At 44.1% G+C, this 1,030,000-nt stretch overlaps 4 protein-coding genes and 1 long non-coding RNA gene across 8 annotated transcripts in view; 4 read left to right on the forward strand and 1 right to left on the reverse strand.

Annotated features, from left to right (window-relative positions):
* Positions 1-44,914: 44,914 nt before the first annotated feature.
* On the forward strand, positions 44,915-686,021 carry LMF1 (lipase maturation factor 1). The gene is made up of 11 exons (XM_082261255.1): positions 44,915-45,106; positions 84,777-85,086; positions 142,444-142,454; positions 235,803-235,951; positions 344,081-344,146; positions 494,234-494,401; positions 594,847-595,030; positions 608,296-608,449; positions 659,792-659,975; positions 676,408-676,520; positions 685,456-686,021. Exons 1-11 carry the CDS (start codon positions 44,917-44,919, stop codon positions 685,628-685,630), a joined length of 1,704 nt encoding a protein of 567 aa, XP_082117381.1. The 5' UTR covers positions 44,915-44,916; the 3' UTR covers positions 685,631-686,021.
* Positions 542,593-544,056, forward strand: LOC309558229. The gene is made up of 2 exons (XR_014225414.1): positions 542,593-542,681; positions 543,877-544,056. It is a non-coding gene; the product is annotated as an uncharacterized lncRNA (long non-coding RNA).
* A 178,105-nt stretch (positions 686,022-864,126) lies between the features above and the next one.
* LOC309558588 (uncharacterized protein) lies at positions 864,127-921,252 on the forward strand (the record flags this gene model as incomplete). Its single annotated transcript, XM_082261666.1, has 19 exons — positions 864,127-864,274; positions 869,326-869,449; positions 869,530-869,623; positions 869,768-869,918; positions 870,673-870,838; positions 873,112-873,237; positions 874,553-874,615; positions 877,715-877,837; positions 878,767-878,922; positions 879,569-879,622; positions 882,439-882,656; positions 889,852-889,928; positions 890,333-890,443; positions 892,104-892,184; positions 906,684-906,794; positions 908,999-909,120; positions 909,238-909,360; positions 913,726-913,768; positions 921,160-921,252. The coding sequence occupies exons 1-19, from the start codon at positions 864,133-864,135 to the stop codon at positions 921,250-921,252; spliced, it is 2,178 nt and encodes a 725-aa protein (XP_082117792.1). The 5' UTR covers positions 864,127-864,132.
* A 48,035-nt stretch (positions 921,253-969,287) lies between these two features.
* Positions 969,288-1,009,923, forward strand: GNG13 (G protein subunit gamma 13). Its single transcript, XM_082261254.1, has 4 exons — positions 969,288-969,705; positions 999,636-999,871; positions 1,006,722-1,006,858; positions 1,009,181-1,009,923. The coding sequence occupies exons 3-4, from the start codon at positions 1,006,761-1,006,763 to the stop codon at positions 1,009,284-1,009,286; spliced, it is 204 nt and encodes a 67-aa protein (XP_082117380.1). The 5' UTR covers positions 969,288-969,705; positions 999,636-999,871; positions 1,006,722-1,006,760; the 3' UTR covers positions 1,009,287-1,009,923.
* Positions 1,009,924-1,016,277: 6,354 nt separating this feature from the next.
* Positions 1,016,278-1,030,000, reverse strand: part of CHTF18 (chromosome transmission fidelity factor 18) — a gene marked incomplete at its 3' end in the record, with an annotated part of 125,185 nt that continues 111,462 nt past the window's right edge. For 2 of the 4 annotated variants that reach the window (XM_082261250.1, XM_082261248.1), the window contains exons 20-22: positions 1,022,686-1,022,814; positions 1,019,966-1,020,023; positions 1,016,278-1,016,411 (exon numbers count right to left, since the gene is read on the reverse strand). In XM_082261250.1, coding sequence (XP_082117376.1) covers positions 1,016,278-1,016,411; positions 1,019,966-1,020,023; positions 1,022,686-1,022,814 — 321 coding nt within the window. Of the gene's footprint in view, positions 1,016,412-1,019,961; positions 1,020,024-1,022,685; positions 1,022,815-1,030,000 lie in introns of all 4 variants that reach the window. The other 2 variants (XM_082261251.1, XM_082261249.1) reach the window with 1 other exon arrangement.

The following is a 1,030,000-nucleotide window of genomic DNA, read 5'->3' on the forward strand; positions in this document are numbered from 1 at the left end:
TCTCTCCCCCCCCCCCTTCTCCACCTCATCCAATCAGAGAGTTCTTTGCATTAATTGAGAATATGCAAAGTGTTCAGTGAATGGCGTGAGTGATGGTTTCCAGCTTACATACAGATCCCACAGGCATTGTATATAAATATATACCGAACTTGCATTGTCTAACTTCTAACTTCAGCTTGTTCAATTAAGCTTTGACTATAAAACCTGGAAGCTGATTGGTTTCTATGCAGAGCTGCACCAGATTTAGCACTCTCCACTTTTAGTAAATAACCCCATAATGACTGCCGGTTAACTTTTCACTGACTTGGAAAAAATATTTTGCTGTCACTGTGCCATGTGGAAATCTGACCACCAGGGGCACTGTTGCATTGAAGTGCACAGATGGCTTTTCCAGAAGCTGAGAAAGCAGAAATTTTGTTGATAACATCAAAATAAAATTCTCTAACAATTATTAAAAAAAAAAAAAGCTCAGCACAGACTGAATGCTGAGGGCTCATTCACAACAGATGCCCTTGAAGACATATTTAGTGCTTATCACAGCAAGCCTTATGCTGCTTACATTTTGCGGGGACGGGTCCTCTAGTGAGGATGCCAACGTGTGCCCAACCCCCAAATTCTTTAATTCAGCATTAAAAAACACAAATTTATTATGTTTATATGCAAACAGAAAAAAAAAAAAAAAGGGATGTGAATGTAAAAAAGGTATTAACAAAAATAATTAAGGTTATCCCAGAATCTTTTGGGCCCCGGCAGGTTACCAGAACAAGTGTCCCCATTGGAAGGTTTCCCCTCTATTCCTGTTCTTGGAACAACCCAAAATTTGGTATTTCCATTTACTTTTTATTTTTAAGGATAATGGTAAACAGGGCAAAAAGAGTGGGCACAGACAGCAATAAAAACTGACAAGTGTTCAAATCTGTCTCCATTCTATCCAAAAGTAAAAAAAAAAAAAAAAAGTTTTGCCTTTTGTTATAATTTAACCACCCCAATACTGTGCCATTGCCGAAAGATGGCTACAGCGCGGCTCTCTTGTTCTGGGAGGGCATCCATGGATGTCTTAACAGAACATGCCCCTGCGCTCCCCCAGGGGCAGGTGTCGGGCGCAATCTGTGATCAGCTGTGTCCTTTGGACACGGCTAATCACAGCGGCCCATTACCAAGTGATCGGCTGTGTCCAAACACAGCTGATCACATGTAAATAAACTTGTCGGTTATCAGCATTCCTTTCCTTATGCGCTGTCATTGTATGAGGAAAGGAGAGCCGATAACCAACAAGGCTGACACGGCACATTTACACTAATAAAAAGGGCACTGATCATCAATGTCCTGATTATAAGTGCAGCCCCATCAGTGCAGCTTAACAGTGCCCATCAGTGCTACCTAACAGTGCCCAGCAATGCTGCCTATCAGTGCCACCTATCAGTGCTCACCAGTACTACCTCATCTTTGCAGCCTCGTCAGTGTCCATCAGTGCTACCTATCGGTGCCCATCAAGGCTGCCTATCAGTCCCACCTATCAGTGCTTATCAGTGCTACCTCATCTGTGCAGCCTCGTCAGTGCCCATCAGTGCAGCTTATCAGTGCCAATCAGTATCACCTCATCAGTGCTGCCTCATCAGTGCAGCCTCATCAGTGCCCATCATTGCAGCCTCACCAGTGCCCATCGGTGCAGCCCCTCATCATTGCACATCATTGAAAAAGAAAACATTTTTTTGCAAAATTGTATAGCAGAAACTAAGAAAGACATTTTTTTTTTTTTGGTCTTTTTTCGTTTGTTTAGCAGAAAAAAGAAAAAAAAACAACCCAGTGGTGAATAAATACCACCAACAGAAAGCTCTATTTGCCACAAAAAAAAATGATAAAAATGTTATTTTGGTACAGTGTTGCATGAGCGCACAATAAACATCCAAAGTGCAACAGCACTGAAAGTTGAAAATTGGCCTGGGCAGGAAGGGAGTGAAAATGTCCGGTATTGAAGTGGTTAATTTATCCTTAAAAAAACACAAATTTAAAGCACAAACAGTAAAAAAAGAAAAGGGAAGGGAATGAATGAGTTAAAAATATTTAGGGTTAAGTCAAATTTAACAACAAGCTTTAGGGTTAAAAGAAAAAAAACCTACGGTAATTAGCGTTAACTAAAAATTAAAATCTACAGTTTATCCACTAGACTTATATTTCTGGTATAAAGCATACATTTAAATGTGGTACTCTAAGCCAGCGTTTTTCAACCTGTGTGCCGCGGCACACTGGTGTGCCGGGAAGAGTCCCCAGGTGTGCCGTGGCAAAATTACCCCATCTGATCTACAAACTGTGTTGGCCACTCAGTTAAGCCTTGTTGTTACAGCGGTTCTGGTCAGCTGGCTAAAGCTCACTTCCCGCTGCCACAGGCATTTGGGGAGCTGTGCGGGCCGTCCGATCGCATCTTGCCAACCGATGAGGTCATCGGTTGCTAGGGGCGGGTCAAGTGTACGCCCAGCTTTCTGGGATGTGCGAGACGCAGGTCCCAGGAGACGCTGGCTGGCGCGCTTTTCCCCGAGGAGAGGAGGAAGAACAGGGAGGAGGCTTTTCAGTGGCTGCATACGAGCTCCATGAGTACAGCAATTGTACCTGTAATTTACCTGCATGTTTTTGTTTTAGGTATAATTGCAGGCATGGTGATTGTTTTTTTTTTTTTAATGCAATATAAATATACATAAGATATGTTGGTTATTATTATTATTATTGGTAATAGTAACTATATTTCTTTCATGGTAACTGCACTTCTTTTTATTTTGTCTTCCGCTTGCACATTGCTCTGCTGCAGTTTGGCCGCAGTGCAAGTGTAGCGCAGGGTACCCGCGGTTTTCATGTGCATTACCTGCAGTTTCCTATAGACTTCTATTATGTCCCTCATTTTTGGTGTGCTTTCAGAAAATGTAGGACATAATAGAAGTTGATGAGAAACGGCAGGTAACGCACATGAAAAGTGCAGGTACCCTGCGCTACACCTGCACTGCAGCGAGTCATAGTTAAATATACGTTCCGGCTCTGAAATGGTTTATCGGGGTTATGGCTGAAGATATCAGCCATAACCTCAGTATTGTTTTTTACAGCCCACGGCTGGCTTTCTAATGAAAGGGTTCCAAGCAGCACATGAGCCACTGGAATGCTTTCAGAAGCAGCGGGAGGGGATGGACCCCCCTCCCACCGGCTCACCCGAGAAGCAATCCAATAGTGCAGCCGGCTAGTCCCAGGGGGCGATGAAAGAGTATATCCTCTTTAATAGCCTCTATGGCCTTGGAGGGCCAGAGCGACGTCATGTTGTTCCGTCCAGTCCAGGCTGCATTTGTGGTTGGTGTGCCTTGAGATTCTTCCAGATTTTAAAGTGTGCCTTGGGTGAAAAAAGGTTGAAAAACACTGCTCTAAGCACAAAGGAACACAAAAGTGAAAAAAAAAATCAGTAAAAAAAAGAAAATACAAATGGGAAGAAGGGAATGAAGGAGTTAACAAGAACTTATTAGGGTTCAGGAATGATTAATAGGATCCAAAAATGTTGTTTAAGAAAAAAAAATTTGTGAAAATTTTTTTATTCACACATAATAATTTATGAATGAAAAAATACAATAGTCAGTAAGAAAAAAAAAAAAAACACATAAAACAAGGTCATCAGTAGAAGCACTAAGCACTTTCTTTCTGTCTGCAAACCCCAATCATTAAGCTGACCATGCACGGCCAGCTTTAGACTACAGCGATTTGTAAATCATCTTGATTTAAGCTGTCCATAGATGGGTCGAAATGCTGACAGTACAGCAGGAACCATCCAAATTTTGATCCATGTGTGGGCACTGTGGTTGTACAGAAGAAGATCTACCGATCGACTTCTGTACAGCTGCCTGCTGGAAAATTTCTGCTGGATCATGTGATCTGATCTGTATATTTTGATGGTTGTGGAGTCTCAGAATACAATGACACAGCGGGGAGGATTCCCCCATCCACCTCTAATGTGTGGACGGGGGGATCAGGTCAGTTTTTTCATTCAGCCCGATGGTTGAACGGATTCATCTATGCCCAGCTTTACTCACATTTCCTGGCTAGACTGACTGTCAATCAAAAATCTGTTATCTTGCACCACATTGCAAGGTGTGGAGATGTGGTTTTTCCCTGGGAGTTATAACCAGTCCTGTATAGGTTTATTCATCTTAATAAAATAAAATAAAAAATAAAAGTAAAGCCAACCCTGATGAAGGGGGTTGAGAGCACCTGAAACACTCTGGATTTACCTTCTGATCTTTTATCAAGATTAATAAACGAAGACTGGCCATACACCAGAAAAGCTTTATATAAAATGTTTGTGCACAAATTTGGAAAATGTATTAGTCAGAAAATTTGATAGTACCATTATGGACTCGACAGATTTCATATGAAAACCCTGAACAATTTTATTTGATTGCCATGCCAATGTTTTGAATTCTATGTTTGATTTCGGGAGGCGCGTGCACATAAGGCTCCTTTCACACGATCGGACCAATCAGGTCCACCTGTCCGTTTTTCAGGTGGACCTGATCGGACCACCCATTCTCCTCTATGGGGAGGCGGATGTCTGCTTACACCCCTTTGGCATCCGATCCGACAAGATCCACTGAAAACAGACGGATGGCGATACGTTCACCCTCCATCCAGGGAGTCGGATCGGATGGGATCGGATGAAAATGGACAGGCTGTCCATTTTCATCCAATCTCCCCATAGAGGAGAGGGGGACATCGACAGGTCTGTCTCTGCACAGTGAGCAGAGACGGACCTGTCATTCCCCTGCACAATGAGCAGAGACAGACCTGTCATTCCCCTGCACAGTGAGCAGAGACTGACCTGTCATTCCCCTGCACAGTGAGCAGAGACGGACCTGTCATTCCCCTGCACAGTGAGCAGAGACTGACCCGTCATTCCCCTGCACAGTGAGTAGAGACTGACCCGTCATTCCCCTGCACAGTGAGCAGAGACTGACCCGTCATTCCCCTGCACAGTGAGCAGAGACTGACCCATCATTCCCCTGCACAGTGAGCAGAGAGTGACCCGTCATTCCCCTGCACAGTGAGTAGAGACTGACCCGTCATTCCCCTGCACAGTGAGCAGAGACTGACCCATCATTCCCCTGCACAGTGAGCAGAGAGTGACCCGTCATTCCCCTGCACAGTGAGCAGAGACTGACCCATCATTCCCCTGCACAGTGAGCAGAGACTGACCCATCATTCCCCTGCACAGTGAGCAGAGACGAACCTGTCATCCCCCTGCACAGTGAGCAGAGACGGACCTGTCACCCCCCTGCAAAGTGAGCAGAGACGGACCTGTCACCCCCCTGCAAAGTGAGCAGAAACGGACCTGTCATTCCTCTGCACAGTGAGCAGAGACGGACCTGTCATCCCCCTGCACAGTGAGCAGAGACGGACCTGTCATTCCCCTGCACAGTGAGCAGAGATGGACCTGTCATTCCCCAGCAAAGTGAGCAGAGAAGGACCTGTCATTCCCCAGCAAAGTGAGCAGAGACGGATCTGTCACCCCCCTGCACAGTGAGCAGAGACGAACCTGTCATCCCCCTGCACAGTGAGCAGAGACGGACCTGTCATTCCCCTGCACAGTGAGCAGAGACGGACCTGTCACCCCCCTGCAAAGTGAGCAGAAACGGACCTGTCATTCCTCTGCACAGTGAGCAGAGACGGACCTGTCATCCCCCTGCACAGTGAGCAGAGACGGACCTGTCATTCCCCTGCACAGTGAGCAGAGATGGACCTGTCATTCCCCAGCAAAGTGAGCAGAGACGGACCTGTCATCCCCCTGCACAGTGAGCAGAGACGGACCTGTCATTCCCCTGCACAGTGAGCAGAGATGGACCTGTCATTCCCCAGCAAAGTGAGCAGAGAAGGACCTGTCATTCCCCAGCAAAGTGAGCAGAGACGGACCTGTCACCCCCCTGCAAAGTGAGCAGAGACGGACCTGTCACCCCCCTGCACAGTGAGCAGAGATGGACCTGTCATTCCCCAGCAAAGTGAGCAGAGATGGACCTGTCATTCCCCAGCAAAGTGAGCAGAGACGGACCTGTCATTCGCCTGCTCAGCGAGGATCAACAGAGCGATCCCCGCTGAGCTAGCGGAGTCCGTCGAGTGGATCCATCCCATGAGAAAGGGGCATTACAATAAGGCTACATTCACACCTGAGCGTAGCGTTTTTCGCGCGTTTTTTACCGCGATTTTACCGCGATTTTTGCGGCGTTTTTTACCGCGATTTTACCGCGATTTTTACCGCGATTTTCGTGCAGGCGTTTTTAGATTGAATAGAGATCAATGGAAAACGCCTGTAATCTGCCCAAAAAGAAGCTCATGTACTTTTTTGAGCGTTGGGCGTTTTGTATACAGCGTCAAAACGCTCAGATGTGAACAGGGGCCATTGAAATGAATAGGATTTGTCTTGTTGGGCGTTTTGAGAGCTGATCCTAGAGCAGAAAAACGCCCCAAAAACGCCCCAAAACGCCTAGATGTGAACGGAGCCTTAGTATCATTTTTTTTATTTATTTATTTATTATTATTATTATTCTGTTTATTTATTTATTCTATTTCTTTTTTTTTTCTATTGGTTGAACTAGATGGACTTGTGTCTTTTTTTCAACCTGATTAAAGCGGTATTAAACTCAAAAGTAAACATTTTTTATATTTTAGCCAACCAATTCTTAGATGTGATGGCTGCATTTGTTTTCTCTTTGGCTTTCGTGCTTCTATCTTCATCTGGTGATCTGCCCAGTAAGTCTGTTGTTTTTCCAAAGAACAGGCTATTCTGCTAAATGTATCGGTTTACAGGGATGAGACAAACCATTTACGACGGCCAGGGTTGCTTATAATGATCAGCTTTTATTTATTCAAGCAAAACCTTTATCCCAAAAGGAAAAAAAAAAAACAAAACTGTTTTCTGTAACTGATTATAAAGTGTGAGCTGGAGTTTGGTTTCAATTTGTTAGTGTATCTAAATCTTTATTACATTTAACAACCCCCCCCCCCCCCCCAGACTGACAATGCTGCTGTGTGCTGTGCCTCCTGTGCTCATTCCCCCAAAGTTGTGTCTCACTAATACAGTGTTACTGGCCAGATCACCAGGTAACTAAAGAGAGGGAAAAAAGCCAGAGAAAACTATTGCAGCCACCACATCCAATGGTTGGTAAGCTGGAATATAATACATATTCGGTTTTGGGTTTATTACTGCTTTACATATGTAAATAGGAAAGCCACATTCACAGTTACATTCTAATGCATTGAGAAAATGTTTCCATCCTTCTCCTTTGATTTTCCTCGTTACTACATCTGAAAACCATTGCAGATTAAAGCCCAATAAATATGAGGAAATGGTCTCCAAACTGCGGCCCGGGGGCCAGATGTGGCCCTTTGCTTGATTTCATCTGACCCTTTATCTGACAGGGCATAATTCCTTTCACTGATACCAACAATAGGGCACTATTCCTCCCACTGATACCAATGATGGGACATTATTCCTCCCACTGACACCAATGATGGGGCACTATTCCTCCCACTGACACCAATGATGGGGCACTATTCCTCCCACTGATACCAATGATGGGGCACTACTCCTCCAACTGATACCAATGATGGGACATTATTCCTTCCTCCGACACCAATGATGGGGCACTATTTCTCCCACTGACACCAATCATGGGCACTATTCCTCCCACTGACACTAATTATGGGGCACTATTCCTCCCACTGACACCAATTATGGGGCACTATTCCTCCCACTGACACCAATTATGGGGCACTATTCCTCCCACTGACACTAATTATGGGGCACTATTCCTCCCACTGACACCAATTATGGGGCACTATTCCTCCCACTGACACCAATGATGGGGTACTATTCCTCCCACTGACACCAATGATCGGGCACTATTCCTCCCACTGATACCAATGATGGGGCACTATTCCTCCCACTGATACCAATGACGGGGCACTATTCCTCCCACTGACACCAATGATGGGGCACTATTCCTTCCACTGACACCAATGATGGGGCACTATTCCTTCCACCGACACCAATGATGGGGCACTATTTCTCTCACAGATACCAATGATGGGACACTATTCCTCCCACTGACAACAATGATGGGGCTTTATTTCTCCCACTGATACCAATGATGGGACACTATTCCTTCCATTGACACCAATGATGGGGCACTATTCCTTCTATTGACACCAATGATGGGGCACTATTCCTCCCACTGATACCAATTCTGCGGCACTATTCCTCCCACTGACACCAATGATGGGGCACTATTCCTCCCACTGATACCAATGTTGGGGCACTATTCCTACCACTGACACCAATGATGGGGCACTATTCCTCCTACTGACACCAATGATGGGACATTATTCCTCCCACTGATACCAATGATGGGGCAGTATTCTTCCCACTGATACTAATGATGGGGCACTATTCCTTCCACTGATTCCAATGATGGGGCACTATTCCTCCCACTGACACCAATGATGGTGCACTATTCCTCCCACTTACACCAATGATGGGTCACTATTGCTCCCACTGACGCGAATGATGGGGCACTATTCCTCCCATTGACACCAACAAGGGGGCATAATTTCTGTCACTGATACCAACTATAGGGCACTATTCCTCCCACTGACACCAATGATGGTGCACTATTCCTCCCACTGACACCAATGATGGGCCACTATTCTTCCTACCAACACCACTATTCCTCCCACTGACACAATTGATGGGGCACTATCCCTTCCACTGACAGCAATAATGGGGCACTATTCCTCCCATTGACGCCAATGATAGGGCACTATTCTTCCCACTGACACCAATGATGGGGCATTGAGTACTCCCATTGATGCTGGGGCATTTCCTACTCTCACAGGCAACTGTCCGGCTCCCTCAAAATCTAGAGGACAGTAAACTGATCCTTTATTTAGAAAGTTTGGAGACCCCTGTTCTCTTAGTATAAGACCAACCTAAAACTGCCATACATGGATGGAAATTCTGCCTACTGAACTAGTCAAATTTGGGTCCATGTGGCCACTATGGTAAACAGAAGTCAATCTACCGATCAACTTTCGTACAACAGCCCTGTTGGAAAAAAAAGGCTTGTTCAGTGCTGCAGGCTATAGACTGCAGTACTGATCTGTGTATTCTGACAATGGGGAAGCCTCCCCACTGTCAGAATACAATGACACAGCGAGGAGGATTCCCCCTTCCACTTCAAAAGTGTGGATGAGTGACTTATCTATGGCCAGCCTTAGTTTATTAAACTTAATAAAAGATCAGAAGGTAAGTGCCGGTTCACACTACTCCGACTTGTCAGGCGACTTGGTCGCCTGACAAGTCGTGCTCCATTCTGTGCAATTGGAACCATTCTAATAGGAGCGACTCAAGTCGCTCCGACTTAGAAAAAGGTTCCTGCACTGCTTTTGGCCGAAGTCGGAGCGACTTGCATTGACTTCCATTATGTGAAGTCGGTGCAAGTCGCGCCGAAGTCGCGGTGCACGGCGACTTCATTAAGGCGCCCCGAAGTCGTGTCGCCATAGTGTGAACCGACTCTAAAGCCAGCACGTTTCAGGGGCTCACAAACCCCCTTCATCAGGGATAGTGTTACTTTTTTTATTTAATCAATACTGGACTGGTTACTAACTTGTGGTGCTCCATCCTTTGCAGTCTTTTTGGACTATTTTGAAGAACATGGGGTACCTTGTATTTTAGAGAGCTAGAGATCCTACTTAAGTATACTTACGCTTGGGTTCGGCGCTCCACCAAGACTTCTTCTGGGAAAATGTGAGTAGACCTTCCAAAGAAAGGTCAACATTTTGGGAGCAGGTCCCAGCCAACTAACAAGGAGTTAAACCAATGTTCAGGTCAACGAAAGCCTTTTAAACCCAATAGATTGAATGTTTATGTGTAATTCCATCTCTAATCAAATACATTTCTCCTCTGATCAAACATGTTTATCCCAATACACAACATTTTTCCTCCTGTCATAAACATCTTCCCCTTCAGACAGAAACATTTATGTTTGAAGCCTTCACGCAGATGATCCAAGTGGATTTTCTAAATCTCGGAATTAAGTCAAAATGGGTAAAAACTGTAATTCTGCATCATCTGAATGAGAAAGCTCAGCAGCTCACCCTCGCCTCTTTTCCGTAAATCGGAACTATCCAGTTACATTTTGGTAGCTCAAAACTTCCACCAAATGGAATGCAAAGCCGAAAGGAAGAGAAAACAAAAATCCAGTTTCACTTTTCTGGAAAAAAATATAAAGCGGTAATTGGAAATGTAACATCCTACAGTGAAAGGCCAGATGAAGGACCTGGAAGGTGACAGTGGTCTGTTAAGTAGCAGGGACAAGATGTTAGGACTTCGAGGGGGGAAAAAAACTATTGTGTACCTGTGAAGAACAAATGTTTCCATTCCCAGGGTGTATGTACTGATGAGTCTCTGGGGTCATCAAGGTTGATTTAAGAAGTTCATTAAAGAAAATCTATCATTTTTTTTGTGTCTGTTTAAACCGATGTGTTGCGGTAATGTGCGGTTTTAGTGCGCGTTGCTGCAACGCATATTAACAGCTCTACTATTGATTTAAGACTTGTTAACACCATACCCTCTGAGCTGTGTTGATCAATGCAGGCTCAACGCAAGGACACATTGAAGACTGGTTCACACTACAGAAATGCACCCCGGATCCGTTCCGGACGCATTTCTGCATGCACATTTTTATTGCGTTTTTGATGTGTTCCGATGCATTTTTTTTTTTTTTTTAAAGAGGAAGTAAACCCTCCTCTGACACTTTTACCTATAGGTAAGCCTATGATAAGGCTTACCTATAGGTACTGTAAATATCTCCTAAACATGTACCGTTTAGGAGATATTTACCTTACATGCAGCCAGTGACGTCACTGGCGCATGCGCTCATGCCGTGACTGTCGGCTCCCGCGCGCGTGCACGGGAGTGACGTCACCGCGGCTCCGGCCAATCAGATGGCCGGATGCCGCGATCTCGGAAGACGGGTGACTGGACATGTAGCCCGTCATAGAGGTAAGCGGGCGGCACGGCGGGGGCTCGTTCTAAGGTAAGTATTTCATAATGAGCTAGTATGCGGCATACCAGCTCATTATGTCTTTCTCTTTCAGGTTGCAAAAAAAAAATCTATGGGTTTACAACCTCTTTAACAGAAAAGTCCTGATGCATTTTTGATGCTTTTTCAGATGCTTTCCATGTGCTTTTTTTCTTCTACTGGGGTCCAGTGCGATTTTGATGTCTTCCAGTGCGTTTTTGATATGTTTTACCACCGTTCTGTACAGTCCAGTGCAGGAAAATTGCAGCATGTTCTAATTTTTTTTCTGGAACTGGAACATCCTAGAACTGACCGGTGTGAACTATTCCACTGGAATACATATAAACTACTTTCCATGAGTTTTGATGGCGAAAAAAAGCGCACTGGACTGCATGTGGTGTGAACTGGCCCTGAAAGCAATTTTCACACCATAGAGGCACATTGCAGTACGTTGCAAAATATCTGCCTTTTTCCACAGCACAAAACAAGCGTCAATACGCATCAACGCAACGCTATTATCATAATGCTAAAAACAATTATAATTACATCTTTTTTTTTCTGTTTCATGATAAGTGCACTGCATTGATCTGTGTTTCTGTGACTGGCATTGTGTAAAAATATAAACACGCAGAATTTTTGCAACGCACGCATATGGAGTTATCAGGGGTGCAGTTGTGTTCTTGGTGTCCTTACGTTGTGCTTATGTTGACCAATGCGAATCAACGCAGCTTATTATATGTAGTGTGGATGAGGCCTAAATGAATGGCACTGCAACGCCCTCACTTGGAGCTCATCATAGGTGTGCGCACAGGGTGTGCCAGGTGTGCCCAGGCACACCCTAATCACCCTGTGCAGCACAGATTCCCCCTACTGCCCTGGCTCCCCTCCCTCTTACCCCCACAGCTCTTCCGGCTTCCCTCCTCTCCTCTCCAGCCGGCTGTTGTTGTGGGGATGTTTTAGGATGAGTGGGGAAAGGGGCCGGTAAATATATAATTTGCCGGCCCCCTCCCTTTCTGAATGAACATCGTGAGTGATCGGTAGTGTGTGTTTGAGCTTTGGTGTGCACACCCTAATGCATTAGGCTGCGCACACCTATGGAGCTCATTCACACTGCTAAATGCCCTATTTTAGGCCTCATGCACACTGAACATCTTTGCTATCTCTACTAGACACCATTCTTCCTGGCAGTGGGCAGCAAAAAAAAAAAAAAAAATGATGCTTATAAACTTGTGCAACAGGTTTAGGCGTGTCAAACATTTGAGCGTTAATTCGTTTCATTGGCCAGAATAATTTATTCTGGTCACTGAAATGAATTAATGCTCAAGCACTAAATGCGCCTAATGTCACATGTCAAGCGCTTTTTATGATAAAATGCTGGATGCACTGGCAGTGGGCATTATTTTTCTGCTTCTAAACTCCTCTATGGGTCTTTTCACACGGACTTTCCGCCTGGTGGACTCCATTTTGCTCAGTGGGGATTGATCCACCGATCCCCACTGAGCAGGCGGATGACAGCTCCGTCTCTGCTTACTTTGCAGAGACTGAGCTGTCAGATCCCTGCTCTCCTCTATGGAAGGTTGGATGAAAACGGATAACCGTATAACAATCGGATAGAACGAATGGCATTCCTTCTATGGAGATATTTGTTGAACTTGTCAAGGATAGTCTTGTGGTCTCCTTGCTCTGCTGTTTGGAAATATAGGTAGACCTCTTCATTGCCGTACAGGTCTGCTCCAATGCCATTGGATTAGGGGAGTTATCTGGTTGTTTCCTTTCTCCTTATATTTTATATATACTACAATTCTGGTTGGTTTTTGAGTATATAATTACGTCCCTTTCTTACTGGTTGAGATTTGGTCGGTTCCATGATGTCATCACATGTCATCAAATCTTGTATGAGATTTATCCAATGATTTTAAATAAAGGATACTGTGACATTATAAAAGGTTGTTTGATATGCATGTATATTTGGATCCTGAAGAAGCTCCTTGATTGTGAGCAAAATGCGTAGATCCACAAGCAGATCATATGGTCCACATATAGGTCATGTGACGTGTTTTATACATGCACTGTTACACTTTATCATGACTGTATCTTTTTTTAGTATTTGTAATATCCAATAAATATTCTTTTAAAGTTTAATTTATTTTTCTGTTGATATCCAGCACTAGCCTGGGCCCCTCCTCTCTCTGAAGCAGCGACGGCCGCCGGGCCCCTCCCCAGCTCCCCTCCTCACACTGAAGCAGCGCTGGCCGACGGGCCCCTCCCCTCCTCCCACTACGTATTGTTGGGTAAGTTAATTCTGTACTGGGCGGTGGGCCCCCTTGCCGGCCGGGCCCTTCAGTTACACAAAGCCACAGATTTTCATTATGCCCCATTACATCCTTCTAGCTGCCAACCTCCTAATGACCAATGACATCATCAGATGATATGGAGGATGTCAGTCACTTGCACAGCATGCTTGTATCCCCCTCTTCTGCCAAAAATTGAGGGAGAAGAGAAACATGGGAATACTAGTCGGTACCAGTTTGCAAAAGTGTATTTGCATTGGGAGAATAAATACCCTCTAATGGTGAGTGTGGATGTTGCTGTAAAATTATTAGAATAGTTTTTACATTTTAGAAAGGGGTGCCTTGAGAATGTCCATAATTTTAAAGGATGCCTTGGCTAAAAACAGGTTGAGAAACACTGGTTCAAACTATACAGTGTGCTGTGGTGTGTTACATAAAAATGCAGCATCTCGGCATTTTTACACAAAGCCATACTGTCTATGTCAACACTTAACAACGCCATGCTCCTATCATGATACAGAAAAAAAAAAGTTAGAATTTGGACCCTTGATATAGCCAGTACAGAAAAAAAACTTGTAAAAACACAATAAAACTTGAGGTAAAATGCAATGCGGGTTCCTCAATCCACACAAACTAAGTGAATTAGCAGAAGAGGCAAAATTATCACAGTATATAAACGTTGATACTTGATGCTGCCCCTTTTTATCTTGCTGCCCTAGGCACAGGACCACGTGTGCCATTATGGTCAATGAAGCCCTGTACATTTTTACCCTTGTAGTGCTTCACAATTACACCCCAGTCACACTATTGTGCAGTGGTAACACTTTACCACAGAGCATGTTACGTCTGTTGGTGCAGTGCGATGCCATCCATTTTGAACTGCACTGTGACACACCTTGCAGATGCGCACTAACGTGCTTTGCGATTCAGTTCACTGCCCAAAATGGTACATTATTATTATTATTATTATTATTCAGGATTTATATTGTGCCAGCAGTTTACGCAGCGCTTTACAATATAAAAGGGAGACAATACAGTTACAATACAATAAAATACAAGAGGATTAAGAGGGCCCTGCTCAGAAGAGCTTACAATCATCTTTTATACTGCATTACACAGGCCACTGAGGATGAATGGACTGCCTTAAAGGGTAACTCCACTTTCATGGGGGGGAAAAAAAAGCAAATAAAGAAAAAACAATATAGCGTATACAATTGCGACACAAATCATATTGTAATTGAATGTTATTAAAAATGACCTTTCCTTTTCAATCTGCAGCTGTTGTATTTTCTGAAAATGCAATATGGCGACCTGGAGGTGTTCTGTACACAGAATGTATACTGACCACACCCCCAGAAACATAATTTCCTGCTTGTGTGATTGGCTCACCAATTTTCCCAGAAGTCTGCACAAAGATACAAGTCATATTTCTGGCATCCTCTGCAATAAAAATGTCATTTTTGGTGAGATACTCTCAATAGGAACACGTCTAAAGGGATGCAGGCCCAGCAGATTTCCTCATTAGAGCCCTGCAGCTGCCACAGCTAATAGATAATTATGAAAGCACTCCCATTAGACCCACTCAGCACAGAGGAACAAACCATGATTTCTTCAGAATAACAAAAGGTAGGAATCTGCAACAAAGTTAGTTAAAATCCTTGTAAGATACATAGATCACCCAGAGGGGAATGTTTTTTTCTCAACAAAAGTGGAGTTACGCTTTAACATGACGCACACTGATGCATGGCATCACGCGTGTCAACGCACATGTGTTAAGGCACCACAACAGTGTGAATGGGTCCTATATGCAAGGTGGCTGGCAGCCACATACAGAGGACAAGCTTGATGACACATCCTCTTATCTATTAATTGTAGACAGCCAGCCATGAGAAATCACACATGCATTTATTGACCGGTCTGGTTAAACGTTGCAGGGATGAAAGACACCTGGGGGGATGAATTCTGTGAAAAACACACTATCCCTGCCCTGTGTATCTCTTCTGAGTGTGGGAACCATGAGATCCCAGCCTCACTAGAGTCATTATCCAATGCTATCCTCCAGGTCACTGTCATCTATACATATAATAAGGAAGGTCAAAGGGTCAGTTTACACTGTAGAGTTAAACCACCTGACAGTTTCTTCTAATTCATCGGACCATATTGGTGGGATCTCAATGCTGACTTCCCAGGTCTACACACCTGCTAGGCCCATTATAAGAGGCTCCTATCATCCTTACTGGATTTATTATTTCATTTATAATATGGAGAATGAAAGAGGAGGGGCCCAGACACAAAAAGGTGGGCTGGAGCACCAAAAACTTGAAGGTGGACAAGAACAGAGTCAGGAATTATGACCGAAGAGCTTGCTTTTGGGATATCCATGACATCGGCTCAGTAGGGTTCACCTATAAGGAAAATATCATTTTTGAGAGGTCTGGTTTTAATTAAAGTGTTTGTAAAGGCTGAAGGTTTTTTTACCTTCTCAGTGTAGTAGCCCCCCCCCCCCCCAGTCCCCTAATATTTACCTGAGCCCGATCTTCCTCCAACGATGTGCATGAGAGCCTCAGCTCTCCAGGGACTCTCACCCCTTATTGGCTAAGACAGCAGCAGAAGCCATATGCTGTCAATAACAGCCTGTGAGCCAATGAGATGGGGGCTTGGGCCGAGCCGAGACTCTGTGTTAATTGACACGCAGAGCTACAGTTCAGGAGTGAGCCTGCTCGGTGCCCCCATTGCAAGCTGCTTGCTCTGGGGGCACTTGGCAGGAGGGAGAGACCGGGAGCACCAGCGGGAACCCATGAAGAGGAGGATCAGGGCTGCTCTGTGCAAAACCAACTACACAGAGCAGGTAAGTATAACATGTTTGTTATTTTAAAAAAAAAACAACAAATTTGACTTTAGTCCTAGTTCACACCTATGCATTTTTTTGTGCGTTTTTAGTTTTGCAGAAACACAATACAGTCTATTTAAAAAGGGTTTTCTATGGGTCACATTCACATCTGTGCATTTTATGGAAAGGGCCAGGGACTTTTTTCTGGTTTTTGATTCTATAGGCTTCAATGGATCAAAAATGTGTATTGAAAAATGCAAAATGCACCTGGAATTTGCAAACTGTAACCTGCATAGGTGTGAACCAGGCCTAAAGCAGGGCTGCTGAACCTTTTGAAGAGCTAGGGCCACATAAGTGACTTAGTAACCGGTCGCGGGCCACAATGAGTGGAGCTGGCGGATGACAGGTCAATGTCCATTCTGCATATGCAGAGCAGACATGGACACAGCCCGCTCCTCTCTATGGGCCGTCTGATCTGCCCAGATGGAAGAAGACAGATACCCTTCTGTTTCTTAGAGGATCAGATTGGATGTAGGAGGGTGTAAAATGGACACAAGTCCGTTTACATCTGTGGCTCCATAGAGGTGAATGGAGGGTCCGATTGGACTGATCATGTAAATGGGGACTAAGGCTGGATTCACACTGATGCACTGCAGGAGTTTTTGCAATTCAGAAAGTGCACCAAACCCACAGGTTAGCGGGCTGTTGCTGTCCCAGGTGGAGTGCAATTGGTATCACTCTGCCTGTGACAGGAGCCCATGCTATACAGGAAGCATCAGCTTATGTGGCTCTGCTCCACTGATGCTCTAGGATGGCGGATTGGAACCCGCGATCTGGGCTTGCCGACCCGCCATCCCAGAGCAGGAAGACGTGGGCCACATCAGAGGGCTCCAGCGGTTGGGGACCCCTGCTTTAAAGTATATTTAAGCCCAAATCTTTTTTTAGGTTTTGAATAGAGAAAGGTGCATTTACATTTTTGCGGTGCACTAAAGCATGTTGTAGCCCATTAAAATGAATGGTCTGCTGACGCACCAAATGTACTGAAAATTGGAGGCGCCACAAATTTTGTAATGCAATCTATGTTCATTATATTAATGCATTTGTTGCCATTGAGGGTTCATGCACACAGTAGACATTTGCAAATTGTTTTGTTACAAATCAAAATTTGGATGACATTTTCGGTATTCGGAGATCCGGATGTGTCCGAATTTCAAAATCACAATAGTAGGGAATTCCATCAAATCCGAAAAAAAAATATAATGAAACAAAAAAAACGTAATTAAACAATTGATTCCAATTCGAAAAATGGTAAAATGAATTTGAATCGGAAATGGACTGAAGCAGCATATGTAACGCAATAGTTTAAATAGACCCTTAAACCCCGTAACTTTTTTCTGTTGTCTTTGTCCCATTGGGGAGATGATCTAGTAATAGGGTCTATTTAAACACCAGGACAAAAGCTTGATATATGCTGGATTGTTATAAGACAGAAGTGATCCCGGACGAGCCCCCAGATGTGCCTGTACCCTGCTTGTCCCCGCAGATGAAAAAAAGTTATAGTTGTCAGCAGTACTGGTGCTTAGAGGCAGTCCCATGGAATGCTGTGTTAGAAGTAAGTTTAAACATATTTACATATAATAGGATATGGATAGACTGTGATTTAGCATTAATTTATTATAGGAAGACTTTGGGGAATTTACTAAAACTAGAGCATGCAAAATCTGGTAAAGCTCTGCATAAAAACCAATCAGCTTCCAAGTTATATTGTGAAATCTTAATTGAACAAGCTGAAGTTTGAAGCTGATTGGCTATCATGCACAGCTGCAGCAGATTCTGAGCGCTCCAGTTTTAGTAAATCTTTCCCTAGGTATTTATGATGTTTTATGTCTATGGAAGCCTAAAGCTGTATATACACTATACAATTTCCTTTAGATTTTTCCTTTAGATTTACCAAAATAATAGAATATAAGGTCAAACCTAAAAACTTTCAATTTGTATGCAAACAGCCAGGCCCTTGCACTATATAGTTGAAGGTAAATCTAAAGAAAATCAAACAACAACAGTTGTATAGTGTGTATCCAACTTTAGAGTGTCTTTACCACTTGCAGGGCGCCCACCGCATATATACTGCAGTAGGGCAGCCTGGCTGAGCAAAGTCACATACATGCAAATGGTTTTGTGCAGGGGTTTTTGGGGGCGTGCGCGTGCAGCCCGGATCCCCGGCCCTGCTGTGATTGGATACAGCGGGAGCCAATCAGCGGGTCCAGCAGCCGCGATGGCCACCGGGACTCGCCGATCATTCAGCGGAATGACAGAACGGCGGTCTGACTGTCACAGAGGTTAGAAAACACTCCCTAGGAGCCCACTTAACCCTTTGATCGCCCCTGATGTTAACCCCTTCCGTGCCAGTGTCATTTATACAGTAACAGTGCATATCTTTAGCACTGATCACTGCATTGGTGTCACTGGTCTCCAAAAAGTGTCACTTAAGGCCCGTACACACGTTCCGATTGTCGGCCGTAAATATTCGGCCAACGTCCGATCGGCCGATTGTCGGCTTGTTAGTATGATGCTTCCGACAACCGACTGCGACTTTTTGGCCAAACAAAATCTGGTGTGCAGGCTTTAAAATTTTTGTTGGCCAACAAAGAACGGCCGATTTTTCGTCAGACAGTACAGATTTCGGCCGACAAAAATGTGATGATCAAGACTGGGCATGCTCAGTGAAGAAAAAACACACGAAAAGTAGACCAGAACATTACATCACTTCTGCAGTTGGTTGTTGTTGGCGGACAAAATTTGTGTGCAGTCTTGAGCACTTTTCAACCAACAAAACAGCACCGGACAAAAGACGGCCGATCGTTCGGCCGACAATCGCTACATGTGTACGGGGCATTAGTGTCAGATTTGTCTGCCACAATGTTGCAGTCCCGCAAAAAATTGCAGATTGCCGCCATTACTAGGGAAAACAATAAAAAGTCCATAAATGTATCCCATAGTTTGTAGACGCTATAACTTTTGTGCAAACCAATCAATATACACTTATTGCGTTTTTTTTTTACCAAAAACATGTAGCAGAATACATATTGGCCTAAATTGATGAAAAAATTTTATTGAGAATGTTTTATAGTAGAAGGTAAAAAATATTGTTTTGTTTTTGTTTTTTTTTTCAGAATTTTGGTTCTTTTTTGTTAATAGCGCAAAAAATAAAAGGTGATTAAATACCACTAAAAGAAAGCTTTATTTGGGGGGGAGACATAAAAACTTTTTTTTGGGTACTTGGGTACAGCGTTTCATGACATGTGCAATTGTCAGTTAAACAACGCATTGTCGTATCACAAAAAATGGCCTGGTCATTAGGGGGTAAAACCTTCCAGAGCTGAAGTGGTTAACGAAACAAGCATTCTAGTCTTTGAAATAGTTGCAAATGTCAGACATCAGATGGGCAATTTGACCTGGCTGATATCTGAAATCCCAACATAGCTCCCAGGGGGCAGAAGGAGAAAGGGAAACGGTTCTAATTGCAAACCTGCTTGATTTGTCTGGATCTATTAATTGCGCTATAGTGTGTTAACCACTTTACAACCGGAGGATTTTGCTGTCTTCCGTCCAGGCCACTTTTTCCGATTCGGCGCTGTGCGACTTCAACTGACAATTGCGCGGTCGTGCGACGCCGTACCCAAACGAAATTTACGTCCTTTTTCTCCCACAAACAGAGCTTTCTTTTGGTGGTATTTGATCACCTGTGCGATTTTTACTTTTTGCGCTATAAACAAAAAAAGAGCGTTTATTTTGAAAAAATAACAATATTTTTCACATTTTTTTATATGAAATTCCCCCCAAAAAAGATGTAAAAACCAATTTTTTTAAAAGTTTTTGGCCAATTTGTTTTATGCTACATATGTTTGGTAAAAAAAATCGCAATAAGCGTATTTTGATTGGTTTGCGCAAAAGTTATTGCGTTTACTAACAAAGGGAAAGATTTCTGTCATTTTTGGTGTTTTTTTTTAACGCGTAATGGCGGCGATCTGCGATTTTTTTTGCGGGACTGCGACATTGCGGCGGACAGACCGGACCCCTGACTGACATTTTTGACACTTTTGGGGGTACCAGTGACATTACTGCAGTAATCAGTGCTATATATATGCACTGTTACTGTAAAAATGACACTGGCAGGGAAGGGGTTAATTTTATTGGAGAGGGAGGGGTTAATGTATGCCTGGTGCTTACTGACGTGTAGGGGGGGAGGTGACTATGTGATTCATGGACAGATCGGATGTCCAGCTATGCTGAACAGTCCGATCTGTCACTCCCTGTCACTATGGAGATCCGCCCGCTGTGTTTACACACAGCAGGCGGATCTCCATACTCGATCCCCGACGATCGGGTAAGAGCAGCGGCGATCGCCGCTGCTCCTCCCCTGGCCCGACTCCCGCTGTGAATGAAAACAGCGGGAGCGAGCCTCCGGCGGCGCGCAAGCGCCGCCCAGAAGGGGAGGAGTCCAGTCACGTTAATACTACGTGACTGGACGGGAACGAGCCACTCTGCCGCAGTAGTATTACCGTGAGCGGTAGTAGAGTGGTTAACGTGTACACATTTTTTAACAATAAGTTTCTGCTAACACAAAGAACTCATAATAATATCCAAAGCAGCATATGAATTTTGGGATACCAAAACAACAGCGATTTATGTTTTTGCCCTGATCTCTAAACTGACGCCTTGTATTAGTCATGTAGCCTAAATGCTGGATAAAGTACAGAGGCCTCTTGTCATATAATAAAAATGGCTGCAGCATAAAAAAAGAAAAAAAAAATTAGCTGCTTCTAGAAATGTTGAAAGCATTTGATTTCAATTACCAACGAACCCATAATTACAGAAATCTGCAAGCAATTAAAAAGAAAATTCTATTTGGAACGTTTTTCTTTCCAGATCTTGTTGGATAACTTTTAAAACACACAGAAATCCACAAAATGTACAAACTAAGAAATTGTTTACCGTTTCCCAAACTGTTTGTTTAAATATGCAAATGCTTGTGGGTAGGAGTGCTATATGAGTGCTATAAGATGTCTCCGAATTTTCGCTTTTTATTGCATGAATTTGGTAAAAAAGAAAGCATAATATTTATTTTGGTGTCTTAAAAGGTGCACTGGTAGGCCCTAAAGGGCATTTAACCCTTTAACCAGTTCTGGACCGGAAGGATTTGCCTCCTTAATGACCAGGCCATTTGTTGCGATTCGGCACTGTGTTACTTTAACGGACAATTGCGTGATTGTGCGACGCTGTGATCCCTTGTGCGATTTTTATTTTTTGCGCTATAAAAACAATATTTTTCATATTCTGCTATATATTATTCTCCAAAAAAAAATGTAAAAATCAAAATTTTTCATCCTTCTAGCCCAATTTGTATTTTGCGACAAACTTTTGGTAAAAAAAAATTGCAATAAGCATATTTTAAATGGTTTGCACGAAAGTTATCGCGTCTACAAACTAGGGAAAAGATTTATCTAATTTTTATTTATTTAATTTTTTTTTTTACTAGTAATGGCGGCGATCTGCGATTTTTTGCGACATTGCGGCAGACAGATCGGACCCCTAACTGACATTTTTGACACTTTAAAAGCCTTTCTATAAAGCCTTTTCCACCAAAAGGGCTCTTCATTGAAATATATATATATACTGTATATTTATATGCAGCTGTTTATGGGATTTCTCTTAAGGGAAGTTCCTTTGCTCTATGTGTTGAGATTAGTGACTCTCATGTTTGGCCAGGGTTTGTTTAAAGGCCTCTGGGAGTGAAGGCCTCTTGGACCACTTTCCTAGAAAACAAGAGAGAAATTCTGGGACTTCCACTGTCCATGTACGCATTAACAAGATTAACTTCAATTTTCAGCTAAATCCAAGATGGACGCTTAGGCTTGGTTCACAGCTATGCGTGTAGCGGCGGGTGCGGGAATTGTAGCAATCCCCTTACATGCAATCACCCACAGTGAAAACCCGCTGCTGTGAGAAAACGCTCGGGGCTGCCAATCCGATCTGAATGGCACCCCCACACATGTAAAAATGCAGTGCGTTTTCAGGTGCAGGACCCGCAAGGAAATCCCATGGTTAGAGTGACCATGCGATATCCCTGTGGACCGCGTTTTGAAAAATGAATGGGCTTCCATGCCCACGCAAAAGTGGGCCGCAAAAATGCAGAGATGTAAACCTAGGGTAAGTGTCAATATGGAAAAAGTAGGTCCCTCTGTCAGTTGAATTTGTTATGTTCATTTAATAAAGCACAATTAAATAAGTATAGGACTTCTACCCAACCAATCCAAAATCTTGTTTAGCTGTGTTGCCCATGCTTAAAGTGTTACTAAACCCACAACGGTAAAACCAGTGTGTACTGTATATGCAGTAAAGCATGCTTGTTATACTCACTGTGGATTTAGGTCTGGACTTTGACTGGGCCATTCTAACACATGAATATGCTTGGATCTATACCATTCCATTGTAGCTCTGGCTGTATGTTTAGGGTCGTTGTCCTGCTGGAAGGCGAACCTCCGTCCAAGTCTCCAGTCTTTCGCAGACAGGTTTTCTTCTAAGATTGCCCTGTATTTGGTTCCGTCCATCTTCCCATCAACTCTGACCAGCTTCCCTGTCCCTTCTGAAGAAAAGCATCCCCACAACAAGGTGCTGCCACCACCATGTTTCACGGTGGTGATGGGTGTTCAGGGTGATGTGCAGGGTTAGTTTTCTGCCACACATAGCGCTTTGCTTTTAGGCCAAAAAGTTCAATTTTGGTCTCATCTGACCAGAGCGCCTTCTTCCACATGTTTGCCCCCACATGGCTTCTCGCAATCTGCAAACAGGACTTCTTATGGCTTCCTTTCAACAATGGCTTTTTTCTTGACACTCTTCCATAAAGGCCAGATTTGTGGAGTGCATGACTAATAGTTGTCCTGTGGCCAGATTCTCCCACCTGAGCTGTGGATCTCTGCAGCTCCTCCAGTGTTCCCATGGGCCTCTTGGCTGCTTCTCTGATTAATTCTCTCCTTGCCCGGCCTGTCAGTTTAGGTGGACGACCATGTCTTGGTAGGTTTGGAGTTGTGCCATACTCTTTCCATTTTCGGAAGATGGATTGAACAGTGCTCTGTGAGATGTTCAAAGCTTGGGATATTTTTTTATAACCTAACCCTGCTTTTATATACTCCACAACTTTATCCCTGACCTGTCTGGTGTGTTCCTTGGCCTTCATGATGTTGTTTCTCTAACAAACCTCTGAGGGCTTCACAGAACAGCTGTATTTATACTGAGATTAAATTACACACAGTTATGGGCCATACACACTATAAGATTTTATGAAAGACTTTTTCCTTTAGACTTACCAAAACTATATAATATGAGGTCAAACCTAAACACTTTCAATTTGTATGCAATCTGGCAGGCCCTTGCACTACATAGAAAAGGTGAATCTGAAGGAAATCTAACCACAAAAGTCGGATAGTGTGTATCCAGCTTTAGACTCTTATTACTAATTTGGTGACTTCTGAAGGAAATCGGTTCCACTAGATTTTAGTTAGGGGTATCAGAGTAAAGGGGGCTGAATACAAATGCATGCCACACTTTTCAGATATTTATTTATAGAACATTTTGAAAACCATTTATAATTTTCCTTCCACTCCACAATTATGTGCCAATTTGTGTTGGTCTACCATATAAATTCCCAATAAAAAAAACATTTACGTTTTAGGTTTTAACATGACAAAATGTGGAAAGTTTTAAGGGGTGTAAAAACCTTTTCAAGGCATTGTATACACTGATGAGGAAATGTATTTAACAGATTAAATATACAATATAACTATTGCAGTTCCATGTTCTGTGTACTGTGGGAGACCAGATATAGTGAATGCAGGCTCCTGGGTTTAGTAACACTGTTAAGTTGACCTTTGAGTAGCTTTACAGGTCTTAATGAATACTTTGCTGACATGTCACAGTATACAACAACAGTTCAATTGTCAAAAAACTCAAAGGTTTTTACATAGTTACATTAGTCAAGCTTGGAGCAATGTAAGTATGTATGTGCCATACCTGTGGGATCCCTGTGGAAGCTGGAAATCACTATAGCAGGTACCGCTACTACAGCGATCTCCACTTGCTTGCAGGCCCCAAGCCGAGCAGCTACCCTGCCGCTTAATGAACCCAGGGGGCACTCACTCGGCATGGCTGCCATTCCGAGAACACCTAAAATTTTCTCAACAAATGCAAAAGATTCTCTGATTGGACAAGGTGATAATTTGTGGTCACCACCACAATCAATTAAATAGCACATTGCATACAGTAAGAGAATGCTAAGTGTTCACCGAATGATGTGCGTACCGAGGGGGCGAGCTCTTGTATTTTAAATGTAGCACAGCAGCGGCTCAGCACAGAACCCGGAAGCTGGTGGAGATCACTGGATTGGCAGTGCCTACTACAGTGATTACCAGAGTTGTATAAAGTACTCGAAACCCATACTTGAGTAAAGGTACAAGCGCTCGATCAAAAAGTGACTTGAGTAGAAGTGGAAGTGCTCAATGAAAAAGTGACGCAAGTCATTTTTTAAAAAAATTTTGCTACTCAAGTACTGAAAGTAAAAGTACCAGTAGTTTTGAAAAAAAAAAATTGCTACTCAAGTACTGAAAGTAAAAGTACAAGTACTGTGTTATGTAGTTATTAAAGAAAGAAGTCAAAAGTTTGAACATCATATTGTTTTTTATTATTTCAAATGCAGCTTTTATTTATACATACAGTATCATTTATTTTCGTATGCGCTGATAATACACGTTTTGAGCTTCATGAAACCTACCATCTACTGTTCTGGCAGTGGTAATTTTTATAATTGTAACGAGTAACTATGCAGCACAAAAAATAAATATCGGAGTAGAAGTATTGAAATCATCGAAAAAATGTAGTGAAGTAAAAGTGGAAGTAGGAGAAAAAAATTCTACTCTAGGAAAGTACAGATACCGCCTTTTGGTACTTAAGTACAATAGTGAAGTAGTTCTACTTAGTTACTATACATCTCTGGTGATTGTGATTACCAGCTTCTAAAGGGATCCCACAGATATGGCACATACATACTTTCGTTGGTCTTAGCTGGTCCAATGTAACCATGAAATAATTGCCTATCTGAAATGCAGTTTTTAAAACAGCCCTAGAGCTGCAGTAGGTGATTTTGTCTAGGCTGAGATGATGTCATTATTCTGCTGCAGACAGGAGGAAACATTTCCTCAGTCTATTATTCTTCAGGGATCAGACTGCAACATTGCAACGCCTCATTCACATGGACAAAAAGTGCTCTCTTGTGGATTCCTGCTGCAGGTATGCTGCACATGCTTGCAGCCCGGTTTCCAGGTGTATCCGATCAGTGGTGGCTGCTCAGCCTGAACAACCGAATGACATAAGCCACAGTTCCCTGCAACTGTAAGAATCTATACACAGGTATCGGCACATCCAGTGGTTACCTGCCATATGGGACAAATGTCTGCCTCTGGATGCAGATAGATTGCATCAGGGCTGATTACCTGTCCCTAACTGCAGATAACCATTTCATGTGCTGATATCTGCAAGTACATCCTTGCAGAGACAGAGAACCATGGCTCCTGTCAGCCTTTCATTTAGTTGTTCAGGCTGAGCAGCTTCCGCTGATCAGGAGACTTGGGGGAGTTTCTTCTAACAATCCAAAATCACCAGATCCCACCACGAAGGTCCTTCAGGCACTTCCTGATATAGGTGACAACTGTCATTGGCATCCTGAACAAAGACATGCAGATGGTGCAATGCATGTGAACAGGAAGTGGCTGCAAATGGGTTTGCAGGCGATTAGCAACATTAGGATGTAACAAAAAAAAAAAAAGCCAAAAAGGTGTTTTATTGTGCCAGCCAAATATCATCCATTAAGCCAGGGATTAGTTCAACACTAAGACAAGTAATTCATACTGTCTGCAAAGGTGGCTGGATTTACAGTTCTGCTTTATATTTTTAAATTGAGTTGCACTTTAATCCCCAAGGTTTTCACAAACTGAAATCCACAAACTCACCTTTAGTCATATCATGCTGGGAGGTGCGAATCAGTTCCTGCGAGTAAAATACCCATAATGAAGAGCCCATAGTTTTATCCTGAAATGCCCAGATTCTCTGGTCCTCATACTGAAGAGTCCAAAATCCTTAAGTCCTCCTACGGAAAAATCCAAATTCTCCAGTCCTTATATCGAAGATCCCAAATCCTCGGTTCCTCCTACAGAAGAGCCTAGATCCTCAGGTCTTTATACAGAAGAGTCTACATCTTCAGGTCCTCATACCAAAGAGCCTAGATCTTTGAGTCTTCATACCAAACAGCCCAGATCCTTGGGTCCTCATACCAAACAGCCCAGATCCTTGGGTCCTCATACCAAACAGCCCAGATCCTTGGGTCCTCATACCAAACAGCCCAGATCCTCAGGTCCACATATTGAAGAGCCCAGATTCTTAGGTCCTCATACCGAACAGCTATATCCTTGGGTCCTCATACCAAACAGCCCAGATCCTCGGGTCCTCATACCAAACAGCCCAGATCCTCGGGTCCTCTTACCAAACAGCCCAGATCCTCAGGTCCACATATTGAAGAGCCCAGATTCTTAGGTCCTCACACCGAACAGCTATATCCTTGGGTCCTCATATCGAAGAGCCCAGATCCCCAAGTCCTCATACCGAAGATCTCAGATCCTCATACAGAAAAGTCTAGATCCTTGGGCCCTCATACTGAAGTTCTCAGATCCTCAGTTTCTCATACCAAAAAGCCAAGATCTAGAGGTTTTCACATAGAAGAGACAAAATCCTCATACCCAAGAGCCCTGATTCTAAGGTCCTACAAAAGAATCAAGAAACCCAGGTCCTCCCAACAAAAAGCCCAAATGCTTGGATCTGCAAGGTGCACAGAGCAGCTATGTCCATGTTGCTGGCAGACTTAGTTGTGAACGATCTTCAGACAGTACTGTATTTATTAGCCTTCTGTGGCTGTTACCATTTATTTTCTTTGTCCGTACAATGCACCATTATGTACGGTGCTGTGAAGAACAGTGTTACCTCCAGTATTGATGGCAGAGGTTCTGAACAATAGGGCATTTATAATTCCTTAGTTTTACTATACCTGAGAGGAGCCAGATCTGGAGACAGTGAGAGCCTTTGTGACAGCTTGGGACACTACGTACCACACTGTTTTGACAACTGACATGATAAATCACACAAGCCTTTGAGTTTTAAAATATCTGAAAGAAGGACGATAGGCCTTAAAAAGGAAAGCCCTTCATTATAGGAACCAGTGCTATTAGATCAGTGTCCCCAGCTGAGAGCAGCACACGGGCCTCTTCCAGCTGAAAGGTGACACCAAGTAAACACTACCAGTGTCAACTGTCTACCATCTTAACACCAATCTCCAGTATAAAAATAAATAAAAAGTTCCCTCCATTCCTACCACTAATTCATAATTTTCTAATTTAAATGGATGCACATCAATCAATTATTTAATGAGACCTTCACAATCTAAAGAAGATTGCACAGAGATGATATGTTTACATTGTAACATATATGAACTATCTGAAAAAAAAATTGGCTGGTAAGATTGAAATTTTAAATGTTCACCCCAAAGAGTTGCATTTGTAATGTCATTTTCCCAGTATATAATAATATTGCTACTCTGTATACACTAAACAGCCATATAACACATGTACCTTGATAAATGCATAGCCCCATATTTGATGCCTGCCCATGCTCCAGATGCCCAGCAGTCAGCACTGGAGACTGGTGGCCATTTACCAGCGACACCATACAACTCATTATAATCAAGCTAAAAAATGGTACTCACAAACATATCATAGTAATCAGCATTGGTTTAGCAAAACACTGCGTGTCACTCCACTTCCGTGTACGCTGCCGGCGTGCGTTCCACGGTGGTTAAAGGAAATGACGTCGTGATGCTCCGCTGCCCGGAAGTACGTTGACGCGTTTCGTCCGCCTTAATGGGCGTTATCAAAGATCAGACCGTCTTTGAAGCTTGATTATAATAAATACCTACGGGCTTCACTATGTTTGGCTTCTTCCCTTTCTTTTGAAACACACTGTTGGGGAGAGAGAGGAGAGGAATCATTAAGGGAGCCATTTCTAAGAGGTTGCATTTAATCCATCCATCTGGCCAAGGGATATCATATCTGCTTAAGGCTCATTTATATCCTGAATTTGGTGAGTGCATCCCCATAGGGGTTTTTTTCCTGAAGAGCACCCGGGCACTTTATGGATTTGAGCACCTTTCCAGCACCTTAGTTTCTTTGAAGGAAATCTTTTTGGACTGCACCTTATTATATATTTTGCACCTTGCATATGGTTGCACAATGATGCAATATATTTCTGCACATTAATATGTATTGATTTCTGTACTTGTTGGTCACGAATGCACTTTATTTTATATGTATTTTAGTATTTTAATATTTTGATCACAGTTACACGGATATATTTCTATACACTTTTAGCACTGTATACATAGTTTTTTGTCTTTTACCTGTTAGCGCTGCCTTATATGAATTTTTAACTTTTCTGGTATTTTACCTAGTGAGCAGCAGCTTCAGGATTTATTATTAATTTTTTATCTTCACTTATTTATACATCACAGCGCGGGTATTAATTTATTGGTTTTATACTTTCTGGGAAATGCTTGCTCTGTACCCTGATCCTGTCAAAGATGTAACTAGCATAGGGGGGCTGAGTGGCACCATGAGCTGCATGGTGTCACTGGTAATAGCTGGAAGTCTCCAGTGCTGGATGTTGGACAACCAGATTGTGAGCAGAAGTTAAAGCGGAGTTCCACCCTGGATTTGTTTTTGTTTTTTTTTAATACCCCCGGGACAGTCAGGGCTAGTGCATTCCACAATGGCTAGCCTCTGATCTGTCCCGGGTTGCACTTACCTGCAAGACGAAATACTTACCTTGCAAACGTCTTGTCCAGCGCTGCCATCTCAGATGTGGGCAGCTTGAAGCCAGCGCGTCCTCTTCGGCGTCTTCTTCCGCCTTCTGTGGTCCCACGATGCTCTGCGCCGGCCCCGACGTCACTTCCGGGTCGCGCGCGTCACCCCTCCACAGCTTCTGGGCATGCCCAGAAGCTGTTTAGAAGGGGATGACGCGCGCGACCCGGAACTGACGTCGGGGCCGGTGCAGGCGCAATGATTCCTGGGAGCTATGACGTCCAGCTCCCAGGAATCATTGCAGAGCCAGGAAGTGACGACGGGCCGCGGCCGAGGAAGGAGGAAGAAGGAAGTAAGGTAAGTATATTTTGTTCGCTACGAGGTAAGTAAAAAAAAAAAAAATATGCGATTATCCATTTCTTTTTCAGGTGACCCGGAGCGAGAAGATGGAGGTAAGTATAAAAATAGGGTGGAACTCCACTTTAAACATCATGCTTTGCATTCACCAAGATACATGTGTTATATGGCTGTTTAATGTTCATATTGAAACTCCAGGGTAAACTTTCACTTTACAGTTGAAAAAAAAACTGTAAGTAAAAAAAGTTTTTCTCCTTTCCTCCAATTTACACACTGCAGGGGGTGATGACATTATCCTTGTGCCAGGATCCTGGGGAATGCTGGGTATGCCAAACCTTGAATGAAGACACCCCAGCACAGTGCAGGAATGTCTTCTGGTAAGATATGGGGTACTCAGCATTTTTTGGGATCGGGATTATGACATTGCCTTCACCCAGGTGCTATCAAGGGATAAAGTGAGTATATTTAATAATTTTTGAATAACTCTTTTTTCTGTGCCCTTGGGTTGAACCTGCTAGGATCTGCACAGGTAAACACATCCCAGATGATATGATATAGATGCGCCCTAACGCTCCAGCAATTACCAAAATGTATAAAACAGGCATTGAAGAAAACACCTTTCCAGGTGTACTAGACATAAACTTTGATAGCAGAATTTATTGCAGTTAGCAGTTTCTGCTCTTGAGATAGACCATTCAAGTTCTCCTGCTGAATTCCTTCAAAATGAGTGCAAAGTGGTTTCTGCTTTTACAGGAGACATGGCACCCAAGCATCCCTTCAGTCATGCAGCACTTTGTGTGAGTACCTTATGAGAGATGTCACCTCCAATGCAGTAAACATTGCTAGGAGTTCCATATTGTATGTAACAAGCTGTCTCTAACAAACTTCTAAGACAGGGGTGTCAAACTCAATTTTATTGCAGGCCGCATCAGTATTGCAGTTGCTCTCAAAGGGCCAGTTATATATGTAAGATTAGATGTCCAGAGCACCCCACGCCCCCTTACATGAGATGTCAAGAGCCCCCCCACCATCAGAAGTCAAGAGTCACCCACCCTTCCTTACATCACAATGCACCCCTTACCTTGTGCTGCTGCCAGGAAAAAGAAGCAGGTATATCTGGGAAGAAATGCAGGGTCTGAAGGAGAACCAGAGGAGGGCTGGAGTCAGGTTCCAGAGTCTGCTGAATGCTGAGACCAGGGGAGGCAGAGGCAAGGTGGTGTTGCAGGCTGCACAGACAGCTGCAAGATCTGCAGGAGGAGTTCTGCCCTCCTCTTTTATGCGGACTGCTGTGAAGGGGGGGGGGGGTGGGCAAAGACGAGCCTTTCTGCAGCTGCATAGAGGAGTGCAGGATCTGGCAAAGGAGTTCTGTCCTCTCTGCTGCTGACTAGAGAGACAGGGGGGGTGCAAAGACAAGCGGGGTGCCGCAGCTGCAGGAGAGGTGTGAGGGCCACATGAAATGGCCTGGGGGGCCGCATTCGGCCCGCGGGCCTTTTGTTTGAAACCTGTGCTCTAAGGGTAGCAAAGGGACAGGTTGTCCAAACAATTCTGTAACGTAGTAACAAAGAATGGAAATCTGGATTATCTTGGCAGATGTAGAAATGACTGTACACTGTAATGGAAAAAAAATTGGGTTAAATCTTATTATAATTTTTTTGTAAAGCGATGTAGTAAAAATAACATAACGTTGCGTGTAGTGAGGTAAGGAAGGGATCATTGGACGGGGGGGGGGTTGAAAATGGGAAAAGTGGGTGTGAGAGATTGTTGTCTATGTCAGAATTAAATAAATCATACTAGTACAATATAGTTAGGTTATTATAATGCCATGACGGTTTTGGAAGACTTTGGAGGTTCAAACAGGGTTCAAACATCCACGCGTGGTTCGAGAGGTCCATTCTATCTGACTCCCCTGTTATCAGGATCTCTGTGTGCATCAGGTCATTCATACCGGAGGTCCAAGTAGACATTGGTGTTGTGGTGGCTGATTTCCAATTTTTAAATATTGTTTGCGGTACATGCTGCTACTAGGCTATTCCTCAGGATATGTATTTTAATAGACAGCAGAGAGCCTGGCAGCACGGACAGTAGGGCCACATCCAGTGTGTCTACCAAGTCTGTTGGTTGCATTTTGTCATATGCCATATAACAGATGCCAGAATGGTTAGATGTTTGTGCAGCTCCTCCAAATGGGGAGATAACTTCTGTGGCATTGGTGGCATCTCAAGTAGGTATCAGAAGACGAACGAAACATCTCTTGTAAGGTGGTTGGACAGCTGTACCACCTGGATACAATTTTATCCTCATTCTTTTGATAGTGGTCTGACAAACTAAGAGAGTTTCAGAATTTACATCCTGATCCAGTTGTCCTCTGATTGATGCCTGCCCATAGCCAGCTCCCAGGCAAATTTAAAGAGTGATTTTTCTTTATAGGTCATCTCTGTTACTATTGCAAGTGATTGCTGATGGAAACATTTTTGAATCCCAATGAAGAAACTATCCGCATGTAGTATAGTGCTCACCCCCGAAAGAGCCACTGACTGCCACAGGTTCTTTTCCCCAATTAGTGTAGAGGCAACCAGCCACACAGCAACCGTCACTCCTTCTGACCTATTGATCAGTCAAGGAGGTTGTCTTTTTATTTTGTAATTCAGAATAAACTTGGGTCAGGTAGAAAGATCCGTGGGATACTCCAGCAGTACTGTACAATAGTCAAAGGACACTCTGCCCTTTATCGACACTTCTTAGCAAACTCCCTCCAGTAGAAGCCCAGGGAAGAAGCAACACTGAAGCGTTGTACACTTTGTTTCAGTCAGGCAATCACTGGCACTCAAGCACTAGGGAGAGCAGCAAAACAGTCACTAGTATTCTAGGCTTAGGTTTTTACTAAAAATGTCCCTGGATAATTGGCTGCCTCCTTCCAATACCAGCCAGACATTCCCCTGTGAGCTACCAAGACCAGATTCTTAGTTAAATCCCTCGATTGACTCCAAGAATTCTCAGAAAAGTAGGCCCCCCCCAGCATTGTCCTAGCTGGGACCTCGATGAACGCATATATAACTTCAGCTGAGCTGCCTAGAAGTATAGCATACCTTCAAGCTTTGGACTTCCCCTCCTTGACAAGACAGTACTGCTCCAGACCCCAACCTATTTATGTGCCTTTCAGCCCCCTACTGGGCAGACCTTCCCAAGGATTGGCTGAGGCACCATATTTATTCAGACTGCTCATTTCACTTGCTCAACTCCTATGTTCTGGAGCCTTCCAAAAGGCAGGGAGATGCAATTAAACCTTTAGCCCGTGAGACCTACATCAGGTCAAAACAATCAACAACTGCTCCACTGATTACAGAAGAGCCCAAAAGGAACTAGATATACCCGACATCCTAGCATCTAACTAGGGGCATGCTACAGGAGTAGGCATGTTCTCCCTGTGCTTGTGTGTGTTTATTCCCACACTCCAAAGCCCTGCAGATAGGTTAATTGGCTCCTGTGTCAATTGCCACTATGAATGAATGAGAGGTAGGAACCTTAGATTGAAAACTCCTTAAGAACAGAGACCGATGTGAATATACAGTATGTAACGTTCTGTGTAAAGTAATGGTGCCATATAAATACCTGTAATAAATATTAAATATATTTTTTAAAAACATTACCGTGTTTATATAGCAAGTGTATATGTCTTATCACCTTTTAATGTAATCTGAATTTTCTTTTGGAAATATTTCCCCCAGGGGTTTTTTTTTTAGCAGCAATTAACTATAAACAATATTTCTTTGTGAAAAAGTATATTATTTTATTGAGCAATTTTTTTAAAATTATTATTCCACATGGGATTAAAAATATGAGCTCTGGTTATAGTTCTTGATATCATCCAATGAAACAAAAGGAAAGGAAATAAAACAAATACATTCATGGTTATATTATCACTACCAAAACCTGGTACCCCGACGCGTTTGGACCCAATGTAGATGTGGTCTTCTTCAGGGGGATTGTGATATCTACAGAATACATTTTATCATTAGAAATACAACATGTAAATCGTGTCAATTTGTCCATATGGACAATGCAGATAGATTTACCGCTGATGAAGAAACATCTTGTAACCAGAGATATTGGTCCAGATCATTCCTTAGGTTGCCCCCAGAACTACCAGGGCATATTCAAGGGAAGGCTGGCTTGCAGAGGATCACACTTAAGGTAAGCTATGAGGCAGTGGAAGGCATACCTGCAAACATATTCCCCATATTAAAAGTACTACATGTACCAAACTTGATTGAAAAAAGATGACTATCAGACAGGGTGATTAGAAATGTTCATCTGAGACGGTCAAAGCCCACATAACCATCCAACATAAAATTGAGTGAATTAGTGCACAAGAAAGATGTGAGAATGATAAGTGAATTTTGAAGAAACAGTAAGATGAAACATCTATGTTACCTGAAACCTTGTTTGTTTCATTTCAAATCCATTGTGGCGGTGTATAGAGCCAAAAAGATTAGAATTGTGTCGATGTCCCAATATTTATGGACCTGACTGTATCAATACAATTGCAGATACTTAAGTTGTATTGGTAGGCTTATCTGTATAAGAAATCATCGATTAAATATCCCAGAGTGGCATATCAATTATTGGGTTTTGCCTAATGCAAATCTTTTGAGAAAAGGGGCGTAAAATATGGATTAGTTTAAGCCTGGAAAAGTGGTAGCACTTAATCTGAAGATCCACCTTTGCTCATGTTGAAGCAAAATTTTATTCCAATTGCCTCCTTGATCAGGGATATGTATTTGATCGAGGGTGGCGTAGGTAACTTTAGACATTTTGTAGTCACATTTAAACACTGTATGTCTGTCAATAGGAAGATAATGATTACCAATTTGCATACTGTGTTAGGAAATATGTCTCCAAAACTCCTATTTGGTCTTCCCAACATAAAAGGCTCCGCATTCGCAGACCATTACTATATTTTTACCAGTACTATACCTCGCATTTGACAATTTGCAAAGTACTTTGGAGTAAAGGTTTCCCCGTTGGGGAGTGTAAAGGTTTTCCTTTTATCGATGAGAGAACAGTAGGAGCAGTGCCCACATGGAAAGGATCCCACAAGTGGACAGTATTTCCCCCTGGTCTCATCTCGATATTCACTTTGAACTAATTTTTCCTTAAGAGATCTAACGCTTTTGAAGGTGATTAATGCAGTTAGCATAGACCAATGTTTTTTAATGATGTTCTTGATCTGTGTGTGTTGCCTTGAATAACGCATATTGATCCTAGGGGGGCCTGGATTCAGGTCACTCTGTTTTTTTCTTTTTGAACAATAAATCATGGCGTGATTGTTGTGTTGCTCTATTGTACACCTTTTGTAGGCAGGAGCGGCTTTAGCTTCTCTCCAATAGTCTAATTTGGAGTTTGTTAACTTCTTCCTTGAACAGAATATAATTTGAGCAATTCCTCTGTAAACTGAGGTATTGGCCAAAAGCCATTGAATTTATAAGAGGTGTGGGGTGGAAACTTTCAGCATGCAGTGTTCCCAGCAGTGCTTTTGCAAGACAGAGTGCTGCATAATTGACTGTTGGAGTCCTGTTTGACCTGGACATCCAAAAATGTGATAGTGCTTTTGTCATAGGACATTGTAAATTTTAAATTACAGTCGTTGGCATTCATTCGTTGGAGACATTCATTGAGGGTATCTTCTGGCCCCTCCCAGATGATAATGATATCGTCAATGTATCTGAGCCCAATGGATAGGTAGTGGGAACCATCAAACATGAAAAAGTTGTGGTTAAGAATGTAATCCAATCCACAAAGAATTAATTTGTTTAAGGCCCTCTCATGTAAGGATCCTTGTATTAGGACCCTCTGTACCGCTGCTAAACCTTTAGGGCGTGGGATGGAGCTGTAAAGACCCTCCACATCAATAGTAATGAGAAAGGAGATTTGTGGAATTGTTAATTCTTCAATGATGCGTAAGAAATTAATGGTATCTTTCACAAAGGAAGTTAGTGCCAAAACATATGGTTGTAGGTAAGTGTCAATTACTCTTTTTTTAGTTAAACTGCCATTACCAGAGACTATATTTTGTCCAGTTAGGCAGGTAGGATTTTTCTGGATTTTGGGCAAGCTATAAAAAGATGGTATCTTAGGATGTTTAGTTCTGACAAAATCTTATAGGTCCTAATAATTACTCCTTCTGTATGTTACTGAACTATAAAGTTGTAAAATTCTTGATTCTAGTTTTCAATGAGTCTGGTTGGTATAGGCCTATACCAATCCTTGTTGTCTAGAATTTTCTGGCAAATAGATTTATAGGCGCAGTTGTCCATTATAACAACATTACCGCCTTTGTCAGAAGGTTTTATAACGATTGATTTGTTGTTTTGTAGTGCTTCTAAAGCCTTATTTTCCTCACTGGATTCATTTTAGGGGCCCTTTTGTTTGCATACGAGATTACTAATGTGCTTAAGAATTTTCTTTTAAAAAGATTGTCACACTTAGAGCCGGTTCACACTGAGGCTACACGACTCCTTACTACTTCGGGGGCGACTTGTGCATTCCCATGCACCACGACTTCGGAGCGACTTGCAGGGACTTCACATAATGGAAGTCTATACAAGTCGCTCCGAGGTCGCCCCGAAGTAGTACAGGACCCTTTTTCTATGTCGGAGCGACTTGTGTCGCTCCTATTAGAATGGGTCCTGTATCGGTCAATGGACCGCGAGGGAGCGCGACTTGTCAGGCTGACAGTCGCGCTAGTGTGAACCGGCTCTTAGATTAGTATTCGGTGGAGGAAATTTGGTTGAGTGTTTTTTTGAAGATAGTGATCGGATTTTGCGTAGATTTGTCTGTTTTCAAAATGTTTTTCAAGATCTAATTGGTCATTGTGATCAACTGTGTTATTCTCTTTGTATAGTAGAGTAAGGTCCCGTAGGGCCTTAAACTCCTGCATGCTATATTGGGACCAATCTGTGGTGTCATTTTCTTCATTAGTACTATCATATGTACATCTTAACACTAGTTTACGTGCAAAAAGTTGTAAATCAGTAACTACTATAAAAAAAGTTATACAGTAAAACCTTGGTTTGAGAGTAACTTGGTTTAAGAGCGCTTTGCAAGACAAGCAAAATTTTCCAATAAATTTTGACTTGATATACAAGCGATGTCTTGATATACAAGTAGCCTCAAGTCACAGTATAAAAGAGAAGAGAGGCACCTCTAAGTGTAGCAATATGATTAAATGTAATGAAGGTACATCATTTAGCAATTCACATGCTTTATGATTGGAACAGGCACATCTAAGGATGCAGGCATCCAGGCTAAAGCTGTCCTCATAGATCATCCTCCGCACCGCCATCTATGTCATCCCTTCCATGCTTCCCCTCGCTTTCAGATCGTTTTACTGCAGGGTGGTCTTCCCGGTCAGGATTACAGACTGGCAGCCGGCGGTGCAGAAGATAGTCTATGTGGACAGTTTTAGCCCGGATGCCTGCATACTTAGATGTGCCTGTTTTATTCATCAACAATGTGAGTTGCTAAATGTTGTACCTTCATTAAATGGAACCATATTGCTACACTAAAGCCCCGTACACACGCACAGATCGTCGTCATACAAACGTCGGCGGACGAAAGATCTGCCGATTGTACGCGTGTTAGTATGGTGCCTCCGACAGCTGTCTGCACACAATCCGCGGACAAGAGTCTTTCTTGCAAACATGAAAATTTTTGTCTGCGGACACCAGAACGGACGATTGTTCGCCTGTCAGTATAGAAATCAGCCGACAGACCGCAGATTTGCAAGACTGGGCATGCTCAGAAAATAAAAAACACAGGGAAAGTTAACCATTACATGACATCACTTCTGCAGTCAGCTGAAGTCTGCGGACAAAATTCTTGTGCTGTCCTTGTGCTGTCTTTGCACTTTTCAACAGACACCGACATCCCGGGGAGAAAAGACGAACATTTGTATGACGACGATCTGTGCGTGTGTACGGGGCTTTAGAGGCGCCTCTCATCTCTCTTATACTCTGTAGCTCCTGCTGGATTTTGCTTCTAATCCCCTTGTGGAAGCGGCTATTTGTGGATGGACATTTTATGGTTATATAACCTATCGCAAGGCTATAATCTTTTTATATGGACTATAAACTGAAGGACTTATGAATAAATGGTTGTGGAACGAATCAGCTGAGTTTCCATTATTTCTAATGGGGAAATTTGCTTTGATATAAGAGTGCTTTGGATTACAAGCATGCTTCCGGAACGAATTATGCTCGCAATCCAAGGTTTTACTGTAGTTTTCTTGGGGACAAACATGGAGCCCTCTCGATAATATTTGCCTTTCAGCAAGATTAACAACATCTAATTGTCCTCCTATGTGCAGACTAGGTAAGGCTCCAGTCCTTTGTCCCCTCTGCCCATATGGGGGGAACATGACCCCCGCATTGGGTTTAAAATCTTTTGCGGTGGTAGTTTAAGGTATCCCAATGAGTGTGATGTATGGCCAATGCTGCTTGATGTATCTGAAAGTGAAGAATCAGATTCTCCCATTGCCATATTTGGAGGGTGACCTGTTTGTGTGGGTGATGATAAATGTTCATTGTGATGAACATTATAAGCGTATTCAGAATCTGTCAACAGTGCGTTTCTTGGTTTCTTGTTTCAAGGAGCCTCAGTTGTTGTGGCTTCTTTTTTCTTTGCCTCGGCCTCTGTATGAGGACTCATGGCCTCGAGTTTTGAATGTCGAGGAACCTGTGTTAGAAAAGGTCTGAGGTTTATCGCAAGAATTTGCAGTATAGTTATGTAGACAACCTGGGGTAAAGTGTTACCATAATCCCTAGACGAATTGATTATAAGGAACCCCCTAGGGTGGTTGGGACTTTAAAGGTAACAATATAGATGGAAAGTAGATTGGACTGAAGATAATATATAGATAAAATCAATTATATTTTATTTGCCAAGATTCTCAAATTTAGTAAACATTGCTAGATACCAATAAACATTGTTGAAAATACATATAGCCTGGTTGCATCCAGGCTTCACAGAAAACTTTATAAAACATGTACTGTACATGGATAAAACTACTTGTTGGAGTGGTGTGTAATCCTTAGAATTATCGGAAGAATTTGGACCTCTGTGTTGGTATGATTTTTTTTTTTTTTAACGTGTCTGGATGTTTTTTTTGGAGAATGTTCTTATTATACAATGCTAGATTTTCTTGCAGTCTTGTATATAGATTAGAATATAGTGCATGCTAATTGAAAACTCCTAATTTCTGTGTCTAGGGGGATAATTTGTTTATCATATTCTCTAGTAAGAATAGCCATCATCTCCTGCGAACATTTTTGCCGAATTTTCCTTTTAATATACAGCATATTGTCAAAAGTATTGGGACGCCTGCCTTTACACTTACATGAACTTTATTGGCATTCCAGTCTTAGTCCTTATGGTTCAATATTGAGTTGGCCCACCCTTTACAGTTATAACAGCTTCAACTCTTCTGGGAAGGCTGTCCACAAGGTTTAGGAGTGTGTCTATTGGAATATGTTTGATCATTCTCTCAGAAGCGCATTTGTAAGGTGAGGCACTGATGTTGGACGAGAAGGCCTGGCTCGTAGTCTCTGCTCTAATTCATCCCAAATGTGTTCTATCGGGTTGAGGTGCAGGTCAGTCAAGTTCCTCCACCCCAACCTTGCTCATCCATGTCTTTATGGACCTTGCTTTGTGCAATGGAGCCCAGTCATGTTGGAACAGGAAGGGGCCATCCCCAAACTGTTCCCACAAAGTTGGGAGCATGAAATCGTCCAAAACGTCTTGGTATGCTGATGCCTTAAGAGCTCCCTTCACTGGAATTAAGGGGTTTAAGCACAACCCCTGAAAAACAACCCCACACCATAATCCCCCCTCCACCAAATGATTTGGACCAGTGCACAAAGCAAGGTGTATAAAGACATGGATGAGCAAGTTTGGGGTGGAGGAACTTGACTGGCCTGCACCTCAACCCGATAGAACACCTTTGGGGTGAATTAGAGAAGAGACTGCAAGTCAGGCCTTCTCGTCCAATATCAGTGCCCGAATTTACAAATGCAATTCTAGAAGAACGGTCAAAAATTCCCATAGACACACTCCTAAACCTTGTGGACAGCCTTCCCAGAAGAGGTGAAGCTGTTATAGCTGCAAAGGATGGGCCAACTCAATATTGAACCCTTCGGACTAAGACTGGGATGCCATTAAAATTTGTGTAAAAGGCAGGCGTCCCAATACTTTTGACAATATAGTGTAAGTTTTGAAGACACTAATAATTTGGATAAAATGTATTACAATACATCTCTTTAGCTTACCTAAAATCCGAGCACAATGACAAGATCCATGGTGTGCAGAGCAGGGCATGACCTCATGTGACTGTACCTCCTGGGAGATAACATTGACGGGCTGAGAATGGCGGGAGTGCGGGTCTGAGCGTATCCTGATAACAGTACATTACGGCACAGTCTGGACACAACAGGTTACATGGTGATCCCAGGACACAGCAGACAGTGTGTCACTCAGACCCCTCCGTCCCTCTCCTCCTCCTCCTCCTGATTACTGTACATTACACGATCTAATGACTTCCCAACTCCAAGCTGGAAGAAGCTGATTAGGAAAAGACAACCTGCTAATAATCATTGTGGGTCCATTCCTGGCCGGCACGGTGGGACTGCGTTGGGCTGCTATTCCAGAGCAAGGTGAAATCCTTGTCTCCTAAAAAGACCAGTGTGCGCTAAACTGCAGCATGCAGTCCTTTTTTTTTTTTGCCACAGGACAGTGTGACACAATCCACCGTTAGCCACTGCAGTTAATAGAACTTAAAGCATAACTCCACTTTTGTTGCAAAACAAATATTCCCCTCTGGGTGATATATGTACATTGCAAGGATTTTAACAATTTTTGCTGCTGATTCCTATATTTTGCTATTCTGAATAAATCCCTGTGTGTTTGTCCATGTGGAAAGTGAATCTAACAGGTATGGTTTCATAATTATCAATCAGCTGCTGCACCTGCAGGGCTCTAATGAGGAAAGTGGCAGGGTCTGCATCTCTTTAGACGTGATTTCCTATTGGAAGTATCTCACCAAAAATTAAATTTTTGTTGCAGGTGATGCATGAAATCTGACTTGTATCTTAGTGCAGACTTCTGGGAAAACCAATCACACAAGCAGGAAATGATGTTTCTGCGGGGGGTTCTGTACACCATCTGTGTATAGAACACCTCCAGGTAGCCATATTGCATTACATTTTACAGAAAATTACAGAGCTGCAGAATGAAAAGGAAAGGTCATTTTTTAAAATATTCATTTACAATAGGACCTGTGTCGCAATTGTATACAATATATATATACACACACACACACTGCTCAAAAAAAAAATGAAAGGAACACTTTGAAAACACATCAGTTTTCAATGGGGCATGCCCAGAAGCTGTTTAGCAAGGTATGACGGCACCTGAACCGGAACCGGGGCCGGTGCAGGCGCATTGATTCCTGGGAGCGATGACGTTCAGCTCCCAGGAATCATTGCAAAGCCAGGAAGTGAGGAATCGCCGTGGCCGCCGAGGGGAGGAAGAGAAAGTAAGGTAAGCATATTATCTTCTAAACAAGGTTAGAAAAAAAAAAAATTGCGATTATCCATTCGTTTTTCAGGTGACCCCGGGCATGAAGATGGACGGAACTTGCATTTTAGGGTGGAACTCCACTTTAATATTGAAAAAAAAATATATATATAACCGCTTCTGGACCACCCCATGTACATTTACTGCAGCGGGGCGGCCTCTCTGTGTGAAATCACGTATCGATGCATGATTTCCTTCTTCCTGGTCTGAGGCCCGCCGCTAACAACCAGCCCCCAGTGTGATTTGACACAGGGGGAGCCAATCAGCGGGTCCGGCATCCCTGATGTCCTCCAGGACCTGTGGATCATTCCCGAGAGAAGCAGAGCGGCGGTCTGCCTATGTAAACAAGGCAGATCACCATTCTGTGACAGGAGACAGAGGATTTGTGTTTCTGCTAAGCAGGAACACAGATCTCTGGCTTCTTACAGTACAAGCACCTCCCACACAGTTAGAAAGCACTCCCTAGGGACACATTTAACCCTTTGATTGCTCCTAATGTTAACCCCTTCCCAGCCAGTGTCATTAGTACAGTGACAGTGCATTTTTTTAGTACTGCTCACTAATATTGGTGTCACTGGTCCCCAAAAAAGTGTCACTTAGGGTTTTTTTTTTTTTGACTAAAGCTAGAGAGGGCAAAATTAGTCACAATTCTGCAGAGAAACCAATCAGCTTCTAACCTCAGCTTGTTTAATTAGGCTTTAGCAATCAAACCTGGAAGCCGATTGGTTTCTCTGCTGAATTGTGACTAAATTTGCCCTCTCTAGCTTTAGTAAATAAACCCCCGATAAGTCCGCCGCAATGTCGCACCCTGCTATAAGTCGCTAATCCCCGCCATTACTAGTGAAAAAAATAAATAAAAATTCCATAAATATATCCCATAGTTTGTAGACGTGATAACTTTTGCGCAAACCCATCAATATACACTTATTGGGATTTTTTTTTTACCGAAAATATGTAGCAGAATTCATATTGGCCTAAATTGATGAAGAAATTTGTTTTTTTTTATTGGATGTATTTTATAGCAGAAATTGAAAAAAATGTTTTTTTTCTTTCAAAACTGTTGGTCTTTTTTTATTTATAGCACAAAAAATAAAAAACGCAGAGGTGATCAAATACCACCAAAAGAAAGCTCTATTTGTGGGAAAAAAGGACATCAATTTTATTTGGGTACAGCGTCGCACGACCGCGCAATTGTCAGTTAAAGTAACGCAGTGCCGAATCGCAAAAAATGGCCTGTTCATTAGGGAGGGGGGTTAATCTTCCGGGGCTGAAGTGGTTAAAGGGCCCTAGTGTTAGCGAGCAAAGGCAGACAAATGCATCCGTCCCAAACGCACACAAATCGCGATCGTCCCACATGTGAGGTATCGCCGCAAACGTCAGATCACAGGCAGTAATTCCAGCACTAGAACTCCTTTGAAGATCCAAACCTAATAACCTGTAAAGGCTTTTAAAGCGTTGCCTATGGATAGTAGAATGTACATTGTTTATTGCCAGTGTGCACAACTTTGAAGGGTGGCATGTTTGGTATTTATTTACTTGGTGTGACATCATCTTTTATAGTTTACAAAAAAAAAAAATGGGTTAAGTATTGTTTTTTTTTTAAATTTAAAAGTGTATTTTTTCTTTTACCAAAAACTGCGTTTGAAAAACCGCTGCGCAAATACCGCATGATATAAAATTATTGCACAACCCACCAATTTATTCTCTAGGGCCTCTGCTTTAAAATATATATATGTATAATGTTGGGGGTTCTAATTATTTTCAAGCAAAAAAAAAAAAAAATGTTTTTCACGTCAACAAAAAGTGCCAGAAAATGTCTGGTCATGCGTGTCAGTGCGATTTCAGGTGCATCACATCTGTACGGCATCAAGCACAGATGTCTATGCAAGTCGCACCTGAACTCACTAAAAAATAGTGCAGGAACCTTTTCTTCCAAATCAGCGAGGCACCGCAAAGTCGGAGTCACACCGATTTGACCAGTCCCATTGCCAACAATAGGGTGCGACTTGTCATGCGATTTGGAACTTTTAAATTGCATGACAAGTCGCACCGGTGTGAATTGGGGGCTCAAGGAATTGTAGAGGAAAATAAATAAATAAGAAGCACTTATGGGTTTAGCTAACGAATTTTTTGTGAAATTCTCCTTTAAGGGGGCGTGTCCTATGCCTACATACTTTATCTAACAGGTGTCCCTTTGAACCCATCTCAGATAGTTGGGAGGAATGCAGATGAAGTCTGCGCATGCGCAATAATGATGGAGGAGGAATACAATTGAATTGACTTCCCTTCTGATAAATTCAAACTCCGTTTTGATCAGATTCCATCAAACTGAGCTGGCAGGAAATGATTGATTGCTTGACATCGGTCGATCATCTCATGATCATGGAAAGGTTTATTGTATCAGACCAGTCTGGGGTCCTGTGTACCCCTACTCATGATGTATGGGGCCCTGGTCACACCATGGGATAGAGACCACCTTTTTTTATAACACTCAGCCCGCAGAGCCAAGTCCTCTTATAGGATATATAATGTCCAAACAGCACAGGGGCCCCCCTGGATGACAGCACAGGGGCCCCCCTGGACGACACAGCACAGGGGTCCCCCTGGACGACACAGCACAGGGGTCCTCCCGGACGACACAGCACAGGGGTCCCCCGGGACGACACAGCACAGGGGCCCCCCTGGACGACACAGCACAGGGGTCCTCCCGGACGACACAGCACAGGGGTCCCCCGGGACGACACAGCACAGGGGTCCCCCGGGATGACACAGCACAGGGGTCCCCCGGGATGACACAGCACAGGGGTCCTCCGGGATGACACAGCACAGGGGTCCTCCGGGATGACACAGCACAGGGGCCCCCCGGGATGACACAGCACAGGGGTCCCCCGGGATGACACAGCACAGGGGTCCTCCGGGATGACACAGCACAGGGGCCCCCCGGGATGACACAGCACAGGGGTCCCCCGGGATGACACAGCACAGGGGTCCCCCGGGATGACACAGCACAGGGGTCCTCCGGGATGACACAGCACAGGGGCCCCCCGGGATGACACAGCACAGGGGTCCCCCGGGATGACACAGCACAGGGGTCCTCCGGGATGACACAGCACAGGGGCCCCCCGGGATGACACAGCACAGGGGTCCCCCGGGATGACACAGCACAGGGGTCCCCCGGGATGACACAGCACAGGGGTCCTCCGGGATGACACAGCACAGGGGTCCCCCGGGATGACACAGCACAGGGGTCCCCCGGGACGACACAGCACAGGAGCCCCCCAGGACGATACAGCACAGGAGCCCCCCAGGACGATACAGCACAGGGGCCCCCGGGACGACACAGAACAGGGGCCCCTCGGGACGACACAGAACAGGGGCCCCCGGGACGACACAGAACAGGGGCCCCTCGGGACGACACAGAACAGGGGCCCCTCGGGACGACACAGAACAGGGGCCCCCGGGACGACACAGAACAGGGGCCCCTCGGGACGACACAGCACAGGCTCCCCCTAGCATGACACAGAACAGGGGCCCCCTAGTATGACACAGCACAGGGGGCCCCCCTAGCATGACACAGCACAGGGGCCCCCCCATACTGTACGACCTGCCACGACTCAGCTACTGCCGTGGCACCAGGTGAATAGGTGTGTGTCGGGGACGCGCACAGTTAGATACAGGCAGTTAGGATCGCGCAGCGACTGGTCGGGACCCACGTGGAGGGGAATGACAGTCGGCGCATGCGCGGTGTGAACAGCAACATGTCTGCGCCCAGTGATAGCGGGGATGGGGGGCTGAGGAGGAGGCAGGGGGCGCGCATACACTCTCACCCACCGCCAGAGGGCACAGCGGAGCCCGGGGGAGAGAAGAGCCGCCATGGCGGGACCCTGAGGAAAAGAACCTTCTGGATGACCAGGATTGTCCTACTGAGAGCCCTGGGGGGACTATACTGTGAGTCTGATAGACAATATATATATAGAATATACACCCCCATATCATATATACTGACAGCTATGGGGGTCCTGTACTGTGAGTGTCATATATACATACCTCTGTATAATATATATCCATATACAATATCTATACACCCCTATATAATATATACATACCCTTATATAATGTACTGTACATACCTATGTAATAATATACATACCGCCATATAATAATAAACATACCCCTATATAATAATATATTTAACCCTTTATAATAATATACACCCCTCTATAATATATATACATACCCCATATAATAATATATACCCCTATATAATATATACATACCCCTATAATAATATACACCCACCCCATATAACAATATACACCCCTATAAAATATGTTCATATGCATACCCCTATATAATAATATACACCCTTATATAATATATACATACCCCAATATAATATATACCCATGTACTACATATACATACCACTATAAAAAATATACACCCCTATATAACATACTGCTGCTATGCATACTAGCACATTATGCCTCTACATTGCAGGTACTGTATATACTCCAGTATAAGCCGAGTTTTTCAACATGATTTTGTATGCTGAAAAAGCCCCCCTCAGCTTATACCCACGGTCTCACCTTTTAAAAATGGCGCTGCCCGGCGCCAACACGTCACCGCGCATGTGCTGTCTGCCCGGGAATAGCCAAACGTGTACGGGCTTTCCCGAGCATCAGTGGCGCATGTGCGGTGACGTGTGGGCAGCGCCATTTTTAAATGTAAGGCACCTCACCGACAGGTAAGTGAGACTCCTCCGCAGCCCCTGCATTTCCTCATGCAGTGCTGTGGGCATGGTACAGGACATTCTCCTGTACCATGCCCGCAGCACTGCATCTCCTGTACCATGCCGGTACCATCACCTGTGCCATTGACTGTATCATCACCTATGCTATGCCCGTACCATCTCCTGTGCCATACCGGTACCATCTTCTGTGCATACCGGTACCATCTCCTGTGCCATTCCCACAGCCCTGCATCTCCTGTGCCATACCCGTAGCCCCTGTTTTGTGTCTCCTGTTGGTCCAGTTGTGTCCAGTAGCTGCTGCATTTCCCACCCTAGGCTTATATTCGAGTCAATACGTTTTCCCTCTTTTTTGTGGTAAAATTAGGTGCCTCTGCTTATATTCGGGTCGGCTTATACTCGAGTATATACGGTAATAGTAAAAAATAGTTCCAACAGTTTACAACCGCTCTTCATGAATGGCTCTGCCACACGTCTGCTTAATGGCAGCGCGTTTCTCTGCGTGACGGGAAAGGATGCAATTTTGCGCGTGTTCCTTACACACATAGGTCTGAACCTAGCCTTACAGTGGGTATAGAAAAGAATCACCCCCCCCTTTAGAAATAATCACATTTTGTTGCTATGCAGCCTAAAATGAAGACCGACACAGTTTTTGTTTTATCCAGCTGTATTTACTGCAACTAATAACATCCAAGTAAAATATATAACACCAAAAAAATATATATATAACACCAACATGTCAGGGAAAAAAATAAAAAAAATATTCAAAAACAGAATCACTGAGTTATAAAAAAGGATCACCCCCCCCCCCCTCCTAAAAAATGACTTGTACACTCAATCAGGTGTAGCTAATCACCTTCTCAATGGCACATAAAGTCATTTCACTTTCAACTGTGATCAGCTGCGATCATTTTGATTAGCTCAGCATGACAATAGCTTTCCTGGAGCATTTCAGTCCTTGGTAGTGCAACTGAAGCAAACAATCAACTATGGGTGGCAAGGCACTGCCAAAAGATCTCCAGGATAAAGTTGTGGACAGTCACAAGTCAGGAGATGGGTACAAAACAATTTCAAAGGCTTTATCAACGCCTAGAAGCACAATGAAGTCTATTATTCAGAAGTGGAAGGTATTTGGTACAACACAGACCCTCCCTAAATCAGGACGTCGCTCCAAACGAGGAAACTGGTCAGAGAGGCTTCCAAGAGGCCTACAGAAACTCTGAAGCAGTTGCAGGAATTTATGGCAAAGAGTGCTCATTGTATGCATGTGACAGCAATATCACAAATCCTCCACAAATGTGGCTTGTATGGGATGGTTGCAAGAAAAAAGCCACTCCTCAAGAAAGGCCACATGCAGTCATGACTGAGCTTTGCCAATAAGCACCTTGAGGGTTCTGAGACCACATGGGTGTTCTGGTTGGATGAGACTGAAATTGAAGTATTTGGCCTCAACACCTAACGATAGAAATCCAATACAGCTCATCATCCACATTACACCATGGAACACCAAGCATGGAGCATATCCTATCAGTGCCGGTTCACATATATGCGATGCGGGAACACTGTGAATCCACTGCGGGTTCTGGCATCGCATTCAACTCACAGGCAGTTCACACTGCCGTATGCAAATCGCTGGGGGTGTCAATACAAGGTCAACAACACCCCCAGATCAGTTCGCATATCCCAGTGCAAACTGTCAGTTTGGACATGATTTGGATCGCATAGGTGTGAGCCACCAATGCGATCTGACTCTGGTGCGGACCCAAAAAAGTGTTCTGTGCGTGTTGTGTCCAAATCAGATGTGAATTCAGCCATACAATCTGTATGGCTGAATTTGCATCGCACAGACATTGCATGTAATTTGCAGATCAGTGCGCTCCGAATCACATGCGATGTCTGTCATCGCTATAGTGTGAACCGGGACTTATGGGGGATTTCTCTGCAGCAGGGACTGGAGCACTTGTCAGGATAGAAGGAAAAATGGATGGGGAAATATACCATCAAATTCTTGAGGAAAATCTGCTGCCCTCTGTTAGAAAGTTGTCAATGGGAAGATTTGCCTTCCAACATGACAATGACCCAAAGCACACAGCAACAATGAGCACACAGTGGTTGAAGGAGAAAAATATGAATGTCCTTGCATGGCCCAGTCAGAGCGCAGACCTAAACCCCATTGAAAATCTGTGGAATGACTTGAAGGCTGCAGTCCACAAACAGTTAAGCCCCTTATAGCTTATCGGCCGATTGTAGGCTTGTTAGTATGATGCTTCCGACAACCGACAGCGCATTTTCGGCCGAACAGAATCTGTCGTGCAGGCATTAAAACTTTTGTTGGCCAACACCAGAACGGCCGATTGTTCGCCAGTCAGTACAGATTTCGGCCGACAGACAGCAGATTTGCAAGACTGGGCATGCTCAGAAAAGAAAAAAGACCAGGAAAGTTAACCATCACATGACATCACTTCTGCAGTCGGCTGTTGTTGGCCGACAAAATTTGTGTGCAGTCTTTTGCAGTTTTCAACAGACACGACAGCCCTGGACAAAAGACGGCCGATCGTTCGGCCGACGATCGGTACGTGTGTACAGGGCTTTACCTTCAAATTTCACTGAACTTGAGCAGTTGTGCATAGAAGAGTGGGCAAATATGGCAAAGTCTGGATGTACAAAGTTAGTAGAGACAAATTCCAACACACTAAGGCCCCTTTCACACATGAGGACCGTTCAGATCCGCCTGTCAGTTTTTCAGGCAGATCTGAACGGATACCCCATGCATCTCTATGGGGTATCGGATGTCAGCGGAGACATGTCCACTGACATCCGGTTCGATCTGATCCGTCAAATCTGGAAGGATGGAAACCCTATTTTCCATCCGTCCAGCGGGTCGGATGGGATCGGATGAGAACGGACAGGCGGTCCGTTCTCATCTGATTCCCCCATAGAGAACAGCGGGGACCTGACAGCTCCGTCTCCGCACACAGCGCAGAGACAGAGCTGTCATCCGCCTGCTCAGCGGGGGATCGGCGGATCGATCCCCCACTGAGAAAAACGGAGTCCGCCGACGGACTCCCATGTGAGAAAGGGGCCTTAAGGCTGGAAATAAAGCAAAAGGTGTTTCAACAAAATACTGACATAAAGGGGGGGGGGGGTGATCCTTTTACAACTCAGTGATTCTGTTTTTGAATGTTTTTTTATTTTGTTCTGAAATGTTGGTGTTATATCTTTCAATTGGATGTTATAAGTTGCACTGAGTAAATACAGCTGGATAAGACAAAAACAGTGTCTGTCTTCATTTGCTACAAATCAACAAAATGTGATTATTTTAAAGGGGGTGATTCTTTTCTATACCCACTGTATATAAACCCATTAACTAAAAAATCTGTTACATTCAAAATTAATACTTTCCCTGAAAAAACAAAATAGCACAGGGAACCCTGCGGAGGACTTGCATTGTCTCCAATACGTTTTCCTGAACAGAAGATATTTGTCGGGACTCGGAGTAACGGGACCTGTTGAGTATATTTGTTGCATCTTTTGGCCGGCACTGTGATTGCAGCGGAACATTTTTGATAACCCCAGCCAGCTCGGCGTTGTTTACTTGACAGATGCCCCCCAGATTCTCTCTTCTGTCTTTAATTAACAGCCTTAAACTGGGCAAAATATTGTAAGCAAAGCCGACCTCACAGATCGCATTCCATTCGGGGGTCCTGTGCGGCCATTGTCCTAAAGTCTTATTTCCGTTTTTTCTTTTTTTTTTTTTTTATTTAAGTAAAAACTTTAAAGGATAACTCCCACTTTTGTGCAAAAAAAATCGAAAAAAAATAAATTAAATGTAAAATATATTAAAATTAGGTTTCCTTTTCAATCTGCAGCTCTGTAAAATTCAAAGCAGCATGGCAACCTGTAGGCGCTCTGTACGCATGGTGCAGGGAACGGCCCCCAGAAAGGTCATTTCCTGCTTGTGTGATTGGCTTATTGATTTCTCCACAAGTCTGCACTAAAGTGGGGTACACACTATAGGAAAATCGGGCGAACGATTGTCCAATTTTCCTCGACGTTTCACAGCAAATCGGAATCGATGAAAGAATTTTCTTACGAAAATTTGTATGAAAATTCTCGTACGACAAAGGCTTTTTTTTGTTGTTTATTGTTTCTGATCCTGCGCAGTCATTCTTTTCTGATTTTTCTTGTACGAAAACGGTACACATTAAATGAAAATCATTTATTTTTTCCTGTACGAGAAAAATTTTGGAGTTTGTCCATCTGAGAATTTTCGTAAGAAAATTCTGAATCATCTGTAGAAAGTTCTGTACACACTATACGAAAATTGTACGAAAATTCTTTGGACGAAAATGTTCGCCCGATTTTCTTATAGTGTGTACAAGCCTTAAGGTAGAAGACAGATTTTAGGCATCCTCTGCAGTAGGAATTTCAGTTTTGGTGAGATTCTCTTCAAGGGTTAAATGTAAAAACTTTGTTAAAATCCTTGCAATGTACAGAGGGGATTGTTTATTTTTTTTCTCATCTAAAGTGGAGTAAAGCGTTAGAAATCGTTTTCTGAAGTCATACTGAATTGTAAACCAGATCTCCAACACTTATTCTCCTCTGCACAACTCCCCCCCCCCCCCCCCCCATAACAATTTAGATTTTTTTTTTTTTTTAAAGGGAGCAGGCACCATTTTTGACAGGTACTTGCTACTACTTCCCCATTTCTCACCCAGGTAAGAATGACGTCACTCGCCCCACTCCCTACCCGTCTGTAGCCCCCGGGACACATTATACGTCCCAGGAGGCTGCAGAACCAGACTCCCTGTAACACACGATCTTGTTCATGTGCAGTGGGGAGCTGGCTGTAGTTCCTCAGGAAGTTATAGCTGGCTCCCAATTTCAAGGTGGCGATGCCAGGGACCCACAGCGGTGAGAAGATCCGCTGTGGGAAGACATGGTTGAGCTCCAAGGTCTGGTAAGTACCTGATTTTGGAAAATCAGCAGCTAAAGTATTTGTAGCTGCTAAGTTCTATTTTTTTATTAAAGGATGACATTCTTCTATAACCACTTCTCCCAAACGGACGTACCTGTACATCCTTGGGCTTCAGTGGTTATCCCGGGATGGTGGGTGCACCTACAGGCATCATCCTGGTATTATTTTTTGCAGCCGGTGATCCCTTTTCAGGCAGAAGTGATCTGAGTGGCTAATTAGCCACTCAATCACTATTGCGGGTAGCGGAAGGGGGTCCCACCCCCCCCCCTCGCCACCGCCTCTCCCGTTCTCTCCGATCCCATCACAGTGGCCGGGAGCGATGCAGCCGGTGGCGATGGCTGCCTGGTACAGAGAGAGAGAGGAACGCATGTTGTTCCCCTCTCTCTGTAACCCTGGAAACCAGAAGCGACGAGTATTCGTCACCTCCTGTTCCACCCCTTTGTTTTTTTTGGCCACCAGCGGCCAGAGAAGCAGCCGATTGGACTGATTTCGGTCTGATCGGCTGCATTGGGGGCCAGAGGAGAGATTTGGGGTCTAATAGACCCCAAATCTCTCCATAAATAGGACCTGTCACGGCCCATGCTGTCACAAGGGATGTTGTTCATCCCTTGTGATAGCAATAAAGTTATTACAAGAAAAAATGAAAACATTTTTGTATATGATAAAAAAATGTTTTTAAAGCGCCCCCATCCCACTGTGCTTACATGCAAATGTGAACTCATACATTACTCCCGCACGAATATGTAAACGGTGATCGCACCACACGTGAGGTATTGTCGCGAGTGTCAGAGAGAGAGCAATAATTCTAGCACCAGACCTCCTGTGACACTCTAAACTGGTAACCTGTAAAGGCGTTTAAAGGTTCACCAATGGAGAATTTTAATTACCGAAGTTTGCTGCCATTCCACGGGCAGACGCCATTTTAAAGTGTGACATGTTAGTGATCGGACCCTTGACTGACATTTTTTACACTTTTGGGGTTACCAGTGACATTACTGCAGTAATCAGTGCTATACATATGCACTGTTACAGTAAAAATACATTGGTAGTGAAGGGGTTAACTGTATTTGAGAGGGAGGGGCTGTGTGTGTCCCTAGGGGCGTGCTTCTAACTGTGATTGGCTGTGGCTTGAGCTGTAGGAACAAGGATCAACGGCCCTACATAGTAGAACCGTATGATCAGTGTTTCTACACAGGGGAGAATGACAGGCGGCTTGTTTACATTAGCCGTCTGACTTTCTCCCTCTGCAGCGACGATCGCAGAGTGACCGGCTGACTGGTGACGTATATCTACTTGCGGCGGTCAGCAAGTGGTTAATAACATGGGTGTGGCGAAATGCGTCGGGTGGGACTGGAAGTGACACCTGTGAGAGGAGACACTGGAAGTGGTATGCATACTACACAACCAGTGTTTAGAGGATAATACTGACACTGCTGTATTTTATGTTGTGGAAAATACCTCTCAGTGCGAGGTACGGCACCAAACAATGTGAGAATGTATGGGAAAGTGTTTGTGTTTTATTAAAAGTTTAAAAGGTTTTACACTATATGGATTACTATTGCTTTCCTATGTGTACTGGAATAACTTCTATGAAAGATATACTGGCTACTAATATATAAAAAAAAATTAAATACTTTGGTGGAAATTGAAAAAATATTGCAGTTAATGGAAACTCCTTGATAAAAATATTCCTTTCATGACTCCTCTGTAATGGGTGGTCGTGGCTCTCCGGTGAGTTTCCAGCTTGAAAAAGGTGGTGGAGCACCGAAACACTTTTTTGCAGCACTCTTTGTGTCATGTTGGATAGCACTTTCCTTGCACAGCATGTTGGCACTTACTTATGAGGACTGTGGAGTTGGATCTAGCTGGGGCTCAGGTAAGTATTAGGGGGGCTGAGGGGGGCTGCTGGATACAGAAGTTTTTTTTTTTTTTTTATCTTAACCACTTGCCGACTGCTCTCACTATATTTACTACGGCGGTCAGCCCCTCACAGGCAGAGCGACGTAGGTCTACTTCGCTAGCCTGTGAGGGTCTCAGGAGCGAGCGCGCGCCGCCGGAGGTGCGCTCCTGCTCGGTCACGGACCCACCCCCGTGCGTGTGCCTGGCGGACCCGATCGTCCGCCGGTCACTCGCGATTGTCGGAGAGGGAGAAAGGCAGGCGGCTAATGTAAACAAGCCGCCTGTCATTCTCCCCGGTGTATGAATGATGATCATACGGTTCTACTATGTAGGACCGTTGATCACTGTTCATACATCTCAAGCCACAGCCAATCAGAGTTAGAATCACGCCCCTAGGGACACAGCCCCTCCCTCTCAAAAAAGTTAACCCCTTCACTGCCAGTGTAATTTTACAGTAACAGTGCATATGTATAGCACTGATTACTGTAGTAATGTCACTGGTAACCCAAAAAGTGTCAAAAATGTCAGTCAAGGGTCCGATCTGTCCGCCGCAATGTCACAGTACCGCAAAAAAAAACGCAGATCGCCGCCATTACGCGTAAAAAAAAAAAACAACAAAAATGACAAAAATCTTTCCCTTTGTTAGTAAACGCGATAACTTTTGCGCAAACCAATCAAAATAGGCTTTTTGCAATTTTTATTTTTTTTTTACCTAACATATGTAGCATAAAACAAATTGGCCGAAAATGTTAAAAAATTTTGATTTTTACATTTTTTTGGGGGGAATTTCATATAAAAAAATGTGAAAAATATTGTTATTTTTGCAAAATTAACGCTCTTTTTTTGTTTATAGCTCATGATCAAAAAATCGCACAGGTGATCAAATACCACCAAAAAAAAAGCTCTGTTTGTGGGAAAAAAAGGACGTCAAATTTGTTTAGGTACAGCGTCGCACGACCGCGCAATTGTCCGTTAAAATCACACAGTGCCGAATCGCAAAAAAGGCCCTGGTCAGGAAGGGGGTAAAATCTTCCGGGGCTTAAGTGGTTAATGCATAGAATTAATCAGGATACTGATTATACTGATGATTCCAGGTACATCTCACAAAAGACTGTAAGAGGTAGGAAAAAGGCAAAAGGGGTTATTTGCCAGTTTGTTTGATTTGCTAAAGCATTTTAATAAATGAATGTGTTTTGGAAGTTCATTTACTATTTACGCTAAAGGGGTTATCCAATTGTGAGCTCTGAGATGCCAAACTATTGCTGTGGTTGAGAGGTTTTACTTGAGGGCGGACATTTAGGCTTGTATGCGCTGGAATATAACGTGCGTCGTCTTATTGAAAAAATAAATAAAAAATTGAGCAGCTGTAGAAGTTCTTGCATACGGACATTAAAATGTCACAAAAAATTTGGAGCAAAGCAAAAGCAGCTGTATGGTTTGGGGGCCCGGCTTTGAGTGTTAGCGTACCGTAATGGTCATGTGATCAGCATTTGGATCTGTGCACGGTATGTAGCCTAAGAATCTGCTCTATCCCATTCCCTGTTGCTCCTGCAGTGCTTAAAATCCACTCTCCTGGGAGCTTTCCTTAGAAATGTGGCGGAAAATTGGATATTCTCCCCTCAATGCAAAAGCTAATGTTCCACCCCAGCTGCACCAGCTGACAGCAGCTTGAGCCAGGAGATGTGATAGGAGCTGGGGTGCAAATAGGGAGCTTCAAATATCCAAGCAAAACTCTAGAAAAAAAAATCCTTAAAAATGAGTGTATGTTACGAATTACCATTGCTGGCATCTTCAGTTCACATGAGCAGGTTTAGGGGCATATATGTAAATAAATAAATAAAATTTTGAGTAAAAAAAAAAAATCTTCACTTTACACAGATTTGATTTCATTAATTTTTTGCTGTTTGTGAGTTATAGAATTGGTCTGTGCCCAAAAAACATTTTCTCATATAGTATACAAGAAACTTTCAGGTATCCTAATTCTCCATTATATACCAAAAACTGAAATATCGTTTTTTTTTCTTCCATAGATTGACCCTTTAAAATACATGTGTCAAACACAAGGCCCAAGGGCTAAATCCAGCCTGCCACCACATTTCATGTGGAACCTCGCACCCCTCCTGCAGCTGCGGCACCCTCCTTGTCTCTACCCCACCTTGTTTTAGCAGTTGGCAGCAGAGAGGAGGACAGAACTCCTCTGCCAGATCCTACACTTCTCTGTGTAGCCGCGGAGAGGCTCATCTCTGCTACCCTCCCCCTGTTTCAGCAGTCGGCAGCAGAGAGGAGGACAGAACTCCTCTGCGAGATCCTACACTTCTCTGTGTAGCCGCGGAGAGGCTCATCTCTGCTCCCCTCCCCCTGTCTCAGCAGTCGGCAGCAGAGAGGAGGACAGAACTCCTCTGCGAGATCCTACACTTCTCTGTGTAGCCGCGGAGAGGCTCATCTCTGCTCCCCTCCCCCTGTCTCAGCAGTCTGCAGCAGAGAGGAGGACAGAACTCCTCTGCCAGATCCTACACTTCTCTGTGTAGCCGCGGAGAGGCTCATCTCTGCTCCCCTTCCCCTGTCTCAGCAGTCGGCAGCAGTGAGGAGGACAGAACTCCTCCTACAGATCCTGAGCATCCTAATGCAGCTGCAGCACCCCCTCATCTGAACCTCCCCTGGTCTCAGCATTCAGCAGACTCCGGGCAGCTGATTCCAGCTTTCCTCTGGTCCTCCAGAATCTGCAAATTCTGCTTCCAAGATCCACCCTCAGTTTCTTCCCTGCAGCATCACAAGGTAAGGGTGGTGCACTGTGATGTAAGGGAGGATGGGGGACTCTTAACTTTTGATGGTAGGGGGCTCTTGACATCTCATATAAGGGGGGGGGGGTTGCTCTGGGCATCTAGTCTTACAGATACAACCGACCCTTTGGGTGACCATAACGCTGTTACAGCCTGCAATGACATTGAGTTTGACACCCCTGTTTAAAGCCTTTTCCCAAAGTGCAACAATGCTCAAAATAAGGAATCCTTTATCCTTAATGGGCCCATTGACTTCCGAGTGTCAGCTAGCTTGTTTGTTGCCTGTTCCTTGAGACTGGAAATAGCACATGAGCTTCTTTGTGATCGAATCACATGTTTTTGGCCCCATAGACTTTAATGGAGGCACCTAAAAAAATCATTTGAAAAATTCTGCTTCTGTACTACAAGTCATGTGTAAAGATGGGCAAAAAAAGCCTCTAAAATTGCCTGGCTAAGCTCATGCCCAGTGCAAATAGAGAAGATTGAAAAATCAGATCTTCTCCTAGCCTAAGTTCACATCTTTGCGTCTGCATTTTTTTATTTACTTTTTCACATTTTTCTGCACCCATATTTATAATATTACACATCTTGTTATATCCTTGAGGATATACAGTATTTGAGGTGCTGGCAGCTACAAAAAAATATCAGTACCATAGCGCAGGATTCTCTTTTTAATAATGAAAAGATTTGGATTTTTTTTGTTGCTTACCCCCCAGGAATAAGGACACTTAACTGTATCAACTGTGTTAAAATCAAAAAGTTTAATTACAGATATTCCACCTAACAATTTTTTTTTTTTAATTCAGTAATATCCCACTCAGGGTTGATTCACAGTTTTGTAGGAAACACCTTTTATCTCCCCCAAATATATCAGCATTTAGCATACTCAGTTATACCCAGTTATGGCAAAGGCATAGCCAACACACTATATTAAATAACAATATCAAGGTTATGCTGAATGAAGGCGAGATCACAGCTCTACGCGTTTCGCATTGTAGCTTCCTCAGGAGGCACCGAGCTGATAAGATTGCAGCGTAGTCATCATATCAGTGGGATCAGCGTGGTCCGGTACCTAACCAGGAGAGAGGAAGGCCCTGCAAAGCAAAAAGGTTTCCAGTCAGTTAGGGCTGCAACTAACCATTAGTTTCATAATCGATTTGTTTCATCTATTTTATTGTTTCGATTAATCGGATAATAACCTTAAAAAAAGTGTGGTTTATAATTTAAATATGTAAAGTTTTAAAAAAAAGGCAATTTAGTCCTAAATATGTACAAACCCGATTTCAAAAAAGTTGGGACACTACAAATTGTGAATAAAAACAGAATGCAATGATGTAGAAGTTTCAAATTTCAATATTTTAATCAGAATACAGCATAGATGACATATCAAATGTTTAAACTGAGAAAATGTATAATTTTAAGGGAAAAATAATTTGATTTTAAATTTCATGCATCAACACATCTCAAAAAAAGTTGGGACAAGGCCATGTTTACCACTGTGTGGCATCCCCTCTTCTTTTTATAACAGTCTGCAAACGTCTGGGGACTGAGGAGACAAGTTGCTCAAGTTTAGGAATGTTGTCCCATTCTTGTCTAATACAGGCTTCTAGTTGCTCAACTGTCTTAGGTCTTCTTTGTCGCATCTTCCTCTTTATGATGCGCCAAATGTTTTCTATGGGTGAAAGATCTGGACTGCAGGCTGGCCAGTTCAGTACCCGGATCCTTCTACGCAACCATGACGTTGTAATTGGTGCAGTATGTGGTCTGGCATTGTCATGTTGGAAAATGCAAGGTCTTCCCTTAAAGAGACGACGTCTGGATGGGAGCATACAGTGCCTTGAGAAAGTATTCGGCCCCCTTGAACTTTGTGACCTTTTGCCACATTTCAGGCTTCAAACATAAAGATATAAAACTGTAATTTTTTGTGAAGAATCAACAACAAGTGGGACACAATTATGAAGTAGAACGAAATTTATTGGATATTTCAAACTTTTTTAACAAATAAAAAACTGAAAAATTGGGGGTGCAAAATTAATCAGCCCCCCTTAAGTTAATACTTTGTAGCGCCACCTTTTGCTGCGATTACAGCTGTAAGTCGCTTGGGGTATGTCTCTATCAGTTTTGCACATCGAGAGACTGAAAATTTTGCCCATTCCTCCTTGCCAAACAGCTCGAGCTCAGTGAGGTTGGATGGAGAGCGTTTGTGAACAGCAGTTTTCAGTTCTTTCCACAGATTCTCGATTGGATTCAGGTCTGGACTTTGACTTGGCCATTCTAACACCTGGATATGTTTATTTGTGAACCATTCCATTGTAGATTTTGCTTAATGTTTTGAATCATTGTCTTGTTGGAAGACAAATCTCCATCCCAGTCTCAGGTCTTTTGCAGACTCCATCTGGTTTTCTTCCAGAATGGTCCTGTATTTGGCTCCATTCATCTTCCCATCAATTTTAACCATCTTCCCTGTCCCTGCTGAAGAAAAGCAGGCCCAAACCATGATGCTGCCACCACCATATTTGACAGTGGGGATGGTGTATTCAGGGTGATGAGCTGTGTTGCTTTTACGCCAAACATAACGTTTTGCATTGTTGCCAAAAAGTTCGATTTTGGTTTCATCTGACCAGAGCACCTTCTTCCACATGTTTGGTGTGTCTCCCAGGTGGCTTGTGGCAAACTTTAAACGACACTTTTTATGGATATCTTTAAGAAATGACTTTCTTCTTGCCACTCTTCCATAAAGGCCAGATTTGTGCAGTATAGGACTGATTGTTGTCCTATGGACAGAGTCTTCCACCTCAGCTGTAGATCTCTGCAGTTCATCCAGAGTGATCATGGGCCTCTTGGCTGCATCTCTGATCAGTCTTCTCCTTGTATGAGCTGAAAGTTTAGAGGGACGGCCAGGTCTTCGTAGATTTGCAGTGGTCTGATACTCCTTCCATTTCAATATTATCGCTTGCACAGTGCTCCTTGGGATGTTTAAAGCTTTGGAAATCTTTTTGTATCCAAATCTGGCTTTAAACTTCTCCACAACAGTATCCCGGACCTGCCTGGTGGCTTCCTTGTTCTTCATGATGCTCTCTGCGCTTTAAACGGACCTCTGAGACTATCACAGTGCAGGTGCATTTATACGGAGACTTGATTACACACAGGTGGATTCTATTTATCATCATTAGTCATTTAGGTCAACATTGGATCATTCAGAGATCCTCACTGAACTTCTGGAGAGAGTTTGCTGCACTGAAAGTAAAGGGGCTGAATAATTTTGCACGCCCAACTTTTTAGTTTTTTATTTGTTAACAAAGTTTGAAATATCCAATAAATTTTGTTCCACTTCATGATTGTGTCCCACTTGTTGTTGATTCTTCAAAAAAAATTACAGTTTTATATCTTTATGTTTGAAGCCTGAAATGTGGCAAAAGGGGGCCAAATACTTTCGCAAGGCACTGTATGTTGTTCTAGAACTTGGATATACCTTTCAGCATTGATGGTGCCTTTCCAGATGTGTAAGCTGCCTATGCCACATGCACTCCTGCAACCCCATACCATCAGAGATGCAGGCTTCTGAACTGAGCGCTGATAACAACTTGGGTTGTCCTTGTCCTCTTTAGTCCGGGTGAAATGGCGTCCCAGTTTTCCAAAAAGAACTTCCAATTTTGATTCGTCTGAACACAGAACAGTTTTTCACTTTGCCACAGTCCATTTTAAATGAGCCTTGGCCCAGAGAAAACACCTGCTCTTCTGGATCATGTTTAGATATGGCTTCTTTTTTGGCCTATAGAGTTTTAGCCGGCAACGGCGAATGGCCCGGTGGATTGTGTTCACCGACAATGTTTTCTGGAAGTATTCCTGAGCCCATGTTGTGATTTCCATTACAGTAGCATTCCTGTATGTGATGCAGCGCTGTCTAAGGGCCCGAAGATCACGGGCATCCAGTATGGTTTTCCGGCCTTGACCCTTATGCACAGAGATTGTTCCAGATTCTCTGAATCTTTGGATGATATTATGCACTGTAGATGATAACTTCAAACTCTTTGCAATTTTTCTCTGAGAAACTCCTTTCTGATATTGCTCCACTATTTTTCGCCGCAGCATTGGGGGAATTGGTGATCCTCTGCCCATCTTGACTTCTGAGGGACACTGCCACTCTGAGAGGCTCTTTTTATACCCAATCTTGTTGCAAATTTACCTAATAAGTTGCAAATTGGTCCTCCAGCTGTTCTTTATATGTACATTTAACTTTTCCAGCCTCTTATTGCTACCTGTCCCAACTTCTTTTGAATGTGTAGCTCTCATGAAATCCAAAATGAGCCAATATTTGGCACGAGATTTCATAATGTCTCATTTTCAACATTTGATATGTTATCTATATTATATTGTGAATAAAATATAAGTTTATGAGATTTGTAAATTGGTCCATTCCTTTTTTACTCACAATTTGTACAGTGTCCCAACTTTTTTGGAATTGGGTTGTATATGCAGTGGTAAATATAAATAACTAATTATGAATGATGGACTCCCTTGTCATAGACAGGTGGTCTGATAAAAGCTACCTGCGCCTGCAGTCACTTATGCTGGCCATACAAAAACAATGTCTTCCTTCAAAAAAAATTTTAATTTTAAGAACCTTTGTTCTATTTTCTAATTGTTAGTGGCTTCAAATCAACATTCAGAATTTTCTGACAGTGTAAGTGGTTTTCGTTCAGAAATGACATTAATTTTAAAGCTGAATGTTAAAAGCAATGGAAAGTTTAAAACAACATTCTTTCATTCAGTGAATGTACAGAGGTTTTTGGTATGAATATTCTCGTCCACAAATCGATACGTGTATGGCCAGCATAAGAATCGGTTCACACCTTTTGCAGTTTGTTTTTTAACCGTTTCTGCAGTGCTTTTTGCTGTGTTTTTGCATTTTTGCACACACGATTTTGCTGTGATTTGCGTGTTGAATTTTAAATGCTTTTTTTTTTTTTTGCCCAATTTGTTGTTGGGCAGATTAAAAAAAGCAAATCGTAGCAAAAATGCACTCCATGCTTTTCTGAAGCCTCTCCATTGAAGTCTATTCAACCAAAAAAGAACTGTTTTGCGTTGAAAAAGTCCTTGACCCTTTCCAAATACACTGCAGCTGAAAAAAGCATAGATGTGAACGTGTCCAATGGAAAACCATGTTAAATGAACTGTAGTCCGTTTCTGCAAAAAAGCACCAAAAATGCATACATGTGAATCAGGCCTAAGACGTTTTGTAGCAGCAGCATGCTTTTTTTTGTATCATCTGTCATAATGGGGTTAAAAAAACTAAAATGAGCCCTTTATAGTACAAAAAGAGCAGATATTCGCTGTAAAACAGTGAAAACAATAATATAAACTGCTCAAAAAAAAGTAAAGGAACACTTAAAAAACACATCAGATCTCAATGGAGAAAAATATCATGCTGCATATCTATACTGGTATGGACTGGGTAATGTGTTACGAACGAAATGCCACATCATTGGATGGAAATGAGAATTATCACCCTACAGAGGGCTGAATTCAAAGCCATCCTGAAAATCAAAGTGAAAAAATGATGCAACAGACCAGTCCATTTTGCTGAAATTTCATTGCAGTAACTCAAAATGGTCCTCAGTAGTTTGTATGGCCCCCACGTGCTTGTATGCATGCCTGACAACGTTGGTGTCCTGGGGTATTTCCCAGATCTGGACCAGGGCATCACTGAGCTCCTGAACAGACTGAGGTTCAACCTGGCAGCGTCGGACAGACCGAAACATAATGTCCCTGGGGTGTTCTATTGGATTTAGGTCAGGCAAGCGTTGGGGCCATTTAATAGTATCAATTCCTTCATCCTCCAGGAACTGGCTGTATATTCTCGCCTCATGAGGCTGGGCATTGTCATGCACCAGGAGGAACCCCAGGACACACTGCACCAGCGTAGGGTCTGACAATGGGTCCAAGGATTTAATCTGATACCTATTGGCAGTCAGGGTGCCATTGTCTAGCCTGTAGAGGTCTGTGCGTCCCTCCATGGATATGCTTACCCAGACCATCACTGACCCACCACCAAAGCAGTCATGGTGAACGATGTTACAGGCAGCATAATGTTCTCCATGGCTTCTCTAGACCCTTTCACATCTGTCACATGTGCTCAGGGTGAACCTTCTCTCATCTGTGAAAAGCACAGGGCGCCAGTGGCTGACCTGCCGATTCTGGTGTTCAATGGCAAAGCCAATCGAGCTCCACAGTGCTGGGCGGTGAGCGCAGGGCCCACTAGAGGACATTGGGCCTTCAGGCCTCAGACTTCACCCTGAGTCTGTTTCTGATTGGTTAGAGACATTTACACCAGTGGCCTGCTGGAGGTCATTTTTGTAGGGCTCTGGCAGTGCTCATCCTGTTTCTCCTTGCATAAAAAGGAGCAGATACCAGTCCTGCTGATGGGTTAAGGACCTTATACGGCCCTGTACATATCTTCTAGAGTAACTGCCTGTCTCCTGGAATCTCCTCCATGCCCTTGAGACTGTGCTGGCAATGGCACGTATTAATGTGCCATCCTGGATGAGCTGGACTGCCTGTGCGACCTCTATAGGGTCCAGGTATCGGGCGGTAGGCGGTCGGCAAGTGGTTAAAAAGGAAGTAAACTTCCTCTGCAAACATTTACCTATAAGTAAACCTGTAAAAAGGGTTACCTATAGGAAGTGTAAATATCTCCTAAACGTGTATCGTTTAGGAGATATTTACATGACATGCAGCCAGTGACATCACTGGCGCATGCGCTCTGAAGGAACGTCCACGGGTGCCGTTTCTTCCGAGCCCCGTGCCGTAAACAGCCACTCCCCCACGCATGCATGGGAGTGACATCATCGCGTCTCCAGCCAGTCACAGCGCCGGAGTCCACGAACCTGGAAGTAACTCCGAGGAAAATGTATGCGGTGACACCGATGTGCGAGGGCTTCATTCTAAGGTAAATATTACATAATGCGCTAGTACGCAATGCAAACTAGGTCATTATGCCTTTGTCTCACAGGGTTTTTTTTTTTTTTAACCTCTTTTACTGGCCAGATCAATATTCTAGGATCTTAATTAACTTGATGCTATACGCTGATTAAAAAGTGTTCATTTAATTTTTATGAGCAGTGTATATTACTTATATCATATATATAATAATAAATACACCCAGAAGTAGGATACATGGGTATTTTTAACTAGGGGTCAGACATGAATCTATATGAAGGGTGGAAGAGAGATATAAATCTTTTATATTCAAGTAGTACTAAAAGCTGAGACTTTTTTTTTTTTTTTTTTTTTTAATGAAGATGATCATTTTTAAATACAATACACAATACTGGTAAAAGTTTACTTTAAATGTAATTATAATACCTTATATCAGCCTCCACCTTCTCTGGGTTCAGATGCTGATCTTCCCTGCACACAGTCTTTAAAATGATTTTTTTGAAAACAGCAAACATGTCATACTTACCTGCTCTGTAATGGTTTTGCACAGAGCAGTCCTGATTCTCCTCTTCTGGGGTCCCCCACCGACGCTTCTGGCTCCTCCTGCCTTCACAGTGCCCCAATAGCAAGCTGCAAAGTATAGTATAGAGTGCCTCTATAGCAAGGCAACAAAAAAACATCTGATTTGAGAACCACTTACTTCCTACCTAGGACTACATGTCCCATGACGCATTGCTCCTCACACATTCACAAGTTCTCAGGCACTTACTGACATGTATGGATGGTGTACTGAGCTGTATGTGTGCTGCACTGTGTCTTCAGACATGTATGGACTGTGCACTGAGCTGTATGTGTGCTGCACTGTGTATACTGACATGTATGGAGGGTTTACTGAGCTGTATGTGTGCTGCACTGTGTATACTGACATGTATGGAGGGTGTACTGAGCTGTATGTGTGCTGCACTGTGTTTACTGACATGTATGGACGGTGTACTGAGCTGTATGTGTGCTGCACTGTATTTCTTGATATGTAAACAAATAGCAGGCTAACTAATCCAGGGCTCGACAAACCCCTGGTCGCATTGGTGACTAGGCGCCTGGGCTGCACTGCAAGAGGTGTCTTGCCCCCGTGGACTAAGATGCCGGGTCGGCCAGTATTTGAGGTCGCGGCTTTACGGCCTTCTGGAGTGAGACGCCTCTGTCAGGGAACTAGCCCCCTCTTGTGGTGGCCGGTGGTGTGACTAGCAGTCCCTAGCGATGCCGAGTGTTTCCCCTGCCTGTTCTCACTGCCCGCCAATTTCCTTCTCAAGAGGAGAAGAGACTGAAGTTGCTGCAGGCTTCATCTGGCGCCCTTTGCTTAATGATAAGTGGACAGGCAGTGTGGGGCGGTTGGTTTGAACAGCCTCAGTTCTGTTCACATCCTCACAAAAGATGGAAACAATTTATTAATTGTTTTATTTTTTTTAATATAAAAAAAATGTATTATTATTTTTCATCATCTCCCTGCCATGCCTCAGCCACACAGCCGAAGATCCTTTTCACACGGGCTGTCTGATCCGGTCCAGATGTCAGTTTTTCAGGCAGACCTGATCGGACCCTTCAGTCTACTCTATGGAGCTGCGGATGTCCTCTGATAACCGCCGCCATCCAATCCTGTCCGCTAAAAACAGACGGATAGTGGTCCTATGTTTAATCCGTCTGGCGGATCGAATCAGATGGCATCGGATGGAAATGGGCAGGCAGTCCATTTCCAGCCGATTGCCCCATAGAGGAGAGCGGGAGTGTGTTAGTGTTTGCTCTGCATAGCGTAGTGGACAGGACCTTTCATCCGCCTGCTCAGCTGGGATTAGCGGAGAAATCCCCACTGAGCAAGCGGATTCCGATTAGCGGAGGTGCCAGTATGAAAGAGGCCTAAGGTGGCATTAATTACTGGATCACCTATCGCCCCCACCTTGCTGCACTATCCTTCCCTAGTGAGCCACTGCCCATCACACTATCAAGCCAAGTGCACACGGGCCAAATGTCGGGCAACATCAGCCTGTTCAATAAAAACTGGCTGCCATTCAGCCCGTGTGTATAGCAGCCGGTCCCACACAAGCCGGCCATTCGGCATGCGCGAAAAAAAACTAGCTCCCAACTTTTTTATCTGGGCCCTAGATTCCAAGCAAATTTGTCAAGCCCTGAACTAATCGATTATAAAAATAGTTGACAACTATTTTCATAATTGTTTAGTTGACGATTAATCGATTAGTTGTTTTAGCCCTACAGTCAGTAACAATGGAGAACTTTCTATAGATTTTAAGTAATTTTCTTTGAATGTAAGGAAAAAATTCAGGTAATTTTAAATTCAGAATTTGGGGTTTTGCCCATTCCCATAACCTTGAAAACTTAAAAAAGTGACTCATCGGTTCTATTACCTTCAGTACTTGGAGGGTATTGGAATGTTTTCTACTCAAATTCCTCTTAGTTTCTTATATATATTTTTTTTTTTTAATGATCCCCTCTGAAGTTTCACATAAAATACATACTATTATTTCTCCTTGGAAAACCAGTTCTGTCTGCACCGTGTTTATAAGAACGGACCGATTATAGGACCAAAACCAGACTGAATAAGGTTGTGTCGTTAAATGGTTTAATCAGAGTCTGGGAGATCAGCCTTGGAGGTTCCAGAAATACGTATTTTTTTTTTCTTTGCCTGATCATCTAATTGGCTGTGGTTTCACGCATCTCTTCTGAATTTTATTGAAATAACCGTGTAAAATTATATTTTGGTGAACACTCATGTTCATAATTAAGAATACAGCAACAGAAAAGGATCAAGACGAACAGCGTAGTTCCTTGGAGAGGCCTTGTCTTCCGTCCGTTGATTAGCTTGAGAAGTTTGCAAAGAACGTTTTCTGCATTTTGTGGGACGTTTATTGTACATGTCTTCCAATGGTTTCACAAATGTTCACAGTTGAAAGTTTTGCACTGAGGCTCAATCCTACGACCTCTACCCAATGAGCGTCTCTAATCTTCATTGTGGCATTTTATCTTGTTGTGCTGGATATCCTCCAAAGCTAAATTGCTATAGTTGCCGATATCCATCTTTTCTGAATTGCCTTTTTGACCCAAAAATCTTCAGCAATCTACAAAAGAACCTAAACATCTTTTTTTTTGCTATTGATAAGCCTATCATACAACTAAAGCCTTTAATACAGGGTTTCACAACCATGGCTATTTCAAATGTTGGTTGGGTTGGGTTCCTTGAGCAGTGATAACTTTCTACCTCCCAGTTACCAATGATACTAATTTTCTTTTTCGTTTTGTTAAAGGGGGGGGGGGGCAGTTTCCCTTTTGGTCAATAATGTAGAATTGTCCTCCTTTGATCATTTGTATAAGGGATCCATATTCCATCGTCACTAATGTGTATTGGACGACTACACTGACTACCAATATAAGAAGACACTTTTCCACTGAGCAACAGTGTGAGGGGCATTAAAATTGTCACTGATGGTGTTTCTTATGTGTATTTGTTCCATTTCATGATTGTTACTGAAACAATTACAACCAAAGGAACCTTCCAAAGTAATTATTGTAAATCCATGTAAAACACATGCCCTACCTACAGCACCTACCTACAGCACAAAGGTTTAAAATGTTCTTTATTATACGGAGATGAAAAACAATCAGCTTTTATGTCAAACTTTAAATAACGTGGAGTTAGGATGGATGCATAGATTAAAAACTGGGGTGCCAAATGGCATTAATATAGTTTCAGACTGTTGTCTGTTGTAAGATTTATATTGCTTCCTTTCTGTTGTAATAATAGAAAAAGAACGGAACTCTGGAAGCTGTGTCACAAAAAAAAGGCAGGCAGAACGCATGGACAAGTCAGCAGTTGTCCCTTTGGGCTCCCTGCAGCTAATCTTTCCACCCATTGCTGATTTACCATCCTCTTACTTAATGGTCCTGGATCCCAGGAAACGATTAACCCCATCTACAGATTGCATTTTGCCAACCCAAATCCAAAGCTTGTGCTCCTAAACCATTCCTACTTTATGGATTGGTCCTGCCCAGACCCCACCTCTAAATATGTGGGGACCGTACATCACAACCCACTTTGGGAGTCTGTCCCCTTCAGAACCTGCCTCTGTATTAGCAGGGAACACCCACTCTTGACCTCAATCCCTGCAATTATTGGCTTTTTGAGTTATGGCCCATGTGCTGTAACTCAAATATGGTTGATAGTGTGATTCTAAAACAAAGCGGCAAAGATGAAGGAGTAAAATCCAGGACGGTTGGCATCCTTTGCATTCCTTGATCTGTGTCTCTGTATGGATTCAGCCATCTTGGCAGAGGCAGGTATTTACTTCCAAATGTTGGAACCCAGTAGCAAGGAGAACAGTGAGCAGCACTGTAGTGACATCACCAAATCTCACTCCAAATCTCCTGAGACTGGCAGTCAGAGGGAGGAGTGCCTTAGATTAGGGCTTGGCAAATTTTCTTTGCATCTAGGAGCCAGCTAAAAAAATTAGGAGCCATTTTTTTAAACTAACAAATTATACAGGTGGAACACTTATCCTTTAACCCTTTCACTGCCCGAGCCGTATTTGCGTTTTATGTCACACGATATTACCGCAAAGGTCTAGGAAACACAAAATTTCAGTAAAAAAAAAAAACGAATTAAAAGTTAACTTTAGGGGGGCACAAAAACGCAAAAAACTATCCAATTTTTTGGTAAAATATAAAAGCTGAGTTTGCACAAAGTAAAAAGATACCCAACATGTCAAACCTTCACCTGTTGGTACCCTTATATTTTCCATAGGCGATGCTTTAAAAGCCCCCCCCCCCCAGTCGGTTTCATCAGTTTAGCGTTACGAAGGAGGTTTGGTGCTAGCATGATTGCTCTCATTCCGGCGTGTGCGTGGCGATATGTAACATGTATTGCACGTGCGTATATGGGGGGGGGATTTTATGTGCTTGGGTGTAACTTTCATTTTTTACATATTTTTTTATTTTAACTTTTCCATGTGACGTGACTTTTTTTTGGGTGACAGATTCTCTTTAACCACTTGCCGACTGCCGTCAGTATATTTACTGCGGCAGTCAGCCCCTCACAGGCAAAGCGACGTAGGTCTACATCGCTAGCCTGTGAGGCTCTGGGGAGCGAGCGCATGCCACCGAATGCGCGCTCCCGCTCGGTCACGGACCCGCCCACGCGTGTGCCCGGCGGACCCGATGTCCACCGGGCACTCGCGATCGTCTGTTACACCGGGAGAAAGGCAGGCGGCTGATGTAAACAAAGCCTCCTGTCATTCTCCCCTGTGTAAGAATGGTGATCATACGGTTCTACTATGTAGGACCCTTGATCACTGTTCTTACAGCTCAAGCCACAGCCAATCACAGTTAGAAACACGCCCCTAGGGACACAGATAACCCCTCCCTCTCAAAAAAAGTTAACCCCTTCAATTCCAGTGTCATTTTTACAGTAACAGTGCATATGTATAGCACTGATTACTGTGGCAATGTCACTGGTAACCCCAAAAGTGTCAAAAATGTCAGTCAAGGGTCCGATCTGTCCGCCCCAATCTCGCAGTCCCGCAAAAAAAATCGCAGATCGCCGCCATTACGCGTTAAAAAAAAAAAAACAACAAAAATGACAAAAATCTTTCCCGTAGTTAGTAAACGCAATAACTTTTGCGCAAACCAATCAAAATACGCTTTTTGCGATTTTTTTTCACCACAAATATGTAGCAGAAAACAAATTGGCCTAAAATGTTAAAAAATTTTGATTTTTACATATTTTTTTGGGAATTTCATATAAAAAAATGCGAAAAATATTGTTATTTTTGCAAAATTGACGCTCTTTTTTTGTTTATAGCGCATGATCAATAAATCGCACAGGTGATCAAATACCACCAAAAGAAAGCTCTGTTTGTGGGAAAAAAAGGACGTCAAATTCGTTTAGGTACAGCGTCGCACGACTGCGCAATTGTCCGTTAAAGTCACGCAGTGCCGAATCGCAAAATAGGCCCTGGTCAGGAAGGGGGTAAAATCTTCCGGGGCTTCCTGGCGCCACCCGCTATGCTAAACCCGAGATACATAGCGGGGGGGGGCATGCGAGAGGTGTGGGGAGAATTGGGGCAGCACCCCAGGCGCCAGCACACACCTTCTGGTCACCATTGCGACCTGGCGCCTTCAGTTTGTTGAGCCCTGCCTTAGATCTCACACTGCAGATATACAGCTATGAGCCTGAGACACAGGAGTGCCTGGGCACCCTCACTTACCAGGAAGTGTGTGGCTTTGTTGGTGAGGAATTCCAGAAGATGATTTTATTTTACAGGGTATTCTTTAGGCATGATTGTTTTTTTTAAGTTCCCTAAAACATAGCAAATCTTCTCTTTTTGAGTTCAGTTCCATTTGCTGTTATAATATATATATATATATATATATATATATTTTTTTTTGCAGTGATCTCTTTGGGTTTGCTATATAATTATATAGATATATTGAATATTTTTTACCCATGGTGAAGTGCCTGTGGTGAGCATTTTCCTGGATGCTCCTGAGCTCTGTGATATTTTTATTTTTTCGGACAGCATAAAGTGATTTTTTTAATGGATACCGCTGTGGTTTTACACAAACCAATGGTATTTGGGAGCACAAAGTGTCTTAGTTTATTATCTTGTTTTATTGATGGCATTTCTTTATGACTGTGAAAATTCTCGCTTTCTAACCATCTCTAGTTCTTGGAGTGGGGGGTTGTACAGTACAAATGAATAGCAAAAGACTGTTAACCTAATTTAAAGGGGTTGTAAAGTCAGAAGGTTTTTTATCTTAAAGGGATTCTATGCATTAAGATAAAAAAAAACCTTCTGTGTGCAGCAGCCTCTCTAACCCCCCCAATACTTACCTGACCCCCTTCTCGATTCAGCGATGTCCACGACTGTCTCAGCTGTCCAGGACTCCCCTCCTCATTGGCTAAGACACAGCAGCGGTGCCATTGGATCCCACTGCTGTCAATCAAAGGCAGTTAGCCAATGAGGAAAGAGAGGGGGCGAGGCCGAACCACAGCTCCGTGACTGAATAAATACACGGAGCTGTGACTCGGCTCGGGTGCCCCCATAGCAAGCTGCTTGCTGTGGGGGCACTCAAAGGGAGGGAGGAGCCAGGAGAGCCGAAGAGGGTCCCGAGAACAGGAGGATCCAGGCCACTCTGTGCAAAACCACTGCACAGAGCAGGTATGGATAACATGTTTGTTTTTTTTGTTTTTTTGGAAAAATTCTTTCCGCCTGCTGAATCGCGGTAACATCGTGCAAACAAAATCGCGGGACGCATGACGCCCAAAAAAGGTACAAGAGTTTCTTTGGGACGTCATGCGTCCTGCGATTTTGTTTGCGCAATGTTACCGCGATTCGGCAGGCGGAAATCGCGGCAACATCGCACAGCGTTTGGGGTGCCACTGCAAATCACGGGCAACGCACAGGCGTCCCGCGATTTGCAATGATTTCCAGATCGCGGGCAGAATCGCTGTGATTCTGCCCGCGATCTGCTACGCCCACATGTGAATGTAGCCTTAGTGTTCTGCGTTAAATTACATAATGGAGAGTGGGTAGGGCGTTTACAAATTGATATCAAAGTGTCTGCTTTTTTATAAATCTGCAATTTATAATTAGGTAAAGCCTGGTACACTGAACAAAAGTAAATCTGAGGAGCCCAGGAGGAGCTCGCTGTACTATCTGATGCCTGGTATACACAGGCTGAATATGAGCTAATCAAGAGAAATCGGCTGTAGTTTGGCCCGTGCGTACTGCAACCTGTCCGACAGAAGCCAGGTGAACATCCGGCTTCTGTCCAAGGAGCATACCAGAGAAACATCTGCCGATCAGGCATCTGATACGCGCTTTCAGCCAATGACCGGTGTGCCTTGTCGGGGGGAGGGGCGTCATAACACAATAGCTCAGCGGGGAGATCACTGTACTAACATCGGATAGTTAGTATAACGAGTTCCTCAGTTTTTTTTTCTTTTCGTTCAGCCTGCTGGGTTGAGCAAAAAAAAAAGACTGATGGTGTATACTTGGCTAAAGGTAGGGTACTGTCATAAGCAGCAACATGCCATACAGGTCAGATCTGCTGTTGGAAAGATGTCTAGTGACAATTCTTTGTCTTGACCTAATGTGACAGCAGCCATGCACCAGGCTGCAGACAGGGACTTAGTCAAAGGGAATTAAATCTTTGCTGTCCTTGGGGTGCAGTCTAGCTGTTGCAGACCAAGTAGTGGTTATACATTCTTAGCCATTGATCAAATGAAAAAGTTTGAAATTTAGAATGTACAGTATCTCACAAAAGTAAGTACAGCCCTCACATTTTTGTAAATATTTTATTATATCTTTTTATGTGACAACACTGAAGAAATGACACTTTGCTACAATGTAAAGTAGTGAGTGTACATCTTGTATAACAGTGGAAATTTGCTGTCCCCTCAAAATAACTCCACACACAGCCATTAATGTCTAAACCAATGGCAACAAAAGTGAGTACAACCCCAAGTGAAAATGTCCAAATTGGACCCAAAGTGTCAATATTTTGTGTTGCCACCATTGTTTTCCAGCATTGTTTTAACCCTCTTGATCATGGAGTTTACCAGAGCTTCACAGGTTGCCAGTGGAGTCCTCCATGATGACATCACAGGGCTGGTGGATGTTTTAAACCTTGCGCTCCTCCATCTTCCGTTTGAGGATGCCCCACAGATGCTCAATAGGGTTTAGGTCTGGAGACATGCTTGGCCAGTTCATCGCCTTTACCCTCAGCTTCTTTAGCAAGGCAGCAGTGGTCTTGGAGGTGTGTTTGGGGTCGTTATCATGTTGGAATACTGCCCTGTGGCCCAGTCTCTGAAGGGAGGGGATCATGCTCTGCTTCAGTATGTCACAGTACATGTTGGCATTCATGGTTCCCTCAATGAACTGTAACTCCCCATTGCCGGCAGCACTCATGCAGCCCCAGACCATGACACTCCCACCACCATGCTTGACTGTACGCAAGACACACTTGTCTTTGTACTCCTCACCTGGTTGCTGCCACACACACTTGACACCATCTGTACCAAAGAAGTTTATCTAGGTCACATCAGACCACAGGACATGGTTCCAGTAATCCATGTCCTTAGTCTGCTTGTCTTCAGCAAACTGTTTGTGGGCTTTCTTGTGCATCATCTTTAGAAGAGGCTTCCTTCTGGGACGACAGCCATGCAGACCAATTTGATGCAGTGTGCGGCGTATGGTCTGAGCACTGACAGGCTGACCCCCCACCCCTTCAACCTCTGCAACAAGGCTGGCAGCACTCGTACGTCTATTTCACAAAGACAACCTCTTGATATGACGCTGAGCATGTGCACTCAACTTCTTTGGTTGACCATGGGGAGGCCTGTTCTGAGTGGAACCTGTCCTGTTAAATCGCTGTATGGTCTTGGCCACCTTGCTGCAGCTCAGTTTCAGGGTCTTGCCAATCTTTTTATAGCCTAGGCCATCTTTATGTAGAGCAACAATTCTTTATTTTCCGATCCTCAGTGAGTTTTTTGCCATGAGATGCCATGTTGAACTTCCAGTGACCAGTATGGGAGAGTGAGAGCGATAACACTAAATTTAACACACCTGCTCCCCATTCACACATGAAACCTTGTAACACTGAGTCACATGACACTGGTGAGGGAAAATGGCTAATTGGACCCAGTTTGGACATTTTCACTTAGGGGTGTACTCACTTTTGTTGCCAATGGTTTAGACATTAATGGCTGTGTGTGGAGTTATTTTGAGGGGACAGCAAATTTACACTGTTATACAAGCTGTACACTCACTACTTTACATTGTAGCAAAGTGTAATTTCTTCAGTGTTGTCACATGAAAAGATATAATAAAATATCTACAAAAATATGAGGGGTGTACTAACTTTTGTGAGATACTGTATGTATAGCCAAAATGGCCAGACTCGTATTTGTGTGTTATAAGAACACACAAAAAATTGTGCACAAAAAAGTAGCATCCCAACGCTCCTCGCTTTTGCGATTGCCAAAACACATGGTGACTGAATACCATGCGTTTTGGTGCTGCAATGTTTAAAAAAAAAGGGTCATGCACTTTTGTGTGATTTTTGCATATATGGCAGCTATTGAAATTAATGGGTTGCTCTAAATCTGGTGCATGAAATCCCGAAAAAATCCTGCAAAATTGTGCACACCCTTAATGGCAACCCAATACACCTTGCTAGCACATGCACCAAAACACGTTGTAGCCAAGTGCCAAGCATTTTGGTGCAGCACAATAAAAAAAAAGGATTAAAAGAAAAGGAAAAGAAAGGATTATACACTTTTGTGCGATTTTTGGATCGAGGGCAGCCTATTGAAATGATAAGCAAAATTGTGGAAAAACGTGCAGTGTTGTACCTGCATTGGTGTGCAAGTATTGGCCCTTATTGGCAAGTTAAATTTTTTTTTAAAGATGCAACCTTTCAAAACATTGTTTCTTGTGAGGCAACATTCCTGGTACAATGGTATTATCTGGGAAGAATCGGCCAATAACATTATTATTTAAATTCTAAACTTTTTGCTAAGGCCCCGTTCACATAGGGGCGATCCGACTTCGGGTGGCGACCTCCGAGGTCGCGGTGCGAGCAGCACGCCGTGACCTCGGAGCGGCCGCCACGGACTTCATAACATTGAAGTCTATGGCGGTCGCCTCCTGCTCGCCCCAAAGAAGCTCCGGACCCTTTTTCTAAGTCAGAGCGACTTGTGTCGCTCCTATTAGAACGGGTCCGCAGCTTCCCTATGGAAGGCGACCTACGGCGACCTGTGAGGCGACCAAGTCGCCTCACAGGTCGCCTTAGTGTGAACGGGGGCTTATTGTGGAGAAAAGAAGTTTATGTGGATTCTCATTTTCCTATCCACCCTCCTAAAAAGTTTGTCCATTATGACATTACATAAGAGATGTAATCATTTGCAAGTAAAATTTTATCTTCCACTTTTAAGGGCATGTCATTCAAATATGCTCCTTACATCGCCCAATATGCTGAGTTTGATAATGCCTATGGTAAGCATATATAATGCCCTCACGTGGTTAAAATGTAGGGATTTGGCATGTGATAACATTGTGCAATTTGCAGTTGCCATGCTTGAATTCCCCTTCAAGTTTTCTGTAAAAAAAAAAAAAAAAAAAAAAACTTGGTGAAATGGATTTAAAGCTGAATTCCTTTTTTAACTAACAAAACCAGATTTGCTTTGTACGTCTATTGGAAGCATTTTAGACATTTTTTCAGATTTCTTCTTGCTTAGGTTCTAGTGATATAAAAAGTTTCCTTTTCTTATAGTATTGTTGCACGCTCCCAGATTGAGAGGTTCTATAGGAAGGATGAGCTCAGTGAAGAGCTTCAATCAGCATAGCAAACCAACCATAAATTCTATTTCCCCCAGAAACCAGGCCAGACCAGACCAGAATCTTATATCATTTGGTAGGTAGAACAAGAAACATGCATTAAAGCGGAGTTCCGGCCTCCAATACCTTTTTTAACTAAAAATACCCCTATAATACTAATCCATCGCCCTTTACAGAACCGCTATACTCATACTTACAAGGTGTACGTTATTGGATTTTAGTCAATATCTTACTTTTAAAAACACTGTCTTTGTGCGGCCATCTTGGATGTGGGCATCTGAAGCCACAGTGTAATCTGCTGTGTCCTTCTTCCTGATTCCAGGGAGTGTTCTGGGAGACAAACCGCTCCCAGGATGCAATGAAAAGGCGGAAGTGGTCGGTGGCCGCGGCCACAGAGGGGGGAGAAGTAGGAAGTACAATCAAAAATGCCCTGAAAATAAGGTAAGGGACCCCTGAAAAAAATTGAAAATGCCCAATTGTTGATCAGCATAGCGAGCACTGCAGGAATCACTAAAGTTGCAAAATAGGCCGGAACTCCACTTTAAATGGCCTAAAGGTTGAGGATACCTGGTTGTCATAGACAACCGGGGCCAGTGCAACGGCTCGTAGGTAGGAAATGGCGTGTATGACTATAAGACCCTAGATGTCTCATAAACAGATCCTGTCACCTATATTGTATGCTATCACATTGGGGCTATTGGTCCCCTAGGTCAGTGGTCCTCAACTCCGGTCCTCAGGGCCCACTAACAGGCCAGATTTTAAGTATTACCTTGGGGAGATGCAGACTAGAGTACTGCAATCACTGAGCAGCAAATGATATCACCTGGGATGTATTTCAGTTATCTTGCAAACCTGGCCTGTTAGTGGGCCCTGAGGGCCAGGGTTGAGGACCACTGCCCTAGGTGATGGCAATAAAGTAATGTAAAATAAATAAAATTTTAGAGCACCCCCCTACATAAAAAAACAGGTGTGTTAGGTCACCTACATAGGAGAATGGCGATTGCCCTATACATGTTATATATAACTTGACACGCTGGGTTGAGGGCAATAATTTTAGTACCAGAGCTCCTGTGTAAACTCTAAACTAATGGCAGGTAGGGGCTTTGAAAGCATTGCCTATGATAACATTTAGGGTATTGAAGTTTTTCACCTTTTTACGGGCACACAGTTTTAAGGTTTGACATGTTGGGTATCTATTAACTTGGCACAACCTCATATTTTATATATTAATAGGAAATGGGGGGGAGCTGCAAAGTGTACCTTCGAGTAGACAATACTCCTTGCACTGGCCCTGCACCAACTGTATAGCCAAAAGCATGTGGACACCCCCTCAAATTACTGAGTTCAGGTGTTTCTAGCAAAGGGTTCCATAGCATACAAATACATTTTTTATAATAGTGTAAGCCTGTAAGGTAACAGTTAGGGGAAGGCCTTTTCAGTTCCAGCTCCATGAAGACATGGTTTGATGAGTTTGGTGTGTAGATCTTCCTGTCCAGTATTAGTAAATGAGCAGAAATCCCCACAGAAATGCTCCAAAACCTGCTCCAAAAGAGAGGAGGCTTTTATAGCCATAAAGGAGGGCCAACTCCATATTAAAGGATTAGTCCACCCTAAAACTAAAATCCCTGCATCTATAGATCTCCATGTTATAACACTAACCTATCTAACCCTGTAAAGAAGAAATCTGTATACATAACTTTTTTGAAGCCGATCCGACCCGATCCCATGCTGAGCTGTCAGCCACAGCTTTGCTGTGGAGACCGATGCAGAAGACACAGCCGACAATGGAAGCCATATAGTACGTCTATGGGTGACATCACATCCCATTCATTTCACAGCCGATGTCAGCCGTGTCCTCTGCAGAGCTTCTGCCGCTAAAGATCGGGTCGAATCGGCTTAAAAAAAAGGTATGTATACGGATTTCTTCTTAACAGGGCTAGATAGGTTAGTGTTAGAACGTGGAGATCTATAGATGCAGGGGTTTTAGTTTTAAGGTGGACTTATCCTTTAAAGAGGTTGTAAACCAGAAACATTTTTTTTTTTCTTTTTGCAACCTGAAAGAGAAACACATAATGAGCTAGTATACACCACATACTAGCTCATTATGAAATACTTACCTTAGAACGAGCCCCCGCTGTGCCGCCTGTTTACCTGTATGACGGGCGACATGTCCAGTCGCCCGTCTTCCGGGATCGCGGCATCCGGCCATCTGATTGGCCGGAGCCGCGGTGACTTCACTCCCGCACACGCGCGCGGGAGCCGACGGTCACGGCACGGGTCTCTGAAGAAGCGCCACCAGCGGCCGTTCCTTCAGAGCGCATGTGCCAGTGACGTCACTGGCTGCATGTAAGGTAAATATCTCCTAAACGGTACATGTTTAGGAGATATTTACAGTACCTATAGGTAAGCCTTATCATAGGCTTACTTATAGGTACAAGTTACAGAGGAGGGTTTACTTCCTCTTTAATGCCCATGGTTTTGGGATGTCCAACAACCTTTAGGCCCGTAATTCATGTGTATTTTGACTGTGTATTAAGCAGTTTCAGTCCACAAAGGAAAGCATGCTCTACTGTTGATTACCTGGGAGACTGGGAACCTGTGCTCTGGTCCAAATGCCTTTGAAATGTAGCAATAAACTTCTGATGCAACAATGCTGGTTACTCAGTAACATCAATTGAAACAATTCTTTATTGGTTACATAGCATGTTACCGCTGTGTCCTGTTAACGTGTTTCGGCCGAAGCCTTACTCATAGCACTTATGCTATGAGTAAGGCTTCAGCCGAAATGCATTAGCATGTTACTGCTGTATCCTGCTATCCAGCCAATTAAGAATTGTTCCAATAGATGTTACCGAGTAGCAGGCTTTATTGTATCAAAGGAGTATCAGGCAGTTTGTCCCGAATTTCAGTTTAATTTAGAATGTAATCTGCTTATTCTAGTGGAACAAGCTGTGAGTTGGGTAGCAGAAGGAATCCCAAAAATATTATCTCATGCCAAGGAGATGACCAGTTTCTGTAGCAATATCTCGGCTCTGAGCTCATGTGCCTTAATTAAATCCCTCTGACAGACTGCACAGGAAAAGCGCTTCCATTTGGCTTTGGTGAGCTGAATTTACAGGGCGAGATAATGCTAGTCTGCTGCAATGAAAATGACTTTATTAGCAGTGGGTGGTGCCGAGATTTTCTGTAATGTTCAAATGCCAGATCTTCCACAAACTCTCCCACCTTCTACAGGACCCAACGTTCTCATTCATCACGAGACCAACTGCTGCTGCTTTTGTGCCTACGTGAGTTGAATTTGATAAGGGCCTCACAAATTGTATTTTTGTTATTAAAGGGCTGCTCTAACTAATTAGCTAAGTACAGTTTTAGGAGACATACAGTTGTGTTCAAAATTATTCAACCCCCACTGAAATTGATTGTTTTGGCCAGTTTGACATTGATTTTGATCATTCAGTCATCCTGCTTACAATTAAATCAGAGGTCAGACAAATATAACATAACATTTATAATAAAATAACCACAAATGTCTTTTCTGTGCTCACATCATTATCAGTTTTATTCAACCCCCAAGTGACATTCAATCTTAGTACTTAGTACAACATCCTTTTACAGTTATAACAGCTTTTAAACGTGAAGCATAGCTTGACACAAGTGTCTTGCAGCGATCTACGGGTATCTTCGCCCATTCGTCATGGGCAAAAGCCTCCAGTTCAGTCACATTCTTAGGCTTGTGCACTGCACCACCAGAGGTTCTCAATCGGATTTAAGTCTGGTGACTGTGATGGCCACTCCAAAATGTTCCAGCATTTAATCTGCAACCATGCTCTAGTGGACTTGGAGGTATGCTTGGGATCATTGTCCTGTTGAAAGGTCCAACGTCTCCCAAGCCTCAGGTTTGTGATGGACTGCATCACATTGTCATCCAATATCTCCTGGTACTGAAGAGAATTCATGGTACCTTGCACACGCTGAAGCTTCCCTGTACCTGCAGAAGCAAAACAGCCCCAAAGCATGATTTACCCCCCGCCATGCTTCACAGTACGCAAGGTGTTCTTTTCTTCATAGGCCTTGTTCTTCCCCCTCCAAACATAGCGTTGATCCATGGGCCCAAACAGTTCTAATTTTGTTTCTTTAGTCCACAGAACACTATCCCAAAACTTCTGTGGTTTGTCCACATGACTTTTGGCATACTGCAGTCGACTCTTCTTATTCTTTGGAGACAGCAAGGGGGTGCGCCTGGGAGTTCTGGCATGGAGGCCTTCATTACTCAGTGTGTGCCGTATTGTCTGAGCAGAAACTTCAGTACCCACATCTGACAAATCTTTTCTCAGTTCCTCAGCAGTCACACGGGGACTTTTCTCCACTCTACGCTTCAGGTAGCGCACAGCAGTCGAAGTCAGCATCTTCTTTCTGCCACGACCAGGTAGCGTTTCAACAGTGTCCTTTGCCTTGAATTTGCGAATGATGCTTCCTATGGTGTCTCTTGGTATGTTTAACATCTTTGCAATCTTCTTATAGCCATTGCCCTTCCTGTGAAGAGTAATCACCTCTTCTCTTGTCTTCCTGGACCATTCTCTTGACTTCACCATGTTTGTAACCACACCAGTAAATGTCTAGAAGGAGCTGAGTATCACAGTCGTTTTAAAGCTGCCTAATTGGTGCTTATTAGGCTTTATTGCTGCTCCCTGACATCCACAGGTATCTTCAATACCTGATTGAAAACACTTCAATGAACCTCTGTTCTTCAGAGTGGTAGTCTTTAAGGCCCCGTTCACACTGGGGCGACGTTACTTCCCGGGGCGACCTCACAGGTCGCGGCGCGCTGCTCGCACCGCGACCTTGGAGCGGCCGGCACGGACTTCATAACATTGAAGTCAATGCAGGTCGCTCCAGGTCGCCCAAAGAAGCTCCGGACCCTTTTTCTAAGTCGGAGCGACTTGTGTCGCTCCTATTAGAACGGGTCCACAGCTTCTCTGTGGAAGGCGACCTATGGCGACCTGTCAGGCGACCAGGTCGCCTGACAGGTCGCCCCAGTGTGAACGGGGGCTTAGGGGTTGAATAATTGTGTCAATGAAGAATTCACAAAAGAAACATTTACTACTGTATTACAAAACCAATTGATGTTATTTTAGTTGCATATGGTTCTTTAAGAAGTCCTTGTAGGATTTCATTCTGAATACAATTACAAATGTACACTAAATTCCCTAAACCCTTTACAGCATTGGGGGGTTGAATAATTTTGAACACAACTGTACATAGGAACTGTTTTATCTGCCAGAAGATTAGTATTGGTATACAAATAAGTTTGTATTTTGCCCACTACTACTGTTCTGTGTGGCTCCATAGCAAAAATGCTGATTTTTCTCCAGATGACCAAGCTTAGCTTTAATCAATCCCCCCAAGCTAATCCCCTGATAAGACTTTAAAAATAAACTAAACTAAATGCCCCAATTTATTAAATGAATCCATGGTCACCTGAAATGGCAGGTTCAGAGTATTCTTTTTTTTTTTCTGCACTGCAGAGTTCACAGAATCCTTCCTGGGGTGCCTGCGGCCTTGCGTGGTGATGCCGGCACTTCCTGTTGGCTAAAACAAGAGTCCTCTGGCAGGGTCCTCACAGGGTCCTGAAGAACAGAGTGATGATGTGAAGATGAGCGTTGGCACAAAGACCAGACAGCAGGAGGTCTGTTGAGGCAGCTTACATTTTTAAAGAAACATTTTCTATTAGCAGGGTGAGATTCATATTTAGTGTCTGCAGGTATGCAGATTCTGGGCCATTACTTTGCTACATGTCTGCTCTTTGGACTAATGGTGATGCTGCAGTGAAGACTATGTCTTTCTTTTCTATGAGCCCACCTGAAAATCCCCTCCTTCTCCCCCACTAATTTACCTTGTGGATGGATGCTCCCACTGCAAACCTGAGAGCGGCTATCATAGGCTCAGGCAAGTGTAAATATTACAGTGTTTACATTCAGCCTGTGTTGGTCTGCATCATACTTGCACACAAGGAATTAATAAAAGGAAGACGTCTTATGACGAAACGCGTACAGCGCCGTCACATCACTTCCGGTTTCGGCATTCTGGTGGAACGCATTGCGTTCAAGGACGCTATTTTTCGCTTGTATTGACCACAACATTGTGAGTACCCATTTTTATATGATTTCTTCAATAAAGGCTTGTACGGTATCACACTGTTAGCCTATATGACCCTCCTACCCCCATACACCACCGAGTGGCTGGAGTTCACCCACGGACCATTGGACCTACTATCACTCCCAAAGTAGAGGACCATAGGATCCCAAACTCCTCCTGGGACGCCTACACTTCACGGATCCTCAGGGACGACCCCCGACATCCCCCCATCACAGAAGGGAGATAGGAACCAACAGAGCGACCTCTGCTTGCACCTAAATACCTGCTCTATACCCCTGTGTGGGGTGGGTATATCTGGTTAGTAGGATACTTACCTTGGGGGTCACTTAGCACCTCACCAGTAACCCACCACGGGGCACCCTAAGAATTACCCACGAAGTTACCTATACATCTATTTGTCTATGGACTAACTTGGCTACCTATATACCACGATTGCTTCACTGGCTATTAGGACTTTCCCACACCCAGTTACTTTACCATATTTATCAGTCACTATTATGCACTTTATTGCTCCATTGTTGCCACTTTTATAATTTTTATATTTTTATTTTTTCAGAGTGTTTAGATCACTTTCCATACCTTTAGTGCATTTCTTTGCACTTTTTCTTTGTCACTGCCACTTTATCTCATTTATATCAATCTTTGTACCGATTTATATATTTTATTCACTACCGTATTGTATATTTATATTTTTTTATTCACTTTGTCACTTGGATTGCACTTTATCACGGGTACACTGATATTTATTAGGCACTGTATTTTAATATATTACATGCTTATTCTATATATTTATTATTTTTCATATATTTATTTGTTGCACTGACAACTTACTGATTATCAATTTCCATACATATACCACTGTGTATTTATATACTAGTTTACTGATCACTGCTTACACTTCAATATAGGCAGCGCCAATTACCCTAACTTTCCTCCCAATAAAAGGAAGGTATCTGCTCCACAAAACCTGTTTGTTTCAATATCTCCAGTGTCGAGAGCCATTACCATTTTAATTCTACACTGCACGCATGTAATAACTGGAGATCACCAACTGCTAAAAGCAAATAGGTCTACCTGGCAGCTTTATGCTTCTAGCTGTGTGCTGTTCGTTTCTTTGATGCAGTCACAAGATATTTGTGCACTTTTTACACAGGTTATGTACAATGGTGATGTCACAGCTGCCTTTACACAAATCTGGCTTTGCAAAGACATTTGGTACACACACAGCTTTTGAAGAATATATTTAAAGTGGTTCTAAAGGCAGAAGGTATTTTACCCTAATACATTCTATGCATGCATTGAGATAAAAAAAAAAACCTTATGCAAGCAGCCTCCCTAAATGCTTACCTGAGCCTGATCTTGATCCAGCCATGTGCACGAGAGCAAAGGCTCTCTCAGCTCTCCTCATCGGTTCAGACACAAAAGCGGGATCCATTAGCTCCCTCTGCTGACAATCATAGCCAGTAAGGAGGGAGCAGGGTCGGGGCCAAGCTGCACTCTGTGTGGGGCTCATAAGCGACCACATGAGTGCCCCCATAGCAAGCAGTTTGCTATGATGGCACTCAGTGGGACAGGGGCCAAGATGCCAGCGGGGGACCCGAGAAGATGAGGATTGGGGCTACTCTGTGCAAAACCATTGCACAGAGCAAGTTAGAATAAAATGTTTGTTAATGAAAGAAAAAAAATAAATAAATTTGCCTTTAGAACTACTTCAATTTCAATCTCTTAGTACATTTATAAAACCGAGAAATCCCGCCAATAACGGGGAACGGTGAGCAGGCACTTGGGTACCTATATCATCAATGTCATTACAGAGACCTCCATAACAAGGCTTTCAGCTTAAAGTGATTGTAAACAGTCACCTTGTAAAACAACCCATTCAGTTCAAAATAAAAATAAAAGGCTAAACATTTTTGTATAGATATAAAAAAAACAAAAGGGAAAAAAGGTATTTATAATGTTTTTTTTTTTTTTTAAGTGATCACATTCCCTTTGTTCTCAGCTGTGTAAGAGCTGGGGTAGGAGAAACAGCAGTATTCTAAGCTTCCCAGTAAATGGCTGTGCAGTGGGGGCGTGTCAGGACAAGTCTGATTATTGGAGGAGAACACACTAAGTTCCCAGCACAGCTAGAGAACTGACCATAGTGTGCTCTTCTCCTTAGTGTGGTCAGTTTTTAATAGGAAAGGAGAGGGACTGGCAGGAACACCAGGGATTTCACACAAAGGAGCAATACAAAGAGAACAGGATACTTTCTCATACAAGTACACAGTACAGTTACCCCAATATGAAGTGTTGGGGTAACAATCGCTTTAAGCATAAAGTTCTGACTATGACAGTTGATTGGTGAATAAAGGAATGAATGTTATCTATTAAAGTTATGTTACATAACCAGTATTCTCGACTACTGTCTTCCTTGTACCCATTGTCAGAGAAGTTTCAACAAAATTTAAGATTTTAAAAATTGCCAAGAGAAAAAAAAGGAGGGGGGGTGAAAGGGGAAAGTGGGTGTCGTTAAGTCCCCCAGTCACACTAGACCAGGCTTTCTTAACCAGGGTTCCTCCTGAGGTTGCTAGGGGTTCCTTGAGCAATGGGCTATTTCTGCCTCTTGGATAAGTTTCCAATGACACCATTGTTCCTTTTAGCTATCTGTAAGGGGGGAATTCTTCCCAATTTGCAAGAGTAAGGAGCATTCTTCCCACTGACTGTCACACTAATGTGTCTGGACTAGACACTTTCCAAGTACTGCAACTATGGCTGCCAGGTTTTATCAAATTTTGACTGGGTGTTGTTAAGGGTACATGAGTTTATTGAGTAATATATTGAAGGGAAATCGATTTTGTGGCCAGAGTTTGTTTCTGGGAAGTACTGTATTTATTTATTTATTTCAGGTTCTTATATAGCGCTGTCAATTTACGCAGCACTTTTACATATACATTGCACATTCACATCAGTCCCTGCCCTCAAGGAGCGTACAATCTAAGGTCCCTAACTCACATTCATACATACATAGTAGGGCCAATTTTATACAGGATCCAATTAAACTACCAGCATGTCTTTGGAGTGTGGGAGGAAACCGGAGTCCCCAGAGGAAACCCACGCAGGCACAGGGAGAACATGCAAACTCCAGGCAGATAGTGTAGTGGTTGGGATTCGAACCAGCGACCCTCTTGCTGCTAGGTGAATGTGCTAACTACTACACCACTGTGCCGACCATACTGTATAAGTTCCAGTTCACACTGGTGATGCAGGAAACCCTACACACTGGATCGCACATTGGTTCACACTGACATCTGAAAAACCGCTGGGGGTGTCAATGCAAAGTTATTGACACCCCCAGATCGGTCTGCAGATCACAGTGCGAACTGTCAAACGGTGCAGGAATTGGATCACATAAGTGTGAACACCCATGCAATTCCATTCCAGTGCTCACCAAAAAAAGGGTCCTACACCATTTTGGTGCGAATGAGATTTGTGTGTATGGCTGAATTTGCATCGCACAGACATCAAATGTGATCTGCAGAGCAATGCGGTGCGAATCGTATGCGGTGCCTGTGATGGCACAAATGTGAGCCCGGCCGAAGAAGTAGATGCCAGTCTTTGTATTCAGTTACTGTAAAAAATGCAGACAAACTGAATGTAAACAATGCAGTGTGCACTGTACCGGGTCTGCAGGGATGGCCCTCAAAACACAGGGAAAGAAAAGGGTGAGGTTATATCTGCACAGTTGTTTGGAATGCCTGGATGTAATAAAGAACTGATAGGTTGCATAAGGTACATATTAGGGATCGACCCATTATCGGCAAAGCCGATATATCGCTGGCCGATATGCACTTTCCCCGATATATCGGAATCGGCCCCTGAGGTTACCGATATTGCTGATATTTCGGGAAAGTGCTTGTACCAGAGTGATGCCTGCAGTTAGAGGCATCACCCCGGTACCGGCGTCCATAGCCGACGGTCGGCTGTCTTGTAATGACAACCGATGCGGCTCGGCTGTCATTACAAGGATCGGGAGGGGACATCCCCCCCCTCCCGCCGCCTTCCATGGCTCGGCCAGGTCTCCCGTCCCACCGGGAGACCCGAGCAACCAGCCTGCACGGCCGCCCAAGAGAAGACCAGATCAAAGCCGCATTTGGCTCTGATCGGGTCTCCATGTCATGACATCACTTCCGGGTACTCTGGGCCAGATTAAAAAAAACGACAGCATTCAAAACAGCCAAACTTGGCGTTTTGAATGCTTTTAAGTGCAGTTAGACCCCCAGATCCCTCCACAACAGTACCGGTGTGGAAAAAAAAATAAAAAAAATTAAAAACAATTTATTTTTTTTAAATGTCCAAAAATATCGGCAGATATCGGCCGATACCGATATGCGATGAGCTAAATATCGGTATCGGCAATAAAAAAAGAATATCGGTAGATCACTAGTACTTATATCCTTTAAAGTCCTCTTTCCTTCCCCCACCATTCTTATTGAACAGAACACAAGTACACAAGAAGTACATACTGTAGGTACATTTTTTCCCAGTGTCTGTTAGAAAAACATTGGATGAAATAAAGTAGTTATGTGGTGCTGTCATGACTGAATTACTGAAAACTGTAATCAAGTTGAATAGAAAAAAGTATTTTAGTCTGTCATTTTGTCATCGATGTGCGCAGTACAGTCTAATATTTATCCCTCTCCTGATCTCACATTCTTGTGTCTTTCTTTCAGTTGTGGCATTCCTGGTGGCTTTTCATCAGAACAAGCAGCTGATTGGGGAGAAGGGTCTGCTGCCATCTAAACTCTACCTGGAGAACATCAAAGAGTACTTTGGAGGTAAGATCGGCGTGGAGGCCTTCAGTTATGCCCCCACAGTCCTCTGGCTCCTAGACTGGACACACATGGATACCCACCTAGATAACATTGCTCTGGCCGGCCTTGGGATTTCAGCTTTCATTATTTTAACTGGATGTGCTAACATGATCCTGATGACAACTCTGTGGATTCTCTATCACTCACTGGTGGCCGTGGGACAGAGATGGTGAGTTTATCATGATACTTGGGGAGCTTAAAGCTAAACTCCAGACAAACTGCTAAACATACAGATGAAATACATATTATAGAGCTGTTTTTTTTCCTGTAAAAGCATAATTTTGTCCATCCAGTCCTGAGATTCTCACATCTGTGTTGTTCAGCACAGCCAGGCTGATGACACCATTTGGTCTTTTGCAGTACATGTATAGAGTGGTGTCCTCTCTCCAACCCCAGCCTGCTGACTGGACATTAAAAAAGAATCAGAAGGCTAATAAGGTTATGACTGCTCACTCTGCATTCCCCTACTGTCAGCACACCAGATTGGCTTTCACTCCTGCCTTTTCCTGGACAAGTCTGGAGGATTGCATGAGACTGATATCAATCCAAATTCAGGTACTTAAAGCGTAACTCCACTTTTGTCGAGAAAAAAAAACCACTCCCCTCTGGGTGATCGATGTACATTGCAAGGATTATGACAAACTTTGTTGCAGATTCCTTCCTTCGGTTATTCTGAAGAAATCCCTCTGTGTTTCTCTGTGCCGATGTGGGAAATGGAGAATAATGGGAGTGGTTTTATAATGATCAATCAGCTGTGCAGCTGCAGGGCACTAATGAAAAAATCTGCAGAGCCTGCATCCCTTTAGGCGTGTTCCTATTGGGAATATTTCACCAAAAATGACATTTTTGTTCCAGGGGATGCCAGAAATCTGACTTGTATCTTAGTGCAGTCTTCTGGGAAAATCGATGAGCCAATCACTTAAGCAGGAAATGATGGGGGATGTTCAGTATACATTCTGCTTACGGAACAACTCCAGGTAGCCATATTGCATTGCATTTCATGTGTCGCAATTGTATACGCTATATATATATATTTTTTTAATTTGCTGTTTTTTTTCACAACGAAAGTGGATTTACCCTTTAAACTAGTCGCATTAGAAAATATATTTAATGGTTTATTATTAAATATATATATATACATCTTTTTTGATTTGTGTATTTTATGTCTGCCTGGAGATCAGCTTTAATGGGCATTTTTTTCTCTGTAGGTTTGTTGTGAAATGTGATTTCCTTTTTTTTTTTTTTTTTTTTTTTTTTTAAGAAACTTACTTTTATTGAGAAACACAATAAAAAAAACAATCCACTGCTGAGCAATTGTAGTCTGTATAGTGTTTTAGAATTTTTTTTTTTCTATCCACTGCTTAAAATTGATGCAAGCCTAAGGCTTCTTTCACACGGGCGTTCCGTATGTCCGCATATCATCCCATCCGTTTGCAGGTGATATACGGACATAATGCATGTCAATGGGATTGCGGATGTCAGCTGACATCCGATTTGCGTCCTTTCAGTTCTGTTCCGTTTTTTGGAACGGAACAGAACCCTATTTTTCTTCCGTTTAAAAAACGGAAAGGACGCAAAATCGGATGTCAGCGGTGTCATCCGCAATCGCATAGACATACATTATGTCCGTATATCATCCGCAAACGGATGGGATGATATGCGGACATACGGACCGGATGACACAAGTGTCATCCGTGTCCGTAAAAAAAAAAAAGTGCCGGAGCGGATCGCGATACAGTCCGCTCCATGTGAAAGAGGCCTTAGGCTTCATGTATACGGGACGTTTGAAAACCTCTTCTGAATGCTGGAACTTGACAGCTAGTAACTGACAGTTAAAAATGTCCGTTGTGCCACGTTTACATGCCGCGTTTTTACATTGTAAAATGGTCAGAAATGTATCCCCATTGAAAACACCTAAAAAACGAAATGCTTATAAACGCGACTTACCGCGTTTAGAAGCGTTTACACGCTGTTGGTGTTTCAAATGCAAATAAACTTCCGTCTGAATGCATTTTATTGCTTTAAAAAAAATGCCACTAAACTCAACTGCCTCTAAACGACTTTAAGCGTCTCGGTGTACATGGACAGATAAGATAACATAGAGTTCAGGGGCTGCTGAAAAAACGCCCAACTGCTCCTAAACGTGCGTTTATCAGCAGCAGCGTACATGAGGCCTTACCGTGTCCTGACTGCTAGGTGGGTCTGCCTTCATTACTACAACCTGAACAGTCTCAGGGATTGAGCAGGAAAAGCCTTTACATGAGCCAGAATATTCAAAGCTTCTCGTAGGGATGCCTGTCATTTGATATGAACTCTGTGCACAGGGATTTCTGGAAATAGCTTGCATCACAATCACAAGAAAAAAAATAGATTTTTAGGAGCATTCTTTAAGCAAACTTTGTACAGAATGACCCAATGTTGCCATCATTGCTAGGAATATTTGACTTGTTAGATTTAGAAAACCTGGTATCAGGAGAAACTGATGTAAGGTACCCTCTTGGATCCTGAGTCTGAGTCATGGCTCTAAGGCAGGGGTCTCCAAACTTTTCAAACAAAGGGACATTTTACTATCCTTCAGACTTTAAAGGGGGGGGGGGGGGGGCGGATTGTGACCAGTGGGAGTAAAAAATGTCCCGGACCCAACATCAGTGAGAATAAACATGGTCTCAGGGTTGGTGGTCATTAGGAGGTGGAATAGTACTCCATCATTGGTTTCAGTGGCAAGAATAGTGTCCCATTGTTGTGTCAGTGGGAGGAATAGGAGCAGAATACTTTATTAATCCAAAAGGGAAATTATTGCGACACAGTCACACTCAACAAAGACAAGACAAGATCACAACAATAAGCAGAACACAATGACACAGCAAAATTACCAATACCAGCAATTAGCACCAAAAAAACAAATAAACTATATTCTAAGGCCCCTTTCACACCAGCGAACTGATTGGGTCCGCCTGTCCGTTTTTCAGGCGGACCCGATTGGACCATCCATTGTTCTCTATGGGGCAGGGGATCCGCTGACATCCGATCCGGTCTGCTAAAAAAACAGATAGATGGGGATACATTCGCCGTCTGTCTGGCGGATCAGATGAGCATTGGATGGAAACGGACATACATCCGACCGCCCCATAGAGAACAGCGAGCTTTGTCCACTCTGCATAGGGGAGCAGACACGGACCTGTCAGCTGCCTGCTCAATAGAGATCAGCGGAGAGATCCCCTGCTATGCTTTGACCGATTCTGCCCCATGTGAAAGGGGCCATTGTTATAATTGAAATACAACATGGAATAAATAACACAGAATAAAAAATAACAGAAAAGCAAACTACTAAAATGACAATAATGCATCATTTTCTCTAGCATTACCCCACATAATAATTAACATAATACAAACATATTACAAAAACTGCATAAAAATCTTGATCATCAACCAGATTTAAATCTTCACCTGGACGTCATTAGTGCCAGTGGTAAGAATAGTGCCCCACTGTTGGTGTCAGTGGGAGGAAAAGTGCCTCTTATCATTGGGAGGAATAATGGCCCAAGGGCCGGATAAAGGCAAGCAAAGGAACTGCAGCTTGGAGACCACTGCTCTGAGGAGTATTTTCTCACCACCTTCAGCTAAGTTAAATAAAAAAAAGTATCAGAGTGGCATTTAACAGGTAGGGGGGAACTTACCGCAAGAGTGTGACTTTAAAAAGTTAATTCCAGCTTTTTTTTTTTTTATCAGGACAAAGCTACAGGTTTGCTTTAAAATATAACTAAAGGCAAACTTTTTTTTAGTTTTGGATAGAGGGGAGAAGGATTAGAAGGCCTGTCAGGTTTTTTTGCTGTCTGTACCCCCCTTAAGGAGATTCTATTTGTCCTTTTTACCATTATCATTGAAAGTGAAAGTAAAAGAAAATCTCAAACTTGGATTTGTCCCCAGAAGAGGAATTGTGGGGACATCTTCCAATTGGGACACTAGTTCTGGTGACAACAAGGGATTCCCTCACTATAGAGGGATTTTCTTTCACTTCCTGTTTTGGCTTTGGGACAGGAAGTGAAGGGAAATCTCCCCAATGGGACACAGATGGCAAAAATAAACAATACAGGGGTTATATCTAGGGGTCCACCGATCCGATATTAGGATCGGATATCGGCCTCGATACTGCCAAAATAGCTGGATCGGTAAAATTTACAGATCCACAGGCCAATCCGGTTTCGTTGCTGCAGAACCTACCGCGATGTCTGCTGAATACCGGCACAGCCGTCACTTCCTGTATAGGACTGGCTCACAGGCGGAGTGATATCAGATGCACTCCGCCTGTGAATGGAGGAGCCAAACACAGGAAGCAGAGGCTTTGCTCTGTACTGCAGCCGCATGCTTCCCTGGCTCAGCCACAGACTGTGCCTACAAGCAAATCCCTGCAAGTACCCTTACACTGTATACTGTGTGTATGTATATGTACGTATATATATATATATATATATATATATATATATATATATATATATATATATATATATATATATATATATATATAGTGTGTGTGTAACTGTGTAAATATATATATATATATATATATATATATATATATATATATATTTTGCACTTTATATTTTTTACATGTTTACGGTTTGATTGCTATTGTATGTTCAAGCAATAAACTGTTTTTTTTTTTCTTGTGGCTACATTTTATTCTTTTAATTTTGAGTTAGATTTCATATATTTTAGATTTTGAATGCACAATTGTTATAACAAAACAATAGTTCCGGAACGGTATCGGCAGATACAAAGCCAGGTATCGGTATCGGGACTAGAAAAGTCGGATCGGTGCACCCCTAGTTATAACCCTCCCTTTACTGTATTAAAAAAAAAAAATAATAGTTTTGTCTTCAGCCCCTGTTCACATTGGTGGAACTTGTCATGTGATCTTACAGTTTAACATTGCATGACAAGTCGCACCCTATTTGTTACTGTTCATATTGGTGCGACTCTGACTTTGAAAATGGTTCCTACACTATTTTTGGCAATTTCATGTGCGACTTGATTAGGCATGTGTGCATGGATTTGCAATAATGTCGGCAAGCCGAACATAAAATCATACTGACTAGTGGCTTCAAAATCGATCGGAAGTAGCACAAATTCAAAGTCGTAATCAGTGTGAGCAGCGGGGCCTTAGTTCCACTTTAATGCCTAGCCTCTCAAATGCATGTAATCCACTTTTCTGTGCATGTACTCAACTTTTCTGCACTTCTCTGGCAATTCAATTACCAATAGGAAAAAAGTGAAATACCCAGGACTTCCAAGTATGGAGATCATGTGACTCACTTTCTCCCATGTGACAGAAGTGATGCTTAGTGAAAGGCCGAGTGTAACGTTAGAATTCCATACCCCGTGGAGAAACCATACCCTCGTCACTTCCTGTGGGAACAGCTAAGCAGCGCAGCAGTGCGCATGCTCAGAGCCCCGGATACCTAATTGACAATCAAAGAATTTGAGAAGTGCGCATGCTCAGAGGTTAGGAAAAACTCACGGCACTCTGTGAAATTTAATGCTTGCGGCGGGTATATTAAAACACTTCGGGTGCAACATAAATCATGTCCTCTCCTATCGCTGTAACATCCCTCATCTCCGGTAATAAATATAAAAGCGGCGGCGGGTGTATGAGACGTAAATGTGACGGCGATCGCAGCTCCGTGATCCGCTTTTATATTTATTAGCGGAGATGAGGGATGTTACAGCGATAGGAGAGGACATGATTTATGTTGCACCCGAAGTGTTTTAATATACCCGCCGCAAGTTTAACTACCGTGAGAAATCCATACCCTCCGTAGCGGAACCGGAAGTGACGAGGGTATGGTTTTCTCACGGGTATGGTTTTTTCACGGAACACCGAGCTCTGTCAGATAGGGGAGGAGTGAGAGTCATCTGCCCTGTGTAAGCTCTGACCGCAGTTTACCAAGGTCTTCTTCTCTCTCCCAGCTGTGAACAGTGTGGCAGAGAAGGGAAGGTAAATATTAAAGGCTGCAGAGAACAGCCTAAGGCTACATCTACACTGGCAACCCCTAAATATAACTCTCCTGGCAGCATTTTTGCTGGCTTGGCTGTTGACGGTTCAGAAGAGAGAAGTACCGACCTCAATATAAAGTTTTTATCTTATTTTTTTTTATCTTATTTTGCATCTCAGTGCTGCTGATTTCCTCCAGCCTTTCCTACAACCTCCTGTCTACATGCGCTCGCTCTGGCTGATCATCATTGCTGTGAACCGCCTTCCTGTGACAACAGTAGACCTTCCCTTTACAGTGGGTGTCAGCTCACCTACTTGTAGCTCCCACCAGGGGTGCATGTGACAGAGTGACTATGCAGAAGCATAATTGTTAGGCAGTTGTCACCCCATAACAGGAAATGTCTGAACACGGACCCTCATGGCAGGATTACCAGGTAATATTTTCCTGAAGACTAGATTTAAATGATGTGAAATTGCATTATGTTTATAGGATATTTAGTGGAGGGTTTTAGATCTACCCTATCAAGCATAGAGAGTGATAATCTATAGGAGGGGTCTCCAAACTTTCTAAACAAAGGGCCAGTTTATTGTCCTTTGGACTTTAGGGGGTAGGACTGTGGCCAATGGGAGTAGAACTTGTCTTGGCATCAATGGAAGTAAACAATGAATCTTTGGTCTCCGTGGAAGGAATAGTGTCCAATCATTAGTGCAGTGGGAGGAATAGTGCCTCATCGTTGGTGTCAATGGGAGTAATGGTGCCCCTTTGTTGGTATTTGCTGGAAGAATAGTGACCCGTCATTGGTATCCGTGGGAGGAATAGTGTCCCATCATTGGTGTCAGTGGGAGGAATAGTGTCCCATCATTGGTGTCAGTGGGAGGAATAGTGTCCCATCATTGGTGTCAATGGGAGGAATAGTGCCCCATCATTGGTGTCAGTTTGTGAAATAGTGCCACATCGTTGATGTCAGTGGGAGGAATAATGTCAAATTATTGGTGTCAATGGGAGGAATAGTGCCCTGTTATTGTTGTTGTCCTTTGAAAGACTAGTGACCAATCATTGGTATCAGCGGGTGGAATAGTGTCCCATCATTGGTGTCAGTGGGAGGAATAGTGTCCCATCATTTGTGTCAGTGGGAGGAATAGTGCCCCGTTATTGTTGTTATCCTTTGAAAGAATAGTGACCAATCATTGGTATCAGTGGGTGGAATAGTGCACCATCATTGCTGTCAATAGGAGGAATAGTGCCCAGTTGTTGTTGTCAGAGGAATAGTGACCCATCATTGGTATCAGTAAGACAAATAGTGCCCCATCATTGGTGTCATTGGGAGAAATAGTGCCCTGTTATTGTCCTTTGAAAGACTAGTGACCAATCATTGGTATCAGCGGGTGGAATAGTTCCCCATCATTGGTGTCAGTGGGAGGAAAAGTGCCCAATCATTGGTATCAGTGGGTGGAATAGTGTCCCATCATTGGTGTCAGTGGGAGGAATAGTGCCCCATCATTGGTGTCAGTGGGAGGAATAGTGCCCCATCATTGGTGTCAGTGGGAGGAATAGTGCCCCATCATTGGTATCAGTGGGTGGAATAGTGTCCCATCATTTGTGTCAGTGGGTGGAAGAGTGTCCCATCATTGGTGTCAGTGGGAGGAATAGTGTCCCGTTATTGTTGTTATCCTTTGAAAGAATAGTGACCAATCATTGGTATCAGTGGGTGGAATAGTGCACCATCATTGCTGTCAATAGGAGGAATAGTGCCCAGTTGTTGTTGTCAGAGGAATAGTGACCCATCATTGGTATCAGTAAGACAAATAGTGCCCCATCATTGGTGTTATTGGGAGAAATAGTGCCTCGTTGTTGTGTGTAGCAATAATTTATGCCCCATTGTTGGTGTCAGTGGGAGGAATAGTGTCTTGTATCAGTGGGAAGAAAGGCACTCTAAGGCCTGGATAACGGGGAGCAAAGGGCCCCATCTGGCCCCCGGGCTGCATTTTGGAGACCACTGATATATAGTAATCCAGGACAGCCAATGAGAAAATAACTTTTTATTAGTCTGACAAGACCACTAAAAGCCAAATGGCTGCTGTGGGTTATTGCACTGTGCTGGCCCCTGCTCTCTATTACTAAATAAAGCTTTGTGGTGTTTCTCTCTTTACTTTTCACCTGTTAGTCCATTGACTGCTTGTGTGACCATCTGGGGATCAGCAGGTACCGTGTACAGTAACAGCAGCTGGTCCTTAGCAGGACAAGCCGCACAGGCTTCTTTGCTAGCACAAGTGCTCCGTACCCATTGTGACAAGGCATATATTAAACAGGAAATTAGGTTTTATTTTTTTAGAGAAGGAAAACCAAGTGAAATCTTCTCATTTCTGGTGCTCAGTGGTGTGTGATCGCGCCTTTCATTACACGCAGTGAACGGGTCAGCGGCGAGGAGAGCACATTATTATTGTGCACGCAGTGTAACACCATCTTGCATGAAGGGCAGTTTTATCATTGTGTCCCAGCATGTGGATCACCCGGATCTTCTGAAGAAAGAGGAGCGCTCCCTTTTCCAGAACACCGTGCTGACTGACACCTCACGTCCCCTCCTGCTCACTAAACCAGGATTCATATCGCTTCTGCGGGATCGCATGAGTGCTTTTGTTATTGGTTTTGCCAGAGCACGCTTAGCTGGTCACAGGTGGGATAGGGCCGTCTCTCTCTCTCTCTCTCTGGATTTTCTGTAGCTTTGTAGGGATGATTTTAAAGTGAACCCCCAGCTGTATTAAGGTGTACAGACTGGTTCACCCTTTTGCGGTGGGTTTTACACAACCTGCACTACCTTGCACATTAATGTGTGTTCGGCCAGTGCTGTTGTTATTTGAATGGTCTCCCTTACATACTAAGGCCTTGTTCACATGGGAGTACTTTAGCACACACCTGTGCGAGGGACGCGTTTGCCTACTCAGAATGCACATGTGTTCGTGCATCTGCATGCTGACAGTTCTATTACTGTCTATTGGGATGCAGCGACTGCATGGACACAGGCGCTGCTCCCAAATTGGCTTTAGGGCAGATTTGTGTCCCCGAACTCACATTGTCTGCATTCGGGGACTTGCACCAACACAGACGTCACAACGGGAGTAGCAGCTGCACCCCAATAGATATGAATGGAACTGCCTGCACATGGATGCATGGAACATCTGCACATCCTGTGCAGGCGGACACTATCCTTGCACGGGTCTATGCTTAAAATGATTGTAAATACTCAAAATATTTTTTATTAAATAGCAAACATGTCATGCATACCTGCTCTGTGTACCGTAGTTGGTTTTGCACAGAGCAGCCCAGATCCTCTTCTTTGGTCCCCTGCTGCTTGCTATGGGGGCACTCGTGCTGGCTTGCTCCTAAGCCCAGCTCTGTGTTTCCATTGACTCACAGATCATAGCTTGGCCCTGCTCTCTCCTCATTGGCTGTGATTGACAGCAGCAGGAGCCAATCGCCTCAACTGCTGTTTCTGAGCTGGCGAGGAGGAAGAGAGCTGGGAGAGCCGCTGTTCTTGTGCACATCTTTGGATCAAGATCAAGCTCAGGTAAATATAGCTTTAGATGGTCTTTAAATTACGTCCATGTGAATGAGGCCTAAAATTCACATAAAAAAGATTATTGTACTCCTTTTTTTTTTTTTTTTTTTTTAAGGCAGCAAAGTTAACATATTTTGTGGTGCACTAAATGCATTTCTATTGAGGTGCAATCAAGAATGACAGCAACACGTGCATTTTCTGCACGTTGCAGTAATGTGTGAATTTCCAGCCTGATCTCCACTAGGGAAATGTAACTCTTTATATTTCTCCTGATGATTACTGTCATGAGACTGAAGGAGAAGAAAAATACAAAACTTTGAGTTGTCATTGGGGAAACTTGTCCAAAACAGTTGCCACTTAAAGCGTAACTTCACTTTTGTTGAGAAAAAAACATTCCCCTCTGGGTGATCTCTGTACATTACACAAATTTTAACAAACTTTGTTGCAGATTCCTACCTTTTGTTATTCTGAAGAAATCATTGTTTGTTCCTCTGTGCTGAGTGGGTCTAATGGGAATGGTTTCATAATTATTAATCAGCTGTGGCAGCTGCAGGGCTCCTATGAGGAAATCTGCCGGGCCTGCATCCCTTTAGACGTGTCACTATTGGGAGTATCTCACCAAAAATGACATTTGTGTTGCAGGGGATGCCAGAAATCTGACTTGTATCTTAGGCAGACTTCTGGGAAAATTGGTGAGCCAATCACACAAGCAGGAAATTATGTTTCTGGGGGTGTGGTCAGTATACATTCTGTGTACAGAACACCTCCAGGTAGCCATATTGCATTGCATTTTCAGAAAATTACAACAGCTGTGATAAAAAAGTAAAGATCGTTTTTAATAACATTCAATTACAATATGATTTGTATCACAATTTTATACGCTATATTGTTTTTTCTTTATTTGCTATTTTTTTTTCCTGTGAAAGTGGAGTTACCCTTTAAACCAAAATTGAGGGTTTGGTCACACCAGATGCTTTCGTTGACCGTGTGCACTGAAAAAAGTACAGCATGCAGTTGGTTTTTTCAGTACAGTGGTGTGAACCACCCCATCACAACACCTCTGCACTAAATAGAGTTGTATTAAAATGTTAATCATGACATTTCAATGAAGTTCTGTAAAAAAAAAAAAAAAAAAAAAAAAAAATATATATATATATATATAAATAACACCATATGATGCAGCTGCGATGGAGGTGTCCGCACTGTGTTCCCCAGCACACACCAAGTCTTTCAACACCTGTTAGGATGACAGCTGTCTAAGAGGGCATTTCCCTCACTGTGGACAGTTTTCCTCCCACTTCCTGTTGTGTCTAGAAGACAGGAAGTGATTGTGATTTTCTCCAGTATTACTACACAGAGGGTAAAAAAAAGCCCTGACATGGGTTTTAACTATTCCCTAGTTTATCCAAAATCAAAAGCTACTGACTTTCTACACCAGGAAAGAAACACTTTTACACCGGAAGTCTTCCACTCCACCCACTCTATCTTTATGGGGTGCCTTTGTTACGCCATCCTGCCCTTCAATAGATTGACTAATGAGAGCAGGACTAGCCTGAGGAAGATTGATAAATTTTGGAGCGCCTAAAGTGGTTGTAAAACTCAGACATTGTAAGAATATTTAATAATAAATATCTTGCGCTCGTACTTATGTCAGAATATTTATACTGCTCTGAATATAGCAGTGTATTTATTTATGGTTAATAAGCAAAGATCTGTGAAAAAGGAGAGTCTTCACCTATTGCCATAAATCAATGTCGTGAATTCTTTTTAATTGATTAATTTCTTTTTAAAAGCATATACCAATCTTAGTGAGTACAGTCTACAGCGTGGAATATATATAAAAATATTTATTCTCAAGACATGCAAACACAATATATGATCAAACAAGAAGCGACACAAAAATAACTCTACATAAAATACTAACTTCAAATAATCAATGCAATGTGATGTTTAGCTCAATAATGAAAGTGAAACTAAAACAAAGTGAAACAAAGTGAAACCAAAACAAAAGCAAGATTACCATTTCTTCCCAGGTATAGTATAAGCCATAAATTAATGTTCTATATAAACAGACTACAATGGTCTGCGAATCACACGGCCCAAAGTCATTCCACTGCAGAAGGAATGAGAATAAGCCATGCAAAACGGAAGACTTAAAATTGCAAATAATGCACTGAATCTGATATTAATAAAAATGTATAAAAACAAAAATCAGCTTTTTAGAGAAAAATCTACTATGGATTATACGACTGGGATTGTAATCTTATTACCCTTAAGTATGCAATATAAAACATATAAGGAAGGAATAAACAATTGTTGAATAAAATCAAATAACATAGCAAGGCATAATTACCACACTTAAGATAGCCGCTAGCTTCAAATCGTTACCAGAGTCCTAAGATGGATGCCTTTCTTAAGATGGTGGATTCCCTTCAAGTTTCAGATGAATGATGGACCAGGAAGTATGTCTGGATGAGTCTATTGAAAAATGTAATAGCGTGTGTGGTGTAAGTGTGAGGTGTGTTGTCAGTAGTGTCATGTGATGTCCCTCTCTCATATCTGGGTTGGTCTTTTATATGGTAAGAACAAAGAGCTATAAAAATTACCATAAGTAAAACCCAGAGGGATGAAACATTATCTCCATTGGCTGGGATATTCTATACCTAAACTAGTGAGGTCAGAGACACACCCCTTTTTATAATTAACCCCATACTTGGTCTAATAAAATTAAGGATGATTCCTCTATATGTGAGATTAATCATATAACACAACATAAAACTTTGTCCAGACTATCAGTACATACATAAATGTCCACCTGTATTTCCATTATTCATCTTGGCAAGTAATGCCATTCCAATAATTATATTATTTAACACAATATAATATTTTTATATTGGAATATCTCAAATTATCTCAAGACTGCACCTGGTATTTCGTCTCCAGAGGGCAGTATTGTACCGTTCATTAGATTTTGTATTTAATATAATTAAAACAATTTGTTATCTGATGACCTATTGACCTGTCGGCTAGTGAAAAGCAATTACTTATTTGACCATGCCAAAGGGCTGTCAGATATAGTCTAGGTTTGGGAATATTTACGACACCTTGAGCACTTAGACTAGACTTCTCTGAAATGAGGTAACTAGTGACGAGATACATATGTCCTTACACTTATTAGAAAAAGAATTCTAAGTAAGATTATTACTGAGAATATAAACCCAAAATGTGATACAATATTCCTAAATATATATGTATATGCCTTACATAATATAATGACATAATTATGGCTAATATCTTCTCACATATGATAATGTATCTATAAAAACTTATATGGTTCATCTTTAAATGTCTGCTAGAATATACTGGGGTATTGTCCATTGTTATATACTTATAGACAGACTGACACTACCATCCCCTTAACATCTGTTATCTGATAGAGATGTCAATGTATAAGCTTATTTATGACAAAAGAAAATATAAATGTCTGCTGAAAGTAAAGGACCCTATTGTAAGCCTGTAAGAGACATTTTGTTTAACAAGTATATATATGAACTTTGTTTCACCTTAAAAACAAGATGGACGCCATCCTGTTCAGAATCTCTTATATGCATAATATGAAATATACATGGCTTTTAAAATCATTTTTCTTTTTACCTATTATTATTTTAATAACCCCCAACAGGCCCGACATATCCCCCCCCTTTCTTCCCAGTAGACAAGTGAGCAACTTAGGCCTATCTGGAAAGAAAGCTTTTTAAGGAGTAGTAAAAGGAAAAAAAAATGTCTTGTTCTCTTTTTTTTAAGAGAATAGTTCATATTGGGAATTGTTCATAACTTTTAAGTAAAGCGATAAAAAAAAATTGAGAAAAAAAAAAATCAGTTCAAAATGTCAGTTCGTAGCGACTTTGCTAGTGTTAGCTATGTCACAAACTGTTCCTTATTAGTCTCTTTGAATTCTGATCTCCTGGTAAAGAAACTCAAATGTTCCTTGAAATCTGCAACATCAGCTTGTACAGTCTTGATGGAGACAGAAATTAACTGCTGCAATGGCATTAGCAACTACCATTCAAAGCGCAGTAAAACAATGTTGGCAATCAGGAATCAGAGAAATCTGTTTGGACGTTCAACCTTGGATGTTGGTTGGATAATGAATGGTTTCAGCATGGCCTAGAGTGTCATACACTTAGACTGATGTTTTGCTCACATGTGCAATGCACCATTCTCACATCTCCTTCAACTGAAAACAGGAGGTAATGCGATTTCACTCAATGGATTTCCTCGGATCAAATGCACAAAGATCTGTTGAAACAAATCTTCCTTTCCTTCAACAAGAATCTGGGGCGTCTCGCAGCTTGATTCCTGAAGAGGGACCTGATGCAATGAGGGGTTCCGTCCAGAACTGGACTCTAAGGAGAGATGACCCATCCAATCGCTGTGTCTTTGGCAAACATCATCGTCTGTACCAATCAACGACCTGGCATGGAAGGTTAATCTCTTCCTATTGAATGAAACATACAGTATGAATATACATTCTTATCAATTGACATTTCAATGCGATGTTGGTACCCTAAGCTTTCTCAGAGTTCTCCTTTAGACCACCATGTGATCAGCCCTTTTATATGACACCAGGGAAGGTGAGACTATATATGCGACCTTTCCTAGGACGACTGACTTCTGGGGCTTATTAACATGGGGATGTATTTATCACCATGGATACTATGCATTGGACAATAATAAAATGATACAATATTTTGTTAAAATTTTACCTACTACTTAGGGAAAAAAAAATATAATATCTCCCCCTTTGGGGCATCAATGCGATTTATTGTAGGCAATAAAACTACCTGGCATTGAGGATTCCTTCTTGGTTACCGTATACAACCTTTAACCTCTTGACTTCATTATGTCATTAGGGTTTGATCCTCCTTGGTATCACCGTCATTGGCGATTTTTCAAAATGTGCCCGCTTTGAGCGACCTGTTTGAGTCAGAGGGATGAAGTGACCACTGAAAAATAGGAGGGTAGTTAGTATCTCACAACCAAGATCCCCCCCTGACAGGGATTTCAGGATCCTCAATGCTGTGACCTGGGATAAAATGGTGTTAGAACCTCTGTATCCTATGCCTCTATTCAGTGTATCCCTACTGATTCCTTATCACTTGGGCATTTAAGGATTTTATGGCCTTTGGCTGGCTACAGGATTTGTTCCTAGAGATGGATTTTATTTTAGTTCTGGGCTGCAGTGCCCTGAGTGAACCAATTGATCAGCCGATCAATTTGGCTTCTATTCAGCTGAAAACCTTTTTACAGAATTGAATTATTGGCTCCGCCTCCTGCGGTGCCTATATCTCTCGGGTTCAGACAGATGGGACAGATCCCCATCAGAACCAGTTACTCGGTTCTGGCGTGAGGTCTGGGCCTTAATGTCACTTAACTTTCCCGAGGATTTTGGGGAAACCCTAGGATGGGGCATATCCCTATTTATTTGCGGGTGTCCCCCCCCCCTTGTTGATGGGATGTCCGGTGTCCTCCTTAAGGTATCCGGTGTCCCCTTTGGGGCCTAGGTGGCATGTCTAGATCCTTTGCCAAACTTATTATTATGTACATGGGCAATGCATCAAAGCACAGGGATTTAAATTTCAGATGGTTGTACTCAGCTCCTTCATTGAAGGGTGTTAGGCACTTTTGAGTACAGCAAAAAAAAAAAATTCAGTGGGCTTTGGTGCTGTGTACATTTTAAATTGTAGATAACAGCTCTAGCAGCAGTAAAGTTTTTATATGGGCTGACTTTTTAAATTACATCCTGCAGGCACAACACAGAAAGTTGTTTTCATAGGCCTCAGGGTAATCAATAATGTCTAAGGACCCTTTTCTAAAAATCAGGACAGTACTCTTTTTAAAACTTTTTAAATTTCTAGAGGTGTATGGTGTCTTTTTAGGGGTGCTAGTCTTTTTGCAGTGACCTGATATGACTCATACCTATTTATGCATGGCTGCCCAATTTCTGCCCTCTTATATTAGGAATGTGGCTGGGGTAGTACATGGACTCTTTGCATGACTCCCCCCCCCCCCTGGTCTGGGTCATATCCAACAGACTGGGAGTCATACCTGGGTCTATGAATAATTATTTCATATTTAAAATGCAGGACTAATTTAAGCATTGCCCTTTTATATGGACACCATGACCTTATGGAACTCTCTTATTTATTTACTGATGAGTTCCTGTCATGAATTTGAACAGTTACATTTTTATTTATTTATTTATTTTTTTCAAAATTTTCCACTGCTGATTACTCGGCAACTTCTTGCTAGAAACATTTTTCCTTGCTCAAAACTTCCTAATTATTGCATTAATCATTTACATTTCTCTTTCACATGGTTACTTTCATTACAGCTTACTTTGATAAAACTTCTGCCACAGTTCTACTTCATTTTGCAGTTTCACGCTACATTCTCTTAACTGATGTGTCCCAATAGAGGTTACTTTCACCTGCCCAAGGAGGTTCCTAATCTCATTCTCTCATTTATTTGGAGTTGAGATTGAAACTTTACTAAACTCCTTTTTGCTGAGCCTTCTGGTGCAGTTCCTCATAAAGATACAGTAAGATTAGCCATGACCAAAAAGTATGTGATCACACTTCCTGACGTCTTTTGGTGTTAGATAAGCTATTGGTGAGTTCATACATACAGGTTGTCCTCTACCCATGTCAGATGCCCTTTATTGGCCCGACGTTTGAGGATTTTGATATATGACTCTAACCAGCATTTACATATTCCACCATTTCAGACTCAGAGAGGTGTTTCCACACATTTATGATCTGTGCCAAATCTACTGGGGTTGTGGCATTACCACTAGGGATTCACACCTTGCCAGAGTTGGCAGCATGAACATTACCTGCTGTAGACATTTTTAATTAAGGCATTTCTATCACATTCATAATTAAAAAAAAAATTCCAAAAAAAAATTTTTTTTTCAAAGTTATTGATTATGTCACCTGATCAATATTATGATTGGCATATGTAAGAAATCAATAATTATCTCGCTGGGGCCTCCATTATATGTAAGAATATTTAATAATAAATATCTTGCGCTCGTACTTATGTCAGAATATTTATACTGCTCTGAATATAGCAGTGTATTTATTTATGGTTAATAAGCAAAGATCTGTGAAAAAGGAGAGTCTTCACCTATTGCCATAAATCAATGTCGTGAATTCTTTTTAATTGATTAATTTCTTTTTAAAAGCATATACCAATCTTAGTGAGTACAGTCTACAGCGTGGAATATATATAAAAATATTTATTCTCAAGACATGCAAACACAATATATGATCAAACAAGAAGCGACACAAAAATAACTCTACATAAAATACTAACTTCAAATAATCAATGCAATGTGATGTTTAGCTCAATAATGAAAGTGAAACTAAAACAAAGTGAAACAAAGTGAAACCAAAACAAAAGCAAGATTACCATTTCTTCCCAGGTATAGTATAAGCCATAAATTAATGTTCTATATAAACAGACTACAATGGTCTGCGAATCACACGGCCCAAAGTCATTCCACTGCAGAAGGAATGAGAATAAGCCATGCAAAACGGAAGACTTAAAATTGCAAATAATGCACTGAATCTGATATTAATAAAAATGTATAAAAACAAAAATCAGCTTTTTAGAGAAAAATCTACTATGGATTATACGACTGGGATTGTAATCTTATTACCCTTAAGTATGCAATATAAAACATATAAGGAAGGAATAAACAATTGTTGAATAAAATCAAATAACATAGCAAGGCATAATTACCACACTTAAGATAGCCGCTAGCTTCAAATCGTTACCAGAGTCCTAAGATGGATGCCTTTCTTAAGATGGTGGATTCCCTTCAAGTTTCAGATGAATGATGGACCAGGAAGTATGTCTGGATGAGTCTATTGAAAAATGTAATAGCGTGTGTGGTGTAAGTGTGAGGTGTGTTGTCAGTAGTGTCATGTGATGTCCCTCTCTCATACCTGGGTTGGTCTTTTATATGGTAAGAACAAAGAGCTATAAAAATTACCATAAGTAAAACCCAGAGGGATGAAACATTATCTCCATTGGCTGGGATATTCTATACCTAAACTAGTGAGGTCAGAGACACACCCCTTTTTATAATTAACCCCATACTTGGTCTAATAAAATTAAGGATGATTCCTCTATATGTGAGATTAATCATATAACACAACATAAAACTTTGTCCAGACTATCAGTACATACATAAATGTCCACCTGTATTTCCATTATTCATCTTGGCAAGTAATGCCATTCCAATAATTATATTATTTAACACAATATAATATTTTTATATTGGAATATCTCAAATTATCTCAAGACTGCACCTGGTATTTCGTCTCCAGAGGGCAGTATTGTACCGTTCATTAGATTTTGTATTTAATATAATTAAAACAATTTGTTATCTGATGACCTATTGACCTGTCGGCTAGTGAAAAGCAATTACTTATTTGACCATGCCAAAGGGCTGTCAGATATAGTCTAGGTTTGGGAATATTTACGACACCTTGAGCACTTAGACTAGACTTCTCTGAAATGAGGTAACTAGTGACGAGATACATATGTCCTTACACTTATTAGAAAAAGAATTCTAAGTAAGATTATTACTGAGAATATAAACCCAAAATGTGATACAATATTCCTAAATATATATGTATATGCCTTACATAATATAATGACATAATTATGGCTAATATCTTCTCACATATGATAATGTATCTATAAAAACTTATATGGTTCATCTTTAAATGTCTGCTAGAATATACTGGGGTATTGTCCATTGTTATATACTTATAGACAGACTGACACTACCATCCCCTTAACATCTGTTATCTGATAGAGATGTCAATGTATAAGCTTATTTATGACAAAAGAAAATATAAATGTCTGCTGAAAGTAAAGGACCCTATTGTAAGCCTGTAAGAGACATTTTGTTTAACAAGTATATATATGAACTTTGTTTCACCTTAAAAACAAGATGGACGCCATCCTGTTCAGAATCTCTTATATGCATAATATGAAATATACATGGCTTTTAAAATCATTTTTCTTTTTACCTATTATTATTTTAATAACCCCCAACAGGCCCGACAACATGAAATATGAACAAAGCCTATCCCTCTGTAGTGTGTACTTGTCTCAGTCCAGAGAGTATCATTTCTGTCTGCTGCCTTGCTCCTCTGTTATCAACATGAGTGACTTCTGACATGTTTTCCTGACACCAGGAGATATAAAGGTGACAGGGGAGGGAGCTCCAGCACACAGCCTGTGATTGACAGCCTAAGCTCTGTTCCTGTGTGCTGTTTGAAAGGGGTGTGTCCCTTCCATCCAATCAGCTCTCCTCACTGAGCTCTGAAGAGTGTAACTTCAGCTCCCAACCTCCTATTTGCTGACAGCTCAGACAAGCTCTATAAATTCAGCACTGTGAATCGATGTACAGAAAAGAAGGCTGCAGATAAACAGGTACAACTTACGTGGGAGGATTTGTTTCATCTCTGTGTATCACCTGAGTCAGCCAGTCACTTCACTGGGTATTTTCATAGGTTTACAACCACTTTAATGATGCCTCTGGCCTGTGATGGGGGTTCATACTCACCTATACTCTTGCTTCATTAACCAATTGACCTCTGGAAGATTTACCCCCTTCATGACCAGGCCATTCTTTGCTATATGGCACTGCGTTTAACTGACAATTGCTTGGTCATGCAACACTGTACCCAAATAGAATTTGTCATTTTTCCCCCACAAATAGAGATTTCTTTTGGTGGTATTTGATCTGCTAAAAAAAAACATATCCAATAAAAAAAAATTAAAAAAATCGAATTTCTTCATAAATTTAGGCCAATATGTATTATGCTACATATTTTTGGTAAAAAAAATCCCAATAAGCGTATATTGCTTGGTTTAAGGGAACGTTATAGCGTCTACAAACTATGGTATATATTTATATAATTTTTTTTTTATATACTAGTAATGGCGGCAATCAGCGACTTATAGCAGGACTGTGATATTGCAGTGGACAATCCAACACTAACTGACACTTTGCAGGAACCACTAACACTAATATAGTGATCAGTGCTAAAAATATGCCCTGTGATTGTACTAATGACACTGCTTGGGAAGGGTTAACCGTGTGCCTAGCCAGTGTGCGCTGCTTTTACTAGGGGAAGAGATGGATTTTATTTAATCCCTTCCCCCTATCAGAACGTAGATCTGCCTTGTTTACATAGTGCTCCCTTCTGTGTGTTTTACCAATGATCGGAGGGGATGGGCGGACATCTACTGCCTGGCACCCGCAGATCAACTTCTGCTGTGATTTATAACCCCCTATAGGCGAAGTGCAGAATTATATATATACATATATATATATATATATATATATATATATATATATATATATATTGTATTTTCTGGCGTATAAGACTACTTTTGAACCTCAAAAAAATCACCCAAAAAATGGGGGGTCGTCTTATATGCCGAGTATAATATCTCCAAGGTAACATAAGTATAAGTATTACCGGTAGATGTAATCTCTCAAGATGCTGGCTGTGTAGGAATCCTGTACCGGTATACCGTATGTACCGTAGCTTTGGCTACAATCAGTATACCGCGCTGAGCCAATCGGGGAGAGCGATGTATTCTATTATTGTATGCAAAGCCTGCTCGGATTGGCGGAGTAACATCAGCCCGCCTCTCTGACTCTGCCGATCCGAGCAGGCTTTGCATACAATAATAGACTACATCGCTCACTGTGATTGGCTCAGCGTGGTATACTGTATGTAGCCGAAGCTACGGTACATACAGTATACCGGTACAGGATTCTCGGACAGCCAGTATCTTGAGATTACATCTACTGGTAATAATTATACTTAGGGTACCTTGGAGATATTATGAGAGATTACATGTATTACAGTACTAGGGTACCTTGGAGATCTATGAGAAATCTGACGTTTTTCAATGGTGTTGCCTTGCTTTGGAAGGGGGGTATTCTTATACGGCGAGTATAGCCCAAAACCTATTTTTTAACTTGAAAATTAGGGGGGTCGTCTTATACGCCGGAAAATATGATATATATATATATATATATATATATATATATATATATATATATATATATGTGATCCTGCATAGGAGGGCCGTCCTGTAGTAGTAAATCTGTAAGTGGTAAAAATCCTTACTCCCCCAATCCTCACTCCCCCAATCCAAGGTGGTTGGACTATGCCCTTCCTTTTCTCTCCCCTTACACTCCACTCTCCCCTTCCTTTTCATCCTCTGCTCCTGGTCTTTTTTTCTTTAGCCCCCTCGTCTCCTCTCCTTTTTCTCCTCTGGCTTCTCTCCCTCCCCGTTCCCCCATTTAAGCGGTTCCTTTGTAAGGGATGGTACTACTCCGGATCATTAAATGCTTTTTGTGCTCCCATTTATTCCTTTTGCCTATCTTCTGTACGCACTTATTGTCATGGTTGGCGATGGGATATGACCATTGTATCATGGTATCTACTCTCTTTTTTTGACATGCCCAATTGTATGCTGCCTTTTATTTGTATACTATTTTTATACTTAAACTTTTACCTGTTAAAAAAAAAAAACCTCTTGATTCGACCTAATTGAGGTCTTACCGTCATTTTGAGTTCATTAAAACAAATACAAACATAATACTGAAATGTAACATACAGAGAACCTAGACGTAACATAGAGCGTGCTCAGTCACGTTCCCTATTAATTGCCCGGGTCCATGTCCTTTCATGTGTCACTTCTCCTTGGCCCGGCACACAGAGCTGCCTTTGTTTTAATTCTTGTTTTGCACAGACTGGAGATAGAGAACAAAAAGGGAAGCAGATTATCACTGAGACTTTGAAAGTCAACATTCTGGGCTCATGGGGGGTCATCCTTCCTGCAAAGGGAAGAGGCTTTGGGGGAGACTTCCTGTGTCATTGGCGAGAGAAGGGGGATCAGTTTCAAAGCTACGGTCACCCCCGTCTCTATTTTTGCCTTCTGGAACGTTGGTGGTACTGTGCCAGTTTAGTTGTTCCAGGAGCCAAAGGGTGCGCTGTTGCCCTGACAACTGAACATGTGACCGTTCAAAGACGTTCGAGCAGTACTTTTAGTTTTTTTTCTTCACAGTCTGTAGCTGGTATAATATAATGTAATATATATATTTATATATATGTATGTGTGTGTGTGTGTATATATATATATATATATATATATATATATATATATATATAGTATCTCACAAAAGTGAGTACACCCCTCACATTTTTTTTAATATTTTATGATATCTTTTCATGTGGCAACACTGAAGTAATGACACTTTGCTACAATGTAAAGTAGTGAGTGTACAGCTTGTATAACAGTGTAAATCTGCTGTCCCCTCAAAATAACTCAACATACAGCCATTAATGTCTAAACTACTGGCAACAAAAGTGAGTACACCCCTAAGTGAACATGTCCAAATTGGGCCAATTAGCCATTTTCCCTCCCCGGTGTCATGTGACTCATTAGTGTCACATGACACTAGGTCTCAGGTGTAAATGGGGAGCAGGTGTGTTAAATTTGGTGTTATCACTCTCACTCTCTCATACTGGTCACTGGAAGTTCAACATGACACCTCATGGCAAAGAACTCTGAGGATCTGAAAAAAAGAATTGTTGCTCTACATAAAGATGGCCTGGGCTATAAGAAGATTGGCAAGACCCTGAAACTGAGCTGCAGCACGGTGGCCAAGACCATACAGTGGTTTAACAGGACAGGTTCCACTCAGAACAGGCCTCGCCATGGTCAACCAAAGAAGTTGAGTGCATTTGTTTAACTTTATGTCCAGAGGTTGTCTTTGGGAAATAGACGTATGAGTGCTGCCAGCATTGCTGCAGAGGTTGAAGGGATGGGGGGTCAGCCTGTCAGTGCTCAGACCATACGCTGCACACTGCATCAAATTGGTCTGCATGGCTGTCATCCCAGAAGGAAGCCGCTTCCAAAGATGATGCACAAGACAGCCTGCAAACAGTTTGCTGAAGACAAGCAGACTAAGGATTTGGATTACTGGAAACATGTCCTTTCGTATGATGAGACTAAGATAAATTTATTTGGTTCAGATGGTGTCAAGCTTGTGTGGCAGCAACCAGGTGAGGAGTACAAAGACAAGTGTGTCTTGCCTACAGCATGATGGTGGCAGTGTCATGGCCTGGGGCTGGATGAGTGCTGCTGGCACTTGGGAGCTACAGTTCATTGAGGGAACCCTGAATGCCAGCATGTACTGTGACATACTGAAGCAAGCATGATCCCCTCCCTTCAGAGACTGGGCCGCAGGGCAGTATTCCAACATGATAACAATCCCAAACACCTCCAAGACGACCACTGACTTACCAAAGAAGCTGAGGGTAAAGGTGATGAACTGGCCAAGCATGTCTCCAGATCTAAACCCTACTGAGCATCTGTGGGGCATCCTCAAACAGAAGGTGGAGGAGCGCAAGGTCTCTAACATCCACCAGCTCTGTGATGTCCTCATGCAGGAGTGGAAGTGGACTCCAGTGGCAACCTGTGAAGCTCTGGTGAACTCCATACCCAAGAGGGTTAAGGCAGTTCTGGAAAATTATGATGGCCACACAAAAGTTTCCTCAAGGTTTAAAACCGTTTTAAGTGACCTGAGACTGGATAGTTTTTTTTTGCTAATGATAGAATCACTATTTAGATATTTTGTAAATTGGGATCATATCTCCTCTTTTATAATTGCAGAAGTTCCTCATAACTGAGGTGCACCAGCCCCCTTATTAGCTTTGTTGCCTTTTTCTGGAGTCTCTCGAGTTCCAGCACATCCATCCCGAGGATTGGTGACCAGAACTGCACGGCGTGCTCTAGATGTGGCTTAACCCGAGTTTTGTAAAGTGGTAGAATTAGTCTTTTCTCTCTGGAGTAAATCCCCTTTTTTAATGCATGCCAATATTCAGCTGGCTTTGCTTGTTGTAGCTTGACACTGCATGCTAATGTGAGTCTGTGATCTACTAAGGAACCCCAGATCCTTTTCCCATCTTCAATTCCCCCTAGAGGTTCTCCTCCTAGCGAGTAGTTTGCAGTCATATTTTTAGCACCCAAATGCATTATTTACATTTTTCAATATTGATCGACATTTTCCATGTAGTTGCTCACCCCTCTTTTTTATTGAGGTCTTCCCGTAAAGTTTCTACATTATATCCTGTTGTGAAGTTATTGCTCTGTTTAGCTTTGTATCGTTTTAGCACTTAAAGTGATTGTAAGGCCCCATGCACACAGGGCGTTTTTGCAGCTGCTGTTAGGAGCGTCAGACATTTTTTTTTTTTGCAGCTTAAAAATGCCCCTCTATGTTATTCTATGGCCTCATGCACACACAGGGCTTTTAGGAGCTCCAAGTGGCATAGGCGTTTTTAAGCTGCAAAAATCCCCAGGACCAGTGCGTTCAGGAGTTGCAGCATTAACCTGTAAAAGCGCCCGACGCTGCTAAACGCGCCTAAACGCAGCTTAACCAGTACATCGGCTTTTAGCAGCGTCAGGCGTTTTTTAAAATATGAAAAATTTAAAATGTCATTGGTCACAAATATAAGAGGGTTGTGTTTTTTAAAAACGCAGCTAAGCGCTGACGCCAATGCGAAATGCAGCTAAAGGCGCATTTTTGTGTCCGCTTTTTCCTGGCGTCAGAAATGGCTTTGCAGCTTGTATTTTCTGACGCTCTGTGTGCATGGGGCCTAAGTGATCACCTTGTAAAACAATCCATTCAGTTTAAAATAGAAATGAAAGGCAAAACATTTTTTGTATAGATCTAAAAAAAAAACACATACCTTCTTTCCTTTTTTTATACCTAATTACATTTCCTCTGTTCTCAGCTGCATAGGAGCTGGGGGAGGAGAAGCAGCATTACACTGAGCTTCCCAGTGAATGGTTGTGCAGCAGGGGCATGTCAGGACAAGTCTGAATATTGGAGGAAAGTACACTGAGTTCCCATCATAGCTAGAAAACTGACCACAATGTGCTCTCCTGCTTGATGTGGTCAGTTTTTAATAGGAAAGCCGAGGGACTGGCAGGAACACCAGGGATTTCACATAAAGGAAGCAAAACAAAGCGAACAGGATACTTTCTCATACAAGTACACGGTACAGCAGGGACATGTCAGGAAAATGAAGTGTTGGGGTAACAAACACTTTAATAAAAAAAAAATACATATATAGCATTTGCAACCACCAGGGGGCAGCCCCAAAAGGAGTGTTTGCTTCTGTTGCTGCATACAACAAGTCTACCATTAAAGAGGGGGGTTTAGATTACACGGTTTCTAAATGACTCAGAGGAGGGACACAACCTCTCTCTTTCCCTCCTAGCTGAAAACAGTTTACACAGTGTAAAGACAGTGCAGAGTTTTCTTCTTCGAAAACCCCAGAATGCTTTACAAGGTGAGCATCATAGGTGCAGCCTGCATCTTTTTTTTTTTGTAAAATATTATTGATAATATGTTAAAGTTTGCATAAAACTCAGTTTACAGACTTGTGAAATGTAAAAATAAAAAAAAAAATCACCATCACCCGTAATACAGAAGGGAAATTCTGGGGAGGAGAAACTTATTGGAAAGCAGCTTATTTGTGGCTATAGAGAGGGAAACAGAGAGGCTTCCTGATATTGTCTGGCTAGGACGGTTTATTACACAGCATCTTCTCTATTTTCAGCCAGCGAGGCAAATCTGTTTCTGCCCGTCCTCACAGGTGCAGGACCACGTGCTCCTCCCAGGGAGCCCGCACCTGTCTATGGTCCCTTCCAAACACAGGCGGGAACTTCTATAGATCACGGCTCTGCTGTATTTGCTTTTTTTAGGCAGCGAGGATCACTGACACAATCTCCCCTTTCTTTTTGTGTGAACCTTTTTACTTTTGCAGGGCAAAACAACAGGTTTACTTAGGGCCTACTTGTTCACCTCCTGGACCATGATTCAAATTATACCCATATTTAGGGCATAATGTTGTCACATTATGTGGCTTTTACAGCCTCCCCCCCCCCCCCCCCCCACCGCAAGCCTATGGCCTCTTTCACACGGGCGTTCCGTATGTCCGTATATCACCCCATCCGTTTGCGGGTGATATACGGACGTAATGCACGTCTATGGGATTGCGGATGTCAGCGGATGACCATCCGCTGACATCCGATTTGCGTCCTTTCCGATCAGTTCCGTTTTTTGGAACGGAACAGAACCCTATTTTACTTCTGTTTAACCGGTTGCCGACTGCGCACAGTATATTTACTGCGGCAGTCAGCCCCGGCCAGGCAGAGTGACGTAGATCTACGTCACTCGCCTGTCACTGGGATTTGTAGCGGGCGAGTGCGCGCCCGCTGAGGCGCGCGCCCGCCTCGGCTCGTTCAGGGAGGAGTGCGGGCGTGTGACCGGCGGACCCGATGTCTGTTTTTACACTAATAGCCATGTCCCACTACAGTTAGAATCACGCCCCTAGGACACACTTAACCCCTCCCTGTCCAATACAGTTAACCCCTTCCCTGCCAGTGTCATTTTTACAGTAACAGTGCATATGTATAGCACTGGTACACCCAAGTGTCAAAAATGTCAGTCAAGGGTCCGATCTGTCCGCCGCAATGTCGCAGTACCGCAAAAAAAATTGCAGATCGCCGCCATTACTCGTCCTTTTTTTTAACGAGTAATGGCGGCGATCTGCGATTTTTTTTTGCGGTACTGCGACATTGCGGCGGACGGATTCTAACTGTAGTGGGACATGGCTACATGAAACATTTTGGCCGAAAATGTTAAAAAATTTTGATTTTTACATTTTTTTGGGGGGAATTTCATATAAAAAAAGTGAAAAATATTGTTATTTTTGCAAAAATTACACTCTTTTTTTGTTTATAGCGCATGATCAAAAAATCGCACAGGTGATCAAATACCACCAAAAGAAAGTTCTGTTTGTGGTAAAAAAAGGACGTCAAATTCGTTTAGGTACAGCGGCGCACGACCGCGCAATTGTCCGTTAAAGTCGCGCAGAAAAAAAATCGCAAAAAACCCCCTGGTCAGGAAGGGGGTAAAATCTTCTGGGGCTTAAGTGGTTAAAAAACGGAATGGACGCAAAATCGGATATCAGCGGTGGCATCCGCAATCCCATAGACATACATTATGTCCGTATATCATCAGCAAACGGATGGGATGATGTGCGGACATACGGACCGGATGACACAAGTGTCAAAAAAATGAACAAAAAAATACAGAAATTTAAAAAAAAAAAAAAATAATTTTTTTACTTTCTGCTATTAAACCTATTCAATGTCTTCATAAATTTAGGCCAAAATGTACTCTTGCTATATGTCTTTGGTAAAAAAAAAAAAAAAAATCCCAATAAGTGTATATTGATTGGTGTGCATGAAATTTATAACGTCTACAAATGATGGTATATATACTGGAATTTTCTTTTTTATACTAGTAATGGCAGTGATCGGTGAATTATAATAGGACTGTGATAGTGCAGCAGACAATCTGATACTAACTGACACTGGGTGGGAACTGAGTAATTGACACTGACATCATCAGTGACACTAATAAAGTGATCAGTGAAAATACTGTACACTGTCACTGTACTAATGACACTGGCTGGGAAGGGGTTAACACCTAGGGCGATCAGCTGTATGCATAAGAAGTGTATTGTGTGTATTATGTGCTGCTTTTACTAATCGATGTGGCTGATTAAAAAATACTGTATATACTCGAGTATAAGCCGACCCGAGTATAAGCCGAGGCCCCTACTTTTAGCACAAAAAGATGGGAAAAATCATTGACTCGAGTATAAGCCTAGGGTGAGAATGCAGGGCGGCGGGCATGGTACAGGAGAATGCAGGGTGACTGGCATGGTGCAGGAGAATGCAGGGCACTGGCATGGTACAGGAGAATGCAGGGTGACTGGCATGGTGCAGGAGAATGCAGGGTACTGGCATGGTGCAGGAGAATGCAGGGTACTGGCATGGTACAGGAGAATGCAGGGTGACTGGCATGGTGCAGGAGAATGCAGGGTGACTGGCATGGTGCAGGAGAATGCAGGGTGACTGGCATGGTGCAGGAGAATGCAGGGTGACTGGCATGGTGCAGGAGAATGCAGGGTACTGGCATGGTGCAGGAGAATGCAGGGTGACTGGCATGGTGCAGGAGAATGCAGGGTACTGGCATGGTACAAGAGGATCCGGGGTTGTGGGCATACTACAGGAGATGCAGTGCTGTGGGCATGGTACAGGTGGACCATGCCCGCAGCACTGCATCCCTTGTAGTGTGCCCGCAGCCCTGCATAGGCAGGTAGCGAAGCTGTTTCACTTACCTGTTCCAGAGGCGCCTTCATTTTAAAAATGGCGCCGCTGGCGCCGACACGTCATTGCGCACGCGCCGCCACCGCTCGTGTAATTTCGGCTATTCCCGGCCTCTCCCGAGCTGCGGCGGCGCGTGCGCAGTGACATGTATGCGACGGGCGGCGCCATTTTTGAAAGCTTAAGCCCGTCGGAGCGGACTTTTTTTCCTTGGCTCGAGTATAAGCCGAGGGGGACGTTTTCAGCACAAAAAAATGTGCTGAAAAACTCGGCTTATACTCGAGTATATACGGTAAATAAAAAAAAAAAACAGCCACATCACTGCTTAATGTGCAGAGCCCTGTGTTAGTAAACACAGGGCTCTGTACTGTGAATGGTAAAGCTGATCAGCAGGTCCCGGCCATAAATCATTGGCTGGGACAAGCTGACCGACTTGTGTTGTACCGAATCACAGCACAGATTGGGCAGTGGACGCGCACATGCCCCCTTTCCAGAAACCCTGGACCACGTACATGATCCAACCCAGAGCATCTGTCCCATCCCATGGGGCTGTCCGCAAATGATTAATTCATTTTTAATATTCAAAGCAAACTCTCCCATCCATCCATGTCTCCATGCTTTATTGTGTTGGGAAATGGACCCATATCCATAGCTTTTCTAGCTTTGTCCGTTTTGAGTAAAGGCAGATAATTCATGTAGCATTTACTTCCTAGAATCCATTTGGCCCTAGCTTAGGCAGGCAGGAGGGTGTGGTTAGCTGAGAAAGCCCTCTTCCCCTCCTTCTGGGATGTATGACATCATTTTGCCTAGGTCAGAATACAACTGAAGAAATGTAAAAAAAAATGTTAAAACATGTAAAGAAAATATACCGTGTATACTAGAGTATAAGCCGAGTTTTTCAGCATTTTTTTTAATTTCTAAAATGCTGTTAACAATTAAAAAGGAGAGAAAAAAAAAGCAAACATCTCAAATCACATTGCCTATACAAATTGAACCTTCTAACCCTCCCTTCAGCTCTCCCCTCTAATACCCATGATGTTGATCTCTGTTTACTCTCATGCCTGCTCTGCGTTCTAAATTCTATCATAAGTCCACTATTGAAATTTCAAAATATTTACTGGATTTTTTGAAGTCTTCCCATTTTCCCAACAAAAAATTTGGCTCTTCCCTGCTACCTAAATACTCAATATTATGGCGCTTTTTCACTGCATGGAACCGAACGGTTCGGCTCGCTTTTGTGCTTTTCCACTGCTGGTACCGCATGGTATAGTGTAGGAACGGTTCGGTACGGTACGGCGGCGCTTTTCCACTGCATGGAACCGAACGGTACGGCTCTCAAAAACAGTACCACCTCGATTGTGGTTCCAAGAGGTACCATACCCGGTACCATATCCCACAATCCTTTGCATGCAGTCACTACTAGCCACTGATTGGTCAGAGAATCCCACCCACCCCATTGTTATCCCACCCACTTAACTTTAGTACTACTTTAGTGAAAAAACAAACCATACCGTACCGTACCGAACCGTTACAACACCGTACCATGCGGTACCAGCAGTGGAAAAGCAAACCGGGCCAAGCAGGACCGAGTAGAGCCGAGCCGGTACTTGCAGTGGAAAAGTGCCATTATAAATATGGTCTACTCTGTTACACCATTCCTTCAGCGTAGGGCTCTTTACCTCTAACCATTTTTTCAGAATAGCTCCTTTAGCTGCATTCAATAAAATTGGAGCCAATGTGATTCTGTATTGTTTAATTTTGTTCTATGAAATAGACACCACCAAGGGTCATCTAAGACATCTACGCCTGTAATCTCCATGATAATTTGCCTTATTTTCAACCAATATTCCAGAATCTTGGGGCAATCCCCCCAAATGTGGTACATCGTCCCCTCTGTCCCCACAACCTTCCAACAATCGGTCTGTTTTCTCTGGTTGATAATTATGTGCTATTATTGGTGTTATCTACCATCTAGATAGGCATTTATAATTCAATTCAATGGTACCCACATCTATAGCAGAGCAGTATGCAGCTTTTAACACCATATTTATTTTGTGATTTCAGCGATACTCCTATTTCCTCTACCCATATAGTTCATGTTGATTAGGAGAGTTTGATTGCACTTTAAAAATTCAGGTTTCAATAAAATAATAGTTGGTGAGGCTACCCTGAAAGTTGTTCATGTTTCCTCTCCCTGTTGTGGTCCAACGTTGTCACAATGGTGGAGATTTACTAAACCCGGAGCACTCTGAATCTGCTACAGCTGTGCATGGTAGCCAATCAGCTTCTAACTGCAGCTTGTTCAGTTAGGGTCCTTTCACACGGTCTGCTGTCCGGTGCGGACCGTTCTCTGCTCAGCGGGGATCAATCCGCTGATCCCTGCTGAGCAGGCGGATGGCAGCTCTGTCTCCGCTCTGTTTATGGAGAGGGAGGTTTCAGAGCCCCGCTGCTCTCTATGGGGGAATCGGATGAGAGCGGACCGCCTGTCCACTCTCATCTGATCCGATCCCCTGGACTTATGGAAAACAGGGTTTCCATCCGTCTGGATTTCACGGACCGGATCGGATGCGGGTGTCAGCAGACATGTCTCCGCTAACGTCCGCTGCCCCATAGGGATGCCTGGAGGATCCGATCAGAAACGCCTAAAAACTGACAGGCGGATCTGATTGGATCTTTCGTGTGAAAGAGGCCTTAAGCTTTGACAAAAAAGCTGAAAGCTGATTGGTTTCTATGCAGATCTGCACCAGATTTTTCCTGCTGCAGTTTTAGTTAATCTCCCACAATATCACATGGATTTACTGTGGAAACTTGTAAGGAGCCATTTCAACACGCGTTGACACAACTCACATGTAGACATGAAGTGGTCATTACATCAGCCCCTGCCTTCAAGGAGCTTACAATCTAAGGTCCCTACATGCATACACATACTAGGGTCAACTTATGGCGCTTTTCCACTGCATGGAACCGAACGGTTTGGCTCGCTTTTGTGCTTTTCCACTGCATGGTACCGCATGGTACGTGTTAGAACGGTTTGGTACGGCGGCGCTTTTCCACTACATGGAACTGAATGGTACGGCTCGCTTAAACAGTACCACCTCGATTGGGGTTCCAAGCGGGCAGTACCGGTACCATATCCTACAATCCTTTGCATGCAGCATTGATTGTTTGTCATTACTAGCCACTGATTGGTCAGAGAATCGTTGTAATCCCACCCACTTAATACTAAGTACTACAACAGTGGAAAAGCAAACTGAGCCGAGCTGGGCCAAGCAGTGCCGAGTGGAGCCGAGCCGGTACTTGCAGTGGAAAAGTGCCATTAGTCAGGAGCCAATGTACTTATCAGCTTGTCTTTTGGAGTGTAGGAGGAAACTGGAACACCTGGAGGAAGCTCACACAAGCACAGGGAGAGCATGCAAACTCCATGCAGATAGCAGATTGTGTTCTTCCTGGGACTTAAGCCAAGGACCTTAGTGCTGCAAGGCAAAATGCTAACCACTAAGCTGTGCATCCCAACAGTCACAGGAAGCAATAAAGAGTTTCTAACCCTTTCTCTCTCTCTTTGCAAAACATTAAAAAAAAAGTTTTGGGCTTTAAAGAGGAACTTCAGTTTTTTTTTTTTTTTTTTTTACTGTAGCTGCTGACTTTTTTAAAAATCAGGTACTTACCAGTGCCTGGGGTCCAGCGCTGTCTTCCTGCAGCCGATTCTTCCTACCGCTACAGGACCCTGGTGCTGCCTTCTTCTGGCTTCCTGAGGAACTACAGCTGGCTCCCCACTGCACATGCGCAAGCTTTGTGAAAGCTCCTGCAATCTCCTGAGACATGTGTCCCAGGAGGCTGCAGTAGGGGAGGGGCGGAGAAGAGGGACATCACCCTCACCTAGGCGAGGATTGTGGGGGAAGGGGGAGTGGGTACCGACAAAAATCAAAACTTGTAACTCAGTTCCAGGGTGGAGGGAGAGAGCAAACTAGCAGGATGTCACTTTGAGTGAAGATCCACCTTAAATATTGTTTTGCTAAAATTCAAATGGCTCAAGTTGTACCTGACTGAGACAAGGGGAACCTGTGAACAGCATTCATCATTAGTCTGCAGAACAGCATTCATCATTAGTCTGCAGAAGAGGGTGCATTTTTCAAATTTTATTTTGGGTTTACATCATGTGACCATTTTAACTAATTCCCTATCAGGCTAATTCTGACACTTCTCACATACATTATTATTATTATTATTATTATATAGGGTTTATATGGTGCCAACACTTTACAACTTGAGGGTAGACAGTAGAAATACAATACACTTTAATGCAATAGGAATCAGAGGGCCCTGCTCGTTAGAGCTTACAATCTAAGATGTAAAAATCTAAATTTTTTTCTGCTAGAGAATTACTTTAAGCCCCCAAACATTATGTATATTTTTTTAGCAGACGCCCTAAAGAATAAAATGGTGGGTGTTGCAGTTTTTAAGTCACACAATATTTACACAGTGGTTTATCAAGCGCAATTTTTATGAAAAAAAAAAAAAAACACTTCAATTAATTTTATTGCACACAAACACATATAATACCCATTTTTTTTTTTTGGTAAAATATAAAAGATGATGTTACTCCGAGTAAATAGATGGCTAACATGTCTCGATTTAGAAACGCTTAATCCTGTGGAACAACGCCGAGCTACAGTACCTAAAAATCTCCATAGGCCACATTTTTAACACCTTTTACAGGTTACCAGTTTGGAGTAACACAGGAGGTCTGGAGCTAAAATGATTGCTCCCGCTATACCGTTCACGCCGATACCTCACATGTGTTGTGCAAACACCATTATGATACGCGTGCGCGACCTTCGTATGTGTTCACTTTTGTGAGTGAGCACTGAACACTGTTTTTTTAATTTTTTAAATCCCTTTTAAAGCTGTCACAAGTTACAGAGCTACAAAGCTACAGAGTTATAATGTTGCTGTCTGATAACTGGGGGAGAGGAGACTGAGGAAATCCTTTCTCCTGCCTGCAGCAAACTGATGACATCATCTTAGCTTAGACAAAATCACTGACAGAATTCATTTTGATGATTTAAAAATGACAGATGTTTAAAAAAAACAGATTTTTTTGCTGCTTATTGTTACATTTCAGCAATTTATTCATGTGTACTTTTTGAAGTTACTGGAAGGTCCACTTTAAATACCATTATTACAGAGTCCTTTAACCGCAAACTCTTAGCCTGGTTTGGCTTGCACGCCATCGGCGCAGGGGTTAAGTCTTCTCTTCAGAATTCCACAACCACAATAAAGTGAATCCAGAAAGCAGACAAGTTTCATTTACTACCACTCTGTGCTATGCTTCCTCCCCCCCCCCAATCCCAAACCACGTAGGGTCTGCCCAGGCTTGGCAACAACGGGAAACAGCTGTCTGAGATGGCTGCTGCTACATACACAACTCAGACCAGCGAAGAGTGTCTGCAACTGCATTCTGGAAATCCATTGCTTTCTAATACGGACATTAGGCGCAAAGTTCACAGACTAGTCTGGCACACTCGGGATACAGAATTTGTAAAGAAGCTCCAAGCAACAAGTAAAAATCAATTGATGAAATGCTTTGGGTCTCCTATAAACAGTCCAATTGCTTTCAAGCTAGAGAGTCTGCAGTATTTTATTTCTGCTAGGTGTAGGTCTACTTTAGCTTCTTGTGTCTGGGGTCACTGGGAAGCAAAGAGTTGGACCTGTAGAACTATTGATGGAACTTGACCACCAACATATTAGTCTAGAACAGGGCTCTTCAAACTATGGCCCTCCAGTTGTTCAGGAACTACAATTCCCATCATGCATAGTCCTGTCTGTGAATGTCGGAGTTTTACAATGTCTCATGGGATGTGTAGTTCCGCAACAGCTGGAGGGCCGTAGTTTAGGTCTAGGACATGTGTCAAACACAAGGCCCACGGGCCCGAATCTGGCCCTCCATGCCCTTTTATGTGGTCCTCACACCTCTCCTGCAGCTGCAGCACCCCTTCATCTCTGCGCCCCCCCCCCAATTTGTCCTTTCACAGCAGCAGAGAGGAGGGAAGAACTCCTCTGCTAGATCCTGCTCTTCTTTGTGCAGCTGCGGAGAGGGGTCCTCTCTGCCCCCATCTCAGCAGTGGGCAGCAGAAAGAACTGAACTCCTCCTACAGATCCTGCTCCTCTCTGTGCAGCCACAGCACCCCACTTGTCTCCGCCTCCCTTGAACTTAGCATTCAGTACACTCAGGCAGCTGATTCCCGGCCTCCACTGATCCTCCTCCAGACCTCCACTGATCCTCCTCCAGACCCCAGCTTCTTCCAGGAAGCAGGTAAGTGAGAGGCACTGTGATGTAAGGGAAGGTTAGGAACTCTTGAATTCTGATGGGGAGGCTCTTCACATCTGATGTAAGGGTGGGGAGGGGGGGGGGGACTACTTTGGACATCTGGTCTTTCAGATACAACTTTTAGATCCTAAAAGAAATATATGGCTGAGATTCAACGTAGACAACATATGGTACATGCAAGTCTTGTATAGCATTTAAGATCAACGCATTTCTCAAGTAGATCGTTTCTACAGGATCCATACCTATAACATATACATAAGATGGTCCATTCTATGGAATAAATACAAGACATAAATATACAAAAAATACATACAAAATAAAAATACACAAATCAAACGATCTAGTACATTAAAAACGTGATGATCCTAGACGCTTTACAAGAGTTGCATGTACCATATGTTGTCTACATGAATCCCAGCCATATATTTCTTTTAGGATGGTCACATTTGCAACAGATGTGGTGTTTTAATTGTATAATAAAGATGTTTTTTTTTTTGTATTTCTGGGTGGCACCTTAAAGTCCCATTTCTTCCCCATCCTGCAATATTGTGGGACTGTAAGGACTCTTCTGCTCAATTTAAAGTATAACTAAAGGCAAAACTTTTTATTTCAGTTGTGGATGGAGTAGAGAGGGATTAGAACCCCTGCCAGTTTTTATTGCTGACTGTGCCCCCTGTTAATACGATTTATCCTCTCTATTTGTCCTGTTTATCATTATTATTAAAAGTAAAAGTAAAAAAAAATATCTAATTTGGGGTTGTCCCCAGAAAAGTAATAGAGGGAAAATCTTATAGTGACTTGGGGGATCACCCAAGAGACAGGAAGACAGGAAGTGAAGGGAAATCTCTGCAATGGGACACAGTTGGCAAAAAAAAAAAAAAAAATGTAACTGGGGTTATAACCCCTTAATCCAAAATGGAAAAAAAAAAGTTTTGCTTATAGTTCTACTTTAAATACCCACAGAGTAATTAGGTAAGATACAAGACGCACCTACCTCTAGTCTTTGTCATAATAAATTCAGGTCCTCTAATCTTTCCTTATAGCTGAGCTCCTCCATGCTTGTTATCAGTTTGGTTGCCCTTCTCTGCACTTTCTCCAGTTCCCCGATATCCCTTTTTTGTGAACAGATGCCCAATATTGAACTGCATATTCCAGATGCAGTATTACTTATTTGGACAGAGGCATATTATGTTTCTCCCTCTGGAGTGTTTACCTCTTTTAATGCAAGAAATTATTTTTCTTGGTTTTGAAACTGCAACTTGGCATTGCATGTTATTATTAGGCTGATGATCTACCAGAACACCCAGATCCTTCTCCACCATTGATTCCCCCAGTTGTACTCCCCCTAGTATGAAAGATGCATGCATGTTTTTGCCCCCAATTGTATAACTTTACATTTATCAACCTTAAACCGCATTTACCACAGTTGCCCAATTAAATAGTACATTGAGGTTGGCTTGTAAAGTAGAGACATCCTGGAAGGATATTATTCCACTGCACAGCTTGGTGTCTTCTGCAAACACTTAAATGATACTTTTAATCCCAGACTCAGCATATTTAATTTATAAATGGGTTTAAAAGTAAGGGTTACAACACTGAACCTTGGGGTACACCACTAATAACTTTGTACTATTCATAGTATAAATCATAAAAGTGATTGTAAGGCCCCTTTCACACTTGTGCGACTTCAAAGTCGCGCGATTTTACCGCAACTTTTTACCGCGATTTTGACTGGGCTTGAATGTCTTTGGCCTCAAAGTAGTGCAGGCACTACTTTGAAGTCGGTGCGACTTCAAGTCGCACTGATATGAATGGCACTCGTTGGAAATAATGGAGAACGACTTGTCATGCGATTTTGTAGTCCCAAATCGCATGACAAGTTGCACAAGTGTGAAAGGGGCCTAAAGGTTATTAAAAAACAAAACAAACAAAAAAAAAACATGTTCTACTTATCTGCTCTGTGCAGTCGTTTTGCACAGGGCAGCCCCGATTCTCCTCTTCTAGGGTCCCCCGCCAGTGGTCTGGACTCCTCTTCTCCATGTGCCACCATAGGAAGCCGCTTCCTATGGTGGTACACGTGCAGGCTCAATCCCCTAGCCGTGTTGTGTGTGTCCATTGACGCACACAGTGCTGACAGCCCTGCCCCTGGCTCCTCACTGAATTTGATTGAAAGCAGCAGGAGCCAATGGCTCCTGCTGCTCTCACTGAGTCCAGTGAGGAGGGAGAGAGAGCACACGTGTGAACGAGGTCATACTGGAGTCTGGACTAAAGACGCAGGAGTAAGCCTTGCCATGCTTTTCTAAAACTGCAAAGTGGGGCTCACTAATCCAGCGCTGCAGATGTACCCTTGTACTGATGCCACCAGTGCAGACACCTCTTCCAGATCCTGAGAGAACTCCGCCACTTTACAGCCAATAGGAAGTGTCCATGTCATGCAGGCAATGATGCGGACACCCAAAGAAGGACCCCGTCTGTTGTAAACAGACTTTGGATTTGAGCATCACATGACTACAGATCTGAGTAAGTAAAAAGAGCATGTTAGAGTCTGTATTGCCAGCAGTCAGTTATATGGGGGGGGGGGGGGGGGAATAGGAGGAACCCAGAGATCAGCTTAAAGATAAATGAGATAAATCTGTGTAAAACACTTAGAAAAGCAGTGAGCCCAATAGAAATTTCGGAAATTCCTTACACGGTTACAAGACAAAAATTTGACGTTTGTGCCAATTCCTAAAAGCCATACCTGCCTGCAGAAGGGATTTGTTTAAATTCTACATTTCAAAATGTTTAGTGATTTTATATCTATGAATTTTCCTTCGCAAAGGTGGAGTTTTACTTTATATATTTTAGTTCTAGTTTTATAATCCCCCAGAACATGGGCAGCCCCTAAAGCCATTTTCCCATTGCTAAATCTTCTTTTTTCTTTTTATTTTGGTAAAGCCAAGAACCTCTTTTACAAGGTAATTAGAAGTTTGGCTCATTGACTTCCAATAAAGTGCACTGGCTTCCTTTGCTTCCTTTAGACACTTTTGAGTGTTGGAGCAATTTAGGAAATAGCCGTGATTAGAGATCAGTCGTACAGCAGATAGGCTTGTAAAAAACGCAGACTCTATGATTTGTCTGACCATGCATTCCCATAATACCCCAGGACAACCAGGCTTTGTAAAATGAAAAGTCACATTCTCAAATATGAAATGAGCTTCGGCGCAATTAGTGAAAACGCAGCGTCTTACGGGAGGGCTATAAACTTTAACTCTGGGGAACCCCGAGCTTCTAGAATCATTACAGCAGGCAGACAGTGTGAGCTCAGTTCCAGGGATTGTCTGCAGGCCATGCACAGCCTTTATTCCTAAAGAAAACTCCACCAGTTGTTTTTTTTTTTTTTCTCTTTTTCCTGTTGAATCCTAAATCTTTTTACTGCATGGTGCTGATAATTTGCATAGATCCTTTGCTCAGGTAGGAATCAGCCTCAAATCTGGTGTAGTCCCAAAATATATTGTTTATTCACCAGTATAGTACCAGCCTGTAATATCTATTTATATTACCCGGTCATTTATCAGTTTTCAGATACTTTGACAGACAAACTTTGTCATGCAATGCTGTACCCAAATTAATTTTATATCATTTTTTTGAGACGATGAAGCTTTTTTGGGTGGCATTTAACCCTGTCACATGTACTGTTTTTTTTTTTTTTGCACACATGTTTGAATAATTTAAGAACAGTACCCCAGTGCTGTTCAAATCTCTGTCCATGGGCAGACGGACCTCTTTGGTTGGCCTTGCCCCCTCTTTCATTTGTGGGGTCCCCTGGTTCAATTGGACCCCACTAGTGGGGGATCTCCATGTTCTGTGGAAAAGAGTCATAGCAAGGGCTTTTTAGTGTGGCTTATGATCGTTTGTTATGACTGTATTTCACTTTATTTGGGTATAACCCTTCCTTGTATGCTTTCCTGCAAACTATGGGTTTTTGTCGCAATTTGACTCTCTTATTTTTCTTTCCTTGTTCAGAGTTATGTCGCATGCCTGTTGCCTTTGTTGTAACATGTAAAACTTTAATAAACATGTTGAAACAGAAGAACATTATCCCAGATGAAGTAAGATACGATGAAGGGCATAGGGGGAGCCTGCTGTGACGTTATCACGTTATTACCGGAAGTTGTCAGGGAGCCATTTTGAGTGTACCTGTCTGAGTTTTTATGGAGAAAAGTGCTGTTTTATGTTATTACATGTGAGTGCAATAATCTTTTCTCTTTCGTTCATCGACGGACACATAATTCATAACTACTGGGTTATATTGTCTCCTCCAGGAGTAGGACTAGACAGAACAAAAAACACCTGATTACGCCCATGGGCTGTCAGCTGGTAAATACCCCCTCTCTCTGTTCTAGGTAATCCGTTTACAGTAAATCTGTCTAGTCAGGAGTAAGGACCTAGGCTCCCGGCTGGAATCTCTGGTCCTAGTAATTTCTTCTCCTTCCATACATCTTTTTTTTTTTTTCTCTCAGGATATCTACAATCAACTGCCAGGCTGGGCAAGGGGCTTGGCTGGATCCAGTGATCCCCCCAGCCCAGCCAGGGAGCACGTGCAGACTGCAGCTATGTGCTAAGTTGGCCACGACATAGCCTCACGGACAGAGGTTGGCCTTGCAGGGTCACATATGACTGGGCGTGGGTCTGAGTTGCAGGGTCCCTTGGCTGACAGCTTCCCTACTTCGGTGGTGAGGATTCTGTCTGGAGAGTTACCCGCACCATGGAAGGGTAAGTACAGTCCTCCCTCTCACCTTTTTTTTTGGGGTGGACGCGAGTAAACTCCAGGGACGGTTGGACCTGCCTGCAGGTTCCCTCCTCCCATCCTTAAATCCCTCAGTGAGCTGGGCTTCCCCCACTCCCTTTCCCACCTGTCTGGACCTGGAGTCTGGTCGGGGTCCCAGGGCAGAGGATGCAGCAGAAACCCCTGGGGTCTCCCCCACTATCCCCACTCTGTAAGAGTTCTGGGATAGTGTAAGTCCTGCCCTGGTAGTCTAGAGGGGTCCCAGTGTAGGAGACCCCATGGTGCATTCCCTACTGTTTGCAGTGTGGGTATAGTGCAGGGGGTGCTAGTGCAGAGACCGGTGCGGAGTGCGCAGCGGAGTCTCCCCTAACGTGTGTCCTACCTTCAGGGGGTGTCCCCTTGCAGAGGGGGCAGCATTGCAGAGGGCGCAGGAAAGATCCTGGCAGCAGGCTTCAGCATCTGTAGCTGATGGTGGCCATTTTTCCTTAGGGCTCTTTCACACGGTCCGCCTCCGTAGGCGGATCCGTGTTGCTTAGCGGGGATCAATCTGCGATCCCCGCTGAGCCGGCGGATGACAGCTCCGTCTCCGCTTGCAGAGCGGAGAGGGAGGTGTCACAGCCCCCGCTGCCCTCTATGGGGGATCGGATGAGAGCGGACCGCCTGTCCGCTCTCATCCGATCCGATCCGATTACTGAACGGATGCAAAAATAGGGTTTCCATCCGTCCAGATTTCACGGACAGGATCGGATACGGATGGCAGCGGGTGTCAGCGGAGGTGTCTCCGCTGACACCCGCTGCCCCATAGAGCTGCATGGAGGATCCAATCAGATCCGCCTAAAAAACTGACAGGCGGATCTGATCGGACCGCCCGTGTGAAAGAGCCCTTAGTCTGGCTGGTCTCCAGCTGGCGGTCATGTTTGTATTGCCCGATGATTTCACTGGGCTATTTTACCTGGCTATTTTTATGCTGGAGACGACCGAAGCCTCATGGGGATGCCAAAGCTCCTCCTCTTCCTCCTCAGTTTGCTCTTCCTGTGCCTGGGACATATGAACAGGGATGGTGTCTATGGTGATCCTGGGTCCGAATTCTCGGCGCTCCTCCGATCGGTAGGGCGAATCCTTGGGGGTCCCTGTTATCTCTCTCTCTCTCTGCTGATAGGTACCCTGAGCCTTAGGGAGATCCTTTAGGGGTGCCAAAAGATCGTTTTTGTACTGCAAGGTCTTCCTTTCCTTATAGAGCCTCAGGGCCACATCTTCCCCACTGACCCCCCTCATGGAGGTGGCAGGTCCCTCGGAACCCCAGCTTCCCACAGCTTCGCTGACGGTGGGACCAGTTGGTCCATGGGCTGCAGTTTATTTGTGATGCAGCTTTGGATACAGCTCCTGTGCTGTCCAAACTTTGTTTCAGCAGTGGTGATTAGACGCGTGCTGTGGCTTAAGAATTGGTCCGCAGACTAGGCCTCCAAGATAGCTCTCTCTGATCTGCCGTTTCAAGGCGATCACCTGTTTAGGGCTACCCTGAACAAGATCATTAAGGGTATCACGGGGGGGGGGGGGGAGTACCTTCCTGTCATAGTCTAGGAAAGGGAAGGAGCCTCCTCTCAGACGGGTGTCCTCCTTCTCAGCACATACTTTGTGCTTCTGGGATGGAAAATAAGGGAAATAGATCTTTCAAATCTTCCACGGGAGGTTCCAAGCATCCTTGGTCTGGTAAGCCTAGAGCTAGCCTGCAGACAAGACCCCTTCAATATGAAGGTCTGCCCTCACTCATTATTGGGGTTGAGGGACATCTTCGCTGGTTTCCGGCCTCGTGAACCTCCTTCATAAGCGTCAAGGGGATTCACAGAAAGGTTCTTTTGGGGGGGTACCCAGAAAGGGGGACTAAGCTTGTCCTTTTCAGGTTCCTGAGTCTCCTTGTCTGGATTTAATTCCTGCAAAGGTTCAGGTGATGTCTGAACTACCTAAAGTCCCCCCTATCCCTTTCCAGGGATATGATTTACCTAGGTCTGATTGAAATTCTGACCAGGGCGGTCCTTCCTCTGGACAAACTTAAGGAACCAAAGGCCGTGATTCACTGGCTGCTGTCACACAGATAGTTCTCTCTCCCATTTTGCATACAGGTTCTGAGTCTGTTGGTATCTACCTTCAAGACAGTTCTAGTTGCACAGTCCTACATGTAGCTCCTTTAGCAGGTTCGGCTCCACAGGAGGATACTGAGGTTCGTGGCAAGATCAGGGGTTCCTCTGGCAGACGCCGCAGGCGTCCAAGGTAAGGTCGGTATCATCCTCGGCTCAGGCTTCTTCCACAATTCATGCGAGGAATCAAGGGCGAGGATCTTCCAATTAGTCTGGTGGCCATAAACGTTCCTTGGGGGCTTTCTCTTAGAAAAGACCAGTTGTCCCAAGGGCTGATTTATCATCCTGCTTTACAGTCACTAGTTTTAATGGCTTAGCTATTGAAAGCCAGGTACTGAGAGATAGAGGTCTGTCTGGATCAGTGATACCTACTATGGTGAAGACGAGGAAGTCGTCTTTCAGCAAGATATACCATCGTATGTGGAAAGCGTACATTTCTTGGTGTGTGTCGGTTGGCGCTCATCCTCAATCCTTTCCTGTTGCTCTGATCTTAACCTTTCTTCAACAGGATCAGAAGTTGGCTTTGAGTACCATCAAGAGCCAGGTTTCTGCCCTGGCAATCTTCTTTCAGCGACCACTAGCCATGCACACTTTAGTTCATACCTTTATTAGGGGGATTCAACATGTGGCTCCACCTGTACGGTCTATTTTGCCGCCATGGCATTTAAATTTAGTACTTTTTGTTCTCCAGAAACCTCCATTTGAGAATATTCGAGAGATTCCCTTGCCTACATTATCCCAGAAGGTGAAATTTTTAGTGGCTATTACCTCGCCCCCCGCAGGGTATCGGAATTGGTGGCATTATCCTGTTGCAGTCCCTATTTGGTGGTCCATAGGGATAAAGTGGTTCTTCCTCCCTGTCCATCATTCCTGCCCAAAGTTGTCTCTGACTTCCATTTGAATGAGGACATTGTGTTGCCTTCCTTGTGTCCCAAGCTGGCTTATCCCAGGGAATTTGCTTTGCATACCTTGGATGTGGTTTGTGCGATTCAAGTGTATCTGGCAGCTACTGAGTCCTTTCGGAGGTCAAACTCGCTTTTTTTTTGTGGTTACTGACAGACCAAGGAAAGGGCTGGCCGCTTTTTCAGGTACCATCTCCAGATGGATCAGGCAGACGGTGACTCAGGCCTTTTCCATTAAAGGTCAGGTTCCACCTTGTCACGGCGCATTTGCGGCGCATTCTACTCGTGCGCTGAGTACTTCTTGGGCCTTGCGTCATCAGGCACAAATATCGCAAGCTTGCAAGGCGGCCACTTGGTCGTCGGGGCATACCTTCACAAAATTCTATATGGTAGATACTTTGGCATCTGTGGATGGCCTGAAAGTTTTTAGGCTGCTGTTTTAAGAGGGGCTGTTCCCCTTTGAGGGGGGTGGGCTCCTGTGACCTGGTTAAGGGCTCTTATGTTTAGCCTTGGGTTATTTTCCCCACCCCTCATTTTTCTTTTGGCACTGCTTTTGGACGTCCCAGTAGTTATGATTTATTGAGCGATGTGTCCATTGATGAACGAAAGAGAAAATGGGATTTTTTGTATTTACCATAAAATCCATTACTCTGAATTCATCGATGGACACAGCACCCACCCCTCTATGGAGTTCTGATACTTCCAATACTGCTTGCTACTAAACTGATTCCCTAGAGCAGAGAGGGGGGGTTGTATACCAGCTGAGGATGGCCCATGGGCGTAGCCAGGTGTTTTTTGTTCTGCCTAGTCCTACTCCTGGAGGAGGCAATATAACCCAGTAGTTATCATTTATGGAGCGCTGTGTCTGTCGATGAACTCAGAGAAATGGATTTTACGGTAAGTACAAAAATCCAATTTTTACAGTAGGGCTGGCCATACACTCTACAATTTTCTTATTCAATTTCCTTTTGATTTACCTTCAACTATGTAGTGCAAGGGGTTGCCTGATTGCATACAAATTAAAAGTGACCTCATATTAAATGGTCTATAGGAAAGTGTACATTAAAATTGTATAATGTATGGCCAGCCTAATGGTACGTACACACGATCCGAAAATTTGATGACAGATCATCCATTTTTATTTTTTTTCTTTGCATGCTAGTCACATATCGAAAAAGGAGAGGTTGCTTAAGTTACTAAAATTCTTGTATGACAGAATAAAAAATCGGATGTGCTGTAATATGTTGTAGTATTTGTGTTGCATTTTTGGACAACAACTGTACTGAATAAAAAAAATCATACGATCTGGTGATATACGAGAAACATTTTTGTGCTTGTTCGATCAGATAATATCTGATGAACTGCCGTGATTGGCTCTCGAAAGCCCTGTAGTAACCATCCAATTATTGTACGATCTATTAGAACGCTGTATTTTTACTTCGATTTTTGGATCATGTGTATGGGCCATCAAAGTACTTTTTATATGGTTTACACTATGAGGAGTTTCCTCTTTTATCTCTAACATATTGCTGTTCAGATGGATTTTCGAGTGAGGTTGCACCTTATATGTGTATACCTGAGATGACCAGAAAACCATATCCATATTGATGACCATTTATATGAAGATGTTTATGATGCCATATGCCTTGTTTACCTTATCTGTAATGGATGGTCAACTCTTTCTGGTAGGCCTTGCATGGTGTCACTGGGTGGAGGATTCGATCAACAGCATGTCTTATCTAGTGACTGGAGTCACCTATTTATTCGTCTACTGATCACCTTTGGACTACACTTTCATTATTATTTTTGCCTTTTGGTGTTTATGGGCCCTTTTTTTCTTTATATATTCATTTTGTGGTCACTTGTTGTACATGTGGATATTAGCGCAGCATTTTTTTGTTATTTTCGCACTATATTTTTTTTACATGTATGTATGTTGCAGCTTTGTCCTTATATTTAGTACTTTTTTTTACCTTTAGCGCGGTTTACACTTTTTCTTTTTACAAAAAAAATCAATTTAGGCCTGGAGATTAGTTAAAACCCCTAACTAAGTTTTTTTCTGAAAGCAGAGACCCTGGAAAATGGTGGTAGTTACAATTTTTTATGTCATGATATTTGCGCAATGGTTTATCAAGCGCAAATGTTTAGTAAAAAATACAATCAAATGAAATTTAGGGCACAAAAACACAATATATTACAACATTTTTGGGTAAAATATAAAAGATGAGGTTATGCCAGGTTAATAGATACCCAACATTTCAAGCTTTAAATTTTCTATTAAAGAACTTTGGTACCTTGTATTTTCCTTGGGCAATGCTTTAAAGCCCCTACAGGTCATCCATTTAGAATAAACTGTAAGGCCCCATGCACACGGGGCGTTAGAAAAAACGTACGTCAAAGTTAGTTCTGACGCCGGAAAAAGCAGCTGTAAAAACATGCTTTCAGTAGCTTTTTCCATTGGCGTTATTGCACGTTTTGCCACGTTGCTTTTAGCAGCTTTTTTTTTCTTCCATTCAAAATCAATGGTTCCCTATGGAAGCCTATTGATTTGAATGGAGGTCGCACTGCAACACTGCAAGTCGGATCCGCCTTGCGGGGCGACTTGCGCTGTGAGAATCTTGAGGGGGAACTCCACGCCAAAATGGGAAAAAAACGGCGTGGGGGTCCCCCCCAAGGTTCCAAACCAGGCCCTTCGGGTCTGGTATGGAATTTGAGGGTAGCCCCATGCCGAAAAAACGGCGTGGGGTCCCCCCCAAAATCCATACCAGACCCTTATCCGAGCATGCAGCCCGGCAGGCCAGGAAGGGGGAGGGGACGAGCGAGCGGCCCCACCCCCCCTGGACCACACCAGGCCACATGCCCTTAACATGGGGGGTGTTGGTGCTTTGGGGCAGGGGGAGCTCTGCACCCCCCACCTCAAAGCACCTTGCCCCCATGTTGATGAGGACAAGGGCCTCATCCCCACAACCCTGGCCGGTGGTTGTGGGGGTCTGTGGGCAGGGGGCTCATCGGAATCTGGAAGCCCCCTTTAACAAGGGGGCCCCCCAGATCCCGGACCCCCTCCCTATGTGAATGTCTTCTCCTCTCCGGGGTCTTCTGCTCTTTTGCTGTCCGCCCTTCTTGTCTTCTCCTCTCCGGGGTCTTCTGCTCTTTTGCTGTCCCCTCTTCTTGTGTTCTTCTCTCCGGGGTCTTCTGCTCTTTTGCTGTCCCCTCTTCTTGTGTTCTTCTCTCCGGGGTCTTCTGCTCTTTTGCTGTCCCCTCTTCTGCTGTCCTCTCTTCTTTTCTTCTCCTCTCCGGTCTTCTGCTCTTTTGCTGTCGGCTCTTCTTCCTCCGGTCCTCCTCCGACGACGTCTCCGCTGATTATGCCTATCTCCGGTCTCTGCAGCTTATTATATAGCCATTAGGGGCGTGGCCCCGATGGCGTCATTGGGAGGCCCCGCCCCCTCATGTCACAGATGACGTCATCGGTGACATGAGGGGGCGGGGCATCCTGATGACGTCATCGGGGCCACGCCCCTAATGGCTATATAATAAGCTGCAGAGACCAGAGATAGGCATAATCAGCGGAGACGTCGTCGAAGGAGGACCGGAGGAAGAAGAGCCGACAGCCGACAGCAAAAGAGCAGAAGACCGGAGAGGAGAAGAAAAGAAGAGAGGACAGCAGAAGAGGGGACAGCAAAAGAGCAGAAGACCCCGGAAAGAAGAACACAAGAAGAGGGGACAGCAAAAGAGCAGAAGACCCCGGAGAGGAGAAGACAAGAAGGGCGGACAGCAAAAGAGCAGAAGACCCTGGAGAGGAGAAGACCCCGGAGAGGAGAAGACAAGAAGAGTCGGATGAAGATTTTTAATAAACTTTCCAAAACGTCTCCTGTCGTTATTTCCATACACTGCCTTTTATGTGGTGAATGAGTAGGGGTACAGTGTACCCCATACCCATTCACATAGGGAGGGGGTCCGGGATCTGGGGGGCCCCCTTGTTAAAGGGGGCTTCCAGATTCTGATGAGCCCCCTGCCCACAGACCCCCACAACCACCGGCCAGGGTTGTGGGGATGAGGCCCTTGTCCTCATCAACATGGGGGCAAGGTGCTTTGAGGTGGGGGGTGCAGAGCTCCCCCTGCCCCAAAGCACCAACACCCCCCCATGTTGAGGGCATGTGGCCTGGTGTGGTCCAGGGGGGGTGGGGCCGCTCGCTCGTCCCCTCCCCCTTCCTGGCCTGCCAGGCTGCATGCTCTGATAAGGGTCTGGTATGGATTTTGGGGGGGACCCCACGCCGTTTTTTCGGCATGGGGCTACCCTCAAATTCCATACCAGACCCCAAGGGCCTGGTTTGGAACCTTGGGGGGGACCCCCACGCCGTTTTTTTCCCATTTTGGCGTGGAGTTCCCCCTCAATATTCCCACAGCGCAAGTCGCCCCGCAAGTCGGATCCGACTTGCGGTGCGACCTCCATTCAAATCAATAGGCTCCCATAGGGAACCATTGATTTTGAATGGAAGAAAAAAAAAGTATAACGTGGCTTAACGCACGTTAAGCAACATTATAGCAAGGTTATTCAGCTTTTAGCAGCGTCAGGCGTTTTTAACGCTCTTACGCTGGTCCTCAGAACGCGCAGGTCGTGGGTTCTTGTTGCAGCTTAAAAACGCCTAGGCCACTTACAGCTCAAAAACGTCTGAGTGTGCATGAGGCTATAGAATAACATGGAGGGGCGTTTTTAGGCTGCAAAAAGAAAACGCCTGACGCTGCTTACAGCGGCGTTAAAAACGCCCCGTGTGCATGGGGCCTTAATATTGGGCTTAGAATTATTGCACTCACTGGCGTGCACGGCGATATGTAACGTGTATTGCAAACAACATTTTCGTACATAGGCACCCCTGACGGGTGTGTTTACATTTGTGTGTGCGCATACGTGAGGGAAGGATGGGCTAAAATAAACGTTGGGGGGAGTTTTAAGTGTTTTGGGATAACTTTATTTTTTGACATTTATTTAAAACTTTTACTAACACTTAATTTATATCACATAAGGGACTTCCCTATAATATTTATAATATGAGACTGGTTCTTTTTTTATGAGAAATCAGGAGTCTTTTAGACCCCTGATGTCTCATCTGCCAACAGAAAACGTAAGTGATGCTTTACACATCACGTATGGGTTCATTTTAGCTAGCATCAGTGAACAGATGTTTGCCGGTCTCCCTCCCCTCAAACAAGTGACGCCTGCCATGCGGAGCCGAGAAAGTGGCAGGGGAGATCCCACTGGGGGGGGGTCACAGAAAAGGATTGGGAGGCTGTACAGCTGCTTGATCACTTTAAAGAGGTTGTAAACCTCAGGAAAATAAAAAAATTAAAATAAAAAAGCTGAAAGACAAAGGCATAATGAGCTAGTATGCATCATTATGCCCCATAGCTTAGAATGGCAAGACTACATAGTTACATAGTAGGTGAGGTTGAATAAAGACAATAGTCCATCCAGTTCAACCTGTGTAGGTGTGTGTGGCCGTAATTATCTTGCATACCCCTGAATGTTCAGATTCTTGAGATGTACGTCTAAGAGTCTTTTGAAAGCCACCATACTTCCCGCAGAAACCACCTCTTGTGGTAGAGAATTCCACAATCTTGTAGCCCTAACAGTAAAGAACCCCCCTCATTGCCTGAGGTTAAAATGCTTCTCCTCCAGTCGCATTGTATGCCCTCTAGTCCTCATGCAATCCTTCCGACTGAATAGCTTTTTTTCTATGCTGAGATCACCATTGAGATATTTATAAATTGCTATCATGTCCCCTCTCAGGCGTCTCTTCTCCAGGGAGAATAAATCAAGCGATTGCAGACGCTCTTCATAATTAAGGTCCTCCAATCCTCTATTTAGTTTAGTTGCCCTTCTCTGGACTCTCTCCTGCTCCAACACATCCCTCCTGAGGACCGGCGACCAGAACTGGACAGAATACTCCAGATGTGGTCGGACCAGAGTTTTATAAAGTGGTCGAATTATAGTTTTATCTCTGGAATGCATCCCTTTCTTTATGCATGCTAATATTCTGCCAGCTTTGGCAGCTGCCGCTTGACATTGCATGCTATTGCTTAGTCTATCCTCTACCAGGACTCCCAGATCTTTCTCTCTACTGCTCCTTCCGCTTCCCCTCCCCTTTCTTCTCCAAGCTGTCAGACTGGCTAGGGACTGCAATGTTAAAGGAGAAGTAGGACCAAAGCTCTTTTGGCCCTACTTCTCCTGTAGGTCACAGAAGTGCACTTCATACTGCAGTCCTGTGACCCTCTAAAGCCCACTGTCAGCTGACTTCACTCAGGCTCTGAGGGGATCCCACCTTTTATTATTGGGATCCACCCAGATGCCTGAGGGGCAGTTGGCTCTGCCTCTAAAGCACCGCTGAGAGCTTGAGCCAGCTGCTCCCGCCCCCTCCCACAGCCAGTGAGCACTGGAGGGGCGGAGCAGAGAGCTGGTGACTGAGAGTCACAAGCTCTTTTGCTCAGTGAAGACCGTGAGCTGAGTCATCAGGGGTCTTTGATTGCCCAGTTCTCGGTTTTAAAGGCAGCGGGAGAAAGATGCAGCATCAAAACCCACACTTCTTTTTTAAAGTGATTGTAAACCGCCCTGCATTTTTATTTTTTTTTTTTACCTGCAAGGTAAAGGCATAATATGCTAGTATGCATCACATATTAGCACATTAATTGAAACTTGCCTCAAAACTAAACATGACATCACATCACTGAAGGCTGCTTCCAGGTTCGCAGACTCCGGCTCTGTGACTGGCCAGGGCCACAATGATATGACTCCCGCTTTAATGGCACAGGACTCTGAAGGAACGGCAAGGGTGGCCGTTCCTTCAGAGCGCATGCGCCAGTGATGTCACTGGCTGCAGGTACTTTAAATATCTCCTGAGTGGTGCACGTATAGGAGATATTTACACTACCTTTAAGGCTATAGCCAGCAACACTAATCATTGTGTTCTGCAGGCAGGGAAGGCTCTTCACTGGCAGAACACAATAGCGCTGTGGGAGGAAAATTCGGTCAATGTTGATGGGGGAATCAAGCAATTTTCTTTCCTTCCACCAAAAAGAAAATTGGATAATATATGGCTTGCCTTAGAGTTGCTGACTAATTCCTTGTGTTTCTTTAATAAAAATGTCACTATGATGACATTTGTAATTATCTGTGTCTATTTAATGCATGGGAATTGTACATCAGTTTGTCTTCGCAGAAGGAGCTGAGGGCTTTTCTCTCTTTTTTTTTTTTTTTGTCTCTTGCTTTATTTGAAGAACAGACCAAGATAATCATTGAAAGCTGACTGGAAGTCTGAATCAGTTTGAATTCTTGCACTCTGGAGAAAGGATTGGATTTCAAAGATTCATTTCATTATAAACAGCCAGAGCATCTCTGCAGCATCCTGTGCCTGGTGCTAATGCTGTCTCCAGGGCTTCCTCTAATAGGACTCTGTCTTTGCCAAGCTGAATTGCAGTTTTTTAGGATGCGAAGGGGAAGGATAGACACGGTTCATGGGAGAGGCGGGGAGTTTCAATGCGCACCCCCTTTGGTGTAATCAGTGCGTTCTTACTGGCGTCAGCACTGGGGTCCCGGGTTCAGCTCTATTAGGGTTACTCTCAGCGAGATTGTGGTTTCCATCCATGTTTGCTTGCTTCCTCCTTCTATCCAAAAATATATTGTGAGATTAATTTATATGTGAACCTAAGCTCTAAAATCTCAGGTTTAAAAAATAAATTTTAATATAAATTGAAAAGTCATTTTCAATGTTTTTAATGCAAGTTTTGTAAAAATAATCACTGGCGATCTACCATGAAGGTTCTAGTTCAGGCATTTCCTTCTATACGGTGTCTACGCTTTCCTGTTTGTATTACCACAGTTTTACTAGCACTAGAATTGTCTCATTAGTGTAAATTGTTGTATACTACCACCATATAAAAGGGTTTTAACAAATAAGTTCCCACTTATACAGCGCTAATATCCACTTGCCGACCACCCTATAGCAGTTTTACAGCTACAGGGCGGCCGCCCTGCGAAGGATCACATATACATATACATATACATATACATATACATATATACAGGGCTTTTTTTCTCAGAAAATAGGTGCAGGAACTCCCTTTTTCGGACTTTCCCCTTGTCTCCAGCCCTACCTACCTACGTGAACCGTTCCTTGGTTCCACCAACTACCCACCTCCCAGTATCATCCTTTTTAGAAAATACAGAACCAAGTAACATTTGTGGTACTAAGCAATTTGTATGGATTTTTTTATTGATAACAAAAAAGCAGTAAAATAGATCCCCTGCAGCCAACAATAATATACCCCCCCCCCCCAGCAGCAATAGATCCAGCCAGCGACAATGGGTCCTCAGCAGCAACAACAGATCTCCCAGCAGACAGCATCAATAGATCCTCCAGCAGCCAACTACAATAGACTGCTCCATAAAGAGTAGATCCTTCCCATAAACTGACCCCTCAGCAACATAAGAACCACCCCATTAACAATAGACCCCCCCCCTGCAAAATGAGATCTCTTCCAGAGACAATATATCCCCCAGCAGCCACACTAGACCTCCCCAGCAGCAATAAACCCTCCTGCAGGAATAGATCCTCACCAGCAACAAAAGATCCCTCAGCAGCTAGCATCAATAGACAATGTTGCATTCCTTGCAATTACATACATTCAGTGCTGGAGGTGCCGGAACTGCGTTCCCCCGCGTTCCCGCTGAAAAAAAAGCCCTGTGTGTATGTATATATATATATATATATATATACACATGAACATGCACTTCCGGGTAGTGCGCCACCGCTGGCTCGCTTCCACTGGGACCTGCTGATCATCTGGTACACAGGCAGAACGGCGATCTGCCTATGTAAACAAGGCAAGATCACCACTCTGTCAGTAAGGAAGGCATAGATCCTGTGTACCAGGGGTACCAATCTATGCCTTCCTCTAGTAAAAGCACCTCCCCCACTACAGTAAAACACCAGCTAGGCACACAGTTAACCCTTTGATCGCCCCTGATGTTAAACCCTTTCTAGCCAGTGTCATTAGTACAGTGACCGTGCATATTTTTTTTAGCAATGCTCACTGTAATAATGTCACTGGTCCCCAAAAACGTGTCAGTGTCACTCGCTAAACGCCTCCATTACTTGTAAAAAAATAAAAATAAATAAAAATGACATAAATCTTTCCCCTAGTTTGTAGATGCTATAACTTTTGTGCAAATCAATCAATATACGCTTTTTGGGATTTTTTTTTACCAAAAATATGTAGCAGGATACATTATGGCCTAAATTTATGAAGAAATTTAATTTTTTTTTTTACATTTTTATATTGGATTTGTGTTATAGCAGAGAGCAAAAAAAAAAAAAAAACGAAAAGAAAAAAACACAGAGGTGATCAAATACCACCACAAGAAAGCTCTATTTAGGGGAAAAAAAGGATATACAATTTATTTGGGTACATTGTCACAGGACTGCGCAATCATCAGCTAAAGTAACGCAGTGCAATATCACAAAAAAATGGCTTGGTCAGGAAGGGGGGTAAATCTTCCGGAAATGAAGTGGATATATCTTTTCATCAATCAAATTACAATTCTCTTAAAATGTCTGTGCTTAAAAAGTGTCCATGCCTCAATTCTCAAGTATATTTCCAAGAAATGCTCAGTGCTGTGCAATTTATATCTCCAAAAGTTTATAAATAAAAGTATATATATCTCCATGTTCATCTAGAAATACAGCCTGTGCTCCCCACCACATCAGAGAACGCACTGACTTGCCTTAACCACCTGGATTAGGTAAGGCCAGCCATACACCTTTCAAATCTCAGCCAGTTCTAAAGGAACTGGCCTATTGATGGGCAGACTGAATGTACCGAGTTGATCAATTAATCAACTGGAGTACAACCAGCCTGCTGGATTCTCTTGCAATTATCGCTAGCAGCTGCTATAGCTGCTAGCAATAATCACTGTCTTCTCCCGGTGGGGACAGCCTGCCCCGCCCTCCCTGCTAGGAGAAGATAATTGCTCGGCGGGAGGGGTTCCTCTGCCAACCCTGTCTGTGTTGATAGGAGAATCGTGAGGGTTCGTAAATTTGCAACGTGTATGGCCAGCCTAAGTCATTACAGGCTTGTATTGCCACAGGGGATTTCACCTTCTAGCACCAAACTCAGGCCAGGACCCTCCCCATTTCTCTCACCATTATGCCTCCTTGCATGTATGAAGTAATCGTCAATGAAAACCTCTAGTGTAAAAGCATTTACTTTTATTAAAACCCCTAATATAACACATAAAAATCCTGTTTCGTCATCCTGATGTTTTTAGGAGGCGTGGCAGGAAACACTCACCCTGCTCCTCCTATACACAGGTGGGTAAAAGGACTGAAAGGGTTAATTATCAATGGGAAGAAGCCCTTTAGGTGGTTACTACTTGCTCTCTAAACTTATCTCAAATATTGTCGCAATTATATATCCTACTCAGAGTACTTTATACTTCACTGAGTCTGCATAGAATGGGTCAAATGCACTTATTCTCTGTAACACCACGGATCGTCAATCACATCCAAATCTTTCAGAATAATCACATCACAGAAGACATAGCGCAATGTTTCACAGCTGGTCAGGACCTGCGGATGTCACGTGCTTGACGAAGGGGTCCTGTGCGGCTCCGAAACGTTGCAAAGATTTGGACGTAATTGGCGATCTGTGGTCTGCTGGTGAATATGTGCATTTGATCAGTGATGTCTCCAGTTCCAGCTGGTTCTTGCTGTAGCACCCGCTACTTCTGAAGCCTTATCCAGGAAAGTGTTCGATTGGAATATTGAATAGAATGGGTGTCCAGCCAGATCCATGTTGCCCTAAATGTCAGCGCAATCATGGTGATCTTATACACTTAGTTTGGCGTTGTCCCAAAGTTTATCTCTATTGGAAGGGGTTGGTTGATACCATTAACTCAGTATTCCAGGCTACCATACCCTTAGACACTAAGTGTTGCTTGCTGAATTTTTTGGGGGATGCAGAACCTAGAGAATTTACCCAGGAGGCTATCTCCAGAACCCTGTTTGTGGTACATAAACTGCTTTTGATTCATTGGAAATCGGCAGTATCTCTCTCTCTACAGCACGGGTGTCAAACACAAGGCCCGCGGGCCGAATGTGGCCCTCCAGGCCATTTCATGTGGCCCTTGCACCTCTCCTGCAGCTACCCCTTCATCTCTGTCCCTACCTTGTCTCAGCAGTTGGCAGCAGACAGGAGCACAGAACTCCTCATACAGATTCTGTACCTCTCTGTTTAGCCGCAGCACCACCTCATCTCTGCCTCCCCTGGTCTCAGCAAACTCCAGCCCCTCCCCTGGTCCTCCTCCAGACCCTGCATTTTCTTTTTCCCAGCTTCTTCCAGGAAGAAGCACAAGGTAAAGAGGGTACATTGTGGTGTAAGGGAAGGTGGGGGACTTTTCACTTCTGATAGTGAGGGGGAGTGGGGTGCTCTGGACATCTAGTCTTACAGCTACAGCCGGCCCTTTGAGGGCAACCATAATGCTGGTGCGGCCCTCGATGAAATTGGGTTTGACACCCCTGCTCTACAGGAATGGATTCGATCTCTTGGGGACTCCCTGCGCTTAGTAAAAATACATATATCAAAATAGAGGTTGCCCAGGCAAATTTGAGAAGCTTTGGGCTCTTTGGCTGGATACCCCTGGACTTAGTCCTCTGGAGCTGGATCAGATGTGACTCCTGCAGGGCCCCTCGGGCTGATGTTTATGTTTATTTTCTTTTTTTCTATATGTTTTGGTGGATTCTTTATATTTGCGGTATTTATATACTTTATTAACCATTGTCTGAACATTTTGATTGTGTATATGACTGTATGATAGAGAGCTGTATTTCTTGTTTTGTGTGCTTACTAACACTCTAATACTGTACCTTTTTGTTTTTATTAAAACCTTTTCTGATATCAAAAAAGAATGGGTTAATTCAGGGCTTGACAAATTTGCTCAAAATCTAGGAGCCAGCTAAAAAACGTTAGGAGCCAGTTTTTTCCGCGCATGCCAACTGGCCGGCTTCTGTCAGACCGGTTGCTATACACATGGGCACAGTTGCGGCCAGTTTTTAATTAAACGGCTGATGTTGCCCAGCATTCGACCCGTGTGTAGTTTTTTTACTTCTTCTGAGAGATATTAAAGGAACACACCAACCACCATGACCACTTCAGTGATTTGAAGTGGTCATGGTGTTAGGAGTCAGAAACACTGAACATGCTGGGATATTTACAATTATGTGCTTGAGGGCTAGTTTCACCCCTAGCACATGTGACCTACTGCTGGTGGTTACTGCTGGCTGGTACTGCTGGTGGTTACTGCTGGTGGTACTGCTGGTGGTTACTGCTGGCTGGTACTGCTGTGGGTACTGCTGGCAGACACTGCTGTGAGTACTGCTGGCTGGAACTGCTGTGGGTACTGCTGGCGGGTACTGCTGGCTGGTACTGCTGGCTGGTACTGCTGGCTGGTACTGCTGGTGGGTACTGCTGACTGGTACTGCTGTGGGCACTGCTAGCTGGAAATGTTGGCGGAGAGTGTGAGGAGGTAGCATGCAGTGCCGATGCTTTCTGTGTCTCTCCTCTCACAGGCGGAGTGCATTTTATATCACTCTGCCTGTGACAGGACAGAGCCGGAACTATACAGGAAGCATTGGCTCCGTTCTGTCACGGCTGACAGACACCGTTTTGTCACCAGACATGCTTTATCCTGCACAAAGGTATTATTCACATAGTATTTTTAAGGGATGAAAACTCCCAAGCCCCCCTGTGTGAGTAGTTTCCTTATTCAGACCTGACTTCCGGATGTAGGTACGTTACATCTGGGAGTCTTGTGCGGGATGACATCACTTCCTGCTCTGCCCAACGCGTTTCATCGTCCTGATTTATTTAGAAGGCGTGGCAGGAAGCTTTCACTCCTCTTTCTCTTACAGACAGCAATTAACCCAGGGCTCGACAAACCCCAGGCGCCAGGTCGCATCGGTGACTAGAATTAGCAGCCTAGCACCTGGGTTACACTGGTGCAGGTGTCTTGTCGCCAGACATCTCAAGTCTCCTGCGAGGTGCAAGAGTCTCCTGCATGCGGGCACGGCACTTGCTGGGTGTCAGGGAGCCGCAGCCCGCATGCAGGAGACTCCTGCACCTCGCAGGTGACTTGGGATGTCTGGCGACAAGACACCTGCGGCAGTGTAACCCAGGTGCCAGGCCGCTAATTCTAGTCGCTGATGTGACCTGGCGCCTGGGGCTTGTCGAGCCCTGGGTTAATTGCGGTCTATAAGAGAAAGCAGAGTGAAAACTTCCTGCCACTCCTCTTAAAAAAATCAGGACGATGAAAAGCGTTGGGAAGAGCAGGAAGTGACGTCATCCCACACAGGACTCCTGGAAGTAAAGTACCTACACCCGGAAGTCCGGTCTGAATAAGGAAACTGCTCACACAGGCAGGATGGGGAGTCTTCATCCCTTAAAAATACTATATGAGTAATACATTTGTGCAGGATAAAGCACTAATCCTTGTGAGTGGGTATGTTTATGTATTATATTAGTGGTTTTAATAAAAGTAAAAGGTTTTACACTATAGGCGTTTTCCTTATCTTTCCAGTGGATACTTCACACATGCATGGAGGCATAATAGTGAGGGAACTAGAGAGGGTCCTGGCCTAAGTGTGGTCCTGGAAGGTGAAATCCCCTGTGGCAATGCAACATGTAATGACTCACCTAATCTAGGTGGTCACGGCAAGTCGGTGTTCTCTGGTGTGATGGTGGAGAAGCACTATTCATAGGTGAAAAGAAACAAAGAATCCATGCTCATTACATTATAAAATACATATCACCATAGTGAATAGACAAATATATAAATAAATACATCTTCATTTAAATTATAAAAAAATACATACAAATTGTGAAGTCCATGTATGATCCCACACGTGAAAAGCGTCCTCAGTGAGTATAGAAAAGGTTCCTCTCCACCAGCATGCAGACACACTATACACTCACCAGACTTAATTGACCCCTATTACAGGGAGTAAAATTGCGCATATGGGAAAATCCAAGATGTCTTACATGAGGTCACAGGAATTAATTCAAACCGCTGCTGTCATCCATTTAATATGTATACCAGTAACGTATTCAAAGCTCCAGTGTTGCCATATAGAGAAGGAGAGGAAGAAACACTCTCATGGTGCAGTATATCAAACCATTTATTTAAAAAAGAAGACGGGGATCAGCATGTATTTTATAGGATAGCTGGTTTGCGCTCAACCTGCGTTCCAGCTGACCGGAAATGACGTATCTCAAACAACACCCAACGCCGTTTCGTCAGTCTATGTCTGACGTTCTCAGCACAGCAAAAAGCACTGCAGAAACGTTTAGAAGCAAACTGCATAGGTGTGAATGGAGCCTCATGGCGATCCACATTATAGACCAGAAGAGCGTTAAAAAGGTTAGCTGCAGCATTGAAGGTGGGAACAAAGTGGGCATTAAGTGCTAAAATATAAAATATACTTTTAAGTAACATAGGATGTTTATTTCTTTTTTAAAAAGCTGACCCACTACAATTTTAAAACTGCCCTTGTAGTGGGCCGCTCCCCAATTCTCCACACTGCAAGGGTTAAATGTTTTTTTTTTTTTGTCTGGGGGAGTATTTGGATAGAAGTTTTATATGTGCAACCGATCCCAAAAAGCCACTTCTCTTCGCTGCTCTGTTTGCTGGTAGCACTCTGACATAATCATGTACAATGCTGGACCAGTGGCCCTGCATTGTAAGTAAGGACTCCAAGAGCTTGTCCACAAGTCAGAGGTTCGAAGAGGGCTGGCTGCTGGGGAGCATGGGATAAGGTAAGTATAGCTGCTTTTTAATGTTCCCCCTGTACAAAATAGAGTATTTAACCCTTGCAGTCTGGTGGGGGGTGGGGGTGCTAGGACTGTAGTCCTGCTGCAAGGGTAGTTTTGACATTTCTCTGGAGTTCAACTTCAATATTTTTAGTTTTTAGGTGAGGGTTTCCTATATGTCCAGATAAAACTTTTTATTTTTGAACAGAGTTGAGAAGGCTCTGGTTCATACTGATGCGATTTCTGATGCATTCCAGAATGTATGGAATAACATTAGTTTCTATGGAGGTCATTCACATACTGTATATGCAGTGAGAACCCAATGTGATTGTAAAAAGGGTCCTGTGTGAGTTTAGTGCAGTGCGCTGCGATTTGTAAGCTCTATAGACCTGAATGGAAACTGCATGCAGATCCATATCTGTCCTATTATCTGCTTTGTCATTTTATGCCCTTGCAGATGTTTGAAGTATTTATTAGTCCCTAGAAAACGGACAGTGGAGGCAACAGAAACCAGTCAGAGTCTTAGTGTGTGGACTGTTGAATGTGATTGGGCGTTACTGACAACACTTATAGTTGTTTCTTCACACATGGAATGGAATTTTCTGTCTAATAAAATGATTTGCTTTGTCTATTACAGGTATTCTTTTGGTAAGTGACCTGATGGGGAACGTGTCTGCCCTATTCCTGTCTGTATCACAACTGTAAGTGTATAGTGATTGGATGCATTGGTGCATGGCTCATACCTTTATGTTACATTAGAGGAGGAGAATGATGAGGAAAACACCAGTACAATAGTACAAAATACAGATTAATGAAGTTATACAGAATTATGTAAAAAAACTTATTGGATGATAAAAGATAAAAATCTATAACAAACTGTACAAGTGTAACACATATGTAGTAGGGATAGACCGATGTGGTTTTTCCAGGGCCGATACCGATATTTTGGTTACAACATATCGGTATAGGCTGATATGGGCCGATATTCTGCACATTCAATCACACACATCCAATGCAGAGTGACCAGTGCCCCCATCCATGCAGAGTGACCAGTGCCCCCATCCATGCAGAGTGACCAGTGCCCCCATCCATGCAGAGTGACCAGTGCCCCCATCCATGCAGAGTGACCAGTGCCCCCATCTATGCAGAGTGACCAGTGCCCCCATCTATGCAGAGTGACCAGTGCCCCCATCTATGCAGAGTGACCAGTGCCCCCATCTATGCAGAGTGACCAGTGCCCCCATCCATGCAGAGTGACCAGTGCCCCCATCCATGCAGAGTGACCAGTGCCCCCATCCATGCAGAGTGACCAGTGCCCCCATCCATGCAGAGTGACCAGTGCCCCCATCCATGCAGAGTGACCAGTGCCCCCATCCATGCAGAGTGACCAGTGCCCCCATCCATGCAGAGTTACCAGTGCCCCCATCCATGCAGAGTGACCAGTGCGCCCATCCATGCAGAGTGACCAGTGCGCCCATCCATGCAGAGTGACCAGTGCGCCCATCCATGCAGAGTGACAAGTGCGCCCATCCATGCAGATTGACCAGTGCGCCCATCCATGCAGAGTGACCAGTGCGCCCATCCATGCAGAGTGACCAGTGCGCCCATCCATGCAGAGTGACCAGTGCCCCCATCCATGCAGAGTGACCAGTGCCCCCATCCATGCAGAGTGACCAGTGCCCCCATCAATGCAGAGTGACCAGTGCCCCCATCAATGCATAATGACCAGTGCATGGGAATTAGAGCGCTGCCTGATTACACAAAGAGCAGGGTTCTACTGCTTACCTGGCGCGGGCGCTCTCATACGAAGTCCCACCTCCTGGACCGGCTCCTATGATGGACGTCACCAGTGTGCTGTCTATCATAGGTAGGAGCCGGTCCAGGAGGCGGGACTTCGTATGAGTGCGCCTGCGTCGGGTAAGCAGAAGAACCCTGCTCTTTTCCCATGCACTGGTCATTATGCATTGATGGGGGCACTGGTCTAATCCCCATCCACCCTTCCCCTCCGGAGGTAGCCCTACCCTAAGAAAATATCGGTCATACCGGCCAAGTTTGTGGCTGATACCGATACTTTCAAAAAGTGAATATCGGCCGCCGATTATCGGCCAAACCGATAATCGGTCGATCCCTAATATGTAGTCATGGGCCATCTCTTCAGTTTTGCTGAATGATTCTTGTGTTTGAGACATGTATATATCTTAAAGAGAACATGTACTGTAAAATCTGTGTTTAAAAAAGGCAAGCAGAAGGAAAGGACTCCAATATTGCCTGTAGGCTCCCTGTAGCCTTTTATCAATACTAAAGCAGGGCATAGATTATGTAATTTTCCTTGGTTGAAGGACAGAAAATTACTTGATTCCCCCATAAACACAGTCAGTCACAATATTGGAGCTATTCCGTTCACCCAGGAATGCAGTGATTGCTGCTAGCATTAATTGACTTGGTACAATCAGCCTGCCCATAGATGGATTGAATCTCGGCTAGTCTCTGCTGAACCAACTGAGAATTAATTCTGCTATGGCTGGTTGAAGATACAAAGTCACCGACTCTTCAAATTAATGTGTTTTACACATTCATTGTGAAGACAGATCACATAATAATAAGAAAATAATCTTTTGAGGCCTTACAGGATCCCTTCCTCAAGATGACCTAGTGGTCCTTGAGGAAGAGACTTTGCCAGGCCCTAACTTGTCTGTTTCTTATGGCTTCTGTGATGGTATCTTCACAAAAAAAAATATCATGCCAATGGATTGATATCCTTCAGAGGTCAAGTAGTGTGAGGAATGCAGCTTCCTTTTGGACTCAATTGATTCCCCCCCCCCCCAACAGACTTGTAGTGCCTTTTTCTGCAGTGTGCATCTGTGTGGAGTCAGCCATCTTTGTAGAGGCAGGGTTTAGCATCCTTAAGTCAGAGCTCGCCCCTGATGACTGGAAATCTGAATAGTCAAGAAGCAAAGGAAGCACAGATCCACAGAATGGGTAAAGCAGGGAGATCCTTGCATTTTACATCCTCGGGTACAGTTTCCTCTCCAGCAGGGAGAACAGTGAGCAACACAGTAGAGACATCACCAAATGCCACCCCAAATTTCCTGAAATTAGAAGTCAGAGGTAACAGTATCCTAAATGATATCATGAGGCTACAGAACAGGATTGCCTAGTTTTAATTATGTCGAGGTGTGAACCCCTATTATTATGGATGAATTCAAGAAAGATGGTAGATTCTTAAGGATACCGCTTAGGCATAATTACCATGTTTAGATGTCCCCTATAAGATAGAAAATTCAGGTTCACGTAAATGGGTGAGTGCGCTTGCAACAAAAATCCAGAATCCAGCAACATCCTCCACTTAAAATTTCTCAGCAGACATTTGGACTTTAAATGCATTGACACTGCATCTGAGCACCAAAAACTGGATTTGTCAATTGGATGCACCACAGCCCTAGTTGAGTCTTCTCTAAGCAAACACACACATCTATCCATGTCTCCATGTTTTATTTTGCTCAGAAATCACTTAAAAAAAGCACCCCTCCCCCAGCATTTGTGGCTGTTGCCAGCTTGAGTAAGGGCAGATGATTCATGTAGCATTTACTTCCTGGATCTCATCTGCCCTTAGCTTAGATGTGCAGGCAGGAGGACGTGCTTAGCTGAGAACCGCCCTCCCCTTCTGAAGACTTCTGGAATCTATGACATTTTGGCCTAGGCCAGAAGCCAGGAAGTAACTGTAGAAATGTAAAAACAAAAAAGGTAAAACAATTAAACATGATATTCTTTCCTATCTATTTACTAATGGTTGTGTAGCAGATTTTCCAGGCATTGGGCCTGACGTGGGTCTGCCGTGGTCACCGGCAATGCCTTCAGCCTATTTAAGCTGAATACACAAGTGATTGGAGTCAAAGACCAGTCCGGCATCTTTGGTTTGTTTTGTTTATTTTATATTGGGGATGGGAGAAGGGAATGAGTGGGATACTCCTCTGGCTCAACTAGGTACAAAATGGGACACTTGAAGGAAATGCCTTTCAGCGCTGTCTTGACGTTGGCTGGGGGCCGACCAACGCTTGCTGGTGCTTCAAAAACACTGACTTGCTGTACTGTATTTGAAACTTGACTTCTGACACTCTGGTTAGCTTAAAAGTCCTGGACTGTACTGAGAACTGACTTCTGACACTCTGGGTAGCTCAAAAGTCCTGAACACTGCTCCCTCCAGTCCTCCCTGACTGAGGTAGCTTCTGTAAACTGCTTCTGCTGCTGCAACTCTCAACACTGTACACTGAACACTTCAGGGTCCACACACTGGCACCCCCTTTACTCTTCAGGGTCCACACACTGGCACCCCCTTTACTCTTCAGGGTCCACACACTGGCACGCACTTGTACACTTCAGGGCCCAAACTCTGGCACCCCTGTTACACTTCAGGGTCAACACTGGCACCCCCTTTACACTTGCTTCCTGCACCGGCTAGCTAGCTCCCGGATCCCTCTTAACTTCTCCGGAGTGGTCCCCTCTCACTTGACAGACCCCCAGGGGCAGTTTGCAGTGCTCACGAACTGGGAATGCTTTCCTGAAACTCTACCCCTCTCAGCTCCGCTGGTCCTCGGCACACCGGATCCTCTCTGCAGCTTAGCTCAGCCCTCTGTCCCCTCTGACAAGCCGCCTGGGACACCTGATTCCTCTGACAGGAGGAGAGACAGCCATACTCTCCCTCCCAGAACTCTGCTTCCAGCCAAAGACGCTGCATCATGTGCTCCCCTCAAACTTATACCCACTCCCAGAATGCTGTGTGGCAGAATCTGCCCTGCTGGGGTAGATACAGGCCTGGGTGAACCATTGGCTGTGTTTCCTCCATTGCCCAATGAGAACCCTCTCATTAAGTACAGTGGGGAGACCCCCCAGTCTCAACAGCCACACCTGGGAGACATGACAGCCCAGCTGAAAATCATGGCCCTGCTGTTAAGCAGACAAGGCCCACTATACTTTACCTAGCACCTACCTTTGTAGGGTGCTACATCAGCAACATAGAGATTAAAACTAGTCAATGTTGATTGAGAGAGTGAAGTTCCGTTGTAATGGTCATAAACAGCCAAGAACTCTCTCCCTTCCAAGACTGTGCTGGGAGTCTGAGAAACAAGTTGCAACCAACGCTGCCATGTATGGGAAAGGGGAGTGAGTCACATGATCCCCATACCCGGAAGTACAAGGTTTTCCACCTCACTCCCGGCAGCTGAACAGAGCACAATAAAAAGGTGAGTATATGATGAAGGGAGAGGGATATTAAAGTGAAGTTTTTTCTTTTTTACACTTGATCAAAACACAGGTGGTCTTTATGCTTTCTCCATTTAATTAAAGTAGAAATTAAGAGAAATCAAATAGCTGCTGGTACTATCAGGGACCTCATTTTAGTTGAGGCTCGGTGGGCTATGGTCAGTACTATGAACAATTTCCAGACACCGAGAATTTATGTAATTTGGATTTAATTTAAACATAGATCTCAGTTGCATCACTTTTTTAATATAATGTATCTATTTATATCTATATAGATATATCTATGTGTACTATATATTATATATAAAATTAATGGTTTGAAACTTCCTCCTTTTAATGGGGGTGCTGCCAATTTTTTTCTGTCAGCTCCCAGTGCGTAAAGCAGGGCTCAGATCTCAATGGTTTGCCTAGACAAGCTTAAGCTACAGTACAAGTGAGTATCAACCCTTCGTCCCCTGTGTGTTATAAAGAGTAACTCCACTTTTTTTGAGAAAAAGACCTTCCCCTCTGGGTGAGCTCTGTACGTTGCAGGGATTTTAACAAACTTTGTTGCAGATTCCTACCTTTTGTTATTCTGTAGGAATAGCTGTTTGTTTGTGTCCATGTGCTAAGTGAATCTAATGGGAGTGTTTTCATAATTATGAATCAGCTGCTGCACCTGCAGGGCTCTACTGAGGAAATTGGTAAGGTCTGCAAACCCTTAAACGTGCTTTCCTATTGAAAGTATCTCACCAAAAATAACATTTTTGTTGCAGGGGATGCCAAATTCTGATGCATGCAGACTTCTGGGAAAATCAGTGAGCCAATCACACAAGCAGGAAATTACATTTTTAGGGGGTGTTCTGTACACCATCTATGTACAGAATGTCTCCAGGTAGCCATATCGCATTGCATTTTACAGAACAGGTCATTTTTAATAATAGTCAATTACAATTTGACTTGAGTCACAATTGTATATGCTACATTTTAGTTTGCTTTTTTTCCCCTTCAAAGTGGAGTTACCCTTTAACATTCCCCTTTAATTCCAGGGGATTCTGTGATTACAAGTGAATGTAGCAGAAAGGTCTATGTGCCTCCATGGGTTAGACCCCTTCCAGGGTTTTTCATTGTTATATGGACTGATCTTCAGCGTGTACACTGTTATGTTATCATTTAAAAAAAAAAAATATATATATATATATCAACAGGTGAGGTAAAAAGCACTTTTGGAAATCTTCCAGTGCATTGCAATCAGACCATCCAAATGGCCATATATAAAGGAAGTAAAGTCCGGGGTTGCTGCACTTAAAATTTATTAAAAAATATACAAAATTACAAATATCCAAAAATTGCAATAAAGTTCTATCCACAACAGTTTCAGGCTACAATGTTTAACACCCTTCCTCAGGCAGGAATATGCCATCAGGGAATACCATTTCCATGAAGGGGTGTACTTGGTCAGCAAGAATGTTTAGGTAGGTAGTATGGGTCAAAGTAACATCTACAAAAATGGTAGAAGCCAATGTTACCCAGCAGAACATTGCCTGGTGACTCATGGAGTCTTTAAAGCACATCTCCCCACCTGATCCCCTCTCTGAGGCTGCGGGGCCCTCCAGGTCCCAATCATTGATCGATGCACTGATGGCGGTCCTGGAGTCATTTGTGTCCCGGATTGAAGTGGCTTTTGGGTGATGGGCTAGCAAAAAGCACCCCCCGCCTTCCCCTGCCTCATCTGTCTCATCAGATCCTGAATCCCCCAAAGAAGGCGGAATCCTCTGATAATGAGGATGATTCCTCCACATCTGCAACCATGCACAAAAAGGCGCTGGTGGAAGCACTGATTGTATCTGTGTGTGAGACCTTTAAGATGGGGATGCAGCTGTGACAGAGGCGCAGGTTCCCTTTGGCACTCACAAGCCATCCAGAGCAGCAAAGGTGTTTCTTTTCCCAGTGTATTTTTACAAAATTGTCGCTAAAGGGTGGGGATGACCAAAGCTTCCCCTTGGGGTCCCGAAGCGATTTTCTATGCGTTACCTCAATGAGGAGTCCCTTAAGAAGTGGACTGTTCCACCGGTGGTGGACCCTCCAGTTTCCAGATTGAACAAGGCAACCATGATTCTGGTTGAAGAGTCCCCAGCCTTTAAGGATCTGGCTGACAGGAAGGCGGAGGCTGTGACCCGCAATTTGTACATTCTGGCTGGTTCGGCATTGAGGCCGGTATTCACCATTGCCCTGAGGGCAAACTCTGACCGAGTGGGCTAAGCTTTTACGCCGTGACCTGGAGGGAGAACAGCTCCCCCCGCCTTTGCTAAGCTGGCGGACAAGCTGGTCCAGGGGTAGCAGTTTATTTGTGATGCCTCTTTGGATATGGCTCCCCTAGTGGCTTGGCTCTCCGTTTTGGCAGTGGTCCTTTGGTGTGTTTTTTGGCTCAAATACTGGTCTGCAGACCAAACTTCTAAAAAGGCCTTGACTGATCTACCCTTTGCAACGAGATTGCAGGTTTGGAGCTACCCTGGATGACATCTTTAATGGTCTGACAGTGGGGAAGAGTACCTTTCTTCTGCAGGCTACTAAGAGTAAGGAACCTTGTCGTAGACGTGGGCCCTCCTTCTCGGCTCATAGGAAGTTTTTTCGTCCCTCAGGGTGTCGACTGATAAGGGCTCGAAGCCTTTCAGGGCCTCCTCTGGAGGCTCAAAACAAACCTGGTCTGGCAAGCCGAGAGTGGGCTTCTCCAGACCCGCGAACAAGGCTCCTTCAGCATGAAGTTGCGTCCTCACCCGTACTGGGGGTGGGGGGACATCTTTGCTGGTTTCCGGACCCATAGACTTCCCTGGTACAAGAAAAGTGGGTCCGCAAAGCGATTTGGTCTAGCTACAAGATCGAGTTTCACTCTTTTCCCCTCTTTTCAAGGGGTGATTGTCGCGGTTCCGACTTAGGAACGTTTTCAGGGTTTTTACTCCTGTTTACAGTTTCCAGGAAGGAAGGCAAGGTGCGTCCAATTCTGGACCTCAAGGCGCTGAACTGCTTTGTGCGGGTGCAGAAGTTCAGAATGGAATCCATTCGCACGGTGGTGGCATCCCTGCATCAGGGGGATTTTCTTGCCTCCATCGGCATCAAGGACGCTTACCTTCACATTCCAATATGTATCGGTCACCAGCGCTTCCTCCGCTTTGCCGTGGGAGAGGAGCGTTATCAATTTGTGGCATTACCCTTTGGTCTCGCCTCTGCTCCTCGGGTCTTTACGAAAGTGTTGGCCCTGGTGTTAGCATTGTTACGCCAATGGGGGATCGCGATACTAGGCTACTTGGACGACCTCCTTCTGTTCTGGTGAAAAACTGGGAAATCACCATACGAACTTTGAGGGAGTTTGACTGGATTTTGAATTTTCAGAAGTCTGCTCTGGTTCTGTCCACAAAGCTGGACTATCTGGGTCTGACTCTGGACTCGTCCTTAGCCAGAGTACTCCTTCCTCTGGACAAACTCCAGAAATTGCAGGCTGCAATTCGTTTCCTACTATCCAGCAGATGGTCACCCCTTCGGACTTGCATTTGGGTGCTGGGCCTGATGGTGTATACTTTTGAGTTGCTTGCACAGCATACAAGGTCCCTGCAGGGGAGATATTGGCCACATGGGACAAGAATCCACAGTCTCTGGACAATCCGATCCAGCTGAGCCAGAGAACGAAAGAGTCCCTGCTATGGTGGCTTCATTCTCCGATGCTTTGTCTTGGAAAATCTTTCCTCCCCTTGTACTGGCCTGTCCGGCTGGGGAGGCGTCCTAGGCAAACATTCTGCTCAGGGTATCTGGACACTGGAAGAATCCAGACTACTGATCATTGTCTTGGAACTCCAAGCGATCAGACTGTGCCTGGAACATTGGACGGATCGTCTTCAGGGATATCCTGTGTGCATTCAATGGGACAATGCCACGGCCGTGGCTTATGTCAATTACCAGGGGGCCACAGGAAGTATTCTAACATGGGCAGAACAGTTTGTTCCAGTTCTCTCCACTGTGCACATTCCCGGGGTGGAAAACTGGCAGGCTGATTACCTCAGTCGGCAGGCGTTCGTCCAAGGGGAGTGGTCCCTTCATCCGAAGGTTTTTTTATCAGTTGTGTCTCTGGCGGGGCATCTCCAAGGTGGATCTTTTGGCGCCCCAGCTCAACAGAAAGGTGCAGAGGTTTGTGACTCGGTCACGGGGATCCTCTGGCGGACGCCACAGAGGAGGTGGTGGCCTCGTGGGGTCAATATTGTCTGATTTACGCCTTCCCTCCTCTCAAGCTTCTGCAAAGACTTCTATGGAGGATCGAGGCAGAAGGAATTCTGGTCATCTTAGTGGCCCCGGGCTGGCCTCGCCGGGCTTGGTACGCTGATCTGTTGCGGCTGGTTCTTGGAAGCTTCCTCTCAGGGAGGATCTGCTGTCCCAAGGACCAATCTTTCCTCCTGCTTTACAGTCACTTGCTTTGATGGCTTGGCTGTTGAACACCAGGAGCTGATGGATAGTGGTTTGTCTGAGTCAATGATTCCAATGCTGTTAAAAGCTAGGAAATATACCTCTAGGAAGATCTACCATTGTACGTGGAAGACGTACATTGCGTGGTGTGAGTCTCTTGGGGTTCATCCTCGCTTGTTTTTGGTGGCTCGGATCTTGCCTTCCATCGGGGGAGTGGCGTTGAGAAGAAACTGGCCTTGAGTACTATCAAGGGTCAGGTTTTGGCCTTAGTGGTCTTTCAACGGCCCTTGGCCACATACTCCCTGGTGCGTACCTTTCTTCAGGGAGATAGGCACTTGACCCCTCCAGTGCGGTCTCTGTTGCTGCCTTGGGACCTCAATTTGGTGCTCTCAGTTCTCCAGAAGCCTTCTTTTGAGAGTCTTCGGGAGATTCCCTCCTTACGCTGTCCCAGAAGGTGGCCTTTTTGGTGGCTATCACCTCTGTGTGCAGGGTGTCGTAATTGGCGGCGATATTATGTCGTTCACCTTAATTGATGGTTCACAGAGATAAGGTGTTTTTCGCCCCTGTACGTTGTTCCTTCCTCAGGTTGTCTCTGATTTTCATTTGAATGAAGACATTGTGTTGCCTTCCCTGTTTCCCAGGCCAAAACATCCGAAGGAAATTGCTTTGCGTGCCTTGGATATGGTCCGGGCAGTTAGGGTGTACCTGGCAGCTACGGAGTCTTTTAGGAAGTGAGACTCACTGTTTGTGCTCACAGATGGGCCTCGGAAAGGGTTGTCCACTTTCTCTGCGACCATTTCCAGATGGATCAGACAGACGGTGATTTAGGCCTATTCCATCAGGGGTCAGGTTCCTCCTTTCCCTTTTAAGGCGCACTCTATTTGGGCGCTCAATGCCTCCTGGGCCTTCCGCCATCAGGTGTCAGTGACGCAGGTTTGCAGGGCAGCCACCTGGTCGTTGGTGCACACTTTCACAAGGTTCTATGAAGTGGATGTGTTGGCATCTGCAGATGCTTCCTTTGGCCACAAGGTTTTGCAGGCTGCTTTTTAGAGGACCTGGTCCTCTGTGAGGGTGTATTGTTTCTTTCAGGTGAGCTCCAGTTGTTTTGGTTGAGCTCCTGTTTACCTGGTTGGCTATAGTGAGCCTTGCGAGTTTCTTTTTCGCTGTTCCCACCTCTCATGTTTTTTTTTTTGCAAATCTTTTTATTGGCATAAAACAGAGAAAACCAACAACACAATACAAAAAACAAAATCAACATTGGTGCATTCAGTCAATTACATGGCACTGAAAAAATAAACACAACACTGCCACTCACATTACTATTGCAGAAGTATACAGCGTTCACAACTAGCATATCAGAAGAAAAAGAGGGAAGAGACACACCCTCACACGGAGGCAGCAAACCTTTGGAGAGCGGGGTGGCAGGCCCGAGGGTCCAAACTCACTCCGAGCATGCCAGCAGGGCGGCTGAGGAGCCCTCCAGCCACCGCAGCCAGACGCGGTCATGTTTTTTGGGGCAGCCCCTATGAGCATATGTGTCCCGGTACAGAGGGATAACCCCATCCACAAGATCTCTCCAGTGCTGGAGCGTGGGGGGAGTCTGCCTACGCCAATGTAAAGCAATGGTCTTTCGGGCATAGAATAGTAGGAGGCCCAAGAGGGTGCGGTCTGCCACCCTGGGCACCAGGTCATCCAACAGTCCCAGGAGGCCAAGCCGGGGGGGGGGGGGGGGCTCCAGGCCCATCTGCACAAGGGCAGAAGACACGGAAAAAACACGGGACCAATAGGCTGAAAGTTTTGGACAGGTCCAAAAAACGTGAAAAAAATCTCCCGGAACACCCCCACAGCGCCAGCACTCCGGGGACTGTGTAGGATAGATTTGTTGCATGCGATGTGGGGTGAGGTAGGCCCTGTGCACAAGTTTAAACTGGACCAGGCGGTCACGCATGGAGACCAGAATCCTGAACGGGGAATCCCAAACATGCAGCCAGTCCACCGAGTCCAAGTCCGGAACATCCCGGGCCCAGCGAGAGTGGAGGCCCAGGAGCTCCGGAGAGGAGACCCGGAGGAGATGGCGATGTAGCACCGAGACCGCCTGAGAGGAGCAGTCGTAACACAGGACCCGCTCCAGATCCGGCTGCACCAGCTGGGAATTCTCAGGGGGAAACTGGGCCCTGAAGGCGTGGGACAACTGTAGATAATGGAAAAAATGCGAGGGGGGGACATTGCGGTCTGTAACAAGACATGTGAAGGACGAAAGGGTCAGGTCAGGCGTGAGGTCCGAGACCTTCTTTATGTTATACTTAGTCCATCGCACCGGGTCAGGGAGATTGTACAGGTGAGGCAGGGGGGGGTTCCTCCACAGAGGGGCGTTCGGGGAGGACGCGGTGCTCGGATAAGACTCCAACTGGAGCCCCTGGCGCCACGCCCGAAGCGTCGTGCGCATGGAGGTAGTCAAGTCGTAGGGGGCCCGAGGCCCTCGAAACAAGAGAAGGGACAACGCCTCAGTTGAGCCCAGCACCTCGGCCTCCACCACCACTGCGGAATTAGAAGCCTCCGGAGCCAGCCACCAGACAGCCGTGACCAGCTGAGAGGCCAAGAAATATTTGTGACAATCGGGGAAAGCCAGTCCCCCCTGGGAGAGGGGGCGCATAAGGGTGGCAAATTTATATCTGGGGGGGGGCGGGGGCCCCACAAGAAACTGGAGAACATCTTGTTCAGGGCAGTGAAAAAAGATTTCGGGATCCATTGCGGGGAGTGACGAAACAAATACGTCAATTTAGGCAGGAGTTTCATTTTTATCAAATTGATCTTGCCTAACAGGGAAAGAGGGAGGTTCTCCCACGCCTTCAGCTTGGCCCTAAGTGCAGCTACAGCAGGATCCAGGTTCTCTCTCATGTTTAACACTGCTTTCGGACTTCCCAATGGTTAAGAAGATCAGGAGCTGTGTCCATCAATGAACGAAAGAGAAAATGGGATTTTTGACCTATTGTAAAATCCATTTCTCTGATGTTCATTGACAAACAGAGCACTCACTCCTCTGTAGGGTTGTAATTCTTCTGACACTGCTTGTAACAAAACTGAGTACCCATAGCAGAGAGAGGGAGTATACCCCCTGGGACTGCACATAAGCAGAACCAGACTTTTTTTCTGCCTAGTGTCCTTCTCTTGTAGGGGGCAGTATAACCCAATGGTTAAGAAGATCAGGAGCTGTGTCTGCCAATGAACATCAGAGAAATGGATTTTACGGTAAGTCAAAAATACCATTTTTAAACTTGCAACATGTAGGTGCTTTTCTTTCAATCCCAAAACAGTATGTGTTTCAGTAAATCTATAAACCAGAAGCAGAAGTCTTTTTTTTTTTCTTGTTCTTTAAGCAGACCTTTCAGTAACTTTACAAGTCTTCATGAATAAATTGCTGACCTGTCACAATATACAGCACCATATAATTTTTAAAAAAAATCCCCACCCTTTATCATTAAAAAATATTCTTGAGCTCCAGTGCAGTGACTTTGTCTAGTCTGGGATGATGTCATCATTCAGTTGTAGGTAGGAGGAAGCATTTCCCCAGTCTCTTCTTCCTCAGTGATCACCATGGGGTTGATTTACTAAAGGTAAATAGTTTGTGCACTGCAAGTGCAGTTGCTCTAGATCTGAGGGGAACATGCAAGGAAAATAAAAATAAAATTTTCTCTTTTGTTCATTGATGGACACCGCTCCTGATATTCTTAACCATTGGGTTATACTGCCCCCTACAGGAGTAGGACACTAGGCAGAAAAAGATTCTGGCTACGCCTATGGGCAGTCCCAGGGGGTATACTCATTCTCCCTGCTCCCTACTCAGTTTTCCTCCCAGATTTCCTTGCTGGGATGTGTGAGGTTGTACCTGGTGGTGCTGCCAGCGTGGTGGGGGTTGTCTCTTGCAGTGTTTTACACCTTTTTTTGTGGGGTCCCCCTGGTGACTTATGGAGGCTTTGGAGCACATCTCCCCACCTGTTCCTCTCTCTGAGGCTGCGGGGCCCTCCGGGTCCCAACAATCCATCGATACATTGACAGCGGTCCTGGAGTCCTTTGTGCCACAGGTGGAGGTGGCTTTCGGGCGACGGGCTGGGAAAAAGTGCCCCCCCCCCCCCCCGCCTATCCCTGCCTCATCTGTCTCATCAGATCCTGAATCTGATTTGGCACGCCCAGAATCCTCTGATAGTGAGGATGATTCCTCCACATCTGCAACCACGCACAAAAAGGCGCTGCTGGACGCTGTGATTGTATCTGTGCGTCAGACCTTATAGATGGAGGACGCAGCTACAGCTGCGATGGAGGCGCAGGTTTCCTTTGGCACTTACAGGCCAACCAGAGCGGCAAAGGTGTTTCCTTTCCCCGACTATTTTGACAAAATTGTCTCTAAAGAGTGGGGATGACCAAAGTGTCCCCTTGGGGTCCCTACACAATTTTCTAGGCGATACCCGTATGAGGAGTCCCTTATTAGGAAGGACTGTTTCACTGGTGGTGGACCCCCCAGTTTCCAGATTGAACAAGGCAACCATGATTCCAGTTGAAGAGTCCCCGGCCGTTAGGGATCTTGCTGACAGGAAGGTGGAGGATGTGGCCCACAATATGTATACACACAGCTCCCCTAGTGGCTCGGCTCTCTGTTTTAGCAGTGGTCCTTCGGCGTGTCTTTTGGCTCAAATGCTGTTCAGCAGGCCAGACTTCTAAAAAGGCCTTGACTGATCTACCTTTTCAAGGAGATTGCCTGTTTGGAGCTCAGGTCTCACAGGGGGGAAGAGTACCTTTCTTCTGCAAAACTACTAAGAGTAAGGAACCTTGTCGTAGACCTGGGCCCTCCTTCTTGACTCATAGGAAGTTTTTTCATTCCTCTGGGTCAACTGACAAAGGCTCGAAGCCTTTCAGGGCCTCCTCTGGATCCAAACAAACCTGGTCTGGCAAGCCAAGAGCGGGCTTCTCCAGACCCGCAGACAAGGTTCCTTCAGCATGAAGGTGCGCCCTCACCCGTATCGGGGGTCTGGGGTGACCTCTTTGCTTGTTTCTGGACCTGTAGACTTCTCTGGTTTAAGACAAGTGGGTCCGCAAAGTGATTCGGTCTGGCTACAAGTTTTGCTCTTGTCCCCCGGCAAGGTTCTTTCCTTCCAACTTGTGCCTGTCCCCAGACTGCTTACGGGGTTCGTTTGGGGCAGTACAGGACCTGTTACTTCAAGGGATGATTGTCCTGGTTCCGACTTTGGAACAGTTTCATGGTTTTTAACCAAACCTGTTTACAGTTCCCAGGAAGGAAGGTAAGGTGCGTCCAATCCTTGATCTCAAGGCGCTGAACTGCTTTGTGTGGATGCAGAAGTTCAGATTGGAGTCCATTCGCACGGTGGTGGCATTCATGCGTCTGGGGGATTTTCTTGCCTCTATCGACATCAAGGATGCTTACCTTCACATTCCAATATGTGCTGGTCATCAGCGCTTTCTCTGCTTTGCCGTGGGAGAGGAGCATTATCAGTTTGTGGCGTTACCCTTTGGTCTCGCCTCTGCTCCTCAGGTCTTCACAAAAGTGTTAGCACCTGGGCTAGCTTTGTTACGCTAACGGGGGATTGCGGTACTGGGCTACGACCTCTTTTGTGAGCGGAGTCTCCTACTGCTCTGGTGGAAAACCTGGAGATCACCATACGAACTCTGAGGGAGTTCGGCTGGATTCTGAATTTTCAGAAGTCTGCTCTGGTCCTGTCCACAAAGCTGGGCTATCTGGGTCTGAATCTGGACTCGGCCTTAGCCAGAGTGCTCCTTCCTCTGGACATACTCCAGAAATTGCAAGCTGCAATTCTTCTCCTGCTCTCCAGCAGATGGTCATCCCTCCGGACTTGCAGGCAGCAATTTATCTCCTGCTGTCCAGCAGATGGTCATCCCATCGGACTTGCATGCGGGTGCTGGGCCAGATGGTATCGCCCTTCATAGCAGTTCGTGGATTAAACACCGGTACTGTTTGAGTGGAAAGCCATCCATCCCCATTGGAGAAGAAGGGATCAGCGCTAAAATCAGTGATTTTCAAGCCCATTTTTCACATATATTTGGTAAGCGGCCATTATTGTTTTTGCACTGGTGGTCCGTGCACGTTTGGAGGTGAACATTATATGAATGCGTTTTTTGCTGTAACACAGGAATCACACTTATTGCACTTGCCTTTTTTCCGCCGGGTAAGGCCCCTTTCACACGGGCATTCCGATCAGATCCGCCTGTCAGTTTTTTAGGCGGATCTGATCGGATGGCCCATTCAGCCCTATGGAGCAGCCGATGTCAGCGGTGACATGTCCGCTGACACCCGCTGCCATCCGCATCCGATCCTGTCCGTGAAATCCGGACGGATGGAAACCCTATTTTCCATCCGTCCTGGGGATCGGATCGGATGAGAGCGGACAGACGGTCCGCTCTCATCCGATTGCCCATAGAGAGCAGCGGGGCTCTGACACCTCCCTCTCCGCACAAAGTGCAGAGACGGAGCTGTCATCCGCCGACTCAGCGGGGATCGGCAGATCGATCCCCGCTGAGCAGAGCACGGTCCGCAACGGAATGCGGACCGTGTGAAAGAGCCCCTAAGGAGGAATTTCACCAGGCGGAGGGATATTCCAGTCATTCTCATTTAATTGTTTTCTGGACTCTTTACACCACCTATATTCATCACCAACCTAAACACCATTGAAGAGGACATTTCCTCTCCACATTTTGGACTGTTGGATCATATTTATTTTTTTACACTTTGTATTTTTATTTGTACACCTAAATATTGTTGCTCTTTGTTCTTTAGTCTTTGAACCCAAGTCACTAGCACCATTTTCGGCATATATTTCTTTAACCCTTTGTTTGGTTATTTCACATCACTATTTATTTGTCATCAAGTGAATGTACAAGAGAGTCCTTTCTGGCCTGTATAGTCCGACAAAACTCTTCTTTGTTCCGAAGCTCTGAACTTCCGGTACGATATGCCAGACCTTCAGAGCACATGCACCGCTGATGTCAATGGCCGCATGCAGGGTGAATATCTCCTAAACCGTGTAGGTTTAGGAGATATTCATTTTACCTACCGGTAAGCCTATTATAGGCTTACCTGTGGGCAAAAATCACTGAGCGGGGTATGCAGCCGCTTTAAGTCTGCTTAAAGAAAATTGCAGACATGCAGCAACCATGATATTTTTGAGGGATTCTGTACATTTTATTATTAAAATGAGAGATGGGACTTCAGTCTAGTGTTTAGGCTAACATGATGTCATCAGTCTGCTGCAGGCAGGAAAAATCAATTCCTTAGTCTCCACTTGCCAAGTGATTGGACTGCAGCCATGTAACTTTGTAACAAGTCTCAAGGTGAGATGCTGCAGCAAGGGACTGATCTGTGTCAGATATTTGTGAGCACAGCCAAGAACTGCACAAGCAACTGGATAATGTAGTAAGGAAAACAATTAGTTTATCCCCTGCATATTTTTTTTTTTTTGCCCACTCAGAGCTGGTTCACACTGGGGCGACTTGTCAGGCGACCTAGTCGCCTGACAAGTCGCCGTGGGTCGCATGCCATAGATTAGCACAGGACCCGTTCTAATAGGAGCGACACAAGTCGCTCCGACTTAGAAAAAGGGTCCTGTACTACTTTGGGGCGACCTGGAGCGACCTGCATTGACTTCAATGATATGAAGTCCGTGCATGTCTCTCCGAGGTCGCGGTGCGTGCTGTGCACCGCGACCTCACAGGTCGCCCCGGCAAGTCGGGTCGCCTGTATGTGAACCAGCTCTTACAAAGAAATGAAGGGTCCATAATTTTTTTTATCATAGGTGCATTTAAATGATGGAGACAGAATATCAAGAAAAATCCAGAAAAAAAAACAGATAAAGCAAATGCTATAAATTAAGTTGCAGTTCAGTGAGTAAAATAAGTATTTGATCCCCAAGTAAAAGATGACTTAGTGAGATGCTTCATGTAGTTGGTGACCAGGTTTGCACACATCTCAGGAGGGATTTTGGTCCACTCTTCTTTAGAGATCTCCTCTAAATCCTTAAGGTTTCTTGGCAACTCGAAGTTTTAGCTCCTTCCATAAATTTTCTATAGGATTAAGGTCTGGAGACTGACTAGGCCACTCCACAACCTTAATGTGCTTTTTCTTGAGCCACTCGTTGTTGCCTTGGCGGTATGTTTTAGGTCATTGTCATGATGGAAGACCCATCCACAACCCATCTTCAGTGTTCTGGCTGAGGGAAGACGGTTCTCCAAGATTTTACAATACATGGCCCCATCCATTGGCCCCTCAATGTGGAAAAGTTGGTCTGTACCTTTAGCAGAGAAAAAGCCACATGCCCAGAAGCTGTGGAGGGATGACACGCCCGCACCGGAAGTGACGAGCGGGGCCGGTGCAGGCGCATTCTGGGTAAAGAGGACACAGAAGAGGACGCAGAAGAGGACGCGCCGGCTTCAGCTGCCCACATCCGAGATGGCAGCGCTGGAGAAGAAATTTTCAAGGTAAGTATTTCTTCTAAAAGGTAAGTGCAACCCGGGACAGTAAAGAGGCTATCCATTGTGGAATGTACTAGCCCTGACTGTCCCGGGGGTATTTTTATTGAAAAAAAAAATGTGTGGCCGGAACTCTGCTTTAATGCCAAAGATCCTAATTTTGGTGTCATCTGACCACTGCACTTTCTCACTATCTATTTCTGAATCATTTAGCTGTCCATTGACATGACTGTACATGTGCCTTCTTGAGTAGGTGGACTCACCCATCAACAATGACTGTGTTGATGGGGGAATGGAGCAATTTTCTTTCCTGAAACCCATGGTGAAAGGAAAGAAAATCGTGTCATCTATGGCTGGCCCAAGGATGGGCAATGATTGTTTTGGGAGCGATGGCAATACCTTCCCACTGAAGGTTATATTTTGCTCATGTGTGTGGGGGTTGGTACCTCAGGCCAAGTTGGATGGGACTTTTAAGGCAAGTAATAATTGTGCAGAAAATTTCTATTTATAAAAACGACAAATATTTAATGTCTTATGTTAAATATGCTACTTCCCCCCACTGCAAGGAAGGAGAGAGGACGTTGAGCTGCACTCAGCAACAGGAAACACCAGGACCAATATAACTAAATGCACCCCTTAGGGGAACAAAAGTACCCCAAGATTGTGGACACAAACCAACAACCACGATAGGACTCGGAGATCACCTGGATCACTGTCAAGATCTCTACTAACAGAGGGAGGCATACAGGCTGAGAGAAAAATCGGAAGACAGCATACAGAGCTCCCGATCTGATTGGACGTGTATATGACCAAATCGGAAGCAATCTCAGAAAAATACACAATCAAACCCTCCAACAAATTGAGGCAGCCCTGGTTCTCGCTGTTCAAAAAGGATGCATACCAAAAATCATACATGGAACAAAAAAACATATAATTGGGGACAACTACCCTTGAAAAAGGCTCAAGAGGAAGCCGAAACGCGTAGGGCCAAAAGCAGGAGAAAACTCTGACCAACAGAGATTTATCCTAAATTGTCACCGATTTCACACATGTCACACAACTTTCCGACTATGGACACCTCTTCACTTGGGTCTATAACCCAACACTAATAACTATGTGCTCACTTGTACCATATTTAATATAAGACATTAAATATTTGTAGTTTTTATAAATATAAATTTTCTGCACAATTATTACTTGCCTTAAAAGTCCCATCCAACTTGGCCTGAGGTACCAACCCCCACACACAAATCTTCCAGGGACGACGGCAAAACCCACACCTTTAATAGGCTGATAGTGATCAAAAATTATATATATTTTGCTCATGTAGAATCTGTCCTGTCACTGGTCAGCCTAAAAGCAAACCCCTGTGCCACCTACGTGACTGAAAACTGAATGTGACTCTCCTCTTGGACAGAGATCATGAGGAATAGACTAGGGTTTTGGTCACATGACCTTCACTAGAGAGAACCTTTAGTACAGTACAGTAGGCAGCGTTTTTTTCCTGCTGCTAGGTAAAACTAGACGAGTTCTCTTTCGGATGCGTTTCAGTATCATGCACCCGCTCCTGTGCACATGTTAAATTTTGTCACCGACTTTGTCCATACAACTTCTGTGTCTGCATCTATCTCTATAGCTTGCCTGTGCGCAGCTTGGGGGTGGATGCATGTGCAATAACAAACGTGGCCTACATGCAGAACGAGTGTCCATTCCCATCTGAATGAAGCCTTAACGATATCCTTATTCTCGAAAAAATAATCTATTTACATCCACTACTTAAAGTAATTGAAAAAGATCAATTTGTAAAACAGCTCATTCAGTTTAAAATTAAAACAAAAGGCAAAACATTTTTGTACAGATATAAAAAAATAAATAAATACAGTATCTCACAAAAGTGAGTACACCCCTCACATTTTTGTAAATATTTTATTAGATCTTTTCATGTGACAACACTGAAGAAATGACACTTTGCTACAATGTAAAGTAGTGAGTGTACAGCTTGTATAACAGTGTAAATTTGCTGTCCCCTCAAAATAACTCCACACAGCTATTAATGTCTAAACCGCTGGCAACAAAAGTGAGTACACCCCTAAGTGAAAATGGCCAAATTGGGCCCAATGAGCCATTTTCCCTCCCCGGTGTCATGTGACTCCTTAGTGTTACAAGGTCTCAGGTGTGAATGGGGAGCAGGTGTGTTAAATTTGGTGTTATCGCTCTCACTCTCTTAATGGTCACTGGTAGTTCAACATTGCACCTTATGGCAAACAACTCTCTGAGCATCTGAAAAAAAAAAAAATTGGCTCTACATGAAGATGGCCTAGACTATAAGAAGTTTGCTAAGACCCTAAAACTGAGCTGCAGCATGGTGGCCAGGACCATACAGCGGTTTAACAGGACAGGTTCCGCTCAGAACAGGCCTCGCCATGGTCGACCAAAGAAGTTGAGTGCACGTGCTCATCGTCATATCCAGAGGTTGTCTTTGCGAAATAGACGTATGAGTGCGGCCAGCATTGCTTCAGAGGTTGAAGGGGTGGGGGGGGTCAACCTGTCAGTGCTCAGACCATACGCCGCACACTGTATCAAATTGGTCTTTATGGCTGTTGTCCCAGAAGGAAGCCTCTTCTAAAGATGATGCACAAGAAAGCCCGCAAACAGTTTGCTGAAGAGAAGCAGACTAAGGACATGGATTACTGGAACCATGTCCTTTGGTCTGATGAGACCAAGATAAACTTTTTTTCTCTTACGTCCTCCGACAGTCGCCGCCTCTTCATATTCGTCACATATGGGGTATTAGACTTTGCTCCGAAGGAGTAGCTAGGCAACAGAATATGTTAACAATAAAGCTTTAACATATCCCACCCTCAAGGGGTGGTCCCCTCAGTCAATACCCTCCTACTTCCTGCAACCATATCTCAGTTTTAATGTCTAGCTTGTCAGGAGTGGCTGGCTCTCTCTGTGCTGGGACTTTTTGTCCCAGACTCTTTCTTCTTTTTAATATTTTGTTTGAGTTTTCTCTCTACCTTTACTTAGCTGTTATTTTTGTCAGCATTAGTTAGTTCTTCGGACGAAGAGGATCATGCGGACTGGGTCTCGGGCTGATCCCCCTGGTCGCAGGTCGTGGGTCAGTGGCTTCCCAGTCTGCCATCGAGCGTTCAGCCAGGTAACGCTCCTGGCACAGTGAACGACCCATCCCTGTTCGGTGCAGGGATGATTGGTGAGGTGGCTACCTCACCGGACGCTGTGCGGTTTCTTAACCGCCATTGTGTGCGTCTTGAATTGCGACTCTCCCTGCCTCATGTGCAGTGGCTTGTTCGCCTGTGCGGGTTCCCCACGCCATGTGAGGTAAGTGTATCTATGTGGGGACCTGTCTGTCTGGGGGGGGGTCTCAGTCTGGGACTGTGTAACCTGCCTTTGAATCACACTGCTTGTCTCCCTATCTCTCGGCTGCATGCTGTGGGCTGCAAGGGGGGGGGGGGGGAGCTGTATGACACTGAGTGTGTCAGACTGGGCTGTGTGAGGAGCTGTGTGCTGTGGGGCATGTTTTTAATGGCATGTTGGGGCATATACAGCGATCGCTGCGGCGATCTAACATGTGTCCATATAATGGGATGAAATTGTGTGTGTTTTTATGCACTGTGGAGCGGCGATTTCGGCGCCAAACGACGCCATTTTACCGGCGCCCGCTCCGGCCGCATGGTTTACATGCACGGCGGCCATTTTCTTGTAGCCTCCATAGGCTTACATAGAGCGCCCTGGCAGCATCACTTCCTCTTTCCTGGAAGCACCGATCGAGGCAGCAGCAGCAGCGGAGTCTCCTCAGGTTTTATCCTTCTATTCCTGTGTTCCATTGCCTGTATTCAGTCTGTATATTCCCTGTGGGGGTCTCATTGTGCCTGAGTGTGGTGCGGTGGGCTGCGCTTGCCGCGCTTGCTGAAAGGGGGCAGTTAACCCTTGGTTGTCTGGCATACAGGGGCAATGGATTCTCAGGAGGGCAAGTTTCCCACAGTATTGGTGGAAAGCCAGGGGACCGCTGTTTCCCCCCCAGGGGGGGATTTAGCCACTATTGTGGCTGGCCTTGCTGCCCAGGTGCAAATGCTAGTGGCTGCTCAATCTACTAAACGGCCCAGAGTTGCTCTGTCCTCTGATTCTGAGGGTGAAGGTGATGGGGCTGTTCTGGCAGGGACCCCCCTATCGGGGTCCCGCTCCTCTCTTGATCTAGTGGGGTCTGAGGTAGAGGCTGAAGTTGAGGGGGTTGATAATTCTCCCCCTGGCTCGCCTGAAGAGCTTGCAATCATGGATGAGTTGATTGCTTCCATTAAGCAGACGCTGCGTTTGCAGGACGAGGTGTGTCCCCCAGCTGCCTTGGCGGCGTATGGGACGCAGAGAAAACGCAGGACGCCGCAGGTTTTTCCCTGCAATGCTTATTTTCAGCGCGCTGTTAAGGACCAATGGCGCGATCTGCGCAAGCCTTTTGCGGTTCCGAGTAAATTTAAGCTGCGTTATCCTTTCTCGCCTGCCACTGTTGAACGGTGGTGTGTGCCTCCACCAGTGGATCATGCAATTGCGGTTTTGAACAAAGCCACTGCGATCCCTGCAGAGGGATCCCCTGTTTTCCGTGATGCCACGGATAGGAGACTGGAGTCTCTTGCCCGTCATACTTATTCTGTTACGGGTTCTATGCTTAAGGCTCTGTTTGCTTCTCTCATGGCGGCCCAGGCGATCGCAAGTTGGACGCAGATGCTTAGGCGCGTCCTAGTGGCCGATTCGGCCTCGGCGGCGACCCTGGATATGGTGGATCAAATCCACCAGGGTGTCATGTATCTGTGTGATGCGGACCTGGACCTGATTCCGTTGGCTGCACGTGTGCACAGCGTGGCGGTGTTGTCTCGCCGCCTGGTTTGGTTGAAATGTTGGTCGGTGGACCAATCTTCTCGTAAAACCTTAGCCAATCTGCCTTATGATGGGTCTCGCCTTTTTGGGGAGTCCCTGGATGTGTTGATTAAGGGGATTACCGGGGGTAAGAGCACTCTCTTGCCCCATTTCCCCAAGGCTAAGGGGGCTTCTGGGAAGAAGCATGCGAGTTTTCGGCCCCCTCAGGGGTCCTTTCGTGCCTTTCGGCCGCACTACAAGGGCAAACCGTTCAAGGGCCAAGGCTCTCAGAAGAAGCCCTGGTCTGGGAAACAGAAGTCCGGCCAATCCGGACCTGCGGCCCATAACAGTTCGGCCTGAAGGGGCGCCCTCACCCAGTTTTGGGGTGGGGGACGCTTGCTCGGTTTTCTTCAGCCCTGGTTGGCCCGTGTGCGGGACAGATGGGTTCTGGAAATCGTTCGATCTGGTTACAAGATCGAGTTTCTCTCTCGGCCGGAGAGCAGATTTTTTCCCTCAAATCTACAACTGTCTCCAGAGCGCCTGCGGGATCTGCACCTGGCGGTGCGGGACCTGAGGGCTCAGGGAGTGGTGGTTCCGGTGCCTCATCGGGACAGATTTCGGGGGTTTTATTCCAATCTGTTCACCGTGCCCAGGAAGGAGGGCAAGGTTCGTCCGATTCTGGACTTGAAAGCTCTGAACCGCTCTGTGCGGGTTCGCAAGTTCCGCATGGAATCCCTGCGCTCGGTGGTGGCTGCCCTGGTTCCGGGGGAATTCATGGCCTCCATCGATTTGAAGGATGCGTACCTTCACATCCCCATATTCGAGGGTCATCAGAGATACCTTCGATTTGCCATTGCGGAGGATCACTACCAGTTTGTGGCGTTGCCCTTTGGGCTCGCCTCGGCTCCGCGGGTCTTCACCAAGGTGCTTGCACCGGTTCTGGCATTATTGAGGGCCCAGGGCATTTCTGTCCTGGGGTATCTGGACGACATTCTGGTTCGGTCTGCGACCAGACAGGGTCTGGAGAAGGACCTGTCTGTCACAATGCAAACTCTGCAGGAGTTTGGTTGGACGATAAATGTTCCAAAGTCGACACTGAGTCCGTCGGTTCGTCTCCCCTATCTGGGAATGATACTGGACTCGGTGCGGGCGAAGGTCTTCCTGCCGGAAGACAAACTCAGGACTCTTCAGGAGGAAGTCATGTCCCTCAGGGACGTTCCACACTCGTCTCTGCGGACGTGTATGAGATGTCTGGGATTGATGGTCTCGGCCTTCGAGGCGATTCCTTTCGCGCAGTTTCACACGCGGGGTCTCCAAGCGGAGATCCTGTCCAAGTGGGACGGGCGACCTCAAACTCTGGGTTCTTCAGATCTCGTTGAGTCATCGCACCAGGGAAAACCTTCTGTGGTGGCTCCAGTCCCCGTTGGTGTCCGGGGGCAAGTCGTTTCGTCCGATCTCGTGGACGATAATCACCACGGATGCCAGCCTGTCGGGCTGGGGTGGTGTTCTGGGCGTTCTGTCCGCCCAGGGGACCTGGTCGGAGGGGGAGTCTTCCCTCCCGATCAACATTCTGGAATTGCGTGCGATAAATCTCTGTCTTCATCGCTGGACGGACCGGCTGCAGGGCTGCCCGGTTCGGGTGCAGACGGACAATGCCACGGCGGTGGCCTACATCAACCACCAAGGGGGCACCAGGAGTGCCCGAGCGGCTCGAGAAGTGGCCGCCATTCTGTCTTGGGCCGAGACTCATGTCCCGGCGATAACGGCGGTTCACATTCCGGGAGTGGAGAACTGGCAGGCGGACTATCTGAGTCGCCAGACCCTGGATCAGGGGGAATGGTCTCTCCACCCGGCTGTCTTCCAGATGTTGTGCGCGAAGTGGGGTCTTCCAGATGTGGACCTATTCGCGTCTCGCCTCAACTACAAGGTGAAGAGGTTCGTGGCAAGGACGCGCGACCCTCGGGCAGACGCGTCGGACGCGTTAGTGGCCCCGTGGCATCAGTACAGGCTGATGTACGCGTTTCCACCGATTCAGTTGCTGTCCAGGTTCCTTCGCAGGTTACACTCGGAACGCAGCACGGTGATTCTTGTGGCACCGGACTGGCCTCGCCGGTCCTGGTACGCAGACCTCGTGAATCTGGCGGTCGACGCCCCTTGGCGTCTGCCTCTTCGAGACGATCTACTGTCTCAAGGACCGATTTACCATCCTGCTTTACAGTCGCTGGCTTTGACGGCCTAGCTGTTGAGACCGAGGTCCTGAAGGAGAAGGGTCTCTCTCCAGAGGTCGTTCATACCTTGATCAACGCGAGGAAGTCTTCCTCGGGGAAGGTTTATTACCGTACTTGGAAGGCCTATTTTGCCTGGTGTGAGTCCAGGGGGTTTTCACCCCGCACGTACTCGGTTTCCCGTGTGCTGTCTTTCCTTCAGACGGGTGTCGATCAGCGTTTGGCGCTGGCTACGATAAAGGGTCAGGTGTCTGCGCTGGCCGTTCTGTTTCAACGTCCCGTGGCTTCCAACTCCTTGGTTGGCACTTTTATTCAGGGTGTGCGGCATCTGGTTCCTCCTAGGAGGGATCCTTTGCCTCCTTGGGACTTGAATCTCGTTCTATCTGTGTTACAACGTGCTCCTTTTGAACAGATCAGGGAGATCTCGTTGTCTATGTTGTCCAAAAAGGTCGCCTTTTTGGTGGCGATCACTTCGGCTCGCAGAGTGTCGGAACTGGCGGCTTTGTCCTGCAAGTCTCCGTACCTGGTTGTTCATTTGGATAAGGTGGTCTTGCGACCTAATCCTTCTTTTCTGCCGAAACGAGTTTCGGAATTCCATCTTAACGAGGATATTGTTTTGCCTTCGTTGTGTACGAAGCCTAAACATCCAAAGGAGGTGAGATTGCACTCTCTGGATGTTGTTCGGGCGATAAGGGTTTACCTTAAATCGACTGAGTCTTTTCGTAGGACGGACTCCTTGTTTGTTCTTCCAGAGGGTCCTCGGAAGGGCATGGCGGCTTCGGCCTCTACCATCGCCAAATGGATCAGGCAGACCATTGAACAGGCCTATGCCTTGCAGGGGAAGGTTCCCCCTGTGCCTGTGAAGGCGCACTCTACTAGATCACTGAGTACGTCTTGGGCCTGCCGTCATGGGGCTTCTGTAGCCCAGGTGTGTAAGGCGGCGACTTGGTCGACCGTACACACTTTCACAAAATTCTACAAAGTAGATGTTCAGGCATCGGCGGATGCTTCCTTTGGCCGCAAGGTTCTTAGTGCGGCTGTTCCATAGGGTCCCTTGTTGGGGACTCCTGGCTGTTGGGATAGTTTTTTGTATCCCCTGGGTTTTTTTTTTTTTGTCTTTTCCTGGGTTGTTGCTCCTGTTGAGCACTTATTTTTGCTGTTGCCCAGCTGGTTTCCTTCCTTTGGTAAGGTTCCTTTCTTTGATGTGGAGACTGCGTTGCCTTTCGGCGCGGATGCGTTTCCCACCCCTCATGTTTGCACTGCTTTGGGACGTCCCCATATGTGACGAATATGAAGAGGCGGCGACTGTCGGAGGACGTAAGAGAAAACGGAATTTTTGTAAAATCTTACCTGTAAAATTCCTTTCTCTGAGTCCTCCGACAGTCGCCGCCCCCGCCCCTCTTTTGGGGTTTGAATGTATACTCTACTGCTATTCCACTAAAACTGAGATATGGTTGCGGGAAGTAGGAGGGTATTGACTGAGGGGACCACCCCTTGAGGGTGGGATATGTTAAAGCTTTATTGTTAACATATTCTGTTGCCTAGCTACTCCTTCGGAGCAAAGTCTAATACCCCATATGTGACGAATATGAAGAGGCGGCGACTGTCGGAGGACTCAGAGAAAGGAATTTTACAGGTAAGATTTTACAAAAATTCCGTTTTTTTTTTCAAATTCTTTATTGAACAATAAAAAGGTTACAAAAAGTGCATCAAAATACAATCATCAAATTCAGCAATCAGTATACCCATAAAAATGCAAGGTATAAAGTCTCAGCAAACAGATAAACTTACAAAACCCGTATACGGACACATGAAAAGTACATTACAGTCCACTGGAATCGGGGGATCAAAGAAAGAACGGTAGATAACACAATCGCCATTTGCATCCTGAAGCGTGGGTATGTACTGCATGAGAGAATATGCACATGAAATCACTAACAACTAGATTATGTACTGACAGTAGGGGGATAGGGAAGAAAAGGGGGATAGCTTAACAGCCTTGGGGAAGAGGGGGAAGCAGAGAGGCAGGAGAGAAGGAGGTAAAGGATGGAGGTAAGCTCCCGGCGAAATGCCGGAAAGGGGAGGACAAGGTGGGACGTGGGGGGGGGGGGGGAAGGGCAAAGACAACGAGGGGGTGACCGTGAATCCCTCCCGTGCGGACGACCCCACTACCAATCAGGTCCCCGACTGTGGGGAGAGACCAGGTAGAGCCAGTCCCTCGTGACCAAGATAAACTTATTTGGTTCAGATGGTGTCAAGCGCGTGTGGCGGCAACCAGTGCAGGAGTGCAAAGACAAGTGTGTCTTGCCTACAGTCAAGCATGGTGGTGGGAGTGTCATGGTCTGAGGCTGCATAAGTGCTGCCGGCACTGGGGAGCTACAGTTCATTGAGGGAACCATGAATGCCAGCATGTACTGTGACATACTGAAGAAGAGCATGAGCCCCTCCCTTCTGAGATTGGGCTGCAAGGCAGGTTTCCAACATAACCCCAAACACACCTCCAAGACGACCACTGCCTTGCTAAGAAGCTGAGGGTAAAGGTGATGGACTGGCCAGGCATGTCTCCAGATCTAAACCCTATTGAGCATCTGTGGGGCATCCTCAAATGGAAGGTGGAGGAGCGCAAGGTCTCTAACATCCACCAGCTCCATGATGTCATCATGGAGGAGTGGAAGAGGACTCCAGTGGTAACCTGTGAAGCTCCGGTGAACTCCATGGCCAATAGGATTAAGGCAGTGCTGGAAAATAATGGTGGCCACACAAAATATTGACACTTTGGGCCCAATTTAGACATTCACATAGGGGTGTACTCACTTTTGTTGACAGCGGTTTAGACATTAATGGCTCTTTTTTTAAGTGATCACATTCTGTTCTCAGCTGCATAAGAAGCAACATTACACTGATCTTCCCAGTAAATGGCTGTGCAGGGGAGAGGGATTGTCATTACCAGTCTGATCATTGGAGGAGAGCAGGCTGAGTTCCCAGCATGGCTAGAGAAATGGCAGTTTTCTTTTGCTTGGTGTGGTCAGTTTTTAATAGGAAAGCAGTGGGACTGGCAGGATTACCAGGGATTTCACATAAAGGAAGCAATAGAAGGAGAAAAAGTGAGTTTCTTATACAAGTACATGTTACAGCATGCACATATCGGGAATATGAAATGCTGGGGTAACAAACTTTAATGACCCTGTAGGCTAGTTTTCATCAAATCTTTTCTTGCTGCCTTCTTGTAACATCCTCTGTGAGCTCCTGAATCTCTCCTTTTCCCCCCTCACTTCAATCTGTTTAGTACTAGCAGTGCATTTTAGTTTCAGTCGTGCACTTCTGTATGCACACAACAAATCCTATAGTTCATATATAGTTCATCCTATAGTCCGTCTCTGGTGTGAGCATGAGAGGGTGGCTACATGCATACATGCAGTGGGACCATGGAGAATGAACGTAGCCAACCTCTAAGAGAATTTGGTTTACAGCAACAATAAAAAAAAAAAAAAGGAATATGGAGATTTGGAGGTGGCTGAGGGCAATAGAAGGGATTTTAAACTAAGAACATTCTAATAGAATTTTCAGTGTCACTTTAAGGCTCCATGTACACGGGACGTTGTTAAAAGTCCCTTTGAATGCTGGAATTTTTAGGACGTTTGAAACGTCCGTTCGGTCGCGTTTGTACCCGCGTTTAGCGGGCGTTTAGCGGCGTTTGCGGGCGTTTGCGTTTAGAAGCGTTCCTAGAGGTCAAAAAAATTATTCCCCTTTAAAATGGAAAAACGCGAACGCTAAACGCGGGTCATCGCGTTTGGACGCGTTCAGACGCGTTCGGACGCGTTTGTGCGTTTGAAACGCCGGGAAACACACGTTCGAACGCAAATAATTGCGTTCTAAAAACAGTCCCTGAACGCAACTGCCTGCAAATGACTGTAAACGACCTGGTGTACATGGACAGATAAGATAAAATGTAGATGGGTTCAGGGGCTTCTGAAAAAAACGCCCAACTGCTCCTAAACGGCCATTTCCAGCGTCCCGTGTACATGGAGCCTTAAAGCCAAGCCTGTTCACACCATGTTTTTGCAGTAACACATGCGCTATTTTTTGCCATCTCACCACAACACACATCGTGTTATTGCCACGAAGGTGCATTGGGGTGCAGAACATTCTAAATGCCACCCCAATGGACCTTCTGAAGAGAACCTACAGCACTTAGCAGTGTAGTTTTGTGCATTGTGGTTCGCTGCTGAAATAAGCGTTGCGGCGCAGTATGAACAGTGCCTGAAAGTGGTTGTAAACCTTTACATGTGCGCAGTGAAGGGACTATCGTCAGGTGATACACAGAGATGAAACAAATCCTTCTACATAAGTTGTATCTGTTTATCTGCAGCCTTCTCTTCTCTACATCCATTTCGAAGAGCTGAATTTTAAAGCTCATCTGAGCTGTGTGAACACAGGGGGCGGAGAGCTGAAGTTTCACTCTGTAGAGCTCAGTGAGGAGAGCTCAAAGAGCTGATTGGAGGGAAAAGACACATCCCACTTCACACAGCACACAGGAACAGAGCTGAGGCTGTCAATCAGCTGGAGCTCCCTCCCCTGTCACCATTTTTCTCTTGGTGTCAGGAAAACTTGTCAGAGGTGACTCATTCTGATAGCAGAGGAACGAAGCAGCGGACAGAAATGACACTTAGTGCTCTTAATAGAGACAAGCACACACTATAGAGGGATTGCTTTGTTCATATTTTGTGTCTGAGGTTTACAACAACTTTGAAGTAAAATAAATGTCTCCATTGCCTCAGGCTGCTCTACAACAGCACAAGCTCTGACTACACTTTAGCATTACCCTTGCCTGGCTTGTCATCGTCCTAAACCATGTCCCTCGTCACCTGTGTCCATTTCCTGTTCCTAAACAAAGCTCAGTGACTGCCTCTGAGCGCAGACTGATCCCCTTTGTTTCCTGCGCTCGTTCTTTGTAGCCAGTGGGACCCCTGTTTTTCTTGTCCCTTGGATGCGATGTTCCTGACCGTCCAGATGAAGGAGATGTAAATGTGTCCTGGCAGAGCGGAGATACAGGAAAACCACAATATAGTTTGCGTTATAATTTAGCAGGAACAACATCTCTTCTCATTCTCCCTCCTATCTGAAGGAAGGATTCTGCCGCACTGAAGACTTCAAAGAACAATGCCTTAAAACATTCCGAAACTTAGCTTTGTGTTCCCGCTCTCTTCCTGTTCCCTGCAGGAAGACGCTCTTTTGAAATCTTATTTTTATTCTTCTTTTCTTTTTTACTTCATTTGAATATGGCTTTTTTCTGTCTCATTTTTAACTCTTGTGCCATAAGGGGATGTGCGTGCCATCTTTTTCCTTAAAGGTGCACTCCAGTCAGACGGGAACTTTTTCTTGGGGCCTGTAACATTCATTCTGCACCTAGCTTCCTGTTCTTTAACCACTTCAATAAAGGGCCTTTTCACCCCCTGCCTGCCCAGGTCAATTTTCAGCTTTCAGCGCTGTCACACTTTGAATGACAATTTTGAAAATAAGTAATTTTTCTCCTTCACTGATGTGCACTGATGAGGCGGCACTGGTAGGCTGCACTGATGGACACCGATTAGGGGGCACTTATGGGCATTGATGAGGTGGCACTTATGGGCACTGATGAGAAGGTACTAATATGCCGCACTGATAGGTGGGACTGACAGGCGGTACTGATGAGCATTGATAGGTGGCACTGATGGGCACTGATAGGTGGCACTAATGGGCAGTGAGAGGTGGCAGTGACAGGCTGCACTGATGGGCACTGACAGGCGGCACTTATGGGCACTGACCGGCAGAACTGATGGGCAGTACAGATGAGCAGGAACTGATGGGCACTGACTGGCAGCACTATGGGCACTGATGGGCATTGGTTGTGGGGGACTTATGGGCACGTTTTGTTTACTTCACAGTAATCAGGGCACTGAGAATCAGTGCCCTGATTACCTGTCCTATGCTCCCCTTTGAGGAGAAGCCGTTGATCGGCTCTCCTTATCACACACTCGGACATAGTGAGGCGAGGGGAGCTGATAAACAGCACTTCCTCATTTACATGTAACCCGCTGTGATTGGACACAGCCGATCACATGGGTAAAGAGCCATGTCATTGGCTCTTTACCAAGATCGGGGTTGCGCCGTGTCCTAACAACCGGCGGCAAGTGGTTAAACTGGTTGTAAACCTCTGACATGAAATATGAAAAAAAAAAAACATATATCTGTATAGTGTATGCTTGACTTAAGAGCACAAAGTGTCATTCTGTCCCTTACCTTAGTCCTCTGCTATCTCCATAAGTAACTTATGACATGTTTTCCTGACACCAAAAGAAAAAAGGTGACAGGGAGGGAGTTCCAGCAGACAGCCTCAGCTCTGTTCCTGTGTGAAGGGGGGTGTCTCTTCCCTGCAATCAGCTCTCAGTGGTAACTCTGCAGTGTGTAATTTAAGCTCCCTGCCCCCTGCTTTCTTAAAGCTCAGGCATTTGTATACATTTTGAACTTTGAATGGCTTTAGAGAAGACAGCAGATAAACAGGTACAAATTATGTTGGAGAATTTTGTTTCATCTCTGTGCATCACTTGAAGCCAGTCACTTCACTGGGCATATGTAAGAGTTTACAACCATCTTTAATAATGCTGGTATTATTTTCTAAATTAAGTGTGCATCTCAGGACTCTCCTGGTTCTGCATAGAGTTGTAAACATAGAGACTGCAAATCACAACATTATATGGAAAGAAGCTGCAGCCCCATGTAGAAGCACTACAAAAATCCTGCTGAATCTGTATGGTGGCATGACATGTTAAGTACCGTAGTTCAATTCTCCTGCGCTCAAGTGCAGTATATGTTAAGAGAGAGGAAAGTTTCCAACAGGTTTGAATAGGTATGACTACAGGTCTTGCTGCCACCTCGGGACCAAGGGTACCCGATACAAACTGGAAAAAGACAACAAAAAGGGGGCGCACCGACCTAGTCTATTACCACTAAAACCATTTATCAAAATAGTAAAATGCATAAAATATACTCACAAAAAAAGTGCGAATAGTACACACATATCGAAAAATCAATTAATAGGCTCCAAGGTAGCCAGGCATTGCGTAATGCTGGATGGCATGCAGCGAACCGCATGGAGCTGCTGTGGCTGGGCTGACTTGTTTCGAGGGCAAACCCCCCTTCCTCAGAGCCAAGAAATGCAGGAACAGGAAGAAAAAATTGTAACACGATGTTCATTCACTTTCTAAGGTAGATAGAAATCTGAAGACAGCAGATATACAAATAAAATTTATGTAGGGAGATTTGTTTCATCTCTTTGTATCATCTGAGGCTGCTCACTTCACTGGATATACAGGTGTATCTCAAAAAGTTAGAAGATCGCCAAAAAGTTAATTTATTTCACTAATTCAATTCAAAAAGTAAAACTCAGATATTTTATATAGATGCATTACACAAGGAGTAATATATTTCAAGCATCTCTTTTTTTATTCTCTTTTTTTTTTTTTTTTTTTTATAATTTTGATGATTATGGCTTACAGCTCGTGAAAAAAACTAAAATCCAGTATCTCAGAAAATTAGAATACTAAATAAGACCAATAAAAAAAAAAAAAAAGGATTTTGAATACAGAAATGTTGGCTTACTGAAAAGTATGTCCATGTACAGTATAGTATGCACTCAATACTTGGTCGGGGCTCCTTTTACATGAGTTACTGCATGAATGCGACTTGATATGGGGGCGATCAGCCTGTGGCACTTCTGAGGTGTTATGGAAGCCCAGGTTGCTTTGATAGCGGCCTTCAGCTCATTGTTCATCAATTCTGCATTGTTGGATCTGATGTCTCTCATTTTCCTCTTGACAATACCCCACAGATTCTCTATGGGATTTAGGTCAGGCAAGTTTGCTGGCCAATCAAGCACAGTGATACCATAATCAATAAACCAGCTACTGGTACCTTTGGCAGCGTGGGCAGGTGCCAAATCCTGCCGGAAAATGAAATCAGCATCTCAATAAAGATGGTCAGCAGTAGGAAGCATGAAGTGCTCTAGAATTTCCTGAAAGAGGGCTGCGCTGACTTGGGTCAATAGACTTTACTATCATTTTAACCACTTTACCGCTGCTCACTAGAGCTCTACTGCGGCAAAGTGGCTCGATGACGTCTGGCGACGTAGACCTACATAGCCAGACATTCCCCTCTCTCGGCGGCGCGCGCGCGCCGCCGGAGACTCGCTCCCGCTGTACTCAGTCACAGCGGGAGTCGGGCCGGTGATCACCGCCGCTCTTCCCCGATCGTCGGGGAATCGAGTCTGGAGATCCGCCCGCTTGTGTAAACAAAGCGGGCAAATCTCCTAAGTGACAGGCAGCGTCAGATTGCAGGGTTCAGCATAGCTGAACCTGCGATCTGTCCCTGTGTCACTCAGTCACCTCCCCCCACACATGTCAGTAAGCACCAGGCATACGTTAACCCCTCCCTCTCCAATAAAATTAACCCCTTCCCTGCCAGTGTCATTTTTACAGTAACAGTGCATATTTATAGCACTGATTACTGTAGTAATGTCACTGGTACCCCCAAAAGTGTCAAAAATGTCAGTCAAGGGTCCGATCTGTCCGCCGCAATGTCGCAGTCCCGCAAAAAAAATCGCAGATCGCCGCCATTACTCGTTAAAAAAAAAAACACCAAAAACGACAGAAATATTTCCCTTAGTTAGTAAACGTAATAACTTTTGCGCAAACCAATCAAAATACGCTTATTGCGATTTTTTTTTTTACCAAAAATATGTAGCAGAAAACAAATTGGCCTAAAATGATAAAAAATTTTGATTTTTACATTTTTTTGGGGGGGAAATTTCATTAACAAAAACGTGAAAAATATTGTTATTTTTTCAAAATTGTCGCTCTTTTTTTGTTTATAGCGCAAACAGTAAAAATTGCACAGGTGATCAAATACCACCAAAGGAAAGCTCTGTTTTTGCGAAACAAAGGACGTAAATTTCGTTTGGGTACGGCGTACCGCGCAATTGTCAGTTAAAGTCGCACAGTGCCGAATCGCAAAAAGTGGCCCAGACGTAAGACAGCAAAATCCTCCGGTGGTAAAGGTTATCACCCTCTCTAAGTAACATTAGATTTTATCTTTCAAATTTTTGTCATATAAAAAAAAAAAACATACTTAATGGCCCATGAAGCCCAGGCTTGTCTTCCTTGCAGCTGTAGTTCTTCTGGTGGCACCGGTCTGCTTCTGCACTGCCCTCTTGAAAGTTCTCTTCCTGGTTTTCATCCCACGCATGTGCAGGTCATTGCCCTGTAGAATTACAGTCACCCAGATTACTAGCAGAATGCAAAGTTGTACAATACAGGCGGTCCCCAGGTTACAAATGACTCCTACTTACAAACGGAGGGAGACAACAGGAAGTCAGGAGAAATCTACCCCTAGGAAGGGAAATTCATTCCTGTAAGAGTTCCCATGGGAAAAAAAGGTGTCTCCACTGGAGCTTTATCATCAATCCTTGTTTCCACAGCAACCCAAAATTTTCAAAATCCAATTGTCACAGGGACAGAAAGTGAGGTGAAATCTTCTGAACAGGGGCACAGACAGCAAAACAAATGGTACATGGGTGTTAACCCTTCCCTATGCTATCCAAAAAACTTAAATTATTATTTTGGCTGGGGCTACACTTAAAAAATGTACCTGTTCCGACTTACAGACAAATTCGACTTAAGAACAAACCTACAGACCCTATCTTGTTTGTAACCCGGGGACTGCCTGTATCAGGATGATCAGGTTTACACAGACATCACAAGAATGAAGGACAAAAGTCCTGGGTGGAGCTTTCTTGTTGGACTGGAGTGTCCCTTTAAATATAGCATTCAGCAGACATGGGCAGTCGCTCCCCAGTGTTTTCAATCAGGGCTGTACCACTCACCAGCAAAGGTGACTTACGTATTCCTAGCGACCTCCTGCCCTCCCCTCTCTTAAATTCATGTTCTCCAAACAGCTTAATGAGGGGTTTACTGGTCCAATTGGAAGTTTTTATTAAAACCCATTAGTGCACTGAAGCAGTCTGCCTGAAGGAAGCAATTAGCGAAAAGTAAGTGAGTTTGGAGATTTCCCCAGCTGTAGCAGGAAAAAAAAAATCCTATTCTCCCCCCATGTTCCCCTTAAACTGTTCCAGACCGATTCCATGTTCTATTACAAGAAGATGGCAGCTTCACATGGAGGTCCACCGTGTCTCCGGCAATATAAACCGTCTGTACAGAGCCAGTTCACATCGATCTTACAGAGTAACTCTTGAGCGGTGTTACAATCACACTAATGTAGTCATTGTATTTCAGATGTTTTTGCTTTTACTTTAGCTTTGTAGCTGAACTCTGGGCAGATGCAATAAATCTCTATTCAATACAGTTATATTTTCCTGCAAGAAAAAATAATTAAAGTGGTTGTAAACCCTCTTATATACCCAGTGAAGTAAATAGCCTCAGATGATACACAAAGATGAAACAAATCCTCCTACATAAGATTTACTTGTTTGTTTATTGTCTTCTCTTTTCTACATCCCTTAAGACCCCGTTCAGACAGGGGCGACACGACTTGCTGGGGCGCGACTTGCACGGACTTCATATAATTGAAGTCAATGCAAGTCGCCTCCAGGTTGCCCCAAAGTAGTACAGGACCCTTTTTCTAAGTCGGAGCGACTTGTGTCGCTCCTATTAGAATGGGTCCTTTACTATTCAATGGCGGGCGACCGACAAGTCGCGCTAGTGTGAATGGAGTCTCAAAGTGCTGAAAATCCTTTTGTATCTGTCATTAGCACAGAGGATGGGGTGGGGAGCTGCAGGTAGAGCTCTGGTACAGTGTGTGAGAGCGGATTGGAGGAAAGGGACGCACCCCCCTTCACACAGGGCACAGAAATGAAGGAGCATGCAGAGCTGTATTGTTGATAGACAAGCCGCGTGCTGAGCTCTCCTCCCCAGTCACCATTTTATCTCTGGTGTCTGGACAACTTGTCAGGGGTGAATCTTATCACTTACTGAAAAGTATGTCCATATACAGTATAGTATGCACTCAATACTTGTTGGGGGGCTCCTTTTTCATGAATTACTGAATTACTACATCAATGCAGCATGGCATGGAGGCGATCAGCCGGTGGCACTGCTGAGGTGGTTTGGAAGCCCAGGTTGTTTTGATAGTGGCCTTCAGCTCATCTGCATTGTTGGTTCTGGGGTGTTTCATCTTCCTCTTGACAATAACCCACAGATTCTCTATGGGGTTTAGGTCAGGTGAGTTTCCTGGCAAGTCAAGCACAGTGATACCATGATCAGTAAACCAGGTATTGGTACTTTTGGCAGTGTGGACAGATGCCAAGTCCTGCTGGAAAATGAAATCAGCATCTCCATAAAGCTGGTCAGCAGAGGGAAGTATGAAGTGCTCTAGAATTTCCTGGTAGAGGGCTGCGCTGACTTTGGACTTTATAAAACACAGTGGACCAACACCAGTGCCAGAAGAGGACATGGCTCCCCAAATCATCACAGACTAAAGAGAACAACTTGATGTTACTAATATTTTAAAAGTGCTTCGTGGTGGTTATTCTTTACTGCACCTTCTCCCAATGCAGGACTGTGAGTCAGCTGGCTTTCTAAAAACAATTCACACCCTGTGTGGCTGACAGCTCTACTTTCAAGTGGTTATGAAGTTGTTTAGGCCTGTTAATCGCCCCCTCAACCCCCCTCCCCCCCCCACCCATTATACTTACCTGAGCCCTTGTTCGATCCAGCGATGTATACATCTATAGCTGCACACTACCTGGGTGTCACTGGCTGTGCTGAAACAGGGGGAGTTGTTGGCTCCCGCTGCTGTCAATCAAGGCCATTGATGAGGGGGCAGGGCCAAGTACACTGCTGGGCTTGGGAAGGAGCATGCAGATGGGTTCCCATAGCGAGCGTTTTCCTATGGGGTACCACTGAGAGATGGAGGAACCAGGTGGGGTTGGGGGGACCTGAGAAGATGATATTTGCGGCCTGCTCTGTGCAGTTCAATTGCACAAAGCAGGTAAGTGTAAACCTATTTGGTATGTTATTTATTCATTTTATTTGCATTTACAATCACTTGCAATAAAGATAGCTGTGTTGTGGCTACTATACTCTGTATCTGTTGGCTAGTCTGCAAATCTTCACTACAATAATAAAAATAGAAGTGTAAGTGTGTAAAATAAGAATGTCACATAAAAATGTATTTTGCAGTAACTGCTGTAATAATAACTGAAAATACATTAAACTTCCTCTTTCATGAAAGCTATTTATGTTAGAGGATCTACTTATTGAAAACGAAATCCTTTCCTTCAAAAACTGTTTACCTTTAGATTTTTAATCCATATTCAAGTTTGCACAGGAAGACAAATAAGCCATGCAATGTCTACTTCTATTTTAAAAGACTGTTGTAAGAAATTTTGGAATAATGCAACACCCAGCGTGGATGACATTTTCAGAGTGCCAGCAAACCAGACCACACGGGGATGCAGGTAAAATAAAGCAGTTTATTGGAGAAAACAAACAATTAATGCAAAACAAGAGTGAGGAAGTGGGAGCAGGAACAAGCCGGGGTCAGGTCCAGAAGCGGGTAGTCATCTAAGCCGGGGTAGAGTCCAGAAGTGGGTCGTCTGCTGATGCCGGGTCATCTGCCGGTGCCAGGTTGAGAGCCAGGAGAGTCGCCAGCCAAGTCAGGTCATACACGGAGGAACACTGAGAACAGAAGATTGCTAGCTGAGATGCACTTTGGAGCACAAACACAAGGGCAAGGACTGCAACCCATCAGGTGATATATATAGATATAGATATAGATATATAGATATAGATAGGTGTGCAGCATCATCACTGTGCGACGCCTAGGCAGCAGGTAAGTGATGATGCAATCAGAGTCTATAAAAGGCAGCAGTCTGCACATGTCCAAGAGGGCTGCCAACAGGAAGGCAAGGTAAGACCTTGACAGACATACAGTATAATAGTTTTAGCATAAAGCAACAATGTACCTGGCATGACATTTAATCAATGACCTTTTAAATTTTCAGCTCATCATATTCCAGACTGATTTGTTTATTGAAGTTGACTCAAAAAAATTAAGATTTTCTGTTTTAGAAAGACAATCTTGAAATGTTAATTGTGCCTAAATGTTATTTTGAAAGATCAACCTTTTGTCTCGAATTTCTCCTGAAAAACGGCAACCTGTGCCTAGGTACTCCTGTGCCTTGAGCCTATAAGATGTATATCTGCAGTATGAGATCATCTAGGGCAGTGGTATTCAAACTTTGGGGAGACCAGGGTCTAGATTCCTCCAGTATCTTCCTTGTCCCTAAATCTATAACTTAAAGTGTTACTAAACCCACAACAGTAAAATCAGTCTGTATATGCAGTAAAGCATGATTGTTATACTCACTAAGAAGCCTAAGGGGTTAATCCTCTTCATTTTGTAAAAGGGCTTTTTGATCCTGTATGCACAGATTCTCCCCTTTTTCCACTGATTCCAAAACATGTCCGGAATAGGCAGAGCCTTTGGAGTCAGGCTGCACATGCTTAGTTTGCTGTGTATTGCTAGAGAGTTTTTTTTTTTCTTTTCTTGGGAGAGTGCATGTGATGAGCACAGGGCCAATTAGCACTGTCCAGACAGAAGATCTGGAGCCCTGCAGCTTCTTAAGACAGCTCAGTGCAGTATGAAAACTCCTCCTACAAGCTTTAACAGGAACTGATAGAAATCACAAGACTGCTATATACTGCTGATGATAAAAAGGTATTTAGCAGTTTATTTTTACTAAAATAATTGCATTTCCATGTTCTGTGTACTGTGGGAGACCAGATATAATGAATGCAGGCTCCTGGGTTTAGTAACACTTTAAAGTAGTTGTAAAGGCTGAAGGATTTTGGCCTGCATGAATTCTATGTATGACAGAAAAAAACGCTGTGTGCTGCTCCCCCACGCCCCCCCCCCAATGCTCACCTGAGCCCCATCTTGATCCAGCGATGTACACAAGGGCCTCAGCTGTCCCATGCCTCTCTCTCCTCATGGGCTGAGACACAGCTGTGGGAGCCATTGAGGAGAAAGCAGGGGGCGGGGTCGAGCTGCGGCTCTATGTGCCTTATGGATGTACAGAGTGGGGCTCAGGAGTGAGCACGAACCTGTGCCCCCCCATGGCAAGCTGCTTACTATGGGGGGGCACTGCTCAAGAGGGAGGAGCTAGGAGCACCAGCGGGGTACCAGAGAAGAGGAGTATCTGGGTTGGTCTGTGCAAAACCACTGCACAGAGGAGGTAAAAATACCATGTTTGTTATTTTTTGAACTTTTTTTTATAAATTCTTGTTTATTGAAAGAAACCTAAAAGGCATGTAACAGATCATCCAGAGAAATACAGAGATGAACATCGAAAGAAAAAACATATACAAAACTGTCCAATATCGGAATGTAAACTATTAAGCAAGAAAGTGACTATAACGTGAAGCTGGACATCATAAGACAGCTAAATACAAACATTGAACTTTTAATATCACATTAAGTGTCAGTTCACACTGATCCGACTTGGACCGCGACTTGTCAGCCTGACAAGTCGCCGTCCGTCACGCTCCCATTGTGCGGTACAGGAGCCATTCTAATAGGAGCGACACAAGTCCCTCCGACTTAGAAAAAGGGTCCTGTACTACTTCGGGGCGACCTGGAGGCGACTTGCATAGACATTCATTTTATGAAGTCCGTGCAAGTCGCGCTGCACGCGACTTCACAGGTTGCCCCCTAAGTCGGAGTGACGTAGTGTGAACCGAGCCTTAGAAGCAGCTATTGCGCTGATCCAATAAACATGAGGAGAATAAATGTAGCAAACAATTGCAGCTGTACCCCACAGCAACCAATAAAAATTATTGTTTAAAAAATAAAAACAGTAAAATCCGATTGGTTACAACTTCAGTTCTCTGTGTATTTGCATTTCTAAATTTGAAATCGGTACTACAGCTTCCCCCACCGCACAAAAAGATTAGAGCAGAGGGGGTGTGGCAAGGATAGATGAGGATTACCACTAAAAGAAGAGGCAACAGCACAAGGGGCACATCCTACTGGCTGTAAGTTATGTCCCTATCAGAATTTATACAAACTTGCTACTAGCAATTTAAAACTGGATATTAATGAATGAAGAGCGATCATTGGGGCAGTACTGAACCTGGCACACAGTGAAGATGATTCAGGTTGATGCCAGTGTGCAGCTTCAGCAATAGATAAGAGCTTAGGAGGAGAATGAGAAAATGAGTTCATACCCCAAGCTGGTCACTCCTCAGAGTCGCACACACATACAACATCCCAGCAGTGAATTGCATGCTTCCCTGCCAACCTACTATGTGTGCTGCAGTTCAGCCAAACCTGGTAGCCACAGGAAGCTTCTGTGTATTTTCAGTTTAACTCTGTGCCAATTATTAGACTCCTCTCCCTCTTGTAGCTCTAGATGGGGCTTCTGCTTGCAACTTGGTCTCCACTGCAGTGTCACAGGCTTGGAATGGGGGCAAGGGGGCAAAGCCATAAGGCTCCCTCGGGCCAGCTCTGACTGATGCTCTATACTAGTAAAGAAGCTGGAGCCTTGTGTTCATCACTTTGCTGGGACTGTTCGTGCAACCAGGGCAGGCCAGAAGGACCCCTGCATCTCCACCCCCACTCCAGGAGCTGGTGGGAGTGTAAGACAGCACACTTCTGGCGAGCCGCAGCCCCATCCAACAGCTAAACTCTAGATGTCGGAGTAGACAGGAAATTAGGGCTAAACAGAAGGAGGCTGCGGCCTGATACCGGGCCATTGCATAGTGATTGAGAACCACTAATCTAAAGCACTGCTGCCTCTGATTACTAGTCTGGTGAGATTTGAAGTGAGATTTGGTGCTTGGTGTTTTGGATGTTTGCTCCCCCCAGAAATCCTGTAGTATGGATGAAAGCACTGAACTAAGGTTTCTGCTGGATAGGAGGTACTAAAAGATCCCAGTTCTAAAAGTATATGGCTAAAAAGTATGTGATCACATCTCCAAATGATTGCGTTTGGGTGTACAAAGCCAGCTGAATACAGACACGATTTGACCAGTTTGGTTTGGAGTAACTCGGGTGGTCTGCGCATTGCCCAGACAGCCTACTGTACACCTTTGGAAGAAACGGCATTGTCAATTGTGAGCCAGGTCTTCTCATCCAATATCAGTACCTGACCTTACAAATGGGTACAAATTGCCACAGACGTACTACAGATCTTGTGGAAAGCCTTCCCTGTGGAGGCTGTTAAAGCCACAAAAGAAAGTGGGAGGCTTCACGTATGTGGTTTTGGAATAGGATGTTCAAGCTCATGTAGGTGTGATGGTCCACAAACATCACCATATAGTATACCTTTTAAACAGTAAGAATTCTAAAAGCACCATCGGAGCCCAAAGTCAATAATTGCAGAGTCTTAAAGTGGTTGTAAAGTCACATGTATTAATTACTTTGATCCTCTCTGTTTTAGGTCTCTATTCAGTACAGTGTTTGTGTTTTAAAAAATCATTATGCTTAATACCTTCTTTGCAGAGCCCTACTGTCCTGTCATGTGACCTTCCTCTGCTTCCCTTCCCCAGTAAGTGAGTACACTGGGAGGGGCTGAGATTTCCCTCTGATGAATGCAAGCTAGCAGAGGGAGGTCACATGTCTGCACAACAGGGCTCTGAAAAGAAGGTATTTAGCATTATAATTTTAAGAAAACACACACACTGTACTGAAGAGGGACCTAAAAAGTGGAGATCGACCGATTATCGGCAACAAGATATGCACTTTCCCCGATATATTGGAATCGGCCTTTGGATTTACCGATATTTCGGGAAAGTGCTTGTACCGGAGTGATACCTGCAGCTAGAGGCATCACCCCGGTACCGGCGTCCATAGCAGACGGTCGGCTGTCTTGTAATGACAACCGATGCAGCTGAGAAGCCGCTCGGCTGTCATTCCAAGGAGCGGGAGAGGACATCCCTCCCCCTCCCGCCGCCTTCCGCGGGTCCCAACCCACCGGGAGACCCGGGCATCCTACCTGCAGGGCTGCCGAAGAGAAGACACCGCATTCGGCTCTGACCGGGTCTCCATTTTTTTTAATTTGGCGGCGCCAAACACCCAGAAGTGATGTCATGACTGGCGGCGCCGAATTAAAAAAACTTACAGCATTGAAAACAGCCAAACTTTGGCGTTTTGAATGCTTTTAAGTGGAGAGGAGGGGTTTGGGGTCTTTTAGACCCCCAGATCCCTCCACCACAGTACCTGTAGACATTAAAAAAACAAAAAAACATTGTTTTAATGTCCGAAAATATCGGCCGATACCGATATCCGATGACCAAAATATCGGTATTGGTGTTAAAAAAAACAATATCGGTCGATCAATACTTAAAAGGAGAGGAATAAAGTAATGATACACGTTTCTTTACTTTACAAGCACTGGAGCATCTGCAGGGAATAGAATTACACAGGCATAAGAGGAGAGGGAAGGCGGGGGGTTAGATTGACTCTCACACAGACTACGGGAGAGAGGGAGGGGGAGGTGAGAGATGCTGAGGAGAGAGCTGGATGTTGGAGGCGCGTAAACTGACCACGCTATCAGAGATCAGCAGCCATGATAAATGTGGTCAGTTTACAGAGGGGAAAACAGGAACCGGCAGGATCAGCCAGGTATTGTGCAACATAGAAAGGGACAATTGACATGGAAAAAACACTGTGCTGTATCTCCTGCCTTAAAGTGACAGCAGGTAAGGGTTACACCCACTTTAAGCTATCCATACATGGAGCAAATTTTGTCTGGTTCCCAATAAACTGTCCAAAGTTCAAGCTATGGGTGGCCCTATTGGCACCCTTCTGCAGACATGCGTTGTTCTAAAAATCATAAGAGCCTGATGGAAATTTGTTGGCCAAACAGTTGCATCAAATCAGCTGATCAGAATACAATAGCCGGCAGGGAAGGTGGCTATCCTCTGTCTACAGGGCTGGAGAGACTGCAGAGGATCCTGAAACCACTGGTGACCAGCTTGGAATTCACGCGGAGGAGTACCATCACCTTGGGTGTGAATGACTACGCAGTATGGAGCATGCATGCTCCTTCATCAGGCCGCTCTCCACTCCAAGGTGACGTCACTTCGGCTGCTCTGCGTGCATTCCAAGCTGTTCCTCTGCAGCCTTTTAGACACAGCGGACAGTCGCAGCTCTATTCCATCCAGCACGGCTTTTGGAGTTGAATGGTACTTTAAACATTTCAACAAAGCTTACTGAAAGCTGTGCCAATGCTTTATGAGAGTTTACTCTTCAGACTGCTCATATACAACTTGAACACCATGTGAAAAATGATTACCTTATAGTCCTGTACACACTGTTGAATTTGCACCCCTTTGCTTCAGAAATCATGTCGCTTTCTTGGTGCTTCACCGCATCTCCAAAGCCTCCATAGAAGTCTTATCACAGCTGCGGTAGTAAAGGGGCACTTAAGAGTTTGCTTCACTTTGTATTTCATGTATTTGAAAAAATTGAAAACTAACATACACAGGGCATTTGCCAAGCTTTCAAAAAGCATCACAGAAGCATCAAAACACAGAAGAAATTGCATGATAATGCGATAGGCACTTTAATGTATGTTACTAATCGACGCAAGTGTAAATGAGCTCTTGAAGTTCCACCCACACCCCTCAGTGAAGTTGCAGCAGTAAAATACATACTTTAGTCTCTTCTTCTTCTGAGATCTTCATTGTGCGGTGCTGCCCAGCCCTGCTCCTGCTGTATATGTGCACCACTCTTCCCATTCATTCTTTGGTAGGTCAGTCATTAAGGTGGCTGTGGACAGGAAAGGGCCATGATGGGGATGGAGGGAAATGCTAAAGGACAACGCAATTGAACATTAAATTGTCCTTTAAATATCTATCAGAGCTTAAAACCAGCCCCATGCTGGAAAGATAACTACTCTTTATATAAATCTGTTTAAGTTGTAATGGATACAGGCCAGGTCACTCATTGGGTTTTATTCTACCCCAAAGGGTTCTGGTTATAAAGTCCTTCTTGTGCTCCCAGCTCTTCCCACCTGCCAGGGCCCTAATAATGATGATTCCACCTCACCGCTGCCTCACTAATTACGTTTTTATTACAGAATGCACAGCAGGAGGAGTATTACTGATTTCTTTGTAATTGTTTTTTGATGCAGGACAGCTGTAGACTTTTTCGGGTGAATTTTGTGACTAGATTGCTTAAGCGATAAAAAACAAAAAAAAAAAACGGACGTTTTGTACTTACTGTTCATGGTGTCACCATAGGATATATCCACTAAAACATAACACATGCAGAATTTTTATTACTCTATTTTTTGAAGATATAAATAGTTGTATCTCATCTCGCAGATCAGCTTAATTTACTTTATGCATAATATAAAAGGCACCACTTTTGTACTGAAATGGCTTACTATGATTTCACTGCACACTGTGAGCTTCTTGCAATGTGCATTAGGGAGTCAGATGGCTCCCCCCCCCCCCCCCCCCAAAGCCTGACCGTCCCTGGCTTACTCTTTTCATTTATTGGTTTTCAGTTCATGGAGGTTGGGCATCCCATGTACAGTCATGGCCAAAAATATTGGCACCCCTACATTTTTTTTTTTTTCAGATAATGCACCACTTCACCCAGAAAATTGTTGCAATTACAAATGTTTAGGCATCCCCATGTTTGTTTCTTTTGTTTGTATTGGTATGACACAAAAGGTGGAGAAACAAAAAAACCACATCTGACACATTCTGACACATATGACACACTAGTCCATCTCCCAAGATCTTAATGTTCCTGTGTCCACTGTGCGCAACATTGTCAAGAAGTTTACCAGACCCTTATCCGAGCATGCAGCCCGGCAGGTCAGGAAAGGGAGCGGACAAGCAAGTGCCCCCACCCACCTCCTGAACGATACCAGGCCACCTGCCCTCAACATGGGGGGGGGGGGGGGGGGGAGTTTTCCTTCAAAGTACCTAAAGCCAGGAAACAAGGCATTGTCGGGGGTCCATGTTACTGCTGTTTAGCATTACATCAGAATCCTGTAGGAGACCACAATGTGGTTAGATCACCTTATCCCAATCAGGTGGGGCAGGAGAGGCATGCGACCTGGTGGGGCTCAGGAAGGGGGGCTCGCTCATCCCCTCCTTTTCCTGACCTGCTGGGCTGCATGCTCAGATAAGGATTTGGGGGGATCCCCATGCCATTTTTTTTATTTTTTTTTATTTTGGCGTGGGGTTCCCCTCCAAATCCATACTAGACCAGGGCCTGGTATGGATTTGGGGGGGACCCCAAGTTGTTTTTTTTACCAATTTTTTTGCTGGCAATTCTTTTTTTTTTTACATTCAGTTGTCAGCAGGGAACCCTACTGACAGCTGATGACTCATCAGTTGTGAAGGACGCAGCGGCCGGCTTGCCGGCCCACTCCTTAGCAACCACCTATATACAGTGTTTTTAAAGGGGGAAAAATGCATTAAAAACTCAAAATTTGCATTTCTGGTGCGACTCCATTAAAGTCTATTATACGCAAAACGCGATGAGCTGTGGGAAAAAAAAAAGTCCCTGACCCTTTCCAAAAATCCATAGACTGAAAAACAAATAAATGTGAACGTGTACCATAGGAAACTATGTTAAATGAACTGTAGCGCATTTCTGCAAAATGCACCAAAAAGCGCATAGGTATGAACGTAGGGTTATATTGATCACATTGGGTTATAATAATCAGAGTTTTCGTTTTGCAGTTAGTTTGCAAACTAAACTCAGCGAAGGTCTTCTTCAATATTCCATCATTAGCAACCTACATTGAGCCTGGTTTACTCAGGAGAGTTACAGAAAGTACACTTTAATACCTTCAACATTAAACCATTTTAAAAAGCGAACCTAACAAAATCCCAGTATATTTTTAATTTTGCTAATCAGCTTTAGATTTTCTATTTCATTTTCTATACCATCATTAAAAATAAGCCTGTAATGATTTTGTGCTCCGGTGCCAGAAGCCCCCCTAATCCAGCTCGGCATGATGCATAGGCGCTTATAGGCAGCGCTTCTTATTGTGTGTGTGCGTGTCCCGGACAAGTGCTGTGCCTCACCCCATCACTTCCAGCAGACCTCATCGAGGCTCCCCGCACATTACTGCAGATTTATACGCCTCTCATTAGCCTGTCTGCTGACCTGGTCAGACTCTGTGTAAAATAAGATTGCAGTAATTTATAACCAGTGATTACAGGCATGTGCACATTTTAAAGGGGGAGGGAAGGGGGGAGCAGCCCCTAGGATGGAAACACCAAGCCACTAATTTCCGCGAGACGGACCCCGCTTGTGGCTATTTCCCCTGCCCCACCTGATTGGGATAAGGTGATCTAACCACATTGTGGTCTCCTACAGGATTCTGATGTAATGCTAAACAGCGGTAACATGGACCCCCCGACAATGCCTTGTTTCCTGGCTTTAGGTACTTTGAAGGAAAACTCCACTTATTAGCCTGCTTTTCATAATCCGTTAACCATGCTTTCCTCATTGCAAGTTTCTTTTCATTTGTAAAGATCTCCTGCCTTTTTCTCCTAAAGTGTGTCTCATGCTGCGCTGTCTCTGCCTTATTGGAAACCATAAGGGCCCATCTTGGCAAAGCACCTAAACTGTGTGCTGTTGGTCGTTCTCATGTACCTGTATGCTGTACCTGAGATGATGAGGATGGCCTCTTGCACAGTTCCTATCTGAGCACCTCTGGATGTTGAAACAGGGTCTGCAGGGATGATGAAATCACTGTGGGCTGGAACTTTAGAGTGCTGGTATCAGGTGAGCAGGGATACAGCTGGTAGTACACCAAGGATGTGACAAGTTCAGTTAAAAGCGGAGTCAGGTCCCAAGCCTAGACTAGTAACAGCAGAGCGGGAAGGCAGGATCAGAGTCAGAGACCCAACAAAGGTCCGTAAAGAGTGGGCATTGAGATATGCATTTCATGGGCAGAAGTGTGGTCAGTAGTCCAGGCCAAGGTCGGTTGCAAAGATAGGCAGCGAACATAAGCAGACCAGGATAATTCAAGAAAAGATCAGGTGGAAGCTCAGTCAATAACGGGATCGGAATGAGTATAAAGAAAAACGGGCAAAAGTGAAGACCATTCAGCAAGAAGCTTGTGCAAAGTAGAGGTTTAAATAGCTTCCTTAGTGGCAGTGGACATGCATTCATGCTCATACATGTATGCATGCATCAATGCATGTGTAAATGGGCTTTTATGCCCCATAAATATTGCACTCTTATGCGCACACACCTTAGCCTGATGGGTGGTATAATTCCCGACAGTTGGGGGTGTAAATGTGCAGGCCAACACATTGTACAGTGGAGCCCAATGTACAACACCACATCATAATGAATGAGCTCCCTTAATGCAGTGTTTTTTTAACAGGTTATCACTTTGTATCTACTAGGAGTTAGTCACATACAATTGGACTTGTTCTGTAATGGACAGAACAACTATGAAAGGCATTTCATAGCTTATCCAAGTCACTTCTTCAGTTCTAATGAGTGTCAGGATCATACCCCAATATACTGTATATATCCACAGAGGTAGCACAGACACCCTAGTCCAAAAGGAAAGGGAGATGTTATTGTCCAAGAACAAGATGGGAGCTGTGGAAATTGTTGACACCATGATGAAAATCTGTAACTGGAACAGGGTGATTCCAAAATGTTACTCTCCATCCTGTTCTTAAACAATAACGTCTGCCTTTCCATCATGATTGGATTAAGGTGTCTGTGCAAACCTGTGTGTATACAAATACTGAGGTATTTTTCCTGACCCTCTTTAGATCTGAAGAATTGGCTTGGATAAACTATGAAATGTCTTTAATATTACAGAACAAGGCCTTTTTAAATTTGACTAACTACTACTAGATATACCATACCGTAACAAATGAGAACCTTCAAAGATGCCATCATTGTGCTGTGCATAGCCTGTGCAGAGAACAGAGCTCTGGGAGGTGGACAGCATGCCCACCTACTACAGGCCACCAGCATAAATTACAGAAAGGGGCAGAGACCAGACCAGTTATCCTGCACAAGGAGAGAGCGCAGCAGTGAGCGGTCTTTATTACAGGAAGCTCCTGCACAGACAGAAGGTCTCACACTGGATTACTGCACAGATCACACACCAAAATTGAACCAAGACTTAAGTAAGAATAATCTTGTATTTAGACAATACTTGTTTATCCTGCAGTTTAACTTTAAAATAGTAGTCCTTACAGTGGTGATCGAAAGTTTGGGCACCCCAGGTAAAAATTTGTATTAATGTGCATAAAGAAGCCAAGGAAAGATGGAAAAATCTCCAAAAGGCATCAAATTACAGACTAGACATTCCTATAATATGTCAACAAAAGTTAGATTTTATTTCCATCATTGACACTTTCAAAATGACAGAAAACAAAAAAATGGCATCTGCAAAAGTTTGGGCACCCTGCAGAATTTATAGCATGCACTACCCCCTTTGCAAGGCTGAGACCTGCCAGTGTCATGGATTGTTCTCAATCATCGTCTGGGAAGACAAGGTGATTCCAGACTCATCTGACCTTGCCCCAACAATCAGCACCATGGAATCTTCTAAACAGTTGTCTAGAAAACTGAAACTGAAAATAGTTGACGCTCACAAAGCTGGAGAAGGCTATAAGAAGATAGCAAAGCGTTTTCCGATGTCAATATCCTCTGTTCGGAATGTAATTAAGAAATGACAGTCATAAGGAACAGTGGAAGTTAAAGCAAGATCTGGAAGATCAAGAAAAATATCAGACAGAACAACTCGCAGGATTGTGAGAAAAACAATTCAAACCCACGTTTGACTGCACGATCCCTGCAGAAAGATCTGGCAGACACTGGAGTTGTGGTACACTATTCCACTATAAAGAGATACTTGTACAAATATGGTCTTCATGGAAGAGTCATCAGAAGAAAACCTCTTCTACGTCCTCTCACAAAAATCTGCATTTGAACTTTGCAAATGAACATATAGACAAGCCTGATGCATTTTGGAAACAAGTTCTGTGGACCGATGAGGTTAAAATTGAACTTTTTGGCCAGAATGAGCAAAGGTACATTTGGAGAAGAAGGGGCACAGAATTTAATGAAAAGAACCTCTGTCCAACTGTTAAGCATGGGGGTGGATCAATCGTGCTTTGGGGTTGTATTGCAGCCAGTGGTACAGGGAACATCTCAAGAGTAGAAGGAAAAATGGATTCAATATAATTTCAGCAAATTTTGGATGGTAACTTGATGCCATCTGTGAAAAAGCTGAAGTTAAAGAGAGGATGGCTTTTACAAATGGATAATGATCCTAAACACACCTCGAAATCCATGGGGGATTACATCAAGAGGCGTAAACTGAAGGTTTTGCCATGGCCTTCACAATCTCCTGACCTCAACATAATTGAAAATCTATGGATAGACCTTAAAAGAGCAGTGTGTGACAGACAGCCCAGAAATCTCAAAGAACTGGAAGACTTTTGTAAGGAAGAATGGGCAAAGATACCTCAAACAAGGATTGAAAGACTCTTGGCTGGCTACAAAAAGCATTTAAAAGCTGTGATACTTGCCAAAGGGGGCAGTGCATGCTATAAATTCTGCAGGGTGCCCAAACTTTTGCAGACGCCATTTTTTTGTTTTCTGCTATTTTGAAAGTGTAAGTGATGGAAATAAAATCTAACTTTTGTTGACATAATATAAGAATGTCTAATCTGTAATTTGATGCCTTTTGGAGATTTTTCCATCTTTCCTTGGCTTCTTTATGCACATTAATACAAATTTTTACCTGGGGTGCCCAAACTTTCGATCACCACTGTATAGATGTCGTATTGCTTGATGAATAGCTTGGTAAAGAACAGGACTCAGTGATCATTTGTAGGCTTGCATGGAGCCTAGTTTTTTAAGCTGTGTTTCTACGGAGTGAAGCCACAGAGATTTTGTTACCCACTTATCTTCCTTACTGTAACTCCAGAAATTTCCTTTTTTGTGGAGTTCCCCTTTAAGCCTCCCCTCTTTCTTTTTGGCACATTGAAGCATATTCTCGCTACTACTGAGCTCCCCAGTGTGACGCTGGCACCCTGCCTCTGCGGCTTGTCTGCTTCTGGGTTAACGTCTAACTTCAGAAAGCTGTTCTGCATTTCAAGAGCAGGAACTGGGAGCACGGAGAAATGCTTAATGTGCAGTGCCCTGAAGCAAAGTATATGCTGAATATTCTGCATATATCAAGGCTAAGTGGCCTCGTGTTGCTAGGCCCAATTTCCGCTAAAGGGAAGCATGTTCCTATCCATTGCAGCTCCATTAGCCCCGGCAGAGGCCGTTCAGCACAGTTTTTTTTTTTTTCAGCCTGGCCCCGTGGCACCTGTATGGATTAGAGCCATCTGCGAGGAGGAAGTTTCGTCGTCATGGCAACGGAAACCTTAACAAGTACCATGACAAAAGCAGAATGGGCCGAGGGGTCAATGCTGTGGGTGTGCCGGTCAGAAAGGTCACTTCCTCTCCCCCCACCATCGTTAATAAGAGAGCGGGGGAGAATATGCAAAACATTTTAACTAACAACAGTGCTCCACTGACTAAATGCTGTAAACAGTTTCTGGTGCTGAAACTGTATAGGGGTACAGAATGTCTACAATACATGCTATGGCAGTTCTTAATGCTTGCTAGATCCTTTACAGGCTTACACAGTAAAACACTGCAAAGAGCATTGGTTGATAAACTATCCATAGACTACACAATGTCATGACTGTAGTTCTCGCACCCAGCTGCCTCATGTTTGCTTGGAGGGAACAACTAGCTGGGATTGGGCAAGTCAGAAAACGTATTCCAGTAGCATCTAGAGACGCCACTCATTTCCCTCCCAATAGAAATATGAGGTTCAGCCAAACTGGGTCTGCCATGTTTGTGTAGACACCAGCAATAGTAGTGCCTGGAGGCAGTCCATACATCCAACCACTTGGGATTGTTATAGGCAGGCCATAGGTGGATAGAATTTTGAATACAAATTCTTAGGAAAAGTCTTGGAAAAATTTGTAGGAAAATTCTCAGAACATTTGAATTTAAAAGATTTGGTTTGCTTTTAGACTTTTTAGATAGAATAGACTTTTCCCAACGAAAACCACATACACTGTTAAAAATGTGTTTGAGAATAATTTTCCATCCTGCTCTTTACAATTTTATTGTCACTGCAGTTGAAAACTAATGTTAATTTGCAGAATTACTGATTCGAAAAAAAAACTTTCGTAGAACATTCTTTTCCTAAATATTTTCTTTCGAAATTTGCCCTTCTATGGCCAGCATTACTTATAATGGTCATTAAAATTTTAGTTTACTGTAAAGCTGATTTCTGATTGGTTTTTAAAAATGGCAAAAATCAACAGCAGCCTCTAGTTAGTATGACTAATACACTTTAACCACTTTACCACTAAGGCCCCGTTCACATCGGGGCGATGCTACTTCGCACTGCGACCTCCGAGGTCGCGGTGCAAGCAGCGCGCCGCAACCTCGGAGCGGCCGCCACGGACTTCATAACATTGAAGTCTATGGCGGTCGCCTCCTGGTCGCCCCAAAGAAGCTCCGGACCCTTTTGTCCGGGGGGGGGGGAACGTCCCCTCTCGCTTGCTGGGGTAACGATCGGTTACCGCCGGAAAGCCGACCGCAGGCTCTAAAAAACGGTACCGGGATGATGCCTCTAGCTAGAGGCATCACCCCGGTACAACCACGCAAAGTCCGCCGACGTAGGTCTACGTGGCTAGAAGTAAAGTGGTTAAATAGGTTGTTCATCTCAAAATCTCCCCATATGTAACAGTATGATCCCTAAAGGAAACATCCAGAAATCTTAGCCTCTGGCTAGCTATCAGCTGAAAGTTACGCCTTGGGTATTTGAAAAAAAAAAACACTGCCTGCAAAGAAAATAGTAAATACCTGTCATGTTGTCAATCTTCACCCACTGGAAGAGCTTAACTTTTGGAAAACTCTTTAAAGAGTTGTAAAGTCAGGAAGGTTTTTTATCTTAATGCATTCTATTATGCTTTAAGATAAAAAGCCTTCTGTGTGTAGCAGCCCCCCAGCACCCCCTAGTACTTGTGTCCCCTCTTTGTCCAACGATGTCCACAAGCCCCTTGGCCGTCCTGGGACTCTCTCTCCTGATTGGCTGAGATACAGCGGTGGCACCATTGGCTCCAGCGGCTGTCAGTCAAAGTCAGTGAGCCAATCAGGAGAGAGAGGGGGCAGAGACGAACAGCAGCTCCGTGTCTGAATGGACACACAGTGCTGCAGCTCGGCTCGGGTGCCCCCATAGCAAGCTGCTTGCTGTGGGGGCACTTGATAGGAGGGAGGGGCCAGGAGCAGGAATAAGGGACCCGAGAAGAGGGGGATCCGGGCCACTCTGCAAAACCAACTGCACAGATGACGCAAGTATAACATGTTTGTTATTAAAAAAAAAAAAACAAAGCAAAAAAAGGAGGCTTTACAATCACCTTAACATCCAGCACATCGGGGGTTGATTTACTTAAACTGGAGAGTTCAAAATCTGGAGCAACTGTGCATGTTAGCCAATCAGCTTCTACCTTCAGCTTGTTCATTTAAAGCAGAGTTCCACCCTAAAAGCTGTCTTTGCACGACCGCTAGCTTAGATGAACCTGAAAAAGAATTGGATAATTAAAACATTTTTTTTTATTTCACTTACCTTGTTTTTAATAAAAATATACTTACCTTCCTTCCTCATCCTCCCTCTGCGGCCCCGGCCCATGATGTCACCTCCTCCTTGCATTGACTCCTTGGAGATGAGCGTCATCGATCCAAGGAGTCAATGCGCCTGCACCGGACTACTTGTTACTTCCAGTGCAGGCGCGTCATTCCCTGCTGAACAGCTTCTTGGCATGTGCAGAAACTGTTCAGGGATGACGCGCCTGCACTGGAAGTGACGAGCAGGGCATTCTGGGACTCCGACGTCACTGAGAGGACACGAAGAGGACATGCCTTGGCTTCAGCTGCCCACACCTGAGATGGCAGCGCTGGACAGGACATTTTCAAGGTAAGTATTTCTTCTTACAGGTAAGTGAAACAGGGGACAGTTCAGAGGCTATCATTGCTTAAATGCACTAGCCCTGATGTCCCGGGGGTATTTTTAGCTTAAAAATTGTTTTTAGCCTGGAACTCCACTTTAAAGCAGAACTTTACCCAAAAGGGGAAGTTCCACTTTTTTGCTTCCCTCCCCTCCACTGCCACATTTGGCACTTTTTGGGGGGGAAGCGAATACCTGGTTTTGACAAGTATTCGCTCCCACTTACAGTAAGATGGCCGTGGCGATCTGTGTGCCAGTTCCTGCACCCAAAGCCATTTTGAAGTATCGACTCAGGTGAGGACATCACTGGACCCCTGGACAGGTAAGTGTCCTTATACTAAAAGTCAGTAGCTACAATATTTGATTTTTAATTTTTTCGGAGGAGACTGGAGCTCCTCTTTAAAGTGGTAGTAAAGGTTTTTTTTTTTTTTTTACATTTATACCTACAGGTAAGTCTATAATAAGGCTTACCTGTAGGTACAGTAAATATCTCTTAAACCTGCACCTTTAGGAGATGTTTATTATTTACTTTAGCAGCGCCAGTGATGTCACTGGCACATGCGTACTGCACTCTCAATGGACTGCGTGCCATCCATAGAGAGAGCCGTGCAGCGGCCGGTACTCCCAAATGCATGCATTCAGGACAGACATCATCAAGGCTCCGCAAGTCAAACGGCGGCTGCCCGCGAACCCGGAAGGAAGACCGGGTGAAGATGGAAGCCTGTTAGCGGGTTTCTACCGCTTTAAGCTTTGACAAAAAAACTGGAAGCTGATTGTTTTCTATGCAGAGCTGCACCAGATTTTGCACTCTCCAGTTTTAGTAAACCAGACGCATTGTGTGTTGTGGTTCCTTCCATCAGTCCCTATGTCACCACTTTGTCTTGTAGTGACGTAAGGATTTTCCAAGAGGAAATAAAGAGAGAGACCAGACATCTGACACTCCGGGGATTGCCGGGTGCTGACATTTTATCATCAAGCTTTTAAAGATATAAGTTTTGTTTGGTTTTGGAGAATATTTTTTTCTGAATCTGGGCTGGTTTTTGAGGGCGTTGCCGTCTGATGAAGTGCCAATGAGGTGGCCTTTGTCCTGGATAATATAGTTGCCCCCTTGAGCCAAGAAGACTTTACATAATCCTGGTGCACATTCTATTTCTTACTGGTGACATTCCCCCATTTCTGCTACCGGCGGGAGCTTCCATATAATGGTAGCCATACACTTGATTTTCCCATCCACGCTAAAAGGCATGGATGGAGGAATCTCTAACCTGTGACTGTCTGAATACCAGAACAGTACAGGTGCATCTCATACAATTAGAATATCATCAAAAATTCAATTAATTTCAGTAATTCAATTCAAAAAGTGAAACTCATATATTTTACACAAAATTATATATTTCAAGCATTTCTTTCTTTTAATTTTGATGAATATGGCTTACAGCTAGTGAAAACCCAAAATTCAGTATCTCAGAAAATTAGAATATTACATAAGACCAATAAAAAAAGGGATTTTTAATACAGAAATGTTGGCTTACTGAAAAGAATGTCCATGTACAGGCGGTCCTGGGGTTACAAACATCTGACTTACAGAGGGAGACAACAGGAAGTGAGAGGAAATCTACCCATAGGAAGGGAAATTCACTCCTGTAAGAATTACTATGGGAAAAAGGTGTCTCTACTGAACCTTTATCACCAATCCTTGTTTCCACAACAACCCAAAATCTTCAAAATCGAATTGTCACAGGGACAGAAAGTGAGGTGAAATCTTCTGAACAGGGGCACAGACAGAAAAACAAATGGTACAGGGGTGTTAACCCTTCCCTATGCTATCCAAACAACTTAAAAAAAATTTTTGGGCTGGAGTTACACTTAAAAAATGTACATGTTCCCGACTTATAAATTCAACTTAAGAACAAACCTACAGACCCTATCTTGTTTGTAACCCAGGGACTGCCTGTACAGTATAGTATGCTTGGTCGGGGCTCCTTTTGCATGAATTACTGCATCAATGCAGCGTTTCATGGAGGCGATCAGCCTGTGGCACTGCTGAGGTGTTATGGAAGCACGGGATGCTTTAATTGCGGCCTTCAGCTCATCTGCATTGTTGGGTCTGGTGACTCTCTATGGGGTTTAGGTCAGGGATGTTGGCTACACCTAATACAAAGGCCTTCTGGGATCCCCACACAGCCCTAGGTCAGGTGAGTTTGCTGGCCAATCAAGCACGGTGATACCATGATCATTAAACCAGGTATTGGTACTTTTGGCAGTGTGGGAAGGTGCCAAGTCCTGCTAGAAAATGAAATCAGCATCTCTATAAGGCTGAGATCACACTGACATTAAAAGCAGGGGTTTGAGAGGCATTAAAAACACCCCTCAAGTGCCTATGTGCAAGATACAATAGACAGCACACACAAGCATTAGCATCAAATTGCTTCACAATTGAAGCCTCGTGTTGAGTCAGGAGGCGTTTGAAGTCCTTTCAGCGCTTCCCATTCAAGTCTATAGTAACGCTCAACAAATGCTCTGGCAGCCATTTTAGTCATTTGTGGTTGCGGTTGTTAAAATGAGTTTATTTCTGTCACTTTACATTGTGGAGCCGTTTTAACACACCTTAAAGCGGAGTTCCAGCCATTTACTCACCTGTCCAACGGTCCAGCGATGCGGCCGCCGGAAGCCTCGATCCTCTCCCTCGGCGCCGGCATCACTGCTGTGGGCACCCGGCTGTTACAGTTTGCGGCTTCACAGCCGGGTACCCACTGCGCATGCGCGAGTCGCGCTGCGCGCCGTGATTGGCCGGCAATCTTCTGGGACCTCTGACGTGTCCCAGAAGATTGCAGGGAGGGAGGGGGAGAGGAGAACTTCCGTTTAGGGCGCCGCGGCGCTCTGAGCGGAAGTGGGAGCGGGTACCTGTCAAAACTAGGTACCCGCTCCCCCCCCCAAAAAATGACATGCCAAATGTGGCATGTCGGGGGGTCAGGACTCCCTAAAGCGGAAGTTCCACTTTTGGGTGGAACTCCGCTTTAACACTCATCGCACGCTTAAAAACTACTCATAGGGCTTTTAGTAAGCGTTTTTAACGCTTGTAAAATGCCCTATAGTAAAGCTCATTCACGCTAGTCTGCTGCCCACACTAACGCCATACAAATGCTATAGGAGTGTTAGTTAAGCGTTAGAAATGAAGTCAAGTGTGAACAAGCCCTAAAGCTGGTCAGCAGAGGGAAGCATGAAGTGCTGTAGAATTTCCTGGTAGAGGGCTGTGCTGACTTTGGACTTGATAAAACACAGTGGACCAACACCAGCAGATGACATGGCTCTCCAAATAATCACTGACTGTGGAAACTTCACACTGGACCTCATGAAACTTGGATTCTGTGCCTCTCCTCTCTTCCTCCAGACTCTGGGACCTTGATTACCAAATTAAATGCAAAATTTTCCTCAGTCAGTGATGATTTTGGGAGCCATGTCATCTGCTGGTGTTGGTCCACTGTGTTTTATCAAGTCCAAAGTCAGCGCAGTCCTCTACCATGAAATTCTACAGCACTTCCTGCTTCCCTCTGCTGACCAGCTTTATGGAGATGCTGATTTCATTTTCCAGCAGGACTTGGTATCTGTCCACACTGCCAAAAGTACCAATACCTGGTCACATGATCATGGTATCACTGTGCTTTATTGCCCAGCAAACTCACCTGACCTAAACCCCATAGAGAATCTGTGGGGTATTGTCAAAAGGGAAGATGAGAGACACCAGACCCAACAATGCAGATGAGCTGAAAGCCACTATCAAAACAACCTGGGCTCCAACCCTCCTTAGCAGTGCCACAGGCTGATCGCCTCCATGCCACACCGCATTGATGCAGTAATTAATGCAAAAGGAGCCCTGACTAAGTATTGAGTGCATACTATACTGTACATGGACATACTTTTCAGTAAGCCAACATTTCTGTATTAAAAACCTTTTTTATTTTTATCGGTCTTCTGTAATATTCTAATTTTCTGAGATATTGAATTTTGGGTTTTCACTAGCTGTAAACCATCATCATCAAAATTAAAAGAAATGCTTGAAATATATCACCCTGTGTAACACATCTATATAAAATATATGAGTTTCACTTTTTGAGCTGAATTACTGAAATGAAATTTTTGATGATATTCTGATTTTATTAGATGTGCCTGTAAAAGCAGTCAGTGTGTTGGCTGGCACGGCACCCTAAACCTGAAAGGGCCACTCCACCCTAAAGTAGTATCTTTAGTTGCTTGCTCCTTCTCTTTCTTGGGGGCTTCCAACATAACTTCTCCCTGACTTTGTTAGGGTCTGTATTGACAGGATTTGGGTTTGGGTTAATGGCATCAGTTTGAGACCCTTCTAAGATTGTTCAGAATTCATTGACCGATTTATTTGAACTTCAGTTGCCCTACTTCTGACCTGCCTAAGCTGGTTTTGCATTCCCATAGACTTGTAAGAGTCTCCTTGAACAAAAGCCTGTCAAGGGATTCCCATTTTCTGCCATTCAATTATTACACAAATTAAACTAAAAATCCGACTGACAAAGTGAGACCTCCTCAGGTGGGCAAATTTGGGAAATCAAGGTTCTATGAAATCCCTAATGGATATGTAAAAGCTTTTCCAGCATAGGGCAAAAACTATAACATTGGTTTTGGATGGGCTGACCCTTTAAATACTGAACTCTTGCACTGAGCCCGTTCTCAGCACTACCATCCTTCTGAAACACTCTTTGTGTCTATGGAAGATGTAAGGCTTTTCTGTGCATTGAACGCCTACAGATTTGCCTCGGCCATTGAAGTGTTTTGGGTTTCTGAAGTCAGTCTGCTTTTATTTTACCACTACAAAGACTGACAAGTTCAGATACCTCTAACTCTAGGTGGGCTTTAGAAGCAGTGCCCTGAGATTGCTTGCAGCAGCAGAGTAAATCCGCTGACGTTGGATTCTCTTTATTCCATTATTCCAAAGGAGGAGTGGGCGACATTTCTGATATTCTGTACATGTCAGACCCTCTTAGAATTCCTCACTTGGGGCTAAAATGAAAATTGCCTATTTAAAAAAGATAATAAGTTAATTGTGGCTTGCCATTTTTAAAACAGAACTCTTGCCAAACAGGAAAATACATAGCTGAAACACAGGTATACTCATGTAGTAGTAGTGTTCATCTTCAAAAAATAATAATAATTATGTTTAGCTGCTTTTATGATTTCCCTTCTATTATTCTTTTGGTGACAACTGTAAAAATTTGAACTTTTTTCAACAGGCTGCATTAAAACTCGATAGTTTGAATAGAGTAGGGAAGGCCGGCCATAGATGGAGACAGTGTTGACAGGGGAATCCCTCCCACCGAGCCATTGTGTTCTCCCGAGGGGAGCGGTGGGAAGCCATCCCCACCAGAGAAGACAATGAATATTGCTAGCGGCTATAACAATCACTAGCGATATTCGCATGTATAATACAGCAGGCTGGTTGTACCCAAGTTGATCAATTGATGAATTTGGGTACATTCAGCCTGCCCTTACATGGTTCGAATCTCAGCCGGTTCATGCTGAACCTGATAAGTTTCGAACCATCTATGGACGGCTGAAGGTTTAGGCCCTTTTCACATGTGTGTTTTGCCAATCTGTTTTTGACTTAGTATTACATGGATCAAACCTTGGCTATAGTGCATTCCAAGGGTCAGATGGTGGTAGCAGAGATGTATAGTAACTAAGTAGAACTACTTCACTACTGTACTTAAGTACCGAAAGACGGTATCTGTATTTTCCTAGAGTAGAATTTTATTCTCCTACTTCCACTTTTACTTCACTACATTTTTTCAATGATTTCAATACTTCTACTCCGATATTTTTTTTTTTGTGCTGCATAGTTACTCGTTACTATTATAAAAATTACCACTGCCAGAACAGTAGATGGCAGGTTTCATGAAGCTCAAAACATGTGTATTATCAGCGCATACGAAAATAAATGCTACTGTATGTATAAATAAAAGCTGCATTTGAAATAATAAAAAACAATATGATGTTCAAACTCTTGACTTCTTTCTTTAATAACTACATAACACAGTACTTGTACTTTTACTTTCAGTACTTGAGTAGCAATATTTTTTTCAAAACTACTGGTGCTTTTACTTTCAGTACTTGAGTAGCAAAATTTAAAAAAAAACTACTTGCAATACTTAAGTACAAAAAATGTTGAATACTTTAGTACTTCTACTCAAGTCACCTTTTGATCGAGCACTTGTACTTTTACTCAAGTATGGGTTTCGAGTACTTTATACAACTCTGGGTGGTAGACAGATGTGCGATGTGCGTGCATTTCCATCTGGCTCCGTTCAGGTGTTTCGGACCAAATTTGTTGACCCGACTGGATTTTGGTGGATATAGGGAGGCACTTGTCCGTTTACATCTGGCCACCCATAGGAACTACATGGGTCATTTTTTTCTTTTTTACAAGATGCAGGAAAAAATGGAATGGACACAAATTTCAAATATGTGTCATCTGCTTCTGTTGTGATCTGTCCCAGCAGTGGATTTGTCTAGGATCCCTTGTTGACACAGAACAGAAGGTGCCCATATGAAAGGAGCCTTATTAACTATATCAAAGTTATATTGCTGTATGTTTCTCCGCTGAAGGGATTTACCATCTATGTTTGTCCTATTGACCCTTATCACAGGGCTGATTATGACGAAAAAAACTATAATTTTGGGTTGTCATTGGAACAGGAATAGACCAGAAGTCTTCCAGTGCGACCAAATTTTCTGGTGAAAACTATCCCCTCCATTCCTGTGAAAAGTGGAGGGTAATTTCCCTGGCGGGGCACAGACAAAAAAATAAAACCGCCACATCATGCACTGCAGCATCCTACACAACAGCGGCTCGGCACGCTGCAGGGCATCCCTTCATTGATGCACCACTGTATGGACACTGCTATATCATCCTGCCTGGTGCCCAGTCCAAAAAGCACCTATTAGCATCTGATCCACTCTAGGCCTAGGGGAGAGGCTGGGAAGTAGCCAAGACAGAGTGTTTCTGCTGGACTGTGTGTGACATTGCACTGTGAATCTGTGAGTCAAGGCAATTATTTACCTCATTATTCCATCACTTTTTAGGCTCCATTCACACTTGTACGACTCCAAAGTCTTTGATGCATCTTTGGATGGGTGCGCCTTGGATGTAGTTTTGGCTTTGATCAATGATAATGGACAACTGTCGCATGTATAACATTCACGTGCGACTTTTGATTGTTTACATTGCAGTCTGTGGCACTAAAGTCGCATATAAGCCAGACAAAAGTAGTGCAGGAACCTTTTTAAAGTTGCTGCAACTTTAAGTCACACACGTTTGAATGGTTGTCATTGAAAAATATGGGGTGCGACTTGTCATGCAATTTTAGTTTCCAAGGTTGCATGAGGAGTCGCACGTGTGAATGCACCTGGGCGTTTTGAATCGCGGGCAGAATTGCCACGATTCTGCCCGCAATTTCAAAACGGCCAGGTGTGAATCGAAAAATCACACAACGTACATTTCAGATGCTGTTTATTTGAATGGCACTTAAAAACGTGGTGCAGTTCTGCCACAATTTTCCTGCGATAAATTGCGCTGCAATCGTGGCAAACTGCATCATGTGAAGCTTGTCGCCCAAAAAATATTTTATGAGCTACTTTGCCTAAAGCGTTGCAATTTGCCACAATTGCAGTGCAATTTATCTTGGGACAATCGCGGCAGAACCGTACCGTTTTTTAAGGTTCCATTCAAATGAATGGCATCTGAAATTTGTGTTGTGTGAACTGTCATTCACACCTGCCTGTTTTGAAATAGTGGGCAGAATCGCAGTAAATTTGTCTGTGATTCAAAACGCCCAAATGTAAATTCAGCCTTAGGGCCATTTCACACAGGCTTTCCGATCAGGTCAGTTTTTCAGGCAGACCTGATCGGATGCTCCATGCACTCCTATGGGGCAGAGGATGTCAGTGGTGACATGTCTGCTGACACCCACTGCTCTCCGATCTGAGCCTGTCCATGAAATCCAGACAGATGGAAACCCTATTTTTCCATTCGTCTGGAGTATCGGATCTGATGAAAACGGACTGTTATCATCCGATCTCCCATAGAGAAGAGCGGGGATCTGACAGGTCTGTCTCTGCAAAGTAAGTGGAGATGGACCTGTCATCCCCGTTGAGCAAAAAACGTCTGCCGGGAGGAAAGCCTGTGTGAAAGGACACTTAATCTAATTATTGGGCCATTTATTTACAGTTACGACATATACATTTGAAATAATAGCAGCCATTATGATTACAAACATTTTACTACTATGTTTGGTACAGTTTACGGAAACGGCCCAGTGCCCACCAAGGAGTACAATTTATGGAATGGGATGCCAAGGAGAGCAGTTTATGGAAATAGGATGCCAAAGAGGAAAACATTTATGCCAAGGGTACAGTTTATGGAAATGGGATGCCAAGAGGTACAAATTTTTGGCAATGGACTGCCAAAAGGTACAATTTATAGAAATGGGCGGCCAAGGGGTACAATTTATAGAAATGGGCGGCCAAGGGGTACAATTTCTGGAAATGGGTGGTCAAGGGGTTCAATTTATAGAACGGGGTACAATTTATAGAAATGGGTGGTCAAGGGGTACAATTTATTAAAATGGATGGTCAAGTGGTACAATTTATAGAAATGGGCGGCCAAGGGGTACAATTTATAGAAATGGGCGGCCAAGGGGTACAATTTATGGAAATGGTTGGCCAAGGGGTTCAATTTATAGAACAGGGTACAATTTATAGAAATGGGTGGTCAAGGGGTACAATTTATAGAAATGGGCGGCCAAGGGGTACAATTTATGGAAATGGGTGGTCAAGGGGTTCAATTTATAGAAATGGGTGGTCAAGGGGTACAATTTATAGAAATGGGTGGTCAAAGGGTACAATTTATGGAAATGGGTGGTCAAGGGGTACAATTTATGGAAATGGGTGGTCAAGGGGTACAATTTATGGAAATGGATGGTCAAGGGGTACAATTTATGGAAATGGATGGTCAAGGGGTACAATTTATGGAAATGGGTGGTCAAGGGGTACAATTTATAGAAATGGGCGGCCAAGGGGTACAATTTATGGAAATGGGTGGTCAAGGGGTACAATTTATGGAAATGGGGTCAGCAAGCGAACAAAATTGGGGAGCCGCTGTAATATTGAATTCTCTTTCCTTTATCGTGTTACAGGAGGCACTAGGGGTTTTCCAGCTATTCATTTGCTGATATTTCATAGTCCCACAGTAGCTGGTTGATCTGCTGGTCCATGTCTCAGAGGGAAATGTCACATTATAGAGCTTCCAGACACTTGTTTGTGTGACACGGGGCAGCCACGGTGTAGTATTAGTTTGCTGATGGATTTACAAGCTGCTTCGACACCTGTGTGACATGACAGTTCTCAGCAGGGGAAGGCAGCCCTCAGACACTCTCACTGAGAGCCTACAACAGGTTGTTGGAGAAGACTGAGCTCCAACTTCTGCTTCGTTCTCAGCCTCTTACTTTATATGGTCTGTTTATAAGGGTTGGGGAAATTGTTTAATTTTGTTTTACTGTACTTCTAACTTGCGGAGGATCGCTTTTCAGAGGACGGCATAGCAGTGGCTGTCAGGTGTTAAGGAGGCACTACTGCCACCTCCTGAACACCCGTTTTTCTTACTTTAAATTGCAGAAGGGTAATTCTGCATTGTGCCACAACTGCAAGTTGAATGTTCGGCTTGTGGTTGCAGTTTGACAGGTGGCGCCGCCTGTTAAACTCTGCACCCCAAGGTAAAACTGCTGCGACTGCAAAGAAAAGTATTGTGGCTGCAGCAAATACACAGCCCTGTCTGACTGTATTGTTACAATTTTAGAGGTTCGCCAACGGACAGTAAAAGTCCATCTCAGCAGCCTGTTTTTACCCCCTTCCCTGGATGCCTGTGTCAAAGAGCCCTTAGACAGTTTTTGGCTTAAAGTACAACTAAAGATAAAACTTTTTTCCTAATTTTGGATAGAGTGGAGAGGGATTGGAACCCCTGTCAGTCTTTAATGCTGTCTGTACCCCGTTAGGGAAATTCATCCTCCCTATTTGACCTGTTTACCATTAGCATCGAAAGTGAAAGTAAAATAAAATCCCACATTTTGGGATATGGGGGGGGGGGGGGGGCGTGTGGGTACAGGGGGACTCTTCCGATGGGGACACTAGTTCTGGTGACCTGAGGGTCCCCAAGGAATTCCCTTAATTTGGAGAGATTTCCTCTCACTTCCTGTTTGGCTATGGGGCAGAAAGTGAAGGGAAATATCCCCAATTGGACATAGATGGCAAATATAAACCTTACTGGGGTTATAACCCTCCCTTACGCTATCCAAAATGGAAAAAAAAAGTTTTGCCTATAGTTCTACTTAACCACTTAAGCCCCGGAAGATTTTACCCCCTTCCTGACCAGGGGTTTTTTTGCGATTTTTTACTGCGTGACCTTAACGGACAATTGCGCGGTCGTGCGGGGCTGTACCTAAACGAATTTCACGTTCTTTTTTTCCCACAAACAGAGCTTTCTTTTGGTGGTATTTGATCACCTGTGCGATTTTTTGATCATGCGCTATAAACAAAAAAAGAGCGTAAATTTTGCAAAAATAACAATATTTTTCACTTTTTTTATATGAAATTCCCCCCCAAAAAATGTAAAAATCAAAATTTTTTAACATTTTCGGCCAATTTGTTTTATGCTACATATGTTTGGTAAAAAAAATCGCAAAAAGCGTATTTTGATTGGTTTGCGCAAAAGTTATCGCGTTTACTAACAAAGGGAAAGATTTTTGTCATTTTTGTTGTTTTTTTTTTTAACGAGTAATGGCAGCGATCTGCGATTTCTTTTGCGAACAGATCGGACCCTTGACTGACATTTTTGACACTTTTGGGGGCACCAGTGACATTACTGCAGTAATCAGTGCTATATATATGCACTGTTACTGTAAAAATGACACTGACAGGGAAGGGGTTAACTGTATTGGAGAGGGAGGGGTTAAGTGTGTCCTTGGGGCGTGTTTCTAACTGTGATGGGACATGTCTCCTATTGTAAAAACAGAGATCAACGGTTCTACATAGTAGAACTGTCTGATCTCCATTTTTACACAGGGGAGAATGACAGGCGGCTTGTTTACATAAGCCGTCCGCCTTTCTCCCGCTCTACCGACGATCGTAGTGTGACCGGCGGACATCGGGTCTGTCGGTCACACGCCCGGACTCCTCTGTGAACGAGCCGAGGCGGGCGCGCGCTCGCCCGCTATTGGCTCAAAACCCGGTGACAAGTTAGCGATGTAGATCTACGTCACTCTGCCTGGCCGGGGCTGACTGCCGCAGTCGGCAAGTGGTTAAAAATGGGTAAAACTGGGTACACACAGATCACAATTTGGCTTCATTAGGAACCGGATGAATTTCAATCTGTGTGTGGTCCTCCCTGCTTGTCGCAGAACTGATCTGCGTCTGTCGAACCGTCCTACTTTAAAACCTTTATCGATCAGCCGTCTGCAGCCAATGGCTGCAGCTGCTGATTAGTGTATTCCGAGTCCCTGCTGTCAGAATACAATAGTATAGCAGGAGGATTCCTGCATCCACCTCGCTTGTGGATGCAGGGATGTTTGATTTTTTTTTTTTGTTTTTTTTTACTTCAGACTACTGGTTGAAAAAACAAAATGAATAGTCTGTGCCCAGCTTTACCCTTCACTTTCAATTCCGGTAAAGGCGTTCACAAGGGCAGATAGCATAGGCATCGATTGGCTGAATCTGATTAGTCTGGGAGCTGGGGGAGCCCAGTGGATGATGGGATCTGCTAAAAGGTAAGTATTCCATCCATCCTCCATTCTATCACTGTGTCTGCAAATTATCACAAAGGAGCATTTAGAGGTCCTCTGATGGCACAGTAGCAAGCCATCATGACAGCTGTATCACCTCTCCTTATCTGCCTGTCCTCTTATCTGACAAGCTCATTAAACAGATACAGATCTGTCAACCTGACAGACACCTACATCAAACAGAAGGAGGGAAGAGGCAGAGGAAACCCATTAGCAGAATAATTACAAAGATCCAAAAAAATTCCTTCTGAGTTATCTGCACTTTAGGCTTCCAGTACACAGCCAGGAAAAAGCAAATTGTGTGATTCAAACATGCCTGGAGATATTTAATAGTCCAACTAAGGACTCCTGTGTGACTGTCTAAACCTAAAGGGCCAACTAAACAACAGATAACAAGAAAAAACTACCAACTAAAGTCGCCATGTGATGAACAAGCCTCATACCGTAAACCAAAAATTTCCTATTGCTTTGTGTGACCTCCCTGGGGAAGATTCGTATAGTTGTGGTCAACAGGACAGAAAATCAGGGGAAACCGCAATGAAAACCTAACCAGGGTTCCTTCCTCGCTCTTTATAACAGTGTTTCTCAACCTTTTTTCAATCAAGGCACCCTTTAAAAATGATGGACAATCTCAGGGCACCCTTTAAAAATTATGGACAGTCTTGAGGCACCCCAATCTAAAATGTAAAAAACATTATATTATTATTTTCACAATGCAGCAAGATTCACAAGTCCAAGTAGGACACCCAACATTAGAGGTGTTTTATTCTTCCAAAGCAAATACACTTTTGAAAACTGTTTTAATGTGGAGAAGTGTAAGGTTTTGCACTTGGGGACTAAAAACATAAAAGCACAATACACTTTGGGGGAATCAAAAATGGAGAAAGATCTGGGAGTCTTGATAGAGGATAGACTAAGCAATAGTATGCAATGTCAAGCGTCAGCTGCCAAAGCCGGCAGAATATTAGCATGCATAAAGAAAGGGATGTCTTCCAGAGATAAAACTATAATCCTACCACTTTATAAAACTCTGGTCCGACCGCATCTGGAGTATTCTGTCCAGTTTTGGTCGCCAGTCCTCAGGAGGGATGTGTTGGAGCTGGAGAGAGTCCAGAGAAGGGCTACTGAACTAATTAGGGGATTGGAGGACCTTAATTATGAAGAGCGCCTACAATCGCTTAATTTATTCTCCCTGGAGAAGAGACGCCTGAGAGGGGACAAGATAGCAATTTATAAATACCTCAATGGTGATCTCAGCATAGAAAAAAAGCTATTCAGTCGCAAGGATTGCATGAGGACTCGAGGACATACAATGCGATTAGAGGAGAAGCGTTTTGACCTCAGGCAACGCAGGGGGTTCTTTACTGTTAGGGCTACACGATTGTGGAATTCTCTACCACAAGAGGTGGTTTCTGTGGGAAATATGGCTACTTTCAAAAGACTCTTGGACATACATCTCAAGGATCAGAACATTAGGGGTATGAGAGATGATTACGGCCACGTGCGCCTACTCAGGTTGAACTGAATGGACTATTGTCTTTATTCAACCTCAACTACTATATAACTATGGTACTGACTAGTATTCCAATGTTATTTTCTTTCTCAGTTTTTCTCCATCATTCACCTAATGAGACCCCAAAGCTGATGGAGAGGGGCAGAGGAGGGTCAAACAAGGATGATGTGCAGATGACTGACATCTTCCTTATCAACTGATGATGTCATTGATCATTAGGAGGTCGGCAGTTAGAAGATTGTAATGGTGCACAATGAAAACCTGTGACTTAGTGTAACTAAAAAGCAGCCTTTATCCACACGCCGGCTTGTATACAGTTTTTGGGCAATTTTTAGGCATTTTGCCAAGGCCACCCCTGAAGAAACCTAAAGGCACCCTGGTTGAAAAAGACTGCTTTATAAAACCAAAAAAAAAAATGTTGTGCCAGAGCTCCACTTAGTAGAAATATGTGCTCCCATTAACAAAAATCTGTGCTGCCATATTAATTATAATTAAGTGTATCTTACAGTTTTCTTTTAAGGTAGAACTAAAGGCAAACTTTTTTTTTTGGTTGAGTTGGAAAAGGCTATAACCCCTGTCCCATTTGGGGGATTTTCCTTCATGTCCTGTCCCATAGTCAACAGGAAGTGAGACCAGGAAGAGAAATTGTTCTGCATTTGGATGCCTTGGTTTCTTTACAAGGGCACCACAACCCCAACTTAACAAGAAAACCATAACCAACCAGTCTCATACTTCTGATGACCAAAACCTACCTGGGAGGAGGGCTACTGTGGGGGCAATCCGGAGGAGGGTGGAAAACCCATACTGAACACCTTCTTTTGATCCCCACCCTTTTTTTTTCTTTTTCATCTCTGGAACATTGGCTCCCCATCCTGTTCTTGGCCTACTTCCCCAACACTCATTTCCCTCACACTTTATCTCCATAAAGCTATTCCCTCACCCCATATATAGAAGTAAAACTGTTGGAATGTAGATATAATACTTAATGGCTCCAGGGCTTTTTTTCTCAGAGCATAGGTGCAGGAACTCCCCCCTTATCTCTGCCCCCTACCCACCTCTGAGCACTGTCCCTTGGTTCCACCCATACCCTCCTCCTAGTACTGTCCCCTTTTAGAGAATACAGAACCAAGTATAATTTTGTGGTGCTAAATAATTTGTATGGAATTTGTTAATATCAAGAAAAGCAGTAAAATAGATCCCCTGCAGCCAACAACATTGTACCCCCATCCAAAACAATGATCCCCCAACACAAAAATGGATTCCCTGCAGCAACAATGGACCACCCACAACAAGATCCACCCCAGCAACATTAGACCCCCCATCAACACCAACAAATCTCCCAGCAGCAATAGACATCTCCCCCAACAGTGGATCCCTACCAGCATCATAAGACCCACTAGCAACAATAGATCCCCCACAGCAAGATAAGACCCTCACAAAAAGAGATCCCCACCAGCCAGTATCAATAGACCCTTCAGCACACCCCACACTCCTTGCATACATTCAGTGCTAGAGGTGCCGGAACTGCGTTCCCCCCCGTTCCTGCTGAAAAAAAGCCCTGAATGACTCACTTCACTCCCCAGCAGTATCGGGGCACCCGTGGCCCTGACAGAAGGCTGGTGTCTACTAGTTTGAGTGGGAAAAGGACCCTGGTTGTCAGACCTGAATGTCATCTAAGTGCTCCTTCAGCAACTTAATTTCCATGTTCCCAATTGTCCTCAGCTGATCCATTGTCTTTTACATGCAAACCTTCTGTAACAACATATAGGAAATGCACATGCTGTACTGAGACTACTTTATAGGGACTGTTTAGTTAGCTAAGCAAAATACATCGGTAGTAGATTATATTGGTTTAATATCTAAAGCCCCAACTTTTTTTTTCCCTAATTTTAGATATTTATGTATTCATTTTTCTTTCTTGGGGTCAAGTTTTTTCATCTGGTAAATATAAAACTCTGCATAATAAAAATAGTTTGTATTTTTATTATAAGTCAGTTGGTATATCTTTAGATCTTTACTCACTTTTTTACATTTTGCACTATCTCTCTCTTTTTTTTGTAAAGCTTATTGTTTATGGAGCTCAGTAGCTGAGGTTTGCACACACAAGTGGAAGAATCAAAGTAGTAACTCATATCAGGGACTCATCCTTTTTCAGATGGTTCTGTCTGAGGTTCCTGGCTAAGCTGGCTCTTTTGATAACCCGATGGGGTTGATTTACTAAAGGCAAAAAGACTAGGTACTTTGCAAAGTGCAGTTGCTCCAAAGTTTTTTAAATGAGGGGAAGAAGCTCTGCTGACTTCCATCATCCAATCATGTTCAAGCAAAAATGCTGTTTTTTTTCCCCTTGCATGTGATTGGGTAATCTTTGCAAAGTGAAGGTTTACCTCATTTACTCTGAAGCAACTGCACTTTTCAAAGTGCACTGCCTATTTGCCATTAGTAAATCAACCCACATAGCGTCAATTCTTTTCACTTGTTTGCACTTGTTTTCGCTTGTTTGCTTCTCAAGCCAATGACCTTCTCACCCTGTCTCTGAGTTATAATAGACAAACTTCTCTAGGATTAGCACATACTATAATGTTTCCATTTTTAAATAACGGGTTCATTGGAGCTGGGGGGGGGGGGGGGGGGGGGGTTCATATGTATTTCTTTATTTATTTATTTTATTTTTTTATGACCCAACTGTGTTCTGTGTTTCTCCTGGACTTTATTCCGAACTTGTTTTGACAGTTCTAGGCCTCCATGATTCCAGTTTTTAGGTATTGTGTCAAGAAAGGATTGACCCTTCCAGAAACAGGTGTATTTATTTTGAGATCATGTGATACTTTAACGACACACAGGTGCACTCCTATTGGGAACTCTGAAGGCAATTGGTTGCACAAGAGTTTATTAGGAGTTTTCAAATAGGGGGGTTCTAAATGTATTGGTTTCTTTTTTTTAACTATTTTGTCTAGATCAGTGACATACAATTTAAGCATATATCCTTCCAAAACTTTATTTTTTTTTTTAGTGTTTGATAAAGTAGAGAAGGATTAGATCCCCTATTATACTGCTGTCATGTTGACATCGGTTTAATTAGAGAGGAAATTAATCAAACAAAAAAAAACCTATTCAATCCGATTTCTGCATCATTTTACAGTTCGCACTGCAATCTGCGAACCGATCTGGGGGTGTCATTAACTATACATTGACACCCCCAGCTTTTCGCAGATCTTAGTGTTAACCAGTGTACAATGTGGGAACCCCGGCACTGAATTGCAGGGTTTCCTGCATCGCATCAGTGTGACCTGGGACTAAAGGCTGAAAATAAAGGACACAGAAAGAAATGCTCCCGTGGTAGCTAGGATTTTTCAGGTGCCAATAACTGGAAAATGGATTAAAAATTATACATATTTTATAAAATTAATTAAATATTATTTTAGGACAAGATGTGTAAAGACATCAATATTAAAATCACTCCATCATGGTGTTCTGGAGAATGTTCAACATGGTCCAAAGTTGATGAAACTTCCAGGGTGACAATCCCAACTGGTTTTCGCCGACAAATTGGGCTTCTTCAGGGGATATTGTATTATCACACCTATGTTGATGAATAAATTAAATCAATAATGCAACATATAGGATCAATTCGATCAATCTAAATGATAAATTGAAACTTATACATCAAAGCATATGAATATTCCAATTAGCAGAAGTTTGAAATTTAACACAATACATATGTATAACAATAATACAGCAATTTAAATTCAAGATTGATAATGGGTTTCTTACCACAGTTTGACACTTCCTCCAGCTTTCCAGCAGAAAGCCCATACAGAGGTATGGGCAAGAAACCCAGAGGGAGTGCGTGCTGGAGCATAACACTGAACCTGCAATTGGGAGAAATGCTTTTCAGGCTTCAGTGGAGAAAAATAATAAATATACATTTTTTTCCTGCAAAAAAAAAAAATGCGTTTAATATTTTTCCCTTAAAGTGATTGTATACCGATTCTGATCAGTTTTCTTTAAATTAATAATAATAGGCTATCGTATTTATTCTAATTTTTTATTCTCCTCTTACCGGCTTCCTTTCCGAGTAAACGTTTTTTTTCTTTTTAATGACATAACCTGCGCTTGCGCCGTTAGCCCTAATTTTCCAGCAAGCGTATGCTGCCGGAAAAATGCTGGGTTTTTACCCTTGGCTGCATCATTTCCTACTGTCGTTAGAGACTCTGGAGTAAGGCAGCAACAGGATCGGCTCCTATTCTCTGCATAGGGTTTCCTTAGTAACCAGGAACGAAAACGCGGCTTGGATACGGTGAATGTTGCGCATGCGCGGGATTATGGCCAGGGATACATACTGAGGGCGGAAATAGCGTACTGCACAAGACCTCAGTTGTGATGGCAGCGGCTAGGAACAAGCAAGAGCGTTTCACAATCTCTTTATTTGTAAAAGTAAGAACGATTTTGATGCATACTATTAGCGGCTTTTTAATTGAAAACAAGTAGTTTAATTGATATAATGCTAAAATGTGGTATCAATGTAAGAGTTTACTACAGCTTTAAAGGTGGACCTGTCCTTCAAGGCGATGTTTAAGGATGCAGTGGGCTTTAGGCCCCTTTCACACATGCTGGATCTGGATTTGCTCAGCACGGGATCTGTCCGCCGATCCCCTGCTGAGCTGAGCTCAGCGACTGGGTAACAGATTCTGCTCTATGGGAAGTTGGATGTAAACAGATCGGCTGTCCATTTACACCCGACTACCCTCTGGTCCGATCTGGCATTACAGAAAGGAACGGCTTCCTTTCCGTTTGTTTTTGCTGGATCAGAATGGATCGGACACAAGTCAGTTTACATCCGACTACCCATATAGGAGAATGGAGGGTCCGATTGAGTCTGCCTGATAAATCTACAGATAAACCCAATAGCACCCCTTGTGTGAAAGGGGCCTTAAGTGGAATCTCTATTTAAACAAACCTGTTCTTCAGCCAAATAGCCCCTAATTAGCCTCATATTTTTCTTTTTTATCACAGGAAGAAAACCTAAACCTCCAAATAAAAGTAACATAAAAAATATATACAGTTCCCAAATAATCAAACGCATGCAAAAAAGGTAAAAACCTCAAATACTAAAATAACAAACTAAACAACTCTAAGTGCCCGTTCACATACGAGCGACGCTACTTCGCACCGCGACCTCGGAGCGGCCGCCACGGACTTCATAACATTAAAGTCTATGGCGGTCGCCTCCTGGTCGCCCCAAAGAAGCTCCGGACCCTTTTTCTAAGTCGGAGCGACTTGTGTCGCTCCTGTTAGAACGGGTCCGTAGCTTCCCTATGGGAGGTGACCTACGGCGACCTGTGAGGCGACCAGGTCGCCTCACAGGTCGCCCTAGTGTGAACCGGGACTTAATGTATCCCTTTGGAAAAAAATGCTGCATGTTTGTTTTTTGTTTTTTGTTCAATTCCTTGCACCAGAAACACATTTATGATGAATGGACTGTCTTAATAAAGAAATTGTAGCCAATCATTTAAAGCCATGAATAGAGGTTGCCATCATCCCTAAGCCTGGGTTCACACTGGGGGGCGGCTTCAAAGTCACCCGACTCTGAAGCCGCCCCGTGCAGCGCGACTTCAGCGAGGCTTGGATACGACTTCTCTAATAGAAGTCAATGCAAGTCGCCCCCAAAGTAGTGCAGGATTCTTTTTCTAATCGGAGCGATTGAGTTGCTCAGATTACAACGGTTCCATTGCACTGAATGGAGAGCGCCTTGTCCGGCGGCTAAGTCGCCTGACAAGTTGTCCCAGTGTGAGACAAAAAGAAACAAAAAAATGCAGTGTACACGAACGCATTCCTTGATGAGCATTATTGCGGTGCAAAGAAACGGAGACGTGTGAATGGGCCCTCTAAAACATTTTTTTAAGCTTACCTAACATCTCAATGAGCAAAATCCATTTCTTGGAAATAACTCTGCTTATATCACAATTAGTGAACACTTTTCCAATTTACTGCATTATGGTAACATGCATATTACTTAAACTTTTTATATTTATTAGTAATTTACTATGTCATTCATTTAGAAAGGCACCCCAACAGACTATCACTTCATTGCCAAAGGGGGTGCATGTCTAATTTCTTGGATGTTTTGGTGCGTTGTCAGCCCATTTCTTTGAATAGGCTGGCTTAATGCAACACACCACCACGGAAGCCTTATATAAAGATATTTAGTTTAGTGTAGTTTGAGACTCTTTGTTGAAATTTTGGGTAGTACTCAATCTAATTCCCAGATTTTTCACCCTGCAGCTATTTGGTACAAGAACCCGTCTTCTGTCATGGGAACATCTCAGCGACTGTAACATAAAAAGATCTTTCCCAGCTCAAAGGAAAGCCACCAAGTTGATGAAAGGAGCCGACATCATATTAGCTGGGCAATAAAACAGAGCACTGGGGGTGGCAGCAAGGAAAAGGTTAATGGATCTGGGGAGTACAAGGAGGAGTAGCAGCATCTAGGGCTGCTTGGAAGATACTTCTAATTATTCCTATCTCTCTGTGTCTGGATCCAGCAGGGAACGGGACAAAAGAGCTCTTTGTGCTCCTGTATGCAGCTGCTGGAGCTAGCCCTCCGTGCCACTGCACAGAACTAGAGCAGGTGGGACAACAGTTCGAAGCCTTTACTCCCCAGCAATATCAGAGCACTCGTGGCCCTGAGGGAAGGCTGGTGTCTCCCAGTTCTGGTGGGAAAAGGGACCTGGTTGTCAGACCTGAACGACATCAATCAAAAAAGTACTCCTCCTACTACTTCATTTCCATGTTCCCAACTGTCCTCTGCTGATCCGTAGTCTTCATGTGCAAACCTTCTGTAACAACATACAGGAAATTCAAACGCTGTACTGAGACTACTTTATAGGGACTGTTTAGTAAGCTAAGGAAAATGCATAGGTAATAGTTTATATTGGTTTAATATCTAAAGCCCTCTATCACTGGGAGCCGGTCTCCATCCAGGACTACCTATGGCCCTTTGCACCAGATCTGTAATTGATAAGACTGGTTTCCTTTTAGATTTGGGTCATCCCTGGCCTTGGGGGGTCCTTGCGGATACCCAGGGCGTACATGCCTTGCTGCTTTGCCAACTGTTTGTAGGGTGTTTGTTTCCAGCCCCACCTGATAGAACGCTGCATGTCAGTTGATCATGTGTTATACCCAAATGGTCTCCAGGAAGAAGGAAATACTCCGAAACATGTCAGAATTCATCTAGGCCAGTGTTCCTCAACCTTTTTTCAGTTTTTGCACCCTTCAAAAATTATGGACAGTCTCGAGGCGCCCAATTCTAAAATGTAAAAACTATTCTAATAGTCTTAAACACCGTACACACTTGACGAAAATCGGACGTAATATCCTCTGATTTTTCTCTGTCTTCTCAGCGTTCATTACCGTTTTTAGTCGACAGTGCATAAATGTTCACGAAATTTCTCGTCCGTTTTTTCTTTTTTTTGGCACATTTGTTCCTAGACTTCCGGGTCACTAGCAACTTCAGATCATGCGCGGTCTTTCGTATCCGATTTTTCACGGACGTACTGCATACACATTAAACGAAAATTGGTCGTCTGGGGACGGACGAAAAAAATTTTGGTGTTTGTCCCTCCGTTTTTTTTTCGTTGAAAATGTCGGCATCGGCTGCTGAAAGTTGTGTACACACTAGGCGAAAATCGGACGATTTCACATCGGGCGGGAATTTTCGGCAGATTTTCTACTAATGTGTACCCCACTTTACATAATACAGCAACATCCACAAGTCCGAGTAGGACACCCAACGTTAGAGGTGATTTATTCTTCCAAATCAAATACACTTTTGTAAACTGGTACTGACTAGTATGCCAATGTTTCTCTTCTCCCTCAGTTTTTTTCTATTATTCAGCTAATGTGAGGGGCAAGGGAGGGTCAAACAAGGATGCTATGCAGGCGACTGGCATCCTCCTTATCAACTGATTATACCAATGGTTGCTAGGACGCCGGCAGTTAGAAGGTTGTAATTATCCACAATGAAAACCTTTTTTTTAAAAAAACAATTTTCGGGCAATTTTTAGGCATTTTGCCAAGGCACCCCTGAATAAACCTCAAGGCACCCCAGGGTGCCTGAGCACACTGGTTGAAAAAGGCTGATCTAGACCACTACAGCTGACCTAGCATTTGCAGCACACTTTCCTTTTGGAGCGTATTGTGATGTTTTGGCTTTACCATACACACGTGCAATATATATGTTCTTAAGTCTCCATTCACACTGGTACGACTTGCCAGGCGACTTGGTCAGCCTGACAAGTCACGCACCGTCCCAAAATGTAGTACAGGACCGGTTCTAATAGGAGCGACACAAGTCGCTCCGACTTAGAAAAAGGGTCCTGTACTACTTCGGGGCGACCTGGAGCGACTTGCATAGACATTCATTTTATGAAGTCCGTGCAAGTCGCGCTGCGCGTGACTTCACAGGTCGCCCCGAAGTCGGATCCGACCTAGTGTGAACGGACACTTAGACATGTTTTTTGTTATATGTAGCATTTTTTAAAGATTGACGCTTCCTGTTTTCATTCTACACTCCCAATAAATTGGCTTTTTGCCTTTTAATAATAAATACTTGTTTTATAGTCTGCCTGTAAACTCCCCGAGGGGTGTGTGCATGCACAAGTGTGCAATTTTCTCCCGTTGTACTGGGGATGTTGGCAGAAAATGTATCTACACTTTGAGCTCCTCACCAACCTCATTTCTATAATATCTAAAGCCCAAACCTTTTTCTTTTTAATTTGAGATATCTATGGAATAATTTTAATTTATTATGGTCAAGTCAAAAATGAGCTTTTTTCATCTAGTAAATATAAAACTTTACATAATAACCACTTGACCTCTGGAAGATTTACTCCCCTTTTATAACCAGGCCATTTTTTGGCAATACAGCACTGCATTGTTTTTACTGACAATTGCACGGTCATGCAACGCTGTACCCAAATTAAATATATGTCATTATTTTCCCACAAATAGAGCTTTATTTTGGTGGTAATTGATCACCACTGTGTTTTTTATTTTTTGTGCTATAGAAAAAAAAGCCTGACAATTTTGAAAAAAATAAACAATATTTTTTACTTTTTGCTATAAAATCTATCCAATAAAAAAGTCTTCATCATTTTAGTCCAATAATGTATTCTGCTGCATATGGTAAAAAAATCTCAATAAGTTTTATATTGATTGATTGACTTGTGCAAAAGTTATAGCTTCTGCAAACTATGGGATATATAGTGGAATTTTTTTAATCTTTTTTTTTTTTTATAATGGTAATGGCGTCGATCAGCCACTTATAGCGGGACTACGATATTGTGGTGGACAATCTGACACTAACTGACACTTTTGACACTTTGTGGGAACCAGTGACACTAATACAGTGATCAGTGCTAAAACTGTACAGTGTCACTGTACTAATGACACTGGCTGGGAAGGGGTCACACATCTACGGCGATCAAAGAGTTAAATGTGTGCCTAACCAATCTTTTTGTGTACCTTTAAGTGCTGTTTTTACTAAGGGATGCTTTACAGGGAAAGAAAATCCATTCCATCCCCGCTGTCAGGATGGAGCTTTGCATTGTTTACGTATGCAGAACTTCGTCCCGTGTCTCTCCTCTCTCCTCTCCCCTCCTCTCCGCGGACATCCATTGGCTGGCACCCGCTGATCAGCTTCTGCTGTTGCTAATCACAGCAGAAGTTTTCCGCCACACATAGTGTTTTGCTTTTAGGCCAAAAAGTTACATTTTGGTCTCATCTGACCAGAGCACCTTCTTCTACATGTTTGCTGTGTCCTGCACATGGCTTCTCGCAAACTGTAAATGGGACTTCTTATGGCTTTCTTTCAACAATGGCTTTCTTCTTGCCACTCTTCCATAAAGGGCAGATATGTGGAGTGCAGGACTAATAGTTGTCCTGTGGACAGATTCTCCCACCTGAGCTGTGGATCTCTGCAGCTCCTCCAGTTACCATGGGCCTCTTGGCTGCTTCTCTGATGAATGCTCTCCTTGCCCGGTCTGTCAGTTTAGGTGGACGGCCATGTCTTGGTAGGTTTGCAGTTGTGCCATACTCTTCCCATTTTTGGATGATGGATTGAACAGTGCTCTGTGAGATGTTCAAAGCATGGGATATTTTTTTAATAACCTAACCCTGCTTTAAAATTATCCATAACTTTATCCCTGGCCTGTCTGGTGTGTTCTGTGGCCTTCATGATGCTGTTTGTTCACTAAGGTTCTCCAACAAACCTCTGAGGGCTTCACAGAACAGCTGTATTTATACTGAGATTACATTACACAATTAGGCTACTACTGAAGGCAATTAGTTCCACTAGATTTTAGTTAGGGGTATCCGAGTTAAAGGGAGCTGAATACAAATGCACACCACACTTTTCAGATATTTATTTGTAAAAAAAATGTGAAAACCATTTATCATTTTTCTTCAGCTTCACAATTATGTGCTGCTTTATGTTGGTCTATCACATAAAATCCCAATAAAATACATTTACGTTTTTGGTTGTAACATGACAAAATGTGGAAAATTTCAAGGGGTATGAATACTTTTTCAAGGCACTGTATATATACGTGATTGTGCACAGACCTGCCGCTCTGTAGCAGTGAATTTGCTATGTAGCAGTTGGGAAGTGGATAATAGTTTTTATAGTATATAGTATTTTTATTGTAAGCCTGTTGGTATACCTTTAATCTCTTTTTCACATTTTCCACTATCTACGGTACTTTTTTTGAAGCCCAACTCCAGGCAAAACCTTTTTTTTCCTATGCAGTGGGGCTTAGCCCACACCACATGTGTCAACTGCTTGTTTTGTCTAGGGAGGAGCAGAATGCTTATACTCATCTGATCCTTTGATCATCCAGAAAATGGTGCTCCCCCATGGTCCAGCAGTGATCTGTTCCTGGTCTGTAGAGCCGGGTGTTCTGGGCGTGATGATGTCCGGGAACAGTCCACTATTCTAGACCACCAGGGCGGTCTTGTGCTTGGAGGATCAGAGGGTTAGGTAAGTATATCTCTGCTCTTCTCTCCCCTAGACAAAAACGTGCAGCTAACTCATGCAGTGGGGCATGTTTATGCCCTGGGTTCAGCTTTAAAACATATTGTTTATGGACCTCAGTAGCTGAGGTTTATTATACACACAAGTGGAAGAGTCAAACTAGTAGCTCATATCAGGGGCTCATCCTTTTCTAGACAGTTCTGTCCATGGTTTCAGGCTACACTAGCTCTAATAGCGGAGAGATTTACTAAAACTGGAGAACTCTGGTGAAGCTGTGAAAGGTAGCCAATCATCTTCTACCTTCAGGTTGTTCAATTAAGCTGTGGCAATAAAACCTTGAAGCTGATGGGAGCAGTTTTGCATAGAAACCAGTTTTAGTAAATCAACCCCCATAGTGTCATTACTTTTTACCTGTTTGCTTCTTAAGCTTATGACCTCCTCATCCTATCTCTAAGTTTTGGTAGACAAACTTCTCTAGGAGTGGCACATGTACTATATTGTTTCCATGTTTTAATAATGAGTTTATTGGAGCTCTGGGGGGGGGTCAAATGTATTTATTTTTTATGATTCAACTGTTTGGTGCTTCTCCAGGACTTTATCCGGGAACTTGTTTTGACAGTTCTAGGTCTTCATAATACCAGTGTTTAGGTATTGTGTGAAGAAACTATTGGCCCTTACAGAAACAGGTGTATTTATTTTGAGGTCATGTGACCCTTTAATGACACACAGGTGCACTCCGGGCAACCAATTGTGACCTCTGAAGGCAATTGGTTGCACCAGAGTTTATTAGGAGTTTTTAAAAGCACAGGTGGGGGGGTTTGCATTATAATTTAAAGAGGAAGTAAACTCCCTCTGTAACTTTTACCTATAGGTAAGCCTATGATAGGTACTATAAATATCTCCCAAACATGCACCGTTTAGGAGATATTTACTTTGCATGAAACCACTGATATCACTCAAGCCGTTCCTTCAGAGCCCTGTGCTGTGAACGGCGGGTCCCGCGCGCATGGGCGGGAGTGACGTCATCGTGGCTCATGCCAATTAAATGGCCCGGAGGACGCGAATCTGGATGGAAGACGGGTGAACATGTCGGCCATGTCTGCGGTCTGTGGGCGCCGCTGCGGGGGCTTCGTTCTAAGGTAAGTATTTCATAATGAGCTAGTAGTCTGCAATCCTACTAGCTCATTATGTGTTTGTCTTTCAGGTTTTTATTTTTTTATTTATTTTTCTACAGATCTGCGATAATAATCTTTTATATCGGTCTTGAATTCATTTACACCTATGCTTATTTTAGTGCGTTATGCAGAAATGCACTACAGTCCATTTAACATGGTTTCCTATGGTACATGTTCACATATATGCATTTTTGGTCTTTTTTTCCTGCAGCAGATTACATTTTGCATGTAAGTGTTGCATTTTTAATGTGTATTTACATGCTTTTTGCATGTTGCGTTTTTTTTTCCTCTTTAATGTGTATAGCTGGTTGCTAAGGAGTGGGCCAGGAAGTCGTAACTGATGAGTTATTAGCTGTCATCAGGGTTACAGCTGAATGTAAAAATAGAATTACCTGCAAAAAACACATCATGGGTCCCCTACCCCCCATTTGGAGGAGAACCCACGTGCCAAAATTAAAAAAAAAAAAATGGCATGGGTGCCCCCCCCCTGCCCTCCCCATAATCTATACCAGACCCTTATCTGAGCATGCAGTGAGCAAGTGCACACACCCCCCCTCCTGAACCATACCAGGCCACATGCCCTCAACATATGGAGACTCTACTCTCCCCTACCCAAAGCACCTTTTCCCCATGGTAATGGGGACAAGGGATTCTTCCCCACAACTCTTTGCTGTGGTCTTAACAAGGGGGCCCCCACATCCCTCCCCCCCATGTGAATGAGTGTGGGGTACATAGTACCCCTGCCCATTCACCATTCACCAAAAAAGTGTAAAAGTGAATAAAGACAGTACAAGAGTTTTTAACAAGTCCAAACTTGCGATGAACGCTCCCGCGGTCTGCCTGCCCTGCCATGTGACGTTTCTTATTGTCGCTGGATGATCCCTCCGCCTGTGACATCATTAACCGATGCGCACTGGGCCGCCATACCCCATACTCATTCACATAGGAATGTTTGACCATTCTTCCAGAATTGCATTTGTGAGGTCAGGCACTGATGTTGGAGAGAAGGCCTGGCTCGCGGTCTCCATTTTAATCTAACCCAAAGGTGTTCTATCGGGTTGAGGTCTCACCAGGCCACTCAATTTGCTCCACCCCAAACTCGCTCATCCACACTATATTGCCAAAAGTACTGGGCCACCCCTCCAAATCATTTGGTGGAGGGGGATTATGGTGTGGGGGTTGTTTTTCAGGGGTTGGGCTTGGCCCCTTAGTGCCAGTGAAGGGAATTCTTAAGGCGTCAGCATACCAAGACATTTTGTACAATTTCATGCTCACAACTTTGTGGAAACAGTTTGGGGATGGCCCCTTCCTGTTCCAACATGACTGCGCACCAGTGCACAAAGCAAGGTCCATAAAGACATGGGTGGAGAAACTTGTCTGGCCTGCTCAAAATCCTGACCTCAACCCAATTGAACTCCTTTGGGATAAAGTAGAGCGCCGACTGTGAGCCAGACCTTCTTGTCCAACATCGGTGCCTGACCTCACAAATGCGCTTCTGCAAGAATTGTCAAACATTCCCATAGACAGAGTCCTAATCCTTGTGGACAGCCTTCCCAGAAGAGTTGAAGCTATTATAGCTGCAAAGGGTGGGCCAACTCAATATTGAACCCTACAGACTAAATCGGGAATGCCATTAAAGTTCATGAGTGTGTAAAAGCAAGCGTCCCAATACTTTTGACAATGCAGTGTATGTATACAGTGCCTTAAAAAAGTATTTATAGCCCTTGAAATTTTCCACATTTTGTCATGTTACAAACAAAAACGTAAATGTATTTTTTTGGGATTTTATGTGATAGATCAACACAAAGTGGCACATAATTGTGAAGTGGAAGCAAAATGATAAATGGTTTTCTAATTTTCTTTTTACAAATAAATATGTGAAAAGTGTGGTATGCATTTGTATTCAGCCCCCTTTACTCTGATACCCCTAACTAAAATCTAGTGGAACCAATTGCCTTCAGAAGTCACCTAATTAGTAAATAGAGTCCCCCTGTGTGTAATCTAATCTCAGTATAAATACAGCTGTTCTGTGAAGCCCTCAGAGGTTTATTAGAAAACCTTAGTGAACAAGCAGCATCATGAAGGCCAAGGATGAAGTTGTGGAGAAGTTTAAAGCAAGGTCAGGTTATAAAAAAAATATCCCAAGCTATAAACATCTCACAGAGCACTGTTCAATCCATCATCCAAAAATGGAAAGAGTATGGCACAACTGCGAACCTACCCAAGACATGGCCGTCCACCTAAACTGACAGGCCGGGCAAGGAGAGCATTAATCAGAGAAGCAGCCAAGAGGCCCATGGTAACTCTGGAGGAGCTGCAGAGGTCCACAGCTCAGGTGGGGGAATCTGTCCACAGGAAAACTATTAGTCATGCACTCCACAAATCTGATCTTTATGGAAGAGTGGCAAGAAGGAAGCCATTGTTGAAAGAAAGTTATAAGAAGTCCTGTTTGCAATTTGGGAGAAGCCTTGTGGGGGACACAGCAAACATGTGGAAGAAGGTGCTCTGGTCAGATGAAACCAAAATTAAACTTTTTGGCCTAAAAGTAAAACACTGTGCGTGGCGGAAAAGAAACACTGCACATCATTTTGAACACACCATCCCACCGTGAAACATGGTGGTGGCAGCATCATGTTGTGGAGATTTCAGAAGGGACAGGGAAGCTGGTCAGAGTTGATGGATAGATGGATGAAACCAAATACTGGGAAATCTTAGAACAAAACTTGTTAGAGTCTGCAAAAGACTTGAGACTGTGGCGGAGGTTCTCCTTCCTGCAGGACAACAACCCTAAACATACAGCCAGAACTACACTGGAATGGTTTAGATCAAAGCATATTCATGTGTTAGAATGGTCCAGTCAAAGTCCAGACCTAAATCCAATTGAGAATCTGTGGCAAGACTTGAAAATTGCTGTTCACAGACGCTCTCCATCCAATCTGACAGAGCTCGAGCTATTTTGCAAAGAAGAATGGGCAAAAATGTCACTCTCTAGATGAGCAAAGCTGGTAGAGACATCCCCAAAAAGACTTGCAGCTGTAATTGCAGTGAAAGGCGGTTCTACAAAGTATTGACTCAGGGGGGCTGAATACAAATGCACGCCACACTTTTCACATATTAATTTGTAAAAAAATTTTCAAATCATTTATAATTTTCCTTTCACTTCACAATTGTGCCACTTTGTGGTAGTCTGTCACATAAAATCCCAATAAAATACATTAACGTTTTTGGTTGTAACATGACAAAATGTGGAAAATGTCAAGGGGCATGAATACTGTTTCAAGGCACTGTATGTATGTATGTAAGTGTATGTATGTATGTATATGTATGTAGATATATATAATATATATACCAGATTTTGAACGGTTGTATTGATACGGTGCGCATGGATGATGGGGAGGTTCCAAAAAAAGAGGTTGGGGGGCACTTACCTGTTGGTACGCGCTAATGGAAATGCTTTGGCTCAATCTGTATATTTTTATACGTTAAATGATTATATTCTCCCAAAAACAGTTGTAATATTCTGTATACTGGGGGCTCCTTCCTTCCCATTCACTTTTTTTTTTCTGTAAGTGTACACTGAGCTATGAATGCACAGTTGTGTGCCCTAGATCACTGGTTCTCAACAACAGGACTATGGCTTCCCTCTCCCTGGGGTTGAACCACCTCCAGAGATCTCCCAGCTCTTATAGTACCACTCAACCTCCTCCCCTCCACCCTTACAATGCCGCTCATCCATTACCCCCCCCCCCCCCACCCCTTCATTATAGGGAACCTTTTTTTTTTCTTTGTTAGGGAGCCGCTGACTATTTCTGACCAGTTCCAGATTTCACTCTCTGCACAAAAAACAAAGTACCAGTCTTCAACCTCCCCCTATAGCTGGTTCAACACACCTAAAAATAATTTGCCTCCCCCTTCTTCAGGGTCAATGTACAAACATAAATAGTATATAATAAATTATTTTGTAAAAAAAATTGGTATATCGCTAGAGCAAAAACTATAAACGATCACAGCAAAGATAGCGAATTCATAGAACACATGGTGACGATGCAAGTTTTAAAATTAAATAGATGCATATAAATTTAAAGATTATAGAATGAGTATCTAAAGTAATAAGATTTGCATAATATGTGCATTTTGATATTTTGACCTACCTACCCTTCCCTCACTTCTTCCCCCCTCTCTCCCTACTCTAATCCCCCCCCCCTCTCTCCCTACTCTAATGCCCCCCTATCTCCCTACGCTAATCCCCCCCCCCCCCTCTCTCCCTAGCCTTTCTCAACCTTTTCAACACAGAGGAACCTTTGAAATAAATTTCTGGCCTTGGGGAACCCTTGCTAAAAATTAAAAATCTACAACTCATGACACATTAGTGTGACAGTCAGTGGGAAGAATGCTCCTTACTGTTGTCATCATTGGGAAGAATTACCCCCTTACATATTGCTAAAAGGAACAATGGTGTCATTGGGAACTTATCTGAGAGGCAGAAATTGCCCATTTCTCAAGGAACCCCCAGCAACCTCAGGAGGAACCTTAGGATTCCATGGAACCCTGGTTGAAAAACCCTGATCTAACCTATCTCCCCATTCCTCTCCTATCTTCCCCTTCCCTCTCTTCTTCCCCCTCTCTCCCTACCCTTCCCCCCCCCCCTCCCTTACTCTTCCCTCCTCTATCTACCCTTACCCCCTTTAAAATGTATGTCCTTTTTTCCCACAAATAGAGATTTCTTTAGGTGGTATTTGTTCGCCTCTTTAATTGTCTGTGCTATAAACAAAAAAAAGGCTGACAATTAAAAAAAAAAAAAAATAATAATAATAATAATTTTTACTTTCTGCTATAAAACACATCCAATATAATTTTGAAAAAATCTAATTTATTCATAAACGTAGGCCAATCTGTATTCTGTTACATATTTTTGGTAAACAAAATCCCAATAAACGTATATTAATTTATTTATTGAAAAGAAAATGGTATCGGATTCAGTGGTTATCCTGGAAATTGCCTTAATGATAGACCAAAAGACAGATTCCCCTGAAGAGTGGGACTTTAAATGGCAATGACCAGGACTTGAGTAGTAAGTGTATTTAAATAATTTTATTAACAAATGTTGTACAAAAATATGTTTCAAAAGACATAATAGAATAAACAAACACTTTAAAAATAAGTGGCCATAAGTTACGTCTCGAGGACTGGTGGTGGCTGAGACATCCAAAGGAGACCAGACGCGTTTCGGACAATCGCCTTTCTCAACGGTCAAATAGGAACAAGTCTCAGACTAGGGGTACGAAAACATAGCAATCAATAACAAACAGTGGTAATACATCCAATACATTTTATATGAGATACAATTACAAAGTGTTTGTTGTACCAAAGCTGTAACTGTGATGTATATATATTCGTAATGTGAGTATTGAGTATATAGATACGTACCACATAGGAAAGTCCTAAGCGAGATGAAGGGGAAGGCCACAGGAATTAAAAACAACAGGTAAAGACCTGTGTCTTAGACTGCTGTGCTCCTGATAGCTTCGTTATACACTCTGTCGTGTAGATGGATATACACATTGCTATTCAATGTTAAAGGCTTTGCGATATGGAGGTGGTTAACACACGATCTTTCGGGTCTTTTTTCATATCCACTGGCTAATTAATAAATAGGTGATTTAATGCCTCGTTTCCACTGAGCGGTACGGTTCAGTTCAGTTCAGTACGGTTCAGAACGGTGTACCTTGATCAGGCTTGCGTTTCCACCGCCAACAGTACCTCAACTCAACAATGTAGCTCCACCCGGTTGGTATGGTACTAATGTGCTTGGTACCCCAAAGAAAGGGTCCCAAAAAAGTGGTACGTTACGGTTCAGAATTAGGGTACCATTCACATTTTTTGACAATGGAAACGGCAAAAATTGCGTACCGTACCGAAACGTATCGCGTAGTGGAAATATGGCATAATTGTGCCAGTTAAAGTAGGTCTAAAGCCTTAAGGTTTTTCACCTTAAAGGCCTCGGGGATGAAATTTAGATAAAAATACCCCCGGGACAGTCAGGGCTAGTACATTCCACAATGGATAGCCTCTGAACTGTCCCGGGTCGCACTTACCTTTTAGAAGAAATACTTACCTTGAAAATTTCTTCTCCAGCGCTGCCATCTCGGATGTGGGCAGCTGAAGCCAGCGCGTCCTCTTCTGCGTCCTCTTCCGTGTCCTCTTCTCCCAGAATGCGCCTGCACCGGCCCCACTCGTCACTTCCAAGCTGTTTAGCAGGGAATAACGCGCCCGCAACGGAACTGGCGAGCAGGGCCGGTGCAGGCGCATTGATTCCTGGGAGCGATGACATTCAGCAACCAGGAATCAATGCAAAGAGGACGTGACGGCGCGGGCCGCTGCCGTAGAGGGAGGAAGTGGAAGAAAGGTGAGTATCTTTTCTTCGATAACAAGGTAAGTAAACAAAAAAAAAAAAATCGTAATTATCCATTTGTTTTTCAGGTGACCTAGAGCAAGTGGATGGCCCAAAATCGATTTTGTCGATTTTGAGGTTGGAACTCCGCTTTAATGCATTCTATGCATTAAGGTAAAAAATCTTTTGTGCTGCAGCTCATCCCCCACCCCCCCAGAAACCCCCTTTTTCTGAGCCCGATCCAATCCAGCGACATCCAGGAGAGCAGCGTCTCCCACTGCTGTCTCCCTCATTGGACAGATTGATAGCAGAAAAAGCTAAAGATAGGCACTCTAAGATATACCCCTAATCTCACATGAATATGTGAGAAAAATTGCCTAAAAAGGGTGGGAGTATGCCAGTAAAGTGACTATTAGAAGCACTCAGCTAAAAACCTGATTTATACTCAACCACCCAACATAACAAATATTGTGTATGAATATAAACAATACTCACTGGGCTGCAAAAATTAATCTTTAATAATCAAAAAATCACAGGACAAAAAGTCTGTGCAAAAATGCAAATCATTAAAATGGTACCAAAACTCACATCACACGCACCTAAAAACATGCACTCAACCACCCCTGGCACTCCATATATTCTAATGGGCCCATGTGCAAAAATGTGAAAAAAACAAAACAAAGAAAAAATAGTGTAATGTTCAATAGATTGATAGCAGCAGGAGCCATTTGCTCCCATTGCTGTCAATCAAAACCTGTGGGGCGGGGCCAAGTCAAATGAACGCAGAAGCGGGACTAGGGAGTGAGCATGCACGTGTGCCTACATGAAAAGCATTTTTCTGTGGGGGCACCCACGAAGAGGAGGGGCCTGGAGCACCAGCAGGGGACCCCAGAAAAAGAGGATCAGGGCATGCATTGTGCAAAACCATTACACAGAGCCGGTAAGTATAGATGTTTGTTATTTTAATTGGAAAAAAAAAAAAAAGGAGGCTTTAGTAACACTTTAAGCTGTTCTCAGTCTTCATTTCTGTTTAAGCATGCAATAGCACACCTGGCTTGATTTATCTTCCATGTTACAGTGGTTCTAAAGGCAGAAGGTTTTTTTGGTCAATGCAAATGCATTAAGAATGCAGCTTCCCCCACCTTGTGCCCGATCTCGATCTAGTGCTGTGCACAAGAGCATAGGATCTCTCAGCTCTCTCCCTCCTCATAGGCTCACAGATCGAAGCAGGAGCCTTTTGCTTATGCTACTGTATCATAGCCAGTAATGAGGGGGCAGGGGGCGAGGCCAAGCCATGGTCTGGTCTGTGTGTCATCGGGTTGTTAAGGCGGTCACTTGGCAGGGGGGAATTGCCAGGAGCACCAACAGGGGACCCAAGAAGAGGAGGATCTGGCTGCTCTGTGCAAGACCACTGCACAGAGCAGGTAAGTATATCATGTTTGTTATTTGTTATTAAAAAAAAAAAATGGATTTACAATTATTGTTTTTTTTTTTTTTTTTTCAATGGCACACTGTGTGCTATGTAAATGTATATTTATTATACACTGTATGGCCAAATATGTGTGGACACCTGACCATTACCACTAAATAAGCTTGTTGGACATCCCATTCCAAAACTATGTGCATTAAGATGTCCATATATCAGCCTCCACTCTTCTGGGAAGGCTTTCCACAAGATTCTGAAGTGTGTTACGTAATACTAGTTGATGAGAAGACTTTGCTCAGAAGTGGTATTCCAATTGATCCTATGGCCTCTTTCACACGGCCGCTCCGGTGTTTTGCTCCGCTGCGGGACTTTCACGGAGCGGATGACATTTGTGTCATCCGCTCCGTATGTCCGCATATCATCCCATCCGTTTGCGGATGATATGCGGACATAATGTAAGTCTATGGGCATTGCGGATGTCAGCGGATGACACCGCTGACATCCGATTTTCCTTCCTTTCCGTTTTTTGAACGGAGGAAAAATAAGGTTCTGTTCCATTCCAAAAAACGGAACAGAACTGAAAGGAAGAAAATCGGATGTCAGCGGATGGTATTCCGCTGACATCCGCAATGCCATTGACTTACATTATGTCCGTAAATCATCCGCAAAAAAATAGGATGATTTGCGGACATACAGAGTGCCCGTGTGAAAGGGCCCTAAAGGTGTTTTGTAAGGTTGAGGTCAGGGCTCCTTGCAGGACACTCAGGTTCCTCTACCAGACTCATCAAATCATGTCTTTCCTGGTGCCGGCATACATGTAGTATGCTGCCTTGAATTGGCGACAGTAAAGGAAAATTACGGTAAGTAATTCCAAAAAATGTCTTTGTAGGCTATAGTGTTAACAATTGCCCGTTACTTGAAACATGACAATTTGAATAATATTTTACATACTTTTGACTATATAGTGTAAGGTTAATAGTCAGGTGTCCAGAACCTGTATTTCATTGTTTATATAGGCAATGACAGTCTCCCTTTAAATAGGCAGAAAATATTTGATTTTCTATTGCTACCTCAGTAATAGCAGTCTGAATTAAAAAAATAAAATAAAGGAGAGCACTGTTCTGTATTGTTTCCATCTGCTCTCAACTTTTGATAAGATTCTCTTTAGTTCTGCTACTCCTGCTTTTTCTGTTACACACAGGGCTCTGCAAATTTTTTTTAGGAATAAGCACTGATTTGAATGATAAAGCAGACCAAAATATTCAAACCTATACAACAGAAGTAGGTAGATGGGCAGTAGGGTGGGAAAGTCTGTATTTTACGATGTCATTAGCATGCGGACGCTAGTAGCTACGCGGGGTGACCCTGATGTTGGTAGTAATGGAGTGAGAGCAATCTTCTACAAGTGCTGTTGATACTGAGCAGACCGCCCTCTGCAGCGCTATGGAAAAGCCAAGGCATTAAAAAATCTTTACTACAACAGTGAAAAGTTGTATATATTCTGTAAGTTAAGAGCAAAAAAATCAAGTTCCTTGGAGGCCAGCGTTGTTTTAGAATAATGCAGGGGGTGCTAAGGGTGTGTTTTATTCACAGGCAATGCTGGCTTTAGCATAATTAATATTTATTTAAATATAGAAAGACGTTAAACGCATTTAATGTAACTGTCAAATTCCCCCCAAAAAATTGAAAAGCTTGGCACCTGCAATGGTGGGCGGTGAGTTTTCGCATTTAGCACTTACGGGATTATTGGATGTCTCTGTCCCCTCCGTGCACTGTAGTTCCTCCCTCCATCCCCTACATCACAACAGGGCAAGCAGATATAAAAACACAACTTTATTAAAAATTGTAACAATATACTGTATATATATAAATATCTAAGGCCTCATATGTACAGGACATTTTTACTGGACATTTAACTGTCAGATTCCAAAAAAAAAAAAATTGAAAAACTTGGCACTTGCAACGGTGGGCGGAGAGTCTGAGCTTCGCTGTCTTCAAATAGTACATGCTCTGGCAGAGTTTTTAGCATTTAGCACTTACGGGATTATTGGATGTCTCTGTCCCCCTCCGTACACTGTAGTTCCTCCCTCCATCCCCTAAATCACAACAGGGCAAGCAGATAAAAAAACACAACTTTATTAAAAATTGTAACAATATATATATATATATGATAATAAATACCTAAGGCCTCATATGTACAGGACATTTTTTTTTTACTGCCCTGGACACCTTTGTTCCTGGCAGGAAAAAAAGCAGCTAAAAATGCACCTAAATCTGAGTTTTGCACAATCGTTCAGGTGTGTTAAGGTGTATAAAGCATTTGGGCATTCATTGATTCTGTTGGCCATAATATCATTTTTTTCTGGCTATTGGAATGAATAAACGCACAAACACTAAACACGCCTAACGTTTAGACGCATTTACGAGCGTTTAGGCGTGTTCAGCATTTTTTCTGCCCAAAAGATCCTCCCCTCAAAGTGCTGGTTGTGCATACATTTCTGCCTCTGAATGCTCCTCTTGTAATATATAATAAAATATTATGTGTGCATGGACACATAGGCTCATGCTAGCCATACACCAGTCGAAAAATCATTCAAATGCATTTTAGAAAAACGAACACACAGCCATGAGTGCAAACGATATTGCCATCATGTAATGACTGAATTTCGAATGATAAGTGCCGGTTCACACTGGGGCGACCTGTGAGGCGACCTGGTCGCCTCACAGGTCGCCGCAGGTCGCCTCCCATAGGGAAGCTACGGACCCGTTCTAATAGGAGCGACACAAGTCGCTCCGACCTAGAAAAAGGGTCCGGAGCTTCTTTGGGGCGACCAGGAGGCGACCGCCATAGACTTCAATGTTATGAAGTCCGTGGCGGCCGCTCCGAGGTCGCGGCGCGCTGCTCGCACCGCGACCTCGGAGGTCGCCACCTAAAGTAGCGTCGCGGTAGTGTGAACCGGCGCTAAATGGTTCAGTGGACATAAATGAATCAATTTCTTGTTTGTTTTTTGGTTCTGGGTCACACGTGTAGTTCCAACAGTTAAATTTTTAATGGACGAGAAACACATTAACCTTTTAATTTATTGTCCGTTTGGCAGAAGTTTTCCAAACTTTTCCTTCAATTTTTTTTTTTTTGCTCAAAAACAGCACAACCACTTTTCTATTCGTGCCCAATAATTGGACTAAAAAAGAGCAAACTGTTCAAATGACAGAGTTTCAAATCACTTTTCGTTTAGTGTATGGGCACTATACCATAGAGGGGCGTTTAGAGGCACAAAAAAGCAGAATGCCTTTAAAAGATGCATTTTTTTTACACCCAGGGTGCAAAAGGTCAGGATTTGTTCAGGAAAAATCAGTGCTTTGATCCAATTAAGGCTCTATTGCATTGGACATTGCTATCCTAACACACAGTGTTCATGCACACAGTTGCTGACAGCACACAGGTGACCTCTTCAATATTCTATTGCAGCCTTTCTCAACCTTTCCAACAAACCCTTGAGTTAACTTTCCGGTCTCAGGGAACCCCTGCTAAAAATGACTATCTACACCTCATGGTACATTAGTGTGATGGTAAGTCAGATGAATGCTCCTTACACTTGTAGACATCGGGAAGAATTCCCCAAAACAGATATCTAAAAAGATCAATGGTGTCCGTGGGAACTTATCTAAGAGGCAGAATTTGCTAATTGCTCAAGGAACCCATAGCAACCCCTGGAGAAACGCTACTGTTCCATGAAGCCCTGGTTAAGAAACCCTATACTATTGCATCTTCACTGTCCTGCCAAAGCCTAGGGTTGGTTCTGGACTAGACTCTCTCGCTTAACTGTAATTTAGTCTGAAGGAAGGTTCAGGACTTTGTTGCACTATCTAGTAGGACAATGACAGGATGAGCAGAATTAGAAATCCTTGGCAGGTAACACAATCCACAATTATGTACACTGTATGGCCAATGAGTTGGAGACACCTTACCATCAAAAAGGTTTGTGGGCACCTGACCATCACAGCTCCTGGACATCCCATTCCAAAACCATGGTCATTATTATGATGTTTACCCCTCTTGGTGGTTGTAACCTCTTCTGTTCTTCTGTAAAGACCTTCCAAAAGATTTTAAATTGTTCCCCTGGAATTTGTAATAATTTAGTAAAAAGAGCATTTGTGAGGTCGGATACTAATGTTGGATGAGAAGACCTAGTTTGCAATCAGAATTCTATATCTTCTCAAAAGTGTCTAGTAAAGTGGAGATCAATCTTCTCTAGTTCCCCCAATAATAAATTGGTCAGATCAGTCTTAATGGAGCTGAATTCTATAGTTTTTGGTGGTTGACCATCTAGCGCACGGGTGTCAAACTGGCGGTCCTCCAGCTGTTGCGGTACTACAAGTCCCATGAGGCATTGCAATGTTGACAGTTACAAGCATGACTCCCACAGCCAGGGGCATGATTTAACTTGTAGTTGCGCAACAGCTGGAGGGCCGCCAGTTTGACATCCCTGATCTAATGTATTTCTGCTTAGAGTTCAGTTATAAGCTTATGACATAAAATCATATGGTTGACCAGTGTTTCCCCTTTAAATTTTAGTTGAAAGGTTTACCAGCAGCTGAGCTCCAGGTGACAGCTATGCCTTCAGGTCACAGTTAGACAGCGGTTTGTTTTGCCTTTCAAAGCAGTTGTGTTTCTTATCAACTTTCCTGGAATCTAACATGCAAATGGTCTGTTTGCATACTGGCAACATATTATTCATGCCTAAACAAGGACAGTGTCATATGGTATACAGAGCTGGAGCTTACATACATTATATGGCCACATATAAAAATGAAGAGCCTTTGTATTTAAACTCACTGGGGGTAATAAGTGGCAAAAAGGATCTTTGTTGTCCACAGAAGCCAATCACAGTCTAAGGGTCCTTTCACACGGGTGCTCCTTATGTCCGTTTTTCATCACATTTTTTTGCGGATGAAAAACGGACATAATGCATGTCAATGGGATTGCGGATGACAATCCGCTGACATCCGATTTGCGTCCTTTCCGATCAGTTCCCTATTTTTCTTCCATTTAAAAAACGGAACGGACACAAAAACGGATGTCAGCAGTGTCATCCGCTGACATCCGCAATCCCATTGACATGCATTATCTCTATTTATCATCCGCAAATGGATGGGATGATAAACAGACATACGGACCGGATGACACAAGTGTCATCCGTGTCCGTAAAAAAAAAAAAAAAATGTGCCGGAGCTGATCAAAAAACGGCCCGCCCCGTGTGAAAGGACGCTAAAAGGCTCTTTTCAAGTGTGTTACGGCTAAAAGCAATGGAATTTGGTCACTGTGAAAAAAATGCTTGTTTTAACCACTTGACCTCCAGAAGATTTACCCCACTTCAAGACCAAGCCATTTTTTGGGATACTGCACTGCATTCATTTACCTTAAAATTGCGCAGTCGCGCAACGCTGTACCCAAATAAAATGTATGTATTTTTTTCCCCACAAATAGAGCTTTCTTTTGGTGGTATTTGATCACCAGAGTTTTGGGGATTTGTTGCGCTATAAACAGAAAAACTCCGACAATTTTGAAAAAAACAATATTTATTTTCTCTCTCGTTTGACGGAAACAGCTCCTTATCTTCTTGACAGTTGGGTTATGCTGCCCCCTACAGGAGTAGAGCACTAGGCAGGAAAAAACTTGACTACGCATATGGGGCAGTCCCAGGGGGTATACTCCCACTCTCAGCTATAGGCATTCAGTTTTTTTCTGCCTAGTCAGGAGTAAGGAACTAGTTCCTGCCGGGATCTCTGGCAATTTTTTTCCTTTTGATTGAATTTTTTTCCTATCTTTGCTATTTTGTTCCTGTGAGAATCTACTATCAACTGCCAGACTAGACGACAGACTGGATTATCTAGATCCAGAGGGTCCCCCAAGTCTGGCCAGCGAGAGCGTGCAGGCCTCAGCTCTGTGCTAGGTCGACCGCGACATAGCCCCATTGGACGGGGGCTGGCCTGCGAGTTGAACATCTCGCGAGGGCGTATACGAGTCACAGCGTTCCTCCTGGCCAACAAAACAGTGGGGTTGTCCAAAACGCACTCTTGTAAAATGCTTAGGGACCACTATGCGGTACCCTTATAAGGATTCCCTTTCTAAAAAGTGCACTGTCCTACCTGTAGTGGATTCACCGGTTTCCAGGTTAAATAAGCTACCTTAATTCTGGTTGAGGAGTCCCCGGACTTTGAAGGTCCGGTTGATAGGAAAGCGGAGGCTCTGGCCCGCCATATGTTCACTGTGGCTGGTTCGGCACTTAGGCCGGTAATTACTATTGCCCTGGTGTCGCAAACTCTGACCGAGTGGGCTGAACTTTTACACTGGGACCTGGGATCTGCTATAGGGTGGTCCTTAAGTGGTTAAAAGTATTATCAAAGTAAACTACTTAGTAAAACTGACATTTAAGAATATCTAAACCCAAAACGAAATATACAAGTATCTTACTAGTCATTAAACGTGATCTCTGCATTTGTTTATTTTTACAGGCTTTTTTTTTATCTTTGTTTTCATCATGTTTCATCATCCTGTAACACACTTCCTATCCTAGGGTGTCAACGCTCACTCACTGTACTGTATCTATAGAGGAGCAGCGTTGTCACCCTAGGACAGGAATACAGAACACCTACCCCTTTCCTCATCTCCTTACCATAGAGAAGGTGTGTTGTTGTCCACAGAACTGACTGTGAGAATTGATAAGAGTGTAGTACAGGCAGAGAGCACAGCTCACACGATTTGTGGGAGGACCAACAGGCCCTTTTTTTGCATGCATTTATTGATATAGCAAACACTTTCAATTATACAGTATATTTACCAGACCACAAGGAAACTAATTGTAAAAGTTCATTGTTGGGGTTTACATACTAGTCAGGGCCTTTTTTTGACAAGTAAACCAATCCAACAGGAACTGTTCTTTGATCTCCGGTCTTATCAGGTGTATGATCGCTCATCAACAGGTCAGATAAGAGTTTTCTTCATTAACAATGGCTGCCGTTGTAATGGAGCAATTGGCATTTTACCAGGTTTCATGTGATAATTATTAGGATTAAATGAAACTTATTAGGATGGATGTAGGAAGCACTTACATCCTACGCCTCCGTTTCAATGGAATACGTTTAGAGCTGTCCACACCTGGCTCGTCTTATGTTCTCACCTGTAAATGTAGGCTTTGTTTTCAGAACAAAGTCATGTGTACAATCTTGTCTGTCTCTTTAGGATGGGAGTCCCAGCTTTTGGAAACAGGATTTCTGGGAATCTTTCTGTGCCCCGTCTGGACTTTGTCACGAGTTCCTGAACGAACACCCCCATCTGGCATCGTCATATGGGCATTTCGCTGGCTCATCTTCCGCATCATGCTTGGGGCGGTAAGTGTTTATATGTGCTCCACCACACCCACCCTTTTGGGTGGCAAATCATTCATTCCTTTAGAACAGTGGTCTTCAAACTGTGGCCCAAGGTCCGGATGTGGTACTTTGCTTGCCTTTATTAGGCCCTTGGGACCTTACTCCTCCCACTAACAACAATGATGGGGCACTACTCCGTCCACTGACAACAATGATGGGGCACGATTCCTCCCAATGACACCAATGATGGGGTACTATACCTCCCACTGACAACAATGATGGGGCACTATTCCTCCCACTGACAATAATGGTGGGGCACTACTCCTCCCAGTAACAACCATGATGGGGTACTATTCCTCCACTGACAACAATGAAGGGGGACTATTCTTCCCATTGACATCAATGATGGGGCACTATATCTACCCCTAATACCAACAATGGGGCAATATTCCTCCCACTAGTATCAATTATTGGGTGTTCTTTACTTCTGTTGACGCTAGGGCATTTTCTACTCACACTAGCCACAGAACGGTCCCCTCAAAGTTTGAAGGACAATGAACTATTCTTTTTTTCCGAAAGTTTGGAGACCCTGGCTTTATAACACTAACTTTGTTATAGCTATTGCCCTCTAGTAGAAAGCAGGACTAATATAGGCTCATGCCCAGAAAGGCTATTTATTCCATTACTATTTTCTCTGCCCCTCCTCTTCAGTGTCCTTGGAACAGCACCTCCTCTTAAAGCGGAACTAAACCCAATCGGTTCAATAGTTTCAAAAATCTGTTACATGTGATCATGCTGAGCTGGAGAATCGGCTGTACTGCCTTATTGCAGACACAGATCCAATTTCTGCCTCCCCCTGCAGAACTGCCAGCTTCTCCTCCTCTTTCCCCCACCGGCTGCGCTGCATGGGGATGGGATCTAGTATCTGCCCTCCACTAACCTGTTGTCTGGGTCCCCTGTGTGCCCCCTCCCCCACCCCGCAGTACTGCCGACTTCCCTCCTCCTTCCATTCCTTCTTCCGCCTGCAGCTGCTGCGGACACACAGGGAGATGTTTCAGGAAGGAGACCGGGGAGGGGGGGTGGGGGGGGTAAATCTGTGACGCTGAGAGAAAAGAACTGATGAATCTATGTCCTCAGTCCCTTTCTCAGTCTCAAATGTGGGACATCAGGGGTCTGTTTAGACCCCTGATATTTCACCAAAGCCCTCCCAACAAATGTAAAAAAAAAAAAAATTAAACAAATAAATAAAAAATAAAATGCTGAAAAAAAGCAAAAAATAAAAATAAAATGCAATTCTAAAAGGATTGTAAAAACAAAAAAATTATAAACTTGTTCACATTTGCTTTGCTTTCTCTCATTTCTGCCATAGCTGTGACGTATAACATTGCAGCCATTTCATGTGTACACCTGGGCCACCTCCTCTGTTGCTAAAGGGGGTAGCGGTTCGTGGTTGGTAAAAGCGCAGCTCAACTATGGAGTTTTACCAACCCGCAACGGCACGTGTTAATGAGCCCCAAGGACCTATTCACACAAGTATTATTGCCTGTGCGAATCAGTTGATTGTTTATGTGGCTGGAGCCACCTGTTACCCAAGGAAATAGTGGCTATATGAACACAGCCGCAGGCCCCAATTTGACTGGTGACTGGAGTCGCCCCGAATGCATATGGTCTTTGTTCGGGTCTGTACGCTTGCACCCACAAATAAACACTTGAACCGTCCTTGGCGGAAGAGAGGAATTGGTAACTCCCATGAATCAGTCACAAATATAGTTTGTTCAAAAAAATATAAAAAGCATTTATTTATTATGTATATCTACTAGACAATCAGACAAAATTTAAAGCCCAAAACATATTGCACATACAATGACATCAAAACATGGTACAACATCTAATCATGCAAAGAACTGCCGACATGTACCAGTAAAACTGGTTACAGGGGCGTTTCCAAAGAGTGGTGATAAATAACGTACTCAGACTGGTCTGGAGTGGTAAGTGGGTTACCCCAAGGCTCTGTCCTGGGACCAATTCTGTTCAATTTATTCATAAATAATATAGAGGATGGAATTATAAGTTTAATCTCAGTTTTCGCAGATGACACCAAAATAGGCAGGGCAATAACTTCACATCAGGGCATAGAAATCTTACAGAATGATCTGAACAAAATATCAGAGTGGGCAACAACATGGCAAATGAGGTTTAATGTGGAGAAATGTAAGGTATTGCACTTGGGGGCTAAAAACATAAACGCAAACTACTCACTGGGGAGGAAACTCTGGGGGAATCAAGGATGGAGAAAGATCTGGGGGTCCTAGTGGAAGATAGACTAAGCAATAGCATGCAACGTCAAGCTGCAGCCGGCAGAAAATATTAGCACGCATAAGGAAGGGGATATATTCCAGAGATAAAACTATAATCCTATCACTTTATAAAACTCTGGTCTGCCCACATCTGGAGTATTCTGTCCAGTTCTGGTCACCAATCCTCAGAAGGGATGTGCTCGAACTGAAGAGAGAGTCCAAAGAAGGGCAACTAAACTAATTAGGGGATTGGAAGACCTTAATTGTGAGGAGCGATTAAAAGCACTTAATTTATTCTCCCTGGAGAAAAGACGCCTGAGAGGGGACATAATAGCATACTTCAATGGCGATTCCAGCATAGGAAATAAACTGTTTAGTCTAAGAGAGTGTAAGAGGACACGTGGCCACACAACGAGATTAGAGGAGAAGCAGTTTAACCTTAAGGTGCGTAGGGGGTTTTTCACTGTCAGGGCGGTAAGAATGTGGGACTCTCTTGCACAATTGGTGGTATCAGTGGGGAGTATCAATACTTTTAAAAACTCTTGGACGTGCATCTCAAAGAACACAATATTTGGGGATATGGGAAATGAATATTGTCATTGACACACACACACACACACACACACCTAGACAGGTTGAACTGGATGGACTGTTGTCTTTATTCAACCTTAACTACTATGTAATCTATGTATGTTTCGCAGTATATACACCCTGCTTCTTCAAGGCTTTCTGTTATTTGCATGTAATCCACAGATGTCAAATATGTGTATATGCACCCACATACCTGTCAAATTAGAACCTGCAGCTGTGTTCATACAGCCGCTGCTTCCCCTTAGAGTAACATAGGCTGCCTGCACACAGCTCCAGGTGGCTCCATCTACGTAAACATACAACATAAACAAACCACTGTTACACTGTACAGTGCCCATGTGAATGAGCCCCAAGACCTCATCCACACACAGAGCTTTAGCAGGTATTTTTGTTGTGTTCGTGTATACTAAAAATATTTTAGTGTATTTTTGTGAAAATATCATTTGAAATTTTCGGGTGTGGGGGGCCCGTGAGGCCCCGTCAGGTAGGCTGTACGAGGGCCCTGTAATTTCTAACAGCAGCCCTACTGAAGTCAGTTATAGATTGGTAGAGGTGACTTTCAGTCTATCTCTTGCTATACAACTCGCTGTCAGTTATTGATGGTAGATGTAGTTCTCAGACTCTCTCTTGTTACATAGCCTGCAGTCTCTCTGTCAGTAAAGATTGGAAAATGTAGCTTTTAGACTCTTGCTACACTGCTTGAAGTCAGTTGCAGATTGGTGGGTATAGAACGAACATGCTGTTTTTTCCAGTCTGCAGTCAATTGTAGATTAGTAGATGTGTTTCACGGTTAGACAACGTGTAGCCAATTGTAGATGGTCAGTTGCAGCACTTAGTAACTCACTTGTTACCAAACCTTCTGCCAGTTGCAGATTGGTAAGCGTGGCTCTCAGTCCCTCTCTTTTTGCAGAACCTGCAATCAATTATGGACTAGTAGTTGTGACTAAATGACTTATTGGAGAAATTGTCAGCATAGCAATGCTGAAAGCCAGACATAAGCTTTTGTGTCCTAAGGATTCTGGGTAATCACCGCTATTATCATAAGGACAGTAATTATAACCTGAACAGTCACGTGACCAGCCATTGTGCCAGCACTTGGCATAAGGACAGAGTCCACACTTAGCTGAACATTGAAGCAATCCTTATCAGACGGTATAGTGTGAGGCTTTTAATCCCACATGTTGTACGTACGTGTTTTTCCAAGATAACAGAAGATTACCCTATAAAATAATAAAATGGTAGAATACAGAGGGTTTGTCCCAGGCTGCTTTCTTTGGCTCTGCTGAGGTGCCTTATCTCTCTGAGCTGCTCCTGTATCAGGCCAAGCAGATGTGTAATCCTATAGGCTTTCTTTAGGTGCAAAAGCAAAGGTTGTAAAATCTGGCATTAAAGAGAAGCAGGGCCGCCTCACCATCGCAATACAAACAGAACTCCTATTCCAGAACAAAGACAGCACCAGTTCCCCCCTTCACTTCGTGACCGACAGCCCATCCACCAAAACCTTCACTCGAGAAAAGGCTTAACACTTCCCACTCTGGTTCAACTTCTGCCATAGGGAGATCTGCAGCTTAAAGCTGAACTCCAGGCAAGTAGCTAAACACGCAATTGAAATACATACATTATATTGGAGCTGCCTATTTCCCAAAGGGGTTGTATTTCTCTCTGCCAAGTCCTGAGATACAGGTATTGTCAGGACATGTGCATTCAACTAACCCAGGGGTTCTAGGATTAGGAAAGTACAGGGCACCCTTGGATACATTGGGGAAAGCAGCTCTGGAAACTCATTTCAGTGGTCACCGTGCCTCTGAGTGTGGTAGTCAGTGCTCATCAATGCAGTGGTCATTGCCCCTCTGATAGTCAGTGCCCCCTTGTGATGGTCAGCGATCTGTACCACCCATTTATTGGTGGTTAGTGAGAGCAATGTATACTCACCGGTGCAGGTTCCACACTGCTTCCTTCAGGCTCCCAGATCTCTGCTTGTTGCACTGATCTTTGATCTTTTAGCTCTCTCGCCAGACCCAGGGCACTGGGTACAAGACCTGAGGTATGTTCCCCCAATGCTGGGGTGTACCAATGCCTATGAACTTACCTGATTGTCTTTAAGTATGCCCCTTTCTCTTTTAATCTGATTGCTGCTTTACAGGGGATTACAAAAGGCAGAGTTTAAAGAGAAGCAACAGTCCCCCCCCCCCCCCCCCCGCCTCAAAAAAAAAAAAGATAAAAGTCACCAGCTAAAAATACTGCAGCTGCTGGCTTTTAATATAAGGAGACTTACCTGTCCAGGGATACAGCGCTGTCCTCATCCAAGTCAATTCTTCAATGGGGTTCAGGTCAAGGTGCTGGCACCTTAATTAAGGAAAATTGCAAGGCTTCACACCCGGCTTCCTACTGCGCATGTGTGACTTGTGCTGCGCCTTGCGAATGGTCCCACAGTCTTCTGGGACCTGTGATGTGTCCCAGAAATCTGCGGGTGAAGAGGGGTGAGCTTCTGTTTGTATGTACCAGGTACAGTTCCTCCCCCCCCCCCCATAAAAAAGTGACATATGTTACTGAAGGGGGGGGGGGGGGATGAGGAGGCAAATAAGAAGAACTTCCCCTTTTGGGTGAAGATCCGCTTTGAGTCAAATTCACTTCTTTTTCTCTTTAGTTCGTCGACGGACACATCGCTCCAATAATCCTGACTATAGAGTTATATCACCTTCTGCAGGAGTAGGACTAGACAGAACAAAAACATGGCTACGTCCATGGGCCGTGGCTGGTATATAACCGCCCCTATATAACCGAGGGCGCCAGGTCCCTCGGAATGCCAGCTCCCCATTGATGTGCTGATGGCGGTTCTGCAGTCCTTGGTATCTCGGGTGAAAGTCATGTGTGGTAAAAGGCCCAGCAGGAAGCATCCTCCGCCTTCTCCTGCTCAGTCTGTCTCATCTGATTCTGTTGCAGCCGTGGACGTTGGCCGTCCAGTGGGACTTGATATCATGCTCCCTGATCCGTTCAATAGTGAGGATGACTCGTCCACGGTCGCAGCAGCGAATGAGCAAACGCTGGTGGATGCACTAGTTACTGCAGTGTGTGAGACTTTAAAAATGGAGGATGTGGCCACGGACATGGCTGTCCCTTTTGGTACACACAAGATGCCCCGTACGGCTAATATATTTCCTTATCTTCCCTATTTTGACAGATTTGTCTTTAAGGAGTGGGGGCAACCAAACAACCCTTTGTGATCCCCAAACGTTTTGCAGTATGTTACTCTTTTGAGGAATCAATTTTAAAAAAGGTTGACCAGTCCACCAATGGTGAACCCTCCTGTATCCAGCTTGAATAAAGCAACCATGATCCCAGTAAAGGATTCCAGGTCTTTTAAAGACCCAGCCGATAGGAAAGCTGAGTTGTTGGTTGCACACAGTATGTTTACTATGGCAGGTTCCTCAGACCCTAACTGAATGGAGCAAACTTTTGCGCAAGGGTCTGGGGAACGAGCAGGTTCCCTCTGCTTACATTGATCTGGCAGACCAGCTGGTCCAGGGGCTGCAGTTTTTTGTGATGCAGCTTTGGATGCGGCTCCCGTGCTGTCCAAGCACTCCGTGTCCAGCAGTAGTGATTAGGCCCATGCTGTGGCTTAAGAATTGGTCTGCAGATCAGGCCTCAAGGAAAGCTCTCATTGATCTGGCCTTTTCAAGGCGATCGCCTGTTTGAGGCTACTCTGGATGACATCAATAAGGGTCTGATGGGGGGGAGAGTACCTTCCTGTCACAGTTTAGGAAAGGGAAGGAGCCTCGTCGCAAACGTGGGCCCTCCTTCTCAGCCCATACAAAATAATTTTGTGCTTCTGGGACTGCAGATAAGGGAAATCGATTTTTCAAGTCTTCTCTGGGAGGTTTTAAGCAGCTTTGGTCTGAAAAGCCTAGAGCTGGTTTCTCTGGACCCGCAGACAAGATCCCTTCAGCATGAAGGTCTGCCCTCACCCATAACTGGGGTGGGGTGGACATCTTCGCTGGTTTCCAGCCTCGTGGACCTACATCATGAGCATCAAGGGGATCCACAAAATGTTTATTTTGGGTGTACCAAAGGGTAGAGTTTGTCTGTTTCGAGGTTTTTAGGCCCTGAGTCTCCCTCTGCGGATATAACTCAAAGGTTTGGATTATGTCCGAACTAAGTCCCTCCTACCCCCGTACATGAAATTTAATCACCTGGGTCTGACTCTGGATTTAATATTGACCAGGGTGGTCCTTCTTCTGCTCAAACTTCGGGAACCACAGTCTGTGATTTGCATTCTGCTGTCACGCAGACTTCTCTCATGACTTGCATACAGGTTCTGGGCCTAGGTGTATCCAACTTCAAGGCAGTTCCATTTGCACAGGCCTGTAAGCGGCTCCTTCAGCAGGGCCGGTCCAACAGGACGATGCCGAGGTTTGTGGCGAATTCACGGGCTCCGCTGGTAGACGCTGCAGTCGTCCCAGTGCCACTGTTGGGCCTCCTCTCAAGTTTCTTCCGCAGTTCGTGCCAAGGATCGAGAGCAAAGGTGTTCTGGTCATTCAAGGGGCCGTAAACATCCCCCGGGGGCTATCCCTCCGAGAGGACCAGTTGTCCCAATGGCTGAGCTTCTATCCTGCTTTACAGTCGCTGGTTTTGAGGGCTTGGCTGTTGAAAGCCAGGTACTGAGGGATAGAGGTTTGTCTGGATCCATGATCCCTACAACTGTATGTTGGAGGCGAGGAGGTCGACTTGTAGCAAGATATACCATCGTCTGTGGAAAGCTTACATTTCCTGGTGTGAGTTGATTGGTGCTTATCCTCGCTCCTTTTCTGTGGCTTGGATCTTTACCTTTCTTCAATGGGGAGTTGAGCAGAAGTTGGCCTTGAGTACCATCAAGGGCCAGGTGTCTGCCTTAGCAATCTTCTTTCAGCGACCCCTAGCCACACACTCTTTAGTTAGTACCTTTTTGGTACCTGTATGGTCTTTTTTTTGTCCCTGTAGGATTTAAACTTTGTGCTCTTGGTTTTCCAAAAACCTCCGTTTGAGAATATTCAGGAGATTTCTTTGCCTACGTTGTCCCAGAAGGTGGCATTCTTAGTGCCTATTACATTGGTGGTCCATAGAGATAAGTTGATTCTTTGTCCCCGTCCATTGTCCATCGTTCCTACCTATCGTTGTCTCGGACTTCCATTTGATTGAGGACAATGTGTTGCCTTCCTTGTGTCCCAAGCCGGCTGGTCCCAAGGAATTTTCTCTACATACCTTGGATGAGGTTTGAGCAATTTGGGTGTATCTGGCAGCCACCGAGTCCTTTCGGAGGTCAGACTCATTTAGTGGTTACATAAGGACCAATGATAGGGCTGGCCGCTTCCTCCGGTACCATCTCTAGATGGATCAGACAGATGGTGACTCAGGCCTATTATATTAAAGGTCGAGTTCCTCCTTTCCCTGTCACGCTGCATTCTACTCGGGCGCTTAGTATTTCCTGGGCCTTCCTTCATCAAGCGTCAATATCTCAGGTTTGCAAGGTGGCCACTTGGTCGTCTGTGCATACTTTCACCAAATTCTACAAAGTAGATATTTTGACATCTGCGTAGGCTTCCTTTGGCTGCTGTTTAAGGGAGCCTGTTCCCTCTTGAGGGGTGTTTTTCTTTAAATTTTTATTTCAGATGGGGCTCCTGTGTCCTGGTTGAGCTCCTGTGACCCGGTTAGGGCTCTTGTGTTTAGCCTTCGGTTATTTTCTCCACCCCTCATTTTTTTTTAGCACTGCTTTTGGACGTTCCTATAGTCCGTCTATGAATTAAAGAGAAAATAGGATTTTTGTACTCACCGTAAAATCTATTTCTCTGAGTTCATCACCGGACACAGCACCCACCCCTCTATGAAGTTTTAAAACTTCTAATGCTGCTTGCTACTAAACTGAATAACTATAGCAGAGAGGAGGTTGTATACCAGCTCAGGACGGCCCATGGGCGTAGCCAAGTTTATTGTTCTGCCTAGTCCTACTCCTGCAGAAGGCGATAAAACCCTATAGTCAGGATTAATTGAGCGCTGTGTCCATCAATGAACCCGAGTACAAAAATCCTATTTTTACTAGCATTTAAAAATATATTGAATGTGTTGAATCAGTGAGTTCCCATGCGTTACAAAATGCCTTTAGACAAATAGCAGTAGGGTGGTTAGCAATCTTGCCTTTTACTACTCTTCACTAGAGTTCCATTTACACTGGTTAGCACTGTCTGTATGGAGTTTGTATGCTCTCCCTGTGTTTGCAAGCGTTTCCTCCTACCACCCTAACTGGCATCTGTCAGTAGACTAGACCCACCAATGTGTCTAGGGTGGCTGGTTATCTGGCATCTGAGTAATCTGGCTGTAGACTGGGCTTGCCAGTGTGTTCTAGAATGGCTGGCACCAATCTACACACATTGGTAGGTTAACTGTCCTCTAAATAATTTGGCTGTAGACTAGACCTACCAATGTGTCTAGGGTGGCTGGTTATCTGTCATATGACTAATCTGGCCTTAGACTAGAGCTGCCAGTATGTCTAGAATGGCTGGCACCAATCTAGACACATTGGTAGGTTACCTGGCATTTGACAAATCTGGCTGTAGACTAGACCTACCAATGTGTCTAGGTTGGCTTGCACCTCTCTGGACACATTGGTAAATGAAGTGGCATCTAAGTAATCTGGCTGTAGACTTTAGTCCTTAGCAAAAGGTGCCTACATACACTACATGGCCAAAAGTTTGTTGAACATTCTATTCCAAGACCATTGACATTAGTTTTGATTTGCCCTCCTTCCCTTTCCTTCCCTTATATATATATATATATATATATATATATATATAAACGGTGTCTACCTTTCCTGCAAAGAGTTTCCACAAGATTTTGGAGGGTACTTGTGGGAATTTGTGCTTTTTATGAGTTCATGTACTAAAAAGGCAATAGACATACATAAATGGATGACCATACCAGGGTGGATTTGATTGAAATAAAGTCGATTTAATTCACAATTTAAATAATGATTTAAATCCCTAGTAAAAAGGCTTGATTTAAATCAACTTTATTTTAATCATAATTTTTTAAGAACAACTATCATCTTTGTCCGCAGTGGCTCCTCCTCTGACCCGCTGTTGACTCACCGACAGTCCCATACACTTTAATGAGATGGCTGGTGATGTAGTAGTGACACAACAAAGTGAGGGAGGTGGCAGCAGCAGGCGAGTGGATGCCCCCTAACAGGCGCTGCCATGATGGATCTGAAATGACAGGTGCTCTTTAAATGTATGGACTCATTCTTGCTGGTAGTTAGTATGAAATTGTGTGAATGCATCAATGCAGTGCATGTTATCTCAGCTTGCAGAGCTTGGATTCATTGAATGAGTTTACCAAAAATGTTAATATTGCAGAATATACTGCCTCATGCTACATAACTAAGCTCAATTTCATGCTGAATAAACTAAATTATTATTGTATCCTAAATAGAAAACTATCTTTAGATACATTTTTAATCCAAAAGCATTTTATAAAATACATTTGATAAAAAAATTAAAAAAAATATATTGTTCATTGACGGACACAGCTCATGATCTTCCTAACCATTGGGTTATACTGCCCCCTACAGGAGTAGGACACTAGGCAGAAAAAAAGTCTGGCTATGCCTATGGACAGTCCCAGTATACTCTCTCTCTCTGCTGTAGGTACCTAGTCAGGAGTGAAGACCTAGTTCCTTGCTGGGATCTCTGCTCCTGCAATTTTTCCTTTTTACATTTTTTTTTCTTTTTTTTTTTTCTCCTGTGAGATCTACAATCAACTGCCGGACTGGGCGACGGGCTGGATAATCTAGATCCAGTGGTCACCCCAGTCTGGCCAGCGAGAGCGCGCAGACCTCAGCCCTGTGCTAGGTCGGCCACGACATAGCCCTCCGGACAAGGGCTGGCCTGCTCGTTAAATGCCTGGTGAGGTTGCATACGACCGGTCTCTGCCCGAGTAGCAGCGTTCCTCCTGGCCGACAGCCCTCCCATTTCGATGGAGAGGAGGTTCTGTCTGAAGCGGTGCCAGCCTGCTTCCTGGTAGGGTAAGTGACTGTCCCCCCTCTCCCCCTGGAGGGTTTTGAGGTGGATGTTGGCCCCTCCATTAGACAGTCAGACCCCTGGGTTCCCTTGCTTCCCGTTAGACACCCCCCTCATCGGTCTGGTGGTCCCTGCAGGCCACATCGCCCCCCCCATCTTCCTCCCCTCCCCCCTTCTTTACTGACGTTGGGGCTGTGGGGTGGCCATGACAGTGGAGCCATGTGGGTGGCGATTTTGGCGGTGAGAGCCCCTCCTCACCCCCTGGTGCTGACACCTGAATGTTTTCACTTCCTGATCATCGCATATGGAGTGCAGCTTATCCTGGTGGCTGCAGGTGCCCATTTCTGTTGTGTGGTGAGTCTGGTGGGGTCCTCTCCATTTTTGTTGAGGATCGATTAGATGCTCTGTTACTGGTGACAGAGTGGTGCTGCTGGAGCGGTGGGGGGTGTCCCTTAGCAGTGTTTTTACTCCTTTACTTGTGGGGTCCCCTTATTGATTCATGGAGTCTTTGGAGGACATTTTCCCACCTGTTCCCCTCTCAGAGGCTGCGGGGCCCTCCAGGTCCCAACCATTTATCGATGCACTGACAGCAGTCCTGGAGTCTTTTGTGTCCTGGGTGGAGGTGGTTTTTGGGCGACGGGCTAGAAAGGTGCCCCCTGCCTTATCTGTCTTTTACGATCCTAAATCTGATTTGACCCCCTCGGACGTGGGTCACTCTGCTGGGTCTGCGACCACGCGCCCTGAGTTCTCGGATAGTGAGGATGTTTCCTCCACTTCTGCAACCGTGCACGAAAAGGAGCTAGTGAATGCACTGATTGTATCTGTGCGTGAGACCTTAGAAATGGAGGACGCGGCTGGACTATATGGGTCTGACTGGACTCGGCCTGAGCCAGAGTGCTCCTTCCTCTGGACAACTTCCAGAAACAGCAGGGTGCGATTCGTCTCCAGCTGTCCAGATGGTCATCCCTCCAGACTTGCATGTGGGTGCTGGGCCTGATGGTGTCTACCTTCCAGGCTGTTCCGTTTGCAAAGTTCCATACGAGGTCCCTGCAAAGGGAGATTCTGGCCAGATGGGAAAACACTCTGCAGTCTCTGGACAATCTGATCTGGCTGAGCCGGGGAATGAAAGTGTCCCTAATATGGTGGCTTAGTTCTCCGGCGCTTCAGGTGGCCAAATCCTTCCTCCCCTTGTATTGGACAGTGTTCACCATGGATGCCAGCCTGTCCGGCTGGGGGGTGTCTTTGGCAAGAATTTTGCTCAGGGATTCTGGACACTGGAAGACTCCAGACTACCAATCAATGTCTTGGAACTCTGAGCAATCAGACTGTGCCTGGAACATTGGATGGATCGTCTTCAGGGATGTTCAGTGTGCATTAAATCGGGCAATGCCACAATGTGCCACAGTGTCCTTGCAGCTCTGGAGGTAGCCAGCATTCTAAGGTGGGCAGAACAGATCGTTTCAGCCCTCTCCGCCGTACACATTCCCCAGGTGGAAAACTGGCAGATGGATTACCTCAGTCGGCAGGCGTTGGACCAAGGGGTGTGGTCCCTTCATCCGGAGGTGTTTCATCAGTTGTGTCTCCGGTGGAGCATTCCTGAGGTGGATCTGTTGGCGTCCCGGCTCAACAGAAAGTTGCAGAGGTTTGTGGCTTGGTCACGGGATCCTCTGGCGGACGTCACAGATGTGCTGGTGGCCCCATGGGGACAGTATCATCCAATTTACGCATTTCCTCCTCTCAAGCTTCTGCCAAGACTTCTACGCAGGATCGAGGCAGGGATTCCGATCATCTTAGTGGCCCCGGGCTTGGTACGCCGATCTGGTGCCACTGGTCGCCGTCATTCCTTGGAAGCTTCCTCTCAGGAAGGATCTGCTGTCCCAAGGACGATTTTTCATCCTGCTTTACAGTCGCTGGCTTTGACGGCTTGGCTGTTGAAAGCCAGGTGCTGACGGATAGAGGTTTGTCTGGGTCAGTGATTCCAACGCTGTTAAAAACAAGGAAATCTACTTCTAGGAAGATCTACCATCGACATACATTGTGTGGTGGGAGTCTCTTGGGGTTCATCCTCATTTTTTTTCGGTGGCTAGGATCTTGACCTTCCTTCAACAGGGGGTTGAGCAGAAATTGCCCTCGAGTACTATCAAGGGCCAGGTGTCAGCCTTCGCGGTCTTCCTTCAACAGCCCTTGGCCACACACTCCCTGGTGTGTACTTTTTCTTCAGGGAGTCCGTCACTCCAGCAGCCTCCCTTTGAGAATCTTCGGGATTCCGCTGCTTACGCTGTCCCAGAAGGTGGTTGTTTTTGGTGGCAGCATTATCCTGTTGTTCACCGTACTTGGTGGTTCACAGAGATAAGCTGGTTCTTCACCCCTATCCATTGTTCCTTCCAAAGGTTGTCTCAGATTTTCATTTGAATGAAGACATTGTGTTGCTTTCCCTGTGTCCCAAGCCAAAACATTTGAAGGAAATTGCTTTGCATGCCTTGGATGTGGTCCGGGCGATTAGGGTTACCTGGCAGTCGGAGTCTTTTAGGAAATCAGACTCACTATTTGTGCTCACAGATGGGCCTCAGAAAGCGTTGTCCGCTTCCTCTGCGACCATTTCCAGATGGATCAGACAGACGGTGGCTCAGGCCTATTCCATCAAATATCAGGTTCCTCCTTGCCATGTCAAGGCGCATTCTACTCGGGCGCGCAGTGCCTCCAGGGCGTTCCGTCGTCAGTGACACAGGTTTGCAAGGGGGCCACCTGGTCGTCGGTGCACACTTTCAAAAAGTTCTATAAAGCGGATGTGTTGGCATCTGCGGATGCTTTCTTTTGGCCACAAAGTTTTGAAGAATGCTGTTTCGAGGACCTGGGTGAACAAGGGTGTATTGTTCTTTTCAGGTGGGCTCCAGTTGTTTTGGTTGAGCTCCTGTTTACCTGGTTGGCTATAGTTTAGCCATGGGAATTTTACTTTTCGCTGTTCCCACCCCTCATGTTTAACACTGCTTTGGGACGTCCCAGTGGTTAATAAGATCAGGAGCTGTGTCCGTCAATAAACGAAAGAGAAAATGGGATTTTTGACCTACTATAAAATCCATTTCTCTAATGTTCATTGACGGACACAGCACCCACCCCTCTATGGAGTTGTAGTTCTTCTGACACTGCTTGTAACAAAACTGAGTGCCTATAGCAGAGAGAGGGAGTATACCCCCTGGGGCTGCCATCCAGACTTTTTTATGCCTAGTGTCCTACTCCTGAAGGGGGCAGTATAACCCAATGGTTAAGAAGATAAGGAGCTGTGTCCGTCAATGAACATCAGAGAAATGGATTTTACGGTAAGTAAAAATTGGATTTTTTTTTAAATCATCGATTTTTATCCACCCTGGACCATACACATACAGGTCAGACCAGCATTTTGCTAGAGGTCTGTAGACACTTTTTGAAAAAAAAAAATGTTTCTGGTGAAGAGCATATAAACAGAGAATCTTGCTTTGCAATGTATTTTCTCTTTCACATAAACAGAAGATGTTGAGGTTCTCAGATGATGCAGATCAAAGGTCACCTCCTCTCGTTGACCTCTGTAAATCGCAGAGGTCCTATTTTCTGGAGGTCCACCTTTTCCTTGTCATTAGATATGAGCCTTCAGTGACAGGTTTTCAGGGATGACGTTGATCAGGGAAGGATGGGAAGAGCATTAGCTGGCTGTGTAATCGCCACGATTAGGAGCCTGTGATTGATAGCTCTAATGTCACTGTGAGCCAAAACACTTGCACGTTTCCTTCTCGCACAGGATAATGATCCTGACAGGCGCTATAAAGCACGGCTGATGCGTGAAAGCAAAGTTTCCTTCCAGGCACATGTGCACCTGTTTGGGATGGTGGGGAGGGGGACGTTTTTATGATTTGTGTCCTGAGCCAGCTGAGGCCTGACACATGTACACAGAACCTGCCTCTCTTTCCAGGCCAAGCTGACCCTCTGTCCAAATTATACTGTAGCCTAAACTATTATACGGGAGGGTCAAGAGGATGCTTCCTTTTTTTCTGAAGGGTCTTTTCAGAACACTTAGGATTAAACACATTTGCGAAAGTTTCTTTATGTTAAAGTGAACCTTTCAGTGACTTTACAAGTCTGCTTAAGTACAATTTTGACATGTCACAATATGCTGCTACAGTGCCACTTTAAAAAACGTTATACCTTTTTACTATTACAGAGCCTACAGTAAGTGCATAGGATGATATGATGTCATCAGTCAGCTGCAGGCAGAAGGAAGCATTTCCTCAGTCTCCTCTCTTCCATTAGACTGTAAGAATATGACTGTTGCAGCACGCCAGCAAGTGAGAGGCTGCAGCAGCAGCTGCTTATCTGTGTTAGACATTTGTGAACACAGCCAACATTTGCACAGGCACCAATATTTACACGAACGAGTCAGCTCAGAGTCAGCATCTCAGTCCAGGCAGTAGATGGCAACCATTAATGATGGCTGAATGAAGATGGCTTCGTCCTTCTGAAGAAAAGAAAACAGATGAAAGCAATGTCAGAGGAAGTGCTGTTATCTCTTTGAGGGGTAATTGACGCCTGGAAGTGTTACACTGGATGTGGAGGGGCGCTATGGTACAGGCATGTAGTGTACAGGGTTCAATATGTGGAGGGACACTAGGGTACAGGAGTGTATTACACAGGGCACAGGATGTGGAGGGACACTAGAGTACAGGCATGTAGTGTACAGGGTTCAATATGTGGAGGGACACTATGGTACAGGAGTATATTACACAGGGTACAGGGTGTGGAGGGGCACTATGGTACAGGCATGTAGTACACAGGGTACAGGATGTGGAGGGACACTAGGGTACAGGCATGTAGTACACAGGGTATAGGATGTGGAGGGGCACTACGTACAGGCATGTAGTACACAGGGTATAGGATGTGGAGGGGCACTAGAGTACAGGCGTGTAGTACACAGGGTATAGGATGTGAAGGGGCACCATGGAACATGAGTGTTGTACACAGGGTACAGGATGTGGAGAACACTAGGGTACAGGAGTGTAGTACACAGGGTATAGGATGTGGAAGGGCACTATGGTACAGGCGTGTAGTACACAGGGTGTAGGATGTAGAGGGGCACTATGGTACAGGCGTGTAGTACACAGGGTATAGGATGTGGAGGGGCACTATGGTACAGGCATGTAGTACACAGGGTATAGGATGTGGAGGGGCACTATGGTACAGGCGTGTAGTACACAGGGTGTAGGATGTGGAGGGGCACTATGGTGCAGGCGTGTAGTACACAGGCTGTAGGATGTAGAGGGGCACTATGGTACAGGCATGTAGTACACAGGGTGTAGGATGTGGAGGGGCACTATGGTACAGGCATGTAGTACACAGGGTATAGGATGTGGAGGGGCACTATGGTACAGGCATGTAGTACACAGGGTATAGGATGTGGAGGGGCACTACGTACAGGCATGTAGTACACAGGGTATAGGATGTGAAGGGGCACTATGGTACAGGCGTGTAGTACACAGAGTATAGGATATGAAGGGGCACTGTGGCACAGGCGTGTAGTACACAGGGTATAGGATGTGGAGGGGCACTATGGTACAGGCGTGTAGTACACAGGGCATAGGATGTGGAGGGGCACTATGGTACAGGCGTGTAGTACACAGGGTATAGGATGTGGAGGGGCACTAGGGTACAGGCATGTAGTACACAGGGTATAGGATGTGAAGGGGCACTATGGTACAGGCATGTAGTACACAGAGTATAGGATATGGAGGCGCACTATGGCACAGGCGTGTAGTACACAGGGTATAGGATGTGGAGGGGCACTATGGTACAGGCGTGTAGTACACAGGGCATAGGATGTGGAGGGGCACTATGGTACAGGCGTGTAGTACACAGGGTATAGGATGTGGAGGGGCACTAGGGTACAGGCGTGTAGTACACAGGGTATAGGATGTGAAGGGGCACTATGGTACAGGTGTGTTGTACACAGAGTATAGGATATGGAGGGGCACTATGGCACAGGCTTGTAGTACACAGGGTATAGGATGTGGAGGGGCACTATGGTACAGGCGTGTAGTACACAGGGCATAGGATGTGGAGGGGAACTAGGGTACAGGCGTGTAGTACACAGGGTATAGGATGTGGAGGGGCACTAGGGTACAGGTGTGTAGTACACAGGGTATAGGATGTGAAGGGGCACTATGGTACAGGCATGTAGTACACAGAGTATAGGATATGGAGGGGCACTATGGCACAGGCGTGTAGTACAGGCCTCGGCAAGTCTCCCAGAAGTAGTTGATTGACAGCAGCAGAGCTGGGAGCAGGTTGATAACTGTCAGGGAAATGGAGGGAACATGGTGATTTATGAGGCCTGCTGTTTCTGTAGACTGACAGGCAGTTAACCCCTGCACATCTAATTTTTTTTTTCCTCACTTTTTTTTTCTTTCTTTTTTACAATATTTCTTTATTTAGGAAAAGACAATACAATGTATTAACATACTTAGTTAACCAACATCATCTTTTTTTTTGTATTCTTTTCTTTTATACATCTGGGTGCTAGAAGCTTCCATTGTTTGCTAAATTAAATTTTTTTTTAACTGCAAAAGAGCAATGAAGTCTAACAATAGGATAGAAAACCGCAGTAAAATCAGCCATGGCTTAAAACTGGCTCTCTATTGGAACCAAATCCCACGTCGCTCTTCATCCTCAGCTGTGCCTAATTTATGTTTGCTATACACACTTGTAGAAATAAAAGAATTATGTAACTTTCAAAAATAGTGGGAATATGGGGAGAATGTTGGACAGGGACACTGTTACCCCATTTCTGCACCCAGTTCAGTAACTATATTCTGCTTGAGCCCTTCAAAACGAACTGACCGGTAGTAAGGGGGGGAAAAAAAGGTTCACAGGGAAAAAATATAGTGCATTTTAAGTGTTTATGTGGACTTATTAACCACTTCTTAGCCGGAAGGTTTTACCCACTTAATGACCAGGCCATTTTTTGCGATACTGCACTGCGTTATTTTAACTGACAACTGCGCGGTCATGCAATGCTGTATCCAAATAAAATTGTGTCCTTTTTTTCCCCACAAATAGAGCTTTCTTTTGGTGGTATTTGGTCACCTCTGCAATTTTTATTTGTTGCGCTATAAACAAAAAAATGCGACAATTCTGAAAAAAACAAAAAAAACAAACAATATTTCTCATCATTCATTGACGGACACAACTCCTGGTATTCATAACCATTGGGTTTTACTGCCGCCTACAGGAGTAGGACACTAGGCAGAAAATAATTCTGGCTACACCCATGGGCAGTCCCAGGGGGTATACTCCCTCTCTCTGCTATAGCCACTAGTCAGGAGTATGGACCTAGTTCCTTGCTGGGATCTTTGGTCCTGGCAAACATTTGTTTTTAGATTAGATAGACTCCTGGATTTTTCCTGTGAGATCTACAATCAACTGCTGGACTGGGTGACGTGCTGGATAATCTGGATCCAGTGGTCAACCCAGTCTAGCCAGCAAGCGCACGCAGACCTTAGCTCCACGCTAGGTCGGCCGCGACAAGCCTTACTGGACGGGGCTGGCCTGTGAGTTAAACACCTCGCCAGGTCACATACAACCGGTTCTCGGGCCGAGTCGCAGCATTCCTCCTGGCAGACAGCCCCCCATTTTGATGAAGAGAGGATCTGTCTGGTGCCCACCTGGTTCCTGGTATGGTAAGTAGCTGTCCCCCCTCTCCCTCTGGAGGGTTTTGGAGTGGAGGTGGGCCCCTACTTGGAACAGTCGGACCCCCGGGTTCCCCCCTTCCCACAGGAAGCCCCCCTTGCCGAGTACCTCACCTGCCCCACACTCCCCTCCACATACGCCGGGGCTGTTTGGGGGGTCAGGTCACTGTTCCTGGGAGAGGGGTGGGGCAGGGTGCTGACTAGCGATGGGGGGCCAGGGGGGGTGCGCCGCCGGCGACCGGACGATCAACTGTGCGGGGGGGGGGTTATACCTGGTTAGGGCTCCTGTTTTCCGCATGTGTATTGCATTATTCTGGTGGCTGTGGGTGGTGACTCTGGTGGGGTCCTCTCCCTCTCTGCATAGGATCTCTTTGTGCCTGGCAACTGGGTGGTGCTGCCAGCTCAGTGGGGGTTGTCTCTTAGCAGTGTTTTACACCTTTTGTGGGGTCCCCCTGGTGACTCATGGAGTCTTTGGAGCACATTTCCCCACCTGATCCCAAATATCTATCCATGCACTGACAGCGGTCCTGGAGTCCCTTGTGTCCCGGGTGGAGGTGGCTTTCAGGTGACAGGCTAGCAAAATGCACCCCCCTTCCCCAGCCTCATCTGTCTTATCAGAATCTGATTCGGCCGCCGCGGAGGTGGGTCACCCTGCTGGGTCTGCTACCACGCACCTGGAATCCTCTAATAGTGAGGATGATTCCTCCACATCTGCGACTGCGCACGAAAAGGCGCTGGTGAATGCACTGATTGTATCTGTGCGTGAGACCCTAAAGATGGAGGATGCAGCTGTGACGGAGGCGCAGGTAACCTTTGGCACTCACAAGCCATCCAGAGCGGCAAAGGTGTTTCCTTTCCCTGCCTATTTTGACAGAATTGTCGATAAAGAGTGTGGACAACAAAAGAGTCCCGTGGGGTTCCTAAGCGCTTTTCTAGGCTTTACCTCAATAAGGAGTCCCTTCTTAAGGGTCACCGGTGGTGAAACCTCTGTTTTCCAGATTGAACAAGGCAACTATGATTCCGGCCGAAGAGTCCCCAGCCTTTAAGGATCCGGCTGACCGGAAGATGGAGGCTGTGGCCCGAAATATGTACGCTCTGGCTGGTTCGGCAATGAGGCCGGTATTCACCATTGCCCTAGTGTCGCAAATTCTGGCCTGAGTGGGCTTAGCCCTTATGCCATGAACTGAAGGGGGCACAGCTCCCCCCTGCCTTTTCCCGAGCTTGCGGACCAGCTTGTCCAGGGACTTCAGTTTATCTGTGATGCATCTTTGGATACGCCTCTCTGTTTTGGCAGTGGTCCTTCAGCGTTTCTTTTGGCTCAAGTGCTGGTCTGCGGATCAGACCTCTAAAAGGGCCTTGACTGATCTTCCTTTCCTAGGAGATTGCCTGTTTGGAGCTACTCTGGATGACGTCAATAAAGGTCTCACAGGGGGAAGAGTACTTTTTTTCTGCAGCATACTAAGGTCAAGGAACCTCATCGCAGACATAAACCTTTCCTTCTCAGATCATAAGAAGTTTTTTCGTCCCTCAGGGTCAACTGACAAGGGCTCAAAGCCTTTCAGGGCCTCTTCAGGAGGATCCAAACGAACCCGGTCTGGCAAGCCAAGATCGGGCTTCTCCAGACCAATGGACAAGGCTCCTTCAGCATGAAAGTGCACTCTCACTCATATTGGGGGTGGGGGGGACATCATCGCTGGTTTCTGGATTCGTGGACTTCCCTGATGCAAGACAAGTGGATCCTCAAAGTCATTCGGTCCGGCTACAAGATCGAGTTTCGTTCTTGTCCCCCCGGCAAGGGTTTTTCCTTCCAACTTGCATCTGTCCCCAGACCGCTTGCATGGTTTAGAGCGGTACAAGATCTGTTCCTTTAAGGGGTGATTGTCCTGCTTCCGACTTAAGAACGTTTTCAGGGTTTTACTCAAACCTGTTCACAGTCCCCAGGAAGGAAGGCAAGGTGCATCCAATCCTGGACCTCAAGGCCCTAAACTGCTTTTTGCGGATACAGAAGTTCAGAATGAAATCCATTGGAATGGTGGTGGCATCCCTGCATCAGGGAGATTTCCTCGCCTCTATTGATACCAAGAATGCCTACTTTCACATTCTAATATATGCCAGTCACCAACATTTTCTCCGCTTTGCTGTGGGAGAGGAGCATTAATAGTTTGTGACGTTACCCTTTGGTCTCTCCTCTGCTCCTCGGGTCTTCACAAAAGTGTTAGCCCCAGGGCTGGCTTTGCTACACCAATGGGGGATTGCGGTACTGGGCTACTTGGACGACCTCCTTCTGCGAACGGAGTCTACCTCTGCTCTGGTGGAAAACCTGGAGATCTATACGAACTCTGCGGGAGTTCGGCTGGATTCTGAATTTTCAAAAGTCTGCCCTGGCTCCGTCCACGAAGCTGAACTATCTGGGCCTTACTCTGGACTCTGCCTTAGCCAGAGTGCCCCCCTCCTCTGGACAAACTCCAGAAATTTCAGGCTGCAATTTGCCTTCTGCTGTCCAAGAAATAGTCTTCCCTCCGGACTTGCATGGGGGTGCTGGGCCTGATGATGTCTACCTTTTGAGACGGTACCGTTTGCACAGTTCCATATGAGGTCCTTGCAAAGGAAGATTTTGACCAAATGGGACAAGACTCTCAGCCAGATCTGATTGTTCAGAGACTGCAGTCAGGGAACGTGGGAGTCCCTGATATGGTGGCTTCGTTCTCTGGCGCTTCGGCTGGGAAAATCCTTCCTCCCCTTGTATTGGACAGTGGTCACCACGCATGCCAGCCTGTCCGGCTGGGGAGGCATCCTCGGCAAGCATTCTGCTCAGGGAATCTGGACGCTGGAAGAGTCCAGACTACCGATCAATGTCTTGGAACTCCGAGCCACCAGACCGTGTCTGGATCATTGGACGGATCGTCTTCAGGGTTGTCCAGTGTGCATTCAATCAGACAATGGTTTGGCCGTGGCTTATGTCAATCACCATGGGGGCACAAGAAGTGTCCTGGCGGCTCTGGAGGTAGCCGACATTCTAAGGTGGGCAGAGCGGTTTGTTCCTGGTCTCTCCGCCGTACACATTCCCGGGGTGGAAAACTGGCAGGCGGATTAGCTCAGTCGGTAGCGTTGGACCAAGGGGAGTGGCCCCTTCATCCAGACGTGTTTCCTCAGCTGTGTCTCCGGTGGGGGACTGCCTCAACAGAAAGATGCAGAGGTTTGTGGCTCGATCAAGGGATTCTCTGACGTATGCCACAGACGTGCTGGTGGCCCCATGGGGTCAGTATCGGCTGATTTACGCCTTCCCTCCTCTCAAGCTTCTACCAAGACTTCTATGCAGGAACAAGGCAGAAGGGATTCTGGTCATCTTAGTGGCTCTGGACTGGGCTTGTTGGGCTTGTTACAACGATTTGGTGCGGCTGGTAGCCTTTGTTGCTTGGAAGCTTCCTCTGAGAGAGGATCTGCTGTCCCAAGGACTGATCTTCCATCCTGCTTTACAGTCGCTGGCTTTGTCGGCCTGGCTGTTGAACGTCAGGTGCTCAAGGATAGGGGTTTATCTGAATCGGTGATTCCTACGCTGTTGAAAGCTAGGAAATCTTCTTCTAGGAATATATACCATTGTACGTTGAAGAGGTACATGGCATGGTGTGAGTCACTCCAGATGGATCAGACATAGTGGTTCAGGCCTATTCCATTAGGGGTCAGGTTCCTCCTTTCCCTGTCAAGGCGCACTCTACTAGGGTGCTTAGTGCCTCCTGGGCCTTCTGTCATCAGGCGTCAGTGATGCAGGTTTGCAAGGCGGCCACCTGGTCGTCGGTGCAGCTAAATTTTATAAAGTGGATGTGTTGGCATCTGCCGATGGTTTTGCAGGCTGCTGTTTAAGAGGACCTGATCCTCTTTGAGGGTGTATTGTTTTTTCAGGTGGGCTCCAGTGGTTTGGTTGAGCTCCTGATGCCTGGTTGGCTAATGTTTAGCCTTGGGAATTTTTTGGTTGTTCCCACCCCTCATGTTTAATACTGCTTTTGGATGTCCCAATGGTTATGAATACCAGGAGCTGTGTTCGTCAATGAACATCAGAGACTATGGATTTTCCGGTAAGTTAAAAATCCCATTTTTTTTACTTTCTGCTATAAAACATTCCCAATAAAAAAAATGTAAAAATCAAATGTTTTCATCACTTTAGGCCAATATGTATTCTGCTACATTTTTTTGGCTAAAAAAAATCCCAATAAGTGTATATTGACACCTAACTGATTTAGTAGGGACCGATCAAGATTTGATTCATCTATAGACAGGCTGCTTGTTCTAAAGTTGATCCATCGATCTTCAGTACAACAAACCTGTTGGAATTTTTGAATGCTATCACTGCCAGCTGTAGCCACCAGCAGTACTCGTGTTCTGTTGGCAGGAAATGCTCCCCGATGGCAGAATACAATTGTGCTGTTTGGGGAATCAAGTGGTTTTCTTTCTTGCAACCCATGGTTTCAGGAAGGCAAATCCCAACACCTGTGGCTTGCCTAAGGGTTTATAACTTTTTTTTGCCATCTGTGCCCCATTAGGGGGATTTCTCTTTACTTGCTGTCTCATATCCACAACAGGAAGTAAGTGGAAGTCCCTCCAAAGAGAGGGAATCCTTGGTTCTCACCTGAACTAACAAAATTTGGGATTTTCATTTATTTTCACTTTCGATGATATTGGTAATCGTAAAAAATATTAAATAGGGTGAATCTTGGGGTTCACTCTCGTGTGGGTTATGGGGCTTGCATTGGCATGGGTACAGTAGCCCAGGGCCCCGTGCAGCCTACCTGACAGCCCCCCCCCCCCCATATTACAAACATTAAAATGTAAAAAAATTATTTTTCCAATTTTTAAAAAAAAAATTTTTTATCATTTTTAAAATGTATTTTAATTGAATTTTTAAAAATGTTTTAAAAGATTTTTTGCATTTTTTTTTTTTTACAATGCTGTTGAGGAGGCAGAGGGGCACAGTTGGAAGAAATATGAAGGGTCTAAACAGCCCCCTAACATCTCCCACAGATTCTTCAATTCCTTTCTCCGTAGCCTCAGCTGCACTGAAGATGAATGAGCATGAGACAGAGGCTCCTGTTCATTCATAAACGGAAGCATAGTAAACACAGTTTACTATGCATAGTTATGAATGGATACAGGAGTGATCCGTATTGATTGCTCACTGTGTCCAATTCAGAAAAGAAGGGGCTGGTAAATTACATATTTTTCCTGGCCCCTTCCCTCACTCTCTACCCGTCTGTGCGCCTGCAGCAGCCGTGGGAGAGGGAAGCAGGCAGCTCTGCGGGGGGAAGATGGGGGGGGGGAGGCTGTGCACACAGGGGGGAATCATATGTGGGCAGCACAGGGAGGGGGGATCAGTGCAGCAGGATAAAGGACAATTACAGAACAATGCACTGTCTGTGTCTTTCCCACCAGCAGCTGAAAGCCGGCAGGAGGGAAACGGGGAGAAAGCAGCTTTCTGGGTCCCCTACAGGAGGCCCGGTGGCAGCCCCCCTTTAGGCAGCCTTGCAGCAGCATTTGTTTGAATGAGTTGCTGTACCTGCAATAAACGTGTTAAAAAAAGCCCCTGACCCTTTTTGAAAATGGAACCACATGGAACCAGCTCCATGCAGTTTTGCGCACATGAAAATGCTCCACGTTTTGTGCGCTGTCATAAAAAATTAAAGAGCAATGCATTTTGTCTTCAGGTCCAGGTCAAGTGAATATTCACATCTTCCCACCCTGCACAAGTGTGAGCCTAGCCTAACAGACTGCAATAAAAACCTGACAGGTGCTCTAATCCCTCTCAGGTCTATCCAGGAAAGAAAAAAGAAAAGTTTTACCTTTTAGTTATACTTTAATGGGCTTGCATTGACAATCGGGAACCGTAGATCCCAACCATTGTGCAGCACTACTAAGTCTAACTGCATGTGTAAAGAGATAAAAGCCTGCCCCTATTGTTCATAGAAAATCACAAACTATCTATAAATAGATTATTATTATTATTTATTTATTTTATATATAGTAACAAGCAATAATTTACACCAAGCAGCCCACAGTGACATAAACATCTTGCTAATAAAAAAATGGCACTTTAAAATAAGACGATTGTTTCCCTCGAGCCGCTGGCAGTGTAAGGGTGAAGCTTGAACAGAGATCCTTTTTTTTTTTTCCCCCTCTCCTTACCGTAACCAACTCAGAAGAGTGCATGAAACATAACAGGATGTGATGGTAAACCTCAGACCACAGTTTAAATCTTATCTGTAACTGGCAGCGGGACACCGTCTCGCTGCCCATCTCATTGGCTCACGGCTCATCTGATTTCCTTGCGGTTTATTTGCTGTGGTCGCGCTCTCCCTGGCTTTCTTGTGATTCAGCCAAAGGCATTATTTTTTGCACAACTGTCTCTTTCTGTTATTATTCACAGAGTATTTCCTCATATTTTTTTTTTTTTCAAAACTGCACTTTGGCAAGTTTTGTTATAAAGATTCCACTACATTATTCTGTTTCATTGGAATTAAGTGGGCAGAAATGGCATTCAAAGTGGACCTATTACTAAAATTCATACTGCACACGAATCAGTAGGGCACATGCCACAAAGCACGTTATTATTTCTTTTTTTAAAAATCTGTTTACTTGGCTTGAATAAGAAAAAATTCTGCACCCTCAGTTAAAGAGGAAGTAAACCCTCCTCTACAACTTGTACCTATAGGTGATCCTATGATAAGGCTTACCTATAGGTACTGTAAATATCTCCTAAACATGCACCGTTTAGGAGATATTTACCTTACATGCAGCCAGTGACGTCACTGGCGCATGCGCTCTGAAGGAACGGCCGCTCGTGCCGTTCCTTCAGAGTCCCGTGCCGTGACTGTCGGCTCTCGCGCGTGCGCGGGAGTGACGTCACCGTGGCTCTGGCCAATTGGATGGCCGGATGCCGCGATCCCGGAAGACGGGCGACTGGACATGTCGCCCGTCATAGAGGTGAGTGAGCGGCACGGCGGGGGCTCGTTCTAAGGTAATGAGCTAGTATGCGATGCATACTAGCTCATTATGTCTTTCTCTTGCAGGGTGAAAAAAAGAAAAAAAAAAATTCGAGTTTACAACCTCTTTAATCAGTAGAATGGCTGCAGGAGCATTTGTTGGTATTTCACATTATTAGGGACTGCAGTCGTTTTAAGGTATGTATAACTCGATTTCAGTTATCGTCTGGTTAACCACGTGATCTCCGAAAGGTTTACCCCCCCCCCCCCCCCCCCTCCTGACCAGGCCATTTTTTGCAACACGGCACTGCGTTACTTTAACTGACAATTGCCCAGTCGTGCAACGATGTATCTAAATAAATAAGTCCTTTTTTCCCCACAAATAGAGCTTTCTTTTGGTGGTATTTTATCACCTCTGCAAATTTAAATTTTCGCGCTATAAAGAAAACAAAAAAAGACTGTCTCTTTTAAAAAAAAAATATATACAGTGCATTGAGAAAGTATTCGGCCCCCTTGAACTTTGCGACCTTTTGCCACATTTCAGGCTTCAAACATAAAGATATAAAACTGTAATTTTTTGTGAAGAATCAACAACAAGTGGGACACAATCATGAAGTGGAACGAAATGTATTGGATATTTCAAATTTTTGTTAACAAATAAAAAACTAAAAAATTGGGCGTTGCCACTTTAACGTACAATTGTGTTCCTCTCCAATCCCTAAACAATTCAGTACCAGGTTTGTATGATCACAAATCATTGGATCTGCCACTGAAAGCTTTCTATTCCATGATGTCTTTGGCAGCAGGGTTTTCTGTCTTGCAATAAACTTGAAGGACCCCCCTGTCACTTTTGAAATTGCAGTGTCACCTTCCCCTTATTCTGATACAAATGGTCTTAGGAAGATTTAGCTGATCACAATCTCAGCTACAGCACCCTTTTTGCTGTAACATCCCCCTGGAAAAGCATTTGATTATGCGAAGTGCTGCCTCGCCTACAAAGTTGCCCCTAAATTTTAATTCTTGGAGAGCTGTGATAATTTGCCTGTTGACAATGTTGTTCAACACTGCTTCAGTTTTATTCATAACCAAGTGGGAGAAAAGACAAAAAAGAAAAGAGGGCGCACCGACCTAATGCATTACCATTAAAACCATTTATTAAAATGTTAAAAAGTGTACAGAATACTCACAAAACTGGTGTGATATAGCACACATCAACATATCATGTACAATCTCCAAGGTAGCCAAGGTCCCAAATGTAGCGAATAAGCATGCAGATGGTCGCATGGGGCTGCTGTGGCTAGGCTGACGCGTTTCAGGGGCGAACCCCCTTCCTCAGAGCCAGAAAAATGCTGAGCATTTAATAAATGGTTTTAATGGTAATGCACTAGGTCGGTGCGCCCTCTTTTCTTTTTTGTCTTTTCTCCCAGTTGGTTTTGGATACCCTTGATCCTGAAGGGGGCAGCAAGACCGGTAGCTTTTTTTAACATCTGAGTTTGAAGTGTACCTCTCTCTACTCCGTCAGACTCTACTTAAGCGCAGGAGATTTTGCTTTACTACTTCAGTTTTATTCATGCATGGAGAACCTGCTCTTGCGGCCAATATTAGAACAATTGTGGGGTGACATGCCCCACCTGAAACAAGACAAACGTTTCTCAGGTCAAGATCTACCTTTCTGTCGAGTGGGTCTTTTTAAGATGCCGCATCCTTTATTGGAGGATAAAGGTGGGTACACACTATAGGAAAATAGAACTGACGATCGTCTGGTTTTCCTTGTTGTTTCACAGCAAGTCTAAACCAAGGATGGAACTAATGAAATGGGCCTTGAAAAAGTATTCACACCCCTTGAGATTTTCCACATTTTGTCATGTTACAAAAACGTACATGTATTTTTTGGGGATTTTATTTGATAGACCAACACAAAATGGCACATCATTGGGAAATGGAAGGAAAATGATAAATCGTTTTTACATTTTTTTTACAAATAAATATCTGAAAAGTGTGGCGTGCTTTGTATTCAGCCCCCTTTACTCTGATACCCCTAACAAAAATCTAATGGAACCAATTACCTTCAGAAGTCACCTAATTAGTAAATAGAGTCTACTTGTAATGTAATTTCAGTATAAATAAAACTGTTCTGTGAAGCCCTCAGAGGTTTATTAGAGAAGCTTAGTGAACAAACAGCATCATGAAGGCCAAGGAACACCGCAGACAGGTCAGGGATAAAGTTGTGAAGACGTTTAAAGCAGGTTAGGTTATTAAAAAATATCCCAAGCTTTGAACATCTCACGGAGCACTGATCAATCCTACAAAGACATGGCACTCCACCTAAACATACAGGCCGGGCAAGAAGAGCATTATTCAGAGAAGCCCATGGTAACTCTGGAGGAGCTGCAGAGATCCACAGCTCAGGTGGGAGAATCTGTCCACAGGACAACTATTAGTTGTGCACTCCACAAATCTGCCCTTTATGGAAAAGTGGCAAGAAGAAAGCCATTATTGAAAGAAAGCCATAAGAAGTCATGTTGCAGTTTGGGAGAAGCCATGTGGGGTACACAGCAAACGTATGGAAGAAGGTGCTCTGGTCAGATGAGACCAAAATCTAACTTTTTGGCCTAAAAGCAAAATGCTATGTGTGGCAGAAAATTAACACTGCACATCATCCTGAACACATCACCCCCACCGTGAAACATGGTGGTGGCCTCATCATGTTGTGGGGATGCTTTTCTCAAGCAGGGATAGGAAAGCTGGTCAGAGTTGATGGGAAGATGGATGGAGCCAAATACAGGGCAATCTTAGAAAAAACCCGTTCGAGTCTGCAAAAGACTTGAGACTGGTGAAGGTTCACCTTCTAGCAGGACAACGACCCTAAACATACAGCCAGAGCTACAATGGAATGGTTTAAATCAAAGAATATTCATGCGTTAGAATGACCCAGTCAAAGTCCAGACCTAAATCCAATTGACAATCTGTAGCTAGACTTGAAAATTGCTGTTCAGACGCTCTCCATCCAATCTGACAGAGCTTTAGATTTTTGCAAAGAAGAATGGGCACAAATTTCACTCTTTAGATGTGCAAAGCTGTTAGAGACATCCCCAAAAAGACTTGCAGCTGTAATTGCAGGGAAAGGTGGTTCTACAAAGTATCGAGTCAGAGGGGTGGAATACAAATGCACGACACATGTTTCAGATATTTATTTGTAAAAAAATGTTGATAACCATTGATCATTTTCCTTCCACTTCACAATTATGTGCCACTTTGTGTTGGACATAAAATACATTTGTTTTTGGTTGTAACATGACAAAATGTGGAAAGCTTCAAGGGATAGCAATACTTTTTTAAGGCACTGTATGAAAATTCTTGTACAACAAAGGCTTTTTGTTTCTGATCATGCGTAGTCTTTTGCATCTTATACGAAAACCATACAAAAACAGTACACATTAAACAAAAAGGCCCCGTTCACACTGGGGCGATCCGACTTCCCCAGGCGACCACACAGGTCGCGGCGCGCTGCTCGCACCGCGACCTCGGAGCGGCCGGCACAGACTTCATAACATTGAAGTCTATGCAGGTCGCTCCGGGTCGCCCCAAAGAAGCTCCGGACCCTTTTTCTAAGTCGGAGCAACTTGTGTCGCTCCTATTAGAACGGGTCCATAGCTTCTGTATGGCAGGCGACCTGTCAGGCGACCAGGTCGCCTGACAGGTCGCTCCAGTGTGAACGGGGGCAAACTGTTCTATTTACATTTTGGAGTTTGTCCCTGCAGAAATATTTATTTGGAAAGTCTGAATCAGATGTCAAAAGTTGTGTACACACTATACGAAAATCTAATGATCGTGCCTCCTACAGAATTTTTCTTCCGATTTTTTTTCTTAGGGTGTGTACCCTACTTAAAGCGGTAGTATACCGTTTTTTGTGATTTTTAACTACAGGTAAGCCTATAATAAGGCTTACCTGTAGGTACAATTAATATCTCCTAAACCTGCACCGTTTAGGAGATATTTGCAGTGCATGTAGCCGCTGACACGAGTGGCGCATGCGCTCTGAAGGTCCGGCGGACCTTCAGAGTTCCTTGCCGGGAAGTTGCCGGAAAATCACTCCCGCGCGCATATGCAGGAGTGTACAATCACAGCACTGGAGCCGCCGAACCCGGAAGAGACGCAGAGGGATCATGTCCGCTCCCACAGCGGTGTCCGGGGGTCCGTGTCGGGGCTTCGTTCTAAGGTAAGTGTTTCATAATGAGCTAGTATGCGATGCATACTAGCTCATTATGCCTTTGTCTTGCAAGGTTTTTTTTTTTTTTTCCTTTGAGTATACTACCGCTTTAAGATGCTGTGCTAATCTACTCACTGAGACATCCACAATAAGGGAGTGGTTAGATTGGAGGCCCTCCATACCCTTTTAGAGAGTTTTGCCTTTGAAGTATGTTATTAAAACAAGGTTGTTTTTCAACCTCTTTCCATTTCGCTATGATGATCTCCTCTATATATGGAAAATAAGGCACAAAATTTCTTCAGGTTAGGTTCAAACTTACACTTCTGTAGGTTCCTTAATGGTATTCTCCCATTAGATAGCCTCTACAGTCAACACAAATGGCTCTACCAGACTGAAATTGAACTCGACTGGGCAAGGTTCTTCTCACTGATCACTGTGGTCCTTCCAGAGGCACATCGGATACCTGACAGGAAGGACCAGGCCCTGATTGTGGGTTTGGCTTGCAAAGTTCTTTACTGGAATCTTTGACCAACTGCTTAGTGACGGAGCCTGAAGTTGCCACCCCATGCTCTAGGCACCTCTGACAAACCAACTTGCACTGGAGTGTTTTATGACCACAGACTCAGCAGGTGCTTATATCCGGGTATCTGTGCTGCAAATGAGAGCCTGAGAACATGAGAAACTAGGTCTGTGAAGGTAGTGTCAAGATCACGGGTGTCAAACACAAGGCCCGCGGGCCGAATGTGGCCCCCCAGGCCATTTCATGTGGCCCTCGCACCTCTCCTGCAGCTACCCCCTCATCTCTGTCCCTACCTTGTCTCAGCAGTCAGCAGCAGAGAGGAGGACAGAACTCCTCATACAGATTCTGTACCTCTCTGTTCAGCTGCAGCACCACCTCATCTCTGCCTCCCCTGGTCTCAGCAAACTCCAGCCCCTCCCCTGGTCCTCCTCCAGACCCTGCACTTTCTTCTTCCCAGCTTCTTCCAGGAAGAAGCACAAGGTAAAGAGGGTGCACTGTGATGTAAGGGAAGGTGGGGGACTATTCACTTCTGATAGTGGGGGGCTTTTTACATCTGATGTAAGGGGGAGTGGGGTGCTCTGGACATCTAGTCTTACAGCTACAGCCGGCCCTTTCGAGAGCAACCATAATGCTGGTGCGGCCCTCGATGAAATTGGGTTTGACACCCCTGGTCTAGATGAAGAAGATCCAAGTTCCAGTTCACAAACTAGCATATGATCTTTGGTCAAGTTTTCATGAGGAGGGCTGTAAAAATCATGATGGTTATGAATTGTGACCTATCCCCTGTCTTTTTTTTTTTTTTTTGCCCTACCCTTACCTTTTAGAGGTGGCACTGTCTATCATGACACTGCAAAGAAGGAAAAGGAAAAAGGAAGGTGAGCATAGATAAGTGGTATAGTCAAACTGGGTGTGGAGTGGAACTATCTTCCCAAGGCGTATAGTAAGCAGAGGTAGGAAGTGGCCAGCCAGGGGTCCGTTACCTAGTTGATAGATAGCTGCTATCAGCAGTAAGACAGTTGCCAAGCTGCAGTTGGGCATATTCAGGAAAGGTCAGATCCTCTGCCAGGGCTTTATTACTGTCCCTGTCCCCAGTGTGGAGATTACACCTCACTTCCTGTTCTGCGGACACTCAGGGCTTTGCCGTGAGCTGAACTTCCTGTGGAGTACATTTTGCATATATTTCCCCATAGGGAAGGTGAGAATGCAAGACAATCTTTGTTGTTTATTTGCCAAAACTTTTTAATGACCTTGGATATATGTATAAATATTAATTAGTTTCATTATAAGTCTTTTTTTTTGCCAAACTAAACAAGCCCAGTTTTTCTGACCTTTCATTGTAGGAGACATTTTCCATCCCTGTTATTAATTTAGCTGCCCAACTTTGAATGCTGTCCAAATTTCCTATTTCCTTGCAGCGTGGTATCCAAAACAGTGCCCTATACTCATGATGGGGCCTTAAAAATGATTAATAATAGGGTAATGCAATACTATCATCACTTCTTTTAACTCTCTTTTTATACATCCAAGCATCTCATTTGCTTTTGCAGAGGGTTATTGGCATTGAGCAATGATGCCTTGCTAACTGTTAAACAGGTCTGTTTTGCCAAGCCTTATTTTATTTATAGGGAGCAATGCCGTTATTGTCACCTTGGTTATATGCCATCAATCTGCATCTCCTGCAATATTTCTCATTGACTCTATGTTAACCACTTCCTTACCGTTGGACGTCATATGACGTCCTGGGCTTTAAGTGGGGATATCTGAACGATGGGTGCAGCTGCAGGCATCATTCAGATATAATTTTTTTCCGCCGGCGATTCCCTTCACTATAAGAACAATCAAAGCGGCTGTTCAGCCAATTGATTGTTCTTACAGGCGGCGGGAGGGGACATTCCCCCCCTCCCGCCACCCTCAGGTGCTTCTACCGGCTTGCCCATGCGATCGGCGCGCCGGAGAAAGAATCGGCTGCCGGCGGAAGTGTACCATAGAGACTGCGAGGACCAGATGGTCCCCAGCGGTCTCTATTACTCTTGGTGGCCCAGGTGCAACGTGATGACGTCGTGCCTGGCCTGGCAGTTTCAATACTGCACTGTTCTCGTCATTCAGCTGAGATCGGTTTTTATTTATTTTTTTTATTTCAGGCTTTCTAGCCTATAGGAGAGATCTGAGGTCTTATTGACCCCAGATCTCCCCATAAAGAGAACCTGACTTTCACTATTCCTATTGCAGGGGATGTTTACATTCCTTGTAATAGAAAAAAAAAAATTAAAGGGAAAGTGTAAAAATAAAATAAACGATAAAAAAATAAAAAATAAATTAAAAGTGCCCCCGCCCCTGCATGCTCGCACGCAGAAGCAAACGCATGCATACGTCGCGGCCACGTATGTAAACGACGTGTAATCCATACATGTGAGGTATCGCCACTTTCTCTAAGAGGGGGAATTGAGCAATCAAGGACGGCTGATTGCTCAGTTCTTGGTGTTCAGTGATTGACAGTCACTGGCTCTCTGCTCTGCCCCTCCAGTGCTCACTGGAGTACTGGGCTGCGGAAGGGACTAGAGAGGCAAGTTGGCAGCGGTGAGCCGAGGTGAATACCCTCGGTTATTTTTAGCACTCCTAGTCGGCATGAGCGGTGTATGCATCTGTAATCATTCAGGTTCTCTTTAAAGCTGAACTTCAGGCAGTTATAAAATACAGGAATTAACACAGCTCTGTAATTCTTAATACAGATTTGATTGATGCTGTAAGCGCAAGCAGTGTATATACCTGAATTTAAGTTTTGTTAACCCTCTTGCAGTCCCTTTAAAGCAGAGCTCAGAATTCAGGAAAAAGAAGCAGCACAACAATCCATGTTTTGTGATGCAGTGCTCATATTCTATTAAGTAACATGCTGATAGGAGGGGAGAGCAGAGGGATGAGCTCATCAGGCCGATGCTTCTTCTTTCACTGTGCATTCATAGGCGGTATGAGGGACAAGACCTGTAAGTGTTACTTAACTGCAGCATAGAAAAGCCAGGTCTGCTGCCCTGCCAGACAGGGCTGTGCTTTGTGGCATAGCTTTGTAAATCCCAGAACTGCGTGGACAAAAATGCAAATCCTTTGGCAAGTAAAACAGCTCCTATATATGTACTGTATATGTTTTGTGTAATTTTTTTTTTTTAATCTGTTTTTCTCTATCATTTATTGACAGACGCAGCTTCATATCTTCTTGACAATTGGGTTATGCTGTCCCCTATGGGAGTAGGACACTAGGCAGGAAAAAACTTTACCACGCCTATTGGGCAGTTCCTGCAGGCATATTCCCACACACTCTGCTATAGCCCTCAGTTTGTTTCTGTCTAGTTTAGGAGTAGGACCTAGTTCCCTGCTGGGACTTCGGTTTTAGCTATTTAATTTGGGAACGTTCTTCTTTACATTGTTTTTTCCCACCCCTCATGTAAATACTGCTTTAGGACGTCCCAATGGTCAAGAAGATATGGAACTGCGTCTGTCAATAAACAATAGAGAAAACTGGATTTTTGACTTACCGTAAAATCCTTTTCTCTGAAGTTCATTGACAGACGCAGCACCCGCCCCTCTAATTATGAGTGGAATGGGGTTGTTGTCTTCTAAACACTGCTTGTGTGTGGGGTTATGCCTGCAGGGACTGCCCCATAGGCATAGTGAAGTTTTTGCCTGCCTAGTGTCCAACTACTGTTGGGGGCAGAATAACCCAATGGTCAAGAAGATATAAAGCTGCGTCTGTCAATGAACTTCAGAGAAAAGGATTTTACGGTAAGTCAAAAATCCAGTTATTTTTTAAACAATATAACACAACAACAAGTTGAGCAAAATAAGTACATTGTTAAAACCCTCAAAGGGTTGTATATGACACACATAAATCCATAAAATAGAAGAGTGATAACGGTTATATAGGTGGTATGGCTCCTTACAGTCGTTATAGTAGTCAGAGAATTAGGTAAATTTGATATACAAATACAGCAGTAATCCATGGCATCAGCACCGTGTAACCAATATTGGATTTGGCATGGTAATATACAGAGATGTATAGTAACTAAGTAGAACTACTTCACTACTGTACTTAAGTACCGAAAGGCGGTATCTGTACTTTCCTGGAGTAGAATTTTTTTCCCCTACTTCCACTTTTACTTCACTACATTTTTTCGATGATTTCAATACTTCTACTCCAATATTTTTTTTTTTGTGCAGCATAGTTACTCGTTACTATTATAAAAATTACCACTGCCAGAACAGTAGATGGCAGGTTTCATGAAGTTCAAAACGTGTATTATCAGCGCATACGAAAATAAATGCTACTGTATGTATAAATAAAAGCTGCATTTGAAATAATAAAAAACAATATGATGTTCAAACTTTTGACTTCTTTCTTTAATAACTACATAACACAGTACTTGTACTTTTACTTTCAGTACTTGAGTAGCAAAATTTAAAAAGAAAACTACTTGCAATACTTAAGTACAAAAAATGTTGAATACTTTAGTACTTCTACTCAAGTCACTTTTTGATCGAGCACTTCCACTTCTACTCAAGTCACTTTTTGATCGAGCACTTGTACTTTTACTCAAGTATGGGTTTCGAGTACTTTATACAACTCTGTTCATGTTATACTTACGTGCTCTGTGCAGTTGGTTTTGCCAAGAGCAGCCCATATCCTCCTTATCTCGGGTTCATCCTAGGCTCTCTTGACCCCCCCCCCCTCCTGTTAAGTGCCCCCATTCAGACACTGAGCCGTGGTTCGGCCCCGCCTCTCTCTCTCTTTCCTGATTGGCTAACTGACTTTGATTGACCGCAGCGGGAACCAATGGCGCTGCTGTTGTGTCTCAGCCAATCCAGATGGCAGAGGCATTCGTAGACATCACTGGATTGAGAGGGGACTCAGCTAAGTATTAGAGGGGCTGAGGGGGGCTGCTGCACACAGAAGGATTTTTATCTTAATAAATAAATAGGTAAAAGAAAACTTTTGCCTTTACAACCCCTTTAATTGTTTTTTCTACTACAGTATAGGCATGCTGAGTTGTACTGAGTGAACCTAGTGACTTTATCACAGTTTCATTGTTTTCTGGATGGGAACAGTACTTCACTCACTAATTTCAGTTGTTGCCCTTTCACTGTTGCTTCATATTACGTTTGCAATAATTTTTCCAACAAATCAAAACCAAGATATCACATTATTAGCTGGAATTCCCCTTTATATGGCTTTATACACGTACTACAGTGATATGCTCATTATGACAAAATAAAAATAAATACGTGAGCGGTGTTCACGTTCTATCCTGTATATAAATATCTATTCTGTATAAAAATAACATTTAAAAGCAAGATCAGTAAATCAGGCATAACGTTTCTTCTTTTATCAAAAACCACAAATGTCGAGTCACTGAAATGTATTTTTATACAGAATAGAATGTGATCGGAGCTCATACATTGTTTTATATCGTCATAATGAGCAAATCATCTGTACGTGTGTGTAGCACCACCCCCGCAGGAGCTGCTGATTATATTATTGGGTCTACACCCTGCCTAACAACCCAATCAAATTGGCTCGATCCCTCCTCAGGCACAACTGACCCAGAATAGGACTGGACTATCAAATAGATACACAGGTTGGAATACAATACTTCACTATGCAACAATACCTTGTTACCTTCTTGAATAGTAGTCCTTCTGGGTGACACAATGGAACAACGCACAAGATTGTAATTAACCAAACTTAGTTTACTATATATCAAATTGAATAGGGGAGATACAATACAATACAATACAAGTCCATAAAAGGTTATTTAAAACAGCTTTAAAAAGGTAAAAGAATACCCCCACACTCCTCCTGCATTAAGGCTAGACACAGTACCAGGTAGGTGGGCCTATCTGAGTCCCTCCCCCAGAGTTCTCTTCTTTCTTGTTAAACTTCGCTAGCAAGGTTATTGAATAGAGCTCATTTGTAATCCAGATTAGGAATAAAGATCAAGAGAGAGAAAACAACGAGCTGTTAGTTGTCACCGCAGGGTGTCTGCGTAACTGAGCAATAACTTCTGCGAGAGAGATAAGCCTCTGGCGACTCCTTTACAGACCTTATTGTTTGTCTATGAGTCTCCTGAGAGAGTATGGTGATAAACCCCGGGGTTTTATCACCTCCTGCTGCGCTACCGCTATCTGTAGATAAAACTGTCTCTTCAGCAGATAAAGTCAGTTATTGGGCATGTGCCCTCTCACCAACAGAAGTTTCTCCTTCGCGCGCTTCCACTGCGGTCTCAGTCCTTTGGCTATATGCCAGCCGCGCGGGGTCCTTCTGGCGGATGACTTCCGGTCTCGGCAAACAGCAGTATGACCTCCAGGAATGTGCCTCGTGCTTGAGATGGGACGGTTCCACGTCGTCCCTCCAGGCTAAAAGGCTCTGGCCCAATATCCAGTGTCAGTCCTTCACTCTCGCTCGCTGGTTCCTCAGAGTCCAGCGCAGAAAGGCCCCCCTTCGCGCGCTTCTCTCTCCTTTAAATAACCTCCCCCATAGTGCCGTGCGGTGCAGCCGTGCACCCTGGATCTTGCAAAGCAGCCTGGGAGATGTAGTTTCTTCATCTTGTGAAAAGGAAGTCACAGCCCGGGAAATTCCATGCAGCTACCACTAGAGGGAGCCTAGTTCCTGGATCTTGCAAAGCAGCCTGGGAGATGTAGTTTCTTCATCTTGTGAAAAGGAAGTCACAGCCCGGGAAATTCCATGCAGCTACCACTAGAGGGAGCCTAGTTCCTTCCCACATATCAAACAGTGTCTTTAGGCATGTTTAACCCCGCTACACACTCCCCCCACTTGAGAAACTTTGGTCCCCAAAGAGGTCAACAGTATGTACCCTAGTGCATAGGTTGGCATTATACAACAAAAACATTAACATTTTGCTGAAATAAGTCAATCTGAATACATCCAATTTTGTATTATAATAGCAGTGCAACAGTAAAACGATAAAGTGCAATTAATAAGCAAATAAGTGATTTCTACAGTGTTAATATAGTGCTGATTTCTAGTGCTTTTATATAGTGCTCCTTTAAAAAGCACATGTGCCTTTGCAATTTCTTAAACACTTACATCTTAAAGTTTGTGTTGAAAAAAAAAACATCAAAAGGTGAGAAAGAGAAAAAAACATATAGTGAGGTCAGAGCAACAAAATGTGCGCAAACATTAACTCACAAAGTAAACCAAATTGTGAACATCAAAAACTGTGCTTATTATAATAACCAAACCCAATATCCTTATGTACAAACTTAAATGCAAACGTTTTCTACTTCAATACTTTGTTCTCATGATCTCTCACAGACCCCCCAAAACTTGGGTGGCTTGTACAGTTGTGCCTGGGGGTGAGCTAGGGTTGTCCCCCACCAAATCTACAGTGGAGGAACTAGGCTGGTCAGGAGACCTTTTGGAGATAAAACAGCTTCTTCCGAACATTCACCCAATTGATCATAGGTCAGTCTCTTAGGTGGGTGAATGACTCTCCTTTCCCTCTGTTCCCGTGGAGGCATGCTCTCAGAGGTACTAGGATCAGGCACTTCTGAGGATTCTTCCATGTCCCCCTCCTCATGTTCCAACACAGAGGCACCTGATGGTTCAAGAGAGGTCAGTTCTTCTTCAGAGAAGGGTGCAACCTCCTCCTCAGGATCTTCATCCTCAGCTGCTTCTTCTGGAAGCATATGAAAGGGTATGAATTCAGGGGCTTCTGCCCGAAGGGCTCCTCTATCAGCCAAGTCAGACGAAGACAGGGAGGCAGGTGTGGGTTCTGGCAACTGAGATGACCACAACCAGTCGGGTACCTCCTCTTCATCTTCCAAATCTTCAGATGGAGAACTTCCCTCTCCCTCATCTGGGAGCATCGTCTGAGATCTGGTAACTGGTCTGGACTGGCGAGAAGTCGAAGGGGCCGCTGACAAGTCTTCCACAGGGGGCATACGAACCGCTTCAGAGAGAGGCAGCAAATGGTTCCGATGCCAAGCCTTCAATGGACCCACACTTCCCTCAGGCCGAATTTGGTACACAGGAAGGTTTGGCAGTTGCTTACAGATAACATAAGGTTGGGACTTCCAGCGGTCTGCCAACTTGTGTTTTCCCGGGACACCCAAGTTTCTCAACAAAACCCTGTCCCCTGGTTGCAGGTCATGGATCCGAACTTTTAGGTCGAAATTTTTTTTATTCCGCAGTCCACGTTGATCAGATGTGGCCTGAGCCTTGTCATAGGCCGCTTTCAGACTCTTCCGCAGTCGGTCCACATATCCTCTATGCGATGCTGAAGAGGTATGATCAGGCGAAATGCCAAAGGCCAAATCCACTGGCAACCGAGCCTCCCTTCCAAACATCAGCCGATAAGGGGAATATCCAGTAGCATCACTGACAGTGCTGTTGTAGGCATGCACAATGGCAGCTACGTGCCTGCCCCAATGCTGTTTCTTCTCTGAGCTCAAAGTCCCCAACATATCCAAAAGAGTCCTGTTAAATCGTTCAGGCTGGGCATCCCCCTGTGGATGGTAGGGAGTGGTTCTAGTCTTTTGAATGCCTAACATATCTAACAGTCTCTTGATCAGTCTGCTTTCAAAGTCCCTTCCCTGATCAGAATGGAGGCGCTGTGGTAACCCATAATGTACAAAGAACTTCTCTACAAGAACTTTGGCTACCGTTGAGGCCTTCTGATCCCTTGTTGGGAATGCTTGAGCATATCTGGTAAAATGGTCTGTTACCACAAGGACATTCCCCTGGCCACTCAGATCAGGCTCTAAGCAAAGGAAATCAATGCACACCAGCTCCATGGGTCCCTGACTTTGTAGATGGCCCATTGGGGCTGCTTGACGTGGCAGAGTCTTCCTCTGTATACACCGGACACAAGAATGACAGTATCCTTCAACTTCGGCCCTCATACAAGGCCAGTAGAACCTGTCCCTGACAAGCTGAAAGGTTCTTTCGGGCCCCAGATGGCCATGATTATCATGAAGAGCGGCCAGAACTCCCTCTCTGTATTTAGCTGGTAAGAACAGTTGCCACTTCTCCTCCAGATCTTCAGATGGACCTCTCCGGTAGGCCACTCCTTCTCTGATCTGTAACCGGGTCCACTCTCTATGCAACAGACGGGCCCCCTGAGGGGAGTCAGTTAGAAGCAACTCAGGGCTCTGGATCTCCAGGGCTTCCAAGAGAAGTTTTCCCAAAGGGTCTTCCAACTGCTCCTTCCGCAAGTCCCTTTTGGACAGCCGGGGCAAACCCTCCCCTTCAACTTGGGTCACCTGGCAGTAGCATTTGGGTACTCCGATAGCCGAAACCCCAATCTCTTCTGCTCTTGACCCTCCTCGGGATCGAAATTCAGTTCCCTGATATAGGGCACGCACCCCTTCTGGAGCCAAATGAGTCCATTCTTCCGCAGGTTCCTGTGGAACATGCAACCTTCTGGATAGGGCATCTGCATCCCTATTTCCGATTCCTGGCCGATACTTCAGGCTAAAATTGAAGCTAGAGAGGGCAGCCAACCATCGATGTCCTGTTGCATCCAGCTTGGCCGTAGTCAACAGATAGGTGAGGGGATTATTATCTGTCTTGACAATGAATTCAGCTCCGTACAGGTAGTCTTTCAATTTGTCAACCACTGCCCACTTCAAGGCCAAGAATTCAAGTTTGTGAGTAGGATAATTCCTTTCAGCAGGCAGTAGGCTTCTGCTCACATAGGCAACAGGTCGCAGATGACCCTCATGCTCCTGATAAAGTACCCCCCCCAGCCCATCTCGGCTGGCATCAACATGCAGTTCATATGGTTTTGTGGGGTCCGCATAGGCCAACACAGGGGCAGTGGTTAGGGTTTCCTTCAGCTGGACAAAGGCCCCTTCGCATTCCGGGGTCCACTGATCCTGGATGGATTCCTTAGCCTTCCGGGGGCCTATGGTGGACTTCGCCGGCTTTACCAACTCAGGGACATCATCTTCTTCATTCTTCAGGAGCTCATTTAGGGGTCGGGCAATCTGGGCGAACCCCTCCACAAACCTCCTGTAATAGGAGCAAAAGCCCAAGAATGACCGGAGTTCGGTCACATTTGTGGGTCTCGGCCAGGAAGCAACAGCATCCAGCTTGTCCGGGTCAGTGGCCACCCCTTCTTCAGACACGATATGGCCCAGGTAATGGACCGAGGACTGATAGAATTGGCACTTCTCAGGAGAAAGTTTCAGACCTTCTTCATGTAGCCTCTTCAAGACCTTTTCCAACCTCTCCTCATGTTCTTCTAAAGTTCTGCCAAACACGATAACATCATCCAAGTATACCAGTACCTCTATCAAATTCATATCTCCAACGGTCCTCTCCATCAGCCTTTGGAAGGTAGCAGGGGCCCCGGACAACCCCTGAGGCATGCGATTGAACTCAAAGAACCCCACAGGGGTGATGAAGGCTGTTTTCTCCCGATCTTCAGGGTGCATGGGGATCTGATAATACCCACTCTTTAAGTCCATCACACTGAACCACTTCGCCCCTGACAGACTCTGTAGGGCATCTTCGATTCGAGGAGTGGTATACTGGTCTGGGATGGTTCTTCTGTTCAGCGTTCGGTAGTCGATACAAAGCCTCAAAGATCCATTTTTCTTCCGGACTACCACTATCGGGGAAGCATACGGGCTCCTGGATTCTCGGATAATCCCGATCTTTTTGAGCTCTGCCAGCTGTTGACGTAGATCTTCTAAGTCACCTAAGGGGACTCGCCGGACTCTCTCCCTGAAAGGCTTGTCCTCACTCAGGCGGATCTTATGAGTGGCGCTCCTGGCACATCCCACGTCAAACTCGTCCTTAGAGAATATTTCCCTCCATCGAGCAAGTTGTGCCTTGGCCCTCTTCACCCATTCCGGCGGGAGGGCAGCGTTTCCAGAGCAAAGCTCCTCTATAGCCGCTTCACCCTGTTCCTTTTCTTTGAAATCAATGGGGGCAACTGGGGTAGCCGGGTTGACTTGGCCCAGGAGCACTCTGGCCGGTACCTTCACTGGTGTAATAGAGGTGTTTCTGACACTCACTAAAACCCTTCCACGGTTTTCCTGTAACACCTTCAAAGGGATCACCTCAGGGATCACTTCTATCCCTCTCTGTCTCTCCTTTTGACCTGATTCAAAGATAATGAAGGGACCCGGCTGTTGCCATGTGAGTTTAACAGAAGCCTTAAAACAGGCCACCTCTCCTGGCTGTAAGACCTTTTCTGCTCTATCCAGCTTCCAGAGTCGTCCAACTCCTTCTGCGGGGGTCTCTTGCTCCAACACTAATCGTTGGTAGGCCTGCCGTAGCATGGGATGGATCCTTGGCGCCTGAGCATCTTGTCCCTGGACCAGTTGTATCAGAAGGCGCCTTACCAGGTCAGTGTTTGTTCCTACGATGAGAGAGCTTTTGTTGGCCCCTGGTGGACGAGGACAGACCACCGCTAAGGTGTCGAAGGTTTCCGCTTCACCAGCCACTGATGGATCAAAGGTCAACTTGATTGGCAGATACCCGTCATAGGGAAAACTTTGGGTCCCAATACCCCATATCTCCAGATCTTCCAACTTCTGCAAAGGTAGATGGGTAAGATATTTATCATAGAAGTCTCTATACAAAAGAGTCACCTGGGCCCCTGTGTCAAGGAGGGCTCTTGTGTAAATTCCTTCCACCTGAACCGAGACCACTGGGGAGGGCCCGACCAAGTTAGTTGGGAATTCTCTTGATGTAGCCTTGTTATCTGATTCAGTTCTCTGTACCCTGGCCCTCTTCTCCTTTTTCTTCCTTGATCTAGGCCCCCGCCGAATCCGGTGTGCATTGACTTTCCTTCCCTCAGTAACCCGGAGTCTAGAACTGGGGGTGTTATATTTGGGTCTGACCCCCTGACTCAGTTTCCCTGATCCTGCACCACTTCTGGAGTCCCTTAAGACTGGCGGACACCCGGTTGACTCCTTCACCGGTGTCCTCTGAAGTTTCCCGCTGGCTCGCGAGGTTTCGCGGCAGCATTTCCTGAGCTGGGACATACCCTTCTAACATGCCCAACTCCCCCGCAGTTGAAACAAGTTAACAATCTTGCAGGCCGTGGCTCTGGATCTGTGCTGAGACTAACAGGTTCATCTGGCCTCTCCGATATACTCCCCTTGGGTAGAGTGGATACCTGACCAGTCAGGATGGACACCATTTCTATCAACTGAGACACTTGGGTCTTTAGGAGTTCAACTTGAGAGTCACCCTCTTCCACACTTATCACTCCAACCCGGGCAGTTGAGTCAAACTGCCGACTTTTCTTCTTGTTGTCCAACATGACCTCTTCCTCTCTGACCATTCGAATCAGATCGGGGTATTCTAGAATGCCGCCATCTCGACGAGTTCGTAACAGTATGGCAATGGGATCTAAAGGTTGAGCCCCTTTCAGAACCTGTCGTGCACGAGTCTCATCTATTTTCCGGGGGTCTATTCCTTTCTTTAACAGAAGCTGGTGGATAATCCTATCCAGACGTTTAATGAATTCGGACAACTTCTCCCCCTCTTCTTGATAACAGTGGTCCAACTGGTAGAGAAGTTCAGCCGCGTTCTCCGTCCGACCAAACACATCTTGCAGAATGTCCAAATAATCCTGTGCAGTGCAGTTCTTCTTGCTAAGCTTTAGATTACGTACAGCCTCTAATGCAGGTCCCCTTAAACTCTCTGTGATCCTCTGCTTCTTGTGCTGTTCTGGTACCTCCCATTCCTCCAAAGCCTGAGTGGCGGTATCTAGCCACTCTTCGAACCCATCTTCTGCTGAAGGCACAGGCTGTTTCCCAGAGAATGTCCGGAGCTTCCTATATCCAGTCATCAGATAGCTCGAGGAGTCCCTGCTACATTTTGCCACAATCTCCCCAAGAACAGCACACAGTTCTGAGCTAAAAGTCGACAAAGGTGATGACTCAGGATGCCCTTCTTGGACACCTTTTTCTTGGCTGGATACCCCAGGGGTGGTGGATGAGGGACCCGCAGTAGGAACTCCTGGATGTATCAGGAAAAGTTCTGTTTGGTCAATAGTTTTTACACTGTTTCCATTGAAATAATCAGGGACCCCTTTCCTCCACTCACACAGTGCATACGTGTGTGGGGCAGTGGTGTCAGTTTTTATGTCAATCACCCAGAATTTCCTGTCTGTGGATAGTGCCCTTAAAACAGGGAGGAGCTTTTCTTCAGTCCAGGCTTCTCCCTTGATTTCAACCACCAGGCCATTTTCCACTATGACATTCTCTTCCTTGCACCACTCAGCAGCAGCGACAGGATCCATTTCTGCGTGGGAGGGGATTCTGGGGCTGAGAGGGTTGTGTTGCAGGACTGTAGAAATCCCGGACGAGCCCCCACGTGTAGCACCACCCCCGCAGGAGCTGCTGATTATATTATTGGGTCTACACCCTGCCTAACAACCCAATCAAATTGGCTCGATCCCTCCTCAGGCACAACTGACCCAGAATAGGACTGGACTATCAAATAGATACACAGGTTGGAATACAATACTTCACTATGCAACAATACCTTGTTACCTTCTTGAATAGTAGTCCTTCTGGGTGACACAATGGAACAACGCACAAGATTGTAATTAACCAAACTTAGTTTACTATATATCAAATTGAATAGGGGAGATACAATACAATACAATACAAGTCCATAAAAGGTTATTTAAAACAGCTTTAAAAAGGTAAAAGAATACCCCCACACTCCTCCTGCATTAAGGCTAGACACAGTACCAGGTAGGTGGGCCTATCTGAGTCCCTCCCCCAGAGTTCTCTTCTTTCTTGTTAAACTTCGCTAGCAAGGTTATTGAATAGAGCTCATTTGTAATCCAGATTAGGAATAAAGATCAAGAGAGAGAAAACAACGAGCTGTTAGTTGTCACCGCAGGGTGTCTGCGTAACTGAGCAATAACTTCTGCGAGAGAGATAAGCCTCTGGCGACTCCTTTACAGACCTTATTGTTTGTCTATGAGTCTCCTGAGAGAGTATGGTGATAAACCCCGGGGTTTTATCACCTCCTGCTGCGCTACCGCTATCTGTAAATAAAACTGTCTCTTCAGCAGATAAAGTCAGTTATTGGGCATGTGCCCTCTCACCAACAGAAGTTTCTCCTTCGCGCGCTTCCACTGCGGTCTCAGTCCTTTGGCTATATGCCAGCCGCGCGGGGTCCTTCTGGCGGATGACTTCCGGTCTCGGCAAACAGCAGTATGACCTCCAGGAATGTGCCTCGTGCTTGAGATGGGACGGTTCCACGTCGTCCCTCCAGGCTAAAAGGCTCTGGCCCAATATCCAGTGTCAGTCCTTCACTCTCGCTCGCTGGTTCCTCAGAGTCCAGCGCAGAAAGGCCCCCCTTCGCGCGCTTCTCTCTCCTTTAAATAACCTCCCCCATAGTGCCGTGCGGTGCAGCCGTGCACCCTGGATCTTGCAAAGCAGCCTGGGAGATGTAGTTTCTTCATCTTGTGAAAAGGAAGTCACAGCCCGGGAAATTCCATGCAGCTACCACTAGAGGGAGCCTAGTTCCTGGATCTTGCAAAGCAGCCTGGGAGATGTAGTTTCTTCATCTTGTGAAAAGGAAGTCACAGCCCGGGAAATTCCATGCAGCTACCACTAGAGGGAGCCTAGTTCCTTCCCACATATCAAACAGTGTCTTTAGGCATGTTTAACCCCGCTACATGTGTAAAACCATTTAAAGGATATTTCACCTAATAGTGTGATGTTTTCAAGCACCACAACTACCACATTCTAATATACATGTAATGTAAATGAAGCAGTCGATTGTTGAATAGGCCAAGGGCTACACCATGAATAACTGATTGTATGTTCCGGCATTTTATATATATATATATATATATTTTTTTTTTAGTTTTTCATGGAATAGGTAAGGTTTAGACACTTTGTTAGGTTTTTTGGGGAGGTGAGGTCTGGGATGCATTGGAAAACAGCAGATATCTGTACAAATTGAACTCTGACTGCTGGCGATGTGGTCAACTTGAAGGGGAGATTTTCCACATATTCTGGAATTACCCTCACATTTCCTTGTTCTGGAGGGAACTTGTGGACTTTGACATCATAGTGGCTTTAGCCCACCTGACTTCCACACTCAAAATCTGCCTGCTGGGTCTAGCGCAAGGGTTTCCAAACTACGACCCTCCAGCTATTCAGGAACTGCAATTCCCATGAGGCATTGTAAATCTCTGACATTTATAGACATAACTAGGCATGATGGGAATTCTAGTTCCTGAACAGCTGGAGGGCCATAGTTTGGACACCCCTAGTAGCGGATCGCTGAAAGAACGCTCTTGGGCCTCCAACTTTTGTATGCCAGGAAGGCGTAGATTACCATGATTTGGAAAAAGAAAACACACCTTCCTCCATCCTTTTTTGGAAATGGCTGCTGAACTTTATCCACCCTAGGAGACTGCCCTGCTCTATATCAAGACACATATGAACAAAGGGGTTGAATAAATAGGTTTACTAATGGCAGGTCAAAAACTGCTGGAAGACCTGCCAATGGTCAACTGATCTAGGCCCCTGATATCTTCAGTTTGACCCTTGGCAAAGCCTGTAATTTGTCCTTTGTCTTAAAGTGGTTCTAAAGGCAAAAAGGTTTTTTCTACCTTAACGCATTCTCTGCATTAAGGTACAACCCTAATTCCCCAAAAAAATTTAACATTGTGTAAAATATACATAAAAACAGAATGCAATCGTTTGAAAATCTCACAAACCCATATTTTATTCACAATGGAAAATAGAAAACATATCAAATGTTTAACCACTTGCTGACCAGCCTATAGCAGCTTTACTGCTATAGGATGACAGCTTTGTGCAGGATCACATAGATGTATGTGATCCTGCACTTCTGCCTGTAGGGGCGCACGCGCACCACCGACGGGTCGCTTTTGTTGTGATCATTTACAGTAGAAGCTTATCTGTGGGTACCAGGCACTCGATGTTCTCTGGCACCTGCAGATTATCGGTAAACTACAGAGAACCGGGATCTGCCTATCTAAACAAGGTAGATCTCCGTTCTGTCAGGAGGAAGGGATGGATTCTGTGTTCCTGCAAAGTAAGGACTAGAATCCATCTCTTCCCCTAGTAAAAGCAGCACACTGTGTACACAAAAACACTGGCTAGGCACACAGTTAACACTGTGACCGCCCTATATGTTTGACCCCTTCGAAGCCAGTGTCATTAGTACAGTGACAGTGCAATTTTTTTAGCACTGATCACTGTATTAGTGTCACTGGTTCCCCCACAAAGTGTGTTAGTGTCCGATTGTGCGTCACAATATTGCAGTTCCGCTATAAGTCGCTGATCGCTGCCATTACTAGTAAAAAATAAATAATTTTATATATATATATATATATATATATACACACCATAGTCTGTAGATGCTATAGTGTTCACGTAAACCAATCAATATACGCTTATTGGGATTTTATATACCAAAAATATGTAGCAGAATACATATTGCCCTAAATTTATGAAGAAATTTGTTTTTGTCATTGGATATGTTTTATAACAGAACGTAAAAAATATATATATATATTTTTTTTTTCAAAATTGTCAGCCTTTTTTTGTTTATAATGCAAAAAATAAAAAGCCCAGAGGTGATCAAAAGAAAGCTCTATTTGTGTGAAAAAAATTAAATACATTTTAGTGTTGCATTACCGCACAATTGTCAAGAGTGGCGCAGTGCTGTTTTGCATAAAATGGCCTGGTCATAAAGGGGGGTAAATCTTCCGGAGGTCAAATGCTTACACTGAGAAAATGTATAATTTTAAGAAAAAAATGAGGTAATTTTGAAATAGATGGCAGCAACATGTTTCTAAAACATTGTAACAGGGCAACGAAAAACTGGCAAAGCAAGTGGTACCAACAAGAAAGAACTGAAAAAACATTTTGAAACTAATTAGGTTAATTGGCAACAAGTCAGTAACACAATTGGGCATAAAAAGATCATCTTAGAGAGTCAGAGTGTCTCAGAAGTAAGGAGGGGCAGAGGTTCACCAATCTGTGAAAAGCTGCATCTAAAAGTTGTCCAACAATTTCAGAATAATGTTTCTCATTGTAAAATAGCAAAGACTTTAAATATATCATCTACATTACATATGTTTCTGTGATAGACATCACTGCATAAACTCAGGAAAATTTCCAAAAATCACTGTCTGTGGACACAGTTTGCAAGGTAAAGCTCTGTCATGCAAAGAAGAAGCCATGATCCAGAAACGCCGCCATCTTCTCTGGGCCAAAGCTCATTTACCACTTCGGTTCCGGAATTTTTTACCCCCTTAATGATCAGGCGTTTTTTTTGTGATACAGCACTGCGTTGCTTTAACTGACAATTGCGCGGTGGTGCAGCGCTATACCCAAATAAAATCGATGTCCTTTTTTTCCCACAAATAGAGCTTTCTTTTGGTGGTATTTGATCACCTCTGGGGTTTTGACTTTTTGTGCTATAAACAAAAAAAGAACCACAATTTTGAAAAAAAAAAAAACAATATTTTTACTTTCTGCTATAAAACATTCCCAATAAAAAAATTTAAAAAAAATCAAAATTTCATCAAATTAGGCCAATGTGTATTGTGCTACAAGATTTTGGTAAAAAAAAAGCCTAATAAGTGTATATTGATTGGTTTGCGCAAAAGTTAGTCCACAGCTAAGCGGGACTCCATAGACACACAGCTTGGGAGCAAGCGGATACCATGTGCCTCCATAGCAAATGGCTTGTTATGGGGACACAGGAAGAAGAGGAGCCAAGATCAATGGCAGGGACCTGAGAAGAGAAGGATCAGGGCTGCTCTGTGCAATACCACTGCACAGAGCAGGTGAGAATAACATGTTTGTTATTTTATTTTAAGAACATGAACCTTTAGTAGCACTTTAAAGCAGAGTTCCACTCAAAAGTGAAAGCTCCGCTTATTTGCTTCCTCCCCCTCTCCGGTGCCACATTTGGCACTTTTTAGGGGAGGAGGGGGGAAGCGGATACCTGTCTAAAACGGGTACCCGCTCCCACTTCTGTGTAAGGGTGCTGCAGTGACATACGTCATTTGTGGCCCCTTCTCTTCCATCCCCCCCCACTGCCTTCTGGGAGACACACACAGGTCCCAGAAGACAGCGGGAGCGTTCAGAGAGCACAATGCGACAGAAGGAAACAGGCTGTGAAACCTCAAAGCTTCACTTCCTGTTTCCCCTATTAAGGATGCCGGCGCTCGCACCTGAAGCCGATGGACAGGTTGACTTCGGGTGCCGATATCGGGGGCTCCCTGGACAGTGTCCTTATATTAAGAGTCAGCAGCTACAGTATTTGTAGCTGCTGACATTTCATTTTTGTTTTAATACAGGCTGTTACTCCGCTTTAAATTGTATAATATTGTTGCATTACTCTTCAATAAAAGAAAACCTTTCTGCACTCGTTGCTCTGTTTTTTCCTGGCCAAAGTTCCACTTTCTACATTTGGGGAGATTATTAAAGTCGTGCAGCTGTGCATGGTAGCCAATCAGCTTCTAACTTCAGTTTATTCAGTTAAGCTTTGACAATAAAACCTGGAAGGTGATTGGTTTCTATGCAGAACTGCACCAGAGTTTGTACACTTCGGTTTTTGTAAATAACCCCCCACCCCAATTGTTTGTATTAACAAATTTATTTTGTGGACTCCTGAAGCTGTGTTATCACTAGGATAGGACATTCAATTCTTCGAGTGATCTGGGCTCCTAATCCTAAGAACATCTTGGACGACTGATGTTAAAGTGTGGAAGGGAATGGGGGGTGCCACGATGCTCCGGGCTTATTTTCTCTGGTTTATGATCTCTCACACCTCTGCCCTTTAAATGTTACTTCTCCCCTGCATAAAAGCTGAACATTCTGACTAACTGGCTCCGGGCCAATCCCTTATACTCCCCGCTGAGTACAAGGAAAGTTCTGGGGCTTTCATTATCGTGGTCATTCCTTCATCAAGTAACCAGTCTTCTAAGCTGTCTCCGCCACAAGATCCTATTTTGGTGACCAAATTTCGATCTTTTTACAAATCGAAAAAACAAACATCCAAAAGCAAAAAAAAAAAAAAACTACACTTTTTTTCTAAGTAGCTGATTGTCCACAGTAAGGCTCCATGTACACGGGACGTTGTTAAAAGTCCCTTTGAATGCTGGAATTTTTAGGACGTTTGAAACATCCGTTCGGTCGCGTTTGTACCCGCGTTTAGCGGGCGTTTAGCAGCGTTTGCGGGCGTTTGCATTTAGAAGCGTTCCTAGAGGTCAAAAAAATTATTCCCCTTTAAAATGGAAAAACGCGAACGCTAAACGCGGGTCATCGCGTTCAGACGCGTTCGGACGCGTTTGTGCGTTTGAAACGCCGGGAAACACACGTTCAAACGCAAATAATTGCGTTCTAAAAACAGTCCCTGAACGCAACTGCCTGCAAATGACTGTAAACGACCTGGTGTACATGGACAGATAAGATAAAATGTAGATGGGTTCAGGGGCTTCTGAAAAAAACGCCCAACTGCTCCTAAACGGCCATTTCCAGCGTCCCGTGTACATGGAGCCTTAAAGAGAATCTAAACTCCAAAAACAAAAATATAACATTTCCATAAAATAATTTCAGGAACTCTTCGTCTCAAAATTTGTGGTGTAGAATAGGAATAATAATATTGATTTGAATGGAATTGGAAAAAGGTTCTATTTTAATCTGTTGAGATATGCATTAATGAATGATGTATAGCCATGTGAGAAAGTTTTTTACTTTTTCAATATGTAAACATTAGATCTTCATTCAAACAACCTACAGATTTACATGATATACAGTGCATCCGGAAAGTATTCACAGCGTTTCACTTTTTCCATATTTTTTTATGTTACAGCCCTCATCCAAAATGTATGAAATTAAAAAAATGTTCCTAAAACTTCTACAAACAATATCCCATAATGACAATGTAAAAGAAGTTTGTTTGAAATCTTTATATTAAAAATGAAAAAAATCCCATGTACATGAGTATTCGCAACCTTTGCTCAATACTTTGTTGAAGTACCTTTGGCACCAATTACAGCCTCAAGTCTTTTTGAGTATTCTGCTACAAGCTTGGCACACCTGTTTTTGGGCAATTTCTCCCATTCTTTGCAGGACCTCTCAAGCTCCATGAGGTTGGATGTCGAGGGTTGGTGCACAGCCATTTCCAGTTCTCTGCCAGAGATGTTCTATCGGGTTCAAGTCTGGGCTGTGACTGGGCCACTCAAGGACATTCACAGGGTTGTCCTGTATCCACTCCTTATATTGGCTGTGTGCTTAGGGTCTTAGTCCTGTTGGAAGAGGAACCTTTGCCCCAGAGGTCCAGAGCGCTCTGGAGCAGGTTTTCATCATGGATGTCTCTGTACATTGCTGCATTCATCTTTCCTCTGATCCTAAATAGTCTCCCAGTTTCTGCCGCTGAAAACATCCCCACAGCATGATACTGCTACCACCATGTTCTACTGTAGGGATGGTATTGGCCAGGTTATGAGCGATGCCTGGTTTCCTCCAGACATGATGCTTGCCATTGAGGTCAAAGAGTTCAATCTTTGTTTTATCAGACCAGAGAATTTTGGTTTCTCATGGTCTGAGAGTCCTTCAGGTGCCTTTTGTGCTTCAGTCTGGCCACTCTACAAAACAGGCCTGATTGTTGGAATGCTACAGAGATGGTTGTTCTTCTGGAAGGTTTTCCTCTCCCCACAGAAAAACGCTGGAGCTCTGTCAGAGTGACCATTGGGTTTTTAGTCACCTCTTTGACTAAGGCCCCCCGATCGCTCTGTTTGGCCAGGTGGCCTGCTCTAGTAAGCGTCCTGGTGGTTCCAAACTTCCTCCATTTACGGATGATGGAGGCCACTGTGCTCAATAGGACCTTCAATGCTGCAGACATTTTTCTATTCCCTTCCCCAGATCTGTGCCTCAATACAATCCTGTCTCCGAGGTCTACAATCAACTTTATTGCTATCACACTGGATTAACAACATCCCATGTGATAGCATGGGCCGTGACCCTTGACAGGCCCTTTTTATTGAGCAATCTCTTAGACCCCATATCTCTCCTCTGACCTCCAATGCAGTAAGTCAAAAACAAATTAGTCTGATCAATCAGCTGCTTTCCTGGCCATTAACAGCCAGCAAAAAAAAAAAAAAAGCACCAAAACTAGAAGTGACAAAATCCTTGTTGCTTCCGCCACCCACAGAAGTGTTCAGACAGGTGCAGGCATCATCCCATTATACCTACTTTACTCCCAGGACATCATATGATGTCCACCCAGGTGATGTGGTTAAGCTGCAATAGGCAGAACGGTGGTGTTTACATGCTGCGGTCCCAATGCTTTGCACCCACGGCAAAGTTTACCTGACATGTAGCAGTCAGTTGGTGGCAAGCCTGCCAAACATTTCACATTCAAGCAAGTGGGAAAGAGCTGCAAATGCCCCACAGCTGCATGCAACGCATGCAGTTGCAGCAAGCTTGTCAGCAAAAATGAGGTTAAAACAAGTAGTGAGGAGGCATCACGTTGCTTCCTCATTACTTTTTAGTAGCTTTTGAAGCTCATTCGGAACTCAGATCATGCTTCAGAGGAAAAGGAGATTTAGACACGTGACACATCCCTGAAAAAAAGGCTGTGGATGGTCAAAATATTAAAAATTTCACTATGTTTTTTTAAATCAATCATTCCAGTGTAATAATACACAAGTGGCGTAGATTTCAAGTGACCTATAATTTGTCCAGGACAGGCTGGCCCAGCATATTTGTTTTAAAAGCTCCACATCTTAACAACTGTCAATGTCAAGGTGCATGCATCTACAATCAGAGAGAGATTGGACCACTTTAACCTGCATTGGAGGTGTGCCAGGAAAAAAGTCTTTGCTTGCCAAAAAGAACATTGGAGCCAGATTAGAGGTTGCCATTGTACATATCATATAGACATAGACTGGGTCTCCAGGACTGTACCGTGGACTGATGAATCAAAGCTAGTTTTTGGCCACTGTGACAGCAAATGTTTTGTTGCAAACTGTAGTATTCCAGAAAAAAACCTCATACATACTGGTGAAGCATGGTGATGGATATGGTTTGGGGTTGCTTTAGTGCTTCGGGGCCTGGGTAGCTTGCAGTCAATAAATCAGTTTTGAATTCTGCATCGTATCAAAGTATGCCTGATATGAATGTGAGTCCATCTGTTTGAAAGTTAAAAAGTTGAAGTTCAACTGGAAATTGATCTTTTAGCATGATAATGATCTGATGTGCATCCACCAATGAAGAATGGCGATTTATGGACTGGCCTAATGAAAGCCTGACTTGAATCCAATTGATATTTTGTAGGGGTATTTGAAATGGGCAGTTAGTTGTAGCATGCTGGTGCAGGGTTTAAGGTGATAAAATGTGGAGTAGGAGATATAATGTTTATAGACATGATTTTTTGTAAGCTGGCAACTGTCCCTCTTTTATCACAGTTGGGCATTGCCCTCCTTTCAGGACCCTGTCCTCAGCTGCGCTCCATTCCCATGTCTGCCAGTCTACCGTCTGACCTCATCCAGTCTGTAGTCCCTGCGATCATGAAGCTGCCCCTTCGTCATGCTGCTGCCAGCCCCGTCCTGAAATGAAGAGCGCTCATACTAATTAGCTTTATTGCATTAGCGTGGGTGAAAGAAAAGAAAGACAGCATTCTTAGTCGGCTGAATCATTATTCATACAGGGCAGCAGGGCTTCATGGGAATTTTTTTGGAGGGGTAAAATGGTGTTTACAAGGCATCAACCTATGACCTCTACAGCTGCAGCCCCCTTCTCTTCAGTGGGAGTCCAATACTGGAACGAGTCTTTATAATTTATTTTATCTCATGAGATTGCCAGTGCACCATCCATTTGCCTTTGGCAGAGTTGCTTTTTTCCTTCTATACAGTTCAGATTTCACACGCATATGCGGCACTCAAAGAAACCTGCAGGCAAAATACAAATTTCTGTCATATGTATATCAAAGAAACAGCAGCTACTCATGTCTGCTTTTCATTTATTTATTAATTTTTTTTTTATTTTTTATATGCTGTTTGAAAGTAGAGAAATAATGGAGAAATTAAAGCATTGCCAGGGACCTCGTCCTGCTTCAGAAAGTTAAGGACACCAAATTAGACACAAAGTGCCGGTTGGTCTAAGGACACCCCCCACTCCCTTCTGTGCAGGAAGCCAATGGGCAAACAGGGACACCTGCATGTCAACAATAATTGCAAATAACACATATCATGGTGTTGTGTAAGTTTGCCATGATGAGATTCATCTGCAGCTCTTTTAGAGACACCTTTAAGGACCCATTCACACTGATGTGTTGTGGCAATATGGCTAAAATGCATGCATTGATTTGTGCTGAAATACATGGCAACACATGGCTCTTTTTCCATTAATTTCTCCTTCAGGTTTATGGAGGGTGACTTAAAAAGGAACTTCAGTCACCCAAAAAACCCCTGCAGAAGTCAAAGCACCTGTGCTTTGTCGGCGTACATTTTCAGTAAGGCTAGGTTCATACTGTTGCAGGTGGTCGTGGGTGTAGGATAGCGAGTCAGTTGCATGCATTCCCGCAGCCAAAATGCGCTGCTTTTTCAGACTCGAGGGTGCCATTAAAGTGATTCTAAATGTAATTTTTTTTCTTTAAAGTAATAAATGTGTCATACTTCCCTTCTCTATGCAAATGTTTTGCACAGAGAAGCTCTGATCCTCCTATTCTCGAGTCCCCTGCTGGTGCTCTATGCTTCTACCCCCACCATCAACTGCACTCATGCAATCTCACCCCCATAGCTCCTCCCTGTTTGTATCTATTGACTCAGACAGCAGGACTCAGCCCTGCCCCCTGCTCCCTTGTCACTGGCTGTGATTGACAGCAGCAGGAGCCATTGGTTTTTGCTGATGTCTCTGAGCCAATGAGGAGAGAAAGCGCAGAAAGAGCCTCTGCTTTTGTGCGCATAAATAAAATGGGGGATGAGGGGGCTAGGGGGGAAGGGCTGCATGCAGAAGGTTTTTCACCTGAAAAACCTTCTGCCTTTAGAAGCCTTTAGAACCACTTTATTTGTTAATGGCACCCCCATGCATCAGAAAATGCATTGCATTTCCATTTTTCGTTTCCATGCTTGCGGGTACAGCAGCCTATTCATATGAATGGGCTGGTCTGCCTTGGCAAACATGGCACACAGAAAACGGAACCGTATGCTCCTAGCCTAAGGGCAACTAAAGCCAGGGCCTGTTCTCTTTCCAGATTGGAGCAGCTGGCAGACTAAATTACATCTAAATGATGTTCCTCTCCACCCTCTCAAGGACTGAGATTTCATAGTAACAAAGAAAATAAAAAAATAAGCTCCCAGAAGACTCCTGGGATATGGGACTCTGATATCCCAAGAGTCAATGGGAGCAGTGGCTACGTCATTTGCATAGGTGAAAAAGCAGGAAGTAGAGTGGAACAACTCAAAAAAAGGTATTTTGGGATCAAAATAATTTTTTTTCCTAATAATATTATAGGTGGGGGAAAGAATTAAAATAAGAGGAACATTAAAAAGAGGCTAAAGACCCCCTTTGAGCTGAACAACATCCATTTAATGTGTGAATAGATAGCATCTAAGGTATAGTGAACAATAACAAATGTTTCCTGGTGTCTTTATCCATTGGTTGTGTTCTTACAGCTTTATTTGATCAATAGCACATACATTACAACACAAAACAGCAAGGTATGCAGGGGAATTCCCCTTTAAACTGTTTGGCTCACACACCTTGGCTCCAAATCAAATGCAAAGAAAACGGAACCGGATCAATTAAGCACAGAGAGATAAAGTGGATTGAAATGCGGTTCCACAAGACCCCTTGTACGCTTCAGATCACCTTGACGCCAGCTCAGAAGCCCTGCTGGCACATCAACTTGTTTTACCGTTTACCAAGGAAATAAAGCGCACTTTGTTTAGGGATCTCGACTTAAGCTCTGCTGTGTTTGTTCATCCAACAATAATAAACAGTGGGGACCAAAGGCTTTGAGAAAGCAGTAAGCAATCCAGTGAGTCTATTCTGGAGTGTGCTGTTTGCTTATGCGTTTAACACTTTCAGGGAAATGTAGCCATTATCCAATGCGCTAAGGATAATCTATCGACAGGCACAAGACCTCTGAGAATAGGTGATTTTCTTCCTTCCTGTTCCTTCTCTTTCACTGCTCTATTTGTTTTCAGATTAGTCTGCTTACATTGTTCCTTGCCCGGTTCCTCCTTTCCCCCTTATTATGCCAATGACTTTTTTAAATAAATCTTTGCATACCATTACATACCTTATTTTATACCCAGTGACATTATCACTGAGTTTCTGTGTTTTTCTATGCAATGCAGGCAGATCATGGTTGGTGGGAGGGGTCAGCAGGGTGCTGTACAGAACTTCCTAAAAGCATGACCGCACGCTGCCCCAGTACTCCTCTCAAGAGCCCTCCGCCCTGATGCAAGCAGTGGGCTGGCTCTTGGGAAGAATTCTGCAAATATCAAAATTGCTTGATAGGTAAATTTCAGTCTGGAGAAATGAGTGTTCCATGGCAGGCTGTATTTGCATGCCAGCCACCCCCGGTAATGCCCGCATGTGATGTTGAGCCTTCAAGATTGAAAGAACTGAGGTCCAGTGAAATAAATACAGTATCTCACAAAAGTGAGTACACCCCTCACATTTTTGTAAATATTTTATTATATCTTTTCATGTGACAACACTGAAGAAATTACACTTTGCTACAATGTAAAGTAGTGAGTGTACAGCTTGTATAACAGTGTTAATTTGCTGTCCCCTCAGAAAAACTCAGCACATAGCCATTAATGTCTAAAGAGTTGGCAAAAAAAGTAAATACACCCCTAAGTCAGAATGTCCAAACTGGGCCCAAATAGCCATTTTGTCTCCCTGGTGTCATGTGACTCATTAGTGTTACAAGGTCTCAGTTGTTAATGGGGAGCAGGTGTGTTAAATTTAGTGTTATCGCTCTCACTCTCTCATACTGGTCACTGGAAGTTCAACATGGCACCTCGTGGCAAAGAACTCTCTGAGGATCTGAAAAAAAGAATTGTTGCTCTACATAAAGATGGCCTAAGCTATAAGAAGATTGCCAAGAGTCTAAAACTGAGCTGCAGCACGGTGAACAAGACCATACAGTGGTTTAACATGACAGGTTCCACTCAGAACAGGATTCGCCATGGTCGACAAAAGCAGTTGAGTGCACATGCTCAGCGTCATATCCAGAGGTTGTTTTTGGGAAATAGACATATAAGTGCTGCCAGCATTGCTGCAGAGGTTGAAGGGGTGGGGAGTGGAGGGGGGGGGGGGGGGGGACAGCCTGTCAGTGCTCAGAACATACACCTCACACTGCATCAAATTGGTCTGCATGGCTGTCATCCCAGAAGGAAGCCTCTTCTAAAGATGATGCACAGGAAAGCCCACAAACAGTTTGCTGAAGACAAGCAGACTAAGGACATGGATTACTGGAACCATGTCCTGTGGTCTGAAGAGACCAAGATAAACGTATTTGGTTCAGATGGTGTCAAGTGTGTGGCGGCAACCAGGTTAGAACAAAGGCAAGCATGGCGGTGGGAGTGTCATAGTCTGGGGCTGCATGAGTCCTGCCGACACTGTGGAGCTACAGTTCATTGAGGGAACCATGAATGCCAACATGTACTGTGACATACTGAAGCAGAGCATGATCCCCTTGCTTCAGAGACTGGGCCACAGGGCAGTATTCCAACATAATAACGACCCCCAAGCACACCACCAAGAAGACCATTGCCTTGCTAAAGAAGCTGAGAGTAAAGGTGATGGACTGGCCAAGCATGTCTCCAGACCTAAACCCTATTGAGCATCTGTGGGGCATCCTCAAATGGAAGGTGTAGGAGTGTAAAGTCTCTAACATCCACTAGCTCCGTGATGTCATCATGGAGGAGTGGAAGAGGACTCCAGTGGCAACCTGTGAAGCTCTGGTGAACTCCATGCCCAAGAGGGTTAAGGCAGTGCTGGAAAATAATGGTGGGTATACAAAATATTGACACTTTGGGCACAATTTGGACATTTTAATTTAAAGGTGTACTCACTTTTGTTGCCAGCGGTGTAGACATTAATGACTGTGTGTTGAGTTATTTTGAGGGGACAGCAAATTTACACTGTTATACAAGCTGTACACTCACTACTTTACATTGTAGCAAAGTGTAATTTCTTCAGTGTTGTCACATGAAAAGATATAATAAAATATTTACTATTATATTATATTTTATTATAATATTATTATTATATATTATATTATATAGGCTCATTGAAACGGGTACTGAGACCCGTTTTGTACACTAAGCCGCTTTTTGCTGAGTGTGCATCCACCTTGGAGCTTTGTGCATAGAAGCGGAATGCAAATGTAGAAACTGCAGGGATGCAGTCACGTTTCAGAATTTGAAATGTGAGCAGGAGCAGATGCATGGTTCTGAACACACAGTGTCTGCGTTCAGATCTGCGCACCCACTTCTGCCCACATGTCACATTTTGACACGCCACTGTGTGCAATTTCTGCGTCTGCATTCACTCCTATGGGCAGCCGGCATACAGCTCAGAGGTGAATGCATGCACAGCAAAAAGCAGCTTAGTGTGGAGGACGGGTCTCAGTACCTATGTGAATGAACCCTACAGCATATCTAAACCAAAAAAACAAAAATATAATATATTGCAGCCTAATAGTCGTTCGATGTGGTGACTGCATTATTTTTTTAGGCTTTTTTTTTATTTTCATTACACTCTTCCTACCCCTAGGTGGCTACATTAACCCCTCCACTGTATCTATGGAAGAAGCCAGGGTTGTCGCCCGGACTAGATTTCCAACATGTCTGTCTTTGATCATCTCCATTCCACGGTAGATTGATGGAATCAGTGGTTTACACAAGAAAGATAACATTTTCTCTGCTGCTTTTTCAGCTCACAGGAAATTCCAAGGACACTGCATTTCTGGCAGCATTAACAGGTTCTTTACCTGCTGAAAATGTTCTTAGCCTGAAAAAAAGAGAACTAACACAGCCACCACATCAAAGGACGGGTCATCTGTGATATATTATGTTTTTGTTTTTGTGTTTAGATACACTTTAAACATAAAACATATTTCAGTGAGCTTGTAATGTCTATAGCTTTTCTTAACCACTTCCCGCCCGCCCTATAGGCGATTGACGGCATTATCCTGACCGGACATCATATGACGGCGGCACGCAGAGGGGTGCGCAGAGCGGCGATTGGTGATGCGGCGTGTCACTCTGACTTTACCACATCTCCGATCTCAGTAAAGAGCCTACTGACGTAGGCTCTTTACCATGTGACCAGCTGTGTCCAATCACAGCTGGTCACATAGTACACAGGAAGAGCCATTGATCGGCTTTTCCACGAGGAGAGCCGATCTGCGGCTCTCCTGACAGGGGGGGGGGGGGTCTGCACTGTTAATCAGATCATTGATTACCAGTGCAGATCCTCAGGGGGGGGGGGGGTGCCACTAGAACCACCAGGGATGCCTACCCATGACCCAAGGGATGCCCACCATGGCCACCAGGGATGGCAATCAGGGCTCAGGGAGCCCGCCAATGCCCTCCCCATCAGTGCTGCCTGCCCGCCAGTGCCCTCCCCATCAGTGCTGCCCACCAGTGCCCATCATTGCCATCTATCAGTGCCACCCACCAGTTCCCATTATTGCCCACCAGTGCCGCCAATCAGTTCCCATTAGTGCCCATCAGTGCCGCCTATCAGTGCCCATCAGTGCCGCCTATCAGTGCCCATCAGTGCCGCCTATCAGTGCCCAGCAGTGCCGCCTATCAGTGCCCACCAATGCTGCATATCAGTGCCACATATCAGTGCCCATCAGTGCCGCATATTAGTGCCACCCCATCAGTGCCTCCTCATCAGTGCCTCTCAGTGCAGCCTTATCAGTGCTCATCAGTGCAGGAAAAAACGTATCTATTTACAAAATTGTATAACATAAACAAAAAAAAGTGTTTTTTTTTTTTTTTTTTTTCAAGCTTTTCAGTCTTTTTTTTTTATTTGTTTAGCAAAAAAGAAAAAACCTTGGGGTGATCAAATACCACCAAAAGAAATCTCTATTCGTGGGAAAAAAAGACATCAATTTGGTTTAGGTACAGTGTTGCATGACGCGCAATTGTCATTCAAAATGCAACAGCGCTAAAAGCTGAAAATTGGCCTCGGCAGGAAGGGGGTGAAAGTGTCCTGTATGGAAGTGGTTAAAGTGAACCTGTGTTTTGCCCATACTAGGCACAATGACAGGTTCACTTTACAGGAGGAGAACCATAAGAAGCCAATCTACTTCCTGTCAAAAACTTATAGATATGAAGAAATGTATGGCACCACCCCTGCCTCCCTATGATGCTGTGCTTGGTGCCTATATAGTCCATTGGCAGGCCCAGGAACTGGTACATGGGGCAGGGAAGTGCCAAAATATTGTCCAACTAAATTATCATATTTTAGAATAAATAAATAAGATTTTCTATATGGGCTGCTTTTACTTTGTGGGACCATCTCAACACACAACAGGTTCTCCAATTTGAGGCTGAACATTGCCACAGTTTGCGAAATGTAAGCACACTGGGCCTCCCAGAGCGCCAAACAACATTTAACTCATACAAAACGCATTTGCTAAGAAAACTTTATATATGCAATCGTGACTCACAGGTTTGTATTTTGAAACTCAATCTGTAGGATAATCTTCATGTTTTAAGTATATGGATTAAACAAAAAAAAAAGAAAAGTGGAATATGCTGGGTATGTGCCTGTAGAGCTGACATTCAGATGGGGAAGCTGTAGTTTCAGGGCATTTGCCTGCGGTTCTCTGCCACTTTCCCAAGCCCATATCAATGGAATTTTTACAGCCATAGCCATAGGTCACACTTCATACTTCTCCTGCTCTCCCTCTCCATTGGCTTCTCATGTGCCATCTCATCATCATCCCCTCCCCTCCTCGTCCAAACTCACTTTGGGCTGAAAAAGGCTGAAAGCCGGCTTTGTTCCCTGGATACCGCAGAAAAAAATGAGTGCCGTGGAAAATTTGACATCTGCATTGTAGGGAACAAATCAATAGATTAGGAGGAATATAATTATCCCCCGCTTCTAAAGGAATCTGTGAGGGCCTCATATCAGTTTAGAGCTTGACTGACGTTTTAATTATGTGGCATCTTGCTCATGTCAGGAAACAAAGTGCATTATCAGTATTGCAGATTTGCGGTTTTAGACGGGCTGGTGGCAAAGGGCGAGGGATAACCAACCGCAAAGCCCAGCAGACGCGATGGGCTTTTTATGAAATGCGTGGCCTCCATCTCTTGTAGGATGGAGGAATGTATTGTATGTGACCTGCGCTCAACAGCCTTGCCCTTTCTCTGAAGTCTGCCTGACGATTGGCTCTCACAGTGTGCGGCAGCTTTGGTCATCGGTTCACTTCAATAATGTCATTTGCTGTGTCCAAGCAATACATGTAATATGGTTTAGAATTGATCAGCTTCTGAATGCATTTTTTTTTAATACAATTGTTATTGGTGAAAGAGCATAAGCAGCTAATACATAATCATTCATTGAACAGACATTAGTAACATTGTTTCTTTAGGGATGCGACCATTATGTATCAAGTCCATGTCATTATTTCAGAAGCAGCTGGGTGGTCCAGTTCACTAGATGGAAAAGGTTGGTAAAGGTGGGAGAGTCCCCAAAACACATACCAACTAGGACACCATCGGAAAAAGAGTTGGAGCCAAGCCCCAGGGACTCCCGTGGCTATTGCCTAGTTCTCTGCCAAGGTGATGCATCTTGCCACTGAATAAACCCGAACAACCAGCCACAGGTCACAGTTTGGATTGATGCATGCTGACCCTATCCCTACTTTTTACAGTGTAAAAATTGCACCTTGAAATGCATGCATAGAGCAGGTACATACTTACACCTATTCATCACACTTCCTTTTGATGATCATCTAACATGACATCTTAAAAACCTTGATTTATGATGCCAAACACAGCCCTGCCACAATCCTTGCTGTTTCACCAAGCATAAGTACAAAAAAGGTTTTTCACAGCCACCACGCAGATTCACATTTGCCTCTAAAATTTAACGGAGAAGTATGACCAAAGCTATTTTGACTGTACTTTTCATATGCAAAGTACAGCCAGGACCCGTTTTCAGTCGACAGCGGGATAAAGTCCACTGTTGGTTGACGTCACTCAGTCGGTCCAGGCTCTGGATCGATCCTGACTTTACAGTCTGGATCCACCATGATGCTTGGACCAACAGCTGGCTCAGCCTCTCTGCATGCCGCTGAGAGCTTGAGCCAGCAGCTCCCGCCCCTTACACAGCTCAGTGCTTCAGTGAGCACTGGATGGCCAGGGCCGAGAGCCAGTGACTGACAGTCACTTCTCTCTGCTCAGAGCAGAGGGGGAGAACTGAGCAATCAGCGGTGTTTGATCACTCAGTTCTCACTGCAGAGCTGGCGGGGGACAGATGCAGCATAGGATCGATGCTGCATTGACCTAGTTGAGTATAAACTTTTTTTTTTTTTCTTTTTCTAATAAACCCAAACTGCTCCATTAAATGTTATTGGTGACGTATTAAGCAGAGAAGAGTTAGGAGTCCAGACTTCCAGAAGAAAACTTCCAGTGTACCTTTTTTAGCGGTGCATAGTAGGCCTGACATATGCATCGTATGAATGCAGGAGCAACAAGGATAAATGGAGATAGAGGCAATGAGAATGGGGGGACTGGAAAACTTTGGCATGTAGGACAAATATAACCAGGTGGCTCTTTTATGATAGGTACAGATTCACATCTCTTCCAGCATCAGCTTTGTGGTGATTGGCATTTGGTCATATGATACCTCAAAGTCACAATGCAGGTTGGTGTTGTAAGACTTTGCCAGATGCCATGGTCATGGGTTGTGTGGGCACCTGTCTAAGACCCACCATGTTTCACTGACTGCAGAATCCAAATGTTAAAGTATCTCCACTCAGGGCCACCAGCCTAACAGATCTTAAAGAGGAACTACAGTCTGCTCGCATAATTTGTAAAAAAAAAAAAAAAAAAACATATTTGCCATTCTGAAGCTTCCCTCCAACCACTATTATTATTAGTATTTTTTATATATACTGTGATTCTGTAATTGCCAAATATGCTTCACAAATCTCCCTCCACTAAGTCTGGCTGCAGCCATTTTAACTGTGGACAGCTGAAGCTGATGCCTGTTCACTTCTTGGATTTACAGAGGCACACAGACACACACATATATACAAACAGACACACTCACACCATTGCTTGCCTGCACATTTTTCCTCTCTTGACGGATCCTCATGGATCTCTGGATTCTCTTGTTATCTTCTCCCTCATCCAGCCCCCTCCAGCTCTGCAGCTCTTTTTTGCTCTCCCTCCTCCCTTGCTGGCAAGCTCTCATAAGAGTGAGAGAGAGAGCTTTGCATGATGTCATTAGCCTAGGGCCCCAGTGATGGCAAATCTTGGGACACCAGCTGTTTTGGAACTACATTTCTCATGATGCTCAACTACAATGCAAAGTGCATGAACATGATGGGAAATGTAGTTCCAAAACATCTGGGATGCCAAGTAGGGATCGACCTATATCGTTTTTTTCAGGGCCTATACCAATTTTCCGGCCACCCTTCAGGCCGATAGCCGATATTAGGTGCCAATATTCTGTACATTTAAAGTTTTTATTTTAACACTGTCCTTTTAAAAAAAAAAAAAAAATTGATCACATTTACTGTTGTCACAAAGAATGTAAACATCCCCTGTGACAGTAATAGGCAGTGACAGACTGTTTTGAATGCTGTCATTTTTTTTATTTTTTTAAATCTGGCGCCTTTAAGGCTCCAGTAACCGGAAGTGATGTCATAACATCGCTTCCGGGTTACTACATCGGAGACCCGATCAGAGTCCATAATCGGTTGATCCCTAGTGCCAAGATTCGCCATCACTGGCATAGGCTAATTACCAGACAAGAAAGAGAAAGTGGGCTGTATAAGGTATTTACTGGCAGAGAAAAAAAAATGATTTACTGTCCAAAGGTAAAACAACAAGGGCAGAAGATTTAATAGATGGAAAGATGAAAAAATGACTGAAGGTCCGCTTTATTAATATTGACCCAGGGCAGATGGCCTCCTGCCCTCAGCCCAGTCCTCCTCTGTCTTTAGATGATCCTCTGGGAGGGGTGGTCAGGAAGGACGCACGCCTTCTCGGGTATTGAGCTCTTCTTGCATGCATAATAAATAGACAGTTTCATTTTAAATATTAAGGTTAACAAAACGTTTATCTTTTTCAGTTCCTAGACAGAAATGTTTCTTTTTAAGAATGTAGTTAAAGGGCACTTTTTACTAACATCAAACAGAATTTCCCCATGACTAGCAAACGGCTGATATTGTACCTGTCCACAAGTAGGGCAGAAAGGAGGAAGCTGGTAACTACAGGCCAGTGAGTTTAAAGCGGAGTTCCGGCCACAAAATCAACATAATCTATTTTGGGCCATCCGCTTGCTTTTGGTCACCTGAAAAAGAAATGGATAGTTACGATTTTTTTTTTTTTTTGTTTACTTACCTTGTTATTGAAGAAAAATATACTCACCTTTCTTCCAGTTTCTCCCTCTGCGGCCGCGGCCCGCGCCGTCACTTCCTCTTTGCATTGATTCCTGGGAGCTGAGCGTCATCGCTCCCAGGAATCAATGCGCCTGCACCGGCCCCGCTCATCACTTCCGGTGCGGTCGCTCATTCCCTGCTAAACAGCTTCTGGGCATGACGCGCCCGCACCGGAAGTGACGAGCAGGGCCATTGCAGGCGCATTCTGGGAGAAGAGGACACGGAAGAGGACGCAGAAGAGGACGCGCTGGCTTCAGTTGCCCACATCGGAGAAGAAATTTTCAAAGTAAGTATTTCTTCTAAAAGTTAAGTGCGACCCGGGACAGTTCAGAGGCTATCCATTGTGGAATGTACTAGCCCTGACTGTCCCGGGGGTATTTTTATTGAAAAAACATTTTCGTGGCCGGAACTCCGCTTTAAATAATAATTCTAGGCATCTGCATGTTCTTCATAAGCACATTGGTCTAGCTTGCACCAATGTAAGTATGTACTGTATATGATATCCCTGGCCCATGCAAAGCATTCTCTGAATGGCGCATGTGCTGAGCCGCTGACCTCCTGTATTCACATCAGGTAAGCAGTTAAGCACAGGACCTGGAAACAAGTGGAGATCACTGAAGATCTACTTCTGTGATTTCCATCCTTCAGTGGCATTGGCCAGCTATGTCAAATACATAGTTACGTTGGTTCAAGCTGTATCGGTGTAACTATGTATCAAATTCCTCTGCCGGAAATTATTCTTTAACCTTTTGTAGTGGTAATGTTAACGGACTCATTCCTAAAAGGAAGGACTAGTGAACTTTTAAGAACACATAACTTGCTGGGTCGAACGCAGCATGGTTTTACAGGGAGCATAAGCAAATAGTGTGGCCTGGCAGTCGGTAAAGAATTATGTGATGCTGTTTTAGAGGGATCACCAGAAGGAGGTCCTGATTGTCCTAAATATATCTTTTATAACACTAGAGGGATCACCATCAGGAGGAAGGAGGTCCTAGTTCTTTTATATAGATCTTTAGTTATCACTAGAGAGATCAGCAGCAGAAGGAAGAAGGTCGTGTTTCTGCAATATACTGTAGATATTATTTAGTAATCGCTAGAGGGATCACCAGCAAGAGGAAGGAGGTCATGATTCCCCTATATACTGTAGATGTTTAGTTATCCCTGGAGGAATCACCAACAGGAGTAAGGAGGTCCTGATTCCCCTATTTAAATATTTAGCTATTACTAGAGAGATCACCAGCAGGAGTAAGGAGGTCCTGATTCCCCTATATAAAGATTTAGCTACCACTAGAGAGATCACAATCGGGAGGAGAGGTCCTGGTTCCTCTGAATAGATCTTCAGTTATCATTAGATAGATCTCAAGTTGAAGGAGGGAGGTCCTTATACAGTAATCCCCGCTACATCGCGGTTCAGTTTTTGCGGTCCCGGTAATTCGCGGTTTTTTTTGTAATGTTATTTTACTATATAAATCATTAAAAATGAAAGATTTTTGTGTTTTCCATAGCTCTTGCTATGTCTCTCAGTATCTTTTATGTGTTTAAATGAGTTTCTATTGTTTTAAAAGTGTGTTTAAAGACCTTAAAATGCTTCTACACGTACAGTGACAGTAAAAAAACATGCCTACAATGCATTTTAATAGGGTTTTTCTATTTCGCGGAATTTCACTTTTCGCGGCTGGGTCCGGAACGTAACCCCCGCAATGGAGGGGGGTTTACTGTACTCCTATATAGACCTTTAGTTGGAATATTATGTCCAGTTCTGAAGATGTCACTTAAAAATATATTGATAAGGTGGAACAAATTTAGAGACAGGCAACAACATTTGTAAAAGTGTATCAAGGTAACAACGCCAAAGACATGTACTATATACAGTATCTCACAAAAGTGAGTACACCCCTCACATTTTTGTAAATATTTTATTAAATCTTTTCATGTGACAACACTGAAGAAATGACACTTTGGTACAATGTAAAGTAGTGAGTGTACAGCTTGTATAACAGTGTAAATTTGCTGTCCCCTCAAAATAACTCAACACACAGCCATTAATGTCTAAACCACTGGCAACAAAAGTGAGTACACCCCTAAGTGGAAATGTCCAAATTGGGCCCAAAGTGTCAATATTTTGTGTGGCCACCATTATTTTCCAGCACTGCCTCAACCCTCTTGGGTATGGAGATCACCACAGCTTCACAGGTTCCCACTGGAGTCCTCTTCCACTCCTCTGTGACGACATCACGGAGCTGGTAAATATTAGAGACAATGCGCTCCTCCACCTTCCATTTGAGGATGCCCCACAGATGCTCATAGAGTTTAGGTCTGTAGACATGCTTGGCCAGTCCATCACCTTTACCCTCAGCTTCTTTAGCAAGGCAGTGGTAAACTTGGAGGTGTGTTTGGGGTCGTTATCATGTTGGAATACTGCCCTACGCCCAGTCTCTGAAGAAAAGGGATCATGCTCTACTTCAGTATGTCACAGTACATGTTGGCATTCATGGTTCCCTCAATGAACTGTAGCTCCCCAGTGCCGGCAGCACTCATGCAGCTCCAGACCATGACACTCCCACTACCATGCTTGACTGTTGGCAAGAAACCCTTGTCTTTGTACTCCTCACCTGGTTGAGGCCACACACGCTTGACACCATCTGAACCAAATACGTTTATCTTGGTCTCATCAGACCACAAGACATGGTTCCAGTAAGCCATGTCCTTAGTCTGCTTGTCTTCAGCAAACTGTTTGCGGGCTTTCTTGTGCATCATCTTTAAAAGAGGCTTCCTTCTGGAATGACAGCCATGCAGACCAATTTGATGCAGTGTGTGGCGTATGATCTGAGCACTGACAGGCTGACCCCCCACCCCTTCAACCTCTGCAGCAATGCTGGCAACACTCGTACATCTATTTTCCAAAGACAACCTCTGGATATGATGCTGAGCACATGCACTCAACTTCTTTGGTCGACCATGGCGAGGCCTGTTCTCAGTGGAACCTGTCCTATAAAACCGCTGTATGGTCCTGGCCATTGTGCTGCAGCTCAGTTTCAGGGTTTTGGCAATCTTCTTATAGCCTAGGCCATCTTTATGTAGAGCAACAATTCTTTTTTCAGATCCTCAGAGAGTTCTTTGCTGTGAGGTGCCATGTTGATCTTCCAGTGACTAGTATGACAGTGAGAGCGATAACACCAAATTTAACACACCTGCTCCCCATTCACACCTGAGACCTTGTAACACTAATGAGTCACATGACACCAGGGAGGGAAAATGGCTAATTGGGCCCCCTTTGAACATTCTCTTAGGGGTGTACTCACTTTTGTTGCCAGCAGTTTAAATATTAATTGCTGTGTGTTGAGTTAATTTAAGAGGACAGCAAATTGACACTGTTATAAAAGCTGTACACTCACTACTTTACATTGTAGCAAAGTGTAATTTCTTCAGCGTTGTCACCTGAAAGGATATAATAAAATATTTACAAAAATGTGAGGGGTGTACTCACTTTTGTGAGATACTGTATATTCTATTGGACTTCCGCTGTCACTATTTATTGATAAAAATCAATAAAAACAGATAATGAAAACAAAGTAAGCTCAAGTCCACACACCAAAAAATGTGCACTACTATTGGTGCTAAACACTAAGTGCCGGTTCACACTGATGCGGTTGCGGCGATCGCATGTAATGTTGGAGCGCACTGCTCCTTCATTAAATGCGATCGGCTGTGCGGTGCGAGTTTAGCCATACACTTTGTATGGCTAAATTCACACCGCACCCGCAGCAAAGACGCACAGGACCCTTTTTTGCAGCGGCATCAGGATCGGATCGCACAGCGGTTCACACTTGTGCGATCCGATCTTGTGCGAACTGCAAAATCGCACTGCGATATGCGATCAAACTGGGGGTGTTGTTAAGATTACATTGACACCCCCAGCGTATCGTATATGGCAGTGTGAACTGCCGGGGGTGCGTTTGCGATGCGGGAACAGGCTGCGAATTCTCAGCGTTCCCGCATCGCATAAGTGTGAACCGGGGCTAAATAAATATAATGACCAACATTATAAAAAACAAAGTGGTCCCTTTATCTTACCCCTCTAGAATGCATACAAAAAAGTGCTATCTTACAAAAAGTGCAAATGCAAACAAAGTGCAAACAATGATTAATGTGCAAACAACAGCAAATGAACGTGCTCTATTAAAGTGCTTGAATGCTTTTAACAGTAATAAAGCCGCTCCATGAGGATGTCTCACAACGAAACGCCTAGGGAGGGACAGGAACTCTGACGTCCCTGCGTATGCCAGTTCATCCTCATGGTCTGTGAATTGACCAGAGCGGAAAGCCACACAACTAAGCTTGTTATCCCTAGTGTAAGACAGACATTAGGTTAATGTGAGTGGATTTGTAATGTGCGTGGTCCTAAAGGCAGAAGGTTTTTTACCCTAATGCATTAGGGTAACAAACCTTCTTGGTGCAGCTCCCCCCCCCCCCCTCACCTCCAGCTTCTCCCAATACTTACCTGACCCCAATCTTGCTCCAGTGTGTATGAGAGCAGCAGGTGTGCTGGGTCTCCTTCTCCTCATTGGCTCACACAGCAGCGGGAGCTATTGGCTTTTGCTGCTGTCAACCACAGCTAGTGAGCCAATGATGAAAGAGTGGGGCAGGGTTGAGCTGCGCTCTGTTTGTGAATTGACAATGTCCATTCGAGTGTGGCTCAGGAGTGAGTCTGGTCGAGTGCCCCCATAGCAAGAGGCTTGCTATTGGGGGCGCTCAGCAATGGGGAGAAGCCAGAACCGCTGGTGGGGGAACTAAAAAGATGAGAATTGGGGCTGCACTGTGCAAAACCACTACACAGAGCAGGTAAGTATACCATGTTTGTTATTTAACTAGTTCTGGACCGCCTGCTGCATATATACTGCGGAAGGGTGGCCCGGCTGCGCAAAATCACGTACATGTACATGATTTTGTGCACAGGATTTTGGTGGCACGCGCTGTTGAAGCAGCGCTCCCACTGTGATTGGACACAGCAGGAGATCTATCTTTTTCTCTGGAGAGATCTGCCGCTTTGATTGGACACTCTAGTACATCCACTGCCCCCACAGTTAAAAAGCACTCCCTAGGAGCACACTTACCCCTTGATCACTCCTAGTGTTACCCCCTTCCCTGCCAGTGTCATTTATACAGTAACAGTGCATTTTTTTTTAGCACTGATCACTGTATTGGTTTCACTGGCTCCCAAAAAGCATCAATTAGTGTTAGATTTCTCTGCCGCAATGTTGCAGTCCCGCTAAAAATCGCTTATTGCTGCCATTACTAGCAAAAACAAAAAAGATAAAAAGTCCATAAATGTATCCCAAAGTTTGTAGACACTTTAACATTTTCGCATTACATAGAAATAAAGACGCAGAGGTGATGAAATACCACCAAAAGAAAGCTCTATTTGTGCGGAAAAAAAGGACATTCATTTTTTTTGGGTACCGTGTCGCACGACCGCGCAACTGTCAGTTAAAGCAACACAGTGCCGTATCGCAAAAAATGGCCTGGTCATTAAGGGGGTAAAACCTTGCAGAGCTGAACTGGTTATAAGCTTTAGAATCACTTTAAATACATGAAGAGTGTAAAAAAGGAGGGTAGTATTTTTAATAGGAAGCTAATATGAAGAACACAGACATGGCCTAAAACTAGGAGGAAAGTTCAAAGCTAATCTTAAAAAATATTATTCAGCCAAAAGAATACATGATGTTTGTAATAAAATGTCAGCATCGGTATTGAGTCAGCCAACAGTAAGTGAATCATAAGACCAGTCCTTTATTCATGAAGTTCTGGTTTTTACTGAGTCCCACTGACCTATACTTTTGGAAATGTCTAATACACCAGTGGACGGCAGGGATGTCATGTGCAGTGTGGGAACTCATGACAAATCAGAAATTACCTTTTATTAATTCAAGGGGCCCTTAAGATGCTCAGTCTTTTTTTCCCCTATAAATCCCCTATAAATATACTTTATATATCCCTTTCATTTTCCTTATGATGGAACAATCATTTTAACTTCTGGTCAACTCCTGAAATTAAAATATATATATATATATATATATATATTTTACCATTTCAGTCACTTTCAACTGATTTTGTGAGATCAAATAAAAAATAAAAGCATATAAAAGTATTGGGAAAATCCACACTGAGTTCTGTGCAGAGATCAACAGATTCCTAAAAGATCAATTATGATTTATTTATTTTTTTACATTGAAAATGCCTGGACTGATGCTGGAAAAATTTACAATTGTGCTGAATTGAACAACTATCCCAGGCATCCAATTGATAGGTTGGAGAAAAATTGCTGCATTCATGGCCAAAATTAGAAATGTATAACAAAGGGCCAGAGAAGCGTCAGTCTTATATGATCACCTTTTAGGCACAAAGCTTTTCATTGATCAGTTGTCTGAAACAATTGTTTAATTGTATATCGATAAAAGTGATGATTTCTGAATTCATAGGTTGGTCTATACGCCATACATTTTCCTTGAAACCAATTTTAAGATCCATCTGATCTTTTGCATGTGGGGTTCAGTCATGGTAAAATTGGTACTGGAAACCAATCGATAATTGGTGGATTTAAGTAATATTGCAATATTCCATTTGCTGAATGATCTGATTGATATATGTATGGCCAGCATTAAACTACACAGGCAGGTTGGATTAGTAGTTGCTTTTTAATTAAAGTAAACAACTAGCCAAAAATTTTGCCAAATTTGGTCATATTGATAATTACTTTGTTTTATTGAATGTCGATTTTTAAGTAAAAGATCTATAAAGTGGGTCTTTGATGGTTTATCAATAGTTTTACCCCTAAAAGAGCTTACATCCACTGTTTATGTCTTGGTCACATAGGCCTACACATACCAATGTCAGTGTGTAGATGCCAGTTAATCTACCAGGATATTTTAGGGAAACATTTGGATGAATCCAATCACAGGGAAAATATTGATTCGACATGCATTGCCTCTTGTGGGAACTGAACCCAAGAACCCCTATTTAGGTTTTCCCTTTTTTTGCATCTAGTAATTTAGACTACAGGTGTGTTTTTCTTTTTGATGTGTTATGCATAAGGATATATATATAGAATTAATTGCCGTTGGCCCAAAGGTTAGAAGTGCAGCCAGATGGAGCCTCCTGGGAATGTGGACCATCTCACCAATAATGTAGTCCAGGTTTTGAAGGGAATTATTCTGAAGACAGCATTACCGTCCCCTGTGATGGGAATCTTGCCGCCAGAGGCTGATCAGCAGAGCTTTCATAAATTGGGTTAGAATGGAGTTTTGCGGTCTTCAGGGGTGAAAGGTCAAGGTCCTAATCCATTTAGGGCACCTGTTTCCTGTTCTTTATTCAATTTTAGTTCCTCTCTGGAGAACTTTTTTTTTCATTCTTTTAAAGTTATTTGAAAATTTTCATGAGAACAGTTCAGCAGAGGAACGGGCCATACCTCAGCCTTTGTGTGTAATCATGATAGAGAAGTGGCATATGCATCATTAAGGAGGACCTCCAGCTTGTGTTCCATACATCTTCTGCTGCACTGTATAGCCTAAAATGTATCCCCAGACTTGTATAAAAATCAACATTATATAAGGACAGTACAGCTCATGTTCAATGATACTAGCCATTTATTTTCCTTGCATTTGCATTCATATATTACCCATTGATTCTGCCAGTTCCTTGTTGGTTACTGGATTTACATTAGAGGGAAAAAAACATTTGCTGTCCGCTACTGAAATTAATATAGATGGTAATATGCCTGCAACACTCAGTGCTTGCCCAAATGAAAAGCTTTTCTTCTCCTCTAGCCTTACTAAAGAAAACCACAGGAGGAGAAGGCTTCCCGGGTGTGATGTCAATGGGTATTTGGTCCCTGCCTACTGGCCACATATTAGAAGGCTTTAGTGGTCATGTGACCACACCAACAAAGAATAATATTCGGTATTTTACTGCAAGGGTTTTTCATTGTACTATCCTATAACAATGCTTAATATCAGAGAATTGATGGTATAGTTTGCAATATAAAGGGTTTCCACTTTATATAGAGGACACTTTAGAACCTGTAGGTCTGTAGACTTTATAGCACAGTCCTTTATTTTGCCCTGCCGGCGAATGCTGTTACAATAGCGGCTTCCAGCCTTGACGTCCCCTGCCAGTAGGCCTAGTTAAAAGCAATTCTTTACTCTCTCAATCAACACTGACTATTTTTAAACCTTATGCTGCTAGCATTAGTAAATCGATAGGAAACTATATGATTTTTACTTGTTTTATTATAATTTTTTTTATTATTTCTTCAGTTACTTCCAGGTTTCTGACCTAGGCACATGATGTCATATATCCCAGGAGTCTTCTAGAGGGTAGGAGGGGTTTTCTCAGCTAAGCACACCCTCCTGCCTGCATGCCTGAGTTAAGGCCAGATAGATTCCAAGAAGTCCAAAAAGTCTAACCACGATAGTGAAAATGTGAACAATAAAAGCAGCAGCTTCCAGTGAAACAACACCAAAACCAAATAATAAACAAGCTGCGCTAAGTGATCAAAAAATGGGGTGACCAATTAATAAATTGATCAAAATGTATGTTCAAATATATCTATAAATGGATTTTATACAAATAAATAAATAGTGACAACGGTGATGAACCAAGATGTCCCGAATAACTAAAGTGCTAGAAAATTGGAAAAAAGTACACTAAATAATAATCATTAATAAAATTGATAAGCATCTGGATACACAGTAATGTCCAAAAGCATTAATTAAATAAAAAGAATGAATGAATATGTGAATAAAAAGTCCAAAAGTCCCTTTAAAGAGTATGACACAGTGTATGATATTCCATAAACTGTGCAACAAATCCACTGCAAGTGCTCAATCCGCCACCAACATCAGATCTGCTTAACAGAGGCCAATTAATATGGGGCTTGTAAACACCAAGGCAGTGGAAGCAGCAGAGTTCCAATAGACCAAAGGAAAACCTGGGGAGATGTCCACGACGGTGAATATACAGGCCGTAGTGACTACACTTGTCCCAATCTCACGGTCCACGGATAAGTAGAGCAGCCATCATGGAATAAAGAACATTGGGAACTCCATAGTGTAAAACCCTCTAAGTAAACTTTATTATAAAAAGAGAGACACTTCCAATAATGCAGAGTGTGAACGCTAAAAAAATCAAAGCCGCTGGCTGGAAAATCCGCCCGTCCTTCCGGGTTACGTGGGTGACGTTAGCTGATTTTTTATTTATATTTATTGCCTATTAATTTATTGATGATTATTATTTAGCGTATTTTTTTTCCAATTTCCTAGCACTTTAGTTATCTGGGACATCTTGGTTCATCACCGTTGTCACTATTTATTTGTATAAAATCAATTTATAGATATATTTGAACTAAGATTCCAAGAAGTAAATGGAAAATAATCAACTGCCCTTACTCAAGATGACCTTGGTCAGAAATGCTAGGAGGTGTTTTTCAAAGTGATTTCTCGGCAAAATAAAGTATGGAGACATGGATGGGTGGGGTTTGCTTTGATTATTAACAATGAGTTAAATGGTGTTCTTGATTTGTGGTGCTCAGATACAATGTAGTTCTGCTTTAAATTTTTTTATAGTATGAATGTCTTCCAGTCTGGCTGAAAACAAGCTTCTCAACAAGCACTAAATACACATTGAAACATGTTCTCACTGATGTCTGTAGCTGCAGGCACTGTGGAGCAGTTCATCTTCAAAGTTCACCAAAGAAACAATAAAGTTGTTCTTTTAGCAGCAGAGTCACTGCTGGAACAGGAAGCAGGAGGGGCTGAGCTACTGAGTCACTGCCCTGAGTGGGGAACAGGTTGAGCTAAGCTGCTGAGTCACTGCCCTGAGTGGGGAACAGGGAGAGCTGAGCTGCTGATTCACTAGTCTGAGTGGGGGGGGGGGGGGTGAGCGGAGCTGCTGTGTCACTGCCCTGAGTGCGGAGCAGGGTTAGCTGAGCTGCTGTGTCACTGCCCTGAGTGGGTAGCAGCGTGAGCTGAGCTTTTGTGTCACTGCCCTTAGTGGGTAGCAGGGTGAGCAGAGTTATTGTGTCACTGCCCTGAGTGGGTAGCAGGGTAAGCTGAGCTGCTGATTCACTGCCCTGAATGGGAGCAGGCTAAACAGAGATCCTGAGTTACTGCTGGGAGGGGAAATAGGATGAGCTGAGATGCTGAGTCACTGCTTTAAGGGGGAGCCAGGGCGAGCTGAGCTGTCAAGTCACTGCTGGTAGGGGGAGCAGAGGAAGCTGATAGAGGATAGCAAGATGAACTGAGCTGCTAAGTCAGCACTGGGATAGGGGTTGCTGAGCACTAGGATTTAACATCTTAGATCCCGGAAGTGCTCAGAGGAGAGCATTTCCAGGTTACTGTTCACCATCCTGATACATCTGTACAGCAGCCCTAATCATTTATGCATAAAAGAGTACAAGTTACAGAAAAATTAAAAAGCTCACAACTGCAATGTGGCAGGTATGTGTTATTTAAAAAAACTTAAAAATAATAGCATTCAAATAAACTGAGCCTTATATCATCCTAATGCAATTTCCAGCACAGCGGAGATGAGACTGGGAGAAGGAAAGGATGTGCTGTGAGCAAGTCAAACTGTACTGCATTTGCTGACCAGAGTAGAGTGGGCAAGATTGGCTGAGCAGAGTAGTGCAATTTTGTCAGCAAAAGACTGTTCACATACCTATATTTCAGCTGATAAAAGGTTGTTTTGAAGCAAGTCACCCGAGCAGCACAGACATTTTACCACATTTCCTGTTCTGTTGCAAGGCTGCCTCCCTGGGTGCTGGGCTTCTGGTGGACTATTGGAAGGAGGGGGTGGCTTGATTCTCACTATTACCAGGTGGCCAGATAGCATCCCCTATATCATGCTTTTTCTGCAGCCAGAACATACAAGAGCCTCTTGGCAGCTTTTTAAAGCCTCTCTTGTCATCTTATAGAGTGAGATAAAATCAGCAGCATTACTCCACAGTGACAGCTTTGCTATGTATTCTGTATCCCTGATATTACACAAACACTTCACTGATTACCTGCAAGAGCAGACCTCCTAATTATATTATTAGAAGTGCTCGACACTGCCATTCTTAACAGCACTGCTCAAGGTTTGGATTGTTTCTGGGAGAAGCCTTGAGTTTTGCTCTCTGATTAGAAGCACAAGGGAAAGGATTTCAAATACTTAGGGTCCTTTCACACGGGCGTTCCACCCAGCGGACTCAACGGGGGATTGATCCTCTGATCCCCACTGAAAAGGCAGATGACAGGTCCATCTCTGCTCACTGTGCAGAAATGGACCTGTCAGAGCCCCGATCTCTTCTATGGGGAGATCGAATGAAAATGGACCTCCTGTCCGTTTTCCATCCGATCCCATCCTCCAGACGGATGGAAAATAGGGTTACCATCCGTCTGGATTTCATGGACAGGATCGGATCAGATAGCAGCGGGTGTCAGTGGGCATGTCACCACTGACATTTGCTGCCCCATAGAGGTGAATGGAGCATCTGATCAAGGGGCCTTAAAGTGGTTATGAAGTCCATTAGGGTAAAAAATGCCTACCCCGCTGGTGGAACACACCGATCAATGTTTCAAACTAAAAATTGTAAATAAATAGCTGCGCTAAGTATTATTATATATGCATACAGATTTTCTAACACATCAAACAGCAGCTACACTAGTCATATACTGACAATATGTGAACAAGATAGAAAATATAAATATGTAGCGCTAAAACATAATATTAAAAAGTCCAAATATAGTCCATATAAAAGAATTTCCAGAGATCCCAGTGAGAAAATGCACAGCAACCAGCACTGAATAACAAGTGAAGCAGATCCGCCACCAAGTAAAGTGCCAAAACACGCTTACCAGATGGAAATGATAGACAGGCATTATAGTTATATCATGGCAAACTGCATATCACTGTCATAGGGTCATCATCCCAATCCATTTCTCAGAGGGAAGTCTCATAGGTTTAATATCAAGTATCACATCAGATCAGGAACCGCTCATAGAAAAAGATAATATCATAGTGTAGTAAGTAACCATCAATCTTTTATTCAAAATAGATAAGAATACATTTCACATTAAGCAGGGGGTATCTGAGCATGTAAAACGCCGATCAGCGTGGTTCCGGTGTAACGTGAGAATTACCTACCCCTTGAGAAAAACCTACCCTCGTCACTTCCGGGCAGGAACAGCTGAGCAGCGCAGCAGTGCGCATGCTCAGAGCCCCGGAGACCTAATGGAAAAGATAAGGAGCTGACTACTGGGCATGCGCAGTAGTATGAAAGTATTAGGGTGTCCGTGAAAAAAACCTACCCACGCGGCGGTGACATTAAAACAGCTGTACTACAATATGAGTCATCACCGCTCCTTCCCCTGTGACTACCCTGATCTTGGCTAGTAAATATAAAAGCGGCTAGCGGCTCCGTTATTTATCTTTTCATACACCCGCCGGCGCTTTTATATTTAGTAGCCGACATCAGTGAAGTGTCAGGGGAAGGAGCGGAGATGATTCATATTGTAGTACAGCTGTTTTAATGTAACCGCCGCTTTACAGACACTGAGGGTGAACCGGAAGTGAAGAGGGTAGGTTTTTCTCACGGGTAGGTAATTTTCACGGAACACCGGATCCAACCGACAAGATGGCCGCGGTTGTCCTCTACTGCGCATGCGCGTCCAACTAGATACCCACTGCAACTCGCATTAATCAGTGGGTATCTGAGCATGGACGCCTGGACGCGCATGCGCAGTAGAGGACAGCCGCGGCCATCTTGTCGGTTGGATCCGGAACCACGCTGATCGGCGTTTTACATGCTCAGATACCCCCTGCTTAATGTGAATGTATTCTTATCTATTTTGAATAAAAGATTGATGGTTACTTACTACACTATGATATTATCTTTTTCTATGAGCGGTTCCTGATCTGATGTGATACTTGATATTATACCTATGAGACTTCCCTCTGAGAAGTGGATTGGGATGATAACCCTATGACAGTGATATGCAGTTTGCCATGATATAACTATAATGCCTGTCTATCATTTCCATCTGGTAAGCGTGTTTTGGCACTTTACTTGGTGGCGGATCTGCTTCACTTGTTATTCAGTGCTGGTTGCTGTGCATTTTCTCACTGGGATCTCTGGAAATTCTTTTATATGGACTATATTTGGACTTTTTAATATTATGTTTTAGCGCTACATATTAATGTTTCAAACTAACCAGCAGCACTGAACTTTCGGGAAAAACCCAACAGGCTGGTTGTACAGAAGTCGATAGGTGGATCAACTTCTGTCACCAAACAAAAAGTCCTAAGCGCAATAACAACGGTGTGAGTACACAAAAACCAAAGCCTCAGAAAAACTTTAACCCCCCCCCCCCCCCCCCCACACCTAAAAAAACGGTAATAACTGGTTATTTGCTTAAATACCACCACAGACACCAACATAACATAATATATTCAACAGTGCCACGCAGTAAATATATACTAAACATAATCCTAACAAATCTTAAATAAACCGTCTACATCATTTCTGTTAAAAAATAAACCTTCTACATCAGAGCAAATCTCAGTCCAAAGAACATCCACTTACATAATACCACAAATCATATAATATTGTGCATCCAATTAAATGTTTTTCAACAAATGACATAAGTATAGAAAAGTCCTTCAAATATTAAAGTGTACGTCCGTTATTATTTTCCATCCACGCTGGAATTACAGTATCCTTAATGTGCATGCGCCAATGCTCTCACCTTCTAGTTAGACCCAACAATCATCAGGTCAAATACGCTTTCTCTTTAAGTCAGGAGTGGTTTGCCAGAAATGATGTTATCCTTCACTTCCTGCGGATATACTTCAATCCATCTCCATACTCCGAAATCCCCTAATGAAAGTGTGTGGGAAGTTTTTTAATGCACTATGACTGGTGCATATCAGGATACAAGCAAATGTATAGGAATGGCTTACAAAAAATGGCAGACCGTAGGCTTCTGGTTTTGTGGAGTTGCATCACAGAGTCCGGTGACTTCCCCAGTGGATGACGCAACGCATTGGGAGGAGCTTATGACATCATGCCACAAAACCAGAAGTGTGTGGGCTGTTATTTTCCTATTCCTATAAGTTTGTTTGTTTTTTCATTTAGTATATATTTATTGTGTGACATTGTTGATAACATTATGTCAGATCGACTTCTATACAACAAGCTCATACATGAATCGAAATTTGGCGGGTTCCTTTAGGAGTCATCCTTCTGCTCTCTCCTCCTGTCAGTGTGCTTCTTGTTGGAACATGTAAGTGTAGTACACCCCATTGGCTTGTAATTCTTCTCATTAGTCTTCCAACCTGAGTGCTGTTCTACAGAAGATTACAAGATGTTACCACTAATGGTCCTCTGGCACATGCCATTCTATTATTGTTAGGGGCCTTACCCTTATCACAGTTGTGCCCTCATCCCCCCACCCCCCAGCCTATAACTACCAAGGCTGAATAATGATTAATAAGTGAAGTCACACAGGTTGCTTTCTGCCATGGGAGACTTTGAGAAGTGTGTTGATTGTAATATAGTCACTCAGCAACCAGACCATGCCAGCCAATGAACCTCTCCTGTGCAGAGGCTGTACTGTTATTCTCTTATCTAGAAAAAACAATAGATAAACCTGCACGGGCCTGTAAAGGCTTAACCGACTAACGTCTGTGACGCCATGTCAGCTCCATAATGATTGACCTGCAAGCCAGGCAGTGCTGATCTGTTCTCAGGTGGATCAATCTGAGCCATCCATACACATTAGATGACCTTGTCCTCCTGATATCTACAGTATCAGCCAGTATTTCCAGTGTATCACGGGCAGTAACTTTGGAAATCATTTACCTGGAAACAGTAGCCTGCTATTGCACCCAAGGATCAATCTCCAGAATACATCTCATTTTCACTGCTGCTGCCTAATAGCTTCCTACACATGTCATTAGGTTCTTAACTGTTTCATTGCAGTCAAGTATGCTATCAAGTTTTTTTATTCTGCAACTACAAGCCTTGTTGGAAGGGGACTAGTGAGCCCCTGAAACTTGTTGGCTACTCCCGTGACTCTCACTTTGGCAAATAAATATAAACTGGACCTAATAAACTTAAGCTGGCCATAGACTGATCAAAATTCAGTTTATTCCGCAGGGGTCCCACTGTCAAAATACAATGTCCCAGCATTGGTGGCGGGGATTCCTCCATCCACCTCATACATGTGGATGGAGGAATCTTTTATATACAGTATCTCACAAAGTGAGTACACCCCTCACAATTTTGGAAATATTTTATTATATCTTTTCATGTGACAACACTGAAGAAATGACACTTTGCTACAATGTAAAGTAGTGAGTGTACAGCTTGTATAACAGTGTACATTTACTGTCCCCTCAAAATAACTCAACACCCAGCCAATAATGTCTAAACCGCTGGCAACAAAAGTGAGTACACCACTAAGTCAAAATGACCAAATTGGATCCAGTTAGCCTTTTTCCCTCCCCGGTGTCATGTGACTCGTTAGTGTTACAAGGTCTCAGGTGTGAATAGGGAGCAGGTGTGTTAAATTTGGTGTTATCGCTCTCACTCTCTCATACTGGTCACTGGAAGTTCAACATGACACCTCATGGCAAAGAACTCTCTGAGGATCTGAAGTTCTGACTGTGCTGGTGATTGCCCTGATGCCTCCTAATATGTGTGACTTAAGTATCTCAGGAGGCTTTAGGTAGGTAGCAGGGGGCTACAACTCACCCCCCCCCCCCCCAGACCAGAAAGCTGGAAGTACAGGTCTGGGTCCCTAAAAAAAAAAGTAATTTTTAGAAGAGAAAAAAAGGAAATGGGGCGGAAGGGGGAAATTATGTAATAAAGAGGATGAAGGTCTGCTTTAAGTGGGCATTGGTATGCTCCTTGACAAGCATTAGCAGCCATCTCTTTAATTTTCTTTTTGTATCTGGACAGAACCACTTTAGTGGAACTTCGCTCTCTTATCCTTTACAGCCAAGGAAGCTGCCATCTTCGCCTCTGTTTGATCTACAGTTTCAATGGTGCTGCACATGTGATCAATTATGACTCCAGTCATTTGATAGTTTGGTTATGAGCACACTCTGTACACCCGCTTGCTTTCCATGACCCTTGGAGTATACCCCCAGCTAGAATGAACCTCGAAGTGACATATAAATTGTCATTTCTGGGTTATGGTGTCACAAGGGCAAGGCAAGAAGCTAATGGAGCTCGATCTGCACTCTCTTCGCTTTTGTGGAAGGCAGGTGAAAATTGAGGAGTCTAAAAGACCCCTTATGTCACATTAAAGAAAACCTGTCCTTAAACCTCCCCCACCAAAAAAAAAAAATGTGCCCTGCCCCCATGTGCATGCACATACGAGCATAAACGCACCTGTCAGGGGCGTCTATGTATCAAAATGTAATTTACGAAGCACACCCGGATTCTCATTTCTTATATATTCCTAGGAGCTAAAATCACAATAGCTAAGCATTGGAAACAGTCTACGGTCTCCTTCCTGGTTGCGAAGCGTAAAATTTCATGGATGATGACCCAAGAAAAGATGTACAGTATCTTGAATGATTCTAGGGCAATATTTGAGTCAGTCTGGGAACCCTGGGCGACATTTGTGAATGTAACACTCTAAGATGGGCTCAGTCGGAAGGACGCTTTTTTCCTTGGGGTTTTCCCCTTTTCTTTCCGTTTTGATACCCATCTATGGGTTAGGTGGGGTCGGACCATGGGATTATTCTCCTCAACTCTCTCTCTATTCTCTCCCTTCCATCCCCTCCTTTTCTCCTTCCCCCTCTGATATCTCTCCTCTTTCTACTCTTCTTCTTCCTACCACTTGCTCTATCCTGTTCCATGTTTAAGTCTGTTTATGAGGCATATGTAGTACCTCGTACCATAATTACACTGGTAGTTATTGGCTAATACAAGTTTTTTATTGGGGTTTGACGGAAGTTGCCTTTCCTCCCTTCAGGTTTTCAGAGACAAAGGCGGTTTTCTCTCAGCTGTCTTTAGCCGCTTCTCTTTGGGGCACAGTATGAGCCCATTAGGGGTGCCCCGGGGCGATCGGCTCTCAATCTATCTTGGAATTCAGCCATACTTGGGAGTTTTTAATTGATCAGCAGTTTTTCCAGCACTCGCTGGCCTTGTTTTCTTGCCAAGTCTATCTGTTCTTGTACTGTTCTGCACAAAAGTTCATGTGTAAGCAAGTTATTACTATGCCTCGTTTATTATCGATCTTCTGTTATCTTTTTGAAAATTTCAATAAAAATTATTGGATAAAAAAAAAAAAAATGTAATTTACGATACACGTTACATATTGCCATGCATGCTGAAGAGAAGCCGTGTGGGAAAGCCAGGTTTTGCGCGTGTTCCAAGAATCTGCACCGAGTGTCAATGTTAAGTTAACGGTACCCCAAATGCACTGCGTTTGCCTGCACTGTAACACTGATACAGAAGTACTATGTGATCTACAATCCTCCTCCATCCCCTCCAACCCCATCCCCTCTTCCTAATTTGCAGATTTTTCTATGCCCCCTATATAGTCTTACTCCTGCTGTTAATGACATATAAATAAACTATGATCCAACAGGGAGAATGGAGCTCCCTCGTAATTGCTGCAGCGATCGAGCAGACCTAGAAGATTGAGCGTAGAGGTCTCTGCAATAAAACTACCCATTATGGGCAAGACTGAAAGATCGCTTTTGGTTGGAGTGGCCTTTTAACATATACTTCAGCTCAGTTTGTTATCGCAAAGGATTACATTCGATTACGTTGGATTACATCCTTACTCGGAGAAAGCTGAGTCACCTATTGTTTTTGCCTGCCTAACGAACCATAATAAAATTTCGTTAGACAATTGTAATAAAACGCGACACTTCAAAAGCAGCATTTTTTTTATTTTGTTCGCTTAGCCATGTATCTGCTCCTCCAGCCCCCCTTCGCTCGGCGGCACATACAAGTTATCCAGCGTTCCATAAACACATCCACGCGACGTCCCCAGGGTGGAGGGAGAAGCTGTGTTTATTGTTAATGGCTGACGCCATACCCGAGCAATTTGGACTGACTTACTGTACCAAAACAGCTGTTCTTCTGCAGCAATGGCTTGCAATTAACCCCGAGCCAATTAGCCAGGCCTTCATTCATCTCGTTGACTTGTGATTTATGTAAAAATGGCATCCTCTGGACTAGTTCTTGGAAACAGTTCGCAAAGTGACGCCATTTGGAGGTGATTGGCCAATATGGGGCGTGGAGAACGCAGGAGCCGCCACTGAACACACAGCCTCGTCTTCCTATCACAGATCCTCCTCTATTTATTTTTCTTCATTCATAGCAAATGATATGTCACATTTGTTTCCTGTCTTGATGAATAGCGGGATGGTGGGATTGGGAAACACTGCAGGCTGAGTTTAGAAGCTGATAAAAGTTAGGTAGAGCTCTCTCGTATGGAAGGCTGTAAATACAGCATAGGCCTTGCCTAAAGGGGAGCTACCAGTAACCTTACAATCGGTTTTAATAAATATATGAGATGTCACAATATATGGTAACAAAATAATTTAATTTATAAAAAAAAACTCCACATTTTATCATTAAAAAGCCATCCTTAAAGTGGTTGTGAACCTCAAACATAAAATATGAACAAAACATATCCCTATATAATGTGTACTTGTGTTAATTCTGTCCGCTGACTCAATCCTCTGCTATCTGTATGAGGCACTTCTGACAAGCTTTCCTGACACCAGGGAAAAAATGGTGACGAGGGAGGACACAGTCTGTGATTGACAGCCTCATTCTGTACCTGTGTGCTGTGTGAAGGGGGGGGGTGTCCCTTCCCTCCAATCAGCTCTCAGGGCTCTCCTCACTGATGTAACCTCAGCTCTCCGCCCCCTGTTTTTTAGAGCTAAGAAATCCTGTGTGAATTCTGCACTTTGAATGGATGTAGGGGAAAGATGGCAGTAGGTACAACTTATGTAGGAAGATTTGTTTAATTTCCGAGGTCGCTCACTTCACTTGGTATATGGGTAAGGATTTACAACCACTTTAACCACTTGCCTACAGTGCACTTTCACCCCCTTCCTGCCCAGGCCAATTTTCAGCTTTCAGCGCTCTCACACTTTGAATGACAATTGCGCGGTAATGCTACATTGTACCCATATGAAATTTTTAGCAATTTTTTTCACACAAATAGAGCTTTTTTTTTTTGTGGTATTTAATCACCTCTGGGTTTTTTATTTCTTACAAAAGAAAAAAGACAGAAAATTAAAAAAAAAAAAAGTTTTCTTATTTTCTGTGAGTAAATTTTGAACATAAATACATTTTTCTCCTTCACTGATGTGCGCTGATGAGGCGGTACTGATGGGCTACACTGATGGGCACTAATGAGGTGCCACTTATGGGCACTGATGAGGTAGCACTTATGGGCAGTGAGGAGGTGGCACTGATGAGGAGGTACTAATATGCCGCACTGATGGGCACTGATAGGCGGGACTGATAGGCAGCACTGATGGGCACTTAGAGGTGGCACTGATGGGCACTAACAGGCGACACTGATGAGCACTGATGGGCCGCACTGATGGACACTGATGGGCAGCACCATCAATGCCCACAATCAGTGCCCATAGTGCTGCCAGTCAGTGCCCATCAGTGCCTAGATGAGCAGGCACTGACTGGCAGCACTATGGGCACTGATTGTGGGCACTGATGGCGGGCACTGTGGGCACTGATGCTGGGCAGTAACTGGCATTTTATTTACATTTTTTGTAATCAGGGTGATGATCACTGATTACTTGTTTTTGTCTCCCCTGTGAGGAAGAGCCGCTGATTGGCTCTCCTCGCCTTACACACTGATAGTGTGAGGCGAGGAGAGCCGGATAATGGCACTTCCTCATTTACATGTGACTGGCTGTGATTGGACACAGCCGATCACATGGGTAAAGAGTCATGTCATTGACTCTTTACCGAGATCAGGATCGCGCCATGTCCTAGCAACAACCGGGGGCGCGCGAGAGAGGCTGTTCTTATGCGTCCCAGGATAATACCTACACCGCTCCGCCATCATTTGATGGTGGGCAGTTAGTAAGTGGTTAAGTTTCAGTCTGGTGAGTTTTTCTAGGGTGTGATGATGTCATCAGTATGCTTTAGGCAGGAAGAAGCTTTTCCCCAGTCTTTTCCTTGCCATTGTTTTAATAACACTATACAATTGTAACTTTGTAGCAAGTCACAAGGTGAGAGACTGTGGCAGGGAGCTGACCTGTGTCTATCTTTGTGAACACAGCCAAGAACTGCACAGATACCAGAATTCATATGATTGCATCATCTCTGAGCTGACATCTCATTCCAGGAAATAGATGCTGACCCTTAGTGATGCCTGACCTGACCAAAGATGGTTCCATCATTCTTCTGGAGAGAATAGTAGCTAAATATGTTAGGGGATACTGTGATTTCTATGAGAGGTAATAATTACTAGGAAAAGTTGCACTGGGATTGATTTACTAAAGGCAAATAGACTGTGCACTTAGCAAAGAATACCCAATTATATGCAAGGAAAAAAAATTTTTTGCGTGCATGTGATTGAATGATGGAAGTCAGCAGATCTTCCCCTCGTTTATTAAAGTGGTTCTAAAGGAAGGGTTTTTTTTTTACCTTAACCCCTTAGAGCCAATGCCTTCCAGCCCTCTAGGGGGTTTAGAATGCTGGGAGATATGGGTAGGGCTTGTGGTCATGTGACTGCTGTGATTGGCCACCACAGCGGTCGCATGATCGGAAGTCAAGCAGCAATTGGGAGCATTCTGTTAGCTGCTGGTAACTGCCAGGAGCATGCATGGCGCGCGCTTTCCACACTGCTCTATCGGCGCTATTGCACACAAATATGCAGCTGCTCGTCACCGTGGCCCGCCCGCCAAGAGGCTGCATATTTGCGTGCTCTTGGTGCCTAGGGATTAATGCATTCTCTGCATCAAGGTAAAAAACCTTCTGCATGAAGCTCCCCTCCCAGCCCCCCTTATACTTACCTGAGCCAAATCTCAATCCAGCGACGTGCACGAGAGCAGAGACTCTCTCCTCATTGGTTTGGATACAGCAGTGGGAGCCTTTGGCCAATGACGGACATGTTATACAAGTTTGTTTGAAGAGTGGAGACATGCTGCAGAAGACAGTTATAGACTGAGGACATGAGGCTAGCAGAGATCACTGCTATTACTTCTGTACAAATCAATGCTCCTACTCCCACTACTGACTACTGGGGTCCTCAAGCTGCACAAGAACCAAAGAGCATCACGCGGCCCTCAGGCAATACTTTGGATGCCAGGGTATTATAGCTACCTCTTCTGCCATCCATGCTGCTAATCTTTGCTCACTTTAAAAGCTAAGGTAAACAGAGGACTCTCTTCATCTGTGGTTCCTCCCGAAAGCCACTATGTCACTTCTATGTCTTACAAGTGACATAGGCGATGGCTTAAAGTAGAAGTTCATCCTTTAACTAAAATTTTTAAATCTACTTACATCCACAATCTAAGACCTCTCTAGCTCTGTAAAGAAATAATCGCTATACATACCTTTCCTGACATGACTCTTTACCCATGGTATATATGTGAGCCACTCAGGCTGTTAGGAAGTGTATTCCTGTGCCTGCTGCTGTGAGTGCTGGCTGGGAAGGAGCCCATCTATGCTCCAGACAATAACTGATAAGAGCTGAAGACCCTGGAAGCCGCATATCAGAACAAGACCTGCTGTGTGTGGACAAGGGACCGTCTTAGCCTGGACCCCCGCAAATCCACAGCAGGTCTTGTTTTGATATGTGGCTTCTGGGACCTTCAGCTCCTATCATGGGTACCAATAAGCTGGGGAAACTCTGAAAAACATTACCAGTTCATGCACTGATCCTAAACTTCAATGTCCAGGCTGGTGATTTCTTTTGGAAGGCACATTTTTTCAGGAGCTGAGCATATGCATCTGCTTCGATCTGAGTTCATATGCCGATGATCCCAAAGTTTGCCTTGAAAAGAAATTATTTTCAGTTTGATGGGTTATTTTATAGACTAGTAGCGGGCACTGCTATGCGTGCACATTTTGCCCCCAGCTATGCCAACTTGTTTATGGGGATTTTGGGAGAAATTTCACATTTGGACCCAAAACCCTTTTTCCCAGCATCTCGTATATTATAAGCGTTATATTGATGACGTTCTCATAATATGGGATGGCGACCTCGATACAGTGGCCCAATTCGTGGCCTACTGTAACTCCAATCCTTATGGAATCAGATTCACGCATGTGGTTGATGCGTGGATCTTGGTCTTTTTGGATTTGGAGTTTTCCTGGGATTATGAAGGCCACATAATCTCTAGAACACATTTTAAGGAGACTGCAGGCATATCGTACTTACACTATAAAAGTTGTTATCTACCCAAATGGAAGAGAAACATACACTATAGCCAGTTTTGTCGGTTGCGTAGGAACTGTACAGATACCACAGAATATTTATTACAGGCAGGAATACTTATGGAAAAGTTCCTTGAAAAAGGTTATCAGGAAGAACATATCCATAAGACAATCAAACGCTATAGGGATGATTGTGGCAATAGGAGGTTTGAAGGTAGGGATGAGGAACATCGCAACACATTGTTTATTACCAGGTTCAATGATCAACATTGGGCTTTTAAAAAGGCTTTTCAAAAACATTGGCCAATCTTAGGGCAGGACACAGCCCTGGGTCGAGTACTTCCTTAAAAGCCCAGGGTGGTCTTCAAATGGGCTAAGAATGTGAAAAGTATGGTAGCACCAAGCCGAATTCAAAATAAACAGCATGTAGTGAAGGATATCCCCTTGTTTTTGAACATGGTGGGATCCTTTAAATGTAAACTTAAAAGTTGTAAGGCCTGCACATTTATACAACATGGGAAAAATAATTTTTGCAACAGAGAAGGGCGGTTGTTTAATATTCAGCAATTCATCTGTTGCAGTACCCAATTTGTTGTATATGGACTCAGGTGCCCATGTGGTTTGTTCTATGTGGGTAGAACGGTTCGGGCCTTGCAAACCAGGTTTAGCGAACATCGCCGCTACATAGAACAAAAAAAAAGAAAAGCACAGTGTCCCTCTGCATTTTTGTCAAATGCATGGGGGTAGTACGGTGGGATTAAAGCTGTTGGGGATTGAGGCCATCTCTATGGCTTTGCCAGAAGGTGAAAGGTTTTCACGACTATGTAGGCGTGAAACATTTTGGATCTTCACGCTCAATTCTTTGTCCCCCAAGGGGTTAAATGAGGAGCTAAAAGTTAGTACCCTAAACTAGTTTCTGAACTACATGGAAAATATCTCTCTTTGTATATGTGTGTATATATATATATATATATATACTGTATATATTTCCTTCCCTTATATATATATATATATATATATATATATATATATATATATATATATATATATATATTTCTATATATATTTACTTTTTATATCCATTGGAATGTTTCTTTTTATTTTTCCCCTTTCCTTCCTTTTTTATTTTAGAGTTTATGTAACCAATTTTTATTTAGAATTTTTTATTAAATGTTGATGGTTGCATACATTTGAGCTCTTGCTGGTTTCTCCCACGAGTGTCTAGAATTGAGTCTGTCCCCCTTAAGACAGAAGTGAGGGGATGGGCTAGTGCAGATAAATGGTGGATGGACACCAGCAAGGGCGGGACCTGAAGAAGGACGCCTCCGAAACGCATTGTCATAGCAATCCAGATTGTATGGTGTGACGTCGGGAGGTTTATCCTCTCTCCTGCCCATCTACTTGTGACCTCCGCCGGCTCTCCTCCGCATCCCTAGGTGCATGCGTGGCGCCGGCTGGTCCGGACACAAGTGCACTTGTAACTGCTCACTGAGAGTCGGATGTTCTCATTTCCGGATGTCACGGTCTGCAGGAAGCCGTGAGAGAGCGGATGGCAAGCAGGAGTTCAGTCGTCTACAGTAGAGAGGTGGTGACGTCCTGGGTATATCAATGTGCTTCATATTTATCCAATCCATGTGAGTGTGTCCATGTACAGCATTTTTTAATCTACAATAAACAGTATTATGCTAGGGCGATTGTCCGCTCTCTTATTTTTTTTCTTTGAACGAATGAGCTGGGGATCTGCTGAACGGGGGTGCAAATGACTTGGGGTTCTATTGGTCCCCTTTAAACAAATTGAAAATCAACACACAGGGTGTTTGTCAAGCATCATTAAAGCTTTAAAAAAGCATCACAAACACATTAGAAAAGCACGTTGAATTCTGTTTGAACACCATGTGGTAGAACATATATGAGTTGACAGCCCTGGGACTGCTTGTGCTCCCAGATGTTACAAATCCTTCCTTTGTCTGATTAACTTGTCCCCTGGAAGACAACTGATCCTCACAAAGCTCTCCATCACATCACGGGTTAAACGGAGTCCCTGGGTGTTCCGACTGTTCCTAATGTTGTACCACTTGTAGCGTCGTTATTGATGGGCTCCTCACATTTGTAACTCATTACAACAGGATCATGCAAAGCCGGAGTGTAAATAATTGGATGCGTTTGGGGAAGCGCGTCGCCAATGATAGTACCGCCTTGGCGCTTTATTTCCTGCCACAACACGATTCACAGTGTGAGCGCACCAAGAGCCTGTCACCAGCGCCCATAATTATAGGCTATGATTGCACATAACAAGAGTTTCACAAATGGACAGACATTTCCAATTAGGATTAAAGTTCTGGCAATGAGGATTCCCCAGACATGTTCTCCAGTTTTACTTCATTATGTGCACTCGGCTCCAGAATGGGTTCCAGAACAAAATTATGGGAAGGGTCTTTCACTGATGAGCCCTGCTGGTGGGCAAACAATCTGTTGGGGGAGGGGTTTGTATCTCAGCAGTTGTTCTCCTAAAAATTAAAAATAGAAACAACAGTTAGTAAAATCAGTCTGTTGACTGATCATGCTTTCCAGGAGATATAAAATTGAGAAAGTACACTTTACTTTACATGTATTTATTACAGGTATTTTTATGGCACCGACAATTTACACAGCGCTTTGCATATTGTACATTCACATCAGCTCATGTTCTCAAGAAACGTACAAACTAAGGTCCCTTTTCTCATATGTAAACACTTAGAGCAAATTTGGCAGAAGCCAGTTAATCTACTAGCATGTTTTTAGAGTGTGGGAGGAAACCCACACAAGCACAGGGAGAGATGCAAACTCCATGCAGATAGCGCTCTCTCCCAAGCACTAATGCCGACCAAAGTCATCTCACTTTATCCTTTTTATAATTTTTGCAATTCATGAGCATTTGCTCACCGCAGTGGTTTCTGCATCGTTCCATCAGATTTATATTACAATCTGAAAGTTATTGATTTATTTTTAGCAAGCTGTGAAAGATCAAGTAATAATTGAGCTCTGCTGTCCTCCATCATCTCTGACCAGTCACATACTTACCTCCACCCACTCTAGCGAGTCTTCGTCACTTGGCCTGCCCAGTGCTACACAGCCTTTTCTCTTAAATCAGTGGTCTCCAGACTGTGGCCCTTTGCTTGCTTTTATCCAGCCCTTGGGGTACTATTTCCATTCACTAATCCAAACAATCGGGCATAATTCTCTCCACTGACACCAATGAAGGGCCAGAATTCCTCCCAATAAGACCAACAATGGGCCAGAAATCCTCCCCACGACACCAGCAATTCCTCCCAATGACAGCAGCGATGTGACGCTATTCCTCCGACTAACCTCAAAGATGGGACATTGTTTATTCCCACTGATGCCGGGACCTTTTCTTCTCCAAGTGCCACATTCCCAGCCTTTTCTTAAGTCTGAGCACAGTAAATTGGCCGTTTGTTTAAAACATTTGGAGACCCGACTGCATTAGAAACGCAAAAGAATTGAGGTGCCTCGATCGATAAATCCATACCCATTATAACATGGACGTATCATGCTCATCTCATAGATTGTCTGAGATAACACAATATTGTGTAACTCAGCAAACAGGCACAAGCAATGTTCCTTCACATAGATGGAACGGTTGTCGAAATCTCCCAGAGGGTCCTCAACAGATAAATGGCAAATTGCTGTTTAAATAGAGTAGCAATGGCTTCTAAGGGTAGAAATTAAAAAAGAAAAATTAAGACACAAACATATAAATAGACTTACCTGGGTAAGATGACGATGACAATATTGTTTATCAAGATATACTGTGTATGTATGTATGTATATATATATATATATACATCCACTTCGGCTCTATTTTTTGTGATATAAATGAAAAAAGACTACAAATTAAAAAAAAGAAAATCCCAATTGGTGTATATTGATTGGTTTGCATGTAAGTTATAGCGTTACAAACAATGTTATATACAGTATCTCACAAAACAAATTCTAGCATACAGTATCTCTCAAAAGTGAGTACACCCCTTCACAATTTTGTAAATATTTTATTCTATCTTTTCAGGTGACAACACTGAAGTAATGACACTTTGCTACAATGTAATGTAGTGAGTGTACAGCTTGTATAACAGTGTGAATTTGCTGTTTTCTCAAAATAACTCAGCACACAGACATTAGAGTCTAAACCACTGGCAACGAAAGTGAGTACACTCCTAAGTGAAAATGTCCAAATTGGGCCCAAAGTGTCAATATTTTGTGTGGCCACCATTATTTTCCAGCATTGCCTTAACCCTCTTGGGCATGGAGTTCACCAGAGCTTCACAGGTTGCCACTGGAGTCCTCTTCCACTCCTCCATCACGACATCACAGAGCTGGTGGATGTTAGAGACCTTGCGCTCCTCCACCTTCCATTTGAGGATGCCCCACAGATGCTCAATAGGGTTTAGGTCTGGAGACATGCTTGGCCAATCCATCATCTTCACCCTCCCCTTCTTTAGCAAAGCAGTGGTTGTCTTAGAGGTGTGCTTGGGGTCGTTATCATGTTGGAATACTGCCCTGCAGCCCAGTCTCCGAAGGGAGGGGATCATGCTCTATCTCAGTATGTCACGGTACATGTTGGCATTCATGGTTCCCTCAATGAACTGTAGCTCCCCAGTGCCAACAGCACTCATGCAGCCCCAGACCATGACACTCCCAGCATACTTGACTGTAGGCAAGATGCACTTGTCTTTGTACTTCTAACCTGGTTGCCGCTTGACACCATCTGAGCCAATTAAGTTTATCTTGGTCTCATCAGACCACCCACAGGACATGTTTCCAGTAATCCATGTCCTTAGTCTGCTTGTCTTCAGCAAACTGTTTGCGGGCTTTCTTGTGCATCATCTTTAGAAGAGGCTTCCTTATGGGACGACAGCCATGCAGACCAATTTGATACAGTGTGCGGCATATGGTCTGAGCACTGACAGGCTGACCCCCCACCCCTTCAACCTCTGCAGCAATGCTGGCAGCACTTATACATCTATTTCCCAAAGACAACCTCTGGATATGACGCTGAGCACATGCACTCAACTTCTTTGACCAATCATGGCGAGGCCTGTTCTGAGTGGAACCTGTCCTGTTAAACCGCTGTATGGTTTTGGCCACTGTACTGCAGCTCAGTTTCAGGATCTTGGCAATCTTCTTATAACCTAGGCCATCTTTATGTAGAGCAAAAAAAATTTTTTCCCGATACTCAGAGAGTTCTTTGCCATGAGGTGCCATGCTGAACTTCCAGTGACCAGTATGAGAGAGTGAGAGCGATAACAACAAATTAAACACACCTGCTCCCCATTCACACCTGAGGCCTTGTAACACTAATGAGTCACATAACACTGGGGAGGGAAAATGGCTAATTGGGCCCAATTTGGACATTTTCACTTAGGGGTGTACTCACTTTTGTTGCCAGCAGTTTAGACATTAATGGCCGTGTCTTGAGTTATTTTGAGGGGACCGCAAATTTACACTATTATACAAGCTGTACACTCACTACTTTACATTGTAGCAAAGTGTCATTACTTCAGTGTTGTCACCTGAAAAGATAGAATAAAATATTTACAAAATTGTGAAGGGTTGTACTGACTTTTGTGAGATACTGTATGCTAGAATTTTTTTTTTTTTTAAACTATTAATGGCAGTGGTCAGCAACTTGTAATGGGACTGTGATGGAGAGCAATCTGACACTAAAGGACGTTGGGTGGGAACTAATAAACTTCCACTGACTTCACCAGTGACACTAACACAGTGATCAGTTATAATACTACACATTGTCACTATACTAATGACACTGGCTGGGATAAGGTAACATCTAGGGCGAGCAAGGGGTTAAATGTGTGCCTAACCATGCGTAATGTGTGCTGCTTTTAGGAACTGATCTTTATGTTTTTTTTATCTCTGCTTTTCAGAGAGGGAGTGATCATTCCCTCTGTATAGAGTTCTGTGTTGATTGTCAACACAGGGCTCTGGGCTGTTAATGTACACAGCCAATCAGTAGGTCGCGGCCAAAAATCATTCTTGGTGAATCAGGCCAAATGGGTATCCAAGTTGGTAATTGATTTTTGTCAAAGGGGCTGCGTGCAAAATTGTCGGCCCTGCTAACTAGTGTAGCCGGTAGAAAAAAATCAGATACATTCTGACAACCGCGGGTTTTGGCTAATTGTTTAGCATGAATGGAGGAATCTATTAGGCTACACTGACATGGCTGTCGGTAGGGGCTATCAGATTTGTACAAATCAATGTCTAGCGCCACTGCTATTCACATATAACTGCCCATCCGAGAGGCTACTTGCCTCTGACTGACCCTGAAAATGTACATCCAGAGTTGGCGTTTCTGTGGAGTTTTGGCCGCACACAAACTGGTCGCAACTAATTGGCTAGTTTGTATGAGGCCATAATAGAGTGTGTTGCTGTGTCCACAGATGGCGTTTTGCCACAGCTGACTACTGAAAACCATCTGCAAATGTGCATCCATGTGAATGTAGCCTTACATAGACAGTACCCTGCATGAAATTAGTCTACCAAATAAACTAAGGTTGAGTATGCTAAGGCTCCATTCACACTTGTGCGACTTGCCATGTGACTTCGGACATTGGCAGCCCATTCTTTTCAATGGTACCTGTTCAAATCTGTATTTTAAAGTTGCAGCGGTTTTGATAAGGTGCCTACATGACTTGGTGCGACTTTTGATGCACTTTGGTCCAGAGAAAGTAAAGTCAAATCAAAGTTGCACCAAAAGTTGCATTAAAGTCGCACTGGAAATGGTGCGACTTTAGAGATGTGCTAATGTGAATGGACCCTAAAGCTGGAAAACTGTTGTGTACTCGAGCCAGAAGGACAGAATATACAGAGTCAGTAAAGCATAATACACTGCTCAAAAAATTGAAGGAACACTGAAAACACATCAGATCTCAAAGGGGAAAAAATCTCATGCTGGATATTTATACTGATATGGACATATGGACTGGGTAATGTGTTAGGAAGGAAAGGATGCCACATCGTTTGATGGAAATTAAAAATTATCACCCTACAGAGGGCTGAACTCAAAGACACCCAAAAAATAAAAGTGAAGAAATCATGCAGCAGGCTGTCCATTTTGCTGAAATGTAATTGCAGCCACTCAAAATGGTACTCAGTAGTTTGTATGGCCCCTACGTGCCTGTATGCATGCCTGACAACATCGGGGCATGCTCCTAATGAGAGGAGGGATGGTGTCCTGGGGTATTTCCTCCCAGATTTGGACCAGGGCATCACTGAGCTCCTGAACAGACTGAGGTGCAACCTGGCGGCATGGGATGGACCGAAACATAATGTGCCAGAGGTGTTCTATAGGATTTAGGTCAGGCGAGGGTGGGGGCCATTCATTAGTATCAATTCCTTCATTCTCCGGGAACTGACAATGGGTCCAAGGATTTCATCATAATACCAAATGGCAGTCAGGGTGCCATTGTCTAGCCTGTAGAGGTCTGTGTGTCCTCCATGGATATGCCTCCCCAGACCATCCCTGACCCACTACCAAACCGGTCATGCTGAATGATGTTACAGGCAGCATAACATTCTTCACAGCTTCTCCACACCCTTTCATGTCTGTCACATGTGCGCAGGGTGAACCTGCACTCATCTGTGAAAAGCACAGTGCGCCAGTGGTGGACCTGCCATCTCTGGTGTTCAATGGCAAATGCCAATCAAGCTCCATGGTGCCGGGCAGTGAGTAAAAGGCCTATTAGAGGACGTCAGGCCACCCTCATGAAGCCTGTTTCTGATTGTTTGGTCAGAGACAGTCATCCCAGTGGCCTGCTGGAGGTCATTTTGTAGGGCTCTGGAAGTGCTCATCCTTTTCCTCCTTGCACAAAGGAGCAGATACCGGTCCTTCTGATGGGTTAAGGACCTTCTATGGCTCTATCCAGCTCTTCTAAAGTAACTGCCTGTCTCCTGGAATCTCCTCCATGCTCTTGAGACTGTGCTTGGAGACAGCAAATCTTCTGGCAATGGCACGTATTGATGTGTCATCCTGGAGGAGTTGGACTGCCTGTGCAACCTCTATAGGGTCCAGGTATCGCCTCATACTACCAGTAGTGACACTGACCCTAGCCAATTGCAAAACTAGTGAAAAACAGTCAGAAAAGATGAGTAGGGAAAAAAATTAAATTTGCCTCCACCTGAAAAACCATTCCTGTTGAGTTTGTCTCATTGTTGTCCATCTAGTGCACCTGTTTTTAATTTTGTTAACACCAAAGCAGCTTAATTGATTAACAACCCCCTCTGATACCTAACTGACCAGATCAATATCACAGGAGTTTTATTGACTTGATGCAATACTCTGTTTAAAAAGTGTTCCTTTATATTTTTTGAGCCGTGTAAATAAAGTGGGAATCAGATTAGGCAAAGGGGTTACCCAGTTCACATCCCATAATCAATATTTAAGTGAAACAAACCAGGATTGAGCATGCCTCAGTCAAATCCGCAGCAATCGGCTCAAATGTGGAAAACAAAATCAGTGGTTGACTTTCTGCCAGGTGAAACCAGGACTGGGTATGCTACAGTCAATATACCACCCTGTCCAGGCAGTTGGGTGTACGTTTATGAAAGGGTGAATTTTTTTCTCTGTTCGCTTCTCTACAGTTCTCCGGGGAAAATGATCTCCTCTGGCACCCTTTTTATGAAGCGGAGAACTTCAGTTCTCCCAGGGTGATCAGAGGAGAACTGTTTTCACCGAGATCTGTGTAGAAGTGAATGGAGCGCCTGTAATCTCGTGAGACAAAGCGAGGTTACCTAGTATGAAAATCACTGGCACGCTTTAACAAGCAGTGATAAATTATCACTGCTGAGTACACGATCCCCACTAATGATAACCGCTTGCCGACCGCCGCAAGTAGATATACTGCGGCGGTCAGCCCCTCACAGGCAAAGTGACGTATTTATACGTCACTAGCCTGTGAGGCTCTGGGGAGCGAGCGCGCGCCGCAGGCAGCGCACTCCCGCGCGGTCACGGACCCACCCGCGCGTGTGTGACTCTGCGATCGTCGGGGGAGAGGGAGAAAGGCAGGCAGCTAGTGTAAACAAGCTGCCTGTCATTCTCCCCTGTGTAGAAACACTGATCATACGGTTCTACTATGTAGGACCGTTGATCAGTGTTCCTACAGCTCAAGCCACAGCCAATCACAGTTAGAATCACGCCCCTAGGGACACACACAGCCCCTCCCTCTCAAATAAAGTTAACCCCTTCACTGCCAGTGTAATTTTACAGTAACAGTGCATATATATAGCACTGATTACTGTAGAAATGTCACTGGTAACCCCAAAAGTGTCAAAAATGTCAGTCAAGGGTCCGATCTGTCCGCCCCAATGTCGCAGTACCGCATAAAAAAAAACAAAAATGACAAAAATCTTTCCCTTTGTTAGTAAACGCGATAACTTTTGCGCAAACCAACCAAAATACGCTTTTTGCGATTTCTTTTACCAAACATATGTAGCATAAAACAAATTGGCCGAAAATGTTAAAAAATTTTGATTTTTACTTTTTTTTTGGGGGGGGAATTTCATATAAAAAAATGTGAAAAATATTGTTATTTTTGCAAAATTTACGCTCTTTTTTCGTGTATAGCGCGTGATCAAAAAATCGCACAGGTGATCAAATACCACCAAAAGAAAGCTCTGTTTGTGGGAAAAAAAGGATGTCAAATCCGTTTAGGTACAGCGTCGCACGACTGCGCAATTGTCCGTTAAAGTCACACAGTGCCGAATCGCAAAATACCCCCTGGTCTTTTAGCAGCCAAATCCTCCGGGGCTTAAGTGGTTAATAAATAATAGTCCCCCTACATAAATATATATATATATATATATATATATATATATATATATATATACACTAAATACACACATGCATACATTATATATATATATATATATATATATATATATATATATATATACACATTAAATATATATCTACATGTATGTGTGTGTGTATATATATATATATATATACATAAATATGGCAGGGGGACATGATTACTGTGTTGGGGGGTCTGAACGAGGAAGAAGGAAGTCGATAATCTTCCTTCTTCCCCCTCAGTTCTCCCCCGATTTGGTCTTCACTCCCCGCTTCACAAGCTCCAGGCTGGTGAATCCGGGAGTGTGAATTCTGGCCCAGATCGCCAGTGAAGTGCGGAGATCGCAGCTTCATAGCCTGGCTGTTTCTGTGTCAGGCAATGACAAATTCCCGTGTGAAGAGATGATCAGCGAAGAACATGATCATTTCTGTTTCATAGACTGAGAATGATCAGAAATGAGCTGTGATCAGCAGGATCACTGCTCATCTCCGTTTCATAAAAGGACACCTTAAAGCGGAGTTCCAGCCTCAAATATCTTTTTTAACTAAAAATACCCCTATAACACTAATCCATCGCCCTTTACAGAACCGCTATTCTCATGCTTACTAGGTGTACAGTATTGGATTTTAGTTCAAATCTTACTTTTAAAAACGCTGTCTGGGCGTGGCCATCTTGGATGTGGGCATCTGAAGCCGCAGTGTAATCTGCTGTATCCTTCTTCCTGATTCCAGGGAGTGTTCTGGGAGTTCTAACTGAATCCAGCCTCCTGGGAGTGATGACAAACAGCTCCCAGGATGCAATGCAAAGGTGGAAGTGATGTCGGTGGCCGTGGCCACAGAGGGGGGAGGAGGCGGTAGTACAATCAAAAATGCCCTGAAAATAAGGTAAGGGACCCCCGAAAAATATTTAAAATGCCCAATTGTTGTTCAGCATAGCGAGCACTCCAGGAATCACTAAAGTTGCGAAATAGGCCTGAACTCCGCTTTAACTGCAGACAAACGCATCTGAGGTGGTGGGGTGCATGGGGAAATAGTATTAACAAAATCTTCTCAACAACTCTCTCAGAACTCCCAGGAGCTTGCTGTCGCCTCCTAAACAACTACCAACAACAAAACCAATTCCGGGCACTGCCAATGATCAACCTTCAATTCGAATGCACCAAAATCTTCACTGACCGGTATGTACGCTAAGCAAGTTGCACAGACAAGACTATGTGAATCAAGGATAAGTATACATTAGATTTGTGAGAGGGATGTTAAAGGAAAACATAGCCCTATAAGTTTAAGTGGAGATACACCAATCAACCATAGCATTCTGACTACCCACCTAATATTGAGTAGGTCACCATTTTGCCACCCCAAAAACAGCCCTGACCCATCAAGGAACGGACTCCAAAGTACAGTGTTTCCGGAAAGTATTCACAACGCTTCACTTTTTCCACTTTTTGTTATGTTACAGCTGTGTTCCAAAATGGAAATACCATCCCTAGAGTGAAGCATGGTGGTAGCAGCATCATGCTGTGGGGATATTTTTCAGTGGCTGGAACTGGGAGACTAGTCAGGATCGAGGGAAAGATGAATGCAGCAATGAACAGAGACATCCTTGATGAAAACCTGCTCCAGAGTGCTCTGGACCTCGGACTGGGTGAAGGTTCATCTTCCAACAGGACAACTACCCCAAGCACACAGCTAAAAGAACAAAGGAGTGACTATGGGACAACTCTTTGAATGTCCTTGAGTGGCCCAGCCAGTGCCCAGATTTAAACCCGATTGAACATCTCTGGAGAGATCTGAAAATCGTTGTGCACCGACGCTCCCCATCCAACCTGATGGAGCTTGAGAGGTCTGCAAAGAAGAATGGGAGCCCCCCGCTATCCACATGATGTAAAAGAAAACATGATTATCAGACCAGACCACCTTCTTCCATTGCTCTGTGGCAGAGGCGTAACTAGAACCTTCAGGACCCCGGTGCAAGAACCCATGAAGGCCCCCCCACGGACCCCTGGCCGGGGCCCTTCCCTTCAAGCCTAGGGCTCTTCCCACTTATCCTTGGGCCCTTTACTCTCGTTGCGGGGCCCTTTATTATGGTCCCGCAGTGAGACTCTTTCACAAGTTCTGCAGTGGACCCCCTTCCTGCCATCTTGGGGCCTCCCCACGGTGGTGGAATGCCAGGGCCAGGTCGCAAGTGTGACCTTTGCGGTCCTGGAAGTTCACCCCCTGGTGTCAGTAGTTTTTATTTTTTGGTATTTTAATTGTATTATTTTTTATCATCTTATTTTATTTTTTTACAATGTCACTGACTATGACTCTGTCCATTCAGAAAAGGAAGGAGCTGGTAAATTGCATATTTACCGACCCCTTCCTGGTTCTCTATTGTGACACATCCCCTGCAGCAGCCGGCAGGAGAGGGGAGGGAGCACAGTGGGGGGAGCACACAGGGGCCCAGAGACAGCAGAACAGAAGTGAACTGGGTAGGAGAAGTGGCGGGGGAAGCATACAGAGGAACCAATCTCCTCCATTTTCCTTCTGCAGCTACAGGAGGAAAAAGGAGGACAGTGATTTTTCTACATGCTGCCTCCACCGCCCCTCCTATGCAGGTATACAGGGGAGCCACACGGGCCCCCTGGAGCATGGGGTCCGGTTGCAATTGCAACCCCTGCAACCCCTGTAGTTACGCCCTTGCTCTGTGGTCCAATTCTAAAGCTCATGTGCTCATTGCAAGTGCTTTTGTCTGTGGACACGGGTCAGCACGCCCTAACCCCTCTGTGGCTACTCAGCTCTGTAAGCAACAGAGATGCAGTGTGTTCTGACACCTTTCTATCAGAACCAGCATTAACGTTTTCAATTTGATTGGACTACACAGGCCACCCTTCGATCCTCATGTGCATCAATGAGCCCTGGGCACAGCCATGACCCTGTTACTGGTTTGCCAGTTTTCCTTCCTTTGGCCACTTTTGGTAGATCTCGACCACTGCAGACCAGGAACATCCCACAAGAGCAGCAGTTTTGGAGTTGCTCTGACTCAGTCATCTAGCCATTACAATTTGGTCTTTGTCAAAGTCTCAAATCCTTGCGCTTGCCTATTTTTCCTGCTTTTAACACATCAACATCAGCGACAACATGTTCACTTGCTGCCTAATATATCACACCCACTTTCAGGTGCCAATATAATCAAATCATCAAATCTTCACTTTACCAGGCAGTGGTCATAATGTTATGGCTGGTGTAAAATGTAATGCCTATGTGTGTGAAGCTTTATCTCAATGTGGGTTCTTCTCTAAATGAATTGGATGATGGTTATTTCTAGCTCACACATAACCCTCACATACAAGCCCTTGATATGTCCTCGCATAACCCAGATATTAGAACTTTGATGCTTTCGGACTATCTTTTAAGGCTGCTGATGAATTATGGGAGATGAGAAGGTGAGGACATGTCTTGTATCCATCCATATGTACATCATCCCCTGGCCTTTTGACCAGTCAAGCCCTTCCTTCATCAGAAAGATTGTGATCCTAATTAGTGAAGTGGTTTAAGCGCTGATCAAAGCAGACAGGAGACAGTGGCCTGGCCTGGGGTGGAGAATGTGCTCTGCAGATGTCCCTGGTGCCCCTAGCTCAGGTGTCTGCATTGCCCTTTATTAATCTTTTATCATTTCCATCCCTGAGTGCAGAGGAATCTGTTCCATAGACAGATTTTATAACATACTTCTGCCAGACACATGAACTGCCAGACAATGCAAGGCAAACCTTCCTCCAACATCAAAACTGTCAGGGCCCAAGTCATGTCTGATTTTCAGCATCTTTGGGTGTGTTGGCAGTCCTCTTTTTTTTTTTTTTTTAAATAGCTTTTATAAACGCAATGCAGACCACTTCAATGCAAGCGTTTTTTTTTTCTTTTTACTTTTTAAATACGTGGTGCAAAAAAAACGAAAACCATTAAGTGTACAGAAAAAGTGCATGTGAAAACATACACAAAAAAGTGCTCTTAACCACTTAAGCCCCGGAAGATTTTACCCCATTCCGACCAGGGTTTTTTTTGCGATTCGGCACTGCGTGATTTTAACGGACAATTGCGCGGTTGTGCGACGCTGTACCTAAACGAATTTGATGTCCTTTTTTTTCCCACGAACAGAGCTTTCTTTTGGTGGTATTTTATCACCTGTGCGATTTTTACTTTTTGCGCTATAAACAAAAAAAGAGCGTAAATTTTGCAAAAATAATAATATTTTTCACATTTTTTTTATATGAAATTCCCAAAAAAAAATGTAAAAATCTAAATTTTTTAACATTTTAGGCCAATTTGTTTTCTGCTACATATGTTTGGTAAAAAAAATCGCAAAAAGCGTATTTTGATTGGTTTGCGCAAAAGTTATTGCGTTTACTAACTATGGGAAAGATTTCTGTCATTTTTGGTGGTTTTTTTTTAACGCGTAATGGCGGCGATCTGCGATTTTTTTTATGCGGGACTACGACATTGCGGCGGACAGATCGGACCCTTGACTGACATTTTTGACACTTTTGGGGTTACCAGTGACATTACTGCAGTAATCAGCGCTATACATATGCACTGTTACTGCAAAATGACACTGGCAGGGAAGGGGTTAACTTTAATGGGGAAGGAGGAGTTAAGTGTGTCCCTAGGGGCATGCTTCTAACTGTGATTGGACATGGCTACTGGTGTAGGAACAGTGATCAACGGTCCTACATAGTAGAACCATAGGATCACTATTCCTACACAGGGGAGAATGACAGGCTGCTTGTTTACATTAGCCGCCTGCCTTTCTCCCTTCATGGCGGATGATCGCAAGTGATCGGCGGACATCGGGTCCGCCGGTCACACGCACGGACTTCTCCGCGAATGAGCCGGGGCAGGCGCGCGCCTCGGCGGGCGCGCGCTCGCCTGCTATTGGCTCACATGCAAGTGACAGACGAGTGACGTACCCATACGTCACTTTGCCTGGCTGGGGCTGACCGCCGCAGTATATGTACTTGCGGCGGTCGGCAACCGGTTAAGGGTGTGCTTTTGTCCACCCCCTGAAGGGGTAGGCCCTTATCCTGAACCCTTGGGGCACAAGGCTCTGACAGTCGCCGCCCCTGCCCCTCTGTTTTTTTGGATCCGGGGGTTATTGCCTTCCGGTACTGCTTGCTACAAACTGAGGACCAGTTGTGACTGGATCAGGGATAATGGCTGGGGGCGGCCCCCTAGAGGTGTGTCTAAGTGTAGAAAAGTTTTGTATTAACATTTCTATCTGCCTAGCTTACTCCTGCAGAGGGCGCCATTACCCAGGGACAAGGTTCCAAACTTAGTCCTCCTAGCCAATAGGCCCGGCGGACCCCTTTCTTCATGGCCAGCCGAAGCTGCCCAACTAATACTAGGTTGAGGAGCTCAACCGAAAAGAGACCCTCCCTCCCCCCAGTTCAGGGAAGGAAGGAATTTAATGGCCAACTATCCTACCCCTAGACATCAGGGTAGGCCTGAGGACTTACACCCTCTATCTAGTGAATAAAACGCACACAAAAGTGAAAAAGTGACAAAACGTGAGGAGAAAACAAAAGTGGACGTGCAATATGCACTGCCCAGGCCCTGGTAGAAAAAATTGCCCCTGACTTAGCCAAAAGGCCTAACCCATGGAGGCACAGTACAGAAAAAGTATTTAGTGCTGTGACCATGTGGCTGTTCACACAGTGGGGTCCCACACCCAAGTGTTACTAAGGGCACCTCTGGGACGACCACTCCCAGAGAGAGGGCACAGACAACGCAGACTCTCTGCCTTCCCAGCCCATTAAAACCAGGAGGAACTGGGCCCATTCAGTTTTCCCTGGGGAATTACCCTGGTGCCCAAACTGCCTGTGGACGCCCCAGTTTCTGTTCCAGTCAGTACTAGCTTTCAGAGCCCCCATCATACCAGCAGGGATACTATACAGCCAGCCAGCCATTATCAAAAGGCAAGAATATTTATGTATCACTTGATCTTAGCCAAAAGGCTTTCCTTGCAGTGCACCGCAACATATGTTAGTGCGTTGCTGCACTGCAATACGCATTGGGGGGGGGGGGGTCATAGTAAGAGTGGGCCCTTAGTGTTAGATTGCCCTGATCTGTGCGATAATTTGATGATCAAAAGTTGGTCAAGAGTAGTTAAAGTTGCCTAAAAACATTCATGTCTCCAACACCTAATCTGGCAATTCATATTCCAATCTGAATATACAATCTCTATTTATTCTCCTTCAGACCTACCATAACTATGTAGGAGAATCCCAAATAAACAATCAACTTCATTTGTATGTAGCCAGGCTGTCATTCTTCATATTGTTTGGTAGATCTAAAGAAGATTATTCAGTTAGAACACAAGATGTATGGCCAAGCTGGATGATATGTAGTTTGATAAAGCACTATGTAATCCTAAACAATCGCCATGTTTTCATTTGTTTCATAAAATACTTTATTGTGCATCTCATTGCTGCTGATCTCCTCCGACCTCTTTTGGCCACTTTCTGTCCAGGTGCACATCATTGCTTTGGACCATCTTTCTGATAGTGATGCCAGTGGATCATGTCTGTGCATTGTGTCAGCACAATCAATTGTAATTCCCATCAGAGGCAGGGTGACAACTCAGGAACACAGTTGTGGGCAGTTGTCAGTCCATAGCTATAAATAGACTTTTATAGAAGGAGCACTGGGTATTCTATAGAAAACTGTTAAAAATTATTTTCCTGATACCTATTTGGCCTGTTTTGTTTCCATATAAATTATATATAAATAAAGAATAAAAAAAAATGCTTTATAAATGACCAGGGCTTTTTTTCAGCGGGAACGCGGGGGAACGCAGTTCCAGCACCTCCAGCACTGAATGTATGTAATAGAAAGGAGTGCTGGGTTTGCTACAGTGTCTGTTGATGCTGGAGGATCTATTCTTGCTGGAGGAGATTTATTGTTTCTGAGGGGGTCTATTGTTTTTGGCTGCAGGGGATCTATTATACTGCTATTCTTGGTATTATTAACACATTCTATACAAATTACCTAGTATCACAAAATAATACTTGGTTCTGTATTCTCTAAAAGGGGCAGCAGTAGGAGGTGGGAAAGGGGTGGAATCAAGGAAAGGAAAGGAGGAAGGTAGGGGGCGGAGACAAGTGTCATTTGGAAAGGGGTTCCTGCACCTATTCTCTGAGAAAAAAAGCCCTGTAAATGACACATTATAATGCTTTATGTGATTTTAGTGAAAGGGTTTAGGCAATGTTACCCCTGCAGATTTGTAACAGAGATTCATAGCAGTCGTCGAACACTCCAATTACTGATTTGTAACTGGCTGTGCAGTTGCTGCTGTGACTGGCTACAATAGCTCTTAAGACAGCTACAAATTTGCCCTCGTCTTATGATCAGCGATAACTGATAATGGTGAATCACATGCAGAAAGGCCGATAGAACGGCTGTGGTGCTATACTTTCCTCGCAGTTCATTTATTTTAAGAAACTAAACTGCAAAGGAGAGTGATTTTTTTTTTTTTTTTTTTTTTGTAGCTTATACTGTACAAAATTTTTGTGTTTATTTCCAGTAGAGAAGGTTTAGAACAGTGGTGGTCAACTGAAAAATAATAGAGGGCCTCAAGTGCTGCCCCCCAACACTCCCCGAAGGGCAAACAATAGCAGTGCATTTAAGTGTATTGCATCAAATTAGGCAGCTCATTCAACATTAGAGGACTGTAATGCACCTCAAAACCCAGAAAACCTGGTCCTGCTGTATTTTTTGCAATGTACTGCAGTGCACACTGAAGAGGAAGTTGAAGTCATCATTGGTGTCAGTGTGTACAATGAAAACCCCCAGCATTTGTGTCAGTGACATCAGTAATAACCCCCAGCATTGGTGTCATTGACATCAGTAATAACCCCCAGAGCATTGGTGTCAGTGACATCAGTAATAACCCCCAGCATTGGTGTCAGTGACCTCAAATTAGCCCCCAGCATTGGTGTCAGTGACCTCACTGGTAGCCCTCAGCATTGGTGTCAGTGACCTCAATGGTAGCCCTCAGCATTGGTGTCAGTGACCTCAATGGTAGCCCTCAGCATTGGTGTCAGTGACCTCATTGGTAGCCCTCAGCATTTGTGTCAGTGACCTCATTGGTGTCAGTGACCTCAATGGTAGCCCTCAGCATTGGTGTCAGTACCCTCAATGGTAGCCCTCAGCATTGGTGTCAGTACCCTCAATGGTAGCCCTCAGCATTGGTGTCAGTACCCTCAATGGTAGCCCTCAGCATTGGTGTTAGTGACCTCAAATTAGCCCCCAGCATTGGTGTCAGTGACCTCACTGGTAGCCCTCAGCATTGGTGTCAGTGACCTCACTGGTAGCCCTCAGCATTGGTGTCAGTGACCTCAATGGTAGCCCTCAGCATTGGTGTCAGTGACCTCAAATTAGCCCCCAGCATTGGTGTCAGTGACCTCACTGGTAGCCCTCAGCATTGGTGTCAGTGACCTCACTGGTAGCCCTCAGCATTGGTGTCAGTGACCTCAATGGTAGCCCCCAGCATTGGTGTCAGTGACCTCACTGGTAGCCCTCAGCATTGGTGTCAGTGACCTCAATGGTAGCCCTCAGCATTGGTGTCAGTGACCTCATTGGTAGCCCTCAGCATTTGTGTCAGTGACCTCATTGGTGTCAGTGACCTCAATGGTAGCCCTCGGCATTGGTGTCAGTGACCTCATTGGTAGCCCTCAGCATTTGTGTCAGTGACCTCATTGGTGTCAGTGACCTCAATGGTAGCCCTCGGCATTGGTGTCAGTGGCAGTACTGGTAACTCCCCTTTCCTGCACTGGTACTCAGAAGCAATGCTATTTAACCCACCCTGTTGGCAGTCATTGACCATGTGTTTTAACGTGGTTATAAAGCCTAAACATTTTTTACCTTAATGCATTCCTTTTATTAAGGTAAATAATGTTTAGGTAGTAGTATCCCCCCTCACCTGCCCTAATACTTACCTGAGCTATCATTCAATCCAGTGATGTGCCAGTCTGCAGCTCTTCTCTCTTGGCTCCCGCTACTGTCAATCAAAGCCAGTGACAAGGGAGCGAGGGCAGGGCTGAACCCCGCTGTCTGGGTCTTTAGATGCAGGCAGCTCAGCTCGGGAGTGAGCTTGCACAATTGCCCCCATAGGAAGCAGCTTCCTATGGGGGCACTCGCCAGAGAGGAGGAGCCAGAAGCACTGGCAGGGGACCTGAGGAGAGGAGATTCGGGGCCACTCCATTGCACAGATTAGGTAAGTATAAACTTGTTAGTTATTTGAAAAATATATATATTTACATTTACACACACTTTAACTGGTTTAGTACCTCTGCTAGAATTGAAGCGTAACTCCACTTTTGTTAAGATAAAAACCATTTCCCTCTGGGTGATCTCTGTACATTACAAGGATTATAACAAACTTTGTTGCAGATTCTTACCTTTTGTTATTCTGAAAAAAATCACTGTTTGTTCCTCTGTGCTGAGTGGGTCTAATGGGAGCGGTTTCATAATTATCTATCAGCTTTGCACCTGCAGAGCACTAATGAGGAAAGCTGTTGGGCCTGCATCCCTTTAGATGTGATTTCCTATTGGGAGTATCTCACCAAAAATGACATTTGTGTTGCAGGCAATGCAGGGATACCAGAAATCTGACTTGTATCTTAGGCAGACTTCTGGGAAAATTGGTGAGCCAATCACACAAGCAGGAAATGTTTCTAGGGTGTGGTCAGTATACATTCTGTGTACAGAACACCTCCAGGTAGCCATATTGCATTGCATTTTCAGAAAATTACAGCGGCTGCAGATTGAAAAGGAAAGGTCATTTTTAATAACAATTAATTACAGTATAATTTGTGTCGCAATTGTATACGCTATATATTGTTTTTTCTTTATTTGCTATTCTTTTTCCCCACGAAAGTGGAGTTACCCTTTATGTTATATAAAGTAATTTTATAAAAATAATTTTATAAATAAATGTATTTTATTGATAAAATTAATCTTTTATTGCTTGTAGATGAGGTCAGAATTAGAAATGCCATTCAACTTTTGAAATCCTGAAAAAAAGATTTATTAGAATTAATCAGGAGAAGCCAACGCATTGCAAAGGTCCCCCTTCTTCAGTGTTAGTTCAGCATCTCACTATCACAATTATTTTTGGATTTTATTTCTGTCTGTGTCCCCCCTGGAGACATTTCACTTCACTTCCTGTCCAGATGACAACTGTCAGAACAGAAAAAGTCATTTTGTTTATAGGAACACAATATTTAACCACTTTAACACTGCTCACTGTGCTGCTACTGCTGCGCAGTGGCTCGTTATCGTCTGGCGACGTAGACCTACGTCACCAGACATTCCCCTCTCTTGGCGGCGCGTGCGCTGCCGGAGGCTCGCTCCCGCTGTATTCAGTCACAGCGGGAGTCGGGCCAGGGGAGGAGAGGCGGTGATCACCGCTGCTCTTCCCCGATCGTCGGGGATCTAGTGTGGCTCTCCTAAGTGACAGGCAGGGTCAGATTGCAGGGTTCAGCATAGCTGAACCTGTGATCTGTCCCTGTGTCACACAGTCACCTCCCCCCACACACGTCAGTAAGCACCAGGCATACATTAACCCCTCCCTCTCCAATAAAAATTAACCCCCAGTGTCATTTTTACAGTAACAGTGCATATGTATAGCACTGATTACTGCAGTAATGTCACTGGTACCCCCAAAAGTGTAAAAAATGTCAGTCAAGGGTCCGATCTGTCCGCCGCAATGTCGCAGTCCCGCCAAAAAAATCGCAGATCGCCGCCATTACGCGTTAAAAAAAAAAACTCCAAAAATGACAGAAATCTTTCCCTTAGTTAGTAAACGCAATAACTTTTGCGCAAACCAATCAAAATACGCTTATTGTGATTTTTTTTTTTACCAAAAATATGTAGCAGAAAACAAATTGGCCAAAAATGTTAAAAAAATTTTGATTTTTACATTTTTTTGGGGGAATTTCATATAAAAAAATGTGAAAAATATTGTTATTTTTTCAAAATTTTCGCTCTTTTTTTGTTTATAGCGCAAAAAGTAAAAATCACAGAGATGATCAAATACAACCAAAAGAAAGCTCTGTTTGTGGGAAAAAAAGGACATCAATTTAATTTAGGTACAGTGTCGCACGACCGCGCAATTGTCCGTTAAATTAACGCAGTGCCGAATCGCAAAATATGGCCTGGTCAGGAATGGGGTAAAATCTTCCGGTTAAAAATACGCTCATTGAGAATTTTTTTGTCAAAGACATGTAGCTAAATACATTTTGGCCTAAATATATGACAAAAACTGAATATATTGGATATTTTCTAACTGTCCAAGTAGAAAAATATTGTTATTTTTCCAAAAGTGTCGCATTTTTTTATTAATAGCGCAAAAAATAAAAATCACAGAGGTGATCAAATACCACCAAAAGAAAGCTCTGTTTGTGGGAAAAAAAGGACGTAAATTTTGTTTGGGTAAGGCGTTGCATGACCGCGCAATTGTCAGTTAAAGTCGCACAGTGCCGAATCGCAAAAAGTGGCCTGGACGTAAGACAGCAAAATCCTCCGGTGGTAAAGTGGTTAAAACCTGACTGATAAACCTACTCAGCAGGGATACACTTTTTATGTTCCAGAATGCTACAATAATAATATAAATGTTTTTAGTAGTGGTGGGGTACTTTGCTTTTTAACAGCTACAGTGTGGAGTGAGGCGAACGTTTTGGGTGGAAGAACCCTTTAATGCATTTTAGTATATTTGCTAACGTTTATAGGGATTAAAGATCCAGTATTTTTGAGGGTGTTAAATGTCACTGAGCTGACAGATCTGCCATGTTTTATACAAGAAGTATTTCTACTGACTGTTTTTCTTTTCTCTCTGTTATGTTGTGCAGGGTCTGATTAAAGTTCGAGGTGACAAATGCTGGCGTGACCTAACCTGCATGAACTACCATTATGAGGTATGGACTGATTTTGGCTTTTACTGATGTTTTCCTGAGCCAGTAAGGTTTCCTTCAAACATTTAAAGGATAAGTTCACCTTTCGTAACAAGTTACATGTTATACCCATATTCAGGGTGTAACATGTTACAAATGGACCGACCCCCACACCTTCCCGATCTGAAAGCTAGCGGGGATCTTCTCTCCCCCCCTTCCTTCCCAGCTGTTACAAGAATTTAACCACTTCAGCTCCAGGAAGGTTTACCCCCCTGCATGACCGGGCTATTTTGTGCGATACGACACTGTTACTTTAACTGACAGTTGCACGGTCGTGCGCCGCTGTACCCAGATACATTTTTTTCCCGACAAATAGAGCTTTCTTTTGGTGGTATTTGATCACCTCTGCGGTTTTCATTTTTTTTGTACTATAAACAAAAAAAGTATGTAGGTGGGGATTTCCGCGCTTATGGAGAAATGAGTAGGATGGCTGCAGCCTACCTCAGAGATATAGACTATAAAGTCAATATTCAAGATATAATGGGGGTAGTGAGGTAATTGGCGCTGCCTATAGGTATGTATGGTGTATAGAGTATTTGGTATCACATTGGTACACTCATATGCAGAAATATTAGACCATATATAAATAGGTTTCTTATTTATAGTACTTTATATATGGTCTAATATTTCTGCATATGAGTGTACCGTGATTCATTGTGATACCAAATACTCTATACACCATACATACCTATAGGCAGCGCCAATTACCTCACTACCCCCATTATAAACAAAAAAAGAGTGAAAATTTTGAAAAAAAGAAAATATTTTTTACTATCTGCTATAAAACATATCCAGTTAAAAAATGTAGAAAATCGAATTTCTTCATCAATTTAGGCCAATACGTATTCTGTTACATATTTTTGAGAAAAAAATTCCAATAAGCATAAAAATGATTGGTTTGTGCAAAAGTTATAGCGTCTGCAAACTATGGGATAGATTTTTTGAATTTTTATTTATTTTTTACTAGTAATGGCGGCGATCAGTGACTTTTAGCGGGACTGCGATATTGCAGTGGACAAATCAGAATCAGACACCTAACTGACACTTTTGACACTTTTTGGGGATCGGTGACACTAATACAGTGATCAGTACTAAAAAATATGTACTGTCACTGTACTAATGACACTGCCAGGGAAGGGGTTATAGTGATTGTAAAGGTTCATTTTGTTTTTAAAGAAAAATAGCAAACATGTTATACTTACCTGCTCTGTGCAAGGGTTTTGCACAGAGCAGCCCCACTCCCTCCTCTCCTGGGGTGCCCCGGCGTCGCTTCTGGCTCCTCCTCTTCATCGGGTGCCCCCACAGAGAGCCGCTTTCCATGGGGTGTACCCGTGCGGGCACGCTCACGAGTCCCGCTGCTGCGTCCATTGACAGCAGGACTCAGCCCCGCCCCCCGGCTCCTGTGTCAATGGATTTGATTGACAGCAGTGGGAACCAATGGCTCCTGCTGCTATCAGTCTATCCAGTGAGGACCAGAGACAGCGGCTGGAGCCTCTGGGCTTGTGCTCATTGCTGGAACGATCAGGTTCAGGTATGAAAAATGGGGGCTGAGGGGGGGCAGCTTGAGCAGAAAAGGTTTTTCACCTTAATGCATAGAATGGATTAGGGTGAAAAACCTTGAAACTGTATTAACTTTAGGGGCGATCAAAAGGTTAACTGTGTGCCTAGGGAGTGCTTGCTAACTGTGTGTAGGGGTGATTTTACTGTGGGAAGGCAGAGATCCGTTTTCCTGCTTAGCAGAACTACAGAATCACAGCCTTCCCTCGTCACAGAACAGCGACCTGCCTTGTTTACATAGATCACCGCTCTGCCTGTCCCCCAAACAATCGGCAGGTTTGGCTTCTTAAAGCGGAAGTATCGTCCCTTTTTTACCTTTTACCTACAGGTAAGCCTATAATAAGGCCTATAATAAGGCTTACCTGTAGGTAAAATTAATATCTGCTAATCCTGCAAGGTTTAGGAGATATTCGCCCTGCATGCAGCCGCTGAAACCAGCGGCGCATGCGCTCTGAAGGTCCGGCTCTTTGCCAGCTCCTTGCCGTAAAGTGAACTCCCGCGCGCATGAGTGACATCATTGCTGCTCCGGCCACTCCGGAGCCGCCGAACCCGGAAGAGACGACGAGGGAAGATGTAAGCTCCCTCAGCGATGTCCCGGCGACCGTGTCAGGGCTTTGTTTTAAGATAAGTATTTCATAATGAGCTAGTATGCGATGCATACTAGCACATTATGCCATTGTCCTGCAGGGTTTTTTGTTTTGTTTTTTTCGGTCAGGATACAACCGCTTTAAACTATGTGCTTTGGTCCTTTTAAGGACATTCACTGAGCAGGCTGAATGAGCAAGTGTGCTGAGCGCTCTCCCACCGATGCCAGCGGTTATCCTGCCTTTCCAGTACCACTTTGCTGCCTCTCTCTATGGACTATGCCTCTGCCTGCCCCAGCTGCTAGAATTAAATCCTGGATAGCCAGTCTACCCCCTAGTGAGGACAATCTCCCATCTGTGATACCGCTGGCTCACTCTGAAAGACCAGACCGGTGTGAAGGGCTAATGCTTAAAATCCACCCAAAACGTTTCCATTTATATTACATACCTTCTTTCTTCAACCCAGTCTCTAGGTCTTTGTTATTCTCTATGCAATTCAGGCAGATTATGGATGGTGGGAGGGGCCGGCAGAATGCTATACAGAGCTGCCTGACAACACACAGCACCTTGCCTCTATTCCTAACAGCACAATGCAAGTAGTGGGCTGGCTCTTGGCTGGAGTTATGCAAATATTGTAATGGGTGGATTTCAGTCTGGAGGAGTGGGCGGTCCTACAAATACCTGCAGACTGCTCTAGGATACATCCGCATGTCATTCTGAGCCTCCATGACTGGAAGAACTGAAATGGAATGAATAAAAGGGGAGAGTCAGAGGATAAGCTGGGGAAGAAGAAGCTGGATGAAGCTGGACATCCACTTGTAAAGAAATGTGGTGGGCTCTATCTAACTGTAGCTGCTTCTATTTAGGGATAGACCGATTATCGGCAAGGCCGATATGCACTTCTCGATATATCTGTATCGGCCCCGGAACTGGCCAATATTGCCGATATTTTTATATAACATCATTCTGCCTTCTTAGGCCGCCTCCCTCGCCTTGGACAGCATCGTCTGGAGTCGGGACTAGTCTCGCGGGAGTGTATCACAGCCACACACCCACCCACAGCAGCCCAGTGCCAGCCACCCACATCCACAGGCCCTGTACCAGCCAGCCACAGGCACTGTACCAGCGAGCCAGCCAGCCACCCACAGGCCCTGTACCAGCCGGCCAGCCACCCACAGGCCCTGTACCTGCCAGCCACAGGCACTTTACCAGCCAGCCAGCCACAGGCCCTGTACCAGCCAGCCACAGGCCCTGCACCAGTCAGCCACCCACCACAGGGTGCCAGACAGCCAGCCACCCACAGGCAGGATGCCAGCTAGCCAGCCACCCACAGGCCCTGTACCAACCAACCACAGGCCCTGTACCAGCCAGCCGCCCACAGGCCCTGTACCAACCAGTCACCCACAGCCCCTGTGCCAGCCACCAACCCACCCACCACAGGGTGCCAGCCAGCCACCAACCTACTCACCACAGGGTGCCAGCCAGCCAGCCATCCACCACAGGGTGCCAGCCAGCCACCCACCACAGGGTGCCAGCCAGCCAGCCACCCACCACAGGGTGCCAGACAACCAGCCACCCACAGACAGGGTGCCAGACAGTCGGCCACCCACAGGTCCTGTACCAGCCAGCCACAGGCACTGTACCAGCCAGGCGCCCACAGGCCCTGTACAAGCCAGCCACCCACAGCCCCTGTGCCAGCCAGCCACCTACCACAGGGTGCCAGCCACCCACCACAGGGTGCCAGACAGCCAGCCACCCACCACAGGGTGCCAGACAGCCAGCCATTAAACATTAAACAAAAATAAACATGTTCAGTACCAGATTTGTGTCAAAAATTGGCTTTATTTTTCAAAACTTTAAATGTACAAAATATCGGCTGATACCGATACGTTGTAACCAAAATATAGGTATCGGTATCAGCCCTGATTAAACCATATCGGTCTATCCCTACTTCTAATGCACACTGTAAAGATCTCACAGCATGCAGGTAAATGAGAGTAAGCCATTTCAGTACAGGAGAGGAGCCTATAAAGCTGTGCAATGTAAGGCTGGAGTTCAGCTGTATGTCTGAGATAAGAGTGGGGAAACGTTTAAACCTCAAATTTTTATTAGTATCTGTGACCCATTTTTTTTTTTTAGATTTCTCTGTATTTCCGGTCAATCTGACAAATCTCAGACAGAAAAGGAAGTAAGAGAAGCAAAGGAAATTCTCTCTTCCTGTCTGTTTGACTTGTGCAAGGCAGAACATGTAATACGTGGAAATCCCCAACAGGGACACACAGAGGATTGAAAACACTTTTCTAGTAAAGGGAGGAAGGTTTAGAACATCTGTCAGGACAGTTTATTTCTAAGAGTAGTGAAAGAAAGAAACAAGCTTTCTACTTCTTAAATTCATGTTGTTGATTATGAATCAATTTATCAAACGAAAATGAGCCAACGTGTCTCGAGGATCTGCATTCCCTTCATCAGGACCACAAAAAAAACAACGTAAAAATACAAAGTCAAGGCTACAGTAGGACCATATAAATACACAAAATACATATAAATGTATAGCAACCAACTGCTTAAAGTGATCATAAGGCCTCATGCACACTGGACGTTCTTAATATGCCAGCAGCTTTGTAGTGAGTTTTTCAGTATTTTTTGGGCTTTTGTGCACTGGGATTTTTTAGCATTTTTTTGGGGGAGTTAGCGGTTTTTGTTAAAATCACCTCTCTGCTATTTTAGTAACTCCGACTTTGCCCACAATGCAATGCTTGCCAGAATTGCATCACATGGGTGTTCACACCCATGCGATAAGATTTAGGTGTGGGGAAAAAAGCATCCTACAACATTTTGGTGCAAATGTGGACCCTTTTTTTTCCCACCTCAAAATGGTGAACACCCATATGATGCGATTCTGGCAAGCTCACTGCATTTTGCAATCTGTTTCGGGGTGTCGTTCATGGAACATTAAGCTCCCATTCACATCGGGCAGATTTGACATGTCAAATCACATGCCAAATCGGAGCCTATTCCCGGCAATGTCACTGTCCGTATTGGTGCAACCCTGACTTTTTCGGCGCTGAACCGATTCCCAAAAGTAGTTTCTGCACTACTTTTGATGACTTCAGGGCGATTTCAATAGACATCTGTGCATGAACCAGTACAGATGTCTGTCAAATCGCCTGAGAAAGTTGCACTGACATGCGAGTTTGAAATTGTGCGCCTTCAGCTGAATGATTTCAAACCCGCCCCCTGTGTGAAGCGGTGCTGTTGCCAGATATAGGCACAGATTTGAGATGTGATTCAACATGAGAAATCGCATGCCAAATCGGCACAATGTCAACAGGGCTTCTTGTTCCATGAATGATACCACAAAATAGATTGCAAAACGCAGTGCGCTTGCCAGAATTGCATCGCATGAGTGTTCACACCCATGCAATGCGATTTTAAAGTGGGGAAAAAAGGGTCCACATTTGCACCAAAATGTTGTAGGACCCTTTTTCCCTGCACCTAAATCTTATCGCGTAGGTATGAACTCCCATGCGATGCAATTCTGGCAAGCATTGTCTGGCAAGCATTGCATTGTGGGAAAGTTGGAGTTACTAAAATGGCAGAGGTGTGATTTTTAGCTAAAAACGCTAAAAAATCCCAATGCAAAAAAGCTAAAAAAACACTGAAAAACTCACTACACAGCTAATCATATGCAATGTGATTAGTTGTGGAGAAAAAAAGGGTCCTACAACATTTTGGTGCAAATTTGATGCAATTTGAGCCATACAAAATATATGGCACGAATCACATGTGATGTGCACAGGATTGCAGTGCGTTTTTAGTGCAAATCACAAGCGGTGTTCAGTGTGAACCCAGGCTATGTTCCATGAACGACACCTCGAAACAGAACCCAGGCTTAAAAAAGGGATTGGAATAAAAAACGCCAGTTAGCAGCGTTTTTTTGTCATTTCTCAGCGTTTATCGGCAATTATTGATGTTAGAGCGTTTTTACAGCTGAAAAACGCCACTCAAAACCCACTAGTTTTTGGGTTTTTTTACAGCCGGAAAACGCCACCTGCCAAAAACTGCTGATAATAGCCTGTGTGTGCATGGACACATAGGATAACATGCTGGAGAGTTTACTGGCTGCAGGAAAAAACCTTTGATGCCAAAAACAGCCACTGTAAAAACGTCCCGTGTGCATGAGGCTTAAAGGAAAAAAAAAAAAACATCTCTATATTTACCTGCTCTGTACAATGGAATTGCACAGAGTGGCCACGAACATCCTCTTCTTGGGTTCCCTGTTGGCACTCCTGGCCCCTCCTCTCTGCCCAGTGCCCCCACAGGAAGCCGCTTCCCATGGGGTCACTTGTGTGTGCTTGCTCCCGAGCCCCGCTGCTGCGTCCATTGACACAGACAGAGGGACTTAGCCCTGCCCCCTGCTCCCTCATCAGTGGCTTTGATTGACAGCAGCAGGAGCCAATGGCTCCCGATGCCCCAGCAAAGCCAGTGAGACCCAGGAGTGAGGGTAGAGGAGCTGCAGATGTGCACAGTGCTGGATCAAATGAAGGGCTCAGGTAAATAAAAAGGGGGGGTAGGAGTGAGTGGGGATACTGATCCCTAAACCTTTTTTACCTTAAAGAATAGGTTCATCTTTGTTAAACGTTCCACCTGTTTTTAGTATATGTAACATGTCCCAATGCTGCAGCCTCTGCCCAATCCCTGCACTCCCTGTGGCAGCAGTACGGGGAGAAGTTCCCAGTAATAGCTGTCACTTTGTAACAAAAGTCCCTTAAATGCTTGTATAAGGAAAGTTGATAATCTTGGGGTGAATAGAAATAAGTGCCGGTGCACACTAGGGCGACCTGTGAGGCGACCTGGTCGCCTCACAGGTCGCCTCCCATAGGGAAGCTACGGACCCGTTCTAATAGGAGCGACACAAGTCGCTCCGACCTAGAAAAAGGGTCCGGAGCTTCTTTGGGGCGACCAGGAGGCGACCGCCATAGACTTCAATGTTATGAAGTCCGTGGCGGCCGCTCCGAGGTCGCCACCTAAAGTAGCGTCGCGGTAGTGTGAACCGGCGCTAACTGTAGGAATCAATATTTATACTTTATATTTACCCACAAAGGGTGAACAGCAGATGCGGCTTTCAGTTCAATGCCTATGACCAAAAGGTGTATATATATATACTGCTCATCCATGTCTTTATGGACCTTGCTTTGTGCACTGGTCCAAATCATTTGCTGGAGGGGGATTATGGTGTGGGGTTGTTTTTCAGGGGTTGGGCTTGGCCTCTTAGTTCCAGTGAAGGGAACTTTTAATGCTCCCAAATTTGTGGGAACAGTTTGGGGATGACCCCTTCCTGTTTCAACACCTGTGCACAAAGAAAGGTCCATAAAGACATGGACGAGCCAGTTTCAGGTGGAGGAACTTGACTGGCCTGCACAGAGCCCTGACCTCAACCTGATAGAAAACCTTTGGTAAGAATTATAGCGGAGACTGTGAGCCAGGCCTTCTCTCCAACATCAGTGCCTGACCTCACAAATGCGCTTCTGGAAGAATGGTCAAACATTCCCATAGACACACTCCTCAACCTTGTGGAAGCTGTTATAGCTGCAAAGGATGGGCCAACGCAATATTGAACTTTATGGACTAAGACTGGGATGCCATTAAATTTCATGTGCATGTAAAGGCAGGCGTCCCAATACTTTTGGTAATTTAGTGTATGTATTAACCACTTAAGCCCCGGAGGATTTGGCTGCTAAAAGACCAGGGGGTTTTTTGCGATTTTTTTACTGCGTGACTTTAACGGACAATTGCGCGGTCGTGCGACGCTGTACCTAAACGAATTTGACGTCCTTTTTTTCCCACAAACAGAGCTTTCTTTTGGTGGTATTTGATCACCTGTGCGATTTTTTGATCATGCGCTATAAACAAAAAAAGAGCGTCAATTTTGCAAAAATAACAATATTTTTCATATTTTTTTATATGAAATTCCCCCAAAAAAAAATGTAAAAATCAAAATTTTTTAACATTTTCGGCCAATTTGTTTTATGCTACATATGTTTGGTAAAAAAAATTTGCAAAAAGCGTATTTTGATTGGTTTGCGCAAAAGTTATCGCGTTTACTAACAAAGGGAAAGATTTTTGTCATTTTTGGTGGTTTTTTTTTTTAACGCGTAATGGCGGCGATCTGCGATTTTTTTTTTTCGGTACTGCAACATTGCGGCGGACAGATCGGACCCTTGACTGACATTTTTGACACTTTTGGGGTTACCAGTGACATTACTGCAGTAATCAGTGCTATACATATGCACTGTTACTGCAAAAATGACACTGGCAGGGAAGGGGTTAACTGTATTGGACAGGGAGGGGTTAAGTGTGTCCTAGGGGCGTGATTCTAACTGTATAGGGACATTGCTATTGGTGTAAAAACAAAGATCAACAGTCCTACATAGTAGAACCGTCTGATCTTCATTTTTACACCAGGGAGAATGACGGGCGGCTTGCTTACATAAGCCGCTCCGCCTTTCTCCCTTCACCGGAGCGATCGTAGTGTGACCAGCGGACATCGGGTCCGCCGGTCACACGCACTGACTTGTCAGTAAACGAGCCGCGGCGGGCGCGCGCCCGCCCGCAATTGGCTCTCAAGTCAGTGACAGGCGAGTGACGTATCCATACGTCACTCTGCCTGGCCAGGGCTGACCGCCGCAGTATATAGTCGTGCGGCGGTCGGCAACCGGTTAATACTAAGTGATGACTGTAGTAATGCTTGATTTTTGTTTTTTTTAGTACCTATTTTCTGATGACCTGCAAAAAAAAACCAGCTGGGTTGTTCATTAGTGGAGGGGATTTGCAATGTATTTCTAGAAGTCTAAATCCTTCACCCTCTGATGTTTTGGTGCTCACCCCTTGTACTGCACCACGTTACTCAGAAGCACACCTTATGCAAAGTATTCCACGTTGCTCTGCATCACAGGAGCTGAGAAATTTTCCTTGGTTCAGACCTGCTCATCTGTGACATACAGAAGAGGAAGTCAAGTAGTCACATAGAGGAAGATTTACTAAAACTGGGGGACACAGAATCCGGGGCAACCATGCATAGTAACCAATCAGCTTCTAATTCAGCTTGTTCAATTAAAGGGTAACTCCACTTTCATAGGGGGAAAAAAAAAAAACAGCAAGTAAAAGAAATAATAATATAGCGTATACAATTGCGACACAAGTCAAATTGTTATTGAATTTTATTAAAATGACCTTTTCTTTTCAATCTGTAGCTGCTGTAGTTTTCTGTAAAATGCAATTTAATATTGCTACCTGAAGGTGTTCTGTACACAGAATTTCCTGCTTGTGTGATTGGCTCACTGATTTTCCCAGAAGTCTGCACTAAGATATGAGTCAGATTTCAGGCATGTCAATGTCATTTTTTGTAAGGTACTTTAATAGGAAATAATGTCTAAAGGGATGCAAACCCTGCAACATTCCTGATTAGAGCCCAGATTTTGCAGCAGCTGGTTGATAATTATGAAACCTCTCTCATTAGACTCACTGAGCACAGAGGAACAAACAATGATTTCTTCAGAATAGCAAAAGGTAGGAATCTGCAACAAAGTTTGTTATAATCCTTGCAATGTACAGAGATCACCCAGAGGGGAATGTTTTTTTCTCAACAAAAGTGAAGTTACGCTTTAAGCTTTGACAATAAAACCTGGAAGCTGATTGGTTACTATGCATAGCTGCACCAGTTTTTGTAAATCTCCCTCATAGGAACAACATTTCAAAATTCTACACATGGATTTTGGAAGTAAGAAGCATGGAAACACCACATCTGTAGGTCTTCATTACAGGGGAGAGTTTTAGGTTTCAAAATGGTAATGGGATTGTAATAAAGTAGTGAGCCATCAATATGGAGTGCTACTCTTAGTATACTCTGTAATATATACTGTATATAAATTGCATGCACAATAAACTAGTTCCTGATAGGGGTGCATGCTCTCATAAGGCCCTCTTCACACGAGGCAGATTCAAAGTCCACCTGCTCAGCGGGGGATCTCTCCACTGATCCCCACTGAACAGGCAGATGACAGGTCCTGTCCTCTCCGCTATGCAGAGCAGACAAGAACGGAGCCTGCTCTTCTCTATGGGGCGGTCAAATGGAAACGGACTAAATGTCCCTTTCCATCCAATTGTCATCTGGTCCAACCTGCTGGATGGATGGTGAACATATCGCTATACGTCTGTTTTCAGCGGATCTTGTCAGATTGGATGCCAGACGGTTCCGCTGACACCCACCTCCCCATAGAGGACAATGGATGGCCCAATCGGCTCTGCCTAAAAAAAACGGACAGACGGACCCGATCAGTCTAATTGTGTGAAAGGGGCCTAAAGGAATGTTGGCCATGAATTGCTTGTGCACATGTCTCTTCTCACTTCACAGAAGGCATGTGATGTGTAGTAATGATTTTATGGCTGCTGAATCATCCAGATATGGGGAACAACATAACCATTTAATTATGAATCAGCTCATGTATTTTTTCGATTTTTCTAAAGTAAATAAAAGATTGCTTTGTAATTAAAAAGTATGAAGCTGCGATAGACAGAGAGATAGATAGATATACGGAACAGACAGATAGATAGAGGGGACAGACAGACAATAGTTAGATTAGATATGACTGACAGACAGCTAGACGACCATAAAATAGATAGGTATGATAAATAGATCAATGGAATAGATGGGTACGATAGATGGATGGATAGATAGATAGATAGATACAATATTTTGAATAGATAGATAAAATAGTTTGGATAGATAGATAGATAGATAGATAGATAGATAGATAGATAGATAGATAGATAGATAGATAGATAGATAGATAGATAGATAGATAGATAGATAGATAGATACAATATTTTGGATAGCTAGATAGATATATACAATATTTCGGATAGATAGATAGATACAATATTTCAAATAGATAGATACATTTTTTTCAAAAATATAGATAGATACAATATTTAGAATATATAGATAAATAGATAGACAGGCAGGCATATGATAGTTAGATTAGATATGACTGACAGACAGCTAGACGATCATAGAAAAGATAGGTACGATAAATAGATCAATGGGATAGATAGATAGATAGATAGATAGATAGATAGATAGATAGATACTATACGTAGGATAGATAGATAGATAGATAGATAGATACTATACGTAGGATAGATAGATAGATATATACTATATGTAGGATAGATAGATAGATAGATAGATAGATAGATAGATAGATAGATAGATAGATAGATAGATAGATAGATAGATAGATAGATAGATAGATAGATAGATACCATAGATAGATAGATAGATAGATAGATACCATAGATAGATAGATACCATAGATAGATAGATACCATAGATTAGATAGATAGATAGATAGATAGATAGATAGATAGATAGATAGATAGATAGATAGATACCATAGATAGATAGATACCATAGATAGATAGATACCATAGATAGATAGATACCATAGATAGATACCATAGATAGATAGATAGATACCATAGATAGATACCATAGATAGATAGATACCACAGACAGGATAAATGGCCAGAGATAGATCAATAGATAATGGGTCAGTAATAGAAATAAATAGACATGACAGACAGATACAGGAAGATAGATGGGATAGATATGATAGTTATATAAGATAGCTAGATACTAGATATATAGATACATCAGGTAGACGACCAGACATGATAGATAGATAATGGGTCAGTATAGGAAAGAAAGAAAGAAAAAAGAAAGAAAAAGAAATAGACATGACAGAGAGATCTAGGAAGATTAGACAGATTCATTGATTGATTGATCACTGAATAGCTACACAAGAGATAGATAGATAGATAGATAGATAGATAGATAGATAGATAGATAGATACCATAGATAGATAGATAGATAGATAGATAGATAGATAGATAGATAGATAGATAGATAGATAGATAGATAGATCATAACTCCTTCTATGTTTCCCCTGTTTAACAATTTCAGGCATACTTTTGCTAGGATGTAATCAATGAAATTCCTTCATTCTACCTTATCTTGTCTTCAGGCATTGATTAATTAAACTGAGTGCTGTCTATGGAATTTATTACAGAGCCAGCAGTGCTCTAAGTCACCTTATTTTATGGACTTAGAGTCATTATAACCCAAGGCTGCCTAAGGAGCTGAGATCTTTGTGTCTCACCAGGGGGGTGACTTTGTGACGAAGTGACTGGGACATTTGTCTCTCCTCAGACCCGACAAGTAATTTGTGTTCAGCAGTAAAGGTAGTACGATCGCCTGAGTTTCATATGTACAGCGGGACAATGTGTAACCTACATGTTAATAATTGGTTGCCTGTAGCGTAGGTTTGATTACTGTATAACTCAACTCCCCAGGCTTTGTCACCAAATCATTTTTCTGGCCTAGAAATGAGTATTCTAAAGATAATTCTGTCTGGGTCGCTGAGATAAAGACTGGAGCCTGAATCCAAGCAACAATTTATGACCCAATTTATTAGGTGTAAACACCTTCAAAGAGGAAGTCAATTCTGCTATCTGAATAGGGATATCGATAATTGCTCCTTCTTTATTTCTACATGCAGTAGCTGTTATGGCTGGCATGTCGCACTATGATTGGCTGTGGCTGGTACCTGGCATGTGAGCACTAAAAATGGCAGCCCCCTAATGAACAAATCCTAATCTCCCACTCTATAGGTTACTTTAGATGCGAGGGAACATACATTAATAGAACGATGATGGGGCTTCTAGCAATTCTCAACTCATGAAGAAAAAAGGATTTTTTATTTGTCTGTGCTGGTGTTGCAGGTTTCCCCTCAAGTCCTGTCTGATGATGTCAGTAAGGCTGGCCATAGATGGATCTTTTTTTTTTAATTTTTTCAGTCAGCCAGCAAGCTGATCGAAAAACACTGAAAAGATTCCCCCATCCACACAAGTGAGATGGATGGAGGAATCCTCCCCACTGTCAAAATACAATAACACAGTGGGGAGGATTCCTCCATCCACCTTGGATGTGTAAGAAGAATACACTGATCTGATTAAATAAAAAATTCTCTTTCGTTCATTGACGGACACAGCTCCTGATTCTTCTTAACCATTGGGTTATACTGCCCCCTACAGAAGTAGGACACTAGGGAGGAAAAAGCTTGACTATGCCTATGGGCAGTCCCAGGGGGTATACACCCACATTCAGCTATAGGCACTCTGCCTAGTCAGGAGCAAGGATCTAGTTTTTTGCTGGGATCTCTGGTCCTGGCAATTTTTTTCTTTTTAAATTGATTTTTTTCCTATCTTTGTTATTTTGTTCCTGTGAGAATCTACTATCAATTGCCAGACTGGGCGACGGACTGGATAATCTAGATCCAAATAGTCCCCCCAGTATGGCCAGCGAGCACGCACAGGCCTCAGCTCCACGCTAGGTCGGCCGCGACATAGCCCCACTGGACGGGGGCTGGCCTTCAAGTTAAACATCTCGCGAGGGCACATACGACCTGGCCTTGGCCTGAGTCACATCGTTCCTCCTGGCCGACAGCCACCCACATCTCGATGGAGCGGTGGTCTGTCAGGATCGATGCCCACCCTGTTCCTGGTATAGTGAATAGCTGTCCCCCTCTACCCCTGGAGGGTTTTTGGGGTGGACATGGGCCCTTCCCTGAGACAGTTGGACCCCCGAATTACCCCCTTCCCCCCAAACCTCCAGCCCTCTAAAAATTTGGTGGTCACTGTGGGTCTTCAGGCCCCCACTCCCACCCCCCTCCCCTGGGTGAGGTTATGAGCTGGCTTTTGCCACAGGCTCTTAAGGGGGGCTTGTTGGAAATGCTGCTGACCGGGTTTTTTCTGGTGCACAACAGGGGGTTGAGCAGAGTTCCCCTGCTATCCTGGGTGTTGGTGACTAGGGCATGGATGTCCTCTGGGCTCCCTGCTGCAGTTGTTGGGCTCACACGGCCGGATCCGTTCCCAAATTTAGGCCATGGCTTTGTGGCGTACTGCTCGGGAGCTATGTGGGGCGGCCCCACTTAGGGTGGCTGAAGCCACAAATAGAGGCCACGGCTTGCGGCCTACTAGGCCATGTGGCCAACTTGGCACCTCCCTTGGAAGGGGTGCCACTGTGGAGGCAGTTTACATTTTCATAGCAACCATGCCGCCATTATTGTGGAGGGTACCTACCCCTTTTAGCGCTGCAACACCATCAGGATACCCTGCCTGCACGTCCCTGTCACGGCGGGCGGCCCCCTTTTAAGGGGGCTATTTCCTATTGTGTGGGCCTCTATGGAGAGGCTCGGAGGGAAACACCCTTGTTTTTTTCGGGGTTCAGTAGGTGGTCCATTCGTGGACCCTGGGTCGGCGTCCCCCTTGTGGGATCGCAGTCAGCGGCCCTCCCCTGATTGTTATATTTTTTATGGGTGACCCTAGTATATAGCATCCACCGCCCTCCCCTGTCTCATCTGCCCATCAGATCCTAAATCTGTTTTGGCCGCTGCGGATGCGAGTCACCCTACTGGGTCTGTGTCCACGCACCCTGTGTGCTCAGACAGTGAAGATGTTTCCTCCTCTAGCCGTGCATGAAAAGGCGCTGGTTGATGCACTGATTGAGTCAGAGCGTGAAATTTTAAACATGGTGGAGATGCTGCATCAGAGGCTCCGGTCCCTTTTGGTACCACAGGTCCCCCACTGTGGCGGGGGGGTGTTCCCCTTTCCTGCTTACTTTGACAACATTGTCACATAACAGTGGGGTTGTCCAAAACGCAATCTTGTGATCCCTAAGCGTTTTGCTATGCAGTATCCTTATAAGGATTCCCTACTTAAAAAGTGGACAGTACCACCTGTAGTAGACTTGCCGGTTTCCAGGTTAAACAAAGCTACCCTAATTTCGGTTGGCATGCTACAAGGAAACAGATTATACCCCTTATTTTCTTATGTTTGGTCTGTTAAATACACCATCAAAAGCATTCTGTTATATCTACTCCATTCTGGTGCAATAAATTACCTGTTGATCCCACCAGAAATTTTATTAGCTTATTACCTCTTATCCTGACAGTTGTTCTTAGCTATATCTGAGAACTGCTGAACATGTTATGGAGAAGAGGAGAAGACGTGTTTTTATCCTGCTAGGGTGACAACACTGCTTCTCAAAAAAGATGCAGTACTGTCAGTGAGTGTCGTCACCCTAGGACAGGACGTGTGTTATGGGCAGGATCACCAAATGAAAAGGAAGAGGGAAAAAAAGCCTAGAAAGAGAAAGAACAATGCAGCCACCGCATCCAAGGATTTATAAACGGCAACATATTATATTTTTCTTGGGTTTGGATTGTTTAACCGGTTGCCGACCGCCGCACGACTATATACTGCGGCGGTCAGCCCCGGCCAGGCAGAGTGACGTATGGATACGTCACTCGCCTGTCACTGACTTGCGAGCCTATTGCGGGCGGGCGCACGCCCGCCGCGGCTCGTTCACAGACAAGTCAGTGCGTGTGTCCGGCGGACTCGATGTCCGCAGGTCACACTACGATCGCTCCTGTGAAGGGAGAAAGGCGGAGCGGCTTATGTAAACAAGCCGCCCGTCATTCTCCCTGGTGTAAAAATGAAGATCTGACGGTTCTACTATGTAGAACCGTTGATCTTTGCTTTTACACCAATAGCCATGTCCCTGCACAGTTAGAAACATGCCCCTAGGACACACTTAACCCCTCCCTGTCCAATAAAGTTAACCCCTTCCCTGCCAGTGTAATTTTTGAAGTAACAGTGCATATATATATAGCACTGATTACTGCAGTAATGTCACTGGTACCCCCAAAAGTGTCAAAAATGTCAGTCAAGGGTCCAATCTGTCCACCGCAATGTCGCAGTACCGCCAAAAAAATCACAGATCGCCGCTATTACTCGTTACAAAAAAAAACACCAAAAATGACAAAAATCTTTCCCTTTGTTAGTAAACGCGAAAACATATGTAGCGTAAAACAATTTGGCCGAAAATGTTAAAAAATTTTGATTTTTACATTTTTTTTGGGGGGAATTTCATATAAAAAAATGTGAAAAATATTGTTATTTTGCAAAAATTACGCTCTTTTTTTGTTTATAGCGCATGATCAAAAAATCGCACAGGTGATCAAATACCACCAAAAGAAAGCTCTGTTTGTGGGAAAAAAAGGACGTGAAATTCGTTTAGGTACAGCGTCGCACGACCGCGCAATTGTCCGTCAAAAAACCCCCTGGTCTTTTAGCAGCCAAATCCTCTGGGGCTTAAGTGGTTAAAAGCCTTTGCATAACTCGAGGGGCACATGTTCACTTTAAGACCAGACAGAGAATGAGGAAACAAAATTAATTTCTGCTTTTTTTCTTTAACTTTTTATCAGAAATGTAAAAGTCCATGACATTGTGTTTGTTATTGTGTTACGGCCGTCTAATCAGTGATTAACAGAATTTCCCAAAATAAAGAAAAAAAGGAGGAAATAAAGAGAAAGTTTTAAATGTAACTTGGGGGGAATTTGTATTTGATAGTAAGTGATTCCTATTCTGTTTACATTGCCATGTGCTGTATTGCAGGTCCTCCTTTACTCCACTGGAGGGGTTACAGCAAAACATTGGGTTTAAAGGGAACCTATTGCATTCTCAGGAGCTGACGTTGCTGACTTTTTCAGTTCAGTCATTTTTTTATTTTTTGACATTTTCGTATAAATACGTAGATTCAGTTGCAGCAGTAGGGCTAAGTTCACACTTGTTAAAAACTCGAACGCTGACAGTAACGTGAAACCAACGCACCTATACCATTAATACATGTTTTTGACGACTTTAACATGCGTTAAAAATGCACCCCGGATGTTCTCCAAATGTTTTTTTTTTCTTTACCTCACTGATATTCCATCTTCCACAGCACTGATATTTGATAATGCTTGTGAAATGCGCTGTAAACTTTACAGGTGTGTCTATGACATGTTACCTTATGGCTCGTTTCCACTGAGCTTTCTGGTACGGTTCGGTTCGGTACGCTATTTATGCCGTTTCCATTGTGAATGGTACCCTAATTCCGAACAGTACCGTACCACTTTTTTGGGACCCTTTCGTTGGGGTACCAAGCACATTAGTACCGTACCAACAGGGTGGAGCTACATTCTGCAGAACTTTGATTGGTTGACAGAGAATCGTCTATCACAGCTTTCCTGCTACACCACACCTATCATGAAAGGGTACTATTGGCAGTGGAAACGCAAGGTGTACCGTTCCGAACCGTACCGTACTGAACCGAACCGTACCGTACCACTCAGTGGAAACGAGGCATTAGACTTGAATGGAAGGAGCTGACAAGCTTCAACTCCTCCCAGACTCAACATGATGCTTCATTTTTGCTGCACAGCGACACAATGTGTAGAGCTCTTTTGGCTGTCCAGAATATTTTCAAAACTGCCAAAATGCGCCCCAAACACCTGTTCCTAATGCCAGTGTGAACAGGGCCTAAATGTAGCCACCCAAAGACAGACAGGTGAATAAAGAGAGAACCAATGCGGACACCTCATCAAAGAAATGGTAGGCTGCTATATAAGTGAAAAAATGAAATAGTGCGCTCACAATGTGGCAGCATAGAGTGTATACAACCAACACAATAAATCATATAGTGATACTGAACCACACAGTGGTGATAAAAAACATAACAAATAAATACATAAAAAAACAATCTCTCAATAAGAATGCATAAGCGTGATAACACACAAAGAGTCTTTTAAAGAAAGAAGTGTCTTCCAATTAGACCACTGTGAGACGACCAATCTGTGACACAAATGTGAATAAGATGGCCCCTTACCGACTGGTAACAAGAGCCAGGTTCAATAAACTATAACCTCCACTCGTGCAAAAAACTTATCTGGTGTCACCCAAGTGGTATGCGTGGCTTCTTACCAGAATTCTAAAGAGGGTAGGCCTGGAACCTCTGTTGGTATATGGGTAGTGTGGACAGTATCCAAAGTCAGCTCCCGACCATAAGGTATGGATGTCTATCCCTTCCCAGGGGCGTATCACTCTCCTTTAAGGACCGAGGCTGGATATAGCTTTCTCAAATGAAGCTCCCCCAAGATGGAAAGGAAAAATGGGCAATAGTGCGTTACCCTTATTAAAACACTTTATTTAAATGCGATATTGCACTTACATGGCATCAAATGGATAAGACAAGGTTCCTGTAGCAAAACGTGGTCCCCTGCAGCGCGGTCGACGTGGCGGCTCCCCCCGACTTTGCGCCGAGCCCACCCAGTTGTGTGACAATAGCGAATTAATATTTGCTATTATCACACTGACTCTTCCAGCCAATTAGGAAGAGGCAGAAGACACACAGCGCCTGGAGGAGGACAGCGGCTCAGCCATCCAGCACTCCCCGGCTCCCGAAAGGAGAAAGGGGGTGAGGAGGTAAGGAGGCAGAGGGGAGGGGGGGGGGAGGAGAAATGTGTCACCTGACTGACTGACCGACGGGGGGGGGGGGCGGGGTGCGCGCATTGGTTTGTTCCCCCCCCCCCCCCGAATTATTGAGCACCAGCTGCCACTGCCCTTAGTGCTCTTAATTGAGACACACAATAGAGGGCCTTTACCAGCCAGCCATCCACCCACAGGCCCTGTACCTGCCAGCCACAGGCACTGTACCATCCAGCCAGCCACCCACAGCCCCTGTGCCAGCCACCCACCCACCACAGGGTGCCAGACAACCAGCCACCCACAGACAGGTTGCCAGCCAGCCACCCACAGACAGGGTGCCAGATAGCCAGCCACCAACAGCCCCTGTGCCAGCCACCCACCTACTACAGGGTGCCAGCCAGCCGCCAGCCATCCACCCACCACAGGGTGCCAGCCAGCCGCCAGCCATCCACCCACCACAGGGTGCCAGCAAGCCAGCCATTAAGCATTAAACAAAAATTAACATGTTCAGTACCAGATTTGTGTCAAAAATTGTCTTTATTTTTCAAAACTTTAAATGTACAAAATATCGGCCGATACCGATATGCTGTGACCAAAATATCGGTATCGGCCCTGAAAAAACCATATCGGTCTATGCCTAAATGAAATATTTTAAACGTACATATATTCTTATGGGAAGACTTTTATTAAATGGAATGGTCTGGGGGCAGGGTCTCTCTTTCATGTGTGTGGCAACAAACTGAAACTCAGTAGATTGGCCTAAGGGGGCCTAAGCCCCGGTTCACATTAGTGTGATGGCAGACATCGCATGTGATTCGGAGCGCACTGAATTTGCATTGAATTTGGACAGAACACGCACAGGACCCCTTTTTTGGGTCTGCAGCTGAATCGGATTGCATTGGTGTTCACACCTATGTGATCCGATTCATGTCTGAACTGACAGTTCACATTGCGATATGCGAACTGATCTGGGGGTGTCGTTAACTTTGTATTGACACCCCCAGGGATTCGCAGATGGCAGTGTGAACTGCTTGCCATTTGAATGCGACGTGGGAAACCGCAATGGATTCGCAGGGTTGCCGCATCACATATGTGTGAATCACAAAATATAGCCTTGGCTGTATATATATATATATATATATATATATATATATAATGATATTAATAGTAATATGGCCCCATTAGGTCCAATCTGCAGGAAAATGCAGAAAGCCCATGGCCAAAATTAGCTTATTCCAATGTTAAACACCATGCTTCTTTCATTATCCTCTAACGAGGCTGAGCATCTCAATGTACAGAGGTGCATGAGGCCTTGTGTCCCAGGGTGCTGTAAGATAGGCAAATCATCCCTTTGTTACACTAGGCCACCTTCTGGAATGCAAATCTTTATTATGCAAATCAAGCCCTTCATCCTACTCCAGGTATATTTGCATATGCAGAGGTATCTGTCTCTACACAAATATGCAAACTATTCTGCAGAATGTTATTTTCATGATAGCCTGGGCTCACAGCTCGACCCAATGGCAGAGTTAGGACACGAATGTCCACTCACCTTCAATGACAACACAAGCTGAGTGTTTGGTCATGTCACTTGTGTGGATGTGTTTTTTTTTTCCCCTGTCTTCCTTACAGATTAATGTAACTTCCCTTTTGGGTTAAGTTCTCTGCCCCCCTCCCCCTACAAAATAAAAGTTTCATATAATATCTGGGAAATAAGTAATGACAGCTCTAGGTTCATAGCCTTTGTAAAAAGTCCCCACTGCATCAGCAAAAGAGCACCCGTGCAGATATTGTGCCTGGCTATGAGGTTACAAAGGTTCATGTATAAATTAACTTGTGTGTGGAGTGCTACCCTACGTTGGGGAACCTACCTCCTATTAGAGTTTGTGATTAATGTGTAAACTAAGTGTAGCACTGCCCCCTTGAGGACTGCTGAGAATTACACTTTCTGGATTCCCCTGGGTTACCCTTAGCAACTGACAGCAGATAAACATCAATGAAAGTTCTTGGCTCAGTCAATATTCAATCCAGGGGATGTTGGTTTTGTGGTTTTATTGAGAACTTGGATAGGAGAGGGGATGAGTGGGATACTCCAACTGACAACTTTTCACAATGGTGAGGACTAACTGTAGAATGCGGCAAGGCCGCTGCTTCACCCTGCCACTGAAGTGAACATAAATTAAGTGTTCCTGCTTGAATTACTCTTCAGGGTTCTAACTTGGCACCCCTTTCTCACTTGCTGTGTGTGCTGACACCCGTCCACTGACTCTCCACTGGAGTGGTCCCCTTCCTGGGCAGACCCCCGGCAAGCTTCCCGGTACTCATGGACACTGTTTTTCCCTAGGTTGCTCTGCCTCCAACTCCACCAGTCAGCTTTCATTGACCTCCTGGCTCAGCTCCACACTCCTGGCTCACAAGGCCGACCGCCTGTGACCACCTTCCACAGCAGCAGAAGTTGAGACAATTGTCACCCTCCTTCTGGGACCTGGCTTCCCACCCAAAGACCCTCTGCAACATGTGCCCTTGGCTTTTATAGCATATCCCAGGATGCACCACTAGACTGTGCCAACCCACTGAGATCGCTACTAAAGCCTGTGTGTCACTGGCTGGGTTTCCTCCACTGTGCAACAAGCCTCCCTATTGGACACAGTAGGGACACTCCCTCCGCCCAGATGAAACACACATGGACACGTACAACAGGCCTAACTAATGATAAGCCTCCCATGAAAAGCAGGAGACACTAGGCTTTACCTACCTAGAACCTACCTAGGAGGGTGCTAAACAAGTAATTCCTAGCAATCAACAATATATAAATGAATAATACATAAATGCATCAACATAAACTTCATAGAAAAGTCTGTGATACTAAATCTTTATGATTGTGAAATAAAGTTATCCATCGTGCAAAAGTGCCAAAGTGCTGTAGATTCAAATAAAGTGCAGTTCGTGCTCCCCTTCGGTGTGCCCACTCACTCACCACCTGCTATGGACCCCCAATGACAGGAGTCAAATGTGCTTTATAAGTATCCTGGGTATGCTGGTGCTTGGTTCCTCAGTGTTCCTCAGTGTTTAGGGAAGTAAAGTGCTCCTGCATATGTGTGGATAATATGGCAAAATAGATCAGTAATCACAAAATCTAATAGGGGGTAGGTTCCCTAATTTTAGGTAATGCTCCACATAAGTTACTTTATAATTCAGGGCACAGCACTTTATTAGAACAGCAACCCTTTGCCAGGACATATTACCCACATACAGTGCATCCAGAAGGTATTCACAGCACTTCACTTATTCCACATTTTGTTATATTACAGCCTTATTCCAAAATTGCTTAAATTCATTACTTTCCTCAAAATTCTACAAACAATACCCCATAATGGCAACGTGGAAGAAGTTTGCTTGAAATCTTTGCAAATTTAATAAAAATAAAAAGCGTAAAAAAATCACACGTAGATAAGTATTTACAGCCTTTGCCATGACACTCAAATTGAGCTCAGGTGCATCCTGATTCCACTGATCATGTTTGAGATATTTCTACAACTTGATTGGAGTCCACCTGTGGTAAATTAAGTTGATTGGACATGATTTGAAAAGGCACACACCTGTCTATATAAGGTCCCACAGTTAACAGTGCATGTCAGAGCACAAACCAAGCCATGAAGTCCAAAGAATTGTCTGTAGACCTCCAAGACAGGATTGTGTAGAGGCACAGATCTTGGGAAGGGTACAGAAAAATGTCTGCAGCATTAAAGGTCTCAATGAGCACAGTGGCCTCCATCATTCGTAAATGGAAGAAGTTTTGAACCACCATGACTCTCCGTAGAGCGGCTGCCTGGCCAAACTGAGTGATCGGGGGAGAAGGGCCTTAGTCAGGGAGGTGATTAAGAACGCAATGGTCACTCTGGCAGAGCTCCAGCATTTCTCTTTGGAGAGAGGGGAACCTTCCAGAAGAACAGCCATCTCTGCAGCACTCCACCAATCAGGCCTATATGGTAGAGTGGCCAGACAGAAGCTATTCCTCAGTAAAAGACATATTACAGCCCTCCTAAGGTTTGCCAAAACGTACCTGAAGGACTCTCAGACCATGAGAAGCAAAATTCTCTGGTCTTATGAAACAAAGATTGAACTCTTTGGCCTGAATGGCAAGCGTCATGTCTGGAGGACCAGGCACCGCTCATCATCTGGCCAATACATCCCTACAGTGAAACATGATGGTGCCAGTATCACGCTGTGGGGATGTTTTCAGCGGCAGGAACTGGGGCACTAGTCTGGATCCGCGGAATGCAGAATGCAGCAATGTGCAGAGACATCCTTGATTTAAACCTGCTCCAGAACGCTCCGGACCTCAGACTGGGGCAAAGGATCATCTTCCAACAGGACAAATCCTAAGCACACAGCCAAGATAAAGAGTGGCTATGAGACAACTCTGTGAGTGTCCTTGAGTGGCCCAGCCAGATCCCTGACTTAAAAGTACATGAGGAAGACCCCAAATTATAGGTGTTCTGATTGCGCTCTTTAACCACTTGCCGACCGCCGCCCGACTATATACGGCGGCGGTCAGCCCCTCCCAGGCAAAGTGACGTACCGGTACGTCACTAGCCTGGGAGCAAATAGGGGGCGAGCGCACGGCGCCGGAGGCGCGCTCACGCCACCGCTTGTACCCGAAGAAGCCGGCGCGTGTGATTGGCGGACCCGATGTCTGCCGGTCACTCGCGATCGTCAGGTAGAGAGGGAGAAAGGCAGGCGGCTAATGTAAACAAAGCCGCCTGTCACTCTCCCCTGTGTAACAGCACTGATCACTCGGTCCTGCTATGTAGGACCGTTGATCTTTGCTGTTACACACAAAGCCACATCCAATCACAGTAAGAAACACGCCCCTAGGGACACACTTAACCCCTCCTTCTCCAATAAAGTTAACCCCTTCCATCCCAGTGTCATTTTTACAGTAACAGTGCATATGTATAGCACTGATTACTGTAGTAATGTCACTGGTACCCCCAAAAGTGTCAAAAAAGTCAGTCAAGGGTCCGATCTGTCCGCCGCAATGTCGCAGTACCGCAAAAAAATCGCAGATCGCCGCCATTACTCGTTAAAAAAAAACAATAAAAATGACAAAAATCTTTCCCTTAGTTAGTAAACGCAATAACTTTTGTGAAAACCAATCAAAATACGCTTTTTGCGATTTTTTTTTTTTTTTTTTACCAAACATATGTAGTAGAAAACAAATTGGCCTAAAATGTTAAAAAATTTAGATTTTTACATTTTTTTGGGGAGGAATTTCATATAAAAAAATGTGAAAAATATTGTTATTTTTGCAAAATTGTCGCTCTTTTTTTGTTTATAGTGCATGATCAAAAAATCGCACCAGTGAACAAATACCACCAAAAGAAAGCTCTGTTTGTGGGAAAAAAAGGACGTCAGTTTCATTTGGGTACAGCGTCGTACGACCGCGCAATTGTCCATTAAAGTCACGCAGTGCCGAATCGCAAAATAGGCCCTGGTCAGGAAGGGGGTAAAATCTTCCGGGGCTTAAGTGGTTAAGTAAAATCTGTAGGAACAAGATCTCTTCTAGAACTTGGGAACCACGGAGCACACCAGTAAGGACCACAGCAGCAAGATGTCTCTTAGGACATGGGAACCGCAGGGCACTCCAACAGGACTCTATATAATCAACTCTCCTGTGCTAACCACATCAGTCCGGAAAAAGGAATAAACAGCATCCCATAGTGCAAAACTATATTATTTTAATGATTTTGGATTTTGTTTTTCTACTTCCATTTAAAAGCATGTAACACGCATATAATGATCTCAGCATCACCTCTGACTCCAGCGGGTGTGATGAAGCCAACACAGGCTCCGTCCGATGCATTTCATCCAATGGGACGTTCTCAAAGTGTCGGCTGTCAGCTGCACCAAAGAATATATTTCTCCCTAGCTATCTTCTGTAACCTACCAATCGCCCTGCTTCTCCCTATGTAATAGAGAAGAAGGGACACAAGCATGTTTGTAGTTCATATCTGCAGAACATCCTAGGATGACAACCATGACTTTCTCCATACAAACAGTGGAGGAGAGATGTAGCCACCCCGAGACTGGAAGTGTGTTATTTGCAATATTACCAGGGGAATATAAAGCAAAAGAAGCTTAAAAAAAAGTAAAACAAATGCAAGCATCGCACCAAGGACTAGAAAGCTGTAATATATACAATTTTTGTTTTAGGGTTTAAACTTTAAAGTTGTAGAGCTTTTTAAGACAAAGATCACAAGATTATAACTTATTATTCCAGTGAACCAAAAGTGAGCAAATAACACACACCTCTGAACGAATCTCTGTAGACTGGAAAGTTCTGGCAGACAGTATTCAGATCAATGAAAAAAAAAAAGTCGATTAACTTGCTTTGCATATCGATTCATTCTTCACTGATAGCAAACTTGAAGTCACTGTTGGTTTCTTGGGATTCTACGGAAAGGTAGTCCTCATCAGATCTGAACAGCAATGTTCATGTTTGCAGATGGGCTTTTCGTTTTTTATTTTTTTTTAGATTATGAAAAGCAATGAATGTAGAGAACTCCAGCCTTCAGGTCAGGGGCGTAACTACAGGGGTTGCAGGGGTTGCAATCGCTACCGGGCCCCATGCTCCAGGGGGCCCGGTAGCAAACCAGTGGGTGAACTTCCAGGATCGCAAAGGTCACACTTGCGACCGGACCCTGGCATTGCACCACTGTGGGGAGGCCCCAAGATTGCAGGAAGTGGGCCCACAAGATTGCAGGAAGGGGGCCCACTGCAGAACTTGTGAAAGAATCCTGCTGCGGGACCGTAATAAAAGGCCATGCAACGAGTGTAAAGAGCCCCAGGATTAGTGGGAAGAGCCCTGGGCTTGAAGGTAAGGGCCCCGGCCAGGGGTCTGGGGGGCCCTTCATGGTTTCTTGCATCAGGGCCCTGAAGGTTCTAGTTACGCCTCTGCTTCAGGTATAAGAACGTTCCTTTGAAACAGAGATGTATAGTAACTAAGTAGAACTACTTCACTACTGTACTTAAGTACCGAAAGGCGGTATCTGTACTTTCCTGGAGTAGAATTTTTTTCTCTTACTACCACTTTTACTTCACTACATTTTTTCGATGATTTCAATACTTCTACTCCGATATTTCTTTTTTTGTGCTGCATAGTTACTCGTTACTATTATAAAAATGACCACTGCCAGAACAGTAGATGGCAGGTTTCATGAAGCTCAGAACATGTGTATTATCAGCGCATACGAAAATAAATGTTACTGCATGTATAAATAAAAGCTGCATTTGAAATAATAAAAAACAATATGATGTTCAAACTTTTGACTTCTTTCTTTAATAACTACATAACACAGTACTTGTACTTTTACTTTCAGTACTTGAGTAGCATTTTTTTTTTCAAAACTACTGGTACTTTTACTTTCAGTACTTGAGTAGCAAAATTAAAAAAAAAACTACTTGCAATACTTAAGTACAAAAAATGTTGAATACTTTAGTACTTCTACTCAAGTCACTTTTTTAACGAGCACTTCCACTTCTACTCAAGTATGGGTTTCGAGTACTTTATACAACTCTGCTTTGAAATGATACAGCCTCGTTTTTTTTTTTTCCCAAGACATGCGAGCTGGGAATATCTTGTTAATTTTGCTCATTGAAAATTTTATGTTTGCCCAAACTAGAATTTCATTAAACGCAAGCAACGCTTTTTCGTAAAGTTACATAAACATGAAAAGCTATCGGTTCGCTGCCCCCCCCCCCCCCATTCCACGCACACACACGTCTTGTCAGTAAATAAACTCCATCTGGGCAATCTTAATTAAAATTACAGATTCCTTTTGTTATTGTATATCTTCAAAGTGCCTTGAAGTTGCAACCAGCAACCAAAGGGTTAAAGGAGCCATATAAACCATCATTCTTAATTAGCCGTCTTCTCATAATTGCCGGCAGCAATGAGAGCGCATGCTGAGTTACACTGTTCCGTGGTTAATAAGACCAACATCTTAAGAGGCAGTAATTAGTCTTATAAGGCCAGGTCCAAGCTTAGACTGGAGGGAAAAGTTTAAGTATAACTCCACTTTTATTATGGAAAGATTTCCCCTCTCTTCTTGTCTCTGTGACATCAGAACAGGAGCCTTATGGTAGCCATACAAGGCTCAAAATGTGTCCAGTTCAGTGGGCAGGGGCTGAATTTCAATCCATGTATGGGCAGGCTGGTTGTACAGAAGTCAATCAGTAGATTGACTTCTGTACAACCAGCCTGTTGGTTTTTTCCCGAATGATTAGCCGGCAGCACTGTCAGTGTATTCTGGCGGCGAGTACGTTTCCCTGCTGTCAGCATACAATGGCTCAGCAGGAGTATTTCCCCACCCACATTGAGTGTGTGGATGGAGGAATCGGGTCATTTTGGTTGAACAAAAAAAAAAAAAAAACTTGTGTATATCCTGCCACTGTGAAAAGTGTGGTGTGCATTTGTATTCAGCCTCCATGAGTCAATACTTTGTAGAACCACATTTCACTGCAATTACAGCTGCAAGTCTTTTTGGCGATGTCTCTAACAGCTTTGCACATCTAGAAAGGGACATTTTTGCCCATTCTTCTTTGCGAAATAGCTCAAGCTCTGTCAGATTTGATAGGAGAGCGTCTGTGCACAGCAATTTTCAAGTCTTGCCACAGATTCTCAATTGGATTTAGGTCTGGACTTTGACTGGGCCATTGTAATACATGAATATGCTTTGATCTAAACCATTCCATTGTAGCTCTGGCTGTATGTTTAGGGTCGTTGTCCTGCTGGAAGGTGAACCTCCACCCCAGTCTCAAGTCTTTTGCAGACTCTAGGGTGATGTGCAGTGTTAATTTTTCTGCCAGACGTAGCTTTTTGCTTTGAGGCCAAAAAGTTAATTTTTGGTCTCATCTGACCAGAGCACCTTCTTCCACATGTTTGCTGTTTCCCTCACATGGCTTCTCGCAAACTGCAAACAGAACTCATTATTGCTTTCTTTCAACAATAGTTTTTTCTTGTCACACTTCCATAAAGAGCAGGTTTGTGGAGGCACGACTAATAGTTGTCCTATGGACAGATTCTCCCACCTGAGCTGTGGATCTCTGCAGCTCCTCCAGAGTTCCCATGGGCCTCTTGGCTGCTTCTCTGATGAATGCTCTCCTTGCCCGGCCTGTCAGTTTAGGTGGACGGTCATGTCTTGGTAGGTTTGCAGTTGTGCCATACTCTTTCCATTTTCGAATGATGGATTGAACAGCGCTCCGTGAGATATTCAAAGCTTGAAATATTTTTTTTATAACCTAACCCTGCTTTAAACCTCTCCACAACTTTATGCCTGACCTGTCTGGTGTGTTCCTTGGCCTTCATGATGCTGTTTGTTCACTAAGGTTCTCTAACAAACCTCTGAGGGCTTCACAGAACAGCTGTATTTGTACAAAAAAAAAATTACACACAGGTGGACTCTGCAAATAAGGGGACTTCTGACGGCAATTGGTTCCACTAGATTTTAGTTAAAGGAAGGAATTGTTCTCAGCAGTATAGCACTCTGATGAAAGGTGCCACATACCTTGGTTGGTTACAGAAAAAACAATATCCCCTAAGAGTTTTGAGCTTTTCTTTTCTAGATTTCAGTTAGGGGTTTTAGAGTAAAGCTGGATACACACTATACAACTTTTGTTGTTTGATTTCCTCTAGATTTACCTTTAACTATGTAGTGCAAGGGCCTGTCTGTTTGCATACAAATTAAAAGTGTTTAGGTCTGACCTCATATTATATGGTTTTGGTAAATCTAAAGGAAAAAATCTAAAGACAATTGTATAGTGTGTATCCAGCTTAAAGTGGTTGTAAACCCACTTTAAAGACTTTTTCCTATAGGTAAGCCTATATTAAGACTTACCTATAGGTGCTATAAATATCTCCTAAACAGGCACTGTTTAGGAGATATTTACAGTGCATGCAGCCGATGACGTCATCGGTGCATGCGCTCTGAAGGAATGGCCACCCATGCCATTCCTTCAGAGCCCAGTGCCGTGAACGTGCGGGAGTGATGTAATGGCGCCTCCGGCCAATCAGATGGCCGGAGGACGCGATCCAGGAAGCAGGACGGCCGAACATGTCGGCCATTCTGTCGGCACTGCGGGGGCTTCGTTTTTTAGGTAAGTACTTCGATGCATACTAGCTCATTATGCCTTTGTCTTTACAGGTTTTTTTTTTAACATTTTTTTTCAGCGGGTTTACTTCCTCTTTAAACGGGGCTGAATACAAATGCACGCCACACTTTTCACTTATTTATTTGAAAACCATTTATCATCTTCCTTCCACTTCACAATTAGGTGCCGCTTTGTGTCGGTCTATCACATAAAATCCCAATAACATACATTTACATTTTTGGTTGTAGCATGCGAAAATGTGGAAAATTTCAATGGGTATGAATACTTTTTCAAGGCACTGTATTTATTCATACAAACATCCGCTGTAGTCTTGCAATATTTGGTAAGAGTTTTGTATAATCGAAAAGCATGGTATACATCCAGCACCACTTATATACCTTAAGACCCTTTTTATATTTATTGCTTACTTATAGGGCTCATGCATTCTGCATCTCAAAGAAGCGGCTCCGGCAGGCTTTTGAGCTTTTTTGAGCTATCATTTTTTTCTGCCTGGAAACTCCCTTCCATGTTAGCCAATATGTCCACTGTGGCGTTTTCAGGAGTTTACAGGCATATGAGCTTACAGGCAGAAAAAAACCCCCACCAAACTTGTGTTTTTCAGTGGAGCTTTCGAACAGAAAAGACGCCTAAGGACCTAAACGTGCAAAAAAGTGTGAAAAAGCACAATAAATTAAAAAATGAGCTGAGGGGAGGGTTTGTGAACAAAACCACTTATGCTCAAAAAAGCGCAATAAAAACGCATGAAGGAGCACAAAAAAAACACAAGCTTCTTCAAGCTTTTAGGCACTGAAATAAAAGTTCAAATGCCTGTAAAAGCAGCTTTTTTTTTTTGAGCTGCAGTGTGCCCATAAGATGACTTGATGAGTATTCACTCCTAGGAGATTTTAATCGTCGGCTCAATCACCGCAATTTTTCCAGCGACATGTTTGTGATGCCATTGATTCTTAATGGCACCCCAATCTCGGTGCAATTTTGCCACAATTGTCACGTGATAAATCACACTGCAATCATGGCAAATCACAACACTTGATGCTGGCGCCCAAAAGATGCACCTGCTCCCTCCCACAGTCTGTGATTAACGCTGCCATTGGAAGTCCCTTCCTTGTTCACCTCTTGCCCTCTGCAATACTCCTGGTGCCTCCCTCTGAGTTTTCAGGAGCCGGAACTATAGAGGAGGCATCGGGTATCAATGCGACAGAACAACACTTGAAAAAACATTGGGCTGTATACGTCCGCCATAATGTGGATTTGCAACAAAACCCCAGGGGACCGACCACCAAAATTTTCTCGTGGACCATCAGTGATCAGTGGTTGGCGACCACTGGTCTAGAGCAAAAAATATCCCTTTTCTAAAATCAATCAGATTTTTTATTTAATAAAATAAATCAGATTTAATTGAAATTACCAAAAAAAATTAGAAATAAATATAGGGAACAGACCCTAAAAAAGGTGGGGGGAAGGGGTATTTATATAAAAAGTACTAGGGGAGCCATTGGATACATCATGTCTGTACCAAAGTACATCATCACATACGATCTCGACTATCTACCCAGCAACCAACTTTCCTATGTATGATATACCAATCTAGTGAGGGTGTAATTCTGAGTTGAAGGGGTAGAGATAATTTAGGAGAGTAGATAAGGTCTAAAGCAGTGGTCGCCAACCTTTCCAACCTCACGGACCACAAAACTCACAATTTTAAATCCCGAAGACCACTAACATTAATTTATGTACCTTATACACCCAGTGCTCTGACTGTTCCCCCCCCCCCGGATCACACTGCTGCCTTATACACACAATGCTCTGTGCTCCCTCTCACAGTCTGTGCTCAGCGCTGCCATTGGAAGTCCCCTCCTCCTTTACCTCCAGCTCACTACACTACTCTTGGCACCTCCCTCTGAGTTCACAGGAGCCAGAACTACAGAGGAGGCATCAGGTATCAATGACAGTGTTGACTGAGAACAACACTAGAAACAACATTGGGTGGTACACATCCACCAGAATGTTGATTTGCCGCAGAACGCCTGGGGACAACCAAAGTTTTCTCATGGACCATCAGTGGTCCACGGATCACTGGTTGGCCACCGCTGGTCTAAGGGACCTACATCAAGAAATATTCTTGTTGTTCTTTGTCCTCCCTAAAAGTGGCCTCTGCAATTTCTGGTGCTGCCCATTCTCCATGAACACAATGTTGAGCCAAGAATTCATGTTTATGGAATGGCCAGCCAAATCACATGCATCAGGCTACCAAGCCTACATGTCTGACTTCCCACTTCTCCTGAGAGTGGCCTTAGATCTGTTATGACTCAATATAGACAGCTCCAAACTCAGACAAGTTAATTCCTTCTCATGCGATGACAACGCAGTTCAATGACAATGAACAAACTAACCAACTGGATGCCATTTGTGAACTCTGCATTGTTCTGATGTACGTTATGGGTTCAAAGGGGACTGTGGTTGTTGACTGGCTATGTCCTCATTGCACACACACATTTACTGTTGTCCCATGAAAACAGGAAGTTTGGTGAGTTTTTTTGATCCAGCAGACTAATAGCGGGAGTCCCCTTCTATTAATTTAGCTTTGTGGTCCCTTCACATCGTGAAGCAGAACAATTTTAGTAGTGCATAGCTTCAGACTGTGAAACATTTCCCTTTTATTAACTTTCTTGAAGATGGTGTCAGGAGTCACCTTCCTTGTTCTGCAGCATATAGGAATGTGAGATTGGGGAATCGTAGTAAAACAATTACTTTGCCTCCAGTTACCATTTCAAAAATGCCACTTATAGTCCATCTACGGCAAAACTCACCAACTGGAGTCACATAACTGGTGTCACATAACTGACTGGACTGGAACTGGAGTCACATAACTGACTGGACTGGAACTGGAGTCACATAACTGACTGGACTGGAACTGGAGTCGCATAACTGACTGGACTGGAACTGGAGTCACATAACTGACTGGACTGGAACTGAAGTCACAAAACTGACTAGACTGGACCTGGAGTCACATAACTGACTAGACTGGAACTGGAGTCACGTAACTGACTGGACTGGAACTGGAGTCACATAACTGACTGGACTGGAACTGGAGTCACATAACTGACTAGACTGGAACTGGAGTCACATAACTGACTAGACTGGAACTGGAGTCACATAACTGACTGGACTGGAACTGGAGTCACATAACTGACTAAACTGGAACTGGAGTCACGTAACTGACTGGACTGGAACTGGAGTCACATAATTGACTAGACTGGAACTGGAGTCACATAACTGACTAGACTGGAACTGGAGTCACATAACTGACTGGACTGGAACTGGAGTCACATAATTGCTGAACTGGAACTGGAGTCACGTAACTGACTGAACTGGAACTGGAGTCACATAACTGACTGAACTGGAACTGGAGTCACCTAACTGACTGGAACTTTAGTCACATAACTGACTGGACTGGAACTTGAGTCACGTAACTGACTGGACTGGAACTGGAGTCACCTAACTGACTGAACTGGACTCACATAACTGACTGGACTGGAACTGGAGTCACCTAACTGTAAAGCTACTTTCACACTGCTCCCCTGCAAACTGCGGTAAAGACACAAATGCGTTTTTGCTGCTTTCCCGTTCAATTTTGCACCTGTTAAAAAAGGATATGTTACTCAAAAACCGCACCAGAAACGCAACGGCGGATGCATTTCTGATGCGTTTTTTGATGAAAGTTCCATTAATTTCAATGGGGCAGTGCGTTTTTGGGACAGTTTTTTTACTGCACCAAAAATGCAGCAAGCAGGAACTGATCAGCGTGAAGCGTTCTATTGGATTTCGTGGTCAGGCGGTTTTCTTCTGCTTTTTTTTAATGCAAACGCGGAAGAAAAATGGATGTGTAAAAGCAGCCTAAACTTAAACTAAGCGATTAGTTAGGAGTGAAAAGTGTTGCAGGATTACTGTTAAAAAAAAAAAATCCGGGAAAAAAGTTAATATAATTACTGTACCTTACCCCCAGCGTCCGTGCTGCAGGGGATGTACAAAGTTATTTCCAATGTGATGGAAAATGTTTTGCAACTGTTTGGGCTTTTCTTTTGAAAAAAGTTTTTGTTGGAGTCTCTGTCCCGGTTCACATACAGTGCCTTGCGAAAGTATTCGGCCCCCTTTTGCCACATTTCAGGCTTCAAACATAAAGATATAAAACTGTAATTTTTTGTGAAGAATCAACAAGTGGGACACAATCATGAAGTGGAACGAAATTTATTGGATATTTCAAACTTTTTTAACAAATAAAAAACTGAAAAATTGGGTGTGCAAAATTATTCAGCCCCCATAAGTTAATACTTTGTAGCGCCACCTTTTGCTGCGATTACAGCTGTAAGTCGCTTGGGGTATGTCTCTATCAGTTTTGCACATCGAGAGACTGAAAGTTATGCCCATTCCTCCTTGCAAAACAGCTCGAGCTCAGTGAGGTTGGATGGAGAGCGTTTGTGAACAGCAGTTTTCAGTTCTTTCCACAGATTCTCGATTGGATTCAGGTCTGGACTTTGACTTGGCCATTCTAACACCTGGATATGTTTATTTGTGAACCATTCCATTGTAGATTTTGCTTTATGTTTTGGATCATTGTCTTGTTGGAAGACAAATCTCTGTCCTAGTCTCAGGTCTTTTGCAGACTCCATCAGGTTTTCTTCCAGAATGGTCCTGTATTTGGCTCCATCCATCTTCCCATCAATTTTAACCATCTTCCCTGTCCCTGCTGAAGAGAAGCAGGCCCAAACCATGATGCTGCCACCACCATGTTTGACAGTGGGGATGGTGTGTTTAGGGTGATGAGCTGTGTTGCTTTCACGCCAAACATAATGTTTTGCATTGTTGCCAAAAAGTTTGATTTTGGTTTCATCTGACCAGAGCACCTTCTTCCACATGTTTGGTGTGTCCCAGGTGGCTTGTGGCAAACTTTAAACGACACTTTTTATGGATATCTTTAAGAAATGGCTTTCTTCTTGCCACTCTTCCATAAAGGCCAGATTTGTGCAGTATACGACTGATTGTTGTCCTATGGACAGAGTCTCCCACCTCAGCTGTAGATCTCTGCAGTTCATCCAGAGTGATCATGGGCCTCTTGGCTGCATCTCTGATCAGTCTTCTCCTTGTATGAGCTGAAAGTTTAGAGGGACAGCCAGGTCTTCGTAGATTTGCAGGGGTCTGATACTCCTTCCATTTCAATATTATCGCTTGCACAGTGCTCCTTGGGATGTTTAAAGCTTGGGAAATCTTTTTGTATCCAAATCCGGCTTTAAACTTCTCCACAACAGTATCTCGGACCTGCCTGGTGTGTTCCTTGTTCTTCATGATGCTCTCTGCGCTTTAAACGGACCTCTGAGACTATCACAGTGCAGGTGCATTTATACGGAGACTTGATTACACACAGGTGGATTCTATTTATCATCATTAGTAATTTAGGTCAACATTGGATCATTCAGAGATCCTCACTGAACTTCTGGAGAGAGTTTGCTGCACTGAAAGTAAAGGGGCTGAATAATTTTGCACGCCCAATTTTTCAGTTTTTTATTTGTTAACAAAGTTTGAAATATCCAATAAATGTCGTTCCACTTCATGATTGTGTCCCACTTGTTGTTGATTCTTCACAAAAAATTACAGTTTTATATCTTTATGTTTGATGCCTGAAATGTGGCAAAAGGTCGCAAAGTTCAAGGGGGCCAAATACTTTCGCAAGGCACTGTATGTGCGATGACAGATATCACATGTGATTTGGAGCGCATTGCTCTGCAAATCACATGCGATGTCTGTGCGATGTGAATTCAGCCATACACATTGTATGGCTGAGTTTGAATCGGATTCGGACACAACTCGCATAGGACCTATGCGATCCGATTCATGTCCGAACTGACAGTTCGCACTGCGATATGCCAACTGATCTGGGGGGTGTGGTTAACTCTGTATCCACATTCCCAGCGATTCGCATATGGCAGTGTGAACTGCCTGCAAGTTGAATGCGATGCGGGAACACGCAGTAGATCTTCAGGGTTCCCGCATCGCATATATGTGAACCAGCACTAAGTCTCTGAACATTTATTTATTTTTGTTTATTACATGCCATTATATAGTGCCATTAAATTAGGCAGTGCTTTTTATATACTCTTCATTCACATTAGCCTAACTGGAGATTAAAAAAAAAAAAAATCTCTGTTCACCATTCCTGTAATTAAATCATAAAACACACTTAAGCAGCTTCCTTTTTTTTTCATATTTTGAATAATTTTGTAATTGTATTGTAATTTAGTTGTAATTCAGCTGCAGTCAAGGTTAGAAAACCTCTTCCAAATGTTATTGTTTCCCCAGCGTCATCTGCTCCTGGCTTTCTGTTCTTCTCCTTACATCTCTGAAGGGTCTGGTGATCCCAGCATTCATGTTTATACTGCAGGCTGCATCTACAGATATCTTGAGGTGCTTAGATCATACTAGCAGTTTTTTTCTGATGCCTTTAGGCTGCTTAAATTGAATCTTAATACCCTTCCCCCCATTTGCACATACTTCCCTATTCTTCACTTTTCCGATTCTGTGTTCAGCCTCCAGCAGCGAGGCGAAAGGCATTTTCTAACTGGAGCTTACACAGTAATGAGAGTTCTCCCCACCCCCATGTGACAGCAGTGGGCCAATCGCCAGGCAGGGCCATCTTACCGAATGGGCACGCTGGGCAGTTGCCTGGGGGCCCCACTTGCCTAGTGACCCAGCCCCAGCCAAGCATTAGTCCCGATTACCGTGTGCATCCCACTGCCAAACTTAGCAGGTGGCAAGCGCCTGTCGGCCCTGCGCTGCTGTCAGGCCACTTGGGCCACGCAGGGGGAGCCCACAATTGAAGGAATACCTGTCCGCCTCCACGGGAACAGGCACACACAGGACAGTCGAGTCTGACTCCCATCCATGTGTGTGTTCACCGGACCCTGTTGCTGAACTTGGAAACTGTCATTAGCCTGGCACTGCTGTAGCAGTAAATATAGCCTTATCCATAATTTGCATTTTTATTCTCCCGAGTGATTGTGTAGGCGGGGCCCCAGTGCACTGCATTGCCCGGGGCCCTTTAATGCTCTTAAGATGGCACTGTCGCCAGGCACCAGCACTGGCACATGGAGCCAGTCCAATGCTAATCCATACCTAGAGAATGCAGCCATAGAGAGTACTGGGTATATTTTTGCAGCAGAACGAAGACAAGGAAGTATGTGCTGCTAGAAAGAGGCTTTAGCGCAAGGATCCTCAAACTACGGCCCTCCAGCTGTTGCGGAACTACACATCCCGAGAGGCATTGTAAAACTCTGACATTCACAGACATTTAAAGAAAAAGCAATCAGCGCATTCAATCCTAACTCCACCTAAAATGCATGCTGAACACTAGACCAGGTACATCACAGAAATCCCAGACAGTATTATGAAGAAAGACAGTGCATAACTCATTTTCATAAAATGCATAAAAGGTACATGTAAATACATATGAAAGTTCATATAGAATCCTTTGTCAAGAAATGACAGCAGACAACCAATGAGGTGCCAGGCAATAACTGATGTGTGATAAGACTCCCTTCACCAAGAGGCATTCCACTGTGCTCACCTCAGTGAAAGACCCCTGAGTCACCAGTGGGTCAAATGGGCTCAGAACATCAAAAAGGGTTAATCGCCAACAAGCACTATGGACCTCCACATATAGGGATACGATCCTCCTGGATGGCAATGCGGTAATCCTCGTCCCAGGCACCCACCACAGCACAGCCGTCAAGGATATAAAACAGAATCTAAGTGCACACTGTATGAACACGCCATTTTTATTTGGTAAAAAATTACATTGACAAACAGATGAGGTAAGTCAAACTTGAAAAGCCGGGAGCCGATGCTTCCTTGGCCGACTGACGAGACAGCAGCGGATGAAGTGACTCCACCTCCCGTATGCGTTACGTCCTACGGGACTTCGACATTCACAGACATGACTAGGCATAATGGGAATTGTAGTTCCTGAACAGTCGGAGGACCATAGTTTAGGTCCCTTGTAGAGCCTGTAGGTACCTTTTATGCCTATGGAAGATCATAGACCTCTGTTTCTCTCCAAGTTTATTAAACCCCACCTCTTGGCTTTTTAGTTGTTGAGACTGGCCATAGAGAGTCTATATTTATTAACAGAAGGTAACAGAAGGTAGAATTTAGCACCTTGAGGGAATGGGGCTTAAAGCTGTTTTAAACCTCTGAAATGAAAAATGAACAAAGCTAATCCCTCTATAGTGTGTACCAGCCTCAATCCAAAGCACCTAGTGTGGTTCCTATCTGCTCTGCCCCCACCCCCAGCCTGTAGAAGGTGATTGACAGCCTCAGCTGTACATGTTTCCTTGTGAGTCTGTATAGAGGGGTGTGTAAGTTCATTCCCTCCACTCAGGTCTCACACTACACTAAGTTCCCTGCTCTAAGCTATGCAGTGTGAGACATCAAATCCCCGCCCCCTGTCTTCTGGAGCTCAGAAAAACTGTGTAAATGTGTGCTTTAGAAGGCTGTAGAAAAGAGAGGGCTGCAGATAAACAGGTACAACCTATGTAGGATTTGTTTCATCACTGTGTATCATCTGAGGTCAGTCATTTTACTGGGTATATGTAAGGGTTTACAACCACTTTAAACCCAATTTGAAGAGTATTTATAACCCTGTATACAGCCTGGGCCTAGAAAGCTCTCTAGGTACATAGGAAATTGATTTAAAGACATGCATTGTTACTTGTACCTACATTTAGGCTGCATTCACACTTGAGCGTAACATTTTACCGCGTTTTTACCGCGATTTGCAGGCGTTTTTGGAGGCAGGCATTGACATCTATCAAAAACGCTGGTAATCAGTCCAAAAAGAAGCTCATGTACTTTTTTCAGCTACAGGCGTTTTGCAAAACGCTCAGATGTGAACAGGGGCCATTTAAATGAATGGGGTTTTACTTGTTGGGCGTTTTGGAACGTTTTTTTTTTTTTAGCGTTTTTGGAGCTGAAAAACACTCAAAAACGCCCAGGTGTGAATGGAGCCTTTATGTATAACATTAGTATACCCTTTGCTGGGCTTGACAAGACAGGTTCACTTTAAAAACTGTTACAGCTGCTGAGGTTCATCTGTCAATCAGACCCCAGGAGAGCCTGGGTTGTTCCATGGCGGCGGCTGGTGCCTGTCAATGCCTGAGACCGGTAACACAATGGGCTGAAAGGAAAAGCCAGTCCCAGTCTCAGGAGCATTTAATGTGGTCATTGCTCCCGAATAATAACCTTTCCCCGAAGTGCAAGTGAAGGACAAATTGCGGCGATTAACACTCATTGAGCGGCAATTCAGCCTGATTGGAGGCCGTGCTTGGGCCGTCTCTTCTGGCTCCTCTGGAAAGAGTTTTCGTCAGACAATTCCAAAGCCGTAAACCTCAAACCTGCATGTAAGCAATTAACGAGCGGCTTCCCGTGCAGGCCCGGCGCACAGGCAGGAACACTGGCAGATAAATGTCAACATGCCATCAAGCTTATTACCCCGAGTCTGGATTTTGTATTCAATGCTTAGCTTTATAGAACTTTATAATGGTCCACTGAATTCTTAATGGGTCCCAGGTGCGGCACGCACAGAAATGTTTAGTGATTGGAGAACAAATAAAGTCTGTAAATCGCAATGTCTCCGCTTCAGGGCGACATTTACTAAGCTGCGCATTCTGACAGGTCCGTGTGACGTAAAAAGGGCGTCAGTAGGCCGCATTTATTAGCGTCTGAAAAGGCGAACTTCATCTGATGCCCCGACGAATCGGACTCAAATCTTCCGCTGGAATTATTTGAATGTGATTGAGTGAAAGTTTGAATGTGATTGGTGGCGGTGGGGCACTTCTTTGATAACAGATGTTCAGAATATCTACAATAAACATTTGTTTTTTTTTTTTGCTGCCCATATATTTTACAAATTTGATTGTACAATTTCATGTAGGCTTACCTGCCTGTCTTAACAATCAATGGAATCCTTAGTCAGACAGGCCCTCGTCTAGCTAGCTAACTACATAGCTAGAGCTAATGATGTATATACACATTACAATTGGAATGTACAATCGCCTTTTATTAAATCCCATTTTAATTTAAAGAAGAACTCCAGGCAAATGTCTTTTTTTCCCCATGCTAGGGCTGTGCCTGCACTGCATGGGTTCAGGGCTACTTATAGGGGGGGACCACCAGTCCTCCTGTAGGGGGCTTGGGCACACAGGGGGGCCCCGACAGCATGGGGAATCGGTGCGGTTGGGCAGAGGGGCAATTACAGAAGGAAGCTCTGCAGCAGCTGAAAGCCAGTTTCTCCCTCCTGCCAGCTTTCAGCTACCGCAGGGAGAGACACATACACAGGGCATTGTTCCTGTAATTGCTTCTCCAACACCGATCCCCCTCCCTGTTCTGCCTGCTTTTGATCTGTAATAAATTAATTTAAAATAAATGGTAAAATAAAATAATTGTAATATATAAAATCATTGTAAACATTTTTAACATTTTTATTAGGTAATAAATTAAATATATTAGAATTTTTTTTTTTATGTAAAAAATAATTAAAAATGGCTAATTCACAGAAGTTCACTGTTATGTTTGTGTCCGCTAATAATGATTTTAGTGTATTTTTAGTGAAAATATTGTCTTGATACCCTCCCTGTTCTGTCTGCTTTTGATCTGTAATAAATTAACTTAAAAAAATTGTAAAATAAAATAATTGTAATATATAAAATGATTGTAAACATTTTTAAAATGTTTTTAGATTATATATTATATATTTATTATATATTAAAAATATTAGAATTTTTTAAATGTAAAAAACAATTAAAAAGGGCTAATTCACACAAGTTCGGTTATGTTTGTGTCCGCTAATAATTATTTTAGTGTATTTTTAGTGAAAATATTGTCTTGATATATTCAGGAGGGGCCCTGCCAGGTAGGCTGTATGAGGCCCCGTGATTTCGAACAGCAGCCCTGCGTGGATTAACTGCTCGTTTTTGTCTAGGGATGTACTTGCCTAATCGGCCGATCCTCTGAGCAGAAGAATAGTCCCTGCCGCACTTGCCCCCGATTTCCCACTGAATGCAAGGCATTCTCTGATTGGATGAGGTGGAGATTGTGATGGTAGTGCCCCTCCTTTCCACCTCCTCCCCAACTTCCAGCATGCTGCAAAGAAGGATCCTTGCTGTCAGTGTGGAAGCAGAGGTCTGACATGATCACTAAGGCACAGAGGTGTCCTGCTCATCCATCACCTTATTGCTGTGGGGGGGGGGTTTAGCTATTTTACAGTGAGCATCTCTTTCATTGCATAGTGCTTGCTGCAGTGTGGACTCCATTTATACCTCTTTTCCAGCTTTCCAGTTTTGGGTCCAAGTAAATGGGACCTACACTTTTCCTACAAGAGGAGGAGGAGATACAAGCTACTACAGAAAAATCTTGTCATTGGAGGTGTAGAAAAGTTGGCTGTCCGTCTAAAACTGCCCATAAATTAGTCAGTTGTTTTCCTTGAACCACCTCCCCGCTGCGTTATTCTATTTTGACATAGGAGAGACTTCCCCCACCATCAGAATACACAGATCAGTGCTGCAGCCTGTTGCCTGCATTGCTAATCGAGTGAAAATATACAGACGGGGCGGATGAACAGAAGTCAATCGGTAGACAGACTTTTCAACCACAGTAGCTATATACATGGATCAAAATTTTGGCAATCTCTGCTGAAGTGGCCCAATTTGGATCCATGTATGGCCAGCTTTAAACTTATAAACCTTCAGTTTTTCTAATGAAAACACTAAACATGTTCTACGTACCTGTTCTGTGTAATAGTATTGCGCAGAGAGGTCCTTTTCCTCCACTTCTGGGGTCCCCTGCCAGTGCTCTTTGCCCCTCCTACCTTGCAAAGACACTTGTGTAAACATGCTCCTGAGCCTGGCTGTGAGAGTCCATACACACACACAGCGCAGCTTGGCTCTGCCCCCACTCCCTGACTAACAGCAGAAGGAGCCAATGGCTCCCCCCTGCTGCCTCTGTGTCCTGTGAATTCAGGAAGAGAGGAAAGTGGGGGTACTAGTGGGGACAGCAAATGATCAAGAGTGATTACAGATAGGTAAGGATGGGGGGGGGGGGGAGGCGGGATGAGAGAGAGGCACAGACATTGGAAGGTTTTATTTATTTATTTTCTTTTACAGAAAATGCCTCACAGGTCGCCGCAGGTCGCCTCCCATAGGGAAGATGCGGACCCGTTCTAATAGGAGCGACACAAGTCGCTCCGACCTAGAAAAAGGGTCCGGAGCTTCTTTGGGGCGACCAGGAGGCGACCGCCGTAGACTTCAATGTTATGAAGTCTGTGGCGGCCGCTCCGAGGTCGCGGCGCGCTGCTCGCACCGCGATTTTGGAGGTCGCCCCGGGAAGTAGCGTCGCGGTAATGTGAACCGGCGCTAAAGCTAAACAATCAGCTACATACACATTTAAACACACAAATGTGAACAGTTTTATCTGCCAAAGGATCTGTAATTCTGTTCAGCTACTTTTAGTGATTTGTATGTCACCGGCAGACAATACAGCCAAGATCGATTGCAGTTGTGTAATCGTCATTTCCTCATTAAATTAATACATGCATGCAGTGTACTGTAAGTCCCTAAATTTGACTTTGTTTTAGCATCTTGCAGTCCCTGTACAGAAGAGCGCAGACTGGGAGAAGGGGAAACAGGAAAAAGAGCCAATCATTTGTGCTTTAGTTCAGGGCTTGACAACCCCCCCGGCGCCAAGTCGCATTGGCAACTAGAATTAGCAGCCTGGCGCCTGGGTCTTGTCATCAGACATCCCAAGTCTCCCGTGAGGTACGGAGTCTCACAGTGATAAGTCATCATCTTGTCAGCCCATTCTGATGAAGCAGAACCTGATTGGCTTTGAGTGCTGCCATTGCCTCCTTCAGTCTTAGTGCTGCTGTGCAAGGCATGATATATGACTTATCAAAAAAGATTCAGATACATACTCTCAGCGACCACTTTATTAGGTACATGTCAAGGGGGGAGGGGAGAGGGGGGAGGGTAGAGATAGTTAGTATCAGGTAGCAAAGGCAATCGGCATATTGGGTAAAACAAGGTAATGGATAATGTGTGGTAAAACATAAAATCCGTAGACTAATTTGAATATAAAGCCGATTCGCCTGTGGTTACTAACAATAAAAATGGGTAGAAGGGGAAACAAGGTGGGACTTTAGATGAGGTGTATGGGACCTGATACTAACTATCTCTACCCTCTCCCCTCCCCCCTTGACATGTATCCATTAGGGATGGAGACTTATACCATCGGTATAATGCCTCATGTAAAGTCCCAACTTTTGTTTTTGTTTTTTTTTTTTAGTCTTTTTTGACACTTTATTAGGTACCCCTGTTTATTTGCTTGGTAACACAAATTGCTAATCAGCCAATCACGTGGCAGCAACTCAATGCAAATAGACATCTAGATGTGGTGAAGACAACTTGCTGAAGTTCAGACCGAGCATCAGAATGGGGAAGAAAGGGGATTTAAGTGACTTTGAAGTTGAACGTGGCCTGGTTGTTGGTGCCAGACGTGCTGGTCTGAGTATTTCTACAACTGCTGATCTACCGGAATTTTCCCACACAACCATCTCTCGGGTTTACAGAGAATGGACCGAAAAAAAGAGAAAATATCCAGTAAGTAGCTGTTGTGTGGAGGAAAATGCCTTGTTGATGTCTGAGAATGGGAAGATGATAGAAAGGCAACAGTAACTCAAATAACCACTTGTTACAACCAAGGTATGCAGATTACCATCTCTGAACGCACAACACATCGAACCTTGAAGAAAATGGGCTACAGCAGCACACAGGAGGACCACCCTGGGTGCCACTTCTGTCAGCAAAGAACAGGAAACTGAGGCTACAATTTGCACAGGCTCACCAAAATTGGACAATAGAAAATTGGAAAAACTTTTCATGGTCTGATGAGTTTCGATTTCAGCTGCGACATTCAGATGGTAGGGTCAGAATTTGGCATAAATAACATGAAAGCACGGTTCAGGCTGCTGGTGGTGTAATTGTGTGTGCATTGTTGCAAAACTTCATTAAATTATCTGCTTGGAGGTCAATGTTAAAATGTACATCTTGTTAATGCATTGGCATGCTAAAGGATACCCAACACCTATCACCATTGTTCAGTGGTCCATTGTTGACCTGTTTACCACCCGATTCTGGAAAGTGACCCCAGATCTGATCGCTAGTCACAAATCTCACAATATACATCTATTTTAGGTAGGTTTCTTGTCCAGTATTATTAAAACTTTATTTAGCCAATCCTAGCTTCCGTTGGGAAATAATGTCTTTGTCCTGCGGCCAGGAGCTAGAGATGGTCACGGTGTAGGAGCTATTTGGGTTCTGGCTGATAGCTGGAGACAGCGTCTTGTTGAGCATTTAATTGAGACAAGAGAAGCCTGCAGGCCTGGTTTTTAATGACGTCAGTGCAAATTCCACAAGATTCGGGTTCTATTGTTGCCACTAATTTACTACCCACCCCCTACTGTGCCCCCATCTGCGTTCTTATAGCAGCTTGTCTTCTCCCCTGGCAAGCCTGCGGAGTGTGTATGGTACCAGTCTGTGCCCATCTTCTGTACTGGCAGTGACCGGCCACCACCTGCTGTTACAAGCGTTCTGTGCTTCTTGCATCATCTCTGCAGACTAAAGACGTGTCCTAGTTAAAGATGCAGCAACCCGAAAATAGATCTAGCAATCCATAACCTACGAGTCGGATAGAAATCAATCAATTGCGAAGACCAATCTGGACAATAAATTTGCAATGTCAGTACAGTTTGCTATAAGTCTTCAGAAGCTGGGTTAGATTGTGACAATTTCTATCCCAGCGAATCACAGTTAATTAAAAATGACCAATTTTTATGCCTTTAATTGCTTTGTAATTTTGAAAAAAAAAATGTAATGTAAAGCTTAATAGTTTTGCTTCTTTTATACCCCGCTATATTATATCTACTATACATTATATCTATAGGCAGCTGAGCTCTGTAGTTGCCCTGTATTAGCAGATCTGAAAATATTGAAGCCAAGAGATTCCTATGAGTGACAGCCAACTACGCATTTTCCAAAGGATATAAGGAGTTGCAGCCCCTTTGGCTAATTTCGGTATCATTTGCCCTTTCAGCAATATTGATATCGATTACAATACACCGATGTGACAGGTGCACTTTAAATTGACTTTAACTGACCCTGAGTTGAATCGGGCAGCCTGCTGTCCTGCTGCACCTTCAGTTTAATTTGGCACAGATTCAGATTGTGTCATTCCTTGTAACCAAATCAACATTCTATTAAGCTGTGACAAGTGCAGTTGCATCCCGGATGAAGCTCGGCTCCCAGGATTTCTCACACTAATCTCTTTAATCCTCCAAGTAACTCTTTACAACCACTTAATCAGCTCTTTACCACAGCTTCTAATTGGCTTTTATCTGACTGAGCTCCCTTGTGAAGCTTTGAGTATCCACCATCATCTTCATAGTTACATAGTTACATAGTTAGTGAGGCTGAAAAAAGACACAAGTCCATCCAGTTCAACCTATGTGTGTGTGTTTGCTTTTAACCGTACATTGTATACCCCTGTATGTTGTGGTCTTTAAGGTGTCCATCCAATAGTTTTTTGAAACTATCAATGCTCCCCGCTGATACGACTGCTTGCGGAAGAGAATTCCACATCCTTACCGCTCTTACAGTGAAGAACCCCTTACGCACTTTAAGGTTAAACCGCCTTTCCTCTAGTTTTAGTGAGTGGCCACGTGTCTTATTGTATTCCCTTACTCTAAATAGTTTGTTCCTTATGCTAGGGTCGCCAGTACAGTATTTGTACATTGATATCATATCCCCCCTCAAGCGTCTCTTCTCCAGAGAGAACAAGTTCAGTGCTTGTAGTCTTTCCTCATAGCCGATGTCCTCCATTCCCCTAATTATTTTTGTTGCCCTTCTCTGGACTTTCTCCAGTTCCAGCACATCCTTCCTGAGGACCGGTGCCCAGAACTGGACAGCATACTCCAGATGTGGCCGGACCAGAGTCTTGTAGAGCGGGAGAATAATCTCTTTATTTCTGGAGTGAATCCCCTTTTTTATACAACCCAGTATTCTGTTGGCTTTGCTTGCAGCGGCTTGGCATTGCATGCCACTTCCAAGCCTGTTGTCTACCAGTACCCCCAGGTCCCTTTCCATCCTAGACTCACCCAGAGGTTCCCCCCCTAGTGAGTAGCTTGCTTTCTGGTTTCTGGCCCCCAAGTGCATTACTTTACATTTTTCTACATTAAATCTCATCTGCCATGTAGTTGCCCACCCCGTTATTTTGTTCAGGTCTGCTTGCAAGATTTCCACATCCTGCATAGAAGATATTGGCATGCCTAATTTAGTATCATCTGCAAATACTGAGATTGTACTAGATATCCCCTCCTCTAGGTCATTTATGAATAAATTAAACAGGATTGGTCCCAGGACAGAACCCTGGGGGACCCCACTTTCCACACCCGCCCAATCCGAGTACTCCCCATTAATCACCACCCTCTGTACTCTCCCCTGGAGCCAGTTCTCTATCCAGGTACTCACCTTATGGTCCATACCTACCTTCCTTAGTTTGTACAGTAAGCGTTTGTGGGGAACGGTGTCAAAGGCCTTTGCAAAGTCCAGATACACCACATCCACAGGCTTACCTTTATCTAAGTGGCAGCTCACTTCATCGTAGAAGGTTAATAGATTGGTTTGGCATGAACGATTTTTCATGAATCCATGCTGATTACTACTTATAATACCGTTTTCATTACTAAAGTCTTGTATGTGGTCCCTTATCATCCCCTCCAAAATTTTGCAGACTACAGATGTTAGGCTGACCGGCCTATAGTTACCCGGGATATATCTCGGCCCCTTTTTAAATATTGGTACCACGTTGGCTTTTTTCCAATCAGCTGGCACCATACCCGTCTGTAAACTATCCTTAAAGATCAAGAATAATGGTCTGGCAATCACCTGACTGAGCTCATTTAGAACCCTTGGGTGCAAGCCATCCGGTCCCGGGGATTTATTTATGTTAAGTTTCTCTAGTTTAGCTCTAAGTCTATCCTCTGTTAGCCATGGCGGCACTTCCTGAGGTGTATTATTTAGTTCGGCCTTACAAGCGGGGTTCGTGTAGCCCCCCGATTCCTTTGTGAAGACTGAAGAAAAGAAATTATTTAACACTTCCGCCTTTTCTCTGTCCTCAGTGGCCATTTTTCCTTTATCATCTTTTATGGGGCCAATGTGTTCTGGCCTCGCTTTCTTACTGTTTATATACTTAAAGAATTTCTTGGGGTTCTTTTTACTCTCCTCCGCTATATGTCTCTCGTGTTCTATTTTAGCCGCCCTGATTTCATCTTTACATTTCTTATTACACTCTTTGTAATGCTTAAATGCTGCCAATGACCCCTCAGTCTTGTATTTTTTGAAGGCCTTTTCTTTAGCTCTAATATACATTTTTATGTTGGAGTTTAGCCACCCAGGGTTTAGTTTTGCTCTTTTAAATTTATTTCCCTGTGGAATGCACTGGTCCACCCCCTTGTTAAGTATGCTCTTGAAGCACTCCCATTTTTCCTCCGTGTTCTTTGTTCCCAGGGTTCTATCCCAATTGATATTTTCTAGCAGCGAGCGCAGTTTAGGGAAATTGTGAGCCAGCAGGTGGTGCTGTGGAGCAGAGCGCGGGATCAGAGGCTGTCAGGGCGTGCAGGAGAGAGGAGAGTGTGTGCGTGACCGCGTGTGAATACCCCCCCCCCCACCCCCCGAGAGCAGCGGCGGGGAGCGGCGCTCGAACCCCGACCCCCCCCCCCCCCCAGAAGCGAGCGGCGAGCGGGTCGGTAACCCCCCCCCCTCTCTTGTTGCGGGTGGCGAGCCGAACAGTAAACCCCCCCCCCCTTTTTGCGGCGGGCGGCGAGTGGTGCGGACCCCCCCCAGACAGAGAGGGAGCAGAGGAGACTAGCGAGCAAAGGCTGACCGGGAAGTGACAGAGGGAGGCGGGTGCAGAGCGGAGACTGACCGTCTGAGGGAAAAAAAAAAAAAAGAAAAACAGCCAGGAACTGCTAGAGTCAGACTTAAAGGGACATACACTAGGTAAGTAAGACTGGTGACTGAGATTGTACACTGACTGAGGGTGTAGTGTAGTACCTGAGTATCTGTGAGTACCTGTGAGTATCTGTGAGTATCTGTGAGTACCTGTGAGTACCTGTGAGTACCTGTGAGTACCTGTAAGTATCTGTGAGTACCTGAGTACCTGTGAGCACCTGTGAGTACCTGTGAGTACCTGAGTATCTGTGAGTACCTGTAAGTACCTGTGAGTATCTGTGAGTACCTGAGTATCTGTGAGTACCTGTGAGTACCTGAGTATCTGTGAGTACCTGTGAGTATCTGTGAGTACCTGTGAGTATCTGTGAGTACCTGTGAGTATCTGTGAGTACCTGAGTACCTGTGAGCACCTGTGAGTACCTGTGAGTACCTGAGTATCTGTGAGTACCTGTAAGTACCTGTGAGTACCTCTGAGTACCTGAGTACCTGTGAGTACCTGAGTATCTGTGAGTACCTGTGAGTATCTGTGAGTACCTGAGTATCTGTGAGTACCTGAGTATCTGTGAGTACCTGTGAGTACCTGTGAGTATCTGTGAGTACCTGAGTATCTGTGAGTACCTGTGAGTATCTGTGAGCACCTGTGAGTACCTGTGAGTACCTGAGTATCTGTGAGTACCTGTAAGTACCTGTGAGTATCTGTGAGTACCTGAGTATCTGTGAGTACCTGTAAGTACCTGTGAGTACCTGTGAGTACCTGAGTATCTGTGAGTACCTGAGTATCTGTGAGTACCTGAGTATCTGTGAGTACCTGTTGCTACCTGAGTGACTGGGAGTACCTATCACTACCTGAGTGTTTTGCGTCTGACCGGGCGGTGCGACTGAGCGTTGTGCGTCTGACCGGGAGGTGCGACTGAGCGTTGTGCGTCTGACCGGGCGGTGCGACTCAGTGTTGTGCGTCTGACCGGGCTGTGCGACTCAGTGTTGTGCGTCTGACCGGGCTGTGCGACTTAGCGTTTTGCGTCTGACCGGGCTGTGCGACTGAGCGTTGTGCGTCTGACCGGGCTGTGCGACTGAGCGTTGTGCGTCTGACCGGGCTGTGCGACTGAGCGTTGTGCGTCTGACCGGGCTGTGCGACTGAGCGTTGTGTGTCTGACCGGGCTGTGCGACTGAGCGTTGTGCGTCTGACCGGGCTGTGCGACTGAGCGTTTTGCGTCTGACCGGGCTGTGCGACTCAGTGTTGTGCGTCTGACTGGGCTGTGCGACTCAGTGTTGTGCGTCTGACCGGGCTGTGCGACTCAGTGTTGTGCGTCTGACCGGGCTGTGCGACTCAGTGTTGTGCGTCTGACCGGGCTGTGCGACTCAGTGTTGTGCGTCTGACCGGGCTGTGCGACTCAGTGTTGTGAGTCTGACCGGGCTGTGCGACTCAGTGTTGTGCGTCTGACCGGGCTGTGCGACTCAGTGTTGTGAGTCTGACCGGGCTGTGCGACTCGGTGTTGTGCGTCTGACCGGGCTGTGCGACTCGGTGTTGTGCGTCTGACCGGGCTGTGCGACTCGGTGTTGTGCGTCTGACCGGGCTGTGCGACTCGGTGTTGTGCGTCTGACCGGGCTGTGCGACTCGGTGTTGTGCTTCTGACCGGGCTGTGCGACTGAGTGTTGTGCGTCTGACCGGGCTGTGCGACTGAGTGTTGTGCGTCTGACCGGGCTGTGCGACTCGGTGTTGTGCGTCTGACCGGGCTGTGCGACTCGGTGTTGTGCGTCTGACCGGGCTGTGCGACTCGGTGTTGTGCGTCTGACCGGGCTGTGCGACTCTGTATTGTGCGTCTGACCGGGCTGTGCGACTCTGTGTTGTGTGTCTGACCGGGCTGTGCGACTCAGTGTGGTGCGTCTGACCGGGCTGTGCGACTCAGTGTTGTGCGTCTGACCGGGCTGTGCGACTGAATGTTGTGCGTCTGACCGCGCTGTGCGACTTAGTGTTGTGCGTCTGACCGGGCTGTGCGACTTAGTGTTGTGCGTCTGACCGGGCTGTGCGACTTAGTGTTGTGCGTCTGACCGGGCTGTGCGACTGAATGTTGTGCGTCTGACCGCGCTGTGCGACTTAGTGTTGTGCGTCTGACCGGGCTGTGCGACTTAGTGTTGTGCGTCTGACCGGGCTGTGCGACTTAGTGTTGTGCGTCTGACCGGGCTGTGCGACTTAGTGTTGTGCGTCTGACCGGGCTGTGCGACTGAATGTTGTGCGTCTGACCGCGCTGTGCGACTTAGTGTTGTGCGTCTGACCGGGCTGTGCGACTTAGTGTTGTGCGTCTGACCGGGCTGTGCGACTTAGTGTTGTGCGTCTGACCGGGCTGTGCGACTCAGCGTTGTGCGTCTGACCGGGCTGTGAGATTGTGAGTGTTGGGTGACTGACCGGTGTCAAGTGAGTGGAGCGGAATACCAGAGGGTGAGAAGGTAGCGTTAGGAAGCCAGGAAATAGCCACATAGGATAGACTTAAATCGCTGAATCCCCATTAGATTAGATAGTAGGTACAATGCCCGGCGGGTGTGGGGATGCGACTCGGTGTACATCTTGTGATATGTATGCGTTCCTCGGTCATGCGATAGAGGGCGAATACAAATGCGCAAAATGTGAGCACGTTGCTTCCCTGGAAGCTCAGGTCCTGAATCTAGGGAAGCAGCTGGCAACACTGAGACGAATGTCCATACCGGAGGAGAGCCAGGATTGTACCAATCAGGTGCAGACAGGGGCCTGCACAGAGGTGGGCGGAGTATCGGAGGTGCAGGCATCAGAGCAGAGCAGAGGGGTGACAGTTAGGAGGGGTAGAAGGGGACAAGGCGAGGAGGCTGATCCTGGGCTGGAGCACCCCAATAGATACGCCCCGTTGTGTGATGTTGGGGAAACCAGTCAGGGACCAGCATTGCTGGAGCAGAGCGACGCCCCTAGCTGCCAGGGGAAGAACTCCTCCAGTGAGGCCGGGAGAAAGGGAAAGGAAAGACAGGTGCTGGTGGTAGGGGACTCAATTATTAGAAGGGCAGACAGTGTAATCTGTGACATAGACCGTGTGCGCCGAACAGTCTGTTGTTTGCCGGGCGCTCGGGTTCGGCACATCGCGGATCGGGTGAACAGATTATTGGGTGGGGCTGGGGAAGACCCAGCTGTCATGGTACACGTGGGTACCAATGACATAGGCAGAGGAAGACGGAGAGTCCTAAACGATTTCAGGGACTTAGGCGCTAAGTTGAGGACTAGGACCTCCAAGGTAGTATTTTCCGAAATACTACCGGTACCTCGAGCCACACCAGAGAGGCAGCGGGAGATTAGGGAAGTTAACGAGTGGCTGAGGAGCTGGTGTAGTAAGGAGGGTTTCGGGTTCCTGGAGAACTGGGCCGACTTCTCAGTCGGTCACCGGCTCTTTGGTAGGGACGGATTGCACCTAAATGGGGTGGGTGCAGCCGTACTGGGTGAGAGGATGGCCAAAAAGTTAGAGGGGCTTTTAAACTAGGGAATGGGGGGGAGGGTACAGATGTAGAATTAGCCAGTGGAAAGCAAGTTTCAGAGGGCAGAAATGGGGGCATTAGCGGTAGGGTGTTCGGAGCCCCTATACCCAGGGTGGGTACGGGGAAAAATCAAGAGAGCAGCCTAAAAACATCAAAATTACGAGGCTTATATACCAATGCCAGAAGCCTGGCCAACAAGATGGGAGAGCTGGAGCTGCTGATGTTTGAGGAGGACTTAGATTTTGTGGGGATAACTGAGACTTGGTTTGACAGCTCTCATGACTGGATGGCGACCATTCAGGGGTATTCCCTTTATCGCAGAGATAGAGAGGGTAAAAAAGGGGGAGGGGTATGTTTGTATATTAAGAACAGTATACAGGTAAATATGAGGGATGATATTAATAATGGAGCTATGGACGAGGCAGAATCCCTATGGGTAGAGCTTCAAAGGAAAGGCACGGTGGGGAAGGTAATATTGGGCGTATGCTATAGGCCCCCAAACCAGAGGGAGGAGGGTGAGGTGGACCTCATGTTACAGATAGGATTGGCAGCAAGGATGGGAAATGTCATTATAATGGGGGACTTTAATTATCCTGATATAGACTGGGCAGAAGGAACCGCGCATTCAGCCAAGGCTCGGCAGTTCCTAAATGTTTTGCAGGACAATTTCATGGGTCAGATGGTGAATGCACCGACAAGAAACAATGCGGTACTTGACCTACTGATTACCAACAATACAGACCTGATCACGGATATAGAAATACGGGACAACTTAGGGAACAGTGACCATAGGTCAATTGGTTTCAGTATTAATTACAGTAATAGGAAACACAAGGGTAATATAAGGACACTGAATTTCAAAAGAAAAAGAATTTCCCTTCATTTCAGCCTCAGGATCTCCATCTATGCCATGCTTGTCAGTGTCCCGTACCCTAGAGGAGGCACTCTCAACTCTTTTACCATGAAGGAGCCCTTAAAATAAATTTCAAGTCTTGGGGAACCCTTGCTATAAATAATACCTACAGCTCATGGTGCATTATCAAGACCAGTACATCATATATCATAGTAATAAAAGAATAAAGAATGTGAAAAACGTTGCGCTTTTGCCATTCAGGATTTAAACATTCACTGCTCTATATGTCAAAAGTGTTTAAAGTAGGGATCGACCGATTATGGGTGGGGCTGATTATTGGAGGTTGATATTCACTTATTTTGAAGTATTGGTATCGGCCACAAACTTGCCGATATTGCTTCAAGTGGTTGTACCGGAGTCATGCCTGCAGCTAGAGACATCACCCCGGTACCGTTGTTTAGAGCCGACGGTCAGCTTTGCTGTAATAACAACGAATGCTGTTGAGCAGCCACTTGATTTTCCTTACAAGGAGCGGGAAGGGACGTCCCCCCCCTTCTGCCGCCTTCCGCGGCTCTCCCGGGTCTCCCGTCTCACTGAGAGACCCGAGCAACCAGCCAGCACGTCCGCCCGCTGGCCAAAGACCCGAACAAAGCCGCGTTTGGCTTTGATCGGGTCTCCGATGTAAAAACGTTTCATCACTACCAGGTACTGGAGCCTTAAAGGCGCCAGATTAAAAAAAAATAAAAAATTACAGCATTCAAAACAGTCAAACTTGGCATTTCGAATGCTTTTAAGTGCAGAGGAGGGGTTTGGGGTCTTATAGACCCCCAGATCCCTCCACAAGAGTACCTGTCACTGACTATTACTGTCACAAGGGATGTTTACATTCCTTGAGACCGCAATAAAAGTGATTAAAAAAATATATTTTAAAAGGACAGTGTAAAAATAAAAACTTTAAATGTGCAGAATATCGGCACCTACTATCAGCTAAAGATAGATAGAAGTCAGGTGAGCCTGAAGGAAGCCCACCCCTCCTTAAAGGCACAGGGGTACACTAGACACCAAGGACATTGCAGAGTGGCAGCAAAAGTGTCCAGTGCATCCCCTCACCAATATTACATCAGTACAAACAACTGGTCACTGCCCTTACCTGTAACTGGTCTTCACAGCAAGGAGCACATGGAAGGGCGATGCATGTCAAACAAAACCAAAGAAAATTCCCAGCTCAACTTACCAGCCAACCTGCAATCAACCAAATTCTCCTGTCTAACAATTTGTGTTAAAAACAGGGGTTTAGCCAGTTGTTTGTACTGATGTAATTGGTGAGGGTATGCACTGGACACCTTTACTGCCATTGTGCGATGTGCTGGGTGTCCAGAGCCCCCTGTTATTTTGCATGTTCTTCTACTATGGAGGCTCTTATAAATTTACAGAGTTAGGACTGCAGGTAATACTAGAGTGCCGTGGAATGGCTCTGCAGCTTATGCATGTATTTGCAAATGTGTGCAAACTAAACCCCTGTTTTGAACGCAACTTGTTAGACGGGATAATTTTGTTGGTTGCAGGCTGGTTGGTGAATGGGGCTGGGAATTTTCTTTGGCTTTGTTTGACATTTACATTGTTAGTCATTAGGAAATGGGCCTCTTCCTTAGATCGGTGGTCATTGGGAAAGGCCTCCTTAGACTGATGTGCATTGGGATAAGGGTCTTCTTATATTGGTGGCCAGTGAGGATAGCAGCCTCCTCAGACTGGTAATCATTTACATTAGCGGTTCTTAAGAAAGGTAGTCTGTGGGAAAGGATTCCGCATTAGATTGGCACTCAGTGGGAATTGGAGCATCCTTAAATTGATGGTCCGTGGATAAAGGACACTCTTAAAAGAGAAATATGGCCAAAGCTTTTTTGGCTATACTTCTCTTGTCTGTTACAGGAGTACCTGTACTTTTGTCATCCTATGACCCAGAGTCAGCTATCTCCTGCTATCAGTTGATGGGGCAGAGCTGCTCCAGGCTCACAAAGCATCCCAACAATATTGTCAGGGTCCACCTTGCTGCCTGATTGACAGTTGGTTTCGCCTTTCAGCACGTGGCTGGGAGCCAGAGGCAGCCATGCCCATCCCCTCACCAGCTCAGTGCTCCATTGAGCGCCGGAGGGGCAGAACAGAGAGTGGTGACTGACAATTACTGCTCTCTGTTTGGAGCAGACAGAGAACTAAGTGATCACTGGTCATGTAATTGCTCAAATCTAAGTCTTAGAACCAACACAGGACAGCTGTAGCATCACACAGATAAGGCTGCATAGAGGTCACTATGTATGTTTTTTTTTTTTTTAAATTCCATACTTCTTCTTTAAATTGGGGCTCAGCGAAAATAGGGCTCATTAGTTTGGTGGGTTGGGGGTCACAATAGGAGGAATGCCAAACTTACAGACTAATAAAAGGTCATTGTTGTTAGTGGTTACTTACCTCAGAGGTATAAGGAGAGGTCTCATTGATCATCTAAGTAAACTTAGTATAAGGACAGGGTCACTTTAATGCTTTCAAATGGCCAACAAATTTCGATCGGTTTCACGGTTTAAAATATATTCAATAGACTGAAAGAAACATTGAAAATAAAGAAGAAAAATGTATTGGAAATATTAAATATTTCCAGCAATCTGATAGATTGTGGATGTTGGAAAACAGTGGGTCATTCATTTGATTCTTTTTCAGTTTTGACGTAAAAGCAAATTGTAAAAATCAGATTGTACATGTATAATCGGAATGATAAAAACAGGAACAGAAATGGTCCAAGAAGGGAAGGGAGATCAGTCTACACATATTGGAATCAGGCCCAATGCTGAGGCATTTGCTGGGAAGACTGTGACTAGCTTCTAGGTGAGGTGTAGGTGTGAGCAGTGACTTATGCCTCGTACACACGCAACAATTATCGGCCGACCGATTGTCCGACTTTTGTCCAGAGTTGTGTTTTATTGGTTGGAATGTGCCTAGACTGCACACAAATTTTCTCGGCCAACAAAAATCTACTTCAGAAGTGATGTCATGTGCTGGTTTACTTTCCGTGTGTTTTTTCTTCTCTGAGCATGCCCAGTCTTGCTCATCAGATTTTTGTCTGCCGAAATCTGTACTGACTGACGGATAATCGGCCGTTGTGTTGACAGCCAACAAAAATTTTATAGCTTGCACACCAGATTTTATTCGGCCGAAAAGTTGGAGTCGGTTGTCCAAAGCATCATACTAACAAGCCGAAAATCGGCCGATCGGACGGCCGAAAATTCCCGGCCAATTATCGATGCGTGTGTACGAGGCATTAGCTGCTAGGTAGAGACCTCTTTAGGTGGTACATGAAAATGCAGTAATTGCATCAGTGCCATCAACAGGGCGAGCATAGTAATGCAGATTCATAAAAACAAGATTCAAGTTTTTTTTTATTACAAACTTTTATTGAAATAAAAATAATTTGTAATACAAAGATCGTATAACGTTATAAAAATAACTTTGACAATTATTTAAAAATAGAGTAAAACACTTCAAATAATAAGAAAAACATTGTATGTACAAAGTAATGTAAAAAAAATAAATAAATAAATAATGCAATCTTTGGTATGGTCATACTTGTGATATCATAAGGATATAACAAACCTTTCAATTTGTTTTAGAAATGCATATAAATTGAGAAATATAAAACAGCAATAAGAGGAAAAAATAAAAATTAAAAAAAGGGGAAGAAGTAATGGGTAAGAATACTTCATTAGGTAAAGAGAAGAAAACTAGGGTGCAATATGGAACTGTATTGGCATGTGGGCTATGCATTTAGTAAAATTTTGTAAATAAACCATGGGTTCCATTTAGGATAAAAACGTTTTTTAGTATTATTCATTATGTGGAAGATATTTTCCATGAGTCTAATTTGTTCGATTCTTGATATAATCTGTGAGAATAGTTCATCATTTTTCTTCCAATGGAAAGCAATAGTCCAAATTGTAGCAACACATATGGTGTGGAACAATTGCATAAGGGGAGTTTGTATTCTGGTATATTATAAAATAAAATGCAGGTGAGATGAGAAAGTTTAATGTCTTTACAAGCTAATTTATTGATAAGAGTTGTGGAAGATTAGCTCGGTGGCGGGCGTGGATGACCCCTTGGGGGGATTCGTTACACAGGGAGATAGCCGAGAAGTGGTTGCAAACAAAACAGTTTGTTTATTCTTGCTATTTTCTTCACACAAGTGCAAGCATCAAAAACATCAAAATAAAAATAAAACACAAAATAAATCCTTGCCACTGTGGGCGGCTACCTTCTCACATACAGGAACCTATCTAATGAAGTCTGTCCCCAACCTACTGTTGGGCAGACTTGGCTGATCATACAGCAGACTCTCAATAGTCCATGTTTTATCTTCACACAACAAATGTCCATTGAACATGTCCCTTTTCCTCTTCACATTGAGCATGTCCCTTTGCTTGTCTCTTCACATAAAAAACAGTTCATTTATTTCTTCCACATAGAAATGATCCAAGACCTCTCGATGTAGTCTTCACACTTGTTACCCTCCTCAGCACACATCGCTTCAGGAGGTCTTCCCCATGCTCGCACAGCTTTCAGGGGGCACACATCTGATTGTCCTCCTCTCCCCATGCCCACACAGCATCAGGAGGCAGCAATCCTTTGACTTCCTCTGGACAAATTATAGAGGCCTTCGTTTCCTCATTCTGAACAGCTGAAGTCCGTTCAGCGTCCTACTGGCTAGCTCTGCAGCCGACACCCTTTAGTAATTGGTGAATTTTCTAAACCAGGTGGAAATGTATCTCCTGTCTGTGACTACATCCACAGATTTACCTGACTTCCTTTCACAGAGTGAATATCTCCTTCCATGTAGGAGAAAGCTTGTCGCAGCTCCAAAATATATGAGAGCACCTGGGGATACACAACCCTTAAAGCATTCTGGAGAAGCATCTGGAAAGAATGTGTTTAATTGGGCTGGTGTAAAAACAAAATTAAAGTTACCACAATCACTAAAATCCAATAAACTGTATGATATTAACATTTGGTGTTGTCTGCATTCTTTTTGAACCTGCAGTTTTAGTAAAAAAAAATGGTGTCCTTCTATGGATGTTCCTAGTCAAGCACATAATGCTATGGCATGACAACTGTCTAACAACTGTGCCCCTGTGTTGTCACACTGTCACACTTGCCCCTAGTGGGGACCACAAGCATTCTTAGCAATCCACAATGCACAGGCATTGTCCACCGTTGTCACCATCAAGGTCCAGAACAATGACATGGTGCTGATGCTGGAGCAAGTGCATGTAGACAATGAGTAGGCTGAAAGAGATTAGCAGCACTGAGCTGCAAATTAGGATAGAAAAAATAGGTGAAAACATGTGAACAAAAACATGACAGGTGTTTATGATACGCCGTGTTTTGGCCAAATAATTATCATTCTGATAGGATTTATGTGCATGTTGCAAGACAGCCCTTTGGAAATAATGGGCTACAAATGTACCCAAATGTCGTAAAATTGAATGTGACACTGCACAATGCACTATGGTGTGTTGCAACTCAAAATAAATGGCACCGCAATATGTGAACACATGTGAAGTGCAATGCTGTGTGCTGTCACCACACATACATTATATTACCAAAAGTATTGGAACGTCTGCCTTTACACGCACATGAACTTTAGTCTTAGTCTGTAGGGTTCAATATTGAGTTGGCCCGCACTTTGCAGCTATAACAGCTTTAACTCTTCTGGGGAAGCTGTCCACAAGGTTTAGGAGTGTGTCTATGGGAATGTTTGACCATTCTTCCTGAAGTGCATTTGTGAGGTCAGGCACTATAAACTTTGAGTCTCTTGGTGCATTGGCACTGGCAGCCTGTTATTTTCAATTGCAATGCAGGTTAACAGATGACATAACACACTGCACACATTTAAATGGTTCCTCTAGATCAGCTTCCTTTAAAGACATGAAATATGCACAAAACATATCACTCTATAGTGTGTACATGTTCTAATTAAGAGCACTTAGTGTCATTCCTGTATGACAAGTTTTCCTGACACACAGAAAAAAAGGTGACAGAGGAACTGATCGACCACCTCAGCTCTGTTCCTGTGTGCTGTGTGAAGGAGATGTGTCCCTCCCCTCCAATCAGCTCTCAGAGCTCTCCTCACTGAGCTTTGCAGAGTGTAACTTCAGCTTCCCGCCCAATTTTTTCAGACAGCTCAGACAAGCTTTAGATATTGTGGACTTTGAACGGCTGTAGAGAAGAGAACGCAGCAGATAAACAGGTACAACTTATGTAGGAGGATTTCTTTAATCTCCATGTATCACCTGAGGCCAGGGTATATGTAAGGGTGTAATGGTGCCTGCACAGCAGTTCACAATTATTACATCTAGTCTGTCTCTGCCCTCGGTATGCTCTAGCAGAGGTGCCTGATCACTAGACTAGCTGAACAGAATTACAACCTCTTTGGCAGATAAAACCATTCCCATATATACAGTATCTCACAAAAGTGAGTACACCCCTCTCTTTTTGTAAATATTTTATTATATCTTTTCAATTGAAAACCCTGAAGAAATGACAATTTGCTACAATGTAAAGTAGTGAGTGTACAGCTTGTATAACAGTGTAAATTTGCTGTCCCCTCAAAATAACTCAACACACAGCCATTATTGTCTAAACCTCTGGCAACAAAAGTGAGTACACTCCTAAGTGAAAATGTCCAAATTGGGCCCAAAGTGTCAATATTTTGTGTTGCCACCATTATTTTCCAGCACTACCTTAACCCTCTTGTTAATAGAGTTCACCAGAGCTTCACAGGTGGCCACTGGAGTCCTCTTCTACTCCTCCATGACAACATCACGGAGCTGGTGGATGTTAGAGACCTTGCGCTCTTCCACCTTCCATTTGAGGATGCCACACAGATGCTCAATAGGGTTTAGGTCTAGAGAAATGGCCAGTCCACCACCTTTACCCTCAGCTGCTTTTGCAAGGCAGTGGTCGTCTTGGAGGTGTGTTTGGGGTCGTTATCATGTTGAATACTGCCCTGTGGCCCAGTCTCCGAAGGAAGGGGATCATGCTCTGCTTCAGTATGTCACAGTACATGTTGGCATTCATGGTTCCCACAATGAACTATTGCTCCCCAGTGCCAGCAGCACTCATGCAGCCCAAGACCATGACACTCCCACCACAATGCTTGACTGTTGGCGAGACACACTTGTCTTTGTATTCCTCACCTGGTTGCCGCCACACACGCTTGACATCATCTGAACCAAATAAGTTTATCTTGGTCTCATCAGACCACAGGACATGATTCCAGTAATCCATCTCCTTAGTCTGCTTATCTTCAGAAAACTGTTTTTCTTGTGCAACATCTTTAGAAGAGGCTTCCTTCTGGGATGACAGCCATTAATTAAGACCAATTTGATGCTGTGTGCGGCGTATGGGCTAAGAACTGACAGGCTGACCCCTCACCCCTTCAACCTCTGCAGCAATGCTGGCAGCACTCATACATCTATTTCCCAAAGACAACCTCTGTATATGACGCTGAGCATGTGCACTTAACTTCTTTGGTCAACCATGGCGAGGCCTGTTCTGAGTGGAACCTGTCCTGTTAAACCGCAAATAAAGGTAAAATGCAAATAATAACCCGATGTTGCTGCAGTTCACATGCAGAAGACAATTCAAGTGCTCATAACCTGATAATATATATGCCTTCAAGTGGAAGTAAACCCATATATTTAACAGTTTAAAAAATCAGGTACATTTCTGGCTCGTGCCGGGAATGTAACTGTCACGTTGGTTGTGCTTCCAACTAAACTGTCAAAACATCAAATGGCTGGTGTTATAACTGATCACATGTGCACTGTGCAGCATCATGGCCGTTGAAGATTAGACAGAGGCCAAGATGGCAGCTTCCTTGGCTGAAAATGATAGGAGGGTTTACTTCCGCTCGAAGTAGGGATTTTTTTGTGATCAGAGTTTCCCTTTAAGGACAGTGCATTTACGTGCTTCGCTCATCTTCCAGCCCAAGTCGTGTGCTTGGCGCTGACCTCTCATCTGGGCACATAAATCACCTTCTAGCCCCTTTCTAAGTAAAATCTGTACAGCTCTGCGCCAGCACAATGGACTTCTTTGTCTGCTGCTAATTTAATTTATAGCCTGGACTTTCCAAGCGGTAGCAAACAAAAGCGTACATATTATACACTCTCCCCTAAAACTGGCACCGAGTCCAGAAACCTGCGGGGGACATTAACCGCTTCAGTGCACCGGGCATTCAGCGTTAGGGAGAAGTCGGCCACTGCTGTTGGTTAAGAGGCCTACATGGCACAGAATTTCACAAGCTGTGATGTCTTGTCATATAGTTCCTCAGTTCCTCAGTTGCCAGTCATGCCAGATTTAAAATCCGACCCTTGGAAATGTCCCTAACAGTGTAAAGGATCTATTTCTCTTTCATTCTTTGGAAGGGACTGCTGTGCTTTAGATTTTATTTATTTATTACAGGTACATGTATAGTGCCGTCAATTTTTTGCAGTACTTTACATATTCATTTTTCATTCACATCAGTCCCTGCCCCCAAGGATCTTACAATCTAAGGTAGATTATCACCTACTGGGTATAGCGCCACCTGCAGGAGTAGATGATGTCCTCCAATGAACACAGAGAAAAGGATTTTATGGTGAGTATAAAAAAATTATATATATTTTTTTTTCGTTTATTAGAGGACACAGCTGTACTTGAGATAATCACCTTCTCCTGCAAGTGGCTCTATAACCCAGTAGGTGGCAATCTGGAGCAGAGCTGTGTGCTCCAATGAACACAGAAAATGACCTGATGGTGTGATCATATATGGTCATATGCCAGGTTGTTATTGCCATATGTGACTGTGTTGGGAAGATGTCCTCTCACCTCCTGTCAGGGCAAGAAGTTAGGGGGAATCTCTCAACACATATTTAGTGGAGTGGGGAAGGGAAAGAACTTTGGACAATGTTAATATCTGTGCCTGTCGTTTCCTGTCTCGGTGACAGCCACTGTTCCTATTTCTTGTATGGCTGTCACAGGGGCAGAAAATGATAGAAAATCTCCCCAACAAGGACACAGGGCAAAACAAGAAAACAGTTTTTAGTAGAGCAAGGAAGAATTAGAACTGGGGTCGGCAACGGGTTGCTCATGGTCATATGACAGGGAGACCCGTCCGTGCCTCCGCCGTGCTGGCCCGTCCTCCCCATAATCGGGCTGGCAGCGACACATACCTGTTCTGCCACACTTGTCCCCATGATCCTTCCTTGCATCCATTCCGCAGATGCTTGTATGTAACATTACGATCAACCACCTGGGATGTATCTGAGAGGTGGGTCAGCAGGGATCAGTGAAGCAGAACAGGTAGCTATGTTTTGCTGCTTCCCTGCACCACTCTAGATATGGGGAAGAGAGGAGGAAGGAAAACTCTGCTGATGGATAGTCTGCTAGGACGCCAAGAATTAACTTCTGCTCCCTAGCAAGGATGCACGCAATTTTCTATTTAGAATGATTACCTTTATTTTGTAAAGGCAAAAATGTTTCCTGTAACAATCTGTTGTTGTGGATGAGGCAGACACAGGTATGAGAGGGTGCCTGATGCAGGTCTGCATATTAGCTGCTCTCCAATTGTGGCAAAAAAGGGAAAAGTGTTAATTGGGTGCTTTTGTTTCCACTGCTGCTCTCTTTAAAACCAAATCCCATTTTTCTACGACACCGGTGTTCTCCTATAAATATACAGTATCTCACAAAAGTGAGTACAACCCTCACATTTTTGTAATGATTTTATTATATCTTTTCATGTGACAACACTGAAGAAATGACACTTTGCTACAATGTAAAGTAGTGAGTGTACAGCTTGTATAACAGTGTAAATTTGCTGTCCCCTCAAAATAACTCAACACAGCTATTAATGTCTAAACTGCTGGCAACAAAAGTGAGTACACCCCTAAGTGAAAATTGTCTTAATTGGGCCCAGTTAGCCATTTTCCCTCCGCAGTGTCTTGTGACGTGTTAATGTTACAAGGTCTCACGTGTGAATGTGAAGCATGTTAAATTTTGTGTTATCGCTCACTCATAATGGTCACTGGAAGTTCAACATGGAACCCCATGGCGAAGAACTCTCTGAGGATCTGAAAAAAAGAATTGTTGCTCTACATAAAGATAGCCTAGGCTATAAGAAGATTGCCAAGACCCTGAAACTGAGCTGCAGCACGGTGGCCAAGACCATACAGAGGTTTAACAGGACAGGTTCCACTCAGAACAGGCCTCACCACAGTCGACCAAAGAAGTTGAGTGCACGTGCTCAGCATCATATCCAGAGGTTGTCTTTGGGAAATAGACGTATGAGTGCTGCCAACATTGCTGCAGAGGCCGAAGGGGTGGGGGGTCAGCCTGTCAGTGCTCAGACCATATGCTGCACACAGCATCTAATTGGTCTGCATGGCTGTTGTCCCAGAAAGAAGCTTCTTCTAAAGATGATGCACAAGAAAGCCCACAAACAGTTTGCTGAAGACAAGCAGACTAAGGACATAGATTACTGGAACCATGTCCTATGGTCTGATGAAACCAAGTGTGTCTCGTCTACAGTCAAGCATAATGGTGGGAGTGTCATGGTCTGAGGCTGCATGAGTGCTGCCGGCACTGGGGGAGCTACAGTTCATTGAGGGAAACATGAATGCCAACATATACTGTGAAATACTGAAGCACAGCATGATCCCCCTCTCTTCGGAGACTGAGCCACAGGGCAGTATTCCAATATAACGACCCCAAACACACCTCCAAGACGACCACTGCCTTGCTAAAGAAGCTGGGGGTAAAGGTGGTGGACTGGCCAAGCGTGTCTCCAGACCTAAACCTTATTGAGCATCTGTGGGGCATCCTCAGACAGGAGGTGGAGGAGCACAAGGTCTCTAACATCCACCAGCTCCGTAATGTCATCATGTAGGAGTTGAAGAGGACTCCAGTGGTAACCTGTGAAGCTCTGGTGAACTCCATGCCCAAGAGGGTTAAGGCAGTGCTGGAAAATAATGGTGGCCACACAAAATATGGACACTTTGTGCCCAATTTGGACATTTCCACTTAAGGGTGTACTCACTTTTGTGAGATACTGTACTTCTCTAGCATCCCTGTTGCACGTGCTTTTAATATTTGTCTCCCATTAAGCAGATGCCCCGTTAAGCTTATTTTTGGCACATGCACAGTTATTTTCTGAGAAGATATAGCTTGTAAAAACTGAATTTATTCAAGCTGAGTCTGGATTTCCTTTTTGCTCAAAACAGATTCTTTAAAAGACAAAAATAAAACATCTTAAACTGATCCAACATGAAAGGTTATTTTATAGTTTTTAGAACAAAATAGAAGATTCTGCTTTTTGGAGATCCATGAGATATTGAATAAGAACTCCACCAAACACTAATGTGCAGGCAATCAGTTAAAAACTGGTGACCAGCCTTTCTCAACCTTTCTACCCCAGAGGATCCTTTAAAATAGTTATCAGGTCTCAGGGAACCCCTGGTAAAATCAAATAATTGGGGGTTAGTGGGAAAATGCCCCAATACTGGTCATTAGTGGGAAGAATACAACCCTTACAATAGGGGTCAGAATTCCACCCTAAAGCCTGGTACAGACAGACTACAGTTTTATTTCTAGTTCGCACGAAAAATAACTGTCAGACCCCCCCCCCCCCCCCCCCCACCAGAAAAGGTAGGAAAAAAAAAAACATTATTGGTATGATGCACTGGCTCCACCAAGTGGCGTTGGCCCTAGATTTATGCAGGCACCCTCAAATGAGAGGTCAATCAACCACAGCTCAAGGAACCCCTGGATACCGCTAGAGGAGCCCTAGTGTTTCACGGAACCCTAGTTGAAAACAGTTTCTGTCGACAGATAAAATACATATCTGGCAGCAGTTTCACCTGCTTAAGGATTTGCATTTCTGTTCATTAAGTCCTGAGGCTTACACAGCCCTGCTACATTGCACAGGCCTGTGTGGTAGAACAGGAGACCTGATTTTTCTCTGTTGCAGTTAAGTAATACAGGTTTTGTCCCTCTCCCAGCTTGTGACTGGACAGTGAATAGAAAAGCAGCAGAATGAGCTCATCTCTGTCACTCTTCTCTTTTGCTACTTTATAGCACATGTACACTGTAACATAACACAGTAGTGCACTGCTTTGGCTTTAGTGTGTTGGGAGTCCATTCAAAATTAATGTCACTGCAGCGCAAAAATACACATTTGTTAACAAAATGCGCTGGTGTGAACCCGACCTTAGAACAGCATCATGCCTATCTCACCCATAAAATTCAAATCGAAGTGCAGCGCAGTCGTATATAAAAATGAACCGTGTGTATTTTAAAAACCAACAAATCGTAAGGGCTCAACCAGCCCATTAAATAGATTCCCAATTCCAAAAATGTCCACCTCTTGTGCAAACTCAAAAGTGATGGTTGATAAATAACTTCAATGTGTTCAGTGCCCACCCACCTTCAGATAAAGTGCCTGCTCACCTCCAGTCTATGACCCCACTACAGAGTAATATAGATGTAAATGACCTCCACTTTAGATGATAAAAAACTTGGAAGACTTCTCCAAATAGCGGCCCTGAATCACATTCCTCCACTTCTTTAGTTCTCATTCAACCATAAACCATGTCATGAAAATAGAAATGGAGAAACCATAGTGCTCTCTGCTTCAAACAATTTATTAAAATTGAATCATAGGATTAAAAACACTTATAAAAGTGATGGAAAGAAAAAGACTCACCACGCTGAAGCCAATAGCAAGCAATAACATCACGGAAAACAGCTCCTTCCACCTGTAGTTTTGAGTTTGCCCAAGAGGTGAACATTTTTTAGATTTGGACACTATCTAATGGGCTAGTTGAGGCCTTATGATTTGTTCGTTTTTTGTACACACAGTTCAAATTTATATATGAGTGCGCTTCACTTATATTTGCATTTTATGTTTATGGAGAGTTTTTGGTGCACACACTCAAGAAGGTGCTAGCAGCAGTCTTTTGCCTGTGTTAGTAGGCAATAGTTGATCATTATCTCTTATTGTTTATTATTATTTAAGATAATTGCACATACAGTGGGTACGGAAAGTATTCAGACCCCCTTAAATTTTTCACTCTTTGTTATATTGCAGCCATTTGCTAAAATCATTTAGGTCCATTCTTCTTCCTCATGAATGTATACATAGCACCCCATACTGACAGAAAAACACAGAATTGTTGACATTGTTGCAGATTTATTAAAAAAGAAAAACTGAAATATCACATGGTCCTAAGTATTCAGACCCTTTTCTGTGACACTCATATATTTAACTCAGTTGCTTTCCATTTCTTCTGATCATCCTTGAGATGGTTCTACACCTTCAAGTGCAGCTGTGTTTAAATATACTGATTGGACTTGATTAGGAAAGCCACACACCTGTCTATATAAGACCTTCCAGATCACAATGCATGTCAGAGCAAATGAGAATCATGAGGTCAAAGGAACTGCCTGAAGAGCTCAGAGACAGAATTGTGGCAAGGCACAGATCTGGCCAAGGTTACAAAAAGATTTCTGCTGCACTTAAGGTTCCTAAGAGCACAGTGGCCTCCATAATCCTCAAATGGAAGATGTTTGGGACGACCAGAACCCTTCCTAGAGCTGGCCGTCCGGCCAAACTGAGCTATCGGGGGAGAAGAGCCTTGGTGAGAGAGGTAAAGAAGAACCCAAAGATCACTGTGGCTGAGCTCCAGAGATGCAGTCAGGAGATGGGAGAAAGTTGTAGAAAGTCAACCATCACTGCAGCCCTCCACCAGTCGGGGCTTTATGGCAGAGTGGCCCGACGGAAGCCTCTCCTCAGTGTAAGACACATGAAAGCCCACATGGAGTTTGCTAAAAAACACCTGAAGGACTCCAAGATGGTGAGAAATAAGATTCTCTGGTCTGATGAGACCAAAATAGAACTTTTTGGCCTTAATTCTAAGCGGTATGTGTGGAGAAAACCAGGCACTGCCCATCACCTGTCCAATACAGTCCCAACAGTGAAGCATGGTGGTGGCAGCATCATGCTGTGGGGGTGTTTTTCAGCTGCAGGGACAGGACGACTGGTTGCAATCGAGGGAAAGATGAATGCGGCCAAGTACAGGGATATCCTGGACAAAAACCTTCTCCAGAGTGCTCTGGACCTCAGACTGGGCCGAAGGTTTACCTTCCAACAAGACAATGGCCCTAAGCACACAGCTAAAATAACGAAGGAGTGGCTTCACAACAACTCCGTAACTGTTCTTGAATGGCCCAGCCAGAGCCCTGACTTAAACCCAATTGAGCATCTCTGGAGAGACCTAAAAATGACTGTCCACCAACGTTTACCATCCAACCTGACAGAACTGGAGAGGATCTGCAAGGAGGAATACACAGGCAGCAAATTGGAGGATCCCCAAATCCAGGTGTGAAAGACTTGTTGCATCTTTCCCAAAAAGACTCCTGGCTGTATTAGATCAAAAGTGGGCTTCTACTAAATACTGAGCAAAGGGTCTGAATACTTAGGACCATGTGATATTTCAGTTTTTCTTTTTTAATAAATCTGCAACAATGTCAACAATTCTGTGTTTTTCTGTCAGTATGGGGTGCTATGTGTACATTCATGAGGAAGAAGAATGAACCTAAATGATTTTAGCAAATGGCTGCAATATAACAAAGAGTGAAAAATTTAAGGGGGTCTGAATACTTTCCGTACCCACTGTATATTATTGGGTTGGCGCTGATTATATTACACTATACGATTGTTTATCTTAGCGCATGTTAGAAAATTATATTGTAACAAATACAAAAATGAAAACAGAAAACGACATGGTACATGGTACTGAACTGTGATGCTGTCCTTCATCGTTTCCCTGTACCTGTGGGCTTTTATCATCTGTCATTGCTTCTTTAGTATTCTGGCAGGGCAGCGGGACAGGGGCAGGTCCAATGGTCCATTGTGGAGCAGGTGAGGCGGGTGAGGTTATTTAGGGGCCTTGCAGTGCTTGACCCGAATCAGATGTATGGTTGCAACTGTAACAGATGAAGGAGCCAAGTAAATCACAGTGGATTATGAGGCCCCTGCCAAAACCTCAGGGCCATTGCTGAATGACACTCTGCCCTTATCAAAGGGAGATCTCTCTTCCCAGCCAGAGAAACTTGGCTTTGGTGATCTTATTTAAAATCACCTTGTAGACATACAACATGCTGAATAATCCATCTCCTGGCAGGGAGCTCTTACAGAAGTATGCTGATCCTCTGGAAGTTGCAATGCCAATGCACTTTGTGAAAACAAATTCTAAAAACACTCCAATGGCCACGGCTTGCGCATTCTCCAGCTGCCAACGAGTTAACATCATTCTTACCCATCTAGGCTGGCACCCTCTTGTGTTATCTCCATTGGCATCAACCTGGTCTCCCCCCCCCAAACCAGACTGCCTCAACTTTGTACGTATTTATTTTTCAATAAAGTTTTTTTAACTAATGCCCATAATTGAACTGAATATTTAAGATGGAGCCTTACTCATGCTGTGTACAGGGGAAGATTATGTCTCTTTTGAGTGTATACACCTTTCTTGCAGACCCTAGAAGCTGCACATTTGCATCTTATGTGTGTATTACAACAGAACTTTACTCACCTCCCCTCCAGTGATGTGATGTCTGTGAGCTCCCTTGCGTGTGCCAATATATTTACCCGTTCTATTAAGTGCAGGGTCTTTGGCCATCTTGTTCATTTATCCTAGCAGATGCCTTGAACATACCCTGAGCTGCATATACACAGCACATGGGGAAGAAGATTGTGAACGGACAGGATCATTGTTGCAGAAGGAATATAATATGTCTCTTCTGCAATAAAAAGCCTGCCCATTCATGCATTTTCACTTTTTTAGTTCTATGATCTACCAGAACACTTAATTCCTTCTCCATAATTCTCTCCCCTAGTTGTACTCCCCCTACATGGTATGTTTTTTAAAAACAACATGCATGTATGTTATGTTGTATGAGTTTAAAAACATGCAAGTTTTATCCCCAAAGTGGCAATTTAAAGTTAAAGTGGACCTCATCCTCCCCACCCACTTTCTGTCATTCCATTCCTACCCCCTCTCCTCTCTAAAAATTAATACTTCTTTTTATTTTTTTTTACTGCTTGTCATCTTTAGGCCGTTTTTAAAATGTCCTTGACTTCAGGTGGTTTAAACAAGCTTGTGACTGCTGCTGCCAGCCATTGGCTATTCAGTGATCCAAGTATCGTGGGAATGCAGAAACTGCCCAAACGGTTAGAGCAGGAGGAGCTCGAGGAACAAGTCTGATCTGTGATTGATTAGCTGCAGTGGAGGGCATGGGAGACATTGGGGGTCTAATTAAAGACCTATCATTTTGTGCTTGATTAGCTGCAGTAGATTGCAGAGGAGACATTGGTGATCTAGTTAAAGACCTGTCATTTGTGCTTGATTAGCTGCAGTGGAGGGCAGAGGAGACATTGGTGATCTAGTTAAAGACGCGTCATCTGTGCTTTATTAGCTGCAGTGGAGGGCATGGGAAACTTGGGGGGGTTTAATTAAAGACCTGCCTATGCTATCACATAGGGGGATTGTTAGCCTCCCTGTGATGGCAATAATGTTAAATGAAAAAAAAAAAAAAGTTTAAAAAAATGAAAGTGTAATAAAAAAAGATGGAAATAATATTTAACAAAGTGCCCCCATTTCCTCCTGCACGCATACTCTTTAATGCAATTGTGTGTAAGGCCTGCACTCAATTTCGAGTCTTGACATGTTTGGTATCTACTTACTTGATGCAACCTCATCTTTTATATTTTATCAAAAAAGTGGCATTATATTGTGTTTGTGTGTGCTATAATTCTCAATTTTTTTAAAAAATGTGTGTTTCATAAACAGTTGTGCAAATATCATGTGACAAAAAATTGCAACTGCCACCATTTTATTCTATGGGGCTTCTGCCCTTCAGAAAATATAATATATTTGGTGGGGGGGGGGGGGGGGGTCTAATAAAATTTTTCAGCAAAAAATGCTGATTTTTTTTAAATGTGTAAAAAATAAAAACAAAATGGAAAAACTTTTAGTGAACTGGCAGAGACCCATTGTATCTATGCATGCAGGAGGATGCCGTGATCTCACCGTGACTTGGGGTGTGCTTTAGGAAGTAAAAAAAAAGTGTAAAAAAATAATTTTTTGACATTTTTCTTACTAATGTGTCAGAGGAAGGGGAAAGGAAGCAGGAGAAAGGACCATGAAAAAAGTTTTGCTTGAAATATCGGTTTTGTGGGGTATTCTTTCATTTTGAATCATGCTATATGGTGAGAATGCTTAACAATTTGGTATCATGAGAGGTTTGTGATTAAAATCTGAGAGATTTAAAGAATAAAAGTGGAACTTCCTTAAAGCGAGATTAGGTGTAATAACATCCACTTCAGCGGGATTTCTGGAATATTACACAATCTCTTATTACAGTGAGGTTACTTACTGACTGAGTTTAATAATTACTCTGAAAGGTTATCTCAAGCCGGGAAGGTTAACAGTAATTTGTATTTAGTGCCTGAGCAGTAGAAGTGAGAATTAAAGTGTCTGTGGCCCCCCTGTGGATCAGCACAATGGCTCAGCAGTGTTTTACTGGTCCCTCATATGTCCCCGGGATGGCACTCTTCAGATCCCTGCCAGTGCCTGCAGCGGCTGAGCCCTAGACAGGAGCAGATAAATGACCGTGCCCCAGGTCACAAGTCACTTACTCCTCAGTGGCATTGTCTTCTAATAAGATTTCAGTTGGGCTCTGAAAGAAAAGTCACCCAGGTTCTAAGTGATCCTCTGGCCGAAAAAAAAAAAGTAAAAAAAAACCTTCAGTAAAAGAATTTATACTTACCTAGCCCATTATCAGAATCCTTACTCTGATGTCCAAGAATCTTCACATCCAACATACTTCTGGGTGTGTCTGATACCTACGTCCCCCAAAACGCTTCATGATTCCTTCCACAGACATCTATGTCTCTACAGGACACAGTAATACTATAGAGACTGGTGGAAAGAATTACAGAGCGCGGTGGGGGACGCAGGCATCGGACACATATGGAGCAACAGTCCGCGCTGTTGTCTACAACAGGAGTTCCCAAACTGTGGGTCGGGACCCACTGGTGGGTCGCGAGCTGCGTTTGAGTGGGTCGTGCTGAGCCGGAAATCAATGAGAGTGGGCCCACTTAAATTGTGCTCTGCGAGCCCGCGCACATTACAGAGAGCCAGAGCAGTCAAATTGCGATGGATTCAGGACCCTGCCCACGCAGTTTACGGAGGCTGGTCTGCATTTCCTGCGAGGAGGATACTTGCATCAGTAGGTACGTATGTGGGCTGTTATGTAGGATATGTTCATGGGGTGCAGAGCAAGCTCCTCGGTCCTGCTGGCAGCAGCGGTGGTGGCTAGACTGGCGGCAGGATTTTCTCAGCTATAGTGGGCAGAGAAAGCAGCCTCGATGCGAATTCCTGGCTATTGCCTTCTATGGGAACGCATCTGATTTGCACATGTCAGCAGTTTTGAACATGAAGTAGATCCAAAATCCATATCGGGGCCTTTTAGGTCAGGTACCGATTTTAAGGGGAACTCCAAGCCAAAATTAAGAAAGAAAAAAGGGATGGGTTTACTCCCCAAATCGATACCAGACTTTTATCTGAGCATGTACCCTGGCAGGCCAGGAAGGTGGTGGGGGGGAGGAAACCATACCAGGCCACATGCTTTCAACATAGGGGGGTGTTGAGGACATACCAATACCAGGCCACAAGTACCTTGTCCCCATGTTGATGGGGACAAGGGCCTCTTCCTCACAACCCTGGTCAGTGGTTGTGGGAGTCTGGGGGCAAGGAGCTTATCAGTTCCCGCCCCCCCCATGTAAATGAGTACCCCTACTCATTCACTAAAAAAAAGTGTAAAAAATAATTAAAAACAGAGAGACCTTTTTTTGACAATTCCGTTATTAAAAAAAAAAACAATGTCCCCCATGTAGATCCATCTTCATTCACGACGCCTGCCGATCAAAAAAAAGTGAAAAAAGAAAGCCCCGCTTGTGCCAAAGGCTCCCGCTGTCTGGCTGGCCTTGCTGTTTGACATGAGTGAACCTAGCCTTAATGATTCACAGTGTTGAATAAAAAATTTAATTTGTTTAGGTTTTAATTCTAATTTAAAATCAATTTGAACTTACTTCTTAGACATTTTGTAAATGCTTTTGAAAATACCACATCACTGTTATTTATCATTATTTGTAATGATTCTGATGTAGAAGGCAGTGCCCTGCAATTCTGCACATGATTACATTTAATTCAAATCAACACATGTTTTACTCACACAATACACCCAGAGCACCTGATTATACTCAGCCATGTCAACATTTATGGTACCACATTCCCACATGTGCTGATCCCCCAGTGCCACATGATACCCAGTGTGCCCACCCCCCAGTGTCACTTGATACCCAGTGTGCCCACCCCCCAGTGCCACAAGATACCCAGTGTACCCACAACCCCAGTGCTATGTGATAACCAATGCACTCACACCCCAGTGCCACATCATGATACCCAGTGTATCTACCCCAAAAGGGCCATGTTATATCCAGAGTACCTAACCCCCCCCCCTTGTGCCACAATAGCCACTGTGCCCACATTCCAGTGCTACATGATACCCATTGTGCCCACACCTACATGATACCCCGGTGCTTTGATTCCCAATGTGACCGCACTCCAGTGTCACGTGATACCCATGTGCCCAAGATCACATTAACACATGAAATCCAGATGTGCGCACACTTACAGTGCCACATTAAACCCCAATGTGCCCACAACCATAGTGCCACATTATATCCACTCATGCCAGTACTCAATTTATTTTGTGCAATCACAGTTTCACATTATAGATAGCTGTGACCATACACCTAATACCCATACACCAGAGTCTTTTTAATATTTCTCTCCCTCTCTCTCTATATATATATTTGTAAATACGTGTCTTATTAGAATGCAACTTTGTTTTATAATGATTGTGTTTGTTCTTTCATAGAAGTATAATAAATTTGCCAAATTAAGTTTGTTAAAGAAAAACTTAGTCACACAGTGCATATAAATAGTAATTTTTCCCATCAGTCATATTTTTATGGTAATTGTTTTGTAGTGAGCTAATATTATAACAGTTTTGCCGCTGACTGTTTTGCTAGTCATATATATTATGCATAAGACAAAGCTTCCCATAGAAATCACTATGACAGGCCTACGTGTCAGCACAGTGGAATCTTCAGGTCATATCTAGTTGTAGAATGTTGTGGGTATGCAGCGGTAGCAGAGGCCAGGCTCCCGGTTTTTGGCCTCTACACATGGACTCATCACTGCTGGGAGATAGATGGGATGTGACAGTGTGAGAGTGGCACCAGGGCAACAAGCTGGCCTCGGGTCCTTCATGTGCTGCTGTGTGCCTGTCCCCCTCGGGACACTGGGAACAATAGAGCCCCTCTTCTGTCCAATACAAAAATATGCTGAGCATTCGCCTGAACTAATTCCTCTACAGTCCCTAATTACCACACAGGGGTCTTATGACAAGGACTGGTTAGGATTTTTTTTTTCTTCCAGGAACATGGGAATGACATGAAACTGCCTGCATTTTCTGTTCAGCATTTAGACAGTGTCCTCCATTTCGCAAAAAAAGGGGAGCTTTAGGCCACAAAAAAATAATTTTGTTATGCATACATTAGAAGTTACACTATATAACCAAAGGTTTATGGACACCTGACCATCACACCTACAGTCAGGTCTATAAATATTGGGACATCAACACAATTCTATTCTTTTTGGCCCTATACACCACCACAATGGATTTGAAATGAAATAAATAAGATGTGAGTTAACTGCAGACATTCAGCTTTAATTTGAGGGCATTTACATCCAAATAAGGTGAAAGGTGTAGGAATTACAACAGTTTGTATATGTGCCTCCCACTTTTTAAGGGACCAAAAATAATGAGACAATTGGCTGCTCAGCTTTTCCATGGCCAGGTGTGTGTTATTCCCTCATTATCCCATTTACAAGGAGCAGATAAAAGGTCCAGAGTTCATTTCAAGTGTGCTATTTGCATTTGGAATCTATTGCTGTCAACTCTCAATATGAGATCCAAAGAGCTGTCACTATCAGTGAAGCAAGCCATCATTAGGCTGAAAAAACAAAACAAACCCATCAAAGAGATAGCAAAAACATTAGGTGTGGCCATATCAACTGTTTGGAACATCCTTAAAAAGAAAGAACGCACCGGTGAGCTCAGCAACACCAAAAGACCTGTAAGACCACGGAAAACAACTGTGGTGGATGACCGAAGAATTCTTTCCCTGGTGAAGAAAACACCCTTCACAACAGTTGGCCAGATCAAGAACACTCTCCAGGAGGTAGGTGTATGTGTGTCAAAATCAACAATCAAGAGAAGACTTCACCAGAGTGAATACAGAGGGTTCACCACAAGATGTAAACCATTGGTGAGCCTCAAAAACAGGAAGGCCAGATTAGAGTTTGCCAAACAACATCTAAAAAAGCCTTCACAGTTCTGGAACGACATCCTATGGCCAGATAAGACCAAGATCAACTTGTACCAGAGTGATGGGAAGAGAAGAGTATGGAGAAGGAAAGGAACTGCTCATGATCCAAAGTATACCACCTCATCAGTGAAGCATGGTGGTGGTAGTGTCATGGCGTGGGCATGTATGGCTGCCAATGGAACTGGTTCTCTTGTATTTATTGATGATGTGACTGCTGACAAAAGCAGCAGGATGAATTCTGAAGTGTTTCGGGCAATATTATCTGCTCATATTCAGCCAAATGCTTCAGAACTCATGGACAATGACCCGAAGCATACTGCAAAAGCAACCAAAGAGTTTTTTTAAGGGAAAGAAGTGGAATGTTATGCAATGGCCAAGTCAATCACCTGACCTGAATCCGATTGAGCATGCATTTCACTTGCTGAAGACAAAACTGAAGGGAAAATGCCCCGAGAACAAGCAGGAACTGAAGACAGTTGCAGTAGAGACCTGGCAGAGCATCACTAGGGATGAAACCCAGCGTCTGGTGATGTCTGTGTATTCCACACTTCAGGCTGTAATTGACTGCAAAGGATTTGCAACCAAGTATTAAAAAGTGAAAGTTTGATTTATGATTGTTAATCTGTTCATTACTTTTGGTCCCTTAAAAAGTGGGAGGCACATATACAAACTGTTGTAATTCCTACAACGTTCACCTGCTTTGGATGTAAATACCCTCAAATTAAAGCTTAAAGTCTGCAGTTAAAGCACATCTTGTTTGTTTCATTTCAAATCCATTGTGGTGGTGTATAGAGCCAAAAAGATTAGAATTGTGTAGAATTCCCAATATTTATGGACCTGACTGTATATGACCTTGTTGGATATCCCATTCCATAACCAGTTGTGTAAAATCAATCACATAGCAATGCAATCTCTGTTGAAAATCATTAGCATACCAAAGACATTTTGGACAATTGTGGTCTTCTAAAATTGTGGTAAGAGTTTAAAGGAAGACTTCTGTTCCAGCATGACTGTGTCCCTGTTGACAAAGCCAGCTCCATATAGACATGGTTTGATGAGTTTGGTGTGGAGAAATTTAAGTGTCCTGCACAGTGCACTGATCTCAACCTTACTGAACAGCTTTGGAGTGTATTGGAACACCAATTGCAGGCCAGATTTTCTCCATCAGTATCTGACCTCACACATTTTTGGCTGAATGGGCACATTTTTACATACACATTCAAAAATCATGTGAATATCCTTCCCAACTGAGTTGAGGCTGTGGTTTTTAAATGTGATGTCCAACTAGTTGTGAATTGATGAGTTTGATGCAGAGTGTCAGAAGCGTGTACTGCTCCTGATCCTTGATAGCTGCTAGTCTCACTCCAGCATCCTTGATTTGGCCGAGACACATCCCTGTCTGTTTGTCCACCTGCAAGGTAATTGATTTGGCCAGTCTCTAGGTGGAGACCAAACCTGATTTAAGCCAGCCAAGGCTGCAGTCTCATGCTTGTGATAGCGTTTTTCCTTCTCTGCTGTTTCTATTCCCCTGTTTATGACCTCGGATTGTATATCGATTAGTCTCTGAACTCTGCCTGCCTTTTGACTACGGATTGGACCCTGAATACTCTAAACCTTGCCTTTTTTGCACCTGGACTGTCATTGAACCACTCTGTCTGCCAACTGCAAGTACCTGTTTGCTTTGCTCCGTTTGCGCCTCCCCCGACGTGGTGGCTAGGTACTTTAGCATTGTGTATAAGACCTGGGGGCAACCGAGTACCGGTAGGCCTGCTTGCCTTATGGCAGGGGTATCCAAACTATGGCCCCCCAGCTGTTCAGGAACTACAATTCCCATGAGGCATTGTAACAGACATAAACAGACATGATGAGATTTGTAGTTCCTGAACAGCTGGAGGGCCATATTTGGACACAGCTGCCTTAAGGGATAAGGTGGCTGCTATAGGTGAAGAACACAGAAGCCATTTATAGTGTCTGACCACCTGGGTTAGGGGTAAGCGAACAGAAGAACTCAAATGGCCTGCAACAAGCCCTGACCTCAACTCTACTGAAAACCCTTGGATGAATTGGAATAAACTTTGAGATGAACTGAAACAACCAGGTCTTCGTGTCCAAAATCAGTACCTGACCTCAAAAATGCTCTTTTGGCTGAAATTCCCCCAGACATAATCCAAAATTTTGTGGAAAGCCTTGCCAGAAGAGTGGAGGCTGTTATAGTGGCTTCATATTAGCGCCATTGTTTTGGAATGGGACGCTCAACATGCTCATATAGGTGTGATGATCAGGTATTCACAAACCTTTAGGCATTTACGTCCAACTTTAGCCAAACGTTCTTTTAGATTTAGATACAGTAGTGAGTACAAGGCTGAACTTCTGTTGTGCTTTTATTTCTGGTTGTATCTCCACTGGAGAGGCTTCTGCTCACTTCCTGTCCATGTGACACAACTGAAGATGAGGGTAGAGGGGGATCTCTGTGAGAGAAAGACAAGGTCAGCATTAAATAACTCCCAGAATGCAGCTTATATAAATATTGAAATTTGGCTTTATTTTAACTAATTGGGATTCCTTGTATTGCATCAGCTGGACTGATAGAGAGTCAACAGTATGAGCCAATTAAACTCTTTGTAAAGGGCGGTCAGTCTTATAATGGAAACGGCCGGTGCAAGGAAATTTGTCTACACAGACGAAGGTTCATTCTGCCCAAGCAACCTTATGCTGGCACCGACCCTGACTAGAAGCCTGCTTACAAGAGTTAGGAGCGGAAGGATGACCTTACCATCATGTTGTTCATAATCCAATCACGCACTGTGGGAGGAGAGATGAGTAAAACTTCAGCAGATGTTTTTTTTTTCATGTTGTCACTCATCAGATAGGGGTGTGCCATGACTTTAGTGTAGGATGTGGACATGCATGTTAAAACTGATTTTAGTGGAAAATGCATTAAGCAAATAGGACACCAAAACTTTATTTTTTGTTTGCTGTTTACAACATCCTACCTGCAGACCTCTCTTCTCTACATCTGTTCAAAGTACAGAATTTACACAACATTTCTCAGCTGCAGAAGGCAGGGGGGTGGGGATCTGATGTCACACACTGCAAAGCACAGAATAGAGCAGGGAGTTGAGTGTAATCTGAGACCTGAGTGGAGGGAAAGGACACACTCCGCCTATGCAGTCTCAGAGGGAAACATGCATAGCTAAGGCTGTCAATTGCCTTTTTTTGTGCGGGGGGGGGGGGGGGGGTCTCCCGATATTTCTTGGTGTTAACATAAACTGTCAGAAGTCACTTATGCAGATAGTAGAGAAAAGAGATAGCAGGCAGGGTTCACACTAGGTGCATTGGGTGGAGGCTAGTACACACTATAAAAGGATATGCTTTGTTCATTTTTAATTTCAGGGGTTAACAATCACTTTAATGGGTGTGAGTAGCATGCCCAAGGTCCACAACTGGTTACATTCCCCAATAACCAGGCTTTGGGGGGCACATTAGAAAACAGCAGGACTGCATGCAGATACTGTGGGGGGGGGAAAGCAACGGCTTAACAACTTTATTTACCACTCCATCGCTAGTCATGTGATCAGATGCCTAGGAATTCAGTGTAAGCTCTGAAGAACGGTGGATCAGCTGCTGTAAACCCTGATCCTTCCCTTTGATAGAGATCACATGACTAAATGACCAGGATTTTGGTCACCTGACTAACACTGCAGGGAGCCCTTTTTCCAGAAAATTGTAATATTTTGGCCTTTCTTTTACTTTCTTGATTCATCTCACCAAGATTGTTAAAAAAAGAAGTAAAGGCTAGCATTTGAACATAGATCTGCTTTAACAGATTATTACTACGGATCGCAATTCATCAGATAATGAAGATCAGTTGCTATACCATTAGATTGTAAGCTCTTCCGAGGAGGGCCCTCTTAATCCTCTTGTATTTTATTGTATTGTATATGTACTGTCTCCCTCTAATATTGTAAAGCACTGCGTAAACTGCTGGCGCTATAGAAATCCTTAAAAATAATAATAATAATCATATACATTCTCACTGAATCTACGATCGGTCACAGGATACTTGACGCCAAAGATTGGTTAGAATGGTGAGCAGTGCTGACCGATAATACCAGCTATTAATCAAACACCTGGTCTGTGTTTGGCACAATAAGGCTTAATTATTACAGTGGTAGCAACCGAATACGACCCATGTGAAATATAAATATACCGCTTTGTAAGTCCACACTACCGTATATAAATATGGGGAATTCACTTGGAACATTCCAGTCATATAAAACATTTCAGACTAAATAAAAAAACGCAGATTGTGTGACATATCCGAGAAATCTAGAGATTATAATTGACCAAACTATTTCTTTGGCTGTGTGTTATGTTGGGTTGTAATTCTTGTTTCCAAACTGTGACTTTATTTTTTTTTCTCTTTGGGCAGCAACACTGCCACCTGCTGGTCCCCCTACAGAACAAACAAATAAGAAAACTGACATGTCAGAGGTCAACTCTGTGCAGGAACACATGCATTTATAAAGAGCTTACCAGAAACCACAGCGATTCCTTTGTGTTTTTCCACTTTGTATAGAATTACTGAGAGTGATACAGTTAGACACATGGAATTCGGAGATGTCAAGTACTTTGGAGGCCTCTTCACTCTTAGATCTCCCTGTTTTGGATCTGAATTTCTGTCTTTCTTATACAGCTGACCCTCTTTTAGATCTGATATATAGATTTGCATACATGAGGGATCTAATGCAAGCTAACCTATCTTTAGAAGCAACAGTATCAATTTTTAATAGCAGATCTGCACTTACCCGTGTAGCGTACTTCGTTGCTCCTTTTACAGTGCAAGTCCAGGGCTTGTTTTTCTCAGAGAATAGGTGCAGGTACTCTCCCATTCCAAGTCACCCCTTGTTCCCTACTTACTACTGACCACCGTCCCTTGGTCCTACACTTTACCTAGAGCAGGCATGTCCAACCTGCGGCCCTGGGGCCGCATGCGGCCCGGAACCCCAGGCAATGCGGCCCACTGCCCCCTGACCATTTTTTTTTTTTGCTGGGGAGGAAGGAAGTCGGGTCGGGGACACGGCCACAGCGGCTCCCAACTAACGTAGGCAGAGGCTGCCTCGGAGGGGAGGGGAGGGGGGGGGTGTGAGCATGTGCAGTGTTTCTGACTCCTACCACCATGACCACTTCAAATCACTGAAGTGGTCATGGTGGTTAGAGTGTTCCTTTATTATCTCTCAGAAGAAATAAAACCTCCATATACTGATTCCATTTCATTTGATCATCCTCTAGTTGTGTTAAATTAGTGCGGGGGATGCGGCCACGTGGGAAGGGCGCGGCGGCATTTTATTAATTATATACCTTAACTATAATATATACAGTATTTTATATGCAGCCCGAGAAAATTTCTCTACACTAAATGTGGCCCAGAGAAGCCAAAAGGTTGGACACCCATGACCTAGAGAATACAGAAAAGTATCATTTTTGGTGCTAAGTAGTTTGTATGGAATTTGATAATGAAAGGCAGTAAAATAGGTCCTCTGCAGCCAGCAACAATAGACCCCCCCCAGCAACAATAGACTCACCCATCAACAACAGACCCTATAAGCAACACTAGATCTTCCCAGCAACAATAGATCCCTTGATAAAAGAAAAAGAATTGGCAGCACTCCAGGTTGAGTCAAAATCCAGGTTTATTGAATGGACATCCAAATATGACAATCGTGACAAGGTAGACGCGTTTCACACACTGACTGTGTGCTTAATCATTACTCATATGAAGATCAGCAACAATAGATCCCTCCCAACAGCTATAGATCCCCTAGCAACAATAGACCCCCCCCCCGCAAGAAAATACCTCCCCCAGCAACAATTTGCAATTTGAACAGGAATATGGTGCAATTCCTGTCTGAATCACATGTGGTTTCCTCACCACTCCTGTGTGAACCCAAGCTTGTCATAGTGATTTCAGCCTGGGTTTACACAGGTGTAGTGTGTGAAGCCGCATGCGATTCAGACAAGAAATGCACTGTATTCCTGCTCAAATCACATGCGATTCTTTGCAGTGCATTTGTTTTGTATGGGCGCAAATCGCACGCAAAGTCTAGTTTCCGATATTGGAGCATTTTCACGAGTACTCCATATTGGCGCATCCCTAGTGCATTTATTACATTTTTGCAGATAACAGACTATGCTTTAAAGTGGGACTTTGCCCTCAATTCAAAAACTTGTAAGAAGGAAAGACAAACAATGTCCGTTCTGTAACTAAGATCTCCCACCTTCATGTTCACAAGATGCTTTAGAATGTTCACTGAGCTTTGCATGAACAACTCAGCCCCCTTTCACCCCCAATGCATTTTTTGGGCAATTTCTGGAGCACGGTAGTGCTTAGGATGAGCTTGAAAAAGTACATGCACTTCTTTGGAGCAGAAGCTCACATTTCTGGCTCCACAGACTTATTTTATAACAAACTTGTTATATTTAGCAGTGGTTATGCACAGCCCCGATTCTCCTCTTCTCAGGTCCCTTGTCAGGGCTCCTGGCCCCTCCCTCCTGCCTAGTGCCTCATAGCATGGAGCTTGCTATGGGGGCGCCAGAGCAGGCTCACTCCCGAGCCGCTGCTCCATGTGTCCATTCACACACTGAGCTTGGCTCGGCCCTGCCTCCACTCTCACCTCATTGGTTTACTGGCCGTGATTAATAGTATCGGGAGCTAATGGCTACCGCTTCTGTCTCCAATGAGGAGGGAGAGACTCAGGGAAAGCCTAGGCTTTTGTGAACATCGCTGGATCAAGATGGGGCTCAGGTAAGTTTTAGGGGGGCTGCTGCACACAGAAGGCTTTTACTGCATAGAATACATGAAGTTAAAAAACCTTGAGCCTTTAGAACCACTGATAAAAATGCCTCTAAATCACCTGGCTATGTTCACACTAAGTAGGAGTAAGGGCCTAGTGTACATCTTGGCACACCTTGGTGCCAGGATAAATGAGCTCCCTCGCACAGGAGTTATGTCACCCCCTACCAGCCAATGAAGATGGGCGAAGATCCCAAAGCCAAAAGAAGCCGGAGAGATGTCTACGCTGGCAAGGGAAGCTCGCAGACATCGCATCACTGGAGGTGGCTGTTGAAGCGTTTAGTTCCACTTTGACAACCAAAAACAACCCCAAGGTCTCCAAGGAGAACACCTACCCTGACTGAGAAACTGGAACTACCATATTCAATCGAAGTCAGATGTGGCTGCTATAGGTGGCTATGTTTTACTCATTACTCACCGTACCCTTTAAAGATGACTACATCAGCTATGTGCTTCCTTAGTCCTGTGACTATAAAGAATCCATACCTGCTCACAGGTCTCCAGGTGGATCTACCTATAATAAAATATTCCTCTGTAATTCTTTGGCCAGGCTCACAGCTTCTCTGTGAATATCTACAGCTCAGCTTCTTGGTAAGGTCTTCACTACGGTGTCTGTGATGATGAAGCGGCTCACTCAAGCATAAAAAAATAGCCACAGGCCGATGGAGAGGGGAGTCTCCTGAATAAATATGTGTTTGTACCAGAATCCAGCCAAGGAGAAATGTTTTTAATTATTATCAATAAAGAAAATTGAATTATTAGAAACATGTGTAGCAAGCGACGTCTGCTGTTACCTACTACTCCGCTAATTGTATCTGACTGAAGGAGCTGTGAGTGGAGGCCGCTTCACCTAATTAACATCCTGATTGTGTTTTGACAATAATGTCCAAACAATACGGAGCAGTAGCTCCATGACGCAACCCCCATCTCCTGCTGGTCTAGGTAGCTTAGTGTCTACGCAATTACAATGAGACCACTGGATGGAAATAGGAACCCTCTGGATTTTCTTTGGCCTCTAATCAAATTCTTTGTTTAAAGTAGAACTCTAGCCAAAACATTTATTAGCTTTGAATAGAGCGGGGAAGGGTTAGATTACATGGGTGCTCAACCTGTGGCCCTCCAACTGTTGCGGAACTACAAGTCGCATTATGCCTCTGCCTTTGGGAGTCATTCTTGTAAGGCTCCGTTCACATATAGGTGTTTCGGATCGAGGGCAGAATTGCCGCGATTCTGAACCATTGCAAGTCACGGAACGCCCGAGCGATTCCCATGACTTGCAAATGCGGCGTGATTTTGCCGCGATTGTCGCCCGACAAATCGCGGTAAAATCGCACAACAGAATCGCGGGATGCCTTACGCCCAAAAGAAATACAAGAACTTCTTTTGGGCGTCAGGCATCGCGTGATTCTGTTTGCACAATTTTTCTGCGATTTGTCGGGCGACAATCGTGCCACGTTTGGGGTGCCATTGCAAGTCACGGGAATCGCTCGGGCATCCCGCAACTTGCAATGATTAGGAATTGCGGGCAGAATCGTGGCAATTCTGCCCGCGATCCGAAACGCCTATATGTGAATGGAGCCTAACTGTCAGCCTTTTCAGTCCCTCATGAGACTTGTAGTGACACAACAGCTGCAGGGCCACAGGTTAAGCACCCATGAGTTGGAATCTCTGTCAGGCCTTTACTGCTGGCTGAGTACCCGGGAAGATTTCCCATCATTTTCTGTCTTGAAGACTACCTTGGTTCATGCATTGCAGAGATGTGAAGCCAGATGGTTTTGGGGCAATTTTAATTTTTTTAATGTTTTAAACTGATGTTATTCAGCTGTCACTTGCTAATTGCAACTCTGTACTAAACTGTACAGTGCAAGCAGTGGGAACAAGGATGGGGAATGAGTCACTTGCCTGTCTCATTAATCTGTGTGTAGTCTGCAATTTACCTATTCAGCTTTGTAAACAACAGGCCTTCATCAATAGAGCAGCTAATAATAGACGGGTAAACAAGAAAAGGAGACTGCAGCGCCACCTGTTGGCTGGAAATTGTAAATATCAAATATTCAAATGTAGGACTTTAAATGTACTTAACTAAACGAATGAAACCATATTTATAAAATATTTTATGTTTGTTTTAGGCGTATTAAATGATTTATGTACTGTACAGTGTCAAAAACTATTACTAAAACTGGATCACTCCGAATCTGGCGCAGCCGTGCATGGTAGCCAATCAGCTTCTAACTTCAGCTTGTTCAATTAAGATTTGGCAAAAAAACTGGAAGCTGATTAGCTTCAATGCAGAGCTGCACCAGATTTCACACTCTCTAGTTTTAGATAATATCTAAATACTAAATAATACTATAAATTATATTTATTATAAAATGTTTAAACTAATATTATTATTTCTATAACACAAGCATTTATGTAGAACCAACAGTTTGCACAGAACTTTGCAAAATAAGGGGAGGCAGTAAAGATACAATACAATGCAAGACAAGAGGACAGGAGAGCCCTGATTGCGTGCTTACAATCCAATAGGGAGGGGCAAATAATGCAAAAGGCGATAACGGAGGGGGGGTTGAGTTGATGTAAAAGGTCAGTTTTCAAACACAATATATATAACATATATACAGGGCTTTTTTTTTTCAGAGAATAGGTGCAGGAACTCCTCCCTTCTGAGTCACCCCTTGACTCCGTCCCCTACCCACCTCCGAACACCGTTCCTTGGTTTCACCAAGGTCCCAGTACCACCCCTTTTAGAGAATAACAAGAAAGGCAATATAATAGATCTAGAAACAGTGGACACCCCAGCGACAATGGATCCACCCCTGCAACAATGGACTTCCAACAGCCAGCATCAATAGACCCTCCAGCAGCCAGCAACATTAGACCCCTCCCTCAACAGTAGATCCATTCCAGCAATAATTGATGCCCTGCAACATAAGACCCACCCCAGCAACAATAGATGCCCCACCAACAACAACAGACTTCCCCAGCAACAATAGATCCTCTGCACAAATAGATCCCCTCCAGCAATACTAGATTACCCAGTAGACCCTCCAGCAGCAAGCGGCAAAGACCTCTCCCTCAACAATAAATCCCTCCCAACATAAAACCCACCCCAGTAACAATGCATCCCCCATGAGCAACAGAAGACCTCGCCAGCAACTATAGACCCTTATCCTCCGCAAAAATAGATCCCCTCCAGAAACAATAGATTGCCTATTAGCCAGCATCAACAGACGCTCCAACACACCCGAGCATCCCTTGCCATTACATAGATTCAGTTCTGGAGGTGCCAGAACTGCGTTCCCCCGCGTTCCCGCTGAAAAAAAGCCCTGCATATATATATATATATATATGTATATATATATATATATATATAATGTGATGAAGGCTTAGGTTTAGAGAAGAGATTTGACACCAGAACAGGAATAGAGGGGAAATCTTCCAATGGGGACACCTGTTCAGTGACAGCTGTCTAAGAGGAGATTTTATTACAATGGATTGAGTTCCTCTCGCTTCCTGTTTTGTCTACATGACTGGAAATAAAGAGAAGTCTTCCCAATAGTGCAAACAAAAATCCATACAGGATTCTAACTATTCCCCACTCTGCCTAAAATTTTAAAAAAAGTTTTGGCTTTAGACATACTTTACATCTCACCAACAGATTTACTCATTCCTAGGAGCAATATTTTCCCGCACATGGCTGTCTTCTTTAAGGTTCTTACACACTATAAGGAAATCGAGCAAATATTTCCATCTGAGGAATGACCGTACGATTTTCTGATAGTGTGTACACAACTTTCAACAGCCGATTTCGACCTTTCCGAACGAAAATTTCTGAAGAGACAAACTCCAATTTTTTTCTGGTACGGGAACTGAATGAACAATTTTTGTTTACTGTGTACTGATTTTGTACAATTTTCATTTGAGAAAAATCAAAAAAGAAAGACTGCGCATGATCAGAAACAATAAACAACAAAAAAAAGCCTTTGCCGTACAAGAATTTTCGTGCATTATTTCCTTCCTCCATTCCAACTTGCTGTGGAACATCGCTCGTTCGCCCGATTTTCTTATAGTGTGTACCCCACTTTACAGTAATCCCATAGAGGAAGGCTACAAACTTATTTTGTTGTTTGCTTTTGCCTACAACAGTGGCTCAGCGAAGTCACAAAAAAAGTCCAACCACAGAATTGGAAAGGTAAGGCTGGCCATACACGGTGCCAATTTCTTACCTGCAACCTCGGTTTGCAGGAAAGAAATTTGCACGTTTCTCCCATCGACACGGATAGTGCTGACAGGGGAATCCCTCCTGTCAAGCTATTGTCTGCTCCTGGTGGGGACGGGTGGGGGGAAGCAGTCCCCGCCGGGAGAGGATCATGAATTTAATTGTAAGAGAATCCGGCAAGCTGGTTGTACCCAAGTTGATCGATTGATCAGCTTGGTCCATTCAGCCTGCCCATTAACGATTCGAACAGTGTATGGCCGGCCTTACATACCTAGATGTGACTGTTTTCAATATTCTTCCAGATAAAGCATACGGCACTACAATTAAGTGGTGTGCAGGGGCCCTTATTCAGTAAACAGTACCAAGAATAATGCACCATACGTAGATGTTAATGTACAATGTATATGTAAACGCTGCATAAATTGACAGCACTATATAAGTATCTGTAATAAATACATTTCCTTCTTTTCCTATTCTGGTGACAATCCAAAATTTGGGGTTTTCAATGAATATAATAAACAGGACAGATAGAGAGGGTGAATCTCCCTAATGGTGGAACAGGCAGCAATAAAAGCCTGATAGATGTTCTAATCCAGTGGTGGTCATAAAACTTTTAGATCTCACAGACCACTAAACTCATAATTTTGAATCCTGTGGACCACTAACATGAATGCCTTATACACACACTGCTCTGGATCTCTGCCCCCCTGTTCCCTGGATCACACTGCTGCCTTATACACACAATGCCCTGCTTCTGTCCCCCCCTGCACCCTGCATTACACTGCTGCCTTACACAGGCTCATCATTGGATCTCCTCTTCTTCTGTGCTTAAAGAGTTCCGGCCAAGAAAAACATTTTTCAATAAAAATACCCCCGGGACAGTCAGGGCTAGTACATTCCACAATGGATAGCCTCTGTACTGTCCCGGGTCGCACTTACCTGCAAGAAGAAATACTTACCTTTAAAATTTCTTCTCCAGCGTTGCCATCTCGGATGTGGGCAGCTGAAGCCAGCGCGATCCTCTTCTGTGTCCTCTTCCGTGTCCTCTTCTCCCAGAATGCGCCGGCACCGGCCCCACTCGTCACTTCCGGTGCAGCGCCACATTCCTCAACAGCTTCTGGGTATGCCCAGAAGCTGTTTAGCAGGGAATGCGGCGCCACACCGGAAGTGACGAGTGGGGCTGGTGCCGGCGCATTCATTCCTGGGAGCGATGACGTTCAGCTCCCAGGAATCATTGCAAACCGGAAGTGACGGCGCGGGCCGAGGGAGGAAGTGGAACAAAGGTGATTATATACTATCCATTTCCTTTTCAGGTGCCGAAAAGCAAGCGGATGGCCACAAAATCGATTATGTTGATTTTGTGGCCGGAACTCCGCTTTAAGCTCTGTGCTCCCTCCCACAATCTGTGATCAGCGTTGCTATTGGAAGTCCCTTCCTTCTTTACCTCCCGCTCTCTGCACTTCTCCCAGAGTCTCCCTCTAAGTTCACAGGAGCCGGAACTACAGAGGAGGCATCTGGTATCAATGCATTGGGAACAACACTGGAAACAACATTGGGCGCTATACATCTGCCAGAATGTTGATTTGTGGCAGAATCCCTGGAGACCACCAAAATGTTTTCGTGGACCAACAATGGTCAACAGACCACTGATTGGGGACCGCTGTTCTTATCTAATCCCTCTACAGTCTATCTATCTTAAAAGAAAGTTTTGGCATAGCAGCCAATCAGATTTTACTTTACAAACCTCAGATTGGTACAAGATGGATTTTCATGGGCTGTTGCTTCTGCAGTTTGTGCCTTACCGTTTGCCCTTATTTGTTGAATGAGCCTGCTATTGTACTCCTATTTGTTTTGGGTTGTAGTAGACCTTTAATGACATTGATGGCAGCTTTAAACTGTTGCAAACATTTTCCTGCTCCCTTTCCATGTAAAAGGATTATAGTGGAACACTGAGGATCTATAAATAGAACGTCTATAGCGGCGCTCGCTTGGCGCCGGTAAGTGTCCAGTTGGCTTACAGTCCACCATCACTGAAAAATGAGACCAACCCAAAAACATTTTTTCCAGGTTTTGTGCTCGGTAACAGAGAGGTGGCAGTGAGGATTTAGGGATGTCTTGGGACTTTACCTTAAATCCTGTAAAGTGTAATTGCTTAATACGTCTTCTTGGTTATTTTTGTTGTGTGTGTGTCAGTTTCTGTTTTTCCAACACCTCTTCCCAGTCCTTCCCTCCCCGGTCAGTACAGACTCCGGATAGTCTAGCACCGCACTGCTTATAGGCACTCAGGTCCTTTAACCCAGCAGGAGAACCCAGGGCCTGTTCGAGAGAGCCGTCTGCAGATTCTGTTAGGCTCTTTAAAATGAAAAGTAGTTGCATGTTATGTGACTATAAAGACGCTTGTGATTGCAGTGTCCCATGCAAAATTAACCAATTAAATGCTGGGTTATAGACCCTCGCTCATTGTGCAGAGGCCAGCATTTATGGGATTGCATGTAAAACTTTTTATATTGTGCTGATTAACTTTTATTTTTTTCGCTCACTTGCACACATAAGCACATCGTTCTTATTCAGCATAGTTAGGGAAGAACAGTCTGATACTGGCCCTATTCTGGGAGCCCTTGTTAGTGTGCCCCTGTTCTGGGACCCCAGTGTCAGTGTGACCCTGTATTAAGACCCCAGTGTCAGTGTGACCCTGTACTAAAACCCCAGTGTCAGTGTGCCCCTGTTCTGGGACCCCAGTGTCAGTGTGACCCTGTACTAAGACCCCAGTGTCAGTGTGACCCTGTACTAAGACCCCGGTGTCAGTGTGGCCTTATTCTTCGACCCCTTGTTAGTGTGCCCCTGTTTTGGGACCCCAGTGTCAGTGTGACCCTATACTAAGACCCCAGTGTCAGTGTGCCCCCGTTCTGGGACCCCAGTGTCAGTGCGACCTTATTCTGGGACCCCAGTGTCAGTGTGACCCTGTTCTGGAATCCTTGTTAGTGTTCCCCTGTTCTGGGATCCCAATGTCAGTGTGCTCCTGTTAGGGGATCCCAGTGTCAGTGTTCCCCTGTTATGGGATCCCAATGTCAGTGTGACCCTGCACTAAGACCCCAGTGTCAGTGTGGCCTTATTCTGGGACCCCTTGTTAGTGTGCCTCTGTTCTGGGACCCCAGTGTCAGTACGACCTTATTCTGGGACCCCAGTTTCAGTCTGACCTGGTTCTGGAATCCGTGTTAGTGTTCCCCTATTCTGGGATCCCAATGTGGTGTGCTCCTGTTATGGGATCCCAGTGTCAGTGTTCCCCTGTTATGGGATCCAAGTGTCAGTGTGACCCTGTACTAAGACCCCAGTGTCAGTGTGGCCCTATTCTGGGACCCCTTGTTAGTGTGTTCCTGTTCTGGGACCCCAGTGTCAGTGCGACCTTATTCTGGGACCCCAGTGTCAGTGGGACCCTGTTCTGGAATCCCTGTTAGTGTTCCCCTGTTCTGGGATCCCAATGTCAGTGTGCTCCTGTTAGGGGATCCCAGTGTCAGTGTGACCCTGTACTAAGACCCCAGTGTCAGTGTGCCCCTGTTCTGGGACCCCAATGTCAGTGCGACCTTCTTCTGGGACCCCAGTGTCAGTGTGACCCTGTTCTGGAATACATTTTAGAGTTTCCCTGTTCTGGGATCCCAATGACAGTGTGCTTCTTTTATGGGATCCCAGTGTCCCCCTGTTATGGGATCCCAGTGTCAGTGTGCCCTTGTACTAAGACCCCAATGCCAGTGTGGCCCTATTCTGGGACCCCTTGTTAGTGTGCCTATTCTACTGTTCTTGAATTCCAGTTTCATTTGGCCACTGTTTCAAACTCCTGGTGTCACTGTGCCCCTGTTCTTGGACCTCTAGTGTCACTTTGCCCCTATTCTGGGACTACTGGTGTTAGTGTTCCCCTGTTCCTCGAACTTCCAGTGTCTAAATGGGGCCACATTAAAAAGCAGTAATACCCTAAACCAAAAATGTAATATATTGCAGCTTACCAATCATTAGATGTGGTGGCTGCATTAGTTATAGTTTTAGGTTTTTTCCCCTCTGTTTTCACCTGGTGATCTGGTCAGGACAAACACCTCTTGTACTTGAGTGCCCCTACTCTGGAGGAAGGAACAACAGAGACACCTTTGAACAGCAACATTGTCATTCTCAGGGGGCGGGGGGGGAGCGTCTGATGTACTTGCAGATTAAGGCCCCTTTCATACAGGCGGACTGTTCAGATCCTTTTTTCAGGCGGATCTGAACAGATGTCCCATGCATCTCTATGGAGAATCGGATGTCAGCATAGACATGTCTGCTGACATCCAATCTGATCCGTCAAATCTGAACGGATAGAAACTCTATTTTCCAACCGTCCAGCGGATCGGATGGGATCAGATGAGAACGGACAGGCGGTCCATTCTCATCGGATTCCCCCATAGAGAACAGCGGGGACCTGACAGCTCTGTCTCCGTACACAGCGTGGAGACAGAGCTGCCATCCGCCTGCTCAGTGGGGGATCGGCGGATCGATCCCCCGCTGAGAAAAACGGAGTCCGCCGACTAACTCCCCTGTGTGAAAGGGGCCTTAGATACACTAACATATTGAAGCCAAACTCCAGCTAACACTTTGTGAATAGTTACAGCAACAGTTTTGTTCCTTTTGGGATCAATGTTTTACATAAGTGAATAAAAGCTGGTTATTGTAAGCACCCCTGTCAGTGTTTAATTGTCAAAACACTCTAACTGCGACATGGAGGGCAGCGTGTTCTGTTAAAAAAAAAAAAAAAAACAGACTTGCTGGCTAGATCATCAAGGTAAAATAAAAGAAAAAAAAGCCTAAAAAAGAAACGAGCGCAACATTCGCATCTAATGGGCCATACACACTATAAGATTTTCTGAAGACTTTTTCCTTTAGACTTACCAAAACCATATAATATGAGGTCAAACCTAAACACTTTCAATTTGTATGCAATCTGGCAGGCCCTTGCACTACATAGAAAAGGTAAATCTGAAGGAAAAAGTCTTCAGAAAATCTTATAGTGTGTATGGCCCTTAAGAATTGGTTAGCTCACTGTGTGACACATCTGTCTGTCTGTGGCTGATCCTAGCTTCACAATGCCATTGTTCTTCAATAGGATGATCCGAGATTAGATCCATTCTGATGATCAAATAAAGTTCAGTTTTCGTAAATGTTGATTATAATCATTTATAGAAACCTGCTCGTACTTTAGTTTTTGCTACTTTTTATAAGCAGAGCCATGTCATGGCCAATTCTTCGCTGTCAGTAGGATTGCTGATGAAGGAGTTTTTCTGCAGGACTAATGAGTTTTTGCTGAGTTATTGATAGGGGATTTTAGGTAATTTGTAATGACCTCTGACCCCTGACCTTTTGAGATCTCCTACATTGCTATTGTCCATCCATGTATCAGGCCATTCATAGCAAGTATGATCCATAGGGGAAGACCACCCTCTATCCTGCCATCATTGGGTAACTTTTAGAAGTTAATATGAACGTTAGAAACCCGGTACATATAATCCAACTTGTAACTCCTTTCTTCTAAAAATTGTAAGAAAGGGTATTGAAAAAAACAGCTTTGTAAGTAGAATTAATAAAGTGAAAATAATCAGCGCAATCCTCAAATAAAGTGATAAACACAAAGCTGCAAGCAATCAGTTTTATTTTATTGTAAGTAGAATTGTCTGTTTTGTATAGACAACTTTTCTGGGAATAAAAAAGTATTTTTAAAAAATTTGCATTTAAAGTGTATCTAAAGCCAAAAAATTGTATTGCCGTAAGGCTACATTCACATCTTGGCGTTGCTATTTACAGGCGTTTTTTCAGGCGTTTTTATGGGCATTTTTTCAGGCGTTTTACAGGCGTTTTTACAGTTTTTAGGTTGACAAGTGACCAATGGAAAAAAATAAAAACGCCTGTTATCTGCCCAAAAAGAAGCTCATGTACTTTTTTGAGCGTTGGGCGTTTTGCCTAAAACGTCAAAACGCTCAGATGTGAACAGGGGGCCATTGAAATGAATAGGATTTGTCTTGCTGGGCATTTTTTGAGCTGATCCTAGAGCAGAAAAACACCCCAAAAACACCTACATGTGAACTTAGCCTTAGTAATTAGAGGTTAAAATTTGTCAGATTTAAAAAAAAAAAAAGACATTTTATTTTTCTGGAAGAAATATACATCATAAAAGTACAAGGCAGAAACTTTAAGTTCAGATTTTTTTGATGTTTGTCAATTTCTATTTATCTATCAACATAGGTGTGACAACAAATCCCCTGAAGAAGTCGAATTTGTCGGCGAAACATGTTGGGATTGTCACCCTAGAAGCTTCATCAATTGTGAACCAGTAGAATAAATTCCAGACTATCTTGTTAGAGTGATTTTAATATTGTTGTGTCTCTATTAACAGTTTTTAATGAATTGACCAGAATAAAATATGTCATTTTTTAACCTCTTGCACCCCGCCCACCGTACATTTACTGCGGCACTCTGCCGCTGCTGGGCAAAGCGGCGTAGCCCTACGTCGCTCGCTCAGGAGACTGTAGGGGGGCGAGTGCTCGCCGCAGGAGGCGAGCGCTTTCGACCCCGCTCGTTACCTGGGGAGCCAGCGCGTGTGACCGGCGGGTATGATGGCCGCCGGCTACTCGCGATCTCCCGCAGTAGTGAGAGAAGGACAGACGGCTGATGTAAACACAGCCGTCTGTCATTCTCACTGAAGTAATCACAGAGGCTATGCGTTCCTGCTATGTAGGATCGCATGTCTCTTGTGATTACATCACAAGCCACGCCCCCTGACAGAATCACTCCCCTAGGGTCACATTTAACCCCTTGATCACCAGTAATGTTAACCCCTTCCCTGCCAGTGACATTTTTACAGTAACAGTGCATATTTATAGCACTGATTACTGTAGTAATGTCACTGATACCCCCAAAAGAGTCTAAAATGTCAGTTAGGTCTCAGATCTGTTCGTCACAATGTCGCAGTCCCGCAAAAAAAATCGCAGATCGCCGCGATTACTAGTAAAAAAAAAAAAAACAATAAAAATGACATAAATCTTTCCCGTAGTTAGTAAACGCAATAACTTTTGCACAAACCAATCAAAATACGCTTATTGCGTTTTTTTTCCCAAAAATATGTAGCAGAAAACAAGTTGGCCTAAAATTTTAAAACATTTTGATTTTTACATTTTTTTTTTAATTTCATATAAAAAAAATTTGAAAAATATTGTTATTTTTTCAAAATTGTAGCTCTTTTTTTGTTTATAGCGCAAAAAATAAAAATCGCACAGGTGAGCAAATACCACCAAAAGAAAGCTCTGTTTGTGGGGGAAAAAAAGGACGTCAATTTCGTTTGGGTACAGCGTCGCTCGACCACGCAATTGGCCGTTAAAGTCACGCAGTGCGGAATCGCAAAATAGGGCCTGGTCATTGAGCAGCCAAATCCTCCGGGGCTAAAGTGGTTAATATATTTATCTCAATTTATTTGGCACCTTTAAAATCCCAGCTCCCATGTGAGCATTCCTTCTTGTGAATTAAGTTCAGATTGTCCCTTTTAGAGATTTTGTGATCTTACATATCTTTATTATGGTAAAGCACAATACTTACTGTATGCTCGTATCATAGAGAGTGGCTTTATAATCCTACTGATACGTACAGTGTCTGGACATCTCCATATATCCATACAAGCAGATTTTCAACATGAAATAGAATTGCATGCATCAGTATGAAATTATTAATCTGCACAAGAGGAGAATCTTCAGGTATCTGATAAAGGAACTGATCCTTTACGTCTCAGGCACACCAAATGTTTCTTAAGCTGCTCCTAGGGGTGTCTGGCATTTTTTTTTTTCCTGCCTGCATGTTAGCCTATGTGTCCATTCACACATAGGCTTTTAGAGGAGTTCAGAGGCAGAAAAAGAACCTCACTGTCAGTGAGTCCAGGAGCAGCAAAGTTTTGACAGAGAAAATGCTTGGCGCTTCAAAACGTGTGTAAACACACCTGAACACTAGGCACTTCAAGATTTTGGGCGTTAATTATTTTCCATGGCCAGAATAAATTATTAAACGCGTCACACACTTTTACGAGCATCGAAAATCTTTTCTTCCAAAATGCCCTTGCCAGGAGGACAGACGTCTAGGAGAGATAGACATCCTGTGTGCATGAGGCCTTGAATGTGACCAAGACGAAGACATTTATGAATAAATTAAACAGGATTGGTCACAGGACAGATCCCTGGGGGACCCCACTTTCCACACCAGACCTTTCTGAGTACTCACCATTTATCACCACCCTTTGGACTTGCCCCTGAAGCCAGTTTTCAATTCACGTACTCACCGTATGGTCCATTTCTACGTAGCTTAGTTTGTAAAGTAAACGTTTGTGGGTAACTGTATCAAATGTTTTTCAAAATCCAGATACACCACATCCACAGGCCTTCCTTTATCTAGATGGCAACTCACTTCTTCATAGAAGGTTAATATATTGGTCTGGCAAAAACAGTTCTTCATGAATCCATGCTGATTAATACTAAAAATTAGGAACAATGGTCTGGCTATCACCTAGCTGAGTTCCTTAAGGACCCTCGGGTGTAAGCCCTCTGGTGCCAGTGACTTATTTATGTTAAGTTTTTCAAGTCTATTTCTGAGTCTGTCTTCTGTTAACCATGAGGATGCTTCCTGTGACGTGTTATTAACATTACAGTCTAGGTTATTGTATCCCCCGTTTCTTTTGTGAAGACAGGAGAACGATTTTGATTAATTTATTTATAAATAACATAGAGGACGGGATCATTAGCTCAATCTCAGTTTTTGCGGATAACACAAAAATAGGCAGGGCAATAACTTATCATTAGGATATAGAAATCTTACAGAATGACCTGAACAAAATAACAGAGTGGGCAACTACATGGCAAATGAGGTTTAATGTGGAGAAATGTTAGGTATTGCACTTGGGGATTAAAAACATGAACGCCTTTAAAGGCGATAAAGGCCTTTTCTTTTGTTTTTATATGCATTTTTAAGGTTGCGTTTATTTTAGCTCTTTTAAACTTATTTCCTGTTGGAATGCACTGGCCAATATCTTTATTTATTATGTTCTTAAAGCACTCCCATTTTTCTTCCATGTTCTTTATTCTTAGGAGCAAAGTTTAGGGAAGTCGGCTCTTTTGAAATTCAGTGTCCTTGTATTACCCTTGTGTTTCCTATTTCTGTCATTTATACTGAAATTATTTGACCCGTGGTCACTGTTTCATAAGTTGCCCCGTATTTCTACATCCTCAATCAGGTCTGTATTATTCATAATCAGTAGGTCTAGTAAGGCATTGTTTCTTGTTGGTGCATTCACCATCTGACCCATGAAATTGTCCTGCATAACATTTAGGAAATGGTGAGCCTTAGACTAAAGCAGGTTCCTTCTGCCCAGTCTATATCTGGATAATTAAAATCCCCCATTATGATGACATTTCCCATTCTTGCTGCCTTTTTAAGCTGTGATAGGAGGACTGTCTTCCCCTCCTCCCTCTGGTTAGGGGGCCTATAGCATACGCCCATGCGTATCAATGCATAATTCCATCTTTCTGACTCCATTATTTTGCCTCCTTCCAGTTTCGAGTCAGTTTCCAGCATACGCCCATGTGTATCTATGTGTAGATCCATCTTTCTGCCTCCATAATTTTGCCTCTTTCTAGTCAGGTACTGTAGGGCACATGTCCCTTTTCTAGAATCGAGGGATCAGGCTTTTAGCATCATTCAACAGGTGAGGCATTACGCTATGTTTGTAGGCCTTTATTGAAACTGGAGTTTCCTGAAATAAATATTGTAAAGGACATCTAATAATGTCAAATGAGGATATTTTCTCAACCCAAGAATGATCTCATCCCAAAACTTCAGAATTTTTCGGGCAGTACCACTATAGATGTAAGAAAGAAATCCAGTTGTGCACATCTTCCCCAGCGGGTTAAGGCAATGCCTGAGTATATGCATGCAAGCTGCACTGCCTGTCAGGTTTTTATTGCCATCTGTGTCACCTCTGCGGAGATTTGACCCTCTTTTTGTCCTGGTGACTATTGTCCCTGAGACTGAAAGCAAGGGAAAGTCCAGAATTGTTAGTGGACTTTGGAACAGGAATCCTTCCAATTGGGATGCAGAGGTAGTAGAGAGTTACAAGCAGGGCCGCTGATAAGGCAGTACAGCCAGCCCTCCTGTATTGGGCTCAGGCCCCATCAGTTCAAAAGGGGGGCCCGGGCACCTACTTAGCAAGCCCTCCCCAATGTATTGTAACTAGAACGTGCTACATGCCAAAGCTCCACATCGGAGTGTATATTGGACTGCATACTGTACATTGGAAAACAAATGAAAATCCTCTCTGTCCTGAAAAATAAGAGTATGCAAATGTGTTAGTATTGATCTTTAATTCAAAATCGAATTATGCATGAAGATGATGTAATAATGAAGTAATGAAGATGTATCTTAATGTATTGTAAACCTACACACAAATTGCATTGGTCCTTAAAGCTGAACGCAAGCTATTTATGAACTGTTATACCTCCCAAAGCATTTGCAATTCTGTTCAGCTAGCCTTGTTATCCAGGTCTTTCACCCAGACTAGATCAGGCCTTGGAGCTTTCTGCAGACTATATTGTAGCGAGGCACTACAGCCTCATCTGTGACCTGCTCCATCCTTTGTCTGGAGAATAAAGAAGCAGCAGCCTGCTAACAAGGTCTTCCTCTGTTCTCTCCTCCTGTGTGTACGTTCACAGTGTTAGACTGACAACACCATGCAAGCAATAGTTCCCTGATTGGTTCCTCTGCTGTGCAAAGTATTACAGTAGTAAGCAAGACTGAAGAATGATACAACCTATGGAAAGAAATGCTACTGTTGTTGTTCCTGTTGCAGACCTGATTAGTCGCACCTGGATGAGAAGTGACCGCCACGAGGGGTTTAATATTTTTAAATGCTTCCAAAGTGCTTGTAGTGTTCTACCAAAAAAAATCTGGTATATGCTTAGTTTAATAAAGTATTTACTATCTTCTGTAACCCCTTCACGCATGTCACAGTGATCGATAGCCTGTCCTGCCAGCTCAAAATCATCACTGTGTGACCCCGGAGCTGTCAGTGACAGTGCGGTCACAGTGCTAGGGGCACATGGTTGAGCAGGCGCCTAACTTAAAGCAGTGAAGCATGTATGTGGCAGCACGGAATAAAGCTCACCTCTGTATTCGTCCAGTCGGGGAAAAGAGAAAGGTATAAAACCTAAATGGCATTTTGTTTGCTAAACCACTGTGCACCATAAACAGTTGCCGCTTTTTTTTTTTTACCTTTTTATCTTAAATTTATTTTTTTAACATTTCAACAGCACATTTTAGTGCTGCTGACCTTCTGCAGTCACCGGTCTACATAGTTGTATTATTTACTGCACTTGGCAAAGAATAATTAAACAGAGGAAAAATTAGCAGCCAGCACTTTATTGCATATCAACAACAAGACATACATGTTAAAGTCCATAAAAGAAAAAAATGCAGCGCTAAAATGAACGATTAAAGTCCATACATGTTAAAGTCCATAAATGTTAAACCGTCCATATGGATAAGTCACAATATAAATTGGATAGGATAGCCTTCACCAACACCAAATCACACTGCTCCTTACCAGAAAATGTAGACCCCCCTTACAGAGATCTACATGGGCATGATGGACACAGATACACAGGGTGAGACTTACTAAAGCTGGAGTGTGCAAAATCTGGTGCAGTTCTTCATAGAAACCAATCAGCTTCCAGGTTTTATTGTTAAAACTTAACTAAACAAGCTGAAGTTAGAAGCCGATTGGCTACCATGCAGAGCTGCACCAGATTCTTTGTGCACCAGTTTTAGTAAATCTCCCCCACAGTATCCCCAAGAATATCAGTTGCAGGCTTTATAAGGAAGTGATCAGTACGTAGCCATATCCTAATTCCTCTAAATGGTCACAGACAGCCTCATCAGTATTCACCAGGTATATGTAGAAAGATGACAGAAACCTCTCATAGTGTAACCATGCATGAATTTATTAAAATTAAAAGTAGCCACTCACATTACAGATTGATGATCCCAGAGTGTGTTGGCGAATGTGGCATTTTGAAATGCAAGGGAAAAGCCGCCAGAGCCCAGCAATAGCCTGTCAGTTACGAGCGTTCCAAGCTCTCCTCCCTACCGGTTTTGTCACAGAATGACGCTGTCAGGCGTCTACATGCATGTGCTCCACTGGTGGCTGCACATCGTTCCTCAGGGTGGACTTCATCGGGGTGACAATAGTAGAATGTGCCTTTGCAATTAGTGTCAGCATGGTCACTATAGGATGCACCGGAAGCACATATGACAGCATGACAACACAGGAGCACAACTGAGAGATGAACGGAATGTTGTCACCCTAGAGCAGAGGTGTCAAACTCAATTTCATTGTGGGCCGCATCAGCATTATGGTTGCCCTCAAAGGGCCGGTTATATCTGTAGGGTTAGATGTTCAGAGCACCCCCCCCCCCCCTTACACCCTTACATGAGAAGTCAAGAGCCCCTCCACTATCAGAAGTCAAGAGTCACCCACCCTTCCTTACATCACAATGCACTCCCTTACCTTATGCTGCTGCCAGGAATAAGATGCAGGTGGATCTGGGAAGAAGTGCAGGGCCTGGAGGAGAACCAGAGGAGGGCTGGAGTCAGCTTCCATAGTCTGCTGAATGCTGAGACCAGGGGAGGCAGAGGCAAAGTGGTGTTGCGGCTAAACAGAGAGAGGCAGGATCTGTGGGAGGAGTTCTGCCCTCCTCTCTGCTGCAGACTGCTGAGAAGGGGGGGGGGGGTGGGCAAAGACAAGCCTTTCTGCAGCTGCACAGAGGAGTGCAGGATCTGGCGAAGGAGTTATGTCCTCTCTGCTGCCCACTACATAGACAAGGTGAGGGCAGAGACAAGGGGGCTGTCGCAGCTGCAGGAGGGGTGCAAGGGCCCCATGAAATGGCCTGGGGGGCCGCATTCGGCCCGCGGGCCTTGTGTTTGACACATGTGCCCTAGAGCATCATATTTTTAAAAAAAAGTTAACGTGTTAAAGCTTATATGGGATTTTAGTGACTAGGTTTGTTTTAAGGCAAAAGCACTTTAATAAAATCATACTTCATCCTTGCTTGTATGGAGCTTTAATCAATACATCACTGATCACATGGCTGCATGAAGTGTGTGGATGTGACTTTTATATATGTTTCTGTAAACAAGCATGGAACACATATGTTTAGCAGCAGTTAATTTATTTGTTTGTCTTCAGTTTGTTATGGCATTTGCAGGATTGCATTGATCACCAGGGATTGGGAACCCTTTGTTCTTCAAAATGAGCATCTAAATGCTGGGACAGGAGAGATGGGATGTGATTGAAAGTGTGATGACATCATCCTCTACAGGCTGAGCAGCACAACATTTGACTAGGACTGAAATAAAGACTGGAACTAGAAACTGGAGCGAGCAGCAAGGCGAATCAACTGCACTCATTAACCAGTTCTGGACCAGAAGGTTTTACCCCCTTAATGACCAGGCCATTTTTTGCGATTTGGCACTGCATTATTTTAACGGAAAATTGCGCGGTCGTGTGATTTTTTTCTTTGCTCTATAAACCAAAAAATAGCGACAATTCTGTAAAAAAAAAAAAAAAAAAAAACAATATTTTTCACATTCTGCTATATAACATCCCCCCCCCCCCAAAGAAATTTTTCATTTCATCCTTTTAGGCCAATTTGTATTTTGCTACATATTTTTGGTAAAAAAAATCGCAATAAGCGTATTATGATTGGTTTGCGTAAAAGTTATTGTGTCTACAAACTGGGGGAAAGATTTGTCATTTATTTATGTATTTTTTTTACTAGTAATGGTGGCAATCAGCGATTTTTAGCGAGACTGTGACATTGTGGCAGACAGATTGGACACCTAACTGACATTTGTGAGACTTTTGGGGGGACCAGTGACATTACTACAGTAATCAGTGCTAAAAATATACACTGTTACTGTAATAAAGACCCTGGCAGGGAAGGGGTTAACCTAGGGGTGATCAAAGGGTTAAGTGGGAACCTAGGGGAGTGTTTACTAACTGTATGGGGGTTGGGCTTGTGAAATGATCACAGAGACCTGTATTCCTATATAGAAGGATCACAGGTGCTCTGTGATCATTTCAGAGAGAAGAACGGTCAGCTGTGCTTACAACAGCTGACCCTCTTTCTCTCTCAGCGGGGAGCAATCCCAGGTGCCCGGCAGAAATCATGCCCACCCACCCCGACAATCGGCATTCACGCTGCCTAGTGGGGGCGGGAGTGCGCCACCGGCGGTGAAAGCTAAATTTTTTCCATCCATCTGGATGATCTGATCAGGTCAAAACGGACAGGCGGTCCGCTTTCATCCAATCTCCCCATAGAGGAGAGCTGGGCTCTGACAGGTCAGTTTTAGCTCAGTGAGCGGAGACAGACCAGTCATCCGCCTGCTCAGCGGGAATCAGCGGATCAATCTAAGCAAAGCAGAGTCCGCCGGACGGAACGCCTGTGTGAGAGGACCAGCCAGGAAAATACAAATACCCCCCAAATGACCCCTTTTTGGAAAGTAGATATTCCAAGGTATTCAGTAAGAGGCATGGCGAGTTTTTTAAAGTTGCAATTTTTTTGCAAAATGAGGAAAAAGTGGAAAGAAAATGATATCACGTTTTTTTGTTTTTTACACAAAGTTGTCCATTTATAATATAATTCTAACACATAGCATACACATAGCAACAATTACACCCCAAAATACATTCTGCTACTCCTCCTAAGTATGGCGATACCACATATGTGGAATTTTTACACAGCTTGGACACATACAGAGTCGCGACAGGCAGGGAGCACCGTTAGGTGCTCCTGGGACATAAAATTAGAAATCTAATTTCCTGACTACCTATTACACTTTTGTGAGGCACTGAAGTAGCATTGATGTGGCACGGATGAGGCACTAATGTGGTATGAATGTGCCATGGATGAGCACTGATGTGGTATGAATGAGCACTGATGTGGCACTGATGAGCACTGATGAGGCATGGGTGGGCACGGATGAGCACTGATGTGGCACAGATGAGGTACTGATAGGGAATGGATGAGGCACAGATTGACATGAATGAGGCATGGATGAGGCACCGATGGACATTAATGAGGCACAGATGGGCATGAATGAGGCACAAATGAGGCACAGATGGGCATGAATGAAGCACAGATGGGCATGAATGAAGCACAGATGGGCATTAATAAGGGAAAGGTGGACGTGAATGAGGCACAGGTGGACATGAATGAGGCAGGGGTGAGCACTGCTGCGGTTTCTCTCCTCTCCTCCAATGCTGTACCGATCGCTGCGGAGAGGAGAGAACTGAACCAGATGTGCGCCAGTTTGTTGACAAATAATTGCTCCATCATTGGCCCTTTACCCCAATCTGTGATGCGCCGAGTCCGGAGAACTAGACGATCACAGACATTCCCAGGTGCTTGACCCAAGGGGCATACTGAAAGAATGAGTCTGGGAGGACGTCCCTGTACGCCCTCCCAGAGCTAGCCAACCGCGCTGTAGCTATGACCTGGTTGGCAAGTGGTTAAAAAGCCGAGAAACTTTACAAACCAAGTGCCATGGATGCACCCAGTATTATATTTGGCTTTGTTAGATAAAAATAGAAATTTTACCTGTAAAAAGCATCTGTTCATGAACTTGTTATACAAAATTATACATTACAATATAATTATATTATTTATATTCTATAAAGTTAAATAAAATGATTGGAGTTTTTCTTTAAAATGCAATTTGTATATCATTTAATGGTAAAGGGCAGCTAAAAACCATAACCAGCTGCTTCTCCATTTTTACATAACTCTACAGTATATACTGTAGTTATTCTAAACCGAGCTCATTCAATAGTGGTGATAAGCATGTGATGTGCATTAGCCCACTTCAGGCAATCAGAGTTATTTAAAGTGGTTGTAAACCCTTACATATACCCAGTGAAGTGAATAGCCTCAGGTGATAGACAGAGATGAAACAAATCCTCCTACATAGGTTTTATTTGTTTATCCGCAGTCTTCCCCTCTCTACACCCTTTCAAAAGGAGCAGATCCTGTAAAAAATTTTTCTTCATCTGTCAGCAACACAGAAAAAAAGGTGGAGAGACTGCAGTTACAGTGTGTGAGAGCTGATTGGAGGAAAGGAAAACGCCCTCCTTGAAAAAGCAGTGTTGTGAATAGACAAGCTCCGTTCTGAGCTCTTCCTCCCCCTCCCTTCCAACACAAATTTATCTTGTGTGTTGGGAAAACTTCTCAGATGTGATTAATGCTGATAACTGAGGAACGAAGCACCAGAGAGAAACGACACTTAGAGCTTTGTAGAGCGATAAGTAAGCACTGCAGATATATGATTTGCTCACATTTAATGACTGAGGTTTACAACCATTTTGAGTACTGTATATCCCATATAGGACACCGGAAATTTCGCAGTGCTGTATGGAGTGCACAGATTCTAATGCATCTAGTCCAATCATATAAGCCTGGGGTGCTCAACCTTTTGAAGACCGCAGGCCACTTTACTGATTTGGTAACCAGTCGCAGGCCACAATGAAACAAAATGGTTCAGGATTTATTTATTTTTTTTTTATTTTGAATAGTATAATGAAGATTTTAAACAACAGTCATGACTGATGTATTGCCGATTTTTCGGCTTCCATTACCTTTTTCAGACTTACTCCTCGCCTTACCCCACTTGTATAAATAAGACTCGACCACTTAGCATTGGTTTATATGGCCATAGCAACCTTTTATTAACAAAAAAACAATAACAAATGCTGCTTTAATTACATTTCAGGAAAACACCAGGATATTGTACATAACTTGACTTTCTCTAAAGTCTCAGGTTTTGAAAGCACGCGTGGTCTACCAAATCGGATATATCAAGCACCAAGTTCCAAACCACGGCCCCCCAGCCACAATTACACCGACTCGGGGACAATTAGTTACCACATCACCACCTGATACAGCCTGAATACAGATATCACCTTACTGACATTACTTAGTCGTGAAGGTACACCCATACCAGAGATGGGCCCAACCCAACATTCTCCAAAGACTATTTTGGCTATGTCCGCCTTCAAAAACCCTGAGACCCCTGCCCACTGCTATGACTCTACGGACCCCCTCGCTTAGAATACTGCAAAAGAAACATACCCCCTGACACCACAAGGACAAAGAGACACAAAGAGAAGGGTTAACCGATCAAATAGTAGCAATGAGGGGAGGGAGGGTGGGCAAAGCATCTCTACGCTGACCAGTCTCCAACTGACCCCTCAATCACGTCCCCTCCTATTAGACCACTAGTGCTCCACCCTGCCACACCCTGCTCTCGTCCAATCTTGTAAATCTGCATCCTTTTTCACCCTACGTGCCCTCCTCTTATGCTAAGCATCCAGTTCCAGACCTATACTGGATCATTATCCTCTGTGGGACCAATCACCGTTGGATGTTTACAAACTTTTTAATCACAATCACAAAAAGAAAGAGTGGATGACACTAGTGTGAACACTGACTTTGTTTACTTTTTACAAGGACACAAGTCCTTTTACATCCGCCACTCCACAGAAATGAATAGAGGGTCCGATCAGATCCACCTAAAAAACAGACAGGCATGCCCGATTGGACCAATCGTGTGAAAGGGGCCCAAGGCTGCTTTCACACTGATGCACTGCCGTTTACCCACACCACATGTGCAGCGCAGTGCAGAGGCGTAACTAGAACCTTCAGGGCCCTGATGCAAGAAACCATGAAGGGCCCCCCAGACCCCTGGCCGGGGCCCTTACCTTCAAGCCCAGGGCTCTTCCCACTAATCCTGGGGCTCTTTACACTCGTTGCATGGCCTTTTATAACGGTCCCGCAGCAGGATTCTTTCACAAGTTCTGCAGTGGGCCCCCTTCCTGCAATCTTGTGGGCCCCCTTCCTGCAATCTTGGGGCCTCCCCACAGTGGTGCAATGCCAGGGTCCAGTCGCAAGTGTGACCTTTGCGATCCTGGAAGTTCACCCACTGGTTTGCTACCGGGCCCCCTGGAGCATGGGGCCCGGTAGCGATTGCAACCCCTGCAACCCCTGTAGTTACGCCCCTGGCGCAGTGTACCTGTGGCTTTCCTGTGGGTTAGCTGCACTTTGCCATAGACCTCTATTGTATTTTGCAGGTGTGGTGTACTTTTTGAAAGCGCATCAAACCCGCAGGATATAATAGAAGTCTATTGCTCAGTAAAGCTAAACATGCAGGAAAGCTACAGGTACACTGCACTGCACCCATGAATCAGTGTGAAAGCAGCCTAATAAACCTTTTTTTTTTTTCCCTTTAAAGTGCTTAAATTGCCATTGAAAAACTACCATGTTACATAAACTGACCTTTTGTCTTTCAGTTTCATCGCTGGCTGTTAGAAAGGTTCCTGTACCAGGCGGAGTGATACCAAATGCATTTCAGCTGGGACAGGAGCTGGCGCTATAGAGGAAGCATTTGCTTATGTTGCTTCTTTTTTTTTTTTCTAATTTTATCTTTATTTATTTAAGTTCAGTTACATATACATTTTATTCATTGCATTTTAACATTCAAATTTATCAATACCATAATTACAAAAATATAATAATTCAATCTAAGTGCCGGTTCACATATGTGCGGCTGCGGCGATCGCATGTAATGTCGGAGCGCACTGCTCCTTCATTACATGCGATCGGCTGTGCGGTGCGAGTTCAGCCATACACTTTGTATGGCTAAATTCGCACTTCACCCGCAGCAAAGACGCACAGGACCCTTTTTTGCAGCCGCATCAGGATCGGATCGCACAGTGGTTCACACTTGTGCGATCCGATCTTGTGCGAACTGTAAGATCGCACTGCGATATGCGATCAAACTGGGGGTCGTTAACATTTCATTGACACCCCCAGCGTATCGCATATGGCAGTGTGAACTGCCAAGGGTGCGTTTGCGATGCGGGAACAGGCTGCGAATTCGCAGCCTTCCCGCATTGCATAATTGTGAACCGGCACTAAAGCATCTCTTAGTTGTACCTATAACTGATCCCAAATCACCATTTTCCTTCTTTTTTCCTTTTTTCCCTCTTAACAAAAACAAACAAAAATAAATAAATAAATTTAATGGAGGCCATGCGGGCTTCAATATTCTGTTGGTCATATTTTGTTTGACTATATTCCTTAAATTAGTTCTTATTCTTTGATTAGAGATTGACACTCCTCTGAATTAACATAATCATTCCACTGTGTCCATTTCTTCTCATATTTGTCTAGTTGTTGGCGGGCAGATAGTACTAGATTCTCTAATTTTGTTTATTTCCTCAACCTTTTTTATCCACAGATTGACATTAGGTGGATCTACATCTTTCCACTTAAGAGGAATACATATTTTAGCTGCGTTTATAAGATGTGGAATAATAGATTGTTTGTAATTTTGAATTGGTGTACTGGGGGCATGTAACAGAAAGAGGGCCGGTTCTTTAGGAATTTGACAGTTCATAATTTTCTGCATTATCTTCGAAATCTGTTCCCAAAATATTTCTAGCTTGGGACATGACCAGAAAATATGAAACATTGTCCCCCTTTCTGTCCCAAACCTCCAGCACCGATCAGTATTTGATGTGGAGATTTTATTCATTTTTACCGGGGTATAGTACCATCTGGTTAATATTTTATAATTCAATTCTTGAATTTTAATACACATTGAAGTTGAAAATACTGATTTGGTTATTCGATTTTCCCATTCTAAGGAAAAGGTAATACTCATTTCTCTCTCCCATTACCTCAAAAAGGGTAGTTCACATCGTTCTTATGTTGCTTCTGCTCCCTTCACAAACGCATGCTTCATCTGGCTTCGGCTCCATCCACTCTGATGCTCTGGGATGGCGGGTCCACAGCCCGCAATTTGGGCTTGCCAACCCACCATTCCAGAGCAGGAGGTCGCAGGCCACAGTTTGTGCACCCCTGAATTAAGCATTCATCTAATCTGTGACCAAAAATACAGATGCTAGTTTTCTCACTAACCTCAGGTAGGCTGAGGACTCCCCCATAATGATCAGGAGGAAAATACGTATCTACTGTCCTTGGAATAGTTGAGCCCTGGGACATATTTTGCAACACATCTGAAACTCTACCTAAAGCCTAGTACACACAATAGAAACCTGTCAACATTCAAGCCCGTGTGTACGGCAGCCGGTCCGACAGAAGCAAGACTGAAAAAGGTCTGCCCATCGGCATCCAATCGGCGCTCTCAGCCAATGGCTGCAAACTCTGACAGAACACCATAGCTCAGTGGTGGGAGATTGCCTAACATTGGATAGTACTAGATACCACAATTGCTTCTTCCCAAGCTCTTCCGTTTTTTTTATCTCAGCCCCCTGGCTTGAACGAAAAAAAAAAAAAAAAAAAAACGAATAGTGTGTCGTGGGCTTTAGGCTAAGTTCACACTTGCAAAGAATTCTAACACTGACAAGTTTAATATGCATTTAAGGTGCATTAAAAAAACACACCCCAGATGCCCTCCCAGTAATTTTTTTTTTTTCTGTAGTAAGGGGGGGGGGGGGAGTCATTTTTTTCACCTCACTGATATTTGATAAACGCTTGTCAAACGTGAACTTTTATGGAAGGAGTTAGCAAGCTTCAACTCCTAGACTCGTCATGTAGCTTCATGTTTGCTGCAATATGACACAGACACTGTTTTTCAAATGTGAACAGCTCTGTCCGCTATCCATTGTAGGCTACTTTGCTAGGCATTTGCGGACCCTCAAGACACACTCCAAACGCTTGTTTCTAATGCCAGGCTGAACAGGGCCTTACATATCCTTCTTGTGTCTTAGTGAATGTGCCATGTCACACTAGCAATCCTGTTGCTGGTGTGTAATCACCAGAGCTAGGAATGCTAAAGAAATGACTCACTTTCTCCTACAACATTGCAAGTTTGGTGGCCAAAATCTTACTGACCAATAAGAAGGGAACGACAGAGTGTAACCTCACCAGTTTGGCCAGCTAGGGAGCAATGTAGGAACAGGTGAGTGTTCTTGCTTCTCCCTTGGTGACTCTTGTTGAATGTTCCCTATTGTGCCTTGAGATTATAGAAATAAAAGCATGTGATCGCAATGAGGGCTTTTAAAATTACAATTTATAGCCAAAAAAATTTTAAAACTATGGGGCATACAGATGATATGCATGTACAGTATGGTGAAGGTGGGATGGGAACCTCTAGATCAGCCCTTGTCAACTAGGGTTCCTCCAGAGGTTGCTAGGGGTTCCTTGAGGCTGTAGATGATTGACTTTCCATGTAATGGTTTCCTTAAAAGTTCAGGGGTCGATGTGATTGGGCAGAGCCAGCTGCATGAATTCGATGATCTTTTTAGATTCTGACCAACACTGCCAGGGGACATTATTCCCACTAGACTCTAATATAGGGGATAGTTTCTCCCTCCATGAATGACTGAAAGTTATTTCAACCTCAACATGTTTTCTGGGTTCTCTTTTGGTGATTTAGTCTCTTCCAACAAACCCAAAACTTGCTGTTGGGTTAATTTGGCTTCCTCCCAAAGTTGGCCTAAGCATGGTAGGGACATAGATTGTGAGCTCTTTCAGAGGACAGGGACTGACGTGAGAGGGAGAGGTATAAGCAGTAGAAAGAGAGAAGTGCTTATGCCGCTGTACAGAACACTGGTGAGACCTCACTTGGAGTATTGTGCGCAGTACTGGAGGCCATATCTCCAGAAGGATATAGATACTCTAGAGAGAGTTCAGAGAAGAGCTACTAAACTGGTACATGGATTGCAGGAAAAAACTTACCAGGAAAGGTTAAAGGACCTTAACATGTAGAGCTTGGAAGAAAGAAGAGACAGAGGGGATATGATAGAAACTTTTAAATACATAAAGGGAATCAACTCGGTAAAGGAGGAGAGCATATTTAAAAGAAGAAAAACTACCACAAGAGGACACAGTTTTAAATTAGAGGGGCAAAGGTTTAAAAGTAATATGAGGAAGTATTACTTTACTGAGAGAGTAGTGGATGCATGGAATAACCTTCCTGCAGAAGTGGTAGCTGCAAATACAGTGAAGGAATTTAAGCATGCATGGGATAGGCATAAGGCTATCCTTCATATAAGATAGGGCCAGGGACTATTCATAGGATTCAGATATATTGGGCAGACTAGATGGGCCAAATGGTTCTTATCTGCCGACACATTCTATGTTTCTATATGTTGTGCTATATAAATACAGGAAATTAAAGTGATTGTAAAGTCTTGTTTTTTTTTTTTAATAACATATATGTTATACTTCCCTCCTCTGTGCAGTTGGTTTTGCACAGGGCAGCCCAGGTCCTCCTCTTCTTGGGTCCCTTGTTGCGGCTCTTAGCCCCTCCCTCCTGTCGAGTGCCCCCCACAGCAAGCAGCTTGCTATGGGGGAACCCAAGCCAAGCTGCAGCTCCATGTGTCCATTCAGACACGGAGCTGCAGTTCTGGCCCCACCCCCTCGGCCTCCTGATTGGCTAACTGACCTTGATCGACAGCCACGGAAGCCAATGGCATAGCGGCTGTGTCGTAGCCAATCAGGAGAGAGGGCTGAGGGACTCTTGGACATCGCTGGAGAGAGATGGGGCTCAGGTAAGTATTAGGGGGTGCTGAGGAGGCTGCTGCACACAGAAGGCTTTTTATCTTAATGCAAAGAATGCATTAAGATAAAAAAAACCTTCTGCCTTTACAACTCCTTTAACATTACTTTGTAAAGTGCCTAGCTTAGAAATTTCAGGACGATGAAAGAGAATACCTGATTGGTTATGTTGCCTCACTAGATAAGTCTGATGTACCCTTCTCTCTTGCAGGTATGTGGTTGTACGTGTTGACTCGATGAAGTGTTGGCAGCACGGGTTAATGAATGGTTCGGTTTAGAGGCAGGGAGGTGCAGAAAGCCGCCTGTTGCTGTGCCAGGCTCCAGAGAGAACGAGCGTTTTGTTCTGCTCTTCACGGTGACTTTACCTGCAGCAGGAGAGAGACGTGCGCTACTCCTGCCCAGCACGGCTGATTTATTGAAACTGGAGCCTGGGACTTGTTAGGTTACATTTTTGACATGGAATTTCTAAAGGAAGTACACTGTTTGCCGAACCCCCTCCCTGCCCCTCTTTCAGCTGGCCCTTATCCAGATCTGACATATCAGACAAGGCGTCCAATAAACCAGTTACTGGGTATTGCCAAACTCTGCTCCTGCAGAGGCTGCCCAATGCCTGTAGGCCTGTAATCTTCTGAGCAGAAAGGGTTAATATCTTTAAAGGATAGCTGTATTTTTTAATATCTTCTAATAAATCCTGGGATGCCAGTGCTGTAACTATATACAGTATGTAGCATTTTTTTTTTAACACATGCTAAAAACATAGGGCCCATGCTGGCGTAAAGTTGGCATTGTTTACATTGAGCCTGTCTGCAGCTGCAGACTAGGGGTGAGAACAAGGATAGTGTTTACTCTACATACCTGTTTGATTAATTGGCTTCACTGCCAAGAGCTATAAATTCATTCTCAGCTGGAATGCACTCAGACAGTCATTGGAAATCACAAACCTAGAACAGGGGTCTCCAGGGGTCAGGGGTTTACTGTCCTTCAGACTTCAGGGGGGCCGGACTGTGGCTAGTTGGACTAGAAAATGTCCCGGTAGGAATGGGCTCAGGCATGTTTGGGACCCCATCTGCCCGATCCCGCCAGGAAGCCGACACTGCACACGGCTAATCACAAGCAGCTGGGAAATGTCTCACTGCCTGTGATTTGCCGTGTGCAGTGTCGGCGTCCTTGTGGGATCAGGCAGGTGGCATCCTGAACACGTTTGAGCCCATCTCTAGTCCCGGCATCAGTGGGAGTAAACAGTGCCCCATCATTGGTTTAAGTGGGAGGAATAGTGTCTCATTATTGTTATCAGTGGAAGAAATAGTGCCCCATCATTGGTGTCAGTGGGAGGAATAGTGCCCCATCATTGGTATTGGTGGAAGGAAGAGGGGCCCCATCATTGTTATCAGTTGGAGGAATAGTTCCCCATCATTGGTTTAGGTTGGAGGAATAGTGTCTCATTATTGTTATCAGTGGAAGGAATAGTGCCCCATCATTGGTGTCAGTGGGAGGAATATTGCCCCATCATTGGTGTCAGTGGGAGGAATAGTGCCCCATCATTGGTATTGGTGGAAGGAAGAGGGTCCCCATCATTGTTATCAGCTGGAGGAATAGTGCCCCATCATTGGTTTAGGTGGGAGGAATAGTGTCTCATTATTGTTTCAGTGGAAGGAATAGTGCCCCATCATTGGTGTCAGTGGGAGGAATAGTGCCCCATCATTGGTATTAGTGGAAAGAATAGTTCCACATCATTGGTATCAGTGGGAGGAATAGTGCCCCATCATTGGTATCAGTGTAAGGAGTAGTGTCCCATCATTGGTATCAGTGGGAGGAATAGTGCCCCATCATTGGTATCAGTGGAAGGAATAGTACCCCATCATTGGTGTCAATGGGAGGAATAGTGCCCCATCATTGGTATCAGTGGAAGGAATAGTGCCCCATCATTGGTATCAATGGGAGAAATAATGCCCCATCATTGGTGTCAGTGGGAGGAATAGTGCCCCATCATTGGTATCAGTGGAAGGAGTAGTGTCCCATCATTGGTATCAGTGGGAGGAATAGTGCCCCATCGTTGGTGTCAGTGGGAGTAATAGTCACCCATCTTAGGTGTCGGCTGGAGAAAAAGTGTCCCAAGGGCCGGATAAGGGCAAGCAAAGGGCCACAGTTTGGAGCTCCCCCCCTCCCAGGTCCATACCTGGCCCTTCGGGTCTAGTATGGATTCGGAGGGGACCCACTACGCCAAAATGTATTTTTAAAATAGCATGGGGCCCCCCTAAATCCATACCAGACCTTTATTCGAGTATGCAGCCCGGAAGGTCAGGAAAGGGAGGGGACGAGCGAGCACACCCGCCCCCTCATGAACTATACCAGGGCTCTGCCTCTGCCCCAAAGCACAATGTACCCCATACTCATTCACATGGCGGGGGAAGGTGGGATTCGGGGGGCCCCTTTGCTAAAGGGGGCTCACAGATTCTGATAAGCCCCCTGCCCGCAGACTCTCACAACTACCGCCCAGGGTTGTCCGGAAGAGGCCCTTGTCCCCATCAACATGGGGGCAAGGTTCTTTGGGGCGATGACAGAGCCTGACATTCAGCTGTCCTGGGGGGACCCCGCTGAAAGCAGATGACTCATCGGTTGTTAAGGATGCGGCGGCTGGCTTGCCAGCCTGCTCCTTAGCATCCAGCAATGTACACAGTGTTTACAGTGTGTTTTTTAAAAAAAAAACACGTAAAACGCAAAATGCAAGAAAACTGCATGCAAAAACACATAAAAAAACGAGGGTTTAAAAATGCAAAACACACTGCAAAATGTGCTTGAAAAATGCATCAAGCGCAGCCGCATAGCTGTGAATCTAGACTTATACAGCAAATAGGCCAAATGCAACTATGATTCTTTGATTAAAGAGCCAACTCTACAATGAGACTACTTATGGAAGAAATGTAATTAGAACAGCAATTAACAAGTTTAGGCTAAAGATTCTAAATTGAACAGAATTTTCTTTGTGGGTGGCCATCTTCATCTCGCCATTCTTCAATTGGAAAATTGTCAGTCAAACAGTGGCTGCATCTAATTAGACGCTGTATAGCAACCTGTTTAAACCAAGGTGCCTTGAGGTTTCTTTAGGGGTGCCTTGGCAAAATGGCTCAAATTGCCCAAAAAATGTATACAAGCTGATGGGTGGATAAAACCTGCCTTTTGTTTTCATTGTACACCTTTACAACCTTCTAGCTGCCAACCTCCTAATTACCAATGACATCATCAGTTGATAAGGAGGATGTCAGTTGCCTTCATACCATCCTTGTTTGACCCTCCCCTGCCCCTCTCCATAGGCTTTGGGGTCTCAGTAGCTAAATGATGGAGAAAAACTGAGAGAGAAGAGAAACATGGGAATACTAGTCAGTAACAGTTTGCCAAAGAGTGTCCTACACATATTGGTGTTGCTGCATTATGTAAAACTATTAGAAAACTATTAGAATAGTTTTTACATTTTAGAATGGTACGCCTCAAAACTGTATATAATTTTGGATTGTGCCTCGAGATTGTCCATAATTTTAAAGGGTGCCTTGATTGAAAAAAGGTTGAAAAACACTGCTGTATAGAATGGGTGGAAGAATCTGTTACTAAGGGGTTTATTTACTAAAGCTAGAGAGGGCAAAATTAGTCACAATTCTGCAGAGAAACCAATCAGCTTCCAGGTTTTATTGCTAAAGCCTAATTAAACAAGCTGAGGTTAAAATTTGCCCTCTCTAGCTTTAGTAAATAAACCCCTAAGTGTCTAAGGCCTAATGCACCCTAGACATTATAAAAACGCAAGTAGCTTTAGCGGTAGAATGCCACGTTAAAAACACAAGTTTTGCAGCATTTTTGCATTAGCGTTCTGCCAGGCAAGGAAGTAAAGAGGAATATCTCCAGCGGAGCCTCTGGCAGCACGAAAAGCTGACAAGAGTTCCAAGTCCCCATTCACACTAGCGTGACTTGTCAGGCGACTTGGTCGCCTGACAAGTCGCGGTGGGTGGTCTGCCATTGATTAGCACAGGACCCGTTCTAATAGGAGTGACACAAGTCGCTCCGACTTAGAAAAAGGGTCCTGTACTACTTTGGGCCACCTGCATTGACTTCAATGATATGAAGTCCGTGCATGTGCACGCTGTGCACCGTGACTTCACAGGTCGCCCCGGCAAGTCGTGTCGCCCCTGTGTGAATGGGCTCTTATACTTCTTCAATCTACCCAAAACAAAAACAAAACAGTTTGGGCTATAGATACATTTTGGTGGAGCTCAGACATCATTTGTATATAAATAAATGTCCATTTTTAAATGCTAGCAGCGTACCTGACATTTGACCTAGTATTGACCTCTTGGAAAACCCGTAGAGCAGAGCTCAGAGAAGGGGAGGGAGAAGCAGCACAAGTAGCCAGTTGGGTATTCTGCAGTGTAAGAAGCATGCTGATAAGAGGAGAGAGCAAAGTGACAGAGAGATGTGCTCAATAGTGTGCTGCTTCTTCTTTCACTGTCCAGTCACAGGGTGGTGCTAGGGAGGAGACCTGTTAGTGAAAGTAAAACTTTAGCAGAGAGAGATCAGGTCTGATTTGTGCTAGGCAAGCTGTGCTGCTTTGCAGGTAAAACAGCTCCATTATATGTGTTTCACTGTTTGCCTGGAGTTGAGTTTTAATCCTGTCTTATGACAGCCCCTTTAAACGTAGAGCTTGCAGGTTAGAGGACATCAGCTGATGGATGGCCCAAATGTGGATGGACATTGAAGCGTTGGCTCTTGATAATGTTTACACAGCAATGGGCGAGGGGTAAACATCCCAGAGCCCTCAGGGATCGGTGTACGCCTTAGCATCAGACACTGCGCTCATTGAAGCCAGTGGCTGGGTGATGCCGGGCCTGGGGGAGGTAAGGGAGGAGTGTTTGTTTAAAGTAGTCAGGTTATTAGTAAGACGTTGGGCTTCCCTCCTCCTCCCTCATAACGGCCCAGCCTCTCCTGGAGACTGCCTGTCAGCGCGGCCAAGAGATGTTTATTTTACTGGTCACTTGTGGCTCAGACTGGTGCCAGTTATACAGCATCGGGGAGGGCGGCAGTGTCCCAGAATCACGTGGGACACCTTCATTTAAATGGCAGCTCTGTACACTTCCACACTTTGCGTTAACATCTTCCTGACCAGAGGGAATTGTGGTTACGATAGAACACTAAGTCTGCAAGGAGTAAAATTAGGCAGATGCTAAAAGTTTAAGGGAAATACATTCCATTGAACACCTTTCCGTAAAGAGTACCTGCAAGCATCTTACACGGGCAACCATTTTGTTAGCTGAATCAATTTTCAGCTTATCCGTTCACTTTTGACTTGTGACAGTGTATATTAGGCAATCTCAGTTTTGGTACAACCTAGTCCAGGGTTTCTCAACCAGGGTTCCTCCAGATGCTGCTTGGGGTCCCTGGAGCAATGAGCCTCTTAGATAAGTTCCCACTGACACCATTGATCTTTTTAGAGGGGATTGTTCTCTGTAAGGGAGTAATTCTTCCCTATGTCCACAAATGTAAGGAGAAATGTAGTTGTAGCTCTTTCATTCGTTGGGTCCTGGTCTTTTTAACCATTGGGTTATACTGCCCCTTACAGGAGTAGGACACAAGGCAGAAAAAAAATGTCTGGCTAAGCCTATGGGCAGTCCCAGGTGGTATACTCCCTCTCTCAAATATAGTTTTTTTTTCTGCCTAGTCAGGAGTAAGGACCTAGTTCCTTGCTGGGAACTCTCTTCCTGGCAATTTTTTCTTTTTAGATTTTTTTTTCTCCTTGGATTTTTTCCTTTGAGATCTACAATCAACTGCCGGACTGGGCAATGAGCTAGATAATCTAGATCCAGTGGTCACCCCAGTCTGGCCAGCGAGCGCGCAGACCTCAGCTCCACGATAGGTCAGCCGAGACATATCCCCACCGGCTTGTGAGTTAAACGTCTCGCAAGGTCACATACGTCAGTAGGCTATTTACTGAGATCGGAGATGCGGTGTGTCCGAGTGACACCCTGCAGCACCGTTCGCCGCTCTGCGTGCCCCCCTACTGACAAATCACAGCTGGTCACATAGTACATAGGAAGAGCCATTGACAGGCACAAGTAGAGGAGAGCCGATCTGCGGCTCTCCTGACAGGGGGGGTCTGTGCTGGTAATCAGAGCATTGATTACCAGCGCAGACCCTTGGGGGGGGGGATGCCACTAGAATCACCAGGGATGCCCACCATAGCCACCAGGGATGGCAATCAGGGCTCAGGGAGCCTGCCAGTGCCCTCCCCATGCTGCCCACCAGTGCAGTGCTGCCCACCAGTGCTGCGGTTGACCTATGGTCACCAAAGCATATTAGTTACACATTGGTATAGTTGAGGGAAGGTTGAGCTGCTGTACATTTTGTTTTGACTTTTTTGTAAATTGTATTGTGGAGAAGCTCCATTCTTACAGGTCTAGTAGAACTTCAAGCATTTGTATTTAGTGGCCTGCGATATGTACACCCTTGCTGGTTCAACACTGAAGCTGCTATTTACCATTGCCCTGGTGTCGCAGACTCTGACCGAATGGGCTAGGCTTTTGCTCCGTGACCTGGAGGGGGAGTCGCTCCCCCCTGCCTTTGCTGAGCTGGCAGACCAGCTGGTCCAGGGGCTGCAGTTTATCTGTAATGTCTCTTTGGATGTGGCTCCCCTAGTGGCTCGGCTCTCTGTTTCGGCAGTGGTCCTTCGGCGTTTCTTTTGGCTCAAATGCCAGTCTGCGGACCTTACTTTTAAGAAGTCCTTTACTTATCTTCCCTTTCAAGGAGATCGCCTGTTTCATGCTATCCTGGATGACATCATTAAAGGTCTCACAGGAGGGAAGAGTAGCTTTCTTCCGCAGGCTACTAAGGGCAAGCACCCTTGTCATAGACGTGGGCCCTCCTTCTCGGCTCATATATTTTTTCGTCCCTCAGGGTCAACTGACAAGGGATCGATCCCTCTGGAGGATCCATATTAACTTGGTCTGGCAAGTCAAGAGCAGGCTTCTTCAGACCCGCGGACAAGGTCCCTTCAGCATGAAGGCGCACCCTCATCCGTATCTGGGGTTGGGGGAAGTCTTCGCTGGTTCCCGGACCCGTGGACTCCCCTGGTACAAGTCAGGAGGGTCCACAAGGCCATTCGGTCTGGCTACAAGATCGAGTTTCGTTCTTACCTTCTGGTAACGTTTTTCCCTCCAATGTGCGACTGTCCCCGGTCCGTGTACAGGCTCTTTTTGGGGTGGTGCAAGACCTTCAGGGGTTTTACTCAAACCCATTTACTCTCCCCAGGAAGGAGGGCAAGGTGTATCCAATTCTGGACCTCAAAGCACTGAACTGCTTTGTGCGGGTGCAGAAGTTCAGAATGAAGTCTGTTCGCGTGGTGATGGCTTCCCTGCATCAGGGGGATTTTTATTGCCCCCATCGACATCAAGGACGCTTACCTTCACATTTCCAATATGTGTCGGTCTCCAGTACTTCCTCCGCTTTGCCGTGGGAGGGGAGAATTATCAGTTTGTGGGGCCTGGGCCTGATGGTCTCTACCATCGAGGCGGTTCTGTTTGCACAGTTCCATAGGTCCCTGCAAAGGGAAATTCTGGCCAAATGGGACAAGAATCTCTGCAGTCTCTGAACAATCCGATCCGGCTGAGCCTGGGAAGAGATATGTTGGCTTCATTCTCCGGCACTTTGGCTGGGCAAATCCTTCCTCCCCTTGTATTGGACAGTGGTTACCACAGATGCCAGCCTGTCCGGCTGGGGAGGCATCCTTGGCAAAAATTCTGCTATGGGGATCTGGACACTGAAAGAGTCCAGACTACCAATCAGACTGTGCCTGGAACATTGGACGGATCGTCTTTATGGATGTCCAGTGCGCATTTAATCGGATAATGCCACGGCCGTGGCTTATGTCAATCACCAGGGGGGCACAAGAAGTGTCGTGGCGGCTCTGGAAGTAACCGGCATTCTAAGGTGGGCAGAATGGTTCGTTCCAGCCCTCTCCGCCATACACATTCCCGGGTTGGAAAACTGACAGATGGATTACCTCAGTCGGCAGGCGTTGGACCAAGGGGAGTGGTCCCTTCATCTGGAGGTATTTCATCAGTTGTGTCTCCGGTGGGGAATCCCTGAGGTGGATCTGTTGGCATCCTGGCTCAACTGAAAGGTGCACAGGTTTTTGGCTCGGTCACGGGATCCTTTGACGGAGGCCACGGATGCTCTGGTGGCTTTATGCGTTCCCTCCTCTCAAGCTTCTGCCAAGACTTCTAGGCAGGATTAAGGCAGAAGGGATTCCGGTCATCTTAGTAGCCCCGGACTGGCCTCGTCGGGCTTGGTACACTGATCTGGTGGGGCTGGTCGCCGACGTTCCTTGGAAGCTTCCTCTCTGAGGATATGCTGTCCCAAAGGACCAATCTTCCATCCTGCTTTACAGTCGCTGGCTTTGACAGCTTGACTGTTGAACGCCAGTTGCTGATGGATAGAGGTTTGTCTGAGTCGGTGATTCCAACGCTGTTAAAAGCTTGGAAATTTACTTCTAGGAAGATCTACCATCGTGTGTGGAAGACGTACATTGCGTGGTGTGAGTCTCTTGAGGTTCATCCTTGCTCGGATCTTGACTTTCCTTCAACAGGGGTGTAACGTAACCGTGACCTACAATGCACTTGTGTGCTTCTCTCAGAATATTGCTTCCTTCAGCCTTGAACATAGATATCAAATATCTTAGCCGCCCCATACAGAACTAGCCGAGAATAGCTTGTATAAGATCTGGAACATTTATTGAACAAACCCACACCGAATATATACCCCACCAGGTCAGGTGCCTGATTACGTTATCATATGCAGATGAAATTGTACAGAAATATAATTAAAATATCTAATGAACAAGCAACACAAACGGTATTCTACTTTCCCACTAGCAACTAATAGATGACAGTGATTTAATTAACTTGAACGAATTAACTAGCAGACTTGCCGTCATCGAGCTCATGAAGTACAATACACATTATTAGAAGTGTGAACACATCCCCACAGTAGACAATATGTGACTAATCAGCACAATCAACAATGTGTGGAAGACAGGTGGTTGAGCTAATAATATTAGCATTTGCCATTAATCTGACTGTGCAGAGCAGTCCCCTATTGGCAATAGGCAGCTAAGCCTTTAACATGGATCCTAGGCCTAGAGTCCCAGAGTCTGTGTGTTTTGGAGAGATGTGGACTTGAATCCAAACTAACATTACTCTAAGGGTCCCCCCAGCATACACTCCACAAAGCGCAGAGTTCCCTCACAAGCCAATGCCCATAGTCAGTAGGCAAGAGGCTACCCTGCAGTCCCCTCCAAAAGCCCTTGTCCTGAGTGAGTTTGTCACAGGGGGGTTGAGCAGAAACTGGCTTTGAGTACTGTCTAGGGTCAGGTGTCGGCCTTAGCGGTCTTCTTTCAACGGCCCTTGGCCACGTACTCCCTGGTGCGCACTTTTCTTCAGGGAGTTAGGCACTTGACCCTTCCAGTGCGGTCTCTGTTGCCACCTTAAGACCTCAATTTGGTGCTCTCAGTACTCCAGAAGCCTCCTTTTGAGAATATTTGAGAGATTCCCCTGCTTACGCTGTCCCAGAGGGGACTTTTTGGGGGCCTTCACCCCTGCACGCAGGGTGTCAGAATTGGCGGCATTACCCTGTCGTTCACCTTACTTGGTGGTTCACAGTGATAAGGTGGTTCTTCGCCCCCGTGCATCGTTCCTCCCAAAGGTTGTCTCTGATTTTCATTTGAATGAAGACAATTGTGTTGCCTTCCCTGTGTCCCATGCTAAAACATCCATAGGAAATTGCTTTGCATGCCTTGGTTGTGGGCCCTTGGGGTGTGCCTGGCAGCTACAGAGTCTTTTAGGAAATCAGACTCACTATTTGTGCTTACGGATGGGCCTTAGAAAGGGTTGTCCACTTCCTCTGCAACCATTTCCAGATGGATCAGACAGATGGTAATTCAGGCCGTTTCCATCAAGGGTCAGGTTCCTTCTTTCCCTGTCACGGCACACTGTACGCGGGCGCTTAGTGCCTCCTGGGCCCTCTGTCATCAGGCATCAGTGACACAAGTTTGCAAGACGGCCACCTGGTCGTCGGTGCACACTTTCACAAAGTTCTGTAAAGTGGATGTGTTGGCATCTGCGGATGCTTCCTTTGGCCGCAAGGTTTTGCAGGCTGCTGTTTAGAGGACCTGGTCCTCTTTGAGGATGTATTCTTTTTTTCAGATGAGCTCCAGGGGTTTTGGTTGAGCTCCTGTTTACCTAGTTGGCTATATTTAGCCTTGGGAATTTATTTTTCCATGTTCCCACCTCTCATGTTTAATACTGCTTTGGGACATCCCAGTGGTTAAGAAGATCAGGATCTGTGTCCGTCAATGAACGAAAGAGAAAATTTGATTTTTGACTTACCGAAAAATGATGTTTATTGACGGACACAGCACCCACCCCTCTGTGGAGTTGTAATTCTTCTGACACTGCGTGTAACAAAATTGAGTACCTATAGCAGAGAGAGGGAGTATACCCCCTGGGACTGCCCATAAGCCTAGCCAGACTTTTTTTCTGCCTAGTGTCCTGTAGGGGGCAGTATAACCCAATGGTTAAGAAGATCAGAAGCTGTGTCAGTCAATGAACATTAGAGAAATGGATTTAATAGTAAGTAAAAAATCCCATTTTTTAGCAGGGGTTCCTTGAGACTGGAAAGTTATTTCAAGGGCTCCTCTCTGTTAAAGAGGTTGAGAAAGGGTGGCCTTAATGTGAACACAATTTTAAATGTGGTTCATGGAAAACTGGCCGGGGGTTACACTTGTTATCCTGGCTTCCATCTTGCACAGCAGGCTTACAGCTCCTGGTATTGTTATTTAGAGAGGCTCTGTTACATTTCCCATTCAAAGAAAGCGCAATGCATGAGAGTGCCCCATGTTTATAAATTCAGTAAAGATTTATTAATCTTGACAAAAAATACTTAAAGTGCATAAAGATAAGAACAATGGAAATACAACAGTAAACAATTAGTTCCGGCCACAAAAAAATATTTTCAATGAAAATACCCCCGGGACATTTAGGGCTAGTACATTCCACAATGGCTAGCCTCTGATCTGTCCCGGTTCGCACTTACCTGCAAGAAGAAATACTCACTTTTAAAATTTCTTCTCCAGCGTTGCCATCTCTGATGTTGGCCGCTGAAGCCAGCGTGATCCTCTTCTGCGTCCTCTTCCGTGCCCTCTTCTCCCAGAATGTGCCTGCACCGGCCCCTCTCGTCACTTCCGGTGCAGGCACATTCCTCCACAGCTTTTTAGCGGGAAATGCGGCATCGCAGCGGAAGTGACGAGCGGGGCCGGTGCCGTCGCATTGATTCCTGGGAGCGATGACTTTCAGCTCCCAGGAATCATTGCAAACCGGAAGTGACGGTGCGGGCCGTGGCCGCCGAGGGAGGAAGTGGAAGAAAGGTGAGTATATTTTTCTATAATAACAAGGTAAGTAAAAAAAAATCGTAACTATCCATTTCCTTTTCAGGTGAGGAAAAGTAGGCGGATGGCCACAAAACTGATTATGTCGATTTTCTGGCCGGAACTCCGCTTTAATATTGCATGCAGTAAAAATCATTCAGAGCAGAATCACATTCAAAAGCCTAACCCCAACCCATCCATACTTGCCTCCTCCATACTCCTCTTTTGTCAGAGCCAGGAGCCCAAATCCTGTGTAAGCTCCATGTCTAAAGGTTTATTAGCTTACCCAAGATTGATGACATTCTTTCCACCTTCACATGTTTTGGGCCTGGGGATTAGCCAGTCAGTCAGAATCTGAATGCTGCGTTCTGGGAGGAAGTCACATGCTTCCTTATACTCAGAAGCACTGGGTATTTTGATAGGGCTGCCAATAGAGAAACAGAGGTTGTATTAGGTCCCTTTCACACTTGTGCGACTTGTCCAGCAATTTGGGACTGCAAAGTCACATGACAAGTCTTACTCCATGATTTCCAATGAGTACCGTTCATATCTGTACGACTTCAAGTCGCAATGACTTCAAAGTAGTCCCTGCACTACTTTGGAACAATTTTAATATGTTTTGAGGTCCAGAGACATAGGCATTGCTTCAAGTTCAGTCAAAATCGCAGCAAAATCGCGCTACTTTTACGTCGCATAAGTGTGAAAGGGGCCTAAGTGGGTCAGGACAGTTGTAGGATGCTGTGTTTTTAAATGTATGCAGCACCAACTATCTGAGCGCACTACAGCTTTTTCCATGTGAGAGGGAGGTTGCAGAGCACAGAGTAATGTGACAAGAGGCTGCAACCCCCTGTCTATTTTAAATGAATTAACCACAGATTAAAATGTTTGAGTTTATCACAGAGGCAATAGCATTGACATGTACTACTTTTCTTGTTATTAAATTATTATAAATCTTACTTTCATTAATGCAAGGACATCTGTTAAAGGCAAGCTACAGAACCTTGTTCAGACAGGTTGCTTGGGCACTAGAAGGGTTCATTAGTAAAAGACAGCCCCAATAATTCTCTTCTGCAACCAATTCTGCAGTGGTGTGCACATAAAGAAATAAAACTGTAGAACACATCTGGGGCTCCTCACTGCAGAACTTTAATCCTAATTGGAAATGTCTGTCCATTTGTGAACTCTTGTTATGTGCAATCGTAGCCTGTAATTATGAGTGCTGGTGACAGGCTCTTGGTGTAATGTGGCAGGAAATAAAGCGCCAAGTTGGTGCTATCATTGCTAAAGATCCTAAAGATCCCTTGCTGATTCGAGGAAGTCTGACTGATGTCCCTTTTGTGACAGACATATCCAATCGGTTTTAGCTCCATTTAAAAACCAAAACTTTCTGGAACCATATTAGGGTTATGGGTACTGAGAGGTAAACGGACTTGCGTTCCTGCAAAAAGTGCTTTCAGAAGCCAAGAGAATCCAGTATTAGTGGTTCATTGACTAGTTTATAGGAACATGTACTGAGAAAATATAAAGGATACCCTTGCTGATCTCTCTGTCTTAAATGATACTTGTCTGCTGTCATGCTGACCAAATGGCTTCAGTACTTCTAAAGGTGTTGATATAAAACAAGTATGAAGTTCTGATTTCGCTATGAATTTTTTAATTTGGTCAGTGATTCAAAGTTTATAAGTCAGAGAAAGCCACTAACTAGTATTTTTAGAAGGAGGCCAGCAGTGTAAGCCCCCATATTTCTCACAGTGCTTGGTTTCTTTAATTTGTTGCCTAAAGCTGGCTATACTGGGTTTGAATCTCAGCAGGTTCAGTATTCACTGTGTGCTTTCCTGACGGAAATGGGGATAGAAATGGAGAGAATTGCTTTGGGCGCGGGATTTCCCCATCAACACAGTCAACCCATGGTTGCAGGAAAGAAAATTGCACCATCTTTGGCCCGCCTAAGTTTGCACTTTTATTATAAATTATGTGTCTGTCCGTTTAGATAATCCGTTTCTTCTGGAAAGATGGGTTACTGGTATGGCCATTTTTACAAGCGGGCTTCAGCATGTATAAGAGCTGTACAAACAGAAAACCTTTACTAAGCATTTGAAAAAAAGGTAGTGAGCTTCAAAAAGCTTTCTTAAAGCCTGTAGATCAGGGTTTCTCAACCAGGGTTTCCGAGGAACCTTAGGTTTCCTCCAAAGGTTGCTAGGGGTTCCATAAGCAATGAGCAATTTCTGCCCCTCAGATAAGTTCCCACTAACACCATTAATTCTTTTATTATCTGTGAGAGGGGAATTCTTCCCACTGACCATCACACTAATGTATCATGAGTTGTAGATATAGTTATTTTTAGTAGGGGTTCCCTGGGATTGGAAAAATATTTCAATGGTTCCTCTGTGTTGAGAAGGTGGAGATAGACTGCTGTAGTTTTAACTTTACCTCCAGTTTTGGGACGTTAACCACTTTACTACCGGAGGATTTTGCTGTCTTATGTCCAGGCCACTTTTTGCGATTCGGCACTGCGTGATTTTAACTGACAATTGCGCGGTCGTGCGACGCCATACCCAAACGAAATTTACGTCCTTTTTTCCCCACAAACAGAGCTTTCTTTTGGTGGTATTTGATCACCTGTGCGATTTTTACTTTTTGCGCTATAAACAAAAAAAGAGCGTAAATTTTGAAAAAATAACAATATTTTTCAAATTTTTTTATATGAAATTCCCCCCCAAAAAAATTTAAAAATCAAAATTTTTTTAAATTTTTGCTCAATTTGTTTTCTGCTACCTTTTTTTGGTAAAAAAAATCACAATAAGCGTATTTTGATTGGTTTGCGCAAAAGTTATTGCGTTTACTAACTAAGGGAAAGATTTCTGTCATTTTTGGTGTTTTTTTTTAACGAGTAATGGCGGCGATCTGCGATTTTTTTTTTGCGGGACTGCGACATTGCGGCGGACAGATCGGACCCTTGACTGACATTTTTGACACTTTTGGGGGTACCAGTGACATTACTACAGTAATCAGTGCTATAAATATGCACTGTTACTGTAAAAATGACACTAGCAGGGAAGGGGTTAATTTTATTGGAGAGGGAGGGGTTAATGTATGCCTGGTGCTTACTGACGTGTGTGGGGGGAGGTGACTGAGTGACACAGGGACAGATCGCATGTTTAGCTATGCTGAACCCTGCAATCTGTCACTGTTTGTCACTTTGTTTACACAAGCGGGCGGATCTCCAAACTCGATTCCCAGACGATCGGGGAAGAGCAGCGGCGATCGCCGCCGCTCCTCCCCAAGCCGACTCCCGCTGTGACTGAAAACAGCGGGAGCGAGCCTCCAGCGGCACGCGAGCACCGCCCACAAGGGGAGGAGTCCAGCGACGTAGGTCTAAGTTGCTGGACAGAATCAAGCCACTTTGCCGCAGTACAGTCCCAGTGACTGGTCGGCAAGTGGTTAAAGGCCAACTCCATCTTTTGCACCAGGTTACACCCACATTTTGAGTGTGTATATTGCCCTCACCCTCAAAACCCCACAGCAGCATCATTCATTCACAAAGATCTGTGAATGAATGAGCTACAAGCCCTGTCTGCCACAATGACAGACAGAATTGTAGTTCTCAATGGAAGATGATTGCGATGATTACCGCTGACACTTCCTCGAACTTTCCATCTGAAAGGTTATACTTCAGTACAGGCAAGAACCTGGAGGAAGGATCTGCAGGAGCCTGCCATTGCACACGCAATGCATTGATCTTGTGAACAATGAAGAGCAAGCTTTCGACTCACAGTCTAGCAGCTTGTTTAAAGTGAGAGTCAACACCCTATAGAAATCTGTGCTCAACGCCCACAAACTGGAGCATGATGTGTATCATCAAGTCTAATGGGAGCTCCAGATTAAAAGATCTATACAAAATCTTTTAAAATTATTTGATCATAACAATAAAACATAGAGCAGCCAACGCTTTATAGAGACACCAACACTCCTCTACATCAGGGCTAGACAAAATTGCTGATTCTGGTAAAGAGGTCATTGATCACTCATGGGTCGTGCAAAAGAATTTGTGGTGATTGTTGTCCAGAGCAATCTTTCTAAAGATGTAAGAAGGGACCCCCTGTGTTATATAAAGTATTACAGTTGTGCTCATACGTTTACATACCCTAGCAGAATGCATGATTTCTTGGCCATTTTTCAGAAAATAACACAAAAACTTTTCTTTCACTCATGGTTAGTGTTTGACTGAAGCCATTTATTATCAATCAACTGTGTTTACTATTTTTAAAATATTACTGACAACAGAAACTACCCAAATAACCCTGATCAAAAGTTTACATACCCTGGTGATTTTGGCCTGATAATATGCACACAAGTTGACACAAAGCGGTTTGAATGGCTATTAAAGGTAATCATCCTCACCTGTGATCTGTTTGCTTGTGTGTGTGTATTAAAGGTCAATGAGTTTCTGGACTCCTGATAGATCCTTGCATCTTTCATCCAGTGCTGCACTGATGTTTCTGGATTCTGAGTCATGGGGAAAGCAAAAGAATTGTCAAAGGATCTGCAGGAAAAGGTAGTTGAACTGAATAAAACAGGAAAGAGATATAAAAACATATCCAAGGAATTGAGAATGCCAATCAGCAGTGATCAAACTAATCATGAAGTAGAAAATGAGGGGTTCTGTTGAAACCAAACCACGGTCAGGTAGACCAACTGAAATTTCAGCCACAACTGTGAGGAAAATTGCTTGGGATGCAAAGAAAAACCCACAAATAGCTTCAGGTGAAATACAGGACTCTCTGAAAACATGTGGTGTGGCTGTTGCAAGATGCACAATAAGGAGGCACTTGAAGAAATATGGACTGCATGGTCAAGTCACCAGAAGAAAGCCATTACTACTCAAATGCCACAAATTATCCCGCTTACAATACGTCAAACAGCACAGAGACAAGCCTCAAACCTTCTGGCACAAAGTCATTTGGAGTGATGAGACCAAAATTTAGCTTTTTGGCCACATCTATAAACGCAGCATTTGGAGAGGAGTCAACAAGGGCTATGATGAAAGGTACACCATTCCTACTGTGAAACACGGAGGTTGATCGCGGATGTTTTGGGGGTGTGTGAGCTACAAAGGCACAGGAAATTTGGTCAGAATTGATGGCAAGATATATGCAGTATGTTATCAAAAAATACTGGAGGAAAATTTGCATTCATCAGCCCAAAAGCTGCGCATTGAACTCACTTGGACATTCCAAAATGACAATGATCCTAAACACAAGGCGGAGAAGACCTGTCATTCGCTACAACAGAAAAAAAATGAAGGTTCTGGAGTGACCATCTCAGTCTCCTGTCCTCAATATCATTGACACACTCTGGGGAGATCTCAAGCGTGCCGTTCATGTAAGACAGCCCAATAATTTACAGGAACTGGAGGCTTTTTGCCAGGAAGAATGAGCAGCTTTACCATCTGAGAAGCTAAAGAGTCTCATCCACAAATACCGCAAAAGACTTCAAGCTTTCATTGATGTTAAAGGGGGCAATACATGGTATTAAGAACTGGGGTATTTAAACTTTTGATCAGGGTCATTTGGGTAGTTTCTGTTGTCATTATGATGTTTCTGTCATTATATTCTCTAAAAAAATGGCCAAGAAATTATTTCTGCCAGGGTATGTAAACTTATGAGCACAACTATAAAAAGCAGTATTTGGGGGAAGCTATTTCTTCAGTAACTTTTTTAGTAAAATATTTTGAATTATTAGGTCTTTGGTTTTGTGCTCTCATTAACCACCTTATCTTTAGCAAGAAGTCTATCAAGCTGCATGTCCTGCAACCTCCTGGCTCTGTAAGCTATTTCTGCTCTGCTGTGAACAAGCTGCCACCAATCACCTTTATAGGATGCTGTTTTTGTGAAGTAAGCTTGCTAGCTGAATTAGTAGCTCATCTACCTGTTTATTGAACAGTAGACTTCAGGTTATGCTACTGGAAACTTGACTTGGCTTCACTAAAGCTAACATCATATCGTTATCAGGCAGGGGGGGCAAAGGACCAGTTTACTGTCCTTCATACTATATCGGGGCTGGACTGTGGCCCTTGGGAGTTGAAATTGTCCTGGCATCTGTGGGAGTAAACAGTGCATCTTCGGCATTAGATGGGGGAAGAGTGCCCCATCGTTGGTGTCAGTTGGAGGAATAGTGTCCCATCATTGGTATTAGTGGGAGAAATAGTGCCCTATTGTTGGTGTCAGTTGACGAATAGTGCCTCGTCGTTGGTGTCAGTGGGAGGAATAGTGCCTCCATCACTGGTGTCAGTGGAAGGAATAGTGCCCCATCATTGGTGTCAGTTGACGAATAGTGCCCCAATGTTGGTGTCAGTGGAAGATTAGTGGCTCATCGTTGGTGTCAGTGGGAGGAATAGTGCCCCATTATTGGTGTCAGTTAAAGAATAGTGCCACAGTGTTGGTGTCAGTGGAAGAATAGTGCCCCATCGTTGGTGTCAGTGGGAGGAATAGTGCCCCATCGTTGGTGTCAGTGGGAGGAATAGTGCCCTATCATTGTTGTCAGTAGGAGGAATAGTGCCCCATCATTGGTGTCAGTAGGAATAGTGCCCCATCAATGGTGCCAGATGAAGAATAGTGCCCCAGTGTTGGTTTCAGTGGAAGAATAGTGCCCCATCGTTGGTGTCAGTGGGAGGAATAGTGCCCCATTGTTGGTGTCAGTGGGAGGAATAGTGCCCCATCGTTGGTGTCAGTAGGAATAGTGCTCCATCTTTGGTGCCAGATGAAGAATAGTGCCCCAGTGTTGGTGTCAGTGGAAGAATAGTGCCCCATCGTTGGTGTCAGTGGGAGGAATAGTGCCCCATCGTTGTTGTCAGTAGGAGGAATAGTGCCCCATCGTTGGTGTCAGTAGGAATAGTGCCCCATCGTTGGTGCCAGATGAAGAATAGTGCCCCAGTGTTGGTGTCAGTGGAAGAATAGTGCCCCATCGTTGGTGTCAGTGGGAGGAATAGTGCCCTATCGTCATTGTCAGTAGGAGGAATAGTACCCCATCATTCGTGTCAGTAGAAGGAATAGTGCCCCATCATTGTTGTCAGTGGGAAGAATAGTGTCTTGAATCAGTGAGAGGAAAAGTGTCCCAAGTGCCGGATATAGGCAAGCAAAGGGCCACATCCAGCCCCTGGACCAAAGTTTGGAGACCACTGCTCTAAGGGGTAAAACTTGGCCAAAGGACCCGATCAGTGAACTCTTTGACTTTTAATATCCTTATGATTTATAGTGAGGTGTACAGTAACCCCTTATTTAATATGTGCAATAGTATTTGTGATGCTCAGTGCATCTCAGGAAAATCATATAATTGGCACGTTCTTCTTGTAACGTTGATGCGTTCCTATTATGTAAAAGAGAAGTACACAGATTAATACTGTCTGATAGTTTCCCTTTTGATGTATTTTCTGTATACAGCTTTATAACAAGCATTAAAAATCCTCCATCTGAAACGGATTTAAGACTGCGAGGGCCGAGAGTGGCTAGCGATTTGCCAGCAGTTTATGGTTTTGCTGGCCTCGAATCAAACACATCTCTGTGGCTGGACGCACAGTTCCAGAGGCTGGAGGATTCCTTTGTGTCTGTCTGACAAGAATAAAGATGTCAAGTTTTATTTTTTGCCTGAAAATACAGCTGGATCTGCTGACAACGTAATGGACTCTCAGCGAGATCTTCCAGACCGAAGATTCTGTAAGCTATATAAACATGGGGCGTCATGGATGTACAGGGTGTGTGTTGGCATTGTACGGTAGTAACCAATCAAATTCCAGACTTAGTTCCATCTCTCATTTTCCATGAAAGGCTTGAATGTGATTGGTGATTTGTGAGCAGTACTGATTATGATCACTGATAAGGGGGCGTCTTGCATTTAATTGTCATAGTGTTTGTCAAAATGCGCTGACCCAACACCCTCACAAGTTTAGAGTTTGTTCTCATCTCTTCTCTAAATCATGATTACTGACAGTGCAGGTTCCATGTGAAGAGAAGCACCCTTTTCATTATGGGAGCTGGGCTCTGCCATGTGGGTTCCAGTTGAGGCTCAGTAAGATTGGTAAAAAGTTTGGTCAGAACGAGTTACACATTTTCTAAAATTATTTCTAGGGTATGTTTTATAGTAATTTCAGAGACAGGTAGTGCTTAGTGCAGTGTTAGCAGAGTGCTCCTTTAAAACAAGTTTAAAGTGCTAAAAAATTTAGAGTGCTAAAAAAAATACTATAGAAATTGCTATAAAGGGCTGAATGCAATAATTGCTTAAGATAAATATATATAAATGTAAGTGTCAAAACAATTTACCGTAATTAAATTCATACAATATTGAATACTGACATTCATGAATTGTCAGTATTTTCCAATATTGTATGAATTTATTTAAATTGTTTTAATGCTTACATTTATATATATATTTATCTTAAGCAATTATTGCATTCAGCGCTTTATAGCAATTTCTATAGTATTTTTTTAGCACTTTTGTATTTAATTGTTAAAACTATTCATGAGTTTGGAAGTTTTAGCATGCACTGTGAATATTAACCTTTTTTTAGTCAATTTCCCTCAATGGGTGAACAGCAGCTGCTCATTGAATTTTAATATATTTACTTAGCGCGGGTTTTTATATTACCATTCACCGCTTCTTTAAAACATGCCTGTACTGTGAGAATAGGCTGAATTTTCTGGCAGAAAATGCCAGATACCTGGTTATCGTGCTAATCCGTTGGCTTCTATACGTCTATTCTATACATGCAGATCAGAAGTTCTACAGTCGTTTATGATGCAACCTTCACATCTTAAAGTCCCTAAATTCACACCTATCTGTTCCACTGCGGTCATTGTGTGATATTTTGCATGTTTACTTGCCTAAATTGTATGTGAACTATATAACACCCCCCACATATCACCTTGCCTTTTATATTGTACATAACACCTCCCCCTATGTTAGGTGAACAGAGGTAGATATTCTGTTGTTTTAACACACTTCCTATATAAGGGTGACAATGCTGCTCCTCCAAAGATACAGTGCTGCCAGTGAGCGTTGTCACCCAGGGATAGGAAGTATTATTGCCGGTTCACACTACTCCGACCAAGTCGCCTGACAAGTCGTGCTCCATTCTGTGCAATGGGAACCGTTCTAATAGGAGTGACTCAAGTCGCTCCGACTTGGAAAAAGGTTCCTGCACTACTTTTGGCCGAAGTCGGAGGGACTTGCATTGACTTCCATTATGTGAAGTCAGTGCAAGCTGCGCCGAAGTCGTGGTGCACTGCGACTTGTTCAAGTCGCCCCGAAGTCGTGTCGCCATAGTGTGAACCGACTCTTACTGGTAGGATGACCAGATGAAAATAAAGAGAAAAAAAAGATCAGGAATGGTAAGCTGCCATATAGTACATTTTTGTTTTTCGATTTAGATACACTTTAAGGCAGCCTATTCATTTAGAATGGGCTACCAATGCATATGAATGAAACGAAAACCAGACCTGCATTTTTTTTTTAAATATATAACAACACAGTTCACAGTACGTGCAATTATTTTTACATTTCTTTTTTTTGGCCATTTTTATTTGGGGATCGGGGATTGTAGGTAAAGAGGACCTTCCAATTTCATGAAAGTTCTACTTTAAGGCTCCAATCACACCCAAGCGTATCATTTTCAGGTGGTTTTTTTTGGGGCGTTTCCAGGCGTTTTTCAGGCATTTTTTGCAGGGGTTTGGAGGCAGGCATTGACATCTAACAAAAACGCTTGTAATCTGCCAAAAAATAAGCTCGTACTTTTATGAGCTTTAGGCAGGGGCGTAACTACAGGGGTTGCAATTGCTACCGGGCCCCATGCTCCAGGGGGCCCGGTAGCAAACCAGTGGGTGAACTTCCAGGATATCAAAGGTCACACTTGCTACCGGGCCCTGGCATTGCACCACTGTGGGGAGGCCCCAAGATTACAGGAAGGGGGCCCACTGCAGAACTTGTGAAAGGATCCTGCTGCGGGACCATAATAAAAGGCCATTTAGGCCTTTTGCTTCAGGTGACAAAACGCTCAGATGTGAACAGGGGCCATTGTAATGAATAGGATTTTGCTTGTTAGGCGTTTAGAGACTTCAGAGATGAGCGTTTTACGAGCTGAAAAATGCGCAGGTGTGATTCCTGAACAGGGCCTTAGAGATACAGTGGTGTCATCGCCCTACCTGCTTATTGGACAATGAAGGAGCAGCACAGTGATAAATGCTCAGTCTGCTCTCGCCTCCTGTCAGCAAATGCACATGATTGGCTCCTAGTGCTGCCCCTCCCTCTCCCAGTGCTACAGTGCAGAGGATTACAGGAGACTCATGTAAATACAGATTATTGTCTATTAAATGTAACACCCAATTGTATCACTTGTTAATTCCAATAATGCATTTACATTTCATTAGGACATGCTAGCTTCCATCCAGCCTCAGTTCAGGCTTTCAGTATGATGTCATCCTTATTGTATCAAGCGCTGACAAAGGAGTAGTCCTTTCCCCCAAAATGTGTTGGTGTAGGAAGCTTCAAAGCCACAATGGGAAAACCTATGTCACCCTGTGGGCTTTTTTGTTGGAAACATGTGTAAACCGTTCTCATAGAAGTTATTTTGCTGTACTGGAGTCCCACTTCATAAGGAGACGGTGCAGTATTGAGTTTGCAATTTGGGTTGACAGTGGTCACTAGGGAGGGAAGTAAAACATTTCTTCCTGCATTGGCCAATTACAGTCTGGAGTTTGCCCAGGCTTCCTATATAATATCATCCTGATTGTATGAAAATCCATTGTTAGAGAAGTATGGGAATTTTTTTTTATTTTAGAATCATACTTACCTAGGTGGATGCAGCATTGGTCTGATGCTGCATCTGTCCCCCGCCGGCTCTAAAGCTGGATACACACTATCCAACTTTTGTGGTTAGATTTCCTTCAGATTTACCTTTTCTATGTAGTGCGAGGGCCTGCCAGATTGCATACAAATTGAAAGTGTTTAGGTTTGACCTCATTTTATATGGTTTTGGTAAGTCTAAAGGAAAAAGTCTTCAGAAAATCTTATAGTGTGTATGGCCCATTAGGCTGAGAACTGAGCAATCAAACACCGGTGATCGCTCGGTTCTCAGAGCTCCCTGAGCAGAGAGCTGGCAACTGTCCGTCATTGGCTCTGTGCTCTGCCCTCCCCACGCTTACTGGAGCAGCCGGAGACTGAGCGGAGTGTTGGTACAGGCATGTGGGCGGATCCTGACTTCACTGTTGCAGACTTGCCTGGCTTTAGCCCGCTGTCTGCTGAAAACGGGTCACAGGAGGACAGAAAGGTCTGCACTCATGTGATCCACAGGAGAAGTACAGCCAAATGTCTGTACTTTCTCCTTAAAGTCCTGAAGAATGTGAACCATTTCCCCCAATTGGCTGTATCTGATGCTCTTTACAAAAAAAACAAATGTAATTCACTTCAAGCAATAATTAATTAATTAATTAATAATTTGTACTAACTATACCCCCATTTCATTTATTTAGGAATACACAGCTGCATTGGGCCTGGTTCACATCTGTGCAGTTTGCTTTTGGTCCATTTCTGCAGTGTTTTTGCGTTTTTTGCATGCTTGTTTTGCGTTTTTATGGCCAATTTGTTACTGGACAGATTAAAAACGCAAAACGTGGCAAAAACCCACCACATGCTTTTCTGCAGTTTCTCCATTGAAGTCTGTTGAACCAAAGGTGAAAAAAGCACAGATGTGAACGTGTCCCATAGGAAACCATGTTAAATGGACTGTAGTACGTTTCTGCAAAAAGCACTAAAAAACGCATAGGTGTGAACCAGGCCTTAGTCTGTATTTCTTATATGTCCATGGAGTTTTGTATCCTTTCTGTAGGTTTGCAGACCTCTAGCATTCGCGTGTGTGGTGGCGGTAGCTGTATTCGGGGAGAGGAGCAGTGCTAATCTGTACAACCCACTAATGGCTTTACAGGCGGTCACACCATTCCTCTACTCCAGGCTTGTTAATACTAAGTGATAACACACTTCAGTATAGGGCAGAGAGTAGGCTGATGCTGTATGTTTTCCAGGTAGGTGGGACTCACTTATGATCCGGGGGTCAGGGTGTAATCCCGAAGCTCAGGGGAGAGAGATTATGGGGTGTCCTCCCGGGAATAGGAGCCTGGGCTGTACACACATATGGAAAGCATTGTGCGGAGAACACACACACAGCCAGCGTCCTGAGCTGCCTCTGATCCCCGGCCTGCCTACTTTCACATTTCTCTCCTGCACATGTTGTTTACTAGTACCGATTCCATATTAACCTCTCAAGTAGTCACTTAACCCTTTAAAAGGATTCCTAAAATGTACAACCTGTTTAGATGGAAGTGTCATTTAGTCCAGCTATGTATATTAAAAACTAATTCAAATGGGTTTGAAAATGCTGCTAATGTAACTGACAATGCCAATGACACTAGCATGACAGTGGGAATTATATAAAATTGCACTCTTTAACCACTTAAGCCCCGGAAGATTTTACCCCCTTCCTGACCAGGGCCTATTTTGCGATTTGGCACTGCGTGACTTTAACGGACAATTGCGCGGTCGTGCGACACTGCACCTAAACGAATTTGACGTCCTTTTTTTCCCACAATTAGAGCTTTCTTTTGGTGGTATTTGATCACCTGTGCGATTTTTTGATCATGCGCTATAAACAAAAAAAGAGCGTCAATTTTGCAAAAATAGCAATATTTTTCAAATTTTTTTACATGAAATTCCCCCAAAAAAATGTAAAAATCAAGATTTTTTAACATTTTCGGCCAATTTGATTTATGCTACTTATGTTTGGTGAAAAAAAATCGCAAAAAGTGTATTTTGATTGGTTTGCGTAAAAGTTATCGCGTTTACTAACAAAGGGAAAGATTTTTGACTTTTTTTTTTTTTTTGTAAATTCGTTTATTTAAACAGGAATAAGGCATATTACAAGTCACCAGATAAATACAGTGAGTATTAACAATACAAGAGTAGGAAACATAGCTCTCGGGCAACATAGACAGCATGTAATAACAGGATAACATCACAGTGGAACTTGGGGACGAATGTTCCCCGACCCTTAAACACGAGCATATCGACCCCCTGGAACCCAGCACATAAAGAAATATGGTACCAAGTGTATAGCCAGGAGCCCAAGGGCCACAGTGGGGCAACCCCCGTCACCACCGGCATCCAACATATGGCCGGTATCAGGCGCGCGGGGGGTCTCCCCCCAACGGTCCCCTAGGCGCTCCCCAAGGGACTGGGGGGACCGACATCTGTACGTCCGACCGGGAGCAGGATGTGGATCTGACAGATAACTAGAGAAATATGCCTGCAAGAGCAAACCAGAAGAAAAAAAAAATAGAAGGGACAGCAAGAAAAGGAGAGGGGTAAGGGGGGGGGGCTGTGCGGCCCAGCAGCACCCATAATATCAGAGCATTAAAGCAGCAAATCACGGTATTCCGCGGAAAATGTAAATTTGTGCCAGTAGTACCAGCGTTTCGTAAATTTCTCTCTGGTTCCCCTCTCCGTCGCCATCAGATCTTCCATTTCATTAATGCATTTGACTTTATCAAGCCACATGGCCACGGTCGGGGGCTGGGTCTGCTTCCAGAGGGGGGGGGATGCAACTTTTCGCTGCCGTGAACAACAACGGCAAGATGGATTTCCGATAAGACGCCCTCGGAAACTCGTGATGGTGGAGAAGGAAAAGCGCAGGGTCCAGCGTCAAAGAGTTTTGAGCTGTGAATTTTTGAGCAATGAGGCGTACCGAAGCCCAGAATGGCTGCACCCGTTCACATGACCAAAATATGTGGAGATATGTCCCCCGCTCCTTCCCGCATCTCCAGCAAGTGTCAACACTGGTCGGGAACATCCGACTCAACCGCACCGGGGTATAGTGCCATCTAGTCAGACATTTGTATCCCACCTCCTGGTAGCGGGAGCAGATCGAAGTTTTGTATGCGAAAAACAGTAGGCGTTCAACCTGTTGATCGGTGAAGGTCAGACCGAGATCCCGCTCCCAACGCGCAATGTAGGGAGGTCGAAACGGCGCCTCGGGGGTGACCAGAGTCTTGTTCAGGAGGGAAATAGTGTGTCGTAAAGGAGACGGAACAGAGCAAAGTTCTTCAAAGTAGGTGAGACGTCTGGCAAACAGGGGCGCTGCTGGCAGAGACTGCAAAAAATGAGAAAGTTGGACCTGCTGCCAGAAGTTCAGCTCAGAGAAGGTGGCGTCAGAGTGGAGGCAAGACCTAGTGATCCAGGACCTGTCCCGCACAAAGTGGCGGGCCTGACCGTGTCCAGCATCCTTCAGGGACCGAAATCCCGGTTGGTCCACCCCCGGTGGGAAGTCAGGGCTGCCCCCGTGGCACAGTCGCCTCCCCACCCGCAAGGTGGGGCCAATGGTCGGGTGGTCGGACAGTTCCCTCTGGACAGCGGAGGGAGTCCACAGAGAGGCCTCGGGCGGGGTCCCCACCGAGCCCCGTTCCAATCGTACCCACTGCTTCAGGGGGCCATGGCGGTACCAGTCCAGGATACGGGATAAGTGACACGCCTCATAATAAGCTACGGCGTCCGGCAGAGCCATGCCGCCGCTCAATTTAGGCATGCGCAGGACACGCAACGCCAGCCTCGGGGAGCCCCTACGCCACAGAAACTCCCGGAACAATCGATTAATCCTCCGAAGGAAGGAGGCCGGGACGGTCACCGGACAGCCTGGAACACATATAATAGGCGGAGCATCACGTTCATTTTTATGATATTGCAACGCCCGAACCACGGAAATCGGCCCCCGTGCCAGTCATCAAGATCTTTCTTAATTTGTGTCAGTAAAGGTGGGAAGTTGCAGTCAAAAGCTCTGTCTGATGAGTGCGGTAGCGAGATCCCCAGATAGCGAATATGGGACGACCCCCACCTAAAGGGGAAGTCCGCCCGGAGGAGAGCGGAGAGAGCGGGCGAAATTGCCACCGCTAGGGCCTCAGACTTAGTTTGATTTATTTTATAGAACGAAAGAGATTCATAGATGTGGAACTCCCTAAGCAGATTGGGCAAAGAGGTCAGAGGTTTCGTAAGAAAAAAGAGGAGGTCATCCGCGTACGCCGCCACCTTAGGGGAAAGCGTCGGGGAGACCAATACCCCAGCAATATCAGCATTCGCCCTCACCGTGCGCAGGAAAGGCTCGAGGGTCAAAACGAACATCAGCGGGGAGAGTGGGCAGCCCTGTCGGGTCCCATTGGAGATTACCAGGGGGTCAGATAGGTAACCATTGACTCCCACTCTCGCCGAAGGGGCTGAGTATATAGCTCTAACCCAAGACATAAGCCGCTCCCGTGCCCCAACGTGCTCCATGGTAGCCAAGAGGAATTCCCAGTTTACCCAATCGAATGCCTTTTCCGCGTCAGTGGACAAAAGCAAAGTCGGGATTCGGCGGGTATTGGCAAGGTGAACCAGGTCAAGCGCTTTAGTGGTATTGTCACGGGCTTCCCGAGAAGCGACAAAGCCCACTTGGTCGTCGTGGATCAATTGCGGTAGCAGCGGGGCCAATCTAGAGGCCAGGATCTTAGTAAAGAGCTTCAGGTCAACGTTTAAGAGCGAGATAGGTCTGTAGCTGGCGCAGACCAGGGGATCCTTACCTCCTTTGCGAGAACCGCGATGTGCGCCCTAAGCGAGTCCGTCGGGAACGCTGCTCCTTCCCCCGTAGCGTTATATGCCGCGAGGAAATGAGGAGAAAGGAGGTCAATAAAGCACTTGTTTTTTTTTTTTAACGTGTGATGGCAGCGATCAGCGATTTTTTTGCGGTACTGCAACATTGCGGCGGACAGATCGGACCCTTGACTGACATTTTTGACGCTTTTGGGGTTGCCAGTGACATTTCTACAGTAATCAGTGCTATACATATTCACTGTTACTGTAAAATGACACTGGCAGTGAAGGGGTTAACTTTTTTTGAGAGGGAGGGGTGGTGTGTGTCCCTAGGGGCGTGATTCTAACTGTGATTGGCTGTGGCTTGAGGTGTAGGAACAATGATCAACGGTCCTACATAGTAGAACCGTATGATCACTGTTTCTACACAGGGGAGAATGACAGGCGGCTTGTTTACATCAGCCGCCTGACTTTCTCCCTCTGCAGCAACGATCGCCGAGTGACCAGCGGACATCGGGTCCGCCGGTCACACGCGCGGGGGGGGTCCGTGACCACGCGGGAGCGGGAGCGCGCATCCGGGGGCGCGCACTCGCTCCCTAGACCCTCACAGGCTAACGACGTAGATCTACGTCACTCTGCCTGTGAGGGGCTGACTGCTGACGTAAATAGTCGTGCGGCAGTCGGCACCTGAACGGATTGTCTCCTTTTGCTGCTCCTTCCCATCACACACCACCCTTGCTGTACAGGGATGGATACCAGGTCTAATCCAGGTACTTACATTGCTTGCATTTAAAAATCTATATTTATTGATGTATTAAAGTAACTGAAAACAAAAAGTTTCTTGATTGAGTATGGGAGGTTTATAACTCCTAAAATGATTCTTTTTTTTTTTTTTCCCATCTGGATCCCATTGGGGAGATTTTCCTTTAGTTCTTGTCCCATAGCCAAAACAGAAAGTTAAAGGAAATCTCTGGTTGTCACCAGAACTAGTGTCCCCATTCCTGTTCTCGTGGGAACCCAAAGTTTTGGATTTTCTTTCACTTTCAGTGATAAACAGGACAAATAGAGAAGGTGACCATACTAGGGCCTCTCTGTATTGTACTCCAAACTGCCAGGACTTTTAAGGATGTGGAGTTGTCATAAATTGTCATAAAAGAGCATGCGCGCTCTTTTCTCAAGTGTTCAACACTTGATCATGAACACTTGAGAAAAGAGCGCGCATGCTCCCCACGAGCTTGGCGCATGCTCTGAAACGCGTCGTGTACTCCTTGACCCTGTTGACGTCACACGGCTGACGCTGCGCTCCAGCCCGCCACGAGAGAACCAGCCGGTCCTGGAAGACAGCAGCCGGCATCTTCCTGTCCTCCACCTCCATCTACCGGCAAGGTTTTTTCATCTCCTCCTCTCTCCCAGAATTGGGCCTTGGACTGCTTACTCACCGTCTGACTCCAGATCGAGCCGATTGTCATTCATTTTCCTGTGAGTTGCCATAACTTTGTGTGCCTTCACCTCAATAAATGTACTGCACTTAGAGGCGCTTCGCCTGTTTCTTGTTTGCATCGTCCACAGATTTGTTCTTCCTGTGTGGTGGAGCTGGCCCTTTGCTTGCAGATTCAGACCTATCCTCCAGTCTAATCACCTTCATTGTTCCTTCACCTTATGGACTTCACCTATCCCCTTTGTTTTGCCATATAGGTAACCTGTTTTTATTCCTTATTTTTATAATTGTCATTTTTTGTCATATCCTCACATCAACCCTACCACACCAGACCAGAGCGCCAGCTAATTCTTTATCAGATATCAGACAGAGCAGGGTGCGTGCATTGTGATACTTGAGGCTCTATTGCCTTCAATTGAGCTGTCAATCTAACATGCCTTCAGGCACTGGGGGCTGCTGAAGGAGAGGTTTTTGCAGCTTACAGGAGGAAGATGGGGGGGCTCAGCAGTGTTGTTCCATGATCCAATGAACAGGCAATTGACACAGAAAGCTTCAATAGGAAAAGTTGTGTCACCCTGTGGGCTTTTTGTGGCAGAAGTGTGTAATGCTGTTCATGTGTAAGTATTTAAGCTGTGCTGGAGTCCCACTTCAAAGGAAGAACTTATTGTACGCATTTAGAGTTGACCGTGGTCCCCAGGAAAAGAAGTAAACATTTCCTCAATGAGGATGACATATGACGTTCTATCCTTTCCCTACTCCACAATTAAAACATTTTTTTTAGCTAAAATATCATTTTTAATTTCAGATCTGTCATATCAACATAAATGAATAAAAAAAGATGCTCCCCACTAAAAGCCTTGTTAAATTCTATTGAGCTCGCAAAAATACAGACTGTTCCACCTGGTTCACAAAAACTCCAACGAGTTTCACGCCATCTGGTGCTTACTCATAGGGTAAGGAGGAGTCATTAGGTGCTCTGTTGCTTACCTGGAATATGCCCCTGCATTGTCCATCTACACTCTGTAACAAAAAAGGAAACTGAAGCAGGAGTTAGGACTGTAGGTAATACAGGGTGCTGTGAAGTGGCCCTGCAGCTTACACATGCGTTTAAAAATGTGTGCTAACTAAACCCCTGTTTTTAACGCATACTGTTAGACAGGTTAATTTGGTTGGTAAGCAAACTGGTTGGTAAATTGAGCTGGGAATTTCTTCTGTTTTTGTCTCGCAATTAAGAGAGTAACCAATACATTTCAGGGTTCCAAAAACTCCCCCTTATCCGGGAATGGTTAAAAACACTGTGAATGGACCATCAATGTTATTTCTTTTAGTGTGATTACAAGCACAGGTCTTGTCAGCAGCTGGTTTGGGTACTCTTTGCATTGCCCCCCTGACTTTTATTAGAATCATTTTGTATCTGGACCTCTTAGCAGTGGTGTGGCGCTTCAGTTTCCATTTTTGCTACATAACACTACAAGCCAACAAGACCATGGAGATCCTTTGGGGTATGGAAACTGCCTGCTCAGGAACTAGATCATTTTCATCAAGGATCACCAAACTTTCTAAACAAAAGGCCAGTATACTACCAGTCAGACTTTAGTGGGGCCGAACTGTGGCCAGTGGGAGCAGACAATGCCTCACCCGTGGCAGTCAGTGGGATAAAAAAAATGACCCCATCATTGGTATCAGTGGGAGGAATAGTGCTCAATCTTTTGTGTCAGTGCTAGGAAGAGTGCCCCATCATTAGTATTTTTTGGAAGTAATAGTGCCCCATCGTTGGTGTCAGTGGGAGGAATAGTGCCCCATCATTGGTATTATTGGAAGGAATAGTGCCCCATATTTGGTGTCAGTGGAAGGAATAATGCCCCATCTTTGGTGTCAGTGGGAGGAATAGTTCCCCATCATTGGTATTATTAGAAGGAATGGTGTTCCATCATTGGTATTATTAGAAGGAATGGTGTTCCATCATTGGTATTATTAGAAGGAATGGTGTTCCATCATTGGTATCAGTGGTAGGGATAGTACCCCATCTTTGGGGTCAGTGGGAGGAATAGTGCTTCAACATTGGTATTAGGGGGGGGATAGCGCCCCATCATTGGTATCAGTGGAAGGAATAGTGCCCATGATTGGTATCACTTGGATAAATACTGTAGTGCCCATCATTGGTATTGGTGGGAGAAATTGTGCCCCATCACTGGTATTGGTGGGAGGAATAGTGCCCCATCGTTGGTATTGGTGGGAGGAATAGTGCTCCATCATTCATATTAGTGGGAGGAATAGTGCCCCATTATTGGTGTCAGTGGGAGGAATAGCACCCCAACATTAGTATTTGTGGGAGGAATAGTGCCCCATGATTGGTTTTACTTGGATGAATAGTGCCCATCGTTGGTATTGGTGGGAGAAATAGTGCCCCATTGTTGGTATTGATGGGAGGAAAAGTGCCCCATCACTGGTATTGGTGGGAGGAATAGTGCCCCATCATTGGTATTGGTGGGAGAAATGGTGCCTCAACATTGGTATTAGTGGGAGGAATGGTGCCCCATCATTGGTATCAGTGGAAGAAATGGAAGAAATGCTTTGTATGATTGTGATTGAAAAGGTTCATTTTTTTTTTCTTAAAAATAACAAACATGTTATACTTACCTGCTCTGTTCAATGGTTTTGCACAGAGCAGCCCTGATCCTCCTTTTCTGGGGTGCCCCAGCTTCGCTCCTGGCTCCTCCTCTTCATTGGGTGGCCCCACAGAGAGCCGCTTTCCATGGTGGCACCCGTGCAGGCATGTATATTGACACCTCTATACAATTGTCTCATGACAGAGGTATCTGATAAACGTTGCTGGTCGGCGCGTTTTGCTTCATGCTTCCTCAAGACCAGCCACAGGTGTGCCACGATCAACTAATTTCAAAACAAATATTGCCATTAATTTCACAATAATAGGAAAAACATGATACAAATGATTTACTTCATTTCCCTTTAAATTCCATGAAATGATGATCACTTACACGTTAGAGGCTGACTAGGGTCATATACGTCTGGGAAGAATATGATGCTTTCCAGCTCCAATTAGAAATAACAAAAGAGGACCTGGGGAGGGACTGAGGCTTCCCTCCCGCCTATCACATGGCACTGTGCATGCCAACTCTCCCTCCCTGGCACTGCTAGGGCTTCCCTGTAAAAGTAAACATGAACACCCTGCCCACCTTCCAACTACCAATGAACTACAAGTTTCAGCTGTCTGGCAGTATATGCTGGGATTTGTGGTTCCTGTAATGGGGGTTAACCACTAATGCCTGTATTATACGGACAGCCACAGGTTATAAACAAATCTTATGCTGGCCATACACGTATAGATTTTTTATTGAAAATTTTAGTTTTAGGAACATTCGTTTGATTTACTAATCGTTAGTGGGGTCAAATCGATGTTGGTTTTTTCAGAAAATTCGAAGGAGCGGGATGGAAAACTTTTCTCGATTTGAACGCATTTTCTGTAGTGTATGTGGTTATCGTTCAGAAATTACATTCATTTTAAAATTGAATGTTAAAGCAAAATACATTCGTCCATTTGTCAAATGTGCAAAGAATTTTTGTATAAATGTTTGTTTTCTCATCCGATATTCTCGTCCAAAAATCTTTACGTGTATGACCAGCATTAATTGGAGTACACACTATAAGAAAATCGGGTGAATGATCGGCCGATTTTCCTCATTGTTTCACAGCAAATTGGAACCAATGAAGGAAAATTCTCGTACGACAAAGGCTTTTCTTTTTTGTTGTTTATTATTTCTGATCATGTGCAGTCTTTCGTTTCTGATTTTTCTCGTACAAAAATCGTACGAAAACGGTACACATTAAAGAAAGTTGTTCATTCTGTTTTTGTACAAGAACATTTTCGGAGCTTGTCCCTTTGTAAATTTTCATTGAGAAAGTTGGAATCAGCTGTAGAAAGTTGTGCATGTATACACTATATGAAAATCGTAGTTCCTCAGACAACAATTTTGCCCGATTTTCTTCTAGTGTATTAGTCACAGCTTTTTTTTCTGTTTTGGATAGAGTGGAGAAAGGTTAGAATTTATTCAGGTCTTGATTGCTATCTGTGATTGTGTTGAGATTTCTCTTCACTTTTTATCCCTTTGACACCAGGTCAAAGAAATTTAAGCCTAAACACGATGAGATTATCGAACGAACTATCGTCCATTTTTTTTTTTTTTTCATGCTAGTCTTCATATCGAAAACGAATAGGTTACTAAAGTATGAAAATTCTCGACAACAGAACAAAAATTCGGAAGTCATGTAGTGTATTTATATACACTGTACGAAAACCGTACAGAATAAACAAAGATTGTATGATCTCGTATCGTATGGGGAAATTTTTTGTGTTTGTCCCTTCGAAAAATTTTAGATGTAAGCTGTGTACTGATGATCAGATTATCGTACGATCGCTTCAAAAACGTTATTTTTTTGTACGGTATTTTGATTCTGTGTACGGGGTTTCAGGAAAAGAGAGTCACCATGACAGGCACACAGGCAGCAGGTTATAGCATGGAGCCTGAAATTGGGCTTCAGTCAAAAGTGGATGTATGTTGGTTGTTTTTTTTTATTTTTTGTTTTTTAGAATTTAATTTAATTTTTTATTTCCTTCTTTATTATGGTCAATGATTACCGTATATTGCATAGGAATTATATTTAAATATATTTATCTCGGTCTGCAAGTGGCGTTCTGGGCTCCCTTTTTACATGTTTTAAAGCTATCCCTATCTGAATTGCCATTAAACTCTGTTGTTTACAAAGCTCAATACCTCAAGCTTAAATTTTTAAAAATGAACCAAAGCAGTGAGCACCCCCCCCCCCCCCTCCTCCATATCCCTCTGTGTACAAGGCAAACAGCTTCTAGTTTGTTCTATGGTTAGAAAATGAATGTGCTTTGTGACATCTGTATCATTGGCACAGTACAGTCATTTTTTTATCATTACATTTTGTCATAATTAAACCATCCTTGAGCTCCAGTCATTTGATGCAGAGCTAGCTAGAATGAGATGATGCCATCAGTCTGCTGCAGGAGCAGGAAACATTTCCTCTGTCTCCCCTTGCCACAGTGATCAGACTGTCACATTACAATCTTGTAGCAAGTCACAAGGTGGCTTATCTGTGTCAGACATTTGTGAACACAGCCAAGAACTGTACAGGCACCAAGAGTAACAAAACTGTGTAATCTTAAGCCCTGTACACACGCACAGATTGTTGGCCAACCGATCGGCCGTCTTTTGTCCAGTGTTGTTTGTTGGTTGAAATGTGCTCTAGACTTGCACTGGACTTTTGTTGGCCAACAAAAACCAACTTCAGAAGTGATGTCATGTGATGGTTGACTTTCCGTGTGTTTTTTCTTCTCTGAGCATGCCCAGTCTTGCTCATCTGATTTTTGTCTGCCGAAATCTGTACTGACTGAGGAACAATCGGCCGTTCTTTGTTGGCCAACAAAAATTTTATAGCCTGCACACAAGATTTTTTTCGGCCGAAAATTCGCAGTTGGTTGTCGGAAGCATCATACTAACAAGCCTACAATCGGCAGATCGGACGTTGGCCGACAATTTACGGCCAACAATCTGTGCATGTGTACGAGGCTTTAGACTGACAGCGGGGAGACTATTGATAGATCAACTTGTGTACAGCCGTGGCCAAAAAGTTTTGATAATGACACAAATATTAATTTTTGCAAAGTCTTCTGATTCAGTGTTTTTAGATATTTTTGTCAGATGTTACTATGGTATTCTAAAGTGTAATTACAAGCATTTTGTTAGTGTCAAAGGCTTTTAGTGACAATTACATGAAGTTTATGCATGAAGAGTCATTATTTGCAGTGTTTCCCCTTCTTTTTCAAGACCTCTGCAATTCCCCCTGGCATGCTGTCACTCAACTTCTGGGCCACATGCTGACTGATGGCAACCCATTCTTGTATAATTGATGCTTGGAGTTTCTCAGAACTTGTGGGGTTTTTTGTTCACCCACCTCTTGAGGATTGACCACAAGTTCTCAATGGGATTAAGGTCTGGGGGAGTTCCCATGGCCATGGACCCAAAATGTCCATATTTTTTTTCCCAAGCCACTTAGTTATCACTTTTGCCTTATGATAAGGTGCTCCATCATGCTGGAAAAGGCATTGTTTCTCACCAAACTGTTCTTGGATGGTTGGGAGAAGTTACTTTCGGAGGATGTTTTTGTATCACTCCTTATTCATGGCTGTATTCTTGGGCAGAATTGTGAGTGAGCCCACTCCCTTAGCTGAGAAGCAACCCCACACATGAATGGTCTCAGGATGCTTTACTATTGGAATGCCACAGGACTGATGGTAGCGCTCACCTTTTCTTCTCCGGACAAGGTTTTTTCCGTATGCCCCAAACAATCGGAAAGGGGATTCATCAGAGGAAATGACTTTGTCCTCAGGAGGGATGTGTTGGAGCTGGAGAGAGTCCAGAGAAGGGCAACTAAACTGATTAGGGGATTGGAGGACCTTAATTATGAAGAGCGGCTGCAATCGCTCGATTTATTCTCCCTGGAGAAGAGACGCCTGAGGGGGGACATGATAGCAATTTATAAATATCTCAATGGGGATCTCAGCTTAGAAAAAAAGCTGTTCATTCGAAGGGATTGCATGAGGACTCGGGGGCATACAATGCGATTAGAGGAGAAGCGTTTTAACTTCAGGCAACGTGGGGGATTCTTTACTGTTAGGGCTACAAGATTGTGGAATTCTCTACCACAAGAGGTGGTTTCTGGGGGAAGTATGGTGGCTTTCAAAAGACTCTTAGACGTACATCTCAAGGATCAGGACATTAAGGGCTATGTGAGATGATTACAGCCACACACACCTACACAGGTTGAACTGGATGGACTATTGTCTTTATTCAACCTCACCTACTATGTAACTATGTAACTTTACCCCAGTCCGAAGCAGTCCAATCACTGTACCTTTTACAGAATATAAGTCTGTCCCTGATGTTTTTCCTGGAGAGAAGTGGCTTCTTTGCTGCCCTACTTGACACCAGGCCATCCTCCCCATAGTCTTCTCCTCACTGTGCCTGCAGATGGACTCACACCTGCCTGCTGCCATTCCTGAGCAAGCTCTGCACTGGTGGCGCCCCGATCCTGCAGCTGAATCAACTGTAGGAGACAGTCCTGACGCTTGCTGGACTTTTTTGGGCGCCCTGAAGCCTTCTTCACAAACGCAGTGGAAATGTTTTTTTTTTATGGGATTAAGTTCATTTTCATGTCAAAGAGGGACTTTGCAATTTATTGCAATTCATCTGCTCACTCTTCATTACATTCTGGAGTGTATGCAAATTGCCATAATGAGAGGCAGCAGACTTTGTGAAAAATAATATTTGTGTCATTCTCATAACTTTTGGCCACGGCTGTACAACCAGCCTGCCCGTACATGGATCAAATTTGTCCAGTCCCTGCATAACCACCCGAATTTCCATCCATGTACAATATGGCTGGCTTTACTCTACTAGTCTGTAACCACGTCGCAGGACATGACTGGGACAGACTATTCTGAGTTGCAACAGATTCGTATACACCTTACCGACACTACATGTATCTGTCGCAAATTCCGCCATTACCGCACTAACACAAGACTGATTTCTATAGAGAATCGAAGACACTCGATTCCAGGGGAAGGTTTGGAGTTCTTTTGTTTCTCCTTGTGGTTCAGTCACACATGTGCCTCATATATTTCCTTCAGTTCAGTCACTTGGGGCTACGATTTTTACTAGGACAGGCAGATGGGTTGCTTAGGAGAGCGGATGGTGAAACTTATTACCTTCCTGTTGTCAAATCTGCCGAAAGCCAACCCAGTCTTTTTTATTTTCCAGCCTTTGCAATTAAAACAGCTGCATAGTTGTCTACAGTTAGTAGATGTACACAGGACCATGTTCAGTTTGCTAAAGCAAGCAGGAAAATAACTGTGTTTCCTATGATCATCAGCTCTACATGGCCATGATGCAGTATTTTCCTGATTCACGCTATAATGTATGAATAAAAGACATTTTAACTGGGGATAAAATAGTCTAATAACATTTGTTTTTGCTCCATTGATACACAATGAATATACATGAAGGTTCACAGGGTGAATAGATTTTCAAATGTTTTATAAATGCACCCCATTGTGTGTCAGAACAACTCTTTGGAGACTGGGGAGCATGTGACATGGTGACAACACAGGAGCAGTTGTCACGCCATAATAGGAAGTTCCTGAACAAAGACCTTTACTGCAAGATCATTGTTTTCTAATGAAAGCTGTAGAAAATCTGCAGTTAAAAAAGTGTAAAACAACTTTTGAAATGACATTGAAGGCTAAATCCACTTTTTGCAAAAAAATGTAGTAAATGCATCAACTCGGGATGCCCCGATATTAGTTTTTTAAGACCAAGTAAAAGTACGGATACTGTTCCTCAAGTACTCGCCGATACCCATTTTTTAATTTTTTTATTTTATAATTTTTTAGTTAAAATTTTTTTAACACTGTACCTTTAACTTTTTTCTTTAATCAACTTTATTGTTATTACAATGGATGAACAACTTACCCTGTAATAGTATGGGCTGTGACAGGTCCTCTTTATGGAGAGATCTGGAGACCTGACATCTCTCTTTTGGCCTCAAATGTAGCCAATCAACACAGATTGGTCTGATTGTTTGCTTCACTTGCCACTAAAGGCCTGGTAAACAAGGAGCCGAAACAGGAAGTGACAAAATCCTCGTCACTTCCTGTTTCGGGCATCACACAGTGGGAAAAAAAACATCCGTTCCTCTCACTGTATGCCTAGAGCTGGATGCCACTGGCCAGCATCGTTACCGGTAGAGGCGGCCGTGGCGGGAGGGGTGTGGGACCCCCTTCCGCCACCTGTAAAAGTAATTCAGTAGCTTTTTAGCTGCCTGGATTACTTTTATCTTGTGCAAAATCGGACGGGAAGTGGTTAAATGCAAGACACCTTGTTCTGTTCTGGAACTGTCTCTCTTTTACAATGTGAGTGATACTGAATAAAGGATAACAGAAGGTAAAGTGAAGGCATCAGAGATCGGACATTGCCTTCACTTTACCTTCTGTTATCCTCTATTCAGTATCACTTACATTGTAAGAGAGAGAGAGAGAGAGACACACACAGTGACCAAAGCATCCTCCTATCACAGTTATCTCTATGTAATGTGACAAACTCGTGGTGAACTGGCAAAACAGCAGTCCGTGGTGTCTGTGTCTGCAGTGACACCTATCCCGACACACGGCAATGGGGTCTCCTCTCCAGCTCCTCCCCTTCACAGTCAGCTGACCTTGTCCCCTGTCTTCTCCGATGGCCATGCAGTGAACTGAATGGGTTGCCAGCCGGCCACGCAGAAACCAGGTGAGCGGCGCGGGCTCCAGGAGCAGCCCAGCCGCCACAACTGCCTTGGTCAAGCGGGTGGCGGGTGTCACCCGGGTGCAGCCCAAAGCTCCTAACAATGCCACTGTGCGCCCTCAAGCTGACGTCACTACCGATACTCGTGCAAATGCTTATTTTCTGCAGTATCAGCATCGCTGCAACCCTAGCAGCAACACTGATTCCATTTGCATTTAATTTTTTTTTTGCATTAAAGCCTGTAGAGTATTACGCCTGCACTCAGTGTGTCACAGGTGCAGTGCTCAGGCTCTCCCAATGTATTCCCCCTACTCTTAGGTCTGTATGAGGGTACAGAACTGCATGGAAGAAGTGCTGCTGAGCTACAGGGAGGAGGGATCTTCAGCACACTCTGCATAGTCCCTCTGCCGCAGTGGCAGGTCAAAATTTTATTCAACCATGGGTTAAAGAAAAGAAAATTGCTTGATTCCCGCATCAACATATTCAGTGTTGACGTGGGAATTCCTCCCACAGCGCTATTGTATTCTGCCAGCGGAGAACGCTGGGAACTTTCTCCACCAGCAAAATACAGTTATCTCTGCCGGCAACTACAGCCATCGGCAGTGATCGGGTGATGGATTGACATCTGTACAACCAGCCTGCCTATAGACAAATTGACAATCATCCGGTTCCCGCTGAACCTGACAAATTTCAATCTGCCTGTGGCCAGCCTAACTTCCATTTACTGTTCCTGGACCTTTATGATGCGGCAATGAGGGTGGGGCCACACAATACCGCACTAAATTCGAATAATTACAAGATTCTGCAGGCAGAAGCACCCTGCAATTTAGGTAAATTGGAGGTGGATTGGTACTTGAGGATGTTTTAAGCAACCATGCTCCATGTTACACTCTACTTATGGGTGTAACATTAAAGTGGTTCTAAGGTCAAAAGGTTTTATACCTTAATGCATTCACTACGTTAGGTAAAAAAACACCCCGCTACCTGTCCTAATCATCCCTAAACACTTACCTTGCTCCTGTCACCCCTCCAGCCCTGTCTCGGCTGCAGCACCACTCCCTTCACCACCTGCTTTCTTGGGAGACACTAAGTTCCTTGGAGCCATAGACTCCTGCTGCTGTAAGTCAAACTCCTGTGAGAAGGGAGCGGGGGAGGCGTGGCTTACCAGCGCTGTGTGTGTCTCTGGATGTACACAGTCCGACTCGGTACTGTGCATGCAGGGGTGCCTCCCTAGCATCTTACTTGCTAAGGAGGCACCTGGGGAGGAAGAAGGTGACAGCGCCGGCAGGAGGACTACCAGATGAGGAGGTAAGTGACCTTTCTGTACAATATTGTTGCACAGAGCAGGCAAGTATAACCTCCTTTTCTATTTTAACCAAACAAAAAAACAGCCTTCAGTATCACCTTAAACATGGTCTAAAAATTGACTTATGCTTTAACATATAAAATTAATTTTAGGGGTAATAGAGATTGATTTTACATAGACTTTAAGGCCTCATGCATACTGTACTAGAGAAAAGTAACTTTAAGAATGCGCCTAAGCTGCGTTTTTGTACATGCATTTAGGCATGGTCAGGCGCATCAAGCTCTTGGGCATTTATTCATTTCATTGGTCAGAATATTAATGTATTCTGGCCATTGAAATGAAAAAGAAAACCCTCAAGTTCTAAACTTGCCCTGTATATAGGTGCGTTGAAATGTGTTTCGGCACATTTTTAGCATTTTTCAGCCAAAACCCTAAAACATTTCTTCTCAAATGATTGCTTTTTTTTTCCTGCCCTTTTCGGCCAGGGTGGCATCACAGGCTGGAAGCAGAAGAGGGAAGAGAGGGCAATGTGGTGTCTGTCAGTGAATGACAAAGTTTTACAACAGACACAGGAGGAAGGTAATATTTTCTTTACCCCAATGATTAGCAGGAACTTGAATACAAAAATGGTGTCACTGGAGCAGTGTGATCTATATTTGGTTGTAGGGGGACCTATTTCCCCATGTTTTATCTGACCACCTGTGATTCAGTGGTCACTGTTATCGGGTAAGCACAGTGCTGTATTTTGGCCTAGGCCAACAAGGCCCAGGCCTAGGGCGGCACTTTACAGGGGGGCAGCAAAAAAGCCGCCCCCCTCCACCTGAGACTCTATTGGCCGCTGGTTGCTAGAGCCGCCTCTCTCATCCCCTCTCTCTCTCTCACCCCCCCCCTCAACCCTCCTTCCCTCTCTCTCTCTCATCCCCCTCTCTCTTATCCCCCCCTCTCTCTCTCATCCCCCCCTCTCTCTCTCATCCCCCTCTCTCTCTTATTCCCCCCCTCTCTCTCCTCCCCCCTCTCTCTCTCTCCTCCCCCCTCTCTCACCCCCCCCCCCTCTCTCTCACCCCCCCCCTCTATCTCTCTCATCCCCCCCTCTCTCTCTCATTCCCCCCCTCTCTCTCTCACCCCCCCTCTCATCTCCTCTCACATGCCCCCCTCTCTCTCTCCCTCACCCACCCCACCTCTCGTGAGATCTCAGGGGTTCATGCTGGGACTTGTAGTCCTTCAATTTTGGAGGGAGTCACATCCGTTAAAAAAGGAGTGGGGCAAATTTACATAGGAGGTGTAGGGGGTGGGGGTGCCCAATTTTAGTCTTGCCTAGGGCAGCACAAAACCAAAATACACCACTGGGTAAGCAGCTTGTGTTACCTGTCTGATGGTGTGGAGCATGATCTTTTTTGTGTTGCCAACTTAACTCAGCATCGCGATTTTCCTCACTTGTCTGTCATCTGTCATGGAGCACAGAGGAGAACCTTTTATGAAGAGTGTGGACTTTTTACTTACGGACATTTTCTCTTTATGCTTATGTGTTATAATTATTTTACCTATTTATTGATTTATAGGATATGAGTTGTCTGTAAATATATCCATTATGACTAGTGGTGGGCTGACAGCTTTTCCTCTCTAATAGATTCCCTGAAAACTTTGTTGCTGAAGTAGAGTAGCTTAGCCCATCACATGTTAGTTTATTGGAGAATGGCAGAACATTTTATACACAAGAACATATTTATTGCTTTGGAATATAAAAACTATTTCTTGTGTTGTAATCTCTACTCCAGCATATTTTAGCTTGAAAAAGCAACAACTAAGACAGTGTGTGGCCCCCATCAGAGCTTCATCGTCATCTAGAGTTTTAATGGAGGGATCTCCTCCAATCCCCGTCATGGCCAAGACTGGCTGAAGACCCAACATTTCAGCCAAACTACTTGTGTTACTATTCCTTGTGTTTTCCAGATATAGCCAATCCCAAGTTTTACCCTTTTGGGTGGAGCCGTTCTCTATTTTTGATAACAGTTCAATCTGGCTTACAGTGAAAACTGACTTTCTAGGGACAAGTCTTTAAACCCAGGAACTGTCCTTGGGATGTCAGCCATGGGGCCGGTACCTGATTTCCAGTGGTTTTCCTCTACGAGTAATTGTGTGTGTGAGAAGCTCTGGCTCTCCGTGCCTGTCTCCTACATGACTGTTTTGCGGCTCTCCCATTACCCAAGCCTGATTCCGCTACAAATAATTTAAAGATGTTTTGTCTCCTTCAATTAAAAGTAGCCTGGAAGTTGCAGCCTTAAATCCCACAGCCTTACATAACCCCTTCCCGGCAGCCTGACTTTAAGTCCTGTTTAAGCTCAGCGGTCATAGAAACAGATGTAGCTGATGATACTGTGAAACAACAGTTTTAGAATGGCTCACCGTACTGCTGTAAGTACCCACCCTGTGGTTTCTTATTACTTTGGAGGATATCCGTGGTGTGATGACATGTCCCTAGCTGCTAAAGCCCATCTCCAGTTTAGGGGTCACCCCTCAGTCCTCTTCCCCACCCTTGGAACCTTTCACAGGAGCAAATTTTGTAGAAAACTGGCAGCAAATATATCCTAATTCTGGTGGTCACGTGATGAGCAAGATCCTTCTTATCCTCCAACATCAGCAAAACTCAATGCTCTGTAGAATGATGCGTCAGCTCCATAGAATGGTATTGCTTATGTGACATGTGAGCATCACTGTACCGTGAACCCAGGTTGTGTGATATTGCTGAACCAAGGGGTGTCCTTGACACCTTGGGCTGGCCAGAAGTTGTCGTCGAAAATAGTCTTATTGTGACCAGAGGAGGGTGCAGAAGGCCGCATTGGAGCGTGCCGGTTGGTGAGTAGTACTTTTTCAATTTTTTTTTTTTAACGTGGAGCATGAGGGAACAAGGATTAGGGAAGTTATCCCCAGAAGGGGCATTTAGGTTGGTCATACACGGCTCAGCAAAAGTTGATTTCAAAATTGAAGGAACCAGGTGGAAAATTGTTGGCCAAACAGTGACTGCATCCAATTATCTGCAGTCACTGTTCAGGTATTCAGGCAGCCATGGGTGCTGCAGCTGTCTGAATACAATAGCTAACAGTGGAGGATCCTTCATCTATGCTGTTTCGTATCAGGTACCAGGGAAAGACTCAAACATTGTGGAGGCCTCTCTTGCTCCTCCTGCCCAACACCTCTGAAGAGGGAGACAGAGTGTGAAGGCTTGGAGTGGCACAAGTGCTGGAGTAGCTGGCTGGTGATATTCGCTCTTTAGGTGGGTTAAGCTGGTAGTCGCAGTCCTCAGGGCAGGGTGCAGGAGTACCTTGGCACCAAGCAGAAGGCAAAAGCAGGACCAGGAGACAGGCAGCAGTCAGCGAGGGACCAAATCAGCAGGCAGAGCAAGTCCAGAAGGCAGGCCAAGGTCAGTAACAGCCAGGCAATGCAGTACAGCAGGGGTGTCAAACTGGCGGCCCTCCAGCTCCTGCGGAACTACAAGTCCCATCATGCCTCTGCCTGTGGGAGTTTTTCTTGTAACTGTCAACCTTGCATTGCCTCATGGGACTTGTAGTTCCGCAACAGCCAGTTTGACACCTGTGCAGTACAGTATCAGCCGGCAAAGACACATCCTGTAAACAAGCCGAGGTCACAGTAATCAGGTGAGCAAGGTTGAGGCAGGAGCAGAAAGGAAGGTGGTTTCAGAAACATAGGAACAAGCTGAAGCCCATTTAGCAACTACTCATAGTAACAGACCAGTTTAAATAGTCCACTGGGCGCCAAATGCGCATGCTAATTGGTATGTGCATGTGTGCACGTATGCAGATGCCCACAATGAACTGGAACAGCACATCTAACATTTGCTCCATTGCTTGGAAATATGAGCATGTATCAATGCGCATGAGCACAATCAGCATAGAGCCTAACTGGTTTTCTGGTGCTGGAAATCCAGTTTACCTTACATTAGGTGTGGATGGGTGAATCAATCGATTTATCTCATTAAGCCCGCAGGGAAGAAAAGATAATGTGTCTGGCTGGCCATAGGGTTTAAAAACAAAACAGAGAGAGTGGAGCTGCCCAGCACTGGTCATAGCAAATGTGCAGATATGAGTCCCAGGTGGTGATCTCATGATACCTATTTCTTGCATTGAATAATTATTGCCATGTCTAATATACAGGTATATATTTTAAATACACATTTATTATGTACTGAATTATCACTTTTGGGCATGCTAACCCATTTATAAGTATCTTGGGTTTTTTTTTTCTTGTTACAGACACAACCAGTGCCCAACCCTCTGGCCTACTACATGCATCGTAACCCAGTTGGGTTCCACCAGTTTGAGACCCTGGCCAATCATTTCATTGAGCTGGTAGTGCCGTTCTTCGTTGTCATGGGCAGACGTATGTGCGTCATCTTCGGGATACTCCAGATCCTCTTCCAGGTAGGGAAACTGTTAAATACATGTATGGAAATGTTTTCATCTGCCCAAGAATTTGTGATTCTGTTCAGCCAGTCTTACAATCCAGGCTCCCCTGCCAGACGGCACAGGCAGACAGGTTACAAGCTCCTTTTTCTGGTCCAGTGTGAATGCGAATACCTAATCACTGTATTGATTCACTGTCCAGTAAGGCAGGCAGGTGACACAGTAAGCTGCAAAACTGAGCCAAGAAATAGTGAAGTCCTCTTTCTGGCTATGGAGAGACTGGGTGTGCATGAAGAAAGGTGCCACAAGCAGAACATAAAGTACAGTATAAAATCCATAATCAATTTTATTCAGACTCACTAGTCGTAAATATCCAATGCGTTTCGGAGATTCAAAGGGCATGCTATTGTTGAGCAGTGTCTAGGGAACTGGTAAAGGGATCCTGAGGGGCAATTAGTCCGATGAGCGCCCCAGATGTCTGTTAAGCTATACAGGGTGACAGAGTTGTAGAGATCAGAAGACTGAGCAAAGTGGTGGGTAAACTACTTCCCTCTTTTGTATTTTAAGGTGTATTTCGCCATGTTCCTGGGGTTGTTTCTATAGGACACCTAAATGAAAAAGGTCTAATGTAAAATTGATACAGATTGTCCCTTTTTCTTCTGTTCTTCCATCCTGGTATGTGATTGGAGGGTACACATTGTAAATGACAGATACAGTATCTCACAAAAGTGATTAAACCCCTCACATTTTTGTAAATAATGTATGATATCTTTTCATGTGACAACACTGAAGAAATGACACTTTGCTACAATGTAAAGTAGTGAGTGTACAGCTTGTATAACAGTGTAAATTTGCTGTCCGCTCAAAATAACTCAACACACATCCATTAATGTCTAAACCACGGGCAACAACAGTGAGTACACCCCTAAGTGAAAATGTCCAAAATGGGCCATTAATATCTAAACCGCTGGCAACAAAAGTGAATACACCCCTAAGTGAAAATGTCCAAATTTGGCCCAAAGTGTCAATATTTTGTGTGGACACCATTATTTTCCAGCACTGCCTTAACCCTCTTGTGCATGGAGTTCACCAGACCTTCACAGGTTGTCACTGGAGTCCTCTTCTACTCCACCATGATGACATCACAGAGTTGGTGGAAGTTAGAGACCTTTCGCTACTCCAACTTCCGTTTGAGGTTCCCCAACAGATGCTCAATAGGGTTTAGGTCTGGAGACATGCTTGGCCAGTCCATCGCCTTTACCCTCAGCTTCTTTAGCAAGGCAATGGTCATCTTGGAGGTGTGTTTGGGGTCGTTATCATGTTTGAATACTGCCCTGCGGTCCAGTCCCTGAAGGGAGGGGATCATGCTCTGCTTCAGTATATCACAGTACATGTTGGCATTCATGGTTCCCTCAATGAACTGTAGCTCCCCAGTGCCGGCAGCACTCATGCAGCCCCAGACCATGACACTCCCACCACCATGCTTGACTGTAGGCAAGACACACTTGTCTTTGTACTCCTCACCTGGTTGCCGCCACACACGCTTGACACCATCTGAACCAAATAAGTTTATCTTGGTCTCATCAGACCACAGGACATGGTTCCAGTAATCAATGTCCTTAGTTTGCTTGTCTTCAACAAACTGTTTGCAGGCTTTCTTGTGCATCATCTTTAGAAGAGGCTTCCTTCTGGGACGACAGCCATGCAGACCCATTTGATGCAGTGTGCAGCGTATGGACTGAGCACTGACAGGCTGAGCCCCCCCCCCCCCCCCACCCCCTTCAACCTCTGCAGCAATGCCTGTGTATGTGAGTTATTTTGAGAAGACAGCACATTTACACTGTTATACAAGCTGTACGCTCACTACTTTACATTGTAGCAAAGTGTCATTTCTTCACTGTTGTCACATGAAAAGATATAATAAAATATTTACAAAAATGTGAGGGGTGTACTCACTTTTGATATTGTATATAATTGAATGACAACAATAGGAAATAGTGGCTTCCTTTGACCACAAGCCTCTGGCTGGCATACAAAGACTCGGTTGTTCCAGGGATGACATGAATGTTATGCAGCAAGGAATCTACCTGACGTCCCCTTTCCATACAGTCGGTGGGCCCCAGGCGGCCCTCCCAGCCTTACACTGGCTCTCTGTATCCCTCCTGGCCACAGTGCTGCCTCCACTCATTAGGGAAAGCCTTAGTTATGTTTACCAAGCAGGAAGAAAAACAACTCCACCATGGAGAAGATAAGAAGGAATGTGATCGGGGCCGCAGCAGTGTTAAAGAGAACCGCCACCAAAATTTCATATAACATATGTAATTCCTACACAAACCAACTTGTAATATAAAGTTATTAAAATTATTTATCCATTTAATCTGCAGCTGCTATAAATTTCCAGTATCGGCAAAAAATTTACTTTTTATCCTTGCAACTATACAAATCTAGGGGCATTGCCCACACCATTTGAGTACCTCCAGGAATATAATTCTCATGCATGTGATTGGCTCCTTGCTTCGTCAAGAAATATTCACAGAGTTTAAAGTAATTGTAAAGTCTTGTTTAAAAAAAAAAAAAAAAACCAAAACAAAACATGTTATACTTACCTACCCTGTGCAGTTGGTTTTGCACAGAGCAGCAGGGATCCTCCTATTCTCGGGCCCCTCTTCGGTGCTCCTGGCTCCTCCCTTCTGTCGAGTGCCCCCACATCAAGCAGCTTGCTATGGGGGCACCGACCATTAAACAGAGCAGGTAAGTATGCAGTAAGGTAAAAAACCTTCTGCCTTTACAACCACTTTACATCAATCAAAAGGGATGATATGGCTATTCCTTTTAATTGAATCACACATTGATCAGATTTTAATATCGAAGCACGTATAGCCAACATTAGGCTTGTAAGCTGGTTGAAATAGCTAGATTAGAGCTAGATATGTTCTCTCCCAGGCTGGAGGGTAGGAGTTAATACTTTTCCTGGTTCTTTGGTCTTTTTGGCAGGTTCTTCTCTGAGACTGCCCACTAATTATGTGTGTTACAAAAGGGACAGTGGCCTGGAGCAGAGAGAAGGTGGAAGCAAAAAGGAGAAGAAGAAGGAAAGAGAAGGGGGTAGAGGTCCGGGTTCTATCAAGAGAACCCCTGTAGAGGGGGTGAGAGAGGGAGTACCCGTAAGGGAGAGACGGAGAATAATACCCATGAGGAGCAGAGGGAGGCTATCTTATCACCATGTAAAGTCATGTGTACCTGGGATGTGTACCCTGAAGACACCAGCACTAGAGTAAGCCTCTGAAGGACTTGCATCTGCATGAGAGTGCCTTTGAAGGACTGTAATTACTTGGACCAGTTAGAAGTAGAAGGACATAGGAATAACCTTGCATTTGTATATTTGACTTTTGAAATGTTCGTTTTTGCACTTTTTCTAACTACTGAAACATTGTCCTTGCCTGGTCTGTGGTTACTAAAGAGGTGTGTCGAAAATAACCAGCGCACCCAGTTTATCAATTGGGTCTTAACACATTGGGGTATGAATACATTGGAGTGGAGTAGTGTGAAGACATAAGTGATTATTTGGGGTAACAGAAGTTTTACAGAAGCCTGTCAATATCGTGAACCCATTATAGGTGGAGCGGCCTCTAGCAGCGAGGGAGCTGTTGTCGGCACTCTTTGCACTAGCAGTTTGTCTGTCTCTTAGAGCAACAGGAGCAGATTCCATGTGTAGTAAAGTGACCCTATATAAGGTGTCTAGCACAGTCCAGAAGAACCCACACCGAGGTAGGCTTATGTGACCCTTGCTTGGCGTCCCACGAGGCAGGAAACAGGGAGGACGTAACAACCACCACCCTACCCTTACAGACTGGGTTCCCACATTTAGGTTGTAATGTGCGTCAGCTTGCATTGGATACAAGCATTTGCCAATATTTTAGGGGAGCCCCCAATGTGCATCCACGCAGTAAACAGTGCACCTGACCCCCGATGCATATACCAGAAACACACGTTGGGGATACGTTTTGCATTATACATAGGAAATGAATAAGCACAGATATCACAATGCACGTGGATGCATCAACAAATGTGCAGGTGTACATGGGCCCTCAGGCTAGGTTCACCTCTATGCATGTGTGTTTGATGCATTTTTGCAGCATGTTTCCAGCGCATTTTGCATTTTTTCATGCATGTTTTTGGGAGGAGTCTGTTATCATACAGGAAAATGCACTGAAAACGCATGTACATGGTTTTTCACGCATTTTTGATGCAATTCCATTGAAGTTTTTGGAGCCAAAAATGCACCATGCTGCGTGTAAAAAAAAGTTCCTGCACCTCTCAAAAAACACGTATCGCAGGAAACACAATAAGAAAGGCATAGACGTGAACCTAGCCTTAGGAAACAGTTCCATGGGAACGAGGGCCCATTATGATTATCTTCAATTGTATATCACATTTGTAGCAGCCCTTCCAGGGGATGTAACCTTCAGGCTAGCATAGAGTGACATGGTGCCCAGCAATCAATAGACGTGTGTACAGAGCTGCTTTGCTAGGTACAGCCTTTCAGGCTGGGCAGAGAAGTGCAAGCGGCTTGGGCGCTGATGTGACCAGGGCCTTACAAATGGCTATCTTTGTGCATGCAGTAGATGAGGCTGCAGTACATTAATCAGATGAACAGTCAGATGGACTAGCTTGGAAAAATTGTTTGTCACACTGTGTACCAGCAAACAGATTGAGATACATGATGAGGGAGATTGAGGGGAGGGACTGCCATTAAGAGCCAACTATATCCTAATCCTCTGGGGAGAATTCCCATAGGGCCAGGAATACAAAATCTGTGACAGGTGAGGTTGGGGGGGGGGGGGGTAAAGCCCCGTAGGTGAGCACTTGCTTTTACCACCCCCCCAACCGCTACCCCTTTTTGCTGCAGGGGCAGCGTCGGGGGTGAGCACGTACCATGGCCACTGTGGTTTGCATCCGCATCAGGAATTATACCCCCTTTTACTTCCGGCCTGCAGATTGCAACCTATTAAAGTGCAATAACAAGAAAAAGCGCAACTGTCTAGAACTAAGCAGTAACCCAGATGTTATGGGAAAGTGGACCCAGTAAATGAAATAAAATAAAATGGAGAGACAATGGGTGTAATACAAAATAACATAAAGATATAAATGCAAGTGATTAAAAGTCCAACATAATAAAAGTCCATACTTGTACATAAGGGCGGCCATCCATCAGAAGTGAGGTCCCAAAAGGCACTGTGAACAAAAGTAAAAAAGAGGAGGCGCCTCTAAGTGTAATAAGTAAGGTAATTTATTAGGAACAATAATCATAAACAACTCACAAGCAGTAAGGGGTTGAATGCCTGGGATCGATGTCCTGGAGTGAGTCATCCGTGATTCTCCATAGGAGTTCGGTGCTAGCAGGGAAGTCCGACACCATTATGAATAAAGCCGGCTGAACAGTGTATACACAGAACGCTGGCATGTTGGTAGAACGAAAGCGAGGCCTGAAGCACGGAAGACCGTGGAAGGAGAGCGGATGTCGTCACTGATAGTGCGACACGTTTCTGAGCTTGCTGGCTGCTGTGGCAATGCAGCGATGCTCCTTTTTCACAGTAAAGGACTTGCTTCAGGCCTCGCTTTCGTTATACCAGCACGGTCCTGCTTTACACTGTTCAGCCTGCTTTATTCATCACGGTGTCGGACCCCCCTGATAGAATCGGACTCCTATGGAGAATCACGGAAGACTCACCCCAAGACATCGATCCCAGGCATTTAACCCCTTACTGCTTGTGAGTTGTTAATTATTGTTCTTAATAAATGACCTTACTTATTACACTTAGAGGCGCCTCCTGTTTTTTACTTTTATTAAAGTGAAAGGACTACGCTGCAAGAGCCCCACAACTGTGCGCTAGTGCGGTGTCCAAGGGGTTAAAGTGGGCAGTGAGGAGGAGGATGCAATGCGTCCTCACCGCCTGTCACCGCCTATCAAATACCTCTGAACAACGTCTTTCTGTATAAAGGGAGATTCCATTCGTGGAGGACTAAATAATGACAGGCCCGATAAAAGATCCTTCCCTACAGTTTGACCTCTGGGGCTCTTGTGGGCAGGTGGACGCCTGGACGGATGTACGGACTCTCCAATCGGGACTTTTTAAAATAAAATTCTTGGCTGATAGATATCTGGGTTCACTAATAATACTGTATAACCTCACTCCAACCCCTGAGGAAGAGTTACTTCTCAAAACGTGTTGGGATCTCTCTTTCGTTCATTGACAGACACAGCTCCTCATCTTCTTGACTACCCCTGTAGGGGGCAGCATAACCCACGTAGTCAAGAATATGAGAAGCTGTGTCCGTCAATGAACATCAGAAAAATAGATTTTGCTTTAAGTCAAAAATCCCATTTTCTCTTTTATTCATTGACGAACACAGCTCCTCATCTTCTTGACTACGTGGGTTATGCTGCCCCCTACAGGAATAGTCAAGAAGATGAGGAGCTGTGTCCATCATGAACATCAGAGAAATGGATTTTACAGTAAGCCAAAAATCCAATTTTTCCCCACACAGTATTAGCACCTGATCTACTGTATATGTAAAATCAGGAACAGTGTATACATAGAATTCGATAACATAATATTGTAATCTGTCAGCCTTGTTGGTTTTTTTTATCCATTGTTCATAATAATGTTGTCAATAAAAAAAAATTGATGATTTTATACAAATTACCAGTCTTTATTTTATGTCCCAAATATTTTTTCTGGTTTTGATCAAAATTCCTTGATGGGTGGAGTATTGGGCGGTCCTAGGCAGGCTGCCGTTGTAGGCAGACCACCCTAGGTAATGCCCACATGTGATGTTGATTCTCAATGATTGAAAGAATTCCGCAGAATCAACAGGAGAGTCAAGGATAGGAATCCACTTTGTGAATGCCAAATGCCTTTGCAAACCCATATATTACCTTGTAAAAGTACCGGTGAGATCATTACTATGCTGCACAGAGCAGAGCTATGGGAGGGGCCCAGCAAGATCCACCCACTACAGGATACCTGCAGAAGACTACAGGAGGGGCGGAGACAAGACCAGTCACCCTGTACAAGGAGAGAGCGCAGCAGTGACTGGTCTTTATTACAGGAAGCTCTTGCACAGAAGCAAGTCTAACACTGGATTACTGCACAGATCTGGAAGAAATAGATCAAGTACATCAAGATTCAAGTAATAATACACATGCCTCTTGTAATAAAACAATATTTGCTTATCCCAGAGTTCAGCTTTAAAAGCCAAACAAAATAAAATTCGCCAAGCTTGCTGTATTGTTCTAATAAAGCTGCGACAGGACCTGCACATGGAATGGTGGCCCCTAGTGGACATTTATGCTCACTGCATGCTACCTGCATAGTGTCAGTGCCCTAAAAGCCAGTAGGATTTAGAAAGCTCCCATAAAACCTCGTAATTACGCGGGTCCAACCACGAGTTAATTGCTATTTTATTGACGGTTCACAATTACGGACTTATTTATCCTAACGGCGGGGAGAGAGCCTGTGCACGAGAAACGCACAGCGGAGCGCAGGGGGGAATCTGGCTCTTAAACAAAACCCTGCTTCTTTCACACACACAGTCTGGGCATTCAGCTGCCTTTATGGACAGACTCCTGTTCTGCAGAGGAAGCTGTAAACTTTAATGCTGATATGCCATTTAATACACGCGCTTGAAGATCTCCATTGACATTTCATACACGGTTTTACGGCGCTTTTTATAATTGTTATTGGAGTCGCGGTGGCGGGTCCGACTGTGGGATTTCCCCCCCCCCCATATTTTATATACAGTTTTAAATCGGGTTTTAACTCTTTCGTTCTTTTCTGATGAGGTAAAGGACATTGTCGTTTCAGGAAAGGACAACTCCACCCAGAACTGATCATTAGGACTGTGTGTGTGTTGAATCACCCAAGTGGAACTGAGAATGCTGGTGGGATTTTCTTGCTTACAAATTGTTATGAGTGGAGTCAACCATTAGAGCAGGGTCGGCCCTCGACCTCACCAAAGGGCCACACATTTAATTCAGTGATAATTCAGTGCCAGAGACAGAAGATACACAACAGAATATAGTAAAAAAAACGAATGACATGATACAGCAGATGGTTAGAGACTGCAGACATACTACAGATGTTTAGAGAGTACAGCTATACTACAGGAGATGGTCAAAGACTACAGACATACTACAGGAGATGGTCAGAGACTGCAGTCATTATAAAGGAGATGGTCAGAGACTTCAGCTATACTACAGAAGATGGTCAAAGACTACAGACATACTACAGGAGATGATCAGAGAATGCAGATATGATACAGGAGATGATCAGAGACTGCAGACATGATTCAAGAGATGGTCAGAGACTGCAGACATGATAAAGTAGATGGTCAGAGACTGCAGATATACTGCAGAAGATGTTCAGAGACTACAGCTTTTCTACAGGAGATGATCAGAGACTACAGCTTTTCTACAGGAGATGGTCAGAGACTGTAGTCATGATACAGAAGATGGTGAGAGACTACAGCTATACTACAGGAGATGGTCAGAGACTTCAGACATGATACAGGAGATGATCAGAGAATGCAGACATAATACAGGAGATGGTCCGAGACTGCAGATATACGTACTTTAGGAGATGGTCAGAGACTGCAGACATGACACAGGTGATGGTCAGAGACTGCAGGCAGCAGCTTCCTCCATTTTGCCGTAGGCAAGGAGCAGTATCAGTTTGTGGCGTTGACCTTTGGGTCTTCAGAGTCAGCGGGGGATCGCCTGGGCGATCTTCTTCTGCGAGCGGAATATCCAACTGCTCCGATGGACATCTGGAGATTACTTGGCGATTTCTGTGGGAGTTAGGTAGGATTCTGAACCTTCAGAAGTCTGTTTTGGTTCTGTCCTCAAAAACTGGACTATCTGGGTCTGATTTTGGACTCCGCCTCAGCCAGAGTGTTTCTTCCTCTGGAAGAATTCCAGACATTGCAGGAGACAATTCAGCTTCTGTTGTTTAGCAGACGGTCATCCCTCTGGGCTTGCATGTCCACCTTCGAGGCGGTCTGTTTGCACAGTTCCACACAAGATCTCTGAAAAAGAGATTCTGGTGAAATAGGACAAGGATCCACGGTTTCTTGAGGTAGCTTCGTTCTCGGGTGCTTTGACAGGGAAAATCCTTCTCCTCCTGTACTGTACGAGGCGTCCTCAGCACGGATGTGCTCAGGGGGTCTGGACTCTGGCAGAATCCAGACTGCCGATAAATGTACTGGAACTCAGAGTAATCAGACTTGTCTGGCTCATTGGACAATTCGTCTTCAGGGGTGTTCAGTAGGAATTAATTTGGACAAGGCCATGGTCTATGTCAATCACCAAGGGGGTACAAAAAGTGTCCTGGCGGCTCGGTAAGTAGCCTTTATTCCAGGTTGGGCTGACCGATTTCGTTCCAGTCCTCTCGAATTCCTGCCTCGACTCCTGTCGAGGCAGAAAGGATTCTGATCATTCTAGTGGCTCCAGACTAGCCTTGCCGGTCTTGGTATGCTGATCTGGTACAGCTGGTCGCCGATGCTCCTTGGGGACTTCCTCTCAGGGAGGATCTGCTGTCCCAAGGACCAATCTTCCATTCTGCTTTACAGTCGCTGGCTTTGACCGATTGGCTGTTGAACGCCAGGTGCTGAAGGATAGAGGTTTGTCTGAGTCAGTGATTCCTATGCTGTTGAAAGCTAGGAAATCTACTTCTAGGAAGATCTACCATTGTATGTGGAGGACATGGTGTGAGTCTCTTGGGGTTCATCCTCGCTCCTCCTCTGTGGTTCGGAACTCAACCTTCCTTCAACGGGGGGTTGAACAGATATTGGCCTTGAGTACCATTAAGGGCCAGGTATCGGCTTTGGCGTTTTTTTTCCAACGACCTTTGGCCACACACTCCCTGGTGCGTTTCTTTCTTCAGGGTGTCAGACATTTGGTTCCTTCAGTGCGGGCTCTGTTGCAGCCCATGGATCTTAATTTGGTGCTTTCAGCTCTACAGAAACCTTTGAAAATATTCGGGAGCTTTTCCTGCTTTCGCTGTCCCAGAAGGTGGCCTTTTGTGGTGGCTTTCACCTTTGCACGCAGTGTGTCAGAACTGGCAGCGTTATCCTGCCGTTCACCTTATGATGATTCACAGGGATAAGGTGGTGCTTCGCCCTTGTCAGTCATTCCTTCCAAAGGTGGTCTCTGACTTTCATTTGACTGAAGACATTGTGTTGCCTTCCCTGTGTCCCAGGCCTAAACATCCGAAGGAAATTGCCTTGGATGTGGTACGGGCAATTAGGGTGTACCTGGCAGCTATGGAGTCTTTTAGAAAGTCAGACTCTCTATTGTGCTCATGGACGGACCTCACAAAGGGTTGTCCGCTTCCTCTGCGACCATTTCCAGATGGATCAGACAGACAGTGGTTCAAGCCTATGGCATCAAGGGTCAGGTTCCTCTTTTCCCTGTTAAGGTGCACTCTATTAGGGCGCCTAGTGCCTCCTGGGCTTTCCGTCATCATGTGTCAGATGTGTCAGATACGCAGGTTTGTAAGGCGGCCACCTGGTCGTCGGTGCACACAAGGTTTTGCTGGCTGCTGTTTAGAGGACCTGGTCCTCTTGAGATTGTAATGTTTTTCATGTGAGCTCCAATTGTTTATAGTAGAGCTCTATGTTACCTGATTGGCTATGGTTAGCCTTTGGATTTTTTTTCAGATTTTTTCCCACCCCTCATGTTTAACACTGCTTGGAAACGTCCCAATGGGTCAGAAGAATCAGAAGCTGTGTCCGTCAATGAATGAAAGAGAAAATGGGATTTTTGACTTACCGTAAAATCCACTTCTCTGATGTTTATTGACGGACACAGCACCCACCCCTCTGTGGAGTTGGCTTTCTTCTGACACTGCTTGTAACAAAACTGAGGGCCTATAGCTGAGAGTGGGTGTATACCCCCTGGGACTGCCCATTGGCATACTCAAGCTTTTTCCTGCCTAGTGTCCTATTCCTTTAGGGTGCAGTATAACCCAATGGTTAAGAAGAATCAGGAGCTGTGTCCATCAATGAACATAAGAAGAAATTAATTTTACTGTAAGTCAAAAATCCCATTTTAGCTGGCCGGCAAATTTTTATCAGGCGATTGAACTACTTGTGATATGTAAGTGCAATCTTTTTTTACAATAAAGTGCAAAGTAAGGTTTTACACGATGTGGAGCTTCTTCTTTTATGTAGATTACGGTTATATTTGGGATCCCGAGAGAGAATCCTAAAAATACCCTGGCCAGGGGGTTTTGGCCACACGCTTATCTGACCTTTCTTTAGTTAGAAGGTCCATTAAATCTGGTAAGCCCCCTTTTTGAATAAGGTGGTGGTGTGATGGTCTGGGGACCCTTTGGTGATTGAATGCACTCTGTCTACATCTTTTTACCTAGGAGGAGGATTTGATACTCTCTATTCCTATCATATTACCTATGAGGAGGATTTGTCTTCAATTTTTTGTGAACTCTTTTTTTCTTTTTGAGAATTTCACCATATATATCAGTGTATTTGCACAGGGACTCTAATGCACATGGGTGTTATAAACTATCTATAAAGTTATCTATGTTGACACCGAGATTTACAATGTTTTGTTTATGTGATTCACATGTTTAAACACTTGATTATAGAGCAGCTTAATTTTTCTACATAAATGTCATAGGTCCATTATAATCATGATATTCAAGCAGTACATGGTAATAAAATAAGATAAGGCTGCATTTCTTTTAAAACTAAAGCCAAGAGAGGTCACCTCAGCCGACCAAAGCCACAAAAGGGTTAATTGGGTCCAGCCGGCGCTCATCAGACATTTATCCCTGTAACAGAGTCAGAATCGACTCCAGCCCGTGCAGCTGCCCTTCCAGCCTGCCAAGGGACCAGGTGCCGGCTCGGGATGGGGGGTGAGCAGAACTCCGCGCTTGGCATGGTGGCAGCGGTGGAGCCATCAAGGTTTTGTGTGTGCATCTGCAAGCCAGTGTGTGTATGAGCGTGTCCATGTGTATATATGCACATAAATATTTATATTCCATAACAAGAACACAGGGCCGTATTAAAATTCTCTTATTATCATGGCCCTATGTGACCGTGTCGCTGTGATTACAAGCATTTATTTGCCTCTTAGCTCTTTTATTTGTTTTTATTGCAGAGCGTAGGCTAGCAACACAGCCGTTGTAGCTTTTTTAAATAGTTTGTGGGTCACGGTAGGCAACAGGCATAACAAGCAAGCAATATTTATAAAGGATGGGGAAACGGGGCAAATTCCCCTGAGACCAGTCTAGAATGACTAGCGTAGGATCACTTTGACGCAGTTGGTCAGCTTGAACATAAACTGCAATATGTGTGGATTAAGAAACCCTGTTTTAAAGAACCAAGGTAAAACTCTAAAAATACCTGCTGTCTGAGCAGAATCCCAGGGTGTTCTGACAGCAAAGCTCTGACACTTCCAGGAGGTGTTGGAACTTACTGCAGCCTCTTGCCTCAAACACATTTCTATTGGCCCATTACTACGATAGGCTTGCCTGCTGACCACTAGTAATGCACAGGAAGAAGGTAGAGGCAGGTAAGCTTTAGCACTCATAGAAAATGCCAGAAATTTGCCAGTGTCCATAATGCTGGTGTCAGGAATAGGTAACACACACAGAGTGTAGGGGTCCAGAGTAAATAACACACAGAGTGCAGGAGTCAGGAGTTAGTAAGGCAGGCCATATGCGGTGCACATTTTTTTCCTGCAACCACAGGTTGCAGAAAAGTAATTTGCACAATTCCCCCATTAACACACACAGTGCTGACAGGGGAATCCCTCCTGCAGAGCAATTGTCTGCTCCGGCCGGGGGGGGCAGTTAGGGGAAGTCAACCACGCTGAGAGAAGACTCTGAGTATCGCTAGCGGCTACAGTGATAATCCAAAAGTGAATCTGGCAGGCTGGTTGTCGATCGATAAACTTGGAACATTCAGCCTGCCATTAACAGTTCGAATCGGATTCGAACCGCTTATGGCCGGCCTAACATACAGAGTACAGATGTCAGGATTTTTATTTGTACAGAGTGCAGAGGTCAGGATTATTAATGTACAGAGTGCAGAGGTCCAGAGTATGTAACATGCAGAATGCAGGGATCAGGAGTAAATAAAGAATAGGGTGCAGGGTATGTAACACAGAGTACAGGGGTCAGGAATCGGTAAAACACGTAGCGGGGAAATTAGCTATTATAATGGCACTGGAAACTGTCAGAAATGGCATGCGCCATGATAACAAAGCAGATAGATCTGTTTCAGGTCTGTCTGCACCACCAGCACCAGTTTCTATTTTGATCTGCACCCGAATAACAGAAGAAGGAATACGGCAGTTTTCCATACAGAAAACTTCTGCAGATTTCCACCTGGTATGACCTTATCATAGGAGATGTGAGCTGTCAGCAGAAGGTTTCCCCCTAATGACCAGACCATTTTTTGCGATACGGCACTGCGTTACTTCAACTGACAATTGCGCGGTCATGCAACGCTGTACCCAAGTAAAATGTCCTTTTTTTCCCATAAATAATGCATACTAATTTGCGCAAAAGTTATAACATCTACAAACGATGCAATATATTATTTATATTTATTTTTTCACTAGTAATGGCGGCGATCAACGATTTTTAGCGGGACTGCAACATTGCGGCGGACAAATCGGACATCTGACACTTTTTGGGGACCAGTGACACCAGTACAGTGATCAGTGCTAAAAAAAAAATTCACTGTCACTGCACTAATGACACCGGCAGGGAAGGGGTTAACATCAGGGATGATCAGAGGGTTAAATGTTTGCCTAGGGGGTGCTTTCTAATTGTGGGGGGTTGCACTGATTTGGGGAAGACAGAGATCGGTGTTCCTGCTTAGCAGAAACGCAAGATCTCCATCTTGTCCCCTTCCAGAATGCCGTTCTGCCTCTCCTGGGGATGATCACGGGTGCCCGGCGAATATCCGGTCTCCTGGACCAGCTGATTGACATCCCCTTTAGCTAATCTCGCGATCATGCCATCTAGTGGCTATTGAGCGAAACGATGTACAGGTACGTCGTTTCGCGCAATAGAGTCACAGTAAATACACAGCGGGTGGTCGGCAAGTAGTTAAAGTGATATTAAAGGCAACCTTTTTGTTTCTTCATGTTATACTTACCTGCCCTATGCAGTGGTGTTGCACAGAGCAGCCCTGAACCCCCCCTCTTCTCAGGTCCCTTGCAGGTGCTCCTGCCCCCCCCATCCCCTCCTGCCAAGTGCCCCCAGAACAAACAGCTCCTGAGCCTCTGCTCTTTGTTGCCATACAGACACAGTGCTGTGGCTCGGCACTGCCCTGCCCCCTCTCTCTTCTCATTGGCTTACTGGCTGTGAGTGCCGATACGGAGGTAGTGTCCCCAGGGAGCTGCTGTTCTCGTGCACATCACTGGATCAGGATAGGTCTCAGGTAAGTATTAGGGCTGCGGGGCTGCTGCACAGAGAAGGTTTTTTAAAAACTTTGAGTCTTTACAACCACTTTAAACTACAGACTTTACTAAGCAGTGTGGTTACACTCTGATCCAGCCTATTGAACTATCCTACAGGTAACGCCACACATACCCCACCTTTTTACTTGTCCTGGCACCACTGTGAATGCTATATAGGTCAAGCAACATGAAGCAGGTTTTGTGCTGCTGTAGAAAGGGGGCTCAATATGGTTATTGGCAAGGCACGCTGTGTTTAAATAGTTCCTGGAATTTTTTAAAACACTGGTTTTATCCTTTTATGATCCCTATCTCTAAAAAGGGCTTTTTTACGGTGTTTCTTTTGAAAACTTGCACTTCTGCTAATGGGACTGGCTCCTGTTTTTCAGATAACAAGTTTCCTTATATTGAACAACATATACCTTCCTCAGGCTCCATCCACCGTTTTTTTTTTTTTCCCTTCCTCCGTCACTGTTAATTCAGTTTTCCTGCAAATTATTTTCCTAGGTAATATAACAATTTGTTTTTCATTAGCAGCTGTCCGCTCCAGAGCTTGGTCAGGTTTGAGAAAAAGCAGCCAGCGAGTGGGGCCTGGGAGGGAAGGCCTGGGGGGAATAAATAGGTCTATGCATGATGCAGTTTACTGCTTGCAGCCAGGCAGGGACATTTAATGACGCACACCCAGCATACATGTATAGTACACCCCAGGTGATTTCAAGGCCAGCGGCCATGTTAACTGGCTGAAACGTAAAGCTCTAGCTACAGTGAAACGTGAATTGAATTGGGGGTTTTAATCTTCTACTTTAGAAGGTCAGGAGATTTGTGACCATATAAATCTGCAAGCTGAGAGTACTGGTCACAGAACTTCGAGGTGAAATGTATTATTACCCAAATCTATCTCTCCACCCCTCAGCTCACTCCATCAGTCTCCTCACGCATCACTATGTTACTAGCAGACATATCAGCCTGGATGTCAAACCTCTTCCTCAAACTCAACTTGTCCAAAACCGAGCTCATAATATTTCCTCCCCCACATGCCCCTTCCACTGACTTCTCTGTCAAGAGCAATGGCACACCTATCAACCCACCCCCGCATGCCAGGGTGCTAGATGTTATTCTGGACTCTGAACTATCCTTTCGGCCCCACTTTCCTAAGCTTGCCGCCTCAACCTACGCAACGTCTCCAAAATATGTTCCTTCCTAACCAATGAAACCACAAAGTTCCTGATTCACTCCCTGGTTATCTCTTGCCTCGACTACTAAAACTCTCTCCTCATTGGCCTACCTTTAAATAGAATATCCCCCCTTCAGTCCATTATGAATGCTGCTGCCAGACTCATGCACCTCACTTAGCGTCTGCTACCCACTCTGCCAATCCCCCCCATTGGCTGTCACTCATCCAACAAATTAAGTTCAAAATGCTAACAATAATTTACAAAGCCATCCACAACTCTGCCTCCAGCTACATCACTAACCTAGTCTCAAAATACCAACCAAATCGGCTACTTCATTCCTCTCAAGACCTCCTTCTCTCTAGCTCCCTCATCACCTCCTACCATACTAGCCTCCGGGACTTCTCCAGAGCCTCGCCAATCCTTTGGAATTTCCGACCCCAATCTGCACAACTATCTCCAACACTATCCACTTTTAGGAAACCCCCAGAAACTTTTTTCTTCAGAGAAGCCTATCCTGCCTCCACCTAACAATTATGCAGTGCCATGCGAAAGTATTTGGCCCCCTTGAACTTTGCAACCTTTTGCCACATTTCAGGCTTCAAACATAAAGATATAAAACTGTCATTTTTTGTGAAGAATCAACAACAAGTGGGACACAATCATGAAGTTGAACGAAATTTATTGGATATTTCAAACTTTAACAAATAAAAAACTGAAAAATTGGGGGGGCAAAATTATTCAGCCCCTTTACTTTCAGTGCAGCAAACTCTCTCCAAAAGTTCAGTGAGGATCTCTGAATGATCCAATGTTGACCTAAATGACTAATGATGATAAATAGAATCCACCTGTGTGTAATCAAGTCTCCGTATAAATGCACCTGCACTGTGATAGTCTCAGAGGTCCGCTTAAAGCGCAGAGAGCATCATGAAGAACAAGGAACACACCAGGCAGGTCCGAGATACTGTTGTAGAGAAGTTTAAAGCCGGATTTGGATACAAAAAGATTTCCCAAGCTTTAAACATCCCTTTCAGCTCATACAAGGAGAAGACTGATCAGAGATGCAGCCAAGAGGCCCATGATCACTCTGGATGAACTGCAGAGATCTACAGCTGAGGTGGGAGACTCTGTCCATAGGACAACAATCAGTCGTATACTGCACAAATCTGGCCTTTATGGAAGAGTGGCAAGAAGAAAGCAATTTCTTAAAGATAGCCATAAAAAGTGTCGTTTAAAGTTTGCCACAAGCCACCTGGGAGACACCAAACATGTGGAAGAAGGTGCTCTGGTCAGATGAAACCAAAATCGAACTTTTTGGCAACAATGAAAAACGTTATGTTTGGCGTGAAAGCAACACAGCTCATCACCCTGAACACACCATCCCCACTGTCAAACATGGTGGTGGCAGCATCATGGTTTGGGCCTGCTTTTCTTCAGCAGGGACAGGGAAGATGGTTAAAATTGATGGGAAGATGGATGGAGCCAAATACAGGACCATTCTGGAAGAAAACCTGATGGAGTCTGCAAAAGACCTGAGACTGGGACGGAGATTTGTCTTCCAACAAGACAATGATCCAAAACATAAAGCAAAATCTACAATGGAATGGTTCACAAATAAACATATCCAGGTGTTAGAATGGCCGAATCAAAGTCCAAACCTGAATCCAATCGAGAATCTGTGGAAAGAACTGAAAACTGCTGTTCACAAACGCTCTCCATTCAACCTCACTGAGCTCGAGCTGTTTTGCAAAGAGGAAAGGGCAAAAATTTCAGTCTCTCGATGTGCAAAACTGATAGAGACATACCCCAAGCGACTTATAGCTGTAATCGCAGCAAAAGGTGGCGCAACAAAGTATTAACTTAAGGGGGCTGAATAATTTTGCACGCCCAATTTTTCAGTTTTTTATTTGTTAACAAAGTTTGAAATATCCAATAAATTTCGTTCCATTTCATGATTGTGTCCCACTTGTTGTTGATTCTTCACAAAAAATTACAGTTTTATATCTTTATGTTTGAAGCCTGAAATGTGGCAAAAGGTCGCAAAGTTCAAGGGGGGCAAATACTTTTGCAAGGCACTGTACCTTCATTTTCTTCATCATCTCATCCCCCACAGTTATTACCTTTTGTATCACTTCACTCTCCCTCTTAGATTGTAAGCTCTAATAAGCAGGGCCCTCTGATTTCTCCTGTATTGAATTGTATTGTAACTGTACTGTCTGTCATCATGTTGTAAAGCTCTGCGCAAACTGTTGGCGCTATATAAATCCTGTATAATAATAATATTACCTTTAAGGGTGGATCCACAGCTTTCTGTGCATTAATGCATGTTAATACCTGAATTTTAATTGCTTGTCATATTGCTTTCATGTGCCTTTTTAAACTCTTCCTGAAAGTGAACCTGAGGTTTATTAAACTGCCTACCCACCACACTTTTTAGGCCTCATGCACGCTGGTTTCTTGTAAACGCTGTTTCTCCTGACAGCAGAAAATCAGCATTATAAACTCACTAAAAATGCAATTTTTTCAAACTAGCTTTGGTGAGTTTTGCAGAGTTTGGAGTCTGGGTGTTTATTTCATTGGCCAAAATTTTAATTTATTCTGACCATTGAAATAAATAAACGCTGAAGTGCTAAACGTGCCTAACATTTAAGTTCAATTAACAGCGTTCAGCATTTGGGTCAAAATTCCCTCTCCTGAATTTGATTTTAGTGGGTTCAGAAAACATCCTCTAAACTACCCTGCTACTAAACCAGTAAAAACGTCCATGTGTGCATAGACACATACGATAACATTAGAAGAGTTCAAGGGCAGAAAGCAAAAAATGCCTAAAGGCCCCTTTCACACAGTCTGTCTGATCAGGTCCTCCTTTCAGTTTTTTTCAGGAGGAACTGATCGGACCCTTCAGTCTCTTCTTTGGAGCGACCTGTCCTCTGACACCCGCCGCCATCTGATCCGACCCTGCCCGCCAAAAACGGATGGATGGTTGCAGGGCCGGCCCTACCATGGGTCCCGGTGGGACCATGGGACCCAGGCGGCACTTAGAGAGGGGCGGCCCCCGGCCGCCTCTTCTCTTCGGCTATTGCTAAAAAAAAAAAAAAAAAGGTCCGCGGCTGGCCTGACATGCACACTGCGCATGTGCCGCCGGCCACCGCCGCTCGGAAAAGCCCGTAAAAGTTCGGCTATTTCCGGGAATAGCCGAACATGTACGGACTTCACCGAGTGGCGGCGGCGGGCGGCACATGCGCAGTGTGCATGTCAGGCCAGCCGCGGACCTTGTGCCGACGTTCGTTTCCCCAGGCACTCGGCTCTGATCGGAACTCCGCCTCCCCAGCACACATGGATTCCGCCCCTCCAGCTTCCTCCAGCCTTCTGAACTCCAGCTCCGCCTCCCCAGCCATTTTTAAAACCTAAGGCGCCCTTTAGGAACAGGTAAGTGAGACTGCTCCATACACAGCCACACTACCTGCCATTATGTGGGGCTGCATGCATGCTACAGAAGATGCAGTGCTGCGGGCATGGTACATGCCCACAGCACTGCATCTCCTGTAGTATGCCCGCAGACCCGCATTCTCCTGCACCATGCCCGCACCCTGCATTCTCCTGCACCATGCCCGCACCCTGCATTCTCCCGTACCATGCCCGCAGCCCCGCATTCTCCTGCACCATGCCTGCAGCCCCGCATTCTCTTGTACCATGCCCGCAGCCCCGCATTCTCCTGCACCATGCCCGCAGCCCCGCATTCTCCTGCACCATGCCCGCAGCCCTGCATTTTCCTGTACCATGCCCGCAGCCCCGCATTCTCCTGCACCATGTCCGCAGCCCCGCATTCTCCTGCACCATGTCCGCAGCCCCGCATTCTCCTGCACCATGCCCGCAGCCCTGCATTTTCCTGTACCATGCCCGCAGCCCTGCATTCTCCTGCACCATGCCCGCAGCCCTGCATTTTCCTGTACCATGCCCGCAGCCCCGCATTCTCCTGCACCATGTCCGCAGCCCCGCATTCTCCTGCACCATGCCCGCAGCCCCGCATTCTCCTGTACCATGCCCGCAGCCCTGCATTCTCCTGCACCATGCCCGCAGCCCCGCATTCTCCTGCACCATGCCCGCAGCCCCACATTCTCCTGCACCATGCCCGCAGCCCCGCATTCTCCTGTACCATGCCCGCAGCCCTGCATTCTCCTGTACCATGCCCGCAGCCCTGCATTCTCCTGCACCATGCCCGCAGCCCCACATTCTCCTGTACCATGCCCGCAGCCCTGCATTCTCCTGTGCCATGTCCGCCACCCTGCGTTCTTCTGTACCATGCCCGCAGCCCTGCATTCTCCTGTACCATGCCCACACCCCTGTTTTCTCCTGTACCATGCCTAGAGCCCTGCATTCTTCTGTATTATGCCCGCAGCACTGCATTCTCCTGTACCATGCCCGCAGCACTGCATTCTCCTGTACCATGCCCTCAGCCCTGCATTCTCCTGTACCATGCCCGCAGCTCTGCATTCTCCTGCACCATGCCCGCAGCACTGCATTCTCCTGTACCATGCCCGCAGCACTGCATTCTCCCGTACCATGCCCTCAGCCCTGCATTCTCCTGTACCATGCCTGCAGCTCTGCATTCTCCTGTACCATGCCCGCAGCACTGCATTCTCCTGTACCATGCCCTCAGCCCTGCATTCTCCTGTACCATGCCCGCAGCCCTGCATTCTCCTGTACCATGTCCTAGGCCCTGCATTCTCCTGTACCATTCCTGCAGCCCTGCATTCTCCTGTACCATGCCTGCAGCACTGCATTCTCCTGTATCATGCCCTCAGCCCTGCATCCTCCTGTACCATGCCTGCAGCACTGCATTCTCCTGTACCATGCCCGCAGCCCTGCATTCTCCTGTACCATGCCCGCAGCCCCGCATTCTCCTGTACCATTCCCGCAGCCCTGCATTCTCCTGTACCATTCCCGCAGCCCTGCAGGGCACTGTGGCATTATAGACAGTAGAAAGCCCAGTGCGCTCATCTGCCCAGTGTCAACTGCTCTGTCCTGCTCTTGCTGTCACTCCGTACACACTCACACCCCTCTGACTGCTTTCATAGTCCTATAGAATGTGGGGGCCTCTTGGAGGGCGTGAATTTTTTTTTTTTGGGGGGGGCAGCATTTCATTCTCGGACCCAGGCAGCACAATGTCTTGGGCCAGCCCTGGATGGTTGTCCTATTTCCCATTTGTCTGGGGGATCAGATCAGATGGCATCAGATGGAAACAGAAAGGCGGTCCATTTCCATCTGATTGCCCCATACAGGAGAGTGGGGCTATGTCCATGTCTGCTCTGCATAGTGGAACGATTTTTATTTTTTGCGCTATACACAAAAAAAGAGCGACAATTCTGAAAAAAAAAAAAATATTTTTTACTTTCTGCTATATATATATTATTCCCAATGAAAAAAATTTAAAAAACACATTTTTCATAATTTTATGCCAATTTGTATTCTGCTACATATTTTTGGTAAAAAAAATCCCAAAAGGGGAATATTGATTGGTTTGCGCAAAAGTTATCGCATCTACAAACTAGGGGAAAGATTTATGTAATTTTTATTTTTTTACATACATATACTGTGGAAGGTTGGCTCTGTCCCACAAAATAACATAACTGTATGTCACTTCGTGGGTCCGCTAGTGGGAGGACGCACATGTGCCGATTGGCCACAGGGGGAGCCAATCAGAGGGTCCGGCGGCTGTGATTCCCGCCGGGAACTCGCGATCGCTTCCCTTGGAGACAGAACGGCGGTCTGCTCTTGTAAACACAGCAGATCGCTGTTCTGTCAATAATGAACACAGGGATCCTGTGTTCCTCCTATTTAGTGTTCATTCAGTGAATACATCCCCCCCACCCACAGTTATAAAGCACCCCATAGGGACATATCTAACCCTTTCATCGACCCTGGTGTTAACCCCTTCACTGCCAGTGCCATTATTACAGTAAAAGTGCATAATTTTAGCACTGATTACTGTAGTAATGTCACTGGTCCCCCAAAAAGTGTAAAAAATGTCTCAAGTATCCAATCTGTCTGCGGCAATGTCGCAGTCCCGCTAAAAACTGCTGATCGCCGCCATTACTAGTAAAAAAAAAAAAAAATTACATAAATATTTTCCCTAGTTTGTAGACGCGATAATTTTGCGCAAAACAATCAATATACACTTTATTGGGATTTTTTTTTTTACTGAAAATGTGTAGCAGAATACAAATTGGCCTAAAGTGATGAAAAAATTAGATTTTTCCTTTTTTTTGTTATTGGGAATGTTATAGAGCAGAAAGTAAAAAAATATTGTTTTTTTTTTTTTTTTCAGAACTGTCGCTATTTTTTTGTTTATAGCGCAAAAAATAAAAATCACAGAGGTGATCAAATACCACCAAAAGAAAGCTCTATTTGTGAGAAAAAAAGGACATCAATTTTATTTGGGCACAGCTTTGCATGTCCGCGCAATTGTCAGTTAAAGTAATGCAGAACTGTATCGCAAAAAATGGCCTGGTCATTAAGGGGGAAAATATTCCGGTCCAGAAGTGGTTAAAATTGTCAATAAAATAACTTACTGTCACCCAGGAGCTTGCAGGGGCAGGGTTACACATCATTCTTGCCTAGGCAAGAATTAAGACAGGAGACTGGATGGGCTCTAAATAAAGAAAAAAAAAATAATGTAACAGAAATTTTTTATAAAAGGGTCAACTTTTGTAGGTTTTGGAGGGAGGCTTGAAGAGGTGCAAAGTCTATTTTCTGTGTGAATATCTGTTTTAAGAATCACACGACAAATGCCCCAGCCTTGGTCACGTGGAATCTGCCCAAGGAGATTGCTTACTAAGAAGAACCCCAGGTTGACCATTTCTGCGCACAGGTCTCTAAAGCCCTTTTAAAGTGGAACTAAACCCACATCATAAAAAACTATCAACAAATGTTGTATTACATGCTGTTCATACTCACTCAGTCACTATGAGAAATGTTTTTTGTATTCTACAAAAACCTGGTTGATCCTACTGCTCTCTATCTCCACCTGCTGTCCATGTTCAGCTAGGGATTTTGCAGAGCAGTGTTGGCAGCTCTGCACATGCTTTGTTTTCAGTGAGTTTCTACTCTGAGCATTTACTCCCTATCACATTTCCTCATCCCATGTGACTATAGAGTGACACATGTGGATGTATACACAGTAGTAAATTACATCCCACTCCCTCCCTCCTCCTCCATGCCCATTAAACAGCTAAACACATTGGGGGCAGGATATTACATGTAGATTAATGGAGGCTTCACCTCCCTCTTATTTTAAGATACAGGCTGGAGTAATGACTGGCAGAAATCCGCCCACACTATGTTGTTGCCAAAAAATAATAAAGGTTTGATTTCAAATATATACAGTATTTGTATGGCAATTTGAAACAGTGTATAAATTAGGGATCGACTGATTATCAGAAAAGACGATATATCATGGGCCAATATGCACTTTCCCCGATATATCGGAATCGGCCACCAAGGTTACAGATATTATCAATATTTCGGGAAATTGCTTGTACCGGAGTGATGCCTGCAACTAGAGGCATCACCCCGATACCGGGGTCCATAGCCGACGGTCGGCTGTCTTGTAATGACAACCGATGTGGCTGAGAAGCCGCTCGGCTGTCATTACAAGGAGCGGGAGGGGTCTCGCCACCTTCCGCGGCTCTCCCGGGTCTCCTGTCCCCCATGAGAGACCTGGGCAACCAGCCTGCACGCCCGCCGAAGACCCGATCAAAGCCGCATTCGGCTCTGATCGGGTCTCCATCCAAAAACCCGTAAGTGATGTCATGACATCACTTCCGAGGTACTGGGCGCCAGATTTAAAAAATGACAGCATTCAAAACAGCCAAACTTGGCGTTTTGAATGCTTTTAAGTGCAGAGGAGGGGTGTGGGGTCTTTTAGACCCCCCAGATCCCTCCCAAGAGTACCTGTCAAAGAAAAAAATAAATATATTTTTTTTAAATGTACGAAAATATCGGCCAATATTGGCTGATACCGATATGCATTGACCAACCTGTAAAATGACTCTAGAGTGTACTGTATATAATATTTTTTTGGGCTTTTCCAAACCATTGAGATCATTTTTGGAAATTGACTTTTATACTAAAATATATGGCCCAAAGTTTGTGGTAACCTGACCATCACACCTACCTAAACCCTCCAAAACATTGAGTTTTGATGTTTTCAGTGAAGGGTGATGTTACGGCTACAGCATGCAAACATCAGACAATTGTGTGCTTCTAACCTTGTGGTAACAGTTTAGGGAATGCCCTTTTCTATTCCTGTGGCCCTGTGTACAAAGCCAGCTCCATAAAGACATACTTTGAAGAGTTTAGTGTGGAGCAACTGGAGTGACCCCAACTCTACTGAACACTTTTGGGTTCTTTTGGAAATGCCAATTGAAGAGCAGATTTTCTCCAGAATCAGTATCTGACCTCACAAATGCTTTTTCAGCTGAACAGACATACATTTCCACAGAAACAATCCAAAATAGTGGGAAGGAAACTCCAAACCAATGCCTGTGGGAAGGGGGCAACTCCATATCAAGGCCTATGGTTATGGAATGTGATGACCAACAAGCTCATGTAGATGTGATGATTAAGTGTCCACAAACATTTTTTTTGCATGCAAGGAATACAGCGTTTTCTTGCGATACAACTTTTAGGCTGGGTTCACACTTATGCGGATTGGATGCGGATTTATCCGAATCCAATTTACATGACAAGAGAGTGTGACCAGCTCTCAATGAGGCCAGTTCACACAGCTTCGGGGCGGCCCTGGTCCAGACTGGAAAAGGGCCCTGTGCGTCTTTGGCCTAGTTTCAGGTCCAAATTTAGGCAAAAATTCGGATCTGATTCGCACCTGAAAAGGAGAACAGGGACACACTGGACCCCCTGCTGCGAGCCGCAGCTAGCGTGAATCCCGCCTAAGTAAAGTACATTTCTAAAAATTTACAAGTAACACATAATAATAAAAATAGCACTTTGTTATTCCTTTGAGATTTTTAGCTGTTGCTGCATTGGGATCTGTAGTTCCAAAAATGAATTGTGCTACCTTACTTGAGACAGGGGCTGTGATGGAAGATTAATCACTGTCAAGCATCCTCTTGCAATGCAGCAATTGTGCACAATTAATTAGGGCTACTATCACTTCAGGCCTTGGCAGACAATTTCGGTAATGTAATTAATTTAGGCCTAACAGGGCTGATCTTTATGAAGTCTGAGCTTATAAAGGCCTGCTGATGTCCCTCTGGTCATCAGGAAGCATTATAAACTCTGTGACCTCAGAGATGAGAGCCTTTTTTTGACCTCTTTAGTGTCACAGAACCTCTTTTGATGTTGAAGTATATTGGTGTGTGTAATTAGAAGCTAATCGGATTACTCCCAGCCACCGATGGAGAAAGGAGGGAATACGCTTCGGAGGCCCCATCACAGGTGGGGATACCCCGGACTGCGGAGTTTAAATCCGCTGGCCAAGCCGCACCTGCTGTCTCCACATGGGTTTAGAGACCGGCTGCACTCAATTACAGCACATCGGGGGTGGAGGCTTGGCAGACGTACTCTTCCTTCCTCTTCTTTCTCAGCATCGTGTAACATCAACCCCGCAACATCTGCTCTTGGAAGTCTCCCAGGGCCACTAACCGCTCTTCTGCATTAACTGTAAACCTCCTTAACCCTCATCAGTGCCAGATGCAGAGAGGAATATCATTGAGTTGTCTGCCAGGGGCTAGGTACCACGGATTACATGTGGCAGCAAGTGTAGGTACCAGCCAGTGTGTTATATCAAAAAGTAGGCTTACACTGTCTGGAAAAAAAAAAAAGTTAAAACTACTCTCTTAAGTTTTCCAGTGATGTAGAGATACAGTAAATGCAGCTGTATAGGTATTGTGGTGTCCAGGATTGCAGTAAGCCCACTTGTAGCCTGTAATAGAGAATTAAGCACCATTAGAGGGGAAAAATTACTTTCATACCCTGTGCTGTCTAAGCTGCATTGTAAATGTACTCAGTGTTGACAGAAATGGCGGGGGGGGGGTTGTCATTGCTTACTTGTTTTTGAATGAGTGTGTTCATTTTGCTCCTGCCTTTGCAAGCTTTTAGCCAGTTCCAGATTAGTGGAACCAAGATTAGGGAGACAGTTCAGGAGCCTGCACCTTTAAAAACTAGTCACCAATGTCGGCTTCAGTATTTCCATCACAGGCTCTCTTTAGCCAGTTGAGTACTAGCCTGTGTGTATACACTATATTGTCAAAAGTATTGGGACACCTGCCTTTACACAATCATTAACTTTAATGGCATCCCAGTCTTAGTCCGTAGGGTTCAATATTGAGTTGGCCCACCCTTTGCAGCTATAACAGCTTCAACTCTTCTGGGAAGGCTGTCCACAAGGTTTAGGAGTGTGTCTATGGCAGGGATCCTCAAACTACAGCCCTCCAGCTGTTGCAGAACTACACATCCCATGAGGCATTGTAAAACTTTGAGATTCAGACATGACTAGGGATGATGGGAATTGTAGTTCCTGAACAACTGGAGGGCCATAGTTTGAAGACCTCTGGTCTATGGGAATGTTTGACCATTCTTCCAGAAGTGCATTTGTGAGGTCAGGCACTGATGTTGGACCAGAAAGTTTGGCTCGCAGTCTCCACTCTAATTCATCCCAAAGGTGTTCTGTCGGGTTGAGGTCAGGACTCTATGCAGGCCAGTCAAGTTCCTCCACCCCAAACTCACTTATGGACCTTTATTTGTGCACTGGTCCAAATTAATTGGTGGATGGTGGATTATGGTGTGGCGTTGTTTTAGAGGTTGGGCTTGGCCCCTTAGTTCCAGTGACGGGAACTCTTAGGACGTCAGCATACCAAGACAATTTTATGCTTCCAACTTTGTGGGAACAGTTTGGGGATGGCCCTTTCCTGTTCCGACATGACTGCACACCAGTGCACAAAGCAAAGTCCATAAACACATGGAAGAGCGAGTTTGGGGTGGAGGAACTTGACTGGGCTGCACAGAGTTCTGACCTCAACCCGATAGAACTCCTTTGGGATGAATTGCGAGCCAGGCCTTCTCGTACAACATCAATGTCTGACGACACAAATGCGCTTCTGCAATAATGGTCAAACATTCCCATAGACACACTTCTAAACATTGTGAACAGCCTTCCTAGAAAAGTTGAAGCTGTGATAGCTACAAAGGGTGGGCCAACTCAATATTAAACCCTACGGACTAAGGCTGAGATGCCATTAAAGTTAATTTGCGTGTAAAAGCAGGTGTCCCAATACTTTCTACAATATAGTATATACATATATAAAGTATCAGTATACAGTATCTCACAAAAGTGGGTACGCCCCTTACATTTTTGTAAATATTTTATTATAACTTATAACTTTTCATGTGACAACACTGAAGAAATTACAAAAGGAGTGCACAGCTTGTATAACAGTGTAAATTTGCGGTCCCTTCAAAATACCTCAACACACAGCCATTAATGTCTAAACTGCTGGCAACGAAAGTGAGTACACCCCTAATTGAAAATGTCCAAATTGGGCCCAATTAGCCATTTTCCCTCCCCGGGGTCATGTGACTCATTAGTGTTACAAGGTCTCAGGTGTGAATGAGGAGCAGATGTGGTAAATTTGGTGTTATCACTCTCACTCTCTCATACTGGTCACTGGAAGTTCAGCATGGCAACTCATGGCAAAGAACTTTCTGAGTATCTGAAAAAAAAATTGTTGCTCTACATAAAGATGGCCTAAGCTATAAGAAGATTGCAACAGAAGAAGAGAGTGATGCCACTCCAGGTGAGGGTGAAAGCTCCCTGGAAATGGTGTGCAAGTCCAGTCCGTGGGCTGGTGTATACATCCAAAGAAAAAAAGGAATGACCGCACTTCCAAATGCTAGGAGATCTTTAATATTGTAAAACCATCCAACAAAGGAAATCAAGGAGACTTCATGATACACATAGGAAGAGCATGGTTGACATGTTTTTCAAAATGAATCACTTAATCATACCCTGATTAAGCAATTCATTTTGTGAAACATGTCAACCATGCTCTTCCTATGTGTATCATGAAGTCTCCTTTATTTCCTTTGTTGGATGGTTTTACAATATTAAAGATCTCGTAGCAAGTGCGGTCATTCGTTTTTCTTTGGGTGTATAAGAAGATTGCCAAGACCCTGAAACTGAGCTGCAGCACAGTGACTAAGACCATATAGCAGTTTAACAGGACAGGTTCCACTCAGACCAGGCCTCGCCATTGTCGACCAAAAAAGTTTGAGTGCACATGCTCAACATAGAGGTTGACTTTAGGAAATAGACAGATGAGTGCTGCCAGCATTGCTGCAGGGGTTGAAGGGGTGGAGGGTCAGCCTGTCAGTGCTCAGACCATACGCAGCGCACTGCATCAAATTGGTCTGCATGGCTATTGTCCCAGAAGGAAGCCTCTTCTAAAGATGATGCACAAGAAAGCCTGAAAACAGTTTGCTGACGACAAGCAGACTAAGGACATGAATTACTGGAACCATGTCCTGTGATCTGATGAGACCAAGTTAAACTTATTTGGTTCAGATGGTGTCAAGCGTGTGTGGTGGCAACCAGGTGAGGAGTACAAAGACAAGTGTGTCTTGCCTACATTCAAGCATGGTGGTGGGAGTGTCATGGTCTGGGGCTGCATGGGTGCTGCCAGCACTGGGGTGCTACAGTTCATTGAGGGAACCATGAATGCTAATATGTACTGTGACATACTGAAGCAGACCACGATCCCCTCCCTTCAGAGACAAAAAAACAGCATTTGGAATACAGAGTAAAAATAAATAATATCAACAAACTGTTTTAAATTGTCACACAAATATATATTTGAAATCAAATCTTTATTATGTTTTGGCATTACCATGGTGTGGGTGGATTTATACCAATCATAGGCTGTGTCACACACCTCCAGCCTGTGTCTTAGAATAAGAGGGAAATGAAGCCTCCATCAATCTACATGTAATATCCTGCCCCCATTGTATTTGGCTAGTTAGTGGGTATGGAAGAATAGGGAGGAAGTGTGCTTTCATTTACCACTGTGTATACACCCATATGTGACTCTATAGTCAATTGGCTGCACAGATATGATAGGGAGGAAATGCTCACAGTAGAAATACACTGGAGACTGAGCATGTGCACAGCTTCCAACACTGCTCTGCAAAATCCCCAACTGCAGTGGAGATATGAACAGAAGGTTGAGACAGAGAACAGCAGGATCAACCAGGTTTTTTCAGAATACAGACAACAAATCCTATAGCATGAACAGCATGTAATACACCATTTATTGATAGTGTTTAATGATGTGGATTTGTGAATTATGAATTGTCCCTGGTGGCCCTTACTTGGGTTTGAAACCGCACTCATAGTAATCCAGGTGTCTCCATCTTTGCTGGAGTGTAGTGTCATTCAAGGCTCATGAAATGGAGGTGCGTATATTGGCATATATCGCTTGCAATAGCTACTACAATGATTTTGCAAGGTGGTTTATTACTGTTGATATAAGGTGTGAGCCACACAGGGAGTGCGTTGTTTTCAATGGGTAGACTTGCATTTTGAGCAAGAGCAGTTAAAGCGGAGTTCCACCCAGTGAATTTTTTTTTTTTAATAAAAATACCTCTGGGACAGTCAGGGCTAGTGCATTCCACAATGGATAGCCTCTGATCTGTCCCGGGTTGCACTTACCTTTTAGAAGAAATACTTACCTGAAAATGTATTCTCCAGCGCTGCCATCTCAGGTGTGGGCAGCTTGAAGCCAGCGCGATCCTCTTCTGTGTCCTCTTCCGTCTTCTTCGGTCCCACGATGCACTGCACCGGCCCCGCCGTCACTTCCGGTGCCGCAGCGTCATCCCTGCACAGCTTCTGGGCATGCCCAGAAGCTGTTTTGCAAGGTATGACGGCGCCTGCACCGGAACTGACGTCAGGGCCGGTGCAGGCGCATTGATTCCTGGGAGCGATGACGTTCAGCTCCCAGGAATCATTGCATGCCAGGAAGTGATGAATCGCCGTGGCCGCCGAGGGGAGGAAGAGGAAGTAAGGTAAGTATATTTTCTTCTAAACGAGGTAAGTAAAAAAAAAAAATTGCGATTATCCATTTGTTTTTCAGGTGACCCGGAGCGAGAAGATGGAGGTAAGTATAATTTTAGGGTGGAACTCCACTTTAAGCACAACTGTGGTACTGCAGAAAAGGAAACAGAGCCTGCATCTGTATTGGGCAAATATAACTGTCCTATGTACATACAGTATGTGACTACATACCATATGTGCAGGGCTGCTGATATGGGGGGACCACTGTGGTCCTCTTGTAGGGGGCCCGAGCACACAGGGGGGCCCACACAGGGAGAAGGATTACTGACAGACGACAATGGTGTCTCTCTTCCTCCAGCAGATGAAAGCTTATCTCTCCCCCTCTCCCTGCTGCCAGCTTTTATCTGCTGAAAAAGAGACAGTTGTCCCTCAGTAATCCCCCTCCCAGCCCTGGCTCTAATGTTAGCTCTGCTCAGGAGTTTGTTATCTCTGTAACTTTGTTTCTCTCCCTGCAGTTCTTACTATTCTCCTTGTCCCAGCCTGTATATTATTTTCATCTCTCTTCCCCTTTTCTCTGTCTTCTGCTGATCAGCTGCATTCCCATGGGATGAACAATTTACTGTTACACCGGTTCCATAGCTGCCCGTTTTCTTGTCCCAGTGCAGTCAGTTTAGTGTGCTTTATGTAGCTGGGCTTCCCACTTCTCTCCCCCAGACTGCTTCCTGATCTATGCAACTTTGCTTCTTCTCCCCTACACTGTCAATCCCCTCTGCATCCATGTATCAACTCCTTCTATTTAACCATTTACTAACTGATCTGGCAGTAGTAAACTCCATGTTTTAGCTTGTATCTACAGGTAAGCCTATAATAGGGCTTACCTGGAGGTACAGTGAATATCTCCTAAACGTAGCAGCTGGTGATAGCACCAGCGCATGTGCACTGCACTCTCATTGGATGACATACCATCCATTTAGAGAGCTGTGCTGTGACCATGACACCCACGCGCATGCATGAGAGTTACATCATCGCAGTTTGGCCAAATGACCGGAGCCCAAGAACCCAGACAGAAGACCAGATGAAGATGGAATCCCTCTTAGTAGTGGACAGCACACCGCTGGAGAGATCTGTTTTTTATGTTGGAGAAATATAATTAAGGGCTCATTCCTACACGTACTCTGGCTGTGTGATGGAGGGGTTTGGGCTGGAGCTACCTGTCATTCTATGGAGATGCAGCACCTGTATGAACACAGCCGCAGGCCCTAATTTGTCAGGTGTTCAGGTGAGCGGTGCCCAAATGCACACTGTCTGTGTTTGGGCTTTTCACCTGCACCCCCACACCTGTCAAATTAGGGCCTGCAGCTGTGTGCATACAACTCCAGGCGGCCACATAAATGAACCACTGATTCACACTGTACAGACCACAGCACCCATGTGCATGAGCCCCAACACCTCCCCCCCCCCCCCCCCACACACACACAGATTTATTTATCAACTCAGTTTCATCTTTTAGATTTATCAGGAATTCTGTTATGTTGTATTTGTGTCTGCTAATAAGGATTTTATTGTATTTTTATCAAAATTTAGCTTTAATACTTTCTTGGGGGGGGGCTGTCAGGTAGCCTGTATGGGGCCCCGCGATTTCTATCAGCAGCCCTGCATATGTGGAAGGTTTTATAATTAATAACACGTCAAAAATAATTACATCAAGGTGATCTCTTTTATATGTATAGCTAAAAAAAAAACATGGATAAGAGTCTAACATGGATAAGACTCTATTTTCCCTTTAAGCAAAGACGCATCATGTAAATGTGACGGACGATTCCCTCTAAGTAGCAGCGCTGTAAGGAACGTGCAGTGTATTTCAATGCGGTTTATAAAATAGAAAAATAAACAGTTGTTATTGGAATATTCGGACATTCAAATTCCAGAGCGCACAACTCGGAGAGAACGGGGTTGGAAATTTCCACGGTTTCATTAGTCTGTAACGACTCATAAAAATCCTGCCGAGTAATGATATTTTTCCAGATCTCCAGAGTAGCCTTATGAATGATTCAGCACCAGACTCGCTGGAGCAGCCGCTGAAACAGAAGCAGTGTCTTAAAGTGGACCTGTCATCAGTGGGCACAACCATTATCTAATGCTGGCTATAGATGGCTTGAAAGTCAGACGGTTCAGCCGGGACCGGGTGAACATCGATCCATCTATGGCTGTTCCCGCTTGACAAAAGCCGAAGTAACTATCGACTTCTGTCATACATTCGATCAGTGACTGCAGTGAAAAGGCTGCAGCCCTGATCAGTGTAGTCTGACAGTGGGAAAGTCCACGCTGTCAAAATACAGTTGCACAGCAGAGAGGATTCCTCCATCCACCTCACTTTTGGGAAGGTTGAATCCGTTCATTTTAGTTTTCTTTTTTCGATCAGTCCACCAAAAAAAAAAAAAAAAACATCTATGTGAAACCTAAGCTTGGCTGCTGCTTCAAAGAATGCAAAGAATTGGTGAAATCACTATAATATATAAGGCACAGAATATGGCAGCTCTGCTCACAGATCTTCTCACCAAAATTTGGGAAACTCAACTTGCATGTTGCTTTTAAAGTAAAACAACTGCTAAAACCTTTGTGGTCGCTACAGCCAAGTGCTGTCTTTGTTCCCACTAAGGAAATGTATCTTCCTATCATGGAAAAAAACATAATATGCAAAGCTGTTCATCCCTTCAAACTGCACTTACATTTGTTGAGTGCAAATGGGGTCAGTAATGAATGTTATAGCCGCTTGCCGACCGCCGCACGACTATTTACGGCGGCGGTCAGCCCCTCACAGGCAAAGTGACGTAGGACTACGTCGCTAGCCTGTGAGCCTCTAGGGGGCGAGCGCGCGCTCCCGCCCCTGCTCGTTCCCTAAGCAGTCCGTGCGTGTGACCGGCAGACCTGATGTCCGCCGGTCACCCGCGATCTCCCCGTGGAGAGGGAAAAAGGCAGGCGGCTGATGTAAACAAAGCCGTCTGTCATTCTCCCCTGTGTAAAAACAGAGATCATACGGTCCTGCTATGTAGGATCGTATGTCTCTGTTGTTACACCACTAGCCACACCCCTTTACAGTTAGAAGCACGCCCCTAGGGACACACTTAACCCCTTGATCACCAATAAAGTTAACCCCTTCCCTGCCAGTGTCATTTTTACAGTAACAGTGCATATGTATAGCACTGATTACTGTAGTAATGTCACTGGTAACCCCAAAAGTGTCAAAAATGTCAGTCAAGGGTCCGATCTGTCCGCCGCAATGTCGCAGTCCCGCAAAAAAAAATCGCAGATCGCCGCCATTACTCGTTAAAAAAAAAAAAACACCAAAAATTACAGAAATCTTTCCCTTAGTAAACGCAAAAACGTTTGCGCAAACCAATCAAAATACGCTTATTGTGATTTTTTTTTACCAAACATATGTAGCAGAAAACAAATTTGCCAAAAATGTTAAAAAAATTTGATTTTTACATTTTTTTGGGGGGGAATTTCATATAAAAAAATTTGAAAAATATTGTTATTTTTTCAAAATGTATGCAATTTTTTTGTTTATAGCGCAAAAAGTAAAAATCGCACAGGTGATCAAATACCACCAAAAGAAAGCTCTGTTTGTGGGAAAAAAAGGACGTCAATTTCATTTGGGTACAGCATCGCACGACCACGCAATTGTCCGTTAAAGTCACGCAGTGCTGAATCGCAAAATAGGGCCTGGTCAGGAAGGGGGTAAAATCTTCCGGGGCTTAAGTGGTTAAGGCTAATTTCTCTCCAAGTTGAATGCTTTACATTCATACAGAATACAGTGAATCAGGAAAATACAGCATTGTGGTCAGTAGATGGAGCTGATGATCATAGGAACAATTTCCTGATTTACTCTATTTTGTATGAATGAAGGACATTCAACCTGGAAATAAAATAGCCTAATAATATTTATTTTTGCCCTCCTTTGCACAGAATGAGTGTACATGCAGTTTTTTTATTTCTTTTTAGGAAATTCACCCCTTAGTCTTCCCAATTGACCGGAAATTCCATCTTTAATACTTGTAACTTGAACAGGAGTCCCCTTTGGGATATTTCTCTTCTACTCCTGTTCTGGTCCAATTTTAGATTGCTTTTCACTTCCAGCCATGGTGACATCATTCATCGGGACAGGAAGGGTCAGTGTCATGGGACAGAAATTGAAGGGGAATCTGAAATTTGACCTGAAGTGAAGCAGAGGATTCATTTTCAAATGACAGATGTTACCAGTGAAGTTTCTTGTCAATGTGACGAAAGTAAATCTCCTTCCCGCTCCTCTTCCTGTTTAGTTTCAGGGACAGGAAGTGAGGAAAATATTCCCAGTGGGAACACAGACAGCATTAATCCCTTAGGCATAAAACCTTCTTAGATCGATGTTGCTTTCTCCTGTTAGGCCAATGCTGGAAGTCTCTGCAAACACCTATCCTGTCCCTCTACATAAGTTAAACAGAAACGCTAGCGCAAGCCAAACGCTCATGTATAGGAACATGCCAGCAGGCAGGGGTGGTCAGTACATCAGATCCAGATCCAATTTATCCATAGAGCTGTACATTTCCAGATTAGAACCACAGGATGAGGTAAGTATGCAGCAGAATAGAGGTTGGTTAGTGTTAGGGCTTCGGGGTATAGTGTTTTAGGGGTTAGGTGTTAGGGGAGGGGATTCAATGTTAAGGGCACATTTTAGTAATTTTAGGGCTTACATTTATGGCTTGGGGAGTTGTTTTAGGGACAGGTAAAGGGTTAAAGGCTAAAGTGGAGGTCTAGACAGATTGCATTGCAGTACTAGTCTTCAATCTAGAGCTGTCCCCTGTAATTCTTCATCTCTGCCACTTGATGTTGTAACGAGACTCTTGCTCGCTCGCTTCCGCTCTCCCGACACTCCTCTGTTTCTAGTAAGTCAGCTTGCAGATCGCAACATCTGATGGTTCGGTCAAACAAGGCTCCGGGATCCGAACTACAGCTATGTGCCGTTCGGAATCCATTAGAACAAACACCAGGCAGGCTGTATGTAAGTTCAAACAGGAAGACATTTATTGGAAGTACACAGCACACTTTTATACAGAATTTGGAACATCATGCCCCCAACAACCGCTTTCCCATTGGTCAATTGCACAGTACATGCCGTTCTCCTTCAGGTCCTCCTTAGCCATTCAAATGAGGAATTGATAATGAGTCAGCAGGGATTGGTCCGATAGCTTGACCAGAAGGACTGTTATGTGTAATGAGACAGAAGCCCCCAGGGGGCAATCAATGCACACAACAGCCAGACACAGAACAATGGTTCCATAACGATCCCCCAATACACATTACTCTGAGTGTCCACACATCCCTTAGCAGACAACAGGTGAGTTCATTAGCACACCCGACAATAGGTGAATGGAAAGCCACCTCAGACAAAAGCAACATTGTTAGACAGTCGATCTCCACATTGAACTTCCTGGAATGACCATATTAGGAGTTGTACTTCCTGGTCAGAGACCTCATGGCAAATGGGAACAAATTTCAATATTTTTACATGGAGACCTTGCTGACAAATATGAAGCAATCCAAACCATCACCAATCTGTCCTTAAATTCTAGTGACGGTGAACACCGTCACGGATGTCAACTGTCATGTGGGGTTAAATGACAGCCAGAGTCATAAAAGCCGCTTCCTGTGAACCCAGGCTGTCAAGGATCTTCCGCCTGGGACATTAAAATCACACAACCTGGAATCATTGCACTTCAGCACAGAATGTTGCTCACATTTCAATATGTGAACGAGGTAAGGGAGGCTTACAAACTAGACTTTTGCTTTAAGTTTCAGTCCACACTAGCGTGCATGACAATTGAAATCACATCCTTCCCTACGGTGCATCACTGCAGCACAGTGCGACCACAGCAAAGTGCGTTTTTTTTAAAAGGTGCAGGCGGTTCTTTTGGTGCAACACAGATGCGTCTATTGCCCCAGAGACCTCAATGGGAACACATGGAAAGCACATGTAAAATACATATACATGTGTTTCCTTCTACACAAAAAAAGTGTGAAACATGAAAATGCATCAAAAAACGTGCAAAAAAAACAATGAGAAACCTATGATTATGAAGCAGCACTACTGTGAACCTGGGCTAAGGGTTTCATTTTATAGGCTTGTTAGGAGTTAGGTGTTCAGGCTGAGGAGGATTAAGGTTTTGGGTGTTGAAAACTTTCCAATATGGGGGCCACATTGTATATTTTACTAATATTCGAGGGCTGGAAAAAAAAATTCCCATCAGAGTCACATCACAGTCCTATTAGAGTCCCCTTTTTACAGTTCCCTGTCAGGGTCCTCCATTATATCAGGGTGCCCATCAGAGCCCCTCCTTGCATCAGGGTCCCAATCAGAGCCTCTCCTTACATCAGGATCCCCATCAGAGCCTCTCCTTGCATCAGGGTCCCCATCAGAGCCTCTCCTTGCATCAGGGTGCCCCCCTAACATCAGGATCCCCATCAAAATCCCTCTTTGCATCAGGGTCCCCATCAGAGTCCCTCCTTACATCAGGGTTTCCATCAGAGCCCCCCTAACATCAGGGTCCCCTTCAGAATCCCTCCTTGCATCAGGGTTCCCATCAGAATCCCTCCCTACATCAGGGTCCTATTCATTATCCCTCCTTGCATCAGGGTCCCCCCCTAACTTCAGATTCCCCATCAGAGTCCCTCCTTACATCAGGTTCCCCATCAGAATCCCTCCTTGCATCAGGGTCCCACCCCTATAATCAGGGTCCCCATCAGAATCCCTCCTTGCATCAGGCCCCCCCCCCCTCCAACATCAGGGTCACCATCAGATCCACCCTAACATCAGGATCCCCATCAGAGTCCCTCCTTACATCAGGGTCCCCAGTCCCCATCAGATCCCCCCTAACATCAGGGTCCCCTTCAGAATCCCTCCTTGCTATAGGTTCCACCCCCCCCCCCTAACTTCAGGATCCCCATCAGAATCCCTCCTTGCATCAGGGTCCCCCCTAACATCAGGGTCACCATCCGATCCACCCTAACATCAGGATCCCCATCAAAGTCCCTTCTTACATCAGGATGTTCATCAGATCCCCCCTAACATCAGGATCCCCTTCAGAATCCCTCCTTGCAACAGGGTTCCCATCAGAATCCCTCCCTACATCATGGTCCTATTCATTATCCCTCCTTGCATCAGGGTCCCCCCTAACTTCAAGATCTTAATAAGAGTCTCTCCTTACATCAGGTCCCCCATCAGAATCCCCGCTTGCATCAGCCCCCCCCCCCCCCCCAAGATCAGGGTTCCCAGCAGATCCACCCTAACATCATGGTCCCCTTCAGAGTCCCTCCTTACATCAGGGTCACTCCTTCATCAGGGTCCCCCTTACATCAAGGTCTCCATCAGATCCCCCCCCCCAATATCAGGGTCCCCTTCAGAGTTTCCCTTTACATCAGAAGCAGAGACCATCGACAGCCTCTCCTGACTTTAATCCTCAATCAGTGCACACTGAGATGATGATGGGGTCCAGATAAATTCTTGTAGTGGGCAGGATGGGGCCCATGGGCCATAGTTTGGAGACCCTTGGTGTAAGGAAACTATCTTACTTTTTGAAACAGTGGATAGCTACACTATGCATACTAGATCCCGGCGTCTCCTGTGCCAGACATTACCAGTTACCCCTGGCACAGAAAACAAACAGATCATCAGGAGATGCCTGCACATGTCACCGTTTAGCAGCTCCTTCCATGTATTCTTACTTTATACTGAGATACAGTCAGTTAAAAAAATCAAAGCAGAATTCAGTGCTCAGCATGTGTGAAAAGAAAGATAATATTGACTTGTAGTTTGTAGCTGGGATGGGCCTGGAAAGGAGAAGTAGAAGTAAGGGGGGATAGTAAGAAGATGTCCCTGTCCTCTCTCTCACCTCCCCCTGCAGAGCAGACATCCATTACTATCTCTCGGATTACAATGGGTGCGCCTGCTGAACGCCTCACTCTGCTTAAATACAGAAAAGCTGATTTGTGCCTCTGCATACGGCTGTTACAGCTGTCAGACATCGCTTCTCGGCCTTTTGGCTAAGATCAAGTGTAGTATCTGTTCTTATCAGTTGGTATGGACCTTGATGGTTAGTATCGGCAGGGGCTGAAATGAACCGGGGCGCTCTGGGCGTAACTGGAGGACCGGGAAGTAAGCCATGTCAGAGAAAGCCGGATGGGTCCATCGCCTTCTGATTTGAATGGGTCCGCCCCTATCAGTTTGAAGGGAGCGAGAAAACTGGGTTTCCGTGAACCTAGTGATTGGTACTGGCTTCCTAGTACTGCTCCTGGATGTGATTGGTAAGGAATGGTGGATGGCGGTGGGAGAGCTTTTCCTCCTGGGTTGAATCTGGCCTTGCAAAAGGCTTGTCCCCAGTTGAAGGCAGGTTCTCCCTAAGCTGTCTAAAGTTCTGATGCCTCCTGGTAGGATAGGGCTACACTGGGTCTGGCCACGGGCCAAGACCGAAAAAGCCCGTGGTGTACGTGCCCCTGGGGTGTCAGCCCAGGGGTGCCTTAATTCTCACTGGCGAGGGGCAGCTCGCCTTGAGTTTTTCGGCACCTTGGTCACTGCACCATACACACTTTTTCTGCACCTGCCTCTTGGGCCAGGCCTTTTGGCTTAGACCAGAGGAATTTTTATTCCGGCCGGAAGGCCTGCCTTTGCATTTTCACTTCGGCACTAATTCACTTCTCCACTTCCCCTTCCCCACCTTTTTGTTTGTGTGTATTTTTCTTTGTAGTGTGTCACTTCACTTTCACCTTTTTTCCTGCACGACAAGTACGGTGTGGGTCTTCGGGCCTACCTTGAACGTCTTGGGAGGGGGTGGACATGGCCTTTTGGCTTAGTTCTCCCTCTCTCATGGGGTCTCCCTTCGGGGGAGCCCCACCCAGTACTTGGGGTGGTCTGTTTCGGCAGTCCCCCTGGAGAACGGGGTTTGCCAGGTTTCGGCCAGGCAAACCATAGGAAGTACCTCAGTCCCTGTCAGGAGTCTTGCGCCCCGGGGGATCAAGGTATAGGTCCAACCTCTTCAGAGGCCAGACCATTCGCACACCCTGTGCAGTTTTTGTGTTCTTCACGTTTGCGTGTGTGCACTTTTTATGCATCGGGTGTTAAGTCTTTTGAGTGTGTTTCACACGCCACGGGCTTTAAAAAAAAAGCTGTCAGACATTATAAAGTATAAAAATTGGGTTTTGTACATATTATTACTTTATTTTTTATTTTTAATTATTATGGTCAGGACTGAAATATAATGTGATCAGATCAAGGTAGGTTAGGTAATATTATGCAGTTTCCTACCCAGCCAGTAGTCGGACCTCTAGTCTTTTCATGTTATTAGCAATGGCTCATAAAGTATTATCAAGCAGCTTAGTAGAGATTTCAGTCAGACAAAAGGAGATGTAAAGCGTGTTTTGTTTGCTGCTTTGTCACTTTTTATATCCCATTATGGCTTTGCAAATCCTCTGGTATGTAAATGCCCATATGTGAAGCCAAGATTGAATATATAATAAAAAAAAGTATATAAAACAACTATTTAAACCATATAAACCTAAAACACAACTGAAATAAAATTAGCCTTAAAGATATTGTACAGTCTTAAAGGTTCTTGTTGTTTTAACTAGGTATTAAAGCGGTAGTATCCCGCTTTTTGACACTTTTACCTACAGGTAAGCCTATAAAAGGCTTACCTGTAGATACAATTAATATCTCCTAAACCGGCACAGTGAATGCAGCCGCTCACGCGAGCGGCGCATGTGCTCTGAAGGTCCGGGGGGACCTTCAGTTTTCCTTGCCGGGAGCTTGCCGGAGAAGAACTGATGACGTCATCGCGGCTCCGGCCAATCACAGCGCCGGAGCTGCCGAACCCGAAAGAGACGCCGAGGGATCATGGCAGCGCCCGCAGCGATGTCCGGGGGTCCGTGTCGGGGCTTTGTTCTAAGGTAAGTAATACATAATGAGCTAGTATGCGATGCATACTGGCTGATTATGCCTTTGTCTTGCAGGTTTTTTTTTTTTTTTTCGGGTTTACAACCGCTTTAAATTACTTATAATGTAATTACATTCCCTGTGTTGTTTATTTCCTTACCTTGTAATGATAGGCTCACATTGTCATGGCTGATTGATTCCCCTATGTCAGGGATATGAAAACTGTGCCCTTCCAGATGTTGCAGAACTACAAGTCCCATGAGACACTGCTCTGAGTGTCCATTGAGACACAGAGATATGGCTCAGCACCCCCCCCCCCCTCCTCACTGGCCGTGATTGACAGCAGTGGGAGCCAATGGCTCATGCTGCTGTCTCAGCCAATGAGGAGGGAGAGTCCCCAGAGAACCAATGATCTCGTACAAATAGCTGGATCAAGGGGGAGTTCAGGTAAGTATTAGGGGGGCTGCTGCACTCAGAAGGTTTTTTTTTACCTTCATGCATTCTCTGCAGATGTTCCAGCAAATGTGCTGGAACGGGGTAAACTTAAGGAGATTGGAGGGGATTGGGGAAAGTGGACATAGGGGTGGGGAAAACAGATTGTGTAATATGTATACTTTGAAGGAAGTTTGTTTATTTTTGTTGGTTGTGTAGAATTGATTGAAATTAATATAAATTATAATAAAAAAAATAATTTCCAGTAAATCTATTCAAACCTGCTCAGTGCATTTGGGAATTGCCTGAGCAAAGACCCCTCTGAGTATCTCTTCCTTTGGATCTGCATCTGTGTCAGTTCTGGCATTTACAATGTCTGCCTGTTCCTTCACAAGTCTTGTTATCCCCTTGCCTGCTGTTGGCTGTTGCCATAGGGCTGCAGTCTTAAGCTGGATACACACTATACATTTTTTTTTCTTTAGGTTTACCAAAACCATATAATATGAGGTCAAACCTAAACACTTTAAATTTGTATGCAATCAGGCAGGCCCTTGCACTACATAGTTGAAGGTAAATCTAAAGGAAATTTAACAACAAAATTTGTATAGTGTGTATCCAGCTTTAAGGCCCGTATACACAATACGAAGATCGGAAGTAAAATTTCATCCGATGACCGATCTGCCGATTTTCGGATTGTTAGTATGGTGCTTTCGACAGCCGATTACGAATTTTCGGATGACAAAACCTGGATGTGCAGGCTATAAAATTTTTATCGTACGTCAACACAACGTCCGATTTTCGTTTAATTAGCACAGTTTTCATCTGAAAAAAATCGTAAGAGTAAGCCCCCGTTCACACTGGGGCGACCTGTGAGGCGACCTGGTCGCCTCACAGGTCGCCGCAGGTCGCCTCCCATAGGGAAGCCGCGGACCCGTTCTGATAGGAGCGACACAAGTCGCTCCGACTCAGAAAAAGGGTCCGGAGCTTCTTTGGGGCGACCAGGAGGCGACCGCAATAGACTTCAATGTTATGAAGTCCGTGGCGGCCGCTCCGAGGTCGCGGCGCGCTGCTCGCACCGCGACCTCGGAGGTCGCGGTGCGAAGTAGCGTCGCCCCAGTGTGAACGAGGGCTTAGACTAGGCATGCTCAGAAAGGAAATAACACAAACAAAACAATTCAACACATGACATCACTTCTGAATTTGAATTCTGTCGTACGAGAATTTTCGTATTAAAGTAACCTCTTCACTTTCATATTAGACTAGCATGCAACAAAATACGGATGAAAGATCGTTCGATAATCTGCTTTAGAGTTGTCTGCAGCAAAGCCCATCACCTCTTGTGTGTTGCTCTGATTGATACCAAACAGTTCCTTATACCTTGGGCTTTGGCCTTTTTTAGGGCCTACATTCACCTGGCATCCCAAAGGGGCCATTACTTCTGTGACAAAAGGCTTAAACCGACAGACAAAGTAGAAAATGTTGAACTTGCAATAATAAAAAAATAACCTTTAATCCAGTTGTGTTTTAAACCGTATAATGGAACATGTAACCCAATCCATGTAGTAATGAACAAACAGTCCATGGCCTTGTTTAAGTGATTCCATTGACTTGAAGCTTGCTCAAGACTTTCTGCTGTTCCCAGTACAGTAGAAGACAAAACCATTAATCACTGGTAGGGGTGCTTTCAATGGTCAGCTTTTATTTATTTATGCAAAACCTTTATCCCAAAAGGAAAAAAAAAAAAAAAAGTTGTAACTGCTTATAATATATTAGCTGGAGTTTGGCTTCAATTTGTTGGTGTATCTAAATCTGCTAGTATATTTAACATTCCCTTTCCCCCCATATTTACAATGCTGCTGTCCAAAGGTGCCTCCTGTGCTCATTCAACCAGAGTGGGGGTACTCTATTACAGGAGGTGTGGTACTGGCCAGATCACCAGGTGAGAACAGGTGAGACCACATGAGAAGAGGAATGCAGACACCGCATCTAATGATTGGTAAGCTGCAGTATATATTACATTTTTAGTTTTGGGTTTATTACAGCTTTAAGATTTGGCAATGTTACTTTTGTGTTGCTCATTATTCTCCTCGCTGGAGAGAAAGCTGTATGTGAGGACCTACAATGCAAGGATCTCCCTGCTTCTGCTTTGTTCATTCTGTGGATCTGTGCTTTCTGCAGCTCTCCTATTACTTCTTCCCCCACCAGTCATCAGTGGGGCAGCTCCTACATTAAGGAACAAAAGCCATGTTCCTCTACCGAGATGTCTGACTGCACACAGAGAGACACTAGGATTGATCATTCACTAAAACTGGAGAGTGCAAAATCTGGTGCAGCTTTGCATAGAAACCAATCAGCTTTTTTGTCGAAGCTTAATTAAACAAACTGAAGTTAGAAGCTGATTGGCTGCCATGCACAACTGCAGCAGATTTTGCATTCTCCAGTTTTAGTAAATCAACCTCACTTTGCAGAACAAGACAAAAATGAAAGATCAGCTGCAGGGAGCCTATAGGCAATACTGATGACTACTCCTTTGCACTCTTTAACCACTTCACGCAAACCAAGATACCTGTATGTCGGCTTGAAGAAGTGATTGTACCAGGGTGATGCCTTCAGCTGCGAGCATCAACCTGATACCGTTTCTTAGAGCCAGTGGTCGGCTTTCTGATGATAACAACCGATGCAGCTCAGCAGCCGCTCGGCCGTTACCCCAGCGAGCGGAAGGGAACGTCCCCCTCCTCCTGCTGCCTTCCACCGCTCACGTCCCCCGGCTGGTTAGAGTCCCAAATGAAGCTGGATTTGGCTTCGATCGGGTCTCCGATCAAGTAACCCCGGAAGCGACGTCACAATGTCACTTCCGGTTTACTCGGCTGCCAGCGGTTCCGATTTAAAAAAACTGACAGTATTCAAAAAATCCGATTTCGGCGTTTTGAATACCATAAAGAGTACCTGTCACTGCCTAATACTGTCACAAGAGATATTTACATTCCTTTTAACACCAATAAAAGTTATCAAAAAAAATATTTTAAAAGGACAGTGTAAAAATAAAAAAAAATACATTTTAAAGCACCCCCCCGGTCTGTTAGCTTGCGCAGCAAAAAAAAACGCATATTTAGGTCGAACCTACAAATGTAAACAGTGTTCAAATCACACATGTGAGGTATCACCGTGATCGCCACTGCAAGGGCAATAATTCTAACAAAATACCTCCTCTGTAACTCTAAACTGGTAACCGTTAAATGTTTTTAAAGCATCGCCTATGGAGATTTTTAAGTACCATAGTTTGTCGCCATTCCACCAGTGTGCGCAATTTTAAGCCTTAACATGTTATATATCTGTTTGCTCAGCGTGACATCGACTTTCACAATATACAAAAAAATTGGGCTAACTTTACTGTTTAGTTGTTTTTAAAATTCAGTGAAGTGTATTTGTTCAACAAAAAAATTGCGTTTGAAAGACCGCGAGACAAAAAATATTTCAACGTCCGCCATTTTATTTTCCAGAGTCTTTGCTAATATATATATATATATATATATATGTGTGTGTTATAGGACTGCAACAAACTTGGTCCAAGAAACAACCTTTATATCTTGGAAGCAGAAACCTCAGTTTAGAAGATGATGGCTGGAATGTGATGGCCGTTTTGTGCCCCACGCAGTTTACGTTCATTCGTTTTCTTCACATTACCTCTATTCTCCTTGGAATTCAAGCTTTGTCCTTTACCCGGATTACTAGTTCATATCTTTGCTTAGAACAGTTTCTTAAAGCTGCTGGTTCTCATTCATAGTAGGCCTCTGACCCCTAGAAAAGGTTCCAGAAGACTTTTTTTCTTTTTTTTCCATCTCCACAAACACCTGCGGGTGGAAGACTGGCTTTGAAATTTGTCTCCCTCTCCCTGAACTCCAACACCCCCTTTATCAACACACAGCCTGGAATACCTGGAAACACTAGTGTGGGTTACTGGCCTGAAGGAAGCAATACAATCCTTTCCCTTTAAAATATGGTTGGCAAACGAGATATGTCTGTCATAACGCATGAAAAAAAAATAGCTTTTACATTGCAACTGCATGGTGTCTATAAAAGGTACGCCTCAATTGAAAATTTGTTTCCGAAATGGTAAGTCCACCAAATGGATATATTTTTCAGATTTTGGTTGTCGCTGGACAAACAGTCAAACAGATGACTTCTAACTCTTGACAGCTCTGTTGTCTCTGCACTGAGTTCCTGGGTCTGCATACCTGCTGTGCTCATTTTGAGGGCATCCCATCATCCCTGATGAATGTAGATTTTATTTTATATTATGAACAATGTAGCAGAAGGGGCTGGAACACCCAAAGGTCGGCGCGAAAATCCAAAGCTCCCAGATGGATAGGAACAGAGTTGGTAATTCTGGCAAGAAGATCTCGTTGTTCTTCTAATAGAACACAGGTGTCAAACACAAGTCCCGGTGGCAAAATCTGGTCTGCCAGGCTATTTCATGTGGCCCCTGCACCTCTCCTGCAGCTCCCCCCCTCATCTCTGCCCCTACCTAGTCTCTGCAATCAGCAACAGAGAGGAGAGAACTCCTCCTCCACCAGATCCTGTGCGTTTTTGTGCAGCCTTAGAGATGCTCGTCTCTGCCCCCACCCCACCATCTCACCAGTCGCATGAGAGATCCAGCAGATCCTGTGGCTCTCTTTGCAGCCACAGAAGCCCCCTCGTCTCTGTCTCCTCTGGTCTCGGCATTCAGCAGACTCCAGTAGCTGACTCCAGTCCTCCTCTAGACATTGCACTTTCTGCTTCCCAGCTCCGCCACCAGCTTCTTCTCAGCAGTGGCACAATGTAAGGGGGATGAACTGTGATATAAAGGAGAGTGGGAGGCTCGATTTCTGATGGTGGAGGGGACTCTTGATACCTGGTGTAAGGGGGTGGTGGGGTGCTCTGGACATCTAGTCTTACAGATACAACCGGCCCTTTGAGAACAACCATATTGCTATGTGGCCCTCGATGAAATTGAGTTTGACACCCCTGTAATAGATGATGCCAGAAGTCCACTCTAAACACTGATAACAAAAATGTCCTGGATGGTATCCCTTTTGGAGACTCAGCAGCAGGCCTGGATTAGGAAGACATTGACCTTAGTTAAAATGACAACTTTGGGCTCTTAAACAAAATTCCTACCAGATGCTCTATCATTTGTACCAGTCCCTTGTTCTTTGACTATAAGTACTTCCACCTTCTGTACCACTCTCCTATACAGTTATTGTTTAGAAGCTCCTCTATTGTCTAAACTGCTCCCTTATAACATAAATCCCCTCCAGTATCTATATACCACTTTTATACTTCAACAGACTGCAAACTCTTTACATTCCGTATTACTTCCTTTTACCTTTAGTTTTAAAGGAGAAGTACAGCCAAAGATCGTTTGGCTGTACTTCTCCTGTGGATCACAGGAGTGCAGTTTGTTTGGCTGACATCACAGAGCCAGTCCAGGCTAGGGAAAGATCGCAACCATATGGTCGAGATCCACCCAGTAGCCTAGACCGGAACCTTGCTCAGCCTCTTAGTGAGCCGCTGAGAGCCTGAGCCAGCTGCTCCTCCCCCCTCCACAGCCCAGCGCTGAAATTGGGGGGGCACAGAAGATAGCATTATCTAACAGTCACCACTCTCTGCTCAGAGTGGAGGGAGAGAACTGAGCGATCAGCGGTGTTTGATCGCTCATTTCTCAGCCTTAGAGCCGGCGGGTGACAGATGCAACATCGCATTGATGCTGCATCCATCTAGGTAAGTAGGATTTAAAAAAAAAATCGAATACTCTTTTAAGATTGTGGCATGCAAGCGCTGAACTGGTTTAGTCAATTAATTCATGTGTTACTGAATTTTGGTAAAAAAAAAAATATGTATATATATATATATATATATACATATATATGTGCATCTCATAAAATTAGAATATCATTAAAAAGTTCATTTATTTTAGTAATTAAATTTAAAAAGTGAAACTCCTTTCTTTTATATAGATGCGTTACATACAGAGTGATATATTTCAAGCATTTCTTTCTTTTAATTTTGAGGATTATGGCTTACATTTCGTGAAAACTAAAAATTCAGTATCTCAGAAAATGGGAATATTACATAAGACCAATAAAAAAAAAAAAGGATTTTTAATACAGAAATGCTGGCTTACTGAAAAGTGTGGCTATGTACAGTATAGTATGCACTCAATACTTGGTCAGGGCCTCTCTTTGCATGAATTACTGCATCAATGTGGCATGGAGGCGATCAGCCTGTGGCACTGCTGAGGTGTTATGGAAGCCCAGGTTTCTTTGATAGCGGCTTTCGGCTCATCTGCAGCTCATCTGCATTGGCAGTGTGGGCAGGGGCCAAGTCGTGCTGGAGAATGAAATGCGCATCTCCATAAAGCTGGTCAGCAGAGGGAAGCATGAAGTGCTCTAGAATTTCCTGATAGAGGGCTGCGCTGACTTTGAACTAAATAAAACACAGTGGACCAACACCAGCAGATGACATGGCTCCCCAAATCATCACTGACTGTGGAAACTTCACACTGGACCTCATGCAACTTGGATTCTGTGCCTCTCAACTGTTGCCCCAGATTCTAGGACCTTGATTTCCAAATGAAATGAGACATTTTCCACAGTCCATGATAGTTTGGAAAACCATGTCATCTGCTGGTGTTGGTCCACTGTGTTTTATCAAGTCCAAAGTCAGCACAGATTTCCCATCCAATTTAATTAGGGGTATCCCAGTAAAGGGGGCTGAATACAAATGCACACCACACTTTTCCAATATTTATTTGTAAAAGATTTTGAAAACCATTTATTATTTTCCTTCCACTTCACATCTATGTGCCACTTTGTGTTGGTCTATCACATAAAATCCCAATAAAATACACTCTCGTTTTTGGTTGTAACATGACAAAATGTGGACAATTTCAAGGGGTATGAATACTTTTTCAAGGCACTGTATGTGTGTGTGTATATATATATATATATTATCTCACAAAAGTGAGTACACCCCTCACATTTTTGTAAATAATTTATTAGATCTTTAGATCTTTTCATGTGACAACACTGAAGAGATGACACTTTGCTACAATGTAAAGTAGTGAGTATACAGCTTGTATAACAGTGTAAATTTGCTGTCCCCTCAAAATAACTCAACACACAGCCATTAATATCTAAACCAGAGGTAACAAAAGTGAGTACACCCCTAAGTGAAAATGTCCAAATTGGGCCCAATTAGCCATTTTACCTCCCCGGTGTCATGTGACTCGTTGGTGTTACTAAGTCGCAGGTGTGTTAAATTTGGTGTTATCACTCTCACGCTCTCATACTGGTCACTGGAAGTTCAACACGGCACCTCATGGCAAAGAACTCTCTGAGGATCTGAAAAAAAAATTGTGGCTCTACATAAAGATGGCCTAGGCTATAAGAAGACTGCCAAGACCCTGAAACTGAGCTGCAGCACGGTGGCCATGACCATAAAGTGGTTTAACAGGACAGGTTCCACTCAGAACAGGTCTTGCCATGGTCGACCAAAGAAGTTGAGTGCACGTGCTCAGTGCCATATCCAGAGGTTGTCTTTGGGAAATAGACGTATGAGTGCTGCCAACATTGCTGCATTTCACATGAAAAGATAAAATAAAATATTTACAACAATGTGAGGGGTGTACTTACTTTTGTGAGATAATGTATATATCCTGTATGTGTAGTCATGATTGCATTTTCCTTCACTTTTGGGGGTCAGGGTAAAATCCCCCATGACATTGGTGGTCAGTCATAGGAATATTTACACCTTGCAACCAGCAAGTGGCAAGTTCCCATCAAAGACAGCAGCTTTGTAGAACTGATATAGAGCAGTAATTTAATGCTGAAAAGCAGAAGTGATTAGATTGCACAGCCCATTCTTCTCATCTAGTAGGGACGATCTTGTTTAGTTAGTTATACACAGGCTACCAGCGAGTTAATATTACAACAGCCAATATGATGTACAAAATGTTAAGAACACACCTTATAATTAATGTCTATTTGTAAAATCAACAGGATATATATATATATATATATATATATATATTGTGACAGGAAGTCAGGTAAATCTGTGGGTGTTGTCACAGACGGGAGATATATTTCTGCCTTGTTTAGACAATACACCAATTACTATCAGAGGTAGCCAGAAAGGTTTAACCACTTCCCGCCCGCCCTATAGGCAAATGACGGCGGGAATGTGGTTGTGTTATCCTCACCGGACGTCATATGACGGCGGCAGGATAACACAGCTCTGGGCGCCCACCCGGGGGCGCGCAGAGCAGCGATCGGTGATGCGAGGTGTCAGTCTGACACCCTGCATCTCCGATCTCGGTAAAGAGACTACTGACGTAGCTCTTTACCATGTGATCAGTCGTGTCCAATCACGGCTGGTGACATCGTAAACAGGAACAGCCGTTGAACGGCTTTCCTTATTTCGTGCCTGACAGGCACGAGTAAAGGAGCGCCGATCGGCGGCTCCCCTGACAGGGGGGGGGGGGTCGGCACTGGTAATAAGATCATTGATTACCAGTGCAGACCCTCGGGGGGGAGATGCCACTAGATCCACCAGGGATGCCCACTATGACCCCAGGGATGCCCACTATGACCCCAGGGATGCCCACTATGGCCACCAGGGATGGCAATCAGGGCTCAGGGAGCCCCCCATTGCCCTCTCCATCAGTGCTGCCCGCCAGTGTCCTCCCTATCAGTGCTGCCCACAAGTGCCCATCATTGCCATCCTTTAGTGTCACCCACCAGTGCCCATTATTGCCCACCAGTGCCGCCTATCAGTGCCCACTAGTGCCCATCAGTGCCGCCCATCAGTGCCCACCAGTGCCGCCTATCAGTGCCCGTCAGTGCCACCTATCAGTGCCCGTCAGTGCCACCTATCAGTATCCATCAATGCCGCCTATCAGTGCCCAGCAGTGCTGCCTATCAGTGCCCACCAATGCTGCATATCTGTGCTACCTATCAGTGCCACATATCAGTGCCGCCTTTCAGTGCCACCCCATCAGTGCCTCCTCATCAGTGCCTGTCAGTGCAGTCTCATCAGTGCTCATCAGTGCAGGAAAAAACGTATTTATTTACAAAATTGTATAACATAAACAAAAAAACATTTTTTTTTTTTTCAAACTTTTCGGTCTTTTTTTATTTGTTTAGCAAAAAGGAAAAAACCCACAGGTGATCAAATACCACCAAAAGAAAGCTCTATTTGTGGGGGGAAAATGACATAAATTTGGTGTAGGTACAGTGTTGCATGACCGCGCAATTGTCATTCAAAATGCAACAGCGCTAAAAGGGGAAAATTGGCCTGGGCAGGAAGGGAGGGAAGTGCCCTGTATTAAAGTGGTTAAGGATGTTGGAAAGCTTCAGCTATTCAGAATGAGGCAATTAAGGCCTCTATAAGTTATCCAGAGGATGACTACTGATTGCTGCCTCCTGAGGCTTTTTGCTTTAAGGAGAGCAGTGAGCTGAGAAAGACTTCTGAAGGTGAGGTGGTGTTGACTTTTTCTGTGTGAAAAGAAAACAAATGGACTATTGGTTTTCTGCTGTATGACCAGCAGTGTCTGCCCAGCAGTAGGTTGGGACAGACTCCATAGGTAGGTTCCTGTGTTGTGAAGGTAGACGCCCCAAGTGGCCAGGGTTTATTTTTTGTTTGTTTGATTTATGCTGTTTGGATGCTTGCACTTGTTTCCAGCAAATTGGAAGAATAAACCATAGACCGTTGTTTTCAACCACTCCTCGGCTGTCTCTCTGTGTAGCGAACCCACCCAAGGGGTCACCCACACCCGCTACCGAGCTAACCCCTTACAATATATATATATATATATATATATATAATTTCACATATGATAAAAGAAACACAATTTATGAATTTGTATTCTTACAATAAAAATGTAATATCTCTTACATTATAAGCTCTAACGATCAGGGCTCTCTGATTCCTCCTGTATTAAATTGTATTATAATTGTGCTATCTACCCTTATGTTGTAAAGTGTTGCATAAAACTGGCGCTATATAAATCCTGTATACTGTAATAGTAATAATAATATACGTATTGTGGTTTCCCTTTAAGAGTAAAATGATCTTGGGAAAAGTATACACATAAACATATACATGTACTGTGTGTGTGTGTATATATATACTGTATATACAAGTATATATATTTACACAGCCCTCCAACCATGGCAGACCAGACTGTAGGAGATCTGTGGCAGCCTCTCCTCAGTGCCGCTTCTGTTTGCCAGTAAATGCCGCTGGGAGCCTGGACAATTTGCCAAGTGGATTGGATAACAAATTTCTCCATAAATTATTAATCCACGCTCTTGCCAAAAATATTGGTGCCCTTAATATTTCCTCCTGTTTCCCATTTCATATTTTATGTATTCCTTTCCCCCCCCTGCAGTGCATTCTGGGAGCAGCCCAAGGAGATCCGTTGAAGCGTATGCATAAATTGTGTCTGAAATAAGAACTGTCAGTTTTAGCTATACCAACCAAACACATTATAACTTTTTTATTTTAGTGCAGGTTACAAATTAAATAGTATATACTCGTTGCTATAGCTTTACACTTGTGTTTGTTGGTCCTCAGCACTGAAAAACTGATAGCACTTGGTGGAGGACAGGGGTGGGTGTTCTCTCATTACTGGAATGAAACTTTGAAGACCTATAGTGTCACTAAACCCACATCAATAAAAACTTTTAGCAAATGGTGTATAACATCCTGTTCATACTCACTCGGTCACTATGGGATTTGTTTTCTGTATTCTGCAAAAAACCTGATTGATCCTGCTGTTCTCTATCTCCACCTTCTGGTGTTGGAGTTTTTGCAGCTGTGGTGGCAACTCTGCACATGCTCAGTTTTCAGTGAGTGACTATGCTGAGCATTTCCTCCCTATCACATCTGAGCAGCCCATGTGACCATTTGGCACACATGTGAGCGTATATACAGTGGTAAATGACAGTCCATTCACTCCTTCCTCCTCCATGGCCTCTGACAAGCTAAACACAATGGGGGTGGGATATTACTAGGGATAGACCGATTATCGGCAAGGCCGAAATGCACTTTCCCCGATATATCGGTATTGGCCCCGGATCTGGTCGATATTGGCAATATTTTTGTGATGTCATTCTACCTTCTTAGGTCGCCTCCCTCGCCTTGGACAGCCTCGTCTGGAGTCAGGACTAGTCTCGTGGGAGTGTATCACAGCCATACACCCACCCACAGCAGCCTAGTACCAGCCAGCCATCCACATCCACAGGCCCTGTACCAGCCAGCCACTGGCACTGTACCAGCGAGCCAGCCAGCCACCCACAGGCCCTGTACCAGCCAGCCAGCCACCCACAGGCCCTGTACCTGCCAACCACAGGCACTGTACCAGCCAGCCAGCCACCCACAGGCCCTGTATCTGCCAGCCACAGGCACTGTAACAGCCAGCCACCCACAGGCCCTGTACCAGCCAGCCACCCACAGCCCCTGTACCAGTCAGCCACCCACAGCCCCTGTGCCAGCCAGCCACCCACCATAGGGTGCCAGACAACCAGCCACCCACAGACAGGGTGCCAGACAGCCTGTCACCCACAGGCCCTGTACCAGCCAGCCACAGGCACTGTACCAGCCAGCCGCCCACAGGCCCTGTACTACCCAGCCACAGGCACTATACCAGCCAGCCACCCACAGGCCCTGCACCAGCCATCCACCCACAGCCCCTGTGCCAGCCACAAACCCACCACAGGGTGCCAGCCAGCCACCCACCACAGGGTGACAGACAGCCACCCACAGGCCCTGTACCAGCCAGCCGCAGGCACTGTACCAGCCAGCCGCCCACAGGCCCTGTGCCAGCCAGCCACCTACCACATTATGCCAGCCAGCCACCCACCACAGGGTGCCAGCCAGCCACCCACCACAGGGTGCCAGCCAGCCATCCACCACAGGGTGCCAGCCAGCCACCCACCACAGGGTGCCAGACAGCCAGCCACCCACCACAGGGTGCCAGCCAGCCACCCACCACAGGGTGCCAGACAGCCAGCCACCCACCACAGGGTGCCAGCCATTAAGCATTAAACAAAAATGAACACGTTCAGTACCAAATTTGTGTCAAAAATTGTCTTTATTTTTCAAAACTTAAAATGTACAAAATATCGGCCCATATCGGCCGATACCGATACGTTGTGACTAAAATATCGGTATCGGCCCTGAAAAAAACATACCGGTCTATCCCTAGATATTACATCTTGATTGATGGAGGGCTTCACCTCCCTCTTATTCTAAGACACAAGATGGAGGGGTGCGACACAGCCTGTGACTGGCAGAAACCCGTCCATTTTATGCCAAAAAAAAAAACATAACTTACAAATTATATTTGTATGACAATTTAAAATAGTTTATTGATATGAATTATTTATTTTTACTCTGTATTCCAAAAGGCTTTCTTTTTTTATTTTGAGCATTTGACCAGTAACAGAGGACTAGAAGCTTCTCCTGCCACTGTTTCTCCACAGGCAGGCTGGGAAAGAGCTGGGTCACATAATAGCTATATATCTCTTAGAAATGTATTTTTTTTATTAAAATAATTGCAGTGCCATCATCCATATACAGAAAAAGAAGGTATAATGTAAATAAAAAGTGTGTATTTAGTATCACTTTGCCAATTACAACCTGCTATCCCTAACCTTAAACCCTCACATCAACTTAACCTCAAACACATATCTTTTCTTTTCCAGAAGTATTAGCCACCCTGAACTGGGATCTGCTCCAAATCCACCAGGCCTGTATGCCAGTGCCAAACAGTTTGAGTTCTCAGCACCAAAACTGCTTTATGGGCACATATTCTCACAATATTAATTCCCCACTTATCATATGAAGGAGTACTACAGTGATTACTACTTGAATGGTAACTTTACCATTGACCACTAATGTATAGGTAGACCTCTCCACAACACATAAATATATGGCCCCTCCTCCACTGACCACCAGGGTAGGTGAGGCATTACACCACTGACCACCAATGTAAGGTGACATGTTGCTGACCACCGGTGTAGGGGGCATTACATTGAATGCATTGAAACTTTGAGGAACTCCAAAATAAGGTCTGCAGGAATCGACCACAAGGTTTGCTCTTGGATACGAAACTGGCTAAAAGGGCGTGTCCAAAGGGTGGTAATAAATAGCGCATACTCAGACTGGTCTGGGGTGGTAAGTGGGGTTCCCCAAGGCTCAGTCCTGGGACCAACCCTGTTCAATTTATTCATAAACAGCATTGAGCATTGGATCGGTAGTTTGATATCAGTTTTTGCAGATGACACAAAATTGGGCAGGGCAATAACTACACAACATGAGGCAGATATCTTACAGAATGACCTGAACCAAATAACAGAGTGGGCAACGACATGGCAAATGAGGTTTAATGTAGAGAAGTGTAAGGTTTTGCTCTTGGGGACTAAAACATAAAAGCAGAATACACTTTAGGGGGGGAACCTTTGGTGGAGTCAAGAATGGAGAAAGATCTGGGAGTCTTGGTAGAGGATAGACTAAGCAATAGCATGCAATGTCAAGCGGTAGCTGCCAAAGCCGGCAGAATATCAGCATGCATAAAGAAAGGGATGTATTCCAGAGATAAAACTATAATCCTACCACTTTAGAAAACTCTGGTACGACCGCATCTGGAGTATTCTGTCCAGTTCTGGTCGCCAGTCCTCAAGAGGGATGTGTTGGAGCTGGAGAGAGTCCAGAGAAGGGCAACTAAACTAATTATGGGATTGGAGAACCTTAATTATGAAGAGCGTCTACAATCACTTAATTTATTCTCCCTGGAGAAGAGACAACTGAGAGGGGACATGATAGCAATTTATAAATACCTCAATGGTGATCTCAGCATAGAAAAAAGCTATTCAGTCACAAAGATTGCATTAGGACTCGAGGACATACAATGCGATTAGAGGAGAAGCGTTTTGACCTCAGGCAATGCATGGGGTTTTTTTACTGTTAGGGCTACAAGATTGTGGAATTCTCTACCACAAGAGGTAGTTTCTGCGGGAAGTATGGTTTAGTGGTGAATTGGCGTAAGAAGAGGTCTCAAAAAAGTCTGGTCCTGGGGACCCGGGGGAAGGGGGAAGGGAAACACCAGGGGTAGGGGGACCCCCAAACAGTTAAGGGGGTAGCTGTCCACTGTAGCGGCTGCCGGCGGAAGAGACAGAAGAGATCTCTGGGGGGAGACAAGAGGGAAGACAGCGCAGCGCCTTCTAAGTGCAGCAAGACATTTATTGAAGTATGTGCAGCAGTATTACACTCACATTTAGTCGGTGAATAAGATGCAGATAGTCAAGTAATGTTGATCATCAGGAGCATCACTGGAGCTGGTCCTGGTGGTGGAGGCAGTGGATCCCAGTGAGAGCGGCAGGGGGGGTTCTTCCGTGTGTACAGGGACGGCCTCGGTGGTGTCCGCGGGCTCCCCATCAGCTGGTGGAACGCTGGCACTCGTGGGTCCTGGGATCCTGACGTCACTCCTGGCAGTGATGCGGGATGCTACAGCGAAGCGTTATCGGAGCATGCGCTCCTTCTTCAGGCCGTCTGAAGAACAATAAAAATGACAAAAATCTTTCCCTTAGTTAGTAAACGCAATAAATTTTGCGCAAACCAATCAAAATACGTTTTTTGTGATTTTTTTTACCAAACATATGTAGCATAAAACAAATTGGCCTAAAATGTTAAAAAATTTTGATTTTTACATTTTTTTGGGGAATTTCATATAAAAAAATGTGAAAAATAACGGAAAATTTATATCAATACTTACCGTAATTTTCCTTTCCTGATAGAACTCCATGGCAGCACACGTATGGGTAGGCTCCGCCTCCTCTCCTACCCTATAGGACCCCACTCCCATAAATTTTTGCTCCAAGCCAGGAGCCGTGTTCCATATATAGACTACTCCAGCAGATGGGAGGGAACTCCTGCTGCCATGGAGTTCTATCAGGAAAGGAAAATTACGGTAAGTATTGATATAAATTTTCCGTTTTCCTGACAGACTCCATGGCAGCACACGTATGGGAAATAACTAGCCATACACACCCGGGTGGGCAACTGCTGGTCAAACAGAAATAGGTTTAATTTGCACCGTCAACAGACAAAATCTTTAAACCAAAATCAACTGAGGATAAAGAAGCAGGTTCAACACAATAGTGTGACATGAAAGTGTTAATTGAGGACCATGAGGCCGCTCTGCAAATGACATCTGGTGCAACATGAAGGGAAGCCGCCCAAGACGTAGAAATCCCTCTGGTGGAATGAGCCGTCACCACTTCCGGAGGAGCCAGTCCCTTGGCTCTATATGCCCACTGGATGGTCTGAACTATCCAGCTAGAAATTGTTCTGGAAGAAGCCCTCTTGCCTCTGTTCTTTCCATAAAAGAGAACAAATAGATAGTCTGACTTGCGAAAGGAAGCTGTGAACTTCAAGTATGTTTGAAGGACTTCGCCCACATCCAACGGATGTGTACTCTGGTCATCTTGAGACTTGAATGTAGGTAACACAATCTCTTGGTTGACATGAAAAACTGAATTTACCTTCGGATTGGACCCTAGCATAGGGACCAGGACAACCCGATCAGGAAAAAATGTCAGAAAAGGTTCTTTGCAACCTAGATCACTAATTTCAGAGACACGTTTAGCCGATGTGATGGCTACTAAAAAGGCCGTCTTCATAGACAGATTCTTAAGGAAGAAGGAATCTCCATGTTCCAAAACTGTTGTTGAGAGAAACTCAAGGACTAGTGGAAGGTCCCATTTGGGGAACCTGGGTTTCCTGGGAGGTCTCATTCTTGACGCACCTCTGAAAAACTGCCGGACCAGAGGATGTTTTGCCCATGAGGTCCCCGTGAAGGCAGAGATTGCTGAGATCTGTACTCTGAGAGAGCCAACAGCCAGAGATAGGTCTAAGCCTGTCTGGAGGAACCCCAGAATGTGATGGATCTTAGGATTAGTGATGAAATCGGACTCATTAGACATGTAATCCTCAAACTTAGACCAGATCCTCTCGTAGACTTTGTTGGTGCCCGGTCTCCTGGCACTCATCATTGTGGACATTGCCGCACTTGGACAGCCAAGAGCTTTTAGTCTTTCCCTCTCAAGGACCATGCCATGAGATGTAACTGCGCTGGGCATGGATGCAGCACTGGACCCTGAGATAGAAGGTCCGACCTGAATGGCAGGGGAACAGGATCCCGAAAGCTCAGTTGGAGCAGCAGAGGAAACCAGGGCCTCCTTGGCCAAAACGGAAGAATTGCTATGATTTCTACCCTCTCTCTCCTGAGTCTCTGCAGGAACTTGAATATCACTGGGACCGGGGGAAAAGCATATGCTTTGTGGAACTTCCAGTGGTCCGTCAGAGCATCTACCCCGTAGGCTTGGGGGTAACGCCATCTCGAGTAGAATTTCGTCAGTTTGGCATTGTTTGGAGAGGCAAACAGGTCTACTTCCGGAAGAATCCCCAGAGAGATGACCCACTTGAAGGTTTCTGGATGAAGAGACCATTCGTTGTTGTCTAGATTGGTTCTTGACAGAAAATCTGCCTGAACGTTCTGGACTCCTGGAAGATAAGCAGCTGATAGATTGGCAAGATTCCGTTGGGCCCATGCCATGATCGGTTTCACTTCTTCCAGAAGGGAGGAACTGCGGGTGCCCCCTTGCCTCTTGATATATGCGACTGCCGTCGTATTGTCTAGCCGTAGAAGGACCGAGGACCCTTTCACCAAGTGACGGAAAGCCATGATGGCACGAAAAGCTGCCCGAAGCTCCAGGACATTTGAGACCAACCCGAGGGTGGGAAAGTCCCACCTGCCCTGGGCCACCTCTGACAGGCAGTGCGCACCCCAGCCCGTCTGGCTGGCATCCGATGTCACAACGATCCAAGGAACGGGAACGATCGAATGACAATTCAGGAGATTTTCCCGTTGTAGCCACCAAGACAGACTCGTCCTCATAGAGGATGTTATCCGTACAGGAGTGTCTGGATTCCCAGAGCTCCATTGGCGGAGGAAACCGATTTGAAAGGGCCTCATCCTCCACTGTGCCCACTTGACCATGGGGGCCGTGGAGACCATGGTCCCTATTATTTTCAGACACTGTGATGCCCGAAGATAAGGAGTTGACATTGCCGGTTGTATTCTGCTGCGGATCACCGGAATCTTCTCCACTGGAAGAGAGATGGTGCCTCTGGAGGTGTTGAAGAGTGCCCCCAGGAAGATCAAGGATTTTGACGGATCCAGATGGCTTTTCTCCAGATTCAGGAGCCACCCGAATTCTTGAAGGGTGGAGATTACCTGAGATCTGTGTTGCAGAATCTGTGCTTGGTCTTGAGAAAGAAGAAGCAGATCGTCTAAGTAGTGAAACAGTCGGATCCCTTTCGATCTGATCAGAGCTACAATAGCCAGTAAGACCTTTGAAAAGACTCGAGGTGAGGTGGTAAGCCCGAAAGGGAGACAGGTAAACTGGAGATGCACTTGACCCACGGCAAAGCGAAGAAACTTTTGTAGCTCTGCTGCCACTGGGACATGGAAATAGGCATCTTTTAGATCTATGGAGATCATCCAATCTTCTGGTTGCACCACTTGGCGGATAGTGAAGAGTGTCTCCATCCTGAACCTCTCTTTCTTTATGAAAGAGTTCAGATGAGTCAGGTCTATGACCGGTCTCCAAGAACCGTTTTTCTTTAGCACCATGAATAGAGGTGAATAAAGGCCTTGAAACCTTTCTTCGGCCGGAACTGGGATGACAGCACCTTGAGAGATCAGGGAATCTACGTATGACAGAAGAATTGACTTCTTTTCTTCTACGCGAGGTAGAGCCGCAGGGATGAACCGCAGAATTGGAGTTTCTTTGAAAGACCAAACGTGACCATGAGACACAGTCTTGACGGTCCACTGGTCCGTAATCGAGGCTGCCCAAACGTGCGCAAACTGACGTAGACGAGCGCCTACTCGCAACGCTTGAGCAGGCCTGATATCAAAAAGACTTTGTGGTCTCCCGACCACTAGAAGGTGTTCCCTTGTTGAACTTCTGACCTGTAGGTTGAGATCTTTTCCAATTCTTTCTGAACTCACGTCCAGGCCTGTAAGATCGAGCTTCTCTGGATCGATCCGAACTTGGTTTGTGCTGAAATCTTCTGTGGTCAAACAAACGGCGATCCTGAGGGAGGAAACCTGATTTACCACCAGTGGCACGGGTAATGGCACTGTCCAGCTTGTTGCCAAAAAGGGACGCACCCTCAAACGGAATCCTGCACCAGGCTTGTTTGGAAGCAGGATCGGCCAGCCAGGGACGTAACCATAAAGCACGTTTGGCCGTGACAGAAGAGAGCATGACCCGCGCCACCAGGCGAATGATATCAATGGAAGCCTCTCCCAAAAAGGCCGTTGCTAACCTTAGTTCATACACAGCCGAGCTTCTGGCTGCTTCTTCTGAGACACCTTTCAGTGTGGTCTCCACGTTATCTACCCAAGCCTCCATAGCTTTGGATGTGGCTGCAAGGGCTAGGGCTGGCTTGCAGGTCATACCAGCTAACAGATAGATCTTTTTGAGATCCGTATCAATTCGTCTATCCAGACCATCTTTAAATGAGACGGAATCTTCCAAAGGTAGGGTAACGTGTTTGACTAGCCTCATCAAGGCTGCGTCTATTGTAGGTGCAGAATCAAGATGCTTCACTTTGTCGGTCTTAAAAGGATATAACCTGGAAAATTTGGACGATAAGGAATTCTTTCTTTCAACTCCATGCCATTCGTCTGTAATGATTTCCCCCAGCTCATTCAGAAAAGGGAAATGATCCCGTTCTTTCTTGAGATGTTTAAAGTATTTCTTCTGTTTTGCTGGGGAGTCTGCTGGCTCTTCCCATTTTAACGCCTCTTTTACCGCTCTTACTAGCGGAGAGATCATGGCAAAATCAAAACCTGAACTTTGGTCTTCTAGGTCATCCTCACTTTCAGAGGAATCCGAGAAGCGACTCGGCTGGGAAGTGCCTGGCTCTACGTCTTCCCTCTGAGGGAGAACTGGAGTATCAGTTGTATGCCCAGACAGCCGGTTGGAATCCCAATCCCTTAAGGATTCTTGCACGATCCGCCTGACCAGGGTTTCCACTGGTGGATCTGGGACTTGTTTTTCCTTGATTGCCCGAGAATAGCAGGCATCACACAAGGATCTATCCTCAGGGACTACAGCCCTACAACCCCAGCAAGATTTGTGTGCGGGGCGGTCAGCATGTCGGGAAGACCGGCTTGGACAATCATCATGGCGCCTAGACCTAGATCTGAATCTATGGTGCCTGGATTTGGATGATGCATGGTGATGGCCTGAAGGTGATCTATCCTTTGATCCCGATGCAGGACGTTGGTCAGACCTAAAAGGGCTGAAAACAAAGGAAAGAAAAGCTCAGGCTACAGTAAGCCAGCTGGCAGACAAGCGAGAGTTAAAAGCTAAAGCTCACCTGTTGCGCAGGGACTGGCCACCGGGGGGCGGTGAGGCATCCATTGCAAATCACAGCGAGATAACCTGCAATAGGAAGGATGTAAGAACTCAATCTTACCTTCCCATAGCCGCCTTTCCCCTCCCCCATTCAAGCAGGACTGACCCAGCACAGGACTTACCAAACACAGGCAGAGACACAGCGTGGGGAGGCCGCCGCAAAAGCCCACAGACATCCCAAGAATGACAGCTCCATCAGCTGTTTAAATTTCCCGGGAGCCGTAAAGCCACGCCCCCCCCGACGCCACCGCGTCATGGAGGACCGGAAGAGGCGTGCGCACAAGCGCAGACCACTTAGGAACCAAGCCTCGCAATGAACACCCAACTGGGAATCAGGAGGCAGGGGGAGGAGCCGAGAGCGACGGCCTGGAACGCAGGAGCGCTCCAGCCGCCATACTAACCAGGAAGCAAAACGATATAAAGTATAAAGTAAGCAATACATTACCACCAATACCGACAGAAGGACCTGGAACGCTCCTCAACCGGAGACTAGCGTGTGCGTCAGGGCATAAGGGCCTCCCGCTAGTAGCAAGGACGTTTGGCCAAGCGATGCAGCCCACCTCTCATTCAGGATTTATGGCATCTTCCGGCATCATTTCAAATTGCCCGGGTCCACCCAGTAGTACTGAGATTGCTGGACTAAGGTAGAAAAGCATCATCCAGGAAAGTCACACGCCACCAGGTATGTAAGAAAACGCATCCTATAAGGTAAGACTTCTCTTGCGGAAGGAGGACAAAAAAGGAACACGGCTCCTGGCTTGGAGCAAAAATTTATGGGAGTGGGGTCCTATAGGGTAGGAGAGGAGGCGGAGCCTACCCATACGTGTGCTGCCATGGAGTCTGTCAGGAAATTGTTATTTTTGCAAAATTGTCGCTCTTTTTTTGTTTATAGCGCAAAAAGTAAAAATCACACAGGTGATCTAATACCACCAAAAGAAAGCTCCGATGTCCGCCGGGCACTCGCGATCTTCCGTTATACCCGAAGAAAGGCAGGCGGCTAATGTAAACAAAGCCGCCTTTCATTCTTTCCTGTGTAAGAATGGAGATCAAACGGTTCTGCTATGTAGGACCGTTGATCTCTGTTCTTACACTAGTAGCCACAGCCAATCACAGTTAGAAACACGCCCCTAGGGACACACTTAACCCCTCCCTCTCCAATAAAGTTAACTCCTTCACTGCCAGTGTCGTTTTTACAGTAACAGTGCATATGTATAGCACTGATTACTGCAGTAATGTCACTGGTAACCCCAAAAATGTCAGTCAAGGGTCTGATCTGTCCGCCGCAATGTCGCAGTCCCGCAAAAAAAATCGCAGATCGCCGCCATTACTCGTTAAAAAAAAAACAACAAAAATGACAAAAATCTTTCCCTTAGTTAGTAAACGCGATAACTTTTGCGCAAACCAATCAAAATACGCTTTTTGCTATTTTTTTTTTTACCAAACATAGGTAGCATAAAACAAATTGGCCTAAAATGTTAAAAAATTTTGATTTTTACATTTTTTTGGGGGAGAATTTCATATAAAAAAATGTAAAAAAAAAAATTCTCTCATTTACTCAGGCTATACCCAATATTTCATATATACTATATACTATATACTATACAATATGTATTATTGATTATATTTTTTATGCAATATACTACATCACAGTACATGATCATATATGTATATATATACTCTTTATTTATGATGTTACATCAAATCATAGGACCACATACTCATTAATCATCCCATTAACATTATACAACACATATCATTACATACAACCTATTTTCTTTTTCTCCGTATCTCATTCTGTAGTAGCACTATGGTGTATTTCTAATTATTTCTCTATCCCAATGCCACTAACAACATTATTTACATACATATTTTTTTGATAGACATCCCTCCAAGCTGCTACATATCTTCATCTTTTTACCAATACTTACTCAGCCCACACTCACCAAGTGTGCGTCTCGCTCTGCCTGTCCCACCGACTTTGTGTGCCCTCAGCTCCCGGTGAGACTTCATGGGGTCATACCCACTCTCCCCTCCAAATACTATCTGAGCCTTATACAAGCATGGGTATGTATGGGGGTTTGCCCCCCCCCCCCCTTTTCCCTCTCCCCTCTCTCCAACACATATTATCAGCATTGTGCCAATTTCCTTATATGTTTCCTTTTAGATTATGTTCATCTGCTCCTGATGAGTGGCGAGTCGGGCCACGAAACGCTTAGAGCCTATGATGTTCTTAATCCTATTACTATATCATTACTACTTGGAATTCTTATTTGTGATACTATGTATACTCCTCAATACTCCATCATATATGGAATCCCACTCTGTTAAACTCTATGCAATTGGACCATGGGACTATTTATTTGTTTTTTATTATCTAGCAATTTTTTGTAAAATATTGTATATGTCATTTGAACTATATGTACCAATAAACATGCCGTCTGTTCTCTGCCAGCCTGGTCACGCCTCTCACTCAAAGTCCCAACCTCCCCTTTCCTTAACAATTGAACCGGGATGGAGTCGCACAGCACTCCCACTGTGCGCCTCATTCAAAGTGCCAAACCTCTCCTCCTATGTATAAAAAAATGTGAGAAATATTGTTATTTTTTCAAAATTGACGCACTTTTTTTATTTATAGCGCATGATCAAAAAATCGCACAGGTGATCAAATACCACCAAAATTAAGCTCTGTTTGTGGGGAAAAAAAGGACGTCAAATTAGTTTAGGTACAGCGTCGCACGACTGCGCAATTGTCCGTTAAATTCACGCAGTGCCGAATCGCAAAATAGGCCCTGGTCAGGAAGGGGGTAAAATCTTCCTGGGCTTAAGTGGTTAAAGTCATATCTGGACCTTTTAGCAGTGGTGTTGCGCTTCAATTCAAAATTTTTCTAGTTTATACTATAAGCCAACGAAATGGTAGAGATCATTTGGGGTGTAGAGGTCACCTGCCCAGAACCAGATAACCGAAAACAGCATCATTATATTAACATAAAATAATAAGAAAATCCCACAGGCCCAATGTTATTTTTCTACTTTCCTCCATTTTACCAATGTTAGGGGGCACGTCTCCCTCATCACCATTGTAAGGAGGACCCTTCTCTACCAACCACCAATCTACACCTCACCACTTACCATTGTTGTAAATGGGCATTACACTGACCACCAGTGTAAGGGCAATTGATCATTGAGCACAACTTTTCCCAGTGATACCAATGAGAAAGAACCCTTTTCCACTGACCACCACTCAGGGCAAGTTTATTTAAAACGTATCTTGAAAAATATTTGCTTGTTATTGAAATGTTAATTGCCATACCATTTTTTAAAATAATACGTAAATGGAGCCTTTGGTTGAACTAACCTGACCCCTTCTTTCTTATCCTACTCAAACCTGGCACTTATTTGATTTGGGAACGCCCGGTGTAATATATCGGAATGTTGCGTTGTGTTGAGAGGGTTGGAACAGCCATATAGTTTGTTAGGAATCAAAAAGTACACAGCATTCTTTCTGCTCTATCATGATAAGGAAAGAGGTGAACATGTTAGAAAGGTAGTGATTATACCTGCTGCTCATCTTAAAACAAACATCCCTCTATGTGATAAGTCTGGAGTTCTGCTTTAAGTCCCCCAGTCAGGATGTAGTTAAGGTTCCACTCCCCGAACACTTGGCTCGATATGTGAAGTGGAATTCCTTGCAGACCGAAACAACATGACAGAAGATGAAAGGCGGGAGAGCAGCTAATTAAATGTTCTTGCTTACTGTCATTTTACGAGCTATTTTTCAGCAATAACTTTTTTGGGGGGAAAAAAAGTTTCAGATATTTTTTTTTTTCCTTAAACTGAAACCAGATGAGAACTTTGGTTCTGAGTGGAAGTTTTATCTAACAGTCTGTATATTTCCATCCTGGGAGAACCTCATCTCAGCATACACTGCACAATTCCACCCCCCATTTCAATCAGATCTGATGAAAGTGTTCAGTTCTTAAAGCTAAACTCCGGGGATGAAAAATCTTCACCCCTGCAGTGACTCTCCTTCCCTACCGGAAGGGTTAACGGCTCACTTTGCCAAGGGAATGGTGAATAAAATTATAAACATGTAAGACGCTGACCTCTCCTTCTGAAAATACTAGACGCCTGACTGTCATGGTGATCCACTGTACTTTGTGTACTTTCAAAGTCATTGACCCAGACCCCAGCATGCAGATTGGGAATTCTTAATAAAATAAAGCTGACACCCGCCCCCCACCTTTGCAAGCAAAATTTGCGGAGATTTTTCCTTTTTTTTTAATTTCCTTTTCATTTTTAGCCCAGCACTTTGGTGCTAAAAAAAAGCACCTGAAAAGGTCACGATAACCTATTCCCAATAAAATCAATCAAAAAGCTTTCTCGCTGGGGCGGTGCGCTGGCGGGACGGTGAAAAAAATCCTGCAAGCAGCATCTTTGGAGCATGTGTGGAGTGCTAAAAAAAAAAATGCCCCTCTCCATTGAAATGGATGGGAAGCGCCTGAAAGCTCTTCAAAAATGCCCGAAAAGTTCTTTAAAAGCGCCTGAAAAGCGCTCATTTTTTTTTTTTACTGGCAGTTTAGAAGCTCCTTAGTGTGAAAGGGCTCTAACACATCAAAATCTCCCTTTAAATCACAGCCCCTCTGTGCACCAGTGTCTTTACCCTACCCTTTATGTCATAGCCCTCTTTACATCAGTGTCCTCCAGCCCCCCTTCACATCACAGTGCCCCTTTGTCACAATGCCCCTTACATCACACTGCTCCTTCACATCAGAGTGCCCCATTCAATGCAAGCCTTCCCTGCACCATGCTACCTTTGGCAGGGCAGAGGTACTTATCAGCCTGTGTGTCCTCTCCTGAGTCTCCCACCTGGCCGCTGCTGTCATCCTCACAGCAGGGCAGGGGACAAAGGAACTGCAGATCTGGACTGAGGGCGGGAGCTGCCCAAATACTATGTTAACAAGCTGGTGATTACCTGCTTGTTAATTTGAAAAGACTCCCGCTCTCTGTCCCGATTTGCAGCACCTCCCTCCCCATGCCCTGCTGTGAGGATGACAGCAGGCACATGGCACGGGACTCAAGGGAGCACATGCAGCTGCCAAGTGGCGGCCGCAGTTCAGACAGGACTTTCACTCGGTCCGGGTCTGGACCAGGGTCCAACATTTAGTGACTAAATGGACACAAATTCCTACACAGTCCAAAATCTTGTGGAAAGCCTTCCCAGAAGAGTGGAGGGGCAACTCAATATTAAAAGAGATGTGTGGGAACTAAAAACAATACACATACTGTATATATTCACCCATATGGCTACAACATCGGTCCACCACCGGCTCTAAGATCGAGAACTAAGTAATCACATGACCACTGATCCCTCTGTGCTTGGGTCCATTCTCAGCAGAGAGCATTGACTGTCAGTCGCCGCTCTCTGCTCTACCTCTCCAATGCTCACTGGAGAAGCGGGCTGTGAAGGGGGCGGGAGTGACTGGCTCCCAGCGGTGTGCTATAGCCATACTTCTCTTTTAATGTCCGTGGTTTTGGAATGGGATGTCCAACAAGCTGATGGTACGGTGTCTACAGACTTTTGGATATATAGTATTACTATCAGATTTTTGCTCATCGGATCAAGATCCAGTTACTGACAATGTTACTTGGATGTCATATGATAAATCAATTAAATTTCTCTACTTTAATTTCATTTTCTGTAACACTGGGATTCCTGTTTCTATTTTGTTTTAATTCTGGTTAAAAAGCTGTTGCAGATAAGATTTTACCAGTCAGATGGTGCTGGACACATGCCTGGGCCCCTCTTGGTTTATTAGAAACAATGTGACAGGAAATTACATCATAATCATGTAGTTCCACTAGGAACAACATTCATTATACAAGAACACTACCACCTAACTAATAAAAACAGTGCAATTGGTTTACTAAAACCAGAGATGGCAAAATCTGGTGTAGCTGTGCATGCTAGCCAATCAGCTTTTAACTTCAGCTTGTTCAATTAAGCTTTGACAATAAATCCTAAAAGCTGATTGGTTTCTATGCATAGCTGCACCAGATTTTGCACTCTCCAGTTTCAGTAAATCAATGCCAGTATACTATATGAGAATGACAAGGAGAGAAAGAGGCGCCTCTAAAGGCCCGTACACACGTACCGATCGTCGGCATACAAACGTCGGTGGACGAAGGATCTGCCGATTGTACGCGTGTTAGTATGGTGCCTCCGACAGATGTCTGCGCACAATCCGCGGACAAAAGTCTTTCGTGCAAACATGAAAATATTTGTATGCCGACACCAGAACGGACGATTGTTCGCCTGTCAGTACACAATTCGGCCGACAGACCGCAGATTTGCAAGACTGGGCATGCTCAGAAAATAGAAAACACAGGGAAAGTTAACCATTACATGACATCACTTCTGCAGTCGGCGGACAAAATTCTTGTGCTGTCCTTGTGCTGTCTTTGCACTTTTCAGCAGACACCGACATCCCGGGGAGAAAAGAGGAACATTTGTAAGCCGACCATCGGTACGTGTGTACGGGGCTTAAGTGTAGACTTTAAAACACGTTTTATTCAATACAGTATGCACTCACATCTATAGGTAAGCAGGTACGTTTCAGGCACCCTCCTGGAGATTCCAAGATGGGGAGATGAGGGATAAAAGTCATCGAATCTGTGCTGGCATTACGCGAGGACTAGACTCCTCTTCGCCCTAGCCGACAATGACGGCGAGGAGCAGGAGCGAAAGCGAGGCTCGGAGTCCGTCAGATGAAAACGAGGCTTGGTGTGTGTGACCACGTGTGTGGATGATGTCACTGGGGATGCGACGCGTTTCAGAGCGTACGTACTGCCGAGGGGCAGGCAGCCGCGCTCCTTTTTCCTTACTATATGAGAATGGTTGTTGCACCTATGTCTGTATAAACAGCATTACTAACAATTATTCAGATATCCTGTCTCATCTCCCATCATTTGGATCCAATACCCCTAAGGGTTTTGGATACCCCAAGGCAGGGATTTTTTCCTCTTGTCTTTGCCCCTACCCATCCCCGAGCACCATCCCTTGGTTCCACCCCCTACCCACCTCCCTGCACTGCCTCATTTAGGGAATTCAGAGGCAAGTATAATTTTGCCGTGCTATGTAATTTGTATAAAGTTTGTTCATGATAACAAGAAAAACAGTAAAATAGATCCCCTGCAGCCAGCAGCAATATACACCCCCCCCCCCCCCAGCAAAACTAGGTTCCCCAGGCAACAATGGACCCCTGCAACAAAATATCACCCCATCAACAATAGACCCCTGGCAGCAACAACAAATTTCCCTGCAGCCAGCATCAACAGACTCTCCAGCAGTCAGGTACAGTAGACCCCTCCCTCAACAGTATATCCCTTCCAGCAAAAATTGACCCCCCAGCAACAATAGCCCCTCCCCCCACAACAATAGATCCTTCAGCAGCAACAATAGGCCTCATCAGCAACAATACAACAATAATCCACCTGGCAGAAATTGATAACCTCCAGTAGCCAGCATCAGTAGACCCTCCAGCACACCCCTGCACCCCTTGCCATTACATACAATCAGTGCTGGAGGTGCCGGAACTGCATTCCCCCAGAAAAAGGCTTTCCCCCCAGGTAAAAACCCCTACATAAGGACTTTTGTAATGCAAAGCCTTAGGAATCCTCTGGATATTGCCACCATTCATATGATCTAGTCCTAGTAATAGATAAAGTCTGGTTTAATAAACAAACGATGGGCACAGCAGTTTAGGATGTTTGCAGCCACCCTGGGTTTGAGCGGCGGCACTGTCTGTATGAATAATAATAATCGCGTCGGCCTCGTCCAGGCTCTCTCAGATGTTTATGTTTGGACGCTTGCTGTTTCCTAGTAGGGAGATGTGTGTACAGTGCCGGGAGAGGGACATATACAAGAAATAATTGTTTTCGGGCCTAGAACCAGGAAAAACTGCTTTTCCAAATTAATCCAGAGAGAGCAATGAATCTTGACCATTTCATATCACACTCCATAAAACTGCAGTCATAATCCATAAAACTGACATTATTAGATTAAAAACGCTGCACTCTTTCTATAGGGCGCTCCTTCATTAGACATGCCATGGTTTTATAACCTAGGCCTACATACCCAATTACTCTGATTAATGCTGTGCTTAATAAGGACAAGCGGGCGAGTCGCAGCACCTTGTGATCATCACACCGGGCTGGAATAAACGCACGGGGCCAGCAATGCCTCACAAAGGCGCTGTTAAAGGGGATCTCCGGAGCGAAAAAAAAACATTTAATCTGGAAGTACTGTGAAGTGAACAGCCATTTATCCGTGTCCTCTGTTTTTTGATACACATATTACATAAAAATATGTTTTGTACATTTTTGGGTTTAACCTGCGCTACCAGTTCTTGGGAAAGATTTTAACTTACAACAGTTTAAACTGAAAATAGGTTCACTTTAAATTTGTAGTATCAGTGTTTCCTTGCGGGCAACTGCAGGACACTGATTTATTGTACTAGAACTGCATTTTCATTACTGAGGTAGATTATAATAAATACATACTTTAGGATTGTTTTTAGAAAACCAGGCAGTGATGGCCTCCCTACATTCCTAACATTACCCATAATTCTACTCTCACCTTGACATGATGATCCAAATGACTTCCTTATGATGTACACACTGGCAGTCACAGGCAGGAACATGCAGATGGGCAATTAGGATTCTTCAGTCATATCAAAGATTGTGCCATCATTTATCTCCATCAAAAGACGCCAAGCAGTTTTTAAAGTGACATTAAAGAGAAGCTCCAGTTTTCTATGTAAAAATTAAGTTGTCCTTTTATGAAACGGAGATGAGCAGTGATCTTGCTGATCACAGCTTTTTTCCGATCATTCTCAGTTTATGAAACAGAAATGATCAGCGGAGAACATGTTCTTCGCTGATCATCTCTTCACACGGGAATCTGTCATTGCCTGACACAGAAACAGCCAGGTTATGAAGCTGCGATCTCCGCACTTCACTGGTGATCTGTGTCAGAATTCACACTCCCGGATTCACCAGCCTGGAGCTTGTGAATTGGGGAGTGAAGACAAAATCGGGGGAGAACTGAGGGGGAAGAAGGAAGCTTATTGACATCCTTCTTCCTTGTTCAGACCCCCCAACACAGTAATCATGTCCCCCTGCCATATTTATCTATATATATGCATGTATATATTATATAAAATGTATGCGTGTGTGTATTCAGTGTATATATATATATATATTTATGTAAGGGGACTATTATTTATTAACATTAGTGGGGATCGGGTACTCAGCAGTGATAATCTATCACTGCTTATTAAAAGAGCGCCAGTGATTTTCATAGTATGGTAATCTCGCTTTGTCTTACAAGATTACAGGAGCCACATTCACTTGTATAGAGATCTCGGCCGTTTGCCGAGGAAACACTTCTCCTCTGTTCACCCTGGGAGAACTGAAGTTCTCTGCTTCATAAAAAGGGTGCCAGAGGAGATAATTTTCCCCCGGAGAACTGCAGAGAAGCGAACAGAGAAAGAAATTCACCCTTTCATAAATGTACACCTAAGAGTCAGCAGCTACAAAATCTGTGGCTGTAGACTTTTAATAAACAGCCACTCACCTGTGCCTTGATCCAGCGCTGTGCTTGGCCCATCTGTTTTTATCCTGTGTCCCCTCTCTCCATTGCCAGCATCTTTACTATGGGCACCCGGCTGTGACAGCTTGTGTCTTCATAGTCATGTGCCCACTGTGCATGCGCAAGCGGTGCTGGGCACTGTGAATGGTACCGCAGACTGCGAGGGTGGGGGAGCAGAGACCTGTCAAAATCAGGTAGCCAACCCCCCCCCCCCCCTCTCCAAAAGCTCCATTTCACAAACAGGAGCGGGGGAGGAGGCCTTAAAGCGAAACTTCCCCTTTTGAGTGGAGCTTGGCTTTAAGCTCCTCTCAAAATAATCAAATCTGTAGCAACAAACCAAGTAGTCGGTACAAAGCACCTGTCTCCTGCGCTCTGAGTGGTGTGATCCTCTATCCACCTCAGCCACAAATCATGCAGCTGTTGAGAACTGTTGACTCAGCAACACAGGATAACTTCGGCCTTGCAGCCCCTTACAAGACCAGGGTAGTCTGAGACCACTGAGAATGATAAAACAAACACAGGGGCACCCTCTGAGGGCTCTGAGGAAGAGGCTAAGCCTCGAAACGCGTAAGCCTTTCCAGCTTCAAGGGGCGGTACACCCTTAGATTTCGATGCTGACGATTACGTACTTATTGTGATATGCTTTTATCAAGAACTCGTTTGTGAGTATTTTTTTACCTTTTATTTGAATAAACCTTTTTAGAGGATAATGCACTAGGCCGTTTCACCCTTCTGTTTGTTTTATCATTTTAAATCAAATCTGTAGGCATGGGTAGAGATATACTTCTAAAACACCAGATTGTATAATCTTGGTAAGGTACAAGCTTACATCACATCACTCCTTACAAACATTTTTCCGAATCCAACTTGAGTAAAATGTATTTTCTGTTTTGAATGGAGAGAGGAACAGTTTGAAACGTGGTGGTCAACCTAATAAATAGAGGGCCCTAAGTGTGGCCCTCAATATGTTCAAAGGGCTGTACAATAGATGTGTTTTTATAAATTTGCTATTATACAGAGGAGGAGGAACAGAAGGATAGTGTGAAGGGGAGACGAAGAGCCAAGGAATATATCAGTGTCTGATCATACCATCCATCACTTTTTGAGTGACAGTGTGCTCAAAGAAGGAAGACCATTGTCAAAGGAGGAACACCCTTCAATGTTTAAAGATAAACATAAAAAGTCGGTGTGGATTTTGCTACGATGCATAATGACAAGCCACAAAGCCTCTGTGGACACATAAGAAAAAACTGAAGCTTTTTGGTAAGTCACATCGGCTCAATGTTCACAGGTGAAAAAATTAAGCTTTTAAAGAAAAGAGCACCGTACCTACTATGAAACACGGAAGAGGCTCAGTTATGTTAGGGGCTGCTTTGTTGTGTGTGGCAGAGGTACCATACATTTTTGTAAGACACAATGAAATCTCAAGACTGTCTAGGAATTCAGGAGCAAATAATACTATTATCCGAAAAGCTCTGTCTCAGTCATGGGTCCTTCAACAGAATAATGACCCCAAACAGCTAAAAAAGAGCAAAACTTTGTGCTATTCTGAAGTGGCCTTCTATGAGCCCTGATCTATATCTTATCGTACTATGGAAAGAGTTAAAACATGCAGTATGGAAAATTTACCCTTCAAACCTGAGTCAGCTGGAACAGTTTGCTTAAGAACTGTGCCAAACTACGTGTTGGCAAGTGCAGAAGTCTCATTGAGAGCTACAGAAATCACTTGTTTGTCGTGATTGCCTCAAAATATTATGTTAAGGGTCCAATACGTTTTTCTCTTTTGTTCATTGACAGACACAGCTCCTGATTCTTCTTAACCATTGGGTTATACTGCCCCCTACAGGAGTAGGACACCAGGCAGGAAAAAGCTTGACTACGCCTATGGGCAGTCCCAGGGGGTATGCACACACTCTCAGCTATAGGCACACATTTTCTGCCTAATCAGGAGTAAGGACCTAGTTCCTTGCTGGGATCTCTGGTCCTGGCGATTTTTTTTCTTTTTACATTGAATTTTTTCCTATCTTTGTTATTTTGTTCCTGCGAGAATCTACAATCAATTGCCAGACTGGGCGACGGACTGGATAATCTAGATCCAGAGGGCCAGTCAGACTGCAGCTCTGCGCTAGGTCAGCCGCGACATAGCTCCACTGGACCAGGGCTGGCCTGCGAGTTAAATGTCTCGCGAGGACGCATACGACCTGGCCTCGGCCTGAGTCGCAGCATCTCTCCTGGTCGACAGAACCCACATTACGATGGAATGGTGGTCTGTCCAGGACGGTGCCCACCATGTTCTTGGAATTGTAAGTAGCTGTCCCCCCTCTACTCCTGGAGGGTTTTGGGCAGGTCAGTTGGTCCTGGGGCTACAGTTTATCTGTGATGCCTCTTTTGATGCGGCTCCTTTGATTTCTTGGCTGTCTGTATCAGCAGTGGTCCTTCGGTGTATTATATAGCTGAAATACTGGTCTGCGGACCAGACTTCTAAGAAGGCCTTATCTGATCTCCCCCTCGTAGGGGATTGCCTGTTTTGAGCTTCCTTGTATGACATCATTAAGGGTCTCACAGGGGGGGCGAGCACTCTTTTTCTGCAGGCTACCAAGGGCAAGGAGCCCCGTCGTAGACGTGGGCCATTCTCCTTGGCTCATATAAGGTTTTTTCATCCCTCAGGGTCTCAAGACAAGGGATCAAAAGTCAGGGCCTCCACCCAAGGTTCCAAAAGGACCTGGTCTGGGAAGCCATGAGCAGGCTCTTGCAGACCTGCGGTCAAGGCTACCTCTGCTTTATGGGGCACCCTCATCCGTATCTGGGGTGGGAGCACGTCTTCGCTGGTTTCCGGATCCATGGACCTCCATGGTATAGGACACGTGGGTCCACAATGTTATTTGGTCAGGCTATGAGATCGAGTTCGGTCTTATCCTCCGGAAAGGTTCTTCACTTCCAACCTGCACTTGTCCCCAGATCACTTACGGGTCTCTTTGGGGTAGTGCAAGACTTGTTCTTTCAAGGGGTGATTGTACTGGTTCCGATTACCAAATGTTTTCAGGGGTTTTTACTCAAACCTCTTTACAGTTCCCAGGAAGGAAGGCAAGGTACGTCCAATTCTGGACCTCAAAGGGCTAAACTGCTTGTGCGAGTACAGAATTTCCGCGTGGAGTCCATTCACACGGCAGTGGCGTCCCTACATCAGGGGGATTTCTTCTCTCTTCTATCAACATCAAGTAAGCCTACCTGCACATTCTAATATGTGCCGTCACCAACGCTTCCTCCGTTTGGCTGTGGGCGAGGAGCATTATCGGTTTGTGGCGTGGACCTTTGGTCTCGCCTCCGCTCCTCAGGTCTTCATAAAAGTTTTGGCCCCCGGTGCTGGCAGTGTTTGAGTCAGCAGGGGATCGCAGTACCGGGGTACCTGGGTGATCTTCTTCTGCAAGCGGAGTCTCTGCCTGCTCTGATGGACAACTGGAGATTGCTCTGCGAACTCTGAGGGAGTTTGGTTGGATTGTGAACCTTCAGGAGTCTGCTTTGGTTCTGTCCACCAGATAGTCCAGTCTGGATCTAAATCTGGACTCTGCCTCAGCCAGGGTGTTTCTTCCTCTGGAAAACTCTAGAGATTGCAAGAGGCAATTCAGCTTTTTTTATTCAGCAGACGGTCATCCCTCCGGGCTTGCATGTGGGTGCTGGGCCTGATGTTGTCCATCCTCGAGGCAGTCTGTTAACACAGTTCCACACAAGATCTCTGATAAAGAGATTCTGGTGAAATGGGGCAAGGATCCACAGTCTCTAGAGGTGGCTTCCTTCTCTGGCAATTTGACAGGGAAAATACGTTCTCCCTCTGTACTGGACGGTTGTCACCATGGATGCAAGCCTGTCCGGGTGGGGAGGCGTCCTCCGCACAGATTTGATCAGGGGGTCTGGACTCTGGCAGAGTCCAGACTGCTGATTAATGTTCCAGGAAATCCGAGTGATCAGCCTTTGTCTGGCTTATTGGACAATTTGTCTTCAGGGGTGTCTGGTACAAATTCATTTGGACAATGCCATGGCTGTGGTCTATGTCAATCACCAAGGGGGCACAAGTAGTGTCCTGGCGGCTCAGTAAGTAGCTAGCATTCTAAGGTGGGCTGACTGATTCGTTCCAGCCCTCTCGAATTTCTGCCACGACTCCTGTGCAGGAAGGGATTCCATTCAGACTGACCTCGCCGGTCTTGGTATGCCGGTCGGGTACGGCTGGTCGCTGATGCTCCTTGGGGACTTCCTCTGAGGGAGGATCTGCTGTCCCAAGGACAGATCTTCAATCCTGCTTTACAGTCGCTGGCTTTGACGGCTTGGCTGTTGAACGCAAGGTGCTGAAGGATTAAGGTTTGAGTCAGTGATTTCCATAGACCTTTGGCCTCACACTCCCTGGTGCGTACCTTTCTTCAGGGTATCCGACATTTGGTTCCTTCAGTGTGGGCTCCGTTGCCGCCCTGGGATCTTAATGGGATCTTAATGTGGTGCTTTCAGCTCTCTTTGAAAATATTCCGGAGGTTTCCCTGCTTGCGCTTCCCCCAGAAGGTGGCCTTTTCTTGTGGCTATCATCTCCACACGCGAGGTGTCGGAACTGACGGCGTTATCCTGTCATTCGCTTTTTAGGTGATTCACAAGGATATGGTGGTGCTTCGCCCCTGTCCGTCATTCCTTCCTAAGGTGGTCTCTGACTGTCATTTGAATGAAGACATTGTGTTGCCTTCCCTGTGTCCCAGGCAAAACATCTGAAGGAAATTGCCTTGCATGATATGGATGTGGTCCGGGCAATAAGGGTGTACCTGGCAGCTACATAGTCTTTTAGGAAGTCAGACTCTTTATTTGTGCTCACGGACGGACCTCACAAAGGGTTGTCTGCTTCTTCTGCAGTGATTTTCCAGATGGATCAGAAAAACGGTGGTTCAGGCCTATTGCATCAGGGGTCAGGTTCCTCCTTTCCCTGTCAAGGAGCACACTGCTAGTGCGCTTAGTGTCTCCTAGGCTTCCGTCATCAAGCGTCAGTGATGCAGGTTTGCAAGGTAGCCATCTGGTCGTTGGTGCACACTTTTACAAAATGTTTATAAAGTGGATGTGTTGGCATCTGCGGATGCTTCTTTTGGCCGCAAGGTTTTGTTGGCTGCTGCTTAGAGGACCTGGTCCTCTTTGAGGGTGTATTGTTTTTTTTTTTTCAGGTGAGCTCCAGTTGTTTATGGTTGAGCTCCATGTTACCTGGTTGGCTAATATTAGCCTTAGGAATTTTTTAGTTTTTTTTCCACCCCTCATGTTTAACACTTATATTAAAAAAGAATAGCGCACACATGCTAAAGAAATGACTATCAAATATGGAGACAATCCATAAATAAAAATGGGGATTTGGTCCCACCATATGGCCATATCGTGCTCAAGCCCACCACTACCTCAAAGTACCCCATTGTCAGTGGGTCCTACACTATTCATAAAAAAGGATGAATCCAGCCTCTCTAACCCTTGGAGAGAACACTCCTTGCTGGGAGAGATGTGCAACTGCACTACAAGGGACTTCTCCTATATCTACTTGATAGTGGACACTGATAGAGTACAGGTGTGTGTGGGGGGTGGGGTGCTCAACCACAGAAGTCTGGTCAGACCGAATACATAATAAACAAGCAAAAAATTGGGGGCGCAAACCCTGAAGATGTATATCCAAAGCCGGTGCAGCTATGAACCAAGCGACATGTATATTAAAAAAGAATAGTGCACACATGCTAAAGAAATGACTATCAAATATGGAGACAATCCATAAATAAAAATGGGGATTGGGATTGTCTCCATTTTTTTAGCATGTGTGCGCTATTGTTTTTTTAATATACATGTCGCTTGGTTCATAGCTGCACCGGCTTTGGATATACATGTTCAGGGTTTGCTCCCCCAATTTTTTGCATGTTTAACACTGCTTTGGGACGTCCCAATGGTTAAGGTGAATCAGAAGCTGTGTCCATCAATGAACGAAAGAGTAAAATGGGATTTTTGACTTACCGTAAAATCAATTTCTCTGATGTCCATTGATGGAAACATCACCCACCCCTCTGTGGAGTTAGCTTTCTTCTGACACGGCTTGTAACAAAACTAAGTGCCTATGGCTGACCCCCCCCCCCCCTGGGACTGCCCATAGGCGTAGTCAAGCTTTTTCCTGCCTAGTGTGCTACTTCCGTAGGGGGCAGTGTAACCCAATGGTTAAGAAGAATCAGGAACTGTGTCCGTCAATGAACATCAGAGAAAAAGATTTTTCGGTAAGTCAAAAATCCAAATTTTCCATGCCATTTTCATTTGTCTTATAATTTGAACTATTCTTTTGAATTAAAAATCAAAAGCAAAGTCTTTATTTTATTAAAATGGGATAAGAAATGATGGACACCATTTACTTTTATCCCTTTCAAGTTGTTTCAGAGAAAATTGTAGGTTCTTCTTTTTTGTGGAAGGGTAAGTGGAAGGGTAAGACAAAATTTGTCCACGTTTATTGTGGCTCCTTGTGGAAGCTGTAAATCGCTGTAGTGGTTGCTACTACTACAGTGATGGCTGCTATCTTCCAGCTCCCATGCTGAGTGGCTGCTATATTGTATAGTAATCACAGGGAGTCGCCCACTTGGCATTGGCTTCATTCACAAAACACTCTGCTTTTTGCTAAATGATTGGAGAAGGTGGCGAGGCAGGGCAGTGACTTCACAATCTACTCTTTGTCCAGTGAGAGACCGCCTTGCATTGATTAAGAGAAATTGCAGGCATTCTGTGAATGGTTTCCGTGCTGAGTGAGGGCCCCCTGTGGTTACTATGCAGCATGGCAGAGGAGTGATAACGGCAATCACTGTAGTAGCAACGACTACTACAGTGACTTTCAGCTTCTCGACAGATTCCACAGCTATGAAATATTCATACTTGCATACATCCAAGCTTGGACCAATGTAATTATGCAATAAAATATATACCTGTAATTCAGCTCAACCTTATAATTATTATTTTTTTTAAATAACAAACATGTTATACTTACCTGCTTACCCAAAGGTTTTGCATAGAGCAGCCCCAATCCTCCTCTTCTAGGGTCCACCGCCAGTGCCCATGGCGGCTCCTCCTGTCTGGTTACGCCCCCTAGCAAGCCACTGACATGGACACAGACAGCAAGCTTTGCCCTGACCCCTCCTCCCCCCCCCCCCCACTCCCTCGTTATAGCATTTGATGAGGGCAGCAGGAGCCAATGGTTCAACAGCCGATTCAGACCTTCGAAACTAACATTTCTGAAGGGACAAACTCCCAAATTTTTCTCGTATGTGAACAGAGCTAACGATTTTCATTTAATGTGTACTGTTTTTGTATGAGAAAAATCAGATGCAAAAGACTGTGCATGATCAGAAACAATAAACAACAGTATAATCTACAGCGTAGCCAAATGTTTTGAGAATGACACAAATATTAATTTTCACAGTCTGCTGCTTCAGTGTCTTTAGATATTTTTTTCAGATGTTACTAGGGTATACTGAAGTATAACTACAAGCATTTCATAGGTGTCAAGGGCTTTTACTGACAATTAGGCTCCATGTACACGGGACGTTGTTAAAAGTCCCTTTGAATTCTGGAATTTTTAGGACGTTTAAAACGTCCGTTAGGTCGTGTTTGCACCCGCGTTTAGCGGGCGTTTGCGTTTAGAACCATTCCTAGAGGTCAAAAAAATCATTCCCCTTTAAAATGGAAAAACGCGAGCGCTAAACGCGGGTCATCGCGCTCGGTCGCGTTCAGCCGCGTTCGGACGCGTTTTTGCGATTGAAACGCCGGGAAACACACGTTCGAACGCAAATAATTGCTTTCCAGAAAACGTCCCTGAACTCAACTGCCTGCAAATGACTGTAAACGACCCTGTGTACACGGACAGATAAGATAACATGTAGGTGGGTTCAGGGGCTTCTGAAAAAAACGCCCAACTGCTCCTAAACGGCCATTTACAACGTCCCGTGTACATGGAGCCTAACAATAAATGTATGCAAAGAGTCAATATTTGCAGTGTTGACTCTTCTTTTTCAAGACCTCTGCAATTTGCCCTGGCATGCTGTCAATCAACTCCTGGGCCATATCCTTGCATAATCAATGCTTGGAGTTTGTCAGAATTAGTGTGGTTGACCACAAGTTCTCAATAGGATTAAGGTCTGGGGGGTTTCCTGGCCATGGACCCAAAATTTTGATGTATTGTTGCCCAAGCCACTTCGCTATCACTTTTGCCTAATGGCAAGGTGCTCCTCCATGCTGGAAAAGCCATTGTTCCTCACCAAACTATTCTTTGATGGTTGAGAGAATGTTTTTGTACCATTCTTTATTCATGGCTGTGTTCTTAGGCAAATTGTGAGTGAGCCCACTCCCTTGGCTGAGAAGCAACGCTTCACATGAATGGTCTCAGGATGCTTTACTGTTGGCATGACACAGGACTGATGGTAACGCTCACTTTTTCATCTCCGGACAAGGTTTTTTTTTACCGGTGCCCCAAATAATCAGAAGAGGGATTCCTCAAAGAAACTGACTTTACCCCAGTCCTCAGCAGTCCAATCCCTGTATATTTTACAGAATATCTGTCTGTCCCTGATGCTTTTCCTGGAGAGAAGTGGCTTCTTTGCTGTCCTTGACACCAGGCCATACCTCAAAGTCTTCACCTCCCTGTGTGTGCAGATGCACTCACACCTGCCTGCTGCCATTCCTGAGCAAGCGCTCCACTTGGTGGTGTCCTGATCCCGCAGCTGAATCAACTGTAGGGGACGGTCCTGGCGCTTGCTGGACTTTCTTGTGCGCCCTGAAGCCTTCTTCACAAATGCTGAGGAAATGTTTTTTATGGGATTAAGTTTATTTTCATGGCAAAGACAGACTGATTGCAGTTCATCTGATCACTCTTCAGAACATTCTGTAGTATATGCAAATTGCCATCATAAAAACCGAGGCAGCAGGCTTTGTGAAAATTAATATTTGTGTCATTCTCAAAACTTTTGGCCATAACTGTACTTACAATTATCCTACGTCAAAACAAAAAATGCCTTTGTCGTATGAGATTTTTCATAAAAAGAGTAGCGCTTTCAGGTTCGACCAGCTCTGAACAATCGAGGAAAACTGGACGACCGCTTCTCCATTTTCTTCTAGTGTCTACCCTACTTTAGACTAACCCTTTTAATGCTCCTCTGCGAGGTTAAATGATGCCCATCTTCAACCCACTTCCTGTCAGGGTGTTTATGCTTGGCCTGCTGCCCTGGAGTTGCACGGAAATTCTCCAAAGAATGATGCCACGTCATTGTATGAAGGCACTCTCTGCAGCATTTAGGTTCCACCCAATGCCAGAGGAACAAGAGGGTACAGAGGACCTCTGACATCACTGGACTAGACCAAAGACACCTGGGAAAAAGGTATGGTAAAGTGAGGGTGTGCTCCAATGATGAGTTGGGGGCAAACAGGCAGGGGGGATCCTGAGACCACAGTTTAGCATTTATTTTATCTTTTCTGTTCCAGGTCAGCGACTCAAAAGAGTGTTCAAGTCAGAGAATTAGAATAGCTGACAGGCAACCTATCTGAAAGAAGTCTGCTATGGCAGCCCCAATGCTTCTCCATTGAAAGGATTACTTTTTAAGGCCCATTTACATTTGTCAAATGTTGTAAAATCAAAACATGCAATCATCACGTCTTGCCACATGATACATTTGGTATTCACTTAGCATTTTACATCACTGTGCATCACAGCACAAGTCTAAGCACATGAACTTGCATTTATGCGATGGCACATATTTTGAATTAAATAGAAAATGCATTTGGCAAAAATAGACAAGTTTGAATAGCCCTTTAAGGCTAACTTCACCTTTTAAACCCCTGTTGCCCAACCTGTGGTCCTTAGGTACTTTTTGTGTGGCCATGGGGTTCCTTGCAGGCACTAATCCATGTTTCCCTATTATACCAGTGATTACTAGCAGTCTCATGTAATATTTCTCCAGTTTAGGACTGTCTTCTAAAGCATGTCCCAGTCTCAAAAAATTTGTCGCACCAGTAAACAAAAAGAACTGGAGAAAGTGCAGAGAAGAGCAACCAAACTGAGGCATGGAGAAGCTCAGCTATGAGGAAAGATTAGAGGAACTGAATTCATTATCTCTTGAGAAGAGGAGATTAAGGGGGGATATGATCAACATGTACAAATACATAAGTGGTCTATATAGTGAACTTTGTGTTGAGTTATTCACTTTAAGACGGCACTCTTTACGTCTGGAGAAAAAGAGATTTCATCTCTAATTATGGAAAAGGCTTCTTCACAGTAAGAGCTGTGAAAATGTAGAATATATTTCCTCCAGAGTTGGTTCTGGCCAGCTCAGTAGATTGCTTTAAATCTTTCCTAAATGTACATAATATAACTTAATGCAAATATTTTATAGGTAAGGTTTTCCTGTGTTGGTAAACTGGATGGACTTGTGTCTTTTTTCAATCAGAATATGTAATTATGTAACCATGTATAGCATGTTCACAGTCTCTGACAATCTCTTTCATCATGTCTCTGACCCTCTCCTGTATTATGTCTGCAGTCTCTGACCATCTCTTGTAAAGTTTCTGCAGTGTCTGACGGTCACTTGTATCATGTCTCCACCTCCTGTATTATGTCCACAGTCTGAACATCTCCTGCACTATATCCACAATCTCTGACCATTGCTTGTATTATATCCACAGTCTCTAACCATCTCTTGTATTATATGCACAGTCTCTAACCATCTCTTGTATCATGTCTGATGTCTCTGACTATCTCCTGTATTATGTCCACAGTCTCTGACTATCTCCTGTATTATACCCATAGTCTTTAACAATATCCTGTTGTGTTTCTGCTGTCTCTGACGCTGAATTGTATGTGCAGTCCTTTGGTGATGTCAGAGGATGCACTTAAAGTGTTAGTAAAGGCCTTTGGTGATGTTTTACCTACAGGTAAGCCCATAATAAGGCTTACCTGTAGGTACTGTAAATATACAGTATATATATATATATATATATACTGTATATATTTAGCACTGTCCCTGTAGGGCTTGCTGTGTGATGACTTCTTGGGTCTCCTCTGATTATCTGCAGACAGTCACTAAGGGACAGTTAACATATCTATCCTCACTCCCAGTTGCTCGTTACTCAACAAACAGTCCGGGGGATTTGGTTTTATATTTATTGTGGAACTTGGATGGGAGAAGGGAATAGTGGGATACTCCAGCCTGAAATATTCACAGTAGATAAGGACAACTCTCACTTGGCCTCACCGGGTTATTTGTGGAAGCAGACACACTGCTTTAACCATACTAACCTTTGTATGGAAGAATTAAGTCCTCTTGCGCTCTCTCTAGCAGCAGACTTCATGCAACTACATGAGCTTCAGGACACTCTCTAGCATCCCCTTGACTGACATCTGTCTACTGACTCTTCTAGCAGAAGGAGTGGCTCTCACAGAACAGGTCCCACGACACAGATCTGTACTCACTGTAGGCAGAATCAGATCGTCTCCAGTGTCTCTCTTCCAGTCAGCTCTCCAGGACATCTGGGTTCAGTTCCCCTCTGACTCTCAGGCCCTTGGCATTTATACAGTAACCCAGCATGGGCTGATGCATCTTTCTCTGCCAATCCCCAGGGCTGTACTAAAAGCCTGTGCCCTCACTTGTCAGGTTTCCTACCACTGTCCAATATGCCTCCCTATTGCACCAGTGTGAAACACTTCAGACAGGCTGAGCTGCACCAGAGCACCATGAGCAGACCTTACTAGCAGTTCCTGCTCTCTGGTAGGCAGAGAGCAATATCATTTACCTGGCCATCTCTCTGGTAAGCAGAAAGACCCAAAAACTATATTCTCTCTTCTAGCACCTACCTAGGAGGGTGCTACACATATGTATGTATGTATGTATGTATGTATGTATGTATATATATATATATAAAAACACAGTATCTCACAAAAGTGAGTACACCCCTCACATTTTTGTAAATATTTTATTATATCTTTTCATGTGACAACACTGAAGAAATGACACTTTGCTACAATGTAAAGTAATGAGTGTACACCTTGTATAACAGTGTAAATTTGCTGTCCCCTCAAAATACCTCAACACACAGGCATTAATGTCTAAACCGCTGGCAACAAAAGTGAGTACACCCCTAAGTGAAAATGTCCAAATTGGGCCCAAAGTGTAAATTATTTTGTGTGGCCACCATTATTTTCCAGCACTGCCTTAACCCTCTTGGTCATGGAGTTCACCAGAGCTTCACAGGTTATCACTGGAGTCCTCTTCCACTCCTCCATGACAACATCAGGAAGCTGGTGGATGTTAGAGACCTTGCGCTCCTCCACCTGATTTTCACAGGTTGCCACTGGAGTCCTTTTCCACTCCTCCATGATGATATTACGGAGCTGGTGGCTGTTAGAGACCTCCACCTTTCATTTGAGGATGCCCCACAGATACTCAATTGGGTTTAAGTCTGGCGACATGCTTGGCTAGTCCATCACCTTTCCCTCAGCTTATTTAGCAAGGCAGTAGTCGTCTTGGAGGTGTGTTTGGGGTCGTTATCATGTTGGAATACTGCCCTGCGGCCCAGTCTCCGAAGGGAGGGGATCATGCTCTGCTTCAGTAAGTCACAGTACAATGAACTGTAGCACCCCAGTGCCTGCAGCCCCAGACCATGACACTCCCACCACCATGCTTGACTGTAGGTAAGACACGCTTGTCTTTGTACTCCTCACCTGGTTGCCTCCACACACGCTTGACACCATCTAAACCAAATAAATTTATCTTGGTCTCATCAGACCACAGGACATGGTTCTAGTAATCTATGTCCTTGGTCTACTTGTCTTTAGCAAACTGTTTGCTGGCTTTCTTGTGCATCATCTTTAGAAGAGGCTTCTTTGTGGAATGACAGCCATGCAGACCAATTTGATGCAGTGTGCGACGTATGGTCTGAGCACTGACAGGCTGACCCCCCTCCCCTTAACCTCTGCAGCAATGCTGGCAGCACTCATATGTCTATTTCCCAAAGACAACCTCTGGATATGACGCTGAGCACGTGCACTCAACTGCTTTGGTTGACCATGGCGGGGCCTGTTCTGAGTGGAACCTGTCCTGGTAAACCACTGTATGGTCTTGGCCACCGTGCTGCAGCTCAGTTTCAGGGTCTTGCTAATCTTCTTATAGCCTAGGCCATCTTTATGTAGAGCAACAATTCTTTTTATCAGATCCTTTAGAGAGTTCTTTGCCATGAGGTGCCATGTTAAACTTCCAGTGACCAGTATGAGAGAGTGAGAGCGATAACACAAAATTTAACACACCTACTCCCCATTCACACCTGAGACATTGTAACACTAACGAGTCACATGACACCAGGGAGGGAAAATGGCTTATTGGGCCCAATTTGGACATTTTCACTTAGGGGTGTACTCACTTTTGTTACCAGCGGTATAGACAATAATGGCTGTGTGTTGAGTTATTTTGAGGGGACAGCAAATTTACACTGTTAGTCCCCGTTCACACTGGGGCGACCTGTGAGGCGACCTTTGGGGCGACCCGGAGCGACCGTCATAGACTTCAATGTTATGAAGTCCGTGCCGGCCGCTCCGAGGTCGCGGCGCGCTGCTCGCACCACGACCTCGGAGGTCGCCCCTGGAAGTCGGATTGCCCCAGTGTGAACGGGGCCTCATACAAGCTGTACACTCACTACTTTACAATGTAGCAAAATGTAATTTCTTCAGTGTTGACGCATGAAAAGATATAAAAAAATATTTACAAAAATGTGAGGGGTGTACTCACTTTTGGGAGATACTGTATAAACATAGCTGTGCCATTTCTTTAGAGCCCTGTGCCCTGAACACTAACTCCCACGTGCATCCCTGGGAGTGACATCATCACGGCTCAGCCATTCAAGCAGCCGGAGCCCGCGAACCTGGAAGGAAGACCAGGTGAAGATGGAAGCCCTGTCAGTGGCGACAGCTTGCCACTGGAAAGCTTCATTTTAAGGTAAGTTTCACATAATGTGCTAGTATGCGATGCATATTAGCACATTATAACATTGCTTTGCAGGTGAAATTTATTTATTTTTTCTCGATTTTACCACCACTTTAAGCTTTCCCCATATCAAGAATATTGACCATCACTGTTTTGAAACATGTTACAGATTACACCCATATGAATGAACTATATGTCCCATCTGTCACTGCGGCAGACTGACTTGTTAATTATCAATGGAACACAAGTGCCAGACTCCTAGTCCATTGATACGTCCTCCATTTCTATACCTGAAAGTCCATACATAGAGCTGGAGGAAGTCTGGAACCTGAACATTGCTTCCGCAAACCATTGCTTTTCAAGCTGATTTGCGAAAAAATAATGAATGCTCATTTTGTTTTTTTTCTTGAAAATGTTGGTGTATTTATTATTTTTTTGCAAAAAATTGAGTTCTTGATTCCTTTTATTCACAAACAATACAATTGATAAAGTAATTTTCAGCCTGATGACCCAATAGTTGGCGCTTTTCTAGTACGATTGTTTTATGCCCTGTGTGGCCATTTGTCCCCCGATTGTGTTGGCATTGTTCAGACTCTGACTATTTGTTCAGATTTACCCATAACCCCATTCTCTTGGCAAGCCTGTCTCCACATAGCGTTACCTGCACACCACTTGTCACCTCCTCCCATTAATTGCAGCGGTTATAACTCCCCGCCTAATACAAGCAGCGGCAGGAAATGCTCGTTATGGGGTCTTAGTCTGGTAATGAAGCGGCACGTCTCCCATCAGGGGCGTCATTGTTTCCCCGGCCCGTGCATTCCAGCCACTTTATGGCTTCTGTTTGTTTTTATGGTGCAGTATATTGAATTTTTCCCCTCGCTGCTTCAGCTGGTGACATATCCCCCTGCAAGGGGCACGGGCCTGCTACATGTTGGGGCTAATTCATCAGTAAAGCTGGCAGGCTGCTCACCGTCCAGAGACATGAATCATAGTACGGGGAACGGTCGTTAACGAGTCAGGGTAATGCTTTACATTCATTAGAACCTCTTAGAATCACAGACGTGTTGGGTTTTAACAGCAAGTTAAAGGGCCAGTAAACTAAAATTATTATTTTTTAATACTGGTCATTGCACAGACTTAAAGTAAACCTGTGCTTTCCCCCATGTAGAACAGAGCCACAGGTTAACTTACTGATAATGAAGAGAGTTTTCTTCATGGAGGGAAGGTATTTTCCTATGCACAGCTAACTTCCTTCACAATTATTCCATTCCATAGAACAGTAAGTGTCATTTGTCTTTTAAATTATCCTCCTAAGAATAAAAGGGAACTGCAGTCAAATATACAATTGCAAATCATTTCTGTAAACTGCTATCTTACCAAGATATGTGTAATGCTGTTCAGTCGATCTTGTGAGTCTAGGCACCCTGCACTGCATCTCTATTAAAGTGGTAGTAAAGGCTAACTATAACTATTTTTAAAGCAGAGTTCTGAGCTATTTTGCAAATTTAGTGATTCCTGGAGTGCTCGCTATGCTGATTAACAATTGGGCATTTTCAATTTTTTTCGGGGGTCCCTTAACTTATTTTCAGGGCATTTTTGATTGTACTTCCTCCTTCTCCCCCCTCTTTGGTCACAGCCACCGACATCACTTCCGCCTTTGCATTGCATCTTGGGAGCTGTTTGTCATCACTCCCAGGAGGCTGGAATCAGAAAGAACTCCCAGAACACTCCCTGGAATCAGATGCCCACGTCTAAGATGGCCGCGCCCAGACAGCGTTTTTAAAAGTAAGATTTTGACTAAAATCCAATACTGTACACCTTGTAAGTATGAGAATAGCGGTTCTGTAAAGGGTGATGGATTAGTATTATAGGGGTATTTTTAGTTAAAAAAGGCATTTGAGGCTGGAACTCCGCTTTAAAAACATTCCTTCTGACCTTTCCTACATACCCTGTATAAAAAAGATCTGTGTACCTACCTACTTTTAGTACAGTCATGTGATACAGCAGCTGTGGCTCCCCAGTGTAAGGGAACCCTTGACAACAGTTATGAATTTCCATCACCCATAGACTTCCATGGCCCAGCCATTGTCAGTGTTCTCCCCTGCAGCAGCTGCTCACTGACACAGGAGAGTCGGAGGTACTGGATCACATGACCAGACCAGGTTAAAAAAAAGGTAAGTATAACAAATATTTATCTTACGTCCTCCGACAGTCGCCGCCCACTCATACAGTCTTCACCAATGGGTATTGACTTCCCCTCCACAGGAGTAGCTAGGAATAAGACTTGTTAAAAAAAAAGCATTTAACATAGACACACCCATGGGGGCTGTCCCACTGGTCAATACCGCCCTGAAATAAGCCATCTCAACTCAGTTTGTCTTCTGCCTAGCGTTAGGAGTAGATAGGCTTCCCTGTGCTGGGGCTACAGTCTCAGCCTTCTAATCTTTTTTTTTTTTATGATTTTTATTTGCAAGAATGTAATTTTTTTCTTTGCTTTACTAGCTGTTTATTTTGTCAGCTTTAGTTTAGTCGGATCTTCGGACGAAGATGGATTTTGCGGAGCTGGGAATCGGACTGGTCGCCCTGGTTCTCCAGGGCAGAGGGTCAGATGGATCCCCAGCCCGCCATCGAGCGTTCAGCCATGTGTTCGCCCTAGCATTACGAATGACCCATCCCTGTTCGCAGGGATGCAGCCTGTGAGGTGGCTACCTCACTGGACACATCTGCGGTTTATTCTCATGCTGCAGTGTCCTGCGTTTTGTCTGACGGCATTCCCTGCCATCTGAGGGCAACGGCTTTCCATTTAATGAGAGGCACCCCACGCCATCCAGTACAGGTAAGTACTCTCTGTGTGGGGCCTCTGTCTGGGGTGGCCATCCTGTGTGCTGTGGTGTCCCCTTATGTCTGTGCGTTTGTGGGGCTCCCTGATGCGATCCCTGCGGGGGTCTGTTTTAATTGCACTGCTGGCGCTGTGTGTGTTTGGAGGCCCCTCTCCTGTGTCACTTCGGTGTTTGGAGGTGCAGACTGTGTGTACGGCGGCCGCTGCGGGGTGAAAACCGCGCGGTCCGCCATTTTAGGTGTGGGCAGCGTGTCTGGCTTCACTATGGGCATTTTACACAGCTTCTATGTAGTGGTTTTGGCGCCCTCCGGCGCCATCTTGTGTGTGGCAACAGATCATTCTGTGCACATGTCGGCGGCCATCTTGCCGAAGCCTCCCGTTACTTCCTATGGGCAGCCATTTTCCCCTAGCCTACAGCATATAGTTCAGTCTCTGGCGACCTCACTTCCTTTTCCTCTGGAGCAGCGATCTGTGTGGTAACACTCTGTGGGGCTCTGCAGACTGTCCTTTCCATTTTCCTCTGTTTTATCCTTTCTGGCTCAGTTTTGTCCCTGCGGGGGGGTCTGTGTACACAGTCTATTTAGCGGTGGGCTGCGGGATCCGCAGCGCTCTTAAAGGGCCAGTACCTTGGAAAAATTGTTTTTCTGCAATGGACTCTCAGGACAGCAAATTCCCCCCAGCCTTGGTGGGGGACCCGAGTTCTGCTGAATCCCCCGCCCTGACTAATTTGGCCGCTGTGGTGGCAACTATAGTGTCCAACATGGAGCTGCTGATGGCTGAACGGGCTGCTAGGAAAAGGCCTAGGATCTCTTTCTCTTCTGATTCAGAAGGTGATGTGGTTTCTGTGGGTGGCGTGCCCTTTTCGGGGTCTTGCTCTTCTCAGGACCCGCTAGGGTCTGAGGGGGAGGCGGAGGTGGAGGGGGTAGATGATTCTCCCCCTGGGTCACCTGAAGAACGCGCAGCTATGGATGCGTTAATTTCTTCTGTTAAAGAAACACTACATTTGGAGGATGAGCCCAATCCTCCGGGCATTGTGTCCTCTTTTGGTACACATAGGACCCGCAAGTCAGCGCAGGTTTTTCCCTGCCCCGCTGAGTTTCATCACACGGTGAATGAACAATGGTGCAGTTTGAAACGCTCTTTCACGGTGCCAAAACGGTTTCAACTGCTTTACCCCTTTGCGTCTTCTACGGATTCGCGCTGGTGTGTGGCTCCCCAGGTGGATCACACTGTGGCCGTGTTAAACAAGGCTACCCTGGTTCCCACTGAAGATACCCCGGTGTTCCGGGATCCTACGGACAGGAGGTTGGAGTCTCTTGCCCGCCATGCTTACATGGTGGCAGGTTCCATGCTAAAACCTATTTTCGCCTCTGTCATGGTGGCTCAGGCGGTGGCGGATTGGACTAAGGTGCTTAGACGCACTCTCGTGACTGATTCTGCCCCCCCTGCTACGCTGGAGATGGTGGACCAAATTCATCAAAGGGTCATGTATTTGTGCGATGCGGCCTTGAATGAGGCTCCTTTGGCTGCGCGCCTGTCTAGTGTTGCGGTACTTAACCGTCGACTGATCTGGTTGAAGAGCTGGTCGGCTGACCAGACATCACGGAAAACGGTGGCTGATTTTCCTTATGCAGGGTCTCGCCTTTTTGGTGAGGCCTTAGATACTTTGGTTAAAGGAGTCACTGGGGGCAAGAGCACTTTGTTGCTCCAAAATCCGAAGAACAAGTCTTTTCGCGGTAAGCGGGGTCCCACCTTTAAACCCAATCAGGGGTCCTTTAGTGCCTTCAAGGCACAGAACAAGGGCAAACCTTTCAAGGGCCAAGGTGGCCAGAGAAAGCCCTGGGCGAGCAAGCAAAAGACCGGCCACGCCGGTGCAGCAGGTCCGTCCGCCTCTGCCTGAAGGGACGCCCTCACCCGTTTCAGGGGTGGGGGGACGTTTGCGCGGTTTCCTCCAACCTTGGCTGCTCCGAATTCCGGACAGGTGGGTTCAGGAAATCATTCGATCAGGGTACAACATCGAATTCCTTTTGCGGCCGGTGGACAGATTCTTTCCCTCGAATCTTCATTTGACCCCAAAGCGTTTACGAGACCTGCATCGAGCGGTGCAGGACCTCCTTGCCCAGGGGGTTATTGTCCCGGTGCCTCATCGGGACAGGTTTCGGGGGTTTTACTCGAATCTGTTCACTGTGCCCAGAGAGAAGGGCAAGGTACGTCCGATCCTGGACTTGATAGCTCTGAACCGCTTCGTGCGAGTTCGAAAGTTCCGTATGGAATCTCTCCGCTCGGTGGTGGCCTCCCTGAGTCCAGGGGAATTCCTGGCCTCTATCGACCTGAAGGATGCGTACCTGCACATCCCAATTTTCGAGGGTCATCAGAGGTACATCCGATCCGCCATAGCGGAGGACCACTATCAGTTCGTAGCGTTACCTTTCGGTCTCGCTTCGGCTCCAAGGGTCTTTACCAAAGTGCTGGTGCCTGTTCTGGGCCTGTTGCGGGCACAGGGCATTGCGGTCTTGGGATATCTGGACGATCTCCTGTTAAGATCGAGTGCCAGTCAGAGCCTGTTGCGCGATCTGTCGACTACGGTACAGACGCTCCAGGAGTTCGGTTGGACCATCAACGTTCAGAAGTCGACTTTGTCTCCTTCGGTTCGTCTTCCCTATTTGGGAATGGTTCTGGACTCTGCTCAAGTGAAGGTGTTTCTGCAGGAGGACAAGCTCCGGACCCTACAGAACGAGATCAGGTCCCTCAGGGACAACAAAGTCTTGTCACTCAGGATCTGTATGCGGTCCCTGGGGTTGATGGTGTCAGCCTTCGAGGCGATACTATTTGCTCAGTTTCACAGGCGTTCTCTCCAAGCGGAGATCCTGGCCAGGTGGGACAGACTGCATCAGTCCTTGGATCTGAGTGTCTCGTTGAGTCGCCAGACCAGAATGGATCTTCTGTGGTGGCTTCAGTCCCCGGCTGTGTCGGAAGGGAAATCCTTCCGACCGTTACTGTGGACAGTGATTACCACGGATGCCAGCCTGTCGGGCTGGGGTGGAGTCCTGGGCAACCTGTCTGCCCAAGGCACTTGGTCGGAGGAGGAATCCTCCCTTCCGATCAACATATTGGAATTGAGAGCGATCAAACTGTGTCTCTTCCAGTGGTCAGATCGACTTCTGGGCCATCCTGTACGGGTACAGACGGACAATGCTACCGCGGTGGCTTACATCAACCACCAAGCGGGCACCAGGAGTGGCCGGGCGGCCTGGGAGGTAACCGGCATTCTGTCTTGGGCCAAGACTTATGTTCCGGCGATTTCGGCAGTTCACATTCCGGGTGTGGAGAATTGGCAGGCCGATTATCTGAGCCGCCAGACCCTGGATCAGGGGGAATGGTCCCTACACCGGAGGTCTTCCAAATGCTGTGTGCGAAGTGGGAATCCCCGGATGTGGATCTGTTCGCGTCTCGGCTAAACAACAAGGTGGAAATGTTCGTGGCAAGAATGTGTGATCCTCTGGCGGACGCCCTGGATGCGCTGGTGGCCCCTTGGCATCAGTATCGTCTGATGTATGCCTTTCCTTTGATTCAGTTGTTATCCAGGTTCCTTCGCAGATTGGCTTTGGAACCAACGTTGGTGATTCTGGTGGCGCCGGACTGGCCATGCCGGTCCTGGTATGCGGACATCGTTCACCTAGGCGTCGAGTCTCCTTGGCGGCTCCTGCATGCGGGACGATCTTCTGTCTCAGGGACCGATCTTCCATCCTGCTTTACAGTCGCTGGCTTTAACGGCATGGCTGTTGAAAGCCAGGTCCTGAGAGACAGGGGTCTCTCCTCAGAGGTCATTCCTACTTTAATCAAGGCTAGGAAAGCCTCGTCTGGTAAGATTTATTACCGTACTTGGAAAGCTTATTTTGCCTGGTGTGAGTCCAGGGGCTTTTCTCCTCGTTCATACTCGGTGGCGAGAGTGTTGGCTTTTCCTCCAGTGGACCAGCGCCTTGAGCTGGCCATGATTAAGGGCCAGGTATCTGCACTGGCTGTTCTTTTTCAACACCCTGTGGCGTCTCATTCTTTAATTCGCACCTTCATTCAAGGTGTGCGCCACTTGGCCCCTCCCCGGAGGGCGCCTTTACCTCCATGGGACTTGAACTTGGTTCTGTCCGTGTTACAGCGTCCTCCCTTTGAAAACATCCGGGAAATAGCGTTGCCTCTGCTGTCTAAGAAGGTTGCCTTTCTAGTGGCGATCACTTCGGCTCGCAGGGTGTCGGAGTTGGCGGCGTTGTCTTGCCGCTCTCCTTACCTGGTGGTTCATAAGGATAAGGTGGTCTTGCGACCTAACCCGTCATTTCTCCCTATGGTGGTGTCTGATTTTCACCTTAATGAGGACATTGGTTTGCCTTCGCTCTGTGCGAAGCCTAAGCATCCTAAGGAGGTTGCATTGCATTCCTTGGATGTTGTCAGGGCGATCAGGGTTTACCTGTCGTCCACTGAATCCTTTCGAAAATCGGATTCTCTCTTTGTCCTTCCTGAGGGACCACGGAAGGGCATGGCTGCGTCTGCGGTGACCATTGCCAAATGGATCAGACAGACGATTGTACAGGCCTATGCTTTGAAGGAACGGGTTCCACCCTTCCCTGTTAAGGCGCACTCTACCAGATCGATGAGTACGTCCTGGGCCTACCAGCATCAGGCTTCGGTGGCCCAGGTGTGCAAGGCTGCGACTTGGCTATCGGTGCACACCTTTTCCAAATTCTATAAGATTGATGTTCTGGCATCAGCTGATGCCTCCTTTGGCCTCAAAGTTCTCTGTGTGGCAGTGCCATAGGGGACCCTGTTTTTTTTGTGGGTCCCTGACTGTTGGGGTTGTTTATCCCCTGGGTTTTTGCTTTCCTTGGTTGTTGCTCCTGTTGAGCCTTTTTCTGTTGCCCAGAAGGTTCTCTTACTGTTCGTGTAAGGTTCCTTTCTCTGATGTGGGTACTGCGTTTCCTTTTCTACTGTTGCGTCTCCTACCCCTCATGTCTAAACTGCTTTGGGACATCCCATTGGTGAAGACTGTATGAGTGGGCGGCGACTGTCGGAGGACGTAAGAGAAAACAGAATTTTTGTAAAATCTTACCGTAAAATTCCTTTCTCTGAGTCCTCCGACAGTCGCCGCCCCTCTTTTGGGGTTTTCTTGTACACTTACTGCTATGCTACCAAACTGAGTTGGGATGGCTTATTGCAGGGGGGTATTGACCAGTGGGACAGCCCCCATGGGTGTGTCTATGTTAAATGCTTTTGTTTTTAACAAGTCTTATGCCTAGCTACTCCTGTGGAGAGGAAGTCAATACCCATTGGTGAAGACTATATGAGTGGGCGGCGACTGTCGGAGGACTCGGAGAAAGGATTTTTACGGTAAGATTTTACAAAAATTCAGTTTTTTATTCAAGGTATACAGTAGATAGGTAAGGAGGAGGGAGGGGAAAAATGTGTTTAACTGCTTCTCGTCTGGCCTATTGTCAAATGACAACAATCAATGCTGTCAGTTTTTCAGGTGGACCCAATCGTACCCTCCAGTCTCGTTTGACACCCACGGACATCCGATCTGATCATATCCGCTAAAAACAGAAGGATGGAGATCTGTTCCCCATCCGTCTGGTAGATTGGATGAAAGTTGGGTGTGAATGGACAGGCGGTCTGTTTATATCCAACTGCCCTTAGAGGAGAGTGGTCTGTGTCTGTGTCCGCTCTGCATAAGCAAACCAGCCATCCACCTGCTCAGTGGGAATCGGCAGACAGATTTCCCACTTAGCAGGTGGACTTCTGCGGAGCCCGTCCCATGTGGAAGGGGCCTAAGGCTACGTTCACATGTTAGTGTAGCGGACTGCGGGCAAAATCACTGCGATTCTGCCCGCGGTCCGGAAATCATTGCAAACCGCGGGACGCCTGTGCGTTGCCATTGATTTGCAATGGCACCCAAAACGCTGTGAGATGTTGCCGCGATTTCCACCTGCCGAATCGCGGTAACATCGCGCAAACAAAATCGCGGGTCGCATGACGCCCAAAAAAGGTACTAGAGCTTCTTTGAGGCGTCATGCGACCCGCGATTTTGTTTGCGCGATGTTACGGTGATTCGGCAGTCATACACTGGAAGTGGTGTTTTATTGAACGTTGTGTATAGAGACTTCCACACTTTAAATTCATTGAACTTCTATCTGGAGAACATTACCTATGGACATTGGGGTATGTGATTTCTGACACAAAGTGTTTTTTTTTAACAAGTGGTATATATTTACTTTACTGTAGAGCTGCACAATTCTGGATAAAATGAGAATCACAATTTTTTTGCTTGGGAATAAAGATCACGATTAAAAAAACAAAAAAAAAACATTTATTTTATACTTACCTCCTCTGTGCATGTGTCCATTCAGACACTGAGCTGCTGGTCGGCCCTGCCTCCTCTCTCTCCTGATTGGCTCACTGACCTACATCGACAGCTGTGGGAGCCAATGGCGCCGTGGCTGTATCTCAGCCTATCAGGAGGGAAAGTCCCAGGATGGCCGAGGGACTCATGGACATTGCTGGACAGAGAGGGGGCTCAGGTAAGTATTAGGGGGTGCTGGGGAGGATGCTACACCCAGGAGGCTTTTTATCTTAATGTATAGAATGACCTCGTTCCTGACTTTACAATTCCTTTAAGTGGTTAAACTGAACTCATTACAGACCGAAGTTCATTCCTTTGATCTAAAAGAATGAAATGATACATTGTAAAACATTGTGTTTATAGTTATCTCCCAGCCTTAGCAATGTAGATACAGTAATCCCCCGCTACATCGCGGTTCAGTTTTTGCGGTCCCGGTAATGTTATTTTACTATATAAATCATTAAAAATGAAATATTTTTGTGTTTTCCATAGCTCTTGCTATGTCTCTTAGTATCTTTTATGTGTTTAAATGAGTTTCTATTGTTTTAAAAGTGTGTTTAAAGACCTTAAAATGCTTCTACACGTACAGTGACAGTAAAAAAACATGCCTACAATGCATTTTAATAGGGTTTTTCTATTTCGCGGAATTTCACTTTTCGCGGGTGGGTCCGGAACGTAACCCCCGCAATGGAGGGGGGTTTACTGTAAACATTTGCGAGGCTCTTTTTTTGGGACAGCTGTGAGTGAGCAGAGAACAGCTCTGCTCTGTATGAATCCAGAAAATGCTGTTTTAAGATCGTGAGGGAGGGGTGAATCTTTTTTTAACGATTAATTCTGCAACTCTACTTTTATTTGTTTATCACGTTTTTGATATAATTTAGTAGGGATTATACCTGAAGGAAGTCTGGGCTAATATATATACAGTGTATGTTTTGAATTGGTGATAGAACAAGGGTGGTAGCTGCTCTGTATGATTTTTTTTTGATTTGTGGATTGGCTAGCACGGGGATATTATATTATATTATAAAGATATGTTTTATTTATGTATTGCGTTATTATTATCATTATTTACTGCATTTTCCACAATGGTTTGGCAAGTGAAGACAGGCAGAGACCACAGTGGAAACTTAAATTAGAACACCAGCCCAAAAAAAAAAATTAAGATTGAACAGCCCCATTAAAATGTCAAATAACAAAACCAGCATTTGTTACACCATTTACCCTCAAGCAAGTGATTCGTTCTTAAGTACTTTTTTCCTGCCACTAGATGTCCTCAGTCTGATGACCAGCGTCATCCAACCCACTTCTTCTGAGCCCAGGTCATCCTGGACCAGCCTGTGGCTGGACAGGGAAAGAGAAGTAGCACAGTATCAGCTCATCTCTCTGTCACTCTTCTCTCTCCTCCCATCAGCATGCTCTTTGTCATCACATAAGCTGATTGGCTCCTTGTACTGCTTCTTCCTCTCACATCCAGCCTTTTAATACAAGAGGCTGATACCAGGTCAAAAACGGGTACTTGTACTGCTTACATTTAAAAATTACATTTAGTGATGTAATAATGAATTCAAAGCAGCCATTGTGTATTTTTATGCCTGCCTGAAGTTCAGCCTTTAAAATAAATAAAGCAGTAAGAATGTGACCCTGTACCAAAGAGCTAACAATCCAGAGGGAAAGAGTAGATACACGGGTAAGAAAATTGTCAGCTAATTGGTTAGTACAGGTGATATGGGTCACATTGCAAGTGTGAAAGATGATTCTGTGCTCAGGAGTTATTGCTGTCTGTTGGTTATCTTAGATAGCTTCATGAGGCACCATATTGTATTGGTATATAAGCCGTAGTGTTACAGTGCTAAAGCCGTGTGTTGTTTGTAAAGGGTTAAAGAGTGAGGTGCGAATATAGGATAACTAACCACCCACCGGTAGGGTAGGATCCTGCCGAGCTCTACAATCCATGCAGTAACTGAGCCCTAGTTTGCTGGCTGCGGAGAGGCCTGGAGCAGGCCCTTCATGGCTGACATTCCAAATTACACTGCCCAGCCCAGCACAAACATCGTGTCAGATTAATGGCTGTGACTTTGACATATTCCAGCCAGGAAACCCCTCCATAAAAACAAAGCCCCACAAGTGCCCCTGGCATCCTGCAAGAGAATTTGTCTGTTTTGGCCCCAAATAATGGAATAAGATTAATCTTCAGCAATCTGACATGAGCAAGAAATTACTTTTTTTTTTTTTTACTTTTATTACCCATTTTAGCAGTCAGGTCGTTTTTGTGCAGTAACTCTTTCAGTCCCACCTAAATTTTTATGAAGATTAGTAGGAGGACTCAATAGTATTGGCTTAAATATAGCTTAAAGTGAACCTGTGCTTTGCCCATGTCAAGCAACAAGTTCAATAAAGTGTTAACTTTCCTCCCCCCATATGTACACTTATCCTTTCTGTTCCATTCTGCCAACTGAAGCTAGGCTGAAATACTGGTACTTCTAGACAGGGGGAGCATGTGACTCGCTTTTCCTCCAATGAAATGAAGGTTGCCTGAGTGTCCATTCGCCAGCCACCAGCCGTGTCACTTGTGCAAGCCCTGACCAAATCAGCTTGGAGCCTAAGCCACACATCTTCTCGTGTGTGTGTTGGGGGGGGGGGGGGGGTTCCATCGCCCCCCATTACTTGATTCCTATGCTTGAATGGATTCCCAGCACAATTTTGTCATTTTTCTAATTTTCTCTATCCATTTTGTGAGACCACTTGTGTATATTATATTCTCATATATATATATATATGTATTTGAATATATGTTATAGTTTCAGAGATATCAGTATTATCCTGTTGTCCAGTATCCCCCTGAAGAAGACTTGAATAAGTTGAAACGCGTTGGGCGCGGGGCTTTGGGCAAAAACCAATGGAACTGTACTCTGCTGTGCACTAACATTGTCAGGCCCATGCTGTGATGTTCTACATGGGTTTGATTGCTTATGTGGTTGTTTCTTCAAATATAAACTTTATTGAAATGAGAAGCGGTAACCACAAAATAACTTACAACAATTCAGACAGGGCAATACAAAATGTCTTCAAGACTCGTAAACAATCAAACAAAAGGTAATGGCAATGCCACACTAGGTATGCACAGTCATCGCCTCGCGCCATTTTGGAATTTCTTAGAAAGAAGGAAGATAAAATAATGGGCAATGGAATGCCGTCGTCCTCTTAGGTTAGGGAAGAGAAGGGACGAAGAGAGAAGAGGGAGAAGAGAGAGAGGGGGGAGGAGAGATAGAGAGGAAACAAACAAGAAAAGAAATGGGGGGGGAGCAGGAGCAGTGGAGGAGCAGACGGCTGTCACATCCAGTAGAGCCTGTGGGGGGGGGGGCTTATGCCCCAAGTATAGCCACTCCCTCTGCTGAAAGGACAAAAAGATTCCACAAATCCCAGGTTTTGAAGTATTGTTCCCGACCGTTTGTCATTTGAGTCCCACTTTGTGGGGGATGTTTTAACTCATGTTAATAATTTTATAACTTTTTATTTAACATTGTTCCTATTGATTAAATGATTTCTTGTATTACTCAAAGTCCCACCTCCTCCGCTTCTGGCCTATTTGGCAATTTTTGTCGATCTATCAGGGACGGATGCCTCCTCTTCATTATTGATATGGCAAACAGTTAGTTGGTTGCGAATATTGGCCATACACTAGTAGAGTTTAGTTTAAATTTTTTTTAGTTTTAGGGATGTTCATTTGATTTTCTAATTGTTAGTGGTGTCACATCAACCTTTGTATTTTGACAGTGATGAGAAAATTTAAAGGGGCAGGATGGAAAGTTGTTCTCGAACAAACGTAATTCTAACACTGTGTGTGTCATTTGGGAAATTACATTAATTCCAAAATTGAATGCTAAAACCAGATTACATTCTTGAACGACATTTGTCCAGTCATCGAATTTACAAAGAATAATTGTATGTATGGTAAGGTGATCAGATTTTAAAAGGGAAATCTGGGGACACCCTACTGACTATGACCATTTTTATTGGAAGTTGGATGGGGCAGAGCAGGTGTTGGGGGTGATAGCGAAACACAAAGCAAATTACACTAAAAGTTGGGTGTGGCCAAATTGAGCTAACGGTGGGGTATGGTTTACTGGTACCTAAGCCTACCTTGTTCTGGGTCGATAGTGCATAACACACAAATTATAGAGTCCAAAAGTAAGTAAAGCACCGCCCAAAAAAAAATTCCTCCCAATACAATTCTCTACCTCCCATGGCAAAACCTCCGTCAGCACAAATTCTTCCCTCGCTGAATTGTTCTCACTGGACCTTGGGGTGGCATTGCTGATGAGTCCCCACAGTCCACCATCTGCTGGTTGAGTTCCCTCCCCTCATCTCCAGTGCTAGCATCTGTACAGCTGCAGAAGGCAACATATACATCAGGGGTGTCAAGCTCAATTTTATTGCAGGCCGCATCAGCATTATCGTTGCTCTCAAAGGGCCAATAATATTTGTAAGATTAGATGTCTAAAGCACCCCATCCCCCCTTACATCAGATATCAATAGCCCCACCATCAGAATTCAAAAGTCCCCCACCCTCCCTTACCTTGTGCTGCTGCGGGGAAGAAGCTGGGATGCAGACAGTGCACGGTCTGGAGTTTATCTGGAGAGGTCTGGAGTTAGCTGCCAGAAAATGCTGTGGGGGGGGGGGGGGGGTTCTGGGGCAGCACAGAGAAGCACAGGATCTTTAGCAGGAATACTGCCCTCCTCTCTGCTAAGACAGGGAGAAGCGCAGGATCTGGCAAAGGAGTTCTATCCTCCTCTCTGTCTCTGCTACCGACTGCTGGGACAAGGTGGGGACAGAAACAAGGGGGTTGCCGCAGTAGCAGTGTGAGGGCCACATGAAATGGCCTGGAGGGTCGGATTTGGCCCGAGGGCCTTGATTTTTACATCTGTGATATACACTTTCAGGACAGAGAGGAGTCTATGGCATCAAATGGAGCATGTCACCTATCCTGAACCCCCCTGCCTTTCTCTGCACAAGCAATCACCAGCACATTCATGGCATTTAACTGGCAATCTGGTTGTTATTTCTCCCTGCAAAGCAAGAAGAAAAAACAGCCAGAAAATAAAAGTAGCACACATTACACATTTTGAGGCACACACTTAACCCCTTTATTGCTTATAGATAATAACCCCTTTCCTACCAGTGTCATTAGTACAATATGAGTGTGGAGCATTATCACTGATCATTGTATTAGTGTCACTAGCAACAACAGTGTCAGTTAGTGACCCTCCCAGATAGTGTCTGTTAGCGCCAGATGGCTCACCACCCTATCACAGTCCCAATATGAGTCGCTGATCACTGCCATTGCCAGTATCGTGTCATAGCTGCGTAAATTTCAATATATATATATATATATATATACCATAGTTTGTAGATTCCATAACTTTTGCACAAGCCCACAATATACGCTTATTTGGATTTTTTTTTTCTTTTATACCAAAGGCATAATACATTTTAGCCTAAATTTATGAAGAAATTAAATTTTTTTTGATCAGAAATGTTTTATAACAGAAAGTAACATTTGTTTTTTGTTTTTTTATTTATATAATAAAAAAAGCAGTGGTGATCAAATACCACCAAAAGAAAGCTCTACTTTTGTGAAAAAAAAATTACAAATTTCATTTGGATACAGTGTTACATAACTGCTCAATTGCCAGTTAAAGTAGCGCAGTGCTGAATAGCAACAAAATGCATGGTGTCGGAAAACCTTCCATGGGTCAAGTGCTAGTAAAGTCCCTATCCTAACTTGTACCTACAGGTAAGCTTACAATCAGGCTCCTCTGTAGTTACAGTGAATTCAAACGCTGTGTCCGGCTCCCGCATGGATGCACAGGACTAACGTCATCGCGGCCCCGGCTATTTTAATGGCCAGAACCCATGAACCAGTTATGAAGATTGGGTGAAGATGGAAGCTCCGGGGGAGCCGTGACAGCACTGAACTGGAGGGTTGCATTTTCAGGTAAGTCTTTCATACTGTGCTAGCATACCATGCATACTAGCACAATATTGGATAAACTTGCCCAATTTTTTTTTGCCAAATTACTGCCATTTTAAAACTTTACTAAATGCTGAGATAAAAAATCACCCTTCAATGCAGTAATGTATTCAATAAACAAATCATTAAATTAATTTTTCCATACAAGGAGACTGGTGATGTTCTTTTATTGTCCTGTCAGCAGGGTGGAGGTGCGTCAGTGACTAAGCTGTGTTGCTTAACTGGAGTGCAGAAAAGGGAGCTCAACTTGTCATGCTTTTTGGCAGGGGTACCAAGATCACAAGACTAGTTAAATAGCATTACAAATATTGCGGTAGGTAAGAAAGCTCACATATATGTATTCCAAATGTGTGTTAAAGCAGATCCAAACCCACTTACCAAATGCTCATATAAGCTTTAATATATCATTATACTTTCAGAAGTTTTCAGTGCCGGTTCACACTTATGCGCTTGCGCTTGCAATGCGAATTTGCAGTGCGAGTTTACCTTATGTTTTTCAATAGTACCAGCGCGATTGTAATGAAAATTTGATTGCGTTGATTATGTTAATTAAGCTCAGGAGGGGTGGAGCTGAGGGGAAAATCAAACAAAAAATAAGAATTCGCACATAAGAATTCGCACATATCTGAACTGATAATGCAAGTCCAGACCGATTTACATTGATGTCTATGGAGACTAAATTCGCAACGCAACGCTGTAAACTCGCACAAGACCCTTTTTATCATCGCATCACATTCGCATCTGGATCGTAACGCATAGATGTGAACGACCGTCACAAATTCAATGTATTTTGTAAATGCATGCGATTGGAGACTATTTAGAACGCATCGCATTCGCAGTACAAGCGCATAAGTGTGAACCGGCACTGAGTCTTAAATCTGCAGCATCCATTAAAATAACGCCTGGTTATTTTGCCACATAGTTTATTTTTCAGGCACTTCCCGTGACACCTGGGGTGACAACCGTCTTTTAAATGTGATACTGCAATGTGACTCCATCACATGGTCCCTAGTGGAGGTGACAAAAGGGTTTGCTAACACATTGCTTTGGTGTGGTCCACCATTGGTGCTCTCAGGAAGCAACTCCTGAGCAACGATGTGCAGTCAGTGCTGGAGCAAATGTATACAGACAGGAAGTGCCTGAAAGAAGCTGAAGGAGATCTGCAGCATGGATAAACAAAAAGGATAAAAAGACATGAAAACAAAATTTAATGGGAAAAAATGTGGCAACTGTTAGTGATACAGTTCTATAACAAACTAAATGTCATCCCATTACGGTAAGGCATTATTAAACACAAGATCTATATAATCAAAAGTAGTTCCATTACTCACATGATTGCTTAGATGCTGTTTTCGTTCATCCTCAGTCCCCTTGTGTCTTTAAAAAAGAACTAGAAGATCTGCCCAAGAATGTTTCTGCCTATACGGTGGCTACATTGTCTTACAGGGTCTTTCTGGCTACCCAACAGAGCAACCTTTAAGTTTGCAGTCTCTTGAATGCCAACACACACAGGTGGCATAGACAGGCTTCTGTGTAAAGAGAGTCTATATGGGCATACATGTAAAAGATCCACACAAGGGATCATGGGACATGTAGTCCGAACATGACTGTCTGGTGTTCACAGCGCTCGCTCTTCAACCGGAAGTTCGGAGAAGCGGCTTGGAAAGGCATGCAGTCAATATGTATAGAAGTAAAGATAATATATGGGAGCACAGTACAGAAAAAATGTACTAGTTCAGCTAATAAAGTGGCTCCTTAAAAAAATATAAAAAAAATGAGGGTTTAATACTACTTGACTCTGTTTACCTGGAAATCAGCCGTCGTACAACTTTTGGATTTGTTTCCATTTTCCCAAGAGTGTAACACCTCACCCCCTCCATAAATCTTTATTTTTATGTCTTTTAGGTTCTTCTTATCCTCAGCGGTAACCTCAGCTTCCTAAATTGGCTCACCATTGTGCCCTGTCTTGCCTGTTTTGATGATGCCAGCTTCAGCTTCCTGTTCAGCTCCAAGGATGGGTCAGTCAAACACCAAGTGGCCAAGATCCAAGGAAAAGGCGCCAGCGGAGGCAGACTTCCGAAAAGTTATGGTAAGCCCATGGGTGGATTAAATTGCAAGTTTAAATTTATTCTTTGTTTTTGTAAAAGAAGAAGAATTCCACTTATTAATGAAAAGTCAATGTTAAGTGGAATTCGGTGTGTTTAGTGAAGGATCGTTAATTTCCATTACCTTGACAACTTCTGCTAAAGGATCAGCTGATGATGAAGTCCTTGTACTAACTAAATCATTCTCACTGGTCATTTTGGGTTTACATAAAAATGCTGCGTTTCAAAAACTGAACCTCATAATTTCTGCCTGGGAATGATTATAGTTGTCTGGGCCGGCTTGTGATTTCTATGCTATTTATCAATTTATGTTTAGCAGAATGACAGCAAAGGGCAGGTGGGTACCATGTTGTGCCTAAACTAATGTAGGATTCCTCTTTAAGAAAAACAGATGAACAGGCATCCAACCAATTACATAATTTTCTGTATTGGTTAAAATAAGTACTTTTAACATTACAGAGTCATATTTGCTACCTTGTCATGAATATCCCAGAATGGCTGCTTACTACCGTATTCAGACTTTGACATCATCGTGGCATAAGGCCTACAAAATGGATACATCCTCTTCAGTCTGTAACAAAACATAGGCATTAGACCCATAAATTGTCTGTTTGGTTAGTCTATTGGCGCTTTTCCACTGCATGGAACCGTACCGGTTCGGCACCCTTTTGTGCTTTTCCACTGCGGTACCGCATGGTATAGGGTCGGAACGGTTCGGTACGGTACGGTATAGGTTTGCTTTTCCACTGCATGGAACCGAACGGTACGGTACGGTACGGCCCTGAAAAAACAGTACCTACTCGATTGTGGTTCCAACAGGTACCAAACTGGTACCATATCCCACAATCCTTTGCATGCAGTCACTACTAGCCACTGATTGGTCAGAGAATCCCACCCACCCCGTTGTTATCCCACCCACTTAACTTTAGTACTGCTTTAGTGGAAAAGCAAACCTATACCGTACCGTACCGAACCGTTCCGACCCTATACCATGCGGTACCAGCAGTGGAAAAGCAAACCAGGCCAAGCAGGGCCGAGTAGAGCCGAGCCGGTACTAGCCGGTACTTGCAGTGGAAAAGTGCCATATGAGATCACTAAAGAATGTGTCCTCCAACGTGGTTAGTTGCTCCGTAGACTGTGAAATCAGTAAAGAATGAGTTCTTCAAAATGGTCGATTGCTGTACAAACTATGACATCCCTCAATAATGGCTGATTCTTCTTCAATCTGTGACAGCACTGAAGGATGACTCCTCCAAAATGATGATTCTTCTTCTGTCTGTGACACCATTACACCACAGTATAATGGTGTCACAGACAGAAGAAACAGTTGACCACATTGTCGGACTGTATCCTCCAAGGTAGTTGATTGCTCTGTAAACTTTAAAATTAATTAAGAGTAGATCCTCCAAAATGGTCGATTGCTGTACACTATGACATCCCTCAATAATGGCTGATTCTTCTTCAATCTGTGACAACACTGAATGAGGACTCCTCCAAAATGGATGAATGTTCTTCTGTCTGTGACACCATTACCTACCTTCTAACTCTTGAAATTGATAGAGACACCTTTTAGCATATAATATGCAAGCAAAAGACACATTCCCAGTTATGCAACCATTAAAAATTATTTGCAAAAAATGACCCACAAGGTGCTTTTTTGCAAAATGGAGGAATGCAAAAGCCCACGGGTGCTTTTTTTTCACCACTATGTTTCCATTTTACTGGCTAGTTAAAATAACAAATGCCACAATTTAGAGGTAGAATGAAAAGCTTACTGTGGCATAACACTTTTGGTAGTTAAAATATGCGTTTTTATTGAGGTTTATACATGAGAAAAAAAAGAAGAGACAGCTGTATAGGAAAAGGGACAGAGGGATTTGATTCCATAAGGGACAGTCCCTCCAAGCGAAGGAAAGTTAGGCGCTATGCTATTAATGCAGAAGTACTTTACTATTGCAACATATCTCCTCTTTTTCTTGTGACATCAAGAACATATTTACCACAGAACAGCTGTCCGGTCCTCAGCCTTTGACATCACTCAAAGGGTCTTCAGCAGGGAGCGACTGAGATTCGATCCATGTATGGGCAGACTGATTGTACCTAAGTTGATCAATCGATTGACTTGGGTACATCCAGCATGTCGGATTTCTAGCATGTGTTTATTGCCAGCAGCTATAATCGCTAGCAATAAACACTGTGTTCTCCCAGCATGGAGAGCTCCCCACCGAGAGAACACAATAACTCCACGAGAGGGATTCCCCCATCAAAACTGACTGTGTCGATGGGGGAAACAATCGCATCATGTATGGCCTGCCTAATACATGAAGCTGGCACAATGACTACTTTGTCTTTAACACATTACTTCTGAGGCATTGGATCCACCGGATCAGTAATGGCGAACCTTGGCACCCCAGATCTTTTGTAACTACATTTCCAATGATGCTCATGCACTCTGCAGTGTAGTTGAGCATCATGGGAAATGTAGTTCCAATACATCTGGGGTGCCAAGGTTTGCTATCACTGCCCTAGTTGATGGCCTTTCCAGTCTATGACATCACCAAGGATTTCTGCCTACAGTTTGGTAGCCTTCTCTTCAACCAGTGAAATAACTGCTATAAAAAGGTTCCAGAATTACATTACTGAGTATTGAGGATCTCAGAATTAATACTTGGTCAGTCAGCAGATTATGGACCCTGTTTTTAAATATGGTAATCGTATTGTGTGAGCATTGCCCCTTTTCAGTCATTGGTTGGATACTTTCCCTTCAGTTCTTGTTTTTTTAAACCTCTGCTACTTGTCATATCATATAATCTCTGCATTTATTCCAGCGTTTGCTGACACCATTCTCCCCATTTCATAAAGATGCCACAAAGCTTCCCTGAACTTCTGGTCTTCACAGGAAAGAGTTAACAGTGGACAGTACAGTCTTGAGCTTGAAGAAGATAGTGTGGAGAAGAGGGAGGAGTAGGGGAGTGCCTTGCCATCTTAGAATGTGTGTTTCTTTTGATGCACATGGTGTATGGGGGTACAACTCTAGTCCCTGCATGCAAAGGTGGCTCCATGGGATGCTGCAAATAAAAAGAGCCACCCTGAAACAGGAAACCTGGGGCAGTGGTCATGGGGGTTTTGGACAGGTAGGGCTCTTTCACACGGTCCGCCTCCGTAGGCGATCCCCGCTGAGCCAGCGGATGACAGCTCCGTCTCCGCTTGCAGTGCGGAGAGGGAGGTGTCACAGCCCCCGCTGCTCTCTATGGGGAATCGGATAAGAGCGGACCGCCTGTCCCCTCTCATCCGATCCGATCCCCAGGACGGATGGAAAATAGGGTTTCCATCCGTCCGGATTTCACGGACAGGATCGGATGTGGATGGCAGCGGGTGTCAGCGGACATGTCACCGCTGACATCCGCTGCTCCATAGGGCTGAATGGGGCATCCGAACAGATCCGCCTAAAAAACTGACAGGCGGATCTGATCGGACCGCCCGTGTGAAAGAGCCCTTAGTGGAGCAGTTTATACTTTATTGCAGAGAATGCATTAAGGTAAAAAAACTTTTTGACTTTAGAACCATTTCAATATCACTATAACTTTCAATGGTCACTAAACCAATTATGTAAGCTATGATTGGAGCTAGCAGTTGTGCAAGGTGTCGCTGACCCAATGATGTGACTTACGATTGGTGTTAGATGTTGTACAAGGCTTCACATAAGCAGGGAATTGTATGAATCTCGTGTTTACTTCTCACATGAGATAAATTATTGTATACACATGAACAGCATTGGAAATATGTCAAATAAATTGTTCATACTACAGCATTTCCTTGTTTATTTTCTGTTTCTAATGAGGCCTTGTAAGAAGTCATTTGGCTCACAATATATATACAGAATAACAGCAATAATGTTTCTTCTATACAGTCTCTATAGCTCTGGAGCCTCTTGTCTGGCAAAGAAGGAGGGTATGGGGTCTAATGTTTAAAGGGCAAATCTTTCTAAAGGTGATAATTTACTTTTGGTTGATAGGCGGTTTCACACACACACACACACACGTTTGTTACATCCATGGGTTTTCTTGTTGAGCTATCTGTGAGTTGTCAGCTCCACCTACTTGCTGTAGCAAGCTGATCATACTGCTAAGGCCTCATTCACATGGCTATGCATACATAGCCATGTGAATGACTATGTGATGCACAGGTATTCCATGCATTCCATGCAGGCAGTCCCATTCATGTATATTGAGACGGCTCCCAATTTGAAAGCCATGCAGGTTTGGGTGTGTGTGTCCCCAAGCTCACTGTCTGCATTGAGGGACATGCACCTGTATAGAAGTTAAATTGGGACCAGCCGCCGTGTTCATGCAGCTGCTGTGTCCCAACAGACTTGAATGGGGCTGCCTGCACTTTGATGTACATATTACCTGTGTATTGCGTGTGAGAAAATCTGAGGAAAAAATCCGTACAATGCACGATCGTTCGATTTTCATTGAGTGTGTACACAACTTTCCATATCCATTTCAGAATATGCAAACAAAAATTTCCGACAAACTCCAAAATGTTTCCCGTATGAGAACAGAACGAGTGATTTTCATTAACCACTTAAGCCCTGGAATATTTTACCCCCTTCCTGACCAGGGCCTATTTTGCGATTCGGCACTGCGTGAATTTTTAACGGACAATTGCGCGGTCGTGTGACGCTGTACCCAAATGAAATTGACGTCCTTTTTTTCCCACAAACAGAGCTTTCTTTTGGTGGTATTTGATCACCTGTGCGATTTTTTGATCATGCGCTATAAACAAAAAAAGAGCGACAATTTTGCAAAAATAACAATATTTTTCACATTTTTTTATATGAAATTCCCCACACAAAAAATGTAAAAATCAAAATTTTTTAAAATTTTAGGCCAATTTGTTTTCTGCTACATATGTTTGGTAAAAAAAATCCCAAAAAGCATATTTTGATTGGTTTGCGCAAAAGTTATTGCGTTTACTAACTAAGGGAAAGATTTTTGTCAATTTTATTGGTTTTTTTTTTAACGAGTAATGGCGGCGATCTGCATTTTTTTTTTTTTGCGGGACTGCGACATTGCGGCGGACAGATCGGACCCTTGACTGACATTTTTGACACTTTTGGGGGTACCAGTGACATTACTACAGTAATCAGTGCTATACATATGCACTGTTACTGTAAAAATGACACTGGGAGGGAAGGGGTTAACTTTATTGGAGAGGGAGGGGTTAAGTGTGTCCCTAGGGGCGTGCTTCTAACTGTGATTGGATGTGGCTGTGTGTGTAACAGCACAGATCAACGGTCATACATAGCAGGACCGAGTGATCTGTGCTTTTACACAGGGAAGAATGACAGGCGGCTTTGTTTACAATAGCCGCCTGCCTTTCTCCCTCTCCACCCGATGATCGCGAGTGACCGGCGGACCCGATGTCACATGCGCGGGCTTCTTAGTGAACGAGCGGGGGCGGGAGCGCGCCTCCGGCGGCTCGCATCTCGCCCCCGGCGGCGCACACTCGCCCCCTGTTTGCTCCCAGGCTAGTGACGTACCGGTACGTCACTTTGCCTGGGAGGGGCTGACCGCCGCCATATATAGTCGGGCGGCGGTCGGCAAGTGGTTAAACCACTTGCCGACCAGCCACCGCAGTTATATGCAGTTATACTAGTTATACAGATTTTCAATGGGGTTTAGGTCTGGGTTCTGACTAGGCACTAACAGTGGTTGAAGGAGAAAAATATGAATGTCCTTACATGGCTTAGTCAGAGCCCAGACTTAAAACCTATTGAAAACTGTGGAATGACTTGAAGACTGCAGTCCACAAATAGTCACCATCAAATTTAACCGAACTTGAGCAGTTCTGCAAAGAAGAGTGGGCAAATATTGCAAAGTCTGGATGTGTAAAGTTAGTAGAGACATTTTCCAATAGAGTAAAGGCTGTAATTAGAGGTGGTTCAACAAACGTTTGAAAAAAGGGGGGGGGGTTGATCCTTTTTCCAACCAAGTGATTCTGTTTTTTATTTTTTTTTCTGTTGGTTGATGTTATATCTTTCTCTTGGATGTTAGAAGTTGCACTAGTAAATACAGCTAGATAATACAAAAACTGTGTCTGTCTACATTTCAGGCTGCAAAGCAGCAAAATGTGATATTAAAGGGGGGTGATTCTTTTCTATATCCACTGTACAGCACATGCCTTCAACGAGGTGCCCATAAAGCAAATGCACTGAAGCTTCAGTCATTTTTTATCTCAGAATCCCTTTAGATGTGCTTGCTCCCCTCTGGACTCTGCTAGCAAAATGTGTCTAGAGAGGAAGCACACCTAATGGGATTCTGGACATGGCTGCTTTGTTATAACCTTGTATGTTTAGATGCCATTGTTTAAAATAATTGACAAGGCCCTTAAAAACAATGGACTGTTTAGAAATAAATGTCTAATTAAGTATGAAAATACCTCCGGAAGACTTCCAATGAATATCAAATACCATTTTTTTTACCTATATTTCTTATTTTCCTAGAATGGAGGAGCCAGCATGACCTGTTTGTTTATATGTAGCTATCAGAAATGTTCACTGGTTATGCCACATCTCATTTCCCTGATGGCTTAGCATGGGAACAAGGTTTGTTCATTGGTCAGCTGGGCTCAGACGCCATCCTGCCCCATCTATCACTTGCAGCACCTTTTCCCCTGTGTAGTACTGGCAGGCTGTTGCAGGAATAAAAATGTTCCCAAGTGCTCTCAGCGCGTAGCTGAAAAATGCAGTTCTCTGCGGTGGCATGGAAGCATACAAAATAATCACCAGCATGTGCCATTCAATATACAAAGCGCCCCAGAAATCTAAGTACCAGCTGTTTTTTTTTTTTCTTGTTACCATACTAGAGCTGATCATAGAATTATAGCATGCAGGCTCCCATTACTAAGAATTATGTAGGTCTGAACCAGTAAAAAAGGCCAATTTCTATAATGCCATAACAGTTCCCACAATTGTGCCTTGTGTAGCTGGACTTCCACCATATTGTAGTGGAGGATGGGTACACAGATAGCTACTAATAAAGCAGCTGACAAAATATAAATATGGCATTTTCCATTTTCCATGGCTGTTTTTTCTAAAGGTATATAAAATTGTGAAATTTCAAGTTAAGGAAGTGAAATGTTGTGAGAAAGCAGTGAAAACATGGTGTAACTGCTTGCAAAATGATGAAATAGTAAAAATCTGGAAAAAAAATCAGAGGGGAGGAACACTGAATAGACTTGTTGATTGGTTGGCTCTGCTGGAAGGTTATCCATCCAAGAACTGCTCAACTGGACTTTTTCTGTAATGTTGGATACTTTTTGCTACTAATCCAAGGACGTTCCTCAGTTCAAATGAGCCTGCAGAACATATTTCAACATTTTTTACTCCATAGGTAACTTATGTGGCTAAATGTTGGGGCATGTTCTTGAGATTTATTTGAACTGAGGAGGATCCATGGATGTCTTCAACATTACAAAACAAAGTTTGTTGAGTTACTACTACTACTACTAGATATACTGTTATGACCTGGATAATCGAGAACCTTCACAGCAAAGATGAGTTCAAACTGCAGAATAACTGCAGAACCTAAATTGTAAATGAGGCTACTGGATAAATAAATACATGTGCCTGGACCACAGCTGCAAACACTGTCAGATAATGATGAAGATGGGTGAAGGTCCAGCACCACAGTATAACATGCACATAGAATTCATGTTACTTCATTGCAGATCCATCAAGTCAAGGGGGAATCCAATATCCAAAAAAGGTTGGTGCGTTTCAGCCTTGTAACGTAGGACTAAGGCCCAGTAGGGGGCTGAAACACATCAACCTTTATTGTATATTGGACTCCCCCTTGACTTGATGGATCTGCAATAAAGTAACATGAATGTTATGCACATGTTATACTGTGTTGCCAGATCTTCATTCATCTTAAAGAGCAAAGATAAGACATTAGCGTAACACAGTGCACACCGATGCTGGGGGTGCAGTTGTTCATCTCATACGCCTGCATCTGGCAATTAGAAGACTACAGCATGCTGTCATCCTACTTCAGCACTTTGCTAGCAGTTTAGCTCTAGGTGTACAAACCTAGAGTGGGCAAACTTTAAGTACACAGTACAAATGCATGCACATTGCAGGATTAGGCCTTGCTCACACAGACATAGTACAGTGTACATCCTTGCATGGGCAGTGTTTGCCCACAAGGGGACTCACAGGTGTTCCATGCATCCTCGTGCAGGCAGTCCCATTCATGTCATTTGGGACACAGCAGCTGCACAGACACAGCCGTTGCTTCCAATTTGACATCAGTGTGCATTTGGGGATATCTACCCGCATGGTTGTCTGGGCGAAAGCAGCAACTGTGTCTGTGCAGCCACTGCATCCCAATTGACATAAATGGGGCTGCCGCACAGGGATGCATGGAAAACCTGTGCGTCCCTGTGCGGCCAAACATGGCCCTTGTATGGATGTAAACTCGTACACCCATGTGAACAAAGTCCTAGCAACATCAATAGTTATTAATCATTATATATATATATATATATATATATATATATATATACACACACTGACCAGCCAAAAAAAAAAAGTTGCCACCAAATGAAAAAGTAGACCGCCTTTAGCTTTGATTATGGCACGCATTCGCTGTGGCATTGTTTCGATAAGCTTCTGCAATGTCGCAAGATTTATTTCCGTCTAGTGTTGCATTCATTCTTCACCAAATGATGGGAGAGTCAGACCACTGAGCAAAGCCTTCACCGGCGCATCCCAAAGATTCTCAATGGGGTTAAGTTCTGGGTTCTGTGATGGCCAATCCATGTATGAAAATGATGTCCCATGCTCCCTGAACCACTCTTTTACAATTTGAGCCCGAGGAATCCTGGCATTGTCATCTTGGAATATGCCGTGCCATCAGGGAAGAAAAAATTCATTGATGGAATAACCTGGTCATTCAGTATATTCAGGTAGTCAGCTGACCTCATTCTTTGGGCACATGCAGTAACTATCCAATAGGATAGTTACTGCATGCTTAGTTAATTCCAGGTGGTGACTTTCTTTTATGCGGGGCAGTGTGTGTATGTATATATATATATATATATATATTGTGGGATTGATTAGCTCGGTGGCGGGTGTGGATGACCCCTTGGGGGGGTTAGTTACACAGGGAGATAGCCGAGAAGTGGTTGCAAACAACAGTTTAGTTTATTCATGCAGTTTTCTTCACCAGACTGCAAGCGTCAAAAACATCCAAAATAAAATAAAACACAAAATAAATCCTTGCCACTGTGGGCGGCTACCTTCTCACACACAGGAACCTACCTACTGTTGGGCAGACTTGGCTGATCATACAGCAGACTATCAATAGTCCATTTATTATCTCTTCACATCGAGAATGTCCCTTGAACATGTCCCTTTTCTCTTCACCTAGAACACATTCCTTTGTTTGTCTCTTCACATAGCAACCATTCCTTTGCTTGTCTCTTCACATAGCAAACAGTGCATTTATTTCTTTCCACATAGAAATAGTCCAAGACCTCACCTTGAGTAGTCTTCACACTTTTTACCCTCCTCAGCACACATCGCTCCAGGAGGTCTTCCCCATGCTCACACAGCTTCAGGGGGCATCCCTTCTCCCATGCCCACACAGCGTCGGGAGGCACACATCTGACTGTCCTCCTCTCCCCAGCTCACACAGCGTCAGGAGGCAGCAATCAATAGACTTCCTTTGGACAAATTATAGAGGCCTTAACTTCCTCATTCCGAACAGCTGAAGGACTTTCAACTTCCTTAAGCCGTCCTGGCTACCTTTCCTGCTGCCTTTGCAGCCGACACCCTATAGTAATTGGTGAACTGTCTAAACCAGGTGGAAATGTATCTCCTGTCTGTGACTACATCCACAGATTTACCTGACTTCCTGTCACAATATACAGTGGGTACGGAAAGTATTCAGACCCCCTTAAATTTTTCACTCTTTGTTATATTGCAGCCATTTGCTAAAATCATTTAAGTTCATTCTTCTTCCTCATGAATGTACACATAGCACCCCCATACTGACAGAAAAACACAGAATTGTTGACATTGTTGCAGATTTATTAAAAAAGAAAAACTGAAATATCACATGGTCCTAAGTATTCAGACCCTTTGCTGTGACACTCGTATATTTAACTCAGGTGCTTTCCATTTCTTCTGATCATCCTTGAGATGGTTCTACACCTTCATTTGAGTCCAGCTGTGTTTGATTATACTGATTGGACTTGATTAGGAAAGTCACACACCTGTCTATATAAGACCTTCCAGATCACAATGCATGTCAGAGCAAATGAGAATCATGAGGTCAAAGGAACTGCCTGAAGAGCTCAGAGACAGATTTGTGGCAAGGCACAGATCTGGCTAAGGTTACAAAAAGATTTCTGCTGCACTTAAGGTTCCTAAGAGCACAGTGGCCTCCATAATCCTCAAATGGAAGACGTTTGGGACGACCAGAACCCTTCCTAGAGCTGGCTGTCCGGCCAAACTGAGCTATCGGGGGAGAAGAGCCTTGGTGAGAGAGGTAAAGAAGAACCCAAAGATCACTGTGGCTGAGCTCCAGAGATGCAGTCAGGAGATGGGAGAAAGTTGTAGAAAGTCAACCATCACTGCAGCCCTCCACCAGTCGGGGCTTTATGGCAGAGTGACCCGACGGAAGCCTCTCCTCAGTGTAAGACACATGAAAGCCCGCATGGAGTTTGCTAAAAAACACCTGAAGGACTCCAAGATGGTGAGAAATAAGATTCTCTGGTCTGATGAGACCAAAATAGAACTTTTTGGCTTTAATTCTAAGCGGTATGTGTGGAGAAAACCAGGCACTGCTCATCACCTGTCCAATACAGTCCCAACAGTGAAGCATGGTGGTGGCAGCATCATGCTGTGGGGGTGTTTTTCAGCTGCAGGGACAGGACGACTGGTTGCAATCGAGGGAAAGATGAATGCGGCCAAGTACAGGGATATCCTGGACAAAAACCTTCTCCAGAGTGCTCTGGACCTCAGACTGGGCCGAAGGTTTACCTTCCAACAAGACAATGACCCTAAGCACACAGCTAAAATAATGAAGGAGTGGCTTCACAACAACTCTGTGACTGTTCTTGAATGGCCCAGCCAGAGCCCTGACTTAAACCCAATTGAGCATCTCTGGAGAGACCTAAAAATGGCTGTCCACCAACGTTTACCATCCAACCTGACAGAACTGGAGAGGATCTGCAAGGAGGAATGGCAGAGGATCCCCAAATCCAGGTGTGAAAGACTTGTTGCATCTTTCCCAAAAAGACTCCTGGCTGTATTAGATCAAAAGGGGGCTTCTACTAAATACTGAGCAAAGGGTCTGAATACTTAGGACCATGTGATATTTCAGTTTTTCTTTTTTAATAAATCTGCAACAATGTCAACAATTCTGTGTTTTTCTGTCAGTATTTGGTGCTATGTGTACATTCATGAGGAAGAAGAATGAACTTAAATGATTTTAGCAAATGGCTGCAATATAACAAAGAGTGAAAAATTTAAGGGGGTCTGAATACTTTCCGTACCCACTGTATATATACACACACACACACTATATTCCTAAAAGTATTGGGACGCCTGCCTTTACACTCACATGAATGTTAATGGCATCCCAGTCTTAGTCTGTAGGGTTCAATATTGAGTTGGCCCACCCTTTGCAGCTATAACAGCTTCAACTCTTATGGGAAAGCTGTCCACTAGGTTTAGGAGTGTGTCGATGGGAATATTTTACCATTCTTCCAGAAGCGTATTTGTGAGGTCAGGCACTGATGTTTGAGAGAAGATCTGGCTCACATCTCTGCTCTATATCATCCCAAAGGTTTTCTATCGGGTTGAGGTCAGGACTGTGTGCAGGTCAGTCAAGTTCCTGCTCCCCAAACTCACTCATCCATGTCTTTATGGACCTTGCTTTGTGCACTGGTCCAAATTATTTAGTGTAGGGGGATTATGGTGCAGGGGGTTGTTTTTCAGGGGTTGGGCTTGGCCCCATAGTCCCTGTGAAGAGAGCTCTTGAAGGAATCAGCATACCAAGACATTTTGGACAATTTCATGCTCCCAACTTTGTGGGAACAGTTTGGGGATGGCCCTTTCCAGTTCCAACATGACTGCGCACCAGTGCACAAAGCAAGGTCCATAAAAACATGGATGAGTAAGCTTAGGGTGGAGGAAGTTGATTGGCCTGCAAAGAGTCCTGACCTCAACCCGATAGAACACCTTTGGGATGAATTATAGTGGAGACTGCGATCCGGGCCTTCTCGTCCACATTAGTGCCTGACTTCGCAAATGCGCTTCTGAAAGAATGGTCAGACATTGCCATAGACACACTCCTAAACCTTGTGGACAGCCTTCCCAGAAGAGTTGAAGCTGTTATAGCTGCAAAGGGTGGGCCAACTCAATACTGAATTCTACGGACTAAGACTGGGATGCCAAGTTCATGTGCGTGTAAAGGCAGATGTCCCAATACTTTTGACAATATAGTGGATATATATATATATATATATATATATTCATAAATGGCCCATAATAAACTTGGTGCTGTGTTTTTCACTTTTGGATCATTGCAAAAGACAAGGGTGATCTCTTTTTTCCTTCAGAAAGGTATGATTAACCTCTGTATGGTACAAGCTGTGAAGATGTGGAACAGTCCTCCAAATGAGCTGGTTCTAGCCAGTTCTTTAGACTGTTTTATAAAAGCCTGGATGTGTTTCTAGATAAGTAAAATAACTGTCATTGTAGGTTGTAGATACAGGGGGTTTCTTATAGGACCAGGAGGGATAAAGCAAATTGGATCATGGGCAATATGGGATATTTATTTTACCTTCCCCTGGATCATTTACAGGTTAAGGGTTTTGAGGATAGAGGTTATTATTTTTTTTAATTTTTATTCTTCAGCTGAACTCAATAGACGTGCCTTTTAGTCTGACTAATTATGTAACAATGAGGACCTGGACATATTGCTAGACGGCAGTCTAGAACCTTTCATTATACACAGAATAGTGTTACTGCAATATGATGTGTGGGAAGCTTTGTCCCACTCCTGGAAGCCCTGCCGCCCTAGGCTACAACGGCCAATGTTGGCTGTATGGAAATCCAGTCCAGGGAGCTCTGCTATTAGGCTCTTCAACCAGAACCGCTATTGACTTTTGAAAATGTATTTTTTTGGGAAGCTCTCAGATACACCCAGCTAATCTAGCCATTTTCACTTAGGTTCCTACATCCGCCAGATTCTACATGTGTCTCTGGGTGTCCTCATTGCCTATCTCAGTGTCCCCGTCGTTGTGAACCTGATGAGCTCCAAGCAACTTATGAACACGTCATTCAACCCTCTACGGATTGTCAACACATATGGAGCCTTTGGCAGGTACTATATAGCTTAAATTTCAAAGAGAAAACTCAATGTTGAAGCATAACTCTAACTCCTACACCAAAGAATCGAGCAAAGTACTGAAATGATGATAAAAAAAAGACCATGGCAACACAAAGTTTTTTTTATTTGTGTGCATTTTGAAATAAATGTGCTTCTGTGAATTTTTTGTTATATGTCCACCTTGAACCTCTGGAGTGCTAATATTGGGACAGGATTTTTGGTTTTCATTTAGAGCTTAAATCCAGCCAAAAGTATGTTTTACTCATTTTCGATAAAGTGAAGTTGAAAGAAAGACTGGGGGCGGTGAGGCTGTAGGTAAAAGCCAGCCAAATCATTTAGTTCCATTTTGGATGGTGTTAGAACCTCTGTCAGTTGTTTTTTGTCATCTATATCCTGTTTGGTTAGATTTCTCCTCTTTTCCTGGTTAGTCTTTGGGACAGGAAGTCAAATTAATTCTCGCTGAAACACTGACCGCTATAAAACAATGGTTCTAACCTTTCCCTCCCCTATAAAAAACTAAAAAAAAAAATGTTATTGGAGTTGTGCTTTAACTGCTTGTTTGAATATTTTGTTGTTTCCGCTCTACAGTCTTTCATGTTATGGTTTGATTGTAGTTCCACTTCAGTAGAAGAGCTCTCGCCAAATATGTAATTTCACATCCAGGTCATGGAATTGTACTATTCAGCAATCACAATTACCTGAAATCCTCTATTACACTGAGCTGACACCAGCCAGTTGAAAGCTATTATAAGTTCCTGCAATACTTTTGGCAACTTTGGGGGCCACTTCAATAGACATCGAAAATTTGGGCAGTTTTGGGACTTTACATGAGACACCGGCGAGCACTGCTCAGCGTCTCCATCCCTGTATATAACAGAATATATTATATATAGTATATGAAGAGAAAAAGGGGATTAAAGAAGGTGTGTGTGTGTGTGTGTAGAAACCAACCGGCCCTTAGTTTGCTATACTTACCCACCAGTCTGCTGACAAACCAAATAAACCTGTCTAACATAATTGGTTAAAAACAGGGGTTTAGTTAACACACATTTGCAAACGCATGTATAAGCTGCAGGCCACTCCAAGGCACCCTGTGTATCCTGCAGTCCTAACACTACTCAAACTGAGTGTCTCCAACATGGGAGTACATGAATGCTAATGGATGGATGGGAAACAGGTGAGCTCCTGCAATACTTTTGGCGACTTTGGGGGCTACTTCAATAGACATCTGTGCATGAACCGGCACAGATGTCTTTCAAGTGGCCCACAAAGTCAGACTGAAATGCGGCTTTGAAATCATGTGACTTCATCTCAATGTGAACGAGGGCTAAAACCTGAAAATACCAAAAGAACATGCTGCACTAATTCCAACACTAATAATAAATTGATAAGTTATCCAATTAAAACCAAAATACACCCACAGGAGTATACGTGATATTCATATAAAAACCTAAACTCACTTATAGTAAGTCCAAATGTGAAATGTAGAACATTAGAGTCCAGAACAAATGTGAAGGAAGGTGATAATATCCACCAGTGTGAACAATTGAAAGATGAGGGTATCTTGAAGTAAGCTGAAAGATCCTCCACCAGGTAACACCATGCAGGCTTACAAGATAGCCATGACATTCTGATTACAGAAAAGTCAGAATGCACATCGCTCAAAAAGCATCATAGGGATCTTCTCAAATTAAGTCATCAGGAGGTTAGGTATGCTCCCAATTATCACAAAAGGTGCGTTAAAAGAAACTCATTAATTGTACATTCATCCATGTGTTTTCATACCGAAGATAAAAGCAGAAAGCACCACGTAGTGTATACCAGTAAAAAGATATCTTTATTTTAACCACTTTAGCCCCGGAGGATTTGGCTGCTCAAAGACCAGTCCCTATTTTGCGATTTGGCACTGCGTGACTTTAAAGGCCAATTACGCGGTCGTGCGACGCTGTACCCTTTTTTTCCCCACAAACAGAGCTTTCTTTTGGTGGTATTTGATCACCTGTGCGATTTTTATTTTTTGCACTATAAACAAAAAAAGAGCGACAATTTTGAAAAAATAACAATATTTTTCACATTTTTTATATGAAATTCTCAAAATAAAATGTAAAAATCTAATTTTTTTTTACATTTTAGGCCAACTTGTTTTCTGCTACATATTTTTGGGGAAAAAAATCGCAATAAGCGTATTTTGATTGGTTTGCACAAAAGTTATTGCTTTTAGACCCCGTTCACACTGGGGCGATCCGACTTGCCAGGGCGACCTCACAGGTCGCGGCGTGCAGCTCGCACCGCGACCTCGGAGCGGCCGGCACGGACTTCATAACATTGAAGTCAATGCAGGTCGCTCCAGGTCGCCCCAAAGAAGCTCCGGACCCTTTTTCTAAGTCGGAGCGACTTGTGTTGCTCCTATTAGAACGGGTCCACAGCTTCTCTATGGCAGGCGACCTACGGCGACCTGTCAGGTGACCAGGTCGCCCCAGTGTGAACGGGGTCTAACTAACTACGAGAAAGATTTTTGTCATTTTCATTGTTTTTTTTAACTAGTAATGGCAGCAATCTGCGATTTTTTTTTTTTTTTTTTTGCGGGACTGCGACATTGCGGCAGACAGATGGGACCCCTAACTGACATTTTTGACACTTTTGGGGGTACCAGTTACATTACTACAGTAATCAGTGGTATAAATATGCACTGTTACTGTAAAAATGACACTGGCAGGGAAGGGATTAACTTTACTGGTGATCAAGGGGTTAAGTGTGTCCCTAGGGGCGTGATTCTAACTGTCAGGGGGCGTGGCTTGTGAAGTAATCACAGAGACATGCGATCCTATATAGCAGGATCGCATAGCCTCTGTCATTACTTCAGGGAGAATGACAGACAGCTGTGTTTACATCAGCCGTCTGTCTTTCTCCCTATGCTGCGGGAGATTGCGAGTGGCTCCCCAGCTGACGAGCGGGGGCGGGAGCGCACCTCCGGCGGCACGCGTGCACCCCTAGCTGCTCCCAGGCAAGCGCCGTACATGTTGTCTGAAGCTGATTGGTTTCTGTACAGGGCTGCAGCAAATGTTTCACTCTCCAGTTTTAGTAAATCCCCCTTTGTATATATTAGCTTCAGTTTTATACTTTTCCTGTTCCTCTGCACTAACCCTTAAACTACAGTTTCTGTCTGATATACACCAATCAGCCATAATATCTTGACCACCCACCATAACCCATCGAGGCTTGGACCTCCACTGGACCTCTGAAGGTATGCTGTGGTATCTGGCAGCAAGCTGTCAGTAGTAGATCTTTTAAGTGTTGTAAGTTGCGAAGTGGTACCTCCATGGATGGGACTTGGTTTTACAGCACATCCCACAAATGCTTGATTGGACTGAGTGCTGGAGAATTTGGAGGCCAGGTTAACACCTTGATGCTGTGTTCCTCAAGCCATTCTTGAATTTATCAGACCAGGCTACCTTCTTCTATTGCTCCACGGTCCAGTTCTGATGCCCACATGAGCTGCAGTTTTGGGGTTGCTCTGACCCAGTCATCTAGTCATTACAATTTGGCCCTTGTCAAAGTCACTTAAATCCTTATGGTTGTCCATATTTTCTGTTATCCAAACATCAACTTCAGGGGGAGAATGTTTACTTGCTGCTTAATATATCCCATCCACTTTCAGATACCCTAGTAGTGAGATAATCATTCTTGTTCACTTTACCCGTCAATGGTCATAATGTTATGGCTGATCGGTGTGCATATTATGTTATTGTAAGTCTCTATCCCTTTTACTCTAGATTTACCTAAAGTCTGTTTTGGTTGTACTTGTTTGTGTTGAGAATGGAACGGTGTGTTCTGTGCCGACGTTGAAGATGGTTGGCATTACCAGTGGAATTCTGGGTATTCCAGGCCAAGAAAGGTGACATTCCCCAGACCTAATAGCAAAGGAGAGAAACACTTTTACAGAGCACTGGAAAATATTTCTGTATTGTCGCTTCAGGCTCTTTCCCTAATTTCAGATACCCCAAGCAAGTCCAGCTGTTTCAGGCTTTAGAAATTAGGTGAGGAAGTTTAAGAGACCCAGTTGTCCTTTGTTCCTCCTTTCTCCTCTATGTTAGAGGGCACAGGGAAGAGCTCCGGCCCTTTTTAAGCTATTAACCCAGGTGTGGCCAAAGTTTTTCCAATGACATGTTTTGTTATTGGTTTCTTCCATACTTTATGCACTGCACAAGAGTAAAGTTTGATGTAAGCGAGATAAATATAAAGTATGCAAAGTGTTTCTTCAGTGTTGTCACATGAAAAGTTATAATAAACTATTTACAAAAGTGTGAGAGGTGTACTAACTTTTGTGAGATACTGTATAAGCTACTTTTGAGGCACCATCAGTGCCCATAGTGCTGCCAGTCAGTGCCCATCAGTGCCTGCTCATCTAGGCACTGATGAGCACTGACTGGCAGCACTGTGGGCACTGATGGTGCTGCCCATCAGTGCTCATCAGTGCCATCCGTCAGTGTCCATCAGTGCCACCCGCCAGTGCCCATCAGTGCCGCCTATCAGTGCCCATCAGTGCGGCCCGTCAGTGCCGCCTCTCAGTGCCCAGCAGTGCCACCTCTCAGTGCCCAGCAGTGCCGCCTCTCAGTGCTCATCAGTGCCGCCTATCAGTGCTCATCAGTGCCGCCTATCAGTGCCGCCTATCAGTGCGGCATATTAGTACCACCTCATCAGTGCCCATAAGTGCCACCTCATCAGTGCCCATCAGTGCCACCTCATCAGTGCCCATCAGTGCTGCCCATCAGTGCCGCCTCATCAGCGCACATCAGTAAAGGAGAAAAATTTATTTATTTTCAAAATTTACTCGCAGAAAATAAGAAAACTTTTTTTTTTTTCAAAATCTTCTGTTGTAAAAAATAAAAACCCCAGAGGTGATTAAATACCACCAAAAGAAAGCTCTATTTGTGTGAAAAAAATGATAAAATATGATAGCCCTCTAGTTCCTCCTGTTTTGAACTGTATTGTAACTGTATTGTCTTCCTTCACATTGTAAAGCGCTGCGCAAACTGTTGGCGCTATATAAATCCTGTATAATAATAATAATAATAAATAATAAAATTTTCATATGGGTACAGTGTAGCATGACCGCGCAATTGTCATTCAAAGTGTGAGAGCGCTGAAAGCTAAAAATTGGTCTGGATGGGAAGGGGGTTTAAGTGCACAGTAGGCAAGTGGTTAATGTCTAAATTGCTGGCAACAAAAGTGAGTACACCCCTAAGTGAACATGTCCAAATTGGGCCCAAAGTGTCAATATTTTGTGTGGCCACCATTATTTTCCAGCACTGCCTTAACCCTCTTGGACATGGAGTTCACCAGAGCTTCACAGGTTGCCACTGGAATCCTCTTCAACTCCTCCATGACGACATCATGGGCTGGTGGATGTTAGAGACCTTACGCTCCTACGCTTTCCGTTTGAGAATGCCCCACAGATACTCAATAGCGTTTAGGTGTGGAGACATGCTTGGCCAGTCCATCACCTTTACCCTCAGCTTCTTTAGCAAGGCAGTGGTCATCTTGGAGGTGTGTTTGAGGTCAATATCATGTTGGAATACTGCCCTGCGGCCCAGTCCCCGAAGGGAGGGTATGTCAAAGTACATGTTGGCATTTATGGTTCCCTCAATGAACCGTAGCGCCCCAGTGTCGGCAGCACTCATGCAGCCCCAGACCATGACACTCCCACCACCATGCTTGACTGTAGGCAAGACACACTTGTCTTTGTACTCCTCACCTGGTTGCCGCCACACATGCCTGACACCATCTGAACCAAATAAGTTTATCTTGGTCTCAGCAGACCACAGGGCATGGTTCCAGTAATACATATCCTTAGTCTGATTGTCCTCAATAAAACTGTTTAGGGGCATTCTTGTGCATAATCTTGAGGCTTCCTTCTGGGATGACAGCCATGCAGACCAATTTGATGCAGTGTACAGCATATGGTATGAGCACTGGCAGGCTGACCAATCACCCCTTCAACTTTTGTAGCAATTCTGGCAGCACTCATACGTCTATTTCCCAAAGACAACCCCTGGATATGATTCTGAGCACGTGCACTCAACTTCATTGGTCGACCACGGCGAGGCCTGTTCTGAGTGGAACCTGTCCTGTTAAGCTGCTGTATGGTCTAAGCCAGTGGTCCTCAACCCTGGCCTACAGGGCCCACTAACAGGCCAGATTTTCAAGATAACTGAAATACATCCCAGGTGATATAATTTGCTGCTCAGTGATTGCAGTACTCTAGTCTGCATCACCCCAAGGTAATACCTAAAATCTGGCCTATTAGTGGGTCCTGTAGGCCAGGGTTGAGGACCACTGGTCTAAGCCACTGTGCTGCAGCTCAGTTTCAGGGTCTTGGCAATCTTCTTATAGCCCAGGCCATCTTTATGTAGAGCAATAATTCTTTTTTTCAGATCCTCAGAGAGTTCTTTGCCATGAGGTGCCATGTTGAACTTCCAGTGACCAGTATGAGAGAGTGAGAGCGATAACACCAAATTTAACATATCTGCTCCCCATTAACACCTGAGACCTTGTAACACTATTGAGTCACATGACACGGGGAGGGAAAATCGCAAATTGGGTCCAATTTGGACATTTTCACTTAGGGGTGTACTCACTTTTGTTGCCAGCAGTTTAGACATTAATGGCTGTGTGTTGAGTTATTTTGAGGGGACAGCAAATTGACACTGTTATACAAGCTGTACACTCACTACTTTACATTGTAGCAAAGTGTAATTTCTTCAGTGTTGTCACATGAAAAGATATAATAAAATATTTACAAAAATGTGAGGGGTGTACTCACTTTTTCTCACTCATCTAGGCTACCTGTTATAGGGGACATTAAACTGCTTGCTGCTTTGGGGTAGGGGCCAGGTCTAATGTAAATGGTAACTTCCCTGTAAAGCACCATAGCCACTGCATAAATGAGTAAAATAATTTTATATACTGGCCCTTTTATTGATATTTTACATTCAAATATTTACATACACTTCAATGTATTTTGAGGAGTTTGGCCACCGAAAACCGAGGCGCCCAGTTATTTTGTGCAGCCATGGAAAATGCAGACATGTTCTATATTTTCCTTTTCCATCTCTATTTTCTCTCTCGTGATTCTGGATTTCATGTTCCTGGCTGCCGCTAAAGGTAAACACATGTTAAGGGATTTTTTTTTTCTTGGGACAGTGCCGGCCAAATATGTATGCGGCCCAAGAGGGACGCATCTCTTCCAACCGAGCTTAAAGCCAGCAGTAACAGCTTCTGGCAAAATCTATCACCATAAAATCATCTCTACCTTCACTAAAGACAGTGTTTAAATATCTATCTATGATTGTCTGCAGCTGCCGCTTCCTATTCAGAGCAATATACCACCCAGAAAATAGATGTATGTATACATATACAGCGCCTTGAAAAAGTATTCATACCCCTTGAAATTTTCCACATTTTGTCATGTTACAACCAAAAACGTAAATGTATTTTTTGGGGATTTTATGTCATAGACCAACACAAAGTGTCTCATAATTGGGAAGTGGAAGAAAAATGATAAATGGTTTTCAAATTTTTTTACAAATAAATATCTGAAAAGTGTGGCATGTATTTATATTCACCCCCCTTTACTCTGATACCCCTAACTAAAATCTAGTGGAACAAATTGCCTTCAGAAGTCACCTAATTAGTGAACAGAGTCCACCTGTGTGTAATTTAATCTCAGTATAAATACAGCTGTTCTGTGAAGCTCTCAGAGGTTTGTTAGAGAACCTTAGTAAACAAACAGCATCATAAAGGCCAAGGAACACACCAGACAGGTCAGGGATAAAGTTTTGGAGAAGCTTAAAGCAGGGTTAGGTTATAAAAAAAGAAATATCCCATGCTTTGAACATCTTATGGAGCACTGTTCAATCCATCATCAAGAAAATGGAAGGAGTATGGCACAACTGAAAACCTATCAAGACATGGCCGTCCTCCTAAACTGACAGGCCGGGCAATGAGAGCATTAATCAGAGAAGCAGCCAAGAGGCCCATGGTAACTCTGGAGGAACTGCAGAGATCCACAGCTCAGGTGGGAGAATCTGTCCACAGGTTGACAATTAGTCGTGCACTCCACAAATCTGTCCTTTATGGAAAAGTGGCAAGAAGAAAGCCATTGTTAAAAGAAAGCCATAAGAGGTCCCATTTGCAGTTAGTGAGGAGCCATGTGGGGGTCACAGCAAACATGTGGAAGAAGGACTCAGGGGGGGGCTGAATACAAATGCACGCCACACTTTTCACATATTTATTTGTAAAAAAAATGTAAAAGCCATTTATCATTTTCCTTCCACTTCACAATTATGTGCCACTATGTGTTGGTCTATCACAATAAATACCAATAAAATACATTTACGTTTTTGGTTGTAACATGACAAAATGTGGAAAATATCAAGCGGTGTGAATACTTTTTCAAGGCACTGTATACAGTATATGGTACATTTCTAGTGCTGATCTGTGTTTATTAAAGTTGAAGTTTGAAGGACTCCGAACAAAATTGAAATACTTAGAGCCATTTTGCCTGTTGACCACTTGCCGACCGCCGCAAGTACATTTACTGTGGCAGTCAGCTCCTCCTGGGCAAAGCGACGTAGTACTACGTCGCTTGCCCAGGAGCCTGTAGGGGGCGAGCTCCTGCCCCCGCTTGTTCACGGCCATCCCTGCGCGAGTGACCGGCGGCTCCCATGTCCGCCGGTCACTGACAATCTCCTGCTGGAGAGGGAGAAAGGCAGGCGGCTGATGTAAACAAAGCCGCCTGTCATTCTCCCTGATGTAACTGCAGAGACTATAGATCCTGCTATGTACGATCGTATGTCTCTGTGGTTACATCAAAAGCCACGCCCCTTGACCGTTAAAAGCACGACCCTAGGGACACACTTAACCCCTGGATCTCTAATAAAGTTAACCCCTTCCCTGCCAGTGTCATTTTTACAGTAACAGTGCATATTTATAGCACTGATTATTGCAGTCACTGGTACCCCCAAAAGTGTAAAAAATGTCAGTCAAGGGTCCGATCTGTCTGCCACAATGTCGCAGTCCCGCAAAAAAGATTGCAGATCGCCGCCATTACTCGTTAAAAAAAAAAACAATAAAAATTACATAAATCTTTCTCTTAGTTAGTAAACACAATAACTTTTGCGCAAACCAATCGAAATACGCTTATTATGATTTTTTTTACCAATAATATGTAGCAGAAAACAAATTGGCCTAAAATGTTAAAAAAATTTTGATTTTTACATTTTTTTGGGGGGGAATTTCATATAAAAAAATTTGAAAAATATTGTTATTTTTTCCAAATTGACGCTCTTTTTTTGTTTATAGCGCAAAAAATAAAAATTGCACAGGTGATCAAATACCACCAAAAGAAAGCTCTGTTTGTGGGAAAAAAAGGACATCAATTTCATTTGGGGGGCGGGGGGGCTGCAGCTGATTGCAAACACCAGGCCACTCCTACAACAGAAATCTGCTGATCTGGGGAGTGTACAACCCAAACTCCAATGTGAATGGGACCTAAAAAAGACACCAGTTTCATTTAATTTACTTTAATTCATACATTTTTCAGTTGTTTTATGTTTTTTTTTTTTCTTTTCTTTTACAAATAAACATTTAATACAGTCTGCACCTATGACATAGGATTTACTTACAGAGCACTTTGGTTGTTCGAAACAAAGCCAACATATGTTTTCCCCCCTCTCTGTAATTGAAACATCAGACTGAGCCACTCCATTCATTCGGTATCAATAAACTGTATGTACAGTATATAGCCTATGTTATTTACAGTGAATCCAGAAAGTATTTACAGCGCTTCAATTTTTTCTCATTTTGTGATGTTACAGCCTTATTCCAACATGGATTACATTCATTATTTTTCTTAACATTCTACAAACAATACCACAGAATGACAATGTGAAATAGGTTTGTTTGAAATCTTTGCAAATTTATTCAAAATAAAAAAGCGAAAAATTCACATGTACATAAGTATTCATAGCGTTTGTCATGACACTCAAAATTTAGCTCATGTGCATCCTGATTCCTCTATTTATCTTTGAGATGTTTCTACAACTTGATTGGAGCCCCCCTGTGGTAAACTCAGTTGATTGGACATGATTTGGAAAGGCACACACCTGTCTATATAAGGTCCCACAGTGACTAGGGCTTATCAGTGCTAAAACCAGGTCATAAAGTCCAAGGAATTGTCTGTAGACCTCCAAGACAGGATTGTATAGAAGCATGGATCTGGGGAAGGGTACAGAATAATTTTTGCAGCCTTGAAGGTCCCAATGAGCACAGTGGCCTCCATCACCCGTAAATGGGAGATTTTTTTGGACCACCAGGACTCTTGTTAGAGCGGGCTGCCCAGCTAAACTAAGGGTTTGGGAGAGAAGGGCCTTAGTCAGGGAGATTACCAAGAACCCAATGGTCACTCTGACAGAGGTCCAGCGTTTCTCTGTGGAGAGAGGAGAAACTTCCAGAAGAACAACCATCACTGCAGCACTCCACCAATCAGGCCTGTATGGTAGAGTGGCCAGACGGAAGATATTCCTCAGTAAAAGGCACATGGCAACCTGCCTGGAGTTTGCTAAAAGGCACCTGAAGGACTCTTAGACCATGAGAAACAAAATTCTCTGGTCTGATGAAACAAAGATTGAACTCGTTGGCCTGAATGGCAAGCGTCATGTTTGAAGGAAACCAGGCACCTCTCATCACCTGGCCAATACCATCCCTACATTGAAGCATGGTGGTGGAAGCATCATGCTGTGGGGATGTTTTTCAGTGGCAGAAACTGGGAGACTAGTCAGGATGGAGAGAAAGATGAATGCAGCAATGTACAGAGACATGCTTGACGAAAACCTGCTCCAGAACACCCTGGACCTCAGACTGGGGCAAAGGGTCATCTTCTAACAGGACAACGATCCTAAGCACACAGCCAAGATAACAAGAGTAGCTACAGGACAACTCTGTGAATGTCCTTGAGTGGCTCAGCCAGAGCCCAGACTTGAACCCAATTGAATATCTCTGGAGAGATCTGAAAATGGCTGTGCACCGACGCTCCCCATCCAACCCGATTTAGCTTGAGAGGTCCTGCAAAGAAGAATGGGACAAACTGCCCAAAAATAGGTGTACCATGCCTGTAGCATCATACTCAAAAAGACTTGAGGCTGTAATTGGTGCCAAAAGTGCTTCAACAAAATACTGGGCAAAGGCTGTGAATACTTATGTACATGGGATTTTTTTTTTTTTTTTTTTTTTTAATAAATTTGAAAAGATTTCAAACAAACTTCTTTCACATTGTCTTTATGGGATATTGTTTGTAGAATTTTGAGGAAGATAATGAATTTAATCCATTTTGGAATAAAGCTGTAACATAACAAAATGTGGAAAAAATGAAGATCTATGAATATTTTCCGGATTCACTGTATATACTGTACATTAAGAATCAACTTCAAACAGAGCGCTTGAGTCAGTCCACATGCCAGGCTCCAATTTAGGGCTTTTTGCTTATTTGTTACCAGGATAGTAGATATACTGCGTTTTCCATTGCAAGAGTTCGTATCAGCTTATTCGGCAAGAAACAACGCTCAGCTTCCTAGCTAAGGTGACCATTTCTCACTGTTGCTCCGATTCCACTTGCAATTGAGATTGGTTCTTGTCTGTTCTTAGCACAAACAGACTCTGTGTGTTCTGCTCTTAGACTCCTTTAGTCACACTTGGGAGACTGCCTCAGCAGCAGGAGCTGATACAGAAGCCATGGCCAGGACACTCACCTTGCTACCCTAGCACTAATGGTTCTACATTGGAGCACTTTTTGAATCCAGAGTGAACTCTGGAGTTTTGTTAACTTCTTAATTGGATTCCTTTCCTAAGCTACATATTGTGGGTACTTCGGCACTAGAACCCCTACTGCCCCTCCATTTTTAAAGTGATAGCACTAATAGGAATACAAAGTTTTTAAAGTGTGAGTGGAGTAGAAGCATTTCCTTTCAGTCACCCTGTCTATGATTGAAACTGAATATGGAGCCCTCGGAAGTCAGGAGGAGGAGTCACTGCACTGACCTATTTGCTTACATTTGGGCTTAAGATGTTGAGCTCTGTAAACAGCAGGGAAACATATGGAAAACGTAAGTAAAGAGGCCTAAAGCTCCATGTGCTACCTACATGTAATAATACATAGTATTCGCATTTATAGTATTTATATGTAATATTTTAACTGGCCTGACAAAAAAATGTAAAAAACATTTTTTTTTGTCCTGACAGTTATAAAGTATGTAAATGGGCACTGTCGCCTTAAACATTCACTTTAAAAGCAGAGAATTTGCACTCAGAATTGTGGCGTTGTTTCATAGCAGTTTTAACAGGCATATATCCCTAAGTTATTATTGCTGGCCTCCGACCAGTAGGTCTTGTAACTAGACCAGAACAGGTTAACCAGAGTAGGTCAGGCTTGACTGCTAAGTGCCGGCTCCCCACTGCCATCGGGTCTCTACATCTCCAGCTTTTCCTCTCCTGTCCCCGCTTCTCATTTCAGCCACGAGAAAGGACCAGCAAGACGCCAACCCAGTGCGCACTTGTAATTCCAGCTTGTGTAAAGCTATAAAAAAAAACTACCTTCGTCTCATAATGAATCTGGGAGTATGTGGAAGCTGACATATCTGAAATCACACAGTAGGAACAAACTTTTATTACTAATTTGGTGTCCCTGATTTACAAAGTGTTTGTTACCGCTGGGCTGGCAGCCACAGTCATAACTCAGTCGACATATATATATATGAAACCTGCAGCCCATGCCTGCCCCCACAATCTATTAAAACTTGGGTAACAATCCCTGGGTCTGGGGAAATGGTGTTCCATTGCCTAATCTAGCGCTAGACAGACCCTGGAGGTTGTGCAAAGCTTAACCCTTTCCGGAAACACTCCACCAGGCAGGGAGGCTTTAAACAAGAATGCCAAAAGGTACTATTCACCTCATAAAGTGGAACATTCAGTTATTTTCAATATGGACGAATCGATTCCTGAGCTGTCACAATATAAAGTATAATTATTAAGGAAAGATTTACCTTTTATCATTAAATACTAATACTCTTGTACTATTCAGCTTCCTTTGATACAGTTGACCACCTGCTCCTCTTTACTTCCTTGCCCTCCAAGACTCTGCTCTTTGCTGGTTGTCCTCCTACCTAGTTCAGTGAACCTTCAGTGTCACCTACAGCTCTATCTCCTCCTTTCTTCTTCCTCTTTCCTTCGGGGTCCATAAGTGTTCTTTCCTCAGACCCTTTCTATTCCCTGTCTACACCCCCTACTTGAGTCAGTCATTAACCTTCCATGGCTTCCAATACCAGATTTTTGCTCACCACACCTAAATCTATCTCTATCCTCAGCTAACTCCTCTCTCCTCATGTATCACTAAGTTATTAACAACTAGCACAATTATCAGTCCCTCCCCTTATGCCAGAGTGCTAGGGATAATCCTAGACTCTGACCTCTCCTTTTAGCCCCACATCTAATCACAGTTCAAACCTTGCTGCCTTAACCTCCATAACGTTTCCACAATTCACCCCTTCTTAATAATTGACACCAAAAAGCTACTAATTCACTTCCTTGTTATTTCTCACTTGACTTTTGCAACTCCCTCCTTGTTAGCCTACTTTTACACAAATTGAACCCCTTTCTGTCTATCATGAATGCTGATGCCAAATTATTCAAGTTACCAACAGTTCAGTGGCAACACCACCCCTTTCTTTCAATTCTTCTACTGGCTTTCACTCGGCCAATGAATAAAATTCAAAATAAAACAACATACAAAGCCAACCACAACTCTGCCCCAAGCCATTTATCCAACCCCGTCTTAAAGATCACTCAATTCATCCTCTTCCAAGACCTCCTGCTCTCTAGCTCCTTAGTCACCTCCTGCCACAGCTCCAGGATTTCTCCAGAGCCTCTGCCTTCCTCTGGAACTCTCAACCTCAATCTGCCCAGCTATCTCCTTCTCTGCCCATCTTTAGGCGATCCCTGGGTGAACATTGGGCACTATCCCTACCTACCTCCGCAGAAGACACCACTCATGAGCAGCCAATTACCAGACCTGAGTGCTGGCAATGAGGGGAGCTTGCACAGCCCTGTGTAAGTTCCTCAGCAAGTAAGTGCTCAACAGGTAGAGAGTAACTATTGTCTCACAGTTATATACACTATATTGTCAAAAGTATTGGGATGCCTGCCTTTACACACACATGAACTGTAACAGCATCCCAGTCTTAGTCTGTAGGGTTCATAATGGAGTTGGCCTGCCCTTTGCATCTATAACAGCTCCAACTCTTCTGAGAAGGCTGTCCACAAGGTTTAGTAGTGTGTCCATGGGAATGTTTGACCATTCTTCCAGAAGCACATTTGTGAGGTCAGCTACTGATGTTGGTCGAAAAGGCCTGGCTCGCAGCCTTCAAAGATTCCATTTATGGTGACACTTTGTCTTTGTGTTCCACAGTGAGGAGCTGAGCTTTGCCACATAAGCTGAGCAGGCCGCAAGGTCATCGGGGGCGCACGCACGCCAAGTGTGCACAAGGTGTGCACGGAAAGCAGAGAGAGTACGTGTGACATCATGAGCGTGCACTTGGCACGCTATATTGGCTTTTGAAAGGCGGGTGAGGCTCGCAGAGCTCCTGGCTGATGCTGCAAGGGACACAGAGCAGGTTTCACTGGGTCACTTGAGTCTATGGGACTTGGACACAGCTGCAGGCGCTGGTGGGGAGTAGTAACTGTGGTAGCTGCGGAAGCCTGGATCACAGTTTCTACATAGGATAGTGCAAAGGGGTTTTTCCCTCAAATCTGGGTCTTACTTTTAAGTAAGCAATGTCTTCCAGAAAAATAAGTGGGGGGGGGGGCGCAACAGGAAGGGGAGCAAGTGCTACACCATCAGGATTGGGGATCCTAGTCTTATTCCTACTGTGCTAACCTTCCCTGTTAGGCCTGAAGCAACTGGCCAATCTGAGCCATTACGCTTGTCGGGTATTGTTGCTACTTCGTGTGAAGATATCATATATTGTGTTATCTTGGAATTAGCTGCCTGCTGCAAGAAAAAAGTGCTAGTGCTTTTTGGGAGTTTTGGTCAGTGTTTGCAGCGCTGCTAAAAATTTTCTGAATGCAGTGTATCCATAAAAACTCATCTGTGCTATTCAAGTGCTACTAATACCTTCTATAAGCAATCAATGTGCAAATTATACTGTGCAATAGCTGTGCAAAAAAAGCAATAGAAATGTGCAAATAACGCAATATGGAGATCATGTGATAAAGTGCAAACTTAGTACATAATCAAAAAGTCCATAAAACAGTCCTTCAGTGGAAAACAAATGCTTGATGCTTGTTCCGTACTGCTTTGGGGTGTCCCCCCTTGGGTATCTACTTACCACAATGTGGTTTGATTGAGGCAGAAAATGCTGAATCTGAATTCCTTTTACTCCTGAAGGGCTGTTGTTGGAAGCGATCCTTTCTCAAAGTGAAGTAATCCCAGGTGTCCTCATAGAGATAAAAAGCTCATCATAGTGAAGACCGTTTTAAAATACATTTATTGTGGATAAAAACAAAGGGAATACTCACAAACATAGTAAAAACATAAGCCTATATCATGTATCATGTACTCGGTGCGGTGGTTAGCTGCTCCCGCAGCGTGCGCTTCACCGACCGGAAATCACGTGGCAACCTCTCGGCCAATGGCTAGACGCGTTTCGCTGTGGACACAGCGTCATCTGTTGCTACTTCCAATGCCTCTGCCTCATCTTACATCACAAAAGATGACTTGGCATCAGCTTTGGCTAGTTTGCATGTCAAAATAGTTGGGATGATTGTCTCTGTATCGCAGGGGGGAGAAGAAACAGGATAGATCTCCCTCTCCTGAGTCTGGGCCCAGCAGGGATCCGGCTGAGCACCTGGACACTCAGGACCGAGAGGAACCCCTGGGTTAGAGCCAGAATGGGCAGAGGATATAGAGGAAGTAGCTGTGAATGTCATTTTCAGCCTCTCACTCTCAGAGGTTGCTGATTCAGTCTCTTACTGAAATGGTCCAGGCTGGTTTTAAATTACCTCCATTAAAGGTGTCAGAAGCCACCTGCTCTTCATTGGGCTCTTTACACCATCAGCAGAGTTCCCAGGTTTTGCCTTACACCCACTACTGGAACAGCGGGTGTATGCGTATTGGGATCATCCTGATAGTGTGTTTATGCCTCCAAAAAGGTTTTCCTTGCTATATCCTATGGAGGGAAAGTTCAAAAGAAAGTGGTGTATGCCTTTGGTAGATGCTGCTATTTCTTCTGTAAACAAAAATTTACCCTGTCTGGTTTTTACTCAAATCTATTTACGGTGCCAAAACCAAAAGTCGAAGTGAAGCTCATTCTGGATCTTAAAGCTCTGAACCAGTTCTTAAACAGTTGGTCCTTCCACATGGAATAAATTTTTTCGGTTGTAGCTTCTCTGAAGGAAGGAGAATTTTTGGCATCCGTAGATATCAAGGATGCATTCCTGCATCCAATTTTTGCTCCTCATCAAAGGTTTCTGCGTTTCGCAGTGAGACAGTGTCATATTCAGTTTGTGGCCTTGCCATTCGGCCTAGCCACAGCCCCCCAGATGTTTACAAAAATCTTAGCCCCGGTGTTGCATTCTTAAGGTCTCAAGGGATCTCAGTCCTGGATTATCTAAACAATCTATTACTCAAGAATCGATCAGGCCCAGGGTAACGTGGAATGTGACCCTGACAGTCCAGTTCTTGGAAAGCCTGGGCTGGATTCTAAACGTAGAAAAATCGGCCTTGCGGCCAGTTCAAGTTCTAGAATATCTGAGCCTGATTCTGGACACAGCTCAGACAAGAGTTTTTCTGCCTCCAGCAAAAGTCCAGGCCATAGGAGGTCTGGTCCAGTTGATAAGAAGGAAGATGTATCCCTCTATACGGCTGTGCATGAGATTGCTGGGAAAGATGGGTCTCCTCATTCGAGGCAGTCCCTTATGTGCTGTTTCATTCCAGGTCTTTCCAGAACAACATTCTGTCCGCTTGGAACAAGAAGATCCAAGCTTTGGATTATCCAATGGTTCTGTCCCCAAGGGTGAGGCAGGATTTCACGTGGTGGTTGATGCCCAACAATTTAGGGAGAGGGAATTCTTTTCTGCCAGTAATCTGGAAAGTAGTGACCATGGATACCAGCCTCTTGGTCGGGGGTGCTGTTCTGGAAGAAGCATCTGTCCGGGGAAAGGTTGGAAAAGCTTTTTCCCATCAATATCTTGGAGATCCAGGCAGCTTGGTTGGCTCTAGTTTTCTGGACTGCCAGGCTGCAGGATTGTCCTGTCAGGATTTAGTCCGACAATTGTAGTGGCTTATATCAACCACCAGGGGGGGACCCCGAGCCAGGCAGCCCAGAAAGAGGTGAACTACATTCTAGCATGGGCAGAGAAGCACATACCATTTTCTATCGGCAGTGTTCATCCCGGAGACAGCCTTTCTAAATTGCCAGCAATTGTTTCCAGGTGAATGATCCCTACATCCCAAGGTATTTCAAATGATTTGCCAACGTTGGGGTACCCCGGACATGGATCTATTGGTATCCAGGTTCAAAAAACAAACTGGACAAGTTTGTATTCAGAACCAGAAATCCAATATCTATTGGATCTGTTCTCCCTGATCTATGCCTTTCCTCCGGGCCAACTTCTGCTATGGCTGCTGCGCAGAATACAGGAGGAAGGGAGACCGGTGATCCTAGTGGCCCCCGGCCTAGCCCTGGAGACCTTGGTGCACAGGGATTGTGAAATTGGCATTGGGGGAGCCATGGTCACGTCCATGCTGTCCAGATCTACTTTCCCAAGGTCCCATATTCCATCCTACTTTACGGTCGCTGAATTTGATGGTCTGGCTATTGAGGCCAGAATCTTGAAGGATCGAGAAATTTCGGGTCCAGTTCTAGCTTTGTTGATAAACGCTAGGAAACCCATCTCTGGAAACATCTACTATAGAGTCTGGAAATCTTACATCTCTTGGTGTGAATCCAAAAGATGGCATCCTCGCAAGTATGTTATTGGAGGAATTCTTGCTTTTCTGCAAGTAGGAGTAGAATTGAAGCTGGTATTAGGAACTATCAAGGGGCAGATCTCTGCCTTATCTATTTTCTTTCAGAGACCGATAGCAACACACTCGTTGGTGCGAGCATTTTTGCAAGGTATGATTTGCATGGTACCGCCGGTCAAGCTGCCTTTATGCCCCTGGGATTTAAATCTTGTGCTCTGAAAGTTACAGAAAGCAACCGTTTGAGCCTATTAGGCATATTACTTTGATTTTGGTCTTTTGGTAAGGAAATCTGCTTTTTTGGTTGCCATAACCTAGGCCAGAAGGGTGTCAGAATTAGTGGCCCTTTCTTACAAGGAGCCATTTTTGGTCCTGCACCAGGACAGAGTGGTCTTGCGTCCCCATCCAGCTTTTTTGCCTGAAGTGGTTTCCAGTTTTCATCTAAACCAGGATATCACTCTGCCTTCCTTTTTTCCCGACTCCTCGGTCCACAAAACAGAAATTGTTACATTCATTCAACGTAGTACAAGCAGTCAAGGTCCATTTAAAAATGTCAGCACTAATTCAGAGCACTGATTTTTTTTTTTTTTGTCCTGCCAGAAGGGCCTAAGAGAGGCCAGGCGGCAACAAGTTTGACTATTTCTAAGTGGACTCACCAGGTCATTGTTCAGGCGTATGGTTTAAAGGGTAAGGCCCCACGCTTTAGATTTAAGGCGCACTCTACCAGGAGGGTAAGTGCTTCATGGGCAGTGCAACATTAGGTGTCTATGGCTCAGATTTGCAAGGCTGCTACTTGGTTTTCATTGCATACATTCACAGGTGAATGTTAGAGCTCGAGAGGGGGGCTAAATTTGGCTATAGCGTGCTACAAGCAGCAGTATAGATCCTTTTATGTTCGATGGCAGTCTTTGGATTACTGTGTTCCCTCCCCTCAAGGCCATTGCTTTAGGACATCCCAGATAGTCTTTATTATTGCCTGCTCTGTGTCCTGTTATATACGATAAGGAAAATTGAATTTTTTCAGCAACTTACCTGTAAAATCCTTTTCTTGGAGTACATCATTGGACACAGAGGTCCCTCCACTCTTTTCTGGGATCTTCATTGCTTGCTACAAAAACTGAGGTTCTTCCTGTGTGGGAGGGGTTATACAGGAGGAACTTCCAGTCCATTGGTTTGCCAGTGTCCATTCACCTATAGGTGGTGTATAACCCAGATAGTCATTATTATGACCTGCCCTGTGTCCCGTAATGTACTCCAAGAAAAGGATTTTACAGGTAAGTTGTAGGAAAAACTGAAGAATAAAACAAGGGAAAAGCAACAGGCAACCCTAAAAAGAAGTTGTTTATGGAGAACCTACGCCGGTATGTTATAAAAAATAGCTTTATTGAAAAAAAAAACAATAAGGATCAGAAATCCCCAGAACCCTCAATAAAAGCCAAGCGGACAACATTGTCACATTATCCACAGCAAATACGGGCCCCACACATACACAGAGGGTGGTGAAATATTTGAAGAGGATGTGCAACAGACAATAGACCCCTGGAGAAGAAAGCCCAATCTCAGGATTAGGTCCACTACTATGCCCCAGTTTAGAAACATTAAGGGGCTAGGGGTGTTCCTGCATTTAGTACAGAAGGACCAAAAAAAGCTACACTGGGAGCTTCTCTCAATGAACGAAGAGTGTTACAAGAATTAAGTGAGGCAGAGAAGGTGGTAATTAAGAAGAGTGACAAGGGGGCAAATGTGGTCTCAGAGAATAGGTATGTAAATGAGGTACAACGTTTCTTACCCGATAGCTTTATCTATAAGAAATTAGAGTTTAAGCTCCTACTCTCACTGAATTGAATTGGGGGCTACCGCTATAAATAGATGAGAAGATAGAGCGTCGTTACAACCTGTCGAAGCATAAGTGATGTCTGCGAAATGCGTTGACGTAAGCCACAAAGAGGGCTCTGCGGCTCAACATGCGCTTCACCAGCTGTATGACGCCAGTTCTGCTATTTACGTGGAATGCACGCTAGTGGAGGTACAGAGAGGGAGAACATGCCACCTCAGCTTAGTGCCCAATACGAGCAATGCCTGACCAGTGAAAGTCTTCAGCCTGTATACCAGCTATCCGCATGACTTAGGAATTCCTGGGGAGCAGAAGGAGGTACACCTTGTTAGGTGCTACAGAGTGGTGAGAGCCTCCGGGCACCTTCGTTACTCCATCCCTCATGCATTTGACTTATCGGCTGCTTTTGTGCTAACACAGTGGGTCAGGTGTATATGCTCCATCCAGCTGATCCCATAAGAACTTGGACTGCACATTTCAATTCACCGATTAGCCTCTATATCAACAGGAGGCTTACCTGGACTTACCATTGTTCTCTATATGGGCTGTTTACGCATCATTGCAGCTCTGGAATGTGGGCCATAGCCTAAACTTGTGGATGCCTAGAGTCTAAAACCTCCATAGCAGGTTCTGTGCTCTCATGCAACTATAGAAGTGGGACTGGCTTAACACTTAGCCATTCCAGTCTTTGCTCCGGGTCTGAGACACTAGGCCCATGTGAGCACTATCAATAAACCAGGGCAATTCCATTAGTCCTAATCGGGAAGATTTCACCCCAATCCGGAATCCCCAATTTGATGTCCCAGGGCCGGATTGCCTTGACTCTATATGAGCTGTAAAGTCTGTGTGCTGGTGATGCGTGGGGCCTGTATTTGCTGTGGACAGTGTGACAACGTTGTCTTTTATTGAGGGTTCTGGGGGTTTCTGATCCTTATTGTTTTTTGATTGGTTTATTTTTCAATAAAGCTATTTATGTATAACATACTGGCATAGGTTTTCCATATACAACTTCTTTTCAGGGTGGCCTGTTGGTTTTCCCTTGTTTTATACTTCTGTTTAGCTACTTTTCAGTTGTGGAGGGACCCATTCATATTGGACGAATCGGTGAATAATTTGCCATATCCAATACTCCCACAGTTATATTGTGGGATAAGGCCACAGTGTTTTTATAAGCCAAGTTGTAGGAAAAATCAAATTTTTAATCCTGTTAAAGTCTAGGCAAGCTTCTAAAACGTTCTCATTTCAAATTGGACAATACGTTCTCCATAAACATTTTTACGTTAATGCTGGAAACCTTTAAAGGAAAATTAGACCTAGTATTAGTAAAACAGGGTTAATTGTAATCTCTGGGAAAGCAGATTCACCATTCATCTTGAATACAAATGCCCCTCTTATTGCTGTCTGTGGACCCCATGATTTTATCCTTGCCTTGGGCCCAGTTGTGCTTTTAACTGGACTTCTCACCAGGCCTCCATCAAAACATGTCCATACTAAAGCTATTACGTAATGATGGAAGCCATATCCATGAACAGGCCGTGGGATGCTCCACTGATTATTTTGGCTTATAACAGTGTTTATGCTTTGTAATAAGTTCTTAACCTCCCCTCATAATCTGCTGAAGGACCACCTAAGTGCTGATGAATTATCTCCCTTAAGAATGCTGAGGTTAAATAGACGAAGTACGTGTTCCTTCCATATCTTTAAAAAAAGATGCAGCCCTTTAGAATAAGACAACGCATAACTGGATTTGTTTCTGCAGACCTCATTTTCTTTTTTCAAACCTTTTGTAAAATGGAGCAAAGAAATTTTAGTGCAGGTTCAATCCTTTGACATTTATCTGTATTTACACTGTCAGCTGCAGTTGGAGAATGCTCACAAGTGAGGAATGGGGTGGGTTATGGGAGTTTCGGGCCATCTGCTGAACTCTCAACCAAAAGGGAGAATGAGATCTCCACATGATGCTTCAGAATGTGGGCAGAACTGGGAACTCAGGTGCAAAGACTTTGCTTCCATGGTCCCTGAGTGGCACTGTATGTGGTTGTGGGTAGCTCTACCTACATATCTATCCTTCTGTTTAATATGGATGGTTCTTTAAAGCCCAATTCCACTTTAGATAAGACACTAAAGGGTTAGGATCCTTAGAAGATTTATTGGTAAAATTATTAATTGCTACCATAAAAAAATTGTGCTGCTGCACTTAATTGTAAATGCATCTGTGCTTACAAATTTCTCTTAGTCCCACCAAAGTCTTCAAAGATACCTTTTGATCCTGCCAGTTACAGTATCTCACAAAAGTGAGGACACCCCTCACATTTTTGTAAATATTTTATTATATCTTTTCATGTGACAACACGGAAGAAATTACACTTTGCTACAATGTAAAGTAGTGAATGTACAGCTTGAATAACAGTGTTAATTTGCTGTCCCTTCAAAATAACTCAATAAACAGCCATTAATGTCTAAACCGCTGGAAACAAAAGTGAGTACACCTCTAAGTGAATATATCCAAATTGGGCACTAAGTGTCAATATTTTGTGTGGTCACCATTATTTTCCAGCACTGCCTTAACCCTCTTGGGCATAGAGTTCACCAGAGCTTCACAGGTTGCCACTGGAGTTCTATTTCACTCTTCCATGACAACATCACAGAGCTGGTGGATGTTAGAGACCTTGCATTCTTCCACCTTCCATTTGAGGATGCTCCATAGGGTTTAGGTCTGGAGACATGCTTAGCCAGTGCATCACCTTTACCCTCAGCTTTTTTAGCAAGGCAGTGGTCGTCTTGGAGGTGTGTTTGGGGTCGTTATCATGTTGGAATACTGCCCTGTGGCCCAGTCTCCGAAGGGAGGGGATCATGCTCTTCTACAGTACATCACAGTACATGTTGGCATTCATGGTTCCCACAATGAACTGTAGCTCCCCAGTGCCGGCAGCACTCATGCAGCCCCAAACCATGACACTCCCACCACCATGCTTGACTGTAGGCAAGACACACTTGTACTCCTCACCTGGTTGCTGCCACACATGCTTGACACCATCTGAACCAAATAAGTTTATCTTGGCCTCATCAGACCACAGAGCATAGTTCCAGTAATCCATGTCCTTAGTCTGCTGGTCTTCAAACTATTTGCAGGCTTTCTTGTGCATCATCTTTAGAAGAGGCTTCCTTCTGGGAAGACAGCCATGCAGACCAATTTGATGCAGTGTGCATATGGTCTGAGCACTGACAGGCTGACCCCCACCTCTTCAACCTCTGCAGCAATGCTGGCAACACTCATACGTCTATTTCCCAAAGAGAACCTCTGGATATGACGCTGAGCACGTGCACTCAACTTCTTTTGTCGACCATGGGCCTGTTCTGGGTGGAACCTGTCCTGTTAAACCACTGTATCGTCCTAACCACTGTGCTGCAGCTCAGTTTCAGGGTCTTGGCAATCTTCTTATAGCCTAGGTCATCTTTATGTAGAGCAACAATTCTTTTTTTCAAATCCTCAGAGAGTTCTTTGCCATGAGGTGCCATGTTGAACTTCCAGTGACCAGCATGAGAGAGTGAGAGTGATAACCCCAAATTTAACACACCTGCTACACTGCTGCACTGATCTGAATTGAAAGCAGTGTTCTCACACACATAGACTGTCCCAATGCACTATAGTTGGATGAGAAGACATTGCAGGGGACAAGGCTATCAGCACTGTCACTGCTGTTTCACAAGCCTGTTGTTTATCAGTCAGCACCTGGTCTCATCCAGTCCTGCACACTGATCCCTGGATTGGCAGCACTGCCTCCATTGCTGAAACTCTCCCACCGTGGGCTGCAGTGACTGGGAGGGGAAGCATGCGAGACTATAATGAAGGGGGATTTGACTCACTCAGGGGAGGTAAAGGATTTTTTTTTTTTTTTACTTCATGAGGCTTGTGTATGGCATAGTATAAGTTTACAAGATTTTGAAAATGAAATCCAGGGACTTCTTACTGACCACACCCACTTTTAAACCATGCCCATAAACCACACCTACAAAATGAGGCCCCTATTTTAACAAACATTGAAACAGTTGGTCACAGACTTTTGGAACAAGAATCAAAACATTCAAGGTATGAAGACAAAATGCACTAAGAACAACAGAATGAGTCACAGCAAACTAAGGGTGTAACCAGATTACAGTAACAAAGGATTTAAAGAGAGATTGAAGTGGTATAGTAAATAAAACCTGAGCCTATCCTGATATGAGTTAATAGTGCATAATGTACAGAGTGCAGGGGTCAGGCATATTAAAGACACAGATTACAGATGTAAGGAGTAGGTAACACACAGAGTGCAGAAGTCAGGAGTAAGTAATGCACAGAGTGCAGAGGTCATAACTAAGTAGTACTCCGATGGCAGAGTTCAGGAATAATGCACAGAGTGAAGAGGCCAAAAGTACGTAAGCCACAGATTGCAGCAGTCAGACGTAAGGGATGCATGGAGGATAGAGACCTGGCAGGAGTTAATGTAGGGAGAGCAGAGGTCAGGAGCAAGTAACACACACAGAGCAGAGGTCAGGGGCAAGTAACATACACAGAGCAGAGGTCAGGGGGAAGTAACACACACACAGAGCAGAAGTCAGCGGCAAGTAAGACACACAGAGCAGAGGTCAGGGGCAAGTAACACACACAGAGCAGAAGTCAGGGGCAAGTAGCATACGCAGATCAGAGGTCAGGGGCAAGTAACACACACAGAGCAGAGGTCAGGGGCAAGTAACACACACAGAGCAGAAGTCAGGGGCAAGTAACACACACAGAGCAGAGGTCAGGTGCAAGTAACACACACACAGCAGAGGTCAGGGGCAAGTAGCACACGCAGATCAGAGGTCAGGAGTAAAAAAACGCAGAGGGAGCAGAGGTCAGGAGAAAGTGGTGCAGAGGGTTAGGAGTACATAATGCACACATGGCTGGGTAATAGGTGCAGCTTTGGTATATTCAAAATATACCGTTTGTCATCATTTGGCTTGGTGGTTTACTGGTTTGTACCACTTCAAAGTTTGTTTTCCATCCATCACCTTCCCTCTCTATTGCTAGCACCCCTGCATCCCACTGCAGTGTTGCAGTGCGCAAGAGCCAACGTCAATTAAAAATAGGGCTCCTTGTGCCACCCAGGTATGCGTGGAAACCTACGTTTTTGTGCACATGCAGACCACTCTAAATGGTAACCTTAACATAGTAACTGGACTTCTGACCTGTTTCATCTATCTGTATCACATAGAAAACTTGAGATGTACTGTAATTGCTATCTGTGTCCCCCTTGGAAAGTTTTTCTCTAAAATCTGTGACCTGGATAGGAAATCTTCACAAGGACAAGGGATAAAAACCGGATGGAGGCTCTAACCCATGGGTGTCCAACCTTTTGGCCTCTCTGGGCCATATTAAGTGTAGAAATAATTTCTCGGGCCGCATATAAAATATATACTATAGTTAAGGTATATAAGTAATAAAACGCCGCCAGGTCCTTCCCGCGCCGCCCCCCCCGCACTAATTTAACACAACTAGAGGATGATCAAATGAAATGGAATCAGTATACAGATGTTTACTTCTTCTGAGAGATATTAAAGGAACACTCTAACCACCATGACCACTTCAGTGATTTGAAGTGGTCATGGTTGTAGGAGTCAAAAACACTGCACATGCTGGGATATTCACAGTTATGTACTGGGGGATGGTTGCACCCCTAGCACATATGATTTAGGCAGCCAGAAAATGTAATGTCCTTATTCATACATGTATGAACAAGGACATGACGTATTATGGCAAAATACAACTAGTTATTAAAAAACATATTGCAACAATTTACACGCGCTAATGCACATACCTTTTCTACTTATTTTGCAGACTGCTGCCAGTTACTGCTGGCGGTTACTGCAGGTGGGTAATGCTGGTCATGCGGGACTGCTGGTCATGACATTGGGTACAGCTGGAGGAAGCAGCAGCTGCAATAGAGAGCAGAGCCACTGCTTCCTGTATGGCTCATGTCACAAGCGGAGGAGGGGTGCATTTTATATCACTACGCCTGTTACAGAGCTGGAACTATACAGGAAGCAGCAGCTCTGTCACTGACTGCAGACATCCCAAGTCTGCCGCGGCAGCCGGGGGATCGCACCACACTTGCAGCCTAGTGCGTGCCCATCCAATGCAGCCCAAACAGCGCCATCCAATGCAGCTTCACCAGTGCATGCCCATGCAATGCAGCCTGATCAGTGCCCATCCAATGCAGCCTGATCAGTGTCCATCCAATTCACTCTGATCAGTGTCCATCCAATGCAGCCTGATCAGTGCCCATCCAATGCAGCCTCACAAGTGCATGTCCATCCAATGCAACCTGATCAGTGCCCATCCAATGCAGCCTCACAAGTGCATGCCCATCCAATGCAACCTGATCAGTGCCCATCCAATGCAGTCTCACAAGTGCATGCCCATCCAATGCAGTCTGATCAGTGTCCATCGAATGTAGCCTCACCAGTGCGTGCCCATCCAATGCAGTCTGCAATGAAGAGAGAGGAGAGCAACTGGATTACACAGAGCAGGGATCTCCTGCTTACCCGGCGACCGCTGCCATACAAATTCCTGCCTCCTGGACTGACTCCTATGATAGTAGTCACCCATGTGCTGTGCCGGTCCAGGAAGTGTCCAGGAAGCGGGGCTTCGTATGACAGTGGCTGCTGGGTAAGCAGGAGATCCCCAATCTGCTTTTAATCCGGCATTGCTCCCCCTGTAGCTGTGCCCTCGACTCGACTCGGCTGTGCCCTTCCTCCCCAGCAATAAAAAAAAATTGTCAGGGGGCAGTGGGCCACATTGCCTGTGGTTCCGGGCCACAGGCTGGACATGCCTGCTCTAACCCTTCTTCACTTTACTAAGAAAAACAGTTTTTGTCCCCATTGAGGTGATATCCCCCTCATTTCCTGGTCTGACCGACATCCTCAAAATAGACAGGAAGTGGGTAGAAAAATTCTCATTGAAGACAGACAGCAAAAAAAAATTGGTTAAAAGGTTCTAAGCCTACTCTACTCTACTCTTTCCAAAACCAAAAATAAAATGTTGTGGTCGGATTTGAGCTTAAAACAGCCACTATTAGCAGATTCTTATTTTTAATAAAGTAAAAGAAGCTGTAATAATCTCTATGGATACATGACTCATAGTTGAAGAAAATGGTGACAACACAGGATGTTTATTAAATGAAGATGGTGTATTAGGAATATTTTCCAACACTTCGGGCCTGATTCATAGTACGGCGAATTGGCGTTTCGGCGTGATTTTGCGAAGCGGCGATTATTTAAGTCTGAAATTGGCATTCAAAGAACGGCGGGCGGAAAATAGCGCCTAGTGTGAGATTCATTAAGATGCAATATGGTCAGAGCGCGACTTAAAACCACGCCAGCTAAAAGCTCGACTAAAGTTTAGCCAAATTTTCCCCTGTACCCCCAAAAATCCCAAATCACTGTGGAAGGTGTGGAAGTCAATTTGGAGATGACTTGCGTTTAAAAAATCTCAAAAACTGACTTAGAAAGAGAGATATCTGCGAAAGTGTGGAAAGGTTAAACAGCTCCTCCAGCCGCGAGCTGCGAACTCGCGAATGTGCGCATGCGCAACGTCAAATTGGCTCAAAAAATTTCGCCAGCGCGATTTTGGGTCAATTTTTTTTTGAATACCGCTTGCAAATCCGCTGTCTCGCCCATAGAAAATGGCAAAAACCGGCGGAATTGGAAAAACATGCACACTTCCAACAAGGGATCCTTTAGTAAACACCATCACATTCCATACACCTTTCCTGCTAACTCCGAAATCATAGCAGTCAAATCTACAGTGTTTATATAGAACCTCCACATTCTCTGAAAAAACCCACAAAATATTACATTGGGGAATTGGTCGTCAGATAGAAAAAAAATAGATGTAAAACATATTTCAAAGAAAGATTATTAGCATTTCACACATATCAAGGAAATGTCACAATTTTGACAATATTTTATGTGTTTCCAAAGAATGTTTTTAGAAATATATTGCAAATACTACCTTTTCTTCCATATGGGTATGGCCAAGTGTTACCATTTTACTACACATTTAACTGAAGGTATATATATATATATCCCTTATACTTGGCTAATTAGCAAAGTATGCCCAACAAACAAATAGAGCTTTAGCTCACAATATTGCTACATATTGACTTTATGGGGCATCTTTTGTATTTTGTTCATGTCTTTGGATTAAAAGTTTGCTGATACACATGCCTTTTTCAAACATGAACAAAATTAATGATGTCAACATTTGGAGGATTGGAGATATCCAAGTGTTGCCCATACAGAGGGCACCTTCCGGATTCGAACTTACAAACCTACAGCAGGAAGGCAGACTCCCTAATCATTGTGCTATTTCTCAGTGAGCGTTGGGTGTTTTCCTCATGCCGTCAAAATGCTCACATGGGAACAGGGGCCATTGAACTGAATAGGATTGGATTTTTTGCCTGTTTTGGGAGCTGATCCTTGAGCTGGACAAATCCCCCTCAAACGCCCCCAAACGGGCTACGTTCACATGTACGTGTTTGTGGTCTGTTTTTGGGGCTTTTGTAGGTGATTTCATATAACAATGCCTGCCCAAAAAATGCATGTCAAAACGCCTGTGAAAACGCCAGCCAAAATGCACATAAGAACGCCTGATATAATTGCCACGCCAAATTTAGGGATGTTCATGAGTGATGAGTCAGATTGTTGGCTTACATATCTGGTCAATCGTCACAATCTCACTTCTCAAATCCCAAAAGGTGTGTTTCAATTGTTTCCCTAAATATATATTTCTCTCTCTCTCACGTAATTGTATATATATGTATGTATTCCTGTATCTAAACATTCTAAATAATGACTAGCAAACTTCAAGAGAGAATTTTTTCAATTCACATATACTATACACACCTACATACATTTCTATTCCTCATTTCTATTTCCCTTGTTTTGGCAACTGAGCATGCTCCAAAACACACAGGATACACACAGTTAATTTTTGGACTGGGCGTTACCATTCTGGGTGTGTTTGCTTGGATTATATATAGCTCACTCAGACATCAGGAAAGATTTGACCTACGAAGAGGTCCAATATATTTGTGTGTCACATGTTTTATGGGTAACATTTTTGGCCCTTTGTTATTTATGGAGGTGAGATTTGGCTGTGTTGTGTGTTGACTCTCTGTAAGTATTTATTGCTGTTAACATAATTCTGTCAATCTGCACATGCATCTGTTGATTATGGGCTCTTTGTCGATGTATATGGTCTAAATGTTGTACAAAGGTTGTTTTGGTTTGAAAAATACAAATGTAATAAACAGCATGTTTCCAATTTTTTTTTAAAAATGTCTTCATGTGTCTAAATAAAGTTTTCTGGTGTCCACAAATGTATGTATTTGTATTTCTTTTTCTAAGTTAAATCTGCTTAATGGTTGTGTATGTTCACTATTCGCGAATTCGCGAATATACAAAACCGCGTTCTCACATTTATACATGAAACCGGAAACGAAACTTTTGGTGCGTGCACACGTTTCCGGAAATTGTCCAGGCCCTGTCGTAAGTGTGCATCATGGCTCCTGCACTGTTTACAGCCGAAATCGTGGCATTTGTGTGTAAGGTAAGGAGGGGGTGTGAGTGTGCAGGGTGCGGGATGGGGGATGGGGGATGGGGGATGGGGGATGGGGGATGGTGGCTGGGTGGGTCGCTTATCTAGCGGGTGTGCAAGAAACTTTTGGTCTGCTGATCTGCGCATGCACTTTCTGCCTATTAGACGTGATCTAGAAGCTTCCTGTTATAGAAACTTCCTAGATGTGAACCTGTTCCCTATATATATATATATATATATATGTATGTGTGTATATATATATATATGTGTATATATGTATATATATATATATATATTATATGTATATATATATATATATATTATATTATATGTATATATATATATATATTATATTATATGTATATATATATATATATATATATATATATATATATATATATATTATATTATATGTATATATATATATATATTATATTATATGTATATATATATATATATTATATGTATATATATATATATATTATATGTATATATATATTATATGTATATATATATATATTATATGTATATATATATATTATATTATATGTATGTATATATATATATATATATATATATATTATATTATATGTATGTATATATATATATATATATATTATATTATATGTATGTATATATATATATATATATATATATATATATATATATATATATTATATTATATGTATGTATATATATATATATATATATATATATATATTATATTATATGTATATATATATTATATGTGTATATATATATAGATGTATGTATGTGTATCTAAAAAATATATATTATACAAAATATATATATTAGACAATATATATACTATGTATATATTATATACAATATATATACATTAGATACATTATAGAATATGTTATATACCATATATTAGTGTATATAATAGGGAACAGGTTCACATCTCTGAACTTTCTATATAGATATAGATAGGCATACCCTGCTTTAAGTACACTCACTTTATATACAATCGTGAGTAAGGACACAGCTTGTTCAGCTTGCCATGACACTGCTCACAAACCATAAGTGACAGGGATAACAAACTTAGGGAGCAACGACAGGGTACCCAGGTACCCAGGACTACACCATATCCATTTTGTGGCTGGCCAGCTTGCCTAGGTAATCTATCATGTCATAGTCCTGGATCCCCTTAACATGCTCCCACATGGTTTGGGAGTAAGGCTATGTCAATGTGGCCAAAATTTACAATGGAGCTGGTGTATTTTCATGCATCGAGAAAAGAAAAAAGGGATTGCTTCACTTTAAGTACATTTTCAGTTTCCATACATGCCCTGGTCCCATTGTGTACTTAAAGTGGGCTATGCCTGTATATAGATAGATTTGATTCGTTTCAACTTTTACACAAAATGAAACCCAATTATCTGTGACAGATTGCTCTGACGCTTTGGAATCTATCTAGATAAAGACAAATGTATTGACCCTTTTCATATATGCAAGATTAGAAACATTATATTCCCTAAATGCATAATGCCAAAAATTATTGCCTTACATACATCCATACACACTGCAAGCTCGGCCCCGTTTGTCTTGTCTGACACTCTTACCATCATAAGCTGGATCTGCACACAGCAGCTAATTGGTTCACCTGAGATGGAATCAGTGATCACAAAAATCTGGAATGGTCATGTCTTCAAAGGATTGCCTTGAACAAATCACCTCTAAAAGAAACACATGAGTGTATAATCACTTGTCTCAATGGATCACATTCCCAACACACCCATCTCACACTGCCATATGATAATGAATGGGGGTGTCCATTGCAAGTTAAATACACCCCCAGATCACATTGCTTTGTTAATTTACAGATCTAACTGGAATCTGATGGCACTGCTGTGAACCACTATGCCATCAAATTCTGCTGGGGACCTTTAAAAAGGATTATGTGTGATTGTGTGGATAATTATGCCACCTTAAATTTGCATCTCCCACATACCATGTGCAACTCTTGCAGGAATTGTGAATCAAGGATAATTCAGCACAGCTTAATGAACAGACACATTGAGGAGTGTAGGAACACACCGTCAGATTACCCGATCACACTATGGGGTTTTAACTCCTCCATAATTTTGCCACTTTGGAAACCAAGTGCTTACTTTATGTATACTTTTTAGACGGAACTACAATTTCTAGTAGGGTGATATCATTGCATGAGATTTTCCCTCACTTCCTGTCTTAGTGTCACCAAGACAGGAAGTGAGGGCAATATCACTGTGGGGAAATAGCTTGCAATTGTTGCCTTATAATGTCCATAGTATATATAAAAGGAAAGAATTGCTGGCTGTATCCCCACGGGAGATTCCCTCACTTCCTGTCCTGGTGACACCAAGACAGGAAGTGAAGGGAAATCTCCTGCAATGATATAACACTGTTACATGTTCTAGTTATGTAGCAAACTTAAGAATATACAAAGCAAACATCTTTTTTTTTCCATTTTGGCAAAATCAGGGATTCATTAAAAAACTATCTTTGTTTATCCCGTGGCTTGCAGGAAAAACATTTTGCCTTGATTCCACCATCAACACAGACAGGGGAAACCCTCCTGCGGAGCCATTGTGTTCTCCTGGTGCTGCCCCTGCCAGGAAAACACAGTGATTATTGCTAGTGGCTACAAGAGATGCTAGCGATAAGTGTGTGTAAAATCTGACAGACTGGTTGTACGTTGTCCTCCAGGTGATCGACCAATCAACTTGGGTACCTTCAGCCTGGCCATACACAGTTTAAATCTGCATCTCAAATGAAGCAATCCCATTTACATATAACACTCCATAAAGGAGAATTGAGGGGCTTATCAGGTCTGCGTCAAAAATTAACAGCCACACCCAATCAGACAGCTCGTGTTAAAAGGGACCTGAAAAGCAATCTGCATGGCTTGCTTTTCCAAGCATTGGCTAGTTTAGTGAGCCTGGACTAATAACAGTCACTGTAATGCTACCCATACTGCTGTCCTTTTAACATGGTGACAAAAGTTGATACCTATGCTACATGTGTGTAAAGTTACTTGCACCCTGCTAAATGGACAGCAATAAGGTTGTAAATACAGTGACTGCCTGTCCCCCCCTGATGGCGGCCCTGGGTGTGTCATGAAAGGCCAATTGAGAAAATGGCTATATCATGTAGAGGAAATCACCAGTGTGGGGCAACCTATGTCATGGAGGTAGATTTGGACATCGATGTATATGTATCACCAGAAATGGAATTCTTTGTTCTACAATATCTCAAAGACGACCTAGCATGTTATTTGAAGACTGTACTATTTTGGACATACTTGGACTCAAACATACACTGCTCTTTCCACAGCTCCTCCTCCTCTGGGGGTATGATAATGTATATACGCATCTTCACCAAAAGCACAAGATGATGTGTCGTCTCCGGATGAGGCTGCAGCGGAGATTTCAGTTTCTGCCTGAGATAGTGGATCTGCAGCGGGCCTGGAGTGATGCCAAAAGGCGCTCACCCAGGCTCCTGCTAAAGGCTGTGGAGCAAATCTCCGGTAAGTAAAAATATACATTACATGTGACCAGATAGGTTACAATTTTTTGGGTAGGTGGACATGTGTTTAGCTATGCAACAACACTAATACCAACACCCCCCCCCTCCCTCTCGCTCCTACCTTTCCTACCTCCATCAAGTGTCTCTTCACAACCTTTAATACTACTATGTACATTCGTATTTTTTATGTTTTTTTTTTTTCTTCTGCTTCTAGCCAAAGCGGACGGACGGCACCCTCTTGTGCTTTTGGTGAAGAAGGGGAGGAGGAGGACGGCCACACTCCAATACGCAATCAGAGGCAGCGAGCCATTTGAGCAGCTGAAAATTGTGGATCGTAAGTAGAAAATAAAAATGTTAGAAATTTCTAATCTCTAATCACATTTTACAGAGCCCCCTTTACATCGGAGTCTCCAGACTTACTACACTGTAAGAGGGAAGTGTGAAGACTCTGATATAAGGAGAGTTTGGGAACCATTATTTGAGGGGGGAAGCTGGGGACTCTGGTGTAAAAGGGAACTCTGTGTTCCCCAAAGCTCCCCCATACATCTGAGCTTACAGAGACCCTCTTACACTTCCCTTCCTCAGTCCACCACAGTCAAGGGCACAACAAGTCCCACTGCAGAAGGCTACCTGCTTGGACTTGTAATCCTCTCTGTAGGGGAATGAGGAAATACTGCCTGCTATGCTAAGACTTGTAGTGCCCTCTGTTAGGGACTAAGGATTCCTCAGTCCTCAACATTCTAGGGCACTATAAGTCTCAGCATAGTGGGCTGTCATACCTCAGTCCCTCACAGCTCGGGTCAAAAGCAACACAGTTAAACATCTAAAGGACAACTCCAAACAAAACTACCAATAATGGACAGAGTCCATATGCTCTATAATGTCAAAGACCCGCTACCACTCACCTTCCACCTCTGGTGCTGTCATTGTGTAGGGCAAAGGGCTCCATCTACACCATGTTTGGCTTTCAGGTCAGATAGGCAGGACTTGCTCAGCTCCACTCTCTTCCTTGGCAATTGACTCTGGCGTCATTGTGGATCTTTCCTCCTCTAGAAAACACCCAGGGGCCCTCTCCTTGTCCCCCAGCCACCCAGGGCCTTCTTCTCCTCCTCCTCCACCAACCATTTTCAGACTCTTCCAACTTCCCTTGGGCAACTCAACCCCTTTGCATAGTGGACACAACAAATCTATGACCAGCCTGCAAAATATCAAGTCTGGGCCTGGTTACCTGTATGTTCCGGGTCCAGGGCGGAGCTCTCCTCCCAGAGCAACAAATGATGATAGCAGAGTGAGTTGACCGGCCAGTCACTTCCTACTGGTGCAGGTACACACCTACCGATTCCTCCACATCTTAGGATAACATGATCAGACGGCCAATCCCCAGGCAGAGAAGGAGGAGTAAGTGTCAGCGGACAACAGACACCTGGCAGACGCAGTGAAGGGACTGCAGCACACTGCTGCAACTTTTTGATCCGAGGATTGAAAGCAATCTTTTACTTGGGAGATTTCCCTGACTGCGCCCTTCGAAATGTTGGTGCTCCGCCACTGGCCGCAAGGCCCCTGTAGGTGCGAGGCCTTAGGCGCCCGCTTAATTTGCATGGTGCCCTCCTGTTTTAAAACATGGTCAATGCATCTCATTGGTGTAAGTGCACTTCTATGTTCTGAATTGTAGGGGCATTGAGTATGGTGCTAGCATGATGAGAGGTTACTGCCTATTTGTGTCCATAAATAATATATAATGTTTTTCTTTTATTTTAGAAACCAGTGATCAGGATGTTGCGGCTCAGCCTTCTCAGGCCCCCTGTAAGTAATGTGGATGTGCTGGTGTGTTGTGTATTAGGTCGAACTTGGAGGAATGATTGTTTGTTTTGTTTTCTTTTGTGGTTGATGTAACTTCAGCAAGAGAGGAGCCTCAGGCAGGGCCAAGTCGCCTGGATCCGGGCCAGGAACACATTGGTGCCCAAGAAGAGGCCAATTGGTCTCAAGCGGATGAGGACCTGGGCTCTCCTCAAATGGGAAGTAAGTATTCTACATGTGTTTGTGTGTTCAATGTGTCCTGGGAAATCTAAGGGCTGTAATATCTATATTTTGCCATTGGGGTTATGTAGCAGCTGACATTGAGGATGTTAGTTGTGGAGGACTGGGGAAGAGGGGCTGCTGCTTACCCAGTCCAAAGTAACTACTACCTTCAATGTTTCCCAACTACTTTCTGTGTGCCTTTATCAAATAGCTTTGGTTCAAGGATTGTATTTGTGTCTTTGTGTTTCTAGGAGATACGACGCCATCCCCCCATGAAGGGACACCATCCCCCCATGTAGGGTCTCCCCCATCCTCCCCCACTCCAGGCTCCCCTGAACTAGTCTGTAAGTACCTAAAATTAGATTCTCACATGAATTGTGTGTGCTAGGATGATGTGTATCTAGGATAATCTAAGTTGGAGTCTAAGCAAGTGTAGTTTTGCTATATGTGACAGGAAGGTTGGTCATGAAACACTCTTGCTTAACCTTCATGTTTGCAAGGTGGTTTTGGGGAGCTTTACAGGACATGTTATCTTTTGTAAGTTATCTCAAGCCACCCTATTCTAAATTGGTGTTAGTTTCTCTACATTGGAAATGGTGTGCTTTGTACTTGTCAATTTTTTGTGGACATTGTAATTTAATCATGTCCTGATTTAGTCAACACTGAAAATGTGTGTTTGTCAATCTTTCATAAATACTCTTCCTCGGTAATGTACCACATTCCAGTTCACAATTTGTGTTCTTTTTGTGCAGTTTCTCCCGAGCCAGCCACGCCATCAACTTCGGGGGCCCAAAAAAAAACTGATGATGGTAAGTTGTGTGCTTTTCCAGGAATGTGTCTACTTAGTAAGTGGAGAAATGCTAACTGTGTATGTCCCCGCTCAGGCTTCAAGTTCCTCTAAAGGCAGCAGGTTCTTTATGTGAATGCATTCTATGCATTAGTATTCCAAGTGATAGGTGTGCATATTCCCCCTCAGACTTACTGGGACCATTTTTTACTGTCCACATTTTTGCACTAATACTTGTCTGGAACAGACTCCCCCTCCTCCTTAACTGAGGTGACAGCATGCCACTATTGCCTCCTGATGCTGTCACTCCTAATCATTGAGACCATCGGAAGGGAGGGGGGCAAGGCTGGCTCACAGTTAGGTGCCTGAACAGGCACAGGGTGCTTGGCTTCATCTCATGTGCCTCCATAGCAAGCTGCCTGCTGTGGGGTCAACCAACAGGAGGGAGGTGCCTAGAGGTGTGTACAGGGGCCATGTAAAAAGGAGGATTGTTATTTATCTTGTCCCCAAAAACCTAGAGAGTGTAAGTCTAACCTGATTAGTTTTCCACAGCCCTCCCAAAATATGTTTCCAACACTTAGAACAGGCAGGGCTGAGGCACCAAAAACATCCGAAAAACACAATCAGCACAAAAGCAGGGAGTACGTATCCTTAACGCTACAAGCTTCACCCAGTAGAATGACGCTTGCACTGTACAAATCTGCATCACCACCATATCAAAGTCTAAATAAAACTTTCAGGGAAATGTGGAGGGGTAATGAGTGGGTGTTAGAGCGTTTTCATGACTGCCTAACCTACAGTTAGCGTGAGTCCATTTGTTGATAAACTTTTTCTTCTCTCTTAACACAGCTGGGATGGCGGAAAGGAGATCAGGGGAGCAGACACATCTGCTCCGTCCACAACTGGCCCTCCGAATTCCAAAGGGTAAGTCTCTACTATGTGTCAGGTTCAATCTATAGACAGTAAGAGGGAGAGAGAACGCTACACAAACTCCAATGGTGATAGAGATAAATGTGTGCACATGTATCGTGTTGACCAATTGAACCCAAAACACCTTACATTCTTCTAAATGATTGCTTGTGTTGACATGAAGAAAAGCCTTTTACTTAGCTTTGGTGAAACTGCTACTAACATTCCAAGCCATCTTATGTAACCTTTTGAACAATTTGCTGTGAAAGTTTGAGTTTAAGGTTTACACCAGCAATTTAGCATATTTGCTTCAGAGTGTTGATAAAAGCCAACCAATAGACTCCTAAGCATATTTGTTGAGGCACATTAATTACAATCGTTGTTTGGATCATTTTGCATAAAACTAATTGTCATGTCTTTTTCTACCCAGGACACACGCACCTCACCTATGAGGTCCTTTTGGAATACATAACATGGTGCATCGACCGAATCTTGGTTTTGGAAGAAACTTATGGGGCCGATCCAGCCCCTCAGGAGCCATTTGTCAGGAATGTTTCCCCCTTAAAAAGATTATAGTTTTTATTTTTTAATTTGTTTGGTTAATTTTACAATGTTTTTTAACTGTCACATTTCGACATTCGAAAAAAAATATAACAAAAAACTTTAAAAATTAAAAACCCTTTTTTTTGGGACCAAAAAAAAAAAAAAAAAATTAAAAAACCCTCGTTTTTGGGAAACAAAAAAATTAAAAAATTAAAAACCCTTTTTTTTGGGACCAAAAAAAAAAAAAAAAATTAAAAAACCCTCGTTTTTGGGAAACAAAAAAATTAAAAAATTAAAAACCCTTTTTTTTGGGACCAAAAAAAAAAAAAAAAAATTAAAAAACCCTCGTTTTTGGGAAACAAAAAAATTAAAAAATTAAAAACCCTTTTTTTTGGGACCAAAAAAAAAAAAAAAAAATTAAAAAACCCTCGTTTTTGGGAAACAAAAAAATTAAAAAATTAAAAACCCTTTTTTTGGGACCAAAAAAAAAATAAAAATTAAAAAACCCTCGTTTTTGGGAAACAAAAAAATTAAAAAATTAAAAACCCTTTTTTTTGGGACCAAAAAAAAAAAAAAAAAATTAAAAAACCCTCGTTTTTGGGAAACAAAAAAATTAAAAAATTAAAAACCCTTTTTTTTGGGACCAAAAAAAAAAATTAAAAAAACCATCGTTTTTGGCAACCAAAAAAAATATAAAAATTTTAAAAAAACCCTTTTTTTGGGACCCAAAAAAAAAACAAAAAAAACAAAAAAGCCTTGTTTTTGGCAACCAAAAAAAAAAATGTTTACAAAAAAGCCTTGTTGTTTTTGGTAACAAACTAAACCAAAAATGTTTACAAAAAAGCCTTGTTGTTTTTATGGCAACCGACAAAACCAAAAATGTTTACAAATAAGCCTTGTTGTTTTTATGGCAACCGACAAAACCACAAATGTTTACAAATAAGCCTTGTTGTTTTTATGGCAACGGAAAAAACCACAAATGTTTACAAAAAAGCCTTGTTGTTTTTATGGCAACCGACAAAACCACAAATGTTTACAAAAAAGCCTTGTTGTTTTTGGTAACAAACTAAACCAAAAATGTTTACAAAAAAGCCTTGTTGTTTTTATGGCAACCGACAAAACCACAAATGTTTACAAAAAAGCCTTGTTGTTTTTATGGCAACCGACAAAACCACAAATGTTTACAAAAAAGCCTTGTTGTTTTTATGGCAACCGACAAAACCACAAATGTTTACAAAAAAGAATTGTTTTTGTGAAAACCTTCCAAAAAATGATGTCAAAACATAAAAAATGTTTAAAATGTTTATCTAAATTATATTTAAGTATGTTGCTCTTTGCAACACAAATGTTACATTGGCAATTTAGTTCATTCTATTATATATTGTAATATATTTTTTGTACGCTACAGTTGGTAGACACCCACATGTGTTATTAAAACATTTATTTTATTACCCAAGTTTTCTTTTTGGTGTACACATCGAATGTCTTTTGTGTTGTATTTGTTTACTTGAGTGGTGTGGTCTGTAATTGTTAGTATGTTGGCTTTGGTTTATGTTAGCCTTGAGACTTGTTTTGAAGCTACATTTGAAGGGAGACCTTTTCTTGGGTCGTTATGTGAACATTGAGTTATCTAAATTTACATGAAATCATATGTTTGGAGATAGAGAAGCACGTGTGTATAAATGCCTACATTAACCAGGGCCATTACTTGGCCACCAACACTCCTAAAAAACCAAAGAGCAAACACAAACTAATCATTTTGCATAAAATTTTATTTCATCCCCAAAAGAAGCACTATAATAAATCATATTGTGCCACCCTCAAATTAAAAAAAAAAATGGCCCAAAAAATTGGCCAATGTAAATCATTAACAAAACTAAACCAAATTAAACAAATAAACAAAAAATCAAGTTGGTGGTCGTGCCTGAAGCAGTGTGGTGAGCATTGTTAAGTTTCCTGCCATCAAATGGTGTGCCAAGAGTTCCATCTGGTCTGGGGTTAACTGTAGAGTTGTGCTCAAGTGGCCCATTAGGATCATATCTTCTGTCTGAGGCTGCTGATGATGCAGGGTGTTGAACGTTGGAAATGTCCCAGACAGAAGATGTTCGGCCAATAGTGTCATCTGCTCTGGGGTCAGCCTAAGCATTTGGGCAACGTGTGCCATTACCATGAGATGGGATCGTTGCTGCTCCAAGGCTATTTGATGCTGCTGGTGGTGCAAGGGTTGTGAAGATGTGTGGGGAGTGGTGGTTGATTGTTTGTTGTGGTCCACGGTGCGGGGGCAAACGACATGTCGCATTGGTGACAAAAAAGAAGAACGGCCTGGGGAGGAGTGAAGTGATAAAGGTGTGGAGGGAATGTAGTCAGGTGGAAGGGGTACTGTGGAACCAGTGCGCATTGAGGTTGTGCAGGAGGATTGCTCATTGAGGGGTGTGGGAGTCCGAACGGAGTGTGAAGTGCTAGGAGTGGCTACAGGAGGAATTGTCCCATCCCCAGCTGCCTGACAAGTGGCCAACACTGGCATTACCCTCCCACTACCACAACCTGCAGTGGCAGGTGAGTGAGATGTTTGGGAGGGCTCTGCCAATGGGGCATCTTCAGATCCAAACAGGCATTGGCGTGTGGCCAGCACCTGAGTGTCAACACTTTGCCGATCCCGTTGATGCTGGTCTGCTAAACTTACCAAGCTGTTACGCATATCCTGTTGAACCTGTAACATATCCTGGTGAACCTGTACCATTGTTGCTACAGATTCCTGTATGAGCCCGAGCAGACGTACTGCCTCAGTAGATTGCTGAGTACGCCTCCTTAACTCATTTTGGACCTGATACTCATCAAGCAGCCTCTCGGCTACATCCAGCATAGATGGACGAAGTTGGGTAGGTGACAATCCCTCTGCATCTAAGGCTACCTGAAAGCAGAAGAAATAGACCAAATCATTATCAAACATCATGACTAAATATTTCAGATTAGTTTGACAACTTAACACCCCAAGCAGAACGTTGAAAAGTTTGATGTGCTTCTAATGAGTACTTGTTCATTGTAAGATTATCCAAGCTAGCAACACTTCTGATAATGGGTACATATTATATTGGTGTGAAAAATATGACAAAGGCAAAAAAGATTCAACATGAAGGTGTTCCCAATTAACCCTGGTGTGGTAGGTTGTTTATGCTTTTGGTAAATCTGTTACTACACCAATGACTTTATACATCTACGTATGTTGTCTAAAATCTTGCCATCAATCGGCTACAGGACAACCCAACCAAACGATACCCATGAATTTGGACCTGGAAAATCAAAGACGGGCCGGACTTTAAAGATCCTGGATGTTTTTGGAACATTAGTGGCACACCAAATTATAACATAATTCCCTGATGTTCAAGATAGAACTCTTGTTGTGCTGGTGCATCGTCAGAATGTCATAGCACTAATTTAACACACACAATGTAAGCCACATCTAGTCCAAAATCAATGCTACCATTGAAATGTTACATGTGCACCTTGTTCCCTTATATCACATACCACAGCACTGGATGCAGAATCGTCGCCAGCTCCTGATCCAACTCCAGCTGCAACGTCAAGAGGGGCCTGATGTTCTTTTAAAAACAAAAAAAAAAAAACATGTTTAGTACATAACCTTAGTCAGTAATGATTATGGCCAGATTGCCCTCCTAGCTTCATGAATGAAGCATTGAGGCCAAACATTCAAAAGTGCTTTCCTGGGCTCATAGGACACTTGCTAAACCCTCCCAAAGGTTAAGAAGGCTTGGTCTGCCTACTAATGACGGCACCCATTAATGCTGTCAACTGTGTTTTGCAGGGTAAACATCTAAAAGGCAACACTCTTTCCTAAGAAAAAACATGTGTGTTAATGGGGTTAATAAGATTCAAAAAAACATTATTTGACTAGACATACCAACACCTTCCTCCAGGCCTAGCTGCACTGGGTGTGTTCCCTGCTGCGGATCTTCTGTAAAGGACATAGCAATATGAGCTATCTTGGCAAAAAAAAAACATCTACATTGTTTGGCACAGTATGATATTGGACCTACCAGGAGGAGGGTCAGCACTGATGTCAACACCTGTGAGTCCGTCTGGTTCGCCAAGCTGCATGGGCTGTGGAGGGGCTGAGATCCGTGCTACAGATGAACAAATTGCAGGTTGGGGAAAACAAAAAAAGGACAATTGGAAGGGCAAGTATCACATTCTCTTAATGTCACACATAGGATAGTAGTTAATCTTTTCCAAACAACTCACACAATTGACATCCAAGATAATATCCTACCTCGGTGCAAAGCATCCGAATCTAAGTCCTCTCTGGTAAAGATGGTATCGGGTCCTATGATGTTCAAGAAAGGTAATTGATAATCCCAGAGAGAACTTCGTGCACGTTCATCCAGCCGACCTTGACGGTCATAAAGACCCTCCGCAGCCCATGCAATTAGCTTCTTCCGAACGGACCCACAGATGTCGTTGACCTTCTTCCGCACACTGTCACGGTGGCGAGGTGCTTCACCCAGTGCATTTACAGCATCCCGGATTTCATCCCACAATCTGTTCTTCTCTGTTACTGAGTAAGACGCGGCCCTGGTCCCATGTATCGCCTGATATCTGGCCATATAGGCGTGGACCAGGGCACAGCACTGATTGTGGGTGAAACGGGGAAGCCGGGGTAATGTGGACAAGCTGACTCTGGTGGACGGACCCGCTCCAGGACTACTGTCAGAAGAGCCAGCTTGTCCACTTGGTGTGTTAACACCTCCCCCGGCTTCCTCCTCCGGGATGGGGATGGTGGACTCCCTCATGGATACAGCTGGAGCCTCCCTCACACCAGAGCCAGACGATCTGCCCACCCTGCCCCCCCTGCCCCCCCTGCCCCCCCTGGCCCCCCTGGCCCCCCTGGCCCCCCTGGCCACCCTGCCCCTTCTCATCCTTCCAGTGGGTGGGGCCATGGGAGCACGAGGTGGGCAGAGAATCTGGCTGTCCAGCAGCAGCAAAGAGCCCCAAACTCCTAAATCTGAAATGACAAAAGAGAAAACAGAAAAAACAGGATTTGCAGATTGCTCTTCATATACAGTATAATTAGTGAACAGTTACAGAACACACTTACCTAATGGCACAAACAGACTTGGTCGTGGTGGTGGTGGTAGTAGTGGGCAAAGAGCAGAAGAGGCTGCAAAGAAAAGGAAAAAAAAAAACACATAAGAAAACGCATATGGGTACAAATCACACGAGGCCCTCCAAACACTTACCTAATGGCACAAACACGGTGGTGGTGGTGGTGGTGGCAAAAAAAGCAGAAGAGGTTGCAAAGAAATGTAAAAAAAAAACACATAAGAAAACGCATAGGGGTACAAATCACACGAGGCCCTCCAAACACTTACCTAATGGCACAAACACAGTGGTGGTGGTGGTGGTGGTGGTGGTGGTGGCAAAGAGCAGAAGAGGCTGCAAAGAAAAGGAAAAAAAAAAACACATAAGAAAACGCATAGGGGTACAAATCACACGAGGCCCTCCAAACACTTACCTAATGGCACAAACACAGTGGTGGTGGTGGTGGTGGTGGTGGTGGCAAAGAGCAGAAGAGGCTGCAAAGAAATGTAAAAAAAACACATAAGAAAACGCATAGGGGTACAAATCACACGAGGCCCTCCAAACACTTACCTAATGGCACAAACACAGTGGTGGTGGTGGTGGTGGTGGTGGCAAAGAGCAGAAGAGGCTGCAAAGAAAAGGAAAAAAAAAACACATAAGAAAACGCATAGGGGTACAAATCACACGAGGCCCTCCAAACACTTACCTAATGGCACAAACACAGTGGTGGTGGTGGTGGTGGTGGTGGTGGTGGCAAAGAGCAGAAGAGGCTGCAAAGAAATGGAAAAAAAAAACACATAAGAAAACGCATAGGGGTACAAATCACACGAGGCCCTCCAAACACTTACCTAATGGCACAAACACAGTGGTGGTGGTGGTGGTGGTGTAATCCTTTATAGGCAAAAGGAGGCTGCAAACATTAAACATACATGAGAAATCGCATGACCTACATACGTGCACATAATAAATTACAGTTATCAGGAAAGCAAAAATGGTGTCTTTGGAAGCTGGGAAGGTAAGGGGGCAGGTTTAGATGCCAAATCTAGACTGCACACCTTTAACAAACATGAGAAAACACATGTCCAAACCACATGCACATGGGGCCAACTGCCAATGATTAAAAGACACTTGAGGGGTTCCCAAGCTATTGTGGGTTGGAGGGGATTCACCATAGACAACTTAAGCACACCCAAGATAAGTACAAATTGTCTCCTTCCTTTTTTTTGGGAGAGAGAGATACAATTGTCTTACCTCCAGATAATGTAGGTTGTGGGTCACAGGGTCTTGCTAGCACATAAGAAACATCGATCTATAACATCCAGCAGCCATATTGGCCATGTGCTCCTTTTATAGCTGGCTCACAGGTGTGATAATTAGCGGCCGTTTCTATATATATCTGCGCATTCGCGAATTTGCGCGTTCAAAATGGAGGACGATATCCCAGACGCATTAGATGGTGCAATGCTGGCATTTATTGGTGCCTTGTTTGAGGAGGCCCTGGCACAGGAGGCAGCAGAAGGTGGGGAAGCTGCAGCAGCAGCAGCAGCAGCACCTCCAGCAGCAGCACCTCCAGTCCGTGTGCCCTTACCTCGCCAGCCACGCATTTTTGCTCCAAGGATCTATTTGGACAAGCTGCGGGATTCTGATGTCAGGAGGAAGTTCCGGCTCGAGCGAGGAACTATTCTACACCTCTACCAGCTCATAGCAGAGAAAATTGACCCGGACACACAGCGCGGCCATGCGGTGCCCGGCATGGCCAGATTGCTGGCCACTTTGTATATTTTAGGGCGTGGCAGCTTCCAAGCCACTTCGGGAAGTATCATGGGCATTAGCCAGCCCACAGTTTCAAGGGTGTTCATGTTGGTCATTAATGCCATAGTGGATATAGTGCCCAATTTTATCCACTGGCCACAGAATGAAAATGAGTGGAATGAAGTCAAGTTGGGTTTCTACCGGCGGGCACACATGCCGCAAATCCTAGGGGCAATCGATGGCACCCACATAGCCATTAGGCCCCCAAGGAGCCACGAAAGTGAATACCGGAACCGCAAGCAGTACCACTCTGTGAACGTCCAATTAGTGTGTGACGCCAAACAGCGCATCATGAGTGTCAACACTGGTCACCCAGGGTCGTGCCATGATTCCAGTATGTTAAGAACAAGTACTCTGTACGAGGTGTTTGAAAGTGGACAAATGCCCGAAGGGTGGCTTATTGGTAAAGTATTTTGTCTTAACAACATAAACTGTAAGATTACATAGACATAGGAATAAGCTACATCGGTGTACACCCTGATTTAAGCAAAGCCTACCTAAAATGGATGTGTTAGGAGTTGTCAGGCTGTTCACACACAACCAGATCAGCAGCTTAGCAGCTCACAAAAGAAAGATTTGCAAAGTTGTCTTTGAGTCCAATGAAGGTGGTTAACCAATGTGTAAATGGTGTCCTCTAGCCACCCAAAGAAAACCTACAAATGATTCCAATGGTATTGCCATATCCCCAAAGTACTTTGCATAAGTGAGTCAATATTGGTTTCCTCACTCTAGTTGCAGATATATTCCAGAAGTAAGACCTAGGCTAATGTAATAGGAACAAAATAGGGGCCAAGTTGGAACTTGCAAGAGAAACCCACCACTTTGTGTGTCCTTTTTCCCATTTGTATTAGTGATTTAGGCAGTTAGACAGAGTTGAGATGTTTCATATGATTTTTTGCAAACAGACGAGCAGGTTGTTTAGTAAAATGCCTAATTGTCTCCCATTTTGAGGAGTCATCTAAAGTCACATGATAGGAAGAACTAATGTATATTTTTCTTATTTTTCAGGGGATGCTGGTTACCCGCAGCTGACGTGGCTGATGGCTCCAATCAGGTACCCCCAGGGCCCAGCAGAGAGGAATTACAACAGGGCCTTGCGGAGAAGCCGGAGTATCATTGAGTTGACCATAGGTCTTCTCAAGTCCCGGTTTCTCTGCTTGGCCCGGCCTGGGGGTGAACTCCTGTACTCTCCTACAAAGGCTTCCAAGATCATCCTGGCGTGCTGCGTGTTGCACAACATGTGCGTTGCCCGGGATGATTCTTGGGAGCTGACGGAGGAGAGGGAGCCAGAGGTCCGTCAGCCGGCGGCCCCCAGGCGGCGGAGCACCGCTGCCGGTATGGCCACCCGGAATACCCTGGTTGCTAGCCACTTTACATGTAAGTACTGTAACCGGTCAAGATAGGGCATGTGTATTAATTAGCTAGTTAGCAGAGGTGCCACTCACAGGGAGACAGAGGGTGATTATCATCTGCCAATGACACTTGCCATTGTAGATAAAGTGTAGTCAACATTGGTAAAATTGTGTTACTTGAGCAAAAACATGCACCTCTAACCATAAACATGTTGGTATTGTGAATAGTGTAAAGGGCTGAGAAGAGCTGGCAGGTGTTTATTTGTGTCTATGCCACCTGTGTAGTTATTGATAACATGAACGGCTGCTTGGTATCTTATGGTGTTGTAATTTTCCAGAACATCAACATCTTGGAATCATGGCACGTACCATGGGAAGCCTGTGGTGATGGGCTGTCTGGCGTCACAGGTGTGTATTCAAATGTTTACATTAATGATTTCTGGTTTGTGTAAGTTGGCATAAAATGTGTTATTTCACTCGTGATGTCGAAATTAAATGAAGTTCAGAATGAAGCAAACAGGCATTAAGATGTGATTTTCATAATGAAATGTCTTATCCTTTGTTTTATTTTTCCAGGAGTGGTACTGCTTGCGGGTGTAGGTGGTAGAAACCCACCTTGATGGACTCCACTCATTTTCTTTTGTGGTCAGTGGATATTTGGTAAGGCACATGGCCAATGACCAACATGAACACCCTGGAACTTCGAAAGTGGCTTGGAAGCTGCCCAGCAACCTTGCCATGCCTGTCCCCTATGAGCTGGTAGAGGTGCAGAATGGATTCTGAACTCTGCCGGAAGTTGTGGAAGACATCAGAATCCCGTAGCCATGGAGCAAAGATCGTGGTCTGGCGCTGTAAAGGCACACGGACTGGAGAGTGACAATATTCTTTTGCTGCATCCCTCCTTCTGCTGTCATTCTCAAATAAATAAATACATTAGAATTGAACATGTGTTTTTTTGTTTTGTGTGGGTGCCTACAGACAAAAGGGCCATCCACACTGTAAGATTTAGAGAAGACTTTATCCTTCCGATTGACATTTTCTATGTAGTGCAAGGGCCTGCCTGATTGCATCCAAATTGAAAGTGTTGAGGTTTGAGCTTCTATTATATGGTTTGGTTAAGTCTACAGGAAAAAGTCTAGACAAATTGTTAGTGTATGGCCCATTAAGCTGCCAAGGCCGGAGTTTTGCACTTTGCATGCTGCTTGTACTGGTGATGTGAGGGGTTGTAATGTAGAGTAGGGATGTGACAGTGTTGTGTTGAGGTGTGAGGCAAATGTAGTGTTGGACTATGAGGGTCTGTGTTGTTGAAATATGGAGAGAGTCCAATATCAGACACCTATGTTTATTGGTCAAGAAATTGTAAGAACCATGGTAAATATGTAAAGAATTGCATCTCGATAAAACTAGGACCACACTCATAAAATCAAAATTGTGTTGTTTCCATTGATGTGCTTGAAATTTGGGTAGGACACCCCCCTCCCCCCCCAAATTCAAGATAGTTTAAAAAAACTGTTTAAAAAAATGAGAGTGAAAAGAGATCCCAAGTGTAGTGATGTGATTTGAACCCATGACGTTGTGAACTGCAGTGAAGTTGCAAAGCACTTAGCTATTGTGCAGAATAAAGCTGTATGGTGGAAAAAAAGGAGTGTGTTAAGGCTAAAAAGCACATATAGCTAAAGAACTAAACATTGTATGGAATGTGGGAAGAAGACCATGGTAAAATTGTGAGGTTTCATCTTGCCCTGAAGTAGGGTAGGGGTTTGGTCACTTGCCTTTGGTACTTTCCTTCATAAGATCGATTCGACACACAGACAAGATCAAAAAAACACTTAAAATGGTGTAAGCTTGCAAGCGCTTCTGAGTGTAACATTATTTAGCAATATATATGATGTAATCCGTTACATTTTAGCAATATAAACAAAAAAAGAAAATAAAAAAAGTAGGTGGAGATGGTAAGCCTCGAACCTACAGCAGAGGGAGATGAATTACAGACATGTGATGTGTGCACTAATCCACTAGCCCACATCGCTATGTGAAACTGCTATAAGCACGAAGACATAAGTTTGCGAATTGGCGAAGCCGCGATCGTAAGTGAATCCCGCTGACGGCGGAATTCATTATTGCTGTTTTACTCGCCAATTCGCCGCAGCGCCAGTTAATTAATTTGAACGCGGCGAAACTGAAACACGTCATAGAGGTTTGAAGCTGCAGTTTCTTTAAATCCGGCCCTTCCTGTCTAGTTTTTTTTAACAGAAAAGAAAATCTTTTCATGTATTCAGTACCAGCTGACACAGAGTAATATACAGCAGCATGCAGGAAAGTGACATGAATATTATTCTTCTCACCTTCTGTGCAGACATGGTAAAAAAATGTTTTAAATAAATAATCCATATCAAGGTGTGTTAAGTTGGCAATATACAGGGCTCATTTCCTCCAATTCCTGATGAACTGGGTAAAATTTGAGCCGTGGTTGGCCCTGTTCGCCTCCTCCCATTTGGCGTCCTTTCAGGTGCAGCCACTGGTAAAGTATTCTGATTGCTGCAGGTGCCGCCTGTTAGAATACGGTAAGTAATACGGTAGAAAGCCGGTAGTGGAGATTTGACCATCCACACTTCTCGCATTCAGCCACTCTTACGAATCTAAGGTGTCATCAGTTTAAAACTGATGAATATGGATCTAAGTTACATTAGTTTACATCCATTTTTATAGTTGTTGCTGAAACCAATTTTATAGATGACAAAAGTTTCAACAAAAAATGTTTATTGCCTAAAAATGGACACAAATGAAACTGACATAAATGGACATCATCCGTTTACATTCATTCAGAACTGTCTAAACGGAAAAGAATGCAGCCTTGTTCCGCTTAAAAAATGGACCTGAACGGACACAGATGTAGGCAGATGTAAACGCATGATCACTTTTTTTATTTTTTAATCTTTATTTTGTGCATTGTGCAATACAATTTATTAACCCACAACACTATTCCTAATCTAAATATCAGTAATTATGTCACAGTGGTTGTGTGGCACTAACGTTCCTGAAAAGGTAAAGGTGATTAATAATACATTTCTATTTTCTGGATTGTAAGATAGGTATGGTCACAATTGCTGTTATTCTGGAATTAATGATTATGTTACGTTTATCTTTATATTATGTGTACCATACATACTTTCAATAAAAAACTTTTCTGATTTAAAAAAAAAAATAATCCATTTCTAGGCAATAACTAACAAAACCATTTTAATTAGATCAGCTACTTGTTCAGGGACATTAATAAAAAAAACTTAAACAAAAAAATACAAGGCAGCCTTGAATATTAGGACCAGTTATCTCTATAGGACTTTGTTCTATTACCTCATATAGGAGTCCACTAAAATCAAACCTCATTGCACAGTGATTTTCTATGTTATTCTTTTCTTTTCTCTCTTCATTCCTTTAATAACGTTGGATCATTTACATCCGTACACATTACATTGTGGCTCAGCCTTGATCTGTCTGTAAAAATTGACATACGTATCCAGACTCAACGGGGAGGGGGGGAGAGGGGAAAAGAAAGAATCAAAGAAAGGTACGGGGAAGAGAAATATGAGAGGCCAAGAAAGGCCAGAAAATCGTCCCTGACTAAGGAGACCACCTCCCCATCCCCATCAGGAATTTAGCAAAGCAATACCTTCGTCAGATAAAATAAAGATGTTCCAGAGTTCCCTGGTCTCGTGATACAGCTTACAATGCAATGTCAGCACCAAGTCTTCCATCTTATTGATAGCCTCGACCCTCCGTAGCCAGTCCTTTACCGTGGGGGGACATCCACTTTTCCATAACGCGGGGATACATGCCTTGGCTGCGTTAAGTAAATGACGAACCACCGATTTCTCATATCGCCGTGCAGGTATATCTGATAAGTGAAGCAAGAAGAGGGCCGGATCCTCCTGAATAGGGTATTCCGAAAATTTTTGAGCAATAGACCTGACCTCAGACCAATAAACTGACAGTTTCGGGCAAGACCAAAAGATGTGGAGTAATGTTGCGTCATCCCCCCCACAACGCCAGCAATTTTCCGACGCGTTCGGGAAGATCCTATGGAGTTTGTAAGGTGTATAATACCACCTAGTCAATAACTTGAAATTGGTCTCTTGGATTTTTGTGCAGATAGACGATTTAAAAGAAAACGAAACAATGTTCTGTATTTGCGATGGTGTAAAGGTACGATGTAGATCAGATGCCCATTTAGTCAGGCATGGCAAGGGAGTTCTATCCCTCGGGGTCGTAAGTAAGCTATATACTAAGGAGAGCGTATGTGGCAGGACCCCCTCTTTCAAGCAATATTCTTCAAATATAGTCAAACTACGTGCGAAATGTGCAGGATTCGGAAAGGTATGTAAAAAATTATGTAATTGTAGAGCAGACCAAAAGGTAAGTCGAAAATGGCCATCCGCGGCCTTCAGTGCCTCCACTGTCGGCCAGCTATCCAAGACCAGAAATTGGGAAGCCAGAGTATACCCGGATGCGCCCAATGTCACCAAATCTGGTGACGAAAGGCCCAGCATGAACCGCGGGTTTCCAATCACGGGAAATAACGGGGAGCAAGGAAAGGAGAGAGAGTACCGCACACTAGCCTGATGGCATACTCGCAACGTGGTGCCCAAAAGCAAATCAAGGCTTTAACACAACAGGAATGATCTGTATTTTAGTCATGCGACTAGAATTTTAAACTATCTTTGGTCTGAAAATAGTTTATTCTTTAAAAAAGGGATCCTTATTCTGGTGTGTACGCTATGTAAATTGAGCCTAATTAAACAATGGAATGTAAAACTGTTCAAAGACATAATATGGAAGAAATATGCCGCCATGGGTCAATCATTCATTTGTTGCTGTGTGTTCTTGGGAAACACCGTTCATAGACAAGAAATGCTCTAAACTTCAGTCTGTAAAACTGAAATTTATTAGCAGCAATAGACAAGCAATTTTTTGCATTTGTAATCCATTTTGGTGTGAAAAAAAAACAATAGTATACAAAACAATTGCACTTTTCCTATACCTGAAAGCTTCAGCAATTTCCACGCATGAATCTTTTTCTCAGTAGGGTAAGGCTTGCCATAGATGAGTCATCTTCTTTTTTGTTTAACCAGCGGGTTGAATGAAAGAAAATAACTTGATTCCCCCATTCACACACTAGATGTGGATGGGGAAATTCTCCCACTGCGCTTTTGTATTCTGACAGTGGGAAGGTTTCCCCACCTTCAGAATACACTGATTAGCACCACGGACTATAGCTGGCAGCGCTGATCAAGAGAAAAATTTCCAATAGGCTCTTTGCACATAAGTTGAGGGATAGATCAACTTGAGTACAATCACCCTGCCAATACATGGATAGAAATCCATCCAGTCCCTACTGAATTACCCAAATTGCGATCCATGTATGGCTTAACACAATTTTTAGAATAATCTTTTGCACTAGATTGTACCAAAGATCACTGACAAATATGGCAAGCAGTGTCTTTATATATAGCAAGCCTAACTTTGTTTTGGGTATAGCTGTCCTTTCATTGTTACAGCTAGCTGTAATTTTATGTTACTGTTCATTGTAAGTGAGGGATGAAACCCAGTTTACTGTTGGTTGTATAATTTTGCAGTTTTTATAGGTTTAGTTCACTTTGAACAGATTGTTGGCCGATCAAGACTATGAGAAACTCACCGGATTGGTTTTCCATTCGTAATTCTGTAAAAGTTTTAGACCTTTTCTGTGTGTCCATGCAGCATCACCAAGGAGCGGACTGAGGTGATCATTCAAGGAACGTCCAGTCTAGACCCCAGTGACCCTAATGCCGTGTGGGAGGAATATGAGTTTAAATGCAAGCCGGGAAATCTGACACGGCGTCCCTGTGTGATCAGCCCTTATCACTACCGCCTGGACTGGCTGATGTGGTTCGCTGCGTTTCAGGTAATTACCTCTTTGTATTCCTGTGTATGTGTTCTTTTTGTGGCTACAAGAAACAAGATACGTGTCGGTATAATGTATAAGAATAGGCAATTGTCCATTCAATTTGTTTTTTATTTTCATAAAAGAAGATATATTTACCTGCTCTGTGCAATGGTTAGGTCTGTAAGGCATCTGGGTGGATCCTGACATTATTGCCGGGATCCCTCTCTGCAGCAGTTCTGTGACGTCAAACAAAACTACCGTACATTCCCTTCAGATTTTGTAACAGTGTAATGAATCGGGGTCCTTGTATGTTAAAAGTGCACCTATCCTTGTGGCCTCATTCACATAAACACTTAGCATTTCCTGTGTGCTGAGGCGTAAAATCAACAGCACTTTCTGACGCCCGGGAAGACACACATGTTATGAACAGACGCTTATACAAGTTAATGGCTGTACGTTGGCCGGGCTTGGGTAAACACCAATGACTTCTCTCCGAATGGCAGAAGCCATCAGCATCTACCCAAGCACAGCTGCGTACAGCTATTCACTTGTATTGGTGACTTTACATGGCACATGCTGCTCCCTGGGTGCCAGAAATTGTGCATTAAGCCTTGCATTTAACTGGGAAAAATCAAATACCATATATGATGTTAAACATGGTGTTTTTTTTGTTTTTTGCTGAACCCCTTTGACATGTACAACACTGCAAAAACAGCCTACACATTTCTGACATTAGTCCTTACTCAGCCGTGACGTCTGACGCACTAACGTCTGAAACGCGTAGGCTATTTTTACAGCGTACTTTATTGTTCACGGCATACCTTTAAATAAAGAATTAAAAAAAAAAAAGAAAGTGGAAGTTGTGCACAGGCAAAAGAGACCGTATTAATAAAACATTAGTGTTTTTCTGTGCCAAATTAAGAATTCTGTATTAAAACTAAATGGGAAAATTTCCCAAGAATGAATGTCCTAAATAAAACATTCATTATAGAAAAAAAAAAAATAACGGAATACTATTTTTTGGATGTCATCCTGAGTGCCGACCATCCCTTTCCTTATTCTGGCACATTGCAGGTGTCTGAAAAGAAAGTGGCCGCACACCAAAACGATGACTTGATAGTAGCAAAATTGTATTTGTACAAATCTGGATACAAGGAACAACAGAATGGAAATGGTAGACACGTTTACACGACCAACAGCGTGCTTGTTCACTAGTGTTCAGTAGTGAACAAGCACGCTATTGGTCGTGTGAAACGCGTCTACCATTTCCATTCTGTTGTACCTTGTATCCAGATTTGAACAAATACATTTTTGCTACTATCAAGTCGTCGTTTTGGTCTGCGGCCACTTTCTATTCATTTTCCTGTTATCTGGTGGCGATCCAAGGTCCAGCACCCACGGCTGATTGTGGATATAGATCTACCTGAGCGGTGTACATCTTCTTTTCAGTACATTGGAGGTGTCGGCAGCCTCGAGGTCTGAGCATCAGGTGGAGCTGTTATAATGGAAGGTTCCAACGCCTATACACCTGTTTTCCCCCAATCCTGTAAGTAGACCTGTTGTTTCCCACAGGGTGACAAAGCTGTTCATTCTGCAGTAAAAATACACAACAGTGTTGTCACCCTGGGTTTATTTACTAAAGCTGGAGAGTGCAAAATCAGGCTAACTTCTGCACAGAAACCAATCAGCTTCCAGGTTTTATTGCCAAAGCTTTATTGAACAAGCTGAGGTTAGAAGCTGTTTGGTTTCTATGCAGAAGTGAGCCCGATTTTGCACTCTCCGACTTTGGTAAATAAATGATCCCGTGTCACTACATGTGGTAGTCTTAGATTGACATGTAGTTTTAATGGAACTTGAAAATAAACAATCACTAGTTTAAAGCATAATTCCAGGTAACATTTTTAAGCAGATACAGAAACCATTATTTTTTTTAAAAAAAGCTCTAACCATATGAACAATAGCTGATCTTTGTAAGCACCCCTGTCAGTGTTATATGGTTTATCCAAACCCTTGTAACTGTCCTTTTTGCTGAATAGCTTAGCTTGCATGTAAACAGAGAAATAAAATAAAGGAATGTTCAGCAAAAAAGGACTACATATATTGCATACTATGATTACTGGTATTAACCACTTAAGCCCCGGAAGATTTTACCCCTTTCCTGACCAGGGCCTATTTTGCGATTCGGCACTGCGTGACTTTAACGGACAATTGCGCGGTCGTGCTACGCTGTACCTAAACGAATTTGGCGTCCTTTTTTCCCACAAACAGAGCTTTCTTTTGGTGGTATTTGATCACCCGTGCGATTTTTTGATCATGCGCTATAAACAAAAAAAGAGCGTCAATTTTGCAAAAATAACAATATTTTTCACATTTTTTTATATGAAATTCCAAAAAAAAAAATGTAAAAATCAAAATTTTTTAACATTTTAGGCCAATTTTTTTTTACCATATGTTTAGTAAAAAAAATCTCAAAGCGTATTTTGATTGGCTTGCGCAAAAGTTATTGCGTTTACTAACAAAGGGAAAGATTTTTGTTGTTTTTTTTTTTTTAACGCGTAATGGCGGCGATCTGCAATTTTTATTTGCGTGACTGCGTCATTGGGGCGGACAGATCGGACCCTTGACTGACATTTTTGACACTTTTGGGGTTACCAGTGACATTACTACAGTAATCAGTGCTATACATATGCACTGTTACTGCGAAAATGACACTGGCAGTGAAGGGGTTAACTTTTTTTGAGAGGGAGGGGTTAAGTGTGTCCCTAGGGGCGTGTTTCTAACTGTGATTGGCTGTGGCTTGATGTGTAAGAACAGTGATCAACGGTCCTACATAGTAGAACCGTTTGATCACCATTCTTACACAGGGAAGAATGACAGGCGGCTTTGTTTACACTAGCCGCCTGCCTTTCTCCCGCTGTCACGGACGATCCCGAGTGCCCGGCGGACATCGGGTCCGCCGGGCACACGCGCGGGGGGGTCCGTGACCGAGCGGGAGCGCGCATCCAGCGGCGCGCCCTCGCTCCCAAAACCCTTACAGTCTAGCGACGTAGCCCTACGTCGCTTTGCCTGTGAGGGGCTGACTGCCGATGTAAATAGTCGTGTGGCAGTCGGCAAGTGGTTAAGTGCATAGTGGTACCAGAATACAATATTGTTCGCTATGGTGGTCCTTTACTGTATTTCTGTCTCTAGTAGGAAGGTACTCCTAAATGTAGGAGACATGTAGTCATTGATCTCTGTTGTTTTGTCATGTATAGTAGCATTAGCAGCATGTGGACAGTTTCATACATCAGTCTCACACCATAGTGAACAGTATGATGTATGTGATGACCCCTCTGCATGAAGATAGGGTTAAGCCAGTCTCTGTCCTTATGAAAGCAAACACAGGCAAGCGCTGCAGTATTGCTGAATTTAATGCAGAGACCAACATGGAAACATCCGCTAAGAGCACTGTGACCTACAATTACTGACTGCCGGACAGCGGGCAGCCACCACCCAGGGACAGAGACCTGCTGATTCAGCAGAGGAAGCTCATATTAGATTAATGAGAGGACTATGTGAGCATCATTCAGGGCAGGGTGTGTGCTAAGAAAATATTTCTTATTCCATGCCAGACCTCTTTCATTTTCCTACATCTACAAACTAGACCACTTAAAATGGATCTGCTGCATATAATCAGGAGCATTAAAGTGGACCTGCAATAAAAAAAAAGGAAAAAAAAACACCACTGCCCACTTGCAAACTCTGATTACTTAAACAATTAGCACATGTTAAAATTTGCTTCTGTAGCCTCCCATGGTAGTCAGTCACCTGACAAAACACCTAAGCATTGGTCAAATGACCCCTACAGAATTCATTTTGGGTACTGTTTTGATGAAGAGTTATCCAAAAAGCAGCCCTGTCTGAAGTCAGCAGATATCACATGACCAATGGACCAACTCCTAGGCAATTAGTCCTAACCAGAGCTCAGCAGTGGTTTCTGAAGGACAGGTTAGTTTTTCAGACCTTCCTATAATGTGCAGAGAGGATGAACAAAAGAACAGGCAAATACAGTGCCTTGCGAAAGTATTTGGCCCCCTTGAACTTTGCGACCTTTTGCCACATTTCAGGCTTCAAACATAAAGATATAAAACTGTAATTTTTTGTGAAGAATCAACAAGTGGGACACAATCATGAAGTGGAACCAAATTTATTGGATATTTCAAACTTTGTTAACAAATAGAAAACTGAAAAATTGGGCGTGCAAAATTATTCAGCCCCCTGTACTTTGTAGCGCCACTTTTTGCTGCGATTACAGCTGTAAGTTGCTTGGGGTATGTCTATCAGTTTTGCACATCGAGAGACTGAAATTTTTGCCCATTCCTCCTTGCAAAACAGCTTGAGCTCAGTGAGGTTGGATGGAGAGCGTTTGTGAACAGCAGTTTTCAGTTCTTTCCACAGATTCTCCAGTGGATTCAGGTCTGGACTTTGACTTGGCCATTCTAACACCTGGATATGTTTATTTGTGAACCATTCCATTGTAGATTTTGCTTTATGTTTTGGATCATTGTCTTGTTGGAAGACAAATCTCCGTCCCAGTCTCCGGTCTTTTGCAGACTCCATCAGGTTTTCTTCCAGAATGGTCCTGTATTTGGCTACATCCATCTTCCCATCAATTTTAACCATCTTCCCTGTCCCTGCTGAAGAAAAGCAGGCCCAAACCATGATGCTGCCATTACCATGTTTGACAGTGGGGATGGTGTGTTCAGGGTGATGAGCTGTGTTGCTTTTACGCCAAACATAACGTTTTGCATTGTTGCCAAAAAGTTAGATTTTGGTTTCATCTGACCAGAGCACCTTCTTCCACATGTTTGGTGTGTCTCCCAGGTTGCTTGTGGCAAACATGCCATTATGCTTGTGACTGTCAGAATCCCATGGAACTTGTAGTTCGACAATAGCTGGAGTGCTTGTGGTCCTCTTGACCACCAGTGTAAGTGAGCCCTAAATGTGTTTTTGTGGAGAAGTACCAAAGCCTTTGTGAGATACATTATATGGCCCAAAGTTTGTGGACACCTAACCATCACACCTTTGATGCCTTCACCTCTCCCCCTTTTTGTGGCTTCAAGAGCCTTCAGTCTTCGGGGAAGGGTTTCCAAAAGATTTTGTAGTGTGTCTATAGGGATTTGTGCCCATTAAGCCAAATGAACATTTGTAAGATCAGGTACTAATGTTGAATGAGAAGACCTGGCTCACAGCTGGTGTTGCAATTCATCCAAAACGTGATCAGTAGGGCTGAGGTCAGGGCTCTGTGCAGGCCATTCAAATTCCTCCACACCAAACCCATTAAACTGTGTCTTTATGGACCTGGAACAGAAAAAGGCCTTCTCCCAAACTGTTACCACAAGGACTGAAGAACAACATTGTCTAAAATATTTACAGGGGTGTCTATTTACTTTTGTCCATATAGTGTATATGACACTTTGGATGACAACAATGTCTCTCTCCATAATTACAGTTGAGCCGTTCCTGGGACAGGAAGTGTGTTTTTTGCAGGATTATTGGGTGAAAATAACATTTAAAAAGCCTGAAAAAATAAAGCTAATGTAGCCACCCTATCTAAGGACTAGTAAACTGCAGTTTATACATTTTTTGGTTTATATACACTTTACAGTGCATTCTAAAGTGGCCTCTTGGACATCATTACCAGTAGTCTTTGGTTTTTTGGCATGTCCTAAAAGAAAATTTCAGGTTTCCTGGCACTTTAAAAAATTTGTTTGGTCCAAACAAATTATTTGCATGTCAGAACGGACTGGGTGCTGCTTAGACTGTAATCTAGTAGCTGGTGCAACGCACGGTAAGCAGTGCTGTATTGCGGCAGCAGTACCAGCGAATTTTCTTTGGTTGTCGGACATAGAGAGAGATAGTCATACCACATCTCTCCCATTTAGGAGAGGTCCTGTAATTTTTCAGTAAATACAAAACTTCCTCTGAGTGACCAAGGTGGAGATTGTGACATCATCTGTCTGCCTCGCCACCTCCTGCCAATCAAAGGAAACTGCTTACTGTATATAGTACAAGCTGCTACAGTTTAATAAGCCTAAGCGGCAGCGAGCCAGTTCTAACATGCTAATAATTTGTTTGCTAAAAGCCTGAAAAAATTATTTTAAGTGCCAGGAAATCTGGAATTGTTAAGCATTAGTTTGTACACCTTAAGTGGCATTGCATTGTGATGAATCAGGGCCATGTGAGGCAGCAACTTCCAAGTATTGAGCACGCTGCATGCACATAAACATAGCCGCATACAACATGGCCACCTCCTGTACATCTTAGAAGGCAGCCCTTCGGCGATAAGGCGCCAACAGACTAAAGTCCTGCACCAGACAAAATACCCATAATTGTGGAAAAGCTGGATTTGCAAGCACCATTTGGAAGTGTGCAGCCATAACATGTGGTAGTGTTTCACTCACACATTCTGCCAGTCTAATTTACACCTCCTAACACAAGCCAGCAGCATCTGATGACTCTGCTTCCCGGAAAGACCCTACCCCTCAGCACTCTCCTGCATGTTCCTGTGGTCTGTTCCAGGCTTCCTCTGTATAACACCAGTTAAGACTGATTAAAACATTCATCAGTAATTTGGCACATCTGGGGATTTAGTGCATTTGCAAAAATATACATACCTTCCACATTTCCCTGTACCAATTCCGCTCCTTAAAGGCCAACTCTATCCCAGGCTGGCATTTCAATTTTGGCTGATTGCTGGTGAGCTGAATATTATGCCGCCTGATGTATTCTTTAAAATGTAGAGTTAAAAAAACTGGAGAGTCAAGCTGCAACCGAGTGACACCTTTATTAAGGCCTTGTAGGGGAGCAGAAACACAAACTTGGGATTGATCCAGAGGTGTTTCGTGACCCGCATTATAGGTGGTGAACACCAGTGTGGACCTCCTGACCTCAAGGTTTAAATTGCACAGGTTTGTCTCTGGGTACAGGAATCCTCTGATGGTAGCAATGAATGATTTGGTGGTTATGTGGGATCGGTACAGCCTAATCTATCTGGTCAAACTGTTTCCCTTGCTTGCAGGTTTTTAGAGGGGCATTCAAGTGATCCTCATTACCCGGGGTTTGCCCAGGGAGGCATGGTAGTCTGACCTGGTCAGACTCCTGAAGGACACTCCCTGGGCAGTTCAGATTTTTTACCTAGGGTCAGTTTACTACCCTGCTTTACAGTCAGTTGCCATGGCCTTTGAAGCCCAGGTCCTAAGGGACAGAGGCATCTCTGAATCAGTGATTGCCATGATGCTCAAAGCCAGGAAGTCTACTTTCTGCAGGGTCTACCATCGCACATGGATTACTTTATTTGGAGCAAAGCTAGGGATAATAGCTCCAAGAAATACTTCATGGGCTGAATTCTGGCTTTTTTTCAGGTAGATGGCCTTTGCCCTGCAGTTGGCCATAATCACCATCAAGGAGCAGGTCTTGTTGTTTGTGATCTTGTTTCAGAAACAGCAAGCCTCTCACCCTTTGATTAAGACTTTTGAAAAAAAAAAAAGACTTTTGTACAGGGTATTTCTCATTGGGCTTCCCCTGTACAATGTCATGTGATCCCGTCTGCAGTGTCATTCCTAAACTGATGAGTAAAGCAGAGTTCCACCCAAAAGTGGAAGTTCCTCTTTAAGGACTCCTGACTCCCTGACGTGCCACATTTGGCATGTCATTTTTTGGGGGTTGAGCAAGTTCCTAGTTTTGACAGATACCCACTCCCACTTCCGCTCGGGCCACCTAGTCTGCTCATGCAAAAGTACACCTCTCCCCCTCCCTCCCTGCAATCTTCTGGGACACGTCACAGGCCCCAGAAGATTGCCCGGCCATTCAGGACGCGCAGCGCGTCTCGCACCCTGCTGTGGAGCCGCAAGCTGTCACAGTGGGGTGCTCACACTAGTAATGCAGAGGTGAACCAAAGGAGAGAACTGAGGCTTCGAGCGGCCATTAGGCTGAAGACATCTAATGGCAAAATGACTGTGTGGGGGCAATCCCTGGAAAATGAATATTTCAGCAAAAACTGGGTTTGTCATTTTAGTATTTAATAGGTTATTCATTTGTATTTTAATATTTTGGCTGGAGTTCTACTTTAATAAATTACTTGTGCTATTCTTTAGTAAATCGACCCTATTTACTATATTAGTAAATCTTTGCACATGGTTTGAATTCACTGTTACTTAGTACCTCAGTCTGGATTCTTCTTTAATTTCTATAATTGAATTTAGCTGAGATGGGTGTTGCCTCCTTGATGTAAGCTGGAGATGACACTCATTGTTTGGCCAGCTTTGTCCAAGCGGTGTCCATAGTAATGTTTTGGCTGAGTCATCAGCCAGGCAAGAGGTGGCATCGGTGTCTACCAGCTGCAGTTACAAGAAGCTGAAATCACATCGTAAACCGGCTCTTGAGCAAATGTCATTGCCGTAGGCTTCCTCCCAACACGTATCCCACACTACCATCGAGTCCGCTGCCTCGTCTCCGTTTATCAGCAAGGGAATCCGCTCTGGCAATAAACAAGTCTGCTCGAACAGAGAACTGGCTCGCACTTGCCTCTGCCTACTGGGAGTGGGCTCAGCAGGCCTTCTCTGACTCACCGATCCTGAGTGGGCAAATCTGGCACTGCTCACTCAGCTCTGCACGGCCAGCTCATTGCCACTAGGGCAGGATTTGCAGCCAGGCACGTTAAAGGACCGCTGTACACAAATGACATAATTCTCGTAAACCGTTTAGGGGAAAGAAGTGTTGAATAACATTTGTGGATGGATATATGCACATTTCAGGAGATTACCAGGACAGAAGCTGTTATTGGGAGTGATAATTTCCATCAAACTGCTGACTTCCTGTTCTGTAATTCCGTTCTGTAATGTGACCATCATTATGCTGCCTCGTTTTTCCTATCATAGGTCAGTAGGCTGCGCTGCAAAGCTACATAATTAACTCAGATGGTATGTTTACATACTTATGGCTCATGCACACGGGCATATATAGATGTGCAACATTAAATATGGTTGTATTTCTTCTGGGAGTCACGGGTGTTGCGTAAGAGATGAATATCAGGATACAGCTGTATGTGGATGCACACGGGTATATGCCAGTCCTATTGTACACATGGGTAAACACACAGACAAATAACCCTGAAGGCAGACCCTTAGCATCAAGGGGAGTGCGTCTGTAAGTTTACGAATGTTTATGCTAAGACCCACATACAGCCATATCCTGTAATTGATTTGTACAGTATGCAACACCAGGGTGCTAAACTGTGGCCATATTTGATTGTCAGGTTACCTGTGGCCAGGTGACGACTGCACCCTGTTGGAGGCAGGGGTGCAGCGCAAGGTAGTGAACCCGATAGCGGACTGCTGCGGATGGACCGGAACGTGAGCCTAAGATTCCCCAGGGCGCGGAGTCTAAGACCCAGCAGGTGTTCACCAGAGCCTCTAGTGGTGAGGATGGACTTGGCTGCAGCGGGGTCCCCCGGGTCACGCTCCGTAGGGAGAGAAGTGAAGCAGCCACTCAGGACACACAGAATGGTGATGGGTAAGCCGAGGTCGGGGTAACAGGCAGACAAGGGTAACCGAGGGACAGGCCAAAGGTCAGGGTAACAGGCAAACAGGAATAGTCAGAGACAAGCCAACGTCGGTACACAGAAAAGTAGATCAAGGAAACAGGAAACAAACACTGTTGAACAGCAAAGCAGACCTGCAGTGCACTGGTTAATATAGACTTCCTATGATGACCTGGGCGGGGCAGGAACAGGAAGTAGAGGTGATAAAAAGGAACCAGAAATGCAGCCTGACCTCTAATACAGACATGAAGGGACAGGTAAGCTTGCCAACGCTATTGCAAGTCCATGACATTGATGCTGTATGACCACATATCCCCATGTGCATGAACCCCGATTTGTATGTCCAGTCCTTTTTTCAAAGGGTTAGAGATTTACAAAAAAAAAAACTGCCTATGTAGATAAGGGGTGTGTGTAGATAAAAACAAACTTTGTAGCTTTGACTAAAGTTGGATAATGCTCTTGCTATTGGTGTAGGCTATTTACATACCCCCTGAAGCCTGGTGGAAAAACTTCCAGAGATGACATCATCATGTCGTGTCTTGTTGCTAGGATATTGCTAAGCTCCCAGCCATTACAGCTCTTTCTCATGGGAGCAATCTCTCAAACCTCTGCACATGTGTGGTCCATTATTCCCTTCATCACTGCATAGCTGAGCTACTGTGACAGGGGAGAGAGAGAGAGAGCCTGTGAGGGGGTTTGAATGGGCTCAGAGTGTCTTAACAAAGTCCTTGCAGCAAGACAGGACAAGATGATGGCAGTTTTTTGGCCAGATTTCAGGAGGTATGTAAATGGCCTACATCAATAATAAGAGCATTATTAAACTTTGGTCAAAGCTGCACGGTTTGTTTTTATGTACAGGTGTTCTTTACTGGCATAGTAAGCTTTTTGGGAAAGGTGAACTAACTCTTTACATTTTGGAGGGGAAGGATTCAAACCCTGGTCAGGATTTACCACTAAACAACAATATCTCTCCTGCGCTCAAGTGGTATGCGGGAAGGTGAATCTTCTAGGCGGTTTTATGACACAAATGAAGTGGTCTTGCTGCCCCCCTCAGGACCAAGGGTATCCAAAAGGCACTACAAGAAAACAAGAGACGGGTGCACCGACCTTGTGCATTACCACTTAAAATTTTATTAAAATCAAAGAAGGGTAGCGTACAATATACTCACAAACGTAGCATATGAACAAGCATATAGGAAATGGGCACCGCTCGCTTCCAGGACACTTCTCTACTGCTGGATAGCGTGATGGCGTCCTCAAAACCTGATGTGGCTTACGCGTTTCGAGGGAGGACCCTCTTCCTCAGAGCCAAAATGGCAGGGGTTACAGCTTGCAAAGCTTGCCAAATACCTCCATTCATATCAATAGTAGCACACCACAAACGGGCTTTGAATGTTCCTAAGGTGTTTGGCATGCTTTTGTGGAGCACTATAGCAGGGTTCCTCCCCCCACAAAAGACAGGCAATTGGAGAGCATTAGAAGTCACTTTCCAATGCCTCTGAATTTTAAACAACAGGAGTTGAGGAGACTTATTACTTATGTTTCTGGTCTGGTTCTGCCCCTCCTTAGACACGTTTTGGCCCTGGGTTTGGGAAATCAATCAAAAATTAAATGGACACATACTCACTAAAAGGCCTGAACACTTCCTATTGCATCACAACTCGATCCCGACATTGCCCTACAAAAAGTTTGTTCTGCGCCACCTGGTTGACGCAGCACGTTCTTGCATATTGGCACTGTGGTAATCGTTCAGCCCCAACAATTCAACAATGGATCAGAAAGGTTGGGGGTATCAAGGAGTTGGAAAGTCTCATGATCTCCATAAAAAACACACCTACCAGGTTCAGATATACATGGTTTTATTGGACTATGTTTACATGCACCGGAGATTTTAGGCGATTGCAGGCTGCCATGGAGGAAAGGCTGGGAATTAATTGCTGAGATTGTGGATCCACTGGTGATGCCATAAAATTTCCTACAGGAAGGCCATATTGCCTTTTGTTCTCCTCATATGCTCTCTGAGGGAAGGCACCCTTACTCTTCTCCCTCTTCTCTTACCCCCCCCCTTTTTTTTTTCTAGAATCATCTGTAACGATTTGCCCCACTATTATCCGGGTCAGATGGAGTTCCCCTAGACGCCTTTACATGACATGCATATCCTGACACATAGTATGGCTATGGGCTCCAATATTCTGGCTGCCAATATTCCTTGTTTTTGTGAAAATCTGGGTCAGCCCTTGTGGCAAAGATCCAAGATCAGGCCCTTGTGGCAAGTGCAATATTTTGTTTTAACAGTCCTATTTTCCTTGTTGCTTTTGTTCTTTTGGACCCCGTTCACACTGGGGCGACTTGTCAGGTGACCTGGTCGCCTGACAAGTCGCAGTGGGTCGCCTGGCATAGAGTAGCACAGGACCCGTTCTAATAGGAGCGACACAAGTCGCTCCGACTTAGAAAAAGGGTCCTGTACTACTTTGGGGCGACCGGGAGCGACCTGCATTGACTTCAATGATATGAAGTCCGTGCCGGCCGCTCCGAGGTCGCGGTGCGAGCTGCGCACCGCGACTTCACAGGTCGCCCCCCGCAAGTAGCGTCGCGCCTGTGTGAACCGGCTCTTAGGTTCCTTCTCTGTACCATATTGAAAAAAAACGATAAATAAACAATACAAAAAAAAATGTTTGTTTTTAACAGTCGATTAACCCAAACAAAATGACATACACTGTTAGAAGTTCGTTCATTCAGGAAAAATTTTCCATCCTCTTCTTCAACTTTTCTCGTCACTGTGGTCAAAAACCAACGCCCGTTTGACCCCACTAACGATAAGAAAATAAAATAAATGCACTTAAAACTAAACATTTCAAAAACAAAATTCTACTAGTGCATGGCCAGCTTAAAGGATAATTTCACTTTTTAAACAAAAATATTAAATGCACATCTTTTTTTGCAGGTAAAAGAATGTACATTTGTTTTTTTGTTTTTTTAAATTCAACGTTTATTGAGGAGATAAAGGCATACAAGTCAACAAAGGCAGTGAATTGAAATACAGCCGAGTAACAAGAGAACAGTGTAACATGAGGCGTAAATCATAAAAACATAGCCATATATGAGAAATGAGAATACACAGTGTATCAAAGTATGTCTCAGGACGGCAGATCCCCAGATAGACCAACGCTCCAACCGGCATCTATCACATGGCCGGCATATCGGAGTGCCGAGGGCATCTGACGGGGCACCAATCCAAGAAACCACAAGAGGTCTTAATGTCATGTATGCCTTACAAAAACGGGAGAAATTGTTCAAAGAAGAGAAAAGAAAAAAGAAAGGGAAGAAAAAGAAACGAAAGAGAAGTGCCACATCGAAAGAGGGGGGAGGGAGGGAAGGAGGGAAGGGAAGACAGGACAAACACTGGAAAAGAGGACATGGGGGGGGGGGGGGGATGTAAAGGGGGCCAACAGGGGAGAAGGCCAGCCAGTGTGAGCGAGTCAGCTATGCTACAAGGTCCTGGTATTCAGTGGTCGAGCTGAACTCATGCCAGTAAAACCAACGCTTGAGGAACTCCTCCCTCGTACCCCGATCGGCCGCCAGCAAGTCCTCCATCTCGTTAATAAACGCCACTTTACGCAACCACATCGCCACAGTAGGAGGGCGGGATTGCTTCCATAAGAGAGGGATACAGCTCTTGGCCGCTGTCAGCAGTATCGGCAAGATCGACTTCCGATAGGACGCCCTTGGGAAGCTGTGGTGGTGAAGAAGGAACAGGGCCGGTTGCAGGGTAAGGGTGTGGTCTGTAAATTTTTGGACAATACGGAGGACCTCCGACCAAAAAGGCTGTAATACCCTGCAAGACCAAAAGATGTGGAGAAGGGAACCCACCTCCACACCACATCGCCAGCAAAGATCCGAACAGGAGGGGAACATCCTATGAAGTTTAACCGGGGTATAATACCACCTGGTCAAGAGCTTATAACCCTGTTTTTTTTTTACTGGGAGCCTGCAAAGCATTTCACCTTCATCAGATTGTGGGTGCAATGCAGGTCTCCTGCAGACTGTCTGTGCCTTTGAGTACATGATTTTGTCAGTGTATCTGTCTGCTCGTACCTCGTATGGGCAGGCAGTTATACACTGACAGGAAGAAACAATAAACTACCTAGAGCGCTAAACAGTGCCATGGTGGTTCATTAAATATAACCCCTGATGGGTTGATATTAGCCCTCTTAGGAAACTGGAAGATTTCACCCCAATCCCTGTTCTGACGACAGTTCAAAATTTTCCCATCATATTAGTCCCACTGAAAATAGCGTGAGTGGTGAGGGGTTAGGACCTCTGTCTCGAGTTTATTGCTGTTGGTATAAAAACCAGGTGTGACCAGCGCTATGGGGAGCCTAAGCGTAGGAGTCAGGTGTAAGCTGCCACCAACCTACCCATTGAGACTTGGGGTATGGTAAAAGAGTGAAATGAAAAATTGGTGTGTGGCGCTACCTGCTCAAGGGAAATTAAAAAATTGCACGGTATGTATGTATATGTACCTGAACCATGTGGCTAATACCAATCCTAAAGGTACATTTTTAGTGGATATATTTTATACCATCCAATAAATAACCATTTAAAATAAAAGTAAACGTGTAAAATAAAAGTTCAGCACAGTGCACTTTACACGTTTACTTTTATTTTAAATGGTTATTTATTGGATGGTATAAAATATATCCACTAAAAATGTACCTTTAGGATTGGTATTAACCACATGGTTCAGGTACATAGACACACATACTGTGCAATTTTTTAATTTCCCTTGAGCAGGTAGCGCCACACACCAATTTTTCATTTCACTCTTTTACCATACCCCAAGTCTCAATGGGTAGGTTGGTGGCAGCTTACACCTGACTCCTACGCTTAGGCTCCCCATAGCGCTGGTCACACCTGGTTTTTATACCAACAGCAATAAACTCGAGACAGAGGTCCTAACCCCTCACCACTCTGAACTTTAGTTGCACTTTACACTTAACACCGAGAAGATGTGATTGGAGTTTTTTTTTTTTTTTTTTTTTTACACTTGCCTCAAAAAATTTCTGCTGGAACTAAAGCCAATCCGAATGATGTAACAGAACAGGGCTGCTATAGGAGCACGAGTCTGCAAAAGAAGCCAGAGGAAATTGATGTTTGTTTGGGAAAAAAGTGAAACTTTATCCGGCATTTGCAGCTCACAGATGGAGAAAATGTTCTGCACCAGATGGAGCGTGTAACGCACCATGCTGCTCGCACCACCAGGTGGAGCTTGTTTTAATAGTACTTTAGGCTCTAGCAAAAGAGCTGGGAGGGCTGCAGAAAAGACTTGTAACAATGGGGCCTGCTTCTTCTGCTCTGTAGCTGGTTCCAGTGCACTTGGTTATAGGTAGATTAAGTGGTTTTATGGAGAAAGAGGTAAAGGACTTCATGGAAAAATATAAAATCCAGTTAGCCTATTTATTGCTTCAGTTAAAATTGTATTTATTTTTCTTTAAAATTTGACTACAGGATAGCCGCCGAATGGCTTCCACAAACCCCTGTTACCCTCGGTCCCCCGCACACTCATTGGTGGCCCACATGGAAGAAAAATATATTAAAAATATATTTTAAATAAATATATATTTTTTTCCAAATATATAGGAAATATATTTGAAATGCTACAATTTTGGCCATATTCAATATATTTCTTAAATTTTTATCCCAAATATATTGGAAATATATTTGAAATGCAACAATTTTGGCCATATTCAATATATTTCTTAAATTTTTATCCCAAATATATTGGAAATATATTTGAAATGCAACAATTTTGGCCATATTCAATATATTTCAAAATATTTTTTCCCTAAATATATTGGAAATACATTTTTCTTCCATATGGGGGGCCCAGCACAACATGGTGGGTATTGGGAAGGTTTGTCTCCCTTTACTGTTACTGACCCATGTAAAATGTCACTTCCAGGTCCTGGTGTCACTGCAGGCTCAGGGTGTCTCCAGCCACCAAGGAGAAGCATGTAATGAAGTGCATACTGCACTCCAATACATTCATTGGAGGACAGGTGAGACATTAGGGGTCGTTTAAAGCGGCGTTCCAGCCTGTAAAAAAAAAAAAATAATAATAATTAAAAGTCAGAAGCTACAAGTACTGTAGCTGCTGACTTTTAAAATAAGGACACTTACCTGTCCAGGAATCCGGCGATGTCGGCACCCCTAGCCAATTCCTCAATCTGCTCCTGGTGCAGGCGCTGGCATCATCTTCACTAAGGGAAACAGGAAGTGAATCCTTGCAGCTTCACAGCCTGTTTCCTACTGTGCATGCGCAAGTCGTGCTGCACTTTCCGAATTGTCCCGCTGTCTTCTGGGACCTGTGTGTCTCCCTGAAGGCGGGGGTGGGGAGGGGCCCGAAATTTTGTAGATCGCCGTGCAGCAATCTTACCTGGAAGTGGAAAAACCAGGTACCCGCTCCCCCCTCCCGCCCAAAACGTGCTAAATGTGGCAGTGGGGTGCGAACAAGCAAAATGCATTACATAGAGGATTTTTTTTTACTAAGTAAGAAATTGTTTTTTAAAAAGTCACTCCCAAGCACTTGTGTGCCCTAAAATTCACTTTTGTGTATTTTTTACTGAGATGTTGCATTTCCTAAACTGTTGCATTAATATCACCTGACAGAAAAAAAATGGAACTACCACTGTTTTATTCTCCAGGGTGTCTGCTTTCAGAAAATATGCAATATTGTGGGGGTTTTATGTAATCTTCAGACCTAAAATTATTTTTTAAAAGTGTAAATATTTTTATTTATAATGACATAACAGTAGTTGGTATTATTTATTAACTATATGTGTTGTATCTTCCTCCTGACTGGCATATTAGACCTATGAACACAATGAGTGGCTAATACACCTGGCCGGGAAGCTGCTTGCCAATGATGAAACCGCAACTTCACTTCTGGCTGTCAACCCCTTCCAGGACAAAGCTCCGCCCAGGTAAGCATACTGCAACCAATAGCAGACTATGGAAAGCAGACCTGTGCTATGGTCAGATCTCTTTTAGCAGCTAAAGGTATATCTACATTGCTTGATGGTAGGCTTTGAAGCACCAGAACTTACTGCTACTCTTATATTCTAAGTGACATGAACTTCTTTTTGAACAAACTCCAGCTATACCTAAGCACATCAGAACATGAGAGGCTGCTAGCAAACCTGGAGTCACATGACAGGAGGCTGCAGGCCTGCCCCGAGGTGTTGAGAAAAGCCTACTGGATCTTATTGCTGTGAGTTATACAAACTCAGAGAGCTGAGTGGATTTTCTGACGTTCGCACGATTGCGGTGTCTGCTGGAAAGAATTATCATTTCATTGATTGCTTTCATTTGTTTGGCTCCTTTTTTAACAGCCCTAACAGTTTGAGCTTAATCCCTTTGGGCGCCATTACAAAAAAAAAAAAAAAAATCAGGAAATGAAAGAGTTGTGTTGCTCAAAGAACTCAGATGCATTCATTTTCTATCCTGTCCTAGCAGAACGATCGTTGCCTTCTGATTGGTTGCTGCGGACACCACAGACTGTGTTGTTGGCAGTTTCTCTGTGGTAGCTCTGGAGCATGGCTGCACCCAGGCGCTGCAGGGGTTAAGTACTTAAACAGTATCGCTGGAGCTACTGCAACATAAAAATAATTACCAGAGGGCTCGCAACTATGAAAGCTCTCTCCACTTTATTGCTCATTTGGCTTTATTGCCTAATACTGTGGCCTGCTCAACAAGTCAGATAATCATAGCCTGGAACTGGGCCAGGTCTTAGCATGGATTCCATTACACCTCTTCCACTCTCCCCTATTAAACCCAATGAGGACACTGGGCTCCCACTTCTCCTATAGTCTGCTCACCTTCATGTTACACCAATCACTGACTCAGGGATTCAGGGTTGTAGGCAGCTTTGAGAAACACTGATTTCCGTATCTATCTCTCTGTCATCTCTCTCTATATCATCTATCACTCTCTGTCATCTCTATCATCTATCATGTATCTCTCCACCTCTCTTCTATTTATCTCTCTATTCATCATCTCTCTTGCTTTGTCTATCACCTATCTCTCCCTCTATTCTCCCTCTATCTCCTTCTATCGCTCTGTTTTCTCTCTCTCTATCATCTTTCTCTCCCAGTATCATCCTTCTCTGTGTATTATCTGTTTCTCAGTATTTTCTCTCTCTTTCTCCCTCTTTCATTCATCTCCCTTGATCACCTCTCTTTCATCTTCTGTCCTCTCTCCCTCTGTTTTCATACCCTGTCTCTATCATCTCTCTTTCCTTTAACGATCCTCCTTTTACTCTATCATCTCTCTTTCCATCATTTGTCTCTTACTCTATCATCTCTCTCTTTTTCCATCACCGGTCTCTTACTCTATCATCTCTCTCTTTTTCCATCACCGGTCTCTTACTCTATCATCTCTCTCTTTTTCCATCACCTGTCTCTTACTCTATCACAGCGGTCTCAAACAGCGGCCCTTTCCTTGCCTTTACCTGGCCCTTGGGTCTTTATTCCTTCCACTGTTACCAACGACAGCACACTATTGCTCCTCCCACTGACACCAATGATGGGGCACTATTCCTTCCCCTGATACTAACAATTTATCAATGGGCTTGGGCGTGTTCGAGTCCCCACCTGCCCGATTCCACTAGGAAGCCGATGCTGCACTCTGTTTATCACAGGCAATGAAAGATTTCTTGATCTGTGCAGCTGCGGATCGGGAAATGGCTCACTGCCTGTAATTAGTGGAGTGCAGTATCAGCTTCCTGGTGGGATCAGGCACATGGAAACTGGAATACGCCCAAGCCCATCTCTACTAACAATGGGGCACTATTCCTCCCACCAATACCAATGACGGGGCACTATTCCTCCCACTTACACCAATGATAGGACATTATTCCTCCCACTGACACTAATGATGGGGCATTAGTTCTCCCACTGACACCAATAATAGGGCACTGTTCCTCCCACTGACACCAATGATGGGGCACTATTCCTCCCACTGACACCAATGATGGGGCACTATTCCTCCCACTGACACCAATGATGGGGCACTATTCCTCCCACTGACACCAATGATAGGGCACTACTCCTCACACTGACACTAATGATGGGGCACTATTCCTCGACTGCTACCAATTATGGGACATTATTCCTCCCACTGACACTAGTGATGGGGCACTATTCCTCGACTGCTACCAATTATGGGACATTATTCCTCCCACTGACACCAATGATAGGGCACTATTCCTTCCCTTGATACTAACTATGGGGCACTATTCCTCCCACCAATACCAATGATGGGGCACTATTCCTCCCACTGACACTGATTACAGGGCACTATTCCCTCCCCTAATACTAACAATGGGGCACTATTCTTCCCACCAATACCAATAATGGGGCACTATTCTTCCCACCAATACCAATAATGGGGCACTATTCCTCCCACTAATACCAATGATGAGGCACTATTCCTCCCACTAATACCAATGATGGGGCACTATTCCTCCCACTGATACCAATGATGGGGCAGTATTCCTCCCACTGATACCAATGATGGGGCAGTATTCCTCCCACTGATACCAATGATGGGGCAATATTTCTTCCACTGATACTAATGATGTGGCACTATTCCTCCCACTGACACTAATGATGTGGCACTATTCCTCCCACTGACAATAATGATAGAGCACTATTCCTTCCCTTGATACTAACTTTGGGGCACTATTCTTTCCACCAATACCAATGATGAGGCACTATTCCTCCCACTGATACCAATGATGGGGCACTATTCCTCAAATGCTACCAAATATGGGACATTATTCCTCCCACTGACACTAATAATGGGGCACTATTTCTCCCACTACCACTAATGATAGGACACTATTCCTTCCCCTGATACTAATTATGCCTTCCCCTGATACTAACTATGGGGCACTATTCCTCCCACTAATACCAATGATGGGGCACTATTCCTCCCACTGACACCAATGATAGGGCACTATTCTTCCCCTGATATACTAACAATGGGGCACTATTCTTCCCACCAATCTTAATGATGGGGCACTATTCCTCCCACTAATACCAATGATGAGGCGCTATTCCTCCCACTGATACCATTGATGGGGCACTATTCCTCCCACTAATACCAATATTGGGGCACTATTCCTCCCACTGATACCAATGATGGGGCACTATTTCTTCCACTGATACCAATGTTGGGGCACTATTCCTCCCACTGATACCAAAGATGGGGGGTATTGTTTACTCCAATTGATGTTGGACTCTTTTCTACTCCCACTGACCACACTATTCCTCCCCTGCACTCTGTACATTACATACTCCTAAACCCCTGCACTCTGTACATTACACACTCCTGACCCCTGCACTCTGTACATTACACACTCCTGACCCCTGCACTCTGTACATTACACACTCCTAAACCCCTGCACTCTGTACATTACACACTCCTGACCCCTGCACTCTGTACATTACACACTCCTGACCCCTGCACTCTGTACATTACACACTCCTGACCCCTGCACTCTGTACATTACACACTCCTGACCCCTGCACTCTGTACATTACACACTCCTAAACCCCTGCACTCTGTACATTACACACTCCTGACCCCTGCACTCTGTACATTACACACTCCTGACCCCTGCACTCTGTACATTACACACTCCTGACCCCTGCACTCTGTACATTACACACTCCTAAACCCCTGCACTCTGTACATTACACACTCCTGACCCCTGCACTCTGTACATTACACACTCCTGACCCCTGCACTCTGTACATTACACACTCCTGACCCCTGCACTCTGTACATTACACACTCCTGACCCCTGCACTTTGTACATTACACACTCCTGACCCCTGAACTCTGTGCATTACACACTCCTGACCCCTTTTGTACACTATATATACATATTTGACCCATGTGCTCTGTACACATTTTAAACCCCTGCCAATGTTAGCGCAATATTGTCATATCCAAATTTCCCCATGATTTCTGACAGTTCTAACGGCATGCCTGGACCGCTGTGTATAGACTGCAATATGAACACTGTAGCATGATGGCTATGTGATATTAAGGGGCCCTGTTGTGTGTCAAGAAAACATTCCCCTCTCCATGACATGGTAGATACTAATCTATTTGGCATACTTAAGCAGATACTAAAGGCATCAATGCGTACACCTCTGCAAGGTCCTGTTACCTTTACGGGGATGCACATCCCTGTGCAGACTCTCCCGCTGATGTCAATTGGAACTCAGCGGCTGCACAGAAGCAGCCAATGCTCCCAATTGGACATCCATGCCAGTGCAGGGCCCCGAACACACACTGTGTGAGTTGGGTTACCTGGATGCACCCATACAGATATCAAATTGGGAGCAGTGGCTATGTCTGTGCACCCACTGTGCCCCAAATGACATCAGTGGGACTGCCTGCATTGATATGCACACCTTTGCTTCGTCGTGTAATTAAACATGGCCTCACACAGGGGTACTCATTGATATGCCCCATGTGAATGAGGCCTTACTGCTCTTCACATATCATTCTATAGAAAGGCATCAGCAATGATTAAAGACCCTCTCACGTCTTTTTTGCTATCTGTAACCATGCTGGGGAGATTCACTCTCTATTTGTTCTGCTAAACATTGACACTAGGTCAGAAGGCAAGGGGAAAGCCAAAATGTTACAATTGTCATCACAACAGAAGGTGAGAATAAATCTTGGACAGAAGACCCCTGCTTTAGTGGCAACTGTCTCCTTTTAATTAGATTTCTTGTCACTTCCTGTTGTATCTCTAGTACAGGAAGTGAAGAAAAATCTCTCCATAGGAACACAAACTGCAAAAGAAATAGAAAACCTGGCAGGGCTACCAACCATTCCATAAAAACAAGGTTTTCCTTTAGAATCACTTGAAATAAACCCAGAAGTGTTGTTGGATTTGTGACACATTTTGAATTTCTGCAGCAATTTCCCTCCAATATTCTGTTCTCATGTGTTTTGCTGGAAATCTCGCCTCAGTACTGCATGTCCCTGGTTGCTTACACGGCGACATATATCCTATGAGGAGAGGATATTAAAACGCATAGACACCCCTCTTGGCTTGATATAAAGACCTCTTTACCAGCTCCCACAGACTCGTCAATTTAAGGCGTCAATTAAACCGTCTCTTTGACCTGACATGATTTATTAGCGCTGGTGATATACGAACACACGTTCCCGCTGCAAAAACATCTCGCCTAACCCACAAAGGAGTTACGGTGAAACGCTAGATTCAATCTGGAGGAGAAAAAAAAAGAGCCCTATTAATTGCCAGAGACTTTACACACCAGGGTGACTGAACACCGCTCCTAATAGGCCGAGGTAGGCCCGAGCTGAGACCTGCGAGAAGGTTTTATGGCTTTTAATGAATTTATGTTTCTCCACCAGCCTCCTCACTTTGATTTACAATTAGGAGGGAAACCCTGCAAAGAGGTCTCCAGATAAAAAGCCAATAATATATATTAAATGCACGTATGGAATAATAAAACTCATGTTTCGGCTTATTCCCCACCCTCGCTGGCCTTGTCAGGTCGTTAATTTTGACAGAAAACACAGTTCCTGTTTTTCCCTCCAAAAATCTCTCAGCTGTTCACCCAGGGACAGCTGTTGCCCTCTGGAACTAATTACAGCTGTCCATGAGATTTAGGCCCCCTCCCTCATACAACTCAGATATTGCTTCTAATTTTTAACGCGTACAGTTGGAAGATGTCATAACACCAGACCGCTTTTTAGAGAGCCATGAAAGCAATCGCTGCTCACAGCTGCTACCGGGCAACAATGGCGTACGCTGCATTAACCACTTCTCGGCAGGATGCAAATGAAAAACGGGTTTTATTTTTATTTTGTGCACCTGACTGGGAAGTTCTCTTAAAAATATGTTTCATGATTTCGCTCCTCTGTGAGTAATATATATATATATATATATATATATATATATATATATATATATATATATGTGTGTGTGCGTGTGTGTGTGTGCATATATATGTATGTGTGTGTATATATATATATATATATTTATATATACACACACACACATATATATATATATATATATACTGTATATTCAGTCATGGCCAAAAATATTGGCAACCCTGCATTTCTGTCAGATAAGGCACCAATTCACTCAGAAAATTGTTGCAAATACAAATGTTTAGGCATTTAGTTTATTTCATTGTTTGTACTGGTATGACACAAAAATGGAGAAACAAAAAACCAAATCTGACACACTCTACACAAAACTCAAAAAATTGACTGGACAAAATTATTGGCACCCTCAATTTAATATTTGGTTGCACACCTCTTGGAAGAAATAACTGAAATCAATCACTTCCTGTAACCATTGATTCTTTTCTTACACCTCTCTACTGCTAATTTTGAACCACTCTTCTTTTGTCAATTGCTCCAGGTCTCTCTGTGTGGAAGGGTTTCTTTTCCCAACTGCTGTTTTGAGATCTCTCCACAGGTGCTCTACGGGATTTAGATCGGGACTCATTGTTGGCCAGTTCAGTACTTTCCAGCGCTTTGTCCTAAACCATTTCTGGATGCCTTTTGACATGTGCTTTGGGTCATTGTCCTGCTGTAAGACCCATGACCTCTGACGAAGACCTAACTTTCTGACACTGGGCCCTACATTGCACCCCAGAATTCTTTGGTAGTCTTCAGATTTCATAATGGCATGCACACAGGGAAGACATCCAGTGCCTGAAGCAACAAAGCAACCCTAAAACATCAGTGAACCTTCACCATTTTTGACTGTAGGGACTGTATTCCTTTCTTTCAAGGCCTCATTTCTTTTTCTGAAAACAGTAGAATCATGGCCTTTACGAAAAAGCTGTAATTTTCTTTTTTATATCCACAGCACATTCTCCCAAAGGATTTTGGTTTCCTAATTTTTGGCAAAATCCAATCTGGCTTTTTTATACTTTTATGTCAGCAGTGGGGTGGTCCTGGGTCTCCTACCTTAGCCTCCCTTTTCATTCAGATGGCGACATATAGTGCGAGCTGACACAGTTGTACCCTGTGCCTGAAGGTCAGCTTGCATTTGTCTGGAAGCTGATAAAGTTTCTTTATCCACCATTCGAACAATCCTTTGTTGCAATCTTTGATCAATTTTTCTCTTTCGTCCACGTCCAAGGTGATTAGCTACAGCTCCACGGCCTGGGAACTTAAATGATACAGCTTAGTTTAACCACTTCCTGTCGACTTACTGTATTTTAACGGCGGCAGAGTGGCAGCTACAGGCAAAATGACGTTAATAGACGGCATCTGCCTGGGAGGAGCTAGGGGGCGAGCGCGCGCCGCCACCGATCGTCAGCGGGGAAGCTGGCGCGTGTGTCAGGCAGCTCCGATTGCCGCCTGACACTGACAATCTCTCCCCGCTGAGAGAAAAGGACGGGTGGCTGATGTAAACACAGCTATCCGTACTTCTCCCTGCAATGATCACAGAGGCTATGTGATCCTGCTATATAGGATCGCATGTCTCTGTGATCATTTCTAAAGCCCAACCCCCCACAGATAGAATCACTCCCCTAGGCTTACATTTAAGCCCTTGATCACCAACAGTATTAACCCCTTCCCTGCCAGTAACAGTGCATGTTTTTAGCACTGATTACTGTAGTAATGTCACTGGTACCTCTAAAAGTGTCAAAAATGTCAGTTAGGGGTCCGATCTGTCCGCCGCAATGTTGCAGTCCCGCTAAAAATCGCAGTTCATCGCCATTACTAGTAAAAAACCCTAAAAATTACATAAATCTTTCCCGTAGTTAATAGACGCAATAACCTTTGCGCAAACCAATCAAAATACGCTTATTGCGATTTTTCTTTACCAAAAATATGTAGCAGAAAACAAATTGGCCTAAAATGTTAAATAATTTTGATTTTTCATTTTTTTTGGGGGGAATGTTTTATAGCAGAATCTGAAAAATATAGTTTTTTTTTTTTTTTTTTTTTTCAAAATTGTCACTCTTTTTTTGTTTATAGCGCAAAAAATAAAAATTGCACAGGTGATCAAATACCACCAAAAGAAAGCTCTATTTGTGGGAAAAAAAGGACATCAATTTTATTTGGGTACAGCGTCACGCGACCGCGCAATTGTCTGTTAAAGTCATGCAGTGCCGAATCGCAAAATCGGGCCTGGTCATTAAGCAGGAAAATCTACCGGTCAAGAAGTGGTTAATTACAATTTACAGGAGTATCACAGACTTGGAATGCAATTATTTCTTACAATTATGAGAAGGTGCCAATAATTTTGTCCAGTCCATTTTTAGAGTTTTACGTAGAATGTGTCAGATTTAGCTTTTTGTTTCTCCAGTTTTTTTGTGTCATACCAATACAAACAGGAAATAAACATGAGAATGCCTAAACATTTGTACTGTAATTGCAACAAATTTCTGGGCGAAGTGGTGCATTATCTGACAGAGATGCAGGGGTGCCGATGTTTTTGGCCATGACTGTATGTATAAAATATATATATATATATATATATATATATATACAGTATATACCCTGAAATGTCTGCATTAACTCATATGTCTAGCAAGCTTTTGCATAAAAACAGGGTTTCTTTGATTGCATTTTTTCTTATACTGCAATACATGTTCAAGCTGGCCAACAGTGTCAAAGTAATCCCTCCCTGGTCAGTCCCTACTCTATTGTGCAAAATACAAATTACCTGCTTATAGGATACGTACAGCTTACCCATTAAAGTATTGAAAGTTTACACGCTTTTCAGCTTTTTTTTTTTTTAAAGAAAAGTTTTTCTATCCCTAAAACTACATTGCAGACTTGTTATATGATCATTATAGATGTAAACCTGTTGCGATTTCCTTTTACCCCCTGCAGATGGATCCGGGGAGAACATTACCGCTACAAGTTCAGCCGTATATGGGGCACACACGCCTCCGAGGGCAAGTGGTGGATTCGGAAAAGGATTGCGCAGTATTTCCCACCACTCAATCTAGCAGGCTTAAAGAAATATTTCAAGTCACGTTCTTGGCCTCTGCCTTCTCCATCCTGATGGTGGCTTTATTATCACTAGGGATTGTTTTCCACTAAAACCGCTTTTCAGGTGATATGTGTAATTTTATACTTTTTATAGAGCTGAATCAGGTACTTCCTAGCCCACTCTGAGAGTGGTGTTTTGTATCTCTATGCTACAATTGTTGTTACTACTGATCACGTTACTAAGAAAAGTATGACTCTTCAATCAATAGGTGATGTTCAGTTATTCAATCATGCAAATTCCTGTTCACTTTAAAGGCTAAGTTCACCTTTTCGGGCTGAATTTCACTTTTGTTAATAAATATAAGTGTTTTCTATTGTCATTTCTGGCCAAGCCATCCCAATGTTCTTGTCTCTCACTTACCTCATCCACAGACGGTTTAAAATTTCATGTTTATGTCTACGTTTTAAAAAATTCATCACTTCCCATCATTCATTGTGTTGTTGCATCGCAGAAAACGGTGTGATAGTGCGTGTATTACCAGTTCAGACCACACCTCCCTTCTTACTATACCACCACCTCTTATTTTTACCCACTTTCCTACTTCTTCCTTTAAGGTGACCATACACTTTGCAATCTCCTTTAGATCGCCCATCAGCTATGTAGTGTAAGGACCTGCCTGATTTGATACACACAGAATAGGTTGTTAAGATGGGTCCTCCTATTCCATAGTTCTGGTAAATGTAAAGGAAATTGTAAAGATTTTGTACGATCTGATTGTCCGAGTTGCATAATGTATGGCCAGCTTTATACAAGTACTTAGAAGGGAGTGGATAGAGGACACTCAGCTCTCAGGTCCCTTACACATCTTCACATAGCGGTAACTCATGTTCACATTTTTTTTGGAAAAACATAGGACTGCCATACGTGCAACAATTGCCCCAAAGATGCTTCAGAACTTTTTTAAAATACATTTTTTACCAAACTTTTTGATGCGTTTCCAGCGTATTTATGAAACACACTGCAAAAGTGTGCGTTTTCTGTGCGGTTTGCCATGTGTTTGGAAACACACATATGTGAATGGAGCCTCATTGTTCTCGTGTAAAGAACTTTCAAGCCCCGTTCACATCTAGCGTAATGGGAGTGAATGTTTTTGGCTCATTTTTTCCCATGACACGCATAGAGCAACATGATGATTTCAGTGGGCTGCTCTATATGTGGCAAAGGCAGCTCATGGGACATTTTGGCGTAATGTGGTTTGCACATATCTTACTGTGCATTTTGCTGTGTTTGATGCTTGTCTTGTTTTCCCATGGTAAAATGTAAATTGGCTTCTGCGTTTGGGGTGCCATTAACAATTAATGGCACTGAAAGTGCGACTAGTTAGTTTTAGGTGTATAAAGATGGCCATACACTATCTCTGCACAATTTAGGTTTACCAAAAATATGAATTGGGAGGACTCACCTATCTATTCATTCACTTTGTATCCAGCCAGGCAGGCCCTTGCACTACATCAGGGGTGTCGCCTGTTGGCCGCATGCAGCCCATGCCGTCTGGGGGGACACTGGGGATGCTGTGTAAACATAGCAGCTGTGGCAGCTTACATTGACAAGCCAGGCCAATGCACAAGTAGAGGGATGCCGGTGATGCCGTGCAAACCTAATTGATGGGTGCAGGGTGTGTGCTAATGAGGTGAACTGGTAAACTGCTTCCTGTGTCTTACTGGTTCTCATGTCCCAAATCTACATACAAGGAAGTAATTAGGCTTTCTATGGAACACAGCAGGGGTTAAGGTAAGGCCTTGTTCTAAAAATCAAAGAAAGCTTTTATTTTTCTGCAACCAGGGTACATTAATGGTATATTAGTACATAGGGGAGCCTAATTTTAGAAAAAAACTAAAAAAAAAAAAGGTGAACTTAGCTATTAAATACCCAGTCATGTGCGTATAAAATAATAGGTAGACAGGAATTTACTTTTCACTTCACTGGAAAATTAAAGTGGATATTCAAACAATTTATTGAGTGAAGATCCTCAGCTCCGTAAGGCCTTGTTCACACCTATGCATGTTAAAATTTGCATATTCCAGGTGCATTTACCATTTTTCAATACACATTTTTGATCCATTCAAGTCTATGGAACCAAAAACCAGAAAAAAAGTCCCTGGCCCTTTTCATAAAATGCACAGATGTGAACGTGACCCATAGGAAACCATGTTAAATGTAGTGTGTTTCTGCAAAACTGAAAATGCACCAAAAAATACACAGGTGTGAACCGGGCGTTAGTATGTAAACCCTCATGAATCGGCAGCGGCCATTTTTACTCTCTGAGCCATTACCCAACCTTTGAATTGCCGTACTGGAGACTGGCAGGAATACTGTGAGTCTCACAAATAAAAGTGTCCCTGAGAGGAACATGCCTTGCTGCCCTTCATCTGAAAAAGGAAAATGTGAACACGAGTAATGGTAGGCATTGAAACTGTTTTAAATGTGAACTCTGAGCAAACTGCTGAATACACAAATGAAAAATTTTTCTTGAACTGTTTTACATGTCCAAATATTTTATGGTTGTGCCATTTTTGTGATTCCCACTCCTCTTCTACACTGTACATCCAGGTAGGTGACACTACAAAACCTGTGCTGGCTAAACAAGTGTGATTTATACCTCACACAGCTTACCAAGAACCCCAAAGACCCAGACAGCTCCAATATGGAACATAGATTTTTGTAGTTCCCAAAGCTGACCCCCACCTTCCACATACTAATAATGGTGGACCAATAGAGAGGGGAGCTGTGTGTGTGGTATACCACCTTATGAGCAGCCAGATTTCGATGCCTGTTATACATGGGCTTGAAGGTTGGGGGATGTAAAGGAAACACAACTTCACTTTAAAGTCTCTTTCCACTTTTTGCAGGTAAATTTGAGAAAACCCCACTATATGTTTGTTGCAATGTTAGAGTGAGTCTGTCCCATGTCTGTCCTCATTAACATTACAGTGGAAGAAGCCCAGACCCCAAACCTCTATCCCTTTATTAGGACACACTGGGGTTGATTTACTAAAACTGGAGAGTGCAAACTCTGGGGCAGCTGTGCGTGGTAGCCAATCAGCTTCTAACTTCAGCTTGTTCAATTAAGCTTTGACACTAAAACCTGGAAGCTGATTGGTTTCTATGCAGAGATGCACCAGATTTTGCGCTTTTCAGTTTTAGTAAATCAACCCCATAGTGTTCTAATTACAATTAATGAAGATCTGCCTGCTCAGTACAGACAGGATTAATTGTGCCAAACACATCTGCCCAACCTCCTCACAAACAAAGAGGACTAGAATTTTTACTGCTGGAGGGTCCAGAATAGAACATCTAAAAAAGTTAGGCTGTGACTTTTAAAAATAAATTTTTTTAGTTATGCTTTGTGGTTGGAGGCATGTAACAAATACAATTTGGTTGCAGAAGTGGAAAAAGCCTTTAAAGTGGTTCTTCAGCACCCCCCCCTCCTCAAAAATAAAGAAATTAATGAATAAAAGTCAGCAGCTACAAATACTGTATAATAGGACACTTATTTGTCCAGGGATCCAGCTCTTCCCTCACCTTCGCTGGTTCTTTTCCAGTCTTCGGGTCCCCAGCGCCACCATGCTAACTGTGGGAAGCTGACTGTGACTCCTTGTGGCTTCATAGCAGGCTTCTCACTTTGCCACTACACATAGCAGGCTTATGACCATGTGACCACCCTGGTTGGCTGTCACGGCAGTCACATGATAGGAAAACTCCCAATCGTAGAAATCAATGGGGAGCTTTTCATGAGCCACAAGTTACTGTGTTGGAAGCACACAGGGCGCTCACTCTCGGCACAGCTCTGTCGGCGCTGATGCATGATAATATGCGGCCCCTTGGTGCCAAGGCCTGGCCGCCGAGAGGCCGCATATTTGCGTGTGGTCGGCACCTAGGGGTTAAACTGAATGCATGGAATGTTATTTTTTTGTTTTTTTTTATTGCTGCACATTTTTTGCCTGGAAAAAATTAAAAATCAATTGAGCATGTCTAAATATTTGAAAACATGTGTAGCCAATTGAAAAACAAAACAAAAACAATTTAAAAAAAAAAAAACTCTAATCCAATCACACATCTTGAAGGGATCCTATTAAATGAAATAAATAATGTACACATGTGTGACCACCATGATAGATTTGTGTATAACTTCACCCACCAGCACCCAACTAATCGCACCCAGAGATTTACCAGCCAACACAAGCTTTATCCTCTTTTGGATAATGGTGAATGCATTGTATGGTCGCAGGTGGCAGGCGATTCACACTGACAGCTCTAATCTATTACTGAACCATCAGCTTTTGGTGGAGTTTGCCTTTAATGAAATCACACACGTTGAATTGTGCCTGGAGTGGCCAGGGTAGAATCTGGCTCTTGGCCATAACCAGAGATGGATTGTGGGACATAGGACCCGGCAAAAACTGATGCTTTCACTAGGCAGCAGTTGTGTTGGCCGAATGCTCAGCGGTATTGTGCTATGTGCAGAGATTCCCTGCAAAACATGTCCCAGCTGTTGTGTTCTGTGCACATCATAAAATCCTAAAGCCCTTCTGCTGGAATTCCGTCCATTAGCTGCACGCTTATCAAGTCAGCTTTTATGAATGGGGGGTTTATACACCCTTCGAGGGGCGTGTGGCCTGATCACCAAAACAAAATGAAAAAAAGTTATGTTTTGTATAATCCTGGCAAATGTTGATTCATTTTATATTCAATAATAAAAAAAATATATAATAAAGATTTAATTTAGCTGCCAATGCATTATTATTGTTTTCCTCGTGTTGTGTCTCTGACCTGTCATGCTGTGGTGTCTGTTCACCTTCAGAGTGGATATCCAGATGGAGCAGGCAAGGCCCCATTAGAAAACATCTGATAGCACATCCCCCAACCCCCCAGCACCATTTCTTATCTACAACCCTGTGTTTAGGGGTTCTTGCATATGGTACTGATCTATGAACATCACATATTCCAGAAAGTTCCTGTGTAAAAACATGAGGATGGGCTGGATTGGATGAGCTACGTGAGGATTGGCTACATTTATTACAGGTATTTACAGGTGCATCTCATAAAATTATAATATCATCCAAAAAGTTCATTTATTTCAGTAATAAATATTAACAAGTGAAACTCATATATTCATTACACACAAAGTGATATATTTCAAGCATTTCTTTCTTTTAATTTTGATGATTATGGCTTACAGCTAGTGAAAACCCAAAATTCAGTATCTCAGAAAATTATATTACATAAGACCAATAAAAAAAGGATTTTTACTACAGAAATGTTGGCTTACTGAAGAGTACTGTATGTCCATGTACAGTATAATATGCACTCAATACTTGGTCGGGGCTCCTTTTGCATGAATTACTGCATCAATGCGGCGTGGCATAGAGGTGATCAGCCTATGGCACTGCTGAGGTGTTATTGAAGCCCAGGTCACTTTGATAGCGGCCTTCAGCTTGTCTGCATTGTTGGTCTGGTGTCTCTCATCTTCCTCTTGACAATAACCCACAGATTCTCTATGGGGTTTAGGTTAGGCGAGTTTGCTGGCCAATCAAGCACCGTGATACCATGATCAATAAACCAGGTATTGGTACTTTTGGCAGTGTGGGCAGGTACCAAGTCCTGCTGGAAAATGAAATCAGCATCTCCATAAAGCTTGTCAGCAGAGGGAAGCATGAAGTGCTGTAGAATTTCCTGGTAGAGGGCTGCACTGACTTTGGACTTGATAAAATACAGTGGACCAACACCAGTTGGGATGGCTGGCTAAAAAGTATATAAAGTAAATCAAATTCCAATTATAACATTTATAAAAAGGAGCTGACATATAAGAGGTTCATACATAGATGGAAAAAATTCATGATATGATGGTACATGATAATATATACATAAGGGAATACATGATTAGCATATAGTATAGCAATATCTTGCCATCCATAGGATGCATTTTGTAGATCCCTGTCCACTTCATCAGGAGTTTGATGCAAAAAAAGAAAAAGAAAAAAGATATCTATAAATGTAGATGGATGTTATATTAGAAAAATCCGATATATAACGCAGGGGGTTTAAATGACTCCCAAAAAAGGGAAAAAGAAAAAAGTATTATTACTAACAGGTCAGCTCAAGGAGAGCACCCAGCCTATGGGAGGAAAATGAAGGCGTCAAACATACATCTATACCGGGGCTGAGGTGGGAGAGATCTATCCCAGCCAGAGGGGGGGACAAGGTTGGCAAGACACAATTTCCAAAAAGTGTGAATTGTGTAGAAAATGATGAAGACAATTCTAGTGCTTTACAATCTACTAATCTTACTAATGCCTTGCAATCAAAGGTCCATAAGCCCCCATTCACATTGATGCGACTTGTCATGACAGTTCCAAATCACATGACGTTGCACCCCATTGCTTGGAACAGACTCATGTCGCAGTGATTATGATAAAGGTTTCTGCACTACTTTTTTTTTTAATCAATTAATTTTTTTGTCAATTTGTTTACAATACAAAAACAAACTTGCAATAAAAAAAAGCGTATCGCTAAGAAAAGTTTCAGGTTCCTGTACTACTTTTTAATGATTTATTTGTGAATTGCATAAACTTCTGTTAAATGAAGTCGAAAGCCAAAATCAAATTTGCAGTGCAAATCACACTGATCTGCAGCTTTGAAATTGTGCTCAAGTAGCACGATTTCAAAGGCGCATCAGTGTAAATCTGGGATAACTCTAATTCATACATACAATATATTAGGAGCAATTTAGACAGGAGCCAATAAAATCGGTAGTAAACTGCCCCCCCCCCCCCCCCCAGGCAGTTTAAGTCATAATGTGCTAATATGTGCACAATATATATATGCACTCCTATACCCACAGTTGATCCAGAGGAAGGAAAAAAAAAACAATTTGCTCCAGCAGGGGAAACAATTCCTTCCTATTCCCCCAATAGGCAATAGGATTTTCCCTAGATCAACTTCCATCCGAGCTCACGGGTTTCAGCCGTATGAATGCACACAGAAGATATGGCCGCGGCACAGTCCATTCAGAGCGCCAGTGACGTCACCGGGTGCTGCCAGAGTAAATAACTCCTAAATGGTGCATGTGTAGGAGATATTTACTGTATCTATAGGTAAGCCTATAGGTAAAAATCAAAGAAGTGGCTTTACTACCACTTTAACCTACCAGCATGTCTTTGGAGTGTGGGAGAAAACCCATGCAGGCACAGGGAGAGCCTGCAAACTCCATGCTGGAAGCTGTTACAGGTGTACGCTGTAGTACACAAATGTGAAAGAGGCCTAATACTGCCTGGTTTGGGTTCCCCTACTGACCTGATGGCATCTGGGCTCAGTACAGGATCAATGCCTGTACACCCCTATCAGCTGCTCTGGGAGCAGGCAATAGTGCATTTCCTTGGGGTGTAGCTGGAATCATAAAATGTCACAAGGGTAATCCCCATAAGCAGTTTGGACATCATGCTGCTGTAGGAGCCCTGGAATTTTGATACGCTTGTGGACATACTCAGTCCCTTGTATCATAGAGATTACACTAGAACACACTATTGGAGGCAACAGGTTGTCTATTTTACAGTGCATCCGGAAAGTATTCACAATGCTTCACTTTTTCCACATTTTGTTATGTTACAGCCTTATTCCAAAATTAAATAAATTCAGTAATTTCCTCAAAATTCTACAAACAATACCCCATAATGACAACATGAAAGAAGTTTGTTTGAAATCTTTGCAAACTTATTCAAAATAAAAAACTAAAATATCACATGTACATTAGTAATCACAGCCTTTGCCATGACACTCCAAATTTAGCTCAGGTGTATCCTGTTTCTACAACTTGATTGAAGTCCACCTGTGGTAAATTCAGTTGATTGGACATGATTTGTAAGGGCACATACCCGTCTATATAAGGTCCCACAGTTCATGTCAGAGCACTAACCAAGCCATGAAGTCCAAGGAATTGTCTGTAGACCTCCAAGATTATATCAAATCACAGATCTGGGGAAGGGTACAGAAACATTTTTGCAACACTGAAGGTCCCAATGAGCACAGTAGCCATCATCCGTAAATGGAAGAAGTTTGGAACCTCCAGGACTCTTTCTAGAGGGAGCCGCCAGGCCAAACTGAGTGATCAGGGGAGAAGGGCTTTAGTCAGGGAGGTGACCAAGAACCTAAAGGTTAATCTGACAGAGCTCCAGCATTTCTCTGTGGAGAGAGAGGAGAACCTTTCAGAACAACAACCATCTGTGCAGCACTCCACCAATCAGGCCTGTTTGGTAGAGTGGCCAGACGGAAGGCACAAGACAGACCGCCTGGAGTTTGCCAAAAGGCACCTAAAGGACTCTCAGACCATGAGAAAAAAAATTCTTTGGTCTGATGAAACAAAGAACTCTTTGGCCTGAATGGCAAGTGTCATGTCTGGAGGAAACCAGGCATTGGTCATCCCCTGGCCAACAGCATCCCTACAGTGAAGCATGGTAGTGGCAGCATCATGCTGTGAGGTGTTTTTTAGCAGCAGGAACAGGGAGAATCAAGGGAAAGATTAATGCAGCAATTTACAGAGACATCCTTGATGAAAACCTGCTCCAGAGCGCTCTGAACCTCAGACTGGGGTGAAGGTTCACCTTCCAACAGGACAACGACCCTAAGCATACCACCAAGATAATAAAGGAGTGGCTATGGGACAACTATGTGAATGTCCCTGAGTGGTCCAGCCAGAGCCCAGACTTGAACCTGATTGAACATCGCTGCAGAGACCTGAAAATGGCTGTGCACCGACGCTCCGCATCCAACCTTATGGAGCTTGAGAGGTCCTGCAAAGAAGAACGGAGAACCTGCCCAAAAATAGGTGTACCAAGCTTGTAGAATCATACTCAAATAGACTTGAGGCTGTAATTTATGCCAAAGGTGCTTCAAAAAAGTATTGAGCAAAGGCTGTGAATACTTATGTACATAGGAGTTTTATAGTTTATTTTTAATAAATTTGCAAAGATTTCAAACAAACTTCTTTCACATTTTCATTATTGAGTATTGTTTGTAGAATTTTGAAGAAAATAATACATTTAATCCATTTTGGAGTAAGGCTGTAACATAACAAAATGTGGAAAAAGTGAAGCGCTGTGAATACTTTTCGGATGCACCGTATATTCACATCTACGTTTTCATAATAATTATCAAAACATAAGGTAGAAGAAGTCTTGTGACCCCTCTCAGCATCTTCTACAGTTATCTTGACAAATTTAGCCATAAATGTCTCACCCTCAAGGCCCATGGGTGTCACTATAGTGTATTTAACCATGCATTTTTGTGGTCAAGATAGGATGTCAGTCAAGAAAAGGGCAGCTGTGAAATCAGTTTAAACTCTGGTGGTATATAAAGTGGGGTACAGTCATTACGTGGCAAAAAACACGGTCTAGCACAGGCCACATAAGTTAGCAAAGAAGACATGTCTAATCTGCTCTACATACAAGTTGTAAAGTATTCGTATTTACACTGCGCAGTGCTTACTGCCGCAGTGGATTGCTTTTCAGAGGGTGGTAGAGCCACTACTGATGCCTTCTGACACCCTTTTTTTAAACTTTCTTTTACCTTTGACCAAGCAGTAATGTTAGGATTGAGGGAGGCGGCCGGGAAGTGTGTGTGTGTGTGGGGGGGGGGGCAGTAAAACTGCAACTGCAACTACATATCTGTAGGGGTGCTTTAAAGGTCCTCAACCTGGGCCAGTAAAAAGGGAGAAAAGTATTTAGCTGCAGCAGGGCAACCAATTAGATCCAGCTTTCGGAGTATTCAGAAAATGAACGATTTCTGATTGGTTGATATCGGACAGTGCATTTTACACATCTGCTTTTTCAAAGAGCAAATTCAGGCAAGGAGTAAAATGTAAATCATGAAAGTTTATGTAAACCCTATTAAAAAACAAATTTTAATTTTCTCTCTTCATTTTCCAAAAATTTGTGGCAACAAATAAGATCTGCAAAAAACTCGCCATGCCTCTTATAAAATACCTTGGCGCGTCTACTTTCCAAAAAAGGGGTGATTTGGATTTTTCTTACTTCCCTGGAATTTCAGGGCCCCCAAAACTGTGATAGTGAGGAAGCGACATAAGGAAATGTGCTCTTTAAAAGACTGAAGGTGCTTATTGGATTTCAGGCTTTTGTACGTGGCTAGGCTGCCAAAAAGTCTCTCACATGTGGTATCCCCATACTCAGGGGAAGTAGCAGAATGTATTTTAGGGTGTAATTCCACATATACCCATGGCATGTGTGAGAAATATCTAATTCAAGTGACAACTTTGTGTAAAAAAAAAACAATGTATTTTCTCTTTCGTTCATTGGCAGACAAAGCTCTGGTATTCATAACCATTGTGTTATACTGCCCCCTACAGGAGTAGGACACTAGGCAGAAAATAATTCTGGCTACACCTATGGGCAGTCCTAGGGGGTATACTCCCTCTCTCTCTCTCTGCTATAGCCACTGAGTTTTGTTCTGCCTAGTCAGGAGTAAGGACCTAATTCCTTGCTGGGATCTCTGGTCCTTGCAAATTTTTTTCTTTTCAGATAAAAAATTTTTCTCCTGGATTTTTCCTGTGAGATCTACAATTACCTGCCGGACTGGGCGTCAGGCTGGATAATCTAGATCCAGGGTCACCCCAGTCTGGCCAGTGAACGTGCGCAGACCTCAGCTCTGCACTAGGTCGACCACGATATAGCCCCACTGGATGGGGGCTGGCATGTGAGTTAAACGCCTCGTGAGGTCGCATACGACCAGGTATCGGCCTGAGTCGCAGTGTTCCTCCTGCCTGCCCGAAAGCCCCCCATTTTGATTGACAGGGGTTCTGTCTGGAAAGCTGCCCACCTTATTCCTGGTATAGTGAGTAGCTGTCGCCCCCTGGAGAGTTTTGGGGTGGACGTGGGCCCCTCCTTGGGGCGGTCGGACCCCTGGGTTCCCCTCATTCCCGCAGGCACCCCCTCTTGCCGAATCCCTCCCCTGGCCCCCCCTCCCCTCCACATACGCTGGGGCTGTTTGGGTGGTCTGCCCACTGTTCCTGGGGTGGGGGCAGGGCGCTTTTTAGCGATGGGGGCCAGAGGGTGCGCCACCGGCGACCGGACGATCAGCTGTGCAGGAGGATGTTTTACCTGGTCGGAGCTCCTGCTTGGATCTGTCCCTGAGGCCTGGTCTCCCTCCTGGGTCCCTTTATGCCTCGTGGTGCCGCCATTTTGTTGTAGCCTGTGTATTCCCATACATGGTGGCCATGTTTGTGTATTACGGTGGCCATTTTGCCGTGGTTTGCCATTGAAAAATAGCGACGTCCATGACAGTGGAGCCCTTTGGGCAGCGATTTTGGTGGTGGGAGCCCCTCCTCATCCCCTGGTGCTTACTCCTGGATGCTTTTACTTCCTGATCGCCACATGTGTAGTGCATTATCCTGGTGGCTGCAGGCACTTGTTTCTGCGTGTTGTGAGTCTGGTGGGTTCCTCTCCCTCTCTGCTGAGGATCGCCAGGTGGTACTGCCAGCGCAGTGGGGGTTGTCCCTTAGCAGTGTTTTACACCTTTTGTAGGGTCCTCCTGGTGACTCATGGAGTCTTTGGAGCACATTTCCCCACTTTATCCCCTCTCTAAAGGTGCTGGCGGATGTACTGATTGTATCTGTGCGTGAGACCCTAAAGATGGAGGACGCAGCTGAAGCAGGTACCTTTTGGCACTCACAAGCCATCCAGAGCGGCAAAGGTGTTTCCTTTCCCTGCCTATGTTGACAGAATTGTCGCTAAAGAGTGGGGACGACCAAAGTGTCCCCATGGGGTTCCTAAGCGCTTTACTAGGCATTACTCCTATGAGGAATCCCTTAAGAAGTCACCGGTGGTGGACCCTCCGGTTTCCATAATAAACAAGGCAACCATGATTCCGGTTGTAGAGTATCCTGCCTTTAAGGATCCGGGCTGACCGGAAGGCAGAGGTTGTGGCCTGCAATATGTACACTCTGGCTGGTTCGGCAATGATACCGATATTCACCATTGCCCTAGTGTCGCAAACTCTGAGTGGGCTAAGCTCTTACGCTGTGGCGTGAAGGGGGAACAGCTCCCCCCCTGCTTTTGCCAAGCTGGCGAACCAGCTGGTCCAGGGGCTGTGATGCCTCTTTGGATGTGGTTACCATGATGGCTCGCCTCTCTGTTTTGGCAGTGGTCCTTCAGCGGCGTGTCTTTTGGCTCAAGTGCTGGTCTGGGGATCAGACTTCAAAAAAAGGACTTGACTGATCTTCCTTTCCAAGGAGATCACCTGTTTGGAGCTACCCTGAATGACATCATTAAAGGTCTCACAGGGGGGAAGAATACTTTTCTTCCGCTGGCTACTAAGAGCAAGGAACCTCGTCGTAGACGTGGACCTTCCTTCTTAGCACATAATACGTTTTTTCATCCCTCAGGGTCGACTGACAAGGGCTTGAAACCTTTCAGGGCCTCATCAGGAGGATCCAAATGAACCTGGTCTGACAAGCCAAGATCAGGCTTCTCCAGATCTGTGGACAAGGTTCCTTCAGCATGAAGGTGCACTCCTCAACCGTATCGGGAGTGGGGGGATGTCTTCGCTGATTTCCGGATCCGTGGACCTCCCTGGTGCAAGACAAGTGGGTCCACAAAGTCATTTGGTGCAGCTACAAGATTGAGTTTCACTCTTGTCCCCCGGCAAGGTTTTTTCTTTCCAACTTGTGCCTGTCCCCAGACCTGTTTGGGGCAATACAAGACCTGTTCCTTCAAGGGGTGATTGTCCTGGTTCCGACTTCGGAACATTTTCAGGGTTTGTACTAAAACCTGTTCACAGTTCCCAGGAAGGAAGGCAAAGTGCATCCAATCCTGGACCTCAAAACGCTCAACTGCTTTGTGCGGGTACAGAAGTTCCTAATGGAATCCATTCGAACGGTGGTGGCAATACTGCGTCAGGGAGATTTCCTCGCCTCTATCGATATCAAGGATGCCTACCTTCATATTCCAATATGTGCCAGTCACCAGCATTTTCTCCACTTTGCTGTGAGAGAGGAGCATTATTAGTTTGTGGCGTTACCCTTTGGTCTCGCCTCTGCTCCTTGGGTTTTCACAAAAGTGTTAGCCCCGGTGCTAGCTTTGCTAAGCCAACGGGGATCGCGGTACTGGACAACCTAGGCAATCTCCTTCTGCGAGCGGAGTCTCCCTCTGCTCTGGCGGAAAACCTGGAGATCACAATACGAACTCTGCGGGAGTTCGGCTGGATTCTGAATTTTCAGAAGTCTGCTCTGGCTCTGTCCACTGGACTATCTGGACCTTACTCTGACCTTGGCCTTAGCCAGAGTGCTCCTTCCCCTGGACAAACTCCAGAAATTGCAGACTGCAGTTTGCTTCCTGCTGTCCAACAGATGGTCATCCCTCTGGACTTGCATGCTGGTGCTGGGCCAGATGGTGTCTACCTTCGAGACGGTTCTGTTTGCACAGTTCCATATGAGGTCCCTGCAAAGGAAGATTCTCACCAAATGGGACAAGACTCCGCAGCCTCTGGACAATCAGATCCGGCTGAGTCGGGAAGCGACGAAGTCCCTGATATGGTGGCTTAGTTCTACAGGGCTTCGGCTGGTCAAAAAAAACTATGAGATTTCCAGTCACAACTTACCAACCAACCAGCCTTCGGCTGGTAAAATCCTTCCCCCCCTTGTATTGGAAAGTGGTCACCACGGATGCCAGCCTGTCCGGCTGGGGAGGCGTCCTCAGCGAGCATTCTGGTCAGGGGATCTGGACGCTGGAAGAGTCCAGACTACCGATCAATGTCTTGGAACATCGAGCGATTAGTCTATGTCTGGATCATTGGATGAATCATCTTCAGGGTTGTCCAGTGCGCATTCAATCGGACAATGCCATCGCCGTGGCTTATGTAAATCACCAAGGGGGCACAAGAAGTGTCCTGGGGGCTCTGGAGGTAGCCGGCATTCTAAGGTGGGCAGAATGGTTAGTTCCAGCCCTCTCCGCCATACACGCTCCTGGGTGGAAAATTGGCAGGCGGATTACCTCAGTCGGCAGGCGTTGGACCAAGGGGAGTGATCCCCTCATCCTAGGGTGTTTCATCAGTTATGTCTCCAGTGGGGTACCCCCCAAGGTGGATCTGTTTGCGTCTCAGCTTAACAGAAAGGTGCAGAGGTTTGTGGCTCGTCAAGGGATCCTCTGGCGGACGCCGCAGGTGTGCTGGTGGCCCCGTGGGATCAGTATTGGCTGATTTACGCCTTCCCTCCTCTCAAGCTTCTGCCCAGACTTCTACGCAGGATCAGGGCAGAAGGGATTCCGGACATCTTAGTGGCTCCAGGCTGGCCTCTTCGGGCTTGGTACACCGATCTGGTGCAGCTGGTCGCCAATCCTTGGAAGCTTCCTCTCAGGGAGGATCTGCTGTCCCAAGGACTGATCTTCCATCCTGCTTTACAGTCGCTGGCTTTGACGGCTTGGCTGTTGAATGCCCGGTGCTGAAGGATAGGGCTTTATCTGAATCTGTGATTCCTACACTTTTGAAAGCTAGTAAATCTACTTCTAGGGAGATCTACCATCGTACGTGAAAGACATACATTGCATGGTGTGGGTCGCTTGGGGTTCATCCTCGCTCGTTCTCGGTGGCTCAGATCTTAACCTTCCTTCAACAGGGGGTTGAACAGAAGTTGGCCTTGAGTACCATCAAGGGCCAGTTGTCGACTTTGGCGGTCTTCTTCCAACGACCTTTGGCCACACACTCCCTGGTGCGTACCTCTCTTCATGGTGTCCGACATTTGGTCCCTCCAGTGCGGGCTCCGTTGTTGCCTTGGGATCTCAATTTGGTGCTTTCAGCTCTACAGAAGCCTCCCTTTGAAAATATTCCAGAGATTCTCCTGCTTACTCTCTCCTAGAAAGTGGCCTTTAGCTTTGGCTATCACCTCTACACGCAAGATGTCCGAACTGGCGGCGTTATCTTGCTGTTCACCCTATCTGGTGATTCAGAGGATAATGTGGTTCTTCGTCCCTGTCCGTCTTTCCTTCCAAAGGTTTTCTCTGATTTTCATTTGAATGAGGACATTGTGTTGACTTTCCTGTGTCCGAGGCCTAAACATCCAAAGGAAATTGCCTTGCATGCCTTGGATGTGGTCCGGGCAATTAGGGTGTACCTGTCAGCTACGGAGTTTTTCAGGAAGTCAGACTCTCTATTTGTGCGCATGGATGGACCTTGAAAAGGGTTGTCCGCTTCCTCTACGACCATTTCCAGATGGATCAGACAGATGGCGGTTTAGGCCTATTCCATCAGGGGTCAGGTTATTCCTGACCCCTGATGGAATACCAGGAGCTGTGTTTGTCAATGAACGAAAGAGAAAATGGGACTTTTGACTTACCGTAAAAATCAGATTCTCTGATGTTCATTGACGGACACAGCACCCACCCCTCTCTGGAGTAAATATTCTCCTGACACTGCTTGTAACAAAACGGAGTGGCTATAGCAGAGAGAGGGAGTATACCCCCTGGGACTGACCATGGGTGTAGCCAGAATTCTTTTCTGCCTAATGTCCTACTCCTATAGGGGTGCAGTATAACCCAATGGTTATGAATACCAGGAGCTGTGTCCGTCAATGAACATCAGAGAAATGGATTTTGCAGTAAGTCAAAAATCTAATTTTTTGGTAATTTTCCAAAAACTTGTGACAAAAAATAAAATCTTTAGTGGACTCGACATGCCTCTATGCAAATAGCTTGGGGTCTCTACTTTACAAAAAGGGGTCATTTGGGGGGTGTTTGAACTGTCCTGGCATTTTATGCCCAACATTAGAAGCTTATGTCACACATCACCCACTCTTCTGACTACTTGAAGGCCAAGCCTTTTCTGACACTTTTTGTTTACATTAAAAGATCTGTAATTTTTGCTAGAAAATTACTTAAATATCCCCCAGACATTATATATTGTTTTAAGCAGAAGCCCTAGAGAATAAAATGGTGGGTGTTGCAATTTTTAATCATTTGGTCATTGGAAGTCCACCCTCCCATATTTACATTATAGTCGTGGACACAGACTTTTCAACTACACCAGATGCCGTGCTAATTTGGATCGTCCTGTCTGCGTGAATAGAGGACAGGACAAAAACATCTCTTTTGTCCTTCCACTTGAAAGTAATTCACCATTCCTCAAGCAGGCTTTCTCTCCCTTTCTAAGTCAGATGTTACCAAGCTGTTGGGGTAAGCCCTGGCGATTAGGTTGCACGGTGCCACAGCAGTCAATTCCAAGATTGAATAAGTGTCTAAAAAGTGGCATGCTTGTATAGAGGTTTTCCACGTACAAGTGGTACCCCTTCCAATACAAGAGAAATAAGACCCATACTATCTTGCTACTGCTGCCCATGAAGTCGGGTGGCTTTTCTTCACTGTCCTTTCCCTTATAAACCCTAAAATTTGTATGTACTCTATAGCCTGTTGCCCTCTTACAAAGCTTATACATTTTGATTCCAGATCTGGCATGTTTAGAGATAATGCTTGATTGCATGGCAGGTAGTGAAATGTACACTATATTACCAAAAATATTGGGACGCCTGCCTTTACACGCTCATGAAGTTTAATGGCATCCCAGTCTTAGTCCGTAGGGTTCAATATTGAGTTGGCCCACCCTTTGCAGCTATAATAGCTTCAACTCTTCTGGGAAGGCTGTCCACAAGGTTGAGGAGTGTGTCTTTGGGAATGTTTGACCATTCTTCCAGAAGCACATTTGTGAGGTCAGGTGGACAAGAAAATCTGTCTCGCAGTCTCCGCTTTAATTCATCCCAAAGGTATTCAGTCGAGTTGAGGTCAGGACTCTGTGCAGGCCAGTCAAGTTCCTCCACCCCAAACCTGCTCATCCATGTCTTTATGGATCTTGCTTTGTTCACTGGTCCAAATCGTTTGATAGAAGGGGGTTATGGTGTGGGCTTGTTTTTCAGGGGTTGAGCTTGGCCCCTTAGTTCCAGTGAAGGGAACTCTTAAGGCGTCAGCATGCCAAGACATTTGGACAATTTCATGCTCCCAACTTTGTGGAAACAGTTTGGGAATGGCCCCTTCCTGTTCCAACATGACTGCACACCGTTGCACAAATCAAGGTCCATAAAGGCATGGATGAGCGAGTTTGGGGTGGAGGAACTTAACTGGCCTTACATACTCCTGACCTCAACTCGATAGAGGTAGGTATAGATGTCTAAAGGCCGGGTCATTTGCCTCCCTCCCTGTGGCAGCAGTACAGGAAGAAGTTTCCTGTACTAGCTGTTACTTTTTAAAAACAGCTCTGTGTATGAATGAACTACACATACCCTGTCATCCTTTGCGGTTAAGGCTTGTGGTTCTTCATGGACTACAGCATCGTGGTAATCCATTGAATTCTCTTTATCCGTGTATCTGTATGGGATGAACAGGGACACAGATATACTGACAGATCTGAAGGAGACCTGCATGGTACTAGCAATCTGCTGATCGCTGGTGCAATGCTTTACAGGCTCCAAAAAAAAAAATGCACATTTTTTTATCTGCAAAAAAAATGTGCATTTATTTCTAAAAGGTGAATTTATCCTTTAAAAAAAAAAATAATGCAGCCATCACATCCAAAGATACTGGTAATATATTAGATTTTTGTTCTTGGGTTTAGATACGCTTTAAACATCTTGTGCTCTTTCAGAATTGTATAAACTGTGGTAAAAACTGGCCACTTGGTTTATAAACTAAATTCGACATTATCCACATCAGGCAGATTCCAGAGAGCTCTATACATGTGAGGTTACACAACCCCCCCCCCCCCCCTGGGCTCTCTTCCATCTGTCTGCTCACCCATCTACCTCTTCTGCTCATCAGCTTACAAAGAAGACCCCCCATCCACACACATGTACACCTGCTGCAAGCCAGATTTCAGCCTTCAGCTACCTCATGTGCCAATGTAGTAAGTACAATGATAGAATTTGGGTATTTTACGTATATGTAAGCCCAGTCATTAAAGTCTCATATAAACTTTAACAGAATAAAATGTCAATCTTTTTAAATCTACAGCTTTCTTTAAAGCATATCTAAACCCAAGAGCAAAAATCTTATAAATTGCAGCTTACTGGTTTTTAGATATGATGGCTGCATTCATTTTCTTTTTTCAAGCTTTGCTTGCTTTATCTTCATCTGGTAATTCTGCAAATAACACACTTCTGTCCCTAGTTGGCTGCGTCACCCCTCCATTATATCCATAGAGAGAGCCATGGTTATCACCCTAGGTTTCTCTCCTGATACTACAATCATGTCAGTTTCTCTTCATCTCCATTACATGGGGGGCAGGGCAGTTCGTAGTTTACAGAAGATAGCTAGAAAGGAGGATTCTTTGGTGCAGCTCACATGATGTGATAAGCGCACTGCATTTTTAGCTAGATCAACAGGTATCTTCTATATTTGACGACCTCAGGGGTTCAGACATAGACTGACGAAACGGCATTGGGTGGTGTTTGAGATACGTCAATTCCGGTCAGCTGGAACGCAGGTGGAGCGCAAACTGGAGATTCCTATACAATACATGCTGATCCCTAATGTATTACCACAGATAATTAAAAGGAGATGAGTTCCATTTATCAGTCCACAAAGAATTGAATGTAAAAAACTAACAGCTTAATTAATTAAAAATAAAAAAAGTCCAAAGCACCAAGTGATAAGGATAATTTCATCAAAAGAAGGGTAGGCTTGGTTGAAAAAGGGGATCTTGCATGAAGACATCACCACACCTCATGGAAAAACCTCTCCCTTTGGTAAAAAACTCACCAACAGTTAATTACAGGTATACAATATCAGATAAATATTCTAGGGCAGGAACTCCTGTCATCCGATTACAGACACGATCACCACCCAGAATATCACTCCTCAACAGGCACGTCATATAAACAATCCTTTTCTCATAGGAGAGATCCTGTCATCTGACTCCACTCATGAGACAGACCTCCACTCAGGATCCCGCTCACATGCGGTTAAAAGGATCGGTGGATAGATATCGCTCGTAGCATAACTCTGTTACAACTTTATTAATCAAATAAACCCCCCCCCCCCCTTTACATAATGCGCTTACACATAGATGAAAGGTGAATTACACAATCATTATTAGCACTATGTCTGCGGCTGTCACCGTCTGAACGTCCTGCGGTGGAATCCCTGTAATAGGGGTCAATTAAGTCTGGTGAGTGTATAGTGCGTCTGGAGAGGAACATTTTCTATACTCACTGAGGACATTATTCACGTGTGGGATTATATATGGACTTCACAATTTTTATGTATTTTTTATAATTTAAATGAAGATGTATTTATTTTTTTGTCTATTCACTATTGTTTATTCACTATGGTGATATTTATTTTATTATGTAAGAGCGCGGTTCCTTTCCTTCTTTTTACAATGTAGGTGTTTTTTTACACTTTACAACAAGCAGCATTATTGTAGTTTATTTGTTATTTGGTTATTGATTTGCACGGGTCTAGAACCTATTGATTTTCTATATTTTCTTTTATTTTCTTTTATCTTCTATATTTGCTGTAAACATTCTAAAGTTGGCCATAGATGTATCAAAATTCAGCCTTTTTAGCAGGAACCGGGCAAATTTCGATCCATCTATGGGCAGACTGTATATAGCAAAAAAGAGGGTAAATAGTAGGACTTTAAATCCCCCTCCAGTGATTACACAGATACAAAATGTATAAAAACACATATTGTGTATTATAGCTTGCATAATAATACCAACAATCATTGTCCACTGCAAACATGCATGGTTTATTGGTCGAGATAGAGAAATTAGGTCGAAAGTGTTTCGCCGAGATCATCGCTTCTTCAGGACCTCCTATCTCTCACATAAGTACACATGAAAGGAAATAATTCTAAGGGCAGAAAAGCACATGTATAATTTGCAAATCATTAAGAAACATAGTTACATTAATGGAAAAAAAAAAGAAACCTAGTTACATTTATTCACAATAATTATTAGGTTGAAAAATGCATAATAGCTATCCCCGAAAAGAAACTATGGGTGGGGGAGAAAAATAAAAACGAGAAATATAGATGTAGCACCCTACTAGGTAGGTGCTAGGAAAAAGCATAGTTTGCTCTGCCTGATTCACAGGGGAGCCTGATCAGATGTGTGATTCATCTGGTCTGAGGGAGTGTCCCCACTGTATCCAGTAGGGGAGCCTGTCTGACAGTGGAGGAAACCCAGCCAGTGACACACAGGCTTCTATGACTATCCCAGTGGTGCATTCTGGGATATGTTATAAAAGCCAGGGGCACATGTGACAGGGTGTCTTTGGGCTGGAAGCCAGGTCCCAGGAGGAGGGTTACGGCTGTCTCTCCTCCTGTTGCTGAGGAGGGTGGTCACAGGCGGTCGGCCTTTTGGACCAGATGTGTGGAGCTGAGCCAGGAGGTCCAGTGTATGCTGACGAGGGAGTTGGAGGCAGAGCAACCAAGGGAAAAACAGTGCCTGTGAGTACCGGGAAGCTTGCCGGGGGTCTGCCCGGGAAGGGGACCACTTCAGTGGAGTGTCAGTGGACAGGAGGTCAGCACACACAGCAAGTGAGAAAGGGGGTGCCAAGTTAGACCCTGAAAAGTAAACTAAACGAGAGTTCATATTTATCTTCACTTAAGTGGCAAGGTGAAGCAGCGGCCTTGTCGCATTCTACAGCCGGTTGTCCTCAGAATTGTGCATAGTTCAGGTTGGAGTGTCCCAGTCATCCCTTCTCCCATCCCAGTTCCAAAATAAAACACAAAAAACCAACATCCCCTGGACTGTTTATTGACTTAGCCAAGGACTTAAAATGCTATTTGTCTGTTATCCGTTGCTGGGGGTAACCCAGGGGAATCCAGAAGGTGCAATTTTCAGTGGCTCCCTAGGGGGCAGTGCTACATAGATATCATACCTTTTTAAGATTTCATCCCTATGTAATATATTTCAGCTATGCTGAATTATTTATAAAGATGTAATGCTGGGAACCTATGTGGTATAGTCTATATGGGCAGGCTGGTTATACTGAAATCAATCTATCGAACAATTTTAGTACAACTAGCCTGTTGGGTTTTTCTTGTGCAATCACTCCTGGCAGCTATAGCCTCCAGCAGTGATCATTGTATTCTGACGGCTGAGAAACTTCCTTCTGTCAGAATACAATAGCACAGCTGTAAGGATTCCCCCATCAACCCTTGTCAGAGGAATTTAGCTATTTTCTTTTCTTCAACCTGTGCCTAAAGCAGCCCATACCCTGAGCAAATTTCTTTACTGCAACCACGGACAGTGTTGACAGGGAAATCCCTCCTGCCGAGCCATTGTATTCTCTCGGCGGGTAGTAATCACATGCAAAATCCAGCAGCCTGGTTGTAGCTAAGTTGATCGATCAACTTGGTACATTCAGCATGCCCATACACGGTTCAAATTCCTATTTAATCGGCCAAGATTAGAACTGTCTATGGCCTGCCTTAGTCTAATAAAAGAAAACCAATGTAGCCAGAACTGTAAGCTGTTATAGGGGGACAACGCTCTGTCCCTATTTCCCAATTATGCTCTTGCATTGTCAAACTGGCTTCTGATGGAGACTACAAGTGGCTGATTCAACACACATTTTAATTTTGTCACAATCAAGAAACCCACCTGGAGAAATGCCATGCAGCCATTGCCAGACTACACGTAGAAATTAAGTGGCTACAAAGAATCTGCAGGTGATCAGCAACACTAAGATGCAATAAAGGATGAAGAAAAGATGAAAGCATTTAATTTAAAACATGGCAATTATTTTTGATACACAGCGTTCCAGCAAATAAAATGTTATTAGGGTAGGATTTACATTTGGTGTAAACTAGCTGAACTGAAAACAAATTTCATGACTTTTGAAGAAATTTATAAGTGAACTTAATGCAGTTTACTTTGTATATTTGCCCTGAATTCTTCTACAAATAATGACCTAAGTTGTAGGCCCTTTGCATACAGGAACCCAGGAGACGTATCTTATTAATCTTTCCTTGTTCAATGTATCTGGGTGTGTATGTAAATTCAGCGATCGTGTGATACTCTGCATCCAAGAGATGCCAGTCCAGCTGCTTCAATGTCGGAGTGTATTATTGTCTCGGCCCCGTCCGTGTGAAATGTTGCCAGTCATTTTCTGCTAATATTAAATAAACAACAGCTTGCAAAGTTCCACCAGCAATAGTCTTTTTTTTTTCTCTAACATATAAGGGTGAGGGGGAGTTGGTGCAGAGGTCCCCGGGGTACGGTAAAGAACAAATGAGCATTTGGGGCTGTTTAAAACAAGGGGGGGCCATGGTGCCAGAGCGTGCTGGATCCAGTCCAGGAATCCTTCAGACTTCTGTCACCTCATTAACTCCGAGGTTGCAAATCAATTCTTAATTATAAAAGTAAAAATGAGAGGCAAGCGGGAGAGGTTTGCTAAGTGTGGTGAGGGGGACAAGTGTGCCCTTCTGAACAGGCAACTCCCCAAAGGCTCTGTACGGAGGCAGTTTTATTTTTACAGCTTCTCTGTATGGATGGCACCATCACGCTGAGTTATGTTACTGTATAAATCTGGAGAAACATTAGTGCGCCCTTAAAGAGAACCTACAGTATCCCAAATTGATTGTGCTAGCAGCAAGGTGCCTGATCCTATCACAAAGCCTAGCTTTGGTATTCCTGAGAAGGGCACCAAACTTCAGTACAAACCGCCTAAGATTCCTGACTTTGATATGACTTGGAACTGTGCTCTGCCCCCCAAAATCCCATACTGCAATGTGGGTGCCTTTGCAGTCATTAGAAAAGCTCTAACTTTGCAATGTGAGATGTCATAGGCGTGGGCCCCAGTTCAAGAATTGGGTGTGTGTATCTGGCCAGTCCTGTTATTCAACCCGTCAAAGCTGTTAAACAGGACCTGAATTGTAGAAACTGTGCTTAAAAAGAGGTAAGCCAAGGGCAGCTGTCTAGTCACTAGGCTTCTTGTAAACTAACCTGTAGGCTTCCTACAGCTGAAATGTTCCCAATAATGTTTTACCATTCCACCTTGTGGTTTTGTCTGGAGGTGGCTATTAACTCGTGATCTGATCACTGATGGAAGAAGAAGAATCATCAGAAAAGGTGTAGGAATCACCGATCCACAAAATGAATGAAGCAGAATCAGTCATATTCTAGCACTGCAAGTTTTCAGGTACAGCTTCCTCTCCAGCAAGAAGAACAGTGAGCAGTGCCATAGAGACATCACCAGCTTTCCAAATCTGTGATTAGCACTCAGAAGCAGCAGTGCCTTTGATGATCTGATACTGCAGAAAAACAGCTATGTTGTTCTAGGCACAAGAATTGCACTGCTATTTTTGAGAAGGAATTCAAGTTAAAATCTGTTCAGATTAAATGTAAAGTCTATTCATTGATTTTTAAATATACTATATGTGGAATTTACATCAGCTTAATGTAAATGATGCTATCAATATGTTGCTTTAAAAAAGTACTTTATTTCTATACTCCCGATCTATAAAGCCGCATATGACAGTAGGGAATTTTTCATCAAATTTGATAAAAACTGGTCTCCATGGTTGGAAGATTTAAACATAGGTATAATACCCTGAGATTCCCTACTCCTGCTACTTTTTCTTTCTTTTGGTTCTGTAGATACTCTAGGTAATACTAATTTTATTTATTCTCATTTTATCCTACAGTCTCCTGATGTTGATTTGCTTGAGGCTTCTTCTAGAGCAGTGGTCTTCAAATTGCAGACCAGGGGCCAGATACAGCCCTTTGTTTTTATCCGGCCCTTGGGGCACTATTTCATTCACTGACATCAATAAAGGGTACAATTCCTGTCAATGACACCAAGGATAGGGCACAATTCATCACAATGACACCAACAATGGGTCCCAAGGACACCAATGATGGAGCACAATTCCTCCCAATGACACCAATGATAGGTGATCGTTTACTCCCACTGATGCTGGGACATTTTGTACTGCCAATGACTACAGTCTGCCCCCCCCCCCCTAAAGTCTGAAAGACAGTAAACTGGCTCGTTGTTTAGAAAGTTTTGAGACCCCTGCTCTAGAGCACCCCTTGCTGTTACTGTGTACATCAGGAGTGCTCAATCTTTTGAAGAGCGAATGCCACTTAAGTGATTTGGTAACTAGTCACGAGCCACAATGAAATTAAATGGTTGAGAATTTTGAATTTTTTATTTTGAAAAGCATAATGAAGATTTTAAACAACTAGGATTATCATCTTTCATGGGATCAATCCTCGTTGGATGTTTACGCACAGTTTAATCATACAAATCAAATTTTTTTTAACCAGATCAACATTAATCCCACACTCACTCTCATATGTGACCAGCCAAAAAAGATCAGAGCCAGTGTTACAGCCTTCACCATATCACGGTCCTTGCTGCAATCCCTTGACTTGCCAAACCAAGGACCGTGGACAATCTAAACAAAAAACAACAGACCAGGGAAGCACATGCCCTAGTAGTGCAATAAACCTCTTTATTAAAGTGGTTCGAACGCCTAAACATTTTGTACCTTAATGCATTCCTTGCATTAAGGTAAAACATGTTTAGGCATCAGCATTCCCCCTCCCCCCTCCCTTTTACTTACCTGAGCCCTCATCTGATCCAGTGCTGTACACGTCTGCATTCTCTCCCTTCACTTCCAGGTCTCGCTGGCTTTGCTGGGGCGCCGGGAGCCATTGGTTCCCACTGCTGTCAATCAAAGGCAGTTACAGGGGGCGGGGCTGAATCCTGCTGTCTGTAAATGGACATAGCAGCAGGGCTCTGGTGCAAGCACGCATGAGTGCTCCCATGGGAAGCAGCTTCCCATTGGGGCACTGGACAGAGAGGAGCCAGGAGCTCAGATAAGTATAGACATGTTTTTTTTTTTCCTTTAAAATCACTTTAAAAAAAGATAAAATGACACATAATGCACTCACATGCTCTTGGAATGACACTAAGCTTGTCACACAACTGTGATTATCCACCTTTAGATCCCTTATATGAATGCCACTATATGTAATCCATTCAGCTAAAGGCTCCTCTCCCTGTGTCTGTGCATTGGGAAAGAAAGAGAAGAGTGCGGAGCAAGACACAAGAAGGGCTTGTGTATGAAAGCCACCAGGATTATGGAGGACCAGCAATCATTCAGTAGTCTGGTGTGCACCTGAAGGAGGCAGTGCTGGTTGCCATAGGTTTGAGGTTGCCAGGTGTACATGCATCTGATCTCTATAATGTGTGCTTAGTCTGTGTATTGGATCCTATGTATCGCTTCTGCTGACCTCCGATATTAAACAGAAGTAAAAAAAATACTTAATTTTTGTGTAAAGGTGAAAATTCACTACATACTCAGAATCTGCTTCCTGCTCTTGAAACTCCCTAAAAATGTTTCCCTTTACAATGAATATCTAGTCTTTTTAAAGAGGCCTCTAAAGGATTCAAACAGTCAGGTTCCTGGAAGAGATCATACGCACCTCTCTGGCAACCCATATGCAGTTGTGCGCAGTCATGTTGGAACAGGAAGGGGCCATCCCCAAACTGTTCCCACAAAGATGGGAGAATGAAATTGTCCAAAATGTCTTGGTATGCTGATGCCTTAAGAGTTCCCATTCACTGAAACTAAGAGGTCAAGTCCAAACCCTGAAAAACAACCCCACAGCAGACTCCCCCCCCCCCCCACCAAATGATTTGGGCCAGTGCACAAAGCAAGGTCCATAAAGACATGGATGAGTGAGTTTGGGGTGGAGGAACTTGAGAATGGTCAAAAATTCCCATAGACACACTCCTAAACCTTGTGGACAGCCTTCCCAGAAGAGTTGCAGCTGTTATAGCTGCAAAGGGTGTGCCATTTTAATATCGAACCCTAAGGACTAAGACGGGGATGCCATTAAAGTTCATGTGGGTGTAAAGGCAGGCATCCCAAAACTTTTGGTAATATAGTGTATTTCAACCGTTGTTAGTGCTGAACTGCTGGATAAAAAAACCCTTGTACAGCAGGGTAAGGGTGAATTGCTCAGTTATGCCTTGGGTATGCTTTAAAATGGCTTTTACTCCTGCAGGCTCCATACTAGAAGACTGGCCCCAGCTGACTCTTTTTAAGTCCTCCCCCCAGCAGTCCCATGAACTCTGACATCATCAAGTACAATGCAGGACCAAAAGCCCTGCATTGTAAGGGAGCTGCCCACAAGCCAGAGCGTGATGGAAAAGAGCTGAGCGCTGGCTCCCTGGGGAGCAAGGGATCAGGGAAATCAAAATCTTTTCTTTCTGGTACCCTAGGCATAAACAAGCATTTAGCCCTTTGTAACCCTTCCAGTGTGGAAGGGTTACAAATGCAAAGGTGCAAGGGTATTTTTTTATGTTTTCCTAGGAGTTCAGCTTTAAGCAAGGAAGTTAAATGAGTCTAAGTCCACTATGGAGTTCCCTTTAGTGGTTAGTCTAAAAATCTCCTTATGTAATAAAAGTGTCATGCTTTTAAACAAATGCTTTTTATGTTCTTTTTTTAATTGTTCAATATGCTAATGGTATGTAAAGTAAATTGTAATATCGCCTATCTAGTGGCTCTTTGGTATACTTATAGTTCTATAGAATAATTACTGTAGGTAGATAGATTGTTGCTTGAAAGCCACCGTAGCTTCCCATCATTCTAGTGGACAGCCCCCAGTAGCATAGCGCATCCCTATGCTTGACCCTCAGGTTTAGACTGCGCTCCTGCTTGAGAGAGATATCATCAGAGTTCACAAGGTGAGAAAACAAATCAATGGGCCCCCACAACTCTACTTCTGCTCAGAAGCTGGACCTAGGATTGGTCATTATAGGCGATGTTTGCCTAGGAAATGCTCACAAACCAGCCAGTGTGAACTCTCTTTTAAAAAAAAACTTTAGAGAATGGGCATCCATCCCTTTTCCAACCTCGCCCCAACAGATTCCTCATAAAAGAGAAACCTGCTAGTGTCATACATTCCAACCTTTACAGGAGCAATTTTTCCCGCTTTATACGGACAGCAAGGTAGTGCTTGGCTACATTTACAACGAAAGCAGGAGATTCTATGTCTATGTACATAAGAGTCCTAAAGATCAGGAAGTCTACAAAGCCTACCCAGTGGCAATATGTATCAACTTATCATAAACCAGCGGATCATGCTACAAGGGCTATGCCAGCATCCCGCCTTAGAGATACTACATGGCTCACAGGATCACCCGTCCTGTAAAAACCAGCACCTAGCACTCCTGAAAAAGGCACATATGTACTTTTGGAGTCTAAATCTGATGCAGAAATCTACCATCAGGTTTTTACACTACACACAACGGTTTTTAACAAATTGTTGGGATCCAAGCGCTTTCATAGATTCTCCACTTGGAAGTCTTTACAAGGAGTTATAACCTGCTTAATTCACATAGCCAGATCTAGAGCCACACCTACAGGATCAAGACATTGCAAAGGTTGGCACTATTGTCGCAAGTCAAACACAGTGGATGAGTTCATACAGGCTAAAAATGTTATCATACATTGTGTCAAACAAGAGATGTATGCACTAAAACTAGAATGCCTTCAAAATCACAAGAATGTTCCCAAAGACTGTCCTCTAAAGAAACTTGATCCCTTTGCAGACAGTAAAGGACTGTTAAAAATTCGGAAGGCGCATTTCCAACGCAGGAACACAAGACACTGACTACCTTCATGGCTGGAGTAGCAGTATAATAAATGCCAGACCCCTGACATCAATACCCAATGAATCAGAAGATCTTTTCTTGCTCTCTCCGTCCACTTTGCTTACCCAGAAAGTTGGGGTAACCACAGCTCCTCCAGTCGACTTTGACACTAAAGACCTATACAGATGCCAGTGGAGACGAGTGCAAGCCTTGATGGACATCTTCTGGAAAAAGTGGAGGGAGCAGAACCTATCCAGTCTACAGATAAGAAACAAATGGCAAGAAAGCAAGCACAACTTGGAACCTGGCACCGTTGTTCTCGTGAAAGACTCTCAGTCCACGAGAAACGAAGGGGCTTTGGGTCTGATAACCCATTTTTTTCCAAGTGAAAATGGGAAAGTCAGGAAAGTTGAGATTAAGTTCATTAGGCACGATCAGCCTGTGTCCCAACTGAATTTTACTACTCTCCCCAGAAGGGCCCTCATAGTTGGTATCCAGGGGATACCAGGCAGGGAGTGTCATGCCTTTCAGCGAATGCTTCTTATGTTCTTTTGTTAATTGTTCAATATGCTAATTGTATGTAAAGTAAATTGTAATATCATCATCTAGTGACTCTTTTGTATACTTATAGATCTATAGATGAATTACTGTAGGTATATAGACTGTTGCTTGAAAACCACCGTATCTTCCCATCATTCTAGTGGACTAGTCCATGAGGTCTGAGAGACAGTAGCCATCTTGTTTTTCGCCATCTTCATCTCCATTAATGCATCTTCTCCAGAGGACCCCACATCTACTCCGCTGTAATCCTATCATCAGCCTAATGGAAACATCGCCAGTGGTGTATTTTGGTGTTGTGCTGCCCTAGGCAAGACTAAAATTTGGCGCCCCCTTCTATATAAATTTGCCCCACTACTTCCTTTTTAAGGGATGTGACTCCCTCCAAAATGTAAGGGCTACAAGTCCCAGCATGAACCCTTGAGATCTCACGAGAGGGGGGGGGGGATGAGAGGGGGTGGGAGAGAGAGAGGGGGGAGGGATGAGAAAGAGAGGGGGGATGAGAGAGAGAAAGGGTGGGGTGAGAGAGAGGGTGGGCGAGAAAAAAAGAGAGGGGGTGAGAGAGAGAAGGGGGATGAGAGAGGGGGAAATGAGTGGATGAGAGAGAGGGGGGGGGAATGAGAGAGAGAAGAGGGGTGAGAAAGAGAGGAAGGGGGTGAGAGAGGCGGCTCTAGCAACCAGTGGTCAATAGATTCTCAGGTGGAGGGGGGGCAGCTTTTTTGCTGCCCCCCTGCAAAGTGCTGCCCTAGGCCTGGGCCTTGTCGGCCTAGGCCAAAATACAGCACTGAACATCGCCAGTATGTTTATAACCCCTTTCCCTAGATAGACTAGTGTGTCAGGACTGTATATGTTGTATATTGTATATACTGATTGAATGTTATTTTTTTATTTGTAGTTTTACTCTAACTTCCCTGCAATAAAAGTTGAAAAAAGGAACCTAGTGCCTGTCTCAATGAGTTGTTAAGGGAGGAGAGTTAGCTGTCTGTCTAATTATACCTCAGCCACGTGTAGTGAGGGCAGAACAAAAAGAAAAAAGTAAGCATTTAAAAATGTGAAAGTCATATTAACAATGACTTAAGGGAGGCGCTGCGGTAATAACTTAAATATGTTTTCACTTTAAAGGTCCTGTATGGAGTGGGATAGCAGGAACGGAAGTGATCCATAAGCAGTATTTAATGTTAATGGGATTCCATTGTGGCAGTGAAAGGGTGAGGTATCCCTAGGCCACATGAGGAGATGTTCCCACACACCCATGACCTCTCTGTAATCTTTCACTTTCCTGGGTCTGGCTGCTGCCTACACCTCCCCATCTGCTTGGATAATGCGCTTTAACCCCATCTCCCACCTGTGCTGCAGCATCTGGAGCAGAAGTCCCCAGTGGGTGAGAAGGAAGACCCAGTGACCCATTCTACTGCCCTGCATGTCCCCTCAGCCCACTACCTTTCCCCACGAGTGAACTTTGTGGGGAACTTCAAGTTTGAACTCATCTCTCATCGCTCACTCTTCCAGTACCCAAAGCATATGAGTCACATGTAAAGAGTTAACGCTCAAACAAATTAGTCATAACAATTTTTGTAACTTACAAATAGATAAAATGTGTACTTGACACCTGCAAACAACAAGTCGGCCATTTTGTAGAAATGCAGCTTCTCTACACTCTCTACTGCTTGAGAAAGCTGATTCATACATTCACTATGGACCAGTGACAATAATGAAAAGCTTTGTACTAAAGAAAATGCAGGATATGCACTCTTTACTGCGCTAACATCATGGCGGCACTAAATAGTCACAAGAACGTGGCCTATCCATTCACTAGATACCAGTGACATCACTGATGCACTTTGTGTTTATCATAATACCACCTTTGTTAGCGACCACCAACAGTAGTGGCTATCATTGTTGCACCGATACGTTTTTTTTTTTTTTGGCGAGTAAGAGTACCGATACTTTCGTTCAAGTGTCCACCGATACTGAGTACCAACACTTTGTGGTGCGATTTGTGTCCATACAAAACAGGAATGTGGTGAGATTCCTGTTTAAATTGCATGTGGTTTCCCCACCACTCCTGTGTGAACCCAGGCTTGTCATAGTGATTTCAGCCTGGATTCACACAGGAGCAGTGTGGCAAACTGCATGCCATTCGGACAGGAATCGCACCACATTCCTGTTCAAATTGAATGTGATTATTTGCAGTGTGATTTGCGCCCATTCATTTTCTATTGGCTCAAATTGCACTGGTTTTGGTATTGGAAGCATTAGTAGTGGCTATGATTCATATTCTGGAGAATGCAACCTATTAGAAGGCACTTTATAGCCAAATTTTGTGGACCCCAACCATCACACCAATTTATATGACCAAAATTCTGTTTACTAGATTACATTATTAGGTGTTTCCAGTAGAGGTACTGTTAATAGTTGTGCACTTCCAACTTTGTGACAACAGTTTGGGGAAGGCCGTTTTCTGTTCCTGCGTTACCTGTGACCAGAGCTTCCCCTCAGATCTACAGCAACTGCACTTCCAAGTGCACTTGTAGTGCACAGTGGATTTGCCTTTAGTAAATCAACCCCATAGTCTGAAGAATTTGGTATGGAGGAACCTGAATGGCCTGCATAGAGCCCTAACCTCAACCCTATACCTTTGGAATGAATTGGAATGCCATTTAAGAGCCAAGTCTTGTCCTACCTGACCTAACAAATGCTACCAGAAGAATGGAAGCTGTGATAGCCACAAAAAGGTGTGTGTGTGTGTGGGGGGGGGGGGGGGGGGGGTTCCATAATAATTCCCATGGTTTCTGGGCTCCATAATAATGTCCATGGTTTTGGAATGGGATGACCAACATCTATGGGTGTGATAGTCAGGTGTCAAAATACCTTTTTATTTGTATATTTCCATCAGGTTCTCTTCCATATTACAGCCTCAAAGAATTACTGTTCAGATTTTTCAGAGACCTGGGCTTGAGAACAGGAGGGACTTTTTCCCATGGGTCAGTACTAGGATACTGTTTGCTTGGCTGGTGGCCCTGAGTGAAGATACGTCACAATTCAGACATTGATCAGAGCATGAATCACAGTTAGTGACACATGGTGGGCATTATATAGCTACCTGACCCTTGTTCAGACCTGGGATCACAGCATCTGACAGAGGGAAGTCTGTACCATTTAAAGGTTATTTGGTTGTAGTTGCTCCCTAGGCCTCCTCTGTGGTGGACAACATCTACTCAAAAGTGTTAGACCCCGTTCACACTGGGGCGATCCGACTTTCCGGGGCGACCTCACAGGTCGCGGTGCGCAGCTCGCACCGTGACCTCGGAGCGGCCGGCACGGACTTCATAACATTGAAGTCAATGCAAGTCGCTCCAGGTCACCCCAAAGAAGCTCCGGACCCTTTTTCTAAGTCGGAGCGACTTGTGTCGCTCCTATTAGAACGGGTCCACGGCTTCTCTATGGCAGGCGACCTGTCAGGCGACCAGGTCGCCTGACAGGTCGCCCCAGTGTGAACGGGGTCTTATAAAACAAACTTCTCATCAGAAAATTATAGAAGCTGTCATTGCTGACCAACTGGAAATGCTAGTTACCTGGCTGTATACTGACCCGGTGTCTAAATCACTAAGAACAAATATACAGTTCAGGAAAGTCAGTGGAAAGACAGGAGTTCTTATCTGCATACTTGTTCCTGATCACTACAACTGGGATCTTCAGAAAAAGAGGTCAGCAATGGTAGCCTCCATATTTTTCTCATGACAGGTTGATTGAAAATTAAAAGCAAATAAGGCTGATGTATTTTATTTGCAGTTGCGACACCCAGCAGAAGAATACCAACTACAGCACCTTTTTATCAGGGTATCGACTTTTGCGGTCAGTTTGAAAGCCATGAGGTAGACAAGGGGTTAATCCATGCAATTTCAAGCCTGCAGCTGATGCAGTGCAAAGCGGGAGTGCCTCTCCACTGCTGTTTGAGCCTGGCACCGACTGCTCAGGCTTTGGACCACTAGAGGTTACAGACAGATGTCAATGTAGAAGACATTTTTCCTTTGGGAAATAATGGATCTTTGTTTCCTCACTACATTTCCAAAGCCTCTTGCTTGAAGGAGGAACTTAATCTGCTCTTTATAGAGAGTCTCGTCTACACCCCCCTATTATCAGAGAAAGCCAGGGCAAATGCCTTTTAATTCTTAGTTTAAAATTCAGAATTCTGGGGTAGAAATCCAGAATTTAGGTTAAAAAAAAATTCCATCCCAATCAAACAAAGTTTTCCAGGACCCAAGATGCTGAAAAAAAGCTTGAACATCAGAGTTAATTTGTGTTCTACAAAACACTCCAGGGTTAAGCCCCACTTTTACAGCCCCCCCATACCCCTTTAGCTTCAGAGGCAGCAGCCAGGGATGTACATATGCCCCCGCAGGAATTATAACCCTGTAACCCGCTGAACATGACCAATTTAAATAAATGGCACCACTCTGCAAGTGCCCTGTGACCGAATGCAAGAGTGCATTGGTGCACAACAAATACACCAAGGCTTCGTTTCTATCTGTTCACAGCTGTGGGAATGCGCCCAAGATCACTCAGGTTCCCATAGCACACAAAAACGTATTTTTCTTGTAGGTGCGCCACAGTGCCGTTAATTCTTCATGGCACTCTAATGTACATTGCTAATGCACATGCAGTGTGCCGCAGCCCATGGAAACTTATTATCATGCTTTGCGGTGCACTGCATTAAAAAAAAAAAAAAAAAAGTGCATGCACTTTGGTGCAATTTCTGTGTGTAGGCCAGCCTATTCAAATGAAAGGTGCATGAACGCATGTGCAATACTGCAGAGCTTAATTCCTTAGTGCATTGGTGCTTAGTGAAAATGCGATGGTTCTTAGCAGATTTTGTTGGTAGATTTTAGTGATCCCCTTTTCCCTTTAATTTCCCTTTCTCCTGGAACTGATCTGTTGTCTCATGCCCATCCTTGTCCCCCACCTCCCATATTGAAGAAAAATATATTTCCAATATATTTAGGGAAAACATTTTAGAAATATATTTAATATGGCCAAAATTGTAGCATTTCAAATATATTTCCAATATATTTGGGAAAATAAATTAAAATGTTTTTAAAATATATTTCAAATATATTTTTCTTCCATGTGGGCTATATGCCCCTAAGATCTCTGTGTGAAAGCAGAAGTTCTGGGTTGTTCTTTATTAATCCAATGTTAACATAGCCAGGAAGGTGCAACTTGGGGAAAAAAATGTCCATAGTTGCCAACCTACCCCCTTTCTCTCACCACTGGACAATTATTTTTATATTTTTAACACCTCTTTTATTGTTCCCTCCTGGTGGCCTTCAGCCTCCTGAGATACGAACGTCATACATGTACCTCTGGGCATCATCAGGGGGCCAGCTCTCTCTTCCTAGTTCTTGCAGCCGGCCCCTAATGACATGCCACAGAGCATGCATGTCATCAAGGGGCTGGCTGCAAGAATCTGGAAGAGACGGAACTCCCCTGATGACATAAGTAAAGGAGATGGCAGCATAGGATCCAGCGTGCGGTGGCAGATGGCAGCAGGATTTGCTGGACATGTATGTACAGTGTTTAGAGGATAACCCAGCAAACAAACAAAAGTAAAAGGGGATTAAAAAAATAACATTGGGAGTGAAGTTCCTCTTTAACTTCAGGGCATTAAAGCCTACCTAAAGGGCAACAGGGAGGCTTGCTGGTGACATCAGGTGCCAAATCTAATAGAGTATTGTAGGGCTAATATCCTGCCCACCTAATAAATGTTCCTCTCTTTTATCCATCAGCTCATCCCCCACAGTTATTACTTTTTGTATCACTTGACTTTCCCTTTTGGATAGTAAGCTCTGATGAGCAGGGCACTCTGATTCCTCCTGTATTGAATTGTATTGTAGCTGTACTGTTTGCCCTCACGTTGTAAAGCGCTGTGCAAACTGTTGGCGCTATATAAATCCTGTACGATAATAATATCAATCTCTACCTGGCTATTGCAGCTTACGGTAGTTCAGTGGGTATGAATCCACCACAGTGGTAAGCTACTTTCAGGGGTTGATACTGAAACCACTGGTTGGCAGATAGAAATCTGCTGCAATAGGGGAAGGGGGGTGGAAATCCCAGGAATCTCTCATGGAATCCTAATTGAGAAACTCCCATGTAGGAACTTTTAAAGGGATAAGCAGCAGTGATCCCCAAAATACCCCTCATCCAGAGTCATTTTAAGCTATTTTTTCTTTTGAGGGTTGGAGAGATTATCTTTAATTTTCGGCATAAAACCAAATTTGCAGCACTCAGAGGATGAGCTTAACGGTCAACCACAATGACGCGAGGAAGCAATGCCATACCTGCTAATAGTCTGGCTCAAACTGCAGATGAATCCGAATTCCAATCATCTGTACCTACTCTGGAGATGAGCCAAACCCAAAAAGTGATCAGTGGTCAGGGTTTCTTTATTCTGCCGACTTCTTTAATACAAAACTGTATTTGCTTTACGTCTGTTCTTAATAAATGTGTAAGAGCCATAAAATCCTGGTTATCCCCTGCTCTATCTCCACAAATCTCCTTTAGAGCATCTGTCCTGGTCAATTTGCATTCTTTGATTCGAATATTATATCACAGAGCGCACTGTAACCGCAGTAATAGCAGGGCGTATCAGGCTAGTGTTTCACTTGGCACTGCTTGGACAATCCAGGAGAATCCACAGAACAGTGGTGTTCAATGTGAAAAAATGTATGTTTATTTTACCCGACACATGGGAACATTATAGAACTTGCCGGGATCCTTACCTGGACTTGGTGAAGGTTTACGCGTGGGCACCGTTCTTGCCATGGGCTGGGTAATCTAAAGGTACGCTTTATTACATTGTACAAAAATATTCTACTGAATGTTCCACTGATGGCATGTTGGGGTCTGCCAACTGCACTGCCACCCTATTATCGTATTAATTTGGTGGTCACAAACGTTACAGCTGGATTGTACAATCTCCATTAGATCTACTATCAACTAAGTACAGGTGGTCCCCGGGTTACAAACAAGATAGGGACTGTAGGTTTGTTCTTAATTTGAATTTGTTTGTAAGTCGGAACAGGTACATTTTTTAAGTTTAGCTCCAGCCAAAATAATAATTTTTAGTTTTTTTGGATAGCATAGGGAATGGTAGACACCCCTGTACCATTTGTTTTGCTGTCAATGTTCCTGTTCAGAAGATTTCACCTCACTTTCTGTCCCTATGACAACTGTATTTTGAAAATTTTGGGTTGTTGTGGAAACAAGGATTGGTGATAAAGCTTCAGTGGAGACACCTTTTTCCCATGAGAACTCTTACCGGAGTGAATTTCCCTTACTAGGGGTAGATTTCTCCTCACTTCCTGTTGTCTCCCTCCATTGTAAGTAGGAGTCGTTTGTAAGTCAGATGTTTGTAACCTGGGGACCGCCTGTACTGCAAAGGCCTGCCTAATTTGATATATATTAAATGAATTGTGTAGGGTTTTCCTCATTACATAGTTCTGCATAATCCAAAGGATACCATACAAACAGATTGTATAGTATATGGCCAGCTTTAAAAATCTCTATATCACGTGGGGAAGGATAAATACCTCTGTCAGGTTTCACTGTGTCAAACAGTTGGAATAAACAAAGTCCTTCCGAAAATGTGATCCCAAAATGAAAATATCAGACACTCCAAGCTCCAAAAGCCCAGTGTAGAGAAACCGCCACCAAAAGATGAGATTGGCCCCTTACCACAATACGATGATCCCCATTACAGGGATCGCATCTAGCCTGTGTGTCGGATCAGAAGACTCATACGGGTTCTATACCGGCTCCTTGTATCTCTCACATCAGCTCCACTCGAAACACATGTGTGTATAAAGAAAGGGGAACAACTCCCATAGTGAAGTATAGTCACTGACTTTTAATATAATAAAGAACAAAGAGTGGCAACTCACATTTGGACAGAGACAAAACAGCGTGTGTCCAAATGTGAGTTGCCACTCTTTGTTCTTTTATTATATTAAAAGTCAGTGACTATACTTCTATCTTTTGGTGGCGGTTTCTCTACACTGGGCTTTTGGAGCTTGGAGTGGCTGATATTTTCATTTTGGGATCACATTTTCGGAAGGACTTTGTTTATTCCAACTGTTTGACACATGTGAACATTTTTCTGGACTGTGTAGGTCACTTTATCGTTACAAGCGCTACACCATATCTATTTTATGTCATTTTTGCGATCTGGTGTTTCTAATTCAGGGTCAGGTGTTGGCAGCTGTATCAAGTCTTTAGACTTATTTTATTTTATTTAATGATTTTAACTAATCTATTTATTTGATGCTTTGAGCGCAGCAATACCCCCATTTTCCAGGTTTCACTGTGTGTTTTCCAGTAGGGGAGATTGTCCATTACTTTCTTGATATGCATGCTTGCTCTGGCTCAGTGTTCCAGAAAACAGTGGAGCTGGAGACAGCCTGGCAACTAGCGTTTTTAGAAGGAAAATGGTAGTCTGCCTACAATGGTAGTTATACCATCCAGGGTGGCTGATAAAGGGGGAAGCACCAGCCCTACTGTACTGGGCCCAGGCCCCATAAGTTTAACAGGGGGGGACTGGAGCAGCAGGCTTAGGGTTGCAGTTACTGGAACCATTTTGGGAAACTCAACCCCTGGCAAATACTCTTTTATCAGGAATTAATTTTTGATATCAATATAATTATTTAACATTTGTAACCTACTTGCTTTATTTTTTGTCATAAAAATAGCCTATTTTCTTCCCTGTCTCTTGATACCGGGACCATTTTTTCTGTACTGGAACCAATTCCCCTGTGGCCCCCTCTACAGCGGACTTCTCCTCCTCTCCCTCCTGCCAGCTTTCAGCTGCTGCAGGGGAAGCCACATGGTGATAGGTTATAGTAATTACACAAGCTACCAGTTGTTAAGTGTTGTACCTGGCATAGGTGATGGCCCGGGTCCTCCGATAGCGATGGGGACCACAGTGGATCTCTGTATGTTCTATTACTGCACACAGTGAAGGCTCATACCGGGGAACTGCTTTAATGTTAGATTTTTCACATGACCACAGTCCCCGCCTCGTCCCAGGCATTGATGAGCGAGCTCCACGCGAAAGGTATTCACTGCATGCAGGGAAGTCGACCCGCCTGCTGCCTGGCATAGCCCAAGAACCCTCTATGCAATGCAGATCAGTACTCCAATTTTTTAAATTTTACAAAAAAATGGGGTATAATATTGTGTTTAACTAAAGTTAATTTTTGTGTATTTTTTCCTGAAAATTAGCATTTCATAAATAGCTATGACATAAAAAAAAATACAACTTCCAAAAAAAAAATACTTTTTTGAAGGGTTTACTGTCATTTCCAGCAAAAAAAATGCAGGTTTTAGCCATTTTCCGATCAGCCACCATAGTTTTACGGCGGCAACTCAGCTCTATTATGCGAAACAGCGTACCTGTACGTCGCTTTGTGTAATAGACAGTGGGGGCACGCACGCCACCAGAGGCACGCGCCGATTGGCCAGAGGGGAAGCCAATCAGCGGGTCCACTGCCCACCTGCGATCCCTCCCCATGGATACAGAATGGCAGTCTGCCTATGTAAACAAGATGACAGGAAGAGATGTGTTTCATCACATCAGTACATCCACGCCACCAGCACAGAGAAATGGTGAAGCATTAAGTGGGCGTTGTGTGACCCAGAACATGAGGTTGCCTGTCACTTACAATAGGGACAAGCTAGGTGAATGAATCCATGGACATAGGGGAATCAATCAGCCATGACAATGTGAGCCCATTATTACAAGGTGAGGAAATCAACAACACAGGGAATGTAATTACATTATAACTACTTTAATACCTAGTTAAAACAACAAGAACATTTAAAAGTGTACAATGCCTTTAAGGTTAATTTTATTTTAGTTGTGTTTTTAGGTTTATGTGTTTTACCACTTGCCAACCTAGTTTTACTGCAGCAGGTCGGCTCTATTACGCGAAACTACATACCTGTACGTCGCTTTGTGCAATAGCCTGTGGGGGAGGCACGCGCGAGGGGGAGCCAATCAGCGGGTCTGGCGGACACGATGTCCGCTGGCCACCTGTGATCGCTCCCTATAGTGACAGAATGGCGGTCTGCCGATGTAAACAAGGCAGACCGCCGTTCTGTCACAGATGAACACAGAGATCCTGTGTTCCTACTATTTCATTTATTGAGTCCATCCCCCACACAGTTAGAAAGCACTCGCTAGGAGCACACTTAACCTTTTGATCGCCTCTGATGTTAACCCTTTCCCTGCCAGTATCATTAGTATAGTAACAGTGCATATTTTTCTTGTTCAAATGTTTTATTAGAGAAGGATAAATGAAGTTTTGAAACAACAATACAAGTCAGGGTACAAGTTAAACATAAGAATAATAATGCCTCATACACACGTTCAGATAATCGGGCGACTTATCATTCGCATTTTGTTGCATGATACTAATATCGAATTCAACAATGCATATAAAACGTAGGATTTTTTTCGTACGATTCCAGAAAAGCTTCCTGGTAGGATAGTGCAATACAAAAACAATGGCAGCCAGGCTTTTTCCGTGCTATTTTAGTGTTTCTGATCATGCGCGGTCTTTGTCGATCGATTTTTAGTGGACGCATACTGTACTGATTAAACAATTGTCGTTCGCTAGGCTATCATACAACAGAAGTTTTCCTGCTTGTCCCTTCTGATTTTGTTGGACGAAATGTATTGATTGGCTGTCGAAAGCTGTGTACTAACAATCATATTATCGTGCGATCATGTCGAAAGCTAGTTTTATCGTGCGATTATCCGAACGTGTGTACAAGGCATAAGTATTATTACTGATGCATAAATGATGTGACAAAAGAAGAGTTTAGTTGTTGAGAAGTATACAATGGATCAAAAACGATTAGGGCAAAGGAGGGGAGGAAGTTGACATTGGTAGTAGCACCGTGGCAAATGGGTAGGGGGAGCATAAGCAGTATATAGGACTACCAGTTATATAGATAATATCGGAGGAGGTAGCTGTTTGGTACCCCATCGGGGGACTCTACCAAAGTAACAGTGCATATTATTAGCACTGATTACTGTAATAATGTCACTGCTCCCCTCAAAAGTGTTAGTTAGGTGTTCGATCTGTCTGACGCAATGTCGCAGTCACTAAAAATCGCTGATCGCCACCATTGCTAGTAAAAAATAAATAAATAAATAAAAATGACGTCTTTCCCCTAGTTTGTAGACGCGATAACTTTTGTGCAAACCAATCAATTGACACTTATTGTGATTTTTTTTTTTGTAGCAGAATACATAGTGGCCTAAAATGATTAAAAAAAAAAAAAATTCATCTTTTTTTATTGGATATGTTTTATAGCAGAAAGTAAAAAATATATTTTTTTTTTTATTTTTTTTAGAATTGTCGCTACTTTTTTGTTTATAGCGCAAAAAATAAGAACCGCAGGGATGATCAAATACCACCAAAAGAAAGCTCTATTTATGAGGAAAAAAAGGCATCAATTTTATTTAGGTACGGCATCGCACGACCGCGCAATTGTCCGTTAAAATAGCACAGTGCCATATCGCAAAAAAAATGGCCTGGTCATTAGGGGGGTAAAACCTTCCGGTCCTTAAGTGGTTAACATGTGAGCAAAACATTAAAAAATTGGCCCAGCAGGCAAGTGGTTAACCCCTTGCACCCTCCAATGGCGCCCTGCAATTTTATTTATTGCACAGAGTTGGGGCAATTGGGACGCACCCCCATTCAGTAGACTGGGTCGCATTCAGCAGGGGGTGGGGATCATTTCTGGGACGCGTTGATGCAAAGCATTATAGCCGCGGAATGTATACAAATCCTGCACCTGCCTTTGCACCATAAGGGGATCGGTAAAATGGTGGCTCAACTTTGTGGTTTTACCTCCCCCCAAAACCACTTCTGTAAACAAGTCCTAAAGGTACCTGCAGCATACAACAGCATCTCATGCAGCAGAACCTCCAGAAAGCCCCCCAACCCACCCGCTCTGACACAGGTGCTGCGACAAATGTAATGAGCGGGAGTGGAAAGACATTAACCAGATGAAATAAATCAGACGGATGCCTAGAAATTCATCTGATGTTAGAAAATATCACCCTTCCGTAAATTCATTTCTAAAGAGCCCCTGGGCCATTCTCATAAATGCTATTCTTTGCTGCGTCGTGTAATGCAATTTGGAATTTAAGAGTACTGCTCCTTTAAGATCAGTGCATCCAGTCCATGAACACCGGTCTGCCCCCCCCCTTTCCTGTCCCGGTTCAGAGATGTCACTGTCACTTCCCCGCCATTTGTCAGGCCGTCGCTTGTGTCTGTGGCACAAATCAATTAGATTGGTAATGTAATAACAGTGGGCCAGACTCCACCATAAACATGCCTGTCATCACCTTTTTAAAAAGCCCAACGCGTTTATTGAGGTTAAAGGCTGGGATAGACGGACGTGGGATCGGGGCGTAATGAGGGAGACCAGCAGATCAGCACGGGGGTGACGGGGTTAAACCGGGAATCATCCAGCCAGATATTAGACCCCGGTGAAGACATGAGAAATGCAAAATATCACAGCGGCCAGGGACGCCGGCCAAACTGGACGCCATCGGGCCTGCTGTGCGAGCTGCGAATGACAAAACTCTGCGTGTTAACCCTTTGTAGTCATGTCTATATCATTTCCAGGGACAAGCTACCAGAAGAAAATCTATTTTTTGTGGATTCAGCAGATCTTTTCCAGATGGATGACAATTAGCCGGTCTGCTATTTCAGTGCCATCCATCCTGAATTTTGTAGCTCCAGAATGGTGACAGCCAATTTTTCCTAATTAAAAAATTCTCCAACAATAACGTGCATTCAGAGGAATAAAGCAAATAGATTGCTAAATTTAAAAATCAGCACGGGACTCTTTGAGTGCCGGCAGCTATAAAACACCCAAATTAATGCAACTCTAATTTTAAATACATCACTAAATGTATTTTTTTTTTGTAACAATATATTTTTTATTAAAGTATAACTTACTTTTGGTTTTTATTGCTGTCTGTGTCCCCATTAGGCCCTTTCACACAGGTGATCCGATCTGCCTGTCAGTTTTTCAGGCGGACCTGATCGGATGCTCCATGCATCCCTATGGGACAGCGGATGTCAGCGGAGACATCTCCGCTGTCGCCCGCTGCTATCTGCTTCCGATCCTGTTTTCCATCCGTCTGGAGGATCGGATCAGATCCCCCATAGAGGACATCGGGGATCTGACAGCTCTGTCTCTGCACACAGAGCGGAGACGGAGCTGTCATCCGCCTGCTCAACGGGGATCGGCGGATCGATCCCCTGCTGAGCAGAACGGACTCCGTTGGGCGGTGCGCCCATGTGAAAGGGGCCGAAGGGAGATTCACCCTCTCTACAGTATTTGTCATGTTTATCATTATCATCAAATGTGAAAGTAAAAGAAAACCCCAAATTTTGGGTTGTCCCCAGAAAAGTAACAGAGGGGAAATCTTTTAATGGGGATACTAGTTCTGGTGACCTGGGGGATCCCCAAAAATGTCCCCTAATTTGCTGAGATTTTCCCACTTCCTGTGTGGCTATTGGACACAATCCCCAATGGGACACAGATGGAAAAAAAAAAATCTGACAGGGGTTATAACCCTCCCTTAGGGCTCTTTCACACAGGCGATCCGATCAGATCCGCCTGTCAGTTTTTTAGGCGGATCTGATCGGATCCTACATGCAGCTCTATGGGGCAGCGGGTGTCAGCGGAGACACCTCCGCTGACACCCGCTGCCATCCGTATCCGATCCTGTCCGTGAAATCTGGACAGATGGAAACCCTATTTTTCCATCCGTTCAGTAATCGGATCGGATCTGATGAGAGCGGACAGGCGGTCCGCTCTCATCCGATCCCCCATAGAGGGCAGCGGGTGCTGAGACACCTCCCTCTCCGCTCTTCAAGCGGAGACGAAGCTGTCATCCGTCGGCTCAGCGGGGATCGCGGATCGATTCCCGCTGAGCAACACGGATCCGCCTACGGAGGCGGACCGTGTGAAAGAGGCCTAACTCTATCCAAAAGGAAAAAAAAGTTTTGTCTGTTCTACTTTAAGGCTGCATTCACACCTGAGCGTCACGTTTTTAAAAGTTTTTTTCGGGCATTTTTCTCAGGCGCTTGTATGGGCGTTTCTGAGTGTTTTTGTATGGCGTTTTTAATCACAGTGGGAGCGCGGTCTCGGCGGCACGCCGCCCCCCTACCGAGACCGGGTGCACATAATCACGTAGATCTACGTGATTATGCACAGCCAAACCACCCTGCCGCAGTAAATCTGCGTGGGGCAGTCGGCAAGTGGTTAAGGAGTTAGGGGTAAATGTTTTGGTTAAAAGTTAATTTATTGTATTTATTATGTATTTACATATTATTTTTTATTTGATAGACTAGGATTAGGAGTTAATATTAGAGTTAGGGGTTAATATCGGGGTTAGGATTAGGGGTTAATATTAGGGTTAGGGGTTAATTTAGGGGTTAGGGGTTAGGATTAGGGTTTAATATTAGTCGAGCTAGTGTGAATAGGGACTTAATGATTGCATTTGAGCAGAAACATGCTCAGAAACTAGTAACAAAACGTGCTGAAACACTCAAAAACAAGCAAATTAAGCGCTTACATGCATTTTTATGGAACAAAAACCGCTCCAAAAACACACCAATCTGCCCGATTTGAGCTAAAAAAAAGCTCCAGAACTTTTTTGAGCTTCAGACATTTGGCTTTAGGCGACTTGGAGTGGAGATGTGAACCATCTCCATAGAGAATAATTTATTTTTCCTGACAGACTCCATGGCAGCTTACGTGTGGGTTAGTCCCGCCTCCTCCTACCTCATAGGACCCTACTCCTATACATTTTTACTCCGTGCCAGAGGCCGTGTTCCTTTTTTGTCCTCCTCCTGAATGTATTGTGGTCAAATCTTACCTCATGAAGATTCCCGATTCAGGCCTGATGGTCTGCACGACAGATCCCGGTGGTGTCCCCTTCAAGTCCAGTACGCCCTCGCTATTAGCGGGGTAGGACACGGGCATGGAGTCAGTTGTCAGAACAGCTTACAAGCCTGGCCAATGGCAGGCAAAGCGACATATGGCCAATCGTCCCAGCTATTAGCGGGAGGCCCATTGATGCACCCCATCATGCATGCAGCTGCGGTGTCCATGACGGTCCCAGGTCTGGTCGTGGAGTGGTAATGTACCCCTGCTTTAATTCTATGGCAGCAGTTTGTATTATGTGTATCTGTTTTATGTTCCTTATCTTTCCCTGGGGTCTAGTTCGGCTGTGGGACGCGCGGCGTTCCATTCCGCGTCCCTCCCCTCCGCTCCCCTGCTTCCTGATGCCGTCCAAGCCTGATTTGAATTGAGGCTTGGTTCGCACAGGCGCAGTGCGGATGGGCGGCGGTGTTCGCACATGCGCAGTGGCACTGCCGGGAAGTGCGGCTTACAGCGCAGGCGCCGGGGGGGGGGCGGTGACATCATTCCAGCTGCAAATTCATATAGCTGTCAGATTCAGCTATCTCTGGGTTTGCTAAGCAGTGTTCCAGCGGCTTCCCCGTGCCCTGCAGTGGTCCTTAAAAGGTGAGAGATGGCTGTAGTTATATTTGTTAGGCTTAATGCCTGCCCTCTGCCTGTTCCTGGGTCTCTTGCAGTTTTCCTGGTGGATATGGATGTCTCACCACCCCCTGGTGGCCAGCCCTTACATTACAGGTAAGATTGGTTTCTTCCTCTCCCTGTAATGTTTGGGTTTTTCTTCTGTTCTGTTCAGTCTTTATTTTGTCTCCTATAGCCCTTCTAGGTCTAAAAGACGACACTCAGCCCGCGAAGATAATGATCCTCCCAGGTCGCAAACTCGGCAATCGTCCTCAAGTTCCAGGCACCCTCGGTCGTCTTCCAGGCGTCATGGCGAGGAGTCCGGAACTACATCAGGACACCCCCAGGACAGGTGCCTGATGGAAAGGGAGCCCTGCTTTGCACCTGAGAATGAAAGAGAGGACAGCAACCAGCAGATGGAGTCGCTGGTCAGGCGAGTGGTTAAAGAATCCTTAAAGAACTTGGATCCTGCTCGTGCTGGATCCTCCTCTCCCAGGATGGCGGGTACTCCTGCCGGTGACAATACCTATATCCCTGGTCCTTCCCAGCAGAGTCACTCTTCATCTGACGGCTCAGAAGGGGAGCTTGAAGCGGACGACCCCGGTGCGGGTTTTGATTTTGCTATGGTTTCCTCCTTGGTCAAAGCTGTGAAGGAAGCCCTGAAGTGGGATGAGCCGGTAGAGTCACCTTCTAAACAAAAGAGGTATTTTAAGCACCTCAAGAAGGAGCGCCCTTTCTTTCCCCTGTTAGGGGAGGTTGGAGAAATTATTACTGATGAATGGGGCTGCACTGAGAGGAAAAACTCTCTACTCTCCAAAATAACCAAGATGTACCCGTTTAAGGTGGAAGATGTTAAACCCCTGGAGTCAGCTCCTCTGTTAGATGCAGCACTGGTGCGTCATGTCACCCTCCCGCTAAAAGACACAGTGACCTTTAAAGATGGCCTTGAGAGGCGTATTGATACTGACCTCAAGCACATCTATGTGTCAGCCGGAATGGCCTGCAAACCAGCTTTGGCTCTGGCGGCTCTGTCCAAAGCGATGGAAGTGTGGACGGATAGTGTGGACGCGTTGCTTAGAAGCGTTTCGGAGGAAGTGGCTAGGAATTCGGCAGTACATGAGCTGAGGCTGGCGGCTGCCTTTTTGGGGGAGGCCTCCCTCGACATTGTCCGCCTAGTGGCGCGGGTGATGCTTTCCTCGGTCACTGCAAAACGTGCTCTCTGGTTGCGCCCTTGGTTGGCCGATCCTGCGTCAAAGCAGGCCTGGTGCCGAATTCCGATTGAAGGGTCTTCCCTATTCGGCAACAAGTTGGAGAGCACCATTTCCGGTGCCACGGGTGCTAAGTCGGTGTTCCTTCCCCAGGATAGGCGCTTGCTGGACCAGGCAAGGGGCTGATCGGGCAAGGGATGCTCCTCTATATAAGCCTGACCGTCAATTTTGGAAGAACTGGAGAAGACATCAGCCTTGAGGACAGAAAGTGCCCAGTGGTCGGGATGCCACAAAGTCTTTTTGACGTTGCGCCTGCCCAGGCGGAGCAAGTCGGTGCTCATCTACTTTGCTTACAACGCATCTGGGCAGCCTCGATCAAAGACTTTTGGGTCATCAAGACAGTCTCAATAGGTCATTCCTGGACATTCTGCAGTCCGCCCAGACTGAGGTTCGTTCCAACCTCATTGCCACAGTCAGAAGAGAAAGGTCCTTCTGTCTTACATAAATTTATTGATGGCCCAAGGTGCAGTGGTACCGGTTCCAACCAACGAAAAGTCCCAAGGCCTATATTCCCCTCTCTTTTTGGTTCAGATAAAGAGCGGTGCTTGGTGCCCGGTCATCATAGACCTCACGCACCTGAACTCTTTTATCAAGAAAGAGAAATTCAAGATGGAGACACTATTCACCATCCGTCAGGCAGTACAACTGGCAGACTGGCTTGTGTCAATCGATCTCAAGGATCCTATTTCCACGTGCCGGTGGCAGCAGATTGCCAGAAGTTCCTGCGATTCGCAGTAAATCAGAGCCACCTACAATTTGTTTTTTTCTCCCGTTTGGGCTTACTACATCGCTGCGGGTATTCTCAAAAGGTCTTACTATCAGTGGTAGCTTTGATCAGGACCAAAGGCATTCGTCTACACCATTATCTGGACTATCTGCTCCTATTGTCACAAGACCGAGAACAGCTTCTGGTGCACAGATCTCAGGTAATAGCTACTCTTCGCGAGTTCGGCTGGATACTGAACAAGGAGAAGAGTCACCTGGAGCCTACCCAGTCGTTAATTTTTCTGGGAGCTCAGTTGAACACAAGTCAAGGCACAATCTCCTTGCCCCTTCAGAAGATTCCTGTAGTCAGGGACAGGGTACGCCTAGCCATGACGGCTACTCATCTTCAAGCTTCCCAGTGTCTAAGGATAATTGGGACCATGGTAGCCACAACTCCAATGGTGAAGTGGGTGCAGTGGAAAATGCGGCCTTTCCAAGTGGGGTTTCTCCAGCAGTGGCATAACATCGTCAATGCGGGAGAGCCTTCCATGGTAGCTGCAGAGCAGGAATCTCCTCAGTTGCCACTCCATCATGCCCATTTCTTGGATCACAGTTACCACGGATGCCAGCAACACCGGATGGGGCGCTCTCTGTCAGACGGAGATAGCCCAGGGCAGCTTGGATTTCCAAGCTCACAGGGAAGTTTCAAACATTGTGGAACTGCGAGCCCCATTTTGCTCCCTAAAAGCATTCCACCACCTGATAGAAGAGGCTTCTGTGGTTCTGAGGATGGACAAAAAAATGTCAAGGAGGTACTCGCAGCCGCTCCCTGTTGAGGGAGGTAGAACCGATTTTGTCTTGGGCCCAGAAACACCTGGTCAACCTCTCTACAGTGTTTCTCCCGGGTGTGCAGAATGTTCAAGCGAACTTCCTCTCAAGAGTCCGCTTGGACAACAATGAATGGAGCCTTCACAACGATGTCTTCCAGTGGCTCACATCTCTGGAATTTCGCCCCGGAAGTGGATCTGTTTTCATCCCTGTGCAACCACAAGCTACAAAAGTATTATGTGAGGTTCCGTTGTCCCCAAGTCTTTGGGACGGATGCTCTGACAGACCAGTGGAAATTTTGCAGGGCATATGCCTTTCCCCCAGTTCCTGTTATTCTCCGGTTCCTGGCGAGGCTCAGGATGGAAGATGTGGAAGTTCTAACAATAGCTCCTTACTCCTTGTTCTAACAATAGCTCCTTACTGGCCGAACAGGCCATCGTTTCCCCTACTGATGCTCCTCAGTTTTCGGGTCCCAGTTCCTCTACCCATCAGGCCGGACCTTCTGTCCCAGAGAGCAACTCTACACCCATGCCCGGCTCATCTGCACCTGGTGGCATGGTTTTTGAGAGGGAAAGGCTGGAGGCCTGGAGGTTAGTGCCAGAAGAGCGGGCACTAACGAAGTCTATGGAAGGATTTGGTCCAAGTTTATGGCACATGTTTCCAAGGAAGAGGGGTCATGCAATGACCTGAATATTCAGCACATCCTTGGCTTTCTGTAGTCAGGTCTGGACCTGTCATTATCCGTCAGTTCTCTTCGTGTGCAAGTCTCCGCCATTTCAGCCTTCACAGGAACTTCCCTTTGTTCATCAATTTTTCAGGGGAGCTTCCAGACTTAGGCCACAGAGAAAGCCAAGGTTCCCTAAGTGGGACCTTCCACTTGTCCTGAACTTCCTTTCAGAGATTAGACGAGTGCACACGGAACAACTCTCCGTCAAAGATCTGTCTCTGATATTTGCCTTCTTGGTAGCCATTACCTCGGCTAAAAGAGTTTCCGAGATTAGTTCTCTGGGTTGCAAAGAACCATTCTTGACCTTCTTTCCAGATCGTGTGGTTCTTATCCCCATGCTGGGTTCACACCCCAAGGTGGCTTCTGTTTTCCACGAGAACCAGGAGATCGTCCTTCCGACTTTCAAGTCTTCAGATGCGCATCCACCGGACGTGGGTGAAATTCTAAGATTGTACCTGGATACAACAGCTTCCTTTAGACGATCAGATTGTTTGTTCTCTCTTCTATGGGAAGAACAAGGGCATGCGGGCCTCTTCTAGATCCATAGCGGCATGGATTGTTCAGACCATCCAATGGGCGTATAAAGCTAAGGGATTGGCTCCTCCAGAAGCGGTGACCGCGCATTCGGCGAGAGGAGTATCCACGTCCTGGGCAGCTTCTTGTCACGTGGCCCCTGAAGTAATATGCAAAGCGGCTTCGTGGTCTTCCATTAACACTTTCATGACTCATTATTGTATTGGGCCAGCCTTGTTGTCTTCTGTTAACTTTGGTTTGCAAATACTATCTGTTGATGGTGCAAATTAAACTTTCTTTTGTCCAGCAGTTTCCCTCCCTTGTGTTTGGCATGTTATTTCCCACACGTAAGCTGCCATTGAGTCTGTCAGGAAAACGGAAAATTGTTATCAAATACTTACCGTAATTTTCCTTTCCTGATGGACTCCATGGCAGCTGGAGTCCCCTCCCATCTGCTGGAGTAGGCTATTTATGGAACACGGCCTCTGACCCGGAGTAAAAATTTATGGGAGTAGGAAAGGAAAATTACGGTAAGTATTTGATAACAATTTTCAGTTTTTTCTCCTCCAGCATTTTGGAGCTTCAAGCTACAAAATGCTGAGATTTGAATGGGCCCTAAAAGTTTTGACAAAATACAGAATACAAGATAAGTTACATAGAAATAATGTTTTTGATAAGGACAAAATCCTCCCATTTGGTCAAAATAGAATATAAAGGAGGGGAACAGCACTAAATGTATTTTATGAGTACAAGTACCTGAATGTGACCTGGTTTCAGCCTCTTGAAGTTCCAGCAGGGCTGGAGTGCGAGAGGTAGAAGCAGCACAGTGAGCCAATCATTTTATGTGCTGACAAGACGCATGCTTATAGGAGGAGAAGTCAGAGTGGCAGAGAGATACAGTAAGCTTATCGTTGTGCTGCTTCTCCTTTCACTGTTCAATCACAGGCTGGGTGGCAGGTCTAGGACCATCTGGGCTCAGAGGAAGTAGGTTGAATGATGCTGGCAATCAGAATGTGGACCAAAACAGTAGCAGGGGAAATCCCTATAATGAAGCTGAATATCGCAACTAAAGCTTCCTTTGTTGTGTACCTTTAACTCTGCTTTCAGAAAATATATAATGTTTAGGGGTTTTAACTAATCTTCAGGCCTAAAATTCTTTTTTAAACATGTGTGCAAAAACGGCTCTGACAGAGAAAGGGTTAAAGTGGTTCTAAAGCCTTAAAGTGGAAGTAAACCGTTTTTTTGACACTTGTACTTGCAGGTAGGTCTATAATAAGACTTTACCTGTAGATACAGTGAATCTCCTCAACCTGCACAGTTTAGGAGATATTCACACTGCATGCAGCTGGTGACGTCACCAGCGCATGCACTCTGAAGTCATGGTATACCCATGCCGTCCCTTCAGAGCTCCGTGCCGCAGTCCGTGACTTCCGCATGCACGTGCGGGAGTGACGTCATCGCAGAGCGTCCAATCAGACGGCCGGAGGATGCAAATTTGGAAGGAAGACGTGAAGAAGATGGAAGTGCCGGTCAGCAGTGACAGCGTCGTGCTGGAGGGCTTTGTTCTAAGGTAAGTATTTCATAATGTGCTAGCATGCCATGCATACTAGCACATTATGCTTTACCTTGCAGGGTTTAAAAAAATAAATAAATTGTTGCAGTTTACTACCGTTTAAGGTTTTGAACCTTAATGCATTCTATGCATTAAAGTGAAAAACCTTCTGTGCTGCACCCCCCCGTCCCCCGTCAGTCAAAAGCTGTGTATTGGAATGGCAATGTCACTGGACGCAGCAGTCTGTGTCAATGGATGCAGCAGCGGGACATGGGAACAAACACGCATGGGTGCCCACAGGGAAAGCGGCTTTCCATGAGGGTACCCGCTTTAAGAGGAGGGCCATGAAGTGCCAGTGGGGAACCCCAGGAAAAGGAGGTTGGGGGTTGCTCTGTGCAAAAGCTTTGCACAGAGCAGGTACATATAGATACAGTATGTTTGTAATTTTAATTGAAAAAAAAGAGGGTTTAATACCACTTTAAAGGTCAGTTTTAAAACTTGGTAAAAAAACAGGGGCATGGGTATCTGAGCACTGTCACATGGAACATATGCAAATGCAAAAAAGTTTTTTTAAATAGCCATATTTGGTCAATGACATCACTTGGGATGCCTGTTGGCAATAGTTTAGAATTTGAGACAAGCCAGCATGAGACTGAAAGCTGTCATTTAGTGGCATTAGTAGCAATACCACCACTAACTGAATGACTTCAGGCTGCAGCAACCAGAAATTCAGGCGGGCGGGCAAACTGGCCAGATTTGCCAGTTTAGTTCACCTGTTTGTCAAACTGTGAACAGCTTGGGTTTGGGATGAGCTCGTGGTTGACCTAAGCCCGGAGCTTATCCCTAATCAATATATACACCAATCATTCCATTATGATCAACCACCATAACCCATTAAGGTATGGACTCCACTAGGTATCTGACACCAAGCCGTCAGTAGCAGATTCTTTAAAACCTGTATGTTTTGAGGTGGGGCCTTGCCAAACTCAATGTTGTGTTCCTCAAACAATTCTTGAATAATTCAGACTAGGCCACCTTATTTCATTGCTCTGTGGTCCAGTTCCAATGCTCGTGTGACCATTGTAGGCACTTTTGACTGAGGTCAATTAGGGCACCCTAAATTAATCTGCGGCTATACAACACCATAAACCTCAAACGGCGATGCACTGTGTGTTCTGACACTTTCTATTGGAACCAGCATTACCTTTTTCAGCAATTTGACATATATTATTATTATTATTATACAGGATTTATATAGCGCCAACATTTTGCGCAGCGCTTAACAAAATGAAGGCAGACATTACAGTTACAATACAATTCGGAACAAAAGGAATCAGAGGGCCCTGCTCGTTAGAGCTTACAATCTAAAAGGGAGGGTCAATTGATACAAAAGGCAATAGCTTTGGGGGATGAGCTGATGGAGCAAGTGAAACAGCGTTATTAGTTAGTAGCCGGTAGGCTTCTTTAAAGAGAAGAGTTTTCAGGGATCGTCTAAAGATGGATAGATTAGGGGACAGTCGGACATATTGGGGTAGAGAGTTCCAAAGAATGGGAGAAGCTCTGGAGAAATCCTGGAGGCGAGCATGGGAAGAGGTGACAAGGGACCTAGAGAGCAGGAGGTCTTGGGAGGACCGAAGAGAGCGGCTTGGTTGATCTTTTGAGATCAGGTTAGTGATGTAGCTGGGGGCAGAGTTGTGGATGGCTTTGTAAACTATTGTTAGCACTTTGAATTGTATTTGTTGGGTGAGTGGAAGCCAGTGAAGGGATTGGCAGAGAGGGGTGGAGGACACTGAATATAGTAGCTCTTCTATTGGATCGCACTACACAGACCAGCCTTCACTCCCCAGGTGCATCAATGAGTTTTGGCAGCCCATGATCCTGTCGCCGGTTCACCAGTTTTTCTTCCTTGGACCACTTTTGGTCGGTCCTGACCACTACAGACTGAGAACATCCTACGAAAGCTGCAGGTTTGGAGTTGCATTGACCCAGTCGTCAAGCATTACAATTTGATCCTTGCCAAAGTTGTTCAAATCCTTATGCTTGCCCATTTTTTCTGCTTTCAACACAACTTCAGGGACAACATGCTCACTTGCGGTCTGATAAATCCCTTCCAATTTTCATTGTAAAGAGATAATCAATGTTATTCATTTTACCTGTCAGTGGTCATAATGCTATGGCTGATCGGTGTACATTTTGGAAGTAAAAGAAAAATGAAAATAATAATAACTGAGGGCCACTTTAAATAATCATTTTATCAGTTTTGCAGTACCAAGCGGCAGTGCCTTGGTGAATGCAGACAGTTGTTTCTAGGACATGGCAATGGAATGGCGGGGAGCTCTGTGTATGTGTGACATCGCAGCACCTGCAGCCCTGTGTCTGTGCTCAGAGAGCCATTGTCCTCCTCTGGCCGCGTCCCCTGCAGCTGCAGCGCCGCTCTCTAGCTGAAGAATGACGCTCCAATTCATATTTAAAGAGGCAGATGTCTATGCCCTGTGGGAGAATGGGCTCCTTGTCTGCAGGTCTATTCAGCGTCCTTCGGCATTAAACCGGCTTTGTTTGATTTTGTCTTGTTAATTAGCGGTTAACAAAATATTTTTATAAAGTTTATGTAAACATTTGAGCCCATTCACAATCCGCCACAATAGACTTTGGATCACTGCGGGTCAATTAAAGGGAAACCTATAGACTTGGTAAAGTTCTGTAAGTTATGCGCATGTGATTAGTTTAGAGGGTGAGTCCACCAATAACTTTTCAGTTTTTGCTAGATGTTAGTTTACAGCCATGGCCAAAAGTTTTGAGAATAACACAAATAATGATTTTCACAAAGTCTGCTGCTTCCGTGTATTTAGATCTTTTTGTCAGATGTTACTATGGGATACTAAAGTATAATTACAAGCATTTCATAAGTGTCAAAGGCTTTTAGTGACAATTACAAGAAGTCAATATTTGCAGTGTTGACCCTTCTTTTTAAAGACCTCATCAATTCGCCCTGGCATGCTGTCAATCAATTTCTGGGCCACATCCTGGCTGATGGCAGCCCATTCTTGCATAATCAATGCTTGGAGTTTGTCAGAATTAGTGGGGTTTTTTTAGTCACCCGCTTCTTGAGGAAGTTCCCAATAGGATTAAGGTCGGGGGAGTTTCCTGGCCATGGACCCAAAATGTGAAAGTTTTGTTTCCCAAGCCACTTAGTTATCACTTTTGCCTTATGATAAGGTGCTCCATCATGCTGGAAAAGGCATTGTTCCTCACCAAACTGTTCTTGGATGATTGGGAGAATTTGCTCTCATTCTTTATTCATGGCTGTGTTCTTAGGCAGAATTGTGAGTGAGCCCACTCCCTTGGCTGAGAAGCAACCCCACACATGAATGGTCTCAGGATGCTTTAGGCTCGGTTCACACTGATGCGATGCGGGAAGGCTGCGAACTCGCAGCCTGTTCCCGCATCGCACACGCACCCCCGGCAGTTCACACTGCCATATGCGATCCGCTGGGGGTGTCAATGTAATCTTAACGACACCCCCAGTTTGATCGCATATCGCAGTGCGATCGTGCAGTTCGCACAGGATCGGATCGCACAAGTGTGAACCGCTGTGCGATCCGATCCTGATGCGGCACCAAAAATGCCTCCTGTGCGTGTTTGCTGCGGGTGCGATGCGAATTTAGCCATACAAACTGTATGGCTAAACTCGCACCGCACAGCTGATCGCATGTAATGTCGGAGCAGTGCGCTCCGACATTACATGCGAACCCCGCACACGCAGTAGTGTGAACCGGGGCTCACTGTTGGCATGACACAGAACTGATGGTAGCGCTCACCTTTTCTTCCCTGGACAAGGGTTTTTACTGGATGCCAGGGGCGGACTGACCATACGGGCATTTAGGGCACTGCCCGGGGGCCCAGGGCCAGTAGGGGGCCCCATGACACTCGCCATCTTACTATATTCAGGGAAGCTGTCAGCATGGTAGTGAAGCAGAGTATAACACGGATGGACTATTTGGTGTGAGCTGGAACAGGCATGGGCAGAGGAACACACAGCAGCTCTGTGCTCTGAGGTTGTGTTACACTTTGAGCTATGGGAGAGTAAAAACAACATCTGATGTGGGAGTGCAGAGACAGTATTTCAGATTTGATGGACCAGCAAGCTCGAAGTAGAATTGAAAGTCGGTAAAGCTCTCTGTATGACCGCTCTGACTTGCTGACATCCGTGGAAGAGCCCTGAGTGTTAACCATTGCTTATCTGCTGCAAGGAAATGCTACACTGCTGCTATCCTCTGTGCTTGCATTAAAGCATATGTAAAGTGAAATTCTTGCCTCTGCTCACTGATTTTCTTACACTGAGCATAAAAAGCTGACTTGCTATATGCTTGCTGACAGAGGTGTAACTAGATATTTCAGGGCCCCAGTGCAAGAACCCATGGGGCCCCCCTGACCCCAAGCCTGGGCCCATCCCACTGATCCCTGAGGCCATTTGCTCCCATTTAGGTTTTTTTATTACAATCCAACAGCAGGACCTTTTCACATGTTCTGCAGTGGATCTCTTTCCTGCTGTTTTGGTCCCCCCCATGGTAGCAAAACACCAGAGCCTGGTCGATTTTGTGCGACCTTTGCAACCCTGGCAGTGTCAGTCGGTAGGGCAATGGATCATGTCAGTAAGGCCGTGGACAGTGTCCGCAGGGCAGTGGACAGTGTCAGTAGGGCAGTGGAAGGTGTCAGTAGGGCAGTGGAAGGTGTCAATAGAGCAGTGGAAGGTGTCAGTAGAGCAGTGGATAGTGTCAGTAGAGCAGACTACAAAATTAGTAGAGCAGTGGATGGTATCAGTAGAGCAGTGGATGGTGTCAGTAGAGCAGTGGACTGTGCCAGCAGAGCAGTGAATGGTGTCAGTAAGGCAGGGGACAGTGTCAACAGAGCAGTGGATGGTGTCAGTAGGACAGTGGATAGTGTCAGAAGGGCAGAGGATGGTGTCAGTAGAGCAGACGACAGACTTAGTAGAGCAGACGACAGAGTCAGTAGAGCAGTGGATGGTATCAGTAGAGCAGTGTACGGACGGTGTCAGTAGAGAAGTGGATGGTGTCAGTTGAGCAGCAGATGGTGTCAGTTGAGCAGTCGACGGTGTCAGTTGAGCAGTGGACGGTGTCAGTAGAGCAGTGGATAGCATCAGAGCTGTGTACGGACAGTGTCAGTAGAGAAGTGGACGGTGGCAGTAGGGCAGTGGATGGAGTCAGTAGAGCAGTGGACGGTGTCGGTAGGGCAGTGGACGGTGCCAGTAGGGCAGTGCATGGGGTCAGTAGTCTTTTATTTTTGTTATTTTTTTTTACCAATTTATTTTATTATTTTGTTTTACAGTTTTATTTTTTATTACTTTATACAACTTTTTTTAGGAGCCCAGTTGGGAGGCTTTGTACCAGGGTTCTAAACAGACCTCTAATCTTTCACCTTGGAGCGAAAATAAGAAAGAAAGAAAGAAAGAAAGAAAGAAAGAAAGAAAGAAAGAAAGAAAGAAAGAAAGAAAGAAAGAAAGAAAGAAAGAAAGAAAGAAAGAAGATTGAGGACACAGCCAGGGCTGGTGCAAGGATTCTTGACACCCTAGGCGAAACCACATTTTGCTGCCCCCCATTGGCTCTGCAATTGACTCTACCCCCTTTTCCCTGCCCATGGCAGGGGTGAAGATTTTTTTGTGGCGCCTCTCTACCTATTTCCTCAGCCGTTGTCCCCAGGCCTGCACCTGCTCTTCTGGGCCCAGACTGAAGACAAATAATGGCAACACCGGCTCGCTTCCTCACGCCAGCTGTGGTCTGCAGGTATACAGACAAGCTAGGGAGGTATACGGACAGGCTAGGGAAGTATACGGATAGGCTAGGGTAGTATACAGACAGGCTAGGGAGGTATACGGACAGGCTAGGGAGGTATACTGACAGGCTAGGGAGGTATACTGACAGGCTAGGGTGGTATGCAGACTGGCTGGGGATGTATACAGACAGGCTGGGGATGTATACAGACAGGCTGGGTGGTATACAGACAGGCTGGGGTGGTATACAGACAGGCTGGGGTGGTATACAGACAGGCTGGGGTGGTATACAGACAGGCTGGGGTGGTATACAGACAGGCTGGGGTGGTATACAGACAGGCTGGGTTGGTATACAGACAGGCTGGGGATGTATACGGACAGGCTGGGGATGTATACGGACAGGCTGGGGTGGTATGTTGACAGGCTGGGGATGTGTACGGACAGGCTGGGGTGTGGCTTGAGTGTGGATGGGGACACAGGGGGCCCCATGATCTCCTATTGCCCGGGGGCCCCATGAGTTGTCAGTCCGCCCCTGCTGGATGCCCCAAACAATCGGAAAGGGGATTCAACAGAGAAAAGGACTTTACCCCAGTCCTTAGCCATCCAGTCCCTGTACCTTTTGCTAGTGGTAGTCGGTTAAAGGAGAGCCCAAAATCAGCAATAAGAATCCCACTTAGATTAAAAGATCGTAGTTTTGTTGATAGCAGAGTGTTTTGGGGGAACAGAGACTCCCCCTTCTTCAGGGCTATTGGAGACAAAATTAAAACACATACGAAAAAATATATAGTAACTTGTATATACATGATATACATGATATGCATGTATTAAAATATTGATAAAAAGGCTATAAAAATCCGACAATTGCATACAAAAATCCATCAAATGCATGGAGAAAGAAGAAGAATACAATAAGAAGCAAACAATTAAAAAAATAAATAAATAAAATAAAATAAAAAAAACCTGATATTTAAAAAGTTTTTTATAAAAATGTGGAGAATTCTATGGCTAATGATCGGAAGGAGGAGGGGGGGGGGGAGGGAATGGAACCAGAAAGGGGGGATTGACTGTAAAATCAGAGAAGAATGTGCTGTAAAAGGGGACAGTAGTGTGAGATGCGGGATGACCAGTGGAGCAAGCGAACACTTCGCTCTGCTGTCCTGCTGGAAAAACGAGTTTGTAAAAACATGGAAGAGCTGATCAGAAAAAGAGACAAAAGTGAAAAACAAAACGGGCTATCCCTATATAGGGAACGGAAGTCCCTGGTGGCTGCCCGCAGACAGTTGAAACAAAGTGACAGATCTTAGAAGAGTACAATAGACAGGCGACTTTAGAGCAAATATTAAAGACGAGCAGATAAGGACTGCCTCAGGGACTGACAGAACTGCTCTGGAAGATAAATAGGTTGGGAAAGGGAAAAAAGGGAAAAAAAAAAGGAGAGGGAAAAGAAAGAGGTGGAACAGAAAAAGGAAAACTAGAGAAAAGAAAAAGTGGGGTGCGGGGAATATAAAAAGGAGGAGAGGACAGTCTGGGAGAAAAGCTGATTAGAGATGATTCAAATACATTAACCACTTGCCGACTGCCTAACGCCGATCTACGTCGGCAGTCAGCCCCTCACAGGCAAAGTGACGTAGGGCTACGTCACTAGCTTGTGAGGGTCTAGGGAGCGAGCGCGCGCCCCCGGAGGCGCGCTCCCGCTCCCGCGTGGTCACGGACCCCCCCGCGCGTGTGACCGGCGGACCCGATGTCCGCCGGTCACTCGGCGATCGGCGGGGGAGAGGGAGAATGTCAGGCAGCTTGTGTAAACAAGCCACCTGTCATTCTCCTTGCTGTTAGGATACTGATCACTCGAATCTAGTATGTAGATCCGTTGATCAGTGTCCATACAGCTCAAGCCCCAGCCAATCACAGTAGAAAGCACGCCCCTAGGGATACACACAGCCCCTCCCTCCCAAATAAAGTTAACCCCTTCACTACCAGTGTATTTTTACAGTAACAGTGCATATATATAGCACTGATTACTGTAGAAATGTCACTGGTAACCCCAAAAGTGTCAAAAATGTCAGTCAAGGGTCCGATCTGTCCGCCCCAATGTCGCAGTACCGCAAAAAAAAATCGCAGATCGCCGCCATTACACGTTAAAAAAAAAAACAACAAAAATGACAGAAATCTTTCCCTTTGTTAGTAAACGCGATAACTTTTGCGCAAACCAATCAAAATACGCTTTTTGCGATTTTTTTTTACCAAACATAGGTAGCATAAAACAAATTGGCTGAAAAAGTAAAAAAATTTTGATTTTTAAATTTTTTTTTTGGGGAATTTCATATAAAAAAATGTGAAAAATATTGCTATTTTTGCAAAATTGACGCTCTTTTTTTGTTTATAGCGCGTGATCAAAAAATCGCACAGGTGATCAAATACCACCAAAAGAAAGCTCTGTTTGTGGGAAAAAAAGGACGCCAAATTCGTTTAGGTACAGCGTCGCACGACCGCGCAATTGTCCGTTAAAGTCACGCAGTGCCGAATCGCAAAATACCCCCTGGTCGGAATGGGGGTAAAATCTTCCGGGGCTTAAGTGGTTAACCTTACACAGGGATAGAAATCCCTAATGACAAGCAGCTCAATCTAATAGGGGAAAAAAAGAGAGCCAACCCAATGGGCTGGATTAAACTGTCATGATAGACTTCAAAGCAGTACTGACCATAAATGTTGCTGTTCGGATCTGCAACCAACAGCATAACAATGATCATTGGCACCAGTGAAAATTAAATACAGCTGGTGGGTGGGGTTTGGATCTGACAGGTGAGTAAGCTGGATTCCCAGATCAATGAGTGGTTTATATTGCTTCTGTACCTATTGCAGAATATCAGACTGTCCCTGATATTTTTCCTCGAGAGAAGTGGCTTCTTTGCTGCCCTTCTTGACACCAAAAGTCTTCTCCTCATTGTGCATGCAGATGCACTCTCTCCTGCCTGCTGCCATTCCTAAACAAGCTCTGCACTGGTGGTGCCCCGACCCGCAGCTGAATCAACTGTAGGAGACAGTCCTGCCATCATTAAAACTGCGGCAGCAGACTTTTTGAAAATTAATATTTGTGTCATTCTTAAAACTTTTGGCAACAGCTGTAGGCTGGACTCTTGTGGGATTTACACAGTCCTGCATGTAGGCAGGTGCAGTCTGCTGTCTCCACTGCAGGTGGCGCTTAACCATAGCAGCAGTGCAGAGGGAGAGGAAGTCATAAGAAACTCTCTATGGATTCCTGAGTCATTGGAGCAGTGATCCGATTGGATGCTGGCCACCCATGTGACTCTGGTGGTCATCTTGGGCATGGAAGAGTATATTTAAGACCTTGACCCCTTGGCTTATGCGAGTGGGTAGAGTAGGAAGAGGTACCCCATTTTCTAGGGACAGTGCTAGCGGTAGGAAAAGGTTCCTGATGAGGAGGGGGAAGGTGTAGGGACAAAGCTCTTCTAGGCATTTTCCCAATTGGGCCCGAGATGGCCAGGCCGCATTCTGCCCCTCTCAAAGAACGCTGTCAGTTCGGCTGCAACCTGCTCAGTTTACGTTGCTGGAATTCGTGAGTTCACCTGGTTGGGCAGTCTTCCCACCATGCTGCACCAAACCGACATACACAGCCAGACTGGGGACCTCTTTTTTTTTTTTTTTTTTTTGCTAATTTGGTTAACCACTTTAGCACTAGCCACTGTGCTGCTACTGCGGCACAGTGGCCCGTTATCGTCTATAGACCTACGTCGCTAGACTCCTCCCCTGTAGGCGGCGCTCGCGCGCCGCCAGAGGCGCGCTCCCGCTGTTTTCATTCACATCGGGAGTCGGGCTAGGGGAGGAGCGGCGGCTGCTCTGCCCCGATCGTCGGGGAGTCCAGTTTGGAGATCCGCCCGCCTGTGTAAACAGAGCGGGCGGATCTCCTAAGTGACAGGGAGTGACAGATCGGAGTGTTCAGCATAGCTGAACATCCGATCTGTCCCTGGCTCACTCAGTCACCTCCCCCCCCACACGTTAGTAAGCACCAGGCATACATTAACCCCTCCCTCTCCAATAAAATTAACCCCTTCCCTGCCAGTTTCATTTTTACAGTAACAGTGCATATTTATAATAAAAACCAAAAAGTGCAGCGCTGAAATCAGTATACAATTATATAGCTGAAAAGCTCATATAAAGAAAACAAAAAAGGAGAGGGGATAATGTCCAAATGAATAGTCCCAATATTAAGTGCAGAGATGTGAATCCACGTGCAAAATAACTTTCTTCCAGTGACACCAGGGAAAAGTGTAGGAAGGGGACACCCTTGTGCTCAGGTATAACAAGCAGCTTACCGAAATTCCGTGGCTGCTCAATTTAATGAGACAGCCTCTCCCAGCTAGTAGTAAACCAGTAGGTCAACCGATATCAAGCTCAGGTGCTTCGAAAGACTCCAAAAGCCGAAAGCCGTTTCCGGTGTGTTGTTAAACCGATCACATTAATATGTGGCACACTTGGAACTTCTCATATACTCCATTGAACGTAAAGCCATATGTAGAAAGAAACAGAGGCCCATAGCGTAATCCCGTAAACCAATAGGTAAATTTATTAAAAAAACTACTTACAATTTAAAAGACAAAAACAGGCATGTAGTATGTGCCGGTCATGGATCTAACCGCGGCGTCCCGCAAGTCTCCAGATCAGCATATGGATAAACAGCCGGCTTCGTTGGGGGGCGTGTGGACGTTTATGTCTGGGGTCTGTGCATATTTATAGCACTGATTACTGCAGTAATGTCACTGGTACCCCCAAAAGTGTCAAAAATGTCAGTCAAGGGTCCGATCTGTCCTCCGCAATGTCGCAGTCCCGTAAAAAAAATCGCAGATCGCCGCCATTACGCGTTAAAAAAAACACCAAAAATGACAGAAATCTTTCCCTTAGTAAACGCAATAACTTTTGCGCAAACCAATCAAAATACGCTTATTGCAATTTTTTTTTACCAAACATGGGTAGCAGAAAACAAATTGGCCAAAAATTTAAAAAAAATTGGTTTTTACATCTTTTTTGGGGGGAATTTCATATAAAAAAATGTTAAAAATATTGTTATTTCTTTAAAATAAACTCTCTTTTTTTGTTTATAGCGCAAAAAGTAAAAATCGCACAGGTGATCAAATACCACCAAAATAAAGCTCTGTTTGTGGGAAAAAAAGGACGTAAATTTCGTTTGGGTACGGCATCGCATGACCGCGCAATTGTCAGTTAAAGTCGCACAGCGCCGAATCGCAAAAAGTGGCCCAGACGTAAGACAGCAAAATGCTCTAGTGGTAAAGTGGTTAAACAATACAGCAAGGTCAACTCCCTGCCCCCAAGTCTGTGATTGGACACTAAAGAAGCAACAGAAAACCAATGAGCTCATCTCTCTGTTCTCTCCTTCTGTCAACATGTTCCTTCTCAGCATATCTGCATGCACCAAACTTGATTGACCTTTACTGCTCCCTGTCCCAGTTTTCTACTTTACAGATTTAAAGAGTATAGAGAACATTTTCCTTCCTGGGATATTCTATAAACTGCGATCAATGGAATGAGTGTATTTGACAGGCCTATTCTACGTCATGAGTATGAAGGAGCATTACTTTCTATATCTTTACTTATTAAATCATTCTCTGAGCAATCTTGTGTGCTTTGGTTTCGTATGTTAGCCAATCTCATTGATCCTTCCCAGATATACAGAGCTTGACATTAGAAGGGTTCTTAAAACACAACCTCAGACAAAATTAAGCCAGAAAAAAATGAATAGCCCAATAAAAGATAAAAACAAAATCAGCAATTGCTGAAATAATCACTGCATGGTACTTTTTCTATGCCACTAGATGTCTTTAATCTAATGGCCAACATCATTCAACCCTCTGCCTCTGAGTCCAGGTTTTCCTGGACCCAACCCAAACTGAGACAAGACAGTGTAAAGAGAAGCAGTACAGTGATTATCTTTCTGTCACTCTGCTCTCTCCTCCTATCAGCATGCTTCTTGTTAGAGCAGGAACTGATTGACTCCTTGTGCTGTATTTCCCCTCACAGTCCAACTTTGCTGTATGGGGACTGCAAAAGGCATATACCAGATCACATTCAGGTAATTACACAACGTTTAATGATGCATTAGGTATAACCAAACACAAAATTCGTTTTAGTTTTGTATAGAGTGGAGAGGGATTAGAACCCCTGTCAGGTTTTAATTACTGTATGTGTCCCTTAATAGAGAGATTCACCCTCTGTATATATCTTGTTTACGGTTATCACCGAATGTGAACGGAAATCCCAATTTTTGGGTTGTCACCACAGCAGGAATAGAGAGGTAATTGTCTAATGAAACTCATTCTGGTGACGTGACGACCAGGGGTTCCCTTACTTTGGAGGGATTTTCTCTCACTTCCTGTTTTGGCCGTGGGAAGTGAAGGGAAATCTCCCTAATGGGACACAGAACAAAAACCTGACAAGGGTTATTACCATCACTTATTCTTTCCAAAAAAATGAAAACAAAATGTTGCCTTTAGTTCTACTATAACACCATCTCATGGGAGGTGACAGGGTTGGGGAGTTGCCTAATAATTGCTCTTTTTATTGAACATATATATGTGTTTAATACCTAAATATCATTCTCAGTAATAATTGCCAGTGGTCTCCAGCTCCAGGGCTGGAATTTGTTTCAAGTGGAAACTTATTCCATTGTCCTGGGTAGTCTTGCAAACAGCAACTCTGATTAACATAGACGTTCGCAGAAGAAATGTTGGCCGATGATTCAGGGACAATTCAGCAGCTCGCAGATGACTCACATCAAACTCAAACCATATCATACATCTTGTAGATGCTGCCAAGTGTACGGAGAGAATTCCCGCTCTCCTGCACCTTCTCCATCAGACACTTGGTGATTCTTTTTTTTCTTTCCTAAGGTTTAAAGCGTGCCAACCCTCTGAAAATAACTCCACTATCTCATCGCATTTTTGTGATGTTTTAAAGGGTTAGTCTGAGCAGAGCTGATGTTTTAGTTATGGGTGGAGGCAATCAGGCTGATACACCCAGAAGCTTCCTCTGTCTTCTGGGGATGCCAGATGATCTGGTTTGTGGATAATTTCCGCTTCACATGCAATCAGGGAATACATCCTACCAGCTCATAGCACTGTAGCACTACCTCTGATGGAGCCCCTTGAGCATAATACAGGTTGTTTCCCAAAAGGTGCTAAGAAGCCATGTACAAAGCAACAGTCATTTCACTCTGGCTCATTAAAGAGTCCAGAGATTGCCTTTTTTTGGAAATTTGTTTGCCAGTAGGAACTTGGGAGGGGATTTAGGGTGACGCAGAATACTCCAAAACGGGATTGTAACGACACCCCGGGTATGAAAGGGGTTACAGTAGTTTAGGACATTTCATTCCTGAACACAAAGGCAGCTACTGAACACTCCACTCAGCCGAACAAGAAACCCATACGAATAATCCCCCCCAAATACGAGACGAGGCTCTGTATTGAGGGTCAAGCAGGAATCAGACTCTTTATTGAAAAGGAATACACGCTTTATATACACTTTAGAAGTAATGCAGTCACTACATGAACAATGACCCAAGTCCAGCCCCCAACATCACACAATGGTTACATAGCGAGCCTCCAATACACATTACTCTGAGTGTCAATACATCCCTTAGCAGACAACAGGTGAGTTCATTAGCACACTTAACAATAGGTGAATGGAAAGCCACCTCAGACAAGAATATCACAATTTACATATTCAGACAAAAGCAATAGACAGTCTGTCTCCACATTGAGCTTCCTGGAATGCCCATATTAGGAGTTGTACTTCCTGGTCATGGACCTCACAATGTACAGGGAATAAAATCTTCATATTTCAAGAGAGACATCATTCCTGAATATCACTGTCCCATTTGGAGCTATCAAAACCATATCCCCAGTGCCCCCCCCAGTTTCCTGGTCACCCCGCGCCCAAAGTGATTCCCGTCACAGGGATATATTTCTAAGGGAGGACAGTCCTTAATTACCAGTAGCAATCTTAGAAGAAAGCCTGTTAGAGACTGCAAAAGACTTACGACATACAGCCAGAGCTACAATGGAATGGTTTACATCAAAGCATATTCATGTGTTAGAATGACTCAGTCAAAGTCCAGACCTAAATCCAATTGAGAATCTGTGGCAAGACTTGAAAATTGCTGTTCATAGACGCTCTCCATCCAATCTGACAGAGCTTGAGCACTGTCAGATTTCATTCTCTAGATGTGCAAAGCTGGTAGAGACATCCCCAAAAAGACTTGCACCTGTAATCGCAGTGAAAGGTGATTCTACAAAGTATTGACTCAAGGGAGGCTGAATGCAAATGCACGCCACACTTTTCACATATTTATTTAAAAAAAAAAAAATGAAAACCATTTATAATTTTCCTTCCACTTCACAATTATGTGCCACTTTGTGTTGGTCTATCACAAAAAATCACAATAAAATACATTTACGTTTTTGGTTGTAACATGACAAAATGTGGAAAATTTTAAGGGTTATGAATACTTTTTTAAGACACAGTACACATTGTCCATGGTCATAAATGAAAAGCACCCATTTTTTCTTTTTCTCCCTTTCCTTGTTTATGGCCAACAATCCCATCCCCCCTTAATTCTCCAAAGAAAAGGCAGAAGAAAGCAGAGATAAGAGATTGTGTGTTGGGCGGGGATATCATTACTCTTCTCGCAAATATTACATTTACAAAGGATCATATTTCTCTTGTAAATTAAGGATTGGGTTTCTCCCCAACAGAGAAGAGTTTGAAATATATAAGGATGTGTGCCTTATTCTAGGAAAAGTAAATGTTAGATAATGTATGAAAAGAAAAGTGAGGTTAATATCCCTGGAGGGATGGAAACAATGTCACTGGAACCTCCAGCTGGTATGGACCTCCTTAAGAATTTACAAAGAGAAATGTATCTCCTCTCTAAACTATTTGACAAAAACCAACATACAGTGGGTACGGAAAGTATTCAGACCCCCTTAAATTTTTCACTCTTTGTTATATTGCAGCCATTTGCTAAAATCATTTAAGTTCATTCTTCTTCCTCATGAATGTACACATAGCACCCAATACTGACAGAAAAACACAGAATTGTTGACATTGTTGCAGGTTTATTAAAAAAGAAAAACTGAAATATCACATGGTCCTAAGTATTCAGACCCTTTGCTGTGACACTCATATATTTAACTCAGGTGCTTTCCATTTCTTCTGATCATCCTTGAGATGGTTCTACACCTTCTTTTGAGTCCAGCTGTGTTTGATTATACTGATTGGACTTGATTAGGAAAGCCACACACCTGTCTATATAAGACCTTCCAGATCACAATGCATGTCAGAGCAAATGAGAATCATGAGGTCAAAGGAACTGCCTGAAGAGCTCAGAGACAGAATTGTGGCAAGGCACAGATCTGGCCAAGGTTACAAAAAGATTTCTGCTGCACTTAAGGTTCCTAAGAGCACAGTGGCCTCCATAATCCTCAAATGGAAGATGTTTGGGACGACCAGAACCCTTCCTAGAGCTGGCCGTCCGGTCAAACTGAGCTATCGGGGGAGAAGAGCCTTGGTGAGAGAGGTAAAGAAGAACCCAAAGATCACTGTGACTGAGCTCCAGAGTGTAACGCTCCTGCGTTTTATGTATGATGTGGATTTACAGCTGCAGAAATATTCCACTTCAGTAGTCATGTAGAGAAACGCTGAGACACCAATCCCAACTCCCAAAGATTCATCATGTATGGATGATCTCAATTCAGCAAGTAAATACACACACTCAATAAGAAGTTCCTGGAGTGATCTATGTATATAGTAGTATAGAGGTGATAGGCTGAAGAGACAGGTTGAGTTGAGACGATAGGTGACAGACACTTGAGAGGAATGTTCTTGAGAATGAGATAGTAACAGGTGGGATGCAGATAGGTTAGCAATCATGTATGGTAGTAGATGATAGGATAGCAGATGACATACAGGAGAGACTAACCCAGTGCAAGAGCAGATGATAGTAGGCTCAAGAGCTAGCAATCTAGATAGTGCAGATGTAGTAACAGTCCTTAGTATGCAGAGCTAGATAGTGTAAGCTTTAGTATGAAGGTTATAGAGGTTTCCCCTGTGGGGTACTTATCACTAGTAGCAATGTAGCAGAGGAGAGGTTCAGCAAGAGCGGATGATCCGGTAGTGGGATACAGGGATCAGCGCAGCGTGGTTCCGACAGCGAGGTATGCTTGCAAGCATGAGAGCTTCAAGACAGGTTAGCATCAAGGCACATCTAGGCACACAGCAGGTTGAACGAACACATGTGAGTGAGAGCTGGTGATTTAAATAGCTGTTCAGTCCGGCGCTCAGTGATGATGTCAGCACTCTTAAAGGGAAACACACCTATATGTGCTTCATCTATCTAGGTAGATGGAAAGCACCCGGAAATGATGTGATAGGAGGCACTGAGAGTGCCAGAACCTTACAGTACCCCCCCCCCCCCGTAAGGCCGGCTCCGGAAGGCCTCTAAGGCTGGTTGTCGATATAAGAATCGGAAAAAGCTGGTTGCCGATGTGAGAATCGGAAAAAACTGGTTTCCGATACGAGAATCGGATAACACTGGTTGCCGATACGAGAATCGGATAATACTGGTTGCCGATACGAGAATCGGATAAGACTGGTTGCCGATACGAGAATCGGATAAGGCTGGTTGCCGATACGAGAATCGGATAAGACTGGTTGCCGATACGAGAATCGGATAAGACTGGTTGCCGATACGAGAATCGGATCAGGTTGGTAACCGATGTGAGAATCGGATCACTTGTTGCCGATATGAGAATTGGATCAGGTTGGTAACCGATGTGAGAATCGGATCACTTGTTGCCGATATGAGAATCGGATCAGGTTGGTAACCGATCTGAGAATCGGATCACTTGTTGCCGATATGAGAATCGGATCAGGTTGGTAACCGATCTGAGAATCGGATCACTTGTTGCCGATATGAAAATCGGATCAGGTTGGTAACCGATGCGAGAATAGGATCACTTGTTGCCGATACGAGAATCGGATCAAGTTGGTAACCGATGTGAGAATCGGATCACTTGTTGCCGATACGAGAATCGGATCAGGTTGGTAACCGATGTGAGAATCGGATCACTTGTTGCCGATATGAAAATCGGATCAGGTTGGTAACCGATGTGAGAATCGGATCACTTGTTGCCGATATGAAAATCGGATCAGGTTGGTAACCGATGTGAGAATCGGATCACTTGTTGCCGATATGAGAATCGGATCAGGTTGGTAACCGATCTGAGAATCGGATCACTTGTTGCCGATATGAAAATCGGATCAGGTTGGTAACCGATGAGAATCGGATCACTTGTTGCCGATACGAGAATCGGATCAAGTTGGTAACCGATGTGAGAATCGGATCACTTGTTGCCGATATGAGAATCGGATCAGGTTGGTAACCGATCTGAGAATCGGATAGGACTTGTTGCCGATACGAGAATCGGATCACTTGTTGTTAGGGTGTCTGCTACATGAACCCCTCACTAGAATCGGACTCATAACCATCCGAAGTAATCCTAGTAGTCCTAGCAACCAATGCTTCTTCAAACATCCTCAGATCCTTCCTACATACCACCGTGCCATTAGAAGCGCGTACGCAGTCAGGTGCAAGAATCTCAATGTTTTCATTGGAAGCTAGAAATGTACTTGCAAAAATAGGAGTATCTATACCAACATCTGCCAATTTCTGGGTGTCCTTTTCTGATATAGAACGGGGACAGGGCTGGCAACAGCCTTGGTAATTTCCAGGCTGTTTTTCAGGGAAGACAGTTCGGATTCGCCTGGCCTCCATTGGGAGAGCCTTAGGCCTATGGGGTCTGGTTGGGCAGGATGTAATGAAATGTCCCCCTTCTCCACAATAAAAACAAAGGCCACAGATTCTCCTGTGATCTTTTTTTTTTTGTAAGGACAACTTAGTATGTACGGCACCAATCTCCATAGGCTCCTCATCCATCTCTGTAGGATCAGGGTTCAAATGAGATGTGTCAGAGTGACAAGGCTGACTGTTTAAGGCAGGCTTGGACCATGACCAGGCAGGATCACCATATTCATTTGGTTTCCTTTTTTCCCTAGGTAGCCGGGGTCTGCGGTTACCTGGAGCAGGTTTAGGAGTAGATTTTTGGGAGGGGAGACACTGGGAGTGCATCGCAATTGCAAATGATTCCCAATTGTCTAGGATCAGACTTTTTTCTTGCAGTTTCTGGTATGCCCACGTTTTCATTTTGCCAGAAAGCAAATTAATGGCAGCATACACTTTAATAAAGTCATTATGATAGGTCCTAGGCTTAAGGATAAATAGGAGCTCACAATCCATACGAAAAAAAAGGAAAGAGGAACGGGAACCATCAAACCTGTCTGGTAGAAGGACAAGAGGCTCTGGGGGTTGAGCAGCAGTAGGCTGTGTCAGTCTGGCCACCTGCTGCGTCAGAGCCTGATTGTCTTCTTTTAATTCAGTAAGTGCGTGTATTAACGCAGTTACTTGTTGTGTTAACTGTGTCACCTGAGTGGTCATTTCTGCTGAATCCATTTTATCTGGTTCGTTCAATCTGTAACGCTCCTGCGTTTTATGTATGATGTGGATTTACAGCTGCAGAAATATTCCACTTCAGTAGTCATGTAGAGAAACGCTGAGACACCAATCCCAACTCCCAAAGACTCATCATGTATGGATGATCTCAATTCAGCAAGTAAATACACACACTCAATAAGAAGTTCCTGGAGTGATCTATGTATATAGTAGTATAGAGGTGATAGGCTGAAGAGACAGGTTGAGTTGAGACGATAGGTGACAGACACTTGAGAGAAATGTTCTTGAGAATGAGATAGTAACAGGTGGGATGCAGATAGGTTAGCAATCATGTATGGTAGTAGATGATAGGAGCAGCAGATGACATACAGGAGAGACTAACCCAGTGCAAGAGCAGATGATAGTAGGCTCAAGAGCTAGCAATCTAGATAGTGCAGATGTAGTAACAGTCCTTAGTATGCAGAGCTAGATAGTGTAAGCTTTAGTATGAAGGTTATAGAGGTTTCCCCTGTGGGGTACTTATCACTAGTAGCAATGTAGCAGAGGAGAGGTTCGGCAAGAGCGGATGATCCGGTAGCGGGATACAGGGATTAGCGCAGCGTGGTTCCGACAGCGAGGTATGCTTGCAAGCATGAGAGCTTCAAGACAGGTTAGCATCAAGGCACATCTAGGCACACAGCAGGTTGAACGAACACATGTGAGTGAGAGCTGGTGATTTAAATAGCTGTTCAGTCCGGCGCTCAGTGATGATGTCAGCACTCTTAAAGGGAAACACACCTATATGTGCTTCATCTAACTAGGTAGATGGAAAGCACCCGGAAATGATGTGATAGGAGGCACTGAGAGTGCCAGAACCTTACACAGAGATGCAGTCAGGAGATGGGAGAAAGTTGTAGAAAGTCAACCATCACTGCAGCCCTCCACCAGTCGGGGCTTTATGGCAGAGTGGCCCGACGGAAGCCTCTCCTCAGTGTAAGACACATGAAAGCCCGCATGGAGTTTGCTAAAAAAACACCTGAAGGACTCCAAGATGGTGAGAAATAAGATTCTCTGGTCTGATGAGACCAAAATAGAACTTTTTGGCCTTAATTCTAAGCGGTATGTGTGGAGAAAACCAGGCACTGCTCATGACCTGTCCGATACAGTCCCAACAGTGAAGCATGGTGGTGGCAGCATCATGCTGTGGGGGTGTTTTTCAGCTGCAGGGACAGGACGACTGTTTGCAATCGAGGGAAAGATGAATGCGGCCAAGTACAGGGATATCCTGGACAAAAACCTTCTCCAGAGTGCTCTGGACCTCAGACTGGGCCGAAGGTTTACCTTCCAACAAGACAATGACCCTAAGCACACAGCTAAAATAATGAAGGAGTGGCTTCACAACAACTCCGTGACTGTTCTTGAATGGCCCAGCCAGAGCCCTGACTTAAACCCAATTGAGCATCTCTGGAGAGACCTAAAATCGGCTGTCCACCAACGTTTACCATCCAACCTGACAGAACTGGAGAGGATCTGCAAGGAGGAATGGCAGAGGATCCCCAAATCCAGGTGTGAAAGACTTGTTGCATCTTTCCCAAAAAGACTCCTGGCTGTATTAGATCAAAAGGGGGCTTCTACTAAATACTGAGCAAAGGGTCTGAATACTTAGGACCATGTGATATTTCAGTTTTTCTTTTTTAATAAATCTGCAACAATGTCAACAATTCTGTGTTTTTCTGTCAGTATGGGGTGCTATGTGTACATTCATGAGGAAGAAGAATGAACTTAAATGATTTTGGCTGCAAATGGCTGCAATATAACAAAGAGTGAAAAATTTAAGGGGGTCTGAATACTTTCCGTACCCACTGTATTTAAATCAAAATTAGTATCAGCAGTTAAATGCAGATTATCTTTGAATCTTTGCCAAAAGAATTACCCAAAATGAATTGGAAGGATATGGGTGACAGAAATCTGTGAAAGGATAAAATATGGGCATTTAATTATTTAAAATCTAGTAATTAAGCCCAGTGATATAAATGGGAGCATTGTCCAGAAGGGAAGTATGTGAATAAAATTACCAGACAAGGGATAACTCTTGCTAAGAATTACAGAATTCTATCCCCTTCCCTAGTGCCTACATTGAATGAGTTGTTAAAGGTGGCCTTTCAGTAGTGGTTAAATACTGAAAAAGAAAAGGGGTGTCTTTCCCATCCTCACATCTGTCTTCTCTCTACCCCTTTATTCACCACATTTGCCCTTCCCCTACCCTCTCTCTTCTCTTCTTTATCTTGCTTCCTTGATAGGTTTACTCCCCATCTCATTCAACTTTCCTCTTGCATCAATCATCCATTTAAGAACTCTATGAAGCCATTGGCAGCCTTCTCCTGGGGAAGGATTATGCCCCAACATCCATCCATTAGCTGCTGTTTGAAGCCCGAGATCCATGCAGAAATCTCTGAAACACACCTAAAGGAAGACTTTGGATGCCAATTCTTCTAATGTCTCCAATTATGGGGTATAGACAAAGGTTGTATGTTATATATCTTCTAGTGCATTTACAAAGCCCGGTTGTTCCCCTTCTATTGATTTATTGCTCCTATTGTCTTATGTGTATGTGGAGTGTAACCGCCTATTGAATCTTTGTCCTGGGGACGTTATTTGGGACTACCTTGTTGATGCTCCTTCTTTTTCCATGTCTGTATTTGTATACTTGAAAATGGGTATAAGTAAAACTCTGAAGTCACAGAGCTCTCGTATAGACGAGGGGAAAGGAGGGCTTGGCTACACCAATTTTGGATGGGACTTTTAACGGTACCAATTAGAAGAATTTAGTAAAGACAAAAATATAAAATATTATAAATTTTATTCAAAACATTAAAAAATTCATCTTGTTGAGGATTTTAGGATGAATGTTGGTTTACATAGAAACATACAAGAACATACAGAGACCACATATGTACATGGACAATGAAATATATCACATGAGTAAATACATATAAATATATAGGACCATATCAAGTGGCTGATGGTTGCTCAAAGTGAATAAGCCGTGGGTTCATCCACTATGGCAATATTCAGCGCCCGCCCGACATGTTTCACCACAGGGGCTTCTTCAGGGGCATAGCATACAGTATAGTGATGGTCGTATTGCTATATGAGGCATAGAACAAAAAAGAGTAATATTAGAAACAACACAACATCAAAATTCGCATTAGTTATGGTGGTGCATGCCAGAAGCCGTGCGGGTCCCCAGGGAAACAGAGTTCCCTCTACTGCTGAGAGAGCCCCAACCACCGAAGGAAACACCAGAACATCGTGCACATGCATGGGCAGACCAGGGGTGTAATGACATACTGGTGGGGACGGGTGCGGGAGCAGATTTTAATAGACAGAACACGAAGATATGTAATAGAACTTAGTATATAATATCTTAACTGCATGCAACATGCAAGTCATCCAACCAAGGCATATTATACCTTAATGGGAATTTAGTAAAGTGACATCTTCATGTATGATATATTTAGAAAGTGCTTAGCATGTTTGGTAAAAACGGAAGTGGGGAGAGCAATTGCGCATCGCCTGCTGAACAGATAGCATCTCCATAGGGCAACTTATAGCAATACCATCTAAAATAATAATCCATAAGAAGAGCCATTAGATCAGGTTTATGGATTGGTAAACAGGAAAAACAACAAACAAAAGCCGTAACATATGGAGAATTAAGGGACAGTAATATATATGTATACCTGCGGACAGCTATATATGGCTAAAGCTTGTCTGGCAGTGTACCAAGCCGTATGTACAGATAGGTTTAGATTAACCTGCACCAAGCTTTCAGACAGTCCGAGTCTTCAGACCGGGCGGCAATGGGCTATAAAGAGATAGAGACAAGAGCAATAATGCTCCGGATTACCTCCGAATTGTCATGTGCATGTCCAAAAGTTAAAAAGGTATACAGCAGTACTCACCAATGCAGGCTATGTGTCTGACATCCCCACGGACTGGCGCCATACTAGATGGCGTCGGTTTATATATTTGCTCCAACCCGACCACATACTTCCGAGGAAGTGACGTCGGTCGGGCCCGGTCTCAAACTGCGCATGCGCCGATGGTGCGGCGCATGCGTAGTGCTCAAAGAGTGGAAGCAAGGGATGCCCAAGTTCCTACAGCCGCAGGGGAGCTGGTGACGCCATAAACGCATCCGCAGCTCTCCTGTGAAGAGACCGCACACCCGTCCCCCACCAGATGGCACCCCTGGGTCCCAAATCATGGCACATCCGCTACAAACGTCACCCCACAGAAGGCCGAAGCCTCCCCAGCAGGATATGACCGGCACAGCGACGGCATAAACTCCACCAAAGCGACTACATATTACAAATATACATCATATACAATGATACAATGGCACAGGCAGATGCCTTACCCTGATAAATCATAATTATTAAATACAGAACAAACATACATATAATATATGCATATATGTTAAGGATAGTTGGCATATAAATAAAGAAATATATGTTAATACATCAAAAGAACAAAAAAGATTAGACAAAAGATATATATAAAAAACCGAGTAAGTATATATTCATCAGATTGCCGGAAATCAGGCCGATAGGTACTGATTGCCTTTGTGGTTGCACCTATAGAGGACCATGTATGGGTAAGCTGGGGAGTGTGCCGGCCTAGGATCGTGGAGTCACAATAGGGCATCCAACAGGATCCAACAGGCATAGTCCCCAGTAAACATGTGCCGAGGGCTGGACAAAAAACAGGGACATAGAGAAAAATGGGATGGACAAGAAAGAGAGGGAACATAGACAAAGGGGGGGGAGGAAGGGGAAGGAGGGAAAGAGGGGGGAAAGAGAAAAAGGAACGGGGGGGAAAAAGGGGGGGGGGAAGGATGAGAAAAGTGGAAAGTGGAAAGGAAAAAAGAAAGAGAAAAAAGAATTCAAGGCAGAGAAGACTTACATTGTTGGATTAGAGAAAAGGTTTATAGGTGAGCATTTCGTTGATGCCAGGGGATATCGTGGCATCAAGGTACTCAATCCAATACGTTTCTCGTTTTAATATTCTCCTATCCCAATCCCCTCCACGGGGGTCGGGGGAGACCACCTCAAGGACAAAGAAAGAAATTACCGAGTTGTCATATTTGTGGTGCAGGCCAATATGGCGTGTTACTGTCGTCAAAATTCTACCTCCCTCAGAATAATAAAGGTGGTCACCTATGCGCTGATTAAGCTGTCGGATGGTCTTCCCGACATAGTAGGCCTTGCAGATGCATTGCATCAAGTATATGATGCCTTTGGTGGTACAGTTAGCATGCTGCCTAGCCCTGTGCCAACTTCCATTAGGTAGGCGTATGCCCCTGCCCTCTGTGACCCAGCTGCATCGTGAGCATTGCCCACAGCGGTAGGTGCCCTTACGAGTATTTTGATATGACACATTTGTTTGATAGTGGCTGGAAATCAGACTATCCCGTATTGAGGGAGCACGTCGGAAAACCAGTTCAGGGTATGGCTTTAGGTACTTGTTAAGTGTGTAATCATTGGTGAGTACGTGCCAATGTCTCTCCATGATGGTGCGCAATTCTTTTTCGTACATTGAGAATCTGGTAACAAAACGCACTGAATTGTTCGTAGCTGGGGGGCGAGTGTTGTATAATAATTCCTCTCTAGGTCGTTTTTTAGCTCGATTGAAGGCCCTTCTTAACAAAGATTTGGAGTAACCCCTTTCCAAAAGGCGGTCCCTAAGTAAATCGGATTGAGTTTGAAAATTGGTGTCATTTGAGCAATTTCTTCTAAGGCGAATAAATTGGGCGTAGGGAATACTTCTGACCAGGGGGGGCGGGATGGGCACTTGCTGCGCACAGAACCGTATTGCCCGCACTGGGTTTTCTATAGAGATCGGTTGCCAGTTCACCACTGGGTGAAATATTAATGGTAACATCAAGGAAAGGGATCTTCTCCGGACTTATGGCATGGGTAAATCTCAGATTAAGATGGTTGTTATTGAGATTATCAAGAAAGATATTGAGATCTGTGATTGTGCCAGTCCAGATTAATAATAGGTCATCTATATACCTATGCCAACATAGGATATAAGATGACCACATGTCCATAAGTTCACTAGAGAAGATCCCTCTCTCCCAACCTCCTAGATAGAGGTTGGCATAGGATGGTGCGCAGCAAGTGCCCATAGCATATAAATATAGTTGATCACCAAAAGTAAAATAGTTTTTTGTCAGAACAAAGCGTAGTAGTCTGAGGACAAAGTCCATCAGAGGCCATTCTCTATGGTTAGTTTCTTTTAGAAAGGATTCGGCCATCCGGATGCCCTGCTCGTGCGGGATGCTCGAATACAAGGCCTCGATATCCACCGCCACGAGCAGGGCATCCGGAGGGACCTGAATCCCCTCCAAATGCTTAAGCAGGTCCGTAGTGTCGCGTATATATGAAGGTAAACTATGGACATGTGGCATGAGATAGGAGTCCACATACCTGCTTATTTTTTCGGTCAGAGATCCAATACCCGACACTATGGGCCTGCCAGGTGGCTGGGTAAGACTTTTATGGACCTTTGGAATGGTGTAAAATGTAGGGGTCCTAGGGTATTTTGGTATGAGAAACTCCATAGTATCTTTGTCAATAAGGCCCTGGGAGAAAGCCTCCGCCACCAATTCAGATAGTTCGCATCTGAAGTCCTGCACTGTATTGGGTTCTATTGGAGTGTACCAAGTTGAGTTGCCAAGGACGTCAAGGCACATGCTAGTGTATTGATCAGTAGTCATGATAACAATATTGCCCCCCTTGTCAGAGGGCTTTATTATTATAGATTTATTCATCTGTAGTTGTTTTAAGGCTAAACGCTGTGTGTCGGTCATATTGCCCTCAAAGGGGGGCCACTGCATGTCCTTGACGTCCTTGGCAACGCACTGCACAAAGGTCCAAATATGGGGATTTTGCGTAAGGTCAGGAAAGCGTTGGGATTTGCTTTTGAATTTGGCTGCTGATGCAGCTGGGTCAACAGATGGGCCAGGGGGAATGGAGGTGTCATCCTCATCAATAATGGAGATGGCTTCCGGGTTCCCCTCCTCGTAGAGGAGAATGAGGTCCCGAAGGGCTCTGCATTCTTCCATGGTAAATTTCTTAGTTTGCTCAGCTAACTCTCTCTCTATTTTGGCCTGTTTACGTTCCTCATCAAACAAAAATTTGTAGGTGAGATTGGGGGCAAAAAGATGAAGGTCCTTAATGGTTTCCCTAGGATCGATTGGGTTAGATGGACAAAAGCCCAAACCTAGTTGTAGAACTACTGTCTGGGCTTGGGTTAGGAGCATATTAGATAGGTTGATTATATTTAATTTGCGAGTGTCGATACTGGTGCTGGAATGGTGGGTTGGTGTACAAAGGTGTCTAGGTTTCCTTGACGTGAATTCCTGGGAAGGGGGGTTGTGGGTTGGCCTAAAAAAACTCCATCAACTGTGGTTTGTGTATTGGATGCTCCAGTAGTGGCTTTACTGAGGACTTTTTGTAAAATTGGAGTGAGATTGGTGCGGGGTGAGATTTTCTCTTGAGGGGTGCGTGAGTTGGAACGTTTGTGCTGCTGAGTTGTGTCAGTAGGTGAAGGACCATTCGTGGGGCGTCCTCTCTTTTGTGCTTTGTGGCATGGGTTATGTGCTCCTGATTTTTTGGACTTGGTGCTACCTGACATTGTGCTGGATAAAGAGGAATCTGATTCCATCGTGTCCTCTACTGGCCCACGTTGGTCAGATCTGCGTGCTCCTGTGGGATGTCCTCTAGTTGTCCAACGGTAGGCATATCCCTCGCTAAAGGCCTGTTTATCTCGGTTAAATTTGGCTAGTTTTTTGGAGACCAGCTCATACTTGAAAATGAATAAAACTTTATTCTTAAAAAAAAAAATTTATATATATATATATATATATATATATATATATATATTTTAAAACCTTGGATTGAGAGAGTAACTTGGTTTGAGAGCGTTTTGCAAGACAAGCAAATTTTTTTTTATAAATTGTGACTTGATAAAACAGGCAATATCTTGATATACAAGTAGCATCATGTCACAACTGAGTATAAAAGAGAAGAGAGGTACACCTCTAGGTGTAGTAATATGGTTAAATTTAGCAACTTATATGGTTGATGGTTAAAACAGGCACATCTAAGTATGCAGGCATCCAGGGTAAAGCTGTCCTCATAGATCATCCTCTGCACCACCATTGACATCATCCCTTCCACGCTGCGCTCCACAAGTGCTTCAAGCCTCGCTTTCAGGTCTCTCTACAGGGTATTCTTAGCGGTCATGACTGCAGACTGACGGCAGTGAGGAGGACGGTCTATGTGAACAGCTTTACCCCAGATGCCTGCGATCTTAGATGTGCCTTTTTTTAACATCAACTATTTGAGTTGCTAAATGTTGAACCTTCATGAAATGTTACCATATTGCTACACTTAAAGGCACCTCTCTTCTCTTTTATACACGGTAGCTCCTGCTGGATTTTGCTTCTAATCCCCTTGTGGAGGCGCCATTTGTGGATGGACATTTAATGGTTACACAACCTATCACATTGCTATAATCTTTTTATATGGACTATAAACTGAAGGATTTATGAATAAATCATCTGAGTTTCCATTATTTCTTATGGAGAAGATTGCTTTAATATAAGAGTGCTTTGGATTACAAGCATGTTTCTGAAACAAATTATGCTCACAATCCAAGGTTTTACTGTATATTAAAACAAGGGTGGGAATCAATATCACAGCTTTTCAGTTATTTGCCAAGGTTTATTATAATAAGTTCAAATCCCCTGGGAGGCCAATTGTCTCTGGTCTAGGAAGCCACCTCAAAAGAAATGGTAGATTATTGGATAAAAAATGTAAAGACTTGATCAGGGACCTGCCATTTGTACTGGATACTGGAGATGTCTGCCGTAGATTGGTGAATTTGAGGATTCTGGATGAGTTCCTCTTAGTGGGAATAGATGTTGAGTCATTCTGTAGGTCTTTCCTGTATGAAGAGGGTATGAATACAATAACACTGTGGTTGGATTGAAGGTAACCACTGGCGGGTTCACATAATAAATTCCTCATTGAATTATTGTCCTCCTGAACACATTTTTTCCTGTTTTTCTTGTCGATTTTATAAATCCTGGGGTACGCCCTGTGTTCAGCTTGACAGGTGGGTGGAGGCTGAGGTGTATGGCAATGCGTGTGTTGAGGAACCAAGTTGCACTATGGCTATGCTATATAGATGATGTGCTAGTGGTGAGGAGGGGCACTTTGGTGGAGTTGACAACATTTTCCTAATGTACATGTTTATTGTAAATTGAAATTGAATTTTCTCTAAAATCAAGAAAGTAGGAAATCCACTTAAAACCACTACATTTAGGAAGCCTATGACCAGAAATATGCATTCGCAGGAATTTCAATATGATGTAAGATTTCCAAATGCATAGTAGAGACTTAAAAAGAAGGTTTAGGACCAGAGGCTATCCACATCAGATATCGAGGAAGGGTATGTGGAAGGCAGTGTTTATGGGCGGCGGGAGAAGTGCTCTGTCATTTTCCCTGCTTACCGGAGCCGTCAGTAGCGAGGAAAACGATCCAGTCCTTTCCCCTTACTAGGCAGGATGTCGGGTGAGGGCAAGCTGGCCCCCACTTGACTCCTTGGCCTTGGAGGACCGAAGCAACGTCATACAACGCTTCCTCCCAACGGCCTTTTTTTTTTGTGTAGATGTGAGATCTGAGGTCTTTTTGACCCCAGATCTCACATTAAAGAGAACCTGTCCTGCTTATTTCCATTACAAGGAGTGTTTACATTCTTGGTAATAGGAATAAAAGTGATAAAAAAAAATGTTTTTTTAAAGGGACAGTGTAAAAATAAAAAAATAAAAGGTAAAATAAATAGGAAATTTTTTTTTAAATGCCCCGTCGCTCACGCACAGAAACGAACGCATACGCAAGTCGCGCCCACATATGTAAACAGTGTTCAAACCACACATGTGAGGTATCGCCATGATTGTTAAAGTGAGAGCAATAATTCTATAATTCTATAATAATTCTAGCCCTGGACCTTCTCTGTAAGGGCCCTTTTCCATTTGGAGTCCGTCAGGCGGACTCCGTTTTTCTCAGAGGGCGATCAATCCGCCAATCCCCCGCTGATCAGGAGGATGACAGCTGTATCTCCGCGCTGTGTGCGCAGACACAGCTGTCAGGTCCTCATGCATTTCTATGGGGGAATCAGATGGGAACGGACCATCGGTCCGTTTTCATCCGATCCGATCCGCTGGACGGATGGAAAATAGGATTTCCATCCGTCCAGATTTGACGGATCAGATCAGATCGGATGTCAGCAGACATGTCTCTGCTGACATCCGTTGCCCCATAGAGATGAATGGGGTGACCATGGATGGAAAATAGAAGTCCTGACCACAGAGTCCTGACCACAACCCGATAGTATATGGAATGAATTAGAGTGGAGACTGCAAGCCAGGCCTTTTCGTCCAACATCAGTCCCTGACCTGTGCTTCTGGAAGAAGGGTCAAACATTCCCATAGACACACTCCTAAAACCTTGTGGACAGCCTTCCCAGAAGAGTTGAAGCTGTTATAGCTGCAAAGGGTGGGCCAACTCAATATTGAACCCTACGGACTAAGACTGGGATGCCATTAAAGTTCATGTGCGTGTAAAGCCAGGCATCCCAATACTTTTGGTATTATAGTGTAAATAATAGTGGATGTATATGGATGATTTTTGGAGAATGAGGATATTGTCTACTGTCACAAAAAAAGTAGAAGTAGACGCCAACTGGATATTTACTTTGCTAAAGAACAGTGTGTCAAAAACACTTTGCCTTTTCACCATTTATGATTCTTTGCTGTATCTCAGTGTCAGTTTTGCCAACCTACCAGATTAAAATTTACTGACATGACACCCAAAATTTACTGGTATGGCCAAGTTTTTATTGGCATTTCCAAAAGTTACTTAATTACAGTTTTACGTGCAAATTTTAGTATTTAGGCTAGAAACAAGTATCAAATGCAATTAGCAATGTGATTGAGACAGATATTAAGGCAAAAAATCATATATATATATTTTTTTTTTTTTCGTTATAGTTAGTAAGTAGCTCACGGACAGGACTCAGGAGGGCAAGAAATTAGAATGGGCGCACACATGAAATTGACTCTCACAGTGACACTGACAGCAGTGTGCAGAAGCATAGATGATGATGACGATGACCCCTCAACGACACGACACTTCTCCTCCTGGATCACAGTGACAGTCTGGGCTCTTTCACACAGGCGGTGCACCCGACGGAGTCCGTTCTGCTCAGCGGGGGATCAATCCGCCGATCCCCAGTGAGCAGGTGGATGACAGTTCCGTCTCCGCTCTGTGTACAGAGATGGAGCAGTCAGGTCCCCGCTGTCCTCTATGGGGAGATCGGATGAGAACAGACCGCCTGTCCGTTCTCATCCGATCCCATCCGATCCTTCAGTTGGATGGAAAATAGGGTTTCCATCCGTCTGGATTTTACGGACAGGATCGGAATCTGATAGCAGCGGGTGTCAGCAGACATGTCTCCGCTGACACCCGCTGCCCCAAAGAGATGCATGGAGCATCCGATCAGGTCCGCCTGAAAAACTGACAGGCGGATGGGATCGCCCGTGTGAATGGGGCCTCTCTCTCCACACCAGGTGGTCTTTTCAATCCACTCCAGTCCAAACAGCACTGACAAGTCCCACTGCCGGCTTGCCTCGCTCCCATTCTGTAGGATCTACATACAAGGCTCCAGCCGCTCCGCTTGTCTCCCTTGCACCATAACATCACATGACACGCTCAGGCACCGCCTCCGCCAGACCCGCCTCCCACCTCTGCCATCCAAACACGCTGTAGCAGGCACTCTGATTGTCTCGGTCAGCTCCGGACTGGAACTGCCCATGTGCAGTTCCGAGCTGAGCGTCACAGCCATATTTTTTAATGGCAACCTTTTTCTGTCACTGTCAGGAGAAAAGTGCTTGTTTTTTTATTGGCTTCCAGTAAAAATACTGATGGTTGGCAACACTGCTCAGTGCTGCTGATTTCCAGCAGCCTCTTCTTATCTACATGTACTCCAGTGACAGTTGCATGACTTTTCTCAGGTCAGGTTTCGTGATGGTGACAGCAGTATTCCATATCTATGTAATGTGTGATGATATGGCTAATTGTAGTCTTCATCCGAAGCCGATGTAGTAGAGTGACAACTCAGAAGAATAATTGCAAGACAGGGAAAGAGTGTTGTCATGCTATAACAAGATACATCGTAACATAGACCTTTATAGTAGGATATTGAATATTTTAATTAAAGTTGCAGATTTAAAACCCTGAAAGTGACTTTTGCAATTTAATTTATACGCCAGAGCTTATATGAGATTTTGGTGACCAGGTTGTCTTCGTTATGGAAGCATTTGCTAATACAGCTTCAAGGAAAGTTTCTGCATAAAAGGGAAATGATAGAGAGTATTCCTTTGTATACACAACAACCCCTTGTTGCCAGTGTTATAGAGGTGATCCCAGTGGGTCCCAGTAGAGCAGGGACTGGTTTAAGGACGAGCTGATGTCTTACCCATCTGCTTTTCTCAGTGGGTCTTCCACCTGCCCATGCTCATCCTAGGACTGGTTGTTCTTGTCTAAAAAAAATAAGCAGTGTGGTAATGAGCATTTTTAGCAATTGGAAGTGATTTTTATTATTCGGCCACATTGGAAGACAGGCTGAGGTTGGTCCTCCTGATGCTAATTCAAGTTGAGGACAGATAGATGTGTTATTGCCTGTTCTTCTTAGTATTTTTTCTGCTTGAATATGGCCACCCTAATGGGGATCACTGCTAGGGACTTGGGGTAAGCGAAATTGGGAGTTTTTGCTTCACCAAAAATAGGGACATTTTTGCAAAATTTCTGAATTTCACTGGAGAAAGTTAAATTGGGGTTAATGTTAGGGGCCCAAACCAAGCATCCACTCAAGCAACTGAAGAATGCAGGCTCCAGGACGATCCCTAATCCACCAACATTAATCTGAATCAAACAAGGATGGAACCGTTTAACTTTCAAAAGTACAAATTAATAAAAAGTATATTAATGTCATCCAATACAGGGAGAATCCACCTGTTCCTCACTTTGGGGTTTATTTACTAAAGTTGGAAAGTGCAAAATCAAGCTCACTTCTGTATAGAAACCAATCAGCTTCCAAGTTTTATTGCCAAAGCCTAATTGAACAAGCTGAGGTTAGAAGCTGACTGGTTTCTATGCAGAAGTGTGCCTGATTTTGCACTCTCCAGCTTTAGTAAATAAACCCCTTTATGACTAAGCTCCTGTAAGTGTGAAATGCATAAGAGGAGCAAATGGATTCTCCCTGTATTGGATGAAAATAATAATAAACATATTTTGGACTTTTATAAGTTGAGTGGTTCCATCCACTTTTGATTCTCATCTATGTTTAAGGGTGCAGTGGGTTGTATATAGTTTCTAAGGGTTACTGAAGCTCCTTTCAATTATTTCAGACCAGTTCTTGTACCATGTCATAGTATATCAGGATACAAGCTAGTTAGTAGAACATTAATATGCACTAGAGAGATAGCAGGCTTTATGAAAACTTAAGGCGCTTTTCCACTGCATGGAACCGTACCGGTTCGGCACCCTTTTGTGCTTTTCCACTGCTGGTACCGCATGGTATAGGGTCGGAACTGTTCGGTACGGTACGGTATAGGTTTGCTTTTCCACTGCATGGAACCGAACGGTACGGTACGGTACGGCTCTGAAAAAACAGTACCTACTCGATTGTGGTTCCAACAGGTACCAAACTGGTACCATATCCCACAATCCTTTGCATGCAGTCACTACTAGCCACTGATTGGTCAGAGAATCCCACCCACCCCCTTGTTATCCCACCCACTTAACTTAGTACTACTTTAGTGGAAAAGCAAACCTATACCGTACCGTACCGAACCGTTTCTGACCCTATACCATGCGGTACCAGCAGTGGAAAAGCAAACCGAGCCAAGCAGGGCCGAGTAGAGCCGAGCCGGTACTAGCCGGTACTTGCAGTGGAAAAGTGCCAAAAGTCTTAGTCCCATCATGGGTGATGTATCAGTCCACATCCATCTATCAGCCACTTAAGAACTTGAGTTTGTAAAATGCTGAAGTTAGGGACAGGAGCCTGTGATTTATGTTATAACAGATCTGTAGGCCATAATATGTAAGGATACCCCACCAGGAACTTCAAGTGAGTGTGAAGGCTAGTGTGATAAGACTATCTCGTGTCTAAGTGATCTTAGACAAGACAGCTTCCCTAGACATCTTACAGAAGGTAAAAGAAGACTCTATAATTAGGCCCTGCCTGTTCGGTGAGGGGGATTTGAGAGGAAAATGATGAAACCTACAGAAGGGGAAAAAATAAACAGGAAAGCAATAGTTGGAAAATAAAAGAGAAGAGAGAAAAGAGGGAAATAGAGTGAGTGAGAGAGGAAGAAAGAAAAAAAAAAAGGTGGGGGGGGGGGGAATGCAGTCACTGTTTTCCAGGGGGGAGGACAGCTTCTCCACCGCCATCACACCAGAGCCCAGTCACACCCACAACCAGGCTAACCTTCCCCTGGGTCCTATACAATCTTAACTTGCCCCATGTTAGGCTAATTCAGGTTTGGGTGTCAAGCCCACACCACTTTATATTCATCAGTGGTCCGAAAGTCCATCCAACGGGCCCATACGGTGTAATATTTCTGCAAGTTCTTTGGACTGACTATTAATTGCTCCATTTTGGCTAACCTATTGACTCTCCTAAATCAGCCTTTGATAGGAGGAACTTGATGCTGCCTCCAGGAGAAGAAAATGCATTGTCATGCTGCCAAGGTTCATATTTTAACTGAAGGGGAAGATTTTTCTGACTCCTGAAACGCATTGGCTGTTTTTTAGTATAAACTAATAAATACATTTGGACTCTTTTATCTATTGGTATGGCACTCTTTCCAATAGTGCATGTTTTTTTCTGGCAAACTGCTCGGTTAACCACCAGAGGGCAGCCATATCTGTTGTGAGAGCCAGTGAGCTCTCCGTATTTTTTTGTCCTCTCTTACTACTTTGCATGAACTCACATCAAAGTCCCAGTGCCTGCTTTTTTCTTTATTGGGATGCTTGCATAGAAGAGTATAGAGAACCAGTGATAATGGAAAGGTTTTATAAAAAAAAAAATCATGAGTATGTTGATAAGGAGGTAGGAAGGAAAAAGGAAAGGCTAAATGCAAACTGATTAACGACTTTACCACCGGAGGATTTTGTTGTCTTAAGTCAAGGCCACTTTTTGCGATTCGGCACTGTGCGAATTTAACAGACAATTGCGCGGTCGTGCGACGCCGTAACCAAACAAAATTTACGTCCTTTTTTTCCCACAAACAGAGCTTTCTTTTGGTGGTATTTGATCACCTGTGCGATTTTTACTTTTTGAATATCAATATTTTTCACATTTTTTTATATGAAATCCCCCCCCCCCCCAAAAAAATGTAAAAATCAAATTTTTTAAAAATTTTTGGCCAATTTGTTTTCTGCTACCTATGTTTGGTAAAAAAAATCACAATAAGCGTATTTTGATTGGTTTGCGCAAATGTTATTGCGTTTACTAACTAAGGGAAAGATTTCTGTCATTTTTGGTGTTTTTTTTTAACGCGTAATGGCGGCTATCTGCGTTTTTTTTTGCGGGACTGCGACATTGCGGCGGACAGATCGGACCCTTGACTGACATTTTTGACACTTTTGGGGGTACCAGTGACATTTCTACAGTAATCAGCTCTATAAATATGCACTGTTACTGTAAAAATGACACTGGCAGGGAAGGGGTTAATTTTATTGGAGAGGGCGGGGTGAATGTATGCCTGGTGCTTACTAACGTGTGTGGGGGGAGGTGACTGAGTGACACAGGGACAGATCGCATGTTCAGCTATGCTGAACCCTGCAATCTGTCACTGTTTGTCACTTAGGAGATCCGCCCGCTTTGTTTACACAAGCAAGCGGATCTCCAAACTCGATTCCCCGACGATCGAGGAAGAGCAGCGGCGATCGCCGCCGCTCCTTCCCTGGCCCGACTCCCGCTGTGACTGAATACAGCGAGAGCGAGCCTCCGGCGGCGCGCGAGCCTCCGGCGGCGCACGAGCGCCGCCCACAAGGGGAGGAGTCCAGCGACGTAGGTCTACGTCACTGGACGGAATCGAGCTACTTTGCCGCAGTACAGTCCCAGTGACTGGTCGGCAAGTGGTTAAACTTCAGGTTTAACCTCACTTTCTGCTTGTAGCAGGTTGCCACATTTGACTACTGTCCATGATACTTTTTACAACAGTTAATTTTTCAGGTTTAATGGTGCAGGTTGTCATGGTCAAGGGTCAGGCTTGAAGACCAGTCGCTATAGCAGTAAAGAGGCCCCCACTGACCAGCAGCATGAGTACACAAGCACCCTGGCAGATGACGCGGGCTAACATGAGGTGCGAGGTCTAAGCACTAACCAGTATTCACCAGAGCTTCTGATGTTGAAAATGGGTTTTACTGTGTGTTAGTACCAGGTCATGGTCCTCAAGATCGTCCAACCAGGAAGTAAACAAGCTGGGATCCAGTAGCAAATATAGCAGGTTAGGATCCAGCAGAAACAAAGTCAGTAAACAAGCCAAAGGTCGATAACAAGTGGTTGCAGGTCGGGATTAAGCGGAAGCGTAGTCTAGGAACAAGCCAAAGGTCAATAGCAAACGGTAGTGGACATAAGGAGAGCTGCAGGTACACAAAGGATCAAGGCAAGATATTGGCTTGAGAGAGCACAATCATCTGGCAAACAGTGCAGAGACATGGTTTAAATCAGGAAGCTCATGGGAGGAGCAAAGAGTTCAAGGTTCACCAGAAGCAAGAGCTGTCCAGCATATCAGGATTGTACAGCGAGAAGAGCCACAGCCTGATACCACAGAGGTTGCAGGTTCATGTCCCTGACACAGGTGCACTAATATATAGCTACAATCACCTGAAAGTGTATGTGCAGCCAAAACTTTTTTTTTCTAGTTTTGGATAGAGTGGGAAGGGTTAAGACCCCTGTCAAGTTTTTGCGTTAAATGGGGATCGCTTAGAGAGATTTCCTCTTGTTTCCTGTCCTTCTGACAACCTTTCACCAAACAGAAGTAAGGGGAACTCTCCAGCAGTAACAGGGCCAGAAAAAAAAAAAAAAAAAGCTTTTCTTTAGTAAAGTAAGGGAAGGCTAGAACCCCTGTCAGATTTTAATTTCTATCTGTGTCCCTGTTACAGATTTTCCCTCATTTCCTGTCTGGCCAAACTGTTGCCAGCATGCCAGGAAGTGAGGGTAAATCTTTCAAACTGAGCCCTGGATATCAGTAAAAACCTGTCAGGAGTTTTAATCCTTTTCAACACTATCGAAAACGTAAAAAAAAAAAAAAAGCCAAACATGTCGTAATAATCTTGTTCTATTGTTGGTGCAAGGAGGTGTAGAGTCTGAGCTATGATTTGTGACTGCCTGGTCTCTGAACCTTTATACGGCCCTGGGTGTGCACATTCTGTGTCTTATGATAATGTCCGATCATGGCATCGGTGATGGGGCACTGTCGGTCATTGCCATCACTCTGATCTCCGATTCGGCTCCTCTCTCTGTCCTATGTGTGTGCAGACTCCCAGTGACAGCTGGCCTGTCACCTGTTCCTGCTCAGATAGGCGCAGCTGTGCCAGTCACCGTCCCTGTGATTTCAGTGCCGCGTCCAGCTCTGGAAAAACAAAACTCATCACATTTGTGCTGTAGCCTCCAGCTGCCCCATTCCCCTTCCATCACCACACTCGGCCTGCATACATTACATTACGTTATCTGGGACATTTTCCCTCTATTTTATTAAAGGGTCGGTCCGCTGAAAAACGATATCCTGGTATGGGCAGACGCCAGCGCCCTGAATCACTCAGAGCGCCGAACTGTCCATATTCTGAGCCCAATTCTCTCTTTGTTTTATAAGTGTTTCTCTTATGTCACATGTACAGATCATCAATAATATGTACATCTATTGCATATACAGTACCAGCAGTTTAAAAGACTGGTGATGTTAAGCCCTTCTCCTTTATCCATAGTGCTGTGGTCGGTGCAAGCAACTCTGCTGACACTTCACACACATACTGTAAGTACTGTACATACCAACTTCCTTACACATACAACTTCTGTAGTACACTCATACTTGAGAGTAGTGCACACAAATCCCGACATGGGTAGGTGGAAGTGGTTAAACGGTATGAAACCCAAAACCAAAAATGTAATATAGTTCAGCTTACCAATCATTAGATGTGGTGGCTGTTTAACCACTTCTGGACCGGAAGGATTACCCCCTTAATGACCAGGCCATTTCGTTGCGATTCGGCACTGTGTTACTTTAACTGACAATTGCGCAGTCGTGCGACGCTGTTCCAAAATAAAATTGATGTCTTTTTTCCCCATAAATAGAGCTTTATTTTGGTGGTATTTGAGCACCTGTGTGATTTTTATTTTTTGCACTATAAACAAAAAAAGATCAACAATTCTGAAAAAAAAAAACAATATTTTTCACATTCTGCTAAATAACATTCCCAAAAATAAAAAATTAAAAAATCAAATTTTTCATCTTTTTTAGGCCAATTTGTATTCTGCTACATATTTTTGGTAAAAAAAAATCCCAATAAGCGTATTTTGATTTGTTTGCGCAAAAGTTATCACGTCTAAAAACTAGGGGAAAGATTTATGTCACTTTTATTTTTATTTATATTTTGTTACTAGTAATTGCAGTGATCTGCGATTTTTAGAAAGGACTGCGACATTGCGGCGGACAGATTGGACCCCTAACCTTACACTTTTGGGGGGACCAGTGACATTACTACAGTAATCAGTGCTAAAAAGATGCACTGTTACTGTAATAATGACACTGGTAAGCTGCAATATAATAAATGTTTTCTTTTGGGCTTAATAATCCCATTTAAATGGTCATAAGGAGTTGCCTAATCATAAGGAGTATGGTAGAAATAGGGACCTTTTGGGGAAAACATATTTACAAATTTAAAATGTTATTCCGTTTAAGAGCCTATCCTACTAACTTATTCCAGGAGTGCATTGGAAATTGTCAATGTTTCCAGTGACTATCAGAGACTGCTAACTTTTTTGCAGAGACTGTTGAAGCCTCAGAGGAGTTTGCAGAGACAAACAGAGAGTGTTGGAGGCTGCCAATGTATTCTCACAGACCATGAGAAGCTGAAGGGGTTTTCCAAGAGGCATAAAAAAGTTGCCAAATAAATTACAACGACCATCAGAGGCTGTAGATGTAGCCAGTGTATTAGCAAAGAATATCAGAGACTGCAAATATATTTTTAAAGTCAATCTGAAGCTTCCAACATGTTCCCATAGAGAAGGGGTCTCCAAACTTTCTAAACAAAGGGCCAATTTACAGTCATTTAGACTTTACGGGGGCCAGACTGTTGCCTGTGGGAGTAGAAAATTCCCCAGTGTTAGTGGGAATAGACTTTGTCTCGGGCTTGGTGGTCAGTGGGTTTCAAAAATTACATATCCCCTGCGCCCAGTAGACATTGGAATAGTACCCCATCTTTGGTGTCAGTGGGAGGAATAGTGCCAAATCCTTATATATTAGTGTTAGGAATAGTGCCCCCATCATTGGTGTCAGTGGAAGGAATAGGGCCCCAATCATCGGTGTCAGTGGGGGGAATAGTGCCACATGATCGGTGTCAGTGGGAGGAATAGTACCCAATTGTTATATCAGTGTTAGGAATAGTGCCCTATTGTTGGTGTCAGTGGGAGGAATGGTGCCCCACTGTTGGAGGTCAGTGGAAGGATTGGTGCCTCATCAAAGGTGTTGGTGGGAGTAATGGTGCATCATCAGTGGTGTCAGTGGGAGGAATAGTACCCCATCTTTGGTGTCAGTGGAAGGAATAGTGCCCAGTCCTTAATATCAGTGTTAGGAATAGTGCCCCATCATTGGTTTCAGTGGAAGGAATAGTTCCCCAATCATCTTTGTCAGTGGAAGGAATATCAGAGACTGCAAATATATTTTTAAAGTCGATCTGAAGCTTCCAACATGTTCCCATAGAGAAGGGGTCTCCAAACTTTCTAAACAAAGGGCCAATTTACAGTCATTCAGACTTTATGGGGGCCAGACTGTTGCCTGTGGGAGTAGAAAATTCCCAGTGTTAGTGGGAATAGACTTTGTCTCAGGCTTGGTGGTCAGTGGGTTTCAAAAATGACATATCCCCTGCGCCCAGTAGACATTGGAATAGTACCCCATCTTTGGTGTCAGTGGGAGGAATAGTGCCAAATCCTTATATCACTGTTCGGAATAGTGCCCCCATCATTGGTGTCAGTGGAAGGAATAGGGCCCCAATCATCGGTGTCAGTGGGGGGAATAGCGCCACATGATCGGTGTCAGTGGGAGGAATAGTACCCAATTGTTATATCAGTGTTAGGAATAGTGCCCTATTGTTGGTGTCAGTTGGAAGAATGGTGCCCCACTGTTGGAGGTCAGTGGAAGGATTGGTGCCTCATCAAAGGTGTTGGTGGGAGTAATGGGGCATCATCAGTGGTGTCAGTGGGAGGAATAGTACCCCATCTTTGGTGTCAGTGGAAGGAATAGTGCCCAGTCCTTATATCAGTGTTGGAAATAGTGCCCCATCATTGGTTTCAGTGGAAGGAATAGTGCCCCAATCATCTTTGTCAGTGGAAGGAATAGTGCCCCAATCATTAGTATCTGTGGGAGGAATAGTGCCACATCTTCGGTGTCAGTGGGAGGAATAGAACCTAATTGTTATATCAGTGTTAGGAATAGTGCCCTATTGTTGGTGTCAGTGGGAGAAATGGTGCCCCACTGTTGGAGGTCAGTGGAAGGATTGGTGCCTCATCAATGGTGTTGGTGGGAGGAATGGTGCATCATCAGTGGTTTTGGTGGGAGGAAATGTGCCTCATACCAGTGGGAAGAACAGTGCCCCAAGGGCCAGTTAAAGGCAAGTAAAGGGCCACATTCAGCCTGCGGGCCGCAGTTTGGGAATCACTGCAAAAGACTATCAGAAGCTGCAACGGTAACTGTCAGAAGCTGCAGGGAAGTTCCAAGAAGCTGTCAGAGGCTGCCAACATATTCTCAAAGACTGTCAGAGCTGCCAACATGCCCTTCTTTTCCTCACGAGTCAAGTAACATTTCCACTGCCAACCTCTGCCTTCTGGTCTGCTAACATTTCTACATTGCAGAAGTTTTGGTAGTAGTGGTATTCAAAAGCTACCAGTGTATTTACAGAGACCAAGTGATGATACAAAGGCAGCTGCCAGAGGTTGCAAATGTATTCCCAGAGACTGTCAGGGAATGCCACGGTGTTCCTAGAGACAGTCAGAGGCTGCCAACATTTTACCAGAAACTGTCAGAGGCTGTATAGTTGTTCCCAGAGATCGAAGCTGCTGAAATGTTTCTAAAGACTATCAGAGTGAGCTACCAACATGTCTTCCTATCCCTTCTGATCCAGTCACATTTCTACTGGCTTCGTCTCACTCCCAATCCAGTAACATTTTTATATTGAAGAGTGGTGTAGCTCTGACTCCCTGGAGCTGCTGGATAGATGGGTCCTTCCGCCATATCTCAGTGGTGACCCATCCTGGACTGAACCCAACACTCAATGACACACTAGTAGTGTAAAATGGGCTTTATTTTAAATGGGAAGAAAGCCCTGCAATAGAATTTTAGTTAAAATAATAGCAACAAAAACAGCAATAAATCTGATAATTTTCACTGGCTCAAGAAATATCAGTACAATTAAATGACAATTAAGTAACAGAACTCTGTGGGATGAAACTGCCAGTATGGCCTATCTAGCTTTTAAGGCTCTAACTAAACCACTTACCAGTGGAAAACTTAGATCAACTCTGCCGGTGGTGGGGCCCTTAACTATAGTAGGGTGCTCACTCTCAAAGAGAGAGTATTTGAACCCCACAGAATTGGAGTTGATGTAGCAATCTCTATAAATTAATCCTGCTGGAAGCAGTCAAATCCCTACAAAGGCAACCAGGGGGATCTAAAGGTGGCCAGAGGCCTCTCACCTCCAGTGTTGGATAAGTGTCCTCCAGTCAGTACTCAGTCCAAATGTCCTCTCAGATGGCCAGGCGAGAAGTCATATCACGCTAGGAGGCTCCACTCTTAAGCATACCCCTCATCTTTCTGAAGTGAAAAAGAGGGACACCTTTTAGCACACAGGGCAAAGGGCACAGCTCTGTTACATGGACCACAAGGACCTAATATTTAGAAAATGATTTGCTAAACCGCACAAGTGTTTTTTTTTTTAACTCTCTCTTTTCTATTGGCTTTTCAAAATAACAAATGCAGTAATATAGAAGTTGAAAAAAAAGTTTAGTGCAGCATATAACTTTTGGTGGTAAAATAATACATTTTGTGAAGAGATGTACACACCACACAAAAAAAAGGACATCTGAGGCTGCATGTGGTTTGGAGGAATTTGAACCCCAAAGAGGGACATTTGCAAATATGCTCAAGCCTGTGTTTTCTCCTAAGGAGTCCTCAGCACAAGTCCAAGGCAGGATCTATGGGATTCTATCTGCATGTAGAACTTTGCACAGCCTCTCCAGGCTCTATGCACTGCATTCAATGTCACTCTGCAGTAGTGAACGACCGATACAGTTTTTTTAATGCCAATACTGATACCGATATTTTGGTCATCAGATATCGGTATCGGCTGATATTCTCGGACATGTAAAAAAAATGTTTTTTTTATTTTTATTTTTTACAAAGGTACTCCTTGTGGAGGGATCTGGGGGTATAAAAGACCCCAAACCCCTCCTCGGCACTGAAAAACATTCAAAATGCCAAGTTTGGCTGCTTTGAATGCTGTCAGTTTTTTTAATTTGGCGCCAAGTACCCGGAAGTGATGTCATGAGATCACTTCCGGGTTTTTTACACGGAGACCAGATCAGAGCGGAATGCGGCTTTGATTGGGTCTTCTCTTCAGCGGCGGTGGAGGTAGATTGTCTGGGTCTCCCGCTGGGACAGGAGACCCAGGCGAGCCGCGGAAGGCGGTGGGGGGGGGGATGTCCCCTCCCACTCCTTGTAATGACAGCTGAGTGACTTCTCAGCTGCATCGGTTGTCATTACAAGTCAGCCAACCGTCGGCTAAGGACACCGGTACCGGGGTGATGCCTCTAGCTGCAGACATCACCCCAGTACATGCACTTTCCCTAAATATCGGCAATATCGGTATCCTCAGGGGCCGATTCCGATATATCGGGGAAAGTGCATATCGGCCCCGGATATATACCTGTGTTGCCGATAATCGGTCGATCCCTACTCTCCAGGCACTTTACATTTTAGCTTTCCCTCATGGCACCACATAGCAGCCCTGTTCCCCCTGCTGCTTGAGGCTAAAATCTGACCTAACAAAATCAGTCAATCCAAGTCCTGGTCTCCAGCAAAATGGCCACCACTCCTCCTGTACTGAGGACACTTCCTACCCAGGACTGGCATTGGTGGCCAGGGCTAATGTCTGGCCAGATTCAAAGGTTTTGGTAAAAGTTTAGAGCAGAAGGAGCAAAAACATCTTAAGATTACTGGAAAATGTAGTTCACTTTAAAAGAACTTTATCTAATAAACTAGCTAATTCCCAACGCTTTGTAGAAGTCTACTCTAAGTGGTTTAGTAATTAATTAGATATACATTTTGTGACTATAAACATGTATGTGTATTTTACAGAGTTGGAAAGAGGCTGAAGCAGTTTAAAAGAAACAAATATTCAGCCTGTGATTAATTTAATGGGAAATAAGACATGTGCATGTAGTTTGCTGGATACAGAACATTTGCTTTATCAGACACTGCGGTCTGTGGACATTTGGGGATTAATACTTTGCTCTCAATTAAATGCAAAATATTGATAATCTGTTGAAGAACTGCATTTATGTCAATTAGAATAGAATATAGAATTAAAAGTACACGCTAGGGAGAATAGAAAAATTGACAACCGGTCTCACTCAGAGAAAACAGAATTTTTTGCTCTGAATTTTAACATGTGTTTTCTGGTTCCAGCAATCTTCTTTCTATGATCTTGCCTCACCCACACATTATATTTCAACAAGAAGGTTGTATAGTACAGACCCATGTAGGAAGACGATCTACAAGAGGCTCCATGTAACAAGTTTTACTAAGCAACTCAGAAATCTCCGCTTACTCTGTAAGGACCAACAGCACCCGAAAATGGTACCATAGTTTTAGATGGGCACCAGATCCCTTCCTAGTCTCTTATAAATGTTAATGAAGATGGAACACTGGATCAGGATTTTGGTATGTGTTTAACCACTTCTGGACCGGAAGGATTTACCCCCTTAATGACCAGGCCATTTTTTGCGATATGACACTGCGTTAATATAATAGACAATTGGGCGGTTGTGCGACGCTGTACCCTAATAAAATTATTATCCTTCTTTTCCCAGAAATAGAGCTTTCTTTTGGTGGTATTTGATCACCTCTGCTATTTTTATTTTTTGCGCTATAAACAAAAAAAGAGCGACAATTCTGAAAAAAAAAAAAAAAAAAAACAATATTTTTTTTTTTTACCTTCTGCTATGTAACATTCCCAATAAAAAAAATTAAAAATCCAATTTTTTCATCATTTTAGACCAATTTGTATTCTACTACATATTTTTGGTAAAAAAATTCCAAATAAGTGTATATTGATTGGTTTGCGCAAAAGTTATCGCGTCTACAAACTAGGGGAAAGAGTTTTATGCGCTGTTACTGTACTAATGACACTGGCAGGGAAGGGGTTAACACCAGGGGCGATCAAATAGTTAAATGTGTCCCTAGGGAGTGCTTTCTAACTGTGGGGGGGTGGGCTTGCTGCATGAACACAGAGGCCTGTGTTCCTAAATAAGAGGAACACAGGATCCCTGTGTACATTACTGACAAAACAGTGGTCTGCCGTGTTTACAACATCAGACTGCCATTCTGTCTCCACGGGGAGAGATCACAAGTGACGGCAGCAATTGCGGCCGCCGGACCTGCTGATTGGCTCCGCCTGTGGCCAATGGGCACACGCGTGCACCTCCGCTAGCGGTCCCGCGAGGTGACATACAGATACGTCGTTTTGCAGGACAGAGCCAACCTGCCGCAGGAAAACTATGGCGGCTGGTCGGCAAGCGGTTAAATCTGTAATTTTAAATGAAGAAGCTGTTCTCTAAGATCTATTAGGTATGAAGAGGAGGTCCCCAGGAGGCCAACTGAAAGAAAATAACACCTTCATTATGGCCTTAGAGATAAACATTGAAAAGAATGGGGATTTTAAAGGTGCCGAATCAATAAACCGATAAAATCAATAACATTTTTCTACAAATCCATGTTAAAATCCATACTGATTACACAAATTTTTTTTTTTATCATCCTCTGTAATTAACATGATGATGATATATTCAAGGTCCCCTATGCATTTTCTCTTACATGTTTCGCTGTATGGCTTCTTCAGGAAGTATGCATATTGGATGCTAGCAAAAAGATAAATACATACTGGAAAGATACAAAATCTTTAAAAATTTAGGTAAATGCACTTATCGCAATTTAACCTCCCTGGCGGTATGATTCTTTTGGATTTTAGGTGCTGAAAGCGGTATCATTATTTTGCATGTAATTCTTGTGAATGAGCAGCCCAAACCAACTGTATACATTTATTATATATATATATATATTATATATATATATATATATATATATGTATATGTATGTATACATATATTATGTATATATATATATATATATATATATATATATATATATATATACACATATATATATATATAATATGTATACAGTTGGTTTGGGCTGCTCATTCACAAGAATTATGTATATATATATATATATATATATATATATACACATATATATATATACACATGTGTATATATATATATATATATATATATATATATATATATATACGTATATATATATATATATATGTACATATATATATATATATATGTGTGTGTGTGTATATATATATATATATATATATATATATATATATATATATATGTATATATGTATATACATATATTTACATAAAAAGTACAGTAAAACTGCAGGAAAGGGCACTGGGGGGCAATGTAATGTGATTTTTTTTATTTTGAACACGGTATCAGTGTGTTTGGTGTGTTTTACATTCGAATTTGCCGCCGGTTCCACCCCCCGGCGGACGTCACGTCGCCGGAGACGGAAGCCGGGGCTCGCAGACGATCGGGAGAGAGCTCCGCCGCCGCATACCGCTCGCAGTCTTCACTGGATCCCGGAGAAAAGGTAAGTAAAACCTCTTCCAGCATCCAGCGATCTTCCTAGCGCTACCCCGAGTGTGACTCGGGGTTACCGCTTTTTGCTCTAAAATCTTACCCCGAGTCACACTCGGGAATACCGCTAGGAAGGTTAAAAGGATTTGTATCTTACCAGTATGTATTTTTTTTTCTAGTATCCCGTATGCATACTTCCTGAAGAAGCCATACAGAGAAACATGTCGAAGAAAATTCATAGAGGACCTTGAATTCATTAGGACACTTACCTGTCCAGGGATCCCGAGATGTTGGCACCCCAGCCGATTTTTCAATCTGCTCTCAGGTGCTGCCGCTGCCATTCCATGTAAGGGAAACCTGCAGTAAGCCAGTTGCTTACTGCGCATGTGTGAAGAGTGCTTCACTTTGTGAATGGCCCAGTGGCGGGGGAAGGAGGGGGGGCGGACTTCCAGGGGACCTCGCCGCGGTAAGGTCACCCAGAAGTGGGGATACGTACCTGTCAAAAACTGGTACCCCCCTGAAAAGTGCCAAATGTGGCAGCAGATGGGGAGGGGGGAGGAAGCAAACAAGCGGAGCTTCCCCTTTTGAGTGGAGCTCTGCTTTAAGAAAAGAGGAGGGGGTACACCTAGTGCCTCGTCATTGGGAGGCGTGCCGGCTAAACACGGAGGAGTCAGCAGGCCTCTCAATGACATCACGAGCAACATTGTGGTGTGGGAACGAGTGGTGGCAGAAGAAAAGAGGATCACAGAGAGACAACGCTGGATCCTCTGCGTGGGTGACTATCTGAAATTTGATGACCACCCAGTAAGCGAGGGTAAAAAACAAAAAAAATGTGTGTGTGGGGGGGATAAAGATCTGCTTTAAGGGATCATATACATGGGCATTTGTTCCTAGTAAAAGTCTGGCACGGCTCCAACAAAAATTTGAGCAGACCTGAAAATTGGATATCTTACCACCAAAGTCCCCAAGAGCTATAGGAAGCCAGAGGGGCGATTTGACTTCCCATGCAGAAATGAAAACTGGCCCATAAGGGGTTAACATGGCAGCTTTATCCCAAGCTAGCAGTATTAATATATAAAAGATGTTTTTGCGCAGGGAGCGAGCAGAGTGGTGCCCTGTGTAATCTGGGATGAGTTTGGTCAGCTCCGCTCTGCGGGGAAGTACACCAGTGATTTGATAATTGTCCCCGTGCCAGCGATCAGGCTTCCACCTCATGGCGGGCCCCATACCGACAAACACTCAGCGCCCATGTGTGCCAGGATACGGGAAATGTATCCCTCTGTTTATTCTAACACAAATGTGGGATGGCGTGGAGCCAGAGCAAAGCCTCACTACAGACTGCTGTATTTACTGCTCTGCTACGAGACACGGAGAACATCTGAGCCTGCAAGCATGGCTGCGGCTATTTAAAGAATGGTGTAAAGTGGGATGCTTACTTCCTAAAGGAGTCCTCCAACCAAAAAATGTTTCATGCTAACCCCTAAAAGTCAGGTTTATTCTCTCAATTTCTCTAAAAAATGTCAAAGTGTTTTTAAAGGCACACTCCTCTTATAAGGTTGTTACAGGAGGAAATGTCCCCATTGGAAATGTCCCCTCTAGTTCTGTTCTGGCAACATTGATTAACAGCAACACAAACACTATATAGGGGGACACAGACAGCGATAAAAACCCAACAGGGGTTGTAACTCTACTCTGTCCAAAGCTGAAAACAAATGTTTGGGTTTAGATAAACTGTAACCGGTTGCTGACCACACGCCGCCTTTTTACTGCGGCAGTGTGGCTCTCCTGCGCAACCCGACGTAGACCTACGCCGGTCGCGCGCCGGCAGCTAGGGGGCGAGCGCGCTCCCGCCCCCACACGGCAGCGGGGAATCCAATGCACGGGTCAGGCGGCTCCGATCACCGCCTGACACCCGCGATTGTTCCCAGCTGAGAGAGAAGAACGACCGGATGTTGCAAACTCAGCCAACCGTTCTTCTCCCTGGAATGATCACAGAGCTCATGTGATCCTTCTATATAGGAACACAGGTCTTTATGGTCATTTCACAAGCCACACCCCCCCTACAGTTAGAAACACGCCCCTAGGCTCACATTTAACCCCTTGATCACCCACAATGTTAACCCCTTCACTGCCAGTGTCATTATTACGGTAACAGTGCATATTTTTAGCACTGATTACTGTAGTAGTGTCACTGGTCCCCCCAAAAATGTCAGTTAGGTATCCGATCTGTCCGCCGTAATGTCGCAGTCCCACTAAAAATTGCAGATCGTCCCAATTACTAGTAAAAAAAAAAAAAAAAATGACATAAATCTTTCCTGTAGTTGGTAGACGCGATAACTTTTGCGCATACCTATCAAAATATGCTTTATTTTGCGATTTTTTTTTTTTACCAAAAATATGTAGCAGAAAACAAATTGGCCTAAAATGTTAAAAAATTTGTTTTTTTTTTTTTTTTTTGAGAATGTTATATAGCAAAATGTGAAAAATATATATTTTTTTCAGAAGTGTCGCTCTTTTTTTGTTTATAGCGCAAAAAATAAAAATCGCACAGGTGATCAAATACCACCAAAAGAAAGCTCTATTTGTGGGGAAAAAATGGCATCAATTTTATTTAGGTACAGCGTTGCACGACCGCGCAATTGTCTGTTAAAATAATGTAGTGCCGAATCGCAAAATATAGCCTGGTCATTACGGGGAAAATCTTCCGGTCCAGAAGTGGTTAAAGGGTAACACCACTTTCATGGGAAAAAAATATCAAAGCAAAAAAAATAATATAACGTATACAATTGCAACACAAGTCATATCGTAATTAAATGTTATTAAAAATGACCTTTTCTTTTCAATCTGCAGCCTCTGTACTTTTCTGTAAAGTGCAAGCATGGCTGCAGCTATTTAAAGAATGGTGTAAAGCGGGATACTAATTTCCCTAAAGGAGTCCTCCAACCAAAAATGTTTCATGCTAACCCCTAAAAGCCAAGTTTATTCTCTCAATTTCTGTAAAAAATGTCAAAGTGTTTTTAAAGCAGCACCCCTCTTATATGGTTGTTACAGGACCAAGTGTCCCCATTGGAAAAGGAAATTGCATTGCACTGTGGCTACCTGGAGGTGTTCTGTACACCGAATGTATACTGATCACCCCCATATAAACATTATGTTCTGCTTGTGTGATTGGCTCACTGATTTTCCCAATAGTCTACACTAAGATACAATTCAGATTTTTGGCATCCTCTGCAACAAAAATGTCCTTCTTGGTAAGATACTCTCAATAGGAAATACCGTCTAAAAGGATGCAGACCCTGCAACTTTACTCATTAAAGCTCTGATTCTGCAGCAGCTGGTTGATAATTATGAAACCATCTCTCATTAGACACACTGAGCACTGAGGAACACACAGGGATTTCTTCAGAATAACTAAAGGTAGGAATCTGCAGCAAAGTTTGTTAAAATCCTTGCAATGTACAGAGATCACCCAGAGAGGAATGTTTTTTTTCTCAACAAAAGTGGAGTTATACTTTAAACATTTTCTATGGTCTCTAACATGTATCTGGTACCCATCCCCTTTTTTTCTTATGGTACCCTTTATTTTCTGTGTTCCTTCGGGCCACTCTCTCTTTCAAGCTTCCCTTGTTGCTACTGATAATTTGTACATACAGGGTGGAGACACGTAAAAAACGAATAGGCTGTTGTACATAGTGTATCTCTCATGGCATCCACGCAAATAACACCATGGAAGGCATAGACAGCTGCACATACAGTGCATGCAGCAATCAGCTCTCAGTAACAGACCTGTAAGACATGCCTCCTCTCCTTCCCTGCAATATAAGTAAGTGTGAGGACACCTGTGATGAGGGGTGTGGCTGTTGCACTGGAAAAGGAAAGAAAGAGGAAAGGAAGAAGGAAGGGAAAGGAAGAATGAAAGGAAAGAGGAAAGGAAGGTGAAAAGGAGAGTAAGAAGGGAAGGAAAGGAAAAGAAAGGAAAGGAAAGGAAATGAAGATGGAAAGGAGAGTAAGAAGGAAAGGAAAGGAAAGGAAAGGAAAGGAAAGGAAAGGAAAGGAAAGGAAAGGAAAGGAAAGGAAAGGAAAGGAAGAAGAAAGGAAAGAGGAAAGGAAGATTGAAAGGAAAGGAGGGGAAGAAGGAAAGGACAGGAAAGGGAAAGGAGAGGAAGAAGGAAAGGAAAGAAGAGGAAGAAGGAAAGGAAAGCGGAAAGAAAAGAGGAAAGGAAGAAGGAAAGAAAAAGGAAAAAAGCAAAGGAAGAAGGAAAAGAAAAAGGAAAAAAGCAAAGGAAGAATGAAAAGAAAAAGGAAAGGAAAGGAAAGGGAAAGAAAGGAAAGGAGAGGAAGAAGGAAAGGAAGGGAAGAAGGAAAGGAAAGGAGGGGAAGAAGGAAAGGAAAGGAGGGGAAGAAGGAAAGGAAAGGAGGGGAAAAAGGAAAGGACAGGAAAAGGAAAGGAGAGGAAGAAGGAAAGGAAAGAAGAGGAAGAAGGAAAGGAAAGCGGAAAGAAAAGAGGAAAGGAAGAAGGAAAGAAAAAGGAAAAAAGCAAAGGAAGAAGGAAAAGAAAAAGGAAAGGGAAAGAAAGGAAAGGAGAGGAAGAAGGAAAGGAAGGGAAGAAGGAAAGGAAAGGAGGGGAAGAAGGAAAGGAAGGGAAGAAGAAAAGGAGAGGAAGAAGGAAAGGAAAGAAAAGAGGAAAGGAAGAAGGAAAGGAAGAAGTAAAGGAAAGAAAAGAGGAAAGGAAGAAGGGAAGGAGAGGAAGAAGGAAAGGAAAAAGCAAAGGAAGAAGGAAAGGAATGGAAAGTAATGGACAAAGGAAAGGAAGAAGGAAAGGAGAATTATATGAAAAGGAAAGGAAGAAGGAAAGAAAAGTTATTTGGTTTTTATAATATTTTTAAAATGCCTAAACTGTATCATGATGGCTCAGTACATTCCCCAATCTGCCACTTGCCCCTGGAGTATGGTTTAATTGCTTTGTCCTGGTGCAAGGTGAGGCCAGATAAGACTATAGGAAGTGCGGGAGAGTCCAGCTAGGCAGAGCTGTGTGTCCATCCCTCCTATCTCTGCTCCGATAAGATACACACAACATGTCAGTGTGCAGTGCTATCAGTGTCATGATTATTACCAGTTCAGCCCCTGTTTTGCTTTCAATAACACAATGGCAGGATAATCACAGCTGCTCCCTACAGTGTAGCGAACATAGTGTTTTATTTGAAACAGAGCTCTGAAAACATTATGAAACCATTATGTCTTTTATTCCAAAAAGAATGAAAACGAACCCAAGCTGGTTTGGAGTCAATGTTATTTTAAATAAATAAATAAATAAATATATATATATATATATATATATATATATATATATATATATATCTTACAAAAGTGAGTACACCCCTCATATTTTTGTAAATATCTTATTATATTTTTTCATGTGACAACACTGAAGAAATGACACTTTGCTACAATGTAAAGTAGTGAGTGTACAGCTTGTATAACAGTGTAAATTTGCTGTCCCCTCAAAATAACTCAACACACAGCCATTAATGTCTAAACTGCTGGCAACAAAAGTGAGTACACCCCTAAGTGAAAATGTCCAAAATGGGCCCAATTAGCCATTTTCCCTCTCCTGTGTCATGTGACTCATTAGTGTTACAAGGTCTCAGGTGTGAATGGGGAGCACGTGTGTTAGATTTGGTGTTATCGCTCTCACTCTCTCATACTGGTCACTTGAAGTTCAACATGACACCTCATGGAAAATAACTTTTTATAGGATCTGAAAAAAAGAATTTTTGCTCTACATAACGATGACCCTGAAACTGAGCTGCAGCATGGTAATCAAGACCATACAGCGGTTTAACAGGACAGGTTCTACTCAGAACAGGCTTTGCCATGGTCGACCAAAGAAGCTGAGTGCACGTGCTCAGCGTCATATCCAGAGGTTGTCTTTGGGAAATAGATGTATGAGTGCTGCCAGCATTGCTGCAGAGTTTGAAGGGGTGGGGGGTCAGCCTGTCAGTGCTCAGACCATACGCCGCACACTGCATCAAATTGGTCTGCATAGCTGTCGTCCCAGATGGAAGCTTCTTCTAAAGATGATGCACAAGAAAGCCAGCAAACTGTTTGCTGAAGACAAGCAGACTAAGGACATGGATTACTGGAACCATGTCCTGTGGTCTGATGAGACCAAGATAAACTTATTTGGTTCAGATGGTGTCAAGCATGTGTGGCGGCAACCAGGTGAGGAGTACAAAGACAAGTGTGTCCTGCCTACAGTCAAGCATGGTGGTGGGAGTGTCATGGTCTGGGGCTGCACGAGTGCTGCCAGCACTGGGGAGCTACAGTTCATTGAGGGAACTGTGAATGCCAACATGTACTGCGACATACTGAAGCAGAGCATGATACCCTCCTTTTGGAGACTAGGCCGCAGGGCAGTATTCCAACATGATACCAACCCAGCTGCGGCTGGTGTATGTAGGGCGCAGGTGCGCCGCCCCCCCATCCATGCGTCCGGCCCCCTAATCTGCATGCAGTACAATGGGATTTTTTTTTACTTGGCATCACCTGATTAGAGCCAGAGGCTCTAATGGGGCGATGCAAAGGGTGGACCCGGGGCACAGAGCAGTGCGTCCCGAGCCCACCCATTGTGTGACAATAGTGAATTAAAATTCGCTATTGTCACACCGATCCTCCTCCTGGCCAATCAGGAAGCGCGTCCGATACGCGCTTCCTGATTGGCCGCAAGGCAAACCCCTTGCCATTGGCCGAGGAGGAGGCGGGACCGGAAGGACTCGTGGAGTCACGCCGCCGGTCACCCCTGACTCAGAAGAAGCCGCCCGCCGAAGCTGCTGGAAGGTCTCGCACCGCCCACCGCCGCTGCTGGAAGGACTCGCGCCACCCGCCGCCACTGCTGGAAGGACTCGTGGAGACCCGCTGCCGTTGCTGCTCCAGGTAGGTAAGGGGGCACGTACGCTGATCTCTGCATTGGGGGCATGTACTCTGCATTGGGGGCATGTATGCTGCCTGCTGGTCACTACATTGGGGGCACGCACGCTGATCTCTGCATTGGGGGCATGTACTCTGCATTGGGGGCATGTACTCTGCATTGGGGGCATGTACTCTGCATTGGGGGCATTCACTCTGCATTGGGGGCATGTACTCTGCATTGGGAGCATGTAATCTGCATTGGGGGCACGTACTCTGCATTGGGGGCATTCACTCTGCATTGGGGGAATGTACTCTGCATTGGGGGCATGCACTCTGCATTGGGGGCCTGTACTTTGCATTGGGGGCATGTATGCTGGTCACTGCATTGGGGGCATGTATGCTGGTCACTGCATTGGGGGCATGTACGCTGATCTCTGCATTGGGGGGAATGGTATGCTGGTCACTGCATTGAAGGGGGCATGTATGCTGGTCTCTGCATTGGGGGCATGTACGCTGATCTCTGCATTGAAGGGGGTATGTATGCTGGTCTCTGTATTGGGGGCATGTACGCTGATCTCTGCATTGAAGTGGGCATGTACGCTGGTCACTGCATTGAAGGGGGCATAAACACTGGTCACTGTGCATTGAAAGGGGGCACGCTGGTCACTGTGCATTGAAAGGAGGCACGCTGGTCACTGTGCATTGAAAGGGGGCACGCTGGTCTCTCTGCATTGAAAGGGGGCACGCTGGTCACTGTGCATTGAAAGGGGGCACGCTGGTCTCTCTGCATTGAAAGGGGGCACGCTGGTCTCTCTGCATTGAAAGGGGTCACACTATACCTTAATTATTGAAGGCCCCTTTCACACTTTTGCAACCTCAAAGTCACGCAATTTTTTACAGCGTTTTTTGCCGCAAAGCAATGCCTATTACATTTTTCTGTTTGCGCCCCCCCAAAAAATTTTGAGCACCAGCCGCCACTCTACTAACCCCAAACACACCTCCAAGACGACAACTGACTTGCTAAAGAAGCTGTGGGTAAAGGTGATGGACTGGCCAAGCATGTCTCCAGACCTAAACTCTATTGAGCATCTGTGGGGCTTTCTGAAACGGAAGGTGGAGGAGCGCAAGGTCTCTAACATCCACCAGCTCCATGATGTCATCATGGAGGGGTGGAAGAGGACTCCATTGGCAACCTGTGAAGCTCTGGTGAACTCCATGCCCAAGAGGGTTAAGGCAGTACTAGAAAATAATGGTAGCTACAAAAAATATTGACACTTTGGGCCCAATTTGGACATTTTCACTTAGGGGTGTACTCACTTTTGTTGCCAGCGGTTTAGACATTAAAGGCTGTGTGTTGAGTTATTTTGAGAGGACAGCAAATTTCCACTGTTATACAAGCTGTACACTCACTACTTTACATTGAAGCAAAGTGTCATTTCTTCAGTGTCACATGAAAAGATATAATAAAATATTTACAAAAATGTGAGGAGTGTACTCACTTTTGTGAGATACTGTGTATATATATATATATATACACAATGGGGAAAATAATTATTTGATCTTGATCCCCTGCAGATTTTGTAAGTTTGCCCAATTACATAGAAATTAAGGGTCTATCATTTTTATCATAGGTGTATTTTAAGATAGAGACAGAATATCAACCAAAAATCCAGAAAAAAACACACAATACAATTGTTACAAATTGAGTTGTAGGTCAGTGGGTAAAATAAGTATTTGATCCCCAAGCAAAACATGATTTAGTACTTGGTGGAAAAGCACTTGTTGGCAAGCACAGAGGTGGTAGGGGTTTTGATCTCGAGGTAGTATGAGTAGGTTTTTGCCTCCGTCCCTTATATATATAGAAAAGAGGGGGTTATTTGGTGTCTCAAGCCAAGGTGGTGGGACTTTATGGGCAAGTAATAATGAAAATCAGAAAAGTAAAAAGATTTTGGATTTATTCCATTGATCATATATTGTACATAAAAACATACATATTTATAATGTGAAAATTGGTGCTTGGGTAGAGGCCCAATGTGATAAAAGGTTATGAAAAAGATTCAAGCGAATCTGTGACATATGTGGTTACTTGTGACAAAGATATTGATATTGTCTCTGTGTTTCCTGTGAAGATTCCAGGAAATAGTGGTTCACAGAGTTCATCCAGATTCTAATTCTGACGCGTTTCGGCTGTTTATAGCCTTTTTCAAAGATTTGTCACCCAGCTGTAATGTATAAACAATAACATTTCAGTTATTGAAGATATATGCAGTTTGAGTTACAAGAGGTGATCATGAAAGTTTTTGTACATACATAGTTTTGTCTTTGTTTCTGCAAACCTTTTTCTCTGTGTCCTTAAAAATCTGCAGCAAGGAACCATGGTGTACTTTGGTCTGGAAGAGTATATATTATATACAGGTCTACTAAACCTTACCTGTATATAATATATACTCTTCCAGACCAAAGTACACCACGGTTCCTTGCTGCACCAAGCTCTCACCAAGCTTCTTCCTGATGGTTTTGTAGCCCATTTTAACCTTGTGGAGGTCTACAATCTTGTGCCTGACATCCTTTGGCATCTCTTTGGTCTTGCCCATGATGATGAGGTTAAAATTAAAGAAAGTGATTCGTGGACAGGTGTCTTTCATACACATAACAAGTTGTCATTAGGAGGACACTTATTTTACAGTAAATTAACCCCTTCCGTACCGCGTCATGTAAAATGACGTCGGCACAAATCCTTTCTCGATCCGGGCCGACGTCATATGACGGCGCCCGGATCTCCCCGCTACTGCGCGCCCCCGGGGGCGCGCAGCGCGGCGATCGGGGGTGAGGCTCGTCCCTCGGACTGAGCCCAACCCCGATCAAGGTAAACAGCCAATGAAATTGGCTGTTTACCACGTGATCGGCTGTGTCAATCACAGCCGATCACATGAGCGGCTCCAGCGCGAGCCGCTCGTTCCTTCCTTAATGCGCGCCCCCGGGGGCGCGCAGCGCGGCAATCGGGGACGAGGCTCGTCCCTCGGACAGAGCCCATCCCCGATCTAGGTAAAGAGCCAATGAAATTGGCTCTTTACCACGTGACCGGCTGTGTCCAATCACAGCCGGTCACAAATGTCATCAGAGAACACGGTAACTAGCTGTCACCGTGTTCTCCTCCTCACACACTGATCCTGTGTGAGGAGGAGATTGTGGTAACAGCTAGTTACCAATCATAGTGCACCCCAACCACACTGATTGCCCCCCCCCCCCCAATAAAGAGCACCTGTCACTAGCCCATCAAAGTACCCGAGTACCTGTCACCAGCCCATCAGGTACTCAGATGACAGGTACTCGGGGACTCTGATGGGCTGATGACAGGTACTCTGATGGGCTGGTGACAGGTACTCGGGTACTCTGATGATGGGTACTCGGGTACTCTGATGACAGGTACTCGGGTACTCTGATGACAGGTACTCTGATGGGCTGGTGACAGGTACTCGGGTACTCTGATGACAGGTACTCGGGTACTCTGATGATGGGTACTCGGGTACTCTGATGACAGGTACTCGGGTACTCTGGTGACAGGTACTCTGATTTGCTGGTGACAGATACTCGGGTACTCTGATGACAGGTACTCGGGTACTCTGATGACAAGTACTCGGGTACTCTGATGACGGGTACTCGGGTACTCTGATGACAGGTACTCGGGTACTCTGATGACAGGTACTCGGGTACTCTGATGACAGGTACTCTGGTACTCTGATGACAGGTACTCTGGTACTTTGAGTACCCGTCATCGGAGTACCCGAGTACCTGTCACCTACCCAACAGAGTACCCGAGTACCTTCCACCTGCTCATCAGAGTACCTGACACCTGAAGTACCCGAGTACTTGCCACCTGCTCATCATTACCCATCACTACTCATCAGTACTCATCAGTACCCATCAGTACCTATCACCTATTAGTATCAGTACTGATCATCCGTACCCATCAGTACAGTATCAGTATCACCTATCAGTATCAGTACTACTCATCAGTACCTATCACCTGCCTGTCACCTGCCCATAAGAGTACCCGAGTACCTGTCACCTGCCTATCGGAGTACTCGAGTACCTGCCACTTGCTCATCAGTACCAGAGTACCTGTCACCTGCCCAGCAAAGTACCCGAGTACCTGTCACCCTTCATACAGCCACCATGTCTAAGTCCAAAAAGGTTAACATACGTCGTCCGTTTAAACCTAAATACCGGTGTTATGGCAGCAGATAGCTGCCATAACCCTGGTATTTTTTTAAACGGTGGACGGTTGGCTTTCCGATAAGGGTGGTCCCAGCGGCAGATTCGCCGCGGGATCACCCTTCCGGGGTGGCGGAAGAGGTGCCCCCCCCCCCTCCCGCTGCATTCTGGTCCTTTTCCCTGCTTACCGGACCCGCCGGCAGCGGGGAAAACGATCCGGTCCCAGATCCTCACAGACAGGATGTCGAGTGAGGGCAAGCTTGCCCTCACTCGACTCTATGGTCTTGGAGGACCGGAGCTACGGCAAACGTCGTTGCCTAGCAACCAGTTTAAAGGTCCCTTTTTTTTTTTTCATTTTTTTTAATTTTTTTTTAATTTTTTTTTTTTATTTTTTCTATCTTTTAGTGTACTTGTGAGATCTGAGGACTTTTTGACCCCAGATCTCACAAAAAAGAGGTCCTGTCGTGCCTTTTTCTATTACAAGTAATGTTTACATTTCTTGCAATAGAAATAAAAATGATAAATTTTTTTTTTTAAAAAAAAACAGTGTAAAAATAAAAAATAATAAATAAAATAAATAGTAAAAAAAAAAAAAAAAAAAAATTAAAGCGCCGTGTCCCCGCGAGCTCGCGTGCAGAAGCGAACGCATACGGAAACCCGCCCACATATGTAAACAGTGTTCAAACTACACATGTGAGGTATCGTCGCGATCGTTAGAGCAAGAGCAATAATTTGAGCCATAGACCTCCTCTGTAACTCTAAGATAGCAACCTGTAGAAATTTTTAAAATGTCGCCTATGGGGATTTTTAAGTACCAAAATTTGTCACCATTCTGTGAGCGTGCGCAATTTTGAAGCATGACATGTTGGGTATCTATTTACTCGGCGTAACATTATCTTTCACATTATGGAAAACAATTGGGCTAACTTTACTGGTTTCTTATTTTTTAATTAAAAAAAGTGATTTTTTTCCCAAAAAATTGCGTTTGGAAGACCGCTGCGCAAATACGGTGTGATAAAAAATATTGCAATAATCTCCATTTTATTCTCTAGGGTCTCTGCTAAAAAAAAATATATAATGTTTTGGGGTTCCAAGTAGTTTTCTAGCAAAAACAACTGATTTTAGCTTGTAAACACCAAATGTCAAAAATAGGCCTAGGCAAGTGGCTAGGATGCATGATGATGCTCCTTGGATGTTTAGGCCCCTCTATATGGCTAGGCTGTGAAAAAGTCTCACACATGTGGTATTGCCATACTCAGGAGGAGTGGCAGAATGTATTTTGGGGTGTCATTTTTGCGATGTACATGCTATGTGTTAGGAATATCCTATAAATTGACAACTTTGTGTAAAAAAAAAAGTTTTTATTTTTTTCCCACATTTTCCAAAAACTTGTGGAAAAAAATGACATGTTCAAAGGACCCATAATGCCTCATAGAATATACGTTGGAGTGTTTGCTTTCCAAAATGGGGTAATTTTGTGGACTTTTCCATTGTATTGTTGCTCTAGGGCCTTGAAAAGTGTGATAGGTAGTAAGAAAGTTTTATGTGTATTTATGCTCCTAAAACGCCTTATGGTGCTACTTGGTCGTGGAGTCTCTTTTTGTGGCCAGGCTGTGTAAAAGTCTCACACATGTGGTATCACCATACTCAGAAGGAGTAGCAGAATGAATTTTGGGGTGTCATTTTTGCTGTGTACATGCTATGTGTTAGAAATAGCTTATAAATTGACAACGTTTTGGGAAAAAAAAAGAAAAAAAAATGTTTTCTTCATTTTCCCAAGAATTGTGGGAAAAAATTATAACTTCAAAAAACTCACCATGCCTCTTACTAAATACCTTGGACTGTCTACTTTCCAAAAAGGGGTCATTTGGGGGGTATTTGTACTGTCCTGACATTTCAGGGCCTCAAGAAAGGAGATAGGCCATCAGTACATCTGGTGTGATCAATTTTCAGTAATTGGTACCATAGCTTCTAGACTCAATAACTTTCACACAGACTAAATAATATACACTAATTTGGGTTAATTTTACCAGAGATATGTAGCAGTATAAATTTTGGCCCAAATGTATGAAGAAAAATTTATTTTTTGCAAAATTTTATAATAGAAACTAAAAAAAAGTGTTTTTTTTGCAAAATTTTTGCTCTTTTTTTGCTTATATCACGAAAAAAAAAAACCCCAGTTGTGATCAAATACCACCAAAAGAAAGCTCTATTTGTGTGAAAAAAATGATAAAAATTTTGTTTGATTACAGTGTAGCATGACTGAGCAATTGTCATTCAAAGTGTGAGAGTGCTGAAAGCTGAAAATTGGTCTGGGCAGGAAGGGGGTCTAACTGCTCTGTATGGAAGCGGTTAAATTTGTAGATCAACCACTAGAGTGAGCTTTCACTGCTCGGTCCTCTAAGGGCTCTTGCACATAAACACCTAAAAAACTCCACATTTTTAGGCATTTAGGCATTTTTTTTACTGATCTAAATGCAGCCTATTGTTTTAAATGGAAATGTACACACAGGCATGTAAACTAGCACTGCGTATGGATCAGTATAATAAAAAATGCAAAAATCTGTGTTACGGGTCAGTATTTTACGCACATGTACTGTACCTGTATACACGCAAATACACACATATAAGCATGTATGCCACACCCTCAATAAAAAAAGCTAGAATAACCTTCATGCTTGTGTTGTATATCTTGTGAAAAAACCCCTAAGGCAGCCATATATGGTTTGAATGTCGGCCGGTTCAGTAGGGACCAGCTGAGATTTGAAGTTGAACCATCTATGGGCACGCTGAATGGACCAAGGTTGACCCAATCGATCAACTTGGGTACAACCAGCATGTCAGATTTTAAAGCCGCTAGCTATAATCACTGTGGTTTCTCAGCAGGGACAGCTGCCTGCGCCCATCCCTGCCCGGAAAATACAATCACTTTACAGGAGCTATTCCCCCATCAACTCTGACTGTGTTGATTAGGGAATCGAGTAATTTTCTTTCCTGCAACCAAATCTATAGCCTGCCTTAAGCAGAATTAAACTCAGTGCCATCTTAAAAGCATTAAGGGGCCCCAGGCAATGCAGTGCACTGGGGCCCCGCCTACACAATCACCCACGAGAATAAAAAAGCAAATTATCGATAAGGCCATATTTATTGGTATAGCAGTGCCAGGCTAATGACAGCTTCCAAGATGGGTGGCTGGGTCCGGTGAACACACACACGGATGGGAGTCAGACTCGACTGTCCTGTGTGTGCCTGTTCCCGTGGAGGTGGACAGGCATTCCTGCAGTTGTGGGCTCCCCCTCCCCGGCCCCAGTGTTCTGACAGCAGCGCAGGGCTGACAGGCGCTTTCCACCTGCAAAGTCCGGTGGCGGGATGCACACGGGACTAATGCTTGGCTGGGACTGGGTTGCTGGGCAGGTAGGCCCCCCCCCCCCCGGGAAAGTGGGGCCCCTGGCAACTGCCCAGCATGCCCATTCGGTAAGATGGCCCTGATTAAACTTGATATTTAACCTTTGCCCCATATCATTCAAAGTGGATCTTACATACTTTTATATCATTGTTTCCAGTCTCTCCATTACATCATGATTGCAGTTGATATAGAGGTGAATATATCCAGCAATTGCTGTATTCTCTGCATCCTGTGTCGAGATTTGAGGAACACATTGTTGGGATGATGCTGGGTGCTCTCTTTTGGGATTGCCTACCTGCCCTAAAGCAAGGCTTGACATGTTACTAGTCTTGTATAGAATCGGCTTGTGATGCTAGTGAAAGGAAGAAAAAGGCACATAGGAAGTAGTTCTGGGATGGATCTAAGATAGTGCTGGCTACTGTAGGAGAAAGGGTTACGCAAGACGTTTTTGGACTCGCGGAACATGTAGTATGGGATTTTCTATTTATTGGCAGGTGGACTGCAGAGTTTTACTTTTGCGTTAACAATTGTTGAGATAAGGTACTGCTACCAGCCAATTTCCAATGGGTCAACTGACTGCGTAGTAAGATGGAACAGTAGGCTAGGTTTACATATGCGGCAGTGGTTGCCGCCCTCTAAAAAGTGATCTGCGGTGAATCCCTTTTCAGAGGCATTTGATAAGCATTGAGGAGATGTCATCTGCTCACCGACAGGGTTAACCCTGTATATCCTGCCTCACCTTGTTACAAATGCATGCATTACACACGATTGCAAGGCCACTGCTATGCAGCCCTATTCACTTGGCAGAAGGGGTCATTTTTGCTGAAGCTGCGAAGTAAACCATCATGCATGTGTACACCCCTATCCAGCTGATCCTTTGCAGATTAAGGGGAGAAGGCTGGGGGTGGTAAAAATGCAGCCCATTCTCCTGTTTTTACTACCCCCATTTGCAAGTGTAAATGAGGCCAAAAGCACAACCATTGTACCCATTGTGTATCAAAGCAAAGAAGAATTAGAAACATGTGTAATAATGTATTTGAGTAGATTTAAAATGACAAAATATACATAGAAACTAGGTTAAGAAAACAAACATCTGTTGATTTGATTATGTCAAGACAATCTCTTTTATACATTTATGTAAATAATAATTAGATGCAATACATGTTAAATCATCTGGTACAATTTTACTTTAAATTTACCAAAAACCATATAATAGGAGGTCTAACAAACGAAACAACTTTCAATTGTATCCAATCAGGCAGGCTTTTGCCAGGGCCGTCTTTACCAAAGGGCAAAATGGGCAGCTGCCCTGGGCCCAGTCATTGTTGAGGGGCCCAAGGCAGCTTCCCCTTGAGCCTGCACTGCCCGCAAATAGTTCATAAGTGGATTCGGGAGGGCCCAAGAAAATGTTTGCCCAGGGACCAATCAATAATAAAGATGGCCCTGGCTCTTGCACTACTACTACTAAATTGTACATGAAAATTGAACATGTATGGCCAGCCTTAATAATGTCCTCAAATCTACTTCAAGAAGGAAAAGTATTTCGAGTATAATTCCACTTCTGTTAGAATTAAAAACCAATCCTCCATGTGTTTTATTTGCTATGGTATTTTTTTTTATAATGAAAGTGGAGTTGTCCTTAATCACTTCTGGTCCGGAAGGATTTACTCCCTTCATTACAGTGTATTTTTTCCCAAAACATTGCGTTCGAAAAACTGCTGTGCAAATACCATGTGACATAAAAAAATTGCAAAACCCACCATTTTATTCTCTAGGGCCTCTGATAAAAATATATATAATGTTTGGGGGTTCTAAGTAATTTTTTTGCAAAATATACTGATTTTTAAATGTAAACAAAAATTGTCAGAAAAGGCTGGGGGTCTTTAACCACATTAAGACAGGAAGTATTTGCCCCCTTCCTGACCAGGCCCTATTTTGCGATTCAGCACTACATTATTTATATGGGACACTGTACCCAAATAAAATTGATGTCCTTTTTTTCCCCACAAATAGAGCTTTCTTTTAGTGGTATTTGATCACCTGTGCAATTTTTATTTTTTGCGCTATAAACAAAAAAGTGCGACAATTCTGAAAAAAAAAAACAATATTTTTCACATCCTGCTATATAACATTCCCAAAAAAAATATATAAAAATCTAAATGTTTTAACATTTTAGGCCAATTTGTTTTCAGCTACATATTTTTGGTAAAAAAAAATCACAATAACCGTATTTTGATTGGTTTGCGCAAAAGTTATTGCGTCTACTAACTACGGGAAAGATTTATGTCATTTTTATTGTTTTATTTTTTTTACTAGTAATGGCGGCAATCTGCAATTTTTAGTGGGACTGACATTGCGGCAGACAGATCGGACCCCTAACTGACATTTTTGACACTTTTGGGAGGACCAGTGACATTACTACAGTAATAAGTGCTAAAAATATGCACAGTTACTGTAATAATGACACTGGCAGGGAAGGGGTTAAAATTGTGGGTGATCAAGGGGTTAAATGTGAGCCTAGGGGAGTGATTCTAACTGTGGGGGGCGTGGCTTGTGAAATGACCATAGAGACATGTGATCCTATATAGAAGGATCACAGGGGCTCTGTGATCATTCCAGGGAGAAGAACGGTCAGCTGTGTTTACAACAGCTTCTCTCTCAGTGGGGAACGATCGCGGGTGTCAGGCGGCAATCGGAGCCGCCTGCCCGCTGCATCGCCGTCCCTGCTGACAAGCGGGGGGCAGCAGCTTGCCGCTAATGGTGCGCGCTCGCCCCCTAGCCTCCTGCGTGCGTCCAACATATAACTACGTTGGTTTGCCCTGGAGCGGCTACCTGCCGCAGTATAACTGTGGCGGGCGGTCATAAAGTGGTTAAAGCTGAAGTAATGCTCTGCTTTTATTTTATTTTTTTCTGAGCTGCAAAAGTAAAGACATAATGTGCTAGTATGCATCGCACATTCGCACATTATGTGAAACGTACCTGCAAATGAAGCCCTCACTGGAGGCCACATTCATCTTCACCCATCTTCCTTCCAGGTCTGCAACCTCCAGCTGTATGACTGGCCGGAGCCTCGTGAGATCACTCCCGCGCATTCGCGTGGGAGCCGCCGGTGACGGCACAGGGCTCTGAAGAAACAGCACAGGTGGCCATTCCTTCAGAGCGCATGGCTGATTACGTCATTGGCTGCATATGCAATAAATATCTCCTAAATGGTGCACATTTAGGAGATATTTATAGTACCCATAGGTAAGCCTTATTATACCTTTGAAAACGCCTTTTGCAGGACGAAACGCGTCAGGCACGCTAAGCCCCCATGCAGTCACGCTATTCGAGCCGCGGCCAATGATTTTATTATGCCTGTGTCAAGCAGCTAAATTGTGAGTTTTTTACCTTTTATTTCAATAAAAGACTTGAATGTACTTCACTATGTGCGCCCCCATTTGTCTTATTGGAGGTCATCCCCTGTGTGCACCTGGGGTCCAGTGAGGTTCGCCGGATCCATAGTCTATGTTTATCCGGAGTGTCTGTGGTCGATAGGAGAGGAGTTCCGTTGCAGTTTTGTCCCTGACGGTGGATATCGCATGCCTGTTTGACCTTCCGTAACAGGGGGTCCAACTGTCCGGTAAGGTTACATCCTTATTGTTTATGTGATCTCTGCCTGAAACTCTACTTGCAAGATTGATGTGGGATTTACAGTCATATTCCCAACATCTGAAATCTCCCTCCTATGGACTTATGGACTTTGGTTCACCTTCATATTAGTTAGCTATCTATTTAGTGGCGCTGTACCATCTTTACATATTTCTTGGGTTTGATATACTTTGTACTAGCAGCCTTTAGTTTCATCTTTTTTGTGCGCAGCTTTCTTCCCCTTTACTAAGCCTTATTATAGGCCTTACCTATAGGTACAAACAATAGATGGAAGTTTAATTCCACTTTAGGACAGTCGTAACAAGGAGTAGAGGAATGCGGTTACTCCTAGCAACACATTGGATTCCTTTATTGGTTTAGAAAAAAAAAAAAAACTTTTCATTGGTTATTACTGCACCTTGCAAATCCAAAAAAAGGTTTTGAGAAGTATAATTACATATAAACAGCCAACGATCAAGGGAATGAAGGGAAGACGGGGCAGGTTCTATCTTCTCAGTGTCTGTAATTCAGGGTGTCCAGACACCCAGTAAATGACAAAGCGACAGCCTAGACGGCAGAACCAGACAACATGATACAAAGAGCAGCTTATATCGAGCCAGGCACCTGACTCCGGGGCAGTTGGGGTTCAGTTCACTTTGTTCCAGTCCAGGGAAATCAACATTTGGCGATTCTGCTTTGCCAATTGCACTCTGGCCAGCAGCCTCGGGTCTAATGGGTCTTAGAGAAAAGGGGACACAGACAGCCGGGCCTGCAGCTTTTCTGTGGGATGATCTCATGAGCAACTGGAGGCCATAGCTTTTTTGGAGCAGTTTTAAAGGACCAGTGTAAATAGGGGAAAAAATACTCAATTTGGGGCTTTTTATTTTATTTCTGTGAAAAAACAGATTATGTTCATTTACATTGGGCTGTGAGAATACACCTGCAAATTTTCATCTATTTAATTCCTATCATCCCCTGCATACAAGGTACAATATCTCATCATTCCTTCAGCAGGCATGTTTCCCCTGGCTAAAAAAGGAGAAGGAGGAGTGATTGTTGCTAATGGGCTTAATTATTTAAAGGGTAACTCCACTTTCGTGGGGGAAAAAAATAGCAAATAAAGAATAATAATATACCATATAAAATCGCGACACAAATCAAATTGTAACTGAATGTCATTAAAAAATGACTTTTCCTTTTTCAATCATTGTAATTTTCAGAAAATGCAATGCAATATGGCTACCTGGAGCTGTTCTGTACACAGAATGTATACTGACCACACCCCCGAAACATCATTTCCTGCTTGTGTGATTGGCTCAACAATTTTCTCAGAAGTCTGCCTAAGATACAAGTCAGATTTCTGGCATTCCCTGCAACAAATATGTCATTTTTGGTGGGATACTCCCAACGGGAAAAACGTCTAAAGGGATGCAGGCCCAACAGCTTTCCTCATTAGAGCCCTGCAGCTGCCACAGCTGATAGATAATTATGAAACCACTCCCATTAGACCCACTCAGCACAGAGGCACAGAGGAACAAACAATGATTTCTTCAGGATTCCAAAAGGTAGGAATCTGCAACAACGTTTGTACAATTCTTGTAATGTACAGAGATCACCAAGCGGGGGATGTTTTTTTTCTCAATAAAAGTGGAGTTACGCTTTAAAGGAGTTGTAAAGTTCTATGCATTAAGATAAAAAAAAAACCTTCTGTGTGCAGCAGCCCCCCTCTGCCCCCCTAATGCTTACCTGAGATCCCTCTCTATCCAGCGATGTCCACAAGTGTCTCAGCCATCCAAAATTCCCCCTCCTAATTGGCTGAGACTTAGCAGCGGTACCATTGGCTGCTGCTGCTTTCAATCAAAGGCAGCTAGCCAATCAGGAGAGGAGGCAGGGCTCCGTGTCTGAATGGGCACAGGGAGCTGTGACTCAGCTCAGGAGAATCAGGGCTGCTTTGTGCAAAACCACTACACAGGGGAGGTAAGTATAATATGTTTGTTATTTTTATAGGAAAACAATTAGACTTTACAATCACTTTAAGGGTAGAGATGTATAACTAGCTTGTACATGGAAATCACAAAAATTAGAAATCTGTTTATAAAACTCTGGCCAGGCTCCAGTTATTTTTTATTATTTTGACAAAGGTAGATAGACTCCCAGTGCCAGATTTATAAGGGGGCAAAGGGGGAAACTGCCCTTGGCCCCCTGACAGAAGGAACACCCCTCTATACAAAAATAATGTCAAACAATATTTTTAAAAAAATATATAAAATAATAACAAATAAATAATAATAAAATAGAATAAAATATATAATACATAGCTCCCAACTGTCCCTGATTTTGAAGAACTGTCCCTGATTTGGAACAAAGTCCCTCTTTCCTCCTCATTTGTCCCTCATTTTGGTCTGATCTATATATTTGTATATAAAATGCACTATTTATCTCTCAAAAAGTTTTTCCCAGTGCTAAACCTTTCATCCAATTTCTAAATTGCTGCATTTGTACATTTCAAAAGCCAACACTGTATAAAGGAATAGTAGTTGTTTAAAAAAGAGCACTTGTGGGTTTACTGTAACTAATCTTTCTTTTTGTATAATTATCCTTCAAGGGGGTGTGGCAGGGGGGTGTGTCCTATGCCTACATATGTTTGCTAATAGGTGTCCCTCATTCCCATATCAATAAGTTGGGAGGTGTGCCATAATTAAAATGTACTTTCTTTTATTAAATTAATCTTGGGATGTAATATTTTGCAGGCCGTTATCTGTAAATGTTTTAACTCTGGACTGTTATGTTGCATTGTTTTAAAAAACAAATTTTGGCAGCTCAAGCCAACCACACAAAGAGCGCTATTACTGCACCTGTGTGTTTGTGCACGAATGACCTCAGAATGACGTTGTGTCATGCATTTTAAAAATGTGTGACTGTCATTGAGAACGTAAATCAACTATGTGTATGAGGGCCCCCAGAACCTGAAGTGCCCCGGGCTCCCCCAAGGTCTAAATCTGTCCCTACACATTACACTGTAGTATCAGATTATGCACCTATACCCAGGCTATGGACATTAAAATGTTTACAAATCCTTAACAAGCAAGAGCAAAATGCTTTAGAACAAGTCCACTCCGACCTATGCAGCTGCATGTACTGTGGAATGATTCATCCTCAAAGCTTTTTTTGAAGTACATTTTCACCCCAGAAGCTTAATGAACAAAATAAGGATTTGGTCAATGCTGCTTATCCTGAATTATGAATGTCCAAATTGTAGATTATTAGTACTTTATAAAGCTAAAGTATAAGCCATACAAGTATACAATTTTCAAAGTATTTTTTTAAATTCTTGCACTATTTGGCCACTGGGGGGATCCTGAAATGGCTGCTTCTGCTGCAAAGATAGACATGGCTATTGACACAAGAGGGTGATTGAATGTGCTGGCATGACCTGGCTGTTCTTTGGCATCTATCTTGGTTAACCATACATAAAAGGTTCTCTCTGCTTGGCCATGCATTCATGTTTTGTACTATGGCTATTGATCTTTCTTCTATCTGACCCATAAACATAAGATAAATAACAGATTCTAGTTCCCATACCTTTAGGAATTTCAGACACAGATATCTTATACACAGTTACATTGATCCAGCCCCCAATTTCTTCAGTGTTGTCACATGAAAAGATATAATAAAATATTTACAAAAATGTGAGGAGTGTACTCACTTTTGTGAGATACTGTATATACCATACCTGTTCTGATATTTTTATTTTGTTTCATTTATTCCAAATATTTGGAATGATTCTAATTTGTATCAGTCGAAAAATTATCGACCGTTCTGTGTAAAGACTAACTGGTTGTTAGGGATCGGGCCAGGATGGCTTCCCCACGGACAGCTGAAATGTAAACAAAAGAATGCCGGCAATAGAAAAGTAAAAAAAAAAAAACAGCGTGGGGTCCCCCCCCCTCCCCCAATCCATGCCAGGCCCTTCAGGTCTGGTATGGATTCTAGGGGAAACCCATGCCAAAATTTCAACAAAAAAGGAATGGCCAGGATAGGGAGGGGATGAACATGCGCCCCCCCCCCCCTGAACCATACGAGGCTACATGCCCTCATCATGAGGTGTGCTTCGGGGCACTGGGGGGGCTCTGTAAAAAGTGAATAAAGACAGTACATACGTTTTTGATAATTCCTTTATTAAAAATAAAAAACAATGTCCATCGATGTAGATCCATCCTCAATTATTCCGCCCGCTGCACTATCAGACTCGAAAAAAGAAAAAAAAAACCTCCAGCCTCATCGAAGGCTCCCCGCCGACTGCCTGCTCCTCCCCCTGACATTTCTTAAATAGGTAAGGGGCAGAGACACCCGATGATGTCAGTGGGGGACCCTGCCCCCTTGTGATGTCACCAGCCAGGGCATGTTGGGTTGATGATGTCACCAGGGGGTGGGGTCATGAAATGTCAGAAGAAGGAGCAGGCAGTCGGTGGGGAGCCTTCGATGAGGCCAGGGGTTTAGTTTTTTGGGCTTTTTTCGGGTCCGGCGGTGCAGCGGGAGGCGTGATTGAGAGATGGATCAATGGATCTACATTGTTTTTTATTTTTTAATAAAGGAATTGTCAAAAACTCGTGTACTGTCTTTATTCACTTTTTACACTTTTTTGGGGAATAGGTAAGGGTACTACATGGGGAGGGGCTGGGATCTAGAGGCCCCCTTGTTAAAGGGGGCTGCCAGAATCCAATAAGCCCCCCCACCCACAGACGCCCACAACCATAGCCCAGGGTAGTAGGGAAGAGGCCCTTGTCCTCATCAACATGGGGACAAGGTGCTTTGGAGAGGGGAGGGGACGGGCAGGGCCCCCCTGCCCTAAAGCACCCCCCGTGTTGAAAGCATGTGGCCTAGTATGGTTCAGGAGGGGGGGTTGCTCGCTCGTCCCCTCTCTTTTCTGACCTGCTGGGCTGCAACCTTGGATAAGGATCTGATATAGATTTTGGGGGAGCCCAATGCCATTTTTTAAAAACGTTGTCGTGGGGTTCCCCTTAGAATCCATACCAGACCAGCTGTTTTTTTCTGACTTTTCTGTTGCCTGCATTCTCTTGTTTACATTTATCTGTCAGTGGGGAAGCCCGCTGACAGCAGATGAGTCATTGGTTGTTAAGGACGTGGCGGCCGGCTTCCCAGTCAGCTGCTTATTCTTCACACAGAATTCGAATCAGTCGATCATTTTTCGACTGATCTGAATTCAAATTGTTCCAAAGATTTGGAATTAGTTAAAAAATGAATAAACTAAACAAAGTTCAATGAACTATTTAATTCGGAGATTCAGATACATCCGAAACTCTGAATAACCAAAAATTTGTCAGAATTTATATTATATATACAATTATATAAACGATTTTCACATGTTTATTGTGCGCCTGCCCTGCTGCATTATGAACACAAGAGGTTACTCGCTCTGAATCAGAGATTGCTTCAGAGATTGCTTTGTATTTTCCCAATGCATGCAAGGCGTTCTCTGAATGGATGAAGCAGTGATCTCATGCTCTCCACCTTGTCCAATCAGAGAATGCTTTGCAGTCATTGTGAAAATGTGAAGCGTTTGCTAAATGGTGCCCATTCCGAGCGGGCGACCTGTTGTGTTCACAATGTAGCAGCCGGGCAGCTGCTTAGCACAAGACCCGGAAGCAAATAGGGCTCACTGGAGTGCAGTGATTTCCACCTTCCAGGGGTTCCAACAGGTAACGATAGATGTATAGTTACACTGGTTCAAGCTCTACCAATGTACTGTAACTGTGTATAAAATAACCATACCTGGAATACTTCTGTAAGGTAACATGGATGTAAGAGGAGTGTTACTGACTTTATATCCATTTTAAGGGGGGGAACAATAAAACAGTCCATAAAACATTCATAGCAACTAGCTTTTTGAATTGCTCAGCATGCTGGAAAATGTCTGTAGTGCGGACGTACGTTTAGAAAAAATGAGTTACAAAGAAGAGACATTTTATTGGGGAAGATAACTTGTAGATATTCAATTATAAGAGGTAAATACAAGTTGTGCTGTTTTTTATTCGGAACTGTTAGTAAGACTCGTTCTTGTGAACACAATACAAGGTGCTTGAAAAGTTTTCACTGTGTGACTCCAGGAAGCTCACCCAATCAAATAAGAGGGAACACTGTACTCTAGTGGCAGGATGCAGTATGGTTTATGAGCCCTTTCAAATCACTTTATGCAATTTTCTTCTCTTCTCTAAACTAATAAAAGCTTAAAGTGGATGTAAAAACAAAACTTACTTTTTTTAGTTTTGGATAGAATGTGCAAGGGTTAAAGTGGGGTATTCATGTTCCTGCTAGGGAGATTCATCCTCACTATTGATTCTGCTGACCATGGAATAGAAAGCGATGGGAAATACAAAATGTTTGAGTTGTCACAGGAACAGGAAGTGCGGGCAAAACCTCCTATGAGAACACCTGTGCTGATGACTACTGCAGACTTGTAGCCATACTTGCCAACTGTCCATTTTTTCTTGGGACAGTCCCTGCAAGTAGGAGCCTGTCCCAGGTAATTTATATTGTCCTTGGAAGTGCCTGTTAATCAGGCTGCCCATAAATGTTACGCAGAAGTAGTGCAGCTGAATGGGAGACTTATTCCCTTTTCAATTTCCTGCAATTCTCTCTATATTGAGTAGATTCTATAATCTGATAAGTAGGCGATATTAATTATGCAGAGTGGGCGGAGCTTTAGGGAAGTGGGTGTGGTGATTGATAGCTGTGGTAAATGTTGGCAACTATGTTGTAGCGCAAGTGGCCACAGCAGCTCCCCCTAGTGGCTGATATACAAATCCACAAAGATGTAAGCTCTAATAAGCAGGGCCCTCTGATTTCTCCTGTATTAAAGCGGAATTCCGGGCAGAGAAACTTTTTTTTTCTGAACATACCCCCGGGACAGTCAGGGCTAGCACATTCCACAATGGCTAGCCTCTGATCTGTCCCGGTTCGCACTTACCTTTTAGAAGAAATACTTACTTAGAAATTTTCTTCCACAGCGTTTCCATCTCGGTTGTGGGCAGCTGAAGCCGGCGCAGTCCTCTTCTCTGTCTTCTTCCGCGTCTTCGTGTCCCAGAATGCACTGCACCGGCCCCTCTCGTCACTTCCGGTGCGGCGCCGCATTCCTAAACAGCTTCTGGGCATGCCCAGAAGCTGTTTAGCAGGGGAATGCGGCGTCGCCCGGAAATGACGAGCGGGGCCGGTGCGGCGCATTGATTCCTGGGAGCTATGACGTTTAGCTCCCAGGAATCATCGCGAGGCAGGAAGTGACAGGGTGAGCCTCGGCGCTGGAGGAGGAAGCTGTCATAGGTGAGTATTTATGATCGTCAATAAAAAGGTGAGTAAACAAAAAAAAAAAAATAATTATCCAATTCCTTTTCAGGTGAGGCATACCTAGCGGAGGGGCACAAAAAAAAAATCTTTTTTGTGCCCGGAACTCCGCTTTAAATTGTATTGTAACTGTACTGTCTGCCGTCATGTTGTAAAGCGCTGCACAAACTGTTGGCGCTATATAAATTCTGTATTATAATAATAATAATGTAACTGCCCATTTCAACAGGTCATTTGCTGCTGGAGGGATATCTTCCATATCAGGCATTTAAAGTGCAAGTAAACCCTCTTATCATTTTCAGCCAAGGAAGCTGCCATCTTGGGCTCTATTTAATCTACAACTGCCATGATGCTGCACATGTGATTAATTATGACACCAGACATTGGATGGTTTGACAGTTTGGTTGAGAGCACAACCAATAGGAGTGTTACGTTTCCGGCACGTGTCAAGAATGTAACTGTTTTTTGAAACGACTAAATGGATGATTTTACTTCTGCTTTAAGGGAGATCAGAAACCAAGTCACTTAAAACCCAACTCTGGTAAATAAAAAATGATCCTTTGCAGTGGTGCTGTGCCTGCACTGTAAGGGTCAATTTTGTCTAAAGGCATAAAAAAACGTAAAAACACATGAAAAAGGAGAGGGCTGCACATCCCAAATTACTTGTAGAAAAAAGGAGAGAAGATTCCCCCAGGGGGGTTTTTTTTAGCAGCAAATAATTCTTGAGATCAAAAAAGGAAAATTATTAATTTTATTAACAATTAATTAAAAAATTCCACATGGAAGGAAATATGAGCTCTGGTTACAATATTGACCCATCAAAAAGACATACATGAATAAAACAATCACAACCAACGAGTTGGTATCCCAACATGTTTTGACCTATTCCGTAGTGGTCTTCCTCCTGTGATGTCTACAAGATACATTATGAAATTAGAAATACAATGTACAAAACATAAAAATAGCTATAAAAGTATAGCTTGTATATTTACCATTACACTGAAGGGTATCTTTTTACCAGAGACTCGGAATCATCCTAGAAAAGTCCTCCAAGCATCCAGAATGGGTAAAGAGGAGAAACTGGGTTATACGGAGTCACATTCAGAAGAACTCTGGTGGGAGATTTACCTGCAGAAATATTATTATTATTATTATTTTCTGCTAAAATAGAGTATTTACCTACCTGACCCTCTATTCATCCCTGCAGTGTCTGCATCTCCATGCTCCACCGATCTAGGGTCTTGACATCATCAAGACCGGAGCAGGGTCAGGAGCAGGTGCACTGGATGTAAGGATGCTGAAGGACATTCCACTAAATCATGGAGGAGCACCATGTGCTAGGGGAACAGAGGATCAGGGAAGTAAATCTTCTCCTCTCCCCTAGTCAAAATGAGCAATTATCCCTTGTAGTGCAGGCATGGTGGTGACAACTCATTGGCACCTTTCCTACTCCCTACCTGTTCTCACTCTTCCTCCCAGCCCATTGTAGAATGTCCGGTCGGGTTTGAACTGCATTTTAACAGCTTTACTTTAACATAACTTGTTAGCAAACAATCTTTCAACGTGGTGGCTGAGGGCAAATTTCAATAGAGCAAACCTCTTCCTCATTTTACATAGTTTTGGTTCTAAAGTTGATTGTACATGTATGTACATGTAAGACGTGTATGATGAACCTACATTCTCTATGATCCCGTTGTATGTAGAAAGATAGCCACCCTCTCTTTCTCATTTCCGGGATTGACTATGGGATTTGTATTATACATAAAGTAGTGCACATGAATGAACGGATGTGCACTGCTCAAGGAAGTAAGGAGATGCAAAGAGGTTCAGAAGATCATGGAGGACATTACAAGAAGGCAGAAAAACACAGTAAAAAAGGTTTTAATAAAAAATCGATTACAGGACTAATAAGTGTGGGGGGGGGGGGGGGGGTTGTAAATCAGTGGCGGCCCGTCCATTGGGGGCACCACATTGGATTCCAATGGGGTTATTTTTTTTTTTTAAGCATGTGATTAGAGCCAGAGGCTCTAATAGGCTTTAAAAAAGGGTGGGCTCGGGGCTCAGAGCACTGCGCCCTGAGCCCACCCAGTTGTGTGACAATATGAATGACGAATGAATACTCGCTATTGTGAAACAGTGATTGCAGCGCTGCTTATAATTATATAAATAAATATGTAAATCAAATCACAAACTTCAAAGAAAATTCATGAAGTGCACTAAATGATAAATAATAAATGTCCATTAATACATCATTGCGATGTGGTGAATCCTTTCATTTGTAATCATACAAGTGCTTGAATGTGAAATCCGTGCTGTATTCGGGGTTTCCCCCTTTGGTTATCTACTCACCGCCAAGTAGCTAATTTCAGGCATGTAGGAGCTGTTATGCTATAACTTCTCCACTTGCAATACGGTCTCTTGCTGTAAAATGAAGATCCATCCCCGATTTCCTCATAAGAAAAAGCCGATCATAGTGAAGATCGTTTTTATAAAGCATTTATTCAAGAAAATCATAGGGGTATATACTCACAAACATCTTTAAAAACACATGCAGAAAATGTACAGAGCGGCACGGCGGCTAGCTGCTCCCGCAGCAAACAGTTCCCCGGCCGGAGGTCACGTGGTACTCGCTCGACCAATCGCTAGACGCGTTTCGCTGTAAGACACAGCGTCATCTGTAGCTCCCAGATACTCGCTATTGTCACACGGATTCTCCCCCTGGCCAATCAGGAAAAGGGTCCTGAGATCCATTTCCCAACTGGCTGAAAGGAGAAGCCATGCTATTGGCCAAGGAGGAGGAGGAGGGAGGAGACGCAGGGGACGCCTGACCCACGGAGGGGACTGAAGGGGGAGATGCCGCCACCGCTGTCTGCCCTCCACATGTCAGGGTGAGTGAGCCGGGGGGGGGGAAGGTGTGCGGGCTGGAGCTGGTGTGGTCCGGGGGGTGGTATGGTGTGGTCCATCTGCCCCCCCCCCCGGCCTATGGAGCACCAGCTGCCACTGGTGTATATGGATTATTTTTGAAGAAAAAAGATATTTCTTAGTGTCACTGTAAGCTGCAAAGGCAGGGTATGGGGGTGTTAACAGGCTGTGGCCAGTAAAAATAATTCCCCCTTGACGCATCCGCGGGCAGCACCACCCACTGAACATGACCTATTAAGCGGAATGGGACTTTTAAGCAATCACAATGCATGCAGTTGCGGCGTGGTGGTTCTAGGAGTTAAAACAGGTGGTGAGGAGGTGGCATGACACCTGCAAACTGTCTGTCAAACACCAATACCAAGGGAGTATGGACACTACCATTGATTCGGGTTGTGAATGATTGGTGGCCTAGTAAAGACGTTCCATCTACTTGCTTGCAGGACAAAGGTTCCTAAAAGTGTGTCTCCTGACTTGGTCGGGGTCCTAATACTAAATGTAGTGGAGAAGCTGTGAAATTTAGTGAACCAGAGGAACGGTTGCTGTGGTCTCCAACCCTCCATCATTGCAAATGTTTACTGTAGGCCTTGGTGCCATAACTGGCCAAACATTCCACCACATAGGATGGTAAACTGAGCTGCATTAGAAGTTTACTGATTTATATTACTAGTCGTCTAAAATCTCTTAATAAACCTGATATTGTATGATCTTATAAAGACATATGGGCTCAGTTAGAATGTGTGAAGGCCTGCTGTTAACCCTGTCAGTGCTGATAAGGCCAGAGGAATGTGGAGGGTTAATCAGGAATGTCCCGTGTCTGGTGTTCTGCTGAAGAATGTGGCACATGGGATTTTCAGACACGTCCATTTAGCAGCATGAAATCAGCCCTGTAACAGGCAGTGACATGTGTGCGTGGCACAAGTGATCCCCAGCCACCCGTTACACCTGCCGCTGCTGCTGTGCGGGGTGACTTTCCCTCTTTTTTCCAAGGCCAGGTGTTTGGTCTGCAGAGGTCTACTAACACTTGTGGGCACGTAATACACACGTACTTCCATCAGGATGGCAGCATTGGCATGCCCAAGGCTGTACTTACTATATGGGCATTCGTGGGCCAGATCCTGGGACAGCAGGGTTAAAGAGACAGCTCAAAGATCAGCACTAATCTGATAGTTTTTTTCTTATTTTGTCTACCTCTTATGGTTCATCTGAACATCTGTAGCTAAATTCAGCAATCTAAAGCCTCGTACACACGCGTCGAAAATTGGCAGGGAATTTTCGGCCAACGTCCGATCTGCCGATTTTCGGCTTGTTAGTATGATGCTTCCGACAACCAACTCCGACTTTTCGGCCGAAAAATATCTGGTGTGCAGACTATAACATTTTTGTTGGCCGTCAACACAATGGCCGATTTTCGTGCAGTCAGTACAGATTTCGGCAGGGAAAAATCTGATGAGCAAGTCTGGGCATGCTCAGTGAAGAAAGAACACAAAGAAAGCAAACCAACACATGACATCACTTCTGAAGTAGAATTTTGTTGGGCGAGAAAATTTGTGTGCAGTCTAGGCACATTCCAACTAACAAAACACAACTCTGGACAAAAGACGGACGATCGGTCGGCCGATAATCGTTGCGTGTGTACGGGACTTAAGTATAGGGGTAAGATGGCACACCTCCCAACTTTCTAAGATAGCATTGAGCCCTGGTTCCCAACCTGCGGTCCCCTGGTATATGATGTGCAGCTCTCAGGCCTCAGCAGTCTGTAGTGGGAACATTGATTAGGCCCTGTTCACACCTGAGCGTATTTCAGCTCATAAAACGCTCATCTCTGAAGTCTCAAAACGCCCAACAAGCAAAATCCCATTCATTTCAATGGCCCCTGTTCACATATCAGCGTTTTGTCACCTGAAGCAAAATGCCTGAAGCTCAAAAAAAATTTTTGTTAGATGTCAATGCCTTCTTCCAAACACCTGCAAAAAATGCCAGAAAAAAGAGCAAAAAAAAAAAACGCCAGAAAAAAGACCAATAAAACGCCTAAAAACGATACGTTCAGATGTGAATGGAGCCTTAGGGTAATAGCATTGATCTCTATGAGCCTCATGTCACATGTTCCCAGTTTCATATTATCTTCTGCAGCATATCCCCAACCAACAATGTAGCATGTCCACCCAATCTGACCCTCATTTCCTCTATTAGGTCTGCAGTTTCCAACAGTCCTCTCAAGCATTACATATAATGAATGCTATGGGGTTGAATTACTGAAGGCAAATAGACTGTACCCAATCACGTGAAAGGAAAAAACAAAAAGAAGCATTTTTGCTTGCACATGATTGGATGATGGAAATCAGCAGAGCTCCTTCTCATTTCCTAAGCTCTGGAGCAACTGCACTTTGCAAGGTGCACAGTCTTTTTCCCTTTAGTAAATCAACCCCTATGTGTGGCCCTTTGGTGATGTCAGGGGCCACATTTGAGGCTCTTTTAGCTCATAAGTTAGAAGGACACTTTTAGCGCAAAGTATGTATGCAGAAGACACACCCCTGGCCAAGACCCCAGAGACACACAGCATGAAGAGCGAATGCACACAAAAGAAATAGTTAAACCCACACATAATTGCCCATAATAACAATAGCCATTATTTTAGGGTGTGTATAAGTGATTTGAGATGGTCTGACACTTTTGGTAGTTACATAGGGGGGTATATTTATAAAGAAAATTCACAGAGCTTTTTGTTCGGTGAAATTGCATGTACATTCGTTCTGAGCGAATGGGTGCAAAATCAAATATTATTAGGCTATACAGTAAAACCTTGGTTTGAGAGTAACTTGGTTTAAGAGCGCTTTGCAAGACAAGCAAAATTTTCAAATAAATTTTGACTTGGTTTACAAGCGATGTCTTGATATACAAGTAGCCTCAAGTCACAGCTGAGTATAAAAGAGAGGCGCCTCTAAGTGTAGCAATATGGTTACATTTAATGAAGGTACAACATTTAGCAACTCACATGGTTGATGATTGGAACAGGCACATCTAAGTATGCAGGCATCCAGGCTAAAGCTGTCCACATAAACCATCCTCTGCACCTCCATCTACATCATCCCTTCCATGCTGCCCCTCGCTTTTAGATCCCTTTACTGCAGGGTGGTCTTCCTGGTCAGGATTACAGACTGGCAGCCGGCGGTGCAGAAGATAGTCCATGTGGACAGCTTTACCCCGGATGCCTGCATACTTAGATGCGCCTGTTTTATTCATCAACCATGTGAGTTGCTAAATGTTGTACCTTCATTAAATGGAACCATATTGCTAAACTTAGAGGCGCCTTTCTTCTCTTTGATACTCTGTAGCTCCTGCTGGATTTTGCTTCTTATCCCCTTGTGGAAGTGGCTATTTGTGGATGGACATTTTATGGTTATATAACCTATCGCAATGCTATAATCTTTTTATATGGACTATAAACTGAAGGACTTATGAATAAATGGTTGTGGAACGAATCATCTGAGTTTCCATTATTTCTTATGGGGAAATTTGCTTTGATATAAGAGTGCTTTGGATTACAAGCATGCTTCCGGAACGAATTATGCTCGCAATCCAAGGTTTTACTGTATTCTCTTTCCAGGTCAAACCTTATTCCTGCACAAAAAGTAGAGTGAATCAGGAATGCCACTAGATGGAGTCAACAATCATAGTAAATATGGAGTTATTTATTTTTTATATTATGGTTGTCAGCGCCATCTGGTGGCCATATTGTGACATTTTCTTGATTCAATCTATTCTTTGTGAATGAATCACTGAATAAATCACTTTTGACCTGGAGAGAAAAAAGTCTAATAACATTTTATTTTGTCCCTATTTACACAGAATGAATGTACATGCAGTTTCACAGGATGAATAACTCTGCATACTTTTTATAAATACAGCCATATATTATATTATTTTGTAGAGGTCTACACCTCAAAACATTGAAGAGGGACATTTGAAGAATAACGAGAGAAAGAAGGCTTTGGTTCCAATCAGTGGCGGCCCGTCCATTGGGGGAGCAGGGGCGCCGCCCCCCCTATCCATGCGTCCGGCCCCCTAATCTACATGCAGGGCGCCGGACACATGGATTCCAATGGGGTTTTTTTTTGAAGCACATGATTAGAGCCAGAGGCTCTAATAGGCTTCAAAAAAGGGTGGGCTCGGGGCGCAGAGCACTGCGCCCTGAGCACACCCAGTTGTGTGACAATAGCGAATGAATATTCGCTATTGCCACACTGATTCTCCTCCTGGCCAATCAGGAAGTGGGTCCTGAGACCCGTTTCTCAATTGGCCGAAAGGAGAGGCCATTCTATTGGCCCAGGAGGAGGAGGAAGGAGACGCAGGGGAAGCCCAATGAGGGGAAAGTTGCCGCCGCTGCTGCCTGCCCAGGGTGAGTGAGCCGGCGACTGGGGGGGGGGTTAGGTGTGCGGGCTGGAGCTGGTGTGGTCTGGGGGGTATGGCGTGGCCCGTCTGCCACCCCCCCAACCCATGGAGCATCAGCCGCCATTGGTTCCAATATAGGGACAATCCCTCCAAATCAGAGACAGTTTGGGAGGTATGTAAGGGATGTTGAGAGGAGTCAGCAGACTCACAGTATATCAAGAAACATCCAACCATCTCTTCTTTTTCTTGTTTTTTATTGTGCATTATTAAAAAGTTGATGTGGATATAAGGCAGATTGCATGCTTTTTCCATAGTGCATACTAGCATTCGTTTTTACCCCCCCCCCCCCCCCCCCCACAAAAAATTTGCATGGCACAAGGGACTTAGACTGTAAAAAAGGACTGTCATCATTTAACTGTGCCTAGTGTGCAGTATGGCTCTGGTCACTTTTTTTTTTTTTTTTTTTTAGTTTTGGATAGAGTGAAGATGGATTAGAACACCTGTCAGTTTTTATTACTGTCTGTGCCCCCATTAAAGTAGAACTATAGGCAAAACTTTTTCTTTAATTATGGAGTAGTAGAGGATAACCAGGATAACCCCTGTCAGATTTTTTTTACCCCATCTGTGTCCCTTTACAGAGATTTTCCTTCACTTCCCATCCCATAGCCAAACAGGAAGTGATAATAAATTCCTGCAAATTAAGGGAATTCTTTGGGGACCCCCAGGTCACCAGAACCAGTGTCAACATTGGAAGATTTCCCCTCTTTTACTTTTCTGGGGACAACCCAAAATTTGGGACTGTAGAGAGGATGAATCTCCTTAACGAGAGCACAGACAGCAATAAAAACCGACAGGGGTTCTAATCCCTCTCCACTCTATCCAAAACTAAAAATAATGTTTTTCCTTTAGTTATACTTTAAGGAGATCCATCCTCTCTATTTTTCCTGTTTAACATTATCAGTGAAAGTGAAAGGAAAACTCCAAATTTTGGGTTGTCCCCAGAAAAGTAATAGAGGGGAAATCTTCCAATGGGGACACTAGTTCTGGTGATCTGGGGGTCCCCAAGAAATTCCCCTAATTTCCAGGGATTTCCTCTCACTTTCTGTTGGGCTATGTGGCAGAAAGTGAAGTGAAATCTCCGCAATGGGACAAAGATGGCAAAAAAAAAAAAATCAGACAGGGGTTATAATCCTCCCTTCCTTTGTCCGAAAACAAAAAAAAAAGTTTTGCCTATAGTTCTACTTTAACCACTTCCGGACCGCCCGCCGCAGTTTTACGTCGGTACGTTGATGTTAAATACCGAGGCCCGGTATTTTCTTAGAGGGCCAGCGGTCCTCTTTCACATAAAAGTGGTCCCAGCGGTGGATTCGCTGTGGGATCACTTTTATGGGCGGCGGGAGAGGTGCACCCCCCCCCCCCCTTCCGCCGCTTCCTGGTAATTTTCCCTGCTTACCGGAGCCTTCGGTAGCCGGGAAAACGACCCTGTCCATCCATGTCCCAGGCAGGAAGTCGAGTGAAGGGAAGATGGCCCCCACTCGACTCTATGGCCTTGGAGGACCGGAGTGACGTCATACGTCCCTTCTTCCCAACGGCCTTAAAGGGCCAATTTTTTTCTTGCTTTAAAAAAATGACTTATTTTTTTTTTTTTTTCTTGCTTTTAAGGGTAGATGTGAGATCTGAAGTCTTTTTGACCTGCTTATTTCTATTACAAGGGATGTTTACATTTCTTGTAATTGGAATAAAAGTGATCAAAAACATTTTTTAAAGGGACAGTGTAAAAATAAAAAAATAAAAGGTAAAATAAATAAGAAAGAAATTTAAAGCGCCCCGTCCCTCCGAACTCGCGCGCAGAAGTGATTGCATATGCAAGTCGCGCCCACATATGTAAACGGTGTCCAAACCACACATGTGAGGTATCGCCGCGATAGTTAGAGTTTAGAGCAATAATTCTAGCCCTAGACCTCCTCTGTAACACTAAACTGGTAACCTGTAGAAATTTTTAAAGCGTCGCCTATTGAGATTTTTAAGTAGCAATGTTTGTCGCCATTCTACGAGCGTGCGCGTTTTTGAAGTATGACATGTTGGGTATCTGTTTACTTGGTGTAACATTATCTTTCAATTAGAGAAAAAAATTGGGCTAACTGCTGTTTTCTTTTTTTTTTCAAAACAGTGTATTTTTTTTTCCAAAAAAAATTGCGTTTGTAAGACCGCTATGCAAATACGGTGTGACATAAAGTATTCAAACGATCTCCGTTTTATTCTCCATGGTCTCTGCTAAAAAAAAGATAAGGATCTAAGTAATTTTCTAGCAAATAATACTGATTTTAACTTGTAAACAACAAGTGTCAGAAATAGGCCTGGTCCGTAAGTGGTTAAAGTTCATTTAAAACTATAGGTCCAACTAAAATGATTCTGTTTACAGGGTGACAACACGGCTGTGTGATTTCTCTGCAGAATGAACAGGGATGTCTCCCTTTTAAAAGACGCAGAAAAATAATGGTTTTACAGACAGGATTAACAGTTAATAAAACAATGTTACTGAGGGAACTCAGAACAATAAAAACTGCTGCGGTTATGCTAGTAACAGTGTTATATGTCATTTTTTAATTTTTTTTATTTTGCCATAGTTTCACTATAAGGTGACCTCCTACTCCCTGCAGCACCAACTTTCGCCTTTCGCCAGTTAGCCCAATTATTATGGTGTCAAACAACATTCACATATCTTTCCCTCCACACCATCGCTTCTCTCCTGAGTGTATTCCATAAGACACCATCTATCTTCAGTATCAACTGTCAGACCTGACAGCTACCACAACTGTTTTACACTCCATGAAATTGCTCCAATTAACGCATAGTTAATCAGCTAGCACAACCCTTAAAAAAATGTTATGGTCCATGGTGCCTTGTCAAACACTCTCCCTTTCACAATCTGCAAAGTAGCAGCTGCTGGAAATATATCATGTGTATAGACTGCCCCCTACAGACAAATCCAGGAACTGCAGCAAAATGCAACAGTATGTTGCATTTAAACACATGCATTCAAGTACAGCTCTTGTGTATTCTGGTAACTGAATGCTGTTAATATTTGTAATATGTACATACAATATATTATTATTCATTTTTATTGCTGTCTTCATTTTTATTTTTATTTTTTATTTTATTTTTCTTCCCAATAAATGCAGGCGAAGCTTTTCAGCGAAAATGACCATGACCATGACAGGGAGAGGGAAAATGATAGCACTGCCAGAGGTGCTAAAGTAGTTGGGCCATTAGAAGCCTGCAGCTCTGTAGATTCCTTTGTTTTCTGCTTTCCCCATCATGTGGGTACCTAAACAGCTCTCCCTCCAGCCTCTAGAGCAGGGGTCTTCAAACTATGGCCCGCCAGTTTTTCAGGAACTACAATTCCCATCATGCCTAGTCATGTCTGAGATCGTGAGAGTTTTACAATGCCTCATGGGATGTGCAGTTCCACAACCACTGGAGGGCCGTAGTTTGAGGATCCCTGGTCTAGAGTCTGAAAATGACCATATACTTACTTTACAACCTGATTGTACAATCTATTAAATTCAGGTTTTACCAAAATTATGTTATCTGGTATATTAGAAGTAGCTATTCACATTCACCTGGACTTGTTCTGTAATGCTGAATGCGTTTTGTAGCTTATTCAAGTCAATTCATAAGTGTCAGGCACATACTCCGATCAGCCATAACATTATGACCACCCACTATAACCCGTCAAAGTATGAACTCCACCTTACCTCTGAAGGTATGCTGTGGTCTATGGCACCAAGTCGTCAGCAGTAGATTTTTTAAGTCCTATAAGTTGTAAGGTGGGGCCTCCATGGATTGGATGTTTTTTACAGCACATCCCACAGATGCTCAATTGGATTGAGATCTAGAGAATTTGGAGGCCAAGTCAACACCTCAAACTCGTTGCTATGTTCCTCAAACTACTTGTACCCAGGTGCTGGGCTACAGTAATATGGAGAAGGAGACATTGCCTTTTATTCTTTTTTCCCTTTACTGAGATACTGATGTTATGCTGCACCACTCACCTCTGGCCAACACGGGGAGAGCTAAAGCCAAGCACGTTCATAGACTTCTATGAAGAGCTCTAAGAATCCTGGTAGTTGGAGTTTGAGATGACAGCGGTATAATGGGATGAATAGACTCTTTACACTACAAATTCCAATATGCACTGTGCAGTAGGAGATGATTTTTAATAATCTACTCAGGAAAGCTCTTCCTCTTGGCACACAAGGCGTGAGAGAGGGAGAGCACTTCTGTCTGGATATTCACGTGATAGTGGTAGCCCATACCAGTGAATATCTGAGCCTCAGACTGGGAGTGAGGACACCGGGGAGCAGCACAGCACTGCTTGCATCACAGCACCTGCACCACTGACATAGGGAGACTGCAGCATCCACTCACCCTCTGCTTCCCACCAATGATCACCAGAGGCCTTTGGGGAGAGAGCAAGAGCACCCTCGTCTACAGCGAGAGGTCACTACATTGAATCATGAACACTGACCTTACCTGTGGCAAGTGAGGCCTGCAGTTCTTTAGATGTTGTTTTGGGTTCTTTTATCGTGCATCGTGCTTTTGAAGTAATTTTGGTAGGCCAGCCACTCCTGGGAAGGTTTATCACTGTTCTAAGTTTTCTCCATTTGTGGGTAATGGCTCTCACCATGGTTCGCTGGAGTCCCAAAGCCTTAGAGATGGCTTTGTAACTCTTTCCAGACTGATACATGTCAATTACTTTGTTTCTCATTTATTCTTGAATTTAGTTTGGGGAATGATGTGTTGCTTTTTGAGATCTTTTAGTGTGCCTCACTTTGTCAGACAGCTTCTATTTTGAAATGAGTGATTTCTTGATTCAACAGGTCTGGCAGTAGTCAGGCCTGGGTGTGGTGAGTGAAATTTAACTCAGCTTTCTGAAAAATGTTGTTAATCACAGTTCATTCATGATTTAGCCAGAGGGGGCGATTACTTTTTTTTACATAGGGCCAGAAAGGTTTGGACAGCTTTTTCCCCTTAATAGATAAAATCATAATTTAAAAACTGCATTTTGTATTAACTCGGGTTATCTTTGTGTAATATTAAAATTTGTTTGATGATCTGAATCATTTAAATGTGACAAATATGCAAAAAAAATCAGTAAGGGGGCAAATACTTTTTCAAAGCACTGTAACAGTGTGCTTTACATTGTTGGTCAGTATGTGCAAAAAATAGTCCTGCAGTTGGTGGCAGTAAACATAAAAAAAAACACCACCATTGGTGTCAATGTTAAGCTCATCACTGGTGTATTAGACTCTTGGTCTTAGATTTAATCAGGAGTGGCTTGTCTTATGGGAGAGGTTTATTCAACAATTGTGTCATGTGAATGTACGTGTGGAACTGATTGGCTAATGTTGTATAGCCATCACTTCCTATTGATTGTCCTTTTTGTTGTACCATAAATAAACGGAGCTCCCTGCCTTAGGCAGGACATTATACCAAGCATCCAATGTGATAGCAGCCTTGGTGTCTGTATTGCTGGGTACTGCTGAGCGTGCTTATTTATCTTATTCTAAAGAGCTAAGAACTGTGCTTTTTAGCACAATGGGATTGATTGCACTTGGTGTATATTAATATCCAAAAGTGCACTGATTAGCGCAACGGAGTTGTTTATGCATCAAGCGCATAATATATTCCAAGGCAAAGTGTATCAAAAAACAAGAACAAAAATATGATATTCTGCAGTTTTATTTTCACCTGGTGATCCTGTAAATAACACATTTCCTGTCCCTTCATGTCTACACTCACTTCTCAACTATATCAATTAGGCCAGCCATGGTTAGCACACAGGCAGGCTGGACTTCAAATATGTCTGTTTTGCTTAATCTCCAATACATGGTGGATTGATGGTTTTAAAAAGCAAGATGAGATTGGATTTCTTTCAGCTCACAGGAAGCAACAGGTGAACTGCATTTTTGGCAGGATCAACAAGTATTTTCTGTACAAGTCTAGGTTAGGTCACAGATGTGGTCTGTGGTAGTTCCCCAGGCTGGCCACTAGATGCCTCCATAGGTGGAGTAAGAGCTGTAATTTTTAGAGTCCTAGAGTCCCTGGGGTTAAGTCGCAGCCTGTTTATAATAGAAGAGGAGGTGATAGATACATTGGTTGGTGTGAAGTCAGCCATTATTGGGTGAAGTAGTCAGCTGTATTCACACTGTTTGGACCATCAAGGCTCAAGGTGAAGTCACAAGCCTTTACTATTTTAGCACTGTAGCCGTAGGGCTTGCTTTATGATGACTTATTGGGCCTCCTCTGATTACCAGCAAACAGTCACTTAGGGTACAGTTAACACATTCATCCTTACTCCCAATGGCTCGTCACTCAATTAACAGTCCAGGGGTTTTGGTTTTTGTATTTATTTTGGAACTTGGATGGGAGAAGGGAATGGTGGGATACTCCAACTGGAACTATATATAGTTGATAAGGACAACTCTCACTTGGCCTCAGGTCAGGCCCTTTGACACAGATCTGTACTCACTATACTGCAGAATCAGATCCTTCAGTGTCCCCCCCCCCCCTCCAGTTAGCTTTACAGGATCTCCGAGTTCAGTTCCTCTCGATCTCTTTAGGCCCTCAGGTCGAATACCTAAGGCCACAGTGCACCTCAACAGAGGAGGAGGCAGCCACCCCCTCCCTCCAGGACATTGCTATCCAGACGAAAGCCCCCGAGCACATGTGCCCCTGGCATTTATACAGTATCCCAGCATGCACCAATGCACTTTCCTCTGCAAAATCACCAGGGCTGCATTAAATGTCTCTGCACTCATTTGTCAGGTTTCCTCCCACTGTCCAATATGCCTCCCTATTGGACCACTCTGCAGACAGACTGAGTTGCACCTGAGCACATTGAGCAGACCTCACTAGCAGATCCTGCTCTCTGGTAGGCAGAGAACAATATAGATTTACCTGAAATCCCTCTAGGTCTGTTTAAATTTTTGTGGTGCAATCATGTGCATTAAAAATGATGGGCTGCCAACGCATCCAAAAAATGTCCAGAATTGGATGTGTTGCAAGGCACTAACACACGTGGGCCCTATAACAAAAAATACTTAATTGGTTTTAGGGTCTGTTTTTATCTTGCATTGTGGTAATGAGTACAATACTACAACGTGAAGCATAACAATGTACAGTGTACAACAGTTCTCGTGTTATGGTGCAATTTATTTTGAATGACACCCCAATCTTTTCTGTAGGATTGTGGGACAGGCTATTCTCAAAACACAATTTTAGATCAACCTACGCTCCCCTGCTCCGTTACTGGCAAATCCTTCATTCATCTTAGGCCTCATCCCTCCTGATTTTGCATGGTGGATAAATAAGGGGCTTTTGCGTATCGCAGATTTTTACGACCACAGAGCGGTTCTGTCACTGGAAACCATTGAGGAATAACGCGCTTTACCACCTGCAGAATATTATGGATATAATCAGCCCACTTTATCACTTCACTGAAAAGTGTTTCTGATTTATCTCTGACAACCTCAATTGAATATATATGTAAACGCATTGACACCAGTTTGGGGTACATATCCAAGGTTTACAATATTCTGACCTCCACAAATTTCAAACTTCCTTATATAGAAAAATGGGAAAAGGATATAGGCGAGGTCTTAGACCCTTCGGAGTGGCGAAGACTGGCACAAGGAGCTGAAAAATCAATTATAAACACCTCCCTAATAGAGGCCAACTACAAAGCACTAATGTGAAGGTACATTAAAAAATGGGTGTACTTGCATGCTGCTATGTTGTGCTATTGAGGGTTGTAAGACTACAAATTTTACTTAGCAGATCGCTCACGCCTATACACACTCTCTTAACATGTATCAATGTGCAAAATTATATTCTAATGCAAAGGTATATGGTCCCCATTCAAATTGCCCAATGGGTGCTGGGAGCCTCTTCCCAGTGTTTTTGGCGGCGCGGCCACAAAGGGACGACATTTCACATATGGTGGATGTACCCAAAAGTATCCAGATTCAAATTTATCTAATCCCTCACAGTAAATAATTTGACTAAGTCCCCACAACAGGCACTCCTCGGACACCCTGTTGGGGGAGCCCCGGGGCCCACTCAATGTGTGATAGCTTTCATTTTTACAATAGCCAGAATAACGATCGCAAGATCTTGGAAATGCCCGGTGCTATCTTTTGACCTCCTAAAGAACAAATTGTCCTGGATAATGTTAAACAAAGGCCTCTCTGCCATTCTTCAGAACAAGCTTCCCCGATTTGAATAAAGCCTGGGACCCCTAGATCACCGACCTGATGGGGACAGCCTTGTCAGGTCTAAAGGCTAGCCTCTTAGTGCCCTTCTTGCCTCTTTCTCTTCCTACCTAATAAACCTTTTGATAGCTTTGGGAGCGACGTAGGGCCGCTGGTCAGCCACCATAGGTCGCATTCCCCGTCTGAGGGCTGTGTATGCAAACACAAAGTCTAACTACCGTGATCAATTTATGGCTGTGATGACCCCTTGTCTTAGATGATTGTGTCCCCCAGTCATGCAGTTCCTCTTCGTAGGATGTATTTTTTGTTATTCTGAATTATAGTCCTTTCCCAAAATTACGTTATACCGGTTTCTTACCAATGGTGAATGTAACTAATGTTATCATGTACCAGTACTTTTATACACTGTATTGTATGGTTTTATATCTGTATGGATTTTAACCTTAATAAAAATGATTGGAAAAGAATGACAGTCCAATGCAACACACACATGCATTGTTGCACACTGCATTGTACAGCAAAGCACCATATTGTGTTGTAATGCATTTTGCTACAAACTTTATGTCATGTCCTATTTTCAGGATGTTTTGGTGCGTTGGCCGCCCATTATTTTCAATAAGCTGCCTTAACGCAGCATTCAATATAAGATGCATTAACATACTGGAAAAACTGAATGGGCCTTTAAATAGGATTTATTACTATTAAAACCAGTATTATATTATTTTTTTCTTCTACAGACAAACGTACTCTTTAGGCCCGCCAGAATTACCTCTTGGGATACATGTATCACAGACTGTGAAACGAGCCTATAATACACCTGTAATACCATTATTTGTAGCCCTGGTGGAACAGGCAATAAGGCAAAGCTTTGCAATACACAAGAGAAAGTTAGTATGTGGAGGGGGAGAGCTGCTGAAAGAAACCAGTAACCCACACCTGGATCTAGACAAGCTGTGTGTCTCCTTCCACAACAAGGTGCTGTTCAGGGGATTGATTCCACATGTCCAGGTGGTGACAAGGACCAGGATGCTGGAAGATGCTCGCAACCTTATTATCAAAGGGTCAGAGCTACAGGAATTCGACCACAACAACTTCTCTGCACCTTGACAGGTGGCGAAAGTAACACTCAGCTGCCGGGTAGTGGAATCAGGGAGTTTTGAGACAATGGCTTTCACATGCGTAAGGAAACAGTAACCAAGTGGTCATTTTAATATCTGGGAAAACCAAACAGCCGAAGAACTGGCATAATTGTAGCAAAATGGAAACTACGATAGTGGGAGATATCTTGGAAGCTGTACAGACAGTTGACTTTTGATAAAATGGATACCAGCATTACATGGGAACCCAAATCTTATGAGTTGTAATGAGCCATGGAGGGCTATCTATTTCATATATCTGCTGATTGTAATGGGCTACCTGAAGGCATTCAGGGAAAATACAATGCTTTTGGGTTAAAGTGTATGTAAACCCAAAATGTAGTATCTAGTATGTAGGCAGGAATAGGTTGACCTTCCTACACAGGTAGTGCTGTTGCAAGCACCAGACATGGAGAGTGGAGGAATGCACCTTCGGGTCATCCGCTGCTGTCCGGATGACCCCCGCAGCCATCTTTAGTGAGGGCAATGCCTAAAAAAAGCACTGGCTCACTTCATTTGGCAAATTCCGCATGTCGGTATTGACAGGAAGAGTGTAGTAGCATTAGGGAGAGGTTCCAGAGCAGAAGAATGTATAGGAAAATCCCCCATTTATGGACCTTTCCTATACATTTTCTCCTACAGAGAAGAAGGTACAGTACAGGGACTGTTCGCTTGTGCTGCTGTGGGGAACCTGCCTACTATTAGCTCTTCGTTAATGCCTATCAGCCTCCTCTTGCACCAGGTTGTCAGTCTTCGAGTCTTCGCTGAATGTTGCTGTCAGGCCAAGTAGCTGCAACGCCTCTGTTACTTTTTATTGGAACGTTCCTAACAAGATATTTCTTTAACTTCAATCACTGTGTTTGTGCTGTTCCTTTCCCCAAGGATGCCTACCACCTGGCCTCCCTCCCACCTAAACTAGGCTTAAAGTTGGCAGGATATGCCACATTCAGCGACTGCTATGGATGGGGGAGCAGGGGCCACCATGGCACCACTGGGAGCAGCCTTGGCTCAAGTGCCCAAATTCAATAGGCCTAACATCTCCCTATTGGAGTGGGAGAAGAGCCTGGAGAGTGCTGTCTGCCTCTACCAGCTGCCCTCTAGGCTGATTGCAGAGGATGATGCCCAGCAAGTGCTAATGGTGCTACCAGATGATGCATGCGCATTGTGGCATGACTGTAGGGCTTATTCAGGGAAAATGTAATCCTAAACGAGACACAGGTTCAACCCTTTCTCACTTTTAATGATAGAGTGATGAAGCTGATGGCCAAAGAATGGTGACTGTACTCAAGAAAAGTGAGCTGCTCCACGTCAGAGAGGATGCCTTGGTCCTTTCTCCATTGTTGGCCCTACAGACCGCCATCCTCGAATTGACCCTAATCCTTGCATCCATGTGGCAAGAAATGACAAAAGTAAATCAGGAATTGCCTCAAACCCCCTGCGGAAAGATCGGGATGAAGACCGGATGTGTTGGGGTGTAGTGGTTTCGGGCACCTGGCCAGGAGCTGTGGCCATTCGAAGAATAAGGGTACCACTTATACATAGTTACATAGTTAGTGAGGTTGAAAAAAGACAACAGTCCATCCAGTTCAACCTATGATGTGTGTGTGTGTGTGTGTTTGCTTTTAACCGTACATTGTATACCCCTGTATGTTGTGGTCTCTAAGGTGACCATCTAACAGTTTTTTGAAACTATCAATGCTCCCTGCTGATACGACTGCTTGTGGAAGAGAATTCCACATCCTTACCGCTCTTACAGTGAAGAACCCCTTACGCATTTTAAGGTTAAACCGCCTTTCCTCTAGTTTTAGTGAGTGGCCACGCGTCTTATTGTATTCCCTTACTCTGAATAGTTTGTTCCTTATGCCAGGGTCGCCAGTACAGTATTTGTACATTGATATCATATCCCCCCTCAATCTTCTCTTCTTCAGAGAGAATAGGTTCAGTGCTTGTAGCCTTTCCTCATAGCTGATGTCCTCCATTCCCCTAATTATTTTTGTTGCCCTTCTCTGGACTCTTTCCAATTCCAGCACATCCTTCCTGAGGACCGGTGCCCAGAACTGGACAGCATACTCCAGATGTGGCCGGACCAGAGTCTTGTAGAGTGGAAGAATAATCTCTTTATTTCTGGAGTGAATCCCCTTTTTTATACATCCCAGTATTCTGTTGGCTTTACTTGCAGCGGCTTGGCATTGCATGCCACTGCCAAGCCTGTTGTCTACCAGTACCCCCAAGTCTTTTTCCATCTTAGACTCACCCAGAGGTTCCCCCCCCTAGTGAGTAGCTTGCTTTCTGGTTTCTGGCCCCCAAGTGCATTACTTTACATTTTTCAACATTAAACCTCATCTGCCATGTAGTTGCCCACCCCGTTATTTTGTTCAGGTCTGCTTGCAAGGTTTCCACATCCTGCATAGAAGATATTGGCATGCCTAGTTTAGTATCATCTGCAAATACCGAGATTGTACTAGATATCCCCTCCTCTAGATCATTTATGAATAAATTAAACAGGATTGGTCCCAGGACCGAACCCTGGGGGACCCCACTTTCCACACCCGCCCAATCCGAGTACTCCCCATTAATCATCACCCTCTGGACTCTCCCCTGGGGCCAGTTCTCTATCCAGGTACTCACCTTATGGTCCATACCTACCTTCCTTAGTTTGTACAGTAAGCGTTTGTGGGGAACGGTGTCAAAGGCCTTTGCAAAGTCCAGATACACCACATCCACCGGCTTACCTTTATCTAGGTGGCAGCTCACTTCATCGTAGAAGGTTAATAGATTGGTTTGGCAAGAACGATTTTTCATAAATCCATGCTGATTGCTACTAATAATACAGTTTTCATTACTAAAGTCTTGTATATGGTCCCTTAATATCCCCTCCAAAATCTTGCAGACTACAGATGTTAGGCTGACCGGCCTATAGTTCCCCGGGATACACCTCGGCCCCTTTTTAAATATTGGTACCACGTTGGCTTTTTTCCAATCAGCTGGCACCATACCCGTCTGTAAACTATCCTTAAAGATCAAGAATAAGGGTCTGGCAATCACCTGGCTGAGCTCTTTAAGAACCCTCGGGTGCAAGCCATCCGGTCCCGGTGATTTATTTATGTTAAGTTTCTCTAGTTTAGTTCTAAGTCTATCTTCTGTTAGCCATGGCAGCACTTCCTGAGGTGTGTTGTTTAGTTCGGCCTTACAAGCTAGGTTCGTGTAGCCCCCCGATTCTTTTGTGAAGACTGAAGAGAAGAAATGATTTAACACTTCCGCCTTTTCTTTGTCCTCAGTGGCCATATTACCTTTGTCATCTTTTATGGGGCCAATGTGTTCTGGCCTCGCTTTCTTACTGTTTATATACTTAAAGAATTTCTTTGGGTTCTTTTTGCTCTCCTCCGCTATATGTCTCTCGTGTTCTATTTTAGCCGCCCTGATTTCGCCTTTACATTTCTTATTACACTCTTTGTAATGATTAAATGCTGCCAATGACCCCTCAGTCTTGTATTTTTTGAAGGCCTTTTCTTTAGCACTAATATGCATTTTTATGTTGGTGTTTAGCCACCCAGGGTTTAATTTTGCTCTTTTAAATTTATTTCCCTTTGGAATGCACTGGTCAATCCCCTTGTTAAGTATGCTCTTGAAGCACTCCCATTTTTCCTCCGTGTTCTTTGTTCCCAGGGTTCTATCCCAATTGATATTTTCTAGCACTTGTCAACAATTAAACTAGAGGATCTAGGGGCAGAGGGATGACCCCCTCCAAAGACTACACACCAAGGTCCCACAAGAAAAAATGGCCATTGTAAGGCCAAGCCCTGTATTGACTCCTTTAGTGAATGGACTATTGGTCCATTGCTTGATCGACACCGGATCTGAAGTCACTATCATGGAATATGACCACCAAGTAGAAACTGCTCCTGGCCCCGCTCCAAGAAGTCGTTTGGCCCTAAGGGCCCACAAGAAACTTCAGGGTGCCATGGTAATGGTAGAACCTGGCAGAGACCTTGAGCTGTTGGGAGGGGGGTTAGTAGTTTGCACTCTGTTCACCGGGGCCAAGTACTGGTCCAGCCCATCAACCTAGGAACAGCCTCTACCCTACTGCTGAACCACAGGACCCTTGCAGAGCTCTATATTGCAAAGATTGCATCGTGGGGTCCAACCTGCAGTGGAAGTAATCAGTGGCCCGCCACAAGCTGTCATGACCCCCTTGGATGCCGACCAGTATCAGTAGTTGCTGAACCAACTAGACATCCCCTTCCAGGACTACCCATTACTCCAGCAATGCCTCCTCCATCAACTACTGGAGAAACACTTATTAGTTTTCACAGCTGGGCCTGAAGATTATAGGTGCACCCCATTGACACTGGAGATACCCCTGGCTCTATGTGTAGAAGTCAAGGACTTGACCCGCAATATGATGTAGAGTGAAATAATCAGGGAGAGCCTTGGTCTGTGGGCCAACTCCGTTGTCCTAATGCACAAAAAGGACTTTTGTTTTCGGTTCTGAGTGTACCCCTGGGATGCCTGCTCTCTGCCTCCAAATACAAGAATCGCTCATGGCATTGGACCAGGCGCAATATTTTTCCACCTTGGACCTGGCTAGTGGGTATTGGCAGGTCCCAGTATGAAAGCAAGACAGGGAAAAGGCAGCCTCCATCACTTCACTGGGGTTGTTTGAGTTCAATTGCATGCCAGGCTGAGCAATGCCCCCAAGTTCTTTTCAAAGACTGATAGAATGATGCTTGGGAGACTATAACTTTGAGACAGTGCTGATCTACTTGGATGACATTATTTTCTCAAAACTTTTGAAGGCCACATTCACCAACTGGACCGGGTGTCAGTGAAAAACCTGAAATTTGAGAAAGGAAGCAAGCTGGAGCCCCAGTGGGAACCCACCCTGTACTGAGAGGGGAAACAGCCATTCCTTCTGGTATACAATGTGGTGTCTGAGGCTCCCGAAGTCAACAGGAAGGACCTCCATCAAAATCTATTGAGACCCTGTGTGTTGGTTAGAGATGATTCCATCAGGCCCTCTGCAGACATACGGATTTCTAATTCTATGGATCTTCCCCCAGTACTGGAGGTTGTGGTCGAGTGATCTTTGTCACCCATCAAAATGGTCCCCACCGATTGCCCCAGATCCAAAGATGAAACTACAGCTGCTTCTTCAGGAGATCACTCTACAGAGGACTGGGAGAGTTCTGAGGAACTTGTGTACTCCTGTGGGGATGCAAATGTTAGCCCAGGTGAGGGTGTTATGCCTGCCCATGATAACTCCTAAACTCCTGAGGCTCCTGAGCAATCTCCAGCGAATAATGATCCCATTGTTGGTCTGGAGGATCCCAAGCGAAAGTTCAATTCAGCAATGCAAAGTCACTGCACTGGAGCTTAATGGCTGCTTTTTAAAGATAAATGATGGAACTTTTTTTTTCTGGCACTATTGGTGTAATTTAAAACATGTCAGGAATTTCTCAAAAATGACTTGTCAAGTTTTTGAAAGGTTCACTTTAAGCTACATTTTGCTTCAGTCAGATAAAGACATTTCAGGAAACAGTACATGAATCCTTAATAAATAGCAACATTTTGTAAAGCTACATTACACTCTCCAGCAATAGGTTTTGTTCCTTGTCACAATACACTTGTGACACTCAGGTAATCCTCTTGGTCTTTGCAGGACCTCCTGTGCACCATAAATTAAAGGCAGGTTATTAAACATCTGTGTATGTGAGAAGGGTGAGGGGGTCCACTGAGATCAGGGACAGCCAGGCCATTTCCAGCTGATGGGGATTAGAGCTTTATTAACACACTACGTCTTCTCCCAGGATTTACTGGGGCTTAATAATGCTTCTATTCCTGTTCCATGGAAGTTGACCATTTTCTGATTCTTTAGAAAAGATTCCAAAATCCAATCTTCCGCTTGGACCCACATATCTTCCAGGATCTGAAGGACACCTTTAGGTGAAACTCACAATTAAATAATATTAAATAAGTTATAAAAATTCCTTGTAACCCATGCTCGACCCGTAATTTGGGTGCAGCGTTTGTTAAAAACATTATCCACATTGGATGTTTGTCTATGATAAGCCAAAGGCTGTTTTGTGAAATAGAAGCTTATAAATTTAGGACCATGCTGGTATGCTGTGAGGGTAGCCTGGAGCCTGATTTTATTTTTATAAAGCGCGATAAAGTGAAGACAAAACTTTTTTTTTTTACGTTTTAAAAAGGCTAGATTTGGTTTGATTTTTTATTACTTTTTGTGTCCCTGCTGGGAAGAACCCAACTTTGTCCTGGTGACTTTTGGGTAGAAGGTGATGGGAAGTCAAAATAATTTACAGTTGTCACCAAAATAGGAAAGGCTTAGATGCTAGCTGTCCCGTATTTGCTAGCAGAATTTTGCATTAAGCCCCTACTGTCCCACCTATACTCCTGTGAGTCTTGGGACATATCCTTTGAGTTTACTTTGAGTTACTGCACATGTCTAGTAGGTTTAAAAGACATTAATTGAATGGATCGGGGCTGAAAGTAGGTGGTCTCCATTTAAGTGGGACTTATTACCCAATGTGGGGACAAATGTAAACATGCTCAGTAATGCCCAGGAACAGAGGCATGGGGGCCACGCGAAAATCAGCATTAAAGCGGAGTTCCAGCCACAAAATCGACATAGTCGATTTTGGGCCATCCACTTGCTGTAGCTCACCTGAAACAGAAATGGATAATTACGATTGTTTTTTTTTTTTTCTTACCTTGTAATTGCAGAAAAACATACTCACCTTTTTTCCACTTCCTCCCTCGGCGGCCGCGGCCCGCGCCGTCACTTCCGCTTTGCAATGATTCCTGGGAGCTGAACGTCATCGCTCCCAGGAATCAATGCGCCTGCACCGGCCCCGACGTCAGTTCCGGTGCAGGCATGTCATACCTTGCTAAACAGCTTCTGGGCATGCCCAGAAGCTGTGCAGGGATGACGCTGCAGACCCGGAAGTGACGGCGGGGCCGGCGCAGTGCATCGTAGGACCGAAGAGGACAGAAGATGCCGCAGAAGAGGATCGCGCTGGCTTCAAGCTGCCCACACCTGAGATGGCAGCGCTGAAGAAGAAATTTTAAAAGTAAGTATTTCTTCTAAAAGGTAAGTGCGAACCGGGACAGATCAGAGGCTAGCCATTGTGGAATGTACTAGCCCTGACTGTCCCGGGGGTATGTATGTTGACATTTTTTTTTTGTGGCTGGAACTCCGCTTTAAGGCAGCACTCCAACTTCGAAGCCTTTGTCATTATCACATGATACACAGCGAACTTTACTGTAAAGCTCTCGTCCCGTGTAATCGGAAACCTTCTACTTTCATATGAATGCAGCATTTCTCAGGGGAGAGCCATCATTTCCACCTCACTCACAGTGACAATGTGAGAACATAGTGTAGTTTTCTGTTGCTAATGAGCTTGAATACTTTACGTGGAAGCACTTCTTACTTCCTCTCTCTCTCTTCCTGTGCCTTCCAGGCTAGGTCTATAGGTTCACCGTGCCGCGGGTCTGGTCCCCAATATGTGGGGTACTGATTGCTAGGGAGAGAGTCAAGCTCACAAACCCCCTCGCTATCAAGGTTACCGTCTCCCATGCCAAGGCACTACTTCCCACTAGGTGGCTGCTATAAAATTCCACATCACTCAACTGGTTACACGTCATGAGTCATGACAACAGCATTATGGCTGCACCTCCTGCCACCTCCCCTTCACAATTAACCCTTCATGGTGGCCATCTCTTTTCTCCTCTTCATCCCTCTTTTTAATACAAGCCCTGTTCTTTTGATAAGCTCTTACATGCACCCCTTTGTAGGAACTCCAGACCAGGCATTGGTAACTTTAGGAACTTTTACTTGAAGTTCTTGCAAATTACACAGCTAATGTGGCACAGTCAAAGACCCTTTCATACAAATTCTAAGTTCATCCTGACTTAGACTACCCAAATCATACCTTCCAGATAAGAAACATCCTTTCAGAAGAGTGAATATTCATCTGCCTGTACCCTGCCTGGGTACCCCAAAAAAGAAGCCACGTGCTCAGCACAGCTTCACATGATCCAGCACTCCTTCCTCTCTGTTCCCATACTTCAAACTCTCACCAAGATGATCTATTTTTCAATGTTTCTCCAGCTGGGGACAGGGCTCTGCAGAAAATACGGGAAAGTCCTGCTAGCAGAGTTAACCCTACCTTCTTAGGCAGGACCACTTCTGCTGGGAAACATGAACTAAGTAGTACAATTAACAAATGGAAAATACACTTAACCCCCAAAATATTGAACACAAATAACACAGTAATACCTCTGTAAGCACCTGCTTACACCCACATATTTAGAGGGAGGTTCTGGACGGGACTTACCCATGAAGTGGATGTGGTTTTAGTGCACCCTGAAAGTAGGCTTATGAAATACGGACCGTAGCCGGGGATAACAGTTTCCCAGGATGCGGAACCATACTGTTGGTAGGTAATGAATAGAGGAAATGAAGGAGAAATCTCCCTAAGGGGATGCTGAAAAAAAAAAACAGCTGCCTGATCCCAGGCTGTTCAAGACAGACATTCTATGCATGAAGGTAGAAAAAACCTTCAGTGTGCAGCTCCCCCCTCCCCTTAATACTTACCTAAGCTAGATCTCGATCCAGGGACATGCAGGAGAGTCGAGGCTTTCCCAGGTCTCTCCCTTCTCATTGGCTGAGATGCAACTGCAGGAGCCATTGCTGTCAATTGCAGCCAGTGAGGAGTGGGGGGGGGGGGCGGGGCGCTGAGCTGCGCTCTCTGTGTCTCATGGACACTGAATGAAGGTACAAGCACCTGACTTGCTATGGGGGCACTCTGCAAGGGGGAGAGGCCCAGAGTGCCAGCGGGGGCCCGAAAAGAGGAGGATCAAGGCTGCTCTGTGCAAAACCATTACACAGAGCAGGTAAATATGACATGTTAATGAAGAGGTATGATGTTTTTTATTAAAAAAAATATATAAACTTCCTTTACAAACGCTTTAGGCTGGCTGTTCAGCAGGGTCCGGACAAATTCTGATCAGTGTGTAGCTGTCCCCACTCAATATAATTCAATTGTTTGATCGACTTCTGTTGAAGAGACATGCGGAAAACCTTTGGCAATCAGCAACTGCTACAGGTCCCGCTGTCAGAATACAGCTGGGGGGATTCCTCCCTCTATCTATCTGCAAGTATTTTTTTTTAGTTCATCCAGAAACTAAGCCTGTATCCCCAGCTTTTATCAGTTTAAGCCATTTCTATTTTTGGAACCCAGTTCTGCTGATGTTGACCATTGTAGGTGCCTGTAAACACACAAATGCGTGTATTCAGCTCATGAATTCTTAATGGTCTGCATGACCAGAAGTGAAGGGTTCTTTTTGGTCTAGATATATTTGCCCTAGGTGTCCTTTCCAATCTCAGAAAGTTGTGAGGTATTTAATGAGGTTTAAAGTAGGCAACTGAGTCAATCAACTTCTCACTTCAAAATTGCTTTCTGCATCCTATGGGAAGCGGCTGTGTGCTGTTCCCACTACTAATGAGAAACAGCCCCTCTCCAAACGCCTTTAGAGGGCCAGAGTTCATGAATCTCCCTCATAAATACAGAATCCTAGGAACTGTTCGGAGCAATCCCCTGGGCCGAACGCTGCAATGTGATGGCAGGAAGTGCTTGACGTCTCTGTCTCTTCACTGCTTATAAAGCTGGTAGCATCTAACGTTGTGAGATTTACAGCACTTGGGGACCAGTAACCAACAATTTGTTCAATTTCTAAGGCAGGCCTGTCTCCTGTCTGTCCACCTTTTCTGCTGTTTATAAAAGCAGGGGCGACAATAGGATAAGCTCTGACTTACAGAGCTGCAAGATTAGTTTGGTTGGTGAAAATTTTATATATGTATGTGTGTGTGTGTATATATATATATATATATATATATATATATACACACATATACACACACGCACTATATTATGAAAAGTATTGGGACGCCTGCCTTTATACACACGTGAACTTTAATGTCATCCCAGTCTTAGTCCGTGGGGTTCAAAATTGATTTGGCCCACCCTTTGCAGCTATAACAGCTTCAACTCTTCTGGGAAGACTGTCCACAAGGTTTAGGAGTGTGTCTGTCTGTGGAAATGTTTGACCCATTCTTCCAGAAGCACATTTGTGAGGTCAGGCACTGAAGTGGACGAGAAGGCCTGGCTCATAGTTTCCGCTCTAATTCATCCCAAAGCTGTTCTATCGGGTTGAGGTCTGGACTCTGTGCCAAATTCTCTGGAGTCAAGTTCCTCCATCCCAAACTCGCTCATCCATGTCTTTATGGACCTTGCTTTGATTACTGGAGCACAGTCATGTTGGAACAGGAAGGGGCCATCCCCAAACTGTTCCCACAAAGTTGGGAGCATGAAATTGTCCAAAATGTCTTGGTATGCTCATGCCTTAAGAGTTCCCTAAGGGGCCAAGCCCAGCCCCTGAAAAACAACCTCACACCATAATCCCCATCCACCAAATGATTTGGACCAGTGCACAAAGGAAGGTCCATAAAGACACGGACAAGCGAGTTTGGGGTAGAGGAACCTGACTGGCCTCAACCCGACAGAACACCTTTAGGATGAATTAGAGTGCAGACTGCGAGCCAGTGTCAGGAACCATGAATCAGACTGAGACAGAAAATGCAGTAAAATCACACCTTTAATGTAATGGTAAAAATGGTACAGAACAGTAAACGTAGACAAAACATAAGCCAGGGGCCAGAAGCCAAAACGGGAAGTCAGGCAAGCCAGTGATCAGGAAACCAAAAATCAGCATAGTCAGAGGCAGAGGAATGGAATCAGGAACCAGAAGGGACGTCAGCTGGGCAAGGTCTTTCATAGAAACACAGCAGAGAAACTCCAGATATGTTGACCAGGCAAAGGCAGGAAAGGAATGAACAGGGCAGCTTAAATAGCCAGAAGCCGCTGACTGTAGACGGGACTGACGAGCAAATAATAAAAGCAGCTGAGCCACTAATGAAACAATGAGTGCTGACAATGATCCAATAGCTGAGCAGCCTGAGCACAGAGAAGAGAGTTGCTGCGAGTTCAACCCTGACAATACCCGCTCCTCAACGACCCCTTCCCCTCGGAGGGGCACCAGGTTTGAGGGGAAAACGTCTATGGAAAGCACAGAGAAGGACAGGAGCATGTACGTCCGAGGATGAGACCCAAGAGCGTTCCTCCGGACTCTAATGAATAAGGTACTGTATGCCCCCATGGAACTTACGGGACTCAATGACCGATTGTATCTCATACTCCTCATGGTTCTAAACTTGAACCGGGCAAGGACGTGGTACCAAGGTGGTGAAGCAGTTGCACACCAAAGGTTTTAATAAAGAAACATGAAATATGTTCTAAATACGCATGTTAGAAGGAAGGTCTAATGCATAAGCCACTGGGTTGATCCTACGGAGAATACAAAAGGGCCCCAATAGACAGCAGTGCCAGTTTGTGTGAGGGAACATGGATTCGGAGGTTACAAGATGACAGCCAGACCCTCTTGCCAACCTGGTAAGAAGGCACTGGTAGGCATCTGCGGTCAGTATGGAGTCTGTACCTATCACTGGCACGTCGCAAGGACTCTTGGACCTGTACCCAAGTGGAACGGAGATCACGAAGATGATCCTCTAACGCAGGAATTCTTTGAGGAACAAATGTGTCAGGCAATATGAATGGCTGTATATTAAAAAAGAATAGCGCACACATGCAAAAGAAATTACTACCAAATTTGAAGACAATCCATAAATAAAAATGGGGATTTGGTCCCACCATATGGCCATATAGTGCTCAAGCCCACCACTACGTCAAAGTACCCCATTATCAGTGGGTCCTACACTATCCATGAAAAAGAGATGAATCCAGCCTTTCTAACCCTTGGAGATAATACTCCTTGCTGGGAAAGATGTGCAAATGCACTACAGGGGACTCCTCCTATATCCACTTGATAGTGGACACCGATAGAGTACAGGTGTGTGTGGGGGGTGGGGTGGGTTGCTCAACCTCGGTAGTCTGGTCAGACCGAATACATAATAAACAAGCAAAAAATTTGGGGGAGCATACCCATGTATTTCTAAAGCTGGTGCAGCTATGAACCAAAAGACATGTATATTAAAAAAGAATAGCGCACAATATGAATGGCTGGAAACCATAGTTCACCATAAACAGACACAATCGGGAAGCAGCATTGACGGCACTGTTGTGAGTGAATTCCGCCCAAGGTAAAAGGTCTGACCAGTTGTTATGGTGGTCAGAAATATAGCAAAGTGTCAGCGTCACCTACGAGAGCAAGTGACGGGGAGCGCACCACGGAGGTTGTGAACCCAACGGCTGACTGCTGAGGGTCGATGGTTCAGAGAAGCAACTACACAGGGTCGCAGCCACGGTCCTGGACAGAGCATAAGATTTCCCCAGGGCGTGGAGTCTAAGAGCCAGCAGATTTTCACCAGAGCCTCTGATGGCAAGGATGGACTTGTCTGCAGCTGACTCCAGGTCGCAGCCCTCAGGGTCTCCCAGCTCATGCTCAAAGTTGGCTCTGGTGGATGGAGAGGAAGCAGCAGTACAGAGCCACAAGGGATAGTCAGGAGAACAAGCCAAAGGTCGGGCAACAAGCGGACAGGGATGGTCAGAAGGACAAGCCGAAGGTCGGGGCAACAAGCAGACAAGGATGGTCAGGTGAACAAGCCAAAGTCAGTACACAGAGATCAGATGTAGAGCACACGGCAAGAAACACACAGGGAAGCCTTCACACAATTGTTGCTCGGGCAAAGATGGTTTGCAGTGCATGGATTAATATAGTGTTTCCTGTCAAAGCCTGGGTGGAACCATGCTGTGAGAAGATTACCTAAACACACAGGTGTGACAGCACGGTCCCTAAAACTGATAAACAGACCAGAGAGGTAAGCAGACAGTCAGGGCATGAAACATTACTGCAGATTCATGACACAACGTAGGAACTGATCCAAGACTTGGTTGGCACATTCAGCGGCCCCATTGAACTGTGGGTGATACGCCGAGGAGAAAGAAAGCTGAATTCCCAACTGTGTACAAAAGGCTTGCCAAAACCTGGACAAAACTGGTTACCCCTGTCCGAGATGATAAACTTGGGTAGCCCATGTAACCAAAAGATCTCCTGAGTAAAAATGGATGCCAGTTCTTTGGATGTAGGCAACTTCCTAAGTGGAATACAATGAAACATCTTTGAGAACCAGTCAACCACCATAACAATAACTGTGTTGCCCTGGGAGTTAGGCAACGCCACAATAAAATTCATAGACAAGTGGGTCCAAGGCCTCTCTCCATTGGGTATGGTTTGTAGGCAGTGGCGGCTGGTGCTCAAAATTTTTTTTGGGGGGGCGCAAACAGAAAAATGTAATAGGCATTGCTTTGCGGCAAAAAACGCTGTAAAAAACTGCATGACTTTGAGGTCGCAAAAGTGTGAAAGGGGCCTTCAGTAATTAAGGTATAGTGTGCCTCCTTTGAATGCAGAGAGACCAGCGTGCCCCCTTTGAATGCAGAGAGACCAGCGTGCTCCCTTTCAATGCAGAGTGACCAGCTTGCCCCCTTTCAATGCACAGTGACCAGCGTGCCCCCTTTCAATGCACTGTGACCAGCGTGCCCCCTTTCAATGCACAGTGACCAGCGTGACCCCTATTAATGCACAGTGACCAGCGTGCCCCCTTTCAATGCACAGTGACCAGCCTGCCCCTTTCAATGCACAGTGACCAGTGTGCCCCCTTTCAATGCACAGTGACCAGCGTGCCCCCTTTCAATGCAGTGACCAGCGTACATGCCCCCTTCAATGCAGTGACCAGCGTACATGCCCCCTTCAATGCAGTGACCAGCGTACGTGCCCCCTTCAATGCAGAGATCAGCGTACATGCCCCCAATGCAGAGACCAGCATACATGCCCCCTTCAATGCAGTGACCAGCATACCATTCCCCCAATGCAGAGACCAGCATACATGCCCCCTTCAATGCAGTGACCAGCATACCATTCCCCCAATGCAGAGATCAGCGTACATGCCCCCAATGCAGGGACCAGCATACATGCCCCCAATGCAGTGACCAGCGTACATGCCCCCAATGCAGTGACCAGCATACATGCCCCCAATGCAGAGATCAGCGTACATGCCCCCAATGCAGTGACCAGCGTACATGCCCCCAATGCAGTGATCAGCATACATGCCCCCAATGCAGTGACCAGCGTACATGCCCCCAATGCAGTGACCAGCGTACATGCCCCCAATGCAGTGACCAGCGTACATGCCCCCAATGCAGTGACCAGCATACATGCCCCCAATGCAGTGACCAGCGTACATGCCCCCAATGCAGTGACCAGCATACATGCCCCCAATGCAGTGACCAGCATACATGCCCCAAATGCAGAGATCCGCGTGCGTGCCCCCAATGTAGTGACCAGCATACATGCCCCCAATGCAGAGATCAGCGTGCGTGCCCCCAATGTAGTGACCAGCATACATGCCCCCAATGCAGAGTACATGCCCCCAATGCAGAGATCAGCGTGCGTGCCAACAATGTAGTGACCAGCATACATGCCCCCAATGCAGAGATCAGTGTGCGTGCCCCCAATGTAGTGACCAGCATATATGCCCCCAATGCAGAGATCAGCGTGCGTGCCCCCTTACCTACCTGGAGCAGCGGTGGCGGGTGGCGCGTCTCCACAAGTCCTTCCAGCAGCGGCGGTGGGCGGCTTTTCTGAGTCCCCGTGATCGGCGGCGCGACTCCACGAGTCCTTCTGGTCCCGCCTCCTTCTCGGCCAATGGCAAGGGGTTTGCCTTGCAGCCAATCAGGAAGCGCGTATCGGACGCACTTCCTGATTGGCCAGGAGGAGGATCGGTGTGACAATAGCGAATTTTCATTCGCTATTGTCACACAATGGGTGGGCTCGGGACGCACTGCTCTGCGCCTCGGGTTCACCCTTTGCATCGCCCTATTAGAGCCTCTGGCTCTAATCAGGTGATGCCAAATTTTAAAAAATCCCATTGTACTCCATGCGTCCGGCGCCCCTGCATGAAGATTAGGGGGCCGGACGCATGGATGGGGGGGGCATCGCCCCTGCGCCCTCTGTACACCGGCCGCCACTGGTTGTAGGAGAACCACTGGAAGCTGTCGTGGTGTCTGAGCACACACAGAACAAGCGGCTATGAAGGCAGTTACATCAGCGCAGAGACTAGGCCACCAGAATTGTTGAGAAATAGACCAGATGAGCTGATTCTTTTCAGGGTGACCAGCTGCCTTGGACGAATGGTATGTTTGGAGCAAAGCAGTGCGGAGATTCATGGGGACAAAGCACCAGTCACAAGGTTTTTCAGGAGGAGAATGGATCTGAGCATCCATAAATTCTGTCACCCAAAGGTGAAGTGAGACTGATGCCAATAGTGGCTAGAATGCCACATCAGGAGTAGGGATGATCGAACGGTTCGGGTCCACCATCGGTTCGGCCCGAACATTGGGTGTTCGAGGTTCGGCCGAATTTAGAACTTTTTGCCCAAAAAGTTCGGAATTCGGCAACCAGAACCGCCCAAAATGCAATGCTTCAGGAAATGGGCTTTAAAAGCCCGTGATTGGACCAGAACCATTAGCAAAAGCCAATTGAGGGGGCAGAAGAATGCTAGGAATGTGATTGGAGTGACTAGGGGGTCCCTAGACCAATCATTAGTGAATACGCCCCCCAGTATATAAGATCGCCCCCGCCATATTCCCAGCATTGTTATACTGGACATGGAAGAGAGTGGAAGCAGTTCTGTTAATTTTACTTTAAAAGTGTCATTTAGCTATTTTTAGTGTGAGGAAAGGGATATCTAGTGTAGTTAGAGTGCTCCTTTACACTTAAGTTAGCTTCAAAAATTTAGTTTCTGTAGGGAAAGTGTTAAGTGTCAGGGGACCGTAGTGTAGTGTAGGGTTAACTGACAGTGACTGCTATGGAAGGGTGACAAAACCCTTCCATAGCAGGGTGACCGCTATAGAGAAATGATCATTTCTCTGCTTCGGGACAGGAATGTGGCTTCTCACCAGCAAGCATTTTTTAATGCTGCAGGGGCTGCCACTGCCAGTGCTTTTTTGAGGACATGTTTGATGTCAGACATGACATCTGAATATGTGTATAGGGGGTATATATAGACATATATGTCTGAATATATACCCCTAGACATATATAGGTGTGATAGTAGCAGAAATAAATGCTTGCGCTAATGAAATCATTTACAGTAATATATTTCTGCTACTATCACACCTATATATGTCTAGGGGTATATATTCAGACATATATGCCTATATATACCCCCTATACACATGTTCAGATGTTTTGCCTGCCTCAAAAGAACCCCAAAAAATGCCAAAAAAACGCTAGTGTCAAAAAAAAAAATGCCCAGGTGTGTTTTTGCTGGCATTTTTGGGGGGGTTTTGGAGGCAGGCAAAACATCAGAACTTGTGCACAGTACCACTATACACAAGTTCAGATGTTTTGCCTGCCTCAAAAGAACCCCAAAAAATGCCAAAAAAAAGCTAGCGTCAAAAAAAAAATGCCCAGGTGTGTTTTTGCTGGCATTTTTTGGGGGGTTTTGGAGGCAGGCAAAACATCAGAACTTGTGCACAGTACCACTATACACAAGTTCAGATGTTTTGCCTGCCTCAAAAGAACCCCAAAAAATGCCAAAAAAAACGCTAGCGTCAAAAAAAAAATGCCCAGGTGTGTTTTTGCTGGCATTTTTTGGGGGGTTTTGGAGGCAGGCAAAACATCAGAACTTGTGCACAGTACCACTATACACAAGTTCAGATGTTTTTCCTGACTGCAAAGAACCCAAAAAAATGCCTGCTATTAAACCGGCAAGGTGTTACAGCAGAGAAGCCATATTCCTGTGCTTAAAGTTTTCTAATACAAACTATCTTTTTTTTTATGGTTCTGGACATGCTACAGAGCTGAAACTTCACAGGTACACCTTTTAGACCCCCCAGACACAAAATCACACAAAAAAAAGTTCTTAAAAATTGTCATTTTTGATAAAAAAGCCAATTATTGAAAAATTTAAAAAAAAAAAAAAAAAAAAGAGATTTTTTGATTTTTACTTTGGATTTAGTATCTGGGGGGGTCTAAAAAGTGTACATGTGAAGTTTCAGCTCTGTAGCATGTCCAGAACCCCCCAAAAATTAGCATTTTCTTATAATTTTTATTAGAACAGGAATACGGCTTCTCTACGGCGCTTTTTCTTGCATTTATCGGGCATTTTTGGAGGCAGGCATGACTTTTTTTGGATTTAGTGTCTGGGGGGTCTAAAAAGTGTACCTGTGAAGTTTCAGCTCTGTAGCATGTCCAGAACCAGAAAAAAAGATAATTTTTCAGTAGAGCAGGGATGGTGGGACCCCTCTTTTACACTTATATGATCTTTTTTTGGGGTTCTGGACATGCTACAGAGCTGAAACTTCACAGGTACACCTTTTAGACCCCCCAGACACAAAATCACACAAAAAAAAGTTCTTAAAAATTGTCATTTTTGATAAAAAAGCCAATTATTGAAAAATTAAAAAAAAAAAAAAAAAAAAAAAAAAAAAAGAGATTTTTTGATTTTTACTTTGGATTTAGTATCTGGGGGGTCTAAAAGGTGTGCATGTGAAGTTTCAGGTCTGTAGCATGTCCAGAACCAGAAAAAAAAAAAAGATCGTTTGTATTAGAAAACTTTAAGCACAGGAATATGGCTTCTCTGCTGTAACACCTTGCCGGTTTAATAGCAGGCATTTTTTTGGGTTCTTTGCAGTCAGGAAAAACATCTGAACTTGTGTATAGTGGTACTGTGCACAAGTTCTGATGTTTTGCCTGCCTCCAAAATCCCCAAAAAATGCCAGCAAAAACACACCTGGGCATTTTTTTTTTGACGCTAGCGTTTTTTTTGGCATTTTTTGGGGTTCTTTTGAGGCAGGCAAAACATCTGAACATGTGTATAGGGTGTATATATAGGCATATATGTCTGAATATATACCCCGAGACATATATAGGTGTGATAGTAGCAGAAATATATTACTGTAAATGATTTCATTAGCGCAAGCATTTATTTCTGCTACTATCACACCTATATATGTCTAGGGGTATATATTCAGACATATATGTCTATATATCCCCCCTATACACATGTTCAGATGTTTTGCCTGCCTCAAAAGAACCCCAAAAAATGCCAAAAAAAAACGCTAGCGTCAAAAAAAAAAATGCCCAGGTGTGTTTTTGCTGGCATTTTTTGGGGAATTTTGGAGGCAGGCAAAACATCAGAACTTGTGCACAGTACTACTATACACAAGTTCAGATGTTTTTCCTGACTGCAAAGAACCCAAAAAAATGCCTGCTATTAAACCGGCAAGGTGTTACAGCAGAGAAGCCATATTCCTGTGCTTAAAGTTTTCTAATACAAACGATCTTTTTTTTTTCTGGTTCTGGACATGCTACAGACCTGAAACTTCACATGCACACCTTTTAGACCCCCCAGATACTAAATCCAAAGTAAAAATCAAAAAATCTCTTTTTTTTTTTTTTTTTTTTAATTTTTCAATAATTGGCTTTTTTATCAAAAATGACAATTTTTAAGAACTTTTTTTGTGTGATTTTGTGTCTGGGGGGTCTAAAAGGTGTACCTGTGAAGTTTCAGCTCTGTAGCATGTCCAGAACCCCAAAAAAAGATCATATAAGTGTAAAAGAGGGGTCCCACCATCCCTGCTCTACTGAAAAATTATCTTTTTTTCTGGTTCTGGACATGCTACAGAGCTGAAACTTCACAGGTACACTTTTTAGACCCCCCAGACACTAAATCCAAAAAAAGTCATGCCTGCCTCCAAAAATGCCCGATAAATGCAAGAAAAAGCGCCGTAGAGAAGCCGTATTCCTGTTCTAATAAAAATTATAAGAAAATGCTAATTTTTGGGGGGTTCTGGACATGCTACAGACCTGAAACTTCACATGCACACCTTTTAGACCCCCCAGATACTAAATCCAAAGTAAAAATCAAAAAATCTCTTTTTTTTTTTTTTTTTTTTAATTTTTCAATAATTGGCTTTTTTATCAAAAATGACAATTTTTAAGAACTTTTTTTGTGTGATTTTGTGTCTGGGGGGTCTAAAAGGTGTACCTGTGAAGTTTCAGCTCTGTAGCATGTCCAGAACCAGAAAAAAAGATCATATAGGTGTTAAAGTTAAAGGAGGCTCCCGAACCACATCCCTGTTCTACTGAAAAATTATCTTTTTTTTTTTCATGGTTCTGGACATGCTACAGAGCTGAAACTTCACATGCACACCTTTTAGACCCCCCAGATACTAAATCCAAAGTAAAAATCAAAAAAATCTCTTTTTTTTTTTTTTTAATTTTTCAATAATTGGCTTTTTTATCAAAAATGACAATTTTTAAGAACTTTTTTTTGTGTGATTAATAGTCCCTGGGGCATGACCCAGAACCCTAGGCACTTTTTAGGGGCATTTATTGGGTTTTAGGGCTTAAAAATGGTGTTTTTTGATTACAGAAGTTCGGGTCCCATTGATTTCAATGGGGTTCTGAAATCCGAACCGAACTTTCGTGAAGTTCGGGTGTTCTGGTCGAACCGAACTTTTCAAAAGTTCGATCATCCCTAATCAGGAGACACTCATTCCGACACACAGAAGGACTGGCAGGCACCATATATTTCTGGTCACAGTGACAACATAATTTCCCACTATTGATGCAATCTCTCCCTTTACCTGCCCAAGACCTTACCCTCTTATACTGCTCTAATTCCATCCATATCAGCAGTATCCACCTCCCTCCCCCTCCTTTGCTGAGCTTGAGCTCTCAGGGGCCTTGCATATAGAGGGTTCCCCAGCAACCACACATTTGGTTGCCACTACACGGCGCACGCCCTGGGAACCCGTCTATAGACAAGAGGCACTTGGCATCCGGCTGTTCACTTTTGTCACTATGTTGTTTGTCTTATCTTCCGTCCTATGTTGGTTGTCACACATGGCATAGGTCCAGTATTATGAATATCACTACCAGGCCTATATGTACCTTGTTATCATTCAATAAAGATATATTTTTTTTACATTCCTTACTATATCTCTCGGCCTAAACTTTTTGCCACCATTATAGCTTCTTTTGCCTGTGTCTATATGGGATACTTCTAGTATAGAATGCGATCCGGAGGTATCACAGGAGTAGGAACCGACTCCATCTTGGAGGAGGAGGAAGACCGTTGTGACAATGCATCAGCCCTTACATTCTTAGTACCAGGTAAGAATGAGAAGCTTGTTAGAAAAAGAGCCTATCGTACCCTTCTGGGAGATAAGGGTTTAGCCTCCAACAAGAATGTTAGATTCTTATGGTCATTCAAAATGAGGACTGGTATGGTGGTACCCCTGAGGAGGTGCCTCCATTCTTTAAGAGCTAAAATGATAGCTAGCAATTCTCTGTCCCCAATCTTGTAATTGCATTCAGCAGGAAACAATTACTTAGAAAAGTAGTCACAAGGATTCATAGCGCTCTCAAAGGTAGCACATTGAGATGGAAGGGTGCCTATTCCAGTCTCAGACGCATCAACCTCAAGAATGAACGGTAATGTAGGATCAGGATGTGCCAGCACAGGAGCTAAAATGAGGGCAGCCTTGAGAGATTCAAAGGCTTTTATGGAATCCAGAGACCAATTCTGTGGGTTGCCGTCCTTCCTGATCATATCAGTCAGGGGTTTGACCAGAGAATAATCATACAAAAACGTGATGCGCCAGAGATACACAATTAATAAAAGTGATATGACATAAATATAATCCAGTCCGTAAGGCACACAGTGGTGCTCGTGCTCAGAACCAATATATATAGTGTCCCAGTGTTCAATAAAGAAATCCTATGGTGACAGATAACAGCAAATTGTGAACACCGCTACGTGAATCCCTACACCAGATAGATTGGCCTCTCACCTTCCTGCAAGACCCAAACGGGCCAGCAAATGCATATAACAAGGATTATAAGATTCCAGGAAAGGACCTCCCTGCTTGTCACCTCCGGGGATCACGAGACATAGATGGGGAAAAAGATATGGCAAAATCTAGTGCTCTCTGTTTGGTGGTTTAAATAGGCTTTATTGAAGAAAAATCATTCAACTCACATTTATGGGGCACTCAGCCGTGCCTGCTGTATTGGCAAGATCGTGGTAGTACACTGGAGAGAAGGTCTGCAGACCTTTTCTCCAGTGTACTACCACGATCTTGCCAATACAGCAGGCACGGCTGAGTGCCCCATAAATGTGAGTTGAATGATTTTTCTTCAATAAAGCCGATTTAAACCACCAAACAGAGAGCACTAGATTTTGCCATATCTTTTTCCCCATCTATGTCTCGTGATCCCCGGAGGTGACAAGCAGGGAGGTCCTTTCCTGGAATCTTATAATCCTTGTTATATGCATTTGCTGGCCCGTTTGGGTCTTGCAGGAAGGTGAGAGGCCAATCTATCTGGTGTAGGGATTCACGTAGCGGTGTTCACAATTTGCTGTTATCTGTCACCATAGGATTTCTTTATTGAACACTGGGACACTATATATATTGGTTCTGAGCACGAGCACCACTGTGTGCCTTACGGACTGGATTATATTTATGTCATGTCACTTTTATTAATTGTGTATCTCTGGCGCATCACGTTTTTGTATGATTATTAGTTTATTGTGATTTGTGAATACGATTGGTGTATGCTGCCGGATATTGTTTACCTTTACACGTTGATGTTTTATATTTATTCACCTTATTCACGCACAGTGACTTTGTGTTGAGTTTTTACATCACTATTTGATTTGCGCTGATAGTTTCTTTTTTACGTTTTACCAGAGAAGACAAGTTCCGAATACATTTCCTATAATAATTGGCAAAGCCAAGAAAATGTTGTAGCGGATGTAGACCTACGGGTCAAAGCCACTGTAGTACTTACTGCAGATAGTTTCGCTGAGTCCATCGAAAAACTGGAAGTAGAAATTGAACCGGTTCACGATGGAACTCGCACTTCTCCAACTTACAATACAGGTTATTATCTCTCAACCTCTGTAGCACACATGGAACATCTGTGTGGTGACTCTTTAGGGATTTTGAATATATGAGAATATCGTCGAGATAAACCACCACACGTTGCTGCAACATATCTCAGAGGATATAGTTGATGAATACCTGAAATACTGCAAAATTGTTGCAGAGACCAAACGGCATTACGAGGTATTCGTAATGTCCGGTCCTGGCATTGAACGCAGTTTTCCATTCGTTGCCCTCCTTGATCCTCACAAGATTGTATGCTCCTCTCAAATTGAGCTAAGTGAAAACCGTGGCTCCCTTAAGGCGGTCAAATAGTTCCGTAATCAATTAATTCGGATAACCTTTTTTTATTGTTATGCGATTGAGACCCCTATAATCGATACAAGGTCTCAGTTCACCACTTTTCTTTTTCACAAAGAAGCCCGCAACGGCAGGAGACGAGGACCTGTGGATGAACCCTTGAGAAAGTGAATTGGCAACATAGTCCTCAATGGCTTTATCCTCTGAGACAAAGGGTAGACCTGGCCAAGAGGAGGCATGGCACCAGGTGGAAAGTCAATTGCGCAATCATACAACCAGTTTGGAGGCAAACTACCGGCTTGACCTTTGTCGACCACATTGCTAAATTTGCGGTACTCCTCTTGCAAGGAGGAGAGTGAAGCGGTGCACAAGACCTTAACCAATTTCTGAAAACATGTCCTACTGCATTGTGAATCGGTTTTTTGGAATGCACCAATCTTTTTCTTTTAAATATTTTTTTTAATGAATTAGGCGTTTTGTCAGCCTATATTTTCTGACTCTTTCTATTTTGAAGCCCTATTCACCCTTGGATAGCGGTGCTCTCTAAATGACCGGATATGGTATTTAATGCCACACTTATGTCATTTCCCGTCAGGGTTTCCCCTTTTCATATGGGCTTCAGCCGCCTTTCTCCTTGAGCTGCGAGATATGAGCCTTTATCTGGCCCTTTCTGGGAAATCATGATCCACCAATGCTTGATGACCAAGGTTATCTATACCCGGCAGGCAGCACCTGAAGTTAGTTGCTTTTAATGATCTGCAAACGGAATCTTGAAGGGCAAACACAGATGTTGTAGGTGTTTCAAATGCAGCCTTGATTACATATTATATGTTATTTTGGAATTTGTATACTAACCATATATCTTGTACCACCCTGGTGCAGAACTTACCTGTAACTATCAGAATCATACCCCTGAAGAAGAAGCGCATCCAGCTTCGAAATGCGTTGGGTATTCTGTTACTGTTAAAACCAATATCTGTGCTGTGTCTTCCAATTTGAGTCTGTTTGTGATTTTTTGTTACTATGAACTTTTATGGAATTTTTTGTATGTTAATAAAATATCAAATTTCTAAGTGACTCATATTTTTTTTGCAATGTGCCTGAAAAGTCCCAAATCCTTAGGGGATACAATTTTTTCCTTATGTGTGTACATTTATGCCAATAAATATGGGGCGTGCTCTACCTCGTGTGGCTGTTTATTTATATTACAATTACTGTGCATAGTTTGTTTTCTTCTTTTGTTAACGAATGCTGTTCTGAAGGATTATTACAGAGTAATGTCTGCTATTCCATAAGGTTACATGAATTTATCATTTACAGTTACATATCTGTTATATGTTCTTTTTATTTTTTTCATGTTACATTTATTTTTTAGGAGACTATAGAGTTCTAATTATCTATGTTCATTCTTTAATCATACTAAACTATTATGCAAGTCTAATTGTACTTGGCACGTTGGCTTAGTGGCCTGCATTCATGTACAAAAAGCTCTTATGTCATGAGTTCAAATCCCAACCATGCTAACACTCTGTGTGTTTACTTGTGTTTGATTATTTTATTTCCACACAATAATTTTTTTTACTAATTAACATACCATTGCATTCAATTGAGCATGCAAATTATTGAAACAACCATTCTGATGTGACAGTGGCAATTAAGTGTACTTTCAGCATACTCTGCTGTTTAAAATTTAAGCAGGTGATACCATACTTGGGATTTGAACCCATGGTCTTTCTAGGTAGGAGTACTATCCACTAAGCCATTGAGATGAGCACAATTATGCTTAGAATATACAGTAGTACCATGATTAACAAATGAACATAGATCAAGAGAATCTAAATTTCCCTAAAATACAAATGCAAGATCATTGCTAAATCATCAAAAATTAGTAGATGTGACTTGTTTTGCTTCTTTTGTTGATATTTATATTATTATTATTGATGTAAGAGTTACATCTCTGTTCTTTTAATGTCAAACCCTTTTAAGTCTAATTCGTATTTTATGAAAATGTTGAGTTCTATTTATATATGTTCATTCTGTAATCATGGTACTTCTTTATATTCTAGGTATAGTTATACTCAGCACAGTGGTTTAATCTTCAGCACTCTTAGGTCACGAGTTCAAATCCCACCCATGCTACCACTTCCCTAGAATTGCAATGGCAAATGCATTTGTGCTTTGGCAAATGCCTAAGCGCCATCAGCGAGAGATAAATTGTATTATGCTGATGGGAAATATGCTTTTGCTAGATCGGAGCGCTAACCATTAAGCCACTGTGTTGATCAGATTTATACCTAGAATTTATAGTAATACCATGATAAAAGCATAAACCTATATAACTAGAAGTCAACATTCTAATAAAATTCTATTTAGACATTAACAATTATTTATCATATAATTTAGTCCTAAGAGCCTGGTTTGGATTAGGGGGACCCCCACGCTGATTGTTTTTTCCGATCAAATTCATGTTGTTACACTTGCTTGTGGCAGGCAGCACAACTCCACTCCACAAAGATACATAGAGTTCCCTGGACGCAAGAGCTACCCCTAACTTTCTAAATGTTACTGAAGTGGATTTGTATTTTGAAAATGTTGTTGTAAAGCAAACAAGGATTAGAAGTAGTTAGCAACTAGTTCATTTTAGGTGGCTAAATGTGGCCATACACTATACAGTCTCATTGTACAAGTCCTGAACAATCTCCTTTAGATTTACCAAAACAATATAATGGGAGGTTCCGGTTCAGTTCCGGTGCGGGCGCGTCATTCCCTGCTAAACAGCTTCTGGGCATGCCCAGAAGCTGTGGAGGGATGACCAGCCCGCACCGGAAGTGACGAGCGGGGCTGGTGCAGGCGCATTCTGCGAGAATTCTGCTCTCCTGAAATTGAGTTCCGCAATTAAATGTAGAGAAGACTAAAGTGACTGGCGCCCCTCAACTTTGGGGGTCAATCCATACCATCCCAGGAGGAGTGCTACAGTAGACCTAAGGTATAACGATGACCAAATCTCCTCCCTATCCCAAGCTAACCATGAGACAGCCAGGAACTACAAAATCCCTTTGCTTTCAGGAACTTCCATCTGTGACCGGAGTCACTTTGGTTGGAGGGCCGTGGAATGCAGCTTACCTTAGATAGGTTGGGAAATCCCTCTCTCAGCCCCCTAGGTCCCTCTTATGTGTAAGTCACCCTGTGTCTATTAGGGACACAGGGTGACCAAGGAAATGATGGACAGGAACTTAATGGACACTGAGAATATGGTTTGGATTACTTCAAATAGGACAGTAATATTTATCAACCATATATCTCAAGAAACATATGAAGACTGCTTCACATAGTCAGACTCATAGCAGATGCTAATATCATCAGCTCAACCACCTGTCTTCCACACATCGTTGAATATGCTGATTTACTCACCTGTTAGCTACTGTGGGTTCTGTGATTACACTTATGATAATGTGTATTGGACTTCATGAGCTTGAGGACGGCAGTCTGCTAGTTAATTGGCCCAGGTTGATTGAATCATTGTCATTTATTAGTTACTGGTAGAAAAGTAGAATACTGTTTGTGTTGGTTGTTCTTTAGATAATTAGTTCAGGTTAATTATATTTCTGTATACAAGTTCATCTGCTTATGATAATGTAATCAGGCACCTGACCTGGTGGGGTAATCTGATCAGGAGAGGGATGTCCATCCTGTATATATTCGGTATGACTTTGTTGAAATAAAAATTCCAGTTCTATACAAGCTAAGTTCCATCTAGTTTTGTATGGGGGGCGGCTAGAATATCTGATACCTATGTTCAAGCCTGGAGGAAGCCGGATGCTGACAGAAGCCCACAAACACAGTGTGGGTCGCGGTTCTGTTACACCATCTTTTGCTGCTTACCAGCAAATTGTTGTTTCCGAGTCTCAGCCATGGTCAGGGGTCAGATGTATGATGAGAACGGAAGCACTGATTGGCTGTTCAAGCACGTTTGTTTTCAATCCTCCCAGCAGCACAAACCTACCTTTCTTTCACTAGCCAACTGCCTGGAACAAAATAAAAACCAAGTGCTTCTCAGTATGGTGGAGCTTGAGACTGATGAAGCCACAAATTAGAGCTTACACAGGGCTATGGTCCCCCTGCATGTGACAGTGCTGGTACTTAGTAATTGGCCTGGTGTCACATACCTGGTAGCAGAGCCTGATATGATGAGGAAGGCCTCTCTTACACCTCTGACTTAAGCTGGATACACACTATACAACTTTTGTTGTTAGATTTCCTTTAGATTTACCTTTACTATGTAGTGCAAGGGCCTGCCTGATTGCATACAAATTGAAAGTGTTTAGGTTTGACCTCATATTAAATGGTTTTGGTAAATCTAAAGTAAAAAATCTAAAGACAATTGTATAGTGTGTATGGCCCCTTAGGGAGGGCCCCTGATAAAGTAGACAGGTAGTGCAGGAGTTCAGAGTGGCAAGAGTGCCTGATGGTCTTGCTAGCCGCAGGACTGGACAGGATCTCCTGGTCAAGCAGCAGGTGGTCATCAGTGAATCACAGTAGGCAGAATTATTGGGTAGCAGCACCAAAGAGCAGTAGGCAGGAGCAGGTCGGCACTGGTGACAGCAGACAGGTGAAGTACAGGGGGGTAGCAGGCAGGTGGAGCGCAGGCACTGCTAGATAATAGGAAGATGCTTGTAACTTGGAAATCCAGTAGAGCAGGCATGTCCAAAGTCCGGCCCGCGGGCCAAATGCGGCCCCCGGGCTGCTTTAATACGGCCCCACAGGTCATTTGGAAAAATACATTGGCATCATTCATGACTTTTTTTGCTGCCATCATTAATCATCATCGGTGGGTTCATATAGCGCTTATATGTGGTTAACCCTTGTGTGACTGATTAGGGAGCACGCATGCTCCGGATTGAGATGAATACATTGTAAAATCTCAGTTAATGTCAGTTGGTCTAAAACAGTTATCAATATATTTGAACACAACATGTATACTTATATGTGTACTTATATGTGTTATGTTCCTGTTCATATTTTTTTTTTTTACTTAAAAGTTGACAGACAACCTTTATTACCAATAATATGTAATGTACTTTACAATGTTTCTGACATATTTCAGCTTCCTGGATTTTTTTTTCATCTGGCCTTCAGATATGAAAGGCAGAGCGATTTAACATTCGTTTAGATTTGTCATCCATGTGATGAAAGCAAAAGTATGCCATTTGCAATAAACTTTGCATAAAATAGTTAGTTTGTATTTAATTTGAATGGTCCAAAGAATGTCAAGTAAAATGGTCGGCCCTCACTCATGTTCACTTCATCAAATCTGGCCCTCGTTGAAAAAAGTTTGGACACCCCTGTAGTAGAGACTGGAACATACACAGGGTCAGACGAGCTGGGTCATACAGGCAGACAGATCAGGTACAGATGCGGAAGCAGGAACAAAGTCTTGGTACAGGCCAGGTCAGAAACAAATCAGCAAAATAGCCTGGGCATAGGCAGAAGTGAAGGTCAGGGACAAGCTGGGGTGAGTTCAGGCGCAGTTCAGGAGTAGTCAAGGCAAGCCAAGTCAATAACTGGAGACAGGTTGCTGGTTGAATGCTGTAGACAAGACAGCACTGATCCTGAGCACTGGCCCAGTTTAAATAGTCCATTTGCTGCCAACATCTGTTACTAGGTATGACGCACTAATGCGTGCTCGAATGCACACACACAGGTGGACATAAGCACATGCACATCTCTCACGTGCAAGTTGAAGATCCATGAACAGGAATCTGCTCAAGGGAGTCATTTTGTTTGCTTGCGTGCCCTTCCTGACACCCGATTCTGTCACATGGGGAGAATCGAGTACAAAAGGTAGCCCAGAAGGTAGTTTTGGGGATAAATTCTTGGGCATACCTGTAAACACCATTTAGTTCTTGCTACGGAGACTTCTCCAACTCAATAAATCATCAAATGTCAGAAAACTGCCCTGCGGTTCCAATTCTGAACATGTGCTGCCAATCTCCTGCAGGCAGCTGGAGGGCATTGCCTTATGGCAGAGCCCCCTAGAACACATACAGCGTCCAATAACTGGTTTGCATTCGCTTCTGGACAGTTCTGGGGTCATAACGATACTCCCAAAGATGTGCGAAGGAATTTGTAGCACGTAGTTGATGGACGGCAGCATCTTATTGCCCAACAAATGATTTCAACAGATGAATGGCGAGACCAATAACAGGTCCGGTTACCATGCCTAACCTCTGATGTAAGCGAGCCCGTAGACAAGTCAGTAAAATGAGTTACTAAGGGCATAAAGTGTATTTCTGTAAAAATGTCAAATAAGTCTACATAGAAATCCTACTAAAACTTTTTTTTTTTTTTTTTTTTTAGAAATACTCAACATTAACCACTTGCTATCCAAACCAATTCTGACACTTCTCACATACATGTAAAAATCAGCATATTTTTTTTGACTGGATAATTACTTAGAATCCCCAAACATGAGATGTATTTTCTGAAAGCAAAGGCCTTGGAGAAAAAACTTTGGTTGTTGCAATTATGTAAGACAATATTTGCACAGCGGTTTTTCACACTTTAACCACTTAAGCCCCGGAAGATTTTACCCCCTTCCTGACCAGGGGGTATTTTGCCATTCGGCACTGCGTGACTTTAACGGACAATTGCGCGGTCGTGCGACGCTGTATCTAAACGAATTTGACGTCCTTTTTTTCCCACAAACAGAGCTTTCTTTTGGTGGTATTTGATCACCTGTGCGATTTTTTGATCATGCGCTATAAACAAAAAAAGAGCATCAATTTTGCAAAAATAGCAATATTTTTCACATTTTTTTATATGAAATTCCCCCCCAAAAAAATGTAAAAATCAAAATTTTTTAACATTTTCGGCCAATTTGTTTTATGCTACCTATGTTTGGTAAAAAAAATCGCAAAAATCGTATTTTGATTGGTTTGCACAAAAGTTATCGCGTTTACTAACAAAGGGAAAGATTTTTATCATTTTTGTTGTTTTTTTTTTTAACGCGTAATGGCGGCGATCTGCGATTTTTTTGCGGTACTGCGACATTGCGGTGGACAGATCGGACCCTTGACTGACATTTTTGACACTTTTGGGGTTACCAGTGACATTTCTACAGTAATCAGTGCTATACATATGCACTGTTACTGTAAAAATACACTGGCAGTGAAGGGGTTAACTTTTTTTGAAAGGGAGGGGCTATGTGTGTCCCTAGGAGCGTGCTTTCTACTGTGATTGGCTGTGGCTTCAGATGTATGAACAGTGATCAACGGTTCTACTTAGTAGAACCGTATGATCATCCTTCATACACAGGGGAGAATGACAGGCAGCTTGTTTACACAAGCCGCCTGACTTTCTCCCTCTCCCCCGACGATCGCAGAGTGACCGGCGGACATTGGGTCCGCCGGTCACACGCGCGGGGGGGTGCGTGATCGCGCGGGAGCGGGAGCGCGCCTCCGGCGGCGCGCGCTTGCTCCCTAGACCCTCACAGGCTAGCGACGTAGACCTACGTCGCTTTGAATGTGAGGGGCTGACTGCCGACGTAGATCGGCGTTAGGCAGTCGGCAAGTGGTTAATGAATTTTAGAGCACACAAACACATTATAATAGCCTATTGTTTGATAAAATATACAGTAAAAGATGATGTTATATTCAGTAAATAGATAACAAACATGTTACGCTTCAAAATTGTTCACGCCCGTGGAATGGTGACAAACTACGGTACCTAAAAATCTCCTTAGGCAACACTTTAAGACCAGAAGATTTTGCCTCTTAATGACCAGGCCCTATTTTGCGATTCGGCACATTGTGGGAAAGATTTATGTCATTTTTTTTTTTTTTTCTACTAGTAACGGTGGCGATCTGCGATTTTTTGCGGGATTGCAGCGGACAGATCGGACCCCTAACTGACATTTTTGACACTTTTGGGGGGACCAGTGACATTACTACAGTAATCAGTGCTAAAAATATGCACTGTTACTGTAATAATGCCATTGGCAGGGAAGGGGCTAATACTATTGGTGATCAAGGGGTTAAATGTAAGCCTAGGGGAGTGGTTCTAACTGTGGGGGGGGTTGGGCTTTTGAAATGATCATAGAGACATGCGATCCTATATAGCAGGATCGCATGGTCTCTGTGATCATCCGGGGGAGAAGGACGGACGGCTGTGTTCACATCAGCCGTCTGTCCTTCTCTGTCAGCGGGGGGAGATCGGGGGTGTCAGGCGGCAATCGGAGCTGCCTGACACACGCACTGGCTTCCCCAGGGATGAGCGGGGGTGGGAGCGCCCCCTAGTGGCCTCCCAGGCAGATGACGCCTATTAACGTGATTTTGCATGGGAGAGCCACGCTGCCGACGTAAATAGGCAGGTTAAAAGCAGTTACAGGTTACAAGTTTAGAGTTACACAGGAGGTCTAGTGCTAGAATTATTGCTCTCTCTGACATTTGTGACGATACCTCACATGTGTGTTGCGACCGATGTTTACATATACGTGCGAGACTGATGTACGTGTTTGCATTTGCATTTGAGCATGGGTGGCGTTATTTTTTTTAATTTAAAATGTATTTAAACTTAAACTTTAAGACTGTCTCTTTAAAAAAACTTTTTTGATCACCTTTATTGCTACTATCACAAGGATTGAAACAATATCCTTTGTGAAAGCTGGGGCAGTGACAGGTACTTTTTACTGAGAAAACTGGGGTCTATTGATTAGACCCCAGAACTCTCCTCTGCCCACAAAGCATCTGATCAAACCAAGAGTGGTAACAGCTTGTAAACACCAAACTAAAACTGGAAGTGACAAAACCCTCGTAGCTTCCGACTTCATAGACCATAGAGATGATCAGGAAACTGATGTTCCTCCTTCATCTCTATGGTGTGCCCTCCTGACCGCTGCCAGTCCCAGGCTCCCTGATGGAATGGGAGAACCCAGGAAGGCGGTGGGAGTGTAGGGACCACATTCTGCCACAGCCGTATAGCCGCTCGGATCACTTTTACATTATAGAGCATCGTCAGCTCTAAAAAAAAGATACCAGGGTCATGATGGAAGCTGCAGCCAGGACTCTAGTAGAACAACTGAGATCCCAAGGACATACGGGTACGTCCCTTTTGGGAAAGTAGGTTAAGTAGTTGTAAACCCAATCGCTAAAATCCCATGTAAGCTTTAACACATTAAAGTAATTTCAAGACTCATTTCTGATCCTTTTTAAATCTGTAGCTTTTATTAAAATAATACCCATGAAGGTCCATGTACAGACACTTCCTGTTATAGGATGACAACCCTTTGTCCATGTTTCCAAATTGTGCTTCTGTGTTGTCACCCTGTCACATAAGCATTTGATAGGAACTACAAGCAGCCACTTTAAAACACATTTTCCTGGTGCCTCCATGTGGTAGTTGCCCTGCCTATCACATATATGCTGCCATGGATAGGCACTAGGAAAGGAAAATTACGGTATGATACAGTTTTCTGTTATGCAAGCATAGTTCTCCACTGCTATCACCATTATAGACCCCAGGGGTTGTGTGTAAATTTGACAAGCCAACCGCTGACTGTCAGGTGGAAGCGATCCGGCAGCTCTGCAGCCACTGAATCACTTCCACACACCCTGTTACTGCACCCCCGCCATGTTTCCTGAGCTCCGTGCATCCATCAGTGGACCTGGGACCAGCATGGTGGGTAGAGTCCGTTCAGTGGCCTGTACTACGTTAGGTCCACTGGAGGACAAGTGAGACATCAGGGGTCTTTTAGACATCTGATGTCTCCTAAAGAGAACCTGTCACCAAAAAAAAATAATCATATGTTAAAGAGGTTGTAAACCCATTCAATTTTTTATTTTATTTTTTTCAACCTGAAAGAGAAACACATAATGAGCTAGTATGCATCGCATACTATCTCATTATGAAATACTTACCTTAGAACGAGCCCCCCGCCGTGCCGCCTGCTTACCTCTATGACGGGTGACAGGTTCAGTTGCCCGTCTTCCGGGATCGCGGCATCCGGCCATCTGATTGGCTGGAGCCGTGGTGACGTCACTCCCGGCAACGCGCGTGGGAGCCGATGGTCACGGCACGGGACTCTGAAGGAACGGCACCAGCGGCCGTTCCTTTAGAGCGCATGCGCCAGTGATGTCACTGGCTGCATGTAAGGTAAATATCTCCTAAACGGTGCATGTTTAGGAGATATTTACAGTACCTATAGGTAAGTCTTATCATAGGCTTACCTATAGGTCAAATTGGAGAGGAGGGTTTACTTCCTCTTTAAATATCGCCGCACATGTCTGAGTGGGAGAAATAATTCTAGGCCCATTGTTTACAGTTAAATTGTACGTAAACACTTACATATACCCAGTGAGGTGAATAGCCTCAGGTGATACACAGAGATGAAACAAATCCTCCTACATAAGTTGTACCTGTTTATCTGCAGTTCTCTCGTATTTACATCCGTTCCAAGTGACAAATTTATAAAGCTTACCTGAGTTGTCATAAAAAAGGGGGCAGAGAGCAGAAGTTACACTCTGCAGAGCTCAGTGGGGAGCATTCTGAGAGTTGATTGGAGGGAAGGGACACACCCTCCTTCACACAGCACACAGGAACAGAGCTAAGGCTGTCAATCCCAGGCTGTGTGCTGGACATTCCTTCCCGTCACCATTTTTTTCTTGGTGTCAGGAAAACGTGTCAGAAGTGATTCATGCAAATAGCTGAGAAACGAAGCAGCAGAAATTACACTTAGTGCTCTGGATTGAGACAAGACACCTAACAGTGGTATATGCTTTGTTCATAATTCATGTCTGAGTGTTACAACCACTTTAACTCTAAACTGATGACCTGTAGGGGCTTAAAGTGTCGCCTATGGAATATATGAGGTACTAAAATTTTTTGCTGTTTTACGGACACGCAAAATTTTAAGGTTTGACATCTTGGTGTAACCTCATCTTTTATATTTAAAGAAAATTGGGTCATTTATTACCTTTAGGCTGGGTTCCCATATATGCGGTGTGAGACACCACATGTGATTCGGATAGGACCCGCACCACATTCCTATTCAAATCAAATGTGATGTCTGTGCAGTGCAATTTGAACTATTCGTTTGTATGGCTCAAATCGGTCCAAATCAGCCCAAAAAAAGGCGAGGGGCCCTTTTTTTTTTCTGCACTGGGATTGGGTGGTATTAGGGGGGTAGGGGTCTGTCAGTGGGGGGAGGGGTGGTATTTTGGGGGGTTTAGGGGTCTGTCAGTGGGAAGAGGGGGTGGTATTTGGGGGTCTGTCAGTGGGGGGAGGGGTGGTATTCAGGGGGGTTTGGGGGTCTGTGAGTGGGGGAAGGGGTGGTATTTGAGAGATTGGGGGGCCTGTCAGTGGAGGGAGGGGTGGTATTTTGGGGTCTGTGAGTGGGGGGAGGGGTGGTATTCAGGGGGGTTTGGGGGTCTGTGAGTGGGGGGAGGGGTGGTATTTGAGAGATTGGGGGGCCTGTTAGTGGAGGGAGGGGTGGTATTTGGGGGTCTGTCAGTGGGGGGAGGGGTGGTAGTCAGGGGGGTTTGGGGGTCTGTGAGTGGGGGGAGGGGTGGTATTGGAGAGATTGGGGGGCCTGTCAGTGGAGGGAGGGGTGGTATTTGGGGGTCTGTGAGTGGGGGGAGGGGTGGTATTCAGGGGGGTTTGGGGGTCTGTGAGTGGGGGGAGGGGTGGTATTTGAGAGATTGGGGGGCCTGTCAGTGGAGGGAGGGGTGGTATTTGGGGGTCTGTCAGTGGGGTGAGGGGTGATAATGGGGGGGAAGGGGTCTCTCAATGGGGGGGAGAGGGTGGTATTTAGGGGGTTTGGGGGTCTGTCAGTGGGGGGAGGGGGTGGTATTTACAATTAAAAATTTCTCTTTTCTTAATTGTAAATAATTACACCCAAGCACCTAAAATCCTGAAAATCATTTCAGGGAGAAGAATGGTCGGCTGTGTTTACAACAGCTGACCGTTCTCTCTCAGCGGGGAACGATCGCGGGTGTCAGGCGGCAATCAGAGCCGCCTGCCCGCTGCATCGGCTTCCCCGCTGACCAGCGGGGGCAGGAGCGCGCCCCTGGTGGCGCGCACTCGCCCCCTAGCCTCCCCAGAGCAAGCGCCGTACATGTATGGGAGCGGCGGGCGGTGGTAAAGAGGTTAATATGCTGTGATTGTGACAGTACTAGGTGGGGGGTCCTCCACCTCTATCAGGTCCACCCAACAGTAATATGAATTCAAATACCAGAATATCTGGACAAGTCCCTCCCTCTTAGATTGTAAGCTCTAACGAGCAGGGCCCTCTGATTCCTCTTGTATAAAGGACCAGTTCACACCACATGCAGTCCAGTGCGGTTTTTTTCTGGAAAGTAGGTTATACTGCTTCCAATGACATAGTTCACACCAGTGCTTGCAGTTCCAGAAAAAAAAGGTAGAACATGCTGCATTTTCCTGCACTGGACCGTACTGGAACGCTGTAAGAGCCAGTTCACACCATAGAAACGCAGTCCAGATGCGTTCCAGATACTTTTCTGCATGCATGTTTTTGATGCAGTCCAGTGTATTTTTTCCCCTTTTCCTTCTTAACCTTAAATAAGGACGTGTGCTTTCTAGTGCATTTTTGGTGCGTTTTTAGCGCATTTTTGATGTGTTTTACAGCATTCTAGTACAGTCCAGTGCAGGAAAAATGCAGCATGTTCTACTTTTCTTTTCTGGCGCTGGAATTGCAAGCACTGGTGTGAACTACGCTACTGGAAACCATTTAACCTACTTTCCATGCATTTTTGATGCAGAAATAAAACACACTGGACTGCATGTGGTGTGAATTAGCCCTAAAACGCATCAAAAATGCACTGGACCGCACCTAAACGCACCAAAAATGAACTGGAACAGACGTCCTTATTTAATTAAAAAAAAAAAAAAAAGAGAAAAGAGGGAGGAAAAATGCACTGGACTGCATCAAAAATGCTTCAAGAAGGCACTGGAACAGACGTCCTTATTTAAGGTTAAGAAAAAAGAGGGGAAAAAATGCGCTGGATTGCATCAAAAACGCACTGGAACGCATAAAAAATATGCATGCAGAAATGCATTCGGACTGCGTTTCTATGGTGTGAACTGCCCCTTAAACACATTAAAAATGCACTGGAACGCACCTAAACGCACAAAAAACGCATGTCCTTATTAGGGCCAGTTCACACCATAGAAAACGCAGTCCGGAAGCTGTCCATATGCTTTTCTGCATGTGCGTTTTTGACGCATTTTTAATTTGTTCCAGTGTGTTTTTCATGCAGTCCAGTGCATTCCCCCCCCTGTTTTTTTGTTAACCTAAAATAAGGACACGTAGGTTCCATTGCGTTTTTGGTGCGTTTAGGGGCAGTCCAGTGAATTTTTGATGCATTTTACGGCAATCCAGTACAGTCCAGTGCAGGAAAAATGTTCTACTTTTTTTTTTCTGGAACGAACTGGAACTGCAAGCACTGGGCACTGGTGTGAACTATGCCGCTGGAAACAGTATAACCCACTATCCATGCGTTTTTGATGCAGAAAAAAAAAACGCACTGGACTGCATGTGGTGTGAACTGGCCCTAATGTTAAGAAAAAGAGGAGGGGGAAATGCAATTGGACTGCATCAATAATGCATTAAAACCTGCATGCACAGAAAGCATCTGGAATGCATCCAGATTGTATTTCTATGATGAGAACTGGCCCGAGGCGCGGTTCATACTGGGGCGACAAGTCATGCTCCATTCAGTGCAATAGAACCATTCTAATCAAAGCGATTCAAGTCGCCCTGAAGTCACTCTGGACGGGGCGGCTTTAGAGTCGGGCGACTTCAAAGCCGCCCCAGTGTGAGCCAAACCTTAACTACTTCCCGACCGCCCGCTGCAGTTTTACTGCGACAGGCAGCTCCTCCTGCGCGAACTGATGTAGACCTACGTCGGTAGCGCGCCTGCAGCTAGGGGTCGAGCGTGCACCGCCGGCGGCACCGTCCGGCCCCCACTCGGCTGCAGAAACTCCGATGCACGGGACAGGTGGCTCCGATTGCTGCCTGACACACGCGATCGCTCCCCGCTGAGAGAGAAGGACGGGCCGCTGTTGTAAACACAGCCAACCGTTCTTCTCTCTGGAATGATCACAGAGCACCTGAGATCCTTCTATATAGGATCACATGTCTCTATGGTCATTTCACAAGCCACGCCCCACAGTTAGAAACACCCTCTAGGCTCACATTTAACCCCTGGATCACCCACAGTGGTAACCCCTTCCCTGCCAGTGTCATTATTACAGTAACAGTGCATATTTTTAGCACTTATTACTGTAGTAATGTCACTGGAACCCCCAAAAGTGTCAAAAATGTCAGTTAGGGGTCCGATCTGTCCGCCGCAATGTCGCAGTCCCGCTAAAAATCGCAGATCGCCGCCATTACTAGTAAAACGAAAAAAAAATGACAAATCTTTTGCGTAGATTGTAGATGCAATAACTTTTACGCAAACCAATCAAAATACGCTTATTGCGATCTTTTGTTTACCAAACATATGTAGCAGAAAACAAATTGGCCTAAAATGTTAAAAAATTTTGATTTTTAAATTTTTTTTGGGAATGATATATAGCAGAATGCGAAAAATATTGTTTATTTTTTTCAAAATTGTCGCTTTTTTTTTTTTTTTATAGCGCAAAAAAAAAAAAAAAATCACACAGGTGATCAAATACCACCAAAAGAAAGCTCTGTTTATGGGGAAAAAAGGACATCAATTTTATTTGGGTACATCGTCACATGACCGTGCAATTGTCCATTAAAGTAACGCAGTGCTGAATCGCAAAATAGGGCCTGGTTAGGAAGGGGGAAAATCCTTCCGGTCCAGAAGTGGTTAATAATAATAATAATAATGAAAGACTACCCCTGTCGTTTCTATGGCAACCGCAAGTACACAGACGAGATCTGACACATCCTCATAGCACGTATATTATTTTCAGAGAGAGGCTGACGGAAATACGTCAGAGCCGGTGTAGCAGTAAAATCTGTACCCTTGTGCTTTCTGCGCATGCGCACTTTCAGGCGCTTGCAATCAACAGATAGAATAGCGGGAGGGGCCGAACTTGGTTCGAAGAGTCTGGGTCGGCGCATGCGTAGAAGGCCCAAAGAGGGTGCAGAGATTACTGTTACACCGGGAGGCGGGAGCGCGCGAACTTTTAGTTGGTATCCCTGAAAAGAAGGGCGAGGTGAGAACCAGGGGGATCTATGTGGGCTGGGATTTGTAGTTCCTCATTGTGTGGTCTTTATGGACTGACTCTTGTAGTTCCTTTATATCTGATGTTTATAAGTTGTTTCTATCCTGGGACTTGTAGTTCTTCCATTTCTAGCTGTTATTTCCTCAATTCTTCCTTAAAGAAGGAATAGGTACCTCTGCTCCAACCGTCCAAAAGGGCCCTTCTTCTGGGTGCAGGCCTTCATCTGCCATGGCGATGAAATCCCTACCATGCATGCATGTTTATAGGATGGGATGTGTATTTCCTGTAATATCTGATGTTTATAAGGCTGGGAATACCTAACTCTGCCCAACCATCCAATGCCCCTGAGGGTAACCTTGCAGACATCTTCTTCTGGGTGCCGCTCTTCTTCCGCCTTGGTTGGCTTGCAATGACATCACTACCATGCATGCATGTTTATAGGTTGGTATTATCCTGCCATGTACTTCCTCCATATTTGATGTTTAGAAGCTGCTACTATCCAGGAATTCTTCCCTCTGCTTCAATCGTCCGATGCCCCTGAGGTCACCTTGCAGACATCATCTTTTGGGTCAGGAGCGGCCGGTCCATAAACAGCGGTGCTCCCCTAGTTTGCATGCGGGGTGTCGGACTTATAAATTTGTTTTGTTTTTTTTTCAAGCCACATGATTGGAGCCTGAGAAAAAGGTTGGGCTCGGGGCACAGAACCCAACTATTTGTGATCGTAGCAAATCAGTATTTGCTATTGTCTTCCGGCTTCTCAGCCAATCAGGACAGGAGGCTGATCAGGTTGGCAAAGAGGAGAAGCCGAGGCGCCGCGACCGTGGAGGGGTGAGTGTGTACCGGGGGGGGGGGGGTGTTTGTTTTGCCCCCCCCAAAAAAAAAGTTTATCACCAGCCACCACTGTTTTGGGTGCTGCTTTTCATCCACCTTGGTTGGCCAGCTTGTGATGACCTCACTGCCATGCATGCTAGGGAGTCACTAATCCTGGTGTATTGACACCATGCTGGAAACGTCAACTGAACTGCACAGACTACAGAAGATTGTGAGAAGATGGGTCCGTTTATTTTATTGCAGAGGAGACATTACATGCCGCGTCTATAGACGCACACAGCCCGGATTATGAGCAAGCCTGCAGGTGTGTTCCCCCCCCCCCCCCCCAATAGGAAGCATCTTTGTACAGAGACACACAGAAGAGGAGGAGCCTAGGGCTCCAGTGGGGGAGCTCAGAAGAGGATGTTCAAGGCCACTCTGTGCAACACGATTGCACAAAGCAGGTAAGTATACACTGTTTTGATTAAAGTGACTGTAAGGGCTCTTTCACACGGGCGATCCGATCAGATCCGCCTGTCAGTTTTTTAGGCGGATCTGATCGGATCCTCCATCCAGCTCTATGGGGCAGCAAAAATGTCCTCCACTGACACCTCCACTGACACCCGCTGCCATCCGTATCCGATCCGTCCGTGAAATCCGGACGGACGGATACTAAAGTGATACTAAAGTCTTTTTTTTTTTTTTCTTCTTTTCTCGGGATGCTCCCCTGGCCCCTCTCTCCTTGCTATGGGGGCACCTGAGCTGAGCCACTGCTCTGTGTGTCCATTTAGACACAGGGCTGCAGTTCGGCCCTGCCCCCTCTCTCCTGATTGGCTAACTGACTTTGTTTGACAGCAGCGGGAGGTCTCAGCCAATCAGAACGGCCGAGGCACTTGTGTGCATCACTGGATAGAGATTTTTTTTTTCTTAATGTATAGAATGCATTAAGATAAAAAAACCTTCTGGCTTTAGAACCACTTTTAAAGGCTCTCTTAGGGCTCTTTCACACAGGCGGTCCGATCAGATCCGTCTGTCAGTTTTTTAGGCGGATCTGATCGGATCCTCCATGCATCCCTATGGGGCAGCGGATGTCAGCGGAGACGTGTCCGCTGCCATCCGCATCCGATCCTGTCTGTGAAATCCGGACGGATGGAAACCCTATTTTCCCTCCGTCCTGGGGATCGGATGAGAGCGGACAGGCGGCTGTGCTCCTTTCCAGGCTCCTACTAGTCCACCTCCAGCCTCCTACTACCACCACTATGAGAGACTGTCTGTCACGGTATAATCTGATCGAGTCCACACTGACACTGACTGACTGTCACTGAGTAATTGATGTTACCACATTAACCCTGACCTGCCCAGTGCCCTGTATCTGCAATTAAAATTTACAAGGCTGCCTGCATGCTTCCTGATTTCCATTCCCAGCATCCTTCCCAATCCCTACAGTGTCACTAACATTAACCCTATGGTACAAGGCTGCAGTGTGCACTGAATCCCATTCCCTACAGTAACATTTAGGGAGAGAGAGAGACATGAGAGGACGAGAGAGAGAGGACGAGAGAGAGAGAGAGAGAGAGGACGAGAGAGAGAGAGAGAGGACGAGAGAGAGAGAGAGAGAGAGGACGAGAGAGAGAGAGAGAGAGAGAGGACGAGAGAGAGAGAGGACGAGAGAGAGAGAGGACGAGAGAGAGAGAGGACGAGAGAGAGAGAGAGAGAGAGGACGAGAGAGAGAGAGAGAGAGAGAGGACGAGAGAGAGAGAGAGAGAGAGAGGACGAGAGAGAGAGAGAGAGAGAGAGAGAGAGAGGACGAGAGAGGACGAGAGAGAGAGAGAGAGGACGAGAGAGAGAGAGAGTGAGAGGACGAGAGAGAGAGAGTGAGAGGACAAGAGAGAGAGAGAGAGAGACACGAGAGGACAAGAGAGAGGACAAAAAATTGGCAAAATAAATGGAAAAAATGCGAAACACCGCGTTCGGCCTTCGGCCAAACATTTTATTATTATTCGGCTTCGGCCAAGAATTTCATTTTGGTGCATCCCTAATATATATATATTAAGGGACGGAGGCAACCTATATTGCCTTAGCTACCTAGAGATCAAACCCCCCCAACCATTGAAAAACCATGAGCCTTTAGAACCACACTAACTTTTACACCCATGATCACCAATGTGTGGGACTGGGGGGGGGTTGCCTTTCACTGTCATGATCACTGTTGTGGGAAGGGGCGGTTACATTTAGCTGAACTGACAAATAATGTGGATGGAAGGGTTAATGGTACTGGCACCAATGCTGGGGTTTTTATTGCATCTGCTGACGCCAATGTTGGGTTTATTATTGTGTCCATTGACACCAACCTTAGGGGTTGTTAATGCATCCATTGACACTAATGTTTTAGGTTATTATTGCGTCTGCTGACACCAATGTTAGGGGTTGTTATAGGGGGGGCAGTTGCTGCATCTGCTGACACCTATGTTGGGGGGGCAGTTGTTGACACCTATGTTGTGGGGGGTGGGGGGCATTGTTGGGTCTGCTGATGCCTATGTTGGGGGGTTGTTGCGCCCGGTGACAACCTATGTTGGGGGGGCGGGCTGTTGCGTCTGCTGACGCCTATGTTGGAGGGGGGGGGGGCGGTTGTAGCACCCGCTGACACATATGTTGGGGGGGTGCACTTGTTGCGCCCGCTGACACCTATGCTGGCGGGGGCACGGCTGTTGTCCCCGCTGACACCTATGTTGGGGAGGGGCAGTTGTTGCGTTTGCAGACACCTATGTTGGGGGGGCGTGGTTGTTGCATTTGCTGACACCTATGTTGGGGGGTGCGGTTGTTGCATTTGCTGACACCTATGTTGGGGGGTGCGGTTGTTGCATTTGCTGACACCTATGTTGGGGGGTGCGGTTGTTGCATTTGCTGACACCTATGTTGGGGGGTGCGGTTGTTGCATTTGCTGACACCTATGTTGGGGGGTGCGGTTGTTGCATTTGCTGACACCTATGTTGGGGGGTGCGGTTGTTGCATTTGCTGACACCTATGTTGGGGGGTGCGGTTGTTGCATTTGCTGACACCTATGTTGGGGGGAGGCGGTTGTTGCATTTGCTGACACCTATGTTGGGGGGAGGCGGTTGTTGCATTTGCTGACCCCTATGTTGGGGGGCAGTTGTTGCGTTTTGCTGACACCTATGTTGGGGGGGTGCGGTTGTTGCATTTCCTGACACCTATGTTGGGGGGGGCGCGCGGTTGTTGCATTTGCTGACACCTATGGGGGGGGGGGGTGCGGTTGTTGCATTTGCTGACACCTATGTTGGGGGGGGCGCGGTTGTTGCATTTGCTGACACCTATGTTGGGGGGGGGGGCGTGATTGTTGCATTTGCTGACACCTATGTTGGGGGGGCGCGGTTGTTGCGCTTGCTGACACCTATGTTGGGGGGAGGCGGTTGTTGCGCTTGCTGACACTCTGGCTTTTGTACTCCAACTTCTTTAGTATGCATTGCGATACGATGCCAAAAAAAATGCAACATGGCTGACGTTTTTGGGTGTTGAGTTGCAAAAATGTGCTGGACTGTATTTGGAAGCTCTCTATAATTTTCAAGTTTTCACCAATTTTCAATTCATGTGTTTCTCATAAAACCTGGACAGTACACGAGTTTGACAGAAACCAACAGAGGTCTGGTTGGGTATCAGAAGTGCAGAGCTAACTTTTGTGTGACACCTATTGACGTGTACATTGTATTACCAATCTGTGTGCCTCTAGCAGTCAGGTTTGTATTTATTAGCACTTGCTTTGTTTTTTGCTGTTAGGAACCATCAGAATGAGGACGGGTGAAGGAAGTTGTGGGGAGGGAACATCTTTAGAAGCAACCCTTCCAGAAGAGAGCATCATTGTAATTAGTGATGATGAGAGTGAAGTGTCAGCACTTGGCAACTCTGTCCTGCTAATTGAAGAAACTGCTGGTAAGTAATAACATTCATTTATTCATTTTATATCCCTTTATATGCTTTTCAGAATGTAGGGTTTTTTTTTTTTTTTTGGGGGGGGAGGGAGGTAAAGACCATCAATTGTTATCAAACGGTTATGGGTAAAGTTCTGTTTCAAGGCTAACCCTGTCAGCAGAGCAGAAAGTGATGTGTGTGTGGGGGAATGGAAAAGTAAGAGATATGGGGAATCTCGCATCATCCTGCCAAAAGGTGTGATAGACACAGCTAGAGGAGAGGGAGGTAAAAATGAGTGTCTCAGACATGTATGAAAGCAGTAGGAATACATTTACAGTGTTCTAAAAGCATGTACTACAGCTGGCTGGAAAAGGGTAGCCACTACAAAAGCAGTTAGAGAGAGGAGTATGAGACAGGAAAAAAAATGATCCTATAACACTTTGCATGCTTCTCAAGGTACCTGTACTTCAATGCACTTAAGGCCCGTACACACGTAGCGATTGTCGGCCGTAAATATTCGGCCAACGTCCGATCGGCCGATTGTAGGCTTGTTAGTATGATGCTTCCGACAACCGACTGCGACTTTTCGGCCGAACAGAATCTGGTGTGCAGGCATTAAAATTTTTGTTGTCCAACACCAGAACGGCCGATTGTTCGCCAGTCAGTACAGAATTCGGCTGACAAACAGCAGATGAGCAAGACTGGGCATGCTCAGAGAAGAAAAAACACACGGAAAGTTAACCATCACATGACATCACTTCTGCAGTCGGCTGTTGTTGGCCGACAAAATTCGTGTGCAGTCTTTAGCACTTTTCAACCGACAGGACAGCACCGGACAAAAGACGGCCGATCGTTCGGCCAGCATTCGGTACGTGTGTACGGGGCTTTACTCTAAACTGTCCCCTGCAACCACACCAGAGATCACATGTTTAACTGCTTTAAAACATGTCAGATGGGACCAGTGGCACTCTGGGAGGACAGTATGTCCCTCCCACTCTTATCTGCTTGTGCATGCCGATTTAAATTGACACTGTACCATGTGATCGCTGTGACTAATCACAGCAGTCAAAGGTAAACACAGGCTGTGTGTTGCAGCCTTTGGTTTTCCTCCTCCTCACACAGCACATGTGAGAGGAAGGAGCGTGGCCTGTTCCAGATCTAAATTTTTCAGTGCTTTACTGTCCTTTTTTACTGTTAACAAAACACAGAGTGAAGCTCTACAGAGCCCTGATTGCAGCCACACCAGTGCAACATCAGCATCTGGCCTGGTGTCCCCAGTGCACCATTACTTAATCACCATCAAACCAGTACTGTCACCGGAGCCAGCAAAATCCTAAACGCCATGTCCAAAGAAATGTACACAAATGAGGGGGGGCCTTCCAAATTTTGAGCATGACAGATGAGTAGCAGGGAACTCCCTTTCAGATTCTGAATAGGAACCTGTATAGAGCAGAGGAGGAAATGGTCCCAACAAAAAGAATGAGGCGATCTGAAAAAACGGCAAGCGACCACCAGCAGTGCAGTACATCCTGGTGAAGTGGCGAGCACCAGCAGTGCAATACACCCAGATAAAAGGCCAAGCACAAGTAGCGGGGTGCCACAATGGATTAGGGCCCATACTAAATGTACCAGAGGTGGGACATTCAAATCCAGGATTGCTTCCCTCTAATTCAGTAGCACCTATCATCCCTCCATTTACAGTGCAGCCAGGCCCTGATAGAAACCAAAAACTTTAACACCCATTAATTTAAAATGTGTTTTTTACCCATGATTTATTCATACAAGTTGTGTACTGATGCAATCTTTATGCCCAGCAGTATATTTCCTTTCTTCCATCCACCCAGACCTCTCGGTGGAAATCTACGGAGGGCTTGGTCCTGTCAAAAACCTGATTGCATACACAACTACCATCTGTTCATGGGAGGTATAGATTATAATGACCAAATGAATGTGCTACCTAGCCACCAGAGGATGTATGTATTGATGCACAAAAGTATCTATATACCTGTTCCAATTGCCCGTGTACACCTCCTATGTCTTCTATTGTGAGTCCACAGAAAGACCTGGCTCCTATGTAAAGTATCAAGAAGAGACACCCCCCTAATAAGTACCTAAATACACTTATCCTGATTCAGTGTGCAGGCTGTATGAGAAACCTTTCCCTATTATTTATTATACCTCCTTGCTAACCCTGGCCTGTTTATGGACTATGTTCCTGCTTTCTGCCTGGACCAATTCTTTGCCTGTGTGCTGACCATGTCTCTGCCTGGCACCGGTACTGTCCTATTTGCACATCCCACTGGCTAAATTCTGCGAGACACCAGTTTCCCTCATCCTTTGCAGACAACTTCACTGTTGCTCAACCACAGGTGCTCTATTGTTTACCCCATTGTTCAGCCTCCTGTACTTCTTGACCAGTGAACATAGCATTGTGCTTTGGGGCCAGCAGTAGCTTAGGTCTGCTTGGCTTTTAGGAACAGGGACTTCTGTAGGTGAAGCTACACTAGGCTATATTCATTGATCACGTGTACACAGGCAGCCGTTACAGTACACTTAGGGGTGATTAAATACCAGCAAAAGAAGGCTCTATCTGTCTCCAATAGAAAAAATAATAATAATTTGGGTAAGAGGGGGTTAAAAGTCTAAAAGTAGGTAAGGGGAATATCTGAATCTGGGACCAACCTAGAATAGTCGGGTGAATTGGAAAGGGATAGAGGCATCAATGGACATCACAGAGATCACAATGTCTCAGGGTGTAGACAGATTGGTATCCATATACCCACACAAAGCGCATAAGAAAGGTTCCTTTCATGAGAGTGGGAGAGTTTTGATCCTGATTAAGGAAGCCCTGCCTGTTGAAACCTGAGAGATGGCTGCATGGTGAGAATAGTGTCCTATTGGCGTACAGGAAGAAGGTCCAAGGTGTCAGTCCTTGCGTGAAGTGGGTCAGTAAATGTCCTATAGATAAAATGGCAGAGGCAGTGTTCAAAGTTAAAACATTTAAAAACGAATTTCACCCAAATGGGTATGATTGCTATAACTGCTGCAGAAAGAATCATATTGGCTCCCGGATCCTGGTGCAGTCAAACAGAAGCACCTGATATCTAGTGACACTGAGTGCGGGTTATCAAATGAGAGATTCAGAGGCAGACCAAAGGCATGCAGGATGCTCTGACAAAATCCAAGGAACAGAGGCACTAAAGCTCGCTGTCCAGGCGTTATGTGGTGAGGATCTGTGCTGAATGTGAGGGTTGTGGAGGGAGTTCTGCAACAAAGATTGCGGTACCTCTAGAAATTGGAAAGGAGCCTTCAGTTGTGTCAGAGTGCAGATAAGCAGGTGAAGTGGATAATCCTATATGTAAGAAGCCCCAGATTGTACCAGCAGCTCCAGTAGGGGTCATAGTAGTCTTCTCATCTGCAGGATCCAGTGGGAGAGATTTAGAGAGGGAGACTTCAACCAAGTCAAACGTGCGCTTTCCCTTTGACCACAAATGGTGAATGATCTCCTCCTTAATCATACAATAATGGACTGTGTAAAGCAGTGGTCCTCAGGGCCCACTAACAGGCCAGATTTTAAGTATTACCTTGGGAGATGCAGACTAGAATACTGCAATCACTGAGCAGCAAATGAGATCACCTGGGATGTATTTGTTATCTTGCAAATCTGGCCTGTTAGTGGGCCCTGTAGGCCAGGGTTGAGGACCACTGGTGTAAAGGACATCACTGGGACCTGCTACATTGGCTCTGGTGAAGGGACCTACCTGATGCCCCCTATTCAGCTCCAGTTCTGAAGTAGGTGGTTAATCCAGGTATGTGTTTATAATTGCTGTAACTGTTGTAACCAGATCAGTTCTGGCTGTAGCCTCCGAGATCCCCCATAACTTCTACGGTTTTCTAGGTAGTCTAGATACACTTGCATCTGAACCTGCTTTTTGGCGCTATCCATTTGTAATTTCTTGAGTGTGGTCACTTTCTGTTTCGGGGAAGAAAAGTTAGAGTCGTGTGGACACATGGGTGGCATGTGTTTTGCAGCTCTGGACGTATGTTTGTTTGATTGAGACTACCATAAAAGCTGATCTATCTGAGCTGTGAAAAGAGCCAATTCCTCTCTTAATAGCAGAGATTGCAGAATATGGGAGATCTGTGCTGACGGTGTGGTAGTGTGAAGAGCCTTATCTGGTCGGGGAAACTAACATCCCTAGAGCCGCTGGGGAGTCCACTGCCAGCTGCAGAATGTGTCTGTGGGGTGTATTCGGAAAGCTCAAAGAACTGATGTAATAGAGGAGAGTCCTGCTTCTAACTTGGAAGAGCCTATACTTGTGTTGGCAGCCATGTTGGGAGCAGAAATGAGGTCTGCTAAAGCATGTGGCATTTTGATTGGTGAGAAAGATGGCCAAAGCCGATTTCCCCCCCCCCTTTTCCGTCTTGATGTGTTTCCATTAGGCATGGAATCGGTAGTTGAGTTGATGATTAGTATTGGTTAGTTAAGAGCTTGAATAGCAGCCTGGCACAGCAGAGCTCACAGTTTGTGTATCCTCACGCCACCATAGCCAAGCCATGTTCCCCTCATATGACTTTCAGGTGTGTTGAACAGTAAGCAAAATGTGACTGGCTTTGGGTAATTTTAACGTTTATTTCTGGCCACAAAAAAAATAATTTCTTGCTGTTTCCCACTCCACCCACTTTTTTATGGAATTATTAGCGTTTAAAGGAAAATAAATGAGAGCCCAATTTTCTTACCGGAAATCAAGGTCACACAACAGGCCTGGTCTGGTCCCGAGTCTTTTGGTCTCTTCTTGTTTTCAGTGCCCACATAATGTCCTGGTGATGTGGATGCTGCCCATCAGCGGACTCATAGCAGTCCCTTCTATTGAGACAGCAGCATCAGGTAACCTCTGACACTGAAGCACAAGAGTTAGGCTCAAAAAAAAAGTTACACAAAAAAGAGGCAAATGTAAGTAATTCCTGTGCTGTTAGAAGACTTCAGATTCTTGCAAGCCCAGTTATGACTGGTTCGTTTTTTTTTTTTTTTCTTTTTTATATATATATATATATTGTTTGAAATATTTCAGAAAGGTTCATTACACCAGAGAAGAGGAAGTTGGAAGTGCTGGATGATGAACTTGCTATAACCTATAGTAAAAAACCTAATGTGATGCCACACGCCAGATACGACTGCACATTGCATCCCTTCACGTAAGGCACACATAGTGTAAATGTTGTGCCAGGAGTGTATAGTGGGCTGTAGTTATGACATGGCTGTCTGTGCTCTTTAGGCGTGTGGAGCAGGAGACTGATGTCCCGTTGGAGCAGAATGCCAGCTTCTGTGGAGAATGTTATTGCTACCTGTGTGACAAGCCTGCTTCAGAGGTAAAAAACAACTTTTCTAAAAGAAACCATGCCAAACCAGTGACAGATTAGTACCTTGTTCAAATCAATATCTTGCACCTTTGCTGCTTATATGTAACCGCTTTTTTTTTTTTTTAATGTCCGTTTGCCTGTGTTTTCTTTTAGTGTTCCTCATGGATATGTCCCTCCGACTGCCATTGTAATGCCCACAACAAGAGCATATACTGGAAGGAGCGTCGAGACCATGCTTTAGCTGGGATCCTCACCATGTTCAAGCTGGATCTCACAGAGATCGATGCTGAGCTTAGGGAAGGAGGTGCTTATGTCTTCCAATACCTTTTTTGTTTTTTTACCCAAATTCTATTTTTTTTATTTATTAGTCATATAAAACAAAGCCTATCGGGCATAAATACTACAATATAGTACAAAACAAAGAAACACACAAAAACCAACCAGGGCACTCAATGAATCATCAAAGGATAAAATGGAAAGAGCTTCTAACAGGACTATAGTATTCCCTTTCTAAAGTGGTTGTGGATCTATCCTAATAGTATTGTTGAGGTAACGTAGTAGACGATTCTAACCAAATGTCCCATACCTTAGAAAATTTTTGGGGGGCAGCCTCTAGATGCATACATCAGTAATTTTAAGGGCACTGAAATGGTAGCTGTGGAGGATATCCACTGCGATACCTCCTCCCAAAAGTACCGTATGACAGGACAATCCTGAAAAAAAAAACATGTATAATAGTGGCCGGATCCTCTGGGCAGTGCCAGCATCTAGAGGAATGTTCAGGGCAAATCCTGTGTAGCCTTTCAGTAGTGAAAAATAATGAAGAATCTTGAATTGGATCAAACGATCTCGTGTAGAGACCAACATGGGATAATCCCATACATCCTCCTAGTCCTCAGCATTCAACTCCGGTACCTCCCTAAATCAGCAAGTCAGCAGTTTATCCAGGCCATTGTGAACAGATGGCATTTCATCTGTATTGTTTGCTGGAAGTTCAGTGTTATATTTCTCTAATCTTCATCCTAGTAGTAACCACAATGTCTGTCTGTTTGCTGTAGGGAACCAGCTGGAAAACTTCCAATTGGAGCTCTCACCAGTGCAGCAAAAGTACAGGGAGGGTACGCTCATGATGCTGGACAGTAAGTGTTTATGTGCATGCCACCATGCCAAGAAGCCCAAGTGTAACTCGTGCATCATGGCCCACAAACCAATGCGTGTGCACAGGTAAAAAAATAAAATCTACTTTTTGTTTGTTTATAGTCCATCTTTTGACTTTCTATATTCACAGGAGGCTCTGGCGGCAGCACGAGCCATTGGCTCCTTCTGCTTTAGATCGACTTCTGTGAGAAAGGGGCGGGGCTGAGCCTTGCTGTGTGTGTTTATGGGCACACGCAGCCCGCCTCAGGAGCATGTTTGCACAAGTGCCCCCAGAGCAAGCCAATTAGGGTGCTTCATCATAGCAGCCTTCATTCACAATGCATGGCTTTAGAAAGCAGCTCTCAGCATGAGTAAGGACCACCTAGCCCTTGCAGTTGTATGGTACTAGCCTGAAGAATTTGGAAAAGTTGAGTATATAAGAAAATAGCATACAAAAACATGCTAGGGGACCTTAGGGGGAAAATGTTACATTTGCAGTCCACTTACTTTGAGACCCCATTCAGACTGGGGCGACACGACTTGGTGGGGCGACCTGTGAAGTCGCGGTGTACAGCGTGCACCGCGACCTCGGCGCGACTTGCACGGACTTCATATAATTGAAGTCAATGCAAGTTGCCTCCAGGTCGCCCCAAAGTAGTACAGGACCCTTTTTCTAAGTCGGAGCGACTTGTGTCGCTCCTATTAGAACGGGTCCTGTACTATTTAATGGCGAGCGACTGACCGCGACTTGTCAGGCGACCAAGTCGCCTGAGAAGTCGCGCTAGTGTGAATGGACCCTAAAGGTATATCTTTTTTTTTTTTTTTTTTTAGTCCTGTATTTCATTAACATCAGACGCCCAGTTGTGGGCAGATCTGCTATGCCAACTGCATCAAAGTGTTCTTCAATATACCAAATGCATTTATCCATAGTGCATCTTATTTTATTGATCTTCTTTATGCACATTTCTCCTTTCCCCTATGTCAAATGCCCAATCTTGGGTCTACCAACCATTTAAAAAAATGTGTATCGGCTGCAGTACTATCCCCGCTCATAAAGGGGACCCTTGATGCTACTCACATTATTGCCTTTTTCAGCTTGTGTAAATTGAGTGTGTGTTTTTTGGTTTTGTGTTCCTTCACTTATAAATAGGTTTCACACCCAAGAGTTCCCACCCCAGAGGCCCATTCACACTTATGTGACTGGTCATATGACTTTGGACATTAAAGTCGCATGACAAGTTGTACCTTATGTTTTCCAATAATAACCATTCATATATGTGCGACAAATAGTCCTAGCGACTTCAAAGTAGTTCATGTTCTACTTTGGTCTGACTTTCATGCAACTTGAGGGCCATAGACTTCAATGTTAACCCTCAAAAATTGCATGAAAGTCGTACCTAAATGTTTTACTTGCAACAGTGGGTCTAACTGTGCAGGGGGACAAGAAATCACCTCCAAGTTGTTCCAAAGTCGTGCTACTTTGGAGTCGTACAAGTGTAAATAGAAGTTGCCAAACTGGAGGCCCTACAATCTCCTACAAATAACCAGCTATGTAGTCTTCTACTTCAATGTTCTACTAATGCCCCAAAAATTCAGCATCCATCGCCTCTCATCCATATCCTTCAATTAAAAAAAAATCAGAGGTCCCTGATGCATGTACTGTTTTTGGAAGATGACGTTTTTGTACTAATCAGTCATCTGCATTGTGCGCTCCTGCGCTTATGTACAAGAACGCCAGCAGGGAGAAATTATAATATACAGTGGATTGATATGGCAGAACATACGTTTCCAGAGTTTAGTAAACTCGATTAGACTTGATAACACTTGTACACTGTTGACGTGTCTATGTATTTTCCTGATTAATCAAATCAGTTTGGAAATATGACACTGGCTCCGCTTTGTGCTGTCATTGGGGTAATACACCTAGGCCGTCCATAGACAATGCAAATTTCTTTCCTGCAATCATGGGTTGCAGGAAAGAAATTTGCAGTATTTCATCAATACAGACAGTGTTGACAAAATAATCCCTCCTACCGAGAAATTGTATTCTCCTGGCGGGGGAAGCCGTCCCCACTGAGAGAACCCAGTGATTATTGCTAGTGGCTATAGCAGCTGCTAGCATTAATTACAAGTGAATCCGGCAGGCTGGTTGTACCCAAGTTGATCAGTCCTTCAGCCTCCCCATACATTGTTCGAATCTCGGGCGGTTCCTGCTGAGCTGGTCTAGATTCGAACCATCTATGGCTGGCCTTAGTATATGGCAACTTGATTTTCAAACAGCCATATTTGTTTTATAATAATGTTTGTATTATGACTAATTTAAAAAGATGGGCCTAATTTTTCTAAACCTTACCACACAGTTACTTGCCAGTATACAAGCTGGTGACTGATTTCTTGAACAAAGCGGAAAATGAACACCCAAGGACTGCTGCAGTGATGTTACTCGGTGCTGCCAGAGAGATTCTTTTGGAGAAGATTTTGATGAAGTAAGTCTGTGAAACTGTTTATTACTCGGGTATTATGGGTTGATTTGCTTAAGAGGAATTCTGTGGCTGTCATTCTTTGGGTGAGCATCTCATGTAGTTGTAATAGGCACAGCAGCACAAACATTACTGGCAAAAAATAAATATCTGGAAAGCCATGGCAGAGAGAGCAGAAAAAAGCACCAGTATTAAAGGAATATTTCTTTATGACCCAGTGACAGGCTATCATGGTCTCTGCCCACGAATATTCAAATTGACTGTGCCTTTCCTAGCTTTACTCAGGGACTGGGTTTATGCCACATCGCGCCAATGTTTTATGAGCCATTAATAAAATGCTAGCCATTGTTTTCTTCAGAGGGTTGTCATGTTTAGAGAACAATAGCTGCTTGGCCAAGAGGCTGGTCAAAGGACCATCTGAGTCCCAGAGAAAAAAAGCAGTGGGCACATGTGCAAGGCTGGCCATACATTATACAACTTTCCTTTAGATTTACCAAAACCATATAGAAAAGTCAAGCCTAAACACTTTCAATTTGTATGCAATCAGGCAGGCCCTCTGCACTACATAGTTATATCTAATTGGAAAGAACAGTGACATTACTACAGTAATCAGTGCTAAAAATATGCACTGTTACTGTAATGACGACACTGGCAGGGAAGGGGTTAACACTGGGTGATCAAGGGGTTAAATGTGAGCCTAGGGGAGTGATTCTAACTGTGGGGGGTTGGGCTTTTGAAATAAAGATCACAGGCACTCTGTGATCATTCCAGAGAGAACAGCGGTCAGCTGTGTTTACAACAGCCAACCGTCCTTCTCTCTCAGTGGGGAGCGATCGCGGGTGTTAGGCGGCAATCGGAGCTGCCTGCCCCGTGCATCGGAGTCCCTGCTGATGAGTGGGGGCGGGAGCGCGCCGCCGGCAGCGCAAGCTCCCCTTCTAGCTGTAGGCGCGCAACCGACGTAGAGCTACGACGGTTCGCGCAGGAGGGGCTGCCTGCCGCAGTAAAACAGTGGCGGACGGTCTGGTAGCGGTTTAATATTTTGAACATGTAACCAGCAGCAGAGGACTAGATGCTCCTCCTGCTTATGTTTCCCTGCAGACAGGCTGGGAAAGATCTGGGTTATGTGACAGCTATATATAAATTAGGAAGAAGGTACTTGCATTTATTTTATGACAATTACAGTGCAAATCCTCCACATGCAGAATAATTGGGAAAACTGTAACTTAAACAGTGTGTTTAGTATCACTTTTAACAGTTCATAAAATGCCCTAATATCTAAAGTGACCTAATATTTGCATGTTTTTCTTCCCCTCAAAAACAGCCCATTACCGTGCTATAGTGCAGCTAGCAGTGTTGTAGAGTCTTCTGTCACCCTAATGTCAAGGTATGTCGCGTGGAACTGCTTTTTTTTTATTTTTTATTTATTTATGTTTGGACATGGTTGTGGCCAATTATGTAATTTTAAAAGATCAGTCCCCCACCCAAAACTGTACTTGTCTACCTCACTTACCCAACCAGGTGGAGTTATGTTTCTCCTGTTGCAGGATCATCACTCCTCGAGTGTAAGGTGAGACCCTCTCATGATGTCTCCTGTAGGATGGTGGAGCTAGGATCTCAGTGCTGGACTCAGAACGTCGGAGTACTTCAACTTTCTGTTTTTCATCCCAGACGTTTAGGAAGCGTCCTTAGTGTTACAGCTCTAAAGCAGCCTCCGTAGCTACTGAAGTTAAAGCAAAAACTGGTTGAGGTCTGAAGTAATGGCAAAGGTTTGGAGGGTGCTGTAGGTGTGTGCTCAGAAAACTAAGTGCACTTTACGCCGGAAGCAGTTTTTTTTTTTTCTATTCACTTTTTAGCGGACAGATAATCTAAACACCAGGCAAATGGCTAAATAAATTAAAGCAGTATTAAACCCAAAAGCAAATATTTATTATATTGCATCTTACAATTACAATTTTTAGATGTGATGTGACAATGCAAAGGAGAGTAGGTATTAGCGCTGCTCTGTGCTACCTCGGAGTGTTAAACTAAGTTTAGAATACACAATATCCAATTAGATGAAGATATACCTATGCACATACCAAAAACTCCATATATTGTATAAATAATGAAGTGCAAAAAATCAAGGGCCCAGTGAAAAATCAATATTGCTAAAATTACAAGCAGTTGTATCCTCACCAAAAAAACAACAAACCCTGCAGGACAAAGGCATAATGAGCTAGTATGCATACTTATGAAATACTTGCCTTAGAACGAAGCCCCGATACGGTCACCCGGACACCGCTGAGGGAGCTGTCATGTTCCCTCGGCGTCTCTTCTGGGTTCGGCAGCTCCGGCGCTGTGAGTGACCGGAGCTGCCATAGTCTGTCCCGCGCATGCGTGCGAGAGTTCACTTTCCGGCAAGGAGCTCTGAAGGTCCGCCGGATCTTCAGAGCGCATGTGCCGCTGGTGTCAGCAGCTGCATGCAGGGTGAATATCTCCTAAACCGTGCAGGTAAGCTTTATTTATAGGCTTACTTGTAGGTAAAAGTTAAAAAGCGGAGTATACTACCGCTTTAATGAAATAAATTACGTTAAGTGCCCAGTGAAAATGATCAACATTATTAGGAACCCAAACTCCATAGTGAAATCAATTGTGCGAAGAAGATATAAAGTGACCAATGCCTTTTATAAAGTGACCAATGCCTTTATAAAGTGGCCAGTGCTATCAATCCTATGTATAGTCTGGGGTTTATCAACTCCGATCCTCAGGGCACACTAACAGGCCAGGTTTGCAAGAAAACTGAAATACATCACAGGTGATATAATTTGCTGCTCAGTGATTGCAGTACTCTAGTCTGCATCTCTCCAAGGTAATACTTAAAATCACGCCTATTAATGGGTCCTGAGGACCGGAGATGAGAAACACTGATATAGTCCATCAATTAGTGCACTGCTCCACTTTTCATATGTTAGTATGGTAGATCCTCATCTGCAGGCAGGGACGTTGGTGATGTTGCGGCAGGACAAAATATCTCAGAAGCATGCACAGTGCCCGGTGTCACCACATGTGCCCCCTTCCTGTTGCCTCACACACCAGAGATCTCCCCTCAAGGGGTTATCCAGCCTCCACAACGCCACCTGGTTGTATAGAGATATCCAGGGCCACCCCCAGGGTATTCCTCCTTGGTGTCTCCTCATGGGCGCTGGAAGAAAACCAACCACCTACCTTCCTGTTTGATCAAAGAATAGACATTTGTGGTCAGAACCATTTTTTTGATGCGTGCATTAGTGTTATTGCTTTTTTTTTTTTTTTACAGTTTACACGGAAAAGACAAACCACTTATGACTATGTGTATCTAAATCTGCTAATTTGTTTATCACTACCACCCCAGACTGGGGGAGGGTGACAGGACATTTGCACAAGACAAGTACTATATTTACTGATCATTTTGCAGAAACATTTTCTAGAAAAAAAAAACTAAGATTTCCAGTTTACTGACAGGTCTCCTTCCCATCTTCACCCTGTGATTGGACAGTTAACCTCAGTCTGCTGCTTCTAATTTATCTGACACTTCACTCTCTCCTCCAACCAGCATGCTCCTAGTACTGCAGTACAACTGATTGGCTGGGACGGGATGATGTGCACATCTAGTCTTAGATACAACCAGCCCTTTGAGGACAACCATAATGCTTATGTGGCCCATGATGTAATTGAGACCCCTGTTGTACAGGTTTATTGCAGTCAGTGTTTACCTGCACCAGTGTTACCCATTCCCTGAAGACCTCCTTTTCCATGGAGGGAGCATGCCCTTCTGAAGTGACTATCCTCAGGTGATACACAGAAATGATACCAATCCTCCTACATAAGTTACACCGGTCTGTCTGCAGTCTTCTCTGTTCAAGTGCAGAATTATAAAACTTGTCAGAGTTCAGAAAAGGGGGTGGAGAGCTGCAGTTACTCTTTTAGAACGCATTGAGTAAAGCTCTGATAGCTGATTGGAGGGAAGGGACACCCCCCCCCCCCCCCCCCCCCCTCCACACAGGAACAGAGCTGAGGCAGTCAATCAGCTGGAGTTCCTTCTCCTGTCACCATTTTTCTCTTGGTGTCAGCAAAACTTGTCAGAAGTGGTAAATGCAGATAGCAGAGGAACGAAGCAGCAGACAGAAATGTCACTTAGTGTTCAGAATTGAGGCAAGTACACACTATAGAGGGATATGCTTCGTTCATTTTTCATGTCCGAGGTTTACAACCACTTTACAGGTTTCCTGTGTCCTTCAAAAAGAAAAAGTTTACTGTTGAGTACAAAAAAAATGTTTTTTGCCCGGGACCATTGTACTCTTTTTGTTTTATGTTTATTGATAGACTTGTTTCACTGTCATATTATTAAAAAAAAAAAAAAACCTCTAAAATGTATAAATCCTTTTAAGAACCTTGGGTAGTAATAGCAGCCGGACTTTGTGTTTTAAATGTAACCTAATGAAAACATTTTGGTGTTTGCTCCCAGGATTGTGGCTACTTTACAAAGACTTCTGGTTCTAGAAGATTATCCAAGGAACCTCTATGAGAAGTTTATTATGTTTTATCAGTCCATTCCAGTTCCTCGACATTGCAGCAATTTTATAAACGGGTAAGCCTGCCTGAAGGCAGCTAATTGTATTTTTTAAAGGGCAGATGTTCTAGTATGCATGTTTTCGCACTTGTGGATTCTGGTGGGTTCATTCTTTTGGATATTTGCATATCTTTGATGTGTTCCCATTTTCCTGTAACCTTTCATCTAATATAAGGCAAGACCTGCGGTGTGGGTAAACCGCAGGGCATCAGTGTGAAAGCAGCTTTATAGGGGACTCAGGACAGTAAGGGCTCAATTTACATTTGAAGTTTGGGGTGGGGGCAGTTCATTGTGGCATGCGATCGGTTACCAAATCCCTTAAGTGGCCTTTGCTCTTCAAAAGGTTGAGCATCCCTGCACTAAAGCAAATTATATAAAAATGTGGATCAGAGACTCCAAGCATCAACAAAAGGGGCAAGCTAACTCCCCTGTAATAAGGCACTAGCTTTACTAAAAAAAAAAAAAATACAGGGTTATGGTGCAATAAAAAGCTCACCAACTATATGAACAGCCTCATAATCGCAACCCCCTGGACAGTAATGAGGGCTGGTCTCCATCTCTGGGAGCTATATATCATTTTTTTGGGCTTTTCTGGACAACTGGTATGATTTTTGTTTTGTATTCTCTAGTGTACACTTATTGGGGAGGTCCCAGCGCCCTTTGTGCTCCCTCATGTTTTGCACTGTGGGGTTGCTGACAGTTTATGGGACATATTTTAATTATTCCTGGCTGATAACTGTTCCAAGCTTGGATAGCTTTCATGTACGTGGATATGTATACAAGCTATATGAATATACTGTATGTCATGTAGGTGGAATACGGTTTTGATATGTGTATTCATATTTCGGATTAACCACCAACGTAGTACCCTTCTAAAGAAGGAGACCAAATTAGATGACTTAACTGTTCACAATAATGAGGTAACATTCTGAATTTTCTCCTATTAGCCTGAATGTTTTCCGATGGGATAACCTTTTCCTCACTTCGGTGCTGGCTGGTCAGAATGTGGCAGGAACAAGGATGCACAAAGGCAAGCGAGAATACTTGTGTGAGCCGCTACCGGTGGTGCAGTCCAGGGTGAAGAAGCTGGAGATGGACCTAAGGTAAGCACTCTGTCTTGCACGGTGTTCCAAACTGGATTTTAGGCCACAATTGGAATGCCAGGATTTTGGGTTGATGCAGATATTTCCTTTCTTACTATTGTGCATCCTTTATTTGCATAGATAATTGTTATGGAGTTATAAAGTGTCTGTCAGTAGAAACTTATGAAATATTTATTTTTACACATTGAGAACCCTAGATATTTTGTGTGGGGAAACTATTTTAAGTCTAGGTTCTCACATATGCGGATATGCGGAAATGCGTGTAAGTGTCGCGCCTTTCCGCACCGTAGCCAAAATGTGCTGCTTTATAACAGACGAATGGGGGTGCCATTAATTCTTAATGGCACCCCCACGCATCTGAAAACGCAGCGCATGTTTGGGTGCACAAAACCGCAAGGTGCCACAGCATCGTGCAGTTCTGTTCAGCAGCCCAGCGGGTGTGTATTAGGAAAAGGGTTGGCAACTTTTTCCCCTGAATTTCCTGTAGGTACAGCTGTCCATTCAAATGAATGGGCTGCTGTGCCTATGCAAATGCACCCTCATAGAAAGCGACAAACTAATCTAACCTTTAATCAAAACCCACACTGCAATCTGGGCTATAGAACATGCATTTCTTCTACAGATAATTTTTTTTGGTTTCTTGCAGTTATCGGCAGTTAGTACGTTACCTGACTGCAGTGAAATGTCCAGACCAGGCTGGGTAAGTTCTATTTCTGCTTTAACTTTATTACAAAGAATCACTTTTTATTTTTTTTTATTTTGTTTCCTGTCCTATCTATATCTATATTTATATTTCCCCTTTTTTTTTTTTTTTTTTTTTTTTTTTTTTTTTTCTTCATCCAAGCAACATTTTTGGGAAGTGGTAGATGAATGGGAAGATTGATATAGAACAGAGAGATGTGGGATTGATACTCTAAAAGACACGGTACTCTCTAATTTGCACAGTAACCAGGCTGACTGCTTCAGCTAGAGCGGTGTCCCACACTCCTAAGAAAAAAAGTTTTGCACACCCTACAAAAGTAATTTCACATTTATTTTTCACATTTGAGGAAGAAGAAATCTAATTTCTCATTTTTGAGCCACATACAAAACTGTGGGAGAACAAATTGACCTTTAAAAAAAAAGCCTTCTAACTCTGAGCATATATATTGCAAATACTGTATATGCAAATATATTTTGATTTCTTTGTCCTGCTTTCCCATTATTTTGTCAAAACATGGAACTTTCTTGACCACCACAGTCTGATGGGTCTGCTTCTAGGCAATTTCTATAATTTAGCTTGATTGGCAAAAGAACTGAATCCAGACTCAAAGGAGATGTAAAGGCAAAGCTCGTTTGGCTGTACATCGCCTGTGAATCACAGGAGTGCAATTTGTTTTGCACTCCCGTGACTCGTTTTCAGCAGAGAGCGGGCTGAAGTCCGCTCTCTGCTGATGTCACAGAAGTCAGTCTAGGCACTGCATCGTCATGATAATGTAAGTCTGCATCCACCAGGTGTCTGAATTGACACCTGGATCAGCTTCTCAGCTAGTCTCTGAGAGCCTAAGCCGGCCGCTCCCCGCCCCTCCACAACCCAGCGCTCCAGTGAGCGGGAAGGGGACAGAGCTGCTGGCTGACAGTCAGCAGCTCTTTGCTCCGGGGAGCTGTCAGAACCAAGCGATCGGTGGTGTTTGATTGCTCGGTTCTCAGTGCAGAGGCGCAGGGGGGACAGATGCAGCATCGGATGCTGCATCCATCCAGGTATGTATGTATATGGAAAAAAAATAACAGCCATACTTCTCTTTTAAGCATGTTGTTGCAAGTGGAATGTGAACACGGGAGTGCTTTTCAATCAAGCCTTGGAAACCTATCCAGTGCGCAGACCCAAACTACTCCAAAGTCTTGCTTTCAAATTGCATTTCAGGAGCTTGATTTGTCTGCCAATGAATAAGACATTTTCTCCAAATTGTAGGAATATGGATTCATAAACCATTCTTCTGAAATCTTCATATCTCCATTGGGAAAATATCCATTAAACAATTCAACTGACTTGGTGATTGTGAGCCATCGTTAAAGGGACACAAACTCCTTGTTGCACTCCCTGAAATTCACTCTTGCACCCCAGGCTGGGAGCCCCTGAGCTAGACTCCACATCCTAGGCCCAAGAGCCAGGCCAATACCACAGGGTGACCCAAATACCATGCTGGCACCGCAGGCTAGTCTCTGGCCTAAGAGCCAAACTGACAATGCAGGCTCGCTTTTGTCCTAAAAGTCAGGCTGACACCATAGGCTAGACTTTTAAAACTGCAAAAGAAATCTACTGAAAAAAAAAAAGTGGCAAGTCCTCTTTAACCTCTTGGTGCCAAGCGCATGCAAATTTGCGGCCTCTCGGCGGCTAGGACTTGGCGCAGAGCAGCTGCATATTTGTGTGCAATAGCGCAGCTAGAGCTTAGCCGAGAGCACACTCCTGGAACAGTTACCAAAGGTTAACGGAAGGCTCCCGTTCGCTGGGAGATTTCCGATCATATGACGGCCAATTACTGCAGTCACTTGACATTCTAAACTGTGTAAAGGGCTGGTTCTAAAGGGTTAAAGTGCATGCAAACTCGAACTGTGAATATATCTCCTTTGCTCCCTTTTGGTTGGTTAATATACCATTGGAAGCATACCATTATCTGTTCAGCCCCCAACCCCCCCCCATGTGAATTATTGAACTACAACCACTGTCAGCCATTGAGGCTTATGGCTTGTAGTTCTCAATGAAATGCGAGGATGCCGGTGAGTGCTCTTGTAGTTTAATGATATGCCTGGATGTCAGTAACTACCTGCATCAGATACAGGAAAAACACCTATACCTGACAGTCTGCAGGATCCTGACATTGCACCTGCAATGCTTTACAGGCTTGTTCGGGAGAAAAAAAAATTCAAGACTTTTTTGCAAGTAGAAAAATAAAAAAAAAATGTATATTTATTATTTTAGTTTTATATGTGAACTTAGCCTTTAAAGTGGAATTAAAAAGTGGATAAAAAATTGGTGCAAGAGTCAGAGCTTTTAAAAGAGAAACAGGTTTTTTTTTTTTTTTTTCATTTTTGAATCCCTCTTACCTAGGTGGATGCAGCATCCGTGTGATGCTGCATCTGTCCCCCGCCAGCTCTAGGACTGAGAATCGAGAGTTCAAACACGGCTGATCGTTCATTCAGTTCTTAGTGCTCCGTGAGCAGAGAGCTGGGGACTTTTTAGTTACCACTGTCTGCTCAGAGGGTCACAGGGCTGCAGAACCAACTGCACTCTTTGTGATCAAGCTCTGGCTGTACTTGCTATGTCTCTTCTGCATAAAAGGTTGTGTTTTTTTTTTTTTTTACCTGTCTGTAGTATAGTTCCATTTTAAAAGACTCAAGTATGGGGAAATGTGCATGTATTGCAGAGATGTACGGCCTATTTTTTTTTTTTTGCTATTTATTATGCTTTATACTCTGCTTTTCGAACTGTGAAAAAGTACTGTAAAGTTTCCTTTATTCTGCTTTTTTGCCTTGCAGCTTGTTCTATCTGAAGCAGAAGATGGCCTTCTATATGTGCAAGTTTGGCAACTTTGCTCAAGCATCTCAATTTCTGCTGCAGACAAAGGGAATGCAGTGTTCTTTGGCCACACTTCTGACACCAGACCAGTATGAACTCTACCTCACTATGCTGCACACCAAAAGTTGTCCACCAGGAAACGAGCCTGTAGCGGGTGAAGTGTGGATTCCATGTGAAGGTACTGCTTGTGTTGTGTCAAATACATCATAGCATTAAAAATTTTCTGTTTGTTTATATATGTACGTATATTATACACAAAGGCTCCTTTCACACGGCCGCTCCGTGTGAAAGGTCCGCTGCGGGACTTTTTTTTTTTTTTTTTTTCTTCCACGGAGCGGATGACATTTGTCATCCGCTCCGTGTGCCCGCATATCATCCCATCCGTTTGCGGATGATATGCGGACATAATGTAAGTATATGGCACTGCGGATGTCAGCGGATGACACCGCTGAAATCCGATTTTTCCTTCCTTTCCGTTTTTTACACGGAAGGAAAAATGGGGTTCTGTTCCATTTGTAAAAACGGAACAGAACCGAAAGGAGGAAAATCGGATGTCAGCGGATGGTATTCCGCTGACATCCGCAGTGCCATTCACTTACATTATGTCCGCAAACGGATGGGATGATTTGCGGACACACGGAGCGGCCGTGTGAAAGGAGCCATATACTATGTTTTTTATTTTTATATAATATATGTACATTTTTAAACTTCTATAGATTTTTATAGTTCGTGGACCTGTCTGTGAATCCTAATATCCCTGTAATTTGCTGTAACCTGTATAGAAATCTTACAATGGGGCAACTTTCTTATAAATTGGATGCTGTAAGTGGATCCAAATTCTTCGGGGCAGGTTTTGCTATACAGAGATGTACCTAGCTTGATGGAATGTAGGGTTGCAAAGTCACAGATGAGGGTTGACAAAGCAGTAGCTTAAAACTAAACCATAATGGTTTGGGGTCAGTATAATTTTTTTTTTCTTCTGAGCTTATATGTTGTATGTACGAGATTTGTTTTACACAAAAACATAATACGTAAAAAGGAATTCCTAGAACCTAGCTCTAATTGAAGCACTGGACAGGATCGGACACGGCAAAGAGCAGAAAAGGGGTATGAGTCAGCGTGGTTGTGTAAAATCTGAGCTTGAGCTATTAAGCCATCTAAACGGAGGTGATCGAAAATGTGAAAAGCTGCTTTAAAGGTCCTCTTCACTGCATCTGAGTACCACAAACAAAAACACAATTTAATTCATTTTTAATATCCAAAGCAAACTCCCCCAGCCATGTCTTCATGCTTTATTTTGTGGAGAAATCACTTTGAACTCCCCCCACCCTTGCATTTCTGGCAGTGGCCATTTTTAGTAAGGGAAAATTAATCATGTAGCATTTACTTCCTGGAATCTACCCTTAGCTCAAGCATGCATGCAGGAGAGGGTGCTTAGCTGAGAAAATCCCTTCCCCCAAAGACTCCTTGGATGTAAGACCTCATTTGCCTAGCCAAAAAACCAGGAAGTAATTTAAAAAAAGGAAAAAAAGTTTAACACGAGTATATATACCTTCCTATCTATTTACTAGTGCTAGCAGCATGTGGATTAAAAATGTTTAGGAGAGTGAAGTTCCACTTTGAGCTTCACATGCTGGCTAAAATTTGGATTGTGTGATATTAAAAATGTGCAACATTTCATTTACGTGTGTTTTTTTTTTTTTTTTCTGGAACATAATAAAGAACTAAATTATAAACACAGCCATTATAAATTTCCTTTATCCTATGTTGCCCTAACAAATGTTATTGTCTGCTTCCTGGTGGGCAGCCCCTTTTAAGGGGGCTAGTTCCTATTATGCCCTCTATGGAGGGCTCGGAGGACAACCCCCCCCCCTTTTTTTTTTTGCAGGGTCCTGTAGGTGGTTCATTGGTGGGCCCTTGGTCGGCGTCCCCTTTGCGGGATCGCTGTGGCGGCCTCCCCTGATTGTTTTCGGGGTGAGATTGGTATGTAGCGACCCTACTGGGTCTGCGTCCATAGACCCTGAGTGCTCAGGATGATTCCTCTGCTCTTTCAGCCGCACGTGAAAAAGCGCTGGTGGATGCACTGTTTGTGCCAGTGTGTTACACTTTAATAATGGAGGTTGCGGTTGATGCTGTGTCGGAGGTGCCGGTCCCTTTTGGCACCCACAGGCAGCGAGTGTTTTTTTTTTTTTTTTTTTTCTTCTGCTCACTTTGACAACATTGCCACAAAACAGTGGGGTTGTCCAAAACGCAGTGGTTCCTAAGCGCTTTTTGCTTACGGTGTCCTTATGAGGATAACTGCGTTTAAAGGTGGACGGTCCCACCTGTAGTGGACCTGTCGGTTTAAAAGTTAAAGCTACCTTAATTCCGATTGAGGAGTCCCCGGCCTTTAAAGATCTGGCTGATAGGAGGGCGGAGGCTCTCTGGCCTGCCATATGTTCACTGTGGCTGGTTTTGCACTTAGGCCGGTATTTACTATTCCATGTGAAAAAAGGCCAAAAAGCACGAAACAAGGCAGCTATGCTCTCAGGATCAACATATCAAACCCTCAAACAAAGTTCATATTCAAAAATCAGTGCAGCGCTAAAAGAAACACAATGTAAAAATAAAATAAAAAAATATATAAAATCAAAGAATAGTGCAAGGAAGACACACAACAGTCCCAGTATGTGATGAATGGTGCCAGTTGGATAAAAAAAATAGCAAGTGGGTGTGGTTACTGAAAGCTAGTGACAATGTCACTAGCTTTCAGTAACCACACCCACTTGCTTCTTTTGGACTCAGCAGGAAGAGGAACTGAAGTCATGTAACGGCACTGAAAACTGCAGAATTCAGTCTGGGATTGATATCTATTGAGAGACCAATTTGGTCCGTTCTTGCATGTTTTCCTGAATACCCCAGATAAGATCCTGATGGATGTGTGTAGGAGAAACCTATATTTCCATATTGGTTACCCCAAAGGGGAAAAGGTGTGTTTGACCTACCTGTTGATTCAGGGGTGCAGGATTTTGGCACTGTCACCAACAAGCTGTTTATCCAACTGGCACCATTCATCACATATTGGGACTGTTGTGTGTTTTCCTTGCACTATTCTTTGCTTTTATATATATTTGTTTAATTTTATTTTTACATTGTTTGTTTGTCTTTTTAGTGCTGCACTGATTTTTGAATATGGTATTTACTATTGCCCTGGTGTCACAAACTGTGACTGAGTGGGCTAAACCTTTTATTCCCGGAGCCTGGAGGGGAAACCACTTCCCCCTGTGTTTACGGAGCTGGCGGATCAGTTGGTCCAGGGGCTACAGTTTATCTGTGATGCCTTTTTGGCTGCGTCTCCTTTGATTTCTAGGCTGTCGGTAACCGCAGTGTTCCTTCGGTGTATTATCAATGCCATGGTCTATATCGATCACCAAGGGGCACAAGAAGTGTCCTGGCTGCTCGGTATTTAGCCGGCATTCTAAGATGGGCTGACCGATTTTTTTTTTTTTTTTTTTTTTTTCATTCCAGCCTCTCTAGCTTCTGCCACGACTCCTGTGCAGAATCCAGGCAGAAGGGGTTCAGGTCATCCTAGTGGCTCCAGACTGACCTCGCCTGTCTTGGTGTGCCGATCTGGTATGGCTGGTCACAGATGCTCCTTGGGGACTTCCCCTCAGGGAGGATCTTCTGTCCCAAATACCAATCTTTCATCCTGCTTTACAGTCGCTGGCTTTGACGGCTTGGCTGTTGAACGCCAGGTGCTGAAGGATGGAGGTATGTCTGAGTCAGTGATTCCTACGCTGTTAAAAGCTAGGAAATCTACTTCTAGGTAGATCTACCATCATACGTGGAAGACCTACATTGCGTGGTGTGAGTCTCTCAGGGTTCATCCTCGCTCCTCGATCGGATCTTCACTTTCCTTCAATGGGGGGTTGAACAGAAACTGACCTTGAGGTCGAGGACCATCAAGGGCCAGATATTGGTTTTTGGCGGTCTTTTTCCAACGAGCTTTGGCCACACACTCCCTGGTGCGTACCCTTTCTCCAGGTTGTCCGACATTTGGTTCCTTCACACTCCCTGGTGCGTACCCTTTGTTCAGGGTGTCCGACATTTGGTTCCTTCACTTCGTGCCCTGTTGCCGCCCTGGAATCTTAATGTGGGGCTTTCAGCTCTACTGAAGCCTCCCTTCGAAAATTATTCGGGAGGTTTCCCTGCTTCGCTGCCCTAGGCGGTGGCCTTCTTTGGTGGCTATCACCTCTGCGCGCAGGGTGTCAGCACTGGCGGCGTTATCCTGTCCACCTTATGGTGATTCACAAGGATAAGGTGGTGCTTTGCCTCTGTCTGTCTGTCTTTCCTTCCTAAGGTGGTCCCTGACTGTCATTTGAATGAAGACATTGTGTGGCCTCCCCTATGTCCTAGGCCTAAACATCTGAAGGAAATTGGATGTGGTTCGGGCAATTAAGGTGTACCTGCCAGTTACGGAGACTTTTAGGAAGTCAGACTCTTTGTGCTCACAGAAGAATTTTTGACTTACCGTAAAATCAATTTCTCTGATGTTCATTGACACATCAACCACCCCTCTATTGAGTTGTTTTTTTTTTCTTCGGACACTGCTTGTTACAAACGACAAAACGGAGTACCTATCGCAGATAGTGGGAATATACGCTCCTGGACTGCCCCATAGCCGTGGTCAAGTTTTTTTTCCTGCCTAGTTTCCTACTCCTGTAGGGGGCAGCATAACCCAATGGTTAAGAAGAATCAGGAGCTGTATCCGTCAATGAACATCAGAGGAATGGATTTTATAGTGAGTCAAAAATCCCATTATTTAAAAAAAAAAAAAAAAAAAAAAAATTAAAGCCCAGTGGTGGTTAAATACCACCAAAAGAAAGCTCTGTCTCCAAAATTAGAAACTTTATTTGGGTACAGTGTTGAATGACCGGGCAATTGTCATGAACAGTACAAAAGCACTGAAAGAAGAAAATTTATTTGGGCAGGAAGGGGGTGCAAGTGCCTGGTATTGAAGTGGTTAAACTCCAAGCACAGCAAAAGAATGCATTTGACCTGCTTTGCCCACAATGCAAATGCATCTTGGTAGAACCTTCTGTGTAAAAAGAAAGGCAAAGAAGCTTGAGAACTGTCATCCACATTACACCATTGAAGTATATTTGCATCTCCTGACCTGCATTTGACTTTTAAAATGCCTGTCTACATGAACAGCCTAAAAAGCTGTACTCCAATCATGCTGGGAAAATGCCTTTCTGACAACTCCTCCTTGGTATAGTAAGGCTCTAATAAATCTATGATGCTATAATCTATGCTTTTCTTTTCTTGTGCTTTGTGGTACAGAAGAAGTCTTTAACTTTCAGGTTATACTTCTGTCTACAGGAAGTTTGGAAGCGGTCAACCAAAACTGTAGGTCAGTCCAGATATAGCCCCTTTTTCAGTTTTTTCACTGGTGTTCTAGGAAGATGGACATGTTTACTGCAGCTCTGCTGTGTAAAAAAGAAAAAAACACTTATTTTCTGCTATCACCAATTTCTCCTCCTCTGCTCTTGGGTTACTTGCCAAGATCCTGGCTTGCAGTATTAGCTGTCCTGTGTTCTCAGGGCATCCCCTTTGTGGGATTCGGAGTTGACTCACACAGTGATTGGTGGGAATGTGTCTCTTTGAATGTTTAGGCATTGGTGGTTATGATGGATCCGGAACATTCAGAAATCCTTGCTGTACCTGACTCATTTGGAGTATATGGATCTAGTCCTCGACACAGTTTAGGCTACACTGTTCCATCAACAGGAAAAACTTCAGACTTTGGAGTCAGATTTGAACACACCTGTCCAGTAGTGACTCAACCATTCACTTTTTCATGCATCGTTCTATTATGGGACAAGTCAATCTAGTCTCTAGACAGACCAGTTTGACACAGAGGACCAGGTTGTCCTTAGTTAAGTGGCTGAGGAATCGTGAAGTCCTTTAAGTTTCTTGGAGGATCCTCATTATGGGCGCCAGCTTGTTAGGCTAGGATGAGTTCTTGGCACCCTATTTGTCAGGAGTTGTGTCCTCCGTATGGCAAGACTGTAAGTAGATCAGATTCTGTCCTAGGCAGAACTTTAATTCCAGCCTTATCTGCCGTAGACATTTGGCAGGTAAGACCTCCTTAGATGGCAGTACCTAAATCCATGAGCGTAGACCCTACACCCAGATGTGTTCCAGAGGGATGTGGACCACCTCACCTCCAGGCTCAGCAGAAAACTGCACTGGTTTTTCTCCAGCTATAGGGATCTGTCTAATAGAAGCTGTAGATGCTGTGGTAGGTCAGTGGGATCAATATACCCTGATTTATGCCTTTCCACTCCCGAAAGGTTTTCTTGGATTGGAATGGGCATTCTGGTCATTCTCATTGTTCTGGACTGGCCAAGGAAGATGTTGTACCTTGACGTGGTAAGACTCCAGGCAAATGCTCTGTTGGCACTGCCTGGTCATCGGGATCTTCTGTCCCAAAGACCAATTTGCCATCCTAATCGGAAGACTTTTGAAGCCCAGGTTCTGAGGGACCTGTGCATTTGAGTTAGATTTTTCAAAATGTTAAAAGCTATAAAGGCTACATCCCACAAAGCCTATCATTTGACACTCAAGACTTGTATCACTGTGGGTCCCAGGGCTTCCACCATAAGAGTCAGCCAACATGTAAGGGGCAGCTAGCAGGAAGAAGACTCATCCCTTGCTGAAGTAGATCTGTGTTTGCAATTGCCTATTTTGGTTTGGATATTTTGTAGTTATTTGGCTTGTTGCTGTGTTGCCTTCTCCTCAAAGTCAGTGCTTTGGGATATTCCTATTGTAATGGATATGAAGATGCTCTCTATCCGTAATGTGTGATTAAGAAAATGGGATTAATGGTTGACCTGTAAAATATTTTTCTTAGAGTATGTCGGGGGCCAGAGATCCCACCTCACTGCCCTTGTGGTTCATGGCTTGCTAAAAAAAACATTAGCTTTGCCTAATGGGGAGGGGTTATTCCTTCCTTTTTTTTTTTTTTTTGCGCTATAACCTGAAGGTGGCGGCATAATTATCGTATTGGATATTGGGATGCTCTGTGTCCAGTGATGTACTCTAGGAAAAGGATATTTATGGATAAACCAAAAACCTTTTTATATTGCTGAGGGCTAGCGCGCATCAAATTCAGCCTCTCAAGCAGTTCATAAACCACCATTATGTGTGATGTCTTGCAATTTTGATTGTTCTGCATTTAAAACTACTCCCCCTCCATGCAAATCAATATGAATGCAAAACGGGACAATGCTATATTCACCTAAATTTGAAGCGAAGCATATACAGAAAGCAACTTTTGGAAGTTATAATCCCAATTATCCCATGACTTAAAGTGCTTTGTACTTCAACAGGTCCTCCACTAAAGGCTGGAGTTTTACTACGATTAGCCCTTCGAATCCTGCACTGCAATACTGCATTACTACGAGAGGTTAGTCGTTTGTTCAATGTGTTTTTTTTTTTTTTTTTTTCTAAGGATAACTAATTTTAGTAAAGTTATCCTTATTAGGGCTCTCAGTAGCCCTTCAATGTCTTATGCTTACCTGTCCCCACTCTCCCAAGACTTTCTCTCTGTGCAGCCTGGTGGATGCCCCGCTGCCAGTTCAATTTCCATTCATTCCTATGCAAGGGAAATCTACCAGCGGAAACATGTATGTCACTATGAGTTGGGTGAATCGATGGCTGCAGACCTCCACATGAGAAATTCACCTTGTCACAGCATTTTTCATAAACACATGCCGCACATTACAATGTGGTAGTATTGTCTATTTTGCTTTAACAAAAACTATAAAATGTAATACCCCTTTAACTTTCATTTTGTTCTATCTCATTTAGCTCAAGTGCTGGAGTACTGTGGTCCGCATCTGGAGTACCAGTACCTGTTTGTCACCGGACGGGAAGCTAATTCCTTGGAATGTCCCCGAACCTGATAAAGCTTTTCAGATGGTATGGTTGTTTTATGGGAAATAGTTGTGTATAATTTATAGGGTATATACTAGTGATCGATATCCTTTTTTTTTTTTTTAAGGTCGATACCGATATTCTGGTCATCGGATATCGGTATCGGCCAATATCTGCCAATATTTTCGGATATCTAAAAAAATTTTTTTTCGTTTTTCTTAAGGACCCCAAACCCCTCCTCGGCACCGAAAAGCATTCAAAACGCCAAATTCGGATGTTTTTGAATGCTGTCAGTTTTTTTAAATTCGGTGCCGAGTACCCGGAAGTGATGTCATGACATTACTTCTGGGTTTTTTACATAGAGACGAAGTACACCGGGTCTTCGGGTGGCAGGTGGAGGTAGGATGCCTGGGTCTCCCGGTGGGACGGGAGACTCGGGTGATCCACGAAAGGCGGCGGGAGGGGGGGACATCCCCTCCTGCTCCTTGTAATGACAGCTGAGCGGCTTCTCAGCTTGTCATTACAAGTCAGCCGACTGTCGGCTATGGACACCGTTACCGGGGTGATGCCTCTAGCTGCAGGCATCACCCCGGTACAAGCACTTTCCCGAAATATCGGTAAATCCAAAGGCCGATTCCGATATATCGGGGAAAGTGCATATCAGCCCCCCCGATATATCGGTGTTGCCGATAATCGGTCGATCCCTAGTATGTACAATGCATCTACTGGGGATATGTGGACGTCTACAGTCGACTTGTCAGATTTACATGCCCTCCTGGTGCTGTGACAGTCGGATGTGTTTGTAAAACCGTCTGCTGCTGCTAACGTATGAGGCATGTCGGTGGCAGTGCAAGGGTTTAGTTCACTTTTACAGATGACTGTGCTGATGACCAGTGCCTCAAGGCTATTCTGTCTTTATGGCATCAAGCCAAAACGACCCTGATTGTTTTTTTACAGCTGAGAGTTAAAGGTGTATTTAGAGTACAATTAGTAAGTCAGGAGACCACACACCCTTCCCAATGTATTGAAGCAGTATATTTTGGAACACCGCTACTTCTTCCTTCTACGGTGTGTGTTTTTTTTTTTTTTTTTTTTCCCACATGTGGATCTAAAACTAAATTTTAATGTTTGGTATGATACCGCCCTAGAGCAGATCGTTAAACCCCTTAGTGACAAAGTAAAACAAATGTTAATGCCTGAACACAATTTTGTAACTTAGACATGCTGTAAAAAAAGCTGTACATATCCTCTCCACGACTTTGTGTATCCAGGTGGATACCTGGTTTGTTTTTTTCAGCACAAATTGGCGACTTTGGAAAAGGTCCCCGCACTACTTTTGTCTGAGGTCAAAGTTGTACGACTTTGCCATTGCAGCAGTGTGGACCTAGCCTAACAATGACCTAAATCAAACCTTTTATCTAGCCTTTTTTTTTCCTCCCTGCAAGGAAAGAAAGATACAATGTATGTTTCCCTCCATTCAAAAGCGAAAGAAAGGAAAACGCATAGGTGGGCTTCAGAGCGAATGATCACTGTGATAGCCAATCAGGCAACTGGGAGCTCTGAGTCCTAAGGCTCTCGGTGAGAGCCCAGTCTCTGCGCAGGGAGTGCGCTGTGTGGTGCTCTCCCAGCACAAAAGACAGGTACGCATGTGAGGTGCTGGCAGTTTTCCAGACACTGATTTTGGTGTTAATTCTGATTTATCTAGATGCTGCTAGATATGTCGTGCCCAATTCTGGATGAGCTGCAGAGACACTGTATCCCACAATTACCGCCTCCATTTCATCAGGTAGGCTGTGCTTTTGTTCTTTTCTTCCATCATTAAGGGGTTTTGTTAGTGTTGTTATAGTGATGTTTTGTTCATTTAAAAAAAATAAAAATAAATTTTTACTCACCTGGTATTGCACAGAGCGGCCCCCGATCCTTCTCTTTCCGGGTCCCCAGGTGATGATCTTGGATCCTCCTCTTCTTAGTGTGTCCCCATAGCAAGCTATTTGCTATGGGGGCACGGGGTGTCTGCTCGGGGCCGGCCTTAGGTGTTCAGGCGCCCTGTGCGAGCTAATCCTGTGGTGCCCCCTCCCCACCCCCCCCCCCCCCCCAGCGCCCTGCACATTTTCTTGCACTTTTTATGCACTTCATTTGACTTTTTTTTTATGATCACTAATAACTTAGCCCCCCTTACATTAGAAATCCCCCACAGATGCCCCCCCTTACATCAGAAATCCCCCACAGAGGCCCCCTTTCCATCAGAAATCCCCCACAGAGGCCCCCCTTACATCAGAAATCCCCCACAGAGGCCCCCCTTACATCAGAGACCCCCCACACAGCGCCCCCTTACATCAGAGACCCCCCACACAGCGCCCCCTTACATCAGAGACCCCCCACACAGCGCCCCCTTACATCAGAGACCCCCCACACAGCGCCCCCTTACATCAGAGACCCCCACACAGAGCCCCCTTACATCAGAGACCCCCTTACATCAGAGACCCTCACAGAGGCCCCCCTTACATCAGAAATCCCCCATAGAGGCCCCCCTTAAATCAGAGACCCCCCACGAAGCCCCCTTACACCAGAGACCCCCCCACACAGCGCCCCCCTTACACCAGAGACCCCCCACACAGAGCCCCTTTACATCAGAGACCCCCGAACACACAGAGCCCCCTTACATCAGAGACCCCCCCCACACACCGCGCCCCCCTACATCAAAGACCCCCCCACACACAGAGCCCCCTTACATCAGAGACCCCACACACAGAGCCCCCTTACATCAGAGACCCCACACACAGAGCCCCCTTACATCAGAGACCCCCACATAGAGCCCCCTTACATCAGAGACCCCCTTACATCAGAGACCCTCACAGAGCCCTCTTACGTCAGAGACCCCCCCACACAAAGCCTACCTTACATGAGGCCCCCCCTTACATGAGGCCCCCCCTTACATGAGGCCCCCCCTTACATGAGACCCCCCTTACATGAGACCCCCCTTACATGAGGCCCCCCTTACATGAGGCCCCCCTTACATGAGGCCCCCCCCTTACATGAGGCCCCCCCCTTACATGAGGCCCCACACAGAGCCCCCCTTACATGAGACCGCCCCCACACAGAGCCCCCCCCTTACATGAGAGCCCCCCCCTTACCTGAGAGCCCCCCCCCTTACCTGAGAGCCCCCCCCTTACATGAGAGCCCCCCCCCTTACATGAGAGCCCCCCCCTTACATGAGAGACCCCCCCCCTTACATGAGAGACCCCCCCCCTTACATGAGAGACCCCCCCCTTACATGAGAGACCCCCCCCTTACATGAGAGACCCCCCCCTTACATGAGAGACCCCCCCCTTACATGAGAGACCCCCCCCTTACATGAGAGACCCCCCCTTACATGAGAGACCCCCCCCTTACATGAGAGACCCCCCCCTTACATGAGAGACCCCCCCCTTACATGAGAGACCCCCCCTTACATTTGATGCAGGAGAGAGCTTACTTACCTTAGTAAGGAGGCTCACCACGAGGAGAAGGACGGGAGGAGGAGGAGAAGGGGTGGGAGGAGGAGGAGCTGACGATCTCTCCTCTGGCGTCCCTGGAGAGGAGGGATCGGTCAGTGGCGGTGGATCGGAGGGCGGCTGAGCTGTGTGTGATACACAGCTCAGACTGCAGCTATAGAAGACACAGGTACAGTGGCACAGCCGCACAGTGGGAGGTAAGCGGCGGCCTATGTTAACCCTCCAGGCCGCGGTCACCGCTTACCTCCCGCTGTGCGGCCTGATCATGTGCGAGCTGTGATGGCCGCACAGCGCCCCGTACGGTCGCACAGCTCGCACACCCCAAAGGCCGGCCCTGTGTCCGCTCACTCCCAAGCTGTGTCCCTATGGAACCGCACTCTATGGACATACACAGTGGGACTTAGCCCCGCTTCCACTTCCTCCTTACTGCTTTTTATCAAGTCCTGTGTGAAGAGGAAGAGAGGGAAGAAGAGATGTAGCCATGCAGTGCTGGATTTATTCTCTTCCCCTTTACACACTTAGGGGGAGGACAGAGGAATAGAAAATGTTACCCTAATACAAGGGATGCCTTAGGGTAACAAAAAGTATTTAGCTTTAGTATCACTTTGTTGAAATAAAACCACTTGAAGACCATGCCTCCTTCTGACACATTTTGTTTACAAGCAAAAAAAATCTGTTTTTCTTTTTCATTCATTGACTGACACCGCTTCATATCTTCTTTTGACAGATGGGTTATGCTGCTCTTCCTAGGAGTAGGACACTAGGCCGAAAAGGGTTAACAAAGCTTAATTACGTCTATGGGGCAATCCCAGTTGGTATACTCCCACTTCCTGCTCTAGGATCTCCATTTTTTTCTGCCTAGTCAGGAGAAAGGACCTAGCTCCTTGCTGGGATCTCTGGTCCTGGCACTTTTTTCATTTTTTTTAAATGGAACGGTTTTTTCTTCTACAATTAAGTTGTTCCTGTGAGAACTACAATCAATTGCTAGACTGGGTGACGCACTGGATATTATAGATCCTTACGGTCGTCCCAGTCTGGCCAGCATGATGGTTTCCCCCTTTAGAGGCCGTTCCATGGCCTCGGCTGCGCACCAGGTCAGCCGCAACATGGTCCCACTGGAGGGACTGGCCCATGAGGGGGACACCTCAAGAGGATGCACACAACCTGGTAGCGGCCGGAGTCGCAGCGTTCCTCTGAGCAGCAGCACCCCCCGTTCTGAGATGGAGAGGTGATCTGTTCAGTATATAAAGAAAAAATAATCAGCGCAAACCAAATTAATAAATCAATATGCAATCCAGTGTACTAGGCTGCAAGCAATCAGTGCCAAACACAAACACCTGTGAATTCAATATGTAAAATTATTGCTGCGCCAAGTGAAGAAGAATAAGTGAGGAAAAAACATATATCAGTGTTGGTAATAATTCGCATGTGATTATAAGCAAATAAATCAAACAGTGCAAAAAATGTCCAAATCCAATAAACATTAGAATTAATACAGTCCCAGAATCATAATTTGTGCCATAGGTGATAAATTTCTTCATCCAAATTATAAGTGATTAAGGGTGCTTGCATGCTCCACTCAAAAAGTGCTCCACGTGACTGGTGACACACTAGCAGCTCACCTCAAGGATAGGCTCTCACTGAGCCAAAACACGCATGTAAGAGATATATTACAGCAGCCTGGTCCTCCTAACCCGATCTCCTGTTCATCTTTCCAGATTATACCAGTATCGATATAGGGGATACAAAAAGACAAGGGATCTAGTGCTCTCTGCTTAAATGGGTTTATTGAGGCAATAAATGAGAAGATGTGCACTTACATTAGCTGGCACTCACAGCAGTGCGGACTGTCTACACATCAGAACACTCTCTGCCAGTGTTCCTCCGGGTATCGGCGTGATGACGCATAGGCTCCTCCCCCGTACGCGTTACGTAATTAACTTCGTCAGCGCTGACGAAGTTAATTACGTAACGCGTACGGGGGAGGAGCCTATGCGTCATCACGCCGATACCCGGAGGAACACTGGCAGAGAGTGTTCTGATGTGTAGACAGTCCGCACTGCTGTGAGTGCCAGCTAATGTAAGTGCACATCTTCTCATTTATTGCCTCAATAAACCCATTTAAGCAGAGAGCACTAGATCCCTTGTCTTTTTGTATCCCCTATATCGATACTGGTATAATCTGGAAAGATGAACAGGAGATCGGGTTAGGAGGACCAGGCTGCTGTAATATATCTCTTACATGCGTGTTTTGGCTCAGTGAGAGCCTATCCTTGAGGTGAGCGGCTAGTGTGTCACCAGTCACGTGGAGCACTTTTTGAGTGGAGCATGCAAGCACCCTTAATCACTTATAATTTGGATGAAGAAATTTATCACCTATGGCACAAATTATGATTCTGGGACTGTATTAATTCTAATGTTTATTGGATTTGGACATTTTTTGCACTGTTTGATTTATTTGCTTATAATCACATGCAAATTATTACCAACACTGATATATGTTTTTTCCTCACTTATTCTTCTTCACTTGGCGCAGCAATAATTTTACATTGTGATCTGTTCAGTGACCCCCGCCTGGCTCCAAGGGTATGGTGAGTAGCTCCCCCCTCCCTCGGGAATCTGGGGTAAACGCGGGGTCCTCCCAGGGGCGGTAGGTCTTCCAGGGTCCTTCCCTACCACACCCCTCTCCCCCCTCACTAACGGGGTTCCCTGTATGGGCTTCCCTCCCCTATTTTCGTGGGGTTGCTGGGGAATTTTACTGTATTTATTGCTCTGCCACCTCAGTGAGTTGAGGTGAATTGGGCCTGGTTAGGTGGGGTGGATGATACAGCTACATCCGGACTGCTTCGTGTTGGTGAGCGGCCGGATGCCTATCTTGGGGTGCTGGGGTGTTCCCTGCTAAGTTCCCCTGATGGTGTTTGCACCCCGCCATTTTCCTGTGGCCGCATGTGCGGTGATTCTGCCGCCATATTTTCGGTGCTTTTGTCTATGGATCGGCGTGCTACAGACTTGGCGCTCATTCATTCTTCTTCTCTCCCTCCTTTGCTGAGACATGGTGATGGTGAGTCCTGGGTGGTATCTCCCCGCCTGTTCTCTGTTGCAGTGGTACTGGGACTTGTAGTATCCACTCGGCTATGGCGGCCATGACGGTGGTCCTGCAATCTTTAGTGTCTAAAGTGGACATGGTTCTACACAAAAGACCAGGCAAAAAGCGCCCCCTGCCTTCACCTGTTTTCTCTGCCTACTCAGACTCTGAGGCTGATTCGGCCACTGCGGATGCAAGTCACCCCATGGGGTCCGCATCCACGCACTTCAAGTGCTTTGATAGTGAGGATGATTCCTCTTTCACCACTGTGCAAGAAAAAGCGCTTGTAGAGGCACGGATTGTGTCAGTGCGAGAAACTTTAAAAATGGAGGACTCAGCGGATGCTGTGCCGGTGCAATTTGGCACCCGAAGGCCACCCAGATCGACTAAGGTGTTTCTCTTCCCTGCCTATTTTGACGAGATTGTCACTAGTCAGTGGGGGTCTCCTTTTGAAGATTCCCTTTTGAAGAAGCTGACGGTGCCACAGGGGGTGGACTCTCAGGTTTCTAGGCTGAATAAAGCCACGTTACTACCAGTGGAGGACGCTCCGCCCTTTTAAGGACCCTGCAGATAGAAAAGCTGGGACCTTTTGTCTGATATCTTTTTACAGTGGTGGGTTCAATCCTAAGACCAGTGTTTGTCATAACCTTGGTCTCTCAGACCTTGACTGAGTGGGCAAAACTTTTACTCTAGGATTTGAAAGAGGGTCAGCACCCTCATGAAATGGTGGAGCCTGGTGGACCAGTTGAGACGGGTTACAATACATTTCTGATGCCTCCTTGCATGCAGCCCAGTTAGCCTGCAGGGCGTTGGTGATAGAAGTGACTTTACGCTGCATGATCTGGTTAAAAGGTTGGTCTGCGGACCAAGCCTCCAAAAAGGTTCTGACGGATCTTCCCTTTTGTAGGGTGCCGTCTGTTCGGAGCCTCCATGGAAGAGATCATAAAGGGTCTCACGGGAGGCAAGAGCACTTTGCTTCCACAGGTTTCTAAGAACAGAGAGTCTCGTCGTAAACGTGGTCCGCTCGCAAGCGACTTTCATCCTATGGGATCGCAGGACAATGGGGGTCTAAATCCTCTTGCCCATTCACAGGGTGCTCCAAGAGACCCTGGGGTGGTAAGTCCAAGGCGGGCTCCGCTGGTCTCACAGCCAAGCCCTCTTCCGCCTGAAGGGGCCCCCTCACCTGTTATAGGGGTGGAGGGGACGTCTTTTGTTTCTTTCCAGATCCATGGATCCCGTTCATCCAAGACAAATGGGTTCTCAGTTTAATTCGGTCTGGTTACAATATTGAATTTCGATCCTTGCCACCGGCAAGATTCTTCCCCATCCAATTTATGTCTGTCCGCCGATCGGCTTCAAGGCCTTCTAGGAGCAGTATAGGATTTGTTATCTCAAAAGGTAATAGTTCCAGAGTCTGAACATTTTCAGGGGTTTTATTCAAACCTCTTCACGGTACCCAGGAAGGAGGGGAAGGTTCGTCCAATCCTGGATCTCAAGGCCCTGAACCACTTTGTGCGGGTTCAGAAGTTCAGAATGGAATCCATTTGCACAGTTGTGGCTTCTCTTCATCAAGGGGACTTTCTAACCTCAATCGCCATCAAGGACGCTCACCTTTATATCCCGATCTGCATCAGGCATCAGCGTTTTCTTTGCTTTGCCATAGACGAGGAGCACTATCAATTTGTTGCATTGCCCTTTGGTCTCGCCTCAGCTCCTCGGGTGTTCACAAAGGTCTTGGCTCCAGTATTAGTCTTGCTCATACAGCGTGGGATTTTGGTACTGGGGTACCTGGGCGATCATCTTCTGAGGGTAAATTCGCCATCTGTCCTGAAGGAATTTCTGGACATCACAATTGAAGAGACAAGAACTCACTGCTCAAGGTGGTGTAATTGCCTGATGACTCACACCGGTGCATGCCCCGGCTCGCCTCCGTGAAAACTTGATAAAGGAAAAGGAATTGGCAGCACTCCAGGTTGAGTCAAAATCCAGATTTATTGACTGGACATCCAAATATGACAATCGTGACAAGGTAGATGCGTTTCACACTGACTGTGTGCTTAATCATTACCCAGATTAAGCACACAGTCAATGTGTGAAACGCGTCTACCTTGTCACGATTGTCATATTTGGATGTCCAGTCAATAAATCTGGATTTTGACTCAACCTTGAGTGCTTCCAATTCCTTTTCCTTTATTCTGGACATCACGTTGAGATCTCCGCAGGAGTTCAGCTGGACTCTGAATTTTCAGAAGTCACCTTTGATTCTGTCCAAGTTGGACTTCTTGGGGCTGACTCTGGATTAAGCCTCAGCCCGAGTGTTCCTCCCCAAAACAAAACTCTTAAAATTGCAGCATGCGTTTCAGCTTCTGTTATCCAACCGCCAGTCCTCACTCAGAACTTGCATGCAGGTGCTGGGCATGATGGTTCCCACTTTAGAGGCCGTTCCATACCAGACTTCTGAAAAAGGAGATTCTAACCAAACGGGACAAGAATCCACAGTGTATGGACAATTTGATCCTGTTGAGTTGGGGTGCGAGGCGATCTCTGCTTTCTTGGCTCCGCTTCTTGTCGGACAGTGGTTACCATGGACGCCAGCTTGTCCGGGTGGGGAGGAGTCCTTGGCATAGAATCAGCCCAAGGGTTCTGGTCCCAGGAGGAGTACAGTCTGCCAATCAACATCCTGGAAATTTGAGCTTTCAGGCTTGGCCTGTCCCAGCGGACAGATCGTCTGCAGGGGTGTCCAGTAAGGATTCAGTCGGTCAACGCCACGGCCGTGGCATATATCAATCAACAAGGGGGCACAAAAAGTGCCCTAGCAGCCAAAGAAGTGGCCAGTATTCTAAGGTGGGCAGAGCTCTTTGTTCCAGCCCTCTCTGCTGTACAAATTCCAGGGGTGGAAAATTGGCAGACGGACTACCTCAGTCGTCAGGCACTGTGCCTGGGCGAATGGTCCCTTCACCCTGACGTGTTTCAACAACTGTCTCTGGTGGGGGACCCCCGATGTGGACCTGTTGGCCTTTCGTCTCACCTGGAAGATTCCGAGAGTTTTTTTTGCGAGGTCTCGGGGTCCTCAAGCAGACGCCGCAGATGCTCTGGTGGCCCCTTGGGGCCGTAATCGTCTGATTTATGCCTTTCCTCCAATAAAACTTTTGCCGAGACTCCTGCGCAGAATCAAGGCATAAAGGATTCCAGTGATTCTGGTGGCTCCAGACTTGCCTCGTCAGTCCTGGTACACGGGCCTGGTAAGACTGGTAGCCGATGCTCCTTGGTGGCTTCCTCTTGAAGAAGATCATCTGTTTCAAGGACTGATCTTCCATCCTGCTTTACGGTTGCTGGCTTTAATGGCCTGGCTATTGAAAGCCAGGTATTAAAGGATAGGGGGTTGTCGGAATCAGTGATCCCTACTCTGTTAAAAGCTAAGAATTCTACTTCTCTGAAGATTTACCATAGAGCGTGGAAATCGTATATTACTTGGTGTGAGTCTAGGGTGGTTTCCCCCCGTTCCTTTTCGGTATCACGTCTACTGGAGTTTCTCCAAAGTGGGGTAGATCAGCGTTTGGCTGTGGGCACCATTAAGGGCCAGATTTCAGCTTTGGCAATTTTCTTCCCAAGACTGTTGGCTATGAATTCCTTGTTTCACACATTTGTGCGGGGAGTTCACCATTTGGCTCCTCTGGTGCGGTCCGAAGTAACCTGGTACTGTCAGTTCATTAAAGACAGCTCTTTGCGAATATTCATGAAATTCCTCTACTTGGCCACCAAGAAAGCCACTTTCTGTGAAAAGGGTCTCACAGGGTCTCAGAGCTGGCTGCGTTGTCTTGCTGCTTGCCTTACCTGCTTGTTCACAGGGACAAAGTGGTGCTCCGCCCCTGTCAATCGTTCCTTCCAAAGGTCGTTTCGGGGGTTCCACTTGAATGAGGACATTGTGTTGCCTTTGTTCTGTCCGAAGCCAAAGCACCCGAAGGAGGTGCTTTGGATGTGGTCCGGGCCATCAGGGTGTACTTGATGGCGACTGAGTCTATTCAAAAATCGGATTCCTTGTTTATTCTTACGGATGGTCCTCATAAGGGGCAGGCTGCATCTCCTGCGACCATTTCCAGATGGATCAGGCAAACGGTGGTGCAGGCCTATTCAATTAAGGGCCAGGTTCCTCCTTTCCGCAAGAGGTGCTTAGTGCCTCCTGGGCCTTCCGTCATCAGGTGTTAGTGGTCCAGGTTTGCAAAATGGCCACCTGGGCGTCTGTACACATGTTTACCAAATTCTACAAGGTGGATATTTTTGCATTTGCAAATGCTGCTTTGGGCTGCAAAGTTTTGTGGGCCGCTGTGGCAGAGACTTCTGCCTGTTTTTTTTCTGGTAGGTGAGCTCCAGTTGTTCCCGGTTGGCTAAGTTTAGCCCTTTTTTTGGGAATTTTGTTTATTGCTGTGTTCTTTCCCACCCATCATGCTGATACTGCTTTGGGACGTCCCATCTGTCAAATGAAAATATGAAGCAGTGTCAGTCAATGAATGATAGAGAACTGGATTTTTCTTGCCCTAAAATCCTTTTCTCTGATGTTCATTGACAGACACAGCACCCACCCCTCTGTGGAGTTGTGTTTTGTATTCTTCTGAAACTGCTTGTTACAAAACCGATCCTAGAGCAGGAAGTGGGAGTATACCACCTGGGACTGCCCCATAGGCATAGTTAAGCTTTAACTTTAGTTAACCCTTATCCGCCTTGTGTCCTACTCATAGGAACAGCAGCATAACTCATCTGTCAAATGAAAATACGAAGCTGTGTCCGTCAATGAGCACCAGAGAAAAGGATTTTACGGTAAGACAAAAATCCAGTTCTCTTTCGTTCATTGACAGCCACAGCTCCTGATTCTTCTTAACCATTGGGTTATGCTGCCCCCTACAGGAGCAGGATACTAGGCAGGAAAATAACTTGACTACGCCTATGGGGCAGTCCCAGGGGGTATTCTACCACTTCCTGCTATAGGTACTCCAGTTTTCTTTCTGCCTAGTCAGGAGTAAGGACCTAGTTCCTTGCTGGAATCTCTGGTCCTGCCAATTTTTTTCATTATAAATGGAATTTTTTTCCTCTTTATTATTTTGTTCCTGTGTGATCTACAATCAAGTGCCAGACTGGGCGACAAACTGGATATCGATCCTTAGGATCCACCAGTCCGGCCAGCGAGCGTGTGCAGACTGCAGCTCCGCACTAGGTCGCCTGCGACATAGCCCCACTGCACAGGGGCTGGCCGGCGAGTTAAACGCCTCGCGAGGGCGCATACGAACTGGCTTCAGCCTGAGTCGCAGCGTTTCCTCCCTGGCCGACAGCACCCACATTACGGTGGAGCGGTGTCTCTTCTGGAGCAGTGCCCACCTTGTTCCTGGTGTGGTAAGTTGTCCCCCACTACCCCTGGAGGGTTTTGGAGTGGACGTTGGCCCCTCCCTGGAATGGTTGGATCTCCAGGTTCCCCTCCCTTCCCCCCAGCCTTTCTAAAATTTCGGTCACTGTGGGTCTTTCGGCCCCCCCTCCTTCCTGGGTGAGGTTATAAGCTGGCTGTTGCCACATGCTCTTAAGGGGGGCTGGTTGGAGTTGCTGTTGACTGGGTTTTCGTGGTGCGCAACGGGGGATTGAACAGGGTTCCCTGCCATCCTGGGGGTTGATGACTAGGGCAGGGAAGTCCTTTGGGGTACCTGCGGCAGTTGTTGGGCTGGGGAAGCGGATAGTTTAGCATCCGTGGGCCTCATGCGGCCAGATCCGGCTGAAAATGTAGGCTGCGGCTTTGCCGCCTACTACTCAAACTACATGAGACGGCCTGTGTGAGCATGGCTGAAGCCACTGCCTCCCGTTTGGACATCCGCCTTCCCCTCCGCTGCCCCTGGGTGGAAGGCTCTGCTGAGGCTCGCAGCTGGGTGCCCTCAAAAGTTTAGGCCACGGCTTGCGGCTGAGTCGGATGCTGCCTTTGGGGGGCGGCCCCAGTGCTTGTAGCTGAAGCCCCCACTCTCCCTTTGGGCATCTGCTGGATGGAGAATCTGCGCAATTGCTGCTGGGCCCCACAAAAATTTAGGCCATATGGTCAGCTTGGCATCTCCCTTGGACCGGTTGGCGCTTCATTTTTAATGACCATCTTGACCCCATTATTGTGTGGGGCACCTGCCTTTTTTTTTTTTTTTTTTTTTTTTATAAACGAAGGTACGCTACCTGCACATCTGTGTCACGGCAGGCGGCCCCCTGTGAAGGGGGCTATGTCCTCCACGGAGGGCGACCCCCCCCCCCTTGTTTTTGCAGGGTCCAATAGGTGGTCCATTTGTGGACCCTTGGCCGGCGTCCCATTTACGGGGTCGCAGTTGGTGGCATCCCCTGATGTTTTCGGGGTGAACTCAATATATAGTGACCCTACTGGGTCTGTATACACGAACCCTGAGTGCTCAGTGCGGATGATTCCTCTGCTCCTCTAGCCGTGCTTAAAAAGACGCTGGTGGATGCACTGTTTGGGTCAGTGCTTGAAACTTTAAAATTGGAGGTTGCGGCTGACGCCACATTGGAGGCACCGGTTCTTTTTGGCACCCACAGGCCCTCCAAAGCAGCGAGGGTGTTCTCTTTCCGCTTACATTGACAACATTGTCCCAAAACAGTGGGGTTGTCCAAAACGCAGTGGTTGCTAGGCGTTTTTTGCTTGCCATATCCTTATGAGGATTTACTGTGTAAAAGGTGGACAGTCCCACCTGTAATGGACCCGCCTGTTTCCAGGTCAAATTGAGTTACCTTCATCCCGGTTAAGGAGTCCCTAACCTTTGCAGGTCCAGCTAATAAGAGGGCAGATGCTCTGGTCCGCCATTTGTGCGCTGTGGATGGTTCAGCACAGAATTGCTTGGGGGAGTCTGGACTCTGGCAGAGCCCAGACTGCCGATTTAATGTACTGGACCTCCGAGCGATAGGATTCAGGGGTTTCCGTTAGGAATTAATTTGGATAATGCCACGGCCGTGGTCTATGTCAATCACCAAGGGGGCACAAGAAGTGTTCTGGCGGCTCGGTAAGTAGCCGGCATTCTAAGGTGGGCTGACTGATTCCTTCTAGCCCTCTCAAACTTCTTCCACGACTCCTGTGCAGCATTCAGACAGAAGGGATTCCGATTATTCTAGTGGCTCCAGACTGGCTTCGCCGGTCTTGGTATGCCTGATCTGGTACGTTAGTAGCTGATGCTCCTTGGGGACTTCATCTCTGGGAGGATCTGCTGTCCCAAGGACCAATCTTCCATCCTGCTTTACAGTCGCTGGCATTTACGGCTTGACTGTTGAACACCAGGTGCTGAAGGATGGGGGTTTGTTTGAATCAGTAATTCCTACGCTGTTAAAAACTAGGCAATCTGCCTCTAGGAAGGTCTGCCATTGTACGTGGAAAATGTGCGTTGCGTGGTGGAAGTCTCTTGGGGTTCATCCTCCCTCCTCCCTCCTTCCTGGGTTCAGAACTGGATCAGATCTTAACCTTCCTTTAGTGGGGGTTGAACAGAAATTGGCCTTTGCGTACCATCAAGGGCCAGATACCAGGTTTTGGCGGTCTTTTTCCAATGACCTTTGGCCACACAGTCCCTTGTGCGTACTTTTTCTTCAGGGTGTCAGACATTTGGGAGGTTGGTGGCTATCACCTCTGCATGCAGGATGTCGAAACGGTGTTATCCTGCTGTCCCAGGCCTGAACATCTGAAGGAAATTGCCTTGCATGTCTTGGATGTGGTATGGGCAATTAGGGTAAACCTGGCAGCTACGAAGTCTTTAAGGAAGTCAGATTCTCTATTTGTGCTCATGGACAGACCTCACAAAGTGTTTTCTGCTTCTTCTGTGACCATTTTCAGATATATCAGATGGTGGTTCAGGCCTATTGCATCTGGGTCAGGTTCCTCCTTTCCGTGTTTAGGCGCACGCTACTAGGGCGCTTAGTGTCTCCTGGGCTTTCCGTGATCAAGCGTCAGTGATGCAGGTGTGTAAGGCGGCCACCTGGTGGTCGTCTGTGCACACTTTTACAAAGTGTTTTTGTAAAGGGGTTGTGTTGGCATCTGCGGATGCTTCTTTTGGCCGCAAAGTTTTTGCTGGCTGCTGTTTAGAGGACCTGGTCCTCTTTGAGAGTGTGTTTTTCAGGTGAGCTCTAATTGTTTATGGTTAAGCTCCACGTTACCTGGTTGGCTATGGTTAGCCTTGGGAATTTTTTTCTGCCTTTTTCCCACCCCTCATGTTTAACACTACTTTAGGACGTCCCAATGGTTAAGAAGAATCAGGAGCTGTGTCCGTCAATGAACGAAAGTGAAAATGGGGTTTTTGACTTCCCATAAAATCCATTTCTCTGATGTTCATTGACGGACACAGCACCCACCCCTTTATGGAGTTGTTTTTTTTTCATCTGACACTGCTTGTAAGAAAACTGAGTACCTATAGCAGGAAGTGGGAGTATACCCCCTGGGACTTCCCCATAAGCGTAGTCAAGTTTTTTTCCCTCCTAGTGTCCTACTCCTGTAGGGGGTAGCATAACCCAATGGATAAGAATCAGGTGCTGTGTCCGTCAGTGAAATAGATTTTACGGTAAGTCAAAAATCCAATTTTTCTGCTAGAAAATATTAGAACCCCCAAACACACACACACATATATGTATGTGTGTGTGTGTATATATATATATATATATATATATATATATATATATATATATAATATGTATTTTATTTTTTTTCAGCAGAGGCAATAGAGAAATTTGAGGCACCAGTGGGGGTTGGGTGTGTGCGGCCCCCTCTTGCTTGTAAAAGCCATTAGTTAGCCGCTAGGGTGGTTTTTACATAAACGCTGCTTGCCTCTTGGAAAAAAAAATAAAAAATCGGGATGATGCCCGTAGCTGCAGGCATCATCCCAGTATCAACACTTGAAGTCAAATGAGGTACATGTATGTGATTTGGTGACAAGTGTTTGAAAAACAAATGTAGAAAAGTTTGCATGCCGACCAACTCTCTGCCATGGGTCACCCATCTCCAACTACAAGAAAAAAGTTGAAATATGGTAGTCTGACAACAGCAATGTGTTTTTAGTAAAAAGGCAGGAATAGGGTGAGGGTAGTAGTCACCTGTATTGCATGTGAACATTCTTTTATCTGATTTACTGATGCATACCATGCTTTGTTCTGTAGTGTCTGTGTGGGGGCAGCTTAGTAGGGGGACAGGACTTTGTTTCTACATGTCAAACCTACCCCCTGATGACTGGTAGGATAATCAAAAAGCTACAGGATAGGTGGAAGAGCAAAGTTTCACAGAAATGTATAAACCCACTACATGTAGATCCTTGCAGTGCAGGTCCTCAGAAATCTCTTTCTGTCCAGGAGGAGAACAGGGAGCAGCACAATAGTGCAATCTTACCCTAAATCTGGTGAGACTGGCAGCAGTGCCTTAGATCTCACACAGCAAATATACATCTATGAGGCTGCAAAACAGTAGTGCCTAGACATAGTGGTTCTCGCTGTCTTCCAGGTCTATTACCAATCAGCTCTCTTGCTACATAATAACCAAAGGAGGTCGCCCACTCTGTGTCGCAACCCCCTGGGAATTAACTTTTTTGAAAGTTATAAAATCGGGTATTCTGGATAGTGACAATGTTGAAAAGTAAATTTTAATTATTGCGATTATATTTGCAAATCATTTCTGTTTTTTGTCTCTTTCTTTTTTTTTTTTTTCCTGTAGCCCAATAGGGTTGCTGCGGAGTTCATAGTAATTGTTCAAGCGGTTACCCGCTTTATGCTGTCTGCAGCCCTTCCATTGCCTCCCATGTTAGACCTTGTCTTCGCCTTTGGGGTGAGTTTAAAACCCTGTTTGGTGTTTTTGTATCCTTTTGTTTTTAATTTACAGACTAGAAGAACTTACTAGTAGAAATATAAAACGTGGCACAACTTATTTAAGGGGGGCATAAGGAGCATTAATGTGAAAGCATTTGTTTTAGAGGCAGTATTAGCGGTGATCTCTAGCATTCTCATGTAATGTGTCTCCAGTCTATGACTAGATGCAATGTCGCCAGTCTTTGTATCTGGTTCTGGCATGGCACCATTCGTAAGGCTCCATTCACACATGGGTGGTTTTTGAGCATTTTTTCAGCTCCAAAAACGCTCGAAAAAAATGTTCCAAAATGCCCAACAAGTAAAACCCCATTCATTTAAATGGCCCCTGTTCACATCTGAGTGGTAACGCCTGAAGCAAAACGCCTGTAGCTGAAAAAAGTACATGAGCTTCTTTTTAGGCTGATTACAAGCGTTTTTGATAGATGTCAATGCCTTCCTCCAAAAACGCCTGAAAATTGCTACGCTCAAGTGTGAATGCAGCCAAACATTCACTTTGAAATGTATTAAGCAGGTGAGTTCTGTGAGGAGTTCATCCAGTCTAACTGTCTCCTGCAGCATGTCCTCAGTCTCCAATAACTTTTTTAGCTTGTTCCATTTCTGACCATCCCCTGTAGCCTTTCTGCAGTCTCTGACCATCTCCTATATTTTATATATATATATATATATATATATATATATATGCAGTTTCTGCTAACTTTTGGTTGCATTACACGGTTTGAGGCTGTCATTGCAAACTAAACTATGGCAGGAAACAAATACAGGCCATATTTATTTTTTTTTGTCTAATAGTTGGTTTGTTTATTGCTCGCTCCTCATTTAGTGCTTTGGGACATCCCTGTTGTAATGAATATGAACATACCATGTGTCCTGGGAAGTGCGAGAAAGCTAAAATAGGGTTTTCGGCTTGCCTAAAATTTCCTTTTCTTGTTGGACATACAGGACACAGGGATCTCACCCTCTTCATTTGTGGTTTATGGCTAGCTACAAAAAACAGAAGCCTTGCTTAGCTGGAAGGCATTTAGTCTAGGAGGGTATTTCCTGTGTTTTTGCCAGTGTACAATTAGCTGAAGGTGGCAGCATAACTAACCCTATCATAATGGATATGAAGGTACCCTGTGTTCTGGGATTGTACTCCAAGAAAGGAATTTTACAGGTAAGCCGAAAATGTCATTTCCCCCCTAAGCATTTTCTCCAAATCTTACAAATGCCTGCCAATCCTAAGTGTAGATCTTTACTTCAGGGCTTGCTGGGAGCTACACCACCATCCACTATCTGCTTCCCTCTATACTATGGAAAATATAACAGGAGGAGCAGAGAAACAGAGAAAGGTGGGTGGGAACAGATAAATCTATAGGTGGGCAGATTTAGAGTAGAGAATTATGATGGCGATAACTGTTGGAGTAAAATATGTATACATACACTATATTGTCAAAAGAAACCGGACGCCTGCCTTTACACGCACATGAACGTTAATGGCATCCCAGTCTTAGTCCGTAGGGTTCAATGTTGTGTTGGCCCACCCTTTGCACCTATAACAGCTTCAAACCTTCTGGGAAGGCTGTCCACAAGGTTTAGAAGTGTTTGCCCATTCTTCCAGAAGCGCATTTGTGAGGTCATGCACTGATGTTGGACGAGAAGGCCTTGCTAGCAGTCTGCGCTCTAATTAATCCTAAAGGTGTTCTATGAGGTCAGGACTCTGTGCAGACCAGTCAAGTTCCTCAACCCCAAACTCACTCATTCATGTCTTTATGGACCTTGCTTTGCGCACTGGTGAGCAGTCTTGTTGGAACAGGAAGGGGCCATCCCCAAACTGTTCCCACAGAGTTGGGAGCATGAAATTGTCCAAAATGTCTTGGTATGCTGACGCCTTAAGAGTTCCCTTCACGAACCAAGGAGCCAAGCCCAACCCCTGATAAACAAACCCACACCATAATCCCCCCTCCACCAAATGATTTGGACCAGTGCACAAAGCAAGGTCCATAAAGACATGGATGAGTGAGTTTGGGGTCAAGGAACTTGACTGGCCTACATATCTCAAGGGGATAACTCCACAGGGCTCTACCTATGACTAAAATATCACCTTTGGGTAGTCTGAAACTTATATGCCGAATTAAATTTGCTTTGACTTGTACTGATACACCAAATTTCTTTCCTCTTATATAGTCTAACTTTTGGGCCCTGGATCTACTCATTCAGAACATCAGTCCTATGAATTCATTGCTGCTGGCATTCATGGCAAGCATTCAAAAGGAGCTGAATGAGAACGAACAGCAAGTGTTAAACATGTAAGGAAAAAAAAAAAGTAAAAAGTGTAGAATAAACTGTTAGTGTTCTGTAATCATTCCATGTTTGTGCTCTGGAACTCTCCAAGGTTTTTGAAACATACTTTATCCTATTTCTAGACTGGACTATCGAGGTGGCATCTACGTGTCAAACCTCATAGCTCTATTTTTGCTGCATGGATGCGGAGCTGTTCAAAATTTCGGCCACCAGATGATTGATGTACTCCTCAAAAATGTAACAAGGTAAGTATTTGTCTTTAGTATTTCTCACATCCACTGCAGCAGTCTCCTGTCTGCTCTTCCTTTTGAAGTGTCTGTAAGCCCTGCATTACATTTTTATGGATACCATTTCTATTTAGCAATAATATTTATTGATGAAAATAAATTGGCGTTAGTCGCCAACAGTACCTGCTCAAATGGCAAAAAATTGTGTAAAAGTGTGAATCCTATCTAAATAAATATGTAGGACAAATCCATAAAGTGCAATATATTGGTATGAACCATATAAAACAGCTGCAGCTGAATTGTAAAAACGTATGAATGGTATAAATACACCTAAAAGGTGTACAGAGCCGCGCTCATCTAAAGTGCACAGTGTGATATGACCATATGACCCTTGACAACGACAGCCTGCGTGCTGACGAAACCGGTCGGGACTCTTGGAGCGCAATCGCACTGTTATGCCATTTCCGGGTTCGGTTGAGACGCTTTGAGATGCGGAAGCGGCACTCGTCTGCATTATCCCCGGACTTTGTTTGACTGAATGCCCGTTTTACCGGTCTAAATGTAAGTGCATCTACCTTACTTTTAATAAATTGCTTGAGCGTACTTCACTATTTTGGCCATTCCTTTATTTTATATCGCTGAGGAGCGTGGGGCTGGCTAAGGAGCGTGGAGCATATCTGTACATTGGCGATTGTAAGGTGGATCCTTCAGGAGGGCTCAGACTTATTCTGGATTCTGATTATTATTCTGCTTGCATTGACCCCCTATAACTAAGGGGTCGTGCCTTCTGATAAGCATTTCCACACATAGGAAGTCCATGTGGTGAAGGGAATGAAGATTTGATTATATGTGGAAGAATCATCCTTTAGAGACTGCACTAAACCTTGTTGGTGTATGGGACTTTGATTCACCCACCCATTGCTGATGCACTTTATATCTGTTTATGCACTTTATTTTAATTGCTGATGCACTTTATATTTATATTTTTCTATGGTTCACAATTTTTTGACAATTTTTTAATCACACTGCACTTTAGATGAGCGCGGCTCTGTACACCTTTTTAGGTGTGTTTATACCAATAATATTTATTACCTATGTGCCTGATCTTGCAATTACCTGGTGATCCTTCCAACAGCTTCTACTTTTTCCCTGATGACAAGACCAGGTTACTTCCTTGTTTGTTCATGTCAAGGCATTTGGCACTTCTGCAGTATCCATGTACAGGAGGCTGTACGTATGGGTCTGCCACGTCTCCCAGCCCACCCCTAGAGCATCTCCTGTAGCCAGGGAGTGTTAAAGGACATGGTTAGTCCCTGACTAATGCCTGATGATGCTTGTTTCTGTCTTTCTTGAACTAAAGAACTTCAAAGGGGTGTGACGTTGGTGCCTTGCTACGAGCATCGTTTTGAAACTCAGCCCTCAGAGCTAGAGGGAGAAAAGCAGACAGAGCGCCATGGGACCACGCAGGAAAGATCTTAAAATTGTATTTATTTACATTTCACAGTTTTGTAGCGATGGCATGTTTGGGGAATGGGTAAGCAATGGATAAGCATTGCCGTTATGTGTTTGACATTCATTATGTTTACATTTAAAGTAGGTCTTAACTTGAATACAAAAATGTATTGTAAGCTTTCAAATATTAGGCCCCTTTCATGCTGCCGCATCGATCAGGTCCGCTTAAAAAAAAAAACTGACAGACGGACCCGATCGGACCATCTTTGGCTCTCTACGGAGTGGCGGATGTCAATGGACCGGTGTCTGTTGACACTGGCCGACATCCGATCCTATCTGCTAAAAACAGAGATCCGTTTCCCGTCTGTCGTATATAATTACAGACCGATGGAAACACAGGCGGTCCATTTCCATCTGACCGCCCCATAGAGAAAAGCGGGCTGTGTCCGCTCTGCATCAGTGGATGTGGACCGGTCACCTGCTTGCTCAGTGGACAGATTCCTTGCTGAGCAGGCAGTGAAAGAACTTAGTCTAAGTTTCACCATTTTTCTTCTGGTTTTTTAAATTGCAGCGTTCGTTAAATATCTAGGGATTCCGCAACAAAGGTCCTTTTTTCCTGCACTTCATGCTTTACTGTGACAACTGTCTTCATGTGTGCTCCTGCATTGTCACTGGAAGACATAGACAGGAATCGGCAACACTGAGGCTAGCAAATAAATATTTATGAAAAAACATGGCTATCGTTACACTGTGCTTTAACAAACCTAATGTCCAGTTAGGGTTTAAATCTGCTTTTAAAAGAATCTAACCTCTTGTCAAATCAACATGACAGAAAAGACAAACTGCATGTGTATTAAAGGGGACCTGTCATTTTTTTGCCCATTCAGGGCAAAATTACAGTTCTCTTCATGGGATACACCCTCACCTCCCAAAACCTGTCTTCAGGAATTTCCCCTAATGCTCCAATTGTGTGTCAGACCCTTGGCAATACCCAGTAGTTCTAGAAATGGGGTGCAGGTTATCTCTGCTTCCTCCCAGGATGTAGTGCTCAGGCCTGAGCAGACAAACACTTTGTCACATAGAGGAGGGGTGAAGCTTAATAACTACTTGCTGACCAGCCGCCGTAGTTTTACGGCAGCAGGTCGGCTCTGTCCCGCGAAACGACATACCTGTATGTTGCTTCGCGGGGCTGCTAGCAAGGGCGCGGGCCCGCTCCCGTTCGCCACAGGGGAAGCTCATCAGCGGGTCTAGCCATTACGATTGCCGCCGAGTACCCACGATTGCTCCCTGTGGAGAAAGAACGGCAGACCGCTGTTCTGTCAGTTATAAACACAGGGATCCTGTGTTCCTCTTATTTAGGAACACAGATCTGTGTTCATGCAGCAAGCCCACCTCCCCTTCACAGTTAGAAAACACCCCCTAGGGACACATTTAACCCTTTCATCGCCCATGATGTTAACCCCTTCCCTGCCAGTGGCAGTACACTAACAGTGCATATTTTTTAGCACTGATTACTGTAGTAATGTCACTGGTCCCCCCCAAAAGTGTCAGGTGTCCAATCTGTCCGCTGTAATGTCGGAGTCCCACTAAAAATCGCTGATTGCCACCATTACTAGTAAAAAAATAAATAAAAATGACAAATCTTTTCCCCAGTTTGTAGACGCGATAACATTTGCGCAAATCAATCAAATATACACTTATTTTTTCATAAACTGAACTGCATACAAGTTGTGGGTTAGTAACACACAGTAGAGAAGCTGGAGGAAGATTCACCGAACTGTAGCTTACACTGCCAGTGACCTATAAGGGGATGGATTAACCACGTAGGACCGCCCCACGTACATTTACTGCGGCAGGGTGGCCCTTAAGAGCAAAATCATGTCCCTGTACGTGATTGTTTTCGTCAGCTCTAGGGTGCGCACGTGCACCGCCAGAGCCATGGTCTCGCTGTGATTGGTGTGGCGGCTGCAATCGTTGGGAGGAATGACAGAACGGCCGTCTACCTATGTAAACAAAGCAGACCATCGTTCTGGCAGACAGGAAGAGAAAGATCTTGTGTTCCTACTAACAAGGAACACAGATCTCTCTTCCTGCAGTCAGTCCACCCCCCACAGTTAGCACTTCCTAGGAGCACACTTCACCCTTTGATCGCCCCTGATGTTAACCCCTTCCCTTATAGATGAAAGTAAAAAACATTGGTTTTTTTTGTTTTCAAAACTGTCGCTCGTTTTTTTGCTTGTAGCACAAAAAATAAAAATTGCAGAGGTGATCAAATACCACCAAAAGAAAACGATTTGTAGGGGGAAAAAAGGACGTAAATTTTATTTGGGTACAATGTCGCACGACTGCGCAATTGTCAGTTAAAGTAACGCATCGATGTATTGCAAAAAATGACCTGGTCATTAAGGGGGTAAAACATTCCGGGGCTGAAGTGGTAAAAAACCTGCAGCAAAACCTAACATAGGTTTTGACTTTTCCACATTCTATACAGAATATTAAAATAGTTTTGTCTGGAGTTCAACTTTATTACTTTTAGGAGTTTTATACTGTGGGCTTGCTATATAGCAACATGTTATTAACCTAGAAGAATCCCACCTATTGGGGCTTATTAAAGTGGTTGTAAACCCACTTTAAAGACTTTTATCTATAGGTAAGCCTATATTAAGGCTTACCTATGGGTGCTATAAATATCTCCTAAACTTGTACCGCTTAGATATTTACAGTGCATGCAGCCGATGAGTTCATCGGCGCATGCGCTGTGAAGGAGCGGCCACTCGTGCCGTTCTTCAGAGCCCTGTGCCATAAACGGCGGCTCCCGCACGTATGCGCGGGAGTGATGTAATTTACAGGTGTTTTTTTTTTTTTTTTCCATTTTTTTTTCAGAGGGTTTACTTCCTCTTTAATAATCAGATCGAATCCCTTCCTCCACAGGTATAACTGGACTGCAACTGTTGGCAACAACATAAAGAACAGAGTAAGTGGATGTCTTTGTGACGGTGTTAAATTCTTTATTTAAAAGTGAAATTTTAACAGACACTTTGCATAACGCAAGTAAATACTGTATGACCAAATGTTTAAGGATACCGGATATCACACCTATCTGTATGATCAAAAGTATAGACACCTTAGAAGGCCCTTTTTTGCTTCTGCTACTGTAACTGTACCCCTGTGCCCCAGCCAGTGCCATAACGACTAAGTTTGATGGGTTTGGTGTGGAGGAGTGACCTGAACACCTCTGGGATGAATTAGAATTTTTATGAGCCAGCTCGACCAATATCCTGACCTCACAAATGCTCTTTAGATAAATGGGCATGAATTCCCACAAAATCCAAAATCTTGTGGAAAGCCTTCCCATAAGAGTGGAGGCCATGTATCTACAAAGGGGGACAAAGTCCACAGGAGTAGCCAATGTTTTGTAATGTGATGTCCAACATGTGTGATGGTCAGGTGTCCACATCAGTTATATACATCAGAAATGTGTTACAGGATAATGTTCATTCTCAAAGCTTTTCTTATGACAGCGCTAGAGAGTCACGTAATTTCTAGTTTTTGTACATTCTGAAGACGCACTGAAGCGGCCAGAACACTGATTCCTGTAGTGTTATTGATTTTGCAAAATTTCCTGTAAGTGGAATCCATAATAAATAGCAATGTAACCATGTCAAAATCCTAAACCAAACCGAATTGAGAAGTCACGTAAATTTTAGGCTGAAGTACATAGAATCACAAATGACACTTGGGCACCGTTCACATCTGGCAATTTGGGATCACAGGCTGAATCACTGCTGTGATGCCCACAATTCCAAATCGCACTGCAATAGTGGCAAGACACACCATGTTTGGGTGGCATTGATTTTCATTGGCACCTCAAATGCTGTGCGGTTTTGCTGCATTGTTCACAGGATAAATGGTGGCAAACTGCATTGTGCAAAGTTTGTTGCCAAAAAGGAGCAGGATCTTTCGGGTAACAAGCTTCACACAATGCGGTTTGCAGCACTTGCCACATGACCATAGTGTGACCGACTGCACCGCGTTTGAGGTGTCATTCAAAATGAATGCCATCCAAACACACAGGGTATTTTTTTTTTTTTTTTTTACTGCTGTTGCAATGCAATTTGGAATAAGGGGCAGAATCGCAGCCATTCTGCCTATGATCCCAAATTGCCAGATGTGAACAGGGCCTAGACCAGTGGTGCTAAGTTCAGTAGGCTGAATGAGTTTCTCTCGACTAGGACACCAATTGTGTGAATGGTAATCTAGACTTAAAGTGTCACTAAACTCTTCATTTTATCTGGCCTGGGAATCTATTTTTCTCTAAATTGTTTCTTATTGTGTTTTTCTGCCTCTTTGTAATGTCCTCCGTGAGCTCCTGAATCTCTTCCCCCCCCCCCCCCCCCCCTCCTGTTTGGAACAAGCCGTGCACTTTGGTTAGGGTCCCAGAGTTCATAGTAGTGATTGTCCTTAAAGCGTTAGGGTCCCAGAGTTTATAGTAGTGATTGTCCTTAAAGCATCTGTAAAGAAAAAAAATAAACCTGTTTTCTCTATCGTTCATTGACGGACACAGTAGGGTCCTACTGATATGCATCAGTCAAGGAACCTAAGAGAAAAGGATTTTACAGTAAGTCAAAAATCTAGTTATACTTGCCTGCTCTGTGCCATGGTTTTGCACCCCAATCCTCCTTCTCGTGTGCCCCGCTGGTGCTCTGGGCCCCCTCCCCTTTGCCTAGTGCCCCTATAGCAAGCTGCTTGCTATGGGGGCACTTGTGCGTGTTCACTTCCGAGCCTGCCCTCTGTGTCTGTAAGGCACAGGGAGGGTGGCTCAGCCCCATCCTCTTCTGTGATTGCAACAAGAGCCAATGGCTCCTGCTGCTGCAACTCAGCCAATGAGGAGTGTGAGACCCGGTAGAGCCCTGACTCTCTCATGTACATCGCTGGATTGAGATCTGGCTTCTGTAAGTATTGGGGGGGCTTAGGGGGGAGCTTCACACCAAGGGATTTTTTTAGCATGAAAGTAAAGAAACCTTAAAACTTTTCAACCACTTAAAACCCATCTTGGGAGCAAGCCAAGAGGGTGGCCTAAGAAAAAAAAAATACAGTGGGACCCTGGAAAATGAAAGTAGCCACCGTCTAACAGGAAGTCGGATCACAGTAGCCAATAAAAAAAGAGGAATTTGGAGAAAACTGAGCAATGGATGGTGCTTTTTGAGTTACAGCATTTGTTACCCCAACGCTTCATATTCCTGATATGTTGTACCATGTACTTGTATGAGAGAGTCTCTTGCTCTCTTTCTATTGCTTCCTTTATGTGAATTCACTTGTGTTCCTGCCAGTTCCTCTGCTTCCCTATTAAAAACTGACCACACTAAGCATACAAACACGCTGTGGTTAGTTCTCTAGCTATGACATGTCCTGACACCCCCCCCCCCCCCTTCCTCCTGCAAAGTCATTCACTGGGAAGATCCTTGTCATGCTGCTTCTCCTCCCCCGGCTCTTATGCAGCTGAGAACAGAGGGTACGTGATCGCTTATTAAAAGGTGAAAAAAGGTGATTATAATATTTTTTTATCTATACAAAAATGGTTTTCCTTTTTATTTAATTTTTTTAACCTAAAAATAGGTTTACAAGGTGATCGTTTCACTGAATTTTTTATTGAGTTATTGCGTTTTTTTTGTGTTTTTATTTATTTTCATCCACAATTTAGTGTTCTAAACTAAATTAAAATGTAAAGTGGAACATATTCTCTAGTCCTCTGGGCTTCCTTGCTTTTTGCCTGTTCCTATGGCAACACTAGCAGGTTACCCTGTGGAAGATTAAGGGCCATGTCCCACTAGAGATCACGTCATTTATGGCAAATCACCTGCAGCACAATCGCTAAACACTGTAAACTACCTATCCTTGTGATGTTACTGCATGAAATGCTGCAGAATTTTGCTCCCCAACTCTTTAGCAGAGACACTGTCACTGAGTCCTGCATGTCTTTAAGACATCTCCAGCCAAACTGAAATACAGAGCACATTTCATGATTGTTCACTCCAAGCGTGTGTACAAATGAACAGAATTGCAATAGGGCTCTGTTTTCATTGAACATATGGCAGTGCACAAAGCCGTGTGAAGGTGGGAATGAGCTGTATGGTAACCTGTGTACCCGCCAAAAGCTTTATAAAAAAAAAAAAAAAAAAAACACTCTTGGGATTTATTCTTCCCTGCTGTGCTATGTAGTTAAGCATGAAGAAGGGGATACATTTCTTGTTCATACAGGACAGGCAGATTCAGAGACAACTGGGTATAGGCAGTGGCTGGGACATACTAGCAAAACAACTGTGAGGACCCCAATATAACCATTCCCACTTCCAGCAATCCTCAGTTCTTTGCTAGTGTCTTTAGGTGTTGGATGTCTCCTCTGAGTAGAATTTTGTTTGTTACATTTGCCAAATTCTTCAATCTATTTTTTTTTTTTTTCGCGTTGACCACAGCAGCATTTTACTCAGTTTCTGAATTGGTGCCCCAAGGCAAGATCTTTGGTGACTGTGCTGGACCCATCAAAGAAATTGAGAGGCTGGCCTGTAAAGTTGCTTTGGGCGCTTGGTACTGTTAGGTGCCCACCTTGCCACATAGTGTAACTTGTTGGGTTAGCTGCAGGGTGCTATACAGGTCAAGGGCAGAGGCTCCCAAAAGACCCCTTTGCTTGGGCAAAGTCAGTTTAATCCTCTATTCAACCCTGTGTGAAACTATTCCCTGGGTATGCAAGTATATGATGCCCTAGGTGCCTCCCTTCTCCCAGGGCGGGGTTCTCCGACCACCCCCCCCCCCCGTCTCACTTAAAGCGGAGTTCCACACATGTCATTTTTTGGGGGGGGGGGGAGCGGGTACCTAGTTTTGACATGTACCCGCTCCAACTTCCGCTCGGAGCGCCGCGGCGCCCTGAACGGAAGTTCTCCTCTCCCCCTCCCTCCTCTGCAATCTTCTGGGACATGTCAGAGGTCCCAGAAGATTGCCGGCCAATCAAGACACGCAGCGCAACTCGCGCATGCGCAGTGGGTACCCGGCTGTGAAGCCCAAACTGTCACCGCCGGGTGCCCACAGCAGTGATGCCGGCGCCGCCGAGACCAGAGGGAAGAGGATCGAGGCTTCGGGCGGCCGCATCGCTGGACCGTTGGACAGGTGAGTGAAAAGGCTGGAACTCCGCTTTAACATGCAGTGAGTAGGTATCCTGGGTTGCTGCCTTTGTTTCCGTTCTCCCCTTCCCCCACACTCAGGAGTTAAAGCGGAGTTCTGGCCACGAAAAAAAATTGTGAATAATTTTATCATAGGATTTCCTTACCACTTTGTTTGGAGCTCCTTCCTTTCACTTTTTTGGACACATGGACTTTAGTTAAGACACATTTGATATTTTATTACACCATCAATATCACCTGTTTATATATTGATTTAAGCATTTCTGGCGCAGCACTATTATAGTTATTTGCATATTATTTGTGAGGTGTTACACATTTTTGTGTTTGCTGCCGGATTATTGCACTGTTATTTGACACTAACGTGCACTAGCCATTTTTTGTTTTAATTAGTATCAATTTATTTCTGGTTTTTCACTAATTGGTTGCACTGATAATCAATTGTATATTATGGGTCTGTGGCTGAGGTGAGAGACCAATCTAGCCGGTGGTGGGATATATGCAAAGCGGTGTTTGTGAATAATTTTATCATAGGATTTCCTTTCCACTTTGTTTGGAGCTCCTTCTTTTCACTTTTTTGGACACTTATGGACTTTATTTAAGACACATTTGATATTTTATTACACCATCAATATCACCTGTTTATATATTGATTTAAGTATTTCTGGCGCAGCACTATTATAGTTATTATCCTGGGTTGCTGCCTTTGTTTCCGTTCTCCCCTTCCCCCACACTCAGGAGTTAAAGTGGAGTTCTGGCCACGAAAAAAATGTTTCAATAAAAATACCCCCAGGACAGTCGGGGCTAGTACATTCCACAATCGATAGCCTCTGAACTGTCCCGGGTCGCACTTACCTGCAAGAAATACTTCTTGAAAATTTCTTCTCCAGCGCTGCCATCTTGGATGTTGGCAGCTGAAGCCAGCGCATCCTCTTCTCCCAGAATGCGCCTGCACCAGCCCCGCTCGTCACTTCCGGTGCGGCATGCCCAGAAGCTGTTTAGCAGGGAATGCGGAGTCGCACCGGAAGTGACGAGTGGGGCCGGTGCCGGCTCATTGATTCCTGGGAGCGATGACGTTCAGCTCCCAGGAATCAATGCAAAGAGGAAGTGACGGCGAGGGCCGCGGCCGCAGAGGGAGAAAGTGGAAGAAAGGTGAGTATATTTTTCTTCAATAACAAGGTAAGTAAACAAAAAAAAAAAAAAAATTGTAACTATCCATTTATTTTACAGGTGACCGAAAGCAAGCGGATGGCCCAAAATCGCATAGATTTTGTGGCCGGAACTCTGCTTTAACTCCCGTCACTTAAAAGTTTTTTTTTTTTTTTTTTTTCCCCACACTCCCTTGTGGGAGTGTATGGTGACTGGATGCATCCAAGTGTCCACTCCACCTAAGCCTTTTGCTCAGTAATATTTTTTATGGAGGACTCCTTTCTGGAAAAAATGGTTCTGGAGGTTGGTTCGGCTATTGCCTGCCTCGACTGATCTGATGGTGTCATTGGATTATCTTCCAGCTTTATATATATATATATATATATATATATATATATATATATATATATATATATATATATATATATATATATATATATATATATATATATATATATATATATATATATATATATATTTAAAGCCTCGTACACACCATGAGACTATCGGGTAAATGATCATCCATTATTTTTGCATGCTAGTCTCATATTGAAAACCAACTTTTAACTAAAGTTAAGAAAATTCTTGTATGACAGGAAACCGCTTCGGAAATTAAGGAATGTGCGCTATTGTAATGTATTCTTTCGTTTCTGAGAATGTGTGGTTTTGGTCTTTTTTTTTTTTTTTTTTCAGACGAATATTGTTGGTCTGATTAAACAAAAAACGTTTTGGTATCGTGCGAGAACAATTTTCATGCTTGTCCCTTCGGATAATTTTGCATGAACTGATCGGCTCTCAAAAGCTGTGTACTAATGTTCATATTTTTGTCTGATTTTCTGATCATGTGTACTAGGCATTAGGCCTGAAGAAATAGTTTAAACCCTGAAACATTTTTTTGCTTTCTTTCATTGCTCCATACAGCTCCATATCTTTTTTGACCCTTGGGTTATGCTGCTCTCCATAGGAGTAGGACACTAGGTGGAAAAAAGTTTGACCACGCCCATACAGCAGTCCCAGGGGGTATAATCCCACTTCCTGCTCTAGCTCTTCAGTTGTTTTTTTTTCTGCCTAGTCAGGAGTAAGCACCTAGTTCCTTGCTGGGATCTCTGGTCCTGGCATTTTTTCCTTTTTTAAACTGAATTTTTTTTACTAATATTTTATTTTCTGTTCCTGTGAGAACTACAATGAACTGCTGGACTGGGCAACGGACTGAACATCCTAGATACTTGCAGTCTTCCCAGTCTGGTCAGCGAGCGCGCGTGCCTCAGCTCGGCGCTAGGTATGCCGCAACATAGTTCCACTGGATGGGGACTGGCCGGTGAGTTAAACGCCACGTGAGAACGCATAGCCCTGGTCACAACATGAGTCGCAGCGTACCTCTGACCTGCAGCTACCCCCATTCCAAGATGGGGAGGTGGTCTGTCCAGAGTGGTGCCCACCCAGTTCCATGGTGTGGTATGTAGTGTCCCTCGGGGTGGACGTGGGCCCCTCCCGGGAATGGTCGGACTCCCGGGTTCCCTTCTATTCCCCCCCCCCCAGCCCCTCTAACGGGATTGGGAAGAAAATTTAGACCGCGGCTGTCAGAGTGCCTCAAAGCTGTTGATATAGCGGACAGTACTGCTGATGGATGTGCGCCTCACATGGCCAGATCGGCCCAAATATTGTGGCCTACTTGGCGGCTGACAGAACTAGCTGCAAAGCTGTCCAAACTGCTGATCAAGCTAACAGAGCTGCAGGCGGACTCTCGACATGTGGCCGGATTAACCCTGCTAACTTTGGCACAGACCTCATCAGTGGGCCAGCATGGAGAACCAGGGGAAAAAAAGCCTGCCGCCGATGACGTAAATTTTGAAAGCGGCAGCATGGGTTTTCAAGCATGAGGTGTGTACAGCAGTGGGATTCTAGAAAATAGACACCGACGGGACAATTCCGCTTATATTTTCATTATTGTTTTGTAGTTTATGAAATGGGGGGTGGGGGGAGGGTGTAGGTCTGCTTTAATAGCCTCACAATTGGATTGTCCATATCGTTCTCTCTCTTTCAGGTATGCAACATGAATCCACACTTGTTCATCTTCAATGAAATGCAAATGAAACTGCTGCTAAGCAAACTAGGACGTTTGAATGGAAAGAAGTAACCCTCCCCAGTGAGGTGCATACAGAGACTGCTACCTTCCAGGGCACCAAACAAACTTTGCCGGTTAAGCTGAGTTTTACTATGTGAAATTTGCACTTTTTAATCTTGTGCCTTTATGAGTCCGCTTTTCTAGGACCATTAGGCCTTGTGATAGTGGCTGAAGACCTCTTGTTCACCATAGCCTTCCGTCAGATGTTCGATGTACATTTCTAAGGCACTATTGGAGAAACTGATAGTCAATAGGTACGGTTGCCTTCAGTTGCTTTCCATCACTAAGCCCCACTGTGTTCTGCCTGTCTGTCCTATGTCTCCGACTATAGCAGTGAGGTTTACTTGCAGCGGCTTTGCTCCATTTCCTTCCAAAAAGGCCGATTGAAGGTTTCACTTTCTTGCAGCCGAACTCCCTGCTTTTGAATTTGTTCTGAATTCAGAAGGGTTTGTTAAGGAAGTGTAACACAACTTGTTTTTTTCTAAAGACTGTGGTAGTTGGGATGAACAGGAAATTCTAGTGAAGATAGCCCTCCAATGTAATCTCTGGAACGTGACCAGTTGACTTGCAATTTATCTTGCCAGCAACCATGCTAAAATGGAAATGTTGATTTTGTATGTTGGTGACCTTAAGTACCCATTCACACCAGAACGCATTGCAGGAAACCCACATTTTGTGCACATTCAAAGTGCAATCTGCAGCGGGCGTCAATGCTAAGTTAACGATCCCCCAAACACAGGTCTCAAACGCAGTGCGTTTTTGCCTACACCGGATTGCATTGTACAGAAGTAGCCTACGATCCGGTTGCAGTGTGTTTTGTTAAAGTAGTGATTTTGGTGCGGTCCAGTGCAATTCAGCTCATTCAAAATGATTGGGCTCAAATCGTACCGTGCTGCAGCACATGTGACTCATGCAGGAATGGTGCAGCACTTTCCTGTGCGATTCCTGATGTAAACCGGCCCTTGTGTATTTCTGGAGAATAAAAACTTTCAGCATATCTCTGCAATACCCATGCACATGTCCTCACATTTTGTCTATTTGAAAACGCTGCTAGTACAGAAAAATACTTTGTGATCCTGCCAAATATCCAATGAAACACTAACTTCCTGCAGTGAGCTGACAATGCTGCCTCTGCTGAACTGAAGCTCTGCTGCCAGCCCTACCCAGTTCTCTACTGGACTACAGAACACCCCCTCTGCTAAATAACATAGGGAGATATATTTATATTCTTTAGTTCAGTAGTGGATAACTCAGGCAGGGCTGACAACACTGCTTGGGATTTCAGGGCAGCGGAGGCAGTATTATCGGCTAAAACAGGAAGTTGATAGCTCACTGGATTTCTTGCAGAAACACCGGGCTTAAATTTTTAAATAACAAAACCTGGAGATGGTATGTGTATTGTAGAAATGTACTGATTTTATTTTTTTTTCCTTTCATTTTACCCAACATGCATTAATGCTGGTTGTTCAGAGTTAAATTTGCTGAAGCTGTTCATCTCACAGCTAGACACAGTCCTCACTGCACAGCATTGCATTAAAGAGAACCAGTCGGCACTCCACTCCATCTCCACTGCAGCTTGTCATCCCAGCCCTTTCTTGCCCTTTAGGGGTATCTATTGTCCCTGATTTATTTTCCTGTACAGCACTGCTCAAAATGTTGATTGAGAGTCCCCATAGGAGCCATCTTATTTCCTGCTTCGGCTCAGCATTGATAAGAGCCTCACCCATGATTATGGTAGCAGAGACTGAGACATGATTAAACAAGGGGTGAGGTTTCGGGTTACCAGGAAAAGAGAAAAAAAAAAAAAAAACAGTAAATGTTTAATTTAACAACAGTTTTGCAAACACGGTTTATGCTTCAATATAGCAATAAAATGCATTTTTTATCAGTGCTAAGCACAGGCAGGGTATAAGACTCCATGGGGCTTGGGCTGATACCTCTGCATTATACAGTGTAGTGATCCCTATGATTAAGCTCTGGAATGGATGAAATGCGTTAGAACATAGCCTCTGGTGGGTGGTGTTTCAGTGTGTGTGCTGCACATTCCATCTGCACAGTCATTGGTTTGAGGCCCAATTCTTTGGATTTAGATCATTGGTGCTCAACCCGTGGTCCTCCAGGTGTCCCCATCATGCTTCAGTCTTTGGGAGTTATGCTTATAATTATCAGCCTTGCAATGCCTCATGGGACTTGTAGTTCCCCAATATCTGGAGGGCCACAGGTTGAGCACCCATGATTTACATGGTGCAGTTTGGTTTAGACTCCTTTTACATAAAGCACCATTCTTCTCCAGGCCTTTGACTGGAAAACACACCAGATCTGCAACATGCCACAATGCAGAGTGGAGAGATGCCTGCATATCCTTAAACTATTCATTCTAGTACAGGGACCAGCTGTGCTTCTGTGTTTGGCACACAATGTGGCATTTTTGATCCTTTGGGTAGAAGTGATCTGGCACCACTCAGGGAAACTTTCAATAGGTTGGGAAATTTCCCTGTGTTGTAATGTGTGCCTTTGGCCACCGGGGGGCTCTCGTTACCACTAACTAGAAATCTACCCCATTCTTGTAAGAGATGCTGAAGATCATGCACCTCTGTCTTATCGGCTTTCAGAGCAGAAAGGTAATCCAGACAAATACATCATTCTGTGTTATGTGACCGTTTCATTAAATGCTGAGCTTGTGTTATTAGCACTGAGCTCTGGCAGTAGGTAAGACAGCAACAGCGGACGATTCCATCTGATTTTCAGCTTTCAGAGCAGTATTTCTGCCTTCAGTGTGTCAGGGGTGGAGATAAATAATGGGTCAAATATCCATCCCTGGCCAGTAAGACTATGCTATTCAAAGAGCAGCGATTCAGATTAGTACAACTGCTCTTTCATGACTGGTTCTCATTAATTGCAGAGGCTGAAGGCAGACATGTCATCTGATAAATCTGTGCCTTTAATTTGTTTAAGTGCCTCCCTGGCAAATGTTAAACCTGGAATCTGGCACTTGTCTACGTACAGCAGGTGGCTTTGGTATTACGTTTTTATCCTTTCACAGCATCCTTTGATGCTTCCTAGTCCTCAATCTCTGCATCCTTGGGGGCTGGCTGCAAAATACTGCTTTATCCTGCAAAAAGAATAAAAAAAAAAGCAGCTGTAGTCTGGGTGTATGTTGAGCCAATTGCAGGAGTAGAGGCACAGCTGCTTTTCTATGAGTACTCCAGGATCTTGTGTTTGTACACTAATTTTTTGTATTAACTTTTGCTGGTTTGTGTTGGTAAAATGTGCCAGTACTCCAAGGCATCGGTTTTGTGAATGGCATCATCGTTCACATGGTTTCTATTGCTACAATTGTTTGCCAAGTTTGTTGCCTTGATTTTATGAAAGGTTCCTTTTAGAGGGTGGTTTTGTCAGAAGAGCATTTTAAACCAATGAAAAGAAGCCGTATCTTTCAGAGAAGGTTTCTTTTACAAAATTTCCTGATCATAAAAAGCCAGCCCTGGGGATAGGAGACAATAAATCTAAAATAGACGTGTCACGACGCAGGTTATCCAGATATCATTTTATTCCAGTGTAGGATCAGATGGAAGATCAAATAAGGGATCCCAACACGTTTCATTGAGCCCAACATGACCCCCTTCATCAGGGCTTGCAGATAGAGACCATGTAGATGGATAGGTTGAAAATCCAGTGTTGGTGGTTTTTTGACCATTGGAGTGTCAGGCACAGAGCTCGTCAGCAGCTGGTTTTGTAGCTTCTATATCGTATGCCTTGGGGATTGGAGAAGGTAAAGCTAAAGAAATACTGAGCAGAGTGCAGAAGAGCAGTTCAGTACTTTATAGAGAGCGCAGAGGATTGTTCCAAGCAGGAAATGCTTGAAAGGAAACCTTTGCAGGCTGCCACTGGTGACTTTACATTCTTCATTACTAGGGTTACACTGATATCAGTACCGATGCTAAGCATTTGCATGAGTACTCATACTTGTTCAAATTGTCCGATACCTAAAATTGATATCTTTGCGATTTGAGCCCATACAAAATGAATAGGGTCAAATCACACCTGGAAAGAATCACATGCGATTTGAACAGGAATGCAGTACAAATCTGGTCCAAATCACATGCGGTTTCCTGCACCGCTCCTGTGTGAACCTAGACTTGTCATAGCGACTTCTTCAGCCTGGGTTCACACAGGGGCGGTGAGGGGCACCACATTCCTGTTCAAATCACATGCGATTCTATCCAATGTGATTTGACCCCATTCATTTTGTATGGGCTCAAACTGCCCTGCACAGATATCGGTATTGGCGAGTACTTGACTGAAAGTATTGGTACATGCCAGCAATAAAATCTGTATCAGTGCAACCCTAATTCTATATTAGTTTATACTGTTATACTGTTGCTCTGGTTCCAACAGTTTGTAACCATCTCCGAACAAGTATACAGAGAAGCTCTTCTGACTTTATACTCCTCTTCCGGGCTCTGACCCAGAAGCCAATGGTTCAGTATTATAGCCAGGCACATAACATTTTGACAAGTAGGTCAGCCACAACCCCTCAACTTTTCCTCAGGAAAAGGTGAGTTTATTTAGGTTTTTAGTTAAAATGGAAATCCCTGGATTGCTTTGTACCATGCGGTTACACAGAAGCATGCCTCATCCCCACAGCTTCCTGCTTTAACTAGGAGCTGCAACTTTTAGATTTGATATGCAACGCCATCTAATGGTAATAACTATTGTTGCATCCTGGATGTTACTAACATTGTAATGGGAGACATTTTGCCCTTTCAAGGGATCTTGTATAGGTTCATTCACACCCCAGTGCACATCATAATGGTACCGCACCATATGTGTATGGCGGTTCATTGCCATCTATTGTTAAATGCACCCCAGAGCACATATGCTGAGGGCGGCAGTGCACCGCAATGCACTGTGTTTTGAAAAATAGAGCAGGACTCGTGTTTTTAGACATCCACACCCTATTCATAATTTCATTGGCTGCATAGCACTATTTAACCGTAATTCCAGTATGAATTGGAAACCTTCTTTAATATCCATTATCCTCCCTGGCCATTGGTTTGCATATTCCTACATTAACGTCTGCTGACTGAAAACCCATCCATCCCCTTCATTTCACAGTACATATTATTTATAACAGAGTTCCGCCCTTTTTAGTGATTTGTGTGGTAGTTGGTATACGGTTCTAGTCCTATAAATGACCCCATTTCATCCCCACCCGCTTGAACGTCTCTTATTTTACAGAGACTTTGTTTTAATCTGTTCTCCAGTTGTAGAAGGAAACTGTGAATACTGTTGGTGATGAAAGGATGCCCTGGCCTTTAGTGGTCTTCACAAATTTTAATTCTGCTTCTTCTCTGGGTGGAACTGGCTGCTGATGATAAACATTGTGCCACCGCTGTACAGGAGTGCCGAGAGAGGATAAATGTGGGGTGTAAACACAAATAATCGTACAAATAGCCAGCCTGTCCTCCTACTTTATCCACCAAATACTGCTTACCTGCTCTCCACGCCACCCTTCTGAGATCAGTCCATTTCTGCATTTACCTCATTAGAAAGCAGGACCGGTAACATTCCTGTGGGTCCTGTTAATACGTTCAGTATGGAATCATTTCCGTATTTGCTCAGACATCTGACTGGCCGTCAATGCAGACTCTGGCCATCTTTTTTTTTTTTTTTTTTTTCATCGAAAGGTTTTAGTGAGGTGGCTCCTCCAGCTTCTGAAGGATAATTCATATTTAATGTAACAATGATACAGGCTTATTTCAGGTTGGGGAAAGCTTGCATATTTAATGAAATTAGCAATATTATCTACCCAGATTTGTTGGTGCTTCTTAGGGCAACTGACCAAAAAGCTCAGGTTCCCTCCGGGAACATTATACGTGTGCTGCAATACCAGATTTTGCCTTCAGGTGGCACTGCATAGGAAATCCAGCAATTATAGCTTGAATTAGTAGCTATGATTAGTGGCTGACACTATCCTAATACACAGATTTTTTTCTGTGTTCATTTCTGCCATTCAGTGCCCCCTCCCTGCAGTGACGTGGCTGCCTGCCAGCTTTCTGATCTCTAATGTAAACACATAGTAGGTGGGTGCACAGAGGGAGAGAGCAGGGTGCCACGTCTTGACATAAAGACCTTTACTTCTTCTCTTTTCAATTTTCAATCCTAGTTTTTCACAGTGCTACAGAGGGCTTGTTTTAAAGCTTATTTATAGCTTGTTGAGGACATTTAAAAAAAAAAAGTATCAATTTTCTGGCCACATTTTTACTTTTGCCTTGCCACTTTTGAACCTGTGGTTGGCAGCCTTTTTTGTTTAGGGCAATATTTAGCCATTAGTTTACTTTGGAAATAACTGTGCCTGTCCCCTGGCTTTTTAATGTCTTTCTGATTTGTGGAGTGCTGACTGGCTTTATCCACTTGGCACTTTTGTTTGTCTATTTTCTTAATTCTTACTGTTTTTGCTGTATTTTTATTGTACATATATATAAATATATATAAGTAGTTCCAATTTAGAAATAAAAAATAAAAGCCTTTTGAAAATCTTTGTGGTTTTTTTTTTTTTTTTTTGATAAACAGTCTATTGGTGACCTCTTCTGAAAATGCTCGATGCTTGGTTGTCATGTCCATCCTTTGACTCAGCCAGGATGCAGAAGTCCTGATAACCTAATCTGTATACTTGTTCTGGGTCCATGACTGAAAATATTGACGGGGCCAGGTCCTTAGAATAGCCAGCACATTCAGAAGTAGGTCCGCAATGGAGAGGACAGGTTTACTTCCATTGAAATGTAACCAACAGTAGTAGATCAGCCCCAACCGTCTACAGCTAAAGTGTATATAAATCCATCAATGATCCTTTATTGCTTTCCTTTGGTCTGTTAACCACTTAAGCCCCGGAGGATTTAGCTGCTCAAAGACCAGGGCCTATTTTGCGATTCAGCACTGCATGAATTTAACGGACAATTGCGCGGTCGTGCGACGCTGTACCCAAATGAAATTGACGTCCTTTTTTTCCCACAAACGGAGCTTTCTTTTGGTGGTATTTGATCACCTGTGCGATTTTTACTTTTTTGCGCTATAAACAAATAAAGAGCGACATTTTTGAAAAAATAACTTTCACGTTGTTTTTTTTTAAGAAATTCCCCCAAAAAAATGTAAAAATCAAATTTTTTTTTAACATTTTAGGCCAATTTGTTTTCTGCTACATATGTTTGGTAAAAAAAAATCACAATAAGCATATTTTGATTGGTTTGCGCAAAAGTTATTGTGTCTACTAACTACGGGAAAGATTTGTCATTTTTATTGTTTTTTTTACTAGTAATGGCGGCGATCTGCGTGTTGTTTTTTTTTTTTTTTTTTTTGGCGGGACCACGACATTGCGGTGGACAGATCGGACCCTTGACTGACATTTTTGACACTTTTGGGGGTACCAGTGACATTACTGCAGTAATCAGTGCTATAAATATGCACTGTTACTGTAAAAATGACACTGGCAGGGAAGGGGTTAACTTAGAGATGAAGCGGTTAAGTGTGACCCTAGGGGCGTGCTTCTAACTGTAAAAGGGCGAGGCTTTTTATGTAACCACAGAGACATACGATCCTGCATAGCAGGATCGCATGATCTCTGCAGTTACACCAGGGAGAATGACAGGCGGCTTTGTTTACATCAGTCGGCTGCCTTTCTCCCTCTCCAGCAGGAGATCGTGAGTGACCGGCGGACATCGGAGCCGCCGGTCACTCGTGCGGGGAAGGCAGGGAACGAGCGGGGGCGGGAGAGCGCCTCCGGCGGGGCGCACTCGCCCCCTAGAGGCTCGTGGGCGAGCGACGTAGCCCTACGTCGTTTTGCCTGTAGGGGGCTGACTGCCGCCGTAAATAGTCTTGCGGCGGTCGGCAAGCTGTTAAGAACCACCCCAAATTTCGTAAAAGGACTCTAGGGAGTGTGCGCTGCCGGAGCCACACTCCCCCTGTGCTTGGACACAACGGGTACCAATCAGCGGGTTTGGTGGCTGCGATCTTTCAGTCTATGTAATCAAGGCTGATCGCCGTTTTGTCAGACAGAAAGAGAGAGAGATCTTGTGTTCCTACTAACAAGGAACACAGATTCTCTTCCTGCAGTCATTCCATTACCCCTACAGTTAGCAAGCGTTCCCTAGGAGCACACTTAACTCCTTGATCTCCCCTGATGTTAACTCCTTCCCTGCCAGTGTAATTTATACAGTAACAGTAGCACCGATCACTATATTGGTGTCACTGGTCCCCAAAATCCGTCACTTAGTGTCAGATTTGTCTACCGCAACAATGCAGTCCCGCTAAGATATAAACATGTGAATGATAGTTGGATAGACCTCAACCTAGACATGTAATTAGATAACCCTAAAATCCCGATAAAGGTACAAAGGATAAAATACGGGTATGGTGGGGTCCAACCATAGAAGAATGGAAGGGCCTCATCCACACCAATAAAATAGTTAGGATGGTGAAAAGGGTCACTAATTAGGTGAGCGTAAACATCAGAGCAGTTGACACATAATGGACAGAACAAAAATATGTCCCGTCCCATACTGGCTGTGACTATGAAGTTTGCTTGTAATATTCACTATACAAGTTATGTGATGATTAGACTATGAATTGGTCTTTTCTATTTTAAAGTTACTATGTTTTTATTGCTAATTGTTTAATAAAATAAACATATTTTTGTTCTGTCCATTATGGGTCGACTTTTTGGGATTTTTTTTTTTTACCAAAAATATGTAGCGGAATGCTGCATATTGGCCTAAACTGCTAAAGAATTTTTTTTTGGATGCGTTTTTATAGCAGAAAGTAAAAAATTATTGTATTTTCCCCAAAATTTAGTATTTTTCTTTTTATAGCACAAAAACTAAAAACCGCGGGGGGTGATCAAATACCACCAAGAGAGCCTGATTTGTGTGTGGGGGGGGCATCAGTTTTATTCGGTTATAGCGTCGTACGACTGTGCAATTGTCAGTTAAAGCAACGCAGTGCTGAATCACAAAAAAATGGCCTGGTCATTTAGGGGGGGTAAAACAAAGCATTTTAATATGTTTGCTAGGTGTGTAAGGATCTACTGTCTGTCTGTATTTGTGAAAACCTGTGCTTTTAATATACACAGTTATTGTATGCATTTCCTGTCTCTGGGAGGCTGGGTTACAAAAAAAAAAAAAAAAAAAAAAATCCCCAGAGGAAGGAAGTAGATGGAGAGATTTTTTGGAGACCGTATCTCCATACAGGAGCTGCTGCTATATTTTATCCTGGCCAAAAGGAGGAAGAAGGATTTCCCCATCACCGCTGATCTGGTCTTCATGTCTCAAACATAAAAAGACTGACGCCATATCCACATCCTCAGGGGCCCCTGCAACTGAACTTTGTTGCAACATTTATCTGGAGGTATCCTTATTAGAAGAGATGTGTAGGCTATACACATGTGTGTGGCTGTAGCATTGGTCCCATGCTGCAGCTGTCCCCCCGCTGACCATAAGACTGAGAACTGAGCGATCATATGGCCGCTGATCACTCAGTTCTTGTTCATTGAGCAGAGAATGAGGACTGTCAGTCACTGGCTCTTTACTGCGGCTCCAGCGCTCACAGGAGCGCCTGGCTCTACAGGGAGTGGGAGCAGCTCCTTCAGGCTCTTAGAGGCTCGCCGAGATGCTGAGCCAGGTTGCCGGTGCAGCTTCTGGGTGCATCCCAAATTTCTAGAGCCCGCTGTTGCTTGAGTCAGGGTCACAGGGGTGTAGAAACAAGTGCACTCTGTGACCCAGAAGAGAAGTATGGCTAAAAAAAGCTTTGGCCATACGTCTTTAACCCTTTTACTGGCAGGGTGCATACAGACCTACAGCACTGATTCCAGCTGGCCAGGTCTGTACACCGACATTCCTCCTGCAATAAGCTTTTGGTCATTCCAGTGATCATCAATGTATAGCAGAACTGTTCAGCAGACTCGGCTACACAAAACAGCTCTGAGCAGCAGGGGACAATCCGCTGATCAGAGCTTTTCATCCCGCCCCCCCCACCAGCCCTTTCTCTACCACTAATCCCCCCAGCAACAGCTCTTTTCTCTCTCGGAAAAGAGACATTAGGGGTCTTTTTAGACCCCTGATGTCTCTCTCCAAAGTGGACCGATTTTTAGGCGAGCCTGATAAGACCCTCAATTATCCTTTGGAGCAGTGGATGTAAATGGGCTTTTGTCGGTTTACACCCGCCTTCATCTAATCTGAATTGACCTACGTCCAATCCAGATGGCAGTCCGGGGTAAACAGACAGCCGGTCTGTTTACATTCAACCGCCCCTGGAGGAGAGCGGGCGTTGTCTGTGTCTGCTCTGCATAAGCGGAGCGAACACCGACCAGCCATTCGCTCGCTCAGCAGGACAGATTCCCTGCTAAGCGAGCGGACAACTGGCGGAGTCCGCCCTGTGTGGAAGGGGCATTAGGGGTAGTTTTAAACATGCGTCTAAATTTCCCTTGCCCCGAAGCCTGATCCACATTAGGTTCGTGCTCCAGAAGCTACTGACAGGTGGTGAGGAAGGGATGTGCCATTTCCTCACTGCCTGAACTCCTTTTTGCCGACAACTGTAGCGCAACCATGTGTATTGCATTCTGTTGAGGCGGGACATTTGCAAAGATTTTCCATTGATTGAATGTAGCAATCAGCAGTCGAAAAGCAACTTTGCCACAAACGTGAAGCATTGCGGACACAGCATGTAAACACCCCCATCCTCTGCCTATTGCATCTTCAGGGGGGATGGTTGGCGGGTGACAGAAACGCAGCTCAACAGCACATTTTCGCCGCACTCCTAAAGCAAGTCTAAACGAGGTCTAAGGCCTCATTCACATGGGGCATACTACAGGAAGGCTGTGTTTAGCTGTACAGGGATGCACAGGTGGTCCATGCATCTCCATGCAGGCAGTCCCATTGATTTAAATTGGGGCCAGGACACAGCCTCTGTTCCCAACTTGACATCTATGTGGGTGCATGTCCCTGAACTCACAATGTCTGTGTTTGGGGCCATGGACCTACACCCACATGGATGTCAGATCTGTCCTTGCAGCCCAATCGACCTGAATGGGACTGCCTGCACAGGGACACACAGAACACCTGTGCATCCCAGTGCAAGTAAACACTGTTCTCCATAAAGCCCTCCATGGGCATACGCCTAAAGCTCCGTACACATGATCAGATTATCGAACCATCTGTCGTCCGTTTTTTGTGGCATGCTAGTCTGATGTGGAAAGGGAAGAGGTTATTTTCATACGAATTTTCCCGTACGACAGAATTCTACTTCAGAAGTGATGTCATGTGTTGGATTGCTTTGTATGTGTTCTTTCGTCTCTGAGCATGCCTAGTCTTGCTCTTAAGATTTTTTTCCGTCAATCTGTACTAGTGAGACGAAAATCGGACATTGTATTATGGACGACAAAAATTTTATAGCCTGCACATCAGGATTTTGTCAGCCGAAAAGTCAGAGTTGGCTGTCGAAAGCACCATACTAACAATCCGAAAATCGGCAAATCGGTCGTTGGACGAATTTTCCCTACAGATTTTCTTATCATGTGTACGGGCCTTAAGGCTCCATGCACACTGGGCTTAAAAAAAACAATTCTCCTGCCAGAAAAAGCGCTCATATAGAGCAGTGGTCCTCAACTCCGGTCCTCTGGGCCCACTAACAGGCCAGGTTTGCAAGATTAAATTACATCACAGGTGATCTCATTTTCTGCTCAGTGATTGCAGTATTCTGCATCTCCCCAAGGTAATACTTAAGATCTGGCCTGTTAGTGGGCCTTGAGGACCACTGATAGAGCATTTTCTCTCTCATTGATTGATGGACACAGCTCCTGATTCTGATTGGGTTATACTGCCCCTAACAGGAGTAGGACACTAGGCAGGAAAAATCTTGACTACACCTAGGGGGTATACACCCACTCTCAGCTATAGGTACTGCCTAGACAGGAGTAATGACCTAGTTCCTTGCTGGGATCTCTGATGCTGGCAATTTTTTTAAATGGAATTCTTTTCCTCTATTTTGTTCCTGTGTGATCTACAATCAAGTGTCGGACTGGGCAACGAACTGGATAATTTAGATCTTGAGGGTCCCACCAGCGAGCGTGTGCAGACTGCATCTCCGCACTAGGTCAGCCGCGACATAGCCCCACTGGACAGGGGCTGGCCTGCGAGTTAATTGTCTTGTGAGGGTGCATATGAGCTGGCTTCGGCCTGAGTCGCAGCATTTCTTCCTGGCCAACAGCACCCACATTACGATGGAGCAGTGCCCACCCTGTTCCTGGTATGGTAAGTAGCTGTCCCCTCTCTACTCCTGGAGGGTTTTGAGGTGGACATGGGCCCCTCCCTGTGACAGTGGGACCCCCGGGTTCCCTCCCCCTTTAAAATTTTGGTGGTCACTGTGGGTCTTTGGGCCCCCTCACTGGGTGGGTTTATGAGCTGAATGTTGCCACATGCTCTTAAGGAGGGGGGTGGTTGGAGTTGCTGCTGACCGGATTTTCCTGGTGCGCAACGTGGGGGTTGAGCAGGGTTCCCTGCCACCTTGGGGGTTGACTAGGGCAGGGATGTCCTCTGGGCTCCCTGCGGCATTTGTTGGGCTGGGGGAGCAGATAGTTTAGCATTCGCGGCTAGCGCCTCACGTGGCTGGATCCAGCTGGAATTTTAGGCCGTGGCTTTGCGGCCTACTAGTCAGAAACTACATGAGCAGCCCCTATGAGGATGGCTGAAGCTACTGCCTCCCTTTTGGGCTTGCCTCCAAGCGGCTGGGCATCAACAGAAATTTAGGCCACGCTCTGCGGCCTACTAGGCCATGCGGCCAAATTGGGTGCCTCCATTGGGGGCAGCCCTAGTGCGTTTAGCTGAAGCCCCCACTTTTCCTTTGGGCATCTGCTGGGCTGGGATCCCTGCACTTGCAGCTGGGCCTCCACAAAAAATTAGGTTGTGGCCTGCTAGGCCATCTGGTTAGCTTGGCAAGGGGTGGTGCTGTGGGGGCGCTTCATTTTTTTAATGACAGCCTTGCCGCTATTATTGTGTGGCGCACCTGCCCTTTTAGCGGGACCATCAGGGTACCCTGCCTGTGCATCACGGCGGGCGACCCCCCCCCCCCTTTTAAGGGGGCTATTTCCTATTATGCACTCTATGAAGGGCTCGGGGGCCGACCCGCCTCCCTTGTTTTTTGCGGGGTCCAGTAGGTAGTTCATTCGTGGGCCCTTGGTCAGCATCCCTTTTGCGGGATCACAGTTGGTGACCTCCCCTGATTGTTATGGTTTCTGGGTGAGCTTAGTATATCGCGACCCTACTGGGTCTGCGTCCACGCACCCTGAGTGCTCAGAGTGAGGATGTTTCCTCTGTTCCTCTAGCCTTGCATGAAAAAGTGCTGGTAAATATGCTGTTTGTGTTAGTGCCTGACACTTTAAAAAAGGAGGTTGCGGCTGATGCCTCGTCGAAGGCGCCTGTGCCTTTTGGTACCCACAGGCCCTCCAAAACGGCAAGGGTGTTCCCTTTTCCGCTTGCTTTGACAATATTGTCTTGAAACAGTGGGGTTGTCTAAAATGCAGTGGCTCCTAAACGCTTTTTGCTTGTGGTGTCCTTAAGAGGATTAATTGCATTAAAGGTGGACGGTCCCACCTGTAGTGGACTTGCCGGTTTCCAGGTTAAATAAAGCTACCTTCATTTTCGGTTGAGGAATCCCCTGCCTTTAAATATCCAGCTGATAGGAGGCTCTGTTCGCTGTGGCTAGTTCGGCACTTGGGCTGATATTTACTATTGCCCTGGTGTCGCAAGCTCTGACTGAGTGGGCTAAACTTTTACGCCGGGACCTGGAGGGGAAACGGCTTCCCTCTGTCTTTGCGAGGCTGGCTGATCAGTTGGTCCAGGAGCTACAGTTTATCTGTGATGCCTCTTGGATGCCGCTTGTTTGATTTCTAGGCTGTCTGTATCAGCAGTGGTCCTTCAGCGTATTATCTGGCTGAAATGCTGGTCTGCGGACCAGACTTCTAAGAAGGCCTTAACGGATCTCCCCCATGTAGGGTATTGCCTGTTTGGAGCTTCCTTGGATGATATTGAGTCTCACAAGTGGAAAGAATACTCTTCTTCCGCAGGCTACCAAGGGGAAGGAGCCCAGTCGTAGATGTGGGCCATTCTCCTTGGCTCGGAAGAGGTTTTTTTCGTGCCTCAGGGTCTCAAGACAAGGGATCAAAAGTCAGGGCCTCCACTGGAGGTTAAAAGAGGACCTGGTCTGGCAAGCCACGAGCCGGCTCTTGCAGACTTTTTTTTTTTTTTTCAATTCCAACATTTTATTATTTTTCCACAACAATACAAGATATAAGCATACAATACAATCCAAATACAAGATATCACACTTAATACATAAATATCCATTTAACATTAAAAATTCCCTTCCGGAGATTCACCCAGGTATCCACAAGTCCCCCCATAAAAAAAGAAAAAAAAAAAAAGGGCCTTACCAATTGCCCCTGGTGCTGCCAATCCACCTCTTTGTGTAAATTATTTCCAAAATACTTCATAGTGTTAACCGTGCACTAAAAATACCACATTGCACCACAAGGAGAAAAAAAAAAAACACACAAACACACCAGTTAACCTGGCGCTACCAATCCACCTGTGTGTTAATTCAAAAATATTCGTTAATACTGACCGTGCACCCAGAATACCACATTACACCGCACACAAAAAATTCTTCTTTCCCTTTTTCTTTTTTCTCTTTTTTTTTTTTTTTTTTAAGAGTCCACAATCTTATAGACTGTGTGAGTGTGATGAAAACATTCTTAGAATATACCAAATTCAAAACCCTTCCCATCAGTCAAGCTCCAAGTGCATCTCTCCCTCTACCCTCCCTTCCCACCTCCCACCCCTGGACCACCACAACCCAAATAGGGTGATGAGAACGTGCTCCCCAGCCAAAACATATTCACATCTACAACAAATCACATTCACCCCATATTATATAAGCCTCGTTCAGTGAATTCCTTCCCTCTTATCGCTTCTCATCCCGCTAACCCTATTACCCCCAAGACTCCAAAATTTGTGTAGTATATTAGTGGAGAAAAAAGAAAAGGAGGGTTTGTCTCCCCCTGGACCCCATGAACCTCCAAATCCGCTACCATGCACTGATTTGTCCCCTCCCTAACAAAAAAAAGAATTCAATTTTAAAAAGCAGGCCCCCCTCTTCCTCCTACTCTCCACCTCCCCAACCCCTCAGATAGTCTTCTGAAGACGTGTAGGCAGTCCAGGGCTGCCAGCAATTACGGGTTCTCTCTTCCCTGCCATTACGTGCTGCTATCAGTGTTTCCATTCGGTGGATCTCATTCACCTTAGAGAACCATGTTTGTAAAGCTGGAGGACTATTTTGTCTCCATACAACAGGAATACTCGCTTTAGCAGCATTGAGTAAATGAATCAAAAGGGAGTTTCTATATTTCCTAATTGATAGCTTTGTCAAATGTAAGAGGCATAAAGCCGGATCCCCTCCCACCTCGACTGCGGTAAGATTTTTTATCACTTTCGCTACCTCTGACCAGTAGCCCCTAATCCGGGGGCACGACCAGAAGATGTGAAACATTGATCCGCCCTCCTCTCCGCATCTCCAACAGTTGTCAGGGTTTTTTTTTATCTATCTTATGTAAAATTGCTGGGACTCTGTACCACCTTACCAAGATTTTATAGCTAATCTCCTGGTATTTATTAGCTATTGAGGCCTTATGTGTAAGTGCTAACATTTTTTTTATTTGTTGGGGGTTGAAGTTAATTTCCATCTCTCGTTCCCATTTACCAATGAAAGTCAATGATTGTTCTTCCTGCCCCTTAGATAAAAGGGAATAAAAGAACGACAAGGCATGTGGAATTGGACTTCCTCCTCTGCATAAAGATTCAAATGGTGTCAAAGAACGGGGGTAATATCCCCGTTTTTGTAGGTCAACAAGATAATGTCTAATTTGAAACGCAGAGAACACATCCAAGGTCTCTTCTGACCAGGACACGATCTCCCTCAGAGTGGGGGGGTTCTCCTGGCTCCATAAGTCTACTAGGTGAATTTTACCACTCCGGGCAAGATTTATTATCTTCCCCTTTGAGTATCCTGGGAGGAAATCTGTGTTTCCCACTAACGGCAGCATTGGAGAAATTGGGGGTGCAATCTCTGCTTTTTTTTTGTATGTTCCTACATAACTTAATTGTGGTTCCTATCGTCGGGTGGGAATGTATAGGATCATCCATTGAAACTGGGACACAGGGAGCCAGAGGGACTGGTCGTTCTGTCATCTCGTTTTCTAAGTTTACCCATTGTTTAGTTGTTGGGTTACAATGCCAATCTAACATCCGCGTAAGGTGTATTGCCCTATGGTAACGTTTTAAGTCCGGAAGTCCTATCCCCCCTTTACATTTAGGACGGGAAAGGATATTTATCCCTATCCTTGGGGATTTATTAGCCCACACGAATGTTCTCAATAAAGTTTTCATTTGCATGAAAAAACATTCTGGTATTTTTATTGGTAGTGCCTGTAAGAGATATAGCACTCGTGGGAGTACATTCATCTTCCAGGCACTACTTCTTCCAAACCACGTCAACATAAGGGTCTGCCATCTCATGGTGTCTCTCTTAAGGGTCTTTATCAAGGGGGGGAAATTAGCCTCAAACAGATCTTCTACTTTAGGTGTAATATGCACCCCAAGATATACTAATGAGTCTCTTGTCCATTGCAAAGTAAAAAATGGTTATAATTCCCTCCATTCATCACCAGGGATTGAAATATTCAGAGCAACTGATTTTGCTAAATTTACTTTAAAATAGGAAAGTTTCCCATATTCCTGAATTGCCCCTAGGATTAATGGTAACATTTGCACCGGATTTGTTATAAAGAAAATTAAATCATCAGCATAAGCTGCTAATTTATGATGCGTTCCCCCCCCCCCCCCCCACCTGCAGACCCTTAATCTCTGGATCTTTCCGAATTTTACATACTAAGGGCTCCAATGTCAAAATAAAAATTAATGGAGATAACGGGCATCCTTGGCGTGTGCCATTTTTAATTTCTAAAAAGTTTGACCTCCAACCGTTTATTTTTACTGCTGCTGTAGGCCCCGAATATAGAGCCATGATGCAAGTTCTCATCCACTCTCCCAATCCTATGTATGACAGGGTGGCCTCGATAAACTCCCAGGCCACCCTGTCAAAGACCTTTTCGGCATCGACCGAGAGAAGCTTCAATGGCTTTTGTGAGCTCTGGGCGTGAAATATAAGGTCAATTACTCTGGTCGTGTTATCCCTTGCTTCTCTCGAGGGAACGAATCCCACCTGATCATAATGGATCAGCTGAGGGATAAATGTTATGATTCTATTCGCAATGATCTTAGAAAATAGTTTCAAATCCAGATTCAATAGAGCTATGGGGCGATAGTTACCACATGATGAGGGGTCTTTACCCTCCTTGTGTATAAGTGAAATATATGCCCGCAAACTGTCTAAGGGTAGTGAGCCCCACTTGCCAATACTATTAAAATGCGCTAATAAAGGGGCTTTTAACTGTGTCCAGAATTGTTTATAGTACGGTAGGGTTAGACCATCAGGGCCCGGAGCTTTATGTGGTTTATTTTGGTTTAGAACATATTCTAATTCATCTTCTAGGATGGCTCCTTCCAAAGCCTCAGCCTGTTCCTTCTTTAATGAAGGCATCCCAGATGTTTCGATATACTCCCGCACTTTTGAGGGTAGAGACCTGGACTTCTTGTCCACGTCTCCCCCTGTATCTATATTATAGAGGGATTTATAAAAATTTCCAAATTCCTCCACAATCTTTCCTGTCTCTGTGATTTTTCCATCCTTATTTGATTGTATCTGTGCGATTACTGTCTTTTTTTTTTGGGGTCCCCGAAGCGCCCTGGCCAACATGGCCCCCGGTTTATTGGAGAATTCATATAATTGTCTCCTCATGAGCGACAGGCTTTTTACTGTTCTTTGATATAGAAGATTATTCAACTCTTCCCTAGTCTTGATAAGAGATTGTAAGTGTTCCTGCGCCATCGATTTCTTATGTGCGACACTCAACTCTCCCACACGTATCATTAATTCTGTTACACTTTTTTCATATTCCCTTTTACGTCGAGATCCCAGCTTCATTAATATCCCCCTGATAACGCATTTATGTGCTTCCCATACTATAGACGGGGATGCCTGCAATTCAGTGTTTTCTTTAAAATAATTTACCAGGGCTAGTTCTATTTCTTATCTCGTCTCCGGGGATTGCAATAAGGCTTCATTTAATCTCCATGTGGGTGGTTTCGGTGGTACAGAGTCCAGATCAATCACAATATGTACTGGCGCATGATCTGACAAAATGGGCATTCCAATAGTGGTAGCTTTAACCCTTCCCAATTCACCCTGAGGAATCAAGAATCTGTCTAACCTTGAGTATGTGTTGTGAGATGCGGAGAAGTATGAATAATCTTTCTCCCCTGCATGCATAATCCTCCACGGGTCAATTAAGTCGAGGAGGGAGAGTTCCTTCCTGAGCCCATTAAGTTTTGCACATGATAAATGGGAGGAGCCACGTGACGTATCCAACAAGGGTTCTGCCACGTAATTCCAATCTCCGCCCATTATCAAAAGGCCTTTCCGGAAGTCCAAGATCAATGGCAGTAACTGCTGTAGAAATGTTAAATGATTAGTATTTGGAAAATATATGTTAACCATTGTCACTACCCTTTGTCCTATTTTGCCCTTTAACATGATATATCTTCCCTGTGGGTCTACCCTTGATTCCTGATGCGTCCATTCTACTTCCTTTGCTATGACAACACTGACCCCTTTCGACTTCAGGATTGGAGAGGGGCGTGATACGCCCATGGATAATTTCTATTGCAAAATTTAGGTACATTTTCGCATTTAAAATATGTTTCCTGAAAGAAAGCATCCTGTGTATGTCCTCTTCTCATATCATTCAGTACCCGCATAAGTTTTTCTGGGATGGATAACCCCCTCACATTTAGAGAGGTCAATTTCAAGCCCTTCCTAACGGCCCTGGCCATCCCACCCACTCTTCCTCTTCCCATATTGCTATAGACACAGTCCCTGCACAATCAGGGGGTCGGGGAGGTGGAGAAAAGGAGAGAGAGGGAGAGAAAAAAAAAAAAAAGGGAGGGGGGGAATAAAATTTCCCCCCTCTAATATCGCTCCCTTGCTTCCCTACTTGTCAATCCTTGACCTAAACGCAACTAAGCGCTTATCTATTTCAGGGGCGTGTGGGAGGGTCGCTCCATGAGACTTGTGTTATATTACAAAGAAAAAGAAAGGAAGAGAAAATACACCCACCAAAATAAAGGAAAAAAGACAAACAAACAAACAAAAAAAAAAAAAGAGGAGAAAAAAGAAAAAAAAAGGGGACTTCCTCGCTTAATCGGCAAGCGTGGCTCCGTAGGGCCCGGCGAGACCGCTCTGACATTATTTCATGAGGAGGGGGGATGCATGATAGGCCCACTTTATTTTAAGGGAATATTTTTAACCCTTACGTATATTCAAGCCTCTACCGAGGCATTCTATCTATGTGTCCAATTTAGGTTTTACTATAAAAATTCAGATTCCATTCTTTCCCTTATTTATTCAATACAACCTCTTTACCCAATGGCCTCCTCATGCATCCCCCACTCCTCCACACCTCTACTGAATATTCCCTACTAGATAAACTCTTAATGAAAGATCCCTTCTGTCTTCTTCAACAGAAAAAGAAACCACAACAGAAATCGTAACCCCCCTGTTGGGAGTCTATATTCCCCAGGTGTGTACACCACTTCCACAACCCGAGGTAGGCCCTTTCCCCGTCTGGGGGTTGTCCTTTTTGGTGATTACTTCCTGGCTACCAGGGACCCCAGGGAGTTTTTGTACCCCTGTAGCCCCAGCCAGTCAGGCTCCACCACAGGAGGAACCTTTAGAAATGCAAATAGTCCTGGAAGCTGATCCGGCCACATTAGAAACATAGAAACATAGAATGTGTCGGCAGATAAGACCCATTTGGCCCATCTAGTCTGCCCAATATATCTGAATCCTATGAATAGTCCCTGGCCCTATCTTATATGAAGGATAGCCTTATGCCTATCCCATGCATGCTTAAACTCCTTCACTGTATTTGCAGCTACCACTTCTGCAGGAAGGTTATTCCATGCATCCACTACTCTCTCAGTAAAGTAATACTTCCTCATATTACTTTTAAACCTTTGCCCCTCTAATTTAAAACTGTTTCCTCTTGTGGTAGTTTTTCTTCTTTTAAATATGCTCTCCTCCTTTACCGAGTTGATTCCCTTTATGTATTTAAAAGTTTCTATCATATCCCCTCTGTCCCTTCTTTCTTCCAAGCTATACATGTTAAGGTCCTTTAACCTTTCGTGGTAAGTTTTTTCCTGCAATCCATGTACTAGTTTAGTAGCTCTTCTCTGAACTCTCTCTAGAGTATCTATATCCTTCCCTTCTGGAGATATGGCCTCCAGTACTGCGCACAATACTCCAAGTGAGGTCTCACCAGTGTTCTGTACAGCGGCATAAGCACTTCTCTCTTTCTACTGCTTATACCTCTCCCTATACATCCAAGCATTCTGCTGGCATTTCGTGCTGCTCTATTACATTGTCTTCTTACCTTTAAGTCTTCTGAAATAATTACTCCTAAATCCCTTTCCTCAGATACTGAGGTCAGGACTGTGTCAAATATTCTATATTCTGCCCTTGGGTTTTTACGTCCCAGGTGCATTATCTTGCACTTATCCACATTAAATTTCAGTTGCCAGAGTTCTGACCATTCTTCTAATTTTCCTAAATCCTTTTCCATTTGGCGTTTCCCTCCAGGAACATCAACCCTGTTACATATCTTTGTGTCATCAGCAAAAAGACAAACCTTACCATCGAGGCCTTTTGCAATATCACTTATGAAGATATTAAACAAAATTGGTCCCAGTACAGATCCCAGAGGTACCCCACTGGTAACATGACCTTGTTCTGAATGTTCTCCATGGACTACAACCCTCTGTTGTCTGTCACTCAGCCACTGCCTAATCCACTCAACAATATGGGAGTCCATGCTCAATGACTGCAGTTTATTGATAAGTCTTCTATGTGGGACAGTGTCAAAAGCCTTACTAAAATCTAGATATGCAATGTCTACTGCACCTCCACCGTCTATTATTTTAGTCACCCAGTCAAAAAAGTCTATAAGATTTGTTTGACATGATCTCCCTGAAGTAAACCCATGTTGTTTTTCATCTTGCAATCCATGGGATTTAAGATGTTCCACAATCCTATCCTTTAATAGGGTTTCCATTAATTTGCCTACTATTGATGTCAGACTCACTGGTCTATAGTTGCTCGATTCCTCCCTACTACCTTTCTTGTGAATGGGCACGACATTTGCCAACATTAGGGTATATGAGCCATCATTTTTAACCACGATTAAGTGGAAGGGGTGACCCCAGTGGTAGTTGGCCCCAGAGTTCTGTATGACTTCTAGTAACGGCTTCAATGTAGCTCTCATCCTAAGTGTCTGCCTCAAAAGATCTGGCAATAACCGTATAGTTGAACCTTCAAAGTCAAATGGACCCTTATTCCATGCATTTTTCATTATTTTTTCCTTGATTGAATAAAAATGAATCCTTATCAGGACATCCTGGGGGAAATCTGATCCCATACTTCTAGGAGCCCGTACCCGATGCACCCGGTCTATTTCTATGGCTTCAGTTTGGGAAGTGTCCAAAAGCATGTTTAATATAGTCACCACTTTAGATTTTAAGTCAGGGCCTTGAATTTTATCTGATAGCCCCCCGAAGACGTATATTGTTCCTTCTACTCCGATTCTCCCCATCGTCTTGTTGGAGTTTTAAAATTACTAATTGCCTGACGAATACTTTGTGGGTGTCTTCCATGTAATCAACTCTGGTGCTCAAAGCGCTAGTTCCCACTCCACCATTTCTATTTTTTTGGACATTACATCCATTTGACCTTTAAGGGAATTAATTTCTTGTGTCAGCACATTTACAATTGAAGATGCCATTTCTGACATATCCTGTTTTGTAGGGATTATCGCCAGCAACTCCTGCCAATCCAAGTTTTGTTTGTCCTGAATTCGGGGGCCCCTGAGGAGTAAGAGAGTCTATTCCATGTACTGTTACAGTTCTATCTGCTCCTTGCTGATGCTGACTCGCTAATAAAGCTTCAGTGATTTCCCGCTGATTACTGCCGGCTTTTTTGGAAGTGTTTGCATTAGCCGACCCTGAGCGTGTCTGTGCCATTTTCAGATAAAAAACACTTTTTTCCTGTGTGGGGAGACTTCGGATAAAGTACTCTGAAATATCTGAATGTCTTACCGGCGTTGTAGAAGCCGCTCGCTCCCCTCCACCACTCATAGACCAGGTAAGGGCTTTTATCCTATTTCAGCCGGTGTACTGCTTCCTCTTATCGCCTCAAGGGTCGGCTCCCAGCTCTCTTGCGAACGTCAGGTAAGAGCAGTATTACCTCTAGATCTGCTTTCTCATTCCCGCCGTTCAGCCAGGCTCAATCGCTCTCCCTCCACCCCGGCATCAGCGCCGCAGCAGCCGCTCGCTCCCCTCCACCACTCACAGGCCAGGTAAGCGCTTCCTCTTATCGCCTCAAGGGTCGGCTCCCGGCGCTTTCTCGTACGTCAGGTAAGAGCAGTGTTGCCTCTGGGTTTGCCTTCCTACTCCCGCCGTACAGCCAGGTTCAGTCGTTCTCCCTCCACTCCGCCTGATCGGTCACCTCGGCATCTAGCAGGGGACGCCAACTTGCTCAGAGCGGTGAATCACCAGCGGTCCCGGAGCCTCGCTGCACGCTGTCTCACGGCACCATTACCACAACCACACCCCTTGCAGGGAGGATCTCGCTCTTGCAGACTTGCACACATGGCTGCCTCTGCGTATCTGGGGTGGGGGGGGGGTCTTCGCTGGTTTCCGGATCCATGGACCTCCCTGGTATAGGACACGCGGGTCCACAAAGTTATTTGGTCAGGCTACAAGGTCAAGTTCAGTCTTATGCTCCGGAAAGGTTCTTCCCTTTCAACCTGCACTTGTCCCCAGTTCACGTACGGGTCTCTTTGGGGTAGTGCAAGACTTGTTCCGTCAAGGGGTGATTGTTCAGATTTCGGAACATTTTCAGGGATTTTTACTCGAACCTTTTTACAGTTCCCTGGAAGGAAGGCAAGGTAAGTTCAATTCTGGATCTCAAGGTGCTAAACTGCTGGTGGGAGTACAGAAGTTCCAGGTGGAGTCTATTCTCGCTTCTATCGACATCAAGGACGCCTACCTGCACATTCTAATATGCGCCTGTCATCAATGCTTCCTCCGTTTTGCCGTGGGCGAGGAGCATTATCTGTTTGTGGCATGGACCTTTGGTCTCGCCTCTGCTCCTCGGATTGTCACAAAAGTGTTGGCCCTTGGATCTCGGTGCTGGGGTACCTGGACAATCATCTTTTGTGAGCGGAGTTTCCGATTGCTCTGCGAACTCTGAGCGAGTTTGGTTGGATTCTGAGCCTTCAATAGTCTGCTTTTGGTTCTGTCCATTAAAACTGGACTATCTGGGTCTGACTGGAGTTTTTCCCAAGGAAGAAACACTCTGGCTGAGTCCAGACAGTGCAGGAGCCAATTCAGCTTCTGTTCAGCAGACTGTCATCCCTTCGTGCTTGCATGCAGGTGCTGGGCCTGATGGTGTCCACCTTCGAGGCGGTCTGTTTGCACAGTTCCACACAAGATCTCTGCTAAAGAGATTCTGGTGAAATGGGAAACGGATCCATGTTCTTTAGCAGTGGCTTCGTTCTCTGGCACTTTCTCCCCCTTTACTGGATGGTTGTCACCACGGATGCCAGCCTGTCTGAGTGGGGAGGCATCCTCAGCACAGATGTGCATAGGGGGTCTGGACTGGCAGAGTCCAGACTGCCAATTAATGTTCTGGACCTCTGAGCGTTCAGCCTTTGTCTGGCTCAATTTGTCTTCAGGGGTGTCCGGTAGGAATTAATTTGGACAATACCAGGGTGGTGGTCTGTCAAGGGGGCCTAAGTAGTATCCTGGCGGATCGCTAAGTAGCCAACATTGTAAGGTGGGCTGACCGACTTTTCCAGCCCTCTCAAATTTCTGCCATGAATCCTGTGCAGGATCAAAGCAGAAGGGATTCTGTCCAGACTGACCTTGCCGGTCTTGATACGCCGATTGGGTACAGCTGGTCGCCGATGCTCCTTGGGGGCTTCCTCTCAGGAAGGATTGGCTGTCCCAAGGACCGATCTTTCATCCTGCTTTACAGTTGCTGGCTTTGCGGCTTGGTTGTTGAACGCCAGGTGCTGTGTGCAGAATTCCCCCCAGTAACCATATTGCATTTTCAGAAAATTACAGAGCTGCAGCTTGAAAAGGAAAGGTAATTTTTAATAACATTCAATTAAAATATGACGTATGTTGCAATTGTTTGCTATATTATTTTTTCTTTATTTGCCATTTTTTTCCCCCCATGAAAGTGGAGTTACCTTTTTAAGGCCCCTTTCACATGGGCAGACTGTTCAGATCCACCTGTCAGTTTTTTTGGCGGATCTGAACAGACACCCCATGCATCTCTATGGGGCATCGGATGTCAGCGGAGACATGTCTGCTGACATCCGATCCGTCAAATTTGGACGGATGGAAACCCTATTTTCCATCCGTCCAGCAGAGCGGATGGGATCGGAACGGACAGATGGCCCGTTCCCATCCGATTCCCCCATAGCGAAACAGCGGGGACCTGACAGCTGTGTCTCTGCACACAGGGCAGAGACACAGCTGCCATCTGCCTGCTCAGTGGGGGATAGGCGGATCGATCCCCCGCTGCGAAAAATGGAGTACGCCTGACGGACTCACTGTGTGAAAGGGGCCTTAAGGGAAACAAACTGAAACGTTAAAATGTATTAAAAGATGTATTGAGAACAGAGCGGTATTCATTTGGGTCTTTTATATTGGCCTGGAATTAAGTTTTAATGGAATCCTGTCAAGAAATATGTATACTGCCACTGTTGACCTCCCCAGTTCTTCTGCTGGTATGATGTAAAGACTTGCTACATGCTTGTTCCAATTCTCTGACTGAAATCAGACAGCGGTCATTGTGAGAAGGAGGCCAGCAATTGAAACCATGCATATTTCTCTTATAACTGGTTTGCTGTAAGGTGAACAAGAGTGTTGATGTGCTAGCAAAAGTTTCTCTACACCTCAATCATCTTCTTTCTAAGCTGAAGTTAGGCACCATCCTCTCCCGTCACAAACCTACTAGGGTCAAGACCAGATGTTAACCACAGCAACTCTAATTTCAGTCTTCAGCTGACATGTGGTAAGCCTGTTTTTAAAATGTTTGTAAACCCCAACAATAAACTTTTATTAGCTTCCTTATGGTCTGGAAAGTGTTTTGTTATATGGAAAAATGGGTTCGGAACCAGTGATTAGACTGGGTATTGCCAACATCCCTGGTACTGGAACAAGAAAGGAAATTCCCCTAGGGCATGGGACTTTAGTGGCAATAACCAGACCTTGAGTAGTAAATATATTCCAACAAATTTATTATTCTACAAATCAGTTTATGAAAATATGTTTCAAAAGGAACAATTGTAAATGAACAACACTTTAAAAACACAAGTGGCCATATGTTACCTCTTTGGGACTGGAGGTAGCTGAGATTTCCACAGATGACCAGATGCGTTCCGGTCAATCGCCTTTATCAACGGTCAGGTAGGAACAGATCTCAGACTGGAGAATATGAAAGATGGCAATAAGTAACACATAATGATGGTTTATCAATAATATCCCAATTGAGGTTAATGAGGTTGTACATAAAAATCTACAAAGTGTTTACTGTACCATAGCTATAGCTTCAATAGTTTAATAGTTATAGCTTCAACTAGTTTATGGGGTACGTATCCAAATACAACTAGTTTATGGGGTACGTATCCAAATACAAAACACTGATACTGTGAACAAATAAATATATTGAAGCTATAGCTATGGTACAGTAAACACTTTGTAGATTTTTATGTACAACCTCTTATTAATTGAGATATTATTGATAAACCATCATTATGTGTTACTTATTGCTATCTTTCATATTCTCCAGTCTGAGATCTGTTCCTACCTGACTGTTGATAAAGGCGATTGACCGAAACGCGTCTGGTCATCTGTGGAAGTTTCCGCTACGTCCAGTCCCAAAGACGTAACATATGGCCACTTGTGTTTTTAAAGTGTTGTTCATTTATGATCCTTTTGAAACATATTTTCATTAACTGATTTGTAGAATAATAAATTTGTTGAAATATATTTACTACTCAAGGTCTGGTTATTGCCACTAAAGTCCCATGCCCTAGGGGAATTTCCTTTCTTGTTTTGTTATATGTGGTCAACAGAAACTAAAAATACATTGTCCCAGGATTTGTGGACAATCAGAATGCGTCTATAAGGGAAGACCAGCTGGGCTCCATAAAAAGACCTAAGCTTTATGTTCCTAACCCTTAAAAATTCAGATAAACAAGTTCCCATTATGAGAAAAGAGGTTGCCTGGTAGACAACCACTCTCACCACGCGATATCCATGGGAAATGCAAGCCCTCACATCATATCTCAATAAACAAATGACCTTTGAGACTGGTAGAAAACCCAAGGGTACCACCCTTTTGTAGGAATGACTAATGTAATGAGTTCAGTGAGTGGGAAGTACCCATAAAAAGTAAGCAGGGATGATGATACACCACAACCCAGACACCAGAAGAGTATGTTGTGCAGGGATTCCCTCACCTAAACACCTGGAGGTGTCTATGGGTTCTGACAGAGAAAACCGCAAACCTGCCTTATCTTGATCCACAAATCATTATTCCAGGAATTATCTGAACCATCCTTGTTCAGTGAGGCATTCTTAGGTCAGAAGGCTATTTACACTAAGAATATTCTCTTGCTTAGGAAACAGAGTAAGCAAGATCCCAGCATGTTTTGCCTGCTGACAATACAGCCAAATATTTAAAACTTTGACCCATCAGTCCAGAGCACCTGCTGCCCTTTTTCTGTACCACAGTTCTAATGCTTTCTGAGTTGTTTCCATGTCCTATGCAGGAAAACGTAGGAACTGGGGTGCAGAAAAATGGCAGCAGATGCTCTGGACTGACTGATCAAATTTGAAATATTTGTCTATAGCAGGAGGCAGTTAACCGGTGTATGAAGGGCTGGAGAGTGGTACAATAATGAACATCTGCAGCCAACAGAGAAGCATTGTGGAGGTTCCTTTTAAGTTTGGGGCTGCAATTCTGCAGATGCAGTTGGAGATTTGGTCAGGATTAATGGTGTCCTCAATGCTGAGAAATAAAGGCAGATGCTTATCCATCATACCATACCCTAAGGGAGGAAGGCGAATGACCCCAAACATACAGCCATTGTCCTTAAGAGCTATTTTCAACGTAAAGAACAAAGAGTCCTGGAATTGATGGTTTGGCCCCCACAGATCCCTGATCTCAACATCATGGAGTCTGTCTGGGATTACATGAGAAAAAAACAGGATTTGAGGCAGCCTACATCCACAGAAAATCTGTGTATAGTTATCCAAGATGTTTGGAACAACCTACTTCCTGAGTTCCTTCAAACACTGTGTGCAAGTTTACCTAGAAGAATTGATGCTGGTCTGAAGCCAAAGGGTGGTCAAACCAAATATATTGATTTGATTTTGATTTATTTTCTGTTCATTTACTTTCCATTTTGTTAAATAATAAAAATAAACTAATACTTCTATTGCTGAAAGCATTCTTCATTTACAGCATAATTTTTTTTTTTTTTTTAAACCTGTTGAAAACATATGCACAGTACTGTATTGGAAGCATCATTTTAGTTATTAGTTTTATTTCAGGTATTAATATAGTGCTGTCAATTTACGCAGCGCTTTATATATACATTGTACATTGACATCAGTCCCTGCCCTCAAGGAGCTTACAATCTAAGGTCCCTAACTCACATTCATACACAGTAGGGACAATTTTTTTTTTTTTTTATATACAGGATCCAATTAACCTACCAGCATGTCTTTGGAGTGTGGGAGGAAAGCAGAGTACCTGGAGGAAACCCACGCAGGCACAGGGAGAACATGCAAACTCCAGGTGGGTAGTGTCGTGGCTGGGATTTGAACCAGCGACCCTCATGCTGCTAGGTGAAAGTGCTAACCACTACACCACTGTGCTGCCTCATCAGCATTCAAGAATGTAGCCAGAGTGGCTAATGCATTTGTACAGACATCGGGCCCAAGTCAGAGACAAGAAAGAAAATATTTGCTCTTCCACCCCCCACCACTCTTCTAATGGGGGGGGGGGGGGGTAGGTGTGACCTTGAGTGTGCCATAACCCAAAAACAATAGCAAATAGTAAAGCAAAACTACATCTTTATTGCAAGAGACAATTCAAACATCTAAGCATTTCAGAAAAACATACAGTGCATCCAGGAGTTATTCACAGCGCTTTACTTTTCGCACATTTTGTTATATTACAGCCTCATTCCAAAATGGATTACATTCATTATTTTCCTTTTGTTTGAAATCTTTACAAATTTATTAAAAATAAAAAACCACACATACATATAGTAAGTATTCAAAGCCTTTGCTCAATACTTTGTTGAAGCACCATTTACAGCCTCAAGTTTTTTTGAGTTTGAAGCTACAAGCTTGGTACACCTATTTTTGGGCAGTTTCTCCAATTATTCTTTGCAGGGCCTGTCAAGCTCCATCAAGTAGGGTGGGGAGTGTCGGTGTACAGCCATTTTCAGATCTCTCCAGAGCTTTTCAATCAGTTTCAAGTCTGGGCTCTGGCTGGGCTGCTTGAGGACATTGACAGAGTTGTCCCCTATGAAAAATGCCAAAAGCAGCGCTTGCAATGGTGGTGTAATTATCAAAAATGGATAAGTGTAAAAAGCGTCAATTAATAAGAAATAAATATTCATAAAGTGAAATCGTGCTGGACCAAATGTCAACAAATAATAACATCAATTTATGGAAAAATTAAAGTGCAATGGTGCCAGGACTAGATAATTAAAAATATGTGCATAAGGTGCAATGGTGCTTAATGCAAAATCCAATAACTGGTGCTAAGGTGCAAAAGGTGATATGAAAAAATGTCCGAAATTAGGTAAACAGTTCCACTCTAGGTGCAGCTACTCAATAAGGTGCTGAAACCAAAAGGTGCTGTGGTGCTCCACACAGTGGCAAAGTGCTTCAAAAACCCTTTTGGGATCCACTCACCAGAACCAAAAGGTTAATGGGCCTTGGAAGTGGGTAAACCAATGATTCTCCAGCACAGTATGTCCCTTTCTGGGGTTGCCCAAGGGACAGGTGAGCCTCTGAAATAGGTGGACCAATAGATCTCCAATGCTGTAAATCCCTCCGGTGTCACTCAAAGGGAAGGAATGGACCAATATAGTGAAGCCAGCAAAATATCTTTATTTAAATAAGGGGTTAAAACATACTCACAAACGATATAGGACAAAAGCGTATGGAAGACATAAAATCCACATCAGAAAAATGATCACAGTCTCCTTCCGGGAACGCAGCCGGCGTGCGTTCCACGAGATACAGGAAGTGACGTCGTGTGGTTGCCAAAACTGCGTTCTGTATCTCGTGGAAGGCACGCCGGCTGCGTTACCAGCAATGGATGTCCCAGACCATATATTGGGTCGTCAATTAATGTCAACCCCAACGGGCCCTCCATCCCCCACTCCTAGACTTGTAGGACCATGCTCAATGTGCGCCCAGATTGGCAAGACACTTTGCATGACTGACTTCAGTCGGCAGTAAGGGGCCCAATGTGATGTAACGCCGGAAGTGATCGGGACACCATATTCTGAATATGGAAAATGAGACCAGACGCTATTACCCAGGGCTCAAATGAGGGAAATAATAGCCACACCAGAACTCAAAAATAATGTCATGTCTCCCAACAGGGGATACAAAATCAAAAACCACTTCCCAAAAAAAATCTATTGTGCAGACATGGCTTCATCCAACACAAGCCCTACCAGAGGAAAAAGAAAATTACCATGGACCCCCAACCCATTTCTCTCAAATCTCCCCCTTACAAAATATTAGGACTAACTCAAATAAACACGGAAATTAACATGCTCAATCAAGACCCAGAAAACATCCCAACTGCCTCAATTTGATAAAACCTGATAAAAAAAAAAAAGAGCAATCAAAAATATATGAATCTGCAGTATACATTTATTACTATTGCTATTCTATGATTTATTTAGAAAGGGGAATAACTTGTTTTTTCATGAAGTCCTGGCATTTTGTGAGCTTGCAAAGTAAAAATCAACCGACGTTTCCTTTGTAGGATCATTCTTTCAAAGCCCCCCACCTCAAGGGTGGGGGTGGATTCTTTCCAAGGTTTTAAAACGTAGTCCCTTTGGACTATGCTGATGAAATTTGGCAAAATATCTTGCCACTGGACTAACCAGATCACCTCTGATATCACTGACATGATTGTATACACTACCAAAATTGACGTTTGGTCTTTCCTACATAGAAACAATTAGAGGGACAGGGGCTAGTGAGAAGACTAGCAATATATAGAAGAAGAATATAGAAGTCCACCCTGTGGAAGTCACGTGTCTGTGACGCAACGCGTAGGAGAAGCTTGGTGATGCAAGGCTTTCCCATGCGCCGATCATCCACGCAAGCAGCTGATTATCTGGCCGGGTTGTGTGTCAGTCTGGAGCCTTTGCATCTCCCGTGGACTGATGAGCTGGGGCTGCCTATTTTGAAGTGGTTGTAAATCGGAGCAGTAAGATCTTCTTTCCAATTTTATATGTAAGTGAGACTTTTGTATTTTATGAATAATCCTTGCTGTTTTTACCTACAATATTGGTCTCTCTTTACATTTCATACTCTATATGAGCTGCGCTCTATGAAGACATCTGTAAACTTTACCGCAGGAAAGGCTACAAGATTTAAAGGCATTCATTTTTTTTGAAAGTGCTAGTACACAGCGCAAAAAAGGTTGTAGTATGTGCCAAACTAAGTAAAATATAATAATAGCATTCACCCCTAAGGTGCATACCAAAAAAAGTGCCTTAAAAATGTGCAAAATGCAAAAAAGTGCTATTAAATGTGCAAACACGCTTAATATCAAGTACATAAATGCAACAATAATATAGATAATAAATGATAGATAGATGTTTGTATTACATGAATTAGTGCAACAATAATATTGATAATAAATAATAGATAGATATTAGTAGTCTCAAATGAAATCCAGAAAAAGTGTTTCAGCAAGTAGCCAGTGAAAATGTCCAGAAAGTGCTTGAGCGCTAGGAAAGTTTGCAAATAACTGTGCAAATCCGTGCCAACAAGTGCAGTAATGTGAAGATCCACCCCCTTTGGATGTTCCACTTACCAGACTAAATGGACCCCTGGGCAATATTGCATAAGGGTCAAACACGCTTAAGTCCGGTATGGAACTTGATATATATCCTTAGGACTGATGGGGAACAATTCTTCCAAAAAATGCGTCAGCAGGAGATGGAACCATAGGGAAGGAAGGCTCACAATAGCGTAATACCATTTAAATGGTTTTATTTAATAAAGCAAAAAATAGAACACTCACATTTTGCTGGATAAAGCAGGCTTTGTAAAAAATATATATATGCGGCTTCTGTGTGAGTCCCGGGCTGCGGTGCTTGCTCGGGATAGTGCTTGGTCACGGCGTGCGTTCCACCGCGACCGGAAGTGACATATCGGCTGGACCGGAAATTGCATTGACACGTTTCGCCCTCCTCCAATGGCCGCCGATCACTCGCGATCTCCCGCAAGAGAGGGAGAAAGACAGACGTCTGATGTAAACACAACCATCTGTCATTCTCCCTGAAGTAATGACAGAGGCTATGCGATCCTGCTATGTAGGATTGCATGTCTCTGTGGCTACTTCACTAGCCATGCCCCCTAACAGTTAGAATCACACCCCTAGGGACACACTTAACCCCTTGATCACCAATAAAGTTAACCCCTTCCCTGCCAGTGCCATTATTACAGTAACAGTGCATATTTATAGCACTGATTACTGTAGTAATGTCACTGGTACTCCCAAAAGTGTCAAAAAAGTGTCCGATCTGTACGCCGCAATGTCGCAGTCCTGCAAAAAAAAAAAAAAAAACGCATATTGCTACCATTGCTAGTTAAAAAAAAAAAACAATAAAAATGACATAAATCATTCCTGTAGTTAGTAAACGCAATAGCTTTTGTGCAAACCAATCAAAATACGCTTATTGCTTTTTGTTTTACGAAAAATATGTAGCAGAAAACAAATTGGCCTAAAATGTTAAAAATTTTTACATTTTTTTTTTTTGAGAATTTCATAGAAAAAAGGTCAAAAATATTGTTATTTTTTTCAAAATTGTCGCTCTTTTTTTGTTTATAGCGCAAAAAATAAAAATCGCACAGCTGATGAAATACCACCAAAAGAAAGCTCTGTTTGTGGGAAAATAAGGACGTCAATTTGGTTTGGGTACAGTGTCGTATGACCGTGCAATTGTCCGTTAAAATCACGCAGTGCCGAATCGCAAAATAGGGCCTGGTCATTGAGCAGCCAAATCCTCCGGGGCTAAAGTGGTTAAAAGTGGACATTATCATCTGTTTGATATTTCTACAGAGTTTTGTATATAATACTATATATTTACTGGCCTATAGTTGCTATACCTGAACAGCGCACCTCCCCCTTATTTATATAGCAAAATATAGGCTTTTTTTTCAGCAGAGTTGAAGTAAAGGTGTCCAACCTTATAGGACACTAACAAAAAAATGAGGCATGCTGGGTAGAGGAGGGGTTATAAAGGGGCTGGCTTACAGTATTTCCATTTGCCAGTGTTCCAACTCTCTGTAGGTGGCAGTATAACCCGACTGGTTCTGAATTCTTGTGTCTCTAAATAGAAGAGAAAGAAATATATCCATTTTTGGTTTGGTTGGTACTTTTAAAATGTTCCTGGCTGACATCTGCTAAAATAAAACTGCCTGCTAATGCAGATGACAAAGTTAGTGACTGTAGTCTTGAATGAATTATTCAGAGTGTAAGGATTTCTCCATATTAAGTATGTCCCTCTATCTGCAGATGTCACCAACGCATTAATATTTGGGGAACCAGTAATAAGCTTATTCTAAAAAAGCATGGATTTAACACTGGTCCAGATAACTGCATTTGTTCTGGATGTTATGGGGAATATAAATTATAATCTGGATGTCTAGTAAGGATTAAGCTTCCCATTTAAGTATCAATGCCAGCAGGGTGGTGGGGGGAGGGGCGCACAGCTGGTGCATGTAGCATGGTCAATTGACTGCTGCTACTTATTGCTGTATAGTCACGGCATGCTTGTAACTTTAATTGTATCATAGAGACTGGACCAAAGGTGATGTCAACTGTGGCCAGTGTTCTCCTGCTGTTGTAGAACTACAACTCCCAGCCTTCAGGCCTTCATTACAACTGGGGCTGCAGCACCAATTTAAGGCTGTAGTCTGGTGTGTTTTTAATCTGCATCAAAAAGGCATGCACAGTGTATTCCATTTATTCCAATGACCCTAGTTCACACCAGTGCAGTGCATTCCAGTGCAGTTAACAAAAGTAGAGCATGCTGCATTTTTTTCTGAATGGAATGCACCTTCAACGTGGCAAAACGCACTGAAACGCAAGCAAAAATACACCGTAACACACAATGTCCTGAATTGAGATGAAGAAAATATCTGCTTTGTTGAATACAGCCGCAAGATCGTAGTAGATACAGTGCCTTGAAAAAGTATTCATACACCTTAAAATTTCTCACATTTTGTCATGTTACAAACGTAAAATGTATTTTATTGGGATTTTATGTGATAGACCAACACAAAGTGGCACAATTGTGAAGTGGAAGGAAAATGATAAATGGTTCTCAACATTTTTACAAATATCTAAATTTGTATTCAGCCCCCCTGAGTCAATACTTTGTAGAACCGCCTTTCGCTGCAATTACAGCTACAAGTATTTTTGGGGATGTCTCTCTACCAGCTTTGCACATCTAGAGAGTGACATTTTTGCCCATTTTTCTTTGCAAAATACTATAGTTCAAGCTCTGTCAGATTGGATGGAGAGCATCTGTGAACAGCAATTTTCAAGTCTTGCCACAGATTCTCAATTGGATTTAGGACTGGGCCATTCTAACACATGAATATGCTTTGATCTGAACCATTCCAGTGTAGCTCTGGCTGTATGTTTAGGGTCGTTGTCCTGCTGGAAGGTGAACCTCTGCCCCAGTCTAAAGTCTTTTGCAGACTCTAACAGGTTTTCTTCTAAGACCGCCCTGTATTTGGCTCCATTCATCCTCCTATAAACCCTGACCGGCTTCCCTGTCCCTGCTGAAAAAAGCACCAGCACAACATGATGCTGCCCCACCATGTTTCACGTTTGGGATGGTGTGTTCAGGGTGATGTGCAGTTTTTTAGTTTTCCACCACACATAGTGTTTTGCTTTTAGGCTAAACAGTTCTATTTTGGTCTCATCTGACCAGAGCACCTTCCTCCACATGTTTTCTGTGTCCCCCACATGGCTTCTCGCAAACTGCAAACGGGACCTCTTATGGCTTTCTTCTTCCCACTCTTCCATAAGACAGATTTGTGGAGTGCACAACTAATAGTTGTCCTGTAGACAGATTCTCCCACCTGAGCTGTGGATCTCTGCAGCTCCTCCAGAGTTCCCATGGGCCTCTTGGCTGCTTCTCTGATTAATGCTCTCCTTGCCCGGCCTGTCAGGTTAGGTGGACGGCCATGTCTTGGTAGGTTTGCAGTTGTGCCATACTCTTTCCATTTTTGAATGATGGATTGATCAGTGCTCCGTGAGATGTTCAAAGCTTGGGATATTTTTTTATAACCTAACCCTGCTCTAAGCTTCTCTACAACTTTATCGCTGACCTGTCTGGTGTGTTCCTTGGCCTTCATGATGCTGTTTGTTCACTAAGGTTCTCTAACAAACCTCTGAGGGCTTTACAGAACAGCTGTATTTATACTAAGATCAAATTACACACAGACTATATTTACTAATTAGGTGACTTCTGAAGGAAATTGGTTCCACTAGATTTTAGTTAGGGGTATCGGAGTAAAGGGAGCTGAATACAAATGCACGCCACACTTTTCAGATATTTATTTGTAAAAAATTTTGAAAACCATTTATAATTTTCCTTCCACTTTACAATTATGTGCCACTTTGTGTTGGTCTATCACATAAAATCCCAATATAATACATTTATGTTTTTGGTTGTAACATGACAAAATGTGGACAATTTCAAGGGATATGAATAATTTTTCAAGGCACTGTATGTATGACAGTAGAGTGGTAGGAAAGGCCGATTCCGTCTAACTAGGGATATCGCCATCATCAGGTTGTATGTTGACTTGCCTCTGCCATTCTGTATGTAGCACCCTTCTAGTTTGCTAACTGTTAGGTAAATTTAATTAGCTCTTCTGTAGGCCTACAAATAAATTAAAAATCCTAAAGCAATACATATTGATAAAACAGATTGACTCTGATGTCTTTGAGATGTTAAAGGATACTTAACCCCAAGAACAAAACTGCTAATGTGTTGCAGCTCACCAGTCTTTAGGTGAGGTATCTGCATTCATTTTTTTTTTTTTTCAAGCTAAGCCCATTTTCTGCAAACACATAATCATTCCAGTTGATTCTCATAGAAATCCAGTATCCTTGTAGCTTTCTGTGTACTGAACTGAAATCTAAATCAATGTTATCAACTTTCCAAGATATCTTCTGTAACCAACAAAACCCCCTTTTCTTTCATTGTAATCTGGGTATGCTATTTCTGTGTTAATGAAATGTATTACGTGGTTGTACACTGCTGTCTTATAACTAAAAAAAATGAAAAAAAAACCTTCCTTAGTCCATAGCAGGAGACCTGCCTAGTTGGTGCTCTCTGTCCCTGAGACACGGTACATCACCGATCTTTGTAAAGAGCCGATGACACAGCTCTTTACCCATGTGATCAGCTGTGTCCAATCACAGCTGATCACAGGCATTTCCTTTTTTTACATGTGATCGGTATAGCACCCTCCTAGGTAGGTGCTAGAAGAGAGAGCATAGTTTTTGGATCTTTTCTGATTAGTGGAGAGATTGCCAGGTAAATTCATATTGCTCTCTGCCTACCAGAGAGCAGGATCTGTTAGTGAGGTCTGCTCATGGTGCTCAGGTGCACCTTAGCTTGTCTGAAGTGTTTTACACTGGTCCAATAGGGAGGCATATTGGACAATGGGAGGAAACATGACAAATAAGTGCATAGGCATTTAGTACAGCCCTGGTGATTGGCAGAGGAAAGTGCCTCGGTGCATGCTGCGATACTGTATAAATGCCAAGGGCACATGCTCGGGGTCTTTCAGCTGGAGAGTGGGGTCATGGAGGGAGGGGGTGGCTGCCCCTCCTCTGTAGAAGCTGCCATGGGGCCTCAGGTGGTCGACCTGAGGGCTTGAGAGTCAGAGAGGAGCTGAACCCAGATGTCCTGCAGAGCTGACTGGAAGGGAGACACTGGAGAGGATTTGGTTCTATTTTCAGTGAATACAGATCTGTGTTGTGGGGCCTATCCTGAGAGGGCCACCCTCTGTGCTAGAAGAGTCAGTGGATGGGTGTCAGTCAAGGGAATGCTGGAGAGTTTCCTGAAGATAATGTAGTTGCATCGATTATGCTGTTAGAGAGAGCAAGAGGACTTCATTCTTCCATACAAGTGGCAGTATGGTTAAAGCAGTGTGTCTGCTTCCACAAATAACCTGGTGAGGCCAAGTGAGAGTTGTCATCATCTACTGTGAATAGTTCAAGTTGGAGTATACCACTATTCCCTTCTCCCATCCAAGTTCCACAATAAATACCAAAAACCAAATCCCCTTGACTGTTTATTGAGTAACGAGCAACTGGGAGTAAGGATGGATAAGTGAACTGTCTGCAGGTAATCAGAGGAGACCCACGGGGGCAGTGCTACATTTGGGGGCTCATCTGGGATTTCTCATCTGGGGTTGCTACTGGCAATGACTGGATATTTACCCAAGAAATGCTATGTCTTCTAAAGTAAAGTGCTGGAATGTCGGTGGAGAAAGGATGTGCTGTACTGTAGAAGAAAGTACTGTCTGCTTTACAGTGATCCGTTGAAGTGTGCTTTCAAGTTATGGTCAAGGAAGCAGTGATCGGGGATCAGCACGTCAGAGGTTGTGTCGGTACATGTGCTGTAGGAGAAAATGTCTGCCGTGCAGTCGGTAACAGCAGGACAATTTCCAACAGCAGTGAGGGAATTCAGTTGGCTTGTGAACGAGAGAGTGAACTGGAGCTCAAGTCAAGACAGAAGAGACAGATGTATGTGTATCTATGGCAGGAAGCACAATCTGAATTGCAGCACCATTTGTGCAGGTTGAGCAGCATTATGGCAGAAGCGAAGGGGTTACTGCACTGTGCGAGCCACCGCTGGAGAGAGTCAGCTAGTCTGGGGACGTGAGCGGAGTCGCCGTCCACGAGCCGCCAATCCGAATGCAGGAAGGGAGCTGAGACGTAACTTCCGCTGTCGGATATAGCTGAGGAGGAAGAGCAAGATGGTGGATGCCGGAGTGAGCTGGAGCGCAGGGGCTATCCCACGTGTTGGAGGAGAACCAGCAGAGCAGATTGGATCGCAGAATCCGACTCTTTTGGACACTGGTCCGATTAATGCCCAAGGGAAATCTGGCATTGTTCAGTGGAGGGGACACGAGCTTCTTGGACTGGTATGTGGCAGATGCCTCAATGCGTCTGTGCGGCTGCGAGCGTGGGGTCAGTATGGGCACTGGGGTGACATGTTGTTGAAGTTGTAGCAGAGTGATTGCCAGCCCAGAAGACTGTATGTGAACTGGAAGGTAGGAACCACATCTGAACTGCTGACATCTATAGTGGCTATTCCCTTTGGGAGAGGACAGGGAGTGCCGAGAGCACCGCTGGGGCCGGGACCAGTGGTGCAGACCTGCATAACCATTTGCCAAACCAGAAAGACCCACATTTCAGAGGTGCAATGCACACAAGTCGTGAGGGCCGAGCAGTGGTCACAAGCTGCATTTGTTGCGGTCGATGAAACGAACAGTCCAGCGCTTAAAGAGGCAGAGGGGCATCAATGGGCCCAGAAGTTAAAGTCCTCCAGTTTGTCCAGTGAGGGGGAGGCAGGGGCCATTGAAGTGGAGTCACCTAGCTTTGAGTATTGATATGGATCCCTGGAAGAGGGAATCAATGCCTGGGGATCAGATGTGGATGCTGAGTGGGACTCGGGAACTGAAGGAAGAGGTTCTGCAATTTCCAGTTTGCTTAGAGAAGAAACTGAGGCAGCAGTTGTTCGGATGAGGTATGCAAGAAATCTTGGGTTCTGTGAGGCCTATGCCACAAGGGTCCCAGACCTATCCCCACCCCGCACCTATGCCCGGGCTCAGGCACAGAACGATGCCTACTCCAAACTGATTGCAAAAGTGGAGACCCCTTAGACCCCACCTGGGAGAGGAGACAGGCAGAAACTTCCAAGGTTCTCTAGTTTTCAATGACCTGTCCAAAGGAAGGTGGCCATGGAATATGGATACAATTATCCATATGCTCCCTGGGAGATAATGGAGGAAATTGAGAGCAAGAGGGGGCTTAGTGTCAAGATGCTGTTTGGGACTTCCTATAGGTCCCCAAGCTGCATCAGAACCCATCTAGGGCTCAGCTGTGGGACACCTTTCTTTTTATCAAGGAAAACTGGAATCGGGGGTGGGCAATATACATTAATCAAGTGGAGGTCAACTGCCCAGATGGAAAATGCCAAGCCTGGGCCATCAGTATCCTGAGTCCTGAAAGCAAGATCGTCCTCATACCTTTTCTGACCACTACTACTGAGATATGCTGAGTTCTTGGTTCAGCTGAAAGAGATTGAGTCGCAAAGGGGCTAGTGAGCCTGAAGAGTTCTATTGCTAAAATGTTGCTGTTAGGGCTAGAAGCCCTCTTCCCAAATCCCCTTTCCCTTCTATCCTTGCAAAAGAAGATGGGGTTCATCGGAACTGCCATAGTTTCATCACCTGGGAGAAAGAACTTTTGCCACAGAGGACTTCTCCTGTTAAAGCCAGGGGCTGCTAACTGGAAGGGGTAAACCCCTAGTTCAGAGACACCTTGCTAAAGGACACTTTGTGAAGATCTTTTGAGCCATGGGCCATTTGACTGCTGCTAAAAGAAGTTCTAAGAAAGGACAATTTGCCAAGATTCCTTTGGGCCAGTGGGCCAGAGTAATGTTGAAGGAAAATGTTGTGCGAGTTGCTACCTTGTGAGAGAAGGGTAGTGGCTCATTGCCTCTTCAGAGAGAGGTGTGCGATAGTGAAGGATCGCTTGAAGAGTTCTTACAGACACTCACAAATAGGCAACCTTTGCTAAGGCTCCATCAAAAACAGCATGCCGTCAGGAGAAGATTCCACACTTCCTTATCCTAACTTGTGGGTCTGACTAGAATAGGAAAGAGTCAGTGCTCTGGTAATTGAGAGCGACTGTGCCTATTGCTACTCATATGGTTCCCAAATGGAAAAAGTACAGAAATTATTAGTTATTTGATTGGCAGGTTGTTCTGTTTGTCTATTACAGGAACACAACAGGACGACGAGTCAAGCGTGCCCTTAGAGGGCCGGATGCATCAGATGTCTCTCTGGGAAAACTAGTGTTAGAGATTCTTCAGGTGAGAAGGTCGTCTCTGCAGAGAGAGCAGTCTCACTGTGAGTATATAGGATGCAAAGTTACTACATGCTTTCCCTTTTCCTTTGCAGGCTTGCAGGGGATCATTATACTTTTAAGAAGTTGCCTATTGCCTATTTTGTGTATATATGTACAAATGATATTAGTAGTATAGTTAGTCAGGATGTTTAACCTTTTCCTGTCAGACAGATTTTTGTTTGATGGGGAGTGCATTAATATAATGCACCTGGTGGAAACCCCTGTGTAAATTTGTAAATTATGTACAGCAGATGTCTATATTTTTTTCACGTAACCTATTGTATCTACTGGCCACATATGGGGAATGCCCCATGTCCCTGTACATACAGTATCTCACAAAAGTGAGTACACCACTCACATTTTTGTAAATATTTTATTATATCTTTTCATGTGACAACACTGAAGAAATGACACTTTGCTACAATGTAAAGTAGTGAGTGTACAGCTTGTATAACAGTGTAAATTTGCTGTCCCCTCAAAATAAATCGACACACAGCCATTATTGTCTAAACCTCGGGCAACAAAAGTGAGTGCACCCGTAAGTAAAAATGTCCAAATTGAGCCACCATTATTTTGTGTGGCCACCATTATTTTCCAGCAATGCCTTAACCCTCTTGGGCATGGAGTTCACCGGAGCTTCACAGGTTACCACTGGAGTGCTCTTCCACTCCTCCATGATGACATCACGGAGCTGGTGGATGTTAGAGACCTTGCACTCCTCCACCTTCCGTTTGAGGATGCCCCACAGATGTTCAATAGGGTTTAGGTCTGGAGACATGCTTGGCCAGTCCATCACCTTTACCCTCAGCTTCTTTAGCAAGGCAGTGGTCGTCTTGGAGGTGTGTTTGGGGTCGTTATCATGTTGGAATACTGCCCTACGGCCCAGTTTCCGAAGGGAGAGGATCATGCTCTGCTTCAATATTTCACAGTACATGATGGCATCCATGGTTCCCTCAATGAACTGTAGCTCCCCAGTGCCGGCAGCACTCATGCAGCCCCAGACCATGGCACTCCCACCACCATGCTTGACTGTAGGTAAGACACACTTGTTTTTGTACTCCTCAGTTGGTTGCCGCCACACACGCTTGACACCATCTGAACTAAATAAGTTTATCTTGGTCTCATCAGACCACAGGACACAGTTCCAGTAATCCATGTTCTTAGTCTGCTTGTCTTCAGCAAATTGTTTGCTGGCTTTCTTGTGCATCATCTTTAGAAGAGGCTTCCTTCTGGGACGACAGCCATGCAGACCAATTTGATGCAGTGTGCGGCGTATGGTCTGAGCATTGACAGGCTGACCCCCACCCCTTCAACCTCTGCAGCAATGCTGGCAGCACTCATGCGTCTATTTCCCAAAGACAACCTCTGGATATGACGCTGAGCATGTGCACTCATCTTCTTTGGTCTACCATTGGGAGGCCTGTTCTGAGTGGAATATGTCCTGTTAAACAGCTGTATGGTCTTGGACACCATGCTGCAGCTCAGTTTCGGTGCCTTGGCAATCTTATAGCCTAGGCCAGTGATGGAGAACATTGGCACCCCAGATGTTTAGGAACTACATTTCCCATGATGCTCATGCACTCTACAGTGTAGTTGGGCATCATGGGAAATGTAGTTCTAAAACATCTGGGGTGCCAAAGTTCTCCATCACTGGCCTAGGCCATCTTTATGTAGAGCAACAATTCTTTTTTTACGGTCCTCAGAGAGTTCTTTGCCATGAGGTGCCATGTTGAACTTCCAGTGAGCAGTATGAGAGAGTGAGAGCGATAACACCAAATGTATTACACCTGCTCCCCATTCACACCTGAGACCTTGTAACACTAAGTCACATGACACCGGGGAGGGAAAATGGCTAATTAGGCCCAATTTGGACATTTTCACATAGGGGTGTACTCACTTTTGTTGCCAGCAGTTTAGACATTAATGGCTGTGTATTAAGTTATTGTAAGGGGACAGAAAATTTACACCGGTATACAAGCTGCACACTCAATACTTTACATTGTAGCAAAGTGTCATTTCTTCAGTATTGTCACATGAAAAGATATAATAAAATATTTACAGAAATGTGAGGGGTGTACTCACTTTTGTGAGATACTGTATGTGTTTTTACCTTTTCCCCTTTCTAAGTTTGTGGGATACTCCTTGTAAATTTTTGTACAGGTATTTTTTGTAGGGGCAGATGCTCGGAGCCAGTGAGCACATGGCTCGGTTTGGCGGGGGGTGGATGTAGCACCCTCCTAGGTAGGTGCTATAAGAGAGAGTATAGTTTTTGGATTGCCAGGTACATTTATATTGCCCTCTGCCTACCAAAAAGCAGGATCTGTTAGTGAGGTCTGCTCATGGTGCTCAGGTACAGCTCAGCTTGTCTGAAGTGTTTCACACTGGTCCACACTGGGAGGCATATTGGACAGTGGTAGGAAACCTGGCAATTGAGTGCAGAAGCATTTAGTACAGTCCTGGTGATTGGCAGAGGAAAGTGCCTCGGTGCATGCTAGGATACTGTAAAAATGCCAAGGGCACATATGCTCGGGGTCTTTCAGCTTAAGAGCGGGGTCCCGGAGGGAGGCGGCCGATGTCCCCCCCCTTGTAGAAGCTGCCATGCGGCTTCAGGTGGTCGTCCTGAGGGCCTGAGAGTCAGAGAGGAGCTGAACCCAGATGACCTGCAGAGCTGAATGGAAGGGAGACATTGGAGAGGATCTGATTCTGCCTACAGTGTCATGGAGCCTGTCCTGAGAGGGCCACTCCTTCTGCTAGAAGAGTCAGTAGTCGGGTGTCAGTCAAAGGGGATGCTAGAGAGTGTCCTGAAGATAGTGTAGTTGCATCCACTCTGCTGCTAGAGAGAGAGAGCGAGCAAGAGGACTTAATTCTTCCATACAAGTGGCCGTATGGTAAAAGCAGTGTGTCCTCGCACAGCAAGCCCTACGGGGACAGTGCTACATCGGCATTCCTCTCCTCACACTGACAGCGTATGAGGAGAGGAGAGACGATCAGCGGCATTTCCTAACAGGGAAGATCTGCACAGAAAATCACGGCACTGATCATCAGTGCAGCCCCAACAGTGCCCAGCAGTGATGCCTATCTGCACCCATAAGCGCCACCTATCAATGTTGCATATTAGTACCTCCACACCAGTGCCCCCTCATCAGTGGCCATCCCTGATGCCTCATCAGCGCACATCAGTGAAGGAGAAAAATTACTTATTTACAACATTTTATAACCAAAACTAAAACTTTTTTTTTCCTTCAAAATTTTTGGTTGTTTTTTTTTTAGAAAAAAATAAAAACCCAGTGGTGAATAAATACCATCAAAAGAAAGCTCTATTTGTCTCAAAAACAACATATGGGTACAGCGTTACATGACCGCGCAATTGTCATTCAAAGTGCGACAGCTGAAAACAAAGCTGAAATATGGCCGGGGCAGCAAGGGGGTAAAAGTGCCCAGTAGGCAAGTAGTTAAGGGAAAAAAAAAAAAAGATTATACATTGATTACCATGAGTTTGAACCTTGAGCTGTAATCCTCCATATATTCAATGTGAGTGCATGTTAAACAAATGGCTAACACAACTCAAGTGCCTGTGTAAACTATAGTGCCCATAGAGACAAATATGCCAAGGTAAGTATTGCATGTAGGCTTGTCTCCCCTGGTGTTCCATATTCTAAGCTTACAAACATGCCTGGCATGTAAGCAAATGCCAGACTTCTGCACCATTACCCCATGCATTGGGTGCAGTTGCAGCACAGCCACATTTACTTAAATAGGTTGTGGTCAGTAGGTAGTGCCCACCTAACGCAGCAGGGGGCATATTTCCTGCTGCTGCCACAAAGCAAGGCATAGTACCTGTGGCATGTGTTCACCCCCAGCCACTGCCTTCCTGGCTGCCAAACAAGCTGCTGACTAGGCCTGTGCTTTGAATTCATACCGGAAAAAATACCATTGTAGCTCCAGTTCACTTCTGGTTTGTTCACTTTATTGCCAGTCAAGCCCTGATAAAAGGGGCACTTAGACCCCCAAAACGTGTTAGCTACTTTTTAAAATCATACCCCTGACCTTTAATAGAATAAAGTTGTATCTGGACCTCTTAGCAGTGGTGTGGAGCTTCAATTTCAACTCGTTTTACTTCCCAGCTAAAGGGTGTGTGGTTAAGGGGCGGTAAAAACACAGGGTTTTAGCTTTCCCCAACCTCTAGTGTACACCACAATCCACATGTTTAGTGTACAGTTCCACATTTTACATGCATTTGTAATGCGTGTGCAGTGAGTTTTTTGTTGTGTTTGTGATGCGCTTTATGATTTTCTTTTTTTTTTTTACTGAGTTGTATTTTCATGCTTTCTGGTATGTTTATGTGCAAAAAAAAAAATGCAGCATGCCGTACTTGTACTTGTAAAGCATAAACAATTTTTACCCTGATGCATTCATTGCATTAAGGTAAAAATGTTTAGGCATCAGCATCCGTTGCAGGAACACAGAATCCATGCCTTCCCCACTGTCAGAGCCAGGATTTGCCTTGTTTACACAGGCAGATCCCCGTTCTGTGTTGTTTACATATGATCATCGTGTGCCGGAGGACATCGAATCCCGGGACCCGCAGATCAGCTTCTGCTGTGAATTTTCACAGCAGAAGTGACTCGCCAGCGCCCCCTGCAGTGGGGAGTCTGGAATCACGTATATATACATGATCCAGCGCACAGCTGCCGCCTTGTAGCAGTAAAACTGCTATGGAGCAGACGGCAAGAGGTTAAAACGCATTTATTTTTTTCATGGATATGCGTTCATACTCCGTTTTAAAAACATATTTGTCTGCATCTACTGTAAATTAGCCCTATACTTTATTATTTTTTTTTCTGTGCCGCAAAGCTGCTGCTTCCATGCCTATGGATTGCATTGTCGCTGTTCCATGATGCAGTTTCACGGGTGGAAATTCCCCCCTGTTTGCCACCAGGTAAGGCAAGCCCTAACCTACTAGTATTTTTTTATTTTTATTTTTTTAATTATTCTATTAAACACACATAAACATGTGGAGAACATACAAACTCCATGCGTTGTCTCTGGTTGGCCCTGAACTCAGGATCCCAGTGCAGCCAATTATATGCCAGTGTGACACAAGGAAAAGCACAGGCGCCTTCTAAGTGTAGCTGTAGAACAGTATTTATTTAGAACAAATAAAGAACTACTCACAAATTTCGTATAAAAAAAAGGCACGTAGCTCATGGCACTTGTGGGGAAAGTCTTCAGCGGCATAGTCCGGGGGTGCACAAGGGATGTGGTCATCTGTCAGGCTTAACTGGATGCCAGCTCCGGTGGTTTCCGGTGCATCCTGGTCCGTGGAACGAGCTGGCAGAGCGAAGATAATGTCATGTCCCAATACTGCATACGGGAAGTGATGTCTTCTTCGCTCTGCCAGTGCGTTCCACAGACCAGGAAGTGCTGAAAACCACCGTTGCTGGTATCCAGTTAAGCCTGACAGGCGATCACGTCTCTTGTGGACCCCTCAGACCATGCCGCTGAGGACTTTCCCCACAAGTGCCATTAGCTACATGGCTGTTTTTATACTACATTTGTAAATACAGTGATACCTCAGTTCACGAACTTAATTCGTGAACTGACTCTGGTCGCGAAACGAATTGGTCGTGAACCGAGGCACATTTTCCCATAGGGTTCAATGTAAATCCAGTTAATCCGTTCTGACCTTTTTTGTTTGGTTTTTGAAGCACAAAAATATGAAACAAATTACAATACATGCTTCTTGGGAGCCATATTGGGAGTCCAGTACAGTAAGCACTCAAATGGGTGAACTGTACAATACAGTAAGTACAGTATTATACAGTACAACAGTACAGTACTGTATGTGCTAAAAAGCACACCAAAAAGCAAAAAGTCACTGAAAGTGTCTTCACAGTACTCACAGTACTTCTTTCTGTGTCTCTTCTTCTCTCCACGATCTTCCTACAGGAAGTCACGACCATGTGACAGCCTGGAAATAGCATTAAAATGGCCACGCCTCCTGTTCGTGAACCGAAGCGGAGTTCGTGAACCGGAGCATATTTTTATGAACTTTTCTGTTCGTGAACCGAGTTGTTCGTGAACAGAAGCGTTCGTGAACCGAGGTATCACTGTAGTTCTTTATTTGTTCTAAATAAATACTGTTCAACAGCTACACTTAGAATGCGCCTATGCTTTTCCTTGTGTTTCCTTTAAAGATGCTTCTTGCTTTATACAGAGCTGCCTCAGTGAGCTAAACGCAGACCATCTATGGACTCTACTATGTGGACTCTGATTTCTTGAGCCATTTTCATATATACACTGCTCAAAAAAATGAAAGGAACACTTCAAAAAACACATCAGATCTCCATAGAGAAAAATGTCATGCTGGATCTCTATACTGATATGGACTGGGTAATGTGTTAGGAATGAAAGAATGCCACATCGTTTGATGGAAATTAAAATTATCACCCTACAGAGGGCTGAATTGCAAAAACTCAAAATGGTACTCAGTAGTTTGTATGGCCCCCAAGTGCTTGTATGCATGCATGCCTGACAATATCGGGGCATGCTCCTAATGAGACCACGGATGGTGTCCTGGGGTATTTCCTCCCAGATTTGGATCAGGGAATCACTGAGCTTCTGAAAAGACCTGGCGGCTTCAGATGGACCGAAACATATTGTCCCAGAGGTGTTCTATTGGATTTAGGTCAGGGGAGCGTGGGGGCCATTTAATGGTATTAATTCTTTCATCCTCCAGGAACTAGCTGCATACTCTCGCCACATGAGGCCGGGCATGGTCGTGCACCAGGAGGAACCCAGGACCCACTGTACCAGCGTAGGGTCTGATAATGGGTCCAAGGATTTCACCCCGCTACCGAATGGCAATCAGGATGCCATTGTCTACCCTGTAGAGCTCTGTGCGTTCCTCCATGGATATGCCTCCCCAGACCATCACTGACCAACCACCAAACCGGTCATGCTGAACAATGTTACAGGCAGCATAACGTTCTCCACGGCTTTTCCAGACCCTTTCAAATCTGTCACACTGGCTCAGGGTGAAATGGCTCTCATCTATGAAATGCACAGGGCGCCAGTGGCAGACCTGTCAATTCTGGTGTTCAATGGCAAATGCCAATCGAGCTCCATAGTGCAGGGCAGTGAGCATAGGGCCCACTTGAGGATGTCAGGCCACCCTCATGAAGTCTGTTTTTGATTGTTTGGTCAGAGACATTTACATCAGTGGCCTGCTGGAGGTCATCTTGTAGGGCTCTGGTAGTGCTCATCCTGTTCCTTCTTGCACAAAGGAGCAGATACCAGGCCTGCTGATGGGTTAAGGACCTTCTACAGCCCTGTCCGGCTGTCCTAGAGTAACTGCCTGTCTCTTGGAATCTCCTCCATGCTCTTGAGACTGTGCTGGGAGACACAGCAAACCTTCTGGCAATGGCACATATTGATGTGGCATCCTGTAGGAGTTGGACTGCGTGTGCAACCTCTATAGGGTCCAGGTATCTGCTCATGCTACCAGTAGTGACACTGACCCTAGCCAAATGCAAAACTAGTGAAAAACAGAAAAGATGAGAAGGGGAAAAAAATTGCAGTGACCATCCCCTGTAAAACCATTCCTGTTTTGGAGGTCGTCTCATTGTTGCCCATCTAGTGCACCTGTTGTTAATTTCATTAACACCAAAGCTGTTGAAATTAATTAATAACCCCCTCTGCTACTTAACTCACCAGATCAATATCCCAGGAGTTTATTTGACCTAATGGTAAACTCTGATTAAAAATTGTTCCTTTATTTTTTTGAAGTGTGTATATTTTCTATGTACTTTTTTTTTTTTTTAAATCTTTTATGACCTGGTTCCTTTATACCTCAGTCCACTGTCTGCATTTCTGGGTCCCACTTTGCACCAATAATCACCCTTTTCCTTTATGCCAGTGTGGATTATTGTGCTTTAGGGATAGTCATTTAGCTTGTAGGCACCACACATCTCACACCGCAAGACAAAACACTCAAGGCGTCGCGTGTGGTTGAGATCATGCTTCATTGTCGTAAGCAAGTGTCAATTGCTGTATCCAAAAGCACTGGGACGGCGCTCCTTGGGGAGGCAATTAATACAGATATCCAGGTATCTATGGTAGCCAAACATTGCAAGTCATTAGCATCAGGCAGTAATAAAATTGCAAAAATACACTGGGCAACTAATGAATCTTGACTGCATCTGAGGACATCCTTATCTGCCTCCCTCTCTCTCTCTCTCTCCCTCTCTCTCTTTTTTTTTTTTTTTTTCCCCTGTTCTCCAACAAAACCTACTTAATGCACACAGCATTGTAAGTGCTTATGAGAAGACGAGCGTATACCAGCTGTGTGTCTCTCTCTCTCTCTCTCCATAAAACGCTATCTTTCAGGCCAGCTTTTAACCCAACCCCAGAAAAAGGCCATCACTTCTGATAATCCTCCCTCTTTGCTGCAGCAGCTGGGCTGCACAACCATTAAAAGATTACATTGGAGATATTGGGGAGATTTAGCCGAATTCAATCTGTTTAAAGGCCATTTGGAGTTTTGGTCGGGCTCCGGGATACACCTCCTCTATTCTTCTGTCAAGGATTGATTTTTATACATCATTTTTTTTTTTTTTATTACATTGATTTTTTTTTTTCCTTCTGTCTTCTTTAGGATCGGTCACAGCAGTAAAGGTAAGACCTATTTTAGTTCTTTATCCTTTGAATTGTAAAAGCTTGAGCCATGTATATAGTTTGGACTGGCGGTTTAGAGGTTAATATCTGTTGCAGCTGAAGCGTGTCTGGACATTGTTATACGGTAGATTGGTAAGGTCTTTTTTTTTTTTTTTTTTTTTTTTAGATTGACATTTAGATACAAGGGCAGCTGAAAGCTGATACATTTTAGTCTATTTTTGATAAAAAATAAAAATAAAATAAAGGCTTAATCCGCTATTATAGTTATCCACTAGTCGGCTATTTCAGCCACTGGCTTTTTAAATCTCTAAGTGGTAAGATCTCCTCCCTTGAGTTCTTGGATCTTCCTCTCATTTCCAGGAAGTCTCACTCCTGCTGCAGCAGGAGGTGCCCTGGCTATCGCCAGCAGCATGCTGCTTTATGTCAGAACCCTATGTAATGGTCATAGCGGATGGGCGGAGCTGGGAACACAGGTGAGCAGACCTCACAGTGGGAGTCCCAAAGGGTTGCTGGGTTTCAGCATCTGGCCAGTGCCCGGAGAAGCACACATCTGTTTTGGGGATGTATTAACTCTATAAACCAGGAGATATAGACATAAAAAAAAAGCGCAGAGCGCAGTGCCTTCCTTTAACCAAGGGGCAATTATATTTTCGGCTACTATGAACAAAAAATCATATGCCTGGTTGCTGTGGGTTACTGCGCTTTGCGTGTTGTCATCACAATTTTTGGCATTAGTATTACATTTATTAGTCTCAATGGTGTGTTTTTGCTCATTAGTATTTTGACCAGGACAACTGTAATCAGACTAGTGTTATTATTTAACAGGGGGATTATATTGTGTTTCTGATATGGTTGACCCACCCATTCTCAACTATTTAGGATGGAGGAACCCTTAAAATAATTTTATTAGCAGGAGTTCCCTGAGAACTGACTTAGTAAAGTTACAGCCCATGGTTCATTAATATGAACTCTAGGCCGATATAACAAAAAAAAGTAAGAATGAGGAATACTTTGGCAATCATTCTCCATAGTTGAATCTTCCATATCCATGTATGATGCATGACAGTATGTCATTCTCCACCAAAGAATGTTTTGGTGAAATGTACATGCATTGGACACCTAGGGCTGCTATATAGAACATTTATATAGAATATTTAAAGTAATAATACCAAATGACAATGACCATTAAAGAAATGCAGACAGTAAAAAAAAGTGTTCCCTCACATTGACTTTGGTGCTCAGGGGAGAAGTATGTCCTTACACTGATAGTCAATGGGAATAATGTCTCTTAAATTGGTGCTCATTGGGCATTATGTCTCTTAGATTGGTGCTCATTGGGCATTATGTCTCTTAGATTGGTGCTCATTGGGATAAAGGCCCTTGCATTGGTGCTCATTGGGAAAAGGGCCCCTTACATTGGTGCTCATTGGGCATAATGTCTCTTAGATTGGTGCTCATTGGGCATTATTTCTCTTAGATTGGTGCTCATTGGGATAAAGGCCCTTGCATTGGTGCTCATTTGGGAAAAGGGCCCCTTACATTGGTGCTCATTGGTAATAATGCTGCTTACATTGGTGCTTATTGGAAAAAAAAACATCCTTACATTGGTGCTCATTGGAAAAAAGAATCCTTAAATGGTGGTGATTGGGAAAAAGCCCCTTTCATTGGTGCTCACTGGGAAAAAAAGCCCCTTACATTGGTGCTCATTGGGAAAAAGCCCCTTTCATTGGTGCTTATTGGGAAAAAAGCCGCTTTCATTGGTGCTCATTGGGTAAAAAAGCCCCTTTCATTGGTGCTCATTGGGGAAAAAAAGCCACTTACATTGGTGCTCATTGTGAAAAAGCCCCTTTCATTGGTGCTCATTGGGGAAAAAAAGCCACTTACATTGGTGCTCATTGTGAAAAAGCCCATTTCATTGGTGCTTATTGGGAAAAAAAAGCCCCTTTCATTGGTGCTCATTGGGGAAAAAACCCTTACATTGGTGCTCATTGGGAAGAAAGACCCTTTCATTGGTGCTAATTGGGGAAAAAAGCCCCTTTCATTGGTGCTCATTGGGGAAAAAAGCCCCTTCCATTGGTGCTTATTGGGAAGAATGCTGCTTACATTGGTGTTGGTGCTCATTGGGGAGAAAAAGTGGCCTTACATTGGAGCTCATTGGAAAAAAAGCCCCCTTACATTGGTGCTCATTGGGGAAAAAAAGCTCCCTTATCTATAGGTAAAACTAATATCTCCTAAATGTGCACCATTTAGGAGATATTTGCTTGCTTGGCTGCCGGTGACGTCATGGCGCATGCGCTTTGAAGGAATGGCATACTCATGCCGTTTCTTCAGAGCCCTGTGCCACGGTCGTGACTCTCATGTGCATGAACGGGAGTGATGACTGGGTGCAGATTGAAGCCGTGGCAGCGTGCCGCTGGAGGGCTTTGTTTCAAGGTTAGTCTTTCATATTGTGCTAGTATGCGATGCACACTAGCACATTATAACATTACCTTTTTTTTTACTTTCTAAACTTTACTACCACCTTAATAAATGGCCACCTGTAATTTATTAGGTTTTCTAGGGGGGTGAATCCTAAAGGGACAGTTCACTCAAACATAACATAGGTGGAGTCCGGTTGGGGAAGTCACCGATTGATTCTTTGTGTAATCATCTTCCTGCTCTATTTCCTGGCTTGGGCTTGACCAACCTGGGATGATGGGTGTCCCTGCCAACCACCATGTGGTCCTCCTGTTAGAATAAAGACAAACAGCTCAGCAGGGAGAGGGCAATCCTCATAATGGCCCCAGCAGGTGTGCATTCTCCAGGCAAGCAAGACTAATTGATCCACACTGCACAAACTGGGATGAGTCATGGAAATGTAACAATTTGTGCTGCTCTCGGTTTAATATGTTGCTCACCAAGAAATGCCATGTAAGCATGGATAACTTACTACCAGAGTCCCAGCTAGTAATTAGACACCATCCAGTAGGTTTGAAGCTTGAAAATGAACCCTGGTAGTGAGGCTGTGCCCACACTATAAGGGTTAAAGCGGAGTACCACCCAAAAGTGGAACTTCCGCTTTAAGGCCTCCTGACCCCCTGACATGCCACATTTGGCATGTCATTTTTTTGGGGGGAGGCGGGTACCAAGATTTGGTCCCAGAAGATTAACCTGTCCACTCAGGACGTGCAGCGCGACTCGCACATGCGCAGTGCGCACCTGGCTGTGAAGTTGCAAGCTGTCACAGGCGGGTGCCCACACTAGTGATGCCTGCGCCACAGGGAGAACCAAGGCTCCTGCTGGCCGCATTGCTGTAACATGGGACAGGTGAGTGTATGTTTAATAAAAGTCAGCAGCTACAATTTTTGTAGCTGCTAACTTTTAATAAGCTCCAAAATGGGTGGAACCCTGCTTTAATTGCTTGTTTAGGTCTAGAAAACTTGTTGAAGAAGATCATCTGCGCTGCTAAACTGGTCCCTGTAAGCCCCTTCACCCCCATGCTCCAGCGGTACAGGGTCCTGATGTCATCAAGGCCAATGCAGGGTCCATAGCCCTGCATTGGGCGTCATGACACCGAGCGACAGTCTATCATTGGAGCATAGGGTAGCACCACCTGCTGGGGGAGTGGATGATCAGGAAAGTAAAGTGGTTTTACTGTTCCCTAGAGACTACATAAGCAGTTACCCCTTGCAGTATGGTCACAGCCCCACTACCAAATGCTGAAATATCAGTTACAGGTGGACTGGTCCTTTAAAGCTGATCTCCAGGCAGATATAAAAGATACAAAATAATACATCTCTGCAATCAATAACACACCATTAAAGTGGTTCTAAAGGCTCAATGTTTCTTACCTTCATACATTCTATGCATGAAGGTAAAAAACCTTCTCTGTGCAGCAGCCAGCCAGTGAGGAGGGCGCAGGGCTGAGCCACGGCTCTGTGTCTGAATGGACTCCCCCATAGCAAGCTGTTTGCTGTGGGGGCACTCGGCAGGAGGGAGGGGCCAGGAGTGCCGGCGGGGGACTTGAGAAAAGGAGGATTGGGGCTGCTCTGTGTAAAACCAACTGCACAAGGAGGTAAGTATAACATGTTTGTTATTTATTTATTTTTTGAAACCTGCCTTTAATATCACTTTTAGCCTCGGTTCACACTAGGGTGACCTGTGAGGCGACCCAGTCGCCTCACAGGTCGCCGCAGGTCCCCTCCCATAGGGAAGCTGCGGACCCGTTCTAATAGGAGCGACACAAGTCGCTCCGACCTAGAAAAAGGGTCCGGAGCTTCTTTGGGGCGACCAGGAGGCGACCGCCATAGACTTCAATGTTATGAAGTCCGTGGCGGCCGCTCCGAGGTCGCGGCGCGCTGCTCGCACCGTGACCTCAGAGGTCGCCACCCGAAGTAGTGTCGCGGTAGTGTGAACCGGCGCTAAGGGTGATGTCTTTATGGATGGATTTATGAAAGGATGTGGAACTCTCTTCCACAATTAGTGGTGTCAGCAGGAAGTATTGATAGTTGTAAAAGACGTGCATGTTAGTGAGCACAACATTTAGGGAACATATGGGAAATAATTATGGACACTGACACACGTACACCTACACCGGGTGAAGTGGATGGTCTATTGTCTTTATTCAACCTTACCAACTATGAAACTATTTTTAAATGCAAGAAGTACAAGTCCTTGAGTTTGAATTAGTATCGGCCTCTTTCAGTCCCTGTTCACCAGAGCTCAGACTGGGGGAGAGAGAAGCAGCACAAGGATCCAGTCAGGTGTGTTGCAGATAGGAGGAGAGACTGCCCACTGACCGACCAAGGGTCCATCAATCAATCAACCAATCAAACATCATTTTGCAATCATTTTTTTTTTGTTCTAAACTAAGCCTGGATACACAATTTAAAACTTTTGTGGTTAGATTTTCTTTAGATTTATCTTCATCTATGTAATGCAAGGGCCTGCCTGACTGCATACAAATGTAAAGTGTTGAGGTCTGACTTCATATTATATGGTTTTGGTAAATCTAAAGGAAAAAATCTAAAGACAATTGTATAGTGTGTATCCAGCCTAAATCTTGGATCCAATAGTTTACTATGATTTGTTGCGCAGCTTTGCTCTACATTACTAAAGAGGACTGCCTTTTTAAAACGCTTTCCTCCTTGTTCAACTTGACAAGGGCACCATTCACAAAGAAAACCTTGCGTTCTTCTTAATGCAAAACATTCTCTGATTGGATGAGGTGAAGAGGTGGGGCAGTGATGTCACAATCTCCACCTCATCCAATCAGAGAACACTTTGTATTTATTGAGAGAAGTGCAAGGTCTTCTGTGGATGGTGCCCATGCCAAGCAAGCGACCTTCTGTAGTTACTAAGCAACAGGACAGCCACTCATCACAGGATCCCAACGATCGTGGCGATCATTGTAGTAGTGGTGACTACTACAGTGATTCTCTGCTACCACAGTGATCCCACAGCGATAGAGTACAGATTATTACATTGGTTCAAGCTACACCAATGTAACTATGCAATAAAATCCATACCTAAAATTCAGCTTTATTATATATATTTTTAAACTACAAGCAGTGTAAAGTACCTGAATGTGACCGAATATCAGAATCTTCGAGTCCCTGGGGAGCAGAGCTGGAGTGTGAGAGGAAGAAGCAGTACCAACGCTGGTAAGGAGCATCCTAATAGGAGGAGAAAGCAGAGTGACAGGGAGATGAGATCATCAATGGGAGGTTCCTCCTTTCACTGTCCAGTCACAGCCTGGGGGGCGGATCCAGATAGAAGGGTGCTGGTCTTTAGACTGAGGACATCTAGCAGCTGAAAAAAATACTGCAAGGAACAATCTCTGTATTGAAGCTGAGTAGTGCAGCAAAGGCTGGTTTTATTATACAGTATGTGTTATTAGGCTATTCATTTTTATGAAAGTTGGCCAATCAACAAACATCACATGCGCCACAATAAATGGAAGTATGAAATATTTTGCTTTGCTCCCAGTAAACATATAGAGAGGGGAGGGAATAAAATGGAAAATGGCATATAGAAAGTCTCGCTTCCCAAGTTTCTACTTAGGCTGGCCATATATGGATTGTTTTTTGGTTGACCCAAAAACAAAATAAAAAAAACAAATATATTTCCTTTATCCACACATCATGCGAGGTGGATGGAGGAATGATCTCTGCTGAGACAATGTATTCTGACAGCGGGGACTCCTCTGCTATCAGAATATGCTAATCAGTGGCTGCAGCTGCTGATCGAGAAAAAATTTCCATTTGATCAAGTCGATGAATAGTGTGACTTGTGTAGAGTGAGAGCGGCCACACATGGATCGAAATTCTGATGGCTCTTGCTAAAATAGCTGAATTTCGATCTATCTGTGGCCAGCTTTAGTGTCTTAGGTGGCTGCCTAAATTCATTCGCTCCAGGAGCCAGAGGAGGGGAGAGATTTGCCTGTAGTCATTTGTTTGGCCACACCGGTCTTCCCTGTAGCTCAGCAGACGGTGCAGCATGGTGAATGCGTGGTAAACGCTTTGTTCCCTTTACACCACCGAAAAGAAAAGGGGGGTCCTGGTTACACAGATGTTGTCCAGGATGTCACTTATGATGCTAGGAAGGTCCAATTAATGTAAATCCAATCAAATGTCATATAACCTTATATTGTACATGTTACTAAACCCACAACAGTAGTAAAGCATGCTTGTTATACCTAAGGGGTTAAACCTCTGCATTGTATAACAAGGCTGTGTGATCATGTCTTCTCTGATCCTCCCCTTCTTCCACTGTCCCCATTACATCTGCTGATAGTACAGAGCCTTGGGGCACGCTGCACATGCTCAGTTTGGTGTGTATTGGTAGAGAGTTTTTTTTTTTTGTTTTCTCTTGGCAGAGTGCATGTAATCAGCACAGCACTGTCAGGGGTCCTGCAGCCTCATAGGACAGTCAGAGGAGAATGAAAACTACTCCTACAAGCTTTTACCAGTGCTCAGCCGGACACTTATACATCTGGTGATCCAGTCAGTAAGTTTGTTGTTCTATGACAGAACAAGCTGTCCCACAGAAGTATCAGAGGGTTGAGACAAGCCATTTACCACTGACCGGGATGCTTACAATGATCAGCTTTTTTCATTTATGTAAAAACTTTATCCAAAAAGGAGAAAAACGGTTTGCTGTAACTGCTTATAAAGTGTGAGTGGAGTACAGCAGTAAAGCATGCTTGTTATCCACTTGCCGACCAGCCGCCGTAGTTTTACTGCGGCAGGTCCACTCTATTACGCGAAACAATGTAGCTGTACGTCGCTTGGTGTAATAGACAGTGGGGATGCACGCATGCCGATTGGCCAGAGGGGAAGCAAATCAGCGGGTCCAGCGGCTGTGATGTCCGCCGGCCACCTGAGATTGCCCCCTATGGAGAAGGAACGGAGGTCTGCCAATGTAAAGAAGGCAGACCGCGGTCCTGTCAGAGATGAACACAGGGATCCTGTGTTATCTATTGAGTACATCCCCCACACAGTTAGAAAGCACCTCATAGGGACACATTTAACCCTTTGATCTCCCCTGGTGTTAACCCCTTCCCTGCCAGTGTCATTAGTACAGTAACAGTGCATATTTTTTTTGATCCCCTCAAAAGTGTCAGTTAGGTGTCCGATCTGTCCACCGCAATGTCGCAGTCCCGCTAAAAGTCACTCATTGCCGCCATTACTAGTATAACTAAATAAAAATGACATAAATCTATCTCCCAGTTTGTAGATGCTATAACTTTTGGGCAAACCAATCAAAATACGCTTATTGGGATTTATTTTTACCAAATATATGTGGAAGAATACAAATTGGCCTAAACTGATGAAAAAAAAATGGATTTTTTACATTTTTATTTGCTTAATATATATTTTATAGCAGAAAGTAAAAAATATTGTTTTTTTTCAGAATTGTGGCTCTTTTTTTGTTTATAGCGCAAAAAATAAAAACCGCACAGGTGATCAAATACCACCAAAATAAAGCTCTATTTGTGGGGAAAAAAGGACATCAATTTTATTACGCTACAGCGTTGCATGACTTCGCAATTGTCAGGTAAAGTAACGCAGTGCCGTATCACAAAAAAAGGCCTGGTCATTAGGGTGGTAAAACCTTCCAGTCCTTAAGTGGTTAAACTCACTGTGGAACCTAAGGGGTTAATCCTTTGCACTGTGTAAGGAGGCTGTTTGATCCTGTCTTCTCTGATCCTCCCCTTCTTCCCCAATTCATCTGCTGATAGAACAGGGCCATGCGGGCACTCTGCACATGCTCAGTTCGGTGTGTATTGTTAGAGAGTTTTTTGTTTTGTTTTTTGGGAGAGTGCATGTGATCATCACAGGTCCAATAAGCACCTTCCAGACAGAGGGTCATGGGTCCTGCATTCTGATAGGACAATCAGTGCAGAATGAAAACTCCTCCTACAAGCAATTAACCAGACACTGATAGAAGTCACAAAACTGCTCTATACTGCTGATGAGAAAAGGTATTTATCGCTTTATAAATACTAAAATAATTACATTTTCATGTTCTGTGTACTGTGGGAGACCAGATACAGTGAGTGCAGGCTCCTGGGGTTAGAAAGGGTGACAACGCTCTGCCCTTGTCTCCCAGTTGTGCTCCTACGTTGTCACCCTGTGGCATGGGTTTTCCAGGTGGCTTTTTCAACACATTACACAGTCATGGTCCACTATTGTCACCATCAGGAAATCCTGCCAGGGAAATGCCATGCAGCCATCACTGAAGTAGCTGCAAAGAGGCTGCAGGAGATGAACACTTAGATGAAAAGAAAGATGAAAATTTTTTTATTTTATTGTAAAAAAGAAAAACACGCAAAAAAAGCAGGCATTAGTTTATGATATGCAGTGCTTTACAGAACTAAATGTCATCCAGTTAGGGTTTACATCTCTTTAAAGAGTAACTCCACTTTTGTTGAGAAAAAAACATTCCCCTCTGGGTGATCTCTGTACATTACAAGGATTTTAACAAACTTTGTTGCAGATTCCTACCTTTTGTTAGTCTGAAGAAAACATTTTTTGTTCCTCTGTGCTGAGTGGGTCAGATGGGAGTGGTTTCATAATTATCAATCAGCTGTGGCAGCTGCAGGGCTCTAATGAGGAAATCTGCTGGGCCTGCATCCCTTTAGACGTGTTCCTATTGGGAGTATCCCACCAAAAATGACAATTTTTGTTGCAGGGGATGCCAAAAATCTGACTTCTATCTTAGTGCAGACTTCTGGGAAAATCGGTGAGCCAATCACACAAGCAGGAAATGATGTTTCTGGGGGTGTGGTCAGTATACATTCTGTGTACAGAATACCTCCAGACGGCCATATTGCATTGCATTTTCAGAAAAGGACAGCAGCCACAGATTGAAAAGGAAAGGTCATTTTAAGAACATTCAATTACAATATGATTTGTGTCGCAATTGTATACGCTATATTATTCTTTATTTGCTATTTTTTTCCCCACTAAAGTGGAGTTACCCTTTAACTCGTATATGGAACAAAGATAACCCCTGGGGATTGGGACTTTAAACGGCAAGAATCAGGACTTGAGTATGAAAATATAAATTTTATTACACATATGATATCATATGTGTAACAAAATTTATATTTTCATACTCAAGTCCTGATTCTTGCCGTTTAAAGTCCCAATCCCCAGGGGTTATCTTTGTTCCATATTTATTAGGGATGTTGGCAAGATCCCAGGTTTAAAACACAGAGTTCGAATTTATCTTTTCTTTAACTCGTATAGGGCTTAGAAATCAACACTCAAGTGGGTTCCATAACTTAGCAGTATTGGGGTGTTGATAATACTGATTACCTTTCATGGTACAGATGAGGCTCTGATAGGCTGAGCTTGATCAGTTCAGTCCCTGCAGTCACACCAGGGGTTCAGTACTGGTACCATGGGGTGATTGTTCCATTAATATGTCGGTGTTGTCACCGGCTGGCAGGGCCTGGCTCAGGTGTCCCCTCGCTCCTCTCCTTCCCGCTCTCCTAATAAATCACCGGCTGACGCTCCGGATGTTGATGCAGTGCAGCATTTCGCCTGGAGAGATCTTGTTAGATGATTGCAGCGTTTCCATGCACAAAGGATAGACAGCAAGTCGCCCCGGATAATGGAGAAATTCCATTACAAATCTCTACAAATACTGATTTCTTCATACGTGGCGCTTACCTCCCCCCCCCCCCCCCCCCGCTCCACTCTGTTAATATTGATTGGGGTGGAGGGTGATGGTGTCAGCTCACGTGTAAAATTTGGCATGGCTGGAAAAGTCAAGAGGCTAAATACACAATCCCCACATCGATCGCAGGCGATTCGTCTCGCTAAAGCAGCGTTTCCCAACGTTTTTGAACGTTAAAAACTTAGAGCTGTATATTATTCCCAGAAGCAAATATTTATTATATTGCAACCATATTACTAATTCTTAGATGTGATGGCTGCATTCAATTTCTTTTTTAGGCTTTCTTTCTTATATTTTCATCTGGTGATCCTGCCAGTAAGTGTGTTGCTTTTCAACAGATATATCATTTATATATATATATAGAATGTACACACACACACGTGTGTGTGTCAGTTAGAGATTGAGACAAGCCATTTGCTACAGACAGGGGTGCTTACAATGATCAGCTTTTTTTTCATTTATGTAAAACCTTTCTCCCAAAAGTTTTCTGTAACTGCTTATAAAGTGTGAGAGGAGCTCCGCAGTAAAGCATGCTTGTTACACTCACTGTGGAACCTAAGGGGTCAGACCTCTACATTGTGTAAAAAGGCTCGACTCCCAAAACGCATCAGTGGTCCTATCTACAGGGACATGTTCCATTCCACGTGTGGTGGACTCTTGTAATGCGATTTTACTCTTCATGTCTGTGAGTATGTTTTTGGCATTTTAATAAAACATTTTTTTAACCACTTTACCACCGGAGGATTTTGCTGTCTTCCGTCCAGGCCACTTTTTGCGATTCGGCGCTGTGCGACTTCAACTGACAATTGCGCGGTCGTGCGAAGCCGTACCCAAACGAAATTTACGTCCTTTTTTTTCCCACAAACAGAGCTTTCTTTTGGTGGTATTTGATCACCTGTGCGATTTTTACTTTTTGCTCTATAAACAAAAAAAGAGCGTTTATTTTGAAAAAATAACAATATTTTTAACATTTTTTTATATGAAATTCCCCCCCCAAAAAAGATGTAAAAACCAATTTTTTTAAAAATTGTTGGCCAATTTGTTTCCTGCTACCTATGTTTGGTAAAAAAAATCGCAATAAGCGTATTTTTATTGGTTTGCGCAAAAGTTATTGCGTTTACTAACAAAGGCAAAGATTTCTGTCATTTTTGGTGTTTTTTTTTTTAACGCGTAATGGCGGCGATCTGCGATTTTTTTTGTGGGACTGTGACATTGCGGCGGACAGATCGGACCCTTGACTGACATTTTTGACACTTTTGGGGGTACCAGTGACATTACTGCAGTAATCAGTGCTATATATATGCACTGTTACTGTAAAAATGACACTGGCAGGGAAGGGGTTAATTCTATTGGAGAGGGAGGGGTTAATGTATGCCTGGTGCTTACTGACGTGTAGGGGGGGGGACTGAGTGAGTCATGGACAGATCGGATGTCCAGCTATGCCGAACAGTCCGATCTGTCACTCCCTGTCACTATGGAGATCCGTCCGCTTGTGTTTACACAGGCGGGCGGATCTCCACACTAGATCCCCGGCGATCGGGGCAGAGCAGCGGCGATCGCCGCTGCTCCTCCCCTGGCCCGACTCCCGCTGTGAATGAAAACAGCGGGAGCGAGCCTCCGGCGGCGCGCAAGCGCCGCCCAGAAGGGGGGAGTGTCTGACGACGTTAATACTACGTCGTCAGACGATAACGAACCACTCTGCCGCAGTAGTATTACTGTGAGCAGACGTAAAGTGGTTAAGGTGATCGCGTGTAATGCACTAGGTGTTTGTGCCTCCTTCTTTTTCATGTGCTCACGCTGGAGTTCTCTACCTAAGTAGAGCGGCACGCCTGTCATCCCCATTGGAGTGAGCGCTTGGCTGATTAGTTTTGTTGGTTTTGTGTGTAAAAAGGCTGTTTGATCCTTTCTTCTCTGATCCTCCCCTTCCTCCACTGTCCCCAATCCATTTCCTGATAGAACAGAGCCCTAGGAGGCACTCTGCACGTGCTTGGTTTGGTGTGTATTGCTAGAGAGGTTTTTTTTTTTTTGGGAGGGAGAGTGCATGTGATCTACACAGGGCCAATCAGCACTGTCCAGACATAGGGTCAGGGGTCATGCAGCCTCATAGGACAGTGAGAGAAGAATGAAAACTCCTCTTATAATCTTTAACCGGTGCTCGGCCGGACACTGATAGAAGTCACAAGACTGCTATATACTGCTGATGAGAAAAGGTATTCAGCAGTTTATATTTACTAAAATAATTGCATTTCCATGTTCTGTGTACTGTGGGAGAGCAGATATAGTGAATGCAGGGTGCTGGGTTTATGTAACACTTAAAATCTGTTAGTGCATCTACCACTCCCCTCCCCTCCCCACAGACTGACAATGCTGCTGTCCAAATGTGACCCCTGTGCTCCCTCATCCAGAGTGGGGGCACTCTAATACAGGAGGTCTGTTAATGGCCAGGAGAAAACAGAAGGCAAAACAGCCAAAGAAAAGAAAACAAATGCAGCCACCACATCTAAGGACTGGTAAGCTGCAATATATTACATTTTTGGTTTTGGGTTTTGATACTGTCTATCCTTATTCCACTTGTTGAAACCTGAACCTCAAATGATTAACAATACCCACGCTTATGAAATTACCTTCACATTAAAGCCCCTCCCCGCCAAACATCCAAGGTCACATCAAAGTCCCCTCTAGCACAGAGTCAGAGTCCCTCCTATACACGGCAGCCCCACATCTCATCCAAGTTACCTCCATAAGAGAGTTCCCCATCACACCAGAGTCCTCTCGTCCATCTCTGATCAGCCAAAGCAGGTATGGAGCCCACTGCACCCCGGGAAAACAAATGGCCCCCCGTTTGAGAAGCATTGTGCTAAAGTCTTTCTCCCCTTTAAAAAAAAAATGTGTTCATTGAGAATGAGCCGATGGATTTCCGTCATGCTTAGACATTAGATAGCCCAGAGACAGCTGTCGTTAGCACCTAACTCACTTGAGATTTCCACCTCCTGATGTAGAACAACATCAATTTACACTTCTGTACTCATTACAAAATCATTAAATGAGTGTTTTAGTGCGTGAAGCTGAATCTGATTAGACAGCAGCCTCTTGTCAGGGTGGGCCAGGGAGCAACAGTGCTAGGAACCATGAGTAAGGCCGTTATGGCAGAAACGCGTCGACTATTTGTGCTGCACTCAACCATGTCTTAATAAAGCTGATATCCTGCTGCGTCCAGCCATGGTGCCAGCGATCCTTCTCTACAGTGCCAGGAACCAATTTTGTGCTGCAATTAACATGGTGATAAGGAACCTGCTGATAGAAGAGAGAGGACCTCAGCTGTCTTCTGCTCTCCTTCATTGCCCAATCACAGGCTGGGGCGGGGAGGTGACCAGGCTGTACTGCATAACTGCGGTAAAGAAAAATAAAATGGGTCACCTGTCTGGCAGGGAAAAAAAATCACAGCATTGGCTGGAGGGGCACTCCAGTTGTGGGGAAACTACAAATCCCATCATGCTTTTTCCTCTGAGACTTATGTCTGTGGATGTCAGGGGCGTGGGGTGCATCATGGGACTTGTAGTTTCACCAGAGCTGGAGTGCTGAGGTTGCCTATCTCTTTAGCAGGTAAAGAAGTCCCTATATGTATAGGTCAACAGTTGGCTTAAAGTTCAGCATTAAAGGTAACCTGTCATGATAAGAACACCTGGGCTGCCACCTTTCCATGTGCATCTTCATGTGTTCTTATCAATCATTCCTTTTTTCAGTAACAGGCCCTATATTATGTATTAAACAGGGACAGTGCACATCAATCCATCTATCAGATGTGAAATTCCATCATTTCAAACAACTTTCCTGTGTACATACTGTACACTGCCTATTAAAATGCACGATTGGGCCCTAAAACTCGATGGCCCTGATCCTTAAAGCTGCATTTGCATTCGGTACGATGACTCACACTTAAAGAGTAACTCCGCTTTTGTTGAGAAAAAAAAAAACATTCCCCTCTGAGTGATCTCTGTACATTGCAAGGATTTTAACAAACCTAGATAATCAAGTTGAAAAAAGACACAAGCCCATCTAGTTCAACTAATAAAAAAACAATAAAGAAAACACAACCATACAATCCCATATACACAACCCTATACCCGCAGTTGATCCAGAGGAAGGCAAACAAAAACCCCAGCAAAGCATGATCCAATTTGCTACAGCAAGGGAAGAAGTTCCTTCCTGATCCCCCGAGAGGCAATTGGATATTCCCTGGATCAACTTTACCTATAAATATTAGTACTAGTGATAGACCGATATGCACTTTCCCCGATATATCGGTATCGGCCCCGGAATTGGCCGATATTTTTGTGATGTCATTCCGCCTCCCTCGCCTTGGACAGCCTCGTCTGGAGTCGGGACTAGTCTCGCGGGAGTGTATCACAGCCATACACCCAACCACAGCAGCACCAGCCACCCACATTCACAGGCCTTGTACCAGCCAGCCACAGGCACTGTACCAGCGAGCCAGCCAGCCACAGGCCCTGTACCAGCCAGCCACCCACAGGCCCTGTACCTGCCAGCCAGCCACCCACCCACAGGCTCTGTGCCAGCCACCCACAGTCCCTGTAGCAGCCAGCCACCCACCACAGGGTGCCAGACAGCCAGCCACCCACAGACAGGGTGCCGGCCAGCCAGCCACCCACAGGCACTGTACCAGTCAGCCACAGGCACTGTACCAGCCAGCCGCCCACAGGCCCTGTGCCAGCCTCCCACCTACCACAGAGTGCCAGCCAGCCACCCCTCACAGTGTGCCAGCCAGCCACTCACCACAGGGTGCCAGCCAGCCTTCTACCACAGAGTACCAGCCAGCCACCTATCTGCCACAGGGTGCCAGACAGCCAGCCATCCACCACAGGGTGCCAGACAGCCAGCCATCCACCACAGGGTGCCAGACAGCCAGCCATCCACCACAGGGTGCCAGCCAGCCATCCACAATAGGGTGCCAGCAAGCCAGCCAAGTCAAACAAAAATTAACATGTTCAGTACCAGATTTGTGTCAAAAATTGTCTTTATTTTTCAAAACTTTAAATGTACAAAATATCGGTATCGGCCCTGAAAAAACCATATCTGTCTACCCCTAATTAGTACCCAGTTATATTATGTACACCTAGGAAAGAATCCAGGCCTTTTTTAAAGCAATCTACTGAGCTGGACAGAACCACCTCTGAAGGGAGTCTATTCCTCATTTTCACAGCTCTTACTGTAAAGAAACCTTTCCATATTTGGAGACGAAATCTCTTTTCCTCCAGACCTAAAGAGTGCCCCCTTGTCCTCTGTGATCGCTTTAAAGTGAATAACCCAACACCAAGTTCACTATTTGGACCACTTATGTATGTATACATGTTGATCATATCCCCCCTAATCTCCTTTTAAGAGAATAAATTCAGTTCCTCTAATCTTTCCTCATAGCTGAGCTCCTCCATGCCTCTTATCAGTTTGGTTGCCCTTCTCTGCACTTTCTCCAGTTCCCCGAAATCCTTTTTCAGAACTGGTGCCCAAAACTGAACTGCATATTCCAGATGAGGTCTTACTAATGATTTGTACAAGGGCTCCATGCCTCTGTTAATACAAGAAAGGACTTTGCTTGCTTTGAAAACCACAGCTTGGCATTGCATGCTATTATTGATCTTATATTCTACCAGATCACCCAGATCCTTCTCTGCTATGGATTCTCCCAGTTCTACTCCACCTAGTATGTATGATGCATGCATATTCTTAGCCCCCAAGTGCATAACTTTACATTTATCAACATTAAACCTCATTTGCCACATAGTCTCCCAATTAAACAGTGCATTGAGGTCGGCTTGCTGTTGCAGATTCCTAACTTTTGTTATTCTGAAGAAATAGCTGTTTGTCTGTGTCCATGTGAAAAAGGAATCTAATTAAGAGTGGTTTGATAATTATCAATCAGCTGATGCACCTGCAGGGCTCTAAAGAGGAAAATTGCAGGGTCTACATCCCTTTAGAGATTTTCCTTTGGGAGTATCTCACCAAGAATGACATTTTTGTTGCAGGGGATGCCCAAAATCTGACTTGTTTCTTAGTGCAGATGTCTGGGAAAATCAGTAATCCAATCACAAATGACATTTCTAGGAAGTGGGGTTTAATTTGTGTACAGAACACCTCCAGGTAGCCATATTGCATTGTATGTTACAGAAAATTACAGAGCTGCAAATTGAAAAAGAAAGGTAATTTTTAATCCATTCAATTACAATATGACTTGTGTAGCAATTATATGCGCTATTTTAATTTTGCAGTGTTTTTATTCCCCCATGAAAGTGGATTTCCCCCTTAAGGCATATTAAAATGACATGCAATTGTGACCGAGAGGCCTCTTTAGAATGCCTTCAGTGCATTAGAAAGTGCCCTGCGTGCTCCTGCAGCTTGATGAAGACATATCCATGGCGAGCCGGCAAAGACAGAACTCCTGGCTTGCAGGTTGCATATCTAAAGGATCAGCATGACAACCAGGAAAATCACATTTTCTTCTGGGTATTGTCAATACCAGCCTAAATATTTCTCAGTATCAGCTTCTTCTAAATACATTTGTGGGAATTGTTGTTGCTTTGAAGCTTAGATGCAACCCCAACGACAATCACTCTGTGCGCAGCGGATTGGGGAATTTTAGGTTTTAGGTTAGGCCATATAACTTGATGGCCTCCAGTATGGTAATTGGTGAAGACTCTTGGCATGTCCCATGAGGCTGTAGCTGGCTGTGCTGCTGATATCAGGGCCTTTTTCAGTCTAATTGGATGCAGGAGAGTCTGATACTCTTATGAGATCTTCATTCTCCTTAATCTCGGCTCCGATTTCACTGCCGCTCGGCTCAGCTCCCACATCCTGCTGTCTACTGATCTTCCCATCTAGTCATCTGTCATCCACCTAGAAGCGGGGAGAGGCCCAATTCTATCCCAGCCTGTGTGCTGCTGGATTCATAGTTCTCCCATTCTGCTTCCTGTACTCCAGCTGCTAAAGGGTTCAAATGCAAATTGCTGCTTTGTCATTGCACTTTGATGTAAATCAGAGCAACTGCCATAAAGACAGACAAACGGAGTGACTGATCAAGAGAATCTTTTTTTTAAAGGTTTTTTGTTTTTTTCTAGCATATGTATATCCACTTACTTAAAGTGATTCTAAAGGCTATTTTTCCCCCTAAAAATAAAAAGATGTTCTACTTACTTGCTCTGTGTAACAATATTGCACAGAGCAGTCGCCTACATTCTCTTTGGTGGTCCCCTGCCCCTTCTTCTTACGAGTGGCCCCCTCAGCAAGCCGGGTGCTAAGGCACTGCGGTACTTTAAATGACAATTGCCCACTCGTACTTTCTGCTTCTGCATCATTTTAGGTCAATATGTATTCTGCTACATATGTTTGGTAAAAAAAATCCCAATAAGTGTATATTGATTGGTTTGCACAAAAGTTATTGCGTCTACAAACTAGGGGATCGATTTATAATATTTTATTTTTTCTTTTGTTACTAGTTATGGCGGCGATCAGTGATTTTTAGCATGACTGCGGTGGACAGATTGGACACCTAACTGACATTTTTAACACTTTTGTGGGTACCAGTGACATTAATACAGTAATCAGTGCTAAAAATATGCACCGTTACTGTAATAATGACACTGGCAGGGAAAGGGTTAAGTGTTCCCCAATGGGATGCTTTCTAACTGTGTGGGGGATGGACTGACTAGATGAACACAGAGATCCATGTTCCTAAATAGCAGGAACACAGGATCCCTGTGTTCATCTCTGACAGAACTGCAGTCTGCCTTGTTTACATTGGCAGACCTCCGTTTGTCTCTCTGGGGAGCAACCTTGGGTGGCCGGTGGGCATCGTGCCCGCCAGACCCTCTGATTGGCTCCCCCTCTGGCCAATCAGCGCACACGCCCCCACTGGCTATTGCACGTAACAACGTACAGGTACGTCGTTTCATGCAGAGCCAACTTGCCGCAGTATATGTACTGTTGGTGGTTGGCAAGTGGCTAAATAAGCTTAATACATTCCAGGTGCATCAAAACAAAAGGGGCACTAAGTCTTACAGTTTGTTTTCTTTAGAAAGCAGCCACAGTTTCAGTAGAAAAACCTGTCCCCTGCCAGCAGCTGCAGAGAAAGTCATTTGCTGTCTGCATGGAAGTAGTTCTGCCCCACGCCTTGCCGAGTCAAAGCTATAGCTCCGCAATCAGCATTTCTTGCTGTGTGGAGAGCGCTAGTTCTGGCCCAGCAGGGGGCATATCAGACCTCTGCAGAGAAACCACTGCTTCCACACAGAGACCAAGTGTCCTTTTCTATAGCTCAAAAGGGCATACATAAATGTTCCACATCCCCAATACTTGCTGCGACACAGAAAACTTACTTCTAAACACAACATCTTAAAACACAGCTGCATTTTCAAGCACAGAAGTGTGATCGGGCCCTAGGGCTAGCTGTAGACTGAAGGGTGCACCCACCAACCTACTTTAGGTGCCTCCAGCACTGTGCCGGAAAATGAGGGACAATGGTTCTTTACAATATTAATGAGAGAATTCCTTTTAGTGGCTCAGATGTATAGCTTTACACTGGATGTCAGCATCTTACCCAGCTATTCATCAATGGATTTTTATTAATAATTAATGGAATTTCTCATATAATTCCATATAAATGTATATACATCAATATCAGTATAGAGTGTGTCCACATTAAAAATATGCAGACAGTGAACAGAATCACATGACTGTTGAAAGTAAGCTTCAGTCAAAACTAAAAAAAAAAAATAAAACCTTAAGGCCCTACTCCGCCTTCCTCCTTTAGACCTCCTTCAGATGTCATAATGGGCTAGCCACGTGATGCAAAGGTTCCTCTTTAGTGGTGAGTGGCCCATGATAAAGCAGTGAATAGCACTGGCTCTATGATATCAGTGCTGCTCTTTGCATCAACATACTGTTAGTACATGAGGATGCATTGCACTCACAGTATGTCCTCTCTCGTCTGGGTTAAACAATGCCCACATCCTCCTTGCTACCTCTACCTCACAGAAAGAGTCAAATGGGGGATGGTGGCGTGTCAGTGGAAGAGGGCGACATATCCATGGGAGTTGGTTAGGCAGAAAAGGAAGTATATCTGCAGGGGTTATTCGGCCAAGGAGGGCAGTGTGCCAGTGAAAGTGAGTTGGCTAGGGATGATGGCAGACTTGAGTTGGCTGGGGCGGGGGGTGAGTCAATGAGGGTAAGCCAGAGCTTGGAAGGGCAGCGTCTGAGTAAGATTGAGTTGACCAGTGAGGTTGGTCAGAAAAGGCTGTCAAAAGGGTTGAGTCATTTGGGAAGAGCTGCCTGTCAACAGTGGTGAGTCTGACAGGGTAATAGAGGGGAAGGAGTGGCACCTATAGTGTAGCAAGTTTGTTCAATAAAAAAGTGAATATACAGTTAAAAATACACTCACAAACATCAATGGTAAGGGGCATATAACTAGTTTCATAAGGGGCCACCAGTAGGAAGTCCAATCCAGGCTGGAGCCGCTAGGATGAGAGAGCTGTTGCGGGACTCCATACAGAGGTCTAAACGAGTCACCATGGGGGACTCGAGCTGTCAAAAGATGCTGGAGCCAATCAGGAACGCGTTTCGGAGGCCAAACCATGCCTCCATCACCCTGAGTGTTGGTTGTGTTTTGCATCTGTCAGGGTGGCCAGTTGAAACCAGAAGCCCAGTAGCTGAACCTAGGTTTTAAATTGGTGGCTTAGTTTCTGGCCACTTTCCTCCAGATTTTTTTTTTTTTTTTTTTTTTAACTAAAGGATGATCTATTGCTCAAAACCCCATTCATGCTACTTTTATATTTGTGTTAAAGGGAACCTGGAAATGAAAATGATGGAGGCTGCCAATGTTGACCTCCTTGGCTTCAGTACTAAGCTGAAACAAGCATGCAGATCAGAAATGGCAGCATGGAATCAGGGCTCCATATTTGAATAGCGGATCTGGGTCAGTAACTCAGAATACTGAATGATTGGATCAGCATGATGGCCAGGCAACTAGCATTTATAAAGTTAGAGATCAGCAGGGTAAACTTTTATACTTCGTACAATTTTTATGTAAGAGCTGGGGGGGGGGGGGGGGGGGGGTCCTGTGACTTTAGATTTCCTAAATTAGCTTTGCGTTAACAAACACCGATGGAAGATATGCTGAAAAAAATGCCTCCAATGACAAGCTTAGAAAGTGCTGCTCTTTTCCCCAGGCAAGTTTTGAAGGGACAATCTAATGGATTTTGCTGTAAATATATATACAGTAAACCCCCGCTCCATCGCTGTTCAGTTTTTGCGGTCCCGGTATATTGCGTTTTTTTTTGTAATGTTATTTTACTATATAAATCATTAAAAATTAAATATTTTTGTGTTTTCCATAGCTCTTGCTATGTCTCTCAGTATCTTTTATGTGTTTAAATGCGTTTCTATTGTTTTAAAAGTGTGTTTAAAGACCTTAAAATGCTTTTACACGTACAGTGACAGTAAAAGAACATGCCTACAATGCATTTTAATAGGGTTTTTCTATTTCGCGGATTTTCACTTTTCGCGGCTGGGTCCGGAGCGTAACCCCCGCAATGGAGGGGGGTTTACTGTATATTTTTACAAAATCCCCTTTTAATGCCTGATGACAATTAGTTTAGACTGCATGCTGGCCTGTCAGACAATGTGACAAAGGGTTTATGTATGTGTTTGAACCTTTAAAGCAAAGGCATCCCAGTAGGACCTGCTGGGTCCAACAAAATGCAACACAAAGCAGGTCAAATGCAGCTTCAGAACTGTCTTCATTACCACACCATTAAAGTAATTGACAATCTGCTGAATTGCATTTGATATGTGCTTCAAAAGCCGGAAAACAACACAGGTCAATGTAAGCATTATGACAGACTCACTGCTCCAGTGCCTTTACCCATCACGGCAGGCCAACTCTAATAATGGTGACACGGCGGTTTCTGCAATTCTAGTGTAACAGGAAAGTCTCTGCTCCGACGTGAATGACAGCCTTTAACTGGAAGTGACAGTATAATGCACTGCTCCAACACGTATCTTAGTAATTGTTCTGCATGTGTATAAGGGGGAAGGGGGTGCCAGCCATCTGTAGCTTGACAATGCCAGAGCACTTGCAGCATGACAGTCCCTCTTTCTCTATAGTTGCTTTCAGAGTACAGTCTGCCCTATGGGGGAATCTCTAAACCACACTTGTGCACCACTGGCCAGCCATATTTCACGGAGTAGTGCACATTCTCAATCAGTCTGCTGGAGACAGCCCATAAGAATAGGAACTAATTGGATCTAGCTCATTCAGAGGTTTTCTGTCTTGCTAAGAAAATATGTGCCCTGACAAGCATTGGAGTTGCTTAGTAGCCTTTATTTTACCCGATCACTACAAGCGATGGGTGATGTCTCTTTTATTGCTTGTGATTATTGGGTCATAGTCATTAAATGTTTTCTTTTTTTCATGAGTACATGTGGGAGTGAGCTGCTTAAAGTGGACCTACTGTAAAGCCTAATCCAAATCCATCCTATTTTATCCCCCTTCCCTGATGCCCTTAAACCTAAAGTGCTTCTAAAACCTGTGCAATAGCTACCATCATCTGGTACCCAAAGACAACAGCTGTGGCAGGTCATGCGACTTTCAGGAATAGTCTGCCAATCAGCGGTTGTGGGTTACTATAAATCCTACTCTCTTCCAACCATCTCTTTTGAGATGATTTTGAGTTCCTTTCTTCAGAAGTACTTCTGACACAAAACAGAGAGCCTGGCACAGGTTTTATGTTTATGGTCAGTCGTCGCCAGATATAGCTCTTTGCTTGCCTTTATCCAGCCCTTGGGGCACTGTTCCATCCACTGCACCAACAATGGGGCATAATTGCTGTTGCTGACACCATCAAAAGGGCACAATTCCTTCCATTTACACCGATGGGCCACTATTCCTCCTACTGACACCAACAATGGGACAGAATTCCTTCCAATGACACCAACAATGGGACACTCTTCCTTCCACTGACACCAACAAACGGGCACCATTCCTCCCACTGACACCAGTGATGGGGCACAATTTCTTCCATTGACACCGATGGGCCACTATTCCTCCTACTGACACCAACAATGGGACAGAATTCCTTCCAATGACACCAACAATGGGACACTCTTCCTTCCACTGACGTCAACAATGGGGCACTTTTCCTCCCACTGACACCAACAATAGGGCACCATTCCTCCCACTAACACCAATGACGGGGCACTATTCCTCCAACTGACACCAAAGATAGGGCATTGTTTACTCCCACTGGACATCAGGACATTCTCCACTCCCACTGGCCCACCTAAAGTCTGAAGGGCAGTAAACTGGCTTTGTTTAAAAACTGTTTTTAGGTCAACAGCAGTGTAAAAAAAAAAATATATATATATATATATATATATATATATATAAAGGGCTCTACGCATAGTCAATAAGAACAGATACTGAGAATTTCACCCAGCATACAGGACAAGAGACGTGTAGGGCCCCTTGCACATTGTGCTGTTCCAGCAGGGCTTCCCTAACAGCGTTTCAGTGCGCCATGGAGGGACAGGCTGCATCTGAGCCGATTGTAACAACAGAAAAAAGCCGCTCAGGTGAGGCAAAGCACTCCGGTGCCGGTCGGATCCGCCATCCAATTGTGAAGTGCTCAAAGAGAAAGTTTGACCGCACTCAGGAGTAAATAAACTGGAAGTGTTTTATTCCCATAAACTTGAATACATAGGTGCATCACACAGACATGGGACAGGTTGACGCGTTTCACGATTCTACAGATCGCTTACTCATAACCAATCTGAGCCGGGCTGCACTTAGTGGTACCTCCACAATGGGCCCTGCACGTTCAGGGATGAAAGTCCGGAAGACAGGTCTTTTGCTGTGCACCTACGGAAAAAGAATAGATGATAAGAATTACACCCAGCATACACGACAAGAGAAGTGGTACTGTAGATGGAAGTCTAAACTTAGCCTAGCCTAATATCAAACATGTATAATAAAAGAATTAGGTCCATGCATTAACTGTAACTGCTGTCAACCTTTAAGTAATAGCCAAAATAACAATGTACACATCTACTGCTGTTAGTACATATGAAAATTCAGGGATTGTCCGCCAATAACAGGACACCTGTCAGGTATACAAGGAAGAGGGCCGGCCTCTGGTGGTTGAGAGGAAATAATAGAAGATTTGTATATCATGCAGGGAGATTTGGAGGGCTCCAGGGATTGTAGGGGTGAAAAAGATCTTGTTATTATCTATGACGATGGCGAGCTGTATTTTCTCATTACATATACAAGCTCTACTATGCTTTCTGGTTCTGAATCTCTTATCTCACTTTGAATTCTATCAGACATGACTTGTCTATTGAAAACAATAGTCTCTCTGCAGCCTCCAATGACTTGAAATACCCACAATGCTCCTGGTAGCCAGAGGCCACCTCATTTAGCCTGCCTAGAAGCACCATTTTTTTTTTAGTTCATGAAATAAAATAGGCAATTTTTCAAGATAAAAAATACCATGATTTGGTAATGCGGACATGTGCCTTATGATTCATGTGAAGCATGGATTTTGAGGCTGTCTTCTCTAATACCAAATCGACCTCAATTGAAGGGTTACTAGCATCTGGTTGCAGTGGTCTGTGTCATGACACCGACTACCTCCAGAGAGGGGGAAGGGTTTCAACAGATGGAAATCTGGCAAGAGAATTTGCATTGTGATGCTTTAGTGGGGCTGTAGTCTGGTAACAACACAACCAATAAATGAGACTGCTCTCGGTGGTCTGATAAGGCATTTTTTTAAAATCTGCCACTCTTGCCTATAGGTACATTACATCACTTATAACCTTTATAAGCATACCTACCTTCAAGTCCGCACGCATATGTCAAATGTTACATGATTATTCCATCTATAGATAATGATGATTAGTCTACAGCAGCCATTCCCAGCTAGAATTCCTCCAGAAGTTGCTAGAAGTTCCTTAAGCTTTGGCTGATTGACCTCCCATCTGATGGCGACTGCATAGTTCTGGGGCCAACGCCCCTTGGAAGAGCCAGCTGCATGACACCAATAATTTCTTTAGCCATCTGTAAGGGTGGCATGGTATCCGCTGGCCATCAATGTAAGAGAAATCCTTGCCATTGAATTGGCTTTAGCAGGGGTTCCCCAAGAAAACAATACACTCAGGCCCGGGTTCACACTGGCTGCGGCTATGGCTCACAGCAGGGGGGCTGGTGCGCCCCTGTTCACCAATTCAGGTGCGAAATCTGGTCTGAAATTCTGCCTGAATTCGCACCTGATTCTGAGCCAAAGACGCACAAGACTTTCCGAATGCAGACCGTGGCCACCCCGGAGGTGTGTGAACTGCCTCCTTCGAGAGACGGGCACACTCTCTTGTCATGCAAATTGGATGCAGAGAAAGTCATTTATTTATTAGCCCAGTTTTTATAGTGAATACAAAAAACATACCTAAAAACCACAGGATGGTGGTCTAGAATCTATCTGGGGGCCCCTTTTATCTTAGATTAACATCCAAACTTTTTTAAAGGCTTTGTATTAACCGCTTGCCGACTGCGCACAGTATGTATATTTACTGCGGCAGTCAGCCCCGGCCAGGCAGAGTGACGTAGATCTACATCGCTAGCCTGTGACCGGCTTTTGAGCCAATAGCGGGCGAGCGCGCGCCCGCCCCGGCTCGTTCACGGAGGAGTCCGCGCGTGTGACCGGCGGACCCCATTGTCCGCCGGTCACACTACGATCGTCGGTAGAGCGGGAGAAAGGCGGACGGCTTATGTAAACAAGCCGCCTGTCATTCTCCTGTGTAAAAATGGAGATCAGACGGTTCTACTATGTAGAACCGTTGATCTCTGTTTTTACAATAGGAGACATGTCCCATCACAGTTAGAATCACGCCCCTAGGACACACTTAACCCCTCCCTCTCCAATACAGTTAACCCCTTCACTGCCAGTGTCATTTTTACAGTAACAGTGCATATGTATAGCACTGATTACTGCAGTAATGTCACTGGTACCCCCAAAAGTGTCAAAAATGTCAGTCAAGGGTCCGATCTGTCCGCCGCAATGTCGCAGTCCCGCAAAAAAAATTGCAGATCGCCGCCATTACTCGTTAAAAAAAAAACCCACCAAAAATGACAAAAATCTTTCCCTTTGTTAGTAAACGCGATAACTTTTGCGCAAACCAATCAAAATACGCTTTTTGCAATTTTTTTTTTTTTTTTACCAAACATATGTAGCATAAAACAAATTGGCCGAAAATGTTAAAAAATTTAGATTTTTACATTTTTTTTGGGGGGAATTTCATAAAAAAAATGAAAAATATTGTTATTTTTGTAAAATTTACACTTTTTTTTTGTTTATAGCGCATGATCAAAAAATCGCACAGGTGATCAAATACCACCAAAAGAAAGCTCTGTTTGTGGGGAAAAAAGGACGTGAAATTCGTTTAGGTACAGCGTCGCACGACTGCGCAATTGTCCGTTAAATTCACGCAGTAAAAAAAAATCGCAAAAAAACCCCTGGTCAGGAAGGGGGTAAAATCTTCCGGGGCTTAAGTGGTTAATCAGATGGCTCATATGCTTCCCATCTAGTCTAGTCAGATGACATATCCCTGGGATACAAGTCTGCAAGCTAAAGAACAAATAGATACAGGAGGCTTAACTGCAATAAACTGGATTATCCTGTCCAGTGGACTACATATTAAGATCATATTTTGCAGTCTGGCCTTAAGAGTATAATAGTTGTATTATGATCATGCCCAGTGATTGGACATGTTGGAAGTGTAAGGGTCCCTTCAGGCTTTACAGGACAGATTTAATCCCCTTTCATTTCCACACTGCAATGGACAAAGGAGAAAAAAAAAACAATTTGTTTAAACTGTTAGCATAACATTAAGATATGATGAGGTTGGTTTGGCAGGGCAACAGTAAATTTTTTTTTTACAGTTTTGATATTTTTTATATAAAAAAAAATGTAAAAGAAATTGATAGATGCCCCATATTCCAGCCTACGCTGCAATAGAGTAGGAACACTCGCTCTTCTTTGTTCTCTCCTTTTCTTCTTTTTTTTTCCTCTCAGCATGGGCTGGCCTGTCATAGAAAACATGCTCTATACTGTATTTAATATACTGTTAATAATACAGTGTGTCGGTTGCTTTGAAATATTTGTTTTGTTGAACACTTTTGAAAAGTTACGATAAACGAAACATACTGTCGATGTTACCATTATTTGTTAAATTGATTTTTGTTTCAATTTGCCTAGTCGCTTAGCAATAGTGAGAGCCCTGAGAAGGGTCGAGGCACAATATTTAAGGTAAATTAAAGGGTATTGGTCTTAACCGCTTGCCGACTGCCGACCGCCGCACGACTATTTACTGCGGCGGTCAGCCCTTCACAGGCAGAGCGACGTAGGTCTACGTCACTAGCCTGTGAGGCTTCTAGGGAGCGCGCGCCGTCGGAGGCGTGCTCGCGCACGGTCACGGACCCCCCGCGCGTGTGCCTGGCGGACCCGATGTCCGCTGAGCACTCGCGATCGTCCGTGACACCGGAAGAAAGGCAGGCGGCTGATGTAAACAAGCCGCCTGTCATTCTTCCCGGTGTAAGAATGAAGATAAGACGGTTCTACTATGTAGGACCGTTGATCTCTGTTCTTACACTAGTAGCCACATCCAATCACAGTTAGAATCACGCCCCTAGGACACACTTAACCCTTCCCTCTCCAATACAGTTAACCCCTTCACTGCCAGTGTCATTTTTACAGTAACAGTGCATATGTATAGCACTGATTACTGCAGTAATGTCACTGGTAACCCCAAAAGTGTCAAAAATGTCAGTCAAGGGTCCGATCTGTCCGCCGCAATGTCGCAGTACCGCAAAAAAAAATCGCAGATCGCCGCCATTACTCGTTAAAAAAAAAAAAAACAACAAAAATGACAAAAATCTTTCCCTTTGTTAGTAAACACGATAACGTTTGCGCAAACCAATCAAAATACGCTTTTTACGATTTTTTTTTTTACCAAACATATGTAGCATAAAACAAATTGGCCGAAAATGTTAAAAAAAAATGTATTTTTACATTTTTTTGGGGAATTTCATATAAAAAAATTTGAAAAATATTGTTATTTTGGCAAAATTGACGCTCTTTTTTTTGTTTACAGCGCATGATCAAAAAATCACACAGGTGATCAAATACCACCAAAAGAAAGCTCTGTTTGTGGGAAAAAAAGGACGTCGATTTCGTTAAGATACAGCGTCGCAGGACCGCCCAATTGTCCGCTAAAATCGCAAAATAGGCCCTGGTCAGGAAGGGGGTAAAATCTTCCGGGGCTTAAGTGGTTAATAGAAAGGCCAGCTACAGCGCTTGCTGGTTAAACCCTAATTAGATACCAATGATATTTACTACAACAGGTGATATGTGACAAACCTAAAAACTGGCAGTAAAATGATATATAATCCTGTCAATAAAAAATAAATGTAATTATTATATATGTGGTAATGATAATATAGTGAATAAAAGGGGATTTGTGAACAAACTTATAAAAATAGCAAAAACATTCAATGATCTAATAAATAAATACGTGCCGCAATATGCATCAGTGACTTAAAATAATATATCAATATATATGTTCAATAAATAAGATCATGAATAAAGTCCAAAAAAAGTGACTGTAGTGCTCAAAAATTTTATCAACAAAGTCCTCAGTGACTGAGTTTTCCAAAGGATTCAAAGGTGCATTGTCCATCGATTCCTTTCACAGTGTGTGTGGGTAGAGTAAATCACTTACCGGATCTTATGGGTCCTATGTGCCTTATGGCATTAGGACCACTCGTGCTTAGTTGCCCTCTGGGCTGAGATGGGTTCCCCTTTAGGATCCTAAGGACTGGTACCGGCTCCTTAAACTCTGGGATGTGCGGCCAGTTGGATATTGGGGAAGGAGAAAGAAGTTCCAGATAGTGTAGTATTTTAATAATTCCGTTAATTACCCACAATATGGGTTTAGGATGCAATAAAATTACAAGCGAATCACTGGTGGTCAGCGGTGCGGGCTGTGCGTCCTCCCTGCAGAGTGGCGAGCGGTGTTTCCGGCTTGCGTTCCACCTTTCGTGACGTAATGACGATATGCGTTCCATTCTAACACGTTTCGTCACTTCCTGTGACGTCCTTGTCCTTTGATCATCATAAGCCGATTGTGCAGGTCATTCGGATTGCGGTGCGCTCGGGGCTGTGCTTAGTCCCGGCGTGCGTTCCACCGCTACCGGAATTGACGTCACGGCAAGCGTAGGACCGGAAATTGCGTTTCACCCTCCTCCAGGGCATTATTACAGATCTGTGATCCGTCTGGTAAGTGGAACATCCTATGGGAGTGGATCTTCACAACATCACATCACATTGCTGGCATGGTTTTGCACAGATTCCTCAGCACTTAAGCACTTTTGTGGACTTTTTCACTGGCTACTTGCTGAAGCACTTTTTTTGTGACTTTATGTGAAATTTTATGCGGAACTTTCACTATATATTTTTTTAATATTGCTAATTAGTTTTTTATATATTTATGGTATTATTCATACGATTGAGATTTGCACAAAATATTGCACATGTTGCACCGCACACTTTAAGATTTTAATAATTTATTTATTACCCTCATCATTATTCACAACCTTTTTGCGCTGTTTTATTTGCACTGTCACTTTCTAAAAATCATTTGGATTTTTTGCACAGCAGCATTTTGAGTTGTTCATTTGACCATAGCGCAGCACTAATTTTCTGTATTCAATGTAGAACAGATCGCTCCCAATTAACAAAGGAGATTTTTTTTTTTCTTTTAGTAATTTTAGACGATCTGCTCCATTTTCTCAGGTTTCGAGGAGTGGTGCAGGCATACAGCTGGCACAACTCATTATTCGAGTTGATTTACTAAAACTGGAAAGTGCAAAATCTGGTGCAGCGGTGCATGATCGCCAATCTGCTTTTAACTTTAGCTTGTTCTATTAGGCTTTGACAAAAGAAAGCCTTGAAGCTCATTGGTTTCTATGCAGAGCTGCACCAGATTTTGCACTCTCCAGTTTTAGTAAATGAACCCCACCATTTCCCCCCATTGTGTTTACAGTGTTCTGGTAATATGGAGTGCTGTGTAGCAAGAGCTTAAGCCCAGGAAATGATTTTAGCTCCTGAGCCTAGTGATGGAAGCCGCTGTCCTAGTGCCATTTTAAAATGGCACCAGAGACTCAAATGGTTATTGTTAGATGCATGCAATAAATATTACATACACTTTGATGTCGTTTGACATTTCGATGGGGCACCTCTCCCCTCATTTAGTTTTTTTGCAGGCAGCCTGTAGTGGTTGGGGCCTGCCACATCCCTCCCACAGCTCTGCTCTTTATACAGGTTGTGATGTCACTACTAATTTTTACAAATTAATATCTGGTTCTGCAAAGGCATTTGGTGCACACAAAATGGATTTATAGTCTTTGTGATTGCTGAGGAATATTTGAATGAATGGAGTTCAGCTTTAGCCCTGTGAATGACCTATAGAGCAGATCCAGGAGAGAATACGTTTGATCCCTTACAAATAACTTTGTGTTAAGTTTAAGCCATCGGCAGAGCCTGAAGACATTCAAGCACCAGTGGCCAATTGTCAAAGATTTCTACTAGGAAATTGTTTAATGGTTTGAAATATTTTCTCATGTTGCCCTACTTTCTCTCTTCCACCCCCAGGCCCTCACATGGCCCACCCTGACACACCTGCCCTACATGCCAATTAGGGCTGTCTCTAAGTGTCACTTTAAAGAACTGCCAGCCTGCCTCCTCGGCCCAGTGGAACATTCAAATCTCATTCAAATCCTGTGCATCATTTGACTTGTGCTGAGAGCTCATGCAAAGCGGGATCTGAACACACAGAGCAGAGAGACCACGATAAGAACTTGGTGTGTCTGGAGTCTGCCTAAGCCCAGGTAAGAGCGCTTGAATTGCTAGGGAAATGATTACTATTTATCTAATATGGTGTTCTCATCTGCACTGCAAAATGACTTTACAGAAGGATCTTCGGTTTAATGAAATGGATTTCGGAGCATGACAATTTTGTATGTTTTCTAGAAGTTAGGACTTCAAATATACAAGAGCAAATCTGGGATTCTGCACTTTTTTGAAAGTGGAAGTATTTTTCTTGGCAACCAGATTTCAGGAATTGTTCATTAATATACTGCAGTTCTAACTGAACAACATCTGAATTTCATGACTAGTACATATTGTGAAAAGTGTGTTTATGGAGGAACAAGAGAAATGTTAAAAGCAAACTTTATTAATAAAAAAAAACAAGAAAAAAAAAAAGTAAACCTTATCAGGAAATATAAAGCCTAGTACACACGTAACGAATATCCGCCGACCGGTCGTCCGTCTTTTGTCCAAAATTGTGTTTTGTTGGTTGGAATGTGCTCTAGACTGCACTGGACTTTTGTCGACCGACAGAATTATACTTTAGAAGTGATGTCATGTGTTGGTTTGTTTTCTTTGTGTTCTTTCATCTCTGAGCATGCCCAGTCTTGCTCATAAGATTTTTCCCTGTCGAAATCTGTACTGACTGCACGAAAATCGACCGTGTTTTGACGGCGGACAAAAATTTTACAGCCTGCACACCAGATTTTTTTCGGCCGGAAAGTCGGAGTCGGTTGTCGGAAGCATCATACTAACAAGCCGAAAATCGGCGGATCAGTCGTAGGACGAAAATTCCCTGCCGATTTTCGACGCGTGTGTACGAGGCTTAAGAACCCAAGAACATTAAAAATCAGTGGACCCCCAAACAGTGGTTGGGGACTTCATGTTTTCTCAGAAACATATTAAGTACTTGGGACTTGAACTTCTAAACTGGTTTGCCCGGTTCACATAGACCCACTAAAATAACTAGTTATTATTAAAGTGAGTTTGAATGTAGTTGTCATATTTATTCTAGCTTCTGCCACTTGAAAAGTGGCTTACAATTTTGGGAAATTGGTATAAACAGGGCTTTTTTTTCCACAGAAAAAGGTGCAGGAACTCAACCATGACGCTGTGTTTACAAGTGATAGTGATGAGCAGGGGGCAGAGGGCCTGAGCCAAAGGTGGTGGAACCTTTGTTCCACCAAGTTCCAGCTGAAAAAAAGCCCTGGATATAAGAGATAAAGGTTCTCAGTCCTATATGCCCGGATCTTCAAATACACGTAAAAGAGAAAGAATATTGTAGAAGTAGATTTATTTTTCTGGGCATATAGAAAATGTTACCAAAAAGTAAATTTATAAGGTTTATTATACAACTATTAAAATTGTACAGTAAACCCCCGCTCCATCGCGGTTCAGTTTTTGCGGTCCCGGTATATTGCGTTTTTTTTTGTAATGTTATTTTACTATATAAATCATTAAAAAAATATTTTTGTGTTTTCCATAGCTCTTGCTATGTCTCTCAGTATCTTTTATGTGTTTTCTATTGTTTTTAAAAGTTTGTTTAAAGACCTTAAAATGCTTTTACACGTACAGTGACAGTAAAAAAAAAATCATGCCTACAATGCATTTTAATAGGGTTTTTCTATTTGGCGGATTTTCACTTTTCGCGGCTGGGTCCGGAACATAACCCCCGCAATGGAGGGGGGTTTACTGTAAATAGCACTTAACCAGTATTTGCAGAGTGAAGTTCACAAATCTTATTTCAATTCAACATCCACGCTAGCTCAACACGGTTTGAATGCTTCAAACATCTTCCTCAGCAGCACATGTGAACAATATCTGTATAGGAAAACCAAGTAGTGTAAAATCAAAAGTTTACAATACAGTTGGCTGGAGTCAAAATTCTCAAATCCAGAAGGGGACAGCCAATGGACATGAAGATAGTAGTCAAAGAGGTGTAATAAATCACCAATATAGTCCTCCACTTTTTTTTTTTTTTTTTAAATGAAAATCAGAGCTTCAAAGATAAAGGGCTAAATATTCATGCAAGAATTCAAATCAGTTCCGTCATCCATAGAGGGGATAAAACAGCACGCCCAGATCCTTAACCACACTAGCAATATATGTATTCCAGATAGTTCAATAATCAAGCAGATACTCCAACCAACCAAGGTACAGTTGGCTGAAGTGGAAATTCTCAATTCCAGAAGGAGACAGCCAATGGACTTGAAGATAGTAGTCTAATGGGCCATACACACTATAAGATTTTCTGAAGACTTTTTCCTTTAGATTTACCAAAACCATATAATATGAGGTCAAACCTAAACACTTTCAATTTGTATGCAATCTGGCAGGCCCTTGCACTAAATAGAAAAGGTAAATCTGAAGGAAATCTAACCACAAAAGTTGGATAGTGTGTATCCAGCCTAAGAGGTGTAATAAATCACCAATATAGTCCTCCACTTTTTTTTTACATGAAAATCAGAGCTTTAAAGATAAAGGGCTAAATATTTATGCAAGAATCCAAATCAGTTCTGTCAGCCATAGAGGGGATTTAACAGCACGCCCGGACCCTTAACCACAATAGCAATATATGTATTCCAGATAGTTCAATAATCAGCAGATACTCCAAACACCCCCCACCCCACCCCCCCCCCAGGCAGATCTCATCAAAATTTGGGGAAATTGAAGTATCTACCTTTGTGACAAGGCCTGTTGTAAAAATGGCCATAGATCTGCATGGGTAAATGGGAGTGTAGGCACCGGCCAAAATCCCAGAGGCTGGTCCAAATAGTAATTATTAATGCTGGTATTGGCCGTGTTTATGCCTATGGAGTGCAAAGTAGCCAGGCACTACACCTAGCACTCAGGAGAAAAAGAAAAATGGCAATTGTATAAGGTTTTCAAACCTCTCTCATTGAGTTTGTCAACTAGGATCCACTGGACAGGGATGTCTGGTGCCTCCTATACATGCAAGACTGTTGCTCAGATGTGTGTTATTTCTATTTTTTTAGTTTTCTTTTCACTTCAAAAGAAACATTTATGGCTCATTCCCACTGTTGCTGCGCGTGATGCCATGCACCAATGTGTATTACATTAAGGCAGTGAAATCAAAGTGATTGGGCTGCCAATGCACTAAAATGGGTGCAACCCATTTCCGGCAACACACAGTGCGTTGCTGCGTTATAATGCATGTCCACCAGTAAGGTGTGTCAAGTTGCCATTCAGGATGCACCAATGCATGTTGCCGCACTGCTAAATTATAAATGTACTTTTAAATTCTAACTCCAGCTCAAACTTTTTTTTTCTTGAAAGCTTTGACTAGAACAAGCAAAACATTGTCAGGGGTAAAGTTAAATAATTACCATCACACCCCCTTTTAATTTAGAACTATTTTAACCCAGAACACCCCAGGAACAAAATAAATATATGGGAAGGTGGACAAAATAATAAAACAGGTTAGGAATAGAACATTTGTCAGGGTATAAATGCTGTGTGTTCCCACTGTGGAAAGTACCCTTTTTCCTGTTTTATCTGCCACCTGGAATACGAAGTGAAGGTAAATCTTCCCATAACGGGGACACAATACATTTCTGACAGGAGGTTCTAGGGCTTCCTCCCTCAAAGTTGTGTTTTCATTGCAATCTGTGTCCCCCTTCAGGATTTCTCACTTCCTGTTCTTTCTGACCCCTGTCCAATAGACAAGTGGTTGGGAGAAATTTCCTTAATGGTAGGGGGGGCACATACACCAATAAAAAGAAAAACAGACTTGTTAATATTGCAACAGGGTCGTTTTTAAATCAGGATGGTGACACAATCCGCTTTGTAACTAGGATACATCACCTATCTTGTAATGTTAAGCTGCTACAGATGTTTGAAGTGTCTATTGAGTCCATTGGGAAGTGTTCTAATTTCACTTAGTGCTGGGGGTGGTCTACACTTGTCTAGGAATTATCATACATATCAGGAATATATTAGTGTTATTATTTAGGGGGTCCTCAAGGAAGAAAGAAAGGAAAACTGTGCTGAAAAAAAAAAAAAAAATATTCAGGGTGCCTTCGCTGAACTCTTCTTTTGAAAATGGCAGCTGATTATCATGGTTCACATTTTCAAGCTTTATAGCTGAGACAATATATATATGCCTAATGTGATATTAAATGCTCAGTTTTTTAAAACGCTTTCAGCAGCTGATTAAAGCTCAGGTTAATGCTGATGCGATTTTGATCCGTTCCAAAGGTATAGATTTGCATGTCATTCAAAATAATATTGGTTTCAATGAAGGCCGTTCCCATTGATGCGGTGTGATTCTGATGCAGCTAAAAAAAAAAGGGTCATGTGCGAGTTTAGGGCGCTGCACATTCAGCTCCATAGACTTCAATGGGACCAGATTTAAATCGCAATCCTCTGAATCCAGCTTTTTTTCTGGGTTCCATTGGCCAGACATTAAATTGCAGCTGTGACCAATCCCCTCACAAATTTGGAATTAAAATCGCACTAGACACAAAAATCGCATTGTGAATTTGCACCAAAAAAACAGATGTAATTCGCACTGCAGCAGTGTGAGCCGAGCTTTAATCACTTACTACAGTTGTGGTAAAAGGTTTTGAGAATGACACAAATATTCATTTTCACAAAGTCTGCAGCCTCAGTTTTTATGATGGCAATTTTTCATATACTCCAGAATGGTATGAAGAGTGAGCAGATGAATTGTAAAGTCCTTCTTTGCCATGAAAATGAACTTAATCCCATAAAAAAAACATTTCCGCTGCATTTGTGAAGAAGGCTTCAGGGCGCCCAAGGAAGCCCAGCAAACGTCAGGACCGTCTCCTACAGTTGATTAAGCTGCAGGATTGGGGCACCACCAGTGCAGAGTTTGCTCAGGAATGGCCGTAGGCAGGTATGAGTCCTTCTGCACGCACAGTGAGAAGACTGTTGGGAGGATGGCCTGGTGTCAAGAAAGGGCAGTAAAGAAGCCACTTCTCTCCAGGAAAGACATCAGGGACAGACTGATATTCTGTAAAAGGTACAGTGATTGGACTGCTTCGGACTGGGGTAAAGTCTTTTTCTCTGATGAATCCTCTTTCTGATTGTTTGGGTCATCCGGAAAAAACCTTGTCCAGGGAAGAAAAGGTGAGTGCTACCCTCAGTCCTGTGTCATACCAACAGTAAAGTATCCTGAGACCATTCATGTGTGGGGTTGCTTCTCAGCCAAGGGAGTGGGCTCACTCACAATTTTGCCTAAAAACACAGCCATGAATAAAGAATGGTACAAAAACATCCTCCGCGAGCAACTTCTCCCAACCATTCAAGAACAGTTTGGTGAGGAACAATGCCTTCTCCAGCATGATGGAGCACCTTACCATAAAGCAAAGGTGATAACTAAGTGGCTTGGGGAACAAAACCTCGAAATTTTGGGTCCATGGCCAGGAAACTCCCTAGACCTTAATTGCATTGATAACTTGTGGTCAGTCCCCAATAGGCAGGTGAACCAAAAAAAAAAAAAAAACAAAATTCTGACAAACTCCAGGCATTGTTTATGCAAGAATGGGCTGCCATCAGTCAGGATGTGGCCCAGAAGTTGATTGACAGCATGCCAGGGGAATTGCAGAGGTCTTGAGAAGGGTCAACACCGCAAATACTGACTCTTTGCATAAACTTCAGGTAATTGTCTATAAAAGCTTTTGACACTCATGAAACGCTTGTAATTACACTTCAGTATACCATAGTAACATCTGACAAAAAGATCTAAAAACACAGAAGCAGCAGACTTTGTGAAAACTAATATTTGTGTTATTCTCAAAACTTTTGGCCACAGCTGTAAACCTGCAACTTCTTTAGCTTTAAATTGTTGTCAATGTTCCAGGATAAAGCCTATCTCCACGTTTCACCCAGAACTAACAGAGCGATTAACCACTCCCAGCAGCTCTCTGTTGCCGGCTGCAGTAGGGGGCAGTGTGGTGCACGATTCAGCGCATCCACAACACCTTTTGTTATGAACTTTATTTGAAGTGTACAAAATGTACACTTTATTCATGGCAATGTACAGCAGCGTGATGTGCGATTCAGCACAGTGCACTGTGATAAAATACAGCATGGCTTTATTTTAGCACAGCCCTAGGCTGCATTGCAGTATAAATGGAATGCATAGGAAACAATTGCTCCCTATGTGTCTCTGCAGTGACAGATGTTTTAATATGAGGTAAAACACCTGTCACTGCATATAGTGTGAATTAGCCCTCAGTGTCAAGCTGGCCCAAATTAACTACTTATTGCACTAACAGGTTCGCTTCCTGGGCGTGCATTACTTGCACAATCCGTATAATCCCTGAATCCTGAACATAATGTGAGTTTGGTAAAAACAAGTATTGCAATAAGTATTCTTTGCAAGGAAAGCATTGATTTTCCTGCAAACATTGCAATTGCAATACTTGTGTTAACAGCTACAATTTAGCCTGATACGCTCAACCTGTTTTGTTACCTTGCATAGCCAAACATGCTAAAATTTAGGATATGAAGAGGGAAACCTCATTTTGAACAGTGACCAATACATTTTGCAAACTTTGTAGATTCGTACCTGCTTCTATTATGTGGATACTAACACACCATTGCAGTAACCTACTCAGACTGAAAGAAATGGAGCGCTTAGTGGAAGCATCTGGATGCTGGGATACGTCCAATCCCATTGTTGTAATTTTTTACATTTTTTTTTTGTCTGTCACAGCTGGCTGCAGATTAAAATGGAAAAAAATTAAAGGACAATAAAAAATATATTCATAGCATTTATAAATCTGTATTTTTTTCTTTTTAAGAAAACTTAATGATGCCAGGGAACAGAAGTGTTCATTTTTGTCACAGTTCTTTGTAATAGCATGAGTTCTTCTCTTCTAGTGTATTCTCTGCTGGCTTTGCCCCTTTCTATTCATCACCATGGATGAGATGGATGTGCCGCAGATGAAGAAGGAGGTGGAGAGTCTAAAGTATCAGCTGGCTTACAAACGAGAGATGTCTTCCAAGTCTATACCTGAGTGAGTATGGCAAGGGATCAAATGGTCCATCCTGGTGGTGATCTTTCTAACTTCAGATAGATCAGGGGTGCTCAAACCTATAGCCTGCGGCCTCGTGCTCTGGGATGGTGGGTCGGCATGCCCAGATCACAGAATGCCCACCCACAATTCCAGAGCATCATCAGAGTGCATGGAGCAGGAAGCAGAGGAAGTAGGCAGCCAAGGAGGAAGCAGGAGCTGCACAAGCCATTGCTTCCTCTGTAGCACCAGCTCTGGTCCCAGGCCAAGTGACACTCTAATCCTTTCTAGCAGTCTAGTGAGTGATACCAGCAGCAGCTGGAAGAGAAAGAAGTTAGTTTATTAACCACCTGACCTCTGAAAGATTTACCCCCCTTCATGACCAGGCCATTTTTTGCAATATGGCAATGCGTTATTTTAACTGACAATTGCCCTGGTCATGCACAGAGTTGTATAAAGTACTCGAAACCCATACTTCAGTAAAAGTACAAGTGCTCGATCAAAAAGTGACTTGAGTAGAAGTGGAAGTGCTCGATCAAAAAGTGACTTGAGTAGAAGTACTAAAGTATTCAACATTTTTTGTACTTAAGTATTGCAAGTAGTTTTTAAAAACATTTTGCTACTCAAGTACTAAAAGTAAAAGTACAAGTACTGTGTTATGTAGTTATTAAAGAAAGAAGTCAAAAGTTTGAACATCATATTGTTTTTTATTATTTCAAATGCAGCTTTTATTTATACATACAGTAGCTTTAATTTTCGTATGCGCTGATAATACACATGTTTTGAGCTTCATGAAACCTGCCATCTACTGTTCTGGCAGTGGTAATTTTTATAATTGTAACGAGTAACTATGCAGCACAAAAAAAAAATATTGGAGTAGAAGTATTGAAATAATCGAAAAAATGTAGTGAAGTAAAAGTGGAAGTAAGAGAAAAAAATTCTACTCTAGGAAAGTACAGATACCGCCTTTCGGTACTTAAGTACAGTAGTGAAGTAGTTCTACTTAGTTACTATACATCTCTGGTCATGCAATGCTGTACTGAAATAAAATTTGCCATTTTTTCCCCCCACAAATAGAGCTTTCTATTAGTGAGATTTGATTACCACTGCGTTTATTTTTTTTTGTGCTATAAAAAATAACCAACAATTTAAAAAAAAATAAATAAAAATCTATATTTTTTACTTTCTGCTATAAAACATATCCAAAAATAAAAAAATATATAATTTCTTCATAAATTTGGGCCAAAATGTATTCTGCTACATAGTTTTGGTAAAGAAAATCCCATTAAGTGTATACTGATTGGTTTGTGCAAAAGTTACAGCGTCTACAAACTATGGTGTATATATACTGGAATTTTTTTTATACTAGTGATGGCGGCAATCAGTGACTTATAGCGGGACTGCGATATTGCGGCGGATGGTCGGACACTGACACTTTGCAGGAGCCAGTGACACTAATACATTGATCAGTGCTAAAAATATGCAGTCACTATACTGACACTGGCTAGTAAGGGGGTTAACTGTGTGCCTAGCCAGTGTTTTACTGTTCTAGGTGTGCTGCTTTTACTAAGGGAAGAGATGGATTTTTATTAATATTTTAAAAATAAACCATCCATCCCCCCCCCCCCCCAAATCAGAACGGAGATCTGCCTTGTTTACATAGGGAGATCTCCGTCTGTGTGTTTTACCAACGATCGGCGGCCGCCAGCGGACATCCAGTGCCCAGCTTCTGCTGCGAGTAATCACAGCAGAATCACGCAAGTGCCCCCTGCAGGAGGAGGTGCAGAATCATGTGAATATAAAAGGGATTCTACAGAGGAGAGACGGCAATTAACTGGTTAAAGATCAATTCGTTTTGCAATGGGCATATTAGCACTTTAAAAAAAGGGTTATTAGGTTGCAACATTGATCTGCACCTGCGGCTTTTCTGCGGGTTAGCTGCACTGAGCAATAGAGACGTCTATTAAATACTGCAGATGTGGCGCCCTTTCTGAGAGTGCACCACACCCACAAGATATAAAAGAAGTCTATTTAGGGTAGGGGGCTTTGAACAGTAAGGGCTCATTTAAATTTGCAGTTGGGGGGTAAAATGCTGTAGTTCATTGTGGCCCACGACTGGTTACCAGATCACTTAAGTGGCCCTCGCCCTTCAAAAGGTTGAGCACCCTTGAGCTAGATCTTTGATATATAGTAGTTGCATGTTTCTGCTACAGCTGCAAAGTTACCATCCTCCCCCCCCCCCTATTGATCCTAAAAGTTCCCAGATGACATATTGAGGGTATACATTGTTCAATGTAATGACCAGATATCGTTTTTCATTCCCAGAATATTAAAGTGGATTGAAGAAGGAGTACCCAACGACCCATTTCTGAACCCGGAGCTGATGAAGAATAACCCATGGGTAGAAAGAGGAAAGTGCAGCATCCTGTGAGACTCCCAACGACTGCCTCTGCCCCCTCCCCCCCACCCAACTTTCATCTACTCTGAATGTAACTAGATTCTGATATTAGAGTCCAGAGAGGCAGCTGAAGAGACCTATTTGACCACACTGCATTGCTCCAGCAGAACTTAACATATGCAGGAAGGGGGGTGCTGCCACCCCCGTAACCAGTCACCCCACTATAGCTTAGACGGTGGGGTGGCTCTGCTGTAACAAAGAGGTCTAATTTTATTATTTGTCATTTTAGGTTTATAGGATGGCTAGGATACCGTGGTAAAGAACGTGTTGTAAATTAAAGGAGTCAGTTTACGGTGAAACGGGGTTAGGTTAGAAGGGTAAGACACAGCTGCTTGTCACAGTGGTATGACAGCAATAATATACAGTCTTGGGCCGTAGCAATGCTTCAATGCCCTAGTGCAGCTGTCTCTACAGCGCCCCCTGACTGTACCTTCCAGGTTATGCACTATATTGAACATACTATGCTTTTCAGGTTACCGTCATTGTAATTATATACTCATGGGACTTGCAAGCCCCTCTTTATATCTTTTATTTCTCCAAAGAGCTAAATGCAGAGAAAACATAAAATGAATAAGATTCATATCTAAGAATAAACTCTTGGTGCATTTTTCCTCTCCTGTCTGTGTCTATCCAACCCTCCTGTGTTTGGTTATATGTTGCAACTCCGTGTGAGTGGGTATAGATCACAAATACCTGGCCACTAGATACAGCACAATAGCACTCTCTATTAATGGGAAGAGTAATGAAAGAATGGAACAGGACACTAAAGCTGGCCATACGTTATACAAATTTTCTTATTCAATTTCCTTTAGATCTACCTTCAACTACACTATATTACCAAAAGTATTGGGACTCCTGCCTTTACACACACAGACTTTAATGGCATCCGTATCTATTATATTGAGTTGGCCCACCCTTTGCAGCTATAACAGCTTCAGTTTGTCTGGGAAGACCATCTACAAGGTTTAGGAGTGTGTCTGAAGGTTTTCACAAAAGCCCTTCTGGAAGAATGGTCAGTCAGGCACTGATGTTGGAGAGAAGGCTTGGTTCGCAGTCTCCGCTCTAATTCATCCCAAAGGTGTTCTATCAGGTTGGGGTCAGGACTCTTTGCAGGCCAGTTAAGTTCCTCCACCCCAAACTCGCTCATCCATGTCTTTATGGACCTTGCTTTGTGCACTGGTGCACATTCATGTAGGAACAGGAAGGGGCCATCCCCACTCCCCAAAGTTGGGAGCATGAAATTGTCCAAAATGTCTTGGTATGCTGATGCTTTAAGAGGTCCCTTCACTGGGACTAAGGGGCCAAAGCCCAACCCCTGAAAACCAACCCTAAACTATAACCCCCCCCCCTTCCCCCCAATGATTTGGACCAGTGCACAAAGCAAGGTCCATAAAGACATGAATGAGCATGTTTGGGGTGAAGGAACTTGACTGGCCTACACAGAGTCCTGACTTCTGTTGACAGGACTAGTAGTATGCTCAGCCACCGTGAGCCGTAATTGTTAGACCAGACCCAGTATACAGGTTAACATTGAGAGTTGCAAGGGAGTGGAAATAATTGAATTTAGTAAGGTCATCACTTCCTCCCAGAATTTCGTGATGATCGGACAAGTCCAAAAAATGTATGAAAAAATCCCCAGGAGTCCCTCCACACCTCAAACACTAAGGGGAGCAAGTAGAATTAATTTTGTGTAACCTATAGAGTGTAAAAGAGGCACGATGTGCCAACTTAAATTAGGTTAGGGGATCTCTCAACAAAACCAAATATCGAAAGGGAAAAATCCCATATATCATCCCAATCATCATTATCAAGTTCAGGTATATCCTGCAGCTACCTAGCCCTAAGACCCTCCAGGACAGGCAAAGATACAGTAGTGATATGGGAGTATAAACAGGAGGTGGGCTTCTCAATGCATTCCAACCAAAGTACATTCTCCAAAATGGATTTTTTAATCTGTGGGATAGCTTGTGAGAACTGACTGCAAAAGGCATTGGGAAAGTTGGAGAGATCGGAAGTGGTAGGACCTAGGGAGGTTATAGGTAGATTTAAGTCTAAGGCAGGGAGGATAAGGGTTGGTTTGTGACTAATTGCGAGACCATTTTGATTTTAGATTTAGTCCATACGTATGGCTTTGGTAACGTAAAAACTGGGGTAGGGTGGGACTAAAAGAGTATTTGGGGAGATTGCCAATTTAGGGTAATGCTTGCATCTCAGACCAGCCCCCCCAGGCCCAGTGGGTGGTGAGCATAGAGGGAGTCAACGATTAGGGGCTTGAGGACCTCTGAATAGAAGGAATTTTAGGGCCTCCATGGAGTTCACCCTGGCTGCTTGTATCAAAGTGGAGGGGTCGCTAGTATTCGGTTCAACCACCATGCAGCTGTGACTGAGTGGCCAAAAGGTATTTGTAACAGTCCGAAAAGGCCAGGCTGCCTTGTCAGCAAGGTTGCATTAGAGTGGACAGTTTATATTTGGGATTTTTTGGCCCCCAAATAAAGGAAGAAGTATCTGCTGACTTTTAACAAACACAAAAATGACTGGAACTCTGCTTTAGGCTTTGAAATGTGTTCCACATTTTCTGCAGCTGGAGAGGTCAGCGAGGGTTTGGTTTAAGGAGTAACTGAACACTGTGCAAACAAGTCAAGGAGAGGGAAAGGACTAATCACCAGTTCAACCTGTGGACTCCCTACAGCGGATCTTTTCCTTATCATTGCCTTAGCATGACCTGTTTCTGCACTGCATGGGTGTGTGAAGTTGCCAACCTTGGTAGAAGCAGGGCTTTGCTTCTTCATGGCAGATGACTGGCGTGGTGATTACCAAGAAGCAGAAGAGATGGCGGAAACAAAGGTCTAAAGAATGGATGAAGCTGACGCAGAGAGATCCTGGCTTTGCATATCCTCAGATACAGTTTCCTCTTCCGCAAGCAGCACAGGAGTGAAACCTCATACTAGCAATTACTGGCAGCAGTTCCTGCCACACAGCAGATTTACATCGATGAGGGCTTTAGACACAGGAATGCCTAGTCAGTCACATCAGCAATTGCCATTTTCCAAGAGGAAGGCGAGGCAAAAAGATTTTTCAGGGGCCTGTTTTGCCACAACATTTCTAGAGGTTTTTAAGAGCGATAGTGTACAGTATTACTGATCACTGTATTAATGTCACATAAAAAAATAGTTTTTTGTTTTTCAAACTTTTTGGTCTTTTTTTTTTTTAGTTTATATAATAAAAAATAAAAAATCCCAGTGGTGATCAAATCCCATTAAAAGACAGTTCTATTTGTGCGGGAAAAAAATGACAAATTCCATTAGTCTACAGTGTTGCATGACCAACTGCCACAGTTAAAATAGTGCAGTGCTGAATAGCAAAAATGGTCTGGTCATGAAGGGGGTAAAACATTCTGGAGGTCAAGCAATTATAAGGCTACATTCACACCTGAGCGTAGCGTTTTCGCAGCGATTTACAGGCGTTTTTTGTGCAGGCATTTTTAGATTGAATAAAGACCAATGGAAAACGCCTGTAATCTGCCCAAAAAGAAGCTGAGCGTTGGGCGTTTTGCTCACAGCGTCAAAACGCTCAGATGTGAACAGGGGGCATTGAAATGAATAGGATTTGTCTTGTTGGGCGTTTTGAGAACTGATCCTAGAGCAGAAAAACTCCCCCAAAACGCCTACATGTGAACGGAGCCTAAAGGTGAACATTGCAATAACTCACACTACGTGCCCACTGAAGATACCCAGTCCCAATGCTTACCCATTAGGGAGCTGGCAGGTGATTTGGGCAGAAAGCAGCCACTCAAAGCTGGTATAACCATGGTGGGTAGATTTGAGGTCTCTAGGGGTATGAAGATCTCTAGACTGATTGCCTTTAAATACAACATGCCTGGATTTTACAGGCCCTCCTTCTGAACAGAAGGCACAAAAAAACGATGTTTAACACAATGTAAAATCAGGTGCTGTCGTTTCCAAAATTACATCTTATTTGATGCAAAGCTCAGCACATAAACTGGCTTGGACATTTACCAGACCGATGACTCCACAGTGTTGTTATGATCCATAAGTTTATTGAAAAAAAAAATAAATATAAAAAAAAAAGTAAAAATAGTAGAACACACAGTAAGAGCAAGTGTTGACATGTTTCACTCCAACAACGCTCCCTCATAACACATATACTGGCTTGTTTGTGTATGGGATGTTATAGTATTACAGCAACTGGGTGATCGTCTGAAAAACACTTGCAAGGCACAGTCCCAGAGGTTTAACTATTTGATTAGCTGTCAAACTGACAGAAAAAGCTTTTCAAATATTTACAGTACCCAACTAATTAACCTCCCTGTGGGAAGCCTGAGCAATCATCTTAGAATAATAGCGAAGGTGCATCCATGAACTACTGCTGAGTCCTGAACATCTGGGGGGCAGCAACTCCCCTCATAAGCAGCCTGTTTTCACGTAGGCAATTTCAGAGCCAGGCCTCTACACCACTGCTAAACTGCAGACCCTCTACGCTCAGGACCATTCCACATGCGATTACAAGTAGATACATTCAGAGCATCCCAGCCTGTCATTGATTTTAACAGGCTAAGAAGCTGCAGCCAATTGTAACGACCTGGCGGTACTTGCCAATTAAATAGGCTGATCTGGGTGGTGTATGTCCAGGAACTGTTGTATAAATAAGCCTAATGTTGCAAAGCACCCCCAACGTATTTAATGTGTAGTGCTACACCAGTGCTGATATCTGTTCACCACACTGAAAACAGAGCTTAACAGGTTCTTTGAACCACATGCTATGAAACATGATGGCAAAACATACAAGAAAGGGATCATGCTAAACCAAAAACGGTTTCCTATTTCTAGAGTTGACCATCCTGATAGGATTAAAGCCCAACTCCAGGAAATTAAATTTAAATAGTGCATTGTGCATTAATTACATTACTCCTCAAGTCTTGATTGCCAACACGTCTTCCCAAGCCATCTTGCAGTGTAATGGATCAATGTCACAGTTTCGTCTGAGCAAAGCCAATCCTGCCCTAGGCATTTTCTTCCGGCTTATCTTCTTGGGTAGTGATCCCCTCACTGCCCCCTATGAGTTCTCCTGCCTGAGGAGCCTATGGGAGAGGACCTGACTGCTTGAAGTGTCACCTCCAACAATAAGAAATGTCCACATCGTGCAGACAGTGATGTGGACACCCATAGAATGACCCAAGGAGTAAACAGGAGAAAAGAAAAAGGATCATCATGTGATCGTGGCTTCAGGAAAAGCTGGCCATATATTCTACAATTTTCCTTTATACAATATGAGGTCAGACTTTCAATTTGTATGCAATCAGACAGGCCCTTGCACTACGAAGTTGAATGTAAATCTAATGGAAATTTAATAAGAAAATTGTATAATGTATGGCCTGCTTAGGTAAAACAGGCATTTGGATAGTTTTTTTTTTTTCATACCAGCAGTTTGGTTTGTTAGAGGGAATGGGATAGAAAGGTGGAAGAGGGTAAGTTGCTAATATTCTGAAAAGCAACAAAAGGTGCAGCGCTCCAATCAAGTGAACAGTACTTATAAAGGTCCACACAATAGGATGAGATAGGAGATCAGTATACAGCCGCTCCCAGTAGAGATCTCAATCCAGGGGTCACCACCACCATTCACCCAGATATCAAAGCCTGGTACCGGAACTGACCGACCCCCATTACAAAGGTCAGTCTAACGCACATCAGAAAGTCTCCTTTACGTCCACAAACAGCCCCCACAGCGATCCTGAAATCCCAGTCCGATGTTAAGCAGCAACAAACCTGTGGCACAACAGCTGAGATGCTCAGAGGGCTGTAGATGCAACAAATCTGTGGCACAACAGCTGAGATGCTCAGAGGGCTGGAGATGCAAAGGCTCAGGGAGGGTTCATGGGACCCCTGAGCCTTTGCATCTCCAACCCTCTGAGCATCTCAGCTGTTGTGCCACAGGTTTGTTGCTGCTTAACATCGGACTGGGATTTCAGGATCGCTGTGGGGGCTGTTTGTGGACGTAAAGGAGACGTGCTTCTGATGTGCGTTTGACTGACCTTTGTAATGGGGGTCGGTCAGTTCCGGTACGAGGCTTTGATATCTGGGTGAATGGTGGTGGTGACCCCTGGATTGAGATCTCTACTGGGAGCGGCTGTATACTGATCTCCTATCTCACCCTATTGTGTGGACCTTTATAAGTACTGTTCACTTGATTGGAGCGCTGCACCTTTTGTTGCTTTTTTGCTTGATCTGTTATTCAGGATTTGTGCCAGCTGCTATTACTTTATTGTTGTTACAATACTTTATTGTGATCTACTGAGGTTGGCGCAGTATATTACTATTATTTCGCTAATATTATGAAGTTGGGCTTTAAAGCGAAAGTAAACCCATAGATTTACCCGCTTCAAAAAACAGTTACATTTCCGGGACATGGTCATGCAAGCAGACAGGACAATTCACAAATGAATGATTCCATGTATGATCAAAAAAAGTTAAAAGAAAAATTACCACCAGTTGGAATGTTTGGTGCTGGTTGAGCCCTTCTGTTTTGTCCAACAGCGTTGTATCTATCCTGGCATTTATTACAATTCCTGAAATAAACACTGGATGTTCTGCTCGCAGTAACTACATTTTAATTTCCAAACCTGCACTGAAGAATTAATCAGAAAGGAATATGAGAAGAGCTCATAGAAAATATTTATTATGGTCATACAAAACTAGAACAAATCTGCTTATAACAGATAGGAAAAACTCTGCTTAATGTAGTGAGGCAATAAAAGCGCTCACCTGTGCATGAGTAGTAAAGTCCAACAGACTGAAAATCTCATCTTCACTCAACTTTGATACAAAAAAATGTCCACTGAGAGCACAAACAGATTTATGCTCCAAGTCCTGGTCATTCTGGGAAAAAAGTCTCATAAATTACAACTTTTTCTTATTTACAAAAAACGTAACCCCCCCCCCCCCCCAAATTACAATAAGTCTTTAATGTACACATTTCTCCGAACTGCGTTTGAAACACCTTCATTGAATCGAAACCAAACATCGCTGTTCCCTACAGCCTTTCCAATCTTCTTCTCTATGGGTTCCTCCTGGTTTGCACTCACTGGGGGAAAAAAAAAAAAAGATAAGCTAAATGGTACAAACGCAAGGTGGTAGGACAAACATTACCAGATCAAACGTGACTCATAGCAACAAGAAAACCTGCAACCTTTAAAACATAAGCAGCAGACCTAATATGCCCTTGGTGGTTCAGAGAAGTCCAGTGTTCATAAAGAAAATTGTGGAGGGAATGGATACATTTGTCAGGCTGTTGTATTGTGCTTTTCCACTGGACCAAGAAAATGGATAGCACATACCTTAAAGGGCAAGCACAGTGGCATTGTAAATAAATAGGAAATCTTGCCTATGAATATATTGTATTCTCATTCTAGCCAGTAAGTGAAGCAGTAGCCTCTCCTTTGTATAGGTTTTCCAGTTTCTCCTTTAAGAATCAGATATTTTACAACAGAAGTACAATATCTAAATATTAACGTGAATTTCAGGAATTCAGTCAGTTTTAAAAATAAATAAATAAAAATAAGGCACACTATGCCGAGTCAAAAGAGGTGCATGACATCTCCTGAACTTGCCTCTATATCTGACAGGTTTATGGCTCTGCCGAGACACTCGGCTGTGAGAAAGGCCTAAAGAGCAGCTATACCCACCCCCTCCGCTCTGCTGCTTATTTAGAGAAGCCTTTGTATTATGTGAACTCAATCACAAAATACTAAGGCTTCTGTGATTGGACAGGAGGAGGGGCAAGCATAGCAGCTACTGTGACTAAACTGTTGAAGATGCTGAGACCTGAAGGATCAGCTCTGGGCTCCTGGATCTAGAGAGATAGCTGTCTTCCGGGAGCACTATAAACCTGTCAGATATAAATAATAAGAGATAAGTTCAGAAGACCTCATGCACCTCCATGGACCTAACTCATAGGGGGAGATTTACTAAAACTGGAGCAGTCAGAAGCTGACTGGATACCATGCATAGTTGCACCAGATTCTAAATTCAGCTTGTTCAATTAAACAGGGTTCGTACGGTCCTTGAAAACCTGGAAAAGTTTTGGAATTTGGAGATGACACTTTCCAGGCCTGAAAAGGTCATGGAAACTTAGGATTCCACTAAGGTTTTGGAAAAGTCATGGAAATATATACTGGGGAGGAGCGGGGAGCGGCGGGGCGAGCAGATGCTTAAAGTGTAATTTATTATTTTATTCAGTAATGTTTAATAAATTGCCAGTGCCACATACTATTTGCCTTCTGGGTCCGCGGTATGCCCGTGCGCTGTCACTGGCCAGCAGCAGCCGAGGAGATGATCGTGAACCAATCACTGGCAGCGGGGAGGGCCGGCCGCGGTTTGCCTGGATGTGACTGGCCAGCAGCAGCAAACCAATCACAGGCAGCGGAAGCGTCACTGGAGGGCGGGCCGGCCGCATAAACGTGATGATAACATGGAAGGGTCTAGATTTGCACCATATGCTGGCATTGGACAGGCTTTTCTACTCTTTCTAAAAAAACGACCTGTAAGACCATGCACACCTAGCTTTGATGCACGTGGAATGCATTTAGCAGATTTAGGTCTAATTAAACTAAAAGTTTAAATTAGACTTAAAGAAAACATTCAAATAAAATTATCCTAAATCTGTTATTCCCTTTTAGGCACTAGGCAGCTGGACAGGGCACTGTAAAGTGATGCACGGTATACAGTAAGTGCAGAAGGCAGGAGGAAAAGCTTCAAATACAGCTGCCAAGATCTACACACGAAGCAGCTCATTTGACTGCCAAATTAAACATATATAAATAAAATAATGAGGCAAGGGATGGGGGCCACTGGGGGGAGAGCTCATTTATATTTCAGAGCAGAGAATTATGGCCTGTAAGAGTGAAGTGTGTGTAGCTGAAGACTATGGCCCATTCCTGCAGCAATCTACATATGCCGTCATCCTTTCCTTAGAAATCTATACGCGGGTCTTTATCTGCCTTCGCTGTCTACTAAAATAAAGTATGCACACACAATGCAATCCAAATATAGCCGTCTGAAGTAGGTAATCATACCGAGGACTCCGTTTCCTGGCCTCGGGGAGGATGGGTGGCTGTCTCTGCTTTAAATTCTAATTTAGGCAGCCTAGCTAGGATAAAAAATTGTATTATTTCTGTGAGGCAAAATGACAAAAGTGATATTACTGTACTATTAAAAGGGAACCTGTTATAATGTTTTAAGCTTGAACAATGAAGAACACATCCTAAAATGAGCATACAAGGACAATGTGGGGAGCTGCAGATAACCAGTTATTAAATGGAGCAAGCACTGACATTGAGGCCCTGGCTTCATTACCTATCATGGGCTATAGCAGAGCAGGCATTGTCTCATTTCAGAAATCAGTCAAACTGTATTTAAACCCTACTTGGACTGGGCCTACAGTATATCAGTATTTTGACCCAAGTTTCACCCATTTTCCACATGAGGTTTGAATAGAAAAAGTAAATCTTGAGTTCACTAAAGCACGGTGTTAAAAGGAGTATAGCCAAAGCTGGTTTGGCTGTACTTCTCCCGTGGATCACAGGAGTGCAGTTCATTCTGCACTTCTGTGACCCGTTTTCAGCAGACAGCGGGTCAGCTGACATCAAAGAGCCAGTCCAGGCTCAGGCAAGATTGGGACAATGAAGTCAGGATCAGCCCACATGCGGGGACCAGGACCCAGCTCAGCCTCTCAGCGAGAGAGGTTGGGGGGCAGAGCAGACACTGGTCCCCAACAGTCACTCTGAGAACTGAGCAGTCAGCGGTGTTTGATCGCTCGGTTCTCAGTGTTCGAGCCAGTGAGGGACAGATGCAGCATCAGTCTGATGGTACCTAGGCTACCACCTAGGTAAGTATGAATCTGCAAAAAAAAATTCTCTTTTGATTGCCATGTTTTCCCCCCCCCCTTATAAAATACCATTTTCACCTTTTTTGTATCAATATTGTTGATCTCCTGCAGTCTTTTAGCCACTTCCTGTCAAACATGCATTCGCTCCAGTGTTGGCCTCACATCAGTACTCTACTTTGGCTTCCTGATGTGACAATGGTGGACCATTCCTGTGCAACATGTGTTGACATGGCTGCTAGCAGGCTTCAGCACGGGCAAATGTTATCGAGCGACAACACAGAAGCAAAATCGGAAGCCAGTTGTTACCCCATCACAGAAGTTTCTGATCAAGGACCTTCATGACAGGATCACCAGGCATTTTTTTTTTATTACAGCAACATGTTAAATTTTATGTGATTTTATTATTGGGTCTAGATTTACCTTCATACTGTAGGGTGTACTCACATATCAAAACAGTTAAACCTTCCTTGAAAGATAGCAAGTTTCAGTCTGACTGGCTACTATGGAAAAAAACTGTTTTCCTTCAGACACACAGGGTTCCATATCCCTAGTAGACATGGACAGATGGCTGTAGTGTCTATACAATGTTATCCCTGTTATGCGAGTGAAAATTCCAGTGTCCACAGGGACCACGTCTATCAACTACATTGATTTTCCCAACACTAACAGCAAGATAGTCATCCATCAGGAAGGAATGTATCAATACCCGAACCTGCTCTGTAACATTCAGGAAAAAAGGGGCTTGTACTTGCCTGTAACAGAGGAAGCCACCTTTTTCACTATCTGCCGGCCAAAGAAATCCTTCTCGGGCTGCCAAAACGAGAAAAGAAAATCTGAATCAGTAACATTTTTTTATGGTTAGCTGGGTGCTTTTAGCTCAATCAAGCTACTAAAGAATCACAAGAACTTTTCGCAACTGATACAAGTGTAATAGGTAAAGTTAAATCCTAATAATCACACATTCTATGCATTAAGGTACAAAACATTCTGCAAGCAGCGAACGGCCCCCGCCCCCCCCCCCCCAAAATACTTACCTGAGCCTGATGTTGATCCAGCGATGTGAACAAGAGCTCATCATTAGCTCAGAGACCGCAGTGGAGCCATTGGATCCTGCTGCTGTCAATCACAGCCAGTGAGGAGGGAGCTACTGCGGGGCCAAGCTGCACTCTGTCTTATAAACACATAGAGCTAGCTGGAGAGCGAGCATGAATAAGTGTCCCCATAGCAAGGGGCTAGCTGGGGGAGGTTGGGGGGGAGAGAGCCAGAGCGCTGGCAGGGGACCCGAGAAGAGGAGGATCAGGGCTGTTCTGTGCAAAAACCATTACACAGGGCAGTTAAATAGAACATGTTCGGTATTAAAAAAAAAAAGGTTTCAGCTTTGGACAGAAGGCAGACGTTTCGAATTTTGACTGCCGGCAGACTTTTTTGCTTCCTGACATGTACCCAGGACAGGAAGTGAGAACTTCTCCAAATGGGAACACAGGCACTTTTATTAGCAGCATTGAAGTGATCCTGTTAACAAATGAACAAAAAAAAAAAAAAACAGCAGCCGAATTAAAAAAATAAATAAATAAAGTTTTATGCTTATCTCTTTGTCAGGCAGTGTTGAAACTTGCTTTCTTGAGGGGTGCTGCTGCTATCAGATACTTCCGGGCACGTCAATTAGCATGTCCTCTGCTGAGTGCTTGGTTTCCTCCTGCCAACCTCTATATCACTAAAAGACACAGTAATCATGTAGGGACTGGCAGAAGGGACCACAGCACCCAGCAGGAGACATGCTGATACATCCAGAATAATTCAGACAGCAGTGGTGCCTATAGTGCAAGTTTCAACACACCGCCTGATGATGGGGTGTATAAAGGATATGGTGAAGAGCCCAATGTAAGGCAAGGCCCCAGGCCTGCTGATCAATCCTGGGAGACTCAGGCAGAGGATAGGCATGACCTGTCCATGACCAAAAACGTGTTGTCATGATGACAGCCTTCAGAGAGATTGCTTCACAGAACAGTACTGTTAGCCCCTGGTGTCCCAAAACACAACGCATCCAGTGACCCCAGCGGCCCTGACATCGCATTTGGTGCACCATCCGGAAGCTTTGGCTACCCATCCTCTGCCTGAGTGTCCCAGGATTGTCCTGGTATTGATAAGTGAGCCCGCAGCCTTGCTGCACAGCCTCATGTCATCTTTGGCTGCCATATACATCTCTGGCTTTTTGTGCCTTTTTTTGCATCCTTGCCTACCAAATACATCCCTGGCTTTTCCACATTGTGCCAGCAGTCCATCATAGTGGTACACATTGGGCTCTTCACCATATCCTTTATACAGAATCTGTTTTTTTTCCATCTAGAACAAGTGCTTTTACCTGGGAAGATGACCTCCTCTCTCCCTTCCAGCACCTGCTTGATTAATGGTATGCGTTTTCAGCTTTTCAAGTCACATCCATGTGAGATTATTGCAACATGTGATTGACACTTACACAGTCCAGTCTGTTTACACAGGAGCCTTGTTATCCTTTTTAAGTTAGTTGTTATAGCAATAAATGATTTATAGGTTTGCATTAACTGTGGTTTTGGTCTTTCCCCTATGTGGAACTATAATTACCAGCCACCAGCTTTCACAACACTGGTTTGTGGCTGTACAGACTCATAGAATCTCTCGGCGCTTTCATTGAGGATCTTTGTGGTTAAATCGTTATGCTTGGGCATCATAATTGGTGCTCACAGTTTTACCTCCCAGCTGTGAGGGATTGGTTTTGTTCCACCATTTAATGAACTGAGTATTATTGCACAGCGCCTGAATTGTCTATTTTGTAATTTAAATGGTAATTTAAAGCGGACCATCAGTCTTTTTTTTTTCTTCTTTTTATCTATTAAATCTTTTGCCCTTGTTGTTTACTTGGGATAGTAAAATATTTTTTTTTTCTGCCAGTAAATACCTCATACAGTCCACTTCCTCTTTCTTGACTGGTAATTATCCCCTAGGCTAATGACAACATGTACAGCTATCACTCTTGTTCTCATGAATGTTTGCCAGCAAGAGAGTAGGGGTGAGTCATAGGAGAGCCAATGAGAGCTGCAAAGCTGGAGGGGACTGGATGAGGGCGGAGATACCAGGAGACTCCAGGGATCCATGTGTATTCATCAAGAGAGGAGAAATGTGCAGGAAAGCAGTGGGGTGTGTGTGTGTAAATACTGGAAGTGAACAGGCAGCAGTTCCAGCTGCCCACAGTTAAAATGGCTGCAGCCAAACTTCGTGGAGGGATATTTCTGCAGCATATTTGGCAAGTACAGACTCACAGTATATATGAAATAATATACAAAGTGGTTGGAGGGAAACTTCAGAATGGAAAATATGTTTGTATTACAAATTATGTGAGCAGACTGCAGCTCCTCTTTAAGGTAGCACACCCGTATAAAGTATCTTGTCACAACTACTAGAAATTATTTATCTGACATCCACAAGTCAGCTCTACCTTCTCCTCAAATGTCGTCTTCTTCACGATAGTCTCAAGGCGCTGCTTATGGTTCAATGATTCTGGTTTAGAAGCAGGTTTAGCTGCAGTCTTTTCAGCATCCTTTTCTTCCTTTTTACTGGCAGCATCCTGGCAAAAAGATAAGATTAACCAATGTCACAAAAAACTTTTTCACATATGCACACTCACACAGAGGTGAGCACCACGACTCAGCAGTGCTGGCGCTAGGGGATATTATGATAGAAATTGTATGCTCTTTGTCTATATAGGTTTCCTTGCACAAACTAAATATCCTGCCTGGCTTCCATCAAAGTTAGCTAAATCACGTATAGATGTGTGTTGAGTGTGATGGTGGTAATAGACTAACTTTGGGGGAAGGAACTGAAGTCAATGTAATGGGGGTAAGACTAAACCTTTGGGGGAAGAAACTGAAGTCAATGTGTCTCTGTATTCTGAAAGAGCTGCACAGTTTGCCAGTAATTTTATAGAAGAATAAAGTTTTTATTTTTAATTACATTTTATTATGAGAATGCAATTAACAAGAACAATGGCTGCAACATTGGGTTAACAAGTTAAATCAAGAAAGACAAAATACATTATGTTAGTATAAGGTGAAATAAACCTAGCAGTGCCGAGTCTAGTGGTGCACATAAGGAAATATTTGAACAGATGGCGTTCAGACTAGTAAGTAGCAAGCAAAATGGAAGAGGGGAGACCTCGATTTTTAAATTAAAACACATGTAATTCAATTTAAGAGAGGCGTGGAGTGTCAATTAAAGGGAGCTAGGCTAGGAATCTGAATAGCCACTATTGAGCATGTTGAAAAAAATGCATTATAGATTGTGGAGTTTCTGCAGGCAAGGTTTGAATGAAAGATTCCCAAATGTTGAAGAAATTTTGAACCCGTAATTCCTTATGCAGGGAGGCCTCCACTCGTTCCCTGTCAAAAAAGGTAGGATAATTCTTCTATAAATAAAGATATAGAAGGCGGTTCTGGGTAGATCCACTTACGTAAAATAGTCTTCTGTGCCACAAGGGATATAATAGTAAGCAGTTGCTTGCAGCCCCTTGAGATTTTGATGCCCGGGAAATTAATTAGGCCAAGAATAAAGTAACTATTTTATAGATGAATGGTCAAGGAGGACAATATGATGCAATATGTTCCAGTCTCCCTCCCTAAGGCCAGACAGAGCAATCAGGTTACAGTGAGGTGGGCTGAGGGGAACCAAAAACCCCAGTAAACCAGTGTGACGCACAATAGAGTCTTCACCTGGCCATACACAGATCAAAATTTGTCTGGTTTAGCAGGTACCAGGTGCATTTCGATAAGTGTTTGGCAGTCCCACTCAACAGAAGTCGATGGTTTGATTGAATTCTGTCAGGTGGAAAAGTTAGAAGATATTTATCAAAGAGCGGCTACAGCGAATCAGCTTCAGTCCTGATCTGTGTATTCAGACCACTGCAGGTGCTGCAGTCAGAATACAATGTCCCAATAGAGGGAATTCCTCCATACACCTTGTTTGTGTGGAAAGGAAAAATCTGTTAATTATTTTTCATTCAGACCGCCGACTGAATGAAAAAAAAAAAAAAAAAAGTGCAAGTAAGGCATACCTGCCTTATTTTAAATCAAAAAGCCCACAAATAAAGAATTGAATCCTCATTTAGGATAGTAGATGAAGCCATGAAAACTATCCCATGGGCCAGCTTTGCAACTGGAATAGCTAGTGGCTTTACAGAACAGATAAGAGCCAAACATTACAGAACCATTTTTTCAAACTGCAGATAGTTCTTTCAGACATGCTGGTCATCATCAGTGCAGTGTATGGAAACCATGGTTCCTTTGGAGCAGGGCCACCAAAAAGGAAGAATAACCCGAGATGTATCCCGGGTAACTATAGGCCGGTCAGCCTAACATCAGTAGTCTGCAAAATTTTGGAGGGGATGTTAAGGGACCACATACAAGACTTTAGTAATGAAAGCGGTATTATAAGTAGTAATCAGCATGGATTCATGAAAAATCGTTCTTGCCAAACCAATCTATTAACCTTCTACGATGAAGTGAGCTGCCACCTAGATAAAGGTAAGCCTGTGGATGTGGTGTATCTGGACTTTGCAAAGGCCTTTGACACCTTTCCCCACAAACGCTTATTGTACAAACTAAGGAAGGTAGGTATGGACCATAAGGTGAGTACCTGGATAGAGAACTGGCTCCAGGGGAGAGTCCAGAGGGTGGTGGTTAATGGGGAGTACTCTGATTGGGCGGGTGTGGAAAGTGGGGTCCCCCAGGGTTCTCTCCTGGGACCAATCCTGTTTAATTTATTCATAAATGATCTAGAGGAGGGGATATCCAGTACAATCTCAGTATTTGCAGATGATACTAAACTAGGCTTGCCAATATCTTCTATGCAGGATTTGGAAACCTTGCAAGCAGACCTGAACAAAATAACGGGGTGGGCAACTACATGGCAGATGAGGTTTAATGTTGAAAAATGTAAAGTAATGCACCTGGGGGCCAGAAACCAGAAAGCAAGCTACTCACTAGGGGGGGAACCTCTGGGTGAGTCTAGGATGGAAAAGGACTTGGGGGTACTGGTAGACAACAGGCTTGGCAGTGGCATGCAATGCAATGCCAAGCCGCCGCAAGCAAAGCCAACAGAATACTGGGATGTATAAAAAAGGGGATTCACTCCAGAAATAAAGAGATTATTCTCCCACTCTACAAGACTCTGGTCCGGCCACATCTGGAGTATACTGTCCAGTTCTGGGCACCGGCTCTCAGGAAGGATGTGCTGGAACTGGAGAGAGTCCAGAGAAGGGCAACAAAAATAATTAGGGGAATGGAGGACATCAGCTATGAGGAAAGGCTACAAGCACTGAACTTATTCTCTCTGGAGAAGAGACGATTGAGGGGGGATATGATATCAATGTACAAATTCTGTACTGGCGACCCTAGCATAAGGAACAAACTATTCAGAGAAAGGAGATACAAAAAGACACGTGGCCACTCACTAAAACTAGAGGAAAGGCGGTTTAACCTTAAAGTGCGTAAGGGGTTATTCACTGTAAGAGCGGTAAGGATGTGGAATTCTCTTCCACAAGCAGTCGTATCAGCAGGAAGCATTGATAGTTTAAAAAAACTATTAGATGGGCACCTTAGAGACCACAACATACAGGGGTATACAATGTACGGTTAAAAGCAAACACACACACATATCATAGGTTGAACTGGATGGACTGATGTCTTTTTTCAACCTCACTAACTATATGTAACTATGTAACTATGTAACCTGAAAGGTCTCCATTGTTGAGCTGTATACAATTCTCAGTCACGATCCATGTTCTAGAATGAATCTGTACACGATCAGCGCGCAGCAAAACATCATAATTCTACAAAATTGCACATAACTAAAAAGGAAGATGTATAAACTACTATGCAAAATTCCATCCATACAAGCGAACGTCCCCCCAGGCTATGTAAATGGGATTATGCTAATTATTTCTTACAGATCTGCTTTAATGATGCATTTTGTTGGGTGATGCAGTCAGCAGTCACAAGTGCTTCTACAAACAGAAGTATGGCTAGCCATAAATTATTTCGATTTCAAAGGAACACTTTAAAGGGGAACTCCGGTTTTTATATGGAAAAAAAAAAAACGCTCCCATTGCAAAGCCAAAAACAAAAACGAATTCTGTGCTTACTGCAATAATTACCTCCTCTTTGGCGCTGTCCATGAAAAAAGCCCCCTGAGGTCCAGCACCACTCGTCTTCTGCACTTAATGACACTCAGTGTCATTCAACCCACTTTCTGGGCTCAGGAGGCGTATGATGCAGAGAACAGCGCCCACGTCCCCTACATAAGCACGGGTATCTGCATTAATGAAGACTGCTGACTGTCAAATATTGAAGAGGAAGTTGACTCTGCACATCATACAGCAAGAAGACAGCATGTATACATCTCTTTTTTTAATTAGGGTTTTCCAATTGAAGGGGAGGTCCTCTGCTGGGGGAGCAGTCCAAGACTTAAGAGGTCTGTTATCTCTAAAATATACCATTAAAGGGTTAGTATCCCTTGATTAATATTTAAGTGTTTGGTAGATGCCTGACATTTTGTTATACCTCTCGGGCACCCAACACCGTGATGGTGCCCATTTTGAAAGGCCTCACTCTTTCTGATATAGTCTCTCCTATAAGAAATTAAAAAAAAAAATGTATATCAAGAGGAGCTGAAACACAGAAAGGGGAGGCAGAGACATTCAGAACTCCTAGGCAGGAGAGGAACAGAGCGAGAAACTATAGCAGTGAGATCTTGATGCCGAAATATAGAAGACATACAAGAACCTAGGGACTGCCTCAGCCAGGCCCAATCTATAGCAAGAATATCACTTTTGTGTGGGCTTAATCTTTTGATTGTATAATAAAAGGGACATTTTTTTAAATTTCCAAGGAAAAGTTGGACGCCTTCTGAGAGACTGGCTGGTGGCGTTCATCATAACATAGAACATTTTTATTTTATTAATTGAAGGACACAGCTGGATCAGTAGATTTAGGCCATTGGGTCTTGTACCACCTGCAGGAGTAAGATGCAAGGTACAAACAAATATTAAAAACACAACTAAGGCCTCATGTACACTGCTGCTGATAAAACGGACGTTTAGGAGCAGTTGGGCGTTTTTTTCAGCAGCCCCTGATTCCTCCTCTATGTTCTCTTATCTGTCCATGTACACTGAGTCGTTTACAGTCATTTGGAGACAGTTGAGTTAAGTGTCGTTTTTTGTAAAGCAATTATTTGCGTTCAGGATGTTCAGAATGTGTGTTTACTAGCATTTCAAATGCCACCAAACGCTGTCACCCGCGTTTAGCGCTTGCGTTTTTACTTTTTAAAAGGGGAATGATTTTTTGACCTCTAAAAACGGATCTGAGCGCAAACGCCCGCTAAAGGTGGCATGCAAACGCGACACAACGGATGTTTTAAACGTCGTTTACATAGCTGTTAAATTCCAGCAATCAAAGGAGTTTTGCAAACGTCCCGTGTACATTTAGCCTAAGGGGCAGCCGCTGCTGTTTTTCTAAACCTCCATCTGCAACACATGTTCAGTTAGTAGCCAGCAGTATAAGACAGAACTCAAGACAAGGAACTAGTAAAATACGACAGGTACATCAATTTTTCACTTTCATTTATTGAAGGACACAGCTGGACCAGGGTGGGTCAGAACAACTAACCTACAAGCATGAACCAAACCCGACAGAATTTAGATCGCTGCCTGTAAAAAGCTTTAGACCAAAAACTAGTATCGGCAGAAGTGGTCATGCCAACTTTGAAGAACTTGGCAAAAGGTGTGAATAGAAGACCAAGAAGCTGCTTTGCAAACTTGGAGACTAAAGCCCCGTACACACGCACAGATCGTCGTCATACAAACGTCGGCGGACGAAAGATCTGCCGATTGTACGCGTGTTAGTATGGTGCCTCCGACAGCTGTCTGCACACAATCCGCGGACAAGAGTCTTTCTTGCAAACATGAAAATTTTTGTCTGCGGACACCAGAACGGACGATTGTTCGCCTGTCAGTACAGAAATCAGCCGACAGACCGCAGATTTGCAAGACTGGGCATGCTCAGAAAATAAAAAACACAGGGAACGTTAACCATTACATGACATCACTTCTGCAGTCAGCTGAAGTCTGCGGACAAAATTCTTGTGCTGTCCTTGTGCTGTCTTTGCACTTTTCAACAGACACCGACATCCCGGGGAGAAAAGACGAACATTTGTATGACGACGATCTGTGCGTGTGTACGGGGCTTAAGGCATGAGAGGCAGAGAAAAAGCCCCAGGATGCACTCAGAGTCCTGGTAGAATGAGCAATAACAGAACAGTTTTCTGGTTTAAAAAAGTAGGCTTGAACTATTTTCTGATGAATCCAATGAGAGTAGATGACTAGGCTGCTTGTCCCTTCCAAGGACCAGCTGAAAAAATTAACAGGGAATCTGTTTTCTGAATAGAGGTAACAGAATTCAAGTGATCTTGAATAGCTTGAACCAAATCCAACTTATAAAAAGCAGTTTCTCTACGATGGGCCAGACTACGATGTACGGAAGGCAAAACAATGTCCTTAAATGAAAAGTCGATACAAGATTTGGCAAAAAGGATAACAGAGGACGGAGAACCACCTTTATCACAATGTAGAAATAAAAACAGCTGTTTACAAGAAAAAGCAGCATGCTCCAACACCCTGCAAGCCGAGGTGATGGCTACCAAAAAGGCCTTTACGAGAAAAATCAACAAGGGAACTTTTTGAATAGACTCAAAAGGAAGTTTCTGAAGGGCAGAAAAAAACAACTGAGGTGCCAAGGCATCAACAGGGTTTAAAAGGAGAGACAACCAGAGTAATCCCTTGAAGGAAAGTACATACCAAGAAAAGCGAGGGCAGGGGGTTTTGAACTAGAACAGCCAAAGCAGATAACTGGCCTTTTATACAGTGCTGAGGGCCAGACGTCAGTCCACATCACGTTGGAGGAAGGCCAAAATACAAGCTACAGAAAACCTGCAAGGAAAACCCTAAAATTTAAACCAGGAGAAATAGGCCTTCATGGTAGTAAATAAAGAAAGAGATGGACTTCCTGGCTTGAAATATGAATAGACGCTCACATAAAAAGACCTTACAGTACATTTTATGGACACCCCTCCAAATTTTAGACAAATTGTGCCGTTTTAACCCTATGGAAATATGCTAGGGAAGGCTCTTTTCTGTTTCAGCATGACTGTGTCCCTCTGAAGAGACATCTCCCTAAATACTAGAGCTGCATGATTAATCGTTATAAAATCGCGATCTCAATTCACCCCCCCCTCCATGAACTTAAAATGGCATTTCCTCGATTCACGCACAGCTGTCGGGGAAAAAAAAAAAAAAAAAAAAAAAAAAAAAAGAGCCTCCGGCAAAGGTTTTTAAACATTGTTAGGCTCCTTTCACACGGCCGCTCCGTGTGAAAGGTCCGCTGCGGGACTTTTTTTTTTTTTTTTCCACGGATCGGATGACATTTCTGTCATCCGCTCCGTGTGCCCGCATATCATCCCATCCGTTTGCGGATGATATGCGGACATAATGTAAGTATATGGCACTGCGGATGTCAGCGGATGACACCGCTGACATCCGATTTTCCTTCCTTTCCGTTTTTTTACACGGAAGGAAAAATGGGGTTCTGTTCCATTCGTAAAAACGGAACAGAACTGACAGGAGGAAAATCGGGTGTCAGCGGATGGTATTCCGCTGACACCCGCAGTGCCATTCACTTACATTATGTCCGCAAATCATCCGCAAA

Source organism: Pelophylax lessonae (genome assembly GCF_965119305.1).
Source record: "Pelophylax lessonae genome assembly, chromosome: 6".
Lineage (NCBI taxonomy): Eukaryota > Metazoa > Chordata > Amphibia > Anura > Ranidae > Pelophylax > Pelophylax lessonae.

Bases quoted from the DNA above. Each gene is read 5' to 3' on its own strand.
- LMF1 (XM_082261255.1), top strand. From the start codon at position 44,917: ATGTCTGCGCCCAGTGATAGCGGGGATGGGGGGCTGAGGAGGAGGCAG. The intron at 595,031-608,295 runs GTAAGCCCATGG...ATTTTCACTTAG, and splicing joins CAGACTTCCGAAAAGTTATG to GTTCCTACATCCGCCAGATT. The intron at 659,976-676,407 runs GTAATTACCTCT...CTGGCATATTAG, and splicing joins TGTGGTTCGCTGCGTTTCAG to ACCTATGAACACAATGAGTG.
- GNG13 (XM_082261254.1), top strand. From the start codon at position 1,006,761: ATGGATGAGATGGATGTGCCGCAGATGAAGAAGGAGGTGGAGAGTCTA. The intron at 1,006,859-1,009,180 runs GTGAGTATGGCA...TTTCATTCCCAG, and splicing joins TCTTCCAAGTCTATACCTGA to AATATTAAAGTGGATTGAAG.